The 1,153,433-nt window shown below is 37.6% G+C and overlaps 1 protein-coding gene, 1 long non-coding RNA gene and 1 pseudogene across 22 annotated transcripts; 1 reads left to right on the top strand and 2 right to left on the bottom strand.

Annotated features, from left to right (window-relative positions):
* Positions 1-178,861: 178,861 nt before the first annotated feature.
* Positions 178,862-179,526, bottom strand: LOC145127191 (vacuolar protein sorting-associated protein 60.2 pseudogene; annotated as a pseudogene).
* Positions 179,527-603,708: 424,182 nt separating this feature from the next.
* Positions 603,709-606,945, top strand: LOC145125852 (uncharacterized). Of its 21 annotated transcripts, none has more exons than XR_013716185.1 (10): positions 603,709-603,909; positions 604,114-604,512; positions 604,882-604,981; positions 605,090-605,177; positions 605,284-605,646; positions 605,737-605,795; positions 605,932-606,018; positions 606,108-606,176; positions 606,320-606,630; positions 606,720-606,945. It is a non-coding gene; the product is annotated as an uncharacterized LOC145125852 (long non-coding RNA). The 21 variants fall into 21 exon arrangements; XR_013716180.1 differs by lacking the exon at positions 605,737-605,795 and having other exon boundaries at positions 603,713-603,909; positions 605,284-605,334; positions 606,320-606,425; positions 606,607-606,630; XR_013716189.1 differs by having other exon boundaries at positions 604,114-604,154; positions 604,306-604,512; positions 605,284-606,018.
* A 468,366-nt stretch (positions 606,946-1,075,311) lies between these two features.
* LOC145127189 (glutathione S-transferase T1-like) lies at positions 1,075,312-1,077,096 on the bottom strand. The gene is made up of 7 exons (XM_079062425.1): positions 1,076,987-1,077,096; positions 1,076,799-1,076,872; positions 1,076,597-1,076,657; positions 1,076,302-1,076,355; positions 1,076,104-1,076,183; positions 1,075,625-1,075,830; positions 1,075,312-1,075,524 (listed from the first exon to the last, which is right to left on the bottom strand). The coding sequence occupies exons 1-7, from the start codon at positions 1,077,094-1,077,096 to the stop codon at positions 1,075,312-1,075,314; spliced, it is 798 nt and encodes a 265-aa protein (XP_078918551.1).
* Between the last annotated feature and the right edge of the window lie 76,337 nt (positions 1,077,097-1,153,433).

Here is a 1,153,433-nt window from a genome sequence, read left to right as displayed (position 1 = left end):
AGAGTTCCTAGACCGGGAAGTGAAGAGAACCAAACAAAGCTGTATCACGATAGTGAAGGTTCGCTGGAATGCAAAACGGGGACCTGAATTCACTTGGGAGCGGGAGGATCAAATGATAAAAAAGTATCCACATCTTTTTCCCTATTGTTTTTGTATCGCTTAAATTCAAATTTCGGGACGAAATTCTCACTAACGGGGGGATAATGTAACATCCTGTTATTTTCTATATGTAAAGTCAACCCTAGTAAACCAAAGTCAAACTTGGGTTAACTAAAGTCAACTTAAATCTTATTCTATCTTAAATGGATTAGATTAGTGTTTGATAAATGTGTACATCTTGTATTCAAAGTGTTATATCTTTGAGGTAAAAACTTGAAGTCCGAGACTATTTTTCTTTCCTTCGGACAGAAGCCTCGGAACCATGTACACTTCGGGCCGCAAAAGGTTCACGACCGTGAACTCCTCGGACCGTGAACCCTTGCAGCCGTGATCATTCCAACCGACCTCAGACCATGAACACTTCTCGGCCTCAGGAGACTTCGGACCGTATACGAGGTTCACGGCCGTGAACCTCTCGGACCGTGAACCCTCGCATACATATACTTTTCAGCCGAGTTTTCTTCATTTTTTACAATTTCAAACACCATTCCAAGCCTTTTCCTCTCAAGTATCATCAGCCAAGAACATGAAGAACAACCTCTCTCCTCAAGAACATACTATATCTGTCCTTTCTCATCATATTCAAGTGTTAAAACACTAGTTTTTCATAGGATCATCAGGTGTTCTTCAATCATTCAAGAACATTGGGTTGTGAACCCTTCAAGCTAAGGCCGTGAACACCCTCTCCTGGCCGTGAACACCATTCAACTTCCATTTTAGCTTCTAACACTCCTATTTGTAAGTTATACTTACAAATTAGTCCAGTTTCTAATCATTCCTATAATTATATTAGCTAATTGGTTGCATATATGCTATACAAATCATTATATAGGACTTGTTTTGCTATGGGATTTCACTTGTGGAACTAAACATTCTATATCAAATCATCATTAGAATCACCCTCCAAAAGGTGAGTTCATACCCCCGTATTTTCATAGTTTTTACTATTTTAAGGGGGGGGGGGATACAAGTCTAACACAAGGATTTAGTGTTACAAGCAAATGGTTTCAAAATATCTTACCAAAACGGATTTCAATTGTTATTTAATTCAAATGATTTTAAATTGTGGTAAAGTGACATTAAGTCACCAAAAGTATTTCAAAAGGTTAAATTCTTTAAATGATTTTATAAACTTATATTTGTCCCCGGAAATCATATATATATATATATATATATATATATATATATATATATATATATATATACTTTGGTTCCTTTTCCTTGTTTGGATGTGGGCTTATAGTATCGGTTATTTGTCCAAATGTCGTTTAAATTTTACTTATATATATTTGTATATGTATATAAATATAAAAGTCATTTCATTCAGTTCAAATACCCTTTGTAACATGTGGAGCAAGGGGTTGCATTCATGAACAGTTAGTACAAATACAGAAAGTACATATAAATTATAATAGGTATAATTTATGATTCATAGAACATTAATTCATGATTGAAGTATACTAGAGTACACTATTTTTAAAAGAAAAAGGGTTTGATTCAAAACTAATCAGGGGTATACATCTTTCATATACATGTTAAGAATACTAATTCAGGAGTATGCTATCAATCAATTATTTCAGAATGATTGGATTTTGTGTCAACCGTCAAAATTCGAGTCGGTTCTAGATTTGACTAAACTTAGGTGCACATATAGGCACGACACGTACTAGACTTAGTAACTAGATGCTAATTTATAACCTACTAAAAACTAGGAAACAATTATAAACGATGGACAGTGTACTTAGATTTCACATTGATATGTGAATTCTACAACTACTTAATTGTAGTGAGTATACATATTCGGTTCGCTCTTTGACTCGAACACCTTTTCATGAATCATATAAACACATCATGCACTTGACCTAGTAGTAGAAATTAGGTTCGGGTCTCGTAGGAACTTAAGTTAAAGTTGAAAACTATGACTAGTATATTTGGTTCCTCCATTTCACTTGAATCTCGGAATCACTACATAGAATGCCAATAAACCAATAAAAATAAATTACAAACATTATTTCTAACTTGAATAAGAGTTATGAAACTCTAAAATAGTTTGAAGTCTCAAAATTTAATTAATTTTGATATCTAAAGATTTACAAACTCCTCAAAACCCTAAAAAGCCCTAAAAACTCAAATTTATAAATTTTAACACCCAAAATTCCATAAAATTTGTTATGAACCACATAATATCAATTTAATATAACTAAATTCAGGAAAAATGAAATCAAGGAAAATAAAATTTTAAGTCGTTAACATTCACCCTTAATTTAAAAGTCAAAAATCAAGGTTTCATGAATAAAAAGTAGGTTAGGGTGTATATTTTATAAAAATTTTAATAATTTATAAAAGAATGGAATTTTTTATAAAAGTAAAAGAGAAAGAGGGTATTATACCACAAAAATTTTGGACCTCTCTCCTCTCTCTCTTACTTGAAAACCCTAATACTCTATTTCCCCAAAATTATAAATCATTTCTCCTTTTCTCCACACTTCATTTCTCTCTCACACTCTCACACACATTTCTCTCTTCCTCCCCATAAGAACCACAAAATTTTCCAGAAAACAAACCCAAGAAAACTCCTCAAACTTGAAATCTTCATCATATTGTGGTGTTCTTGAAGGTAAAATCGATTTCTACTTCACTATTCCTTCAAGTTTTACTATTTCTTCTTCTCCATAAACACTTTTCTTTGAGATTCTTCACATGCATGTTCATAACCACGATTTTTATGATTATGGTGATATTATTTCACCCAAAAATCAACATGCATGTGATGATCTTCAAGCTTAGAGGTTTGATCATCAAAGTTTGTTGTTAAAAAGCATTCAAATGGGTTCATAAAGGATTTATTCCCAAATAAATATCTAAAACTTATTTTCTGATCAAATCCGATTTTTCCCAGAGTTCCATCAACAAAATGAGATGTTCTACAAATGTTTAGAAAATAATTCAGTTTGCTCGAATTATTATAATTAGTGCAAGAAAATAGGGCAATAATTCATATAAAATACTTTCGGAGGTCTATAAATCCTAGGTAAATTGGTGGATGACCCTAAAGTGAATAATGACATTTCAGTGAGTTTCATCGATTTTTGTTACTGTTTGCTATGGTTTTGAATTTTCTTTCTGTTTACTTATAATAAATCATAAAACCACTTTAACTAATGTGAAAATGCTATATACGATTTTTCGCAGATCCTACCTACTGTGGAGTACTTAGAAAAATATTTGCAGAATTTTTTATAATGAATTCCTATTTTTGCCCGATTTTTATATTTATAATGGACTAATAACGGGAAAAATAATTGTACTCATCCACAATTCATGAAAATTTACCAGAAGACCTTAAACTATATTAGAACTCTAAGTAAAATTTTTGATGATTTTTCTATTCAGTATACTATTTTTCTCCTATTTTCTAAGATTAAATACACTTAAATCCACAAAATCGGATTCCAGTAGATAAAAACCACCTTTTGTATTTTTCCTAGATTATTTACACTGTAGATGGAGTTTACAAAAATTTTGGTAATTTACTTTAACAATTTGGTAATTATTCACCATTTAATGATTATTCAAGAGCATAAAACAAAGAAAAATAGCAAAACTACTTAAAAAATATAATTTATATTTTTCACAGCTTCTATATGTATAATAACAGTGTTACAAAAAGTTTGAGAAATTTTGTAAACTGTTTTATATTTATTAAAATTTTTATTAAAATAAATACACAAGAATCATAAAAATGGGTTAGACAGTTCAGAAATCCATTTTTAGATTTTTCCCAGCTTAAGTATGTTTAATGACAGTATTATAAAAAGTTTGAGAATTTTTATCATCTGGATACTATTTTTGACGAATTTATATTGTTATGAAGGCTTAAAATTTTGAAAAAATAGTTAATCACATCAAAAATTGAAGGGAAAATTTCTAGAAGACCTATACTGTATTTGGAATGAAAATACAAAGTTTGACAATTTTTGGAAACTGTTTGATAATATTTTGGATATTTACGAGCTTAAAACACCTTTAAATGTGTTGAAATATCCTCAATTAATATTATAAAAATCTGGAAATTAATATCCAAAAATTGTCTTAATCACACGAGTTATAAATTTTTACCATTTCAGAAAAATGTTTGTAACTTATCAATATTAAATTTAGACACAATATTGGCATAATTCTATTGTAGTAATAATTATATTAGCATTAGATTTCGACTAGAGACTCACTAGTGTATACAATTATTGTAGGATTCGGTAGTGGTACAAGTGGAACTTAGATCAATGCATCATTTGCATCATCTCAATGCATTGTGAGTATTCACGACTCCCCTATTTTCGATTTTTTAAATGTTTTGGGGTGGAAAAGCATGTCCTAAACTATTTATGTTCATTGTATTTGTTTGACTCGTATAAACTTGGTTGCTATATTTTGCATATTGTGAGTATTCACAGCCCCTATTTTACGTTTTTAATGTTTTGGGGTGAAAAGCATGCTACAATTTCTATGAACATTATTTTATGAACTTGTGCAAGGAACTATATGATATGAACTTTGTTGTACGAACCTTGTATTATGAACTTGTACTATAAATTTGGTGTTACGAACTTGTATGATTAAGTCTCTGGAGAACCGATACAACCTATTAACTCATATTCGAGCCGATGGTCTTATGGATAGCGCTATTTGGGGTCGACAGCCCTCACTCGCCCGGAACCGCGAGTGCATATTTCCATGAACTGACATCGTGGGAACCATGGACATGATGGAATGGGGCAAGAATGATCATTACGCTTGGGTTGTGAACTCATGAATGGAAAGTTGATGCACATATGAATCTTATATCGTATTTTAGTAACGAAACATGTATACTCATTTTAGCAACGAAACTTATATACTCATTTTAGCAACGAACTTTGTTTCTCATTATAGCAACGAACTTTTATTATTGGAAACTTATATACTTGATTTAGCAATAAAATTGTTTGCTCCTTGTAACAACGAACTTGTTTGCTCATTGTAGCAACGAAACTTGTTTACTCGTTTTAGTAACGGACTTTATTTCCCATGAGAATATGAACGTTGCATCTCATTTAGGCAACATACTTTATCTCTCATGATGACAACGAACTTTGTTTATGCAAACTTATTTACTCATTTTTGGAATATATTTTCATTTGTGGAAACTCTTATCAGAACTTTGTGTTGGGGTGCAAAGTTCTTCATGTATGACTTTGTAATGGTTTGACTCTTGTAGACCCACTTGCATGTGGAGTATTAGCCTTGTGACACACGAGTTAGTGAAAGTGAGAGAGAGACATGTAAACACCTCTATAAATAGTGGGTTCATACCACATGTAGAGGTGTGCTTGAGAGGTGTAAAAGTGAGTATGTAAGTGTGTGTTATTTATTTAGATGTAGATCTATGTCCCTTTTTGTAACACCATACATATTCAATACATCTCTTGAACACCCAAATCACCATGTTTATTGTGCAAACTTTAATTCCGCATGCCAAACCATGTTCTTATGTCACTACAATTGGTATCAGAGCGGGTCTTCAAGATCAAGGTGATTTTTGAAGAACGATTCTCGGTTTGGCAATTTTTGTCGCAATTTGGAACAATTTTGGTGAGTCTCTCTCTATGATCTCTCGTAATATTTGAATCGTGCGTTGCGTTCTTTAAATTTGATCGTTTGATTCATTGGATCAAATTTTCTTTGAAAAACCCACTTGTTGTGATCCAATAAATTTTTTTGTTGATCAATGCCCAATCCAATTCCAAATCTGTATGTTTGATGTGATTCTAAATTTTTTTTTAAATGAATATAATTTCCAAGATTTTTGAGAAATCATCTTTACATCCTAAAAATCTGATCTTTATAAAGTAGGTTGCTATAAATGAACATAACTTCAAAGATTTTCCAGAAATCATCTTTACATCTCAAAAAAATATGAATTTTATAAAGTAGGCTGCTATAAATGAACACAATTTCAAAGATTTTCCAGAAATCATTTTTACCTCTCTAAAAATCTGATTTGTATAAACTAGTTTGTTATAAATGTGCATAAGTTCAATGATTTTCCAGGAATCATTTTTACATCTCTAAAAATCTGATTTGTATAAAGTAGGCTGCTAGAAATGAACACAATTTCAAAGATTTTCCAGAAATCATCTTTACATTTCAAAAAAATCTGATTTGTATAAAGTAGGCTGCTATAAATGAACACAATTGCAAAGATTTTCCAGAAATCATCTTTACATCTGAAAAAAAATCTGAATTTTATAAAATGGGTTGCTATAAATGAACACAATTTCAAGGATTTTCCAGAAATCATCTTTTCATCTTAAAAAAATCTTAATTTTATAAAGTAGGCTGCTATAAATGAACACAATTTCAAAGATTTTCAAAACATTATGCTTATTTATAGCAGACATGTTGTTGTTTATTTCTAAAAATCTTATTTTTATCAGTTGAGAAATTACCTTCTTCTTCAGCACACTGTTGATCAATAATTTGTTCTTCTCCTTGAAATTTTTTTTGAGGAGATTGTTGATTGAGAGTTTGATCTTCTCCGCAAGACTAAGCATGAACATGGTCATCAGTGGTATATATTATATGTAGTCTTTTATGCTTACCCATCCTATCATTGACAAAAATAAAATTATTAAAATTATATGTAGATATGAATTATCAACCACCATTGCAAAATTAATCAATAACATACTTTACAAACAATCACAAAACAAGAGGTTGGCATCAAATATGCATTAGTTACACATTAAACATGAAGAACTGAAAAATTAACATAACATCAAAAACAACTATAATGAAGAATAATTGTGTACGACATAAAGTTTAGCTAGTCATCCTCAAATTCTTTGCTATCTACGTCTTGATCTACCATTTGTGCTACCATTTCTGGTGTAACGTCCATGCCATCATCACCCTCATCTCTAATTCTATTCATATTAGGTACGTCAAATGTGTCATTGTACGGATTTCCAACAACTTGAGCATCATCTCCTCCCATGCCAAATAAATCTCTCACTTTTACATGTCTCACAACCTCCCAATATTTATGCTTAGGATCAATGCCATAAAACACTGTGTCAGCTTGTGATGCCAAAATAAATGGATCATCCATTAAATTAGTACCAGTATAAGCCTTGTATGAGAAATTCATCAATGTTACACTATCGTCTTTCTTGCAACCCCTATTGATGTCAACCCAATCACATTTGAATAAAACTACTCTTATGAAACCAGAGTAGTTTAACTCAATAATGTGATTCAATTTACCATAATAGTTAACCACACCTTCTATAGGACTTCGACTACTTGCATAACTTGCACCATGTACAGTTACAACTACTCCACTATTCTGAGTTTTTAAAAATTTCTCACGTTTCATTGTGTGAAATTGGTATCGTTTAACAAGGTAACCTGAATATCGTTGTACATTATTCAATGGACCACGAGCAAGCCACTTTATTTCTTTGTTGATTGCTTGACCGCGTTGTCCTTCCATACGTGCAACCTATTTTTTTTCTATTTTACGTTAGTATTTTAGAGTAGCAAGGTATAATATACACAACAATTTTTTTCATCTTTCCCATTTTTTAAACCACTCACTAAATTGTTGGCAATGAATCTTATCAATCTCATACTTGGGTATTCGACGAGACCGGTTTTGTCCCTTGTTTAGCCTTTTGTGTTCCCTTGAAACAAAGCGCATTTTTTTGTAAGCTAGAGACCAAACATGAAGTATCTAAAAATCATAAAGGAACATTATATTACTCTCAAAAACGTGTAATTGATTCGACATTAAATAGCACATAACGATGTGCTTGAGCAAGTGACATCTCATGTATGATAGTACTTGAGGTTCTTCATTTTTGAAATGAAGATCCCGATTGGATTTTACGCCCCAATGGACGACCGGGACAAAGATCGTTAGATTCTTCTATTTCATTTTGGTGGCCTTCATCATCAGTCGTAAGTGCTCTAGTGAAAACTGTTTCTACTCCCGTGAGATATCTAGAGCAAAATGTTAGACTTTCTTGAGCTAAGAAACCTTCAACAATTGAGCCTTCGGGATGAGCCTTATTGTGCACATAGGATTTTAGTGTTGAAATGGGCCTATATGGTTATAAATAATTGATTATTTAAAATAGTAACAAAATTAGAGGTACCATCACTGTAAATAAACATTTACCTTTCAACAGGATACATCCAACGAAAGGGAACAAGACCTCCAAGCTTAACCTCTCTTACTAAGTGAATTGCTAAATGTATCATCACTATAAAAAAGGAACGAGGAAATATCTTTTCCAATTTACGTAAAGTGACAACGACTTTGTCATTCAGAAATTTGAGATCAACTTCAGATAGGTCTTTATAGCAAATGATCCTAAAAAAATTACACAACTTAACTAAAATTGAGACTACATGATGAGGCAAACTTCCACGTAATGCAATTAGTAGGTAATCTTGCATCAACATATGGCAGTCATAACTTTTTAAGCCAATTAGTTTCTTGTCTTTAAGTTTCACACAACGAGATATGTTGGATGAAAATTCATCGGGGGGCTTAATTGACATAAAGGTTTTCAAGAATGTAGATTTCTCAGTCCCCGTCATTTGATAACATGCTTTTGGCAAGTAAGTAGTATTGCTTCTTGGTCGCTTGTTTGGATGTAATTCTTTTCTTATACCTAGCAGTTGTAGATCGAGTCGTGCTTTTAAGTTGACTTTCGTTTTCCACTGTTGTCCCAATACAGTGCCCACAGTATTTTCATGAACATTAGTTTGTATGTGTATGGGATCAAGGTTGTGACGCAAGAACAAATGCTTCCAATATGACAACTTAAAGAAAATACTTTTTTTCCAAGGACCGACATAGTCGACAATAAACTCCTAGTCATCTAATTGTTGGAGAACCTCCTCACCAGAAATAGGACTAGGAGCTTTTCTAAAATCCACTCTTCCAACAAAGGATCTAGTGTCTCTACGCCAATGATAGTCAGCTGGAAGCCATCTCCTATGACACATATACCAATGTTTTTTTCCCATTGGTTAGTCATTTCCCTTGGTACTCCACCCAGACAGATTGGCATAACCATGAATGTCAGATATTATACAAAAAATTGATGCCTTCTACTGAAAATTTTATTTCGTTGATGCATCAAATGTATCAACTCCAACGTCCCACAACTCCTTCAATTCTTCGATTAATGGTTGCATGTAGGCGTCTATTTTGTTTTCGGGACTTCGAGGACCAGGTATAATTAAAGAAAGAATGAAATTAGGTTTTTTCATAACTAACCATGGAAAGTTATAAGGAATAAGGATGACAAGCCATATACTGTGTGTTGTGTTCATTGTCCTAAACGGATTGAAACCATCACTTGCAAGTGCTAAACGAACATTGTGAGGATCACTTGCAAATTCGGGAAACTTCCTATCAAAATCTTTCCAAGCTAAAGCGTCTGCATGATGTCGTATTTTTCCATCGTCAACACGTTCCAAATGCTGCGACTTCATAAGGCTAGTTGTCTTTGATGACATGAACAATCTCTGAAGTCTAGGATTTAACGGAAACCAACGTAATATTTTTTATTCCTTTTTCTTTGTTGGACACATTTCATAATTTGAATTTCCTTTAGGAACTTTCCATCTAGAAGATCCACAAATAGAACAGGTTTCATCTTTTTCTTTATCCGCCCAGAACAACATGCAATCATTAGGACATGAATGGATTTTTTGATATCCAAGCCCCAGTCTTGTCAACATTTTTTTCACTTGTTGAGTTGTTTTTGGCAACACATTTCCTTCAGGTAAAAAATCTGTTAAAAACTCTAGCAACATAGAAAAATATTTTTTACTCTACACATTAAGGCACTTCAGATGGTATAAATGCACAACACATGATAATTTGTTGTATTTTGAATTTGGATAAACCTTTTCTTCAACTTCCTTAAATATATCATGAAAACTACTTCTTATGTTCTCTGTCTCTTGACCATTATTCACGCTATCCTCACTTGGTCCTACTTCATTTTTGCCAACAAGGTCATTCAACAATCCATGCATGTCATGTTGAAAAATTACTTCTTCCTCCACCAGCATCGTATTTGAAGTTGTAGTAGTTGAGCCTTCCCCATGATATACCCATTTAGTGTATTTTGGCCGAAAGCCCCAACATATAATATGATCAACAATATCTCTTCTTGTTGAATAACACATATTCAAACAATGTGAACATGGGCATAATATCTTCGCATCAACACTTGATTTCTAAAATGCAAAATTCAAAAAAAATTGCACTCCATTTATGAAAGAAACACTAGATCTAGGTGAAAGATACATCCAAGATATATCCATAATTAATCCTAAAGGATAACAGCAAATGCATAGTTTAGTATCCTTATTTTTCAAATAAAGCATTATATTAGTAAAAAACCAATACTAGCAATTGAGCAAAACATCTTTCAAGAAAAATTACACTTATTACCAAATAAGAAATACAACATAAAATGTCACTAACCATTTATTCATTTGCCTACTCTTTGTTAAGGCCCATTAGGACCACAAACCCCTTTGTATATATATGCTCAACCGAAAACCAACTTCATTTCTCAATTCCTAAGCCGAAAACGCTTCCAATTTGCTCTCAAAACTCATCCGAAAACATTCATATCTTCAAGAGATATTGCCCAGATCACCATCCAATATTCAAATCTTCAACCGAAATCCCTGAAGAACATTCATCCCATATTCAAATCTTCATAAATTCCTTCAAACCTTCAAGTTTTCCTCAAGAACACCAAGAATATCTTCAAATATTCATATTTTCCCCAAGGACACCAAGATCACGTTCAAATAATTCCTAAGGCTTTTTGTAAGTATTTCTTACAAAATTTAGTGTTGTCTAACCCTTTAAATTATTATTTAGATTATTATTTAAATTAATATTTTATTAATTTAAATACGATATTGTGTATAATTATTATTAGGATACGACTACTCACACGGGTTCTAACTCGAGGATCATCGCTACCACTTCGTATCCAAACAAGAACGCACATTCGAGGTGAGTTCATACTCCTAAGTTTTCACTATTTTTCAACGTTTTAGGAGGGGAATACAAGTACAACACAAGGAATTTTGTGTTAACATCCAAACGATTTCAAACGATTTTAAATGTTTCAAACTATTTTAAACTGTTTCATGGTATTCTAAATTATTTCAACTGTTTCAACTATTGTTTTTACCAAAACATATATGTAACATCCCGTTATTTTCAGTATAATAAAAGTCAACTCAAATCAATTCCTGTCAAATAAAAGTCAAACTTAATGATCTATTATTTTAATAAAGTTAAAATTATTATATTTGAATTTGAAACATCAAAAACACTTGATAAGAGTGTTGTATAATTTATGAAGTGAAAAAATGAAGTCCGAAGACCATTATTTCTTACCTTTGGACCGTGAACAACATTCTGGCTGGACACCACCTCGGGCCGCAAACGGTTCATGACTGTGAACCCGTCGTAGGCCGTGAACCCTCGCAAACCGCCTTTGGGCCTTGAAACTTCGGGCCGTGAACCTAGGACTATATATATGCGAGACACTCATCTTTTCTCTCATTTTTCACACTTCAACCGCAAACACTCTCATTTTCTCTCAAGTAGCAAGGGTGAAAAACCTCCTCTCTCCTCAAGAACATCAAGTATTCTTCATGGTTTGGGCTAGGCTATCTGATGTATAGGTCTTAATGGGTCTTTTGTCATGTAATAGAGTTGTTTGGATGTGTTTACGGCCAAAAGTCTGTTTGCGGCCATAAACTGGTTTACGGCCGTAAACCTGTTTACGGCCAGCCTTTCCCCTTTATATAGGGCTTGTCAGAGTCTGTCAGTTGTTGCTGTCGAGTCACAGAGTTTACGGTCCAATGTGTGTGTGTCCAAGTTGTACCTGAACGTGTGTAAATCTTGGTTTAATCTTCTTCTACTCCATTCTAATCTTGTTTGATTGTTGTTTGTTTGATCACTGGTTCGGATCCTAGATTTCAGGGCCTTACAATTGGAACCAGAGATTGGATTGTATCAATCATTTTTGTCAGATCTGGAGCGTATTTGACCTTATTTTTGAAGAATTTTTTCGTTTTTGGATAGATCTTGGCAAAATAGGGGTGTTTGTTCTTTGTGTTTTTGATAAAAAGAGTTTTTGATCGAGTTTTGAAGCTACAAAGTCGAAAAAACGTTGTTTTTGGTTGTAACCAGCGAGGGGGTGGCGGCGTGTACGGCCAGCGGCTAGGGTTTCCACAGCGTTTATGGCCGGAAACGATTTGCGGTCAGAGGGTTTACGGTCCGAAGGCACGTGTTCGGTCAGGCGTGTTCGGTCACGTGTACAGCCCGCGGTTCACGGTCAGCCTCGCTTCAGACGTTTACGACTCAGATTTTGTGACAACCCAGAAACTCCTACCTCGCGCACTTAGTCAATTCAATCAAAGTTAAACGTGTTTTGTTGACTCCTTACACTGTTTGAGGGTTCGTTTAAGTGATTCTAAGCTTGAGTATGACCAAGGTTGAGTTTAGGAATGAGTCAGCAAGTCGTATACTGTCAAGACAGGGCCATACACACCCTTAGAGGGAGTGTACGGCCGTACACATGGGTGTGCGGCCGCACACACACCTCCTGGCAGCACACTCCCTTCTAGGCAGCACACCCACCCTATATAAAGGGTAGACCCCTTTCCTTTCATTCCTTTAACACCTTGGCAGCACACAACACCATTTCTCTTAAGCTTCTTCAACCACAAACCCTCCAAGGCTTCAAAAACGTGAGTAATTCATCCCTTAACTTATTGTGCTTGAAGAACCACTTGATCTAAGCCTTTAATCATCATGTCCCGACTTGGTCTTCATCTCTTTGAAGGAGTGCGGCCGCACACCCCCTTGTGGTGGCCTCACCCTCCTAAAAGACCCTCCAAAGTGAGAGTTTAGCATCCATATTTGAGATAGATGGGACCCTAGCCTTGTTGCACCTTGGAAATGGCAATTTTGGACATTTTTGTGTGGGGTGTACGACCGCACACACCTGTGTACGGCCGCACACACCCTTGTGCGGCAGCACACTTTAGTGTGCGACCACACACTCATTCTAGGGCCACAAACCCACTTCTAGGACCCCTAACTTGCACTACAATTGAGTATAGGCCTAGAACACCTCATGGATTGCAAGTATGGACCTTGAAACACCCCAAGAAGACCTCATGGATTGCAAGTATGGACCTTGAAACACCCCAAGAACACCTTCCATCATAAGTGTACGGCCGCACACTCCTTGGGCCGCACACCCATGGCCGCACACACCATTAAGGTGGCCATACACTCCCCTCATGCAATCCTTTAAGGTTCTAACACTTAGTGCAAGTAGTCCCAAGTTCCTAGAGCGGTTCTCCATCATATTTACTGATGAAATACCTTCATTTGAGTCCTTTATGTGCCCTTACATGTTATCTAGGATCAAGTCGTTTTCAAGGCTTCACTTGAACACCCAACACTTCGTGTCGACCCTTCATTCAAATCACCCGAGGTGAGTTCATACGCCTACATTTTCCGTGTTTTTAATGTTTTCAAGGGGGGAATACAAGCCAAACTCAAAGTATTTTCTTAAGTTTTAAACTTATTAATGCAGTCCAACGATTTCCACGTTTAATAACTTCATAGCTTTCAGAAAGGTTTTTACAAAGAATTTTCCATACAAATTCTAATAAACTATAATGGGTAGAGTTTGGGATAACCCTCTAGGCAGTCTCTACCTAATCAGATTTCATAAATGAATATATATAAACTATGGCAGATTTAGTTTATGTTACATATTTTCTCAGGAGTATAAAGTACTATTATTCAAGGATAATTATTGTTTTATACTGTTTCTCGCTAGTAAACTAGATTATACAGAATTGTGAAGCTCTACTTCAAAACTGTACCCTTAGGTGTATAGTGATAAACCCTATCTCAGTATAACCAGAGTCTCCTGGAGGGAGAGCGTGAGATTTATGAATAGATCTATTCGGGACTGACAATCCCACACCAGAACTGCTAGCTACAGTTAGGCAGGCATGCCTGTGGTGGACAAATGTCATTTAGCTTAACGCATGAAGAACGTTATAAAGGTCTCTCGGTCATATCAAGTATGGTTATACGACTCGCAAATAAGTATAAACTAACTTTGTTTACGGACTCTACCCTTCATTAGTTTTATTTTGAGTAATAAAACTACTTTTATATATGCTGATAGTAATCAAGGATTTCTAAACTGGCATCTCTACCTCTAGGACGGATAACATGTTTTTAGGGAAAATATAGGATTTTCCTAGGATAATACCGGCTTTCTAAAACTGATATTTTACTACTCTACTAACGGATATTCATATTCATTCCATGACTCCTTGGATCATGCATATCCTGCATGAACCGGGAAGTCATGGAAGGAATGGGTTTTCAAACATACATTTCATAAGAAAATATAGGATTTTCTTGGGGAACACTTTTCAAAAGAATCAAAGAACATTTTTCTCTAAATCTAAATGCTTATGAACTCACCAGCTTTATGCTGATATTCTTTCAAAATTGCTTGTATTCTCAGGAAATTAGTAGACAGGTACTTCCAGGAGTTCGGAGAAGTCGGAGCGTTAGAGTCACGACTTTCAAGTTTACTTTTGATATGAACAAAACTATGTATTAAACATGTAAACTTTTTCATATATGTATTCAATGTCTGGTTGTGTTTACTATGCTTTCTATGATATAATTGTTGTGATACTACGCATGACGTCCTCCACCCCGGAACGATTCCGCCATCACGGTTTCGGGGTGTGACAGATTGGTATCAGAGCCCTTGTTTATAGTGAACTAAGTATACCGAACCTTACATGGTATACAACTATAAATACTAAGGGGCCTAAGTGCTTTAAACGAAAAATATACTTTCAAAAATACAAGTATTTTTATAAAAGTATATAAGTATACCCGAGTATCAGAATCCGTGTCGTAAGTAGAACAAAACAAAACTATTTGGATGTTGGACACTGCGGTTAAACCTGGGCAGTTATGTAATCATGTATGGGATCAATATAGCCTGATCAACTATATTCATTTGAGACATGACCAACATGTGCTTGGGAGTGACTATGGTGTTACAGCAAGTCTAAAACTTACCTAGATACTAGAGGAGTTCTAGAGCCAAACATAAGGATTAAAATAATATAGGAGTATTTTAGGATGCTATAACGACTAAGCCGAAAACTTACCCAAGGATCCATTCTTCAAGAATCAAGCAAGTAGCCATGATACATTGAAAGTATTATTAGATGCGTGCCTATTAACTATTCCTTTACCATCACCGCGCATAGATAGCATGGCTGGATTCCATCTTCCTGGTGACCCGTATTTTCCCAACCAAGGAGATGGTGGATGGATCGAGCCAGAGCCAGAAGGAAACCATGAAATCCCTTTGGACGATGACTTTTCCGAACCATTCCCTGAAGAGACTGACTCGGAACCCGAAGTCGAGAATTTACCTCAAGCGGCCCCAATGCCAAACCCTAACCCTCGAGTTGAATTCCAACGCCCAACGCCCATGTAGGTTGGGAGATTGAATAGTTGGAGCCATGAGCAAGGCCAACCCCTCCCATACAACGGTAACCGCAACTTCTACAATTTGGATGAAGGAGGTCCTGCAGACAGGGCCCTTCCAATCCTGATACGCCGAGTGGCTTGCAATATGGAGCTAGGTGTGGCAACCCTTCAACGAACTATGGAGCTTGAGACAGACTTGGATGCCAACACAAACTGCATTCATCATCTCGAAGTTGCTTATGGGAGAATTAGGAGGGACAATGAAGCTCTACAACAAGAACTAGCTACCACTCGGGCTAAGGTCATAGAGCTCCGAGCAAGCCAGACAGTATACGAGAGCCGCCTGCTTGACATGGAGCGCCAGCTGGCTAACTTAAGGATCCGTCCGAGGAGTGCCCGTCGCCGATAGGAGAATACTTTACTCATCCTTCCTTTTTGGCCTAAGGAATAACTTTCATATCTATGTTCCGAGTAGTTCTTTTCCGTAAACATCTCTATATTTCATATTGCCAAAATTTTCTCTTTGCTATTAGGACTTAGACCTATTTTTAGGTCATGAGTTCCAAAATATGAAATCTCAGTTTCAGTTATGTCAACAAAAATCGTATTTCAGTTAAAGCATGTATCATAGGATGTTCTCATACCTTAGACGCTCATTCCTTTTCCCCATCGATTTTATATCAGTCTCCATAAAAAGCTTCAATGTCCTAATCGGCATAGGACGAATGAATCTCCCATCGTGCCGATGTACTTTGTTTCGAGAAAGCGATTCGTCTTAATCTTACCTTGGTGAAGACTGTTCGAACCTTCGTACCATTTCATGCGTCAAACCCTAGGAGCATCTGTGGAAGGAATGCTATGCATTCCTGGCTCATGTCGTCAATGAGATGCAAGAAGTTAAAGACCTCGAGAGCATCTTCGAAGTCTGCAACTTTCCCGATGTTTTCCCCAAAGACATTCCATGGATTTCTCCCGAGCGTCAAGTTGAATCCCGTATCGACTTGATTCCCGTAGCTACTCTTATAGCTAACCCTTCATCTCATCTGGAGCCGAAGCAATGGGAGGGTTACTCAGCCATCCCGATGAGCTGAGCAACCAGGAGTTCGTAAACTTATTGTATGTGAACTTTGTGTGCTCAAATCCTTTCTATCCTTGCGAAGACCACATCATGGGGATGTGGGTCGAATCAAAGAGAGTCAGTTAGCAAAACGGGAAATCTCGATGCATAGATAAAAATTTAGGATACATCCTGAGGCAACCATTGTTGCTCACAAACTCTCTTCTTGGCATATAACAGATCATGCCTCCGAAGAAACGTAACCAACCCACCGGTAAGACACCAATCCTCCAGATGGACTCAGCTACATTCCAAGCTACTGTCACAGCAGCCGTAGCAGCCGCCCTAGCTGTTCTTAACGCCAACAACACAAATGCGGGTGGAAGTGTTAATGGCAATCCGAATCTGGGTGTTAACCGATCTAAAAAACAAGTGCCTACTAGAAAGGACACACCTGATCACCAACCTAACATCCTGAAACGAAAGTTCGAAGGAGGTTGTTCAACCCAAGGACCTACTGAGAGACAACGAATTGGGACAGCCAGTACCCCAGTCATCCCTGCTGTTCCAACACCAACCATACCCTACTGTGGAAATCTTCCGCACTGCAACAAATGCAACTACCATCATCATGAAGTCTGTCGAGTGTTGCATTGCACCTGATGCAACAAGAAGGGGCACACCTCCCGCAGCTGTAGGACCCTAGTCATGTTCGTCACTCTAAATACCAATGTTGGGGCTAGTCCAACCTGTTACCTTTGTGGTAATGTAGGACATTTCAAAAGAAGTTGTCCAAGGGCTAAGGACGGCAAGGAAGCTCGCTTCACGAAGACCCCGACTCAACAAATCACTTCCACTCCCGATGCTAGCATAGTTCAAGTGTGCTGCACGTGTGGAGAAATGGGACATTTCAAAAGAGACTGCCCAATAGAGAAGAAAAATGAGGATACGTGAGAAGTCTAACCTCAGGGAATGAGGAAGCATCAAAGAAACCTGCTGTGTATTGGTACGTTTTCGAAAACCTCAATAATTATTCATAATCGTGATTTCTTTCCTGTCCAAATTAAATCACAACTTACTTTTAAAAGTTGATGCCCTAATGGGTAAATTATGGTAGCCTAGTGTATACATTGGAGTCAGTTGTGTTTATACATGACTTGTATGCGCCAAGCAATCATAGGAAAATCTAGTGAGAACCATTCCATCGAGAGTTCATAATTTCAAAACATTCGGACCCTCGTATTTGTAGTACCCACCTAGTTCAAATCAAACACAGGAAACACCCGAGACATTCATCTAGGACACCAATGTGTTAGCAAAACGATCCTCCCGGATTAACTTAACGCACGATTCTACGACGTCATTCTGTATAGTCCCACTGGGTCTATGTCATATCAAACCCTTTTGTCTTAAACCGTTCGATTGCGAAACTCCCGTCGCTCGTGACGACAAACCAGATGCAAACTTCGAAAAATTCATCTCTCTTCGAAACCCGAAAGTATTCATACGAAGAGTATCATCCAAAAAGAGAAGGACAAAATAAGGGAACCATCCGGACAATTGAAGATGCGCTGTGGGACACACATCTACCCTTAATTGAACTTTCTTGCAACAACGGTGACCTTCCCAGTATCGAGGTTGCACCGTTCGAAGCCCTCTACAACCATAAGTACAGACCCCATCTGTGCTGGGCTGAGGTGGGCGACACGCAACTAGACAGGAGTCGAGTCCCCGACAGCACTCTCCCGAGTCCTGAAATCATCTGAGAGATGGCAGAAAAGATCGTGCGAAAGGGCTACGCCGATGAGAGACAAAAACCCTTGAAGTTCCAGATTGGTGGACGTGTCCTTTCGCAGGTCACGCCCTGGAAAAGCCCGATACGCTTCGCAAGGCATTGAAAGCTAAAATCAGGATACGTTGGACCGTCCAAGATCCTTGCTAGGATCAGTCCCGTAAGCATACAAACTCTAGTTACCCCGAGAACTCAACAAAGTCCATCCCACCTTCCTCGTGTCAAACCAAAACGAGTGTCCGTCCATTGAGACACCTACGATTTCCCCTCAACAACCTCAAGATAGACGAGAGTCTACACTTGGTGAGAGAATCATCCGAGCTCACGGATCGAGAAGTCAAGCGAACAAAATAACGTCGCATCCCGATAGTGAAGGTCCGCTGGAATGCCAACCGGGAACTTGAATTCATTTAAGAACACAAGAATACAAGGAAACAGAGGTACCCCCATCATTCCCAAGTCCGCTAGTTACATCTTTATTCTTGAATTCCGGGACGAAATTCCCTCTAACGGGGGGATGATGTGACAACCCAGAAACTCCTACCTCGCGCACTTAGTCAATTCAGTCAAAGTTAAATGTGTTTTGTTGACTCCTTACACTGTTTGAGGGTTCGTTTAAGTGATTCTAAGCTTGAGTATGACCAAGGTTGGGTTTAGCAATGAGTCAGCAAGTCGTATACTGTCAAGACAAGGCCATACACACCCTTAGAGGGAGTGTACGGCCGTACACATGGGTGTGCGGCCGCACACACACCTCCTGGCAGCACACTCCCCTCTAGGCAGCACACCCACCATATATAAAGGGTAGACCCGTTTCCTTTCATTCCTTTAACACCTTGGCAGCACACAACACCATTTCTCTTAAGCTTCTTCAACCACAAACCCTCCAAGGCTTCAAAAACGTGAGTAATTCATCCCTTAACTTATTGTGCTTGAAGAACCACTTGATCTAAGCCTTTAATCATCAAGTCCCGACTTGGTCTTCATCTCTTTGAAGGAGTGCGGCCGCACACCCCCTTGTGGTGGCCTCACCCTCCTAAAAGACCCTCCAAAGTCAGATTTTGGCTTCCATATTTGAGATAGATGGGACCCTAGCCTTGTTGCACCTTGGAAATGGCATTTTGGACATTTTTGTGTGGGGTGTACGATCGCACACACCTGTGTACGGCCGCACACACCCTTGTGTGGCAGCACACTCCAAGTGTGCGGCAGCACACCCTAGTGTGCGACCACACACTCATTCTAGGGCCACAAACCCATTTCTAGGACCCCTAACTTGCACTACAATTGAGTATAGGCCTAGAACACTTCATGGATTGCAAGTATGGACCTTGAAACACGCCAATAACACCTTCCATCATGAGTGTACCGCCGCACACTCCTTAGGCCGCACACCCATGGCCGCACACGCCATTAAGGTGGCCATACACTCCCCTCATGCAATCCTTTAAGGTTCTAACACTTATTGCAAGTAGTCCCAAGTTCCTAGAGTGGTTCTCCATCACATTTACTGATGAAATACCTTCATTTGACTCCTTTATGTGCCCTTACATGTTATCTATTATCAAGTCGTATTCAAGGCTTCACTTCAACACCCAACATTTCGTGTCGACCCTTCATTCAAATCACCCGAGGTGAGTTCATACCCCTACATTTTCCGTGTTTTGAATGTTTTCAGGGGGGAATACAAGCCAAACTCAAAGTATTTTATTAAGTTTTAAACTTATTAATGCAGTCCAACGATTTCCACGTTTAATAACATATTCGGATATTTTACTTCTTTTTGTAATATGTTGAGCACAAGGGAAACTATTATTTTGGAAATCTAACATCATAGCTTTCAAAAAGGTTTTTACAAAGCATTTTGCATACAAATTCTAATAAAATATAATGGGTATAGTTTGGGATAACCCTCTAGGCAGTCTCTACCTAATCAGATTTCATAAATGAATATATATAAACTATGGCAGATTTAGTCTATGTTATATATTTTCTCAGGAGTATAAAGTACTATTATTCAAGGATAATTATTGTTTTATACTGTTTCTCGCTAGTAAACTAGATTATACAGAATTGTGAGGCTCTACTTCAATACTGTACCCTTAGGTGTATAGTGATAAATCCTATCTCAGTATAACCAGAGTCTCCTGGAGGGAGAGCGTGATATTTGTGAATAGATCTATTCGGGACTGACAATCCCACACCAGAACTGCTAGCTACAGTCAGGCAGGCATGCCTGTGGTGGACAAATGTCATTTACCTTAACGACTGAAGAACGTTATAAAGGTCTCTCGGTCATATCAAGTATGGTTATACGACTCGCAAATAAGTATAAACTAACTTTATTTACGGACGCTACCCTTCATTAGTTTTATTTTGAGTAATAAAACTACTTTTATATATGCTGATACTAATCAAGGATTTCTAAACTGGCATCTCTACCTCTAGGACGGATAACATGTTTTTAGGGAAAATATAGGATTTTCCCAGGATAATACCGGCTTTCTAAAACTGATAGTTTACTACTCTACTAACGGATATTCATATTCATTCCATGACTCCTTGGATCGTGCATATCCTATGTGAACCGGGAAGTCATGGAAGGAATGGGTTTTCAAACATACATTTCATAAGAAAATATAGGATTTTCTTGGGGAACACCTTTCAAAAGAATCAAAGGACATTTTTCTCTAAATCTAAATGCTTATGAACTCACTAGCTTTATGCTGATATTCATTCAAAACTGCTTGTATTCTCAGGAAATTAGTAGACAGGTACTTCCAGGAGTTCGGAGAAGTCGGAGCGTTAGAGTCACAACTTTCTAGTTTACTTTTGATATGAACAAAACTATGTATTAAACAATGTAAACTTTTTCATATATGTATTCAATGTCTGGTTGTGTTTACTATGCTTGCTATGATAAAATAGTTGTGATACTACGCATGACGTCCTCTACCCCGGAACGATTCTGCCATCACGGTTTCGGGGTGTGACAGATTCGCGGTCAGCCTCGCATGGAGTCCGAAGTTCGCGGCCGTATACACTTAAAAAAAGGGGGGAAGCAATTTTGGGGGTGCCAGGGATTGAACCCGGGTCTCCTCCCAACTCAACCATCGCCCCTTCCAACTCATCTAGGCTGCGAGATGATATCCTCCTTCCGAATTTAATTCATAAGGCGTTCCTTTCTCGGTTCCTAATTTCGCATTTTGACACTTTTAACCCAAAAATCAATTTCTTTTATTTTTAAATTCCATTTTCAACCCAAAACTTTAGTTTATAATTTTTGACTTTTATTTTTGACTTTTGACTTAAAATTTTGACTTTGACTTTCAAGTTTGACCTTTGACTTTAAACTTTGACTTTCTCGTTTAACTTTAAAATTTTCAATTTTAGCTTTTCGGTTTGACTTTTTAAGTTTGACTTTTGAGTTTGACTTTTTAAGCTTGACTTTTAAGGTTGACTTTTGAGTTTTTAGTCAAAGGGAATATTTTTATAAAAATGAGTTCCTCAAACATCCCGGTCTCTGAAGTTTCATGTTCTCAATCTTGTGAAACTACTATTAAATTTCTTCGTGAACAAATTCAGTAACTAAAAAGGAAAAATGAGGACCTAAAATACGAAGGATATCAACTCAGGAAAGGACAGAAACCCTAAAAGAACAATTAGAGACCAAAACCAAGGACTTCCGAAAACTACAAGAAGAATATATCAATAAATGTGCAAACTATAGATATGTGACAGAACAACTTGCTGAGTTAACTGTTGAACTTGACACAATGAAAAATAAGTTTGAAAATGCAGATTTTAATTTTAGAAAATTTGATGCGTCAAGTGAAGTAGTTGCGTCAATGATGGAAAATAGTTTGAGATTTGAAAATAACCAGCAAAAGGGTTTAGGGTATGATAAAGTGCCTCCTCCTTTTAATCACACCTATCAGTATAACCCTTTGACAAAAGAGGAAATGGACAGAGAGGCACATCTCAAATATGGAAAACCTGCTGTATTTGTGTCGGGATGTGGTCCTCGGGTTGCAATTACTAATGTTTCTACTTCTTATGCAGATCAACCCCTAAGTCATTGCAAGTAAGCAGCTGAAGAGAGTGTGTCTGATAATAAAATTGTATCAAAGTCTGATGACTAAAATTTTTTCGATATATTTGATGATATCTTTGATAATTCTGCTGTGGTTGTGCCAGAAAGTGTTGAACTGAACGATTCTAATGCTTCTACTTCTTGTGCAGGTAAAGTAGTAGAGGATGAGGACAAGGAGAACAAAACTAATTCTAGTTCTGCAAATTCTGATGATTATCAAACAAATGAATCCTTGAACTCAGAATATGTTGCTTCTAACTCAGTTACTTCTGATCAACCTGCTGTTGAGAAATACAGGCCACCAAATCAAGTGAAACAGCCAGCCTGCTGCAAGTGTGCATGTGGGAACAACCAGGAACAAGGCAAGGATACGCCACCAGCGGCAAGAAGAAACAACTCCTACATGACGAAGCAGAATTGCTTTCACTGTGGAACACCTGGACACATTGCCAGAAATTGTCCTAATCGCGCATACATTCCCTACTACACACAAGGCTGGCAGAACGCGCCAAGAGAGAGATCTTTCAAAAGAAACCCTTTGTGGCCACGTTCAGACAATGGCGACTGGAACGCGCAAAAGGCCAAGAAATCAACTCCCAAGGGCAAGAAAGGAATGTCGGCCAAGAAGTCCAATCCAAGAGATTCTCCAGTGAAATAAGTACCGGTTAGGTCAAAGTCAACTCGAAGATCGACTTCAAGTTCAAAATCAAGTGCCGAGGCACCCATCCGCTCGAAAAAGAAATGGGTTAAACCTGACTACAGATGGGTTCTGAAGGTTCACTCTCCTAAATCACCCAATGACTCTAATATTTATTTATCTTATGTTTGTGATAAACAGGATATGTCATGGGAGAGAGTATCGTGCAAGGATGAAAAAGGTCAACCCAGTTTCAAAATGGACTGTGTTCCAAAGATCAACTGATCCCGCTTTATCCTGGAGCAGCTATGGAGACATATCATCAGACTTCGGTTTGTTGATAGTGGCTGTTCCAGCCACATGATAGGAGGCATCTCTCAATTGCAAAACATTCAAAACTTTGCTTGAGGGTATGTGTCCTTTACGGGAAAGGAAGAAAGGAAGGGATCACACATGGGGTTAGTGCTTAATGACATGAAGAATTTCCGGATCTGTACTGAGATTATGCGTGTTGTTCTCAGACCTTCTGGATGCAAATTCAATCGGTGACTTATAGTTTGATTTTTCTTCTCGATACTCCTGAGTTTATCTTAAACTGATTCGTTTTGAAGACAATCTTTTATGTTCTTATAGTTTTTCGTTAGTAGGTTGTTTTGGGAAGTGATATGAAGTATAATGCTAAAGGGCAATTTATGATGCGTGTAATGCACTAAAGCTAAATTTTCTAGACTCTGTATTCAATGTGCTGGTAGGTACAAAGGATTCAAAAGGACTAGACTCAGTTTGAAAATTGAAAGGACTTGACTAATACGAACTTATATAGTTTCATTTGGACTGACCATACGACGCTCGGGTAGATTGAGCAGTGAGATAAACATGGGAACCTGTAAGATACACTAAAAGTGAATTATCTAGAACTGTGGCTCAACATTTCCTTGATGTATGGATTGATGTCCTTAATTCCGGTATTGATAGGGCAACTGGGGGGTTCTGATAAAGTAGGTTTGTAGGAAATTATTTTCTTGCTTTCTATCTGTCAATTATATGTTGTTTCCTTCGCATGATTGGAACATATCTGACCTGGATTGCAACATATGCAACTCTAAATCTACGCACCTCATTATCTATGAAATTCTTTCTATATGTTAGCCATATGGTGTCCCCTCTGCGTGATCAGAAGATCCGACCTGGAACACAACATATGCAACATTCTATCTCTCTAAACCCCTATCTATGTTAGTCATATGTTGTTCCCTCTGTGTGATTAGAAGACATCCGACCTGGGATACAACATATGCACTTCTATATCTGACTTCTTTCTTAATGATTGAATACTCACCTAAAGTAAGGAGTTCCTTGGAAGTTCTTGATTACCGGGGTATATCGGGAAGTGGGAAACATGTTTTAGTACATCTAAAATTGAACCATTTAATAGGTTGTCTGTAGATCTTGCTGCTTAATTTAAGTGGACAACAATATCCTTGGTCGTCGTCAGCTAAATGTCCATTTAGGAATATATATCACAATGACTTGTCACTTATAATCTGTCCAAATTGTCAACATCCTTTATGTTTAACTGGACCACAATACCGGTGATTGACCAGATCTAGACATGCAGGCGTGTGCTGATAAACGATATTGGATTGCTTGACAACTTTGATCCCACATATTTTTGTTTTTGTGAAATTTGTTCATAGTTTTCCTCTATGAACAAATTTAGGGGGAGAATTATATATATATATATATATATATATATATATATATATATATATATATATATATATATATATATATATATATATATATCAAAAATCAAACAAAAAAAATCAGAAAATCCAAAAATCAAACAAAAATCAGAAAATTAAAAATCCAAAATAGTGTTATTTCTGTTTTATTTATGTTTTATTTATGTTTTATTTCTTTTTTTTGTCTTAAAGTGAGTCCAGATATAGATGAGACTCATGGAGACTGAATCGAAAATTTCTGAGCCAAGGCTTCATCCGTGAGCATCGAAGAATTCTCATTCGAAGGAGCAAGAAATGAAATTTATTCTTTCAACATTCAATCCTTCAACCCTAGAAGCAAGGTGAAGCTGACTTGAAGATTATGTGTCAAGTTGCATTGAAGCCTCCTCAATCAATTTGCTGCTATCTTGTACCTGCTGAAGTGATCCAGAAGTTTCGTTCTCTATTCTCTCTGAAGATTCTCAAGCTAAATGCACTATCTTTCAAGAATCGGTACAAGAAGACTCCTCACTCAATGTGCGTTCAATGTCAAATTCTGAATAAATCCCAACTGCTCGAGATGAAGTCATATATTGAAGATTCACATGTTCATCTTGAAGGCATGAAGAAATCGAAGATTAAAGCTGAAGCCAAAGCTCCCAATGAAGATTAACAAGAAAAGCCAGCTACTTTTTAGGGGGAGTTTGTTGTGTCAGTTAGAAAAGAAAGTTATAAACGAAGGGGGAGATTGTTGTGTCTAAAATTATGGTTTATACTTTGCTTTTCTAGACAACTGTATTTTTCGGTAGTGTAGTATGTGTTTGCGGTTGTGTTCACGGCCAGGTTGGTGTGTACGGCCGTAAACGGGTTTACAGCCGTAAACCCGTTCACGGCCGTGAACCCGTGTACGGCCCATTTTTCCTATATATAGGTGTATAGGGTGAGGAGTAAATGAGTGTGCAAGAAGTAGTGTACGGTAGAGAGAGAAGAGAGGAGCTTAAGTGTGTGAAACTCAAGGTGTTTTAGAGAGAGAAGAACTAGTGTGTGTGTGTGTACTACGTGTATGGAGCATCATTCTATTCATTGAATACATCATAGATTCACTTGTTCTTCTTCTCCTTCTCTTCTATTTTGATTTGGCATCATCCATTTGATTGGGATTCCGCACCATCAAACGGATCTGACTGATACACAAGCAGATTGGGGACTTACACTTTATCAAACAATCACCTTCCAATCTTCATATTCTTGGGCTAAAAACACTTGAATCTTCAAGTGTTATTCAATTTATTAAGAGCACCAAACGAAAACCCAAGAACATCATCACTGTTTGGGCCGTGAACTCAAGAACACCAAGTGTTCTTGGGTCGTGAACACCTCATCTGGCGATGAACTCTTTGCAGCCTCCATCTTAGCTTCTAAGACTCCTATTTGTAAGTTATAGTTACAAATTAGTCTAATTTCCAATCATTCCAATGATTATATTCACTAATTGGTTGCATATATACTATACAAATTGCTATATAGGATTTCTTTTACTACGAGATTTCACTCGTGGAAGTAACATCCTAAATCAAATCTTCAATCAAATCACTCACGAAAGGTGAGTTCATACCCCTACATTTTTATGATTTTTAACTATTTTAGGGGGGGAGAATACAAGTGAAACACAATAAAATTGTGTTAATATCTCAAAAGATTTTCAAATGTTTTAGTATATTTTAAATTGTTATAATCGTTAAAATAACATATTTATATATGTGTAAGTTATATAATTTGGATTCTGAAGATTTAGAATATGTAAATTGACCCCTTTTCCTGTTCCTTGTTTGGTTGTGGGCTTGTGGTAAAGTTATTTAATCAAAGATCTAATTAATCACATTTGTATAAATATTACATTTATATAAATATAAAATGGTTTTCAAACTGTTTGATACTACATGAGTACAAACAAAGAATTTCATAGAATAACAGTATTACAGATTCTTACAGTAAAACTGACAGCTAAACTATAATAGGTATAGTTTAGAGAACTCATTCATTAGTTTCAAGTTTCAAAGTACATAACAGGAAAACAAACGTAGTACATAACAGAAAACAAACAAAGGATAACTATTAGAGAACAAACAGATTACCTTAGTTAAAACAAACTTATGAATCATATTCTATAGAGTTTATGAAAGTTACTTACAACGTATCTATTACAAAGTAACCTTTCAATGTTCTACGCATAATCATCAATATAGCATTTGTGAGACTACGTTCTCGTAGTTTTCCAAGTACCAACAAAAGTCCTGAAATTATAACCAGAATCTCCTTGAGTGGGAGTGTGACACTTGTGTATAGATCTATACGGGACTGACAATCTCGCACCAGACCTGTTTGCAACAGCTAGGTCGGCAGACCAATGGTGACAAATGTTGTAGCTTTTTTGACGCCTGAAGAACGTCGTGTTCAGGCCATCCTAAGTCATATAGTATGGCTATAATAACTCACACTTTGATATTGAACAAAATGATTAGTGTGTGAATAAGTACCACTTCACATAGTTTTATTTAATTATAGGACTATAATGCAGTATGACTACAAGTATAAACACATATTACTATTTCAATACAGAGAAAACATAATTTTCATGGTTTTATGAGAACTAAACTACATTTTACAAATTCATAGTATAGAAAGTATCACACATTTGGCTTACAAGATAACATAGCAGAAAATATAGGATTTTTGGGAAAAATATGTTTACTTTATCAATGAACAGGGAAACAGATTTCAGTTGCAAACATACTTATGAACTCACCAACTTAATTGTTGACACCTTTTCAAAATCTACTTGTATTCTCAGGGAAACAGTAATACAGGTAGCGACAGCTTTTGTGAAGACGGAGATCTATAAACTCATGTCTTTTAAACTTGTACTTTTGAGTTCATATACATTATGCTTTGAACACAGTTGTAAAACTTTTAACTTTGTAAATACAATGGTTTTTGTTGTACTTTGATTACTATTATGCATTGTTGTGATACTATACATGAAGTCCTCTACCCCCGAATGTTTCCGCTGTTCTGGTTTGAGGGTGTGACAGATTGGTATGAGAGAATTGTTTATAGTGAACTAAGTATATCAACCTATAAAAGATATACAAACTATAATAACTTTGTAAATACAATGGTTTTTGTTGTACTTTGATTATTAACATGCATATATTCAGGAAACTATGTCACAGTAAGAACAATACAAAAGTATTTGGATGTTGGACACTACAGTTAAACCTGGACAGTTATGTAATCATATATGGGGTCAATATAGCCTGATCAACTATATTTATTTGAGATATGACCAACATGTCTTTGGGAGTGATAGTGGTGTTGCAACAAGTCTAAAACTTACCTAAGTACCAGAAGAATTCTAGAATCCAACATAAAAGATAAAATACTATAGGAGTATTTTACTGTCACAAAAACAACAAGATACAAGATAGTTATCCTTACAAGAAACAAAACATGTGAAAACCAAAGAAACATTATTGGTAGAGCTATAAATACTAAGTGTATATTATTGTTATATATAATTAAGGTTTTATAGACTTAGAATATGTGATCTAGCTTTATTTTCTGTTCCTTGTTTGGTTGTGGATTTAGAGCAGGATCATTTAATCGAAGGTTTATTATACCCAAGTTATATATAATTAGTATACACTTTGTAGTTATAGAAGTACCCAGTACAAGTCATGTTATACAAAATACATTAACTGTTAAATATCAGTTTCTTATACGCAAACTTGAATTTGTTTATTGGAACTTATCAAATCTATAAGATGTCTCTTATCTCCCTATTATCGCAGAGATAACATGGTTGGTTTTTATGTACCGAGAGATCCGTATTTTCCCAATCAAGGGAATGGGGGATGGCTCAATGCTGAACCAGATGATGATCCTGCAGACCCAATAGAAGAGGATTTTCCTGAAGATTTTGACTAAGAATCAGGAGCCTATAACCCATATCAAGTTGCCCAAAATCCCAATCCTCGACAAAACTTTCATGGTCCGATACCTCAGTGGGTAGTGAACATAGATAGGTGGAGTCATGAGCAGCGTTATAACCATCCTTATAATGGAGATCAAAGCTTTTACAATCTTGACGAAGGAGGCTCATCAGACGGAGCCCTTCCCGTGTTAGTTCGTCGGGTTGTACGTAACGATGAACAAACAAGATCTGCTATTGACGGAGTCGTACAAGTTAGTGCTACCACAAGAGTTAACACAGTCTGTCTTCACCACCTGATTATAAACCATGAGACAACCAGGAATATTACCAAAACCTTACGAAGGGAACTAGCGGCAAGTAGAACTGAAGCTAGAGAACTTCGAGAACGTCAAGCGACACTTGAAAGGCGTATGTATGCCACAGAACGCCAGTTGGCTAGATTCTTGGCTGAATCTAGTAGGAATCCGAACCGTACTCCATGCGAGTAGAGCATACTCTACTCACTCTTTTGGATATAGTCTAAAATCCGTGTATATACACTTGTGATATTTTCATGTACATAGTACGACCTCGAAATTGCATTTTCGATAGGTCAGTATGCTGTCAAGTTTTCAGTTAAATTGGTATACTGTAGACCTACTACAAGGTCAAATTTTCCCGAATTCTATGTAACTATTATACCAATATATGACAAGCATCTTATTTCCATTGAAAAATCACTACCCAATTTCACATTGTCATTTTACAAGTTATTTCTTGTATTGGACTACTATGTGAATTCTTTCTGAATACCTGTAGAACTAATGTAACTAGTTCAAAGACATTTGATTTTATTATCACCTATTGATATCTTACTATCTTTCCATTTTTATATCTTGAAGCCAAAGATTCCTCCCAAAAAGTCGAACAGAAAGAATTCGAGACATGTCAATGTCAATGAAGCACTGACACCACCTCTTCCGCCACCACCTCCTCCACAATATGATGCTACTGTCTTTCAGGCCGCAGTGGCTGCTGCTGTGGCTGCTCCCATGGCACCAATCAACTCCAGTGGTAACAGTAGGGCAGGCAGTGGTGCTCAAGTTTCCAGTCGCGGTGAAGGTCTTGGACACCCTCGTGAGTGTTCATATAAAGACTTTACTAATGCTAAGCCCATAACTTTTGATGGCACCGGAGGTGTCATTACTCTGACACACTGGTTCGAGAAAATAGAATCAGTGTTTGAAATCTGTGCATGCCCTAAAGCAAGCAAAGTTAAGTTTGCAACATGTACCTTCCTGGACAGAGCCCTTTCCCGGTGGAATGGCTATGTCAAATCCTTAACCCTTCCGGTTGCCAATGTTATGAGCTGGGACGATCTAAAAATCCTGATGCTAGCAGAATATTCTCCCTGCGGCGAAATTCAAAAGTGAGAGGAAGAACTTTGGAGTCTGACGATGAAAGACTCTGATATAATTACATATACTGCCAGGTTCAGTGATCTGGTTATTCTGTGTCCAGGGATGGTTCCCACCGAGAGCAAGAAAGTTGAGAGGTATATCTGGGGACTCTCTCCTCAGATAAAAGGAAATGTTATAGCTGCTAACCCTATCACCTTTGACAGTGCCAAGCGTTTGTCTGTAGACCATGGAGTTCGTCATGGCTCTATAGTACCTATCCCGGAGAAACCCAAGGAAGGGAGCAGTAAGAAGAAGATATTTTGCAACAAGGGAAAAGGGAAATCATCTCAAGAGCCCTCGAAAAAGCAACAAACATTGGCAGCACACACTGCTATTGTTCCTGCTTTTGTTCCAACTCCTGTTCCTACCACTTTGTCCACCACTCCAGCAATCCCAAGTAGATATGTTGGATCTTTGCCAAAGTTCAATAAATGCAACTTCCATCATACTAGAGGTTGCAGAGAAATGCACTGCAAGAATTGTAACAGAAAGGGGCATACTGCCTGTTTCTGTAGGACACCAGCGCATCTTATTTCTCAAGTCCCTGCTACGGGAGTGAGCCAAGCATACTATAAATGTGGGAAAGTAGGGCATTTCAAGAAAAATTGTCCTAAGTTAAAGAACGTTGGTGGTACTGGAAGAGTCTTGACGATTGGCTATGAAGAAGCAGTAGCTGATCCTAATATGGTGACCGGTACGTTCCTTCTCAACGACTCCTACGCATGCATTCTTTTCGATACCGGTGCAGAGAAAAGTTTCGTAAGCCATAAGTTGAAACACTTTCTAAAACAAACTCCCAAAGCACTAAAAGATGTATTAACCGTTGAGATGGCCAACGGAAAAACCAAAAGTACCAAGACATATACATAGGATGCATACTTACTCTAAATGGCCATTCATTCCAAATTGACCTTATGCCGGTCTCGATTAAAAGTTTTGACATCATAATCGGCATGGATTGGTTAATTCTTCACCGTGCTGATATCCTGTGTTACGAGAAAGCCATCCGTCTTAATCTGCCAAGTAACGAATCTCTCATTATTTATGCCGATATATCTAGTGCGAATCTTCAAATAATTTCTTGCGTCAAAGCTCAGAAATATATTCGTAAAGATTACTGCGCCTTGTTAGCTCACATTTTTTATAAGACATAAGAAGTGAAAAGTATTAAGGATATCCCTGAAGTCTGTGATTCCCCTGATGTGTTCCCTGAAGATATCTCAGGAGTCCCTCCTGAATGCCAAGTTGAATTCCGAATCGACTTGATTCCCGGAGCTAGCCATGTAGCTAAAGCCCCGTATCGTCTTGCACCTTCAGAAATGCAAGAACTGTCCAGCCAACTGAACGAACTACTCAGCAAAGGCTTCATTAGACCAAGCTTCTCACCCTAGGGAGCGCCAGTCTTGTTCGTGAGAAAGAAGGATGGATCAGTTCGTATGTGCATAAACTACCGGCAATTAAACAAACTTACCGTTAAAAATCGATACCCTTTACCACGAATAGATGACCTCTTCGATCAACTTCAAAGAGCTAGTTTATTCTCCAAGATTGACCTGAGATCAGGATACCACCAACTTCGAGTCCAGGAGTCGGACATTCTGAAGACTGCTTTCAGAACTCTCTACGATCACTATGAATTCGTAGTGATTCCCTTTGGTCTAACTAATGCACCTACAATATTCATGGACCTTATGAATCGAGTGTGTTGACCTTACTTGGACAAGTTCGTCATAGTCTTCATTGACGATATACTAGTTTATTCTCAGAATAAGGAAGAACACAGCCAACACTTGAGACAAGTTTTGGAAACTTTGAGGGTAGAGAAATTGTATGCGAAGTTCTCCAAATGCGAATTTTGGATTCGAAATGTGTAGTTCGTAGGTCATGTAGTCAGCAAGGATGGAATACGTGTTGATCCCTCCAAGATCAACGCTATCGAAAGTTGGGCGAACCCACGAACCCTAATAGAAATTCGACAGTTTTTAGGTATCGCTGGCTACTACAGGAGATTCATTCAGAACTTCTCGAAGATTTCGAAGCCACTCACCACCTTGACTCAAAAAGGTGTGTCATTCGAATGGGAGGAGAAACAAGAAACTGCTTTCCAGACCTTAAAACAAGCCCACTGCAGTGCACCGATCTTGTCCCTCCGAGGAAGGGACATAAGATTTTGTTGTCTACTGTGACGCGTCAAATCAAGGGCTAGGTTGTGTTCTTATGCAACGAGGAAAGGTTATATCCTATGCCTCAAGAAAGCTTAAGAAAAACGAAGTTAACTATACCACCCACGATCTCGAACTGGGAGTAGTGGTTTTTGCCTTGAAGATCTTGAGGCATTACATGTATGGTACAAAATGTACAGTCTTTACTCATCATAAAGGCCTTTAGCACATATTTGATCAGAAAGAACTCAACATGACGCAACGACGATGGGTAGATCTACTAAATGATTATGAATGTGAGATTTGTTATCACCCCGACTAGGCCAATGTAGTAGCAGATGCCCTTAGTCGGAAAGAGTACTCTGGCCGCCGAGTAAAGTCTCTGACTATGACTATCCATTCCCACTTATGTGTACAGATCAAGGAGGCTCAGTTGGAAGCCTTGAAACTTGAGAACAGTACAGGTGAAGCCTTGAGGGGAATGCAAAAGAATTTGGAAATCAAGGGTGATGGAGTTCGTTATTTCATGAATCAAATCTGGACACCAAAGTTCGGTGGTTACAGAGATGTTGTCATGATTGAAGCCCATAAAACTCAATACTCTATTCACCCAGGTTCAGACAAGATGTATCTGGACCTAAAGAAACTCTATTGGTGGCCAAACATGAAAGCAGAGATATCTACTTTTGTGGGCAATTGTCTAACTTGCGCCAGAGTCAAAGTAGAAAATCAAAAGCCCTCAGGTTTACTTCAACAGCCAAAAATACCTGAGTGGAAGTGGGAGCGAATTACAATGGATTTCATAACCAAGTTACCCAGAACAACGGGTTATCATGATACCATTTGGGTTATTGTCGATAGATTAACCAAATCCGCCCACTTCCTGCCAATAAAAGAAACAGATAAAATGGAGAAGTTAACAAGGGCGTACATAATAGAAATTGTACGGTTGCATGGTGTGCCAATATCTATTATCTCTGACCGAGATAGTAGATTTACCTCGTGGTTTTGGCAATCATTGCAAAAATCATTGGCAACAAATCTTGACATGAGTACAGCGTACCATCCTAAGACTGATGGGCAAAGTGAGAGAACAATTCAAACACTGGAAGACATGTTAAGGGCTTGTGTGATAGATTTCGGTAAGGCTTGGGATACCCGTTTACCACTTGTTGAATTCTCCTACAACAACAGCTATCACACTAGCATTAAAGTTGCACCCTTTGAAGCTCTCTATGGTCGTAAGTGCAGATCCCCTCTGTGTTGGGCTAAAGTGGGCGATACGCAACTAGCAAAGAACCAAATACCTGATAGCACTCTAACCAGTCCCGAGATTATTCGTGAAACCACATAAAAGATTGTCCAAATCCGGGAACGGTTGAAAGCTTCTCGAGATAGACAGAAGAGTTATGCGGATAATTGACGAAAATCCTTGGAATTTCAGGTTGGTGATCGCGTTCTATTGAAGGTGTCACCCTGGAAAGGATTGATACGTTTTGGTAAACGTGGCAAGCTAAATCCAAGGTACATTGGACCATTCCAGATCATTAATAGAATTGGTCCTGTTGATTACAAACTCAATCTACCACGTGAACTCAGCCGTATTTCATGTCTCAAATCTCAAGAAGTGTTTGTCCGATGAGACTCTTGTTATCCCACTAGACGAAATCGAATTAAATGAGAGTCTCAACTTCGTAGAACAACCTGTAGAAATTATAGATAGGGAAGTCAATAGAACTAAACAAATTCGTATACCGATAGTGAAGTTTCGTTGGAATGCAAAACGAGGACCTGAATTCACTTGGGAGCGGGAGGATCAAATGAAACAGAAATATCCACATCTCGTTCCCTAGTCTTAGTGTATTTGTATAATCTTAAATTTCGGGACAAAATTCCTTCTAACGGGGGATAATGTAACATCCCATTATTTTCAGTATAATAAAAGTCAACTCAAATCAATTCCTGTCAAATAAAAGTCAAACTTAATGATTTATTATTTTAATAAAGTTAAAATAATTACATTTGAATTTGAAACATCAAAAACAGTTGATAAGAGTGGTGTATAATTTAATAAGTGAAAATATGAAGTTTGAAGACCATTCTTTCTTACCTTCGGACCGTGAACAACATTCTGGCCGCAAACCACCTCGGGACGCAAACGGTTCATGACTGTGAACCCTGATGAAGTGTTGAATCAAGTATGAACCAAATCAGAGTAAAACAAATGTAGTTTGAACACGAGATGTAAATATGATCTGGTTTCAACTCTATTATGCTTTCAATTGTTATAGAGAGAATGTAGACAAGTTCATACAAAGACTCTTATCTAACTCTAAGTAATGTCCCTATTTATAGGAAACATGAAAGCACACAAAAAAATTACAAGGACTAAACATCTAAGCTTCGTTACAAAAATGCCTTGTAAAATAATATTAAGTCTTCGACATATTACAACAGGTCTTCGACCCTTACATTCTCCCCCATTGTAATAATGTCGACCTTCTTCAGTTTAAAAGAATTTGTATAGCATACAGCATCACCCTTCGGATTTCTGAGTACCAGGAAATAATTTTCTTCAACTCTTTCTTGTCCCCTTCATTATTCTTCTTGCAGCTATTCATACGAACAATAAAGTTCGTATACTGGGACGTTGTATATCTCTCTACTTCGCATGCCTGAAATAAAAATCTCTTGATTTTGAAGGATACCACAATCCTAACGAAATTGCTCCCTCTAGATAACGAAAGTTATTTTTCATAGCAGTTAAGTGTGGTTCTCGTAGATTTGCTTGATACCTAGCACAATTACATACAGAAAACATGATATCAGGTCTACTTGCAGTAAGATAAAGCAATGAACCTATCATACTCCTGTATAAGGTATGATCAACCGCAGGCGTTTCTAACGAAGGTAATAGCCTTGTTCCAACCGCCATTGGTACTCTTAACTTCGTGCTATTTGTCATTCCAAATTTTTCAAGCAAATTCCTTGTATATTTTTCCTGATTGATGAAAACGCCTTCTCTGTTTTGATGAATGTTTAAACCCAGAAAATTTATTGATTTTACCCATCATGCTCATTTCGAATTGGCTTTTCATCAAATTTTCGAATTCACTAGACAAAGCAGGGTCAGTCGAGCCAAAAATAATATCATCGAAATAAATTTGAACAAGCATTAGATGATTCCCAACTTTCTTTCGAAATAATGTGGGGTCAACTGATCCTTGTTTAAATTTCGATTGTTTTAAAAAACTGGTAAGTGTTGCATACCATGCTCGTGGTGCTTGTTTTAACCCATAGACTGCTTTATCTAGTATATACACATGATTAGGATATTCTTTATTCATGAAACCTGTAGGTTGTTCCACATACATAGTTTCTTCCAACTCTCCATTCAAAAATGCACACTTCACATCAATTTGATAGACATCAAAGTCTTTGTGAGCTGCATAAGCTAAGAATATTTGAACACCCTCGAGTCTTGCGATAGGGGCAAAAGTTTCTTCATAATCTATACCTTCTTGCTGTGAATATCCTTTAACCACTAGTTGTGCTTTATTTCGTACAATATTTCCATCCATGTCGGTTTTGTTTTTGAAAATCCATTTTAACCCGACAATGGAAACATCTTTTGGCTTTGGAATTAATCTCCAAACCTTGTTTCTCTCAAATTCAGCCAGTTCAGATTGCATTGCAACAACCCAATCAAAGTGTTCCATTGCAATCTTGACAGTCTTTGGTTCAATTTTCGAGATAAAAACATTAGACATGCAAAAATTTTGATGAATATTCAGTACCTCATTCTTTGCACGAATTTGAGCCCTCGTCAAAACTCCATCTTGTGGATTTTCAATGACTTGCTCTTTCGGATGATTACTTGTCCACTTTTCCAGTGGTGGATATGCTAGATCAAAATCTAAATGTGCATCTTCGTATAATTCTTCATTTTCTGATCCTGCAACAGAAAGATTATCATTAATTTTGTGAAATTCATCATTCTGATGCTCCCCCTCAACATGACGCACCCCCTCAACAGGATGCCCCCCCTCGAAATATGTATTCATTCTCCCTTTCTCCCCCTCGAAAGAATGCTCGACCTCAAGCAGAGTATTCGAATCCAATTGCTCCCCTCCACTGGATTATTTGGCATTCCTTCGCCAGATTTTAGAGAATTCAATGTAGAATTACAATCTACAATTGTGTGAGGGATTTCCAAGTAATCAGTATGCTTCGTAGATTCAGAGTGATGATTATCATTCGCATGAACTTCAGCATCCACAGCCCTATCAGGAATACCAAAAATTAAATCATAATCAAAGTTAGATGAATTTAATTCTTCAGTTTCATCAGATGATTCATTAATAATTGATTTTTGTTCAAATTGGTTTTCAACTTGTTTGACATAATATTCATCAAAAGTAAGATTAAATGTCTCTTCGACTTTTTGTGTACGCTTATTTAACACTTTGTATGCAACTGAATTGTGCTAATATCCCAAAAATATGCCTTCGTCAGCCTTAGCTTGAAATTTCGAAAGGCTATCTTTAAGATTCATTATAAAACACCTGCAACCAAAAACATGAAAGAATTTGACATTAGGTTTTCAGTTATTGATAATTTCATACGGAGTGATATTGAATCGACGATGAATGAAATATCGATTTTGAGTGAAACATGCTGTCGAAACTGCTTCTGCCCATAGATATTGAGGAAGATTCGCATATGTCAACATAGTTCTCGCTGCTTCACAAAGTGACCTATTACTTCTTTCGACCACACCATTTTGCTGAGGTGTATAGGGCGAAAAAAATTATGCGAAATTCCTTTTTCAGTTAAGTACGAATCCAACACTTTGTTCTTAAACTCAGACCCATTATCGCTTTTGATCTTTCGAACGTTTTTCTTCAGACTTATCTCAATTTTCTTTATAAACTCGATCATTGTTTGAGCGACCTCAGATTTTAAGCTGAGAAAATACACCCATGTAAATCGTGAAAAATCATCAACAATAACCAAAAATGTACCGTTTCTTGTTGAGTGTTTCAACAGTGGATGGTCCACAAAGGTCAATATGAAGAAGTTCCAACGGTTTAAGAATTTTCGAATCTATGACAATTGGATATCCTTTGTGATGTTGTTTTCCTTGTTCACAAGCTGCACACAAAGTATTCATTATCAAATTTTAGTACAGGTAAACCTCGAACAAGATCATCAACAACCAATTTATTTAAATTTCGAAAGTTTAAATGAGATAAACGTCGATGCCATAACCAGCTGACATCTGAGGAGGCTTTTGAAAGTAAACACACTAAGGGTTTGCCGATGATTGGTTTGATATCAAGAGTAAACATGTCACCATGTCGTTTGGACTTAACCAAAACTCCGTTCGTTTCAACATTCGAAATGATGTTGCCTGCTTCTTTAAACACCACTTGATTGCCAGTGCCGACAACAAGTTGTGAAACACTAATCAAATTATGTTGAAGACCTTCTACATAAGCAACACGATTAACAGTGAACTTTCCATTTGTAACTTTGCCATATCCTTTCACTTGACACTTGTGATTATTTCCGAACTTCACAACTCCAACATTTTCCAAACTTCGATAATCTCTTAAATTCTCCTTCCTACCAGTCATGTGAGAAGAGCAACCACTATAAATTTACCATTTCTCATCATATTCCTCGTCACATAAAACATGCAATTAATGAAAGAATTTAGTTACCCAAGGCTGTTTGGGTCATTGGAAATTAGCTTTAAAAATAGAATGAAATGTAGAACTTTTAACCCAATCACAAACTTTAGTTTTGAAACTATCAATTAAGTCCACATCACTAGGTAAAGGAGCAGAAATATAAGTTTTCGAAGGTTTAGATTTGTCACTGACATTCGCCTTTTTGTTTGCGGTTTGTTTTCCAACTGATTTATCTTTCAAAATTGGTTTCCATGTTTTCATAGGAACATTGGATTCTTTGGAAGAATAACTGCTATTTGAAGAATCATTCAAATATTTCTCATATGCTTCGTGAATCTGTTGTTGAGAATATTTTCGAGATTGAAACATTTTCCCTTGTCCTTCAAGCCAATGATCTATATTCTTCACACTTGTCGAACCCTTTGTGTATGACACGTTCGAATACTACTTTCCAGATTGATTTGGAAAATTTGGTTTTTGTGGAACATAATCAACATTTGACTTAGGACGAATCGCCATAGCATATCGACTTCCAACATTATTTCCAACGCTTGTATTTTGAGAAAATCGATTGTAAACCTTTTGATTTTGTGAAAATATGTGGTGTTGATTAGAAGAAAATCTTTGGGTTAAGGATTTATGTTGAACACTCTTTGAGGTATTTTTGTTATTTTTGGAAAATCTTGTATTTGGAACTTTCGAAGAACTTGTTTTTGGATAAAATTCAGACCTGGTTTTGTTTGGTTGAGCGTGATTTTTCTTTTGGTCTGAATAAGATGCTGAATTTGAAGACATGTTCTCAACAGATTTAGTCTGTATGTTTTCAGAAGTTTTCAATGTCGAACCATTTTGTTTCTTTCGAGACTCAACAGTTTGCCAGAAAATTTTCTTTCGAGCTTGTCTTTTTTAAATGTCATTTTCTTTTGAAAACTTTTCTATTTGATCTTTAAATTCTTTTGAATTTAATTTGACAATACTTTCATTTTCCACAACAACTGGTTTTGAAATTTCTTTTTCAGCCTTTTGTTTTTCAACCCATTTTCGTTGAGGTTTTTGTCTTTGAAAAACATACGAATTTTTTGTTTGATTATTTTCGACAGTGGTTTGATTTGAAAAGAATCCTTCGTCTGTTGTTTTCTTGTTGTCATTTTCGACCATTTTGTTGAATTCTGGTTTAATATTTTCAACATTTCCAGTAGTGACAAACACCTGATTTGGAAAAACAACATCATCTGTACACTTGAAATTTGGATACACCACTTGATTTGTTTCCAAATAATGGGCTCCTTTTTCAGACAGAACTTTGTCGAAGTTTTCAGTGTCCCCAAACACTTGATCAAAAACAACACGTGGAATGATTGGTTCATATGAAACATGTTTGTTAGGTTTGGATTCATTCGAAACTTGGGCTTCATCCTCATCATCACTACTATATGTTTGACTATCTCTGACACTCACATTTTCTAAATCACAAACTTTCGAACTTGAGGGTTTGTCAGTGTCATTGTTAACCAACGAATCATTACATTTTTCTTTTCCTTTAGATTTTGATGCAACATTAATGACAAAAAACTGAGAACAATCAACATCCTCAATATCACTAATTTCACTAATATTGTCAGAGTTATCTTCAATATCAGCAAAATTAGATTGATAATCAGATGCTGAATTCTCAGTCTTTTTCAAAATTTTGATTTGTTCTGATTTTGTCAAGGTATCATTCACAATATTAACTAATTCACTTGAATCCAGAAATTTCTTCAATTTTGACAATTCCATAAGCATATCTATCATCAGGAATTTTGTCAAACTCAGCAATATTTTTCTCACAATCATACGAAATATTATCAACCTTCGCTCTCTCATATGCTAGAAAAGGTAATAATTTCCTATGTTGCTCCTTGCTAATCTCACACGAATGATGCAATGCAGTTAATTTGCCATAGAGTCGTTTAGCAGAATTACAATAAATGTTTCGTTGAGCTAATAAGAGTTTTACATCACTAGACAACAAATCTCTATCACACATAATGTTCGTAATTTGTAATTCTAAACTCTCTATTCTTATTTTCTTGGCATCTAACATCTTCTGAACTTCTATCAACTGAGAAGTTGATTTCTTAGCCTCATTGCTAGCAGATATAACCAAAGCATCGAAATAAGCAACAGTATCATCAAAAGCAATTAGTTCAGAATCATATGCACTTAAATGATTATTGAAAGACTGAAGAATAGTACATACCTTCGTAGTCATTGGAGATTTATCAGCACTTTTGGTCATGAAGCAATGACCAGTCACATCTTCGTCAGAATCTTCCTCCAGCCTCGCATACATGGCACCATGCGTAGGATTACGCATTTCTTCATCATCGGATCCGGAAGACCAGATCTGATATGTGCCCTCTTCCTCCTGTTCACCTCTAGCCACTAATGACAACTTTTTCGCCTTCGTACGCACCTCTTCCAATTTCTCCACATAATACGCTTCATCCTTAACTTTTTTCTTTCTTTCGTCCTTCTTACGACGCATGCAATCATTTGCTAGATGATTTGCTCCGTTGCAATCTACACCTGAATTTCCTTTCAACTTCTTTTCCTCATTCTTAACCTCGGTCACCTTTTCAACATTCTTTTCAAACTTCTTCTTCTCTTCTCCTACAATCTTGTTCACAAAACATCCTTTTCCCTCACCTTGTTTCATCTTCGGATTAAACGGTTTCTTGAAAAACTTTTTAGCTCTGTTGTTTGAATAAAATGCTACTGCCTCATCATCTGAATTCATGATAAACCCTTCTTCATCATCATAATCACCTTTTTCAACTGTTTCCTTTTCAGACACTTTAGAGACAAGAGCTAATGGACCTCCCAGACTAAGCTTCGACTCTTCTTCTATTTTATTCACTTCGTTTTCATGAGTTTTGAGTTGATTGTACAAATCATTTAGAGAAGATGTTTTGAAACTTTGTTGATTTTTAACCATCATGCTAACACTCCTCCATTCTTTGCGGAGCTCCATAACGAAGATGAGATTGAATTCCATAGCAGTCCTCGTGATTCCATAACGATTGCATTTGTAGATCAACTCATTCAGCCTATCATAATAGCATTCAATCGTTTCATGCTCTTTTTGCTTGAATTCCTTCAATTCAATCAAACATTGCTTCACAGAATTTATTTTTGTCTTCTTACTTCCCTGAAACTTGTCTTTGAGATTATTCCAGATATCTTTTGCAGTTGTACAACTCCTGACATAGTTGTACACAACTGGAGGTAATGTACCACGTAACTCTCTGATGCATCTTTTCTCAACCTTCTTCAATCGATCCGTTTGATCATCAACACTAGAAGTTCCAGAAGATGATCCAATTGGTTGAACATTTGTCGGAGGCCTGATATTCCCAGAGATACATGACCAAAGCTCTTCATCGATTCCATTCAAGTAATATTGTATCCGATCAGCCCATTGATCATAATATTCAGGAATAAGCATAGGAATCTTAGTTGAAGATCCTAGTAAATGAGAGAATGAAGTCATCGAGTTGAGATTGAAGTTCGCCATTGATGTACGGATGAAAATTTTTTAGAATTTTTGTGAAATCAAAGAGAATTTGAAAGCAAATTGCTGAATTGAACTGAGATAACAAATAGAACACTCGATTCAACAAATCAGTTGCAAAATCGAATCACAACCGAAGATCTAGAACGCTTTTTCACTTCAAAAGGTACGGAAACTTTTTGAATCAAAAATTTTGATTCAAAAACCTTTTCAATCAGAGTGAAAATCAGATCGCAGATTATGATTCCTCCTCTGATACCAATTGATGAAGTGTTGAATCAAGTATGAATCAAATCAGAGTAAAACAAATGTAGTTTGAACACGAGATGTAAATATGATCTGGTTTCAGCTCTATTATGCTTTCAATTGTTACAGAGAGAATGTAGACAAGTTCATACAAAGACTCTTATCTAACTCTAAGTAATGTCCCTATTTATAGGAAACATGAAAGCACACAAAAACATTACAAGGACTAAACATCTACGCTCTGTTACAAAAATTCCTTGTAAAATAATATTAAGTCTTCGACATATTACAACAGGTCTTCGACCCTTACAATCCCTTCGCAGGCCGTGAACCTCGGACTATATATATGCGAGACACTCATTTTTTCTCTCATTTTTCACACTTAAACCGCAAACACTCTCATTCTTTCTCAAGTAGCAACGGACGAAAACCTCCTCTCTCCTCAAGAACATAAAGTATTCTTCATCATTATCAAACAATCACCTTCCAATCATCATATTCTTGGGGCAAAAACACTTGAATCTTCAAGTGTTCTTCAATTTATCAAGAGCACCAAACGAAAACCCAAGAACATCATCACTGTTTGGGTCGTGAACTCAAGAACATCAAGTGTTCTTGGGTCATGAACACCTCATGTCGCCGTGAACTCTTTGCAGCGTCCATGTTAGCTTCTAACACTCCTATTTGTAAGTTATACTTACAAATTAGTCCAATTTCCAATCATTCCTATGATTATATTCACTAATTGGTTGCATATATACTATACAAATTGCTATAGAGGACTTGTTTTACTACGGGATTTCACTCGTGGAAGTAACATCCTAAATCAAATCTTAAATCAAATCAATCACGAAAGGTGAGTTCATACCCCTACATTTTTATGATTTTTAACTATTTTAGGATGGGGAATACAAGTGAAATACAGTAATATTGTGTTAATATCTCAAAAGATTTTTAAATGTTTTAGTATATTTTAAATTGTTTTAATTGTTAAAATAACATATTTATATCTGTGTAAATTATATAAATTGGATTCTAAAGATTTAGAATATGTAATTTGACCCCATTTCCTGTTCCTTGTTTGGTTGTGGGCTTCGGGTAAAGTTATTTAATCGAAGATTTAATTAATCACAATTGTATAAATATTACCTTTATATAACTATAAAATGGTTTTCAAACTTTTTGATACTACATGAGTACAAACAGAGAATTTCATAGAATAACAGTATTACAGATTCTTACAATAAAACAAACAGCTAAACTATAATAGGTATAGTTTAGAGAACTCATTCATTAGTTTCAAGTTTCAAAGTACATAACAGGAAAACAAACATAGTACATAACGGAAAACAAACAAAGGATAACTATTAGAGAACAAATAGATTACCTTACTGAAGAGAAACTTATGAATAATATTCTATTCAGTTTATGAAACATACTTACAGTGTATCTATTACAACGTAACCTTTCAATGTTCTATGCAAAATCATCAATATAGCATTTGTAGCACCCGATTCCTGGTACGTATTTAAATTCAAGAATTTCATGTATTTACTCTTGGACTCGACGAGTTGGTGGCCCAACTCGTCGAGTAGAGTCGTGATCCGCGGGAAGTTTAAGTGGCCTACTCGACGAGTCGGGACGCTGATTCGGCGAGTAGGTGCTGTTTGAGTGAAACCCAAAATTTGAGGGTTTGCACCCTATTTAAACAACTTGTCTCAGCCCCCATCGTCCCTATTACTCCCAGAAAGCATTATCTTGAAGCATGAAAAGAAGAAGGAGGCTTGTGAGATCAAGGGGGAATCAGGAAGATCCAGAGCTTTGGGCACATTTCCATCTTATTGGAGGTATAAAGTTGAACCTTATCTATTCTTTGTGTAGATCTTGATTTTGGTCCACTTTCCTCCATTTTCTAAGCCCTAGTGAGGATGTGTTTGGGATTTAGTGTAAGGAATGAGTTTGTGCTTCAAATCTAGGGATATTGAGGGTTTTTATGCCATAAAAGTGAGGATGTGTTTGGGATTTAGTGTAAGGAATGAGTTTGTGCTTCAAATCTAGGGCTATTGAGGGTTTTTATGGCATAAAGGTGCCCACCTTGTTGCCATAAACACCCCATGCACCATGTAGACCACCTTTTATGGTTTTTTGAGCCAAGGACTCCATGCATGCGCACCAAGTTTGGAACTTTACGTGTAAAATGGACATTAGGAGGCCAGATCTATGATTTTGGTGTGTTAAAAGCCATTTAAATCGATTGTATAGTAATGGTCAAAGATGGACTCGGCGAGTCGTTCTTGGGACTCGGCGAGCCAGGGTGTAATAACCACCAAATCCTTTATGTCGATGGACCGGATGATAGTGTCGAAGGTCCCTCAGTTGTTTAGGCCCTTAAGGGACCTGGGAATCATGGGACTCGACGAGTGGTTGAGGAAACTCGGCGAGTCCAAGGCAATCTCCCAATCTTTGAAGATGGACTTGACGAGTTGTTCATATAACTCGGCGAGTCATAGACTGGACACATTCGTATGAGGGAGATGAACTCGACGAGTTCAAAGGGAACTCGGCGAGTCGATTGAAGTTGGTCCCGATATTATCGTTGAAGAAGGACCCGTCGATTTCTTGCGAGACTCGACGCGTAGAGTCGGGGGTTGTATCACTTTGAAAGGATAGGGACTCGACGAGTTGGTGGACCAACTCGGTGAGTCAAGTCAACTGGATGTTGACTTTGACCAGGGTTTGACCTTCACTTTGACGTGGATTTGGATTGACCCTTTGTAAGGGTTATGAGTATGCAATAGTAATCAGAAAAGGTTGTTGTGTAGGGATTGGGGAGTAGAGACGAGTCGATTTCCATGCCGAGGACCGTGCAGATACTACACGGCATCGAGGTGAGTTACCTTCCAGTAGTGGTGGGTCTACGACCACAATGTCGGCCCACCGGTAGGAGTTGTATGTTAGATGATTGTCTTTGTGATATTCATCTAGGTTTGCTACTACATGATATGTTTATGTTCTAGCATGATATGCTTTATGTGTGATTGGGTAGTTGGGAGGGAATAGTAACCACGTTCGGTTGTTAGGACCGAAGGGTAGGTCGGGCACCCCATATATGCCTGTCAGTATGTTATGTTATGATATATGTGGTAATGGTAGCAGGGGGTGAGATAGTCCCCAGGGTTCGGTTGTTAGGACCGACGGGTAGGTCAGCACCCCAGAACGGCTTGACACGGGTAGGTCAGCACCCCGGAATGGCTTGACATGGGTAAGTCTGCACCCCAGAATTGCTTGACAGGGTAGGTCGGCACCCCAGAATGGCCGGACCGGGTAGGTCGGGCACCCCAGAATTGCCCGACAGTATGTTTTGTTATGAGATTGTATGGTATGTGGTATGATGGGGGAACTCACTAAGCTTCGTGCTTACAGTTTTCAGTTTTGTTTCAGGTACCTCTTCGACGAAGGGGAAAGAGTAGGCGCGGTAGCGGCACATCACACTTATACATGATTCCACATCGAGTTTTCTGGGATTGTACTCTGATTATTATTACTGTTGATGATATGGTTTTGAGACACGTAGTTACAGTTTTATAAATTGATATGACATTCGCAATGTTTTTGATAAACTATTTCATGAATCACTTAATTAAAAATGAAATTTTTGGCCTTCAAAATTGGGATGTTACAGCATTTGTGAGACTACCTTCATGTACTTTTCTAAGTACCAACAAAAGTCCGGAAATTATAACCAGAATCTCCTTGAGTGGGAACGTGATACTTGTGTATAGATCTATACGGGACTAACAATCCCGCACCAGAGCTGTTTGCAACAGCTAGGTCGGCAGACTTGTGGTGACAAATATTGTAGCTTTTGCGACGCCTGAAGAACGTCGTGTTCAGGCCATCCTAAGTCATCTAGTATGGTTATAATAACTCACACTTTGATATTGAACAAAATGATTAGTGTATGAATAAGTAACACTTCACATAGTTTTATTTAATTATAGGACTATAATACAGTATGACTACAAGTATAACCACATATTACTATTTCAATACAGAGAAAACATACTTTTCATGGTTTTATGAGAACTAAACTACATTTTACAAATTCATAGTATAGAAAGTATCACACATTTTGCTTACAAGATAACATAGCAGAAAATATAGGATTTCTGGGAAAAACATGTTTACTTTATCAATGAACAATGAAACAGATTTCAGTTGCAAACATACTTATGAACTCACCAACTTAATTGTTGATACTACTTGTATTCTTAGGGAAACAGTAATACAGGTACAACCACAGCTTTTGTGAAGATGGAGATCTATAAACTCATGTCTTTTAAACATGTACTTTTGTGTTCATATACATTATGCTTTGAACACAGTTGTAAAACTTTTAACTTTCTAAATACAATGGATGTTGTTGTACTTTGATTACTATTATGCATTCTTGTGATACTATACATGAAGTCCTCCACCCCCGAATGTTTCCGCCGTTCTGGTTTGGGGGTGCGACAATAAATATATTTATATATATATATATATATATATATATATATATATATATATATATATATATATATATATATATATATATATATATATATATATATATAAATGAGATTCAACAGACTTAGGACTGGTGTTTTCCCCTTAACTCTTATTCTTTGTTTGGTTGTGGGCTTAGGGTAAAATTCATTTGTCCGATTGTCTTTTTTGAATTTCATTTATATATGTAACAACCCGATATTTCAAATCAATATAATGATCTAAAGTCAAGTACTATAACCTACTTTTGAGATAATAAAAATAGCATCAAAAATGATATGTTAAAAAATCACAATTTGGATGTACTAAGTGGTAGATATCATAACAAGATTTTCAAAAATATAAAGAACACAAAAATTCGAGTTATAACGAAGGTGTTATGACCAATCGAAGATCCGCAACAAAACCGGTAAAACACTGTTAAGCGTAAAACGCGAAATTTCAACAAAATACTTTTTAGCCTTAAGTATCTAAATGAAAGTCGTAGATATCACTAAACCGTAAGCGTACATAAAAAGAACGTCCAAATCCGACTTTGTATGAGGAAGTTATGATTTTTCTAAGTTTCGGAAATAGCGGTAGAGAGCTAAAAACTCGAAATAGAGATCGAGCGACTTTTAGCCAACGCAACCTTAACGAGAATCGAAGATCTCAACAATAGTAGTACAACGGTAAAAATACAGACGAAAACGGACGTCGGATGAAGAAGTTATGGAATTTTAAAGGACTTTTCCAGTCCCGGCCTGTAAAAAAATATAATATTAAAAATAAAGTCAAAATTAGCCGACAGAGTCTAAACGAAAGTTGTAGAGCATAATCTCACCTACGTGTGGATAACATCAAAATCGGAACTCATATGCGAGAGATATGAATTTCTGATGTTCGGGACACGAAACCCCACGCTGTTAGAAAACTCACGACGTGAGCCAGAAGCTCACGACGTGAGCTACTGATTGATGGGTTCCATAGTCGGGCTATAACACGTCGAGTCTACGGAAGGGATAAGATCGAAACTCACTATGTGAACCACCCCAAATTCATGACGTGAATTCCAAAAATGCCCCCTATAAATAGAAAGCGAAGGTCTCGGGTTTAGGCTGCTCAATTCTACTCTCCTTTCTACTTTTACTCTATGTTAAGCATCCCGAGACTACCCCGACGCCCCGGTTATATGTCCAAGCCCTGACGAAGTCCCGAAGTTCCCGAGAAACTTGCTTCTTTCCAGTCGAAGTGCTGCCCGAGTTAAACATCGTCTTCATCAAACCGTCACTTTTACCAAGTGAGTTCATACCCCTATCACTACACTTTCAAATGCTTTTTAAACACTTTTATGGGGGACTACAAGTAAACACACAGTTAAAGTCGTGTGAAAAAATCAATTTTTTACTATAAACTCCTTGCTGTTGTTATAACTATCATACGAAAATGTTAGCATGCAAACATCTTACGAAACCATTTTTACCGTCTCGAGATGAAGTATGTTTGTAAAAAAAAATATGTTTTATATTATGTTTGCATAATACATCTTGACAAGGGTAACCATTTCAACTATAACATTACGTATATATAAGAAAAATACATATCACTATTATGCCTTTATCAATACTGTAAAAAGGGTAATCATTTCGGACACAAATACATTCATTTAAAAAATACGTGACTTAATTCAGAATATGTGAGTCATTCGTCTTCATCGTACCTATCAAGGTATACAAGAAAGCCCTGTTTTATAACCAGAGTCTCCGCCCGGAGAACGTGATAAGTGTGTATAGATCTATACGGGGCTGATGATCCCGCACCCTGGTTGTTAGCTACAGCCGGACCGGCACGTTAAGGGTGACAAGTGTCATAACATTTCGATGCCTGAAGAACGTCGCTACAGGAAAATCCATCATAGTACGGTTATGAAAACTCACAGGATAGACAATTATTATGGTATTATGTTTTAGGGGAAAAGTAATATTACAGTTATTTTACGTAAAAATACAAGCTTCCTATAGTTTTGTTCACTAATAAAACTATGCATTTTCAGTATAAGTATGTCATATTTACTTACAAATTACAGTCTTGGAGATTTAAGACTACTTCTCGCTTTTAGGAAAATATAGGATTTTCCTGGTCCAAATACATCCATTTTATACAACATCAAAACATAACTCATTTTATAAGAAAATATATGATTTTCTTGAAAACAAACGCGAACTTTCGAATGTCATGCATTTACTCAAATAACTACTTATGAGCTCACCAACTTAATTGTTGACAAATTTTCTTTGAAATAACTTTTATTCTCAGGGAATCGCTAAACACGAGGTTAGCATCTACTTTTGGGGACTAATGCTCTGGCGTTAGCCACATCTTTTGGAACATCATATTGCATTCGACTTTTGAAACATGTAATACAACAATCATGTAAACTTTTCAAATATATATTATGGTGGTGCGTACTTTCTTTACTATTCAATTGTTATGATACTGTACATGACGTCCTTCGCCCCCAAATGTTTCCGCCGTTTAGGTTTTTGGGTGTGACAGATTGGTATCAGAGCATTGTTTATAGTGAACTAAGTATATCAAAAACATTTATGATATACAACTATAAACACTATTGGGCAAAAAACACTCTGATTAAGAGATATACTTTTAAAAATATAGTTTTATTAAAAGTATACATGCATACATTACATAACAATAACAGTATCATAAGGAAAACCATATAGAAGTATTATAGATGTGTTGTGCACTACAGGTATGCCTTGGAATATGTAATCGGGACTGGGATGAATATAGCCTGATCAACTATATTTATCCAAGAGTCGACTAACATATGTCAGGGAATAGTTGTAGTGCACGACAAGTCTAAAACTTACCAAACATATAATCTTTAGAATCAAACATAACATTTAGAATACTATAGGAGTATTTTGTAAATTCAATAGTTTAACCTTGATGTTAAAATTTATATGCTTTAGTTTTTAAAGAATTCTCATATCCCTATTCACGTACAGACACAATGGCCGGATTTCACCTACCAGGGGACCCTTACTACCCGAACCAAGGTAATGGAGGCTGGGTGGAAGATGATCCAGAAGAGGATCCCGAGGAAATCATGGATGAAGAGGAAGAAGAAGAAGAAGAGTCTGAGGGGACTGATATAGAACCAGATGTGTATAATCGCCCACCAGCCGTCCGACCTCCTGCAATCAGGAGAGGTTTTCAAGGATCGACTCCCATTTGGGGAAACCTCATTCACCACTGGAGCCGTCAACAAGGAGTGCGCCCTCCATACAGGATGTGATGAGACTTCTACAATGTTAGCAATGGAGGTTCAGCTGACAGTGGACTCCCTATCATTCTGGACAAGATACCTAACCAAATCGATTAGGCGAGGATTTCGACAACCCGAATTCGGGAAGTTAATGAAACGTCACAAAGCAACACTTTCGATATATGTCGCCTAGACGAACTACATGATGAGACCCAAATCCACACCGGGGCACTCCAGGGCCAAATGGATGCAGCACTCGCTGAAATAGGGGAAATGAAGGAACAACAAGCCATCCTTGAAAGGCGGCTAATGGGATCCAAACACTCGGAAGCAGAGTATAGTACTCGGCGCAGTACGCGTCGCAAGTAGTGCTTGCTCAACTCCAAATTTTGTTATAGACTAGGACCACGGCGAAATGTTTTACTTTTATTAATTTTCGGTACTGTAGACCTGTAGATAAGGTAAATTTTCCCAACATTACGATGTATTCACGATATATATATATATATATATATATATATATATATATATATATATATATATATATATATATATATATATATATATATTCAAGTATTTGCCTTACGTGTTAATTCCTTGGCTATCACTCAAATTCATAAGGTTTATCTATTATTACATAAACTACTATTATGAATCGAACACAAATCACTGTTTAAGTCGAATCTTAATACACGAAGAATTTAAAATAGTTAACTTTTTTTAACACTCGACTTTCAATCATCAAAGACTTATTGTCTTTCATTGTTAATTCTTTGGCAGCAAGATGCCTCCTCACAGATCTGGCAGATGCGTCAGCAATGCAACACCAACACCACCGCCCCCACCTCCACAAAATGATCCCGTCATGGTACAGGCTGCTACCACTGCAGCAGTAGCAGCTACTCTTACGCAAATAAACACTAACGGCGCTGGCGGAGCTGGAAGCAGTACCAACCACTTGAATCGTGGCACTGTCCATGGTCATACTAGGGAATGCACATACAAAGAATTTTCAAATGCAAAGCCAAAGACTTTCAACGGGGTAGGAGGAGTCATTTCACTTATGCAATGGTTCGAGAAGACCAAAACGGTCTTCGAGATCTGTGCATGCCCGAAAACAAGCAAAGTCAAGTTCGCTGCTTGCACTTTCTCTGATCGAGCCCTCACCTGGTGGAAGGGCCATGTGAAAGCCCGATCTCTCTCAGTTGCTAATGCCATGAGATGGGAAGATCTCAAAATCTTGATGCTGGAAGAATACTGCCCGAGGGGCGAAATCCAAAAGTTAGAGCAGGAGTTATGAAACCTAAGGATGACTGGATCGGACCTAGCCACCAACACCACCGCCCCCACCTCCACAATATCATCAGCCTTATTTCCAGGTATGGTAAACCCGGAACCGAAGAATGTGGAGAGGTACATTTTGTCACCCCAGATCCAAGGGCATGTCCTGGTTTCTAACCCAATCACATTTGACAGCGCGAAGCGCTTGGCTCAACGATTGATTGATCATGGTGTTAAACAGGGAACTATTACCGCTACTTTTGAACCACCAAAGGAGATAGAGGACCGAAGGAAACCCTGGAACAAGAGAAAGGGGAAAACCACACAGGAAAACCCTAAGAAACAACAAATAGTGATAGCCCATGCTGTTACTGTCCCAAACACCCTAGTCATTAAGCATAACGTTCATAGTAGAAATAGCTAATTGTCACACCCCAAAACCGGAACGGCGGAAACGTTCGGGGGTGGAGGAAGTCATGTTTAGTATCACAAGACATGCATCATAGTAAGCAAAGTAATGAACAACCATTTAATTAGAAAGAAAGTGTTTACAATGTGTGTGTTCACAAAACATAGAATACAAAATCAAATAACAAAACAAGACTTAAAGCTACTATGCTCCATCTTCTGAATTCCCAGCACGAGTACCTGTTTACTAGGCTCCTGAGAATACAAGTTATTTGAAAGAGTTGATCAGCAATTAAGATGGTGAGTTCATAAGATTTTAGTGATGTAAGTAAGTTGTAGAAAGTTGTTGTAAAATGTTGTTGAAAATGTAGTTGAAAAATGTAGTAAGTTGTAAGTTCTGTTTAGAAAAGTTCACCTGTTCCTCTTAAAAAATCCTACATTTCCTACTTTGATGAAAGATACGTAAAAATGACTCTACAATCCTTTATATGAGTACTAAATGGATACAAGTTATATAAAACTCAGAGTAAACAAACAATCGACTGTGCGCACCTGCCCTAAGCCCACAACCAAAGAAGGAAAAGGAAGTAAGGCGGATAGCACACATCGCATTGTTTGTTAGATCATTGTTTTATATAACCCTGGCGTATTCACTTGTTACGCATGGAGTTAATTGTAATGGTTCCTTTATATTTAATGAAAAGATTCTTTAAGAAAACCCTTATTCCTTATAATAAAATGGTGACCATAGTGATTACTTCTATAATCACTTAGTTTATACTGGCTATATATGATCTAATATCGAATAGATAGTTAATTGGGTGAATCTTCCCTAAGCCCACAACCAAACAAGGAACACGAAGTAAGGCGGAAAGCACACATCCAACTACCTATTGGGTATTAATGATATATAACCATGATGTATAAACTAAGTTATTATAGAGTTAATCACCTAAGGTCCTTTAAGTTTATACTGGTTTAATAAAATGGATTAAACCCTTAACTGGTAAGTTTCTAGTTTTGTATACCAAAAGTTCTGATTTGGAAAGTATGTTTTGTACTAGAAAATTGTGCATTGACTTTGTGTCCTATGACTTGACCCATACCTGGTACCCTTATGATGACTTAATGTATACTGAACATATATATATATATCTAGAATCGAATAGATAATAGACTGGGTAAATCCGTTCCAAGCCCATAACCAAACAAGGAACAAGAAATGAAGCGGAGAGCACACATCCTATTACCTGTCGGATCCTATTGATATATATATATATATATATATATATATATATATATATATATATATATCCTTTGATGTATACATTAAGGAATCATAAGGTTAGCATTATGGTCCTTTCTACTAAACGTAGCCTTCTACCAAGGCATCAAATGTTATATATGTTTGTTTTATTGTATGAGTGTGTATTTTCCCAAGTGAGACTATCATTAACCAAAAATATAGTTTTACATTACCGTTTATGTGAGAAGATCACAATGTGAATGCAATAAGGAAATAATAATAGTACTGTAGTGTTGTGTTATAGTAACTACTGCTGTACTACCTACCTTAAACCAATTGTTATTTAAGGTATAATGTGATATGATTGCACCATACTATCGACTAATAACACGACGATGAAAGACGTCGGAAGAAATGACATTTGGCACCCGTAGACTTGCAAGTCCCACTATAGCGAACAGCAAGGTGTAGGATAGTAAATCCAGTATAGATCTATACACAAATTCACGCTCTCCCTCTAGGAGACACTGGCTACAAATCGAGCCATGACAGGTGATGCCATGCCTCGAAACAGTGGTTCACATTTATGTTATAGTATACTTGTATATGTATTGTATGTACTAGATATATTGTATGTTCTCTCTGTCTAGTATGTAGTGTGTTTTGTTTCTCATATAGTATGTTCTGTTTCTCATATATTATGTTCTGTTTCTCATATAGTACGTTCTGTTTCTCATATAGTATGTTCTGTTTCTCATATAGTATGTTCTGACTCATGTATGAACTGACTCTTTGTATGCGTCATTGTACTAGAAGTAATGAGTAGTGTCTTCCTAAACTATACCTATTATAGTTTACTAATGTTTACTTGAACTATTATTGAAAAGACTCATTTATCTACTAAGTTATGCTTGTACTTTAAAAACGGAGTTTTGTAAAACTATAAAGTAACATAACTTTAATAGAGTTTTTGAAATGTTTTGATCACTTATAAAAGACATAAGCAATCTTTTGAAAGATGTTTATAGCAAACATTTACACAATTATAATTGTGTTCAACTTGTATTCCCCCCCCCCCCCTTAAAAGCAATTAAAACAGTTAAAAGATTTATTACGGGGTATGAACTCACCTGATGTGGGTGATTCAAGCGAATATGTGTGTAAGGATTTAGAAGCTCCACAAATGAAGTCCCGAGACTTAACGACTCCTAAATGACATATAATGGCATATACTAACATAAATATAGTGTTTGGAAGCAACCCAATGCAAGGAAACACCTCACGGGACTAGGAAACACTTTGACCAAGTGTTGGAATCACATGTGATTGGACTACGGGGTGTTTACGGCCAGGGTGTAAACTCATGGCCGTAAACTCATTGTAATTTCGGGTTGTCATACTAACGGAAAGACAAAAGGCGCTAAAGAAATATACTTAAACTGTACCCACACACTAAACAACAATTCTTTTCCAATCAACCTCATGCCGGTTTCAATAAAAAGTTTCGACGTTATCATAGGCATGGACTGGCTGAGTTCTCATCTTGCGGACATTTTACGTTACAAAAAGGTCGTTCGCCTTAATCTGCCAAATGGCGAAACCCTCGTTATTTATGGCGATAAACCCAATACAAATCTTTGTATCATCTCTTGAGTTAAAGCTTAAAAATATTTACGCAAGGAATGCCATGCGTTCTTGGCACAGGTCGTAGATGTAAAGCGAGGAGTAGAAGACATCAAGAGCGTGCCTGACATCTGTGATTTTCCCGATGACTTTACCGAATATCTTCCAGGAGTACCTCCTGCAAGACAAGTCGAATTCAGAATCGACTTGATTCCTGGAGCCACCCCTGTAGCCAAAGCACTGTATCGTTTAGCCCCAACAGAGATGCAAGAATTATCCAGTCAACTGAACGAACTGCTCAGCAAAGGATTCGTCAGACCAAGCTTCTCACCTTGGGGAGCACCAGTGCTGTTCGTGAAGAAGAAAGACGGATCGTTCAGAATGTGCATCGACTACCGAGAGCTAAACAAACTCACCATTAAGAACCGGTATCCCCTGCCACGAATAGACAATCTGTTCGATCAACTCCAAGGGGAAAATTACTTTTCAAAGATCGATCTGAGATCGGGATATCACCAGCTACGAGTCCTGGAAAGTGAGATTCCTAAGACGGATTTCTGAACAAGATACAGTCACTACGAATTTGTGGTGATGCCTTTCGGACTAACCAATGTACCCACCATGTTCATGGAGTTAATGAATCGGGTATATCGTTCGTTCCTGGACAAATTTGTGATTGTGTTCATAGATGACATACTTATTTATTCAAGAAGTAAAGAAGAACATGGTCAGCACCTGAGACAAGTCTTGGAGACACTACGAGCAGAGAAGCTTTACGCAAAGTTCTCAAAGTGCGAGTTTTGGATTAGAAAAGTGGACTTCCTAGGTCACGTGGTCAGCGAAGAGGGAATCCACGTGGACCTTTCCAAAATCAAGGCAATCAAGAATTGGTCAGCACCGAAGACGCCTGTGACATCCCCTAATTTCTCGGCCAGAAAAGACCGATTTAATTTATGCTTTTAAAATAAAGTCATAGAAATCCTTTTAAAAGATGTTGCGGAATTGGTCCCCAAAACAAAACATGATAAAAATTTATCAAAACCTTTCTTTAAGAAAGTATATATTTTCCTTTTATATCAAAACCTCGGGATGTCATGTTTCGATACAGATCAAAAGCATAAACAAGTCATTATAAGCCTTACAACAGTTATTTACAACTACTGGCCTATAATCCAAAAATCTCTCATCATCCTCCGACTATGCTCGGGGTCTAGTACCTGTAACATAAAAAGCTGAGTGGGTCAGGCTTGGGAGCCTGGTGAGAATATAGGGTTTTCAACCCACAATAATAATAAACTTATTAAGTTCACCAATCAACAATAACCCTGATTACCCATTCCCGTTATCCTCAATTTACGTCCCTAAACACCTATCACAAGGGACCTAGCCTAAGGAATATCATCGTGATGGACACTACTGCTAAGGGGACTCCTCAGCCATATATGTCCTAAAGGAAACCATGAGGGGGATGGAGTACGCCAATGAACGTTTAGTTCACCAACACCTACAAGTTGCGAACATGCTAGTGTTCCATTGGACTGTCTAGAAAGGTTTGTGGTCGTCATCTATACTCCGTTAGACGACTACAACAACAACAACAAAAACAACAACAACATAGAGACCTCTCATCATTTTAACACCCATCGACTATTTCGTCTACCCATGTTCTACCCAACATATTTGTAGATAAAATACATATACAGTTTAAAACTTGTATAAAACATCTATTCAACAGTCACCTCAATTAAACAATTAATATAATTACACATAGCACGTATTTTATAGAAAATACTTCATATCTACGTGTAAGATGAAAGTGACTACACACTCACTTGATTTAATGATAATCGGACAGCACTTCGTTGCCTAAAACGATCGTTTCTAATAAAACCGGGAGTTTTATTGAGAAACCGGGCTCTGCGAGGGTTGGGCTTTAAAACAGAAAAGATAAATTTCTTGGGCTTCTCGGGCACTTGGGGACGTGTTTCGGGTGTTTGGTATAATACCGGGGCTTTGGGAGAAGTTGGAATGAAAGAAATATTGAAAGAGGGGTGAAAAGTGGCAATGTTTCAAAGTACCACCGGGAGGTCTCGCACCCTTCTATTTATAGGGGCGAGGCTTCTAATCCAAGGGCTGAGAAGCTACCAGGTGTCAGCAGATCCGAAGAGAAGGCAGGTGGCTCGCACGTGCGAGGGTCCAGCTGCTGACCTCTGATTGGACCGAGGTCTAGGTCCGAGGGGGGAGTCGTGGCGCCTGCGAAGCTCGGACAGGTGGTGCGACACACGTCGGTGCGAGATGAGGCGGCTTCGGATGCGAGGAGTCACCCGGGCACGTGTCGGACCGCGGTTGGACCTGCACTTCGGATGTGAGGGTTGCGACATGCCTCGCCAGCTGGCCTAGGTGACGTGGCCGAAGTCCCACCATGCGAAATTTCTCCCATTCGACATTTTTCTCGATTTTTGTGCAAAAACTTCTAAAATCCATAACATTCGCATACACGCTCCGTTTTTGACGTTCTTTATATGCACGCGTAGGTAAAATTACGTTCTACAGCTTTCATTTACACTTCATCGGCTAATTTTGACTTTAATTTTTATATTATTATTTTAAACAGACCGGGACAAGAAATCCGTTAAAAATTCATAACTTCTTCATCCGAAGTCTGTTTTCGTCTGTCTTTTTACCGTTCTACTACTATTTACGAGACCTTCGATTCTTGTTTAGGTTGTGTCGGCTAAAAATCACTCGATCTAAAATTCGAGTTTTAAGCTGTCTGCTGCTAAGCTGAAACTTAGAAAAATCATAACTTCCTCATACGAAGTCAGATTTGGGCGTTCTTTTTTTACATACTCTCGGTTTGACGAACACTACGACTTTCGTTTAGATCACTAAGGCTAAAAAGTAGTTTATCAAAAACTTACTTTTTACGACATTCGGCACCATACCGGTTTTGTCGCGATACTTCGACAGGTCATAACTTCTTCGTTATAACTCGGATTTCGGTATTCTTTATATATCCGCAATCCTTGTCACGACCACTACAATTTTCTTAATAGATATAGGCTTTATCTAATATTTATTTTCGACGCTCATTTTTATTCTTAGTTAATTAAATCCTAGTAATTTAAGCATAAAACACATAATTCACATAATATTCACATAATTCCTTTTCATTTCTTCAAAATGAGTTACAAAGGTTAACCTAGACTATCACATCAATATTAATGCCTAGCCTAGAAACACGGGCGTTACAATTCTCTCCCCCGTAGGATGATTCCGTCCCCGGAATCACACATCAACAAACAAATGCGGTCAACGATTTGGCCCATTCGTATGTTTCCAACACACAAGCACTAAATCGACCATCTTGCATCGCAACTTCTTAGTCTTACGGTCAACGATTGCCTCAGGTTCTTCAATTAACCTATTGTTTTCATCCAACCTTAATTCAGAAATGGGAATTATGTCGGGCACATCTCCCGTGAACTTTCTGAAATAACACACATGAAAGGTATTATGAATGCCCTCCAGTTCTTCCGGTAATTCTAGGTTGTAAACTTGATTCCCGATCCTCTGAAGAACTTTAAATGGTCCAATAAACCTTGGACTCAATTTTCCCCTTTTACGAAATCTTATAAGTCCCTTCCACGGCGAGACTTTAAGTAAAACCGAATCTCCAACTTCGAATGATATCGGTTGTCTTTTCTTGTCAGCATAACTCTTTTGTCAATCTTGAGCTGCTAACATCCTTTCCTTAATCACTTTCAACTTTTCAGCAATCTGATGGACTATTTCAGGTCCCATAAACTGCTTTTCCCCAGCTTCCAGCCAACATGACGGCGTTCGACACTTTTCTCCATACAAAGCGTGATAAGGTACCATCTTAATGCTCGAGTGGAACACCTTACCACCCTGACTCAGAAGGGTGTAGCTTTCAACTAGGGAGAAAAGCTAGATGTTGCATTTCAAACTCTGAAGCAAGCCCTATGCAGCGCACCGATTTTGTTTCTTCCAAAGGGGACATAAGACTTTGTAGTATATTGCGATGCGTACAATCAAGGGCTGGGTTGTGTGTTGATGCAACGAGGAAAGGTTATTGCTTCCGCCTCATGAAAACTAAAAACACACGAGGTCAACTACACCACTCATGACCTAGACCTTGGAGCAGTAGTGTTCGCCCTGAAGATTTGGAGGCACTACCTATATGGAACAAAGTGCACCATCTTCACGGACCACAAGAGCCTTCAACACATATTCGACCAGAAGGCACTAAATATGAGACAACGACGTTGGGTCGAATTACTCAACGACTGCGAATGTGAAATTCGTTATCATCCGGGTAAAGCCAATGTAGTGGCGGATGCCCTAAGTTAAAAGGAGTACTCTGGTCGAAGGGTGAAAGCCCTAACCATGACAATCCGTTTACACCTATCAGCGCAAATCAAGGAAGCCCAACTAGAAGCCTTGAAACCAGAAAACGTGACAGGTGAAGCACTTAGAGGAATGGACAAGAATCTTTAAATCAAAAGTGACGGAGTTCGTTATCTCATGAATCGAATCTGGACACCGAAGTTTTGGTGGATTCAGAGAGGTGGTCATGAATGAGGCACACAAGACTCGATACTACATACACCCAGGTTCATGTAAGATGTATCTGGATCTCAAACAACTCTATTGGTTGCCAAACATGAAAGCAGAGATTTCTACCTACGTTGGCAAGTGCTTAACTTGTGCCAAGATCAAGGTAGAACATAAAAAACCCTCAAGTCTACTCCAACAGGCTGAAATACCTGAGTGGAAGTGGGAGCAGATTGCCATGGATTTCATAACCAAACTACCCAAGACGCAAGATGGTCACGATACCATTTGGGTGATCGTCGACTGGTTAACCAAGTCTGCCCACTTCTTGCCAATCAAGGAGACCGATAAGATGGAAAAACTGACAAGGACTTACATCCTGGAAATTGTGCTACTTCATGGAGTGTCAATATCTATCATCTTGGATAGAGACAGCTGATTCACTTCACGATTCTGGAAATCACCACAAAAGTCTTTGGGAACTAGGCTAGATATGAGTATAGCCTATCACCCACTAACTGACAGACAGAGAGAGAGAACTATACAAACCCTAGAATACATGTTACGGGTTTATGTAATAGACTTTGGTAAAGCGTGGGACATCCACTTACCATTAATTGAATTCTCGTATATCAACAGTTATCACACTAGCATCAAGACTGCTCCATTTGAAGCCCTCTACGGCCGCAAGTGCAGATCACCTCTGTGCTGGGCGAAAGTGGGTGACACGCAGTTGGCGAGAGGCCTAGTCCCTGATAGCACTCTCATTGGTCCGGAAATCATTAGAGAGACGACTGAGAAGATCGTTCAAATCCGTGAACGACTGAAAGCCTCACGAGACAGGCAAAAGAGCTACGCCGACAAGAGATGAAAACCCTTGGAATTTTAGGTTGGTGACCGTGTCCTACTAAAGGTCTCTCCCTGGAAGGGAATGATACGCTTTGGGAAGCATGGAAAACTAAACCCAAGGTACATTGGATCCTTTGAAGTTATTGCAAGGATTGGTCCAATAGCTTATAGACTCCAACTATCACTCGAACTTAACAAAGTACATCCTGTGTTTCACGTGTCTAATCTAAAGAAGTGTATATCTGATGAAACTCTTGTAATTCCACTCGAGGAGATCAAATTGAATGAGAATCTTAACTTTTTGGAAGCACCCTTCGAAATCGTGGATAGGGAAATCAAACGAATATAGAAAACTCGCATACCAATAGTGAAGGTTCGCTGGAATGCTAAGCGGGGACCTGAATTCACTTGGGAGCGAGAAGATCAGATGCAACAAAAGTACCCGCATCTCTTCCCTAGTCCATAAACACTTACTTTGTAAATAATTTCGGGACGAAATTCCCTCTAATGGGGGGATGATGTAACAACCCGATATTTCAAATCAATATAATGATCTAAAGTCAAGTTTTATAACCTACTTTTGAGATAATAAAAATAGCGTCAAAAATGAAGTGTTAAAAAATCTCAATTTGGATGTACTAAGTGGTAGATATCGTAACAAGGTTTTCAAAAATATAAAGAACACAAAAATCCGAGTTATAACGAAGGAGTTATGACCAATCGAAGATCTGCAACAAAAACTGGTAAAACAATGTTAAGCGTAAAACGCGAAATTTCAACAAAATACTTTTTAGCCTTAAGTATCTAAATTAAAGTCGTAGATATCACTAAACCGTAAGCGTACATAAAAAGAACGTCCAAATCTGACTTCGTATGAGGAAGTTATGATTTTCTAAGTTTCGGATATAACGGTAGACAGCTAAAAACTCGAAATAGAGATCGAGCGACTTTTAGCTGATGCAACCTTAACGAGAATTGAAGATCTCAACAATAGTAGTACAACGGTAAAAAGACAGAGGAAAACGGATGTCAGATGAAGAAGTTATGGAATTTTAACGGATTTTTCCAGTCCCGGCCCGTTAAAAATATAATAATAATAATTAATTTAAAATTAGCCGACGGAGTCTAAACGAAAGTCTAATCTCTCCTACGCGTGGATATAAAGAACGTCAAAATCGGAACTCGTATGCGAGAGATATGAATTTCTGAAGTTCGGGACACGAAACCCCGCACTGTCAGAAAACTCACGACGTGAGCCAGAAGCTCAAGACGTGAGCTAGTGATTGATGGGTTCTAGAGTCGGTATATCAGACGTCAAGTCTACGGAAGGGATAAGATCGAAACTCACGATGTGATCCACCCCAAATTCACGACGTGAATTCCAAGAATGCCCCCTATAAATAGAAACTGAAGGTCTCGGGTTTAGGCTGCTCAATTCTACTATCCTTTCTACTTTTACTCTGTGTTAAGCATCCCGAGACTACCCCGACGCCCCAGTTACGTGTCCAAGCCCTGACGAAGTCCCAAAGTTCCCGAGAAACTTGCTTCTTTCCAGTCGAAGTGCTGCCCGAGTTAAACATCGTCTTCATCAAACCGTCACTTTTACCAAGTGAGTTCATACCCCTATCACTACACTTTCAAATGCTTTTTAATGCTTTTTAAACACTTTTAGGGGGGGGGGATACAAGTAAACACACAGTTAAAGTCGTGTGAAAACATCAATCTTTTACTATAAACTCCTTGTTGTTATTATAACTATCATACAAAAATGCTAGCATGCAAAACATCTTACGAAACCATTTTTACCCTCTCGGGATGAAGTATGTTTGTAAACAAAAATATGTTTTACTATTATGTTTGCATAATACATCTTGACAAAGGTAACCATTTCAACTATAACATTACGTATATATAAGAAAATACATATCACTATTATGTGAGTCATTCGTCTTCATTGAGAATATGTGAGTTATTCGTCTTCATCATACCTATCAAGGTATACAAGAAAACCCTGTTTTATAACCAGAGTCTCCGCCTGGAGAACATGATAAGTGTGTATAGATCTATATGGGACTGATGATCCCGTACCCTGGTTGTTAGCTACAGCCGGCCCGACGGGTTAAGGGCGACAAGTGTGATAACATTTCGACACCTGAAGAACGTCGCTACATGCAAATCCATCATAGTACGATTATGAAAACTCACTGTATAGACAATTATTATGGTATTATGTTTTACGGGAAAAGTAATATTATAGTTATTTTACATAAAAATAGAAGCTTCCTATAGTTTTTTTCACAAATAAAACTATGCATTATCAGTATAAGTATGTCATATTTACTTACAAATTTCAGTCTTGGAGATTTAAGACTACTTCTCGCTTTTAGGAAAATATAGGATTTTCCTGGTCCAAATACATCCATTCTATACAACATCAATTCATAACTCATTTTATAAGAAAATATTGGATTTTCTAAAAAAAAAAACACTAAATTTCGAATGGCATGCATTTACTCAAATAACTACTTATGAGCTCACCAACATAATTGTGGACACTTTTTCTTTGAAATAACTTGTATTCTCAGGGAATCACTAAACACCAGGTTAGCATCTACTTTTGGGGACTAATGCTCTGGCGTTAGCAACATCTTTTGGAACATCATATTGAATTTGACTTTTGAAACATGTAATACAACAATCATGTAAACTTTTCAAATATATATTATGGTGGTGTGTACTTTCTTTACTATTCAATTGTTATGATACTGTACATGACGTCCTCCGCCCACAAATATATATATATATATATATATATATATATATATATATATATATGTATATATATATATATATATATATATATATATATATATATATATATATGTATATTAGTATAAAACTTTAAACCTTTGTAACATGCTGAGCAAGGAGTATTTTCAGAAATATTTTCATTACAAATAGAACATACTTATAAACTATAATATGTATAGTTTGTGGAACACACACACTACTTTATTAGTTCAAGAAACAATACAAGAACTTACATAATAAAGTATAATAGGTATAGTTAATGGAACATACGTACTACTTTTACTAAGTTGAGGTTACACTACAAAAATAAACATATAAACTATAATAGGTATAGTTTATGAAACATACATACACTTATTTATTACAAAGTGATTTTCATTTATTCTACACGTAACCGTCAGTATAACTTTCTGAGACACACTTCAAGTACTTACCTAAGTACCAACGAAAGCCTTGAATTTATAACCAGAGTCTCCTGGAGGTAGACCATGACACTTGTGTATAGATCTATACGGGACTGACAATCTCGCACCTAAACAATTAGCTACAGTTAGGCCGACAGGGCTGGGGTGACAAATGTTGTACCATTTCTGAAGCCTGAAGAACGTCGTTTCAGGCTATCTTAGGTCATCAAGCATGGTTATAATAACTCACCATTTGGTATTGAGTAAAATGATTAGTGTAAGATTACATAAACAACTTCAAGTAGTTTTATTAAATAATAGAACTACAATACAATATTTTACATTACAACTGGTGAATCCAGGCACATACATTTACAGAGTTTTCCTACAGGTACACATACAGTATAGAGAAACTTACATTTCAGAGAAACATTCATTTTCACTTGGTTTTATTTAATAATAAAACTATTATATAATATTACTGATCACAACAACATTTACACATTTTGGTCTTATAGTATTAAGACTAAGTTCATTTACAACAGAAAATATAGGATTTTCAGGAAGAACATACTTACCTTTTCAAAGAACAGCAGACTGATTTCAAATACAAACATGCTTATGAACTCACCAACTTAAATCTTGATAAACTTTCAAAATCACTTGTATTCTTAGGGAACCAGTAGACAGGTACACTTACAGGTTTTTGAGAAGACGAAGCACCATCGTGTCACGTCTTATAGCTTTTGCTATATAATTTTGTTGTCATACCAAACATTTTATGAACAGATGTAAAAACTATTCTTTATGAATGTAATGGTTGTTGCTTTGATTACTATTATTTAATTGTTGTGATACTGTACATCACGTCCTCCGCCCCCGAACGTTTCCGCCGTTCCGGTTTAGGGGTGTGACAGATTGGTATCAGAGCATTGTTTATATAGAACTAATTGTATCAAACCATACAAGATATAAAACTATAAATACAATGGGGCTGAAGCGCTCTGACTAAAAGTATACTTTTAAAATCTAAGTATTTTATAAGAAGTATACAAACATACATACATACCAGAAACAGTATCACAGTAAGAACTACACAAAAGTATTTAGATGTTGAACACTGCAGTTAAACTTAGATAGTTATGTAATCATATCAGGGATAAATATAGTCTGGTCAACTATATTTATTCAAGATACGATCAACATGTGTTTAGGAGTGATCGTGGTGTTGTAAGAAGTCTAAAACTTACCAACTCTATATACAAGAGAAACTCTAGAACAAAACATGAGGTTAAAATGCTATAGGAGTATTTTATGTCACTATAACACTAGAACAAAAAACATTTAGGCCTCGATAGTTATATAAACTAATAGTCGATAAGGCCCTTCTTACCAGGAATCAACCAAGTGAAAACAAAGGACCCTTGTTGGTAGATCTATAATTGCTACGTGGGTACTTTAGGGATTATATATAATTAAGATTTTATAGACTTAGAATTTGTGATTTAGTTTTATTTTATGTTCCGTGTTTGGTTGTGGACTTAGAGTAGGATCACTTATTCGAAGGTCTATTTGATTTTGGTTATATATGATTTGTATATACTACGTGATTATAGGGGGACCTGGTACGAGTTACACTACACAAATTCATTAGCCAGTGTTTCTATAAAATTTCATAAATTTGAAATGGTGATTGTTTACTTATATTTAGTAGACTTCTATTGTAAATCGCTGATAGAACACTATAAAAGTCAAAATATAATGTGTTTAGAACTAAGATATATTTTGTTCAATATCACCTGACTCTAGACTACTATAGAAGACTTATCGTCACTTCCTTCTTAATTTTTTCGAAAAAGATGTCGCTACGTAGATCAACTCGGCGTGTCAACAACACACAATCAAATCCACCACCGCCACCACCTCCTCAGTATGATCCTGCTATTTTCCAAGCAGCAGTAACAGCCGTCGTGGAAGCCGCCATGTCGCAAATAAATTCAAGTGGCACTAGTAGGGCGGGTAGTGGTGGCAACCCTTCTAATCACGGAAAAGCCACGGACACCCAAGGGAGTGTTCATAAAAAAGACTTCACGAATGCCAAACCTAAGTATTTTGATGGAACCTAACGTGTCTTTGCCCTTACACGATGGTTTGAGAAATTAGAATCGGTGCTTAAAATTTGTGTGTGCCCCGAAGCTAGCAAAGTGAAATTTGCAGCATGCATTTTCATGGTTAGAGCCCTCTCTTGGTGGAACGGCTATGTCAAGTCATTGACTGTCCTGGTAGCCAATTCCATGAGCTGGTAAGAATTAAAAGTTCTGATGCTGGCAGAATATTGCCCAAGAGGCGAGGTACAAAACCTAGAGCAAGATGTAAGGTCGAAGATATGTTGTAATATGTCGAATTCTGTGTGATAGATGTTTTCGTTAGTTTCGTTATGTATTTACTAAGGCACCTTTTAGTCGAAGTCGAATGCTTGCCTTAGTATTTTTTGTATGCTTTACTGTTTTCCTATAAATAGGAAATGTTACTTAGAGTTAGATAAGAGTTTTGGGAGTCTGTCTTGTCTATTCTCTCTTTGTAATCGTGAAGCATAATTGAGCTGAAACCAGATCTTTTTTACTATGATGTTCTTAATTCTCGTTATTCTGATTCTACGTTCATTACTTGATTCAATTCATTATCAATTGGTATCAGAGCAGGAATCATATCTCTGCGATCTGATTTTCATTCTAAATCAAAAGGTTTTTTAATCAATTTCTGGATACAAAAATTTCCGCACATTTTGTTTTGAAAATCGTTATTGTTCTACTTTTGTGATTCGATTCTGCAACTAATTTGTTGAATTGAGTGTCCTGTTTGAAATCTCTGATCGTTTCAGCTATTTCTTTCCAAAAACTCTTAATTTTTTCTAAAAAAATTCATTCGTACATTCATGGTTAATTTCAAACTGAACTCAATGACTTCATATTCTCATCTGCTAGGATCTTCAACTAAGATTCCTATGATCATCCCTGAATACTATGATCAGTGGGCTGATCGCATGCAAGACTACTTAAATAGGCTGGATGAGGAGCTCTAATCATGTATTACTGGAAATGGTACTCCTCCACCAAATGTTCAAGCGATTGGATCTTCATCTGAAACTTCAAGTGTTACTGATCAATCTGATAGACTGAAGAAGCTTGAGAAAAGATGTATGAGAGAATTGTGTGGTGCGTTGCCTCCTGTTGTGTACAACTATGTCAGAAGCTGTACAACTGCAAAAGACGTCTCGAACAATCTCAAAGAAAAGTTTCAAGGTAGTGAAAAGACTAAGATCAATCCAGTAAAACATTGTTTGATTGAATTGAAAGATTTCAAACAGAAGGATGGTGAATCGATAGAAGATTACTATGATCGGTTGAATGAATTAATCTACAAATGTAATCGCCATGGAATTACTCGAACAACCATGGAGTTCAATTTGACGTTCATCATGGGCTTACGAAAAGAATGGAGGAATGTGACATTGATGGTGAAAACTCAGCAGAGTTTCGATACTTCGACGCTAAGTGACTTGTACAAACTGCTAAAAACTCATGAAGGAGAAGTAAATGAAATTGCTGAGGAATCGAAAGTGAGTCTTGGAGGACCATTAGCCTTGATGTCGAAAGTTAATGAGAAGGAGTCAGTTGAATAGGAAGATTCTGATAGTGAATGATTCTTGGTTAATTCAGACAATGAAGTTGTTGCATTTTATTCGAAAAATCGAGTAAAGAAGTTTTTTAAGAAACCGTTCAATCCAAAGATGAAACAAGGTGATGCCAAAGGAAGTTTCGTTAAAAAGTCAGCTGGTGTGGAAAAGAAAAAGTTTGAGAAAAATGAAGCAAAGACTGATGAATCCAAAACTGAGAAGAAACTTAAAGGAGATTCGGGATTTGATTGCCACTATTGCCACAGAGCTAATCATATGGTGAGTGATTGTATGCTTCGTAAGAAAGATGAAAAGAAGAATAAAGTCAAGGACGAAGCATACTATGTGGAGCGTTTAGAAGAGGTACGTGCAAAAAAGAAAGGAATGTTGTTGGTAGCGAGAGGCGAAGGTGAGGAAGATGGCACTTATCAGATATGGTCCTCAGGTTCTGATGACGAGGAAATGTGTAATCCTACGCATGGGTTGATGTATGCCAAGTTTGAGGAAGAAAGTGATGAAGCGGTGACTGGTCGTTGTTTTATGACCAAAGGAGGAGATAAATCACCCATGACAACAATGGTACGTTTTATTCTTCAATCTTTCAATATTCCTTTAAGTGCATATGATTCTGAACTAATTTCTTTTGATGATAATGTTCCTTATTTCGATACTTTGGTTATCTTTGCTAGTAACGAGGCTAAGAAATCACCTTCTCAGTTGCTAGAGGTTCAGAAGCAGTTAGATTTCAAGAGAATAAAAGTAGAAAGTCTAGAGTTACAGATTACAAATATAATGTTGTATAGGGATTCATTGAGTCGTGAAGTAAAATTGTTGTTAGCACAAAGGAACATATATTGTAATTCTGCGAAAAGACTTACGCGAAATTAACTGTTTTGCATCATTGTTCTGATATAAGCAAGGAACAACATAGGAATTTATAACCTTTTTTAGCTTACGAGAGAGAGAAGGTTGATAACATTTCTTATGATTGTGAGAAAACAATTGCAGAATTTGATAAAATTCCTGATGATAGATATGCTTATGGAATTGTGAAAAATGACGAATATCTTGATGCAAATGAATTAGTTGATATTGTAATTGATACCTTGACCAAAACTGAACAAATTAAAATTTTGAAAAGAACTGAGAATTCGACATCTGATTCTCAATCTAATTTTGCTGATATTGAAGATAATTCTGATAATATTAGCGAAATTAGTGATTTTGAGGATGTTGATTGTTCTCAGTTGTTTATCGTTACTGTTGCCTCTAAGTCTAAAGGAAAAGAAAAGTGTAATGATTCGTTGGTTAAGATTGTCACTGACAAACCCTCAACTTCGAAAGTTTTTTATTTCGATCATGTGAGTGTCAGAGATAGTCAAACTGATAGCAGTGATGATGGAAATGATGATGAAGTTTCGAAAAAATCACCATCAACAAGTAAAGATTCGAAAGAAACAACAATTCCACGAATTGTTGTTAATCAGGTGTATGGTGACACAGAAAAATTCGACAAGGTAATGACTGAAAAGGGTGCTCATTATCTCGAAACTAATCAAGTGGTGTATCCGAACTTCAAATGCTCAGATGATGTTGTTTTTCCAAATCAAGTGTTTGTGACAAAAGGAAATGTCGAAAACATTAAACCGGAGTTCAACAAAATGGTTGAAGAAGATAACAAGAACACATCAGACGAAGGATTCTTTTCAAACCAAAGCACTATCAAAAATTATCTAACAAAGAATTCGTGTGTTTTTCAAAGACAAAAACCTCAAAGAAAATGGATTGAAAAACAAAAAATTTCAAACGAAAATCCAAAACAAATTGAGGAGTAAACTGAACAAGTTGTCAAAATCAATTCAAAAGAATTTAAAGATCAAATTGACAAATTTTCGAAAGATAATGAAATTTCAAAAAGACAAGCACGAAAGAAAATTTTCTGGCAAACCGTTGAGTCTCAAAAGAAACAAAATGGATTGACAAAGAAAACATCTGAAAAGACAGTGTTCAAATCTGTTAAGAGTCAGTCTTTGCCACATTCAGGCGATCATAAAAATCCCGCTCGAAATAATAAATCATTGTCTGAATCCATTTCACATACAACATTTTCGAAAGATAAAACTTAAGCAACTACGTCATTTTTGAAAAATTTCACTCATTCATCACAGAAATTTCCAAATCAACATTTCACAAATCGATTTTCTCCTCATAACTTGATAAGTGTTTCACAACTTGTTGTGGGCACTAGTAAGCAAGTGGTGTTTAACGAAGCAGGAAGCATCATTTCAAATGTAGACAATGTTCGGCCTAAGTGTTGCGTCTTGGGCTCGGTTCATTAGTCCATTTATTTTACCCGGTTTGGGCCTGTCCAACGGTGGATAATCATTAGGGTCAGCATATATATATTGCATGCATATATTGCTTTAAGGTGATCGATCTCATTAATTACTTTGCATTGTAACCCTAGCACACCTCTATAGTCGAAGTTCTTCATCGAGCTCTTCTGAGGTGTGAGTTATTAATCATTCGACATCATTTGATCCATTCCTGTGTTCTTTACTTGATTATTATTGTTTTTCTGCTTGGAATCTATCGATCTTTAGCGTAATATTCTCATCAATTGGTATCAGAGCAGGAGACTGTGTAATACATACACATCTCTTCTGTTTGAAGAATCCTTTAGGGTTTCCGCTTTTATCAATATATAGAAGATGTGCTCTTCTTGTCGATGACATCTCTTGTGTTTGATAAAACCCTAAGTTCATCTTTACAAGTCTGATTCTAACAGAAAAAGTTCATCATGTCTCACAATGACTCGCAAATCAATCCAATCAACATCTCCAACAGCATAGGATCAACTACAAGGATTCCCATTCTCTATACTCAAGATTATGAAGTGTGGGCGCATCACTTCGAAGACTATGTACTTGGATCTGAAGACAATGGCTACTTGATCTGGGAAGCAATAACATTGGGTCCGTTTGTTCACTCTGGAACAAACTGAACAGTGAAGACTCAAAAAGAGTATAACCAACTCCTGGCAGACGTAGATAAGATGCCTCAAGACGAAAAATACAAGGTGTTATGCAAAGTTAAAGCCATGAGGATGATCTTATTCGCATTGCAATCCAATACTTTTCGTCTGGTGAGTTCATGCACAACAGCTAAAGAAATATGGGATAGGTTGAAAGAATTATATTCAACCAATGAAGATCTAGAGCACTCGATCCAAACCCTTTTGCTCTCTGAGTTTGGTGCTTTCTAACAAAAACAGTGGATGATGAACGCCTTTCGGGTGATGGGCATGTCAAACTGTGAGTCCTTAGAGTTCTCAAGCCCGAACGAGGAAACCGGTTCGAGCCAGTGAGTGCTCGGTGCATCAATAACCTCTCTTAGAAGCGATTCCATAGTCCATTCAGGAAACATGGACTTCTTCTGTTCTAACAATTCGTTCGCTTTCAACTCCTTGTCAAGAAGTTCCTTCTCTTTCTGAAGCCTCTCCCGAATCTCTTGATCAGTGGGCTTGACTTTCAGACTTCCATTTTTCGAAGCATTCCCTCCTGTATCATCGTCATCGTCATTTTCATCCACATCGTCGTCTCCAATTTTCTTCTTTTTCTTGTCCTTTATACTGCCCGAAGCTTCATTATCCTTCGGCTCAGTAGTGACTTTCGGTTTGGGAGGTGGATGAGGTTGGCCTTTGCCCTGAGTTACCTTATCCACAGTGATTGCTAGAATGAGACTTGGCCTGTGCTTCCTTTTTAGAGTAGAATCCTTTTCAGAGCGAACATAAGAGGGGTTTTGAGAGTGCCAAATCTGCTTTCTCTCATTGAGATTTTTCATGTATCTTTTGTTCATCTATCGTTTCTGTTCAGCAAGTTGCTCTTGAGTCAAGTGAATGTTGGCCTTAGGTTTCACTTTCTTCTCATGAGCACCGGTTGTTGTTGATAAATCGCTGGTAGCTTTCAGTGGTTCATCTAGTATTTCTTTTGTACCACTTGTGTTGGGTTTATCAAAGCTTGAGGGCTTGTTGACGAGTTCGGGTATGTATCGTCCGTTAACTCTCCATGAGGTTTTGTATGAGAGACTAACTGTTTCATCTGCATTATCGATGGGAGTAGACTAGAAGTAGTTGACGAATTGAAAACCGAGCGAGAAATAATAAAGAGTTCGGTCGGTGATGTGCATTCCATCCTCCTGCATCTCCTGGAAGCCCATGACTCCATTCTTACCATCTCCATCCAACGCCACTTGGCTGAAAAGTTGCGACCTGCTTTGGACGTGTTGAGCAGGATTAAAGGTGTTCTGGATTCTGGTGTCCCTCCAAAACAAGGGGGAGATAAGGTAACTCAGGGCAAAGGCCAACCTCATCCACCTCCCAAACCGAAAGTCACTACTGAGCCGAAGGATAATGAAGCTTCAGGCAATATGAAGGACAAGAAAAAGAAGAAAATTGGAGACGATGATGTGGATGAAAATGACGATGACGATGATACAGGAGGGAATGCTTCGAAAAATGAAAGTCTGAAAGTCAAGCCTACTGATCAAGAGATTCGGGAGAGGCTTCAGAAAGAGAAGGAACTTCTTGACAAGGAGTTGAAAGCGAACGAATTGCTGGAACAGAAGAAGTCCATGTTTCCTGAATGGACTATGAAAGCACTTCTAAGAGAGGTTATTGATGCACCGAGCACTCATTGGATCGAACCGGTTTCCTCATTTGGGCTTGAGAACTCTAAGGACTCACAGTTTGACATGCACATCACCCGAAAGGCGTTCATCTTCCACTATTTTGAGTCGACGGCTGACATTCCTTTTCCAGACCCGAAGGTCGATCGGGATTTGCTCGAGTATTATCTGGAGTTTGCTCAGCCACAATACCTGACCTGGAGCAATCAGAAAATTACAACGGTCAAGGTGTTGAAGCCCATTTCGGCAGGCAAATTTATCAACATCAAATTCAAGGTGACCCGAGGCTCTGATAGCTCGGTTCATATGACTTCCCTGGCTGACCTACCGATCTTGAACCCTCACGACTAGATACTTCTTAATAATATTTGGCTAACCAATCCACATGAGTATCATCCTATTATCGATCACATCAAGCGAATGCTCGTATGCTATATTCATGAAGTCGCAAAGATGGATCAGGAGATCGCTGCTACTATTCATAAGCGAACCACTGTGAAGGCGATTGGAAGGGCAGGCGATGTTAATGCGATGGTTAAGGGGAATATTGATCCCAAGTTTCACATTGTTATGTTCACGAGGGCCAAGGTCAAAAATGCATGTTCGCTCTGATTGACAAACACCTATTCTCCACCACCTGTTTGGAGCACATTTTGGAGATTATTCATAGGTGTAATCAGAACAGTGAAGCCGATAAAAAGTTGTTTACTGATATGCTTTGATGGTATATTTTGTTTTGGCAAACTCTTGTTGCCATCATTCCTAAGCTGTTCAAGGTTGTAAAGAAGATCAAAGTAACTCATCCGAAGTAGTGTCTCGCCTCAATTGACGCAAAGGGGGAGATTGTTGGGTCTAAGTGTTGCGTCTTGGGCTCGGTTCATTAGTCCATTTAGTTTACCCGGTTTGGGCCTGTCCAACCGTGGATAATCATTAGTTTTAGCATATATATATTGCATGCATGTATAACTTTAAGGCGATCGATCTCATTACTTACTTTGCATCGTAACCCTAGCACACCTCTACAATCAAAGTTCTTCATTGAGCTCTTCTGAGGTGTGACTTATTAATCATTCGACATCATTTCATCCATTCATGTGTTCTTTACTTGATTATTATTGTTTTTCTGCTTGGAATCTATCGATCTTTAGCATAATATTCTCATCAGACACTAAAGAAGTTTTGTTAAAATCCAAACAACATGGAGACATGTTTACTCTTGATATCAAACCAATCATCAGAAAACCCTCAGTTTGTTTACTCTCAAAAACCTCAGCTGATGTTAGCTGGATTTGGCATCGACGACTTTCTCACTTGAATTTTCGAAATATCAACAAATTGGTAGCTGATGATCTTGTCCGAGGTTTGCTTGTGTTAAAATTTGATAATGATACTTTATGTGTAGCTTTCGAACAAGGAAAACAACATCGCAAAGATCATCCTGTGGTTATTGATTCAAAGATTGTTGAACCGTTGGAATTACTTCACATTGACTTATGTGGACCATCGACTGTTGAGACACTCAACAAGAAATGGTACATTTTAGTTATTGTTGATGATTTTTCATGGTTTACTTGGGTTTATTTTCTCAGGTTAAAATCTGAGGTTGCTCAAGTAATGATCGACTTTATCAAGAAGATAAAGATCAGCTTAAAGAAGAAAGTTCGAAAAATTAAAAGCGATAATGGTTCTGAATTTAAGAATAACTTTCTTGATTCGTTTTTAGTTGATCAAGGGATTTCGCATAATTTCTCTTCACCATATACACCTCAGCAGAATGGTGTAGTTGAGAGAAGAAATCGTTCTCTCTGTGAAGCGGCATGAACAATGCTTACATATGCGAATCTTCCTCAAAATCTTTGGGCTGAAGCTGTTTCCACTGCATGTTTTACTCAAAACAGATCGTTGGTTCATAGTCGTTTCAACATTACCCCTTATGAAATTCTCAATAACCAAAAACCTAATGTCAAATTCTTTCATGTTTTTGGTTGCAGGTGTTTTATCATGAATCTCAAGGATAGTCTTTCGAAATTTCAGTCTAAAGCTGACGAAGGAATTTTCTTGGGATATTCTCAAAATTCGGTTGCATACAGAGTGTTGAACAAACGAACACGAAAAGTGGAAGAAACATTTAATCTTACCTTTGATGATTATTATGTTAAACAAGTCGAAAAATGTTTTAATCACACACCAATTATAAATGAATCAAATGTTGAGTCTGAAATTTCAAATTCGACTGATTTTGATTATGATTTAATTTTTGGTACTCCATATATGGTTGCTGATGCTGAAGTTAATGCAACTGATAATCACATACACGAAGATTCGAAGCATTCTCATAATTCAACATTAATCCAAGATGCATTAGACTTGAAGTCAACATCGAATTCTACAAGACTTGGCGAAAGCATGCTAAATAATGAAGTGGAGGGGGAGCACTTGAATTCGACAACTCAGGTTGAGGGGAGCATACTTTCAAGGGTGAGTATAGGATATTGGATAATGATGTTGAGGGGGAGCATCCTACTGAGGGGGGAGCAAAATGATTCAATTATGTCGAATAGTGATCATAATGAAAATTTTCTTGATTCAAATGACAATGTTTTTATTGCAAGATCTAAAAATGACGAAATGTTTGAAGATGCATCATTGGATTTTGTTGCAGCATATCCACCTTTAGATAAATGGACAAGAAATCATCCAAAGGAACAAGTTCTTGGAAATTCACAAGACGGTGTGTTAAAGAGAGCTCAACTTCGTGCAAAGAATGAGGTACTTAACGTTCATCAAGAATTTTTCATGTTTAATGTTTTCATTTAGAAAATTGAACCAAAAATAGTTAAGGTTGCAATGGAACACTCAGATTGGGTTGTTGCAATGCAATATGAATTGGCTAAATTCGAAAGAAACAAGGTTTGGAGATTAATTCCTAAGCCAAAAGACGTTTCTATACTTTGGTTAAAATGGATTTTCAAAAATAAAATAGAAAAAGATGGTAATATTGTTCGAAATAAAGCTAGGCTTGTAGTAAAAGGTTATTCGCAACAGGAAGGAATAGACTATGAAGAAACCTTCTTCCCTGTCGCAAGACTCGAGGTGTTCGAATATTTTTGGCCTATGCAACTCATAAAGATTTTGATGTTTATCAAATGGATGTGAAATGTGCATTTTTGAATGGAGAACTCGAATAGACAGTGTATGTAGAACAACCTCCAGGTTTTACAAATGATGAATATCCTAATCATTTCTATAATTTAGATAAGGTTGTTTATGGGTTAAAACAAGCACCGAGAACATGGTATGGAACTTTAACTTCTTTCTTAAAACAATCAAAATTTAAACAATGATGAGTTGATCCCACTCTCTTTCGAAAGAAAGTTGGGGATCATCTAATGCTTGTTCAAATTTATGTTGATGATATTATTTTTGGCTCTACTGACCCTGCTTTGTCTAATGAATTCGAAAATATGATGAAAAGCAAATTTGAGATGAGTATGATGGGAAAAATCAAAAAATTTATTGGTTTAATATTCGTCAAAACAGAGAAGGAATTTTTATCAATCAAGAAAAATATACCAGGAATCTGCTTGAAAATTTAGGATTGACGAATAGCACGAAATTACGAGTACCGATGGCAAATGGAACAAAGCTTACACCTTCGTTAGATAAACCTGCTGTTGATTTAACTCTATACAGAAGCATGATAGGTTCATTACTGTAACACCAGTCAAAATAGGTCAATAGACAATCACATGTGATTATGCCAATCATGTAATGTGATTTTGTTAAACTAGTAATGTCATAAGAGTGCTATGTAGTTCATGATAAACTCTAATATAAATATGAACTTTCTTTATGATACAAATCAAAGTATTTGTCCATACGATTCCAAAAATATAGAGAACGTCTGAATCTGACTTCGCATGAAAAAGTTATGATAAACTGAACACTATAAATCTCTATAATAAGAGGGATTTCAAATAGACTTAGAATTAGCTATTGGAGTCTAAAGGAGAGTTGTAGTACTTGTAAATACCTACGCATGGATATAAAGAACGTCAAGTTCGTATGCAAAAGTTACGACCTTCCGAAGATACAGCTATCAGAAACCCTAATCTGACTGAACTCGCGAGGTGAGCATATATGTTCACGAGGTGAGGAGTCATTTTGCCGCATCTCGGAATCTAGAAGGTGTGACGAGGCTACGAGGGGATAAGATCCAAACTCACGACGTGAGCAAGGATTGATTCACGTCGTGAGGAGTCAAAGGGACACCTTCCGAAGCTAGGGACGCAAATGGCAAGTCTACGAGATGATCATGCTTGACTCACGACGTGAGTCTGATAAAACTCACGACGTGAGGGTCCAAAATCCTTCCTATAAATAGCAGGTCCGACTTCAGCTATTCCTACACCTGAACTTCTTTCCTTTCTCTCATTTGCTGAAGCCCTCTTGCATCCCGAGCCCCGACCACCTAGTGCGCTGACCGTTTCTGCTTAGATTACATAAAATCATGCTACTAGGGTGAGTTTCATGGCCCCACTTTCTAATATTTCGTGGGAAAACGCATGCTAATTATTGTATATACGTTACTATTATGTTTATATGGTAGTATATTAGTATCAACGTAGATAGTTATAATAATCGCGATATAGTTGTTCTAAATATAATATTTTGAATATATACAACTATTATCAACTTGTTAGCATGTTATTATACTAATGTATATCTTGAGTTATACTTAGGATTCTATATATATGTTGTGTGCGATATAGTTCCGAAGTTATATTCGGAAGTTCTATATGTTAATTTATAAAGTATGTTGTTATTGTTAGTTTTATGACAAGATAAAACTTGGTATGTTATATGTTGTTGTTGTTATTGGTTTTATGTTAAGATAAAACATGGTTTTACTTCAAGTTATAGCTGTCATACTGCCTAAATGTTATGAAGTTAGGAGTACTGTTTAAAAGCATAGTCTAGTAACTTAGGGTTTTAGACATGAAAATGCTTTTGTTGTTAGAGCTATAGGAAGTCGTCGAAGTCTACATGAGTAATTGTATTCATCAACTAAGATTGGGGATCATAGTGGAAATCCTCTGAACTGTAACCGTTAATCCTGTGTGAGCGAGGAAGTCGTGTATAATTAGTATACAGGTTGTTCACCCAACTTGTGATTGTTAGCTACAGTCAACCATAAGCAAGTGACGAACTATCCTTTTACTTGTTATTGCTCCGGCGTCGAGGAAGCGTACGGTGTTGTTCTCATGGAAATCATGAGTGTTGTTTCTCATGGAAATCATGAGAGTGTTATTTCTCATAGAAATCATGAGTGTGTTTTATCAGAGGTATTATGTCATAGCAGCGGTTATAGGCTTATGGTAGCAAATTGTTAGAAACAGTATACTTTGTCATATACAAGTATTAATGTTAAGTATAAGTTTCCCCTACTTATACCTTACGCTCAAGGAATGTTTAGGTATAACACTTAATTGATAAGTAAACTATTATACCTAAGATATATACTAAATGTTGGAGAGTAAAAATGATACTTTCAAAACTATACTTTTGAACTTGGAAAATGTATTATTTTTATATGGAGTCAAAACCTGTGGACTCACCAACTTTATGTTGACGTATTTTAAAATGCATGTGTTTTCAGGAACTTGAAAAGCCGGTATGTATTCGAACAAGAGAAGTTTTACTATTACCTTTCTGTTCATTAAGAAGTATGCAATAGTCGGATATTATGTAATAGGTTTTAGAAAAACAGTTATGTAACTTTCAATTATCAATAAATGTATGTATTTTCTTTAGTACTGTTCAATGTATGTTATATAACTCTGATACGAAGAATGACGTTACACCACCCGGTGTTTCCGCCGATGGCTGGGGGTGTGACAGAATTGGTATCAGAGCTATTAAATATAGTGAACTAGTACTTTCTTAGGAAAGCACGTCTATAGTTTAGGGATTATTCTATTAGGTTTAGGTATATCCCTTAGCCTACAATAAAAAGTATTATTAATTATTCTACTAAAGGACTACTTACGGGAGCGGTGACAAGGATAGACATGTCGATTTGGGTTGCTGGATTTCAGAACGACTATATGCGAAAATGATCCTGCCCTTTTGACTGTCCTGACTGACCGAAGCCTTATCAGATAGACCTGAAGTAACATACAATAGTTAAAGCGTGAATACAATAAATAAGAATATAGAGTCATATATAAAGACTCAGACCCGCGATGAGAATACACCTTAATACCCAGAATGTTTTTGAGCTCAAGGATTTAGATCAAATATTCCAACTAAAGTTTATATGTGCATATATCCTATCACAACTAGTTGTAGGTGCGCAACTACATTTTATTATGATCAGATCATATGAACTATTTAATTTGGGAGTAATATTTGATAGACTAAACTCTTGGTGATCTAAAATGTATAGGAATTCGACATGGTACATTCACAAGAATGGATAATCATCGAGGATACAGATGAAGAAGAGCAAGTTTCATTCCCCATGATGGTAGGCGATCCTTACTACCCTATAAATCCAACCACCTTTCATCCAATACCTTCTGATGATGGAGCACCTTTACCTTCCAACGAATGGGAAGAAAGTGAACCAATGGAAGAAAGTGAATCAATGGAGAAGACAGAATCGGTGGTATCATCTTTACTACCAATGAACACTCTTTACCGTCAAGTTCCAGGAGGAGAAAAGATGAAACGCACGGCACGTAAATCCATACCAATATGGAAAAGGATTAAGAAGAATCAGAAGGCGACGTCTTTAGGAAGTCATAGAATTCAAGATGAACCTGCACGGATCACACAAACTGTTGATAGGTGGGTGGCAGAAGAAAGAGTTGCTCAGATGTATGAGACTGGTCAATCATCTCGACCACATCTGCCACATTCTTCTGAAGTTAACACTTTATCTCAATTGTTTGATAAAAGTGTGAAAATTGAAGATACGATGGAAATTGTTGAAGGAAGGGCTACTCATCCCTCTAGAAGAGTACGAAGGCTAGAAGGACAAAGGACGCGAGATCAGGAATCGGTGATGGATGTCCATCATCGTATAAATTTCGCTTATAACTTACATGATTACTCACGATGCAAGTATTGCAGAGTTAGAGCTCTACAATCAAACCTCAAGAAATGAAGATCGCACAGGAAGTCTTGAGCAGAGAACTCAAACACTTGAGGAGCAAGTGGTTAATATCACAGACGTGCTAGGTCATCACTTAGGTGTCTGGTAGATAAGCTAAAAGTAGTGGTTGTGTAAATAGAGAAATCAGACTAGTTAAGGCGAGAAGAGTAGAGTTTATAGCAAGGATGTAGAAAACCTTGCAAATTTTGCAATGTTTATAGAAACTTTTCTCTTATAAGCATAAATAAACTGATGTAACCGCTGGTAATAATATGAAGCATATATTACAGTAATCATTGTGTTATCCATTATGTTTTACAGTTTGAAGAATAATTGAAGTATTTAGTACTCGTGTATTAAATGACTAACAAAACTCATAAAATTCTTATTATTTATAATAGGAACTAAAACAAAATGCCTAGAAGGAGTAGTGCTCGGCTAAACCCTAACCGACGATCAGCACCACAACAACAACCACCAGAACCAAACCCCCAATAAGTACAACACAACTGGAAGAAATCATAGCTCAAAGAATTGTTGCGGCTCTATCTAACGTCATAAGGGATGGAGTTAGAAATGAAAGCCATGTAGGGACCGCTAGAACATGTACCTACAAAGACTTTATGAATTGCAGGACAAAAAGCTTTCATGGAAATGAAGGGGTAGTTAATTTGACTAGGTGGATAGAAAAGACAGAGTCCGTATTTCAAATAAACTTCTGTCCAGATGATTGTAAAGTACGATTTGCAGCATGTACTTTTGCTGATGCAGAAGTTACATGGTGGAACAGCCATGTGAATACAAAGGGAATTGATACTGCAAATTCCATGAACTGGGAAGAGCTAAAAATGATGCTAGTAGAAGAGTATTGTCCTAGGGAGGAGATACATAAACTGGAACAAGAATTGTGGACCCTAACCATGAAGGGTTCAGAGATAAAAGCTTAGACCGCTAGATTTAATGATCTTGCAGTAATGTGTCCAGCACTTGTAACCCCTGAATATAAGAAGATTGAGCGATATATCTGGGGTTTAGCATCGCAAATCAAAGGCATGGTGATCGCATCAAAGCCTACGACCTATGACAGCACCAAGAGAATAGCTCATCGGCTAACCCTCACAGAGATCCAAGTAACATAAGTGGTCTCAAAGGCTGAGTCTCCCAAATCTGGAAGAAACAAGCGCAAGTTTAATAGGAAGAATCCCAAACAATCATCTGAGAAAATACAAGAAGTGGCAACCAATTATGCAGCCACGACAACAGTAGACACTCAACCAAAATCTTCATGGTGCAATCAGTGCAACCGTCATCATCCAGGTGACTGTTTTGTCTGCACGAAGTGTAAGAAAAAGGGGCATACTACTAATTATTGTAGGAGCACAACACCTACAACAGTGAATCAGGGAACAAATACTGGAGCAGGCCATGGTGAAGGAAGAAAGTGTTATGAGTGTGGAGAGATTGGACATATCAAGCGAGAATGTCCAAATTTAAGGAGTCAAGGAGGCATAGGGCGTGACAGGGCGTTCGTGATCGGAAGCAGAGAAGCTATCCAGGACCCTTCGGCCGTATCTGGTACGTTTCTTATAAATAATTTTTATGCTACTATAGTCTTCGGCTCTGGAGCAGATAGAAGTTTCATAAATCCAACGTTTAGAAAATTGTTAAGTAATGGGTCTAGCAAATTAAAAGAAATCTATGAAGTAGAAATCGCTAATGGTCAAACCGAGAGAACAAATGAAATCCTAGAAAACTGTCTGTTAACTCTTAATAACTACCTTTTTCACTTCAACCCCATGCCAATGCCTATCAGTAGTTTTCATGTCATAATTGGCATGGATTGGTTATCTTCACATCACGCCGAAGTTCTATGTCATGAGAAAGCCATACGACTACCCTTACCAAACGGCGAAGCCCTGATTATCTATGGTGATAAATCTGGGAAGAACCTCAAAGTCATCTCTTGTACTAAGACCTAGAAATATCTACATAAGAAATGTAGCCATTCTTAGCCCACATTGTAGATAAGAAGAGAAAGACAAAAGAAATCAATGACATACCTCAAGTATGTGATTTCCATGACGTGTTTCCTGAAGATCTACCTGGAATACCATCCGTCCGACAAGTCGAGTTTCGAATCGACTTAATTCCAGGAGCAGCACCAGTGGCGAAATCTCGTTATCGGTTGGCTCCATCCGAAATGCAAGAATTGTCTAGCCAACTACAAGAACTTCTTGACAAAGGCTTTATCCGACCAAGTTTTTCACCTTGGGGAGCACCAATCTTGTTTGTCAAGAAGAAGGACGGATCCTTTCGAATGTGTATTGATTATCGGGAGCTGAACAAGCTAACAATCAAGAATCGTTATCCGCTTCCAAGAATTGATGATCTATTCGATCAATTGCAAGGATCCAACTACTACTCAAAGATAGATCTTAGATTAGGATACCATCAACTCAGAGTACAAGAAGACGACATTCCAAAAACAGCATTTAGAACTCGTTATGGTCATTATGAGTTCTTAGTTATGTCTTTTGGATTGACTAATGCCCCAACAGTGTTTATGGATCTCATGAATCGTGTTTGCAAACCATACTTTGATTAATTCGTGATCGTATTTATTGATGATATATTGATATATTCACGAACCAAGGAAGAACATGGTCAACACCTGCAAATAATCTTGGAACTACTAAGAAAAGAAAAGTTGTATGCCAAATTCTCCAAATGTGAGTTTTGGATTAGAGAAGTACAATTTTTAGGTCATGTAGCTAGCAACGAAGGAATTCATGTTGACCCATCCAAAGTTGAAGCAATCAGGAATTGGGAAGCACCAAAGACGCCAACAGAAGTGCGTCAATTCCTAGGACTTGCTGGCTATTACCGCAGATTCATAGAGAATTTCTCCAAAATAGCCAAGCTGCTTACAACACTAACCCAGAAGGATACGAAGTTCAACTGGGAAGACAAAGAAGAAGCTACTTTTTAGAAACTGAAGCAAATGTTGTGTAGTGCACCAATCCTATTCCTTCCAGATGGGACAGAAGATTTCATCGTATACTGCGACGCATCAAATCAACGATTGGGATGTGTGTTGATGCAAAGAGGAAAAGTTATCACCTATGCATCACGACAACTTAAGGTGCATGAGAATAATTACACTACCTATGATCTTGAATTGGGAGCTGTAGTTTTTGCACTAAAAATTTGGAGACATTACTTATACGGTACTAAGTGAAATGATTACGAATGTGAGATTCGTGATCATCCCGGAAAGGAAAACATGGTAGCAGATGCCTTGAGCCGGAAAGAATATATTAAACCCCGTCGGGTATGAGCATTAACTATAACTATCCATTCTAACTTTACCGCACAAATTAGAGAAGCTCAACTTGAGGCTCTAAAAGAAGAAAACATCAAGAACGAACCTTTGCGAGGAATGGAAAAGCAACTTATACAAAAAGATGACGAAACGCGACACTTTATGAACCGAATTTGGACGCCTAAGTTCGGTGGAGTCAGGGACTTGGTCTTAGAAGAAGCCCACAACTCCAAATATTCCGTGCATCCAGGCTCTGACAAAATGTACTTAAATTTAAAATTACATTATTGGTGGCGAAACATGAAGGCAGAAATTGCTACTTATGTGAGCAAATGTTTCACTTGTTCTAGAGTAAAGGCAGAACATCAAAAGCCTTCAGGTTTACGTCAACAATCGGAAATACCTGAATGGAAATGGGAGCAGATATCAATGGACTTCATCACTAAGTTACCTAAAACTCCTAGTGGGTTCGACACTATTTGGGTAATAGTCGATAGATTGACTAAGTCCGCCCATTTCTTACCAATTAAGGAGAACGACAAGATGGAGAAGCTGACTAGAGTTTATCTTAAGGAAATTGTCAGATTGCATGGAGTTCCAAATTCTATTATTTCTGACCGAGATAGTAGATTCACTTCACGGTTTTGGCAATCTCTGCAGAAATCCTTAGGAACACGTCTACATATGAGTACAGCTTATCATCCACAGACTGATGGTTAGAGTGAGAGAACCCTTCACACTTTAGAAGATATGCTCCGAGCCTGTGTAATAGACTTTGGAAATGCGTGGGATACTCATTTACCGTTAATTGAGTTTTCCTACAACAATAGTCATCACACCAGCATCAAGGTTGCACCGTTTAAGGCTCTTTATGGACGAAAATGTCGTTCCCCAATATGTTGGGTAGAAGTTGGGGATACATAGATGGCCAAAGAACGTACGGGCGATACCCTACGTACTGGACCAGAAATAATCCATGAGACAATTGAAAAGATCGTGCAAATTACGCATCGATTAAAGGTAGCACGTGATCGTCAAAAGAGTTATGCTGACGTAAGACGTAAGCCTTTAGAATTCCAAGTTCGAGATAAAGTAATGTTGAAGGTCTCTCCTTGGAAAGGCGTAATTCGATTCGGGAAACGAGGAAAACTAAACCCAAGGTATATAGGACCTTTTGAAATTCTAGCAAGAATTGGTTATGTCGCATACCAACTTAAGTTGCCTCGAGAACTAAGTAATGTGCACGATGTTTTTCACGTATAAAACCTCAAAAGATGTCTATCCTATGACACTCTTGTTATACCTCTCGAAGAGATACAAGTCAATACGAAACTCAACTTTGTAGAAGAACCTGTTGAGATCATGGATCGAGAAGTCAAACGATTAAAGCAAAGTCGTATTCCCATAGTGAATGTTCGATGGAACTATTTACGAGGACCTGAATTTACTTGAGAATGTGAAGATCATATGAAAGAAAAGTACCCCCAACTATTTGAAAAAACCCCATCCATAAGATAAATTTTGGACGAAATTATTCTAACGGTGGGAGAATGTAACACCAGTCAAAATAGGTCAATAGACAATCACATGTGATTATGCCAATCACGTAATGTGATTTTGTTAAACTAGTAATGTGATAAGAGTGATATGTATTTCATGATAAATTCTAATACAAATATGAACTTTCTTTAAGATACAACTCAAAGTATATGTCCATACGATTCCAAAAATATAGAGAACGTCTGAATCTGACTTCGCATGAAGAAGTTATGATAAACCAAACACTATAAATATCTATAATAAGAGAAATATAAAATAAACTTAGAATTAGTTATTCGAGTCTAAAACAGAGTTGTGGTACTTGTAAATACCTACGCGTGGATATAAAGAACCTCAAAAACAGAGTTCGTATGCAAAAGTTATGACCTTCCGAAGATACAGCTGTCAGAAAACCTAATCTGACTGAACTCACGAGGTGAGCATAGATGTTCACGAGGTGAGGAGTCATTTTCCCACATCTTGGAATCTAGAAGGTGTGACGAGGCTACGAGGGGATAAGATCCAAACTCACGACGTGAGCAAGGATTCATTCACGTCGTGAGGAGTCAAAGGGACACCTTCCGAAGCTAGGGACGCAAATGGAAAGTCTACGAGATGATCATGCTTGACTCACGACGTGAGTCTTTTAAAACTCACGATGTGAGGGTCCAAAATCCTTCCAATAAATAGCAGGTCCAACTTCAGCTATTCCTACACCTGAACTTCATTCCTTTCTCTCATTTGCTAAAACCCTCTTGCATCCCGAGCCCCGACGACCTCGTACGCTGACCATTTCTGCTTAGATTACATAAAATCATGCTACTAGGGTGAGTTTCACGGGCCCACTTTCTAATATTTCGGGGGAAAACGCATGCTAAATATTGTATATACATTACTGTTATGTCTATATGATAGTATATTAGTATTAACGTAGATAGTTATAATAACCGGGATATAGTTGTTCTAAATATAATATTTTGAATATATACAACTATTATCAACTTGTTAGCATGTTATTATACTAATGTAGATCTTGAGTTATACTTAGGATTCTATATATATGTTGTGTGCGATATAGTTCCGAAGTTATATTCGGAAGTTCTATATGTTAATTTATAAAGTATGTTGTTATTGTTAGTTTTATGACAAGTTAAAACTTGGTATGTTATATGTTGTTGTTGTTATTGGTTTTATGTTAAGATAAAACTTTGTTTTACTTCAAGTTATAGTTGTTATACTGCCTAGATGTTATGAAGTTAGGAGTACTGTTTAAAAGCATAGTCTAGTAACTTAGGGTTTTAGACATGAAAATGCTTTTGTTGTTAGACCTATAGGAAGTCGTCGAAGTCTACATGAGTAATTGTATTCATCAACTAAGATTGGGGATCTTAGTGGAAATCCTCTGAACTGTAACCGTTAATCCCGTGTGAGCGAGGAAGTCGTGTATAATTAGTATACAGGTTGACCACCCCACTTGTGATTGTTAGCTACAGTCAAACATAAGCAAGTGACGAACTATCCTTTTACTTGTTATTGTTCCGGCGTCGATGAATCGTACGGTGTTGTTCTCATGGAAATCATGAGTTTTGTTTCTCATGGAAATCATGAGTGTGTTATTTCTCATGGAAATCATGAGTGTGTTTTATCAGAGGTATTACGTCATAGCAGCGGTTACAGGCTTATGGTAGCAAATTGTTAGAAACATTATACTTTGTCGTATACAAGTATTAATGTTAAGTATAATTTTCCCCCTACTTATACCTTAGGCTCAAGGAATGTTTAGGTATAACACTTAATTGATAGTAATCTATTATACCTAGTATATATACTAAATGTTGGAGAGTAAAAATGATACTTTCAAAACTATACTTTTGAACTTGGAAAATGTATTATTTTTAGATGGAGTCAAAACCTGTAGACTAACCAACTTTATGTTGACGTATTCTAAAATGCATGTGTTTTCAGGAACTTGAAAAGCTGGTATGTATTTGAACAGGAGAAGTTTTACTATTACCTTTTTGTTCATTAAGAAGTATGCCATAGTCGGATATTATGTAATAGGTTCTAGAAAGAAAATTATGTAACTTTCAATTATCAATAAAGGTATGTATTTTCTTTAGTACTGTTCAATGTATGTTATATAACTGTGATACGAAGAATGGCGTTACACCACCCGGTGTTTCCGCCGATGGTTGGGGGTGTGACAATTACTTTACCTCACTGCAAGTCGACATGATATTATGTTTTTTGTTTGTAATTGTGATAGGTATGAGTCCAATCCTCGAGAACCACATCTCACTGCAGTCAAGAATATTTTTCGTTATCTCAAAGGCTCAATTTCGTTAGGATTGTGGTATCCTTCGAAAACTGGATTATTCATACAAGCTTTCTCAGATGCTGATTTAGGAGGTTGTAATCTCGATAGAAAAAGCACAAGTGGCGGATGTCAACTTCTGGATGGGAATTTAGTAAGCTGGCATTCGAAAAAGCAAACATGTGTATCAATTTCAACTGCTGAAGCTGAGTATGTTGCAGCTGCTACTTGTACTTCACAAATCATATGGATCCAAAGTCAATTGTGTGATTATGAAATTAACATGAAAAAGATTCCATTGTACTGTGATTCACATATTCCTATACACATTTGTCATAATCCAGTACAACATTCGAAAACCAAACACATTGCACTTCGTTATTATTTCATTAAAGATCATGTGGAAGATGGAAACATTGAAGTTCATTTTGTAAAAACAACTGATCAACTTGCTGATATTTTTACAAAACCATTGGACGAAAAATCATTTGTTAGAATTTTGCAAGGTTTGGGGATGATTGAAGCAAGTTCTGTTCCAGGATTAAGTTCGAAAGAATGAAAAAGTGGTGATAAGCAAATGTGTCGAATGCGAGGCAATGATGAACGATTCAGAGACATCTCGTATTAACCGTTCAGAGGTTACTGTTCATATTCAGCGCTTCGATACGCTTCGTTTTCGACTTTTGGGAAAGAAATTTTTGTTAGTTTGTTACATACTTAAATTTTCGTTTATTGTTTCTAATTTCGAAAAATATGAAAAGCCAAAAATATTTTCGTTAATTTGTGTTCGTTTTCAAAAAATCAAAAATACCAAAAATATTTTTTTCTTTTCAAAAATATAAAATCCAAAAAGATTTTTGATATTTTGTACTTTGTCTTTTCTTCAAATTGTGCAGATTCCGAGGAAGTTTACCAAGGTTCATGCTTGCAATTCTAGGGTCAGGTATTCTTTCGAAACTTTGTACTAATTAGGATGTCCCTAGAAGCATGCTGCAACATGTTGACCTAAACCTCCATTGACTCAATGTGTGATTTCGAAAGCCTTAATGAAATTTTTCATCACAAAAATTTCTTCCCAAACAGGCTTGTATTCACATTAGTCTACTGAGCTACTTAACTCTTCTCAAATGAGTTAAGAGTTTTCTGCTTGGTCCAAAGATAGCAGAAGTACAACTGAATCCGTGAACCAATCTTTTTCATCTCAACATTCTAACACAGTTTACACACAATGATATATGTCCAAGAGGACTTTGATCAAACCAATCAAGACTTAGGCATATCAAAAATCTATGTTTATGATCCGGATTCGTGAGGCCGTGATGAAGGTGAAACCCAATTCTTCGTAAACCAAAAAGGAATCGACGGGGAACTAAGTTCCATATTTTAACGAAACATTTGTTTATGTACCAATTTTTCGATATTTCAAATCATATTCTTTCGTTCTGAGTGGTCTTGATCAAATGTTCGAAGCCCACGACATTTGTTTCCCAACAGGATCCAACTATAATTTTTGTTTTGGAATATGATTTCAGATGTAGTATCATTTGTTATCATTGTCACGAACAAAAATTTCCAAAGCATACTTGTCACTGACTACACTGGTCAAACAAGTAATTTCTGTTACAATTACTCACCTTATGTTTAGGTTGATTTGTAACGAAATTTTTAAGCCACCCACGAAGCCATATAAAAGAAGCCCTTCGATACTTCTCTACAAGTATTCGATTGTAATTCACGGGAAAATACACAAGCTATTGATTATCTCTCTTGATAATAAACGAAGCAACCTTTGCCCGAGGTTTAAGTGCTTTTGTGTCGAAAATTTATTTTTCGACATCACAGGTCCCAAATTTTCGTTATTTTTTTTCTTATCTCATTCTATTGGTACACTACACTCACGGAATCCTTGAGGTTCTGAGTACTACCAACTCAGACTGACGATTTCACAAGTCTGGCATATGACTTCGTTTCTAAACCCAAAAACGAAAGAGCCTAACCTCCATGCCGAAGGTTTTCGATCTTATCCATTTGGTACCACAAACAGTTTGATGTGGCTGTTTGGCAACTTGGTCCGATTTTCAAGGTACTTTATCGGACGTGGTACTCATAACGGCTAGTGTTGCGAGTTTCAAGGACAGGCGTGGCTTACTCTTAAAGAATCCGTTTGGAATTCCATTGGGGTTACATATAAAAGTAAGTTATTATCTCCTTTTAATAATTACGCGTTCAAATTCTTAGACGATCACAAAGCCCTAAAATTTCTATGTTCTTCAAGAATTTCTCAAAACCCTAATCAATGGCTGCTGCTCAAACCAACACTACTGACGAAGTTGCATCTCAACCAATCGTGAAGATTCAAAGCACCAACTATCAAGTTGAGACGGATGTTTCGTTGTATCCGGAAGAACTCAAGATATTGATTGTTTCTCTTGAACATTCAGGTCTTGCCACTGCTATGTTCAACGTCTTTGATGTTCCGATGTCCTGATTGTCAATGGCTGGTTCAACTGCTACCTACAGCAAAGCTCTTGATGTGGTTACATTCAATTTGGTGAATAACAAGAGGTTCCGTCTCACAAAGCAGTTGTTTGCTCAAATTCTGGAAACTCATAACTCTTCTTCATTCTACAAGGTATCCAATGATCAAATAATTTTTATGTTCAACGAGATGGGTCATCAGCCACCTCTCACCAAGATCAGTGACTTCAAGAAGTCAGGTCTTCCATGTATCTGGAATTTCTTGTTTGGAATTTATCTTCGTTGCTTAACTGGACGAAGTGTAGGGTTAGACAAGGGACGATTGGAGGTGTATGCAATGATTGCTTGTCTGTATTATGATCTTAACGTAGATTATACTACACAACTATGGAAGGAATTTATCAAGAGCGTGGAAAACACGAATGTGGTACAGGGGATTACGTGTTCTAGATACTGGAGTTTGATACTTCAGTATGCTTATGAGAAGGAGGGGATTCCAGTTCATGTTGATGAAGCTAAAGCAGAATTTATGAAGTATCACTTTCCGAGGGCAGAGGAAGATGATTCGGAGGTTTTTCCAAATGTTGCAGAATTCCTGATGGTATGCTTAAGAAGATTGATCCATCAAACTCTGTATTGGTGGCTTATTTGAAGCATGTAAACCCTTCCATTGAAACCGGTAGATTGTTACAAAGTAATGATGAAGGTTCATCAAAGAAGCCTAAGAAGTCCAAGAAGGTTAATGATGAAGTTGTTGTTCAAGAAAGTCCCAAGAAAGTCAAGTCTAAGTCTCCTAAGAAGGTTATTGTTGAAAAGGAGAAAGTTTCAAAGAAAATTGAGAAGCCTAAGAAGAAGGTGGTTACTGAGTCTTCGAAGGAATTAATTCCTTCAAAATCAGGGGTTTTTAAGCGTTTAAGGAAGATGTCTCATAAATTTCGAACCTCGTCTGATGATCTCACACCAACTGTTTGAAAGACATAGATAAACAGTAGAGGGGTAATTATTCGTGCTATACCAGCCCCGGTATCTCCATCTTCGAAGACAAGACGAGCTGAGGATGTAGCAAAGCATATTGCCGAAAAGAGAAAGAAAGGGAAGTTGGTTATCCATGAAGCCTCATATGATAGTGAAATTGTCCCAGAAACACCATTGGGATCGAATTTTCCAACATTATCCTTACCACAAACCACTACCTTCATTTCAACAACAACAACAACAAGTCCACTCAAAATTGTAATTACCAAATCAGTTACTGAGGAGGTTCCAATTTCTAACATTGTTGCAAACGTATCTGATATGGGTGCACTTATTAATATGAGTGTTGCAGCATCATAATCACTGATTACTCAAGGTATTCCTAATCCATCTCTTTTCGCACCGATTTCAACTGTTGATGTTTCACTTCCACCTTTTGTTACTCAAGTTCCAACAGCCACCACCTCACCTACATTCGAACATATTCTACAACAGCCAATTACCACTCTTTTTCAATCTCAATCCACCAATACACCAAAACCCAATTCCGATGATGAAACAGATGGAGGAGGTTTCGGAGGAACGTTTGATGATCTCCACTTTGATTCGGAAGAATAAGATATACCAGATCACATGTTGATGTCTGTTAAGCAATTTAAAATTCTGAACAAGAAACTTAACTCTATTCTACAATCACAAGCTGATTCTGGAGCAAATAATTTGGTTTCGGGAATAGAAGTTGATGTTATGTTGAAGGCAATGGAATTTCGAATTCAGAGACAATTGGACAGTATGGATAAAAATAACGAGTTGAGGGTCAAGGATCAGGCTGATTCGTTTAACTCTGAAGTTAAAGATCTTAGTATGGAAGCAAAAGAACGTCATGTTCTTTTTGTTAAAGATATCAAGACCATACGAGAAGATGTCAATCGAAAACTTGAGGAGCTGAAGGTTGAAATCTCAAAAAAGATAAATGAGTTGAATTCCAACTATTCGATAATCAAGTTGAATGTTGACACCATAGCGGCTGCAGTAACAAAGATTGTCGAATGGTATCAATCATTAACTCCTAAGTTTATTGCAAAGGCTAAAGAAGATGGTCAAAATTTCGACAAGATGGGAGGTTTACTTGGTGAACTGAAAGAATTAGTATCAAAACCTGCTCCAACTTCATTTTTAACTACTGAGTTTTTAACTCAGAAGTTACACAGTTTGGATTAAGCTATTCAGAAGGCTGTTGCTCCAATTTTGAAGTTTGCCAATATGTTACCTACTGGTGCCCCACCTGCTGTCACAAGAGTGCAAGGGGGAGAAAAAGACAAGAAAGCTCAAGTAGGAAAAACTTCGAAGTTTTTGAAAGAAGGCAACGATAAGTCTACAACTGTCAAAAAAGTGATACCTACTCAAGTTTCAACAAAAGGTAGTGTCATCTCAAATTATCACTCCAATACTTTCGAAAGTGAATACAACACAAGCCATCGAAACCACAACAAGACCTATAATGAAAGGAATTGTGTTTGGTTCAACAACTGAAGGAGGGAGTTCAGATTCTTCAAAGCCAAAGATTTCTGAAGCTGAAAAAGATAAAGGGAAAGTAATTGTGGTTGAAAAATCAAAAGAATACAAGAAGGCTGAGGTAGAAGCTGAAATGGAGAAACAGAGACAAATTCAAAGAATAACAAGGCTTCGTGAGAATGATCCACCACACATGGATAAGGGAGATCCTAAGAAGTTTCATAGTTACGAAAACATCGAAGCCAGAGTGTCATACAATCAAATGTATGCATTCGAGAAGAAACCACGAAAGAGTTATTCTATCGAAACTTTTGATATGAATCAACTTGATTTTCCTGTTAACGAAATGATATTCATAACAGCTCATTATAAGGTGATAGAGAAGTTCAAGAATGAAGATGACTTTCTTCATATGAAACTTAGGTTTCATGTTGTTGTTGGAAAGGAACAAGATGAAGTTTGGTCACTCGTCAAGATCACAAGGGTGTTGAGTATTACAAAAGACGTATTGTTTGAGAACATGATACAGAACTTTCATTATCATGTTGTTAGAGCAAACAAGGTTGCGTGTGATTTCTCAATTGCAGATTTCCATCTCATGAACTTTAATGATCTTATTCAAGTTGCTCTAGTTTTGAAAGACATGGATGCTTCACAACTTCAAGGAACTGATCAGGAAATTTTGAGACTAGGTCTTGGTCATATCAAAATTTTCATAGACAATTACTATGATTTCCTAGCTTTGACTGATGTTGAATTGTCAACTACACTTGGGAAGGAAGTAAAAGTCGCTATGGAAGTGAAGAAGTCTCAAGCTGAACTGAAGAAATATGGTGATGGGGAGATAGGTTTAAAGCCTTTGGGATTGGTTTTTGCAGGAAAAGATAAGAGTGGGAAAGCTAAAAGATTTCTCTTTCAAGTAAATGAAGTGGAAAGATATAATACAGCTCAATATACGAACTTTGTGGTTCGTATGAATAACAGCAAAAAGAACAATGATGGTGATAAAGCAGAGCTAAAGAAGGTTATGAGTTGGTATTCGGAGACTCGTAGAAGGATGCATTTTGCTGCATAGATTCTCACCAATTGAGAAGTTCGACATTATTACAAAGGGGGAATTGTAAGGTCGAAGATATGTTGTAATATGTCAAAGTTTGTGTAATAGATGTTTTCGTTAGTTTCGTTATGTATTTACTAAGGCACCTTTTAGTCGAAGCCGAATGCTTTCCTTAGTTTTTTTTGTATGCTTTACTATTTTCCAATAAATAGGAAATGTTACTTAGAATTAGATAATAGTTTTGGGAGTCTGTCTTGTCTAATCTCTCTTTGTAATCGTGAAGCATAATTGAGCTGAAACCAGATCTTATTTACTATCAATGTTCTTAATTCTCGTTACTCTGATTCTACGTTCATTACTTGATTCAATTCATCATCACAAGAGCTCTGGGGTCTGACGATGAAGGACTCTGATATTGCTGCTTACACTGCCATATTTAGTGACCTGCCTATTTTGTGTCCTGGGATGGTCACCCCGGAGAGCAAGAAAGCGGAAAGGTACATCTGGGGACTACCTCCTCAGATCCAAGGGAACGTGATAACTGCAAATCGACTCAATTTCGATAGTGCCAAGCGTCTGGCACATACACTAATGGATCATGGAGTTCGCCAAGGCTTCATGACAGTTGTTCCTGAATAACCCGAAGAAAATGGAAACAAAAAGAAGTTCTGGAACAAAAGAAACGGCCAATCTTCGCAAGAGTCCTCAAAGAAACAGCAAACTGTAGTAGTCCACATTGCTACTATTCCTATTGTTGTTCCTGCTGCACCAACACCTCCCAGTCGATATGCTGGAAACCTTCCAAGGTGTGACAAATGCAACTTCCATCACACAGGAGTTTGCAAAAGAAATGCATTGCAAAAACTTCAACAGAAAGGGGCACATTGCCCGTTTCTATAGGGCACCAGCACAACCAATTACCCAAGTCCCTGGCGTGGGAGTAAGCCATGCTTGGTAATGGTGTGGTGAAACAGGACACTTCAAGAGAGATTTTCCTAAGACAAAGAATGATGGCGGAGTGGGAAGAGTATTGGCAATAGGTCATGAGGAGGCAGTAACAGATCCGATGGTGGTCACGGGTACGTTCCTTCTCGATAACTCTTATGCATGCATACTCTTTGATAGTGGTGCGGAAAGGAGTTTCGTTAGCCATAAATTTAAACATCTACTCAAACAAAAACCACAATCACTAAACGAAACATTCACCGTTGAGATGGAAAATGGAAAGACAGAGACCACTAACGACATATTCATAGGTTGTACCCTCACTCTAAACGACCATTATTTTCAAATTGACCTTATGTCGGTCTCCATAAAAAGCTTTGACATCAACATCGACATGGATTGGTTACGTCCTCACCGTGCTAATATCCTATGTTTCGAAAAAGCCATTCGCCTTAATCTGCCAAATGGCGAAGCCCTCGTTATCTACGGCGACAAACCCAGTACGAACCTTTGCATCATCTCTTGCGTCAAAGCCCAAAATTACCTGCGCAAGGAGTACCATGAATTCTTAGCACACGTAGTGAATGAGAAACAAGAAGTAAAAGACATCGAGAACATTCCCAAAGTCTGTAATTTTCCTGGCATTTTTCTCGAAGATCTTCCAAGAGTTCCTCCTGAACGCCAAGTCGAGTTCCAAATCGACTTGATTCCTGGGGCTACCCCCGTAGCCAAATCCCTGTATCGACTAGCACCAGCAGAGATGCAGGAACTATCCAACCAACTAAATGAGCTGCTCAGCAATGGATTCATCAGACCAAGCTTCTCACCCTGGGGAGCATCGGTCCTGTTCGTGAAGAAGAAGGATGAATCGTTCCGCATGTGCATAGATTATCGCGAACTAAACAAGCTTACCATTAAGAACTGATACCCGTTACCGAGAATAGATGACCTCTTCAATCAACTTCAAGGAGCAAGTTTCTTTTCAAAGATCGACCTGAGATCAGGGTATGACCAACTACGAGTACAGGAAAATGATGTTCCCAAAATAGTATTCCGAACTCGTTATGGTCACTATGAGTTTGTAGTGATGCCCTTCGGTCTGAGTGGAATGATTACGAATGTGAGATTCGTGATCATCCCGGAAAGGAAAACATGGTAGCAGATGCCTTGAGCCGGAAAGAATATATTAAACCCCGTCGGGTATGAGCATTAACTATAACTATCCATTCTAACTTTACCGCACAAATTAGAGAAGCTCAACTTGAGGCTCTAAAAGAAGAAAACATCAAGAACGAACCTTTGCGAGGAATGGAAAAGCAACTTATACAAAAAGATGACGAAACGCGACACTTTATGAACCGAATTTGGACGCCTAAGTTCGGTGGAGTCAGGGACTTGGTCTTAGAAGAAACCCACAACTCCAAATATTCCGTGCATCCAGGCTCTGACAAAATGTACTTAAATTTAAAATTACATTATTGGTGGCGAAACATGAAGGCAGAAATTGCTACTTATGTGAGCAAATGTTTCACTTGTTCTAGAGTAAAGGCAGAACATCAAAAGCCTTCAGGTTTACGTCAACAAACGGAAATACCTGAATGGAAATGGGAGCAGATATCAATGGACTTCATCACTAAGTTACCTAAAACTCCTAGTGGGTTCGACACTATTTGGGTAATAGTCGATAGATTGACTAAGTCCGCCCATTTCTTACCAATTAAGGAGAACGACAAGATGGAGAAGCTGACTAGAGTTTATCTTAAGGAAATTGTCAGATTGCATGGAGTTCCAAATTCTATTATTTCTGACCGAGATAGTAGATTCACTTCACGGTATTGGCAATCTCTGCAGAAATCCTTAGGAACACGTCTACATATGAGTACAGCTTATCATCCACAGACTGATGGTTAGAGTGAGAGAACCCTTCACACTTTAGAAGATATGCTCCGAGCCTGTGTAATATACTTTGGAAATGCGTGGGATACTCATTTACCGTTAATTGAGTTTTCCTACAACAATAGTCATCACACCAACATCAAGGTTGCACCGTTTAAGGCTCTTTATGGACGAAAATGTCGTTCCCCAATATGTTGGGCATAAGTTGGGGATACATAGATGGCCAGAGAACGTACGGGCGATACCCTACGTACTGGACCAGAAATAATCCATGAGACAATTGAAAAGATCGTGCAAATTAAGGATCGATTAAAGGTAGCACGTGATCATCAAAAGAGTTATGCTGACGTAAGACGTAAGCCTTTAGAATTCCAAGTTCGAGATAAAGTAATGTTGAAGGTCTCTCCTTGGAAAGGCGTAATTCGATTCGGGAAACGAGGAAAACTAAACCCAAGGTATATAGGACCTTTTGAAATTCTAGCAAGAATTGGTTATGCCGCATACAAACTCAAGTTGCCTCGAGAACTAAGTAATGTGCACGATGTTTTTCACGTATAAAACCTCAAAAGATGTCTATCCTATGACACTCTTGTTATACCTCTCAAAGAGATACAAGTCAATACGAAACTCAACTTTGTAGAAGAACCTGTTGAGATCATGGATCGAGAAGTCAAACGCTTAAAGCAAAGTCGTATTCCCATAGTGAATGTTCGATGGAACTATTTACGAGGACCTGAATTTACTTGAGAATGTGAAGATCATATGAAAGAAAAGTACCCCCAACTATTTGACAAAACCCCATCCATAAGATAAATTTCGGGACGAAATTATTCTAACGATGGGAGAATGCAACACCAGTCAAAATAGGTCAATAGACAATCACATGTGATTATGCCAATCACGTAATGTGATTTTGTTAAACTAGTAATGTGATAAGAGTGATATGTATTTCATGATAAATTCTAATACAAATATGAACTTTCTTTGTGATACAACTCAAAGTATATGTCCATACGATTCCAAAAATATAGAGAACGTCTGAATCTGACTTCGCATGAAGAAGTTATGATAAACCAAACACTATAAATCTCTATAATAAGAGGAATTTAAAATAAACTTAGAATTAGGTATTCAAGTCTAAAACAAAGTTGTAGAACTTGTAAATACCTACGCGTGGATATAAAGAACCTCAAAAACGGAGTTCGTATGCAAAAGTTATGACCTTCCGAAGATACAGCTGTCAGAAAACTTAATCTGACTGAACTCACGAGGTGAGCATAGATGTTCACGAGGTGAGGAGTCATTTTCCCACATCTTGGAATCTAGAAGGTGTGACGAGGCTACGAGGGGATAAGATCCAAACTCACGACGTGAGCAAGGATTCATTCACGTCGTGAGGAGTCAAAGGGACACCTTCCGAAGCTAGGGACGCAAATGGAAAGTCTACGAGATGATCATGCTTGACTCACGACGTGAGTCTTTTGAAACTCACGATGTGAGGGTCCAAAATCCTTCCAATAAATAGCAGGTCCAACTTCAGCTATTCCTACACCTGAACTTCATTCCTTTCTCTCATTTGCTAAAACCCTCTTGCATCCCGAGCCCCGACGACCTCGTACGCTGACCATTTCTGCTTAGATTACATAAAATCACGCTACTAGGGTGAGTTTCACGGCCCCACTTTCTAATATTTCGGGGGAAAACGCATGCTAAATATTGTATATACATTACTGATATGTCTATATGATAGTATATTAGTATCAACGTAGATAGTTATAATAACCGGGATATAGTTGTTCTAAATATAATATTTTGAATATATACAACTATTATCAACTTGTTCGCATGTTATTATACTAATGTAGATCTTGAGTTATACTTAGGATTCTATATATATGTTGTGTGCGATATAGTTCCGAAGTTATATTCGGAAGTTCTATATGTTAATTTATAAAGTATGTTGTTATTGTTAGTTTTATGACAAGTTAAAACTTGGTATGTTATATGTTGTTGTTGTTATTGGTTTTATGTTAAGATAAAACTTGGTTTTACTTCAAGTTATAGTTGTTATACTGCCTAGATGTTATGAAGTTAGGAGTACTGTTTAAAAGCATAGTCTAGTAACTTAGGGTTTTAGACATGAAAATGCTTTTGTTGTTAGACCTATAGGAAGTCGTCGACGTCTACATGAGTAATTGTATTCATCAACTAAGATTCGGGATCTTAGTGGAAATCCTCTGAACTGTAACCGTTAATCCCGTGTGAGCGAGGAAGTCGTGTATAATTAGTATACGGGTTGACCACCCCACTTGTGATTGTTAGCTACAGTCAAACATAAGCAAGTGACGAACTATCCTTTTACTTGTTATTGTTCCGGCGTCGATGAATCGTATGTGTTGTTCTCATGGAAATCATGAGTTTTGTTTCTCATGGAAATCATGAGTGTGTTATTTCTCATGGAAATCATGAGTGTGTTTTATCAGAGGTATTATGTCATAGCAGCGGTTACAGGCTTATGGTAGCAAATTGTTAGAAACATTATACTTTGTCGTATACAAGTATTAATGTTAAGTATAATTTTCCCCCTACTTATACCTTAGGCTCAAGGAATGTTTAGGTATAACACTTAATTGATAGTAATCTATTATACTTAATATATATACTAAATGTTGGAGAGTAAAAATGATACTTTCAAAACTATACTTTTGAACTTGGAAAATGTATTATTTTTAGATGGAGTCAAAACCTGTAGACTAACCAACTTTATGTTGACGTATTCTAAAATGCATGTGTTTTCAGGAACTTGAAAAGCTGGTATGTATTTGAACAGGAGAAGTTTTACTATTACCTTTTTGTTCATTAAGAAGTATGCCATAGTCGGATATTATGTAATAGGTTCTAGAAAGAAAATTATGTAACTTTCAATTATCAATAAAGGTATGTATTTTCTTTAGTACTCTTCAATGTATGTTATATAACTGTGATACGAAGAATGGCGTTACACCACCCGGTGTTTCCGCCGATGGTTGGGGGTGTGACAATTACTTTACCTCACTGAAGTCGACATGATATTATGTTTTTTGTTTGTAATTGTGATAGGAATGAGTCCAATCCTCGAGAACCACATCTCACTGCAGTCAAGAATATTTTTCGTTATCTCAAAGGCTCAATTTCGTTAGGATTGTGGTATCCTTCGAAAACTGGATTCTTCATACAAGCTTTCTCATATGCTGATTTAGGAGGTTGTAATCTCGATAGAAAAAGCACAAGTGGCGGATGTCAACTTCTGGATGGGAATTTAGTAAGCTGGCATTCGAAAAAGCAAACATGTGTATCAATTTCAACTGCTGAAGCTGAGTATGTTGCAGCTGCTACTTGTACTTCACAAATCATATCGATCCAAAGTCAATTGTGTGATTATGAAATTCACATGAAAAAGATTCCATTGTACTGTGATTCACATATTCCTATACACATTTGTCATAATCCAGTACAACATTCGAAAACCAAACACATTGCACTTCATTATTATTTTATTAAAGATCATGTGGAAGATGGAAACATTGAAGTTCATTTTGTAAAAACAACTGATCAACTTGCTGATATTTTTACAAAACCATTGGACGAAAAATAATTTGTTAGAATTTTGCAAGGTTTGGGGATGATTGAAGCAAGTGCTGTTCCAGGATTAAGTTCGAAAGAATGAAAAAGTGGTGATAAGCAAATGTGTCGAATGCGAGGCAATGATGAACGATTCAGAGACATCTCGTATTAACCGTTCACAGGTTACTATTCATATTCAGCGCTCCGATACGCTTCGTTTTCGACTTTTGGGAAAGAAATTTTTGTTAGTTTGTTACATACTTAAATTTTCGTTTATTGTTTCTAATTTCGAAAAATATGAAATGCCAAAAATATTTTCGTTAATTTGTGTTCGTTTTCAAAAAATCAAAAATACCAAAAATATTTTTTTCTTTTCAAAAATATAAAATCCAAAAAGATTTTTGATATTTTGTACTTTGTCTTTTCTTCAAATTGTGCAGATTCCGAGGAAGTTTACCAAGGTTCATGCTTGCAATTCTAGGGTCAGGTATTCTTTCGAAACTTTGTACTAATTAGGATGTCCCTAGAAGCATGCTGCAACATGTTGACCTAAACCTCCATTGACTCAATGTGTGATTTCGAAAGCCTTAATGAAATTTTTCATCACGAAAATTTCTTCCCAAACAGGCTTGTATTCACATTAGTCTACTGAGCTACTTAACTCTTCTCAAATGAGTTAAGAGTTTTCTGCTTGGTCCAAAGATAGCAGAAGTACAACTGAATTCGTGAACCAATCTTTTTCATCTCAACATTCTAACACAGTTTACACACGATGATATATGTCCAAGAGGACTTTGATCAAACCAATCAAGACTTAGGCATATCAAAAATCTATGTTTATGATCTGGATTCGTGAGGCCGTGATGAAGGTGAAACCCAATTCTTCGTAAACCAAAAAGGAATCGACGGGGAACTAAGTTCTATATTTTAACGAAACATTTGTTTATGTACCAATTTTTCGATATTTCAAATCATATTCTTTCGTTCTGAGTGGTCTTGATCAAATGTTCGAAGCCCACGACATTTTGTTTCCCAACAGGATCCAACTATAATTTTTGTTTTGGAATATGATTTCAGATGTAGTATCATTTGTTATCTTTGTCACGAACAAAAATTTCCAAAGCATACTTGTCACTGACTACACTGGTCAAACAAGTAATTTCTGTTACAATTACTCACCTTATGTTTAGGTTGATTTGTAACGAAATTTTTAAGCCACCCACGAAGCCATATAAAAGAAGCCCTTCGATACTTCTTTACAAGTATTCGATTGTAATTCACGGGAAAATACACAAGCTATTGATTATCTCTCTTGATAATAAACGAAGCAACCTTTGCCCGAGGTTTAAGTGCTTTTGTGTCGAAAAGTTATTTTTCGACATCACAGATCCCAAATTTTCGTCATTTTGCTTCTTATCTCATTCTATTGGTACACTACACTCACGGAATCCTTGAGGTTCTGAGTACTACCAACTCAGACTGACGATTTCACAAGTCTGGCATATGACTTCGTTTCTAAACCCAAAAACGAAAGAGCCTAACCTCCATGCCGAAGGTTTTTGATCTTATCCATTTGGTACCACAAACAGTTTGATGTGGCTGTTTGGCAACTAGGTCCGATTTTCAAGGTACTTTATCGGACGTGGTACTCATAACGGCTAGTGTTGCGAGTTTCAAGGACAGGCGTGGCTTACTCTTAAAGAATCCGTTTGGAATTCCATTGGGGTTACATATAAAAGTAAGTTATTATCTCCTTTTAATAATTATGCGTTCAAATTCTTAGACGATCACAAAGCCCTAAAATTTCTATGTTCTTCAAGAATTTCTCAAAACCCTAATCAATGGCTGCTGTTCAAACCAACACTACTGACGAAGTTGCATCTCAACCAATCGTGAAGATTCAAAGCACCAACTATCAAGTTGAGGCGGATGTTTCGTTGTATCCGGAAGAACTTAAGATATTGATTGTTTCTCTTGAACATTCAGGTCTTGCCACTGCTATGTTCAACGTCTTTGATGTTCCGATGTCCTGATTGTCAATGGCTGGTTCAACTGCTACCTACAGCAAAGCTCTTGATGTGGTTACATTCAATTTGGTGAATAACAAGAGGTTCCGTCTCACAAAGCAGTTGTTTGCTCAAATTCTGGAAACTCCTAACTCTTCTTCATTCTACAAGGTATCCAATGATCAAATAATTTTTATGTTCAACGAGATGGGTCATCAGCCACCTCTCACCAAGATCAGTGACTTCAAGAAGTCAGGTCTTCCATGTATCTGGAATTTCTTGTTTGGAATTTCTCTTCGTTGCTTAACTGGACGAAGTGTAGGGTTAGACAAGGGACGATTGGAGGTGTATGCAATGATTGCTTGTCTGTATTATGATCTTAACGTAGATTATACTACAAAACTATGGAATAAATTTATCAAGAGCGTGGAAAACACGAATGTGGTACAGGGGATTACGTGTTCTCGATACTGGGGTTTGATACTTCAGTATGCTTATGAGAAGGAGGGGATTCCAGTTCATGTTGATGAAGCTAAAGCAGAATTTATGAAGTATCACTTTCCGAGGGCAGTGGAAGATGATTCGGAGGTTTTCCCAAATGTTGCAGAATTCCTGATGGTATGCTTAAGAAGATTGATCCATCAAACTATGTATTGGTGGCTTATTTGAAGCATGTAAACCCTTCCATTGAAACCGGTAGATTGTTACAAAGTAATGATGAAGGTTCATCAAAGAAGCCTAAGAAGTCCAAGAAGGTTAATGATGAAGTTGTTGTTCAAGAAAGTCCCAAGAAAGTCAAGTCTAAGTCTCCTAAGAAGGTTATTGTTGAAAAGGAGAAAGTTTCGAAGAAAATTGAGAAGCCTAAGAAGAAGGTGGTTACTGAGTCTTCGAAGGAATTAATTCCTTCAAAAAACAGGGGTTTTTAAGCGCCTAAGGAAGATGTCTCATAAATTTCGAACCTCGTCTGATGATCTCACACCAACTGTTTGAAAGACATAGATAAATAGTAGAGGGGTAATTATTCGTGCTATACCAGCCCCGGTATCTCCATCTTCGAAGACAAGACGAGCTGAGGATGTAGCAAAGCATATTGCCGAAAAGAGAAAGAAAGGGAAGTTGGTTATCCATGAAGCCTCATATGATAGTGAAATTGTCCCAGAAACACCATTGGGATCGAATTCTCCAACATTATCCTTACCACAAACCACTACCTTCATTTCAACAACAACAACAACAAGTCCACTCGAAATTGTAATTACCAAATCAGTTACTGAGGAGGTTCCAATTTCTAACATTGTTGCAAACGTATCTGATATGGGTGCACTTATTAATATGAGTGTTGCAGCATCATAATCACTGATTACTCAAGGTATTCCTAATCCATCTCTTTTCGCACCGATTTCAACTGTTGATGTTTCACTTCCACCTTTTGTTACACAAGTTCCAACAGCCACCACCTCACCTACATTCGAACATATTCTACAACAGCCAATTACCACTCTTTTTCAATCTCAATCCACCAATACACCAAAACCCAATTCCGATGATGAAACAGATGGAGGAGGTTTCGGAGGAACGTTTGATGATCTCCACTTTGATTCGGAAGAATAGGATATACTAGATCACATGTTGATGTCTGTTAAGTAATTTAAAATTCTGAACAAGAAACTTAACTCTATTCTACAATCACAAGCTGATTCTGGAGCAAATAATTTGGTTTCGGGAATAGAAGTTGATGTTATGTTGAAGGCAATGGAATTTCGAATTCAGAGACAATTGGACAGTATGGATAAAAATAACGAGTTGAGGGTCAAGGATCAGGCTGATTCGTTTAACTCTGAAATTAAAGATCCTAGTATGGAAGCAAAGAACGTCATGTTCTTTTTGTTAAAGATGTCAAGACCGTACGAGAAGATGTCAATCGAAAACTTGAGGAGCTGAAGGTTGAAATCTCAAAAAAGATAAATGAGTTGAATTCCAACTATTCGATAATCAAGTTGAATGTTGACACCATAGCGGCTGCAGTAACAAAGATTGTCGAATGGTATCAATCATTAACTCCTAAGTTTATTGCAAAGGCTAAAGAAGATGGTCAAAATTTCGACAAGATGGGAGGTTTACTTGGTGAACTGAAAGAATTAGTATCAAAACCTGCTCCAACTTCATTTTTAACTACTGAGTTTTTAACTCAGAAGTTACACAGTTTGGATTAAGCTATTCAGAAGGCTGTTGCTCCAATTTTGAAGTTTGCCAATATGTTACCTACTGGTGCCCCACCTGCTGTCACAAGAGTGCAAGGGGGAGAAAAAGACAAGAAAGCTCAAGTAGGAAAAACTTCGAAGTTTTTGAAAGAAGGCAACGATAAGTCTACAACTGTCAAAAAAGTGATACCTACTCAAGTTTCAACAAAAGGTAGTGTCATCTCAAATTATCACTCCAATAGTTTCGAAAGTGAATACAACACAAGCCATCGAAACCACAACAAGACCTATAATGAAAGGAATTGTGTTTGGTTCAACAACTGAAGGAGAGAGTTCAGATTCTTCAAAGCCAAAGATTTCTGAAGCTGAAAAAGATAAAGGGAAAGTAATTGTGGTTGAAAAATCAAAAGAATACAAGAAGGCTGAGGTAGAAGCTGAAATGGAGAAACAGAGACAAATTCAAAGAATAATAAGGCTTCGTGAGAATGATCCACCACACATGGATAAGGGAGATCCTAAGAAGTTGCATAGTTACGAAAACATCAAAGCCAGAGTGTCATACAATCAAATGTATGCATTCGAGAAGAAACCACGAAAGAGTTATTCTATCGAAACTTTTGATATGAATCAACTTGATTTTCCTGTTAACGAAATGATATTCATAACAGCTCATTATAAGGTGATAGAGAAGTTCAAGAATGAAGATGACTTTCTTCATATGAAACTTAGGTTTCATGCGGTTGTTGGAAAGGAACAAGATGACGTTTGGTCACTCGTCAAGATCACAAGGGTGTTGAGTATTACAAAAGACGTATTGTTTGAGAACATGATACGGAACTTTCATTATCATGTTGTTAGAGCAAACAAGGTTGCGTGTGATTTCTCAATTGCAGATTTCCATCTCATGAACTTTAATGATCTTATTCAAGTTGCTCTAGTTTTGAAAGACATGGATGCTTCACAACTTCAAGGAACTGATAAGGAAATTTTGAGACTAGGTCTTGGTCATATCAAAATTTTCATAGACAATTACTATGATTTCCTAGCTTTGACTGATGTTGAATTGTCAACTACACTTGGGAAGGAAGTAAAAGTCGCTATGGAAGTGAAGAAGTCTCAAGCTGAACTGAAGAAATATGCTGATGGGGAGATAGGTTTAAAGCCTTTGGGATTGGTTTTTGCAGGAAAAGATAAGAGTGGGAAAGCTAAAAGATTTCTCTTTCAAGTAAATGAAGTGGAAAGATATAATACAGCTCAATATACGAACTTTGTGGTTCGTATGAATAACAGCAAAAAGAACAATGATGGTGATAAAGCAGAGCTAAAGAAGGTTTATGAGTTGGTATTCGGAGACTCGTAGAATGATGCATTTTGCTGCATAGATTCTCACCAATTGAGAAGTTCGACATTATTACAAAGGGGGGATTGTAAGGTCGAAGATATGTTGTAATATGTCAAAGTCTGTGTAATAGATGTTTTCGTTAGTTTCGTTATGTATTTACTAAGGCACCTTTTAGTCGAAGCCGAATGCTTTCCTTAGTTTTTTTTGTATGCTTTACTATTTTCCAATAAATAGGAAATGTTACTTAGAATTAGATAATAGTTTTGGGAGTCTGTCTTGTCTAATCTCTCTTTGTAATCGTGAAGCATAATTGAGCTGAAACCAGATCTTATTTACTATCAATGTTCTTAATTCTCGTTACTCTGATTCTACGTTCATTACTTGATTCAATTCATCATCACAAGAGCTCTGGGGTCTGACGATGAAGGACTCTGATATTGCTGCTTACACTGCCATATTTAGTGACCTGGCTATTTTGTGTCCCAGGATGGTCACCCCGGAGAGCAAGAAAGTGGAAAGGTACATCTGGGGACTACCTCCTCAGATCCAAGGGAACGTGATAACTGCAAATCGACTCAATTTCAATAGTGCCCAGCGTCTGGCACAGACACTAATGGATCATGGAGTTCGCCAAGGCTTCATGACAGTTGTTCCTGAATAACCCGAAGAGAATGGAAACAAAAAGAAGTTCTGGAACAAAAGAAAGGGCCAATCTTCGCAAGAGACCTCAAAGAAACAGCAAACTGTAGCAGTCCACATTGCTACTATTCCTATTGTTGTTCCTGCTGCACCAACACCTCCCAGTCGATATGCTGGAAACCTTCCAAGGTGTGACAAATGCAACTTCCATCACACAGGAGTTTGCAAAAGAAATGCATTGCAAAAACTACAACAGAAAGGGGCACACTGCCCGTTTCTGTAGGGCACCAGCACAACCAATTACCCAAGTCCCTGGCGTGGGAGTAAGCCATGCTTGGTAATGGTGTGGTGAAACAGGACACTTCAAGAGAGATTTTCCTAAGACAAAGAATGATGGCGGAGTGGGAAGAGTATTGACAATAGGTCATGAGGAGGCAGTAGCAGATCCGATGGTGGTCACGGGTACGTTCCTTCTCGATAACTCTTATGCATGCATACTATTTGATAGTGGTGCGGAAAGGAGTTTCGTTAGCCATAAATTTAAACATCTACTCAAACAAAAACCACAATCACTAAACGAAACATTCACCGTTGAGATGGAAAATGGAAAGACAGAGACCACTAACGATATATTCATAGGCTGTACCCTCACTCTAAACGACCATTATTTTCAAATTGACCTTATGTCGGTCTCCATAAAAAGCTTTGACATCAACATCGACATGGATTGGTTACGTCCTCACCGTGCTAATATCCTATGTTTCGAAAAAGCCATTCGCCTTAATCTGCCAAATGGCGAAGCCCTCGTTATCTACGGCGACAAACCCAGTACGAACCTTCGCATCATCTCTTGCGTCAAAGCCCAAAATAACATGCGCAAGGAGTACCATGCATTCTTAGCACACGTAGTGAATGAGAAACAAGAAGTAAAATACATCGAGAACATTCCCAAAGTCTGTAATTTTCCTGGCATTTTTCTCGAAGATCTTCCAAGAGTTCCTCCTGAACGCCAAGTCGAGTTCCAAATCGACTTGATTCCTGGGGCTACCCCCGTAGCCAAATCCCTGTATCGTCTAGCACCAGCAGAGATGCAGGAACTATCCAACCAACTAAATGAGCTGCTCAGCAATGGATTCATCAGACCAAGCTTCTCACCCTGGGGAGCATCGGTCATGTTCGTGAAGAAGAAGGATGGATCGTTCCGCATGTGCATAGATTACCGCGAACTAAACAAGCTTACCATTAAGAACCGATACCCGTTACCGAGAATAGATGACCTCTTCAATCAACTTCAAGGAGCAAGTTTCTTTTCAAAGATCGACCTGAGATCAGGGTATGACCAACTACGAGTCCAGGAAAATGATGTTCCCAAAACAGTATTCCGAACTCGTTATGGTCACTATGAGTTTGTAGTGATGCCCTTCGGTCTGAAAAATGCACCCGCAGTGTTCATGGATTTAATGACTCAAGTATGCCGTCCTTTCCTAGAAAAATTCATGATAGTATTCATAGATGATATACTTATCTACTCACGAAGTAAGGAAGAACATAGCCAACATCTAAGACAAGTACTAGAAACATTAAGGGTAGGGAAGCTATATGCGAAGTTCTCAAAGTGCGAGTTTTGGATTAGGAAGTTGAATTTCCTTGGTCATGTGGTCAGCGAGGAAGGGATTCATGTGGATCCATCCAAAATCAAAGCTATCGAAAATTGGGCGACCCCTAGAACTCCAACAAAGATCCGTCAATTTCTAGGCCTCGCTGGCTACTACAGAAGGTTTATACAAAACTTCTCCAGAATCTCTAAGACTCTTACCACCCTGACTCAGAAGGGTGTAACTTTTAGCTGGGGAGAGAAATAAGACACTGTGTTCCAAGCGTTGAAGCAAGCCCTATGCAGCGCACCTATCTTGTCTCTTTCAGAAGGGACAGAAGACTTCGTAGTATACTGCGATGCATCCAATCAGGGATTAGGCTATGTACTTATGCAACGAGGAAAGGTTATTACCTTTGCCTCGAGACAGCTAAAGACACATGAAGTTAACTACACCACTCATGACCTTCAGTTGGGAGCAGTAGTGTTTTCTTTGAAAATCTGGAGGCACTACCTTTACGGTACAAAGTGCAGCATGTTCACCGACCACAAAAGCCTCCAACACATCTTCGATCAGAAAGAACTTAACCTGAGACAGCGACGATGGGTAGAACTACTCAATTATTACGAATTCGAAATTCGCTATCATCCCGACAAAGCCAATGTAGTAGCAGATGCCCTCAGTCGAAAGGAGTACTCAGGTCGCAGAGTAAAAGCACTAACCATGACCATCCATTCACATCTGTCCACACAGATCAAAGAGGCTCAGCTGGAAGCCTTGAAGCCTGATAATGTGGCAGGTTAAGCCTTAAGAGGAATGGAGAAGAACTTAGAAATCAAGGGTAACCGAGTTCCTTATTTCATGAATCGGATCTGGACACCGAAGTTTGGTGGCTACAGAGATGTTGTCAAGAACGAAGCCCACAAAACTCAATACTCCGTTCATTCAGGTTTAGACAAGATGTAACTGGATCTCAAGAAACTCTATTGGTGGACGAACATGATAGCCGAGATTGCTACCTATGTGGGCAAGTGCCTAACTTGCGCCAATGTCAAGGTAGAATACCAGAATCCCTCAGGTTTACTTCAACAACCAGAGATACCTAAGTGGAAGTGGGAGCGGATTACAATGGATTTCAAAACCAAGTTACCCAAGACATCGAGTGGTCATGACACCATTTGGGTAATCGTCGATAGATTAACCAAATCCGCACACTTCCTACCAATAAAGGAAATAGACAAGATGGAGAAATTGACCAGAACTTACATTAGAGAGTTAGTACGACTGCATGGTGTGCTAATATCTATTATCTCTAATAGAGGTAGTAGATTCATCTTGCGGTTTTGGCAGTCACTATAGAAATCTCTGTGAACTAGGTTGGACATGAGTACATCCTACCACCCACAAACCGACGGGAAGAGTGAGAGAACTATTCAAACCCTAGAAGACATGCTGAGAGCTTTTGTGATCGAATTTGATAAAGCATGGGATACCCATTTTCCACTTGTCAAGTTTTCATACAACAATAGTTATCACACTAGCATCAAGGTTGCTCCGTTCGAATCCATTTATGGCCGCAAGTGCGGATCCCCTTTGTGCTGGGCTGCAGTGGGTGACACACAACTAGCTAGAGGCCAACCTCCTGACAGCACTCTCACCAGCCTGGAGATTACTCGAGAAACCACAGAAAAGATCGTCCAAATCTGAGAACGATTGAAAGCTTCTTGTTGAGTCCATTTGTGTTGCGTCTTGGACCTTATGTTTTGTATCCGGATTAGGCCTGTCAATCCGTGATTATCTAGATTAGTTAATAGGGTTTTACTATAAATATGCATGCATGTATGCGTATTAAAAAGTCGATCATTACGTTTATTATTGCAACCCTAAACACCTCTACAGTCGAAGTTCTTCATCGAGCTCTTTTGAGGTGTTGAAGTGTTAATCATACGACATATTCAGTGCCATTCTTGTGTTCTTTATTACATTCTTAATCATTAGCTTGCATAGAATCATACGATCCTAAGAGAACTTAGTTCTAACAATTGGTATCAGAGCAGGAGATTGTGTGATCAATACACATTCCTTCTATATTCAGAATACTTTAGGTTTTCCGCTTTTATCGTACAAATAGAAGTCGTCTTCTTCATATCGACGGCTACTTTGTTTTAGATAAAACCCTAATCTCTAGTTTACAGGTTTGATTCTAGCAGCCCACCATGTCTCACGAAGATTCACAAACGAACCCAATCAACATCTCAAACATCATTGGATCCACGACCAGAATACCCATTCTTTACACTCAAGACTACGAAGTATGGGCTCATCACTTCGAAGACTACGTGGTTAGATCTGAAGATAATGGCTATCTTATCTGGGAAGCAATCACACTTGGGCCATTTGTTCATTTAGCAACAAACACAACTGTCAAGTCCCAAAAGGACTATAACAAGCTGGTGACGGATGTAGAGAAGATGCCAAAGGATGAGAAAGATAAGCTGCAATGTAATGTGAAGGCTATGAGGATGATCAGATTCGCCTTGCAATCTGACACCTTTCGGTTGGTTGGTTCATGCACAACGGCCAAAGAAATCTGGGATAGGTTGAAAGAACTCTATTCGACTGATGAAGATTTGTAACACTCCATTCAAACTCTGCTGCTGTCAGAATTTGGAGTCTTTGAACAGAAACCTGAAGAGAAGCTCATACAGACTTTTGATCGGTTCAATCATCTTCTGAGTAAGATGATCAAGCATGGTATAGAGAGGAAGTTAATTGAGCAGAAAGTAACTTTTATAAATGGGCTGAGACCAGAATGGATGGCTGTTGTATCAACTGTGAAAGCACATGAACAGTTCAAATCCTACTCTCTGGCGAAACTGGTGGGAATACTCAAGTCCCATGAAAGTGTGGTAACCAAAGAAGCAAAAATTGTTTCTGGCATGGGATCTCTGGCTCTTGTCTCAAAAGGCAAAAGTATCCCAGAAGATGAAGAAGAGACTGATATGTATGAGTGTGATCTGACTAGCGAGGAATATGCTTTGATGATATCCAATCCGAAGAAGTTTGCAAGAAGAAAATTCCCCGTCAACAAGAACCGAAACTGGCAGGGAAGTTACAGCTCTGAGAAGGTGAAAGATGAAGCAAAGAACTCCTCTCAAAAGGATGATGAAAAGAAGGAGAGTAAGCTTGCAGGAAACTCTGGATACGACTGCAATTACTGTCACGGCAAGAACCATTTTGCCAAAGATTGCATGTTAAGAAAAATGGCTGAGAAGAGAGAGGGTGAAGATGATGAGGCGTACTATATGTGCAAGTTAGAAGAATTCAAGAAGAAGAAGGTGACTAACAGCTCAATGAATGCCTTGATTGTACAGGAGAATGCTGGGGAAGATGAGTTCGGTGGCGTAGAAGTGTGGTCAACCGACTCTGAAGATGAAGAGGTTAGAAGGCCCACTCATGGAAAGGCTTTTGTGGCAAAAGAAGAAGGTTCGGCTGGAAGGTGTTTAATTGTCACTGCTGGGCCATCAACCGAAAGTGCAGATAAGGAACCGAACCTGACCGAGAACAAGTGTTTTGCAGTCAAACCAGTGAGTGAGAAGATCAACGACTGCGATCGGCTGATCAAAAAGGTACAATCTATTCTTGAATCTCTTAAAATTCCAAAAACAGATTATGTAGAAGAATTAAATGAATTAAACTTTAAATTTTCTAACCTAAGTAGCAGCCTCATGCAAACTCGCTTAGCGAATTCTAACCTAACTGACCAACTCAGCAGGGTGTCTTCAAAAAGTGAGGAAAGAAGAATGTGGATTGAGCTGAAGGAAGCAGAGTTAGTTAGAGCTAGGGACGAAAGTATTTATTTGCAAAGAGACAATTTAAAGTTTTTAAAACAAAGAAATATTTTTTGTTTAATAGCTAAGCGTTTATATACTAATATTGCTCAATTACATTTAAGTTGTGAAATTGGAAAGAAAATTCATAAAATGATATTTCCCTTTCTTGAATTTAAGGAAGATGAGATCATAGCAGAATGTGAATCAGAAGTGTCCTCCGAAGAGACATCCATGTCTTATAGGCTTGGTCTGGACAAGATAGAATCCTTCATTGATTCTAAGGAACACAAAAGTATGCTAATAGATATCTTAGATGAAAATGATTGGCTAAAAACTAAATCTGAAACTATTCAAACATTTGATCGTTCAAACGCCAAACTTGTCGATGAAAATAAAATAGACTTAGGTAATACGTCTGAATTTGATGAGGAAAGCGAGATGGGTGTAATCTCAGTAGAGGACGAAGTTGATTGCTCTGAGTTTATGAGGAATGAAACCGAGAATGAAAAACCATTAATATCAGAAAACTCGGTTGAATTCGCTCGTCTGTCAAAAGATCAGAAACAGAAACTCAAGGAAAAGGACATGGTCTATCAAAAGGTTCAGACTGTGCCAAATCAGGTATACGCAGTTACAAGTGTCACTCCAAAGCAAACTGCAGAGTTAAGGATCTTGGTCGATAAAGATAATGTTGAAGGGTGCGAAGACTACTTCTGGTCTGCCCCCATTGACAACGCAGACGAAACCGTGGGTCTATCTGAGAAGACTACATGGAGGGTTAGAGGAAGATACATTGCTGAACCCATCAACACACCCTCCAATTTCGACAAACCAAGCACAAGTGGAACCAAAGAAATCCCTGAGGAACCAATGGAAGAACCGAAAGCTCCAATCAAAACAATGGAAGAACCAAAAGTTCTACTCAAGAGGGTTGAAGAACCGAAAGTTCTAACCAAGAAAGGTGAAGAATCAAAAATGTCCGACAAGACAACCGAAACTCAAAAGGAGAAGCCAAAGGCCAGCTTCAATATCCACAAATCTCAGAGGGAGCATGCTAAGCAGAAACGCTTGAGAAATCAAAGATATGCTAAGAATCTAAATGAACGAAAAAGGCACTGGAATTCTCAAAACTCCAACTATGAGCCTCCCAAGAAAGAATCAATGGAAAAAGGAAAGGAGAAATTAAAGGAAAATTTAAGTCCAAACTCCTACTATTCCAAGTCCTGTTTCGGTCATAAACCCAGTTTCGGTCCTAAACCAAGTTTCGGTCATAAACCTAGTTTCGGTCCCTCCAAGTCCCAAAGCAAAACAAATTCATTGAAGGACATGAAAGGAAAGGGAAAGCTAGTACCAAACTCTGAGTTGGGTAATAAGAAATCATCAGCTAACCCTAGAAGTCAAAAGAAAAATCATAAACCATCTAACAACACACCAACCAATTCACCGAACATTAAAGAAGATAAAACTAAAATCAAGGTATATACAATTAAAAGAAAAGATCAAACCACTTTAGTAAAAAGAACATATTTGGTTGATATTTCTGTTGTAATTCCTTTTTCTGTGAAAGATTCACCAGGACCCAAGAAACTTTGGGTTCCTAAATCCGCTTGAATCTACAGGTAATCAGTGACGAGCAGTTCGATGATGAATGGTACATAGATAGTGGCTGCTCGCGTCACATGACAGGGAGGAAGGAAGAGCTGAGGGAGTTTCGGTCCCTGAAAGATGGTGGGTGTGTAAAGTATGGAAACAATTCCTATGGAACAATCAAAAGGTATGGTATGATAACCAATGGCGAATTCTCAATTAGGAAAGTAGCGTATGTAGAAGGATTGCAGCACAACCTCATCAGCGTGTCACAATTAGTTATGGGCACAGGTTTGAAGATATCATTTGATGATGAGGGGTGTGAGATAATTAAAAAACAATCCAAGAAGGTTCTGCTGAAATCTGAACGCAAGGGAGAAATGTACCCTCTGAATCTAAACCCAATTCGAGGTACACCAGCTATTTGTCTGCTGTCAAAGGCAAATACCGATGAAAGCTGGTTATGGCATCGACGCCTCTCGCATCTAAACTTCAAAGACATCAATAAATTGGTGCTTGGTGATCACGTTCGAGGCCTTCCCCTTCTCAAATTCGATAAAGAGCATTTATGTGATGCATGTGAAATGGGCAAACAGAGTAGAAAGAGCCACCCCACACGCATAAATACGAAGATAGTTGAAGCTCTTGAACTATTGCACATTGACTTGTGTGGACGTTCGGCTATTGAGAGCATTGGTGGTAGTAAGTACATTCTAGTTATTGTAGATGATTTTTCACGCTTCACTTGGGTTTTCTTTCTTAAGCAGAAATCAGATGCAACTCCCAAGTTGATGACATTCATCAAGCAAGTGGAAGTACAGCTGAGGAAGACGGTGAGGAACATCAGAAGTGACAATGGTCTGGAATTCAAGAACAAGGATTTTGAGGACTTTCTGGCTGATAAGGGGATAACTCACAATTTTTCGGCCCCTTATACACCACAGCAGAACGGGATTATTGAAAGACAAAACCGTTCGTTATGCGAGGCAGCCAGAACCTTGCTCAGTTTCGCTTCCCTACCATTATACTTTTGGGCCGATGCAATTGCCACTGCCTGTTACACTCAGAATCGGTCCTTGCTCAATAAGAGATTCTCATTAACTCCATATGAGATCTTAAACAATAGGAAACCGAATGTTCAATTTTTCCACATTTTCGGTTCAAGATGCTTTATTTTCAATTCAAAGGAGAACCGAAACAAGTTCGATGTCAAAGCCGATGAAGGCATATTTCTGGGTTATTCTCTATCATCAAAAGCATACAGAGTGCTGAATAAACGCTCCAAAAGGATTGAAGAGACTTATTATGTCACCTTTGATGATAATTATATGAAGAAGGTTCAGAGGACTGAAAGTGACCTAGGTGAAATATTCCCAGAATCTGGCCAAGTCTCGGTTCCAATATCCAACTTGTTCGAGGAATACATTCGGCTATTTGATGAACCAGAGAAAGCAATTCACTCCGAGGCGAAAGCAGCAAATAACAAAATTGATAATCTCAAAAAGGTCATAGACGAAGCTGCTAAAGAGATGGAAAGTGACCCTAAGGATGCTACGTCATCAACTGACTCTCTAAACAATAATTCAATGTTCAAGGGGGAGAGCTCGACAGCACCAAAGACAACCCAAGTCTCGGTTGAGGGGGAGAATCCAATTCCCTCCCCAACACATAAAGGTCCGGGTGAAGGGGAAAGTACAGATCCAAAATCAACAAGTAGTAGTTCAATTGAGGGGGAGAAACCAACTTCCACAGGAAATACTAACTCTGATGCTGCCTCAGGTTACATGGCACACCCCGCTAAAGCGGAAACACGAGGCGTGGCAGTATAAAGGGTTTCATAGCAAAAGTTGAAAGACAACACCAACCATAGTATTAAAAATCATTACAATTTTACAATGGGTTTGAACAACTTTTAAAAGAAATTACAATGTAAATTGAAATACAACACATGCGAATGCTCCTAAAAGTGAAGTGTCCCTAAGTGCCACTTACTCGATGATTCCTGAAAAAGCATGTAAAACAAGCGTCAACTATAAAAATAGTTGGTGAGTACTCACAGATAAACAAAATAATATTGGTTCCATGAATTGAAATCAAAGTTTTGATAAAAGTTTCCAATAATAAAAGTATATTGTTAAAATGAGTAAATAAGTTTGTAAAAATAAAGTTCTTTGTCATCATGAGAGATAAAGTATGTTGCCCAAATAAGATGCAACATTCATATTCTCATGGAAGATAAAGTTCATTACTCAAACGAGTAAACAAGTTTCATTGCTTAAAATGAGCAATCAATTTCGTTGCTACAATGAGCAAACAATTTCATTGCTAAAACATGTATATAAGTTTTCAGTAATAAAAGTTCGTTGTTGTAATGAGAAACAAAGTTCATTGCTATAATTAATAACAAGTTTATTGCTATAACGAGAAACGAGTTTGTATGTGTATGAGCAAACAATGAGTCTCAACCAAACCTATGACTGAAGCCCTATCAAGATCTATGCTTATCGTTCCATAGATGAATATGGTATCATGCACTCCAGCAATAGGGCGAGTGAGGAGTTGTCAATTCCTAATAGCGCTATCCATAATGACCATTGGCTCAAAGAGTTAATGGTTAGAGATAAGGGAAGGGCCTTAGTACGATAAGTTCTCATGTTCCGTGTTGCATAGACATACATAGAGAGACATAGAAATAAAATAGCAATCATGTTTGATACAAATCAATTTAAATACAACATTCAAATAATAGTTTTTCGGGACATGCTTTTCCACCCCAAAACATAAAAACCGAAAATAGGGGAGTGCGTGAATACTCACAATATGCAAAATATAGTAATCAAGTTTATACGAGTCAACTAAATATAACGAACATAAATAGTTTAGGACATGCTTTTCCACCCCAAAACATAAAAACCGAAAATAGGGGAGTGCGTGAATACTCACAATATGCAAAATATAGTAATCAAGTTTATACGATTCAACTAAATATAACGAACATAAATAGTTTAGGACATGCTTTTCCACCCCAAAACGTAAAAACCGAAAAAAAGGGGAGTGGTGAATACTCACAATATGCAAAATATATTAATCAAGTTTATACGAGTCAACTAAATATAACGAACATAAATAGTTTAGGACATGCTTTTCCACCCCAAAACATAAAAAACGAAAATAGGGGAGTGCGTGAATACTCGCAATACATTTAGATGATGCAAATGGTGCCTTGAACTACGTTCCACGTGTACCACTACCGATTCCTACAATAATGGTATTCGCTAGTGAGTCTCTAATCGAAATCTAACACTAGTATACTTACTACTACAATAGAATTATGCCAATAATGTGTCAAAATTTAATATTGATAAGTTACAAACATTTTTCTGTGGAAATTAAGTTTCAAAGAATCAATTGTTATATAACAATTTAAGTGGAAAATTTCCATTATTGAAATGTTAATATTTAACATTTTAGAGGTGTTCAAATGATTAAATATTCAAAACTAAATCAATTTTGTTCTAAACTTTCCCAAACTTTGTATTTCATTTTTAATTGAATTCAAACACCTTAAGATAAATTTTCTTGAATTTTTTATATGTCTAACTATTTTTCACCATTTAATTCCATGAATAATCATAAAATCATGGAAAAATAGTAAATTATCATGAAAAATTCTTGTAATTTTTGTGTAACTATTTTACAGTGTACATAATCTAGGAAAAATATTAATATGTGTTTTCAAAAAGTTTAACACAATTTTTCTGATTTTTGTACATTTAAGTGTATTAAATCTTGGGAAAATAGAAGAAAAATAGCATACAGAAGATAAAAATCATCAAAAATTTTATGTATCATCCTAACATATTATAAGAGTTTCTGGTCAATTTTCATGAATTTTGGATGAGTAAAACTATTTTTCCTGTTTTTAGTCCATTATAAACACAAAAATTCAAGAAAAATAGATATACATTTTCAAAAATTCCCAAAATATTTTCGGAGTCTTAAATATAAGGTACAAGCTGCGAAAAATAAGAAATAATATTTTCACATTCCCTAAAGTGGTTTTATGATTTATTAGATCTAAATAAAAAGAAAATGAAAAACCATACTAAACAGTAACAAAAATCGATGAAACTTCATGAGAGATGTTTATTAACTTAAAGGGTCATCCACAAATATTTCCAGAATTTATTTACAAGTTTAAGTATTTTATATGCTTTAACACTCTATTTTATTATTATTTTCATGTAAAAATAAAGAAAATATATATTGAGCTGAAAATTTCCAGAATGCAACTTCAAACAATTTAATAACAATGAAAAATTGTTTTCTTATTTTTGATGTCGAAAAACATGCCTAAAGGCTCAAACAATTATAGAGAAAACTTGATTCTTGTGATTTTGGTAAAAATTATTGATGTTACTTTGAGAATTTTTGCAACATGTTCCAAAGGCTTTTGAATCAAGATATTTTTATACCTCTTAATACATGATGTTAAGTGCTCAAGTTAATTTTTCCTTGATTTTTAGTGATGAATAAGATTTAAGTTTTAGGGTTTTTAGGGTTTTTGAGAGTTTGTAAAAATTTGGATATCAAAATAAATAGAATATTTGAGACTTTAAATTATCTTATGGTATTATAACTCTTTTATAGTTATAAATAATGTTTGTAATTTATTTTTATCGGTTTATTGGCATTCTATGTAGTGATTCCGAGATTCAAGCGAAATTGAGGAATCAAGTATACTAGTCCTAGTCTTCAACTTTGACTTAAGTTTCTATGAGACTTTGACCTAATTTCTACTTCTAGGTCAAGTGCATGATGTGTGTATATGATTCATGAAAAGGTGTTCGAGTCAAAGAGTGACCCGAATATGGATAGCCTCTACAGTTAAGTAGTTGTAGAATTCACATATCAATGTGAAATCTAAGTACATTATCCATTGTTTCTAGTTGCTTCCAAGTTTCTAGTAGGTTATAACTGAGCTTCTAGTCACTAAGTCCAGTGTGTGTCGTGCGTATATGTGCAACTAAGTTTATTCAAATCTAGAACCGACTCGAATTTTGACGGTTGTCACATTACACTTCGCCAGTCAAGGGGGAGAAAGAAGATACACTTGTCGAAGGTGATGACGATCAATCAGAATTTGAGGTAGAAGTGGAGGCTGAACTGAATCCAGCATATGATCCAAACTATCCACCGTTAGCAAAATGGACCAAAGACCATCCCAAAGCACAGATCATTGGTGAAACTTCTGAGAAAGTTCTTACTGGTTCTCAACTGAAAGCGAAACAAACTGCATTATTCTCAAAAGTTGAATTTTGCATGTTTAATTCGTTTATTTCTTCAACAAATACCATGGAGAGAATCCGGAAAGTTAAGAAGAATCACGAACAATCTTCAAAACCCGTCAGATATGATGAAAAAATCGCTTTAGCAAAAACCCAATCTTCAAAAATTAAAACCGAAAAATAACAAAAAATAATTTTGAATTTTTCGATTTTTTAAATTTAGACAAAAGAATAGAAAAAGAAGCAATTTATTTTAGAAGGGTTTGAAAAGAATAAGACCAAAGAAAAGATTAGAAACAAAAATATTTTGGAAAGAAGGGGTAAAAGTGGTAAAATCCCAAAAGATTGAAAAGAATTTTGGATATGGCGTAAAATATGGGAGGTTCTGAAAGTCAGGGGGCCAAAATTAAAAATACTACCCTTTTCCTTCATTGTAACGTTGAAATAAAAAAATATCTTCCAATGGGGGCGGAAACTGTAAATATTGCAAATACTCAGGGACCGGAATTGAAACTTTTAGTCATCTTCTTCGTTCAATTAGAGAACGATGCTTCCTTTGACTTTCAAAAGTCAAATTCGAAGAAAATAAACTTCCAGTGCAACGATTTCAGAAGACAACGAACCATAAGATCTGATTTTGGATTTCCGAAACACAATCTCTCTATTTCCGTTCCGACTGTCTATCCCGATTTTGATTTACCTTTGAATTCCCGTTGCTTATGACAAATCTCCAATGTCAGTTGCGATGGAAGAAAAATCGTGATACCAGATAGGTCGATCAAGATTATTAATTACGAGACCTGTTAACAATGAAAGAATCGATTTTTCGATTTCGATTTTGAAGCTGCAAGATCCAATTTTAACAGCCAAGAACTAAATGACTTTGCTATCTTGATGAATTCTGATTGCTACGAGTTCGTTTGCGAATCTTCTTTTACAGAGCTGATACACAAAAGTTCCGACACCCAAAGCGAACCAATTTCAAACACGAGCGTGATGTACTGGCAAGCGAACGTCGATACAGAAAAGTGCCGACACCTTGACTCTCGCTCCAATTTCAAATGTATATGGACCGAAAGTGAATTGCAGGTTCGCTCCCAATTAGTTGTTCATGAACCGAAAGCTAATCAAGGACCGAGAGCTAATCAAGGACCGAGAGCAAATTGCAGGTTCGCTTCAATTCCAATTGCAGGTTCGTTCCCTTGATTACACAACCGAAAGCGAAATCAACCGAACGGTCGGCTGTGAACAGTAGTTTCGGTTTCGGCTCTTGTGGGTTCGGTTGTTAATCGAGAGTTCGGTTCTTTAATTGTGAGGTTCAGTTCTGTGACCTTCAATTTCATACCCAAAGCGAAATAGACCGAACGTTCGGTCTATTTCGGTTCCAATTTTTTTCAAGGCGCTTCTTCACTTTCGCTTTTGTTTGATGTTGATGTTCGCTTCTAAATCTTGAGATCGGTTCTTAATCTGACTTTCGCTTCAAATACATACCCAAACCGAAATCAACTGAACGTTCGGCTGTTTCGCTTTGGGTATGAAATTGAAGGTCACAGAACCAAACCTCACAATTAAAGAACCGAACTCTCGATTAACAACCGAAAACCGTAAATGTTGCACTTGATCATTCCGATTGGATCCAGGCAATGCAGGATGAGCTTCATGAGTTCGAACGCAACCGAGTTTGGAGGCTGATTCCCACCCTAAAGGATGCTTCTGTGGTTGGCTTGAAATGGGTCTTCAGAAACAAGTTAGATAAAGAGGGGAATGTCATTCGCAACAAGGCTCGGTTGGTGGTGAAAGGCTATTGTCAAGAGGAAGGGATAGATTATGAGGAAACCTTCGCTCCAGTAGCTAGGTTGGATTCAGTCAGAATCTTTTTGGCATATGCTGCTCATAAAAACTTCGAAGTTTTCCAAATGGACGTCAAAAGCGCTTTCTTGAATGGAGAATTAGAAGAAACAGTCTATGTTGAGCAACCGCCGGGTTTTGTGAACGAAACATACCCTGATCATTGCTATGTGCTGGATAAAGCTGTCTATGGATTAAAGCAAGCACCGAGGGCCTGGTATGAAACACTAACTCGCTTCTTGAAAATGTCAAAATTTAAACAAGGTTCGGTTGACCCAACCTTCTTTCGTAAGAAGGAAGGCGAACATCTAATGATTGTTCAGATTTATGTTGATGATATCATCTTCGGCTCCACGAATCCTAGCTTAACAGCTGAATTCAGGAAGTTGATGGAGACTAAATTTGAAATGAGCGCAATGGGTCCAATTAACTTTTTCCTTGGTTTGAATATTAGATAGGGACCAGAAGGCATATTTATCAACCAGGAGGCCTATACAAAGAACTTACTGACGAAATTCGGAATGCAGGGTGATTCAAAAGTGAAGGTTCCTATGGCATTTGGCACTAAGTTAACTCCATCTCTGGAAAAACCTGCTGTGGACATAACACTATATCGTCAAATGATAGGGTCCCTTATGTATCTAACAGCTAGTAGACCGGATATTATGTTTTCTGTTTGTTATTGTGCCAGGTTTCAAGCCAATCCAAGAGAACCTCACATGGTGGCAGTTAAGAACATTTTTCGTTATCTGAGGCGAACCTCATCTCTCGGTCTCTGGTATCCTGCTAGATCTGGATTCTTCATTCAAGCCTTTTCTGATGCTGATCTAGGAGGATGTGGACTGGACAGAAAGAGCACTACTGGTGGATGCCAATTTCTTGACGGGAAACTTGTTAGTTGGCAGTCCAAAAAGCAAACTTGTGTTGCACTATCCATAGCCGAAGCTGAGTATATTGCTGCAGCATCTTGCACTTCTCAAGTGGTATGGATTCAAAGTCAACTGAGAGACTATGGGCTAAGTATGAAAAAGATACCTCTCTATTGTGACTCAGAAAGTGCAATAAGGATTTGTCACAATCCAGTGCAACACTCAAAAACTAAGCACATTCCTCTTAGATATCATTTCATCAAGGATCATGTAGAAGATGGGAACGTGGAAGTACACTTTGTTCGATCTACTGATCAACTGGATGACATCTTCACTAAAGTCGTACCTGAAGCTACCTTTAACAAAATTTTACAAGGCTTGGGCATGATGGAAGGAGAGTCAGTACCGAATCCTCAAATCTCTCACTAAAAATTAGACAAGCGAAATGGAGCGAACGCTCGGTCTATTTCGGCTCCATAATTTTCAGGAACCAAAATGAACCGACCGCTCGGTCTATTTCGGCTCCATAATTTTCAGGAACCGAAATGAACCGACCGCTCGGTCTATTTCGGCTCTGGAATTTTAGGGAACTGAAATGAACCGACCGCTCGGTCTATCTCGGCTCCGTAATTTTCGGGAACCGAAATGAACCGATCGCTCGGTCTATTTCAGCTCTAGAATTTTAAGGAACCGAAATGAACCGATCGTTCGGTCTATTTCGCTTCACTCATTTAAGATAAGGTTTCGGTTGTATATCTTGTATACTCTTTTCTCTCGTATTTTATCTTTCTGTTTTTATTCTTTTTCAGAAAATTTCAAAAATCCAAAAATATTTTATCTTTCTGTTTTTATTCTTTTTCAGAAAATTTCAAAAATCCAAAAATATTTTATCTTTCTGTTTTTATGCCTTTTCAGAAAATTCTAAAAATTCAAAAATATTTTCCTTGTTTGTTTCGTTTGTCTGTTTGGTTGGTATGTGTGGTGTGTTTCTTATTTTTATTAGGTGACAAGAGTACCAGTACAACAGAATGTGAATCTAAGGCAGGTATATTTAATTTCAGTACGAACTAGTTAAGGGTCCTTAGAAGCATGCTGCTGCATGTTGACCAAAGCCTCTACGATTTTGAGCAGGCCTTAATGATTCGATCTATACCTATCGTTTCTTCCCAATTAGGCCATTAACTACAACTCAGTCTAGAGCTACCTTACTCTTCTTATATGAGTTAAGAGTTTCTCTGCTTTGTCACGTCTATATAGCAGAAGGTACTTTCGGTTCTATAGCCACCTCCCTTATATTCTCCATCTCCTTTCAATTCACCATTGTAACCCTTGACACTCTCGGTCCTTACCACTGAAGTTTATGGTTACACAACATCTGTGTTTGTGATCTTAGATACGTATACCACGTACTGAGTGAAAACCAATATCCAACACCAATAATGAATTGACGGTGAATTAATTATTCAAGAACTTACTGGTTACCTAATGAAATCTCTTTTTATTTTTGCGTGGTCTTTTATGAAATTGTCTACTACTAAGGCGTTTCTTCCCAAAGAGATCCAGTTTATTTTTTGAGATTTCTGCTACTTCTTTAGTCACTATATAATATATCCAACCTACCTGTTCAACAGACCACATCGGTCTCACAGGTACTTCTTCCAACGTTCGGTTTTATGTTAAGACTCGAAGTTCGGTTGAAGATAAGCTAGCCTAAGCCTAATCTATAAATGAAGCCTTTCAATGTTTATTAACAAACAGTTGATCGTATCATTCGGGAAACCACACAAGCACTTCAAGTCTCTCTTGACTTTGAAGGAAGCGATTCTTGCCCGGAATCCTCTGCTTTCTGTCTAGTAATGAGACATCACTCACATCCCATACACATTTGCTTTATTTCTTTATCTTTGTCACACTAATGCACGAAAATTTTCAGTTTTCCCACATTCTGGTTACTGATTGGTTTGAATTTTGTTCTATCTATTGGAGCCAAACAGGGGTTATCATGGAATTTCAAACGACGATTGAAGACAAGATTTAGGCGCGTGAATTTGAACGGTCTCTTTACCCATGCGTGCTGACGTATACCTGGGAGTAACCACACTGTCACTTCGCGCTTTTTCAGGCGATGTTTTAGTGATCACGTCATTATCATCATGATTTTTCTCTCTCCTGGCAATGGTATATAAAGGGTTTCCAATTTTATTTGTCTTTTACTGGCAACATTTTTTCTCTGAAAAACCAACGAAGCGCAAACTGTTCATCTTCTTCCTTCTTCGATTAACAATGGCGACTTCTTCATCAATTCATGATCAGACGGCATCATCATCTTTACTCACCATTAAGCCAAACCAAAATATGATCATCGAACTTAACCCGTTCTTGTATGACGCATATATGCTGCATGTGGTGGAATGTTTGAAGTATTCACCCCTGGTTTTAGCCCTAACCCAGGTTGAAGCTGTTCCAATGTCGTTATTATCGCAGGTCTATTCTACAGCGTCTTATGACAAAAACAAAGAATGTATTTACTTTGACATCCACGATTAGAAGGCATCTATTTCGAAGGTGAAGTTTTGTTCGATTTTGAATCTTGTTGTCGATTCTTCTGTCATCTCGCCGGACTTTATAACGACGACACAGTTATTTTCAATGCTCTATGATATGGGTATACTGATGTGCTCACCACGATTACCAAAGTGAAGAAGTCATGTTTACCGTCTCAATGGAATGGTCTGCTCACTCTACTGATTAAGAGATTAGCAGAACGATGTGGTGGTTCAGACGGTACCAGCAAGGGTTTCCTTACCCTTCTTTATGGCCTTTACAACGGGATCAATCTTGATTATGGGTCAATAATCTGGTTTCAGGTGGTGCAGAGCCTCAACACATCAACGAGGCATTCTGAAATCTCTTGTGGAAGATTTTGGACACTGATTACGAGGAAAGCGATTAATTCTTTGGAGATTCCGGTGAGGAAGGATGCTCTACTTGCATCTATCGCTACCTTCCACACAAAGAAGATCATCATCTCGGATCCAATCAAGTTTCCTCATAATGGATCTATTCCTGAATCTATGTATCGAAGTGTTGCAGAAAAGAGCAATGTTATGGCTGACTATCGGAAACTCCCTCCCTCTGGACCGAGGGTACTTTCTCCAGAACAGCAGGCTGCCCTGGATGCCTTGGACAAACCTACCAACCGAGGGAAGAGGATCTCAAAGAAAGAACCCACTGAGGAAAGAAAGTCTAAGTCCTCCAAGTCTTCAAAACGAAAGTCTACTGAAGGGGATTCTTCTCAACAAAAGAAGAAGAAGATAAAGAAGATGGCTCGAAGGTCTAAGAGTCCCACTCCTCCAAGCATAGATCATGCCGATGAGGAAAATGAGGAAGAAGAGATTCACCATGACTCACCGAGAGGGACCACTCCTCCCTGTTCCCCTACTCCAACAGAATCTCCCAATCACAACAGAATTCCCGCACTACCTCAATCACCAAAACAAACCATTCCTCTCTCTGTTCCTATTGTTACTCCACCAGTCACATTTCACGAAACGACTCCACCTCCCATTACATCTGTTCCTATTTCCACCATTCCTTTATTATCTCCAATCATTACAGAATCCACAACCACTACCATTCCTAACCCCACATTAGGCGTCAACGTATCTGATACGGGGGCTACTACTGCAACAGAAACTCCTATCATCACTAAACCTCTTTCACCAACACACTCAACTGATTCTGGTGCTACTCTTGGAGGAGAGAATGAGGAATTTGACTCTACCTACTTCAGTCCTTACAGGCTTCCGACTGATGATGATAATGATGCTCCAGTCACAAGTCAAGATTTACAGAGCATTCATGACAAGCTGGACCGATTGCTTGAAGATAGCAAAGCTTATGGTGGTGTGGTTCTTAAAGCTTTTTTAGAAACTGCCATCGACCAATACACAAATGCCATTGAGAAATCTACTAAGGCAGTTGATGCGTCCACCTCTTCCTGTAAAAAGGCAACAACAGAGGTTACTGAGGTTGTTCACACAACTCAGATCTTTCTTGACTCTTTGAAATCTCATGCTGACAACAATGCAGTAAAGGTACAATCCTCTGTGGACTCCTATGATAAGTCCCTTCAAGAAGAAAGCACTAAGTTTGAAGTTGTACGCTCATCGCTCCAAACCGAGACCACTTCTTTTTTACAATCAGTGGATTTTCGTTTTGATGCTCTTCATGCTAATCTGGCAACTGAAAGTGCCTTGAAGGAGGATCTGGCTAAACACAAAGCCACCATTGAAGTCCAGAAGGTGCAGCTAGCCCATGCTGAGAAAGAAATCTCTTTATTGAAGACACAATGGGCTGTGTATAAGAGTTGTGCAGGTGAGGTGAAGGACATGTTGACAAATTTGCTTGGTGCTCATGATCCTATTCTTACTCTTACAATTCGCAATCATCTCACATTCAAACTCCTTCCTGCCCTTGGAATACTGCATGAAATGAAGGGTGTTTCGGAGGGATTCGTACCTCCAAAACAAGGGGGAGAAAGTAGTGCTCGTGTTGTTCAACCGAGAGTCATTGTGAAAACAGAAGGTGCTCAACCGAAAGTAACAACCGAACTGAAGGATAATGTAGCTTCAGGTTCTGGTTCACGAGCAAAGCCAAAGGAGACCATTGATAAAAGTGATAGTGATGTAGAAGAAACCATTGCTGAAGCTCTCCAACGAAAGAAAAGAGACAGAGAGCTGGATGAAACTCTGAAAATTGCTAAAAAAGCAGAGGAGAGGGAAAGGAGAAACAAAGAAGAAGAAGATGCCTTGAACTGCAAGAAGGCTTTGTTTCCCTTGTGGACAAAAGAGACACTTATCAATCATGCGATTGAGTTTCCTTCTGTCTATTGGTTGGAACCGGTTGCTTCGTTTGATTGTGATAACTCCAAGGACTCGCAGTTCGACATGCCGATTACCAGAAAAGCTTTCACGTTTCGTTGCTTTGATGCGACTGCTGAGGTTCCTTTTCCCCATCCTAAGGTTGACCGAGAGTTGATAGACTTCTACTTGAAGTATGGGCAACCGCAGTACCTGACTTGGAGCGCACAGAAGATCATTACAGTCAAGGTACTCAAACCCTCACCTGCTGGGAGATTTGTTAACGTTAATTTCAAGATCACTCGTGGTTCAGCGAACACGGTGTCAACTATCTCTCTAGCAGATCTTCCTAATCTCAATCCCCATGACTGGATTTTGCTGTTCAACATTCTGCTCACTAATCCTAAGGAATATGAGCCTATTTTAGAACATCTGAAGAGAATGTTGGCCTCCTACATCCATGAAGTTGCTACTATGGATCAGGAGATAGCAAGAGTTATGAACAAGAAGCCGACTGTCAAGCCTACACCGAAACCAGGGGATGTGAACAAGATGAAAATGGGACAGATAGATTCAACAAATCTTACTCTCATGTTCACGAAAGGTGAAGCTCACAGGTTTTTGTTTCCTCTGGTTGATAAGCATCTATTTTCAACAGACTGCTTGGAGCATATCATCAACATCATTCATAGATGCAAGCAGAATTTAGAGGTTGATAAGAAGAATTTTACAGACATGCTTCGGTGGTATATTACGTTTCGTTACCATCTTTTAGCCGTTATACCGAAGGTGTTTAGAACTGTGAAGAAGGCTTCTGTTATTAAACAGGATTGAGGTCTCGGTTCCAAAGACGCAAAGGGGGAGATTGTTGAGTCCATTTGTGTTGCGTCTTGGACCTTATGTTTTGTATCCGAATTGGGCTTGTCCATCCGTGATTATCTAGATTAGTTAATAGGGTTTTACTATAAATATGCATGCATGTATGCGTATTAAAAAGTCGATCATTACGTTTATTATTGCAACCCTAAACACCTCTACAGTCGAAGTTCTTCATCGAGCTCTTCTGAGGTGTTGAAGTGTTAATCATACGACATATTCAATGCCATTCTTGTGTTCTTTATTACATTCTTAATCATTAGCTTGCATAGAATCATACGATCCTAAGAGAACTTAGTTCTAACACTTCTAGAGACAAATAAAAGAGCTACGCTGATAAGAGACGAAAACCCTTGGAATTCCAGGTTGGTGACCGCGTTCTGTTGAAGGTATCACCCTAGAAGGGCATGATACGTTTTCAGAAAACGTGGAAAGCTAAATCCAAGGTACATTGGACCGTTCGAGATTCTCGCTAGAATCGGCCTAGTAGCTTACAAACTCCGCCTACCAAAAGAACTTAACAATGTACATCCTATCTTCCATGTGTCTAACCTAACGAAGTGCCTATCTGACGAGACGCTTGTGATTCCACTCGATGAAATCGAAATAAACGAAAGCCTAAAATTTTTGGAAGAAAAAAAAGAAATCATGGATAGGGAAGTCAAACGAACAAAACAAATTCGCATAACAATAGTGAAAGTTCGCTGGAATGCCAAACGGGGACCTGGATTCACTTAGGAGCGCGAAGATCAGATGAAACAAAAGTACCCACATCTTTTCCCTAGTCCATGAGTACTCGTTATAGAAATAATTTCAGGACGAAATTCCCTCTAACGGGAGGATAATGTAACAACCCGTTATTTCAAGTCAATTAAGTCAAACTTCTTCAAATGAAAGTCTAAATCTTAACCAAGTATAAGTGAATTCACTTCATAACATTGATACAATAAGAACTTTGAATGCCTAGAGTGCATGTTTATTTAACTTATATATAAGTATATATGGAAAACCATGTTGAAGTAAGATAAGATAAGCTTAATACTTAACTTAAATCATAATATATCTTAATATGTATATATTTTTCGGTTTTAGGAATCTAATCCCAAAGACAAAACCGAAAACCATTCCATATATCAAGCCAAAACCGTAAACCTTATCTTAGATAAAGCAAGACCGAAAACCCTTTTCTTGTTTGACTTTATAACCAAAATCAAGAGGTTTTCGACCTTATAGGACCGAAAACTCTTTGTTAAAGCCCAATAGGACCGCAAACCCCTTCTATATATATGCTCAACCGAAAACCAACTTCATTTCTCAATTCCTAGGCCGAAAAATCCTCCAATTTTCTCTCAAAACTCATCCGAAAACATTCATATCTTCAAGAGATATTGCCCAGATCACCATCCAATCTTCAAATCTTCAACCGACATCCCTCAAGAACATTCATCACATATTCAAATCTTCATAAATTCCTTCAAACCTTCACGTTTTCCTCAAGAACACCAAGAATATCTTCAAATATTCATATTTTCCCCAAGAACACCAAGAACACCTTCAAATAATTCCTAAGGCTTTTTGTAAGTATTTCTTACAAAATTTAGTGTTGTCTAACACTTTAAATTATTATTTAGATTATTATTTAAATTAATATTTTAATAATTTAAATACGATATCATGTATAATTATTATTAGCATAGGACTACTCACACGGGTTCTAACCCGAGGATCATCGCTACCACTTCGTATCCAAACAAGAACGCACATTCGATGTGACTTCATACCCCTACGTTTTCACTATTTTTCCATGTTTTAGGGGGGAATACAAGTACAACACAAGGAATTTTGTGTTAACATCCAAACGATTTCAAACGATTTTAAATGTTTCAAACTATTTTAAATTGTTTCATGCTATTCTAAATTATTTCAATTGTTTCAACTATTGCTTTTACCAAAGCATATATATATATATATATATATATATATATATATATATATATATATATATATATATATATATATATATATATATATATAAATGAGATTCAACAGACTTAGGACTGGTGTTTTCGCCTTAACTCATGTTCCTTGTTTGGTTGTGGGCTTAGGGTAAAATTCACTTGTCCGACTGTCTTTTTAATTTCAATTATATATGCCTTATATATATATATATATATATATATATATATATATATATATATATATATGAATATAAAACTGTAAATCTTTGTAACATGCTGAGGAAAGGAGTATTTTGAGAAATATTTTCATTACAAATAGAACATAGTTATAAACTATAATGGGTATAGTTTATGGAACACAGATACTACTTTATTAGTTCAAGAAACAATACAAGAACTTACATAATAATCTATAATAGGTATAGTTTATGTAATATACGTACTATTTTTACTAAGTTCAGGTTACACTACAAAAATAAACATATAAACTATAATGGGTATAGTTTATCAAACATACATACACTTATTCATTACAAAGTGATTTTCATTTATTCTACACGTAACCGTCAGTATAGCTTTCTGAGACACACTTCAAGTACTTATCTAAGTACCAATGAAAGCCCTGAATTTATAACTAGAGTCCCCTGGAGGGAGAGCGTGACACTTGTGTATAGATCTATATGGGACTGACAATCCCGCACCTAAACTGTTAGCTACAGTTAGGCCGGCAGGCCTGGGGTGACAAATGTCGTACCATGTTTTGACGCCTGAAGAACATCGTTTCAGGCCATCTTAGGTCATGAATCATGGTTATAATAACTCACAATTTGGTATTGAATAAAATGATTTCTGTAAGAATACATAAACAACTTCAAGTAGTTTTATTAAATAATAGAACTACAATACAATATTTTACATTGCAGCTGGTGGAATCCATGCACATACATTTATAGAGTTTTCATACAACTACACATACAGTATACTATTTTCCAGTACAGAGAAACTTACATTTCAGAGAAACATTCATTTTCACTTGGTTTTATTTAATAATAAAACTATGATATACTATTACTGAGCACAACAACATTTACACATCTTGGTCTTATAGTATTAAGACTACAAGTCATTTACAACATAAAATATAGGATTTTTTGGAAGAACATACTTACATTTTCATAGAACAACAGACTGATTTCAAATACGAACATGCTTATGAACTCACCAACTTAAATGTTGATACACTTTCAAAATCACTTGTATTCTCAGGGAACCAGTAGACAGGTACCCTTACAGGTTTTTGAGATGACGGAGCATCATCGCATCACGTCTTATAGTTTTTACTATATACTTTTGTTGTCATACAAACAATGTTATGAATAGATGTGAAAACTATACTTTATCAATGTAATGGTTGTTGCTTTGATTACTATTATTCAATTGTTGTGATACTGTACATGATGTCCTCCGTCCCCCGAACGTTTCCGACGTTCCGGTTTGGGGGTGAGACACCTACTATCATAAAAATACCACATAAGATATCATGATTTGTCTTATGGTATGATATTTAAAGCTCAAATGCACCAAAACAATTTACAAGAAGAATGACACTTATTATTTTATCAGAAAATTTTGATACAATTTTCTTCAGATGATGACCTACGGCGGAAGGGGACGGCGTAGGGAAGATGAAAGAAAGTGAAAGAGATGAAAGAAACTTACACTGATTAAACCGAGTACGGAAGATTACCTAGGGCGGAAGGGGACGGAGCAGTGAGGAGGATCTGTGGACGGAGGAGGACGCCAAGGGAAAAGGGTATCACAGCTAATCAGGGTGGACGAATCTAGGTCGATGGGCGAAAGCGCATGACGAAGCAGAGCATTACAGTTCCCACGAAGAAGAAAGACATGAGTCGGCGAAGCACAGGCTAATGGCTAAGGCACGAACGAACAGATACAGATGAGCGGAATTTTTAGTGAAAATAATTATGTTTTCCCGCAATGTAAAAAGGAGGCGGTAATGAAAAGTTTTAAAGTTTTTTTCAATTTAAATTTTATTTTGGGGTTCTAAGTATTTTATCAATTATTTTAGTAAAATATAAATTATTAGTGGCATTTTAATATATAATGCCACTAATAGATAGGGAAATTAGTTTTATAAAAAAAGTGTCACAATATCTATTATAAGTTATAGTGGCATAAACAAAAGTTCCACTAAAAGTATGCTATAATGGCACAAACACAAAATGCCACTAAAACTTTTTGCCACTAAATGTAATTTATTTGTAGTGGTGCCAGATAAATCTCCATATGGTGGTTGTAAGAAAAATAACACAAATCAGACATTTTCCACGACGTGGCAGAAGAGCACCATGCCATGTCGTTGCGATAGAATGACAATTCTTTGATTTCTCCAATTTTTCAAGTTCAACTCATGCACATTCAATTGTTAGGAAACCTAATGCTCTAATACCATTGACGTGTTTTACATGTAATAATGTAGAAAAATCCTTATACTCTTAAGGCTACATGCAACCTAATAGATCTATGTCATAACACTATTGAAGCAACATACTATTGAACAAACAAAACTTATAAACCCTAGATGAAATTTTAATTCACATTGAATGGAGGGTTACATACCTTTTGTAGATCGCAATCAATTTAATCAAAGTCGTTTTGTCTCCATGAAAAACCTAGCTCCAATAATGTGCGAGCCTCTAATTGTTCACACACAAAATGGAAGAAACTCTAGGATTGAAGGAGAAAGGGGATAGAAGAGGAGAATTTTGTTCTCCCCCTTAAGGTATGTGAGAGTCGCAAAAATTAAGTGCCCAAGGATCCTAACTTACGGACAAAGCAATATTTGAAGCATTAAATGATAGATTTTAATCCCAATCCAAATCCTTTCTTTATGTACCATCAGGAAGCTTCTGGAAACCCTAACAAAGGCTCTAAAACCGTCCATACTATGGACCATTCTAGAATTTCATATTTTGTTTAACTACTGAACAATCACAATTCACCTCTTGTAACTTTAATTAATTCTAATTAATCCCAAATTAATTCCAGATTAATTCTGATTAATATTTAATCAACTATAACTTATTTCTATTTTATTTATTATTCATATAAATCTTTAATTAGTAATTTATAATTAATATATTAATCACATAATATATTAACAAAACATTTATCTCTCTCATTTGATCAATCCAAGCTATTTCCTGGTTATGAGAGCAACCCAAAAATGACTTACTTTTATTCATCAACATTATACATGTCGAGTTTAAAACTTTAAAGATCGAATAGATTCAAACAAGTAAAAACAATCAAACACAGAATATGAATCAAGAATGTGTCGAATGATTATAAGTAATAGCCTCAGAAGAACTCGATAAAGAACTGCTACTGTAGAGGCTATGTAGGGTTTACAATGACAAGATTAACAAATACACGATGCATGCATGCATCTTAAATAGTAAAACCCTAATTAATAACTCATGAGTGGATAGGCCTAACTCGGATATAAAAAGACTAAGTAAAAAGCCCAAAAGACGCAACACTAAATACCCAACAATCTCCCCCTTTGCGTCGATTGAGGCGAGAGTCCTTCACTGCTGAGTTCGCTTCTGCACTTCAAAAACTTTCGGAATAATGCTTAGTAGAACTTTGCGAACTTGGATGTACCATTGAATCATATCTGAAAAGCACTTCTTGTCGCTTTTGTTGTTCCCTTTGTGTTTGCATACGAAGTCCAACATATAGTGTAGGCACGAAGTGGTGAAAAGGTATTTGTCATTGAGAAAGAAACAAGCTTTGTGAAATTCTTCATCGGTTCTCTCCTTCAGTTGAAAAGCCACACACCATCCATCCTTTCGTATCTTCCCAAGTTTCATTTTGTCAAAACCTTCAGGGACTTCTTTAGGGAGTACACTTGGCTTCCTTCGCAACATAGCAGCAATCACAACATCCATCTTACCAACCTCTTGAATGTAGGAGATTAACATATGTTTGAGGTGAACAACAACGGGCTCATACTTCTATTCATCCCTTAGCAACAAGTTGTACAACACGATCCAGTCGTACGGGTTTAGGCATGGCAGATCAGCAAGTGTGAATTCATAGACCTGACTCGACGAACCTCTAGCAACCTTAAACTTTGCATTTGGGAAGCTATCGGATTTAATAGGACTCGTGACCTTCACAGCTGTAATTTTGCTCGCACTCCATTTTTCATACTGCGGCTTGATGTGCTCTAGGTAGAACGAAAAAAGGAAGTGATCTGCACCGTTGTCTGTTGTTGGGACATTCTCAACTTTCACAAAACTGCGAAACTTGAAGGCTTTCGGTGTGATCGAAAGATCCACTTACGAATCTTGTGTATTTTGAAAATCAAAAGACACAACTGGTTCCAACCAATAAAGGCTCGGCATATCCACACCCTTACTAAGAATTCTCTTGAAAGTCCATGTTGGAAGTAAGAGCTTTCGACTTTCTAGCGTGACCTGAACTTCGCGTTTGGCTTTTTCCTTCTCTTCAGCCTCTCGAACAATTCTTTGATGCTCATCTATCTAATCTTCATGATCTCTTCTTCTTTTTAGTTCGTGTTCACCTGGCTCTTCATCTTCACTATTATTAATTATTGGTTCTTCGTTGATCAACTTCTCTTTTCCTTTCAAATGTAAAGCTACATTACCCTTCGGTTCGTTTTCTTTCTTAGGCTTGACTGAAGGTTTAGGGTTTTCCTTCTTGTAGTTTTTCACTCCTTCTCCCCCTTGTTTCAGAATTGTGATGGATTCCGGAACACCTTCGAGGATATTGAGCATTGCAAATACTGGCCTGAGCTTTTTTCAGAGAGATGCTTCCTGACTGTTTCATGCTATTTTAAATTATTTCAATTGTTTCAACTATTGTTTTTACCAAAACATATATATATATATATATATATATATATATATATATATATATATATATATACACATACATATATATATATATATATATATATATATATATATATATATATATATATATATATATATGAGATTCAACAGACTTAGGACTGGTGTTTTCGCCTTAACTCCTGTTCCTTGTTTGGTTGTGGGCTTAGGGTAAAATTCACTTGTCCGACTGTCTTTTTAATTTCAATTATATACGCCTTATATATATATATATATATATATATATATATATATATATATATATATATATATATATATATATATATGTATATATATATATATATATATATATATGAGTATAACACTTTAAATCTTTGTAACATGCTGAGCAAAGGAGTATTTTGAGAAATATTTTGATTACAAATAGAACATAGTTATAAACTATAATGGGTATAGTTTATGGAACACAGATACTACTTTATTAGTTCAAGAAACAATACAAGAACTTACATAATAATCTATAATAGGTATAGTTTATGTAATATACGTACTATTTTTACTAAGTTCAGGTTACACTACAAAAATAAACATATAAACTATAATGGGTATAGTTTATCAAACATACATACACTTATTCATTACAAAGTGATTTTCATTTATTCTACACGTAACCGTCAGTATAGCTTTCTGAGACACACTTCAAGTACTTATCTAAGTACCAATGAAAGCCCTGAATTTATAACTAGAGTCCTCTCGAGGGAGAGCGTGACACTTGTGTATAGATCTATATGGGACTGACAATCCCGCACCTAAACTGTTAGCTACAGTTAGGCCGGCAGGCCTGGGGTGACAAATGTCGTACCATGTTTTGACACCTAAAGAACATCGTTTCAGGCCATCTTAGGTCATGAATCATGGTTATAATAACTCACAATTTGGTATTGAATAAAATGATTTGTGTAAGAATACATAAATAACTTCAAGTAGTTTTATTAAATAATAGAACTACAATACAATATTTTACATTGCAGCTGGTGGAATCCATGCACATACATTTACAGAGTTTTCATACAACTACACATACAGTATACTATTTTCCAGTACAGAGAAACTTACATTTCAGAGAAACATTCATTTTCACTTGGTTTTATTTAATAATAAAACTATGACTACTATTACTGAGCACAACAACATTTACACATCTTGGTTTTATAGTTTTAAGACTACAAGTCATTTACAACATAAAATATAGGATTTTCTGGAAGAACATACTTACATTTTCATAGAACAACAGACTGATTTCAAATACGAACATGCTTATGAACTCACCAACTTAAATGTTGATACACTTTCAAAATCACTTGTATTCTCAGGGAACCAGTAGACAGGTACCCTTACAGGTTTTTTAGAAGACGGAGCATCATCGCATCACGTCTTATAGTTTTTACTATATACTTTTGTTGGCATACAAACAATGTTATGAATAGATGTGAAAACTATACTTTATCAATGTAATGGTTGTTGCTTTGATTACTATTATTCAATTGTTGTGATACTGTACATGACATCCTCCGCCCCCCGAACGTTTCCAACGTTCCGGTTTGGGGGTGTGACACCTACTATCATAAAAATACCACATAAGATATCATGATTTGTCTTATGGTATGATATTTAAAGCTCAAATGCACCAAAACAATTTACAAGAAGAATTGCACTTATTATTTTATCAGAAAATTTTGATACAATTTTCATCAGATGATGACCTAGGGCGGAAGGGGACGGAGTAGGGAAGATGAAAGAAAGTGAAAGAGATGAAAGAAAATTACACTGATTAAACCGAGTACGGAAGATGACCTAGGGCGGAAGGGGACGGAGCAGTGAGGAGGATATGTGGACGGAGGAGGACGCCAAGGGAAAAGGGTATCACAGCTAATCAGGGTGGACGAATCTAGGTCGATGGGCGAAAGCGCATGACGAAGCAGAGCATTACAGTTCCCACGAAGAAGAAAGACATGAGTCGGCGAAGCACAGGCTAACGGCTAAGGCACGAACGAACAGATACAGATGAGCGGAATTTTTAGTGAAAATAATTATGTTTTCCCGCAATGTAAAAAGGAGGCGGTAATGAAAAGTTTTAAAGTTTTTTTCAATTTAAATTTTATTTTGGGGTTCTAAGTATTTTATCAATTATTTTAGTAAAATATAAATTATTAGTGGCATTTTAATATATAATGCCACTAATAGATAGGGAAATTAGTTTTATAAAAAAAAGTGTCACAATATCTATTACAAGTTATAGTGGCATAAACATAAGTTCCGCTAAAAGTATGCTATAATGGCACAAACACAAAATGCCACTAAAACTTTGTGCCACTAAATGTAATTTATTTGTAGTGGTGCCAGATAAATCTCCATATGGTGGTCGTAAGAAAAAGAACACAAATCAGACATTTTCCACGACGTGGCAGAAGAGCCCCATGCCATGCTGTTGCGATAGAATGACAATTCTTTGATTTCTCCAATTTTTCAAGTTCAACTCATGCACATTCAATTGTTAGGAAACCTAATGCTCTAATACCATTGATGTGTTTATGCAAACTTATTTACTTATTTTGGCAATATATTTTTATTCGTGGAAACTTTTATCAAAATTTTTATTTCGATTTATGAAACCAACTATTTTTGTAGTTGACGCTCGTTTTACATGCTTTTTCAGGAATCATCTAGTAAGACGCACGTAGAGACACAACACTTGTAGGAGCATTTGCATGTGTTGACTTTTAAATACATTGTAATCTCTTTTAAAAAGTTGTTCAAACTCATTGTAAATTTGTAATGATTTTTAATACTATGGTTGGTGTTGTCTTTTAACTTTTGCTATGAGACCCTTTGTACTGCCACGCCCCGTATTTCCGCTTTAGCGGGGTGTGACAGAAATGGTATCAGAGCCGAAGGTTATAGAGAATACCGGTTTTCCTTTGGAGAACCACAACTATAGCCAAAAATTTTCTAAACGTTTTTAAAATATAGAACATACTACTGGTATAACTAATTCGAGTACGCATTATTGGACTTTAATTAAGTATAGCCTGGCCAACTATGCTTAATTAAGGAAGGTTAATGTGAGGCTGGAAACGGTTATACTAGAATTATGTTCCAAACAATTTTCAACTTAAACTTTTGAAAAACAAAATTTTTTTCGGTGTGCGTACGGGCATTGCATATTATAGGCATTCATCTAGATACACTTAGAAACTAAGTGCACTTTTATAACAATGCCTTTATTTAGAAATATTCTTACCCCTTATCAAGTGCTAGGTTAACCACTTAGGTTATATCACTAGTCACTCTAGGAGCAATGCACTTAGTACTGAGAATGAGTATTCCTCGGTAGCTGTTGACTTTAGATGTAAAGTTAGTAGTTAGATATACACAAGTAATAATCTTAAGTCGAAACCTATTCCAATTATTCCTCAATACCTCTTCATCGTCTTCGTACTAGAGTTACAACTAGGAAAGCGTTCCGATACCGACACGGATGAAAATTGGAGCATCGCGTAAGGAGGTTTAACCCATACGTGAGACCTTATTACTACGTTACGACTTAGCTCTAGGTTGTTTCCACCTTGAGCTTAAAACTTAACATAGGATGTCCCTTTGACCTCTATAAAAGGTCATAAACTACATTGACACCGTAAAACATTTTTCAAACAATTTTCATAAATAATTTTTTTTCTTGTCCTTTATCTTGAGGAAAAGACATCAGTACTCGCCTTATACTTGCCTTATACTCGCCTTAGTATTTAGGTACGATCATCTACACTAATCTACCTATCCCTTACTTTTAATCTTCCATCGAAAAGTTATTTTGCTTCATCGGTTTTGTTTATCATCGATAAAATATTTTATAACCACTTCATACAACTTAGTAGACCATTCCAAACAATGTAAGCCATATTCTCGCTAAAATCTTTTGACAACTTGCTTTAACTTAACAATTTTCTTCTAAACTCAATTTAACCAATATTGGTTTTAATATTGCTATTTCAATTTCAATTCAAATCCATTTCAATGGATAGATATGCTTTTAAGGGCATATAAACCATTTTAAACCTTGCTTACCAATTTGACACGTTTTCGAAAAACTTAGAAACATTTTCTTTTATAAAAGTGTTTAAATTCTATTCTATAAAACTTAGACATATGACATTGAAGTTCATATTACGTGTAAAAGCTTCATCGGATCTGTCAAACCACTTTTGTTTTGACTCTTTTGACCACTTTCTTATTTAGGCATTGTACTTTACTTAAATGTGTTTTCTTAAAACCGACATGATATTTTTTTTACAACTTTCTACTCCAAGCGTGATTACAAGGCATCACTAATGCGTACATTTCAAAACACACCTTATTTGTATATTTTATTACAAATTAGTTAAATAATCTGTAAAACTTCTAAAATATAAAGCATTGCAAAACTTAGTGTTCACTTTTAAATTTCCAGTGACGCACCTTCAACAATGTATAATTACTCTTCTAAATCTATTGAGTCTTTACCTTATATGTTTTAACTATTATTGAACTCCATTCTAAAAAGTCAAATTGTCAGATTTTCAAATACCATTGTAGTGCTTCTTCTTTTTCACAAATGGAGTTTAACTTAATAGATCACTCATGATTTTTAACAAACACTTTAAAAGTTCCACATGTCTATTTAATCATCAACATACATCAAATATTGAAGTTTGAAAAATATCTCGACTTGGCTTTAAATCTACCTATACATATTATTCTTAAAATTTTAACGATATCAATCATTGTCGCCGGTACCTTCCTTTTCTATCCCCCGCACTTGATTTCTTGCTCTCCTTCTAATTTTAGATATTGCACACCCACGATAATAACATAATACATTGACTAACTTTGTTTCTGTCTATTTTGCTTCTCATGGTATCATGTTCGTACACATACAGACTAGAAGTCTACCCTTTCGTTTTGAGCGATTAATACATGTATAGTCGTGAGACATAATTTTGATTTAGTCAACTTTGATATATTCAATTACTCCTTTTATCATATACATCTTATTTTTATTTTGAAATCTAGTATAAACAAGTGATCCTTATTTATATTTGCTCTTTCGTTCTAAATTCGGAAACTTGATTTAAAATGCAAGTTTCATTATATTTTTCCTTATAATTAATACACAAGATGAAGACCCTTATGCTTATAATTTTTCTATATCCGGAAAATATATGTGAAGGATATGTTTCCTTATGTTTCTTCTTTCCTTTAAATACATCAAAAGTCTTGGATTTTACTATTATATATTCTCTAAATGATTGTTTTGTAGAAACACTAAATCAAGAATCCACTATTTTCAATGATCGATATTTTTACACATTTCTTAAAAATAGCATTCTACTTTGCAATTTTCAGTGAGTTCCTAAACTCTCAAACTTGTTTTCATAAATATTTTGACTCCTTTTAAACTTGTATTTGTCTTGACTTAGACAAGTATTCAATTTTACAAAAAGCGTAATATCAATATTTCTATAAAAAAAATTTCCCTTAATGACGACTTAAACATTTAACATTAATTAATCTTTATATTATTTTACTACTTCGTTTGATCGCCAAACATGTATTTTCATTATCTTGGAATTATTATATATTTTGATAATAGTGAGATTAATTATCATTTCTAAACACACATTTTGATAACAATGAGATTTTTATCACTTCTAAACACTTAAAATGCTATCTACACAATGTGATTTCATCGCCTCCATTTGCAACATTGACTCTCTAAATATATATATTCTTCGAATATAGTTCTATTATTATAAGAGTAACCGTAGTAGTAGTTATAGCCTCGGAGATCCTCAATCATTTCGTAACTTATTTTGTAGACGACACTTAAATAGCCTTTACATTCGAGAGGTACCAAAACTTCGTTGCCTACCCTTAGTACGTATCTTTAGGAACTTACCCTTGATCATTTATTTTCATTCGTGCTACCCCTTCTTATTTCGGAATATGTATTTTCCAAATTTAGTAGCCAGCCCGGAAGTGAACAAATTGTTCTTAATCCCTTCTTTATTAGATGGCGAATTTACACTTAGTGCTGATTTAGAATGCGACTTAGGAATCAATGCGGATCAAACACTCAATGTAGTTGGTGCTTCAACCAAACTTATAGCGCTCTCTTAATTCAGATAATATCTAACTAGACGATCTTTTTCGACTTGGTCGCCATGGTTGGATCATGATTCCATGACCCAAATTTTCCATAATCTAGACGAAAGAACTCGAATTAAGGAGACATTAATTTAATTGTAGCTAAAGAGCTGCGCTCTTCCCTTGAGGAATTAACCTAAAATAATCAAAGAGCTCTTCAAGTCACCACCTCTCCAGCTATACAATTGTATTCGGCTGAGTTCTAATAGAATACGTCACGAATTGAATTTCGGGACGAAATTCTTTCAACCGGGGGAGACTGTGACAACCGTCAAAATTCGAGTCGGTTCTAGATTTGACTAAACTTAGTTGCACGTACAGGCACGACATATACTAGACTTAGTAACTAGAAGCTAAGTTATAACCTACTAGGAACTTGGAAACAATTAGAAACAATGGATAATGTACTTAGATTTCATATTGATATGTGAATTCTACAACTACTTAACTGTAGAGGCTATCCATATTCGGGTCACTCTTTGACTCGAACACCTTTTCATGAATCATATACACACATTATGCACTTGACCTAGTGGTAAAAATTAGGTCGGAGTCTCGTGGAACTTAAGTCAAAGTTGAAACTATGACTAGTATACTTGGTTCTTCAAGTTCACTTGAATCTCGGAACCACTACATATAAATGTCAATAAACCGACAAAAAGGAATTAAAAACATTATTTATAACTGTAAAAGAGTTATAAGACTCAAAAATAATTTGATGCCTCCAAAATTCAATCTACCTTGATATCTAAAGTTTAGCAAAATCCGAAAAACCCTAAAAACCCTAAAAGCCCTAAAAACTCATATTTATAAACTTTAACCTTAAAAATCCTATAAAAACAATTATGAACCTTATAATATTATCTTATCATAATAATTATTATGAAATACAATCATTGAAAAATAAAGATTTAGTTATTAACATTTACCCTTGATTTATAAGTCAAAAATCAAGAGTTTTATGCATAAAACTAGGTTAAGGTGCACATTTTATAAAAAGTTGGATATTTTTATAAAAGATTTGAATTTTTATAAAAGAAACAAGAGAGAGGGAGCCTCTCCTCCCCTAAATTTCGTTCTCTCCCTCCCCATATCTCTCTCTCACACTCTCATTCTCCAACATACACACATCTCTCTTCTTTCTCTCTCTAGAAAACTCTCTCTACCTTCTCTCTAATTTTTTTTCTCCAAACACCACAACCACAGCCTCTTAACCACGAAATTATGGAGATTCATAAGGGGTTTTCAAGCCACAAATAAATTTAAGGTAAAGAACATACATCTCTTGAAGATCCACAACAAAGATTTAAGCCATGCATGTGCATTTTACTTCAAAAACCGACTTCTACTTCTTCATCTTCTTCAAACTTGTTTTCTTTTTGTTAAAATGGTTTTTAGAACATCATGGATGTGTTCTAACACCATGCATGTATGATAAACAAGGTTGCATGTTCATGATCTTAGTGCAAAAATTGATTTTTAAGGACTAACACATTAAACTCAAGTTAAGAGTTTTTCAGAAACAAAATTTTGTTCATAAATGCATGTATACATTTTGATAAGTTTTAATCTTTTGATCTCTGGAAACATGACTAAAATATGAGTTTATCATGATATAGTTAAAATATTTCGAAAGATTTACTCAAGGAAATGATGAAAACTCACTTTTCTAACCAATCATCATGCATGCAATCTGCCAAATTTCTTTACCTGATTTTAAACTGCCATATCTCACTCATTTCTTAACCAAAATTCGTGATTCTTTTTCTGAAATATAATATTTTGAGTTAGCTTTCAAACCCATCTGACCTCACTGGAAAATTCCAATATTTCGATTTTTACCAATTTTTACAAAACTGTTGCTCAAACAACACTTTCCTTATGAACATTTGTTTTGTGTTGCATGTTCAAAGGACTTATTCATCACTAAAAATCATTCAAAAATTATTTTGAACTCTTAATATCATGTATTAATAGGTACAAAAAGATCTTGATTGAAAAGTCTTTGTAACATGTTGCAAAAATTCTCAAAGTAACATCAATAATCATTACATAAATCACAAGAACCAAGTTTTCTCTATAATTTATTGAGCCTTTAGGCATGGTTTTCAACATCAAAAATAAGAAAACAATTTTTCATTGTTATTAAATTGTATGAAGATGCATTCTGGAAATTTTCAGCGCAATATATATTTTCTTTATTTTTATATGAAAATAATAAAAAAATAGAGTGTTAAATCATATAAAATACTTACACTAGTAAATAAATTATGTAACAATTCTTGGATGATCCATAAAGTTAATAAACATCTCCCATGAAGTTTCAATGACTTTTGTTACTGTTTAATATGGTTTTGAATTTTCTTTTTGTTTAGCTCTAATAAATCCTAAAACCACATTAGGGAATATAAAAAGAGTATATAATAATTTTCGCAGCTTCTAACCTACGTGGAACACTCAGGAAAATATTTTGGGAATTTTTCAAAATGTATATCTATTTTTCATGATTTTTTGTGTTTATAATGAACTAAAAACAGGAAAAATAGTTTTACTCATCCAAAATTCATGAAAATTTACCAGAACACCTTACAATATATTAGAATGCTACATAAAAATTTTGATAATTTTTCTCTTCTGTATGCTATTTTTCATCTATTTTCCCAAGATTAAATACACTTAAATCCATTTTTATTAGAATAAATGCACAAAAATCATAAAATTGGGTTAAACAGTTTAGAAATTCATTTTTATATTTTTCCCAGCTTAAGTATGTCTAATGGCAGTATTATAAAAAGTTTGGGAATTTTTATCATCTGGATCCTATTTTTCACGAATTTATATTGTTATGAAGGCTTAAAAATTGGGAAAAATAGTTAATCACATCAAAAATTCAAGGGAAAATTTCTGGAAGACCTCTACTGTGTTTAGAATGAAAATGCAAAGTTTGAAAATTTTTGGAAATTGTTTGATAATATTTTGGCTTTTTAAGAGCTTAAAACACATTTAAATGTGTTGAAATACCCTCAATTAATATTACAAAAATCTAGAAATTAATATCCAAAATTATCTTAATCACATGAGCTATAAAATTTCACCATTTCAGAAAAATGTTTGTAACTTATCAATATTAAATTTTGACACAATATTGGCATAATTATATTGTAGTAGTAAGTATACTAGTGTTAGATTTCGATTAGAGACTCACTAGCGAATACCATTATTGTAGGAATCGGTAGTGGTACACGTGGAACGTAGTTCAAGGCATCATTTTCATCATCTCAATGCATTGTGAGTATTCACGACTCCCCTATTTTCGGTTTCTTTTAAATGTTTTGGGGGTGGGAAAGCATGTCTTAAAGTATCTATGTACATTGTATTTATTTGACTCGTATAAACTTGGTTGCTTTATTTTGCATATTGTGAGTATTCATAGCCCATATTTTACGTTTTCAATGTTTTGGGGTGGAAAGCATGCTACAATTTCTATGAACATTATTTTATGAACTTGTGCTATGAACTATATGATATGAACTTTGTTGTATGAACCTTGTATTATGAACTTGTACTATGAATTTGGTGTTATGAACTTGTACGATTAAGTCCCCAGAGAACCGATACAACCTATTAACTCATATTCGAGCCGATGGTCTTATGGATAGCGCTATTTGGGGTCGACAGCCCTCACTCGCCCGGAACCGCGAGTGCATATTTCCATGAACTGACATCATGGGAACCATGGACATGATGGAATAGGGGCAGGAACGGTCATTAGGCTTGGGTTGTGAACTCATGAATGGAAACTTGATGCATATACGAATCTTATATCGTATTTTAGTAACGAAACTTGTATACTCATTTTATCAACGAAACTTATATACTCATTTTAGCAATGAAACTTGTTTACTCGTTTTAGTAACGAACTTTATTTCCCATGAGAATATAAACATTGCATCTTATTTGAGCAACATACTTTATCTCTCATGATGACAACGAACTTTGTTTATGCAAACTTATTTACTTATTTTGGCAATATATTTTTATTCGTGGAAACTTTTATCAAAATTTTTATTTCGATTTATGAAACCAACTATTTTTGTAGTTGACGCTCGTTTTACATGCTTTTTCAGGAATCATCTAGTAAGAGGCACGTAGAGACACAACACTTGTAGGAGCATTTGCATGTGTTGACTTTTAAATAAATTGTAATCTCTTTTAAAAAGTTGTTCAAACTCATTGTAAATTTGTAATGATTTTCAATACTATGGTTGGTGTTGTCTTTTAACTTTTGCTATGAGACCCTTTGTACTGCCACGCCCCGTATTTCCGCTTTAGCGGGGTGTGACATAAGGTATGTGAGAGTCGCAAAAATTAAGTGCCCAAGGGTCCTAACTTACGGACAAAGCAATATTTGAAGCATTAAATGATAGATTTTAATCCCAATCCAAATCCTTTCTTTATGTACCATCAGGAAGCTTCTGGAAACCCTAACAAAGGCTCTAAAACCGTCCATACTATGGACCATTCTAGAATTTCATATTTTGTTTAACTACTGAACAATCACAATTCACCTCTTGTAACTTTAATTAATTCTAATTAATATTTAATCAACTATAACTTATTTCTATTTTATTTATTATTCATATAAATCATTAATTAATAATTTATAATTAATATATTAATCACATAATATATTAACAAAACATTTATCTCTCTCATTTGATCAATCCAAACTATTTCCTGGTTATGAGAGCAACCCAAAAATGACTTACTTTTATTCATCAACATTATACATGTTGAGTTGAAAACTCTAAAGATCGAATAGATTCAAACAAGTAAAAACAATCAAACACAGAATATGAATCAAGAATGTGTCGAATGATTATAAGTCATAGCCTCAGAAGAGCTCGATAAAGAACTGCTACTGTAGAGGCTATGTAGGGTTTACAATGACAAGATTAACAAATACACGATGCATTCATGCATCTTAAATAGTAAAACCCTAATTATTAACTCATGAGTGGATAGGCCTAACTCGGATATAAAAAGACTAAGTAAAAAGCCCAAAAGACGCAACACTAAATACCGAACAATCTCCCCATTTGCGTCGATTGAGGCGAGGGTCCTTCACTGCTGAGTTCGCTTCTGCACTTCAAAAACTTTCGGAATAATGCTTAGTAGAACCTTGCGAACTTGGATGTATCATTGAATCATATCTGAAAAGCACTTCTTGTCGCTTTTGTTGTTCCCTTTGTGTTTGCATACGAAGTCCAAGATATAGTCTAGGCACGAAGTGGTGAAAAGGTATTTGTCATTGAGAAAGAAACAAGCTTTGTGAAATTCTGCATCGGTTCTCTCCTTCAGTTAAAAAGCCACACACCATCCGTCCTTTCGTATCTTCCCAAGTTTCATTTTGTCAAAACCTTCAGGGACTTCTTTAGGGAGTACACTTGGATTCCTTCGCAACATAGCAGCAATCTCAACATCCATCTTACCAACCTCTTGAATGTAAGAGATTAACATATGTTTTAGGTGAACAACAACGGGCTCATACTTCTATTCATCCCTTAGCAACAAGTTGTACAACACGATCCAGTCGTACGGGTTTAGGCATGGCAGATCAGCAAGTGTGAATTCATAGACCTGACTCGACGAACCTCTAGAAACCTTAAACTTTGCATTTGGGAAGCTATCGGATTCAATAGGACTCGTGACCTTCACAGCTGTAATTTTGCTCGCACTCCATTTTTCATACTGCGGCTTGATGTGCTTTAGGTAGAACGAAAAAAGGAAGTGATATGCACCGTTGTCTGTTGTTGGGACATTCTCAACTTTCACAAAACTGCGAAACTTGAAGGCTTTCGGTGTGATCGAAAGATCCACTTACGAATCTTGTGTATTTTGAAGATCAAAAGACACAACTGGTTCCAACCAATAAAGGCTCGGCATATCCACACCCTTACTAAGAATTCGCATGAAAGTCCATGTTGGAAGTAAGAGCTTTCGACTTTCTAGCGTGACCTGAACTTCGCGTTTGGCTTTTTCCTTCTCTTCAGCCTCTCGAACAATTCTTTGATGCTCATCTACCTAATCTTCATGATCTCTTCTTCTTTTTAGTTCGTGTTCACCTGGCTCTTCATCTTCACTATTATTAATTATTGGTTCTTCGTTGATCAACTTCTCTTTTCCTTTCAAATTTAAAGCTACATTACCCTTCGGTTCGTTTTCTTTCTTAGGCTTGACTGAAGGTTTAGGGTTTTCCTTCTTGTAGTTTTTCACTCCTTCTTCCCCTTGTTTCAGAGTTGTGTTGGATTCCGAAACACCTTCTAGGCTATTAAGCATTGCAAATACTGGCCTGAGCTTTTCAGAGAGATGCTTCCTGACTGTGATCGTGATCATCGAGTCACCAGTCTCAATGATATCCGAAAGCAGCGCATTCACATCGGAGATACAGCATTTCATTACAGCTTTCTCGGATAGCAAATCATTGATCCGTTTCTCAGCATTCTCCAGCTGTACAGTTAAGACTTTCACCTTTCTAGTCTTCACTGCGAGAGCATCCATGATTTTACTCTCAGTGGCTATGTTATCCTGAAGCTTTGTTATCTTGGATGAGATGGATGATTTAAGCTCAGATTTTCAGATTGAAGGCCAGTGCAAACCTCTTCGAGTTTCGCTTTCTCTGTTCTAAGTGTGGAGCCAAGGCTAGAAATAACTTCGTTAGCCTTCTCTGTGTTGGACTCAAACGAGCTCTGAAATATTTCCATGAACAAGCGAGCATCTGTAATTAGTTTATCGACTTTGTCGGTCGTTTCGTTGCATACAGAAGTAGAAATATCTACCACTTTGTTTGTCTTTTCAAGGTTAGTGGAGTGTTCTTTCGTAAGGGTCTCAAGGAAGGACTTGATGGTTGCTTGAGAATAGTCCTCACTGGATGATGCTTTAGAAGATTGAAACAACGAATCCATTTTCTCATCGATTGTCTTCAGTTTCCCTCTTGTGACGGGAGCTTCGTCATCACTTTCAGTCCGAATGTTGAATAGACTGTAGGTGAATCCTGCAAAGTCGTCTTCATCGCCATAGATCATGTCTGGATCATCCTGGCGGAAAGGAGAAAGGGTTGGAGTGGAATGACTGACTGTGAATCCTAAAGCACCTGTCCCTACATTAGATGTGTTGACAGTTACTGGAGTTTCAACAGTTGAGGTAGTGGTGGTGGCAGTGGAATCGGTGAAAAGTGGGGTTTGGGCTTGCGAAACACCCAATGACACCGGTGGGCATGGGGCAATTTGTGATGGGAACTGAGGTAGGAATCTTGAAAGTTACCTCAGGATTCGTAGTTGTCGGCTCTGAAACCTTCGGTTGAGATGTAACATCTTCTTCGTTGTGAACTACCTTCTGAATTGGAACCTCCGAAACCGTTTGCGGTTGTGAGTCCTCCTGATCTCTAGGTGTCGGAGTTCGTGGTCTATGAGCCATTTTCTTGACTCTCTTCCTTTTTGGAGCCTTTGGAGGTTCGGAAGGTTCTGCATCGAGTTTTCGTTTTCCTTCCTTCCTTGGTGATTCAGACGGGCCAACTTTCGTACCCTTCTTCTTGCCTCCCTTCTTGGGTTTGTTTGCCTTATCGAGGACCTTTCACATTTCATCTGTCAAGGGGTAAAAGCATAAGACGGGCAAACTGCGATAGGCTCGCATCACATCACTCGCTGGCGGAACATCACGAAGCATTGCTTCATGAATGGAGCTGATGAAACTGAACTTTGAGGTGTCTGCAAGGATGATGTTGGTGGTGTGAAAGATTTGAATGAGTGCCATATAAGAGTCCTGCATGAAAGGGATGTGAAGCTTTTCAATAGCCCTCTGAACTATGATAGTCCAGAAACGAGCACAGGAAATCTCACTGTGTCGTGTATGCCAATGAGTACTCTCGACCAATTGAGCCCAAAGCATTGTGGCATAATCGAGATTTAGACCGTTGTAGACTCGATACATAATATTCATAAAAAGCTTGCTTGCACAATCTGAGCCTGTGACACGCTCAGAAAAGCTCTTGAAAAGTAGCGTGAAGAGACCGTTTCACATCGGTGGCAAGTTAGACTTCTTGAACTTAGAAACTACTACCAATATTTCCTTGTAGCCCATCTGGTAGAACATATCCAGAATTGTTGAGTTGGAGACGCTCTCAGGGCCAATTAGGTCACGACCCTGTGGAAGCCCTAGCAGTTGATAGAACCTTGATTTTGTGATTTGGGTCTTTTGATTGGAGATCTCGAACGAGATCAATTCTTCCCCTTTTTGATAATTGGATGTGGAGTAAGCCTTGGAGAGATGCACCAGAGGAACAATGTCTGACTTGGTAAGAGCAATAACGAGCGGAGAGTACCTCAAACATTTGACGATGGGTTGAAGAAATCTGTAGTATTTCGCTGGGTCAAGATCGAGGATCAAGTTTTGATTGTCTTTCCGGTTGAGGATTGAGGACTGGGCCACGGTTTCTATGACTGATGGAGTCACTGAAGAAGCTGTCATTGAAGCTTGATGAAGGAGACTATGAACAGTAGAGAGAATAACTGGCAGAGGATTTGTTTGGTTTTTTAGAGTAGTAGTTATTTAATGAAGCGTCGAAATCCTTTTATACGGCGTAATATGTGAGAGAAAACTGTCGAATGGTTGCATCAGTTACTGAAAAGGTGCATAAAAAGGCATGACTAACAGCTGTGACGGGTGTTAGGCGGCGTCAAATCAGTGTCATTTCAAATTCTCGCACCCAATCTTATCCTTTAAGATGCAGCTTCAGTTACGCGCTTTCACAGTTGATTCTTTTATGAACTTTCGCAATGAATAGCCATCAACATGTATGTGAAATTGAAAGTCAATATGAAGATCACGAACCAGACTTTGGAAAATCACGAGGATCTTCGAGTGAGAGTGTGCCAAAGATAAAGAAATAAATCGATATCATTCTAAGGGATTTAAGTGAAGTCTTATTAGGATACGAAACAGATGGATCCCAGGCAATTATCTCTTCCTAGTCAAGAGAGACTCTAAATTGTATGTGTGGTTTCCCGTTGAATTACGATCAAATGCTTGATGAGAAACAGTGAAAGGCGTATTTTCATTAGGTTTTAAGGGTGGTTTTATCTTCAACCAAACTACAAAAGTTGATATAAGTCCGAACATTCGGATAAAGTACTTGTCTGACCGGTATAGCCATAAGAACAAGTATGCTTTGGAATTATTTTATGTGACTAGGATAAGTATGGAAATCTCAAAAAAATAAAATAAATATTGGATCTATTGGGAAGAAACGTCTTAGGTCTAGAACGTCTCATTAAGATCACATAAAAAGAAAAAGAGATTTCCTGTTACTGACCACGAAAGTGGACATTCGTTAATTCCAAGGTGAAATGTCTAGAACATGTATATTGTTCACCGTCAATTCATATATATGTGTTGGATTTTGGGTTTCACTCAATTCTTGGTGATAATGAATTTAAGATCATAAACACATCATTGGTTGTAACCATAAACCTCAGTGGTAATGTCTGAGAATCTCAAGGGTTACATTTATGAAAGCAAAAGTAATGGAGAATTGGTAAGAGGTGGTTCCAAAGAAATAGTATACCTCTGCTATACGAAAGTGACTAAGCAGTTAACTCTTAACTCAAAGTGAGAAGAGTAAGGTAGCTCATGAATTATGTGAATAACCAGCCTAATTGGAAAGAAACGATTGGTGTTAACGAATCATTAAAGCTTCTACATAGAGTGTTGAGGCTTTGGACTACATGTAGCAACATGCTTCTAGGGACACTTAGCTAGTGCATAGATTAGAAATTTTATACCTGTCCCATCATTCGTAATTGAGATCACCAAGATTTTCGCTTTCAAACCTGCTCAATTAGCTAATATTTTTGGTATTTTTTATTACTTTACAAAAAGAAATAAATTGAGAAAATATTTTTGTATTTTTGTTTTTCTTAAAAAAAACAGAAAGAAATAAAATATTTTTGGATTTTCGTTTTTCTGAAAAAGAAATAAAAACATAAATAAGTAACAAGAAATAAAAAAAAATTTCAAAGGATAGATGAAGTTCCTAACCACGAATGAATAGTAGACAACGAACATTTTCACCGGTTCGCGTTGTGAACAGTTGAATACGATTCATTGCGAGCGTTCGCATCAATTCATAGTGTGAACAGTTGAATGCGAGTTACTACGAGCGTTCGCACCAATTCATAGGTCTATCAAAACTTTATGATTGCGAAGGTGGTTTTGGAACAGATTCAGCCTCTATCATTCCTAAGGCTTGAAGAATGCGATTGAAGATTTGCTCAGGCAATGCTTTCATGAAGATGTCAGCTAACTGTTCAGCGTAACTTACAAAGTGTATCTCTACATTTCCATCTTCCACATGATCTTTGATGAAGTGATACCTCAGTGCTATGTGTTTCGTCATTGAGTGTTGCGCTGGATTGTGACATATGTAAATGGCACTCTCTAAATCGCAATACAAAGGGATTCTCTTCATGTTGATGCCATAGTCACGAAGCTGACTTTGAATCCAGATAACTTATGAAGTGCAAGATGCAGCGGCTATGTACTCTGCTTGAACGGTTGATAGGGAGACGCAAGTTTGCTTTTTAGATTGCCAAATCACAAGTTTTCCATCAAGAAATTGGCATCCTTACGTTGTACTCTTTCTATCTAGACCGCAACCTCCAAGATCAGTATCCGAAAATGCTTGCACAAAGAAACCTGAACTTGAAGGGTACCATATTCCTAATGAGGATGTTCGTTTAAGATATTTGAAGATATTCTTGACAGCTGTCATGTGGGGTTCGCGAGAATTCTCTTGGAACCTAGCACAATAGCAAACAGAAAACATGATATATGGACGACTAGCAGTTAGATACATCAATGAACCTATCATTTGACGATAGAGATTCATATCAGCAGCGGGCTTGTCCAGAGATGGTGTTAGTTTCGTTCCGAAAGCCATTGGAACCTTCACTTTTGAATCTCCCACCATTCCAAACTTGGAGATTAAGGTCTTTGTATAAGCCTCTTGATTGATAAAGATACCTTCCTGACTCTATCTTATATTTAAGCCAAGGAAAAAGTTAATTGGGCCCATGGAGCTCATCTCAAACTTAGTTTCGATCAACTTTCGGAACTCAACTATTAAGCTGGCATTAGTTGATCCGAAAATGATGTCATCAACATAAATTTGGACGATCATAAAGTGGTCACCATCTTTCTTGAGAAAAAAGGTTGGGTCGACTGATCCCTATTTGAATTTAGCCTGTTTTAAAAAATGAGTTAGAGTTTTGTACCAGGCTCTTGGAGCTTGCTTTAGACCATAAACTGCCTTGTCCAGAATGTAATAGTGGTTTGGATACTTTTCGTTTATGAACCCTGGTGGTTCTTCCACATACACTGTTTCTTCTAGTTCCCCATTTAAGAATGCACACTTGACATCCATCTAATATACTTCAAAATTCTTGTGTGCTGCGTATGCCAAAAAGATACGAACAGATTCCAAATTTGCAACGGGTGCGAAGATTTCTTCGTAGTCGATACCTTCTTCCTGACAATATCCTTTAACAATGAGTCGCGCCTTGTTCCTTATCACATTTCCCTCTTTATCCAGCTTGTTGCGAAATACCCATTTTAGACCAACAACAGATGCATACTTTGGAGTGGGAATAAGTCTCCAGACCTTTTTTCATTCGAATTCATTGAGCTCCTCCTGCGTTGCTTGCACCCGAATAAGAATGATCAAGAGCAATTTGAACATTTTTAGGTTCAATCTTGGAGATAAACGAATTGAATATGCAATATTCCACTTTAGAGAACAATGATGTTCACTTCGCATTTTGCTGTGCTCTCGTAAGAACTCCTGAAGACGAATATCCTATGACTTGAGTTTTTGGACGATCTTTGGTCCATTCGGTCAGTGGAGGGTAATTTGGATCATATGTTGGATTAAATTCGGCATTCACTTCTTCAAAATCTGACTGCACATCCGAATCATCATTCGCATTTTCATTCTCCCCCTCGAATGATGTATATTCTACTTCTTCATTTGGAGAGGAGTTTTGTTGGTCTCTGGAGGAGTTGAATGCTCCCCCTACAAAGGCGAATAAGGTGTGGAGGTTGATGTAGAACCCTCCTCCGGCGGTGTAGCATTCGCATCTTGTGATTGAGACGGAATATCAGAGTCTTTTGGAGTGGGGTGTTCGTGTTCCATATCTTTCACAGCATCATCAATGATTTTCTTCAGTTCGTCTTCATTGTTGACTGCTGCTTTGGATTCTTAGGAGATGGCCTTTTCTGGCTCATCGAATAGGTTCATGAACTCCTCGTAGAGATTGGAGACTGGTATGGTAACAAGATTCGCTTTAGGAAAGATTTCCTTTGTGTGATTGTCATTCTTCTGAAACTTCTTCAAATAATTGTCATCGAATGTGACATAGTAGGTTTCTTCTATTTTCTTTGACTTTTCGTTGAGAACCCTATATGCCTTAGAAGTCAGACAATACCCCAAGAAAATACATTCATCAGCCTTCACATCGAATTTGTTCCTTTGCTCCTTTGAGTTGAAGATAAAGCATCTGGAACCAAAAACATGGAAAAACTTGACATTAGGTTTTCGATTATTTATGATTTCATATGGGTTGAAAGAGAATCGCTTATTGAGGATAGACCAGTTTTGGGTAAAGAAAGTAGTTCCTATCGTATCGGTGTTGAAACATAGAAGTGACCCTCTTAAACTTGATCCAAACCGCAGCCATTATCTTATCCGTAACGACTCTCTCATCAGTAGTCAAGCACCGCAACCGCAGTCATCTTAGTCATCAGCACTTAGTCTTAGTCTTTTATCTGTTTTTCTTTAAGTACTTTCTTTTATCCAATGTGCCCTGCGTGGCAAATCTTAACAGATAGGACTTTTGTAATCTTCGAGACTTTATAAATAGAGTTCGCTCTTTCTGATTAAATACACATCTTTCTACACATCTTGTATCTCAAATCTCCATCTTACTATCTCATCTTAAAGTTACTCTGATTCTATTATCGTTATCTCTTCGGAGCAAGTCAATCTTGACTTAATCACTAAGTTTGATCTCACTTACTAACTTGGTCTGATTGCATTCCTCGTTAAGAATCAACTTAAGTGTATACTTGATATAATACTTGCTGTCTTTTATATTTCCTTATATTTCCGCAACTAATCACCTAACTATCTAACTCTAACTTATATTATTGTTGAGCTTTATGATCCTTTGAGATTAACTTTAATTTCTGCCATATAAACTTGTTCTAATGTTTGTTCAAGTGTGTTTCTCAAGTTTTTCTCTCAACAATTGGTATCAGAGCCAAAGTGGTTGGTTTTTGAAGCAAAACTTTGATTTTCAAGAGGCCTTCTATACCACTAAAGCTCATTTCTTAAAAAAACAACAAAAAATTATTTTCAAAACAAGAAAATATGGCACAAGCGTTATCTCTCAATGTTTCCAACAGTGTTGGTGGTTCTAATAGAGCTCCAATATTGGTGGCAAACAAACATCATCACTGGTCTCAAAGAATGGAAAGATACTTAAGGAGACTTGGTAGAGATGTATAGAGATCTTTAGAAGAAGGGCCACATGTCCCTGTTCTTACACTAGTTCAAATCGACGACGCCACAGCCATACTAGGAGGAGGTCAACCAGCCCTGAATCGTCCCACCAAAGACGATCTCGATAAAATACAAAATGATGTTGTTGCTTTTTATGAGATTTCTTGTGGAGTTGCTCCTGACAACTTCGACATTATCATAAATTGCAAATCTGCGAAAGAGATCTGGGATGTTCTCAAAAACCTATATGAGGGTTCAGAACAAGCTCAAGATAAGAAGCTCACAAATGCACTCAATGAGTTCAACAATTTCAAAGCCCATACTGGCAAAAGTTTGGAAGACTCCTTCAAAAGGTTCAACCTGATTGTCACTAAGTTATCTAATGCTGGCATGGTCCGAAGCAAACATGAGACAAATCTTCAGTTTCTCAATGGTTTGGGAAGATACTGGACTACTGCTAAGATGATAGTCCAAGGAGATAGAAAGATTGATTCTTTATCTCTCTACAAGCTCTACGGGGAACTGCACGTACAAGAATCCATTGTACTCAAAGATTGTGCTGACCTCGGAGGACCACTTGCTCTTATAGCACAAAATCCACATACTCAATCTTACTCTCCCTCGTATGACAATCCTCCGCAGTCATACGAAGCTGATTCAGAGTATGATGATGAAGAAGAATTTCAGAATGCTATTGCTCTTGTTAGCCAATAGTTCAACCGGCTACCACCTCCTTCTTTTCGTAAAAATCAGCAGTTCAACAAACCTCCATTCAACCCCCAAAATAATCACTCTCGATATCCCAAAAACCCTCACCCACCACCGCAACCTCAGACCACTCAACCTAAAGAGGAACCGAAACCCATCAATCCAACTGACTCTGGTACCTCTTCAGAAGATAAAAGTGATGTTGTAATTTGTCACAAGTGCAACAAGGAGAATCATTTTGCAAAAGACTGCAAGGTTATCATAGTGAAAGATAGAGCATTCTACCTTAGAATGGCTCAAGAATTGGAGGAAAAGGAAAAAGCAAGGGCATACGTAACCCATGTAAAAAGAGACCATCAAGTTTGGTCATCTGGAGGTGAAGATGAAGACATCAGCAACATCAAAGGTAAAGGCAAGATTTGCATGCTGGCAACTGTGGATGACGATGGGTCTACAAAGCTGGAAAAGAACTACTACTACATGGCAAAGGATGGAACTCTAAGCATCGTTGAACAGGTAAAACTCATGATTCAAACTCTAAATTATAACATGCATGATTGTCAACCCTTCATAGACAATCTTAATGACACATGTGTTGTCGTCCTTATAGACTATAACAAAGCTCTAGATGAGAAGAACATAGCGTCCCAAGAGATGTTTCATGTAAGAGGACGACTGGATAACAAAAGACTCAAAGTATCTATGTTAGAAAAGGACTTAGAGTTAGAAAAAGATGCAAGAATGTTGAGTGAAACACAACTAGAAATAGCTTTGAACCAAAGAGATTTAGCTCAGAATGAGATTGTACGTTTAAATCTTTTAATAGAAAAACTGTTCAATGAAAGTGAACCTATTGAAAATTTGGTGAACAATGGAACCATAGATAGCACCTATAATTGGGGTTGGTCCAATGGATATCCTACCGCAAAGGATTCCTCACCCCGGTTTAACCAAGATCGACTTTATGTCCCTCCTGGTCGAGAGTTCCATTTCCCAGTCAATGACAAAACCTTTCCCGAAGACATCAGAACTCACTTCGGTAGACTTCATAATCTAAGTAACAACTGTGTCATTGAGGAAATTATGCCTGCATTTTCGGGTCACTCAAGTGATCAAATTCCTATCTGTGGCACAATCTATCCCAATTCTCAGACTTCATCAGTTGTTGATGAGGAAATTGTCAGAGAAAGTCCCGAAGTCTCAATGGACTTTCCATCTCTGCCCTCAGACCGCAGTGTCTCTCACTGCAGTCATGGATCACAGTCTGCTCATCAGCCTATTATCAAATGTCCCACAAAAGTCTCAACTCAGACTTACTCTGTGGTAGTCAAATCTTCCTTACCGCAGACTATCGTCAAAGGCACTGTGACTCTTAAGCCAATTCATCATGAAATGCCCATAGAAAACTTTGAACTGGGTCAATGCTCACAAAGTCCTGAATCTTCTAGTTCGGATGAATCTAGCCCTCGTTTTCAAAAATTATCAAAGGTTTCCAGGAAACCGCAGCTGAACATCAATGACTGCGGTTCTCCAAAAACTGAGGCTAAAAAGGCTTTCAAAAAGGAAATTCGATCCCGTGGCAAAAATCGGGAAATCTTTTCAAAAAAACAAAAAACGTGTCAGAATTCCAAAATCTAAGAGTCCAGAAAAGTTTGTTTTCTCAAATTATCTTTCAAAAAACTCTTCAATCAAGAAAACAAACAAAAGGGAATGTACAGTCTCTACAACCATTTCAAAAACATCTGACACAACCCAAAAGAAAGTAAAGTCTTTTCGAAGCAATGGTTTTCAAATCTATTCCTCAGATGACCCAAAATGGAAAGGGATGTTACCAACTCCAATACCGTCAAAATCACATCAAAGTTTTAAGAAATCACTTTCAAAAAGATCTACACATGCTCCCATTCCTACAAAACGTACTTTTTCAAATTCCAACAGCTCTACTGTCAAATCTCAGCTCTCTCGGATTGGTCATAAGCCTACTTCTTCATCCAGACCGTTGACCAAACAAAGTGTCAGGGTAGATGACAAATCCTCTGTATGTCAGTGTACTTGTCAAAGAAATTCATCTCATGTCAAATCTCGTTCTTTTCAAAAACCTCGTAACTTTTCTAAATCTCGCAACACTCCAAAAACTCACAAACACCCAGGACTAGGCCTAAAAGTTGACACGAAACCTGTCCCTAGAACCTCGGTTCATGCATCAATTAGAATTCATCTTTTATCCCAGGCTCCAAACTAGTTTGGATGCCTAAACTAACCGTGTAATTCTCAGGCTATATGCAAGGAGGAACAACAAGAAGAATGGTTAATCGCCAGTGCCTGCTCCTTGCACATGACCGGAAGGTTGGAGTACCTTCGGGATTTCAGGCCAATTTGCAAGGGTGGAAACGTCACATTCGGCAACAATGCGAATGGGATAATCCGAGGTTATGGTGTACTTACTACAGGAAACTTTTCTATTCAAAAGTTTGCGTACGTAGAAAGCCTCAAACACAATCTCATTAGTGTAGGCCAAATATGTAAAGCAGGCCACAGGATTGAATTTGACAATGAATACTCCTATGTAATGACCAGTGATAGAAGAACTTGTTTGATCAAATCCAAGTCCGAAGGAACCATTTATCCACTGGACGTTTCTCTGATTATTGGGAAACCACAACTATGCTTCCTATCCAAGGCAGTATCTGAAGTCAGCTGGCTTTGGCACCGAAAGCTTGCTCATCTTAACTTCAGATATATCAACAATCTGGTCACCGGAGAACTCGTCCGAGGTCTCCTAATTCTCAAATTCAGCAATGATACACTCTGTCCTACCTGTGAATGTGGCAAACAATCCAAAGCAAGTCACCCAATGGTGATTGATTCTTCAATTTTTGAACCACTGGAACTCCTGCACATTGATCTCTGCGGTCCATCTAGCGTAGCCAGTCTTCATCACAAGAAAAACATACTGGTTATAGTTGATGACTTCACTCGTTTCACCTGGGTCTTCTTCCTAAGACTCAAATCCGAAACTCCGCAGATACTGATCAATTTTATCAAAGAAATTGAACTTCAAATCAAATTGTCAGTGTGCTGCATCCGAAGTGATAATGGAACCGAGTTTACCAATAATCTCTTAAACAGTTTCTTGGTTTCAGAAGGTATCAGTCACAACTTTTCAGCTCCCTACACACCGCAGCAGAATGGAGTAGTAAAGCGAAGAAACCGGACTCTGGTAGAAGCAGCCAGATCAATGCTTAACTTCGCAAACCTTCCTCTCTACTTCTGGGCCGAAGCAGTGGCCAAAACATTCTTTGTTCAAAACCGAAGCATTGTTTGCAAGCGTATCAGTAAAACTCTATATGAGGGCCTTAACAACCGCAAACCAAATGTCTGATTCTTTCACATCTTTGGGTGTCGATGTTTTGTGATCAACAACGGAGATCATCTTAACAAGTTCACACCAAAGTCTGATTAAGGCATTTTTCTTGGCTAATCAACAAACAAGGTAGCTTATAGGGTTCTCATTAGACGCACAAGACTAATAGTCGAAAGCTTCGACGTCAAATTCGATGACTATTACCTCCGCAACACCACTCCATCAACCGAAACCAAACCAATCCTGGAAAGTGATATTCCTGCCTCTTCGGGTCCATTAAACATAGTTGAAGTAAACTATGTTGATCTCTTTGACACTGTAGAAACCGCTAAGTTATCCGAAGTTCTTGTGTCCCCGGAAGCTCAGCAACAGCATGTCGATGTCTCTGGTCCATCTCTATCCGATGAAGTATCACTCAATACTTCCACCTTGCCGGTTGAGGGGGAAAGCTCCACTCCGGATCAAGTGACAACCATCGAGGTTCCAGTACTTGATGATGTAGCTCCAGTTCCTATCTGCAGAAGATCTCTACCCTCAAATGTTTCTTCTGACTCATATGATGAAGATATAGAGAACATTGACACAAGAACTGACTCAAGGATTATCACACTTCCAACAATCCAGGGGGAACCTTCTCAGGTTCAAGGGGAACTCCCGTCCGCAATCCAGGGGGAACCTCCATCATTTGCCCGAGAAAACTCCAACCCCACTCTCTCAAATCAAGACAACTCAGCGGGCTGCTCACAAGTCCAGGGGGAACTGCCGTCCCCAAGCACAAAATCTTTAGATATTGTAGATATTCCTTCCACAGCAGCTGCTGACCATCTTCAACCCCGTCTACACGTATGGACGAAGGAACACCCACCAGGTTAAATAATCGGAAACTCATCAGCAAACATCCAAACTCGATCTTCACAATACTTATCTGATCACTGTCACTATGCAGCATTCATGTCTTCGGTCGAACCCCGAACCATCAAAGAAGCACTAATGGAGCCTGATTGGATTGCAGCAATGCAATAAGAACTGGAAGAGTTTAAAAGAAACAAAGTGTGACAACTCGTTCCGAAGCCAAAAGGTCACACTATTGCTGGTACCAGATGGGTGTACAAGAACAAATTGGATGAATCCGGTGCGATAGTTTGAAACAAAGCAAGACTAGTCGCTAAGGGGTATAGTCAACTTGAAGGTGTTGATTATGATGAAACATACGCCCCAGTAGCCAGGATGGAAGCCATACGCATCTTCTTAGCGTATGCTGCTCACAAGAATATCAAGGTACATTAAATGGATGTAAAAAGTGTCTTCCTGAATGGTGAATTGAAAGAGGAACTTTATCTTTAACAACCTTCGGGCTTCGAATGTCTTCAATTCCCAGATTACTGCTACAAGCTTGAAAAAGCAGTCTACAGTCTAAAGCAAGCACCAAGAGCATGGTACAAGACTCTCTCTGAATTTCTTGTCTCGTCCGGGTACAAAAGAGGAGTGATTGATCCCACCTTATTTAGAAAGGCAAATGGTAATCACCTTATGCTTGTACAAATATATGTGGATGATATCATCTTCGGATCAACTGATCAGGGGATGGTGGATGAATTTGCAAAGCTCATGACCAACAAGTTCCAAATGAGCATGAATAGAGAGATTAATTTCTTTCTAGGACTTCAAGAGAAACAAGTCCCTCAAGGGATATTCATCCATCAGGAGAAAGACACCTATGAACTGCTGAAGAAATACTCAATGGACAACTGTTCCTCGGCCAAGGTCCCCGTGGCCTTCGGATTTATGATTTCTGTTGATCCTTCTGGAGAATCAGTAGATCACAAGACTTATAGAGGAATAATTGGCTCATTGATGTACCTCAACGCAAGCCGACCAGACAATGTTTTTGCAACAGGAGTATGCGCGAGATACCAAGTCGATCCGAAAGTTTCTCATATGAACGCAGCCAAGCAGATTCTCAGATACTTAAATGGCATCAAATCTCTAGGTCTCTGGTATCCCGCAGGGAACGACTTCAGCCTACAAGCATTCACTGATGCGGATCATGCTGGATGTAGATTGGACAGAAAAAGCACTTCCTGTGGATGTCAATTTCTCGGTGGAAGACTCGTTAGCTCGTCATCAAGGAAACAAAGATGTGTCTCACTGTCTACCGCAGAAGCTGAATATGTGGCAGCAGCCAGCTGTTGCTCACAAGTCTTGTGGATGAAAACACAACTTATGGACTACAGATACAGGATGCTGCGGATACCGATTTACTGTGACTCAGAGAGTGCCATAGCGATTTCTCATAATCCTATTCATCACTCCAAAACATATCATATTGAACTACGGTACCACTTCATTAAAGACCACATCCTGAAAGGTAACATTGAACTAATGTTTGTCCATACTCATGAAGAGATTGCTGATGTATTCACAAAGGCACTTGACTCTACAAAACTCAATAGTTTCTTACAAATGTTAGGAATGATGAATCCGGACCCGCAATTCTTCTTGAATTGATAGGTACCGCAGACCACTCTTGTTCACCATTGCGGTCCTAACTAAATATATCTATCTTACATAGTTTCAGTATATCTTCTGTACTACAGTACATCTTATGTGCCGCAATATACCATATATACTGTAACCATATATCATACTTATATTTCAAGGGTCCTTATTGATTGTTATTTTTGATTGTGTTCAAGTGTTCTTCTCAGTTTCTCCTACTACATTTGTCTAACCACTCATCCGCAATGAAGTCTCAATCCGCAATGAAGTCTTCATCCGCAATCTCAGTAATTGAACTTTCAACTACTTCATCAATTCTTGAAACATTGTGTGCTATTTAATGATCCTTCATTAAATAAGAAAAACATTCTGAAAAAATATTCGTGTTGTCGCATATGATCGCTTCAGCTTCTATTTTCAAATAAACCTTCTGTCAGACCTATTTTAGGTGTGATGCCAAAATAAATCAGTTTCCAATAAAAGAAATCTTTTTAGAAAATCTTTTCTTTAAACTGTCTTTTCTTCTTACCCCTAACACGTCAAATCCGTTACAAATTCCACCTTTATCTAACGAATTATCGCCCCTCACCACACGTTCCTCGGACATGGGGTATTGGGCCTGACATTTCATTAAATGCCATCTTTTGCGAATTAACAAAAATACTTTTCATTAAATGTTTTTGTGGCTGATAATGATTTCGTTAATTAAAAATAAACTCAAAGGTTTTTACCCTTAACCGCTTTTCTTTAGGGTAAAAACAATAAACATTTGAAATCCGCTACTATAAAAACCTTTTTTCTTCCCCAAGAAAGCTTTACGCTTTCTGATCTCTCAAGGCGAACAACTTCACCTTCTTCCCTCTTGCACTCCAAGGTTTTCTGCAAGTTCTTCAAGCTTTTCAAAAATGGTGAAATCAGGAATCTCAAAGAAGCAATCAAAAGCATCAGCCTCTGTTCAACCTACTGGTTCCGATTCTGCTACACGGAACCAATCACCTTCAATTGCATCTAGCAATTTTAGGGCAATTTTCGATGATCATCCTTCCTACAATGACTCGATTCGCCTCATGATCAAGTTCATTCCTAATCATCCACTCTTTGGACCATTCGACGCATTCACTGATGTGGTTCCTATCTCCACATTGTTCAAATGTGCATTTTCAGCACATCGCCCTCTCAATAACCTGCAAGAAGTTCATCTGAACTTGGTGGATGACTCTTTGGTCATCTTGACCAAAGAAAAGTTTCTTACTGCAATCAATCTCCTAGTGCATCCCTCTACCAAGTTCTTTTCACCAAGTATTACAAACATCGTCTCCACTCTGTATCAAATGGGTTACCAGAAACAGATCAAGGGAATTGGTGAGTTCAAGAAGAACCAGCTGCCTGCGGTATGGCAGTTTGTGTGCCATTTCGTGATCCGCAGTCTATCCGGACGAACCGGAGGAACAGACAACATGGGCCTCAAATTACTTGAGCTGGTATGGAGCATCTTCACGGGTCATGATGTAAACTACGGTCAAATCCTATGGGATGATTTTCTCCAGTACATCCCTAAGGAGACTCCAAAGGAAAATCCAACTAAGCTTACTTTTGCAAGATTTTGGGCACTCTGCATCTTAGATCTTCATCAAGACGCCAACCTCAGTATGGGCAACGACATCAACTTCTTTATCACACGTGATCTCAAAAGGTACGCTCCTTCTAAAGATCAATCTATTTTTGGCCCAATCAGACGCTTACCCATTCACATCTTGACTACGGTTGGACTTGAGACCCAAATAGACACGGATCACATCGAGGCTACGAAAGGTATTGACCCATACCTTTCTACCCCGCCTCTCCCAAGTCAGAACATATTAGCCTCAACCGCACCTAATCAACCAGAGCGATCCGCAGCCCCATCTTCCATTACTCTATCCCATTTCCCCTTATCCTCAAGGCTCAAACAGTTGGTTTCTCCCAAGAAAGGCCCCCGCAGAAAAGGAAGAACACATTCAATAAGTGTAACTCACATGAAAAGTAAAGCCTCCAAGAAAGCCAAAGCTCCCAAGGAAGCAGAACCCTCGAAGAAGCGAAAACTCCAACATGTTGTATCATCAGAAAATGACTCCCAATCCAATCAATCTTTCGATCATTCTGATCTCGGCTTTGCTCGTATTGCTATTCTCAAGAAAAGGAAAACCAAACCCTCTAGCCAAATGCGTGACCGGACCGATACCGAAGTCTCTCAAAAGGATCTGGTAGTCCTTGGGGTTGCCGCAGACCCATTTGCTACTACCCTCTCCAGCTACTCGAACACAACAAGTGTGCTCGTTTCATCTCAACATGGAGACTCACCCCCCAACTAGATCCCAATAGGATTTAATTGGTTCTTCTCGCCCTAAGGTCTCCAGAGCTTCTAGACTTCATTTCTTTCAAGAACCGTAGTTGCGCTCCATTCTAGACATTGTAATCCAAACACTCGATACACCTACCCAACCGCAGGGCGATTCTTCAGCCCATGCCAGAACGGAGTCGAGGCCACACTTGACCATGGGTCAAGGAGACCAAGGACACTCCGGAAATCCTACTCTACTTCCATCTTTTTCAGGTTATTTAGGCACAGTGAGCACAAATGTGCAAGGATCTGTGAACCTGAGGGACACCTCGGTGCGTTTTCAAGGATTTGACGGTGATGAATCTAATGATTCCTGGAGGCATTACACACCAATCACAGATTCCGAAGCCAAGAAGTATACTGCTTTCCGTAGGGCATTTCAAGAAAGAAAAGATCAACAAATCAAGCAACTTCAATAAAAGCAGCAAGACAATCAAACCTAGACAAATACTAGGCCGATGCCATAAACAATGCCAACACGGTAGCTATAATTTTAAAGGTCCAGAACTGGATGGATGAAATGGCTGAGACCATCCGTAAAGCTCAGTCCAATCCAGTTGGTTCAGGTTCATCCAAGCCCCCTCCAACAACTACTGCTAATAATTCTTAGGATGACGGAACCGCAATTGAAGTCAGTTCCGCACCTACATTTGTCTTCGATGACTTCGACATGAATGAGGTCAATCAACCTGAACAGTCTGATGATGTCATGATGATATTCGATGAAGACGAAGAGTCGAGTAGATCCCAGCATTCCACTTCTAAGCCCAAAGGGAAAAAGAAGAAAAAGAAGGTGGCTGTCTCCAGAAAAGAATTCCTATCTCTGCAAGACAAAGTGGATCAAATTCTTGTTGCGGTAAAATCTTCTCAACCGCAATCTGAGGAATTTCCTGGCCCACAGTCTCTCATCGACCGCATAGAAAGACTTGAAGCCAGAGAGCGTCTTGCTGCAGAACGCATCTCTCTCGAGGTGGAAATGGGCATCCGAGCCCTGGATAACAATCGAAAGGAAGATCATCAACATTTCATCACCACCACCGAAAAACTTATCTCTGAAGTATCCTCCATCAAATCTGATCTTCAGTCCATCATTTCGGATCAATCTGCTCAATCCCGGAAAGTTTTTGATGAAACGCACAATGTGTATGAATCTACCATCTCGGTCCTACAGTCAACCATCAACAGCCTCCGCAGATCACTATCCTCCAATTTTCATGGTCCAGAACTCTTGCGCCTCACCAAGGAAATTCACATTTGTCTCTTCAACACCGCAATCCCAAACAACCAACAGCTTGCTGATGCACTAAAGGCCCAATTTGACCAAGTTTGTGGAAAATTTGATGGTCTTAAGCAATGGCTTGAGGAAGTACCAACTGCTCCTCCCTCAAGAGGGGGAAGTGAAGACCAAAGCTCGGATCAAATCTCTCATCAACATTCCCATCCGCACCAACATCTAAACTCTCCTGTCATTAATGAAAAAGTTCCTACTCCTCAACCTTCAGCGCAACCATCTCCATAAAGGAAAACACCTATTCCCTCTCCTCAAAAGAGTCCAAGTCATCAGTCACCACCGCAACAACCACCAATTCAAGAATCTCATCTTTCTCCCGAGCAACCCGAGACTCCCCCTCATTTCAAGCACTTAGCTTCTTATATGTCATCCGAACACTCCGTCGACTCTCCCGCAACCAAATAGAAAAAAGCTGACTCGAGATCAGCTAAATTTGCTGAGTTGATCTGGAGGGAAAATGGCCTTGATATCACAATCGATGAATCCCTCATCAACTCATGGGTCAATCCACACAGAAGATTACTTGATGACGATTACAAACCGTATCTCACATACGCAGAACCTCCTCAGGATGGTTATTGGGACATTCCCATCTCTCCCAATGCAAAATACTTCACAATATTTGAACCATTTGACTACAGTCTCCCCGACGATAAAAGGTTGCCCTTACAGTTTGAAAGACTCAACAGCTTTCATGCCAAGCATGGGTCTTCTATTGAGAATATCTGGTCTAATGATAGACCCACCGCAGTCAAAAACTACAAGCCCCGAAAATTCATGAAGGCAGAATTAATCCAATATACCCTTACCAGGAGGAATTCCGACTACATCAGAACTCAAGCTGATTTCCCTTGCATGAACCCGAAAGAAATCTTCTTGATTGCAAAGGTATTTCAGAATAAGTCTGAAAAACATCCGAAGATGGAGACTGCATATGAAAGGGCATGTACCTTTTTAAAGGAGACAATGTGTGATTTTGCAAGGATTGATGCTGAAATCCACCCAGTGCTTGCTCAGAAGTTTAACCTTCCTCCTCTTGAACCAGCTACGGTCCTTACTGATGGCTTTCAAGAAAGATCTCTTGGAGCAACTAACTTCCTAGATCTTGGAGTCATTTTCAAACGCCTAAATGATGAAACAAAATATTTCATCCCAATGACTGCCATGAACCGCATGACCAGGAAGCAATTGGAGATCACTCAAAACGCAGTTAACAAATCAAAACACACAACTGCGGAAGTGAAATTTGAAATCTCAAGGAGGATTGTGTGGCTTAAGTAAGTCAGGAAGTTCTGGAGGATTCTCATCAAATTTCTCAAGCTCGACTCCTGAAGGAAAAGTTGAAGAGGTCACTTAGGGGGAAATTGTTGAAATATAGAAGTGACCCTCTTAAACTTGATCCAAACCGTAACCATTATCTTATATGCAACCACTCTCTCATCAGCAGTCAAGCACCGTAACCGCAATCATATTAGTCATCAGCACTTAGTCTTAGTCTTTTATCTATTTTTCTTTAAGTACTTTCTTTTATCCAATGTGCCCTGCATGGCAACTCTTAACAGATAGGACTTTTATAATCTTCGAGACTCTATAAATAGAGTTCTCTCTTTTTTATTAAAGACACATCTTTCTACGCATCTTATATCTCAAATCTCCATCTTACTATCTCATCTTAAAGTTACTTTGATTCTATTATCGTTATCTCTTTGGAGCAAGTCAATCTTGACTTAATCACTAAGTTTGATCTCACTTACTAACTTGGTCTGATTTCATTCCTCGTTAAGAATCAACTTAAGTGTATACTTGATATAATACTTGCTGTCTTTTATATTTCCTTATATTTCCGCAACTAATCACCTAACTATCTAACTCTAACTTATATTATTATTGACATTTATGATCCTTTGAGATTAACTTTAATTTCCGCAATATAAACTTGTTCTAACGTTTGTTGAAGTGTGATTCTCAAGTTTTTCTCTCAACAATCGGCCCAGAAGTAAAGCGGTAGATTCGCGAATGACAGCATGGTTCTCGCAGCTTCACACAACGAACGGTTTTGTCTTTCAAGTACCTCGTTTTGTTGAGGAGTATAAGGAGATAAAAAATTATAAGTTACTCCTTTCGTAGTCAGGAAATCGTCAAATGCTTGGTTTTTGAATTCCAGACCATTGTCACTGTGAACATTATGAATCAGCTTTCACAGTTGTAGCTCGATCTGCTTTATGAAGTCATTGAGCTTGGGAGTGGCTTCTGATTTCTATTTAAGAAAATGCACCCAAGTAAATGTGTAAAAATCATCTACAATTAAGAGAATATATCTATTACCACCAATGCTTTCAATTGCATAAGGACCACAAAGGTCGATGTGCAAAAGTTCAAGTGGTTCAATGACTTTCATGCTTACAATTGTTGGATGACTTTTTCCTGCTCTGCTTCCCCATTTCGCAAGCTGCACATAGATGTTCTTTTATAAAATTTCAGGAGTGGTAACCCTCGCACGTGATCACCAAGAACAAGCTTGTTGATATCTTTGAAATTGAGATGCGAGAGTCTCCGATGCCATATCCAGCTATCATCAGTAGAAGCTTTCGCAAGTAAGCAGATTGCATGCTTCCCTTTGATGGGATTTAGATTCAGCGGATACATTTCGCCTTTTCGTTTTGACTTCAGGAGCACTGTCTTGGACTCCCTTTCGATTATCTCTGATCATTCATCGTCAAATGAAACTTTTAGTCATGTACCAACTACTAGGTGGGAAACACTAATGAGGTTGTGTTGCAGTCCTTCCACATACACCACCTTGTGAATTGAAAACTCTCCATTAGTTATCATCCCATAACCCTTGATTTCACCAAGTGAATTCGTGTCGTACTTCACTCTTCCCCCATCCTTTAGTGCTCTAAACTCTCGTAGTTCTTCCTTTCTCCTTGTAATGTGACGCGAGTAGCTACTGTCTATGTACCATTCAAGCAGATTTAGGAACCCAAAGTTGTTTGGGACCTCGTGAGGTTTTACAGGAAAAGTAATAGCAACATCAACTAAGTAAGATCTTTTGACTAACGTGGTGTTATCTTTTCTTTTAATTTGAAAACGGTGATCCTATTATCTTTTAGGTCTTATCCTTTGTGGATATTTTCCTTTGCTTATTTTGGGTCTCTTGTTTGACAGCTTTCTTATCAATTTTCTTTAGATTAGTTTCAGATCTTTTGAGAGGAACTTTAGGCTCCGAAACCTTCTTTCCTTTGCCTTTAACATCTTGCGATGTTTTGGCTGAATATGAAACATTCGTTTTAGGACAGAAGTGAGATTTGGTTTTCAGAACAGGTTTCGCATGATTTAAATAGGATGGTTTTTGAAGAACTTTTTTATTTGAAACCTGTGGAGGCTGATTTTGTTGAAAGTTCTTAGGTTTCGCAGGTGAAGATACTTTCACATTTGGATTGACTTTTTCTTTATGAACAAAGTTGGGATTCTTAGATTACAAAAATGTTTTCTTTCCTTGAAATGTTTGTTATATCTAGCATTCCTTTGGCCTTTTTTAGCTGCGAACTGCTCAGAGGATTTGTGAATACTAGCCCTAGGTTTTCGCTTTCTGATAGGGGTCTCGGTCCGAACAAACGATGAGTCACTTGGAACGTTCTTAGTTCCACTTGGACTCCCTTTTTCGTAGCTCGAGTTGACTTTGTTCAGCGGTTCTGCTACGTATTTACCCTTCGTTTTCCAAGAGGTCATTTCAGATAGACCTTTGGTTTCATCTGTATTGTCGATTGGTGCAGACCAGAAGAACTCATCACATCCATCTTTGTTATCATCCTCAACCATGGACGTTAATTCAACTGTTTGATTTTTGTTTAGTCCTTTAGTTGTAAAAACTTGGTTAGGAACGGTACGAACCTTTTGGAAAACAACTGCTTTTTCTGTCAAAACTTTGGATTTGTTCCAAAAAATACGTGTGAACTCAATTGAATTTTCATAAATTAAAATTTTCGCAAGTTCAGGTTCGCTTTTAACAAATTTAGAGCAGTCAACCTCATCCTCTACAGAGATTTCACTCATATCACTTTCATTGTTGAATTCAGAAACGTTTTCAACATCAAGTTTGTTTTCTGAACTCAACTTGGTGCTTAATGAGTCAAACTTTTGTACAGTTTCGGATTTGATTTGCTCTTTGTCTTTTTCATCCAAAAGTTGTTTAAGAATGTTTTTGTGGTCTTTGGACTGTATATAAGATTTGATTTTGTCCGATCCTACTTTGTATGCATCTGAAACTTCGTCTGATGAGACGATGGATTCGCACCTAGAGCAGTCAGCATCTATTTCGTCCTCTTTTAATTCAAGGAATGGAAAAATCATCTTGTGAATTTTCTTTCCAATCTCACAATTAAGATGCAACTGAGTAATTTTAAAATAAAGTCTTTTCGCAATCAAACAAAAAATGTTACGCTGTTTTAAAAGACCTAAATCATCTCTCTGCAAATAAATTGACTCATGCCTAGACTTAGACAAATCAAATGCCAACTTTTCAATCCACATACGTCTCTCTTCACTTTTTGACAAAACCCTGCCGAGTTCATCGGTTATGTTAGAATTTGTTAAACGAGTTTGTTTCAGACTATCACTGAAACTTGAAAATGTGTATTTTAGGACATTCAATTCAGTTTCATATCTAGACATAGGTATATTCAAATATTCAAGAATAGAGTTTACCTTGTTGATCTCCTGCTCGCACTTGCTTATCTGCTCAAGAACTGGTTTCGCAGTGAAACAACTATTAGCGTTACGTCCGACATCAGTTGAATAACCTCTAATCTCTGACACTTCATTGGTAACCATCAAACACCTTCCATTGAACTGCAGAACTTCATCCTTCGCTACGAAGCTCCTTCCATGAGTAGGTTTACGAACCTCTTCATCTTTAGAGTCAGTCGACTAGACCTCGACTCTGCCAAATTCATCTTTAGCTTCGTTTTCCTGCATAATCAAAGCAGGCATGGTGTTATCAGTGTTCTTCTTTTTGATTTACTCTAGCTTTCGGAGATAATATTCTTCGTCATCCTCTCCCTCCTTATTCTCATTCATTCTTCTCAGCATGCATTCCTTGGCCAGATGGTTTTTTCCATGACAGTAATTACAATCATAGCCGGAGTCTCCCATAAGGTTTTTATCCTTCTTCGCTTCTTCTTTGTGAGAGTTATTCACACTCTCCACCTTTACCTTTTCAAAGCCGTAACTGTCCTACCAGTTTCGGTTTTTGTTACGATTGAAGTTCTTCTTTGTGAATTTCTTTGGATTAGACACCATCATAGCAAATTCCTCCTTAGAAAGTTCACAATCGGAGAGGTCAGACTCCAAGCCATCATCATCTACAACCTTTTTACCCTTCGCAACAAGGGCCAGTGATCCCATCCCAGAAACTAACTTCCCCTCTTTTGTCACTTCATCTTCATGTGACCTCGGTATTCCAACAAACTTTGCCAACGTGTAGTTCTTTAACTGCTCATGTGCTTTTATTGTAGAAACTACATCCTTCCATTCAGATCTTAGCCCGTTCATAAACGAGACTTTTTACTCAATTAGTTCACGTCCAATCTTGTGCTTCATCATCCTACTGAGAAGATGATTATAGCGATTGAAATTTTGATCTAGACTCTCTTCAGGCTTTTGTACAAAGGCTCCAAACTCTGAAAGCAGTAGAGTTTGAGTAGAATGCTCAAGATCAGCATCACTTAAGTATAGTTCCTTGAGCCTATCCCAGATGCCTTTTGCTGTGTCGCATGAACTCACCAAACGAAAAGTGTCTGCTGGCAAAGCAAATCTGATGATCCTCATCGCTTTAATGTTGCTTATCAGCTTATCCTTCTCATCTTGTGGTATTTCTTTAACATCAAGAAGAAGCTTGTTGTAGTCGGCTTGAGTTTTAATTTCTCTTCTTATTCCTGTATGAGCAAATGTCTGGACAGTAATGGCTTCCCATATCAGATAGCCATGGTCTTCAAGCCCTAGGACGTAATCTTCAAAGTGCAATGCCCACACTTCATAATCATTGGGAAAAAGAACAAGGATTCTGGTTGTTGATCCAATGCTGCTTGAAAGATTTATGGAGCTAACGTGAGAATCGTCTGACATTTTTAAAGATCGATTAAAACCTGTATGAATCAGATGTGTAAACGAAAATTGTTTTTGGGTAATATAAAGATCCAAGATCAGCGTCAATAATAATAATGATGGCTGAACCAGATTCAATAATAGCGGAAACCCTAAAAACTCTTTTAACAGAAGAGATGTGTATAGATTACACAGTCTCCTGCTTTGATACCAATTGTTTAGTTGAAAACTCTAAAGATCAAATAGATTCAAACAAGTAAAACCAATCAAACACAGAATATGAATCAAGAATGTGTCAAATGATTATAAGTCACAGCCTCAGAAGAGCTCGATAAAGAACTGTTACTGTAGAGGCTATGTAGGGTTTACAATGACAAGATTAACAAATACACGATGCATGCATGCATCTTAAATAGTAAAACCCTAATTAATAACTGATGAGTGGATAGGCCCAACTCGGATATAAAAAGACTAAGTAAAAAGCCCAAAAGACGCAACACTAAATACCCAACAATACCAATTGAGTTAGGACCTTAGAGACTTAATCCAACAAAACCATGTAAACAACTCAAAAATGCCTTTTAAATCTCACATGCTCTCTTATAACGAGATTTTATTCAATAAATGTTTTCTACCGAGCTTGATATGTTCTAGTTAAGGTCATTTATAGATCCCTTTGACACCTGAAATAAGATCGTGCTTCTGAAAAAAGAATATCCATCCCGAAATGTTTTCGGAGTTCCATTTTCACATGTTTATCGCTTTTTTACGTATTGAACAAATCTCATTAGTTTTTGAGCTCTTGGATATCTTTTTGACCTTGAACAAGGGTTTTAGGGATAATACTTCGCTTCCTTAACTCACTTGGTCATGTGTGGGTGCCTAGAACCAAGAAGCAACTTATCAATTTCGTCCCGAAAACTCACAAACTAAAAAGTTTCACTTTATGAATGTTTTTGACCTATGAAACCTGATTTTAGCTAAGTGTTAAGGTTAAAAACATAGCCTACATCATTTAATGCAAGTTGATTGCATTTGGGTCTTAGAGATGGGCAAAATGGTCTTTTGCTCTATAAACAAGTATAAAATATATGTTTTACCTTAGTTATTAAATTAGGGTTACTTATTGTGTAGTTTTGGGGAAGACTTGATGCCTCCAGTTTAAGCGTGTGGATTCTATTTTGTTTTCTAGTGAGGTGAGTTCTTACGAACATTCTTATTATGTGGACTGTGTGATTATGTTATGTAAACCACGGAAAACCTCCTAAGTGAAGGAAGTGGTTATAGATTGAACAACTAAAAAAAGCCTCTCAGCAAGGGAATCTAGTTGTTTCAGTCTGGTTGGCCATGTACAGATTGTCACAAGATGGACCACTAGAGAATATCCTCTTAAGTTAGTGAAGTTCTAGTTGTACCATCTGGAGTAGAAATAATATAGTGAAGTTCTAGTTGTACCATCTGGAGTAGAAATAATGCTAGCATATGTTATGTGGTAGAATATAAGTAATATGTGATTTATTACTTGATGTTATCTGTTGGTGTGTTATTGCATATGATCTGTATAGTAGGCATATGTTGTGATTACTCATTAAGGCTTAGACTTATAGTTGCTAGTTTATGTCTTTAGTTGTTTGTCCTTCAATTTCGAAGGACAAGGAGCTAATGTCATTTGGGGATCTGGACATTCATCAAGGCATGCCATCTATTTTATTTTTATCTTTTATTGATTTTATTTTCAAAACAAGTATTAGCTTCTGTTTTTGACGATGACTCTTTATACATTAAAATATGACTCTTTATACATTAAAATATGACTGTGTTATCAATGAAACCCCTTTTTAGTATCCCTTCTCAGATTTTATTAAAAAGTTATGCTTGATTTTGTGATATATCAACATGGATTTTGCAATTTACTCATATATATTCAAAGAAACGTAGCAAGGGTCCGAGGAACAATCACAATCATTTGTTCAGCCTCTAGCTTTTCATTTTTACATTTTAGACCAACTTTTTTTTACAAACCTTTTTTTTTTCTTACAAATCTTTTGCAAAAGGTTAATTTTTTTGTACGAAATTTGTGTCCGCATATTCAACTCGTTGTTGTTAAAAATGTATATATTTTACTAAAACATTGTACTCTTCACCAATATTGTTTACTTCCAAAACACAAGAATCCATTTGAATTTTGTCCATAACAAATATGTAAAAGGGGTTTGACCTCTCACATCATAAGCTCGCTACCGTCATCAACTTATGGTTAACAAAACTTCATTTTTTATGTTCCTACTTCCTAGAATGGAAGATACCTAATACATAACTCTTTGTAATTAACATTTTGATGCAGAAATATAGTTCCATAAAAAATAACTTGCAGAACCGCCGAATAGAATCTTGTAAGTGAATATTTCAAATTTCGAATTAGCATTTAAATCCGTTTATATATAACGAATATTATCGTATAGAACAAATATATCTATCTTTAATTACTTAAATTAACGTTTAAATGGACACCTATGTGGTCATCATTTGATTCATATCTCTCTATAAAATATTTGTTGGCTTGCAAATTTTAAATGCATTATGAAATTGGGATTGCCAAAAATTCGTTCAACGTCGTTTCTATATGGGTACGAATGTGACATTTTAGCTCTTGAAAAGATGAAATTTACAATTTAATATTCGTCGGATATGTATACATGTGGTTAGATGATTGATACATACGAAAATTATGCATGATGTTAATTAATTAAGTGCATTTATCTACAATCCTCACACTATCAGCTGATCCAAATTTGTCAAACAAAATCAATTTGATTTGTTCATATATTCAACAATTTGTTAGAAGTGGTCCACTTAATATGCTAGTCCCTTTTTGAAAACAAGACAATTATCAATAATAAGAAGCTATATTGGATTATTCAAAACGTAGATGACTCGTTCTACTCACGAAATCCATTTAAATATTCAAGAAAAAGACTTGTCACAAAAATTAGCCAATCCTCGACTTAATCGACCTAGTTATCTTTTCCTCACGTCCCATTGACGTTTAGTTGGAACTCAATAAACTACTATATAACATCTAATTGTGGTATTATTTAATAATAATAATAATAAAGCAATGTAGCTAATAATATTAGATAGTTCCAAACAAGTTTTCTTGATATTAGAAAGTTTAAAATACTTTACAGGATTTCCCTTGATGTAAAATTGTAAATGTCCATATCAGGCCCAACCGAAGGCACATTCAACATGTGTTTCGTTTAGGGCCTTATAAAGTCAAGGGTCCAAAAATGTTACGTTCAGCAGTGTATTCATTTTTTTGAGGTAGAAATGAAACCGTAAAAAATGCGACGGACAAGCAATCATTGTTCGTTCGTTTCTGAAGAAGGCACATTTGATTTCTAGTCCGTTCATTTTCAACCTCGATTCATACTCTCAATCAACAGTAGAAGTCCATATCTTGATTGTAATCTCTATTCTCACCATCGATTCTCACACACTATACAATCTTATTCCCATAAGATTTTAATATGTCCAATCACTTAATCACCATGTTCTAGGTATTCTATCATATTAATGCGTTTTGTATGTGTGTGTGATTTTGTCAAATCAATGTTTCCTTTGACATGTTATGTTTGTTTGCAACTAGTTACCATGATATATTGTTAACCAAAGCAACTTTGATATTGTCAAAAAGAGTAATTAAGTATCCATTTGTTTTAACTTGTTGTATATGGTGAGTTTGGGTGTCTCTTGAATTAATAGGATTTTTCATCAGAAGTTCATTTATTTTATTAATTCAGATGACTTGCTTTCACATTATCGACCATAAAATTGTTAGACTTGAAGCTAAACAGAGAGAAATTGAGAGAACAACATTTTTCTGATTTATTTTTCATTACTCCATTGAGAAAATAACAGAGCACAAGCTGGAATATATATAAACGAGGAAACAAACAAAGTAACTGAATTATTAGTTGAAATTATAAAAATACCCTTCTAATTAACTTTTAATAGAAACGACTAACCAACTCTAATTAACAATTAAGAATGTGTTTATAAGACTAGTTAAAACCCCTAGTCAAGCTTGTGGGCATTAAAGGGGTGTTTGGATAGCTTTTTAAACTAAAAAGTCCTTTTTAAAAAATGACTTTTTGATTTATGTCTTTTTCAAAAACAAAGTTTTAAAATGTGTTTGAGTAAACTTTTGAGTGTGCAAAAGGAAAAAAGCCAGAAGTCGGTAAAAGTCACAGATTCGTGACTTCTTAACCACCTCATTTTTCTTCTTCTCAATAAGTTAATTTAAAAGATTTTTTTGAAGTTACCAAACAACTTTCTAAACTTTTGACTTTTTGAAAACGCCAAAAATTCAAAAAGTCATTTCAAAAGGAATGTCAAACACCCTCTAAGTAGACCAGCTTGATTCTTTGATGGATCCTTACAATGCTTCAGTGTTTTAATAATGATACTCGAGAGTGAGAAAACGGTCCACAGAGAAAGAGACACAAGAGACATCGAACGAGAAACTGAGATAGATTGAGAGTGAAGGTGTAAGAATGACGAAGCTTGAAGTTCTATTTATAGACCTCAAAAACTGCTCGACGCAACCAGGCCACATGTCAAATCCTTTGCCACGTGTCTCACTCTGCGACACATGTCCTGCCACCCATAAATGTCGACGCGTTGTGTCGACGAGTTACGCACCGCGTAATTCGGTTATGGTTTTATCTTCAAATGGCCAAAACTTCCTCATAGGTATTCGGATTTTGACGTTCTGTATATCCACATAATGGTCTCTAAGTGAGCTACAACTTTTATTTAGATTATTTTTGCTTGAAATTAATAAATTATCACTTCAAGTTTTATAAAACAAACATTTATACTCTGTTATCCTTAGGAGTGAAAATGGGATGTTAAGTGTTGGAAATATAGCCAATAAGATAAACAAACCCAAACCACCTCCAAAACCCACATTTCAAGATTTCCTAAGTAAATTAAATAGTTTTGGGTGACTAGAATATGAACAAGTATACCAAGTTACACTTGTACTTTTTAGGTACAAAAACGATTATTATAGAGATTGTTGGATGTAGTTGAAGTCGGAGTTATGTCCCAATTGGGTTAGGATCATCAGGTGTAGTAAAGATTTCATGTAGTAGTGTGATGTTTTATATTTTAATTTTGGTTGTGAATTTAGTAATATGATTTTAGTGGTTTGTTATTTTTTCAATTGAAAAAGAATAAATACGTCTTATGTTATGGTTCCTTATGTGATAACTTATTAATGTGATACTCACTGATTATATATTTTTTTATTAGCAAGATTATGGATTTTTTGGATCAAATTTTGTTATTAATTATTCTATATCTTTATCTAAGAAATAGAAATGTTGTGAGATGAAAATGAAGAATAAAAGATATCGAATCAGTATTAAGTGGACATACATTCACACAAGAGTTGATAAATGGATCGAATACACAATGTCTTGAGTTAAACCGTCTCTCGTAGAAGACATATGTCCTATTATGCAATGAATGTTTTAGGATAGTTAAACAGAGGTTTAAACATTCAACAAAAACTATTCGTAATTGTTATAATGAAGTTTTAGATGCAATGATAGAATTCATAAGAGAAGTTATACGACTGTCCTTTGATGCAATCCGTAATATATGTCAGAATTCGTATTTAATCCATCGCCCGCGTTTCCATTTCCTTTGGCTGATATGTTTTGTTCTCATGTTTTACTATTATTTTTATTTATATACTTAAAAATCTTATTATATAATAACAAGTAAATATTATTTTTTGTGACATATTTAATCCATCGTCCGGGTTTCCGTTTCCTTCAACTGATATGTTTTGTTCTCATGTTTTACTATTATTTTTATTTTTATACTTAATAATCTTATTATATGATAACAAGTAAATATTATTTTTTGTGATGTCACATATGCAAATAGACTTGGATCTTTGTCTCCGTAACGTAACACTAGATATTGTTTAGCCAATTTTCAATTTCGACATGCTCAAACTAAAGAAGAGAAATTCAATCATGCGCATACACAACTAAGAAATGTCATTGACTGTGCTTATGGTCTTCTGAAATGAAGATTTTTGATTCTAAAACAAATGACTCCTTATTTGTTTACGATATAAAGAAATGTGGTGATTGCTTCTTTTGCAGTACATAATTTTATAAGAAAATGTATATCCACGACAGACATGGAGTGCAATGAAGACAATATATCGAATAAGGCAAAAGATGTTGAAAAAAGTGGAGAAGAAGAACCACATGGAATACAATGGTCGGGATACTCAAAAGAACATAATATATGTATAATATGTGCAATTGGATTGCTAATCTATTATAACGATTATTTGGATTTATTTTCATTATTTGAACTTAATTTAAAATTATCTTGTTATTTGAAATTTATTTAATTATATAATTAGATATTGTACACATATTTTATATCATTTTTTTAAATAAATGATAATTTTTAGTTTTAACACAATATATTAAAATAGTCATTTATTCATATTTAGTCGGTACCGTCCAAAAAAGAAACAAAATTTATAATAGCAACACTTTATCAGTTCATCTATATCATTATGAACTTAGTCCGCTTTATAAATTCAGGACTAAAATAAGAAAAAAAAAAAACCACTAAACCAAAGAATTTATCCATTGAAAATAATATGACAAGGTCCTGTTGAGGATTTTTTGTGCCGTTATGTTCTCGCTAAAAGATTCGGCAACTATTATTAAGATCCTGATCTTAATCGTAAAATATTACGATTTTGAGATCTACAAGCAAAAAACGATCTTGATCTCTCTATGATCAATTTAAATCAATATCTATAGTAGGATCTTAGGATCCTGACTAGGAGCTTAAGATCATAACATGATCCGATCTCATCTCTTAAGTTTTGATATATACAGTCGAGCCTCAAATATCCGTATATATAATTTCAAATTGAACATAGCAAGTTGCAAGAAAGTCTCATAAAGTATCGCCACTTCATCAATTCATATCGAATTAGGCAGCTTATATCCATGATATATATATATATATATATATATATATATATATATATATATATATATATATATATATATATATATATATATTTGAAATCTGAAGCCTTTATTTGTATATGATCGATCTTGTTTCTTTTTTGTTATTAAGATGTTTTTTCCTAGTTTTTATACTTTGCATCAATAAATGTTATGGTTCATGCATAACAAGTTAAAGTTGTTTTCATATCGATGCATGTAAACAGAAGGGTTATCCAAAAAAGTCAAAAAGAAAATAGATATCTAGATTACATCAATTTTATTTATATATAAGATGTTGTATAACCTATAGATCCAATATTTAAGGATCTCTCTGTGACAACCCGAACCTTTTTCTGTTAACGTTAGCCAAGCCCGTTAAATAAGTTCTGTTTTTTATTCAATTCCGTCAAATTCTTATGGTTTGGGAAAAATCGTTAGAGTTATATAATTTGATTTTATATAAGAGTCGGAACCAAAATCGCGCGAAAACCCGAGTTTCCTTCGAAAATCAGTGAAAATCCAGCCTGACTGGTGTTCACGGCCGTAAACCCGTTCACGGCTGGACCCCACCACCGACCATACCCCCAGCGTATATATACGAGACTCCTACCCTCATTTGAACTTTTCTGACCGCGAACACACTTTCTCTCTCTAAAAATCATCAACCGAAAACACAAGGAAACACAAGATTTCTCTTCATTTATCATTCTATCCGCATTGGAACTAGTTTTGGAGCATCAAATCATCAGTTTTTCATCGAGATCAAGTGTTGTTGTTCTTGAGTTTACGGTCGTACACCCTTCAAATCTTCAAACCTTCAACGGCCGCAAACCGTTTACGGCCGTAAACCCTTCAAAAGTTCATATTTCATTCAACAACACTGTTCACGGTCATAAACCCTTCAAGGGGTTGTTCACGGCGGAGAACAGTTCACGGCCGTAATCCCTTTCACGGCCGCAAACCCTTCCAAAGTGGTGAACTTGGCTGAAAACTCGCTTTGCCGATTCAATCGAGTCTAGGTAACATTCCTAAACCAAAACAAGTGTTTTTGTAACACTATAAATAATGGTTTCGCTAATAAGAATACATATGTGTATTTAATTGTTATTAGGATCCCGTTAAGTGTCGCGTACATCAACACGAGGGTCCTCATTTCCAGTTTCATTGTCCGACATTTCACGCAACCAACTGTGAGTTCATAGCCTTATACTTTTATGGTTTTAATGTTTTCAGGGGGAGAGCACAAACCAAACACAAAATATGTTTATTTATACAAAAGGATTTCAAAACACTTAAAACTAATACAATGGATATAGTCATACGGTTTCCACATTTCATAAAATATTTAGATATTTTATACCTTTTGTATTATGCTGAGCATAAGGGACGTTTTCGACTTACTGCTAAATTGCATAGTTTTCAGATCAATTCATGAACCAAATACATAATATTTATGCAAACTATAATAGGTATAGTTTGGGTTTTCAATATACAGTATTACAAATTCAGAGCTTATACATTGCTAAACATATAAACTATGACAGACTTAGTTTATGATATACTCGGGTAACAAGGATACTTTATTACATAATTATTTAAGTATAATTATTACTCTATAAAGTATACACACAAGTTTAAATACAATAGATCAATACAGAATTGCATGTAAACTAGATTATACTGAATTATGAGACTCTACTTCAAAATTGTACCCCTTTTGAGTACTGAACTAAATCCTATTCAGGAATGTGAATAGATCTATTCAGGATTGACAATCCAACACCTGAACTGCTAGCTACAGTTAGGCAGGCATGCCTGGGGTGACAAATGTCATTTATCCGACACTTGAAGAACATCGTAAAGGTCACTAGGTCATATCAAGCATGGTTATAGGACTCACAATAGTATAAACTGACCTTTTGTTTACAAGATTTCATTCTTCATTAAGTTTTATTTTAATCAATAGAACTACTAGACATTATACTGGAGGATTTCCAGGGGATAAAATACATGGTTTTATTTTAATTAATGTAACTACTATACATATTGGTGGTAACCAGGGTCTTCCAACAGAACATTCAATACATACCGGTGGTAGCCAGAGTTTTCCAACAGGACATTTTATACATATTGGTCTTAGCCAGGGCTTTCGTACTTATAGATCAATGTAACAAAGTCATACATTAGAAATTATTGGATTTTCTTGGTAGCACATAAACATTTCCATTGATTCATTATCAGGTTTTCATCTCAAAAACATGTTTATGAACTCACCAGATTTTATGCTGATACTCTCTTTTCAAAACCGCTTGTATTCTTAGGAAATCAGTAGACAGGTACCTCAGCAGAATTTTGAGAAGACGGAGCATATAGAGTCTCGTCTTTATTTTGCTACTTTTGATGTATATAAATATCACTACTAGAAAAACAGCCTTTTACGACGCGCAATCAATGACACGCGCTGATAGAGGACATGCATTCGTGAGTGCCCTAAAAATTGATGCCAGTTTTCCAAAATATGAAGCGTAGAGGACATACACTTTTGCGTGCCCTAAAACTAGTGTCTAATAAAAAAATCACGGAGGGCACCTTAAATAAAATGTGTGTCGTCTAACCATGTCGCTTTATAAATTTTAATGAAATGCGCGTTTCATCCGAAGGGGAAATGAAATCCAAAAATAAAAAAGGCCGCTTTGTTTCCACCGACTGAAAACCCTAGCTCATCCCCGCCGAAAACCCCCTTTCTTTCTTTCTTTCTTCTCTCTCGATTCTCAAACCTCCATTCACCTTCCGCCATCTGCTGATTCTTCGACCCTTCCGAGTGTCTCCCACCGTCGTCGACTTCCAATGAAAGACGACCGTTCGACCCTTCTGAGTGTCTCCCACCGCCATCCTCTATTTTTGGTTATCTATTTAACACCCGCAGTTGTCAGTTTGGAGTTCATACGATCTCTGTCTCCAACTTTGTATTTAGCCCTCTTTAATTTTGATGAGAGCAACGACACCATCGAGAATGTCAAAGAAAAGATCCAGTTTCTTATTTCTCCTTTATTCATAACTCTGATTTCGATTTTGATTCTTCTCGTATTCTCCTCTCTAAAACCCTATCTGGAAAAGCGATACATATATTAATCGTGATTTCCTCCTCCTTCCTTGATCCCCATTTCTACTCTCTTAGCATCTCAGGTACGCTCCGTTCCATCTCCCTTGTTCTCGTTTTTTTTATTGCTCAGGTGAGACATCCCTCTCCCCTACTTTTATGCTTCTTAATCCCGTTATGATAGTTGTTCACAGTCGCACACAGCACCACACACACATCCACATGTTTACTATTTTGAGCATAAATTTAAGAGTCTGATTTTCCTGACCTAAATTCTGGATTTAATGGGCTGCAATGGAGCTACATTAGTTAATGACTACTACAATATTATACTTCAAATTTTGAGCATAAAAAGTTAACTGATTGTTAACTCTGCCAGCTGGCACTGCATATCCACTTGGAGCTGAAGGCAGATTAAGCTCTTCATTCTGATTGAGCTCATTATCTGGTTGAAGATATGAAGGTACCCCTTCACCTTCAGTTTCTTGACCTATGTCTGCCTCCAAAGCATCAAGTTCTGAAACATTTCCATAAAGTGAAGTTAACATTTAAAAAAAGAAAAAAATAATAATAAATCTGTGCTTACCACCCATGAGATCATCTTCATCAATATCATCTGGCACACAGTAACTTCTACCAAGAGATTATTGTATCTCACTGCTTATATCCATTATGTCCATCATTTCATCTTGCAAATTCTAAACATAAAAACAAGATTAAATGGTCTGTAATTATAAAGTATCAAAAGAAAGAGATTTATAATATTTATACTAACATCAATGTCTTGTATCTTCACATTTTTCATCATTCCTTTCAGCTCTGTGTTTGCTGATTTCAAAGTTGTCATCTGCAAGATACAAAATTTAAAGATAAGTCCTTGATCCCATTTGAAGAAAATGCTTGATAATTGTGACACATACTGTTTGCTGAGATCAGCAATATGGTTAACGAATTGATGTAATTGCGACATTATCTAGCTTTCTGTTTCTGGATAAGCTTAGTACCAATTGTAATTAGGATCAGTGTAGACCTTACGCTTGTATTAACCCTAAATTTGTCGCAAGTGAGAGATCTTGCAAGCAATCCAGAACTTGCAAATGAGAATTGTGTCCATATGCTTTTTTGTCTATTACAAAAAAAATAAAATAGGATTTTTTCTTGTATTCAAATTTCTTTAAAAATGACTGTAATTTCTTTCCTTCTTTCATTCTCAGGTCTCTGATGGAGAGAGGTTGCCTTTAGGAGTTAAAGAATTGGTGGCACTTAAAGAACAAGGAAAGCGGCTTACAAAAGGGTCAATGAAAATTGTATTGAAAAGCTTGGGAGGGAAAGGGAGCAAGCTTCATGTAGATGCTGAGGAGACTGTTTTATCTCTCAAAGGAAAAGCTACCAAGAAGCTTGGTTGGTCTTCTTTTTTGGGCTAATAATAATATTACCACAGTTTCTGTAGAAGTTAATTCTTTTTTTTACAAAATTCTCCTTTCTTTTTGGTAGATTTTAAACCAAGTGAACATGTGAAAATTATATACTCTGGATAGGAGCTTGAAGATGAAAAATCTCTTGCTGAACAAGATGTTAGACCAAATTCTTTGCTGCATCTTGTTCGTACAAGAATACATTTATTACCAAGGGCTCAAAAACTTCCTAGTGACAATAAGTCCTTACGCCCTCCTGGATCTTTTAAAAAGAAATCAGATCTTTCAGCTAGAGATGGTCATTCTTTTCTAATGGAGTAAGTATTCTTCCAAGATCATGCATTATTTTTAGTTTCAAACATTTCTAATGTTTGTTTTCTTTTTTTATATCAGGTATTGTGAGGAAAGGCCTTTACTCCTTGGAAACCCTGGAATGGGTGCTCGTTTGTGCACTTATTACAAAAAATCAAGTCCTGGTGATCAAACAACCACCCAATTGCGTAGTGGGCCCAACAATTTTGGGAACATTCTTACACTTGATCAAGTTGATAAATCCCCTTTTTTAGGAGTTATAAAGCCTGGTTCAACTCAATCATGTCTTGAAACAAATATGTACAGAACTCCAATTAATCCCCATAAACTCTCATCCACTGACGATCTCCAAAGGGAAAGCTCTCGTTAAGACGCATTGACCGGATTTACGTTGTTGGTCAACAGGTTTGACCTATATCTTTCCTTTGTTTGTTTGTTTTTTACATCTTTATCTTTATTTATTTATTTAAAATGTGTAATGTAAATAGGAGCCTCACATGGAGGTGACGTCCCCTGTATCAAAAGGTGTTCAGATGTATAATATGAATAGGCTTCTGGTGTTTATGTATCGTGAGTTTCGCGCTCTTAAAAAACGTGGCTTGACACCTGCCATTCGTGCCAATGAGTTATCTGCACAGTTTGCAAATGTAGCTGAAGTTTCTTTAAGGAAGTGGTTGAAGTTATTCAGATGAAATTTTACTCTTTACTTTACTTTTTTATTACCCATAATAACAGAAGAAGAAAAAAAGTGAAAGATACGGGAGCAACTCCTATGTCAAATCATAATTTGAAAAATAAGGAGAGGTTGAAGGGACTCAACACACCTGTGAAAACTATGTCTGCTGTTACACGACCTGATGGATCCTTTTCTATAAATGATAATGTTGTGAAGTCATTAAAAGATGTACGTCTATAACTCTGTATTCATCATGTGGGACCCGTGTTATGTAATATTTATATTTATATTATATAGTTTTAGTGGTTGATGTTCATGTGGTGGGGTGGCAGGATGAAATGTTTCCTTACAGGAAGAACTTTTCTGGAAAGATGAAGCCCAAAAGATCTTGAACAAGTTGGTGGTTTGCTAAATAAGAAGCTTAGAATTTTGAATGATGGAATAAATATTATGAAGGTTAGTAAGTTAGTTGTTTTTTCTCTTTATTGACACAAAAAACAATATGAAGTTTTAACATAATTTTGTTCAATAAGTTGTTGCTTGATCTATCCTAATGTAGGTTGGAAATACAAAGAAAAATGCAAGAGAGAGTTTTGCATATGGAGCTTGTGGTCAGGTATGCTCTACAAATGATATACCTTTTTCCTTTTTAACATAAAATACAAAGGTCAAGTATGGTATACATATGTTGTGATGTGATGATTTTATGGTTTGATTCATCAGTTTGGTCACATGAAAACCAACAAACACTGCCCCAAGTACAGAGAAAATTCCAACATCAAAACACTTTTTAAAAAAAAATAAAAAAGTATATAAATTTGACAGTGTGTGTTGCTTGATACAGTACCCAATTCCTTCAGCAAGCCAAAGAACAAAGATCGGTTACTCCAGAGACTCAGATCAGATGTGTCGCCAAGAACCTCGTGTTCTTTTGTCTGACTACCCATGTGTCCCATTGGAGGAAGCTTAAGGTTCTTTACTTCTCTTACACTATAATAATCCATCTTCACACTTATTTTATGGTTATGTTTTTTTTTGCAGGCAATATAAATACTGTGAGCAAGTTCATAGGTTTAGAGTCCTTAAGTGGTGTTATTAAGGAAGAGTGGATACAAGTGAGGCACACATTTAAAAAAATCAGCATAAATCTTGTTTACAGTGAGGCACACATTAGGTTATTAGAACTATTAGTTTGTAAATTTCTGTTACAACTTCTATTGATTTGTTTTATTTTTCCATGGAACGATTATTTGTATGACATTAAATTTTATGTAATGGATTGTATTTTTTGTATATGATATTTTATTTTCTATTACGAGACATTAAATACAAATTTAATTTAAAAATTAGTAGATCTATAAATAATATTTTTTTAAACATTTAAAATTACGATACGCAAAAAGGTGTGTCATCTTCATTTATGACATGACCTTTCTTGACAGGGCCTTTAATGATACGCAATGCGAGTCGTAAGGTTACGACACGCAAATGCGTGTCGTCTTCCTTTATGACAGGGCCTTCCTTGATACGCATTGTGTGTCGTAAATGAGCATCGTAAATGCATGTCGTAACTACGTGTCGTAAATGTGCGTCGTCTATAGACAACGCGCAAAAGCGTGTCGTCTCTCGTTATGACATGGCCTTCCTTGACACACATTTGCGCGTCGTCTGAGCGTTTTACGACACGCATTGCACATCGTAAAAGGCTGTTTTTCTAGTAGTGTACGAATCAAACATATGTAAATACCTTTGTATATATTCAATGTAATGGTTGTGTTTACTTTGATTACTATGATGCAATTGTTGTGATACTACATATGACGTCATCCACCCCTGAACGTTTCCGCCGTTACGGTTTGGGGGTCACCCCTGAACATTTCCGCCATTCCGGTTTGGGGGTGTGACAGATTGGTATCAGCGCTCTTGTTTATAGTGAACTAAGTATACCGAACCTTACATGGTATACAACTATAAACACTAAAGGGGCCGAAGTGCTCTGAAACTAAAAGTATACTTTAAAAATACAAGTATTTTTAGAAGAAGTATACAAGTATATATACGTACAAGAAGCTTTAACATAGTAAGAACTACATAAAAGTATTTAGGGCGAGTTGGACACCGCGGTTAAACCTGAATAGTTATGTAGTCATATGTGGGCCAATATAACCTGATCAACTATATTTGTCCGATATATGACCAACATGTGTTTGGGAGTGACTGTGGTGTTGCAACAAGTCTAAAACTCACCAAATCATATACAAATGAAGCACATAGTTAAAATACTAGAGGAGTATTTTATGGTTCTATAACACTGCACAGAGTCATCACTAGTAGTACAAATCCTCATAAATGAAAGACCTGCAATTCCTTGTTATTGTTAGTAAACCTTTATTGTAGATCTCTGTTATCGCAGTAGGGTTTAGATATATCTTGCTCGAAAATATCCAATTCATGATCAGCATAGAAGGCTTATCGTCATTTTTCCCTTGTGTCTTTTAGAGAAAGATGCCTCCAAGGAAGAGACCCAACAAGCAGAACAACAATCCTCCGCCACCGCCACCTCCTCAGTTCGATCATGTCATGTTCCAGGCAGCGGTTACAGCCGCTGTGGTTGCTGCAATGTCACAAATTAATTCGGGTGGCGCTGGAGGATCAGGAAGTGGACCCGATCCCCGTAACCTTGACGGCGGTCAGGGACACCAAAAGGAGTGTTCCTATAAATACTTCATGAATATGAAACCCAAATCTTTCGACGACAATGGAGGACTCGTTGCCCTAACCTGATGGTTCGAGAAGATCGAATCAATTTTCGAGATTTGCGCATATTCTGAGGCAAGTAAGGTGAAGTTTGCCGCCTGCACCTTCACCGATAGAGCATTGACTTAGTGGAATAGCCGGGTCAAATCCCTAACTCTGCCAGTAGAAAATGCCATGGGTTGGGAGTGTTTAAAGGAACTCATGCTTGCTGAGTACTGCCCAAGGGGCGAGATGCAGAACTTGGAACACGAGCTTTGGAACCTGAAGATGAAGCGTCCGACATTCCTACCTATACAGCTAGATTTTGCGATCTGGCTCTTCTCTGTCCGGGGATGGTCACCCCGGAAAGCAAGAAGATAGAGAGGTACATTTGGGGATTGACGCCCCCAACTCAAGGAAATGTTTTGGCTGCTAAACCTCTCACTTTCGACATCGCCAAGTGCCTGGTGCAGACCCTGATAGATAACGGGGTTGATCTTGATGATGTGGCAGCCGCTCCCGAACCAGCAAAGGCGAGTAGTGGGAAGAAGAAGTTTTGGAACAAGTGAAGTGGCCAGTCTTCGCAGGAGCCCTCCAAGAAACAACAAATAGTGGAAAATCATGATGCTACCACTCCTGCCGCTGTTCCTGCAGCTCAAGCACCTTCCAGTAGATATGCTGGTACTCTTCCAAGGTGCGACAAGTGCAACTTTCATCATCATGGAGCCTGTCGCGGTTTGCAATGCAACACCTATGGTAAGAAGGGGCACACAACTTGATTTTGCAAGACAACAGCCCAACCAACCAATCAAGCTCCTGGAGCGGGCGTTGGTCAAGTCTGTTATGGCTGTGGGGAGATCAGGCACTTCAAGAGGAATTGCCCCAAGGCAACAACAGCTGGCAACACAGGGAGGGTGCTAGAAATGGGCCAGGAGGAGGCAGTTGTTGATCCCACCGTTGTTACGGGTATGTTCTGTAGGGTTTTGAGCATTGTAACACTCCTAAGGTGTACATGCAACCCTAGAAACCTTGGATCTATGTTTGACTAAGATACACGCAAAATGATTTTTCCAAGGTTCATAATCCTATCTAGCATACATGGGGAACTTCTAATCATAAAAGTTAGCTAGAAAACATACCTTGTAGTAGTTTGGATTCCTTGAAAACCTTGTGAGCCTACCACCTCAAGTGCGGTGCCTCAAATGTCTCACACAAGACCAAATGCACTTGGAATAAACTTGAGAGAAATGTCACACTACTTGAAATCGGCTAGCCCTCTTCTTTCTTTCTTAAGTGCCGATTTTGGTGAACATAAGGGTCCTTATATAGTGTGTTACAATTAGGGTTACACCATGTAAACCCTAATTGTCATGACCTTTCATTTCCATGACCCATGGGTTCTATAACCACCATGGACCATCCATGGAGCATCCTATGGGTTTTTAGCCCAACTTGATAATCCATGGAGCATTAGCCCACTATACAAGTATGAGTGATTTATACAATCAACCCATATATTTAATTAGTCTTCTTTTGATCACTTTAATTAATTCCAAATTAATTCTTGATCGATACTAATTAAATAATATTATTAATATATTAGAACTTATAATATATTAATAAACCATAAGTGTTATTTCTCTCATTTTAGTCTATCCAAATGCATGATGCCATGCAACCCAAATGGACCATGCTAAACCAGGTCAAGTACATACCAGAAATAGTTATGGACTTAGACACCTTATCCAACAGTCTCCCATTTGGATAAGTCTAATAACTATAACAGCAAGTATGATTTCAGGAACCGATCAGCAATCGTAGCTCTTTCAAGGTCTCTCGGAACTGAGATGATGATGATACGCCATTTAAGATAAGTGACCATATAATCCTATGTTCTAGATATCAGCCGGACAAATACATGGAACAATGTCTTACTTATTGTCCAACAGTTTGTTTCTCGATTTCCGATTTGTTTGACATAGAACTTAATTGAACACATCAACTTAGTTCTGACTGGGCCCGGTACATGGGTCAACACAAAATCATCGAGAGGCCCAGATATCGCTTCCAATCCAAGAAGCAACAAATAAACTTCGACTCATATGCTTGTTCTACTACTTGTTGAATTATACACAAAGGCACGTTTTATAACATCGAGTTACCAATGCATTTTCGTACAATCAATGCATAACCAACTCATAGGCAACAAGTCATATCTCTAGGTTTGAAGACTTATATGATATTACCGTTTCGCGATCACTCGAGATAAATTCCATGAAGTGATACCAGCGAGCGTGGGTTGAATCCAATTCTCAGAACTTATGAGTACTCATGAGTGTTGTAGCCATGTCCAACATCTTAGACCTCTACAACCAACTCATGACAGTCTTGATTCATACCTACTTCCAACATATGACCGACTGTGGAGAATTCAAATTATATGATATACCAAACACAATTATTCTAGAAGTCAAAACATGCAAAATGAAATAATAGTAAACGATTAACAAAAGATAGCAGCACTTTACTCATAAATAAACACAACTTTTATTCATCATCAAATGTCAATTACACTTTACACATTTCAAAGCTATCTGACTACTAAAACTAATATCATCCTTCAGCCCTATGCGCCTCGCATGCTGGAGATGCTTAACCCTACCCAATCCCTTCGTGAGGGGATCAGCTGGGTTCTCATCTGATGATACCCTCTTTGCCACGAGGAGTCCTTCTTCTATTCGATGTCTGATGAAATGGTATTTTCTGTCGATGTGTCGGGATCTCCCATAATCCCTTGGTTCCTTTGCTAAGGCAACTGCGCTTTAACTATCACATAAAATCTCTATAGGCTCCTTTATAGCAGGTACAACCCAAAGGTCTCCAATGAAATTCTTTAGCCATATAGCCTCCTTTGCTGCCTCGCTTGCCGCTATATACTCTGATTCGCAAGTTGAATCGGCTACTATCTCCTGCTTGGAACTTTTCCAAGAAATTGCTCCTCCGTTTAAGGTAAAGACCCAGCCTGACTAAGAGCGGAAATTATCCCTATCAGTCTGGAAGCTAGCATCACTATACCCTAATACTCTCAAGTCATCACTCCCACCGAGGGTAAGGACCCAGTCCTTAGTCCTCCGCAGGTACTTGAGGATATTCTTTACCGCGGTCCAGTGAGCCTTGCCAGGACTCCCCTGATATCTGCTAACCATGCTCAATGCAAAGGCTACATCAGGATGAGTACAGGTCATATCATACATAATCGCGCCTACAGCGGAAGCATAAGGTACTTGACTCATCTCAGCTATCTCAGCCTCTGTACTCGGGCTCTGAGTCTTACTCAGTCTGGCGTTACTCTGGATCGGTAACTCTCCTTTCTTGGAATTCTGTTTGCTGAACCTATTCAGCACCTTATCCAAGTAGGTACTCTGGCTAAGTCCAATTAGTCTTTTACTCCGATCTCTCAAAATCCTTATCCCTAGAATATAGGAAGCTTCTCCAAGGTCCTTCATAGCGAAACACTTCCCAAGCCAGTACTTCACTTCCTGCAGAGTTGGGATGTCATTTCCTATGAGTAGTATGTCATCCACATACAATACCAAAAAGCTAACTATACTCCCACTAGCCTTGACATATACACAGGACACATCTTCACTCCTCGAAAAGCCAAACTCTTTGACTTTCTCATCAAAACAAAGATTCTATCTGCGAGGTGCTTGTTTCAATCCATAGGGTACTCGACATTGACAAAACCCTCTGGTTCAATCATGTAAACATCCTCAGCCAACTTTCCATTAAGGAAAGCAGTTTTGACATCCATTTGCCATATTTCATAGTCATGAAATGCAGCAATGGCTAGCATAACCCTAATAGACTTAATCTTCGCTACTGGTGAAAAGGTATCATCATAATCTACTCCTGGAGTTTGAAAAAAGCCCTTTGCGACCAGTCACGCCTTATAAGTGTGTACATTACCATCCATGTCGGTCTTCTTCTTGAAGATCCACTTGCACCCGACTGTCTTGCGACCTGGTACATTGTCAACCAAGTTCCAAACTTGATTGTCATACATGGACTGTATCTCGCTGTCCATAGCCTCTTTCCATTTAGCAGCCTTAGGGCCTGCCATGGTTTCCGTGTAGCTGTTAGGTTCATCCAGACTTGCCAGTGTGCTATCACTAATAAGAGTATCACCTTCCGCAGTAATATGGAAACCATAGTAATGCTCAGGTGCATTCCTAACTCTCGTGGAACGCCTCAGAGGTACATAATCTTCTGTCGGATCAACATGAGTTTCCTCCTCAGGTTGATTGCTAGGGTTTGAGGTTCCTTCACCTCTTGACTCTTAAATTTATTCAAGGTCAATTTGCCTCCCACTGTTTCCTTGGCTTATAAATTCTCTCTCACGAAAGACTCCTCCCCTTGCTACAAAGACCACATTATCACTGGGCCTGTAGAAGAGGTAACCAAAGGATCTCTGTGGGTAGCTGATGAAAATACACCTCTCACTTCGAGGTTCGAGCTTATCGTGAGACTCACGCCTCACAAAAGCCTCGCAACCCCAAATCCTGATGTGATCCAGATTGGGAAGTTTTCCAGTCCACATCTCATGAGGTGTTTTGGCAACCTTCTTTGTAGGGACTAGATTAAGGATATGGGCGGTAGTCTCTAAGGCATACCCCCATAATGAGATTGGTAGCGAAGCTCGACTCATCATGGAACGAACAATATCCAAAAAGGTTCGATTGCGCCTCTCAGCCACACCATTAAGCTGTGGTGTCCTGGGAGGTGTCAATTGTGAGACAACCCCACATTCCTTAAGATAGTCGAGTTACTCTGTACTAAGATACTCACCACCACGATCGGATCGAAGCATCTTAATGTTCCTGCCCAATTGATTCTCTACTTCCTGTTTAAACTCTTTAAACCTTTCAAAAGTCTCAGACTTATGCTTGATTAAGTAGACATAACCATATCTACTATAATCATCAGTAAAAGTCACATAATAACGATTAGCATCCCTTGTGGCAGTTTTGAAGGGTCCACACACATCACCCCTAGAACATGTACCAGTGCAGGGTGACTTTGTCATTTTCCCAAGTAAGCATGATTCACAACTATTATCTGACTTTAGATCAAATGACTCCAAGAATCCATCCTTTGGAGTTGGCCTATGCGTTTCTTGCTTACATGTCCAAGACGACAATGCCATAATGATGCTTTATCCAAGTTATTATTATTAGAAGAATCAATACCCAACACATTATTTCCTAGGTTATCTACAATAGACACAACTTCATACACACCATCACAAGGTAATGCTTTAAAATAAAGAACATTATTAAAGAAAGCATAGATACCACCACTATCATTATCAAATGAAAAGGTAAAACCTTGTTTGTACAAAGCATAAAAGGAAATAATATTTCTTGCCATTTCAGGCGAGTAACAACATTTATTCAAATCTAATGTAAACTCACTACTTAGCAACAAAGAATAAACTCCAATCTTGGTGACATGTGAAGCTTTCCTATTCCCCATGATCAAGTTTATCTTTCCATGCTCCACATTCTCACTTCTTCTTAGTCCCTGCAAATCAGAACAAATATGAATACCACAACCGGTATCAAGGACCCAAGAGTTAGAATAGGGTGAGTTATTAGAAAATATTGTGTAAAGACCTACATGGGTGGGTTTCACTTTCCCATCCTTGAGATCTTGCTGATACTTTGGGCAGTTTCGCTTCCAGTGCGACGTTTCATGGCAATAGAAGCATTCAGCCTCTTTTGGGTCAGAAGAAGGAGTGACGAAACCTTTCTTGGTTCCACTTGAAGAGGAGCCATCAAGGGTCTTACCCTTGGTACCCTTCGAAGGGTTCTTCCTCTTCTTTCCTCTACCTTTCCCGATTGCCAAGACATGGGTGGAGTTTGGAGTAGGAATGGTAACATCCGACTTACCTTTGAGACCACTTTCCGTGGTCTTCAGAAGTCCTTGAAGTTTGCTGAGTGTAACGTCCTCCTTGTTCATGTGGTATGTCATGCAGAATTGATCATAACACGAAGGTAAGGAGTGCAAAATGATATCTATTGCCAACTCCTCTGGAAAGTTCACATTCAGTTTCAGCAAACGGTCCACATAGCTTTGCATTTTCTGCATGTGGCCCGTGATGGGTTCATGATCTTTCATCCTGGTCGTTATCATGGAGGAGATGATTTCATATCGCTCTTGACGAGCACTCTGATGGTAGCGGTCCATCAAATCCTGGTGTATCTCAAACGGATAGTAGTCCTCATAGGACTTTTGGAGCTCGACTGTCATAGTGGCCAACATGATGCATGCCGCTTTGGTAGCATCTCCTTCATGGGCATGATATTCAGCGACCTCCTCAGGAGTAGCAGTCGGCTCGAGTTCTTTAAGCTCCTTGTCGAGGACATATTCCTTCTCCTCATAGCGTGTGACCATCCTGATGTTCCTGATCCAATCCATAAAATTGGATCCATCAAATATGACTCTCCCACAAAGGTTCATGAGAGAGAAGGAGCCGGTAGGGTTTGAGCCAGAAGCAACATTATTGGAAGACATCTGAATAGAAGAAAGACAAGATTAGATTAGATATAAAGATAGTCCTTAATAAAACACCCAAATGTAATATTAAGGCTAGGACCCAACACAATATTTTATAACTTAGAAGAGGGATGCCGTAACCCAAGCTATAGAATATTTGAACGTAGGTGAATGACGATTCACCAATTTCCACCATGAAAAACGAAATAAATTGTAGGTTTTAATTGGTTTTTGAAACTCCTACATTCTTTGAGATTCATTGAACTTTTCAATGGCATGTTTCAATCTCGAGTGTGCCCTTCAGGTTTTGTGACTGGGATGCCGAGGATCACAAAACAAGGTGTGAAGTAACCATGCAAATTACTTGGTACCCTCAATATTTACCCCTCAATCGATGTGTCGGTTAACCACACGCGCTCCATCGATACTACGATAAATATTAAGTTACCCTTTACCTACCTTGTTAAGTCCAGGTTAGTGTGCCGGTTAACCACACACGCTCCACTAACGACTTAATCAAAGTGCAAAGTGTAATTTCATGGGTTAGCACCTTATTCACATTTTCCTAAAGTAACTAAGATTGGGAATTTATAAAAACATTTAGTTACTTTATTTTTCATCATACTTTTAATGAGAATTTAAAGTCCTTGTCTTACCCGTTCGGCTAACGACCCTCCACCAGTCAAGGAAGCGGTGGGTGAGAGTGGACACCCATTAAGCTGCCATTTTATAGGCAACAACCTTATACCCCCCTTATAGACCGGCTTCGTGAATGAGGCCTACTAACGGTAAAACGACTTTGTTCTTATACATATATAATTATTATTAAACTTATAATATTATAAAGTATAAGGGTTGAATTTTAACTTTTAAAATTCTAGGGGTTGGAACTAAAGTTTACTAGATGACTTTACATGTTCCAAAACTTGAGGGCAAGTTTTGTAACTTTACAAAACTTTTAAATTCATAACTTATGAGTTATTGTTTAATAAAAATGAAGACTCTTCATTTTTTGTAACTTATGTGTTCTTTTAATTAATTTATTATAAAGTGACTTTTGGTTATCCATAACTTGAGGACATGTTATGGACTCCATTAAAACACATCATGATCATGAATTAACTATCAATCAATAGCACATAATTCCTATGATCTTGCAAGAACTCATAAGAACATGAATATTCATATCAAAATTTCAAGAGCATATGAACACATATAAACATGGAATTTTGATATTAGCCATTGTAAATGGATTAGAACAACCATTGCTCCATCTAAAACAAGTTTTATAACACCAAAACAGTTTAGGGTAATGTTTCTAGTCCATTTCCAGCAGCAAAAATCGAAAATCTACACTCTGCCTGGCCAACTCGTCGAGTGCAAGAACTGACTCGCCGAGTTGGTTGAAGATACGCTTGGACTCGTCGAGTTCCCCATTGAAGTTGGCGAGTCCCCTGTGCAGACAGCAAGAATATCAACTTTTTCCAGCTATTCTGCATCAAGAATCAAACAAACAAGCCTAGGCTCTGATACCACTGTAGGGTTTTGAGCATTCTAACATTCCTAAGGTGTACATGCAACCCTAGAAACCTTGGATCTATGTTTTACTAAGATACATGCAAAATGATTTTTCCAAGGTTCATAATCCGATCTAGCATACATGGGGAACTTCTAATCATAAAAGTTAGCTAGAAAACATACCTTATAGTAGTTTGGATTCCTTGAAAACCTTGTGAGCCTAGCACCTCAAGTGTGATGCCTCAAATGTCTGACACAACAACAAATGCACTTGGAATAAACTTGAGAGAAATTTCACACTACTTGAAATCGGCTAGCCCTCTTCTTTCTTTCTTAAGTGCCGATTTTGGTGAACATAAGGGTCCTTATATAGTGTGTTACAAATAGGGTTACACGATGTAAACCCTAATTGTCATGACCTTTCATTTCCATGACCCATGGGTTCTATAACCACCATGGAGCATCCATGGAGCATCCTATGGGTTTTTAGCCCAACTTGATAATCCATGGAGCATTAGCCCACTATACAAGTATGAGTGATTTATACAATCAACCCATATATTTAATTAGTCTTCTTTTGATCACTTTAATTAATTCCAAATTAATTCTTGATCAATACTAATTAAATAATATTATTAATATATTAGAACTTATAATATATTAATAAACCATAAGTGTTATTTCTCTCATTTTAGTCTATCCAAATGCATGATGCGATGCAACCCAAATGGACCATGCCAAACCGGGTCAAGTATATACCAGAAATAGTTATGGACTTAGACACCTTATCCAACACGTTCCTCGTCAACAACTCTTATGCATGCATTATTTTTTATTCTAGTGCGGAGAGAAGTTTTGTTAGTCATACATTTAAGCATCTACTCCAGCATAAACCCCAACCTTTAACTGAAACATTTACCGTCGAGATGGCTAACAGAAAGAAAGAGAGCACTAACGACGTATTCATCGGCTGTACCCTTACCCTAAACGATCATTCTCCAATCGAAGGATGGATCCTTTCGGATGTGCATAGATTATCGTGAACTGAACAAGCTTACCATCAAAAACCGTTATCCCCTACCTAGAATCGACGGCCTCTTCGATCAACTCCAAGGAGCCGACTATTTCTCAAAAATAGACCTGAGATCAGGGTACCATCAGTTACGAGCCCATGAGATTGATATTCCCAAGACAGAATTCCGAACTCGCTATGGTTACTACGAGTTTGTAGTAATGCCCTTTGGTCTAACCAACGCACCCGTGGTATTCATGGATCTGATGAATCGGGTGTGCCGCCCTTTCCTAGACAAGTTCGTGATAGTATTCATTGATGATATACTTGTCTACTCTTGGAGTGAGGAAGACCACAAACAGCACTTGAGGCTAGTGCTGGAAACATTAAGGGCGGATAAACTATAGGTGAAATTCTCTAAGTGCGAGTTTTGGATCAGAAAGGTAACTTTCCTCGGTTATCTGGTTAGCGAGGAAGGCATACACGTGGACCCTTCCAAAACAAGGTGATTGAGAATTTGTGAGCACCAAAGACGGCCATAGAAATCCGTCAAATCTTGGGTCTTGCTGGCTATTATCGGAGGTTTATCCAGAATTTCTCCAGGATTGCTAAGCCTTTAACCACCCTAACTCAGAAAGGTGTACCCTTTAGTTGGGGAGAAAAGCAAGACACTGCGTTTCAAACATTGAAGAAGGCCTTATGTAGCACACCTATCATGTCTCCACCTAAACGGGCGGAGGACTTCGTAGTCTACTGCGATGCATCCAATCAGGGCCTAGGCTGTGTGCTCATGCAGCGAGGAAAGGTTATTGCCTATTTCTCGAGACAACTGAAAACACACGAAGTCAATTATACAACTCACGATTTGGAGTTGGGAGCAGTGGTCTTTGCATTAAAGATTTGGAGACATTATCTCTGTGGAACCAAGTGTACTGTCTTCACCGATCATAAGAGCCTACAACATATCTTTGATCAGAAGGAGTTGAACATGAGGCAACATTGATGGGTAGAACTACTCAGCGATTATGAGTGTGATATACGCTACCATCCCGGCAAGGCCAATGTGGTAGCAGATGCTCTCAGCCGGAAAGAGTATTCAGGTCGTAGAGTGAAGGCTCTGACCATGACTATCCATTCCCATATGTCCGCTCAAATCAGAGAGGCTCAGCTGGAAGCCTTAAAACCAGAGAACATATCGGATGAAGCCTTGAGGGGAATGGAAAAGAACATGGACATCAAAGGAGATGGAGTCTACTATTTCATGAACCAGATCTGGACCCCGAAGTTTGGCGGGTACAAAGAGGTTGTTATGATTGAAGCTCACAAGACTAGATACTCCATTCACCCAGGTTCGGATAAGATGTACCTAAATCTCAAAAAGCTTTATTGGTGGCCAAACATGAAAGCAGAGATCGCTACCTTCATGGGTAAGTGCCTGACTTGCGCCAAGGTGATGGTAGAATATCAAAAGTCCTCAGGTCTACTTCAGCGGCCAACAATACCTGAGTAGAAGTGGGAAAGGATTACGATGGATTTTATCACTAAGTTGCCCAAATCTCCGAGTGGGCACGATACCATCTGGGTAGTTGTCGATCGATTGACTAAATCAGCCCACTTCCTGCCAATCAAAGAAAACTTAAAGATGGAGAGAGTGACATGAATCTACATTCGAGAGATAGTCCACCTGCATGGTGTACCTGTGTCCATTATCTCTGATCGGGATAGCAGATTTACTTCGAGATTTTGGCAGTCACTGTAGAAGGTTCTTGGAACTAAGCTGGATATAAGCACAACTTACCATCCACAGACAGATGGGCAGAGTGAGAGGACCATTCATACATTGGAGGACATGTTTAGAGCATGTGTTATAGACGTTGGCATGTCGTGGGACACCCATTTTCCTTTGGTCGAGTTCTCCTACAACAACAGCTACCATACCAACATCAAGGTTGCGCCGTTCGAAGCCCTCTATGGCCGTAAGTGCAGATCCCCTCTGTGTTGGGCTGAGGTGGGTGACACGCAGCTAGCTAAAGGTCAAGTCCCCGATAGCACTCTCACAGGCCCAAAAATCATCCGTGAAACCACCGAAAAGATCGTACAAATCCGGAAACGACATGTTGCGTTGTATTTTTGTGGTTTATGCTGGGCTCATAGTTCCTTAGTGGGTTTAGTTTTTTTTGTTTATGGGGCTTAGATTATTAATATGTTAAATGGGTTTGTATGTGTTCACGGTTAGTTTGACCATGAACACTTAGTATTTACATTATGTTTACGGTCTTGATGGGCTGGACTTTTAAGGCCTTGAACTGATATATATATATTAGATGTTCTCAGCCGTGTTTTGGTTAGCAGTTTTTCCCATTGTTGGTTCACGGCTGAAGGACGAAGGTTTAATGTACCAGACGATTTACTAATCAATAGAATCGTGTGCATTGAATATTATTCTTTTGTGTGCTTGAATCTTTATTTAGTTTACAATCCGCATTTGCTAAATAGATTGATTGATATTGCGCAAGATTCATTGTTTTGGGACTTACAATTGGTATCAGAGCCTTAACGGGTATCAATCGCATTCAAGGACTTTGGAATCGATTTCAGCTGTTCTTAGGGTTACTGATTTAAAAAAATTATTATAATCTTAAAGCCTTAATTTTTTTTGTTTTGTTCTTTCTGTGTTCTTCGTGAAATTGAGTTAGGCATTCATCGTGTTTATCGAAAATTCAGATATATCCAATTCACAAATCTTAAGGGAGCTGGATAAAATTTAGTTTTCTTCTGTTAAAGATTAACATCAAGGGTATACGGGATTTACAGAGTTCACGGTCAAACTTTCAAGGTTCACGGACTCTTCTTTGTCAAAGCCTTAGTTTACGGTTAAATTTGAAGTTCACGGTCAAAGATTTAAGGTTTATGGACTTCTTTTGGTCAAAGCCTTAGTTTACGATCAAACTTGGAGTTTACGGTCCAACGCTAAGCCTAAGGAATTTTCAGATTCGCTTACATCAAACCTTAATTATAATTTGGACGTTTTTCGAAGTCATTAATTTAAAATGGAATCCTAATTCACAAGCTCAATGCATCAAGAGTTGGACTCTATCATGGGAACTACCACTCGTATTCCTCGATTTTGTCAGCTGATGGATTTCCAGAATGGAAATTCAGAATTGAGAAATACATTAAGATGAAGGATCCTAAGATATGGAGGAGCATTCTCAGAGGCCTTGTCAAGATTACAATTATGGATGAAAAGGCTAAAACGGTGATTGAAAAGAAGATAGAAGACTACACAGATGAGGACTTTGAAAAACTTGAAGAGCATGATAGAGCTCTTGCTACTATTACTGTGGCTTTGTCTCCTGATATTGCTCAAGGCTTCAGGGAATACACATCTGCAAAGGATTTATGGGAAGCTTTGATTGAGGTGTATGAGGGAAATGAGGACATGAGACAAAGTAGACAGGATTTACTTCGACAGAAGTTTAATCTATTTGATCATGTTCTAGGAGAGTCTCTGGAGGTTCAACTACAACGATTTATTACCCTAACTATTGAGATGAGCACCGCTGGAATTAATCTATGTCGCTCAGAAATTAATAAGAAGCTACTGAACTCTCTTCCACGAAGTTGGGACATGAATGTGGCAGTGATCAAGAAGACTAGAGATCTGAGCAGTCTCACTCTTGCTGAAGTTATGGCCATTATCAAGGCATGTGACATGAATTCCTACTCTACTGCAAATCTGGGAATCTCATCAAATAATGCCTTCTCAGCTCAACAAACGTATACTGCTCATCCTGTTGGGCATGCTCAATCCTTGATATCCTCAAGCCCTTCTGGTTCAAATTCTAAAGTCACAGCTACAACTCAGACCTCATCAATTCATAAAGAAGCTGAAGAGAACTTAGCCTTAATGGCTGGGTTTATGAACTATTATAATGCTCTTCTGGCAGGGGATTTGGCCCCTCCAATCATGGTTGGAGAACTGGATCAGATTAACCCTGAGGAAGTGGATGAAATGGACATCACGTGGCAAATAGCTATGGCCGTGTTCAGGGCAAAGAAATTTACTCAGTGTATAGGAAAGAACAATTGGGGAATGAATGTGGAAAAGAAGGTAGGATTCAACAAGGGCAAGCTTCGGTGTTTCAAGTGTCATGAGCCAGGTCACTTTGCTCGTGAATGCAGCAAGGCAAATACCAGAAACAATTCCGATAGGACACTGGTTCCTGCAGGGAACAACATAGCAACTGCAGTTAATGCCGAAACCGCTAACTTGGCAATGGTTGCACAAAGTTTCAACTAGTAGGATCAAATGCAGGCGTTGAATTTGACAGGACATGAAGCAGCAAACCTGGCTCAGATCAGTGAGAATTTGAAGGTGGATGAAGCTGAAGAAGAAATGATGGAACTGCAATTTGCTTTCATGGTCTCCTCCTCACCCACCACAAAAGAGGTTAGTGAAACACCTTGTACTCAAGCTTGTAGTGATACAATTAAACTTTATCGTGATCAAATTGATATATTAATTAGGGAAATTGAGGACCTTAAATATGAAGGATACACTCTCAGGAAGGTGTCACACCCCCAAACCGAAACGGCGGAAACGTTCGGGGGCGGATGACTTCATGTATAGTATCACAACAATGGCATCATAGTAATCAAAGTAAACACAGCCATTACATTGAATATATATAATAAGTGTTTACATCTGGTTGCTTCATATTTTCATACATCAAAAAGTAACAAAAAGAAATATGAGATTCCATATGCTCCGTTTGCTCAAAAGTCTGTCGAGGTACCTGTCTACTGATTTCTTGAGAATACAAGCGGTTTTGAAAGAGAGTATCAGCATAAAAGCTGGTGAGTTCATAAGCATCTTTTTGTAATAAAAACATGTTAATGAATCAGTGAAAATGTTTGTATGTTTCCAAGAAAATCAAATATTTTCTTTAGTAAGAGTGAGATATTACTATGTGGATCTGCCCTAAGTCCACAACCAAACAAGGAACAGGAAATGAGGCGGAAACCACACATTCCACCGTCTATCGATTATGATTCATACGTAACCCCTATGCCTAAACTGAGGAATTATAGAATTAACTATGAATGTTGGTTATTGTATCGGGTTGTAGTATATAAAACATACTAGTTTGTATGTCTGGTCACTAATTGATGTATTGTATGATGAATCCTGTAAGAAAAACCTTTGTGTAGAATGTTCTGTTTGAAAACACCTGGATATTACCAGTGTGTGTAGTAGTTTTATTCCTCATAAAGAAACCATGTATTTTCCATAATTATGCTAAATAATCATTGTTCATGTGAAGTATATTACTACATAAGTATATCGTTGTTATCTATTTGCGAGTTTTATGACCATACTAAACATGATATGGCGCGAATCGGGCACCATTATCCTTTATGACTTTGTCACCCGTAGACATGCCGGTCCTACTGTAGCTAGCAGCAAGGTGTGGGATTATCAGTCCTGTATAGATCTATACACAAACTCACGCTCTCCTTTGAGGAGACTCTGGATCATAAGGGGTAGTCTTCCACTAGTACATGTAATTGTACCCAAAGACGTGTCTCTCAAGCTAGATTAACGACATTACAAGTAATAATACGAGAAAAACCTTTTTATAAATAACGGAGAGGTTTATAAAAGATAAGTTTGTAAACCGTTTAATGAATTCTCAACTATACCTATTATAGTTTGTGTGTTTTTATATGTATATCCTTGTACGAATTCCCAAACTATAACTAATATAGTGTATGTATTTGTATATGTTTAAAGTTGTACGAATTCCCAAACTATACCTAATATAGTTTGTATGTTTGTATATGTTTAACCTTGTATGAAATCCCAAACTATACCTAATATAGTTTGTGTGTTTGTATATGTTTAACCTTGCCTGAATTCCGAAACTATACCTATTATAGTTTGTGTGTTTGTATATGTATAATCATGTATTGATCTGAAAAGTATGTGGTTAAGCTTGTAAGTTGAAAACATCCCTTATGCTCAACATAATACAAAAGGGATAAAATATCTAAATATTTTATAAAAGTATAGAAACTGTATGTTTGTATCGATTGCATCCGCTTTAAGTTTATTGAAATCCTTTTGTATATAGTTCATAAAATCATGTATGTTTGGCTTGTATTCCCCCCTCCCCCTAAAAACATTAAAAACTCGGAAAAATGTAGGTGTATGAACTCACCTGCTGCGAGTGATGCATATGTAAGATTGATTGTAGGAAGCTAAGTGTCGAGTGAAGACTCGAGTATACACAGATCCTATTTAGCATATAATGAGATATATTTGTATCAAATTAGTGTATAACGCAACTAGTTATGATAGGGAATCACCCTAGGGACTAGGAAACACTTGAAACTAAGTGTTAAAATCACATATGATTGAATAAGGGAGGTTCACGACCACACTAGAGTGTGTACGACCATGGGTTCACGACCCATGAGTGTACGACCGTACACTCATAAAGAGGTATGCAATTGAGGTGTTTTTAAGGCCTTATCTAGTATCAAGTAAGTGTTCTTGGTCCCATGCTTAGCTTTAAGGAGAGTTTAAGGCCAACTATGATCATCAACAAGGGTGTACGGTCCAATGAGGTGTGTACGACCCTACACCTTCATGTTCTTGCTAAGCTGGTCGATTTTAAGATGAATAACAAGTGTTTCCAGCAGATAATAAGCATAGGAAGCAGTTACTCACAATTTGGAAGCTTGATGTTAGGGTTGAATTATGTTCTAATATGTCGAAGTCTGTTTTACCCTTCGTATGTTTGTTAAGTTTATTTATTGAGGTGTATTTCGTACGAAGCTTAATTGTCAATGCCTTAGTATTTTTTGTATGCTTTCACTGTTCCTATAAATATGGAACTTTACTAGAGTTAGATAAGACTCCTTAACAGAATCTGTCTATTTTTTCTATGTAAAAGTTGAAAGCATAAATGAGCAGAAACCAGATCTTATTTACATCGTTTGTTCAATCTGCATTCGTTTAAATCTGATTTCGATTAATACTTGATTCCACAATTCATCAATTGGTATCAGAGCAGGAATCATGATCTGAGATCTAATTTTCATTCTGTTTGAAAAGGTTTTTGAATCAAAATTCTGGTTCAAAAAGTTTCGCATCTTTTGACGTGATAAAGCTTTCTAGATCTTGAGTTGTGGTTTGATTCTGCAACAGATTTGTTGAATCGAGTATTCTACTTTGTTTTTCTATTCAATTCAGCAATTTGCTCTCAAATTCTCTTTGATTTCTCATAAATTCTCAAAAATTTTCTTCCGTACATCAATGGCGAAATTGAATCTCAACTCGATGACTTCATACTCTCATCTGCTAGGATCTTCAACTAAGATTCCTATGCTCATTCCTGAATATTATGATCAGTGGTCTGATCGTATGCAGGATTACTTGAATGGAATCGATGAAGAGCTTTAGTCTTGCATCTCAGGGAATGTTACCCTTCCAACGAACATTCAACCAATTGGATCTTCATTCATTACTACGAGTGTGGAAAATCAAAATGATCGTATGAAGAAACTTGAAAAACGATGCATAAGGGAGTTGCGTGGTGCATTGCCTCCAGTGGTGTATAACTATGTCAGAAGTTGTACAACTGCAAAGGAAATCTGGAATAATCTCAAAGAAAAGTTTCAAGGCAGCGAGAAGACGAAAATCAATTCAGTTAAGCAATGTTTGATTGCATTGAAGGATTTCAAGCAAAAAGACGGTGAAACGATTGAAAGTTACAATGATAGGCTGAGTGAGCTGATATACAAATGCAATCGTTACGGAATCACGAGGTCTGCCATGGAATTCAATCTCACCTTTGTTATGGGACTCCGTAAAGAATGGAGAAGTGTTAGCATGATGGTGAAAAATCAACAGAGTTTCGACACAGCTTCTTTGAATGATTTGTACAATCAACTAAAAACTCACGAAAGTGAAGTGAATGAAATGGCAGAAGAGTCGAAGCTTAGTCTGGGAGGTCCATTAGCACTTGTCTCAAAAGTGACTGAAAAGGAAACTGTCGAAAAAGATGATTCTGATAATGAAGAGAGGTTTATAATGAATTCGGATGATGAGGCAATTGTTTTTTACTCTAACAACCGAGTCAAAAAGTTTTTCAAGAAACCGTTTAATTCGAAGGTGAAGCAAAGTGAAGGAAAAGGAAGTTTCGTGAACAAAGCTGCAGGAGAAGAGAAGAAGAAGGATGAGAAGAATGATGCGAAGGGTGTTGAGGAAAAGAAAGAGAAGAAATTGAAAGGAGATTCTGGTATGGATTGTCATTATTGCAATGGAGCCAATCATTTAGCAAATGATTGCATGCTTCGAAAGAAAGATGAGAAGAAGAATAAAGTGAAGGATGAGGCATATTATCTGTGACAACCCGAAAGATATTCCGTTAACATAACCCATGCCGTTAATAAAATTTATTTTATTTTGGGTTTTGCCGTTCACTTTCAAATTAAATAATTCATTTAGAATTGTTATTATAATTTCGTATGTGTCAGAACGAAATATTTATTTGAGTGAAAACACTCTAAACAATCTTTTGAGGATTTCTAGACTACGACTAATACGGGTAATGGTTATTTACCCGGGTAAAATATTAAGCTCCGTTTAATGTCCGTATTGGGCGCATTCCCACCGGGTCACTAACTCTAGTCACATAAAAGGGTGGAGTGACCACCATTTGAGCTTTTCCCACACTTGAACTTTCTCTCTCTACTCTCTCTCTCTCTAGAAATCAAACTCTCTCAAGAATCTTCACTTTCAAGCTCCAATTTGGTAAGTGATCCTTCCTAACTAGTTGTTCATTCTATCATGCATACGAATCTATGTTGAACTTCCCAAAAATCACCAAAAACTCGTGTTTACGGTTTGGGGGAGCCTCCCAAAACCGTAAACTCCTTCAATGGGGGTTTTGAAGCCCCAAAACCCTTCCAAACCTCTTCTAGTGCTTAGATCCTTACATGCATGGAGTTAGAACCACAAGATCATGAATTTTTGGCCATGAACATGAGTTTACGGTTCTTGAATATTCAAAAACCGTAAACACCCTTTCATGGGGTTTTGATGCTCCTTAACCCTTCCAATGCATGTCTAATGGCCTTGAAACTTGCTAGAATGATCTTAGAACCCTAAAACATGTCCAAAGAAGTGTAAACATGTGTTTACGGTTTGGGAACGTCTCCCAAAACCGTAAACACCCTTTCATGGGGTTTTAATGCTCCAAACACTTTGCATGGCTTGTATTCGAGTCTAGAACTTGCATGAATGGCCTACAAACTACCAAAACACATGGAAAATGAACAAACATGGACAAGGGTGGGTTTACGGCCGTAAACCCATGAGTTTACGACCGTAAACTCCCCAAGGGTGGTCCAAGGACCGTAAACCCATGAGTTTACGACCGTAAACTCCCCAAGGGTGGTCCAAGGATCGTAAACCCAAATTCCTAGGCCATTTCATGTCCCGATCACTTCCTAAGCCCTTGAATCAACCTTAGGGCCTTTCTATGTGCAAGACAAGACCTTGGATCACTCAAACCACCACACCCATGAGTTTACGGCCGTAAACTCATGGGGGATGTGGTCTAGAAACCGTAAACTCCCCCAAGGGTTTACAATTGAAGAGTAAACCCTCCTAACTAAGTCATACACTCCTTAAATGCAACCCGTATCAATCCTAACACTTGGAATCAAGTGTTTTCTTGCATTGAGTGTGTCTACTTGTTTAATTAGTTGTATAATAACTAATTGGATACAATTGGGTATCACCTCATATTACTTAGGACCTTTGCGCGTGTTCAAGTCCTAAGTTACCTTCTAGCATCCTACTCGGCACATTCTCGTCAGGTGAGTTCATACCCCTACACCTTTTCCAAGTTTTTCATGTTTTCAGGGGGGGGATACAAGCAAAATCATAAAGGTTTTCATAACTTGAAAGAAACTGATGTAATTATACGATTCTCCGATGAACTTATGTTACTTTATCCCTTTTGTAATAGGCAGAGCATAAGGGATATTTTCTAAATATAATTACATAGTTTTCCTAAAACTGTATGGAACTTATCAAACCTTTTCAATCTAAATGGGAAGAACTTATCAAACTGTGCAAATTATTATGGGAATAATTTGGGGATCTTTGCCACTTGTTATACGAATTTCGATTTCATGCAAAGTCAAAAATATAAACTATGTCTGATTTAGTTTACCTATGTCTAATCTAGAGTATCATGGTAAATAATTATGTTGTATTTAATTATTTATACTCTACTATGTTCCAAACTAATTCGAAACTCGAAAACGATTGAATTATCCGAAAATCTGTAAATACTAGCTTGTGAGACTTATCTTCGTTATATCCTTCGGGATACCAATAAATCCTCACCGGAAGTATAACTAGAGTCTCCTGGAGGGAGAACGTGAAATTTGTGGATAGATCTATTTGGGACTGACAATCCCACACCTAAACTGCTAGCTACAGTTAGGCGGGCACGCCTGGGGTGACAAATTTTGTAATCGAACGACGCCTGAAGAACGTCAAGGAGGTCACGGGTCATATCAGTATGGTTATACGGCTCACAATACGTATTTAACAAAACAACTTGGTTACGGATTTTTCTTACTTTATTTCAACTATAGTTTTATGTATTAAAACTATCTACTTTCACACTGGATGGTATTCCAGGGATCTAATCTAATAGTTTTATGTATTAAAACTACCTACTTTCATACTGGATGGTATTCCAGGGATCTAATCTAATGGTTTTATGTATTAAAACTACCTACTTTCACACCGGATGGTAATCCAGGGGATCTAATCTAATGGTTTTATGTATTAAAACTACCTACTTTCGTACTGGATGGTATTCCAGGGATCTAATCTAATAGTTTTATGTATTAAAACTACCTACCTTCGTACTGGATGGTAATTCCAGGGTCATAACTTATGGTTTTCATATCTTATTCAAATAAACTTACATGTTAGAAAATATGGGATTTTCTGGGAAAAACATGCCTATGTATTTCATAACTCAGTAACGATGGCTTTTCAATATTACAGTAAACCTTTACAAAAGGAAATGAATTATTTAACACTGGATTAAATAAACGATTTTTCCTTAACAAAATACGCTTATGAACTCACCAGCTTTATGCTGATATTTCAAAACTGCTTGTATTCTCAGGTTCTCATTAGACAGGTACTCTTGTCAATCTTTTGGAGAAGACGGAGCATATAGAAGACTCGTCTTTACTTTTGTTCTAACCAATGTATCTAAGAAAACTTGTAGTATTTTGTTTCCAAACAAATGTAAAACTTTCTCATGTAATGTAATGGTTGTGTTTACTATGCTTGCTATGTACATTGGTTGTGATACTCTACATGACGTCACTCCGCCCCGGAACGTTTCCGCCATCGGTTTCGGGGTGTGACAGATTGGTATCAGAGCCCTTGTTTATAGTGAACTAAGTATACCGAACCTTACATGGTATACAACTATAAACACTAAGGGGCCTAAGTGCTCTAAACTAAAAGTATGCTTTTAAAATATAAGTATTTTTATAAAAGTATACAAGTATTCCCGAGTATCGAAATCCGTATCGCGAAGAGAACAAAGCATAAGTAAATTGGGTGTTGTGCACTGTGGTTAAACCTGGGCAGTTATGTAGTCATGTCTAGGGTCAATATAGCCTGATCAACTATATTCATTCGAGACACGGCCAACATGTGCTTGGGAGTGACTGTGGTGAACAGCAGGCCTATAACTTACCTAATATCCATTCAACATAAAATACTATGGGAGTATTTTAGTCTGAACCAAATACCTCATGGAAATCCGTTCCGAGTGTTACTACTCATTCCTCCCTTAGCGATAGTTTACTTACTTTAAGTAATTTTCCTGTCCTATCGCTTAGTAGAACACTCTAAACATTATTATGAGATATATCCTTGTTTCATATCTCTAAATTCCATCCTCCTCTTTCTTGGTCATTTCAGATCAAGATGCCTCCCCGAAGGAGATCTACCAGGAGAAACAACGACACTCCTCCACCACCGCCTTCTCCCCAATTTGATCCTGTCATGTTTCAGGCAGCTGTTACTGCTGCAGTGGCTGCTGCCATGTCGCAAATAAATTCCGGTGGATCTGGTGGTCAGGGAGGTGGTATGCATTCTCAATTTCAGGAAGGTGGTCAGGGACACCAGAAAGAATGCTCTTATAAAGATTTCATGAATGCAAAACCCACATCTTTCGACGGCAAAGGAGGTGTTGTTGCTCTGACTCAATGGTTCGAAAAGATTGAGTCCATATTCGAAATTTGCGCAGTCTCTGAGGCCAACAAAGTGAAGTACGCCGCTTGCACTTTCCTCAACAAAGCATTAACCTGGTGGAATGGCCGGGTCAAGTCCTTAACCCTGCCAGTGGCAAATGCCATGGGTTGGGACAAACTGAAGGAACTCATGATAGCCCAGTATTGCCCACGGGGCGAGATGCAGAAACTCGAACATGAACTCTGGACCCTAAAGATGAAGGGTTCTGACATTGCCTCCTACACTTCTAGGTTCGAGGACCTAGCACTCCTTTGTCCGGGAATGATATCCCTGGAAAGCAAAAAGATCGAACGATTCATTTGGGGGCTGACCCAGCCAACCAAGGGAAATGTTTTGGCTGCAAAGCCAGAAACCTTCGACAGCACTAAGTGTTTGGCGCAAACCCTAATTGATCATAGCGATGAGCCCGACGAAGTGATAACCACTCCTGAGCCGGCTAAAGGGAGTAGTGAAAATAAGAAGAAATACTGGAACAAGCGAAAGGGTCAGGGTTCGCAAGGACCCTCGAAAAGACAGCAAACTGTGGCAGTCCACGCTGCTACAACTCATGTCGCCTCTCCTGCAACTCAAACCCCTAACAGTGCATACACTGGTACTCTTCCCTGGTGCGATAAGTGCAGTTACCACCATCGTGCTTCCGGGCTCTGTCGTGAAAAGCACTGCAACAATTGTGGTAAAAAGGGCCATCTGGCTCGAGACTGCAAAAAGCCAGTTCAGCAAACTACTCAAACCTCTGGAGCAGGTGTTGGCCGAGCCTGCTACAACTGTGGGGAGGTTGGGCATTTCAAAAGGGACTGCCCCAAAGCAGCAACAACCAACAACACCGGGAGAGTTCTAACCATGGGACAAGAAGAGGCAGTCGCTGACCCCAACGTTGTCACGGGTACGTTCCTCCTCGACAACTCTTATGCATGCATTCTTTTCGATTCTGGTGCTGAAAGGAGCTTTGTTAGTCATGTATTCAAACAATTTCTTAAACAAAAATCCCAACCATTAACCGAAAAGTTTACCGTCGAAATGGCTAACGGTGAGAAAGAGAGCACTAACGAGATATACGTAGGTTGTACCATATCCTTAAACGACCGCTCATTTCTCATTGACCTTATGCCAGTCTCCATAAAAAGCTTTGATGTCATCATTGGCATGGATTGGTTGAGCCCCAATCATGCGGATATCCTTTGTTTCGAAAAAGCTATCCGTCTCAATATTCATTCGGATGAAACTCTCGTAATCTACGGGGATAAACTCAGTTCAAACCTTCGCATCATTTCGTGCATCAAAGCCCAGAAACTCCTGCGGAAGGAGTGTTATGCATTCTTAGCCCATGTCGTTAACGAAAAGCAGGAAGTTAAAGACCACGAGAGCATCCCTGAAGTCTGCAACTTTCCCGATGTCTTTCCTGAGGATCTCCCAGGAATCCCTCCTGAACGCCAAGTGGAGTTTCATATCGATTTAATCCCCGGAGCTACCCCCGTAGCCAAATCTCCTTATCGATTAGCTCCGGCAGAAATGCAGGAGTTATCTAGTCAGCTCAATGAGCTGCTCAGTAAAGGATTCATCAGACCGAGTTCCTCGCCGTGGGGAGCCCCAATCTTATTCGTGAAAAAGAAAGATGGATCTTTTCGAATGTGTATCGATTACCGAGAGCTGAACAAGCTCACAATCAAAAACCGTTATCCTCTTCCTCGAATAGACGACCTCTTCGATCAACTTCAAGGAGCTAGCTACTTTTCCAAAATCGATTTAAGATCAGGGTACCATCAGCTGCGAGTCCATGAGGGTGACGTTCCCAAAACAGCCTTTCGGACTCGATATGGTCACTACGAATTCGTAGTTATGCCCTTCGGTCTAACCAACGCACCGGCAGTGTTCATGGATTTGATGAACCGGGTGTGTCGTCCCTTTCTGGACAAGTTTGTTATCGTATTCATCGATGACATACTTGTCTATTCCAAAAGCGAAGAGGATCACAAACAACACTTGAGGCTAGTGTTGGAAACTCTTAGATCTGAGCAACTGTACGCGAAATTCTCCAAATGTGAATTTTGGATCCGGAAGGTTACTTTCCTTGGTCACGTGGTAAGCAAGGAGGGCATACACGTGGATCCTTCCAAGATCAAAGCGATAGAAAACTGGTCAGCACCGAAGACACCCACCGAAATCCGTCAATTCTTGGGTCTCGCTGGCTACTATCGCAGATTTATCCAAAATTTCTCCAAAATTGCCAAACCCTTAACCACTCTAACTCAGAAAGGTGTACCCTTTTGTTGGAGCGAAAAGCAAGACACTGCGTTCCAAACACTGAAGCGGGCCTTGTGCAGCGCACCTATCCTGTCCCTTCCCGATGGGACGGAAGACTTCGTTGTCTACTGCGATGTGTCCAATCAAGGTCTCGGCTGTGTCCTAATGCAACGAGGCAAGGTCATCGCCTATGCCTCCAGACAACTAAAAGTACACGAAGTCAACTACACGACTCACGACCTAGAATTGGGAGCAGTGGTCTTTGCATTAAAAATCTGGAGACATTATCTCTACGGAACTAAGTGCACCATCTTTACTGACCATAAAAGTCTACAGCACATCCTCGACCAAAAGGAGCTGAACATGAGACAACGGCGATGGGTTGAACTACTCAACGACTACGAGTGTGAAATCCGCTACCATCCCGGCAAGGCCAATGTGGTGGCAGATGCCCTCAGCCGGAAAGAATACTCAGGTTGTAAAGTGAAGGCACTGACTATGACTATCCATTCCCACTTCTCTGCGCAAATCAAAGAGGCTCAGCTGGAAGCCTTAAGACCAGAAAACGTGTCAGGCGAAGCCCTGAGAGGAATGGATAAGAATCTTGAGATCAGAAGCGACAGAGTCTATTGTTTCATGGACCGGATCTGGACCCCAAATTTCGGAGGCTTCAGAGAGGTTGTCATGAACGAAGCTCATAATACTAAATACTCCGTACACCCAGGTTCGGATAAGATGTACTTGGATCTCAAGAAACTGTACTGGTGGCCAAATATGAAGGCCGAAATCGCTACCTTCGTGGGCAAGTGCCTGACTTGCGCCAAAGTGAAGGTCGAATATCGAAAACCCTCCAGCCTACTCCAACAACCTGAAATACCTGAATGGAAATGGGAAATGATTACTATGGATTTCATTACCAAGTTACCCAAATCTCCGAGTGTGTACGACACCATTTGGGTCATTGTCGACCGACTGACCAAATCTGCTCACTTCCTTCCTATCAAGGAAAACTTCAAAATGGAAAGACTCACGCGAATCTACATCCAAGAGGTGGTCCGACTGCACGGTGTACCTGTGTCCATCATTTCCGATCGGGATAGCAGGTTCACTTCTAGGTTCTGGCAGTCACTACAGAAGGCTCTTGGAACTAAGCTGGATATGAGCACAGCTTACCATCCTCAAACAGATGGACAGAGTGAGAGAACCATCCAAACCTTGGAAGACATGTTGAGAGCCTGCGTCACCGACTTCGGCGCGTCATGGGATACTCATCTTCCTTTGGTTGAATTTTCTTATAACAACAGCTACCATACCAGCATCAAGGCTGCGCCGTTCGAAGCCCTCTATGGCCGCAAGTGCAGATCCCCTCTGTGCTGGGCTGAGGTGGGTGACACGCAGCTGGTGAAGGGACAAGTCCCTGACAGCACTCTCACTGGTCCAGAAATCATCCGCGAAACCACCGAAAAGATCGTACAAATCCGAGAACGACTTAAGGCCTCCCGAGATAGACAAAAGAGCTACGCCGATAATCGACGAAAACCCTTGGAATTCCAGGTTGGAGACCGTGTCTTGTTGAAAGTCTCACCCTGGAAGGGCATGATACGCTTCGGAAAGCGTGGAAAACTTAACCCAAGGTACATAGGACCTTTCGAAATTCTAGCCAGGATTGGTCCCGTGGCTTACAGACTCCGATTATCTCATGAACTTAGCAATATTCACCCCGTCTTCCACGTCTCAAACCTTAAAAAGTGTCTTTCTGATGAGACCCTTGTGATTCCTCTGGATGAGATCGAAATCAACGAAAACCTGAACTTTGTGGAAGAGCCCATCGAAATCATGGATAGAGAGATCAAACGAACGAAACAAAGCCGCATCCCGATAGTGAAGGTTCGCTGGAATGCCAAGCGGGGACCCGAATTCACTTGGGAACGCGAAGACTCGATGAAAACGAAATACCCGCATCTCTTTCCAAATTCCATGATTTGTATCTAAATTCTAAATTTCGGGACGAAATTTCTTCTAACGGGGGGATAATGTGACAACCCGAAAGATATTCCGTTAACATAACCCATGCCGTTAATAAAATTTATTTTATTTTGGGTTTTGCCGTTCACTTTCAAATTAAATAATTCATTTAGAATTATTATTATAATTTCGTATGTGTCAGAACGAAATATTTATTTGAGTGAAAACACTCTAAACAATCTTTTGAGGATTTCTAGACTACGACTAATACGAGTAATGGTTATTTACCCGGGTAAAATATTATGCTCCGTTTAATGTCCGTATTGGGCGCATTCCCACCGGGTCACTAACTCTAGTCACATAAAAGGGTGGAGTGACCACCATTTGAGCTTTTCCCACACTTGAACTTTCTCTCTCTACTCTCTCTCTCTAGAAATCGAACTCTCTCAAGAATCTTCACTTTCAAGCTCCGATTTGGTAAGTGATCCTTCCTAACTAGTTGTTCATTCTATCATGCATACGAATCTATGTTGAACTTCCCAAAAATCACCAAAAACTCGTGTTTACGGTTTGGGGGAGCCTCCCAAATCCGTAAACTCCTTCAATGGGGGTTTTGAAGCCCCAAAACCCTTCCAAACCTCTTCTAGTGCTTAGATCCTTACACGCATGGAGTTAGAACCACAAGATCATGAATTTTTGGCCATGAACATGAGTTTACGGTTCTTGAATATTCAAAAACCGTAAACACCCTTTCATGGGGTTTTGATGCTCCTTAACCCTTCCAATGCATGTCTAATGGCCTTGAAACTTGCTAGAATGATCTTAGAACCCTAAAACATGTCCAAAGAAGTGTAAACATGAGTTTACGGTTTGGGAACATCTCCCAAAACCGTAAACACCCTTTCATGGGGTTTTAATGCTCCAAACACTTTGCATGGCTTGTATTCGAGTCTAGAACTTGCATGAATAGCCTACAAACCACCAAAACACATGGAAAATGAACAAACATGGACAAGGGTGGGTTTACGGCCGTAAACCCATGAGTTTACGGCCGTAAACTCCCTAAGGGTGGTCCAAGGACCGTAAACCCATGAGTTTACGACCGTAAACTCCCCAAGGGTGGTCCAAGGACCGTAAACCCAAATTCCTAGGCCATTTCATGTCCTGATCACTTCCTAAGCCCTCGAATCAACCTTAGGGCCTTTCTATGTGCAAGACGAGACCTTGGATCACTCAAACCACCACACCCATGAGTTTACGGCCGTAAACTCATGGGGGATGTGGTCTAGAAACCGTAAACTCCCCCAAGGGTTTACAATTGAAGAGTAAACCCTCCTAACTAAGTCATACACTCCTTAAATGCAACCCGTATCATTCCTAACACTTGGAATCAAGTGTTTTCTTGCATTGAGTGTGTCTACTTGTTTAATTAGTTGTATAATAACTAATTGGATACAATTAGGTATCACCTCATATTACTTAGGACCTTTGCGCGTGTTCAAGTCCTAAGTTACCTTCTAGCATCCTACTCGGCACATTCTCGTCAGGTGAGTTCATACCCCTACACCTTTTCCAAGTTTTTCATGTTTTCAGGGGGGGGATACAAGCAAAATCATAAAGGTTTTCATAACTTGAAAGAAACTGATGTAATTATACGATTCTCCGATGAACTTATGTTACTTTATCCCTTTTGTAATAGGCAGAGCATAAGGGATATTTTCTAAATATAATTACATAGTTTTCCTAAAACTGTATGGAACTTATCAAACCTTTTCAATCTAAATGGGAAGAACTTATCAAACTGTGCAAATTATTATGGGAATAATTTGGGGATCTTTACCACTTGTTATACGAATTTCGATTTCATGCAAAGTCAAAAATATAAACTATGTCTGATTTAGTTTACCTATGTCTAATCTAGAGTATCATGGTAAATAATTATGTTGTATTTAATTATTTATACTCTACTATGTTCCAAACTAATTCGAAACTCGAAAACGATTGAATTATCCGAAAATCTGTAAATACTAGCTTGTGAGACTTATCTTCGTTATATCCTTCGGGATACCAATAAATCCTCACCGGAAGTATAACTAGAGTCTCCTGGAGGGAGAACGTGAAATTTGTGGATAGATCTATTTGGGACTGACAATCCCACACCTAAACTGCTAGCTACAGTTAGGCGGGCACGCCTGGGGTGACAAATTTTGTAATCGAACGACGCCTGAAGAACGTCAAGGAGGTCACGGGTCATATCAGTATGGTTATACGGCTCACAATACGTATTTAACAAAACAACTTGGTTACGGATTTTTCTTACTTTATTTCAACTATAGTTTTATGTATTAAAACTATCTACTTTCACACTGGATGGTATTCCAGGGATCTAATCTAATAGTTTTATGTATTAAAACTACCTACTTTCATACTGGATGGTATTCCAGGGATCTAATCTAATGGTTTTATGTATTAAAACTACCTACTTTCACACCGGATGGTAATCCAGGGGATCTAATCTAATGGTTTTATGTATTAAAACTACCTACTTTCGTACTGGATGGTATTCCAGGGATCTAATCTAATAGTTTTATGTATTAAAACTACCTACCTTTGTACTGGATGGTAATTCCAGGGTCATAACTTATGGTTTTCATATCTTATTCAAATAAACTTTCATGTTAGAAAATATGGGATTTTCTGGGAAAAACATGCCTATGTATTTCATAACTCAGTAACGATGGCTTTTCAATATTACAGTAAACCTTTACAAAAGGAAATGAATTATTTAACACTGGATTAAATAAACGATTTTTCCTTAACAAAATACGCTTATGAACTCACCAGCTTTATGCTGATATTTCAAAACTGCTTGTATTCTCAGGTTCTCATTAGACAGGTACTCTTGTCAATCTTTTGGAGAAGACGGAGCATATAGAAGACTCGTCTTTACTTTTGTTCTAACCAATGTATCTAAGAAAACTTGTAGTATTTTGTTTCCAAACAAATGTAAAACTTTCTCATGTAATGTAATGGTTGTGTTTACTATGCTTGCTATGTACATTGGTTGTGATACTCTACATGACGTCACTCCGCCCCGGAACGTTTCCGCCATCGGTTTCGGGGTGTGACAGATTGGTATCAGAGCCCTTGTTTATAGTGAACTAAGTATACCGAACCTTACATGGTATACAACTATAAACACTAAGGGGCCTAAGTGCTCTAAACTAAAAGTATGCTTTTAAAATATAAGTATTTTTATAAAAGTATACAAGTATTCCCGAGTACCGAAATCCGTATCGCGAAGAGAACAAAGCATAAGTAAATTGGGTGTTGTGCACTGTGGTTAAATCTGGGCAGTTATGTAGTCATGTCTAGGGTCAATATAGCCTGATCAACTATATTCATTCGAGACACGGCCAACATGTGCTTGGGAGTGACTGTGGTGAACAGCAGGCCTATAACTTACCTAATATCCATTCAACATAAAATACTATGGGAGTATTTTAGTCTGAACCAAATACCTCATGGAAATCCGTTCCGAGTGTTACTACTCATTCCTCGCTTAGCGATAGTTTACTTACTTTAAGTAATTTTCCTGTCCTATCGCTTAGTAGAACACTCTAAACATTATTATGAGATATATCCTTGTTTCATATCTCTAAATTCCATCCTCCTCTTTCTTGGTCATTTCAGATCAAGATGCCTCCCCGAAGGAGATCTACCAGGAGAAACAACGACACTCCTCCACCACCGCCTTCTCCCCAATTTGATCCTGTCATGTTTCAGGCAGCTGTTACTGCTGCAGTGGCTGCTGCCATGTCGCAAATAAATTCCGGTGGATCTGGTGGTCAGGGAGGTGGTATGCATTCTCAATTTCAGGAAGGTGGTCAGGGACACCAGAAAGAATGCTCTTATAAAGATTTCATGAATGCAAAACCCACATCTTTCGACGGCAAAGGAGGTGTTGTTGCTCTGACTCAATGGTTCGAAAAGATTGAGTCCATATTCGAAATTTGCGCAGTCTCTGAGGCCAACAAAGTGAAGTACGCCGCTTGCACTTTCCTCAACAAAGCATTAACCTGGTGGAATGGCCGGGTCAAGTCCTTAACCCTGCCAGTGGCAAATGCCATGGGTTGGGACAAACTGAAGGAACTCATGATAGCCCAGTATTGCCCATGGGGCGAGATGCAGAAACTCGAACATGAACTCTGGACCCTAAAGATGAAGGGTTCTGACATTGCCTCCTACACTTCTAGGTTCGAGGACCTAGCACTCCTTTGTCCGGGAATGATATCCCTGGAAAGCAAAAAGATCGAACGATTCATTTGGGGGCTGACCCAGCCAACCAAGGGAAATGTTTTGGCTGCAAAGCCAGAAACCTTCGACAGCACTAAGTGTTTGGCGCAAACCCTAATTGATCATAGCGATGAGCCCGACGAAGTGATAACCACTCCTGAGCCGGCTAAAGGGAGTAGTGAAAATAAGAAGAAATACTGGAACAAGCGAAAGGGTCAGGGTTCGCAAGGACCCTCGAAAAGACAGCAAACTGTGGCAGTCCACGCTGCTACAACTCATGTCGCCTCTCCTGCAACTCAAACCCCTAACAGTGCATACACTGGTACTCTTCCCTGGTGCGATAAGTGCAGTTACCACCATCGTGCTTCCGGGCTCTGTCGTGAAAAGCACTGCAACAATTGTGGTAAAAAGGGCCATCTGGCTCGAGACTGCAAAAAGCCAGTTCAGCAAACTACTCAAACCTCTGGAGCAGGTGTTGGCCGAGCCTGCTACAACTGTGGGGAGGTTGGGCATTTCAAAAGGGACTGCCCCAAAGCAGCAACAACCAACAACACCGGGAGAGTTCTAACCATGGGACAAGAAGAGGCAGTCGCTGACCCCAACGTTGTCACGGGTACGTTCCTCCTCGACAACTCTTATGCATGCATTCTTTTCGATTCTGGTGCTGAAAGGAGCTTTGTTAGTCATGCATTCAAACAATTTCTTAAACAAAAATCCCAACCATTAACCGAAAAGTTTACCGTCGAAATGGCTAACGGTGAGAAAGAGAGCACTAACGAGATATACGTAGGTTGTACCCTATCCTTAAACGACCGCTCATTTCTCATTGACCTTATGCCAGTCTCCATAAAAAGCTTTGATGTCATCATTGGCATGGATTGGTTGAGCCCCAATCATGCGGATATCCTTTGTTTCGAAAAAGCTATCCGTCTCAATCTTCATTCGGATGAAACTCTCGTAATCTACGGGGATAAACTCAGTTCAAACCTTCGCATCATTTCGTGCATCAAAGCCCAGAAACTCCTGCGGAAGGAGTGTTATGCATTCTTAGCCCATGTCGTTAACGAAAAGCAGGAAGTTAAAGACCACGAGAGCATCCCTGAAGTCTGCAACTTTCCCGATGTCTTTCCTGAGGATCTCCCAGGAATCCCTCCTGAACGCCAAGTGGAGTTTCATATCGATTTAATCCCCGGAGCTACCCCCGTAGCCAAATCTCCTTATCGATTAGCTCCGGCAGAAATGCAGGAGTTATCTAGTCAGCTCAATGAGCTGCTCAGTAAAGGATTCATCAGACCGAGTTCCTCGCCGTGGGGAGCCCCAATCTTATTCGTGAAAAAGAAAGATGGATCTTTTCGAATGTGTATCGATTACCGAGAGCTGAACAAGCTCACAATCAAAAACCGTTATCCTCTTCCTCGAATAGACGACCTCTTCGATCAACTTCAAGGAGCTAGCTACTTTTCCAAAATCGATTTAAGATCAGGGTACCATCAGCTGCGAGTCCATGAGGGTGACGTTCCCAAAACAGCCTTTCGGACTCGATATGGTCACTACGAATTCGTAGTTATGCCCTTCGGTCTAACCAACGCACCGGCAGTGTTCATGGATTTGATGAACCGAGTGTGTCGTCCCTTTCTGGACAAGTTTGTTATCGTATTCATCGATGACATACTTGTCTATTCCAAAAGCGAAGAGGATCACAAACAACACTTGAGGCTAGTGTTGGAAACTCTTAGATCTGAGCAACTGTACGCGAAATTCTCCAAATGTGAATTTTGGATCCGGAAGGTTACTTTCCTTGGTCACGTGGTAAGCAAGGAGGGCATACACGTGGATCCTTCCAAGATCAAAGCGATAGAAAACTGGTCAGCACCAAAGACACCCACCGAAATCCGTCAATTCTTGGGTCTCGCTGGCTACTATCGCAGATTTATCCAAAATTTCTCCAAAATTGCCAAACCCTTAACCACTCTAACTCAGAAAGGTGTACCCTTTTGTTGGAGCGAAAAGCAAGACACTGCGTTCCAAACACTGAAGCGGGCCTTGTGCAGCGCACCTATCCTGTCCCTTCCCGATGGGACGGAAGACTTCGTTGTCTACTGCGATGTGTCCAATCAAGGTCTCGGCTGTGTCCTAATGCAACGAGGCAAGGTCATCGCCTATGCCTCCAGACAACTAAAAGTACACGAAGTCAACTACACGACTCACGACCTAGAATTGGGAGCAGTGGTCTTTGCATTAAAAATCTGGAGACATTATCTCTACGGAACTAAGTGCACCATCTTTACTGACCATAAAAGTCTACAGCACATCCTCGACCAAAAGGAGCTGAACATGAGACAACGGCGATGGGTTGAACTACTCAACGACTACGAGTGTGAAATCCACTACCATCCCGGCAAGGCCAATGTGGTGGCAGATGCCCTCAGCCGGAAAGAATACTCAGGTCGTAAAGTGAAGGCACTGACTATGACTATCCATTCCCACTTCTCTGCGCAAATCAAAGAGGCTCAGCTGGAAGCCTTAAGACCAGAAAACGTGTCAGGCGAAGCCCTGAGAGGAATGGATAAGAATCTTGAGATCAGAAGCGACAGAGTCTATTGTTTCATGGACCGGATCTGGACCCCAAATTTCGGAGGCTTCAGAGAGGTTGTCATGAACGAAGCTCATAATACTAAATACTCCGTACACCCAGGTTCGGATAAGATGTACTTGGATCTCAAGAAACTGTACTGGTGGCCAAATATGAAGGCCGAAATCGCTACCTTCGTGGGCAAGTGCCTGACTTGCGCCAAAAACTCATGTTTACGGTTTGGGGGAGCCTCCCAAAACCATAAACTCCTTCAATGGGGGTTTTGAAGCCCCAAAACCCTTCCAAACCTCTTCTAGTGCTTAGATCCTTACATGCATGGAGTTAGAACCACAAGATCATGAATTTTTGGCCATGAACATGAGTTTACGGTTCTTGAATATTCAAAAACCGTAAACACCCTTTCATGGGGTTTTGATGCTCCTTAACCCTTCCAATGCATGTCTAATGGCCTTGAAACTTGCTAGAATGATCTTAGAACCCTAAAACATGTCCAAAGAAGTGTAAACATGAGTTTACGGTTTGGGAACGTCTCCCAAAACCATAAACACCCTTTCATGGGGTTTTAATGCTCCAAACACTTTGCATGGCTTGTATTCGAGTCTAGAACTTGCATGAATGGCCTACAAACCACCAAAACACATGGAAAATGAACAAACATGGACAAGGGTGGGTTTACGGCCGTAAACCCATGAGTTTACGACCGTAAACTCCCCAAGGGTAAGCCAAGGACCGTAAACCCATGAGTTTACGACCGTAAACTCCCCAAGGGTGGTCCAAGGACCGTAAACCCAAATTCCTAGGCCATTTCATGTCCCGATCACTTCCTAAGCCCTCGAATCAACCTTAGGGCCTTTCTATGTGCAAGACGAGACCTTGGATCACTCAAACCACCACACCCATGAGTTTACGGCCGTAAACTCATGGGGGATGTGGTCTAGAAACCGTAAACTCCCCCAAGGGTTTACAATTGAAGAGTAAACCCTCCTAACTAAGTCATACACTCCTTAAATGCAACCCGTATCATTCCTAACACTTGGAATCAAGTGTTTTCTTGCATTGAGTGTGTCTACTTGTTTAATTAGTTGTATAATAACTAATTGGATACAATTGGGTATCACCTCATATTACTTAGGACCTTTGCGCATGTTCAAGTCCTAAGTTACCTTCTAGCATCCTACTCGGCACATTCTCGTCAGGTGAGTTCATACCCCTACACCTTTTCCAAGTTTTTCATGTTTTCAGGGGGGGATACAAGCAAAATCATAAAGGTTTTCATAACTTGAAAGAAACTGATGTAATTATACGATTCTCCGATGAACTTATGTTACTTTATCCCTTTTGTAATAGGCAGAGCATAAGGGATATTTTCTAAATATAATTACATAGTTTTCCTAAAACTGTATGGAACTTATCAAACCTTTTCAATCTAAATGGGAAGAACTTATCAAACTGTGCAAATTATTATGGGAATAATTTGGGGATCTTTACCACTTGTTATACGAATTTCGATTTCATGCAAAGTCAAAAATATAAACTATGTCTGATTTAGTTTACCTATGTCTAATCTAGAGTAGCATGCTAAATAATTATGTTGTATTTAATTATTTATACTCTACTATGTTCCAAACTAATTCGAAACTCGAAAACGATTGAATTATCCGAAAATCTGTAAATACTAGCTTGTGAGACTTATCTTCGTTATATCCTTCGGGATACCAATAAATCCTCACCGGAAGTATAACCAGAGTCTCCTGGAGGGAGAACGTGAAATTTGTGGATAGATCTATTCGGGACTGACAATCCCACACCTAAACTGCTAGCTACAGTTAGGCGGGCACGCCTGGGGTGACAAATTTTGTAATCGAACGACGCCTGAAGAACGTCAAGGAGGTCACGGGTCATATCAGTATGGTTATACGGCTCACAATACGTATTTAACAAAACAACTTGGTTACGGATTTTTCTTACTTTATTTCAACTATAGTTTTATGTATTAAAACTATCTACTTTCACACTGGATGGTATTCCAGGGATCTAATCTAATAGTTTTATGTATTAAAACTACCTACTTTCATACTGGATGGTATTCCAGGGATCTAATCTAATGGTTTTATGTATTAAAACTACCTACTTTCACACCGGATGGTAATCCAGGGATCTAATCTAATGGTTTTATGTATTAAAACTACCTACTTTCGTACTGGATGGTATTCCAGGGATCTAATCTAATAGTTTTATGTATTAAAACTACCTACCTTCGTACTGGATGGTAATTCCAGGGTCATAACTTATGGTTTTCATATCTTATTCAAATAAACTTACATGTTAGAAAATATGGGATTTTCTGGGAAAAACATGCCTATGTATTTCATAACTCAGTAACGATGGCTTTTCAATATTACAGTAAACCTTTACAAAAGGAAATGAATTATTTAACACTGGATTAAATAAACGATTTTTCCTTAACAAAATACGCTTATGAACTCACCAGCTTTATGCTGATATTTCAAAACTGCTTGTATTCTCAGGTTCTCATTAGACAGGTACTCTTGTCAATCTTTTGGAGAAGACGGAGCATATAGAAGACTCGTCTTTACTTTTGTTCTAACCAATGTATCTAAGAAAACTTGTAGTATTTTGTTTCCAAACAAATGTAAAACTTTCTCATGTAATGTAATGGTTGTGTTTACTATGCTTGCTATGTACATTGGTTGTGATACTCTACATGACGTCACTCCGCCCCGGAACGTTTCCGCCATCGGTTTCGGGGTGTGACAGATTGGTATCAGAGCCCTTGTTTATAGTGAACTAAGTATACCGAACCTTACATGGTATACAACTATAAACACTAAGGGGCCTAAGTGCTCTAAACTAAAAGTATGCTTTTAAAATATAAGTATTTTTATAAAAGTATACAAGTATTCCCGAGTACCGAAATCCGTATCGCGAAGAGAACAAAGCATAAGTAAATTGGGTGTTGTGCACTGTGGTTAAATCTGGGCAGTTATGTAGTCATGTCTAGGGTCAATATAGCCTGATCAACTATATTCATTCGAGACACGGCCAACATGTGCTTGGGAGTGACTGTGGTGAACAGCAGGCCTATAACTTACCTAATATCCATTCAACATAAAATACTATGGGAGTATTTTAGTCTGAACCAAATACCTCATGGAAATCCGTTCCGAGTGTTACTACTCATTCCTCGCTTAGCGATAGTTTACTTACTTTAAGTAATTTTCCTGTCCTATCGCTTAGTAGAACACTCTAAACATTATTATGAGATATATCCTTGTTTCATATCTCTAAATTCCATCCTCCTCTTTCTTGGTCATTTCAGATCAAGATGCCTCCCCGAAGGAGATCTACCAGGAGAAACAACGACACTCCTCCACCACCGCCTTCTCCCCAATTTGATCCTGTCATGTTTCAGGCAGCTGTTACTGCTGCAGTGGCTGCTGCCATGTCGCAAATAAATTCCGGTGGATCTGGTGGTCAGGGAGGTGGTATGCATTCTCAATTTCAGGAAGGTGGTCAGGGACACCAGAAAGAATGCTCTTATAAAGATTTCATGAATGCAAAACCCACATCTTTCGACGGCAAAGGAGGTGTTGTTGCTCTGACTCAATGGTTCGAAAAGATTGAGTCCATATTCGAAATTTGCGCAGTCTCTGAGGCCAACAAAGTGAAGTACGCCGCTTGCACTTTCCTCAACAAAGCATTAACCTGGTGGAATGGCCGGGTCAAGTCCTTAACCCTGCCAGTGGCAAATGCCATGGGTTGGGACAAACTGAAGGAACTCATGATAGCCCAGTATTGCCCATGGGGCGAGATGCAGAAACTCGAACATGAACTCTGGACCCTAAAGATGAAGGGTTCTGACATTGCCTCCTACACTTCTAGGTTCGAGGACCTAGCACTCCTTTGTCCGGGAATGATATCCCTGGAAAGCAAAAAGATCGAACGATTCATTTGGGGGCTGACCCAGCCAACCAAGGGAAATGTTTTGGCTGCAAAGCCAGAAACCTTCGACAGCACTAAGTGTTTGGCGCAAACCCTAATTGATCATAGCGATGAGCCCGACGAAGTGATAACCACTCCTGAGCCGGCTAAAGGGAGTAGTGAAAATAAGAAGAAATACTGGAACAAGCGAAAGGGTCAGGGTTCGCAAGGACCCTCGAAAAGACAGCAAACTGTGGCAGTCCACGCTGCTACAACTCATGTCGCCTCTCCTGCAACTTAAACCCCTAACAGTGCATACACTGGTACTCTTCCCTGGTGCGATAAGTGCAGTTACCACCATCGTGCTTCCGGGCTCTGTCGTGAAAAGCACTGCAACAATTGTGGTAAAAAGGGCCATCTGGCTCGAGACTGCAAAAAGCCAGTTCAGCAAACTACTCAAACCTCTGGAGCAGGTGTTGGCCGAGCCTGCTACAACTGTGGGGAGGTTGGGCATTTCAAAAGGGACTGCCCCAAAGCAGCAACAACCAACAACACCGGGAGAGTTCTAACCATGGGACAAGAAGAGGCAGTCGCTGACCCCAACGTTGTCACGGGTACGTTCCTCCTCGACAACTCTTATGCATGCATTCTTTTCGATTCTGGTGCTGAAAGGAGCTTTGTTAGTCATGCATTCAAACAATTTCTTAAACAAAAATCCCAACCATTAACCGAAAAGTTTACCGTCGAAATGGCTAACGGTGAGAAAGAGAGCACTAACGAGATATACGTAGGTTGTACCCTATCCTTAAACGACCGCTCATTTCTCATTGACCTTATGCCAGTCTCCATAAAAAGCTTTGATGTCATCATTGGCATGGATTGGTTGAGCCCCAATCATGCGGATATCCTTTGTTTCGAAAAAGCTATCCGTCTCAATCTTCATTCGGATGAAACTCTCGTAATCTACGGGGATAAACTCAGTTCAAACCTTCGCATCATTTCGTGCATCAAAGCCCAGAAACTCCTGCGGAAGGAGTGTTATGCATTCTTAGCCCATGTCGTTAACGAAAAGCAGGAAGTTAAAGACCACGAGAGCATCCCTGAAGTCTGCAACTTTCCCGATGTCTTTCCTGAGGATCTCCCAGGAATCCCTCCTGAACGCCAAGTGGAGTTTCATATCGATTTAATCCCCGGAGCTACCCCCGTAGCCAAATCTCCTTATCGATTAGCTCCGGCAGAAATGCAGGAGTTATCTAGTCAGCTCAATGAGCTGCTCAGTAAAGGATTCATCAGACCGAGTTCCTCGCCGTGGGGAGCCCCAATCTTATTCGTGAAAAAGAAAGATGGATCTTTTCGAATGTGTATCGATTACCGAGAGCTGAACAAGCTCACAATCAAAAACCGTTATCCTCTTCCTCGAATAGACGACCTCTTCGATCAACTTCAAGGAGCTAGCTACTTTTCCAAAATCGATTTAAGATCAGGGTACCATCAGCTGCGAGTCCATGAGGGTGACGTTCCCAAAACAGCCTTTCGGACTCGATATGGTCACTACGAATTCGTAGTTATGCCCTTCGGTCTAACCAACGCACCGGCAGTGTTCATGGATTTGATGAACCGAGTGTGTCGTCCCTTTCTGGACAAGTTTGTTATCGTATTCATCGATGACATACTTGTCTATTCCAAAAGCGAAGAGGATCACAAACAACACTTGAGGCTAGTGTTGGAAACTCTTAGATCTGAGCAACTGTACGCGAAATTCTCCAAATGTGAATTTTGGATCCGGAAGGTTACTTTCCTTGGTCACGTGGTAAGCAAGGAGGGCATACACGTGGATCCTTCCAAGATCAAAGCGATAGAAAACTGGTCAGCACCGAAGACACCCACCGAAATCCGTCAATTCTTGGGTCTCGCTGGCTACTATCGCAGATTTATCCAAAATTTCTCCAAAATTGCCAAACCCTTAACCACTCTAACTCAGAAAGGTGTACCCTTTTGTTGGAGCGAAAAGCAAGACACTGCGTTCCAAACACTGAAGCGGGCCTTGTGCAGCGCACCTATCCTGTCCCTTCCCGATGGGACGGAAGACTTCGTTGTCTACTGCGATGTGTCCAATCAAGGTCTCGGCTGTGTCCTAATGCAACGAGGCAAGGTCATCGCCTATGCCTCCAGACAACTAAAAGTACACGAAGTCAACTACACGACTCACGACCTAGAATTGGGAGCAGTGGTCTTTGCATTAAAAATCTGGAGACATTATCTCTACGGAACTAAGTGCACCATCTTTACTGACCATAAAAGTCTACAGCACATCCTCGACCAAAAGGAGCTGAACATGAGACAACGGCGATGGGTTGAACTACTCAACGACTACGAGTGTGAAATCCACTACCATCCCGGCAAGGCCAATGTGGTGGCAGATGCCCTCAGCCGGAAAGAATACTCAGGTCGTAAAGTGAAGGCACTGACTATGACTATCCATTCCCACTTCTCTGCGCAAATCAAAGAGGCTCAGCTGGAAGCCTTAAGACCAGAAAACGTGTCAGGCGAAGCCCTGAGAGGAATGGATAAGAATCTTGAGATCAGAAGCGACAGAGTCTATTGTTTCATGGACCGGATCTGGACCCCAAATTTCGGAGGCTTCAGAGAGGTTGTCATGAACGAAGCTCATAATACTAAATACTCCGTACACCCAGGTTCGGATAAGATGTACTTGGATCTCAAGAAACTGTACTGGTGGCCAAATATGAAGGCCGAAATCGCTACCTTCGTGGGCAAGTGCCTGACTTGCGCCAAAAACTCATGTTTACGGTTTGGGGGAGCCTCCCAAAACCATAAACTCCTTCAATGGGGGTTTTGAAGCCCCAAAACCCTTCCAAACCTCTTCTAGTGCTTAGATCCTTACATGCATGGAGTTAGAACCACAAGATCATGAATTTTTGGCCATGAACATGAGTTTACGGTTCTTGAATATTCAAAAACCGTAAACACCCTTTCATGGGGTTTTGATGCTCCTTAACCCTTCCAATGCATGTCTAATGGCCTTGAAACTTGCTAGAATGATCTTAGAACCCTAAAACATGTCCAAAGAAGTGTAAACATGAGTTTACGGTTTGGGAACGTCTCCCAAAACCATAAACACCCTTTCATGGGGTTTTAATGCTCCAAACACTTTGCATGGCTTGTATTCGAGTCTAGAACTTGCATGAATGGCCTACAAACCACCAAAACACATGGAAAATGAACAAACATGGACAAGGGTGGGTTTACGGCCGTAAACCCATGAGTTTACGACCGTAAACTCCCCAAGGGTAAGCCAAGGACCGTAAACCCATGAGTTTACGACCGTAAACTCCCCAAGGGTGGTCCAAGGACCGTAAACCCAAATTCCTAGGCCATTTCATGTCCCGATCACTTCCTAAGCCCTCGAATCAACCTTAGGGCCTTTCTATGTGCAAGACGAGACCTTGGATCACTCAAACCACCACACCCATGAGTTTACGGCCGTAAACTCATGGGGGATGTGGTCTAGAAACCGTAAACTCCCCCAAGGGTTTACAATTGAAGAGTAAACCCTCCTAACTAAGTCATACACTCCTTAAATGCAACCCGTATCATTCCTAACACTTGGAATCAAGTGTTTTCTTGCATTGAGTGTGTCTACTTGTTTAATTAGTTGTATAATAACTAATTGGATACAATTGGGTATCACCTCATATTACTTAGGACCTTTGCGCATGTTCAAGTCCTAAGTTACCTTCTAGCATCCTACTCGGCACATTCTCGTCAGGTGAGTTCATACCCCTACACCTTTTCCAAGTTTTTCATGTTTTCAGGGGGGGATACAAGCAAAATCATAAAGGTTTTCATAACTTGAAAGAAACTGATGTAATTATACGATTCTCCGATGAACTTATGTTACTTTATCCCTTTTGTAATAGGCAGAGCATAAGGGATATTTTCTAAATATAATTACATAGTTTTCCTAAAACTGTATGGAACTTATCAAACCTTTTCAATCTAAATGGGAAGAACTTATCAAACTGTGCAAATTATTATGGGAATAATTTGGGGATCTTTACCACTTGTTATACGAATTTCGATTTCATGCAAAGTCAAAAATATAAACTATGTCTGATTTAGTTTACCTATGTCTAATCTAGAGTAGCATGCTAAATAATTATGTTGTATTTAATTATTTATACTCTACTATGTTCCAAACTAATTCGAAACTCGAAAACGATTGAATTATCCGAAAATCTGTAAATACTAGCTTGTGAGACTTATCTTCGTTATATCCTTCGGGATACCAATAAATCCTCACCGGAAGTATAACCAGAGTCTCCTGGAGGGAGAACGTGAAATTTGTGGATAGATCTATTCGGGACTGACAATCCCACACCTAAACTGCTAGCTACAGTTAGGCGGGCACGCCTGGGGTGACAAATTTTGTAATCGAACGACGCCTGAAGAACGTCAAGGAGGTCACGGGTCATATCAGTATGGTTATACGGCTCACAATACGTATTTAACAAAACAACTTGGTTACGGATTTTTCTTACTTTATTTCAACTATAGTTTTATGTATTAAAACTATCTACTTTCACACTGGATGGTATTCCAGGGATCTAATCTAATAGTTTTATGTATTAAAACTACCTACTTTCATACTGGATGGTATTCCAGGGATCTAATCTAATGGTTTTATGTATTAAAACTACCTACTTTCACACCGGATGGTAATCCAGGGATCTAATCTAATGGTTTTATGTATTAAAACTACCTACTTTCGTACTGGATGGTATTCCAGGGATCTAATCTAATAGTTTTATGTATTAAAACTACCTACCTTCGTACTGGATGGTAATTCCAGGGTCATAACTTATGGTTTTCATATCTTATTCAAATAAACTTACATGTTAGAAAATATGGGATTTTCTGGGAAAAACATGCCTATGTATTTCATAACTCAGTAACGATGGCTTTTCAATATTACAGTAAACCTTTACAAAAGGAAATGAATTATTTAACACTGGATTAAATAAACGATTTTTCCTTAACAAAATACGCTTATGAACTCACCAGCTTTATGCTGATATTTCAAAACTGCTTGTATTCTCAGGTTCTCATTAGACAGGTACTCTTGTCAATCTTTTGGAGAAGACGGAGCATATAGAAGACTCGTCTTTACTTTTGTTCTAACCAATGTATCTAAGAAAACTTATAGTATTTTGTTTCCAAACGAATGTAAAACTTTCTCATGTAATGTAATGGTTGTGTTTACTATGCTTGCTATGTACATTGGTTGTGATACTCTACATGACGTCACTCCGCCCCGGAACGTTTCCGCCATCGGTTTCGGGGTGTGACATTATTTGGAGAGGTTGGAAGAGGTACGTACGAAGGCGAAAAATCTGTCTTTGGTGGCTCAAGGTGAACAGGAGAATGATGGCGCATATCAAATCTGGTCTTCGGGCTCCAATGATGAGGAAATGCGTAATCCTACGCATGGGGCAATGTATGCGAAGCTGGAGGAAGATTAAGACGAAGAGGTCAAGGGCCGTTGCTTTGTGTCAAAATCTGCTGATAAGTCTCTAATGACAACAAAGGTACGTAACATTCTTTAATCTTTCAATATTCCTTTAAGTGCATATGATTCTGAAATTGTTGCTTTTGATGATAGTGTTGCTTATTTCGATAATTTGGTTGTTTCTGATAGCAATGAAGCTAAGAAATTAAGCAATCAGTTGTTAGAGACACAGAAGAAGTTAGATTCGAAAGTTGTCAAGATAAAATGTTTAGAATTGCAAATAACAAACATAATGTGTGTTCGTGATTCGTTATCTAGTGATGTAAAACTTTTGTTAGCTCAGCGAAATATCTACTGCAATTCTGCTAAACGTCTATATGCAAAATTAACTGCATTGCATCATTCGTGTGATATTAGTAAGGAACAACATAGGAAATTATTACCTTTTCTAGCATACAAAAGAGCGAAGGTAGATAATATTTCGTATGATTGTGAGAAAAACATTGCTGAGTTTGACAAAATTCATGATGATAGATATGCTTATGGAATTGTCAAAATTGATGAATGTCTTGATACAAATGAATTGGTTAACATTTTGAATGATACTTTGACAAAGTCAGAACAAATCAAAATTTTGAAAAAGACTGAGAATTCGACATCTGATTCTCAATCTAATTTTGCCAATATTGAAGATAACTCTGACAATATTAGCGAAATTAGTGATATTAAGGATGTTGATTATTCTCAGTTGTCTGTCATTAATGACACGTCAAAATCTAAAGGAAAAGAAAAACTTAAGGATTTGGAAGTTAAGATTGACACTGACAAACCTTCAACTTCACAAGTTTGTGATTCTGATTTTGTGGATATCCAAGATAGTCAAACGGATATCAGTGATTATGAAAATGATGATGACGAATCGAACAAAAAGGTCTCTTCAAACAAAGATTCAATAGAAAAAGAAATTCCTCGTGTTGTTGTTGATCAAGTATTTGGGGACACTGAAAATTTCGACAAAGTGTTGTCTGAAAAAGGAGCCCATTATTTGGAAACAAATCAAGTGGTGTATCCTAATTTCAAGTGTACTGATGATGTTGTCTTTCCAAATCAAGTGTTTGTTACAACTGGAAATGTTGAGAACATTAAACCAAAATTCAACAAAATGGTCGAAGATGACAACAAGAAGACAACGAATGAAGGATTCTTTTCAAATCAAAGCACATTCGAAAATACCTTAACAAAGAATTCGTATGTTTTTCAAAGACAAAAACCACAACGCAAATGGGTTGAAAAATCGAATTTTGTGAAAGAAATTACAAAAGAAGTTGTTGTGGAAACAGAAACTGTTGTCAAATTAAATTCCAAAGAATTTAAAGAACAAATTGACAAGTTTTCAAAAGAAATGGAATTTCAAAAAGACAAGCTCGAAAGAAGATTTTTTGGCACATCATGGAACTTCAAAAACAACAAAATGGGTTGAATTTGAAAACAACTGAAAATAAAAAGACTAAATCTGTTGAAAATAAGTCTTCTCATTTAGAAATTCACTCAGATCCAAAGCAAAATCCCGCTCAAACAAATAAATCTATAACTGAATTTCAACTAAAAACAAATTTTTCGAAAGTTTCAAACTCATCATTTTCAAAAGATAACAAAAATACCTCAAAGACTGTTCAAAATCAACCATCACAAAACAACGATTTTCTTCTAATCAACAAACAAGGTTTTCTCAAAAACAAAAATCTCCAAATTGATTTTCTCAAAATCAAAGTGTTGGCAACAATGATGGAAGTCGATACGCTATGGCATTTCGACCTAAATCAAATGTTGATTTCTTTCCACAAAAACCGAATTTTCCAAATCCTACAGGAAAACAAAACTTAAAAGTTTCGTACACAAATGGGTTGTCTCATAACAAAAAGATAGATCATTGGCTTGAAGGAAAAGGTCGAAAATATCAATCAAGGAAATATTCTCAACAAAAAATTTACGAAGCTTATGAGAGTTATGTGAATTCTTCGTCAACTGAAAGCTCGTCTTCAAAAGAGTCAAATGTTTCGGTAAAAACTTGGCAATCGGTTTCGAAAGAAAAGCTTGATCATACTTAATCTAAAAAGACGAAGACATGTGTCAGTGACAATCCCAAACTAACAAAAACTTATGTTTCTGTTTCTTTAAATAATGATGTGGACTTAATTGATAGTCTCAAAACTAAAGTTTGTGATTGGGTTAAAAGTTCTTCATTTCATTCTGTTTTCAAAACTAATTTCCAAGGACCCAAACAGCCTTGGGTACCTAAATTCTTTCATTAATCGCAGGTACTATCTGACGAGCAATATAATGATAAATGGTATATTGATAGTGGTTTCTCACGTCACATGACTGGACGAAAGGAAAACCTGAGAGATTTTCGCAACTTGGAAAATGCAGGAGTTGTGAAGTTTGGCAATAATCACAAATGCCAAGTGAAAGGCTATGTTAAAGTCACGAATGGAAAGTTTACTGTTAATCGAGTTGCTTATGTTGAAGGTCTTCAACAACACTTGATAAGTGTTTCTCAACTTGTTGTGGGCACTGGCAATCAAGTGGCGTTTAACGAAGAAGGTAGCATCATTTCAAATGTTGAAACTAACGAAGTCTTGCTCAAATCCAAATGACATGGTGACATGTTTACTCTTGATATCAAACCAATCATCGGCAAACCCTCAGTGTGCTTACTTTCGAAAGCTTCCTCTGACATCAGCTGGTTATGGCATCGACGTTTATCGCATTTAAATTTTTGAAACTTGAATAAATTGGTTGTTGATGATCTTGTTCGTGGTTTACCTATACCAAAATTTGACAATGATACATTGTGTGCAGCTTGTGAACAAGGGAAACGGCACAGGAAAGGACATCCAATTGTGATAGATTCGAAAATTGTAGAACCGTTGGAACTTCTACACATTGACCTTTGTGGACCATCGACTGTTGAAACTCTCAACAAGAAACGGTACATTTTGGTTATTGTTGATGATTTTTCACGATTTACTTGGGTATATTTTCTCAGGTTAAAATCTGAGGTTGCTCAAACAATGATCGAGTTTATTAAGAAGATTGAGATGAGTCTGAAGAAAAATGATCGAAAGATCAAAAGCGATAATGGATATGAGTTTAACAACAATATGTTGGATTCGTACTTAACAGAAAAAGGAATTTCACATAATTTCTCTTCGCCCTATACACCGCAGCAAAATGGTGTGGTTGAAAGACGAAACATGTCACTTTGTGAAGCAGCGAGAACTATGTTGACATATGCGAATCTTCCTCAATATCTATGGGCTGAAGCAGTTTCGACAGCTTGTTTCACTCAAAATCGATCTTTCATTCATCGTCGATTCAATATCACTCTGTATGAAATTATCAATAATCGAAAACCTAATGTCAAATTCTTTCATGTTTTTGGCTGCAGGTGTTTTATAATGAATCTTAAAGATAACCTTTCAAAATTTCAAGCCAAAGCTGACGAAGGCATATTTTTGGGATATTCGCACAATTCGGTTGCATACAGAGTGTTAAATAAGCGAACAAGAAAAGTCGAAGAAACTTTCAATCTTACTTTCGATGATTATTATGTCAAACAAGTTGAACAGCAATTTGAACAAAAACCAATTATTAATGAATCATCTGATGAAACTGAAGAATCAAATTCATCTGATTTTGATTATGATTTAATTTTTGGTGTTCCTGACAGGGCTGTGGATGCTGAAGTTCATGCGAATGATAATCATCACTCTGAATCTTCGAAGCATAATGATGACTTGGAAATTCCTCAAAACATAGTAGATGTTAATTCAACAACGAATTCTCTTGGACTTGGCGAAAGTATGCTTGATAATCCAGTGAAAGGAGAGCACTTGGATTCGAATATTCTGGTTGAGGGGGAGCATTCTTTCGAGGGGGAGAATGGGAGAATGAATGATGTTGTTGAGGGGGAGCATCAAAATGATAATCGTGTTCAGGAGGAAAATGATACAATAAATTTTAATCAAAATGATGATTTTCATGATCAAAATGATAATGTTTCTGTTGTAGGATCTGAAAATGAAGAGATGTACGAAGATGCACCTTTGGAATTTGATCCGGCTTATCCACCGTTAGAGAAATGGACAAAGACTCATCCAATGGATCAAGTCATTGGAAATCCTCAAGATGGAGTATTAACAAGAGCTCAGATTCATGCGAAGAATGAGGTATTAAATACTCATCAAGAATTTTGCATGTTCAATGTTTTCATATCTAAAATTGAACCAAAGACAGTTAAGATGGCAATGGAACACTCGGATTGGGTTGTTGCAATGCAATCAGAACTGGCTGAATTTGAAAGAAACAAGGTTTGGAGATTAATTCCTAAACCTGAAAATGTTTCGATTGACGGGTTAAAATGGATTTTCAAAAACAAAACAGACAAAGATGGAAATATTGTACGAAATAAAGCACGTTTAGTTGTAAAAGGATATTCACAACAAGAAGGGATTGATTATGAAGAAACCTTTTCCCCTGTTGCAAGACTCGAGGCTGTTCGAATATTCTTAGCATATGCAGCTCATAAGGGTTTTGATGTTTATCAAATGGATGTGAAATGTGCCTTTCTTAATGGAGAACTCGAAGAAACTGTTTACGTAGAACAACCTCCAGGTTTCGTAAATGAAATACATCTTGATCATGTATATATTCTAGATAAAGCTATATATGGGTTAAAACAAGCACCAAGAGCATAGTATGCAACTCTTACCAGTTTCTTAAAACAGTCAAAATTTAAGCAAGGATCAGTTGACCCCACATTATTTCGAAAGAAAGGTAGGAATCATCTGATGCTTGTTCAAATTTATGTTGACGATATTATTTTTGGCTCTACTGACCCTGCTTTGTCTAGTGAATTCGAAAATTTGATGAAAAGCCAATTCGAAATGAGCATGATGGGTAAAATCAATAATGTTATTGGCTTAAACATATGTCAAAACATAGAAGGCATATTCATCAATCAAGAGAAATATACAAGAAATTTGCTCGAAAAGTTTGGATTGACAAATAGCACGGAATTAAGAGTACCAATGGCTGTTGGCACAAGGCTAACACCTTCGTTAGAATTGCCTGCGGTTGATCTTACTTTATACAGGAGCATGATAGGTTCATTGCTTTATCTTACTGCAAGTAATATCATGTTTTCTGTATGTAATTGTGCTAGGTATCAAGCAAATCCTCGAGAACCACATTTAACAGCTATGACGAATATCTTTCGTTATCTCAAGGGAACAACTTCGTTAGGATTGTGGTATCCTTCGAAAACAGGATTTTTCATTCTGGCATTTTCAGATGCAGATCTAGGAGGGTGTACATTGGATCGAAAAAGTACAAGTGGTGGTTGTCAACTTTTGGATGGAAAGTTGGTTAGTTGGCAGTCGAAGAAGCAAACGTGTGTTTCGATTTCTACTGCTGAAGCCGAATATGTAGCAGCTGCTGCTTGTACATCACAAATTATTTGGATTTAAAGTCGGTTGAGAGATTATGCTGTGAATATGAAAAAGATTCCATTGTACTGTGATTCTCAAAGTGCTATACGCATTTGTCATAATCCAGTACAACATTCGAAAACAAAACATATAGCTCTTCGTTATCACTTTATCAAAGATCATGTGGAAGATGGAAACATTGAAGTTCATTTTGTAAAAACAACTGATCAGCTTGCTGAGATTTTTACAAAAGCTTTGGATGAAAAATCATTTGTTCGAATTTTGACAGGCTTGGGAATGATTGAAGCGAGTTCAGTTCCAAGACGGATTTCGAATGTATAAACAAAGGTGTGTTATACAAATGTGTCGATTCAGAGGCAATAAGATGCCATTCAGCGGTTACTGTTCATAGTCAACGCTTCGACACTCTTCGAATTCGACAATTTGCATGTTGGTTGTGTGGTACAAAATTTTCGTTAGTTTGTCAAATTTTTGTAAGGTTGTCTAATTTTCGTTAGTTTGTCAAATTTTCGTAAGTGTGGCGAATTGTAGTTTGTTTACAAATGTTTGTTTGTTTGTAAAAATGTTTTTCGTAAGTTTGTATCCTACTTTTCTTTTCGAAAAATCAAAAACTTCAAAACAATTTTATTTTCGTTTGGTTGTTATCTTTTCGAAAAATTCACAAAAACTCAAAAATATTTTTTATGTTAGAAAATTCAAAAATATCAAAAAGATTTTTGTTATTCTCTTTGTTTCTTTTTCTTTGTGCAGATAACACGAACATTTTTCAAGGGTCATGCTTGTGTTTCTATGGGAAGGTAAACTTTCGACAACTATGTACTAGTTAGATTGTCCCTAGAAGCATGCTGCAGCATGTTGACCCCGGCCTCTTTAGACTCAATGTGTGTTTATGAAAGCCTTAATGAAATCTTTCATACGAGTTAAGAGTTATATTCACATTAGTCGATTGAGCTACCTTACTCTTCTCACATGAGTTAAGAGTTATCTGTTTTGTCCGAAAATAACAGAGGTACAATTTGTTACTCAAAACCAATCTTTTTCATCACAAAATTTCTTACACTTGCACACACGAAGACATATGTCCAAGAGATCTTTGATTAAACCCATCAAGATTTAGATATATCACAATTCTGTGTTAATGATCTGACATCATGAGGCCATGATGAAAGTGAAACCCAACTTCATATCTTAATAAGGAATTGACGGGGAACTATGTTCCAGATTTGACGAAACATTTGTTTCAGTACCATTTTTCGAAACTCAAAATCATATTCTATTCTTATGCGTGATCTTGATCAAACTATCCAAAACCCACAATGTTTGTTACCCAACAGGATCCAAAACAAATATTTTTTTCTTGAATATGATTTTTGTATGAGTTTCATTTGCTTTCAAAGTTACTATCAACATACTTCAAAGCATACTTGTCACTGACTACACTGGTCAAACAACTAATTTTTGTTACAATTATTCACCTTATGTTTAGGATGATATGCAACGAAATTCTAAACCACCCAATAAGCCTAACAAAAGAATCCATTCGATACTTCTCTACAAGTATTCGATTGTAATTCACGGGAACATACACAAGCAATTGATTATCTCTCTTGATAATTAATGAAGTAACCTTTGCCCGGGGTTTCTCTGCTTTTGTGTCGAAATTTTTTTTGACATCACAGATCCAAATTTTCGTTAATTTGTTTCTTATCTTTTCTTTGGCACACTGCACACACGAAATTCTTGAGGTTCTGAGTACTACCAACTCAGGCTGATGATTTCGACAGTCTAGCAAATGACTTCGTCTCTAAACCCAAACACGAAAGAGCTTAACTTCCATCCGAAGGTTGATGATGGTTACTATTCCTTGAGGTGATACGAACAGTCTGTGTGAGGAGACGTTTCCTGGTTTCAAGGCGGTGTGACAGTTACTTTTTGACGCATGGTAACTTTATTGGTAGACTGGTGCGACTTTTAAGGTGCCACGTCAGATCTCAATCAATGCCTATCTCGCGTTCAATTCAAATTAAGGGTTACATATAAAAAGGGAATTTATGGATTCTTTATCTTTTTACGCTCACAAAAGAACTCAAATACCCAAATTCTCTCTGTTCTTCAAAGCTTCTAAACCCTAATCATGGCTGGCGTTGATTCTACTTCTCGAACAACTGAAGACATCACTTCTCAACCAATCATGAAGATTCAAAGCAGCAATTATCAAGTGGAAGGGGATGTGTCTCTGTATCCTGAAGAATTGAAGATGCTCATTGTCGCATTAAAGAGTTATGTTCTTTCCAAGGCGATGTTCAACTCATTCGCAGTTCCTCTTTCATGGCTTTCTCAGGCAGGATCCACTGCTACTTATAGCAAAGCAATGGATATCATCACCTTTCAACTGGTGAATGACAAGAAAATCCGTTTGTCCAAGAAAATCTTTTGTCAGATTCTGGATATTCCCAATTCTCAACTTGTTACTGATCTCAGTTATGCACAAGTTGTTCATATGTTTAATGAGATGGGTCATCAACCGCCACTCATGAAGATTAGTGATTTCAAGAAGTCAGCTCTGCCAACTGTTTGGAATTTCTTGGTTGGAATTTTTCGTCGATGCTTGACAGGTTGAAGTGTTGGCTTAGACAAAGGTCGCATGGAGGTTTATGCGATGGTGGCAGGATTGTACTATGATCTCTCTGTTGACTACTCTACACAACTGTGGAAGGAATTCCAAAAGAGTGTTGAAAACACGAATGTGGTTCAAGGCATTTCGTGTGCTAGGTATTGGAGCTTAATACTTGGTTATTTCTTTGAAAAAGCAGGAATTGTTGTTCCTGCTGATGATGAAAAGGCTGAGTTTCTGAAGTATCACTTTCCTAAGGAAGTTTCTGATGATTTGGAAGTATTCACCCACATTGCTCAGATTCCTGATGCAATGTTAAAGAGGGTTGAGCCAACAAATTCAGTGTTGGTTGAGTACTTGAAAACCATTAATCCAGATGCTGAGACTGGAAAATTATTTTCGAAAACAGAAGATGGTCCTTCCAAGAAGTCTAAACGTTCTAAAAAGGATGCAAAGGCTACACCAGAGAAACCAGTGCTCGAATCAAAGAAGTCTCCTGAGAAGATTGTGCACGAATTCACGAAGTCTCCAAAGAAGCCTGAGACGGTTGAAGTGAATGTTTCGACTGTTGTCATCAAACCAGTGGAACCTGTTGATGATACTGTAGTGGCAGAGAAAATTCCTTCAAAATCTGGTGTTTTTCGACGATTGAAGAAAAGGACTAGGGGATCATGAAAATCTTCTGATGGTGTGTTAAAATCTTCTCCTTCTAATGTTCGTAAACCACAACTCTCTCATCAAGGAGTTATTTTTCGAGAGGTTCCAGCTCCATTTTCGCATCTGTCCAATAAACGTAGAGCTGAAGATGTGGCCAAACACATTTCAAAGAAGAAGAAACGGCAACACAAGTTGGTTATCCAAGAGGAGTCTTCCGAAGAAGAAATAGTTCCTGAAACACCTGAAACAATAGTTTTTTAATCCATATCTACTCCTGAGAAGACTACTGTCATACCACCCGAAGTTTCGTTAACTGAATCAAATACTGAGGAGGTTCGAACTTCAGGCATTTTTACACACGTATATGATACAGATGTAAATGTCAACATGGGTGAGGGAGAGTCGAACAAAGAAGTTGAGGCTACTACTAAAGGTATTCTTGTATCTTTAATACCAGATACTTTCGTGTCATTACCTCCTTTTATTATTCCGAATACTACAAGTTCCCCAACCTTTGAAAACATTCTTCATCAACCCTTTACAACTCTTTTTCCCTCTCAATCCACTGATTCACCCAAAATTGATTTGCCTGTTAAAACTTCACCTGTTGTTGAAACTGATACTGATAATGAAGGTTTTAGAGGCACGTTTGATGATTTACAGTTTGATGATGAAGAAGATCACTTTCCTGATCATATATTGATGACGATGAAACAATTCAAGATTCTCAACAAGAAATTGAATTATGTTCTTCAATCTCAAGCAGATTTGGGGAGTAATTCGTCTGTCTCTAATATGGAAGTTGATAGTCTGCTGAAAACCTTAGAAGCAAAGGTAGTGAGTAAAGTCTCTGGAATGGTCCGAGATTCAGAGATTCGACTCTTGGAGAAGATTGATCACAATGATCAGAATGAAGAATTAAGGGTGAATTCTCTAACTTCAATGTTTAAAGGGGAGGTGAAAGAATTGAAGAATTTGGTGAAGGAACGACATGTGTTATTCGTTCAGGATGTGAAGAAAGTGAGGGAAGATGTGAATTTGCAAATTCAAGAGCTTCGACAGGATATGCAAAAGGAAATCTCAATTGTGCAAAGGGATTATGCTTCGATTAATCAGAAAATTGACATTATTTGTGATGCTGTTACTAAATATGTCAAGTTGTATGAAGATTTGAGTCCTGAACTTACTCAATTGTCGACAACGGAAAGTCAAAGCTTTATGGAAGTGCTTAAGCTGCTGAAGGAGCTCAAAGATTTAACTGATAAATCGGTGTCATCTCCGTTGATCACTCCGGACTTTTTTGTCTCAAAAGTTCGTTCATTTTGAAGCTTTTTTACACAAACAACTAGCTCCTCTTTCTCACATTTCTAGCCTTCTTCCAACGAATGCCCCGCCTGTTTTCACAAGGGTGCAAGGGGGAGAAAAGGAGGTTGGTGGTACGAAGGCTAGTGGTGAAGATTTGCATGCAGATGCTAAGGTTGTTGGAAAGGTGTTTTCTTCGAAGATTCCAATAACAAAACCAATCATGTCAACTGCTGAGCCAGTTATTTCGACTGTTGTGACAAGAATGCCAATTTCAATGAAGACAATTTCAAGACCAATGTCCAAAGGAATTGTGATTGGGGAAGGTGGCAGTAGTTCAAAGCCTAAGGAAAGTGTTGATAATTCCTCCGTAAAAAACAAAGGCAAAACAGTTATGGTCAAAAAGTCAAAGGAAGAAAAGAAAGCTGAAGCAGAGGCTGATGTTGAAAAGCTCTGAATCGTACAAAGCATTATGCGACTTCGTGCGAATGATCCACCTGGGATGAACAAGGGTGATCCTTCAAAGCATTACAATTATGAAACAATAGAGTCGAAAGTTACGTATAATCATATGTATGCTTTCGAAAAGAAGCCAAAAAAGAGCTATATTGTTCTCAACACAGATATGAGTCAATTGGATTTTCCCATCAATGAGATGATGTTCATTATGGCTCAGTACAAAATAGCTGAGAAATTTGACAATGATGATGAGTACACTTACATGAAGATCAGATTTCATGTTGTACTTGGAAAGCTTCCAGAGGAGATTTGGTCACTGGTGAAGATAAAAAAGGTGATAAGCATAAAGCGAGATGTGTTGTTCGAAAATATGATGCTCAATCTTCGCTTTATTGTTTCGAGGACAAATGGGCAAGTGTATGATTTCTTAGTGGCTGATTTTTCTTTAATGAACTTGTATGATCTGATACAAGTTGCATTGTTGCTAAAGGATAAAGATGCTTCATATCTTCGAGAAACTGATCCTGGAGTTTTTCGACTTGGGTTGGCTCACATCAAGATTTTCATTGACAACTATTATGAGTTTTTAGCACTTACTGATGTTGAGTTAGCTACAGCAAAGGGATTGTCTGTAAAAGTGCCAATGGAACTTCCTTTAACTCAACCTGAGTTGAAGAAGTATGCAGACGGAGAAATATGTTTGAAGCCATTTGGTATGGTATTTGCTGGGAAAGATAAAAATGGGAAGGCTAAAAGATTCTTGTTTCAAGCTTCCGAAGTGGAAAGATATACAACATCCCAATATATGAATTTCATTGTTCGTATGAATAGCTGCAAGAAGAATAACGAAGGAGATAAGAAGGAGCTGAAGAAGATAATCTCATGGTACATTGAGATTCGAAGGGTTATGTTGTATGCTATACAGATACTCTTGAACTGACGAAGGTCGACATTATTACAAAGGGGGAGATTGTTAGGGTCGAATTATGTTGTAATATGTCAAAGTCTGTTTTACCCTTCGTATGTTTGTTAAGTTTATTTACTGAGGTGTATTTCGTACGAAGCTTAATTGTCAATGCCTTAGTATTTTTTGTACGCTTTCACTGTTCCTATAAATATGGAACTTTACTAGAGTTAGATAAGAGTCCTTAACATAACTTGTCTATTTTTTCTCTGTAAAAGTTGAAAGCATAAATGACCATAAACCAGATCTTATTTACATCGTTTGTTTAATCTACATTCGTTTACCTCTGATTTCGATTTATACTTGATTCCACAATTCATCACTTGATTGAGGGTTTATGGCATGGCCACCAAGAACTAGTGTGAGTTCTTGGCGTTCTTGGTGAAAGATGAAGATCTAACCAAAGATGAAATTTAGAGAATGAAAACATGGATTCATCACTGGTTAAAGCAATGTAGCAACAATTCAAGGTAGGAAACACTTACATCATTGAAGATCTAGGTAGGAATTTGATGATAGTTGTAAAACTAGTCAAAATAGGTCAATAGACAATCACATGTGATTATGCCAATAATGTAATGTGATTATGTTAACCTAGTAATGTGGTAAGAGTGTTATGTAGTTCATGATAAATTCTAATACAAATATGAATCTTCTTTATAATACAACTCAAAGTATACATCCATACGATCCCAAAAAATATAGAGAATGTTTGAATCTGACTTCGCATGAAGAAGTTATTATAAACCGAACACTATAAATCTCTATAATAAGAGGAATTTAAAATAGACTTAGAATTAGCTATTTAAGTCTAAAAGAGAGTTTTAGTACTCGTAAATACCTACGCGTGGATATAAAGAACGTCAAAAACGGAGTTCGTATGCAAAAGTTATGGCCTTCCGAAGATATCGCTGTCAGAAACCCTAATTTGACTGAACTCACGAGGTGAACATAAATGTTCACGAGGTGAGGAGTCAAACCGCCACATTTCGGATCTAGAAGGTGTGACGAGGCTACGAGGGGATAAGATCCAAACTCACGATGTGAACAAAGAGTTTTTCATGTCGTGAGGAGTCAAAGGGACACCATCCGAAGCTAGGGACCAAATGGCGGGTCTACGAAGTGAGTAGGATCGAGCTCACGACGTGAACATGCTTGGTTCACGTCGTGAATGGCCAAAAATCAGCCTATAAATAGCAAATTCGACCTCAACACTTCTTACACCTAAACTCTTCTCTCTATCTCGTTTTTGGAGGCCATTTTGCATCCCGAGTCCCGACGATCTCGTATGCTGACCGTTTTTGCTTAGATAACATAAAATCACGCTACTAGGGTGAGTTTCACGGCCCCACTTTCTAAGATTTCGGGGGAAAACCCATGCTAGATATTATATATATGTTATTATTTATTCTATACGACAGTATATAGTTATAATAGCCGGGGTATAGTTGTTCTAAATATAATATTTTGAATATATACAACTATTATCAACTTATCAGTATGTTAATTTACTAATGTAGATCTTGAGTTATATTTAAGATTCTATATATATGTTGTGTGCGATATGGTTCCGAAGTTATATTCGGAAGATCTATATGTTAAGTTATAAAGTATGTTGCTATTAATAGTTTTATGGCAAGATAAAACTAGATATGTTATACGTTGTTATTGTTAGTTTTATGATAAGATAAAACTTGGTATTGCTATTGATAGTTTTATGTCAAGATAAAACTAGGAACGTTATATGTTGTTATTATTGGTTTTAGGTCAAAATAAAACCTGGTTTTACTTCAAGATATAACTGTTATACTGCCTAAATATTATGAAGTTAGGAGTAATGTTTAAAAGCATAGTCTAGTAACTTAGGGTTTTAGACATAAAGATGCTTTTGTTGTTAGAGCTATAGGAAGCCGTCAAAGTCTACATGAGTAATTGTATTCATCAACTAAGATTGGGGATCTTAGTGGAAATCCTCTGAACTGTAACCGTTAATCCCGTGTGAGCGAGGAAGTCGTGTATAATTAGTATATGGGTTGACCACCCCACTTGTGACTGTTAGCTACAGTCAACCAAAAGCAAGTGATGAACTATCCTTTTATTTGTTATTGTTCCGGCGTCGATGAAGCGTACGATGTTGTTTCTCATGGTAAATCATGAGTGTGTTTGTTTCTCATGGTAAATCATGAGTGTGTTCTATCAGAGGTATTATGTCATAGCAGCGGTTACAGGCTCATGGTAGCAAATTGTTAGAAACATTATACTTTGTCATATACAAGTAGTAATGTTAAGTATAAGTTTCCCCTACTTATACCTTAGGATTAAGGAATGTTTAGGTATAACACTTAATTGATAAGTAAACTATTATACCTAATATACATACTAAATGATGGAGAGTCAAAATGATACTTTCAAAAACTATACTTTTGAATGTGGAAAATGTATTATTTTATGGAGTCAAAACCTGTGGACTCACCAACTTTATGTTGACGTATTTTAAAAATGCATGTGTTTTCAGGAACTTGAAAAGCTGGTATGTATTCGAACAAAAGAAGTTTTACTATTACCTTTCTGTTCATTAAGAAGTATGCCATAGTCGGATAATATGAATAGGTTCTAGAAAATTAGTTATGTAACTTTCAGTTATCAATAAAGGTATGTATTTTATTTAGTACTATTCAATGTATGTTATATAACTGTGATACGAAGAATAACGTTACACTACCCGGTGTTTCTGCCGATGGCTGGGGGTGTGACAGAAATTGGTATCAGAGCTATTAACTATAGTGAACTAGTACTTTCTTAGGAAAGCACGTCTATAGTTTAGGGCTTACTCTATTAGGTTTAGGTATATCCCTTAACCTATAAATAAAAAGTATTATTAATTATTCTACTGAAGGACTAATTACGGGAGCGGTGACAAGGGTAGACATGTCGATTTACGTTGCTGGATTTCAGAACGGCTATATGCTAAAATTATCCTGCCCTTTCGACTGTCCTGACTGGCCGGAGCCTTATCAGATAGACCTGAAGTAACAAACAATAATTAAAGCATGAATACAATAAATAAGAATATAGATTCATATGTAAAGACTCAGACCTGCGATGAGAATACACCTTAATACCGGGAATGTTTTTGATCTCAAGGATTTAGATCAAATATTCCACCTAAAGTTTATATGTGCATATATCCTATCACAACTAGGTGTAGGTGCGCTACTACATTTTATTATGATCAGATCATATGAACTATTTAATTTGGGAGTAATATTTGATAGACTAAAACTCTTGGTGATCCAAAACGTATAGGAATTCGACATGGCACATTCACGAGAATGGATAATCATCGAGGATACGGATGAAGAAGAGGAAATTTCATTCCCCATGATGGTAGGCGATCCTTACTACCCTATAAATCCAACCACCTTTCATCCAATACCTTCTGACGATGGAGCACCTTTACCCTCCAACGAATGGGAAGAGAGTGAACCAATGGAAGAAAGCGAATCCATGGAGGAGACAGAATCGGTGGCATCACCTTTACCACCACTGAACACTCTTTACCGTAAAGTTCCAGGAGGAGTAAAAATGAAACGCACGACACGTAAATCCATACCGATATGGCCAAATATTAATAAGAGTCAGAAGGCGACATATTCAGGAAGTCATAGAGTTCAAGATGAACCTGCACGGATCGCACAAACCGTTGATAGGTGGGTGGCGGAAGAAAGAGCTGCCAAGATGTATGAGACTGGTCAATCATCTCGACCACATCTCCCACATTCTTCTGAAGATAACACTTTATCCCAATTGTTTAAGAAAAGTGTCAAAATTGAAGACAAAATGGAAATTGTCGAAGGGAGGGCTACTCATCTCTCTGGAAGAGTACGAAGGCTAGAAGGACAAAGGACACGAGATCAGGAATCGGTGATGGATGTCCATCATCGTATAAATTTTGCTTATAATGACATGATTACTCACGATGCCAGGATTGCAGAGTTAGAGCTCTACAATCAAACCTCAAGAAATGAAGAACGGACGGGAAGTCTTGAGCAGAGAACTCAAGCACTTGAAGAGCAAGTGGTTAATGTCACTGACGTGTTGGGTCATCACTTAGGTTTCTGGTAGATAAGCTCCAACTAGTGGTTATGTAAATAGAGAAAATCAGACTAGTTAAGGCGAAAAGAGGAAAGTTTATAGCAAGGATGTAGAAAACCTTGCAAATTTTGCAATGTTTATAGAAACTTTTCTCTTATAACCTAAATAAACCGATGTAACCATCGGTAATAATATGAAGCATATGTTACAGTAATCATTATGTTGTCTATTACGTTTTACACTGTGAATAATAACTAGAGTATTTAGTACTCGTGTATTAAATGATTAACAAAACTCATAAAATTCTTATTATTTATAATAGGAACTAAAACAAAATGCCTAGAAGGAGTAATCGGCAAAACCCTAACCGGCCATTAGCACCATAACAACAACAACCGCAACCACCACCAGAAATAAACCCCTCAATAAGTACAGTACAACTTGAAGAAATCATAGCTCAAAGAATTGTTGCGGCTCTATCTAATGTCACAAGAGATGGAGTTAGAAATGAAGGCCATGTAGGGACCACTAGAACATGTACCTACAAAGATTTTATGAATTGCAGGCCAAAAAGCTTTCATGGAAATGAAGGGGTAGTTAATTTGACGAGGTGGATAGAAAAGACAGAGTCCGTCTTTCAAATAAGCTTCTGTCAGTATGTACTTTCGCTGATGCAACACTCACCTGGTGGAACAACCATGTGAATACCATGGGAATTGATACTGCAAATTCCATGAAATGGGATGAGCTAAAAATGATGCTAATAGAGGAGTATTGTCCCAGGGAGGAGATACATAAATTGGAACAAGGACTGTGGACCCTAACCATGAAGGGTTCAGAGATAAAAGCTTATACCGCTAGATTTAATGATCTTGCTGTAATGTGTCCAACACTTGTAACCCCTGAATATAAAAAGATTGAGCGATATATCTGGGGTTTAGCATCGCAAATTAAAGGCATGGTGATCGCATCAAATCCTACGACTTATGATAGCACCACGAGGATAGCTCATCAGCTAACCCTCACAGAGATCCAAGGAACAAAAGTGGTCTCAAAGGCTGAGTCTCCCAAATCTAGAAGAAACAAGCGCAAGTTTAATAGGAAGAATCCCAAACAATCATCTGAGAAAAGACAAGAAGTGGTAACTAATTATGCAGCCACAACAGCAGTACCTACACAACCAAAATCTTCATGGTGCAATTATTGCAACCGTCATCATCCAGGTGACTGTTTTGTCTGCATGAAGTGCAAGAAAAAGGGGCATACTGCTAGTTACTGCAAGAGCACAACACCTGCAACAGTTGAACAACAAACCAATAATGGGACAGGCCGTGGTGAAGAAAGAAGATGCTACGAGTGTGGGGAGGTTGGACATATCAAGAAAGAATGTCCAAAGTTAAGGAGTCAAGGAGGCATAGGACGTGGCAGGGCGTTTGTGATCGGAAGCAGAGAGGCTATCCAGGACCCTTCGGTCGTATCTGGTACGTTTCTTATAGATAATTTATATGCTACTATACTCTTCGACTCTGGAGCAGATCGAAGTTTTATAACTCCGACATTTAGAAAATTGTTAAGTCATGAGTCTAGCAGATTAAATGAAATCTATGAAGTAGAAATCGCTAACGGTCAAACTGAGAAAACACATGAAATTCTAGAAAACTATCTGTTAACTCTTAATAACTACTACTCAAAGATAGATCTTAGATCAGGATACCATCAACTCAGAGTACAAGAAGACGTCATTCCAAAAACAGCATTTAGAACACGTTATGGTCATTATGAGTTCTTAGTTATGTCTTTTGGATTAACCAATGCCCCAACAGTGTTTATGGATCTCATGAATCGTGTTTGCAAACCATACTTGGATAAATTCGTGATCGTATTTATCGATGATATATTAATATATTCACGAACCAAGGAAGAACATGGTCAACACCTGCAATATAATCTTGGAACTACTATGAAAAGAAAAGTTGTACGCTAAATTCTCCAAATGTGAGTTTTGGGTTAGAGAACTACAATTTTTAGGTCATGTAGTTAGCAACGAAGGAATTCATGTTGACCCATCCAAAGTTAAAGCAATCAGGAATTGGGAAGCACCAAAAATGCCAACAGAGGTGCGTCAATTCCTAGGACTTGCTGGCTATTACCATAGATTCATAGAGAATTTCTCCAAAATAGCCAAGCCACTTACAGCACTAATCCAGAAGAATACGAAGTTCAACTGGGAAGACAAAGAAGAAGCTGCTTTTCAGAAACTGAAGCAAATGTTGTGTAGTGCACCAATCCTATCCCTTCCAGATGGAACAGAAGATTTCGTTGTATACTGCGACGCGTCAAATCAAGGATTGGGATGTGTGTTGGTGCAAAGAGGAAAAGTTATCGCCTATGCATCATGACAACTTAAGATGCATGAGAATAATTACACTACCCATGATCTTGAATTGGGAGCTGTAATTTTTGCACTAAAAATTTGGAGACATTACTTATACGGTACTAAGTGTACTATTTTTACCGACCACAAGAGTCTCCAACACATCTTCGACCAAAAAGATCTTAATATGAGACAAAGAAGATGGGTTGAATTGTTGAATTATTACGAATGTGAGATTCGTTATCTTCCCGGAAAGGCAAACATGGTAGCAGATGCCTTGAGCCGGAAAGAATATATTAAACCCCGACGAGTACGAGCATTAACTATAACTATCCATTCTAACTTTACCGCACAAATTAGAGAAGCTCAGCTTGAGGCTCTAAAAGAAGAAAAAATTAAGAACGAAGCTTTGCGAGGAATGGAAAAGCAACTTATACGAAAAGATGACGGAATACAATACTTTATGAACCGAGTTTGGACGCCTAGGGTCGGTGGAGTCAGGGACTTGGTCTTAGAAGAAGCCCACAAGTCCAGATATTCCGTGCATCCAGGTTCTGACAAAATGTACTTAGATTTAAAAGTACATTATTGGTGGCCAAACATGAAGGCTGAAATTGCTACTTATGTGAGCAAATGTTTGACTTGTTCTAGAGTAAAGGCAGAACATCAAAAGCCTTCAGGTTTACTTCAACAACCGGAAATACCTGAATGGAAATGGGAGCAGATATCAATGGACTTCATCACTAAGTTACCTAAAACTCCTAGTGGGTCCGACACTATTTGGGTGATAGTCGATAGGTTGACTAAGTCCGCCCATTTCTTACCAATTAAGGAGAACGACAAGATGGAGAAGCTGACTAGAGTTTATCTTAAGGAAATTGTCAGATTGCATGGAGTTCCAAATTCTATTATTTCTGACCGAGATAGTAGATTCACTTCACGATTTTGGCAATCTCTACAAAAATCCTTAGGAACACGTCTAGACATGAGTACAACTTACCATCCACAGACTGATGGTCAGAGTGAGAGAACCATTCAGACTTTAGAAGATATGCTCCGAGCCTGTGTAATAGACTTTGGAAATGCGTGGGATACTCATTTACCGTTAATTGAGTTTTCCTACAACAATATTCATCACACTAGCATCAAGGCTGCACCATTTGAGGCTCTTTATGGACGAAAATGTCGTTCCCCAGTGTGTTGGGCAGAAGTTGGAGATACGCAGATGGCCAGAGAACGTACAGGCGATACCTTACGTACTGGACCAGAAATAATCCACGAGACAACTGAAAAGATCGTGCAAATTAAGGATCGATTAAAGGCTGCACGTGATTGTCAAAAGAGCTATGTTGAGGTAAGACGTAAGACTTTAGAATTCCAAGTTGGAGATAAAGTAATGTTGAAAGTCTCTCCTTGGAAAGGTGTAATTCGATTCGGGAAATGAGGCAAACTAAACCCACGATATATAGGACCTTTTGGAATTCTGACAAGAATTGGTTCCGTCGCATACCAACTTAAGTTGCCTCAAGAGCTAAGTAATGTGCACGATGTTTTTCACGTATCAAATCTCAAAAGATGTCTTTCCGATGACACTCTTTTTATACCTCTCGAAGAGATACAAGTCAATACGAAACTCAACTTTGTAGAAGAACCTGTTGAGATTATGGATCGAGAAGTCAAACGATTAAAGCAAAGTCGTATTCCCATAGTGAAAGTTCGATGGAACTCTTTGCGAGGACCTGAATTTACTTGGGAACGTGAAGATCAGATGAAAGAAAAATACCCCCAACTGTTTAACGAAACCCCATCCATAAGATAAATTTCGGGACGAAATTATTCTAACGGGGGGAGAATGTAACACTAGTCAAAATAGGTCAATAGACAATCACATGTGATTATGCCAATCATGTAATGTGATTATGTTAACCTAGTAATGTGGTAAGAGTGTTATGTAGTTCATGATAAATTCTAATACAAATATGAACCTTCTTTATAATACAACTCAAAGTATACATCCATACGATCCCAAAAATATAGAGAATGTTTGAATCTGACTTCGCATGAAGAAGTTACTATAAACTAAACACTATAAATCTCTATAATAAGAGGAATTTAAAATAGACTTAGAATTAGCTATTTAAGTCTAAAAGAGAGTTGTAGTACTCGTAAATACCTACGCGTGGATATAAAGAACATCAAAAACGGAATTCGAATGCAAAAGTTATGGCCTTCCGAAGATATCGCTGTCAGAAACCCTAATTTGACTGAACTCACAAGGTGAACATAAATGTTCACGAGGTGAGGAGTCAAACCGCCACATTTCGGATCTAGAAGGTGTGACGAGGCTGCGAGGGGATAAGATCCAAATTCACGACGTGAACAAAGAGTTTTTCACGTCGTGAGGAGTCAAAGGGACACCATCCGAAGCTAGGGACCAAATGGCGGGTCTACGAAGTGAGCAGGATCGAGCTCACGACGTGAACATGCTTGGTTCACGTCGTGAATGGCCAAAAATCAGCCTATAAATAGCAAATTCGATCTTAACACTTCTTACACCTAAACTCTTCTCTTTATCTCGTTTTTGGAGGCCATTTTGCATCCCGAGTCCCGACGACCTCGTACGCTGACCGTTTTTGCTTAGATAACATAAAATCACGCTACTAGGGTGAGTTTCACGGCCCCACTTTCTAATATTTCGGGGGAAAATGCATGCTAGATATTATATATATATGTTATTATTATGTCTATATGACAGTATATAGTTATAATAGCCGGGATATAGTTGTTCTAAATATAATATTTTGAATATATACAACTATTATCAACTTATCAGTATGTTAATTTACTAATGTAGATCTTGAGTTATATTTAAGATTCTATATATATGTTGTGTGCGATATAGTTCCGAAGTTATATTCGGAAGATCTATATGTTAAGTTATAAAGTATGTTGCTATTAATAGTTTTATGGCAAGATAAAACTGGATATGTTATACGTTGTTATTGTTAGTTTTATGATAAGATAAAACTTGGTATTGCTATTGATAGTTTTATGTCAAAATAAAACTAGGAACGTTATATGTTGTTATTATTGGTTTTAGGTCAAGATAAAACCTGGTTTTACTTCAAGATATAGCTGTTATACTGCCTAAATATTATGAAGTTAGGAGTAATGTTTAAAAGCATAGTCTAGTAACTTAGGGTTTTAGACATAAAGATGCTTTTGTTGTTAGAGCTATAGGAAGCAGTCAAAGTCTACATGAGTAATTGTATTCATCAACTAAGATTGGGGATCTTAGTGGAAATCCTCTGAACTGTAACCGTTAATCCCGTGTGAGCGAGGAAGTCGTGTATAATTAGTATACGGGTTGACCACCCCACTTGTGACTGTTAGCTACAGTCAACCAAAAGCAAGTGATGAACTATCCTTTTATTTGTTATTGTTCCTGCGTCGATGAAGCGTACGATGTTGTTTCTCATGGTAAATCATGAGTGTGTTTGTTTCTCATGGTAAATCATGAGTGTGTTCTATCAGAGGTATTATGTCATAGCAGCGGTTACAGGCTCATGGTAGCAAATTGTTAGAAACATTATACTTTGTCGTATACAAGTAGTAATGTTACGTATAAGTTTCTCCTACTTATACCTTAGGATTAAGGAATGTTTAGGTATAACACTTAATTGATAAGTAAACTATTATACCTAATATACATACTAAATGATGGAGAGTCAAAATGATACTTTCAAAAACTATACTTTTGAATGTGGAAAATGTATTATTTTATGGAGTCAAAACCTGTGGACTCACCAACTTTATGTTGACGTATTTTAAAAATGCATGTGTTTTCAGGAACTTGAAAAGCTGGTATGTATTCGAACAGAAGAAGTTTTACTATTACCTTTCTGTTCATTAAGAAGTATGCCATAGTCGGATAATATGTAATAGGTTCAAGAAAAACAGTTATGTAACTTTCAGTTATCAATAAAGGTATGTATTTTCTTTAGTACTGTTCAATGTATGTTATATAACTGTGATACGAAGAATAACGTTACACTACCCGGTGTTTCCGCCAATGGATGGGGGTGTGACAATAGTAGAGAGAGAATCCGAATTATTGGCTTGGGAGTGTGAAAAGTGTTGAAAATGACTAAGTATCACTTATATAGACCAAAGTTCACGGCCCTAGATGGGTGTACGGCCGTACACCCATGTGTATGGCCGTACACTCCTCTTGATAGAGTGTTTGGCCCGGGTGCTACACTATGAATTAGGATAACTCATCCATAAACCCAAACCTTGATTGTACTAGGCTTAAAACACTCAAACAGACTCTAAACAATGCTACAAGATATATGAAATGAATCTGACTTTGATTGAATTGACTAGTTGTACAAGATATAAATTTCGGGTTATCACATCATCCCCCCCCCCCCCCCCCCCCCCCCCGTTAGAGGGAATTTCGTCCCAAAATTCAGACACTAAATACAAATCGTGAACTCGGAAATAGATGAGGGTACTCCTGTTTCATCGAATGTTTGTGCTCCTAGGTAAATTCTGGTTTCCGCTTGGCATTCCAGTAAACCTTCACTATCGGGATACGGCTTTGTTTTGTTCGCTTTACTTCAATTTCCATGAATTCTACGGTTTTTTCTACGAAGTGTAAGTTCTCGTCTAGTTCGATTTCATCAAGGGGAATCACAAGTGTCTCATCGGACAGACACTTCTTTTAGGTTCGACATATGGAAGACGGGATGTACGCAACTAAGTTCTCGGGGTAACGAAGTTTGTACGCTACGGGACTGATCCTAGCGGGAATCTCGAATGGTCCTATGTATATCGGATTTAGCTTTCCATGCTTTCCAAAGCGTATCGTGCCTTTCCTGGTTGAGACCTTCAAAAGAACACAGTCACCAACCTATAATTCCAAATGTTTTCGTCTCTTATTTGCACGACTCTTTCGTCTATCTCTTGAATATGAATTTGTGTTAGTCCCTAAACTTAAACTCGAACCATTGGACGAGTGGTAGTTCTGGAAGGTCTACTGGGTATATTTCGGAAGGGTTTCAGAGGGTAAGGTACTCCTCGCATAAGTACTCCGGGGTCTAGAATATGAAAAAGATGATTCATAGATTTATGTCGGGTTGTCGTTACGAGTGAAAAGGGTCTCAGAAATCAGTCGGTTAAGGTGGTGGTTATTCGTGACACACGAACTTGGTATGGTGAGGACCACACTAATCTCTGTCGAATGACTAAGCCAGATTCTTTGTAGAAACAAGTGTTAGGTCGATTTGAAAGAAACATATGTTATAATGATGGTGTATTCGGAGTGTGTTCGACAGTGTACTATGTGTAGGCTTTCTAGTGCTTTCTCAATATTACCACTGCCACAAATTGTACTTGCAAGAAGCGAGTACAAGCAGTGAAAGTGCACTTGATAACTAGTGACGCTACTTTATGTTATGATTCTTCTTGGTACCTCTATAATCGCTTGGTATATACAAATTATGTATAATTAAGATAAACAAGACGGTGGACTGAGTGACTCTACCCTAAATCCACAACCAGACAAGGAACAGGAATTGAGGCGGAATCACTCACTCTAAGTCTGCAACATCTCAGTTATACACACCCCTGATGTACATACTAAGCCATCATAGCTTACCTGTATGGATCTTTACTTCTCTGATGAATGTTGTGACTTGATCGGACGAGTGAGCAATTTACAATTACTTTTTAATTTCCCCAAATTGAAAATTTTAATATAGATTAAAAACTTTATTTAAAAGATGTACCAAAATCTCAAAAGGGGAGGGGGTTCCTCGTTACTCTTATATGTCATGCTGCTACACTCCTCCTTCTCCTCTGTCATTTCTCTCCGTCGGATAGTCTCTCTTGAAATGCCCCATTTGACCACATTAATGGCATACTTGAATTATACTAGCATCGGTAGTTGAAGTGATGTGTTGAGTCGGGGTCCTACGGAAGTAAACTTCGTGGCCATTTTTAGTCCTTGTACAATTTCTTTTGGAATGTCCAGATTCGCCACAACTATAACAAACCTGACTCACTTCTATGCCAAGAACTTGGGTGATTGATCGTGTCGGTGCCCTACAGAAACGAGTGGTGTGTCCTTGTCTATTTCAGTTCTTACATCGCAACTTGAGGCATCTTCCTTTGTGGTGGAAGTTGCACTTCTTGCATTCTGGTAGATTTCCAGCATATTGCCATACTGGCGTTGGTACTGGAGTGGCAGAATGTCGTGGTTGTAGAAGTTGTCACATGTTGTTGTCTCTTGGAAAGTTTTTGAGATAACTTGCGCTCCTTTTTGTTCTAGAATTTTCGTTTATTATTCTTAGGTTTGTGAGTTGGAGTATCATCATGGCTAGGCCCTTGTCGGTTTCCTGGTGCGTTGCTACGGTTGGAAATGTTGAACCTGTTTCCATTCTCATTTGGGTTGTCGGCATTGAATTGCACCATGACAGCTGTTACGACGGCTATGAATGTGGCTTGAAATCTAGCGAAGTCCATCTGCAGAAATGGTGTCTCGCCAGTTGGTTGTTTACCACCTTGTGAATACATGGTTCCATGGCATGACGAGAAACGATTTTGTGAGTAATGATGGTCATCGGTAGTTGTATTTCACGAATTTATATACTTATGAATTTCACGCCTTGGAATGCTACCCTGAAATGGTTCTGATAATCTTCCTGAGGTGTATTCTATGGAAGTGAGTATTGCACGGGCGTTAATTATGGTAGGTTATACTGGCTTCCGAGAGTATTATAATCCGACTCCTATAGTGTCCTGATAACCATCCGTAAAGGAAGTCTATATGAAATAAACTTTTGGATTTGAAGTGGCTATTCTTGAATGAATTTCTATCGAGACGTTTGTGATGTGGCATTTCTTAGATATAAGTTTCAAAGATGAAATAGTGATATGACTTTGATAGAGTTACTTAGTTTGCATGTTACTGATCTAGAATACATTCTTGATAATGATGGTCTTTATCTGAAATAAGATTGCTGTCACTATAGTTGGTATTAAGATTACACAGAGTTCGGAAAATTTGACCTAGGAGTAGGTCTACAGCATACCAACAGAGGGAAAATTTGACAGCATAAAGAACTAGTGAAACAGTACTTGCAAGACAGGAATGTTCACGGGGAAAAGTGCTACTTAGAGCATATATAGATAGAAAAGGTATTCCATAAACCAAAAGAAAGGATGAGTAGAGTATTTCCTATCGGCGACGGGCACCCCTCGGATGAATCCTTAATTCGGCCAGTTGACGCTCCACATTAAGCAGGTGTCTCTCGTATACTGACTGGCGTGCTCGGAGCTCTATGACCTCAGCTCTGGTTGTAGCTAGCTCTTGCCGTAGAGCTTCATTGTCTCTCATAGCTCTCCCATTAGCAATTTCAGGGCGATGAATGCGATCCATACTGGCGCTTGAATCCGCTTCAAGTTCCACAGTTCGCTGAATGGTTGCCATACCTAGCTCAACATTGCGAGCCACTCGGCGAACCAGGATTGGAAGGGCCCTGTCTGCGGGACCTCCCTCACTCAGATTGTAGAAGTTGCGGTCTCCATTGTATGGTAGGGGTTGGCCTTGTTCGTGGCTCCACCTATTCAAACTCCCAACCCACATAGGCGTTGGGCCTTGGAATTCAAGTCTGTGGTTAGGATTTGGTATTGGGGCCACTTGAGGTAGGTTCTCGACTTCAGGTTCTGAGTCGGCCTCTTCAGGGAATTGTTCTGTGAAGTCATCGTCCAAAGGAAATCCATGGTTTTCTTCTAGCTCTGCCTCAATTCATCCATTATTTCCTTGGTTGGGAAAGTACGGCTCGCCAGGGAGATTGAATCCAGCCATGCTATCTATACGAGAATAGGGGTGAAAGGGATAGTTAATAAACGTCGAATCTAATAATACTTCTATAGTATTATAATTGTATGCTGATACTTTGTTGTTATCTTATAGTAACTAAAATACTCCTATAGTATTTTAATGTTGTATGTTCTGCTCTATCGATCTCTTGATGTATATAGTTTGGTAAGTTCTAGGCTTGCTGCAACATCACGGTCACTCCCAGACACATATTGGTCATGTCTCAAATAAATATAGTTGATCAGACTATATTGATCCCAGACATGATTACATAACTATCCAGGTTTAACTGCAGTGTTCAACATCCAAATACTTTTGTTCTGTCGTACTTATGATACTGTTTCTGGTACTTACGGATACTTGTACACTCTTTATAAAATACTTATATTTTAGAAGTATACTTTTAGTTCAGAGCACTTCGGCCCCTTAGTGTTTATAGTTGTATACCATGTAAGGTTTGGTATACTTAGTTCACTATAAACAATAGCCCTGATACCAATCTGTCACACCCTCAAACCGAAACGGCGGAAACGTTCAGGGGCGGATGACTTCATGTATAGTATCACAACAATTGCATCATAGTAATCAAAGTAAACACAACCATTACATTGAATATATATAATAAGTGTTTACATTTGTTTGCTTCATATTTTCGTACAACCAAAAGTAACAAAAAGAAATACGAGACTCCATATGCTCTGTCTGCTCAAAAGTGTTTCGAGGTACCTGTCTACTGATTTCCTGAGAATACAATAGGTTTTGAAAGAGAGTATCAGCATAAAAGCTGGTGAGTTCATAAGCATCTTTTTGTAATAAAAACATGTTAATGAATCAGTGAAAATGTTTGTATGTTTCCAAGAAAATCAAATATTTTCTTTAGTAAGAGTGAGATATTACTAGTTCCATCTATAACCACTTAGTTCATGCTAGCCACGTATAAACCAATATTGAACAGACAGTTGACTATGTGGATCTGCCCTAAGTCCACAACCAAACAAGGAACAAGAAATGACGCGGAAACCACACATTCCACAGTCTATCGATTATGATTCATACGTCACCCTGATGCCTAAACTGAGGAATTATAGAATTAACTACGAATGTTTGTTATTGTATCGGTTGTAGTATATAAAATATACTAGTTTGTATGTCTGGTCACTACTAGATGTATTGTTTGATGAATCCTGTAAGAAAAACCTCTGTGTAGAATGTTCTGTTTGAAAACCCTGGTTATTACCAGTATGTGTAGTACTTTTATTCCTCATAAAGAAACCATATATTTTCCATAATTATGCTAAATAATCATTGTTCTTGTAAAGTATATTACTACATAAGTATATTGTTATTATCTATTTGCGTGTTTTATGACCATACTAAACATGATATGGCGCGAATCGGGCACCAGTATCCTTTATGACTTTGTCACCCGTAGACCTGCCGGTCCTACTGTAGCTAGCAGCAAGGTGTGGGATTGTCAATCCTGTATAGATCTATACACAAACTCACGCTCTCCTTCGAGGAGACTCTGGATCATAAGGGGTAGTCTTCCACTAGTACATGCAATCGTACTCAAAGACGCGTCTCTCAAGCTAGATTAACGACATTACAAGTAATAATACGATAAAAATATTTTTATAAATAACAGAGAGGTTTATAAAAGATAAGTTTGTAAACCGTTTAATAAATTCTCAACTATACCTATTATAGTTTGTGTGTTTTTATATGTATATCCTTCTATGAATTCCCAAACTATAGATAATATAGTTTGTGTATTTGTATACGTTTAACATTGTATGAATTCCCAAACTATACCTAATATAATTTGTGTGTTTGTATATGTTTAACCTTGTATGAATTCCCAAACTATACCTAATATAGTTTGTGCGTTTGTATATGTTTAACCTTGTATGAATTCCCAAACTATACGTATTATAGTTCGTGTGTTTATATATGTATAATCATGTATTGATATGAAAACTATGTGATTAAGCTCGTAAGTTGAAAATGTCCCTTATGCTCAGCATAATACAGAAGGGATAAAATATCTAAATATTTTATAAAAGTATAGAAACTGTATGTTTGTATCGATTGCATCTCTTTTAAGTTTATTGAATCCTTTTGTATAAATTTCATAAAATCATTTATGTTTGGCTTGTATTCCACCCCCCCCCCTAAAAACATTAAAAACTCGGAAAAATGTAGGGGTATGAACTCACCTGCTGCAAGTGATGCGTACGCAAGATTGGTTGTAGGAAGCTAAGTGTCGAGTGAAGACTCGAGTATAAACGGATCATATTTCGCATATAATGACATATATTTGTACCAAATTAGTGTATAACACAACTAGTTATGATAGGAATCACCCTAGGGACTAGTAAACACTTGAAACTAAGTGTTAAAATCACATATGATTGAATAAGGGAGGTTCACGACCATACTAGAGTGTGTACGACCATGGGTTCACGGCCCATGAGTGTACGGCCGTACACTCATGAAGAGGTATGCAATTGAGGTGTTTTTAAGGACCTATCTAGTATCAAGGAAGTGTTCTTGGTCCTGTGCTTAGCTTTACGGAGAGTTTAAGGCCAACTATGTAGTCACATAAGAACATGGTTTGGCATGCGGAATTAAAGTTTGCACAATGAACATGGTGATTTGGGTGTTGAAGAGATGTATTGATTGTATATGGTGTTACACAAAAGGATCTAGATCTAGACTACATAAATAACACATACTTACACACTCACTTTTACATCTCTCAAGCACACCTCTACAAGTGGAGTAAACCCACCTTATATAGAGGTGTTTACATGTCTCTCTCTCACTCTCTATCTCTCATGTGTCACAAGGTTAATACTCCACATGCAAGTGGGTTTTACAAAAGTCAAACATTACAAAGTCAATCATGAATAACTTTGCACCCCAACATTCTCCCCCTCAAAGTAACGAATGAATGACCCACTTCAAATCTTCCAAAATCGAGCAACTACGCGATCTGAGCCTCAAGAGTGACACATGTCGAAACGAACTTCAATCTTCAATTCTTCCATGATTCTTCAATTTGGGCTCTAGGATGTGAGACCGTACAAACCAACCATCAACGAATGATCACGAGCTTTTCAAACTCCAAATTGATCACCAAAAGTTGAGCATAAAAACACACCCCGAAAATCTTCAATAATACCAAACCCATTTCGAATAAATCACTTCGAAACATCCAATTGCATCACTTCGTAAGCTTCAAAAATTCAAGATCACTTCGGTCTTCAAATTCGCGTAATATGAAAAATTCAAGTTCGAATTTCCATATAAATTTCTCCCCCTTTTTTTATAATCGAAATTTGATTATAAAACCTTCAAGGAAAGAGAACGTGCTCTATTCGGAATTTTTCGTGTCAAAACTCCCCCTTAACATGTGGCATAAAATTTGTACTTCAATCCGGAAAACCCAAAAAATATTGTATTTTTAGCTTCGTTCACGGACCGCCTTTGACAAAATTTCTCAAAAATGGGTAGAAATTGTCAATTTCAAAATTCTGCAGTGACCCGGTGCGCCCAAAACAGCAAAATATGCAAAACTCTCCCCCTTTTCAAAGCTGGGTAGAAAGCGTCAATTTGCACAAACTGTAGGGGCATGAAATGCATTTTCTTTAATTTTCGGCAAAAACAGTCCTTTTTCGAGTTTGGGTGCAAACTGCCAAACATTCGAAGCCTCATGGACTATTTTCGAAAATTCTGCCCTTTTTGTTCCAAACATACGAGGAATCACCCCAAACATACGAAGCTTCAAAAATTTTCGAATTTGGGTGAAAAGTGTCAAACATTCGAAACTTCAATTAATTTTTGAAGTGCCAAATATTCGAAGGTTAAGGGACTGAATTTGAAAATTTTCAATTTTTCTTCAAACATACGAATGCTTTGATCAAACATACGAAATGTTGATCATTCATACGAAGCCTTTTTCCATTTGTCAGCCATTCGAAACTTAAGGGACTCCATTCGAAAATTTTGCTTTTCCATTCCAAACATACGAAACTTTGTGTCCAAACATACGAAAATTTTGCCATTCGTACGAAATTGTCATGTGACAAACATGCGAATCTTCAAGGACCATTTTCGAAACATTTCTTTCTTCTTTCCAATTCATACGAAAAATCCTCTTGGTACGAAATCTCTCTACCCCTTCGTACAAAATCTCATCCGCACCCATTTTCTCTCTCCTCTTCGTATGAAACTTCACTGCACCATATTAACGAATTTTTCTCTTTCAATCTAACGAACACGAAGCATACGAAGCCTATCCAATGAACAGTAACTTCTTAGCCATTCATCCAACCTCTGAATCGACCCATCGTATCTTCAAAATCCAAACACAGGGAACCTTCATACATTAACCCCAAATTCTTACAATTTCAATTTCGTGCCCATTAACATCATCGATTCCCTTGACCCATCGACTCTTCAAAATCGTTCTTACAGTTCTTCGTTCCTTACAGTTCTTCCCAAACCCAAAGCAAGTACCCTTCGAATCTAAATCACCAAAAACCTTCGTTCTTTCTAAATCACAGTAAAATCAAACACCCTTTGAAACATCATCCATCGTACGAATCCCAAAACTGATTCCACTACTTTCATTCCATCGATTTCAAAATTGAATTTACCATCTAAACCATTGATCATACAGGAACAAAAATCTTCGTACCCAGTTTATTTCGTTCGTCAATCAAACAACCAAAACCGATTCTATCATTAAACAACATTTAAACTCGAATTTTTCAGTGTCGCTGCCTTCTCCTCTTGTTCGTCATCAAGAACTTACGAACAATCGACCACAAAGATATCGATCGACTCTAGCCCAAAATCAATCTTCCCTGTAGATTTGAACGAACACTCATACAGGTACAAAATCAAAATAATCATTAATAGACCTTCTTCCCAGTTCATTCTTCGTATATCATCAACAGTCGTCGACATCAAGAGCACTAATCACAACCAATTTTCGAGATAAAATCACAAATTCGACTGGATTTCGACATCTACAGTTCATATACAGCTTGTATCATTCAATTTCTTTCACCAATTCATTGATTTATCCCAAGAAAATCGACCTTGACTTTTTCTGGACTTGACTTTTCGAAGTCAACAATCAACAAACTTCAAATTAATGATTCAAATAACAAATTTTGGATCAAAAACTTGATAAACCATCTGTTCTTCACATGTTCTTCATGAAAATTTCAAAGTTCTTTGATCGATTTTATCAAAAATCAAAGATCCAATGTTTGATTTCTTAGCCATAACTGATCATTATCGATTTTCAGATTGAAGACATAAAATAAAATCGATTCACAAGGCTATTTTAACCATCGAAACAAGCACTAATCGATTGTTCAATCCCATCACCTTTTGTAGGGAGCAAATAGTGGAATACTCTTTTTGAGGGAGCAAATAGTGGAATACTCTAGTAGAAGCAGCCAGATCCATGCTCAACTTCGCACACCTTCCTCTCTACTTCTGGGCTGAAGCTGTAGCAACCGCATGCTTTGTTCAAAACCGAAGCATTGTGTTCAAACGCCTCAACAAAACACCATATGAGGGCCTTAACAACCGCAAGCCAAATGTACGCTTCTTTCATATCATTGGGTGTAGATATTTCGTGATCAACAACCGAGATCAGCTTAACAAGTTTGCACCGAAGTCTGATGAAGGCATCTTCCTTGGTTATTCCACTAACAAGGTTGCTTATTGAGTGCTCATCAGACGAACAAGGCTGATCATTGAAAGCTTCGATGTGAAATTTGATGATTCTCACATCCGCAACGCCCCTCCATCCACTGAAACCACTGCAATCATGGAAAGCGATATTCCTGCCTCTTCAGGTCCTTTAAATCTAGTTGAATTCAATTATGACGATCTTTTGGATCCTGTTGAAACGGCGAAACTATCCGAAGTTCTTGTGTCACCCACAGCTCAACAACAACACGCTGATGTTTCTGGACCATCACTAGCCGAAGTCGCTTCTCTCAATACTTCCACCTCTCCGGTTGAGGGGGAAAGCTCTTCTCCGGATCTAGCAACAACCGTCGAGGTTCCAGTACTTGATGTTGCTCAAGTTCCTATCCGGAGAGAATCATTACCATCAAACGTATCTTCGGATTCGGACGATGAACTCATAGAGAACATTGACACGAGAACCGATCCAAGGAATATCACTCTCCCATCCGCAGTCCAGGGGGAACCTTCTCAGGTTCCAGAGGAACTCCCATCAGCAGTCCAGGGGGAACCTCTCCCAACTGTTCAAGAAAACTCCATTCTCGTTCCAAACCAAGATGACTCGGCAGGATGTTCTCAAGTCCAGGGGGAACTGCCATCTCCAACCGCAGACTCTCCTGATATTCAAGATATTCCCTCTACCGCAGCTGCTGATCATCTGCAGCCCCGTCTGCACGTATGGACGAAGGACCACCCACCAGGTCAAATCATTGGCAACCCATCCGCAGGTATCCAGACTCGATCTTCCAAGGACCTATCTGATCACTGCCACTACGCAGCATTTATGTCCTCGGTAGAGCCCAGAACGATCAAAGAAGCATTGCTTGAACCTGACTAGATAGCTGCAATGCAAGAAGAGCTAGAAGAATTTCAATGAAACAAAGTTTGGCAGCTCGTTCCGAAGCCACGTGGTCACTCTATTGTTGGCACTAGATGGGTGTTCAAAAACAAGCTGGATGAATCTGGTGCGGTAGTCAGAAACAAGGCAAGACTAGTTGGAAAAGGGTATAGTCAACTTGAAGGCATAGACTACGATGAAACGTATGCTCCGGTAGCACGCATGGAAGCTATCCGGATCTTCCTAGCATACGCAGCCCACAAGAACGTCAAGGTACACCAAATGGACGTTAAGAGTGCATTTCTCAATGGGGAATTAAAAGAAGAGGTTTATCTTCAGCAACCTCCAGGTTTTGAAAATGTTGAATTCCCAGATCACTGCTACAAGCTTGAAAAAGCAGTCTACGGTCTGAAGCAAGCCCCAAGAGCATGGTATGAGACTCTCTCTGAATTCCTTGTCTCATCCGGGTACAAGAGAGGAGTGATTGACCCCACGTTATTTAGAAAAGCATATGGTAACCGCCTTATGCTTGTACAAATATATGTGGATGATATCATCTTCGGATCGACTGATCAAGGAATGGTGGATGAATTTGCTAAGCTCATGACCAACAAGTTCAAAATGAGCATGAATAGAGAGATTAACTTCTTTCTAGGACTTCAAGTGAAACAAGTTCCGCAAGGGATATTCATTCATCAAGAGAAATACACCACTGAACTGTTAAAGAAATATTCTATGGACAAATGTTCTTCGGCTAAGGTCCCCATGGCCTTCGGTTATAAGATCTCTGCTGATCCCTCAGGTGAATCTGTGGATCACAAGACTTATAGAGGTATCATAGGCTCTTTGATGTACCTTACCGCAAGCAGGCCGGACATTGTCTTTGCAACTGGTGTATGTGCAAGGTATCAGGCTGACCCAAAAGTGTCACATATGACCACAACCAAACAGATACTACGGTACCTAAAAGGAAGCAAATCTCTTGGTCTATGGTACCCCGCAGGCAACGATTTCAGCCTTCAAGCATTCACAAATGTGGATCATGCCGGATGCAAACTAGATAGAAAAAGCACTTCAGGTGGATGTCAATTTATGGGTGAAAGACTCATCAGCTGGTCATCAAGGAAACAAAGCTGTGTATCTCTGTCTACCGCAGAAGCTGAGTATGTGGCCGCAGCCAGCTGTTGTTCTCAAGTCCTGTGGATGAAAACTCAATTATTGGACTACGGATATAGAATGCTGCGGATACCGATCTATTGTGACTCTGAAAGTGCTATTGCTATTTCTCACAATCTAATTCAGCACTCCAAGACTAAGCATATTGAACTACGGTATCACTTCATCAAAGACCACATCTTGAAAGGTAACATTGAACTCATATTTGTTCATTCTCATGAAGAGATTGCTGATGTGTTCACAAAAGCGTTCGACTCCACAAAACTTAACACCTTCCTGCAAATGTTAGGAATGATGAATCCAGACCCGCAATTCTTTTTGAATTGTTAGATACCGCAGACCATCCTTGGTCTCCGTTGCGGCTCTAACTGAAAGTTACTTATGATAGATGGTTCTGGTACCGCAGTCTAGGTACCGCAACCATATATCATACTTATTTTTAATGGGTCCTTATTGTTTGTTATTACTAACTTTTGTACAAGTGCTCTTCTCAGTTTCTTCTACTGCAGTCATAAATCTATCCATCCGCAATGACATTTGTTCATCCGCAATGACACCTGGTCATCCGCAATGAAGTTTCCATCCACAATCACATTGATAATTTCTCAACTTTTTCATCAACCCTTGAATCTTTTGTGTGCTATTTAATGATCCTTCATTAAATGAAACATTAAATAAAAAAAAACATTCCCTTGAGAAACTGTCTCATTCTCTTTCTGAATAAGCCTTGTGTTAGACCTATTTTTAGGTATGATGACAAAAAGAACATATTTCCATAATCACATCCTTAATTTGTCTTTTCCGCTTACCCATAACGTCCCATCCGTTACAACTTCTTTCCCCTCATCCCACGATCACCTGACGTATTGATGCACGTCTGACCTTTCATTAAATGCAAACCCTCTTTTGGCAAATCTAAAAAATCTTTTTTAAACCGTTTGATTTTATGTGGCTGAGATTTAATCTCCGATTCAAAAGATTCCCTCCAATTGACGTTTTACCTTATCCTTTTTTTTTACCTATGGTAAAAATCTCATCCCTTTATAAACCCGTCTTCTTCCCCAAAATCACTTTACGCTTTCTGAACATTGAACCTTCCCTCTCAAATCCTTCAGGAACTCTGTTTCTTTACTCTTTCTCTCAACCCTCAACAATGGTGAAATCCGGTATTTCAAAGAAACAATCCAAGGCATCTGGATCAGTAAACCCAACTGGTTCAGACTCTCCCACTATTGCTTCAAGCAACTTCAGAGCAGTGTTCGGAAGATCATCCATCCTATAATGCTCCAACCAAGTTGATGATTAAGTTTCTGAAGAATCATCCCCTGTTTGGCCCCTTTGATGCTTTCACAGATGTTGTCCCAATCTCAACCCTCTTTAAATGTGCATTCTCAGCTTATCGCCCAATTGAAAACCCTCAAGAAGTTCACCTTAACCTGGTTAATGATTATTTGGTCATTCTGTCCAAAGAAAAATTTCTTTCTGCCATTAACCTTCTTGTTCATCCCCCTATCAAGATCTTCTCCCCATCCATGGCGGACATTACTTCAGCCCTTTACCAAATGGGTTATCAGAAAAACATAAGGGGAATTGGCGAATTCAAGAAAAATCAATTGCCCGCGGTCTGGCAATTTGTCTGCGACTTCATCATCCGCAGTCTATCTGGCAGAACCGGAGGCACATAGAATATGGGACTGAAGCTTCTAGAGCTGTTATGGAGTATATTCACAGGACACGATGTAAACTACAGGCAGATCTTATGTGCCGACTTTATTCAATATATTCCCAAGGAGAACCCAAGGGAGAACCCAACCGAGCTCACCTTTGCAAGGTTCTGGTCACTCTGCATTCCAGATCTTCATGCGGATGCTGGAATCGACATGGGCAGTGACATCGATTTCTTTGTCACCAAGGATCTCAAAAGGTACAATCCTTCTTCTGATCAAACTATTTTTGGACCAATTCGAAGACTCCCTACCCACATTCTTTCCACACTTGGTCTTGAGACTGCTGATGTCTCAGATCACATTGAGGCTACGGAAGGTATTGCCCCATACCGTCCTACCCCGCCTCTCCAAGACCCATCTGTAATCATTAACCCTGAAGGTACCGCAGTCGCTTCTTCCACTACTCTCTCCAATCTTTCTCAAAGAAGAAAGCAGTTGGCAACGAAGAAGAAACAAATAACTCCTAAGAGGGATGCTCCCAAACGAACCGCACCCACAAAGAAACGAAAAACCACCACACCCACCCAAGTTAGTGACTCTGATGAGGATAGGCAACCAATTGCTATCCTTAAGAAAAGAAAAACCGATACCTCTGGCCAAATGCGTGACCGGACCGATACTGAAGCCTCTCAAAAGACTCTGGTAGTCCTTGGGGTGGCCGCAGACCCATTCAACACCACTATCATTTTCCAATCAGACTCAGAAAGTGAGTCTGATTCACGACATCGTGGAGACTCCCCCCCAGTTCACTCCCAAGAGGATGACACTGGTGCTCGCGCTAAGGTCTCCAGGGCTTCCCGACTGCATTTCTTTTCACGTGAGGAGTTGCACTCCATCCTTTTGGACGTCACCCAAACACTTCAAACACCTTCCCAACCGAAGGGCACTTCTTCCGCCCATGCCAGAACTGAGCCGAGGCCAAACTTGACCACGGGTCAAGGAGACCAAGGAAGCTCAGGAAATCCTACTCTGCTTACATCCGCAGCAGGTGGTTTAGGCATGGTGAGCACAAATGTGCAAGGATCCGTGGACCCGAAGGACACCTCGGTGCGTTTCCAAGGTTTTGAAGGCGATGAATCCAATGACTCATGGTTACAGTACACTTCGGTAACTGAGTCAGAAATCAAGAAATATGCCGCTTTCAAGAGGGCATTTCAAGCCCGCAAGGAACAACAGCTCAAGCAACAACAACAAAAGGAGCAAGATATCCAGTCAGTGGCATGGCATTGGGCAGACGCAATCAATAATGCCAATACCGTAGCCACCATTCAAAAGGTTCACGACTGGACGACCGAGATGGCTGAAACAGTCCTTAAAGCTCACGCAGCAGGTGAAGGTGCAGGTACCTCCAGAGTGACTCCAACTCCTACTCCAACTCCACATCCAACTCCAACAGTTCACAAATCACAAGACGAAGGAACCGCAATAGAAGTCAGTTCTGCTCCCACCTTCGGTCTTGATGATGAAGACATCCAGGAGGTTAACAAGCCTAGTCCTTATGATGATGACCTCATGATGTTCGATGAGGAAGAGGAATCTAGTGGCTCTCACCATTCGACTTCTAAACCCAAAGAAAAGAAGAAAAAGAAGAAGAATGTTGTCACCAGGAAAGAATTTCTGAGCTTACAAGCCAAAGTCGATCAGATCTTAGCTGCGGTCAAGCCCACTCAACCGCAACCAGAAGACTCTCCCGGGCCGCAGTCACTGATCGAACGTATAGAACGCTTGGAAACAAGGGAACGCTTGGCTGCTGAGAGAATTTCTCTCAAAGTGGAAATGGGGATCCGGTCCCTTGACAACAACCGCAAAGCAGATCACAAGGATTTTATGGCTGCTGCGGAACGCCTCATCACTGAGGTGACCGTAATCAAAACGGATCTCCAAGCAGCCATTGCGGATCAAGCCACTCAGTCTCAGAAACTGATAGCTGAGACTCACACTGCGTATGAGTCCACTATCTCAGTTATTCAAGCAACAATCAATAGACTGCAACGCTCCCTTTCCTCCAACTTCCAAGGTCCCGAGATCCTCCAGCTCACCAAGGAAATACACAGGCTACTCTTCAGCTCCTCCATTCCCAATAATCAACAGTTGGCCGAAGCCCTCAAAGCTCAATTTCAAGAGGTTTTTGCCAAGGTTGATGGCCTTAAAAAGTGGCTTGAGGAAGCTCCTCCGTTGCATTCCTCAAGAGGGGGAAGTGAAGAAGAAGTCCATCACTCTGATCACTCCATCTCACAACATCAGAGCCCCCCCATCATCACAGAAAAACTTCCTACACCGCAGCCTTCACCGCAACCATCTTATCATACTCCACCTCATAACACTCTATAAGCAGCCTTCGCCATCCGCACTCAGACTAGACCCGCACCCAACCCTTGCTCCCAAGACTCCCACTCCACCCGCAGCCACTCACCCCGCCTCCCTCTTCTCATCCGCAACTCCTTAGACCATCAGCAGCCTCCCCCCTCCCCTCTTCCTTCCTTCTTTCTTCAGCTCCCCCTTCCTCCTCCTCCTCCCCCCTCCTTCCCTCCTTCTTTTTCCTTCCCTCCCTCCTTTTTCCCTTCCTTTTCTTTTAAAAACCTTTTTTTTAAGACTTTATTTTTTTTAATTCCGTTTTTTTTCTGCATTATTTTTTTTAATTAAAATTTTTTTTTCAGCCAATTTTTTATTTAGCCATTTATTTTTTTTAACATCAATTATTTTAATTTAGCCAATTTTTTTTAAAAACCAATTTTTTTTTATTACGCCAATTTTTTTTTTTTTTAATACCAATTTTTGCCACAACCGCACCCTTGGATTGTCACATTGGTTCATTTCATGCCAGTTATTATTGGAAGCATACTCCTACCGTAGTCGGAGTTCATATTATTTTTGTGATGCTTGCACCGCACCGGCGATTGATCAACAAAGTTGTTTCGCATTCTTCACTTTATGGGATTTTATGACTTGTCGCTCTTGATTTTTGGTTGACGAATCATGTATCTTGAGCATGTGGACTTTATTTTCTATTGAAGACCACTTCAAGTGTTCCGGCAACGCAGTTTGGATATTTGGATATATTTTTGGCACAACAGATTATTCTCAGCACAACTTTAGCAACTATGTCACCCGCTTCCTCATGACCGCAAGAGTATCTCTTTTACTCTTTCTCGTTTCTTATCGAGACCCTTCATACATCTAGGGAGAGCTTCTCTATTAGCTCTTGGTATCCGACACTCTCCATCTGATGATTTGTTGATTTTTGATATCCGGTCATGGTTATCAAAAATAGGGAGAGAATATCATCCGGATTTGGTTATTATGATTGTTTGAGTTTGGATTTTTGAAGACTTCTGAAGACGATTATTTATTTAGTGATGCGATGTGACACTTTTTTTTGGTCTTTATGGATCAAATTTTTGGCATTACTCAATGTTTTCCGATTCATATTATTTATTATTCGGACTCTACCACATGATGATTTTGTGTTCGCATCCGGTTCAGATCTTAAGGTTTCACGAGTTTGGATTTGTGATATGTTGAAGACGAAGATTATTTTGGCAATGTGACGTGGCACTTATTTTTGGTCCTTGGATCAAATTTTCGGCATTGCTAGACCATGTTTTTGGACTCACATTATTTTTATCCGGACTTCATTTTATGGATGCTTCACATTTTTAGCAGGTTATTCTTTGAAGAATTTCGGTGTATTATGATTCGAGAACTCGAGATGTTTTTCAGACTTTTGAAGCCAAAGTGTTTCTTTTATTGGATCTTCTACTTGCTCATGGTGACCTCCTTCTTCGGGTGATTATGATTGGTTTGAAGATTTGGATCTTATATTTTTTCTGCTTCATTGGTTGTGCTTTGAAGCCGAAGACCTTCATTGTTAGAGATTCATGGCTAGTTTCAGACTTCACAGACACTTCAGAGTTTCAGAGACCTTTCAGCACTTGATTTCATTTTATTACCACACTTGCTAGTCGGATTACTGTATTATAGCCTTATATCACTTATTGGATCTCTCATCATTTGTAAGCATTTAGGGAGAGAATGTTGGTGCATGGAAATGTTCCACAAATAATGAGTGTTTATTAGGTTGTATTTTCCCTTTATTGTATTTTAGGTGTAAATACTCTCCCTCCTTTATAAAGGGAGAGTTGGTCATTTATTTAAAAAAGCTAGCTTATCTTTTCCTTAGTTAGTGATTACTTTTCTCACAATGTAATCTAGAGAGAGAGAAAGTTGGTGGGTTCTCCCACCCAGGGAGGGTTTCTCTCCCACCATGTTCTTCATGCAATATTATGATTATTCTCTCTTGTTCTTGGTCTTCTTTTATGAACTCATAATATGTTCTTCGTGTTCATACTTCCAAAAACACGATTAATCTCGAGATATCTTTCTTCCGCACTCACCGTTCGTTATAAAAATGGCTCTCTACAAATTCAATGAAATTAGAGAGATCATAGAGAGAGACTCACCAAAAATTGCTTCAATTGTGACAAAAGTTGCCAAACCGAGAATCGTTCTTCAAAAATCACGTTGATCTTGAAGACCTGCTCTGATACCAATTGTTGCTAAGCTGGTCCAATGAGGTGTTTACGGCCGTACACCTTCATGTTCTTGCTAAGCTGGTCGATTTTAAGATGAATAACAAGTGTTTCTAGTAGATAATAAGCATAGGAAGCAGTTATTCACAATTTGGAAGCTTGATTGAGGGTTTACGGCCACCAAGAACTAGTGTGTGTTCTTGGTGAAAGATGAAGATCTAACCAAAGATAAAAATTAGAGAATGAAAACATGGATTCATCACTAGTTAAAGCAATGTAGCAACAATTCAAGGTAGGAAACACTTACATCTTTGAAAATCTAGGTAGGAATTTGATGATAGTAGAAAGAGAATCTGAATTCTTGGCTTGGGAGTGTGAAAAGTGTTGAAAAGTGACTGAGTATCACTTATATAGACCAGAGTTCACGACCCTAGATGGGTCTACGGCCGTACACCCATGTGTACGGCCATACACTCCTCTTGAAAGAGTGTTTGGCCCGGGTGCTACACTATGAATTAGGATAACTCATCCCTAAACCCAAACCTTGATTGTACTAGGCTTAAAACACTCAAACGGACTCTAAACAATGCTACAAGATAGCGGAAATGAATCTGACTTTGATTGAATTGACTGGTTGTACAAGATAGAAATTTCGGGTTGTCATAGAAAGCTCAAAAACCCTTAAAACAACAACTAGAGGCCCAAACAAAAGATTTAAAAAGAATAAAGGAAGAATATAGTATTAAATGTGAAAAATATATATGCTCAAGTAGAGATTGCCAGTCTCACTGCAAAGCTTGACACATTAAAAAATAAGTTTGAAAATGCAGATTTTAATTTTAAAAAATTTGATGTGTCAAGTAAGAAGGTTGAGACGATGATTGAGAAACAACTTATATTGCAAGGTAAAAAGAATGTAGGTCTTGGTTATGATAGTGTTCCTCCTCCTTTTTAATGATAATTACACCATCCTCCCCATGAATGAGGAAGAAATAGCAAGGGAAGCTCATATGCAATATGGGAAACCAATTGTTGTTGAGACAGTGGATATTGATAGGATGAACGATACTAATGTTTCTACCTCACATGCATATGAATCCCTAGTGCAAGACAGGAAGGAAGATGGAAAGAGTACTTGTATTTTAAAAAATTACATTTCTTTCAAAACTAATCTTTTAACAATTGATACTGTTTTTCCTATTGACTATGTTAATTGCTTAGATAATGTTTGTTTGAAACCTGTTGTTTCTCTTATTTCAAATATGTGTGATGATGTGGTTATTAATCCAAATTTGAATGGGCCTGCCGTTAGAAATGTAGTCCACCAAGACAAGTCAAAAAGACTGCCAATTATGGGTGTACTTGTAGACATAATCACGAATCACAACCAAGAAATAATCATTTATATGAGAAGAGGCAAACATGTTTCCACTGTGGAACCCCTGGACACATTGCCAGAAATTGTCCTAATCATGCTTATACTCCTCATTATACACAAGGTATGCAGGACGTATCGCGAGGAAGATCTTTTAAAAGAAATTCTTCGAGATCGCGTTCTAGTGACGATGATTGGAATGCAAACAAGGACAGAAAACAGGTTTTAAAGGAAAATAAAAACAAAACGATTTTGAAAAAGAAGTCAAGAGATAACTTGATGAAACCGAAATTGACTAAATCAAGATCGGTGTCACCAAAATCAACTCATGGGTCTCCATCTAGATATAGATGGATACCCAAGAGGTCCAACATAGAAGACAAAAAGATTTCAAAATCAAATGTTAAAGCTTCCATCTATGTCAGCAATAAATTTTTTAAACCTAATTATAGACGGGTGCCCAAAGGTAATGCAGACCAATCATCTCACCATGTTTTAAATTCTTCAAGTACAATATTTGATTTAAAGGATATGGTATGGAAGGAAGTTAAATACTTAAACGGACATGGTAAACCTAGTGTCTCTATGGACTGGGTTCCCAAATCTAATTAATCTTGCACATCGTGCAGGAACAGCTATGGAGGAATATCATCAGACCTTGGTATGTTGATAATGGCTGTTCCAGGCACATGACAAGAGACATCTCTCAGTTGCATAACATTCAAAATTTTAATGGAGGGTATATTTCCTTTGCGGGAGGAGAAGGAGGAAAAATCACTCAAAAGGATACGTTGACAAATAGAGTTTTATGTTTTGAAAATGTTAATTATGCTCCAGAGTTTAAAAACAGTTTGCTGAGCGTGTCTCAGATATGTAACAAAGGTTTTTCAACTCATTTCACAAAAAAGGAGTGCTTAATATTAAAACCTGGTATCATCATACCAGAGGATTGGATTCTAGTGAGGTCTAAGTGTGAAGGAAATGCATACATTATCGACATGAACCATAATGTTCCTGAGCAGGTAACATGTTTATTCTCAAAAGTCTCAGAACACAGTCATGCAAATGCTAAGAAACTAAATCATCTTACTAAGAATGATATTGTTCGTGGACTACCAATAAAGGATTTCATCACCTTTGAGAAATGTGTGGCCTGTGCTCAAGAAAAACATCATCGTAAGCCACACAAGCCCAAACTGATTAACACAATAAGAAAAACTCTCCAACTACTACACTTGGATTTATTCGGACCTGTGAACGTTCTGAGCATTAGTAGAAACTCTTACTGTTTGGTGATAACAAATGACTACTCACGTTTCACCTGGGTTTTCTTTTTGTCAAATAAAAGTGAAACTGCTAAACTTATCAAGAGATTTGTAGTGCTCATTGAAAATCAGACTAACGAGAGGGTGAAGGGGATTCGAAGTGACAATGGCACGGAAGTCAAGAATGTTGTTCTGGATAATTTCTATGCCGAAAAGGGTATACAACGTCAGTACAGTGCTGCTAGGACTCCTCAACAAAATGGTGTAGCAGAGCGGCGAAATCGCACTCTGATTGATGCAGCAAGGAATATGCTTTGTGACTCAAAATTACCGGTCTTCTTCTAGGCTGAAGCCATTAACACAACGTGTTACGTTCAGAATCGTGTACTGATTAACAAACATCAGATGAAGACTCCATATGAAATTCTATATGTTCACAAGCCAACTGTTGCTTATTTTAGGATATTCGGATGTCCATGCACACTACTTCATCTGGAATCAACTCCCAAGTTTAACTCAAAAGTTGATGATTGTTATTTTGTAGGATATGCTGGACGCACTGCTTATAGAGTATACAACAAGTCCACTAAACAGATTGTGGAGTCATTCGATGTGCGCTGCCTGGATGAGAACAGGACGGACGTTCGAGTTGGACCAGATTGGTTATTTGATTACACGTCATTATTTAATGTGTTTTCAAATGATATTTTAGGAACGTGCTCAGGTTCACGTGCAGGTGTTGGAGATTATGAAGAAGAAGTTGTGAGTGGCTCATTCAAACCATTTGTAGTGGTTCCTGAATCCTCCAATATGGATGCAACATCACCTAAAACATCGTCCTCATCACCAGTCCAAGAGTCTATATATGTGTCACACCCCAAAACCGAGAACGGCGGAATACGTTCTAGGGTGGAGGACGTCATGTACAGTATCATAACAAAGCATAATAGTAAAGACAAGCAACAACATCCATTGCATTAAGATAATAATTGTAATACAAACGTGTTCAGTACAAATGTTAGACACCAAAAATACAATCAAAATAAAGTGGAGTCTTATGTGTGCTCCGTCTTCTCAAAAGCGGCATCCGTACCTGTCTACTGATGACCTGAGAATACAAGTTATTTTGAAAACGTTTATCAGCATAAAGCTGGTGAGTTCATAAGTATTTAGTGTCATTTCCTGTATAAAAATATTCACAATTATACTTTTGTAAAAGAAAATTTCGGTGTTTGAAAATAGTATGAGCCCTAGAAAACCCTATGTTTTCCAGAAAAAGTAGTCTTCACTAAGACCCGATGGTTTGTTTGTTCCTTTGATAATGTACAAGTTTTCCCAGTAGTTATTTGTTTGAAAATATAGTTTGACTTTACCCATGTATAGTTATGAGAAAAATGTTTTACCCCAACAGTATCACTGTCGGCCATATGTAATGAAATGCAGGCTCCAGGTAGTATTAAATGTACAATACTCCTCAGGGAGTCTGTTGCCTTTAATTTTTAAAGTATTAATTAAAGGTTTGAATGTGAACTCGTACGTAACCATGCTGATTGACGATCGAATCCCTTTGACCCTCCGAGTCATATGTAGATGTGACATTTTGTCACCCCTGGGCCTAGACGGCTCGGACTGTAGCTAGCAGTCGGGATGTGGGAGTGTCTGTCCCGTATAGATCTATACACATAATGCCCGCTCTCCCTCCAGGAGACTCTGGTTACGCGGTGATAGCACAAAGATGTGTCGTATCGAGAAATAGTATGTCACATTCTATTTTAGTAAGTTCTCTTGTATAGTATGTAGTGTTCTCTTTGTATAGTACATAATGTTCTCCTTGTATAGTATATAGTGTTCTCTTGTATAGTATATAGTGTATATTGACTCATAACTGAACTGACTCTAGTAGTTGTCATGGCAATAGTAGCATTGAGTAGTGTCCCTTAACTATACCTATTATAGTTAAGATATGAAGACTTTTATATCTGACACAAATATATAAGATATATAACTAAGAATTCAACGAGAGTCGGACTAATAACAAAATACCCTAAGCCCACAATCAAACAAGAACAGGAAGTAAGGTGAGCTATTAGTCCTAAGTCCATCAAGTCTTACTTATATAAATATATTGGTGTAGATACCTATTATAGTTAAATAGTGTTATTGGTTGTGTGTCTTTGATATCCAAAGGCATTGAACTGATATGAAAACTTTTATATCTGACACAAATATATAAGATATATAACTAAGAATTCAACGAGAGTTGGACTAATAACAAAATACCCTAAGCCCACAATCAAACAAGAACAGGAAGTAAGGTGAGTTATTAGTCCTAAGTCCTTCAAGTCTTACTTATATAAATATATTGGTGTAGATATGGTTTGAGACAAAAATTGGTTTAAACGAATTTTGGAAAATAGTTTTATAGTGATTTAACATGAAAATGAATTTGGTAAGCATTTGAAAACAGTTTAATTGGCAATATAGTTGAAAACATAGAAAATCCCTTTTTGGTGGTAAAAACAGTTAATAGTGTAGAAAATCCTTTTGGTTGCAAGTTATAATCCACATGCGATTGTTACTATAACTTATTTGGTTCAACTTGTATTCCCCCCATAAAACAGTTAAAAACATTTAAAAGGTTCATTTTGGGGTATGAACTCACCTGTAGTGAGTGAAGTGGATGGAAACGTCGGGTAGGATGCTAGGTGTCAAGTGAGGACTTGAACACACACACGGATCCTATGTAACATGTAGTGATGTATAAAGTATCTAATTAGTTGTGTAATCACTAATTAAGTGAGTAAAGGTACTTTAATGTATGCAAACACTTTGTTTCAAGTGTTAGGAGTGCTAAAGGTGGCATCTATGGAGTGTATGGCCTCACTGTGGAGTTTACACTTCACTTGGCCACACTTAAGTGTGTTTACGGTTGGGAGACCATTTCCCCCATGAGTTTACGGCCGTAAACTCATGGAAATGGTGAGTTTGTGTGTCTAAAGGTCTCATGCATCACAAGGAAGGCTCCTAGGATCAATTCGAAGGCTTGGGAAGTGATTAGGGTTCAAATGGGTACTCCCTTGGAGTTTACGGTCCTTGGACCACTCCTTGGGAGTTTACGGTCGTAAAATCTAGGAGTTTACGGTCGTAAACTCCAGGGTTTACGGCCGTAAACCCTTGACCACTTCAACCATTTCTTGTTTCAAGGTCCTAAGCTCATTTACTCTAGTTTCTAGTTCATCAAACAAGCTAAGGAAGGGTTTAGGGGCATCAAAACACCATTTAAGGTGTTTACGGTTTTTGGGTTTACGGTTTTCGAATGTTCAAGAACCGTAAACTCAAGTTTATGGCCAAAAAGTCACGATCTTGGGTTCCTTCGTCCATGCATGCAGGTATCTAGGCTTTAGAGAAGGTTTGGAAGTGTTTTGGGGCTTCGAAACCCTCATATAGGAGTTTACGGTTTTTGGGAGGCTCCCCAAACCGTAAACACATGCATGTTGGGGTATTTGGATGATCCAACTCGAAATAGCACGAATACTAAGCTAGAAAATCAAGTTAGGAAGATTACCTTTGATTTTTGAGGCTTGAAAGTGGTGTTCTTGAGCCAAACCCGATTTTAGAGAGAGAAAGTAGAGAGAGAAAGCTCCAAGGTGGGAAAAGGATCTAAAGGTGGACACTCCTCCTTTATATATGGCTGCCTAGTGGGGACCCACCATACACTGTCGTTTAAGTGGAGCTAAATGTTTTTACCGGGTAAACTAACCGTAACCCGACTTAGTTGTTTTTATTCCGTCATTATATATTATTTATTTTAATAACTCAAAATGAATTATTTTAATAAATAAAAATTAACGGAAAATTATAATGGAACCAACTTATTATTAACGAAAACGGGTTACAGTGACGGAGTAAATTTCGGGTTGTCACATCATCCCCCCGTCAGAGGGAATTTCGTCCCGAAATTTAGAATTCAAGTAGTTAAGTTATTACAACACAACTAAGCAAAGAGATGAGGATAGTTAAGTTTCATTTGATCCTCGCGCTCCCAAGTGAACTCTGGTCCTCGTTTGGCGTTCCAACGAACCTTCACAATCGGGATGCGGCTTTGCTTCGTTCGTTTGACCTCTCGGTCCATGATCTCCACAGGTTCTTCCACGAAGTTGAGGCTCTCATTGATCTCGATTTCATCGAGTGGAATTATGAGAGTCTCATCGGATAGGCACTTTTTCAAGTTCGAGACGTGGAAGGTAGGATGCACATTACTAAGTTCGCGGGGTAGATTAAGTTTGTAAGCTACGGGGCCGATTCTAGCGAGAATCTCAAAAGGACCTATGTTTCTTGGATTCAGCTTTCCGCGCTTTCCGAAGCGTATCAAGCCTTTCCAGGGTGAGACTTTCAAAAGGACTCGGTCTCCCACCTGGAATTCCAAGGGTTTCCTCTGTTTGTCTGCGTAGCTTTTCTGTCGGTCTCTTGAGGCTTTAAGTCGTGCTTGGATTTGTACGATCTTTTCAGTGGTTTCGCGGATGATTTCTGGACCGGTGAGAGTGTTGTCAGGAACTCGTCCCTTAGCTAATTGAGTGTCGCCTACCTCGGCCCAGCACAGAGGGGATCTGCACTTCCGGCCGTATAGGGCTTCGAATGGGGCAGCTTTGATGCTTGTGTGATAACTGTTGTTGTAGGAAAACTCGACTAGGGGTAAGTGGGTATCCCATGCCTCACCAAAGTCGATTACACAGGCTCGCAGCATATCCTCCAAGGTTTGAATAGTTCTCTCACTTTGTCCATCGGTTTGAGGATGGTAAGCTGTGCTCATATCCAGCTTAGTTCCAAGAGCCTTCTGTAGTGACTGCCAGAACCTCGAGGTGAACCTGCTATCCCGATCGGAAATAATGGACACAGGTACACCGTGCAGTCGGACTACCTCTTGGATGTAAATTCGCGTAAGTCTCTCCATTTTGAAATTTTCCTTGATAGGAAGGAAGTGGGCGGATTTGGTTAGCCGGTCGACAATTACCCAAATGGTGTCGTACCCACTCGGAGATTTGGGCAATTTGGTAATGAAATCCATAGTAATTCTCTCCCACTTCCATTCAGGTATCTCTGGCTGTTGGAGAAGACCCGAGGGTTTCTGGTATTCGACCTTGACCTTAGCGTAAGTAAGGCACTTGTTCACGAAGGTAGCGATTTCCGCTTTCATGTTAGGCCACCAGTACGATTTCTTGAGATCCAGGTACATCTTATCTGAACCTGGGTGAATGGAATATCGAGTGTTGTGCGCTTCTTTCATGACCAAGTCTCTAAAGCCACCGTGACGTGGTGTCCAGATCCGGTCCATGAGGTAGTAAGCTCCGTCATCCTTGGCTACCAGATTTTTATCCATTCCTCGCAGGGACTCTCCCGCCACATTTTCCGGTTTCAAAGCTTCAAGCTGTGCTCCCTTAATTTGTGTGGGTAGATGCGAATGGATAGTCAGGGTTAGGGACTTGACTCTTCGCCCAAAATATTCCTTCCGACTTAGGGCGTCTGCTACTACATTGGCTTTACCCGGGTGGTAACGAATTTCACATTCGTAGTCATTGAGTAGCTCGACCCACCGTCGTTGTCTCATGTTGAGCTCCTTCTGGCTGAAGATGTGCTGGAGGCTTTTGTGGTCGGTATAGATGGTGCTCTTTGTACCATACAGATAGTGTCTCCATATTTTTAGGGCGAACACGACCGCTCCTAGCTCGAGGTCGTGCGTGGTGTAGTTGACTTCGTGTGTCTTCAGCTGTCTTGAGGCGTAGGCGATGACCTTACCTCGTTGCATCAGGACACAGCCGAGCCCCTGATTGGATGCATCGCAATATACGACGAAGTCATCTGTCCCTTCGGGGAGGGACAGTATCGGCGCGGTGCACAAGGCTCGCTTCAGGGTTCGGAATGCCTTCTCTTGTTTTTCTTCCCAGTCAAAGGCCACGCCTTTCTGGGTAAATGTCGTAAGAGGCTTCGCAATCCGAGAGAAATTCTGAATGAATCTTCGGTAGTAGCCAGCGAGGCCTAGAAATTGGTGAATTTCTGTAGGCGTCTTCGGTGCTGACCAGTTCTCAATAGCTTTAATCTTGGATGGGTCCACATGGATTCCTTCTTCGCTAACCACGTGTCCTAAGAATTCGACTCTTCGGATCCAAAATTCGCACTTTGAGAACTTTGCGTAAAGCTTCTCCGATCGTAGAGTTTCTAGGACCTGTCGCAGATGATCGCTATGCTCTTCCTCACTTCTAGAGTAGATAAGTACGTCATCAATGAAGACGATGACGAACTGATCCAAGTAAGGACGACATACTCTATTCATCAAGTCCATGAAGACTGCGGGCGCATTGGTCAGTCCGAACGGCATCACTACGAACTCGTAGTGCCCGTAACGAGTCCGGAAGGCTGTCTTCGGAACATCCTCCTCGAGCACTCGCAACTGGTGATACCCAGACCTTAGATCAATGTTGGAAAAGTAACTCGCCCCTTGCAGTTGATCAAATAAATCGTCTATACGAGGAAGGGGATAACGGTTCTTGATTGTCAGCTTGTTGAGTTCTCTGTAGTCGATGCACATGCGGAACGATCCGTCTTTCTTCTTTACAAACAAGACTGGTGCTCCCCAGGGTGAGAAGCTTGGTCTTATAAAGCCCTTGCTGAGCAGTTCGTTAAGTTGACCGGATAGTTCTTGCATCTCAGCAGGCGCTAGACGATAGGGCGATTTAGCTACGGGGTTAGCTCCTGGAATTAAATCGATTCGGAACTCGACTTGTCGTTTAGGAGGTAAACCTGGAAGTTCCTCTGGAAAGATGTCAAGGAAGTCGCACACGACGGGGAAATCTTTGAGTTCTTTCGTTTTCCGGCTCGTGTCGACAACGTGTGCAAGGAATGTGCGATATTCCTTGCGCAAGTATTTCTGAGCTTGAATGCTCGAGATGATGCGAAGGCTCGTACTGGGTTTGTCTCCGTAGATCATCAATGTTTCATTGTTGGGCAAGTTCAAACGGATGGCTTTGTCGAAACACAGGATGTCGGTATGATGGAGACTCAACCAGTCCATGCCTATGATGACATCAAAGCTCTTGATCGCTACTGGTATGAGATCGATAGGAAACGAATGATTATCTAGCGTGAGGGTACAACCTATGTAGATTTCGTTAGAACTTTCCGTCTTGCCGTTAGCCATTTCTACGACGAAGGTTTCTTTCAGTGATTGCGGTGATTGTTTGAGTAAGTGTTTAAAGTTTTGATTTACGAAACTTCTTTCTGCCCCACTATCGAATAGAATACAAGCATAATAGTTATCGAGAAGGAACGTACCCGTGACTACGGTGGGGTCTGCTACAGCCTCATTAAGGCCAATAGCAAGTAGTCTACCTGCTCCTCCCGCGTTGCCAGCCTTTGGACAATTTCTTTTGAAATGTCCGACTTTGCCACAGCCATAGCAGGCCTGGCTCGCTCCCGAACTGGGAATTTGGGAAATAGGTTTGGGAGGTGCTCTGCAGAACCGGATGGTGTGGCCCTTCCGGTCGCAATTGGCGCAGTGCATTTCACGGCATGGGCCGTTATGATGGAAAGCGCACTTATCGCACTTGGGTAGATTCCCCGCATATGTTTTGGCGGGTACAGGGGCAGTAGGAGTAGTGGCAGCATGGACAGCCACTATTTGCTGGTTACTGGAAGAGGATTTGACTGATTTACCCTTCTTTCGATCTCCCCGCTTTCTCTTGTTGTCGGAGGCGTGAGTTGGAGCAGTAGTGATGGTTGTAGTTGTTGATGGAGCACGGGGAACTTCATGATCGATAAGCATTTGGGCCAACTCTTTGGCACTTTCAAAGGTCGTTGGTCTTGATGATAGAACGTTCCCACAATACGGAGGCACTAGGCCCCCGATGTATCGTTCAATCTTCTTGGCTTCCGAGGGGATCATGTTAGGGCATAGGGCTACCAGCTCGCAGTACCGGGTTGTGTAAGCTACTATATCGGAACCCTGCATTTTGAGACTCCAGAGTTCCTCTTCCAATTTCTGAATTTCTCCCTTTGGGCAGTACTCTGTTATCATTAGGTCTTTCAGTGTGTCCCAACCCATGGCGTTAGCTGCTACCAGGGAGAGGGCTTTGACATCGCCATTCCACCATGTTAGGGCCCTTTGGGTAAGGGTACAAGTAGCAAACTTTATCTTGCTCCCTTCGGGGCAGGAGCACATTTCGAATACTGCTTCGGTTCTTTCGAACCATTGGGTTAGGGCAAGGATTCCCCCGGTCCCGTTGAAGTAGGTAGGCTTGCAACTGATGAAATCTTTGTATGTGCATTCCCGAGCACGGGGGTGGGTTTCACCTTGGCTAGAGTTAGTGCCCAGTCCACCTCCACTGGCACCACCAGAATTGACTTGCGCCAGAGCGGCGGTCACGGCTGCAGTCACGGCTGTTTGGAACAACACCGGGTCGAACTGCGGAGGAACCGGCGGTGTAGGTGGTGGTGGTGGAGCTTGAGTTGCAGGAGTTCTCCTGGTTGGACGCTTGCGAGGCGGCATCCTGTATTGAAAGGTTACGAAAACGATGACAATAGTAAGAATCGATTTGTAAACATGATAAGAGTGTTTCTTTGACTAACTCTCTATAGTCTATCAAACAAAGGGAAATGTACTGCTAGGTTAGGGACACCCAAAAGTACAACTTCCCCATCGATTAGATACTGCCAATATTACTGGTATTACTGACGTATAATGAGTTCGAGAAAGGGAATGACCTAGCAGGAGGTCTTACATCAACCCATTAAGGAAAATGTTGGCAGTTTAGTAGTCTAGTTAGAGTACTTCCAAAGTTAGGAATGTTTACAGGCATGTACTCTATTGACTATAGAGGAGAAAGCTATTCCTTAATCAAAAGGGAAGGATGAGTTGGCATCTTTTACTGGCGACGGGGATCCTTTGGGGCAAACCCTAAGATCAGCCAGTTGGCGTACAATTCCCTAAAGATGTCGCTCGTGCGTCCTCTGACGTGCTCGGAGTTTCATGACTTCCGCTCGGGATGCGGTTATGCCATTTACGCGAGAATGGGGAAAGAAAATTGATAGGCGCGCTAATCTATGATACTTATAAGATGATCGTTATTAGTCGACCCAATATTTGCATAGTGCATAGCAATTACATGTATTCGAAGCAGAATAGACCTTCGAATAAGTGACCCTAACTCCAAGCCCACAATCAAACAAGAACAGGAAATGAAGCAAAGGTCACAGATTCTAAGTCTATAACGCCTTAGTCACATGTAACCGTGGTGTATCCACTTAGCAACTATTGCCCTACTAGTAACGACCCTTTTAGTTCTCACATATGTTGTAACTAGAATGCAGAATACTCCTATAGTATTCTTGTTCTGATGTTCTTGTAGTAGTATTGGTAAGTTTTAGACTTGTTGCAACACCACAACCATTCTTAGGCACATGCTAGCCACTCCTAGGAAGATGTAGTTGATCAGGCTACATCCGCCTAGTTTTGGCCATATGTCTCTAAGCCTAACTGTGTTGTTCAACAATCTTAATACTTTTGTTCTGTTCTAGTATGATACTAACCCTTTGTATGAATGAATGTATATATATACTTAGTTAAATATTTTATTATTTAAAAGTATATATTCTTGTTCAGAGTGTTTTAGTCCCGATGTGTTTATAGTTTGTATATCTTTTATGGGTTGATATACTTGATTCACTATAAACAGTGCTCTGATACCAATCTGTCACACCCCAGAACCGAGAACGGCGGAATACGTTCTGGGGTGGAGGACGTCATGTACATTATCATAACAAAGCATAATAGTAAAGACAAGCAACAACATCCATTGCATTAAGATAATAATTGTAATACAAACGTGTTCAGTACAAATGTTAGACACCAAAAATACAATCAAAATAAAGTGGAGTCTTATGTGTGCTCCGTCTTCTCAAAAGCGGCATCCGTACCTGTCTACTGATGACCTGAGAATACAAGTTATTTTGAAAACGTTTATCAGCATAAAGCTGGTGAGTTCATAAGTATTTAGTGTCATTTCCTGTATAAAAATATTCACAATTATACTTTTGTAAAAGAAAATTTCGGTGTTTGAAAATAGTATGAGCCCTAGAAAACCCTATGTTTTCCAGAAAAAGTAGTCTTCACTAAGACCCGATGGTTTGTTTGTTCCTTTGATAATATACAAGTTTTCCCAGTAGTTATTTGTTTGAAAATATAGTTTGACTTTACCCATGTATAGTTATGAGAAAAATGTTTTACCCCAACAGTATCACTGTCGGCCATATGTAATGAAATGCAGGCTCCAGGTAGTATTAAATGTACAATACTCCTCAGGGAGTCTGTTGCCTTTAATTTTTAAAGTATTAATTAAAGGTTTGAATGTGAACTCGTACGTAACCATGCTGATTGACGATCGAATCCCTTTGACCCTCCGAGTCATATGTAGATGTGACATTTTGTCACCCCTGGGCCTAGACGGCTCGGACTGTAGCTAGCAGTCGGGATGTGGGAGTGTCTGTCCCGTATAGATCTATACACATAATGCCCGCTCTCCCTCCAGGAGACTCTGGTTACGCGGTGATAGCACAAAGATGTGTCGTATCGAGAAATAGTATGTCACATTCTATTTTAGTAAGTTCTCTTGTATAGTATGTAGTGTTCTCTTTGTATAGTACATAATGTTCTCCTTGTATAGTATATAGTGTTCTCTTGTATAGTATATAGTGTATATTGACTCACAACTGAACTGACTCTAGTAGTTGTCATGGCAATAGTAGCATTGAGTAGTGTCCCTTAACTATACCTATTATAGTTAAGATATGAAGACTTTTATATCTGACACAAATATATAAGATATATAACTAAGAATTCAACGAGAGTCAGACTAATAACAAAATACCCTAAGCCCACAATCAAACAAGAACAGGAAGTAAGGTGAACTATTAGTCCTAAGTCCTTCAAGTCTTACTTATATAAATATATTGGTGTAGATACCTATTATAGTTAAATAGTGTTATTGGTTGCGTGTCTTTGATATCCAAAGGCATTGAACTGATATGAAAACTTTTATATCTGACACAAATATATAAGATATATAACTAAGAATTCAACGAGAGTTGGACTAATAACAAAATACCCTAAGCCCACAATCAAACAAGAACAGGAAGTAAGGTGAGTTATTAGTCCTAAGTCCTTCAAGTCTTACTTATATAAATATATTGGTGTAGATATGGTTTGAGACAAAAATTGGTTTAAACGAATTTTGGAAAATAGTTTTATAGTGATTTAACATGAAAATGAATTTGGTAAGCATTTGAAAACAGTTTAATTGGCAATATAGTTGAAAACATAGAAAATCCCTTTTTGGTGGTAAAAACAGTTAATAGTGTAGAAAATCCTTTTGGTTGCAAGTTATAATCCACATGTGATTGTTACTATAACTTATTTGGTTCAACTTGTATTCCCCCCCATAAAACAGTTAAAAACATTTAAAAGGTTCATTTTGGGGTATGAACTCACCTGTAGTGAGTGAAGTGGATGGAAACGTCGGGTAGGATGCTAGGTGTCAAGTGAGGACTTGAACACACACACGGATCCTATGTAACATGTAGTGATGTATAAAGTATCTAATTAGTTGTGTAATCACTAATTAAGTGAGTAAAGGTACTTTAATGTATGCAAACACTTTGTTTCAAGTGTTAGGAGTGCTAAAGGTGGCATCTAAGGAGTGTATGGCCTCACTGTGGAGTTTACACTGCACTTGGCCACACTTAAGTGTGTTTACGGTTGGGAGACCATTTCCCCCATGAGTTTACGGCCGTAAACTCATGGAAATGGTGAGTTTGTGTGTCTAAAGGTCTCATGCATCACAAGGAAGGCTCCTAGGATCAATTCGAAGGCTTGGGAAGTGATTAGGGTTCAAATGGGTACTCCCTTGGAGTTTACGGTCCTTGGACCACTCCTTGGGAGTTTACGGTCGTAAACTCTAGGAGTTTACGGTCGTAAACTCCAGGGTTTACGGCCGTAAACCCTTGACCACTTCAACCATTTCTTGTTTCAAGGTCCTAAGCTCATTTACGCTAGTTTCTAGTTCATCAAACAAGCTAAGGAAGGGTTTAGGGGCATCAAAACACCATTTAAGGTGTTTACGGTTTTTGGGTTTACGGTTTTCGAATGTTCAAGAACCGTAAACTCAAGTTTATGGCCAAAAAGTCACGATCTTGGGTTCCTTCGTCCATGCATGCAGGTATCTAGGCTTTAGAGAAGGTTTGGAAGTGTTTTGGGGCTTCGAAACCCTCATATAGGAGTTTACGGTTTTTGGGAGGCTCCCCAAACCGTAAACACATGCATGTTGGGGTATTTGGATGATCCAACTCGAAATAGCACGAATACTAAGCTAGAAAATCAAGTTAGGAAGATTACCTTTGATTTTTGAGGCTTGAAAGTGGTGTTCTTGAGCCAAACCCGATTTTAGAGAGAGAAAGTAGAGAGAGAAAGCTCCAAGGTGGGAAAAGGCTCTAAAGGTGGACACTCCTCCTTTATATATGGCTGCCTAGTGGGGACCCACCATACACTGTCGTTTAAGCGGAGCTAAATGTTTTTACCGGGTAAACTAACCGTAACCCGACTTAGTTGTTTTTATTCCGTCATTATATATTATTTATTTTAATAACTAAAAATGAATTATTTTAATAAATAAAAATTAACGGAAAATTTTAATGGAACCAACTTATTATTAATGGAAACGGGTTACAGTGACGGAGTAAATTTCGGGTTGTCACAATATGTCTCTGAAAACACCATCATTCCTCCTGAAGAAGTTGAAGTTCACACAAAGGACTTAGTTCCATCAAGTGAATCTGCATCCTCTAGCGATTTCGTGCCTGCCACTCAAACTTACATGGAAATTCTCTTTCTAGAGCCATTTGCAAGTGAATTTGTGGCAAGTACCTCTCACGATCACAGACAGTCTGAGGGAGGCAATACGGCAGCAGTCAGATTTGACAACATCACAAATCTTCCAATTACTATAAATGATATCAGTAATTCAATTCCAACCAGTGTTCAATGCGATCATCCTATCCAGAACATTATCGGTTCTCTAGAAAGCGGGGTTCAGACTAGAAGTCAAAGTGGAGATGTGAATGAGTGTCTTTATTCTTGCTTCATATCCCAAATTGAGCCTAAAAATGTAGACATGACTCTGAATGAACCAAGTTAGGTAGATGCAATGCATGAGGAGTTAAAGCAGTTCGACAAACTGAAAGTATGGTAGTTGGTGGAGCTACCGAAGGGCAAGAAATCCTTCGACACACGTTGGGTGTTTAGAAATAAGCAAGATGATAGCAGGGTGATTGTGCGCAACAAAGCTCGTTTAGTCGTTTGTGGCTTCAGGCAAATAGAGGGTCTTGACTACACTGAAGTATTTGCTCCGGTGGCTCGGTTTGAAGCTATTCATATATTTCATGCTTATGCTTCCTACATGGGATTTACAGTTTGTCAGATGGATGTCAAGACAACATTTTTGTATGGTGTAGTAAAGGAGAAGATTTATGTTGATCATCCCCCAGGGTTTATTAATCCAAAGTTTCCTCATCATGTTTAAAAGTTGGACAAGGCTTTATATGGTTTGCATCAGGCTCCTAGAGCCTGGTATACTAACTTAACTGAACATCTGCTTGAACATGGATACACAAGGGGAACGATCAATCAGACATTATTCATTAAAAAAATGAATGCATACTTGATTATCGTCCATATATATGTTCCAAACCTTTAAGTAAAGCTCATTTTGATGTGCTTGTGGGTTTTCTAAAAATGATTTGTTTCAAAGATTAAGTTAATTATTTTTTGTTTTTTTTTTCAATTAAAAAAAATCTTTTTGGGAAGTGATATGAATATGTGATAACAGACCATTTAAAATTTGTGTAAGGTACCAAAGTTGAATTGTCTAGGCTCTGTGTTCAATGCGCTGGTAGGGAAGAAAGATTTCAATGGACTTGACTAGGTACAGATGAACTTAAAGAATCTAGAGACTTGACAAATCTTGACCAAGATAAATCCGTTTAGCCTAACAATAGGACGCTCGGGTAGGCTAAGCAGGGAGATATATATGGGAATCTGTGGATTACACTAAATAATCTGTATCTAGAACCGTGGTTTAACTTTTCCTCGATGTGCGGACTTTGTCCTTAATTACGGTATTGACGGGACGACTGGGGAATTTCGATAAATTAGGTCTGTAGAACGTTATTTTCTTGCTTTCTTTCTGTTAGTCATATGTTGCATCCCCTGTCTGATTGAAATACATCCGACCTGGATTGCAACATATGCAATTCTATCTCTCTGCATCTTCTATCTATGCAAATTCTTTCTCTCTGTTAGCCATATGTTGTCTCTTCTGCGTGATTGAAATATATCCGACGTGGTACACAACATATGCACCATTCTACTTCTAAATCCCTCTAAATCTAGGTAGTCATATGTTTCACCCTCTGCGAGATTTGAAGAGATCCGACCTGGGTGTACAGCATATGCATTCTAAATCTGTCTACTCCCATAATAATTGTCTGCTCATCTAAAGTAAGGAGTATTTTGGAAGTCCCTGATTAGTGGGGTATATCAGGATGCGGGAAACATGTTCTAGTACATCTAAAATTGAACAATTAATAGGTTGTCTGTAGATCTCGCTGCTCAATTTAGTTGGACAACAATATCCCTGGTTGTAACGCCCGTAGATCCGGGCTAGTCAATTTAGAGACGATAAGCATCAAAAATGACTTTTTGATGGAAGATTATTTAGAAGGATTAATCTTAACCAAGGTGTAGTATATGTCTCAAGGTTTCCGGATATATAAAGAATGTCGAAATCCGAGTTATAACGAAGAAGTTATGACCCGTCGAAGTTTCGCGACAAAACCGACACGGTGCCGAATGTCGTAAAAAGTGAGTTTTTGATAAACTAATTTTTAGCCTTGGTGATCTAAACGAAAGTCGTAGTACTTGTTTAGCCGAGAAGTTCGATAAAAAGAACGCCAAAATCTGACTTCGTATGAGGAAGTTATGATTTTTCGAAGTCTCAGCTTAGTAGTAGACAGCTAAAAACTCGAATTTTAGATCGAGTGATTTTTAGCCGACACGACCTAAACGAGAATCGAAGGTATCATAAATAGTAGCACAACGGTAAAAAGTCTGACGAAAACGGACGTCGGATGAAGAAGTTATGAATTTTTAACGGATTTCCTGTCCCGGTCTGTAAAAAATAATAATATAAAAATTAAAGTCAAAATTAGCCGACGAAGTCTAAACGAAAGTTGTAGAGCGTAATTTTACCTACGCGTGTATATAAAGAACGTCAAAAATGGAGCTCGTATACGAAAGTTATGGATTTTAGAAGAATTGGGCACAATTTCCGAGGAATCTCGCAAGGATAAGGCCAATCTCGGTGAGTCACCCGCTGAGTCCGACGCGTGTTGATTGCTGATTTGACCGAGGGTGCGGTTCAATGGCCTTCCGACGTGCCTTGCTTCTGACTTCGCCCCGTGTCCGATGTGTTGGACCAATCTGAGGTCGGCACGCACCCATCTCGCATCCGAGCCTTGCCCCTTCTGCCACATGTTCCGAACCTCGCAACCAGCAGCCTTCCCTCCGGATCCGAGGCTCGCATCTGCTGCCGCATGGACCTTCCTCAGCTATTGATCTTCGTTCTCGCACCCTATAAAAGCGGGGGCGGGGGGGGGGGGGGTTGCGAGATCTCCCGGCTAGAATTAGAAACTTGGCATTTTTCACCCCTAAACTCATATTTTCACTATTTCGACCTCCCCCGAAGCCCCGAGATCATTTCCAACACCCGGAACACGCCCCGAAGTGCACGAAGACCCGGAAAATTTATCTTTTCGGTTTCGAAGCCCGACCCTTCGCAGAGCCCGGTTTCTCAATAAAACTCCCGGTTTTATTAGAAACGATCGTTTTAGGAAACGAATTGCTGCCCGGTTTTCCTTAAATCAGGTGAGTGTGTAGTCACTTTCATCTTACACATAGATATGAAGTATTTTATATAAAATACGTGCTATGTGTATATATGTTGTTTGTTTATTCGAGATGGGTGTTGAATGAATGTTTTATACATGTATAAAATGATTTAAATGCATAAATATTTTATCTTCGAATATGTTGGGTAAAACATGGGTAGATAAAGTATGAGGGATAAAAGTACAGTATATATCTACGTTGGTAGCTATGAATTTAGTACAGTATAGATGTACGTTAGTAGCAATGAATTTAGTACAATATAGATGTACGTTGGTAGCTATGGATTTAGTACGTTGGCAGCTATGGACTTAGTGCCTGTTGTGTAAACCTTGGCGATGATGTGACTTCGTGGCTATTTGACATAAATTGCTAAGGAAAGCAGTGTTGTCACCACGTTGCTTGTTTTATTTGACATAAATTGCTGAGAAAAGCAATGGTGTCACCATTTTGATTGTTTTATGTTAGGTGGTCTTATTTGACATAAATTGCTGAAGAAAGCAATGTTGTCACCTTATTGGTTGTTTAATTGACATAAATTGCTAAGGGAAAAACAATGTTGTCACCCCGGTGTTTGTTTTATTTGACATAAATTGTTGAGGGAATGCAATGTTGTCACCCAGGTGTTTGTTTTATTTGACATAAATTGCTGAAGGAAAGCAATGTTGTCACCCCGATGTTTGTTTTATTTGACATAAATTGCTGAGGGAAAGCAATGTTGTCACCTCGATGTTTGTCTTATTTGACATAAATTGTTGAAGAAAGCAATGTTGTCACCCTTTTGGTTGTCTTATTTGACATAAATTGCTGAGGAAAGCAATGTTGTCACCTTATTGGTTGTTTTATATTAGGATGTCTGGTTTGACCTAAATTGCTGAGGAAAGCAATGCTGTCACCCCATTGGTTGCCTTATTTGACATAAATTGCTGAGGAACCCCCGAAGCAATGTTGTCACCCTAATCAAAAAGCCTTAGGCTAGGTCCTTTGTGATAGTTGTTTTAGGGACGTAAGGTGAGGATAACGGGAATGGGTAATTAGGGTTTATTTTGGTTGATGAAATTAATAAATTATTTGTTCATTGATAAACTTAAAGAGTTTATTATTTATTGTGGGTTGAAAACCCTATATGCTCACCAGGCTTCCAAGCCTGACCCACTCAGCTTTTTATATTACAGGTAGTGGACCCCGAGCATAGTCGGATGATGACAATGAGTGATTTTTGGATTATAGGCCAGTAGTTGTAAATAACCGTGCAAAGCTTATAATGTCTTGTTTATGCTTTTGATATGTATCGGAACATGACATCCCGAAGTTTTGTTATGAAATAAAAATATATATTTCTTAAAGAAAAGTTTTGATAAACTTTTATCATGTTTTGTTTTGGGGACCAATTCCGCAACATCTTTTAAAAAGATTTCTCTGATTTTATTTTAAAAAGCATAAACGAAATCGGTCTTCTCTGGCCGTGAAATTGGGGATGTCACAGTTGGTATCAGAGCATTAGTTTAAGCGAACAAGGAATTTGTAGGATTTCTAGACTTAAACTTAGAATGCTAAGCGATGATTGTGAGATGAGTGTCTGCTATATTTTAGACACGAGCACAAGTTTATTTTAGGAAAGATGCCTAAAATGTTTTATGTGTTAAATATTTTATGTTATAGCTATAAGGATGCCTTATATGCTATTATTTGTTCGGATCTATGGTCTGTTGCCGACCGGAATTTGGAAACTTTATGTGTGTAGGATTCTAAGCGTATGATTACGAGATTATAACTAACATGTAAACGTTTCGGGGTGATAAGGAGATTTATTCGTCTATCGTAAATAAAGCTTTCTTATCTTAAGTTCTTGCCCAGTACACCGAACGTCTGCTTGGGTGTACAAAACATTATGGTGAAGACTCATAGAGAATTGAGTAGATGGAGGAAATGAAAAGCTTATGATAGTGAATGATACCTATCAGAAGATATCATAAGAGTGGTATCTTGCCTTTACAATATGTCTAATAAAATAACAGAACCGTTGAGAGGGGTACGGTACGTCTGAAGTACACCTCCGATTGGCAGGATGATGGAATGGTTGGTGTAATTCTTGAAGTTATTCCATCGTTTGGAATTTCCATCACCAACCAAGTTGAAGTAGAATTGATGATTGAAGATACACGTGGAAGAAGTCCTAGTAGAGTCTAGGAAAATTCTATGATTAATTGGACACATTCGTATGTGTTAAATTGTTTTGTGATTTTAGGACTTGGGGACTGCGAGACAGTACATGGGACGAGTATGAGTAGGTGTGAATAGTAGTAGAGATCTATACTACTGGAAGCAAAGGACTCACGCTTGGATCAGGGAAAGTCACAAGGTTACCAAGAAACTAGTGATTGATTCTGTTTTATTCGGATATGTCATTACCCTTGTTTCGGTAATGACTAGTAAGTTGGTTGTTATTCCGACCCTAGTGGTCATATCAAATTGAGTCCGACGACGATGAGTTTGTTACATGGTTCGGAGGACCAAGTTCGATGTAGCATTTGACTAAAGTCAAAATGTTGAAATTAATGCGATCGGTAGCATCGCGCTCGTTGTTAATGAAGCTTGTAGCTGGAAATGCTATATGCTAAAATGTGATTATATCACATTAAGATACGAACGAAGGTATATTCCATTCTGGAATTTGACTCAAAGAGACTTGAGTCTAGACGTTGCATCATCCGATGAAGGTCATTAGAACATGACCCGTTGATCTGTTATAATAGATAAGGGGAAGTACTTATCCTAAGAAGAAGAAGGAGTCCTCAGTAAGGATTTATTTTGTAACTTGTAGGTTACGATCGAAAGTCCAACCTAGTACGAAGAGCAGGTGTAAGATTGAGCATCATGGTTATTACTTAGGATGGAAAGATAATGTATGGAATCATTATACAAGTCCTATTTTTGTTGATGATTCCGAGACTTAATCATCCTAAGGGGGAGATAATTGTAAGGCCCGTAGATCCGGGCTAGTCAATTTAGAGACGATAAGCATCAAAAATGACTTTTTGATGGAATATTATTTAGAAGGATTAATCTTAACCAAGTTGTAGTATATGTCTCAAGGTTTCCGGATATATAAAGAATGTCGAAATCCGAGTTACAACGAAGAAGTTATGACTTGTCGAAGTTTCGCGACAAAACTGGCACGGTGCCGAATATCGTAAAAAGTGAGTTTTTGATAAACTACTTTTTAGCCTTGGTGATCTAAACGAAAGTCGTAGTACTTGTTAAACCGAGAAGTTTGATAAAAAGAACGCCAAAATCTGACTTCGTATGAGGACGTTATGATTTTTCGAAGTCTCAGCTTAGTAGTAGACAGCTAAAAACTCGAATTTTAGATCGAGTGATTTTTACCCAACACGACCAAAATGAGATTCGAAGGTCTCATAAATAGTAGCACAACGGTAAAAAGTCTGACGAAAACGGACGTCGGATGAAGAAGTTATGAATTTTTAACGAATTTCCTGTCCCGGTCTGTAAAAAATAATAATATAAAAATTAAAGTCAAAATTAGCCGACGAAGTCTAAACGAAAGTTGTAGAGCGTAATTTTACCTACGCGTGCATACAAAGAACGTCAAAAATAGAGCCCGTATGCGAAAGTTATGGATTTTAGAAGAATTGGGCACAATTTCCGAGGAATCTCGCAAGGATAAGGCCAATCTCGGTGAGTCACCCGCTGAGTCCGACGCGTGTTGATTGCTGATTTAACCGAGGGTACGGTACAATGGCCTTCCGACATGCCTCGATTCTGACTTCGGCCCGTGTCCGATGTGTTGGACCAATCCGAGGCCGGCACGCACCCATCTCGCATCCGAGCCTCGCCCCTTCTGCCACATGTTCCGAACCTCGCAGCCAGCAGCCTTCCCTCCGGATCCGAGGCTCGCATCTGCTGCCGCGTGGAGCTTCGTCAGCCATTGATCTTCGGTCTCGCACCCTATAAAAGGGGGGGTTGCGAGATCTCCCGGCTAGAATTAGAAACTTGGCATTTTTCACCCCTAAACTCATATTTTCATTATTTCGACCTCCCCCGAAGCCCCGAGATCATTTCCAACACCCGGAACACGCCCCGAAGTGCACGAAGATCTGGAAAATTTATCTTTTCGGTTTCGAATCCCGACCCTTCGCAGAGCCTTGTTTCTCAATAAAACTCCTGGTTTTATTAGAAACGATCGTTTTAGGAAACGAATTGCTGCCCGAACTTCATTAAATCAGGTGAGTGTGTAGTCACTTTCATCTTACACATAGATATGAAGTATTTTATATAAAATACGTGCTATGTGTATATATGTTGTTTGTTTATTCGAGATGGGTGTTGAATGAATGTTTTGTACATGTTTAAAATGATTTAAAATGCATAAATATTTTATCTTCGAATATGTTGGGTAAAAATGGGTAGATAAAGTATGAGGGATAAAAGTACTGTATAGATGTACGTTGGTAGCTATTAATTTAGTAAAGTATAGATGTACGTTAGTAGCTATGAATTTAGTACAATATAGATGTACATTGGTAGCTATGGATTTAGTACGTTGGCAGCTATGGACTTAGTGCCTGTTGTGTAAACCTTGGCGACGATGTGACTTTGTGCCTATTTGACATAAATTGCTAAGGAAAGCAGTGTTGTCACCACGTTGGTTGTTTTATTTGACATAAATTGCTGAGAAAAGCAATGTTCTCACCATTTTGATTGTTTTATGTCAGGTGGTCTTATTTGACATAAATTTCTGAAGAAAGCAATGTTGTCACCTTATTGGTTGTTTATTTGACATAAATTGCTAAGGGAAAAGCAATGTTGTCACCCCTGTGTTTGTTTTATTTGACATAAATTGTTGAGGGAAAGCAATGTTGTCACCCAGGTGTTTGTTTTATTTGACATAAATTGCTGAAGGAAAGCAATGTTGTCACCCCGATGTTTGTTTTATTTGACATAAATTGCTGAGGGAAAGCAATGTTATCACCCCGATGTTTGTCTTATTTGACATAAATTGCTGAGGAAAGCAATGTTGTCACCTTATTGGTTGTTTTATATTTGGATGTTTAGTTTGACCTAAATTGCTGAGGAAAGCAATGTTGTCACCCTATCGGTTGCCTTATTTGACATAAATTGCTGAGGAACCCCCGAAGCAATGTTGTCACCCCTAATGAAAATCCTTAGGCTAGGTCCCTTGTGATAGTTGTTTTAGGGACGTAAGGTGAGGATAACGGGAATGGGTAATTAGGGTTGTTTTTGGTTGACAAAATTAATAAATTATTTGTTGATTGATAAACTTAAAGAGTTTATTATTTATTGTGGGTTTAAAACCCTATATGCTCATCAGGCTTCCAAGCCTGACCCACTCAGCTTTTTATATTACATGTAGTGGACCCCGAGCATAGTCGGATGATGACAATGAGTGATTTTTGGATTATAGGCCAGTAGTTGTAAATAACTGTGTAAGGCTTATAATGTCTTGTTTATGCTTTTGATCTGTTTCGAAACATGACATCCCGTGGTTTTGTTATGAAATAAAAATATATATTTCTTAAAGAAAGGTTTTGATAAACTTTTATCATGTTTTGTTTTGGGGACCAATTCCACAACATCTTTTAAAAAGATTTCTCTAATTTTATTTTAAAAAGCATAAACGAAATCGGTCTTTTCTGGCCGTGAAATTGGGGATGTTACACTAGTTGTCATCAGATGAATGGTTTTTAGGAACCTTATCTAGGAACGTAAGGTCACAATTGTCTTGCCACTTGTAGTATGTCCTAATTGTGTCAAAATCCTTCGTGTTTAAGTGGACCACAATACTGAGAATTGACTAGATCTATTCAAGAAGAGGGAAGTACCAATAAACAAATTGAGGCTGTCTAACAACTTTCATCCCAAAAGTTTAAATTTTTAATTTTTTATTTATTTTTAATTTTTTTTTTCATATTTTAATTTTTGTCTATGCACAAATTTAGGGGGAGAATTAATAAAATTGAAAATTAAAAAAGTTAAAAAAAAATAAATTTAATTTTAATATATATATATATATATATATATATATATATATATATATATATATATATATATATATACACACTTTTACCAATAATAATGAATAAATAAATAAATAAATAAAATAGGAATAAAAAATAAATAAATAAATAAATAAAATAAATAAATAAACAAATAAATAAATTTAATTTTATCTTTGATTCAATCATTTTAAGAGTTAGTTGAGCCCAGTGGACCGAGAAGCTGTTCAGGTATAAAAGTCTTGAAATCTCTCATTTTCACTTCATTTTCAATTCGCTCACCGTAAACACAAAGGCACCATATCCTTGGCCAAAACGGTTCGCTCTTTTGCATCCTTTCGTTTTTAAGAATCTTCAGTCGATTCATCTTTTCGCCTCGATGTATGTCTTCATTGAGCTTCATGTTCCAAGTTTTGCTGTGTTTTTGAGGTATTTTCAGGTTGTTAATGGAGGATTTTGGTTCGTTGACGGTTGTTTCCGACTAAAGCTCCGATACAATGGAGACGATGAATCGTCGGGTTGAATTTAGGGTTTACGCTTTGATCCGAATTTCGTCGGGTTGAATTTAGGGTTTACACTTTGATCCGCATTCAACTGAAAACCCCTTTTATCTGACCGTAAACGATGAAATCCCTTCATCTGACCGTAAACCGAAAAAAATATCTTTATCTGACCGTGAACGAGGACTTTGACTGTAAACGTTTAGTTCAAGTTTGACTTTCACTGTAAATGGTTAAAATTGGACTTTGACCGTAAACGTTTAATTCAAGGAAATTATTATATTTAATAAGAAGTTATTAGTATTATTATTATTAATAATCAAATTTTGTTTGGTAATTAATATTATTTGGACAATTTTTTTCTCTTGAATCATTCTTACTTGACTCGTTTGGTGCAGATAAATGGCAGATCAATTAAAGTTCTATAAAAATCACAATGTTGCTGGATTTCTTATGGATCCTCCTGCTGCTCATCGAGAATTCAAACCCATGATTGTGGGCTTGAATAATTGCAGAATTTCACACGCGTTACGTTGTAATCCAGTCGTTTTCAAGGACCTAATTGTTGATTTCAGGAAAAATGCCTCTGTCAATAACAAGGGTGCAGGTGGAGCTGGCACCATTGAATCAGTGATAAAGGGAATTAACATAGTTATCTTTGAACAAATTATTCAAGATGTGCATGAATTTGGTGATGCTCCTGCATTTCCAACTGAATATCCTGCTAGTAAAGTGAAGGAGGTGCTTGATAAAATGTGCTATGAAGGAACTTATCCTCCAACTATCAAGAAGCAGTTGCCACCTTATTGGAGGTTTCTAGCACATTACTTTGTAATTTGTATTTCTGGAAGGAAATCAGGTTTTGATGAGATCTCTCAGACTGCATCCTCTACTATTGTCGCTCTATCTATGAACTGGGATTACAACTTCTCAAAGTTTGTCTTTGAAGAAATGAAAAGAAATCTTCAGGGGAAGAAAAAGGATCAATTCTTAATGTATCCCAAGTTTCTTCAAATGATCCTAAATGAAAAATATTCTCAAATTGAGAGGTCATCTGACACGTTGGAGATGAAAGCTTTGGGTCCCAACACTTTTGGACTCATGAAGCAGTCTAGAAAATCAGCTAAGATAACTTTTCAAGGAGCAAGAGAGTTGGTTAAATTTGGAAAGTTTGCTGAAACGGAAGAGGCTCAGACAGCTAGTACTCCAATTGCAATTGTAGCTGAAAAACATGCAGCTCCAATAAGACCAAATTTCATTTCCTCGTTTGAGATTTCTGATGATGACAATGACAATGATATTGATGATGATGTTGGTAATTCTGTCGATGATGATGACAGTGATAGTGATGATGGAATAGATTTTCGTATGCATCTACCACCGCAGAAGTTTGCTAGTAAAGTTTTGGATACTCCAATTGAAACTGAAAAGGATGTAAATATTTTCAAACAATCAACTGATCCCACACCCGATCAGATGGATTCTCTCATTGCTCAACTTCAGTCAACTGCAAAGAAACCTCCCCAAGCGGTTCCTATTATTTCTGATTCTCCATCTGAGAGTGATAAAATTGATTCAGACACCTCCTTATTGCCAAGCCCTACTGAAGAACTAATACTATTTTCTCAAGGTGATCTAAGCCCTATTGTAGAACCAGCCCAGGTCTTTCAAGATGATCCAGGTCTTTCTATGGAGCAAGCCCAAGTCGTTCAAAAGGATGCTGAGAGCCTGATTGTCGAACCAGCCCAGGTTCAGGATAATGTTCAAAGTCTAGTTTTTGGGGAAGGTTTTGATTTTCTGACCAATGAAGAAACGTTCGCCTCAGGAAGTTCCTCCGCTCCATCACTTCCAGAGCATGATGCCGCTTCTGTTAAGTTAGCCAAGATACTTTCTTTTCAAGATTCTATTTCTCAATCCAAAGGAAAAGGAATATCTATCGGCTCTGGACAAGGGAGTGATGAAGATTCTCATCAAATTATCTCTGAACTCAAACAGGAGATTGTGTCCATGAGGCATGAATCTTTAGAGAAGGACTTTTTAATTGGTAATTTGGATGTAAGAGTATCTAGTCTTTAGAAAGAGAACTCCTGTTAAAGACGCAAAGATTTCTGAACTTCAAGCAAATCTTAGTGGTATATCTGCTTTGGTATTTGACTTGAAACAACGTTTACATCAAAAGTTTGGTGATAATTTTCAACCTTTGAGCTCTGAAGGCGAAAAGACTACAACTTCTACATCTAATCCAGTTAATCCTTCTTCTTAAGGTGTAAGTGAGAGGGTTGTTAGACCTGCTCCATACGCAAATCTTGATACTTTTTTATCTTCTGGTCCTTCTTCTGCTCAAGAAAGGAGAGATAAGCAAGCACGAATTGAGGAGCTGAAGGGGAAGATGTTAGTTATAAAGCATTCAGATCAGAATGTTTCAGGTGATCACCCTAAAATGTTTTTAAGGGAGACTGGAAAGGATTTTACTGACAAGTTGTGACAACCCGAAAGATATTCCGTTAACATAACCCATGCCGTTAATAAAATTTATTTTATTTTGGGTTTTGCCGTTCACTTTCAAATTAAATAATTCATTTAGAATTATTATTATAATTTCGTATGTGTCAGAACGAAATATTTATTTGAGTGAAAACACTCTAAACAATCTTTTGAGGATTTCTAGACTACGACTAATACGGGTAATGGTTATTTACCCGGGTAAAATATTAAGCTCCGTTTAATGTCCGTATTGGGCGCATTCCCACCGGGTCACTAACTCTAGTCACATAAAAGGGTGGAGTGACCACCATTTGAGCTTTTCCCACACTTGAACTTTCTCTCTCTACTCTCTCTCTCTCTAGAAATCGAACTCTCTCAAGAATCTTCACTTTCAAGCTCCAATTTGGTAAGTGATCCTTCCTAACTAGTTGTTCATTCTATCATGCATACGAATCTATGTTGAACTTCCCAAAAATCACCAGAAACCCGTGTTTACGGTTTGGGGGAGCCTCCCAAAACCGTAAACTCCTTCAATGGGGGGTTTTGAAGCCCCAAAACCCTTCCAAACCTCTTCTAGTGCTTAGATCCTTACATGCATGGAGTTAGAACCACAAGATCATGAATTTTTGGCCATGAACATGAGTTTACGGTTCTTGAATATTCAAAAACCGTAAACACCCTTTCATGGGGTTTTGATGCTCCTTAACCCTTCCAATGCATGTCTAATGGCCTTGAAACTTGCTAGAATGATCTTAGAACCCTAAAACATGTCCAAATAAGTGTAAACATGAGTTTACGGTTTGGGAACGTCTCCCAAAACCGTAAACACCCTTTCATGGGGTTTTAATGCTCCAAACACTTTGCATGGCTTGTATTCGAGTCTAGAACTTGCATGAATGGCGTACAAACCACCAAAACACATGGAAAATGAACAAACATGGACAAGGGTGGGTTTACGGCCGTAAACCCATGAGTTTACGACCGTAAACTCCCCAAGGATGGTCCAAGGACCGTAAACCCATGAGTTTACGACCGTAAACTCCCCAAGGGTGGTCCAAGGACCGTAAACCCAAATTCCTAGGCCATTTCATGTCCCGATCACTTCCTAAGCCCTCGAATCAACCTTAGGGCCTTTCTATGTGCAAGACGAGACCTTGGATCACTCAAACCACCACACCCATGAGTTTACGGCCGTAAACTCATGGGGGATGTGGTCTAGAAACCGTAAACTCCCCCAAGGGTTTACAATTGAAGAGTAAACCCTCCTAACTAAGTCATACACTCCTTAAATGCAACCCGTATCATTCCTAACACTTGGAATCAAGTGTTTTCTTGCATTGAGTGTGTCTACTTGTTTAATTAGTTGTATAATAACTAATTGGATACAATTGGGTATCACCTCATATTACTTAGGACCTTTGCGCGTGTTCAAGTCCTAAGTAACCTTCTAGCATCCTACTCGGCACATTCTCGTCAGGTGAGTTCATACCCCTACACCTTTTCCAAGTTTTTCATGTTTTCAGGGGGGAATACAAGCAAAATCATAAAGGTTTTCATAACTTGAAAGAAACTGATGTAATTATACGATTCTCCGATGAACTTAGGCTACTTTATCCCTCTTGTAATAGGCAGAGCATAAGGGATATTTTCTAAATATAATTACATAGTTTTCCTAAAACTGTATGGAACTTATCAAACCTTTCCAATCTAAATGGGAAAAACTTATCAAACTGTGCAAATTATTATGGGAATAATTTGGGGATCTTTACCACTGGTTATACGAATTTCGATTTCATGCAAAGTCAAAAATATAAACTATGTCTGATTTAGTTTACCTATGTCTAATCTAGAGTATCATGCTAAATAATTATGTTTTATTTAATTATTTATACTCTACTATGTTCCAAACTAATTCGAAACTCGAAAACGATTGAATTATCCGAAAATCTGTAAATACTAGTTTGTGAGACTTATCTTCGTTATATCCTTCGGGATACCAATAAATCCTCACCGGAAGTATAACCAGAGTCTCCTGGAGGGAGAACGTGAAATTTGTGGATAGATCTATTCGGGACTGACAATCCCACACCTAAACTGCTAGCTACAGTTAGGCGGGCACGCCTGGGGTGACAAATTTTATAATCGAACGACGCCTGAAGAACGTCAAGGAGGTCACGGGTCATATCAGTATGGTTATACGGCTCACAATACGTATTTAACAAAACAACTTGGTTACGGATTTTTCTTACTTTATTTCAACTATAGTTTTATGTATTAAAACTATCTACTTTCACACTGGATGGTATTCCAGGGATCTAATCTAATAGTTTTATGTATTAAAACTACCTACTTTCATACTGGATGGTATTCCAGGGATCTAATCTAATGGTTTTATGTATTAAGACTACCTACTTTCACACCGGATGGTAATCCAGGGATCTAATCTAATGGTTTTATGTATTAAAACTACCTACTTTCGTACTGGATGGTATTCCAGGGATCTAATCTAATAGTTTTATGTATTAAAACTATCTACTTTCACAGTGGATGGTATTCCAGGGATCTAATCTAATAGTTTTATGTATTAAAACTACCTACTTTCATACTGGATGGTATTCCAGGGATCTAATCTAATGGTTTTATGTATTAAAACTACCTACTTTCACACCGGATGGTAATCCAGGGATCTAATCTAATGGTTTTATGTATTAAAACTACCTACTTTCGTACTGGATGGTATTCCAGGGATCTAATCTAATAGTTTTATGTATTAAAACTACCTACCTTCGTACTGGATGGTAATTCCAGGGTCATAACTTATGGTTTTCATATCTTATTCAAATAAACTTACATGTTAGAAAATGTGGGATTTTCTGGGAAAAACATGCCTATGTATTTCATAACTCAGTAACGATGGCTTTTCAATATTACAGTAAACCTTTACAAAAGGAAATGAATTATTTAACACTGGATTAAATAAACGATTTTTCCTTAACAAAATAAGCTTATGAACTCACCAGCTTTATGCTGATATTTCAAAACTGCTTGTATTCTCAGGTTCTCATTAGACAGGTACTCTTGTCAATCTTTTGGAGAAGACGGAGCATATAGAAGACTCGTCTTTACTTTTGTTCTAACCAATGTATCTAAGAAAACTTGTAGTATTTTGTTTCTAAACAAATGTAAAACTTTCTCATGTAATGTAATGGTTGTGTTTACTATGCTTGCTATGTACATTGGTTGTGATACTCTACATGACATCACTCCGCCCCGGAACGTTTCCGCCATCGGTTTCGGGGTGTGACAAATTGGTATCAGTGCCCTTGTTTATAGTGAACTAAGTATACCGAACCTTACATGGTATACAACTATAAACACTAAGGGGCCTAAGTGCTCTAAACTAAAAGTATGCTTTTAAAATATAAGTATTTTTATAAAAGTATACAAGTATTCCCGAGTACCGAAATCCGTATCGCGAAGAGAACAAAGCATAAGTAAATTGGGTGTTGTGCACTGTGGTTAAACCTAGGCAGTTATGTAGTCATGTCTAGGGTCAATATAGCCTGATCAACTACATTCATTCGAGACACGGCCAACATGTGCTTGGGAGTGACTGTGGTGAACAGCAGGCCTATAACTTACCTAATATCCATTCAACATAAAATACTATGGGAGTATTTTAGTCTGAACCAAATACCTCATGGAAATCCGTTCCGAGTGTTACTACTCATTCCTCCCTTAGCGATAGTTTACTTACTTTAAGTAATTTTCCTGTCCTATCGCTTAGTAGAACACTCTAAACATTATTATGAGATATATCCTTGTTTCATATCTCTAAATTCCATCCTCCTCTTTCTTGGTCATTTCAGATCAAGATGCCTCCCCGAAGGAAATCTACCAGGAGAAACAACGACACTCCTCCACCACCGCCTTCTCCCCAATTTGATCCTGTCATGTTTCAGGCAGCTGTTACTGCTGCAGTGGCTGCTGCCATGTCGCAAATAAATTCCGGTGGATCTGGTGGTCAGGGAGGTGGTATGCATTCTCAATTTCAGGAAGGTGGTCAGGGACACCAAAAAGAATGCTCTTATAAAGATTTCATGAACGCAAAACCCACATCTTTCGACGGCAAAGGAGGTGTTATTGCTCTGACTCAATGGTTCGAAAAGATTGAGTCCATATTCGAAATTTGCGCAGTCTCTGAGGCCAACAAAGTGAAGTACGCCGCTTGCACTTTCCTCAACAAAGCATTAACCTGGTGGAATGGCCGGGTCAAGTCCTTAACCCTGCCAGTGGCAAATGCCATGGGTTGGGACAAACTGAAGGAACTCATGATAGCCCAGTATTGCCCACGGGGCGAGATGCAGAAACTCGAACATGAACTCTGGACCCTAAAGATGAAGGGTTCTGACATTGCCTCCTACACTTCTAGGTTCGAGGACCTAGCACTCCTTTGTCCGGGAATGATATCCCCGGAAAGCAAAAAGATCGAACGATTCATTTGGGGGCTGACCCAGCCAACCAAGGGAAATGTTTTGGCTGCAAAGCCAGAAACCTTCGACAGCGCTAAGTGTTTGGCGCAAACCCTAATTGATCATAGCGATGAGCCCGACGAAGTGATAACCACTCCTGAGCCGGCTAAAGGGAGTAGTGAAAATAAGAAGAAATACTGGAACAAGCGAAAGGGTCAGGGTTCGCAAGGACCCTCGAAAAGACAGCAAACTGTGGCAGTCCACGCTGCTACAACTCCTGTCGCCTCTCCTGCAACTCAAACCCCTAACAGTGCATACACTGGTACTCTTCCCTGGTGCGATAAGTGCAGTTACCACCATCGTCCTTCCGGGCTCTGTCGTGAAAAGCACTGCAACAATTGTGGTAAAAAGGGCCATCTGGCTCGAGACTGCAGAAAACCAGTTCAGCAAACTACTCAAACCTCTGGAGCAGGTGTTGGCCGAGCCTGCTACAACTGTGGGGAGGTTGGGCATTTCAAAAGGGACTGCCCCAAAGCAGCAACAACCAACAACACCGGGAGAGTTCTAACCATGGGACAAGAAGAGGCAGTCGCTGACCCCAACGTTGTCACGGGTACGTTCCTCCTCGACAACTGTTATGCATGCATTCTTTTCGATTCTGGTGCTGAAAGGAGCTTTGTTAGTCATGCATTCAAACAATTTCTTAAACAAAAATCCCAACCATTAACCGAAAAGTTTACCGTCGAAATGGCTAACGGTGAGAAAGAGAGCACTAACGAGATATACGTAGGTTGTACCCTATCCTTAAACGACCGCTCATTTCTCATTGACCTTATGCCAGTCTCCATAAAAAGCTTTGATGTCATCATTGGCATGGATTGGTTGAGCCCCAATCATGCGGATATCCTTTGTTTCGAAAAAGCTATCCGTCTCAATCTTCATTCGGATGAAACTCTCGTAATCTACGGGGATAAACTCAGTTCAAACCTTCGCATCATTTCGTGCATCAAAGCCCAGAAACTCCTGCGGAAGGAGTGTTATGCATTCTTAGCCCATGTCGTTAACGAAAAGCAGGAAGTTAAAGACCTCGAGAGCATCCCTGAAGTCTGCAACTTTCCCGATGTCTTTCCTGAGGATCTCCCAGGAATCCCTCCTGAACGCCAAGTGGAGTTTCGTATCGATTTAATCCCTGGAGCTACCCTCGTAGCCAAATCTCCTTATCGATTAGCTCCGGCAGAAATGCAGGAGTTATCTAGTCAGCTCAATGAGCTGCTCAGTAAAGGATTCATCAGACCGAGTTCCTCGCCATGGGGAGCCCCAATCTTATTCGTGAAAAAGAAAGATGGATCTTTTCGAATGTGTATCGATTACCGAGAACTGAACAAGCTCACAATCAAAAACCGTTATCCTCTTCCTCGAATAGACGACCTCTTCGATCAACTTCAAGGAGCTAGCTACTTTTCCAAAATCGATTTAAGATCAGGGTACCATCAACTGCGAGTCCATGAGGGTGACGTTCCCAAAACAGCCTTTCGGACTCGATATGGTCACTACGAATTCGTAGTTATGCCCTTCGGTCTAACCAACGCACCGGCAGTGTTCATGGATTTGATGAACCGGGTGTGTCGTCCCTTTCTGGACAAGTTTGTTATCGTATTCATCGATGACATACTTGTCTATTCCAAAAGCGAAGAGGATCACAAACAACACTTGAGGCTAGTGTTGGAAACTCTTAGATCTGAGCAACTGTACGCGAAATTCTCCAAATGTGAATTTTGGATCCGGAAGGTTACTTTCCTTGGTCACGTGGTAAGCAAGGAGGGAATACACGTGGATCCTTCCAAGATCAAAGCGATAGAAAATTGGTCAGCACCGAAGACACCCACCGAAATCCGTCAATTCTTGGGTCTCGCTGGCTACTATCGCAGATTTATCCAAAATTTCTCCAAAATTGCCAAACCCTTAACCACTCTAACTCAGAAAGGTGTACCCTTTTGTTGGAGCGAAAAGCAAGACACTGCGTTCCAAACACTGAAGCGGGCCTTGTGCAGCGCACCTATCCTGTCCCTTCCCGATGGGACGAAAGACTTCGTTGTCTACTGCGATGCGTCCAATCAAGGTCTCGGGTGTGTCCTAATGCAACGAGGCAAGGTCATCGCCTATGCCTCCAGACAACTAAAAGTACACGAAGTCAACTACACGACTCACGACCTAGAATTGGGAGCAGTGGTCTTTGCATTAAAAATCTGGAGACATTATCTCTACGGAACTAAGTGCACCATCTTTACTGACCATAAAAGTCTACAGCACATCCTCGACCAAAAGGAGCTGAACATGAGACAACGGCGATGGGTTGAACTACTCAACGACTACGAGTGTGAAATCCGCTACCATCCCGGCAAGGCCAATGTGGTGGCAGATGCCCTCAACCGGAAAGAATACTCAGGTCGTAAAGTGAAGGCACTGACTATGACTATCCATTCCCACTTCTCTGCGCAAATCAAAGAGGCTCAGCTGGAAGCCTTAAGACCAGAAAATGTGTCAGGCGAAGCCCTGAGAGGAATGGATAAGAATCTTGAGACCAGAAGCGACGGAGTCTATTGTTTCATGGACCAGATTTGGACCCCAAATTTCGGAGGCTTCAGAGAGGTTGTCATGAACGAAGCTCATAATACTAAATACTCCGTACACCCAGGTTCGGATAAGATGTACTTGGATCTCAAGAAACTATACTGGTGGCCAAATATGAAGGCCGAAATCGCTACCTTCGTGGGCAAGTGCCTGACTTGCGCCAAAGTGAAGGTCGAATATCGAAAACCCTCCGTCCTACTCCAACAACCCGAAATACCTGAATGGAAATGGGAAATGATTACTATGGATTTCATTACCAAGTTACCCAAATCTCTGAGTGGGTACGACACCATTTGGGTCATTGTCGACCGACTGACCAAATCTGCTCACTTCCTTCCTATCAAGGAAAACTTCAAAATGGAAAGACTCACGCGAATCTACATCCAAGAGGTGGTCCGACTGCACGGTGTACCTGTGTCCATCATTTCCGATCGGGATAGCAGGTTCACTTCTAGGTTCTGGCAGTCACTACAGAAGGCTCTTGGAACTAAGCTGCATATGAGCACAGCTTACCATCCTCAAACAGATGGACATAGTGAGAGAACCATCCAAACCTTGGAAGACATGTTGAGAGCCTGCGTCACCGACTTCGGCGCGTCATGGGATACTCATCTTCCTTTGGTTGAATTTTCTTATAACAACAGCTACCATACCAGCATCAAGGCTGCACCGTTCGAAGCCCTCTATGGCCGCAAGTGCAGATCCCCTCTGTGCTGGGCTGAGGTGGGTGACACGCAGCTGGTCAAGGGACAAGTCCCTGACAGCACTCTCACTGGTCCATAAATCATCCGCGAAACCACCGAAAAGATCGTACAAATCCGAGAACGACTTAAGGCCTCCCGAGATAGACAAAAGAGCTACGCCGATAATCGACGAAAACCCTTGGAATTCCAGGTTGGAGACCGTGTCTTGTTGAAAGTCTCACCCTGGAAGGGCATGATACGCTTCGGAAAGCGTGGAAAACTTAACCCAAGGTACATAGGACCTTTCGAAATTCTAGCCAGGATTGGTCCCGTGGCTTACAGACTCCGATTACCTCATGAACTTAGCAATATTCACCCCGTCTTCCACATCTCAAACCTTAAAAAGTGTCTTTCTGATGAGACCCTTGTGATTCCTCTGGATGAGATCGAAATCAACGAAAACCTGAACTTTGTGGAAGAGCCCATCGAAATCATGGATAGAGAGATTAAACGAACGAAACAAAGCCGCATCCCGATAGTGAAGGTTCGCTGGAATGCCAAGCGGGGACCCGAATTCACTTGGGAACGCGAAGACTCGATGAAAACGAAATACCCGCATCTCTTTCCAAATTCCATGATTTGTATCTATATTCTAAATTTCGGGACGAAATTTCTTCTAACGGGGGGATAATGTGACAACCCGAAAGATATTCCGTTAACATAACCCATGCCGTTAATAAAATTTATTTTATTTTGGGTTTTGCCGTTCACTTTCAAATTAAATAATTCATTTAGAATTATTATTATAATTTCGTATGTGTCACAACGAAATATTTATTTGAGTGAAAACACTCTAAACAATCTTTTGAGGATTTCTAGACTACGACTAATACGGGTAATGGTTATTTACCCGGGTAAAATATTAAGCTCCGTTTAATGTCCGTATTGGGCGCATTCCCACCGGGTCACTAACTCTAGTCACATAAAAGGGTGGAGTGACCACCATTTGAGCTTTTCCCACACTTGAACTTTCTCTCTCTACTCTCTCTCTCTAGAAATCGAACTCTCTCAAGAATCTTCACTTTCAAGCTCCAATTTGGTAAGTGATCCTTCCTAACTAGTTGTTCATTCTATCATGCATACGAATCTATGTTGAACTTCCCAAAAATCACCAAAAACTCGTGTTTACGGTTTGGGGGAGCCTCCCAAAACCGTAAACTCCTTCAATGGGGGTTTTGAAGCCCCAAAACCCTTCCAAACCTCTTCTAGTGCTTAGATCCTTACATGCATGGAGTTAGAACCACAAGATCATGAATTTTTGGCCATGAACATGAGTTTACGGTTCTTGAATATTCAAAAACCGTAAACACCCTTTCATGGGGTTTTGATGCTCCTTAACCCTTCCAATGCATGTCTAATGGCCTTGAAACTTGCTAGAATGATCTTAGAACCCTAAAACATGTCCAAAGAAGTGTAAACATGAGTTTACGGTTTGGGAACGTCTCCCAAAACCATAAACACCCTTTCATGGGGTTTTAATGCTCCAAACACTTTGCATGGCTTGTATTCGAGTCTAGAACTTGCATGAATGGCCTACAAACCACCAAAACACATGGAAAATGAACAAACATGGACAAGGGTGGGTTTACGGCCGTAAACCCATGAGTTTACGACCGTAAACTCCCCAAGGGTAAGCCAAGGACCGTAAACCCATGAGTTTACGACCGTAAACTCCCCAAGGGTGGTCCAAGGACCGTAAACCCAAATTCCTAGGCCATTTCATGTCCCGATCACTTCCTAAGCCCTCGAATCAACCTTAGGGCCTTTCTATGTGCAAGACGAGACCTTGGATCACTCAAACCACCACACCCATGAGTTTACGGCCGTAAACTCATGGGGGATGTGGTCTAGAAACCGTAAACTCCCCCAAGGGTTTACAATTGAAGAGTAAACCCTCCTAACTAAGTCATACACTCCTTAAATGCAACCCGTATCATTCCTAACACTTGGAATCAAGTGTTTTCTTGCATTGAGTGTGTCTACTTGTTTAATTAGTTGTATAATAACTAATTGGATACAATTGGGTATCACCTCATATTACTTAGGACCTTTGCGCGTGTTCAAGTCCTAAGTTACCTTCTAGCATCCTACTCGGCACATTCTCGTCAGGTGAGTTCATACCCCTACACCTTTTCCAAGTTTTTCATGTTTTCAGGGGGGGAATACAAGCAAAATCATAAAGGTTTTCATAACTTGAAAGAAACTGATGTAATTATACGATTCTCCGATGAACTTAGGCTACTTTATCCCTCTTGTAATAGGCAGAGCATAAGGGATATTTTCTAAATATAATTACATAGTTTTCCTAAAACTGTATGGAACTTATCAAACCTTTCCAATCTAAATGGGAAAAACTTATCAAACTGTGCAAATTATTATGGGAATAATTTGGGGATCTTTACCACTGGTTATACGAATTTCGATTTCATGCAAAGTCAAAAATATAAACTATGTCTGATTTAGTTTACCTATGTCTAATCTAGAGTATCATGCTAAATAATTATGTTTTATTTAATTATTTATACTCTACTATGTTCCAAACTAATTCGAAACTCGAAAACGATTGAATTATCCAAAAATCTGTAAATACTAGTTTGTGAGACTTATCTTCGTTATATCCTTCGGGATACCAATAAATCCTCACCGGAAGTATAACCAGAGTCTCCTGGAGGGAGAACGTGAAATTTATGGATAGATCTATTCGGGACTGACAATCCCACACCTAAACTGCTAGCTACAGTTAGGCGGGCACGCCTGGGGTGACAAATTTTGTAATCGAACGACGCCTGAAGAACGTCAAGGAGGTCACGGGTCATATCAGTATGGTTATACGGCTCACAATACGTATTTAACAAAACAACTTGGTTACGGATTTTTCTTACTTTATTTCAACTATAGTTTTATGTATTAAAACTATCTACTTTCACACTGGATGGTATTCTAGGGATCTATCTAATAGTTTTATGTATTAAAACTACCTACTTTCATACTGGATGGTATTCCAGGGATCTAATCTAATAGTTTTATGTATTAAAACTATCTACTTTCACACTGGATGGTATTCCAGGGATCTAATCTAATAGTTTTATGTATTAAAACTACCTACTTTCATACTGGATGGTATTCCAGGCATCTAATCTAATGGTTTTATGTATTAAAACTACCTACTTTCACACCGGATGGTAATCCAGGGATCTAATCTAATGGTTTTATGTATTAAAACTACCTACTTCCGTACTGGATGGTAACCGATGGCGGAAACGTTACGGGGCGGAGTGACGTCATGTAGAGTATCACAACCAATGTACATAGCAAGCATAGTAAACACAACCATTACATTACATGAGAAAGTTTTACATTTGTTTGGAAACAAAATAATACAAGTTTTCTTAGATACATTGGTTAGAACAAAAGTAAAGACGAGTCTTCTATATGCTCCGTCTTCTCCAAAAGATTGACAAGAGTACCTGTCTAATGAGAACCTGAGAATACAAGCAGTTTTGAAATATCAGCATAAAGCTGGTGAGTTCATAAGCGTATTTTGTTAAGGAAAAATCGTTTTTTAATCCAGTGTTAAATAATTCATTTCCTTTTGTAAAGGTTTACTGTAATATTGAAAAGCCATCGTTACTGAGTTATGAAATACATAGGCATGTTTTTCCCAGAAAATCCCATATTTTCTAACATGTAAGTTTATTTGAATAAGATATGAAAACCATAAGTTATGACCCTGGAATTACCATCCAGTACGAAGGTAGGTAATTTTAATACATAAAACTATTAGATTAGATCCCTGGAATACCATCCAGTACGAAAGTAGGTAGTTTTAATACATAAACCATTAGATTAGATCCCTGGATTACCATCCGGTGTGAAAGTAGGTAGTTTTAATACATAAAACCATTAGATTAGATCCCTGGAATACCATCCAGTATGAAAGTAGGTAGTTTTAATACATAAAACTATTAGATTAGATCCCTGGAATACCATCCAGTGTGAAAGTAGATAGTTTTAATACATAAAACTATTAGATTAGATCCCTGGAATACCATCCAGTATGAAAGTAGGTAGTTTTAATACATAAAACTATTAGATTAGATCCCTGGAATACCATCCAGTGTGAAAGTAGATAGTTTTAATACATAAAACTATAGTTGAAATAAAGTAAGAAAAATCCGTAACCAAGTTGTTTTGTTAAATACGTATTGTGAGCCATATAACCATACTGATATGACCCGTGACCTCCTTGACCTTCTTCAGGCGTCGTTCGATTACAAAATTTGTCACCCCAGGCGTGCCCGCCTAACTGTAGCTAGCAGTTTAGGTGTGGGATTGTTAGTCCCGAATAGATCTATCCACAAATTTCATGTTCTCCCTCCAGGAGACTCTGGTTATACTTCCGGTGAGGATTTATTGGTATCCCGAAGGATATAACGAAGATAAGTCTCACAAGCTAGTATTTACAGATTTTCGGATAATTCAATCGTTTTCGAGTTTCGAATTAGTTTGGAACATAGTAGAGTATAAATAATTAAATACAACATCATTATTTAGCATGATACTCTAGATTAGACATAGGTAAACTAAATCAGACATAGTTTATATTTTTGATTTTGCATGAAATCGAAATTCGTATAACAAGTGGTAAAGATCCCCAAATTATTCCCATAATAATTTGCACAGTTTGATAAGTTCTTCCCATTTAGATTGAAAAGGTTTGATAAGTTCCATACAGTTTTAGGAAAACTATGTAATTATATTTAGAAAATATCCCTTATGCTCTGCCTATTACAAAAGGGATAAAGTAACATAAGTTCATCGGAGAATCGTATAATTACATCAGTTTCTTTCAAGTTATGAAAACCTTTATGATTTTGCTTGTATCCCCCCCTGAAAACATGAAAAACTTGGAAAAGGTGTAGGGGTATGAACTCACCTGACGAGAATGTGCCGAGTAGGATGCTAGAAGGTAACTTAGGACTTGAACACGCGCAAAGGTCCTAAGTAATATGAGGTGATACCCAATTGTATCCAATTAGTTATTATACAAATAATTAAACAAGTAGAAACACTCAATGCAAGAAAACACTTGATTCCAAGTGTTAGGAATGATACGGGTTGCATTTAAGGAGTGTATGACTTAGTTAGGAGGGTTTACTCTTCAATTGTAAACCCTTGGGGGAGTTTACAGTTTCTAGACCACATCCCCCATGAGTTTACGGCCGTAAACTCATGGGTGTGGTGGTTTGAGTGATCCAAGGTCTCGTCTTGCACATAGAAAGGCCCTAAGGTTGATTCGAGGGCTTAGGAAGTGATCGGGACATGAAATGGCCTAGGAATTTGGGTTTACGGTCCTTGGACCACCCTTGGGGAGTTTACGGTCGTAAACTCATGGGTTTACGGTCCTTGGACCACCCTTGGGGAGTTTACGGTCGTAAACTCATGGGTTTAAGGAAGTGATCGGGACATGAAATGGCCTAGGAATTTGGGTTTACGGTCCTTGGACCACCCTTGGGGAGTTTACAGTCGTAAACTCATGGGTTTACGGTCCTTGGACCACCCTTGGGGAGTTTACGGTCGTAAACTCATGGGTTTACGGTCGTAAACCCACCCTTGTCCATGTTTGTTCATTTTCCATGTGTTTTGGTGGTTTGTAGGCCATTCATGCAAGTTCTAGACTCGAATACAAGCCATGCAAAGTGTTTGGAGCATTAAAACCCCATGAAAGGGTGTTTACGGTTTTGGGAGACGTTCCCAAACCGTAAACTCATGTTTACACTTCTTTGGACATGTTTTAGGGTTCTAAGATCATTCTAGCAAGTTTCAAGGCCATTAGACATGCATTGGAAGGGTTAAGGAGCATCAAAACCCCATGAAAGGGTGTTTACGGTTTTTGAATATTCAAGAACCGTAAACTCATGTTCATGGCCAAAAATTCATGATCTTGTGGTTCTAACTCCATGCATGTAAGGATCTAAGCACTAGAAGAGGTTTGGAAGGGTTTTGGAGCTTCAAAACCCCCATTTAAGGAGTTTACGGTTTTGGGAGGCTCCCCCAAACCGTAAACACGAGTTTTTGGTGATTTTTGGGAAGTTCAACATAGATTCGTAAGCGTATTTTGTTACAAAATAAGGTGTTTAACTTGTCTTTTGAACCCTAAACCCTATAGCATTGTTCTACAACACTTAGATGCATTCCTTGAGACTTATAACACTTATATAAGGTGTTTAACTTGTCTTAGGATGTCTTAACTTTGCTAATTAGTTGTTTAAAGTCTAATTAGATACACATATGTTGTATTTATATGTTCAATAGGATCATTGTGTGTGTACAAGTCTTCACTTGACACCTAGCAATCCTATTTTCTTCAGTTCATCCAAACCACCAACTACAGGTGAGTTCATACCCCTTAATTAACCTTTTAAATGTTTTTAAATGCTTTTATGGGGGGGGGGATACAAGTTGAACAATTGTAGTTATTATATCAATCACATGTGATTAATAACTACCAAACAAATGGTTTTCTTACTTTTCAAACTGGTTATCAAACTGTTTTACCTCAAACTGTTTTACAAACTCTTTTATTGTCAATACATTTATCAAACTCTTTTAACTTATATTATGTGTATCTATATAAATATAGTTATATAAGTAGGATTGGAAGGACTTAGGACTGCTAGTCTACCCTGCTTCCTGTTCTTGTTTGATTGTGGTCTTGGGGTATCAAGGTTAGTTGTCCGAGGGTCGTTTGAATCCTAGTTATATATTATGTATACGTATATAGATATAAAAGGTTTGTTATCAACCTCTTTTAACTTATATTATGTGTATCTATGTAAATATAGTTATATAAGTAGGATTAAGAAGGACTTAGGACTGCTAGTCTACCCTGCTTCCTGTTCTTGTTTGATTGTGGTCTTGGGGTATCAAGGTTAGTTGTCCGAGGGTCGTTTGAATCCTAGTTATATATTATATATATGTATATAGATACAAAAGGTTTTCCTTCATTCAAGTCCATACCCTTGGGTAGCAAGGGTATACAAACATGTTCATACATTGCTAGTAAGCTACCATAGGGGTAGTTTAGGAAGATAATATTACTAGAACGATGAAACATACAATGAGTCAGTTCATACATGAGTCAATACATACTATAATGAGAAACAAACATGAAACAGAGTGATGAGAAACAAACATACAGGCTAGACAGAGAAAGAACACACAATACAGCTAGCACACAATTCACATAACATTTACATATATACATTTATGTGAGCCATTAAACAGGGCATGGCACTACCTGCCATGACTGTTTTTGTATCAGAATCTCCTTAATTGGGGAGCGTATGAGTTTGTGTATAGATCTATACTGGATTGACTATCCTACACCTTGCTGCTCGCTACAGTGGGACTTGCAACTCTACGGGTGCCAAACGTCATTTTTGTGGCATCTTACATTGTCACTTTACTATTGAGTCGGTAGCAAGATACAGGCTGATCACATGTTACCTTAAAATATACAATTAACTTAAGGTAGTTAGTACAGCAGTAGTTTCATAATACTACATTAAAGTACTATAACATTTTCCCTTTACATTTTACTTTGTGATTTCACACAATAAACAATAATGTAAAAACTATATTTTTGGTTAATGATAGTCGGATTTGGGAAAATACTCACTTTTACAAAGGATACACACACAGACACTAGATGCCTTGGTAGAAGGCTACTTTTAGTAGGAAACATAGGGTTTCCTAGGATAGTTTAAACAAATACAAAACTTTTACAAACACACAGTACATCTTACAAAACATCTTACAAATGCTTTCATACAAACACAGACACTAATATACTTATGAACTCACCAGCTCTAAAGCTGATAAACTCTTTCAAAATAACTTGTATTCTCAGGTCACCAGTAGACAGGTACCGGAGCCAGGTTTTGAGAAGATGGAGCTCATTCAAGACTCATCTTATATTTTGATGTATATTGTTTTGGTGTCTTTAAAACTTAACGGAACACACTTGTATGAAATTATATTATTAATGCAATGGATGATGTTGTTGCTTGTTTACTACTTGCATTGTTGTGATACTGTACATGACGTCCTCCACCCCAGAACGGTTCCGCCACCGCCTTCTCAATATTACAGTAAACCTTTACAAGCGTATTTTTGAAAACGAAATACCCGCATCCATTTCCTTTTTTCTTCGGGCACACCTGAGAATACAAGCAGTTTTGAAATATCAGCATAAAGCTGGTGAGTTCATAAGCGTATTTTGTTAAGGAAAAATCGTTTATTTAATCCAGTGTTAAATAATTCATTTCCTTTTGTAAAGGTTTACTGTAATATTGAAAAGCCATCGTTACTGAGTTATGAAATACATAGGCATGTTTTTCCCAGAAAATCCCACATTTTCTAACATGTAAGTTTATTTGAATAAGATATGAAAACCATAAGTTATGACCCTGGAATTACCATCCAGTACGAAGGTAGGTAGTTTTAATACATAAAACTATTAGATTAGATCCCTGGAATACCATCCAGTACGAAAGTAGGTAGTTTTAATACATAAAACCATTAGATTAGATACCTGGATTACCATCCGGTGTGAAAGTAGGTAGTTTTAATACATAAAACCATTAGATTAGATCCCTGGAATACCATCCAGTATGAAAGTAGGTAGTTTTAATACATAAAACTATTAGATTAGATCCCTGGAATACCATCCAGTGTGAAAGTAGATAGTTTTAATACATAAAACTATAGTTGAAATAAAGTAAGAAAAATCCGTAACCAAGTTGTTTTGTTAAATACGTATTGTGAGCCGTATAACCATACTGATATGACCCGTGACCTCCTTGACGTTCTTCAGGCGTCGTTCGATTACAAAATTTGTCACCCCAGGCGTGCCCGCCTAACTGTAGCTAGCAGTTTAGGTGTGGGATTGTCAGTCCCGAATAGATCTATCCACAAATTTCACGTTCTCCCTCCAGGAGACTCTGGTTATACTTCCGGTGAGGATTTATTGGTATCCCGAAGGATATAACGAAGATAAGTCTCACAAGATAATTGTGGTAAAAAGGTCCATCTGGCTCGAGACTGCAGATAGCCAGTTCAGCAAACTACTCAAACCTCTGGAGCAGGTGTTGGCCAAGCCTGCTACAACTGTAGGGAGGTTGGGCATTTCAAAAGGGACTGCCCCAAAGCAGCAACAACAACCAACACCGGGAGAGTTCTAACCATGGGACAAGAAGAGGCAGTCGCTGACCCCAACATTGTCACGGGTACGTTCCTCCTCGACAACTCTTATGCATGCATTCTTTTCGATTCTGGTGCTGAAAGGAGCTTTGTTAGTCATGCATTCAAACAATTTCTTAAACAAAAATCCCAACCATTAACCGAAAAGTTTACCGTCGAAATGGCTAACGGTGAGAAAGAGAGCACTAACGAGATATACGTAGGTTGTACCCTATCCTTAAACGACCGCTCATTTCTCATTGACCTTATGCCAGTCTCCATAAAAAGCTTTGATGTCATCATTGGCATGGATTGGTTGAGCCCCAATCATGCGGATATCCTTTGTTTCGAAAAAGCTATCCGTCTCAATCTTCATTCGGATGAAACTCTCGTAATCTACGGGGATAAACTCAGTTCAAACCTTCGCATTTCGTGCATCAAAGCCCAGAAACTCCTGCGGAAGGAGTGTTATGCATTCTTAGCCCATGTCGTTAACGAAAAGCAGGAAGTTAAAGACCTCGAGAGCATCCCTGAAGTCTGCAACTTTCCCGATGTCTTTCCTGAGGATCTCCCAGGAATCCCTCCTGAACGCCAAGTGGAGTTTCGTATCGATTTAATCCCCGGAGCTACCCTCGTAGCCAAATCTCCTTATCGATTAGCTCCGGCAGAAATGCAGGAGTTATCTAGTCAGCTCAATGAGCTGCTCAGTAAAGGATTCATCAGACCGAGTTCCTCGCCATGGGGAGCCCCAATCTTATTCGTGAAAAAGAAAGATGGATCTTTTCGAATGTGTATCGATTACCGAGAACTGAACAAGCTCACAATCAAAAACCGTTATCCTCTTCCTCGAATAGACGACCTCTTCGATCAACTTCAAGGAGCTAGCTACTTTTCCAAAATCGATTTAAGATCAGGGTACCATCAACTGCGAGTCCATGAGGGTGACGTTCCCAAAACAGCCTTTCGGACTCGATATGGTCACTACGAATTCGTAGTTATGCCCTTCGGTCTAACCAACGCACCGGCAGTGTTCATGGATTTGATGAACCGGGTGTGTCGTCCCTTTCTGGACAAGTTTGTTATCGTATTCATCGATGACATACTTGTCTATTCCAAAAGCGAAGAGGATCACAAACAACACTTGAGGCTAGTGTTGGAAACTCTTAGATCTGAGCAACTGTACGCGAAATTCTCCAAATGTGAATTTTGGATCCGGAAGGTTACTTTCCTTGGTCACGTGGTAAGCAAGGAGGGCATACACGTGGATCCTTCCAAGATCAAAGCGATAGAAAATTGGTCAGCACCGAAGACACCCACCGAAATCCGTCAATTCTTGGGTCTCGCTGGCTACTATCGCAGATTTATCCAAAATTTCTCCAAAATTGCCAAACCCTTAACCACTCTAACTCAGAAAGGTGTACCCTTTTGTTGGAGCGAAAAGCAAGACACTGCGTTCCAAACACTGAAGCGGGCCTTGTGCAGCGCACCTATCCTGTCCCTTCCCGATGGGACGGAAGACTTCGTTGTCTACTGCGATGCGTCCAATCAAGGTCTCGGCTATGTCCTAATGCAACGAGGCAAGGTCATCGCCTATGCCTCCAGACAACTAAAAGTACACGAAGTCAACTACACGACTCACGACCTAGAATTGGGAGCAGTGGTCTTTGCATTAAAAATCTGGAGACATTATCTCTACGGAACTAAGTGCACCATCTTTACTGACCATAAAAGTCTACAGCACATCCTCGACCAAAAGGAGCTGAACATGAGACAACGGCGATGGGTTGAACTACTCAACGACTACGAGTGTGAAATCCGCTACCATCCCGGCAAGGCCAATGTGGTGGCAGATGCCCTCAGCCGGAAAGAATACTCAGGTCGTAAAGTGAAGGCACTGACTATGACTATCCATTCCCACTTCTCTGCGCAAATCAAAGAGGCTCAGCTGGAAGCCTTAAGACCAGAAAACGTGTCAGGCGAAGCCCTGAGAGGAATGGATAAGAATCTTGAGATCAGAAGCGACGGAGTCTATTGTTTCATGGACCGGATCTGGACCCCAAATTTCGGAGGCTTCAGAGAGGCTGTCATGAACGAAGCTCATAATACTAAATACTCCGTACACCCAGGTTCGGATAAGATGTACTTGGATCTCAAGAAACTGTACTGGTGGCCAAATATGAAGGCCGAAATCGCTACCTTCGTGGGCAAGTGCCTGACTTGCGCCAAAGTGAAGGTCGAATATCGAAAACCCTCCGGCCTACTCCAACAACCGGAAATACCTGAATGGAAATGGGAAATGATTACTATGGATTTCATTACCAAGTTACCCAAATCTCCGAGTGGGTACGACACCATTTGGGTCATTGTCGACCGACTAACCAAATCTGCTCACTTCCTTCCTATCAAGGAAAACTTCAAAATGGAAAGACTCACGCGAATCTACATCCAAGAGGTGGTCCGACTGCACGGTGTACCTGTGTCCATCATTTCCGATCGGGATAGCAGGCTCACTTCTAGGTTCTGGCAGTCACTACAGAAGGCTCTTGGAACTAAGCTGGATATGAGCACAGCTTACCATCCTCAAACAGATGGACAGAGTGAGAGAACCATCCAAACCTTGGAAGACATGTTGAGAGCCTGCGTCACCGACTTCGGCGCGTCATGGGATACTCATCTTCCTTTGGTTGAATTTTCTTATAACAACAGCTACCATACCAGCATCAAGGCTGCGCCGTTCGAAGCCCTCTATGGCCGCAAGTGCAGATCCCCTCTGTGCTGGGCTGAGGTGGGTGACACGCAGCTGGTCAAGGGACAAGTCCCTGACAGCACTCTCACTGGTCCAGAAATCATCCGCGAAACCACCGAAAAGATCGTACAAATCCGAGAACGACTTAAGGCCTCCCGAGATAGACAAAAGAGCTACGCCGATAATCGACGAAAACCCTTGGAATTCCAGGTTGGAGACCGTGTCTTGTTGAAAGTCTCACACTGGAAGGGCATGATACGCTTCGGAAAGCGTGGAAAACTTAACCCAAGGTACATAGGACCTTTCGAAATTCTAGCCAGGATTGGTCCCGTGGCTTACAGACTCCGATTACCTCATGAACTTAGCAATATTCACCCCGTCTTCCACGCCTCAAACCTTAAAAAGTGTCTTTCTGATGAGACCCTTGTGATTCCTCTGGATGAGATCGAAATCAACGAAAACATGAACTTTGTGGAAGAGCCCATCGAAATCATGGATAGAGAGATCAAACGAACGAAACAAAGCCGCATCCGGATAGTGAAGGTTCGCTGGAATGCCAAGCGGGGACCCGAATTCACTTGGGAACGCGAAGACTCGATGAAAACGAAATACCCGCATCTCTTTCCAAATTCCATGATTTGTATCTAAATTCTAAATTTCGGGACGAAATTTCTTCTAACGGGGGGATAATGTGACAACCCGAAAGATATTCCGTTAATATAACCCATGCCGTTAATAAAATTTATTTTATTTTGGGTTTTTCCGTTCACTTTCAAATTAAATAATTCATTTAGAATTATTATTATAATTTCGTATGTGTCAGAACGAAATATTTATTTGAGTGAAAACACTCTAAACAATCTTTTGAGGATTTCTAGACTACGACTAATACGGGTAATGGTTATTTACCCGGGTAAAATAGTAAGCTCCGTTTAATGTCCGTATTGGGCGCATTCCCACCGGGTCACTAACTCTAGTCACATAAAAGGGTGGAGTGACCACCATTTGAGCTTTTCCCACACTTGAACTTTCTCTCTCTACTCTCTCTCTCTAGAAATCAAACTCTCTCAAGAATCTTCACTTTCAAGCTCCAATTTCGTAAGTGATGCTTCCTAACTAGTTGTTCATTCTATCATGCATACGAATCTATGTTGAACTTCCCAAAAATCACCAAAAACTCGTGTTTACGGTTTGGGGGAGCCTCCCAAAACCGTAAACTCCTTCAATGGGGGTTTTGAAGCCCCAAAACCCTTCCAAACCTCTTCTAGTGCTTAGATCCTTACATGCATGGAGTTAGAACCACAAGATCATGAATTTTTGGCCATGAACATGAGTTTACGGTTCTTGAATATTCAAAAACCGTAAACACCCTTTCATGGGGTTTTGATGCTCCTTAACCCTTCCAATGCATGTCTAATGGCCTTGAAACTTGCTAGAATGATCTTAGAACCCTAAAACATGTCCAAAGAAGTGTAAACATGAGTTTACGGTTTGGGAACGTCTCCCAAAACCGTAAACACCCTTTCATGGGGTTTTAATGCTCCAAACACTTTGCATGGCTTGTATTCGAGTCTAGAACTTGCATGAATGGCCTACAAACCACCAAAACACATGGAAAATGAAAAAACATAGACAAGGGTGGGTTTACGGCCGTAAACCCATGAGTTTACGACCGTAAACTCCCCAAGGGTGGTCCAAGGACCGTAAACCCATGAGTTTACGACCGTAAACTCCCCAAGGGTGGTCCAACGACCGTAAACCCAAATTCCTAGGCCATTTCATGTCCCGATCACTTCCTAAGCCCTCGAATCAACCTTAGGGCCTTTCTATGTGCAGGACGAGACCTTGGATCACTCAAACCACCACACCCATGAGTTTACGGCCGTAAACTCATGGGGGATGTGGTCTAGAAACCGTAAACTCCCCCAAGGGTTTACAATTGAAGAGTAAACCCTCCTAACTAAGTCATACACTCCTTAAATGCAACCCGTATCATTCCTAACACTTGGAATCAAGTGTTTTCTTGCATTGAGTGTGTCTACTTGTTTAATTAGTTGTATAATAACTAATTGGATACAATTGGGTATCACCTCATATTACTTAGGACCTTTGCGCGTGTTCAAGTCCTAAGTTACCTTCTAGCATCCTACTCGGCACATTCTCGTCAGGTGAGTTCATACCCCTACACCTTTTCCAAGTTTTTCATGTTTTCAGGGGGGGGGATACAAGGAAAATCATAAAGGTTTTCATAACTTGAAAGAAACTGATGTAATTATACGATTCTCCGATGAACTTATGTTACTTTATCCCTTTTGTAATAGGCAGAGCATAAGGGATATTTTCTAAATATAATTACATAGTTTTCCTAAAACTGTATGGAACTTATCAAACCTTTTCAATCTAAATGGGAAGAACTTATCAAACTGTGCAAATTATTATGGGAATAATTTGGGGATCTTTACCACTTGTTATACGAATTTCGATTTCATGCAAAGTCAAAAATATAAACTATGTCTGATTTAGTTTACCTATGTCTAATCTAGAGTATCATGCTAAATAATTATGTTGTATTTAATTATTTATACTCTACTATGTTCCAAACTAATTCGAAACTCGAAAACGATTGAATTATCCGAAAATCTGTAAATACTAGCTTGTGAGACTTATCTTCGTTATATCCTTCGGGATACCAATAAATCCTCACCGGAAGTATAACCACAGTCTCCTGGAGGGAGAACGTGAAATTTGTGGATAAATCTATTCGGAATGACAATCCCACACCTAAACTGCTAGCTACAGTTAGGCGGGCACGCCTGGGGTGACAAATTTTGTAATCGAACGACGCCTGAAGAACGTCAAGGAGGTCACGGGTCATATCAGTATGGTTATACGGCTCACAATACGTATTTAACAAAACAACTTGGTTACGGATTTTTCTTACTTTATTTCAACTATAGTTTTATGCATTAAAACTATCTACTTTCACACTGGATGGTATTCCAGTGATCTAATCTAATAGTTTTATGTATTAAAACTACCTACTTTCATACTGGATGGTATTCCAGGGATCTAATCTAATGGTTTTATGTATTAAAACTACCTACTTTCACACCGGATGGTAATCCAGGGATCTAATCTAATGGTTTTATGTATTAAAACTACCTACTTTCGTACTGGATGGTATTCCAGGGATCTAATCTAATAGTTTTATGTATTAAAACTACCTACCTTCGTAGTGGATGGTAATTCTAGGGTCATAACTTATGGTTTTCATATCTTATTCAAATAAACTTACATGTTAGAAAATATGGGATTTTCTGGGAAAAACATGCCTATGTATTTCATAACTCAGTAACGATGGCTTTTCAATATTACAGTAAACCTTTACAAAAGGAAATGAATTATTTAACACTGGATTAAATAAACGATTTTACCTTAACAAAATATGCTTATGAACTCACCACCTTTATGCTGATATTTCAAAACTGCTTGTATTCTCAGGTTCTCATTAGACAGGTACTCTTGTCAATCTTTTGGAGAAGACGGAGCATATAGAAGACTCGTCTTTACTTTTGTTCTAACCAATGTATCTAAGAAAACTTGTAGTATTTTGTTTCCAAACAAATGTAAAACTTTCTCAGGTAATGTAATGGTTGTGTTTACTATGCTTGCAATGTACATTGGTTGTGATACTCTACATGACGTCACTCCGCCCCGGAACGCATTTAGAATTATTATTATAATTTCGTATGTGTCAGAACAAAATATTTATTTGAGTGAAAACACTCTAAACAATCTTTTGAGGATTTCTAGACTACGACTAATACGGGTAATGGTTATTTACCCGGGTAAAATATTAAGCTCCGTTGAATGTCCGTATTGGGCGCATTCCCACCGGGTCACTAACTCTAGTCACATAAAAGGGTGGAGTGACCACCATTTGAGCTTTTCCCACACTTGAACTTTCTCTCTCTACTCTCTCTCTCTAGAAATCGAACTCTCTCAAGAATCTTCACTTGCATCCTCCAATTTGGTAAGTGATCCTTCCTAACTAGTTGTTCATTCTATCATGCATACGAATCTATGTTGAACTTCCCAAAAATCACCAAAAACTCGTGTTTACGGTTTAGGGGAGCCTCCCAAAACCGTAAACTCCTTCAATGGGGTTTTTGAAGCCCCAAAACCCTTCCAAACCTCTTCTAGTGCTTAGATCCTTACATGCATGGAGTTAGAACCACAAGATCATGAATTTTTGGCCATGAACATGAGTTTACGGTTCTTGAATATTCAAAAACCGTAAACACCCTTTCATGGGGTTTTGATGCTCCTTAACCCTTCCAATGCATGTCTAATGGCCTTGAAAGTTGCTAGAATGATCTTAGAACCCTAAAACATGTCCAAAGAAGTGTAAACATGAGTTTACGGTTTGGGAACGTCTCCCAAAACCGTAAACACCCTTTCATGGGGTTTTAATGCTCCAAACACTTTGCATGGCTTGTATTCGAGTCTAGAACTTGCATGAATGGCCTACAAACCACCAAAACACATGGAAAATGAACAAACATGGACAAGGGTGGGTTTACAGCCGTAAACCCATGAGTTTACGACCGTAAACTCCCCAAGGGTGGTCCAAGGACCGTAAACCCATGAGTTTACGACCGTAAACTCCCCAAGGGTGGTCCAAGGACCGTAAACCCAAATTCCTAGGCCATTTCATGTCCCGATCACTTCCTAAGCCCTCGAAGCAACCTTAGGGCCTTTCTATGTGCAAGACGAGACCTTGGATCACTCAAACCACCACACCCATGAGTTTACGGCCGTAAACTCATGGGGGATGTGGTCTAGAAACCGTAAACTCCCCCAAGGGTTTACAATTGAAGAGTAAACCCTCCTAACTAAGTCATACACTCCTTAAATGCAACCCGTATCATTCATAACACTTGGAATCAAGTGTTTTCTTGCATTGAGTGTGTCTACTTGTTTAATTAGTTGTATAATAACTAATTGGATACAATTGGGTATCACCTCATATTACTTAGGACCTTTGCGCGTGTTCAAGTCCTAAGTTACCTTCTAGCATCCTACTCGGCACATTCTCGTCAGGTGAGTTCATACCCCTACACCTTTTCCAAGTTTTTCATGTTTTCAGGGGGGGGATACAAGCAAAATCATAAAGGTTTTCATAACTTGAAAGAAACTGATGTAATTATACGATTCTCCGATGAACTTATGTTACTTTATCCCTTTTGTAATAGGCAGAGCATAAGGGATATTTTCTAAATATAATTACATAGTTTTCCTAAAACTGTATGGAACTTATCAAACCTTTTCAATCTAAATGGGAAGAACTTATCAAACTGTGCAAATTATTATGGGAATAATTTGGGGATCTTTACCACTTGTTATACGAATTTCGATTTCATGCAAAGTCAAAAATATAAACTATGTCTGATTTAGTTTACCTATGTCTAATCTAGAGTATCATGCTAAATAATTATGTTGTATTTAATTATTTATACTCTACTATGTTCCAAACTAATTCGAAACTCGAAAACGATTGAATTATCCGAAAATCTGTAAATACTAGCTTGTGAGACTTATCTTCGTTATATCCTTCGGGATACCAATAAATCCTCACCGGAAGTATAACTAGAGTCTCCTGGAGGGAGAACGTGAAATTTGTGGATAGATCTATTCGGGACTGACAATCCCACACCTAAACTGCTAGCTACAGTTAGGCGGGCACGCCTGGGGTGACAAATTTTGTAATCGAACGACGCCTGAAGAACGTCAAGGAGGTCACGGGTCATATCAGTATGGTTATACGGCTCACAATACGTATTTAACAAAACAACTTGGTTACGGATTTTTCTTACTTTATTTCAACTATAGTTTTATGTATTAAAACTATCTACTTTCACACTGGATGGTATTCCAGGGATCTAATCTAATAGTTTTATGTATTAAAACTACCTACTTTCATACTGGATGGTATTCCAGGGATCTAATCTAATAGTTTTATGTATTAAAACAATCTTTTGAGGATTTCTAGACTACGACTAATACGGGTAATGGTTATTTACCCGGGTAAAATATTAAGCTCCGTTTAATGTCCGTATTGGGCGCATTCCCACCGGGTCACTAACTCTAGTCACATAAAAGGGTGGAGTGACCACCATTTGAGCTTTTCCCACACTTGAACTTTATCTCTCTACTCTCTCTCTCTAGAAATCGAACTCTCTCAAGAATCTTCACTTTCAAGCTCCAATTTGGTAAGTGATCCTTCCTAACTAGTTGTTCATTCTATCATGCATACAAATCTATGTTGAACTTCCCAAAAATCACCAAAAACTCGTGTTTACGGTTTGGGGGAGCCTCCCAAAACCGTAAACTCCTTCAATGGGGGGTTTTGAAGCCCCAAAACCCTTCCAAACCTCTTCTAGTGCTTAGATCCTTACATGCATGGAGTTAGAACCACAAGATCATGAATTTTTGGCCATGAACATGAGTTTACGGTTCTTGAATATTCAAAAACCGTAAACACCCTTTCATGGGGTTTTGATGCTCCTTAACCCTTCCAATGCATGTCTAATGGCCTTGAAACTTGCTAGAATGATCTTAGAACCCTAAAACATGTCCAAAGAAGTGTAAACATGAGTTTACGGTTTGGGAACGTCTCCCAAAACCGTAAACACCTTTTCATGGGGTTTTAATGCTCCAAACACTTTGCATGGCTTGTATTCGAGTCTAGAACTTGCATGAATGGCCTACAAACCACCAAAACACATGGAAAATGAACAAACATGCACAAGGGTGGGTTTACGGCCGTAAACCCATGAGTTTACGACCGTAAACTCCCCAAGGGTGGTCCAAGGACCGTAAACCCATGAGTTTACGACCGTAAACTCCCCAAGGGTGGTCCAAGGACCGTAAACCCAAATTCCTAGGCCATTTCATGTCCCGATCACTTCCTAAGCCCTCGAATCAACCTTAGGGCCTTTCTATGTGCAAGACGAGACCTTGGATCACTCAAACCACCACACCCATGAGTTTACGGCCGTAAACTCATGGGGGATGTGGTCTAGAAACCGTAAACTCCCCCAAGGGTTTACAATTGAAGAGTAAACCCTCCTAACTAAGTCATACACTCCTTAAATGCATCCCGTATCATTCCTAACACTTGGAATCAAGTGTTTTCTTGCATTGAGTGTTTCTACTTGTTTAATTATTTGTATAATAACTAATTGGATACAATTGGGTATCACCTCATATTACTTAGGACCTTTGCGCGTGTTCAAGTCCTAAGTTACCTTCTAGCATCCTACTCGGCACATTCTCGTCAGGTGAGTTCATACCTCTACACCTTTTCCAAGTTTTTCATGTTTTCAGGGGGGGGATACAAGCAAAATCATAAAGGTTTTCATAACTTGAAAGAAACTGATGTAATTATACGATTCTCCGATGAACTTATGTTACTTTATCCCTTTTGTAATAGGCAGAGCATAAGGGATATTTTCTAAATATAATTACATAGTTTTCCTAAAACTGTATGGAACTTATCAAACCTTTCCAATCTAAATGGGAAAAACTTATCAAACTGTGCAAATTATTATAGGAATAATTTGGGGATCTTTACCACTTGTTATACGAATTTCGATTTCATGCAAAGTCAAAAATATAAACTATGTCTGATTTAGTTTACCTATGTCTAATCTAGAGTATCATGCTAAATAATTATGTTGTATTTAATTATTTATACTCTACTATGTTCCAAACTAATTCGAAACTCGAAAACGATTGAATTATCCGAAAATCTGTAAATACTAGTTTGTGAGACTTATCTTCGTTATATCCTTCGGGATACCAATAAATCCTCACCGGAAGTATAACCAGAGTCTCCTGGAGGGAGAACGTGAAATTTGTTGATAGATCTATTCGGGACTGACAATCCCACACCTAAACTGCTAGCTACAGTTAGGCGGGCATGCCTGGGGTGACAAATTTTGTAATCGAACGACGCCTGAAGAACGTCAAGGAGGTCACGGGTCATATCAGTATGGTTATACGGCTCACAATACGTATTTAACAAAACAACTTGGTTACGGATTTTTCTTACTTTATTTCAACTATAGTTTTATGTATTAAAACTATCTACTTTCACACTGGATGGTATTCCAGGGATCTAATCTAATAGTTTTATGTATTAAAACTACCTACTTTCATACTGGATGGTATTCCAGGGATCTAATCTAATGGTTTTATGTATTAAAACTACCTACTTTCACACCGGATGGTAATCCAGGGATCTAATCTAATGGTTTTATGTATTAAAACTACCTACTTTCGTACTGGATGGTATTCCAGGGATCTAATCTAATAGTTTTATGTATTAAAACTACCTACCTTCGTACTGGATGGTAATTCCAGGGTCATAACTTATGGTTTTCATATCTTATTCAAATAAACTTACATGTTAGAAAATATGGGATTTTCTGGGAAAAACATGCCTATGTATTTCATAACTCAGTAACGATGGCTTTTCAATATTACAGTAAACCTTTACAAAAGGAAATGAATTATTTAACACTGGATTAAATAAACGATTTTACCTTAACAAAATATGCTTATGAACTCACCAGCTTTATGCTGATATTTCAAAACTGCTTGTATTCTCAGGTTCTCATTAGACAGGTACTCTTGTCAATCTTTTGGAGAAGACAGAGCATATAGAAGACTCGTCTTTACTTTTGTTCTAACCAATGTATCTAAGAAAACTTGTAGTATTTTGTTTCCAAACAAATGTAAAACTTTCTCATGTAATGTAATGGTTGTGTTTACTATGCTTGCTATGTACATTGGTTGTGATACTCTACATGACGTCACTCCGCCCCGGAACGTTTCCGCCATCGGTTTCGGGGTGTGACAGATTGGTATCAGAGCCAGGTTTATAGTGAACTAAGTATACCGAACCTTACATGGTATACAACTATAAACACTAAGGGGCCTAAGTGCTCTAAACTAAAAGTATGCTTTTAAAATATAAGTATTTTTATAAAAGTATACAAGTATTCCCGAGTACCGAAATCCGTATCGCGAAGAGAACAAAGCATAAGTAAATTGGGTGTTGTGCACTGTGGTTAAACATGGGCAGTTATGTAGTCATGTCTAGGGTCAATATAGCCTGATCAACTATATTCATTCGAGACACGGCCAACATGTGCTTGGGAGTGACTGTGGTGAACAGCAGGCCTATAACTTACCTAATATCCATTCAACATAAAATACTATGGGAGTATTTTAGTCCGAACCAAATACCTCATGGAAATCCGTTCCGAGTGTTACTACTCATTCCTCCCTTAGCGATAGTTTACTTACTTTAAGTAATTTTCCTGTCCTATCGCTTAGTAGAACACTCTAAACATTATTATGAGATATATCCTTGTTTCATATCTCTAAATTCCATCCTCCTCTTTCTTGGTCATTTCAGATCAAGATGCCTCCCCGAAGGAGATCTACCAGGAGAAACAACGACACTCCTCCACCACCGCCTTCTCCCCAATTTGATCCTGTCATGTTTGAGGTAGCTGTTACTGCTGCAGTGGCTGCTGCCATGTCGCAAATAAATTCCGGTGGATCTGGTGGTCAGGGAGGTGGTATGCATTCTCAATTTCAGGAAGGTGGTCAGGGACACCAGAAAGAATGCTCTTATAAAGATTTCATGAACGCAAAACCCACATCTTTCGACGGCAAAGGAGGTGTTATTGCTCTGACTCAATGGTTCGAAAAGATTGAGTCCATATTCGAAATTTGCGCAGTCTCTGAGGCCAACAAAGTGAAGTACGCCGCTTGCACTTTCCTCAACAAAGCATTAACCTGGTGGAATGGCCGGGTCAAGTCCTTAACCCTGCCAGTGGCAAATGCCATGGGTTGGGACAAACTGAAGGAACTCATGATAGCCCAGTATTGCCCACGGGACGAGATGCAGAAACTCGAAGATGAACTCTGGACCCTAAAGATGAAGGGTTCTGACATTGCCTCCTACACTTCTAGGTTCGAGGACCTAGCACTCCTTTGTCCGGGAATGATATCCCCGGAAAGCAAAAAGATCGAACGATTCATTTGGGGGCTGACCCAGCCAACCAAGGGAAATGTTTTGGCTGCAAAGCCAGAAACCTTCGACAGCGCTAAGTGTTTGGCGCAAACCCTAATTGATCATAGCGATGAGCCCGACGAAGTGATAACCACTCCTGAGCCGGCTAAAGGGAGTAGTGAAAATAAGAAGAAATACTGGAACAAGCGAAAGGGTCAGGGTTCGCAAGGACCCTCGAAAAGACAGCAAACTGTGGCAGTCCACGCTGCTACAACTCCTGTCGCCTCTCCTGCAACTCAAACCCCTAACAGTGCATACACTGGTACTCTTCCCTGGTGCGATAAGTGCAGTTACCACCATCGTGCTTCCGGGCTCTGTCGTGAAAAGCACTGCAACAATTGTGGTAAAAAGGGCCATCTGGCTCGAGACTGCAGAAAGCCAGTTCAGCAAACTACTCAAACCTCTGGAGCAGGTGTTGGCCGAGCATGCTACAACTGTGGGGAGGTTGGGCATTTCAAAAGGGACTGCCCCAAAGCAGCAACAACCAACAACACCGGGAGAGTTCTAACCATGGGACAAGAAGAGGCAGTCGCTGACCCAACGTTGTCTCGGGTACGTTCCTCCTCGACAACTCTTATGCATGCATTCTTTTCGAGACACGGCAAGCACATGTTTGCCGTGTCTCGAATGAATATAGTTGATCAGGCTATATTGACCCTAGACATGACTACATAACTGCCCAGGTTTAACCACAGTGCACAACACCCAATTTACTTATGCTTTGTTCTCTTCGCGATACGGATTTCGGTACTCGGGAATACTTGTATACTTTTATAAAAATACTTATATTTTAAAAGCATACTTTTAGTTTAGAGCACTTAGCCCCTTAGTGTTTATAGTTGTATACCATGTAAGGTTCGGTATACTTAGTTCACTATAAACAAGGGCTCTGATACCAATCTGTCACACCCCGAAACCGATGGCGGAAACGTTCCGGGGCGGAGTGACGTCATGTAGAGTATCACAACCAATGTACATAGCAAGCATAGTAAACACAACCATTACATTACATGAGAAAGTTTTACATTTGTTTGGAAACAAAATACTACAAGTTTTCTTAGATACATTGGTTAGAACAAAAGTAAAGACGAGTCTTCTATATGCTCCGTCTTCTCCAAAAGATTGACAAGAGTACCTGTCTAATGAGAACCTGAGAATACAAGCAGTTTTGAAATATCAGCATAAAGCTGGTGAGTTCATAAGCGTATTTTGTTAAGGAAAAATCGTTTATTTAATCCAGTGTTAAATAATTCATTTCCTTTTGTAAAGGTTTACTGTAATATTGAAAAGCCATCGTTACTGAGTTATGAAATACATAGGCATGTTTTTCCCAGAAAATCCCATATTTTCTAACATGTAAGTTTATTTGAATAAGATATGAAAACCATAAGTTATGACCCTGGAATTACCATCCAGTACGAAGGTAGGTAGTTTTAATACATAAAACTATTAGATTAGATCCCTGGAATACCATCCAGTACGAAAGTAGGTAGTTTTAATACATAAAACCATTAGATTAGATCCCTGGATTACCATCCGGTGTGAAAGTAGGTAGTTTTAATACATAAAACCATTAGATTAGATCCCTGGAATACCATCCAGTATGAAAGTAGGTAGTTTTAATACATAAAACTATTAGATTAGATCCCTGGAATACCATCCAGTGTGAAAGTAGATAGTTTTAATACATAAAACTATAGTTGAAATAAAGTAAGAAAAATCCGTAACCAAGTTGTTTTGTTAAATACGTATTGTGAGCCGTATAACCATACTGATATGACCCGTGACCTCCTTGACGTTCTTCAGGCGTCGTTCGATTACAAAATTTGTCACCCCAGGCGTGCCCGCCTAACTGTAGCTAGCAGTTTAGGTGTGGGATTGTCAGTCCCGAATAGATCTATCCACAAATTTCACGTTCTCCCTCCAGGAGACTCTGGTTATACTTCCGGTGAGGATTTATTGGTATCCCAAAGGATATAACGAAGATAAGTCTCACAAGCTAGTATTTACAGATTTTCGGATAATTCAATCGTTTTCGAGTTTCGAATTAGTTTGGAACATAGTAGAGTATAAATAATTAAATACAACATAATTATTTAGCATGATACTCTAGATTAGACATAGGTAAACTAAATCAGACATAGTTTATATTTTTGACTTTGCATGAAATCGAAATTCGTATAACAAGTGGTAAAGATCCCCAAATTATTCCCATAATAATTTGCACAGTTTGATAAGTTCTTCCCATTTAGATTGAAAAGGTTTGATAAGTTCCATACAGTTTTAGGAAAACTATGTAATTATATTTAGAAAATATCCCTTATGCTCTGCCTATTACAAAAGGGATAAAGTAACATAAGTTCATCGGAGAATCGTATAATTACATCAGTTTCTTTCAAGTTATGAAAACATTTATGATTTTGCTTGTATCCCCCCCCTGAAAACATGAAAAACTTGGAAAAGGTGTAGGGGTATGAACTCACCTGACGAGAATGTGCCGAGTAGGATGCTAGAAGGTAACTTAGGACTTGAACACGCGCAAAGGTCCTAAGTAATATGAGGTGATACCTAATTGTATCCAATTAGTTGTTATACAACTAATTAATCAAGTAGACACACTCAATGCAAGAAAACACTTGATTCCAAGTGTTAGGAATGATACGGATTGCATTTAAGGAGTGTATGACTTAGTTAGGAGGGTTTACTCTTCAATTATAAACCCTTGGGGGAGTTTACGGTTTCTAGACCACATCCCCCATGAGTTTACGGCCGTAAACTCATGGGTGTGGTGGTTTGAGTGATCCAAGGTCCCGTCTTGCACATAGAAAGGCCCTAAGGTTGATTCGAGGGCTTAGGAAGTGATCGGGACATGAAATGGCCTAGGAATTTGGGTTTACGGTCCTTGGACCACCCTTGGGGAGTTTACGGTCGTAAACTCATGGGTTTACGGTCCTTGGACCACCCTTGGGGAGTTTACGGTCGTAAACTCATGGGTTTACGGCCGTAAACCCACCCTTGTCTATGTTTGTTCATTTTCCATGTGTTTTGGTGGTTTGTAGGCCATTCATGCAAGTTCTAGACTCGAATACAAGCCATGCAAAGTGTTTGGAGGATTAAAACCCCATGAACGGGTGTTTACGGTTTTGGGAGACGTTCCCAAACCGTAAACTCATGTTTACACTTCTTTGGACATGTTTTAGGGTTCTAAGATCATTCTAGCAAGTTTCAAGGCCATTAGACATGCATTGGAAGGGTTAAGGAGCATCAAAACCCAATGAAAGGGTGTTTACGGTTTTTGAATATTCAAGAACCGTAAACTCATGTTCATGGCCAAAAATTCATGATCTTGTGGTTCTAACTCCATGCATGTAAGGATCTAAGCACTAGAAGAGGTTTGGAAGGGTTTTGGGGCTTCAAAACCCCCATTGAAGGAGTTTACGGTTTTGGGAGGCTCCCCCAAACCGTAAACACGAGTTTTTGGTGATTTTTAGGAAGTTCAACATAGATTCGTATGCATGATAGAATGAACAACTAGTTAGGAAGGATCACTTACCAAATTGGAGCTTGAAAGTGAAGATTCTTGAGAGAGTTCGATTTCTAGAGAGAGAGAGTAGAGAGAGAAAGTTCAAGTGTGGGAAAAGCTCAAATGGTGGTCACTCCACCCTTTTATGTGACTAGAGTTAGTGACCCGGTGGGAATGCGCCCAATACGGACATTAAACGGAGCTTAATATTTTACCCGGGTAAATAACCATTACCCGTATTAGTCGTAGTCTAGAAATCCTCAAAAGATTGTTTAGAGTGTTTTCACTCAAATAAATATTTCGTTCTGACACATACGAAATTATAATAATAATTCTAAATGAATTATTTAATTTGAAAGTGAACGGCAAAACCCAAAATAAAATAAATTTTATTAAGGGCATGGGTTATGTTAACGAAATATCTTTCGGGTTGCACATTTGTTATTGCTCTGATACCAATCTGTCACACCCCGAAACCGATGGCGGAAACGTTCCGGGGCGGAGTGACGTCATGTAGAGTATCACAACCAATGTACATAGCAAGCATAGTAAACACAACCATTACATTACATGAGAAAGTTTTACATTTGTTTGGAAACAAAATACTACAAGTTTTCTTAGATACATTGGTTAGAACAAAAGTAAAGACGAGTCTTCTATATGCTCCGTCTTCTCCAAAAGACTGACAAGAGTACCTGTCTAATGAGAACCTAAGAATACAAGCAGTTTTGAAATATCAGCATAAAGCTGGTGAGTTCATAAGCGTATTTTGTTAAGGAAAAATCGTTTATTTAATCCAGTGTTAAATAATTCATTTCCTTTTGTAAAGGTTTACTGTAATATTGAAAAGCCATCGTTACTGAGTTATGAAATACATAGGCATGTTTTTCCCAGAAAATCCCATATTTTCTAACATGTAAGTTTATTTGAATAAGATATGAAAACCATAAGTTATGACCCTGGAATTACCATCCAGTACGAAGGTAGGTAGTTTTAATACATAAAACTATTAGATTAGATCCCTGGAATACCATCCAGTACGAAAGTAGGTAGTTTTAATACATAAAACCATTAGATTAGATCCCTGGATTACCATCCGGTGTGAAAGTAGGTAGTTTGAATACATACAACCATTAGATTAGATCCCTGGAATACCATCCAGTATGAAAGTAGGTAGTTTTAATACATAAAACTATTAGATTAGATCCCTGGAATACCATCCAGTGTGAAAGTAGATAGTTTTAATACATAAAACCATTAGATTAGATCCCTGGAATACCATCCAGTATGAAAGTAGGTAGTTTTAATACATAAAACTATTAGATTAGATCCCTGGAATACCATCCAGTGTGAAAGTAGATAGTTTTAATACATAAAACTATAGTTGAAATAAAGTAAGAAAAATTCGTAACCAAGTTGTTTTGTTAAATACGTATTGTGAGCCGTATAACCATACTGATATGACTCGTGACCTCCTTGACGTTCTTCAGGCGTCGTTCGATTACAAAATTTGTCACCCCAGGCGTGCCCGCCTAACTATAGCTAGCAGTTTAGGTGTGGGATTGTCAGTCCCGAATAGATCTATCCACAAATTTCACGTTCTCCCTCCAGGAGACTCTGGTTATACTTCCGGTGAGGATTTATTGGTATCCCGAAGGATATAACGAAGATAAGTCTCACAAGCTAGTATTTACAGATTTTCGGATAATTCAATCGTTTTCGAGTTTCGAATTAGTTTGGAACATAGTAGAGTATAAATAATTAAATACAACATAATTATTTAGCATGATACTCTAGATTAGACATAGGTAAACTAAATCAGACATAGTTTATATTTTTGACTTTGCATGAAATCGAAATTCGTATAACAAGTGGTAAAGATCCCCAAATTATTCCCATAATAATTTGCACAGTTTGATAAGTTCTTCCCATTTAGATTGAAAAGGTTTGATAAGTTCCATACAGTTTTAGGAAAACTATGTAATTATATTTAGAAAATATCCCTTATGCTCTGCCTATTACAAAAGGGATAAAGTAACATAAGTTCATCGGAGAATCGTATAATTACATCAGTTTCTTTCAAGTTATGAAAACCTTTATGATTTTGCTTGTATCCCCCCCCCCCTGAAAACATGAAAAACTTGGAAAAGGTGTAGGGGTATGAACTCACCTGACGAGAATGTGCCGAGTAGGATGCTAGAAGGTAACTTAGGACTTGAACACGCGCAAAGGTCCTAAGTAATATGAGGTGATACCCAATTATATCCAATTAGTTATTATACAACTAATTTAACAAGTAGACACACTCAATGCAAGAAAACACTTGATTCCAAGTGTTAGGAATGATACGGGTTGCATTTAAGGAGTGTATGACTTAGTTAGGAGGGTTTACTCTTCAATTGTAAACCCTTGGGGGAGTTTACGGTTTCTAGACCACATCCCCCATGAGTTTACGGCCATAAACTCATGGGTGTGGTGGTTTGAGTGATCCAAGGTCTCGTCCTGCACATAGAAAGGCCCTAAGGTTGATTCGAGGGCTTAGGAAGTGATCGGGACATGAAATGGCCTAGGAATTTGGGTTTACGGTCCTTGGACCACCCTTGGGGAGTTTACGGTCGTAAACTCATGGGTTTACGGTCCTTGGACCACCCTTGGGGAGTTTACGGTCGTAAACTCATGGGTTTACGGCCGTAAACCCACCCTTGTCTATGTTTGTTCATTTTCCATGTGTTTTGGTGGTTTGTAGGCCATTCATGCAAGTTCTAGACTCGAATACAAGCCATGAAAAGTGTTTGGAGGATTAAAACCCCATGAACGGGTGTTTACGGTTTTGGGAGACGTTCCCAAACCGTAAACTCATGTTTACACTTCTTTGGACATGTTTTAGGGTTCTAAGATCATTCTAGCAAGTTTCAAGGCCATTAGACATGCATTGGAAGGGTTAAGGAGCATCAAAACCCAATGAAAGGGTGTTTACGGTTTTTGAATATTCAAGAACCGTAAACTCATGTTCATGGCCAAAAATTCATGATCTTGTGGTTCTAACTCCATGCATGTAAGGATCTAAGCACTAGAAGAGGTTTGGAAGGGTTTTGGGGCTTCAAAACCCCCCATTGAAGGAGTTTACGGTTTTGGGAGGCTCCCCCAAACCGTAAACACGAGTTTTTGGTGATTTTTAGGAAGTTCAACATAGATTCGTATGCATGATAGAATGAACAACTAGTTAGGAAGGATCACTTACCAAATTGGAGCTTGAAAGTGAAGATTCTTGAGAGAGTTCGATTTCTAGAGAGAGAGAGTAGAGAGAGAAAGTTCAAGTGTGGGAAAAGCTCAAATGGTGGTCACTCCACCCTTTTATGTGACTAGAGTTAGTGACCCGGTGGGAATGCGCCCAATACGGACATTAAACGGAGCTTAATATTTTACCCGGGTAAATAACCATTACCCGTATTAGTCGTAGTCTAGAAATCCTCAAAAGATTGTTTAGAGTGTTTTCACTCAAATAAATATTTCGTTCTGACACATACGAAATTATAATAATAATTCTAAATGAATTATTTAATTTGAAAGTGAACGGCAAAACCCAAAATAAAATAAATTTTATTAAGGGAATGGGTTATGTTAACGGAATATCTTTCGGGTTGTCACATTTGTTATTGCTCTGATACCAATCTGTCACACCCCGAAACCGATGGCGGAAACGTTCCGGGGCGGAGTGACGTCATGTAGAGTATCACAACCAATGTACATAGCAAGCATAGTAAACACAACCATTACATTACATGAGAAAGTTTTACATTTGTTTGGAAACAAAATACTACAAGTTTTCTTAGATACATTGGTTAGAACAAAAGTAAAGACGAGTCTTCTATATGCTCCGTCTTCTCCAAAAGACTGACAAGAGTACCTGTCTAATGAGAACCTAAGAATACAAGCAGTTTTGAAATATCAGCATAAAGCTGGTGAGTTCATAAGCGTATTTTGTTAAGGAAAAATCGTTTATTTAATCCAGTGTTAAATAATTCATTTCCTTTTGTAAAGGTTTACTGTAATATTGAAAAGCCATCGTTACTGAGTTATGAAATACATAGGCATGTTTTTCCGAGAAAATCCCATATTTTCTAACATGTAAGTTTATTTGAATAAGATATGAAAACCATAAGTTATGACCCTGGAATTACCATCCAGTACGAAGGTAGGTAGTTTTAATACATAAAACTATTAGATTAGATCCCTGGAATACCATCCAGTACGAAAGTAGGTAGTTTTAATACATAAAACCATTAGATTAGATCCCTGGATTACCATCCGGTGTGAAAGTAGGTAGTTTTAATACATACAACCATTAGATTAGATCCCTGGAATACCATCCAGTATGAAAGTAGGTAGTTTTAATACATAAAACTATTAGATTAGATCCCTGGAATACCATCCAGTGTGAAAGTAAATAGTTTTAATACATAAAACCATTAGATTAGATCCCTGGAATACCATCCAGTATGAAAGTAGGTAGTTTTAATACATAAAACTATTAGATTAGATCCCTGGAATACCATCCAGTGTGAAAGTAGATAGTTTTAATACATAAAACTATAGTTGAAATAAAGTAAGAAAAATTCGTAACCAAGTTGTTTTGTTAAATACGTATTGTGAGCCGTATAACCATACTGATATGACTCGTGACCTCCTTGACGTTCTTCAGGCGTCGTTCGATTACAAAATTTGTCACCCCAGGCGTGCCCGCCTAACTATAGCTAGCAGTTTAGGTGTGGGATTGTCAGTCCCGAATAGATCTATCCACAAATTTCACGTTCTCCCTCCAGGAGACTCTGGTTATACTTCCGGTGAGGATTTATTGGTATCCCGAAGGATATAACGAAGATAAGTCTCACAAGCTAGTATTTACAGATTTTCGGATAATTCAATCGTTTTCGAGTTTCGAATTAGTTTGGAACATAGTAGAGTATAAATAATTAAATACAACATAATTATTTAGCATGATACTCTAGATTAGACATAGGTAAACAAAATCAGACATAGTTTATATTTTTGACTTTGCATGAAATCGAAATTCGTATAACAAGTGGTAAAGATCCCCAAATTATTCCCATAATAATTTGCACAGTTTGATAAGTTCTTCCCATTTAGATTGAAAAGGTTTGATAAGTTCCATACAGTTTTAGGAAAACTATGTAATTATATTTAGAAAATATCCCTTATGCTCTGCCTATTACAAAAGGGATAAAGTAACATAAGTTCATCGGAGAATCGTATAATTACATCAGTTTCTTTCAAGTTATGAAAACCTTTATGATTTTGCTTGTATCCCCCCCCCCTGAAAACATGAAAAACTTGGAAAAGGTGTAGGGGTATGAACTCACCTGACGAGAATGTGCCGAGTAGGATGCTAGAAGGTAACTTAGGACTTGAACACGCGCAAAGGTCCTAAGTAATATGAGGTGATACCTAATTATATCCAATTAGTTATTATACAACTAATTTAACAAGTAGACACACTCAATGCAAGAAAACACTTGATTCCAAGTGTTAGGAATGATACGGGTTGCATTTAAGGAGTGTATGACTTAGTTAGGAGGGTTTACTCTTCAATTGTAAACCCTTGGGGGAGTTTACGGTTTCTAGACCACATCCCCCATGAGTTTACGGCCGTAAACTCATGGGTGTGGTGGTTTGAGTGATCCAAGGTCTCGTCCTGCACATAGAAAGGCCCTAAGGTTGATTCGAGGGCTTAGGAAGTGATCGGGACATGAAATGGCCTAGGAATTTGGGTTTACGGTCCTTGGACCACCCTTGGGGAGTTTACGGTCGTAAACTCATGGGTTTACGGTCCTTGGACCACCCTTGGGGAGTTTACGGTCGTAAACTCATGGGTTTACGGCCGTAAACCCACCCTTGTCTATGTTTGTTCATTTTCCATGTGTTTTGGTGGTTTGTAGGCCATTCATGCAAGTTCTAGACTCGAATACAAGCCATGCAAAGTGTTTGGAGCATTAAAACCCCATGAAAGGGTGTTTACGGTTTTGGGAGATGTTCCCAAACCGTAAACTCATGTTTACACTTCTTTGGACATGTTTTAGGGTTCTAAGATCATTCTAGCAAGTTTCAAGGCCATTAGACATGCATTGGAAGGGTTAAGGAGCATCAAAACCCCATGAAAGGGTGTTTACGGTTTTTTGAATATTCAAGAACTGTAAACTCATGTTCATGGCCAAAAATTCATGATCTTGTGGTTCTAACTCCATGCATGTAAGGATCTAAGCACTAGAAGAGGTTTGGAAGGGTTTTGGGGCTTCAAAACCCCCATTGAAGGAGTTTACGGTTTTGGGAGGCTCCCCCAAACCGTAAACATGAGTTTTTGGTGATTTTTGGGAAGTTCAACATAGATTCATATGCATGATAGAATGAACAACTAGTTAGGAAGGATCACTTACCAAATTGGAGCTTGAAAGTGAAGATTCTTGAGAGAGTTCGATTTCTAGAGAGAGAGAGAGTAGAGAGAGAAAGTTCAAGTGTGGGAAAAGCTCAAATGGTGGTCACTCCACCCTTTTATGTGACTAGAGTTAGTGACCCGGTGGGAATGCGCCCAATACGGACATTAAACGGAGCTTAATATTTTACCCGGGTAAATAACCATTACCCGTATTAGTCGTAGTCTAGAAATCCTCAAAAGATTGTTTAAAGTGTTTTCACTCAAATAAATATTTCATTCTGACACATACGAAATTATAATAATAATTGTAAATGAATTATTTAATTTGAAAGTGAACGGCAAAACCCAAAATAAAATAAATTTTATTAACGGCATGGGTTATGTTAACGGAATATCTTTCGAGTTGTCACATTATCCCCCCGTTAAAAGAAATTCCGTCCCGAAATTTAGAATTTAGATACAAACCATGGAATTTGGAAAGAGATGCGGGTATTTCATTTTCATCGAGTCTTCGCGTTCCCAAGTGAATTCGGGTCCCCGCTTGGCATTCCAGCGAACCTTCACTATCGGGATGCGGCTTTGTTTCGTTCGTTTGATCTCTCTATCGATGATTTCGATGGGCTCTTCCACAAAGTTCAGGTTTTCGTTGATTTCGATCTCATCCAGAGGAATCACAAGGGTCTCATCAGAAAGACACTTTTTAAGGTTTGAGACGTGGAAGACGGGGTGAATGTTGCTAAGTTCATGAGGTAATCGGAGTCTGTAAGCCACGGGACCAATCCTAGCTAGAATTTCGAAAGGTCCTATGTACCTTGGGTTAAGTTTTCCACGCTTTCCGAAGCGTATCATGCCCTTCCAGGGTGAAACTTTCAACAAGACACGGTCTCCAACCTGGAATTCCAAGGGTTTTCGTCGATTATCGGCGTAGCTCTTTTGTCTATCTCGGGAGGCCTTAAGTCGTTCTCGGATTTGTACGATCTTTTCGGTGGTTTCGCGGATGATTTCTGGACCAGTGAGAGTGCTATCAGGGACTTGTCCCTTGACCAGCTGCGTGTCACCCACCTCAGCCCAGCACAGAGGGGATCTGCACTTGCGGCCATAGAGGGCTTCGAACGGCGCAGCCTTGATGATGGTATGGTAGCTGTTGTTATAAGAAAATTCAACCAAAGGAAGATGAGTATCCCATGACGCGCCGATGTCGGTGACGCAGGCTCTCAACATGTCTTCCAAGGTTTGGATGGTTCTCTCACTCTGTCCATCTGTTTGAGGATGGTAAGCTGTGCTCATATCCAGCTTAGTTCCAAGAGCCTTCTGTAGTGACTGCCGGAACCTAGAAGTGAACCTGCTATCCCGATCGGAAATGATGGACACAGGTACACCGTGCAGTCGGACCACCTCTTGGATGTAGATTCGCGTGAGTCTTTCCATTTTGAAGTTTTCCTTGATAGGAAGGAAGTGAGCAGATTTGGTCAGTCGGTCAACAATGACCCAAATGGTGTCGTACCCACTCGGAGATTTGGGTAACTTGGTAATGAAATCCATAGTAATCATTTCCCATTTCCATTCAGGTATTTCAGGTTGTTGGAGTAGGCCGGAGGGTTTTCGATATTCGACCTTCACTTTGGCGCAAGTCAGGCACTTGCCCACGAAGGTAGCGATTTCGGCCTTCATATTTGGCCACCAGTACAGTTTCTTGAGATCCAAGTACATCTTATCCGGACCTGGGTGTACGGAGTATTTAGTATTATGAGCTTCGTTCATGACAACCTCTCTGAAGCCTCCGAAATTTGGGGCCCAGATCCGGTCCATGAAACAATAGACTCCGTCGCTTCTGATCTCAAGATTCTTATCCATTCCTCTCAGGGCTTCGCCTGACACGTTTTCTGGTCTTAAGGCTTCCAGCTGAGCCTCTTTGATTTGCGCAGAGAAGTGGGAATGGATAGTCATAGTCAGTGCCTTCACTTTACGACCTGAGTATTCTTTCCGGCTGAGGGAATCTGCCACCACATTGGCCTTGCCGGGATGGTAGCGGATTTCACACTCGTAGTCGTTGAGTAGTTCAACCCATCGCCGTTGTCTCATGTTCAGCTCCTTTTGGTCGAGGATGTGCTGTAGACTTTTATGGTCAGTAAAGATGGTGCACTTAGTTCCGTAGAGATAATGTCTCCAGATTTTTAATGCAAAGACCACTGCTCCCAATTCTAGGTCGTGAGTCGTGTAGTTGACTTCGTGTACTTTTAGTTGTCTGGAGGCATAGGCGATGACCTTGCCTCGTTGCATTAGGACACAGCCGAGACCTTGATTGGACGCATCGCAGTAGACAACGAAGTCTTCCGTCCCATCGGGAAGGGACAGGATAGGTGCGCTGCACAAGGCCCGCTTCAGTGTTTGGAACGCAGTGTCTTGCTTTTCGCTCCAACAAAAGGGTACACCTTTCTGAGTTAGAGTGGTTAAGGGTTTGGCAATTTTGGAGAAATTTTGGATAAATCTGCGATAGTAGCCAGCGAGACCCAAGAATTGACGGATTTCGGTGGGTGTCTTCGGTGCTGACCAGTTTTCTATCGCTTTGATCTTGGAAGGATCCACGTGTATGCCCTCCTTGCTTACCACGTGACCAAGGAAAGTAACCTTCCGGATCCAAAATTCACATTTGGAGAATTTCGCGTACAGTTGCTCAGATCTAAGAGTTTCCAACACTAGCCTCAAGTGTTGTTTGTGATCCTCTTCGCTTTTGGAATAGACAAGTATGTCATCGCTGAATACGATAACAAACTTGTCTAGAAAGGGACGACACACCCGGTTCATCAAATCCATGAACACTGCCGGTGCGTTGGTTAGACCGAAGGGCATAACTACGAAATACTCCGTACACCCAGGTTCGGATAAGATGTACTTGGATCTCAAGAAACTGTATTGGTGGCCAAATATGAAGGCCGAAATCGCTACCTTCGTGGGCAAGTGCCTGACTTGCGCCAAAGTGAAGGTCGAATATCGAAAACCCTCCGGCCTACTCCAACAACCTGAAATACCTGAATGGAAATGCGAAATGATAACTATGGATATCATTACCAAGTTACCCAAATCTCCGAGTGGGTACGACACCATTTGGGTCTCCTTTTGTAAAGGTTTACTGTAATATTGAAAAGCCATCGTTACTGAGTTATGAAATACATAGGCATGTTTTTCCCAGAAAATCCCATATTTTCTAACATGTAAGTTTATTTGAATAAGATATGAAAACCATAAGTTATGACCCTGGAATTACCATCCAGTACGAAGGTAGGTAGTTTTAATACATAAAACTATTAGATTAGATCCCTGGAATACCATCCAGTACGAAAGTAGGTTGTTTTAATACATAAAACCATTAGATTAGATCCCTGGATTACCATCCGGTGTGAAAGTAGGTAGTTTTAATACATAAAACCATTAGATTAGATCCCTGGAATACCATCCAGTATGAAAGTAGGTAGTTTTAATACATAAAACTATTAGATTAGATCCCTGGAATACCATCCAGTGTGAAAGTAGATAGTTTTAATACATAAAACTATTAGATTAGATCCCTGGAATACCATCCAGTATGAAAGTAGGTAGTTTTAATACATAAAACTATTAGATTAGATCCCTGGAATACCATCCAGTGTGAAAGTAGATAGTTTTAATACATAAAACTATAGTTGAAATAAAGTAAGAAAAATTCGTAACCAAGTTGTTTTGTTAAATACGTATTGTGAGCCGTATAACCATACTGATATGACCCGTGACCTCCTTGACGTTCTTCAGGCGTCGTTCGATTACAAAATTTGTCACCCCAGGCGTGCCCGCCTAACTGTAGCTAGCAGTTTAGGTGTGGGATTGTCAGTCCCGAATAGATCTATCCACAAATTTCACGTTCTCCCTCCAGGAGACTCTGGTTATACTTCCGGTGAGGATTTATTGGTATCCCGAAGGATATAACGAAGATAAGTCTCACAAGCTAGTATTTACAGATTTTCGGATAATTCAATCGTTTTCGAGTTTCGAATTAGTTTGGAACATAGTAGAGTATAAATAATTAAATACAACATAATTATTTAGCATGATACTCTAGATTAGACATAGGTAAACTAAATCAGACATAGTTTATATTTTTGACTTTGCATGAAATCGAAATTCGTATAACAAGTGGTAAAGATCCCCAAATTATTCCCATAATAATTTGCACAGTTTGATAAGTTCTTCCCATTTAGATTGAAAAGGTTTGATAAGTTCCATACAGTTTTAGGAAAACTATGTAATTATATTTAGAAAATATCCCTTATGCTCTGCCTATTACAAAAGGGATAAAGTAACATAAGTTCATCGGAGAATCGTATAATTACATCAGTTTCTTTCAAGTTATGAAAACCTTTATGATTTTGCTTGTATCCCCCCCCCCCCCTGAAAACATGAAAAACTTGGAAAAGGTGTAGGGGTATGAAGTCACCTGACGAGAATGTGCCGAGTAGGATGCTAGAAGGTAACTTAGGACTTGAACACGCGCAAAGGTCCTAAGTAATATGAGGTGATACCCAATTGTATCCAATTAGTTATTATACAACTAATTAAACAAGTAGACACACTCAATGCAAGAAAACACTTGATTCCAAGTGTTAGGAATGATACGGGTTGCATTTAAGGAGTGTATGACTTAGTTAGGAGGGTTTACTCTTCAATTGTAAACCCTTGGGGGGAGTTTACGGTTTCTAGACCACATCCCCCATGAGTTTACGGCCGTAAACTCATGGGTGTGGTGGTTTGAGTGATCCAAGGTCTCGTCTTGCACATAGAAAGGCCCTAAGGTTGATTCGAGGGCTTAGGAAGTGACCGGGACATGAAATGGCCTAGGAATTTGGGTTTACGGTCCTTAGACCACCCTTAGGGACTGACAATCCCACACCTAAACTGCTAGCTACAGTTAGGCGGGCACGCCTGGGGTGACAAATTTTGTAACAATGAGTTCATAAGCGTATTTTTGAAATATCAGAGATGCCTCCCCGAAGGAACTAAACTGCAATGTAGATCTCTGAGGCCAACAAAGTGAAGTACGCCGCTTGCACTTTCCTCAACAAAGCATTAACCTGGTGGAATGGCCGGGTCAAGTCCTTAACCCTGCCAGTGGCAAATGCCATGGGTTGGGACAAACTGAAGGAACTCATGATAGCCCAGTATTGCCCACGGGGCGAGATGCAGAAACTCGAACATGAACTCTGGACCCTAAAGATGAAGGGTTCTGACATTGCCTCCTACACTTCTAGGTTCGAGGACCTAGCACTCCTTTGTCCGGGAATGATATCCCCGGAAAGCAAAAAGATCGAACGATTCATTTGGGGGCTGACCCAGCCAACCAAGGGAAATGTTTTGGCTGCAAAGCCAGAAACCTTCGACAGCGCTAAGTGTTTGGCGCAAACCCTAATTGATCATAGCGATGAGCCCGACGAAGTGATAACCACTCCTGAGCCGGCTAAAGGGAGTAGTGAAAATAAGAAGAAATACTGGAACAAGCGAAAGGGTCAGGGTTCGCAAGGACCCTCGAAAAGACAGCAAACTGTGGCAGTCCACGCTGCTACAACTCCTGTCGCCTCTCCTGCAACTCAAACCCCTAACAGTGCATACACTGGTACTCTTCCCTGGTGCGATAAGTGCAGTTACCACCATCGTGCTTCCGGGCTCTGTCGTGAAAAGCACTGCAACAATTGTGGTAAAAAGGGCCATCTGGCTCGAGACTGCAGAAAGCCAGTTCAGCAAACTACTCAAACCTCTGGAGCAGGTGTTGGCCGAGCCTGCTACAACTGTGGGGAGGTTGGGCATTTCAAAAGGGACTGCCCCAAAGCAGCAACAACCAACAACACCGGGAGAGTTCTAACCATGGGACAAGAAGAGGCAGTCGCTGACCCCAACGTTGTCACGGGTACGTTCCTCCTCGACAACTCTTATGCATGCATTCTTTTCGATTCTGGTGCTGAAAGGAGCTTTGTTAGTCATGCATTCAAACAAGATATACGTAGGTTGTACCCTATCCTTAAACGACCGCTCATTTCTCATTGACCTTATGCCAGTCTCCATAAAAAGCTTTGATGTCATCATTGGCATGGATTGGTTGAGCCCCAATCATGCGGATATCCTTTGTTTCGAAAAAGCTATCCGTCTCAATCTTCATTCGGATGAAACTCTCGTAATCTACGGGGATAAACTCAGTTCAAACCTTCGCATCATTTCGTGCATCAAAGCCCAGAAACTCCTGCGGAAGGAGTGTTATGCATTCTTAGCCCATGTCGTTAACGAAAAGCAGGAAGTTAAAGACCTCGAGAGCATCCCTAAAGTCTGCAACTTTCCCGATGTCTTTCCTGAGGATCTCCCAGGAATCCCTCCTGAACGCCAAGTGGAGTTTCGTATCGATTTAATCCCCGGAGCTACCCCCGTAGCCAAATCTCCTTATCGATTAGCTCCGGCAGAAATGCAGGAGTTATCTAGTCAGCTCAATGAGCTGCTCAGTAAAGGATTCATCAGACCGAGTTCCTCGCCGTGGGGAGCCCCAATCTTATTCGTGAAAAAGAAAGATGGATCTTTTCGAATGTGTATCGATTACCGAGAGCTGAACAAGCTCACAATCAAATGCTATAGGGTTTAGTCCTTAACAAAGTCAAGTACGCTGTTTTGGGACTGACAATCCCACACCTAAACTGAAATGTAGATCTCTGATATTTCAGGGTTTATGCCGATATTTCAAACTGAAATGTAGATCTCTGATAATGCTGATATTTCAAAACGACACTCCATTTCCTTTTGTGTATAGAACAATGCTATAGGGTTTAGTCACATTATCCCCCCGTTAGAAGAAATTTCGTCCCGAAATTTAGAATTTAGATACAAATCATGGAATTTGGAAAGAGATGCGGGTATTTCGTTTTCATCGAGTCTTCGCGTTCCCAAGTGAATTCGGGTCCCCGCTTCGCATTCCAGCGAACCTTCACTATCGGGATGCGGCTTTGTTTCGTTCGTTTGATCTCTCTATCCATGATTTCGATGGGCTCTTCCACAAAGTTCAGGTTTTCGTTGATTTCGATCTCATCCAGAGGAATCACAAGGGTCTCATCAGAAAGACACTTTTTAAGGTTTGAGACGTGGAAGACGGGGTGAATATTGCTAAGTTCATGAGGTAATCGGAGTCTGTAAGCCACGGGACCAATCCTGGCTAGAATTTCGAAAGGTCTTATGTACCTTGGGTTAAGTTTTCCACGCTTTCCGAAGCGTATCATGCCCTTCCAGGGTGAGACTTTCAACAAGACACGGTCTCCAACCTGGAATTCCAAGGGTTTTCGTCGATTATCGGCGTAGCTCTTTTGTCTATCTCGGGAGGCCTTAAGTCGTTCTCGGATTTGTACGATCTTTTCGGTGGTTTCGCGGATGATTTCAGGACCAGTGAGAGTGCTGTCAGGGACTTGTCCCTTGACCAGCTGCGTGTCACCCACCTCAGCCCAGCACAGAGGGGATCTGCACTTGCGGCCATAGAGGGCTTCGAACGGCGCAGCCTTGATGCTGGTATGGTAGCTGTTGTTATAAGAAAATTCAACCAAAGGAAGATGAGTATCCCATGACGCGCCGCATGGCAGCAGCCACTGCAACAGTAACAGCTGCCTGAAACATGACAGGATCAAATTAGGGAGAAGGCGGTGGTGGAGGTGTGTCGTTGTTTCTCCTGGTAGATCTCCTTCGGGGAGGCATCTTGATCTGAAATGTAGCTAGCAGTTTAGGTGTGGGATTGTCAGTCCCACACCTAAACTGCTAGCTACATTATCAAAATTTTTGAAATATCAGAGATCTACATTTCAGTTTAGGTGTGGGATTGTCAGTCCCAAAACAGCCTTTCGGACTCGATATGGTCACTACGAATTCGTAGTTATGCCCTTCGGTCTAACCAACGCACCGGCAGTGTTCATGGATTTGATGAACCGGGTGTGTCGTCCCTTTCTGGACAAGTTTGTTATCGTATTCATCGATGACATACTTGTCTATTCCAAAAGCGAAGAGGATCACAAACAACACTTGAGGCTAGTGTTGGAAACTCTTAGATCTGAGCAACTGTACGCGAAATTCTCCAAATGTGAATTTTGGATCCGGAAGGTTACTTTCCTTGGTCACGTGGTAAGAAAGGAGGGCATACACGTGGATCCTTCCAAGATCAAAGCGATAGAAAACTGGTCAGCACCGAAGACACCCACCGAAATCCGTCAATTCTTGGGTCTCGCTGGCTACTATCGCAGATTTATCCAAAATTTCTCCAAAATTGCCAAACCCTTAACCACTCTAACTCAGAAAGGTGTACCCTTTTATTGGAGCGAAAAGCAAGACACTGCGTTCCAAACACTGAAGCGGGCCTTGTCCAGCGCACCTATCCTGTCCCTTCCCGATGGGACGGAAGACTTCGTTGTCTACTGCGATGCGTCCAACCAAGGTCTCGGCTGTGTCCTAATGCAACGAGGCAAGGTCATCGCCTATGCCTCCAGACAACTAAAAGTACACGAAGTCAACTACACGACTCACGACCTAGAATTGGGAGCAGTGGTCTTTGCATTAAAAATCTGGAGACATTATCTCTACGGAACTAAGTGCACCATCTTTACTGACCATAAACGTCTACAGCACATCCTCGACCAAAAGGAGCTGAACATGAGACAACGACGATGGGTTGAACTACTCAACGACTACGAGTGTGAAATCCGCTACCATCCCGGCAAGGCCAATGTGGTGGCAGATGCCCTCAGCCGGAAAGAATACTCAGGTCGTAAAGTGAAGGCACTGACTATGACTATCCATTCCCACTTCTCTACGCAAATCAAAGAGGCTCAGCTGGAAGCCTTAAGACCTGAAAACGTGTCAGGCGAAGCCCTGAGAGGAATGGATAAGAATCTTGAGATCAGAAGCGACGGAGTCTATTGTTTCATGGACCGGATCTGGACCCCAAATTTCGAAGGCTTCAGAGAGGTTGTCATGAACGAAGCTCATAATACTAAATACTCCGTACACCTAGGTTCGGATAAGATGTACTTGGATCTCAAGAAACTGTACTGGTGGCCAAATATGAAGGCCGAAATCGCTACCTTCGTGCGCAAGTGCCTGACTTGCGCCAAAGTGAAGGTCGAATATCGAAAACCCTCCGGCCTACTCCAACAACCTGAAATACCTGAATGGAAATGGGAAATGATTACTATGGATTTCATTACCAAGTTACCCAAATCTCCGAGTGGGTACGACACCATTTGGGTCATTGTCGACCGACTGACCAAATCTGCTCACTTCCTTCCTATCAAGGAAAACTTCAAAATGGAAAGACTCATGCGAATCTACATCCAAGAGGTGGTCCGACTGCACGGTGTACCTGTGTCCATCATTTCCGATCGGGATAGCAGGTTCACTTCTAGGTTCTGGCAGTCACTACAGAAGGCTCTTGGAACTAAGCTGGATATGAGCACAGCTTACCATCCTCAAACAGATGGACAGAGTGAGAGAACCATCCAAACCTTGGAAGACATGTTGAGAGCCTGCGTCACCGACTTCGGCGCGTCATGGGATACTCATCTTCCTTTGGTTGAATTTTCTTATAACAACAGCTACCATACCAGCATCAAGGTTGCGCCGTTCGAAGCCCTCTATGGCCGCAAGTGCAGATCCCCTCTGTGCTGGGCTGAGGTGGGTGACACGCAGCTGGTCAAGGGACAAGTCCCTGACAGCACTCTCACTGGTCCAGAAATCATCCGCGAAACCACCGAAAAGATCGTACAAATCCGAGAACGACTTAAGGCCTCCCGAGATAGACAAAAGAGCTACGCCGATAATCGACGAAAACCCTTGGAATTCCATGTTGGAGACCGTGTCTTGTTGAAAGTCTCACCCTGGAAGGGCATGATACGCTTCGGAAAGCGTGGAAAACTTAACCCAAGGTACATAGGACCTTTCGAAATTCTAGCCAGGATTGGTCCCGTGGCTTACAGACTCCGATTACCTCATGAACTTAGCAATATTCACCCCGTCTTCCACGTCTCAAACCTTAAAAAGTGTCTTTCTGATGAGACCCTTGTGATTCCTCTGGATGAGATCGAAATCAACGAAAACCTGAACTTTGTGGAAGAGCCCATCGAAATCATGGATAGAGAGATCAAAAGAACGAAACAAAGCCGCATCCCGATAGTGAAGGTTCGCTGGAATGCCAAGCGGGGACCCGAATTCACTTGGGAACGCGAAGACTCAATGAAAACGAAATACCCGCATCTCTTTCCAAATTCCATGATTTGTATCTAAATTCTAAATTTCGGGACGAAATTTCTTCTAACGGGGGGATAATGTGACAACCCGAAAGATATTCCGTTAACATAACCCATGCCGTTAATAAAATTTATTTTATTTTGGGTTTTGCCGTTCACTTTCAAATTAAATAATTCATTTAGAATTATTATTATAATTTCGTATGTGTCAGAACGAAATATTTATTTGAGTGAAAACACTCTAAACAATCTTTAGAGGATTTCTAGACTACGACTAATACGGGTAATGGTTATTTACCCGGGTAAAATATTAAGCTCCGTTTAATGTCCGTATTGGGCGCATTCCCACCGGGTCACTAACTCTAGTCACATAAAAGGGTGGAGTGACCACCATTTGAGCTTTTCCCACACTTGAACTTTCTCTCTCTACTCTCTCTCTCTAGAAATCGAACTCTCTCAAGAATCTTCACTTTCAAGCTCCAATTTGGTAAGTGATCCTTCCTAACTAGTTGTTCATTCTATCATGCATACGAATCTATGTTCAACTTCCCAAAAATCACCAAAAACTCATGTTTACGGTTTGGGGGAGCCTCCCAAAACAGTAAACTCCTTCAATGGGGGTTTTGAAGCCCCAAAACCCTTCCAAACCTCTTCTAGTGCTTAGATCATTACATGCATGGAGTTAGAACCACAAGATCATGAATTTTTGGCCATGAACATGAGTTTACGGTTCTTGAATATTCAAAAACCGTAAACACCCTTTCATGGGGTTTTGATGCTCCTTAACCCTTCCAATGCATGTTTAATGGCCTTGAAACTTGCTAGAATGATCTTAGAACCCTAAAACATGTCCAAAGAAGTGTAAACATGAGTTTACGGTTTGGGAACGTCTCCCAAAACCGTAAACACCCTTTCATGGGGTTTTAATGCTCCAAACACTTTGCATGGCTTGTATTCGAGTCTAGAACTTGCATGAATGGCCTACAAACCACCAAAACACATGGAAAATGAACAAACATGGACAAGGGTGGGTTTACGGCCGTAAACCCATGAGTTTACGACCGTAAACTCCCCAAGGGTGGTCCAAGGACCGTAAACCCATGAGTTTACGACCGTAAACTCCCCAAGGGTGGTCCAAGGACCGTAAACCCAAATTCCTAGGCCATTTCATGTCCCGATCACTTCCTAAGCCCTCGAATCAACCTTAGGGCCTTTCTATGTGCAAGACGAGACCTTGGATCACTCAAACCACCACACCCATGAGTTTACGGCCGTAAACTCATGGGGGATGTGGTCTAGAAACCGTAAACTCCCCCAAGGGTTTACAATTGAAGAGTAAACCCTCCTAACTAAGTCATACACTCCTTAAATGCAACCCGTATCATTCCTAACACTTGGAATCAAGTGTTTTCTTGCATTGAGTGTGTCTACTTGTTTAATTAGTTGTATAATAACTAATTGGATACAATTGGGTATCACCTCATATTACTTAGGACCTTTGCGCGTGTTCAAGTCCTAAGTTACCTTCTAGCATCCTAATCGGCACATTCTCGTCAGGTGAGTTCATACCCCTACACCTTTTCCAAGTTTTTCATGTTTTCAGGGGGGGGGGGATACAAGCAAAATCATAAAGGTTTTCATAACTTGAAAGAAACTGATGTAATTATACGATTCTCCGATGAACTTATGTTACTTTATCCCTTTTGTAATAGGCAGAGCATAAGGGATATTTTCTAAATATAATTACATAGTTTTCCTAAAACTGTATGGAACTTATCAAACCTTTTCAATCTAAATGGGAAGAACTTATCAAATTGTGCAAATTATTATGGGAATAATTTGGGGATCTTTACCACTTGTTATACGAATTTCGATTTCATGCAAAGTCAAAAATATAAACTATGTCTGATTTAGTTTACCTATGTCTAATCTAGAGTATCATGCTAAATAATTATGTTGTATTTAATTATTTATACTCTACTATGTTCCAAACTAATTCGAAACTCGAAAACGATTGAATTATCCGAAAATCTGTAAATACTAGCTTGTGAGACTTATCTTCGTTATATCCTTCGGGATACCAATAAATCCTTACCGGAAGTATAACCAGAGACTCCTGGAGGGAGAACGTGAAATTTGTGGATAGATCTATTCGGGACTGACAATCCCACACCTAAACTGCTAGCTACAGTTAGGCGGGCACGCCTGGGGTGACAAATTTTGTAATCGAACGACGCCTGAAGAACGTCAAGGAGGTCACGGGTCATATCAGTATGGTTATACGGCTCACAATACGTATTTAACAAAACAACTTGGTTACGGATTTTTCTTACTTTATTTCAACTATAGTTTTATGTATTAAAACTATCTACTTTCACACTGGATGGTATTCCAGGGATCTAATCTAATAGTTTTATGTATTAAAACTACCTACTTTCATACTGGATGGTATTCCAGGGATCTAATCTAATAGTTTTATGTATTAAAACTATCTACTTTCACACTGGATGGTATTCCAGGGATCTAATCTAATAGTTTTATGTATTAAAACTACCTACTTTCATACTGGATGGTATTCCAGGGATCTAATCTAATGGTTTTATGTATTAAAACTACCTACTTTCACACCGGATGGTAATCCAGGGATCTAATCTAATGGTTTTATGTATTAAAACTACCTACTTTCGTACTGGATGGTATTCCAGGGATCTAATCTAATAGTTTTATGTATTAAAACTACCTACCTTCGTACTGGATGGTAATTCCAGGGTCATAACTTATGGTTTTCATATCTTATTCAAATAAACTTACATGTTAGAAAATATGGGATTTTCTGGGAAAAACATGCCTATGTATTTCATAAATCAGTAACGATGGCTTTTCAATATTACAATAAACCTTTACAAAAGGAAATGAATTATTTAACACTGGATTAAATAAACGATTTTTCCTTAACAAAATACGCTTATGAACTCACCAGCTTTATGCTGATATTTCAAAACTGCTTGTATTCTCAGGTTCTCATTAGACAGGTACTCTTGTCAATCTTTTGGAGAAGACGGAGCATATAGAAGACTCGTCTTTACTTTTGTTCTAACCAATGTATCTAAGAAAACTTGTAGTATTTTGTTTCCAAACAAATGTAAAACTTTCTCATGTAATGTAATGGTTGTGTTTACTATGCTTGCTATGTACATTGGTTGTGATACTCTACATGACGTCACTCCGCCCCGGAACGTTTCCGCCATCGGTTTCGTACTGGATGGTAATTCCAGGGTCATAACTTATGGTTTTCATATCTTATTCAAATAAACTTACATGTTAGAAAATATGGGATTTTCTGGGAAAAACATGCCTATGTATTTCATAACTCAGTAACGATGGCTTTTCAATATTACAGTAAACCTTTACAAAAGGAAACGAATTATTTAACACTGGATTAAATAAACGATTTTTCCTTAACAAAATACGCTTATGAACTCACCAGCTTTATGCTGATATTTCAAAACTGCTTGTATTCTCAGGTTCTCATTAGACATGTACTCTTGTCAATCTTTTGGAGAAGACGGAGCATATAGAAGACTCGTCTTTACTTTTGTTCTAACCAATGTATCTAAGAAAACTTGTAGTATTTTGTTTCCAAACAAATGTAAAACTTTCTCATGTAATGTAATGGTTGTGTTTACTATGCTTGCTATGTACATTGGTTGTGATACTCTACATGACGTCACTCCGCCCCGGAACGTTTCCGCCATCGGTTTCGGGGTGTGACACAAGTATGGAGATCGATCTGGCATTTTGATGTGTGGATATGATGCTGATAGGAAAATGTGGGTGGTAAAGAGAAAGAGCAAGCGAGTTGAGTACTATGAGAAGCCAGTTGACTCAATGTCTTGGACTAAAGTCGATCTTACTGAACATAATCACGCTCCCTTCCACAATCCAACCAATAATTTTGTGGCGTGGGATTTCAAAAGGTTTCTTGAGACTCAAGTTAAAAATAAGTTTGAGGGCATGACGACTGCTTCATCGGTCACTAGAAAGGCTAAATATGTCATTGATCCTCGAACTAATCAAACCTTAGTGAACGTCATGTGGCCACCCACAAAGAAAGTTAAAAGGGTTCCAATTCCTAAACGTGTTTCAGAAGGCACTTTAGACTCGATGCAGTTTTGGGTTTATGATGAAGTTACCGCGTCTGCGGTAATCAAGCTAAAGAAGGGCCAATGTCGCATTATCGATCCAAGATATTTGTTAATGTTTGGAGAACATGATATTCATACTCTGTCACATTTTCAGCTTATTGTTGAGAATGAATTATTTGAAGCAACTGGCAAAAGTTTCACTGGAATGGTTGCCACTATAATTGAGAAGAAGTTGTGGGCTGGGGCACTTGATCATTCTGATGTTCATCTTATAGACAAGCTTTAAAAGCAGTCAGCAATAAACCAAGGGGGAGATTTTTGGGTTGTATTTTTGTGGTTTTTGTTGGGCTCATAGTTCCTTAGTGGGTTTAGTTTGTTTTTTGTTTATTGGGCTTAGATTATTAATATGTTAAATGGGTCTTATGTGTTCACGGTTAGTTTGACCGTGAACACTTAGTATTTACATTATGTTTATGGTCTTGATGGGTTGGACTTTTAAGACCTTCAACTGATATATATATATATATATATATATATATATATATATATATATATATATATATATATATATATATTAGATGTTCTCAGCCGTGTTTTGGTTAGCAGTTTTTCCCATTGTTGGTTCACGGCTGAAGGATGAAGGTTTAATGTACCAGACGATTTATTAATCAATAGAATCGTGTGCATTGAATATTATTCTTTTCTGTGCTTGAATCTCTATTTAGTTTACATTCCGCATTTGCTAAATAGATTGATTGATATTGCGTAAGATTCATTGTTTTGGGACTTATACGACTAAAAGCTTCAAGAGATAGACAAAAGAGCTACGCCGATAAGAGACGAAAACCCTTGGAGTTCTAGGTTGGTGATTGTGTTCTATTGAAGGTCTCACCCTGGAAAGGCATGATACGCTTCGGAAAGCGTGGAAAGCTGAATCTGAGATATATTGGACCATTCGAGATCCTCGCTAGGATCGGTCCTGTAGCATACAAACTTCGTTTACCCCAAGAGGTTGCTAATATTCATCCCGTCTTCCTGGTCTCGAATCTTAAAAAGTGTTTATACGATGAAACCCTTGTGATCCCTCTTGATGAGATCGAGATCAATGAGAACCTTAATTTCGTGGAAGAACCAGTCGAAATCATGGATCGAGAAGTCAAAATAACAAAACAAAGTCGCATACCGATAGTGAAGGTCCGCTGGAATGCCAAGCGGGGACCTGAATTCACTTCAGAGCGCGAAGACTAGATGAAACAGAAGTATCCTCATCTTTTTTCTGTGTCCATGATTTGTATTCTATGTTTGAATTTCAGGACGATATTCCCTCTATCGGGGGGATGATGTGACAACCCGAACCTTTTTCTGTTAACGTTAGCCAAGCCCGTTAAATAAATACTGTCTTTTATTCAATTCCGTCAAATTCTTATGGTTTGGGAAAAACCGTTAGAGTTATATAATTTGATTTTATATAAGAGTCGGAACTAAAATCGCGTGAAAACTCGAGTTTCCTTCGAAAATCAGCAAAAATTCGGCCTGACTGGTGTTCACGGCCGTGAACCCGATCACGGCCGTAAACCGATCATGGCCGTAAACCCGTTTACAGCTGGACCTCACCACCGACCATACCCCCTAGCCTATATATATGAGACTCCCACCCTCATTTGAAATTTTCTGGCCGTGAACACACTTTCTCTCTCAAAAAATCATCACCTGAAAACACAAGGGAACACAAGATTTCTCTTCATTTATCGTTCTATCCGCCTTGGTACTAGGTTTGGAGCATCAAATCATCAGTTTTTCATCAAGATCAAGTGTTGATGTTCTTGAGTTTACGGCCGTACACCCTTCAAATCTTCAAACCTTCAAGGGCCGCAAACCGTATACGACCGTACACCCTTCAAAAGTTCATATTTCCTTCAAGAACACCGTTCACGGCCGTAAACCCTTCAAGGGGCTGTTTACGGCCGAAAACAGTTCACGGCCGTAATCCCTTTCACGGCCGCAAACCCTTCCTAAGTGGTGAACTTGGCTGAAAACCCGGTTTTCCGATTTAGTCGAGTCCCGGTAACATTCCTAAACCAAAAACAAGTGTTTTTCTAACACTATAAATAATGGTTTCGCTAATAAGAATACATATATGTATTTAATTGTTATTAGGATCCCATTAAATGCCGCATATATCCACCCGAGGATCCTCATTTCCAGTTTCATTGTCCGACATTTCACGCAACCAACTGTGAGTTCATACCCCTATACTTTTATGGTTTTAATGTTTTCAGGGGGAGAGTACAAGCCAAACAAAAATGATTTGTGAATTTATACAAAAGGATTTCAAAACACTTAAAACTAATACAATGGCTATAGTCATACGATTTTCATATTTCATAAAATATTTAGATATGTTATCCCTTTTGTATTATGCAGAGCATAAGGGACGTTTTCGAGTTACTGCCAAATTGCATAGTTTTCAGATCAATTAATGAACCAAATACATAATATTCATGCAAACTATAATGGGTATAGTTTGGGGTTTCAATATACAGTATTACAAATTCAGAGCTTATACATTGCTAAACATATAAACTATGGCAGACTTAGTTTATGATATACTCGGGTAACAAGGATACTTATTACATAATTATTTAAGTATAATTATTACTCTATAAAGTATACACACAGGTTTAAATACAATAGATCAATACATAACTGTACGTAAACTAGATAATACTGAATTGTGAGACTTGTGACAACCGTCAATTTCTGGTCAAGTCAAAGTCAAATAAAGTCAACAAGTCAAACCGGTCAACTCAATTAACCTTGTATATTAGCGTATAACATTCATAACGAGGCTTAACGAGGTATACAAACCTTGCATGGCAAAGCTAAACATCCAAAAAGGTCTCAAACGAAGTCATTCTCAAACCTCTCTCGCTCTATCTCTCTCTATCTCCAATCTCTCCCAAATCTCTCTAAGTATGAGAAATCTCTCCAAGAATGTGAAATCTCTCCCAAATCTCTCCAAGTATGTGAAATCTCTCCCAAATCTCTCTAAGTATGAGAAATCTCTCCAAGTATGTGAGATCTCTCCCAAATCTCTCCAAGTATGTGAAATCTCTCCCAAATTTCTCTAAGTATGAGAAATCTCTCCAAGTATGTGAAATCTCTCCCAAATCTCCCTAAGTATGAGAAATCTCTCCAAGTATGTGAAATCTCTCCCAAATCTCTCCAAGTATGTGAAATCTCTCCCAAATCTCTCTAAGTATGAGAAATCTCTCCAAGTATGTGAAATCTCTCCCAAATCTCTCCAAGTATGTGAAATCTCTCCCAAATCTCTCCAAGTATGTGAAATCTCTCCCAAATCTCTCTAAGTATGAGAAATCTCTCCAAGTATGTGAAATTTCTCCCAAATCTCTCCAAGTATGTGAAATTTCTCCCAAATCTCTTTAAGTGTGTGAAATCTCTCCCAAATCTCTCCCAAAACCTCTCTCAACTTTTTGTAATCACTCGGGGCATCCCGACCCTTGATTTAGTCGAAAACGGAAGTTAATGCGAATACACAGCTTTAAGGAGCCGAACCCTCTTAAGGAGCTGAACCCTCTTAAGAGGGTTTGCAGATTCGCAACTTTCACCCGGTTTTCGACCACGACTTCGTTTTAAGTCCGTTTATCGTGATTTTAACGCGGGATTTTCACACAAACTCGTATTTTAACATAAGAGACCCTAAATATTCATTTAATAATCATATTTTGGGGGAAATTCTTATCCAAGAATAAAATCTATTAAGTTAGATTTTGTGACAGAGTGTTGACTTTCTATAAGCATATGACACAAGCAAACCCCCCATACCTTCATAGTACAACCCTCCGTCACTATTCCGCCTACCTAGTCAACTATTTGTCCTTTGACACCCCTCCTCCAGCTGTAAAGGTTCATCAAAAGCTGAAAAATCTCCTCTCTCCTTCCACTTTAATCACTCTCTCACCAAAGAGCAAACACCTTTCTCTCTCTCACTTCCTCTCTCCAAAACTCGAGATTCAAGGGCTGTTCTAGAGTTCTTTCTTCACTTTTGGTAAGAATCTTCATCTTACACTTGATTATCTTACACCTCTTCACTCAATTCAAGAGTTACTTACACAAATACAATCATATTTGTTGTTAGATCTTCGAATCTTCAAGCATCTTCTAAGTGTTCTTGAGTTGAACACTTCTTTTCTTCATCATCCATCTACTGAAATCACTCAAGGTGAGTTCATACCCCAATCTTTTCATGTTTTTCTTATGTTTTATGGGGGGGGGGGGGGGGGGGAGGGGGGAATACAAGTTAAAACACCAAGAACACAACTAAACTCATCCATCCGCTTTCATCAAGAAAGTTTAGTTCCATTCACGGAATGGTTTGAACATCTTAAGCTTTTTAGTTTTCAAAACTGTACAAGGTGCAAATAGTTCAGATTTCTACCTTTAAAATGACTACTTGCACATCTCCATACGATTTTTCTACAATTTATGGTGATTTTTACAAAACAGCCTATCATTTCAGAAACCACTTCGGACCAGTCTGTGAAGTTGGACATTTTTGCACACGTTAAAGGTCACTAAAAATCATGATAAAAATTATCAATAAAATAGACACATTTTCTAAACCCTCAGAGTTTACGGATCTGAATTTCGACCTCTGGTGATTTTTCTATAAATTTTCCAATAACAGGAACAGGAAAGTTAAAAACTATAAAATAGTTAACAATCGTATTTACACCTTGTAACTTGCTGAGCAAGGTGTGTAGTATTATTTGAATACATGTTGCTGATAGTACATATTATTTACCTTAGTTTAAAGGTATGAATCATATACAAAGGGTTACTACCACTACAAATAATTATCATAAACTATAATAAACATAGTTAAGTCTATTATACACCACAAACAAATATGCTAAACTATAATAGGTATAGTTAGGTTGCATATACATTACAAACATTATGATAAACGATAATAGGTATAGTTTATGTTTCATTTACCTTACGAACTCATTACAAAAGGTTTGGTTTTCATAAAAATGGGTACATTACAAAGTACCGGGTTTTCATATAAAAGGGGTACGAATACAAAGTATCGGGTTTATACAAAAAGGGGTACATTACAAAGTACCGGGTTTTCATATAAATGGGGTACGAATACAAAGTACCGGGTTTATACAAAAAGGGGTACATTACAAAGTACCGGGTTTTCATATAAATGGGGTACGAATACAAAGTACCGGGTTTATACAAAAAGGGGTACATTACAAAGTACCGGGTTTTCATATAAATGGGGTACGAATACAAAGTACCGGGTTTATACAAAAAGGGGTACATTACAAAGTACCGGGTTTTCATATAAATGGGGTACGAATACAAAGTATCGGGTTTATACAAAAAGGGGTACATTACAAAGTACCGGGTTTTCATATAAATGGGGTACGAATACAAAGTAGTGGGTTTATACAAAAAGGGGTACATTACAAAGTACCGGGTTTTCATATAAATGTGGTACGAATACAAAGTACCGGGTTTATACAAAAAGGGGTACATTACAAAGTACCGGGTTTTCATATAAACGGGGTACGAATACAAAGTACCGGGTTTACACGAAATGGTTTTATGGTATTAAAACTACATATCATTTAGAATTGTTAGTTTTCAGCTATAATTGCTAAGTGTACAGGTTAGAGTTATATAAAATTGAGTTGTAATCGACTTAGAATTGGTGGGCCCGCCTTACTTCCTGTTCCTTGTTTGGTTGTGGACTTGGGGCAGACCCATTATAATCGACGGTTTATTTAACTTAAATTTTATATAACTTATATACACTAGGTGATTATAGAGGAAATATATGGGTCTTTCTAGGCTACATTATTGCATAACATAGGAGCTTTCATTACACATTTTATCAAGAAAATATTGGATTTTCTGGAATCATACTCATTCGCTTTTACAAGGTGTCACACCCCAAAACCAAGAACGGCGGAAACGTTCAGGGGTGGAGGACGTCATGTAAAGTATCATAACAATGCAAAGTAGTAAACAAGCAACAACATCATCCATTGCATTAAAAGTAAAGTTTTAATACATGAGTGTTCTTTCATTGTAATAAGACACCAAAATATGTAATCAAAATAAAAGACGAGTCTTGTCCGTGCTCCGTCTTCTCAAAACCTGGTCATCGTACATGTCTACTGGTGACCTGAGAATACAAGTTATTTTGAAAGTGTAGATCAGCATAAAGCTGTTGAATTCATAAGTATTTTAGTGTCATTGATTTGGAAAGCTGTGATGAAAAACATGCAATTGTTGATGAAACATTTTATATAAGTGTGAAAACGCTAGAAAATCCCATATTTCCTACTAGTATAAAAGGTAGTCTTCTACCAAGACCCGAATGCTTTGAAGTTTGCAATTCTGTGTAAATGAAAGTTTTTCCCATGTGACTATTATTATAAATATATAGTCTACCTCATCGTTTATGTGAATGTGTCACAAAATAAAAGTAAAAGGGAAATTATATAATCATTTAAGTATTATCCTTTGGTACTAGGATAAACACGACATGGAAGATGCCGAATAGTATTAACCGTAGACATCCGTCGATGTGCATTTTCCCTCTGTAGCTAACAGCTGGGTGTAGAATGGTTAGTCCCACACATATATAATAGTATCTACACATATAATATGTAAATGTATCTCATCATATAGTATCTATGTAACAATATCCATGTAGAAGTATCTATGTAAAAGTATATATGTAATAGTATCTCTTCATATTGATGTATTAGTATAGACTCATGAATGAACTGACTTTGGTGTAATTCCTAGTAGTAGGAATAATGTTTTGTATCCCCTAAACTATACCTATAATAGTTTACTGGAATGTAAGTTGAGTGTCCAAGTAGGTTTATACACCCTTGCTACCCAAGAGTGTTGGAACTGAATGAAGAATGAAAGCTCTCATATCAATACATATATACATGAAACATAAGAGTATAGATATGGTTTTAACAATAAGTTGAAAGAGGTTTTGTAAAACATTTAAGAGTTTTAAACAATAAATAATGGTGACTTGATGTCATTTTATAAAACCTTTCAAAAGTAATTCATTTGATAACATAGTATAAAAAGACTGAAAACCATTGTGTTTATCACATTTTGAAGTATGTGAAATCAGTTGGTTGAAAACATAGTTATAAATCACATGTGATTGATTCTATAACATGTTGTTTCCTACTTGTATTCCCCCCCCCATTAAAGCATTTAAAATCATTTAAAAGATTGATTAAGGGGTATGAACTCACATGTAGTGGGTGGTTTGGATGAACGGAAGATGTAGGATGCTAGGTGTCAAGTGAAGACTTGTACACTCACAATGATCCTATTTAACATATAATAAAACATATATGTATCTAATTAGTCATTTAACAACTAATTAACCAAGTTAAAACACCCTAGGACATGGAAACACTTTGATTCAAGTGTTATAGGTACGAAAGGGTTGCATCTAAAGGTTGTATGGCATGGCATTGGAGTTTATGGCCCAAGGACTACTCCTTATGGATTTTACGGCCTAAGGTCATTTCCCCCATGAGTTTACGGCCGTAAACTCATGGTACTAAGTGCCATTTGGTGATTTAAGGTCTTATAAGTCAAGATTGAACATCCCATGATCAAGTCCAAGCATTAGGAACACAATAACACTACCTAGTAGAGTTTACAGCCTAAGGACAACTTCCTTAGGTGTTTACGGCCATAAAATCTTATGGGGAGTTGTTTTGATTGTTGTTTAAGGTCTTAAACACTTCTAGGAAGGATCAAGACTAGTATCCTAGGCTTCGGAAGGGACTAAGGTCAATTTAACCACCTTGAAAGGGGTTTACGACCCAAGAACATCCTTGGCCGTAAACTCCTTTGTTCTTATTATTCTTGATGATTTTCAAGTGTTATCAAGTTCATATTAAGCACACAAGAAGCTAGGGCAAGTGTACTTACAAGATAGAAGCTCGATTGGGTGTTTAAGGTCCAAGAACGCAAGTGTGTGTTCTTGGTGTTTTGAAGATCTAATTGAAAATCAATAATGGATGGATGAAATGATGTATAAACACTAGGTGGTAGGTTATAACAACAAATCAAGTCAAGTAAAACTTACGTTTTCGGAAGATCGGGTGAAGAACGGGATGCTACTTGAGAGAGAATGGTAAGTGTTCTTGAAGGTGGAAGTGAGAAATGAACCATTTGGGGAGTAAACTCATGCATAAGGCATGAGTTCACGGCCATGATAGAGTTCACGACACAAACTCCTTTTGTTTGGCCGTGAACACCTAACTACGGTGTTGGTTGGTCAATTGCTATCCCGATATTCTAGAAATCACTCTCTTTTATCTGCTCGCTTCATGAACAATTAATATAAATACTCAAACGGACTTTAAACCGGCTAAAATTTAGCAGAAAAGTATTTAACTTTTAATTGAAGTGTTGGACTGTAGGGTTTGTACGAATGAAAATTACGGGTTGTCACATCATCCCCCCGTTAAAGGGAATTTCGTCCCGAAATTAGAGTTTAAGAAAATAAGTAGTTACAAATAACTAAGTAAATAGATGAGGATATTTCAATTTCAATTGATCCTCGCGCTCCCATGTGAATTCAGGTCCTCGCTTGGCGTTCCAACGAACCTTCACTATCGGGATGCGGCTTTGCTTCGTTCGCTTGACCTCACGGTCCATGATCTCTACAGGTTCCTCCACGAAGTTGAGGCTCTCGTTGATCTCGATCTCGTCGAGTGGGATTACAAGAGTCTCATTGGACAGACACTTTTTCAAGTTCGCGACGTGGAAAGTAGAGTGTACGTTACTGAGTTCGCGCGGTAGATTGAGTTTGTAAGCTACGGGGCCGATTCGGGCAAGAATCTCGAAAGGCCCTATGTATCTTGGATTGAGCTTCCCACGCTTTCCGAAGCGTATCAAGCCCTTCCAGGGTGAGACCTTCAGTAGAACACGGTCGCCCACCTGGAATTCCAACGGTTTCCTTCGCTTGTCAGCGTAGCTTTTCTGTCGGTCTCTAGAGGCTTTCAATCATTCACGAATTTGAACGATCTTCTCTGTCGTTTCCCGAATGATCTCCGGACCTGTGAGAGTGCTGTCAGGAACTCGTCTTTTAGCTAACTGGGTATCACCCACCTCAGCCCAACACAGAGGGTATCTGTACTTTCGGCCATAGAGGGCTTCAAATGGAGCAGCCTTTATGCTCGTGTGATAACTGTTGTTGTATGAGAATTCGACAAGGGGTAAATGAGTATCACATGCCTTCCCAAGGTCGATCACACAGGCTATCAGCATATCTTCCAAGGTTTGGATAGTTTTCTCACTTTGTCCGTCGGTCTGTGGATGGTAGGCTGTACTCATGTCCAGCCTAGTTCCTAGGGAACTTTGTAGCGACTGCTAGAACCTCGAAGTGAATCGACTATCTCTGTCCGAGATAATGGATATGGGAACACTGTGCAATCGTACAATCTCCCTAATGTAAGATCTTGTGAGTTTCTCCATGTTGTCAGTTTCTTTGATGGGTAGGAGGTGTGCGGACTTGGTCAATCTGTCGACGATGACCCATATGGTATCAAGTCCACCCGTTGTCTTGGGCAAATTGGTTATGAAGTCCATAGTGATCCGCTCCCACTTCCATTCCGGTATCTCTGGTTGTTGTAGCAGACCGGAGGGTTTCTGGTATTCGACCTTGACCTTGGTGCAAGTAAGGCATTTACTTACGAAGGTAGCAATATCTGCTTTCATGTTAGGCCACCAGTATAGCTTTTTAAGATCCAGATACATCTTATCTGAACCTGGGTGGACGGAATAACGGGTGTTGTGCACCTCGTTCATGACCAAGTCTCTAAAACCACCAAGTTTCGGTGTCTAGATCTGATCCATGAGGTATAAGGCTCCGCCACCCTTGACTTCTAAGTTCTTATCCATCCCTCTTAGGGTTTCACTCGCCACATTTTCAGGTTTCAAAGCGTCGAGCTGAGCCTCCTTAATTTGCGTGGACAAGTGTGAATGGATAGTTAGAGTCAAAGATTTGACTCTACGACCAGAATATTCTTTCCGACTTAGGGCATCAACTACTACGTTGGCTTTACCCGGATGATAACGAATTTCGCATTCGTAATCACTGAGTAGCTCGACCCACCGTCGTTGTCTCATGTTGAGGTATTTCTGGTCGAATATATGTTGTAGACTTTTGTGGTCTGTAAAGATCGTGCTTTTTGTACCATACAGGTAGTGTCTCCAGATCTTCAGAGCAAACACCACTGCTCCTAGCTCAAGATCGTGTGTGGTGTAGTTAACCTCGTGTGTGTTCAGCTGTCTCGAGGCATAGGCGATGACCTTACCTCGTTGCATCAGAACACAGCCGAACCCCTGATTTGAGCATCGCAATAGACAACGAAGTATTCTATCCCTTCAGGGAGGGATAGTATTGGTGCGGTGCACAAGGCTCGTTTGAGCGTTTGGAACGCTCTCTCATATTTCTCTTCCCAGTCAAAGGCCACGCCTTTCTGGTTCAGTGTTGTAAGAGGTTTCACAATGCGGGAGAAGTTCTAAATGAACCTGCGATAGTAGCCAGCGAGACCTAGAAATTGTCGAATTTTCGTAGGTGTCTTCGGTGCTGACCAGTTCTCAATAGCCTTGATTTTGGAAGGGTCCACGTGTATTCCCTCTTCACTAACTACGTGGCCCAAGAATTCGACTCTTCGAATCCAAAATTCGCACTCAGAGAACTTCACATAGAGCTTCTCCGATCGTAATGTTTCTAAGACTCTTCGGAGGTGTTGACTATGTTCCTCCTTACTTCGAGAGTAGATGAGTATGTCATCGATGAAGACGATGACGAACTGATCCAAGTAAGGACGACACACCCTATTCATTAAATCCATGAATACTGCGGGCACGTTAGTTAATCCGAACGGCATCACTACAAACTCGTAGTGTCCATAACGAGTTCGGAAGGCTGTCTTGGGAACATCGTCCTCTAACACTCGCAGTTGGTGATACCCGGATCGTAGATCTATCTTCGAGAAGTAGTTGGCTCCTTGAAGTTGATCAAATAAATCGTCAATGCGGGGTAAGGGATAACGATTTTTAATGGTAAGCTTGTTGAGTTCTCTGTAGTTGATGCACATACGAAACGATCCGTCTTTCTTCTTGACGAACAAGACTGGTGCTCCCCATGGTGAGAAGCTTGGTCTAATGAATCCCTTCTTGAGAAGTTCGTTAAGCTGACTGGAAAGTTCCTACATCTCTGCTGGTGCCAGACGATATGGGGATTTGGCTACTGGCGTAGCCCCTGGCACTAAGTCGATTCTAAACTCGACTTGGCGTTGTGGTGCTCATCCCAGTAGTTCTTCTGGAAAGATGTCGGGAAAGACGCGTACCTCCGGGATGTTCTGAATGTCTTTCACTTCTTGACTCATATCGACGATGTGAGCGAGGAATGCATGATATTCCTTTCGTAAGCACTTCTGAGCTTTGATAGACGAAATGATTTGAAGGTTCGTACTAGATTTGTCGCCGTAGATAACTAGAGTTTCGTTGTTAGGGAAGTTAAGACGAACTGCTTTTTCAAAGCACAAGATGTCGGCGCGATGAAGACTCAACCAATCCATGCTGATAATGACGTCGAAACTTTTAATTGGGACCGGCATGAGGTCTATCTTGAAAGTATGTCCATCTAAACTTAGAGTACAACCTACGTATATGCAGTTAGTACTTTCCGTTTTCCCGTTTGCCATTTCTACAGTGAATGATTTATCTAATGCACGTGGTTTTTGTTTAACCAAGTGTGCAAATTTCATGTTTACGAAGCTTTTCTCCGCTCCAATGTCGAAAAGTATGCAAGCATATGAGTTATCGAGGAGAAACGTACCAGTAACTATTGTAGGATCAGCTACGGCTTCCTCGTGGCCCATGGCCAGAACTCTTCCTATTCCGCCTGCTATCCCTGCCTTAGGGCAGTTCCTCTTGTAGTGGCCCACTTCGACACAACTGTAACAAGCTTGGCCCATACCGGCGTTAGGAACTTGGGCGGTCGGCCTTGCTGGAGTCTTGCAGAAACGGGCAGTATGCGCCTTTCTATTGCAGTTAGAGCACTGCATTTCCCGGCGAGGTCCGTTGTGATGGAAGGTGCATTTGTTGCACCTCGGAAGATTACCGGCATAAGGCTTCGCTCGGTAGGGGTTAGTAGGAACAGCAACAGGTACCACAGCAGCATTTACTGTAACTAACTGTTGTTTCTTCGAGGATTCTTGCGAAGCCCCGCTTTTCCTCTTGTTCCACCCCTTTTTCTTGTTGTTGTTGTTTCCCTTTTGTTGCTCGGGTGTAGGAATTGTTGGGTTCTGGTGGTTTCCGTGATCTATAAGAGATTGTGCCAGCTCTTTGGCGCTGTCAAAAGTAACAGGCCTGGATGCTAACACACTTGACTGGATATGGGGCGACAGTCCCCAAATATATCTCTCTATTTTCTTGCTCTCAAGAGCAACCATGTCAGGGCATAGAATTGCCAGATCACAGAATCTATTAGTATAGGTTGATATGTCGGAACCAACGATTTTAAGACCCCAGAGTTCCTGCTCGAGTTTTTGAATTTCCCCTCGAGGACAGTACTCTCTCATCAGCATGGCCTTCAAGTTTTCCTAGCTGATCGAATTTGCTACTATTAGAGTCAGAGACTTAACGTGGCCATTCCTCCAAGTTAAAGCCCTGTCAGAAAAGGTACAAGTAGCAAACTTGACCTTATTGCCCTCTGGACAGGCGCAGATTTCAAATACCGCTTTTGTCTTTTCTATCCACTGCCTTAAGATCATTACCCCTCCAGTTCCATTGAAATTCTGAGGTTTGGCATTCGTAAAATCCTTGTAGGTGCATTCCCGGGGATGCCCATGACTCTCTCCATCGTTGGAAGGAGGTGCACCTGTTCCCGATCCACTAGGGACATGAGTATGGATGCGTGACATGGCAGCTGCTACGGGCGCCGTGACAGCTGCTTGGAACATAGTAGCGTCGAACTGAGGAGGTGGTAGAGGTGGTGGAGGTGGTGGTGGTATCGGTGTTTCGTTATTATTGTTACGCCTTGTACTTCTACGAGGCGGCATTTTTCAACTATAAGTTGAAAAGATAAAGGCAATGATAAGAATTCAATAGTATAGAAAATGAACGTGTCTTATGAACTAATTCGCCATAGTTCAACAACAGATGATAGCAATTGGATAATAAATCCCATTAGGTTAGGTACCTGTCAATATTACTGGAATTACAGATGTAACAAGTTCGGGAAAAATGGCCTAGTAGGAGGCCTTACATCAACCAAGATGGGAAAATTTTGACAGGACTACGACCAAATCATGACCTAACAGGTCTAAGATTTACAAAGATAGGAAATTAGACCAGAGTTTTACATAACTAGGTTATATCCAAAAGAGAAGTCGATGAGATTCTATCGGCGACGAGAACTAATAGGGTGAGTTCTTGATTCCGACAGAAGGCGTTCTATGTCCCTCACACGCCTGTCAGATCTTACTTGCTGAGCTCGAAGTTCCCTGACTTCAGCTTGGGTTCCAACAAGTTCTCTTTGCAGAGCTGCATTGTGGACCAGAGTCCTTTCATGAGCAGACTCTAGTTGGCGAATGCGGACCGTGTTAACGCCAGAGTTGGCGTCAATTTCCATGACTCGGTCGATAGCAGCTCGACCCTGTTCGGTGTTCCGGGAAATCCTACGAACCATGATGGGTAGGACCCTGTCAGCTGAACCTCCCTCAGTGAGGTTGTAGAAGCTTCGGTCTCCATTGTCGGGGATAGGTTGACTCTGTTCCTGACTCCATCTATTCAAGTTTGTGGCCCACAGAGGTGTGGGTCCTTGAAATGCTGGACGAGGGTTCAGGTTTGGGTTTTGAGCAGCTGGGGGTAGATTGTTGACTTCTGGTTCTGAGTCAGAACCATCAGAAGAGCCTTCAGCTTTGTGATCATCCAAAGGAATTGGGTGATCATTCTCTGGCTCCTCTCCGAGCCATCCAGCAATGTCGTGGTTAGGGTAGTACGGGTCACCGTGGGGATGGAATCCAGCATAATATCTATGCGAGAAAAGGGATATAAGAAGTAATTAATAGACGTACTAACTAAGATAATTATAAGATGATCTTTATCAGTTACTTTAATACTTGTTTAGTGCATACTAGTTATATATATTTAGGACATGATAGACCTTCGAATAAGTGACCCTAACTCTAAGCCCACAACCAAACAAGGACAGGAAATAAAGCAAAGATTCACAGATTCTAAGTCTATGACGTCTTAGGTGCATATAACCTTAGTGTATCCACTCAGCAACTATTAACCTACTGATAAAGACCTTTTGGTTCTCAAATAAGTAATTATAGTAACACCAAATACCCCATGGTATTTCATTGTAGTAATGTTGGTAAGTTTTTAGACTTGTTGCCACATCACAACCATTCTTGGGCATATGCTAATCACTCCTCGGACCAGCATAGTTGATCAGGCTATCCCACTCCCAGGACTGACCATATATCCCCGAGCTTACTTGTGATATTCAACAATCGTAATACTTTTGTTTTTGTCGTTGTGACACTGGTTTTAGTATGAATGCAGGCACGTATACTTCATTAAATATTTTATTATTTAAAAGTATAAACTCTTGGTCAGAGTATTTAAATACCATTGTATTTATAGTCTGTGTATCTTTTATGGGTTGATACACTCAATTCCCTATAAACAAAGCTCTGATACAAATCTGTCACACCCCAAAACCAAGAACGGCGGAAACGTTCAGGGGTGGAGGACGTCATGTAAAGTATCATTACAGTTCAAAGTAGTAAACAAGCAACAACATCATCCATTGCATTAAAAGTAAAGTTTTAATACATGAATGTTCTTTCATTGTAATAAGACACCAAAATATGTAATCAAAATAAAAGACGAGTCTTGTCTGTGCTCCGTCTTCTCAAAACCAGGTCATCGTACCTGTCTACTGGTGACCTGAGAATACAAGTTATTTTGAAAGTGTAGATCAGCATAAAGCTGGTGAACTCATAAGTATTTTAGTGTCATTGATTTGGAAAGCTGTGATGAAAGACATGCAATTGTTGATGAAACATTTGATATAAGTGTGAAAACCCTAGAAAATCCCATATTTCCTACTAGTATAAAAGGTAGTCTTCTACCAAGACCCGAATGCTTTGAAGTTTGCAATTCTGTGTAAATGAAAGTTTTTCCCATGTGACTATTATTATAAATATATAGTCTACCTCATCGTTTATGTGAATGTGTCACAAAATAAAAGTAAAAGGGAAATTATATAATCATTTAAGTATTATCCTTTGGTACTAGGATAAACACGACATGGAAGATGTCGAATAGTATTAACCGTAGACATCCGTGGATGTGCATTTTCCCTCTGTAGCTAATAGCTGGGTGTAGAATGGTTAGTCCCGTACATATATAATAGTATCTACACATATAATATGTAAATGTATCTCATCATATAGTATCTATGTAACAATATCCATGTAGAAGTATCTATGTAAAAGTATTTATGTAATAGTATCTCTTCATATTGATGTATTAGTATAGACTCATAAATGAACTGACTTTGGTGTAATTCCTAGTAGTAGGAATACTGTTTTGTATCCCCTAAACTATACCTATAATAGTTTACTGGAATGTAAGTTGAGTGTCCAAGTAGGTTTATACACCCTTGCTACCCAAGAGTGTTGGAACTGAATGAAGAATGAAAGCTCTCATATCAATACATATATACATGAAACATAAGAGTATAGATATGGTTTTTGTTGGGTTTTGAGCATTCTAACACTCCTATGGTGTACATGCAACCCTATAAACCTTGGATCTATGTTTTCTCTATTATACATGCAAATATTAACTATTCCAAGGTTTCATCCTAACTAGCATATTATGAAGCACCTATACTACAAAGTTCTAGTTAGATGACATACCTTTTGATGTAGCTTGATGTCTTCAAGCTTTAAGAGCTTAGCCCCAATAGTGTGGAAGCCTCAAATGGAATCAGAAATCACCAAAACACCTTGGAAGAACTTGACAGAATATGTATGCACACTAAGATCGGCCCACTCTTATTTTCACACACTTGTCCAATTTTGTGAGCCAAGGACCCCTTTATATAATATGGAGGATTAGGGTTACATCCATGTAAATCCTAACACCCATGACCTTTCATTTACATAGGATCCATGGGTTAAAAGCTCCATGGACCATCCATGAAAGCTTACCCCAACCTAAATGAACTTGGCCCATTCCATATATATAAGAGTCCATATTTAATTAGTTCTTTTTGATCACTTAATTAATTCTAAATTAATTCTTGATCAATACTAATTAAATAATATGATTCCATATTAATATATTAGAACTTATAATATATTAATATAAATCATAAATATAATATTCTCAAAAGACTATCCATATAAATTGTGCCGGTGAAGTGCAACCCAAATGGACCATGCCGGGTCGGCTCAAGTACATACCAAATATAGTTATGGACTTAGACATTAATCCAACAGTCTCCCACTTGGATAAGTCTAAAACTATTATTGAGTATGACTTCAAAACCTAACTGGCAATCGTAGCTCTTAAAGCCGCTGTCGAACTCTGACCTTGTCAATGACTTGTCCATTAGATAAGGGATCATATATTCCTCCATTCTAGATATCATATGGACTGAGACATGGATTATCAATCATTCTCTCTGTCCATTTGTTGTTTCCCGATTTCCGATTTATGATGACTGACTGATTGAACAAATCAAATCAGTCCTGGCTTGGCCAAGCACTCACATGTGTCATCACTAAATCATCGAGGGGCCCACAGATATCGCTTTTATCCCGAAGGTAAAAGGAATGGATAAACTTCGACTAATATGGCTTGTTCTACTACTTGTTGAATCATACAAAAATGCATGTTTTATAACATCGAGGTACCAAATGCGTTTTCGTGCAATCAATGTATAACCAACTCATAGTAACAACTCATATCTCTAGGTTTGAAGAATATAAGATATTATCGTCTCATGATCACTCGTGATAAAATCCATGAAGTGATTCAAATGAGCGCGGGTTGAATCCAATACTCAGAACTTATGAGCACTCATGAGTGTTGTAGCACCACTTTGTCCACCAACTTGGACCTCTACAAACCAACCCATGATAGTCTTGATTCATATCTACCTCCAACATATGACCGACTGTGGATGGTTTGAATAACTTAATCATTCAAGAAGAGCGACTTAGTTATTCTGGAAGTCAAAACATGCAAAGTGAAACACAAGAATAAATGAATCAGATATGGTATCAAACCCTATGAATATAAATAAACACTTTTATTTATCACCATACTGATTACTCATTATTCATTGTTTCGGTTTTATCAACTTTATACTTGAATTAAAAACACTAGTTGTCCCATGCTCCAAGCATGTACACTATGTTTTTCTTAAACAATAGCTTTGCCATACACCAAGTATGCACTCTATGTTTCTCTATGATCCTTACTTTGTGAAATAAACCAATTGAACATAATTTCAATGATTCTAATTTCACACTCCCAAATCCTTATCAAAAAATGTGAGAATTTCAAATTCCTATCATTTATCGAAATCTGTTTTGATTTTAAACTTATATGCACTGACCCTCCTATAATGAATATGTACAAAGTCACAAAGACTTGTCAACAGTCATTATAAGGTATTCCAATGGAGATCAACTCCATGGAAACTAAGTCTCATATTCAAAGTACATTGCTTTGGACATGCTTCTTGCATTAAGTTTTCTAATCTTACACAGATAACTTCCACCTATGGAGACAACTCCTTATTCTCATTTTGACTATCACTTCTGAATAAGAGATGCCTCTTTTCAGAATATGTCAATATGGTCCTTCTAAAATTAGCATTATACTTCCAACTGTCCCTGAGCAACCAATCTTTGGTAAACCTCAGATTGTCCTCGACAATTGCTTAATCATTTTAGTCATATCCAATTCTAGACCTTTTCCCTTGTTAATGCCTCTGGGCATTTGGGAAAATTTAGAAATGACAAATATTATAGCACATGCAATCGATCCTGTACCCAAAGCAAATGGTACACGATTCATAATGTCTCACATAAAGACATGATTCTAGACCAGTCTTTTGCTACAATATTTTTATTTGCCATGTTTTCAAAATCTGACTATGAAGAGGGATGCCGTAATCATAATCGAATTTTGAGAACGCAATATATAGAATTTCCTTAAGTTGAACCAATCCAACATGAAATTCATATATATATTATTGACTAAAGATGATTAAGGTCTCAATCTAAGCCTTTAGAACTGAAATGAAGTATATCCTCTCCCTTAATTATAGCAAAACAACTTTTTCAATCCCTGCAGCCTCACGAATTGAAACTTTTGTTTTGTATAATTAAAATTGCTAACTTACAACACTAACAATAATTATCATGCTCCCACTAACATGATGATTATTATCATAACACTTATGCTCCCACTAGCTTTGACATGTACTCAGAAATCAGCTGGACTTCTAGAAATCAATACTTTATTGACTTTCTTACCAAAGTTCAGATTTCTGATAGGAGATGCTTTGCTAAAACTTTATCAAAATCATAAACCTTTCCTTAGATAGCATGCATGTGTGTCTAAACAATTTCAGAACTATGAAAAGGGATGCCGTAATCATAGTCTCAATTGTTTAGACCTTTTGCCATCTGCTTCAAATCTACTTGGTGGAAGTGTTTCCTCACCATCATTTTCATGAATCGGAGAGAAACCTTATGACCCTTAGATTTTATGGTGTATGTGTTCTTATCCATGTGAATCGTCAAAACCATAGTCACAAGACAAGGATAATGACAAATCCAAACTCATATGGACTGAACTTATGCAATCTTAACTTCTTGCCACCTGGCAGTACAGGGCCTACCATTGCTTCCAAGTTGTTATGCAACCAATTGAGAACTTTCAGAACTCCTATACAAAGCCAACTTTAACTGGAATGGGCACAGAATATGTCAACATGATAGGTTATAAACCTCAAGTCGTGTGCTAGTGAAGAACCTCATGTTTTATTCTTGATTAGTTCTTGAAATTCTTTTTAGGATCTTTAAGACTCCGACTATCGTCTTGACATATAAGACTATCGTGCCAAATATTCAAGAGATAGTGCAGATTCTTTATCAAGACAAACACTTCCCACAATTGGCCTTAGTTGGTCTTTGTTTTATCCAAAACATCACAACTTACCAATTTCAAATGTACAAGAGTAGGACACTTTTACTCTTAGACTTGACAAGTGTTTTAAACCTTTCTTTTTGATATGTCACTCAAGTTACAATCTTGGAGTATGACTCTAAGAATTGTTTTGGAACGAAGTATGACTCATCTTCCTGATCTAACCATTTCAACAATTCATGACTCCTCTTCTTAGTCATAAGAATGCACTAAGATGACCTTTAGAGGACTAATTGTGATATGATTTCTAAATCATTAAGATGATCACAAACATGATACTAAAGTACTCTCCCATATTTTCAGATTTGAGAAACTTTTATCTTTCTGCCTAATTTGATTCTTCCCATTCGTTCTGCCATACATTGAGACTTTTCCAATGTTTCAGAATTATACTTAAACTTGTAAGTATAATCATATTTACTAAACTTTAGTAAATCAAATAGTCTTAACGAGCTTTGTGGTGGACATGATCGGTGCACAAGAATGCGTACTCGATCCCTTTAGTCCTTCACTTGACTCACACATCCATGTGAACAAGTAATTAGTCTTGATTTTCCAATGCTTGAAAGTTCTCATTCATCATACTATTCAACTTGCATAATTCCAAGTTTCGGTCCAATTGAAACTTGGGTGATGAGAAACTTTCCCTATTTGGTAAATTTAGACACTACCACAAATGAAAGAATCAAATCCATTTTCCAATATTGCTGTCAGTGGAATCATATAAGCAACAATTTTCCACAAATGTCATTGTAAGGATACTTCAAATAAATAAAATTAAACAATTTTCTTTTATTTTAAAACTTTGCGGAAAAACTTATCCTTACAATCCACATGGAAAATTGTTGTTATCTATTCCTTAGCAATATATCATAACTTCTTAAGCAACTGCTCAAAATTCTGATGCGATCGAAATCCACCTTCGCGATCAGAATCAGCATATACTTCCTTTAAGATTTCTCTCTATTCTTTGATTCTTAAAACATCAACATGTGACCCAGTCACATCATGTAATGAGGATCTCAAAATAGAACTTAACAGAGTTAGATAATGGGCTCTACCTGATGTAGAGTCAAACTTATTGACTTTAACATCCTTAGGTAAATTTGGCAGCTTTGCAATCAACGCCCCTTCCTTTGGCAAAATAAACATATGGACCCTTTGGTAATGGGACTATCTCAGACTTAGCCTTTCTCTTTACCATTTGGTCAACCGGGTTGACTATGGCCAATCCCTTTCCATTGGGAAGAGAATGCTTTTTCTGGATTTCCAGTGTCACCATTGTCACTGTCCATAAAGTTTTTGGGAAGTTGATCTTCTAATCAAATTTGCTTTACTATCGTTCCAAATCATTGTTGATTCAGCAGCACCAAGCAAATAGATATGATCATTAAGGTTCATGTCATAGTCTGTTTCATAGTAGTCCCAAAGGAACTCACTATGTGACTTAGAAAGTGATTGAACATCCAACTTTCTCAACACTTTGACACCCAACTCTCCCGGCTTGTCAATATGTGACTTCATCTCTAAGATGTGATCACACATAGACCTTGCTTGCCATTAGGGCTTGAGTGACCTTGAACTTGTGGGTTAGGGAGAATAATTGGAGGAGGTGGAGGAAGAGAAGTATGACTTCCATGAGCCAAACTCGGGAAGTCATATTCATTAGGAAAGCTTGGTTTCGGAAGATCATTGCTGTCTAAACCAGACATCAACAATGGGAGAAATTCACGTAAAGTTGATTTAAGTCCTTAATATAACACCCAATATGATATATTAAGGCTAGGACCCAACAAACTATTTTATAACTTGGAAGAGGGATGCCGTAATCCAAGCTATAAAATATTTGAAGGTAGGTGAATGAGGATTCACCAATTTCCACCAAGATAAACGAAATGTATTATTAGGTTTTAATTGGTTTTGAAACTCCTAGATTCTTTTGAGATTCATTGAACTTTTCAATGGCATGTTTCAATCTCGAGTGTGCCCTTCAGGTTTTGTGACTGGGATGCCGAGGATCACAAAACAAGGTGTGAAGTAACCATGCAAATGTACTTGGTACCCTTAATATTTACCCCTCAATCGATGTGCCGGTTAACCACACACGCTCCAACGATACTATGATAAACATTAAGTTACCCTTTGACTACCTTGTTAAGTCCAGGTTAGTGTGCCGGTTAACCACACACGCTCCACTAACAGCTTAAACAAAGTGTAAAGTGTAATTTCATGGATTAGCACCTTATTCACATTTTCCTAAGTAACTAAGATTGGGAATTTATAAGTGTTTAGTTACTTAGTATTTATCATTATACTTATAATGAAGGGAGAATTATAGTCCTTGTCCTACCTGTTCGGCTAACGACCCTCCACCGCTCAAGGAAGCGGTGAGTGAGAGTGGACACCCATTAAACTGCCATTTTATAGGCAGTAACCTTATACCCCCTTATAGACTGGCTTCGTGAAAGAGGCCTACTAATGGTAAGACGACTTGCTCTTATACATATAATATATTAAACTTTTAATATTAGAATAGTATAAGGGTGTATTTTAGACATTTAAAATACTTGGTGGTTTAATCTATTAATTAAACAAGACTTTTAATTTAATTAAACTCAAACCATATATTTATGGATTAATAAAGTCCATAAGAGTTAATTTGAACTATTCAACAAAACATCATAATTCCAATTATTAAACTCAAAATTAAAACCATTTAATTAATTGTTTAAGCTATGAACCCAAGAGTTTTAGAATTCAATTCTTTTTTTCATAAAAAACTTTTCTCAAATTCCAAAACTTGTGGGCAAGTTTTGTAATTCTTGAAAACCTTTGGATTCCATAACTTATGGAATTAATGGTGTTTTATGATGAAACTTTCCATGTTCCATAACTTAAGAACAAGTTATGGAATTCTTTAAAACATTAACACCAAGTTTTGTAACTCCATAAAAAACTTTGAATCAATTTTTTTAAAAACCTTTTCATATCCATAACTTATGGAGGTTTCAAAAAACTCTTTAGATCAAACTTTTAAAACTAATAAAATAATCATATCATTTTATCTTTTACTAAATTTGACCTAATTCAACTCATATAGCAAATGATTCAAATTTTACAAATAATTAGTTTTTCACAAAAATAAGTAATCATCTTAAAATTTGACAAACGTCATGTTTTTTTTCCTTTTTTTTTCCAACTTGAAAATAAAACATTTGCATCAATATAACAGAAAACAACCCATGACTCTGATACCACTGTTGGGTTTTGAGCATTCTAACACTCCTATGGTGTACATGCAACCCTATAAACCTTGGATCTATGTTTTCTCTATTATACATGCAAATATTAACTATTCCAAGATTTCATCCTAACTAGCATATTATGAAGCACCTATACTACAAAGTTCTAGTTAGATGACATACCTTTTGATGTAGCTTGATGTCTTCAAGCTTTAAGAGCTTAGCCTCAATAGTGTGGAAGCCTCAAATGGAATCACAAATCACCAAAACACCTTGGAAGAACTTGAGAGAATATGTATGCACACTAAAATCGACCGACTCTTATTTTCACACATTTGTCCAATTTTGTGAGCCAAGGACCCCTTTATATATTATGGAGGATTAGGGTTACATCCATGTAAACCCTAATACCCATGACCTTTCATTTACATAGCATCCATGGATTAAAAGCTCCATGGACCATCCATGAAAGCTTAGCCCAACCTAAATGAACTTGGCCCATTCCATATATATAAGAGTCCATATTTAATTAGTTCTTTTTGATCACTTAATTAATTCTAAATTAATTCTTGATCAATACTAATTAAATAATATGATTCCATATTAATATATTAGAACTTATAATATATTAATATAAATCATAAATATACTATTCTCAAAAGACTATCCATATAAATTGTGTCTGTGAAGTGCAACCCAAATGGACCATGCCGGGTCGGGTCAAGTACATACGAAATATAGTTATGGACTTAGACATTAATCCAACAGTTTTAACAATAAGTTGAAAGAGGTTTTGTAAAACATTGAAGAGTTTTAAACAATAAATAATGATGACTTGATGTCATTTTATAAAACCTTTCAAAAGTAATTCATTTGATAACATAGTATAACAGGACTGAAAACCATTGTGTTTATCACATTTTGAAGTATGTGAAATCAGTTGGTTGAAAACACAGTTATAAATCACATGTGATTGATTCTATAACATGTTGTTTCCTACTTGGTTGAAAACACAGTTATAAATCACATGTGATTGGTTCTAATGGCTAGGACCGAACCTCCGGCCCAGACTTCGCAGATTCGCAACTTTCACCCGGTTTTCGACCACCTGTAGTCGGTGGTTTGGATGAACGGATGATGTAGGATGCTAGGTGTCAAGTGAAGACTTGTACACTCACAATGATCCTAGTTAACATATAGTAAAACATATATGTATCTAATTAGTCATTTAACAACTAATTAACCAAGTTAAAACACCCTAGGACATGGAAACACTTTGATTCAAGTGTTATAGGTACCAAAGGGTTGCATCTAAAGGTTGTATGGCATGGCATTGGAGTTTATGGCCCAAGGACCACTCCTTATGGATTTTACGGCCTAAGGTCATTTCCCCCATGAGTTTACGGCCGTAAACTCATGGTACTAAGTGCCATTTGGTGATTTAAGGTCTTATAAGTCAAGATTGAACATCCCATGATCAAGTCCAAGCATTAGGAACACAATAACACTACCTATTAGAGTTTACGGCCTAAGGACATCTTCCTTAGGTGTTTATGGCCGTAAAATCTTATGGGGAGTTGTTTTGATTGTTGTTTAAGGTCTTAAACACTTCTAGGAAGGATCAAGACTAGTATCCTAGGCTTAGGAAGGGACTAAGGTCCATTTAACCACCTTGAAAGGGGTTTACGGCCCAAGAACATCCTTGGCCGTAAACTCCTTTGTTCTTATGATTCTTGATGATTTTCAAGTGTTATCAAGTTCATATTAAGCACACAAGAAGCTAGGGCAAGTGTACTTACAAGATAGAAGCTCGATTGGGTGTTTAAGGTCCAAGAACACTAGTGTGTGTTCTTGGTATTCTTGGTGTTTTGAAGATCTAATTGAAAATCAATAATGAATGGATGAAATGATGTGTAAACACTAGGTGATAGGTTATAACAACAAATCAAGTCAAGTAAAACTTACGTTTTTGGAAGATCGGGTGAAGACCGGGATGCTACTTAAGAGAGAATGGTAAGTGTTCTTGAAAGTGGAAGTGAGAAATGAACCATTTGGGAAGTAAACTCATGCCTAAGGCGTGAGTTCACGGCTATGATAGAGTTCACGGCCCAAACTCCTTTTGTTTGGCCGTGAACACCTAACTACAGTGTTGGTTGGTCAATTGCTATCCCGATATTCTAGAAATCACTCCCTTTTATCCGCTCGCTTCATGAACAATTAATATAAATACTCAAACGGACTTTAAACCGGCTAAAATTTAGCAGAAAAGTATTTAACTTTTAATTGAAGTGTTGGACTGTAGGGTTTGTACAAATGAAAATTTAGGGTTGTCACACAAGGTAAATGACATCTTTATCAAATAAAACTCTTATGAACTCACCAACTTAATTGTTGACACTTTTTCAAAACTACTTGTATTCTTAGGGAATCAGTAAAACAGGAAATCAGCGGCATTTGAGGATGGAACGCTAAGACGTTAAACATTTCATTTTTTTTGTCAACATAATGTAATTGATTTAGAAACATGTAAACTCATACTATGGTGTAACTTTTTCAATTATATTTATGTTGGCTGTTTTTACTTTGAGCACTATTATACTCGTTGTTGTGATACTATACATGAAGTCCTCCACCCCCGGACGTTTCCGCCATCCTTGGTTTAGGGGTGTGACAAATTGGTATCAGAGCATTGTTTATAGTCAACTAAGTATATCGAACGACATAAGATATACAAACTATAAATTCATTGGGACTAAAAGTCTCTGATTAAACGGTTTTCAAATAACTATGCTTTTAGAAATGAAATAGTTTCTTGATTAAACGAATGAGTACATGCATGCATACATACTAAGGTCAGTATCCTACTAGCACATAACAAAAGTGGTGATGGTCGAATGGCACAAGTAGTCTTGGGGATGTATGGTCAGGTCTGGGAATGACATAGCCTGGTCAACTATGTCTATCCCAGAAGTGATTAGCATATGCCCGGGAATGGTTGTGGTGTTGCAACAAGTCTAAAAACTTACCAACTCTAACTACAAAGAAACATTGAAAACATAAGCCAAATGTTAAAATACTATAGGAGTATTTTGTGATACTATAACCAACTTATGTGAAAACTAAAGACCCCTATTAGTAGGTCTATAATGACTGAGTGCATACACTAAGGTTATACATAATTAAAGATATTATAGACTCGGAATCTATGACTATTGGTCTACTTCCTGTTCCTTGTTTAGATGTGGACTTAGAGTAGAGTCATTTATTCGAAGGTCTATTCTATCTCAGATTATGTATAACTGGTATGCACTACGTGATTATGGACATGACTAATGAGGATCACAACGTGACGGGAGCTCAACTACCAAGAGACCCTATTCTTCCTAACCAGGAAAATGGTAGTTAGATCAGATAGAAATTCGAAGAGGATTTTCAAGAAATAATAGAGGAATACCCTGAAGATAATTCGGAAGAGGAGCGAGAGGAAGAGAAACCGAAGGAAAACAAAGGAAAAGAAGAAATGGGAGAAGACCCCGACGAGGCTTCCAGGGTCCAACGCCTCGATAAGCCGTAGATTTACAGAGACGGAGTTAGGAACAAGGTTAACACCCTCCCTATGACATGGATGAGACTTCTACAACCTCAACAGAGGAGGATTAGTGGACAGGGCTCTCCTTGTCGTAGTACGCCGCATCACTCACTAGAGCGTACAAACACGGGCATCGGTCAGCCGAAATCATGGAGGTTGGCGCTACCACCAAGATCGCTGCAATTCGCCTTCGTCACCTGGATGGAGGCCATGAACAGATCAAAGAACATATCAAAGCCTTCAGAGGGAAGTGACCGCAACTCGAGCCGAGATTGGAGAGTATCGGGAACGTCAAACAACGTTAGAGAAAACGCGTGGTAAAAACAGAACATCAAATGGCAGAAGCCAGGGCAAAGTTTAGGGCAATGCAAACTTTCATGTGTTCATTTTATGGCCCACAGAACATCACCCGCCACGAGTGGTGTGTACACTACTAACATACCATTACAGACTCAAACTCCTGGCGTGCGTTTGAACACTGCCCCGTCATATACATAAATTCGATCCTTCAAATTTAGAGACTACGCTATTCAAGGGGTCGTGTCACCGTTAAAGTTTTTCCTTACATTAACGAAATATAGACCTAATATAAGGTCAAACTTTCCTGAACTCTATGAACTAGAGTATATCAATAAAATTGGCATGCATTTTAATTCATTGGGAGTTTACCACATATTTCATAACCTGTTATTACAAACGATTTGCGTATGGTAACTCTAAGATTACTTAATGTATACCTCAAGATTATGTGTAATTAAGAGACGATCGGCTTAGAAATGGTAAGTCTGCCTTAGGTCCTGTTCCTTGTTTGGTTGTGGACTTAGGGCAGACTCATTAAGTTCAACGGCCTATTGGACCTTAATTACACACAACTGGTATACATCGGGTGATTTTAGGAGTGGATCAGGCAAGGAACAAATCGCAAGATTACATTCGAGTCATTTCTACTAAATTCATAAGTTTATTTATATAAACCTCTGCTATGAATTGATTGCCACATTCAAAAAATCGGGAAATACTATACTTGAAAACTAATAAGCTAGTTTTGCGACACTCCTACTATCAGTACTAGTAACATCAATGCGAATCAATTGCAGTAACAATAACATCGATCAAAACGGAACACACTGAAAAGAAACACAAGGTGCTCTATCACTCTAACGAACATTTCGTGCGAATACAGCTTAACACATGCTTTACCTAAAAAGATATTGTTGTCGTCATTCGATTTCGATTGGTATAGTCCTCACCTTCCCAATTAAACGGCTATGAAAGGACCCTTCACCTAACCCACTGAATATCGAAACCTTCGTCTCTCATAAACACAAATCTGACACGGACCTCCGGGACATCTCTCGCTGTGAAACCCCAAAACACTCACCAGCGGAGTATTATACCTTCCGAAACCTTTCCACAAGTATTTCCAGAAGACCCTTCGGGAATGTCACACATGCAACAGATAAGGTTCAAGCACAAAAGCTTGGGACGAATACGGTTAGTCTATCACTACTAAGTATATACGCGAGGATAATATATAATTACGATTCTACGGACATTGGATGTCTGTTTCCGCCCAATTTCCTGTTCCTTGTCTGGTTGTGGACTTGGGGCAGAGTCACCCATCCAACTGTCTTACCAACCTTAATTACATACGACCTATATGCGCAACTTAAGGACAGATGGACCAGGTACGAGTCCTATCATGAACTTCGTGACAAGGCTACCCAGGAGTGCGAGTGAACGTTGTACCATCCGAATAAGTCTAGTCGCGTAAACCGAACCCATATTTTCCCTACCGATCTAATCAAACGAGAAACACTAAAGCAGACCCTATGCAGCGCTCCGAGGAGAAGTTATCACTTATGACTTAGTACAAATTCGAGAAAGGCTGAAAGCATTTCGAAAGCACGACAAGCCCTAGTCGTAAACTGCCCCTCTCCCTCGAATAAGTCTTATCTCCTATATAAAAACACAGGGTTTTTACTAGTAAATCTATGATGGCTAGTGTAAACTTTGTGGTCATATATCATTAAGATTCTATAGAGTTAGGATGTGTAATTTCGCCTTATTTCCTGTTCCTTGTTTGGTTGTGGGCTTAAGGCGGGGTCACTCATCCGAATGCCCTTGAAATCTTAATGATATACGACTAGTTTACACCAAGCGATTATAAAAGATCTGGTAGGACTTATATTGCAAATTTCATCACAAATTGTTGAAGCACTTGTAATACTAGTACTCGCTAATTACATTATAAAATATTCGGAGTAGTAATACCAAGTATAAAGCGGATAGCATAAAGGCATATACATGGAATACACCACCACTCCAAAACAATCACTGGTGGTTTTAAATCGACTTAACACCGATTACAATAAGATGTCCAAACGTCGTCAATTAACATAAGATGGCTTGGTCCTTACCATATCAATTCCATGTGCTACGAAAAGTACCCACATCTTTTCCCCAAACTCTCGTTGTCCCAGTCAAAACACTAATTTTGGGACGAAATTCCTTCTAACAGAGAGATGATGTGACAACCGTCAATTTCTGGTCAAGTCAAAGTCAAATAAAGTCAACAAGTCAAATCGGTCAACTCAATTAACCTTGCATATTAGCGTATAACATTGATAATGAGGCTTAACGAGGTTTACAAACCTTACGTGGCAAAGCTAAACATCCAAAAAGGTCTCCAACGAACTCTTTCTCAAACCTCTCTCGCTCTATCTCTCTCTATCTCAAATCTCTCCCAAATCTCACTAAGTATGAGAAATCTCTCCAATTATATGAAATCTCTCCCAAATCTCTCCAATTATGTGAAATCTCTCCCAAATCTCTCTAAGTATGAGAAATCTCTCCAAGTATGTGAGATCTCTCCCAAATCTCTCCAAGTATGTGAAATCTCTCCCAAATCTCTCTAAGTATGAGAAATATCTCCAAGTATGTGAAATCTCTCCCAAATCTCTCTAAGTATGAGAAATCTCTCCCAAATCTCTCTAAGTATGAGAAATCTCTCCAAGTATGTGAAATCTCTCCCAAATCTCTCCAAGTATGTGAAATCTCTCCCAAATCTCTCTAAGTATGAGAAATCTCTCCAAGTATGTGAAATCTCTCCCAAATCTCTCCAAGTATGTGAAATCTCTCCCAAATCTCTCTAAGTATGAGAAATCTCTCCCAAATCTCTCCAAGTATGTGAAATCTCTCCCAAATCTCTTTAAGTATGTGAAATCTCTCCCAAAACCTCTCTCAACTTTTTGTAATCACTGGGGGCATCCCGACCCTTGATTTAGTCAAAAACAGCTCGAAAACGGAAGTTTATGCGAAAAACTGCTTTAAGGAGCCGAACCCTCTTAAAGAGTCGAGCCCTCTTAAGGAGCCGAACCCTCTTATAGGAGCGAAACCCTCTTAGAGCCGAAGCTCCTATTTAGAACCGAAGCCTCCCTATAGGAACCGAAACTGCCGAACCATAGGGACCGAACCTGCCAAGACCGAAACTACCTTCAGGACCGAGCTTCGGTCTATTTCGCTCCATCCGAGCTTCGGCCCCTTTCGCTTCTTTCCCACGTTCGCATGCGAAGCTACTCGGACCGAACCCTCCTCTCGGTTCTCACCAGACAAGCGAACCTACCTTCGGTTCTAATGGCTAGGACCGAACCTCCGGCCCAGACTTCGCAGATTCGCAACTTTCACCTGGTTTTCGACCACGACTTCGTTTTAAGCCCGTTTTTCGTGATTTTAACGCGGGATTTTCACCCAAACTCGTATTTTAACATAAGAGACCATAAATATTCATTTAATAATCATATTTTGGGGGAAATTCTTATCCAAGAATAAAATCTATTAAGTTAGATTTTATGATAGAGTGTTGACTTTCTATAAGCATATGACACAAGCAAACCCCCCATACCTTCATAGTACAACCCTCCGTCACTATTCCGCCTACCTAGTCAACTATTTGTCCTTTGACACCCCTCCTCCAGCTGTAAAGGTTCATCAAAAGCTGAAAAATCTCCTCTCTCCTTCCACTTTAATCAAAGAGCAAACACCTTTCTCTCTCTCACTTCCTCTCTCCAAAACTCGAGATTCAAGGGCTGTTCTTGAGTTCTTTCTTCACTTTTGGTAAGAATCTTCATCCTACACTTGATTATCTTACACCTCTTCACTCAATTCAAGAGTTACTTACACAAATACAATCATATTTGTTGTTAGATCTTCGAATCTTCAAGCATCTTCTAAGTGTTCTTGAGTTGAACACTTTTTTTTCTTCATCATCCATCTACTGAAATCACTCAAGGTGAGTTCATACCCCTATATTTTCATGTTTTTCTTAAGTTTTATGGGGGGGAATACAAGTTAAAACACCAAGAACACAACTAAACTCATCCATCAGCTTTCATCAAGAAAGTTTAGTTCCATTCACGGAATGTTTTGAACATCTTAAGCTTCTTAGTTTTCAAAACTGTACAAGGTGCAAATAGTTCAGACTTGTACCTTTAAAATGACTACTTGCACATCTCCAAACGATTTTTCTACAATTTATGGTGATTTTGACAAAACAGCCTATCATTTCAGAAACCACTTCGGACGAGTCTGTGAAGTTGGACATTTTTGCACACGTTAAAGGTCACTAAAAATCATGATAAAAATTATCAATAAAATAGACACATTTTCTAAACCCTCAGAGTTTACGGATCTGAATTTCGACCTCTAGTGATTTTTCTATAAATTTTCCAATAACAGGAACAGGAAAGTTAAAAACTATAAAATAGTTAACAATCGTATTTACACCTTGTAACTTGCTGAGCAAGGTGTGTAGTATTATTTTAATACATGTTGCTGATAGTACGTATTATTTACCTTAGGTTAAAGGTATGAATCATATACAAAGGGTTACTACCACTACAAATAATTATAATAAACTATAATAAGCATAGTTAAGTCTATTATACACCACAAACAAATATGCTAAACTATAATAGGTATAGTTAGGTTGCATATACATTACAAACATTATGATAAACGATAATAGATATAGTTTATGTTTCACTTACATTACGAACTCATTACAAAAGGTTTGGTTTTCATAAAAATGGGTACATTACAAAGTATCGGGTTTCATATAAAAGGGGTACGAATACAAAGTATCGGGTTTATATAAAAAAGGGTACATTACAAAGTACCGGGTTTATACAAAAAGGGGTACATTACAAAGTACCGGGTTTTCATATAAATGGGGTACGAATACAAAGTACCGGGTTTATACAAAAAGGGGTACATTACAAAGTACCGGGTTTTCATATAAATGGGGTACGAATACAAAGTACCGGGTTTATACAAAAAGGGGTACATTACAAAGTACCGGGTTTTCATATAAATGGGGTACGAATACAAAGTATCGGGTTTATACAAAAAGGGGTACATTACAAAGTACCGGGTTTTCATATAAATGGGGTACGAATACGAAGTACTGGGTTTATACAAAAAGGGGTACATTACAAAGTACCGGGTTTTCATATAAATGTGGTACGAATACAAAGTACCGGGTTTATACAAAAAGGGGTACATTACAAAGTACCGGGTTTTCATATAAACGGGGTACGAATACAAAGTACCGGGTTTACACAAAATGGTTTTATGGTATTAAAACTACATATCATTTAGAATTGTTAGTTTTCAGCTATAATTGCTAAGTGTACAGGTTAGAGTTATATAAAATTGAGTTGTAATCGACTTAGAATTGGTGGGCCCGCCTTACTTCCTGTTCCTTGATTGGTTGTGGACTTGGGGCAGACCCATTATAATCGACGGTTTATTTAACTTAAATTTTATATAACTTATATACACTAGGTGATTATAGAGGAAATATATGGGTCTTTCTAGGTTACATTATTGCATAACATAGGAGCTTTCATTACACATTTTATCAAGAAAATATTGGATTTTCTGGAATCATACTCATTCGCTTTTACAAGGTGTCACACCCCAAAACCAAGAACGGCTGAAACGTTCAGGGGTGGAGGATGTCATGTAAAGTATCATAACAGTGGAAAGTAGTAAACAAGCAACAACATCATCCATTTCATTAAAAGTAAAGTTTTAATACATGAGTGTTCTTTCATTGTAATAAGACACCAAAATATGTAATCAAAATAAAAGACGAGTCTTATCCATGCTCCGTCTTCTCAAAACCTGGTCATCGTACCTGTCTACTGGTGACCTGAGAATACAAGTTATTTTGAAAGTGTCGATCAGCATAAAGCTGGTGAATTCATAAGTATTTTAGTGTCATTGATTTGGAAAGCTGTGATGAAAAACATGCAATTGTTGATGAAACATTTGATATAAGTGTGAAAACGCTAGAAAATCCCATATTTCCTACTAGTATAAAAGGTAGTCTTCTACCAAGACCCGAATGCTTTGAAGTTTGCAATTATGTGTAAATGAAAGTTTTTCCCATGTGGCTATTATTATAAATATATAGTCTACCTCATCGTTTATGTGAATGTGTCACAAAATAAAAGTAAAAGGGAAATTATATATATTTATTTAAGTATTATCCTTTGGTACTACGATAAACACGACATGGAAGATGCCGAATAGTATTAACCGTAGACATCCGTCGATGTGCATTTTCCCTCTGTAGCTAACAGCTGGGTGTAGAATGGTTAGTCCCGTACATATATAATAGTATCTACACATATAATATGTAAATGTATCTCATCATATAGTATCTATGTAACAATATCCATGTAGAAGTATCTATGTAAAAGTATCTATGTAATAGTATCTCTTCATATTGATGTATTAGTATAGACTCATGAATGAACTGACTTTGGTGTAATTCCTAGTAGTAGGAATAATGTTTTGTATCCCCTAAACTATACCTATAATAGTTTACTGGAATGTAAGTTGAGTGTCCAAGTAGGTTTATACACCCTTGCTACCCAAGAGTGTTGGAACTGAATGAAGAATGAAAGCTCTCATATCAATACATATATACATGAAACATAAGAGTATAGATATGGTATTAACAATAAGTTGAAAGGGGTTTTGTAAAACAGTTAAGAGTTTTAAACAATAAATAATGATGACTTGATGTCATTTTATAAAACCTTTCAAAAGTAATTCATTTGATAACATAGTATAACAAGACTAAAAACCATTGTGTTTATCACATTTTGAAGTATGTGAAATCAGTTGGTTGAAAACACAGTTATAAATCACATGTGATTGATTCTATAACATGTTGTTTCCTACTTGTATTCCCCCCATTAAAGCATTTAAAATCATTTAAAAGATTGATTAAGGGGTATGAACTCACCTGTAGTGGGTGGTTTGGATGAACGGATGATGTAGGATGCTAGGTGTCAAGTGAAGACTTGTACACTCACAAGTTAAAACACCCTAGGACATGGAAACACTTTGATTCAAGTGTTATAGGTACCAAAGGGTTGCATCTAAAGGTTGTATGGCATGGCATTGGAGTTTATGGCCCAAGGACGACTCCTTATGGATTTTACGGCCTAAGGTCATTTCCCCCATGAGTTTACGGCCGTAAACTCATGGTACTAAGTGCCATTTGGTGATTTAAGGTCTTATAAGTCAAGATTGAACATCCCATGATCAAGTCCAAGCATTAGGAACACAATAACACTACCTAGTAGAGTTTACGGCCTAAGGACAACTTCCTTAGGTGTTTACGGCCGTAAAATCTTATGGGGAGTTGTTTTGATTGTTGTTTAAGGTCTTAAACACTTCTAGGAAGGATCAAGACTAGTATCCTAGGCTTAGGAAGGGACTAAGGTCCATTTAACCACCTTGAAAGGGGTTTACGGCCCAAGAACATCCTTGGCCGTAAACTCCTTTGTTATTATGATTCTTGATGATTTTCAAGTGTTATCAAGTTCATATTAAGCACACAAGAAGCTAGGGCAAGTGTACTTACAAGATAGAAGCTCGATTGGGTGTTTAAGGTCCAAGAACACTAGTGTGTGTTCTTGGTGTTCTTGGTGTTTTGAAGATCTAACTGAAAATCAATAATGAATGGATGAAACGATGTATAAACACTAGGTGATAGGTTATAACAACAAATCAAGTCAAGTAAAACTTACGTTTTCGGAAGATCGGGTGAAGAACGGGTTGCTACTTGAGAGAGAATGGTAAGTGTTCTTGAAGGTGGAAGTGAGAAATGAACCATTTGGGAAGTAAACTCATGCCTAAGGCATGAGTTCACGGCCATGATAGAGTTCACGGCCCAAACTCCTTTTGTTTGGCCGTGAACACCTAACTACGGTGTTGGTTGGTCAATTGCTATCCCGATATTCTAGAAATCACTCCCTTTTATCCGGTCGCTTCATGAACAATTAATATAAATACTCAAACGGACTTTAAACCGGCTAAAATTTAGCAGAAAAGTATTTAACTTTTAATTGAAGTGTTGGACTGTAGGGTTTGTACGAATGAAAATTACGGGTTGTCACATCATCCCCCCGTTAAAGGGAATTTCGTCCCGAAATTAGAGTTTAAGCAACTAAGTAGTTACAAATAACTAAGTAAATAGATGAGGATATTTCAATTTCAATTGATCCTCGCGCTCCCATGTGAATTCAGGTCCTCGCTTGGCGTTCCAGCGAACCTTCACTATCGGGATGCGGCTTTGCTTCGTTCGCTTGACCTCACGGTCCATGATCTCTATAGGTTCCTCCACGAAGTTGAGGCTCTCGTTGATCTCGATCTCGTCGAGTGGGATTACAAGAGTCTCATCGGACAGACACTTTTTCAAGTTCGCAACGTGGAAAGTAGAGTGTACGTTACTGAGTTCGCGCGGTAGATTGAGTTTGTAAGCTACGGGGCCGATTCGGGCAAGAATCTCGAAAGGCCCTATGTATCTTGGATTGAGCTTCCCATGCTTTCCGAAGCGTATCAAGCCCTTCCAGGGTGAGACCTTCAGTAGAACACGGTCGCCCACCTGGAATTCCAACGGTTTCCTTCGCTTGTTAGCGTAGCTTTTCTGTCGGTCTCTAGAGGCTTTCAATCATTCATGAATTTGAACGATCTTCTCTGTCGTTTCGCGAATGATCTCCGGACCTGTGAGAGTGCTGTCAGGAACTCGTCCTTTAGCTAACTGGGTATCACCCACCTCAGCCCAGCACAGAGGGGATCTGCACTTTCGGCCATAGAGGGCTTCAAATGGAGCAGCCTTTATGCTCGTGTGATAACTGTTGTTGTATGAGAATTCGACAAGGGGTAAATGAGTATCACATCCCTTCCCAAGGTCGATCACATAGGCTCTCAGCATATCTTCCAAGGTTTGGATAGTTCTCTCACTTTGTCCGTCGGTCTGTGGATGGTAGGCTGTACTCATGTCCAGCCTAGTTCCTAGGGAACTTTGTAACGACTGCTAGAACCTCGAAGTGAATCGACTATCTCTGTCCGAGATAATGGATATGGGAACACCATGCAATCGTACAATCTCCCTAATGTAAGTTCTCGTGAGTTTCTCCATCTTGTCAGTTTCTTTGATGGGTAGGAAGTGTGCGGACTTGGTCAATCTGTCGACGATGACCCATATGGTATCAAGTCCACCCGTTGTCTTGGGCAACTTGGTTATGAAGTCCATAGTGATCCGCTCCCACTTCCATTCCGGTATCTCTGGTTGTTGTAGCAGACCGGAGGGTTCTAGTATTCGACCTTGACCTTGGCTCAAGTATAGCTTTTTAAGATCCAGATACATCTTATCTGAACCTGGGTGGACGGAATAACGGGTGTTGTGCGCCTCGTTCTTGACCAAGTCTCTGAAACCACCAAGCTTCGGTGTCTAGATCCGATCCATGAGGTATAAGGCTCCGCCACCCTTGACTTCTAAGTTCTTATCCATCCCTCTTAGGGTTTCACTCGCCACATTTTCAGGTTTCAAAGCGTCGAGCTGAGCCTCCTTAATTTGCGTGGACAAGTGTGAATGGATAGTTAGAGTCAAAGATTTGACTCTACGACCAGAATATTCTTTTCGACTTAGGGCATCAACTACTACGTTGGCTTTACCCGGATGATAACGAATTTCGCATTCGTAATCACTGAGTAGCTCGACCCACCGTCGTTGTCTCATGTTGAGCTATTTCTGGTCGAATATATGTTGTAGACTTTTGTGGTCTGTAAATATCGTGCTTTTTGTACCATATAGGTAGTGTCTCCAGATCTTCAGAGGAAACACGACTGCTCCTAGCTCAAGATCGTGTGTGGTGTAGTTAACCTCATGTGTCTTCAGCTGTCTCGAGGCATAGACGATGACCTTACCTCGTTGCATCAGAACACAGCCGAGCCCCTGATTTGAGCATCGCAATAGACAACGAAGTATTCTATCCCTTCAGGGAGGGATAGTATTGGTGCGGTGCACAAGGCTCGTTTGAGCGTTTGGAACGCTCTCTCCTGTTTCTCTTCCCAGTCAAAGGCCACGCCTTTCTGGGTCAGTGTTGTAAGAGGTTTCGCAATGCGGGAGATGTTCTGAATGAACCTGCGATAGTAACCAGCAAGACCTAGAAATTGATGAATTTCCGTAGGTGTCTTCGGTGCTGACCAGTTCTCAATAGCCTTGATTTTGGAAGGGTCCACGTGTATTCCCTCTTCACTAACTACGTGGCCCAAGAATTCGACTCTCTGAATCCAAAATTCGCACTCAGAGAACTTCGCATAGAGCTTCTCCGATCGTAATGTTTCTAAGACTCTTCGAAGGTGTTGACTATGTTCCTCCTTACTTCGAGAGTAGATGAGTATGTCATCGATGAAGACGATGACGAACTGATCCAAGTAAGGACGACACACCCTATTCTATCTATCTATTTTCTTTGGCGTTGTCAAAAGTAACAGGCCTGGATGCTAACACACTTGACTGGATATGGGGCGACAGTCCCCAAATATATCTATCTATTTTCTTGCTCTCAAGAGCAACCATGTCAGGGCATAGAATTGCCAGATCACAGAATCTATTAGTATAGGTTGATATGTCGGAACCAACCATTTCAAGACCCCAGAGTTCCTGCTCGAGTTTTTGAATTTCCCCTCGAGGACAGCTCTCTCTCATCAGCATGGCCTTCAAGTTTTCCAAGCTGATCGAATTTGCTACTATTAGAGTCAGAGACTTAACGTGGCCATTCCACCAAGTTAAAGCCCTGTCAGAAAAGGTACAAGTAGCAAACTTGACCTTATTGCCCTCTGGGCAGGCACAGATTTCAAAGACCGCTTCTGTCTTTTCTATCCACTGCCTTAAGATCGTTACCCCTCCAGTTCCATTGAAATTCTGGGGTTTGGCATTCGTAAAATCCTTGTAGGTTCATTCCCAGGGATGCCCATGGCTCTCTCCATGGTTGGAAGGAGGTGCACCTGTTCCCGATCCACTAGGGACAGGAGTATGGATGCGTGACATGGCAGCTGCTACGGCCGCCGTGACAGCTGCTTGGAACATAGCAGCGTCGAACTCAGGAGCTGGTAGAGGTGGTGGAGGTGGTGGTGGTATCGGTGTTTCGTTATTATTGTTACGCCTTGTACTTCTACGAGGCGGCATTTTTCAACTATAAGTTGTAAAGATAAAGGCAATGATAAGAATTCAATAGTATAGAAAATGAACGTGTCTTATGAACTAATTCGCCATAGTTCAACAACAGATGATAGCAATTGGATAATAATTCCCATTAGGTTAGGTACCTGTCAATATTACTGGAATTACAGATGTAACAAGTTCGGGAAAAATGGCCTACTAGGAGGCCTTACATCAACCAAGATGGGAAAATTTTGACAGGACTATGACCAAATCATGACCTAACAGGTCTAAGATTTACAAAGATAGGAAATTAGACCAGAGTTTTACATAACTATGTTATATCCAAAAGAGAAGTCGATGAGATTCTATCAGCGACGAGAACTAATAGGGTGAGTTCTTGATTCCGACAGAAGGCGTTCTATGTCCGTCACACGCCTGTCAGATCTTACTTGCTGAGCTCGAAGTTCCCTGACTTCAGCTTGGGTTCCAACAAGTTCTCTCTGCAGAGCTGCATTGTGGACCAGAGTCCTTTCATGAGCAGACTCTAGTTGGCGAATGCGGACCGTGTTAACGCCAGAGTTGGTGTCAATCTCCATGACTCGGTCGATAGCAGCTCGACCTTGTTCGGTGTTCCGAGAAATCCTACGAACCATGATGGGTAGGACCCTGTCAGCTGAACCTCCCTCAGTGAGGTTGTAGAAGCTTCGGTCTCCATTGTAGGGATGGGTTGACTCTGTTCCTGACTCCATCTATTCAAGTTTGTGGCCCACAGAGGTGTGGGTCCTTGAAATGTTGGACGAGGGTTCAAGTTTGGGTTTTGAGCAGCTGGGGGTAGATTGTTGACTTCTGGTTCTGAGTCAGAACCATCAGAAAAGCCTTCAGCTTCGTGATCATCCAAAGGAATTGGGTGATCATTCTCTGGCTCCTCTCCGAGCCATCCAGCATTGCCGTGGTTAGGGTAGTACGGGTCACCGTGGGGATGGAATCCAGCCATAATATCTACGCGAGAAAAGGGATATAAGAAGTAATTAATAGACGTACTAACTAAGATAATTATAAGATGATCTTTATCAGTTACTTCAATACTTGTTTAGTGCATACTAGTTATATATATTTAGGACATGATAGACCTTCGAATAAGTGACCCTAACTCTAAGCCCACAACCAAACAAGGACAGGAAATAAAGCAAAGATTCACAGATTCTAAGTCTATGACGTCCTAGGTGCATATAACCTTAGTGTATCCACTCAGCAACTATTGACCTACTGATAAAGACCTTTTAGTTCTCAAATAAGTAATTATAGTAACACCAAATACCCCATGGTATTTCATTGTAGTAATGTTGGTAAGTTTTTAGACTTGTTGCCACATCACAACCATTCTTGGGCATATGCTAATCACTCCTCGGACCAGGATAGTTGATCAGGCTATGCCACTCCTAGGACTGACCATATATCCCCGAGCTTAGTTGTGATATTCAACAATCGTAATACTTTTGTTTTTGTCGTTGTGACACTGATTTTAGTATGAATGCAGGCACGTATACTTAATTAAATATTTTATTATTTAAAAGTATAAACTCATGGTCAGAGTATTTAAATCCCATTGTATTTATAGTCTGTGTATCTTTTATGGGTTGATACACTCAATTCACTATAAACAAAGCTCTGATACCAATCTGTCACACCCCAAAACCAAGAACGGCGGAAACGTTCAGGGGTGGAGGACGTCATGTAAAGTATCATAATAGTGCAAAGTAGTAAACAAGCAACAACATCATCCATTGCATTAAAAGTAAAGTTTTAATACATGAGTGTTCTTTCATTGTAATAAGACACCAAAATATGTAATCAAAATAAAAGACGAGTCTTGTCTGTGCTCCGTCTTCTCAAAACCTGGTCATCGTACCTGTCTACTGGTGACCTGAGAATACAAGTTATTTTGAAAGTGTAGATCAGCATAAAGCTGGTGAAGTCATAAGTATTTTAGTGTCATTGATTTGGAAAGCTGTGATGAAAGACATGCAATTGTTGATGAAACATTTTATATAAGTGTGAAAACCCTAGAAAATCCCATATTTCCTACTAGTATAAAAGGTAGTCTTCTACCAAGACCCGAATGCTTTGAAGTTTGCAATTCTGTGTAAATGAAAGTTTTTCCCATGTGACTATTATTATAAATATATAGTCTACCTCATCGTTTATGTGAATGTGTCACAAAATAAAAAGTAAAAGGGAAATTATATAATCATTTAAGTATTATCCTTTGGTAATAGGATAAACACGACATGGAAGATGCCGAATAGTATTAACCGTAGAGATCCGTCGATGTGCATTTTCCCTCTGTAGCTAACAGCTGGGTGTAGAATGGTTAGTCCCGTACATATATAATAGTATCTACACATATAATATGTAAATGTATCTCATCATATAGTATCTATGTAACAATATCCATGTAGAAGTATCTATGTAATAGTATCTCTTCATATTGATGTATTAGTATAGACTCATGAATGAACTGACTTTGGTGTAATTCTTAGTAGTAGGAATAATGTTTTGTATCCCCTAAACTATACCTATAATAGTTTTCCGGAATGTAAGTTGAGTGTCCAAGTAGGTTTATACACCCTTGCTACCTAAGAGTGTTGGAACTGAATGAAGAATGAAAGCTCTCATATCAATACATATATACATGAAACATAAGAGTATAGATATGGTTTTTGTTGGGTTTTGAGCATTCTAACACTCCTATGGTGTACATGCAACCCTATAAACCTTGGATCTATGTTTTCTCTATTATACATGCAAATATTAACTATTCCAAGGTTTCATCCTAACTAGCATATTATGAAGCACCTATACTACAAAGTTCTAGTTAGATGACATACCTTTTGATGTAGCTTGATGTCTTCAAGCTATAAGAGCTTAGCCCGAATAGTGTGGAAGCCTCAAATGGAATCACAAATCACCAAAACACCTTGGAAGAACTTGAGAGAATATGTATGCACACTAAGATCGGCCCACTCTTATTTTCACACACTTGTCTAATTTTGTGAGCCAATGACCCCTTTATATATTATGGAGGATTAGGGTTACATCCATGTAAACCCTAATACCCATGACCTTTCATTTACATAGGATCCATGGGTTAAAAGCTCCATGGACCATCCATGAAAGCTTAGCCCAACCTAAATGAACTTGGCCCATTCCATATATATAAGAGTCCATATTTAATTAGTTCTTTTTGATCACTTAATTAATTCTAAATTAATTCTTGATCAATACTAATTAAATAATATGATTCCATATTAATATATTAGAACTTATAATATATTAATATAAATCATAAATATACTATTCTCAAAAGACTATCCATATAAATTGTGCCGGTGAAGTGCAACCCAAATGGACCATGCCGGGTCGGGTCAAGTACATTCCAAATATAGTTATGGACTTAGACATTAATCCAACAGTCTCCCACTTGGACAAGTCTAAAACTATTATTAAGTATGACTTCAAAACCTAACTGGCAATCGTAGCTCTTAAAGCCGTTGTCGAACTCTGACCTTGTCAATGACTTGTCCATTAGATATCATATGGATCATATATTCCTCCATTCTAGATATCATATGGACTGAGACATGGATTATCAATCATTCTCTCTGTCCATTTGTTGTTTCCCGATTTCCGATTTATGATGACTGACTGATTGAACAAATCAAATCAGTCCTGGCTTGGCCAAGCACTCACATGTGTCATCACTAAATCATCGAGGGGCCCACATATATCGCTTTTATCCCGAAGGTAAAACGAATGGATAAACTTCGAATCATATGGCTTGTTATACTATTTGTTGAATCATACACAAATGCATGTTTTATAACATTGAGTTACCAAATGCGTTTTCGTGCAATCAATGTATAACCAACTCATAGTAACAACTCATATCTCTAGGTTTGAAGAATATAAGATATTATCGTCTCATGATCACTCGTGATAAAATCCATGAAGTGATTCAAATGAGCGCGGGTTGAATCCAATACTCAGAACTTATGAGCACTCATGAGTGTTGTAGCACCACTTTTTCCACCAACTTGGACCTTTACAAACCAACCCATGACAGTCTTGATTCATATCTACTTCCAACATATGACTGACTGTGGATGGTTTGAATAACTTAATCATTCAGGAAGAGCGACTTAGTTATTCTGGAAGTCAAAACATGCAAAGTGAAACACAAGAATAAATGAATCAAATATGGTATCAAACCCTATGAATATAAATAAACACTTTTATTTATCACCATACTGATTACTCATTATTCATTGTTTCGGTTTTATCAACTTTATACTTGAATTAAAAACACTAGTTGTCCCATGCTCCAAGCATGTACACTATGTTTTTCTTAAACAATAGCTTTGCCATACACCAAGTATGCACTCTATGTTTGTCTATGATCCTTACTTTGTGAAATAAACCAATTGAACATAATTTCAATGATTCTAATTTCACACTCCCAAATCCTTATCGAAAAATATGAGAATTTCAAATTCCTATCATTTATCGAAATCTGTTTAGATTTTAAACTTATATGCACTGACCCTCCTATAATGAATATGTACAAAGTCACAAAGACTTGTCAACAGTCATTATAAGGTATTCCAATGGAGATCAACTCCATGGAAACTAAGTCTCATATTCAAAGTACATTGCTTTGGACATGCTTCTTGCATTAAGTTTTCTAATCTTACACAGATAACTTCCACCTATGGAGACAACTCCATATTCTCATTTTGACTATCACTTCTGAATAAGAGATGCCTCTTTTCAGAATATGTCAATATGGTCCTTCCAAAATTAGCACTATACTTCCAACTGTCCCTGAGCAACCAATTTTGGTAAACCTCAGATTGTCCTCGACAATTGCTTAATCATTTTAGTCATATCCAATTCTAGACCTTTTCCCTTCTTAATGCCTCTGGGCATTTGGAAAAATTTAGAAATGACAAATATTATAGCACATGCAATCGATCCTGTACCCAAAGCAAATGGTACACGATTCATGATGTCTCACATAAAGACATGATCCTAGACCAGTCTTTTGCTACAATATTTTTATTTGCCATGTTTTCAAAATCTGACTATGAAGAGGGATGTCGTAATCATAATCGAATTTTGAGAACGCAATATATAGAATTTCCTTAAGTTGAACCAATCCAACATGAAATTCATATATATATTATTGACTAAAGATGATTAAGGTCTCAATCTAAGACTTTAGAACTGAAATGAAGTATATCCTCTCCCTTAATTATAGCAAAACAACTTTTTCAATCCCTGCAGCCTCACGAATTGAAACTTTTGTTTTCTATAATTAAAATTGCTAACTTGCAACACTAACAATAATTATCATGCTCCCACTAACATGATGATTATTATCATAACACTTATGCTCCCACTAGCTTTGACATGTACTCAGAAATCAGCTGGACTTCTAGAAATCAATACTTTATTGACTTTCTTACCAAAGTTCAGATTTCTGATACGAGATGCTTTGATAAAACTTTATCAAAATCATAAACCTTTCCTTAGATAGCATGCATGTGTGTCTAAACAATTTCAGAACTATGAAAAGGGATGTCGTAATCATAGTCTCAATTGTTTAGACCTTTTGCCATCTGCTTCAAATCTACTTGGTGGAAGTGTTTCCTCACCATCATTTTCATGAATCGGAGAGAAACCTTATGACCCTTAGATTTTATGGTGTATGTGTTCTTATCCATGTGAATCGTCAAAACCATAGTCACAAGACAAGGATAATGACAAATCCAAACTCATATGGACTGAACTTATGCAATCTTAACTTCTTGCCACCTGGCAGTACAGGGTCTGCCATTGCTTCCAAGTTATTATGCAACCAATTGAGAACTTTCAGAACTCCTATACAAAGCCAACTTTAACTGGAATGGGCACAGAATATGTCAACACGATAGGTTATAAACCTCAAGTCGTGTGCTAGTGAAGAACCTCAGGTTTTATTCTTGATTAGTTCTTGAAATTCTTTTTAGGATCTTTAAGACTCCCACTATCCTCTTGACATATAAGACTATCTTGCCAAATATTCAAGAGATAGTGCAGATTCTTTATCAAGAGAAACACTTCACACAATTGGCCTTAGTTGGTCTTTGTTTTATCCAAAACATCACAACTTACCAATTTCAAATGTACAAGAGTAGGACACTTTTACTCTTAGATTTGACAAGTGTTTTAAACCTTTCTTTTAGATATGTCACTCAAGTTACAATCTTGGAGTATGACTCTAAGAATTGTTTTGGAACGAAGTATGACTCATCTTCCTGATCTAACCATTTCAACAATTCATGACTCCTCTTCTTAGTCATAAGAATGCTGTTGAAAATATACGATCTGATTACCACGAATAAAGGCTCGGATACCAGTTACTGGGTGACAGATATATATATTTAAGGAGATAAGATGCGAAAAAAAAAAAGAAGTGCGGAATAAATATAAACTGGAAAGCTATAAATGACTGAAAGCTATAAATGAAATAAATGACAATATTTAAATGACGTAAAGCTGTAATAAAATATATAAATATATAAATATATATAAAGTCGGTTCGTCAATAAATTGACTGAACTGGTTTAGAATTGGACTGGATCTTAATAGACTGTGTCTCTATTCGTTCAAAGTTCAATCCGGTAAGTAACAATAAGTTCTTTTTAGAATTGGATTGAACTTTTCCATTACTTTTCCTTAAACTAAGAAAGGTTGCTAACTTCATTTCTGCATAAATACATGCATGTACCTAGGGGGAAATTGTTGAAAAATGTTTTTATATGTGATCATCACTGAAATAAGCCGAATTGGTTTATATTATCTAACAAATATTATCAGTTATTTCAGGTTGCGTGGATTCGTGCTTAATTATGAAATAGAAAAATATGCAAAAGACGAAATACGCAAAGACGGAAAAATAGACGCAATATTTGGTCGTTTGAAGACAAAACAAATCAAGACTAAAATTGTCAAGAATTTAAAAACCTCAAGGGTCAAAAATGGAAATTCAATTCACAATTGGAACAAGAAATATAAACTCCTATGTATTGTAAATGAAATGTAGAAAAACACAGAGTGAGTGCAGATTAGCAACAAGAAATATAAACTCCTAGTTACCGAGAGTGGACGTAGGTCGGAGATCAGACCGAACCACTATAAATCTTGTTGTTCTTGAGTTTAGCGTGTGTTGAGTGTTTTATGGTTCTGATGTCGAAAAACAGCAAGGTGATGATGGTTGTGGTGATTTGAAAGGGTTTTTGGAGGTGGTTTAAGGAGGGTATTTGGAGGGTGTTTGGAGAGTATTTTGAGGTTGTCTATGTGTTTATTCTTCTGGAGATGAGAGAGTAATAGGAGATATATTACAAGGAAACACAAAACACTTAAACTCTTACAATTCACTCACTCAAACTTACTCACGTACATGCATGTATTTATGCAGAAATGAAGTTAGCAACCTTTCTTAGTTTAAGGAAAAGTAATGGAAAAGTTGGTTGAAAGCTGGAAAGGATGAGAGTTGTGGGTTTTCTTCTTTTGTGCTGTCTTTGCTTTCTTTCCTCACAGCACACACACACATGCACGATGGTAATAGCTTTGGTGGAGTTGTGGCAGAAGAATAGAAAGCTGGAAGAGTGCATGTGGCTGGGGACATTTGCTTTTGAGTTGATTACTTTCCAATAGATATATATATATATATATATATATATATATATATATATATATATATATATATATATATATTGGAAAGTAATCAACTCAAAAGCAAATGTCCCCAGCCACATGCACTCTTCCAGCTTTCTATTCTTCTACCACAACTCCACCAAAGCTATTACCATCGTGCATGTGTGTGTGTGCTGTGAGGAAAGAAAGCAAAGACAGCACAAAAGAAGAAAACCCACAACTCTCATCCTTTCCAGCTTTCAACCAACTTTTCCATTACTTTTCCTTAAACTAAGAAAGCTTGCTAACTTCATTTCTGCATAAATACATGCATGTACGTGAGTAAGTTTGAGTGAGTGAATTGTAAGAGTTTAAGTGTTTTGTGTTTCCTTGTAATATATCTCCTATTACTCTCTCATCTCCAGAAGAATAAACACATAGTCAACCTCAAAATACTCTCCAAACACCCTCCAAATACCCTCCTTAAACCTCCTCCAAAAACCCTTTCAAATCACCACAACCATCATCACCTTGCTGTTTTTCGACATCAGAATTTGCAAGTTAAAAAAAAATCACCGAGCACAACTCAACAAGATAATATGGGAGAGATTTTCACCGCAAATTATTCAGGACCTTACCTACATCCAGGAATTTTCCTCGATTTGTTTGACTACTGGAAACCCCAGAGAGACGCGAGAGAGAATTGGCTATCCAGAGAGATTTACTACGAAAATCTATATTCGTAACCACCCAAAGCTCTTTCAACATCACCCTCTTTGTTACCTTATACCACCAAAACTACAACCTTATTACACCTTCTACCACCCTCCAAATACCCACTTCAACCTCATCAAATCACCTTAAAAAACCCCATACCCACATACAAAAAAAAACATTACCCGTGTATTTTGTATCGTTTTGTAAACAATTCATTGTTACATAAAAAGAACTTATTGTTACTTACCGGATTGAACTTTGAACAAATAGAGACACAGTCTATTAAGATCCAGTCCAATTCTAAACCAGTTCAGTCAATTTATTGACGAACCGACTTTATATATATTTATATATTTATATATTTTATTACAGCTTTACGTCATTTAAATACTGTCATTTATTTCATTTATAGCTTTCAGTCATTTATAGCTATGTTGAAAATATACGATCTGATTACCACGAATAAAGGCTCGGATACCAGTTACTGGGTGACAGATATATATATATATATATATATATATATTTAAGGAGATAAGATGCGAAAAAAAAATAAGAAGTACGGAATAAATATAAACTGGAAAGCTATAAATGACTGAAAGCTATAAATGAAATAAATGACAATATTTAAATGACGTAAAGCTGTAATAAAATATATAAATATATAAATATATATAAAGTCGGTTCGTTAATAAATTGACTGAACTGGTTTAGAATTGGACTGGATCTTAATAGACTGTGTCTCTATTTGTTCAAAGTTCAATCCGGTAAGTAACAATAAGTTCTTTTTATGTAACAATGAATTGTTTACAAAACGATACAAAATACACGGGTAATGTTTTTTAAGTATGTGGGTATGGGGTTTTTTAAGGTGATTTGATGAGGTTGAAGTGGGTATTTAGAGGGTGGTAGAGGGTGGAATAAGGTTGTAGTTTTGGTGGTATAAGGTAACAAAGAGGGTGATGTTGAAAGAGCTTTGGGTGGTTATGAATATAGATTTTCGTAGTAAATCTCTCTGGATAGCCAATTCTCTCTCGCGTCTCTCTGGGTTTCCAGACAACTCAGGTTTTCATCATTTGGACAAAATAATTCTGGATTTCAACCAAGACCTCAACCTGTTCAAAACAACTCAGGTTTTCAACCAAGACCTTATTTTGGACAAAATTTTCAAAGACCTTCCTTCCAAAACAATTCAAACCAGGGATTTCAAAACAATCCCAACTCAAGTCATCATAACAATAACCAAAACAACAGTTTTCAAAACCAAAACAGAGGATTCCAAAATCAAGGTTACACTAATCAAAACAATGGCTTTCAAAACAACCAAAATTTTGGATTCCAACAGAACCCTTCCCAATCTTCCCAACAAATCCAAACTCAAGCTCCTGAAAGACTTCCGATTAAAAGTCAAAAGGATGACAGTGATGAAGAAGTGATCATTTGTCACAACTGCAAAGGAACTAATCACTATGCCAGAGAATGCCGAGCCAAAAACAAAACCAAAGTCAAAGACTCAGCATACTACGCTCAAAAAGCCGATGAATTAAAGAAACAGGAAAATCAAGATAAGCAAAGAGCATTGACGGCAATCCATGAACCAAACGTGGAATATTGGCCAACTTCTGAAGACGAAGCTGACAATGAACCAACACAATCAAACTTCTGTTTCGTAGTTGGTGTTGATAGACCTTCAAGAGCTCCAAACGTCATAGAACAGGTATGGTCTATGATCTCTGAACTTGGTCTTTTGAAATCAATTTTTGAGTCCCATATAACCAAGATTGAGAAAAGTCTAGAAGCTGATCTCAAAAAATATCATGACACAATGATCAATTCCGATATCTGCAAATCTGAGTTACAAACCTTGCAACTCAAATTTGGAGAATCAACAAGGATAAAGAACAAATTGGAAAGAGACGTTGAAAGAAAATCAGAAGATTATAATCACGTCTTGGAACAATTAAATCAAACCCTAATTCAGAAAAAGGATTTGGAACAAAAAAATCAGTCAGTCATTTCCTCTGAAACAAAAGATGTTTTAGAAAAGGAAATCCTTCAGTTGAAACAAAACTTTCAAGAATCAACTGAAAAATACAAAACTTTAAATGAAAAACTGACTGATTCTTTAAACCAAACCAATTTTCTTGAATCTGAAAACAAAAGATTGATATGGAATATGAATTCTATCAAAATTGCTAGAAAACTAAGTGATGATGTTTTCACCAAAGCAAACACCTTAGGAACTGGCAAAATTGATACGAATTACAGACCAGGAATTGGAAGAGAATCCTTTGAAAATGAACTAGCTAAACAAGAAAACATGACAATTTGTGAAAACTCTGAATTCACTCTTCCAGATCTTTTCACATCTGCTAATGAGGAAGATTCAGATGACGAAACAGTTATCAACTGTAGCCCAGATGACACTGCTTTCACTGTTTCCAAAAAGTCTATCAAAAGAGTTGTAAAATCTGAAACAAACTCTGCTAGTTCTTCAACAAACCAAATCAAACATACCAATGAAGCAGCCATAACCCCACTTAACAAACCAAAGGCTTTTGAAAACAAACCAAAGAAACCTGTTAAACCATACGTCATACCTCAAAAACAGGTTTCCAAACAAAAACCAAAACCTTTTCAAAAACCTTTTGAAAACCGCTTTCAAGAGAAGAGAACTTTTCAAAAAGCCTTTCATATCCGCCAATCACATCCCAGATATGAAGAGAACTTTTCAAAAAAAATTTCACATATAGGATATCATTCACCAAATCACAGATTTTATCAACCAACGAATTTTCAGAAACAAATCACTTTTTGGGAAAATTTGATAAATAAAATCAAACCTCAACCATTCCATCCTTATAAACCAAACTCTTTTAGCAATATGAAGTCAAATGCTATAAGAAATTCATTAAGCAAAACACCCAAAATAACAACAACTAACAAACCAGGACCCATTCAGATTTGGGTACCTAAACCTTCTGTCTAATTGCAGGTATTTAATGCTAGAGAACCCAATGATGATACATGGTATATTGATAGTGGCTGCTCCAAGCATATGACAGGAAACCGAAACTACCTGCGTGACTTCAAACCCACCCAAACAAATCAAGATGTTACCTTCGGCAACAACATGACGGCAAAAATCAAGGGTTATGGAAACATAACAAATGGTAACTTCACCATAAAGAAAGTTGCGTATGTCGATGACCTGAAACACAACCTCATCAGTGTTTCTCAACTGTGTGATAACAATCTTGAAGTCCTATTCACCAAACAAAGAAGCTTGATCATGGACGCCAAAACCAAAGAAATCATTGTTGATTCTTACCGTGCCGGAAATATGTATCCACTTGACATGGATCTTATCTATGGTAAACCCGATATATGTCTGCTATCAAAAGCCCCAGCAGATATCAGTTGGTTATGGCACCGCCGCCTTTCCCATCTAAACTTTGGGTACATCAACAAACTGATCGGCGATGATCTTGTTAGAGGACTGCCACTTCTGAAGCTTGATAATGAAACTTTGTGTGCTGCATGTGAAAAGGGAAAACTTTCCAAATCCACTCACAAAAGCATCTCAAAATCTAGTGTATCCGAACCACTAGAATTGTTGCACATAGACCTTTGTGGCCCTGCCAAAACCCAAACCATACAAGGGAAGAAGTACATTCTTGTTGTCGTTGATGGCTTCTCGCGCTTTACTTGGGTCTTCTTCTTAAGACTAAAATCAGAAGCACCTGAAGAGATGATCAACTTCATAAAACAAATCGAACTGAAGCTCAAACGACCTGTTCGAAGAATCCGAAGTGATAATGGTTTAGAGTTCAAAAACAAGACTCTAGATTCATTTCTCAAAGACAAAGGAATTGAACATAACTTCTCAGCCCCATACACTCCACAACAGAACAGAGTTGTCGAAAGAAGGAACAGAACTCTATGTGAAGCTGCAAGATCAATGCTTATCTTCGCTGATCTGCCACAATACTTCTGGTTCAAAAATGATCGATAATATTTTTCAAAATCCAATTCAACAAACACCTTCTCCTGACAGAGATATTGAAATCGATCTTGATTTACTTTTTGAACAACCCAAAACCGCTTACAATTCTGAACTTCTAACTACTTCTATTTATTCTACAGGAACAACCACTGAACGAACTCCACAAACAAAACGAAATGATGCAGATCAATTCGAGGGGGAACCACCTACACATACTTCTTCATTGGAACAAACACCAAATCCTCCTTTAAATACCCCATCCCCAAATATCCAAAACAATCCCGATGCATCATTTATGAGGAAACCTTCAAACCTATTCCAAGATGAAACTCCCGGAGAAGAACAACGGGATATGGAAATTCCAATTATTATAGCGGAAGAGAATCGCTTAATAAAATGGACCAGAAACCACCCAACTGACCAAATCATCGGAGATCCAAACTCAGGCATCCAAACTAGAGCCGCAACTTCTAATGATTGTTTATTTGGATCCTTCTTATCCATGACTGAACCTAAAACCATACATTCTGCTCTCAAAGATCCAGACTGGGTAAAAGCTATGCAAGAAGAGCTAGAAGAATTTGAAAGAAATGACGTATGGAATCTTGTCCCTACCCCACCCGATGTTTCTATTATAGGTTCAAGATGGGTATTCAGAAACAAAACTGACGATCAAGGAATCGTTTGTCGAAACAAGGCACGTCTCGTAGTCAAAGGATATTCACAACAAGAAGGAATCGACTACGATGAAACATATGCTCCAGTTGCCAGAATTGAAGCAATTCGCATCTTTCTTGCATATGCTGCACATAAGAACTTCAAAGTATTCCAAATGGATGTTAAATGTGCATTCCTACATGGAGAGTTAGATCGTGATGTATACATCCAACAACCACCAGGTTTCGAAGATCCCAAATTTCCTGATCACAGCTTCATATTGCAGAAAGCTGTCTATGGCTTGAAACAAGCACCCCGAGCCTGGTATGCCACATTGACAACCTTTCTCGAAGAATCAGATTTTAAAAGAGGTTCAATCGATCAAACCCTCTTTCGTAAAATCTATAATAAACATCTTTTAATCGTATAAATATATGTTCATGACAATATTTTCGGTTCTACTGATGAATCTTTGAGTATTAAGTTTGCAGATCTAATGAAGAGCAAATTTGAAATGAGCATGATTGGGGAGATGACTACTTTTCTCGGACTTCAAATCAAACAGTCAACTGATGGCATTTTCATCAACCAAGAGAATTATGTCCAAAACCTACTCACTCCCTTTTCAATGGACGAATCCAATCCCGCAAAAACCCCAATGGCTTTTGGATACAAAATCGATGTAGACTTAAATGGCAAACCTGTTGATCAGAAAAGATATCGTGGAATGATCGGATCACTCTTATACCTCACTGCCAGCAGACCTGACATCATGTTTTCTACATGTGTCTGTGCCAGATACCAAGCAAATCCTATGGAATCCCATGTAGTTGGTGTGAAACGCATCTTCAAATACCTAAAAGGCCCTCCCAAACTTGGCCTTTGGTATCCAGCTAAATCCGATTTTTAGCTGAACGCTTTCACCGACTCAGACTATGGAGGATGCAAGTTAGATAGAAAGAGTACATCTGGTAGCTGTCAATTCCTAGGAGGTAGACTAGTGAGTTGGACTTCAAAGAAACAGACTTGTGTATCCACATGAACAGCAGAAGCTGAATACGTCGCTGCCGCCAGCTGTTGTTCGCAAGTCATATGGATGCAAACTCAACTGCGAGACTATGGCTTCAAAATTTCACAAATTCCCATATTTTGTGACTCAACCAGTGCAATTGCCATTTCTCACAATCCCGTTCACCATTCCATGACAAAGCACATCGATATTCGATATCATTTCATCAAAGACAACATTCAAAAGGGTCATATCGAATTGCACTTCATCAACACCGAATATCAAATTGCCGATGTCTTCACTAAGGCTCTCGATGAAACAAAGTTTCAATACTTCCTAGGCCGTCTAGGAATGTTAAATCCAGATAACATCTATCCTTAAACTTTTACTTTTTGTTTGTACAAAAGTGTGTTTACTTTCATTCAAAAGGAAAATTCAAAAACAATTGAAAATTGCTTTCCTTTTAAAAATTACCAAAAACATTCAAATAACCAATATTTCCAAAAACATTCAGAAAAACAAATCTTCAAAAAAATTAATAAAAGACTTGCCATAATAAGCTTTTATAGAACCTTGTGATTAATCTTCTCTTGACTTAATTTTCAGATTCTTATGCTCGATGAAGATTTTAAGTCATATTGATTCTCAATTGGAGTGAAGGTTCAAATATCCTACTTTTCATAATGTATATAACTTTATTTCCTTCGATTTTATTTCATTATTGATGATTTTAAACAATCAAGGGACATAAGGTTAGGAGGTTCAGATGAAAACAAAAACCCATGTGAGAATTTGTGCCTCGTCGATCTAAATCATTGTGGAAATCATTTCTTATGAGCTTAGGTGTGTCACTATTGCTTATAAGGTATACCCAATTATACCTTGTCACGATCTCATTTTTGCTTAGATATCAAAATAACCAGGGACGATACATTCATTTCTTACATACTAGACAAACTGTCTTTTATGCCACTTATCCCTACCTAGATAAAAGCCAACCAAAAATGAATACTTGCGATCCCATGATCCATCAAGCAAACAACGACATATCCTTACAAGAAAACCAAAGGAGAAACAAATATCTATCAACATCTAATCCTCAAAGACAAATCAACAAGAAAACAAATGGATTCAATAAAGATATACCAAACAAAACAAAAAATTATTCTATATTTGGTATTTTCAAACAAACTTTCAACCAAATGGTTATTTCAAAACAAAAATCATAAAATCCCGCGATTTGTTTTAACCATTTTTCACAAAAGAAGATATCTCAATCACTCAAGTCAAATACTCTTAAAAAGGTCTCAAATGTAGCAAATTCTCAATGCTAAAACAAAATATCTTTTTACAATAAATCGATATTGATCAACAAACAGGATACTATCAAAGAAGAAGCTGCAACAACAATGGATTTCCCGGGATACTGTAGCCTTCATCACTAAAGAATCTTAGTTGCAAACTGCACTATGAAAATTGCTAAACCTCTCTACATGTATTTCCCGACGGAGAGAGAGTGAACTTTAATGGCATGAATGAAGAAACCCGCTGAGTAATGCCGAAACCAGTCTTATGTGATTGATTATCTAATAATGAGACTAAGTGACTTTACAGGAAAAGCATAGCTGAACACCTCCAATATGAGTGTGAGTCGTCAGAGAGAGATATCACTCATTTTTAGTGATCATTAACTTGTTCTGCTGCCAGAACAACCAAACACCCAAGTGAAGTGTGAGCTATACCTATGAGCGTTCATCTGAATCGACCTGTTAGACCACTTGTCGTCATTAATAATGCTATAAAATCTAAGGAAATTTATTTAGATACATATATGACTAACCTTTGATAACCGAACCCGAGACTTTGATTCGGAAACAAATTTCTGAAAATCTTTTACATAAGATATGTTAAACCAAGTCACAAACTTTCAAAACGATTACAATGGTTTTATATATATCTTCTCATTGACAAAACTTTTATCCCAAATCTTCAAGATTAAAACTGTTAATGTGATTATATCTATTCTTATTTTATCAATGATCACATAGGGGAAAATTGTTGCAAAATGTTTTTATATGTGATCATCACTGAAATAAGACGAATTGGTTTTATATTATCTAACAAATATTATCAGTTATTTCAGGTTGCGTGGATTCGTGCTTAATTATGAAATAGAAAAATATGCAAAAGACGAAATACGCAAAACGGAAAAATAGACGCAATATTTGGTCGTTTGAAGACAAAACAAATCAAGACTAAAATTGTCAAGAATTTAAAACCTCAAGGGTCAAAAATGGAAATTCAATTCACAATTGGATATATATATATATATATATATATATATATATATATATATATATATATATATATATATATATATATATATATATATATATATATATATATATATATATATACATGAATCATAAATCATGCATATATATATATATATATATATATATATATATATATATATATATATATATATATATATATATATATATATTGGAAAGTAATCAACTCCAAAGCAAATGTCCCCAGCCACATGCACTCTTCCAGCTTTCTATTCTTCTGCCACAACTCCACCAAAGCTATTTCCATCGTGCATGTGTGTGTGTGATGTGAGGAAAGAAAGCAAAGACAGCACAAAAGAAGAAAACCCACAACTCTCATCCTTTCCAGCTTTCAACCAACTTTTCCATTACTTTTCCTTAAACTAAGAAAGGTTGCTAACTTCATTTCTGCATAAATACATGTATGTACGTGAGTAAGTTTGAGTGAGTGAATTGTAAGAGTTTAAGTGTTTTGTGTTTCCTTGTAATATATCTCCTATTACTCTCTCATCTCCAGAAGAATAAACACATAGCCAACCTCAAAATACTCTCCAAACACCCACCAAATACCCTCCTTAAACCTCCTCCAAAAACCCTTTCAAATCACCACAACCATCATCACCTTGCTGTTTTTCGACATCAGAATTTGCAAGTTAAAAAAAAATCACCGAGCACAACTCAACAAGATAATACGGGAGAGATTTTCACCGCAAATTATTCAGGACCTTGCCTACATCCAGGAATTTTCCTCGATTTTTTTGACCACTGGAAACCCCAGAGAGACGCGAGAGAGAATTGGCTATCCAGAGAGATTTACTACGAAAATCTATATTCGTAACCACCCAAAGCTCTTTCAACATCACCCTCTTTGTTACCTTATACCACCAAAACTACAACCTTATTACACCTTCTACCACCCTCCAAATACCCACTTCAACCTCATCAAATCACCTTAAAAAACCCCATACGCACATACAAAAAAAAAACATTACCCGTGTATTTTGTATCGTTTTGTAAACAATTCATTGTTACATAAAAAGAACTTATTGTTACTTACCGGATTGAACTTTGAACAAATAGAGACACAGTCTATTAAGATCCAGTCCAATTCTAAACCAGTTCAGTCAATTTATTGACGAACCGACTTTATATATATTTATATATTTATATATTTTATTACAGCTTTACGTCATTTAAATACTGTCATTTATTTCATTTATAGCTTTCAGTCATTTATAACTTTCCAGTTTATATTTATTCCGCACTTCTTATTTTTTTTTCGCATCTTATCTCCTTAAATATATATATCTGTCACCCAGTAACTGGTATCCGAGCCTTTATTCGTGGTAATCAGATGGTATATAAATTTTTTAAAATATACGATCTGATTACCACGAATAAAGGCTCGGATACCAGTTACTGGGTGACAGATATATATATATATATTTAACGAGATAAGATGCGGAAAAAAAAAATAAGAAGTGCGGAATAAATATAAACTGGAAAGCTATAAATGACTGAAAGCTATAAATGAAATAAATGACAGTATTTAAATGACGTAAAGCTGTAATAAAATATATAAATATATAAATATATATAAAGTCGGTTCGTCAATAAATTAACTGAAGTGGTTTAGAATTGGACTGGATCTTAATAGACTGTGTCTCTATTTGTTCAAAGTTCAATCCGGTAAGTAACAATAAGTTCTTTTTATGTAACAATGAATTGTTTACAAAACGATACAAAATACACGGTCAATGTTTTTTAAGTATGTGGGTATGGGGTTTTTTAAGGAGATTTGATGAGGTTGAAGTGGGTATTTAGAGGGTGGTAGAAGGTGGAATAAGGTTGTAGTTTTGGTGGTATAAGGTAACAAAGAGGGTGATGTTGAAAGAGCTTTGGGTGGTTATGAATATAGATTTTCGTAGAAAATCTCTCTGGATAGCCAATTCTCTCTCGCGTCTCTCTGGGGTTTGCAATGGTCAAATAAATCGAGGAAAATTCCTGGATGTAGGTAAGGTCCTGAATAATTTGCGGTGAAAATCTCTCCCGTGTTATCTTGTTGAGTTGTGCTCGGTGATTTTTGTTTTAACTTGCAAATTCTGATGTCGAAAAACAGCAAGGTGATGATGGTTGTGGTGATTTGAAAGGGTTTTTGGAGGGGGTTTAAGGAGGGTATTTGGAGGGTGTTTGGAGAGTATTTTGAGGTTGGTTATGTGTTTATTCTTCTGGAGATGAGAGAGTAATAGGAGATATATTACAAGGAAACACAAAACACTTAAACTCTTACAATTCACTCACTCAAACTTACTCACGTACATGCATGTATTTATGCAGAAATGAAGTTAGCAACCTTTCTTAGTTTAAGGAAAAGTAATGGAAAAGTTGGTTGAAAGCTGGAAAGGATGAGAGTTGTGGGTTTTCTTCTTTTGTGTTGTCTTTGCTTTCTTTCCTCACAGCACACACACACATGCACGATGGTAATAGCTTTGGTGGAGTTGTGGCAGAAGAATAGAAAGCTGGAAGAGTGCATGTGGCTGGGGACATTTGCTTTTGAGTTGATTACTTTCAATATATATATATATATATATATATATATATATATATATATATATATATGCATGATTCATGTATATATATATATATATATATATATATATATATATATATACAATAAATACAATATACATACATATATATACAATATAATATATATACATATATATTGTCGAAAACTTTTGGTTAGCGTTTATAAACCTTCCATAAGCTTTTCTTTAAAAATTTCATTTTAATATCACTTGTTCAAAATCCTTAAAAAAAAAATTAAAATTAAAAAAATTTAAAAAAATTTTAAAAAAAAAATCTTAAACAAAAAAAATTCAGAGCTTGTGTGATTTACTTTGAAATTTTTGCCGAAAACTTTTGGTTAGCGTTTATAAACCTTCCATAAGCTTTTCTTTAAAAATTTCATTTTAATATCACTTGTTCAAAATCCTTTCAAAACAAAAAAAATGTCTTCTGCTAATTACTCCAACATGAACTCTGTTTCTATTGCTAACAGCTTGGGATCTGGTTCACGGGCACCCATACTTATTCCTGAAGAGTATAATTCGTGGGTTGGCCGTATGAATCTTCATCTTAACACCATAAGTGAAGATTTCTGGAATTGTGTAGAAGGAACATATGTTACTCCAGAAAATATGGCTACTCTTGCTACAAATCAAGCCACTCAAGCTGAAATCAGAAGAAAGTTGGAACTCCAAGCCAAAAAGGAACTTGTGTCTGGAATACCTCACAGTATTCTAAGTCAAATGGATGACATTATACTGTTTACCGCAAATCAAATCTAGGAAAATTTAAAAAATCGTTTTTGTGGAAATAAAAGAATTATCGGAAACAAAAGAACATCTGTTTTGAATGAATTCGATAATTTCAAAATGCTTTCATCAGAAACCATCCATGATGCTCATGATAGCTTCAACTTTATTATGGTTAAAATGAACAATTTGGGTATCAAAAAGACACAACACGAGATAAATCTCAAGTTTTTAAACAATCTTTTCGAAAGCTGGAAAATGGTTAAACTCATTATTCAGGGAAATCCAGCCATTCATACTGAAACTTTATACAATTTGTATGGAGAACTTCAATCGTATGAATCCTCGATTGACCCACCAACCACTACAGCTTTTGGAGGACCACTTGCTCTTGTTTCCACATCTTCTCAAAACCAATCACCCTTTAACGATCAAAACTTCAATCATTTTAATCATTCTACATCTTTTCAAAACCAAGCCTTTTTGAATAATTCTTTTGATCAATCTAATTTGAATGATGAAGCAGACTATCAACAATTGTGTGCATTGGTTGCAAACACAAATCTCCAAAGATTTCTCCCAAATCATGGTCAATCAAATTTTAGACCAAATTTTCAAAACAGACCATCTTTTGGACAAAATAATTCAGGGTTTCAACCAAGACCTCCATCTGTTCAAAACAACTCAGGTTTTCAACCAAGACCTTATTTTGGACAAAATTCTCAAAGACCTTCCTTCCATAACAACTCAAATCAAGGTCTTCAAAACCAGGGATTACAAAACAATCCCAACTCAGGTCATCATAACAATAATCCAAACAACAGTTTTCAGAACATAGGTTTCCAAAATCATGGTTACAACAATCAAAACAATGGTTTTCAAAACAACCAAAATTTTGGATTCCAACAGAACCATTCTCAACCTCCCCAACAAATCCAAACTCAAGTACCTGAAAGACTTCCGATTAAAAGTCAAAAGGATGACAGTGATGAAGAAGTGATCATTTGTCACAACTGCAAAGGAACAAATCACTATGCCAGAGAATGCCCAGCCAAAAACAAAAACAAAGTCAAAGACTCAGCATACTATGCTCAAAAAGCCGATGAATTGAAGAAACAGGAAAACCAAGAAAAGCAAAGAGCATTAATGGCAATCCATGAACCAAACGTGGAATACTGGCCAACTTCTGATGACGAAGCTGACAATGAACCAACACAATCAAACATCTGCTTTTTAGTTGGTACACCTTCAAGAGCTCCAAATGTCATAGAACAGGTATGGTCTATGATCACTGAACTTGGTTTTTCAAAAACAATTTTTGAGTCCCACATAACCAAGATTGAGAAAAGTCTAGAAGCTGATCTCAAAACATATCATGACACAATGGTCAATTCCGATATTTGCAAATCTGAGTTACAAACCTTGCAACTCAAATTTGGAGAATCAACCAGAATAAAGAACAAATTGGAAAGAGACGTTGAAAGAAAATCAGAAGATTATAATCACGTCTTGGAACAATTAAATCAGACCCTAATTCAGAAAAAGGATTTGGAACTAATAAGTCAGTCAGTCATTTCTTCTGAAACAAAAGATGTTTTAGAAAAGGAAATCCTTCAGTTGAAACAAAACTTTCAAGAATCAACTGAAAAATACAAAACTTTAAATGAAAAACTGACTGATTCTTTAAAACAAATCAATTTTCTTGAATCTGAAAACAAAAGATTGATGTGGAATGTGGATTCTATCAAAGTTGCTAGAAAACTAAGTGATGATGTTTTCACCAAAGCAAACACCTTAGGAACTGGCAAAATTGATACGAATTACAGACCAGGAATTGGAAGAGAATCCTTTGAAATTGAACTAGCTAAACAGGAAAACATGACAAATTTTGAAAACTCTGAATCCACTCTACCAGATCTTTTCACATCTGTTAATGAGGAAGATTCAGATGACGAAACAGTTATCAACTATAGCCGAGTTGATAGTGCTTTCATTGTTTCCAAAAAGTCTTTAAAAAGAGTTGTAAAATCTGAAACAGACTCTGCTAGTTCTTCAACTCACCAAATCAAACATACCAATGAAACCACCAAAACCCCACTTAACAAACCAAAAGTTTTTGAAAACAAACCAAAGAAACCAGTTCAACCTTACCTCACACCTCAAAAACAGGTTTCCAAACAAAAACCAAAACCTTTTCAAAAACCTTTTGAAAACCGCTTTCAAGAGATCACCTTTAACCATTCAAGGGACTTTAAAAAACGACCAAATCAGAAAGTTCCAAACCATCATCTTCAAAAAGCTCTTCATAACCGCCAATCACATCCCAGATATGAAGAGAACTTTTCAAACAAATCTTCAAATATAGGATATCGTTCACCAAATCATAGATTTTATAAACCCACAGGTTTTCAAAAACAAATCACATTTTGGGAAAACTTGATAAATAAAATCAAACCTCAACCATTCCATCCTAATAAACCAAACTCTTATAGAAACGTGAAGTCAAATGCTATAAGAAATTCATTAAGCAAAACACCCAAAATAACAACAACTAACAAACCAGGACCCATTCAGATTTGGGTACCTAAACCTTCTGTCTAATTGTAGGTATTTAATGTTGGAGAACCCAATGATGATACATGGTATATTGATAGTGGCTGCTCCAAGCATATGATAGGAAACCGAAACTACCTGCGTGACTTCAAACCCACCCAAACAAATCAAGATGTTACCTTCGGCAACAACATGACGGCAAATATCAAAGGTTATGGAAACATAACAAATGCTAATTTCACCATAAAGAAAGTTGCCTATGTCGACGACCTGAAACACAACCTTATCAGTGTTTCTCAACTGTGTGATAACGATCTTGAAGTTCTATTCACCAAACAACGAAGCTTGATCATGGACGCCAAAACCAAAGAGGTTATCGTTGATTCTTACCGTGCCGGAAATATGTATCCACTTGACATGGATCTTATCTATGGTAAACCCGATATATGTCTGCTATCTAAAGCCCCAGCAGATATTAGTTGGTTATGGCACCGTCGCCTTTCCCATCTAAACTTTGGGTACATCAACAAACTGATCGGCGATGATCTTGTTCGAGGGCTACCACTTCTGAAGCTCGATAACGAAACTCTTTGTGCCGCATGTGAAAAAGGAAAACTTTCCAAATCAACTCACAAAAGCATCTCAGAATCTAGTGTATCCGAACCACTAGAATTGTTGCACATAGACCTTTGTGGCCCTGCCAAAACCCAAACCATACAAGGGAAGAAGTATATTCTTGTTGTCGTTGATGGTTTCTCGCGCTTTACTTGGGTCTTTTTCTTAAGACTAAAATCAGAAGCACCTGAACTGAAGCTCAAACGACCTGTTCGAAGAATCCGAAGTGATAATGGTTTAGAGTTCAAAAACAAGACTCTAGATTCATTTCTCAAAGACAAAGGAATTGAACATAACTTCTCAGCCCCATACACTCCACAACAGAACGGCGTTGTCGAAAGAAGGAACAGAACTCTATGTGAAGCTGCAAGATCAATGCTTATCTTCGCTGATCTGCCACAATACTTCTGGGCAGAAGCAATAGCCACAGCTTGCTACACTCAAAATCGTTCCTTAATCCATAAACATCTTCATAAAACAATATATGAAGTCATTAACAACCGAAAACCAAACATCAAATTTTTCCATATTTTTGGTTGTCGATGCTTCATAAAGAACAATAAAGACCACCTCTCAAAATTTGAATCAAGGTCGGACGAAGGAATTTTCCTTGGTTACTCTTTTTCTTCAGCTGCTTATCGAGTACTGAACAAACGTACCAGAGTAATTGAAGAAAGTACCGATGTTCATTTCGATGAATTTTATGTCAGGAAATTGGATCGTGAACATTTTGGTTCAAAAATGATCGATAATATTTTTCAAAATCCAATTCAACAAACACCTTCTCCTGAGAGAGATATTGAAATCGATCTTGGTTTACTTTTTGAACAACCCAAAACCGCTTACAATTCTGAACTTCTAACTACTTCTATTGATTCTACAGGAACAACCACTGAAGGAACTCCACAAACAAACCGAAATGATGCAGATCAATTCGAGGGGGAACCACCTACACATACTTCTTCATTGGAACAAACACCAAATCCTCCTTTAAATACCCCATCCCCAAATATCCAAAACAATCCCGATGCATCATTTATGAGGAAACCTTCAAACCTATTCCAAGATGAAAGTCCCGGAGAAGAACAATGGGATACTGAAATTCCAATTATTATAGCGGAAGAGAATCGCTTAATAAAATGGACCAGAAACCACCCAACTGACCAAATCATCGGAGATCCAAACTCAGGCATCCAAACTAGAGCCGCAAATTCTAATGATTGTTTATTTGGAGCCTTCTTATCCATGACTGAACCCAAAACCATACATTCTGCTCTCAAAGATCCAGACTGGGTAAAAGCTATGCAAGAAGAGCTAGAAGAATTTGAAAGAAATGACGTATGGAATCTTGTCCCTACCCCACCCGATGTTTCTGTTATAGGTTCAAGATGGGTATTCAGAAACAAAACTGACGATCAAGGAATCGTTTGTCGAAACAAGGCACGTCTCGTAGTCAAAGGATATTCACAACAAGAAGGAATCGACTACGATGAAACATATGCTCCAGTTGCCAGAATTGAAGCAATTCGCATCTTTCTTTCATATGCTGCACATAAGAACTTCAAAGTATTCCAAATGGATGTTAAATGTGTATTCCTACATGGAGAGTTAGATCGCGATGTATACATCCAACAACCACCAGGTTTCGAAGATCCCAAATTTCCTGATCACAGATTCAAATTGCAGAAAGCTGTCTATGGCTTGAAACAAGCACCCCGAGCCTGGTATGCCACATTGACAACTTTTCTCGAAGAATCAGGTTTTAAAAGAGGTTCAATCGATCAAACCCTCTTTCGTAAAATCTATAATAAACATCTTTTAATCGTACAAATATATGTTGATGACATTATTTTCGGTTCTACTGATGAATCTTTGAGTATTAAGTTTGCAGATCTAATGAAGAGCAAATTTGAAATGAGCATGATTGGGGAGATGACTACTTTTCTCGGACTTCAAATCAAACAGTCAACTGATGGCATTTTCATCAACCAAGAGAATTATGTCAAAAACCTACTCACTCGCTTTTCAATGGACAAATCCAATCCCGCAAAAACCCCAATGGCTTTTGGATACAAAATCGATGCAGATTTAAATGGCAAACCTGTTGATCAGAAAAGATATCGTGGAATGATCGGATCACTCTTATACCTCACTGCCAGCAGACCTGACATCATGTTTTCTACATGTGTCTGTGCCAGATACCAAGCAAATCCTATGGAATCCCATGTAGTTGCTGTGAAACGCATCTTCAAATACCTAAAAGGCACTCCCAAACTTGGCCTTTGGTATCCAGCTAAATCCGATTTTCAGCTGAACGCTTTCACCGAGTCAGACTATGGAGGATGCAACTTAGATAGAAAGAGTACATCTGGTAGCTGTCAATTCCTAGGAGGTAGACTAGTGAGTTGGACTTCAAAGAAACAGACTTGTGTATCCACATCAACAGCAGAAGCTGAATACGTCGCTGCCGCCAGCTGTTGTTCGCAAGTCATATGGATGCAAACTCAACTGCGAGACTATGGCTTCAAAATTTCACAAATTCCCATATTTTGTGACTCAACCAGTGCAATTACCATTTCTCACAATCCCATTCACCATTCCATGACAAAGCACATCGATATTTGATATCATTTCATCAAAGACAACATTCAAAAGGGTCATATCGAATTGCACTTCATCAACACCGAAGATCAAATTGCCGATGTCTTCACTAAGGCTCTCGATGAAACAAAGTTTCAATACTTCCTAGGCCGTCTAGGAATGTTAAATCCAGATAACATCTATCCTTAAACTTTTACTTTTTGTTTGTACAAAAGTGTGTTTACTTTCATTCAAAAGGAAAACTCAAAAACAATTGAAAATTGCTTTCCTTTTAAAAATTACCAAAAACATTCAAATAACCAATATTTCCAAAAACATTCAGAAAAACAAATCTTCAAAAAAATTAATAAAAGACTTGCCATAATAAGCTTTTATAAAACCTTGTGATTAATCTTCTCTTGACTTAATTTTCAGATGCTTATGCTCGATGAAGATTTTAAGTCATATTGATTCTCAATTGGAGTGAAGGTTCAAATATCCTACTTTTCATAATGTATATAACTTTATTTCCTTCGATTTTATTTCATTATTGACGATTTTAAACAATCAAGGGACATAAGGTTAGGAGGTTCAGATGAAAACAAAAACCCATGTGAGAATTTGTGCCTCGTCGATCTAAATCATTGTGGAAATCATTTCTTGTGAGCTTAGGTGTGTCACTATTGCTTATAAGGTATACCCAATTATATCTTGTCACGGTCTCATTTTTGCTTAGATATCAAAATGACCAGGGACGATACATTCATTTCTTACATACTAGACAAACTGTCTTTTATGCCACCTATCCCTACCTAGATAAAAGCCAACCAAAAATGAAGACTTGCGATCCCATGATCCATCAAGAAAACAACGACATATCCTTACAAGAAAAAACTAAAGGAGAAACAAATATCTATCAACATCTAATCCTCAAAGACAATCCAACAAGAAAACAAATGGATTCAATAAATATATACCAAACAAAACAAAAAATTATTCTATATTTGGTATTTTCAAACAAACTTTCAACCAAATGGTTATTTCAAAACAAAAATCATAAAATCCCGCGATTTGTTTTAACCATTTTTCACAAAAGAAGATATCTCAATCACTCAAGTCAAATACTCTTAAAAAGGTCTCAAATGTAGCAAATTCTCAATGCTAAAACAAAATATCTTTTTACAATAAATCGATATTGATCAACAAACAGGATACTATCAAAGAAGAAGCTGCAACAACAATGGATTTCCCGGAATACTGTAGCCTTCATCACTGAAGAATCTTAGTTGCAAACTGCACTATGAAAATTGCTAAACCTCTCTACATGTATTTCCCGACGGAGAGAGAGTGAACTTTAATGGCATGAATGAAGAAACCCGCTGAGTAATGCCGAAACCAGTCTTATGTGATTGATTATCTAATAATGAGACTAAGTGACTTTACAGGAAAAGCATAGCTGAACACCTCCAATATGAGTGTGAGTCGTCAGAGAGAGATATCACTCATTTTTAGTGATCATTAACTTGTTCTGCTGCCAGAACAACCAAACACCCAAGTGAAGTGTAAGCTATACCTATGAGCGTTCATCTGAATCGACCTGTTAGACCACTTGTCGTCATTAATAATGCTATAAAATCTTAGGAAATTTCTTTAGATACATATATGACTACCCTTTGATAACCGAACCCGAGACTTTGATTCGGAAACAAATTTCTGAAAATCTTTTACATAAGATATGTTAAACCAAGTCACAAACTTTCAAAACGATTACAATGGTTTTATATATATCTTCTCATTGACAAAACTTTTATCCCAAATCTTCAAGATTAAAACTGTTAATGTGATTATATCTATCCTTATTTCGTCAATGATCACATAGGGGGAAATTGTTGAAAAATGTTTTTATATGTGATCATCACTGAAATAAGACGAATTGGTTTTATATTATCTAACAAATATTATCAGTTATTTCAGGTTGCGTGGATTCGTGCTTAATTATGAAATAGAAAAATATGCAAAAGACGAAATACGCAAAGACGGAAAAATAGACGCAATATTTGGTCGTTTGAAGACAAAACAAATCAAGACTAAAATTGTTAAGAATTTAAAAACCTCAAGGGTCAAAAATGGAAATTCAATTCACAATTGGATATATATATATATATATATATATATATATATATATATATATTATATAAATATATATGTATATATATTATATTGTATATATATATATATATTGTATATATATATATATATATATATATATATATATATATATATATATATATATATATATATATATATATATATCCAATTGTGAATTGAATTTCCATTTTTGACCCTTGAGGTTTTTAAATTCTTAACAATTTTAGTCTTGATTTGTTTTGTCTTCAAACGACCAAATGTTGCGTCTATTTTTCCGTCTTTGCGTATTTTGTCTTTTGCATATTTTTCTATTTCATAATTAAGCACGAATCCACGCAACCTGAAATAACTGATAATATTTCTTAGATAATATAAAACCAATTCGTCTTATTTCAGTGATGATCACATATAAAAACATTTTTCAACAATTTCCCCCTATGTGATCATTGATGAAATAAGGATAGATATAATCACATTAACAGTTTTAATCTTGAAGATTTGGGATAAAAGTTTTGTCAATGAGAAGATATATATAAAACCATTGTAATCGTTTTGAAAGTTTGTGACTTGGTTTAACATATCTTATGTAAAAGATTTTCAGAAATTTGTTTCCGAATCAAAGTCTCGGGTTCGGTTATCAAAGGGTAGTCATATATGTATCTAAAGAAATTTCCTTAGATTTTATAGCATTATTAATGACGACAAGTGGTCTAACAGGTCGATTCAGATGAACGCTCATAGGTATAGCTCACACTTCACTTGGGTGTTTGGTTGTTCTAGCAGCAGAACAAGTTAATGATCTCTAAAAATGAGTGATATCTCTCTCTCTGACGACTCACACTCATATTGGAGGTGTTCAGCTATGCTTTGCCTATAAAGTCACTTAGTCTCATTATTAGATAATCAATCACATAAGACTGGTTTCGGCATTACTCAGCGGGTTTCTTCATTCATGCCATTAAAGTTCACTCTCTCTCTGTCGGGAAATACATGTAGAGAGGTTTAGCAATTTTCATAGTGCAGTTTGCAACTAAGATTCTTTAGTGATGAAGGCTACAGTATCCCGGGAAATCCATTGTTGTTGCAGCTTCTTCTTTGATAGTATCCTGTTTGTTGATTAATATCGATTTATTGTAAAAAGATATTTTGTTTTAGCATTGAGAATTTGCTACATTTGAGACCTTTTTAAGAGTATTTGACTTGAGTGATTGAGATATCTTCTTTTGTGAAAAATGGTTAAAACAAATCGCGGGATTTTATGATTTTTGTTTTGAAATAACCATTTGGTTGAAAGTTTGTTTGAAAATACCAAATATAGAATAATTTTTTTTTGTTTGGTATATCTTTATTGAATCCATTTGTTTTCTTGTTGATTTGTCTTTGAGGATTAGATGTTGATAGATATTTGTTTCTCCTTTGGTTTTCTTGTAAGGATATGTCGTTGTTTGGTTGATGGATCATGGGATCGCAAGTCTTCATTTTTGGTTGGCTTTTATCTAGGTAGGGATAGGTGGCCTAAAAGACAGTTTGTCTAGTATGTATGAAATGAATGTATCGTCCCTGGTCATTTTGATATCTAAGCAAAAATGAGACCGTGACAAGGTATAATTGGGTATACCTTATAAGCAATAGTGACACACCTAAGCTCACAAGAAATGATTTCCACAATGATTTAGATCGACGAGGCACAAATTCTCACATGGGTTTTTGTTTTCATCTGAACCTCCTAACGTTATGTCCCTTGATTGTTTAAAATCGTCAATAATGAAATAAAATCGAAGGAAATAAAGTTATATACATTATGAAAAGTAGGATATTTGAACCTTCACTCCAATTGAGAATCAATATGACTTAAAATCTTCATCGAGCATAAGCATCTGAAAATTAAGTCAAGAGAAGATTAATCACAAGGTTCTATAAAAGCTTATTATGGCAAGTCTTTTATTAATTTTTTTGAAGATTTGTTTTTCTGAATGTTTTTGGAAATATTGGTTATTTGAATGTTTTTGGTAATTTTTAAAAGGAAAGCAATTTTCAATTGTTTTTGAGTTTTCCTTTTGAATGAAAGTAAACACACTTTTGTACAAACAAAAAGTAAAAGTTTAAGGATAGATGTTATCTGGATTTAACATTCCTAGACGGCCTAGGAAGTATTGAAACTTTGTTTCATCGAGAGCCTTAGTGAAGACATCGGCAATTTGATCTTCGGTGTTGATGAAGTGCAATTCGATATGACCCTTTTGAATGTTGTCTTTGATGAAATGATATCAAATATCGATGTGCTTTGTCATGGAATGGTGAACGGGATTGTGAGAAATGGTAATTGCACTGGTTGAGTCACAAAATATGGGAATTTGTGAAATTTTGAAGCCATAGTCTCGCAGTTGAGTTTGCATCCATATGACTTGCGAACAACAGCTGGCGGCAGCGACGTATTCAGCTTCTGCTGTTGATGTGGATACACAAGTCTGTTTCTTTGAAGTCCAACTCACTAGTCTACCTCCTAGGAATTGACAGCTACCAGATGTACTCTTTCTATCTAAGTTGCATCCTCCATAGTCTGACTCGGTGAAAGCGTTCAGCTGAAAATCGGATTTAGCTGGATACCAAAGGCCAAGTTTGGGAGTGCCTTTTAGGTATTTGAAGATGCGTTTCACAGCAACTACATGGGATTCCATAGGATTTGCTTGGTATCTGGCACAGACACATGTAGAAAACATGATGTCAGGTCTGCTGGCAGTGAGGTATAAGAGTGATCCGATCATTCCACGATATCTTTTCTGATCAACAGGTTTGCCATTTAAGTCTGCATCGATTTTGAATCCAAAAGCCATTGGGGTTTTTGCGGGATTGGATTTGTCCATTGAAAAGCGAGTGAGTAGGTTTTTGACATAATTCTCTTGGTTGATGAAAATGCCATCAGTTGACTGTTTGATTTGATGTCCGAGAAAAGTAGTCATCTCCCCAATCATGCTCATTTCAAATTTGCTCTTCATTAGATCTGCAAACTTAATACTCAAAGATTCATCAGTAGAACCGAAAATAATGTCATCAACATATATTTGTACGATTAAAAGATGTTTATTAAAGATTTTACGAAAGAGGGTTTGATCGATTGAACCTCTTTTAAAACCTGATTCTTCGAGAAAGGTTGTCAATGTGGCATACCAGGCTCGGGGTGCTTGTTTCAAGCCATAGACAGCTTTCTGCAATTTGAAGCTGTGATCAGGAAATTTGGGATCTTCGAAACCTGGTGGTTGTTGGATGTATACATCGCGATCTAACTCTCCATGTAGGAATGCACATTTAACATCCATTTGGAATACTTTGAAGTTCTTATGTGCAGCATATGCAAGAAAGATGCGAATTTCTTCAATTCAGGCAACTGGAGCATTTGTTTCATCGTAGTCGATTCCTTCTTGTTGTGAATATCCTTTGACTACGAGACGTGCCTTGTTTCGACAAACGATTCCTTGATCGTCAGTTTTGTTTCTGAATACCCATCTTGAACTTATAACAGAGACATTGGGTGGGGTAGGGACAAGATTCCATACGTCATTTCTTTCAAATTCTTCTAGCTCTTCTTGCATAGCTTTTATCCAGTCTGGATCTTTGAGAGCAGAATGTATGGTTTTGGGTTCAGTCATGGATAAGAAGGCTCCAAATAAACAATCATTAGAAGTTGCGGCTCTAGTTTGGATGCCTGAGTTTGGATCTCCGATGATTTGGTTAGTTGGGTGGTTTCTGGTCCATTTTATTAAGCGATTCTCTTCCGCTATAATAATTGGAATTTCAGTATCCCATTGTTCTTCTCCGGGAGTTTCATCTTGGAATAGGTTTGAAGGTTTCCTCATAAATGATGCATCGGGATTGTTTTGGATATTTGGGGATGGGGTATTTAAAGGAGGATTTGGTGTTTGTTCCAATGAAGAAGTATGTGTAGGTGGTTCCCCCTCGAATTGATCTGCATCATTTCGGTTTGTTTGTGGAGTTCCTTCAGTGGTTGTTCCTGTAGAATCAATAGAAGTAGTTAGAAGTTCAGAATTGTAAGCGGTTTTGGGTTGTTCAAAAAGTAAATCAAGATCAATTTCAATATCTCTTTCAGGAGAAGGTGTTTGTTGAATTGGATTTTGAAAAATATTATCGATCATTTTTGAACCAAAATGTTCACGATCCAATTTCCTGACATAAAATTCATCGAAATGAACATCGGTACTTTCTTCAATTACTCTGGTACGTTTGTTCAGTACTCGATAAGCAGCTGAAGAAAATGAGTAACCAAGGAAAATTCCTTCGTCCGACCTTGATTCAAATTTGGAGAGGTGGTCTTTATTATTCTTTATGAAGCCTCGACAACCAAAAATATGGAAAAATTTGATGTTTGGTTTTCGGTTGTTAATGACTTCATATAGTGTTTTATGAAGATGTTTATGGATTAAGGAACGATTTTGAGTGTAGCAAGCTGTGGCTATTGCTTCTGCCCAGAAGTATTGTGGCAGATCAGCGAAGATAAACATTGATCTTGCAGCTTCACATAGAGTTCTGTTCCTTCTTTCGACAACTCCGTTCTGTTGTGGAGTGTATGGGGCTGAGAAGTTATGTTCAATTCCTTTGTCTTTGAGAAATGAATCTAGAGTCTTGTTTTTGAACTCTAAACCATTATCACTTCGGATTCTTCGAACAGGTCGTTTGAGCTTCAGTTCGATTTGTTTTATGAAGTTGATCATCTCTTCAGGTGCTTCTGATTTTAGTCTTAAGAAGAAGACCCAAGTAAAGCGCGAGAAGCCATCAACGACAACAAGAATGTACTTCTTCCCTTGTATGGTTTGGGTTTTGGCAGGGCCACAAAGGTCTATGTGCAGCAATTCTAGTGGTTCGGATACACTAGATTCTGAGATGCTTTTGTGAGTGGATTTGGAAAGTTTTCCCTTTTCACATGCAGCACACAGAGTTTCATTATCAAGCTTCAGAAGTGGCAGTCCTCTAACAAGATCATCGCCGATCAGTTTGTTGATGTACCCAAAGTTTAGATGGGAAAGGCGGCGGTGCCATAACCAACTGATATCTGCTGGGGCTTTTGATAGCAGACATATATCGGGTTTACCATAGATAACATCCATGTCAAGTGGATACATATTTCCGGCACGGTAAGAATCAACAATGATTTCTTTGGTTTTGGCGTCCATGATCAAGCTTCTTTGTTTGGTGAATATGACTTCAAGATTGTTATCACACAGTTGAGAAACACTGATGAGGTTGTGTTTCAGGTCATCGACATAGGCAACTTTCTTTATGGTGAAGTTACCATTTGTTATGTTTCCATAACCCTTGATTTTTGCCGTCATGTTGTTGCCGAAGGTAACATCTTGATTTGTTTAGGTGGGTTTGAAGTCACGCAGGTAGTTTCGGTTTCCTGTCATATGCTTGGAGCAGCCACTATCAATATACCATGTATCATCATTGGGTTCTCCAGCATTAAATACCTGCAATTAGACATAAGGTTTAGGTACCCAAATCTGAATGGGTCCTGGTTTGTTAGTTGTTGTTATTTTGGGTGTTTTGCTTAAGGAATTTCTTATAGCATTTGACTTCATATTGCTATAAGAGTTTGGTTTGTAAGGATGGAATGGTTGAGGTTTGATTTTATTTATCAAATTTTCCCAAAAAGTGATTTGTTTCTGAAAATTCGTTGGTTGATAAAATCTGTGATTTGGTGAATGATATCCTAGATGTGAAATTTTTTTTTGAAAAGTTCTCTTCATATCTGGGATGTGATTGGTGGTTATGAAAGGCTTTTTGAAGATGATGTTTTGAAACTTTCTGATTTGGTCGTTTTTGAAAGTTCCTTGAATTTTTAAAGGTGATCTCTTGAAAGCGGTTTTCAAAAGGTTTTTGAAAAGGTTTTGGTTTTTGTTTGGAAACCTGTTTTTGAGGTATGACGTATGGTTTAACAGGTTTCTTTGGTTTGTTTTCAAAAGCCTTTGGTTTGTTAAGTGGGGTTATGGTTGCTTCATTGGTATGTTTGATTTGGTTTGTTGAAGAACTAGCAGAGTTTGTTTCAGATTTTACAACTCTTTTGATAGACTTTTTGGAAACAGTGAAAGCAGTGTCATCTGGGCTACAGTTGATAACTGTTTCGTCATCTGAATCTTCCTCATTAGCAGATGTGAAAAGATCTGGAAGAGTGGATTCAGAGTTTTCACAAATTGTCATGTTTTCTTGTTTAGCTAGTTCATTTTCAAAGGATTCTCTTCCAATTCCTTGTCTGTAATTCGTATCAATTTTGCCAGTTCCTAAGGTGTTTGCTTTGGTGAAAACATCATCACTTAGTTTTCTAGCAATTTTGATAGAATTCATATTCCATATCAATCTTTTGTTTTCAGATTCAAGAAAATTGGTTTGGTTTAAAGAATCAGTCAGTTTTTCATTTAAAGTTTTGTATTTTTCAGTTGATTCTTGAAAGTTTTGTTTCAACTGAAGGATTTCCTTTTCTAAAACATCTTTTGTTTCAGAGGAAATGACTGACTGATTTTTTTGTTCCAAATCATTTTTCTGAATTAGGGTTTGATTTAATTGTTCCAAGACGTGATTATAATCTTCTGATTTTCTTTCAATGTCTCTTTCCAATTTGTTCTTTATCCTTGTTGATTCTCCAAATTTGAGTTGCAAGGTTTGTAACTCAGATTTGCAGATATCGGAATTGATCATTGTGTCATGATATTTTTTGAGATCAGCTTCTAGACTTTTCTCAATCTTGGTTATATGGGACTCAGAAATTGATTTCGAAAGACCAAGTTCAGAGATCATAGACCATACCTGTTCTATGACGTTTGGAGCTCTTGAAGGTCCATCAACACCAACTACGAAACAAAAGTTTGATTGTGTTGGTTCATTGTCAGCTTCGTCTTCAGAAGTTGGCCAGTATTCCACGTTTGGTTCATGGATTGCCATCAATGCTCTTTGCTTATCTTGATTTTCTTGTTTCTTTAATTCATCGGCTTTTTGAGCGTAGTCTGCTGAGTCTTTGACTTTGGTTTTGTTTTTGGCTCGGCATTCTCTGGCATAGTGACTAGTTCCTTTGCAGTTGTGACAAATGATCACTTCTTCATCACTGTCATCCTTTTGACTTTTAATCGGAAGTCTTTCAGGAGCTTGAGTTTGGATTTGTTGGGAAGATTGGGAAGGGTTCTGTTGGAATCCAAAATTTTGGTTGTTTTGAAAGCCATTGTTTTGATTAGTGTAACCTTGATTTTGGAATCCTCTGTTTTGGTTTTGAAAACTGTTGTTTTGGTTATTGTTATGATGACTTGACTTGGGATTGTTTTGAAATCCCTGGTTTTGAAAACCTTAGTTTGAATTGTTTTGGAAGGAAGGTCTTTGAAAATTTTGTCCAAAATAAGGTCTTGGTTGAAAACCTGAGTTGTTTTGAACAGGTTGAGGTCTTGGTTGAAATCCAGAATTATTTTGTCCAAATGATGGTCGGTTTTGAAATTTTGGTTTAAAATTCGATTAACCGTGATTTGGAATAAATCTCTGGAGGTTTGTGTTTGCTACCAAAGCACACAGTTGTTGGTAGTCTGCTTCATCATTTAAATCAGATTGATCAAAAGAATTGTTCAAAAAGGGTTGGTTTTGAAAAGATGTCTTATTAAAATGATTGAAGTTTTGTTCATTAAAAGGTGTTTAGTTTTGAGAAGATGTGGAAACGAGAGCAAGTGGTCCTCCAAAAGCTGTAGTGGTTGCTGGGTCAATCGAGGATTCATACAATTGAAGTTCTCCATACAAATTGTATAAAGTTTCAGTATGAATGGCTGGATTTCCCTGAATGATGAGTTTAACCATCTTCCAGCTTTCGTAAAGATTGTTTAGAAACTTGAGATTTATTTCGTGTTGTGTCTTTTTGATGCCCAAATTGTTCATTTTTACCATGATAAAATTGAACCTATCATGAGCATCATGGATGGTTTCTGATGAAAGCATCTTGAAATTATCGAATTCATTTAAAACAGATGTTCTTTTGTTTCCAATAATTCTTTGATTTCCACAAAAACGATTTTTTAAATTTTCCCAGATTTGATTTGCAGTCAACAGTATTATGTCATCCATTTGACTTAGAATACTGTGGGGAATTCCAGACACAAGTTCCTTTTTGGCTTGGAGTTGCAGCCTTTTTTCGGTTTCAGCAAGAGTTGCTTGATTTGTAACAAGAGTAGCCATGTCTTCTGGAGTAATATATGTTCCTTCTACACAATTCCAGACATTTTCATTTATGGAGTTGAGACGAAGATTCATACGGCCAACCCATGAATTATACTCTTCGGGAATAAGTATGGGTGCCCGTGAACCAGATCCAAAGTTGTTAGCAATAGAAACAGAGTTCATGTTGGAATAATTAGCAGAAGACATAATAATTTTTTTGTTTTTGAAAGGATTTTGAACAAGTGACATTAAAATGAAATTTTTAAAGAAACGCTAATGGAAGGTTTTAAAAAAAACGCTAACCAAAGGTTTTCGACAAAAATTTCAAAGTAAATCACACAAGCTCTGAACTTTTTTTTTTTGTTTAAGATTTTTTTTTTTTTTTTAATTTTTTTTAAGGATTTTGAACAAGTGATATTAAAATGAAATTTTTAAAGAAAAGCTTATGGAAGGTTTATAAACGCTAACCATAAGTTTTCGACAAAAATTTCAAAGTAAATCACACAAGCTCTTATACCAATTGTTGAGCACAACAGGTTATGTGTTCACAATTGGAGGTACATCAATCAGTTGGATGTCCAGGTTACAAAAGAGTGTTGCTCTCTCAACCACAGAAGCAGAGTATATGGCTATTGCAGAAGCATGCAAAGAGCTTATATGGTTGAAGAACTTTCTATCAGAACTTGGAATGTATCAGGAGGATTGTGTATTGCATTATGACAACCAGAGTGCAATTTACTTGGCAAAGAATCCAGTGTTTTATAGTAGAACGAAACACATTCAGATGAGGTACCATTTCACTCGAGAATTAATTAATGATGGAACTCTAAATCTGAAGAAAATCCTTGGAACGAAGAATCCAGCTGATATGTTCACCAAGGTGGTTACCACAGAAAAGTTGAAGCTTTGTATGGCTTCAACTGGCCTTTCAGAAGTTTGAGAAAAGGCATGGCAGAGAACGAGAGAGAGAGAGTGTGTGTGACGAAGGAATGTCGCAAAGTTTTGGATGGCAGAGAAAAGCTAAGTTGTTCAAGCCTCCAAGTGGGAGATTGTTAAGATTTATGGAGTCATGAACAAATTGACAAGTTCCTAAGAGTTTAAGGGCCATAAATGTAACTTAACAATTAACAATTGAATTAATATTCAATTATTGAACGTCCACTTGTTACAGTGCAAAAGGAAATTATTGGACGTCCACTAAAGCAATATTAAATTGTTTGTGGCAAAAGGAAATTATTGCATCACTATCACAACTCCACTTTCTCCATGTGCAGATGGAATTATTTCAAGCTATGGAGCTACTTTCTTCAATTGGCAGACAAATTGAATGGTGGAATTTACAAATTGTTGGTGGAGCATTATTTAATTGGTGGAGATTGAAGTCATGCACTAATATCCAACTATAAATAGGTCCTTCGGCAATTCAGAAAGATAATCCCACAAGCTCAAAACAAAGAGCAGATAACAAGCCTTTTGAGCAGATAAATTCCAAAGAAAATATTGTGAGATATTTCGTGCAGAGTCTAAATTTGGCAGCCAAAATTAGAGTGATACAATATTGTGAGTGATCAGATTACAAGTGCAGTTTAAGCCTTGTATGATTGTAATTTTCTTTAGTGTTATTAAAATCCCCTCTCTCTCGTTCGCCCGTGGATTTAGGTCAGATTAGACCGAACCACGTTAAATATCGTGTTCAATTTCATTTGCAATTTTTCAGTAGTTTTATTCCGCTAGTGTCACCGAAATCATTTATCGATTTGTTTGAAGTACTTAACTTGTTTTGTTGCATTCCCAACAAACTGGTGTCAGAGCTATGGCTGAATATGGGAAAGTTAAGATCGAAAAATTTGATGGTCAAGATTTCGGTTTCTGGAAAATGCAAATTGAAGATTATCTCTACCAGAAGAAGTTACACCAACCTTTGTCCAAAGACAAACCCGAAGCGATGACGCAGGAGGAGTGGGACTTATTAGATCGGCAGGCACTTGGAGTGATAAGGTTATCATTGGCAAAGAATGTAGCTTACAATATTGTCAATGTGAAGACAACCTACAATCTAATAAATGCGCTGTCTAATATGTATGAAAAGCCTTCAGCGGCAAATAAGGTTTTCTTGATCCGGCAACTTGTAAATCTGAAGATGAAGGAGGGTAGCTCGGTGACAGACCACGTGAATGAATTCAACTCAATAATATCAAGATTGATATCTGTTGATATTGGATTTGAAGATGAAGTCATGGCGTTGCTACTATTATCATCGTTACCCGATAGTTGGTCCGGCACAGTGACCGCCGTTAGCAGTTCAGCCGGAGGTGCCAAGCTATCATTCGAAGGTATTCGCGATTTAATCCTTGGTGAGGATGTGCGCAGAAGGAGTGCCGGAGAAGGTTCCAGTAGTCTTCTAACTACTGAAGGCAGAGGAAGAAAGACCAACAGAGGAGGTGGTGGTAGAGGAATATCGAAGTCAAGAAAGAGAGGTCAGTCGAAGAACAGGAAAGATATTACCTGTTGGAACTGTAATGAGAAAGGTCATTTCAGAAATCAGTGCCCAAAGCCTTCGGCAGACAAAGGCAAGAAGGAAGTAAATATGGCAGCAGATTCTGAAGATGATGCACTCATTTGTTGTGTTGAAAACTCAACTGAATCCTGGATCATGGATTTTGGCGCGTCGTTTCATGCTAGTCATTCCAGAGAAGTAATGCATAATTTTAAGCAGTACAAAGGGAAAGTCAGATTAGCAGATAACAAGAGCCTGGATATTACTGGAGTTGGGGATGTGGTCCTCAAGACAAACTTGGGTACGAAGTGGACTTTGAAGAATGTCAAGTTCATTACAGCCTTGAAAAGGATGTTAATATCTGTGGGGCAGCTTGATGATGAAGGTCACCATGTTACATTTGGTGATCATCAGTGGAAAGTGACAAAGGGAAACTTAGTTGTTGCTAGAGGTCAGAAGCGGGGTACACTTTATATGGTGGAAGTTTCTGATGCTGAAGCACATGCTGTTGAAGAAGTTGGGGCATCTACTCTATGGCACCAAAGACTTGGCCATATGAGTGAGAAAGGAATGAAGATGCTAGCCTCCAAAGGAAGAATACCAGATCTGAAGACTGTGACAGTTGACTTCTGTGAGCCATGTATTATGGGTAAACAGAAGAAGGTTACTTTCACAAAGATTGGTCATCCACCGAAGTCCATGAAGTTGGAGTTAGTTCATTCAGATGTTTATGGTCCCACTTCAGTTTCTTCAGTGGGAGGGTCCCGATATTACGTTACTTTCATTGACGACTGCACAAGGAAAGTTTGGGTTTATTTCTTGAAGCATAAGTCTGAAGTTTTCAGCACATTCAAGAAATGGAAAGCTATTGTAGAAAATGAAACAAACTTGAAAATCAAGTGTTTCAGATCAGACAATGGGGGCGAATACAGTAGCAAATAATTTGTTGATTATTGTGCTGACCAAGGAATCAGAATGCAGAAGACGGTTCCGGAGACACCTCAGCAAAATGAAGTAGCTGAGAGGATGAACAGAACATTGAATGAGAGGGCTAAAAGCATGAGACTACATGCAGATTTACCCAAGATGTTCTGGGCAGATTCGGTAAACACAGCTGCATATTTAATCAACAGAGGACCCTCAGTCCCCATAGGGTTCAAGATTCCAGAAGAGGAATGGCAAGGTCGGGAGATTTCGCTCAAACACTTGAAGGTATTTGGTTATGTCTCGTATGTTAAAGTTAAAGACTCGGAGAGAGACAAGCTAGAGGCAAAGGCAAGGAAGTGCACCTTTATAGGTTACGGGTTGGATGACATGGGGTACCGCTTCTGGGATAATGAGAATAAGAAGGTTATCAGAAGTCGGGATGTGGTGTTCAACGAAAATGCTCTATACAAGGATGAACTTGCAAAAAGCTCCAATGGTGACAAGCAACCAGAAAAGAAGGATCAAGTTGAGTTAGAAGAAATCTCAGATGATGATGTTGTAAAACCTATTAGTACTCCAGAGATAGGTGAAAGTTCAGGAAGCAGTGGGAGCTCCGATGTATCTGGAGATAGTGGGAGCACAGTGGATAGTAGTTCAGAAGATGAGGTTGCAGATGATGCAGAAACCGAAACTCGTATTATTCGTAGATCCACTAGAGCACGAAGACCTCCAGTAAGGTATTCTCCTTCAGCTAATTACTTGTTGTTGACTGAGAATGGTGAACCTGAATCTTATCCAGAGGCCTTAAGGATGAAAGATTCCATACAGTGGAAGACGGCTATGGAAGACGAGTTGAGCTCACTTGATAAGAACCATACTTGGTCCTTGGTCAAGCTCCCGACAGGGAAGAAAGCACTGCAGAACAAATGGGTGTTTCGGGTCAAAGATGAGATTGATGGCACTAAAAGATACAAGGCCAGATTGGTAGTAAAGGGTTTCCAACAAAAGAGGGGTGTTGACTACAACGAGATATTCTCCCCAGTTATGAAGATGACTACAACCAGAATAGTCTTGGGAATTGTAGCCTCTGAAGATCTCCATCTAGAGCAGCTAGATGTGAAGACAGCTTTTCTCCATGGTGACCTGGAAGAAGACATCTACATGGCACAACCAGAGGGTTTCCCAACAGTTGGCAAGGAAAACCTGGTGTGCAAATTAAAGAAAAGTCTGTATGGATTGTAGCAAGCTCCAAGACAGGGGTACTTGAAGTTTGATAGCTTCATGCAAAGGAGTGGGTATCACAGATGTGAAATGGATCACTGTTGTTACTTGAAGAAATTCAACTCCTCATACATCATCCTGTTATTATATGTTGATGACATGTTGAAAGCTGGGTCCGACATGCAGGAAATCAACAAGCTTAAGAAGCAGTTGTCCAGAGAGTTCGAGATGAAGGACTTAGGGGCTGCTAAGCAGATATTGGGCATGAGCATAGCCAGGAACAGAGTTACCGGTACATTAAAACTTTCACAAGCTAAGTACATCAAGAAAGTTATAGAAAAGTTCAGCATGGCAGATGCTAAAGCTAGAAGTACACCTTTGGGAAGTCAGTTGAGACTCTCAAAGAAGCAATCCCCAAAGACGGAAGAAGACAAGAACCAGATGACTAAAGTTCCCTACGCATCTGCAGTTGGTAGCTTGATGTATGTTATGGTATGCACCAGACCAGACATTGCTCATGCAGTGGGAGTTGCGAGCAGGTTCATGTCAAATCCAGGAAAAGAGAATTGTGAGGGAGTAAAGTGGTTGTTACGCTACTTGAAAGGAACATCTGAGGTTGCCCTATGTTTCAGAAGAAAGGGTGTGATCTTGGAAGGGTTCGCCGATGCTGATTTGGGTGGATGTGTGGATTCAGGAAAGAGCACAACAGGTTATGTGTTCACAATTGGAGGTACATCAATCAATTGGATGTCCAAGTTACAAAAGAGTGTTGCTCTCTCAACCACAGAAGCAGAGTATATGGCTATTGTAGAAGCAGCCAAAGATTGTATACAGTGGAAGACGGCTATGGAAGACGAGTTGAGCTCACTTGATAAAAACCATACTTGTTCCTTGGTCAAGCTCCCGGCAGGGAAGAAAGCCCTACAGAACAAATGGGTGTTTCGGGTCAAAGATGAGATTGATGGCACTAAAAGATACAAGGCCAGATTGGTAGTAAAGGGTTTCCAACAAAAGAGGGGTGTTGACTACAACGAGATATTCTCCCCAGTTGTGAAGATGACTACAATCAGAATGGTCTTGGGAATTGTAGCCTCTGAAGATCTCCATCTAGAGCAGCTAGATGTGAAGACAGCTTTTCTCCATGGTGACCTGGAAGAAGACATCTACATGGCACAACCAGAGGGTTTCCCAACAGTTGGCAAGGAAAACCTGGTGTGCAAATTAAAGAAAAGTCTGTATGGATTGAAGCAAGCTCCAAGACAGTGGTACTTGAAGTTTGATAGCTTCATGCAGAGGAGTGGGTATCACAGATGTGAAATGGATCACCGTTGTTACTTGAAGAAATTCAACTCCTCATACATCATCCTGTTATTATATGTTGATGACATGTTGAAAGTTGGGTCCGACATGCAGGAAATCAACAAGCTTAAGAAGCAGTTGTCCAGAGAGTTCGAGATGAAGGACTTAGGGGCTGCTAAGCAGATATTGGGCATGAGCATAGCCAGGAACAGAGTTACCGGTACATTAAAACTTTCACAAGCTAAGTACATCAAGAAAGTTTTAGAAAAGTTCAACATGGTAGATGCTAAAGCCAGAAGTATACCTTTGGGAAGTCAGTTGAGACTCTCAAAGAAGCAATCCCCAAAGATGGAAGAAGACAAGAACCAGATGACTAAAGTTCCCTACGCATCTGCAGTTGGTAGCTTGATGTATGCTATGGTATGCACCAGACCAGACATTGCTCATGCAGTGGGAGTTGCGAGCAGGTTCATGTCAAATCCAGGAAAAGAGCATTGGGAGGGAGTAAAGTGGTTGTTACGCTACTTGAAAGGAACATCTGAGGTTGCCCTATGTTTCAGAAGAAAGGGTGTGATCTTGGACGGGTTCGCCGATGCTGATTTGGGTGGATGTGTGGATTCAGGAAAGAGCACAACAGGTTATGTGTTCACAATTGGAGGTACATCAATCAGTTGGATGTCTAGGTTACAAAAGAGTGTTGCTCTCTCAACCACAGAAGCAGAGTATATGGCTATTATAGAAGCAGCCAAAGAGCTTATATGGTTGAAGAACTTTCTATCAGAACTTGGAATGTATCAGGAGGATTGTGTATTGCATTGTGACAACCAGAGTGCAGTTTACTTGGCAAAGAATCCAGTGTTTCATAGTAGAACGAAACACATTCAGATGAGGTACCATTTCATTCGAGAATTAATTAACGATGGAACTCTAAATCTGAAGAAAATCCTTGGAACGAAGAATCCAGCAGATATGTTCACGAAGGTGGTTACCACTGAAAAGTTAAAGCTTTGTATGGGTTCAACTGGCCTTTCAGAAGTTTGAGAAAAGGAATGGCAGAGAACGAGAGAGAGAGAGAGAGAGTGTGACTAAGGAATGTCGCAAAGTTTTGGATGGCAGAGAAAAGCTAAGTTGTTCAAGCCTCCAAGTGGGAGATTGTTAGGATTTATGGAGTCATGAACAAATTGACAAGTTCCTAAGAGTTTAAGGGCCATAAATGTAACTTAGCAATTAACAATTGAATTAATATTCAATTATTGAACGTCCACTTGTTACGGTGCAAAAGGAAATTATTGGACGTCCACTAAAGCAATATTAAATTGTTTGTGGCAAAAATTACAACTCCACTTTTTCCATGTGCAGATGGAATTATTTCAAGCTATGGAGCTACTTTCTTCAATTGGCAGACAAATTGAATGGTGGAATTTACAAATTGTTGGTGGAGCATTATTTAATTGGTGGAGATTGAATTCATGCACTAATATCCAACTATAAATAGGTCCTTCGGCAATTCAGAAAGAAAATCCCACAAGCTCAAAACAAAGAGCAGATAACAAGCCTTTTGAGCAGACAAAACAAATCAAGACTAAAATTGTCAAGAATTTAAAAACCTCAAGGGTCAAAAATGGAAATTCAATTCACAATTGGATATATATATATATATATATATATATATATATATATATATATATATATATATATATATATATATATATATTATACAAATATATATGTATATATATTATATTGTATATATATATGTATGTATATTGTATATATTGTATATATATATATATATATATATACATGAATCATGCATATATATATATATATATATATATATATATATATATATATCTATTGGAAAGTAATCAACTCAAAAGCAAATGTCCCCAGCCACATGCACTCTTCCAGCTTTCTATTCTTCTGCCACAACTCCACCAAAGCTATTACCATCGTGCATGTGTGTGTGTGCTGTGAGGAAAGAAAGCAAAGACAGCACAAAAGAAGAAAACCCACAACTCTCATCCTTTCCAGCTTTCAACCAACTTTTCCATTACTTTTCCTTAAACTAAGAAAGGTTGCTAACTTCATTTCTGCATAAATACATGCATGTACGTGAGTAAGTTTGAGTGAGTGAATTGTAAGAGTTTAAGTGTTTTGTGTTTCCTTGTAATATATCTCCTATTACTCTCTCATCTCCAGAAGAATAAACACATAGACAACCTCAAAATACTCTCCAAACACCCTCCAAATACCCTCCTTAAACCACCTCCAAAAACCCTTTCAAATCACCACAACCATCATCACCTTGCTGTTTTTCGACATCAGAACCATAAAACACTCAACACACGCTAAACTCAAGAACAACAAGATTTATAGTGGTTCGGTCTGATCTCCGACCTACGTCCACTCTCGGTAACTAGGAGTTTATATTTCTTGTTGCTAATCTGCACTCACTCTGTGTTTTTCTACATTTCATTTACAATACATATGAGACTCATATATATAGTGTGAAATGATAATAGAATAAGAAAAGCAACCCATGAAACATGCATACAGGAAAACTGGATCATCTCTCATTTTCCACTTTTGACTTGCTTTTCAACCATGATTTCTGCCACTAATATTTGAGTGGCTTCACCTACTCAACAATCTCCCACTTGAAGCCACAGAACAATCTTCAGATGTGCTTCAACTGTGCATTTGTATTTCTGTAAAACACTTTTGATCTTGATTCCATCCTAGTTACCCGACCTTCTCTTCAATTATCTTGAAGGCCAGTTGAAGCTATGCAAAGCTTCAACTTCTCTAAGGTGACAACCTTAGTCAACATATCAGCTGGGTTTTCAGTTCCTTTGATCTTATTCAACTTCAGAGTGCCATCATTAATTCTTTCTCTGATGAAGTGATATCTCAGTTATATGTGCTTTGTCTTCGAATGAAAGATGGGATTCTTTGCAAGATGAATTGCACTTTGATTGTCACAGAATAGTGCACAATCATCTTGTTCTTTGCCAAGTTCGATAAGAAAATTCTTCAACCATATAAGTTCTTTGCTTGCTTCAGCAACTGCCATATACTCTGCTTCTATGGTTGAAAGGGCAACAATTTTTTGTAGTTTGGACATCCAACTTACAGCAGTGCCTCCCACTGTAAAGACATATCCGGTGATGCTTTTGTAAGAATCTTTACAACCACCGAGATCTGCATCTGTATAACCATTCAGAACTACGTCTTTTCCCTTAAAATTTAATGCCATCTTTGAAGGCCCTTTCAAGTATCTAAACAACCATTTAACTGCTTCCCAATGTTCTCTTCCCGGATTGGACATGAATCTACTAACAACTCCCACTGCATGAGCTATATCTGGTCTCGTGCATACCATTGCATACATGAGGCTACCAACTGCGGATGCATAAGATCGTGTTGAAAAATGTTTTTATATGTGATCATCACTGAAATAAGACGAATTGGTTTTATATTATCTAACAAATATTATCAGTTATTTCAGGTTGCGTGGAATCGTGCTTAATTATGAAATAGAAAAATATGCAAAAGACGAAATACGCAAAGACGGAAAAATAGACGCAATATTTGGTCGTTTGAAGGCAAAACAAATCAAGACTAAAATTGTCAAAAATTTATAAACCTCAAGGGTCAAAAATGGAAATTCAATTCACAATTGGATATATATATATATATATATATATATATATATATATATATATATATATATATATATATATACAAGTGTTCGTGTGTATATATATATATATATATATATATATATATATATATATATATATATAAGTGTTCGTGTATATATATGTATATATATGTATGTATATTGTATATATTGTATGTATATATATATATATATATATATATATACAAGTGTTCGTGTATATATATGTATATATATGTATGTATATTGTATATATATATTATATATATATATATATACATGAATCATGCATATATATATATATATATATATATATATATATATATATATATATATATATATATATATATATATATATATTGGAAAGTAATCAACTCAAAAGTAAATGTCCCTGGCCACATGCACTCTTCCAGCTTTCTATTCTTCTGCCACAACTCCACCAAAGCTATTACCATCGTGTATGTGTGTGTGTGCTGTGAGGAAAGAAAACAAAGACAGCACAAAAGAAGAAAACTCACAACTCTCATCCTTTCCAGCTTTCAACCAACTTTTCCATTACTTTTCCTTAAACTAAGAAAGGTTGCTAACTTCATTTCTGCATAAATACATGCATGTACGTGAGTAAGTTGGAGTGAGTGAATTGTAAGAATTTAAGTGTTTTGTGTTTCCTTGTAATATATCTCCTATTACTCTCTCATCTCCAGAAGAATAAACACATAGCCAACCTCAAAATACTCTCCAAACACCCTCCAAATACCCTCCTTAAACCTCCTCCAAAAAACCCTTTCAAATCACCACAACCATCATCACTTTGCTGTTTTTCGACATCAGAATTTGCAAGTTAAAACAAAAATCACCGAGCACAACTCAACAAGATAATACGGGAGAGATTTTCACCGCAAATTATTCAGGACGTTACCTACATCCAGGAATTTTCCTCGATTTTTTTGACCACTGGAAACGCTAGAGAGATGCGAGAGAGAATTGGCTATCCAGAGAGATTTACTACGAAAATCTATATTCATAACCACCCAAAGCTCTTTCAACATCACCCTCTTTGTTACCTTATACCACCAAAACTACAACCTTATTACACCTTCTACCACCCTCCAAATACCCACTTCAACCTCATCAAATCACCTTAAAAAACCCATACCCACATACAAAAAAAACATTACCCGTGTATTTTGTATCGTTTTGTAAACAATTCATTGTTACATAAAAAGAACTTATTGTTACTTACCGGATTGAACTTTGAACAAATAGAGACACAGTCTATTAAGATCCAGTCCAATTCTAAACCAGTTCAGTCAATTTATTGACGAACCGACTTTATATATACTTATATATTTATATATTTTATTACAGCTTTACGTCATTTAAATACTGTCATTTATTTCATTTATAGCTTTCAGTCATTTATAGCTTTCCAGTTTATATTTATTCCGCACTTCTTATTTTTTTTTTCGCATCTTATCTCCTTAAATATATATATCTGTCACCCAGTAACTGGTATCCGAGCCTTTATTCGTGGTAATCAGATCGTATATTTTCAACAATTGGTATCAGAGCTTGTGTGATTTACTTTGAAATTTTTGTCGAAAACTTTTGGTTAGCGTTTATAAACTTTCCATAAGCTTTTCTTTAAAAATTTCATTTTAATATCACTTGTTCAAAATCCTTAAAAAAAAAAAAAAAAAAAAAAAAAAAAAAAAAAAAAAATTTTAAAAAAAAAAAAAACAAAAATTCTTAAACAAAAAAAAAAGTTAAGAGCTTGTGTGATTTACTTTGAAATTTTTGTCGAAAACCTTTGGTTAGCTTTTTTTTTTAAAACCTTCCATTAGCGTTTCTTTAAAAAATTCATTTTAATATCACTTGTTCAAAATCCTTTCAAAAACAAAAAAATTATTATGTCTTCTGCTAATTATTCCAACATGAACTCTGTTTCTATTGCTAACAGCTTGGGATCTGGTTCACGGGCACCCATACTTATTCCCGAAGAGTATAATTCATGGGTTGGCCGTATGAATCTTCATCTCAACTCCATAAATGAAAATGTCTGGAATTGTGTAGAAGGAACATATATTACTCCAGAAGACATGGCTACTCTTGTTACAAATGAAGCAACTCTTGCTGAAACCGAAAAAAGGCTGCAACTCCAAGCCAAAAAGGAACTTGTGTCTGGAATTCCCCACAGTATTCTAAGTCAAATGGATGACATAATACTGTTGACTGCAAATCAAATCTGAGAAAATTTAAAAAATCGTTTTTGTGGAAATCAAAGAATTATTGGAAACAAAAGAACATATGTTTTAAATGAATTCGATAATTTCAAGATGCTTTCATCAGAAACCATCCATGATGCTCATGATAGGTTCAATTTTATCATGGTAAAAATGAACAATTTGGGCATCAAAAAGACACAACACGAGATAAATCTCAAGTTTCTAAACAATCTTTACGAAAGCTGGAAGATGGTTAAACTCATCATTCAGGGAAATCCAGCCATTCATACTGATACTTTATACAATTTGTATGGAGAACTTCAATCGTATGAATCCTCGATTGACCCACCAACCACTACAGCTTTTGGAGGACCACTTGCTCTCGTTTCCACATCTTCTCAAAACCAAACACCTTTTAATGAACAAAACTTCAATCATTTTAATCAGACATCTTTTCAAAACCAACCCTTTTTGAACAATTCGTTTGATCAATCTGATTTAAATGATGAAGCAGACTACCAACAACTATGTGCTTTGGTAGCAAACACAAACCTCCAGAGATTTATTCCAAATCTCGGTCAATCGAATTTTAAACCAAAATTTCAAAACCGGCCATCATTTGGACAAAATAATTATGGATTTCAACCAAGACCTCAACCTGTTCAAAACAACTCAGGTTTTCAACCAAGACCTTATTTTGGACAAAATTTTCAAAGACCTTCCTTCCAAAACAATTCAAACCAGGGATTTCAAAACAATCCCAACTCAAGTCATCATAACAATAACTAAAACAACAGTTTTCAAAACCAAAACAGAGGATTCCAAAATCAAGGTTACAACAATCAAAACAATGGTTTTCAAAACAACCAAAATTTTGGATTCCAACAGAACCATTCTTAACCTCCCCAACAAATCCAAACTCAAGTACCTGAAAGACTTCCAATTAAAAGTCAAAAGGATGACAGTGATGAAGAAGTGATCATTTGTCACAACTGCAAAGGAACAAATCACTATGCCAGAGAATGTCGAGCCAAAAACAAAAACAAAGTCAAAGACTCAGCATACTATGCTCAAAAAGCCGATGAAATGAAGAAACAGAAAAACCAAGAAAAGCAAAGAGCATTAATGGCAATCCATGAACCAAACGTGGAATACTGGCCAACTTCTGATGACGAAGCTGACAATGAACCAACACAATCAAACTTCTGCTTTGTAGTTGGTACACCTTCAAGAGCTCCAAATGTCATAGAACAGGTATGGTCTATGATCACTGAACTTGGTTTTTCAAAAACAATTTTTGAGTTCCACATAACCAAGATTGAGAAAAGTCTAGAAGCTGATCTCAAAATATATCATGACACAATGGTCAATTCCGATATTTGCAAATCTGGGTTAAAAACCTTGCAACTCAAATTTGGAGAATCACCCAGAATAAAGAACAAATTGGAAAGAGACGTTGAAAGAAAATCAGAAGATTATAATCACGTCTTGGAACAATTAAATCAGACCCTAATTCAGAAAAAGGATTTGGAACTAATAAGTCAGTCAGTCATTTCTTCTGAAACAAAAGATGTTTTAGAAAAGGAAATCCTTCAGTTGAAACAAAACTTTCAAGAATCAACTGAAAAATACAAAACTTTAAATGAAAAACTGAATTATTCTTTAAAACAAATCAATTTTCTTGAATCTGAAAACAAAAGATTGATGTGGAATATGGATTCTATCAAAGTTGCTAGAAAACTAAGTGATGATGTTTTCACCAAAGCAAACACCTTAGGAACTGGCAAAATTGATACGAATTACAGACCAGGAATTGGAAGAGAATCCTTTGAAATTGAACTAGCTAAACAGGAAAACATGACAAATTGTGAAAACTATGAATCCACTCTACCAGATCTTTTCACATCTGTTAATGAGGAAGATTCAGATGACGAAACAGTTATCAACTGTAGCCCAGATGATACTGCTTTCACTGTTTCCAAAAAGTCTATAAAAAGAGTTGTAAAATCTGAAACAGACTCTGCTAGTTCTTCAACTCACCAAATCAAACATACCAATGAAACCACCAAAACCCCACTTAACAAACCAAAAGTTTTTGAAAACAAACCAAAGAAACCAGTTCAACCTTACCTCATACATCAAAAACAGGTTTCCAAACAAAAACCAAAACCTTTTCAAAAACCTTTTGAAAACCGCTTTCAAGAGATCACCTTTAACCATTCAAAGAACTTTAAAAAACGACCAAATCAGAAAGTTCCAAACCATCATCTTCAAAAACCTCTTTCAACATCACCCTCTTTGTTACCTTATACCACCAAAACAACAACCTTATTACACCTTCTACCACCCTCCAAATACCCACTTCAACCTCATCAAATCACCTTAAAAAACCTCATACCCACATACAAAAAAAAAACATTACCCGTGTATTTTGTATCGTTTTGTAAACAATTCATTGTTACATAAAAAGAACTTATTGTTACTTACCGGATTGAACTTTGAACAAATAGAGACACAGTCTATTAAGATCCAGTCCAATTCTAAACCAGTTCAGTCAATTTATTGACGAACCGACTTTATATATATTTATATATTTATATATTTTATTACAGCTTTACGTCATTTAAATACTGTCATTTATTTCATTTATAGCTTTCAGTCATTTATAGCTTTCCAGTTTATATTTATTCCGCACTTCTTATTTTTTTTTCGCATCTTATCTCCTTAAATATATATATCTGTCACCCAGTAACTGGTATCCGAGCCTTTATTCGTGGTAATCAGATCGTATATTTTCAACAATTGACAAGTTGGTAATAGCTTTGGTGGAGTTGTGGCAGAAGAATAGAAAGGCTTTTTGAAGATGATGTTTTGAAACTTTCTGATTTGGTAGTTTTTGAAAGTTCCTCACAAGTTCCTGAATAATTGACAAGTTCCTAAGAGTTTCAAAACAGTTATCAACTGTAGCCCAGATGACATTGCTTTCACTGTTTCCAAAAAGTTTATCAAAAGAGTTGTAAAATCTGAAACAAACTCTGCTAGTTCTTCAACAAACCAAATCAAACATACCAATGAAGCAACCATAACCCCACTTAACAAACCAAAGGCTTTTGAAAACAAACCAAAGAAACCTGTTAAACCATACGTCATACCTCAAAAACAGGTTTCCAAACAAAAACCAAAACCTTTTCAAAAACCTTTTGAAAACCGCTTTCAAGAGATCACCTTTAAAAATTCAAGGAACTTTCAAAAACGACCAAATCAGAAAGTTTCAAAACATCATCTTCAAAAAGCCTTTCATAACCGCCAATCACATCCCAGATATGAAGAGAACTTTGTGAGGTATTATTTTTTTGTGCATGAACAAATTGACAAGTTCCTAAGAGTTTAAGGGCCATATGACACTGCTTTCAATGTTGTTAAGAATTGTCAAGACTAACTCTTAGGAACTTGACAAAACAAATCAAGACTAAAATTGTCAAGAATTTAAAAACCTCAAGGGTCAAAAATGGAAATTCAATTCACAATTGGATATATATATATATATATATATATATATATATATATATATATATTATATAAATATATATGTATATATATTATATTGTATATATATATATGTATGTATATTGTATATATTGTATATATATATATATATATATATATATATATATATATATATATATATCTATATATATATATATATGTATATATATATATATACATGAATCATGCATATATATATATATATATATATATATATATATATATATATATATTGGAAAGTAATCAACTCAAAAGCAAATGTCCCCATCCACATGCACTCTTCCAGCTTTCTATTCTTCTGCCACAACTCCACCAAAGCTATTACCATCGTGCATGTGTGTGTGTACTGTGAGGAAAGAAAGCAAAGACAACACAAAAGAAGAAAACCCACAACTCTCATCCTTTCCAGCTTTCAACCAACTTTTCCATTACTTTTCCTTAAACTAAGAAAGGTTGCTAACTTCATTTCTGCATAAATACATGCATGTACGTGAGTCCTTCACTCCAATTGAGAATCAATATGACTTAAAATCTTCATCGAGCATAAGCATCTGAAAATTAAGTCAAGAGACGATTAATCACAAGGTTCTATAAAAGCTTATTATGGCAAGTCTTTTTTTGAAGATTTGTTTTTCTGAATGTTTTTGGAAATATTGGTTATTTGAATGTTTTTGGAAATATTGGTTATTTGAATGTTTTTTGTATTTTTGAAAGGAAGGCAATTTTCAATTGTTTTTGAATTTTTTGAATGAAAGTAAACACACTTTTGTAGAAACAAAAAGTAAAAGTTTAAGGATGGATGTTATCTGGATTTAACATTCCTAGACGGCCTAGGAAGTATTGAAACTTTGTTTCATCGAGAGTCTTAGTGAAGACATCGGAAATTTGATCTTCGGTGTTGATGAAGTGCAATTCGATATGACCCTTTTGAATGTTGTCTTTGATGAAATGATATCGAATGTCGATGTGCTTTGTCGTGGAATGGTGAACGGGATTGTGAGAAATGGCAATTGCACTGGTTGAGTCACAAAATATGGGAATTTGTGAAATTTTGAAGCCATAGTCTCGCAGTTGAGTTTGCATCCATATGACTTGCGAACAACAGCTGGCGGCAGCGACGTATTCAGCTTCTGCTGTTGATGTGGATACACAAGTCTGTTTCTTTGAAGTTCAACTCACTAGTCTACCTCCTAGGAATTGACAACTACCAGATGTACTCTTTGTATCTAACTTGCATCCTCCGTAGTCTGAGTCGGTGAAAGCGTTCAGCTGAAAATCGGATTTAGCTGGATACCAAAGGCCAAGTTTGGGAGTGCCTATTAGGTATTTGAAGATGCGTTTCACAGCAACTACATGGGATTCCATAGGATTTGCTTGGTATCTGGCACAGACACATGTAGAAAACATGATGTCAGGTCTGCTGGCAGTGAGGTATAAGAGTGATCCGATCATTCCACGATATCTTTTCTGATCAACAGGTTTGCCATTTAAGTCTGCATCGATTTTGTATCCAAAAGCCATTGGGGTTTTTGCGGTATTGGATTTGTCCATTGAAAAGCGAGTGAGTAGGTTTTTTGACATAATTCTCTTGGTTGATGAAAATGCCATCAGTTGACTGTTTCATTTGAAGTCCGAGAAAAGTAGTCATCTCCCCAATCATGCTCATTTCAAATTTGCTCTTCATTAGATCTGCAAACTTAATACTCAAAGATTCATCAGTAGAACCGAAAATAATGTCATCAACATATATTTGTACGATTAAAAGATGTTTATTAAAGATTTTACGAAAGAGGGTTTGATCGATTGAACCTCTTTTAAAACCTGATTCTTCGAGAAAGGTTGACAATGTGGCATACCAGGCTCGGGGTGCTTGTTTCAATCCATAGATAGCTTTCTGCAATTTAAAGCTGTGATCAGGAAATTTGGGATCTTCAAAACCTGGTGGTTGTTCGATGTATACATCGCGATCTATCTCTCCATGTAGGAATGCACATTTCATGTCCATTTGGAATACTTTGAAGTTCTTATGCGCAGCATATGCAAGAAAGATGCAAATTGCTTCAATTCGGGCAACTGGAGCATACGTTTCATCGTAGTCGATTCCCTCTTGTTGTGAATATCCTTTGACTACAAGACGTGCCTTGTTTCGACAAATGATTCCTTGATCGTCAGTCTTGTTTCTGTATACGCATCTTGAACCTATAACAGTAACATCGGATGGAGTAGGAACAAGATTCCATACGTCGTTTCTTTCAAATTCTGCTAGCTCTTCTTGCATAGCTTTTACCCAGTCTGGATCTTTGAGAGCAGAATGTATGGTTTTGGGTTCAGTCATGGATAAGAAGGCTCCAAATAAACAATCATTAGAAGTTGCGGCTCTAGTCTGAATGCCTGAGTTGGGATCTCCGATGATTTGGTTTGTAGGATGGTTTCTGGTCCACTTTATTAAGCGATTCTCTTCCGCTATAATAATTGGAATTTCAGTATCCCATTGTTCTTCTCCGGGTGTTTCATCTTGGAATAGGTTTGAAGGTTCCCCCATAAATGATGCATCGGGATTGTTTTGGCTGTTTGTGGATTGGGTGTTCAAAGGAGGATTTGGTGTTTGTTCCAAAGAGGAAGTATGTGTAGGTTGTTCCCCCTCGAATTGATCTGCATCATTTTGGTTTGTTTGTGGAGTTCCTTCAGTGGGTGTTCCTGTAGGATCAATTGAAGTAGTTAGAAGTTCAAAATTGTAAGCAGTTTTGGGTTGTTCAAAAAGTAAATCAAGATCGATTTCAATGTCTATGTCAGGAGAAGGTGTTTGTTGAATTGGATTTTGAAAAATATTATCAATCATTTTAGAACCAAAATGTTCACGATCCAATTTTCTAACATAAAATTCATCGAAATGAACATCGGTACTTTCTTCAATTACTCTGGTACGTTTGTTCAGTACACGATAAGCAGCTGAGGAAAAGGTGTAACCAAGGAAAATTCCTTCGTCCGACCTTGATTCAAATTTTGAAAGGTGATCTTTATTGTTCTTTATGAAGCATCGACAACCAAAAATATGGAAAAATTTGATGTTTGGTTTTCTGTTGTTAATGACTTCATATGGTGTTTTATGAAGATGTTTATGGATTAAGGAACGATTTTGAGTGTAGCAAGCTGTGGCTATTGCTTCTGCCCAGAAGTATTGTGGCAGATCAGCGAAGATAAGCATTGATCTTGCAGCTTCACATAGAGTTTTGTTCCTTCTTTCGACAACGTCGTTCTGTTGTGGAGTGTATGGGGCTGAGAAGTTATGTTCAATTCCTTTGTCTTTGAGAAATGAATCTAGAGTCTTGTTTTTGAACTCTAAACCATTATCGCTTCGGATTCTTCGAACAGCTCGTTTGAGCTTCAGTTCGATTTGTTTGATGAAGTTGATCATCTCTTCAGGTGCTTCTGATTTTAGTCTTAAGAAAAAGACCCAAGTAAAGCGCGAGAAACCATCAACGACAACAAGAATATACTTCTTCACTTGTATGGTTTGGGTTTTGGCAGGGCCACAAAGGTCTATGTGCAACAATTCTAGTGGTTCGGATACACTAGATTCTGAGATGCTTTTGTGAGTTGATTTGGAAAGTTTTCCTTTTTCACATGCGGCACAAAGAGTTTCGTTATCGAGCTTCAGAAGTGGTAGCCCTCGAACAAGATCATCGCCGATCAGTTTGTTGATGTACCCAAAGTTTAGATGGGAAAGGCGACGGTGCCATAACCAACTAATATCTGCTGGGGTTTTAGATAGCAGACATATATCGGGTTTACCATAGATAAGATCCATGTCAAGTGGATACATATTTCTGGCACGGTAAGAATCAACGATAACCTCTTTGGTTTTGGCGTCCATGATCAAGCTTCGTTGTTTGGTGAATAGAACTTCAAGATCGTTATCACACAGTTGAGAAACACTGATGAGGTTGTGTTTCAGGTCATCGACATAGGCAACTTTCTTTATGGTGAAGTTACCATTTGTTATGTTTCCATAACCCTTGATTTTTGCCGTCATGTTGTTGCCGAAGGTAACATCTTGATTTGTTTGGGTGGGTTTGAAGTCACGCAGGTAGTTTCGGTTTCCTGTCATATGCTTGGAGCAGCCACTATCAATATACCATGTATCATCATTGGGTTCTCCAGCATTAAATACCTGCAATTAGACAGAAGGTTTAGGTACCCAAATCTGAATGGGTCCTGGTTTGTTAGTTGTTGTTATTTTGGGTGTTTTGCTTAAGGAATTTCTTATAGCATTTGACTTCATATTGCTATAAGAGTTTGGTTTGTAAGGATGGAATGGTTGAGGTTTGATTTTATTTATCAAATTTTCCCAAAAAGTGATTTGTTTCTGAAAATTCGTTGGTTGATAAAATCTGTGATTTGGTGAATGATATCCTAGATGTGAAATTTTTTTTGAAAAGTTCTCTTCATATCTGGGATGTGATTGGCGGTTATGAAAGGCTTTTTGAAGATGATGTTTTGAAACTTTCTGATTTGGTCGTTTTTGAAAGTTCCTTGAATTTTTAAAGGTGATCTCTTGAAAGCGGTTTTCAAAAGGTTTTTGAAAAGGTTTTGGTTTTTGTTTGGAAACCTGTTTTTGAGGTATGACGTATGGTTTAACAGGTTTCTTTGGTTTGTTTTCAAAAGCCTTTGGTTTGTTAAGTGGGGTTATGGTTGCTTCATTGGTATGTTAGATTTGGTTTGTTGAAGAACTAGCAGAGTTTGTTTCAGATTTTACAACTCTTTTGATAGACTTTTTGGAAACAGTGAAAGCAGTGTCATCTGGGCTACAGTTGATAACTGTTTCGTCATCTGAATCTTCCTCATTAGCAGATGTGAAAAGATCTGGAAGAGTGGATTCAGAGTTTTCACAAATTGTCATGTTTTCTTGTTTAGCTAGTTCATTTTCAAAGGATTCTCTTCCAATTCCTGGTCTGTAATTCGTATCAATTTTGCCAGTTCCTAAGGTGTTTGCTTTGGTGAAAACATCATCACTTAGTTTTCTAGCAATTTTGATAGAATTCATATTCCATATCAATCTTTTGTTTTCAGATTCAAGAAAATTGGTTTGGTTTAAAGAATCAGTCAGTTTTTCATTTAAAGTTTTGTATTTTTCAGTTGATTCTTGAAAGTTTTGTTTCAACTGAAGGATTTCCTTTTTCTAAAACATCTTTTGTTTCAGAAGAAATGACTGACTGACTTATTAGTTCCAAATCCTTTTTCTGAATTAGGGTTTGATTTAATTGTTCCAAGACGTGATTATAATCTTCTGATTTTCTTTCAACGTCTCTTTCCAATTTGTTCTTTATCCTTGTTGATTCTCCAAATTTGAGTTGCAAGGTTTGTAACTCAGATTTGCAAATATCGGAATTGACCATTGTGTCATGATATGTTTTGAGATCAGCTTCTAGACTTTTCTCAATCTTGGTTATGTGGAACTCAAAAATTGTTTTTGAAAAACCAAGTTCAGTGATCATAGACCATACCTGTTCTATGACATTTGGAGCTCTTGAAGGTGTACCAACTACAAAGCAGAAGTTTGATTGTGTTGGTTCATTGTCAGCTTCGTCATCAGAAGTTGGCCAGTATTCCACGTTTGGTTCATGGATTGCCATTAATGCTCTTTGCTTTTCTTGGTTTTTCTGTTTCTTCATTTCATCGGCTTTTTGAGCATAGTATGCTGAGTCTTTGACTTTGGTTTTGTTTTTGGCTCGGCATTCTCTGGCATAGTGATTTGTTCCTTTGCAGTTGTGACAAATGATCACTTCTTCATCACTGTCATCCTTTTGACTTTTAATCGGAAGTCTTTCAGGAGCTTGAGTTTGGATTTGTTGGGAAGATTGGGAAGGGTTCTGTTGGAATCCAAAATTTTGGTTGTTTTGAAAGCCATTGTTTTGATTAGTGTAACCTTGATTTTGGAATCCTCTGTTTTGGTTTTGAAAACTGTTGTTTTGGTTATTGTTATGATGACTTAAGTTGGGATTGTTTTGAAATCCCTGGTTTTGAAAACCTTGGTTTGAATTGTTTTGGAAGGAAGGTCTTTGAAAATTTTGTCCAAAATAAGGTCTTGGTTGAAAACCTGAGTTGTTTTGAACAGGTTGAGGTCTTGGTTGAAATCTAGAATTATTTTGTCCAAATGATGGTCAGTTTTGAAAATTTGGTTTAAAATTCGATTGACCGTGATTTGGAATAAATTTCTGGAGGTTTGTGTTTGCTACCAAAGCACACAGTTGTTGGTAGTCTGCTTCATCATTTAAATCGGATTGATCAAAAGAATTGTTCAAAAAGGGTTGGTTTTGAAAAGATGTCTGATAAAAATGATTGAAGTTTTATTCATTAAAAGGTGTTTGGTTTTGAGAAGATGTGGAAACGAGAGCAAGTGGTCCTCCAAAAGCTGTAGTGGTTGGTGGGTCAATCGAGGATTCATACGATTGAAGTTCTCCATACAAATTGTATAAAGATTCAGTATGAATGGCTGGATTTCCCTGAATGATGAGTTTAACCATCTTCCAGCTTTCGTAAAGATTGTTTAGAAACTTGAGATTTATCTCGTGTTGTGTCTTTTTGATGCCCAAATTGTTCATTTTTACCATGATAAAATTGAACCTATCATCAGCATCATGGATGGTTTCTGATGAAAGCATCTTGAAATTATCGAATTCATTTAAAACAGATGTTCTTTTGTTTCCAATAATTCTTTGATTTCCACAAGGTTTATAAACGCTAACCAAAAGTTTTCGACAAAAATTTCAAAGTAAATCACACAAGCTCTGATACCAATTGTTGAAAATATACGATCTGATTACCACGAATAAAGGCTCGGATACCAGTTACTGGGTGACAGATATATATATTTAAGGAGATAAGATGCGGAAAAAAAAATAAGAAGTGCGGAATAAATATAAACTGGAAAGCTATAAATGACTGAAAGCTATAAATGAAATAAATGACAGTATTTAAATGACGTAAAGCTGTAATAAAATATATAAATATATAAATATATATAAAGTCAGTTCGTCAATAAATTGACTGAACTGGTTTAGAATTGGACTGGATCTTAATAGACTGTGTCTCTATTTTTTCAAAGTTCAATCCGGTAAGTAACAGTAAGTTCTTTTTATGTAACAATGAATTGTTTACAAAACGATACAAAATACACGGGTAATGTTTTTTAAGTATGTTGGTATGGGGTTTTTTAAGGTGATTTGATGAGGTTGAAGTGGGTATTTAGAGGGTGGTAGAAGGTGGAATAAGGTTGTAGTTTTGGTAGTATAAGGTAACAAAGAGGGTGATGTTGAAAGAGCTTTGGGTGGTTATGAATATAGATTTTCGTAGTAAATCTCTCTGGATAGCCAATTCTCTCTCGCGTCTCTCTCGGGTTTGCAGTGGTCAAAAAAATCGAGGAAAATTCCTGGATGTAGGTAAGGTCCTAAATAATTTGCGGTGAAAATCTCTCCTGTATTATCTTGTTGAGTTGTGCTCGGTGATTTTTGTTTTAACTTGCAAATTCTGATGTCGAAAAACAGCAAGGTGATGATGGTTGTGGTGATTTGAAAGGGTTTTCGGAGGAGGTTTAAGGAGGGTATTTGGAGGGTGTTGGAGAGTATTTTGAGGTTGGCTATGTGTTTATTCTTCTGGAGATGAGAGAGTAATAGGAGATATATTACAAGGAAACACAAAACACACACAAAAACTCATGTAAACATGCATCTATATATATGCAAAAGGAATCAAGCAACTCTTGTTTGTTTAAGGAAAAGTAATGAAGTGATTGATTGTAAAGGTTGGAAGCACACATGATGTTTGGTACTTTTGCTTTTGTGAAGATTTCTTTCCAATATATATATATATATATATATATATATATATATATATATATACAATATATACAATATACATATATATATATATATATATATATATATATATATATATATATATATATATATATATATCTAATTGTGAATTGAATTTCCATTTTTGACCCTTGAGGTTTTTAAATTCTTGACAATTTTAGTCTTGATTTGTTTTGTCTTCAAACGACCAAATATTGCGTCTATTTTTCCGTCTTTGCGTATTTCGTCTTTTGCATATTTTTCTATTTCATAATTAAGCACGAATCCACGCAACCTGAAATAACTGATAATATTTGTTAGATAATATAAAACCAATTCGTCTTATTTCAGTGATGATCACATATAAAAACATTTTTCAACAATTTCCCCCTATGTGATCATTGATGAAATAAGGATAGATATAATCACATTAACAGTTTTAATCTTGAAGATATGGGATAAAAGTTTTGTCAATGAGAAGATATATATAAAACCATTGTAATCGTTTTGAAAGTTTGTGACTTGGTTTAACATATCTTATGTAAAAGATTTTCAGAAATTTGTTTCCGAATCAAAGTCTCGGGTTCGTTTATCAAAGGGTAGTCATATATGTATCTAAAGAAATTTCCTTAGATTTTATAGCATTATTAATGACGACAAGTGGTCTAACAGGTCGATTCAGATGAACGCTCATAGGTATAGCTCACACTTCACTTGGGTGTTTGGTTGTTCTGGCAGCAGAACAAGTTAATGATCACTAAAAATGAGTGATATCTCTCTCTGACGACTCACACTCATATTGGAGGTGTTCAGCTATGCTTTTCCTGTAAAGTCACTTAGTCTCATTATTAGATAATCAATCACATAAGACTGGTTTCGGCATTACTCAGCGGGTTTCTTCATTCATGCCATTAAAGTTCACTCTCTCTCCGTCGGTAAATACATGTAGAGAGGTTTAGCAATTTTCATAGTGCAGTTTGCAACTAAGATTCTTCAGTGATGAAGGCAACAGTATCCCGGGAAATCCATTGTTGTTGCAGCTTCTTCTTTGATAGTATCATGTTTGTTGATCAATATCGATTTATTGTAAAAAGATATTTTGTTTTAGCATTGAGAATTTGCTACATTTGAGACCTTTTTAAGAGTATTTGACTTGAGTGATTGAGATATCTTCTTTTGTGAAAAATGGTTAAAACAAATCGCGGGATTTTATGATTTTTGTTTTAAAATAACCATTTGGTTGAAAGTTTGTTTGAAAATACCAAATATAGAATAATTTTTTGTTTTGTTTGGTATATCTTTATTGAATCCATTTGTTTTCTTGTTGATTTGTCTTTGAGGATTAGATGTTGATAGATATTTGTTTCTCCTTTGGTTTTCTTGTAAGGATATGTCGTTGTTTGCTTGATGGATCATGGGATCGCAAGTCTTCATTTTTGGTTGGCTTTTATCTAGGTAGGGATAGGTGGCATAAAAGACAGTTTGTCTAGTATGTAAGAAATGAATGTATCGTCCCTGGTCATTTTGATATCTAAGCAAAAATGAGACCGTGACAAGGTATAATTGGGTATACCTTATAAGCAATAGTGACACACCTAAGCTCACAAGAAATGATTTCCACAATGATTTAGATCGACGAGGCACAAATTCTCACATGGGTTTTTGTTTTCATCTGAACCTCCTAACCTTATGTCCCTTGATTGTTTAAAATCGTTAATAATGCTAAAAAATCTAAGGAAATTTCTTTAGATACATATATGACTACCCTTTGATAACCGAACCCGAGACTTTGATTTGGAAATAAATTTCTGAAAATCTTTTACATAAGATATGTTAAACCAAGTCACAAACTTTCAAAACGATTACAATGGTTTTATATATATCTTCTCATTGACAAAACAAATCAAGACTAAAATTGTCAAGAATTTAAAAACCTCAAGGGTCAAAAATGGAAATTCAATTCACAATTGGATATATATATATATATATATATATATATATATATATATATATATACAATATATACAATATACATACATATATATATATATATATATATATTATATAAATATATATGTATACATATTATATTGTATATATATATATATGTATGTATATTGTATATATTATATATATATATATATATATATATATATATATATATATATATATATATATATTGGAAAGTAATCAACTCAAAAGCAAATGTCCCCAGCCACATGCACTCTTCCAGCTTTCTATTCTTCTTCCATAACTCCACCAAAGCTATTACCATCGTGCATGTGTGTGTGTGCTGTGAGGAAAGAAAGCAAAGACAGCACAAAAGAAGAAAACCCACAACTCTCATCCTTTCCAGCTTTCAACCAACTTTTCCATTACTTTTCCTTAAACTAAGAAAGGTTGCTAACTTCATTTCTGCATAAATACATGCATGTACGTGAGTAAGTTTGAGTGAGTGAATTGTAAGAGTTTAAGTGTTTTTTGTCTTTTGTGCTGTCTTTGCTTTCTTTCCTCACAGCACACACACACATGCACGATGGTAATAGCTTTGGTGGAGTTGTGGCAGAAGAATAGAAAGCTGGAAGAGTGCATGTGGCTGGGGACATTTGCTTTTGAGTTGATTACTTTCCAATATATATATATATATATATACAATATACATACATATATATATATATATACAATATAATATATATACATATATATTTATAATATATATACATATATATCTATATATATATATATATATATATATATATACAATATACATACATATATATATATACAATATAATATATATACATATATATTTATAATATATATATATATATATATATATATATATATATATATATTATATAAATATATATGTATATATATTATATTGTATATATATATGTATGTATATTGTATATATTGTATATATATATATATATATATATATACATGCATATATATATATATATATATATATTGGAAAGTAATCAACTCAAAAGCAAATGTCCCCAGCCACATGCACTCTTCCAGCTTTCTATTCTTCTGCCACAACTCCACCAAAGCTATTACCATCGTGCATATGTGTGTGTGCTGTGAGGAAAGAAAGCAAAGATAGCACAAAAGGATTGTGTATTGCATTGTGACAACCAGAGAACGAGAGAGAGAGAGTGTGTCTGACTAAGGAATGTCGCAAAGTTTTGGATGGCAGAGAAAAGCTAAGTTGTTCAAGCCTCCAAGTGGGAGATTGTTAAGATTTATGGAGTCATGAACAAATTGACAAGTTCCTAAGAGTTTAAGGGCCATAAATGTAACTTAGCAATTAACAATTGAATTAATATTCAATTATTGAACGTCCACTTGTTACGGTGCAAAAGGAAATTATTGGACGTCCACTAAAGCAATATTAAATTGTTTGTGGCAAAAGGAAATTATTGCATCACTATCACAACTCCACTTTCTCCATGTGCAGATGGAATTATTTCAAGCTATGGAGCTACTTTCTTCAATTGGCAGACAAATTGAATGGTGGAATTTACAAATTGTTGGTGGAGCATTATTTAATTGGTGGAGATTGAATTCATGCACTAATATCCAACTATAAATAGGTCCTTCGGCAATTCAGAAAGATAATCCCACAAGCTCAAAACAAAGAGCAGATAACAAGCCTTTTGAGCAGATAAATTCCAAAGAAAATATTGTGAGATATTTTGTGCAGAGTCTAAATTTGGCAGCCAAAATTAGAGTGATACAATATTGTGAGTGATCAGATTACAAGTGTAGTTTAAGCCTTGTATGATTGTAATTTTCTTTAGTGTTATTAAAATCCCCTCTCTCTCGTTCGCCCGTGGATGTAGGTCAGATTAGACCGAACCACGTTAAATATCGTGTTCAATTTCATTTGCAATTTTTCAGTAGTTTTATTCCGCTAGTGTCACCGAAATCATTTATCGATTTGTTTGAAGTACTTAACTCGTTTTGTTGTATCCCAACAAACTGGTATCAGAGCTATGGCTGAAGATAGGAAAGTTAAGATCGAAAAATTTGATGGTCAAGATTTCGGTTTCTGGAAAATGCAAATCGAAGATTATCTCTACCAGAAGAAGTTACACCAACCTTTGTCCAAAGACAAACCCGAAGCGATGACGCAGGAGGAGTGGGACTTATTAGATCGGCAGGCACTTGGAGTGATAAGGTTATCATTGGCAAAGAATGTAGCTTACAATATTCTCAATGTGAAGACAACCTACAATCTAATAAATGCGTTGTCTAATATGTATGGAAAACCTTCAGCGGCAAATTAGGTTTTCTTGATCCGGCAACTTGTAAATCTAAAGATGAAGGAGGGTAGCTCGGTGACAGACCACGTGAACAAATTCAACTCAATAATATCAAGATTGATATCTGTTGATATTGGATTTGAAGATGAAGTCATGGTGTTGCTACTATTATCATCGTTACCCGATAGTTGGTCCGGCACAGTGACCGCCGTTAGCAGTTCAGCCGGAGGTGCCAAGCTATCATTTAAAGGTATTCGCGATTTAATCCTTGGTGAGGATGTGCGCAGAAGGAGTGCCGGAGAAGGTTCCAGTAGTCTTCTAACTACTGAAGGCAGAGGAAGAAAGACCAACAGAGGAGGTGGTGGTAGAGGAAGATCGAAGTCAAGAAAGAGAGGTCAGTCAAAGAACAGGAAAGATATTACCTGTTGGAACTGTAATGAGAAAGGTCATTTCAGAAATCAGTTCCCAAAGCCTTCGGCAGACAAAGGCAAGAAGGAAGTAAATATGGCAGCAGATTCTGAAGATGATGCACTCATTTGTTGTGTTGAAAACTCAACTGAATCTTGGATCATGGATTCTGGCGCGTCGTTTCATGCCAGTCATTCCAGAGAAGTAATGCATAATTTTAAGCAGCACAAAGGGAAAGTCAGATTAGCAGATAACAAGAGCCTGAATATTACTGGAGTTGGGGATGTGGTCCTCAAGACAACCTTGGGTACGAAGTGGACTTTGAAGAATGTCAAGTTCATTCCAGACTTGAAAAGGATGTTAATATCTGTGGGGCAGCTTGATGATGAAGGTCACCATGTTACATTTGGTGATCATCAGTGGAAAGTGACAAAGGGAAACTTAGTTGTTGCTAGAGGTGAGAAGCGTGGTACACTTTATATGGTGGAAGTGTCTGATGCTGAAGCACATGCTGTTGAAGAAGTTGGGGCATCTACTCTATGGCACCAAAGACTTGGCCATATGAGTGAGAAAGGAATGAAGATGCTAGCCTCCAAATGAAGAATACCAGATCTGAAGACTGTGACAGTTGACTTCTGTGAGCCATGTATTACGGGTAAACAAAAGAAGGTTACTTTCACAAAGATTAGTCATCCGCCGAAGTCCATGAAGTTGGAGTTAGTTCATTCAGATGTTTATGGTCCCACTTCAGTTTCTTCAGTGGGAGGGTCCCGATATTACGTTACTTTCATTGACGACTGCACAAGGAAAGTTTGAGTTTATTTCTTGAAGCATAAGTCTGAAGTTTTCAGCACATTCAAGAAATGGAAAGCTATTGTAGAAAATGAAACAAACTTGAAAATCAAGTGTTTCAGATCAGACAATGGGGGCGAATACAGTAGCAAAGAATTTGTTGATTATTGTGCTGACCAAGGAATCAGAATGCAGAAGACGGTTCCGGAGACACCTCAGCAAAATGGAGTAGCTGAGAGGATGAACAAAACATTGAATGAGAGGGCTAAAAGCATGAGACTACATGCAGGTTTACCCAAGATGTTCTGGGCAGATTCGGTAAACACAGCTGCATATTTAATCAACAGAGGACCCTCAGTCCCCATAGGGTTCAAGATTCCAGAAGAGGAATGGCAAGGTCGGGAGATTTCGCTCAAACACTTGAAGGTATTTGGTTGTGTCTCGTATGTTAAAGTTAAAGACTCGGAGAGAGACAAGCTAGAGGCAAAGGCAAGGAAGTACACCTTTATAGGTTACGGGTTGGATGACATGGGGTACCGCTTCTGGGATAATGAGAATAAGAAGGTTATCAGAAGTCGGGATGTGGTGTTCAACGAAAATGCTCTATACAAAGATGAACTTGCAAAAAGCTCCAATGGTGACAAGCAACCAGAAAAGAAGGATCAAGTTGAGTTAGAAGAAATCTCAGATGATGATGTTGTAAAACCTATTAGTACTCCAGAGATAGGTGAAAGTTCAGGAAGCAGTGGGAGCTCTGATGTATCTGGAGATAGTGGGAGCACAGTGGATAGTAGTTCAGAAGATGAGGTTGCAGATGATGCAGAGACCGAAACTCCTATTATTCGTAGATCCACTAGAGCACGAAGACCTCCAGTAAGGTATTCTCCTTCAGCTAATTACTTGCTGTTGACTGAGAATCATGAACCTAAATCTTATCCAGAGGCCTTAAGGATGAAAGATTCCATACAGTGGAAGACGGCTATGGAAGACGAGTTGAGCTCACTTGATAAGAACCATACTTGGTCCTTGGTCAAGCTCCCGACAGGGAAGAAAGCACTGCAGAACAAATGGGTGTTTCGGGTCAAAGATGAGATTGATGGCACTAAAAGATACAAGGCCAGATTGGTAGTAAAGGGTTTCCAACAAAAGAGGGGTGTTGACTACAACGAGATATTCTCCCCAGTTGTGAAGATGACTACAATCAGAATGGTCTTGGGAATTGTAGCCTCTGAAGATCTCCATCTAGAGCAGCTAGATGTGAAGACAGCTTTTCTCCATGGTGACCTGGAAGAAGACATCTACATGGCACAACCAGAGGGTTTCCCAACAGTTGGCAAGGAAAACCTGGTGTGCAAATTAAAGAAAAGTCTGTATGGATTGAAGCAAGCTCCAAGACAGTGGTACTTGAAGTTTGATAGCTTCATGCAGAGGAGTGGGCATCACAGATGTGAAATGGATCACTGTTGTTACTTGAAGAAATTCAACTCCTCATACATCATCCTGTTGTTATATGTTGATGACATGTTGAAAGCTGGGTCCGACATGCAGGAAATCAACAAGCTTAAGAAGCAGTTGTCCAGAGAGTTCGAGATGAAGGACTTAGGGGCTGCTAAGCAGATATTGGGCATGAGCATAGCCAGGAACAGAGTTACCGGTACATTAAAACTTTCACAAGCTAAGTACATCAAGAAAGTTTTAGAAAAGTTCAGCATGGCAGATGCTAAAGCCAGAAGTACACCTTTGGGAAGTCAGTTGAGACTCTCAAAGAAGCAATCCCCAAAGAAGGAAGAAGACAAGAACCAGATGACTAAAGTTCCCTACGCATCTGCAGTTGGTAGCTTGATGTATGCTATGGTATGCACCATACCAGACATTGCTCATGCAGTGGGAGTTGCGAGCAGGTTCATGAAAAATCCAGGAAAAGAGCATTGGGAGGGAGTAAAGTGGTTGTTACGCTACTTGAAAGGAACATCTGAGGTTGCCCTATGTTTCAGAAGAAAGGGTGTGATCTTGGAAGGGTTCGCCGATGCTGATTTGGGTGGATGTGTGGATTCAGGAAAGAGCACAACAGGTTATGTGTTCACAATTGGAGGTACATCAATCAGTTGGATGTCCAGGTTACAAAAGAGTGTTGCTCTCTCAACCACAGTAGCAGAGTATATGGCTATTGCAGAAGCAGCCAAAGAGCTTATATGGTTGAAGAACTTTCTATCAGAACTTGGAATGTATCAGGAGGATTGTGTATTGCATTGTGACAACCAGAGTGCAGTTTACTTGGCAAAGAATCCAGTGTTTCATAGTAGAACGAAACACATTCAGATGAGGTACCATTTCATTCGAGAATTAATTAATGATGGAACTCTAAATCTGAAGAAAATCCTTGGAACGAAGAATCCAGCAGATATGTTCACCAAGGTGGTTACCACTGAAAAGTTGAAGCTTTGTATGGCTTCAACTGGCCTTTCAGAAGTTTTAGAAAAGGCATGGCAGAGAACAAGAGAGAGAGAGAGTGTGTGACTAAGGAATGTCGCAAAGTTTTGGATGGCAGAGAAAAGCTAAGTTGTTCAAGCCTCCAAGTGGGAGATTGTTAAGATTTATGGAGTCATGAACAAATTGACAAGTTCCTAAGAGTTTAAGGGCCATAAATGTAACTTAGCAATTAACAATTGAATTAATATTCAATTATTGAACGTCCACTTGTTACGGTGCAAAAGGAAATTATTGGACGTCCACTAAAGCAATATTAAATTGTTTGTGGCAAAAGGAAATTATTGCATCACTATCACAACTCTACTTTCTCCATGTGCAGATGGAATTATTTCAAGCTATGGAGCTACTTTCTTCAATTGGCAGACAAATTAAATGGTGGAATTTACAAATTGTTGGTGGAGCATTATTTAATTGGTGGAGATTGAATTCATGCACTAATATCCAACTATAAATAGGTCCTTCGGCAATTCAGAAAGATAATCCCACAAGCTCAAAACAAAGAGCAGATAACAAGCCTTTTGAGCAGATAAATTCCAAAGAAAATATTGTGAGATATTTTGTGCAGAGTCTAAATTTGGCGGCCAAATTTACAGTGATACAATATTGTGAGTGATCAGATTACAAGTGCAGTTTAAGCCTTGTATGATTGTAATTTTCTTTAGTGTTATTAAAATCCCCTCTCTCTCGTTCGCCCATGGATGTAGGTCAGATTAGACCGAACCACGTTAAATATCGTGTTCAATTTCGTTTGCAATTTTTCAGCAGTTTTATTCCGCTAGTGTCACCGAAATAAATGCATGTTTACATGAGTTTTTGTGTGTGTTTTGTGTTTCCTTGTAATATATCGCCTATTAATCTCTCATCTCCAGAAGAATAAACACATAGACAACGTCAAAATACTCTCCAAACACCCTCCAAATACCCTCCTTAAACCTCCTCCAAAAACCCTTTCAAATCACCACAACCATCATCACCTTGCTGTTTTTTGACATCAGAATTTGCAAGTTAAAACAAAAATCACCGAGCACAACTCAACAAGATAATACGGGAGAGATTTTCACTGCAAACCCCAGAGAGACGCAAGAGAGAATTGGCTATCCAGAGAGATTTACTACGAAAATCTATATTCATAACCACCCAAAGCTCTTTCAACATCACCCTCTTTGTTACCTTATACCAAAAAAACTACAACCTTATTCCACCTTCTACCACCCTCTAAATACCCACTTCAACCTCATCAAATCACCTTAAAAAACCCCATACTCACATCCTTAAAAAACATTACCCGTGTATTTTGTATCGTTTTGTAAACAATTCATTGTTACATAAAAAGAACTTATTGTTACTTACCGGATTGAACTTTGAACAAATAGAGACACAGTCTTTTAAGATCCAGTCCAATTCTAAACCAGTTCAGTCAATTTATTGACGAACCGACTTTATATATATTTATATATTTATATATTTTATTACAGCTTTACGTCATTTAAATACTGTCATTTATTTCATTTATAGCTTTCAGTCATTTATAGCTTTCCAGTTTATATTTATTCCGCACTTCTTATTTTTTTTTTCGCATCTTATCTCCTTAAATATATATATCTGTCACCCAGTAACTGGTATCCGAGCATTTATTCGTGGTAATCAGATCGTATATTTTCAACATAGCTATAAATGACTGAAAGCTATAAATGAAATAAATGACAGTATTTAAATGACGTAAAACTGTAATAAAATATATAAATATATATAAAGTCGGTCCGTCAATAAATTGACTGAACTGGTTTAGAATTGGACTGGGTCTTAATAGACTTTGTCTCTATTTGTTCAAAGTTCAATCTGGTAAGTAACAATAAGTTCTTTTTATGTAACAATGAATTGTTTACAAAACGATACAAAATACACGGGTAATGTTTTTTTTTTGTATGTGGGTATGGGGTTTTTTAAGGTGATTTGATGAGGTTGAAGTGGGTATTTGGAGGGTGGTAGAAGGTGTAATAAGGTTGTAGTTTTGGTTGTATAAGGTAACAAAGAGGGTGATGTTGAAAGAGCTTTGGGTGGTTACGAATATAGATTTTCGTAGTAAATCTCTCTGGATAGCCAATTCTCTCTCGCGTCTCTCTGGGTTTCCAATGGTCAAAAAAATCGAGGAAAATTCCTGGATGTAAGTAAGGTCCTGAATAATTTGCGGTGAAAATCTCTCCCGTATTATCTTGTTGAGTTGTGCTCGGTGATTTTTTTTTTAACTTGCAAATTCTGATGTCGAAAAACAGCAAGGTGATGATGGTTGTGGTGATTTGAAAGAGTTTTTGGAGGAGGTTTAAGGAGGGTATTTGGAGGGTGTTTGGAGAGTATTTTGAGGTTGGCTATGTGTTTATTCTTCTGGAGATGAGAGAGTAATAGGAGATATATTACAAGGAAACACAAAACACTTAAACTCTTACAATTCACTCACTCAAACTTACTCACGTACATGCATGTATTTATGCAGAAATGAAGTTAGCAACCTTTCTTAGTTTAAGGAAAAGTAATGGAAAAGTTGGTTGAAAGCTGGAAAGGATGAGAGTTGTGGGTTTTCTTCTTTTGTGCTGTCTTTGCTTTCTTTCCTCACAGCACACACACACATGCACGATGGTAATAGCATTGGTGGAGTTGTGGCAGAAGAATAGAAAGCTGGAAGAGTGCATGTGGCTGGGGACATTTGCTTTTGAGTTGATTACTTTCCAATATATATATATATATATATATATATATATATATATATATATATATATATATATATATATATATATATATATATATACATTCATGTATATATATATATATATATATATATAATATACAATATACATACATATATATATATATACAATATAATATATATACATATATATTTATATAATATATATATATATATATATATATATATATATATATGTATATTATATATATATATATATATATATATATATATATATATATATACAATATAATATATATACATATATATTTATATAATATATATATATATATATATATATATATATATATATATATATATATATATATATATATATATATATTCAATTGTGAATTGATATTTCATTTTTGACCCTTGAGGTTTTTAAATTCTTGACAATTTTAGTCTTGATTTGTTTTGTCTTCAAACGACCAAATATTGCGTCTATTTTTCCGTCTTTGCGTATTTCATCTTTTGCATATTTTTCTATTTCATAATTAAGCACGAATCCACGCAACCTGAAATAACTGATAATATTTGTTAGATAATATAAAACCAATTCGTCTTATTTCAGTGATGATCACATATAAAAACATTTTTCAACAATTTCCCCCTATGTGATCATTGATGAAATAAGGATAGATATAATCACATTAACAGTTTTAATCTTGAAGATTTGGGATAAAAGTTTTGTCAATGAGAAGATATATATAAAACCATTGTAATCGTTTTGAAAGTTTGTGACTTGGTTTAACATATCTTATGTAAAAGATTTTCAGAAATTTGTTTCTGAATCAAAGTCTCGGGTTCGGTTATCAAAGGGTAGTCATATATGTATCTAAAGAAATTTCCTTAGATTTTGTAGCATTATTAATGACGACAAGTGGTCTAACAGGTCGATTCAGATGAACGCTCATAGGTATAGCTCACACTTCACTTGGGTGTTTGGTTGTTCTGGCTGCAGAACAAGTTAATGATCACTAAAAATGAGTGATATCTCTCTCTGACGACTCACACTCATATTGGAGGTGTTCAGCTATGCTTTTCCTGTAAAGTCACTTAGTCTCATTATTAGATAATCAATCACATAAGACTGGTTTCGGCATTACTCAACGGGTTTCTTAATTCATGCCATTAAAGTTCACTCTCTCTCCGTCGGGAAATACATGTAGAGAGGTTTAGCAATTTTCATAGTGTAGTTTGCAACTAAGATTCTTCAGTGATGAAGGCTACAGTATCCCGGGAAATCCATTGTTGTTGCAGCTTCTTCTTTGATAGTATCATGTTTGTTGATCAATATCGATTTATTGTAAAAAGATATTTTGTTTTAGCATTGAGAATTTGCTACATTTGAGACCTTTTTAAGAGTATTTGACTTGAGTGATTGAGATATCTTCTTTTGTGAAAAATGGTTAAAACAAATCGCGGGATTTTATGATTTTTGTTTTGAAATAACCATTTGGTTGAAAGTTTGTTTGAAAATACCAAATATAGAATAATTTTTTGTTTTGTTTGGTATATCTTTATTGAATCCATTTGTTTTCTTGTTGATTTGTCTTTGAGGATTAGATGTTGATAGATATTTGTTTCTCCTTTGGTTTTCTTGTAAGGATATGTCGTTGTTTGCTTGATGGATCATGGGATCGCAAGTCTTCATTTTTGGTTGGCTTTTATCTAGGTAGGGATAGGTGGCATAAAAGACAGTTTGTCTAGTATGTAAGAAATGAATGTATCGTCCCTGGTCATTTTGATATCTAAGAAAAAATGAGACCGTGACAAGGTATAATTGGGTATACCTTATAAGCAATAGTAACACACCTAAGCTCACAAGAAATGATTTCCACAATGATTTAGATCGACGAGGCAAAAATTCTCACATGGGTTTTTGTTTTCATCTGAACCTCCTAACCTTATGTCCCTTGATTGTTTAAAATCGTCAATAATGAAATAAAATCGAAGGAAATAAAGTTATATACATTATGAAAAGTAGGATATTTGAACCTTCACTCCAATTGAGAATCAATATGACTTAAATCCTTCATCGAGCATAAGCATCTGAAAATTAAGTCAAGAGAAGATTAATCACAAGGTTCTATAAAAGCTTATTATGGCAAGTCTTTTATTAATTTTTTTGAAGATTTGTTTTTCTGAATGTTTTTGGAAATATTGGTTATTTGAATGTTTTTGGTAATTTTTAAAAGGAAAGCAATTTTCAATTGTTTTTGAATTTTCCTTTTGAATGAAAGTAAACACACTTTTGTACAAACAAAAAGTAAAAGTTTAAGGATACATGTTATCTGGATTTAACATTCCTAGACGGCCTAGGAAGTATTGAAACTTTGTTTCATCGAGAGCCTTAGTGAAGACATCGGCAATTTGATCTTCGGTGTTGATGAAGTGCAATTCGATATGACCCTTTTGAATGTTGTCTTTGATGAAATGATATCGAATATCGATGTGCTTTGTCATGGAATGGTGAACGGGATTGTGAGAAATGGCAATTGCACTGGTTGAGTCACAAAATATGGGAATTTGTGAAATTTTGAAGTCCGAGAAAAGTAGTCATCTCCCCAATCATGCTCATTTCAAATTTGCTCTTCATTAGATCTGCAAACTTAATACTCAATGATTCATCAGTAGAACCGAAAATAATGTCATCAACATATATTTGTACGATTAAAAGATGTTTATTATAGATTTTATGAAAGAGGGTTTGATCGATTGAACCTCTTTTAAAAGCTGATTCTTCGAGAAAGGTTGTCAATGTGGCATACCAGGCTCGGGGTGCTTGTTTCAAGCCATAGACAGCTTTCTGCAATTTGAAGCTGTGATCAGGAAATTTGGGATCTTCGAAACCTGGTTGTTGTTGGATGTATACATCGCGATCTAACTCTCCATGTAGGAATGCACATTTAACATCCATTTGTAATACTTTGAAGTTCTTATGTGCAGCATATGCAAGAAAGATGCGAATTGCTTCAATTCTGGCAACTGGAGCATATGTTTCATCGTAGTCGATTCCTTCTTGTTGTGAATATCCTTTGACTATGAGACGTGCCTTGTTTCGACAAACGATTCCTTGATCGTCAGTTTTGTTTCTGAATACCCATCTTGAACCTATAACAGAAACATCGGGTGGGGTAGGGACAAGATTCCATACGTCATTTCTTTCAAATTCTTCTAGCTCTTCTTGCATAGCTTTTACCCAGTCTGGATCTTTGAGAGCAGAATGTATGGTTTTGGGTTCAGTCATGGATAAGAAGGCTCCAAATAAACAATGATTAGAAGTTGCGGCTCTAGTTTGGATGCCTGGGTTTGGATCTCCGATGATTTGGTCAGTTGGGTGGTTTCTGGTCCATTTTATTAAGCGATTCTCTTCCGCTATAATAATTGGAATTTCAGTATCCCATTGTTCTTCTCCGGGAGTTTCATCCTGGAATAGGTTTGAAGGTTTCCTCATAAATGATGCATCGGGATTGTTTTGGATATTTGGGGATAGGGTATTTAAAGGAGGATTTGGTGTTTGTTCCAATGAAGAAGTATGTATAGGTGGTTCCCCCTCGAATTGATCTGCATCATTTCGGTTTGTTTGTGGAGTTCCTTCAGTGGTTGTTCCTGTAGAATCAATAGAAGTAGTTAGAAGTTCAGAATTGTAAGCGGTTTTGGGTTGTTCAAAAAGTAAATCAAGATCGATTTCAATATCTCTGTCAGGAGAAGGTGTTTGTTGAATTGGATTTTGAAAAATATTATCGATCATTTTTGAACCAAAATGTTCACGATCCAATTTCCTGACATAAAATTCATCGAAATGAACATCGGTACTTTCTTCAATTACTCTGGTACGTTTGTTCAGTACTCGATAAGCAGCTGAATAAAATGAGTAACCAAGGAAAATTCCTTCGTCCGACCTTGATTCAAATTTTGAGAGGTGGTCTTTATTATTCTTTATGAAGCATCGACAACCAAAAATATGGAAAAATTTGATGTTTGGTTTTCGGTTGTTAATGACTTCATATAGTGTTTTATGAAGATGTTTATGGATTAAGGAACGATATTGAGTGTAGCAAGTTGTGGCTATTGCTACTGCCCAGAAGTATTGTGGCAGATCAGCGAAGATAAGCATTGATCTTGTAGCTTCACATAGAGTTATGTTCCTTCTTTCGACAACTCCGTTCTGTTGTGGAGTGTATGGGGCTGAGAAGTTATGTTCAATTCCTTTGTCTTTGAGAAATGAATCTAGAGTCTTGTTTTTGAACTCTAAACCATTATCACTTCGGATTCTTCGAACAGGTCGTTTGAGCTTCAGTTCGATTTGTTTTATGAAGTTGATCATCTCTTCAGGTGCTTCTGATTTTAGTCTTAAGAAGAAGACCCAAGTAAAGCGCGAGAAGCCATCAATGACAACAAGAATGTACTTCTTCCCTTGTATGGTTTGGGTTTTGGCAGGGCCACAAAGGTCTATGTGCAGCAATTCTAGTGGTTCGGATACACTAGATTCAGAGATGCTTTTGTGAGTGGATTTGGAAAGTTTTCCCTTTTCACATGCAGCACAAAGAGTTTCATTATCAAGCTTCAGAAGTGGCAGTCCTCTAACAAGATCATCGCCGATCAGTTTGTTGATGTACCTAAAGTTTAGATGGGAAAGGCGGCGGTGCCATAACCAACTGATATCTGCTGGGGCTTTTGATAGCAGACATATTTCCGGCACGGTAAGAATCAACAATTTCCGGCACGGTAAGAATCAACAATGATTTCTTTGGTTTTGGCGTCCATGATCAAGCTTCTTTGTTTGGTGAATAGGACTTCAAGATTGTTATCACACAGTTGAGAAACACTGATGAGGTTGTGTTTTAGGTCATCGACATAGGCAACTTTCTTTATGGTGAAGTTACCATTTGTTATGTTTCCATAACCCTTGATTTTTGCCGTCATGTTGTTGCCGAAGGTAACATCTTGATTTGTTTGGGTGGGTTTGAAGTCACGCAGGTAGTTTCGGTTTCCTGTCATATGCTTGGAGCAGCCACTATCAATATATCATGTATCATCATTGGGTTCTCAAGCATTAAATACCTGCAATTAGACAGAAGGTTTAGGTACCCAAATCTGAATGGGTCCTGGTTTATTAGTTGTTGTTATTTTGGGTGTTTTGCTTAATGAATTTCTTATAGCATTTGACTTCATATTGCTATAAGAGTTTGGTTTATAAGGATGGAATGGTTGAGGTTTGATTTTATTTATCAAATTTTCGCAAAATGTGATTTGTTTTTGAAAACCTGTGGGTTTATAAAATCTGTGATTTGGTGAACGATATCCTAGATGTGAAGATTTGTTTGAAAAGTTCTCTTCATATCTGGGATGTGATTGGCGGTTATGAAAAGCTTTTTGAAGATGATGGTTTGGAACTTTCTGATTTGGTCGTTTTTTAAAGTTCCTTGAATGGTTAAAGGTGATCTCTTGAAAGCGGTTTTCAAAAGGTTTTTGAAAAGGTTTTGGTTTTTGTTTGGAAACCTGTTTTTGACGTATGAGGTAAGGTTGAACTGGTTTCTTTGGTTTGTTTTCAAAAACTTTTGGTTTGTTAAGTGGGGTTTTGGTGGTTTCATTGGTATGTTTGATTTGGTGAGTTGAAGAACTAGCAGAGTCTGTTTCAGATTTTACAACTCTTTTTATAGACTTTTTGGAAACAGTGAAAGCAGTATCATCTGGGCTACAGTTGATACCTGTTTCGTCATCTGAATCTTCCTCATTAACAGATGTGAAAAGATCTGGTAGAGTGGATTCAGAGTTTTCACAATTTGTCATGTTTTCCTGTTTAGCTAGTTCAATTTCAAAGGATTCTCTTCCAATTCCTGGTCTGTAATTCGTATCAATTTTGCCAGTTCCTAAGGTGTTTGCTTTGGTGAAAACATCATCACTTAGTTTTCTAGCAACTTTGATAGAATCCATATTCCACATCAATCTTTTGTTTTCAGATTCAAGAAAATTGATTTGTTTTAAAGAATCAGTCAGTTTTTCATTTAAAGTTTTGTATTTTTCAGTTGATTCTTGAAAGTTTTGTTTCAACTGTAGGATTTCCTTTTCTAAAACATCTTTTGTTTTAGAAGAAATGACTGACTGACTTATTAGTTCCAAATCCTTTTTCTGAATTAGGGTCTGATTTAATTGTTCCAAGACGTGATTATAATCTTCTGATTTTCTTTCAACGTCTCTTTCCAATTTGGTCTTTATTCTGGTTGATTCTCCAAATTTGAGTTGCAAGGTTTGTAACTCAGATTTGCAAATATCGGAATTGACCATTGTGTCATGATATGTTTTGAGATCAGCTTCTAGACTTTTCTCAATCTTGGTTATGTGGGACTCAAAAATTGTTTTTGAAAAACCAAGTTCAGTGATCATAGACCATACCTGTTCTATGACATTTGGAGCTCTTGAAGGTGTACCAACTACAAAGCAGAAGTTTGATTGTGTTGGTTCATTGTCAGCTTCGTCATCAGAAGTTGGCCAGTATTCCACGTTTGGTTCATGGATTGCCATTAATGCTCTTTGCTTTTCTTGGTTTTCCAGTTTCTTCAATTCATCGGCTTTTTGAGCATAGTATGCTGAGTCTTTGACGTTGTTTTTGTTTTTGGCTCGGCATTCTCTGGCATAGTGATTTGTTCCTTTGCAGTTGTGACAAATGATCACTTCTTCATCACTGTCATCCTTTTGACTTTTAATCGGAAGTCTTTCTGGTACTTGAGTTTGGATTTGTTGGGGAGGTTGAGAATGGTTCTGTTGGAATCCAAAATTTTGGTTGTTTTGAAAACCATTGTTTTGATTCTTGTAACCTTGATTTTGGAAACCTATGTTCTGAAAACTGTTGTTTGGATTATTGTTATGATGACCTGAGTTGGGATTGTTTTGTAATCCCTGGTTTTGAAGACCTTGATTTGAGTTGTTATGGAATGAAGGTCTTTGAGAATTTTGTCCAAAATAAGGTCTTGGTTGAAAACCTGAGTTGTTTTGAACAGATGGAGGTCTTGGTTGAAACCCTGAATTATTTTGTCCAAAAGATGGTTTGTTTTGAAAATTTGGTCTAAAATTTGATTGACCATGATTTGGGAGAAATCTTTGGAGATTTGTGTTTGCAACCAATGCACACAATTGTTGATAGTCTGCTTCATCATCCAAATTAGACTGATCAAAAGAATTATTCAAAAAGGCTTGGTTTTGAAAAGATGTAGACTGATTAAAATGATTGAAGTTTTGATCATTAAAGGGTGATTGGTTTTGAGAAGATATGGAAACAAGAGCAAGTGGTCCTCCAAAAGCTGTAGTGGTTGGTGGGTCAATCGAGGATTCATACGATTGAAGTTCTCCATACAAATTGTATAAAGTTTCAGTATGAATAGCTGGATTTCCCTGAATAATGAGTTTAACCATTTTCCAGCTTTCGAAAAGATTGTTTAAAAACTTGAGATTTATCTCGTGTTGTGTCTTTTTGATACCCAAATTGTTTATTTTAACCATAATAAAATTGAACGTATCATGAGCATCATGGATGGTTTCTGATGAAAGCATTTTGAAATTATCGAATTCATTCAAAACAGATGTTCTTTTGTTTCCGATAATTCTTTTATTTCCACAAAAACGATTTTTTAAATTTTCCCAGATTTGATTTGCGGTCAACAGTATAATGTCATCCATTTGACTTAGAATACTGTGAGGTATTCCAGACACAAGTTCCTTTTTGGCTTGGAGTTCCAACTTTCTTCTGATTTCAGCTTGAGTGGCTTGATTTGTAGCAAGAGTAGCCATATTTTCTGGAGTAACATATGTTTTTCATACACAATTCCAAACATCTTCACTTATGGTGTTAAGATGAAGATTCATACGGCCAACCCACGAATTATACTCTTCAGGAATAAGTATGGGTGCCCGTGAACCAGATCCCAAGCTGTTAGCAATAGAAACAGAGTTCATGTTGGAGTAATTAGCAGAAGACATTTTTTTTGTTTTGAAAGGATTTTGAACAAGTGATATTAAAATGAAATTTTTAAAGAAAAGCTTATGGAAGGTTTATAAACGCTAACCAAAAGTTTTCGACAAAAATTTCAAACTAAATCACACAAGCTCTGAATTTTTTTTGTTTAAGATTTTTTTTTTTAATTTTTTTTAATTTTTTTAAATTTTTTTTTTTTAAGGATTTTGAACAAGTGATATTAAAATGAAATTTTTAAAGAAAAGCTTATGGAAGGTTTATAAACGCTAACCAAAAGTCTTCGACAAAAATTTCAAGGTAAATCACACAAGCTCTGATACCAATTGTTGAAAATATACGATCTGATTACCACGAATAAAGGCTCGGATACTAGTTACTGGGTGACAGATATATATATTTAAGGAGATAAGATGCGAAAAAAAAATAAGAAGTGCGGAATAAATATAAACTGGAAAGCTATAAATGACTGAAAGCTATAAATGAAATAAATGACAGTATTTAAATGACGTAAAGCTGTAATAAAATATATAAATATATAAATATATATAAAGTCGGTTCGTCAATAAATTGACTGAACTGGTTTAGAATTGTACTGGATCTTAATAGACTTTGTCTCTATTTGTTCAAAGTTCAATCCGGTAAGTAACAATAAGTTCTTTTTATGTAACAATGAATTGTTTACAAAACGATACAAAATACACGGGTAATGTTTTTTTTTTATGTGGGTATGGGGTTTTTTATGGTGATTTGATGAGGTTGAAGTGGGTATTTGGAGGGTGGTAGAAGGTGTAATAAGGTTGTAGTTTTGGTGGTATAAGGTAACAAAGAGGGTGATGTTGAAAGAGCTTTGGGTGGTTACGAATATAGATTTTCGTAGTAAATCTCTCTGGATAGCCAATTCTCTCTCACGTCTCTCTGGGGTTTCCAGTGGTCAAAAAAATCGAGGAAAATTCCTGGATGTAGGTAAGGTCCTGAATAATTTGCGGTGAAAATCTCTCCCGTATTATCTTGTTGAGTTCTGCTCGGTGATGTTTTTTTTAACTTGCAAATTCTGATGTCCAAAAAAAGCAAGGTGATGATGGTTGTGGTGATTTGAAAGGGTTTTTGGAGGAGGTTTAAGGAGGGTATTTGGAGGGTGTTTGGAGAGTATTTTGAGGTTGTCTATGTGTTTATTCTTCTGGAGATGAGAGAGTAATAGGAGATATATTACAAGGAAACACAAAACACTTAAACTCTTACAATTCACTCACTCAAACTTACTCACGTACATGCATGTATTTATGCAGAAATGAAGTTAGCAACCTTTCTTAGTTTAAGGAAAAGTAATGGAAAAGTTGGTTGAAAGCTGGAAAGGATGAGAGTTGTGGGTTTTCTTCTTTTGTGCTGTATTTGCTTTCTTTCCTCACAGCACACACACACATGCACGATGGTAATAGCTTTGGTGGAGTTGTGGCAGAAGAATAGAAAGCTGGAAGAGTGCATGTGGCTGGGGACATTTGCTTTTGAGTTGATTACTTTCCAATATATATATATATATATATATATATATATATATATATATATATATATATATATATATATATGCATGATTCATGTATATATATATATATATAATATATACAATATACATACATATATATATACAATATAATTTATATACATATATATTTATATAATATATATATATATATATATATATATATATATATATATAAGAATATATATATATATATATATATATATATATATATATATATATATCCAATTGTGAATTGAATTTCCATTTTTGACCCTTGAGGTTTTTAAATTCTTGACAATTTTAGTCTTGATTTGTTTTGTCTTCAAACGACCAAATATTGCGTCTATTTTTCCGTCTTTGCGAATTTCGTCTTTTGCATATTTTTCTATTTCATAATTAAGCACGAATCCACGCAACCTGAAATAACTGATAATATTTGTTAGATAATATAAAACCAATTCGTCTTATTTCAGTGATGATCACATATAAAAACATTTTTCAACAAATGCACTAAGATGACCTTTAGAGGACTAATTGTGATATGATTTCTAAATCATTAAGATGATCACAAACATGATACTAAAGTACTCTCCCATCTTTTCAGATTTGAGAAACTTTTATCTTTCTGCCAAATTTGATTCTTCTCATTCGTTCTGCCATACATTGAGACTTTTCCAATGTTTCAGAATTATACTTAAACTTGTAAGTATAACCATATTTACTAAACTTTAGTAAATCAAATAGTCTTAACGAGCTTTGTGGTGGACATGACCGGTGCACAAGAATGCGTACTCGATCCCTTTAGTCCTTCACTTGACTCACACATCCATGTGAACAAGTAATTAGTCTTGATTTTCCAATGCTTGAAAGTTCTCATTCATCATACTATTCAACTTGCATAATTCCAAGTTTCGGTCCAATTGAAACTTGGGTGATGAGAAACTTTCCCTATTTGGTAAATTTAGACACTACCACAAATGAAAGAATCAAATCCATTTTCCAATATTGCTGTCAGTGGAATCATATAAGCAACAATTTTCCACAAATGCCATTGTAAGGATACTTCAAATAAATAAAATTAAACAATTTTCTTTTATTTTAAAACTTTGCGGAAAAACTTATCCTTACAATCCACATGGAAAATTGTTGTTATCTATTCCTTAGCAATATATCATAACTTCTTAAGCAACTGCTCAAAATTCTGATGCGATCGAAATCCACCTTCGCGATCAGAATCAGCATATACTTCCTTTAAGATTTCTCTCTATTCTTTGATTCTTAAAACATCAACATGTGACCCAGTCACATCATGTAATGAGGATCTCAAAATAGAACTTAACAGAGTTAGATAATGCGCTCTACCTGATGTAGAGTCAAACTTATTGACTCTAACATCCTTAGGTAAATTTGGCAGCTTTGCAATCAACGCCCCTTCCTTTGGCAAAATAAACATATGGACCCTTTGGTAATAGGACTATCTCAGACTTAGCCTTTCTCTTTACCATTTGGTCAACCGGGTTGACTATGGCCAATCCCTTTCCATTAGGAAGAGAATGCTTTTTCTAGATTTCCAGTGTCACCATTGTCACTGTCCATAAAGTTTTTAGGAAGTTGATCTTCTAATCAAATTTGCTTTACTATCGTTCCAAATCATTGTTGATTCAGCAGCACCAAGCAAATAGATATGATCATTAAGGTTCATGTCATAGTTTGTTTCATAGTAGTCCCAAAGGAACTCACTATGTGACTTAGAAAGTGATTGAACATCCAACTTTCTCAACACTTTGACACCCAACTCTCCCGGCTTATCAATATGTGACTTCATCTCTAAGATGTGATCACACATAGACCTTGCTTGCCATTAGGGCTTAAGTGACCTTGAACTTGTGGGTTAGGGGGAATAATTGGAGGAGGTGGAGGAAGAGAAGTATGACTTCCATGAGCCAAACTCGGGAAGTCATATTCATTAGGAAAGCTTGGTTTGGGAAGATCATTGTTGTCTAAACCAGACATCAACAATGGGAGAAATTCACGTAAAGTTGATTTAAGTCCTTAATATAACACCCAATATGATATATTAAGGCTAGGACCCAACAAACTATTTTATAACTTCGAAGAGGGATGCCGTAATCCAAGCTATAAAATATTTGAAGGTAGGTGAATGAGGATTCACCAATTTCCACCAAGATAAACGAAATGTATTATTAGGTTTTAATTGGTTTTGAAACTCCTAGATTCTTTTGAGATTCATTGAACTTTTCAATGGCATGTTTCAATCTCGAGTGTGCCCTTCAGGTTTTGTGACTGGGATGCCGAGGATCGCAAAACAAGGTGTGAAGTAACCATGCAAATATACTTGGTACCCTTAATATTTACTCCTCAATCGATGTGTCGGTTAACCACACACGCTCCAACGATACTATGATAAACATTAAGTTACCCTTTGCCTACCTTGTTAAGTCCAGGTTAGTGTGCTGGTTAACCACACACGCTCCACTAACAGCTTAAACAAAGTGTAAAGTGTAATTTCATGGATTAGCACCTTATTCACATTTTCCTAAGTAACTAAGATTGGGAATTTATAAGTGTTTAGTTACTTAGTATTTATCATTATACTTATAATGAAGGGAGAATTATAGTCCTTGTCCTACCTCTTCGGCTAACGGCCCTCCACCGGTCAAGGAAGCGGTGAGTGAGAGTGGACACCCATTAAACTGTCATTTTATAGGCAGTAACCTTATACCCCCCTTATAGACTGGCTTCGTGAATGAGGCCTACTAATGGTAAGACGACTTGCTCTTATATATATAATATATTAAACTTTTAATATTATAATAGTATAAGGGTGTATTTTAGACATTTAAAATACTTGGTGGTTTAATCTATTAATTAAACTAGACTTTTAATTTAATTAAACTCAAACCATATATTTATGGATTAATAATACTCTTTTAATTAAACGTTTTAATTAACTATTAATAAAGTCCATAAGAGTTAATTTGAACTATTCAACAAAACATCATAATTCCAATTATTAAACTCAAAATTAAAACCATTTAATTAATTGTTTAAGTTATGAACCCAAGAGTTTTAGAATTCAATTCTTTTTTTCATAAAAAACTTTTCTCAAATTCCAAAACTTGAGGGCAAGTTTTGTAATTCTTGAAAACCTTTGGATTCCATGACTTATGGAATTAATGGTGTTTTATGATGAAACTTTCCATGTTCCATAACTTATGAACAAGTTATGGAATTCTTTAAAGCATTAACACCAAGTTTTGTAACTCCATAAAAAACTTTGAATCAATTTTTTTAAAAACCTTTTCATATCCATAACTTATGGAGGTTTCAAAAAACTCTTTAGATCAAACTTTTAAAACTAATAAAATAATCATATCATTTTATCTTTTACTAAATTTGACCTAATTCAACTCATATAGCAAATGATTCAAATTTTACAAATAATTAGTTTTTCACAAAAATAAGTAATCATCTTAAAATTTGACAAACGTCATGTTTTTTTTCCTTTTTTTTTCCAACTTGAAAATAAAACATTTGCATCAATATAACAGAAAACAACCCATGGCTCTGATACCACTGTTGGGTTTTGAGCATTCTAACACTCGTATGGTGTACATGCAACCCTATAAACCTTGGATCTATGTTTTCTCTATTATACATGCAAATATTAACTATTCCAAGATTTCATCCTAACTAGCATATTATGAAGCACCTATACTACAAAGTTCTAGTTAGATGACATACCTTTTGATGTAGCTTGATGTCTTCAAGCTTTAAGAGCTTAGCCCCAATAGTGTGGAAGCCTCAAATGGAATCACAAATCACCAAAACACCTTGGAAGAACTTGAGAGAATATGTACGCACACTAAAATCGGCCCACTCTTATTTTCACATATTTGTCTAATTTTGTGAGCCAAGGACCCCTTTATATATTATGGAGGATTAGGGTTACATCCATGTAAACCCTAATACCCATGACCTTTCATTTACATAGCATCCATGGATTAAAAGCTCCATGGACCATCCATGAAAGCTTAGCCCAACCTAAATGAACTTGGCCCATTCCATATATATAAGAGTCCATATTTAATTAGTTCTTTTTGATCACTTAATTAATTCTAAATTAATTCTTGATCAATACTAATTAAATAATATGATTCCATATTAATATATTAGAACTTATAATATATTAATATATATCATAAATATACTATTCTCAAAAGACTATCCATATAAATTATGTCTGTGAAGTGCAACCCAAATGGACCATGCCGGGTCGGGTCAGGTACATACGAAATATAGTTATGGACTTAGACATTAATCCAACAGTTTTAACAATAAGTTGAAAGAGGTTTTGTAAAACATTGAAGAGTTTTAAACAATAAATAATGATGACTTGATGTCATTTTATAAAACCTTTCAAAAGTAATTCATTTGATAACATAGTATAACAGGACTGAAAACCATTGTGTTTATCACATTTTGAAGTATGTGAAATCAGTTGGTTGAAAACACAGTTATAAATCACATGTGATTGATTCTATAACATGTTGTTTCCTACTTGGTTGAAAACATAGTTATAAATCACATGTGATTGGTTCTAATGGCTAGGACCGAACCTCCGGCCCAGACTTCGCAGATTCGCAACTTTCACCCGGTTTTCGACCACGACTTCGTTTTAAGCCCGTTTTTCGTGATTTTAACCCGGGATTTTCACCCAAACTCGTATTTTAACATAAGAGACCCTAAATATTCATTTAATAATCATATTTTGGGGGAAATTCTTGTCCAAGAAAAAAATCTATTACGTTAGATTTTGTGATAGAGTGTTGACTTTCTATAAGCTTATGACACAAGCAACCCCCATACCTTCATAGTACAACCCTCAATCACTATTCCCCCTACCTAGTCAACTATTTGTCCTTTGACACCCCTCCTCCAGCTGTAACAGTACATCAAAAGCTGAAAAATCTCCTCTCTCCTTCCACTTTAATCACTCTCTCACCAAAGAGCAAACACCTTTTTCTCTCACTTCCTCTCTCCAAAACTCGAGATTCAAGGGCTGTTCTTGAGTTCTTTCTTCACTTGTGGTAAGAATCTTCATCCTACACTTCATTATCTTACACCTCTTCACACAATTCAAGAGTTCCTTACACAAATACCATCATATTTGTTGTTAGATCTTCGAATCTTCAAGCATCTTCTAAGTGTTCTTGAGTTGAGCACTTCTTTTCTTCATCATCCATCTACTGAAATCACTCAAGGTGAGTTCATACCCCTATCTTTTCATGTTTTTCTTATGTTTTATGGGGGGGGATACAAGTTAAAACACCAAGAACACAACTAAACTCATCCATCAGCTTTCATCAAGAAAGTTTAGTTCCATTCATGGACTGTTTTAACATCTTAAAATTTTTAGTTTTCAAAACTGTACAAGCTGAAAATAGTTCAGATTTCTACCTTTAAAATGACTACTTGAACATCTCCATACGATTTTTCTACAATTTATGGTGATTTTTACAAAACAGCCTATCATTTCAGAAACCACTTCGGACCAGTCTGTGAAGTTGGACATTTTTGCACAAGTTAAAGGTCACTAAAAATCATGATAAAATTTATGAATAAGATAAACACATTTTCTAAACCCTCAGAGTTTACGGATCTGCATTTCGACCTCTGATGATTTTTCTATAAATTTTCCAATAACAGGAACAGGAAAGTTAAAAACTATAAAATAGTTAACAATCGTATTTACACCTCGTAACTTGCTGAGCAAGGTGTGTAGTATTATTTGAATACATGTTGCTGATAGTACATATTATTTACCTTAGTTTAAAGGTATGAATCATATATAAAGGGTTACTACCACTACAAATAATTATAATAAACTATAATAAGCATAGTTAAGTCTATTATACACCACAAACAAATATGCTAAACTATAATAGGTATAGTTAGGTTGCATATACATTACAAACATTATGATAAACGATAATAGGTATAGTTTATGTTTCATTTACATTACGAACTCATTACAAAAGGTTTGGTTTTCATAAAAATGGGTACATTACAAAGTATCGGGTTTTCATATAAATGGGGTACGAATACAAAGTACCGGGTTTATACAAAAAGGGGTACATTACAAAGTACCGGGTTTTCATATAAATGGGGTACGAATACAAAGTATCGGGTTTATACAAAAAGGGGTACATTACAAAGTACCGGGTTTTCATATAATTGGGGTACGAATACAAAGTACCGGGTTTATACAAAAAGGGTTACATTACAAAGTACCGGGTTTTCATATAAATGGGGTACGAATACAAAGTATCGGGTTTATACAAAAAGGGGTACATTACAAAGTACCGGGTTTTCATATAAATGGGGTACAAATACAAAGTACCGGGTTTATACAAAAATGGGTACATTACAAAGTACCGGGATTTCATATAAATGGGGTACGAATACAAAGTACCGGGTTTATACAAAAAGGGGTACATTACAAAGTACCGGGTTTTCATATAAATGGGGTACGAATACAAAGTACCGGGTTTATACATAAAGGGGTACATTACAAAGTACCGGGTTTTCATATAAATGGGGTACGAATACAAAGTACCGGGTTTATACAAAAAGGGGTACATTACAAAGTACCGGGTTTTCATATAAATAGGGTACGAATACAAAGTACCGGGTTTATACAAAAAGGGGTACATTACGAAGTACCGAGTTTTTATATAAACGGGGTACGAATACAAAGTACCGGGTTTACATGAAATGGTTTTATGGTATTAAAACTACATATCATTTAGAATTGTTAGTTTTCAGCTATAATTGCTAAATGTACATGTTAGAGTTATATAAAATTGAGTTGTAATCGACTTAGAATTGGTGGGCCTGCCTTACTTCCTGTTCCTTGTTTGGTTGTGGAATTGGGGCAGACCCATTATAATTGACGGTTTATTTAACTTAAATTTTATATAACTTATATACACTAGGTGATTATAGAGGAAATCTATGGGTCTTTCTAGGGTACATTATTGCATAACATAGGAGCTTTCATTACACATTTTATCAAGAAAATATTAGATTTTCTGGAATCATACTCATTCGCTTTTACAAGGAAAATGACATCTTTATCAAATAAAACTCTTATGAACTCACCAACTTAATTGTTGACACTTTTTCAAAAGTACTTGTATTCTCAGGGAATCAGTAAAACAGGAAATTAGTGGCATTTGAGGATGGAACGCTAAGGCGTTAAACATTTCTTTTTTTTTTGTCAACATAATGTAATTGATTTAGAAACATGTAAACTCATACTATGGTGTAACTTTTTCAATTATATTTATGTTGGTTGTTTTTACTTTGAGCATTATTATACTCGTTGTTGTGATACTATACATGAAGTCCTCCACCCTCGGACGTATCCGCCATCCTTGGTTTGGGGGTGCGACAAGACTCTACTTCAAAATTGTACCTCTTTTGTGTACTGAACTAAATCCTATCTTAGTATAACCAGAGTCTCCTAGGGGGAGAGCGTGAGATTTGTGAATAGATCTATTCGGGATTGACAATCCCACACCTGAACTGCTAGCTACAGTTAGGCGGGCATGTCTGGGGTGACAAATGTCATTTATCCGACACTTAAAGAACGTCGTAAAGGTCACTAGCTCATATCAAGCATGGTTATACGACTCACAATAGTATAAACTAACCTTTTGTTTACAAGATTTCATTCTTCATTAAGTTTTATTTTAATTAATAGAACTACTAGACATTATACTGAAAAGATTTCCAGGGGATAAAATACATGGTTTTATTTAAATTAATGAAACTGCTATACATATTGGTGGTAACCAGGGTTTTCCAACAGAACATTCTATACATACTGGTGGTAACCAGGGCTTTCCAACAGAACATTTTATACATAGTGGTGTTAGCTAGGGCTTTCGTACTTATAGATCAATGTAACAAACTAATACATTAGAAAATATTGGATTTTATTGGAAGCACATAAACATTTCCATTGATTCATTATCAGGTTTTCATCTCAAAAACATGCTTATGAACTCACCAGCTTTTATGTTGATACTCTCTTTTCAAAACCGCTTGTATTCTCAGGAAATCAGTAGACAGGTACCTCGGCAGACTTTTGAGAAGACGGAGCATATAGAGCCTCGTCTTTATTTTGCTACTTTTGATTTATATAAATATGAATCAAACAGATGTAAATACCTTTTTATATATTCAATGTAATGGTTGTGTTTACTTTGATTACTTTGATTACTATGATGTAAATACCTTTTTATATATTCAATGTGATACTACATATGACGTCATCCACCCCTGAACGTTTCCACCGTTCTGATTTGGGGGTGTGACACTCTCAATTGTAAGTGGTGTGTGTGTGTATATATATATATATATATATATATATACATATATATATATATATATACATACATACATACACACACACATCAACATTATCCTACGAGAGATTCAAGCTAATTCATTATTTTTTTCTCACTTGGTATCAGAGCCAAGATCCCTGGCGTTTTTCAAAATCGTTCTTGTTATTCGCCCCTTATCTGATCATCAAAGATCAATTATCATGATTGCTCCCACACTCATGGATTCTTCAAAAATAGCTACAACAATAACTTGCAAGATAGTTAGCACATATTTTCTACTATGGAAGGCACATGTAGTACCAATTCTACGGGGTATAAAACATTTTGGCTACCTCGATGGAACCGTAGTCATCCAAGCAGCAAAGGTCATTGTTGGTACAGGAGATGCAACAAGAGAACATGACAACCTTGTGAATGACTTTTGGGTTACTCAAGATCAAGCTATACTTGGTGGCTTGTTATCTTCCATGGCTGAAGAAGTCCTACTCAACTCACTCACTGCACAAATACGTCCAATCAAGTATGGACCTCTCTCCAAACTATATTTTCATAAAGGTAACTCTATCTAGATCCATACACAACTCTAAAATACAAGACAACCGACATGATAGCCTTTGAATACTATCAAAATAGGACAACTTTAGCTGACACCTTGGCCAATATCGGTCACCCGATGACTGAAGAAAAAGTTATTGGCTATATTCTAGCCAGATTAGGTCCAGGCCATGGAGATCTATTTACATCCATAATGATTTAAGCAACAGCAAGGAGGTTAAGCTATCAGAATTCTACTCCTATCTCATCGCTCAAGAAGCTCAGACAACGGCGATGAATGGACCAACAGAGTCTACATCCTCTGCCAACACTGCTACAAAACAGGAAACAAGTAACCCTCAAAAATCCCAAAGCAACAACATGTATCATAACTCCAACAATAACAGTAACCAACAAAAGAGTTATCGCAATAATGACAATCGTGGTCGATGGAATAGAAGAGGAAGACAATATGGTGCAGGCATGATGTGTCAAGTTTATGGCATACCGGGGTGCATAACTTTGAACTGTAGAAATCGGTTCAACCATGCATATCAAACCGATGAGTATTGTAGCAGGAACAATGACAAATATGGAAGCTACACCAACAATCCAAATTAATATCTTGCCGTCGATGCAACAAATCATCTCATGAGCAACGTTGATAGCTTGTCCATTCCCGAACGCTACCATGGAAAAGATCAAGTTCAAGTAGCTAATGATACAGGTTTTCATATCTCTCATGTTGGTCATTCTATAATTCAAAGCCTAGGACGACCAAGAAGGTTTTTACATGTAATAACACGGATAAATCCGTAACACTTAAGGGTACATGCAACCTAATTATTTAAGTCATAACACTATTAAAGTAACATTCTATTGAACAACAAGAACCCTATGAACCCTATGCTAATTTCGAAAATCACAACCAAGTTAGGGTTTACATACCTTTTAGTTATTGTAGTAAATAACTAATCAAAACCTTCTTGAAATACTCTTGGAAGCAAGCACCACAAGTGTCATGCCTCTGATGGTTCACACCCAAACCCTAGTAACTAAGAAGTCTTGAAGAGAGAAGACAGAGGAGGTAATTTTAGAATTTGAGGCTCTTGAAGGCATGAATCCAAAAATATAAACCCTTAGGGGTTTATATAGGTGACTATGAACGTATTGGATAAGGCAGTTTTCAAGGATAAACATTTATCCCTTTTCTTCCTCCCTAAGGTATCCAAGGCTGCTTAATGCCTAAGCAAAATCCTAGAAGACTTTCTAGAATTCATCCCCCACCTATGGAGGTTCTAGAATTTCTCAATGTTCAACTTTTGAACATTGTTACCTTTAGTCCTTCTTCTTTTAATTAATCAAATTAATCAAAAACTTAATTCTAATTAATTTCTGATTAATTCTTAATTAAATAATACTATTTCTAATTAATATATTATTTTCATAATATATTAATAAATTATTTATTTCTATTTATTAATCATATAATAAATAAATAAATCAGTCTCTTTCTCTAAAAGTCATCTTATTCAATTACTAGATTTGAGGGCACCCTAAAAAGACTTTGTTATTAATTCAAGTATATACCTATTTAGTTATTGGCTTAGACACCTAATCCAACGGTCTCCCACTTGGACGAGTCTACAACTAAAATTTCTAGTATAACTTCTAAATTATCAGCAAAGGGTGCTTCCTAGACCAACTCTAGTTTCTGATCTGATCAGACATTAGTCCTAAGATAAGTTATCAAAGATTCCTTCGTTCTACAAGATATCATATGAACACGCGACATGGATTAGAATCAATCTCATTGTCCAAAATTACGTTTCCCGATTTCCTGATTTATGACGACTGAATTCGGAATACTGATTGAACACATGAATTTTGTCCAGGCTCAACCAAACACTTCAGATTTCAACATCAAATCATCGAGGGCCCCAAAGATATCGCTTTTCTCATTAGGGAAAAAGGAACGAATAAATTTTGACTTATATTCTTGTATTTTTCACTAATCAAATCATGCATTACACAACGTTTTATAACATCATGTTACTGATGCGTTTACATAACACCAATGCATAATCGAATTGTAAATTAAACTAACATATCTCCATTTCATGAATATAAGATATTATCATCTCATAATTATTCGTGATAGAATCCATGAAGTAATTCTCCGAGCGTGGGTTTATCCAATACTTCAAATCTCCATTTCCAAGTACTCATGAACATTGTAGCAATCTTATTGAAATGTATAATCCTTATAGAAAATCTTACAATTTAATTCTTGACAGTCTTAATTCATTACTTACTTACAAAAGTATGAGCAAATGTAGAGCTTCTAATAATCAAATTAATTAGGAAGTAAAACACGCAAAGTGAAACACAATAATAAACTAATTAACTGTGGTTTCAAAGTTATTGAAAAAAAAAATCTCTATTATTTAATCACCAATAACTAGGAGTTTATTCATTGTATAATGTTTCGAGTAATCAACTAACCACTTGAATTAAATAACATCAGTCATGCCATGTTATAAACATTCATACTATGTCTCTCTATGGTCCTTCCTTTGTGAACAGATCGACTGGACACTATTCCAATGATGCTTATATCATAATTCCAAATTCTTGTAACTGTCAAAAATGTATTGGAATTCCAACCTTACATCCATTTACCTTCTGTGATGTCAAGGCTTCAAAGTCATAGAGATTAAGCCAACGATGTTACAGAATATCCTATTGGAACTTTGTTCTTAGAAACAATTCCATGGTAATGAAGGTTCTAATTCAAGGTATACTCCTTGAACACTTCTCTCGCATTAAAGTTTCCAACTCACATGTAGACTTTGTCAAGTATCTCCTATTATGGAAACATTTCCAGATTCCCATAAGACCATCAATTTTGACCAAGAATCATCTCAATCTAAAACATATCACTATGGTCCGTCCAAATAAAAATCATACTTTTAACTGTCCACAAGCTACCAGTCTTTTGGTATAACCTTAGAATGTTCTTAACAGTCGTTAAATAACTTTAGTCATACAAAATTCTAGTCTTTTTCCTCTCAATGCTCAATACATTCGAAAAAATTAGAGTACATGTATATTATAACACATGTAATCGATCCTATATCCGAAGCATATGAGACTCGATTCATTATATCCAATATTTGTTCAATCTCTTGCTATAATATTTTTGATATATGTAATTTCCTATGTTGAACCATTTCAAAATGACCTTCATATATTTCTATGACTAAGTTATATTAAAATATGAAATCTAAACCTTTAGATTTGAAAAGAAGTATGAGTGCCCTCTCTGTAACATCCAAATATTTGTCATTTATGGTCCCTGGGGATAGTAGGATGAAGCCATGAAAGTCTAAGGGATAAATTGCAATTATTAGGATCAGGAGGAGTACGCTTCGCGTACATAAGGGTACGCTGAGCGTCCTAGGCGCGCCCTAGTACGTTGGGCGTACACTTGTGTACGCTGGGCGTACTTATAGCAGAAGGAAACCCTAATATTTAGGGTTTGGGGACTATATAAGCAACATTATGAGCACAAGACCTACCCTTACCCCAGTCTCCACTGCTTAGAGTCGTTTTCCCCAAACCCTAGCCATTTCCTTGAGTGTATGAGCTTATTGAGTGTTTCTTGAGTGTTTTAAGAAGAAGGTGTTGCATAAAGGAGTTGTAGAAGAAGATCAAGCTTGTAGATCTAAAGTTGGTTTGTTCCCTAGAAGCTCCAGAAGGTAAAAAGCTTCAAACTTTGGGCCTATGTTGGACTTTATGAAGCTCCAGAAGTTGGTTTGTGCCCTAGAAGCTCCAGCGTAAATCCCGTACGCCCAGCGTACTAGGTCAACCACCCCGATGGTGGTCAACATCTGGAAGGGTACGCCCCGTGTACCAGAGGAGTGCGCCCTACGTACGTCCTCTGTTGGGCCTTTGACAATTGGGCTTCGGGTTTTGGGTTGTTTATGGACTAGTTGGATTTGGGCCTATGTTGGACTTTATGAATATAATGTTTGCGCCATGTTTTGATGATGGATCTTGGAGTGTGGCGCAATTAGGGAGTTGGGCCCATTTGTTGGATTAGGTGTCTAAGTTCATAACTATTTCTGGGATGTACTTGACCCGGTTGGCATGGTCCGTTTGTGTTGCATGGCATCATGCATTTGGATAGACTAAAATGAGAGAAATAACACTTAAGGTTTATTAATATATTATAAGTTCTAATATATTAATAATATTATTTAATTAGTATTGATCAAGAACTAATTTGGAATTAATTAATTGATCAAAAGAAGACAAAATAAATATATGGGTTGATTGTGTAAATCACCCATACTTGTATAGTGGGCTAATGCTCCATGGATTATCAAGTTGGGCTAAAACCCATAGGATGCTCCATGGTGTCGTTGAACCCATGGATCATGGAAATGAAGAGCCATGTCAAGTTAGGGTTTACATGGTGTAACCCTACTTATGACACACTATAAAAGAAATATGTGAGCAACCAAAATTGGTGACTAGTGAGAACAAGAGGGCATAGCCGATTTTAGAAGTGTTATATTTCTCTCAAGGTTATTCCAAGTGTATTTGGTGTTGTGTGAGACATTTGAGGCATCACACTTGAGGTGCTAGGCTCACAAGGTTCTCAAGGAATCCAAGAAACTAAAGGTATGTATTTCTTACTATCTTTTATGTTTAATAGTTCCCCATGTATGCTAGATAGGTTAAGAACCTTGGAAAATCAATTTTGCATGTATCATAGTAAAACATAGATCCAAGGTTTCTAGGGTCGCATGTACACCTTAGGAGTGTTAGAATGCTCAAAACCTAACAGTGGTATCAAAGCCTAGGCTTGTGTGTTTGATACTTGATGCAAAATTGTGAAAAAACTCGAAAAATTGGCTGTCTGGACAGTGGACTCGCCGAGTCCATGGGGGGACTCGACGAGTCCATGCTTATATTCAACCAACTCGACGAGTCAGTTCATGCACTCGGCGAGTTGGCTTGTCAGAGTGCAATTTTTCGACTTTTGCTGCTGGAAATGGACTATAAACATTACCCTAAACTGTTTTGGTCTAATAAAACTTCTTTTAGATGGTGTAATGCTTATGCTAATCCATTTTCAATAGCTATTATCAAAATTTCAAGTTTTATATGGTTACTTTTTATGATTCTTGAAATTGTTGATATGCATGTTCATGAACTTATGAGTTTAGAAGATCATAGGAATTATTTGTAACTTGCTTGTTAGTTTAATTCTTGATCATTATGTGTTTTAATGGAATCCATAATTTGTCCTCAAGTTATGGATTACCAAAAGTCATTCTTTTAAAGTCCATTAAAGAAACACATAGGTTACATAAAATGAAAAGTCTCTCATTTTATTAAACCATTAACTCATAAGTTATGAAAGATGAAAAGTTTTGAAAGTTACAAAACTTGCCCTCAAGTTTTGGAACATGTAAAGTCACTTTAAAAAAATTTAGTTCCAACCCCTAGAATTTTAAAAGTTAAAATTCAACCCTTATACTTTATAATATTATAAGTTTAATAATAATTATATATGTATAAGAAAAAGTCTTTTTACCGTTAGTAGGCCTAATTCACGAAGTCGGTCTATAAGGGGGGTATAAGGTTGCTGCCTATAAAATGGCAACTTAATGGGTGTCCACTCTCACCCACCGCTTCCTTGATCGGTGGAGGGTCGTTAGCCGAACGTGTAAGACAAGGACTTTAAATCTTCATTAAAAGTATTAATGATGAATATAAAGTAACTACATGTTTTTATAAATTCCGAATCTTAGTTAGTTTAGGAAAAATGTGAATAAGGTGCTAACCTATGAAATTACACTTTGCAGCTTGCTTAAGTCGGTTAGTGGAGTGCGTGTGGTTAACCGACACACTAGCTGGACTTAACAAGGTAGGCAAAGGGTAACTTAATGTTTATTATAGTATCGATGGAGCGCGTGTGGTTAACCGGCACATCGATTGAGGGGTAAACATTAAGGGTACCAAGTAATTTTCATCGTTACTTCACACCTTGTTTTGTGATCCTCGGCATCCCAGTCACAAAACCTGAAGGGCACACTCGAGATTGAAACATGCCATTGAAAAGTTCAATGAATCTCAAAAGATCTAGGAGTTTCAAATCCAATTAAAACCTAATAATTTATTTCGTTTTTCATGGTAGAAATTGGTTAATCGTCATTCGCATACCTTCAAATATTCTATAGCTTGGATTACGGCATCCCTCTTCCAAGTTATAAAATATTGTGTTGGATCCTAGCCTTAATATTTCATATTGGGTGTTATATTAAGGACTTTAAATCAACTATCTTGAATATCTCCCAAAAGATGTCTGGTTCAGACAATTATGATCTTCCCAAAACTCTTGGAACAAGCTTTCCTAATGAAGATGATGTCTCGAAAATCATTCTTCACTCCCTCCACCTCCTCCAATAATTCTCCCTAACCCACAAGTTCAAGATCACTCAAGCCCTATTGGCAAGCAAGGTCTATGTGTGATCACATCTTGGAGGTGAAGTAACATATTGACAAGCCGGGAGAGTTGGGTGTCAAAGTCTTGAGAAAGTTGGTTGTTCAATCACTTTCTAAGTCTCATAGTGAGTGTCCTTTTGGGACTACTATGTAGAAGACTATGACATGAACCTTAATGATCTTATCTATTTGCTTGGTCCTGCTGAATCAGCAATGATTTGGAGCACTGGTAGAGCAAATTTGATTAAGAAGATCAACTTCCCAGACTTTAATGGACATTGACAATTGGTAATATTGGATATCCAGAAAAGCTTTCTCTTCCCAATGGAAAGGGATCGGCAATAGTTAACTCGGTTGACCAAGTGGTAAAGAGAAAGGCAAGTCTGAGATAGTCCAGTGCACCATTCCCAAAGGGTCCATATGTTTCTGTTGCCAAAGGAAGGGCATTGATTACGAAGCTGCCTTAACTACCTGATAGATCTGAGAGAAGGTCTAGTCAAAAAGCTTGACTCTGCTTCAGGTAAGTCCACTATTTAACTCTCTTAAGTTCCTATTTGAAGATTCTTAATACATTTTTTAATGTATGGCAGGATCAAGAAAAGGGAAGGGAACTTAGAGAAAGAGTATGTTGAATCTGATCGTAAAGATGGATTTCAATCGCATGGTTCGAAGATCGGATTCTTGAGCTACTACTTAGAGAGTTATGATAGATTGCTAGGAAATATGTAATAGCATAGTTTCCATTTAAAGTTGCATTGTAAGGAATTTTTTCCGCATTTGACAAATAAATAAAATTTTGTTTTATTTTATATGTCCTTGCAATGGCACTTATGGAAAATTGATGTTTGTATATTTCTACCAATAATGGAAATATGAATTTGATTCTTTCATTTGTGGTAGTGTCTAAATTTACCAAATAAGGAAAGGTTCTCCTCACCCAAGTTTTCAGTTGGATAGAAACTTGGAATCATACAAGTTGTATAGTATGATGAATGAGAATTTTCATCTTTTGAAAATTAAGACTAATTCATTGTTCACATTTATATGTGAGTCAAGTGAAGGACTAAGGGATCGAGTACACATTCTTGTGCACTGGTCAAGTCCAGCAAAAAATATCGATAAGACTAGTCGTCATGATTTACTAAAGTTTAGTAAATATGGTTATACTTACCAGTTTAAGTATAATTCTGAAACATTGGAAAAGTTTCGATGTTTTGCAGGACGAATGAGAGGAATCAAATTAGGCAGAAGGATGAAAGTTTCTTAAATCTGAAAAGATGGGAGAGTACTTTAGTATCATGTTTAGTGATCATCTTAATGATTAGGAAACCATATCACAATTGGTCCTCTAAGGACATCTTAGTGCATTCTTATGGCTAAGAAGAGGAATCATGAATTGTTGAAGTGGTTAGATCAAGAAGATGAGTCATAGTTCGTTCCAAAACAAATCTTAGAGTCATACTCCAAGATTGTAACTTGAGTGATATATCTTAAAGAAAGGTTTATAACACTTGTCAAATGTAAGAGTAAAATGTGTCCTACTCTTGTACATTTGAAATTGGTAAGTTGTGATGTTTTGGATAAAACAAAGACCAACTAAGGCCAATTGTGTGAAGTGTTTGTCTTGATAAAGAATCTGCACTATCTCTTGAATATTTGGCAAGTGAGTTTTATATGTTAATAGGAAAGTGGGAGTCTTAAAGATCTTGAAAAGGCTTCTAGATCTAATCAAGAAGAAAAACCTATAGTTTATCACTAGCACACGACTTGAGGTTTATAACCTATCGTGTTGACATATTCCTATTTTTGTGCCCATTCCAGTTAAAGTTCGCTTTACATATGAGTTCTGAGAGTTCTCAATTGGTTGCATAATAACTTGGAAGCAAAGGCAGGCCCTTGTGCTGCCAGGTGGCAAGAAATTAAGACTGCACAAGTTTAATCCATATGAGTTTGGATTTGTCACTAACCTTGTCTTGTGATTATGGTTTTGACAAATTCACATGGATAGGAACACATACACCATAAAATCTAAGTGTCATAAGGTTTCTCTCCGATTAATGAAAATGATGGTGAGGAAATGCTTTCACTAAGTAGATTTTAAGTAGATAGCAATTGTGACATTTGCATTCTCAAAGTCGTTAGTGGAGCGTATGTGGTTAACCGGCACACTAACATGGACTTGTGAGAAATGGAAAAGGTCTAAATAATTGAGACTATGATTACGGCATCCCTTTTCATAGTTCTGAAATTGTTTAGACACACATGTGTGGTATCTAAGGAAAGGTGTATGATTTTGATAAAGTTTTATCAAAGCATCTTGTGTCAGAAATATGAACTTTGGTAAGAAGGTCAATAAAGTATTGACTTCTAGAAGTCCAGCTGATTCCTGAGTACATGTCAAAGCTAGTGGGAGCATAAGTGTTATGCTAATAATAATCATGCAAGTGGGATCATGATAATTATAGTAAGTGTTGCAAGTTAGCAATGTTAATTATAGAAAACAAAAGGTTTCAATTAGGAAAAAGTTGTTTTGCTATAATTAAGGGAGAGGAAACTATACTTCATTTCAATTCTAAAAGCTTAGATTGAGCTTTTAATCATCTTTAATCAAGGATATATATATGAATTTTACGTTGGAATGGCTCAACATAAAGAAATTCTATATATGGGTCCATTATTTTCGTTCTAAAATTCGATTATGATTACGACATCAATTTTCATAATCTGAATTATGAGAACTTGGCAAATAGAAATAGAAATATTATAGCAAAAGACTGGGCTAGTATCATGTCTTTATGAATCATGTCCCATATGATTCGGATATAGGATCGATTGCATGTGCTATAATATTCACCTATTCTAAATTTTTCCAAATGCCTAGCGCATTAAGAGGGAAAAAGCACTAGAACTATATATGACTAATTAGATTAAGCAATGGTCGAAGACAATCTAAGGTTTACCAAAGATTGGTTGCTCAGGGACAGTTGGAAGTATGGTGTTAATTTGGAAGGACCGTATTGACATATTCTGAAAAGAGGCAACTCTTGTTCAGGAGTAATAGTCAAAAGGGGAATATGGAAATATTCCCATAGGTGGAAGTTATTCATTAAATCTGTGTAAGATTAGGAAACTTAATGCAAGAAGAATGTTCAAAGGCAATAAACTTTGAATATGAGACTTCGTTTCCATGGAGTTGATCTCCATTGGAATACTTTGTAATTTCTGTTGACAAGTCTTTGTGAGTCTATGCATAATCATTACAAGAGGACCAATGCATATAAGTTTAGAATCTAACAGATTTAGGTAAATGGCAGGAATTTGGAATTCTTGCATTTGCGGTAAGGATTTGGGATTGTGAAATGAGTATCATTGGAATTATATTCAATCGATCTATTTCACAGAGTAAAGATCATAGACAAACTTAGTGTGCATACTTGGTGTATGGCATAACTAATGTTTGGAAAAACATAGTGTGCATACTTGGTGTATGGCATGACTAGTGTTTAGGAAAAAACCATAGTGTACATGATTGGAGCATGGGACAACTATTGTTTTAATTCAAGTATAAAGTTGATAGTTTGAAACAGTATGCAATGAATAATGTGTAATCAATATGGTGATAAATAAAAGATGTTTTATTTATATTCATAAGTTTTGAGACCATATTGGATTCGATTATTCTTGTGTTTCACTTTGCATGTTTTGACTTCCAGAATAACTAAGTCGCTCTTCCTGAATGACTAAGTTATTCAAACCATCCACAGTCAGTCATATGGTGGAAGTAGATATGAATCAAGACTGTCAAGAAGCTAGATTGTAGATGTCCAAGGTATGGGACATAGCAAGGATTGCTGCAACATTCATGAGTGCTCATAAGTTCTGAGTATTGGATTCAACCCACGCTCACTAGTATCACTTCATAGAATTTATCTCGAGTAATCGTGAGATGGTAATATCATATAAGTCTTCAAACCTAGAGATATGACATGTTGCCTATGAGTTGGTTATACATTGAATGTATGAAAATACATTGGTAACTCGATGTTATAAAACGTGCCTTTGTGTATGATTCAGCAAGTAGTTGAACAAGCATATGAGTCGAAGTTTATCTGTTCCTTCTTGGATTAGAAGCGATATCTGGGCCCCTCGATGATTTTGTGTTGACCCATGTATCGGGCCCGGTCAGAACTAAGTTGATGTGTTCCAATAAGTTCTATGTCAAACAAATCGAAAATCAGGAAACAAACTGCTGGACAATAAGTAAGACATTGTTCCATGTATTTTTCTGGCTGATATCTAGAGCAGAAGATTATATGATCACTTATCTTAAATGGCGTATTATCATCATCATCTCAGTTCCACGAGACCTTGAAAGAGCTATGATTGCTGATCGGTTCCTGAAGTTATTCTTGCAGATATAGTTATTAGACTTATCCAAGTGGGAGACTGTTGGATTAGGTGTCTAAGTTCATAACTATTTCTGGGATGTACTTGACCCGGTTGGCATGGTCCGTTTGTGTTGCATGGCATCATGCATTTGGATAGACTAAAATGAGAGAAATAACATTTAAGGTTTATTAATATATTACAACTTCTAATATATTAATAATATTATTTAATTAGTATTGATCAAGAACTAATTTGGAATTAATTAATTGATCAAAAGAAGACTAAATAAATATATGGGTTGATTGTGTAAATCACCCATACTTGTATAGTGGGCTAATGCTCCATGGATTATCAAGTTGGGCTAAAACCCATAGGATGCTCCATGGATGCTCCATGGTGTCTTTGAACCCATGGATCATGGAATTGAAGAGCCATGTCAAGTTAGGGTTTACATGGTGTAACCCTACTTATGACACACTATAAAAGGAATATGTGAGCAACCAAAATTGGTGACTAGTGAGAACAAGAGGGCATAGCCGATTTTAGAAGTGTTATATTTCTCTCAAGGTTATTCCAAGTGTATTTGGTGTTGTGTGAGACATTTGAGGCATCACACTTGAGGTGCTAGGCTCACAAGGTTCTCAAGGAATCCAAGAAACTAAAGGTATGTATTTCTTACTATCTTTTATGTTTAAAAGTTCCCCATGTATGCGAGATAGGTTAAGAACCTTGGAAAATCAATTTTTCATGTATCATAGTAAAACATAGATCCAAGGTTTCTAGGGTTGCATGTACACCTTAGGAGTGTTAGAATGCTCAAAACCCAACACCAATTTGGTAAATTGGGCCAATAATGGGTTTTGCTTAAGGGCTTTCCAGGTTATGGTGTTGGCATTGGGCCTTGGCCCAATAAAGAAAATAGACATGATGGATTATGTGGACCCCTAGTCAAGATTGCTATGTTGTGTAATGACTTGGTATTTATTATTTGGATAGTTCAAGATTTTGGTAAGACAACGATTCGGGAGTCGATTCTTCAGTTCAGATCGGCATTGCGAGGTGAGTTATCCTCACTATACTAAGGGATCTAAGGCACCAAGGCCGGCCCATTGGATTGATATCCTAGTAGTTGTTATGATAAGTATGTGTTAGATATGCATGCTAGTTGAATATGCTAGTTTGGTAGGCCTGTAGGACTACCTGTGATATTATTGATTATTGGTATGCGCAATTATAGGTTACATGTCCATATGTTATGTGGGATGGGTTAAGGTTGTACTGCTCCGTGCGGTAGCCAACAAACCCTAGGAGCATTCCAGATACGAGCTGTGGGCAAAGTAGGCAATCCAGACTCGTACTGTGGGCTCGGTGGCAATCCAGATGTGAGTTGTGGGCCCGGTAGGCAATCCAGACTCACACAGTCTGTAAAGTTGTGGACCCGCTACATGTTGTTATTTGTTCATGTGTTATTGGACTGTATATGTATCGGTATTTGGGGGGAAGTCACTAAGCTTTCGGGCTTACAGTTTCAGTTTATTGTTTCAGGTACATCAGGGGATTGAGGCAAGGCGAAGGCGTGATCCTACAGCTCCTCATGTTTTGTTTATGTTTCTGGGAAAACTCTGATATTAGACATTTTGAAGACAAACTGTAATAACTGAATGATTTGATATGATTTAAAAAGTTTTAAATTGGCTCAAATTTTATGGATGTTACAAGTTGCTATCAGAGCCTTGGTTAGAGTGAATTGGAGGAACACTCATGTGAATCCAATCTCAAACTAAGGAAAATGTTTTCAAAATAATTTTCAAATGGTTTTTCAAAATAATAAAGGAGGATGCAAGTGTACGATCAGTCGGAGCTAGTAAGTAGACCCCAAAATATCATACAAGTTATTTGATATTATGAGATATGTTAGAACAACATGCTAGTAATAAGATAGGGATCCTCAGGAACCGTATGATAGAATTTTCTGATCTTTGATGCCTTATCTTATGTAGAGTACCTCATTTATTGTTGTATGAATCTTTAGTGTCTGAATTAACTATTGGATGAATACTCTAAGTCACATGCTACATGGGTTAAATGGGCTTAGGGTAAGGGATTTGGTCCTGCTGCACAGCTCTTGTTTGAGTCCAACAGTTGTGGGATTAAATCTTTTAGTCTACGACTGTTTAAGTTGTGCGGTATGTGATTGTATTCATGCAATAGTTAACTGGCACCAATGGAGGGTCGTGTGGCAGTTGGTGGATGGGTGGGTAGTGAGAGGTCGGGAGGCCAGTTATGAGATATTTATTATTCCTCTAGGAGTGAGGATTTAGCGCTCGCTATGTATATGTATATTGTAGGGTGTTGTGGTGATACTTGAGACAAATATGTGTAGGTCTGCAAGGTAGTATGGGCCCGTACTACTGAAAGCACAGGACCCATACGCGTATCAAGGAAGTCACAACCCCTAGGGTTTGGTTGGGAGTAGGTTCCCCGTGGTGTATACGGATTATCTGATATCTTCCTGGTATATGTTCAGTATGGTGATGGCGAATCGATTTGAGGCGGGATCCAGATCGGGATCGGGAGCGAGTGGTCAGGATAGGCCGGTATTGTCCATCGATCAGATACGAGAGATGATTTACGTGGATGTTTCTCAGATTTTGCGAGAAGAATTGTTCGGTGTCGTGGATTGGGTCACCGCCAGGGTGATCGCCAAATTCGAGGAGCAAGTTGCAGCGTTGCAGTCTGTGAGAGATGTTGCTACCGGGATGGCTACTGGGGGAGTGTCGGTGGCGGGGTCACGACTAATAAAGAGGATGAGGGACTTTTCAGTAGAGGATGACAAGTTGGAGACAGCTAACCTAAGTACTGGAAGTCAGGAGGGTCCGGAGGTGTGTGGCAAGTGTGGGGGAACCCACGGATTTGGTTGTCACAAATTCAGGTGCTACAAGTGCGGGAATAGAGGGCATGTGCAACGGGTTTGAAAGAAGGATCGGATATGCTTTCACTGTCACCATCCAGGTCATTTCAGGTCCAACTGTTCTGCGTTAAGGACGGATGGAATTCAGACTCCAACGGTTATCGTTCTTTTGGAGGTCAAGGTCGAGCCGCAAGAAGTCTCTGGTATGTAATTGGAAAACCCCATTTTGTATTAATATTGTGGCCAAATTGTCTGTGATCGATATTTATTTTGTCCTGGAATATTGTTGAGTATGGATAAGCAGTAATTTCGGGTTAGTTTCCTGTTCTATCTAATCTATGTGTTGCGGAATTTCATGAGTTGTTAGGCTATTGGAGGTGTCAGGAGAAATTTATTATCAAAGGATTGTAGGTGATTAGAGTTTAGGGATTCATTAGAGGATGGGAAGTAGAGTGGTTGATCATAATTTTATCATCTATTGCAAGGGTTGTGCCCTTTGAGTTTTTTTTTAGCTCGAAGGAGTGAGCAGGCTTGTGACCCCAAGATCAGGTTGTATTCCAGCTCGGGGTCAGTTGGTGGCAGGGATTGGCAAAATTATTTCAGTACCGGTGAGCGCAGGTGGGTCGATGTGGCATAAGTATTTTGTGAGGTCCGGTTTGCCTTGGATCTCTTGTATCAGGAGGTAAGGATTGATTGTGCAGCCGATTGCACTTTTAGGATTGTAGACTATGTTTGGGGAGTAGTTGTAGCCCGATTTAGGGCAGAGGTTGCTTCAGTTACTATAGTTCAGTTGTGGACGCTTGAGCGGGTGAGTGAGTCCGTGTGCGAACCCTGAATGGAATGATTTCTAGAGCCCGAGAGCGGGAGAATTGTATAGAGCACCTTTGGAAAAGGGGTATTATGTGGGAGGTATGCGGATAGGATTCCACAGGATGATTATTCAACATTGTCAAGAATCAGTGGTTTTAGTAGCTGTTATCGATTGGCGGATGAAGGCGCCAAAGGAAGTAGCTCGTTCCTGAGGTATTAGTTGGAGTATTTGTCTTGTGGTCCTCAGGATTTGAGTGTGGGATCATTCAAGTATTAGTGATTGTCGGTTTCACTAGGATTCAGGAAGTGTTTGTCTCGTTCTTAGAAGTGTGTGATCAATTGGGATGGGGTAGTAATGGAGCGCTAGTTAGAAAGAGTTGGTTGTCATCAGACCGATCGTTTGGAAGTAAGAAGGATTGGGAATCCTCCAATTTTCATGTATTGTGAAGGATTAGTTGAATATAAGTGGGGGAGAGTTACCCCGAGATGCAGAAGCGGGAGATGTTTTGAAATGGGATAAGTTACACAACCCGACACGGAGAATAGAGGCCCCATTGGCTGCTGGGTTTGAGGGGTGTGTTGGTTGGGGATTCGGTAAGACTCCCCTACATAAGAAGCAAGTCTTCTTGGTGCTTGATAGGGGAAGTTGGGGAACCAGGTTGGAGTTGTACTCATGTATTGAGTTCAGTTCGAGTTTTTGGTCGAGAGTGTGCTCGACTCTGAGGGTTTTTGGATTGATAGATGGAGGGTTTTGTTAGCTGTCAGGGCTCGGCAGTGCATTCAGCACAGGTGTGCTAGTTATTTAGCATATATGGTTGACACGTGGGTCAGGGTACAGACCACAAATTTCCGAGAGGGTGGACGATCGACATGAGGCCTAGGGTTTGGCCGGGGTTAGAGTCCACGGAATGGATCAGGAGTTCGGAACCCCAAGTGGGTGAAAACAGTCTGCAAGGGAAAGATCACCAGGATGAGTGGTCCAAGGAGATGCTCAACAGTTTAGAGCGGTCCAGACAGACTGAAGGCCTGGTGAGGTGGTTCAGTCATGCTGAAGACTTTGTATGGGTTTTGATAGTTATATGTTTAGGTTCTGAGTATGTATGTTTTATGGGGTAGCAACTTGTTCTGCAAGTGGATAGTGTAGGGTGAGGTTTCAACACTGTGACACTTGTGAGTGTTGTGAAGGACATTAATTAGGCCTTCTTGGGAAATGGAGGAGGTGAGTACTTCCATGATGGAGTGCTGGATATCTGAAGTAACGTCAGCAGTGTCAATAAGTTATCGAGAGCATTTCAATCATGAGCTGAGGGCCGGAAGGGGGCATACCAGACTCATGTTGTGGGCTCCGAGGTAATCCAGACCTATGCTGAGGACCATGTAAGGGTATTCCAGTCATAGGCTGTGGGTGTAGAGATTGTGTTGGTTATGTCTCTGGTAGGAGCGCGTTCGGATTGGATGTGTTGTTGAGATTCAGGGGAGTTGCACTCGGTTGTGACGAATCTGAGGATTGTGGATGAGACGCAAGGGTAGATCCTTGGATCTCAAGATATGAGTAGACCTGAGTTATGTTCTTAGAGGTATTCCTATCTAGGGTATTTGATCCTAGGGATGAGTGGACCCATCGTAGGCATGCCTGGTATTCCAGCCCAAGGCTGTTTGGGCCAAGTATAAGTGTTCGTACATGTTATCTGGTTGGTTATGTATGATATTTTGGGAGCTGAAGGACGCATTATCCTATCAGCACAAAGGAGTTCGCTTCAGGAAGAGGGAAAGTTGGGTCTCCGATATTTTGGATCATCAGGATTTTGTCAGGTTGGCAAAGTGGCATGTAGGATAGACCTTTTGAAAAGGTTCGGTTGGATTCACATCGCTTTTCACGTTTGGCAGCTGCAAAGGTGCATATTAGATGAGTAGGCAGTTGTATCGCTGGGTGATGTTTAGGTCGGAGAGCACTTGAACTATGTAGGGAAACAAGTGGCAGCATCAGAAAGGATCCAAGTAGACTTAAGAGCCAGAGTCCGAGACGCGGGAGTATTATCGTGAATGGTTTTCCGCAGCAGGCTTCGAGGACAAAGCCTAGTTTAAGTGGGGGAGAATTGTAACGTCCCAATATTTGTCATTTATGGTCCCTGGGGATAGTAGGATGAAGCCATGAAAGTCTAAGGGCTAAATTGCAATTATTGGGATCAGTAGGAGGACGCTTCGCGTAGATAAGGGTACGCTGAGCGTACTAGGAACGCCCTAGTACGCTGGGCGTACACTTGTCTATGCTGGGCGTACTCATGGCAGAAGGAAACCCTAATATTTAGGGTTTGGGGACTATATAAGCAACATTATGAGCACAAGACCTACCCTTACCCTAGTCTCTGCTACTTAGAGTCGTTTTCCCCAAACCCTAGCCATTTCCTTCAGTGTATGAGCTTATTGAGTGTTTCTTGAGTGTTTTAAGAAGAAGGTGTTGCATAAAGGAGTTGGAGAAGAAGATCAAGCTTGTAGATCTGAAGTTGGTTTGTGCCCTAGAAGCTCCAGAAGGTAAAAAGCTTCAAACTTTATGCTTGTATGATATAGATCTAGCCATTCTAGCTTTATGAAACCATTCTTGTCCCAAAAGTCCCCAAGTTGGTGCATGTTATGATTTAGACGAAATGAGCTGTCCTTCTAGACTCTTGAAGGGGTTTTGAGTGATAAAAAATGATGTCCCAATGGCTTAAGATGTACCATGCTTGGAGTAGGAAGGTCTTAATGGATTACGACCAAGTATTAAGAGCTTTCTGGACGTCCAAAGTGATAAAGTTCAAGACATTATAGTCCTATGGCACATTTGGTCGATGGATCTGGAGTTTGGGCTTAAGTGCATAAGCCATTAAGCACTTATTAGGGTTTTTGTCACACCCCCGAAACCAGACGGCGGAAACGTCTGACGGCTCGCGTGACTTAAATTGAATATCATCACAATGAATATACATGAATCATAATATAAACATCACCATGCATCAATACATTACAACTGATATTGTTCACATTCAGTACATTGTTTTAAACATTACACATTCATAACATAAATTGTTCGAGAGTTTTTAAAACATAACTTCCTAACGTACTTGATATTACCCTGCAGCTTACCTGTTACCTGAGAATACAAGTTATTTTGAAAAACATCAACATATGAAATGTTAGTGAGTTCATAAGCAGGGTTGTGATAAAAATGATTTGTGTAGTTTGTAAAACCCAGAAAATCCGATATTTTCTGAAAAGACAGTTGTTTATCAAAGTGTGGAGATCCATAAGTTGATGCATGAATGATTTCAAACGTGTATAAAAAGGGAGTTTTGTATTATAGTTATAGAAGGATACAAGCGAGTGATGTTGATTTCCTCGAAAAACCCGATGTTTTCCGAATACATAAAATACAGTTACTTCTCAAATTGTTATACTGCCATAATGAACGATTTTGATTACTCTTCCTTGATTATTCGGATGGTATTGGATTAATTAATTTTTGTGAGTCGTTATAACCATGCATAATAATGACTAGTTCGTCTGTCTTGGCTACCTATCGTGCGTCGGGATTGATCTTAAGATTTTGTCACCCTAGACTGGCCGAGTCTAACTGTAGCGAACTGCTGAGGTGTGGGGGAGTCACCCTCGTATAGATCTATACACAAACTCTCGCTCTCCTTCCAGGAGACTTTGATTATAACTACAGACTACGAACGACCCTTGGAGGTATCGCCCGTTATTACTCACTTAACCCAAATAACATTGATTACTATTGATTAACGACCTGAATTTGTTTACTTTGATTACGCATAAGCCTAACAAACGAGGAGAAGAGGAAAACAAAGTCCTGCTACTTTCGTGAGTTATTTCAGGCTGTTGGGTATACGAAGGACACGTTGGTCCATTTCGCATTTGATTACTTGGACCTTACTAGCAATGCTAGTGGGCCACTAAGGCCCAAGAGCACTTAAAAGCCATTGAGGGTCCCTTTAATATGAAATTGGGTCATCGAAGGCCCAATAACATTTATTATTATTATCTCTTGGGCCCGAAAATCATGTGGATGGATCACAAAGGCCCAACAAGCATGATTGGAACTTCCAAGCCCAGAGTTTTGAATGTTTACTTGTTTTAGGTATTGCATAATTGTTGGAAGGTTTGATTGAACGATTGTTATTTTTGTATCGACTCGAAACCGGTCGATTTGTTTATAACGATATTTGGATTTATACGTGTATTCATCTTTCAATTTTTGTAAGTCATAGTTTAGTATTTTTGACTCAATATTCTAGAAATAAAATAATTGACTTAAGAATATTGGTTTGACCTTTTCATCCCTTCTTTAATAAAAATGACAGTTTTAGTCCCTTATATAAAAAAAGACATTTTTGCCCTTAAACTCTTTTCTTGACACTTTTGAATCATAGACTTGTTCAAATGATATTTTTAGCTCAAACTTATTCTTTGGCAGTTTCAGCCCTTCCAGAAAAGTGTTTTTCGGTTAAAGCCCAAACTTTTGCAATTTTTACAATTTTGGCCCAAAATCCAAAAACTTTACATTTTTTATCCTTTTTGGAAAAGACAAGCATTTTTAACCCTTGAAATAGTTTTGTTTAACTCTTTATCCCCTGTTTTGAAGAATTTACCATTTCAGCCCTTTAAAAGTCATATTTTTCGTAACTTTGGGCTTAATGGGCCGAAAAGCCCAAAAATTGGCCCATTAAGCTAATATTTACATTTCAAGTCCCTTGAAGAGCATAATATTCATAAAAACATTTGTTGTAACTGTTTTGACTCTTTTGACCCTTAAGAAAATCGTAAATGACAATTTTTAACCCAACTTTTGTTTATTTGACAATTTAAGCCCAAAAATGGGTTTGATGTTGCAATATGTTTATCATAACCTTAGAAGTTAATATTCTTGACTTGTTTAGTGTAATATAACTTAGATCATGTTTGTTTTCCTTCTTATGGCATAGATCTCGAGATTTCTTCCCTTTTGATTACATATTCATCACAAAAACACATAAAATCACACATACATGCATAAAATCATACATAGCATACACATACACATAGATCTACACATTTTCTTGTATTCTCCCCCATAGAACATATAAAAACCGAAAAGAGAGGGGTATGAACTCACCTTTGTTTGTTGTTTTCGATTTAGGAGGAAGAAATGAAGAAAATTTAATCCTAGCAAGCCTTCTTGGAAGATCTCGAACTTAGAGGTTTCTAAGATGGTGATCATGAGTTTAAATGAGTTAAGGAGAGATTTTTGATAATACCAAGAATCTAGATCATGGATCCAAGCATGAACTTACCTAAGATGATGATTTTTGTGGAATAACCTCCTTGGAATGCTTCTAACTCTCGAAAATTTGATGAAGAAGAAGGAGTGTTTCTTTGAGAGTGTTTGAGTGAAATGTGTGTGTGTGTGTGTCTTTCCTTTTGTGGTTCTCGGCCGAATGAAGAAAAAGAGAGAAGGAGAAGAGAGAGTGATGATAAGATGGTTGCTTGGAAATATGAGTTATTGCATAGAGAACCAAAATATAATAAGGTGGTGGCAAGTGGAAAGTCAACTCTTCCCCCCCCCCCCCTCATTTGTGTAGTTGGGCCGAGAAGAGGAGAAGAAGAAAAAGAAATTGGGCCTTTTTGTGCTTAAGTCCATTTTATGGCCCAATTAGGTGATTTTTCGGCCCATTGGGCTCCCATGATGGTTTACGGCCCAATTTGTCAAAATAATGGGCTTCATAGTCCATTAGAGTTAATTAGGTTAGTTATGGCCCAATGAGGCCCATTAGGGTATTTTATTTCATTCTAGGCCCAATATGACCCAAAATGTTAAAATAAGTGGAAGTGGGTCCAATTAGAGTCCACATAGGAGTTCTAAGCCCAAAATAGTTAAATTGAAAGCCTATTGGTCCATTAGGCCCAATAAGGAAATCCTAGTCCATAATGGACTTAAACCGGGATTTCTAGGTTTTCCAATTCTTAGTTGACTATTTGCAGTGCTTGTATAAGGTGTTTGATGGAAGTTTTGTTGTTATTGAATAAGCATTATACATGTTTTCTCATTTTGGTTCACAAATGTTATCATTGTTGTTGTTACAAAGCATCAAAATTTCTAGTTGTGACAGTTTTGGTGAAACCCCTCGTACGACCAGCGTAAATCCCGTACGCCTAGCGTACTGGGTCAACCACCCTGACGGTGGTCAACATCTGGACGGGTACGCCCCGCGTACCAGAGGAGTACGACCCACGTACGTTCTCTGTTGGGCCTTTGACAATTCGGCTTCGGGTTTTGGATTGTTTATGGACTAGTTGGATTTTGGCCTTTTCTGGACTTTATGAATATAATGTTTTGGGCCAAGTTTTGATAATGGATCTTGGAGTGAAGCCCAATTAGGGAGTTGGGCCCAATTTGGTAACTTGGGCCAATAATGGGTTTTGCTTAATGGCTTTCCAGGTTATCGTATTGGCATTGGGCCTTGGCCCAATAAAGAAAATGGACATGATGGATTATGTGGACCCCTAGTCAAGATTATTATGTTGTGTAATGACTTGGTATTTATTATTTTGATAGTTCGAGATTTTGGTATGACAACGCTTTAGGAGTCGATTCTTTAGTTTAGATCGGCATTGCGAGGTGAGTTATTCGCACTATACTAAGGGGTCTAAGGCACCAAGGCCATCCCATTGGATTGATATCCTAGTAGTTGTTATGATAATAAGTATGTGTTAGATATGCATGATAGTTGGATATGCCAGTTTGGTAGGCCTGTAGCACTACCTGTGATATTATTGATTATTGGTATGTGCATTTATCTATTACATGTCGACATGTTATGTGGGATGGGTTGAGGTTGTACTGCTCTGTACGGTAGCCAACAAACCCTAGGAGCATTCCAGATACGAGATGTGGGCTCAGTAGGCAATCCAGACTCATATTGTGGGCTCGGTGGCAATCTAGATGTGAGCGGTGGGCCCGGTAGGCAATCCAGACTCACACTATGGGCCCAGGGGTATTCTAGTCTGTAAAGCTGTGGACCCGTTACATGATGTTATTTGTTCATGTGTTATTGGACTGTATGTGTATTGGTATTTTGGGGGAACTCACTAAGCTTTCGGGCTTAAAGTTTATGTTTATTGCTTCAGGTACAATAGGGGATCGCGGCAAGGCGAAGGCGTGATCGTACAACTCCTCATGTTGTGTTAATGTTTCTAGGAAAACTCTGATGTCAGACATTTTGAAAACAAATTATAATAACTGAATGGTTTTATATGATTTAAAAAGTTTTAAATTGGCTCAAATTTTATGGATGTTACACTCTCCCTTAAGCCTACTATGGCGAAATAATCCCCAAACTTTGCAATTTCAAATTTGAAACATTGTTCCCTACGAACAGTATTGTCAACATGCAATACTAGCATAACAATTTTGCTCCCACTAGCTTTGACATGTACTCAGAAATCAACTGGACTTCTAGAAATCAATACCTTGACTTTCTTACTATAATACAAATTTCTATTACGTGATGCTTTGATAAGTCTCCAACCAGACTTCTTAAGCACATACACCTTAATTGTATAGCATATGTGTACGCTTAAACCCTTTCAGAACTTATAGATATATGTCATGAAAGTTTAAACAATTCCTTGCATTTTTCACTGTTCGAAATAGGAAGAGGGATGTCTTAATCATATTGTGAAATTGAGAATGCAATTAACACAACCAATATTCATACTGATCTTTACCGGACCCTTTAAAATCTACTAGTGAAAGTGTTTCCTCATAATCATTCTCATGAATTAGAGCGAAGACTTTGTCATTTATATTTTATGGTGCATACGTTCTCATCCATGTGAATCCAATCTACAATCATAAGACAAGGTTAAGGACAAAAAAAACAAATTCAAATTTATTTTCCTTCATGGACTGAACTTCGCTTTTCTAAATTTCCTTCCCTTTGGCAGCTCTAGGGCCTACCAATGCTTTCATGTTGTTAGTAGCTCACCCATATTGATTAATGCACTTTCACTGACCATCGCGATTTGCTTTTTTAGTTTAATGAAAAACATAGAAATCATAAGCATTGCCAGCTCAACTAGAAGTGTATAGAAATAGGAATGTGTCAACCAAATACGATATGTTATCAACCTCAGACCGTGTGCTAGTGATAACTAAAAGGTTTATTGTGGATTGACTCTTGAAACTCTCAAGATCAATACGACTCCTACTAACTTTTTCACATATTAGTTTTCTCTCAAGGAACATTCCATGACAAGCTAAAATGAATATTCAAAAGTTCGTGTGAATTCCCGACAAGAAAACACTTCATAGAATTGGTCTCGGTTTATCTTTTGTTTCTCAATTAACGAAAACATCACAACTCCAATTCTATATGTGCTAGAGTAAGAAAACATTTTTTACTCCACATATTTCAAGGTGTTTTCAACCTTCTTAGTTATGAAAAGAGTTTCAAGATACGATTTGTAGTAGCTAGAGCATGACTCAACTTCGTGGAAGAACCAGTAGAGATCATGGACCGGGAGGTCAAGCAAACGAAACAAATTCGTATCCCTATAGTGAAGGTTCGCTGGAACGCCAAGCGAGGACCTGAATTCACTTGGAAGCGAGAGGATCTGATGAAACTGAAATATCCTCATCTTTTTACTTAGTTATTTGTAACTACTTATTTGCTTAAACTCTAATTTCGGGACGAAATTCCTTCTAACGGGGGGATGATGTGACAACCCGAACTTTCTATTCTGTACAACCATTCAATTCAATAGAAGTCAGAATAGTTTCTACTAACTTTCAAACTTTTTGGAATAAGTTTGAGTGTTTTAAAGTTAGTACTTCCGGAGATAACAGGAGAGAGGATGCCCTAGGGTTTATTGTGCAACAATAATGTCCCAAAACTCCAAGAGTTTCGAGTTTACGGCCTAAACAAAGGTGTTTACGGCCGTAAACCCTAAAAGGGGGTATAAATATGACACTTAGTCATTATTTACCACTTTTACACATTTTCAAGATCCAAACTCAATTCTCTCTCAAGTATCATCCAACTTTTCTTCTTGATCTTCAACTTTGTAAGTGTTTCTATCCCTAAAAAGTTGATATCTTGCTTAACCTAGTGATCTTACATGATTCCATCCATGAAATCATTCCAAAAGTGTATAGATCTTCAAGTTTCACCAAGAACACACACTAGTGTTCTTGGACTTTTAGCACCTTTTCAAGCTTCTACCTAGTAAGTACTTCTATCCTAGTGTATTATAAGACTAGTTACACTTTAAATCATCAAGAAAACACCAAAGAATCAAAGGATCAAAGGTGTTTACGGTCCAAGAACACCTTGGACCGTAAACCCTAACAAAGGGGCCAAAGTGGCCCTAGTCCCTTACCAAGCCTTGGAAACTAGTCTAGACCCCTTCCTTGATGTGCTAGGAACTCAAAAAAGCAAAAAGACCATAAATCATTGGGTTTACGGCCGTAAACCCAAAGAGAAATGGTCCAAGGACCGTAAACTCCATAAAGGAGTGAAATGGTGCCCTAATCACTTCCTAAGGCTTAAACATGAAGTAGGAATGCTTCTTATGACCTTTAAGGATTCAAAACACAAAATGTTCAAAGTACCATGAGCTTACAGCCGTAAACTCATGGGTTTACGACCGTAAACTCAAGGGGTTATGGTCACAAAACCGTAAACTCCAAGGGAGTTCACCCTTGAACCCTAAACTCAAATGCAAGGTCCTACCACCCTTAGATGCAATCCTTAGGACTTATAGCACTTAAATCAAGTGTTTTACATGTCTTAGGATGTCTTAAACTTGGTTAATTAGTTGTTTTATGACTAATTGGATACATATATGTGTTATTATATGTTAACTAGGATCCTTGTGTGTGTTCAAGTCTTCACTTGACACTTAGCATCCTACACATTCCGTTCATCCAAACCACTCACTACAGGTGAGTTCATACCCCTTAATTAACCTTTTAAATGTTTTTAAATGCTTTTATGGGGGGGAATACAAGTTGAACTATTATAGTTATTATATCAATCACATGTGATTAATAACTACCAAACAAGTGGATTTCTTACTTTTCAAACTGTGTTATCAAACTGTTTTATTTCAAAACTGTTTTACAAACTCTTTGTCATACCAAATACTTTTATTAAACTCTTTTAACTTATATTCTGTGTATCTATATAGATATAGTTATATAAGTAGGATTGAAAGGACTTAGGACTGATAGCTCACCTTACTTCCTGTTCCTTGTTTGGTTGTGGACTTATGGTATTCAGGTTATTTGTCCGAAGGTCGTTTAAATCCTAGTTATATATTATGTATATGTATATAGATATAAAAGTTCCTTCTTTCATACAGTTCAATACCTTTGGGTAGCAAACGTATACACAAACATGTTCATACATTCAAACAACATTACTAGTAAACTATAATAGGTATAGTTTAGGGAGATACTAATACTATTACTAGAACAGTGAAACATACAATGAGTCAGTTCATACATGAGTCAATAACAAATAATAGATACTATGATGAGAAACAAACAATAGATACTATGATGAGAAACAAACAATAGATACTATGATGAGAAACAAACAATAGAATACTATGATGAGAAACAAACAATACATGCTAGACAGTGAGAGAGCACACAATACAGCTAGCACATACATATACTAGAACATTATTACATTTATGTGAGCCACGTAACGGGGCATGGCACTACCTGTCATGACCGTTTTGTATCCAGAATCTCCTTAATTGGGGAGCGTATGAGTTTGTGTATAGATCTATACTGGATTGACTGTCCTACACCTTGCTGCTCGCTACAGTGGGACTTGCAAGTCTACGGGTGCCAAACGTCATTTCTTACGACGTCTTACATCGTCGTTTTTCTATAGAGTCGGTAGCAGGATACTGGCCGATCACATGGTACTTTAAATAACAATTGGTTTAAGGTAGTTAGTACAGCAGTAGTTACTTAATACAACACTACAGTACTATTTCATTTTCCCATTACATTTACTTTGTGATCTTCACACAATAAACAATAATGTAAAAGCTATATTTTTGGTTAATGATAGTAAGATTTGGGAAAATACACACTCTTACAAGAGACACACACACAGATACTAGATGCCTTGGTAGAAGGCTACCTTTAGTAGGAAACATAGGGTTTTCTAGGAGAGTTCAAACAATTAAAAACTTTTACAAACTTCTACAATTTCAGGCTTACAAACACTTTCATACAAGCACAGACATTAATATACTTATGATCTCACCAGCTTTAAAGCTGATAAACTCTTTCAAAATAACTTGTATTCTAAGGTCACCAGTAGACAGGTACCGGTGCCAGGTTTTAAGAAGATGGGGCTCGTTCAAGACACATCTTTTATTTTGATGTATATTTTTGGTATCTATATAACTTGACAGAACACACTTGTATGAAATTATATTATTAATGCAATGGATGATGTTGTTGCTTGTTTACTACTTTGCATTGTTGTGATACTGAACATGACGTCCTCCACCCCCGAACGTTTCCGCCGTTCCGGTTTTGGGGTGTGACACATTGGTATCAGAGCATTGTTTATAGTGAATTGAGTGTATCAACCCATAAAAGATATACGAACTATAAACACAACGGGATTAAAATACTCTGATAAAGAGTTTATACTTTTAAATAATAAAATATTTAACCAAGTATACATACCTGCATTCATACTAAAATCAGTGTCACTAGGACAGAACAAAAGTATTACGATTGTTGGGCAGCACAAGTAGACTTAGAGACATATGGTCAACCCTGGGAAGATGTAGCCTGATCAACTACATTATCCGAGGAGTCATTAGCATGTGCCTAAGTGTGGTTGTGAGGTTGCAACAAGTCTAAAAACTTACCAACACTACTACAATGAGAACAGTAAAACATAACATAAACTTAAAATACTATAGGAGTATTTTGTGTTACTATAATTACTTATCTGAGAACTAAAGGTCTTTATTAGTATGTCAATAGTTGTTGAGTGGATACACTAAGGTTATATGTATCTGGGATATCATAGACTTAGAATCTGTGATCTTTGCTTTACTTCCTGTTCCTTGTTTGGTTGTGGGCTTAGAGTTAGGGTCACTTATTCGAAGGTCTATCCTGTCTTGGTTACATATGACTGGTATGCATTACATAAATATGGAAGTAACTGATAAAGATCATCTTATAATTATCTAATTAGTTCGTCTATTTAGTTATTTCTTATATCCCTTTTCTCGCGTAGATATAATGGCTGGATTCCATCTTCCCGGAGACCCGTACTATCCCAACCACGGCAATGCAGGATGGCTGGGAGAAGAGCCAGAAGATGATCACCCAATCCCATTGGATGATCACGAAGCTGAAGGCTTTTCTGAGGATTCTGACTCAGAGCCAGAAGTCAACAACCTACCCCCAGCTGCTCAGGAGCCAAACCTGAATCCTCGTCCAGCATTTCAAGGACCCACACCCCTGTGGGCCACAAACTTGAATAGATGGAGTCAGGAACAGGGTCAACCCATTCCCTACAATGGAGACAGAAGCTTCTACAACCTCACCGAGGGAGGTTCAGCTGACAGGGTCCTACCCATCATGGTTCGTAGGATTGCTCGGAACACCGAGCAAGGTCGAGCATCTATTGACCGAGTAGTGGAGATTGACGCCAACTCTGGCGTTAACACGGTCCGCATTCGCCAGCTAGAATCTGCTCATGAAAGGACTCAGGTCCGCAATGCAGTTCTACAGAGGGAACTTGCTGAAACGCAAGCTGAATTCAAGGAACTTCGATCTCAGCAGGCAAGGTCTGAAAGGCGTTTGAGGGACATAGAACGTCTACTGTCGGATTCAAGAACTCACTCTAGTAGTTCTCGTCGATGTTTGAGTCTCAGCGACTTCTCTTTTAGATGTAACCTACTTAGTGTAAAAACTCTAGTCTAATTTCCTATCTTAGTAAATCTTAGGCCCGTTAGGTCTTGATTAGGTAGTAGTCTGTCAAAATTTTCCCATCTTGGTTGATGTAAGGCCTACTTCTAGGTCATTTTTCCCGAATTCATTACATCTGTAATTCCAGTATTATTGACAGATACCTAATCTTATGGAAATTATTATCCAAATACTATCATTTGTTAGTACTATATCTAGATTCAATCGTGTTGTTCAATTGTGCTGTTGGACTATGGAGAGTTAGTCCATGAGGCATTCTCATCAAATTCTCCCTATTAAATTCTTATCAATATCTTCATCTTTGTAAACTTATAGTTGAAAGATGCCTCCACGTCGATCAACGAGACGCGATCCTCAGATAACTGCAACACCACCTACTCCTCAAATCGATACGGCGGCTCTGAATGCTGTTGTAGCTGCGGCTGTGGCTACAGCCATGGCTCAATATCATTCATCTGGTTCCACTGGAGGGGGAACCCCTGTTCAATCTACTCATGGTGAAATCCCTATGCGCTTGAGAGAGTTCTCCTACAAGGATTTCACCAGCTGCAAGCCACTATCCTTTAAAGGGACTGGCGGAGTCATTGCGCTCTCACAATGGTTCGAAAAGACAGAGTCGATCTTCGAGATCTGCTCTTGCCCGGAGGGAAGCAAAGTCAAATTTGCTGCATGCACCTTCGAGGCAAAAGCCCTGACATGGTGGAATAGCCATGTCAAGTCACTATCTCTCATAGTGGCTAATGCTATGGGCTGGGAAGCTCTGAGAGAGCTGATGATTGAGGAATACTGCCCGAGGGGCGAAATCCAAAAACTGGAGCAGGAACTGTGGAGCCTAACCATGAAAGGCTCCGACATAGTCTCCTACACCGCCAGGTTCTGTGAGCTGGTGGCCCTCTGTCCCAACATGGTTCATACAGAGGGAAAGAAGATAGAGAGATACATATGGGGGCTGGTGCCTCCATTCCAGGGAAATGTTTTGGCTTCAAACCCCACAACATTCGATAGTGCCAAGCGATTGGCACAGCGGCTTATTGACCATGGGGTTCGTACCCCGGCCGCAACAACAACCCTGACCATCTCAGAACCCGCCAAAACCGCTGATTCCAAGCGGAAGTTCTGGGATGACAAAAAGAAGAAGAAGGCTACCAAAAAGCAGCAAGTTGTGGCAGTGCATGCTGCGATAGCACCTGCCACTGCTGCTCCGGTAAGGCAGTATGCTGGAAGTTTGCCTAAGTGCAACCAGTGCAACTTCCACCACATTGGAGCCTGGCGTGAAATGCAGTGCTCTAACTGTAGCAGGAAGGGGCACACTGCCCGCTTCTGCAAGGCTCCAGCAAAACCAATCACCCAAGTCCCCGGCGCTGGTGTGGGCCAAGCTTGCTACGGTTGTGGCGAGGTGGGCCACTACAAAAGGAACTGCCCGAAGGCAGGGAATGCCGGTGGAGTGGGAAGAGTTTTGGCCATAGGCCACGAGGAAGCGATTGCCGACCCCACAGTAGTCATGGGTACGTTTCTCCTCGATAACTCTTATGCATGCATTATGTTTGATAGTGGAGCGGAGAGGAGTTTCGTGAACCAAAAATTTGCTCATTTACTTAAGCAAAAATCACGAGCACTTAAAGAACCGTTCACTATAGAAATGGCTAACGGAAATACAGAGAGCACTAGCAGTATATTCATAGGGTGTACCCTAACACTAGATAGTCGTTCTTTTTCAATCGATCTCATGCCAGTCTCAATTAAAAGTTTCGACGTCATTATCGGCATGGATTGGTTGAGTCTTCATCGTGCTGACATCATGTGTTACGAGAAGGCTGTACGCCTTAATCTGCCGTCTGGCGAAACCCTAGTAGTTTATGGCGACAAACCCGGCACGAACCTTCGTATCATCTCGAGCATTCAAGCTTAGAAATTCTTGTGAAAGGAATGTCGCGCATTCGTTGCTCATGTGGTCGATGTGAGCCAAGAAACGAAAAACATTCGGAACATTCCAGTAGTACGCGATTTTCCCGACATCTTTCCAGAAGAACTCCCAGGATTACCTCCGCAACGTCAAGTCGAGTTCAGAATCGACTTAGTTCCAGGGGCTACCCCCGTAGCCAAATCGCCCTATCGTCTAGCACCTGCAGAGATGCAAGAACTATCCTGTCAACTTAACGAACTGCTCTGCAAGGGCTTTATAAGACCAAGCTTCTCACCTTCGGGAGCTCCAGTCTTGTTCGTCAAGAAGAAATACGGATCGTTTCGTATGTGCATCGACTACAGGGAGCTCAACAAGCTAACCGTCAAAAATCATTATCCTTTTCCTCGTATTGACGATTTATTTGACCAACTTCAAGGGGCGAATTTCTTTTCAAAAATCGACTTAAGACCCGGATATCACCAACTACGAGTGCTAGGGGAGGATGTTCCGAAGACAGCCTTCCGAACTCGTTATGGGCACTACAAATTCGTAGTGATGCCGTTCGGATTAACAAACGCGCCTGCAGTGTTCATGGACTTAATGAATAGGGTGTGTCGTCCTTACTTAGATCAGTTCATCATCGTCTTCATCGATGACATGCTTATCTACTCTCGTAGTAAGGAGGAGCATAGTCAACATCTGCGACAGGTCTTAGAAACATTACGTTCGGAGAAGCTCTATGCGAAGTTCTCGAAATGCGAATTTTGGATCCGAAGAGTCGAATTTTTAGGGCACGTGGTTAGCGAAGAGGGAATACACGTGGACCCTTCCAAAATTAAAGCCATTGAGAACTGGTCAGCACCGAAGACCCCTACAGAAATTCGTCAATTTCTAGGTCTCGCTGGCTACTATCGCAGGTTCATTCAGAACTTCCCCCACATTGCGAAACCTCTTACAACACTGACCCCAGAAAGGCGTGGCCTTTGACTGGGAAGAGAAGCAGGAGAGAGCGTTCCAAACGCTCAAGCGAGGCTTGTGCACCGCACCAATACTATCCCTCCCCCAAGGGATAGAAGACTTCGTTGTCTATTGCGATGCGTCAAATCAAGGACTCGGATGTGTTCTGATGCAACGAGGTAAGGTCATCGCCTATGCCTCGAGACAGCTAAAGATACACGAGGTCAACTACACCACACACGATCTTGAACTAGGGGCAGTTGTATTTGCTTTGAAGATCTGGAGACACTACCTGTATGGTACAAAAAGCACTATCTTTACAGACCACAAAAGCCTACAACATATATTCGACCAGAAGGAGCTCAACATGAGACAACGACGGTGGGCGAGCTACTCAGTGATTACGAATGCGAAATTCGTTATCATCCGGGTAAAGCCAACGTAGTAGCTGACGCCCTAAGTCGGAAAGAATACTTTGGTCGTAGAGTCAAATCTTTGACTATGACAATCCATTCACACTTGTCCACACAAATTAAGGAAGTTCGGCTCGACGCTTTGAAACCTGAAAATGTGGCGGGTGAATCCCTGAGAGGCATGGATAAGAACTTGGAGGTCAAGGGTGGCGGAGCTCATTATTTCATGGATCGGATCTGGACCCCGAAACACGGTGGTTTTAGAGACTTGGTCATGAACAAGGCGCACAACACTCGTTATTCCGTCCACCCAGGTTCAGATAAGATGTATATGGATCTTAAAAAGCTATACTGGTGGCCTAACATCAAAGCAGAGATTGCTACCTTCGTGAGTAAATGCCTTACTTGCGCCAAGGTCAAGGTCGAATACCAGAAACCCTCCGGCCTTCAACAACAGCCGGAGATACCGGAATGGAAGTGGGAGCGGATCAATATGGACTTCATAACCAAGTTGCCCAAGACAACGGGTGGACTTGATACCATATGGGTCATCGTCGATAGATTGACCAAATCCGCACACTTCCTGCCTATCAAGGAAACAGACAAGATGGAGAAGCTTACAAGAACTTACATTAGGGAGATTGTACGACTGCACGGTGTTCCTATATCCATTATCTCGGACAGAGATAGTAGATTCACTTCGAGGTTCTGGCAGTCACTACAAAGTTCCCTAGGAACTAGGCTGGACATGAGTACAGCCTACCATCCACAGACAGACGGGAAAAGTGAGAGGACTATCCAAACCTTGGAAGATATGTTGCGAGCCTGTGTGATCGACTTTGGGAAAGCATGTGATACTCATTTAGCCTTTGTCGAATTTTCCTACAACAACAGTTATCACACGAGCATAAAGGCTGCTCCATTCGAGGCCCTCTATGGCCGAAAGTGCAGATCCCCTCTGTGTTGGGCTGAGGTGGGTGACACCCAGTTAGCTAAAGGACGAATTCCTGAAAGCGCTCTCACGAGTCCGGAGATCATTCGGGAAACGACAGAGAAGATCGTTCAAATTCGTGAACGACTGAAAGCCTCTAGAGACCGACAGAAAAGCTACGCTGATAAACGAAGGAAACCGTTGGAATTCCAGGTGGGCGACCGTGTTCTATTGAAGGTCTCACCCTGGAAGGGCTTGATACGCTTTGGAAAGCGTGGAAAGCTAAATCCAAGGTACATAGGGCCTTTCGAGATTCTCGCAAGAATCGGCCCTGTAGCTTACAAACTTAACTTACCATGCGAACTCAGTAACGTACATTCTACTTTCCACGTCTCGAACTTGAAAAAGTGTCTGTCCGACGAGACTCTTGTAATCCCACTCGACGAGATCGAGATCAACGAGAGCCTCAACTTCGTGGAAGAACCAGTAGAGATCATGGGCCGGGAGGTCAAGCAAACGAAACAAACCCGTATCCCTATAGTGAAGGTTCGCTGGAACGCCAAGCGAGGACCTGAATTCACTTGGAAGCGAGAGGATCAGATGAAACTGAAATATCCTCATCTTTTTACTTAGTTATTTGTAACTACTTATTTGCTTAAACTCTAATTTCGGGACGAAATTCCTTCTAACGGGGGGATGATGTGACAACCCGAAATTTCTATTATGTACAACCATTCAATTCAATAGAAGTCAGAACAGTTTCTACTAACTTTCAAACTTTTTGGAATAAGTTTGAGTGTTTTAAAGTTAGTACTTCCGGAGATAACAGGAGAGAGGATGCCCTAGGGTTTATTGTGCAACAATAATGTCCCAAAACTCCAATAGTTTCGAGTTTACGGCCTAAACAAAGGTGTTTACGGCCGTAAACCCTAAAAGGGGGTATAAATATGACACTTAGTCATTATTTACCACTTTTACACATTTTTAAGATCCAAACTCAATTCTCTCTCAAGTATCATCCAACTTTTCTTCTTGATCTTCAACTTTGTAAGTGTTTCTATCCCTAAAAAGTTGATATCTTGCTTAACCTAGTGATCTTACATGATTCCATCCATGAAATCATTCCAAAAGTATAGATCTTCAAGTTTCACCAAGAACACACACTAGTGTTCTTGGACTTTTAGCACCTTTTCAAGCTTCTACCTAGTAAGTACTTCTATCCTAGTGTATTATAAGACTAGTTACACTTCAAATCATCAATAAAACACCAAAGAATCAAAGGATCAAAGGTGTTTACGGTCCAAGAACACCTTGGACCGTAAACCCTAACAAAGGGGCCAAAGATGCCCTAGTCCCTTACCAAGCCTTGGAAACTAGTCTAGACCCCTTCCTTGATGTGCTAGGAACTCAAAAAAACAAAAAGACCATAAATCATTGGGTTTACGGCCGTAAACCCAAAGAGAAATGGTCCAAGGACCGTAAACTCCATAAAGGAGTGAAATGGTGCCCTAATCACTTCCTAAGGCTTAAACATGAAGTAGGAATGCTTCTTATGACCTTTAAGGATTCAAAACACAAAATGTTCAAAGTACCATGAGTTTACAGCCGTTAAATCATGGGTTTACGACCGTAAACTCAAGGGGTTATGGTCACAAAACCGTAAACTCCAAGGGAGTTCACCCATGAACCCTAAACTCAAATGCAAGGTCCTACCACCCTTAGATGCAATCCTTAGGACTTATAGCACTTAAATCAAGTGTTTTACATGTCTTAGGATGTCTTAAACTTGGTTAATTAGTTGTTTTATGACTAATTGGATACATATATGTGTTATTATATGTTAACTAGGATCCTTGTGTGTGTTCAAGTCTTCACTTGACACTTAGCATCCTACACATTCCGTTCATCCAAGCCACTCGCTACAGGTGAGTTCATACCCCTTAATTAACCTTTTAAATGTTTTTAAATGCTTTTATGGGGGGGAATACAAGTTGAACTATTATAGTTATTATATCAATCACATGTGATTAATAACTACCAAACAAGTGGATTTCTTACTTTTCAAACTGTGTTATCAAACTGTTTTATTTCAAAACTGTTTTACAAACTCTTTGTCATACCAAATACTTTTATTAAACTCTTTTAACTTATATTATGTGTATCTATATAGATATAGTTATATAAGTATGATTGAAAGGACTTAGGACTGATAGCTCACCTTACTTCCTGTTCCTTGTTTGGTTGTGGACTTAGGGTATTCAGGTTATTTGTCCGAAGGTCGTTTGAATCCTAGTTATATATTATGTATATGTATATAGATATAAAAGTTCCTTCTTTCATACAGTTCAATACCTTTGGGTAGCAAACGTATACACAAACATGTTCATACATTCAAACAACATTACTAGTAAACTATAATAGGTATAGTTTAGGGAGATACTAATACTATTACTAGAACAGTGAAACATACAATGAGTCAGTTCATACATGAGTCAATAACAAATAATAGATACTATGATGAGAAACAAACAATAGATACTATGATGAGAAACAAACAATAGATACTATGATGAGAAACAAACAATAGAATACTATGATGAGAAACAAACAATACATGCTAGACAGTGAGAGAGCACACAATACAGCTAGCACATACATATACTAGAACATTATTACATTTATGTGAGCCACGTAACGGGGCATGGCACTACCTGTCATGACCGTTTTGTATCCAGAATCTCCTTAATTGGGGAGCGTATGAGTTTGTGTATAGATCTATACTGGATTGACTATCCTACACCTTGCTGCTCGCTACAGTGGGACTTGCAAGTCTACGGGTGCCAAACGTCATTTCTTACGACGTCTTACATCGTCGTTTTTCTATAGAGTCTGTAGCAGGATACAGGCCGATCACATGGTACTTTAAATAACAATTGGTTTAAGGTAGTTAGTACAGCAGTAGTTACTTAATACAACACTACAGTACTATTTCATTTTCCCATTACATTTACTTTGTGATCTTCACACAATAAACAATAATGTAAAAACTATATTTTTGGTTAATGATAGTAAGATTTGGGAAAATACACACTCTTACAAGAGACACACACACAGATACTAGATGCCTTGGTAGAAGGCTACCTTTAGTAGGAAACATAGGGTTTTCTAGGAGAGTTCAAACAATTAAAAACTTTTACAAACTTCTACAATTTCAGGCTTACAAACACTTTCATACAAGCACAGACATTAATATACTTATGATCTCACCAGCTTTAAAGCTGATAAACTCTTTCAAAATAACTTGTATTCTAAGGTCACCAGTAGACAGGTACCGGTGCCAGGTTTTAAGAAGATGGGGCTCGTTCAAGACACATCTTTTATTTTGATGTATATTTTTGGTATCTATATAACTTGACAGAACACACTTGTATGAAATTATATTATTAATGCAATGGATGATGTTGTTGCTTGTTTACTACTTTGCATTGTTGTGATACTAAACATGACGTCCTCCACCCCCGAACGTTTCCGCCGTTCCGGTTTTGGGGTGTGACACATTGGTATCAGAGCATTGTTTATAGTGAATTGAGTGTATCAACCCATAAAAGATATACGAACTATAAACACAACGGGATTTACGTCCCATTAGGACTAATGGAAACATTTATGGCCCAACGAGGCCCATTTGGGATAAGAGAGCCCTTTTTGGTCCACATGGCCCAAATGCTAAACTCTTATGAATGTGCTCCATTTAGAGCCCAATTAGGGTTCCTAGGCCCAAGATAGTGAAGTTGAAGGTTTATTGGCCCATTAGACCCAGTATGAGAATCTTAGTTCATATAGAATTGGAACCGGGATTTCTAGGGTTTCCAACCCTTAACTGAACATATGAGATGTATTTGAAGGAGCATAAAGTATGATATTCATTTAGAGTACAAGTCATTACACTAGATGAATGTTTACATGAGAATAGAATTTCCTAGCTAAAATGCTAGTTGTGACATCATCCCCCCGTTAGAGGGAATTTCATCCCGAAATTCTTTTAAACGATGGACTCACGAGCGAGAGAATAAATGAGGGTACTTCTACCTCATCTGATCTTCGCGTTCCCATGTGAATTCTGGTTCACGCTTAGCGTTCCATCGAACCTTCACAATCGGAATGCGGTTCTGAAGGAATGACAAGAGTTTCATCTGATAAGCACTTTTTCAAATTCGAGATGTGGAACACGGGGTGTACATTGCTGAGCTCTGAAGGTAGCTACAGCTTATAGGGAACCGGATGAATTCGGGCAAGAATTTTGAACGGTCCGATGTATCGTGGGTTCAGTTTTCCCCGTTTCCCAAAGCGAATCATTCCTTTCCAGGGAGAGACTTTCAATAGTACCCGGTCTCCGACTCGGAATTCCAGAGGCTTTCGCCGTTTGTCGGCATAGCTCTTTTGTCGGTCTCGTGATGCTTGAAGTCGAGCTCTGATTTGGATTATCTTTTCTGTCGTTTCCCGAATGATCTCTGGCCTTGTGAGAGTGTTTTCTGGTGATTGTCCTTTCGCTAGTTGGGTGTCACCCACCTCAGCCCAGCATAGAGGCGATCAGCATTTACGACCATAAAGAGCCTCAAAAGGAGCAACCTTGATGCTCGTGTGATAACTGTTGTTGTATGAGAATTCAACAAATAGCAAGTGGGTATCCCATGACTTGTCGAAATCAATCACACAAGCTCGGAGCATGTCTTCGAGCGTTTGGATGGTCTGTTCGCTTTGGCATCGGTTTGAGGGTGGTAAGTGGTACTCATGTCCAATTGCGTTCCCATTGCCTTCTGAAGTGACTGCCAAAACTTTGAGGTAAACCTGCAATCTCGATCCAAGATAATAGACACCGGTACTACATGAAGTCTTACGACCTCCTTGATGTAGATTCGTGCCAGCTTTTCCATCTTGTAGGATTCTTTTATTGGTAGGAAATGAGCGGATTTTGTTAACCTATCGACGATTACCCAGATAGCATCCAATCCGTCTGTTGTCGTTGGTAATTTGGTCACGAAGTCCATAGTAATCCTTTCCCATTTCCACTTGGGTATCGCTGGTTGTTACAATAGTCCCGAGGGCTTTTGGTATTCCACTTTCACCTTGGCGCAAGTGAGACACTTTCCCACATAAGTGGCTATCTCTGCCTTCATATTTGGCCACCAATAATGCTGCCTTATGTCCAGGTACATCTTATCAGAACCCGGATGGATGGAATATTGCATCTTGTGGGATTCATTCATCATCATTCCTCTGAATCCCCCAAGTTTAGGGACCCAGATTCTGTTCATGAAATAGTAAGCTCTGTCCTCCCTGACTTCAAAGTTCTTGTCCATCCCACGCAGCATTTCATTTGTGACGTTCTCCGGATTTAATGCATCTGTTTGGGCTTCCTTGATATGCGTGGTTAGGTGGGATTGGATGGTTAGGGTTAAGGTTTTCACCCGGCGAACTGAATATTCTTTTCTGCTCAAGTCATCGGCTACCATAATAGCCTTACCTATGTGGTACTTGATCTCGCACTCGTAATCATTTAGCAGCTCAACCCATCTTCGCTGCCTCATATTTAACTCTTTCTGATTCAGAATGTGTTGGACAATTTTGTGGTCGGTGAAAATGGTGCACTTTGTACCGTAGAGGTAGTGCCTCCAAATCTTTAGGGCGAAGACCACCGTTCCCAGTTCGAGATCATGAGTGGTGTAATTTACTTTGTGCGTCTTTAGTTACCTAGATGCATAAACTATCACCTTTCCGCGCTGAATGAGGACACACCCTAACCCTTGATTCGATGCATCGCAGTAGACCATGAAATCTTCGGTTCCCTCTGGTAAGGATAGCACTGGTGCACTACAAAGAGCTCGCTTCAGGGTTTGGAAGGTGGTTTCTTGCTTTTCAGTCCAGTCGAAAAACACACCCTTTTGTGTCAATGTGGTAAGGGGTTTGGCTATCTTAGAGAAATTCTGGATAAACCTCCGGTATTAGCCTGCGAGACCCAAGAATTGACGGATTTCTGTTGGGGTTCTCGGGATAGCCCAACCTTCAATGGCCTTTATCTTGGAAGGATCTATGTGAATCCCTTCCTTGCTGACTACATGACCCAAAAAGTTTCCACTGAGGATCCAGAATTCGCATTTGGAAAGCTTCGTGTAAAGTCTTTCAGCTCTTAGGGTCTCTAAGATTTGACGGAGATGTTGACCATGCTCTTCTTTGCTCCAAGAATAAATAAGAATATCGTCGATGAAGACAATCACGAATTTATCAAGGAATGGGTGACATATTCGATTCATGAGGTCCATAAATGCAGCGGGGGCATTTGTTAGACCGAAGGGCATCACGACAAATTCGTAATGACCGTATCGTGTTCGAAAAGCGGTTTTGGGAATATCCTCTTCCGGCCCAAGAGGTCAAGCAAACGAAACAAACGAAACAAAGCCATATCCCGATAGTGAAGGTTCGCTGGAACGCCAAGCGAGGACCTGAATTCACTTGGGAGCGAGAGGATCAGATGAAACTCAAATATCCTCGTCTTTTTACTTAGTTATTTGTAACTACTTATTTGCTTAAATTCTAATTTCGGGACGAAATTCCTTCTAACGGGGGGATGATGTGACAACCCGAAATTTCTGTCCTGTACAACCATTTGATTCAATAGAAGTCAGAACAGTTTCTACTAACTTTCAAGCTTTTTGGAATAAGTTTGAGTGTTTTAAAGTTAGTACTTCAGGAGATAACACGAGAGAGGATGCCCTAGGGTTTATTGTGCAGCAATAATGTCCCAAAACTCCAAGAGTTTGGAGTTTACGGCCTAAACAAAGGTGTTTACGGCCGTAAACCCAATAAGGGGGTATAAATATGACACTTAGTCATTATTTACCACTTTTCACATTTTCAAGATCCAAAACCCAATTCTCTCTCAAGTATCATCCAAAGTTCTTCAAAAATCTTCAAGAAAGTAAGTGTTTTCTTCCTTGTTAAGTTGATATCTACCCTAATCTAGTGATCTTACATGATTTCATCCATGAAATCATTCCATTTGTGTAGATCTTCAAGTGTTCTTAATTTCACCAAGAACACACACTAGTGTTCTTGGACTTTTAGCACCTTTTCAAGCTTCTACCTAGTAAGTACTCTTACCCTAGTGTATTTTAAGACTTGTTACACTTCTAATCATCAAGAAAACACCCAAGAAACACAAGATCAAAGGTGTTTACGGTCCAAGATGTTCTTGGACCGTAAACCCTAAAAAGGGTGCCAAAGTGTGCCCTAGTCCTTACCAAGCCTTGGAAACTAGCCTAGACCCCTTCCTTGATGTGCTTAGTACTTGAAAACATCAAAAGACCATAAACCATTTGGGTTTACGGCCGTAAACCCAAAGACAAATGGTCCAAGGACCGTAAACTCCATAAAGGAGTGAAATGGTGCCCTAATCTCTTCCAAAGGCTTAGACTAGAAGTAGGAATGCTTCTTTTGACTTTTAGAGCTTCAAAACACAAAATGGTATAAGTACCATTAGTTTACGGCCGTAAACTCATGGGTTTACGACCGTAAACTCAAGGGGTTATGGTCACAAAACCGTAAACTCCAAGGGAGTTTACCCTTGAACCCCAAACTCAATGGCCAAGTCCTACCACCCTTAGATGCAATCCTTAGGACTTATAGCACTTAAATCAAGTGTTTTACATGTCTTAGGATGTCTTAACTTGGTTAATTAGTTGTTTTATGACTAATTGAATACATATATGTGTTATTATATGTTAATTAGGATCCTTGTGTGTGTTCAAGTCTTCACTTGACACTTAGCATCCTATACATTCCGTTCATCCAAACCACCCACTACAGGTGAGTTCATACCCCTTAATTAACCTTTTAAATGATTTTAAATGCTTTTATGGGGGGATACAAGTTGATCTATTATAGTTATTATATCAATCACATGTGATTAATAACTACCAAACAAGTGGATTTCTTACTTTTCAAACTGTTTTACCAAACTGTTTTACTTCAAACTGTTTTACCAAACTGTTTTACTTCAAACTGTTTTACCAAGCTGTTTTTCAGGTCAAATACTTTTACATAAACTCTTTTACACTTATATATCCTGTTAAATGTATATCTTTATAGATATGGTTATATAAGTAGGATTGAAAGGACTTAGAACTGATAACTCACCTTACCTCCTGTTCCGCGTTGGGTTGTGGACTTAGGGTATCGGTTATTTGTCCGAAGGTCGTTTGAATCCTAGTTATATATTATGTATATGTATATAGATATAAAGGTTCCTTATTTCTTTCAGTTCAATACCTTTGGGTAGCAAGGGTATACACACATGCTCATACAGTTAGACATTATTACTAGTAAACTACAATAGGCGTAGTTTAGGAGGTTACTAATACTATTACTAGAACAATGAATCATACAATGAGTTAGTTCATACATGAGTCAATACTTCCTAGACAGGGAGAGAGCATACAATACAGCTAGTACACACAGTACATTACAATACATGCTAGACAGGGAGAGAACACACAATACAGCTAGTACACACAGTACATTACAATACATGCTAGACAGGGAGAGAACACAGAATACAGCTAGTACACACAGTACATTACAATACATGCTAGAAGGGAGAGAACACACAATACAGCTAGTACATTCATTACATATACAGGAATACGATTACAGTTATGTGAGCCACGTAACGGGGCATGGCACTACCTGTCATGACCGTTCATGTATCTAGAATCTCCTTAATTGGGGAGCGTATGAGTTTGCGTATAGATCTATACTGGATTGACTATCCTACACCTTGCTGCTAGCTACAGTGGGACTTTGCAAGTCTACGGGTGCCAAACGTCATTTTTCTCTGGCATCTTACATTGTGGCGTTCTATAGTCGGTAGCAGGATACAGGCCGATCACATAAGTACTTTAAATTACAATTGGTTTAAGGTAGTTAGTACAGCAGTAGTTACAACACTACAGTATTATTTCATTTTCCCATTACATTCATTTTGTGATCTTCACACAATATACAGAAATGTAAAAACTATATTTTTGGTAAATGATAGTCAGATTTGGGAAAATACACGCTCTTACAAGAGACACACACACAGTTACTAGATGCCTTGGTAGAAGGCTACTTTTAGTAGGAAACATAGGGTTTTCTAGGAGAGTCAAAACTTTTACAAACATTCACGAACTTTTACACACTTACACATCACATGCTTACAAGCACTTTTATACAATACAGACATTAAAATACTTATGATTTCACCAGCTTTAAAGCTGATACTCTCTTTCAAAATAACTTGTATCCTCAGGTCACCAGTAGACAGGTACCGATGCAAGGTTTAGAGAAGATGGAGCTCGTTCAAGACTCATCTTTCATTTTGATTTATATTTTGGTGTCTATATAACTTGACTAAACACACTTGTATTAAAATTATATTATTAATGCAATGGATGATGTTGTTGCTTGCTTACTACTATTCATTGTTGTGATACTGTACATGACGTCCTCCGCCCCAGAATGTTTCCGCCGTTCCTGGTTTTGGGGTGTGACATGAATGCACCCTGAAGTCTAGCCAAGTGGCACTCGGCGTCCCGAAGTCGGGCTTCCAAAGCTGCCTGATGCATCTGGTAGTCCCTGACTACCTCGTGCGTCATCCTCTATGTGCGCTCCATTGCGGCTCCCATGGCCACCATTTGGCTAGCGGTCGCCTGTGCCTGCTCGCCGATGTCGCGAGTCCTCCTCACTATCACAGGCAAAGCTCGATCGGCGGGTCCACCGTGACTCGGGTCGTAGTAGTCCCGGTTCATACCAAATGGGGGTTGTACCCCCTGCTGGCGGCTCCATCACCAGATGTCGTGTGCCCATGGGGGCGTTGGTCCATTGGTGCCCATCCGGTATGGGGGAACCCTGGCCATGTACGGAGGATTGATGACTTTGGACCCTGTGTCCGAGTCATCTGCGTCGCTGAGTCATCTGCGCCGCTGCCCTCTGCCTCCTCCTCATCCGAGTCGGCTACCGGTTCTACCAGTCCTCCCACGGGCTCCTCTTCATGCTCTTCTTCTGGTTCTTCCTCAGGTTCTAGCCATCCACCATTTCCCTGATTGGGAAAATAGGGATCTCCAGGATGATGAAATCCGGCCATAAAGTCTGGACGAGGGGTGTAAGACGTTATAAAAAAATAACGTATGCATATAGTATTTCCAAAATACTCCTATAGCATTTTAATTACTTGTTTTTGAATTCCAGAGAAGTTTTGGATACGAGGTATGTTTCTAGCTTAATTTCCCGCCATGATTACCCCCAAACACATGTTGGTCATATTTTGAATAAATATAGTTGATCAGGCTATATTTATCCCCAATATGACTACATAACTGCTCGGGTTTAATCACAGTGTTCCATTTCCTCTAGAGACTTTTAGTGTTATCGTTTAAATGTATACCTAGGTATGCATTTTATTCAGAGTGTTTTAGTCCCATTGTATTTATAGTTGGATATCAAGTAGGATTAGATATGCTAGTTCACTATAAGCAATGCTCTGATACCAATCTGTCACACCCCGAACTAGACGGCGGAAACGTCTGGCGGCTTGCGCGTGACTTCATCTTGAAATATCATTACAATGAATATAAATGAAACATAACATCATCATCACCATGCATAATATAATACAATTGTCATTGTTGACATCAAGTACATTATTTTAAATTACATGACCATAACATTCAACGTACGATGTTTAACAGTACACAAAACAAAATCCCATATTCTTGTTGATTCTTCCGCTTAACGAGTTCCTGAGTATACAAGTTATTTTGAAAACGGTCAACATAACAATGTTGTTGAGTTCATAAGTGTATTTTAATGAAAAGTTTTGTATCGTTAGTAAAACACTAGAAAATCCGATATTTTCTGCAAAAGAGTTTGAGAATGATGTATCAAATCAAGTATTAATGCATGTGTGGTTTCCATTGTAAAAATATGTAAGAACAAGTTCCCGAAAATCTGGTTTGTTTCTGTTGTAAATTGAAGGTAGTGTACAAATGAATATTTTTCCCCAGAAAATCTGATATTTTCTGACTATAAAAGTAATGTAGTTTTAAAACCCTAAGACCAGATATTAGTGTGTGTACGTTTTGTGTCGCCACGATTTGTATTTGTATTCCTTAATATTCTGATGGTATTGATCTCTATGTGAGTCGTTACAACCATCCTTAATAATGACTAATTTGCCTCCCATGGAGTATCAGACGCTGGTTTGTCGAAGGTAAGGTTTGTCACCCTAGACTGGCCTAGTCTAACTGTAGCAAACAGCTCAGGTATGGGGTGTCACCCCGTATAGATCTATACACAAACTCCCGCTCTCCCTCCAGGAGACTCTGGTTATAACTACAGGCTACGATCATACACTCAAGGGTGTCAACCGATGTGACATCCCTAATTTCTCGGCCAGAAAAGACCGATTTAATTTATGCTTTTAAAATAAAATAAGAGAAATCCTTTTAAAAGATGTTGCGGAATTGGTCCCCAAAACAAAACATGATAAAAGTTTATCAAAACCTTTCTTTAAGAAATATATAATTTCCTTTTATATCAAAACCTCGGGATGTCATGTTCCGATACAGATCAAAAGCATAAACAAGACATTATAAGCCTTACAACAGTTATTTACAACTACTGGCCTATAATCCAAAAATCACTCATCATCATCCGACTATGCTCGGGGTCCACTACCTGTAATATAAAAAGCTGAGTGGCTCAGGCGTGGGAGCCTGGTGAGCATATAGGGTTTTCAACCCACAATAAATAAATTTATTATGCTTAAACATCAACAATCAACCAAATTAGCCCAACCCCATTATCTTATTTATTTCTTAAGGATTTACCCTAAGAATCAACTATCACTCATTCCTAAGGATTCATCCTAAGGAATAGGCATGAAGTCACATCGTCGCCGGGGTTTATACAACAGGTACTAAGTCCATAGCTGTCAGGGTTTATACAACATGTGCTAAGTCCATAGCTCTTATTTATCGACAGTATTATTCACAGGAATCCCCCCTGTAATACATGTCAATGGGTTTTTAGAGTAAAACTGATAAACATCTAGTTCACACACTTACAGGTTGCGAGCCTGCTAGTGTTTCACAGATCATCTAGAATAGTCTGTGGTTGTCATCCATACTCTGCTGAATGACGGGGGCCAACGTTTGGGTAAGTGATTCTCTCCTAATTCACCACTCAACCTCAACTCATGATCTATATCACTGATCATCTCATTTATCCAACTCATCTTTCATCACACACCCACTATTTCATCTACCCATGTTTTACCCAACATTTTTGCAGATAAAAACACATATACAGTTTAAATTATTTAAAAACCTGTATAAATCATTCCTTCAACATCCATCTCAAATAAACAAACAATATATATTCACACAGCACGTATTTTATATAAAATACTTCATATCCGAAGATGAGAAGCTACCATGTGTCAGCAGATCCGAAGATGAGGCACATGGCTCGCACGTGCGAGGGTCCTGGTGTAGGTTTCTGATTGGACCGAGGTCTAGGTCCGAGGGGGGAGTCGTGGTGCCTGCGCAGCTCGGACATGTGGTGCGACACGTGTCAGTGCGAGGTAAGGCGGCTTCGGATGCGAGGAGTCACCTGGGCACGCGTCGGACCGCGGTTGGACCTGCACTTCGGATGCGAGGGTTGCGACACGCCTCGCCAGCTGGCCTCGGTGACTCAGCAGTTTCGGACATGTGGCGCGCATGCAGCGAGGGTATACACACATGCTCATACAGTTAGACATTATTACTAGTAAACTACAATAGGCGTAGTTTAGGAGGTTACTAATACTATTACTAGAACAATGAATCATACAATGAGTTAGTTCATACATGAGTCAATACTTCCTAGACAGGGAGAGAGCATACAATACAGCTAGTACACACAGTACATTACAATACATGCTAGACAGGGAGAGAACACACAATACAGCTAGTACACACAGTACATTACAATACATGCTAGACAGGGAGAGAACACAGAATACAGCTAGTACACACAGTACATTACAATACATGCTAGACAGGGAGAGAACACACAATACAGCTAGTACATTCATTACATATACAGGAATACGATTACAGTTATGTGAGCCACGTAACGGGGCATGGCACTACCTGTCATGACCGTTCATGTATCTAGAATCTCCTTAATTGGGGAGCGTATGAGTTTGCGTATAGATCTATACTGGATTGACTATCCTACACCTTGCTGCTAGCTACAGTGGGACTTTGCAAGTCTACGGGTGTCAAACGTCATTTTTCTCTGGCATCTTACATTGTCGCGTTCTATAGTCGGTAGCAGGATACAGGCCGATCACATAAGTACTTTAAATTACAATTTGTTTAAGGTAGTTAGTACAGCAGTAGTTACAACACTACAGTACTATTTCATTTTCCCATTACATTCATTTTGTGATCTTCACACAATATACAGAAATGTAAAAACTATATTTTTGGTAAATGATAGTCAGATTTGGGAAAATACACGCTCTTACAAGAGACACACACACAGTTACTAGATGCCTTGGTAGAAGGCTACTTTTAGTAGGAAACATAGGGTTTTCTAGGAGAGTCAAAACTTTTACAAACATTCACGAACTTTTACACACTTACACATCACATGCTTACAAGCACTTTTATACAATACAGACATTAAAATACTTATGATTTCACCAGCTTTAAAGCTGATACTCTCTTTCAAAATAACTTGTATCCTCAGGTCACCAGTAGACAGGTACCGATGCAAGGTTTAGAGAAGATGGAGCTCGTTCAAGACTCATCTTTCATTTTGATTTATATTTTGGTGTCTATATAACTTGACAGAACACACTTGTATTAAAATTATATTATTAATGCAATGGATGATGTTGTTGCTTGCTTACTACTATTCATTATTGTGATATTGTACATGACGTCCTCCGCCCCAGAATGTTTCCGCCGTTCCTGGTTTTGGGGTGTGACATGAATGCACCCTGAAGTCTAGCCAAGTGGCACTCGGCGTCCCGAAGTCGGGCTTCCAAAGCTGCCTGATGCATCTGGTAGTCCCTGACTACCTCGTGCGTCATCCTCTACGTGCGCTCCATTGCGGCTCCCATGGCCACCATTTGGCTAGCGGTCGCCTGTGCCTGCTCGCCGATGTCGCGAGTCCTCCTCACTATCACAGGCAAAGCTCGATCGGCGGGTCCACCGTGACTCGGGTCGTAGTAGTCCCGGTTCATACCAAATGGGGGTTGTACCCCCTGCTGGCGGCTCCATCACCAGATGTCGTGTGCCCATGGGGGCGTTGGTCCATTGGGGCCCATCCGGTATGGGGGAACCCTGGCCATGTACGGAGGATTGATGACTTTGGACCCTGTGTCCGAGTCATCTGCGTCGCTGAGTCATCTGCGCCGCTGCCCTCTGCCTCCTCCTCATCCGAGTCGGCTACCGGTTCTACCAGTCCTCCCACGGGCTCCTCTTCATGCTCTTCTTCTGGTTCTTCCTCGGGTTCTAGCCATCCACCATTTCCCTGATTGGGGAAATAGGGATCTCCAGGATGATGAAATCCGGCCATAAAGTCTGGACGAGGGGTGTAAGACGTTATAAAAAAATAACGTATGCATATAGTATTTCCAAAATACTCCTATAGCATTTTAATTACTTGTTTTTGAATTCCAGAGAAGTTTTGGATACGAGGTATGTTTCTAGCTTAATTTCCCGCCATGATTACCCCCGAACACATGTTGGTCATATTTTGAATAAATATAGTTGATCAGGCTATATTTATCCCCAATATGACTACATAACTGCTCGGGTTTAATCACAGTGTTCCATTTCCTCTAGAGACTTTTAGTGTTATCGTTTAAATGTAAACCTAGGTATGCATTTTATTCAGAGTGTTTTAGTCCCATTGTATTTATAGTTGGATATCAAGTAGGATTAGATATGCTAGTTCACTATAAGCAATGCTCTGATACCAATCTGTCACACCCCGAACTAGACGGCGGAAACGTCTGGCGGCTTGCGCGTGACTTCATCTTGAAATATCATTACAATGAATATAAATGAAACATAACATCATCATCACCATGCATAATATAATACAATTGTCATTGTTGACATCAAGTACATTATTTTAAATTACATGACCATAACATTCAACGTACGATGTTTAACAGTACACAAAACAAAATCCCATATTCTTGTTGATTCTTCCGCTTAACGAGTTCCTGAGTATACAAGTTATTTTGAAAACGGTCAACATAACAATGTTGTTGAGTTCATAAGTGTATTTTAATGAAAAGTTTTGTATCGTTAGTAAAACACTAGAAAATCCGATATTTTCTGCAAAAGAGTTTGAGAATGATGTATCAAATCAAGTATTAATGCATGTGTGGTTTCCATTGTAAAAATATGTAAGAACAAGTTCCCGAAAATCTGGTTTGTTTCTGTTGTAAATTGAAGGTAGTGTACAAATGAATATTTTTCCCCAGAAAATCTGATATTTTCTGACTATAAAAGTAATGTAGTTTTAAAACCCTAAGACCAGATATTAGTGTGTGTACGTTTTGTGTCGCCACGATTTGTATTTGTATTCCTTAATATTCTGATGGTATTGATCTCTATGTGAGTCGTTACAACCATCCTTAATAATGACTAATTTGCCTCCCATGGAGTATCAGACGCTGGTTTGTCGAAGGTAAGGTTTGTCACCCTAGACTGGCCTAGTCTAGCTGTAGCAAACAGCTCAGGTATGGGGTGTCACCCCGTATAGATCTATACACAAACTCCCGCTCTCCCTCCAGGAGACTCTGGTTATAACTACAGGCTACGATCATACACTCAAGGGTGTCAACCGATGTGACATCCCTAATTTCTCGGCCAGAAAAGACCGATTTAATTTATGCTTTTAAAATAAAATAAGAGAAATCCTTTTAAAAGATGTTGCGGAATTGGTCCCCAAAACAAAACATGATAAAAGTTTATCAAAACCTTTCTTTAAGAAATATATAATTTCCTTTTATATCAAAACCTCGGGATGTCATGTTCCGATACAGATCAAAAGCATAAACAAGACATTATAAGCCTTACAACAGTTATTTACAACTACTGGCCTATAATCCAAAAATCACTCATCATCATCCGACTATGCTCGGGGTCCACTACCTGTAATATAAAAAGCTGAGTGGCTCAGGCGTGGGAGCCTGGTGAGCATATAGGGTTTTCAACCCACAATAAATAAATTTATTATGCTTAAACATCAACAATCAACCAAATTAGCCCAACCCCATTATCTTATTTATTTCTTAAGGATTTACCCTAAGAATCAACTATCACTCATTCCTAAGGATTCATCCTAAGGAATAGGCATGAAGTCACATCGTCGCCGGGGTTTATACAACAGGTACTAAGTCCATAGCTGTCAGGGTTTATACAACATGTGCTAAGTCCATAGCTCTTATTTATCGACAGTATTATTCACAGGAATCCCCCCTGTAATACATGTCAATGGGTTTTTAGAGTAAAACTGATAAACATCTAGTTCACACACTTACAGGTTACGAGCCTGCTAGTGTTTCACAGATCATCTAGAATAGTCTGTGGTTGTCATCCATACTCTGCTGAATGACGGGGGCCAACGTTTGGGTAAGTGATTCTCTCCTAATTCACCACTCAACCTCAACTCATGATCTATATCACTGATCATCTCATTTATCCAACTCATCTTTCATCACACACCCACTATTTCATCTACCCATGTTTTACCCAACATTTTTGCAGATAAAAACACATATACAGTTTAAATTATTTAAAAACCTGTATAAATCATTCCTTCAACATCCATCTCAAATAAACAAACAATATATATTCACACAGCACGTATTTTATATAAAATACTTCATATCCGAAGATGAGAAGCTACCATGTGTCAGCAGATCCGAAGATGAGGCACATGGCTCGCACGTGCGAGGGTCCTGGTGTAGGTTTCTGATTGGACCGAGGTCTAGGTCCGAGGGGGGAGTCGTGGTGCCTGCACAGCTCGGACATGTGGTGCGACACGTGTCAGTGCGAGGTAAGGCGGCTTCGGATGCGAGGAGTCACCTGGGCACGCGTCGGACCGCGGTTGGACCTGCACTTCGGATGCGAGGGTTGCGACACGCCTCGCCAGCTGGCCTCGGTGACTCAGCAGTTTCGGACACGTGGCGCGCATGCAGCGAAGGTGACGTGGCCGAAGTCCCCCCATGCGAAATTTCTCGGATTTGGCAATTTTTCTCGATTTTTGAGCAAAAACTTCTAAAATCCATAACTTTCGCATACGGGCTCCGTTTTTGACGTTCTTTATATGCATGCGTAGGTACAATTATGCTCTACAACTTTTGTTCAGACTTCATCGGCTAATTTTGAATTTAATTTTTATATTATTATATTTAACAGACTGGGACAGGATATCCGTTAAAAATTCATAACTTCTTTATCCGACGTCCGTTTTCGTCTGTCTTTTTACCGTTGTACTACTATTGACGAGACCTTCGATTCTTGTTTAGGTTGTGTCGGCTAAAAATCACTCGATCTAAAATTCGAGTTTTTAGCTGTCTACTGCTAAGCTGAAACTTAGAAAAATCATAACTTCCTCATACGAAGTCAGATTTGGGCGTTCTTTTTATACATACTCTCGGTTTAACGAACACTACGACTTTCGTTTAGATCACTAAGGCTAAAAAGTAGTTTATCAAAAACTCACTTTTTACGACATTCGGCACCGTGCCGGTTTTGTCGCGAAACTTCGACAGGTCATAACTTCTTCGTTATAACTCGGATTTCGATATTCTTTATATATCTGTAATCCTTGTCACGACCACTACACTTTCTTAATAGATATCGGCTTTATCTAATATTTATTTTTGACGCTCATTTTTATTCTTAATTAATTAAATCCTAATAATTAAGCATAAAACACATAATTCACATAATATTCACATAATTCCTTTTCATTTCTTCAAAAATGAGTTACAAAGGTTAACCTAGACTATTATGTCAATATTAATGCCTAGCCTAGAAACACGGGCGTTACAATTCTCTCCCCCTTAGGATGATTCCGTCCACAGAATCACACATCAGCAAACAAATGCGGGTTGCGACTCATCATGACACTCTCCTTTTCCCAGGTGAGATTTGGCCCATTCGTATGTTTCCAACGCACAAGCACTAAATCGAACATCTTGCGTCGCAACTTCTTAGTCTTACGGTCAACGATTGCCTCAGGTTCTTCAATTAACCTCTTGTTTTCATCCAACCTTAATTCAGAAATGGGAATTATGTCGGGCACATCTCCCGTGAACTTTCTCAAATAACACACATGAAAGGTATTATGAATACCCTCCAGTTCTTCCGGTAATTCTAGCTTGTAAGCTTGATTCCCGATCCTCTGAAGAACTTTAAATGGTCCAATAAGCCTTGGACTCAATTTTCCCCTTTTACCAAATCTTATAAGTCTCTTCCACGGCGAGACATTAAGTAAAACCGAATCTCCAACTTCGAATGATATCCGTTGTCTTTTCCTGTCAGCATAGCTCTTTTGTCGATCTTCGGCTGCTAACATCCTTTCTCTAATCACTTTCAACTTTTCAGCAGTCTGATGGACTATTTCGGGTCCCATAAACTGCTTTTCCCCAGCTTCCAGCCAACATGACGGCGTTCGACACTTTTCTCCATACAAAGCGTGATAAGGTGCCATCTTGATGCTCGAGTGGAAACTTATTATTATAGGAAATTCTACTAGAGGTAAGTGTTCATCCCAGTTACCTTGGAATTCCAGGGTACATGCTCTCAGCATATCCTCCAATGTTTGAATTGTTCGTTCGCTCTGACCATCGGTTTGCGGATGGTAAGTTGTACTCAAAAACAACTTAGTACCCAATTCCTCTTGTAGACTCCTCTAAAACCTTAAGGTAAAACGGCTGTCACGATCTGAACAATCGTTAACGGAACACCGTGAAGCCTCACAATTTCCTTCACGTAAGAATTCACAAGTTTATCCATAGACCATTTCTCGTTGGCGGCTATGAAATGCGCACTCTTAGTGAAGCGATCAACGACCACCCAAATCATGTCGTGACCGTTCCTTGTTCTGGGCAGTTTAGTCATAAAATCCATGGTGATGTCTTACCATTTGCCCATGGGTACAGGCAAAGGTTCTAAACTCCCATACGGTTTTGATGTTGTGCCTTAACCCTAGCACATGTTACACACTCGGCCACATACTTAGCAACATCGAGCTTCTTCGTCGGCCACCAGTAATAGGGTTTTAGATCCCTATACATTTTTGTACTGCCAGGATGAATCGCGTACATGGTCTTGTGAGCTTCTTCCATCAGAAGATCTCTTACTCCTCCCGTCTTAGGTACCCAAATCCTATCTTTGAATACCTTCAGTGTTTGACCGTTTGTATCAAACACCAACGTTTTACCCAAACGTTCTTCCTTTCGGTCATTTTTCTCTAAAGCTTCCTCCTAAGCTTTCTTTATACTTTCCACAATTGTCGAGACAACTTCAATTCTCAACGCTCTTGGCCTTTTCTTTTCAAGATTTACCTTCCGACTGAGAGCATTAGCAACAACATTTGCTTTACCAGGGTGATAAAGTATCTCACAGTCATAGTCCTTGAGCAACTCTAGCCAGCGCCGCTGCCTCATGTTCAATTCCTTCTGATTATAGAGATATTGAAGACTCTTATGATCATTGAAAAGTTTGCATTTAGTACCATAAAGATAGTGCCTCCATATCTTTAAGGCGAATACTACCACTGCCAACTCCAGATCATGAGTGGGGTAGTTCTTTTCATGCTCTTTCAATTGCCTCGATGCATATGCTATCACTTTATCCCTTTGGGTCAGAACACAACCTAACCCAACTCCAGGGGCTTCACCATAAACTGCGAAGTCCTGAACTCCTTCAGGTAAAGAAAGAATCGGTGCTTCACACAACTTCTTCTTTAACTTCTCAAAAGCTTCCTTATGCTTCTCATTCCAAGTATAAATAGCTCCTTTGTGGGTCAAAGCTGTTAATGGAGTCGCGATCGATGAAAAGCCTTGGATAAGTCTTCGATAATATCCGACGAATCCTAAAAAGCTTCAGATCTCCGTAGGACTTTCAATTGTAACCTTCAAGGTACAAAATAAATCCTTATTGAGGACTCCTTCTTCTTAGAATAAGTACTTTCCTTCATTTATTGTAACAGACCGATGGGTCATGTTCTAATGATCTCTCATCGTATAATGCACTACTTAGACTCAGGTCTCTTAGAGACAAATTCCGGAACAGACTATACCTTCCTTCATGTTCTAATGTGATACAATCACAGTTCAACACGTATCATTTCTAACCACCAACTTCTTTAACAACGAGCACAATACTTCTATTGATCGTTTTGATCATCTTTCACTTCCATCTTCTGGCTTAAGTCAAATGCTACATCGAACTTGGTTCTCTGAACCACGTGACATACTCATCTTAGTCGGACTCGATTCGATATGACCTCTAAGTTCGGAATAACAATCATCTTCTTAGTCATTACGGAAACGATGGTAACGACAGACTAGAACAAGACGGAATCAATTACTAGCTCCTTGGTAACCTTGTGACTTTCCCTGATCCAAGTACGAGTCATGTGCTTCCAGTAGTATAGGCATCTACTACCATTCACACCTACTCATACTCGTCCCAAGTATTTCTCGCAGTTCTCCAAATCACCATACAAGAATTTCACATAGTCATTCAATTCATCATATGACAAAACCAGGTTTTATATTATTTCCTTGAAACGATTACACAGAGGTTCAAGTTTCCCCTATACTATGCCTCTAATAGGCTAAACCACTTGTTACTATTCACATTACTACTTCATAACTTGATCTTCGGGTATCAAGTCTTTACTTCTAATTCCTAGAGTTGTTATTTTCTTCGTCAAGGATATTCTGAAATTCCCTTGGCGTTGGCGGTGCGCTTGGCCTTGTTACTTCATTTTTTCTTCGGACAGTCCTTAGAAATATGGCCTTCTTCCTTACATCCGTAACACACCTCCTTGGGAATCGTACACTCATCGGCGTAATGCCCAATTTCTCCATACTTAAAGTAATTCACCTTCCTGCCATGATTCCCAGAGTGTTTATTTTTGCACTTCCCGCACCATTTTCCTTTACCTCCTCTTTTTCCAGACTTTGAGAATATGTTGTTTTGTTGGGCCTTGAAGACCCCTCAAATTTCCTCTTCTTGCCAACTTCAACCTTGTTGGCGGTCCTGTCATTGATCATTTCTTCAATAGACTTAGCAACCCAGATATTTGCCTCAAGAGTAGATGTCTGACGTACTGGCACAGTAAGTTCATCCTTACTTTGTTGAAGTAAACGTTTTGTCTCTTCCATATGTTGATCCAACATCGTACGCACCATTGCCTGCACCCCAGCCATCATGATTGGCTCAGGCTGCGGATTTTCGTTTTCGAATCCACTTTGAGTACTCGCCATTTCGATCTATACACCAATCGTAGGTGATTTTAGATCTTTGTTTTCGATAGACGTTAAATCTTCGTTATTACTCCGAAAAGTTTATATGTTAGTTCTAATATCGTAGTCATACTTTTAGAATCCTACACACATAAGGCTTCCAGATCCGGTCGGCAACAGACCATAGATCCGAATAAATAATGGCATATATGACAAACATATAGCATTTAGCACATAAAAGCATTTTAGGCATCTTTCCTAAAATAGACTAGTGCTCGTGTCTAAAATATGGTAGACACTCATCTCACAATCATCACTTAGCATTCTAAGTATAAGTCTAGAAATCCTACAAATTCCTAGTTCGCTTAAACTAATGCTCTGATACCAACTGTGACATCCCCTAATTTCTCGGCCAGAAAAAACCGATTTAATTTAAGATTTTAAAATAAAATCAGAGAAATCCTTTTAAAAGATGTTGCGGAATTAGTCCCCAAAACAAAACATATATAATAGTTTATCAAAACCTTTCTTTAAGAAATATATAATTTCCTTTTATATCAAAAGCTCGGGATGTCATGTTCTGATACATATCAAAAGCATAAACAAGACATTATAAGCCTTACAACAGTTATTTACAACTACTGGCCTATAATCCAAAAATCACTCATCATCATCCGACTATGCTCAGGGTCCACTACCTGTAATATAAAAAGCTGAGTGCGTCAGGCTTGGGAGCCTGGTGAGCATATAGGGTTTTCAACCCACAATAAATAAATTTATTATGCTTAAACATCAACAATCAACCAAATTACCCCAACCCCATTATCTTATTTATTTCTTAAGGATTTACCCTAAGAATCAACTATCACTCATTCCTAAGGATTCATCCTAAGGAATAGGCACGAAGTCACATCGTCGCCGGGGTTTATACAACAGGCACTAAGTCCATAGCTTCCAAAGTTTATACAACATGTGCTAAGTCCATAGCTCTTATTTATCGACAGTATTATTCACGGGAATCCCCCCTGCAATACATGTCAATGGGTTTTTAGAGTACAACTGATGAACATATAGTTCACACACTTACAAGATGTGAGCCTGCTAGTGTTCCACAGATCATCTAGAATAGTCCGTGGTTGTCATCCATACTCTGCTGAATGACGGGGGCCAACGTTTGGGTAAGTGATTCTCTCATAATTCACCACTCACCCTCAACACCTGATCTATATCACTGATCATCTCATTTATCCAACTCATCTTTCATCTACCCATGTTTTACCCAACATTTTTGTAGATAAAAATATATATACAGTTTAAATTATTTAAAAACCTGTATAAATCATTCCTTCAACATCCATCTCAAATAACAACAATATATATTCACACAACACTTATTTTATATAAAATACTTCCTATCTATGTGTAAGGTGAAAGTAACTACACACTCACTTGATTTAATGATAATCGGGCAGCACTTCGTTTCCTAAAACGATCGTTTCTAATAAAACCGGGAGTTTTATTGAGAAACCGGGCTCTGCGAGGGTAAGGTGAAAGTAACGTCCATTTTCGTCTATCTTTTTACCGTTGTACTACTATTGACGAGACATTCGATTCTTGTTTAGGTTGTGTCGGCTAAAAATCACTCGATCTAAAATTCGAATTTTTAGCTGTCTACTACTAAGCTGAAACTTAGAAAAATCATAACTTCCTCATACGAAGTCAAATTTGGGCGTTCTTTTTATACATACTCTAGGTTTAACGAACACTACGACTTTCGTTTAGATCACTAAGGCTAAAAAGTAGTTTATCAAAAAACTCACTTTTTACGACATTCGGCACCGTGCCGGTTTTATCGCGAAACTTCGACATGTCATAACTTCTTCGTTATAAATCGGATTTCGGTATTCTTTATATATCCGTAATCCTTTTCACGACCACTACACTTTCTTAATAGATATCGGCTTTATCTAATATTTATTTTTGACGCTCATTTTTATTCTTAATTAATTAAATCCTAATAATTAAGCATAGAACACATAATTCACATAATATTCACATAATTCCTTTTCATTTCTTCAAAATGAGTTACAAAGGTTAACCTAGACTATTATGTCAATATTAATGCCTAGCCTAGAAACACGGGAGTTGCAATTCTCTCCCCCTTAGGATGATTCCGTCCCCGGAATCATACATCAGCAAACAAATGCGGGTTGCGACTCATCATGTCACTCTCCGTTTCCCAGGTGAGATTTGGCCCATTCGTATGTTTCCAACGCACAAGCACTAAATCGACCATCTTGCGTCGCAACTTCTTCGTCTTACGGTCAACAATTGCCTCAGGTTCTTCAATTAACCTCTTGTTTTCATCCAACCTTAATTCAAAAATGGGAATTATGTCGGGCATATCTCCCGTGAACTTTCTCAAATAACACACATGAAAGGTATTATGAATACCCTCCAGTTCTTCCGGTAATTCTAGCTTGTAAGCTTGATTCCCGATCCTCTGAAGAACTTTAAATGGTCCAATAAGCCTTGGACTCAATTTTCCCCTTTTACAAAATCTTATAAGTCACTTCCACGGCGAGACTTTAAGTAAAACCGAATCTCCAACTTCGAATGATATCAGTTGTCTTTTCCTGTCAGCATAGCTCTTTTGTCGATCTTTAGCTGCTAACATCCTTTCTCTAATCACTTTCAACTTTTGAGCAGTCTGATGGACTATTTCGGGTCCCATAAACTGCTTTTCCCCAGCTTCCAGCCAACATGACGGCATTCGACACTTTTCTCCATACAAAGCGTGATAAGGTGCCATCTTGATGCTCGAGTGGAAACTTATTATTATAGGAAATTCTACTAGAGGTAAGTGCTCATCCCAGTTACCTTGGAATTCCATGGTACATGCTCTCAACATATCCTCCAATGTTTCAATTGTTCGTTCGCTCTGACCATTGGTTTGAGGATGGTAAGCTGTACTCAAACACAACTTAGTACCCAATTCCTCTTGTAGACTCCTCCAAAACCTTGAGGTAAAACGGTTGTCACGATCTGATACAATCGTTAACGGAACACCGTGAAGCCTCACAATTTCCTTCACGTAAGAATTCGCAAGTTTATCTATAGACCATTTCTCGTTGGCGGCTATGAAATGCGCACTCTTAGTGAAGCGATCAACGACCACCCAAATCATGTCATGACCGTTCCTTGTTCTGGGCAGTTTAGTCACAAAATCCACGGTGATATCTTCCCATTTGCCCATGGGTACAGGCAAAGGTTCTAAACTCTCATACGGTTTCTGATGTTGTGCCTTAACCCTAGCACATGTTACACACTCGGCCACATACTTAGCAACATCGAGCTTCGTCGTCGGCCACCAGTAATAGGGTTTTAGATCCCTATACATTTTTGTACTGCCGGGATGAATCAAGTACATGGTCTTGTGAGCTTCTTCCATCAGAAGATCTCTTACTCCTCCCGTCTTAGGTACCCAAATCCTATCTTTGAATACCTTCAGTCCTTGACCGTTTGTATCAAACACCAACGTTTTACCCAAACGTTCTTCCTTTCGGTCATTTTTCTCTAAACACATAATTCCTTTTCATTTCTTCAAAATGAGTTACAAAGGTTAACCTAGACTATTATGTCAATATTAATGTCTAGCCTAGAAACACGGGCATTACAACCGACAAGTCTCACTAGATCCTTAACTTGTTCACGAGTAATGTACTACACCAAGTATAATGTTTACGGGTATGTTTTAAGTTTTCAAATCCAAAAGTATGTATATGAGTATATGAAGTTCAACAAATATGAAGAGGGACAGTTAAGGTCCACTAAGCATGTGATTTTCAGTCCAGACCCAATTAACATGCAAATGGACCCATAAGGCCCAATAAACATGTGAAAGCGTAATTCAGGCCAAAATTAACATGGAAATGGACCACAAAGGTCCAAGAAACATGTCATGGAAAATATTAGGCCCAATATACATTTAAATGGGCCCCTAAGGCCCATTAGCCATGTAACGAGGGTATTAGGCCCAATAAAATGTTATCAAGGTATTTAGTCCATTTGTTATTATTTCCTTGTTTGTTCTTTATTAAGAGTTTAGCAGAATAACATAAAAAGGTTTAATTTTCGTAATAGTGACATTTTTTGCCCACTAGACAGAAAATATACAATTCACTCACATTTTTGGAAAATTTGACAATTTAGGTCCCTTAAGGCTAAGAGTCTTCATTTTATGGGCTTAATTCTAATAAAATAGCTTTTATGGCCCATTTTGGTTAAAAACTTCATTTTTGGTCCAAAATCCTAAATATTAACATCTTTGGCCCAAATATATTTAAATTGCTGTTTTCGGCCCTTTTACTATGAGAATTTACATTTTCGACCCATTTTTGAGAAAAATGACAATTTCGGCCCAATCTTTATAAAAATAACATTTTTGGCCAAATTCGAGGAAAGTGACATTTTCAGCCCCTATATCCGTAAATTCACATTTTTGACTCAATTTTGTGTAGAATGACATTTTAGTCCACAAAAACCAAAAGTTTTACACTTTAAGCCCAAGAAAAACCGTAAGGCCTATTTTATGGCCCATTATGCGAAAAATTTCACTTTTAGCCCCTTGGAAACTATGAATATTATAAAAACCCATTTTTATGTAATAGACACCATTTTAGCCCTTGTAAAAACCGTATATGGCATAGAAGTCTCAATCTTTTGTTTATTAGTCATAAATAGCCCTCTTTCAAGAGTTGTTTAGTTTCTTATGGATCTTCACATATTTAGCATATTTATCCATATAGTAAGTTGTAAAAAGTGTTTTAGTTTCCAAATATTGTCTAGATCTATGAATCTCTTTACACAATCACAACACATACTTAGAAAACAAACATAAACATGCACAAATACATAGATCTAACACATATCAACTTGTATTCTCCCCCAAAAACAATGTAAAACCGAAATCAAGGGGGTATGAACTCACTTTGGGGTTTGAATTCGGTTTGATGAAGAGATTGAAGGAGATCTCGACTTTAGCAAGCCTCTTGAAGAGGTTTTCGATCTTGGATGGGTCTAAGAAACATGATCCACGAAAATATGGTGTGAGAGGAGTGATTCAAGTGTAAAGATGTGGTAATTCAACTTAGGTTTGTAAGATCTTACCTAGGATGATGATCTTGATGAAAAACCCTCTTGATGATACCCACAATCTTGCGAAAATATGGAGGAGAGGGAGGAGTTGTTAGAGAGAGTTTGAAGTAGTTTGAAATGAGAAATGGAGGTGGGGTGGTGGGAGTCTTGGCCGAGAGCAATAAGAGAAGAGAGAAGGAAGATAGTTTGAGGTGATGTTTGCATGGATACCCACCATGCAAACATGAGGTGTCTTATGCACATAAATCCTCATTTCTTTTTTTTTTGTCTATCAAGCACATTGGGCCGATAATTTGGGCTAGTAAGATAAAAATGATTTGGTTTGGGCCCATTCTTGGTCTTGTTCGAATTTATGAAGTCTAAAAATTATTTTTCGGCCCATTGGGCCCTTATGAGAGTCTACGGCCCAATAGAAGTCCAATAGGTAAATTTACAGCCCATTAGGACTAATGGAAACATTTATGGCCCAACGAGGCCCATTTGGGATAAGAGATACCTTTTTGGTCCACATGGCCCAAAATGCTAAAGTTTTATGAATGTGGTCCATTTAGAGCCCAATTAAGGTTCCTAGGCCCAAGATAGTGAAGTTGAAGGTTTATTGGCCCATTAGACCCAATAAGAGAATCTTAGTTCATATAGAACTGGAACCGGGATTTCTAGGGTTTCCAACCCTTAATTGAACATATGAGATGGATTTGAATGAGCATAGAGTATGATATTCATTTAGAGTACAAGTCGTTACACTAGATGAATGTTTACATGAGAATAGAATTTCCTAGCTAAAATGCTAGTTGTGACAACAATGGTGAAATCGATTTGAGATTAGGAAAATAAAATAGCTTTCCAATGATATCTGTATGCGGATATTTATCTGTACAGAGCAAAAAGATGAAGACTTGGGGTCTCTGTGACAGCTTCTTAACTTGAAATCTGTTAACAGCTTCTTCTGTGACAGCTTGGGGTTTATGAAGTCTTCTCTGTGACAGCTTCTGTCCAGTAGTTTTTTTTTTTGAAATCTGTTAACAGCTTCTTCTGTTAAGAAATTTGGTATAGGTTAATTGAACATTTGTTGAAACTGTTTAACATGAAATCTGTTAAGATACTAAATTTCTGTCAAGTAGTTTTTTTTTTTTTGAAATCTGTTAAATATGAATATGTTGGATTTGTTGAAATCTGTTAAACATGAATATTTTAAGTACTTCTTTTAGCAGTTTAGCATTAAGGCATTAACATGAATCTATAAGTTGTTTGGTTGATTGATAATCATTTTGTCAAGCATTTATATTATATTTTTTAAGGTGTTAATTTTTTTAATGTGTTAATGTGATGATTTAACAGTTGACAATCAATTACTTCGAATGCTTCGACTACACCTTCTGTGGGATCAACCGCCATCGATACACATAAACGGAACTCGGATGATGTTGGTTGGGAATATGGTTTTATCCCGGATAAAAGCAACTTAGATCAATTGAAATGTAAATTGTGCGGAAAAGTGTTTGGCGGAGGGATTACTAGAATGAAACAACATATTGCTCATGTGAACGGGAATGTATCTTCTTGTCCAAGTTCTAAAAAAGATGATCAATTGAAATGTCGAAATTCTATTAATGAAGGGATGTTAAAAAAGAAAACTAAACTTTCACATGATGAAGCCTTAAGATTTGAGGTGAGACAAGAATTTCATGATAGCGTGGATGGAGTAGAATCTTCTTTGGGGTTGAAAGCACCAAATGTTATAGGCCCCATGGATGGCTATGCAAACAAAATAAACCCCGAAGAAGATTTGAATGCGAGAAAGGGAAAAATGTTGATCTTAATGGAAGTGTGTGGAGAAGATTAGAAGATAATTTGTTTTATTTTTGTGCTATTTAAACTTATTATGAACTTGTTGGATGATGATTTGGTGTGTTTGTTGAACTTATTATTAACATTTTATGTTTGTTTTGGTCTTTTGGATGATAATTTGTTGTGCTTATTAAACTTGTTATTAAAATTTTATGCTTATTTACTTATATTATTATGATTAAATTTATACTTATTAATTTTTGAATAATTTTCTTAATAATTAATGGTCCCCGGTTAATCCCCCGATTAATCCCCGCCTAGCCGATTTTTGCAACCTTGTCTTAGACACATAATCCAACAGACCATTTGTTATTAATAATATATTACATGTTCCTCACATTAAGAAACATCTTCTTTTAGCCAATAGACTTGTTACTGATAATAATGTGTTCATTGAAATTTACCCCAATGTTTTCTTTATTAGGGACATACACACGAAGAAAATGCTTCTAGTAAGTAAAAGCAAACAAGATCTCTTTCTGGTGCCCATCCGTCATACTCCTCGCTATGTTAGGTCATGCACCAAAGCGTCTTCATCTCAGTGGCATCAACGTCTTGGTCATCCTACTTCAACAATTTTCAAGTCTATTTTGAAGTCAAATAATTTAGGTTTTTCTTTTAATAATGAGTCATCAATTTGTGACGCACGTCAACCTGTAAAGAGTCATCAACTTCCATATAATAACTCTGTTCATGTCACTTCATCACTACTTGTTTGGGGACCGGATGAAGTGTCTAGTGGTGGTTTTCGATATTAGGCTAGTTTTTTTTTTGATGATTTTATTTGTTACACTTGGATTTAATGCATTAAACGAAGATATGTTGTCGAACAAGTTGTCTGCAGTTTTCAAAATCATGTTGAGTGTTTACAAAATACAAAATTCAGTATTATACAATCGGGTTGGGGGGGGGGATAATATCATAAACTTCACAAATAATTTCAACAATGTGGTATATCCCATTGGGTGTGATGCCCGCACACGTCACAACAAAACGGTAGGACAGAACGAAAACATCGTTATATTGCTAAAACAGGCTTGGCCATGTTAGATCACTTGTCCCTTCCTCTTCGATATTGGGGCGAAGCTTTTCTCACAACTTGTTACCTAATCATATGCTGAGACGCACTATTCAAAACACCACCCCATTACACGTCTTTTGAACATCATAACCGACTACACTTTCTTATGTACCTTTCGGTGTGACCCCGGACAATCTCGACCACCTCCTCTCGGATAATCTCCCTGACGCGATCCTCTGTCAACACTGGCCTATCCTGGTTGCCAGCTCCTAATCCTGACCCGGATTCCAACCTCAAATCGCGTCGTAACCACCATACTTGAAATACATACCAGGAAGATATCAGACATTCCGTGCGACAATGGAAAACCAACTACCAACAAAACCCTAGGGGTTGTGACTTCCTTGCTACATGTATAGGTCCCGTGCTTTCAGTAGTACAGGCCCATACTACCTTCCACACCTACCCATATTTGTCTCAAGTATCATCAAAATGCCCTAACAATATACATAAACATGGCGAGCGCTCAATCCTCACTCCTAGAGGAATGCTAAATATCTCATACTAGCCTACCGACCTCGTACAACCCACCCATGAAACTTCCACCAACCCTGCAGCACTCGCGTATGCTAGCCATACATAACGCTGGACCCTATAGACTTTCGAATACCTGATCCTACCCTAAGCCCTTAATCAGACAAGAACAGGAAATAAGGCCAAACCACACATTCTCAGGCTATAATATCTTAATTATGTACGGTCGTGATGCATACACTAAGCAACTACAATAATGATGTCAGTTTCATATAAGGAAAAACCCTAGGCTATCAGAAATCATATAATTAGGAAATTTTATCATGCAAATCCTGAATATCCCTAGCCTAGTACTTGCATGTTGTTCTATCATATCACAAAATCAAATAATCCGTAAGGTATTTTGGGGTCTACTGACTGGCTTCGGCTGATCGTGCACTTGCATCCTCCTTTATTATTTTCAAAACCCTTTGAAAAATCATTTTAAAATTCTTGTCCTTTGTTTGAGACTGGAGACACACGAGTGTTTCATCTAATTCGCTCAAACCAAGGCTCTGATACCAACTTGTAACACCCAGGCCCACAACCATCGGGTTGGAATGCCTACATACTACGAGTCTAATCATCCTCGGGATGGAATACTCATGACCCACAACCATCGACTTGGAATGCCCAGGTTTGTTGGCTCTCGCACAAAGCAAATAAGCCTCAACCACCAATCAAACATGTGCACATATATCAGATAGTCACATAACAGTCTATAGACAGACAAACCGATGTAACAGATCATAGCAGCATAGTAACATCCTATCTACCAAGATACTGATCTAATATATCATAATAGCATAATACCATCCTATCTAATAGGATACTATCTAACAGATGATACTAGCATAACATATCAGGATAACAATCCAAATGGGCCGGCCTTGGTGCCTTAGACCCTTGAGTATAGTGAGGAAAACTCACCTCACAACTGTCGAACTGTAGTGATGAGGTCAAACTCTCGAATCATAGCCATGAATTCCACCACCTATATCCACCATAAAACCACTTCCATAAATTCCCAATTTACTAAAATACCCCCAGAAGTCAAACTGGTCAACCCTTGGTCAATGTCAAAGTCAACGGTCAAGGTCAACAGTCCATGTTGACCCAACTCATCGAGTGCAGCTTACTGGCTCGTCGAGTCCTTCTAGAACTCGAGAAATCGCAAAAACCCTAGTTGACTCGCCGAGTTTCAAGACAACTCGTCGAGTCCATGCGTGTCCAACAGTCGGGAAAACCCTAACTGACTCGTCGAGTCGTCTTGCTGACTCGCCGAGTCCATGCAGAAACTAACCACGATCAATATTCATCGGACTCGTCGAGTCGTCTACGCGACTCGTCGAGTTCATGCAGTCCATTTCTTATCCAGACGTTTTTAAGCCACCCCAAAGCTCCATATTGCAGATCTAACCTCCTAGAGCATGGTTTCCACGTAAAGTTGCAAACTTTACGTGCATGTATGGTCCTAAATGCCAAAACCAAGCTAAGGGAAAGGCTTAACCCAAGGAGAAAGTCCCAATCTTGCTAAATCAGATAACTTTATGGCTATTGGGACCAAGAGGAGTCCTAATCTGAAGTTACAACTTCAGATCATGTCACACCCCGCTAAAGCGGAAACACAGGGCGTGGCAGTACAAAGGGTTTCATCGCAAAAGTTAAAAGACAACACCAACCATAGTATTAAAAATCATTACAAATTTACAATGGGTTTGAACAACTTTTGAAAGAAATTACAATGTAAATTGAAATACAACACATGCGAATGCTCCTAAAAGTGGAGTGTCCCTAAGTGCCACTTACTCGATGATTCCTGAAAAAGCATGTAAAACGAGCGTCAACTATAAAAATAGTTGGTGAGTAGTCACAGATAAACAAATAATACTGGTTCCATGAATTGAAATCAAAGTTTTGATAAACGTTTCCAATAATAAAAGTATATTGTTAAGATGAGTAAATAAGTTTGTAAAAACAAAGTTCTTTGTCATCGCGAGAGATAAGGTATGTTGCCCAAATAAGATGCAACATTCATATTCTCATGGAAGATAAAGTTCGTTACTCAAACGAGTAAACAAGTTTCATTGCTAAAATGAGCAATCAATTTCGTTGCTACAAGGAGCAAACAATTTCATTGCTAAAACATGTATATAAGTTTTCAGTAATAACAGTTCGTTGTTGTAATGAGAAACAAAGTTCATTGCTATAATTAATAAACAAGTTTATTGCTATAACAAGTAACGAGTTTGTATGTGTATGAGCAAACAATGAGTCTCAACCAAACCTATGACTGAAGCCCTATCAAGATCTATGCTTATCGTTCCATAGATGAATATGGTATCATGCACTCCAGCAATAGGGCGAGTGAGGAGTTGTCAATTCCTAATAGCGCTATCCATAATGACCATTGGCTCAAAGAGTTAATGGTTAGAGATAAGGGAAGGGCCTTAGTACGATAAGTTCTCATGTTCCGTATTGCATAGACATACATAGAGAGACATAGCAATAAAATAGCAATCATGTTTGATACAAATCAATTTAAATACAACATTCAAATAATAGTTTTTGGGGACATGCTTTTCCACCCCAAAACATAAAAACTGAAAATAGGGGAGTGCGTGAATACTCACAATACATTTAGATGATGCAAATGGTGCCTTGAACTACGTTCCACGTGTACCACTACCGATTCCTACAATAATGGTATTCGCTAGTGAGTCTCTAATCGAAATCTAACACTAGTATACTTACTACTACAATAGAATTATGCCAATAATGTGTCAAAATTTAATATTGATAAGTTACAAACATTTTTCTGTGGAAATTAAGTTTCAAAGAATCAATTGTTATATAACAATTTAAGTGGAAAATTTCCATTATTGAAATGTTAATATTTAACATTTTAGAGGTGTTCCAATGATTAAATATTCAAAACTAAATCAATTTAGTTCTAAACTTTCCCAAACTTTGCATTTAAGTTTTAATTGAAGTCAAAGACCTTAAGATAAATTTTCTTGAATTTTTGATTTGTCTGACTATTTTTCACGATTTTAGTTTCTTGAATAACCATAAAATCATGAAAAATACTAAACGGTTAATAAAAATTACCAAACGTCAGATTTTGGTTCTAAATGTACTAAAAGACTTCTAGATAAATTTTCATGGATTATGAATATGCATAACCATTTTTCATATATTTAATTCTCTAAATATATAAAAATTCATGAAAAATAGAAATCGGTTAAGAAAATGCCCCAAACTTTTTATAGTATTGTTATTACACATACTTAACCTGGGAAAATAGAAAAATAGATTTCTAAACTATTTATCCCAATTTTATGATTTTTGTGTATTTATTCTAATAAAAATTGAAATAAATAGAAAATAGTTTCCAAAATTGCCCAAAAATTTTTTAACGCTGTTATTAGTCATTATTAAGCTAGGAAAAATATAAAAATGAATTTCTAAACTGTTTATCTCAATTTTATGATTTTTGTGTATGTATTCTAATAAAAATTGGGTTTAAGTGTATTTAATCTTGGGAAAATAGAAGAAAAATATTATACAGAAGAGAAAAATCATCAAAATTTTTATGTAGCATCCTAATATACTACAAGGTGTTCTGGTAAATTTGCATGAATTTTGGATGAGCAGAACTATTTTTTCTATTTTTAGTCCGTTATAAATACAAAAATTGGAGAAAAATAGGAATACATTATGAAAAATTCTGAAAATATTTTTCTAAGTCTTATACCTCTGGTAGAAGCTGCGAAATATGTTATACAGCCTTTTCAAATTGTCTAAAGTGGTCTTATGATTTATTGGGGCTAAACAAAAAGAAAAAACTAAAACCATATTAAACAGTAACAAAAGTCATTGAAACTTCATGGGAGATGTTTATTAACTTAAAGAATCATCCAAGAACTTTTCCAGAATTTATTTACTAGTGTAAGTATTTTATATGATTTAACACTCTATTTTCTTATTATTTTCATATAAAAATAAAGAAAATATATATTGAGCTGAAAATTTCCAGAATGCATCTTCATACAATTTAACAACAATGAAAAATTGTTTTCGTATTTTTGATGTTGAAAACCATGCCTAAAGGCTCAATAAAATGTATAGAGAAAACTTGGTTCTTGTGATTTATGTAAAGATTATTGATGTTACTTTGACAATTTTTGCAACATGTTACAAAGACTTTTGAATCAAGATCTTTTTGTTCCTATTAATACATGATATTAAGAGTTTAAAATAATTTTTGAATGATTTATAGTGATGAATAAGTCCTTTGAACATGCAACACAAAACAAATGTTCATAAGGAAAGTGCTGTTTGAGCAACAGTTTTGTAAAAATTAGTAAAAATCGAAATATTGGAATTTTCAAGTGAGGTCAGATGGGTTTGAGAGCTAACTCAAAATATTATATTTCAGAAAAAGAATCACGAATTGTGGCTAAGAAATGAGTGAGATATGACAGTTTAAAGTCAGGTAAAGAAATCTGGCAGATTGCATGCATGATGATTGGTTAGAAAAGTGGGTTTTCATCATTTCCTTGAGTAAATCTTTTCAAGTATTTTAAATATATCATGATAACTCATATTTTAGTCATGTTTCCAGAGATCAAAAGATTAAAACTTATCAAAATGTATACATGCATTTATGAACAAAATTTTGTTTCTCAAAAACTCTTAACTTGAGTTTGATGATTTAATCCTTAAAATCGATTTTTGCACTAAGATCATGAACATGCAACCTTGTTTATCATACATGCATGGTGTTAAAACACATCCATCATGTTGTAAAAACCATTTTAACAAAAAGAAAACAAGTTTGAAGAAGATGAAGAAGGAGAAAGTGTAAGAAAAAGAGCAAAACTTGAAGGAAAAGTGAAGTAGAAATCGATTTTACCTTCAAGAATACCACAAGATGATGAAGATTTCGAGTTTGAGGAGTGTTCTTGGGTTTGTTTTCTGGAAAATTTCTTGGTTCTTAGAGGGAGGAAGAGAGAATGGAGTGGTGTTTGGAGAGAAAAAGTAGAGAGAAGGTAGAGAGAGTTTTCTAGAGAGAGAAAGAAGAGAGATGTGTGTGTGTTGGAGAATGAGAGTGTGAGAGAGAGATATGGGAAGAGAGGGGTCCGAAATTTTGAGTATAATAACCCTTTCTCATTCATTTTGTTTTATAAAATTTAAGTTATTTTATAAAATATCTAAATTTTATATAAAATGTGCACTAAAATCAAGTTTTTATTCATGAAACCTTGATTTTTGACTTATAAATTAAGGATGAATGTTAATGACTTAAATTTTTATTTTCCTTGATTATATTTCCCTGAATTTAATTGTTTTAAGATAATATTATAAGTTTCATAACTATTTTTATAGAATTCTTGATGTTAAACTTTATAAAATTTAAGTTTTAGGGTTTTTAGGGTTTTTGAGAGTTTGTAAAAATTTGGATATCAAAATAAATAGAATATTTGAGACTTTAAATTATCTTATGGTATTATAACTCTTTTATAGTTATAAATAATGTTTGTAATTTATTTTTATCGGTTTATTGGCATTCTATGTAGTGATTCCGAGATTCAAGCGAAATTGAGGAATCAAGTATACTAGTCCTAGTCTTCAACTTTGACTTAAGTTTCTATGAGACTTTGACCTAATTTCTACTTCTAGGTCAAGTGCATGATGTGTGTATATGATTCATGAAAAGGTGTTCGAGTCAAAGAATGACCCGAATATGGATAGTCTCTACAGTTAAGTAGTTATAGAATTCACATATCAATGTGAAATCTATGCACACTATCCATTGATTCTAATTATTTCCAAGTTTCTACTAGGTTATAACTTAGCTTCTAATTACTAAGTCTAATATGTGTTGTGCCTATATGTGCAACTAATTCTAGTCAAATCTAGAACCGACTCGAATTTTGACGGTTGTCACAGATCATGCCTAATACCCGAAATGACTCCCAAATATACTAAAGATGGACCTAAACCTAAGCATAAAGAGATCTAACTAAAGATAAGCCAAGGTAACGACTTGATACCTTCAAAATGATGCCAAGATGAAGTAGAGTCAGATCCACAAGCTCCTCTTTGCTCTAAGCTCCTTATACTTCAAGCCTTTTTCACAAAAAGCACCAAAACCACCCTTTAATCCTCACGAACACTCAAGAACAAGGTCTAAGCTGGTTAGGGTTTCTTCTGGCCGTCAAGAGGCGGTAAGGGGCTGAAGGAAAGGACTTAAGATCCTTTAAATAGGGTGCAAACCCTAAAAATTAGGGTTTCTATGCACATACTCTACTCGTCGATTCGGGCTCCATCGACTCGTCGAGTAGGAATCATAAATCACGCTGGCTGACTAAAACTCTACACAACGAGTTGGGGCCTTTAACTCGTCGAGTAGACTTCTTTAAATGCATGAAATCCCTAAATCTCATTCTCAGAAATCGGGATGTTACAGGACAATACTTTATAATCTGAATTGACGTGCTTTTTCTGTTGAGCCTAGATCTCATCAACTTGACCTTGCTGAGCCTAAGTGGCGTAGTGCTATGGAAGACAAATTTGCAGCCTTACATAAAAATAACACCAGGTCGTTGCTAGTACCCAAACCACATAGGGAAAACATAGTCGGGTGTAAATGGATTTTTAAAGCAAGCTTAATCCTGATGGCTCTCTTGATAAACATAAGGCACACTTGGTTGCTTGTGGTTTGGTTTACTCACAAATAAGGCATTTATTATCAAGATACCATTAGTCCGGTGGTCAAACTAGCCACGATTCGATTAGACCTTGCTCTTGACGTCTCTAAAAACTGTCATCTACAACAGATTGATGTTAATAATGTCTTCTTCCATGAGTTTTTAAATGAGGATGTTTATATGAAACAACCTCCCGAATTTGAAGACTATCAACATCCTGATTATGTGTGTAAACTTCGAAAGGCTACCTATAGTCTTAAACAATCACCAAGGGCATGGTTATCTCACCTTAGTGAAAAATTGTATCATCTTGGCTTCCGCTAATCTAAGGCTGACACTTCTTTATATGTGTTCCATCATGGACAACACACCATCTACATGTTATTTTATGTAGATGACATCGTGATTACTGGCTCCTCTAAAATTCATGTGCATCAACTTATGAGCAATATTTCCTTGTTTTTTCCAACCAAAGACCTTAGCCGCATCAAGTATTTCCTTGGGATTGAAGTCACTCACAATTCAAGGGGATTACATTATTTCAACAAAAGTATGCATTTGATCTCATTCATCGAGCTAACATGGAGAATTGTAAGAGGTGTATCAACCCCTATGTATGTCACATATAACTTTACGAAGGATTATGGTAAACTACTAACTGATGATGATGTTTTCAAGTATAGGAGCATGGTTGGAGGTCTATACTACCTTACCTTAACTCGACCTAATATTTCGTTTGTAGTCAACTAGGTCTGTTAGTATCTTTCCAAACCTACAAACATACATTAGGAGGCAGTGAAACGTATACTTAGGTATATAAAGGGCACAGTTAACACTTGACTTAGTATTCAGAAATATGATTCTACACTACGTAGTGTCTTTACGGATGCAGTTTGGGCTGGTTGCTTAGATTATCGCAGGTTTACTGAAGGATTTGATGTGTTCTTAGGTCCAAATTTGGTCTCATGGAGTTTTCGCAAACAACCTACAATATCTCATTCAAGTACAAAAGCAGAATATAAAGCATTTGCTAATGGTATAATTGAAGTAATATGGGTGCAATCATTACTCAAGGAACTTGGAGTTTGTCAACCAAGACCACGAGTTTTATGATGTGATAATTTAGGTGCCACCTACCTAACAACGAATCATGTGTTCCATGTAAGAACAAAACTCATTTGAATCGATTTTCACTTTGTTAGAGAGAAAGTGGCGATGGATGCTCTTGATGTTCGATTTATCGCTACTAATGATGAGATAGCTGATGGATTTACCAAACCAATTACTTGTGATACGTTGGATCGGATGAAGTATAATCTTAATCTTGTAACAGTTAAAATTGAGGGGGAATGTAAACAAAAGGGTTATAAATAAAAGTCAAAAGGAAAATAGATAACTAGATTAGATCAATTGTATTTATCAATAAGTTGTTGTATAACTTATATATATATATATATATATATATATATATATATATATATATATATTATCTTACCGGAGATTCAAGCGAATTCATTCTTGTTTTTTCACTATCTCTTCATGAACATCAAGTTATTACTTATATTACACACTCAATACCTTACAAACAAACTTAAATATGAGTTCATTTTAGTATGATCTTTCGATTACGATCCAATCTTACAATCATGAGCGGCCTAGAACAGGTGCCGGAGGTGCAACCGTACAGGGCCCCGAAAATTATAGGATCTCGATTTTTAACAAAATTATATTCTTAATATACAATATATAACATTTTATCTAAACCTAAAGAAAACTGTTTGATAGTAGATATGGAAATGTGGCGCATGTTACATCTTTCTCCGCCGAAGTACTATGTGTTCGAGTCTTATACACCTCACAAAGCTTTTTATTTTTTTTTAGTTTTTATTTATTTCCCAACACAGGAATACTAATTTGCTATTGAAGTTACATTAATGGTCCCTGGAATGTTGTATCTTTTTTCTACCAAACCCTGTATCTTATTTTCAGTTTTTTTTGTGGTTTCCTTATTTTACATACTCACACCCTAAAATATCCAAATATGCATTTGTATTATTTTAATCAATTTCATTAGCAAATTTGTTTTTTATATGACATTTAACACCCATCTATTTAATTTTAAAACTTTCTATATATATTAATTAAATCCTTATATTTAATTTAAATATAAATAAGTCTTTTATAACATATTTGAAGTTCAAAACGTCTAATCCGAATTCACGGGTATTACAATCGTGTATTCTATATGTTTGTCATAGTTTCTAGTTAAAGTCATACTTATTGTCCACATTGTCACAAATTTTTTTAATGAATTGGTAATGATATATATTGAGAACGATATAACAAATAGTATTGACTATAAAGAGTTTGTGAACATTTTTACTTTCAATAATATTATGACAATCTCGTGATTCATATAACTATGTAAGATAATATAATATATATTTTTTTGTTTTGATTGTTTTTATAACATTTATCGGCATATCGTAGTATATATATATATATATATATATATATATATATATATATATATATATATATATATATATATATATATATATATATATATATATATATATATATATATATATATATATATATATATATATGAGCCTATTTTTATTGTTGGCAGAGGCCCTCAAAATCTACGGGACACCCCTGCTTACAATCATGATATTGGGAACTTTAAAAATTATTAAAAAGCTTGTTTTTTTTATTAAAATAAAATGTGTTTTGTACAATTAATGAAATCCAAGTTAAATCCTATCCACTAAACGTACGAAGTCGAAGTATCTGAATCCTAGAGCATTAAAAAAAGTACAACAAAAGTAGAAACAAAGCTGCTTTCCCACATTTGTTCTTAATTTACATGAAAAAAGGAAAGCTTTTTTATGCCATTTCGATGCTTTGAAATGCTTTTTGATTCTTCTTCTTTCAGTGCAAAGGAAAACTTAGCTTCAAAAGGTTAAAGAGGAAATATTGACAAGGAAGCAACTGTAGATGCCGCACTAAAAAAATTGAAGGAAAGTGGAAGGTGGAGAGAGTTGGTAGGCTAAAAACCATTCATTGTTCAAGACAGCTCACAATGGAACAACTAATTTACTTTTAGGCAGTAAACCTCTGTTCAAAGTTCAGACAATTTCGACCAATCTAAGACAAAAGGAAAATCAACCAGCAAAGGGAGAATTTGCAATAATTAACAACTAAATGCCATAATTCCATGGCTGAAAAGACATTGAGGAACTTCTTGTTTTGGAGTTATTCACTTTGGTTATTAGTCGATCGTAGGGAATCATCAGTTGAATTCTTTTTATTTTTCAATAGAACTTAATATTAGTAAAGCACTACAAAGGCCAAAAGCATTTTCAAGAATTAGGTCAAATTAACTAGAAGTTGTCAAAGATTCTTGGTTTAAGTTGGTAGGGAATGAGTGTAGTAGAAACTTTAAATAATTTTTAGATAGTTACCCTCGTGTTCCTAAGAGAAATGACCTCGTTAATTTATTAATTATTTGACATTAACCATATGATTGAACTAAGTTTTTATAACTTACAAAGCAATCATACACTGATTGACGAGTGCCATTAGTTTTTTACTGCAGGTTTACACGAAGGCCGTTAATTTGTGATGTACTTTCACTCAATTACACCTCATTTTTTTCCTTCAAATACGAAAAGGAATAGAAGAACGAAGAAGAAAAATGTCATTATTTTTCTAGGACATTGTCATTCATGGGACATGACATGTTAGCACTTTTGCCTTGGTAAGAATTAGCCAACAGAAAAGAAAGAATGCTAATAATAGGATATCATGTTGTCGGCCATGTCCCATAGATCAACTTGAGAAAAGAATCAACACATCACGTTGTGAGCTACCATCCATCCGCGATTAGATGGCCCAACATTAAACGCATGAAAAGCAGCTCCTTTTTACGAAACAGCATGTACAAGAACACAAATAATTTAGGAGTACCGCATAATATTATGTCACCTCTTCAATAAGCTAGCATGAGTAACAAATGAAAAAAACACATAGACAAGACCCAATAACTAATGCTTGTTAAAATATAAACAAAGATGAAATAGTTAATTAGTTATCTTTAACACATGTTTGTTTAATATTTTAACATAGTTTTATTCCTGTGTAAAGAATTGGCCTAGTACTTTTATAATTTTAATAGTGTGTCCTTATCTAGCTTCCTTATATTGTCCTTTTGGTTCTTTTTGTTGTTCATTGGTTATTTGTTATCTTGTAATTCTAGATACCTACTAGCCTTTTAATTTTTAAAAATTTTAAAATAGTGTAAATTAGGCTTAATATTATATTTCGTTCTTGATAATCAATCCTAATAAAAGAGTTCAAACATAATGAAACATTTTTCATGTTAAAAGATCAACTAATAAAATCCAAAAAGTTAAAATATTAATAAAAGGGAAAATGCAATGGTCATGCTAGTCAACAATGATATGAGGGGTTGTCATAAAATATCCTTTACCTAAGTTGTGAGCTACTTTGTAGTCATTAAACTTAAGATGGTATTGGTGCATAATAATATAGAATATATGGTCTATATCAAGTCTCAAGATTCTTTCACTTCCACTCCAATATGACTCAACAATAAAGGAGCCATCCTCTATAAAAGCTGTATAGGGCCTGACTCTTAGAAGCAAGAAACTCACTTGTGTAAGTAGAAACAACTACAAACAAAGATTTATCACTTGTACCATCTCAACCAGTTGTACGTTTTCTGATAGTTCAAAAAAATGGGAGGACACAAATCTCAGAGAAAGTCGTCCTTCTCTTTCTTAAGCATCTTTAAACTTAAAAAGAGCGAACGAGGAGTAGGGGATGATACTTGGGATGACTCTATGAAGGCATACAAAGTGTATCCAAGTGATGAAGACAGAGCTGGATATTGGGCTGATCCTCGTATTGACAGCAAAGCTACTCTTTTCATTAACACAGTTACAACCCACTGGAATCACGTTGAGGGATCAGCTTGATCATGATGCGGAAGAGTCCGACAATGGAAACTACTTGTACATTATTTAACTTTTATGTTGCTACGTAATCTGCCCTTCAGTTTCAACCATGTGTTATTTGTTTTATATTGTTAATATCGTTACACTTTTCGTTACATCCATCTATTTCAAGAATTTCTAAGTTGTTGGATACAAAGATATATAGATATTGACACTACTCTATCCAATGGTATATCTTGCTATCATTCTATATATTCTTGTTTCTCTTTCATAAAAATTTTACATGCTTAATGTATAGTTGAGTGTTGGTTAATTTAACGAATTCAATTTTTTATTAAGGAAATCTTCAAGAAATATTAATGTAAATTTTAGTATTTATTGATGACGCATTCCAAAAATTGTCTCCTGTAACATGCACGCAAGACTACACTTTAACATGACAACTCTACATATAGAAACATGTTTCTTAGGATGATTTTGATGTTTCTACATGATATATGTGAAAAGCAGCGGAAGGAATTTGAAAATGGGTACAAATACAATCAAAGTTCAAAAGTAATATTTACATAAAATTGTTTATATTTAGGGAAAATGACTTATATGGGTAACTATGTTTCAAAATCGTTCAAAAAATACCATTCAAGTTTGATGTGTTTAAAAAACATCATCCAAGTAAAGCATTTGTACAAAAATCACCAACGAAATACGTTCTTTGTTCAAATTTGACCTTATGTTAACCGGCAATTACCGGTAAAAAATAAATAAAGGAAAAATACAATAGGAAATGATTCAAAATGGTAACTATGTTTCAAAATCGTTCAATAAACACCATCCAAGTTTGGTATGTTCAAAAAACACCATCCAAGTAAATTTTTTGTACAAAAAACACCAACAAACTATATGTTTTGTTCAAATATTACCCACTGGTAACTGGCTCTTACAGGTTAAATGATAACTTGGCTTAACTATTATGACATGACATAATAATTATTGACAAAACAATAAATGATTTATTCCTCCTTTAAAAATCGATTTAGGGTTTCTTCATAAACGAATGACTTCTTCTTCTCCTATGATTGCTCTTCTTCTTCTTCTAAAGTGATGATCTCGAACTCAAGTCCAAAACCCTAATTATTTACTTAAGGCAAAAAGGGCTCCTTTACCTCTGCCTCAATGGTACCTCCCCTTAAGGCCCAAATCCATAAAAAGTCCAAAAATGCATCTAAGCCCAACTACAAGGCCTCTAATGCCCAATATGGCCCAAGAACACCCAACATGGCCTTAAGCCCAAAAAATGACCTGCTACAATCAGGTGGGCCTGAGCCCTAACTTAAACAAGTCTATGCATACGCCCAACATATGCTGAAGCCTCTGCGATCCGGATGTCGAGCCATTACGCCCGATGTACTCCTAGCGTACGCCCAACGTACTCGGCTAGGGTCAAGAACCGCCAATCTTCTGAAGGCCATAACTTGTTACGAACGGGCATCACAGACACCACGGCTTGTTACGAACGAATATAAATTTGAATACATCGTACACAAGTATCAAAACCATATGCCAAGAAACATGCAAAAGAAATGGTACGGAACAATAAAATAACAAGGAAATGACAAGAGACGTGCGTGTCTGTAGACCGGATAATAAATGGGGCCCATTGAGGCAGGGGTAAAGGAGCCTTTTTTGCCTTAAGTCAAGAATTAGGGTTTTGGACTTGAGTTTGAGATCATCACTTTAGAAGAAGAAAAGTAATCATAGGAGAAGAAGAAGTCATTCGTTCATGAAGAAACCCTAAATCGATTTTTAAAGGAGGAATATATATCATTTATTGTTTTGTCAATAATTATTATACCATGTCATAATAGTTAAGTCAAGTCATCATTTAACATGTAATAGCCAGTTACCGGTGGGTAATATTCGAACAAAACATATAGTTTGTTGGTAGTTTTTGTACACAAAGTTTACTTGGATGATGTTTTTTGAACATACCAAACTTGGATGGTTTTTTTGAACGATTTTGAAACATAGTTACCCTTTTGAGTCATTTCCTCTTGTTTTTTTTTCCTTTACTTATTTTTTACCTGTAATTGCCGGTTACCACCAGGTTAAATTTGTACAAAGAATGTACTTCGTTGGTGTTTTTTGTACAAATGCTTTACTTGGATGGTGTTTTTTGGACACACCAAACTTAAATGGCATCCTACATCCCAAATATTTGTTCTTAAAGATAGATGGTTTAGTTATATTTCAAAAAATTATGTTTATCTAACCATTTCGAAACCAAAAGGCCTTTGGTATAGCAGTATTCCATGAGATTGAGTGCTTAATTCCCACTTGGTACATAAATGATGTTTAGAATAGAATAAAAATTAATTAGAATTGCCCTTAAAAAATTAATTAGAATTGCCCTTAAAAAAAATAATTAGAATTAATTCAAAAAAAAATTAATTAGAATTGCCCTTAAAAAATTAATTAGAATTGCCTTTGGTATAGCAATATTCTATTTTTCATGCTTTGAAACTATGTTATGCTATAAATCTGTGAACTCACAAACTACTTCTGTAGTTAACCGTTCATTTTACATGCCTTTTCAGAGATCATCTAGTAAGTGGCACATTGAGACACAACACTTGTAGAAGCATTACACATCTGTTAGTTTTCAAATGTATTGTAACTTCTTTAAAAGATGTTCTAAAGTTATTTGTAAATTGTAATGCTTTTTAATACGGTGGTTGGTGTTGTCTTTAAACTTTTATTATAAGACCCTTTTTACTATTGCACCTCATGTTTTTGCTTTAGTGGGTGATTGAGAATGGTATTAGAGCCGAAGGTTATAGATAATATTGATTTTCCTATGGAAAACCCAAACTATAGCCAAAAAATTTCAAAACGGCTTTCAAAGTAGTGAACATACTACTAGTATAACTAGGTCGAGTATGCATTATTGGATTTAATTAGGTATAGCCTGGCCAACTATGCTTAATTAAGGAAAATTAATGTGAGACTGGAAATAGTTATAGTAGAATTATGTTCAAAACAATTTTCAACTTCGACTTTTGACAAACAAAATTTTTCGGTGTGCGTATGGGAATTGCATATTATAGGCATTTATATAGGTATGCTTAGAAACTAAGTGCACTTTTATCACAATGTATTTATTTAGAAATATTCTTATCCCTTATCAAGTGCTAGACTAAGAAGTTAGGTTATATCACTAGCCGCTTTAGGAACAATCCACTTAGTAGCGAGATCGAATATTCCTCGGTAACTACACACTCTAGACGCCAGGTTAGCAGCGAGAGAACCACTGGTGACAATCTTAAGTTGACACCAATATCAATTTTACCTCAATACCTCTTCATCGTCTTTGTACTAGAGTTACAACTAGGAAAAACGTTCTGAAACCGGCAAGGGTGACAATAGGAGCATCGTGGTAGAAGGTAGATGAGTCGCCACAAGTGATCACTTGGTTACCATTGATGAGCATCCCTGATATGACTCACGATATGACACGTCAGTTTAATCCATTATTACGGATATGTGAGACCTTCCTTCAATACTACGATTTAGCTTTAGGTTGTTTCCACCTTGAGCTTAAAACTTAACCTAGGATATCTCTTTGACCCAAAACCTTTTCTTTAGGTAGTTCTTACCCTACCATCTTTACTTTGCATATATGAATTCAAGCACAAACCTCCCCGTTGTGACAAAAATTTACAAGTCTTAGTTCGAGGCACCCAGATGCACTAGTGATCTTCTCAAGTATACCATCATCTTACACTTTCCAAATTACTAACATGTTTCATGCCCAACCTTCAACCTTAAATTTCCATGCCCGATCATATACACATGACTTATCTTCGCTCCTCGAAAAGTTAACTATACTCCCACTAGCCTTGACATATACACAGGACTCATCTTCGCTCCTCGAAAAGCCAAACTCTTTGACTTTCTCATCGAAACAAATATTCCATCTGCGAGGTGTGTGTTTCAATCCATAGATGGATTTCTCAAGCTTACACACCCTATTAGGGTACTCTGCACTGACAAAACCCTCTGGCTCACTCATGTAAACATCCTCAGCCAACTTTCCATTAAGGAAAGCGGTTTTGACATCCATTTGCCATATTTCATAGTCATGAAATGCAGCAATGGCTAGCATAACCCTAATAGACTTAATCTTTGCTACTGGTGAAAAGGTCTCATCATAATCAACTCCCGGAGTTTGAGAAAAGCCCTTTGCAACCAGTCGCGCCTTATAAGTGTGTACATTACCATCCATATCGGTCTTCTTCTTGAAGATCCATTTGCATCCGACTGTCTTAGGACCTGGTACATTGTCAACCAAGTTTTAAACTTGATTGTCATACATGGACTGTATCTCGCTGTCTATAGCCTCTTTCCATTTAGCAGCCTCAGGGTCTGCTATGGCTTCCGTGTAGCTGTTAGGTTCATCCAAACTTACCAGTGTGCTATCACTGATAAGTGTATCACCTTCCGCAGTAATATGGAAACCATAGTAATGCTCAGGTGTATTCCTAACTCTCGTGGAACGCCTCAGAGGTACAGACTCATATGTCGGATCAACATGAGTTTTCTCCTCAGGTTTATTGCTAGGGTTTGAGGTTCGTTCACCACTTGACTCTTGAATTTCTTCAAGGTCAATTTGCCTCCCACTGTTTCCTTGGCTCATGAACTCTTTCTCGCGAAAGACTCCTCTCCTTGCTACAAAGACCACATTATCACTGGGTCTGTAGAAGAGGTAACCAAAGGATCTTTGTGGGTAGCCGATGAAAATACACCTCTCACTTCGAGGTTCGAGCTTATCGAGAGTCTCGCGCCTCACAAAAGCCTCGCAGCCCCAAATCTTGATGTGATCTAGATTGGGAACTTTTCCAGTCCACATCTCGTGAGGTGTTTTGGAAACCTTTTTGGTAGGGACTAGATTAAGGATATGGGCGGCAGTCTATAAGGCATACCCCCAAAATGAGATTGGTAGCAAAGCTCGACTCATCATGGAACAAACCATATCCAACCAGGTTCGATTGCGCCTCTCAGCCACACCATTAAGCTGTGGTGTCCTGGGAGGTGTCAATTGTGAGACAATCCCACATTCCTTAAGATAGTCAAGGAACTCTGTACTAAGATACTCACCACCTCGATCGGATCGAAGCATCTTAATGTTCTTGCCCAACTGATTCTCCACTTCTTGTTTAAACTCCTTGAACTTTTCAAAGGTTTCTGACTTATGCTTGATTAAGTATACATATCCATATCTACTATAATCATCAGTAAAAGTCACATAGAAGCGGTTAGCAACTCTTGTGGCGGTTCTGAAGGGTCCACACACATCTGTGTGTACAAGATCCAACAAACCTTCACCCTTAGCACAAGTACCAGTGAAGGGTGACTTTCTCATTTTTCCAAGTAAACAAGATTCACAACTATCATCCGACTTTAGGTCGACTCCAATACTCCATCCTTTTGGAGTTGGCCTATGCGTTTCTTGCTTACATGTCCAAGAGGACAATGCCATATGTTAAGATTTATGGAGTCTTGAACAAATTGACAAGTTCCTAAGAGTTCAAGGGCCATAAATGTAACTTGACAATTATTAAACAATTCAATTATTTAATATTGAATGGAGGTACGGCAAATCAATTGTTTATTATTGGACGCATTTTTTGCATGGTCGGTAATGGACGGCCGCAATATTATATTCACAATATGTGAATTGAAGGAAAATTTTGGACGGCAATTTGTGTAAACAAAAGAAAGTACGGCTCTCTCTCCTATATATATATATATATATATATGTGTGATGTAACCCTTTGTATGTGTGCATCAAATATAACTTGTAGAGTTATAAATTGTAATCTTATTAAGTTAATAAGAAAATCTAGTTGCAGCCCGTGGACGTAGGATTTACACCGAATCCGAACCACGTAAAATCCTTGTGTTCCTTCTTGCTTTATTTCCTTCGTGTGTTTGTGTGTGTGATAGTGTTTCCGCTGCATGTACCCGGTCCGATTCCTAACAACTGGTATCAGAGCCTGGTTAGCGAGGTTTTGGAGGCTACGATCGTTTTTTTTTATCACGCACGAGTATACCTGATTTGTATCTTGTTTGTCGTAATGGCTGAAGACAAGATTATAATCGAAAGGTTCAATGGTTCTGATTTTAGCTGGTGGAAAATGCAATTAGAAGCATTGCTATGTCAGAAAGACTTGGACATGGTACTCGGAGACAAACCGGAGAAAATTGAAAAAGCTGCTGAAGATGCGTGGAACTCAAAGGACAAGAAAGCCAAGGCGGTTATTACATTGTCGTTGACGAAGAGCGTTGCTTTCAACATCATGAATGAAACCACGGCACGTGGTATGATGGAGGCTCTGTCAAATATGTATGAGAAACCATCGGCGGCTAACAAGGTGTTCTTGATGAAGGAGTTGTTCACTACAAGGATGAATGAGGAAGGCTCAGTTACGGTTCACATTAACAATCTAAATTCAATTATGTCCAGATTATCATCTGTGGGAATTAAATTTGATAACGAGACTCAAGCATCACTGCTACTAGCTTCTCTACCTGATAGCTGGTCCGGAACAGTTACCGCTGTTACGAGTTCCGTGGGGACCAGTGGTATGACTTTTGAAGGGGTTAGAGATTTGGTTCTAGGCGAGGATATCAGACGCAAGAATCAAGGTGGATCTTCCTCTTCTGATTTATTAAATGTCGGAAGAGGTAGAGGGAATAGCAGGAATAGTGGAAGCAGTGGGAGTCGGGGAAGAAGTTCATCTAGAACTAAGAAGAATGTGAAGTGCTGGAACTGCCGGGAGGTGGGACATGTTAAGAGTCAATGTCCAAAGAAAGAATTGAACATTACCGGTGCTGAGAGTGTGTCTGAGGATGATGCATTGATACTCAGTATGGAAAGTTCTGTAGACTCTTGGGTCATGGATTCAGGGGCTTCGTTTCACGCCATGGACAACGGGGAAACGATGGTGAATCTAAAAGAAGGAGATTTTGGGAAGGTACGGTTGGCAAATGACGAGATGCTTCAGGTAACGGGCATGGGAGATATTGATCTGGTTACTTCATTGGGAACTACATGGAACCTGAAAAATGTCAAGGTGATTCCGGAGCTGAAGAAAAATTGATTTATGTTGGTCAGCTGGATAAACAAGGACTGGAAGTAAGGTTTGGTGGTGGTAAATGGATGGTGGTCAATGGTGATCTGGTGATTGCTCGTGGTATGAATTGTGGGTCATTTTATATGGTTGAGGTACCTGCTGAGGGAAGTATGACCGTCCCTGTTAAGCAAGACAAAATCTGGTTCGCTAAATCTAGTGCTAAGAGACTTCATTTTGCAAACATGAATTCTGGAGCCAAAGAGATGTTAGCTGAACGAGTTCGAAAGTCTAAACCATTCAGGGGATTCTGTGACAGTGGGAGCACGGGACGTGTTTCGGGTACAGTTACAAAGAGTCGTTGGGTTTTGAAGACTAAGACTGAAAATTTCTCTCCTGTTGGATGTTTGCTATGTTTGGAGAGTGTTAGTGGTCCTCGGTGCATCTCTGGATCCGGTGGAGTGTCCAAACCAGTTGAGACAGAGGATGAGTCGGTGGTGGGATTAGCCACGGCTGAGTTGGAGCTAGTGGGAGCTTCAACTGGCCCTTCTAGTAATTGAGGATGAGGGGCGGCTGCAACTAGAGAAATCAGACTAAGTTTTAGCTTGTTCTTTGGAACTGGAAGCTTGAAGGACTTGGTTGTTTTTTAAGATTACTGGAGTAATTAAGAGTTGGATGGCGGAGAAAGACTAATTTGTTCAAGCCTCCAAGTGGGAGATTGTTAAGATTTATGGAGTCTTGAACAAATTGACAAGTTCCTAAGAGTTCAAGGGCCATAAATGTAACTTGACAATTATTAAACAATTCAATTGTTTAATATTGAATGGAGGTACGGCAAATCAATTGTTTATTATTGGACGCATTTTTTGCATGGTCGGTAATGGACGGCCACAATATTATATTCACAATATGTGAATTGAAGGAAAATTTTGGACGGAAATTTGTGTAAACAAAAGAAAGTACGGCTCTCTCTCCTATATATATGTGCGATGTAACCCTTTGTATGTGTGCATCAAATATAACTTGTAGAGTTATAAATTGTAATCTTATTAAGTTAATAAGAAAATCTAGTTGCAGCCCGTGGACGTAGGATTTACACCGAATCCGAACCACGTAAAATCCTTGTGTTCCTTCTTGCTTTATTTCCTTCGTGTGTTTGTGTGTGTGATAGTGTTTCCGCTGCATGTACCCGGTCCGATTCCTAACACCATAATGATGCTTTATCCAAGCTAGTGGAAGAATCGATACACAACACATTATTTCCTAGGCTATCTACAACCGATACAGTTTCATACACACCATCACAAGGTAATGCTTTAAAATAAAGAACATTATTAAAGAAAGCATTAATACCACAACATTCATTATCAAACAAAAAGGTAAAACCTTGTTTGTACAAACAATGGAAGGAAATAATATTTCTCGCCATTTCAGACGAGTAACAACATTTATTCAAATCTAATGTTAACCCACTATTTAGCAACAAAGAGTAAACTCCAATCTTGGTGACAGGTGTAACTTTCCTATTCCCCATGATCAAGTTTATCTTCCCATGCTCCACATTCTCACTTCTTCTTAGTCCCTGCAAATCAGAACATATGTGAATACCACAACCTGTATCAAGGACCCAAGAATTAGAATAGGGTGAGTTATTAGACAATATAGTGTATATACCTGCATGGTTGGGTTTTACTTTCCCATCCTTAACATCTTGTAGGTACTTCGGGCAGTTTCGCTTCCAATGCGACTTTTCATGGCAATAGAAGCATTCAGCCTCTTTAGGGTTAGCAGAAGGAGTGACAAAACCTTTCTTGGTTCCACTTGAAGAGGAGCCATCAAAGAACTTTCCCTTGGTACCCTTCGAAGGGCTCTTCCTCTTCTTTCCTTTGCCGGAAGAGCATCTCTGGAGGATGTCAATTCCTCGGTGGAAGATTGGTTAGCTGGTCGTCCAAGAAGTAGCACTGTATCGCTCTTTCAATAGCTGAAGTAGAATACATTGTTGCTGCAAGATGCACATCTCAAGTTCTCTGGATGAAAACTCAAATTTTAGACTATGGTTTCCGATTCTACGAATTCCGATCTACTCTAACTCTCAAAGTGTTATCATCATCTATTACAATCCGATCCAACACTCTATGACTAATCCTACATTCGGTACCATTTTATAAAAGATCATGTTTTGAAAAAGAGCACTGAGCTAGCTTTTGTTCCAACAGATGATGAAATAGTTGATGTCTTCACCAAGGCATTGGGTGAAACCAAATTCAATGGTTTCCTGAACAAGATGGGAATGATGGTGCTTGATCCACAGTTCTTAAAGGAAGCTTGCACACTCTGATGAAAACATCAGAAAATCAAATAAATTCGAGCTTAATTTATTGCTCACAGTAGAAATACTTCATCTCAGAAAATAAAGGATTTTACATGTCTTTTTTTGTCTAACCTTTCATCTAGTTTAAGCTCTTTTAGGTTGTCGTGGCCAAATCAAGTCAAGCCAATCTGAATTTACATCTGTTACGGAATCTAAGAATTTTATCAAAGAATAATATGAGATTTGACATTCTGGTTCACTTGTTAAAACTATCTCGGAATTCAAATCTAAAATGTTAATGTCATCTCGTTTTCTCCACTCTTTTTGAGCTCTGTTCCTTCAGCTCTAGGAATCCTTCTTGCATCTTTGTTTTAAATCCAAAGACCTCTAAGATCTTCCTCATCACTTTTACCTATGATATCCATTCAAATTTGTGCAATTTCTCAGATTAATATCAAGTATTTGTGAGTGCTTTCTATTTCTCGAAAGTATCTTATGTTCGTTTGACCTATTGGGAATTTCATGGATCCAACTTTCTCTCACAATAAAAAAATAAATATTGATTTTTAAGATTTCCAGTTAATAATATTTAATGAAACGTCCAAGACTTTTGTCCAATAGTTATTTGATTATCCTTTAAATCCTACTAAACATGCTTTAGCACGCAAGATATGCAATGGTTAAGTGTTTTCTAAAACTGAAACGACAGTTTCCCCTTTTATTCAAACAAACATCCTTTCACTTGGAATTAACTGTTATGTAGTGTCACACCCCAAAACCGAAACGGCGGAAACGTTCTGGGGCGGAGGACGTCATGCGTAGTATCACAACAATTGTATCATAGCAAGTGTAGTAAACACACCCAGACATTGAATACATATGTGAAAAAGATTTACATTGTTTAATACATAGTTTTGTTCATATCAAAAGTAAAATAGAAAAAAAAACGCAACTCTAACGCTCCAACTTCTTCGAACTCCTGGAAGTACCTGTCTACTAATCCCCTGAGAATACAAGCAGTTTTGAACGAATATCAGCATAAAGCTGGTGAGTTCATAAGCATTTAGTTTTTAGTGGAAAATGTTCTTTGATCCTTTTGAAAAGTGTTCCTCAAGAAAATCCTATATTTTCTTATGAAAAGCGTGTTTGAAAACTCATTCCTTCCATGACTTCCAGATTCGTACCAAGATATGTACAATCCAAGGTGTCGTGGAATGAATATGAATATCCGTTGGTTATATGATAAACACATCCGTTTTGAATTAGCCGGTTTATCCCGGGAAAATCCTATATTTTCCCTAAAGGTTGATGGTTGATTATCCGTTTTAAAATGAGGTATGCAAGTATCTACCATACTCGTATTAATAAAAGCAGATTTCTTTAAAAAAACCCTGGTTACACCCAGAGAGGTATATTAGCCTTAAAAACTAAATAAAAGAAAATCGTGATGGACTAAGTCCTGAAGATATTATTATTAATACCCTCCAGTAATTAAATCGGTTATTACTTTGAGGTTAGTTCACTTGATTCATTATTACAAAAGTAAATCTCTGCTATCTACGTTGCGAGGGTCATGACCATACATTAACTTGATATGGCATGTACTGGAGCCAATATCCTTTATGACTTTGTCACCCATAGACCTGCCGGTCCCACTGTAGCTAGCAGCGAGGTGCGGGATAGTCAGTCCCGTATAGATCTATACATAACAATCACGCTCTCCCTACAAGAGATTCTGGTCACAAGTACTAGTCCTATACTATGTTTCTTGTGGTGAGTGTTACCAAGGACGTGTCTCCAACTTAGACTAACAAATTTACAAGTAATAATACTGAAAATTCTGTTTATGATTTGCATGAATCCTTTATAAAATAATACATTATACTACATGATTCACAAGTTCATTGCTCTAGTTTTGATAACTGTTTCTACGAGTTGATTTCTTAATTGTTTGGCAAAACTGTTTTCCGTGTTAAAAGCATACTGAGAATATAATTATCTTAACAAAATAATATATTTTGGGCACAAGTTTCCTTGTACTTTTGCTTGTATCCCCCCTTGAAAACATGAAAAACTCGGAAAAAGCGTAGGGGTATGAACTCACTTGACGTGGGTGATTCAACGAATATGCGCGTAAGGATGAGAAGTTCCAATAATGAAGTCCCGAGACTTAACGAGTCCTAAATGACATATAACGGCATGTATTGACATAAATATAGTGTCTAGAAGCAACTAAATGCAAGGAAACACCTCACGGGACTAGGGAAACACTTTGACCAAGTGTTGGAATCACATGTGATTGAACTAAGGGGAGTGTACGGCCACCAATGGAATTTACGGCCATAAACTCATGGTCAATCATGCCAAGGTGTGTGTTTTAAGATCCTACAACATCCATTAAAGGTTCAAGGTCTAAGGCTTGGACTTTAAGAAGGGTTTGTGGCTAAAATGGCACACTTATAGGTGTTTACGGGCATGGGTTTACGGCCATGGAGTTTACGGCCGTAAACTCATGGTAAAGGGTACATGAAAAAGTGTTTCAAGGTCTTACAAAGCACAAGGGAGTGTTCTAGCCTCAATTCCAATCCTTAGGAAGAGTTTAAGGCTCAAATGCACCACTAACTAGGGTTTACGGCCAAGGGAGATTGCTTGGCCGTAAACTCCTTTTGTTCATGCATTCTTGATGATTTTAAGGTTCTAATCAGGTGTTTCAACTAGATAACAAGATAAAGAGAGAGTAGTTACGACATAGAGGCTTGAAATGGTGATTTCGACTCAAAACACTAGGGTGTTCTTGGTGTTCTTGGGGATCTTGAAGATCTAGACTCAAAAGATGGAATTCATGGGTGAATTCAAAGGAGATTCAAGAATAAGTGATGTATTAACACATAGATGGATGGAATCACTTACATATGTGAAGATCTAGATGAACAAATCGATGATACTTGAGAGAGTTTGAAGAGATTTCGGCCAAGGAAGGAAAAAATGAGGAAAATGAAGTGCTCTCATATATATAGGAGGGGTTTACGGCCATGGTTGAGTTTACGGCCGTAAACTCCATGTTTATGGTCGTAAACTCCACATGATGGATTTTATGGCTTTTTTTGATGGTTTGAACTTCAGTTGACCCAATCTAACACTTGATCCTTTGATATACTAGGCTTAGAATGCTCAAACAGACTCTAAACAGTGCTAAAAGTTAGCTGAAACAAGCCTGACTTTGACTGAATTGAATGGTTGTACAAGATAGGAAATTCAGGTTGTCACATGTAGAAGGGTAATTAAGTACCCCTGATTTAATGCGACCCGTTTCCGAGTTGGGTGTCATCATTTTTCTTTCGACCTGACCCGAAACAAACCCACTTATAATAGGATTTTGAATCCAACCGTTCCTACTTTACGCTCTTTTACCCTTCTCTGCCCTAGAATTATTCATCTTTACTTTGCATTCATCTTCAAAAGCTTCCAAATTATTTTAATGGCGTCCAAATCGACAAATTCTCCGTCCAAGAGAAAATCATCGAAAGGCTCTGCTGATTCTTCCTCATCTGAACCCATTTTGAGGGAAACAACTCAACCATTTTTCACTTAATCCTATGGACTATGATAAGTCTGTTTGTGTAATGATCGAATACATCTCACACCATCCTATTGCTATTCCTCTCACCAAAGTTCCAGACCCTAACTTTCCTTTGTGATTACTGCACTAATCTTTTGAACGAGTGAAGATCGATGATGATGTTCTTGAATATTATATCAGCGATGACATGATCGTTCCTTTCACCACATAAACATTTCTCAAAGTAGTTGGAATTCCCCCAAATCCTAAGGGTGTCAATGTCGTCGAACCCAAGTTGAGGAATTCCATAATTTCTTGGCTCAAATAGCTTTCAAAGGGGAATACAAATCAAAGGAGTTCAAGAAATCCTCTTTTCCTGGCATAAAGACGTTACTGATGCACATGGTGCTGAAAGGTCTCACTGATAAGCATGGAGGTTCAGACGCCATGAGTAAATCTCGTCGACAACATATTCATGGGGAGAACCAACGTTGTTGATCTGCCTGAAGTATTGCGGCAATATTTTCGGAAATTCACTGCCCGTCGGAAAACTAACGAAATTCCTTGTATGAGGTTCTAGAATCTGAAGCTTCAACAAATCTACTCAGAATCTTATAGATTCCCAAATCACGCCTCATTTGGACCCATCTGATGTTTTCCTTCACACATGTTGGACTCTATTCCTTACGACTCCATTTTCAAATAAAAAAATATGGACGTTTCGAATTTAGTTGACCCCTAAATCCTACTCCAACCTCAAATGGTAACCCTTCGGAAGGGAATAGACCTGCTACTTCTAGTTCCAAGATTAAGATGACAACTAAGAAACGGAATCGATCCTCTTCAAAAGTTAAGGCCAAAAAGAAACCCAAAATCGGCGGTTCCTCTCGAAAAGATCCACAGGTCGGTTTCCGACCTGACCCTGGGTCTCTTCCTACCCCTCCCTCCCATTGGTCCGAAGTAGCCTTAGACGTCTCAAAAACACATGCACACACACACACACAAGGAGTCTGCACAAGATCTACCCACACCCTCCCAAAAGGGTGGTGCAGGTGTTGAACAAAGTTCCTTGGAACCCTCGGGAACACACTTACGAGTCGTTTTGAAACCATTTCCTTCGACACATGCACAAATTCTGACCTCCGTCGGAAATTCAAAGATTTATAAAGAAGGAGTTGTCCCTCCAACTTCGAAAAGCACAACCAAACCGATACCCACCACATGTAAAGTAAGTTTAGGTGCTACTAACTCTGAATGGAATGATTTTATAAGCAAGGTTCAGCTTAGACATCCAGATTTGACTCTTGAACAAATCAAATACACAATCATTGGGATGAGACTCAGAGCCGCTAGCTATTTTCCTTGTGATTACAAGTTTATGAAAGATGTCGATTTTGATGATTTTCTTTCCGATACTGGCGATGAGTTCAACACGTTTACTTTTCGAACTCCTGATGATTTTCCCCACGCACTGGATGATCCATCGTCCAATGTTGTTGTCAAGACTCCCAAATAGATGTTCCCGGTCAAACTCTTATTTCGGATGAGTCTCTTCGGACCAACATAGAAAATAAATGAGATGTTCCCGATCCCTCTCTAGTTTTGGATGATCCTCCCCATGTTGATTCAGATACGAAGATAGTGTTCAAATTATGTTTAAAGAAGGCAGCATAGAGATTTAAAGTCTTCTTCCTCCTAAATCTTAATTTAAGTTCCTACAACCTTCATTTTCCAAGCCTCAAGTTGAATTTGGCTTCCAATCGTCTTCCGACGAAATGAACCTTGGTGGTAATGAGGAAGGTGATCATGAGAATGCACATCTAGCTGGTGGTATTGCTAGTGGTGATGATGATGGTGGTGATCATAGTAACGGTGATGGAATCGAATCTAATGAATGTTCTTGTTCGGATATAGGATCCTCGGAAGAACTTGTAGCAGATCCTTTGATCTCTTAGAAATGGGAGACAAGGTTGAAAAATTTGACGCCAAAGTTGATCCCATCAATGCTTAGGTTGGAGCTCTTGACTCAAACCAGGATTTAGTTATTAAATCCATTTCGGAGATCAACACTGCCACCCCTTCTATTCAAGATTGAGAACAATAGTTTGACCAGTTGATCTTGCTCCGACTCAAGCACTCCATGGAAGATTCCAAGCAACGCTATTCCAAACTTATCAAGCATCATGAGGAGACTATTCATAAGATGCTCATTGTTCATGATGAGCTTGTCAAGGCAAACAAATAACTCATCAAGCAAACCCACGTCCTACACGAGAAACATATTTAGATATTGTAGTGTGGAATCCACTCGAAGCATAACTTAAACCTTATTATGCAACAAGTACGCATCAAAGTAATTCGGTATGCGTAGCATTTCGTGAACATTCCAAACTATAAGTTTGATGAGGTATTCTCCATATTTCAATACATCCTTTATAACCTAAAATCTCAAGCTCATACTGACAATGCATACGATAATCTTGCCAAGATGGTGAATCTCAACTTTTAAAAAGTTTTCGACAAACTTGGAGAACTCTGAGACACAACGACGCTTCACTGAAAGCAAGCCTTCTGATGCAAGAGAGGGAGAAGTAGCGGTTGTTAATGGATGGAAACGGAGCTCAAAATTCTAACTCCGAAATTAAACCTCCGATGAAGAAGAATAGGAAGAAGATATAAGTGAAAATAACAAGGTCATCTTGGCTATCAAGTCTGAGAATGAGCCAAATTCATTCAAAAAAGTCACTTTCGATGAAGAAAAGGTGAAATGGTCTACCTGGCCATCAGATCTGGCTGATACTCTCAAACACATCATAGAGTGGGCAAAGGTCAAGACAAAGCAAATCATTGATGCTTTCCGAGCGACTCAAGCTATGCCGCCTCGAATCCCTACTCCAAACATCGTCAAAATTAATGAAGAATCATCGATGCAAGTTGATGATGGTCTTGCTGATTCGAAGTGATTGTGACTCCAATTTATGATGGTCTTGCTGCTCCGAAATTTGTCCTACCAATTTCGGAAGTGATTGTGACTCCAGCCGCTCAACAATTAATACAACAAGTCACTCGTGGAACTCCAATCGAAGACAAAGGAAAATGAATTACAGTCTGTTATATCAATCCTATGAAGCCGTTGAAAAAGTCCGAGGGTTGGTCGCAAGATTAAATCAAACAAGCAATCGATGAAAATTTTAGCATTCAAGCTTTGGAGGATTCCCCGAATCCCCTATCTGGAATTTCCCCATATTTCCTTGAAGGAAGATTGTATGAACATCATCTAGTTCCATTTGTGATTTATGCACTTCCGACTTCAGATTTCGAACAACTCGATCTGTCCATCTCTCCTCATGGTAGATATTATGTAAAATTCACTTCACTCCATCCATCTGATGAACAAGATACTATAGGTGTCTTTCAGTAGGATAGAACTATCTTACAGGTGTCTTTTGGCAGGATATAAGTATCTTACATGCTTCTCTAGCATCCCCATTCTCAAAATGACTACCTGTCATTTGTTCGACTTCATCATCATGTTGAAGCATGAGTCTTCAAGCTTCTATTTCGACCCCTTCACCTATATTTGCACCAATAATTAACGTCTCCACAATTGCCTAATTCTTTACCGTTTTTTCTTAACTTAATAATTTTCAAAAAAGCAATTTAATTTTCTTATTTCGTTTTCCACTTCGACATCTATAGTGAATAAAGAGAATTCACCCTTATTGATTGAGCCTTGGTTTAGTTTTAGGGAAATTAACCTCCTACTCTTTAATTACCTATCCTCCTACCATTTTTAGATGATAACAAGTGCAATAAAAAGTTATTAATTTTATTAATTATGATAAGCGTCATAATGTCAAATGTGTAGGAAGATTATAAGAAGAAAAAGTATGTGGATATTTTATTTCTCTTAGTTTTACGCTTTTAGCATAAATGGATTTAGTGTGGAGATAACATTCATGATTTTTTTATATTCTTAAAGAAATCAAAATGTTTAATAACATTGAAGTTATTTTCAATTTATTTGATGATTCTAATCATCCGTTTATCTTTATGTAGAATTCTCTCTATGATTGGGTAGCCAAAAGTGTTTTTGCAATCTATATGTAGTGTATAACTGCGTTTTTGGGGTTAATTAGTCGAGTAAAAGACAATTATATGGTTTTTTTGTGCCTTATTGTAGGTGGTCATATGTCTCATGTTGCTCAAGATGATTCCGTTTACAAATTATGTTCAAGTGTAATCTTTTTTATTTTGGTTGTTTCTTTCGTATTTTTATTCTATTCAACATTTAAAAAGATCGAAGCAAATTTTAATTTTACAATAATACGTATATATATGACATTATACTTTTCTCACACAAGCACTGAGGTTTTAAACAGTTTAGAGTACCAGTCCACCCATCGTATTCCAACCTTGTGGAAGGTAATTTTAATTTTTCTAAAGCCGATTTTAGTCATGTTTATACAATTCGTTTTAATTTACCCTGAACTTTTTTACAGTCTTCTAAGGCCTTTGGTGAATTGAATTGAATGAATAAAAGTGAGGAACAATATACTTTAATTGCCTTTTGGATTTTAAAGTAATTTTTTTTTAGTATGATCATTTTAAAGGGAAACGTTTTGGATTTATTTGTTTTGATTTTAAAATAAAAGAGCATTATATTATTATTCATAAAAGTTATCTTATTTTTTAATTTGTTAATTAAAACGGTATGGATGAAAATCACTGACCTTTTCTTAAATATGTTCACCTTTTTTTTTTTTTTTTTAAATAATTAGCTCAAACGTGATAAGGTTATAATTTATGTTATAAATCAGTAAACTTGCTACAACAAACCAAATACACTTTTTTTTAATAAAATGGTAACTGTTGCAGATTATCTGATACAATGCAGTAATTAATCAAGTGGAATTGGGTATTGTGGTATTCTGATCTCATTACAAGATTAAATCAGTTACTAAGAAGTCAAGAACTTCCTTATTAGTGCTCCAGTACTAATGTAGCATCTAAACACCCATAAATGTTGACTTTATTAGGAATTTGATTCTTACAAAATCTTAAACCGCGTCTCCTCCTTGGGGCACAAAATTAAGGCAGAGGTGCAAAGTGAAGGAGCAGACATGCTGTTGAAGCCAAAGCATTAAGCTGCTAAATAAGCTTCTTAAATTGTCCATGAGCCAAATAGGAAGGATCGGTTTTTCAGTTCTTTGGTTTTTGCACATTTTCCATTAGTTTCCTTCATTTAAAAATTAAGAGTGTAATCTTATATGCTGTGCATTAATTCATATGCTGACTAATGGCAGTGACAAAAAATAATCAAGGAATCAATTAATAATGAAGTGAAAGTGCATTTCAACTCAACCACTTGTCTGAAGATGACAGAGCCTTAATTTATTTTTTGTATATATTTTGATTTTGACGTACTCTTAATTTCCATTCGTTGTGTATAAAGTTTTCATCATTCTTCTATTTGTCAAAACCTTCTAAACCCACCATTTTCGGATGTTACACGTGCTCACCAAATCATTACAAGTTGGGATTGTTGGAAATCAGACAGCAAAATATCAAGCTACACACTCAAAATATGCAAACTGAATTAGGAATTAGAGGTACACTCACTAGGAAGAACTTTTGGACGTTTTTATTCTAATGCACTGTTAACAGTAAAACAGGGATTGAAAAATTTATAGACTACTACATTGAATGCTGAAATAAAAGGCTTTAAACTAAGAATTGAAACTGAAATACTTTACTACCTGGTTAACCACATTTAGCTAATAATATGGTAACCACTTATTCATTTTTAATGCATTAAAAACAAATGAGTTAAACATGAACCAAATCAGGATTAATTTCAACATTCTCCCCCTTAATCCTGATTTATGTCTTCAGGTCTTCAACACCCAACAAATTCCGCATTTCTACAAATTTGACTCGTGGGAGTGCTTTGGTCAAGATATCTGCCTTTTGTTCTTCCCCGCTTACATGCTCAACGCAAATGAAACCTTTTTCTACACATTCTCGAATGAAATGATATCGGGTGTTGATGTGTTTACTTCTCCCGTGGAATACCGAGTTCTTCATCAGTCCAATTGCAGATTTGTTGTCTACAAGAAGCTTTACACAGCTTAATTTAGAACCTGTCAGATACTTCAATAAACTCTGTAACCACAAAGCTTGACACGCTGCTGAAGTCGCCGCCATAAACTCGGCTTCGCAAGAAGACAAAGCTATTGTTCGTTGTTTTTGTGAACACCAAGTGATTAGATTTCCTGAAAAATAAAATGTCATCCCAGATGTACTTTTCCCATCTTCACGATCCCCATTGTGGCTGCTGTCACTGTAGCCGAGTATCTTCCCGTCTCCTCCCTTCCGATACACTAACCCATAGTTGATAGTCCCTTTGATGTATCGCAGAATTTGCTTAACTGCTTTGAGGTGACTTTCTCGTGGTGACTCCATGTATCTACTAACGACACCCACTGAATAACTTAGGTCTGGTCTGGTGTGAGGTAAATAACGCAAACTCCCAATGAGACAGCGATAATGTGTAGCATTCACCAGCACTCCTTCTTCATCTTTGCCCAGGTCAAGCTTCGGTTCCATGGGACTTTTTGCTAAGTTGCAATCAGACGTGCCAGCTATCTGTAATATCTTTTGAGCATACCTCCTTTGGCAAATAGAGATTATGTTCTTGTGTTGTTGAACTTCCATTCCAAGATAGTATGACAGTTTCCCAAGATCACTCATGTCGAATACTTCCCGCATTTGCCTTTTAAACACACAAATTCCTTCTTCACTCGAACCTGTTACTATCAAATCATGAACATACACTCCAACAATTAGTACAAATTTTTGATTCTTGGCGTTTGTAGACAGCTTGTTCCTGGGGACACTTTTGAAAACCCAACTCCTTGAGTGTTTTATCAAGCTTGACATTCCAAGCTCTCGGTGCTTGACGTAAGCCGTAGAGAGCTTTATTCAACTTTTACACCATGTGTTCCTTTCCTGCAATCACAAAACCATCAGGTTGAGTTACATACACCTCCTCTTGTAAGTCACCATTCAAGAAGGCCGACTTTACATCGAGGTGGTACACCTGCCACGCCTCAAAAACAGCCATCTCTTTTTAATTTGAAAACCCACTTCAACCCTATGGGTTTTTGACCACGAGGCAGATCAGTCAACCTCCAAGTCTGGTTTTTTCCAATCGACTGAAGCTCTGTTTTCATCGCATCTACCCATTCTCGGTTACACGCTGCTTCAGAATAAGTTGTAGGCTCATCTCCAATGAACATCAATTCCTCTTTTTCATCTTCCACTTCTATCGGTTGTGTTTCATCATAAATGTCGTATAATGATCGAAACCCTCGAACAGGTGTATGATCGTAGGCAGAGCTGTTGATGCTCTGATTACTTCCTGGTATTTCAATTGATGTGCTTCCTGTGCTCGAAGATAAAATTGATGAGTCACCTAACCTGGTTGTTGGAGTTGATACTGGTAATATCGGGTCACTTGTGTCGTCTGCAATAGGGCTAAGATCTTCTTCACCAGGTTGATTTTGGCTTTGTGCCCTTCTTTCTACTTCAACATTGATAGGCACCTGGAACCAATTGGGCTTCAATGTGGGCTCACTTCCTTGGGCTACACCCCAATTCCATTTAACCTTTTCTTCAAATATAACATCACGGGCCACATGTAACTTGTTTTTACTACGGTTAAATAAGCGATAGGCTTTGGTTCCTGGCTCCACTCCCAAGTACACCATTGCCACACTTCTATCGCTAAGTTTAGTGAGCTGGTTTGCTGGTCTTTTTACATGTGCGACACACCCAAAAACCCTAATGTGTTGGAGTGTCGGTTTTCTTCCCTTCCAGGCCTCGTATGGTGTCATATTCTTCACTCCTTTAGTTGGCACTCGGTTGAGAATGTATACAGCATGACGAACGGCTTCGCCCCATAAAGTCTCTGGCACATTTATACTTTTCAACAACGATCTCATAGCTCCAAGTACAGTTCTGTTACGACGTTCTACTACCCCGTTTTGTTGAGGGGAGTAGGGCGTCGTCAATTGCCTCTTTATTCCTTCTTTATCACAAAAATCTGCAAACTACTTAGAGACGAATTCACCTCCTCGATCTTTTTGTAATGCCTTCAATTTGAACGAGCTTTCATTCTCAACTCGATCCTTGAAGTTCTTGAAGGCTAAAAAAGCTTCATCCTTGGTCTCAATGACATAAATCCACATATACTTGCTGTAATCATCAACAATTAAGAAAGAACATCGATTGCCTCCCACTGTAGTTGGTGTTACTGGTCCGCACAAGTCTGCATGAACTAATTCGAACGGGTTGTTTGCACGCCACTGAGTTTCTTTCGGGAACGATTGTCGGGTCTTCTTAGCAATTAAACATCCTTCACATACCTGTGTAGGATGCTTTATATTTGGTACTCCATACACCAGTTCCCTTTCAACCATGGATTCTATGATCCTGAAGTTCACGTGACCAAGCCTCGCATGCCATAACCACGCCTCATCATCCAAACTAGTAGCTAAACATACAGGTTGATTTGTATGGAGAGAAATTTTGTACAATCTATTACTACATCTTGAATTGGTAGGCTTAAGGCTTACGAGGATAATATGATCGTAGGCATTTGTACCCTATCTGCTCCCAGGTACCTTAACTTCAAGGATTCCCAAACTTCTTTTGCCGTCTTCTTCTTCGCTACTTGAAACAGAATATCTTCAGGTACTGCTTGAAAAAGAAAAGCTCGAGCCGACTTGTTCTTCTTCTCATCCACAGCTTCTCCGGCTACTGGTTCAATGGATTCCCATATTCCCTGGGCATTCATTATGGCTTCCATCTTAATTGCCCACGTGGTGTAGTTCGTGGGAGTCAACATCGGACATTGAAATGGCACTCCACCATTCTCTTTTGTAACAAGTTGGCTGGATGACGACATGGATTCGTTGCGGATATATTTGAGCATGAACCGTATGCTCTGATACCAAATGTTGGAAATCAGACAGCAAAATATCAAGCTACACACTCAAAATATGCAAACTGAATTAGGAATTAGAGGTACACTCACTTGGAAGAACATTTGGAAGTTTTTATTCTAATGCACTGTTAACAGTAAACAGGGATTGAAAATTTTATAGACTACTACATTGAATGCTGAAATAAAAAGCTTTAAACTAAGAATTGAAACTGAAATACTTTACTACCTGGTTAACCACATTTAGCTAATAATATGGTAACCACTTATTCATTTTTAATGCATTAAAAACAAATGACTTAAACATGAACCAAATCAGGATTAATTTCAACATAATCAATTAATAATGAAGTGAAAGTGCATTTCAACTCAACCACTTGTGTGAAGATGACAGAGCCTTAATTTATTTTTTGTATATATTTTGATTTTGACGTACTCTTAATTTCCATTCCTTGTGTATAAAGTTTTCAACATTCTTCTATTTGTCAAAACCTTCTAAACCCACCAATTTCGGATGTTACACGTGCTCACCAAATCATTACAAGTTGGGATGTGATCATGTGATGTTTAACAATTCAAAATAAACCTATCTATAACTTTGTATGATTCAATACTTTTAATTAGTATTTATCCAGAGACACCTTTTTGTTTCTACTGATATTGCCGATCTGGCATGGGACTGAAGCTACCATTTTCATAGGTGTAAGGTGTGAGTATTATTTATAATTTACAATAATAGTTTTTAGTAACCTATAAAGCCTCTGCATGAAGTGATTTCCTTCTATTGATTAAATTATTCGTATATATATATAGTAAATGAATTTAAATATTACCCCTTAGATTAAGATACACTTGCTTTACATACCAGGGGTTATGAAACTCTTTGTTCATACCTCTGTCATAAAACATTGGACCTTCTCTTATAGAAAAAAATAGCATATATAATTTGGGATATATACACTAAAGTCCCAATATTTTCATCGATTTGACAAGAAAGTCCTAAACTTTATTTTTTTGACAGTAAAGTCCAAATTACCGGCAATTTTTGACACTTTTACCATTTTTTCCCGATTAGCCGGTAATTAGGATTTTTTTGTCAAAAAAACAAAGTTTAGTGTTTTCTTGTCAAATCGTCAATTAGGACTTTACTGTCAAAAAAATAAAGTTTAGGACTTTCTTGTCAAATCGTTGAAAATATTGGAACTTTATTGTATATATCATTTTTTTGTTAGAAATTTAATGGTATGATACTTTTTAAGCATAAGAGTTGTTGAAACATTCTCTAGTCAGCTATATCCTATTGAAATCTTTAACATTTGCTTCTTGTTAAATCGTTTTTTTAATCTCAACAAACCGACATTGAAAAATATGAAGATAATCAAGAAAGAGAGAAAGAACCAGGGTTGTGTTGGCTTTTTGCAGTCCCAAAAATGAAGAAAAAAAAACCAAAAAAAAAAAAAACGAAATTGCCCTTCTTTCCCTTCTCAACATTCACACCTTTTTGGCTAGGCATGTTGTTTGTGTTTGTATAATCTGTTCCCACTTTTTAGTTCAAGATTTGGCGACGAAGCAAGAAGAAACTTTTACAAGGGTGAAAAGACATGTAAAACTTTCTTGTTACTTCGCCGACAAATCTTGAACTAAAAAGTGGGGACAAATTATACAAACACAAACAACACATACCTAGTTAAAAGGGTGTGAATGTGGAGAACGGAAATAAGGGCAATTTAGTTTTTTTCGGTTTCTTATTTCTCCATTTTTTGGACTGCAAAAAGTCAACACAACCCTGGTTCTTTCTTTCTTTCTTGATTATCTCCATTTTTTCAATGTCGGTTTGTTGAGATTAAAAAAACGATTTAACAAGAAGCAAACGTTAAGGATTTCAATAGGATCTAGCTGACTAGAGAATGTTTCAATAACTCTTATGCTTAAAGAGTATCATACTATCAAATTTCTAACAAAAAAAATGATATATACACTAAAGTCCCAATATTTTCATCGAATTGACAAAAAAGTCCTAAAGTTTATTTTTTTGACAGTAAAGTCCTAATTGACGATTTGACAAGAAAGTCCTAAACTTTATTTTTTTTGACAAAAAAGTCCTAATTACCGGCTAACCGGGAAAAAAGGGTAAAAGTGTCAAAAATTGCTGGTAATTTGGACTTTACTGTCAAAAAAATAAAGTTTAGGATTTTCTTGTCAAATCGATGAAATATTGAGACTTTAGTGTATATGTCCCTATATAATCTTCCACCTGGACCAAAGTTAAGTTATTGTCAAGCCAACGACGTAAAAGTTTATAAAGTGAATATTTTTTCATAACAATCAACAGCTAGCCAGTAAAGGAAAAGTGTAACAAAAGTGATCCCTGACACCCTTTTTTTTACTTCATTTGTGGTTTCAACAATCGTGCATTTTTTAAAAATTTCTAAAAGTTTATGTGTTAAAAGTAAAGAAGAATCTGAAACACAAAAAGCTGTGAGTGCTTCAGAAAAGAATAACGACTGTTGGAAGGGGGGAAGGAGAGGGTGTTTGATGGGTTAAAGCTCATCAAACATTTAAGACAACTCATATACCAGAATATTTGAAAGAGGAAGTCATTAATTGATTTGATTGAAACGGGTGTTGAGCCATTTATAGAAATAACATATAAGATGGCCAGTTTTCAAAGTACTTATGTAAACATGCAAACATTAGTAGATGCTTGAACGATACAAATTAGACGAAGCATTACAAAAGGTCGACAAGCAATATTCCAGGAAAAAAATAATTCTCCCTTTTCTGGTTACTATAGCAAAAAACTCTATCATGTTATCCCATCCGTAAATTTCAATACATGAACATTAAACAAGGACGATTTACAGTGTTTTTTTAACCGACTCTTTTCCTTTACAACTGTTTCGTTTGTTGGTTGAAGAAAATTGTAGAAAGCGTAAATTAGATCTCCTGTTTCAACAGTAAAGTTTTTGATCTTTGTTTTTTTGTTTTTCGTCTTACCATGTTTTCTTTGTTTATTAACCAGTCATTGTTGTTGGTTATTATGTTTCAAAGATGCTAATATTTATGTTACCAAACAACCCAAATTAATAAGTTTCATTGATGGAAATTGGGTAATTTAACTATATAAATATACATTTCGACAAAATAACCACCTTTTTTTTCAATTTTTTGTGGAAAATGACCAACTTGTTCGAAACATGTCATTACTTGAGGATCCGAAGTAAACATCCCAGCTCGTCATTCTAGAGTTCCCATTTAATGATTTTATGGTCGCCTCATTTTTTATTTATAGGGGTTTCTCTATATTTTTATGTTTTTGTGTTTTTTAGTTTTATGCTTTTATGATAATTTCCATTAACAGCTAGTCATTTGTATTCTCATTATTTTCGAATTATGATTATTTCCAACTTTATATGGTATAAGTTAAAGGAACTCATTTTCCATACAAAACTAAAAAATACATTGCAAAAACAAATAATTTGTACCGTCATTAATCAAAAAATCTAATGCAACTACAAAAATTCACATGTGTTCAAACAATTATAAAATGTGCTAATCAAAAGGACCCTGCTTTTGACGTTACCACATGCAATTTGTGCAAATCGCCTCTAGAATGAGTTGACGTAGGTCTTGGTGCAACCATCGGTGCTCACTAAATTGGCCACCATCCAACCTCTCTGGAAACCAAATAACAAAACTCCACAATCCCCTTTATCGTCGGATTGTTATGGTACATTTGTGGCCGAAATTCAACTATGAGTGTCTGATGCGGAGGCGCTATGGGAGAATATTAGGATCTTTGTTTATGAATATGATTAGAATCATGGTTCCTTATACTCTAAGTTTATTGAGGGTTTCTTCTATCATTCTACTTTAGTGTACTTGAGATATTTTGACATCAAGTAAGTTGCTTATCTTTATGTTGGATTTGTTTTTGATATATCTTTTTCTATAGATGTATTATATATCTAATAGCTTCCTTTATAATAGTTTTATCATTTATTCTCCTATAGAGTTTTGTTCCTTTATAACTTATCTTTTTCTAGGATATATCACTCCTTCCGTACTTATCGTATAACATTTCTTTTATAGATTTTTATCCCTTTTTCTTATCATTTCATACTTTAATTACCTCTTAGGCATTCTCCTCTAGGTAGATTAATTAATTAAGGTTGGCGAGCAATGTTAGAACGAGTCCATATAATTGAGCTATGTGACTTGAAGTTTTCCCTACACAATGCTTCCTCAGATGTTGTAAAATAGTTTAGAAAGTTATGTTTGTTGTAACATTACTGTCTGGGTCGTAGTTACAACTGCAGGTGGGGGTATACTTACTCAGCTAAAGGATGAATACTCATTTAACAATTTGCTTTGATAAACCTTTAAAGTATGATTATTTATCTTTGTTATTCTTTCTTTAGTTTAGTTATATAGAGAGTTACTTGACTCCCTAGGATTCTTCTTCGAATTGAAATTCAGAACCGATTTGGATTACCTAATGATATAGATTCCCTCAGATAAGTACTTTTGGATACCTACTGGTAGTGCTAATGATCCCTCAGACAAATACTTTCGCATACCTAGTGGTGGTGCTAATGGTCCATGCGACAAATATTTTCTGATACATGTTGGTAATGCTAATGATCCCTCAGACAAATACTTACTTATACCTAGTGATAGTACTAATGATCCCTTAGACAAGTATTTTTTGATATATTGAAATCGGTCAAGCACTGACTGAAAATTGACAACGGTCAAGTACTTACCGGAATATTCTCCCTATATAAATTGAATGGCTTCTGAAATCATTTATTCCAAGATGAAGATAGATCTAATGAAGAATCTTCTACCTTTCATTATTTATTCACATGTGGGGGGGGGGGGGGTTCTACTAATGTTATCTAACTGTCATGTGAATACTGTTACTTGTTGCTAAAATTAACTAGTTTTTCTACTGAATGATTTTATCCTATAACGGTTAGACTCAGATGAGAGCTGGGAAATTGAGCTAAATTTATCTTTCTAAAACCATTTAATTCTCAAAACATGTAACCTATGTATCCTCCTACATGTGTTTCTTGTAGTTTTACTAATTTTATGTTTTCATTATATCTAATGTTCACCAAACTATATCATTATTTAGTTTGTACATAAATTATTTAATAAGGACCTACCAATGTCTAAGGGAAGATCCAGGGGAGCGTCATTCACGCTAATGAAAAATGCTCTTCCTTGTGCGAGTTCTCTTCGATTTGCGAATCTAGGGAATTCCCTATAACGGTTATACTCTGACGAGAGCTGGGAAATTGAGCTAAATTTATCTTTGTAAAACCATTTAATTCTCAAAACATGTAACCTATGTATCCCCCAACATGTGTTTCTTGTAGTTTTACTAATTTTATGTTTTGATTAAATCTAGTGTTCACCAAACTATATCATTATTTAGTTTGTACATAAGTTATTTAATAAGGACGTACCAATGTCTAGGGGAAGATCCTGGGGAGCGTCATTCACGCCAATGAAAAATGCTCTTCCTTGAGTGTGTTCTCTTCGACTTGACAATCTAGGGAATTCCCTTTAAAAGTGTCCAATCTCTCTACATTTATAGAAGTTGTGATTTCTACTAACACCGATTCCACGGGCCGGGCACCTACAAAACCTAATGGTGTGGCATTTACTACCATATTTATTAAAGATTAGCTCTCTATATGCACCTACATGGTGGTAGTTTCACTCACTACATGTGACAACTGTCAATTCAGGTCATTCTCGGACTCATGCATCTTTATAAAAACCATTCATGCACAACATGCCATGGCCTAGTAGTATAAATTAGGTCAAAATCTTGCATAAACTAGGACCCAACTAAGATCTAGGACTAATATATTTGACACTTACGATTCTAGTAAGTTGCTTAACTACAATAGGAAATGCCAATGTTATAATTAGAATGAAACTTCAAACTTTATTACAATTGAAAAAGGGTATAAAACCCTAAAAATAAATTAAAGTATTCTAATTATGCTTCAGTGTGATGGTGAATATCAAACAATATTCCAAAAACCCTAAAGAGCCAAAAATCCAAATTTATAAACCTTAAAGCTTAAAAACTTTATAAAAATTTGGCTATAAACTTCCTAATATCAAGTTTTTATTAATCAAATTATGAATTATACCAATGAAATAGAAATTTAAATTATCATGCATTAATCATAATTTATTAGTTAAAAACAAGATTTTTAAATAAATCAAAAAAAAATTGCTTAAAGAATCACTTTTATAAAAATTAGATTTTTATAAAAATTAAGGAGGGATTTTTATAAAATTTGAATTGAGGAGAGAGAAGGCCTTAATGCCTCAAAAATCCAGCCACTCTCCCCTCCCTATGTCCTCTCCCTTCCCAAAACTCAATCATTAAACTTAAACCTTCACTCTTCCACTTCTCTCTTCATTTCCTCTCACACTCCACCTTTCCAACTCTCTTCCTCTCTCTCTAACTCACGAAAATCCTCCATTCTCTGCCATAATTTCGAGATTAAGGAGGCCTTGAAGTGTTCTTGTTTCTCTCAAGATCAAAACCAAGGTAAACAACACAATCCTCCCTCATGGTTTCATGATTTTACTTCCTATTCTTCATGGTTTTCTCTACTCTTCGGATTCTATGCCCTTCCATGGCTAGAAATCCTTACTTTTCCCTTGTGGTTTGTAGATTCTCACCATAACACAATGTATGTGTTTGAGATGGTGAAAATCCGGGATCAAACCCATGCAAGGAGTGAAAAAGATGCACATGTGTTCATGTGACTTCAAAACCGAGTATTATATCTTCTTCTCCATTTCTTTTGTGTTCTTGCATGACCAAAAGCATTTAAACCATTTCTAGTACATCTTGGATGCTCATTCACTCCATGCATGTGCTAGAAATCGGACCTTAACCGAAGCATGCATGTTGTTCTTGTCAAAATGCCCTAAGAATGCACTCAAAGCAAACATGCAATCTGCCAGATTACATTGTTCAGCTTTGAACGGCCATAACTCGGTCATTTCTTAACCACATCCTGATATTCTTTTTGTATTGGATAGTTCCACGAGTTAACTTTCAAACCCAACTGGTCTCACTGTAAAATATTAAATATCGGATTTTTGGCAATTTTTACAAAATGGTTGCGCAAACAGCTCTTTTTCTGTGATCACCATTTTTGCTTTGCGTGATCAATGACCTTAAACCCAACCATAAATCTGGGGAAAAATAATTTAGAAACTTAACATATCCAGTGAATGATGGCTGAAATTTCGTGGCTTAAAACCCCACTGAATGGGCTACTCAAATTCATGAACTTCAGCCACATTTACATCTCATGCACCATTATATGCAACATTTCTTAACTTGTTTGGGTTCAATACCCCTATTTCCCTTCTGAATAAAATTTGAACATTTTTCCTTTTGAAAGCCCTCACATGCATGTGATAATATGGAAAATTTCAAGAGCTTTTATCATTTCTTTGATTTATTAAAATTATTGCAAGAAAACAAGGGCATAAATCACATAAAATACTTCCAGAGGTCTATAAATCCGGAATAAATTCGTGGATGACCCCTATGGTGAATAATGACCCCTCACTAAATTTCATCGATTGTTGTTGCTGTTTGGTATGATTTCCGATTTTCTTTTTGTTTGGGTATAATAAATCACAAAACCACTTTAGAGAGTGTGAAAATTGTATCTAACAATTTTCGCAGCCCTTACCTGTGGTGGGTGACTCAGAAAGATAATTTCAGAATTTTTCATCATGCCTTACTATTTTTCCCAATTTTTGGTAATTATAATGGCCTAAAAATAGGAAAAATAGTTCTGATTATCCAAAATTCATGACAATTTACCAGAACATCATGTTGTACAGTAGGAGATTACATAAGAATTTTGATGATTTTTCTCTACTGTAAACTATTTTTCTTCTATTTTCTAAAGTTAAATACACTTAAATACACATAAATACCCAAAACCGGACTATACAATATGAAAACCACTTTTGGTATTTTTCCCAGATTACTTACACTGTAAATGATGTTACAAAATTTTTTTGGTAATTTATTTTAACTTTTTGTTATTTATTCTTCAATTAATGGTTATTTAAGGGGATAAAACAAGGAAAAATAGAAATACCCACTAAAAAATATCTTTTATATTTTTCCCAGCCTAGTTATGTATAATAACAGTTAAATAAAAAGTTTGGGTAATTTTGGAAACTGTTTTCTATTTATTTCAATTTTTATTGGAATAAATGCTCAAAAATCGTAAAATATAATTAAACAGCTTGGAAATCCATTTTTATATTTTTCCCAGCTTAGTAATGTGTAATAACAGTAAAATAAAAAGTTTGAGAATTTTTATCCTTTGAATGCTATTTTTCGTGAATTTATGTTGTTATGAAGGCTTAAAAATTTGGAAAATAGATAACCATATCAAAAATTCAAGGAAAATTTTCTGGAAAACCTCTATTGTATTTAGAATGAAAAATACAAGGTTTGACAATTTTTGGAAACTATTTGATAATATCTTACATTTTTAGGAATTTAAAACACCTTTAAATGTGTTGAAACACCCTTAAATTTATATTACTAAATCTGGAAAATTAATATCCCAAAGTTGTATTTATCACATGACTTGTAGAATTTCATCATTTCAGAAAAAGTGTAACCAATTAATATAAAATCCAATATTAGAACATAAATTGGCATTTCACTATATGTAGAGTTTGGTATATTAGCATTAGATTTCGACATGGAAACTCACTAGTGTGTGTTTGATGTCGTAGGATCCCGGCATTAAGACGTTGGTGTATTCCAAGGCACCACTTGTATCTACTCGAAACATTGTGAGTATTCACGCACTCCCCTATTTTCAGTTTTTATGTTTTGGGGTGGAAAAGCATGTCCAGAAAAACTATTATTTGCATGTTGTATTTAAATTGAATTGTATCAAACACGATTGCTATTGTATTGCTATGTTTCTTTATGTATGTCTATGCAACACGGAACATGAGAACTTATCGTACTAAGGCTCTTCCCTTATCTCTAACCATTAACTCTTTGAGCCAATGGTCATTATGGATAGCGCTATTAGGAATTGACAACTCCTCACTCGCCCTATTGCTGGAGTGCATGATACCATATTCATCTATGGAACGATAAGCATAGATCTCGATAGGGCTTCAGTCATAGGTTTGGTTGAGACTCATTGTTTGCTCATACACATACAAACTCGTTTCTCGTTATAGCAATAAACTTGTATTCATTAATAGCAATCAACTTGGTTTATCATTAAAGCAATGTACTTGTAATTACGAAAAGCCTTATTTCAAGCACGATTTTATATACTTGTGAACTCACCAACTATTTTCATAGTTGACGCTCGTTTTACATGCTTTTTCAGGAAATAATTAGTAAGTGGATATAGAGATTCATCATCATAGAGCATGCTGCATCGTGTGGAAGTTATTTTATGAAGTTATATATTTTGAACAATGTCATTTTGGAAAACTTGTACTTTGTTTTGTTTAAGCTATGGGTTGTAAACTTTTTAATATTGCTATGGTGATGTATCTTTATCTTTTGCAATGAAACCTTTGTCGCTGTCATACCTTGCGTTTCCGCTTTAGCGGGGTGTGACAGAAGTGGTATCAGAGCTAAAGTTATAGAGAACATCAGTTTTCCTTTAAGAAAACACAACCTATAACCAAAACTTATAAAAATTCTTTTTTTACATCAAACATATTACTAATATAATTAGGTCGGGAATTGTATCGTTGGACCTCAATTAAACATAGCCTGATCACCTATGTTTAATTAAGGAAAGATTTATACAAAGCTTGAGCTAATTATAATGGGAATATGTTCAACAAAATTTTTGAGAAAACTTTATTTCAAAAATTCAAAAAGGTTAATTTTTGGTGTGTGTAAGCATTGCATATTATAGGCATGCATTGTCATTTATTTCATATCTCATTGAATCTATGTCTCAGTCCCCTATGTCGACATCGTCATCCTCTCACGCTACCGCCTCAGCTGATGAGTCCGGCTACGTCACTGTTATCCCTCGGCGTAACCCCCCCGCCTCGTAGAAGAAGACCCATCGGAGGATACGGAAGATACAGGAAACTCGGTGGAGATCAGCAATGACAACGCCCCGAGTCAACGACGCGAGGCATCGCCTTCATCGGTGTTGCCACAGCCACCACTTTATGGGCTTCGTATTCGGAGGACGGCGAGGAAGAGTGTTCCTATTCCAGGAAGGATAGCCACCAGCACAGCAGGACTTGGCACGGCAGGACCTAGCGGGGTAGGACCCAGCGTTGCAGGACCGAGAGCACCCTCACCACAGCAAGTCATAGGGATACCTGTCAGGTAGCCAGGTATGACCCCGGAGGAGTCCCGGAGATTGCAGTCGATGGCAGCGGGCCTACGTCACAGTCTCGCTGTGATAGCTGGGCATCGGGAAGTTTTGGATGAAGTCTTGACAAGGATGGAAATCCTGTTTCAGCATTCGATGGAGGCTGCTGACACTGCTAGTGCTGCTAGACGAGTGGCATGTCGTGCGATGACCGCATATTATGTGCTTGTTGGGCTATTACTGATTGTGGTGCTGATGATTCTTGTTGGGATAGCGATTAGTGTTTGGTTCTGATTTCAGTATTTTATTTTATTTTGTCATGAAATGAAAACCCATGTTGGGTGTCTTTTGGGAAAGACATTTAAAACTTTATTTTGGGATTGATGTATTGGTTTGGTTTTAAGACAATTTCAAATGGTAATGAAGAATTTTATTTTATGTTTGAAAACTTTTAGTATGAGGTCAAACCCTAGAATTTAATTGGTAAATGGTCGAATAAAGAGATTTTTCTTTTCTGTTCTTTCTAAAATATATATGCCTAGTATTAATGCAAACCAATGATTTGACAACACTTACGGTTTTCAAAATAGTAGTGAACTAAATATTATACATTATTTTATGTATTTATACGTATTTCTTCTCCTGTGTAATAGAACCATGTCAGGAAGGCCTAATCGTGGGCGCCCACAGAACGAAACACCCGATGTTGCTCAAATTGTAGCACAACAACTCATGGAAGCAATCCCAAACATTGTTACTCAAGTAACTGCAGGACTTAATGCTAACCAAGGAAGTAGTGGAGGAAACCGGGGAAACAATGAAAGAGAATGCAACTACAAGTCCTTTATGGCCTGTAAGCCTAAGGAATTCCACGGAAAGGAAGGTGCGGTCGGGTTGCTGAAATGGATTGACAGTATGGAGTCGGTCCTTCACATTAGCAAATGTCTCGAACGCAACAAAGTGGAGTATGCAACTTGTCTACTTCAGGATAGGGCATTGACCTGGTGGAATATTTTAGTGCAAACCCGAGGTCGTGCAGCGGCATATCAGCTAACTTGGGAAGACCTAAAGAAGCTGCTGATAGAGGAGTATTGTCCCAAGGATGAAATTCAGAAGCTTGAATCTGAGTTCTGGAACCATTCTATGGTTGGAACACAAATAGAGAAGTACACAGTCCGATTTCATGAACTAGCAAAACTGGTACCTCACATGGTTACTCCTGAGGAGAAACGGATAGATCGTTACATCTGGGGTCTGGCACCAGAGATTCGGGGAATGGTTACTTCAGCAAACCCAACTACCATTCAAAGTGCAGTAAGTCTAGCAAATTGACTAACCAATGATGTGATAAGGATGGGAGCATCGACAAAGGAAAACTCTAGTAGCAAGAGGAAGCCAGCAGATCAGGGAGAGAAGAAGTATGGAGGAAAGTCAGGGAGGAAGCAGAAAGTCTCAAGAAACTTTATGGTAAGAGCCCAGGAGCAAGAACCAGTGAAAACTCAGGAACCGGAAGTCATGGAAGTGCAGGAGCGAAAGCAGTACTCAGGACCGCTTCCGAAGTGCAATAAGTGTAACTTCCATCACAAGGGAGCTTGCCCAGTGTGCCAAAACTGTAAACAAACAGGCCATTACCCGAAGTATTGTAAGCTGAATAAGGATGGAAAAAGGGCATGTTACGAGTGCGGGAGTACTGATCATCTGCGTAGTGCTTGTCCCAAACTGAACAAGGGGCCTGGTAACAATGGACAAGGCCAAGCTAGGCAAAATTTCCAAGGAAATCAAGGTGGGCGGCCAAGAGGTGTAGCCTTTGTGATTGGTGCAGAAGAAGCTCGTCAGAACTCTGAAGTGATAACATGTACGTTTCTCCTGAACAATCATTTTGCATCAGTAATATTCGATGCGGGAGCAGATAGGAGTTTCGTTTCTTTAGCATTTAGACTGGTACTCGACTTGAAATCAAGAAAGATGAGGAATACTCATACTATTGAACTTGCTGATGGGTATGAAATTAGGGCTAATGAAATAATTCCTGGCTGTACTCTGAATTTAGCTGATAAACTCTTTAGCATTGACCTAATTCCTATCGAGCTAGGTAGTTTTGATGTAATAGTAGGAATGGATTGGTTATCCAAGAATAGAGCGGACATTGGTTGTTACGAGAAAGTCATTAGGATACCTCTCCCCAATGGAGAAACCCTTATCATACACGGTGAGAAGCCAGGAAGAAGTTTAAACATTGTATCAAGCATGAAGATTCACAAGTACCTGAAGAAGAATTGTATTGCATTCATGGCCCACGTGCTAGAAAGAGAACCCGAAGCTAAGCAACTCAAGGAGATTCCAGTGGTTCAAAACTATCCCGAAGTGTTTCCGGAGGAATTACCCGGTCTACCCCCTCACAGACAGGTCGAATTTCGGATAGACTTAATTCCCGGAGCGGCACCGGTAGCAAAAGCACCATATCGCCTCGCGCCATCCGAGATGCAAGAACTGTCCGGACAACTTCAAGAACTTCTAGACAAAGGGTTTATTCGACCAAGCTCTTCACCTTGGGGAGCCCCAGTGTTATTCGTCAAAAAGAAAGACGGGTCATTCCGAATGTGTATTGATTATAGAGAACTGAACAAGTTGACAATCAAGAATCGATATCCTCTCCCTCGAATAGATGACTTGTTCGATCAGTTGCAGGGCGCTTCATACTTCTCAAAGATCGACCTCCGATCAGGATACCATCAACTAAGAGTTCACGAAGGAGACATTCACAAAACAGCATTTAGAACCCGTTATGGACATTATGAGTTCTTAGTCATGCCTTTTGGACTAACGAACGCACCCGCTGTTTTCATGGATTTGATGAATAGGGTCTGTAAACCATACCTAGACAAGTTTGTAATTGTATTTATCGATGACATACTTGTTTACTCACAAACCAAAGAAGATCATGAGCGACATCTGAAGCTAGTGTTGGAGCTGTTGAAGGAGCAGAAATTGTATGCCAAGTTCACTAAGTGTGAATTTTGGATTCGGGAAGTACATTTCCTTGGTCATGTGATCGGTGAAAGAGGAATTCATGTAGATCCAGCTAAGATCGAGGCAATCAGGAAATGGGAAGCCCCCAAAACCCCGACAGAAATACGACAGTTCCTAGGATTAGCTGGGTACTACAGACGCTTCATTGAGAATTTCTCTAGTATTGCTCAACCATTAACATCTTTGACCCAAAAAGACAGAAAATTTCTCTAGGAAGAGAAACACGAAGAGGCGTTTCAAATCCTGAAAAACAAGTTGTGTAATGCACCAATTCTGGCTTTACCAGAGGGATCAGAGAACTTTGTAGTGTATTGTGATGCGTCTCATCAAGGATTAGGATGTGTGTTAATGCAAAAAGATAAGGTCATTGCGTATGCTTCTAGACAACTCAAACCGCATGAGAAGAATTATACCACCCATGATCTAGAACTAGGAGCAATAGTTTTCGCTCTTAAAATATGGAGGCATTATTTGTACGGAACCAAGTGCACCATTTATACCGATCACAAAAGCCTTCAGCACATCCTAGATCAGAAAATGTTAAACATACGGCAGAGGAGATGGGTAGAGTTGTTTAGTGATTATGACTGTGAGATACGATATCACCCAGGGAAGGCTAACGTAGTAGCTGACGCTCTTAGTAGAAAAGAAAGGGTGAAACCTTCCCGTGTGAGAGCTTTGGGAATGGTAATTCAGACAAACTTGAAATCTCAAATCATTGATGCCCAGGAGAAAGCTTTATTCAAGGAAAATCTTCCAGGTGAAACTTTACATGGTTTGGAAGTGAGATTTGAAACCAAACCTGATGGAGTTCGTTATTTTAAGGACAGGGTCTGGATTCCAAGGGTTAACGATCTGAGAGACATGGTACTAGAGGAGTCTCATCGATCTAAATACTCAATCCACCCTGGAGCGGATAAGATGTACAAGGATCTTAAAGAATACTATTGGTGGCCTGGAATGAAAAGGGATATTGCCTTATATGTTGGGAAGTGTTTAACTTGCTCAATAGTCAAAGCTGAACATCAAAAACCATCCGGCTTATTGCAACAACCCGAAATTCCCCAATGGAAATGGGAGCAGATATCCATGGATTTCGTTACCAAACTTCCTAGAACTTCTAAAGGTCACGACTCAATTTGGGTCATAGTGGATCGACTGACGAAATCTGTTCACTTTCTCCCCATTCGGGAAGACTTCAAGATGGAAAAATTGGCCCAAATCTACATCGACAAAATTGTTTCTCTGCATGGTGTACCCCTATCCATCATTTCTGATAGAGATAGTCGTTTTACATCACGATTTTGGTGGATGTTACAGAAGGCACTAGGAACCAAGATAAATTTGAGCACAGCTTACCACCCTCAGACAGATGGGCAGACAGAGAGAACAATACAAACATTGGAAGACATGCTACGGGCGTGTGTCATTGAGTTCAAAGGAAATTGGGATACTCATTTGCCTCTAATTGAGTTTTCCTACAATAACAGTTACCACACGAGTATCGAATGTGCCCCATACGAAGCATTGTATGGACGCAAGTGTCGTTCTCCATTGTGTTGGACAGAAATCGGAGACATACAATTGACTAGACTCGACCTTATCCAGGAAACAACTGACAAGATTGCTATCATCAAAGATAGGCTTAAAGCCGCCAGAGATCGTCAGAAAAGTTATGCGGATAATCGTCGAAAACCATTAGAATTCCAAGTTGGAGACAAGGTACTTCTAAAGGTGTCGCCTTGGAAAGGGCTTGTACGTTTTGGTAAGAAAGGAAAACTAAGCCCAAGATATGTTGGACCCTTCGAGATCATTGAAAGGATTGGTCCTGTGGCATATAAACTCCGATTACCCCAAGAGTTAAGCGCCATTCACGACACATTCCACGTCTCCAATCTTAAGAAATGTTTAGCCGACGAAGCATTGATAGTACCCCTCGAGGAAATCAAGATCAATGATAAGCTAAATTTTGTTGAGGAACCGATAGAAATCCTTGACAGGGAGGTAAAACGACTCAAGCGGAGTAAGATTCCGATTGTGAAAGTTCGATGGAACTCAAACCGCGGGCCGGAGTACACCTGGGAGCGTGAGGGCTTCATGAAGGAAAAGTATCCACAACTTTTCCCATGCGATGACAAACGATGACATAGAATGAATTTCGGGACGAAATTCTTTTTAAGTGGGGGATACTGTGACAACTGTCAATTCAGGTCATTCTCGGACTCATGCATCTTTATAAAAACCATTCATGCACAACATGCCATGGCCTAGTAGTATAAATTAGGTCAAAATCTTGCATAAACTAGGACCCAACTAAGATCTAGGACTAATATATTTGACACTTACGATTCTAGTAAGTTGCTTAACTACAATAGGAAATGTCAATGCTATAATTAGAATGAAACTTCAAACTTTATTACAATTGAAAAAGGGTATAAAACCCTAAAAATAAATTAAAGTATTCTAATTATGCTTCAATGTGATGGTGAATATCAAACAATATTCCAAAAACCCTAAAGAGCCAAAAATCCAAATTTATAAACCTTAAAGCTTAAAAACTTTATAAAAATTTGGCTATAAACTTCCTAATATCAAGTTTTTATTAATCAAATTATGAATTATACCAATGAAATAGAAATTTAAATTATCATGCATTAATCATAATTTATTAGTTAAAAACAAGATTTTTAAATAAATCAAAAAAAAAATTGCTTAAAGAATCACTTTTATAAAAATTAGATTTTTATAAAAATTAAGGAGGGATTTTTATAAAATTTGAATTGAGGAGAGAGAAGGCCTTAATGCCTCAAAAATCCAGCCACTCTCCCCTCCCTATGTCCTCTCCCTTCCCAAAACTCAATCATTAAACTTAAACCTTCACTCTTCCACTTTTCTCTTCATTTCCTCTCACACTCCACCTTTCCAACTCTCTTCCTCTCTCTCTAACTCACGAAAATCCTCCATTCTCTGCCATAATTTCGAGATTAAGGAGGCCTTGAAGTGTTCTTGCTTCTCTCAAGATCAAAACCAAGGTAAACAACACAATCCTCCCTCATGGTTTCATGATTTTACTTCCTCTTCTTCATGGTTTTCTCTACTCTTCGGATTCTATGCTCTTCCATGGCTAGAAATCCTTACTTTTCCCTTGTGGTTTGTAGATTCTCACCATAACACAATGTATGTGTTTGAGATGGTGAAAATCCGGGATCAAACCCATGCAAGGAGTGAAAAAGATGCACATGTGTTCATGTGACTTCAAAACCGAGTATTATATCTTCTTCTCCATTTCTTTTGTGTTCTTGCATGACCAAAAGCATTTAAACCATTTCTAGTACATCTTGGATGCTCATTCACTCCATGAATGTGCTAGAAATCGGACCTTAACCGAAGCATGCATGTTGTTCTTGTCAAAATGCCCTAAGAATGCACTCAAAGCAAACATGCAATCTGCCAGATTACATTGTTCAGCTTTGAACGGCCATAACTCGGTCATTTCTTAACCAAATCCTGATATTCTTTTTGTATTGGATAGTTCCACGAGTTAACTTTCAAACCCAACTGGTCTCACTGTAAAATATTAAATATCGGATTTTTGGCAATTTTTACAAAATGGTTGCGCAAACAGCTCTTTTTCTGTGATCACCATTTTTGCTTTGCGTGATCAATGACCTTAAACCCAACCATAAATCTGGGGAAAAATAATTTAGAAACTTAACATATCCAGTGAATGATGGCTGAAATTTCGTGGCTTAAAACCCCACTGAATGGGCTACTCAAATTCATGAACTTCAGCCACATTTACATTTCATGCACCATTATATGCAACATTTCTTAACTTGTTTGGGTTCAATACCCCTATTTCCCTTCTGAATAAAATTTGAACATTTTTCCTTTTGAAAGCCCTCACATGCATGTGATAATCTGGAAAATTTCAAGAGCTTTTATCATTTCTTTGATTTATTAAAATTATTGCAAGAAAACAAGGGCATAAATCACATAAAATACTTCCAGAGGTCTATAAATCCGGAATAAATTCGTGGATGACCCCTATGGTGAATAATGACCCCTCACTAAATTTCATCAATTGTTGTTGCTGTTTGGTATGATTTCCGATTTTCTTTTTGTTTGGGTATAATAAATCACAAAACCACTTTAGAGAGTGTGAAAATTGTATCTAACAATTTTCACAGCCCTTACCTGTGGTGGGTGACTCAGAAAGATAATTTCAGAATTTTTCATCATGCCTTACTATTTTTCCCAATTTTTGGTAATTATAATGGCCTAAAAATAGGAAAAATAGTTCTGATTATCCAAAATTCATGACAATTTACCAGAACATCATGTTGTACAGTAGGAGATTACATAAAAATTTTGATGATTTTTCTCTACTGTAAACTATTTTTCTTCTATTTTCTAAAGTTAAATACACTTAAATACACATAAATACCCAAAACCGGACTATACAATATGAAAACCACTTTTGGTATTTTTCCCAGATTACTTACACTGTAAATGATGTTACAAAAATTTTTGGTAATTTATTTTAACTTTTTGTTATTTATTCTTCAATTAATGGTTATTTAAGGGGATAAAACAAGGAAAAATAGAAATACCCACTAAAAAATATCTTTTATATTTTTCCCAGCCTAGTTATGTATAATAACAGTTAAATAAAAAGTTTGGGTAATTTTGGAAACTGTTTTCTATTTATTTCAATTTTTATTGGAATAAATGCTCAAAAATCGTAAAATATAATTAAACAGCTTGGAAATCCATTTTTATATTTTTCTCAGCTTAGTAATGTGTAATAACAGTAAAATAAAAAGTTTGAGAATTTTTATCCTTTGAATGCTATTTTTCGTGAATTTATGTTGTTATGAAGGCTTAAAAATTTGGAAAATAGATAACCATATCAAAAATTCAAGGAAAATTTTCTGGAAAACCTCTATTGTATTTAGAATGAAAAATACAAGGTTTGACAATTTTTGGAAACTATTTGATAATATCTTACATTTTTAGGAATTTAAAACACCTTTAAATGTGTTGAAACACCCTTAAATTTATATTACTAAATCTGGAAAATTAATATCCCAAAGTTGTATTTATCACATGACTTGTAGAATTTCATCATTTCAGAAAAAGTGTAACCAATTAATATAAAATCCAATATTAGAACATAAATTGGCATTTCACTATATGTAGAGTTTGGTATATTAGCATTAGATTTCGACATGGAAACTCACTAGTGTGTGTTTGATGTCGTAGGATCCCGGCATTAAGACGTTGGTGTATTCCAAGGCACCACTTGTATCTACTCGAAACATTGTGAGTATTCACGCACTCCCCTATTTTCAGTTTTTATGTTTTGGGGTGGAAAAGCATGTCCAGAAAAACTATTATTTGCATGTTGTATTTAAATTGAATTGTATCAAACACGATTGCTATTGTATTGCTATGTTTCTTTATGTATGTCTATGCAACACGGAACATGAGAACTTATCGTACTAAGGCTCTTCCCTTATCTCTAACCATTAACTCTTTGAGCCAATGGTCATTATGGATAGCGCTATTAGGAATTGACAACTCCTCACTCGCCCTATTGCTGGAGTGCATGATACCATATTCATCTATGGAACGATAAGCATAGATCTCGATAGGGCTTCAGTCATAGGTTTGGTTGAGACTCATTGTTTGCTCATACACATACAAACTCGTTTCTCGTTATAGCAATAAACTTGTATTCATTAATAGCAATCAACTTGGTTTATCATTAAAGCAATGTACTTGTAATTACGAAAAGCCTTATTTCAAGCACGATTTTATATACTTGTGAACTCACCAACTATTTTCATAGTTGACGCTCGTTTTACATGCTTTTTCAGGAAATAATTAGTAAGTGGATATAGAGATTCATCATCATAGAGCATGCTGCATCGTGTGGAAGTTATTTTATGAAGTTATATATTTTGAACAATGTCATTTTGGAAAACTTGTACTTTGTTTTGTTTAAGCTATGGGTTGTAAACTTTTTAATATTGCTATGGTGATGTATCTTTATCTTTTGCAATGAAACCTTTGTCGCTGTCATACCTTGCGTTTCCGCTTTAGCGGGGTGTGACAGAAGTGGTATCAGAGCTAAAGTTATAGAGAACATCAGTTTTCCTTTAAGAAAACACAACCTATAACCAAAACTTATAAAAATTCTTTTTTTACATCAAACATATTACTAATATAATTAGGTCGGGAATTGTATCGTTGGACCTCAATTAAACATAGCCTGATCACCTATGTTTAATTAAGGAAAGATTTATACAAAGCTTGAGCTAATTATAATGGGAATATGTTCAACAAAATTTTTGAGAAAACTTTATTTCAAAAATTCAAAAAGGTTAATTTTTGGTGTGTGTAAGCATTGCATATTATAGGCATGCATTGTCATTTATTTCATATCTCATTGAATCTATGTCTCAGTCCCCTATGTCGACATCGTCATCTTCTCACGCTACCGCCTCAGCTGATGAGTCCGGCTACGTCACTGTTATCCCTCGGCGTAACCCCCCCGCCTCGTAGAAGAAGACCCATCGGAGGATACGGAAGATACAGGAAACTCGGCTACCAACCTGCCACACCCTCGACTGGCGGCGGAAACGACGAGCTGTGCGATGTTAGAATGTTGGATCCCCGATATTAAACATACATTGCATAGTACAAAGCAATATAAAACATAAATATTACTTCCATTATCAATAAAAACATTACATCAGGATATTCTAGATTTTTTTTAATACAAGAGGCGCCTTAACAAGTAGGCATAACTATAACGATAATAAGTCTTCTATAGCTTTGTCGATCAACTGCTGCTTTCGGAGGTGGAATCTTCCATATCACGGGTTCCTAGGAATACATGTGGTTTTGAAAACGTCAACATAATGTTGGTGAGGTCACAGGTTTTGTATTTATGCCTTGAAAATATTTTTTGGAGGATCATCAGCTTGATCAATTTTTTTTGGTTTGAGCACAAAAAGGTCCAAGGAATCTATGGTTCAGTAATGCTATATTTTGGTTCGGTTTTATTGATGCATAGTAGAAGGAAAGTGTGCTAGCATCAAAATGCTCGTGGTTAGGAAGTTTCTCGTTTCATTTCTTAAGGGTCCATCAGAATCCTCCATGGTCACGGAGAATTTAACAATTTGTAGGATTGTGAGTGAAAAGTAGGTTGCCGTCAGGCTCATGTCTTCAAGCACGAACATGTTGTTCTCTTCAGTAGAACGTTGTGGGGTAAGGAATTCTTTGTGGTCAGTAGCTTCTTCTGGAAACACCAAGGATCTTAAGAAAGGAGCGTTTGAGTCCGTAGGTTGTGCATTAGATATAGAGAACAGGGTTAGCTAGTAGTATAGTTAGTTATCCTTGCTTGAGATGGGAAATTGTTGGTCTGACGATTGGATTTATATTTCGATAAGAGCATTTTCGCATAGCCATTGTTCAGTATGTGTGGAATCACCGAGTTTAGTTTTCGATACATTTATGATCTTTGGTTATTTTGTTCCTCATCAACAGTCGAGTTTATTTTAAGGCTTCAGGCTGTATCAGTTGATCGTGCAATTGAGGCGTCAACCGTTCATCAAGTTTTGTAAAGTGTATATCTTGGTCTCTGTTTATGTCTAGTATCGACTGTTTGGTTGTGGAGTTGTTGTTCCTAGCATGCGTGAATTGGAAATTGTCCTTGGTTATTGGAAATTTGGATGTTAGAGCGACGTTGTTCATTTTTCAAGCGTGTATGTGGCCTACACAGAGACCTATTTTGGCAGGTCCCATCGGTTGGGTTCATGGATTGATTCGTTCAGGGCTCTAGAAACAATCTGGATAATTTTGGAATTCTTCTCCGAATTAGGAAATTCTATTGGTTTTATTGCTCATTGGTGGATATGTACAACTTCATTTAAGGGTGGAATCTTGTTTTGGTTAATATGATAATGTTTTTTCGTTAGCGGTTTAGGTAATATTATCTTAATGAAGGAACTCATCCGACCTGAGGAGCGTTGTGTTTCCCTCTGGGAAGTGTGAATTGTTGACAGTCTGAAAAATAATTGTCATGTGGAGTGTAGGGATCAAGTGTGATATTCAGAGCACACTCGGTTTTGGCCTTATGGAATAGTTCTTATTTGATTTATGCTTTTGAGTTGGGGTAAGCGTTCAACTTTTTATCTCATTTCCTAGTTACATGTGAGCATGTTTTGTCCGATGATGCGTCGGTAGCAGTTTAGACTGTGGAAGAGTTGTGTGTTATAGAACTTATGGCTCCTATTTTTTTCGGTAAGTGTTGAGTAGGATGATGACCAGATTCATGTAGGGCGTTGGGATGATGTTCATGTGCCTATAGGCCCACTAGGTGGTTGTTTTGATTCTTCATGCTCGTGGATGGACGATGGAAAGAACGCTGAGGAATCATGAGCTTCTCACTCCAATGGTTGGATAGTTTTACAGCGTGTCGTGAACTATCACGGATTTCACTTATGTGAGTTGTACCCGATATTTGTATAATGGAGAGTTGTGCGCTGGCTTGTTGGTTGTTTGGCATGGTCGAGTGTTTGAGCAATATGGTGTTGTTGATGGTGGCTTAGTGACCAACTGGTTTGGACCATGTGTATAGTAAAAGTTTCTTTTGTTAGGAATATTAGTTATACATCAGAAGTCTCTTATTGAATGTTTGTATTGTGAACACTGTTTGCTTGTGGGCTATTTATTAGGAGTTTGGTTACTAATGTTGGGTATTGGTTCTGAAAATTCAGGGCATGAAGTCCGTTTTAATTATATTGAGGGATTTTGGTCAGGTGGATGTACACCTCAGCCAACATGGGAGTTTGGATACCATACATGATTCTTGGATTAACCATTCTTACGCCCCTAGGAGCGGTGGGTTAGTGATGACTTGTCAGGAAGTAAAATGTGTATTGGAGGTCTTTTGGGCATAAATTCCAAATTTGAGATTGGTTGAATTCACAATCGGAATGTTTGAGTGTTGTTCTACATGTTTTTTGTGGTGTTTCTAGTCAGGGACTAGATGTGGCTACGCCAAGTGGATGATCACCAGTCTTTAGGAATGATTTCTAAAGACAACATGAGAGGTTCGGAAGTCTTGGTCGGGTTAGATTTGTGAGCTTTTAGTATCTTGGGAAATGTATTGAATGCCTCTATCTATTTGAAAGTTAAGTGATTTGAGGAATCCTCTTCTTCTTCAACGGGTCATCTCTGCTTATGGTATGTTATGGATGTTGTGACGAAGTTCGTTTTTAAGGGCGCACATTTCTTTTGCAGTGGTTGGTGTCAGCATAGGTGTCGAAATGTAGTAATCCATTTAATATTTGGCATTCTAGTGACCTCGACACGTGTAATTGGGGATCGGTTGGAAGGACCCACCAAATGTTCGAATGGTATTATAAAGGAATTCATAAGGACTGATTCAAGGATGAATTCTAATTCAAGTGGGGGGAGAATTGTAACACCCGTTTTCCAGACTGCATCGATCAAGGAGTTGGAAAAAGCTAAGGTAAGGTATGTGGGAAAACTGGGTGCCACGATGTGGAGAAGGGAGTGACACGACCTGGCAAGGGAAATTCAGATCGCGTTATTTGGATATCTGCCACGACGTGGCAAGAAGAAGGCCATGACGTGGCGACCGCTGCAGCCCAAGCCCATGATATTTTAGGGTTGTTTCCATATTTAAGCTCCTAAACTCTTGTTTTAGGACATCCTCTTCAGCCTCCAACCCTTTCAAAAGAAACCCTAGCCTCAATTCATGTTTGAGAGCCCATTTCCTCGATTTGGAGCCTTGTTCTTGGATTTTGTTAAATCTTGAGGAATAAGGAAGTTCACAAGGAAGCAAGGAAGCAAGAAACAAGTTTATATCTAACATCCACTTCAGTTTTCTGAGCTATTTCAGGTATAAAGTTCCCACGTTGACATCATATCTTCTAGATTCAAGTTTTAGGTCAATTTGGGTGGTTTTGTTCCCTTCCATGGATGCTCTTGAAGTTGAGGAACTCCAAAGGTAGGCATGCTCTCCAATGGTCTATATGTTCTGTTAAGTGAGGAAAAGAGCCATATTTAAGTGACTTTGTGTCTATGCACAAGTTGTGGGTCTCACGAAGGACTTATTGTGCTTAGGGTTTTAAATTTATCCATTAAGTCGTTGGAAAGAAGTAGATATGAAATTTCAGGTTTCGATATGAAGGATTAAGCTCTGAAGGAATTTTTTGGCCTTTTGATGGTTCCAATAATGTGGCAAAGGGTTCGCCACGACATGGCGGATCTCGGTGTCGTGACTATTTTGTCTTGTTGTGCCTACGACGTGGCAAAAGGACCTACACGTCGTGATGAGTGTTGACTTGTGACTGTTGACTTTTTTGACCGTTGACCATTGAATTTTGATCAGTTTAACTTTTGGTCAATCTTTGAGGAAGTAAGCTGTTGACTGAGGTTTGTATTTGCCTAGTGTTAGGTTGTTCACGGGTCGGATCAGCGGGAGGGTTAAAGCGTTGTTGTGAGACTTCAGGTCTTCGATTTAGGTGAGTGTCCTCAGTATGCTTATGGGTCTAGGGCTCCAAGATCGGCCCACTTCATTATTTTTATGTATCCTTGTGTATAACATGCATCTATATTATAGCGGTATGATAGGAAGGTATATTTTTGATGATTACATGTGTTTTCTTAATATTGTTTATATGTATATGTCGAGATGTTGCAGATGGGTTTTGATGGGCCAAATGTGTGTTGAAGGCAAAGAGGCTCAGGCGGTCTAGTTGATACTTTAGGCCTAAGGTGATCGGTCCGGCTACTATAGGCCTTGTGAGGCGAACCAGTAGACTTTTGGCTCTGTAGAGCGGCCAAGGAAGACTGAAGACTCGCACGTGTGCATGCATTGTATGTGTAATGTTTTGTGGAGTATTTTAGGGAACTTACTAAGCTTTGACTTACAGTTGTGGATTAAAATTTTTTAGGTACTTATCGGATGGCGAAGGCGGGACTGTACACACACACATCAGTAGTTTTATGATTCAAGATTCTACATTGTTTTAGTTTATAACCCTGATTTTGAAATATGGTTTTTAACAAATAGTTTTAACTTGGATGTACTTACTAATATGGTTGTTTATTATATTTTAAAAGATGAAAAATTTATTTTGTAAATTGGGACGTTACATATATACACACATTACATACATTTATTTTGCAAATTGGGATGTTACGTATATACACACATTACATACAATCTATTTTATATACTTACATCATATACATAACATACATACATAATGCATACAATATGAAGAACTAGATTAAAATCCATCATCTGTATCACCTAGTTTTTGGATGTTTCTATTATCGAGATAACGAGTCATAAATGGACTAAGTAAAGGTCTTGGGCTTCAAGGGAATAGAGTTTAGACCCTATAAGATGTTGATAATGTTATGTTAAGGGATTAAAACCATTGAATTGAGGTTCGAAGAAAAAAGCTAAAATGAGAAAAGTTGTATATTAGGCTTCTTGCATGGATTATGGGTTTAGTTCGACATGTATTAAGCCAATAGTAATTATATAGGATTGTGGGGCTCGTCAAAAATGGAGTTGAAACAAAAAAGTTATGACTGTTTAAAATTGGAGTGGAATTTGGGGAAAACCCGTTCTCGCGAGGTGACAAGAATGTGTCACAATGTGAGAGCCCGCATGAGGTGACATGCAGGTTGTCATGAGGTGAAAACTGTGAAGCCCAAGCCAACAAAATTTTTAGGGTTTTCAAGGTATTTAAAGGTAAGGATTCATGTTTAGGGGTATTTTCTTTGCCTCCATCATATGTAGAACCCCTTGGGAGAAACCCTACCCTACTTTTCACCACTTTGAGCCTCCCATGTCCTCTTTCGTCCCTTTTTGGAGTTCTTAGCGGATTTTTGAAAGAATCTCTTTCAATATCGAGTTTTGGAGCTTTGCTTAAGAAGATATTAACTTCTAATTATCTTATGGACCTTGGTTAGGATTCATGTTTCCACCTTTATACTTATAAGTTGCTAGATCTAGGTTCTAAGCTTGTTTTTGTGGGATGTGATAATGTTTGCAACTTTATCATTTTACTTTGACACAAGAGTATTTTGGTCTATGGATCTGATCTTTCATGATCTTTTGGGTACCACGATTGAAGTTAGGATCTTATTTTGGTAATTTTGATCTAGCTTGTGTGGTAGTATGTGTATGTTGACCAGTTGGGTCTTATCTGTTGATTACTGCTATACGTGAACCGAGTTGTTGATAACTCCTAGACTACTGAAAGTCCATGGGGCTGCTGATAGTCCCCAAGGTTGCTGATAACCCGAGTAGCGTGCTGTTAATCCACAACGCGTGGTGTTATCCCACTGGGACTGCTGATAGTATCCATGGTTGCTGGTAACCATAGCTGATAATTATGTTGGGTTGTATGATATATTTTGGGGAACTCACTAAGCTTCGCACTTATAGTTGTGGATTAAATATTTTACAGGTGCTTATTGGATTTTGAAGGCATAACTATACACAAACATCATCAACTTTATGATTCGAGATTCCGTAAAGCCTTCATTATAACTCTGATATTTGAATAATAGTTTTTGGACAAATGATTTATCCTGAATGTAACTTTATTAAAAAACGGATGTTATATCATCTTAAAAACGAAAAATTTGGCCTACGTGTTTAGGATATTACAAGTTGGTATCAAAGCCCTGGTTTGAGGGATTTTGACGAATATTTGTGGGACTCCAAGCTCAAACTTTGGAACTGAGAGTTTTACTAAGAGTTTTTGGGAAAGATTCATTTCAAGAGAAGAAAAGAGAAGATGCGATGTGTGCAGTCAGTCGGAGCTTCGAAAGTGATTTCCCAAAATATCCATACTTGCTTTATAAGTTGTGATTGACTTGTTGTTATATGTGTTATACTATGATGTGTGTGCAATAAGATAGGCTAAGGATCTACTTAGGGTTGCATGCTAGAGTGCCTGCTAAGAGAGATACTTTTTTATGTGTGCTATGTGAGCTATTACTGATGTGTGTCTAGGCCAAGGATCCTCAGGAATTGTGTGTTAGAACTGCCTAATATTTATGATACCCTTTGCCTATTGGTTTTTCTGTTCGAATGTTCCTTACTTTGTGCTATGTGAAAGTTATATTGATGTTAGTTAGTTATTAAGGGAATACATTATATTACATGCCACAAGAATTAAATGGTCTTAGAGTATTTAATTTGGCCTATTGCGCATCTCTTGTTTGATTCCAGCCGTTGTAGTATAATATCTTTCAAACAAAGGACTGTTTAATTCTTGTTTCATGTAATTGTATCTGTAAGATAGTTAGTTGACATTGGTAGAAGTTTATTTCATAGTTGATAGCAGGGTGGGGGTAAGTATTCCTAGTGATCTTGGGGGAGTGCTAGAGTCTGCGGATGCGATCACTTGTGAATGAGGAAGTCTAAGTTGGGAATCTTGGTAGTTCGCAATGGCTTTCTATGTTTTTGTGTTTTCTGATACACCTGGCAGTGATAGAGTTTCTAGAAAATAGTTCCAGTGCGTGATCGTACGTGAGAAGAATCCTATAGGGATAGAGTCTTGGATTAGCAGTAGAGTGTGCCTGTGGTGGAACGAGTATCTGAGATTGATAGTGGTCTGGTGTAGCGACTTAGGGACTTTCAGACACTTCTTAGGACACATACAGATAGGTGTGGAACGTAGTAGGGGCCCATACTACTAAAAGCATAGGATCCATACAAGGATCAAAAAGGGTCGAAAAGGTTTCTAAGAAGTTAGTGGAGGGTAGATAGTGTAGTATAGCATTAGTGTTAATTGCAGTCATCCGCTTCGTCGTCGACTTGTCGGCTATGATTATGCAGAATGATATTGGTAATCGTTTGGCCTTGAGTGTCCATGGCATTTTGGGTCTGGTTGGTTTAGACCTATGAGGTTTAGCTGATTTAGAGATATCGAGGACCTTACTCAAAATAGTGTCAGTCTGAGTCGCGGGACTAAAGAAGGAAGCTCTTATGATGATCAACTCGAGGTTTGTAGACTGAAGCTGAGTGGTAGGCCGATGGCAAGGGATGTTACTTGTTGCATCGGGGTTGTGTTTTTCCTGCCTCTTGTGCTCAAGGGAGGAAAGATCGATTGTCGGTTAGTCGATGGTTAAGAGAGGAGATTGTGTTCTCCTCATCGGTTCTACTGAAGGAATGTGAATTCTTGTTTGTAGTAAATGGTCTCTGTGTCGCAACAAAGGGATATTTAAGACTAGGTGGTTCTTATGGTTTGAAGAACCAGGTGAAGTCCATGTCGCATGTGGAATACGTAACGTAGATTCTGGAATATAGGATGTATCAGGGGAGATATTTAGTTGATCTTGTTCTGTGCAAAAGAGTTTTACGGAGGTGTTGAATTTGTCAGAGTTGTGTTTTAAGCATCTATAGGGGTATTCTTGAAGTTTTAAGGGGAGGATGAGGATGTGGATAAAATCTCCAAGTGTAAGGTTTCCTGTGCGTAAGTTCAGTTCGGAAGGTGTTAAGTCTATCTAACGGAGTTCTGGTCAATATCTATAAATTTAATGGGTGATGTGGGGAGAAAGGTCTCCGAAGTCTCTATCTGAAATTCGGAGATTTCGTTTTCTTAGGATCATTTAGTATTGAGAAGGCATGACTATACACAAACATCATCAACTTTATGACTCGAGATTCCGTAAAGTCTTCATTATAACTCTGATATTTGAATAATGGTTTTTGGACAAATGATTTATCCTGAATGTAACTTTATTAAAAAACAGATGTTATATCATCTTAAAAACGAAAAATTTGGCCTACGTTTTTAGAATGTTACAAGTTGGTATCAAAGCCCTGGTTTGAGGGATTTTGACGAATATTTATGGGATTCCAAACTCAGACTTTGGAAATGAGAGTTTTACTAAGAGTTTTTGGGAAAGATTCATTTCAAGAGAAGAAAAGAGAAGATGCGATGTGTGCAGTCATTCGGAGCTTCGAAAGTGATTTCCCAAAATATCCATACTAGCTTTATAAGTTGTGATTGACTTGTTGTTATATGTGTTTTACTATGATGTGTGTGCTATAAGATAGTCTAAGGATCTACTTAGGGTTGCATGCTAGAGTGCCTGGTAAGAGAGATGCTTTTTTATGTGTGCTATGTGAGCTGTTAGTGATGCGTGTGTAGGCCAAGGATCCTCAGGAACTGTGTGTTAGAACTGCCTAATATTTATGATACCCTTTGCCTATTGGTTTTTCTGTTCGAATGTTGCTTACTTTGTGCTAGGTGAACGTTATATTGATGTTAGTTAATTATTAAGGGAATACATTATATTACATGCCACAAGAATTAAATGGTCTTAGAGTATTTGATTTGGCCTATTGCGCATCTCTTGTTTGATTCCAGTCGTTGTAGTATAATATCTTTCAAACGAAGGACTGTTTAATTCTTGTTGCATGTAATTGTATCCGTAAGATAGTTAGTTGACATTCGTAGAAGTTTATTTCATAGTTGATAGCAGGGTGGGGGTAAGTGTTCCTAGTGATCTTGGAGGATTGCTAGAGTCTGCGGATGTGATCACTTGTGAATGAGGAAGTCTAAGTTGAGAATCTTTGTAGTTTGCAATGGCTTTCTATGTTTTTGGGTGTGCTGATACACCTGGCAGTGATAGAGTTTCTAGAAAAGAGTTCCAGTGCGTGATCGTACATGAGAAGAATCCTATAGAGAGAGAGTCTTGGATTAGCAGTAGTGTGTGCCTGTGGTGGAACGGATATCTGAGATTGATAGTGGTCTGGTGTAGCGACTTAGGGACTTTCAGACACTTCTTAGGACACATACAGATAGGTGTGGAACGTAGTAGGGGCCCATACTACTAAAAGCATAGGATCCATACAAGGATCAAAAAGGGTCGAAAAGGTTTCTAAGAAGTTAGTGGAGGGTAGATAGTGTAGTATAACATTAGTGTTAATTGCAGTCATCCGCTTCGTCGTCGACTTGTCGGCTATGATTATGCAGAATGATATTGGTAATCGTTTGGCCTTGAGTGTCCATGGCATTTTGGGTCTGGTTGGTTTAGACCTATGAGGTTTAGCTGATTTAGAGATATCGAGGACCTTACTCAAAATAGTGTCAGTCTGAGTCGCGGGACTCAAGAAGGAAGCTCTTATGATGATCAACTCGAGGGTTGTAGACTGAAGCTGAGTGGTCGGCCGATGGCAAGGGATGTTACTTGTTGCATCGGGGTTGTGTTTTTCCTGCCTCTTGTGCTCAAGGGAGGAAAGATCGATTGTCGGTTAGTCGATGGTTAAGAGAGGAGATTGTGATCTTCTCATCGGTTCTACTGAAGGAATCTGTATTATTGTTTGTAGTAAATCATATCTGTGTCGCAGAAAATGGATATTTAAGACTAGGTGGTTCTTATGGTTTGTAGGACCAGATGAAGTCCATGTCGCAGGTGGAATATGTAACGTAGATTCTGGAAGATAGGATGTATACGGGGAGATATTGAGTTGATCTTGTTCTGTGCAAAAGAGTTTTACGGAGGTGTTGAATTTGTCAGAGTTATGTTTTGAGCATCTATAGGGGTATTCTTGAAGTTTTAAGAGGAGGATGAGGATGTGGATCAAATCTCCAAGTGTAAGGTTTCCCGTGTGTAAGTTTAGTTCGGAAGGTGTTAAGTCTATCTAATGGAGTTCTGGCCAATATCTCTAAATTTAATGGGTGATGTGGGGAGAAAGGTCTCCGAAGTCTCTATCTGAAATTCGGAGATTTCGTTTTCTTAGGATCATTTTGTATTGTGATATGCATCCTAAGACTCAAGTCGGGTATGTTCATGGTTAATCCGGTCTAAGGCTATAAGGTTGTAGACGTCATTCGATGATAGTTCGACCCCTAAGTAGGTTAGAAATAGGTATTTTTTTAGAGAATTGTCACACGGTCCGATTTTATGGTTTCATCGCGATGGTTCAGAGTAATCTACAGTTCAGGAATGCTAGATTTTCGTACAGGGTTTATGGATGCATTGGGGAAAGAAACGGGCTATCATCAAAGTGTTCTTGATTTGGATGTTTCTCGTTGCGTTCCTCAGTGGTTCGTCAGAGCCCTCCATGGACGCAGAGAATTTAAGGTTTTGTCAGATTGTGAGTGCAAAGTAAGTTGCCATTAGGTGTCTGTGTTGTCCTCGTAGAAGGAATATGGTGGCTAGGGAAATTGTAATGGTCAATTGTTCCTTTATGGTAGCTTCATGGACATGAATGAAGGAGCTTAAACCACTCTAATATGGAAGTTTCTCGTTGCGTTCCTCAGGATTCCATCGGAACCCTCCATGGGCACGGAGAATTTAAGGTTTGGTCAAATCATGGTTGCAGAGTAAGTTGACATTAGGTGTATGTGTTGTCCTCGCAGAAGGATGTAAGTGGGTAGGGAAATTGTTGTGGTCAATCGTTGCTTTATGGTAGCTCCATGGACCTAAATGATGGAGCTTAAACCACTATAATTGTGTATCGGGTATAGGAAGCATGGTTAGCCCACGATATGGGTTTGTTATTTTTGGTTGATTTGGGCAATGGTTGAGGTTATTCGAAGGTTTCAACCAATATCAGTTGAGGGTGTATTTGATACGTCAACCCTTAGTCAAATTCAGTAAAGTTTGTATCTTGGCCTATATGTATGTGTTATGTCGACTTCTTGGTTATGGGATTGTGGTACCTAGTGGGATCGAGATTGCAGATGGCCTTAGTTATTAGAAGATCGGATATCAGAGCAATGATGTTCAAAATTTTTTTCAGGTCTCGTCGGTTTGGTTGGTTTTTGGATTGATTCGACTAGGATATTGGCAGCATTTCTAGATAATTTTGGAGTTCTTTAAGACTGGAAGTCTTATTGGTCTTTTTTCTCATAGATGGGATCTGTTCAGCTTCCTCATGGTGTGGGATCTTGTTGTGGTTGTTAGAAGAATGTGTCTAATAGCAGTTGAGGTTCGTCGTATCGTCCGATTTACCAGTACGTCACCTTTTGGGTAAGGTTACAATTAAGAAGGAACACACTCGGGTGGGGAGCATTATGTTTCCTCCTGGAAGGTGTGAAAATTTATGCTTTCAAGTTGGAACGACAATTCAATTGTCTATCTAGTGCTGGTTGTGCATGGTCGCGTTTCATTTGGCGATCTATTGGTGGCACTGGATTGTGGAAGAGTGTGTCTTTTAGGATGGCATAACTCATGTATTTTTGGCAAGTGCCGAGTGAGATGTTGACTGGTTGCTACCGGTCAGTAGAATGATGGCTGTATGTCTTTAGACCCGTTGGATGTTGGTCGGGTGTCTTTATACTTGTGGTCGAATGATGGAAAGAACGGTGATGAGCTATGAGCTTCTCATCCCAATTGATGGATGGCGTCACGACGTGCCGTGAGCCACCGTTGATTTCACTTTTGTTAGTGGGTACGACATTTGTGTAGTGGAGACCCGTGTGTTAGTTTATTATTCGTATGTCATAGTTGGACGTTTGTGCAGTATAGTGTTGTCACTCGTGGCTCAGTGACCGGCAGGTTGAGTCAAGCAGTTGTAGGGTGTTAACTTGTTGTAAAAGTCATCGTAGTTTGTTAGCAACTCATTATTGTGATTCTTATTAGTGAACTTGTGGCCGTTTTATGATAAGGTTTTGTGTGAGCTCTTTCCTTATATTACATATGTTATAGTGGTATGCATGCTAGACTAGCTGACTCCTAGTAGCTGATGGATGTTGTGAGTATTTTCAGAGTTGCTGATAACTCCAGGACTGCTGATAGTCCTTGGGTCGCTAACGACACATAGTTGTTTGGATTGACATAGGGGTAGTGGTATGCTGGTTAGAGTACCTAGAGTCCAGTGATGTGGAAGGTTATGATTCTCTTAGGAAATTTTGGTAGATGGTTATTAGATATAGCTATGGAAGTTCCTATTTAAATGGTTATGAGTTGGGTCTTAGCGTTGGAGAGAGAGGTAGTATTGCAGTGAGTGTTCCAAATGGATTTGTTATATGAAGTGTTTGAAGGTAGCATTTGGATTGTGTTAGTGCAGTTAAAATTCTAACCAAGTCAGATTTCGACTATGAAATCCAGTTTAAGTGGGGGAAACTTGTAAGAGCTAGTTTTTAGATGTTTCTATTATCGGGATAGTCGGCTGTAAATGGATCTATTAAAAGCCTTGGGCTTCAAGGGAATAGAGTTTAGACCCTATCGGGTGTTGATAATGTTGGGTTAAGTGTTTAAAGCTATCCAATTGCGCTTCGAAGAAAAAGGGTAAAATGGGAAAAGTTATATATGGGGCTTCTCACATGGATTATGGATGTAGTTCGACATGTGTTAAGCCAAAAGTAATTATACAGGGTTGTGGGGCTCGTGAATACCCTTCTGTACATATAAAGATCGTCAAAAACCGAGTTGCAACAAAGATGCTATGATTGTTTAAAGTTGGAGTGGAATTTGGGGAAAAACCGTTGTCACGAGGTGACAGGAATGTGTCACGACATGAGAGCTCTCAAGAGGTGATACACAGGTTCTCACGAGGTGAAAACTGTGCAGCCTAAGCCTACAAAATTTTTACGGTTTTCAAGGTATTCAAATGTAAGGATTCATGTTTAAGGGTATTTTCTTAACCTCCATCATATCTAGAACCCCTTGGAAGAAACCCTAGCCTTCCTTCACCACTTTGAGCCTCCCCTCTCATCTTTCATCCATTATCGGAGTTTTCGGTGGATTTTGGAAAGAAGCCCTTTCAAGATGGAGTTCTGGACCCTTGCTTAAGAAGATCTCGGCTTCCAACTATATTATGGACCTTGGGTATGATTGAAGTTTCCACCTTTATGCTTATAAGTTGCTATATCAAGATTATAAGCTTGTTTTTAGTCCATTAAATGAAGATTGTACATGTTGTGAGATGTGATAAAGTTTGCGAATTTATCATTCTAGTTTGTCACAAGAGTATTTTTGTCTATGGATCTGATATTTCATGATCTTTTGGTCACCATGCTTGAAGTTATGATCTTATTTTGGTCATTTTGACCTAGCTTGTGTTTAAGACATGCATTTGACACGCGTATTTAAAAAGCAATGATTTTTATGGTGCTTTGGAATTGATAAAGCCTTCCGGAAAAGTTGGAGTTCTTGACTTAATGGATTAAGGAGTCAAAACCTTTGTTTCCCATCATTGTTAAGAAGATAGATTGGAGAGTATGGAATATTTGCCCATTTCATTGTTTGTAATTTTTGTTTTTTGAACTGTTTGCTTTGTAATCTTTGCCACATCAGCTTGTTGTGGTTTTTTTATATTTATATATTTGCTGTTTTCAAAAAAAAAAAAAAACTTTACTTTCCATTCCTTGTGTATAAAGTTTTCAACGTTCTTCTATATGTCAAATTAAACCTTCTAAAACCACCATTTTGAGGATGTTAAACGTGCTCACCAAATCATTACCACTTGGAATGTGATGTGATGTTTTACAATTGAAAATAAACCTATCTATAACTTTGTATGATGCAATACTTTTAATTATTATATATATATATATATATATATATATATATATATATATATATTTATTAAAGTTGTTTGGCAACATGAATAGTAAACTGGGCAATAGTTTGGCAGAAATGGTCCATAAGTTTTCATATTTTTAGTGGTTCAGGTTTTTGGCACTAAAGTTTATGATATTCACAATTTGGTCCCCTGAATTAAAAGGGTATTTTATTTAATTAATTCTTTTCTATGTACACGTGTTGATGATCGCTGCTGTTGTTGTATGACTGTTTCATGTTTATCTTCATATTGTCTCGATTGTTCCTTTTGGGATATCTGTTCTTATTCCATCGCTTCCTTGAATCGCTGCAGGAACTCGACGAGATGAAGAAACGATTCAAAGAGATGGAAGAAGAAGCAACAGGTCTTCGCCAAATGCAAGCCAAAGTTGAAAAAGAAATGGGTGCTGTTCCAGGTCCATATCTGACTTCTCGACATCGTAATTGTGTTTAATCGCATTTGTATGTGATTGTGTTCGCACAATCTTCTGTGTACCCAAATGAAATATATTTACTAATCTAGGATCCAGTACAAAGGCCTGGTTATCGCAATAGTATTTTTATTAGTTTTGCGATCAATCAATCGAAATTTTCACCTATTTGATTCTGGTTATCTACAGATCCTGCTGGTGCAGCTGCTAGCTAAGCAAGCAAGGAAGAGGTAGATACAAGGTCGATATTTGTTGGATTAGTATCAAAATCATATTTTATCCAATTTCTCATTTTTGACACTTATCCATGAAGTTTAATGTCCCTTTGTACTCCCATGTGTACTTTTTACTTCTTCTTTTTCACCTGTGCTTCTAAAAAAGGGTTATTCTTCCTGCAATTCATGAGCGGGCTCCACCAAGGAGTATCATTAGAGATATGAATCTGTGTAGATGTTTTTGACAAGGAGCCCAGTTCATGTTAGGCTTGGCTTTCTTCCTCACAATTCACACTTTTGTTCTTCAAATCGATTCTTCTGTTAAGCAGCCGAAAAAGATGACGATGTTTAAACGACTCCATGTACTTCTATGGTATTAACTTCACTCCCGCTTCACTCTGTCGTATTTCAGTAAGGCTTGTATATAAAAAACAAATATGTAATCGTGTTTCTTATTTGATTTCGTTTGTTTTTTGATTCTCGATTCTGAAGCTCAGTATAACCTCAACTGAATTACGCCCACCAAGTGTTTGTTAAAATGACAAATAGAGATTTTTGGTCTGTTACATTATTGCTTGCACATAAGGTCAATCTAACTTCACCAGATATATGAATTAGTAACTTGTGATTGAAGAGAAAGGCTTTTGTTGATTCAAATGACTGTTGTGGTAAAGCATGTAGTGATCCTAATGTTTTCCTATTTTTTTTCTCTCTTACACTAAATTATTGAATATTTCTGCAGACACTTGAAATGCTAGAGAAGAAAGAAAAAGTGCTTCTGAAGAAAGCTGGTGCAGAGGTTAAACAATCAAAGGAGTTCACTAGAGCGAAAAACAAAAGGGGTATTAATATTTAAATTTAAACTTATTATTATGAGCACTCTTAATCTCTTATTCTTTGCGACATCAATTTATACTAAATATGTTGTTTCTCATTATGGAATTATTCAGCTGCAATACAGAGTGTTTGAAGTGAAAAATACTTTATGAACTACAAATTAAATAGCTTGGCAATTTTCAGTTCCGTATTCATGATCAGGTTCCTTTAAATTTTTCTGTCGTAAAAACATTAGCAATTTTACTTTATGTTTTATATCTTCACTAAAAGTTATTTTAAATAATTAAAATTTGTCAATGGACACCAGATGATAGTGCTTGAAGGTGCAAAGACTACAACAGAGAGAACAAAAGGTTGTGTAAGTTTCTAAATCTATTACTATGTAAATCATAATACAAGGATAAATTGATCATTTAGTCTCTTAAAAAGATATTATCACCCGTTCGGCCACTTTACATATACAAGGCTTACTGAGAAGGAAAAAAACATCCCCCTCAGTAAAAAAGAAACACGATTACATAATTGTTTTTGAGTTTTTTTTTTTGTACAAGAATATTGATGATGTAGACAACACAACGGATGAGATAAATGAGGAAGCAGAGAACATGAAACAAATTCAGGAGGCATTGTCAACAGCAATTGCTGCAACAACTGATTTTGATGAGATAAAGTAAAATGACTCTATTTAGCTTTATAAACAATTATTTAATTTTGAGAAAAAAAATATTGAATGTATAAATATGCATATGATAAATTGGAGGCTAAACTTGAAGAATTAGAAGGCGTTGAACTGGAAGAACAACTACTACACCCTACAAAGTACTCCAGCCATCTTAGATGTTTTTATCACTTAATTTGAAAAACTAAATAAACAGTTTTTTTTACTCGATAGATAAAGATAATTTTCTACAAATTTACCCTCATAAAGTCCTAATTTTTTTTTTACTAAACACAGGGATTTACTGAAACTCAAGTTAGTACACTTGCAGTAAAAGATAATGTTTTAATTGCTGTTGGATTCCAGGGAGAACTTATTTGCAAGGCAAGTATTATATAAGCCAAGATTATACATTTTTTTATTACTTTGTTCTGTGATGATATTTATATATATTTTTTGATTTATGGGTGCAGTATTTGGATAGACATGGAGTTTGCTACTGCTGGAGGACAAGTTATGATGATAATGCCATCACTAATGCTGTAGACATTTATACCACTCCTACGTTGATATCATTTTTTTTTGTCTATTTAACAAATTAAATAATAATAATAATAATAATAATAATAATAATAATAATAATAAAAGTTCATGTGAATTTATCTATCATTTGATTGTTTTGCAGTGGTGTAGTTCATTTTGTAGCCTCGAATACTGATTGTGGAGTCCGGGATTTTGATATGGAAAAGTTTGAGATGTCTAAGCACTTCTGGTTTCCTTGGCCTGTGAATGTATACACTCTTTTCCTCCCTTTGTTTTATTTATACCTTATTCTATCTACAACTATTAGGAATGGAATTGGAATCGTTCATTCTGCTGGAATTTAATTCCTTCGGCTTTGTTGATATAAAAATTGTTTCTATTCCTACACACCTGGACTTGATGTGGAAAATCTTATTGTTTGCCAACCAGACAATGGAGAAATGACACTAGAAAGTACTAAATAAACCCACCCTAATTTCTCTATTTTATTTTATTTCATTAATTAATTAATAAACACTTTTTAATTTTTTTTCTTCCTCCAGTTGCAGACCGCATGTGTAGATCTGCTGCAGTTGATCTCATTTGCATCGACTCTGTCTCAGCTCTTACTCCACTTTAACTTTACATTTTCACATTTAATAGTACTACTATAAGCTTTATGTTTATTATTAGGTTTACATTTGTTAGTATTATTTTATTTATATTATGATTTATGAATTATGATTTATGAAGCGCGAAATTGGAATGCAACAAATGGGTTTACAAGCACGTCTTATGAGTCAAGCATTGTGTAAAATGTCAGGCAATGCATCAAAACTTGGATGTGTGTGTATCTATATTCATATTTATTATTTACTATTAAAATAATTTTTTAATCATAATATGTGTTAACCAAAAGTTGGTTCTGGTGTTGGGTTTGCACTTTCATACTATGATTTTGCACACGAATACACGATACAACAAAAACATAAGATAGTCAACTAATAATTGCCAAAATAACTCAAGCAAAAATTTTAACTAAATTGTAAATTTTATATGGATTATTTAAATTTCAGAAATTTAAGGTGTGAGTATTACTTATGATTTACAATAGTTTTTAGTAACCTATAGAGCCTCTTCATGAAGTGATTTCATTCTATTGATTAATGATTCGTATATAGTAAATAAATTTACATATTATCCCTTAAATTAAGATACACTTGCTTTATGTATACCAGGGGTTATGAAACTCTTTGTTCATGCCTCTGTCATGAAACATTGGACCTTCTCTTATAGAAAAAATAGCATATATACTCTTCCACTTACATGGACTAATGTTAAGTTATTTTCAAGCCAAGGACGAAAAAGTTTATAAAGTGAATATTTTTTCATAACAATCAACAGCTAGCTAGCCAGTAAAAGAAAAGTGTAACATAAGTGTTCCCTGACACCTTTTTTTTTTTTACTTCATTTGTGGTTTCAACAATCCTGCATTGTAAAAAATTTCTAAAAGTTTGTGGTATAAGTGAAGAAGAATCTGAAACACAGAAAGCTGTAAGTGCTTCATAAAAGAATAGCGAGTGTTGGAAGGGGGGAAGGAGAGGGTGTTTGATGGGTTAAAGCTCATCAAACATTGAAGACAACTCATATACCAGAATATTTGAAAGAGGAAGTCATTATTGATTTGATTGAAATGGGTGTCGAGCCATTTATAGAAATAACGTATAAGATGGCCAGTTTTCAAAGTAACTATGTAAACATGCAAACAGTAGTAGATGCTTGAACGATACAAATTAGACGAAGCATTACAAAAGGCCGACAATCAATATTCCAGGAAATTTTTTTTTTCCCTCTTATGGTTACTATAGCAAAGAACTCTATTATGTTATCCGATCCATAAATTTCAATACGTGAACATTAAACAAGGACGATCTATAGTGCTTTTTTGACAGACTCTTTTCCTTTACAACTGTTTCCTTTGTTGGTTGAGGAAAATTTTAGAAAATGTAAATTAGTTCCCATCTCCTGTTTCAACAGTAAAGTTTCAGATTTTTTTTTAACCACTCATTGTGACTGCTGGTTATTAAGTTATTATGTTTAAAAGATGCTAATATTTATGTTACCAAACTACCCAAATAATTTTTATTGATAGAAATTGTGTAATTAACCAATATAAATATACCATTTGACATGATAACAATCTTTTTTGTGGAAAATGACCAAGTTATTCCTAACATGTCATTTCAAAGTAGACTCCACAATCCAAAGTAAACTTCTGGGCTCGTCATTCCGGAGATCCCATGTAATGATTTTATGATCATTTCGGTTTTGTTCTATGTCTTTTTCTTTGTGTTTTTGTTTATGTTTTTTTTTTTTTTTTTAGTTTATATGTTAATTTCAATTAACTGTTGGTCATTTTTATTCTCATCATTTTCATTTTCGTATTATGATTATATCTAACTTCATATGATTATAAGTTAAAGGGACTAACATTTTCTATAAGAAAAAAATATATATATTGCAAAAAGAAATAATTTGTAATGACGTGAAAGAAAAATATATTGCAAAAACAAAAAATTAGAAAAATCACATATGTTCAAATAATTATAAAATGTGCAAATCAAATGAAACCCTACTTTTGACGCATACTCCATTCAATTTGTGCAAATCGCCTTTGAAATGAGTTGGCGTAGGTCTTGGTGCAACCATCCACACTCACAGATTCACCACCAATCAACCTCTCTAGAAACAACCCTAACAAAACTCCACAATCCTTTTACCGTCAAACTGGTATGGTACGTTTCACAAGGGTGAGTTTGAAACTCTCGACGGGGATTATATCAATGAGTTTGGTACCCACTTGATAGCCACTAGGAGTTTGTGGATACGAGCTCACATAACTGTAAACCAAATGAAACTTCTGAAAAATTGTTGTCAGACCAATAACTATCGTATATAGTGAGAGTGAATATCCGAAAATCGAAAAACCCTAAAAACCAGTGGTTATTTGGTATATTAATGAGAATGTATAGCTACACAAAAGGTTGGAAATGAAAAATCAACATATAACATTTTGTTATAAGTGATTATTACTTAGGTAATGTAATTGAAACACAAATATACTATATCACATTCAAACCAAGATGGGTAAAGGGATCTATCAACCATGTCAGCCAATCCTTTACATCGATATTGAAAGTTGTTGGTACAAATGTTCATCGAGCATGATCCAATCTTCAATCTAGAAGCAAGGAAATTCGGAGCATGATGTGATATCGATCAACACATGTATAGAACAAATTAAGTAACCTAAATAAATGTTTATTGTGTGATGATATCATACATATAAAACATACATTACATTCCAACCAACTGTTGTCAAAGTCCTTATATATGCATATCCAAAACTCCATCACCAATTAATACATGAGAAAATACGCCTAAGGTTTTATTTAGTTGATATACGAGTTCAAGGGATACAATATATTTTTCATTGTTTCATAAAATCCAACCTTGAAATTTTATTAGACATTGATTATTTGACTAAGTCGTTAGCCAATAAAGGTTGAAGTTGAATTTTTAAGCTATTGTTTAGTTAACTATTATTATTTTAGTTATCTATAATTTTAGAAATGGAGCCAATTTGTGTCCTTTCAAATTCGCTTTAGACCCCCGAGGGATGTTACATCTATTCTACCCAAGATATATTGACTTGGATTGGGATCGGGCGAACTCTGTTACATGGGTTTTGAAAGGAAATTGTTATTAAGTCTATTTATTTTTAGTCGTGTGTCATAAAAATAAGAGTGCAAAAAATGAGTTTTGAAAGGAAAAAATAAAGGAGATGAAATAGTATAAAAAGTGTCGTAAAAACTCAAGTCTTTTGAAGATTGGAAAGTTTATTAGCATTAGACACAGATATACACATGACGCTAAGTAAAATTGCTGGTCTTGAATTTAATTATTTTGTGTGAACATTGATAAATAATGGTTTGATATAGTAATGTTGGGGTTGAGTTTTATTTTCATTGGAATTGACTCTAGTTTCCTTGTGGTCAATCAAAGTATAAGTTTGGGGTAATTTGATATTGTCTATTTGCTACATTTATTTGACGCGATTTTCGGTGTATTTGTGCTCTAGTTTCGTATAAATCAAGGTAAAAGGTACTTAATTAGCTTAAAATATTGAATTGTAGCTAGAAGGCATCAAGGAGAAGAAAAACTTGGAAAATGGAGCAGGAAGCATAAAAAGAAGATTCTTGAAGAGATATGATAGTTCACGATAAGTTTGTAATACCTATTGTGACTTGGATGCGGAGGAGTCTCTATTAATTGAGGAATCATGAACACTCACGACTCAACTAGTATTGGGTTCGCAACACATTTCCTCGCATTTTTTTTTATCTATAACTATGTCTTTTCTTAACCCTAAAAAAGGGTGCAACCTTGTGCAAAAAGTCAGACTTATCATCAAACATTGAGAGCTATCGTAAAACGATTCTTGAAGAAAGAGATTGCAATTGAATCAAAATATTGGAGAATCAAATATTAAAACACATTGATATCATTCGGTTAGCGTTTAAAATCCATTGATATCATTCGGTTAGCGTTTAAAATCATGTTCAACTAGGTAGTAGTTTAATAATTTCTTGATGTTCTGCATCTAAGATTGTGGGCTAACCACATATTACTTTCGCTTTAGAGAAGATGAACCCTTTAGTTATGTGTTGATTTCAAAATTTTAGATTTTTAAGTTGATTAGAATTGATCATGCTTGTTTAAGCATTAATCCTTATGTGTTAAGTTTTTCGAGATTACTATTTAATGTTGAGTTTTAGATAATGGTTGACCAATCTAATATGTTAACATGAATCACATGAATTTTATGAACATTGAAATTTATATAACCGATGATTGAGCATATGCTAAGGGTAAATAGAGAACTTGATAGAATTAATATGGAAGTATGTATGTGATGATCATTTATTCTATGATGATTAATTGGCAAACAATTATAAAAGATTAAGTTTTACATAATATGAACATAAAATTGAAAAAATAAATAGTGAACACATGAACATTGGTTTAACTACAATTAGAGTCATTAAGATTAGAATCTAACCATGACAATAATCATAATAGAAATTGATAGACCACAAAATATATCAATTGCACTTTTGTGAAATTGATATTGCTTTATCTAAACATTTATTTTATGATTTTATCTTAATATATTAAGCATAAATGTAATATTTAATGATAAAATCTATTGATACTGATTTGGTTCGGATAAATACATAAAAAAATCATTGCTAAGAGCAAAAGGGAAGGATTGGGACTACAATGGAGTCGATAATGATGAATTTCAAAAAGTTGCTAAAAATATTCAGTTGTCGTTGCCTAAAGTGTCACGCACCACGACCTAGTTTGAGAATTTGATACAATCATGGATAAATTAGTTTATGCAATGCATAAAGAGATCCTACATGTTGCATAATCTGAGTTACTATAAACATGAAACTATTTAAACCCTAAAGGAGAGACCACATGTAACGTAACAAATTTCAAAGACAAATTTTCATTTTTAGATCAAGGAAACCACATCAATTCAATCTCAAAAGATAGCCAACTTGGGTTTATATCATCAAAATCAGAGTCATTATAATAAAGCGTAGAAATCCCAAATAACATAAACAACGAATGCAATGCAATCACGTTGTGCCCTTCCCCTTGTTATCGAAAGTACCTAAAACATTTGAACTTAAACCGTAAAAAACCGCTTAGTGAGTCCCCAAAATACCTAATACCATATATTAACGGGCCTAGCCCAATATTTATGTTTCAACCATGCGGCCCCAACTCATCATACATATACTTGGACCAAACCCATTAAGCATATAAATAGGCCTAGACCACTAAGCATACACACGCAAGTGTCACAAAGACAACAAGCATAACATGAAACCTAGTGTCGTACAGCATAGTGAGAAGGCTCACCTAAAACAAAAGTTGGAAATCAATACTCTATGATATGTAGAAACTGCTACATGAATCACCTATAACAAACAAAGGTCACACCTCAGTCTACTTCCTATAATCTTCACTTTGATAAAAATCCAACAGTCAATGGTTAACATCCAACTGCGTTGAAGCAAACCCTTAACCTTGATGTGGCCTAGCCACCATAAAAAAATCACAAGATCACTCAACCACAGTGTCGTCGCCAGCCCTTGACCGTGTCACGGTTCGTTTGGCAGAACATATTCTACATTAAGCTCTTAATTCGTTAACTCCAAGCCTCAAACTTTCTAAAAGGCTTTAATACACTTATTTAGTCCATAAAAAACTAAACTTTATTCCATGCGCACCCATGCAAGACTCATACCATTTTAGATAAAAAAATGGTAAAAAAAAATTCCAAACTCTAAACATGGCATCAAATGGAGAGTAGAGACCAGATCCAACCCTCACAAAACTCTAGGCACCTCAGACTTCTATTGAGTTGCAAAATTTATTCCAACCCTACATCCTAACTCCTTAAAATAGACCAAAACCAACGAAGAATTGAAGATCTAAGAAGAATAACCACAAAGTTGAGCTTATAAGCCTTCCAAAAGTCTAGAGAATGCTCAAGATGTTGGATTAGGGTTGATTGATCATTGCTTCACAAACACCTCTTCTTCATCTTCAAAATCTCACTAAGTTCTTAAAACACCAAGAACCACACGCTAAAGCCCCAAGAACAAACACACACACACATACATACACACACACACACACACACATATATATATATATATATATATATATATATATATATATATATATATACATACACTTTAGGGTTTCACTCAGGAGGGTAGAAGTTGAGAATGAGCCAAAACACTAATCATATGGTTGCTTAAATAAGGCCCAAGGCCCGAGATCTAGAGTTTTGAACCCCGCCGTCACCCAACCGCATCCCAAAGCCCGAGATATAGGGTATTGAACCTAGATGTCACTGTGTCATGACCAGTACCTGAGCGTGTCACCACTTAGTTGATGTGGCTAGACTGTGGTTGATCTCCACCACCACGTTGCGTTTGGACTAGATTTTGCCCTCGAAATTTGCATCTACACACAAATCAGGGTAACGCCACTACATCTCATATTAGGGCTCCCACGTCCATTTTGAACCCTTGTGGTGCTGCCACTTCATATTCATTAGCCCAATTACCTTGTTTCGAAAGATATTTGTCTTCCTTTCCAAAATAGTAAATGGTCTCTCAACATAGTTCAGGCACTCATCGAACTAAATATCATCTAAAGAAATCACATAAATCACATATGCTAAGAAATACTTCAATTGAGAGACATAGAGAGTACTGTGGATCTGACTGAGCTTATAAGGAAAATCCAAGTGATACGTCACCTTTCCCGCCCAAGAAAGGATCCAAAAAGTCCCAATAAATCAAAGGCTGATCTTGTGCCTCTTTTGAAAACGAATAATGCCCTTCCAGCACGATATCCTCAACAAAAACATGTATCCATCCTAAAACTCTAACTCATAACTTCATATGTCAGTGTAACTCTTTTTTCGACTTTGTGATGTTTGAAGCCTCTGTCTAACCTTCTGAATAAGCTCGGTAGTCTTGAGTACCACCTTAGTGCTCCTTATAACTCTCTTCCCAACCTCACCCTAGCAAACTGGGGTCTGAGATTTCTTCTTTTAAAGAAGCTTGGTCATTCGATCCATGATTACTCAAATAGTATACAAACCATGAGCAGTATTGGGTAAATTGGCAGTGAAATCCATGATAATATGTTCCTACTTCCAAAGCGGGATATCCAAAGTTTGCATCTTTCCATGAGGCTTCTGATGCTAAAACTTGACCTTCCTACAGGTCAAAAGTATCTCCACATACCAAGCCATGTCCCTACTTATGTATAACCACCCATAATTGTACCTCAAATCCCTATACATCTTCGTCGCCCCTAGTTAATAGAGAACTTATACTTACAAGTCTCCTCCATAAATGTCTGTCGAGTACCTCACGAATAAGGAAGCCACACCCTGCCATGAAGAGTCAATAATCCTTGATTTTCGATATCAAATGCTGAAACTTGGTCGTCTACTCTCTTGATCTTCTGATTCTCTTCCTTGATTGCCTCTACCTGAGAATATATGATCAATTCTAACAGTGGAGTGACAACTGTCATCTTCAAGCATAAATCTCTGATAAGAGAACTAGTCACCCTACGACTCAACTCATAGTCCACCAGATTGACCTACCTGGATGGAATAATATCTTACAATCATAATCATTCACCACGTCGAGCCACTATCTTGCCTTAATTTTAGATTGGGCTGATCAATCAAGTACCTTAAACTCTTGTGGACCATGTATATAATACATCGAACGCCATACAAATAGTGATACCAAATCCTGAGGGCAAAAACCACTGCACCTAGCTCCAAACCGTTAGTTGGATAAATCGCTTTGTGAACCTTCAAATACTTCTAAGCATATGCAATAACACGAACCCTCTAACAATCATAGCTCCCAGCCCTGTGATCGAAGCATCACAGTAACCACAAAATCCTCAACACCCTCGGGAAGGGTCAAAACCGACGCCTCACATAAGTTCTGTCTCAAAATCTTGAAAGTTGTCTGTTACTCATCCGCCCTCCCCCCCCCAAACAAAAAGGAACAGTTTTGTTTGTTAATCGAGTGAAATGCACTACCATCTTCGAGATATTGTGAATAAACCTCTAATAACATCTAGCAAAACTAACGGAAGTCTAACTCTCAGATGGAGACCTAAGAACCTCCCAATGCCTCACTACCTTGATTTTAGTCGGATCAACTAAGATATCGTTCTGGGTGACGAGGTGCCCCTAGAACAGAACCTTACGCAACGCCTATCCCTCCTAAAAGTCTCAAGGACATCCCACAAATAACCCTCATGATGCTTCTTAATCTTGCAATAGACTAAAACATCATCGGTAAAACCAGTCAATGATTGATACAAATATCCACTTGTACACTCAGTTCATGAGATCCATGAATATCGTTGGTGCGTTGGTGAGTCCGAACAGAATCGCCACAAACTTGTAATGCCCATAACGAGCCCTCTGAGTCGTGTCCTTTCTCTCATTTTTGGTCTATCCAAGCATTGCAATGCCATGCAACCCAAATGGACCATGCCAGGTCGGGTCAAGTACATACCAAATATAGTTATGGACTTAGACACTATATCCAACAGTCTCCCACTTGGATAAGTCTAATAACTATAGTTGCAGATATGACTTCAGAACCCGACTAGCAATCGTAGCTCTTTCAAGGTCTCGCAGAACTGAGATGATGATGATACGCCATTTAAGATAAGTGATCATATAATCCTCTGCTCTCACGATATCAGCCGGACAAATACATGGAACATGGTCTTACTTATTGTCCAGCATTTGTTTCTCGATCTCTGATCTGTTTGACATAGAACTAAATTGAAGACATCAATTAGGTTCTGACCGGGCCCGGTACATAGCTCAAAACAAAATCATCGAGGGGCCTAGATATCGTTTCTAATCCTAGATGGAACAGATAAACTTCGACTCATATGCTTGTACTGACTACTTGTTGAATTATACACAAAGGCACATTATATAACATCGAGTTACCAATGTGTTTTCGTACAATCAATGTATAACCAACTCATAGTCAACAACCCATATCTCTAGGTTTGAAGATTTATATGATATTACCGTCTCACGATCACTTGAGATAAATTCCATGAAGTGATACAAGTGAGCGTGGGTTGAGTCCAATACTCAGGCCTTATGAGCACTCATGAATGTTGCAACAACCATTGCTATGTCTAATACACCTTTAGACAATCTACAAACCCAATTCATGACAGTCTTAATTCAATACCTACTTCCAAAGTATGACTGACTGTGGAGAGTTTGAATAATATAATTATTCTGGAAGTCAAAACATGCAAAGTTGAAACAATAGTAAACGATTAACATAGGATAGTAACACTTTACACATAAATAAATGACAACTTTTATTTAATCATCAGATGTCAATTACATTTTACAAGTTTCAGAACTATCTAATTATTAAAAATAATATCATCCTTCAGCCCGATGCACCTCGCATGCTGTAAATGCTTAACCCTACTCAGTCCCTTCGTGAGGGGATCTGCTAGGTTCTCATCTGATGATACCCTCTTTGCCACGAGGAGTCCTTCTTCTATTCGATGTCTAATGAAATGGTATTTTTTGTCAATATGTCTGGATCTACCGTGATCCCTTGGTTCCTTAGCTAAAGCAGCCGCACTTTCACTATCACAGAAAATTTCCATTGGATCTTTTATAGCTGGTACAACTCCAAGGTCTCCAATGAAGTTGTTTAGCCATATCGCCTTTTTTTCTGCCTCGCTTGCTGCTATATACTCTGATTCACAAGTTGAATCAACTACCGTCTTCTGCTTGGAACTTTTCTAAGAAATTGCTCCTCCATTTAGGATAAAGACCCAGCCTGACTGAGAGCGGAAATTATCCCTATCAGTCTGAAAGCTAGCATCGCTATATCCTGCCACTCTCAAGTCATCACTGCCACCAAGGGTAAGGACCCAGTCCTTAGTCCTTCGCAGATACTTAAGAATGTTCTTTACCGCAGTCCAGTGAGCCTTGCCAGGGTTCCCTTGATATCTACCGACCATGCTCAAAGCAAAGGCAACATCAGGGCGAGTATAAGTCATAGCATACATGATTGAGCCCATAGCGGAAGCATATGGTACATGACTCATCTCAGCTATCTCAGCCTCTGTACTCGGACTCTGAGTCTTACTCAGTTTCATGTTACTCTGGATCGGTAATTCTCCTTTCTTGGAATTCTGCATGCTGAACCTATTCAACACCTTATCCAAGTAGGTACTCTGACTAAGTCCAATTAGTCTCTTACTCCTGTCTCTCAATATCCTTATCCCTAGGATATAGGCAGCTTCTCCAAGGTCCTTCATAGCGAAACACTTCCCAAGCCAGGACTTTACCTCCTATGAGTAGTATGTCATCCACATGCAACACCAAAAAGCTAACTATACTCCCACTTGCCCTAACATATACACAGGACTCATCCTCACTCCTCGAAAAACCAGACTCTTTCACTTTCTCATCGAAGCAACGATTCCATCTGCGAGGTGCTTGCTTTAATCCATAGATGGATTTTTCAATCTTACACACTCTATTGTGGTATTCTGCACTGACAAAACCCTCTGGCTGACTCATGTAAACATCCTCAGCCAACTTTCCATTAAGGAAAGCGGTTTTGACATCCATTTGCCATACTTCATAATCATGAAATGCAGCAATGGCTAGCATAACCCTAATAAACTTAATCTTCGCTACTGGTAAAAAGGTCTCATCATAATAAAATCCCGGAGTTTGAGAAAAGCCCTTTGCAACCAGTTGAGCCATATACGTGTGTACATTACCATCCATGTCAGTCTTCTTCTTGAAGATCCATTTGCACCCAACTGTCTTACGACATGGTACATTGTCAACCAAGTTCCAAACTTGATTGTCATACATGGACTATATCTCGCTGTCCATAGCCTCTTTCCATTTAGCAGCCTCAGGGCCTGCCATGGCTTCCGTGTAGCTATTAGGTTCATCCATACTTACCAGTGTACTATCACTGATAAGCGTATCACCTTCCGCAGTAATATGGAAACCATAGTAATGCTCAGGTGCATTCCTAACTCTCGTGGAACGCCTCAGAGGTATGGGCTCGTTAGTAGGATCAATAGGAGTTTCCTCCTCATGTTGTTTACTAAGGTTTGAGGTTCCTTCACCACTTGACTCTTGAATTTTTTTCAAGATCAATTTGCCTCCCACTGTATCCTTGGCTTATGAACTCTCTCTCACGAAAGACTCCTCTACTTGCTACAAATACCACATTATCACTGGTTCTGTAGAAGAGGTAACCAAAGGATCTTTGTGGGTAGCCGATGAAAATACACCTCTCATTTCGAGGTTCGATCTTATCGTGAGTCTCGCGCCTCACGAAAGCCTCGCAACCCCAAATGTTGATGTGATCTAGATTGGGAACTTTTCCAGTCCACATCTCATGAGGTGTTTTGGCAACCTTTTTAGTAGGGACTAGATTAAGGATATGGGCGGCAGTCTCTAAGGCATACCCCCAGAAAGAGATTGGTAATGAAGCTCGACTCATCATGGAACGAACCATGTCCAACAAGGTTCGATTGCGCCTCTCAGCCACACCATTCAACTATGGTGTCCTAGGAGGTGTCAATTGTGAGACAATCCCACATTCCTTAAGATAGTCAAGGAACTTGAAACTAAGATACTCTCCTCCCCGATCGGATCGGAGCATCTTGATGTTCCTGCCCAATTGATTCTCCAATTCCTACTTAAACTCTTTGAACTTTTCAATGGTTTTTGACTTATGCTTGATTAAGTTGATAAATCCATATCTACTATAATCATTAGTAAAAGTCACATAATAGCGATTAGCATCTCTTGTGGCGGTTTTGAAGGGTCCACACACATCAGTGTGTATGAGGTCCAACAAACCTTCACCCCTCTCACAAGTACCAGTGAAGGGCGACTTTGTCATTTTTCCAAGTAAACAAGACTCGCAACTATCATCCGACTTTAGGTCAAATGATTCCAAAACTCCAGCCTTTTGGAGTTGGCCTATGCGCTTCTTGTTAACATGTCCAAGACAACAATGCCACAAGGATGCTTTATCTAAATTATTTGAAGAATCAATACACAACACATTATTTCCTAGATTATCTACAACATTCACAGCTTTATATACACCATCAGAAGGTAATGCTTTCAAGTAAAATACATCATTGTAGTAAACATTAATAGCACCATTATCATTATCAAATGAAAAGGAAAATCCATGTTTGTACAAGCCATGAAAGGAAATAATATTTCTCGCCATTTCAGACGAGTAACAACATTTATTCAAATCTAACATTAACCCATTATTGAGCAATAAAGAATAAACTCCTATCTTGGTAACATGTGATGCTTTCCTATTCCCTATGATTAAGTTTATCTCCCGTGCTCCACTTTCTCACTTCTTCTTAGGCCCTACAAATCAGTACAAATGTGAATACCACAACCTATATCAAGCACCCAAGAGTTAGTTTTCAATGAGTTATTAGACAATATAGTGTAAATACCTGTATGGGTGGGTTTAACTTTATCATCCTTTACATCCAGCGTGTATTTGGGCAGCTTCGCTTCCAGTGCCCCTTTCCTGGCAGTAAAAGCACTGTGCTTCTTTAGGGTTTGAAATAAGGAGGAATGGAACCTTTCTTGGTTCCACTTGAAGAAGAGCCATCAAGAGACTTTCCCTTGGTACCCTTAGAAGGGGTCTTCCTCTTCTTCCCCTTTCCTTGCCCAATTTCCAGAACATGGGTAGTAGTAGGAGTAGGAGTAATAGCTGATGTACTTTTAAGGCCACTTTCAGCGGTCCTTAAAAGTCCTTGAAGCTTACTCAGTGTGACTTCCTCGTTGTTCATATGATAATTCATACGAAACTGATCATAACTTGGAGGTAAGGAATGGAGAATGATGTCAATCACCATGTCCTCAAGGAAGTCCACATTAAGCTTCAGTAATCGGTCCACGAACCTTTGCATTTTCTGCAAGTGACCGGTAAGGGATTCTCCCTCCTTCATCCTAGTTGTTATCATGGAGGAAATGATTTCATATCTCTCCTGACGAGCACTCTGATGGTACCTATCCATCAGATCCTGGTGCATCTCAAAAGGGTAGAAATCTTCATAGGATTTCTGGAGTTCTGTTGTCATTGTGGCCAACATGATGCAAGACACATTAGTGGCATCTTTCTCATGGGTAGTGTACTCAGCAATCTCCTCAGGAGTAGCAGTTGACTCATCGATAACCTTTAGCTCCTTATCGAGGACATACTCTTTTCCCTTATAGCGAGTAATCATTCTGATGTTCCTAATCCATTCATTGAAATTGGATCCATCAAAAGTGACTTTCCCACACAAGTTCATTAGGGAAAAGGAGCCTGTAGGGTTGAGCCTGTAGCAGTGTTGGAAGACATCTGAAAGAAAGAAAGACAAGTTTTATTAGATAAAGAGTCCTTAATAAGTCACCCAAAATGAAATATTAAGGCTAGGATCCAACAAACTATTTATAGTTGGAAGAGGGATGCCGTAATCCAAGCTATAAAATATTTGAAGGTATGTAAATGACGATTTACCAATTTCCACCACAAAAGGAAATAGATAATTAAGTTTAATTGGATTTGAAATTCCTAGATCTTTTGAGATACATTGAATTTTCAATGGCATGTTTGAATCTCGATTGTTTCCTCTCAAGTTTGTGACGGGGATGCCGAGGATCACAAACAATTTGTGAATAACCATGCAAATTGAATTGGTACCCTCAACTTTATCACCTAATCGATGTGCCTGTTAACCACACGTGCTCCGCCGATCTATGATAAAATCAAGTTACCCTTTGCCACTCTTACTAGTCCTTGTTAGTTTGCCGGTTAACCACACACGCTCCACTAACGACTTGGTAAGGTACAAAGTGTATTTTCATGGGTTAGCACCTATGTCACATTTTCCTAAAGTAACTAAGATTGGGAATTAATAAAGGTTTAGTTACTTTATAATTTCATTATACTTTTAATGAGGATTAAAGTCCTATCCTACCCGTTCGGCTAACGACCTCCACCAGTCAAGGAAGCGGTGGGTGAGAATGGACACCCATTAAGCTGCCATTTTATAGGCAACAACCTTATACCCCCCTTATAGACCGGCTTCGTGAATGAGGCCTACTAACGGTAAGACTGACTTATTCTTATACATATCTATATATTTAAACTTTTAATATAATAATAGTATAAGGGTCGAATTTTAAACTTTTAAAATTCTAAGGTTCAATTTGGAAATTAAAGTATTGGAGTGTAAGACTTTACAAATCCCAAAACCTGAGGGCAAGTACTGAAACTATTCAAGACCTTTCATTTCATAAATTATGAGTTTAATGGTCCATTAAACTGAAGACTCTTCATTTTATGTAACCTCTCATTCTTTAATGACACTTTTAAAGAAGTGACTTTTGGTTATCCATAACTTGAGGACAAGTTATGGACTCCATCGTTAGGCATTAAGATGAAGAATCATATTAACAAGCAAGTTACACATATCAAAATTTCAAGAATCATATTAAAACATATAAAACATGGAATTTTGATATTAGCCATTGTAAATGGATTAGCATAAGCATTCCACCATCTAAAACAGGTTTTAAAACACCAAAACAGTTTAGGGTAATGTTTCTAGTCCATTTCCAGCAGCAAAACTCGAAAATCTGCATTCAGGGGCTCCTACTCGTCGAGTGCAAGAACCTACTCGACGATTCGAATGAATTACCACATGGAATCATCGAGTCCCCCATGGACTCGGCGAGTTCATGCTGCAGAATGCATAAAATTGAGATTCTTCAGCATGTTTGCATCAAGTATCAAACAAACAAGCCTAGGCTCTGATACCACTGATGGGTTTTGAGCAATCTAACACTCCTATGGTGTACATGCAACCCTAGAAACCTTGGATCTATGTTTTTCTATGATACATGCAAATTTCATTTCCAAGGTTCATAACCTATCTAGCATAGCATGGGGAACTTTTAAGCGCAAATGCTAGTTATAGAACATACCTTATGTTGATTTGATTCCTTGAAAACCTTGTAAGCCTATTACCTCAAGTGTGATGCCTCAAATGTCTCACACAACACCACAATACTTGGAATAACCTTGAGAGAAGTTCACTAACACTCACAAAACGGATTGCCCTCTATCTTGTACAAGTAGTACCGATTTTTCTAGATTAGGGGCCTTTATATAGTTGTGGCACAAGTAGGGTTACACCATGTAAACCCTAATTTTCATGGCTTTCCATATTCCATGATCCACGGGTTTGTAACCTCCATGGACCATCCATGGAGCACCTTATGGGTTTTAACCCAATCCATACAAACCATGGATCATTAGCCCACTATACAAGAATAGATGATTTACACAATCAACCCCATATATTTAATTAGTCTCTTTTTGATCACTTAATTAATTTCAAATTAATTATTTGATCAATACTAATTAAATAATATTATTAATATATTAGAACTTATAATATATTAATAACCTTAAGTGTCCATTCTCTCATTTTGGTCTATCCAAGCATTGCAATGCCATGCAACCCAAATGGACCATGCCGGGTCGGGTCAAGTACATACCAAATATAGTTATGGACTTAGACACTATATCCAACACATTTATATTGACAAATAGTATCGGTGCTCCCAAAGGTGAACTACTCAATCAAATAAACTCCTTGTCCAATAGCTCCTGAAGATAGGTGGACAACTCAAGCATCTCAGGAGGTGCATGACGATAGGGTGCCTTGGCTATCGGGACTATACCTAGGACCAAATCTATCTCGAACTCAACCTGCCTCTTAGGATGAACTCCCATCAAATCCTTGGGAAACACATCGAGATAGTCTCGAACAATAAGCATATTCACAATGGACTTCTTCTTCTCAACTCGAGTATCCACAATATCACCCAAAAACCTAGTACACCTATGTTTCAAGTATAACTTAGATTTTGCAACTAAACAAAAGTTCTTGATGCCCCACACTCCCTCATCATGAATAATCATATCTCACTGGGGTTCAAAACTGTACCAGCTGATGCTCGCAGGCGATCATAGCCCAAAACCTACTCAGCCAATTTGTAACACCCCAAATTTTTCAAAACTTTTTCATGTTATGGTTTTAAAAACATTCGGGTATTAACCCACATTAACAAAAACCGGTCCCACAAAAAACCTTTATAAATTAAGACATTGGGTGTTACCATTAAGCATCAATAAATCCGTAGTAGGCAAAAAAGAATTACATCAATACAAAATAATAAGTAACTTATCAAATTCCACTCCATTCTCTATAACATGACTTCTAACTTCCATTTATCATCCTCTCTCCTTAAAGGTAACATGAGATACATGGAATTAAAAGGAGATACGTAAGACAAAACTGTCTCGTGAGCTACGTGGGTTTTTAGACCACAATACATTTTAAAGCATTTTCAAGGAAAACTCATTTCATACATGTCATAAATATCATTTCATATCTTATCATTTCATTTCATTTCAAAAGCCATATTTCCATATTTCATTTTCTTTTATCATTGAGGGCTAATTCCTGTATAAAATTGTTGCCATTTTTATACTTAGGGTCTACATCTAATAAAGGAACCACTCCCAAGTCTAGACCAAGCGGGAAAGAAAAAATCAATCCACCAATGCATCATTTCCATTAGGACATCTATTTCGCGAAGGGGAGACATCACCCCGATAGATTCCTCTAGTGCCACTTATTAGGTATCATGGCCCAGGCAGTTTTCATTTCATTACTTTCCATTCCTTGTCATTAATTTACATTTCTTGTTATTACTATCCATGCTTTACACATTTCATACATAAGTATCATAATACTCATTTCAAAACATTTCAAACACATTATCAAAATATTTTTTCTTTTAAAACGCTCATTGCTTTCAAAAACCATTCATGCCTCCAAGGCATTCTTTTTAATCATTCTTTCCAAAAGCATTTAACACTTTCACTTAAAAATGTTTCATATACCAAAACATTAGTATTTTATTATTATAAAAATCATTTTGCCTTGTACCCCAAAGTGGGGAAAATGCCAACACGTACTCACCTTAATCACACTACCTACACCATATATGGACATAAGTCATTAAAATGACAAAAATACCCGTCATTGCTTCCATTACTAAATTTTATTGTTTCAAATCATTCCTTATGCAAAAATATGAATGTAGGCAAAAATCGTGCATAAATTCGAGTCCGTATGCAAAAGTTATGAAGAAAACAAGAAAATCTCCAAATAAGAGGATTACACGGGCCATGTTAATTAAGCTTGCATTAACACAGGTCGTGTTACCCTGTCTGTACACACACAAAACTCGATTTTTCTCAACATAACACTATACTTTGCATAGTTCTTGAAGACCCTTTTCCAAATCACTTTGTACCATTTGTATAGGTTCTCACACAAGTTTAGAAGTTGTTTTATCATCTTAGAACATTCCACTTAATCCATTAAGTGTTCATTCAAACCTTAAGATCATGATGATTCTCAAGTGTTTAGAAGAAGAGTAAACCAGTCTATTTTTCACTTGAACATTCCAAAGTTCACAATGCTTGTTCCCAACTTATTGAACACTCAAATAAATGTTTTCAAGCACATAAAACCCCAATTATTCTCATTAAAAATACCCAATCTAATTATGGAATTCTCAATTCCATTCCATGTTCCAGAATTGCCCTTGGGTCATAACAATCACTAGAGATGCATTTTTTTCTAACATTCCTTCATGTTTATGTTTCACTATCAGCTCTTGAGTGTCAACAAATATCCACAAATTTCATTCACCTATTAGATGTCAATCAACATTTAGTTATCCTTAGATTTCTCAAAATGCCCTTATAACCATAAAATCCATGGTTTCAACCAATAATAGATCAACACTTACTATTTTGCATCCAAATCATTTTAATAGCATCCATTCGTGTTTATGAACGTCATTTGCTTAATAATTTCTTAACTACAAAGGATTCCATTGGTTTCATCATATTGTCCCCAAATCCATAAATCCATGTTTATGAAACATTCTACCATCATGGATGAATTTGAGAATTACAATTCAATTAGTTTCTATCAAATATCATCTAGGTCATTGAATCCATTCCAATCCAACATATAAACATCAAATCCTCAATTTGAATTTCTAGGGTTCACGAGGGTTTTCACCCAAATCCTCAAATCCATCAATTGGATGATAGGAATGAGATTGGGATCATCAAAAGAAATCAAGTGCGGTTAGAACCCAAAATCCTAATCATGGAATCATACTAATTTTGACATTGGGCTTTTCCCAAGCATTGAATTTGAAATGGAGGAGGAGGAAGAGATTTTATACCTTTTAAACCTTTGTTTCGATCACTCCTTGTTCCAATGCATCAATACTTGCTTGGTTTGAATCCTAGTTGTGAAGGAGGTATGAAATCGCAAGTTTTAGGAGTTCTGAAGATCAAATTTTTGTTCATATGTCTGCATAAGTGAAGACTCCTCTTATTTCCCTTAATTTTACACATTTGTTCCTTCAAATTTCACATTTTTGTCAAAAATGGTCCATTCTTCTAATCTGTGTGACTTTTCTTTAAGAATAGACATCCTAAGTCCCTCTCCATCCATTACATTACTTTTGTAGTCACTTCCATTAGTTGAGTCAACCCTTGGTCAAACCTACTTTTCCAAATTGACACTTTTGGTCCCTTAACTTTGAAATGTTAACATTTCAACCTTTAACTTTCTAAGCTTTGTATCAATTAATGATATAATTATCATTTAAATGACTTAATTACATAAATCCTGCTTTATTTAAATATTTATTTGATTTAATAAGCTTATCTTAAATTTTAGGATATTACAATTATCTACTCCTTAAAAGGATTGCGTCCTCAGAATCATATTGCGAACCATTTTATTAGATTTTTGTCTTCTGACTTTCTAATTTCTTCGATGCCCACGTCACCTTGGTTGTCTTATCACAATTGTAACCCATTATAATAATTATCATTACAACATTAGGGGTTATTAACACTATTGGACACTTTTACCCTTTTGTTCCTTTTTGAACTTTTACACATCATATAATAAGGTTATCCAACCTTAAGTCAACATTTGTCTATTTCTTTACTTAGGTCCGAATTTTCCTAAGTCTCCCTTCTTGCTAAAGTATGTCAACAATATTCCAATCTTTACTAATTCCATTAGTAAATCATTTCTCAAACTTAGCTTCCAAAAATATCTTTTGAACTTGCCCTTTTTGACTTTCTTTAGTATCAACGTATTAAACTGAACATAGTGCCTTCAACTTGCACTAAAAGCCTGCCAAAACAATATTTTCTTGGTCTATAAAGTAACTTCTCCTATCGAATATATGCCAAAACACACTATAGTGCACATATTGTTTCATTTCAATTTCTATAATCACAGTTAACCACTTGATGGATTTTATACTAATGATGCTTTCCTTCAACGTTATCTAGAAGATAACCCAATCATGTATATCACTATGAAGCTTATACTTTTGTACAAACATGTACTCTACTATCAAAGGTCATGTGTGTTACCCGCGTTGTCCATATCCTCTTTCATTCACTTTAACTATCATGTCAAACCCAAAGTCTCACTTCATGAGTTAACGCATTTCTTATTCTTACAAGCCTAAACATACTATGACGAGAAGATCCATATCACATTGAACTGTTTTAGCTTAACTTTCAAAATATTGTTGGTTCTGAATGATCTCGTTACTTGTAACTTGGTTCATCCCAGCTATCTACCCATTAAAAGAAATGAGAGCCTTTCTTTTAAGGTTAAAACACAAGATGATCCTCACCGTGTAGCAAGATATTTGTCTTATTTCTTCATTGAAACTTGTTGCCTCACATATAGTCCTTATGGGCCTCGGATTACACTTCTGCCTTTCCGCTTGATTGCATAGTTTCATCATTCAAGTGCCCTTCAACATTGTTGCTCGAGCACTCGACTCTTCCATTTTGTACTTTGTCAGTTTAACTTCTCAAGTATCATCATGCTTTAATTTTTGTATTCCTTGTCCCTTTTTATGAAAACCCAACCAACTTTTATATCAATTAATTTTCGAGTCCTTTGGTCACAGTTCGAGTGACCCATAGTGTTCTAGGGCAAAGTCATGTCTTCTATATTTACTCATAATAAAATCTCCCATTATTATAAATATATCCGCTCTTTGCCTGGTCGTCGATTCCAATTAGCAGTAATACTCAAACCTAGTAGTAAATTGTACTTGAGTGTGCTTGGTTCGCGTCATTAGGTTGCATAACTTGGTAGCTCTAAATATTGTATCCTTGGTTTGTTTGTTTCACTTATAATTTCAAGCACCAAGTGTTGTTCTTATAACAATTTATAGGACTTGTAAGTAGGGCTTACAAAGTTCCTCCTGTTAATTTGTTTATCACAGTAGTCTAGAACCTTAGGGTAAGGTACTCTTATAGACTCGTCATCATCACTTTTAATTTCCCTTATTTGCATGCTTCGAGGCAGTCTTCATCTTGGTTGTCTTCCTCTTTGGATCGAGAAACACCCCAATGTAGCTTTCACTATTCTTCTTTCCTTGTAGTGATTTTACTCACCAGTCTAGTGCGTTAGGTTAATGCACCACTGCTTGCCTTTTACTAGTGTCCTGGTGTCACCAGGACACTCTTCTTCCACAGCTACTATCACACTTAAAACTTGATAATGTTTTCATCTAGTCGCCAACTCCTTAGGATCCTAAAAGATCATATTGAGTCAACATTATCATGCTTCTTCCTAAGTTGTCTCGGTCGAGCTTTCTTATCCCATCTCGCTTTCATCATCATATCACCCTTTCGCCAACTTTGCCATTGGCTTGTCTTCCCGTGTGAACAAGGACATAAAATCATTATGTCTCATCAAGGATGCAATTTATGATTCCCTTCCATTTGTTTCTCAATCGGCTCGCTAGTAATTTGAAGTTCTCACTCCTGTGTAATATTACAAGCTTGTCCCAAATAACCAACTTCTACTAGTTACTTAATCATAAATTTGGAATTCCAATTCTTGTCCCACTTTTCACTTTTACCAAAAGTCAACTATTGCTATTTTTAGCTAATTGTTTGTTAACAATTTAATAGCCCAATTCTTTTTATTCCTTGGTGTCACTACCAATAGAAATAAAAGAGTAAAAACTCACTTTTGAGCATCTATCAAATGTACACCATGAAATTTTCATTTCCATACTAGTTGTTTGACATTGACATAAAAGTCAAAGTTGTCAAAAGTTTCCCATTATCCATTAATCATGTTTTAAACTCCTTTATGACTCTTATCTAACACAAGATATGCATCCAGTAAGTCCTCAACTCACTCGAAATCCTTACCACATTTCACAAAACCCCTTTCATGTTTCCACCAAGTTCGTGTATGTATCATGTGTGTATAATATTACGGGCCCTCTACTATTATACCCACATCATACATAATCGACATTTACTTAACCACATAAAGGTTCTGATCCAATGGTTTAGATTATCCATACACTAGTCTTACTTCCATTACTCACTATAGAATCACTCAACGTAGCATTCTATGATTTCATCTAGACTTATCCAAAGTGTCATAACCATCGAAGGCAATTCTTATCATCATTCATTGCATAGGATACTACCTACATTAAGGCATATAACAATCCTATGTTCTTGATGACCCTTTTCCAAATCGCTTTGTACCATTTGTATAGGTTCTCAGACAAGTTTTGAAGGTGTTTTATCATCTTAAGACATTCCACTTAATCCATTAAGTCATTAAAACCTTAAGATCATGATGATTCTCAAGTGTTTAGAAGAACAGTAAACCAATCAAATTTTCACTTGAACATTCCAAAGTTCACAGTGCTTGTTCCCAACTTATTGAATGTAACGCCCGTAGATCCGGGCTAGTCAATTTAGAGATAATAGGGGTCGAAAACGACTTTTCGACAAAAGATTATTTAGAATAAATAATATTATCCATGTTGTATAATATGTCTCAAGGGTTCCGTACATATAAAGAACGCCGAAATCCGAGTTATAACGAAGAAGTTATGGCCCGCCGAAGTTTTTCGGCAAAACCGGCACGGCATCGGGAGACGTAAATAGTGAATTTACAATAGAGGACTTTTTAGCCTTAGTGATCTAAACAAAAGTTGTAGTATATGTTAAACCGAGAACATCCATAAAAAGAACGCCCAAATCTGACTTCGTGTGAGGAAGTTATGAATTTTCTAAGATTTGGCACAGCAGTGCACGACCCGAAACTCGAATTTTAGTTTGAGCGGTTTTTGGCTTACGCAACCTAAATGAGAGTTGAAGATCTCAGTAATAGGAACTCAACGGTAAAAAGACAGACGAAAACGGAGTCCGTATGAAGGAGTTACGAATTCTTCGTGGTCATTTAACAGTCTAATCTCATCCTACTATTAAATTTAAGATCGGTCGAGAAATAGCCCATGGAGTCTAAATGAAAGTTGTAGATCTTGTTTTTACCTACGCGTGGAAAAAAATAACGTCGAAAACGGAGCTCGTATGCGAAAGTTACGGGGTTTAGAAGTCGGCAGGGTGCTGCTGCAAAAAGGGTGACGTGGCTGATTATGGGCCAAGGCTTTCTCCCCAAGGCAAGCCACCAGATGGTGACATGTGGCATGGACTCGACGACTAGGAGGACCTACTCGACGAGTAGAGCTATTTTCCAGCCTATAAATAGAGGTGTCAGGTTCCCTCATTCTTCACACCATTCCAACCTCTTCTCTCTCTCTCTTTCTAGAACCTCTCTCTAGCCCCTAAACCCCCCAAAAAGCCTAGGGAACCTCCCTAACACCCGAAGGAAGCCCCGAGGCTCCCGAAGTCCCGAGAAAGGAGCCTTTCGGCTTGGGAACGCTGCTCCGGCGAAGCCCAGATTTTGAGAAAAACCCGTTGTAAGTGCGCTACACCTAACCTATCTTTAGTATAACTTATGTTTTAATATAGTAATGTTATTAGGACCTTATAATAATTATTTGGGCTATTATTATGAGTTATATAGTGTTGTTTAATGCTTATATAATAATAATAATAGCTAGACTATTAATTAGTCTCGGTTAACGTTAGACTAAACCCTAGTGGTATTGATACTAGGTTTTGTCAAGGGAAAATTGTTTTGAGATAACGAAGCGCTGTCCGAGTTCCGAGTCACCACCTTTCAGGTGAGTGCATAGTCCCTTTCATATTACACATAGATATGAAGTATTTAATATAAATTACGTGCTATGTGTGCATATTGTCTGTATACTTGCCATCTGTGCTGGGTGAAAGATTTTTATACATGTTTTAAATGATTTAAACTGTATATGTATTTTATATCTACAAAATGTGTTGGGTAAAACATGGGTAGATGAAATAGTTGTTGTGTGACAAAAATAAAATGATGAGAAGTGATATAGACCATGAGATAAGGGTGAGAGGTAAACCATGAGAGAAGCCTTTTTCCCATGTGTTGGCCCCGTCATTCAGCAGAGTATGGATGACAACCACGTACTATTCTAGACAGTCCAGTGGACACTAGCAGGCTCGCAACCTGTAGGTGTTTTGAACTGTGTATTCACCAGATGTACTCTAAAAACCCATTCACATGTATTGCGAGTGGATTCTCGGAAACGATACTGTCGATAAACGAGATAAAATCCCATTGACATGTATTGCGAGTGGATTCTCGGAAACAATACTGTTGATAAACGAAATAGCCCTGGTAGCTATGGATTTAGTGCCTGTTGAGCAAACCCTGGCAACTATGGATTTAGTGCCCATTGAGTAAACCCTGGCAATGATGGATTTCGTGCCTATTCCTTAGAATGATCCTTAGGAACGAATGAACAAGAAATAGTTGATTCTTAGGGTAGATCCTTAAGAGTAAATAAGATAATGGGGATGGGTAATTGGGTTAATTGTTTGATGATTAAACATAATAATTATATTATTGTGGGTTGAAAACCCTATGTACTCACCAGGTTTCCCAACCTGACCCACTTAGTTTATTTGTATCACAGGTGTCGATATGAAGTTACATTACACTGAGAGATTTAAAAGAGATGTAGATCACTAGTGTAAATGAATGTAAGTTCTGTTTATGCTTATGTTTCTGTATTGACGATGACATCCTAATGTTTTAAAATGAATAAAAATACATTTCTTCGGAAATGCTTTGATAACGTATTTATCATGTTTTTCTGGGAACAAATTCTGCAACATTTTCATTAAAAGAGGTACTCTGATTTTTATAAAGCATAAACAAAATCGGCCTTTTCTGGCCGTGAAAATGGGGATGTCACAGTTGATATCAGAGCATTAGTTTAAGCGAACTTGGAATTTGTAGGAAATTTCTAGACTTAAACTTAGAATGCTAAACGATGATTGTGAGATGAGTGTCTGCTATATTTTAGACACGAGCACTAGTTTATTTTAGGAAAGATGCCTAAAATGTTTTATGTGCTAAATGTTTTATGTTATAGCTATAAAGATGCCTTATATGCTATTATTTGTTCGGATCTATGGTGTATTGCCGACCGGATCTGGAAATTTTATGTGTTCACATTTCTAAACGTTTAATTACGATATTAGAACTGGCATGTAACTTTTCGGAGTAATAGGGAGATTTATACATCTATCGTAAATAAAACTTTCCTATCTTAAATTCTCGCCTCAGTACACCAAATGTCTGCTTTGGTGTACAAAACATCATGGTGAAGACAGAATAGGAAATATCCAAGGAAGATGACAACCTGAGCCGAAGAATGTGACGGGTCAGGCATCGGTCGTTGCGCCTGCACCCGAACCTATCACAATGGCAGAAGTTCAGGAAGTGATGCGAACCATGATAGACTGATAAAATAGAGGAAATAATAAGGCTTACGATAGTGAATGATACCTATCAAAAGATATCGTAAGAGAGGTATCTTGCCTTTAGAATGCGTCTAATAAATAATACGTCTAGTACGGGAGAAGTACACTTTCGATTGGCAGAAAGAAAGAATTTTTGGTATAATCCATAAAGTTATCCCATGGTCTTGAATTTCCAATACCAACCGAGTTGAAGCAGAATTGATGATTGAAGATGTGCATGGAAGAAGTCCTAGTAGAATCTAGGGAAATTTTTTTATGATTATTTGGACACACTCGTATGTGTTAAATTGTTTTGTGATTTTAGGACTTGGGGACTGCGAGACAATACTTGGGACGAGTATGAGTAGGTGTGAAAGGTAGTAGATGCATATACTACCGGAAGCACAAGACTCACGCTTGGATCAGGGAAAGTCACAAGGTTACCAAGGAGCTAGTAATTCATTTCGTTTTATTCAAGTATGTCGTTACCATCGTTTCGGTAATGACTAAGAAGATAATCATTATTCCGACCCTAGTGGTCATATCAAATTGAGTCCGACTACGCTGAGTATGTTATGTGGTTCAGAGAATCAAGTTCGATGTAGCATCTGACTTAAGACGAAAGATTGAAATAAAAAGCGATCAGTAGAGGTATCGCGATAGTTTCTTGAGAAATGCTACCTTTAAAGATGTGATTATAGCCCATTAGAACAATAAGGAAGGTATAGCCTGTTCTGGAATTTGACTCTAAGAGACCTGAGTCTAAGCGTTGCAACATACGATGATAGGTCATTAGAATATGACACATCGGTCCATTGTAGTAATAAAATAACTTATCTTAAGTTCGTGTCCAGTGAGGATCGATATTGTGACTTGAAGGTCATAATTTGGAGTATAACGTGAGATAGGGAGCAAGTGCAAGATCGAGCACCACCTGCAGACAAGGAGTCCAAGAGTTAGATACTCATTCGAAGGAACATAGAAGTTACGATTATTACCTAGGATGAAGAGATAACGTATGGAGTCATTATACAACCCTGTTTTGTTGATGATTCTGTGACGTAATCATCCTAAGGGGGAGATAATTGTAACGCCCGTAGATCCGGACTAGTCAATTTAGAGATAATAGGGGTCGAAAACGACTTTTCGACAAAAGATTATTTACAATAAATAATCTTAACCAAGTTGTAGAATATGTCTCAAGGGTTCCGTCCATATAAAGAACGCCGAAATCCGAGTTATAACGAACAAGTTATGACCCGTCGAAGTTTTCCGGCAAAACCGGCACGGCACCAGGAGACGTAAATAGTGAATTTACAATATAGGACTTTTTAGCCTTAGTGATCTAAAAAAAGTTGTAGTATATGTTAGACCGAGAACATCCACAAAAAGAACGCCCAAATCTGACTTTGTATGAGGAAGTTATGAATTTTCTAAGATTTGGCATAGCAGTGCATGGCCCGAAACTCGAATTTTAGTTCGAGCGGTTTTTGGCTTACGCAACCTAAATGAGAGTTAAAGATCTCAGTAATAGGAACTCAACGGTAAAAAGACAGATGAAAACGGAGTCCGTATGTAGGAGTTGCGAATTCTTCGTGGTCATTTAACAGGCTAATTTCATCCTACTTTTAAATTTAAGATCGGTCGAGAATTAGCCGATGGAGTCTAAATGAAAGTTGTAGATGTTGTTTTTGCCTACGCGTGGAAAAAAAGAACGTCGAAAACGGAGCTCGTATGCGAACGTTACGGGGTTTAGAAGTCGGCATGGTGCTGCTCCAAAAGAGGTGACATGGCTGATTATGGGCCAAGGCTTTCTCCCCAAGGCAAGCCACCAGAAGGTGACATGTGGCATGGACTCGATGAGTAGGAGGACCTACTCAACAAGTAGAACTATTTTCCAGCCTATAAATAGAGGTGCCGGGTTCCCTCATTCTTCACACCATTCCAACCTCTTCTCTCTCTCTCTTTCTAGAACCTCTCTCTAGCCCCTAAACCCCCCAAAAAGCCTAGGGAACCTCCCTAGCACCCGAAGGAAGCCCCGAGGCTCCCAGAGTCCCGAGAAAGGAGCCTTTCGGATCGGGAACGCTGCTCCGGCGAAGGCCGGTTTTTGAGAAAAACCCGCTGTAAGTGCGCTACGCCTAACCTATCTTTAGTATAACTTATGTTTTAATATAGTAATGTTATTAGGACCTTATAATAATTATTTGGGCTATTATTATGAGTTATATAGTGTTGTTTAATGCATATATAATAATAATAATAGCTAGACTATTAATTAGTCTCGGTTAACGTTAGACTAAACCCTAGTGGTATTGATACTAGGTTTTGTCAAGGGAAAATTGTTTTGAGATAACGAAGCGTTGTCCGAGTTCCGAGTCACCACCTTTTAGGTGAGTGCATAGTCCCTTTCATCTTACACATAGATATGAAGTATTTAATATAAATTACGTCCTATGTGTGCATCTTGTCTGTATACTTTCCGTCTGTGCTGGGTGAAAGATTTTTATACATGTTTTAAATGATTTAAACTGTATATGTATTTTATATCTACAAAATGTGTTGGGTAAAACATGGGTAGATTAAATAGTTGCTGTGTGACAAAAATAAAATTATGAGAAGTGATATAGACCATGAGATCAGGGTGAGAGGTAAACCATGAGAGAAGCCTTTTACCCATGTGTTGGCCCCATCATTCAACAGAGTATGGATGACAACCACAGACTATTCTAGACAGTCCAGTGGACACTAGCAGGCTCGCAACCTGTAGGTGTTTTGAACTGTGTATTCACCAGATGTACTCTAAAAACCCATTGACATGTATTGCGAGTGGATTCTCGGAAACGATACTGTCGATAAACGTGATAAAAACCCATTGACATGTATTGCGAGTGGATTCTCGGAAACGATATTGTTGATAAACGAAATAGCCCTGACAGCTATGGATTTAGTGCCTGTTGAGCAAACCCTGGCAACTATGGATTTTGTGCCCGTTGAGTAAACCCTGGCAACGATGGATTTCGTGCCTATTCCTTAGGATGATCCTTAAGAATGAATGAACAAGAAATAGTTGATTCTTAGGGTAGATCCTTAAGAGTAAATAAGATAATGGGGATGAGTAATTGGGTTAATTGTTTGATGATTAAACATAATAATTATATTATTGTGGGTTGAAAACCCTATGTACTCACCAGGTTTCCCAACCTGACCCACTCAATTTATTTGTATCACAGGTGTCGATATGAAGTTACATTACACTGAGAGATTTAAAAGAGATGTAGATCACTAGTGTAAATGAATGTAAGTTCTGTTTATGCTTATGTTTCTGTATTGACGATGACATCGCAATGTTTTAAAATGAATAAAAATACATTTCTTCAGAAATGCTTTGATAACGTATTTATCATGTTTTTCTGGGAACAAATTCCGCAACATTTTCATTAAAAGAGGTACTCTGATTTTTATAAAGCATAAACAAAATCGGCCTTTTCTGGCTGTGAAAATGGGGATGTCACATTGAACACTCAAATAAATGTTTTCAAGCACATGAAATCCCAATTATTCTCATTGAAAATACCCAATCTAATTATGGAATTCTCAATTCCATTCCATGTTCCAGAATTGCCCTTGGGTCATAACAATCACTATAGATGCATTTTTGCTAACATTCCTTCATGTTTATGTTTCACTATCAGCTCTTGAGTGTCAATAAATATCCACAAATTTCATTCACCTATTAGATGTCAATCAACATTTAGTTATCCCTAGATTTCCCAAAATGCTCTTATGACCATAAACTCCATGGTTTCATCCAATAATAGATCAACACTTAGGTGTTGTTTGTTTTTTCTCTGCAGATCTGCGTGATCACTTTTGTCTGCGCCGTGCAAACCACGCGCAGACATATGCCCCCGCAGACTGTTTGTTTTTTGAAAGTGCGCAGACCTAAAAACGTATGTGCGAGGTCTTCTTGGCGCAGACATAGACCAATGTCTTCTAACGTCTTCACAAGTCCAATAAACCTAAACCAAAACAAAAAAAAAAAAAACATACACATTTTTTTTTCCACGCCTCCCACATCCATTATTTTGAAAGAAAACACCTTTTAGATTTCTTCCTTATAAGTGATTATAATTTCTTTATTTTATGCTTATTTAATTATTAATGTATATATCTGTTTATTGATTTTTTCCATAATATTAAAAGAAAAAAGTAGAACATAAAAACCATGTTTCTACTTTTATGATGTGCGACCAAAATTAAAAAAAGAGTGATATCTCTATTGTTTAAGACCAAAAAACTGAGTGATATTAAAGTATTTATAAAAGCATTGCATTTTGATTCAAATATGAATTATATAAGCCATTAATAATTTTTGTATATTATCATTTTTGTATATTATATCATTTTTGTATATTAATAATTTCTATTCTAATATATTACTAATTTTCGCAGTTCATAATTTTATAAGGAAAGGAAGGACTGAGTGATGAGTATTTCGCACGATACGATGAACCCAATGTCTCGTTTCGAAATAACAATGTGGTCGTTGATGCACAATATATAGTGAATTGTTTTAAATGATATTGTTATTGTAAAACCAAACATTTTTACTGTAAGACTAATTTAGTTGCATGAATTTTATTTTCAGTGTTGTATAACTATTATTATTAAAATTTTGGTGTTGAAAAAAATCATTTTAAGTTTGTAAAATCATTTTATTTAAAATTCAGTTTATTTCAGCAGTCTGCAGACGTTAAAAACAAACAGTCTTCTTATTGCAGACTGCAGACGTTTGGTCCATCTCTTCTGCTGCAGAGGCTTGCAGATGTGGTCCGCAGACTGCAGACAATTTGGCTCCAGAAAAACAAACAACACCTTACTATTTTGCATCCAAATCATTTTAATAGCATCCATTCGTGTTTACGAACATCATTTGCTCAATAATTTCTCAACTACAAAGGATTCCATTGGTTTCATCATATTGTCCCCAAATCCATAAATCCATGTTTATGAAACATTCTACCATCATGGATGAATTTGAGAATTACAATTCGATTAGTTGCTATCAAATATCATCTAGGTCATTGAATCCATTCCAATCCAACATATATACATGAAATCCTCAATTTGAATTTCTAGGGTTCATGAGGGTTTTCACCCAAATCCTCAAATCCATAAATTGGATGATAGGAATGAGATTGGGATCATCAAAACAAATCAAGTGAGGTTAGAACCCAAAATCCTAATCATGGAATCATACTAATTTTGACATTGGGGTTTTCCCCAAGCATTGAATTTGAAAGGGAGCAGGAGGAAGAGATTTTATACCATTTAAACCCTTGTTTCGATCACTCCTTGTTCCAATGCATTAATACTTGTTTGGTTTGAATCCTAGTTGTGTAGGAGGTATGAAATCGCTAGTTTTGGGAGCTTTCAAGATCAAATTTTTGTTCATATGTCTGCATAAGTGAAGACTCCTCTTATTTCCCTTAATTTTACACATTTGATCCTTCAAATTTCGCATTTTTGTCAAAAATGCTCCATTCTTCTAATATGTGTGACTTTTCTTTAAGAATAGACATCCTAAGTCTCTCTCCATCCATTACATAACTTTTGTAGTCACTTCCATTAGTTGAGTCAACCCTTGGGCAAACATACTTTTCCAAATTGACACTTTTGGTCCCTTAACTCTGAAATATTAACATTTCAGCCTTTAACTTTCTAAGCTTTGTATCAATTAATGATATAGTTATCATTTAAATGACTTAATTACATAAATCCTGCTTTATTTAAATATTTAATTGATTTAATAATCTTATCTTAAATTTTAGGATGTTACAATTATCTACCCCTTAAAAGGATCGCGTCCTCAGAATCATATTGCGAACCATTTTATTAGATTTTTGTCCTATCACTTTCTAATTTCTTCGATGTCCACGTCACCTTGGTCGTCTTATCACAATTGTAACCCATTATAATAATTATCATTACATCATTAGGGGTTATTAACCCTATTGGACACTTTTACCCTTTTGTCCCTTTTTGAACTTTTAAACATCATATAATAAGGTTATCCAACCTTAAGTCAACATTTGTCTATTTCTTTACTTAGGTCCCAATTTTCCTAAGTCTCCCTTCATGCTAAAGTATGTCACCAATATTCCAATCTTTACTAATTCCATTAGCAAATCATTTCTCCAACTTTTCTTCGAAAAATATCTTTTGAACTTGCCCTTATTGACTTTCTTTCGTATCAACGTATTAAACTGAACATAGTGCCTTCAATTTGCACTGAAAGCCTGCGAAAACAATATTTTCATGGTCTATAAAGTAACATCTCCTATCGAATACATGCCAAAACACACTATAGTGCACATATTATTTCATTTCAATTTCTATAATCAACGTTAATCACTTGATGGATTTTATACTAACGATGCTTTCCTTCAACGTTATCTAGAAGATAACCCAATCATGTATATCACTATGAAGCTTATACTTTTGTACAAACATGTACTATACTATCAAAGTTCATGTGCGTTACCCGTGTTGTCCATATCCTCTTTCATTCACTTTAACTATCATGTCAAACCCAAAGTCTCATTTCATGAGTTAACACATTTCTTATTCTTACAAGCCTAAACATACTATGACGAGAAGATCCACATCACATTGAACTGTGTCAGCTTAACTTTCAAAATATTGTTGGTTCTGAATGATATCGTTACTTGTAACTTGGTTCATCCCAGCTACCTACCCCTTAAAAGAAATGAGAGCATTTCTTTTAAGGTTAAAACACAAGATGATCCTCACCGTGTAGCAAAGTATTTGTCTTAGTTCTTCATGGAAACTTGTTTCCTCAATTCCATTCCATGTTCCAAAATTGCCCTTGGGTCATAACAATCACTAGAGATGCATTTTTGCTAACATTCCTTCATTTTTATGTTTCACTATCAGCTCTTGAGTGTCAATAAATATCCACGAATTTCATTCACCTAATAGATGTCAATCAACATTTAGTTATCCCTAGATTTCCCAAAATGCCGTTATGATCATAAACTCCATGCTTTCATCCAATAATAGATCAACACTTACTATTTTGGATCCAAATCATTTTAATAGCATCCATTCCTGTTTATGAACGTCATTTGCTCAATAATTTCTCAACTACAAAGGATTCCATTGGTTTCATCATATTGCCCCAAATCCATAAATCCATGTTTATGAAACATTCTACCATCATGGATGAATTTGAGAATTACAATTCGATAAGTTGCTATCAAATATCATCTAGGTCATTGAATCCATTCCAATCCAACATATAAACATCAAATCCTCAATTTGAATTTCTAGGGTTGATGAGGGTTTTCACCCAAATCGTAAAATCCATCAATTGGATGATAGGAATGAGATTGGGATCATCAAAACAAATCATGTGAGGTTAGAACCCAAAATCCTAATCATGGAATCATACTAATTTTGACATTGGGATTTTCCTCAAGCATTGAATTTGAAATGGAGCAGGAGGAAGAGATTTTATACCTTTTAAACCCTTGTTCGATCACTCCTTGTTCCAATGCATCAATACTTGTTTGGTTTGAATCCTAGTTATGAAGGAGGTATGAAATCGCTAGTTTTGGGAGCTCTCAAGATCAAATTTTTGTTCATATGTCTGCATAAGTGAAGACTCCTCTTATTTCCCTTAATTTTACACATTTGATCCTTCAAATATCGCATTTTTGGCAAAAATGGTCCATTCTTCTAATATGTGTGACTTTTCTTTAAGAATTGACATCCTAAGTCCCTCTCCATCCATTACATTACTTTTGTAGTCACTTCCATTAGTTGAGTCAACCCTTGGTCAAACATACTTTTCCAAATTGACACTTTTGGTCCCTTAACTCTGAAATGTTAACATTTCAACCTTTAACTTTCTAAGCTTTATATCAATTAATGATATAATTATCATTTAAATGACTTAATTACATAAATCCTGCTCTATTTAAATATTTAATTGATTTAATAACCTTATCTTAAATTTTAGGATGTTACAATTATCTACCCCTTAAAAGGATTGCGTCCACAGAATCATATTGCGAACCATTTTATTAGATTTTTGTCCTATGGCTTTCTAATTTCTTCGATGTCCACGTGACCTTGGTCGTCTTATCACAATTGTAACCCATTATAATAATTATCATTACATGATTAGGGGTTATTAACCCTATTGGACACTTTTACCCTTTTGTCCCTTTTTGAACTTTTACACATCATATAATAAGGTTATCCAACCTTAAGTCAACATTTGTCTATTTCTTTACTTATGTCCCAATTTTCCTAAGTCTCCCTTCATGCTAAAGTATGTCACCAATATTCCAATCTTTACTAATTTCTTTATTAAATCATTTCTCAAACTTAGCTTCGAAAAATATATTTTGAACTTGCCCTTTTTGACTTTCTTTAGTGTCAACGTATTAAACTAAACATAGTGCCTTCAACTTGCATTGAAAGCTTGCGAAAACAATATTTTCATGGTCTATAAAGTAACATCTCTTATCGAATACATGCCAAAACACACTATAGTGCATATATTGTTTCATTTCAATTTCTATAATCACAGTTAACCACTTGATGGATTTTATACTAACGATGCTTTCCTTCAACGTTATCTAGAAGATAACCCGATCATGTATATCACTATGAAGCTTATACTTTTTTACAAACATGTAGTATAACATCAAAGTTCATGTGTGTTACCCGCGTTGTCCATATCCTCTTTCATTCACTTTAACTATCATGTCAAACCCAAAGTCTCATTTCATGAGTTAATGCATTTCTTATTCTTACAAGCCTAAACATACTATGACGAGAAGATCCACATCACATTGAACTGTTTCAGCTTAACTTTCAAAATATTGTTGGTTCTGAATGATATCGTTAATTGTAACTTGGTTCATCCCAACTACCTACCCCTTAAAAGAAATGAGAGCATTTCTTTTAAGGTTAAAACACAAGATGATCCTCACCGTGTAGCAAAATATTTGTCTTATTTCTTCATGGAAACTTGTTGCCTCACATATAGTCCTTATGGACCTCGGATTACACTTCTGCCTTTCCCATTGATTGCATATAGCTTTCATCATAGTTTCATCATTCAAGTGCCCTTCAACATTGTTGCTCGAGCATTCGACTCTTCCATTCTGTATGTTGTCGGTTTAACTTCTCAAGTATCATCATGCTTTAATTTTTCTATTCCTTGTCCCTTTTTATGAATACCCAACCAACTTTTATATCAATTTATTTTCGAGTCGTTTGGTCACAGTTTGAGTGACCCATTGTGCTCTAGGGCAAAGTCATGTCTTCTATATTTACTCATAATAAAATCTCCCATTGTCATAAATGTATCCGCTGTTCGCCTGGTCGTTGATTCCAATTAGCAGTAATACTCAAAGCTTGTAGTAAAATGTACTTGAGTGTGCTTGGTTCGCATCATTAGGTTGCATAACTTGGTAGCTCTAAATATTGTATCCTTGGTTTGTTTGTTTCACTTATAATTTCAAGCACCAGGTGTTGTTCTTATAACAATTTATAGGACTTGTAAGTAGGGCTTACAAAGTTCCTCCTATTAAATTGTTTATCACAGTACTCTAGAACCGTAGCGTAAGGTACTCTTATAAACTCGTCATCATCACTTTTAATTTCCCTTATTTGCATCTTCGAGGCAGTCTTCATCTTGGTTGTCTTCCTCTTAGGATCGAGAAACACCCCAATGTAGCTTTCACTATTCTTCTTTCCTTGTAGTGATTTTACTCACCAGTCTAGTGCATTAGGTTAATGCACCACTGCTTGCCTTTTACTAGTGTCCTGGTGTCACCAGGACACCCTTCTTCCACAGCTACTATCACACTCGAAACTTGATAATGTTGTCATCTAGTCGCCAACTCCATAGGATCCTAAAAGATCATATTGAGTCAACATTATCATGCTCCTTCCAAAGTTGTCTCGGTCGAGCTTTCTTGTACCATCTCGCTTTCATCATCATATCACCCTTTCGCCAACTTTGCCATTGGCTTGCCTTCCCTTGTGAACAAAGACATAAAATTATTATCTCTCATCAAGGATGCAATTTATGATTCCCTTCCATTTCTTTCTCAATCAGCTCGCTAGTAATTTGAAATTCTCACTCCTACGTAATATTACAAGCTTGTCCCAAATAACCAACTTCTACTGGTTACTTAACCATAAATTTGGAATTCCAATTCTTGTCCCACTTTTGACTTTTACCAAAAGTCGACTATTGCTATTTTTAGCTAATTTTTTGTTAACAATTTAATAGCGCAATCTGTTTTATTCCTTGGTGTCACTACCAATAGAAATAAAAGAGTAAAAACTCACTTTTGAGCATCTATCAAATGTACACCATGAAATTTTCATTTCCATACTAGTTGTTTGACATTGACACAAAAGTCAAAGTTGTCAAAAATTTCCCATTATCCATTAATCATTTTTTAAACTCCTTTATGACTCTTATCTAACACAAGATATGCATCCAGTAAGTCCTCAACTCACTCGAAATCCTTACCACACTTCACAAAACCCGTTCATGTTTCCACCAAGTTCGTGTATGTATCATGTGCGTATAATATTACGGGCCCTATACTATTATACCCACATCATATATAATCGACCTTGACTTCACCACATAAAGGTTCTGATCCAGTGGTTTAGATTATCCATACACTAGTCTTACTTCCATTACTCACTATAGAATCACTCAACATAACATTCTATGATTTCATCTAGACTTATCCAAAGTATCATAACCATCGAAGGCAATTCTTATCATCATTCATTGCATAGGATACTACACACATTAAGGCATATAACAATCCTATGTTCTTGAAGACCCTTTTCCAAATCACTTTGTACCATTTGTATAGGTTCTCACACAAGTTTAGACGGTGTTTTATCATCTTAAAACATTCCACTTAATCCATTAAGTGTTCATTCAAACCTTAAGATGATGATGATTCTCAAGTGTTTAGAAAAAGAGTAAACCAGTCTATTTTTCACTTGAACATTCCAAAGTTCACAGTGCTTGTTCCCAACTTATTGAACACTCAAATAAATGCTTTCAAGCACATAAAACCCAATTATTCTCATTGAAAATACCCAATCTAATTATGGAATTCTCAATTCCATTCCATGTTCCAGAATTGCCCTTGGGTCATAACAATCACTAGAGATGCATTTTTGCTAACATTCCTTCATTTTTATGTTTCACTATCAGCTCTTCAGTGTCAATAAATATCCACGAATTTCATTCACCTAATAGATGTCAATAACCATGTAGTTATCCCAAGATTTTTCAAAATTCCCTTATGGCCACAAACTCCATGGTTTCATCCAATAATAGATCAACACTTACTATTTTGCATCCAAATCATTTTAATAGCATCCATTCCTGTTTATGAACTTCATTTGCTCAACAATTTCTCAACTACAAAGGATTACATTGGTTTCATCATATTGTCCCCAAATCCATAAATCCATGTTTATGCAACATTCTACCATCATGGATGAATTTGAGCATTCCAATTGGATTAGTTGCTATAAAATGTCATCTAGGTCATTGAATCCATTCCAATCCAACATATAAACATGAAATCGTCAGTTGGAGTTTCTAGGGTTCTTGAGGGTTTTCACACAAATCCTCAAATCCATTGATTGCATGATAGGAATGAGATTGGGATCATCAAAACAAATCAAGTGAGGTTAGAACCCAAAATCCTTATCAAGGAATCATACTAGTTTTGACATTGGGGTTTTCCCCAAGCATTGAATTCGAAAATGGATCAAGAGGAAGAGATGTTATACCTTTTAAACCCTTGTTTCGATCACTCCTTGTTCCAATGCATCAATACTTGTTTGGTTTGGATCCTAGTTGTGAAGGAGATATGAAATCGCCACTTTTGGGAGCTCTCAAGATCAAATTTTCGTTCATATGTCCGCAGAAGTGAATACTCCTCTAATTCCCCTTAATTTTACACATTTGATCCTTCAAATTTCACATTTTTGTCAAAAATGGTCCAATATGTGTGACTTTTCTTTAAGAGTAGAATCCTAAGTCCCTCTCCATCCATTACATAACTTTTGTAGCCACATCCATTAGTTGAGTCAACCCTTGGTCAAACATACTTTTCCATGTTGACACTTTTGGTCCCTTAACTCTAAAATGTTAACATTTCAACCTTTAACTTTCTAATCTTTGTATCAATTAATTATCATTTAAATGACTTAATTACGTAAATCATGATTTATTTAATTATTTAGTTAACTTAATAACCTTATCTTGAATTTTAGGATGTTACACAATCCATACCCACTATAACACGCATCTATCCCTAAGGAATAGGAACAAGATCGATATTAAATTTCCCACTAGACATCTCCAAGACACAACCATGATAAACCCTCAAAGATCTAACGGTATGATCATCATCAATCTTAATTACCAAGCGATGGTCTATTGCTCCCGTACCAATTTCAAAACTAGTGTTGAACTCAAGCGATACAAACGATCCACTAGCATCTGAATCAAACAGCACAAGAGGTGGCATAACATTGAGTAAGAACATACCTAATCATAAACATCACAGTAAACACAACAATAGAAAGCAACATGAAATAAAGAAAAATATGCATACCGAAAACCATATATGATGTTACTCTCTCCTCCTCTATCTTGAACTGAAAAGCTTGGGTCTTTACCGTAGGGGCCTCCGTCTTCACCGGACGACCATTAGTGGTCCTTAAGGTAGCTGGAGCGGGTGCCCTCCCCGCTCCACTAGCTAAATTCGAACAATCAACCTTCTTGTAGCCAATCTGATTATAGTTGAGACAAACAAATGCCCTTATAGTCTCTGCTGAGATATCATGTCTGACTGCACTTGAAACAACCCGATCAATCATACAAAAAAGCTCCCTTGTGCATCCTACCACACATGGCACACCGGACCTGGCCCTGCTGCCCCCAGAACATGACTCAGATGTCTTGGACTTCTTATCTGGAACAACTTCAGTCTGAATGTGTGGTGCCTCCCACTTCCCCTGAAGCTCCAACTCTATATCTTGTTATTAGGATGACTCAATCATTTGATCAAGTATCTTGCATGTCACTCTCAAATGTCGGTCCTCAACATATCATGATATCTCGTCATCAACAGCGCCTAATCAACAACGTATTATGAGACCAATAGCACTCAATCCCTAAACTTGGTAGTAATTTCTGCCACAGTCTCTATAGTGTGCATGAGATCCTGAACCCATGCATAAGTAGATGGTACATACTCTGCCTTAAACCTAGTGATGAAGTTCGCCAGTTCATGGTCTCAATTTCCTCCTATCTAAGATCATGGAACAATCCTCCCCCCACCCCAATCTTATGCTCAATCATGTAGGAGACACGATGCAAACCTGGCCTTTACCCTTCATGGCAGAAGCTTCTGAGAAATATGATCTCCATGTTGGTGATCCAATGCATACTTACTATCAGATCCTTCTTCCTGAATAACTTAGTGTCCCTACAAACATGAAACTCCTAAAAAGAGATATCACGGGTCTTGGGCTACATAGCCGCCAATCGAACCCAAATGGCTACCAATTGCTCATATATCGTAGACACAAGCTTATTCTTAATCATACCAAACATCCCCGATCCTCCAAGAAAACCTTCGAAACCTCCCCGACAATCAAGTTGAGAATACCAATATCCCCCGATCTAGAACCAGATCCTTATCTAGACCGAAAACCATTACCACGACCAGTCATCAGCATACTGCAAATATAACATGGTCAAAACATAAACATAGTTTCATCCAACATGATTATCCCTCTAACAAAACCTCATAATTCATTTGACTTTCCCTGATTCAAGTATCGATCCTTTGCTTTTGGTAGTATGGGCCCATAAAACGCCGCACACTGATTAGTACTTACCCCAAGAATCATTCCATAACTCCTAAGTCGTGTCCTACCTTCACTGGCCATCATACTGTTAAAATTGTGTACTATTACAATATCATACTTCCTAGGCATTCCTAGGACTCCCATTTCACACACATGCCAGTTAATCTTTGTTGATGCCATAAAATCATCTAAGGAATACAGATTGTACATAATCAACACAAAACATATGTTCAAAAAATGTCTCTAACATTCTTAATCATGTACTATCCTGGTGCATTCATCAAAAATTTTTACATTATTCACATAAATCCAAAGGAAACTAAAACACATACCAAGCATAAGAAGGCATTTCTCCTATGTAGACATTATAGCATGCAACATGAGCAGATCCCTAGCCTAACGTCTAGCATGAAAATAATACTAATCACACATAACATATTAACTTGTATGGATATTTTGGGAATTACATACTTGAGAATGGTTGGTTGCATACATCACATCCTTTTTCTTTTATAAAATCTTAAAGAAACATTATCCTTGAAAGAAATTTCTCAGTCCTTGTTATGAGTTCAGACGCACCCAGTTCTAGCCCGAATCCCTCAAACCAAGTCTCTGAAAACCAACTTATAACGTCCCAAATTTCAAAGCCAAATTTTCATTTTTAAAACAAGGAAACAACATCAAGTCTTTCTGAAAAGATAGCCAACTAGAGTTTACATCATAAAAATAAGAGTCATAATAATAAAGTGTGAAAATCCCAAATAACATAAACAACCGATACTATGCAATCACATCATGCCCTTCCCCCTACTACCGGAAGTACATGAAACATTTCAACCTAAACCGTAATCACAAAGCTTAGTGAATTCCCCAAAATACCTCCTACCATCTAATAATGAGCCTAGCCTAACATTTATGTTTCAATCAAGCGGGCCTAGCTGAACATACATATTTGAGCCCAACACGTTACGCAGATAAATGGGCCTAACTCAGCTAGCATACACCTACAAGAGTCACAAAGACAACAAGAATAACATGACATATAGTGTCCTACAATATAGTGGGAAGATTCACCTTAATCAAAAGCTAGAAATCAACACTCGAAACTCCTCAAAATGGACTAAAACCAATCTAGAACTCAAGTTAGTGGAAGAATAATGACAAATTTGAGTTTATAAGACGTACATAAGTCCAGAGAAAGCTCAAGAAGCTAGATTAGGCTTTCTTGATGTTCCTTTCTTCACAAAAAGCTCATCTTCCTCTTCAAAATCTCATCAACTTCTTAAACCATTAATAAATACACACTAACGCACCAAGAACACTCATACACTTTTGGGTTTCACTTAGGAAGGTTGAGGTCCAGAATGAGTCGAGCCCCTAATCATAAGGTTGCTTAAATAGGGACCAAGGTTGAAGATCTAGGGTTTTGAACCCAGCCTTCATTGCATCGCGGCCAACACTAGACTGCATCGCCACATAAATGACGTCGTCGTTCCGTGATGGATCTCCACCACCGTGTCACAGTCAATCATAAACCCACACACTCAAGGCATATAAAAACTAATCTGAAAACAATAAAATTGTAAAACAAATGTTACAACACATACTAGGGAAAGATCCTACAAAATATATTTGTTTGAAACACTTTTCCGTCGATTTGATGGCGAGAGAAGCACTTTGGAGCAAATATTAGAAGAATCGAAAGCAATTCATATATAATATTTTAATTTTTTTATCAACTAGTTATGGGGTAAAAGCATTTTTCTTTCACTAAAGTATATGTAACCTTAAATTTTACATGTGATTTCCTTTAATCGGATTATTAGTTTTATTTGATTTATATTTTTTTGTTTGGTTAAATATCCATATGTGTTTTTGTTGATATCTTCAATGCCTATAGTTGAGTTAATAGTGTCTACATGACTAAGCTGACTACATTTTATGGTTTGAAATATAGTTACTAATAAGCATTAGTAATTGTGACTAGAGATGAACCAAATCCTAGGGTTAAGTTAAGAAGGTAATTAACTTTAATGTGTAAACTCTAAAACCAATCTATGCACTAAATTTATTTCCATGACCATTGGGATCAATTACTTAATCCAATATCTGATCATACAAAGTTAATAATAATCATTTACATAGTTAATTGGATGGCCATTGTATTAATTTTCCTAATAATTAAAATGGTAGTTAATCCGATCAACACAACTGACTAATATATAGGTGAATATTACTAATATCAATTGCATTATATTAGAATCCAAGTTAACTAAAGGCATAATTGAATATATGTGAGAATATCTTTATATATTTTGTCTCTAAATCTAATTTCCATTTTTGTTTCATTAGATGGCATGAGGTATTTTGGAGAACTCTCTATGATTTTTGGTTACGATTTAAGTTAGGTACACTACCTATTGTTTGTAATACGGTCTAAGTTAGGTACACTCACTAACCGTAACACAACCCTTTGCTTTACTAGTTATAGTTTAATTACCAATTGAGTTATCTGATATGAATCAATCATGGTCCCTTGTGTTCAACATTTGATGTGACCATAACTATACTATTATATGATTAGGTACACTACCTATTGTGTGTAATAGTCCAATTGTGAAATAGTCAGTTTTATAAATTTAAAACTTTGGTTATTAATTATATATATAGTTAAACACACATCAAGTTTTCAGTGTTGTTTCCAGGGAACAATTTCGTTTATTTTGGTTTATTTAGTTTTCTGTTTAACATTGTATTTAGTTTAGTTTTTATTTTCTTGTGTTTATTTTTCAATGGAGTATATACAGTTTGCGATATGCTTGATATTATTCTTGAGCATGAGTTATAGGTACTAGAGCTGGAAGATGAGCCATTTGATGCGATGCCGAACGATCAAGAAAAATATTTGGAGGAACTAGAAATACTACTAGCAAAAGACTCGGATGAAGTATAACAACAAGCTGAAACTAGGAAACATGTTGTATTCCTTTTTAAGGACGAGACACGTCCTACATTGCTTTCAAGCTGTGTGTTATGTCTGATGGGGTAACGATTCTATCTGTAGAGACTGTTCTGAAGTAAGAATCGTTTTGGAGCAATGGCCAACTAGTTTCACTTCTTGTTGATATTTTGGAAAACAATAAACATAAGCTTATGTTTCCAAAATTAAAAACATAAAGTCAAAACTTAAAAATTGCTACAAGAATAATATCGAATACAACGGATGAATTGGTAGCAAGTATATTAGCAGTTGATTAAGTTGGAAGTCCAACTAAAGATTCACAAATTGCATGAGGTAAAGCGACATTAAAAATGAGTTTGGTTTGCATTTCTTTTCATTTTCAATTTTTAATTTTATTCTGAATAGAAGTTCTTTTGATGATTCTTATTTTTATTGCAAGTTACTCTGCACGTAAGATACATGTAATGATCGGTAAGATGCAAGTGAAACGGGAATATTTTTCCGCAAAAGGGCAAAAGGAGTTACCACAAATAAGTATGGGCTATACATTCGAGAAAGAGCAATGTTTACTAAGCAATTACTATTACATATGGAAATATACTTATACGATGGAATGGAAGAGAGCCTGATCATCTTCAATTTAGTTGATTTTATTATACTATAATGAATTATGCTTTTCTTGAGAAAGCACTATGAGAATATAATATTCATGACACGTCCATAAAATTCAATAGTGATTACTTCACGACATTTAAATAACACAACATCTGAATCCTATCTATGCGTCGTGATGGTATTATTTATCACAACATTTAGATGCATCGAAAGATAGACAGCTTGCCATCTCATTGAACGTCACGTCCAAGTTTTTATTGCGATTAAGAAATCCATACATTCATTCAGTAAAAGTGACATGTATGTACCTCAGATATACACTAGATATTTAAACAAACAATTTTTTGCCATATTTTTCATTCGTAGTGCCCAATTGTTATTATCAAGGATGTTCTATGTTCTAAAAACAATAAGTTTCAGCTACCATATTTAATAAACAAGCAACCCATGTCAATCACATTGGATCTCGTCACTACTATTCCAAGGAGAGACTGTTTGCTTTCCCTCCTTAAACTTTTATGTGTGCATTAATTGATTTTATGCACACCATGAGAGAATTGTATCTAATAAGTGTGAGGTAGGGTTGAAATAGGAAAACACATGGTGGATGAATTTTGGGTCTAAATCAAAAAAATTATTTGATAAATTTTCATTGAAATGGAATTTATTAGTGTTATATATTAATTTGAATTGAATCCTATGATGTACTTTAGCTGATATGTTATAATATATATGTGGCTATCTAGCTTTAGTGAAATCAATTGTCAAAGTGGAGAGTTGTGTAGTTTGAGGGATACAATTTATTTTGCATTGTTTGTTGAAATAAGCCCTTGGAAATTTATATTCGTCATTAAACATTTGACTCAATTGTTAGCCAATATGGGTTTAGTTAAGTTTCCAAGAATATGTTTTAGTTTTTGAGTGAAGTGAAAAATGTTAGATATAATTGGTGGGTCAATAATAAATTATAAAGTATGAATATTGTGAAATCATGAAGAAAGTTGAAAGTTCCAAAAAGTCAAAAGTTGGGAAAATTCAAAAATTGTAGGAAAAAATGGCCAAAGTTTGCTAATATATTGCAAAGTTGTGAAAAAAATTTATGATCTTTTCTTGTTATTTTGAGTCTAGGAGATTGTGAACTTAGGAAACATACCTTAAGGTTAGGGAATTTTTATTCAATGGATGCAAAACTAAGTATTGTTCAAATTAACTGGTAAAATTTTATGAGGATTGTGTTAATTTAGAACTTAGAAAGTAATTAGGATTAAACATGGATATATGCATTAACGTTATATATAATTGGTGGGTTTAAATTTATTTATTTTGTGCAACGTAGGTAAATGAAGTTTTGATGTTATAATATTGGAATTGAGTTGCATTGATGAATTAAATGAATCTAGTTTGTTTGGGGAAATAAAAAGAAGAGTATGAGGTATTTTGATATAACGTTATTTATATATTTATTTTAGGCTATTGTCTTAATATATTGAGCATAAATGTTATATTTAAAAATAAATGATAATGGTAATGCTTTGAATTTGATAAATAAAGAAATCATTAGTCGCTAAGAACAAAATGAAGGGATTGGGACAAGAATCAAGCTAACACGGATCAAATTCAAAAAATTGCCCAAAAAAATCTTCAACACGCTGCATGATGAGGTGTTACGTGTTGCGGCCTAGCTTGACAATTTGATACAAATGTTGATACATGAGGCTATCTGTAATTAGGCCGCATTATATGAGCTTCTATAAATGCACAACGTTTTCAACCCTAACGAGATACCACATACAAGAAAAGATAATAAAAAATATATTCATCCTAAGATCCTTTTGGGTCAATCTCAAGGCTGGAGAAACACTTTGAAATAAAGATTTGAATAATAGAAAGCTAAGAGAATTAGGACTTCAATTTGGCTTGTTTTATGATCATGTTTAGCTATTCCATTTTGAGTTTTTTTTTTCTGTTTTTAATAACTACTTATGGGTTAAAACCCTTTTGCTTTCACAAGAGTAGATGTAACCTTAAAGTTTTTGTGTGATTTCCTTTAATCATATTATTAGTATTATTTAATTTATCATGTTTGTTTGGTTAAATGTTCATATGTGTTTTAGTTGATATCTTTATTGCTTATAACCGAGTTAGTAGAGTTTAGAAGACCAATCTGACTTTGTTGGCTTAGATCATAGTTATTAATAATCATTAGCAATTATGACTAGAAATGAACGAAAGCCTAGGGTTAGATTAATAAAGTAATTAACTTTAATGTGATTGCATTAGCTAAGCAATCTATACACGGAATTGATTTCCATGACAATTGGGATCACTTACCCAATCAAATCTCTAATGATAAGAACTTATTAATAATTGTTTAGATAGTTAATTGCATCACCATTTTATTAATTGTGATAATAATTATAATGTTATCTAATCTGAGCAAGATTACCGACTAATAGAGAAATAGGTGAATATTACTAATATTCATTGCTCTCTATTAGAATCCACAATAACTTAAAGGCATAGTTGAATCCACGTGAAAACATTTTTATCTCTCTTGTTTCTAAATCTAATTTCAAGTTTATGAATTTAAAAAACCTCTCATTTACTTTATTGTTTGTAGTTTAATTACTAACTGAATTATGTGATTTGGATCATTCATGTTCCCCTGTGTTCATATATGGTCTTACCATAACTATAATATTGCACGCTTAGGTACACTGTCTAGTGTGTATAAGAGTTCAGTTGCGATAGAATCAAATTTATAAATTTAAGACATTGATTATTAACTTTATATATAGTCAAACACACATCAGAAATCAACATAAGCAAAAGGGGTAAATCAAGTCTAAGTGAAAGTATTTTAATCAACCTGGATTGAAATTAGCTTCTCACTTTGCTCGTTATAGATTTGATTTGAATTTTTGTGTTTTATATAGAATTACTTGAAATAATTCTCCCAATTTATTTTTATGTTTTATTAAAGTTTTTGTTTGAATTTTTGTGTTTTATAGAATTACTTGAAATAATTCTCCCAATTTACTTTCATGCTTTATTAAAGTTTAGATGTTAAGATTTTTAGTTTACTATAAATCGTTTTTGTTGCTTTTGTGTTTGACAAATGGTCTTACCATCGCTATATTATTACACGATCATATTCAGCGTCTGAGTTCTGTAGCAGTCTAGATTTGGTAGAACATGTTTTTATAAATTTAAAAGCTGACTAAATAAGCCACATCGCGTACGGTATAATTCTTCTTGTTAACTCACTCCTAAAATCCAGCTCGTAAAAGGAAGGGACACCTAAAATTATAAGCCACCTACTTAATTTACTACCGATTGATATAAGATCGTAACAATACCCCACACTTTGGAGAGCCAATGTTCTCGTTGGCCACGGCTATATGGGTCATGTTTGGCACCCCCTTTTTGATACAAGCCATCACTCCGAGTTAGTGTTAGTCAAAGCTACGTTGGTCACGGTTGACGCTCCTCTTTTCATGTACAAGCCACACGCCCATACGCTACTACTCCAACTGTTGGAACCACGAAAGATGGGGATGACTCTGATACCAATCGATACGAACGGATCTCATACTAGGCCTATATCAAGCCATAAACCCAAGTGTTGAACTCACTCCCAAAAGGCAGTTTGTAAAAGGAGGGGACACCTACACTTATAAGCCACCAATTGAATTTACTTTCGGCCCATGATCGTAACACAAAGATACTCGGAGTAGATATATGTAACAATTTGTTCAGTGCAGTTAAAAATCAAGGATGGAAGAGAATAGAGCTTAAGCGATGAATTTGTTAGATTTTATGTCAAGTTACAAGCCATATAGCTCAAATAAGCTACATGAGCAGAGCAAAAAAGAGATAATAACAGCTCAAAGCAGAGCAAATATAGAGCTGTTGAAAAACAAGTGTTTCTATAACGAGTCCTTTTTGTGTGCTACATAAGCAAAACATGGGTGTAAGTTTGGCTAACTTTTTTATTTTTTGAACGAAAAGACTATATTAGAAAGACCCTAGCAAGGGAATGACAATAAAATAGAAGTACGTTCCTCCAATGGTTCTGCTTTTTTGGTTTCCCTCTTCATCTCCAAAGAAGCCATTGAAATGTTATACACGCAACTTGGAACAGCAATTTTTCAACAGTTTTTATTGAAATTAATAGAGATTAGAGAAAGTATAACAATGATATAAATAACATAAAATAATTTTTCTGATAATGGGTGGTAACACTAACTAGCTAAGTAGTAACATATATGTTAGAAAATGAATTTACAAGTAGGTTGCTTCTTCTTGTTCATCATAACCACGAATTCGTCATCACCCTGATGCCTCAACATGGTTCCAGTGGTTTGTAGCAGTGTTAATGAAAACTGTAGCTTTGCTATCAATTCGAGGATCAGCCCAACGTCCAGCTCTATCTTGATCACTTGGATACACTTTGTATGCCTTCATGGAATCATCCCAAGTATCATCCGTGCCTCCTCTTTGGCTCTTCTTACGTTTGAAGATGCTAAAGAAAGAAAAAGAAGACTTCCTGTGAGACTTGTGTCCTCCCATTTCTTTCAATGATCGGAAAAGAGCTGTTATGGATAGAAGAAGTGAAACTCAATTGATTTTTAGCTGTTTGTGTTAGCACAAGTGTATTTCTTGGTTTCTAGAAGTGATCACGCTTCCTACCGCTCAATTTATAGAGCCATGCTAGCTTTGTTAGGGTGAGACGTGAGTGTGAATCCAAGGCAAAAGAGAGAATCTTCAGACTAAGACGCAGAACATGTTACGACCACCTCTCCTTCAAATGTTGACTAGTAAAACCACTATGGACTTGTTATCGAGACCATTGTATTTGCCCTTTGTACTTTCTTCGCTTTTATGATTTGTCTTTTAAGTTAAAGGCATCCTGATTATTCTTCCACTCTTCTATTAATTAATGAGGATCATTATTTAGCTAGAAGTAATAAAATTATTAGGTCCGATTCACTTTGTGGTTGGGTACCTCTCTAGGGATTCGACTGCATATAATAGAAGCTTTTAATTCTCTAATGAAAATTGGCTTACTTTCATCCGCAAAGAAGTTTATGGTTTTGGTCTTTTGTAAATTGTAAGCTACATTTATTTGTATACTTATAATTATTTTATCATGGATAAGGTTACTTAATGTGATATATACAGTATGAGCATGTACTCGGATTTATCAATGATTATTTTCCAATTTTGAAAATGCTTATATGGAGGTTTAAATTATAATATATATGTTTTTTCATTGGTGGAGCTACTCATATTTATCCTCGTGATGAATGATTGAAAGCATTGAATAAAAAATAATTTTCTTGATCCACCAAATTCTATTAACAAAATTTAAAAGACTTTTACAAAGACGATCTAATTTTGGGAGTTTCACTTATAGATTTTATTGTGAATAATATATACATTATACAAATATAACATTTGGTTTCTACAATATCGGCACTAATTAGTTTGTCCCTAGCATTATTATGCATCTATATATTGCTTTCAAAGTATAGATAAATTTGGTTTATTTAATAATCGTAGGACAATTTTTATCTCAACTCTGTAAAGAATGTGGCATATACAATTATATACTATTAATTTGTACGTATTTTCTACTTCTTGTTTATTTATTTACTTATTTATTTTTTTTTGTTCACGGTCAAAGATAAAGAAAGGCACAAGCTAATGACTTAAACTTCCTAACTTGAATCCTTACAGTGTACATTACAATCAACAGCCACTAAAAAGAATATGGTAAAAAAACATACGTTTGTGACACCCTCTTTTATTTTATTAATGCCTTCACAATATCCTTCACTCTTAAGGAAATCGTAAAAGCTTGAGGTGTTGAAATTAAGTAAGAGAGTGAAATATGAAAGCTGTAGGCTGCATATAAAAATAGGACTGGTTGAAGCTAGGGTGGAAGCTTTTGGTGGCCGAGCTAAAAGTTTTAAGATTTATGGTCGACACAGCGCAGGTGAGAATATAATTGAAAGAGGAAAAAAATGTGACTTGATTTATGTTTAAAGGAGTAGAACCATTTACAGTAAAATCAATTTAGACGATCAAAATTTGGTACAACCACGATAAAGAGGCAAAAAGTAGCGTATGTTCTTCGTGAAGGGCGCATCAATAGATGAACCACAATTTTTCATCCCTTTTTGATAACTATCGTAAAACAATTATATTTTATGGTCCACGTTGGATCTTGGAAAAAAGCTAACTTTTTAAAACAAGCATATATGATGATTTTTAAGAAGTGCTTCCCATTATATGTTTTGGGTTTCTCATTTAATCCATCCTTCAAAGAATTAAATCAAGCATTACTAACTAGTCCGCGACTTTGATTTTGACGGTAAATCGAAGGGATACTTTTCGTTTTAAAGTTCTCTTGTTCCCTTTGGTTATTAATCGGTCATTGTGTTTTGATATTTAGCTTTCAAAGATGCAAATATAAGTGGACATGGAAAATAAATTATTTTAAAAGAGAATCTTCCCTTTTCGGCCAACATAGGGGCAGTACAAAGCTAGCCTAGGAAACCAACCAGAAACAAACAGTTTCTATGAAAAAAGTAACGAAGCACCTCACACAATCTTCCTTGAACTTCTTAGATCCCACCAGGCCACCATTAGGCAATTAGATTTTGATTTGTTACTATTCAACCCAAATCTTATTCAATTGATTTTGAAAAATGGTAATTTCCTTAGACCGATCGGTATGGGCCACAACGAACGAAGTGGCTGACCTGGATGGCCACAACGTTGTCATAACAGGGGGAACACCACCCCCTACTTGTTGCTTCTCGTCGTTTTACAATTCGTGCTCGTTACCACCGGGTGAAACGGGGCGTTTGTTCTCCAATTTCTTCTGTTGTTCTTCTTTAATCTTGCCTCACAACGGCGTTGTGAGTTGGAATACCACCCTTGAAATCTGCCTCACAACGGTTTATGCCTATGTGGCATTTCAACGGTGGTTTTTTTTGTTGCCCGTACCATACAGTCTTATAAAAGATATCTCCTCATTAGAGATGTACGTTAGCAGTTCCAGACCGGTCTCCGATCGGTCCCATATTTTAGGAAACGGTCTAGGGATAGTCCGGTCTTTCTTCAGTCCAGACGGTTTCAAGCCGATCTTTTTTTTTTTCGCTCCGGTCTTCTTTTGGTCCAAACTTTTTTTTGGACTGCTCTCGGTTTTTCGGTCCGGTCTCCCAGTCTTTGCGTATACTTTTTTCGATCCGGTTTCGAGCTTTTTATGGTTTGGTTTTGGTATTTTTGGATTTTTCGTTTCGTTTTCTAGCTTTTCCGCTAACAAATGTGTGAATACCACCAAAATTATATATTACCATTTACTAAAAATGATACACTAAAATTTAATTATAGAAAGAAGTTAAAAAGATTGGGTAATATATGATTAAAAAAATATATAAAATTAACACAAAAATAACGTGTATACAAACTTTGGCTTCAACTATTTTTTTAGATCGGTCTCGGGTTTGGCTTAGACCGATCTAAGGCGGTGTCGTAACACTCCAGTCTTCTTTTTAGCCCGTTTTGGAACGATCCTTTATTTTTCCGATTGGGATCGGGTCTGTCTTCATGTAATGAGATACGAATATGTTCATATATATATATATATATATATATATATATATATATATATATATATATATATAAAAGTTTAAATGTGGACATACCTCAATTGTGCGGACATACATCACGTATTTTCACTAAGGTGTTACCGAATTTTTTTTTATGATTGTCATTATATTAGAATGTGTTCTTGATATTCATATTCTATAAGAGTCATATTCTATAAGAGTAAGAACTAGTAAAATAGGATGTGTGAGAACAAAAATGAATAAGAATTACTTTGAATGCATGATAACGACAATATTTATGTGAGGTTAAACATATTTACATTATCAAACAACCTATTATATTATAATAGTCATTATGATAGAATAACATTGTTTACACACGTGCGCCAAATACATCTCATCCACAATTTAACCTATCCCTTTATATATATATATATATATATATATATATATATATATATATATATATATATATATATATATATATATATATATATATATATATGTTATTAAAATCATTCGACGGGCGACTAACGTTAAACGAATAATCGGAGTAGATGGGGATTAATTGGAGATTAATCGTGAACCCTAAATTATTAATAAAAATAATTATAAAATTAATATTTCCTAAAAAAATAAGTATTTGAAAATTTTAAATTTTAAAATTTTGTAAATGTTAGTATAATATTTTGAAATTTGAAAGCCTAAAATTTTGGTGTAATAATTGAAAATTAAAATATTTGACTTTTTTTAAATATTTCCCACCGAGGACCTCCGATGACCGCCAAGCCCGTGTTTGACCGATTTTGACCAATTTCCGTCAAGCACCCTAATCGTAATCGGTTCAAAGTTGGCAAGTGATTAATCGGTCGCCAAGGGGTTTTCTGCAACATTGATATATATATATATATATATATATATATATATATATATATATATATATATATATATATATATATATATATATATATATATATATACACACACACTAGATGTGTGCCCGCGCAAAGCAGTGACGATAAATAGTTTTTTTGACGAATAGTTTTCTTACTGGAAAATAATTATTAGATTTTTTATTATTTATTATGTAGTAAGAAAAATTGCCACTTTTAATTAAAATGTTTATGTTTAGAACTTATATTTATATTGTAATTTTATACATTTGATTTAATTAATTATTATCTGTATCTAATTTAAGAAAGGTAAATTAACATATATTGATGAATTTAATATTTTAAAATTGTTATTTTGGCCAAATTAATTTATTAATAACCTTCCTTAATTCAAGTCTTCAAAATTTTGGTAAGTATTAACGGTTTTGTTATGCATAATTGATTTGTCCAAAAAGCTTTGTATATTGTACCTCTTAAAATTCAAGATATGACTAATATTCTTTATATATAGTATAAGATAATATTTCTTAAAAAAATAAGTATTTGAAAATTTTAAATTTTAAAAATTTTAAATTTTGTAAATGTTACTATAATATTTTTAAATTTGAAAGCCTAAAATTTTGAAAATTTAAAATTTTGGTGTAATATTTGAAAATTAAAATATTTGATTTTTTTTAAATATTTCCCACCGAGGACCTCCGAGGACCGCCAAGCCCGTCTTTGACTGATTTTGACCAATTTCCGTCAAGCACCCTAATCGTAATCGGTTCAAAGCCGCTAAGTGATTAATCGGTCGCCAATGTGTTTTTTGCGACATTTATATATATATATATATATATATATATATATATATATATATATATATATATATATATATATATATATATATATATATACATACTAGATTTGTGCCCGCGCAAAGCAGTGACGATAAATAGCTTTTTTGACGAATAGTTTTCTTACTAGAAAATAATTATTAGATTTTTTTTATTAGTTATTATGTAATAAAAAAAATTACCACTTTTAATTAAAATATTTATGTTTAGAACTTATATTTATATTGTAATTTTATACATTTGATTTAATTAATTATTATCTGTATCTAATTTAAGAAATGTAAATTAACTTATATTGATGAATTTAATATTTTAAAATTGTTATTTTGCTATAAATTAATTTTTTAATAACCTTCCTTAATTCAAGTCTTTATAATTTTGGTAAGTATTAATGATTTTGTTATGCATAATTGATTTGTATAAAAAGCTTTGTATATTGTACCTCTTAAAATTCAAGATATGACTAATATGCTTTATATATAGTATAAGATATATATATATATATATATATATATATATATATATATATATATATATATATATATATATATATATATATATATATATATATATATATATATATATATATATATATATTGGTCTTTTTTTTAAATGAGAACCAAAAAAGATTAAGAACCGTAGGAACCACTTATTTTGGTCTATTTTTTCAAACTTATTTTGTAAGAAAACTCTCTAAACTCTTCCAACGAGACTTTCATAATTTTATTATATTAGATTTACACACTACACAAACTCTATTGTAACACCCCGACTCCCAGGTATAATTTTTGAAAGCTTTATATTCATTTTACTAAGGGGACTCTATGAGTTGGAGGAACCGACTCGTCGTGTCGAATCTAGTTGGCCCGCGTGATTTATGATTCCTACTCGATGAGTCGGAGGACCCCGACTCGACGAGTAGAGTCTGTGCATGGAAACCCTAATTTTTATGGTTTGCAGCCTATTTAAAGGACCTTAAGTCCTTTCCTCCAGCCCCTTACCACCTCTTGATGGCCAAAAGAAACCCTAACCAGCTTAGACCTTGTTCTTGAAAGTTTGTGAGGATTAAAGAGTGTTTTTGGAACATTTTGTAAAGAAGGTTTGAACTATAAGGAGCTTGGAGCAAAGAGAAGCTTGTGGATCTGACTCTACTTCATCTTGGCATCATTCTGAAGGTATAAAGTCGTTACCTTGACTTATCTTTAGCTAAATCTCTACATGCTTAGGTTTTAGGCATTAGTCATGATCTGAAGTTGTAACTTCAGATATGGACTTCTTTAAGTCCTTATAGCCGTAAAGTTATCAGATTTAGCAAGCTTGGGCCTTTCTCTTTGGGTTAAACTTTTCCTTTAGCTTGGTATTGGCATTTAGGACCATGCATGTACGTAAAGTTTGCAACTTTGCATGGAAACCATGCTCTAGGAGGTTAGACCTACATGAACTCGACGAGTCGCATAGCCAAATCGGTTAAGAAATGGACTGTATGAACTCGACGAGTCGCATAGCCAAATCGGCGAGTCGGATGAATATTGTCCGTATTTGATTCTGCATGAACTCGGCGGGTTAGTAAGAGGACTCGACGAGTCAGTTTGGGTTTTCTCCGACATCTGGACACGCATGGACTCGACGAGTTGGTTGGAAACTCGGCAAGTCAATTAGGGTTCTGGTGATTTCTGAGTTCTTAAGGAACTCGACGAGTCGGGTCAACATGAACTGTTGACCTTGACTGCTGACTTTGACTGTGACCAAGGGGTGACCAGCTTGACTTCTGGGGGTATTTTAGTAAATTGGGAATTTATGGAAGTGGTCCTATGGTGAATATAGGTGGTGGAGTTCGTGGCTGTGATTCGAGAGTTTGATCTTATCACTACAGTTCAACAGTTGTGAGGTGAGTTTTCCTCACCATACTAAAGGGTCTAAGGCACCAAGGCCGACCATTTTGGATTGTTATCCGAATATATTATGTTGTTAGGATCTGTTAAATCAGTATCATGGTAGATAGGATGGTATTATGTTGTTATGACCTATTAAATTGGTTTGTTTGTCTATAGACCGTTTTGTGATTATCTGATATATGTGCATATGTTTGATTGGTGGTTGAGGCTTAACTGCTTTGTGCGAGAGCCAACAGACCTGGGCATTCCAACCCGATGGTTTTTGGTCGTGAGTATTCCATCCCGAGGATGATTGGATTCGTAGTATGTGGGCTTCCAGCCCGATGATTGTGGGCCTGGGGTATTCCATCCCAAGGATGACCGGATCCATAGTATGTTGGCATTCCAACCTGATGGTTGAGGGCCAGGGGTATTCCAACCCGATATATATATATATATATATATATATATATATATATATATATATATATATATATATATATATATATATATATATATATATATATATATATATATCGATTTGATTTCGAATTTTTGGTTCCAAAGCGGAAAACCACCAAACTTCATTAGTGCATTGCTTTTTTTCTCATTTTGAGATGGTATTTTCGAATGATCTAATCATTTAATTTACCATTACAATGATATAAAATAAAAATATATTGATTAGGAAAAAACAATATCGGTAACAACCCATGATTAAGGTTGTGTAACTAAACTTTTTCTTAACTAGTTTAAGTGTTATTCGAGCCTAAATTGTGGCTAAGATAAAGGGATATAACCCGGGAAAATCATCTTTTCCAGCCTACATTAAGGCCAATAAAAAGAAAAGTATTTTTTAGGTTGCCCTCATAACCAAAAATAACTAGAAAACTATCAGAATCAGGCTAAAGCACATACAAAAACACTTACAAACTCCTGGAAGTTCCTCGGTACCCAAAGATTCCTTCTTGAGTGGGGTACGGATCTGGTGCTTTTAGTAGCACGGGCCCAATACTATCTTCCACACCAATCCGTATGTGTCTCAATTCGTCCACTCAATAACCTAAGTCACAAGAACTCTATTCCTCAAAGGTATCTATATACTCACCCAGCAGTTTCCTCATAACCACTACTAATCATCTAGGTCAAACCGGGGAATCTTTGAATCTTCTATAAGTCTCGAACAAATTTTCGATAATATCCTTCCTAACCGAGGAAACTCCGAATCTCAGATGGAGACTTCAGAACCTCCTATCACATAACTGTCTCTATCTTGGCTGGGTCAACCAAAATATTGGTATGATTGAAGCGGTGTCCCTGAAACTTAACCTCGCGCAACCAGAACTCACACTTAGAGAACTTGGCGTAAAGCCTCTCTATCCTCGGAACCCTAAGAATCTCACGTAAATGCTCCTCATGCTACTCTCTGGTCTTTAAATAGACCAAGATATCATTGATGAAGACAATCACACACCGGTCCAACATGGTCCTACACACCCGGTTAATGAGATCCATGAACGCTTCCAGTGCATTGGTGAGCCTAAAAGGCGTGACCACGAACTCGTAATGCCCATAACGAGTTCAGAAGGCTGTCTTCTGAATATTCTCCTCTCGCACCCTCATCTGATGGTAACCGGACCTCAGATCGATCTTAGAAAATTAAGATGCCCCCTGCAACTGATGGAAAAGATCATCAATCCTCGAGAACATATAATGGTTCTTCAATGTCATCTTGTTCAACTCCTGATAGTCAATACACATCCGATGCGAATCCTCCTTTTTCTTGAAAAAAAGGATCGGTGCCTCCCACGACAAACTACTCGGCTGAATAAACTCATTTCCTAATAGCTGATGAAGCTAAGAGGATAATTCTTGTATCTCGGGTGGTGCAAGGCCATACGATGCCTTGAAAATCGACACCGCACCAGGGATCTGGATGATCAGAAACTCCACCTGCCTCTTAGGAGGCACACCCAACAACTCCTTCGGAAAACATCAAGGAAATCACGCACAAAAGGAACATCAGAGGTGGAAATCGATATCTTCTCGTCAACCCAAGTATCCACCATATATGCCAGATAACCCATGCACCCATGATGTAAACACTACCACGCCCTGGCAACAGAATAGTAAGTCGGTCTTGACCTAATACCCTTTTTGTAAATGGTAATCACTCTGCTACTAGGATCTCGAATTATCACAATTTTCCGCTCACAGTCAATCAGAGCCCCAAACCGGCTCAACTAATCCATACCCACAATAACACATACATCTCCCATCGCAATAGGGATAAGGTCTATATGATACCCAACACCAAAAATCTATAATATACAACCCTGATAGATATCTGTAGCGGAGACCGTACGTTCATGAACTATAGAAATCCTCAATGGCTTACTCAGGACCTCACGTACAATGCTAAAATCATGACAAAAGGATGATGACACAAAAGTTTGGCTCGCACCCGAGTCAAACAACACTAGATCATGTACAAAATTTACATGGAAAGTACCTAACAGGAGAAATATCATAAGAGAACATAAACCGAATCAACAGAAAATAATTAAGCAACACATACCAACCACGACGTCTGGTGTTGATCAGGCCTCCTATGAGGTCAGCTGAGATGCTCTCCCTAAATCCCTCGGAGCCTCGGCCTTCCCCTGCCAGCCATCACTAATACGCAAAGTAGCAGGAGCAGGAGCCTGAACTATCCTCGATGCAAGATGAGGACACTAGGACCTCATGTTACCCGTCTGCTTGCAATTTTAAAAAAATGAAATCCTTTGGGGTAATCCTTCGCCATATGCCCATCATTGCCACACATGTAGCAAATAGTCCCTAACTGACAAGGTCCCTCACGACACTTGCCGCACTTGCAGCAAGTGCGGCCCTTCTGGCCTCCAACTCTCGATTCAACGAGTTTCCAACTCAATCTCCCTCCTACTGGAATCAGTTTGTAGCGCAGCCAATGTCTGATATGAAGTTTTCACCATGAACTCGCGAATATCCTTCCTCAGGATACTCAGACCGATGCACATGTTCCTGCTCCGAAGATACATGATTAGGGAAAAACAGCACCCTCTCATGGAACATCGTGGTCATCTCAGTCACCGTCTCTGTCTTCTTCTTGAGCGACATGAACTCTTAGGACAACCGCTCTCTCTCATCCAGTGGCACAAACTTATCTCTGAACATCTTAGTAAATCTCTCCCAAGTCACTATAGAGTGCTCCGCAGTAGAATAGTCAACTGTCACAAACTTCTACCAATCCTTCGCTCCTAAGGGAATCAGGTTCAGCGCGAATCGAACGTTCAAATTCTACGGACAGAAGAAAGTGTAGAAACAACCCTCAACATCAGAAATCCATCTCATCGTGGCAATCGGGTCCTAGGTCCTGTCAAACTCTAGTGGCTTCGTGTTGTTAAATTCCTAGTACCACAACGAATCACCTCCTACGGTCTCGTAGCAACAACGGTTGCGGTGGCTACACCAACAGCAACCTCACTGACGACAACATATTGCTCGTCGAAATTTTCGATCAACATGATCTTAATAGACCAAAACATATCTCGTATGTCCTCTCTAATTTCCGCGGCCACCTCGGCGGCAATGATTCTGTGGATCTCATCATCACTGATACTCGACCTCTCGGGGTTGCTGTAGCCTGAACCTCAGGTAACCACCATATTGAAACACACAAGAAAACTATCATCAACAGGCTAAAGTGCATACATAAACAGTTACACACTAATGCAAGCTCCTTAATACCCAAAGATTCTTTCATGAATCGCATAAGGACCAGGTGCATTTAGTATTACAGGCCCAATACTACCTTCTACACCAATCCGTATTTGTCTCAAGTCGTCCTTTCAAGACCCTAAGTCACAAGAACTCTATTCCTCTAGGTTATATATACACTCACCCTGCAGGTTCCTGAAAACCACTACTAAGCATCTAGGCACTCATCCTAGACTAGTCCGTAACACCACTACGCCTCACAAAGATCTCAATTATCCTCGCTATTTTCTTTGCACATGCTAATCTTACACAATACATGACTCGATTGACAGTCGAATAAATGATTCTACCTCAAGTCCACAATCGAACACGTAACAGGAAGAATGGCTAAATCAGACATTCTAAGGCTATAAAATCATAACTATGTACAATTATGCAGCATATACTAAGCAATAACAATGATATATTTAATCTTATAAAATCAATCCCTTAGGCTAAAGGCATCACAAATCAGGCAACCCTTACATACTCTTCCTGAAGGATCCTTAGCCTATCACCTAGCATGCAGTTCTATCAGTTCATAAGATAACAACATAACACTATGCATACAATAAATAAAGATGTATTGGGAACCCACCACTCGAGCTCTGACTAATTGTACACACTGCTTCATCCAATTTTTATCCTTTGAAATTCTTTGTTTCTTTTGGAAAAGTTTTTATGAAAATCCTTAGATCCTTAGTTTGAGTTTGCTATCCCATGAGTGTTCATACAAATCTCTCAAACCAGGGCTCTACTGCAAATTTGTAACATTTAAATTTCCAAACCAAATTTTTCATTTTAAAATTCATATAAGAACATTGTTTATAAATAAAATCTCAAGAAAATCACAAATGTCAACTACAGATCATCATCAAAATATCAGAGTGTCAAAAAATATCCAGAATCATAAACTGCAGGAGAATGTGTACAATCAAGACTTCGCCTTACCGTGATCCTCAGAAGTACCTGAAGAACATTTAATCAACAATGATAAGCACAAAGCTCAGTGAGTTCCCCAAAATACCACATACATCAAAACACAAAATAAAGAGCTATGGGTTATCAGCAACCCTGGAGACTACCCGAAGTCTCAACACACACTGTGAAACATATCATAGTAATGACACATAGACCCAACTGGTCATCACACACACACACACACACACACACACACACACATATATATATATATATATATATATATATATATATATATATATATATTCTACCACACATGTAATAATAGTGAGGAGACTCACCTTGTACATATGACTGATAGCCGAACTGCTGGAATTAGACTTTGCCTAAAAGTTACACCAATTAAGCCTAATTAATAATTAAGGTAATTTACCATACTCCACTAGTCCAAAGAGAAGTCTAATCCACATTTAGGGAAAAAGACCGTGTTGCCCCTTCGAAAGCCCTCACAAATCCTCATAAGGCACACTTGGTCAAAGAGTCAATGAAAGTCAAAGGTCATTACTCTGACCATTATGCACGGTATACTCATCTATACGATGGGCGTAGAGTGCAAGGCATGAAGGTATCAGCTTCGCAACTGGCTACACTGGGCGTAGCCAGGATTATGCTTGGCGTACACGACTTATCTCAAAACTCAACTTTTAAGGTCTTAATCATTAAGATACTTTACCCAATCCTCATATCTGACTATAAAAGGTATTCTAATCCATAAAGCTTCTAGCTTTATGCCTTTGCATGGCTAAAGAGAGCTCAATCCTAAAACCCTAACATTTCATTTTAGCAAAAACTCCATAACACATGCATCGATGAAAGGAAAGGTCCAAGCTAACATTTTTATGACCCTAAACACCCTAAAACATATGAAAGGATAACTCTTATGCTCTGGAGTATTCCATACTCACAAAGGTCAAGGTTTTGAGACAAAATGAACATAAATCCAAGACCAAACAAGATCTAGCAAAACAGGTTCCAAGGTATGAACTTTATACCTTCAAAAGATGAACAAAGAGATGTAGATTTTGGATCCAAAGGCTTGAATGCATCACCACTTCTTGAATTATCTTACTTTACTACCAAGAACACTCAAAGATCACTCTCAAGCTTCAAATCTCACTCACAAGGGCTAGGGTTTTAGTATTAGGGTTTAGAGGAATGGAGGCTGGTCACAGGAACGTCCAAGGGGAATAAGATGTTTAAATAGGAGACACAACCCTAAAAATTTACGCTTTAAGTAATGCACAACTACGCCCGACGTACCCACGTGTACGCCCATCGTACTCCTCCTCCGCCCCAACTCTAATGTTGACTTACGCCCGATGTACATACCTGGTACGCCCAACATAAGAGGCTTAATTGCAATAATTTAAAATACTAAGGGTTGAAATGGAAATACCTGGCAATGGGTATTCCAATAAAATGATTTGTTATTATATTATTATATAATAAATATATTAATTAGAAATAGAAATGATTATATTTTAATTAAATAGAAATAGTTGGAATTAATTAATTATTAATCAGAATTATTATAGAATTAATTAACGATTAATTGTAATTAATTAAATGTGTAAGGACTGAATTGTAATTGTCCATAATTGAGTAAGGAATGCAATTATAGATGGTTTCTAGGATGGACGGTTTCATAAGGGTTCTAGAATGGTTCTGGAAATCTCATTATAGTTGAAAAGGATAACTACCTTGAATATATTAAATCTCATATTTAACTATTTAAATCAAGGTTTACCCTTGTGATCCCCTAGCTATAAATGTAACATCCCAAAAATCACTATAAAAATTTTCAATTTTGATTTATAAGAAACCATTGTTTTCAAGTCAACACAATATCCATCAAGTGTCAAATACAAATATTCCCAAGATCCGTGTAACATAAAATCTCCAAAAACATGTCACTGAAGGATTTGTACGATCACGCCTTCTCCTTGCCACGGTCATTTAAAGTACATGAAACAATAAACTGAAAATGTAAGCCAAGGCTTAGTGAGTTCTCCCAAAGTACCACCACAAAACATAACCTAAAAAAACATTACATACTGGGTCCAATCAGTCATCAGACTGGAATACCCCTGGACCACTCAGTCATTGGACAGGAATGCCAATATGCAGTTGGTCCACTCAGTCATCAGACTAGAATACACTCGGGTCCACTCAGTCATTGGATTGGAATACCTTGGCTTGTTGGCTCACGCACACAACAGTAAAGCCTCAACCCAAAACCATACCATGTTGACATATACATAACAGATAACATATAACCAGTTAACAAGTAAACAGACAGATCTACAGATCGATACCGCATAGCAACATCCTATATACAGGACTCATTCTAACATATCAATGCAACATAGCAACATGCTCTAACCAGGATATAAGGTTTAGTGGGCCGGAAATGGTGTCTTCGACCCGCGAGTACAGTGAGGAAAACTCACCTCTCATTCTAAAAAGATTGTTGAATAGGAAACAGCTTCGAATATCAGCTCTACCGGTCACTTATTAATCAATAGTGACCAATCTCAAATACAACTCAAATTACCCAACTACCCTTAGGTAAAAGTTGGTAAAACCCTGGTCAAAGTCAAAATCAGTCCATACTTAAAAGTCCCACAATCCACTAGTCACATCGTGATCTAATAAGTCCAAAATAGGCGAGGAATGACATCCTCACATCGTGACACCCATGTGTTCACATCGTGAGAACGCTCTGATTAGAAGTTCTTAATGAAACTCTTCATCTCTTCTTAGCCAAACAATCAAATCCTCTATAGTGTCTTATTTACTCCAGAACATCATAGAAATCGTTGCTTTTTGGAAATGCATATCCAATGAATGTCCCAAACACTAACTAGGGTATAAAAGAAGGAAATGACACCAAATTTCATGCAAGAGTCTTAAAACTCAATCATATTCCACATCTAGGAACTATACTACTTAAGGGACACTAGTTACCCATAAAGTTAAAAACTTTATGGGTTTCTACCACTACATAATCTTGTATATGAAAGATTAAGAATAAAAACATAGATCTAATCTTACGGACTCATAAAGCAATGAACTTGATACTCGTAAAAGGTGAAAAAGGTGTGCAAATGCTTGATGGTGAGTCTTGAATTCATAAATGATGGATTAGATGCTCTTCCTCTCCTTTTTATTGGCTAAAATCACCACAAATAAGCTCAAGATAAAATATTATTGCTAGGGTTTCAAAGGGGAGTGCAAGGAGGTGATGGAGGTTGAGGGTGGGCTAACCCTAGCCCTCACTTCCTTTAAATACGGAAAAAACCCCTATATTTACGGTTTTCTCACAATCAGGTCTCACATCGTAAGCCATTATATTCTCATGTCGTGATCCCCAAAGGTAACGTGTGATTTCATTAATCTCCTCACGACATGACATAAATATCCCACATCATGAGTATGGAAAAACCTTTGAATTTTAAACTGACAATTGCTCACCTGAGTTGAATATTACAATTCTCCCCCACTTGAAATAGACTCCGTCCTCAATGTCCTATGTTGTGAACAACTCAGGGTAATGCTCTTGCATCACCAACTTGGGTTTCCATGTCTATTCTGAACCTTTCGGATACTACTACGACACCTTGTCCAAAGGCACCACCTTCTTGCACAAGGCCTTCATCTTCCGGTCCAAGATTGCCACTGGTCTCTCAATATAATTCATGTGATCATCAACCTAGACATCATCTAGAGGAACAACCGTTGAATCATCACCCACACACTTCTGAAGCTACGAAACATGGAAGCTGTTGTGGATCTGACTGAGTTCCTCAGGAAAATCCAGCCTATAAGCTACTTTTCCAACCCTGGCAATCACTCGAAATGGCCCAATATACCGGGGCCCCAATTTTCCCCTGTTCCTGAAGCGTATTACACCCTTCCAGGTTGATAACTTCAGCAAAACCATGTCTCCAACCTGGAACTCCAGCTCAGATCAATGTTTGTCGACAAAACTCTTTTGCCGACTCCGAACTGTCTACAGCCTTTACCTAATCTTCTGAATAAGCTCTGTCATCTAAAGGACCACTTCAGTCCTTCCCATAACACTATGACCAATCTTTCCCCAATAGACTGGGGTATGACCTTTCCTCCCATAGAAAAGCTCAAACGACAGCGCATCAATACTGCAGTGATAGCTGTTGTTGTAAGAAAACTCTGCCAGAGGAAGGTAGGAGTCCTAGCTCCCACCGAAATCTATGACACAAGTTATCAGCATATCCTCAAGTTTCTGATCGATCCTCTTACTCTGGCCGTCAGTCTACGGATGATAAGGAGTGCTAAAGTGCAATCTCGTACCCAGTTCCTTATGGAACTCCTGCCAAAACTGTGACAAAAACCAAACATCCCCGTCTGAAATGATAGACATCAGAGTACCATGTCGAGCGACAATCTCTCGTACCTAAACGTCAGCCAATTTCTTGGCCGACGAGCTCTCACAGATGGCTAAGAAGTGGGCACTCTTGGTCAACCGATTCCCTATCACCCAAATCACATCAAACCCCTTAGCCATCCGAGAAAACTTAGTGATGAAATCCATGGTGATCTATTCCAATTTCCACATGGGAAACTCCAAAGGCTGAAGCTTGCCATGCGACCTCTGGTGTTAGGCTTTGATCATCCGACAATTCAAATACCGCTTGACATAACAGGCTATCTCCCGCTTCATGCACAACCACCAATAACTGAGTTGCAAATCCTGATACATCTTGGTGGCTGCAGGTTGTATCGAAAACCATGACTTATGTTGTTCCTCCGGGACAGCCTGCCTGACCCCACCAAAACCTGGTTGCCATACTCGATCATACCCGGTCAATAATCCTTGGTTGTCGGTAGAAAATATGTCGATCTCCCCTTTAAGCCGCTCTTGTTTCCAGTTCTCTTCCTTGACTCCCTCTGCCTGAGCCTCTATAATCATACCAAATAGCGGTGAATCAATAGAACTCCTCATACAAATACTCCCAACAGTAGAACTAACTGTCTTGCGACTGAAAGCATCATTGACCACATTCGCTTTACCCAGGTGGTACAAAATCTCAAAGTCATAATCCTTCACTACGTCAAGCCTCCTGTGCTGCCTCATATTGAAATTTGGCTGATCCATGAGATATCTCAAACTCTTGTGATCTGTGTAAATGGTACAACATTTCCCATACAGATAATGCCGCCAAATCTTGAGAGCACACACCACTGCTCCTAACTCCAAATCATGATTTGGATAACAGATCTCGTGCGGCTTCAGCTATCGATAATCATAACCAATAACTTTCCCTTGCTGCATAAGAACTGCCCCAAGGCCGGTGATAGACGCATCACAGAACACCATGAAATCCTCAACACCCTCAGGGAGAATCAACACTGGGGCCTGACATAACTTTCGCCTCAAAGGGTCGAATGCAACCTATTGCTCAGGACCCCAGCAAAAATCCATGCCCTTCCTTGTCAGACGAGTGAGGGGTACCGAAATCTTGGACAAGTCCTAAATAATTCCCTGATAGTACCCGGATAATCTTAAAAAGCTCCTGATCTCAAATGAGGACTTTGTAACATCCCACAGCATAACAACCTCAATCTTGGCCGGTTCGACCAAAATCCCAATATGGTTAACGAGGTGACCTAAGAACTGGACCTCTCGTAACCAAAAATCACACTTTGAGAACTTGGCATAAAGCTATTCCCGCTTCAATACTCCTAAAATCTCTCGAATGTGGTCCTCGTGTTGCTCCGTGGTCTTGGAATAAACCAGGATATCATCAATGAAAATAATTACTGATCGATCTAGCATCAACCTACATACTCGATTCATCACATCTATAAATTTCGTCGGTGCATTGTTTAGCCTAAACGTCATCACCACAAACTCTTAATGACCATAACAAGTCCAAAACACGGTCTTCTCCATGTCCTCCTCTCAAAACCTCATCTGCTGTTACCTCGACCTAAAATCGATCTTAAAGAACTAGGATGTACCCTGCAACTGGTTGAAGAGGACATCAATCCGCGAAAGTGGGTAACGGTTCTTCACTCTCAATTTTTTCAACTCCCGACAATCAATGCACATCCGGTGTGAACAATCCTTTTTCTTGATGATCAAGATTAGTGCTCCCCATGACGAACTAGCTGGTCTAATAAACTCCTTGCCCAACAGCTCCTGAAGCTAGGGGGACAACTCCTGCATCTCAAGTGGTGCCAATCGATACGACGCCTTAGCAATCGGAGCCGCACCTGGAGCCAGATCGATCCTTAACTCAACCTGCCTCTCAGGAGGCATACTGGTTAACTTCTCGGGGAACTCATCATCAAACTCTCTAACAATAGGTACATACGAAACTGAAACATCCTTCCCTATCCGAGTATCAACCACATATACAAGATAGCACAAACAACCATGCTGAATATACTGGCGAGCCCTGGCAGCGGAAGAAAAAGGTGATGCAATCTTGGTAACCTCTCCATATATAACCAGTTCTCCCCCACTTGGGTTCGAACTACCACACACTGACCCTCGTAGTCATTCATAGCACCTAACCTGCTCAAATAATCCATTCTCCAAGAAACAACCCTAATAAAAAATCACTGCAGAAAATCCATGTTCATTGGCGATAGAAACCTGCAATGGACACTCCAACTCCCCAAGAGTCATATCAAATCCCCTATTGAAATACTGAGATACAAAAGATTGACTCGCAACCGAGTCAAAAATCATAAGAGTAGGAAAGGAGTTCACTAAGAAGGTATCTAACAGAATCATAAATATAAGCATACCATACAAAAATTGACATAATAATAAATGGAAACATACTAGTAACGAAGTCTGGCACCGCCAGAGCCTCCTCTTTCGCAAGCTAGAAAGCATGACTTTGAGCCTTCGGGGGCTCTGCCCTTCCCTGTCGTCCATCATTGATCCCCAGTGTAGTTGGTTTCAGAGCCTATGCCAGTCTAGCCACGAGCAATGGACAGTTGGACCTCTTATGTCCAACCTGCTCACAATAGCAACAAATATTGGTTCTCAGTGGCGGGGCCTGCTGACGACAATCCCTCACAATGTGGCCCTCCCTGCCACTTTTGTAGCACCCAGATGATGATCAAAAAACAACCTAATGAACCTTGCCTCACTTTCCACAAGTGTGGCTCCTCTGTCCCCCAAGTCTCGAATCACCATGCTTGAACCGCTTCGCCACAGGTTGTGATTTAACTGGAGCCTGCTTTAACTCCTTTGTTTGAATCTCTATCTTAATATCCAGTCTCCTCGCTACATTCGAAAACTCTGCGAAGGAACCATAATGTTGGGTGGACACGAAATTTCGAATATCGTCTTAAGCATGCTCAAGTACCGAGTCATCTGAGCCTCCTCCGAAGTAGCAAACTCAGGGCAAAAAAGAGCCCTCTTAGTAAACATCTTGGTGATCTTCGTCAATGACTCAATAGTCATTGTCATATCCAAATACTCTTGAGCCAACCTCTCCCTCTCCACCAAGAGAACGTATATTGCATGGAACATCTCCGAGAACTGCTCCTAAGTAACAACATCTCTTTGCTCAGGAGTATAAGCACCAGTCACCAATCTCCACAAATCCTTTGCCCCCAACCTGAAAAGGTTCAGGGTGGACTTGACCTTCTGGTCATCAGGGCAAGAACATATGAAGAAAGAAGCCTCCACATCAGATAGCCACCTCATCATCACAATCGGTTCCCAAACCCCATCATACTCCGGGGGCTTCGTATTGTGGAAGTCCCGATATTGGAAAGCTCTATACCCTCGAAACCCCACATCATCAATAGCTACGGTAGCTACAGCAACAACAGCCTCAGTAAGAGCAGCATAACCATCGTCAAACAGCTCAATCATGGTAGTCTTGATAGACCCAAACTGTAACGCCTGAAAATTCTAAGTTATTTATTTAAATTTGGTTATTTATTTATTTTGATTTTTGGGCATTGAAGATATTGGACTTAACCATTTTGGGCTTGGGGTGTGCCGTACACAGGGCGTACCATCCTATGTATGTAGGGCATACTATAGTAAATGGAATGCAGACGCTATGCACACACACGCAATGTACGAAGTGGGTACACGCGACGTACATGTCCAGACCCCAAAACCCTAATATTTAGGGTTTACACACTATTTAAAGAACATTATTTCCCAATGATCTTTTCTATTAGCCTCCCTCTTGTCCCTAATCAGCCTCCACAAAACCCTAACTCCATTGTGAAGTGTTCTTGAGCTTGGAAGGTCATTTTGAGTGTATTTTGGTGTTTTGAAGGAAGGAGATCATCTTAAAGATTCATTGGAGGAGTGAGAGCTTATAGATCCGAAACATCGTCATCATTTAGCATCATTAGAGGTATAAATTTGTGAACTTGTTGTGTCATAGCTTAGATCTAGTTCGAGCTTGGTTTTGGTTAAGTTTTGGTCCCATGAGAGAGATTTTGTGGCTTGATGCAATTTCAGAAGTTATGAGTTGCCTCTCTTGATGTTTTGAGGTTTCTAAGCCTTAAAGTTAGCATCTTTTGGGGTTGAGAATCACCCGCATGGGTTTAGACCCTTATTGTGGAAGTGGATTGCCATATTTTGAAGTTGGGACCTTTCAAGGCACGCGAAGTCACCAAGTCAGTGAATTTATGGTTTTAGAGGTCTATTAGGAGCTATATCCATGATTTGGACATTTGGTATTAAGCGTTAAGTGTTTAATGGACTTTTTGACCTTTTGACATTTACGTCCAGCGTAAATAGGAGTGTGATGTGCGTAATCGTGAGACTTCCCGATCCAGCAAAGCATTCTGGTACGTGGGGCATATCAGGGTTACGCCCAACATAGCGTGATCAGTGGGTTTCGATGTTGGGCTTTAGGTTTGGGCCATGTTTTGGGGTTAGAAGGTTGGGGATTAGTTAGGCCATCTAAAATCTAGCTTTTGGGCTATGAAATTTATTCGGCTTTAGGATAAGGCCTATATTGGGGGGTTGGGGCCAATTTGGAAAATTGGGCCATAAGTGGGCCATAAAGGATTATTTAGTATTTGGCCTTTTAGATTGTGGATTAGGACTTAGTCTTGGACCAAGCTAGGCCAGGGGTAAAATGGTCATTTTACCCAAAGTATGGATTATTGGATATAGAATGGAACCCAAATGTTAATTGGGTATTATTTTGTACTAATAGCCTGGAGAGTCGTCAGGGCAGCAGCTAGGGATCTTCAGTGAAATTCAACATTCGAGGTGAGTTTCCTCACTGGGTTAGCGGGTCTAACGCACTAATGCCGACCCTTATTGATTATGTTAGGATGCTAGGAGTCTGCGTGACCCTTGAATGTATTATGTGCTGCTATGTATGTCCGATGGGGCCCGATGATTGATTCATATGCTATTGTTTTATGATCAATGTATGTGTTAACATGATTATGTGATATGTATAATGTATGTGAATAGTAGATGGGGCATGATCTTAGGCGGGGCCTAAGAATAACATATATGTATACTGGGCGCGACTCGAAGCCCGGTAGGGCCCAAAGACGAGTGAGACTAGCTACCAGGCGGGGCCCGGTGGTGGGTGGGGGCCTAGTGTATAATTTATTATGTATGGTATAGGGTAGTTTGGAGAGCTCACTAAGCTTTGTGCTTACGATTTTCAGTTTATGCTTCATGTACTTCTAGTTCCAAGGGGAAGAGTTCGGGATGACTGCATAACACACAGCACATGGATTCCGCACTTGAGATTTCACTCTAATTTTTATAATATTTGATACAGTTGTTTTTTTTGGATGTATGGATGATGTTGGAATATTGTTTTACTTAAATTAAAAATGAAATTTTTGGATCATATTTTTGGGACGTTACGGAAACAATCATGGAATCGATCACCGGTCAGCAGTAGCCACCTCAGCGGTAATCATCTCACGTATCTGATCACCAGTCAACCCTGGCCTACACTGACCACTCGCTGTAGATCCGGAACTAGATCCTTTCGTAAACACCATACTGAAAAATGCACCAAAATATTTAAAAAATGCTATAATTTATACCATGAAACCATCCCAGACAAACGGAACCCTTGGGGTTTATGACTTCCTTGCTACACATATGGTTCCTGTGCTTTCAGTAGTACGACTCCATACTACCTTGCACACCTACCCGTGTTTGTCACAAGGATCATCACATCACCCGAACAAGTAATTAACTAGAATACGCATACATCCTATCCTCACTCTACCGAGAGTGTCTAATTATTCCTTATCTAACCGGCCGTTCACACATACCCATCCATGAAACTTACACCAACCCTGCAGCCACTCGCGTATGCTAATCATACATAACAATGGATCCTATAGAAAATCAAATACTTGATTCTACCCTAAGGCCACAACCATACAAGAAACATGAAGTAAGGCTAAATCAAACATTCTCAGGCTATATAATCTTATTTATGTACAAAAATGATGCAGACACTAAGCAACCACAATAATGATGTTAACTTCGTACACGAAGTCTTCCTAGGCTATCAGACATCATACATCAGGCAATTCTATCATGCAATTCCTGAAAATCCCTAGCCATCACTAGCATGCAGTGCTATCATAATCATCAAAGGCAATTAACAGTGTGGGTAAGTTGGGGTATACTATATGCTCCGGATGATCATACACATAGCCTTCTTCTCTGGTTACGTTTGAAAACAACTTTTTAAAATTATTTTGGAATCTATTTGGGAAATTATTTTGAGAACTTTACAAATTCTTAGTTTGAGTCTGGATTCACACAAATGCTCATCCAATTCACTCAAACCAAGGCTGTAATACCAACTTATAACATCCCAAAAATCACAATAAAAATTTTCATTTTTAATTTATAAGAAACCATGGTTTTCAAATTGAAAGCATATCCATCAATTGTCAAATATAAATATTCCCTAGATCCGTGTATCATAAAATCTCCAAAAACATGTCGCCGAAGGATGTGTACGATCACGCCTTCGCCTTGCCACGATCATTTGAAGTACCTAAAAAATAAACTGAAACTGTAAGCCAAAGCTTAATGAGTTCCACCAAAGTACCACCACACAACATAACCTAAATAAACATTGCATGTTGGGTCCAATGAGTCATCGGTCAGGAATACTCCCGGCCCACTCAGTCATCGGACTGGAACACACTCTGGTCCACTCAGTCATCAGAATAGAATACCCCAACCTGTTGGCTTATGCACATAGTACTAAAGCCTCAACCCAAAACTATAGCATGTTGACATATACATATTAGATATCATATAACTAGTTAATTACAGGTAAACAGACAGATCTACAGATTGATACTGCATGGTAGCATCCTATATATCGGGACTCAATGTAACAAATCAATGCAACTATGCAACATCCTCTAACCTAGATACATGGTTTAGTCATTTGGCATTGGTTCCTTTGACGCATAGGTACAGTGAGGAAAGCTCCCCTCTCGGTCTGAAAAGATTGTTGAACAGGACACTGTTCCGAATAATAGCTCTACCGGTCACCTATTGATCAAGAGTGACCAATGTCAAATGCAACTCAAATCACCCAAAGACGCATAGTCAAACTTGGTCAAACCTTGGTTGAAGTGAAAATTAATCCATACTCAAAAGTCCCACAAACCACTAGTCACGTTGTGACCCCTAATGGTCACATAGTGACCTAGTAAGTCCAAAATAGTCGAGGAATTCCATCCTCACATCACGACAACCTTGTGTTTATATAGTGAAAATGCTCTGATTAGAAGTTCTTAATGAAACTGTTGATCTCGTTTTGGCCAAGAAATGTTCATATAGTAAGAATGCTCTGATCAAAAGTTCTTAATGAAACTATTGATCTCGTTTTGGCCAAGCAATGAAATCCTCTATAGTCTCTTGTTTACTCGATGACATTATAAAAATCATGGCTTTTTTCGATATGCATGTCCAATGGATGTCCCAAACACTAATTAGGGCACAAAAGAAGGAAATGACACCAAATCTCATGCAAGAGTCTTAAACCTCAATCATATTCCCGATCTAGAAACTATACTACTCAAGGGAAACTAGAGACCCATAAAGTTAGCAACTTTATGATTTTAACCAACATAAGGTCGATTTGAAAAGAATAGTCGTTTAGAGTGAGGGTACAACCTATATATATGTCGTTACTGCTTTCCTTCTTCCCGTTTGCCATCTCGACGGTGAATGTTTAGTTTAGTGAGTGTGGTTTTTGTTTGAGTAGATGTTTAAATTTGTGGCTCACAAAACTCCTCTCCGCACGACTATCAAAGAGTATGTATGCATAAGAGTTATCGAGAAGAAACGTACCCATGACCACCGTGGGATTCGTTATTCCTTCTTCCTGCCCAATTTCTAGTACTCTTCCCACACCACCAACATTCTTTCCTTTCAGGCAATCCCTCTTGAAGTGGCCAGTTTCGCCACACCAGTAACAAGCCTAGCTTACTCCTCCGCCGGGGACCTGGGTGACGGGTTGTGCTGGTGCCTTACAGAAATGGGCAGTGTGCCTCTTCCTGTTGCAGTTATTGCAATGCATCTCTTGGCAGGGTTCGTGGTGATGGAAGTTGCACTTGTTGCACTTCAGAAGGTTTCCAGCATATCGACTGGGAGGTGCTGGAGCAGCAGGAATAACAGCAGGAACAGTAGCAACGTGGACTGCTACTGTTTGCTGCTTCTTTGAGGACTCTTGTGAAGAATGCCCTTTATTTTGTTCCAAAATTTCTTTTTGTTGCCACTTTCTTTGGGTTGCTCAGGGATGGTTGTCATGAAGCCATGGCGAACTCCATGATCCATGAGTGTTTGTGCCAGACGCTTGGCACTATCGAAAGTAAGTGGATTTGCAGCTATCACGTTTCCTTGGATCTGAGGAGATAGTCCCCAGATGTACCTTTCCACTTGTTGGATTAGGTGTCTAAGCCCATAACTATTATTGGTATGTATTCGACCCGAGAGTAGCATGGTCCATTTGGGTTGCATATCACCAGGACAACTTGTTAGGATGGACTTTTGAGAGAAGGTTATTTATGGTTTATTAATATATTATAAGTAATAATATATTAATATGAAATCATATGTTTTAATTAGTACTGATCAAGAATTAATTTGGAATTAATTTAGTGGTCGAAAGAGACTATTTAAATCTATGGAGACTAATTATGATAATTAGTTATATTTATATGTGTTGGGCTTATGATCCATGTTGGACCAAGTTTATGTATGGATACATAAAGAGTTGGGCCACATGAACCATGGATCATAAAACCCATGGGTATGGATTTGGGTTATATCCATGACCCTAGAAATCCCACATATAAATAGATACTTCATTGCCCAAAATCGCCACTTGTATCTTTTTAGAGTTCATGGTGTCTTTTGTGTGCATGGAATTCTCTCTCAAGTTCATCCTTTGTCCATGGTGTGTTGTGATTCCATTTGAGGCTTCCACACTATTGGGGCTAAGCTCTTTAAGGCCAAATACACCAAGAATTCAAGCTCCATCAAAAGGTATGTCATGCTAACTAGTATATTATAATTTTATGTTAAATGCATGCTAGTTGTAAGATTAATCCCTTGGAAACCATTTGCATGTATAATTAGTGAAAACATAGATCCAAGGTATTTAGGGTTGTATGTGCACCATAGGATGTTGTAGTATACCAAAACCCAACAGTGGTATCAGAGCCATGGGTTGTTTTCAATTATACTTGATGCAAGTTGCTGAAAAAAAAACTGAAAAAAATCGAATTTTTTGCTGTCGGGACAGCAGACTCGACGAGTCCAGTGATAGACTCGACGAGTCCATGAACAAATTCATCCAACTCGTCGAGTTGGTTCATGCACTCGACGAGTTGGGCCCCCTGACAGCTTATCTTCGAGTTTTTTGGCCTGTTTTGGATTAGAATCATTACCGCAAAGTGTTTTTGTTCATAAAATTTGTTTTTTGATACTATGGTAATGTTTATTCTCATCCAAATAAAGGATAATAATCAAAGTTTCAAGTTTTATACATGTTTATATGATGCTTGAAAAATGTTGATTATGAATGTTCATGTTTATGAGTTTGTTTAGATTAATAGGAAAAATTATGAGATAGTTGTTTTCAATCCAAATTAATCTTGAAGTTGTTCATAATATGTGTTTTTGTAACTTGTCCTCAAGTTACATGAAAAGTCACATTTATGAATTTTAAAACCCATAAAAATTCCATAAGTTATGAAAAAATGAAGAGTCACATTTTTAATGCTTTTAAAGTCTTCCATAACTTGTCTACAAGTTATGGAACTTGAAGGGTTTTTTCCATTAAACCACTTTAAAATTCATAAGTTATGGAAACCATAAGTTTTTTGGATTGTTCAAAACTTGTCCTCAAGTTTTGGAATTTGTAAAGTCAAACCCCATATACACTTTAATTCCAAACCCAAGAATTTTAAAAGTTAAAGTTCAAACTTTATGGACTTCATTAAATTAATTAAAGTGTCTAATTAAAAGAGTTAATAATTCCATAAAGACATGGTTTAAGTTTAATTAAATTAAGAGTATAGTTTAATTAATAGATTAAACCACCAAGTATTTTAAATGTTTAAAATACACCCTTATACTATTATAATATTAATAGTTAATACTTATATATATATATATATATATATATATATATATATATATATATATATATATATATATATATATATATATATATATATATATATATGTATAAGAACAAAGTCAGTCTTACCGTTACTAGGTCTCATTCACGAAGCCGGTCTATAAGGGGGGTATAAGGTTACTGCCTATAAAATGGCAGTTTAATGGGTGTCCACTCTCACCCACCGCTTCCTTGACCGGTGGAGGGTCGTTAGCCGAACCGGTAGGACAAGGACTATAATTCTCCCTTCATTAAAAGTATTAATGATAAATACTAAGTAACTAAACCTTTTATAAATACCCAATCTTAGTTACTTAGGAAAAAGTGAATAAGGTGTTAATCCATGAAATTACACTTTGCACTTTGTTTAAGTCGGTTAGTGGAGCGTGTGTGCTTAACCGGCACACTAACTCGTATTTAACAAGGTAGGCAAAGGGTAACCTAATGTTTATCATAGTATCGATGGAGCGTGTGTGGTTAACCGGCACATCGATTGAGGGGTAAACACTTAAGGGTACCAAGTAATTTGCATGGTTACTTCACACCTTGTTATGTGATCCTCGACATCCCAGTCACAAAACATGAAGGGCACACTCGAGATTGAAACATGCCATTGAACAGTTCAATGAATCTCAAAGATCTAGGAGTTTCAAAAACCAATTAAAACCTAATAATATATATTTCGTTTTCATGGTGGAAATTGGTGAATCGTCATTCGCCTACCTTCAAATATTTTATAGCTTGGATTACGGCATCCCTCTTCCAAGTTATAAAAGTATTGTGTTGGGTCCTAGCCTTAATATTTCATATTGGGTGTTATATTAAGGACTTTAAATCAACTATCTTGAGTATCTCCCAAAAGATGTCTGGTTTAGACATTTATGATCTTCCCAAATCTCTTGAAACAAGCTTTCCTAAATGAAGATGATGTCCCATGGAAATCATACTTCTTTCACCTCCTCCAATTATTCTCCCTAACCCACAAGTTCCTGAAAAGTTTAAGGTCACTCAAGCCCTATTGGGAAGCAAAGGTCTATGTGTGATCACATCTTGGAGATGTAGTCACATATTGACAAGCCGGGAGAGTTGGGTGTCAAAGACTTGAGAAAGTTGGTGGCTCAACTACTTTATAAGTCACATAGTGAGTTCTTTTGGAACACCTATGAAACAGACTATGACAAGACCCTTAATGATCTTATCTATTTGCTAAGATGAACTTCCTAAAAACTTTATGGACATTGACAATGATGACACTGGGAATCCAAAAAAGCATTCTCTTCCCAATGGAAATGGATCGGCCATAGTCAACTCGGTTGACCAAATGGTAAAGAGAAAAGCTAAGTCTGAGATAGTCGCATTACCAAAAGGTCCATATGTTTATATTGCCAAAGAAAAGGGCATTGGTTGTGAAGCTGCCAAATTTACCTAAGGATGTTAAAGTCAATAAGTTTGACTCTACTTCAGGTAAAGTCCACTATCTAACTCTTCTAAGTTTCTATTCTGAGATTCTTGATACATGATGTGACTGGGTCACATGTTGATGTTTTAAGAATCAAAGAAAAGTGAAGAAACTTAAAGAAAGAATATGCTGAATTTGATCGCGTAGATGGATTTCTATCGCATAGTTTGAAGATCGGATTCTTGAGCTACTTCTTAGGAGTTATGATATTTTGCTTAGGAATAGATAACAACAAGTTTTCATATGGATTGTAAGGATAAGTTTTTCCGCAAAGTTTTAAAATAAAAGGTAAATCTTTTGATTTTATTTATTTTAAAATATCCTTACAATGGCATTTGTGAAAATCTGTGTTGCTTATAAGATTCCATTAAGAGCAAGAGTGGAAATATGAATTTGATTCTTTCATTTGTGGTAGTGTCTAAATTTACCAAATAAGGAAAGATTCTCATCACCCAAGTTTCAGTTGGATAGAAACTTGGAATCATGCAAGTTGTATAGCATGATGAATGAGAACTTTCGAGCATTGGAAAAATTAAGACTAACTACTTGTTCACATGGGTGTGTGAGTCAAGTGAAGGACTAAGGGATCGGGTACACATTCTTGTGCACTGGTCAGAGTCCACCACAAAAGATCGATAAGACTATTCGTCATAATTTACTATAGCTCAGTAAATATGGTTATACTTACAAGCTTAAGTGTAATTCTGAGACATTGGAAAAGGTTCCAATGTATGGCAGAGCGAATAAGAAGAATCAATTTAGGCAGAAAGATAAAAGTTTCTCAAATCTGAAAAGATGGGAGAGTACTTTAGTATCATGTTTTAAGACCATCTTAATGATTTTGAGACCTTATCACAATTCATCCTCTAAGTGCATTCTGATAGTTAAGAAGAGGAGTTATGAATTATTGAAGTGGTTAAATCAAGAAGATGATTCATACTTCGTTCCAAAAACAATTCTTAGAGTTATACTCTAAGATTGTAACTTGAGTGACATGTCTTAAAGAAGGTTTAAAACACTTATCAAATGTAAGAGTAAAAGTTTTCTACTCTTGTACATTTGAAATTGGTAAGTTGTGATGTTTTGGATAAAACAAAGACCAACTAAGGCCAATTGTGTGAAGTGTTTGTCATGATTAGAATCCACACTATCTCTTGAATATCTGACAAGAAAGTCTTATATGTCAAGAGGACAGTTGGAGTCTTAAAGGTCTTGAAAGTCTCAAGAACTAATCAAGAATAAAACCTGAAGTTCTTCACTAGCACACGACTTGAGGTTTATAACCTATCGTGTTGACATATTTTGTGCCCATTCCAGTTAAAGTTGGCTTTGCATATGAGTTCTTAGAGTTCTCAATTGGTTGCACAACAACTTGGAAGCAATGGCAGGCCCTTGAGTTGCCAGGTGGCAAGAAATTAAGATTGAGTTCAGTCCATATGAGTTTGGGACTATGGTTTTGACTATGGTTTTGACTTGGAAGCAATGGCAGGCCCTCGCCATCCTTGTCTTGTGACTATGGTTTTGACAATTCACATGGATAAGAACACATACACCATTAAATCTAAGGGTCATAAGGTTTCTCTCCGATTCATGAAAATGATGGCGAGGAAACACTTCCACCAAGTAGATTTGAAGTAGATAGCAATTGTGATATTTGCATTCTCAAAGTCGTTAGTGGAGCTGTGTGGTTAACCGGAACACTAACATGGACTTGTGAGAAGTGGCAAAGGTCTAAACAATTGAGACTATGATTACGGCATCCCTTTTCATAGTTCTGAAATTGTTTAGACACACCTGTGATCTATCTAAGATAAGGTGTATGATATTGATAAAGTTTTATCACAGCAATCTAGTATCAGAAATCTGAACTTTGGTAAGAAAGTCAATAAAGTATTGTTTTTTCTAGAAGTTCAACTGATTTCTGAGTACATGTCAAAGCTAGTGGGAGCATAAGTGTTATGCTAATAATCATCATGTTAGTGGGAGCATGATAATTATGATAAAGGTTGCAAGTTAGCAATGTTAATTATAGAAAACAAAAGGTTTCAATTGGGAAAAAGTTGTTTTGCTATAATTAAGGGAGAGGAAATTATACTTCATCTCAAATCTAAAAGCTTAGATTGAGGTTTTAATCGTATTTAGTCAAGTATATATATGAATGTTATGTTGGAATGGCTCAACATAAGAAAATTCTAATATAGGGTCCATTATTTGCGTTCTAAAAGTCGATTATGATTACGACATCCCTTTTCATAATCTGAATTATGAGAACTTGGCAAATTGAAATGGAAATATTATAGCAAAAGACTGGTTTAGTCTTTATGTGATACATCATGAATCGTGTCCCATATGCTTCGGATATAGGATCGATTGCATGTGCTATATTCATCCTTTCTAAAATTTTCCAAATGCCTGGGGCATTAAGAACGGAAAAGGTCTAGAATTGGATATGACTAAAAGGATTAAACAATTGTCGAGGACAATCTAAGGTTTACCAAAGATTGGTTGCTCAAGGACAGTTGGAAGTATAATGATAATTCTGGAAGGACCATATTGACATAATCTGTAAGGAGGAAACTCTTGTTCAGAAGTGATAGTCAAAATGGAATATGGAAATGTTTCAAAGTTAGATATTATTCAATCTGTGTAATATTAGGAAACTTAATGCAAGAAGGATGTTTCCAAGGAGTTGATCTCCTTTGGAATGCTCTGTAATGTTTGTTGTCAAGTCTATCTGACTTTGTGCATAATCATTACAAGAGGATCAATGCATATAAGTTTAGAATCTAACAAATTTCAGTAAATGGCATGAATTTGGAATTCTTGCATTTGCAGTAAGGATTTGGGACTATGAAAAGAGGATCATTGGAGTTATGTTCAATTGATCTATTTCACAAAGTAAAAGATCATAGACAAACATAGTATGCATACTTGGTGTATGGCATGACTAGTGTTTAGAAAACATAGTGTACATGCTTGGAGCATGGGACAACTATTGTTTTAAATTCAAGAATAAAGTTGATAGCTGAAACAGTATACAATAAATAATGTGTAATCATATGGTGATAAATAAAAGGTGTTTTATTTATGTTCATAGGTTTTGATACCATATTCGATTCAATTATTCTTGTGTTTCATTTTGCATGTTTTGACTTCCAGAATAAACTAGGTCATTGTTCTGGATGACTAAGTTATTCAAACCATCCACAGTCGGTCATATGTTGGAAGTAGATATGAATTAAGACTGTCATGGGTTGGCTTGTAGAGGTCTAAGATGTTGGACAAAGGGCTACAACACTCATGAGTGCTCATAAGTTCTGAGTATTGGATTCAACCCGCGCTCATTGGAATCACTTCATGGATTTTATCACGAGTGATCATGAGACGATAATATCTTATATTCTTCAAGCCTAGAGATATGAGTTGTTACTATGAGTTGGTTATACATTGATTGCACGACAACGCATTGGTAACTCGATGTTATAAAACGTGCCTTTGTGTATGATTCAACAAGTAGTAGAACAAGCCATATGAGTCGAAGTTTATCCATTCCTTTTTACCTTCGGGATAAAAGCGATATCTGTGGGCCCCTCTTTGATTTGGTGATGACAAACGTAAGTGCTCGGCCGGGCCTGGACTGATTTGATTTGTTCAATTAGTCAGTCGTTATAAATCGGAAATCGGGAAACAACAAATGGACAGAGAGAATGATTATTATCCATGTCTCAGTCCATATGATATCTAGAATGGAGGAATATATGATCCCTTATCTAATGGACATGTCATTTGATTTGTGCAGAGTTTGACAGCGGCTTTAAGAGCTACGATTGCTAGTCATGATCTTGGATTCATACTTGAATAATAGTTTTAGACTTATCCAAGTGGGAGACTGTTGGATTAGGTGTCTAAGCCCATAACTATTATTGGTATGTATTCGACCCGAGAGTAGCATGGTCCATTTGGGTTGCATATCACCAGGACAACTTGTTAGGATGGACTTTTGAGAGAAGGTTATTTATGGTTTATTAATATATTATAAGTAATAATATATTAATATGAAATCATATGTTTTAATTAGTACTGATCAAGAATTAATTTGGAATTAATTTAGTGGTCGAAAGAGACTAATTAAATCTATGGAGACTAATTATGATAATTAGTTATATTTATATGTGTTGGGCTTATGATCCATGTTGGACCAAGTTTATGTATGGATACATAAAGAGTTGGGCCACATGAACCATGGATCATAAAACCCATGGGTATGGATTTGGGTTATATCCATGACCCTAGAAATCCCACATATAAATAGATACTTCATTGCCCAAAATCGCCACTTGTATCTTTTTAGAGTTCATGGTGTCTTTTGTGTGCATGGAATTCTCTCTCAAGTTCATCCTTTGTCCATGGTGTGTTGTGATTCCATTTGAGGCTTCCACACTATTGGGGCTAAGCTCTTTAAGGCCAAATACACCAAGAATTCAAGCTCCATCAAAAGGTATGTCATGCTAACTAGTATATTATAATTTTATGTTAAATGCATGCTAGTTGTAAGATTAATACCTTGGAAACCATTTGCATGTATAATTAGTGAAAACATAGATCCAAGGTATTTAGGGTTGTATGTGCACCATAGGATGTTGTAGTATACCAAAGCCCAACACCACTTTCTTACTTTCTGGGGTTACCATCCCGGGACATAGAATAACCAGGTCACTAAATTTGGCAGTATAAGCAGCAGTGTCGGAGTCCTTCATCGTTAGCTCCCAAAGTTCTTGTTATAGCTTTTGTACCTCGCCCCTCGGGCAATATTCTCCTAGCATTAGGACCTTTGAATCTTCCTTCCTCATGGCATTGGCTAGTGGTAGAGTCAACGACTTGACATAGCTGTTCCACCAAGAGAGGGCTCTGTCCATGAAAGTGCATGCTGCAAATTTCACTTTGCTCGCTTCAGGGCACACACAGATTTCAAACACCGATTCTATTTTCTCGAACCAACATGTTAGAGAATTGACACTTCCGGTTCCATCAAAGGATTTGGGTTTGGCATTCGTAAAGACTTTATAGGAACACTTTCTTTGGTGTCTGAGACTTTCTCTGTGATTAGAGTTGTTGGCACCATTACCCGCCCCACTAGCATTGATTTGTGTCATGGAGGCTGCCACAGCGGCTGTGACTGCTTCTTGGAAAACAGCAGGGTCATACTGTAGAGGTGGTGGCGGTGGTGGAGTTGGTGGAGTGTTGTTGAAGCGCCTGTATGACTTCCGTGGCGGCATCTTTCTCTATAAGGTTCAACGAGGAAGTGATGATAAGACCTCTATAGTAGTTATGAGTCAGGTGATATTGAACAAGATATATCTTAGTTCTAAACGCATCATATCTTGAATTTTATAGTGCTCTATCAAGCGATTTACTATAGAAGTCTACTTAATATAAGTAAACAATTGGAATTTCAATTTATGAAATTTATAGCAACATTTGTAACGAAGTTGTAGAGTGTGACCCATATTGGGTCCTCCTATAATCACATAATGTATACAAATTATATACACCCTAGACTAAATAGAACTTCGAATAAGTGACCCTACTCTAAGTCCACAACCAAACAAGGAAAAGGAAGTAAAGAAAAACCAGAAATTCAAAGTCTATAAAATCTTAGTTATATATAACCCTATCGTATATACTTAGCAATTATAGATCTACCAGCAAGGGTCCTTTGTTTTCACATGATTGATTCTGGTAAGAAGGTCCTTCTCGACTATTAGTTTATTTAACTATCGAGACCTAGATATTGTTGTGCTAGTGTTATAGTGCCATAAAATACTCCTATAGTATTTTAACTTTATGTTTGGTTCTAGAGTTCTTCTGGTATATAGAGTTGGTAAGTTCTAGACTTGTTGCAACAGTATGGTCACTCCCAAACACATGTTGGTCTTATCTCAACTAAATATAGTTGATCAGGCTATACTTACCCCAGATATGATTACATAGCTATCCAGGTTTAACCGTAGTCTCCAACTTATCTAAATACTTTTATGTAGTTCTGACAGTGATACTGTTTCTGGTATGTATGCATGTTCGTATACTTCTTATAAAATACTTATATTTTAAAAGTATACTTTTAGTCAGAGCGTTTCCGTCCTATTGTACTTATATTTGTATATCTTGTGTGGTTTGATATACTTAGTTCACTATAAACAATGCTTTGATACCAATATGTCACACCCGTAAACCGAACGGCGGAAACGTTCGGGGGCGGATGACGTCATGTACATTAGCACAACAATTGATTAATAGTAATCAAAGCAACAACCACGGTGTTAGTAATATAGAGTTTTACATTGTGTTCGTAACATTGTTTATATGACACCAAAAGTGAATAGCAAAAACTATAAGACATAATGCTATGGTGTTCTGTCTTCTTAAAACCTATAAGTGTACCTGTCTACTGGTTCCTTGAGAATACAAGTGATTTTGAAAGTGTATCAACATTTAAGTTGGTGAGTTCATTAGCATTTTATTATTAGAAGTCTATATTTGTTCTTTGAACATGTTAGTATGTTCCTCCAGAAAATCCAATATTTTCTTTAGTAAATGAACTGTAGTCTTAGGCCTTAAGACCAAAATGTATGTGAGTTACGGTACTCTGAAATAGTATACTATAGTATTATTATCATGTAAAACTCTATAAGTGAATGCTTCCCAAAAATGTATGTTGTACTATAATTGGAAAATAGTGTAGTCTATTGCATTTGTATGAAAACCCCTTGTATGTATGTGCCTGGAATCCACCAGATGTACTGTATAGTAGTGTAATGTAGTTCTATTATTAAAATAAAAACTTTGAAGATATGTTTGTCCCGTAAACAAAATGTTTAGGTAATACTTATTGCGAGTGATTTTATAACCATGCTAAAATGACTAGTGGCCTGCACGACGTTCTTCTGGCGTCAGAATGTTATGACACTTGTCACTCCAGGCCTACCGGCCTAACTGTAGCTAACACTTTAGGTGTGGGATTGTCAGTCTTGTATAGATCTTTACACAAATTCATGCTCTCCCTCCAGGATACTTTGGTTATAATTCAGGACTTTAGTATGTACTCTTGTAGATACGATGAAGTAGTGGCTCACAATCCTGTATTAACTTGTTTACGTATAGTATGTAAATGTTCTCTTGTTCTTGTAACTGTATATATTCCCCTTTTGTAGTGTACTCGTAACGTAAAATAATTTTACTTAAATAATTATTTTAGTATTATATATTTGAAGTTAGTAAAAATAGTGTAAGTGTTCCATAAACTATACCTATTATAGTTTAATATGTATGATCTTGTATTGTTTCTTGAACTAGTAGGGTGGTATGTATGTTTCATAATCTATACCTATTATAGTTTATAAGTGTGTTTTGTATGGAAATAAAAATATTTATGAAAATACCCCTTTGCTCGGCATGTTACAAAAGGATTAAAGTTTTATACTCAATATATATATATATATATATATATATATATATATATATATATATATATATTGGTAAAAACAATAGTTGAAACAGTTGAAATAATTTAGAATAGCTTGAAATAGTTAAAAATAGTTTGAAATGTTTGAATTCATTTGAAATCGTTTAAATGTTAAGACAAGATTTTTGGTGTTTTACTTGTATCCCCTCCCTCCACCCCCCCCCCCCCCAAAAAAAAACATTGAAAAATAGTGAAAACGTAGGGGTATGATGTAACATCCCAAAATTCGAGGCCAAAAATTTCATTTTTTTAATTAAGGGATTTATAAAATAGTTTATCAAAACATTACCAAAATCATGTCAATACATAAAACCATAATATCAAGTCTCAGAACCAAAACATCTGAAGTATCAAAATATCAGAGTACAATCCCAGAAACCCTAAGCGGAAATCAATGGTGTGTGTGTGTGTGACGCGCTGCTACACCGCCGGCTCCTTCCCCTTAGACGAAGAGGTACCTGAAACCAAAACTAAAACTATAAGCACAAAGCTTAGTGAGTTCCCCCATCATACCACATACCATACAGTCACATAGCATACATACTGCCGGACAATTCTAGGGCGCCCGTCCAACCCATGTCAAGCCATTCTGGGGTGCTGACCTACCCAGGTCGAGCCATTCTGGGGTGCTGACCTACCCATGTCAAGCCATTTTGGGGTGCTGACCTACCCATGTCAAGCCATTCTGGGGTGCTGACCTACCCTCCGGTCTATCTCAACCGAACACGGGGACTATTTCAGCCCCCACTGCTAACACATAATATCATATCACAATCATGATGTCAGACATATATGGGGTGTTCGACCTACCCATTGGTCCTAACGACCGAATCGGGGACTAGTCCCCTCCTACTGATACTATCTCACATAACAAAGCAACTATCATACTTCCATACCAAGCAATCTAGCATACTCACATATCCAACAATAACAGACCAGACAATTATCACAAAGATAATCATCCCAACTAAACAATCACTAGTAGGCTGGCCTTGGTGCCTTAGACCCACTCCTATTGGAAGGTAACTCACCTCGATGTCGTGTAGTGTCTGAACTATCGTCGGCGTGAAGGTCGGCTCTCCACGTCTCCTCAATCCCTACACGACATCCATCAAGTCATCAAACAGAACAAACAAGCCTAACAAGGGTCAACACCAAAACCAAGCAAAGTCAACATTGGTCAAAGTCAACACCCAGTTGACCTGACTCGCCGAGTTGGTCTACCAACTCGCCGAGTCCATACTCCACTAACCCGATCCAACTCCGACTCTACTCATCGAGTCTATCAAGAACTCGACGGGTTCTTCTTCATTCAAAACATCGGGACGATCTTCATCCGACTCGTCGAGTTCCTCCTTGAACTCGGCAAGTTCATCTCCGTCATAAGAATGTGTCCGGTCAATGACTCGCCGAGTTGTATGAACAACTCATTGAGTTCATCTTGAAAGATTGGGAGATTTCCTTGGACTCGCCGAGTCTATTCATCCACTCGTCGAGTCCCATGATTCCCATGTCCCTTAACGTGTCCAAACATCTAAGGGACTTTCCTACCTAACAACTGGTCCATCCATAGAAAGGATTTGGTGGTCAAAACATTGCGACTCGCCGAGTCCCAAGAGTAACTCGTTGAGTGCATCCTTAACCAATACTATACAACGATTTCAAAGGGTCTTAACACCTTAAAACCATAGATCTGGCCCCCTAATGTCCATTTCATACGTAAAGCTCCAAACTTGGTGCACATGCATGGGGGCTTTGGCTCAAAAGGCCATAAAAGGTGCTCTACATGATGCATGGGCTCTCATGGCCATAAAGTTGGCACCTTTATGCCATGAGACCCTTCCAATGACTCATATCTGAAGTGAAGGCTCCATATAACACCCCACAAATCCGAAAATGGCTTGGAAAGCCCTAAATGTTCCCAAAATCCAAGTCTAAAGATGAATCAACACATGGAAGACCAAGACAGGGGCATTTTACCGTGATTGTGCTGAAAATGGAACTACAACTCTGAATCTCTAAGCCCCAACTCGAGTTCTCAAGCTTCTTTCTTCTTCTCAAGCTTCACAAACCACCAAATGTACCAAAATGGCCTTAGAACACACAAAATCGGCTAGGGTTTCGATATGCAGCTTTCTGGGAGTGATAAGGGCAATGGAGGCTGAGATAAGGTGTTTAAATAGGGTGCAAACCCTCAAATTTAGGGTTTTACTCATCCAACACCTACTTGCCAAGTCAGTCTCCCGACTCGTCGAGTAAGTCACTTAAACTGTCCGTGGGTCCCGACTCTACTCGACGAGTTGGGCCTCCAACTCGTCAAGTCCCAGAGAAAAACACAAAAATACTTGAATAAAAAGCATACCATAAATCAGGTGTTACAAATCTCCCCCACTTGTCTTAGACTTTGTCCTCCAAGTCTGCTGCTCGATCCTGGATAAGCTCGGGGTAATGCTCTCTCATCTCGTCCTCCGGCTCCCAAGTCCATTTTGAGCCCTTGTGGTGCTGTCACTGTACCTTTACCACCTCCACCCTCTTGTTCCTCAGATCCCTTGACTTCCTGTCAAGGATTGCCACTGGCCGCTCAATGTAGTTTAGGCTGTCATCAACCTGAATATCCTCCAAAGGCACCACCGCTGAATCGTCCACCAAACATTTCCGTATTTGGGAGACGTGAAATGTGCTATGAATCTGACTGAGTTAGGCTGGCAGATCCAGCCTATATGTCACCTTGCCCACCCGAGCTGTAACCCTGAAGGGTCCAATATACCTGGGGCCCAGTTTACCCCGCTTACTGAATCGAATGACGCCCTTCCATCGCGACACCTTCAGGAGCACCATATCCCCGACCTGGAACTCCAGGTCCGACCGACGCTTGTCGGCATAGCTTTTCTACCGACTCTGAGCGATCTGAAGCCTGCTCCAAACCTGCTGGATCCTCTCCGTAGTCTTGAGTACCACTTCGGTACTCCCCATGACCCTCTGTCGAACCTCTCCCTAGCATATCGGGGTCCTGCACTTCCTCCCGTATAACATCTCCAAAAGAGGACGGTCGATACTCGCATGATAGCTATTGTTATAGGAGAACTCAGCCAACGGAAGGTAAGTATCCCAACTACTTCCGAAGTCTAAAACACATGCCCGTAGCATATCCTCCAGTTTCTGGATGGTCCGCTCGCTCTGACCATCCGTCTGCGGGTGAAAAGCGGTGCTAAAATGCAGACGAGTGTCCAGCTCGTCATGAAACTTCTTCCAAAACCTGGAAGTCAACCGCACATCCCTGTCTGAGATCACTGAAACTGGCACTCCGTGCCGCGCCACTACCTCCCTAATGTAGATGTCGGCCAACTTTTCGGCCGAAATACTCTCCTGAAACGGAATAAAATGGGCGCACTTGGTTAATCAATCAACGATGACCCAAATCGAATCCACCCCTCGTGCGGTCCTGGGAAGCTTCGTAATGAAGTCCATCGTAATATACTCCCACTTCCACAGCGGGATATCCAACGGCTGGACCTTGCCGTGAGGTCTCTGGTGCACAGCCTTGACCTTCCTGCAGGTCAGGCACCTCTCCACAAACCAAGCTATGTCCCTCTTCATACAGGGCCACCAATAATTGGGACGAATATCCCTGTACATCTTCGTCGCCCTGGGATGGATAGAGAACCTGGATTTGTGCACCTCTGCCATCAATACCTGGCGCATATCCCCATGATAAGGGACCCACACCCTACGGTGAAGAGTCAACAATCCTCGGATATCATAGTCGAAGGAGGAAACCTGACCCACAATTCGCTCACTCTTCCGATGTTCTTCCTTCATGGCCTCCTGCTGGGCCTCCCGAATCTACTCCAACAGCGGAGTCACAACTGTCATCCTCAGACAGATGTTCCAGATCGGCGCTGCCTTGTGGCTAAGCGCATCGGCCACGACATTGGCCTTCCCCGGGTGGTAGAGGATCTCGTAATCATACTCCTTCACCACATCAAGCCACTGACGCTGCCTGATATTCAGATTTGGCTGGTCCATGAGATACGTCAGGCTCTTGTAGTCTGTGTAAATGGAACAACGAACCCCATAGAGGTAATGACGCTAAATCTTGAGGGCGAAAACAACAGTCCCCAGCTCCAAATCGTGCGTCGGATAATTCGCCTCGTGAGGCTTCAGCTGCCTCGAAGCGTAAGCAATAACATGCCCCCTTTGCATCAATACCGCACCCAAACCTGAGATGGACGCATCGCAGTATACAACAAAATCCTCCATGCTCTCCGGCAGGGCTAAGATTGGCACCTCGCAGAATCTCTGTCTCAATGTCTCAAATGCAACCTGCTGCTCAGGCCCCCAGCGAAAGACCATGGCTTTCCTTGTCAGCCTGGTCAGGGGCACGGCTATCTTGGAGAAGTCCTGAATGAATCTCCGATAGTAGCCTGCCAATCCCAGGAAGCTTCGAATCTCTGATGGAGACCTCGGAATCTCCCACCTCATCACGGCCTGAACCTTGACCGGATCAACCGATATCCCGTCCTGGTTGACAAGGTGCCCAAGAAACTGCACCTCTCACAACCAGAACTCACACTTAGAGAAATTAGCATACAAGCTCTCCCTCCTCAAAGTATCCAAAACCTCTCGCAAGTGCTCCTCATGCTGCTCTCGCGTCTTGGAATAAACCAAGATGTCATCGATGAAAACTATCACAGGCCGTACCAACATCGGTCTGCACACACGGTTCATGAGATCCATGAACGCGGCAGGAGCATTGGTAAGCCCGAAAGGCATCACCACGAACTCATAATGGCCATAACGCGTCCGAAAAGCAGTCTTCTGCACATCCTCCTCTCTGACCCTCATCTGATGATACCCTGAACGCAAATTAATCTTGGAGAACCAAGATGCTCCCTGTAGCTGGTCAAAGAGGTCATGAATCCTCGAGAGTGGGTAATGATTCTTCACCGTTACCTTATTCATCTCACGATAATCTATACACATCCGATGCGACCCATCCTTCTTCTTCAAAAACAGAATCGGGGCTCCCCAGGGTGAACTGCTCGGTCTAATGAATCCCTTGTCTAACAGCTCCTGCAGCTGTGTAGACAACTCCTGCATCTCAGGAGGAGCCAACCGATACGGTGCCTTGGCTATCAGAGCCGCACCAGGGACTAGGTCGATCCTGAACTCTACCTGCCTCTCCAGAGGTATCCCAGGAAACTCCTCGGGGAATACATCCGCAAACTCTCGTACTACGGGCACATCGCCCACCGTCACCTAACCCGCCTCCCGGGTATCCATAACATAGGCGAAAAATCCTGCGTAACCCTGCTGAAGGTAGCGCCTAGCTCTCGCTGCTGAACATAGGGCTGGTCCTTGTTGTGGCCTCTCGCCCTAAATCACCAGCTCTCCCCCACTTGGAGTCCTGATCCGCACTAACTGTTGCGCGCAGTCGATCACTGCCCCATTGGGGCTTAGCCAATCCATACCAATAATAATCGTGTTCCCCCGAAAAGGTATGGGAACCAGATCTACTAGGTAGCGCTCCTCGAACAACCTCAAAACACAATCTCGGTAGATTTCTGATGCTCGCACTGACCGGTCATCTGCAATCTCGACCTCTAGAGGGCAATCCAACATGCCCGAAGACTCATGAAACTTCTTGCTAAGCGCAAGAGAGGCAAATGATCGGGTAGCACCCGAATCAAACAATACCTGAACTGGGATACCGTTCACATGGAATGAGCCTAAACAGAGCACATACATAACATATCAAAATCACAGCGACATAAAATAAAAACATAAGAAAGAAATCGTAGCCGTCACCACATCGGGTGCAGCGCGTGCCTCCTCGGCTGTCAACTGAAATGCTCGGCTCCGCACCACTGGAGCCACTACCTTGGCCTTCCGGCCATCTGTAACCCGCGTTGTCACTGGGTTCAGCGCAACCGCTGGCGCTGCTGCTGTCGCTGCTGTCAATCTAGGGCAGTTGGCCCTCTTATGGCCCCTCTGATTGCAATGGAAGCAAATCAGGTCTGACATCTGCACTGTGGGGGCGGGGGCAGTATAATCCCTGCCAAAGTGCCCCGTCTTGCCGCACTTGTAGCAGCCGGACGATCCCGCTCTACAAGCTCCCTCATGCGGCCTGCCGCATTTCCTGCAGCGGCTCTGGCCCGGCTGGCCCTTCGACCTCACGTTGGATCCCTTGGGTTTCTTCCCCGAAACCCCTGTAACCTGCTCAGACTCTGCTTTCCTCTTCCTGACGTGCTCCAAATCGAGCTCCCTCTCCTGCGCCCTGGCAATCATACACTCGAGGGTCGGACAGGCTGAATAACTGACATGCTCCCAAATATCAGCCCTCAACATATCATGGTAGCGGGTCTTCCTCATCTCCTCATCCCCCGTATATTGGGGTAACAACAGGGCCCTCTCCCTGAACTTGGCAGTGATCTCCGCCACTGTCTCAGACGTCTGCCTCATATCCAAAAACTCTGTGGCTAGCTGCTGAAGCTCCACAGCCGGCGCAAATTCAGCCCTGAATCTGGTCACGAAATATGACCAAGTCATAGCGTCGACGGCTGGGGCTCCCAACGAGTCACCAACCGACTCCCACCAATCTCTGAATCTATCCCTCAAACATCCCGCAGCAAAGCGGACCTTTGAGCCTTCCGGGCAGAAGCTCGTCAACTGCGCAGACTCAATGTCTTCTATCCATCTCCTGGCATCAATAGGGTCCTTCACCCCGAGAAAATCCGGCGCACCACTCCCTCGGAAATCCTTGAAGGACAGTGTGTGCGTACCCGTCTCGCTAGACGCCAGATCACTCCTCAATTCTCGGAGGCGATCCTCCATCAGCTTAATAATCCCCTCCTTGATTGACCTGAAAATGACCGGGGTCGCATCAAGGATACCTCTCGTGATCTCAGACGCGATGATCTCGCGTAGCCCGTCATCAACCTGCTCGGATCCTGCACCCGAGCCTGATCCTGATGATGATCCTGAACCTCCCGCTCCATGTCGTGTAGTCACCATACTGAAAATAAACACATAAACGTCAGGATCACACATGCCCTCGAGAGGTCTCACACACCCTCCAAGTTTCCTAGTTCTATCTCGGCCCTCCTTGACTCGAGTACGGATCCTCTGCTTCCAGTAGTACGGGCCCATACTACCTTCCACATCTATCCGTACTGTCCTCAAGGATTTCCTCAACTTCACCAAGTCCCTTAACCAATATCCCTTTCCAACTAATCTCATCCTAGGCTTTCCTAGGGCACTCTCCGACCTAGTCTCCGCCATCAGCTGCATTAGGAGTCCCTACCATCCTTCCCTAACTAGCTTGCGGATACTGTTACATATTCTCTCACTAGTTAGTTAAAGTTAGTCGAGACCCCTATAGCACAAAGAAAGCAGCATTTGTGCATTGAGTAACCACAACAAGCATAACCTAATCAGGCTATCCTACTGCTGACTAGACAGTCCTAGCATACAGCTCATAGAACAAGGCATATAAGGCATCCTCCTAGATCCTTAGCCCTAATCTGGCATGCAGTTCTCAGAATCATATATCAGGCATAAAAGGCATCCTCCTAGATCCTTAGCCCTAATCTAGCATGCAGTTCTCAGAATCATATATCATATAACATAACATAACATGTATGGGTATCTTGGGGAAAACATACTTGAGCTCGGTTGGTCGCACGCATCACACACCTTGTTCCTCCTTAAAACTCTTTAACTTCTATTTTAGATAACCATTTTCTTTGTAAAAATCTTTTAGTCCCTCAGTTTGAGTCCATACACCCCCGAGGGTGTGTCCGAATCCCTCAAACCAGGGCTCTGATACCAACTTGTAACATCCCAAAATTCGAGGCCAAAAATTTCATTTTTTTAATTAAGGGATTTATAAAATAGTTTATCAAAACATTGCCAAAATCATGTCAATACATAAAACCATAATATCAAGTCTCAGAACCAAAACATCTGAAGTATCAAAATATCAGAGTATAATCCCAAAAACCCTAAGCGAAAATCATTGGCGTGTGTGTGACGCGCTACTACACTGCCGACTCCTTCCCCTTAGATGAAGAGGTACCTGAAACCAAAACTAAAACTTTAAGCACAAAGCTTAGTGAGTTCCCCCATCATACCACATACCATACAATCACATAGCATACATACTGCCGGGAAATTCTGGGGCGCCCGTCCTATCCACATCAAGCCATTCTGGGGTGCTGACCTACCCATGTCAAGCCATTCTTGGGTGCTGACCTACCCATGTCAAGCCATTCTGGGGTGCTGACCTACCCTCCGGTCTATCTCAACCGAACACGGGGACTATTTCACCCCCCCACTGCTAACACATAATATCATATCACAATCATGCTGTCAGACATATCTGGGGTGTCCGACCTACCGATTGGTCCTAACGGCCGAATCGGGGACTAGTCCCCTCGTACTGATACTATCTCACATAACAAAGCAACTAGCATACTTCCATACTAAGCAATCTAGCATACTCACAAATCCAACAATAACAGACTAGACAATTATCACAAAGATAATCATCCCAACTAAACAACCACTATTGGGCCGGCCTTGGTGCCTTAGACCCACTCCTACTGGAAGGTAACTAACCTCGATGTTGTGTAGTGTCTGAAATGTCCTCGGCGTGAAGGTCGGCTCTCCTCGATTCCTCAATCCCTACACAACAACCCTCAAGTCATCAAACAGAACAAACAACCGTAACCATGGTCAATACCAAAACCAAGGAAAGTCAACATTGGTAAAAGTCAACACCTAGTTGACCTGACTCGCCGAGTTGGTCTACCAACTCGTCGAGTCCATACTTCACTAACTCGATCCAACCCCGACTCCACTCGTCGAGTCAAGCAAGAACTCGACGGGTTCTCCTTCATTCAAAACATCGAGACCATCTTCATCCGACTCGTCGAGTTCCTCCTTGAACTCGGCGAGTTCATCTACCTCATAAGAATGTGTCCGGTCTACGACTCGCCGAGTTGTATGAACAAATCGTCGAGTTTATCTTCAATGATTGGGAGATTGCCTTGGACTCATCGAGTCTGTTCATCCACTCGTCGAGTCCCATGATTCCCAGGTCCCTTAACGTGTCCAAAGATTTAAAGGACTTTCCTCCCTAACAACTGGTCCATCCATAGAAAGGATTTGGTGGTCAAAACACCGCGACTCATCGAGTCCCAAGAGCAACTCGTCGAGTCCATCCTTGACCAATACTATACAGTCGATTTCAAAGGGTCTTAATACCTCAAAACCATATATCTGGCCCCCTAATGTCCATTTCATACGTAAAGCTCCAAACTTGGTGCACATGCATGGGGGCTCTGGCTTAAAAGGCCATAAAAGGTGCTCTACATATGGGGCTCTCATGGCCATAAAGTTGGCACCTTTATGCCATGAGACCCTTCCAATGACTCAGATCTGAAGTCAAGGCTCCATATAACACCCCACAAATCCAAAAATTGCTTGGAAAGCCCTAAATGTTCCTAAAATCCAAGTCTAAAGATGAATCAACACATGGAAGTCCAAGACAGGGGCATTTTACATTGATTGTGCTGAAAATGGAACTAGAACTCTGAATCTCTAAGCCCCAACTCGAATTCACAAGCTTCACAAACCACCAAATGTACCAAAATGGCCTTAGAACACACAAAAACGGCTAGGGTTTCGATATGTAGCTTTCTGGGAGTGATAAGGGCAATGGAGGCTAAGATAAGGTGTTTAAATAGGGTGCAAACCCTCAAATTTAGGGTTTTACTCATCCAGCACCTACTCGCCGAGTCAGTCTCCCGACTCGTCGAGTAGGTCACTTAAACTGTCTGCGGGTCCTGACTCTACTCGACGAGTTGGGCCTCCAACTCGTCGAGTCCCAGAGAAAAACACAAAAATACTTGAATAAAAGGCATACCAGAAATCAGGTGTTACATATGAACTCACCTCGAATGCATGTTCTTGTTTGGATCCGAAGCGATAACGATGATTCTCGGGTTAGGACTCGTGTGAATAGTCGAATCCTAATAATAGTTATACCCGATATCATATTTAAATTAGCGACATAATAATTTAAAGTGTTAGACAAGACTAAAGTGTGTAAGAAATACTTACAAAAATTCTTAGGAATTATTTGAAGGTGTTCTTGAGTGTTCTTGGTGTTCTGGGTTTTCTTGGTTTTCTTGGGTGAGAACTTGAAGATTTGAAGATGGGTATGAATGTTCTTGAGGAAAATAAGGAGATTTGAAGGAATCTGGGCAAGAATCTTATGAAGATATGATGTTTACGAATGAGTTTTGAGAGCAAAATGGGAAGGATTTCGGTCTAGGAAATGAGAAATGAGGTTGGTTTTCGTTTAAATATATATATATATATATATATATATATATATATATATATATATATATATATATATATATATATATATATATAAGGGAGTGTTTTCGGCCTTAATGGGCCTTATACTTTAGTTTTCGGTCCTTTAAGTGATGTTTTCTGTCATACATGACCGAAAACTCAATGTATCTTGATTCCTACTTCAGATTTCGGTCAACACTTTATTAAAGGAGGTGATTTCGGCCATCACTTCCATAAAAGAAGTGATTTCGGCTTGGCATGGGATTAGATTCTCAAAGCCGAAAACTATGTATATATTATAAAATACCATGATTTAATTTTTGTGTTGGAGTTTTATTTGAACAAGTGTGACTTTTATTGACTTATATATAGGCCCAAAATAACCGGTTGTTACAGAATGGACAAGAACGAGTTTTTGGTGTTCATTCAAAGATTCTCTAATGAGGTATGCCTCAATGTTTGCTTTTGCATGCCCGATGTGGAGTTCCCTGATGGATTGTGGGTAATAGCTATTGATATAGTGCACATGGACTCATCGAGGTAGGGTATGCTTCTGCTAGTGTAATTTATGTATACATGGACCATCTTGGTGTTAATGTGCATCTGTGGATTCTTGACGAGCAAGACGAATTATGCAGTTCATTAGACGAATTGACTTCTAGAAATGAAGTTGGTGAAGATGTGCAAGGTGGTATGGATATGGATGATGGAATTGACATTGAGGATTTGGTAGGTCATAGTTAGCAAGGTGTTACGAAGGATTTGGAAGGCATTAGGGAGGATTTGCAAGATGGGGAAGATGATGGCATTGACATTGAAGTTGACAATGTGCAAGGTGATAGGGAGGATCTGCAAGGTAGTAGGGAGGATTGGCAAGGTAAGGAAGTTGATGACATTGACTTCGAAATTCACAATGAACCTGATGAGTGTATTCCAATAAGCAAGATAAAAGATGATGAGTTTTTGATCAAATTTTGCCCAAAGGACCAAGTTACCCCTGACAGTCCTCCTCATGAAGAGCCATATGATCATGTAGATGAGGATGAGGTAACATCTAATGATCAAGTTATTTACAATGAGAAAGATCATTTGAAAAAGCAGAAGCGTATATTAGGTATGGGATTTGTGATTCCTAAACAACTGAAACACATGCTGTGTAACTATGTTGTTGCAAATGGTTATCAATTATGCTACAAGAAAAATGATAGCAAGAGACTTTTAGTGAAATGTTGTTCTGGTGCTTGAAATTATTTTCAATTGTGAACTATGCCTGGATAGCTACCCATTACACCACCCAATCTTACAAAAACAAAAAGTTACTGTTAGGCTCCTTAGGGATGAGGTTAAAGAGAAATTTAGGATAGATGTAAGTATGGGACAGTGTAGAAGAGCAAAAGAAGTATGCAATTAAGTTGATTGAGGGAACACTAGTGGATCACTATGCAAATATATGGTCATATGGTGAGGAGATAAGAAGATCAAATCCTAGATCAACAGTCAAAATCGATGTCAATGCTATGTCAGATGGTAAGACTTATTTTAGCAAGTTTTACATTTGTTTTGATGGCCTAAAGAAAGGGTGGAGAGCGAGATGCAGAAGAGTAATAAATTTGGATGGGTGTTTCTTAAAGGGTTTATGTTCAGGAGAGCTAATATGTGTTGTAGGAAGGGATGCTAATAATCACATCTTCCCAATTGCATGTACAGTTGTATGTGGAGAAAACAAAGCAAATTGGAAATGGTTCTTGGAAAATCTAAATGACGACCTTCATCTAGAAGATTGTTTTGGTATATCATTGATGTCGGATCAACATAAGCTATGTCCTGTATTTTCAAATTTTATATATTTTACATTTAGGTTACATTATGTCTAAAATATCACTGTTATTTGATAGGGGTTGTTAGAGGCTGTCAAAGAAGTGCTTCCTATTGCTGAACATAGGCAGTGTGCAAGGCATATTGTTGCCAATTTTAGGAAAAGATTCAGTGGTGTACACTATGATACCATGTTTTGGAAGGCAAGCCAAGCATCCACTAAGCCTTTATTCAATGTTGCCATGAAGGAGATTCAAGTTCTTAACCCTGCTGCCTATGATTACCTTATGGAAACAAACCCCAAATCTTGGAGTAGAGCATTTTTTCAAGAAGGAAAGATGTGTGATGCAGTGGGCAATGGATTATCTGAGAGCTTTAACAGTGTCATCAGGGATGCAATGAAAAAGCCAATCATCACCATGTTAGGGGAGATTAGATTATATGTTATGGAGAGGCAATACAATTTGAAGACGAAAGGTTGTTCATGGCCTGATTACAAACCTTGCCCATCAATTACACTCCTACTAAATAAATTGAAAAGAGGTCAAAGGTACTTTCTAATATTTACTCACTTACTCTACCTTACATACTAACTTATGAGGTGGCTTAAATAGGTATTGGAAGGTTTTACCAAGTGGTCTTAACCAATTTGAAACCAGAAACCTAGCAGAATCATATGCTGTTGACCTAGACAAGAAGACTTGTACTTGTAGAGTATGGAAACTTAATGGGTATGTATGTGTGCATTCAGTAGCTACTATATCATATCCGAATAGAGATGTAGCCACTTATGGTGATCCAATGTTGTATGTTGCCTTCAACAAGAACACTTACAAATACCAAATACATGGGATGAATGGTAGCAACATGTGGCCACTTACTGAGTTCATACCACCCCTACCACCATTGAAGAGAAGACTGCCAGGTAGACCAAATGTAAACAGAAGAAGAGATGCATCAGAAAAGCTTCCAAGGCATACTATATCTAAGGCAGGGAAAATAATCTTGTGTAGTGTGTGTAAACAAGCTGGGCATAAACAAGGTTACTTGTCCTAAAGTTGAAAGGCCATTGGTAGAAAGGTCAAGGGTGCAAAGGCCCACAAAACTAAAGGTCACAAAAAGGAATACAATGGGAAGGGGTAAAGATGGTGAAGGAAGTTGTGGATTAACTGTACTTGATGAAAGAAGTAGTGGACCAAAAATTGGTGGCAAAAGAAAAAAATCTTAGAGGATCATAAAAAAGAAACTTGCAAAGAAGGTTAAAACCAAGGATGGGAAAGGTGAAACTTGTGCAAACCCGGTAGACCTTAATGAGTAGGGATAATTTGATGGTTTCATATGGTTATGTTTTACAATGGTTTGACATTAAGTTATACTTGTTTGCTTTGACATTTACTTGTTTGTTTGCTTTGACATTTACTTAATTGGTTGAAGTTAGTATATTTGCTTTATAATAGTTTGTATTATTATCCTGCTTTGGTTGTCCTTTTATATTAAGAGTTTGAGATCCCTAATAGTTTTCACCTTGCATGCATGTAATTCCAATTTTTTGTCATATGGTCCTTGTTTTCATTCCGGACAAAATATACAATTATTGTTTAAAAAAAGGGATGGTACTGACATTGAATTCCAACATTTAAGAACTTGTGGTCCTTTTCATGATAATGGAGAAAAAATTGTTAGCATTTTGATTATGCATTTTAGCAACGTACTATACGTAATGACATAATGGTTGGCATAATTTCACTAGATTATGGTTAATAAGCATCCCTATACGTAATTTAAGGGTAATGGCAACATAACAATACATCAAGGTCACATCACATAACTACAAAGTGCTCTTAATTCAACCACCCAAGAACATTTGACTACAACTTATAAATGATTAAACACAAAAAAAACCAACTACAAAGTAAAATCAGCTTCAACTTCAAAACTTCTGATTCCAGTTTTTTCTTCGACCTCATCAGTACACTTAAAATTATTTCTTCATTATTGCATTTTGTTTGATCAACCCATGAAATGAAACCTGATCGTGCCCCCTAAATAAGAAATTAAGGTTACATTAAAAAAAACAATCGTGAAACTATGGTTCTAAACATATGACTACATTTACCTGGTTTGGACATCTATAAAATGGTCTATCATGGTTATTGACAGTCCATGATTTGGGAATTATTGCCGGACTTCCACACCCATAAACAATCTTTATGTTTTCGATTTTTTTTGGATCTCACTCCACAGTTGCTTTGAAAGAGAGAAGAAAAATTGAAAGAGGTACCCTTTTGAACGAGACACCCTTTTTATAGTCGTTATAAACATTAAATGACAAAACTACCATCAACGTGCAATGCACGTGGGGTACAACAACCCAACATATGTTATGTTCTTCGTTCTTGTATGATATTTCAACCGAACTCAAATGGTCAAACATTAGATACAAAAATCCTGAGACCAACTCAAGTCTTTTTGCATTAAAAACCTTAACAAACGAACAAAATGACTGTCATCGACACAGGTCTTTTCACATAATCCTTAGATAGCAAACACAAAAAACTATAAATAAAACTAAGAATAGAAAATCTATAACTATTATATATGCATCGTAATGTACCCCAGACAACTTATTCAAGCTTCATAACCACTTTGAATCCAACCACCATTATCCCAAGCATTGCCACCATAATGCCGCCCATCACCACAACAATCGCTTTTAACTTCCTGTCATGATCTTCTAACTTGTGCTGGAGACTAACGTGATCAATCCAACACACAATGAACTCTTTACCTAGCTGATCTTTGAGCGTTTGCATCTTGATCTGGTTGGCAACAATCTTGTCTCTAAAGTCGCAAATAATGGAATGCAGGTTGTCGAGGTTGAGAAACTCCCGTGAATTTATCGAGTCAAGTGAAGGAGGTGGTGGAGCCGACATTGCTAGATTTTAGGGTTTTGGTTGGAATCATGTTTGGATTATTAGGGTAAAAAGGTCTCGATTTGCGCTAGGTTAAGCCCCATCGATTTATGATTCTGCTTTATGCCCCCACCATCGACGCTTCCTTGTCCTCTAAGGGAGGCTCGTGGGTTAGTAGCAATTATTGAAAGCATTATACAGGATTAGCTGGAGGCTTAGGTAGAAGACGAGTCCACTCGACCATAAGTTGATGTGGAGTCACCCTCTTAGTTTGCAAGTCAAACAATTGCTTTACCTTAAATTGTGGGTTAAAGTACCATATTGACCGGTCATTTTCAAGTACAAGCCCTTTGAAAGCAAAAAAATAGTTACAAGGGACCATTTAAACTAATATACGAAAGATGGTTGGGCTACAGTGACAATTTCCCAATTTTTTAAAAGTTTAGTGACTAAATGAGTGCAATTTTAAATGTTAGGTGACCAAATGAGCACAAATCCAAAAGTTAAGTGACTAAATGAGCACAAAGCCAAAAGTTCGATGACCTTTTAAACCTTAAAATGAGTTAAGTGACCAAATGAACACAAAGTCAAAAGCTAAGTGAGAAAAAATGATCTAAACCCAAATTTTAAAATATAAAGTTGAGATACAAACTAGTATAACCATTTAGAGCCTTATTGATTATAAAGGATGATCTTAACCATGCTAGATATGGTTTACTTCATAATTGGTAGAAATTATCCTTCTTTTTTCTTTTGGAATTATGCCTTAATTAATATCACTTCTACTTTTAATACAAACACCAACTTAGAAGTAGATAAAGCATTTTATTAGATCTGGTATGGAAAGGATCCATCCTTACATTACTTCATGTTTTGTGGATTTAAATCCTATGTTAGACTAAAGCTTCTAAACTCAAAAAATAATAATTATATATTTGTTGAATACTCTATAGGGTTGCTTAGATTATTTTTTACAAACTCGTTAAGAATAAATTCCCTTAAATCTCTAAAAGTCGATTTATCAGAAAGCAAACTTCTAATGACAAAACAAGTGAGAGAAACATGGAACTTGAAGCAGCTCAAGAACCATAGCCCGATGTACAAACAGTTCATACTAATTTTGACAAGGAATTGTTAAACATGAATAATGACTATTCAGACACACAAACTGTTCACATATATGGTAGAAATCATCTATACATGAGAAATATGGAATCTCTCATTGATGAGTTCATCCTGATGGTTTCTTGCAAATTTATAAACTACTAAAATGCTATATCAAATTTTGAACCTAATTAATGACTTAGATTCATTAACACTGAGATGTAATTCATGTCTGAATATCAAGTAAGAGCTTGATTAATCTTCCTTCATATAGAAATTCTAGAAGGAGTAACTCTTTTAGAAAGAATACAAACTTGGTAATCTATACACATCTAACAAGACTTGTTATAAAAGGATATTCTAATACTCATGTCATTGACTATGATCTTTATCATATTCATGTCATTGACTATGATCAAATCTTTTCGCAAGTAGCTTTGATTAGATCAACAAGGATATTGTTTACCATAATTATATATTTTTAATATAATATATGGCAAGTAGATTTTAAGAAAAGCCAATTTTGTTAATATACACCTACTTGAAGATGTCTATATAGTTCAGTTTATCCAATTGTTGGAATGTTGAAACTTGTCTTAAATGGCACTAAAGTCAATTTCGATATCACAAAAGAGTTAGAGATACAAGAGTCAGATAAGTTGTCACACAAGATTTCTTCATCTACATCACTATCAAATGTCGCCTAAACAAAGTCAGATTTGTCAGAGTCATGTTAAACTGTTTCGAGAATAATTTCCTCAATGTCAAAATTGTTTTGTGGACCAGTGTTCAGAAACTGAACTCTAGTATAGCCGGTGTCAGGTCGAGGCATATCAGAGGTAGAAGAGGCGTGGAATCGGGACATGTAACAGTGATAGGTTTAAACTCAGGAATCAGAGATTAAAACATGTCTGAAATCTCAGGAAGGGACGGAAAAGGTGAGACAGGGGTATCCGAATAAGTATGGTTCAAAATATCTCCCATAAATGTTAGGTTTTGAAGTTCCTTCAAGGGACGAACACCTGGTTTCGTAAACTCGCTTCCGAGACCTACTGCTTTGGACCATGGGTGAAAAAATTATGTGTCATCCGTTCGTTTGCTTCAAGAATATATCCAGATAGGTATTCAAAGAATCAATTTTGGCATTAAGACATTTATTATTAGTAACTAAGATATTCCTTTCACAAAATGTGATTTCACATTTGTCTATCAACATAATACATTCATCCTTAGTCATTACATGTTATCTATCTAGTGATTCAACCATAAGCTTGTAGCCATCAAGACATAATTTAATACGAGTCAATTCACTATCCAACTTCTCACTAACTTTTGTGGCAGACTCATAGGCTCTATGAATAACTGTTATATCTGATTGAATTTAAGTTAGATAAGGTTCAAAAACAAATAAATCAAAATTATTGTCAGTGACCATGGATTTTACCTGCTATATGATGATTCTGCCAGGTGGATCATTTGTTGCCATGTAGCAAAAGTTTGGTTCAACATCATCATCGTCTTCTTCTGAGGCTGAAGACCAGTATCATTCATCACACTCAATTGATTGTCTAGCCATAAGACACATGTTGCTTCCATATTTTTCTTCACCCTTATCACCAGAAGACGAGTACCCATCAACATTTCTTGACAGCATGGTAACAAAAGCCTTTTCACTTTCAACAAGTTCTTGTACTCTACGAGCATAGTAGGCAGAGTCTTTTACCCTTGGTTTCTATGAAGTTTCGGCAAAACAACCCTTTGCAAAGTGGTTTCCGATTCCCCATTTGTGACAGAGAAGCTTCGGTTCGCCTGGTTTCGGAACATCCTAGGGTTCCGAGAAATGATTTAGGACGTTGGGTCAGTATACCAGTGGATTTTTTGAAGGTTTAGCGAAGGGTTGAGGATTGCTTTGATGTGGAGCTTGAAATCGGTTTTGAAATGGTTTCTGACTGGGATTCAGAAGATGTTTGTACTTCATAGACGTAAGTGTGAATTCTTGTTAGAAACGAAGTACGGAATTAGCTTAATCGATATCAATATTTTCTTTAAATGAATGGTTAAGTGGGGTAGGAAGTGTTGGTTGAGCAGATGAAATTGGTGGGGTAGTTCCAAAAGAATCTGAAACAGATAGAATCGGAATTAGTGTGTTAACAGAACTCACTAAGGCGAGAGGACCTCCTGAAAGTTCTCTTAACGTTTTAACAACATTAGATTCATGGCCTTGTAGTTCGTCAAATAACTGATAGAGCTTCAGTTTCTTCAGAGATCCATTACTCTGAAGACATGACTTAACGTTTCGCCATCCTTTTATGAGGTCGTTGATGAAATTCAGATTGTACTCGAGTGGAGTTCGGACTATGCTATGTGCAATCATGTTGTTCACAACGATACTGTACCGATTTGATGTAGAGGCTTCAGATTCACCAGGAGTTATGGTGAAAGTATCAAATTCTTTGACAACAGATGTCAAACATTTATCGTTCATGTTCTCATAACCTTCGAAGAAGTCATGAAGTGTATCCTAAGTCTCTTTGGCATATTTACACATCTTAATGTGCTCAAAGAGAGAATGAGGAACACCAAACACGATTTCTGGGAACTCAACTTGATCTGCATAAAGCTTTTCGATGTATGTTGTAGTTAGAGGTGCTCGACGTTGTTCTTTTTGACCCATGAGAGTGAAAACAACATCTCTGACCATTTGTCTTATGGGAACATGAGGACCTTCTTTAACAGACCTCCATATCTCTTCACCTTTTTTCTTTACTAAGTAAAAATATGTCCATCCTAACTCTACAGCGGTTATACTCTTTAACAACTAGCAATGGGGAAAGCATTGGGCAACCCACTCTATTTGCTATTTGCATTGGATACGTTTGTTGAGTTGGATTAGGAGCAACCATTAAAGTTAAAGTATTAGAGTTGAAGTGGTATATAGAAGAACTTTTATCCTAAACACAGAAATGAGTGAGATACAAAGGTAATCTTAAATTAACTATAATCTATTCTTCTGGATTCAAAGGACAACGAATTAGGCTTTGATACCGATCGAGAGTGCATGAAACTATATGCAGACAAGGTTTGAAAACTCAAACATTGAATTAACTTAAGATCAATATATGCTGCTAATATTAAGAGTCCAGTCAGGTCTGGTAAACCAGTCTTGTTTTGAAATGAGATGTTCAACTAAGTGTTCAATTATGTAAGAACAAGTATGAACAAAGTAAAGCAAATTTAAGAACAATTAGAATGATAGAGAGAATGATTTGACTTGAAAGATACTTAGTATTGATGTGAAAGAAAATATTGTTTCATCACATACATTTCATGAAATTCACATTCCTTAAATAGCCAAGGAGTGATAAAAGAACAAATTACAAAATTGCATGGAGAATGCTGTGACAACCAGGAAATTCTAATGCTTTTGTAAACTTTAACAAGGATAACATTTGTAACTAAAACTTGAAAGCATGCATGATGTTTATTCAATGACAACAAAATTCCATCAAACATTCTATACAAACACTTCAAATAGTCAACAAAAGATTGGAAACCCTAAAAATCCCGGTTTAAGTCCAATATGGACTAGGATTTCCTTATTGGGCCTAATGGACCAATAAGCTTCCAATTTGACTATTTTGGGATTAGAACTCTTAAATGGGCTCTAGTTGGACCCACTCTCATGAGACTTAACCTTTTTGGGCCTTATGAGTCTAAAATGGATTAGGTTACCTTTAACGGGCCTTGTTGGGCCACACCAAATCTAATCAACACTAATGGGCCATAAAGGCCATTCGTTTATGCAAATTGGGTCATGAACAACCTTAAGGGCCCAATGGGCCGAAAACTTCTTTATGGACCTCATAATTTCGAACCAAGATAAGAAGTGGGCCAAATTAATTTATTTCCTTCCTGCTAGCCCAAGATTTCGGCCCAAGATAAAAAAAAACTAATATGGAAGATATTATGGTGCCACCTCATAATCTCATGGTGGTTCTCTATGCAAATACACCCTAAACAAATAAGCAAATCTTATACATCTATGCACCTATCACATCTTCATCTCTCTTCTCTCTTTCTTTTCTTCCTACAGCCGAGAACAAGAAGCAAACACACACACATCTTCAAACATACACTTCAAACACTCTCAAGAACATCCTCTTCTCCATCCAAATTTTCGAAGAATCTAGGTTGCTTCCAAGAAGATCCTTCACTTATATCACCATCATTGGTAAGTTAGTGTTATACATAAGTCTTGGTTTCCATTCTCAAGCTAAGAACAACTCCTTATATGACTTTATTTGGTGATCATACTTCCTAGAAAACCTCATAGTTCGAAAGTTCTCTTGAAGAAAGTGTCTAAGGCCGAAAACCACATCACCTTCTTCCATTTCTTCTTCAAAACCGTGAGCAACTAAGCAAGGCGAGTTCATACCCCCTTGTTTTTGGTTTTTACTTGTTTTTGGGGGAGAATACAAGTGTTATGTGTTGATCTAGGTGTGTATGCATGTTATATGTGATTCCTTTGGTTTGTGTTGCTAAAATGTGATAATAATTGGTAGCTCTCGAGATTTATAGCTAAAAGTGTTAAAGATTCATAAACAAAAACATAATAAACAACATACTTCAAAGATCCAAGAGTCTTTATGTTTAAGAAGTGAAAAACAAAGCCAAAGATTTTTATATGTGTCATTTTTGCAAAATAACAAAGATTTGGTTAAAAGATGATGTTTTTCGGTTTTACAAGGACAAAACGGTATTTTGTTTATATAAAATCTGATTTTTATGGAAATAATACTTCTCAAGGGGCTAAAAACATAAATTTATTCTTGTTGGGCTTAAGATTTGGGCCTCACGGTTTTTGGGCCCAAAGTTGTGAAAAATAAAGATTTTGGGGGCTGAAGTTGTAAATTCATCAAAACATGAGTCTAAAACATAAATAAACTATTTCAGGGGCTGAAAACGACTTTAGTGCAAAAATTGGACTGAAAATGAAAAATTTTTGGATTTAGGGCCAAAATTGTAAAACTTACGAAATTTGGGCCAAAAGTGTAAACTTTTTTTCAAATAAGGGCTGAAAATGTCAAACATTGTATTTTGGGGCTGAAATTGTAAAAAAATTATGTTTGGGCCAAAAATGTCAAGAAAAATGATTTAAGGACCAAAAATGTCAATTTTCATAAAAAAGGACTAAAAATGTCATTTTTACTAAGAAATGGCTGACATTGTAACTTTATGTGAAAAAGGGGCTGAAATGGTCAAATCAATATTTTGGGTCAAATATGATAATGTTTAAACAATTGGGCCAAAGATATTAAATCTATAACGTATGGTATTAAAAGTATATATACATATGTACAACCAAAGAGTCGTTATAAATCAATCGTCCAACATTTCAACGTTGTAAGTAAACGCTAGGTACACAACAACTCTTATAGTACGAACTTACATCGATAAACAGCTAAACGATGCAATGATTGGGCCCAACATTTCCTATCGTGCTTATTGGGCCTTTGTGACCCATTTTCATGATTATTGGGCCCAATATAATCAACACATGTTTATTGGGCTTCCGGTGACCCAATTACATGCCTAATGGACCCTTAATAGCTTTTACATGCTATTGGGCCTTGGTGGCCCATTTGCATTGCTAATATGGTCGAAAATCAATTATCATATGCTTGATGGGCTAACGTATCCGTAGCATACTCGACAGCCTGTAATAACATAGTAAGTTAGTGGGCCTCCGTTGTCCTCTTTCTTGACTGTTAGGCTTACCTTATAATAAAGTAAACATAAATCGGGTTGTAAAACAATGTTATTCAATTTCATTTGTATTTACTGAGAAATAACAGGTGACACAAATAAGTGTCGGTCGTAGTCTGTAGTTATAATCAAAGTCTCCTGGAGGGAGAGCGAGAGTTTGTGTATAGATCTATACGGGGGTGACTCCCCCACACCTGAGTTGTTCGCTACAGTTAGACTCGGCCAGTTTAGGGTGACAAAATCTTAATTCAAAACCAGCATTTGATAAAATGCCAAGACAGGCGAATTAGTCATTATTATGCATGGTTATAACGACTCACATCGAGATCCATTACCACCTAAGTAATCATGGAAAATCATATTCATACGGTGTGCCGATACAATAATACAAGACTATCATACTCTTTATATCGGAAAACATCGGGTTTTCCAGGAGAACAACATTATTCACTTTTACTTACAACAACTATAATACAAGAAACTAGTATGAAAGGCATATCACTTTTGCATGTTTTGAAATCATGCACACAAATACTTATGGATCATCACACCTTTTTCATAAATAGTTTTTGTTTCAGAAAATATCGGATTTTCTGGGTTTTACAAACGATACAAAACATTTTCACATCAAACCTGCTTATGAACTCACCAACATTATATATGTTGACCGTTTTCAAAATAACTTGTGTTCTCAGGTAACCATTAGAATGAAGAATTACCAAGCGTGTTTCTGAACGTCTTTTGTGTGATGTCAATCGATAAACAAATTATGTGCTGGATTATGTAATGAAAACAATATACTTGATGTGAACAATGACGGTTGTAATGTATTAATGCGTGGTGATGTTTATGTTATGTGTCATGTATATTCATTGTGATGATATTTCAATTTAAGTCACACGAGCCCTCGGACGTTTCCGCTGTCTGGTTCGGGGGTGTGACAAATGTTAATCTGAAAAGTCAATAACTGACACTCGGGATTTTGTCGATCTTTTCCCATGAACTTTACAATAAAACAAATACTAAAGGACAAGAAACATTAAATGCTAATACAGATTCAAAATAGCACTGAATACTATGTGTTTCTTGGACTTTTCTTCATCTTGGAAGTAGCTCCATTTCGGAACTCATCACACCTCGGAATGCACTTGACTTCAATTTTGGTTTTGCTTCGGATTTCTAGAGGTTCACTTTCATGTATTAACAAATCGATTTTATCGTTTTGAAATACGAGTTTTTGAATAGATGGAAACTATGACTTAAGAACCACCGAATAAAACACCATCAACTCGTTAACTATTACGACTGGATGTTTGGAATATTGACAATTTTTTTGGGTTTTAGTGTGCTTGGAAGATCTGTAATCTTTTAGTGGGTTTAAGTAGCTTTTCCTATACTGATTAAAGTAATTGCTCCGACTAGAGCTCTAGTTATGCATGTGTGATTTTTCATTACTTCTCTTATTTTTTTTATCCTTATTACTTAACACTGTTGAAATTTTGGAATATTTTTATCTACATCTCACTGATAAACCTTTTGTATGTTGCAGGAAGAAAAAAGAAAGGGACGGGGAGAAAAGAATGTGTAGGGATGAAGTTAGGGCCTTAGGGGTTAGTTGTTGATTATTTTATTTATTTATATTTATTTTTAAATGTATATTATATAAAGACATATCTTATATAAAAGGAAAAGAAAAAATAAATAAAAAGTGTATGTTAGTCATTTCATGTGCTCAAGGACCATCCATGCAAATTTAGGAAACCATATGAATTATGTTTGTCAAAAAAAATTAGTAGGGACTGAAATTGTGACTCATGGAAAATTACATGGACCATTTATGTAATTTTGTAAATAAAAAAAAAGGAATATATTTTGCTTGAGATCTCATTTTACTTGTCACTTTGAGAATGTGGTGAATATGAATCCAAATATAGATTAAAAAAATAAAACATTCTTTAACACTTTCTTGATAATATAATCATATAGTATAAAAAGTGTATTTTAATACTAAAAAGTATCATTCACATGAAGAATAATCTTGAAGTGAATATTAGTATAGTTTACGGATAAAACCAATAAAAAACACACAATTTCATATGATTGAAATATTATTGTTTATTAAAAATATTTTTTTCATAAAGATATGGAAGTACAGTACTATTTGAAAGGTAAATTGATATATTAGAGTAATTACCTTTTTGTTTTGTTTACATTTGAGTAATCTTTTTATACACATCTAAGTAACGAACTTATTGGAAGTGTTCACATATGACCATTACGATCGGTTGTAGCAAGTTACAGCTTACGCAACATATATATGCCAACGATAATTCCCGAGGAGGGTAAGGGTAATGACCTATTGGTTTCGTTCACATTTAGGAAAGGAAAAATTGCTAACATTCCACCATCAAACTTGTTGAAGTTGTCACATAATACCAATGTTTCATAAGTTTAAATGGGTAGTTGAAGTCGTTCGTCCAACTTGTTGAAGCTGTTCAAATAATACCATTATTCCAGAAATCGAGACATGGTTTGATCGGAAATAAGAACACCATTTGTTTCTTAGGGTGGAGTTTGAACCAAACAATTAAACTTCTGTTTTATGATTTTTATCCTAATTAAAGCTTGAGCTTACTTGTCTATTGTTCGGAGCTGGGAAATAAGGAGCATACATAGTGTGAGACTAGGAGAGTGGCAGCCAACTGTGGAGTCTGGTTTTTGTCTTTTGTAACAAGTCTAGCCAACCTAAAATCACCAAGGTAGGGTTGTAGGTTCGGGCCCAATAACACATTCATGGATTTCACGTCTGCATGTAAAATAACGAGCACACAGTCAGCATGTAGATACGTGAGATCATGAGCATGCCTAGTATAACCTTGTACATAGTCTCCTACTTTGCTCCTCATTTCCCAGTCCCTACACCATAGAGGAGTGAGTTCAAGCTTCCATTCGAATAATAATCATAAAAGAAAGGTTTAATTGTCTGGTGCAAATCCCACTATAATAAACAAACGATGATCTTGTATCAGATCGAAAGAAGTGTCTCGATTTCAGAAATAATGATATTATATGAACAATATCAACAAATTAGACAAACGATTTTAACTACCAATTTAAATATATGAAATAGTGGTATTATGGGAACAACTTCAACAAGTTTGATGGTCGAATGTAAGCAAAAAAAGAAAATTCCTACATGTTAATAAAAAAGGAAATTGCTTAGATATAAACAAAATCAATAGTTCATTACCCTCTTGAATAATTATTTTTGTTACGTATATGTCATATATACGCCACATAAGTTGAAACTTACTATAACCGGTAATAATGATCATATATGAACACTTCCAACAAATTTGTTGCCTACATGTGTTCAAAAAAATTTACCCACTATCTAAACAAAAAACAAAGGAAATTACCATGATAAGTCAATTTCCCTATTTTAAACGATAATTATATTTTGCTACTAGAGTTTTTAAATATCTTGAAAATCTAGATGGGAATAAGTTTTATGCCCTTGAATAAAATTATATGGGTTATTAATGTTTGGTTAAGGGCGTTGAATATCCCTATAAGTAATTGTCATTTGATTTACAACTTTTATATGTTATTGGTTAAGGGTGTGTTTGATGTTAGAAACAACTTATTACTTTTTTTATTTCAAATATTGTTCAATGTATTTTTTTGAATTGATTGTAATTTTTTTGATCATGGATCTAATGTTTATCTTTCTTTATGAATTAAATGCGTCATTATGTAATACTCATATTTCAAATAATGTTTGATTTCGAAATGAACTCGTTTTCTTTGGCCATAGTATGCTTGGGGTTTGTGAAAAATAAAGTTTATAAAGATATAAATAGTTATTGACATTGATTGTTACATAACAATTGATGTCTTTTCATAAAAAAAATAGTTATTGAAATTTATTATTTAGTTAGTTTTTCAATAAACTTTGGAGTAAACTGTAACACCTCCAAAAATACAACCCAAAAATTTCATTTTAAAGTTTAACAATCATAAAAATAAACCATGTCATTTTTTCCAAAACCATGTGAACATAAAATAGTTTAGTTGTGCAATCGAACGATACATATAAACTCATCATCAGAGTCATAATCCCAAAATCACTAATGCGGAAAATCATGGTGTGATGCGATGCGATCAAGCCGACCCTTTCCCTTCGACTTGGAAGTACGTGAAACCAAAACTGAAAATCGTAAGCACGAAGCTTAGTGAGTTTCCCCCACCATATCACATACAAATCATAAACATACTGTCATGCATATCTGGGTGCCCGACCTACCCTGCTGAGCAAGCATGGGTGCTTAATCTACCCACGTCAGACATATCGGGGTGTCCGAACTACCCCTGTCAGGCATACCTGGGTGCCCGTCCTACCCATCGGTTTTATTCTAACCGATTACGAGATCTATTTCACCCCTACCACTACCACATAAATCATGTATATCACACATAAACATCAAACAATACATACCAACTTAATAATTATCATAAAGACAATTACCAATTCATATCAATACTAGTGGGCCGGCATTGGTGCTTTCGACCCACAGTTTCTACGAAGGGAGACTAACCTTACTATGTATGCTGAAATCGTACTCCTCGGCTGGCTCGTAACCGCTCTCCCTAAAGCATAATAAATTCCCTAATCAAACATTGGGTCCAAACAGAACTCCCTTAAAGCCCAAAGTTTTAATGCATGCCCCAAGGCAAGGTTTCCTAATCATTGGCCTATTAGGCCTATTTCTCCCACGGCCCAACTCCTAATTAAAATAAAGCCCAAATCCATTACTTTAAGCTTTAAGCTCAATAAGGCCCAAGAAGGCCCAATACCATAAATCTCAGTCCTACCCTCACAAGCCTTACTCCACAGTAGGACATGTGGCCCAACAAATCCACGACCAATCTTTCTTACGGCCCCAAATTTCCATGGTAACCACTCTGTATGCATACGCGCGGCGTACCTGGCACGTACGCCCAACGTATGCTGGCCTTAACCCGAAGCGGGAAATTGACCCAGTACGCGCAGCGTACCAGGAGTACGCCCATCGTGTTGGTCAGTTTCCTTATAGCTCCTTTTGTGACTAAATCTATTAAGTCGTTACGCCCAAAACACAGATCCATGTCCCTTAAGACGTCCTAAGCTATAAAGTTACAAACTTTATGTCTTTACATGCATGGATGCGGGTTAAGACATGATTAAGTTCTTAAATACACTTTGTGATCATCTAAAACTTGCATGGTTGTGGCATAACCGTCAAGACCTGATTTTTATGATTCTAAATGCTTCCAAGAGCTCAAAATGACAGCTCTTATGGGCTAAATCTACCAAAACACAAGAAACCTCAACTATGGAGTCACAACATCACGTAAAACACTCCAAAACTATAACTAAGAATGCAATGGTCAAGTTTGAAGCTTGATACCTCAAATGAGTCAGAAAAGGTGCCAAACTCCTGGATCTATAATGCTTTCTCATTTTCTTGCTCCTTCTTCTAACTTCCTTTTCTTCAAAACCACCAAAAACCACCCAAAAGTGCACCAACCGAACTCACAAAACATGCAAGAGGTACAGGGTTCGATTTCTACTCTTTAGGTACAGTGGAGGCTGAGGGAATGACGTTTGGGACGGAGTTAATGTCTTTATATATGGTGCAAAAGCTAGAATTTAGGGTTTGGAACTGGACAGGTTAAGCCCAGCGTACGCTTGGGTACGCCCAACGTACACTATTTACGCCTAGCGTACCGCCTTTGACAAGTTTCCATAATTAAATATTTAAATAACTCAAGGGAAATACCTGATGATCCGGATGTTACAAATCTCCCCCGCATGAATTAGACTTCGTCCTCAAAGTCTGCTACTGCTGCTGGGAATATCTTGGGGTAAAGCTCCCTCGTCTCGTCGTCTGGCTCCCACGTCCATTCCGAGATGTTACAGTGTTTCCATTGTACCTTCACCAGCTCTACTTCCTTGTTTCTCAGAGCCTTCGTCTTCCTGTCGAGAATGGCTACATGCCTCTCGATGTACTTCAGGCGGTCATCCACCTCCATGTCCTCCAAAGGAATCACTGCGGATTCATCGGCTATGAACTTCCACATCTGCTGTGACAACCCGAAATTTCTATCTTGTAAAGCCAATCAATTCAATCATATGTCAGACTTGTTTCTGCTATCTTTTAGCATTGTTAAGGGTCTGTTTGAGTGTTGTAATCCTAGTACATTCAAGGTTTGTGTGTTAGGATGTGATAACTAAAGTTCGTTGTGTTGCATTCAGTCCGGAAACTCCATCACAAGGAGTTTACGACCGTAAACTCTTGGATGCCGTGAAGCCCTCTCCCTCATTTTGAATTTCCTTCATTTTTCTTCACTTCTCACATCTTCAAGTCAAGAACACTCATTTCTCTCTCAAGTATCATCAAGAACACTTCCATTTCTCTTCACATTTGTAAGTTATTCTTTCATTTATTAGTTGATATCCTTCTTGATCTAATAAAACCCTATGATTTCATCCATGAATTCATCTCTTTTGGGTTAGATTTCAAATCATCAAGAACACCAATAACACACACTAGTTCTTGGGGCCGTAATCACCCCTTTTAGCTTCCAAAATGTAATTATTCTTTCTATATACTAGTTATCCATTAGAAGCTCTTGAATTACAACAAAGAATCAACAATTTTGACATGAACATCAAGAGTTTACAGCCGTAAACTCTTCATATGGCCGTAAACCCTTCTTAGTTCATGAGGTGGTCGTGAACCCTTCAAGTCATGGCCGTAAACCCTAGTTTGTTAATGTATGGCCGTAAACACCTTGGCCGTGTACACATCTTGGCCATAAACAACTTGGCCGTGAACACCCTTTGGCCATGAACACTTCCTTGTGTGGCCGTGAACACCATTTATACAATCATATGTGATTGTAACACTTCATTCCAAGTGTTTCCTAGTCCCTAAGGTTGTTCCGTTACATGATTAGTTGTTATATACACTAATTATATTCATATATTTGTCATTATATGCTTATTAGGATCCGTTTGTACTCAAGAGTTCACTTGACACTTAGCATCCTATATCGATCTTACATTCGAATTACTCACTATAGGTGAGTTCATACCCCTAACTTATCTTTGAAATGATTTTAAATGCTTTTATTGGGGGGGGGGGGGAATACAAGTAGAAAACCATATAGTTGTATAATCAATCACATGTGACTTATAACTATCAAACAAGAGGATTTCTTATACTTCAAACCTGTGTTAACAAACAAACTATTTCAAATCATTTTATAAACTGACATCAAGTCATCGATAACCATTCAAATGGTTAAAACTCTTTTATATGCTAAACTCTTTATCAAACTCTTTTAAACTTATATATTGTCAAAATCATGTCTATATAGATATAGTTATATAAATAAGGTTGAAAGGGCTGAGGACTGATAACTCGCTTTATTTCCTGTTCCTTGTTTGGTTGTCGACTTAGGGTATCAGTTGTTTGTCCGAGTGTCGTTTAAATCTTAGTTATATATTATGTATATGTATGTAGATATAAATGTTCTTCCAATCAGTTCAATACCTTTGGGTAGCAAAGGTGTACAAACATGATCAGTCATTCAAACAACAGTACTAGTAAACTATAATAGGTATAGTTTAGAGGATTACTACTTACTATTTCTAGAACAATGAAACTTACAAGAGTCAGTTCATACATGAATCAGTTCAAACATACAATAACATGAACAAAAAGTAACATACAATAACAAGAACAGAAAGGAACACACAATAACAAGAACAGAAAGGAACATACATCCTTTTACAAGAAAAAAATAGCATTAATGTGAGACTACTTTACGGCTTAGCAATATACTTGTTAGGTCTCGTTTTGTAACCAGAGTCTCCTGGAGGGAGAGCGGACATTGTGTGTATAGATCTATATAGGACTGACAAGCCCGCATCCCGATTGTTCGCTACAGTTTGGCCGGCAGGCCAAGGGGTGACAAATGTTACATCAGTTTAGACGCCAGTAGATCATCGTGTTAAGCACTTGTCAATCAGTATGGGTATAACCACATCACAATTTAACCTTAATTAAAGAAATTTTTTTAAGGTAGTTAGTGTTTTACTAGTTACTTATTACAACATTACTATACACTGTCATTTTCCCATTACATTCGTATAGTGATCTTCTCACATAAAAGGTAATGTAAAGTTAAAAATAGTCATATATTTGGGAAAAAACTCACTTTTACAAAACAACAAACATACAGAATAGTCGGGTATTCGTAGAAGACTACTCTCCATTTTAGTAGAAAATATAGGATTTTCTAGGAAGTATACAAACTTTACATCAAAAATTTACAAACTTTACATCAAACATTTACAAACTTTACATCAAACATTTACAAACTTTACATCAAACACTTACATACATTTTCTTCAAACTTATACAAACATTTTACACTAAAATACTTATGAAATCACCAGCTTTAATGCAGATCTACTCTTTCAAAATAACTTGTATTCTCAGGTCACCGGTAGACAGGTACACTGGACCAGGTTTTGAGAAGATGGAGCGTGTTCAAGACTCATCTTTTATTTTGATATATATATTTTTGGTGTCTTACAAATACATTCAGAACAAACTTGTATTAACTATATTATTAATGCAATGGATGATGTTGTTGCTTGTTTTACTATTGTGCATTGTTATGATACTGAACATGACGTCCTCCGCCCCCAAACGTTTCCGCCGTTCTGGTTTGGGGGTGTGACAGATTGGTATCAGAGCTTTGTTTATAGTGAATTGAGTATATCAAACCATAAAATATATACAACTATAAACACATCGGGATTAAAATACTCTGACCAAGAGTTTACACTTTTTAAATAATAAAATATTTAACTAAAGTATACATACAAGCATTCATACTAGGATCAGTGTCATACTAGAACAGAACAAAAGTATTGCGGTTGTTGGAAAACACAAGTAGGCTTGGGGACATATAATCAGATATGGGAATGATATAGCCTGGTCAACTATATCTTTCCAAGAAGTGATTAGCATGTGCCTAGGAATGGTTGTGGTGTTGCAACAAGTCAAACAACTTACCAACACTACTACAATGAAAACTTTAGAACAGAACATAAACTTAAAATACTATAGGAGTATTTTGTGTTACTATAATTAATTATTTGAGAACTAAAAGGTCTTTATGAGTAGGTCAATAGTTGCAGAGTGGATACACTAAGGTTATATGTGACTAGGGTGTGATAGACTTAGAATCTGTGATCTTTGCTTAATTTCATGTTCCTTGTTTGGTTGTAGATTTAGATTTAGGGTCACTTATTCGAAGGTCTATTCTATTTTGGTTACATATGACTGGTATGCACTACGCAAGTAGTGAAGTAACTGGTAAGGATCATCCAATAGTTATCTTAAGTAGTACGTCTATTAACTATCTCTTTTATCCCTATTCTCGCGTAGATAACATGGTTGGATTCTATTTCCCCGACGAACCGTACTTTCCTAACCAATGAAATGGTGGATGGCTCAATGCAGAACTAGAAGAGAATCATGAAATTCTGTTAGATGATGACTTCGTAGAAAACTTCCCGGAGGATTCTGACTCTGAGCCAGAAGTCAATGATCTTCCTGTAGTGGCTCCAATCCCAAATCCTAACACTCGTCCGGCTTTACAAGGCCCGACGCCTCTGTGGGCGGAGAACTTCGGCAGATGGAGTCAAGAGCAGGGACAACCCTTACCCTACAACAAAGACCGAAGTTTCTACAATCTGAGCGAGGGAGGCTCAGCAGACAGAATCCTGCCTATCCTGGTTCGCAGGGTTGCTCGAAATCACGAGTAGGGTAGGGCAGCCATCAACCGAGTCATGGAAGTTGATGCCGATGCGGGAGTCAATACAGTCCGCATTCGCCGTCTACAAGCTGCTCATGGTAGAACTCTGGACCACAATGAGGTCCTACAGAGAGAACTTACTTCAACACAAGCTGAAGTCAGGGAACTTCGAGCACGCCAGACAACATTCGAAAGGCGTATGCTGGAAATGGAACGTGATCAGGCACAATCAAAGGCTCATCCGAGCGGTTCTTGTCGCAAGTGGAGTCTACTCTACTTTGTCTTTTAGATATATTTAGGTCTATGCATAGAGCCTAGTGTTAATTTCCCGCTTATTTTAAGAACCTTGGACTTTCAGTCTGCTAAGTCTAAGTTTTGTCAAATTTTCTCTTTATGGTTTGATGTAAGACCTACTTCAAGGTCATTTTTCCCGAACTTGTTACATCATTAATGCCAATATTATTGACAGACATCTAATCTTTTGGGAAATCTTTCTCCAAATTCTTTCATCCTTCTATTGTTAGATCTCTATTTCAATCATACTCTCATCTGTTTTGGTGGGCTATGGCGACTTAGTCCATGGACCACTCTCATTATACTTACAATTAAATTCTTACCAATATCTTCATCTTTGTAAACTTTTTGTTGAAAGATGCCTTGACGTCTATCAACGAGACGCAATCCTCCGATAACTCCAACTCAACCACCACTACCTCCTCCACAATTCAATCCGACAGCTATCCAAGCTGCAGTGGCTGCGGCTGTTACGACAGCCTTAACTCCATTCAACGCTAGTGGTACTAGTGGAAGTGGAACAATTGTTCATTCCACTCAAGGTGATGCTCCAGTGAGCTCTAGGGAGTGCTCAGATAAGGACTTCGCCAACTCCAAGTCCAGGACCTTAAACAAGACTGGTGGAATCATTGCCCTCTCGCAATGGTTCGAGAAAACGGAGTCGATCTTCGAGATCTGCTCCTGTCCGAAAGGGAGCAAAGTTAAATTTGCTGCTTGCACCTTCGCAGATACAACCCTGACATGGTGGAATAGCCATGTCAAGTCACTAACCCTGATAGTGGCTAATGCGATGGGCTGGGAAGCTCTGAAGGAGGTCATGATTGAAGAGTACTGCTTGAGGGGCGAGGTTGAGAAACTTGATCTGGTGGCGCTATCTCCGGGAATGGTCCCTACTGAGGGAAAGAAAGTCGAGAGGTACATTTGGGGGCTGGTGCCTCCATTCCAGGGGAATGTCTTAGCTTCAAGCCCCACTACCTTCGACAGTGCCAAACGACTGGCACATCGACTCATTGATCACGCAGTCCGCACCCCGACAACAACAACAACCCTTGCCATCCCAGAACTCTCCAAATCCGCTGACAACAAGCGGAAGTTTTGGGACAACAAGAAAAAGAACAATGCGGCGCAAAACTATGCAAAAAACAGGAAGTCGTTGATGTTCATGCTGCGATAACACCTACTGCTACTTCGCCGATGAAGCAGTATGCTGAAAGCTTGCCCAAGTGCAACAAGTACAACTTCCACCATAATGGACCCTTCCGGGAAATGTAGTGCTCTAACTGCAACAGGAAGGGGCACACTGCCCGTTTCTGCAAGTCCCCGGCTAAGCCAATCACACAAGTCCCCGGCGTTGGTGGGGGTCAGGCTTGCTACGGATGTGGCGAGGTGGGTCACTTCAAGAGGAACTGCCTGAATGCAGGGAACACGGGCGGAGTCGGAAGATTTTTCGCTATAGGCCACGAGGAAGCGGTAGCAGACCCTACAGTGGTCACTGGTACGTTTCTCCTCGATAAGTCTTATGCATGCATACTGTTTGATAGTGGAGCGGAGAGGATTTTCGTGAACCAGGAATTTGCACACATACTTAAACAAAAACCACGTGTAGTGAAAGAACCGTTCACTATAGAAATGGCTAACGGAAAGACTGAGAGCACTAGCAGTATATACATAGGATGTACTCTACCTCTAGATAGCCATTCATTTCCAATCGACCTCATGCCAGTCTCAATTAAAAGTTTTGCCGTCATTATCGGCATGGATTGGTTGAGTCTTCATCGTGCTGACATAATGTGTTATGAGAAGGCTGTTCGTCTTAATCTACCATCTAACAAAACTCTAGTTATCTATGGTGACAAACCCGACACGAGCCATTGTATGATCTTGAGTATACAAGCCCAAAAGTAGTTACGAAAGGAATGTCATTCATTCCTTGCTCATGTTGACGAAAGACATAAAGAACATCCCAGAAGAACTACCAAGATTACCGCCACAGCATCAAGTCAAGTTCAGAATCGACTTAGTTCCAGGGGATACGCCAGTAGCCAAATCGTTCTATCGTCTAGCACCAGCTGAGATGCAGGAGCTATCCGGTCAACATAACGAACTGCTCAGCAAGGGCTTTATTAGACCAAGCTTCTCACCATGGGGAGCACCGGTCTTCTTCGTAAAGAAGAATGACGGATCGTTCCGTATGTGCATCGACTATAGAGAATTAAACAAGCTTACCGTCAAGAATAGTTACCCTCTACCTCGCATAGACAATTTGTTCGACCAACTGCAAGGGGCGAATTACTTTTCAAAGATAGATCTGAGATCCGGGTATCACCAGTTACGGGTGTTAGAGGAGGATGTTTCGAAGGCAGCCTTCCGAACTCGTTATGGACACTACGGGTTTGTAGTGATGCCATTCGGATTGACCAATCCGCCTGCAGTATTCACGGACTTAATGAATAGGGTGTGTCGTTCTTACTTGGATCAGTTCGTCATTATATTCATCGATGACATACTTATCTACTCTCGAAGTAAGGAGGAGCATAGTCAACATCTACGTCACGTCTTAGAAACATTATGATCGGAGAAGCTCTACGCGAAGTTCTCTAAATGCGAATTTTGGATTCGAAGAGTCGAATTTTTGCGTCACGTGGATAGCAAAGAGGGAATTCACGTGGACCCTTCCAAAATAAAGACCATTGAGAACTGGTCAGCACCGAAGACTTCTACAGAAATTCGTCAATTTCTAGGCCTCGCTGGCTACTATCGCAGGTTCATTGAACTTCTAATGGATCGCAAAACCGCTTACTACATTGACCCAAAAAGGCGCGACCTTTGACTAGGAAGAGAAACAAGAAAAGGAGTTCCAAACGCTGAAGCGAGCCTTATGCAGCGCACCCATACTATCCCTCCCCGAAGGGATAGAAGACTTTGTGGTTTATTGCGATGCATCCAACCAAGGGCTCGGCTGTGTTCTTATGCAACGAGGTAAGGTCATCGCCTATGCCTCAAGAAAGCTAAAGACACACGAAGTCAACTACACCACACACGATCTTGAGTTAGGAGCAGTGGTATTTGCTCTGAAGATCTGGAGACAATACATGTATGGTACAAAAAACACTATCTTTACAGACCAGAAGAGCCTTCAACATATATTCGACCAGAAGGAGCTCAATATGAGACAACGACGGTGGGTCGAGCTACTTATGAATGCGAAATTCGTTGTCATCCCGGTAAAGCCAATGTAGTAGCTGATGCCCTAAGTCGGAAAGAATACTCTGGTCGTAGAGTCAAATCATTGACTATGACTATCCATTCACATCTGTCCACACCAATTAAGGAGGCTCATCTAGAAGCCTTGGAACCTGAAAATGTGGCGGGTGAATCCCTGAGAGGGACGGATAAAAAATTGGAAATCAAGGGGGCCGGAGCCTTATATCTCATGGATCGGATATGGACACCGAGGCACGGTGGTTTATGAGACTTGGTTGTGACTGAGGCACACAACACACGATATTCCATCCACCCAGGTTCAGATAAGATGTATCTGGATCTCAAAAAGTTATACTGGTGGCCTAACATGAAATCAGAGATTGCTACTTTCGTGAGTAAGTGTCTTACTTGTGCCAAGGTTAAGGTCGAATACCAGCAACCCTCAGGTTTACTACAGCAACCGGAGATACCGAAATGGAAGTGGGAGCGGATCACAATGGACTTCATAACCAAGTTGCCCAAGACAACGGGTGGTCTCGATACCATTTGGGTGATCGTAGACAGGTTAACAAACTCCGCACACTTCCTGCCTATCAAAGAAACTCAAAAGATGGAGAAACTAATGAGAACCTACATTAGGGAGATCATACGACTGCATGGTGTTCCCATATCCATTATCTCTGATAGAGATAGTAGATTCACTTCAAGGTTCTGGCAGTTGCTACAAGGTTAACTAGGAACTAGGCTGGACATGAGTACAGCCTACCATCCGCAAATCGACGGACAAAGTGAGAGGACTATTCAAACTTTGGAAGATATGTTACGAGCCTGTGTAATAGACTTTGCGAAGGCATGGGATACTCATTTACCCCTTGTCGAGTTCTCCTACAATAACAGTTATCACATTAGCATAAAGGCTGCTCCATTTGAAGCCCTCTATGGCCGAAAGTGCAGATCCCCTCTGTGCTGGGCTGAGGTGGGTGAGACACAGTTAGCAAAAGGAGGAGTTCCTGACAGCACTCTCACAGGTCTGGAGATCATTCGGGAAACGACAGAGAAGATCGTTCAGATTAGTGAACGATTGAAAGCCTCTAGAGACTGACAGAAAAGCTACGCAGACAAGAGAAGGAAACCTTTGGAATTCCAGGTTGGTGACCGTGTTCTATTGAAGGTCTTACCCTGGAAGGGCTTGATACGCTTTGGAAAGCGTGGGAAGCTAAATCCAAGATACGTAGGGCCTTTCGAGATTCTCGCTAGAATCAGCCCAGTAGCTTACAAACTCAAACTACCTCACGAACTTAGTAACGTACACCCTACTTTCATCGTTTCGAACCAGAAAAAGTGTCTATCCGATGAGACTCTTGTAATCCCACTCGATGAGATCGAGATCAACGAGTCCAGTATAGATCATGGACCGAGAGGTCAAGCAAACAAAGGAAACTCGTATCCCGATAGTGAAGGTTCGCTGGAATGCCAAGCGGGGACCTGAATTCACTTGGGAGCGCAATCAAATGAAACTGAAATATCCTCATCTTTTTACTTAGTTATTTGTATTTGCTTAAACTCTAATTTCGGGACGAAATTCACTCTAACGGGGGGATGATGTGACAACCCGAAATTTCTATCTTGTAAAGCCAATCAATTCAATCAAATGTCAGACTTGTTTCTGCTATCTTTTAGCATTGTTAAGGATCTGTTTGAGTGTTCTAAGCCTAGTACATTCAAGGTTTGTGTGTTAGGATGTGATAACTAAAGTTCATTGTATTGCATTCAAGCTGGAAACTCCATCACAAGTATTTTACGAGCGCAAACTAGAGTTTACGGCCGTAAACTCTTGCCAGCCGTGAACCCCTCTCCCTAAGTATGAATTTCCTTCATTTTTCATCACTTCTCACATCTTTAAATCAAGAACACTCATTTCTCTCTCAAGTATCATCAAGAACACTTCCATTTCTCTTCACGTTTGTAGGTGATTCTTTTATTTATTAGTTGATATCCTTCTTGATCTAGTAAAACCCTATGATTTCATCTATGAATTCATCTCTTTTGGTTTAGATCTTCAAATCATCAAGAACACCAAGAACACCAAGAACACACACTAGTTCTTTGGGCCGTAATCACCCCTTTTAGCTTCCAAAACGTAAGTATTCTTTCCATATACTAGTTATCCATTAGAAGCTCTTGAATTACAACCAAGAATCAACCATTTTGGCATGAACATCAAGAGTTTACGGCTGTAAACTCTTCATATGGCCGTAAACCCTTTTTAGTACATGAGGTGGCCGTAAACCCTTCAAGTCATGGTCGTAAACCCTAGCTTTTTCATGTATGGCCGTAAACACCTTGGCCGTGAACACATCTTGGCCGTAAACACCTTGGTCGTGAACACCCTTTGGCCGTGAACACTTCCTTGTGTGGCCGTGAACACCCTTTATATAATCATATGTGATTGTAACACTTCATTCCAAGTGTTTCCTAGTCCCTAAGGTTGTTCCCTTACATGATTAGTTGTTATGTACACTAATTATATTCATATATGTGTCATTATATGCTTATTAGGATCCGTTTATGCTCAAGACTTCACTTGACACTTAGCATCCTATATCGATCTTACATTCGAATCACTCACTACATGTGAGTTCATACCCATAACTTATCTTTTAAATGATTTTAAATGCTTTTATGGGGGGGGATACAAGTAGAAAACCATATCGTTGTATAATCAATCACATGTGATTTATAACTATCAAACAAGAGGATTTCTTATACTTCAAAACTGTGTTATCAAACAAACTATTTCAAATCATTTTATAAACTGACATCAAGTCATCGATAACCATTCAAATGGTTAAAACTCTTTTATATGCTAAACTCTTAATCAAACTCTTTTAAGCTTATATATTGTCAAAATCATGTCTATATAGATATAGTTATATAAATAAGGTTGAAAGGGCTTAGGACTGATAACTCGCTTTATTTCCTGTTCCTTGTTTGGTTGTGGACTTAGGTTATCGGTTGTTTGTCCGAGTGTTGTTTAAATCTTAGTTATATATTACGTATATGTATGAAGATAGAAATTTTCTTCCAATCTGTTAAATACCTTTGGGTAGCAAAGGTATACAAACATGATCAGTTATTCAAACAACAGTACTAGTTCACTATAATGGGTATAGTTTAGAGGATTACTACTTACTATTTCTAGAACAATGAAACTTACAAGAGTCAGTTCATACATGAGCCTGTTCAAACATACAATAACAAGAACAGAAAGGAACATACAATAACAAGAACAGAAAGGAACACACAATAACAAGAACAGAAAGGAACATACATCCTTTTACAAGAACAAGATAACATTAATGTGAGACTACTTCACGGCTTAGCAATATACTTGTTAGGTCGCGTTTTTTAACAAGAGTCTCCTGGAGGGAGAGCGGACATTGTGTGCAAAGATCTATATGGGACTGACAAGCCCGCATCCCGACTGTTCGCTACACTTTGGCTGGCAGGCCAAGGGGTGACAAATGTCACATCAATTTCGACGCCAGCAGGTCGTCGTGTTAAACACTTGTCAATCAGTATGGTTATAACTTGTCACACCCCGGTTGTCGGAGGAAACACCGAGTGGTGTAACGTCATTCTTCGTATCACAGTTATATAACACACATTGAATATTACTAAATAATTTTATTAAATACATAATTTTATTGATGATTGAAAGTTAGGTTATTGTTTTCCTAGTACTTATTACATAATATGCGACTATGGCATACTTCTTAATGAACATAAAGGATAATGGTAAAACTTCTCCTGTTCGAATACATACCAGCTTTTCAAGTTCCTGAAAACACATGCATTTTAAAATATGTCAACATAAAGTTGGTGAGTTCACAGGTTTTGACTCCATATAAAAATAATACTTTTTCTAAGTTCAAAAGTTTTGTTTTGAAAGTATCATTTTGACTCTCAGACATTTAGTATATATATCCTAGGTATAATGGTTTACTTACCAAATAAGTATATACCTATAAGTCTTATATATTATAAATATAAATGTTTGTAATTCCATACAAACTAAGTTGCTACGTATAAATCTTATTTCAATTCTATACGAGTAAAACCGCTACGTATAAATCTATTTCAATTCTATACGAGTAAGTAGAATAGGTATAGTGGTCTACTTAATATACAAGTAATATACCTACCCGATTTTTATACTTAGAGTATAAGTACTTGGGAAACTTATACTTAACATTTATACTTGTATATCGACAAAGTATAAAGCTTCTAAAATTTGCTACCATGAGCCTGTAACCTCTGCTTTGACAGAATACCTCTGATAAAACCCACTCATGATTTCCATGAGGACAACCCACTCATGATTTCCATGAGGACAACCCAATGATGATTTCCGTGAGGAGCACCGCACGCTTCATCGACGCCGGAACAAATAACAAATAAAAGGATAGTTCGTCACTCGCTTAAATTTGATTGTAGCTAGCAACCACGAGTGGGGTTGTCAACCCGTATACTAATTATACACGACTTCCTCGCTCACACAAGATTAACGGTTATAGTTCAGAGGATTTCCGCTAAGATCCCCAATCTTAGTTGATGAATACAATTACTTATGTAGACTCCGAAGGCTTCCTATAGCTCTAACAACAAAAGCATTTTCATGTCTAAAACCCTAAGTTATTAGACTATGCCTTTAAACATTACTCCTAAGTTCAAATTACTTTAGGCAGTACAACAACTATATCTTGAGGAAAATCAGGTTTTATCTTAACATAAAACCAACAGTAACAATATATAACATACCAAGTTTTATCTTGTCATACAACCAACAATAACAACATGTAGCATACCAAGTTTTATCTTGACATAAGACCAATAATAGCAACATACTTTTAACATATAGAACTCCCGAATATAACTTCAGAACTATATCGCACACAACATATATATAGAATCGTAAGTATAACTCAATATCTACATTAGTAGAAGAACATGCTAACAAGTTGATAATAGTTGTATATATTCAAAATATTATATTTAGAACAACTATATCCCGGTGAATATAACTATTTATGTTGATACTAATATACTATCATATAGACATAATAGTAACGTATATACAATATTTAACATGCGTTTTCACCCCAAAATATTAGAAAGTGGGGCCGTGAAACTCACTTTAATATCGCGCTTTGAAAGAATCTAACTGAAAACAGTCAGCGGTTCGCGATCGTCGGGCTCGGGAAGCAAAACGGCTCCAGCAAACGATAGAGAAAGAAGAGATTTTAGGTGCACTAAGCCTTGGGGTCGAAATGGCTACTTATAGGCTGATTTTTGACCTTCACGACGTGAGAATGATAGGTTCATGTCGTGAGTTATGGCAAGAGTCATCCCATAGCCTTAACGCGTGTTTTCTAGCCTCGAATAGTGTCCTGCAGCGTCCTCACGTCGTGAGAAAACCTTGCTCACATCGTGAGCTTTTGGGTTATCGTTCCGTACACTTCTAGCTTCGAAATGTGGCGTTTTGACTCCTCACGCCGTGACTTTTTATGCTCACGTCGTGCGTCCAGTCAGATTAGGGTTTCTAACAGTTGTATCTTCGGAAGGTCGTAACTTTTGCATACGAACTCAGTTTTTGACGTTCTTTATATCGATGCGTAGGTATTTATGAGAACTACAACTCTCTTTTAGACTCCAATATCTAACTCTAAGTCTATTTGAAATTACTCCTATTATAGAGATTTATAGTGTTCGGTTTATCATAACTTATTCATGCGAAGTCAGATTTAGACGTTCTCTTTTTTTTTAGAATCGTATGGACGTATACTTTGAGTTGTATCATAAAATTTCATACTTGTATTAGAATTTATCACGAATTACATAGTAAGTTTGTCACTTTACTAGTTTAATAAAATAACATTACATGATTGGCATAATCACAGGTGATTGTTATTCACCTATTTTGACTGGTGTTATATTCTCCCCCAGTTAGAACAATTTCGTCCCGAGATTTATCTTGTGGATGAGGAACTGTTAATTAGTTGGGGAAAACATTGTGGATATTGCTTAGCTCTTGATGTAACTTAAGTTGATATGCGACAGAACCAATTCTTGCTAGAATTTCAAAATGTTCTATATATCGCGGGTTTAGTTTGCCTCGTTTCCCAAATCGAATCATGCCTTTCCAAGGAGAGACCTTCAACATTACTCTATCTCGAACTTGGAATTCCAAAGGCTTACGTCTTACGTCAGCATAGCTCTTCTGACGATCACGTGCTGCCTTTAATCGATCCTTAATTTGCACGATCTATTGAGTTGTCTCGTGGATTATTTCTGGTACAGTGCGTAAGGTATCGCCTGTACGTTCTCTGGCCGTTGCGTATCTCTAACTTCTGCCCAATATATTGGGGAACGACATTTTTGTCCATAAAGAGCCTCAAACGGTGCAGTATTGATGCTGGTGTGATGACTATTGTTGGAGGAAAACTCAATTAACAGTAAATGAGTATCCCACGCATTTCCAAAGTCAATAACATAGGCTCAGAGCATATCTTCTAAAGTCTGAATAGTTCTCTCCCTCTGACCATCAGTTTGTGGATGGTAAGTTGTACTCATATCTAGACGTGTTCCTAAGGATTTTTGTAGAGATTGCCAAAATCATGAAGTGAATCTACTATCTCGGTCAGAAATAATAGAATTTGGAACTCCATGCAATCTGACAATTTCCTTAAGATAAACTCTAGTAAGCTTCTCCAGCTTGTCGTTCTTCTTAAGTGGTAAGAAATGGGCGGACTTAGTCAATCTATCGACTATTACCCAAATAGTGTCGAACCCACTAGAAGTTTTGGGTAACATAGTGATGAAGTCCATTGATATCTGCTCCCATTTCCATTCAGGTATTTCTGGTTGTTGAAGTAAACCTGAATGCTTTTGATGTTCTGCCTTTACTCTAGAACAAGTCAAGCATTTGCTCACATAAGTAGCAATTTCAGCCTTCACGTTTGGCCACCAATACTGTACTTTTAAATCTAAGTACATTTTGTTAGAGCCTGGATGTACGGAATATCTGGACTTGTGGGCTTCTTCTAACACCAAGTCCCTGACTCCACCGAACTTAGGAGTCCAAATTCGGTTCATAAAGTGTCACGTTCCGTCATCTTTTTGTATAAGTTGCTTTTCCTTTCCTCGCAAAGCTTTGTTATTGATGTTTTCTTCTTTTAGAGCCTCAAGTTGAGCTTGTCTAATTTGTGTGGCAAAGTTAGAATGGATAGTTATGGTTAATGCTCGTACCCGATGGGGTTTAATATATTCTTTCCGGCTCAAGGCATCTGCTACCACATTTTCCTTTCCGGGATGATAACGAATCTCACAATCGTAATCATTCAACAATTCAACCCATCTTCGTTGTCTCATATTTTTGTCGAAGATGTGCTGGAGACTCTTGTGGTCGGTAAAAATAGTACACTTAGTACCGTACAAGTAATGTCTCCAGATTTTTAGTGCAAAACCTACAGCTCCCAATTCAAGATCATGGTAGTGTAATTATTCTCATACACCTTAAGTTGTCGTGATACATAGGCGATAACTTTTCCTCTTTGCATCAACACACATCCCAATCCTTGATTTGATGCATCGCAGTATACGATGAAATGATCTGTCCCATCTGGAAGGGATAGGATTGGTGCACTACACACCATTTGCTTTAATTTCTGAAAAGCAGCTTGTTGTTTGTCTTCCCAGTTGAACTTCATATCCTTATGGGTTAGTGTTGTAGGTGGCTTGGCTATTTTAGAGAAATTCTCTATGAATTTTTGGTAATAGCCATCAAGTCCTAAGAATTGACGCCCTTCTATTGGCGTCTTCGGTGCTTCCAAATTCTTGATTGCTTCAACTTTGGAGGGTTCGACGTGAATCCCTTTTGTTGCGAACCACATGCCCTAAAAATTGTACTTCTCTAATCCAAAATTCAGATTCGAGAATTTGGCGTACAACTTTGCTTTTCTTAGTAGTTCCAAGATTATTTGCAAGTGGTGACCGTGTTCTTCCTTCGTTCGTGAATATATCAGTATATCATCGATAACTACTATCACGAATTTATCCAAGTATGGTTTGCAAACACTATTCATGAGGTCCATGAACAGTGTTGGAGCGTTGGTCAATCTAAAGGCTTAACTAGGAACTTAGAATGACCATACTGAGTCCTAAATGTTGTCTTCGGAACATCGTCTTCTTGTCTCCGAGTTGATGGTATCCTGATCTGAGATCTATCTTGAATCTTCTAAAATCTTCAAGTGTTTTAGTCTATCAACCACCGTATTGAAGTTTAGTTGTGCATCGGCCTAACCATAATTAAACATAGGTGATCAGTCTACGTTTAGTTGTGGTTCGTACCATATACAATAAAACTCGACTAAGTAGTTTGACCTAAAACCTTGTCTTGAATTCTTATTGATGGTTTGGGTTTTCTATATGTTTGGGTTATATACATGTGTTCTCATCGCATGACTGAGTTCATACATAACTCTATATCTTTGTGTTTGTTGTATTCACGAGTATTATTAATTATTGTTTGTTACTTCAGGTCTAGCTGATAAGGCACCGGCCAGTCAGGACAGTCGGTGGGCAGGATCATTTTAGCATATAGTCATTCTGAAATCCAGCAACCCAAGCAACGTGTCTATCCTGTCACCACTCCCGTAAGTAGTCCTTTAGTAGTACAATTTAATAATACTATTATTTGTAGGTTAAGGGGTATACCTAAACCTAAAGAGTAAGCCCTAGACTATAGTCGTGCTTTCCTAAGAAAGTACTTGTTCACTATAGTCAATAGCTCTGATACCAATCTGTCACACCCCGGTCGTCGTCGGAAACACAGGGTGGTGTAACGTCATTCTTTGTATCACAGTTATATAATATACATTCAACGTTACTAAAGAGTTTAATTAAATACATACCTTTATTGATGATTGAAAGTTACATTATTGTTTTCCTAGTACTTATTACATAATATCCGACTATGGTATACTTATTAATGAACATAAAGGATAATAGTAACACTTCTCCTGTTCGAATACATACCAGCTTTTCAAGTTCCTGAAAACACATGCATTTTAAAATACGTCAACATAAAGTTGGTGAGTTCATAGGTTTTGACTCCATATAAAAATAATACTTTTCCTAAGTTCAAAAGTTTAGTTTTGAAAGTATCATTTTGACTCTCAAACATTTAGTATATATATCCTAGGTATAATGGTTTACTTACCAAATAAGTATATACCTATAAGTCTTATATATTATAAATATAAATGTTTGTAATTCCATTCAAACTAAGTTGCTACTTATAAATCTTATTTCAATTCTATATGAGTAAAACCGCAACATATAAATCTATTTCAATTCTATACGAGTAAGTAGAATAGGTATAGTGGTCTACTTAATATACAAGTAATATAGCTACCCGATTTTTATACTTAGAGTATAAGTCCTTGGGAAACTTATACTTAACATTTATACTTGTATTTTGTCAAAGTATAATGCTTCTAAAATTTGCTACCATGAGCCTGTAACCGCTGCTTTGACATAATACCTCTGATAAAACCCACTCATGATTTCCATGAGGACAACCCACTCATGATTTCCATCAGGACAACCCACTCATGATTTCCATGAGGAACACCGCATGCTTCATCGACGCTGGAACAAATAACAAATAAAAGGATAGTTCGTCACTCGCTTAAATTTGATTGTAGCTAGCAACCATGAGTGGGGTTGACAACCCCACTCGTGGTTGCTAGCTAGAATAAAATTTAAGTGAGTGACGAACTATCCTTTTATTTGTTATTTGTTTCAGCGTCGATGAAGCGTACGGTGTTGTTTCTCATGGAAATCATGAGTGTGTTGTTTCTCATGGAAATCATGAGTGTGTTGTTTTCTAAGAGAATCGGGATAAAATAGCCTTGGAAATTCTGAGAATTGTGATTTCACTATCAAATCAAAGTATTGGGTGGTACTCCCTAATCTTTGATTGGATAAGACTCAGAAAAGAAAAGAATAGAGAATGAGTATATGAATTTCGTAAGTACCAGAAAAAACTGACCAAAATTGGTTAAATACCTTCTTTGTCTGAAAACTGTCAAAACTGTCATAAAACAGTTTGGCAACAGTCAAAAATTGTCATAAATCCGGGTTTTCTATAAGGATTAATACCAAGTCAAAAAACGGGTCAAATATTCTAAATTTGGATTTCTGATGCATTTTCGATCCCAGGCAGGGGCTCTGCCCCTTGGACCCCGCTAGGGGCTGTCGCCCCTTGGACCCCGCTCCCAGGGGCGCTGCCCCCGGACCACCGTTCGTTCAGGGGCTTCGCCCCTAAATGACAGTCTACTTTTAATCTTGAATAAACTTAAACAAGTGTGCACTCCACACATTCCTTACTTGTTTAATGTTTATCAAGATCACTTTTGGTCAACAAAGTAATCACATTACACTTAAATCACATTAGTGAAACAAATAACCAACAAACCTCCCCCATTTAAGTGTAATCTTGATTAATTTAAAACAAAAACATAACAACAAACTGATGCATAAATGAAATATCGTGACGATTGAATTTCACTAAGGATTGAACCCTTTCTATTCTAAGTGAATACATGAAGATAAGATACACAACAGTTTACATTCTCAAAGTTCTAACTTGACACTATATTTTACTAGCTTGTGTCCCATCCTTCAATAAGCATATCAAAGCCAAGTCCCAACTTCTTAAAGCAGCTAAACTTCATGCTTATATAGGTAGTTCTTTTATTCTTGCACCTGCAAATGCAATTTTTCAATGAAATATTATGAAATAAATTTTTAACCTCCTTAACTTGCAGTATTGAACACATAACTTGGGATGATAATAAAATGTCTTCCTATCTTCAAATATCAAGCTTTCCACATTGAATTCAACATCTAATATTGCATTAGATGGGAATTGGGTATCTTAATATAAAAGATTTAAGTGGACTTTAAACCCATCCCTACAGCCGCCTTGTGCACAAGATCTCTTGCTAACCCTTTGGTTAGATGATCGGCTAAATTCAACTGAGTTCTTACAAACTCCACAGATATCACACGAGTCATGATGAGCTCACGAATCATGCTATGTATAACACCTAACTGTCTAGAATTTCCATTGTACACTTGACTATAAGCCTTAGCGAAGGTTGCAGCACTATCACATATGATAGAAATGGTATATATCGGTTTGGGCGATAATGGAATTTCATAAATCAAAGTCCTTAGCCACTCAGCTTCTTTACCAGCAGCAGACAATGCAACAAACTCAGACTCCATGGTTGAGTTAATAATACAATTCTGTTTCTTAGATGCCCAAGAAATGGCACCTCCTCCAAGAAGAAACACCCAACCACTTGTAGAGGAGTGATCCTCTAAGTTGTTAATCCAGCTGGCATCTGAATAACCTTCCAAAACAGAAGGATATCCACTATAAGTTAAACCATAATTCATGGTCCTTTTCAAGTACTTGAACACTCTACTCACAGCTTGCCAATGATGTGAACTAGGATTACTAGTATATCTACTAAGCCTTCCCACATCATATGCTATATCAGGCCTAGTACTAATCATGGCATACATTAGACAACCAATAGCCCCTGAGTATTCAAGTTGAGACACTGGAGATCCTTTATTAGGTAGAAGCTTAAGACTAGGATCTATAGGAGTGCTAACAGGAGAACAATTCTCAAAGTTAAACTTTTTCAATATCTTCTCAATATAATGAGATTGAGAAATTGAAATCCCATTGTTTCCTTTTCTAATTCTTATAACAAGAATTACCTCAGCCTCCCCCATGTCTTTCATATCAACACTAGATGATAAGAATTTCTTGGTTTTATCGACTTCTTCTAAATTAGTTCCAAAAATCAACATATCATCTACATATAAGCAAATCATGACTCCTTTACCAGAAGTTTCAAATTTGCTATATACATACTTGTCAGCTTGGTTTAATGCAAAACCATTAGACAAGACAACATCATCAAACTTTTGATGCCATTGTTTTGGTGCTTGTTTCAAACCATATAATGATTTCTTCAACTTGCACACTTTGTGTTCATTTCCAGGCATCACAAACCCTTCAGGTTGTTTCATGTATATTTCCTCATCCAAGTTACCATTCATGAATGTAGTTTTCACATCCATTTGGTGAATCACAAGATTATGTATAGCTGCAAGAGCTAATAATAATCTAATAGTAGAAATTCTGGCAACAGGAGCATAAGTATCAAACAAAATCAATGCCTTCCTTTTCTCTAAAGCCTTGGATAACCAATCTGGCTTTATACATATCAATTGTGCCATCCACCTTCATTTTTCTTTTGAGGATCCATTTACATCCTAATGCCTTGCAACCATGAGGTAAATCAGCCAATACCCAAGTATTGTTATGCATGATATAATCAATCTCATCATGAATTGCCTCTTTCTAGAAATGAACATCCCTAGAAGCCATAGCTTCACTGAAAGTCTATGGATCCTCTTCAATATTAAAACAATATTGATGTTGAGAAATAGGCTCATTCGTTGTTCTTTCAACTAAATATAGTTGAAAATCAGATCCAAAATACTTAGCTTTTGTAGCTCTGGTGCTTTTCCTAGGTTCAGGTACAAAACTTGCACCACCAGAAACATCTTCAACTTGAGTAGTACTCTTGCTGGAAGATTGATGAATCATGTCCCTTGGTCTAGGTATAGATGTAAATCTTTCTTCATCAAAGATATCATCTGTTGACTCTATCACCGTGTTTACAGACACAGAGTCATTAGATTCTAAAACATAGAATCTATATGCTTTGGAATGTTCAGCATATCCAACAAAGATACAATCTATACCTCTCTCACCCAATGTTTTCCTTTTGGGTTCAGTGAGCCTTACAACTGCTCTACAACCCCAAACATTTAGATAACTCAAATTTGGTACCTTTTTATACCAAAGTTCATAAGGAGTATTCTTACTCCTTTTATTTGGAGTTCTATTCAAGATGTAACATGCAGTTAACATTACCTCACCCCAAAACCCTTCACTTAAATCAGAATATGACAACATGGAATTAACCATTTCTTTCAAAGTCGTATTTTTCCTTTCAGCTACACCATTTTGTTGTGGTGTATATGGAGCTGTGGTTTGATGTATTATTCCAGTTGATTCAAAATAAACTGGATCATAATACTCACCACCTCTATCAGTACGCAATACTTTTATTAATTCATTTTTATGAAGCTCAACTTGTTGTTTATAAATTTTAAATTTATCAAGTGCTTCATCCTTAGAATGTAGCAAATAGATATAACAATATCTAGATGCATCATCAATAAAAGTAACAACATACTTCTTGTTTCCAAGGGAAGGTGTTGCATGGAAATCACATCAATCACTATGTATAAGATCCAACACCTTGCTTTCCCTTACAACATCTTTGAAAGGTTGTCTAGTGATTTTAGTTAGCATGCATGTTATACATTTTTCATTATTTTGCATATCAAAAGCAGGAATTAAACTCATTTTAGACATGTCTTTTAATCTCTTGTAATGAATGTGTCCTAGTCTAGCATGCCATAATTCAGATCTATGAAAATTATTGCTAGTACTATTAGAAGCCATGCAAACAGAATTATCACTAGAAGTATAATTAATATTAATCCTAATCATTCCATTACATATATAGCCAAATCCCATAAAAGAACCATGTCTTGACAAGATATACTTGTCACTTTCTAACACTTGTTTGTAACCACAATTATTTAATACAATTTCAGACACGAGATTCTTACGAATCCCTGGAACATATAAAACATTGTTCAAACAAAAACATTTCCCAAAAGTAAAAGTAAGTAAAACAGATCCTATGCCCTTGATTGGTTCAGTTGCAACATTTCCATCTTCACAATAGATCCATCTTCAATTGGTTGAAAGTCCTTGAACCATTATAGATCTTTGAAAACATGAATTGTTGCTCCCGAATCAACCCACCATTCAACTTTATCATCCTGCACATAAAATGCTTCAGAAATCATAGAAATATTAATCTGAATATATATTTAGAATTCTCATGAAAATAGAAATCTGACCTTGTTGCTTTTCTGGATCCTTGGATCAACTTGGTCCAGCACCATCCTTGTTCACTTTGCGAAGACGACAATCTTTCTTGAAGTGACCCGGTTTGTTACAATTCCAACAAACCAACTTAGCCTTCTTGTTGGAAGAGTTGTCATCCTTTCCTTTAAACTTCCTTTTTCCATTAGACTTCTTGGGATTCTTTGAACTTTCTCCTTCCACCATGTTCACAGAAGAGGAACCAACTTGGTTCTTGCCTTTAGGATTGTTATCAAGTTCTTGAGTCCTTATGGACTCTTCAATCCTTAGATGGCTTCCAAGTTGAGTCAAAGTCAATTCCTGTTTGTTATGTTTCAGATTGTGCTTAAAATCCTTCCTGGAAGGGGGCAGTTTGTCAATTATCACAGCCACAAAAATGGCTTCATCCATTTTTAAATTGTGTTGAGCAAACTGTCCCAGAATCCTTAACATTTCACGGAATTGTTCCATAAGAGGCCTGGAGTCAATCATCTTGTAACCCAAAAAGTTACTAACAAGAAACTTCTTACTAGAAGCATCTTCAGCCATGTACTTGGATTCAAGAGAATCCCACAGTTCTTTTGCAGATTCGAAATTTTGATAAATATCAAAAAGAGAGTCAGACATACCATTGAGAATATGACCACGACATATATAATCATCATTTTCCGACTTTGATCTTCTTCTTGTTGCCTCTAAAGGTTCATCTTCAGCAGATTCTGGTAAGAATGGCATGGGTGTACTCAGAACATACACCACTTTCAGAGTGGTAAGGAGAAACTTCATCTTCTTCTGCCATCTACGAAAATCTTGTCCTTCAAACTTGTTCAGTTTTTCAAACTTACTTGTCATTTCCTTCACAGAATCACCACTTGCCATGATCACAAAATACTTTGATTTTTGTAAGAGAATCGGGATAAAATAGCCTTGGAAATTCTGAGAATTGTGATTTCACTATCAAATAAAAGTATTGGGTGGTACTCCCTAATCTTTGATTGGATAAGACTCAGAAGAGAAATGAACAGAGAATGAGTATATGAATTTCGTAAGTACCAGAAAAAACTGACCAAAATTGGTTAAATACCTTCTTTGTCTAAAAACTGTTAAAACTGCCATAAAACAGTTTGGTAACAATCAAAAAACTATCATAAATCCGGGTTTTCTATAAGGATTAATACCAAGTCAAAAAACGGATCAAATATTCTAAATTTAGATTTCTGATGCATTTTCGATCCCAGCCAGGGGCTCTGCCCCTTCGACCCCGCCAGGGGCTGCCGCCCCTTCGACCCCGCTCCTAGGGGCGCTGCCCCCGGACCCCCGTTCGTTCAGGGGCTTCGCCCCTAAATAACAGTCTACTTTTAATCTTGAATAAACTTAAACAAGTATGCACTCCACACCTTCCTTACTTGTTTAATATTTATCAAGATCACTTTTGGTCAACAAAGTAATCCCATTACACTTAAATCATATTAGTTAAACAAATCACCAACATGTTTCTCATGCAAATCATGAGTTTGTTTTATCAGAGGTATTATGTCAAAGCAGCGGTTACAGGCTCATGGTAGCAAATTTTAGAAGCATTATACTTTTTCGATATACAAGTATAAATGTTAAGTATAAGTTTCCCAAGGACTTATACTCTAAGTAAAAAAATCGGCTAGATATATTACTTGTATATTAAGTAGACCACTATACCTATTCTACTTACTCGTATAGATTTGAAATAGATTTATACGTAGCGGTTTTACTCGTATAGAATTGAAATAGATTTATATGTAGCGGTTTTACACGTATAGAATTGAAAAAAGATTTATACGTAGCAACTTAGTTTGTAAGGAATTACAAACATTTATATTTATAATATATAAGAATTATAGGTATATACTTATTTGGTAAGTAAACCATTATGCCTAGGATATATATACTAAATGTTTGAGAGTCAAAATGATACTTTCAAAACTAAACTTTTGAACTTAGGAAAAGTATTATTTTTATATGGAGTCAAAACCTGTGAACTCACCAACTTTATGTTGACGTATTTTAAAATGCATGTGTTTTCAGGAACTTGAAAAGCTGGTATGTATTCGAACAGGAGAAGTTTTACTATTATCCTTTATATTCATTAATAAGTATGCCATAGTCGAATGTTATGTTCTAGGAGGTATGCTAGTTGTATATGTGGTATGTTTGTATGAACGAACATGGGAGAGCCCATGGCACTTGGGTGTAAGACATTATGGAGAGCCCATTGCTTTCCTATTAAAGACAATGGGAGAGCCCATGTCACTTGGATGTAAGACCATGTGGAGATCCCATGGCTTTCCTATTAAAGACCATGTGGGGAGCCCATGGTACTTAGGTGTAAGACCATGTGGGGATCCCATGGCGTCCTGGAGTAAGACCTTGGGGGGAGCCCACGACATACCTATATGTTGTATGCATGGCTTTAATTGTTTATGTAGATTTTATAGCTAATACGGATTATGTGATTATGTGGTTTGTGTGGGGTATGCTCTGTGGAACTCACTAAGCATTAGCTTACTATTTGTTGAATTGTTTCAGGTACTTCGGAGCCTAAGGAAAAGGGCAAGGCTTGATGGTGCAACATGCACTCTCCGACATTTGATTTGATGGGACGCTCTAATGTCTTGAATAAAATGATTAATGATAAATTTTTTGAAAACAATGATCAATGTTACTTCATATTTTATGGGAATGTTTGGTTAATTAAAAATGAAATTTTTATTTGAAAATTTGGGTCGTTACAAGTTGGTATCATAGCCTTGGTTTGAGGGATTTGGGCACACCCTCAGGTGTGTCAGGACTCAAACTAAGGAAAGGGTAAAATTGTTTTCAAAAATAAAAGTTAAAAACTTCTTAAAATGGAAAATAGGAGAGTGCAATGCGCGTGATCGGCCGAGCCAAGTAAGTTGTTCCCCAATTTGTTAGCCATGTGATAGTGATATTTGAGTTATGATAATCGTATGAATCTTGCTACGTGTATGCTTTCAAAATTGTAGACGGTTAGGGTCTTATAGCCTCAGAATGATTGATTTGGCCTTATTTCCTGTCCTTGTCTGGTTGTGGGCTTAGGGTAGAGTATGTTATTTGAAAGTCTATTTGATTATGTTCTGTGTATAATTTACATGCGTAAGGAAACCTGTTATGATTGGTCTGATTTCTGGTTTGATGTGGGTAGAGCAAATCTTAGGATAACCTCAGATTTGAGTTATATTGTAGCTTGAAAGATATGTTTTATTCTGGGGCGAATTAAAGTTATCAGGTAGAACCTTAGGGAAGGTACAGGTACGTGTGGAAGGTAGTACTGGGCCTGTACTACTGAAAGAACAGGACCTGTACCCGAACTAATCTTAGATCTGGAAGCTCTAAGGAGAACCGGTGTAGGAGGATCCCCTTTTTGGACATGCTGATTATTATGGTTTATGATATTGCAATCCAGTATGGTGGTGACACGATTTGGAGCAGGGGGATCAGGATCAGGATCCGGGTCTGGGTCGGGCGACGGTACCGAGCCTATTGATGAGAGGCTGCGCGAGCTCATTGCAGTCGAGGTTACGAGGGGCATTCTTGACACCACCCCAGTGATTTTTGGGACGTTCAAGGAAAGGATGATGAAGATTATGGAGGAGAGACTCAGATTATTCAGATCCGGGATTGCTGCGGGCAAAGGTCGGTTTCTTGCCCTGGGGCGCCGTAGTTCTTTAGGGTCAGGGATCCTATAGTTAGCCGACGCTGGGTGGCGGACATAGAGAACGCCCATCACACAATTTCTTGCCCTGATGCGACAAAGGTCGGTTTTGCTTCATGTATGCTGAGAGATCGAGCCCGATATTGGTGGGGAGAGGTCACTAGCCAGGTGGGAGCAGCCGGTATGGCTGAGATGACGTGGGAAGAGTTTGTCAGGCGATTCGATTTGGAGTTTGCACCACTTATCGAGGTGCAACGGCTACTGAGGGAGTTTCATGAGCTCCAGCAGACCACCGAGACTGTGGCGGAGATCACCGCCAAGTTTCAGGAGCGAGCACCATTGATTCCACAGTACGCTACAGACGAGGATAAGGAGGACGAGATATCATTCCATGCTGAGGGATGATATTCGAGAGTTTCTGAGCTTTACAGGGTGCAAAACCCTGAATGAGATGGTGGAGAAGGCCTGGGAGCGGGATACGGAGTTGGACTTCCGCACAAAGCGGAAGCCTGAGCAGGCACATATAGTAGTAGGTCAGGCTAAAAAGCCTAAGACCTTGGATTCTTCCAGTAGGGGCCATCAGGGTTGTGACCGATGTGCAAAGTCCGGTAAACCGCACAATGGGGCTTGTCGGACGGTAGGCTCGGGATGCTACGCATGTGTCCAGTCGGGGCACGTGATCAAGGATTGCCCCAAGAAGGGCTTGATATGTTTTCACTCCAACCAAACCGGCCACAAACGGGCCAATTGTCCGAGGTTACAGAGAGGGGGACGAGCAGTGGCGGTGCCTGCGCCCGCCACACTGAGGATCACAGATGGCCACCCTGCTAAGGCGGATGCTCAAGTGGTGAAGAGCCGTGCATTTCAGTTGACTACCGAGGAGGCTCGGGCAGTGCCAGATGTTGTGGGTGGTACGTGTTTTATCTTTCCTGCTTGTAATTGATTTGTATTACTTATGTGTATATATGTACTCGTGTATAGGGATCTTTTTGGTCAATGGTATGTCGGCTCACATCCTATTTGATTCGGGTGCTGCCCGATCGTTCGTATCTCTTGCACTTAGCAAGAAGTTTCGGGATGCGCCGGGGACTTTGGAGTTCCCGCTTGAGGTCGAGATTGTGGATGAGCGCACTGTGAGTGCTGCGAGGGTGTATCTGATGGGTGTTATGTACTATAACACTCCTATGGTGCACATACCATCCTAATTCTTTGGATCTAAGTTTTCTCTAGTTATACACGCAACAAAAGTTATTGTAACATCCAGACTTTCAGGTGCATTAATATGGGTTTAACCTTGAGATTCAAGGACTGACTCGGCTAGTTTTGAGTCCACCTCGTTGAGTAGAGTCGAGTTGTCCGCGTGACATTAATGAGTGGACTCGACGAGTCAGAGAGCCGACTCGCCGAGTAGGTGCTGGGCAGAGAAACCCTAATTTTCGGGGTTTGGGATTTATTTAAAGGCACTTATAGCCTCATTTGTGGCTACCCTTCCTTGAGAGAAAACGCTAAACGTGCATAGAGATCCATGAGAGTCTTGGAAGCTAAAACTTGGAGAAGACTAGTGCATCTCTTGAGGAGAAGAGGAGATCATCCAACAAGGAAGCTAGAGAATCAATGGATCAGGTGTAACTTCGTGCAAGGGCTTGAGTAAGAGATAAAAGCTTGCACCTTTCTTGTTATTTTGCTTAGATCTTGTTGCTATGGAAGATTAGGGTTTCTTCCACCATTGTTGGGACTTTGAGTGCATAAGGTCCCTTTTGAGGTCTAGATTTCATATCTGGACTTTGTGAGGTCTAGAGAGTTCAAAGATTTTAGATCTATTTAGCCATATAAGAGTTATGGTGGTTAATAATCCTTGTTAGAGTTATATTGGAATTGCGAGCCTTATATGCCATGTTTAAACATAAAGCTTGTAGCTTTACGTGACAATCGACCCTTAGGATGGTAGATCTAGTGTTTGGGGTGATGGATCTGTCTTAAATCGTTTGAATGAGGAATCTAATCGAAGGGACTCGCCGAGTCCATGGCCTGACTCGACGAGTCGGTGAGGGTTTGTCCCGATGAGTTGACTGAGTGATAACTCGGCGAGTTAGGGGTCAACTCGATGAGTTGAGCTGGACTTTTTGAGACTTCTGAGGATACGAGGGGACTCGACGAGTTGGGTCAGACATGGACTGTTGACTCGAGTTGGACTTCTGTTGACTTTAGGGCTTTGGTCAACATGAGTAATAGAGACCATGGAGGGGTAAAATGGTCTTTTATCCACTTCAAAGAGTTAGAGAGAGAAATAATATCCTTCATTTATTTGAGTTGTGAAAAGAGTAATACTTAGAGATATTCATCCTTTGTGTTAGGCGGAGGCTAGTTCGAGATCCAAGTGCGAGGTTATCTGCTCACCTGCATGCGAGGTGAGTCTTCTCAGTGTACTTGACCTAGCGTGGTAACCAGAGTTGTGTGATAGAGTATCTTATGTGTTTATATTGAGTATTGTGATATCCTGCATTATGTCTTTGTGATTTATGCTATATATTATGTTGAGCCTCACAGAGTTAGGACCGGAGGGTCCCAGAGTTAGGACCGGAGAGTCCATCAGAGTTGTGGGACTGGAGGGTCCCACTGAGACACATTGACCGGAGGGTCTTTCAGAGTTATAGCCTCTAGTGGCTAATATGTTGTATGTGGTATTTTGAGGAGCACACTAAGCTTCGTGCTTACCGTGTTATGTGTTATGTGTTTCAGGTTTTTATCAGGAATCGTGGGAAGGCACCGGCTTGATTGTACACACATATGAGTTGGAGATATGTCTTTGGTGGATCCTGGAGTAGTGATAAACAATTTTGAAATATGTTGATAAATTGATACTTGTGATTTTTGAGAAAATGTGACATGTGGTTTATTGTGTTTTAAAATGAAAAATTTGGGTTGAAAATTTACGTCTTTACAAGTTGGTATCAGAGCCTTGGTTTGAGGGATTCGGATGCACCTTCGGGTATGTCTGGACTCAAACTGAGGATTCGAGAAATGTTTTTTTCATAAGAGATAAATTTTTCTAAATGAGAAATAGTTTAAGAGAAAACGAGTTGGAGCAGTTTGTACAATCAGCGAGAGCCCGAACGGTGATTTCCCAAAATACCCTTATTTTGTGTTATGAGATATTTATGAGATGTTATGAGATATTTATGAGATGTTATGAGATATTATTCATGCTAGAGGATAGGCTAGGTATTTCATATGTTAGGGCTACAGTTTCCTGATTTGTGATGCCTTAGCCTAGGGGTTGTTGATATCTGTTATGTGCCTTGAGTATGTGCTGAGTAAGAGTATCTAGCAGGAATCACCGAGAGAGAGAGAGTTATGAGTCGAGAGGTAATCTAGGAGAGATACCTATATGAGAATTTGAGGAGTCTACTGAGTAGAGTAATTAGATATCTCGAGAGGTAGGATTACCTGAGTCAGTGATGTCTTTTGAGTTGTGAATAGAGTAAGAGGAATTATACGCCAGAGTGGCTTATGTGTTAGTGGAAGTTATTCGATGCCCGAATGTTGCTTGCTTCGTGCTTTGTGGAAACCTTGATGATGGGAGACAGCTACTAAGTGAATATGACGATATTCAGGAGGTAGATGGTTGGCATCACGAGGAGTTCTTCAGCAGCTGATGGTAGAGAAGTGTGAGAACCTAGGAAGAGCCTAGGGAGTGAACTTAGGCAGATGAGTACGCTGATAGAGGGGAGTAACTCGCTGGAGAGCGAACACGTTGACGGGATTGGTGATTAAGAAGGTTGAGCAACTACTTAGAGAATTTGGGACGATCCGTATGGAAAGTATGGGTAGATGTGGCACGTAGTATGGGCCCGTACTACTGAAAGTAGAGGACCCATACTCGAAGCAGGGAGAATTTCAGAGGTTCTAAGTAGTAGATCGAGAGGAGATAAAGTGGGTCGAGTACCACGAATAGTAGCAGATTGAGAAGAGAGAGAACATGGTTCGAGTGCCATGATTCGTAGCAGATCGAGAAGAGATAACATGGTTCGGGTACCATGATTCATAGCAGATTGAGAGGTGACCACATGGTTCGAGTATAATGATTCGTGGCGGTTAGTGTTTCTGGTTTGCCAGTTATTCCGTTGTGATTGATCAGGCTGAGATCAGATGTGATAGAATGTGGGGCTAGAGGGCCATGTTCAGCAAGTTCTAAAGGAGCATACCGGGAAAAAGAGTCGAGTTAGTTTCCGAGAAATTTATTGGTGAGATGCCAGTTGGAGTCGCAAGACACAGGGATGAGTAGAGATGAGACTTTATGGAGAATTGCGGCCTGAGTTAAGCAGTCGGCCGATAGTAGAGATATCACTTTCTGTGACAAGAGTTGCACTTTTTCCATTTCCGGTTAGAAGCGAAGGAGATAACGAGCTTCCGGTTTCGGAGTTGGAAGTAAACCCTCTGGGGTAGCATATGGTCGCCTCCTTTTCGCCAGAGTATTTGAGCAGCATGTCTACTGCGAAGTATTTCCCATTCCATGAGAGAGTTGTTAGTGGGGACCGAGATAAAAGAGAACAAGGAAGTACCTTCCAGGGTGAGACATACTTTTTAGCAGCAGTCCAGGTGATTACGAGGAGTATACCAGGGCAGTGGCCCTCGTTGCGTATGTTGTGTGTTGGCTGTGAGAACGGAGTCTCCTGTTTCTATCCACACGATGGGACGTTGGAGGAAGGATCGGAGACGAGATGTGTGATAGTGCATTATTTTCAGATTGAGAGACGAGACTAATTCGGGAAAGTTGGGATATCCGGTGGTGTGTCGGTCTGAGATGTCGAGATGACTAGAGGCAGTCACGTGAGGACGATTATGAGGTTTGTGCATTTCGGGATAATTAGAGTTATGTGGTTATTATCGGGAAGATCATCAAGCGCGGTGTGGTGTATTCCATGAGGCGGAATTGGTATGTCTGGCGATCCAGTCTGTGGAATAGACTGTGGTATGCCAAATGGTGATGGTTCAAACCCTGAGTGGGGGGAGAACTGGATTATTTACTGAGAGAATCAGATAACTGTTCAAGTGCGGTTAGAGAACTGGATGTGGAGACCTGCGGTGTGGATTCATGAGATCAAGATTACTGATGATCAAGGCGAGGTGCAGGGCGAGATAATGTGTGTTGTACGTGCTCCGGGAAGGAGGAGTGTTTCCACGGCAAGTATCCGTTGGGTAGGCACCTTAGGGTGATGAGAAACTCTTCGAGGTTGTAATGGTCGAATTCGAGGTGGTTGGCTCGTAAGGATAGTCTCGACGCGTTCTGGGTCATCAACGATTTCTCCATGTTTCAAATTGAGTGTTGAAATTTTCGAAGTTATGAGTTGTGCGAGAGGAAGATCAGTCGTGAGATTCTAAGAGAGTGCATTGCGGTATCTGAGTATGATGTCGTGAGTAGGAGATTAGTGGTTGAGGCAAGACATCGTGAGATTCTGTGATGGTATGTCGAGGTATCCGGGTATGATGTCCTAAATTTCGGATTATTTTGAGACTTGAGTTATGAAATGACGAGTGGTGTATCAAGTGTCTATGCTTCCGGTGGGGGCCCTTCGGCTAATTGACATCAAATGGGATTATCTGAGAATGTGAATTGTAGCGAGAAAAAGGGGTTTTGTCATGGCGGTGGTCGTCAGGAGTAATGATACTTATCCTGGATGGGTGTGTGTACCTATCAATGTTGGGCCGCGAAGCATGAGTAGTGGACATAGTGAGGTGATGACACGAGGATGAGATTTTGGGGTGATAAGAGAGTGTTGTGATACTGCAGGGAGCCGTAGTATTCACTAGTCAGTAAGAGAGTGTTGTGATACTGCGGGGAGCTGTAGTATTCACTAGTCAGCGAGAGAGTGTTGTGATACTGCGGAGAGTCGTAGTACTCACCAGTCATCGGGATAATGAGAGGGAATGTTATGATACTACGGGGAGTCGTATTATTCGCTAGTTAGAGCATGACGCAGAATAGCTTTTAGGCTTGAGTAGCCTTATTTTTTGAGTTTTAGGGGAACCTGGAGGTCGGACCAGGGGCGAGACTGGGGTCTCCTTAATGATCGGGAATCGTTATATTCTAAGTTAAGGTGTGGTTATCGCAATCAGAAGGAATTGGAGAAGAGATGTACGTGTGAGTTGCGGGTCATGGGTCGTGAGTTGAGTGCTTCATTGGGACGAGTGGCTCCAATTCTGAGTCGGACCAGACTCTTGAGTTGGAGTTTGGCTCTAGTGATGTATTGAGTTGGCGAAATGAGATTCTGGATCCAGAGAAGGGGGTTCCATTTTGAGACGCATTGTTGTCATCTAACGACTTAGGCCAGAGTGGGTCAGTTGGTTGGTACGGGAGGTATCGAGAGACGCATAGAACCAATGAGTAGTAGATGACAGAGGTCGGGGTGAGATGATCTTCAGTTGGGGTTGTAGTATTCGCTCGGGGAAAAGCGAACTTCGTGACTTGTGTGTCACACTAGGCCGAGATAGTTAGTGTGAGAAGGAAGTCGGTGAGACATGTTGGGGTGTGCAATAGGTAACCTTTGGAGGTTCAACTGCTAGGTCAGGAGATGACCTGGCGCTCAATATTGAAAGGGATATTTGAGAAGGGAGCTGGGGTTTATGATTGTTAAATGTTAGAGAATACTTATGAACAAACAGGATCATTGTCTTGTATCTGAGGACAGGGTGTTGAGAGTTCATTGTTCAGATGGGTTTTGATTGTAGTAAAGTGGATAGGTCCCTGGTGTGATGAGATCCTTTCATTCCTTGATATATGATCTGGATTGTTTATCATGTCTGGGATGAGTGATCGGTATCCCGTTTTGGGCATGGACTTGTTTTTATCGGTCCCAACTGGAGAATCAGAGGGGCAGTGAGTTATCGAGTTTTGTTATTCGAGGAGCAAATAACATGGTGATATCCTGAGAAGGCGGTCTGGCAGTGAGACAGGCCACTAGAGTTTCCGGATTCTGTGGAGTCAGAAGGGTTATCGTAGCGGCAGAAGGGTCTGTCCTTTTCCGAGTGGGAGTTCCTGTTTGGATTCAGGTGTCCATGGAGGGAGATGGTTGTGGGGTATGAGATCCTTTCGGTGGTGCTTTTCGGTTATTGGGTTTAATCTATGTGTTATGAAAAGCGATTTCGAGGGCAAAATCTAATTCAAGTGGGGGAGAATTGTAACATCCAGACTTTTAGGTGCATTAATATGGGTTTAACCTTGAGATTCATGGAGTGATTCGGCGAGTTGTGAGTCCAACTCGTCGAGTGGAGTCGAGTTGTCCGCATGTCATTAATGAGTGGACACGACGAGTCAGAGAGTCGACTCGCCGAGTAGGTGCTGGGCAGAGAAACCCTAATTTCTGGGGTTTGGGATCTATTTAAAGGCACTTATATCCTCATTTGCGGCTACCCTTCCTTGAGAGAAAACCCTAAACGTGCATAGAGAGCCATGAGAGTCTTGGAAGCTAAAACTTGGAGAAGACTAGTGCATCTCTTGAGGAGAAGATGAGATCATCCAACAAGGAAGCTAGAGAATCAGTGGATCTGGTGTAACTTCATCCAAGGGCTTGAGTAAGAGGTAAAAGCTTTCACCGTTCTTGTTATTTTTCTTAGATCTTGTTGTTATGGAAGATTATGGTTTCTTCCACCAATGTTGGGACTTTGAATGCATAAGGTCCCTTTTGAGGTCTAGATTTCATATCTGGACTTTGTGAGGTCCAGAGAGTTCAAAGATTATAGCTTTATTTAGCCATATAAGAGTTATGGTGGTTAATCATCCTTGTAAGAGTTATATTGGCATTGTGAGCCTTATATGCCATGTTTAAACATAAAGCTTGCAGCTTTACGTGCCAATCGACCCTTAGGATGGTAGATCTAGTGTTTGGGGTAATGGATCTGCCTTAAATCGTTTGAATGAGGAATCTAATCGAAGGGACTCGCCGAGTCCATGGCCTGAGTCGACGAGTCAGTGAGGGTTTGTCCCGATCGGTTGATTGAGTGATAACTCGACGAGTTGCGGTCAACTCGACGAGTTGAGCTGCACTTTTTGAGACTTCTGAGGATACGAGGGGACTCGAGGAGTCGCAAGAGTGCACTCGACGAGTCTGGTCAGACATGGACTGTTGACTCGAGTTGGACTTCTGTTAACTTTGGGGCTTTGGTCAACATGAGTAATGGAGACCATGGAGGGGTAAAATGGTCTTTTATCCACTTCAAAGAGTTAGAGAGAAATAATAGCCTTCGTTTATTTGAGTTGTGAAAAGAGTAATACTTAGAGATATTCATCCTTTGTGTTAGGCGGAGGCTAGTTCGAGATCCGAGTGCGAGGTTATCTGCTCACCTGCATGCGAGGTGAGTCTTCTCACTGTACTTGACCTAGCGTGGTAACCAAAGTTCTGTGATAGAGTATCTTATATGTTTATATTGAGTATTGTGATATCCTGCATTATGTCTTTTTGATTTATGTTGTATATTATGTTGAGCCTCACAGAGTTAGGACCGGAGGGTCCCAGAGTTAGAACCGGAGAGTCCATCGGAGTTGTGGGACTGGAGGGTCCCACTGAGACACATTGACCTGAGGGTCTTTCAGAGTTATAGCCTCGAGTGGCTAATATGCTGTATGTGGTATTTTGAGGAGCACACTAAGCTTCGTGCTTACCATGTTATGTGTTATGTGTTTCAGGTTTTTATCAGGAATCGCGGGAAGGTGCCGACTTGATTGTACACACATCTGAGTTGGAGATATGTCTTTGGTGGATCGTGGAGTAGTGATAAACAATTTTGAAATATGTTGATAAATTGATACTTGTGATTTTTGAGGAAATGTGACATGTGGTTTATTGTGTTTTAAAATGAAAAATTTGGGTATGAGAATTTACGTCGTTATAGTTATCCAAAGCATGAAACCTAAAACTACCATACAATTGATATATGAACCATAAAATACTAGCTAGAATATTACCTCTTGTTGTAGCTTGTTGAATTTGGCCTTTCAAGAGCTTAGAACCTCAAGTGTGATGCCTCAAACAGTTCACAACACACAATGAACAAATGGAGGACTTGAGAGAGAGGTATGACACACCAAAAATCGGCTAGGCGCAACTTGGAATCCACAAGTGTCGATTTTAGGGTTAGGGAAATACATATATAGTGTAGAATTCCAAGAGTCATATGAAAACCCTAATTCTTACACTTAGGCTTAGGATCCAATAACTCGTATAGACTAACTCTTCATGGAACTTACATAAACTTAGTCCATCATGGATCAATAGCCCAAACCATATGTATTAGTGATTTACATAATCAGACCCCGTTAATTTAATTAGTCTCTTTTGATCACTAAATTAATTCCAAATTAATTCTTGATCAATAGTAATTAAATAATATGATTTCTTAATGAATATATTATACTTATAATATATTGATAAATCACAAATAACCTCTTTCTCAAATATCCATCCTATCAAATTGTCCTGGTGAATGCAACCCGAAATGGACCATGCTACTCTCGGGTCAAGTATATACCAATTATAGTTATGGGCTTAGGCACCAAATCCAACAGTCTCTTACTTGGATAAGTCTAATAACTATAACTGCAAGTACGACTTAAAACCTACTAGCAATCGTAGCTCTCAAAATCCGATGTCGAACTCTGACGCGTCCATTTACTCATCAAATCAAATCAGTGTTGTTTCCCGATTTCTGATATATGATGACCGACTAATTGAACAAATCAAACCAGTCTAGGCTTGGCGAAGCTCTTAGGATTGTCCTCACTAAATCATCGATGGGCCCACTGATATCGCTTTTATCCCTTTAAGGGTAAAAGGATCGGATAAAATTGGACTCATATGCTCGCTCTATTTACTCATCAAATCACACACAATAATATGTTTTACAACACCAAGTTACTGGTGCGTTTACATATTATCAATATGAAACCGGCTTGTAAACTGCAACTATATGTCTCCGTTTCAAGAATATAATATATTATCGTCTAACTAATCACTTGTGCTAAAATCCATGAAGTGATTAGATGAGTGTGGGTTTAATCTAATACTCAAATCTTATTACAGGAGTACTCATGAACACTGCAGCAAACTTGTGCTATGTCTAAAACACTTATACAATCTACAGTCATATTCATGACAGTCTTGTGTCAATACCTACTTACAAAGTATGATCGATTGTGGATAGTTTGAATAATCTTATTATTCGAGAAGTAAAAACATGCAAAGAGAAACACAAGAATAATCGAATCCAATATGGTCTCAAAACTTAGAATATAAATAAAACACCTTTTATTTAATCACCATATTGATTACACATTATTCATTGTATAATGTTTCGATTAATCAACTTAATACTTGAATTAAAACAATAGTTATCCCATGCTCCAAGCATGCACACTATGTTTACCTATGGTCCTTTCATTGTGAAATAGATCAGTTAAAACACTTCCAATGATGCGCATTTCACAATTCCAAATCTTTATCACAAGTGTAAGAATCCCGAATTCTTGCCACTATAAGAATGTGTTAGATTCTAAACTATCATGCAATGTACCTTTTGTAATGTCATGGTACCAAAGTTACAGAGACTTTCCCAACGATATTACAAAGTATTCCTTTGGATATTGTTACAAGACAATTCAATGGATGCGAAGTCTCACATTCAAAGTACATTCCTTTGAACATCGTTGTTGCATAAAAGTTTCTGTCTTTCACATAGATTCTTAATATCCATCTCCATTTATGGAAACATTTCCATATTTGCCATATGACAATTTATTGTTAATAGAATCATGTCTATTCATAATAATGTCAACATGGTCCAACCATTACTATGCTTCCAACTGTCGTTAAGCGACCAATCCTTGGCGAACCTTAGATTGTCCTTAACAGTTGTTTAACCACTTTAGTTATATCCGGTTCTAGTCCTTTTTCCCTCTTAGTGCCCTAGGCAGTTGGAAAATCAGAACATATGAATATTATAGCACATGTAATCGATCCTATACCCGAAGCATGTGGGACACGATTAATGTTTTACACAAAGACATGATACTTTACCAGTCTTTTGCAATAATATTTCCATATACAGAATTTCCATGTTGAAGGATTTTAACATGGTATTCATATATATCCATGACTAAGTTTGATTAATACTTCAATCTAAACTTTTAGATTCGAAATAAAGTATGTGTATCCTCTCCTTTACTATAGTGAAACAACTTTTCAAATTTTGCAAATTAGAACTTTGTTTCCTATATTCAGTGTTGCTAACTTGCAACACTTCACATAATAATAATCATACTCCCACTATCATGATAATTATATCCTTACCATCATAACACTTCTGTTCCCACTAGCTTTGACATGTATTCAGAAATCAGTCCGACTTCTAGAAATCAATACTTATTGACTTTCTTTCAAAAGTTCAGATTTCCGATACTAGATGCTTTGATAATCCTTTATCTAATCTCATACACCTTTTATAAGAAAGCTCATATATGTGTCTAAACTATTTTAGAACTTACGACAATAAGTTCTGAATGTTCAAACTATTTTCCATTTCTCACAATTCGAACTTTGAAGAGGGGTGATGTAATCGTAATCAAATTTGAGAATGCAATTAACACAACTGCTATCTCCTCAAATCTACTTAGTGAAAGTGTTTCCTCACAATCATTTTCATGAATTGGAGAGAAACCTTATGACATTTAGATTTTATGTTGTATGTGTTCCTATCCATGTGAATCTTTCATTTCCAACCATTATCACAAGACAAGGTCTATGACAAATTCAAACTCATATGGACTGAACTTGTTCAGTCTTAATTTCTTGCCACTTGGTCGCACAAAGGCCTACCATGTCTTCCAGGTTTTTGAGCATCTCACCATTACTGATCAATGAATTTTCACTGATCAATGTGCTTTGCCTTATGCAAACAATTGAGAACTCATAAAACTCACATGCATAGTCAACTTTAACTGGAAAGGGCACAAAAAACATATGTCAACACGATAGGTTACAAACCTCAAGTCGTGTGCTAGTGATAAACGATAGGTTTACTCTTGATTAGTTCTTGAAGCTTTTTCAAGGTCTTTAAGACTCCCACTGACCTCTTTACATTTATGATTCTCTTGTCAATAAACATTCTTTTACAAACAAATATTCAAGAGTTAGTACGGGTTCTTATCAAGAAAAACACTTCACACAATTGGTCTTAGTTGGTCTTTGTTTTAGCCAAAACATCACAACTACCAACTTGAAATATGCAAGAGTTAGAAAACATTTCTACTCCATATTTTATGATGTGTTATAAACCTACTTAAAATATGTCACTTACGGCACAACCTTGGAATATGACTCTAAGACTTGATCTTGGAACAAAGTTTGACTCACCTTCTTGATTTAACCATTTCAACAATCCCATATTCCTCTTCTTATCCATGTGAGTGCACTAAGGTGTCCTTAGAGGATCAATAGTGATATGGTTTCATAATCATTGAGATAATCGTAAAACACGATACTTAAGTACTCTCGTTTCCTTTCAGATTGGAGAAACTTTTATCTTTCTGCCTAATTGATTCTTCTTCTTTGTTCTGCTATACATTGAAACTTTTCCAATGATTCAGAATTACACTTAGTCTTGCAAGCATAACCATATTTACTAAATTTTAGTAAATCATGACGAATAGTCTTATCGTTCTTTGTGGTGGACTTGACCAGTGCACAACAAAGTGTACTAGATTCCCTAGTCCTTCACTTGACTCACATATACATGTGAACAAGGAATTAGTCTTAATTTCCCAAAGATGAAGGTTCTCATTCATCATACAATACAAGTTGCATGATTCCAAGTTTTTTTATCCAATTGAAACATGGTGATGAGAATCTTTCCTTATTTCGTAAATTTAGACACTACCACAAACGAAAGAATCAAATCCATTTTTCAACATTGCTAAATAGAAACATACAAACATCAATTTTCACAACTGCCATTGAAAGGAAATATAATATAAGATAAAATCAAATTCTTATTTATTTATAAAATGCGGAAAAACATTTCCTTACAATTCAAGTACAAATGAAAACTATATTACTACATATTTCTAAGCAATCTATCGTAACTCCTAAGCAGCAGCTCAAAAATCTGATTCACGACTGGACTCAACTTGCTTCTTCCTTTAAGCTTCCTTCGATTCTACAAAACATCAAAATGTAATCTTATCACATCATGTATTAAGAATCTACAAATAGGAACTTAATAGAGTTAGATAGTGGACTTACCTAAAGTAGAATCATACAATTTGATTTTACCCTCTCTTTGATCTTTCAGGTAGTCAGGGCAGTTTCGCTTCCAATGTCCCTTCAAATGGCAATAGAAACAAGTGGACTCTTTGGCATTTGCACATCGAATATCTCAGAACTGGATTTTCTCTTATGGTCAAATCTTTTGACCATAGCCAATTCCCTTCCCATAGGAGAAGGGATTTTTTCTAGACTATCTATGTCATTTCCTATGTCCATGGCAGCTTTGGAAGTAGATATTCCAATCAAATTTGCTTGACCAGTGCGCCAAATCATTGCTGATTAGCAGCAATTAGCAAATTTGTAAGATCGATAAGGGTCACGTCGTGATCTTTTTTATAGTAGTTTTTAACAAACTGACTATACGACTCGGCAAGTGACTGAAGAACGTAGTCAATAGCCAACTTCCTTGGGAAAATGACACCCAACATTCCTAGCCTATCAATATGCATCTACATCTTCAAGACGTGAGCACATACAAACTTTTCCATCTTCGTGTTTTTTTGCCAATAGGGCTTGAGTGACCTTGATTTTTTCAAGTCGACGAACATGTGGGTCAGGATAATAATTGGAGGAGGTGGAGGAATTGAAGTATGATATTGTGGAATATCATCTTCTTGTGGAAACATTTTTCTAAAAGATTCGGGAAGACCATAGTTGTCTGAACTAGACATCTACAAGGGAGAAATTCAAGTTAGTTGATCTAAGTCCTTAATATATCACCCAAAATGAAATATTAAGGCTAGGGCCCAACACAATATTCTACAATTCGGAAGAGAGGTTCCGTAATCCAATTGCAAAATATTTGAAGGTAGGTAAATGACAATGTACCAATTTCCACCATGAAAAACGAAAATGAACGTTAGGTTTTAAATGAATTAAAATTCCTAGATCTTTTTAGATTCACTGAACTTTTCAACGACATGATTAATCTCGATTATGCCCTTCAAGTTTGTGACTACGATACCGAGGATCACAAACAAGGTGTGAATAAGCATGCAAATTAGCTTGGTACTCCCGATGTCAATAATCACCTAACCAATGTGCCGGTTAACCACACACACGCTCTATTGATCTATGAAAGAATCGAGCTACCCTTTGCCACCTTTGTTAGTCCAAGTTAGTGTGCTTGTTAACCACACATGCTCCATTAACGACTTATCAAGGTCCAAAGTGCAATTTCATGGATTAGCAGCAAATTCACATTTTTCCTAAAATAACTAAGATTTTGGAATTAATACAAGTGTTTAGTTACTTTGTATTTTCATTATACTTTTAATGGAAGTTTGTGTCCTATCCTACCCGTTCGGCTAATGACTCTCCACGGGTCTACGGTGCGGTGGGTAAGAGTGGATAGCCAATGGCGATCATTTTATAGGCCGCTTCCTTAAACACCCCTTATAGACCAGCTTCGTGAATGAGGCCTACTAACGGTAAAACTGACTTTTTACTTATACATATATAATATATTAATCTTTTTAATTTTATATAGTATAAGGGTGTATTTTACACTTTTAAAATACTATACGGTTTAATCTATTAATTTAACTATACTCTTAATTTAATTAAACTTGAACCATGTGATTATGGATTTATTAATATCTTTTAATTAAACACTTTAATTAATTAAATGTAATCCATAAAGGTGTAATATGAACTATTCAACAATCAAGGTTCTAAATATAAAAACTGAAAATTAAAAAAAAAAACTATTTAATTAATTTTTTGGTTATGAACCCAAGAGTTGCACATTTTAATTACAAGAGTTTAGAGAATTCAATGTTTCTTAATTTGAGACTTTTCAAATACCAAAACTTGAGGGCAAGTTTTGTAACTCTTGAAAACCTTTTGTGTTCCATACTTGATCACAAGATTTGTAACTCCATAAAAAACTTTTGAGTTCCAAAACTTGATGGCAAGTTTTGTAACTCCTAAAAACAATTTGATGAAATTTTAAAACCAATAAAATAATCATAATTTTATCTTTTACAAATTTGACTTCATGCAACTCGTATATCAATATAACTTCAAATCAAAATATTAGAAACAATTAGCTTAGCATATAAACTAGTAATAATTTCAAATTTTGACAATTTATCTTTTAATTGGATGGGAGAATCATTACCATATCAGAAAAAAAACATATTTTATGATACAAAACAGTTTAAGGTAATGATCCAAATCCAATTTTAGCCAAAAAAACCCAAAAAACTGCAAACAGGTTATAGGACTTGTCGAGTCAGATTATGGACTCGTCGAGTTTACTATGAACTCGTCGAGTTCATGTATGGACTCGTCGAGTCCCTCTTTTAGAGTGCAGTTTTTTCGACTTTTTCTAGCTTTGAACAATTAAGCAAGCATCAATATAACAGAAAACAACCCATGGCTCTGATACCACTGATGGGTTTTATGTACTATAACACTCCTATGGTGCACATACAACCCTAATGCTTTGGATCTAAGTTTTCTCTAGTTAGACATGCAACAAAAATCATCCAAAGCATAAAACCTAAAATTAGCATACAATTGATATACGAACCATAAAAAACTAGTTAGAATATTACCTATTGTTGTAGCTTGTTGAATTTGGCCTTTCAAGAGTTTACCACCTCAAGTATGATGCCTCAAATGGTTCACAACACACCATGAACAAATGGAGGACTTGAGAGAGAGGTATAACACACCAAAAATCGGCTAGGCTCAACTAGGAATCTACAAGCGTCGATTTTAGGGATAGGGATATATATATATATATATATATATATATATATATATATATATATATATATATTATATATATATAGTGTAGAATTCCAAGAGTCACCTGAAAACCCTAATTCTTACACTTAGGCTTATGATCCAATAACTAATATGGACTAACTCTTCATGGAACTTACATAAACATAGTCCATCATGGATCAAATAGCCCAAACCATATGTATTACTGATTTACATAACCAGTCCCGTTTATTTAATTACTCTTTTGATCACTAAATTAATTCCAAATTAATTCTTGATCAATACTAATTAAATAATAGGATTTCTCAATTAATATATTATACTTATAATATGTTAATAAATTATAAATAACCTCTTTCTCAAATATTCATCCTATCAAATTGTCCTGGTGAATGTAACCCAAAATGGACCATGGTACTCTCGGGTCAAGTACATACCAATTATAGTTATGGGCTTAGACACCTAATCCAAAAATATCGAGACTGTGTCCTAATTGTGCTTGGGGAGAGGTTTCAGGTTGATCTAGTTCCAATACCATTGCAAGGGCTGAAGGTGATCGTCGGAATGGACTGGTTGGGGGCCAATGGGGCCATGATGGATTGTGAACGCCAGCTAGTGAGGGTTCGAACCCCAAGTGGGGGACAGCTGGTCATTCATGGAGAGAGGCCCTAGTAGGGGCCAACCCTCTGTTCAAGTGCGAGGGATAGGAGACTTCTTCAACAGGGTTGTACGGGATTTTTGGCTTATATCTCGGATACGAGGGTTAAGGCCTCAACAAATTTGGGTAGTGTACCGGTTCTACAGGAGTTCCGGGATGTCTTTCCCAAGAAGTTACCTGGGGTGCCTCCGGAGAGGCAGGTGGAGTTTCGCATTGATTTGGTGTCGGGTACCGCTCTGATAGCCAAGGCACCGTACCGACTAGCTCCGCACGAGATGCATGAGCTTTGTACGCGGCTTCAGGAGCTGCTAGACCGAGGGTTTATCCGACCGAGCAGTTCCCCATGGGAAGCACTGATCCTGTTCGTGAAAAAGAAGTACGGGTCACACAGGATGTGTACTGATTATCGAGAGCTGAACTAGTTAGCGGTGAAAAACCGTTATCCGCTACGGAGGATCGATGATTTGTTCGATCAGTTGCAGGGTGCATCTTTGTTTTCCAAGAATGATCTTCGATCTGGGTACCATCAGATGAGGATTCGGGATTAAGATATACCGAAGACAACCTTCAGGACTCGGTAATTACAAATGAGGAGTAAACTCCAAGGTGAGGCCATACTCTCCTTAGATGCAACCCTTAGCACTCCTAGCACTTGAAACAAAGTGTTTTCATGCATTAGAGTGTCTTTACTTGCTTAACTAGTGATTAAATAACTAATTAGATACATTTATGCATCACTACATGTTACATAGGATCCATGTGTGTGTTCAAGTCCTCACTTGACACCTAGCATCCTACCCGACACTTCCATCCACTCCACTCACTGCAGGTGAGTTCATACCCCTAAATCAACCTTTTAAACGATTTTAAATACTTTTATGGGGGGGAATACAAGCTGAACTGTTATAGTTATGATATCAATCGCATGTGATTAATAACTAGAACAGACTACAAGATTTGTTGCTACTTTCAGATTTCCATCAAACTTTGGGTTTTCAAGTGTTTCAAACCTTTTATCAAATTCTTTAAATGCTAAAACTGTTTTCAAACTCTTTTAAACTTGTTTTTATCTTCAAAACCATATCCATAATAATATATTTATATAAGTAAGACTTGAAGGACTTAGGACTGATAGCTCACCTTATTTCATGTTCCTTGTTTGGTTGTGGACTTAGGGTATTCTTTTATTTTTCCGACTGTCATTGAATTCTTAGTTATATATCTTATATATTTGTGTTGGATATAAAAGTCTTCACTTCAGTTCAGTACCTTTGTGTAACAAAGGCATGCAACCAAGATTATTATTTAACTATAATAGGTATAGTTAAGGATTACTACTAATTAGTACTATTACCATGACACCTACCAGAGTCAGTACAGTTATGAGTCAATACATGCTAAATACTATACAAAGAGAATACTATATACTATACAAGAAGAACACTCTATACAATATACCAGAAAATACATTATACAATATACAAGAGAATATACTATAATTAGAATGTGACATACTACTTCTCGATACGACACTTCACAGTGGTATCATCGCGTAACCAGAGTCTCCTGGAGGGAGAGCGGGCATTGTGTGTATAGATCTATACGGGACAGACACTCCCACATCCCGGCTGCTAGCTACAGTCCCAGCCGAAAGGTCAAGGGGTGACAAAATGTCACATCACTACATATGACTCGGAGGGTCATCAGTTATTCGATCGTCAATCAGCATGGTTACATACGAGTTCACATTCAGACCTTTAATTAACACTTTAAGAATTAAAGGCAAAACGGATTCCCCGAGGTGTATTGTACATTTAATACTACCTGGAGTCTGCATTTTAATTACATTAAGCCGGCAGTGACACTGCTGGGGTAAAGCATTATTTTCCCAATTACTTTATATGAATGAAGTTTAAAACTATATTTTCATACTGATAGTTTCACTGGGAAAACTTTTACATTTTCAAAGGATCAAACATGCAACCAACCGGGTCTTGGTAGAAGACTACTTTTACTGTAAAATATAGGATTTTCTAAGGAGCATACTATTTTCGAACATTGTTATCAACTATTATACTACATGGTTGTAAACATTTTTATACAAGCAATGACACTAAATACTTATGAACTCACCAGCTTTATGCGGATACTCGCTTTCAAAATAACTTGTATTCTCAGGTCATCAGTAGACAGGTACAGATGAAGCTTTTGAGAAGATGGAGCACATACAAGACTCATCTTTTATTTTGAATATACTTTTGGTGTCTTACAAACTGTACATAACACGCTTATATTACAATTATTATATTAACGCAATGGATGTTGTTGCTTGTCTTTATTATTATGCATTGTTATGATACTGTACATGACGTCCTCCACCCCAGAACGTTTCCGCCGTTCTCGGTTTTGGGGTGTGACAGATTGGTATCAGAGCACTGTTTATAGTGAATCAAGTATATCAACCCATAAAAGATATACGAACTATAAACACATCGGGATTAAAACACTCTGACCAAGAATATATACTTTTAAATAATAAAATATTTAACTAAGTATATATATATATCTATTTATACCAAGGTCAGTATCATACTAGAACAGAACAAAAGTATTAAGATTGTTGGACAGCATGATTAGGCTTAGAGACATATAATCAGATCTGGGGGGATGTAGCCTGATCAACTACATTTCCCGAGGAGTGACTAGCATGTGCCTAAGAATGGTTGTGGTGTTGCAACAAGTCTAAAAACTTACCAATACTTCTGCAACAAGAACGTTAGAACAGAATACTATAGGAGTATTCTACATTACTATAAACTACATATGTGAGAATTAAAAAGGTCGTTACTAGTAGGTCAATAGTTGCTAAGTGGATACTCCAAGGATACATGTGACGAAGGCGCTATAGACTTAGAATCTGTGATCTTTGCTTTACCTCCTATTCCTTGTTTGGTTGTGGATTTAGAGTTAGGGTCACTTATTCGAAGGTCTATCCTGTTTTGGTTGCATGTAATTAGTATGCACTATGCAAGTATTGAATCAACTATTAACGATCATCTTATAAGTATCTTAGATTAGTACGTCTATTAACTATTCTTTCCCCTATTCTCGCGTAGATAGCATGGCTGGCTTCCATCTCCCTGGCGATCCGTACTATCCCAACCAAGGCATTGGTGGATGGCTTGATGAGGAGCCAGAAGATGATCACCCAATCCCTCTAGATGATCACCGTGCAGAAGACTTTTCTGATAGCTCCGACTCTGAAAAAGAGGTCAACAACCTTCAACAACCTTCCCCAAGGAGTTCCATTTCCAAACCTCAACCCCCGTCCGACATTTCAAGGTCCCACTCCCTTGTGGGCAATAACCTTGAATCGATGGAGTGATGAGCAGGGTCAGCCCTTACCTTACAACGGAGACCTAGGCTTCTACAACATAAGCGAGGGAGGTTCAACTGACCGAGTCCTGCCCATCATGGTCCGTAGGATTGCTAGGAACATCGAGCAAGGCCATGCAGCCATCGACCGAGTAGTGGAAATTGACGCCAACTCTGGCCTTAACACAGTCCGCATTCGCCAACTCGAAGAAGCCATGGATAGGACTAGGAGGACCAATGAGGCTCTGCAGCAACAGCTAGCTGCATCCCGGGCTGAAGTCTTGGAACTCTGAATGCGTCAGAGGGCGCATGAGCGACATCTACAGGAGGTGGTACATCAACTGGCAGACCTGAGGGTGAGCCCAAGGGATACCCGTCGCCGGTAGAAGATGTTAACTCATCTTTCTCTTTTGATTAAGGAATAGCCTATCTTTTCTATGCTCTATAGAGCACTTGTCTGTAAACTTTCCTAACTTTGAAAGTACTCTAACTAGACTTCTAAGCTGCCAACATTTTCCCTTATGGTTTGATGTAAGACCTACTGTTAGGTCATTTTTCCCGAACACATTTTACATCATTAATACCAGTAATCTTGGCAGTTATCTAATCTAGTGAAAAGTTCCTACTCTTGTGTTTTTCCTACTCTATTGATATGCTTCTATCTAACAATTGGACTATGGCGATTTAGTCCATGAAACACTCTCATCATACTTACAGTCGATGCTTACTATTGTCATCATTTCATGAAATTTCAGTAAAAGATGCCGCCTCGCAAACGTCCAACCAGAAACACGCCTGCGAATCGAACACCACCACCACCCCCACCGCAGTTCGATCCGGTGATGTTCCAGGCAGCTGTGACCGCAGCTGTGACCGCCGCCATGGCACAAGTAAACTCTGGTGGTGTTAGTGGAACGGCGACTGGCACCAACTCCAGCCATGGTGAAATCCATCCACGTGCACGGGAGTGTACTTATAAGGATTTCATCAGCTGCAAACCTACATACGTCAACGGAACCGGAGGGATTCTTGCACTGTCCCAATGGATCGAAAGAACCGAAGCAATCTTCAAGATGTGCTCATGTCCTGAAGGAAGCAAAATAAAATTTGCTGCTTGCACCTTCACCCAAAGGGCCCTGACATGGTGGAATGGCCATGTCAAATCACTCTCACTGGTAACAGCCAACGCCATGGGCTGGGACACACTGAAGGACCTTCTAACGAGGGAGTACTGCCCGAGCGGCGAAATTCAGAAACTCGAGGAGGAACTCTGGAACCTCAAAATGCAGGGTTCCGACATAGTGGCTTATACAGCCAGGTTCTGCGACCTGGTGGCTCTATGTCCCAACATGGTGCCCACCGAAAGCAAGAAAATTGAACGGTACATCTGGGGTCTGGTACCCCCATATCGAGGGAACGTTCTAGAATCACACCCTGCGACCTTTGATAGTGCCAAGGAATTGGCCCAAACGCTTATTGATCGTGAAGTTCCCTTTACTCCATCAACAACTACAACCACTACCCCAGCACCAACCCACGCAACCAACAACAAAAGGAAGCGTGGGGATCGAAGGAAGGGCAAATCACATCAATCCTCTTCCAAAACCCAACACACGGTGGCTGTCCATGCTGCCACTAATCCTGCTGCCCCTGTACCAGCCAAAACATATACAGGGAGCCTACCCAAGTGCACTAAGTGCTCTTTCTATCATAACCGCCCCTGCCGCGAGATGCACTGCACTAATTGCGACCGGAAGGGCCATACCGCCCGGTTTTGCCGAACACCGCCCAAACCCATTTCCCAGGTCCCCAATTCGGGAGTAAGCCAGGACTGCTACGGCTGTGGCGAGATAGGGCATTTCAAAAGAAACTGTCCGAAGACTGGGAATGCGGGAGGAACAGGGATACTGCTTGCTATTGGCCACAATGAAGCAGTAGCAGACCCCACAGTAGTCATGGGTACGTTCCTTCTCGATAACTCTTATGCTTGTATCCTATTTGATAGTGGGGCAGAGAGGAGTTTCGTAAACCAAAACTTTAAACACTTACTTAAACAATCACCACAACCACTAAAAGAAACCTTCGTCGTAGAAATGGCTAACGGAAAGACAGAGAGTTCTAACGAGATCTACATAGGTTGTACCCTCACGCTAGATAATCACTCATTTCCCATCGACCTCATACAAGTGGCAATCAAGAGCTTCGATGTCATCATAGGCATGGACTGGTTGAGTCTCCATCGTACCGATATTCTGTGTTTCAACAAAGCCATCCGTTTAAACCTACCAAATAACGAAACCTTGATGATCTACGGAGACAAACCCAGTACAAGTCTTCGTATCATCTCAAGTATTCAAGCCCAGAAGTACTTGCGTAAGGAATATCGTGCGTTCCTTGCACACGTCGTCGATATGAGCCAGAAAACGAAAGACCTAAAAGACCTTCCCATAGTACGCGACTTCCCCGACGTCTTTCCGGAAGAACTCCCGGGATTATCCCCGCAACGTCAAGTCGAGTTCCGAATCGAGTTAATTCCAGGAGCGACCCCCATAGCCAAATCGCCCTATCGTCTAGCACCTGCTGAGATGCAAGAACTATCCGGTCAACTTAACGAACTACTCAGAAAGGGCTTTATAAGACCAAGCTTCTCACCCTGGGGAGCACCGGTCTTGTTCGTAAATAAGAAAGACGGATCGTTCCGTATGTGCATCGATTACAGGGAACTCAACAAACTGACAGTCAAAAATCCTTACCCACTTCCTCGTATAGACGATTTATTCGACCAACTGCAAGGGGCGAGTTATTTTTCCAAGATTGATCTGAGGTCCGGGTATCACCAGTTACGAGTGCTCGAGGAGGATGTCCCGAAGACAGCCTTCCGAACTCGTTACGGACACTACGAGTTCGTAGTGATGCCATTCGGACTGACCAATGCGCCCGCAGTCTTCATGGACTTAATGAATAGAGTATGTCGTCCTTACTTGGATCAGTTCGTCATCGTCTTCATTGATGATATACTTATCTAGTCTCGAAGTGAGGAAGAGCATAGCGATCATCTGCGACAAGTCCTGGAAACTTTACGATCGGAGAGGCTTTATGCGAAGTTCTCTAAATGCGAATTTTGGATCCGAAGAGTCGAATTCTTAGGACACATGGTTAGCAAAGAGGGAATCCATGTGGACCCATCCAAAATTAAGGCTATTGAGAACTGGTCAGCACCAAAGACGCCTACGGAAATTCGCCAATTTCTAGGTCTCGCTGGCTACTACCGCAGATTCATTCCAAACTTCTCTAGAATCGCGAAACCCCTGACTACATTGACCCGGAAAGGCGTGGCCTTTTACTGGGAAGAGAAGCAAGAGAAGGCATTCCAAACCCTGAAGCGAACCTTATGCACCGCACCGATACTGTCCCTCCCCGAAGGGATAGAAGACTTCGTGGTATACTGCGATGCATCCAATCAGGGGCTCGGCTGTGTTCTGATGCAACGAGGTAAGGTCATCGCCTACGCCTCAAGACAGCTGAAGACACACGAGGTCAACTACACCACACACGACCTCGAATTAGGAGCGGTTGTGTTCGCCCTAAAAATCTGGAGACACTATCTATATGGTACGAAAAGCACCATCTATACCGACCACAAAAGCCTCCAACACATCTTCAACCAGAAAGAACTCAAAATGAGACAACGACGGTGGGTCGAGCTACTCAATGACTACGAATGTGAAATTCGCTATCATCCGGGTAAAGCCAACGTAGTAGCAGATGCCCTAAGTTGGAAGGAATATTCTGGTCGAAGAGTCAAATCATTAACTATGACTATCCATTCGCATCTATCCGCACAGATAAAAGAGGCTCAGCTCGAAGCCTTGAAACCTGAAAATGTGGCGGGAGAATCCCTGGGACGAATGGACAAGAACCTGGAAGCCAAGGGTGACGGAGCCTTATATCTCATAGACCGGATCTGGACACCGAAACACGGTGGCTTCAGAGACTTGGTCATGAAGGAAGCACACACCACTCGATATTCCGTCCACCCAGGTTCAGACAAGATATATCTGGATCTTAAAAAGTCATACTGGTGGCCTAACATGAAAGCTGAGATTGCTACCTTCGTAAGTAAATGCCTTACTTGCGCTAAGGTCAAGGTCGAATACCAGAAACCGTCAGGTCTACTCCAGCAACCGGAGATACCTGAATGGAAGTGGGAGCGGATCACTATGGACTTCATAACCAAGCTACCCAAGACAACGGGTGGACTTGATACCATTTAGGTCATCGTCAACAGATTGACCAAGTCCGCACACTTCCTGCCTATCAAAGAAACCGACAAGATGGAGAAGCTCACAAGAACATACATTAGGGAGATCGTACGACTGCATGGTGTTCCTATATCTATTATCTCTGATAGAGATAGCAGATTCACTTCGAGATTCTGGCAGTCACTACAAAGCTCCTTAGGAACGAGGCTGGACATGAGCACAGCCTACCATCCTCAGACCGACAGACAAAGTGAGAGAACTATCCAAACCTTGGAAGATATGATGCGAGCCTGTGTGATCGAATTTGGGAAGGCATGGGATACTCACTTGCCTCTCGTCGAATTCTCTTACAATAACAGTTATCACACGAGCATCAAGGCTGCTCCATTTGAAGCCCTCTATGGCCGAAAGTGCAGATCCCCTCTGTGGTAGGCTGAGGTGGGTGACACTCAGTTAGCGAAAGGACGAGTTCCTGACAGCACTCTCACAGGTTCGGGGATCATTCGGGAAACGACAGAGAGGATCGTTCAGATTCGTGAACGATTAAAAGCCTCTAGAGACCGACAGAAAAGCTACGCAGACAAACAAAGGAAACCTTTGGAGTTCCATGTGGGAGACCGAGTTCTTTTGAAAGTCTCACCCTGGAAAGGCTTGATACGCTTCGGAAAGCATGGGAAGCTGAATCCAAGATACATAGGGCCTTTCGAGATTCTCGCTAGAATCGGCCCCGTAGCTTACAAACTCAACCTACCCCGTGAAATCATTAACGTACATCCTACCTTCCACGTCTCGAACCTGAAAAAGTGCCTATCCGACGAGACTCTCGTAATTCCACTCGACGAGATCGAGATCAACGAGAACCTCAACTTCGTGGAAGAACCTGTAGAGATCTTGGACCGCGAGGTCAAACGAACGAAACAAAGCCGCATCCCAATCGTGAAGGTTCGCTGGAACGCCAAGCGAGGACCTGAATTCACTTAGGAGCGCGAGGATCAAATGAAACTTAAATATCCTCATCTTTTTACTTAGTTATTTTGTAATAACTTAGTTGGTTGAACCCAAATTTCGGGACGAAATTCCCTCTAACGGGGGGGATGATGTGACAACCCGAAATTTTCATTTGTATAATCTCTACAGTCAAACACTTCAAATAATAGTCAAAAACATTTCAGTACATTTTTGGCCGGATTTAAGTCCGTTTGGGTGTTTTATTTTATTTTCGTCAAACGGATAAATAAAAGGAAGTGTCGTTATGAGTGGTGTGTAACAAACAAAACAAACAACACCTTAGCAAGGTGTTTGCGGCCAAACAAGAGGAGTTTGGGCCGTAAACACCATTTTTCCAAGAAGTCATGCATATAGAATGAGTTTACCCACTATTCCCTCACTTTACACTTTCCACCTCAAGAACACCCACCACTTTTCTCTCAAGTATCATCACACACTTCTTCAAATCCGCCAAAATGTAAGTGTTTTCCTTCCTAGATTCGTTCATACAACACTTAATCTAGTGTTTATACATCATTTCATCCATGGATTCTTGATTTTTACTTAGATCTTCAAGTGTTCTTCAAAACACCAAGAACACACACTAGTGTTTTTGGGTCCTAAACACTCTTACAAGCTTCCTATAAGTAAGTACACTCCTCCTATCTAGTTATTTGCTTAGGATACTTTTTAATCCCTTGGAAGAACATCAAAATCCCCAAGAACATATGTGTTTACGGTCAACGGAGATCCTTGAACCGTAAACACCATCAAATGGTGTTTTGGTGCCCTAACACCTTCTATGGCTTGGATAAAAGACTAGAACCTTGGATGCATGAACTAGAAACACCAAAACACGAAATGGTTGGAGTAACCATGAGTTTACGGCCGTAAACTCATGGGTTTACGACCGTAAAGCCAAGCGTTTACGACCGTAAACTCCCAAGGGTGATCCAAGGACCGTAAACTCCAATGGTGAGTCCTTTTGTGGCCTAACCACTTCCTAAGCCTTTGATTCAAACTTAGAACCCTTCCTTGTGAGATATGAGACCTTAAAACACACAAATGCACCATTACCATGAGTTTACGGCCGTAAACTCATGGGGGAAATGGTCCAGAAACCGTAAACACATATAAGGGATACCAAATGAGGAGTAAACTCCAAGGTGAGGCCATACTCTCCTTAGATGCAACCCTTAGCACTCCTAGCACTTGAAACAAAGTGTTTTCATGCATTAGAGTGTCTTTACTTGCTTAACTAGTGATTAAATAACTAATTAGATACATTTATGTATCACTACATGTTACATAGGATCCGTGTGTGTTCAAGTCCTCACTTGACACCTAGCATCCTACCCGGCACTTCCATCCACTCCACTCACTGCAGGTGAGTTCATACCCCTAAATCAACCTTTTAAACGATTTTAAATACTTTTATGGGGGGGAATACAAGTTGAACTATTATAGTTATGATATCAATCGCATGTGATTAATAACTAGAATAGACTACAAGATTTGTTGCTACTTTTAGATTTCCATCAAACTTTGGGTTTTCAAGTGTTTCAAACCTTTTATCAAATTCTTTAAATGCTAAAACTGTTTTCAAACTCTTTTAAACTTGTTTTATCTTCAAAACCATATCTATACTAATATATTTATATAAGTAAGACTTGAAGGACTTAGGACTCATAGCTCACCTTATTTCATGTTCCTTGTTTGGTTGTGGACTTAGGGTATTCTGTTATTTGTCAGACTGTCATTGAATTCTTAGTTATATATCATATATATTTGTGTTGGATATAAAAGTCTTCACTTCAGTTCAGTACCTTTGTGTAACAAAGGCATGCAACCAAGATTACTATTTAACTATAATAGGTATAGTTAAGGATTACTACTCATTACTACTATTACCATGACACCTACCAGAGTCAGTACAGTTATGAGTCAATACATGCTAAATACTATACAAAGAGAATACTATATACTATACAAGAAGAACACTCTATACAATATACCAGAAAATACATTATAAAATATACAAGAGAATATACTATAATTAGAATGTGACATACTACTTCTCGATACGACACTTCACAGTGGTATCACCATGTAACCAGAGTCTCCTGGAGGGAGAGCGGGCATTGTGTGTATAGATCTATACGGGACAGACACTCCCACATCCCAACTGCTAGCTACAGTCCCAGCCGAAAGGCCAAGGGGTGACAAAATGTCACATCACTACATATGACTCGGAGGGTCATCAGTTATTCGATCGTCAATCAGCATGGTTACATATGAGTTCACATTCAGACCTTTAATTAACACTTTAAGAATTAAAGGCAAAACGGATTCCCCGAGGTGTATTGTATATTTAATACTACCTGGAGTCTGCATTTTCATTACATTAAGTCGGCAGTGACACTGCTGGGGTAAAGCATTATTTTCCCAATTACTTTATATGAATGAAGTCTAAAACTATATTTTCGTACTGATAGTTTCACTGGGAAAACTTTTACATTTTCAAAGGATCAAACATGCAACCAACCGGGTCTTGGTAGAAGACTACTTTTACTGTAAAATATAGGATTTTCTAAGGAGCATACTATTTTCAAACATTGTTATCAACTATTATACTACATGGTTGTAAACATTTTTATACAAGCAATGACACGAAATACTTATCAACTCACCAGCTTTATGCTGATACTCGCTTTCAAAATAACTTGTATTCTCAGGTCATCAGTAGACAGGTACAGATGAAGCTTTTGAGAAGATGGAGCACATACAAGACTCATATTTTATTTTGAATATACTTTTGGTGTCTTACAAACTGTACAGAACACGCTTGTAATACAATTATTATATTAATGCAATGGATGTTGTTGCTTGTCTTTACTATTATGCATTGTTATGATATTGTACATGACGTCCTCCACCCCAGAACGTTTCCGCCATTCTCGGTTTTGGGGTGTGTCAATTTCTTAGTATGATCAGGATTAGTGGTATCTACTCGTAGTATTAGGTTTCTCTTAGGCGTGCTATGCTATGTACTACCGACTCTATATTTAAGTGATCACACTACTCATAGAGTCGTTATGCTACCAGATTTTATAGTTCTTGAAAGATGCCTCAAAGACCCAACCGTGGAAACAACGCAACATCGACCCCACCTGAGATAAACTCGGCTGCATTCCACGCAGCAGTGTCTGCTACAGTCACTGCAGCACTGGCGCAGATTTGCAATGGAAACAATGGAGAAGGCAACGGGCAGGGAGCCGGAAGCACCAATCAAGGGACAAACCACGGATCCGCATGAGCATGCACCTACAAAGACTTCGCCAACGCCAAACCTCAGACCTCTAATGGGACAGGAGGCGTAATATCCCTTAAGCGATGGATCGAGGGAACCTGTGGGTGCCCGGATGAGCATGCACCTACAAAGAGTCTGTCTCTGAAATCTGCGGGTGCCCGGATGAGTGTAAGGTCAAGTTCACAGCCTGCACGTTCATTGACAACATGCTCCAGCCTCAATCACGCCATATGCTTCCAAGCAGTACTCGGAAAATCTCCCCAAGTGTAACAAATGCAACCTCCACCATCATGGAGAGTGCAGAGAGATGAGTTGCACAAGGTGCAACCGGAAGGGCCATACAACAAAGTATTGTAGGACTCAGCTTCAACAGAACCAGATGCCAAACAACAACAACAACCACAACAACAACAACGACAATAACAACAACACCAATGTTGGAGCCAGCTATACCTGTTACGGATGTGGGAAAACCGGGCATTTCAGGCGAAACTACCCCAACGCGAACAATCAAGGGGCAGAAGCAGCGGGGAGAGTGCTGACAATGGGTCAGGGTGAAGCAGTGCAGGACCCAGCCGTTGTCACCGGTACGTTCCTACTTAACAACTCGTATGCATGCATCCTATTTGATAGTGGGGCGGAACGAATTTTTGTTAGTAATAAATTCAAACACTTGCTAAATCAACAACTCCAAAAGCTTAATGAAGCCATCACGGTGGAAATGGCTAATGGGAAGACTGAATCATCTAAGGATATCTATGTAGGGTGTACACTAACTCTAAACAATCACACCTTCCAAATAAACTTAATGTTTGTAAATATTAGGAGTTTTGATGTGATCATCGGCATGGATTGGTTAAGCCCCCATCATGCCGATATTCTGTGTCGTGAGAAGGCCGTTCGCCTTCATCTTCCTAATCACGAAACCCTACCACTCTACGGAGATAAACTCGACGCAAACCATCACCTTATCTCCTGTATCAAGGCACACAAGTGTCTACAAAAGAAGAACTATGCATTCCTTGCTCACGTGGTGCATAAAACCAAAGAGGAAGCGAGCATTCACGACATCCCAGTGGCGTGTGATTTCTCGGATGTGTTTCCAGAAGATCCTCCGGGAATACCCCCAGAACGACAAATCGAATTCCGAATCGACCTAGTACATGGAGCCACTCCAATTTCCAAATCACCCTATAGGTTGGCTCCTGCAGAAATGCAAGAATTATCAAGCCAACTGGGCAAACTCCTGGAGAAAGGATTCATCAGACCCAGCTTCTCACCGTGGGGAGCTCCGGTTCTTTTCGTTAAAAATAAAGACGGATCCTTCAGGATGTGCATCGACTATAGGGAATTAAACAAACTCACAATCAAAAACCGATATCCACTTCCATGAATCGATGATCTATTTGACCAGCTTCAAGGAGCTAGTTACTTTTCAAAGATAGATCTGAGATCCGGTTATCATCAACTCAAAGTCCGAGATGAGGACATTCCTAAGACTGCTTTCTGAACTCGATACGGTCATTACGAATTCGTCGTGATGCCCTTCGGTCTGACGAATGCCCCCGCTGCATTCATGGACCTCATGAATCGAGTCTGCTGCCCATTCCTTGATAAATTCGTAATCGTCTTCATTGATGATATTCTTATATACTCTCGAAGTGAAGAAGATCATAGCCAACACCTCCGACAGATCTTAGAAACTCTGCGAGCCGAAAAGTTGTATGCAAAACTCTCCAAGTGCGAATTCTGGCTCCGCAGCGTAAACGCCAACAGAAATTTGCCAATTCTTAGGTCTTGCAGGTTACTACCGAAGATTCATTCAGAACTTTTCAAAAGAATTTCGAGACGAAATTCCCTCTAACGGGGGGATGATGTCACAACTAGCATTTTAGCTAGGAAATTCTATTCCTATGTAACCATTCAATCATTGTAAAACATATACTATAAGTAAATCTCACTCAATGCTCATTTAGATTCACCATTCATGTTATCAAAGAGTCTGAAGCCCTAAGATCCATGGTTTAAGTCCATATTTGACTAGGAGTGTCTAATTGGGCCTAATGGACCAATAAGCACCCAATTCAACCTTATTGGACTTAGAAGCCCTAATTGGATCCTAATTGGACCCAATTCATAAATCTAAAATATTTTGGACCATTTGGGTCTAGAATGATCCATTCTGACCCTAATGGGCCTTACTGGGCCATAACTAATCCAATTAACCATTAGTGAGCCATAAGCCCATTCTTTTATTCTAATTGGGCCATGAATGCTTCCAAGAGCCCAATAGGCCAAAAAACCTTATGATTAGGATCCAAATGTCCTAGCTAAAGTTAGTGGGCCCAAACTACTCCACCATTTCTTCTTGGCCCAAAATCTCGGCCCATGTATAAGATAAAAAAAAGAGAGAAAAGAAGGGATTAATGGAGGGTTGACTTTGGGAGGTGCCACCTAAGTTTTGTTTAGAGGATAACTAGGCTTTAAACCACCATGTATCCATACTAGTCACTCCATCACTCACTCCCCTCTCCTCTTCTACTATCGGCCGAAGACAAACAAACACACACGCACACTACACCAAATTCTTTCAAACACCCTCAAGGATCATCCTACCCCTTCCATCAAAATCTCGAAAATTGCTTGTGTTTCAAGAAGGTTTTCACAAGATAGTCATCACTTCTTGGTAAGTCGTTACACATCCAAGTTTATGACTCCATTCTCATGTTAGATCACTCTTTTAAGCAAAGTTTTTGTTGATTTTGCTTCATAGAACTTCTTAAGTTCGAAATCTACTCAAGAAAGCTTGCTAGGACCAAAATCTTCTTCATTTCTTCTTCAAAACCGAAACATCAAAGCAAAGGTGAGTTCATACCCCCTTGCTTTCGGTTTTCATATGATTTTGGGGGAGAATACAAGTAAAATGTGTAGATCGATGTGTTATATGCATGTTTGGTGTGAATACTTAGTTTATTGGGTAAAAATGTGTTGGATCTCAACAAATGTCGAAATTTTAAGTGTTATTTAGCAAAGATCTATGAACTATAACATTATATATAACATATTATCATGCCAAAAATGATTACATGTTTTAGATACAAAGGATTTCAACAAAAACCTTGTTAAGGGTCAAAATTGTTAAGAAAACAAAAGATAAGGGCAAAAAGGGTCATTTATGTTTTTATAATGGCCAAACAGGCCCTACATGTATAGAAAAGGTATTTTATGCTAAACATACTTTTAAAAGTGTAAAAAATGAAATTTTAAGCTTATTGGGCCAAACTTTTGGGCCTCACGGCCTTTGGGCCCAATTTGCGAAAAAAATGGAAATTTAAGGGTTAAAAATGTTATTTGGCCAAAGTTTGAGTCATAAATGTAAATAAACCAAATTTAGAGGTGAAAATATCATTTTTTTTCAAATTGGACCAAAAATGTAAAGTTATCCAAAAATCAGGTCGAAAGTGTAAACTTTTAAAAATAAGGGGCTGAAAATGTATTTTTCTGCAAAACAGGGTTATAAATGTCAAAATACAACATTTTGGGTTAAAACCGTAAATTTATAGACATTTGGGACAAAATTGCAAACTTTTATAAATTAAGGACTAAAGCGTCATTTTTATAAAACTTTAGGCCTTAATTCAAGATTGGAGTATTATTGGCCAAAAATGTAATTTTTACAAAATGAAAGCTTTTTATCATCAATCTATTAAGCCTCGAACTAAAACAAACAACCGAATAAAACGAACGAATAAAATACGTCGAAAACTATTTATTTGGCCCAATATTCAAAATTCTTGGCCATTGGGCCCTAAGGGCCCAATTAAGTGTGTAATGAGCCCAATGTTTTCCATGACATATTTATTAGGTTTTGCGACCTAATTACATGTCAATGGGACTTGGAAATGTAAATTTCATGTGTTAGCAAACCGAAATGTTACATTTACGTAATCATCAAACTTCGTATACTTAATCATGTACCTTTCGATTACGTATCACATATACTAAACACTAAACATAGTACAAAAAGAGGTTGAGAATCTAGTGAGACTTGCCGGTTGGCACCACTGAGTGTACAATCGTAGACTGTAGTTATAATCAGAGTTTCCTGGTATGAAAGCGGGGGTTTGTGTATAGATTTATACGGGGTGACCCCCCACGCCTTAGCTGTTCGCTGCAGCTAGACTAGGCCAGTCTAGGGCGACAACATTCTTAGCAAGACCAGCATTTGGAAAAAATACCAAGACGGGCGACCTAGTCATTATCATGCATGATTATACCGGCTCATATAGGGATTCAATACCAAAAAGTTAACCTTTTGAAGATAAATTCTTTAATTGTGTCAATGCGAAACGACTTATTTAACGATTATAAAACATAAAATATCGGATTTTCTGGGGAGATTATTCATATACAATTATCATTTATTCAAAATACAATGAACCTAAACTACACTCATACAAGTTTTTAACTATGAAATTCACACATGCATTTATACTCGATTTTCACATTATTTTCTAAACATTTTACAGAAAATATCGGATTTTCTGGGTTTTTATGAAAGATACAAAGACTTTTACTCAAATATACTTATGAAATCACAAAAATTATATATGTTGACCGTTTTCAAAATAACTTGTATTCTCAGGTATTCGTTAAGCTGGAAGATATGTAAGTGTGTATGATTTTGTTTATGTAACATCACTTATCGTACTTAGAACATTTTGAACTTATGTATTTTAACAATATACTTGATGTGAACAATGCTGGTTGTAATATATAATGTTGGTGATGAATGTGTTATGTTTCATGTATATACATTGTGATGATTATTCAATTGTTAGTCACACGAGCCCCCGGACGTTTCCGTCGTCTGGTTCGGGGGTGTGACATTTTCATGTTTTCCCATGACATTTAGTTGGCAACTGAGACACCAGAATTTTTCATGTGGTTACTCCACCATCTCAGGGCTCCATCCATCAATGTGCATGCGGAAAAAACTATGGCAACCGTCAAAATTCGAGTCAGTTCTAGATTTGACTAAACTTAGTTGAACGTATAGGCACGACACATACTAGACTTAGTAATTAGAAGCTAAGTCATAACCTACTAGAAACTTGGAAACAATTAGAAACAATGGATAATGTACTTAGATTTCACATTGATATGTGACTTCTATAGTTACTTTAACTATAACAACTATTCCAATTCGGGTCATTCCGTGACTTGACAGCTTTTCATGAATTATATACACACATCATGCACTTCACCTAGAAGTAGACATTAGGTCAAAGTCTCACAAAAGCTTAAGTCAAAGTTGAAACTAGGACTAGTATACTTCATTCATCAAATTCGCTTGAATCTCGAAACCACTACATAGAATGCCAATAAACCGATAAAAATAAATTACAAATATTATTTCTAACTTGAATAAGAGTTAGGAAACACAAAAATAATTTGAAGCCTCAAAGATTCAATTTATTTTGATATCCAATGACTTACAAACTCCTTAAAACCCTAAAAGCCTAAAAATTCTTAATTTTTATAAATCTAATATCAAAATTTATAAAAATGGTTATGAAACTTATAATAACATCATAGGAAAAAAAAATTAAAATTTCAAAATACAATCAAGGAAGATATAAGTTAAAATATTCAACATATATCCCTAATTATTAGTCTAAAAAAATCAAGAGTTTTATGCATAAAAACATGGTTAAGTTGCATCTTTTATAAATATTTGCTATTTTTATAAAAGATTTAAATTTTATAAAGATAAAAGCGAAAGAAAGGGATATTACACCTCATAAATTCGGTCTCTCTCCTCCCATATATCTCTTCCCAAAATCATAATGTCACACCCCCAAACCAGAACGGCGGAAATGTTCGGGGGCGGAGGACGTCATGTAAGTATCACAACACATGCTTCATAGTAATCAAAGTACAAACAACCATTGCATTAATAAGTATAAGTTTTACATAAGTGTATATACATTACATATTCAAACATCAAAGTAGATACAGTAGAAGACAAGAGTCGCAGTACGGTACTAGGTAGTCTTCTCCAAAGCTTCGGGAGTGTACCTGTCTACTAGTGTCCTGAGAATACAAGTAGGTTTTGAAAGTGTATCAGCATAATGCTGGTGAGTACATAAGCATTTTGTTTTCGAAAACTGCTCTTTGTTCGTTGATATCTGTTGATATTGTTCCTCAAGAAAATCCATTATTTTCTTATGAAAAGCATGATTAAACCCATTCCTTCTATGACTTCTTAGTTCATACTAGTTACACACAAACCAATATCGGATAGACAGTTAATTGTGTGGATCTGCCCTAAACCCACAACCAAACAAGGAACAGGAAATTAGGCGGAAACCACACATTTCACAGTCTATCGGGTATTCTTCATACGTAACCCGGATGCATAAATTAAGGAGTCATGGAATTAATATGAATATTCGTTAGTTGAATAGTAAACCAACTATTTATAAAATACCGATGTTTACTCTGGATGATCCTATATTTTCCCTAAGTGTAAGTTATTGAATTATCCGTCATAAATAGAAGAGTACAAGTAGCTACCGTACTTATATTGTTTAACCATTGTTCTTTTTGAAAACCCTGGCTACCTCCACTAATGTATATTAGTCTTATTACATAAATAAAACTGGTTGAAAATGTGTTATTCTGTATACCGAAAGTGTTGTTAATACCCTCCTATGATCACTTAGTACATACGAATTATAGAAATCTAGATCGAACGAACAGTCGACTGAGTGATTCTGCCCTAAGCCCACAACCAAACAAGGAACAGGAAATGAGGCAGAAATCACACATCCCACTACAAGTCGGATGTTAATTTCATATTACCTTAATGTACATACTAAATCACCACATAATTACTAACCCCGTTGACTGATTTTTAAGTACATTATTTCCCGGACGAATCGTTGTTACACTTGTGGATTCTTATAACCATACTACGGACGATCAACATTATGACGTACTCGGACGTACGTCGTGAAAAATAGCGTTTGTCACCCTAGGTTGACTGTAGCTAATAGTCAGGATGCGGGATTGTCACTCCCGTATAGATCTATACACAAACTCACGCTCTCCCTCCAGGAGACTCTGGTTACAAGGCGTCTCACATTGTAGTTCTCTCAACGAATCCACGAATAATACTATGAAAACCCTTTTTGTTATTAACATGAATCCTTATAAAATAATATCTTTTATTTCATAATTCATAAGTTTGTTTCCTTGGTTCTGAAAACTGCTTTTTGCAAGGTTTGTATCCTAACACGTGTTGTAAGACTGATTTCTACATTCGATGTATACTAATGATGGAAAATATATTAAACAAAATAATCTTTTCGAACACAAGATTACTTGTGCTTCTTCTTGTATTCCCCCCTGAAAACATTAAAAACTCGAAAAATATAGGGGTATGAACTCACCTTATGTGTTTGATTCGATTGAAGGTTCTCGTAAGGATGAGAAGTTCCACAAATGAATTCCTAAGACACAAACGAGTCCTAAATGACATATAATAGCGTATATAGGCATGTAATTTGTGTTTTGGACAACTAACATGCAAGGAAACACCCTTAGGGACTAGGAAACACTTGAAACTAAGTGTTAAAATCACATATGATTGAATAAGGGAGGTTCACGGCCACACTAAGGTGTGTACGGCCATGGGGTTCACGGCCCATGAGTGTATAGCCGTACACTCATGAAGAAGTTAGGCAAATGAGGTGTTTTAAGGTCATATCTAGCATCAAGGAAGTGTTCTTGGTCCCATGCTTCGCTTTAAGGAAAGTTTAAGGCCAACTATGAATATCAACAGGGGTTTACGGCCCTACGAGGTGTGTACGGCCGTACAAGGGTTTACGGACGTACATCCTTCATGTTCTTGCTAAGATGGTCGATTTTAAGATGAATAACAAGTGTTTCTAGTAGATAACAAGCATAGGAAGCAGTTACTCACGATTTGGAAGCTTGATGAGGGTTCATGGCCACCGAGAACTAGTGTGTTCTTGGTGAAAGATGAAGATCTAACCAAAGATGAAATTTATGGATGAAAACATGGATTCATCACTAGTTAAAGCAATGGAGCAACAAATCAAGGTAGGAAACACTTACTTCTAAGAAGATCTAGGTGAGAAACTTGATGATAGTTGAGAGAGAATCCGAATTCTTGGCTTGGAAGTGTGAAAAGTGTTGAGAAAATGACTAAGTATCATTATATAGGTGAGAGTTCACGACCATAGATGGGTGTACGGCCGTACACCCATGTGTACGGCCGTACACTCCTCTTGAAAGCAACCCTATGACTTTAAATAACTCAACCCTAAACCCAAACCCATATTGTACTAAGCTCAGAACACTGAAACAGTCCCTAAATAATGCTAAAAGATAGCAGAAACGAGTCTGACTTTGATTGAATTGAATGGCTTAGACAAAAGAGAAATTCCAGGTTGTCACACATAATCACATCCCTCATTTCCCACACTCCACCCATCTCTTTCTCTCTCTAAAAACTTCTCTCCTCTTTCTCTTAGACAATACCAAGTTAAAAGCAAAATTTGTGGGCGATATTTTTCCAGTCGATAATTCATGAGTCTGCATGCGTCTCGGTATGTTGGTGGACGATTTTGGTGGAGTATAACACCAAACACATGACGAGGGAGATGACTTCATTTTCTCGAATTATTATTATTATTACAAGAAAATATAGCAATAATTCACATAAAATACTTTTTTGGGTCAATTAATTTTGAAAATCTTCTGATATTACCCATACACTGATTAAATACATTTCATGAAGTTTCATGCATTTATGTGACTGTCTTCTGTTGATTTGAAATTTATTTTTGTGGAAGAAAAATAAATAGTAAAGATTCGATGCAATAATTTACAGATTTTTCCATGACTATTTTTTATTTTTCCCGATTTAATGAAGGTTTAATTGGATTAATGCTCATTTATAAAACTTTACCAGAATATCGTATAATACATATTAATCGTGAATAAAAAGCTTAATGAATTTCTCTTACTGTTCACTAATTATTCATGAATTAATGCTCATTGATGAGAATAAATCAGCGAAAAATAGTTAAACTATTCTAAAAATAATAATAATTTTCCATAACATCGTGCATTACAGTTTAGCTACAAATAAAAAGTTTGGGCAGTTTTCTAAACATTTTAGTATTTATTTTAAATCATTAATAACATAAATACACAAAAATCATAAAAACAAGTTAAATTGTTCAAAAACCAGTTTTGATATTTTTCCTAGTTTGCATACATCAATTAAAAAATTTGCAAAACTTTTGAAGAATTATTGAATCTATTTTCTATTTATTCTATATTTCTTACATTAAATGTACATAAATCCAAAACTCGGACTCCATTATATGATAATCAATTTTGGTAATTTTCTCAGTTTATGTACACTGTATATGAACTTTACAAAAAGTTTGGTAATTTTTATTTACTGTTTAATAATTATTCATAAATTAATGCTTATTTAAGTGAATAAAACAAAGAAAATATGTACACTGTTTGGAAACCAACGTTTATATTTTTCCCAGCTTCTATATGTCTAAAACGCTAGTACAAAAAGTTTGGGAAATTTTAAAAACTGTTTTTAAATTATCTCTATTTATGTTAGAATAAACACACAAAAATCATAAAATCGGGTTAAACTATTTGAAAATCAATTTGAGTATTTTTCCCAGTTTATATACATTGTATAAAAGTTTTACAAAAAAATTCGGAATTTTTTATTAACTGTTTATTATTTTTCACGATTTTATGACGTTTCAAGGAATTAAATGGTGGAAAAATAGTTAAAGATATTTAAAAATAAAAAATTACAAGAGGGTTATAAATGATAGTTAGAACTAAAATGTAAGGTTTGGAAAATTTTAGACTGTTTTGATTTAGTTTTGGATTTTTCGCTTGAAAAGTCCTTCCAAAAGTGCTAAAATGCATTACAAATAATAACACAAAATGGGATTTGTCCCTTGCAAATGTAAATAATTCATTTGGTATATGGAAATCTGAATTTTCAGAAAAGTGTTTGCAACTTATACAAAACCTAACTTTGACACAATATTGGCATAATTCTAATGTAGTTGTTAAGTATACTAGTGTTAGATTTCGATTAGAGACTCACTAGTGTATTCCATTATAGTAGGAATCGGTAGTGGTACAAGTGGAATTTAGATCAAGGCATCATTTGCATCAACTCAATGCATTGTGAGTATTCACGTCTCCCCTTATTTTCGGTTTTTATGTTTTGGGGTGGAAAAGCATGTCCAAAAACCATTTATTGTTCTTTGTATTTAATTTTTTTTTGTATCAAACTTGATTGCTATATTTTGCTATGTATGTTTATGCAACTTGAAACATGAGGCCTTATCGTCTTAAGTCCCTTCCACTTTACTCCAACCATTAACTCTTTGAGCCAATGGTCATTGTAGATAGCGCTATTAGGAATTCACAACTCCTCACTCGCATGATTGCTTGAATGCATGATACCATATTATTCTATTGAACGATAAGCATAGATCTTGATAGGGCATCAGTCATAGGCTTGGTTGTGAACTCATTGTTTGCTCATATACATATAAACTTGTTACTTATTATAGCAATAAACTTTGTTTCTCATTATAACAATGAACTTTTGTTACTAGAAACTTATTTACTTGTCTTAGCAACGAACTTGTTTGCTCCTTGTAGCAACGAAGTTGTTTTCTCCTTGTTGCAACGAACTTGATTGCTGATTATAGTAATGAAACTTGTTTACTTGTTTTAGTAACGAACTTCATTTCCCATGAGAATATGAACGTTGCATCTCATTTGGGCAACACACTTTATCTCTCATGATGATAATGAACTTTGTTTATGCAAACTTATTTACTTATTTTTGCAATATATTTTTATTTATAGAAACTTTGATTAAAACTTTAATTTCGATTCATGAAACCAATATTATTTTTAATCTGTGAACTCACCAACTATTTCGGTAGTTGACCACTCATTTTACATGTTTTTTCAGGAACTCATCTATAACATGGCACTTAGGGACACTTCACTTTTAGGAGCATCCACATGTGTTGTATTTCAATTACATTGTAATTTTTTTTAAAAGTTTTTCAAACCCATTGTAAATTTGTAATGTTTTTAAATACTATGGTTGGTGTTGTCTTTTTCTTTTGCTATGAAACCGTTTGTACTGCAACGGCCCGTATTTCCGGTTTAGCGGGGTGTGAAAAAAACACACTTTGCTTCCCTGAGAGCAGTAGCAGATATCAACAAGAAATTCAACCTTTTCAAACCAACGAGTTAAACCGACAACATGATGATTCCAATAAACATTACGTGGCTTACAATTCATGTAGTCCTCCTTGGCTCTTTTGGATTTGAGTGACGAGTTATTCCACGTCCATTTCTCAATGCATTAATTTCCACAAGTGGTCTTTATTTGTTCAAACTCCTTGTCATTTCCATTGCGATTGAATGCTCTCCGATACTAGTACTTCCAATTTAGTCATGGTTTGAGGAAGTTCTGACTTACGAGGTGGTGGCAATGGATTGTTAGAAGTTTACATTCCAGTTACTGAAGTCACTATTGGCCTTGTTGTTGGCAGACCATTTCGGATATGTATAGTAGTTGTCCTGGTGGTTTGTACTCCTTCTGGTTGTAATCTGGTGCTTCTTTTTCATGGAGGCATTTTTTATTTTTTATTTCATTTGTTAGTAGAGGTTTAGTTTCTGATGATATGCTTAGCCATTAGAGTAGCTTTTTCATTATGTTTCATCAAGAAAATGATTCATATAATGGTTTAAACAAAGCTTTTAGACTTAATATATCACATGCTTCATTACTTTAAACACAATATTCGATTACATTGGTCTTTAATATTACAAAGAATAAGGACCTATTGCTAAGCTTATAGAACCATACAAACAAAATAACAAAGTTAACGTATGCTTACATATCCTAGCATATCCGTAAAGTTTTTAACCCAAAATTTGCAAGTTTCTCAAAACATCTCGTGTCTCTCTTCTAGTGTTGCATGCCCTATTAATTTAATAAAACATCATAAATTTGGCCACCGTGTGGGACATTTCTTCATACTTACCATGTAGTATTGCAGTTTTCCCATCTAGTATTTCGTGTCTCTCTTCTAGTGTTGCATATCCCTCTTCTACTCTGTGTGCTACTAAAAGGGCAATTTGGTTTTAAGTCTCCATACTAGTTACTCTCGAATTGCAATTCATCAAGTTGATGTGGTGGTAGTCAATTATTTGATGGAGATTTGTCTTCAAAGGTTTGGTACTGATCTTTTCGTTGTTCCATTTGAGCCATTTCTCCTTTGATTTGCAGGTGCTCAAGTCGTCGCTGACGTGCAAGACATGTAAATGTAAGCAATTGTTCTGCTAAAAAAGAAACGACAAATGGTTAATGTCTATATGTGGTCGGGGTGCAACCCCTAATGCTTGTCCCTTTTCAAATGTTCCTACAGCCTGACTTTCAGTCATCCACTGGCTCACTCGGTTTCTTTCCCAAGTAGGTTGATCTATCCCCCTTTGAGTGTATGAGGATCTCCTGTTAAACTTCATAGTAGAGGGTTCCATGTCTGGGACTGAAATCCTTGCGATTTTTCTTACACGACAACTTGAAACCCAAGGAAACAGCAAGTGGGAGTAGGTGGAGGTGAGGCGGATGCTTCTGAATCGGTTATCTTTATCACATCATCTAAATCATCCTGATCCATATCTTCTTCAGAATCTTCCTCAGATTCCTCCTCCATTTCTTCTTCTTGATCCTCCTCCGGATCCTCTTCAGGCTCAATCTCTTCATATTGGATCGGTTCATGACCCGATAGTCTGTGTAGTAAGGGTCTCCCGGTAGCACATGAAACATATGCTCGTTTGTTGGTGGCATGATTTCTCCCTATAAATCATCCATCTAAATAAAGAACTTTTAAGTATTTTAGTATTTCAAATATGTTACGCGTATTTTACGCACGTATTAAAGAACATTTTAATATCTTATGAAAAGTAATTGAGTATTTGATTTATATCTTTGTGTTTAAGTTTAATTAATTTTAATAGATCTTTATCTAATTTTTGGTTCATAAAGTTTTATTTTCAATTGCTGTAGGGTAAAGATATACCTAGACCTACTAAAGTTAGCCCTAGACTAATTTTATTTTTCTATAGAATGAAATACTACGTTCTCTATCGTCGTTAACTCTGATACTAATCTACCGCACCCCGACTGACGACGGAAACACCGGGGTTGCGACGTTACAATTTGTCACAACCCCGAACCAGGACGACGGAAATGTCCGGGGGCGGATAACCTCATTGTATTGTATCATCACAATTGAATATAATTGAAAACGTAGCAACCAACATCATACATTAAAGATACCAACATACATTGTTTACAGATTGTATTTGTTCACAACTTTACACAAAAGTGACAATAAATATGTTTTTTTTTTCAAAATGTAGTAAATATCCAAAATCCATAGCCCGGATACCTGCTCACTGAGTCCCTGAGAATACAAGTTGTTTTGAAAAGCGTCAACTAAAAAGTTGGTGAATTCATAAGCATATTTGTATAAAAGCATTGTAACATCTTTGTTTGTAATAATTTGTAAAACTCTAGAAAATCCGATATTTTCTGTGAAACATGGCTTGTAAGTCTCGTTCGAAAACCGTGAATAATTGCATGTGTGTCTTTTGTTTTCTTTTGTTTGTAAGTAAAAAGAGTGTGTGTTCCCATAATATCCCATATTTCCTATTTATTGAAAAAGTGTAGTCTTAAAACCCTAAGACTCGAGTGGTGATAGTAAAGTACAATAGTGAAGTATAGTTTTATATTTTATAAAACCAGTGAAATGTATAATTTCATAAATCCAAAATAACATTGTTAATCCTTATGTGAGTCGTTACAATCATGCTTGATACGACTAAAAAGTCTGTCATGACGTTCTTCAGGCGTCGGTTTCGGTAAGATATTTTTCACCCTAGACTGGCCTAGTATAGCTGTAGCGAACAGCTCAGGTGTGGGGGTGTCAATCCCATATAGATCTATACACAATTACCTCGCTCTCCCTCCAGGAGACTCTGGTTATAACTACAGGACTTACGGTGTAAGCTAGGTAGGTACGGCGAAGGAAAGTCTCACAAGTGCCTTAATAGGCTTACGTGAAATTTTCTGTCGTAAAAATTCTTGCTTGTATACCATTTTAGTTAAATTATTTATAACGTTTTTTATAATTAATCATTAATGAATTTATCTAATTGTAATATACGATGTGTAAATAATATATTCCTTTAAGTATTCAAACTACTAAAATGTGACAACATATTACGACTATTTTACTAATAAAAATAGTTTTTAGTAGAACAACCAATTTTTGTAGTTTGTTTAACACGTCAAAATTTAGTTTAAGAGTTTTGTAACACAAAATATACTATCTTGGTGTGACTCTAGCATGTCATTTTTTTTACAAAAATACTTATAGAAACTTGTAATTTATTATATTCCATTATTTGTGTAAGTATAAATGTTAAATTTTCATATGACTAAAAGTTAACCATTTTTGAGTGTAACTCATATTTTCACCATATTGAATGAACAAACATAACTACAAAAAATTTCTAGCACAAAAATGTTATTAACATTTATTTTATGATTTTGAACATATAATAAGAACCTTTTTAGTGGTGAACTTGTTTCATCTTCAACACATAACCATGATATATGAAACTTTCCAAATGATAGATTTACCATAGCCTCATGAGGCTTGTAAATCTCGAGTTAAGTATGAAAAACAGGAAAATAGTGGGGTATGAAGCTCACCTTGAGGATTTTCGAGATGTAGAAGAAGAAGAAGAAACTTCGACCCTAGCTTGTGTTCTTGGTGAGATTCTCGAAATGTTGGTGTTTCTAAGAATCTAACACACAACAAAAGTGTGTAAATGGGATGATTCTAGCATAACCATGTGAAAAATCTCTTAAGTGTTACAAGAGGCTTACCAAGTTCTTGAGTTGTTTGGAAGGAATCCCTTGGTTGAGGCACTTCACGAATGAGAGAGAGATGAGAGGGTATTTTGAGTGAAGTTGGAAGTAAAGTGTCTAGTGTGTGTGTTGGTGTGATAATCGGCTGATCATAAAGGAGAGAGGGAAGAGAGTGACTTTTTGTGGCCTTGAGATATGTTCGATAATTGTACAAGTACTTAGATGTATGTTGGCTAATTACCTAGTTATTTGATGTACAAAAGTGAGGTGTCTACATTTATTTGCATGTCTTTTATTCTTTTCTTCTTTTTTATTTGTTCAAACCCCAACCGAACAAAGGGGCTTCGGTTTTTAAGGGTTACCGAGAACACCCTAGCTCCATTAAGGGTTTTGATTTTTGGAGAGAATGAATGGCTTTTGGGCTTGGTTTGGGTCCTAAAAGGGTTTTCGGTCCAATGGGAGGCGCAAAAGAAAAGTGTTCGGCCCAATAGGTGTTTTCGGCCTAAGGAAAGCCCAAAAAAATGAGTTTTTCGGCCTAATATGGCCCAATGAAGGATTTTCGGACCATTAAGGCCCAAATATGGGTTTTCAGCCCAATATAAAGTCCAATAGAAATTTTTGGCCCATTAAGGCCTAAAGAGAGGTTTTCAGCCCAATAAGACTAAGTGAAGAAGTTATCGGCCCAATAGGGCCCAATGAAGAAGTCTTGGTCTAATAAGAGTTTTGGGCCGAGAATTATTGGGCTATAGCCCAAAAGTGATTGGACTTGGCTTATTGGATCGAGTTTTGGACATGCATGAGGTTATTTCGGCTTGAATCACAATGTAGGAATGTACGAACTTAAATAACATTGCAGTTCGATTTTCACTAAATGCAATGTTGCAAGGTTACATAGAGGAAATTGTGTTGTACAAGGATCAACATCTTAACCCTAATTAGCTAGTTGTGACACAATTTGATCATAGTCAACCACAAAATTGAACATTTAACCTACTTAAATCAATATATTACAGACATTTAAGTTAGGAAACGAATTGCATCATCATAATACAAACACACAACGATATTATAAAACATTCCAAATTTTCTCGGAACCCGGATGGACGGAGTACCTTGTCTTGTGTGCTTCACTCATGACCACGTCCCTGAACCCTCCAAATTTTGGGGTCCAGATCTGGTCCATGATATAGTAGGATCCTTCCTCTTTCATTATGAGATTCTTGTCCATCCCATGCAAGGCTTCGTTTACGATGTTTACCGGCTTCAAGGCTTCAATTTTAGCATCCTTGGTTTGCGAAGATAAGTGGGAATGGATGGTCATTGTTAGTGTTCTTACCCGGTGACCCGAGTATTCTTTTCTGCTTAGGGCATCTGCCACCACATTGGCCTTGCCCGGATGGTACCTGATTTCACATTCATAGTCATTCAGCAGCTCAACCCATCATCATTGCCTCATGTTTAGTTCTTTTTGGTTCAGGATATGTTGGAGGCTTTTGTGGTCTGTGAAAATAGTGCACTTCGTCCCGTAGAGGTAGTGCCTCCAAATCATTAAAGCGAACATCACGGCTCCCAACTCAAGATCGTGAGTGGTATAGTTTACTTTATGGGTCTTCAGTTGTCTGGATGCATAGGCTATAACCTTCCCGCATTGCATAAGCACACATCCAAGCCCTTTATTCGACAAGTCATAATATACCACGAAGTCTCCTATTCCCTCTGGAAGAGACAACACTGGAGAACTACAGAGGGCTTGTTTCAGGGTTTGAAATGTAGCTTCTTGTTTTGTATCCCAGGTGAAGGGTACACTCTTCTGGGTTAGAGTGGTGAGTGGCTTGGCGATCTTGTGGAAATTCTGAATGAACCTCTTGTAATAACCAGCGAGGCCCAAGAATTGTCTGATCTCCTTCGGGGTTCTCGGGGTTTCCTAACCTTTAATTGCCTTGATCTTGGATTGGTCCACGTGTATTCCCTCTTCACTGACCACATGTCCCAGAAAATCCTCTCTGCGGATCCAGAATTCGCACTTGGAGAATTTCGCACATAACTTTTCTGCCCTTAGAGTCTCCAAAACCTGTCGTAGATGCTGGTTGTGTTCCTCCTTGCTCCGAGAATAAAGCAGTATGTCGTCGATGAAGACTATCACAAAGTTGCCAAGGAAAGGTCGTCAAACTCGGTTCATCAGGTCCATAAATGTTGCGGGTGTTGGATTAAGTGTTTAAGCCCATAACAATTATTGGTATATACTTGATTTGATTATTAGCATGGTCCTTTTGGGTTGCCTTCACCATAGCAACTGATAGGATGAATTAAGGAGAAAGAGGATTAATTATGATTTATTAATATATTATGTGAATAATATATTAAAAAAGAAATCATATTGTTTAATTAATATTGATCAAGAATTAATTTAGAATTAATTTTGTGGTCAAAAGAGATTTATTAAATTAAGGGGACTGATAATGTAATTATAAGATAATTGCAATTGGGCTTATGGATCACCTTGGAATAAAGGTTGGACGAATTCTATGGGAAGACCAAAAGGATTTCGTCCAATGGATATTCTAGAAGGAGTCCATAGGCTACTTAAGGCTTAAGCAGTCATATTAGGGTTTCCACCTAAAAACCCTAGCAGCCACAAGTATAAATAGACCCCTAACATAAGGATTTCGACCCTATGCTTCTTGGTGTTGCCCTAGCCGATTTCGTTCCCTCTCCTAAGTCATCTTGTTGCCAAAGGTGTTTATGAGTCCATTAGAGGTGCAACATTTGAGGCACTAGGCTTTCAAAAGTCAAGATCAAGAAGGGTTGTGATTGTTATTGCTACATAACAATCAAGGTAATGTTTCTAACCCTAATCATACATCAATTTCGAATTATATGCTAGTTCATAGGGTCTATTGCTTTGGTATTCAATGTTGTATGTTAAATTTAGAAAAACCTAGATCAAAGCAATTAGGGTTGCATGTACACCATAGGAATGATGTTATGCTCATAACCCATCAGTGGTATCAGAATCTAGGTTGTTTTTCTAGTTGAATAGATGTAAAAGTGAACTGCCAAAGGATCAAAAAGTCGAATTTATGTTGTCTGCGAAGCCGAATCGGCGAGTTGCATGAACTCGGCCAGTCCATCAGTTGACTCGACGAGTTGCTGGACTCGGTGAGTCTAGGGAGCTGTTGCCGGGATTTTCGAATTTTTAAGTAGTTTTTGATGATGATAATTATCTAAACTCGTTTTTCTTGCCTAAAATCGATTTTTCATGATTGGTATGTTTATCCTCATCAAAATTGGTGGATTTGGTTAAATATAAATAATATAGGATTATTATGATTCAAATATTTGACCTAGTAAATTTGAAAAGTTTCAACTTACACCCTTTAGGTTTTATAGTTTAAATTTGAACTTAAAAGTTTTAGTTTTTGAAATTTAAATACTTAAACCCTAATATTTTGAAAGGTTTCAAAGTTTGTCCTCAAGTTTTGGAATTTAAAATTTAATTAAAAGGAATTAATTTTGAAATATTGAATTCTAGAACCCCTAGTGTTTTGAAAAGTTCAAATTACACCCTTATGGTTTTATTAAATTAATTAAGTGTTTAATTAAAAGATAAAATTAATGAATCCATAACAATATGGTTTAAGATTAATCAAATTAAAAGTTTAATTTATTAATAGATTAAACCACCTAGTATTTTAAAAGTGTAAAATACACCCTTATACTATATAAAATTAAAAGTATAATATTATATATGTATGAGTAAAAAATCAGTCTTACCGTTAGTAGGCGTCACTCACGAAGCATGTCTATAAGGAGTGTTTAAGGAAGCGGCATGTAAAATGACAGTTATTGGGTATCCACTCTTACCCACGACACTCTTGACTACTGGAGGGTCGTTAGCCGAACGGGTAGGATAGGACACAACCTTCCATTATAAGTATAATGAAATATGAAGTAACTAAACACTTTTACAAATTCACAAATCTTAGTTACTTTAGGAAAAATGTGGAATTGGTGCTAATCCATGAAATTGCACATTACACCTTGTTGGCCGTTAGTGGAGCGTGTGTGGTTTACCGCCACACTAATGTGGGACCAATAAAGGATGGCAATGGGTAGCATGAAGGTTATCATAGATCAATGGAGTGTGTGTGGTTAACCGGCACATTGATTAGGTGATAGACGTCTTCGAGAGTAAAAGACTAATTCGCATGGTTATCCACACCTTGTTTGTGATCGTCGGCATCCCAGTCACAAACATGAAGGGCATAATCGAAATTAAAGATGCCATTGAATATTTCAATGAATCTCAAAAGATCTAGGAGTTTCAATTCGTTTAAAACCTAATTTTTAATTTTCATTTTTCATGGTGGAAATTGGCAAATCGTTATTTAGCTACCTTTAAATGTTATGCAAATTGGATTACGGCATCCCTCTTCCAATTTGTAGAATATTGTGTTGGGTCCTAGCCTTAGTATCTCGTTTGGGTGTTTTATTAAGGACTCAATCAACTAACTTGAATTTTCTCCCGTTTTGTTGATGTCAAAATCAAACAACTATGGTCTTCCCAAATCATTTGGAAAAAGCTTTCTACATGAAGATGATGTTCCACGAATGGATCATGGAAATAGAAATCATGCTTCTTTTCCTCCACCTCCTCCAACAATTTTGCCTGACCAACGTGTTCGAAGACTTGAAAAGTTCAAAGTCGCTCAAGCCCTATTGGCAAAAAGACATGAAAATGGAAAGTCTGTATGTACTCACGTCTTGGACATGAAGTTGCATTTTAACAAATTGGGAATGTTGGGTGTCGAAGTTGACTGTTGACTGGGTTATTCAATCACTTCCTGACTTATATAGTGAGTTGATTAGAGAGTACTATATGATGGACCACGACATGACCCTCGTTGATTTGACTTATTTGCTTATTGCTGCTGAATCAACGATGATTTGGCACACTGGTCAAGCAAATCTGTTTGGTAAATCAATGTCCCAAACTTCCATGGATTGACAATGACAACATTGGAAGTCCAGAAACATTTTCTCCAGGGAAGAGAAAGGCTAAGTCTGAGATTGTCCCGTGTACCATTCCAAAAGAGTCCATTTGTTTCTACTGCCAAGAGAAGGGCAATTGGATGCGAAGCTGCCAGATTTACCTGAGAGATCATGAAGATGGGAGAGTCAAGATGTATGACTCTACTTCAGGTAAAATCCACTATCTAACTCTATTAAGTTTTCTATTTTAGATTCTTAATACATGATGTGATATGATTACATTTTGATGTTTTGTAGGATCGAAGAAAAAGAAAGGAAGCTTAAAGGAAGAAGTGAGCTGGGTCAGATGGCGAAGAAATGGATTTCGATCGCTTGGTTCAAAGATCGGATTTTTGAGCTACTACTTTAGAGTTAGGATAGATTGCTTAGGAATATGTAATAGCATAGTTTTCATTTGAATTTGCATTATAAGGACAAGTTTTTCACCCCTTTTATAAATAAAATAAATTTTGATTTTGTCTTATTTATATCTCCTTCCAATGTTATTTGTGAAAATTGATGTTTGTATGTTTCTATTATAAGCAATAATAGTGGATATGATTCTTAGTTATGTTATTTGTGGTATTGTCATAATTTTCAAAGTAAGGAAAGATTCCCATCGCCCAATTTTCAATTGGACAGAAGCTTGGAATCATATGATTTGAGTCATGTGATGTATGGAAATCTTGATACTTTGAAAAAATTAAGACTAATTCCTTGTTCTCACTAGCATGAGAGTCAAATGAAGGACTAGGGGATCTAGTACGCATTGTTGTGCACTAGGCCAAGTCCACCACAAAGAATGATAAGAATATTCGTCATGATTTGCTAAAAGTTTAGTAAATATAGTTATGCTTACAAGACTAAGTGTAATTCTGAATCGTTGAATAGGTTTCAATGTAAAGCAGAACGAATAGGAAGAATCATTTAGGCAGAAAGATAAAAGTTTCTCCTATCTGAAAAGAAGGGAGAGTACTTAAGTATCGTGTTTTATGACTAACTTAGTATGAAACCGTATCACAATTGATCCTCTAAGCTCACCTTAGGGCACTAGTATGGCTAAGAAGAGGATTCAGAAATTATTGAAATGGTTAAATCAAAAGGTCAATCATACTTCGTTCCAAAATCAAGTCTTAGAGTCATACTCCAACATTGTGTATTGAGTGACTTTAAGTAAGTTTATGACACATCTTCAAATGTGGAGTAGAAAAGATTCTTACTCTTGTACATTTGAAATTAGTAAGTTGTGATGTCTTGGATAAGACAAAGACCAACCAAGACCAATTATGTGTTGTATCTTGATAAGAATCCACACTAACTCTTGAATATTTATTTGTCAAGTAATGTTCTTTGACAAGAGAATATGTCAAGAGGTCATTGGGAGTCTTAATGGTCTTGAAACGCTTCAAGAACTAATCAACAATAAACCTATAGTTAATCACTAGCACACGACTTGAGTTTGTAACCTATCGTGTTGACATATTTTGTTTTTGTGCCATTCAAGTTTTAAGTCAACTATACATGTGAGTTCTATGAATTTTCATTTGAATGCATAAAGGCAAAGCACCTTGATCAATGGAAAGTACATTGATATGTAGGGGTGAGCTCCTCAATAACTTGGAAGCAATGGTGGGACCCTTGATGGCACGAAATTAAGATTGAACAAGTTCAGTTCATATGAGTTTGAATTTTTCACAAACATTGTCTTATGATTATGGTTATGACTAATTCACGTTGATAGGAACACATACACTATAAAATCAAAGTGTCATAAGGTTTCTCTCCATCTCATGAAAATGATTGTTAGGAAACGCTTTCACTAAGAGAGATTTTAAGGAGATAGCGATTGTGTAAATTGCATTCTCAAATTCGATTATGATTACGACATCCCTCTTCATTGTTCGAATTGTGAGATTTGGCATTTAGTCTGAACATTTGGGACTTATTGTCTTAAGTTCTGAATTAGTTTAGACACACATATGAGTTATCTAAGGAAAGGTGTATGAGTTTGAGAAGCTTAGATAAAGGCTTATCGAAGCATCTCGTATCAGAAAGATGAACTTTGGAAAGAAAGTCAATAAGTATTGATTTCTAGAAGTCCAAGTGTTTTCTGAGTACATGTCAAAGCTAGTGGAGCATAAATGTTATGCTGGTAAGGATATAATTATCATGTTAGTGGGAGCATGATTATTATAAGTATTGCAAGTTAGCAATATTAATTATAAAAAACAAGAGTTTCACTTTGCAAAGTTGCAGGGGTTGAAAACTTGTTTTACTGTAATTAAGGGAGAGAATATTATACTTCATTTCAAACTCTAAAGGCTTGGATCGAGAAATTTTAATCAAATATAGTCAAAGGACATGTATGGATGTTATGTTGAAAAGGTTCAACTTAAAAGAATTCTATATATGGCAATATTATTGCAAGAAACTGGTAAAGTATAACGTTTATCATGAGTCGTGTCCCATACGCTTCTGGTATAGGATCGATTGCATATGCTGTAATATTCGACCGTTCTAAATTTTCCAAATGCCTAGGGCATTAAGAGGGAAAAAAGACCCGGACCAGATATGACTAATTTTAAATTAATCAACTGTCAAGGAACATCTGAGGATTGCCAAGGATTAGTCTCTTGTGGGTAGTTGGAAGTATAGTAATGGACCATACTAAAGATCTTTTGGCAGAAATCAAAGACAAGTGTCTGAAATCTGAAAGAGAGGAGAAGGAATTTTAACAAAAAGGCGACTTCCTGATTCATTCCACATTTCACATTCCCCTGGGGTACCCCTTTTGCTATTGAAATTATTATTATAGATAGGATCCTATTAAGAATGAGTTGTCATATGGCAAATATGGAAATGTTTCCATATTGGGAGTCAGACGTTAATAATTTATGTCTAAATTAGAAACTTTTATGCAGGAAGGATGTTCAAAGGAATGCACTTTGAATGTGGGACTTCATATCTATGGAATTGCCTTGCAACAATCACCAATAGAGCACTTTGTGATTTCATTGGCAAAGTCTTGGTGACTTTGAAGCTATGACATTACCAAAGGATAATTGCATATAGTTTTTAGAATCTAACATATTCTAATAGTGGCAAGAATTTTGTATTCTTACACTAATGATAAGGATTTAGGAATTGTGAAATGAGTATCATTGGAAATGTGTTCAATTGATCTATCTCACAAAGTAAGGACCATAGGTAAACATAGTATGCATGCTTGGAGCATGGGACAACTAATGTTATAATTCAAGTAATAAGTTGATTATCCGGAACATTATACAATGAATAATGAGTAATCAATATGGTGATTGAATAAAGGTGTTTTATTTATACTCAAGAGTTTGGGACCATATAGGATTAGTATTATTCTTGTGTTTCACTTTTCATGTTTTGACTTCCCGAATAATAAGATTATTCAAACTTTCCACAATCGATCATACTTTGGAAGTAGGTATGAATGAAGATTGTCATGAATCCGACTGTAGATTATCTAAAGCATTTTAGACATAGCAAAAGTTTGCTGCATCGTTCATGAGTGCTCCTGTAATAAGATTAGAGTATTGGATTAAACCCACACTCACTTGAATCACTTCATGGATTTTATCACGAGTGATTAGTGAGACGATAATTTCCTATATTCTTGAAACGAAGACGTGTGAGTTGTAGTTTGCAAGTCGGTTGCACATTGACATATGTAAACGAACCAGTAATCTGGTGTTATAAAACGTATTGTTATGTGTGATTTGATGACTAAGTACAAGCGAGCATTTAAGTCAAAGTTTATCCGTTCCTTTTACCCTAAGAGGGATAAAAGCGATATCTGTGGGCCCTCGATGATTTAGTGATGACATCCTAAGCGCTTGGCCATGCCTGTACTAAGTTGATGTGTTCAATTGTAGTCTGTGGTCAGTCGTCATAAATCGGAAATCGGGAAACAACACATGAACAGAGAGAATGATTATAATCCATGTCTCATTTCATACGATATCTAGAATGGAGGAATATATGATCCCTTGTCTAAAGGAAGTGTTGCCGATAAGATCAGAGTTCGACAACGGCTTTTGAAAGCTACGATTGCTAATCAGATTCTGAAGTCGTACACAATAATAGTTCTTAGACTTATCCAAGTGGGAGACTGTTGGATTAGGTGTCTAAGCCCATAACTATTATTGGTGTATACTTGATTTGATTATGAGCATGGTCCTTTTGGGTTGCCTTGACCATAGCAAATGATAGGATGAATTAAGGAGAAAGAGGATTAATTTACAATTAAATTTGTGGTCAAAAGAGATTAATTAAATTAAGGGGACTGATACTGTAATTATAAGATAATTGCAATTGGGCTGATGGGTCACCTTGGAATAAAGGTTGGACGAATTCTATGTGAAGCCCATAAGGAATTCGTCCAAGGGATATTCTAGAAGGAGTCCATGGGTTGCTTAAGGCTTAAGCAGTCATATTAGGGTTTCAACCTAAAAACCCTAGCAGCCACAAGTATAAATAGACCCCCTAACATAAGGATTTCGGCCCTATGCTTCTTGCTGTTGCCATAGCTGATTTCCTTCCCTCTCCTAAGTCATCTTGTTGTCAGTGGTGTTTGTGACTCCATTAGAGGTGCAACATTTGAGGCACTAGGCTTTCGGAAGTCAAGATCAATAAGGATTGTGATTGTTATTGCTACATAACAATCAAGGTAACGTTTCTAACCCTAATCATATGTCAATTTCGAATTATATGCTCGTTCATAGGGTCTATTTCTTTAGTATTCAATGTTGTATGTTCAATTTAGAAAAACCTAGATCAAAGCAATTAGGGTTTCATGTAGACCATAGGAATGATGTTATGCTCATAACCCATCAGCGGGTGCATTCGTTAGACCGAAGGGCATTACCACGAATCCGTAGTGCCCGTAATGAGTTCGGAAGGCAGTTTTGGGGACATCATCTTCTCGGACTCGTAGTTGATGGTATCCAGACCTCAGACGTATTTTCAAGAAGTAACTGGCTCCTTGCTGCTGGTCAAATAGATCGTCGATCCTAGGAAGAGGGTATCGATTTTTTATGGTGAGCTTGTTGAGTTCACGGTAATCGATACACATGCGGAAGGAACCATCTTTCTTTTTGACAAACAAAACCAGAGCTCCCCAAGGAGAGAATATCGGTCTTATGAACCCCTTGTCTAATAATTTGCTCAATTGGCTGGAGAGCTCTTGCATTTCTGTAGGGGCTAATCTATACGGTGATTTGGAAATTGGCGTGGCCCCAGGTGTTAGGTCAATTTGAAATTTGACATGTCATTCAAGAGGTATCCCAGCGAGGTCTTCAGGAAATACGTCTGGGAAGTAGCATACCTCTGGGATGTCCTTGATGTTCTTTTCTTCCTTCTTTTTATCCACCACGTGGTCTAGGAAGGCATGGTTCTTTTTGTGCAAGCACTTTTGTGCCTTGACGCACGATATGAGACAAAGATTTGCACCGGGTTTATCGCCGTAGATAGTTAGAGTTTGACCGTTGGGTAGGTGAAGGTGAACGGCCTTCTCGCAGCACATAATATCGGCATGGTGGAGACTTAACCAATCCATACCGATGATCACATCAAAGCTTCTAATAGTAACCGACATTAAGTAGATTTGAAACTAGATTTTATTTAATGTTAACGTGCACCCTAGAAATACATCATTAGTTGTTTCATTTTTACCATTAGCCATTTCCACCGTGAAGGTTTCGTTTAACTTTCGGGGACTTTGATTTAGAAAGTGTTTAAATTTATGACTCACGAAACTTCGTTCCGCTCCACTATGAAATAAGATGCATGCATAGATGTTGTTGAGGAGGAACGTACCGGTGACTACTGTTGCATCCTGCACAGCCTCCCCATGTCCCATTGCTAGGACTTTGCTTGATCCCCCTGCACCCCGATTGTTGGCCTTGGGAAAGTTTCGTTTGTAATGGCCAGTCTCCCCGCAACCGTAACATGCTTGACTGGCCCCGACGTTGTTGGGTTGGTTGTTTTGTTGAGGTTGTCCTCTGCAATACCGAGTGGTGTGCCCTCTTCGGTTACAGCTGGTGCATTGCAGGTCTCGGCAGGTGCCATTATGGTGGAAATTAGACTTATAACATTTTAGGAGAGAACCTGCATATGGCTTTGTAGGTGTTGGTGGAGCTGTTGTTGATGTAGCAAGAGTGGTATAAGCGTGAATTGGTACGATATGTTGTTTCTTCCTAGACTCTTGACCTTGTTGTCTCTTTCTCTTCTTTCCACAGTTCTTCTTTTCGTCATCCCCCTTCTTTGAGTCAGCGACAACAGTCTCCGTTCCCTTTGGTTCCCCATGGTCGTAAAGCTTTTGCGCCAGACGCTTGGCACTGTCGAAGGTTGAGGGGTTAGCAGCAATCACGTTCCCCTGAATTAAGGGAATTAGTCCCCAGATAAACCGTTCAACTTTCTTGCTCTCGGAAGTAGTCATCCCTTGGCACAAGAGTGCCAGGTCGCTAAACCTGGAAATATAAGCTTCGATGTCGGAATTTTTTTACAGTGAGATTCCATAGTTCTTGTTCAAGCTTCTGCACTTCCCCCTGGGGAAATACTCATCGAGCATCATGTTTTTGACTTCTCCCCATGCCATGGAGTTTGCTTCTGGTAGAGTTAGGGCATTGGCATGGCCGTTCCACCATGAGAGTGCTCAGTCAGAAAATGTACAGGCTGCGAACTTCACTTTACTCTCTTCAGGACAGCCGCAAATTTCAAAGACATATTCGATCTTTTCGAACCATCGAGTGAGAGCTATCACACCACCACTTCCATTAAATGGTATTGGCTTTGCGTTGGTGAAGTCCTTGTATGTGCAGTTTTTCTGATGTCCTGGGTTATCCCCGTGATTGGAACTCCCCATTCCATTTCCGTTGCCTCACCCGTTTGTGTCGTTGTGGATGTGTGCAAGTGCTGCAGTAACTGCAGCTCTGACTACTGCCTAGAAAGCAGCAGAATCCATTTCTTTTGGAGGCGGCGGTGGTGGTGTTGTTGTAGTATTTTTGCGAATGTACGTTTTGGGCTTTTCCTGCTGAGAAGTAGGAATGACTATGACTTTATGGAAACCCTTTATTTTTAGTGGTTACGGTGGTTCGATTGTACTTATAATTGAAATTTTATGACATCAAATAAAAATAAGAGGAGAGAACATAGCAGATAACAACATCACAAATAAAACACAAAATCGCTTCATTAATGATAACGTTTAGTACATAATGCATGAAAATTGACCTTTGAAAAAGGTCTACAGTACATAGAGGATAAAATATGACAGCATAACGACCCTGCGAGTAGTGTAATCACTTAAACGTAGGGTCGATCCTACATACATAGAGATAGAAAAAGGGTAGCACCAACACATACCCATAACCAAATGTATATCAAAGCAGTGGGTAGGATAAGCCCTACTCACGGCGAGTGGTCCCCGGTGGTGCATGTGATGAGGTAGAAGTGCCCTGAAGCTCGGCTAATCAGCGCTCAGTGATTCGCACCCTTGCCTCCAGTGCAGCATGCCGCTCCTGATATTCTCTCACGAGGTCCTGAGTACGCCTCTCCTTGCGCTCCACTGCGGCTTTCGTCTCTATCATCTGGTTGGTGGTCACATGTGCGTGATCGCCAATGTTCCGAGTCCGTCGAACCATAACATGAAGAGCCCGATCCGCGGGGCCTCCATGTTGGAGGTTGTAGAAACCTCGCTCCATGCCGAATGGTGGGCGTTGGCCCTGGTGTTGGCTCCACCTCTCAATATCAAGGGCCCAAGGGGGCGTAGAGCCATTTTAGCCCATCCGGTGTGTCGGCACCCTCGCCATGTAGGGTGGATTGATTACTTTGGACTCTGCATCCAAGTTACCCACATCTCCTTCCTCGTCCTCGCCGATAGCCTCGTTGAGCTCCTCCTCCGTAAACTCCTCCTCTATCTCTTTCGGATCCTCTTCGGGATCCTCCTCAATCCAACCCCCATTCCTCTGATTGGGGAAGTATGGGTCTCCAGGGTGGTGGAAGCCATACATATTGTTAAAATATATAAGTACGAGAAAATAGATAGAATGTTAAAATACCCTATAGTATTTTATGTCTTTTAGTTTTGTTCTTAGACCCTTTTGTTTTACATTTGATGAGTTTCATATTTGTTTTCCACCTGGACCACTCCTAGACACATGTTGGTCATATCTCGAATAAATATAGTTGATCAGGCTATATTTACCCTAGATATGATTACATAACTATCTAATTTTAGTCACGGTGTCCAACAATTCTTATTGTTTTCTAATATGCATGTATGTATGTATACTTTGGTAAAATATTTATAATTTTAAAGTATACTTTTAGTCAGAGTGTTTTAGTCCCATTGTATTTATAGTTGTATATCTTGTATGGCTAAATATACTAGTTCACTGTAAACAATAATCTGATAACAATCTGCCACACCCCCGAACCAGGACGGTGGAAACGTCCGGGGGCGGATGACTTCATTGTATTGTATCATCGCAATTGAATATAATTGAAAACATAGCAACCAACATCATACATTAAAGATACCAACATACATATTTTACATATTGTATTTGTTCACAACTTTACACAAAAGTGACAATAAATATGTATTTTTTTTTTCAAAATGTAGTAAATATCCAAAATTTGTAGCCCGGATACCTGCTCACTGAGTCTCTGCGAATACAAGTCGTTTTGAAAAGCGTCAACCAAAAAGTTGGTGAGTTCATAAGCATATTTGTATAAAAGCATTGTAACATCCTTGTTTGTAATAATCTGTAAAACTCCAGAAAATTCGATATTTTCTATGAAACATGGTTTGTAAGTCTCGTTCCAAAACCTTATTTTATAAATGGAAGTTTTATTAAAAGGTGAACAAATGATCAAAACCACCCAGATGATAAACTTAATAATAACTATTAATTTTAAAATTTGATCATGTCAATTATATGAAATCGGGTTTACAAAAAACATTGTTAAAATATGATTTTACATAAAATAAGATTTTTAGAATGTATAACATGACTTATTGGATGCATGCAATAATCATGATATAATATGTTTTTTAAACTAGAATTACAAAACAATAAAGACCCCTTTAAAATCTCAAATCTATGTAGTCCATTTTGAAGAACACTCACACATCTCTTCTATGTACTACTGGGATAAAGGAAACATAATCGCTTAGTGTTATCTTTTTGATGGATAAGGTGTATTCATAATTTCTATAACTAAGTTATAGGCCGATTATACAAGTTTTTCAAATTCGATGATTTAACCAGAAATCGTTTGTGATAAACGATACCTAAGCAAGAGAGTTTCGAGGCATTGATGAGATCTAACATGTAAATAAAATTTTGTTATTATCAACCCATAAAACTAGGAATTGTATATTAGAATATAATGATACCCGATATCTACCTCTTTGGATGCAGATGAATGGGATAAATGATACCTAACCGTTTATTTATTTTGCAACTTGGATCCTGGACTTTGTTAATTAATTATTTTAGAAGCTAAAAGGGTATTAATTATTAAAGGTTCAATTTTGAAAATACTAAATGAACTTTGTTAAAGTTTTGTAGATATATATATAATCCATTCTTATTACCATGAATTATCATTTTCTAAATGATTTGAAAAACAATAACATTCAATATATACAATTTCAATGAATAGGTTCATGTATTCAGAGCCTAAAAGTTGTACACTCACAAAGGACTTATTCCTAAACCACCTGCTTTGAGCAAAAAAACCTGATCATTATTTAAATGTTCATGTATTCAGAGCCTAAAAGTTGTACACTCTCAGTTAATTTATTTAAATGTTTGATTATTTACTTAAATTGTTTTTCATAACGATCACATTAATATTTTGAAATGATCAACTTATATTTAAGAGACTAGATCTCTTAATATAATTAAAAGTAAATATCAATGTTTTAAAAATAACAAGTTCTATATGCAAATGCTTTTGACTAAAACTTGTTTTGAATCAAACTCATGTAAGACATTGTTATCTCTATTATATCAAGGATATTCACATGTTCTAACTTCAGTCAATGGATCTTTAAAGGGAAATAATCTCGTTTATTTGACATATATGAATCTTATTTATATATAAAAGATTCCTAAACATATTTTCACTAAACTATAGAGAAAATAATTATTAAGGAACTATACACTTTGATGTATGACTTCATTTCTAGTAAATGTCAAAGATTTAGGACTACATACAAAATCAACTTTATTAACAAGTATAATAGTTATAATTCTGTGTTACATGTTAAAACATCATTGTGAAATATTTGTTGAAGTGTCCGATTATAAAAAGTTGAGATATGAACCAATAGAACTATCTTAAGTAGTAGTGATAATAAAGGATGAATTAAACTTTACATGATATGGTTTACCTTCTAATCAGTAGAAATACCCTCATTTATCCTTTATCTTGAATACAAACACCAACTAATATATAGATAAAACACTTTATAAAATTTTGTATGGAAATGCTCCATCTTTGTTTGACTTAATGTTTTATGGATTTAAAGCCTATGTTAGACTAAAGCTTTTAAACCTAAAATCTTCTAAATACATATTTGTAAAATACTCTAAAAGGTTGTTTAGATTTTTACATACAAACCCACCAAGAACAAGTTCTCTTATTCCTCTAAAATTTGACATAGCCAAAAAGCAATATTCTAATGACATAGAAATGGGAGGAACATGGAAGTTAAAGTATCTCAAAGAACCATAGTCTGATGTTGTCAGAGTTGGCACTAGTTTTAACAAGAAATTTTTTTAACATAAATAATAGTTATTATAAATACCAATTGTTCGCATTAATGGTAGAAATCATATGTTACTTGAGAACTATGGAATCTCTCATTGATGAGTTTTTCTTGATGGTTTCTGGAAAATCAATCAACTACCAAAATGCCATATCAGATCTTGAATCTGATTAATGACTTAGAGTCATGAACATGACATGTAATACATGTATAATAATCAAGTATAGTCTTGATTAATCTTCCTCCTTACAACAAGGCTAAAAGGAGTAAGTGATACTTTTAGTAAGAATATATACATGGATATCATACACATTTGGCAAGGCTTGTTATAAAAGTAATTTCTCTTACTCATGTCATTGACTATGGATGTTATCATACTCATGACATTGATTAAGATCAAACCTTTTCACAAGTATCTATGATTATATCAACAAGGATATTATTTATTATAAGTACATATTCTTAATATGAGCTGTAACAAATTGATTTCAAGAAAGATCACTTTCCTTAATAGACATCCACCTAAAGATACCTATATAAATTAGCCTGGAGGTTTTCTTAAGCCATATTATCTTAAGAATATGTGTAACTTTAACATCCACTTGTTGATATAAAGCAAACATCTCCAGGTTAGAATCCTTTTTTTAATATATATAAATACAAAGTATAATTTTATATCAAAATGAAGATGACAAATGGGTCCTTTTTATTGCTGATTAAGTGCTTATTTTCTACTTGTCTTCCCTGTGTTAGTTGTTGTACTTAGCTGCTACTTGTGAAGTGAGTCTTCCCATTATATTTACTCGTATCGTAATTTTTTTTGTTACCAACTGGGTCTTAACTGATGATTATTGTTATATATGCAATGAATTGTATTGCTGATAATTTGGGATTGCTAAGAATCCCCAGGGTTTCTGATAACCCCTAGAACTTGTTGTTAATCCACAGGACGTGCAATTACCCATTGGGAATATTGATAATCCCCAGTGTTGATGATAAACCATAGTTCAAGTACTTATGATGATCGTAGGAAGGCAAAATCTTTGTTGTATACTCTAACATGCAGTTTTTATGATTTTCACATTTCTCATACTCTAAGTTGGATAACTGTAGTGGTTTTGCTGAAGTAATAATGATTTACCACAAAATTATGTACCAGGGATTTTTCATGACTTGGATTTTTATGAAACTTGTGGTTTTGCTGAAGTAATAATGAAAAATTTTGTGGTAAAAATCAGTCTGTTACATAATAGTGATCAAAAAAGCAAATCGAATGATTCGCGACATGAATATGCTCTCGAATCCTTCAGATCTTCGCTCTATATTAGTTTAACGGCCCTCCAACCACCTTCTACACCCTCAAAACGACACTTATAGGGTTTAATTCTGTTGGGAACAAATTAGGGTTGAAGATATGTAATTAGGGCCAATTCCAGCTCAATTTAAATGTTTCAAGGCTGCCATGCTGTGAAAAAAGACTTTCCACACTCTGTGAGTTGCATTCCTTCACGTGCACATATTTTTCTAATTTTCCATGACGTGGAAGTGGCTTTTCCACGACGTGGGAACTGGGAATCATAATATTTCACAAACACGAAAGTTGTTCAAAATTTTGTATAGTTTTCAGAATATCTTGAATCTCGCCAATCGATGTTACGGGTACGAGATATGGTCCAAACACTGACGAAGGGTAAAGCTGCCCATCAACAACCTTTTTCGTCTTTTTAGCTCCTTTATCTTCCTTTTGCAATCCAAGCTTCCATTTAACTGTAATGAAAATTTCAAAGCATATTAAATATCATATATATTTAAATATAACAATTTTACTCAAATATAGTAGGATAATATCCTAAAATACACAGTTAAATAAGGCCATATCAAAATTCTTTTAAAAGTTTAACGTCCTTAAAGTTAATTTCCTATACATGCCCCTCAGTCATAGAATGGTTGCATTAAAACAATTTAAACTTCTTAAATGAAAAACACTTATGTTTAACCTTTTAACTTCTCTCCATATAGGTTCTCTTGATAGTTTATCTTCCAAAATTAATTTGCTATGCATGTTCCTCTATGGAGTGGATGCATTTAAACTCTTGAAGTTTTCTTAACTTTTTTTTATAGGGGAAATTATCGGAATGGTTCATGTTGTTTGTGATAATTTACGTGGTTGGTATCTAACTTTTATTTTTTTTCTTGACCAGTCCTTACGATGTGTTTTTGTTGCGTCTACGATCCTTGTGATACATAAAAATACTATTTTACCCTTAATAATTTTTTCTCAAAAATTTTAATTCATTTTATTTTTATTGTGTTATTATTAAATGGAGTAAATCTAAAATGAACCCACCCAATAACTCCACGTCCTGTGTCTTCATCAGATAAATAACATCATCGCCCACACACTAGAAGCATCATTGAGAAACCATAAACCACCATCAATATACTGTTGATGCCTCCTTTTTCACTAGAAGGTCCACTCTTGCGCTTCAAACCACAACATTATTTCTTAATTCCATTATGTTACAGACAAAGAAAACTAGACAAAATTGTTGGTGATTTAATATGATCAATATGATTTAAGTGTAATAGGATTAAACTTATTAACCAAAAGTGATCCTATTGAATATTGAACAAGTTCGGATGGTGTGGGAGTGCACACTTGTTCAAGTTTTTCAAGATTTAAAGTACACTGTTATATAGGGGCGAAGCCCCTAAACGAACGGGGGTCCGGGGGCAGCACCCCTGGGAGCAGGGTCCAAGGGGCACAACCCCTAACTAGGGTCGAGCTGCATCAAAAATCCAATTTTTTAGAAAGTTTACCCTTTGTGAATATCTGGTGACAGTTTTCAGACATGAATCATATAGTCGTTTTTTATCATTTTTCTGGTACATCTTCTTGAAGAACATTTTCACATACATTTTGTGATTTCGTATCATTGAATTTCATCCAATTGAGTGTTCGATCTATACCATCGAAATACTTCAACTTGATAGTGAATCACGACTTTTAGAGAATCGAAGCAATCTGTTCAACCCCTATTTCTAACAAAAAATGGAAGTATTTTGTGATCATGGCAAGTGGTGATTCTGTGAAGCATATGACAAGCAAGTTTGACAAACTGAACAAGTTTGAAGGGCAAGATTTTCGTAGATGGCAGAAGAATATGCACTTTATCCTTACCACTCAGAAAGTGGTGTATGTTCTGAGTACACCCATGCCAATCTTACTAGAATATGTTGAAATGAACCTTTAGAGGCAACACGAAGGAGATCAAAGTAGGAAAATGATGATTACATATGTCGTGGTCATATTCTCAATGGTAAGTCTAACTCTCTGTTTGATATCTACCAAAATGTGGGATTCACTTGAATCCAATTACATGGCTGAATATGATTCTAGCAATAGTTTCATGTTAGTAACTTTATGGGTTACAAGATGATTGAATTTGGACCTGTTATGGAACAATTACATGAAATGTTAAGGATTCTGGAACAGTTTCCTCAACACAATCTAAAAATGGATGAAGCCATTTCTATGGTTGTGATCAATGACAAACTGCCCCCTTCATGGAAGGATTTTAAACACAATATGAAACATAAGAAAGAGGAATTGAATTTGACTCAACTTGGAAGTCATTTACGTATTGAAGAATCCTTAAGGACTCAAGAACTTTATAACAATCCTAAAGGCAAGAACCAAGTTGGTTCCTGTTTTGTGAACATGGTGGAAGCAGAAAGTTTAAATAATCCCAAGAAGTCTAATGGAAAAAGGAAGTTTAAAGGAAATGATGACAAGTCTTCCAACAAGAAGGCTATGTTGGTTTGTTGGAATTGTAACAAACCGGGTCACTTCAAGAAAGATTGTCATCTTTCTAAAGTGAACAACGATGGTGTTGGTCCAACTGGATTCAAGGATCCAGAAAAGCAACAAGGTCAAATTTTTGTTTTCATGCAGAATTGTAAATGTGTTCAGAATTATATTTCTGTGATTTCTGAAGCATTTTATGTGTAGGATGTTGATGTTGCATGGTGGGTTGATTCGGCAGCAACAAGCAATCTATGTAAATATCTTCATTGGTTCAAGGAATGTCAACGAATTGAAGATGGATTTGTGGTGAAAATGGGAAATGTTGCAACTGAACTAATCAAGGGTTTAGGATCTGTTTTACTTTACTTTACTTTTGGAAAGTGTTTGTGTCTAAACAATGTTTTATATGTAGCAGGGATTCGAAAGAATCTTGTGTCTGAAATTGTTTTAAATAGCTGTGGTTACAAACAAGTGTTAGAAAGTGACAAGTATATCTTGTCAAGACATGGTTCTTTTATGGGTTTCAGATATGTATGTAATGGAATGATTAGGCTTAATATTAATTATCATAGTTATGATAATTCTGTTTGCATGGCTTCTTCTAGTACTAGCAATAACTTTAATAAATCTAATTTATGGCATGCTAGACTAGGACACATTCATTACAAGAGATTAAAAGAAATGTTAAAAATGAGTTTAATTCGTGCTTTTGATGTAAACAATGAAAAATGTAAAACATGCATGTTAACTAAAATCACAAGACAACCTTTCAAAGATGTTGTTAGGAAAGCAAGGTGTTGGAACTTATACATAGTGATTTATGTAATTTCTATGCAACACCTTCCATTAGAAACAACAAGTATGCTGTTACTTTTATTGATGATGCATCTAAATATTGTTATCTCTATTTGCTACATTCTAAGGATGAAACACTTGATAAATTTAAAATTTATATACAACAAGTTGAGCTTCATAAAAATGAATTAATAAAAGCCTTGCATACTGATAGAGGTGGTGAGTATTATGATCCAGTTTACTTTGAATCAACTGGAATAATACATCAAACCACAACTCCTTATACACCGCAACAAAATGGTGTAGTTGAAATAGTGCGTATATTAGAGGGTCCCGAGAAGAGACCCATGATTTCTGATCATCGGGTGAAAGGCCAGTAGGGCCAGAGTCAGCACGTACAGGAAAGTGTATAGGGGAGTTTGTCGCTCCAAGGGTTTAGGCTACTGCAGGGTAGCGGGGTTGATCATGTCAGTTGAAGGTGATCTGTATTCCTCCAGATGTTGCGGGTATGTCATCTTCTTCTGCTGATAGATGAATGTTAGGGATACGTACCGCTTCAGAATTTGAGTGAGTTGGGACAAGTCAGATATTAGGTCGGTTTCTGCTACTGTCTGGGTTATCAAGGATTGTCATATGCCAATCTGCATGCTGGAAGTCCTTGATGAACCTACAGAGGGATGTATCTTGCGGAGTGGATTCCGCATGTACCGTTCTCATCCCGGATGTTTGTCAGGATATGTGTCGGAGTATTATTCAGAGAATATTGGGTCAGGATTAGAGCGATAATTCTCCAGTAAAGTCAGAGTTCAGTGATTCTATCATTTGTCGTATATGGTAGAATTTTTCTATGGATGAACTTTGGAGTTCAAGGCACTACTATTGCTAAGATAGGATTAGTAGCACGTAGATGGTGATGTCAGTTGCGGGAGTTAGATGCATAAGTGGATTGAGGTGTCAGATTGGATCCGATTTCAAGAGTACTCATCAATATTTTCGAGGATGGGCGATCTCAAGGTTTAATCGGTGGTTAATCGCTAACACTGGTAAGCACAAGTTGTCATCAGTGGACCATTAGGAAGTAAGAAGGATTGGGAATCCTTCAATTCTCATGTACCGTGAAGAATTAGTCGAATCTAAGTGGGGGAGAGACTTTTTGTAAAGTTCTCCAAATGTGAGTTCTGGTTGCGCGAGGTTCAATCTCTTGGGCACCTTGTCAACCAGAAGGGTATTCTGGTCGATACGGCCAAGATAGAGGCCATGATGCAGTGGGAGATTCTGAGGTCTCCAATTGAGATTCGGAGTTTCCTGGGTCTAACGGGTTATTACCGGAGATTTATATGGGACTTCTACGAGATTGCGGTTCTTTAGGCCCGACTGACCAAGAAGTCGGTGGCCTTTTGCCGGGGGCCTGAGCAGCAGGCAACATTCGGGACTCTCATACAGCGGTTGTGCGAGGCACCAATTTTCACCCTGCCAGAGGGTGTAGATGATTTCTTGGTTTACTGTGACGCTTTGATCACGGGCATGGGTGCGGTACTGATACAGTGGGGTTACGTGATAGCAGGTTTCGAGAACCAGGTTAGGGATTCCAATTAGAACTCAAGTTCGGTTGTGTGTTAGGTCGAGTGCCTGTTCGAACCAGTATGCAAAGTGTTGTAAGACTACGGGGGTAGCCGTAGCATTCACTAACAGTCAGTTAGTGTGGTAGGTGTTGTAAGTCTGCGGGTGTAGCCGTAGCATTCACCAGGTTGGCAGATAGTGTGAGGAGTGTTGTAAGTTTGTGGGTGTAGCCGTAGCATTCACCAGGTTGTCGGATAGTGTTAGAGTGTTGTAAGACTACGGGGGGTAGCCGTAGCATTCAGTAGCGGTCACATAGTGCTAGAGTGTTGTAAGATTGTGGGTGTAGCCGTAGCATCCACTAGATTGGTAGATAGCATGAGCACGTTCATAGATCATGAAAAGGACAGTAGTACCCACCAGTTCGGGTGCAACATTGAGGATATGGAAATCCACAGGTTGGATTTCGGAATTACACAGAAGGATTAGATCAGGTTGAGCCAATGATAAGACTGTAGGAGTGCCACTACCGTTATGGGATCAGGGAAGCAATGGACCGTATAGAATTGCTTGTGATATAAGGCTACCATCAGTTAGGTGGCGATCACTTTTAGCCTTGGATTTGATGATGACAGGATTCGACGCATGGACCCAATCGGTTAGATCAGAAGGATGTTTGAGCCACAATGGCATGATAACTAGTGGTAACTAGTTCCAGAGAAGGATTTCGTTCAGAAGTCATGTGAGGCGACTAAGTGGGAGTCCTTTGGCTCCGCAGCCGGTTGGAACCCGGTATTTCAGATGACTGATGAATGAATTGGGACCAGGAAGGTCTCGATAGATTTTGGGAAGTAGCTACGTAGCAACATACTGCTTCATGCAGTTCAGTGTTCAAGCAGTTTCAGCGTTGGGCAGTGTTAGCATTTGTGTTTCAGGTTGCGAGTATGGACGGAATAGCTAGATGATTTGGGGAGTGACAAGTCACTCACAGCGGGAGTATCTAAGCCTTGGCCAAGTATTAGTGGTTTGAAGGGATTATTGGGTCTACGACCCTGTTTTATAGTGGGAACCACATGTTATCAGAAGTTGAGTAGTCAGTTGAGGGATAAACATACTAGATTCAACGATAATGATTTAGGATGAGTGGTCTGTCAGGGATTCAGACCATCTCGAGACAGCAGATTTCAGACAGAGTAAATATGGTCTTGTTGCAAGGAATTCGTTCACCTGCGGATTGTAGGGCTTTGCGAAGATTGGTCACGACTACCCTGGGAACGCTAGGGTGTGCCCAGGATGATGACTATGTTACTTGAGTGGCTTGGCGTATAAGAAATGATAAGGAATGATTTTGAGGACGAAATCTAATTTAAGTGGGGGAGAGTTGTAACACCATGTTTGTTTATTAAATAAATAAATTAATTAATGAACGAATAGTAACCCTAAAATAAATAATTATGTATAAAGGATGGTCTCTAAGAGCTAAATTGTCACAATTTTAGAGATCGGGGGTTAAAAGTGTAAGTTCCGGACCCAGTTTGTAAATAGCTATGAAGACAAGGACTACGTGGTAATTATTGAGACTTAATTTGAAAGAAAAAGGGAAGAGAGGGCTGAGAATGTCATAACTGAGAATTGGGGGTTAAAAAGATAAATTTTGGATTAATTTTGATAAGGATTTGTTGAGGGAGGGGCTGTTTAGTAAAATTTGGACTAAATTGTAGAGGAATTGAAGGGGCGGGGTTTAAATAGTAATTTATAGACTTCTAACGAAAGGATTTTATGGAGGAGGGGCCGAAACTGTCATTATGGAAAAGATATGTGAGGTACCGGGTATATAACTCAACTAACGAGCAAACCCTAACCCTAAACCATCCCTTATGTCGCAGCCGTCACCCCACCTCCCTTCAGCCGCCACCATTCACCTCCTTCTTTATTTCTGGCGTCGCTCCATCACCACCGTGGAGAGCGGAACCATCGAACGACCGCCACCAGCTGTTATGCTAGTCTTCCGACCAGTTGAGCCACCAAGTGAGCGGAGCGCTACCGCCGCTGTGTTGCTGCCGGCGAGACCTTGCACTGCCGTATTTTCCTTGGTCTCAGAACGCCGCCACCACTTCAGTCGCTGAATGTCACAGCCTGCCGCCATCACGGTCGTTGCTGTTGCCGCTAATTATACCATCACCGTTGTTAGCTGGTGCTGCTGTCGGCTGTTCCGCTCACCGCCATCGCCACCCACCACAGGTGGTGTGGGTTTCTTTTACGAGCAAAAGACGAGGGGTGCGCTTTTCGTTATTGTGCATACCTTGTGTGTGTTTGATGGCCGACAACCGCGAAGAACTTCCATGGCCGCCACCAGTCGCCACCAGCCACCGTGGAAGGTGGTTGTGTGCGTGTGCTGCCATGTGTTTAGGTGTGTGTGTGTGTGTTGTAGGTAGTTTCGTTTGGCCGGAAAAATTGAGAAAAGGACACCACCACCACCGTGTACCACCACCGACCACCACAAGGGTGGTTGCGGGTGTGTGTTCATTTAGTATAGTGTGTGTGTTTTTTGTGAGTTCATTGTAAATTGTAAAAATTGGAATAATGAAAGGAAAATCAAACCACCACCGTAGGGTGGTGGCTACCGCCTCCTGCCGCCACCGGCCGCCGTGTCGGGTGGCAGTGTGCTTAGTTGTGTGGGGATTGCTTTTTGGATGTCTGGACAAAGGACTAAAACCCTAATGGACCCAATGAAGCCCTAATGGACCCAAAAGCCCAAACATGTGTCTAATGGGCTTAGTGAACCCTAATGGATCTAAGGACCTAACTATTGGGCCTATTGGGCTAATATGGGTTGGAAACCCTAATTAGGGTTTTGAAACCCTAATGCCATGAAACCCTAATTTGGGATTTATCGGGATCGCATCGGGATTACTTAATGAACTGAGAATATTAATTAATAATCATTGGCAAAATTAATCTAAGCAATATTGGACTTAATGGATTAAGTCCTTAGTGGATTAAGTCCTTAATGGGTTAAGTAGGAAACTTAACCCTAATCATCATTTTATGAGAAACCCTAATTTCACTTGGGTTTATTATTAGGCCTTGATGATTGGATTATTAATGGGCCATCCAAGAATAATCATACAGACTAAAATAATTAATGGGCCTAGGGTAAGGCCCATGTAAGGGGATTGGGACCAATTTGGAAAATTGGGCCATAGTTTGGGCCTTAATGACAACTATATGATGTTGGGACTTAGAATAAAACCATGTATAGGCCTGGGCCCAATTTGGAAAATTGGGCCATGTGTTGGGATTTGATATCCTAATTGAATTTGGGCCTATGGATTGGGCATTGGGCTTGAATAAGCCAAGCTTGGGGTAATGTAGTAATTATCCAAAGAATGTACTTATGGTTATCTGTTGGAACCCACTTATTAATTGGGTGATGTTTTGATATTGACAGATCGGGATTCTGTCATCCAGCAGCTGGGGTTGTGTCTTCGTGACTTCAGCAGTGTGAGGTGAGTTACCTTCCAGTAGGAGTAGGTCTACGGCCACAATGCCGACCTACTAGTAGGAGTTGTTTGTTAGATTATTGTCTTTGTGATAATTATCTTGGTGTGTTGTTATCTAATATGCTTTTATGTGCTAGGATGTTATGACATATGTGTTAGTAGTGGTAGGGGTGAAATAGTCCCCGGTTACCGGTTGAAAGACACCGAAGGGGAGGTTAGCTCCCAATTACCAGTTGAAAGATACCAAAGGGGAGGTTAGCTCCCGGTTACCGGTTGAAAGATACCGAATGGGAGGTTAGCTCTCGGTTACCGGTTGAAAGATACCGAATGGGAGGTTAGTTCCCGGTTACCGGTTGAAAGATACCGAAGGGGAGGTTAGTTCCCGGATACCGGTTGAAAGATACCGAAGGGGTAGGTCGAGCACCCAGATATGCCTGACAATATATTTATGTATGTTATGCTATGTTATTACGTGGTAGTGATACCGAAGGGGAACAGTCCCCGGATATCGGTTGAAAGATACCGAAGGGGTAGGTCAACACCCGGATATGCTTGGCAATATATGTGGTGTATTGTATGTGCTATGATGGGGGAACTCACTAAGCTTCGTGCTTACGGTTTTCAGTTTTGGTTTCAGGTACTTTGTTTTCAAGGAAAGGAGTCGGCTCGATCGCAGCGCATCACACTATGTTTTCCGCACATGAGATCTTTGGGATTACACTCCGATATGGTTTTATGATAATATGTTTTGATTATTGACACTTTGGTTTTGACATGAGATATTATTATGGATGGTATTATACTAAATGGTTTTATAATAACTTAATTGAAAATGAAATTTTTGGTCTTGAATTTTGGGATGTTACAGGAAGGCATTGATTTCTTTGATACTAATGCTCCTGTTGCCAAAGTTTCTACTATTAGATTATTATTAGCTCTTGCAGCTATACATAATCGTGTGATTCACCAAATGGATGTGAAAACCGCATTCTTGAATGGTGAATTAGATGTGGAAATATACATTAAACAAACTGAAGGGTTTGTGATGCCAGGAAATGAATACAAAGTGTGCAAGTTAAAGAAATCATTATATGGTTTGAAACAAGCAGCAAAACAATGCCATCAAAAGCTTGATGATGTTGTCTTGTCTAATGGTTTTGCATTAAACCAAGCTGACAAGTGTGTATATAGCAAATTTGATAATTCTGGTAAAGGATTCATGATTTGTTTATATGTGGATGATATGTTGATTTTTGCTACTGATTTAGATAAAGTTGATAAAAACCAATAAATTCTTATCATCTAGTTTTGAAATGAAAGACTTGGGGGAGGCTGAGGTAATTCTTGGTATAAGAATTAAACAAGGAGACAATGGGATTTCAATTTCTCAATCTCATTACATTAAGAAGATATTGAAAAAGTTAAATTCTGAGATTTGTTCTCCTGTTACCACTTCTATAGATCCTAGTCTTAAGCTTTTACGTAATAAAGGATCTGCAGTATCTCAAGTTGAATACTCAACAACTATTGGTTGTCTAATGTATGCCATGATTAGTACTAGGCCTGATACAACATATGTTATGGGAAGGCTTAGTAGATATATTAGTAATCCTAGTACACATCATTGGCAAGCTGTCAGGAGAGTATTCAAGTATTTGAAAGGGACCATGAATTATGTTTTAATTTATAGTGGATATTTTTGTGTTTTGTAAGGTTATTCAGATGCCAGCTGGATTTACAACTTAGAGGTTCACTCCTCTACTAGTGGCTGGGTGTTTCTTCTTGGAGGAGGTGCCATTCTTGGGCATCCAAGAAATAGAATTGTATTACTAACTCAACCATGGAATCTGAGTTTGTTGCATAGTCTGCTGCTGGTAAAGAAGTTGAGGGGTTAAGGAATTTGATTTAAGAAATTCCATTATGGCCAAAACCGATATCTACCATTTCTATCCGATGTGATAGTGCTGCAACTTTGGCTAAGGCTTATAGTCCAGTGTACAATGGGAACTGCGGAATCGTTTTGGGGCGGTGGACGTCATGTTCAGTATCATAACAATGCATAATAGTAAAACAAGCAACAACATCATCCATTGCATTAATAAAATAGTTAATACAAGTGTGTTCTATGTAAAGTTGTAAGACACCAAAAATATGTAATCAAAATAAAGACTAGTCTTGAATCTGCTCCGTCTTCTCAAAACCTAGTTATTTTGAAAGAGTAGATCAACATTAAAGCTAGTGAGTTCATAAGTATTTTTGTGTCAAATTTTAGCATTAGTTTGATGAAAATGTTTGTAAGTGTTTTGATGTAAATGTGTGTATACTTCCTAGAAAATCCTATATTTTATACTAAAATGGAAAGCAGTCTTCTACCAAGACCGGACTGTTTTGTAAGTTTGTTCTCTCGTAAAAATATATGTTTTCCCAAGTTTATGACTATCTTTACTAGAAAATAATTTGCATTACCCGATGTGAGAATATCACTATATGAATGTAATCGGAAAAATGAAGATGTACAGTAGTATTGTATAAAATAACTATTGAAGTACTAACTACCTTAAAACCAATAAGTTAAATTAAGGTAAAATGTGATGAGGTTATAACCATGCTTTATTAACTAGTATAAAACACGACGATCTAAAGACGTCGAAATGGTATGACATTTGTCACCCGTAGACCTGCAAGTCCCACTGTAGCTAGCAGCAAGGTGTAGGATCGTCAATCCCGTATAGATCTATACACAAACTAACGCTCTCCCTACAGGAGACTCTGGTTACAAAACGTGACACGACAAGTATATTGCTATGGCATGAAGTAGTGGCTCACATTATGGTTATCTTGTTCTTGTTATATTATGTTTGTTCCTTCATGTTCTAGTTATAGCATGTATGTTCCCTTCTGTTCTAGTTATAGCATGTATGTTCCCTTCTTGTTATATTATGTTTGTTCCTTCATGTTCTAGTTAAGTATGTACCCTACAAATAGGTTTAATATTCATATATGTATTTCATAAGTATAACTATGATTTAACCGACATTCGGACTAGTGATCCTACCCGAAGCCCACAACCAAACAAGGAACAGGAGTCAAGGTATCTAGCAATAGTTATAAGTCTGTTAAAGCATACTAATACGTAAATAGATAGACGAATATGATTTGATATAACAGAAGTCTAAAATAATTTAAAAAAGTTTTAACAAGTTTTTTAGTATAACAAATCCTTTTGGGATGTTTTCACATATATATGGTTAACACAATTTTCATTGTGTTCTACATATTTGTAGGGGTATGAACTCACCAATAGTGAGTGATTCGAATGAAAGATCGATATAGGATGCTAAGTATGCCAAGTGAAGTCTCTAGCACAAACGGATCCTATTAAACACATAATAACACATATATGTATACAATTAGTGTATATAACAACTAACAAGTTAGGGAAATAACCTTAGGAACTAGGAAACACTTTCAGTGAAGTGTTAAAATCAAAAATGAATGGTTGAGAGGTGTTCACGACCATACAAGGGGTGTTCACAGCCTTAGAATGGTTCACGGACTAAGAACAAATGATGTGTTCACGACCCAAGCTTGATCCTATGAAGGGTTTACGGCCAAAGATGGAGGGTTCACGGTCCTATCTTGCATGTATGAAGGTTTCACGACCCTATGAAGGGTTCACGGCCGTGAAATCTTGAAGATCTTTTCAAAGAAGTGTTTGTATCATGGGTGGAATCAAGTATTTCTAAGGGACAACATGAAGATGGATGAGAGACTTACGTTTTTAGGCCTTTAGAAGTGATCACGGTTGAAGATAGTTGAGTGAGAAAGGAGCTGTTCATGTCTAGATTTGAAGAAGTGAAGAAAAATGAGCCAACTTTATATATATAAGGATTGTTCACGGCCCAAAGATGGGTTCACGGACGTAAACCTAGTTGCGGCGTGAACTACTTTTGATGGTGTTTCCGGCTCGATTGCAACTCAATGATCTCAAGCTAACACTTCCTAACACACAATCCGTGAGTGTACTAGGCTTAGAAACTCTCAAACGGACCCTTAAAACATCATAAAGGTAACAGAAACAAGTCGGACTTTTGATTGAATTGATTGACTTTACAAGATAGAAATTTCGGGTTGTCACATCATCCCCCCCGTTAAAGGGAATTTCCTCCCGAAATTAGAGTTTAAGCAAATACAGATAGACTAAGGGAAAAGATGAGGATATGTATGTTTCATTTGATCCTCCCGCTCCCAAGTGAATTCAAGTCCCCGCTTAGCATTTCAGCGAACCTTCACTATCTGGATATGACTTTGTTTCGTTTGCTTGACCTCCCGGTCCATGATTTCTACTGGTTCTTCCATAAATTTGAGGCTCTCATTGATCTCGATTTCATCGAGTGGGATAACAAGAGTCTCACCGGATAGACATTTTTTCAGGTTCGATACGTGGAAGGTAGGGTGTACGTTACTAAGTTCTTGAGGTAGTTTATGCTTGTAAGTTATAGGGTCGATCCTAGCGAGAATCTCAAAAGGCTATATGTACCTTGGATTTAGCTTCCCACGCTTTCCAAAGCGTATCAAGCCCTTCCAGGGTGAGACCTTCAATAAAACACGGTCACCAACCTGGAATTCCAAAGGTTTCCGTCTTTTGTCAGTGTAGCTTTTCTGTCGGTCTCTAGAGGCTTTCAGTCGTTCATGAATCTGAACAATCTTCTATGTCGTTTCCCGAATGATTTCCGGACCCGTGAAAGTGCTATCAGGAACTTGTCCTTTAGCTAACTGCGTGTCACCCACTTCAGCCCAGCACAGAGGGGATCTGCACTTTCGACCACAGAGGGCTTCAAATGGAGCAGCCTTTATGCTTGTGTGATAACTGTTATTGTAGGAGAACTCGACAGGGGGTAAATGAGTATCCCATGTCTTTCCAAAGTCTATCACACAGGCTCGCAACATATATTCCAGAGTTTGAATAGTGCTCTCACTTTGTCCATCGGTTTGCGGATGGTAGTCTGTGCTCATGTCCAGCCTAGTTCCTAGGGAACTTTGTAGCGACTGCCAAAATCTTGAAGTGAATCTACTATCTCTATATGAGATGATAGATATGGGAACACCGTGCAGTCGTACAATTTCCCTAATGTAGGTTCTTGGTAGTTTCTCCATATTGTCAATTTCTTTGCTAGGGAGGAAGTGTGTAGACTTGGTTAACCTGTCTACGATCACCCAAATGGTATCGAGACCACCCGATGTCTTGGGAAATTTGGTTATGAAGTCCATTGTGATCCGCTCCCACTTCCACTCAGGTATTTCCAGCTGTTGTAGTAAACTTAAGGGTTTCTGGAATTCGACCTTAACCTTGGCGCAAGTAAGACACGTACTCACGAAGGTAGCAATTTCTGCTTTCATGTTAGGCCACCAGTATAACTTTTTGAGATCCAGATACATCTTATCTGAACCTGGGTGGATGGAATATCGAGTATTGTGCGCTTCAGTCATGACCACGTCTCTGAAACCACCGAGCTTTGGTGTCCAGATCTGATCCATGAGGTACAAGGCTCCGCCACGCTTGACTTCTAAGTTCTTATCCATCCCTCTAAGGGATTCACCCGCCACATTTTCAGGCTTCAAGGCTTCTAGCTGAGCCTCCTTAATTTGTGTGGACAGATGTGAATGGATAGTCACAGTCAATGATTTCACTCTACGACCACAATATTCTTTCCAACTTAGGGCGTCAGCTATTACGCTGGCTTTACCGGGATGATAACAAATTTCGCATTTGTAGTTATTGAGTAGCTCGACCCACCGTCATTGTCTCATGTTGAGCTCCTTCTGGTCGAATATATGTTGAAGGCTTTTGTAGTCTATAAAGATGGTGCTTTTCGTACCATACAGGTAGTGTCTGCAGATTTTCAGAGCAAATACCACTACCCCTAGCTCAAGATTGTGTGTAGTGTAGTTGACTTCGTGCGTCTTAAGATGTCTTGAGGCATAGGCGATGACCTTTCCTCATTGCATAAGAACACAACCAAGCCCTTGGTTAGATGCATCGCAATAGACCACGAAGTCTTCTATCCATTCTAGGAGGGATAATATCAGTGCGCTGCATCAGGCTCGATTCAGCGTTTGGGACGCCTTCTCTTGTTTCTCTTCCCAGTCAAAGGTCACACCTTTCTGGGTCAATGTAGTAAGCGGTTTCGCGATCCTAGAGAAGTTCTGAATAAACCTGCGATAGTAGCCAGCGAGGCCTAGAAATTGACGAATTTATGTAGGCATCTTTAGAGCTGACCAGTTCTCAATGGCCTTTATTTTGGAAGGGTCCACGTGAATTCCCTCTTCGCTAACCCCGTGACCCAAGAATTCGACTCTTCGAATCCAAAATTCGAACTTAGAGAACTTCGCATAGAGTTTCTCCGCTCGTAGCGTTTCTAAGATCTGATGTAAATGTTGACTATGCTCCTCCTTACTTCTAGAGTAGATAAGTATGTTATCGATTAATACAATAACGAACTGATCCAAGTAAGGACGGCACACCCGGTTCATTAAGTCCATGAACACTGCGGGCGCATTGGTTAATCCGAATGGCATCACTACAAACTCAGAGTGTCCATAACGAGTTCATAAGGCTGTTTTGGGAACATCTTCCTCTAAAACTCGTAACTGGTGATAGCCAGATCTCAAATCAATCTTTGAAAAGTAATTTTCCCCTTGCAGTTGGTCGAACAAGTCGTCTATACGCGATAGAGGGTATCGGTTCTTGACAGTAAGTTTGTTTAGTTCTCGGTAGTCGATTCACATACGGAACGATCCGTCTTTCTTCTTTACGAACAAGACAAGTGCTCCCCATGGTGAGAAACTTGGTATAATAAAGCCCTTGCTGAACAGTTCATTCAGTTGACCGGATAGCTCCTGCATCTCAGCTGGTGCTAGTCGATAGAGAGATTTGGCTACTGGGGTAGCCCCTGGAACGAAGTCGATTTTGAACTCGACTTGACGTTTGTGGTGGTAATCCTGGTAGTTCTTCAGGAAAGATGTCGGGAAAGTCGCGTACTTTTGGGATGTTCTTTATGTCTTTTGTCTCTTGGCTCATATCAACTACATGAGCAAGGAATGCATGACATTCCTTCCGTAAGTACTTCTGAGCTTGTATACTATATATGATTCGAAGGTTCCTGCCTGGTTTGTCACCATAGATAACTAGGGTTTCGTTAGGCGTTAGATTAAGACGAACGACCTTCTCAAAAGACATTATGTCAGCACAATGAAGACTCAACCAATCCATGCCGATAATGACGTCGAAACTTTTAATTGAGACAGGCATGAGGTAGATTGGAAATGAAAGGCTATCTAGAGATAGGGTACATCCTATGTATATACAACTAGTTCTCTCAGTCTTTCCGTTAGCCATTTCTACAGTGAACGGTTCTTTCAGTGCTCGTGGTTGTTGTTTAAGTAAGTGTGCAAATTTTGGTTCACGAGACTCCTTTCCGCTCCAATATCAAATAGTATGCATGCATAAGAGTTATCGAGGAGAAACATACCAGTGACCACTGTAGGGTCTGCTACCGCTTCCTCGTGGCCTATCGCCAAAACCCTTCCCACTCCACCAGCATTTCCTGCCTTCTGGCAGTTCCACTTGAAGTTACCAACCTCGCCACACCCTTAGCAAGCCTGTACCACTCCAACGTCAGGGACCTGGGTGATTGGTCTAGCCGGAGATTTGCATAAACCAGCATTGTGCCCCTTCCTGTTGCAGTTTGCACACTGCATTTCCTGGCAGGTTCCGTTATGGTGGAAGTTGCACTTGTTGCACTGTGGCAAGCTCCCCGCATACTGTTTTGCCAGCGTAGTGGCAGCAGGTGCTATCGCGGCATGAACAGCCACAATCTGCTGCTTTTTGGCAGACTTTTGCGCTGAGTTGCTCTTCTTCTTGTCCCAAAACTTCCGCTTGTTGTCGGTTGTTTTGGCTGGTTCTGGGACAGTAAGAGTTGTTGTTGGTGTGCAGACTCCATGATCGATGAGCCGTTGTGCCAACCGCTTGGCACTGTCGAATGTAGTGGGGTTTGAAGCTAATACATTCCCCTGAAATTGAGGAACCAGCCCCCAAATATACCTCCCGATCTTCTTTCCCTCAGTATGGACCATTCCTGGACATAGCTGTTGGATTAATGTCTAAGTTCATAACTATAATTGGTATATACTTGACCCGACTTGGCACGGTCCATTTGGGTTGCACTTCACCGGAACAACTTATATGGATAGTCTTTTGAGAATAGTATGTTTTATGATTTATATTAATATATTATAAGTTCTAATATATTAATATGGAATCATAATATTTAATTAGTATTGATCAAGAATTAATTTAGAATTAATTTAGTGGTCAAAAGGAACTAATTAAATATGGACTCTTATATATATATATATATATATATATATATATATATATATATATATATATATATATATATATATATATATATATATATATATATATATATATATATATGGTGTGGGCCAATTTCATTTAGGTTGGGCTAAGCTTGTATGGATAGTCCATGGAGTTTTTAACGCATGGATCCTATGGAAATGAAAGGTCATGGGTATTAGGGTTTACATGAATGTAACCCTAATCCTCCATACTATATAAAGAGGTCCTTGGCACTTGAAATTGACACTAGTGTGTGAGGACAAAGGGTGGGCCGATTTCTAGAAGTGCTAGCTGTTCTCTCAAGTTTTCCAAGGTTTTTTTTGGTGATTTGTGATTCCACTTGAGGCTTCCACATTATTGGGGCTAAGCTCTTAAAGTTCAAGACTTCAAGCTACACCAAAAGGTATGTTATCTAACTAGGATTTTGTAGTATAGTTACTTCATAATATGCTAGTTAGGATAAAACCTTGGAATATTAAATATTTGCATGTATAATAGAGAAAACATAGATCCAAAGTTTATAGGGTTGGATGTACACCATAGGCGTGTTAGAATGCTTAAAACCCAACAGTGGTATCAGAGCCAGGTTGTTTTCTATTATATTCATGCAAATGTTTGATTTTCAATGTTGAAAAAAAAGGAAAAAAAACATGAAGTTTGTCAAATTTTAAGATAATTACTTGTTTTGTGAAAAAACTAATTATTTGTAAAATTTGAATCATTTGCTATATGAGTTTAATTAGGTCAAATTTAGTAAAAGATAAAATGATATGATTATTTTATTAGTTTTAAAAGCTTGATCAAAATGTTTTAAGGAGTTACAAATTTTGTCATAAAATTTTGGAGCTCAAAAGTTTTTTTTTAAAGTTGTGATCTTAAGAGTTTTGAAACTTCCATAAGTTATGGATATGAAAGTTTATTTTAAAAAAAAATGATTTAAAGTTTTTATGGAGTTACAAAATTTGGAGTTAATATTTTAAAGAATTCCATAACTTGTTCTTAAGTTATGGAACATGAAAAGTTTCATCATAAAACAAGTATTTAACTCCATAAGTTATGGAATCCAAAGGTTTTCAAGAGTTACAAAACTTGCCCTCAAGTTTTGGAATTTGGAAAAAGTTTTTTATGAAAAAAAAAAATTGAATTCTAAAACTCTTGGGTTCATAACTTAAACAATTAATTAAATGGTTTTAATTTTGAATTTAATAATGGGAATTATGATGTTTTATTGAATAATTCAATTAACTCTTATGAACTTTATTAATAGATAATTAAAGTGTTTAATTAAAAGAGAATTAATAATTCCATAATGACATGGTTTAAGTTTAATTAAATTAAGAGTATAGTTTAATTAATAAATGAAACAACCAAGTATTTTAAATGTCTAAAATACACCCTTATACTATTATAATATTAAAAGTTTAATATATTATATGTATAAGTTAAAAGTCGGTCTTACCGTTAGTAGGCCTCATTCACGAAGCCGGTCTATAAGGGGGTATAAGGTTACTGCCTATAAAATGGCAGTTTAATGGGTGTCCACTCTCACCTACCGCTTCCTTGACTGGTGGAGGGTCGTTAGCCGAACGGGTAGGACAAGGACTAGAATTCTCCCTTTATTAAAAGTATTAATGATAAATATAAAGTAACTAAATGTTTTTATAATTCCCGATCTTAGTTAGTTTAGGAAAAATGTGAATAAGGTGCTAACCCATGAAATTACACTTTGCACTTTGCTTAAGTCGTTAGTGGAGCGCGTGTGGTTAACTGGCACACTAACCTGGAGTTAACAAGGTAGGCAAAGGGTAACTTAATGTTTATCATAGTATCGGTGGAGCGCGTGTGGTTAACCGGCACATCGATTAAGGGGTAAATTATTAAGGGTACCAAGTATATTTGCATGGTTATTCACACCTTGTTTTGTGATCCTCGGCATCCCAGTCACAAAACCTGAAGGGCACACTCGAGATTGAAACATGCCATTGAACAGTTCAATGAATCTCAAAAGAATCTAGGAGTTTCAAATCCAATTAAAACCTAATAATACATTTCGTTTATCTTGGTGGAATTTGGTGAATCGTCATTCACCTACCTTCAAATATTTTATAGCTTGGATTACGGCATCCCTCTTCCAAGTTATAAAATAGTTTGTTGGGTCCTAGCCTTAATATTTCATATTGGGTGTTATATTAAGGACTTAAATCAACTTTACTTGAACTTCTCCCATTGTTGATGTCTGGTTTAGACAACAATGATCTTCCCAAACCAAGCTTTCCTAATGAATATGACTTCCCGAGTTTGGCTCATGGAAGTCATACTTCTCTTCCTCCACCTCCTCCAATTATTCTCCCTGACCCACAAGTTTAAAGACTTGAAAAGTTCAAGGTCACTCAAGCCCTATTGGCAAGCAAGGTCTATCTGTGATCACATCTTGGAGATGAAGTCACATATTGACAAGCCGGTAGAGTTGGGTGTCAAAGTCTTGAGAAAGTTGGACATTCAATCACTTTCTAAGTCACATAGTGAGTCCCTTTGGGACTACTATGAAACAGACTATGACATGACCCTTAATGATCTTATCTAGTTGCTTGGTGGTGCTAAATCAACTATGATTTGGAGGAGTAGTAAAGCAAATTTTATTAGAAGATCAATTTCCCAAAAGGGGCATTGTTTGCAAAGCTGCCAGATTTACCTGAAAGATATGGTAAAGTCAAAAGTTTGAATCTACTTCAGGTAAAGTCCATTAATCTAACTCTATTAAGTTCCTATTTGAGATTCTTATACATGATGTGACTAGTTCACATGTTGATGTTTTAAGAATCAAAGAAAAGAGGAAGCTTAAAGGAAGTATATGTTGATTCTGATCGCGAAGATGGTTTTCGATCGCATGGTTCGGTGATCAGAATTTTGAGCAGTTGCTTAAGAGTTATGATATATTGCTTGGGAATAGATAACAACAAGTTTTCATATGCATTTGCATTGTAAGGATAAGTTTTTCCGCAAGTTTTTAAAATAAAAAAAAAGGGTTTTAATTTTATTTATTTTAAATATCCTTACAGTGGCATTTGTGAAAAATGGTTGTTTATATGATTCCATTGATAGCAATATTGGAAAATTGATTTGATTCTTTCGTTTGTGGTAGAGTCATAATTTCCAAATAAGGAAAGATTCTCATCACCCAAGTTTCAATTGGACCGAAACTTGGAATCATGAAAGTTGTATGAATAGTGAGAACTTCCATCTTTGGAAAATTAAGACTAATTCCTTGTTCAAATGTATATCTGAGTCAAGTGAAGGACAAAGGGATCAAGTACACATTCTTGTGCACTAGTTAAAGTCCACCACAAAAGATCAATAAGACTATTCGTCATGATTTACTAAAGTTTAGTAAATATGGTTATACTTATAAGCTTAAGTATAATTCTGTGACATTGGAAAAGTTTCAATGTATGGCAGAGCGAATGAGAATAATCAAATTTGGCAGAAGGATAAAAGTGTCTCAAATCTGAAAAGATGGGAGAGCACTTTAAGTATCATGTTTTATGATCATCTTAATGATTATGAGACCTTATCACAATTCATCCTCTAAGTGCATTCTGATGGCTAAGAAGAGGAGTCATGAATTGTTGAAGTGGTTAAATCAAGAAGATGAATCATACTTCGTTCCAAAAAAAAAATCTTAGAATCATACTCCAAGATTGTAACTTGAGTGACATATCTTAAACAAGGTTTATTAATACTTGTCAAATGTAAGAGTAAAAGTTTTCTACTTTTACATTTGAAGTTGGTAAGTTGTGATGTTTTTGATAAAAACAAAGAGCAACTAAGGCCAATTATGTAAAGTGTTTGTCTTGATTAGAATCCACACTATCTCTTGAATATTTGACAAGAAATTTTTATAGGTCAAGAAGACAGTGGGAGTATAAAAGATCATGAAATAGTTTCAAGAACTAATCAAGAATAAAACCTATATTTCATCACTAGCACACGACTAGAGGTTTATAACCTATCGTGTTGACATTTTTGTGCCCATTCCAGTAAAGTTGGCTATACATTTGAGTTCTACATGTTCTCAATTGTTTGCATAACTACTTGGAAGCAATGGCAGGCCCTGTAGTTAAGATTGCACAAGTTCAATCCATATGAGTTTGAATTTGTCACTAACCTTGTCTTGTGATTATGGTTTTGACAAATTCACATGGATAAGAACACATACACCATAAAATCTAAGTGTCACAAGGTTTCTCTCCGACTCATGAAAATGATGGTGAGGAAACACTTTCACTAAGTAGATTTTAAGAAGATAGCAACTGTGATATTTGCAGTTCTCAAAGTCGTTAGTGGAGCGTGCGTGGTTAACCAACACACTAACATGGACTTATGAGAAATGGAAAAGGTCTAAACAATTGAGACTATGATTACGACATCCCTTTTCATAGTTCTGAAATTGTTTAGACACACCTGTAAGCTATCTAAGATAAAGTGTATGAGTTTGATAAAGTCTTATCAAAGCAATCTCGTATAAGAAATCTATATTTTGGTAAGAAAGTCAATAAAGTATTGACTTCTAGAAGCCCAGCTGTTTTCTAGATACATGTCAAAGTAGTGGGAGCATAAGTGTTATGCTAATAATCATCATGTTAGTGGGAGCATGATAATTATGATAAGTATTGCAAGTTAGCAATGTTAATTATAGAAAACAAAAGTTTCAATTTGTGAAGTTACAGGGGTTGAAAAAGTTGTTTTGCTATAATTAAGGGAGAGTATATACTTCATTTCAGTTCTAAAGGCTTAGATTGAGACCTTAATCATCTTTAGTCAAGAATATATATATGAATTTCATGTTGGATTGGTTCAACTTAAGGAAATTCTATATATTACGTTCTCAAAATTCGATTATGATTACGGCATCCCTCTTCATAGTCAAATTTTGAAAACATGGCAAATAAAAATATTGTAGCAAAAGACTGGTCTAGAATCATGTCTTTATGTGAGACATCATGAATCGTGTCCCATTTGCTTTGGGTACAGGATCGATCGCATGTGCTATAATATTTGTCCTTTCTAACTTTTCCAAATGCCAAGAGGCATTAAGAAGGGAAAAGGTCTAGAATTGGATATGACTAAAATGATTAAGCAATTGTCGAGGACAATCTAAGGTTTACAAAAGATTGGTTGCTCAGGGACAATTGGAAGTATAGTGCTAATTTTGGAAGAACCATCTTGACACATTCTGAAAAGAGGTATCTCTTGTTCATAATTGATAGTCAAAATGAGAATATGGAGTTGTCTCCATAGGCGGAAGTTATCTGTGTAAGATTAGAAAACTTAATGCAAGAAGCATGTTCAAAGCAATGTACTTTGAATATGAGACTTAGTTTCCATGGAGTTGATCTCCATTGGAATACCTTATAATGACTGTTGACAAGTCTTTATGACTTTGTACATATTCATTACAAGAGGGTTAGTGCATATAAGTTTAGAATCTAAACAGATTTCGATAAATGATAGGAATTTGAAATTCTCACATTTTTCGATAAGGATTTGGGAGTGTGAAATTAGAATCATTGAAATTATGTTCAATTGGTTTATTTCACAAAGTAAGGATCATAGACAAACATAGAGTGTATACTTGGTGTATGGCAAAGCTATTGTTTTGAAAAACATAGTGTACATGCTTGGAGCATGGAACTAATTAAATATGGACTCTTATATACATATATATATATATATATACATATATATATATATATATATATATATATATATATATATATATGGAGTGGGCCAATTTCATTTAGGTTGGGCTAAGCTTGCATGGATAGTCCATGGAGTTTTTAACCCATGGATCCTATGGAAATGAAAGGTCATGGGTATTAGGGTTTACATGAATGTAACCCTAATCCTCCATACTATATAAAGAGGTCCTTGGCACTTGAAATTGGCACTAGTGTGTGAGGACAAAGGGTGGGCCGATTTCTAGAAGTGCTAGCTGTTCTCTCAAGTTTTCCAAGGTGTTTTTGGTGATTTGTGATTCCACTTGAGGCTTCCACATTATTGGGGCTAAGCTCTTAAAGTTCAAGACTTCAAGCTACACCAAAAGGTATGTTATCTAACTAGGCTTTTGTAGTATAGTTACTTCATAACATGCTAGTTAGGATAAAACCTTGGAATATTAAATATTTGCATGTATAATAGAGAAAACATAGATCCAAGGTTTATAGGGTGGCATGTACACCATAGGAGTGTTAGAATGCTTAAAACCCAAAAATAGCGCCACCAGATCACTTAACCTGAACCTGGCAGTGTAGGCTATTATGCCGGGGCCCTTCATGGTTAGGCTCCAAAGTTCCTGTTCAAGTTTCTGAACTTCGCCCCTCGAGCAGTACTCCTCAATCATTATCTCCTTCAGAGCTTCCCAACCCATTGCATTAGCCACTATTAGAGTAAGTGACTTGACATGGCTATTCCACCATGTGAGGGCTCTGTCCGCGAAGGTGCATGTAGCAAATTTTACTTTTCTTCCTTCCGAACAGGAGCATATCTCAAAGATCGACTCCGTTTTCTCGAACCATTGCGAGAGAGTATGATTCCACCGCTGCCGTTAAAGGCTCTGGGTTTACAGTTGGTGAAGTCCTTATACGAACAGCCCCTAAGCGCACGTGAGCATCACCTTGGGTAGAATTTACAGCTATTCCAACCCCGCTGGTAACGCAAGCGCTGAATTGGGCTAAGGCTGTCGTAACAGCCCTAGCCACTGCCGCTTGGAGAGCTGCAGGATCGTATTGTGGAGGAGGTGGTGGTTGAGTTGGAGTTATCAGAGGATTGCATCTCGTTGATCGACGTGGAGGCATCTTTCAACTGAAAGTTTACAAAGACAAAGATGATAGTAAGCATTCAATAGTGAGTATAATAAGAGTGATCCATGAACTAAATCACCATAGTTCAACAAATAGATGAGAGTGTGATTGCAATAGAGATCTAACAATAGAAGGATGAAAGTATTTGGACAAAGATTTCCCGTAGGCATTAGATGTCTGTCAACATCCTTGGTATTACATATGTAATAAGTTCGGGAAAATTGACCTTGGAGTAGGTCTTACATCATACCAGAAATGAGAAAATTTTGACAGCATACAGACCTAACAGACTGCAAGTTCAAGGTCTTAACATAAGTAGGAAATTAATACTAGAGTCTATACATAGACCTAAATTATATCCAAAAGAGTGAGTAGAGTAGGCTCTACTCGTGAGGGGAGTTGTTCTGGTTGGTACTTGATTCAGCCCTGGATTCAGCCAACTGCTGTTCCGTTTCCCATACACGCCTTTGTAGTACCACCTGGTTCTGACAATGATCCCTAACTTCGGATTGGCAGGCATTCAGCTCCACCAGTAGGGCGTCAGTGCGAGTCCTTTCCAAGTTTTGGTCATCGGTCAGATGATGGAGACGAACTGTGTTGACTCCGTAGTTAGCACGGATCTCCATGCCTTGGTCGAAGTTTGCTCTTCCCAGCTCAGCATTGCTAGCAACACGACACACCAAGATAGGAAGGACTCTGTCTGCCGAGCCTCCCCCATTTAGATTTTAGAAACTTCGGTCGCCATTGTAGGGAGGTGGTTGTCCCTGCTCTTCGCTCCACCTGCCCAAGTTCACAGCCCACAGAGGCGTCGGGCCTTGAAAAGCCCGACGAGTATTAGGATTCTGCACAACTTGGGGTAGATCATAGACCTTGGGGTCTGAGTCGGATTCTTCTTGGACATCCTCCTCGTTCTCTTCATTAGAAGATTCCTCGGGCTCTTATACTGTTGGGACCACTGGGTTCTCTTCTTCTGGCTCCGCTTCAAGCCATCCACCATTCCCTTGATCGGGAAAGTACGGGTCGCCAGGGAGATGGAATCTAGCCATGTTATCTAAGCGAGAAAAGGGATGTAAGAAGAATATAATAGATATACTACTTAAGATAATTATAGGATGATCCTTACCAGTTACTTCATATTTGCATAGTGCATACCAGTAATATGTAACCAAGATAGAATAGACCTTCGAATAAGTGACGCTAACTCTAAGTCCATAACCAAACAAGGAACAAGAAGTAAAGAAAAGATCACATATTCTAAGTATATGACACCTTATTCACATGTAACCTTAGCGTATCCACTCTGCAACTATTGACCTACTAGTAAAGACCTTTTAGTTTTCACATAAGTAATTATAGTATCACAAAATACTCCTATAGTATTTTAAGTTTATGTTATGTTCTAAAGTTTTCATTGTAGTAGAGTTGGTAAGTTTTTAGACTTGCCGCAACACCACAACCATTCCTAGGCACATGTTAATCACTTCTCAGAAAGATATAGTTGATCTGGCTATATCACTCCCAGATCTGATTATATGTCCCCAAGCCTACGTGTGCTGTCCAACAACCGCAATACTTTTCTTCTGTTCTAGTACGATACTGATCCTAGTATGAATGCATGTATGAATACTTTAGTAAAATATTTTATTATTTAAAAAGTATTAACTCTTGATCAGAGTGTATTAATCCCGATGTGTTTATAGTTGTATATCTTTTATGGGTTGATATACTCAATTCACTATAAACAAAGCTCTGATACCAATCTGTCACACCCGCAAACCGGAACGGCGTAAACTTTCGAGGGCGGAGGACGTCATGTTCAGTATCATAACAATGCATAATAGTAAAAAAAGCAACAACATCATCCATTGCATTAATAAAATAGTTAATACAAGTGTGTTCTATGTAAAGCTGTAAGACACCAAAAATATGTAATCAAAATAAAGACGAGTCTTGAATATGCTCTGTCTTCTCAAAACCTGGTCATCTGTACCTGTCTACTGGTGACCTGAGAATACAAGTTATTTTGAAAGAGTAGATCAACATTAAAGCTGGTGAGTTCATAAGTATTTTTGTGTCAAATGTTTGCATTAGTTTGATGAAAATGTTTGTAAGTGTTTTGATGTAAATGTTTGTATACTTCCTAGAAAATCCTATATTTTCTACTAAAATGGAAAGTAGTCTTCTACCAAGACCCGACTGTTTTGTAAGTTTGTTCTCTCGTAAAAATGTATGTTTTCCCAAGTTTATGACCATATTTACTAGAAAATAGTTTGCATTACCCGATGTGAGAATATCACTATATGAACGTAATGGGAAAAATGAAGATGTACAGTAGTATTGTATAAAATAACTACTAAAGTACTAACTACCTTAAAACCAATAATTTAAATTAAGGTAAAATGTGATGAGATTATAACCATGCTTGATTAACTAGAATAACAGATGACGATCTAAAGACGTCGAAATGGTATGACAGTTGTCACCTGTAGACCTCCAGGTCCCACTGTAGCTAGCAGCAAGGTGTAGGATGGTCAATCCCGTATAGATCTATACACAAAATCACGCTCTCCCTCCAGAAGACTCTGGTTACAAAATGTGACAGAACAAGTATATTGCTATGCCATGAAGTAGTGGCCTACATTATTGTTATCTTGTTCTTGTTATAGTATGTATGTTCCTTCCTGTTCTAGTTATAGCATGTATGCTCCTTTCTGTTCTAGTTATAGCGTGGATGTTCCTTTCTGTTCTAGTTATAGTATGTATGTTCCTTTTTGTTCTAGTTATAGTATGTATGAACTGACTCATGTACGAACTGACTCATGTATGAACTGACTCCTGTAAGTTTCACTAATTTAGAAGTATTAAGTAGTAATCCTCTAAACTATACCTATTATAGTTTACTAGTATGATTGTTTGACTGTTACTGATTTGAAGAAAAGACTCAATTACTTACCATAAGCAACTAAGTTAAGTATGTACCTTACAAATGGGTTTAATATTCATATATGTATTTAATAAGTATAACTATGATTTAACCGACATTCGGACTAGTGATCCTATCCAAGCCCACAACCAAACAAGGAACAAGAGTCAAGGTATCTAGCAATAGTCGTAAGTCTATTAAAGCATACTTATACGTAAATAGATAGACAAATATGATTTGATATAACAGAAGTCTAAATAAATTTAAAAGAGTTTTAACAAGTTTTTGAGTATAAGAAATCCTTTTGGGATGTTGTTTTCACATGTAAATGGTTAACATAATTTTCATTGTGTTCTACTTGTATCCCCCCTGAAAGCATTTAAAAGCATATCAAAGTATATTTGTAGGGGTATGAAATCACCAGTAGTGAGTGATTCGAATGAAATATCGATATAGGATGCTAAGTATGCCAAGTGAAGTCTCGAGCACAAAAGGATCATTTTAAGCATATAATAACACATATATGTATACAATTAGTGTATATAACAACTAACAAGTTAGGGAAACAACCTTAGGAACTAGGAAACACTTTTAATGAAGTGTTAGAATCACAAATGAATGGTTGAAAGGTGTCCACGGCCAAACAAGGGGTGTTCACGGCCTTAGAAGGGTTCACGACCTAAGAACACATGATGTGTTCACGGCCCAAGCTTGATCCAATGATGGGTTTACAGCCAAAGGTGGAGGGTTCACGGTCTTATCTTGAATCTATGAAGGGTTCACGACCCTATAAAGGGTTCACGACCGTGAACTCTTGAAGATCTTTGCAAAGAAGTGTTTGCATCATGGGTGGAATCAAGTGTTTCTAAGGGACAACATGAAGATGGATGAGATACTTACGTTTTTTAGGCCTTTAGAAGTGATCACGGTTGAATATAGTTGAGAGAGAAATGAGATGTTCACGGCTAGAGTTGAAGAAGTGAAGAAAAATGAGCGAACTTTATATATATAAGGGTTGTTCACGGCCCAAAGATGGGTTCACGGCCGTGAACCTAGTTGCGGCCGTGAACTACTTTTGATGGTGTTTCTGGCTCGATTGCAACTCAATGATCTCAAGCTAACACTTCCTAACACATAATACTTGAGTGTACTAGGCTTACAAACTCTCAAACAGACCCTTAACACAACATAAAGGTAACAGAAACAAGTCAGACTTTTGATTGAATTGATTGATTTTACAAGATAGAAATTTTGGGTTGTGACAATAATCATCATTCCACGGTATATGTTCAGTACTGTAGGTTAAGGAGGTTAAAATTTTATTTGTTAATAGTTCTTTGAAAAATTGCATTTTCAGGTGCAAGAACAAAAGAACTACCTATATAAGCATGACGTTGGGCTGCTTCAAGAGGTTTCGACTTGACTTTGATATGTTTATTGAAGGATGGGACACAAGCTAGTAAAATATAGTGTCAAGTTAGAAATTATGAGAATGTAAACTGGTGTGTGTATTATCTTCATTTATTCACTTTGAATAGAAAGGGTTCAATCCTTAGTGACACTCGGATATTCGAATATTCGGATTGAATAATATACTAATGTTAAATTCAATCGTCACAACATTTCAGTTATGCATCAATTTCTTGTTGTTTTATGTTTTGCTTTAAGTTTAATTAGGATTACACTTAAATGGGGTAGGTTTGTTGGTGATTTTATATCATCAATATTATTTAAGTGTAACAGAATTAAATTTGTTGACCAAAAGTGATCTTGTTGAATATTGAACAAGGTAGGATGGTGTAGGAGTGCATACTTGTTCAAATTTTTCAAGATTCAAAGTACACTGTTATTTAGGGGCGAATCCCCTAAACGAATGGGGGTTCGGGGGCAGCTCCCCTAGCAGCGGGGTCCAAGGGGCAGAGCCCCTGGCTGGGGTCGAGCTGCATCAAAAATCCATTTTTTTAGAAAGTTGACCCTTTTTCCCTAAGATCCGTTTAATGACAGGTTTGGTAGTTTTGATGACAGTTTGTAACTGTCTGGTGATAGTTTTTAGACAGGAATCATATAGCTGTTTTTGGTCATTTTTCTGATACATCTTTGTGAAGAACATTTTCACATACATTCTCTGATTTCGTATCTCTGAATTTTGTCCAATTGAGTGTTCACTTTGTACCAATGAAATACTTCAATTTGATAGTGAATCACAACTTTCAGAGAATTCAAGCAATCTGTTCATCCCATATTTCTAACAAAAATTCAAACCAAAATCAAAACTGGAACAACATCATTGTTTCCCTTTTAGTGTTTCCATACGAGTTTCTATGAAATTAATTTTAGATCTGAAAAGATACATACAAACAAAGAACAACATCATCCAATGTATGAAAAAAAAAACGAAATTAAAAGATTCACGAAGTTTTTGAAGCTCCGTTGGTGGTGAAGAATAGAGAGTTCAAACATGATGACTCCGATTTACGGGATTTCAAACAGCTTGGCTTGACAATGGGTTGATGTATCACCGATTTCAATGGTGTGCTTCACATGAAGGGGTCGCCAGTGATGATATGAAACGGTGGCAAGATCAGGGATTGTTGGACGAAGCAATGAGTTGCATTGACAGGACGACGTTTATGGATTTAGGCAATCGGAAATCTTGAATCCGCTAAGGAATATAAGGAATCAATCGATGAATTGGGTTGGTTTTATTATTCATCTTTTCATGTAAATTACAGAAGTAGTCCCTAGAGTTTTTATATATTATTTGAACTTTAAAACCAATAATCAAAAAACTTAAAAAGACGAGAAAAGGGTATAACAGTAATTTCATAGGTTTCCTAAGGCTTAAGCATTAAGCAAAACTAAATAAGAGGAATGATCCGAATTAAAAAATAAAGTTAAGAACAGTCCAAACTATCAAAAACACAAGGGTCATTCATGTAATTTATCTTTTTTTATAATAGTTTGATTATCCAAAAATTAACCCACGTTCCATTTAATTTTTCCAGTACCATAGTAAAAACAAGAACCGTAATAACAATAAAGAAACTGAAGATAACAATTTAATAGTATTACTCACGAAATTAATAATAATAATAATTCATTATTATTATTAAATTTAATTTTTTTTCTTCGAACGATATTTTTAAATAAAAACATTTGTTGTTAACCATCTTTAATTATCAACGGGTTACTGATTGAACATTTATAAATTATATTCGTTTTACTTGTGGTGAACAATTATTCAAATAGTATATAAGATTACTTGAACTTGTTAAAATACCATTGATTACCTATGGGTTTATTCCGTAATCCTTCACTAGGCCATCATAATGTCTCTATAATAATGGTTTTACAATTTCTGGAGTTCCATATGAAATATGTCGGTATTTAGGGACGGAGTTTTTTCGGTCACGTGCTGCTTTGTGTTGTAGTCGGCGGGAGTAGTGCAATTCCCGCAATCAAAACTAACGATGTTTGGATGCTTGTAGCGAGTATGGAGTGGTATCATTTCTTTTTGATTTTATTATTGTAGCCGACTTGGTTATAACATTCTATAAGGTTTACCATTTTGGAATTTTGAGAACAATAATTTTGATATATAATAAGATGCACTCTTCCTAGTGGCTGATATATAGATCGATTGGCCAAACGTGGAAAAGTATTATCCAACACAACTACGCTTCTAATTTTAATAGGTTTAATTTAGCCAGAATTCATAAATCCTAATCAAATAATAATGCTTCAAAATTACTATCTAAATTATCAAAGGTATTAGCAAAAATCCTCATGCGATTTACGTACATAACATTAATGAATAAAAATTAACTGGAAATGGTATACTCAGCGCCTTAATCGATGGAATTTGGGTCTCATTGACGTTGGGTTAGTTTTGCCGTGCTTGCCATGACCTTATTACAAACTCCTCTACTTGTTCTTCGACCACAGGTTATGTTTATCATTTGGATTTTTCTGAAATGTTGTGGTCCTTTGATTATAATTGATTATTGTGACAAGGATATTTTTGAGTGTGAATGATGCATTTCTGGGTTTGAATGAATTAACATGCACGGAAAGATATCTAAGAAGAGTTATAAACAAGATTCGTCTTGTTATAAAAAAATATAAACACACAAACTAGTTATAAGATATATGCAATCTTAACACAAAAATATTAACGAATGTATAATAAAAGAGCATCTATCGTCGTTTCCTCTAAACCGTGACTAATCAGCTTGATACCTCTACGTTGTTCCATCTGTTGGTCCTTTCATGAATATAAGCTGATGCTTTGCTGTCAATACGAGGATCTGCCCATTGTCCAGCTCTGTCTTGATCACTTGGATACACTTTATAAGCCTTCATGGAGTCATCCCAAGCCTCATCAGCTCCCCTTCTACCCTTCTTGAACCTAAAGTTACTGAAGAAGGAAAAGAAGGACTTCTTCTGAGACTTGTTTCGAGCCATTTCTTTTTTAGCTGTTGTACAAGTCTTGCTGGTATATGTTGGAGTCGGGGTGAACATGGAATTTATATGAGAAACAAGGGGAATATTGAGAGATGATATACCCCGGTGAATCAATCCAAGGGTTGAGGTGGATATATAGAAGACACATATGAAGTCTAGGAGTAGACAATAACGTAGGCACAGAACATGGTATAACCACCTCTCGTTAATTTCCAACTTGACTAATCAATCGATCTAGTGTTTAACATGTGTATCATGAGTTTTAAGTGCGATTTCCTGAGTTGTTCTCAACTTATTTAGGGTCGTGGTTGTTAACCGAAATGTTCATGATTCTAAAGAAGGTTTAGATGGATTTTTATGTACCACTTTAGAAAAATTTATCTGGCAAAAGGAAAAGGATGCGTGTTTGGAGTTGTTTTTCGCAATTTCATCTATTCTAGATTTGAGTGTGTTGCGTTACATTGGTCTCTTTCCGTTTTTTTCTTGTAATAGATAGCTGGCAGCCTGGCACTGGACGTACGGCTTTTGATAAGCGTTGGGTCTTCTTAGTTTCAACATTCAAAGTCAAACTTTTTTCAGGCTTAAGAAAGAAGAAGTCGACCATATTAGTAAAGCTACGAGTACAAAAGTATTTAATGTTAGGCTTTGACGCATTTGCTCATGTAATGCTTTATGTGCGTTAAAAGATGCTATATTTTTATTTTGAAAACGCTTTCTATGTTTTTAATTAAACTTTACGGACTTTACTTATGTTTAATTATTAGTTGATATTAGTTTTATTTATTTATTTTTTTGAAACACCAGATAGAATTATGTTAATAAAACCAGCCCACCCATTACCAAGAAACTCAGGAGGGACGATAAAAAACATAGACAGTACATAAATGAAATTGGAAAAACATGCCGGAAAATAACTGTAATCGATCCATCTTTTGTCCATATTGCCCCTATATTTGCACCATTCAAATGAGGTCCGCCACTCTTCTTTGTGAGACATTGATCCTATTGAAAATTTTATTATTTGTAGCAATCCACAGGTTTCGTATCATAGAGAAAAATGTCAAACATAGAGTCGCCCCAAGAAGTCTTTCACATTTGTAAAATATGAATGTTGTATCCCAGACCATCTAAAAATCCAATACCAAATTATTTTAGAAAACATGCAATCCACCAAATTATGTTTGGTGGTCTCGATATCAGACTCATAAAATTGACAATTGGGAAGTTAGACGATAATGCCCCTGTGAGCAAGGGAAGCTACCACCGAGATTCTGTCCAAAACTGCCCTCTAAACAAAACATTTGACTTTAAGGGGTATATGTTCTAACCAGCAAATCTGAGGACCTGTCGATTGAAATTGTTTGGAGTCTATCAAACGCCTCAAGATGTTTACCAAGTATGTCTCATCCACATGTAAGTTGAATCGAAAACCAAATCTTAAATGGAGATCAAGATTCTGAGAGCAAAATAGAGAGTAAAATTCACGAAATTCAAGTAATAATTCACATGACAAATGTTTTTTTTTCCATTTCCAAGAGAAACCATTACAACTTAACCGGTCAATCAGGGTGCACTTCTTGACGGGTTCAAACCTGTATTGTTTAGGGTAACAAAGTTCTAAAGGAGTATTTCCACACCACACGTCCTTCCAAAACAAAATTTTAATATTAAAACCCGGACCAAACGATAAAAGGCTGTTAAAGTCGACATTGAATCGATTAAGGCTCTGTATAGCTGTTGAGTGTTTTCTAACAAGGTAGTTAGAAGGTTATTTTTTTAAATTATGTATGCTATCAATTATTTTAGTCCACAAGCAGCCAATTTCATTTTTGAGACACCACCAACATTTAGAGTATCCACTGTCATTAGTTCAATGGGAGAGTTGAATGATGTGACAAGTCTAGTTGTCATTCAAGGGATGAAAGTCTACCATAATGAGATGTCATATTGACATTCAATGAATTTGTAGTCCAATGACCATTGAACTCTCCAATGAGAAAAAAGAATGTTTTCTAATCTTAAATACATATTATAAATTAGTTTTGTAACTTTCTATTGAACTTTGTTGAGTTGAATGCATTGTAAGAAAAAAATTGATCGAGTTGTATGAAATGTAGAAAAATGATATGACAATCCATTGAACTCTACTGAGTTCAATGCATTGTGGATGCCCTTAGTAAGAAGAACTATATTTTGTGCTAGCAGAGAACCAACCCCCAGACATCTTACTTTCTTTTCCGCAACCACCTTCTGCAATTTCACTCAATAAATCTTTCGTTTATCCTCATCCCCACACCATAAAAATCTTCATCTTAACTTTTCTATTCCTTACTAGATACGATGAGGGGCCTTGAATATTGACAGGTAGTGTTTTAGTCAAAAAATAATTGAACTAAAATTGACCAAAGTGTATGAAAGGTCGTGATGTTCAATGTAATGCAAATAAGTAAAATGAATCAAAGCAACACAAATCGTTTACAAGGAAAGCCCTTGATCCTTGTTAGGATCTACATCATAAAACCTTGGGAGGTGATAATGATCACCTGCCTTGATGTTTTTATTAATTGAAATGAAAATTACAGAGAAAATGGAATGAGTGTGAGGACAAGTGATAGTATTATGCCAGAGAATATCGTGTGTAGTGAGACGATTACAAGTGTTTTATATAGTCAAACCCTAACAACTAGAACTCCGAGAATTCCGAGATCCTCCTAGATTACTTATAGTGGTTTGCTTGAATTGGTCTGCCGGGTCTTTTGCATAGTTCTGATGACTATCTGTGGTGTGTATGACTTTGACTAGGTATTTCTGCACATGTGAGAAAGACAAGAGAATATGTGTTCATTATTAATAATAATAATATATTAGTCAGGATCCTAGAGTATATTTGGGATCCTAAGGTTTGAGGATCCTAAGTCTTTGAGGATCCTTGGACTTGAAGATCTTATAGCAGTTCCAGGATCCTAGCCCTAACAATTGCCCCCAAGTTATTCCTAAAAATAAGTGAGTTAGTTTCGATAATATTAAAGGAATAAATTAAAGTAAATTAATAAATGAAGAGATAGATAAGGGTAATTTTTTAATTTAACCCCTAATGGATAGGATTTATCCATTCGAAATCATCATAGCCGGTCTAATCATTCTTTCTCTTTCTTCTGTCGTTAGCTTAAATAAAGGAAATCGAGTAGGGCTACTCCTTCGTTCATCTTTAAGCTCTTATTTAGTCATTTTGAAGGTACATTTCTCTCCTCCTCTCATTACTTTTCTCTTTCAATAACAATGCACAAGAAGATGATTGTATCTCGCAAGGACATCCTCGTGTCCTCTGGGGATGATTTCATTGAGCACATGATCTTATCCTACGATGAGATTTGTTCTTTCGACGACGATGATATCGAGTCCTTGAAAACAGTTGGTACTTTCTCTAACGAAGTTGTCTTTAAACCCTTAGATCCAAAACTCCAACCTGACTTAGCTTCTTCTTCTTGGGTGTGCTTTTTTGGGTATCCCTTCGACTTAGGTTTGAAATATCCCTTTCCCGGGATTATTTCCAAGTTCTTCGAAATCACTCAAATTTCTTACATCCAGGTCATGCCCATTGTCTGGAGAGTCTTGTTTTGGATTGAGAAATTGAACCTGTCCAGAGGTATAGATATAGGTCTATTTGAGTTGGCTCACGTATCTGATCTTGCTACCTTTGGGAATTCCCGTTTTCTTATGAGCCTTAAACCTCGCCAACCCCTTTTGTTCTGGAAACGAAACAAAACGACGATGCTTGGAAGGAGAAATATTTCTTTGTGACATGTGACTCGATTCCTGGTAGGGATTCCTTACCAAAGACCTGGGTTAAAAAGGGTAGGACCAATATTTCCTTATATTGAGGATCCTGGGATTCATCTTTCATCATCTTGTTTGTTGTTTTGTAGCTTTTTGGTTCGAAGAACTCATTCTTGTTGCCGAGGATAATGAAGAAAAGATAGAGAAGCTTTTCGTTGTTCCTGCAGCAGATACGTCTTTCAGGCTCGATTATCTCAGTCTTCAAGAAGGCTCATCTACCACTACATTAGTGGCAACCTATAAGATCTTTATATTTTATATTGGAATTTGTAATCAATGAAGATCCTGAATGAAAATCATGTATTAATGATGATCTTGTGCGGCGTGTAGGATCCAAGGCTTCTCGTCCCAATGCTCTATTTGCTTCATCTGACCTCGATGATGATGTGTCTTGTGGTCTGATTGCAGTCAAAAGAGAGAAAGTTGCCCTGCCTCTTCTCCCTAAGAAACCTCTCATTGATCTCACCGTGAAGGCCCCAAGTTCCCGTAAGAGGAAGACCTCAGAGGCCACGGATCTCAACTTGGAGAATGTAGGAGCTGAAGAATCACTTCAAAAGTTGCTTTCCTTCTCCCAAGCAGTAAGTGTTTGTATGAAATTAGTTTCCGATTTCCATTTGTTTCTATTAACACCATACTTATTTTAGGTTTCTGCTCATTTCTACCAATCTGTGACTGATCTAAGGATCAAGGCTGAAGAGGTTGAGCGAGTTGCTGGTCAAGGAAAAGGGAGAGAAGGAGGATGAACACATCCTGGAAATTAAGGAGGTGATTGTTGATGCAAAGGCGAGCGCGACGTTTGCTATCTGGGAGGCCAAGACTAAGCTGCTTGAGGATCTCATTAATTCAGGATCCTGGAACATAGCTGGTTAGCATGAGGCACTAGCCAAAATAAATGGCAAACCGGCCACTGCCATTGAGGATCTTGGGTCCAAGTGTGTAGAGGAGGAAAAGGAGAAGAACACGACTGATGATGATCAAGATAAGGTCTAGGTCTGCAAAAAATTTAGTTAGGATAGCTTTTTGGTTTTAGTTAATGATGTAGAACAATTAACTTCGGGTTGGGTTAGTGTATGACCCCTTTTGAATGCAATGGTTGTGTTATCTTTATATATCTTCCCTTTGATCATCCTGCATAATTGTTTTTGTGATACAGGGATCCTTAGATCACTAGGATCCTGAAGAATTTAGTTCTTGCAAATAATTCTTAACGAATAACTTAGTAGATTATATGTAGTCCTTCTGAACTCAAAGAATTGAGTTCTTCTAATCAAATAATCTTCGTTCAGGATCCTATGAGTTTTTGGATCCTCAAACTTTACTTAGAGTTTTTCGAGAATAAGGATAGATGAAACCTGATGATCTTATCATGAATTTGAAGTTATGAACTCCTTGTCTTCGTATGACCTTAATGCTTGAAGGGATCTTCATTTTAGAAGCTTGTTTCATGAAGGATTCTTAACTTTAGCTTGAGGAAAGTCTTCGCTATGAATCTTGTTTGCTTAATGAATTACTGGGAAAAATTCCAAACCATATGATAACATGAAAATGTTATAAGCTTTATGTATTTTCTGGGGAAATCCCAACATGTGAATGTTATAAACCATAGGAGTTTTCTGGGGATGATCCCAACTTAGGATAACATGTAGTAAACCTTAGGAATATTCTGGGGAAGATACCAACTTGAGATAACATGTAAATGCTACAAACCTTAGGAATATTGTAGGGAAGATCCCAACTCGAGATAACATGTAAATGTTATTAACCTTAGGTTCAAACTTTAGGATTTTAGCTTATGTTTAGAAATAAGAGGGTTGCCAAGTCACTGAAGCGTGAAATGATCCCCTTATTCACATCCTATAGTTAGATATCGTGCGTCCAAGCGAGGTTTATAAACCTTAACTCGTGTGAAAGAGGTAATTAACTCTTTAAACCTTAGAGGGGATTAAGTACCCTTATTCGTAGGAGATATGATCAATCTCTGTTCTTAGGGGATTTGTATTGTGAATTACCAGATGTCTTTTAGTTAAGGGGTTCTCAGTGGTCCTTTGGGCATCAGGATTGTAGAAAGTTTTTGTTGGATTAGTGTCTAAGTCCATAACTATAATTGGTATGTACTTGACCCGACTCGGCATGGTCCATTTGGGTTGCATGGCATCGGAACATTTGGATAGACCGTTTATGAGGAAAAGACATTTTGTGACATATTAATATATTATAAGTTCTAATATATTAATATGAAATCATGTTATTTAATTAGTATTGATCAAGAATTAATTTGGACTTAATTTAGTGATCAAAAAGAGACTAATTAAATATATGGGGATTGATTGTGTAAATCATTCATTCTTATATATGTGGGCTTATGATCCAAGATTCCTTTATGTTGGGTTTAACCCATGTGGTGATCCATGGATACTCCATGGAGGTTAAAACCCATGGAGCATAAGGAATGGGAAAAGTCATGAGTTACATGGTGTAACCCTAATAGCCACACTATATAAGAACCCCTTTAGTTCAAGAAATTGGCACTAGTGATACATATTTTGAGGGCTAGCCGATTTGAACATGTATTTCTTCTTCTCATGGTTATTCCAAGAGTTCATGATGTTGTGTGAACCATTTGAGGTGTCACACTTGGGGCACTAGGCTCTCAAGCTTCATGGAGTCAAGCAACAACAACAAAGTATGTATTCTATCTATTTTATTATCCTAGTATCAATGTTTTGGTATGCTAGTTAGGATAATACCTTGGATAATCATATTTGTATGTATAATAGAGAAAACATAGATCCAAGGTATTTAGGGTTGCATGTACACTTAGGAGTGTTAGAATGCTCAAAACCCATCAGTTTTCCCGTTCAAGATTCTTGGAACTCAGGATCCTTACGTATTAGGGTCCTTGGAAATCAGGATCCTTAAATGTCAGGATCCTCACATATCAGGATCCTTGAGTGGTAAGATCTCGATTCTCTACATACAACAAACGTTACTAGGGGTGGGCGGTAGCTTGGCTAACAGCCCTTCGACGCTTAAGTCAGTAACAATATTTGAAGAAGATGAAAAATAAAAAGCAAATGATAAAGGGTAACTAACATTTGTACCTTGAGTGTATCAAGAAATGACCTATCTTACCTATAAAAAATAAGTTTTAAGGTGTATCGCATTCCAGGATCTTGGTAAGACATCTCCATCTAAGGTGGCCAACCAATATGCTCCTTTACCTGCTCCAGTGTCTATCAGGTATGTTCCTTTCCATTTGGGAGCCAATTTTCCTACACTAGGATCCTTGGTATTTTGGAATGTTTTTCTTAATACCAAGTCTCTCCTACTCGAAATATCATGATCCTTATGTTTTTATTGTACGCTCTGGTGATCCTTTATTGATGAGCAGCAATACGGATCTTGACAAGATCTCTAAGTTCATCAATGCTGTCGAGATCCTGGCCCAGGATCCTACTGTTGTTCTCTTGGTTTTTGAGTAGATATCTTGCTGTGGGGATCATTGCTTCCGTTCCAAGCACTAATGAGTAAGGAGTTTGGACCGAAGCTATCTTGTAAGTGGTTCTATCTGCCCATAATACGAAAGGAAGCTCTTCTACTCATATTCCTTTCTTCTCATTCAACCTTTTCCTTAAGTAGTTTACTATAATTTTTTACTGGACTCTGCTTGGCCATTGTCTTGAGGGTGGACAGGAATAAACATCACCATCTTGATTCCCCAACTTGTGTAAAAATTTCTCGTTCTTTTTCTTATGAATTGGGATCCATTGTGGCATATAATTTCAGCAGGGATCCCGAATCTGGTCAAGATGTTACGTTTGATGAAGGAGACTACTTTTGTCCCTTATTTGCACGTAGGCTTCAATTTCTATCCACTTTGAGAAATAATCAGTCATCACTAGCATGAAGAATTTTCCTCCTGGGGTTACTGGTAGTTTACTACTATATCCATTCCCCATTTCATTAATGGGCAACAGGAAACGATAAGATTTAGAGGTTCCGCAGGTTGGTGCAAGATGTTGTTATTTCTTTGACAAGCATCACATTTTTGTGCATGGAGGAATGAGTCTTTCTGCATTGTTAGCCCGTAGTATGTTGTTCTTAATGCTTTAGAACATAAGAGTCTGCCCCCGATGTGGTTACCGTAATCCTTTTCGTGGATGTACTTCAAGACCTTAGCGGCTTCGTGATCTTCTAAACGCCTGAGGTATGGTCCCGCCACATATTTTTTATACAACTTACCTTGGGTTAGAACGAACCTTGAGATCCTTGTTTTGATTGCTCTTTCGATTTTCTCTTCCTTAGGAATCGTGTTATTCTGGAGATACTTTATGGTGGGTTGGATCTAGGATCCTGAAGTCGGGGAAGGATCCTGGATGTTGCGTCCTGACGTGGGACCGTTGAGTCGGGATCTTTAATCGCGAAAACGTCAGTAGATCCTCTATGGTCATGAGAGTCTTTAACTTTCTTGGTGGTATCCTTGATTTCCAGGACTAATTTGTGGATTATCAGGATCTTCGTTTTCTACGAGATCTTGAAGGAGGATCCTACATTGGCTAGAGCATCTACCTCAACATTGTCTTTTCTAGGAACCTAGTTTAGGCTGACTGTTTCGAATTCTATGGCCAGGTTTTTGAGGATTTGGAGATATAGAGCTAGTTTTTCTCCTTTTACTACATAGGATCCATAAAAATGGTTAGTTAGTAGTGAAGAATCGACGAATACCTGAAGATCCTTGATTCGAAGATCCTTGACTAATTTTAGTCCCATGATTAGCTCTTCATATTCTGCTTCGTTGTTGGTTGCATTGAATTCACAACTAATTGCCTGGGGTAGGATGTCCCCCTGTGCCGATTTTAGTATGACCCCTACGCATGTTCCTTTTTGTTTCGATGCTTCATCTGTGAACAATGTCCATCTTCCCATGTTTTCCTCTTCTAGAAGTTGCTTCGCTTCTATTTCTACTTCAACTCGTAGATCATCACTAAAGTCAGCCACAAAATCTGCCAATGCTTGGGACTTTATGGCGGGTCTTGGTTCGTACTTTATGTCATATGTGCATAGCTTCACAGACCATTTCACCATTCTTCCTAACATTTCCGGTTTTCTCATAACATTCTTAATTGGATAGTTAGTTCTTACAATTATAGGGTATGTTTCATAATAATGTCTTAATTTAGTAGAAGCTGTTACTAATGCAAGTATGAGTTTTTAGATGTGAGAGTACCTGGTCTCAAGATCCATGAGACTCTTACTTACATAGTATATGGGATGTGGGTTCCCATCGAGATCCTTGGCTAGTACAATGTTCACCGGGTTTGAGGATACTTAGAGGTAAAGAAGGAGTGGCTCTCCATCTAGTGGTTTTATGAATAGGGGTGGCGAGCTTAAGTATTTTTCAAGCTCTTGGAAAGCATCTTCATGTTCTTGATTGCACTTGAATCTCTTGTTCTTCTTCAAGATGTCATAGAAAGTCTTGCATCTTTATGAGGAACTTGAGATGAACCTGTTTAATGTTGCCACTCTTCCTGTTAATCTCTGGATATCCTTTGTGCAGGCTGGTGATTTTAGGTCGAGGATGGCCTTGATTTGTTTCGGCCTACCTTCGATTCCTCTTTTAGTCACCATGTATCCTAGGAACTTACCCGATCTCATCCCAAAGTGGCATTTGGAGGGATTCAGCTTCATGTTGTATTGGTCTAGGATGTCGAAGGCTTCTTCAAGATCCTTGAGGTGATCTTCAACTTTTTTGGACATGACCACCATGTCATCAATGTAGACTTCCATTGTGTCCCCTAACTTTTCCTTGAACATCTTGTTCACTAATCACTGGTATGTTGCTCCTGCATTTCTGAGACCAAATGGCATTGTATTGGTACAATAAATACATGTAGGGGTTATGAACGTTGTGTCCTCTTGGTCAGAGGGTTCCATTTGGATCTGCTGAAATCCTGCTGATGTGTCCATGAATGTTAGTAATGTGTGGCCCGTTGTTACGTCTATCATGGAATCAATGTGTGGTAAAGGCAAATGATCCTTGGGACAAGCCTTGTTAAGATCTGTATAGTCCACACACACTCTCCATTTACCGTTCTTCTTTTTTACCACGACTACATTAGCCAGCCATCTTGGGAGCTTCACCTCCTTGATCATGCCTGTTTTGAGAAGTTTTTCTACTTCTTGTATAACATAGTTTCTTTCAGGTGCAAATTTTCTTCTCTTTTGGTGTATTGGCCTGAAAGATGGGTCAATGTTAAGTTTGTTACTTATTATGCTTTTGTCAATACATGTCATGTGCTCATGTTTCCATGCAAATGTTTTTCTTCTGGCTTTGAGGAACTTTAGAAGTTCATGTTCGATTTGTTCAGGCATTGAGGATCCTATGAGAACTTTCGCTTCAAGATCCTCAAGGTTCAGGAGCACTTCTTTTATGTCATGCTCTCGTGCTTCTAACACGTCTCGTGCCCCCGAATTTAATTGTTATGCTTATCTTGCTATTATTGAGGATTTCATTGAGATCTTGTAGCATTCCTTGGATTCTTGTTGTTCTCCTTTGATCTTCATTGTCCCCTGTTTTGGTCAAAAATTACACAAGTACAAATCAACCAAATTCAATGAGAGGCTGTGATGTTCAGATTGTTTAATAGCAAATAGTAAAAGAAAGTGACACAATGGTTTACAAGGAAAGCCTTTGATCCTTGCTAGGATCTCCAGCATAAAACCTTGGGAGGTGATAATTATCACCTGGCTTGATTATTTTATTGATATAAAATGATGATTATAGTGAATTCTTAGTAAGAATAAGTAATGAATTTCGTAGAGTAAGCTTAGACTTAAGAACGGTGTGTCGTGTGCAGAAAACAAGTGTCAATATATAGTCTAAACTAACCAACAAGATGTCCGATATTTCCCGGATCCTCTATGACCAGCTTCATGAATATTATTTGACCAAGTATTCCGGGTCTTTAGCATTGTTCAGATGATTCTTCGTTGAGAATTGGTCTTCCCTTGACTACTTCTGCACACGTGTTAGTTATAAACAAAATATGACCGTTATAAATATTCATAAAAATAATAACGGTAATTAGTCGGGATCCTGAGGTAGCTAAGGATCCTGAATATATGAGGATCCTGAATATTGTAAGGATCCTGGCCCTAAAAATTTGCCCCCAAGTTATTTCTGACAATGTGATGTCAGCTTCGAAAATGTTGAAGGAATAAATTAAATTAAATTAAATTTTAAAAGAGGAACTTAAAATTAGTCCTTAATGGATAGGTCTTATCTTTATCGAGATAATCGAGAAATAGTCAAATCATCTCTATTATCTTTTTCTAGCTATAAATGAGGGCTTTTGGTGACTCCTCTTTTTACTATCCCAAGTCATCATCATCTCGTTGTGAAGGTAATCCTTTTTCCTTTTATTTTTTCTACCGTTGTTTCGACTTTCCTTGTCATGGCTAAGAAAACTAGTCGCTCTCGAGCTGATGATGTTATTCCCTCCGAGAACGATTTTAGTGATCATACAATCTTAACCTATGACGTGGTTTGTTCTTTCGACAATGAAGACATGGAATCGTTGAAAGCCATCGGCGTTTTCCCTTCTGATATGGTTTTTTGTCCTTTTGAGGCTATCGTTCAACTTGATTTTGCAACTCCAACGTGGGTTTGTTTCCTTGAATACCCATTCACTCTTGGTTTAACTTATCCTTTAACTGGTATTATTCGTGATTTCTTTCTTTGTACCCAAATCTCCTATATCCAAACTATGCCCGCGGTTTGGAGGATCCTCTTTTGGATCGATCGCCTAAATCAGTCCAAGAATATGGACATTGGATTACCTGTGAGAACCCGTTATTTTCGATATTGTAAAAGTCAACAAAAGTCAAACTTGGGTCATGTAAACTCAAACTTATTGTTTTGATCTATCTTATTAAGTAGAATTATCTTATTAAGTATAGATATGTTATCTCTATGTGTTTAAACCTTTTATTAGAAGTGTTACAAAAATTTGATGTGAATTGCTTAAATCCGAGAAGTCTCGCTAGGACCGAAAACCCTCGCAAGGCTTAAAGATTTCGGACCGTAAACACCTCGCATCCGGAAATCATTTTCGGCCGAGAACTCACTTCGGACCGCAAACCTCGGTCTTATCCTCTCGGTACGCAAACCAACGAACATGTCCCATAGACTCTTATATCTTTCTATAAATAGCTTGGACCGAAAACATATCCTCACTTCTTCCCCTTCCAACCGAGAACACACTCTTTGCTCTCAAAAACATCTACCGAAAACCCACCATTCTCTCTCAACTATCATCTGAAAAAGCCTTTAATCTCCTTCGGATCTTGCTGAGAACACCAAGTTTTCTACATTTCTTCAAGATATCACCTTCCTTTTACGTGATCTCCAACTGAAAACACTTGAATCTCCTTGGTTTCACCAAGAAAACCAAGAACACCAAGATCTTCATGTGGCCGAAAACCCAAGGCTGACCGAAAACGCCTTACAGCCTCACGAAATCACTTCTAACACTCTTATTTGTAAGTGAAACTTACAAATTAGGCTATTTCCTTAACATACTTGCGTGATAGTCACTAATTGTATACATATATATTACGTGAAACAGGATCTAACTTGTGGACGCACATCCTATATCGAACCATCAATCGAATCACTCACATAAGGTGAGTTCATACCCCTACAGTTTACATTTTTAATCCGTTTTTAGGGGGGAACACAAGCAAAACACAATATAATTGTGTTAACACTTACATGTGAAAACAAACAAGCAAAAGAATTCTTATGATTATAAATAATGTTAAAACCATTTTCAAACTCTTTTTAAAACTATTTTAGATTTCTGTTTATATCAAAATCATATTCATTTGTATATTTATGTATAATTAGGCTTTAACGGACTTAGGACTATTGCCAATACCTTAACTCTTGTTCCTTTTTTGGTTGTGGGCATAGGGTAGGATCACTAGTCCGACTGTCGGCTAAATCATAATTATACATGCTAAATATATACATGAGTATTAAAACTCATTTCAAGAACATACTTAACTCATTTGTGTATGTTGAACAAATAGGTATTTTCTCCAAATCATTTACAGTTCAAACAAATATTCTCGTAAACTATAATAGGTATAGTTTAGAGAACCAGTTCATACTATTTTCTAGATCAGAGAAACACTACTTGAATCACTACATGCATACTATTACTTTTCATTGCAAAGTACACTGCGTTTACAAGAACAAGAAACATATACATACTATACGTAAATAAGTTAACTTCAATGTGAAATACTACTTCATGGTACTTAGAAAAATGCTTTCTAAGACATGTTTTATAACCAGAGTCTCCTCGAGGGAGAGCGTGAGTTTGTGTATAGATCTATAAGGGACTGACAATCCCGCACCTTGGTTGTTAGCTACAGTTGGGACCGGCAGGTCTACTGGTGACAAATGTCATACCTTTTTCGACACCTGAAGAACGTCGTGTATTATACTAGTCAATTAAGTATGGTTATAACCTCATTCACATTAAGCATTAACTAAACAATTCGGTTTATAATACAAACATTTCTTCAGTGGTTTTATTTTAAACAAAACTACTAAAAGATATTACCGTCCATTACATACATACAATGATGTTCAAACAGGAACAAGACATACTATTTTTCTAACAAAGATAGTTTACAAATATGGAAAACATACATTTATACTATAACAAGTACAAACATACATTATACACTATTTCAAGAGAACAAAACATACAAACAGTTGGGTCTTGGGTAAAAGACTAGTTTTCATGAAACAAATACAAACAATTGACACTAAATACTTATGAACTCACCAACTTAAATGTTGACACTCTTTTCAAAATAACTTGTATTCTCAGGGAACCAGTAGACAGGTACACTAGCACAGGTTTTGAGAAGACGAAGCATGTTCAAGACTCGTCTTTTATTTTTGCTATACATTTTTGGTGTCATACAACTATACAAAGAACACACATGTATTAACTATTTTATTAATGCAATAGATGTTGTTGCTTGTTTTACTATTGTGCATTGTATAATATTGTACATAACGTCCTCCGCCCCGAATATTTCCGCCATCTTGGTTTGTGGGTGTGATAGATTGATATCAGAGCATTGTTTATAGTGAACTGAGTATATCAACCCATAAAAGATATACAACTATAAATATAATGGGATTAAAACACTCTGAACAAGAGTTATACTTTTTAAATATAACAAATATTTTACTAAAGTATACATACACGCATTCATACAAGAACAGAGTTATACTAGAACAGAACAAAAGTATTGTAATTGTTGAACAACACGAGTAGGTTTGGGGATATATAATTAGGTCTGGGATTGATATAGCCTGATCAACTAGATCTGTCCGAGAAGTGATTAGCATATGCCTAGGAATGGTTGTGGTGTTGCAACAAGTCTAAAAACTTACCAACTCTTACTACAATGAAACGCTAGAACATAACATAAACTTAAAATACAATAGGAGTATTTTGTGGTACTATAATTTACTTAAGTGAAAACTAAAAAGAACCTTACTAGTAGGTTTATAGTTGCTGAGTTGATACGCTAAGGTTATATGTGACTAATATGCTATAGACTTAGAATCTGTGATCTTCGCTTTACTTCCTGTTCCTTGTTTGGTTGTGGTCTTAGAGTTGGATCACTTATTCGAAAGTCTATTCTATCTTGGTTATATATAGCTGGTATGCACTATGTAATATAGGAGTAACTGGTAAGGATTACCCTATAAATAACTTTTGGAATAAATCTATTATATGTCTCTTACACCCCTATTCTCGCTTAGATAACATGGCTGGATTTCATCAGCCGGGAGACCCATACTTTCTCAATCAAGGGGACGGTGGATGGCTCGAAGTAGAACCAGAAGAAGATAACCCTATGGTCCCAGTTGAAGAAGACCCTGAGGAGAGTTCTGAGGAATAAAACGAAGAGGAAGTTCAAGAAGACTCCTACTCAGAACCAGAGGTCTATAATCAACCTCAACTTTCCCAAAATCCTAAACCTCAACAGGATTTTCAAGGCCCGACGCCTCTGTGGGCAGTAAACTTGGGAAGGTGGAGTCACAGACAGGGACAACCACCTCCTTATAATGGGGACCGAAGCTTTTACAACCTGGGCCAGGGAGGCTCAGCTGACAGAGTCCTCCCTATCTTGGTTTGTCGTGTTGCTCGCAATGTGGAACAAGGAAGAGCGTCCATCGACCAAGTCATGGAGGTTAGAGCCAACTCGGGAGTCAATACAGTTCACCTCCGCCACCTGAACGAAGACTAGGAGTTAAGAATGACTCATACTGATGCCAACCGATCCAAGGTTAGGGAACTTCGGCATAGCCAAGTGGCATTGGAAAGGCGTGTGTGGGAAACATAACACCAGTTGGCTGAATCCAGGGCATAATCTAGTACTAATAAGAACAACACTCATCGTGAGTAGAGCATACTTTACTCACTCTTTTGGATATATATTAAGTCTACTTATAGACTCAAGTGTTACTTTCCTGTTTATGATTAGACCTCAAACTTTCAGTTACGCTAGGTCTTCATGCTATCAAAGTTTTCTCTATGTTCGTATGTTATAGACCTACTACAAGGTCAAATTTTCCCGAAATCTTTACATGTATAATACTAATGGAATTGACAGGAATCTAATTCTCTGAAAAGATTTCTATCTGAATTCATTCACTTTCTAATGATAGACCTCTATTGCAAACACTTAAACTAATACATGTTGAACTAGGGTAAATTAGTTCAAGGAACACTCACATTAGAATCACTTATTTTTATAAACTTATAGTTAAAAGATGCCTCCTCATAAATCAAACAGACGTAATCCACCAATAACTCCAACTGAACCACCACCACCTCCACCACAATTCGATCCTGTAGTTTTTCAAGCTGCAGTGACTGCGGCTGTGAAGACAGCCTTAAGTTAGATCAACACTAGCGGTACTAGTGGGGGTGGAATGGGTATTAACTCTACCTAATGAGATAGTCATAGACAACCTAGGGAGTGTTCATACAAGGACTTCACCAACTGTAAACCCAAAAGCTTTAATGGGAGTGGAGGAATCATTGCTCTATCGCAGTGGTTTGAGAAAACGGAGTCTATCTTCGAGATCTGCTCCTGCCTTGATGGAAGCAAAGTGAAATTTGCTTCTTGCACCTTCTCCGACAGGGCCCTCACATGGTGGAATAGCCATGTCAAGTCACTTACACTCACAGTGGCTAACTTAATGGGTTGGGAGTCACTGAAGGATTTAATGATGGGGGAATACTGCCCGAAGGGCGAAGTATAGAAACTAGAGCAAGAAGTTTAGGGCCTTACTATGAAAGGCTCTGACATAGTTTCTTACACTACTAGGTTTAGTGATCTAGTGGCTCTATGTCCGGGGATGCTCCCCACGGAAAGCAAAAATATTAAGAGGTACATCCGAGGATTGTTTCCTCCATTTCAGGGGAACGTGCTATCTTCAAACCCCTCTACATTCAATAGTGTCAAACGCTTGGCACAAAGATTCATTGACCATGGATTCCGTTAACAAGTAACAACCCCTGTCCCAGAACCAACCAAAGCGACCGAAAACAAGAGAAATTTTTGGGACAGAAAGAAGAACCAATCGGCACAGAACCCCGCCAAGAAATAGTAGATTGTGGATGTTCATGCCGCAACGACCCCTGCTGTCCCTGTGCCACAAAGCCGTATGTTGGAAGTCTGCCGAAATGCAACAAGTGACACTTTCATCATAATGGACCCTGCGGGGAGATGTAGTGCGCTAACTGCAACAGGAAGGGGCACACTGCCCGTTTCTGTAAGGCACCAGCAAGACCAATCACCCAGGTCCCTGGTATTGGAATAGGTCAGGCCTGCTACGGGTGAGGTGAAGTTGGGCACTACAAAAGGAACTGCCCAAAGGCAGGGAATACTGGTGGAGTAGGGAGAGTTTTGGCGATTGGCCATGAAGAAGCCGTGGCAGACCCTACGATGGTCACGGGTACGTTTCTCCTCAATAACTCATATGCATGCATACTATTTGATAGTGGAGCGAAGAGGAGTTTTGTGAATCAAAAATTTAAACACTTACTTAAACAACCACCACAAGCACTAAAAGAAACATTCATCGTAGAAATGGATAGTGGGAAGACTTAGAGCACTAACGATATATACATAGGATGCACCTTCACTTTAGATAGCTATTCATTTCAAATCGACCTCATGCCTGTGTCAAGTAAAAGTTTCGACGTCATTATCGACATCGATTGGTTGAGTCTCCATCGTGTTGACATCCTGTGATTCGAGAAGGTCGTTCGTCTTAATCTACCGAAAAGAAAAACCCTATATATCTATGGCGACAAACCAGGCACGAACCTTAGAATCATCTCGATTATTCAAGACCATAAGTACTTACGAAAGGAATATCATGCGTTCCTTGCTTACGTAGTTGATGTGAGCGAAAAGGTGAAAGACATAAAGAGCATCCTAGAAGTATGCGACTTTCCTGACATCTTTCCAGAAGATCTTCCTGGAGTTCCCCCGCAACGCCAAGTCGAGTTCAGAATCGACTTAATTCCGGGAGCTACCCCTTTAGCCAAATCGCCCTATCGTCTAGCACCAGCAGAGATGCAGGAACTATCCAGTCAACTAAACGAACTACTCAGCAAAGGATTCATTAGACCAAGCTTCTCACCCTGGGGAGCACCGGTCTTGTTCGTGAAGAAGAAGGATGGATCGTTCCGTATGTGCATCGACTATCGTGAGCTAAACAAACTGACCATTAAGAACCGATATTCTCTATCACGTATCGACGACTTGTTCGACCAAATTCAAGGAGAAAACTTCTTTTCAAAGATTGAAGTAAGATCTGGGTATCACCAGTTACGAGTTTTAGAGGAAGATGTTCCCAAAACAGCCTTTCAAACTCGTTATGGTCACTACGAGTTTGTAGTGATGCCTTTCGGATTAAACAATGCACCCGCGGTGTTTATGGATTTAATGAACAGGGTGTGCCATCCTTACTTAGATAAGTTCGTGATAGTATTCATTGGTGACATACTTATCTACTCGCTTAGTCAAGAGGAACATAGTCAACACTTACGACAGATTTTGGAAACACTACGAGCAGAGAATATTTACATGAAGTTTTCTAAGTGCGAATTTTGGATTCGAAGAGTCGAATTCTTAACTCACGTGCTTAGCGAAGAGGGAATTTACGTGGATCCTTCCAAAATCAAAGCCATCGAGAACTGGTCAGCAGCAAGGACGCCTAAAGAAATTTGTTAATTTCTTGGCCTCGCTGGCTACTATCGCAGATTCATTAAGAACTTCTCAAAGATTATGAAACCACTTACCACCTTGACCTAGAAGGGTGTGACCTTTGACTGGGAAGAGAAACAAGAGAAGGCATTTCAAACGCTAAAAAAAGCCCTATATATTGTTCCTTCCTGAAGGGATAGAAGATTTCACGGTGTATTGCGATGCATCAAACCAAGGGCTTGGCTGTGTTCTTATACAAGAGGGAAAGTTCATTGCCTATGCCTCAAGACAGCTTAAGACACACGAAGTCACCTACACTACTCATGATCTTGAGTTGGGAGCAGTAGTATTTGCTCTGAAGATCTGGAGACACTACCTGTATGGCACGAAAAGCACTATCTTTACAGATCACAAAAGCCTTCAACATATATTCGATCAGAAGGAGCTCAACATGAGGCAACGATGGTGGGTTGAGCTACTAAATGACCACAAATGCAAAATTCGTTATCATCCCGGTAAGGAAAATGTAGTAGCTGACGCCCTAAGTCAGAAGGAGTACTCAGGTCATAGAGTCAAAGCATTGACTATGACGATCCATTCACATCTGTCCACATAAATTAAGGAGGCTCAATAGGAAGCCTAGAAACCTAAAAATGTGGCAGGTGAAACCATAAGAGGAATGGATATGAACTTAGAAGTCAAGGGTGACATAGTCTTTTACTTCATGGATCGGTCTTGGACACCGAAGTTCGGTGGTTTCAGAGATGTTATCATGAACGAAGCACACAAGACTCGATACTTCGTTCATCCAGGTTCATACAAGATGTATTTGGACCTCAAAAAGTTATATTGGTGGCCTAACATGAAAGCGGAGATTTCTACCTTTGTGGGCAAGTGTCTTACTTGTGCCAAGGTTAAGGTAGAATACCAAAAGCTCTCAAGTTTACTACAACAACTGGAAATAACTTAGTGAAAGTGGGAGAGGATTACAATGGATTTCATAACCAAGTTGCCCAAGACAACGGGTGGTATTGATACCATTTGGGTGATCGTCGACAGATTAACCAAGTCCACGCACTTCCTACCAATTGAAGAAACTGACAAGATTGAGAAACTGACCAGGTTATACATTAGAGAGATTGTGTGACTACATGGTGTACCCATATATATTATCTCCGATAGAGATAGTCGATTCACCTCGAGGTTCTGGCAGTCACTACAAAAATATATGGGAATCAGGTTGGACATTAGTACAACCTACCACTCATAAACTGATGGACAGAGTGAGAGAACCATTCAAACATTAGAAGACATGCTGAGAGCTTCTGTGATCAACTTTGGTAAATCTTGGGACATCCATTTATCGTTGGTAGAGTTTTCATACAACAACAGCTACCATACCAGTATCAAGGTTGCCCCTTGCGAAGCTCTTTATGGCCGAAAGTGCATGTCACCTTTGTGTTGGGGTGAAGTGGGTGATACACATCTAGCTAAAGGACAAGTTCCTGACAACACTCTCACTGTCCGAAAGTAAAGATTCTACAAATCTGTGACCGACTAAAAGCCTCTAGAGATCGACAGAAAAGCTACGCTGACAAAAGATGGAAACCCTTGGAATTTCAGGTTGGTGACCTTGTACTATTGAAGGTCTCACCCTGGAAGAGCATGATACGCTTCGGAAAGCATGGAAAACTAAATCCAATGTACATTGGGCCTTTCGAGATTCTCGCTAGAATCGACCCAGTAGCTTACAAACTCCGACTACCTCAAGAACTTAACAACGTACAACCTACCTTCCACGTATCCAACCTAAAGGAGTGTCTATTTGATGAGACTCTTGTTATCCCACTTGATGAAATCGAGATCAATGAGAGCCTCAACTTCATGGAAGAACTAGTAGAAATCTTGGATAGGGAAGTCAAGCAAACCAAACAAAGCTGTATACCCAAAGTGGAGATTCGCTGGAATGCCAAGCGGGGACCTGAATTCACTTGGGAGTTGGAAGATCAAATGAAACAAAAGTAACCACATATTTTCCCTTAGTCCATGTGTATCACTTTAGATTTAATTTCGGGACGAAATTCCCTTTAACGGCGGGATGATGTGACAACCCGTTATTTTCGATATTGTAAAAGTCAACCAAAGTCAAACTTGGTTCATCTAAAGTCAAACTTATTGTGTTGATCTATCTTATTAAGTAGAGTTATCTTATTAAGTATAGATTTAAAATCTCTATGTGTTTAAACCTTTTATTAGAAGTGTTACAAAAATTTGATGTGAATTGCTTAAATCCGAGAAGTCTCGCTAGGACCGAAAACCCTCGCAAGGCTCAAAGACTTCGGACCGTAAACGCCTGCATCTGGAAATCATTTTTGGCCGAGAAATCACTTCGGATCGCAAACCCTCGGTTCGCAGCCGCAAACCTCAATATTATCCTCTCGGTACACAAACCAACGAACATGTCCCATCGACTCTTATATCTTGCTATAAATAGCTTGGACCGAAAACATATCCTCACTTCTACCGCTTACAACCGAAAACACACTCTTTGTTCTCAAAAACATCAACCGAAAACCCACCATTCTCTCTCAACAATCATCCGAAAAATCCTTGAATCTCCTTCGGATCTTGCTAAGAACACCAAGTCTTCTTCATTTCTTTAAGTTATCACATTCCTTTTAGGTGATCTCCAACCGAAAACACTTGAATCTCCTTGGTTTCACCAAGAACACCAAGAACACCAAGATCTTCATGTTGCCGAAAACCCAAGGCCGACCAGAAACCACTTGCAGCCTCACGAAATCACTTCTAACACTCTTATTTGTAAGTGAAACTGACAAATTAGGATATTCCCTTAACATACTTGCGTTATACTCACTAATTTATACATATATATTACGTGAGATGCTTTTAGGACTCGTTTTTGTCACGGGATCTAACTTGTGGAAGCACATCCTATAGCGAACCTTCAATCGCATCACTCTCATAAGGTGAGTTCATACCTCTACAATTTACATTTTTAATGCGTTTTCCAATACCTTAACTTCTGTTCCTTGTTTGGTTGTGGGCTTAGGGTAGGATCACTAGTCCGACTGTCGGCTAAATCATAATAATACATGCTAAATATATACATGAGTATTAAATCTCATTTCAAGAACATACTTAACTCATTTGTGTATGCTGAAGAAATAGATCTTTTCTCCAAATCATTTACAGTTCAAAAAAAACATTCTAGTAAACTAGAATAGGTATAGTTTAGAGAACCAATTCATACTATTTCTAGATCAGAGAAACACTACATGGATCAGTACATGCATACTATTACTCTTCATTGCAAAGTACACTACTCGTTTACAAGAACAAGAAACATATACATATTATATGTAAATAAGTTAACTAGAATGTGAAATACTACTTAATGGTACTTAGCAAAATACTTGTTAAGTCATGTTTTATAACCAGAGTCTCCTACAGGGAGAGCGTGACTTTGTGTATAGATCTATACGGGACTGACAATCCCCCAACTTGGATATTAGCTACAGTTAGGACCGACAGGTCTACGGGTGACAAATGTCATATCTTTTTGGAAGCCTGAAGACCGTCGTGTATTATACTAGTCAATTAAGTATTGTTATAACGTTATTCACATTAAGCATTAACTAAAAAACTCAGTTTATAAGACAAACATTTCTTCAATGGTTTATTTTAAACAAAACTACTTAAAGTTATTACCGTCCATTACATACATACAGTGATGTTCACACATCAACAAGGCATACTATTTTTCTAACAAAGATAGTTTACAAATATGGAAAACATACATTTATACTCTAATAAGTACAAACATACATTATACACTATTTCAAGAGAACAAAACATGCAAACAGTTGGGTCTTGGGTAAGAGACTACTTTTCATTTCAAGTAGAAAACATAGGATTTTCTGGAAAGTATACTAACATTTTCATGAAACAAATACAAACATTTGACACTAAATACTTATGAACTCACCAACTTAAATGTTGACACTCTCTTTTCAAAATAACTTGTATTCTCAGGGAACCATTAGACAGGTACACTAGCATAGGTTTTGACAAGACGGAGCATGTTCAAGGCTCGTCTTTTATTCTTGCTATACATTTTTTGGAGTCATACAACTATACAAGGAACACACATGTCTTAACTATTTTATTAATGCAATGGATGTTGTTGCTTGTTTTACTATTGTGCATTGTTATGATACTATACATGACATCCTCCGCCCCCGAATGTTTCTGCCATCTCGGTTTGGGGGTGTGACATTACCTGAGTTGGCCTTCATCTATGAACTTTCTACTTTCGGTTCTTTTCGTTTCCAGTTAAGAGTTAAGACAAACAAATCCCACCTCATTCTGAAATTTAGACAAAATGATGGCGCTTCGAAAGAAAAATATTTCATCGTGATATGCGCCTTGATTCCTGAGGGGGATTCCCTGCCAAAACATGGATTAAAAAGGGTAGGAAATAAATTTAGATATCAAGGATCCTGAAACTTACTTCCATTATTTTGTTTGTTTTGATGCAGCATTCAGGTTTGAGGAACTTATTCCAGTCGCTGGTGATTCTGAGGACAAGATTTCTAAATTCCTCATACTTCCCGCAGTTGAGAGGTCGTTCAAGCTTGAATATTCAAGTCGACAAGAGTGTTCCTCCACTACTGCTTCTATGGCCACTGGTAATGTTATTTTTCTTGGATATGTCGTTTTAGAGGATACTGATTTGACAGGGATTTATGGCAGGTTCTAAGACTACTCGGTCCAAGGCCCGCTTTGGTTTGACGGATCTTGAAGATGATATGACCAGTGGTTTAATCAAAGTCAAGCAGGAAAAAGGTGCTACTCTTCATCTCCCCAAGAGATCTCATATAGATCTTACGGTAAAGGCTTCAGGATCCCAAAAACGAAAGACTTTTGAGGCTGCAAACTTCGGCTTAGAGAACCTTAGCATCGAGGATGTTCTCGGGAAGTGGTCCTCATTTTCCCAAGGTGTAAGAATTCCGCATAGGCATTATTTATATTAATCTATCATACCTGTTCTTTTTCATGCTGATGTTTATGTTTCTTCTAGGTCTTCGCTCACGTTTCCCATGTTACCAACGACCTTAGGGTCCGTGTCGATAAAGCCGAGTTTGTTCTAAAAGATCAGGAGAAGACGTGGAGGATCACCAATGAGGATCTTCTCCAAATGGTGGAGTTGTTGAGGAAACAGAAAGTCAAAAAGGAGGAAGAGCGTCTCGCAGATCTCGAGGAGCTGATCGCTGATGCAAAGACAAGTGTGGCGATAACTATTCTGCAGGCTAAGATTAAGCTAGCCGATGATCTGGAAAACACAAGTTCTTGGGATGTGGAGGGATGGTGCGAGGCGTTGGCCGAACTGATCGGTAAGCCTCCTGTCGCCAATCAGGATCATGTTTTGTTGTTGACCGGAGGAGGGGAGAAGAAGGACACGGCCGATGATGACCAGACTAATGTCTAGGCATGTAAAAAATTGGTTTAAATAGTTTTTGTTTTTGTCAGTGATGTAAGACAATTAACCTTTTGGCTGGGTTGATATGCAACCCTTTCTTCTTTTGAATGACATGATAGCATTTTCCTTTTATATCTCCTCATGGTTATTCTGTATGGCTGTTATGATATTAAAATCCTTAGGATCCTGCAAGTAATCTTGAAACAGAATTTCTTTAGTAGTTCATTTTAGCATATTTGAAAATAGTTTATTTTAGTTTAGGACCCTGGAAAGTTCATGATCTTTAAACCTTATCTAAAGCTCTTTGAGAATAAGGATAGATGGAACCTGATCATCTTCAAGTTTTTCTTTAAGCTTCATGACTTCTTCAATCTAATGAAGGTCGATGAGGATCCTTAAAGGCAAGGATCCTTATTGTCAGAGATCCATTGGAGATAAGGATCACATATGGGAAATTTCTCCTTAGTATAACCTTTCTAGGTTATAGACTTCGACAAAATTCTTGAGTAACACTATAGGTTCAATGGATAACATGTTAATGTTATATTCTGGGGAGGATCCCAACTTGTGGTATGATTCATGGGATAGATAACATGAAAATGTTACAATTCGATTGTATTCTCCATAGAAAACTCCCAACGTATGATAACATGAAGATGTTATAGATCTTATATAATTTATGGGGCAGGATCCCAATCTTTGATAACATGAAAATGTTATAAACCTTAAGTAATTACTAGGGTAGGATCTCGTTTTTTGGATAACATGAAAATTTTATAAACCTTAAGGATCTCAACTTGCGTTCAAATATAAGAGGGTTGCCAAGCCATTGAATCGTGAAACGATCCCTTTACCCGTATCCCACAGTTAGATATCATGCATCCAAGCAAGTTGTGTAAACCTTAGTTGGTGTGAAAGAGGTAATTAGCTCCTTAATCCTTAGAGGGGATTAACTACCCTTAAGCGCGGGAGAGATGATCAGTCTCTAACTCGTGTATATGATAGTTTAGAGATTACATTGTTAAATATAATGGAGTTCACCAAGTATTAAGGCGTTATGATCTTCATGTGACAAGATCCTTGTGTTTCAGGGTGTTCAACCTTGAGAATCCTGATGTTTTAGGATCTTCAATCTTGAGGATCCTGATGTTTCAGGATCTTCAAACTTGAGGATCCTTAACCATACGTTGTTCTGCATAGCAAACGTTAGCTATGGTGGGCGTTAGTATAGCTAACGAACCTCCGATGCTTAAGTTAGTAACGTATTCCAGGAGAAAATAAGTAATAATGAAAATCTTAAGGTAAAGAACATGTGTACCTTGGTTTTGTTGTGGATCATTTGACCCTACTTACATGTAGTATGCTTTGAGGTGTAGATCGTTCCAGGATCTTGGCAGAACATCTCCTTCGAGTGTTGCTATCTAATATGCTCCTTTTCCTGCTTCAGCATCTATAAGATATTGTCCTTCCCATTTAGGAGCCAATTTTCCTGCACTAGGATCCTTGGTGTTGTGGAATGTTTTCCTTAATACCAAGTCTCCTATTTGAAACCTTCTGACTCTTATATTCCTATTGTAAGCCTTGGTGATTTTCTATTGATGAGAAGTAATGTGTATTTTGGCAAGATCCCTAAGCTCATCAGTAGTGTCAAGATCATGCGCTAGGATCCTGTCGTGATTCTCTTTGTCTTGCATAAATTATGTTGCCGTCAGGATCACTACTTCAGTAGGGATTACTGCTTCTGTCCCAAAAACCAAAGAATAGGGGGTCTGACATGTGGCCACTTTGGAAGCGGTCCTATCTGCCCACAAAACGAAAGGAAGCTCTTCTGCCCATCTCCCCTTCTTGTTGTCCAGCCTTTTCTTCAAATTTTTAACTATGATTTTATTGCTGGACTCCGCTTGACCATTAAATTGGGGATGAACAAGAGTGGAAATTATCATTTTGATTCCCCAGCTTGTGCAAAAGATTTTGTCCTTTTGGAAATTATCATATGATTTTAGTCGGGATCCCGAATCTGGTCAAGATATTACGTTTAATAAATGAGACTACTTCTTTTTCTTTTACCTGAATGAAAGCCTCAACTTCAATCCACTTTCAGAAGTAATCAGTCATTACTAGCATGAAGACTATTCCTCCTTGGGCCACCAATAAATTTCCCACTATATCTATTCCCCATTTCATGAATGGCCATGGAGAGATAATTAGATGTAGAGGTTCTGCCGGTTGATGTAGAATGTTGCCATGTCTTTGGCAAGCATCACACTTTTGAGCATGTAGAAAATAATCTCTCTTTATATTTGGCCAGTATTATCCTGTTCTTAGTATCTTGGAGCATAAAGATCTGCCCCCAGTATGATTGCCGCAGTCTCCTTCATGTATGTCTTTCAAGACTTCTGCAGCCTCGGGATCTTCATGGCATCTAAGGTACGAACCTGCCATAGATTTTTTATAGAGTTTGCCTCGGGATCGTGCCATTTTGGATAAATTTCATAATGGGTTGGGTCTATGATTGCGAACTTGTTCGACGATCCTGTCCGTCGGGGTCTCCTTGAGGAAGGATCTAAGGGTCGGGATCTTCGATAGCTGCTATGCTTGTCGAGTGTTCAGGATCTTCTGATTTTTTGGAGAGGGTTTCTATGGCTGGGGTTATTATATTGGTTATAGGAATCTTCGTCTCTGGTGGGATTCTAAGCGAGCATCCTAAATTGGCTAATGCATCTGCTTCTGTGTTTTCTTCTCTAGAAATTTGGGTTAGGCTAAAGTTCTCGAAGTCAGAAGCTAATTTTTTAAGGATATTTAGATATAATGCTAATATTTCATCTTTCACTGCATCAGATACATTGAAGTGATTGGTTAGTAATAAAGAATCAACAAATACCCGAAGATCCCTGATTTGAAGATCCTTAGCCAATTGTAGTCCCATGATAAGTGCTTTGTATTCTGCTTTATTGTTGGTAGTGTTAAATTCACAACTAACTGCTTGGGGTAGGATGTCCCCCTGTGGCGACTTTATTATGATCCCTAGACCTGTTCATTTTTTATTTGAAGCTCCATTTGTGAAAAGTGTCCATTTTCCCAGGTGTTCATTTTCTAGGAGTTGGTTGGCTTCTATTTCTACTTCTTTTTGTAGATCATCACTAAAGTCAGCCACAAAGTCTGCTAATGTTTGTGATTTTATGGCCGATCTTGGTTCGAATCTGATGTCAAATATGCTTAGCTTCACGGACCATTTTGCCATTCTCCCCGACGTTTCTGGTTTTCCCATGACATTCTTAAGATGATAATTAGTTTTTACGTGTATAGTATGTGTTTCAAAATAATGTCTTAGTTTAGTAGAAGTGGTTACTAAGGCAAGAATTAATTTTTCGAGGTGAGAGTATCTGGTCTCAGGATCCATGAGACTTTTACTTACATAGTAGATAGGATGCTGATCCCCGTTAAGATCCTTGGCCAAAATGGCACTTACCACGTTTCAAGATACTGAGAGGTAGAGAAGAAGTGGTTCTCCATTTATAGGTGTTACTAGTACTGGAAGGCTTTCTCGTGTTCCTCCTTCCACTCAAATATCTAGTTCTTTTTCAAGATATCGTAAAAGGGCTTGCACCTTTATGAGGATCTTGAACTGAACCTGTTGAGTGTTGCTACTCTTCCGGTTAGCCTTTGGATGTCCTTTGTCGAGGATGGGGATCTTAGTTCCATGATTGCTTTGATTTGTCCCGGGCTTGCTTCTATCGCTCTTTTGGTTACCATGTATCCACAGAACTTGCCTGACTTTATTCCAAAGTAACATTTGAGTGTGTTCAGCTTCATGTTGTATTCGTCTAGGAGGTCAAATGCTTCCTTAAGGACTTTAAGGTGCTCTTCGGCTGTCATTGACTTCACTACCATTTCGTCAATATAAACTTCCACGGTGTCCCCAAGCTTGTCCTTGAACATCCGATTCACCAACCATTGATATGTTGCACCTACATTTTTGAAACCGAAAGGCATTGCAGTGTAACAATATATACATGTTGGTGTTATGAATGTCGTGTCTTCCAGATGGGATGGCTCCATCTGGATTTGTTGGAATCTTGCTGAAGCATACATGAAAGTCAAGAGCTCGTGGTCATTTGTCGCATCTATCATGGAGTCAATATGTGGTAGGGGAAATGATCCTTAGGACAAGTCGTACTAAGATCCTTGTAGTCTACACACACTCGCCATTGGCCGTTTTTCTTTTGTACGAAAACCACGTTAGCTAGCCATCTTGGGAACTTCACTTATTTGATAATCCATGTCTTGAGGAGCTTTTCTACCTCTTCTTGAATGATGTGGTTCCTTTCGGGTGCAAACTTCCTTCTCTTTTGGTGTACCGGTCTGAAAGAAGGATCAATATTAAGTTTATGAGTAATAATACTCTTGTCTATACCTGTCATATCCTCGTGTCTCCATGTGAATGTCTTGCTTCTGGTTCATAGGAACTTCAGTAGATCTTGTTCTATATGGTCAGACATTGAGGATCCTATGAGAACTTTGGATTCAGGGTCCTCAATACTCAGGGGCACTTCTATCACGTCTTGCTCCTTTGTTTCCAGAACATGTCGTGCCCCCTGTCTTAATTGCTATGCTTGCTGAGCTATGGTTGTTGATTTCATGGAGGTTTTATAACATTATTTGGCTTCTTGTTGATCTCCCATGATCTTTACTGTCCCCCATGGAGTAGGCATTTTCACGCATTGGTGATAAGTTGATGGAACTTCTTACATCTCATGGATACCTAGTATCACATTATAAGAAGATAGGGTGTCAATAACACATAAATTTTGTATAGAGTTTACACCTTCAATGTATATTGGTAGCTTTATTTCCCCAGTTGTATGTTTAGTCTCCCTGCTAAATCCTATAAGGATCGATGATCTTTTAATTGTTAGGACCATGACCCTTACTATATCTATGATCCTCAAATATCCAGGATCCTCAGCAATATCAGGATCCCGACTAATTACCGTTATTAATTTTATCAATATTTATAACGGTCATACTTTGTCTATAACTAACACGTGTGCAGAAGTAGTCAAGGGAAGACCATTTCTTAAAGAATAATCATCTCAACTATGCTAGACACCCGAAATACTTGGTCAAATAACGTTCGTGAAGCTGGTCATAGAGGATCCCGGAAATATCGGACATCTTGTTGGGTAAATTAGACTATAAATTGACACTTGTAATCTACAGACAACACATTGTTCTTTAGCTTAAGCTTACTCTACGAAATTCTCTACTTATTCTTACCAAGAAGTCACTGTAATCTTCATTTTTATATCAATAAAATCATCAAGTCAGGTGATTATTATCACTTCCCAAGGTTTTATGCCGGAGATCCTAATAATGATCAAGGGTTTTCCTTGTAAACCATTATGTCACTTTTTTTACCAGTTTCTTTTACACAATCTGAACATCACAACCTTTCATTCAATTTGGTTGATTAGTACTTGTGTAAATTTTGAACAAAACAATTTGGCGCCCACCGTGGGGCCATGGTGTTCAAAATCCTCGAAAAAATCATGTCTACACAACCCATCCTCTATTTGTCCTCACTCCTTCCATTCCAACCAAAAACCTACCACCTCCTCTGAGTGGACCCCCCACTCAGAGGAAAACGCCCGACACTTCCAAGAAAAGCACCCCCACAATCGCTAATCCCGGAAGTTTGGGATCCTCAGGGCTCCAGGATCCGACTATCTCAGTCACTACTGCTGAACTTTTCGCTATGATGAGGAAAATGACGCAACAGGTGACCCAATAGCATGAGGAAAATAGAGCACTACTCAAAGAAGTGGAGAGGATGAAGGAAAAATTTCAGAAATCCCAGGAAACTACGCCCACAGTTGTGCAACCAAGGATCCTGGACTTCAATAATGCAGAATCCTCAGAAAATCGCCAGAAGGACACAATTCCTACCATTATGGAGTCACCCTAGGGGGGCAACTATGGACAACCGAGCGTCCATGATCAATGATCTCAATGAGCCTTTCAACACTCCTAAAAACCTTGACTTTAGTGACTTCTTAAACAACAATACTATTAATGCTAACTACACTAACTTTTATGCAGGAATAAACCCAAACATGGTTAGGGAACTCCAACAGTTAAGAAAAATGATCTCCAGTGTACCCGGAGTGGTCCAACCAATACTATAAGCATCCCATACAAGCCACAAGATCTCGAGATTTGCTCCTACGATAGTCGATACCAAAGTTCTTAAACGCTTCCAAACTCCCACCATGAAGCTATACGATGGGACTACAGATCCTGAAGATCATATAGCCCAATACAGAGAAAGAATGGAGATCATTTCCATCCCAGGGAACTTGAAGGAAGCTTGCCTATGCAAAGGCTTTTGTTCGAATCTTAGAGGATCAACCCTGAAATATCTACTAAACGTTCCCCCATACTCTATTACTTCATTTTCACACTTAGTCAATATCTTTAATTACCAATTTTCTTACAGCAGAACCTTCTAGAAGATCACTCGTGATCTCTACCGGGTGGTTCAGGATCCTAAGGAAAAACTTAGGGACTTTAGTAATAGGTTTGGCAGGGAAGCTCTAATCATCCCTAACATTGACATGGCCACCGCTGTGGAAGCTTCTAAAATGGGAATAAGAAAGGATTCACCCTTCTACGAAGACCTTGTGATGACCCCATGCAAAAGATTAGATGAAGTCAGGTGTCGGACATTAAGGTTCATAAATCTCGAAGAGGATAGAGAGATCCAGAAGAGAAGAAACCCTTCGGATCAGTATGGGAACCCCAACAGGAAGGCCAAATTCTCGACTCAAAGATCCTACAAATCGAAGCCCTATTCCAAACCGGATCATCACAGGGTTAATGCCCTTGAAGATGGAGGAGAGGAAGAAGAGCTTCCTAAAATCACTTACTATTGTTTTTCTGTGGATGTTTCAGGTTTAATTCATGCTATGCAGGATCTTAGAGATAAAGCAAGATGGAAAAAGAGAGATAACAAGTCCACCTCTTGGAAAGACAAGTCCAAATGGTGTGCTTGCCATCTTAGCAAAGGACTGCATAGCTCTACGAAAGGAAATTAGCTACCTCCTTAGCAAAGGACACCTCAAAGAGATCCTCGGGAGAAGAAGAGAAAAATCCAAGGAAAACAGCCAGGATGATCACAGGATCCCATAGAAACCAGGATCTCCACCATCTGACGCTAAGATAATTAACATTATCTCAGGCGGATCTAACATCTGTGGTACCTCTTATTGTCATGCTAAAAGACACGCCAAGGTCTCCAAAACAGAAAAGGAGGTTAGGCCATGAAAGAATACCATGGTTAGCAGTGAAAAAGAAATAACATTTTACGAGACTGACAGGGAAGGAATTTAGGATCATCATCATGACAGACTCGTGATAACGTTGTACATGGCCAACCATTTCGTCAGGAGAATCCTCGTTGACGAAGGATCCTCGGTCAATATCGTACTCCAAGACGCGCTGAGAAGAATGAACCCAGAATCAGAGATATTCAGAAGATCCTCAGTCCTCATAGGATTTAGTGGGGAAACAAAACACAGTTGGAGAAATAAAGCTACCAATATACATAGAAGGGGTAAACTCCATACAAAATTTATGTGTAATTGACACCCTGTCTTCTTATAATGTGATACTAGGTAGATGAAAGCGGTTCCATCAACATACCATCAATGTGTGAAGATGCCCACTCCATGGGGGACAGTAAAGATCATGGGAGACCAACAAGAATTGAAAGAATGCTACATAACCTCTATGAAATCTACCACCAAACTCCAACAAGCATAGCAATTAAGGCAGGGGGCACAACATGTTCTAGAGACAAAGGAACAAGACGTAAAGGAAGTGCCCCTGGGCATCGAGGATGCTGAAGCTACAGTCCTCATAGGATCCTCAATGCCTGAGCAGATCGACTAGGATCTACTGAATTTCTTAAGAACTAGAAGCATTACATTTGCATGGAAACACGAAGATATGACAGGTATAGAACAGAGTATTATTACTCATAAACTTAATATTGACCCTTCTTTCAGACCAATACACCAAAAAAGAAGGAAATTTGCGCCCGAAAGGAATCAAATCATCCAAGAGAAGTGGAGAAGCTCCTCAAAACAGGAATGTTCAAGGAAGTGAAGTTCCCAAGATGGCTAGCTAACGTGGTTGTCGTACAAAAGAAATATGAAAATTAGAGATTGTGTGTGTAGATTACACGGATTTCAACAAGGCTTGCCCTAATGATCCTTTCCCTCTACCACATATGTATCTATGATAGATGCGATGGCTGGCCATGAACTCATGACCTTCATGGATGCTTCAGCAGGATTCCAGCAAATCCAAAAGGAACCATCAGACCAAGAAAATACTGCATTTATAACACCAACAGTTATATATTGTTACACCGCAATGCCTTTTGGTCTTAAAAATGTTGGTGTGACGTATCAAATATTGGTGAATCGGATGTTTAAAGACAAACTGGGGGACACCATGGAAGTTTATATTGACAAAAGTGTAGTGAACTCAATGAAAGCCGAAGATCACCTCAAAGACCTTAAGGAAGCATTTGACATCTTGGACCAGTACAATATGAAGCTGAACCCACTCAAATGTGACTTTGGAATGAAGCCAGGCAAGTTCATTAGATACATGGCAACCAAAATAGGGATTGAAGCAATCCCAAAACAAATAAAAGCAATCATGGAACTAAGATCCCCGTCTTCAACAAAGGACATGCAGAGGCTAACCGGAAGAGTAGCAGCACTCAACAAGTTCATTTCAAGATCCTCAGAAAGCTACAAGCCCTTTTATGATATCTTGAAAAAGAACAAGAAATTTGAGTGGAAAGAGGAACACGAGAAAGCCTTCCAGGGACTCAAAAAATATCTAAGCTCTTCTCCACTACTAGTGAAACCTATAGATGGAGAACCACTTATTCTCTACCTCATAGTATCCTCAAACGCGGTAAGTACCGTTCTGGTAAAGGATCTTAACGGGGTGCAACATACGATCTACTATGTAAGTAAAAGTCTCCTGGATCTTGAAACAAGGTACTCTCATCTCCAAAAGTCAATTTTTTCCTTAGTAACTGCTTCTACCAAATTAAGACACTAATTTGAAACACACACTATATATGTAAAAACTAATTATCCTATAAAGAATGTCATGAGAAAACCAGAAATTTCAGGAAGGATGGCAAAATGGTCGGTGAAATTAAGAAAATTTGACATTAGATACGAACCAAGATCCGCCATAAAATCACCAGCGTTAGTGGACTTTGTGGCTGAGTTTGGTGATGATTTACAAAACGAAGTAGACATGGAAGCCAAGCGACTCATAGAAGATGAAAACCTTGGAAGATGGATGTTCTTCACAGATGGAGCTTCAAATCAGAAAGGAACGGTCCTTGGGATCATCATACCCCAGACAATTAGTTTTAAATTCAAAACTACCAACAACGAAGCAGAATATGAAGCACTCATCATGGGACTACAATTAGCTAAGGATCTTCAAATCAAGGATCTTCAGGTATTTGTTGATTCTTTATTACTAATCAATCACTACAATGGATATTATGCAATGAAAGGCGAAAAATTAGCTCTATACCTAGAGATCCTAAAAAAATTAGCTTCTGATTTCGAAAGCTTTAGCCTAACGCAACTTCCCAGAGAGGAAAACACAGAAGCAGATGCACTAGCAAATTTAGGATCCTCCCGTAGGATCCCACCTGAGACGAAGATTCCTATAACTTACATAATAACCCCAGCCATAGAAACCCTCTCCGACAAGTCAGAAGATCCTAAGCATCTGACAAGCATAACAACTATTGAAGATCCTGACCCTAGGATCCTTCCTCCTAGAGATCCCGATGAACATGATCCTCAAAGAAGTCAGCGATCATGGACCCAACCCATTATGGAATATCTCCAAAATGGTACAAATTCCTAACAAGAGAAAAAAGTGAAAGAGCATTCAGGACGAGAGTACCAAGATTTGTGTTAATCCAAGGTAAATTTTACAAAAAATCTATGGCAGGTCCATACCTAAGATGCTTGGAAGATCCTGAAGCTGCGGAAGTCTTAAAGGATATACACGAAGGAGATATTGGCAATCACACCGGCGGCACATCCTTATGCTCCAATATACTGAGAACAGGATACTACTGGCCAACCATGAAGAAAGACTCCTTTCTACATGCTCAAAAATGTGATGCTTGCCAAAGACACAACAACATCCTACACCAACCGGCCGAACCTCTACATCCTATTATCTCCCCATGCCCATTCATGAAATGGGGGATGGATATTGTAGAAAAATTTCCAGTAGCCCCATGAGGAAAAGTCTTCATATTGGCGATGACTGATTACTTCTCCAAATGGATCGAAGCTGAAGCTTTCGTCCAGGTAAGAGACAAAAAGGTAGTATCATTTATTAAACGTAATATCTTGACCAGGTTCGAGATCCCAGCTAAAATCATATGCGACAATGGATCACAATTTATTAGCAAAAGAACAAGAGACTTTTGCACAAGCTGGGGGGTCAAAATGATATTGTTCACTCCTTTTCATCCCCAAGCTAATGGTCAAGCGGAGTCCAACAACAAAATCATAGTTAAAAATTTGAAGAAAAGGCTGGACAAAAAGAAGGGAAGATGGGCAGAAGAACTTCCTTTCGTTTTATGGGCAGATAGAACCACTTCCAAAGTGGCCACATGTCAGACCCCCTATTCCTTGGTGTTTGGGACAGAAGCAGTAATCCCTACTGAAGTAGTGATCCCAACCGCAAGATACTTGCTGCAAGACAAAGAGAATAATGACAGGATCCTAGCACAGGATCTTGACACTATTGACGAGCTTAGGGATCTTTCCAAAATACGCATTGTTGCTCACCAACAAAGTGTTGAGTTATGAGCATTACATCATTCCTATGGTGTACATGCAACACTAATTGCTTTGATCTAGGTTTTCTACTATGAACACAACAATATTGAATACCAAAGCAATGATCCTATGAACTAACGTATAACAATCAAATTCACATATAAACTAGGGCTTAGATCTTACCTTTCTTGTTATGTAGTAATAACAAGTTCTCCTTGAATATCCATGACCTTTGAAAGCTTAGTGCCTCAAATGTTGCACCTCTAATGGAGTCACAAACACCACTAGCAACAAGATGACTTAGGAGAGAAAGGAGGAGGCATAAAATTCGTGCAAAGCACTCTTGGAAAGCATAGGGCGGAATTTTAGGAGCCTTAGGGTTCCTTTTATAGGTGAGTTGCTAAGGTTTCAAGAAAAACCCTAATTGGATTACTCAGCCACCAAGCAACCCTTTAGATCCTTCCAGAATCAAGACCTGGACGATTTCTCAGTGGGCTTCCACCTTGAATTCGTCCACCTTATTCCTAAGGGATCTACAGCCCAAAACCAATCATCTTATAATTGCAATTCTAGTACCCTATGTTTAATTAATATCTTTTGACCAAAAAATTAATTCTTGATCAATATTAGTTAAACAATATGATTTCTCTTTTAATATATTATTCATATAATATATTAATAAATCATAATTAATCCTCTTTCTCCTTAATTCATCCTATCAGTTGTTATGGTGAAGGCAACCCAAATGGACCATGCTCATAATCGGGTCAAGTACATACCAAAATAGTTATGGGCTTAGACACCTAATCAAATAGTCTCCCACTTAGATAAGTCTAATAACTATTTTGTAAGTACGACTTCAGAACCTGATCAACAATCGTAGCTTTCAAAAGCCACTATCAACTCTGATATTATCAGTAACCCTTCCTTTAGATAAGGGATCATATATTCCTCCATTCTAGATATCGTATGAACAAATACATGGATTTTAATCATACTCTCTGTTGATGTGTTGTTTCCCGATTTCCGACTGACAACAGACTACAATTGAACACATCAACTTAATCCAGGCTTGGCCAAGCACTTAGGGTGTTATCACTAAATCATCGAGGGGCCCACCGATATCGCTTTTATCCCTCTTAGGGTAAAAGGAACGGATAAACATCAGCTCAAATGCTCACTTGTACCTACTCATCAAATAACACACAACAATATCTTTTATAACACCAAGTTACTGGTGCGTTTACATATGTCAATGTGCAACTGACTTGCAAACTACAACTCAGATGTCTCGGTTTCAAGAATAAGATATCATCGTCTCACTAATCACTCGTGATTAAATCCATGAAGTGATTCAAGTGAGTGTCGGTTTAATCCAATACTCAAATCTTATTTCAGGAGCACTCATGAACACTGCAGCAGACTTTTGCTATGTCTAAAACATTTTAGACAATCTACAGTCGGATTCATGACAGTCTAGCTTCAATACCTACTTCCAAAGTATTTATCGACTGTGGAAGGTTTGAATAATCTTATTATTCGGGCAGTCAAAATATTCAAAGTGAAACACAAGAATAATACTAGTCCTATATGGCCCCAAACTTTTGAGTATAAATAAAACACGTTTATTTAATCACCATATTGATTACTCATTATTCATTGTATAATGTTATGGATAATCAACTTATCACTTGAATTGAAACAATAGTTGTCCCATGCTCCAAGCATGCACGCTATGTTTACCTATGGTCCTTACTTTGTGAAACAAATCAATTGAACACATTTCCAATGATGCTCATTTTACAATTCCCAATCCTTATTACAAGTGTAAGAGTACCAAATTATTGCCACTTTTAGAATATGTTAGATTCTAACATTTCATGCAATGATCCTTTTGTAATGTCACAGCATAAAAGTCACAAAGATTTTGCCAATGATATTACAAAGTGCTCTATTGAATATTGTTACAAGGCAATTCCATAGATATGAAGTCTCACATTCAAAGTACATTCCTTTGAACATCCTTCTTGCATAAAAGTTTCTAATCTAGACATAGATTCTTAATACTCCCATTATGGAAACATTTCCATATTTGCCATATGACAACACATTCTAAATAGAATCCTATCTATTCATAATAATGTCAATATGGTCCATCCATTACTATACTTCCAACTGCCCACAAGTGACCAATCCTTGGCGGACCTTAGATCATCCTTGACAGCTGTTTGATTATTTAGTCATATCCAGTTCTGGTCCTTTTTCCCTCTTAATGTCCTAGGCATTTGGAAAATTTAGAACAGTCGAATATTACAGCATATGTAATCGGTCCTATACCCGAAGCATATGGGACACGATTCATAATGTCTTACATAAAGACTTTACCAGTCTCTTGCTATAATATTGCCATATATAGAATTCCCTTATGTTGAATCCTTTCAACATAACGTCCATATATGTCTTTTGACTATATATAATAAAATTTATCGATCTAAGCTTTTAGATTTGAAACGAAGTATAATATTCTCTCCCTTAATTATAGCAACACAACTTTTCAACCCCTACAACTTTGCGAATTGATACTTTTGTTTTCTATAATTAATATTGCTAACTTGCAATACTTATAATAATCATGCTCCAACTAACATGATAATTATATCCATACCAGCATAACATTTATGCTCCCACAAGCTTTGACACGTATTCAGAAAGCAGTTGGACTTCTCGAAATCAATATTTATTGACTTTCAAAGTTCATATTTCTAATACGATACACTTCGATAAGCGTTTATCTAAGCTTCTCAAACTCAAACACCTTTCCTTAGATAGCTCATATGTATGTCTAAACTAATTCAAAACTTATATCAATAAGTCCTAAATTTTTAAACTAATTGCCAAATCTCACAATTCGAACTATGAAGAGGGATGTCGTAATCATAATCGAATTTGAGAATGCAAATATCATAATTGCTATCTCCTTAAAATCTCTCTTAGTGAAGGCGTTTCCTCACAATCTTTTTCATGAAGGAGAGAAACCTTATGACACTTAGATTTTATGGTGTATGTGTTCCTATCCATGTGAATTTTTCATAACCATAATCATAAGACAATGTTTGTGACAAATCCAACTTATATGGACAGAACTTGTTCAATCTTAATTTCTTGCCACTTGGCAGCACAAGGGCCTACCATGTCTTCCAACACGTTGACCAGTTCACCCTTACTGATCCATGAGCTTTCACTGATCAAGGTGCTCTACCTTATGCAATCAAATAAGAACTCATAGAACTCATATGCATAGTCAACCTTAAATGAATGGCACATAAATAAAAATATGTCAACACGATAGGTTACAAACCTCAAGTCGTGTGCTAGTGTTTAACAATTCTTGATTAGTTCTTGAAACTTTTCAAGACCATTAAGACTCCCACTGACCTCTTGACATATAAGATTCTCTTGTCAAGAAACATTTCTTGACAAGCAAATACACAAGAGTTAGTGCGGATTCTTATCAAGACAAAACTTCATACAATTGGTCTTAGTCGGTCTTTGTCTTATCCAAGACATCACAACTTACCAATTTCAAATGTGCAGGAATAAGAGAACCTTTCCTACTCCACACTTGATGAGTGTTTTAAACTTGCTGAAGACGTGTCACTCAATATCATAATCTTGGAGTACGATTCTAAGACTTGGTTTTGGAACAAAGTATGATTCACCTTTTCATTTTAACCACTTCAACAATTCCTGATTCCTCCTCTTAGTCATACTAGTGCATTGATATTTACTTAAAGGATCAATTGTGATATGGTTTCACAATCAATGAGACGATCATAAAACATGATACTAAAGTACACTCCCATCTTGTCACACCCCCAAACCTAAACGGCGGAAACGTTCGGGGGCGGAGGACGTCATGTTCAGTATCATAACAAATGAATAGTAAAGAAAGTACACACGACCATCATATACATAATTGAAAAGTTTACATGATTGTAGTATTACATGTTTGCAAAAGTCAATTACAATATGATATCCAAAAGATTAAACTAACGCCTGAGCGTAAGTCTTCAAAAGCAGTTGCTAACCTGGTTTAGCGATTTCCTAAGAATACAAGTTATTTCAAAGAAAAAGTATGAACATTTAAGTTGGTGAGTTCATAAGTAGCGTTTTGATAAAATGTATGCCATTCGAAAGTTCGTGTATGTTTTCCAGAAAATCCGATATTTTCTTAATAAAGTGGGTTGTGAATCATTGTTGTATAAAGTGAATGTTTGAAGCAGGAAAATACTATATTTTCCTAAATGAGATGCAGTCTTAAATGACCAAGACTGTAACCTGTAAACAAATATGCCATGCTTAGAAATGAAGATGTATAAAGTGAATGTTTGAACCAGGAAAATCCTATATTTTCCTAAATGAGATGCAGTCTTAAATGACCAAGACTGTAACCTGTAAGCAAATATGCCATGCTTAGAAATGAAGATGTATAAAGTGAATGTTTGAACCAGGAAAATCCTATATTTTCCTAAATGAGATGCGGTCTTAAATGACCAAGACTGTAAACTGTAAGCAAATATGCCATGCTTAGAAATGAAGATGTATAGTTTTATTATTAAGTAAAACTAGTTGTGGAAGTGTTTATCCTGAATTCTGAACATGTTGATAATACCCTATAATATAGTTATTACCCCCCGAGCATGATTGAGTTATGTATAACTACGTGCATGAGTCATTGTTTCCGCGTGTTGTGAGTTCCTCATAACCATACTAGACGCAGTACCTAATGTTGACATTTGTCACTCCGGGGACTGTAGCTAACAGTCAGGGTGCGGAGTCGTCAGCCCCGTATAGATCTATACACACTTGTCATGCTCTCCCTCCAGGAGACTCTGGTTATAGGTGGGGACTTTCGTTTGGTACAAACAAAGCCATATGACATCACATGATTGCTAACAACAAGTTCACGAGTAATATGATGAAAAATCGTTTGTATGAAATGATTTCCTTTTCTACCGTGTTACAAAGGCGTAATGATGAGTTGAGTTTTCTTGTAAAAGCATCATGTTATAGTTGAAATGGTTACCCTTGATATGATGTAGTATGCAAACGTATAAATAAAGCATATTTCTATTTATAAAACATATTGTATCCCAAGAGGGTAAAGTTGTGCTGTGAGGTGTTTTGCATGATAACAACTTCATATGATAGTTAAAATAACAGTACGAAAAGTATAGCAAAAGATTGGTGTTTCACATGATTTTAACCATGTGTTTACTTCTATTCCCCCCTTAAAAGTGTTCCAAAATAATTTAAAAATCATTTATAGTGTGGTTGTAGGGGTATGAACTCACTTAATTGAAGTGGTTGTTTTGAAGTAGTCGAGAGAAGAATCGAGCAGAACTTCGACTAGAGAGAGTTGAAATCTCGGGATTCTCGGGGATCTCAGGAGTGTAGAACTTCCTTCGGGACTCGAGTATGAAAAACCGAGGCTTCGGGAAGGCTTCTCGAGATAATCACGTAGAGTAACGGCACTTAGTTGGAAAGAGATGAGCACCAAACCCGACACCCTTAAGCTTCTATTTATAGGGGCTGATTTGGGGTCTCACGTCGTGAGTTTTGGATTTCTCACGTCGTGAGGCTTAGTCAGCATGATCCTCTTCGACGATTTGACGTGGCTAACACTCTGGAACCCATCAGTCACGAGCTCACGTCGTGAGCATGGTTCCCTCACGTCGTGAGGCTAAGTCAGCCTCGGGTTTTGTGTCCCGAACTTGTAAAATCCGTAACTTTCGCGTACGAGCTCCGATTTCGACGTTCTTTATATGCACGCGTAGGTGTGAAAAGGCCCTACAACTCTCGTTTAGACTCCGTCGGCTAATTTTGAACTTATTTTTATTATATTATTTTTAACAGGCCGGGCCTGGAAAACTCCGTTTAAATTCCATAACTCATTCATCTGATGTCCATTTTCGTTAGACTTTTTACTGTTGTACTCCTATTGTCGGGGTCTTCAACTTTTCTTTAGGTGGTGTCGGCTAACGACCGCTCGATCTCTATTTCGAGTTTTTAGCTGTCTACTGGTAGGTCAGAAACTTCGAAAAATCATAACTTCCTCATACGAAGTCAGATTTGGGCGTTCTTTTTTATGTATGTTTACGGTTTAATGATATCTACGACTTTAATTTAGATACTTAAAGATAAAAAGTATTTTATCGGAATTTCGTATTTTACGCTTAAGAGTGTTTTGCCGGTATTGTCGCGTATCTTCGATCAGTCATAACTTCTTCGTTATAACTCGGATTTTAGTGTTCTTTATATTTTTGGAAACCTAGTTACGATATCTACCACTTAGTATACTCAATTATGGTTACTGAACAAATTTATTTGTGACCTAATTTTGCTGGTGTTACACATCTTTTTAGATTGGAGAAACTTTTATCTTTCTGTCCAATTGATTCTTCTTATTTGTTCTGCCATTCACTGAAACTATTCAACGACTCAGAATTACACTTAATCTTGTAAGCATAACCACATTTACTAGACTTTTAGTAAATCATGACGAATAATCTTATTGCTATTTGTGGTGGACTTGACCAGTGCACAACATTGCGTACCAGATCTCCTAGTCTTTCACTTGACTCACATACTTTTGTGAACAAGGAATTAGCCTTAATTTCCTAAGTACCAAGATTTCCATACATCACATGACTCAAAACATATGATTCCAAGCTTCTGTCCAATTGAAACTTGGGTGACGTGAATCTTTCCTTACTTAGAAAATTACAACACTACCATAGATAACATAACTAAGAATCACATCCACTTAATATTGCTTATAATAGAAACACACAAGCATCAATTTTTTTCACAAATGACATTGCAAGGAGATATAAATAAGATAAAACTCAAAATTTATTTTATTTATATAATAAAAATGCAGAAAACTTGTCTTTACAATGCAAATTCAAATGAAAACTATGATATTACATGTTCCTAAGCAATCTATCATAACTCTAAGAAGCAGCTCAAAAATACGATCATTGAATCATGCGATCGAAATCCATTTCTTCGCGATCAGACTCAGCTTACTTCTTCCTTTAAGCTTCCTTTCTTTTCTTCGATCCTACAACACATCAAAATGCAATCTTATCACATCATGTATTAAGAATCTAAAATAGGAAACTTAATAGAGTTAGATAGTGGATATTACCTGAAGCAGAGTCATACATCTTGACTCTCCCATCTTCGCGATCTCTCAGGTAAATTTGACAGCCTCGCATCCAATTCCCTTTCTCTTGGCAATAGAAACAAATGGACTCTTTTGGAATGGTACACGGGACAATCTCAGACTTAGCCTTTCTTTTGCCTAGACAAAAACTTTCTGGACTTCCAATGTTGCCACTATCATTGTCCATGGAAGTTTGGGACATTGATTTACCAGACAGACTTGCTTGACCAGTGCGCCTAATCATCACTGATTTAGCAGCAATAAGTAAATAAGTCAAATCAATAAGGGTCATGTCGTGGTCCATCATATGGTACTCTCTAATGAACTCACTACATTAGTCAGGAAGTGATTGAAGAACTCAGTCAACAACCAACTTACTTGAGACTTTGACACCCAACATTCCCAATCTATCAATATGCAACTTCATATCCAAGACATGAGCACATACATACTTTCCATCTTCGTGTTTGTTTGCCAACATGGCTTGAGTGACCTTGAACTTTTCAAGTCTTCGAACACGTGGGTCAGGAAGAATTATTGGAGGAGGTGGAGGAAGTGAAGTTGATTTCCATTTCCACAATCCAATCATAGAACATCATCTTCATGTGGAAAACATTTTCCAAAGGATTCGGGAAGACCATAGTTAGAATTTGACATCTACAAAACGGGAGAAATTCAAGTTAATTGATAAGAATCCTTGATATAAAACCCAAATGAAAAATCAAGGCTAGGATCCAACACAATATTCTACAACTCGGAAGAGGGATGCTGTAATCCGGCTGCAAAACATTTAAAGGTAGGTAAATGACGATTTACCAATTTCCACCATGAAAAACAAAAATCGAAAATTAGGAGTTAAATGAGTTGAAACACGTAGATCTTTTGAGAATCATTGAACTTTTCAATGGCATGTTTAATCTCGATTATGCCCTTCAAGTTTGTGACTGGGATGCCGAGGATCACAAACAAGGTGTGAATAACCATGCAAATATACTTGGTACCCTCAATGTCACTATCACCTAATCAATGTGTCGGTTAACCACACACGCTCCGTTGATCTATGACAAACACCGAGTTACCCTCTGCCATCCTTGCCTGTCCCAAATTAGTGTGTCGGTTAACCACACACACTCCACTAACGTCTCAGCAAGGTGCAAAGTGTAATTTCATGGGTTAGCATCAAATTCACATTTTTCCTAAGTAACTAAGATTTGAGAATTTATAAAAATTTTAGTTACTTGTATTACATTATACCTATAATGAAAGGTTGTGTCCTATCCTACCTGTTCGGCTAACGACCCTCCACTAGTGAAGAGTGTGGTGGGTAAGAGTTGATACCCAATGGTGGTCATTTTACAGGCCGCTTCCTTAAACACCCCTTATAGACGAGCTTCGTGAATGAGGCTTACTAACGGTAAGACTGACTCTTTACTCATACATATATAATATTAGACTTTTAACTTTATATAGTATAAGGGTGTATTTTACACTTTTAAAATACTAGGTGGTTTAGTCTAATAAATTATACCTTTAATTTTATTAAATATAAACCATTACATTATGGATTTATTAACTCTCTTTTAATTACACACTTAATTAATTTAATAAAATCATAAGGGTGTAATTTGAACATTTCAAAATACCAAGATTTTAGAATTTAATATTTCAAAATTAAGACCTATTAATTAAAATTTTAAATTCCAAAACTTGAGGACATGTTTTGAAACCTTTCAAAACATTAGGGTTTAATTATTTAAATTTCAAAACTAAAACTTTTAAGTTCAAATTTAAACTATAAAACCTAGAGGGTGTAATTTGAAACTTTTTTAAATTACTAGGTAAAATATTTGGCTTATAATAATCATATCTTATCCATTTTTAACCAAATCCATCAATTTTGATAAGGATAACCATTCCAAACAGAAAAAATCGATTTTAGGCAAGAAAAAATAGTTTTGGAAGTAATCCTCAACAAAATCTGGTAAGAAAATAGAAATTCTCGGCACCAGACCCTTGGACTCGTCGAGTCAACTATGGAACTCGTCGAGTAGGACCTACTCGTCGAGTCCATACATGGACTCGGCAAGTCAGCCAATCAGCAGGCAAAAAATTGATTTTCTTGAACTTTGGCAATTCACTTTTGCATCTATTCACTAGAAAAACGACCTAGTCTCTGATACCACTGTTGGGTTATGAGCATTACATCATTCCTATGGTGTACATGCAACCCTAATTTCTTTGATCTAGGTTTTCTACTATGAACACAACAACATTGAATACCAAAGCATTGATCCTATGAACTAGCATATAACAATAAAATTAACATGTAAACTAGGGTTTAGATCTTACCTTTCTTGTTATGTAGTAATAACAAGTTTTCCTTGAATATCCTTGACCTATGAAAGCTTAGTGCCTCAAATGTTGCACCTCTAATGGAGTCACAAACACCACTAGCAACAAGATGACTTAGGAGAGAGAGGAGGAGGCACAAAATTCGTCCAAGGCACTCTTAGAAAGCATAGGGCCGAATTTTGGGAGCCTTAGGGTTCCTTTTATAGGTGAGCTGCTAGGGTTTCAGTCAAAACCCTAACTTGATTGCTTAGCCACCAAGCACCCCTTTAGATCCTTCCAGAATCAAGGCCTGGACGATTTCTAAGTGGGCTTCCACCTTGAATTCGTCCACCTTATTCCTAAGGGATCTACATCCCAAAACCAATTATCTTATAATTGCAGTTCCAGTCCCCTAAGTTTAATTAATCTCTTTTCACCAAAAAATTAATTCTAAATTAATTCTTCATCAATATTAATTAAACAATATGATTTCTCTTTTAATATATTATTCATATAATATATTAATAAATCATAATTAATCCTCTTTCTCCTTAATTCATCCTATCAGTTGCTATGGTGAAGGCAACCCAAAAGGACCATGCTCATAATCGGGTCAAGTACATACCAAAATAGTTATGGGCTTAGACACCTAATCCAAACAAAGAATCACCATGGCTTACAATAGGAATATAAGGGTCAGAAGGTTTCATACAAGAGACTTGGTATTAAGGAAAACATTCCAAAACACCAAGGATCCTAGTGCAGGAAAATTGGCTCCCAAATGGGAAAGACCATATCTTATAGATGCTAAAGCAGGAAAAGGAGCATACTGGCTAGCAAAAATTATAGGAGACGTTCTGCCAAGATCCTGGAATGACATACACCTTAAAGCATACTACATTTAAGTAGGATCAAATGATCCACAACAACAACAAGGTACACATGTCGTTTCCCTTAAAACCTTTATTATTACTGATTTTCTCCTTGAACACATTACTAACTTAAGCATCGTAGGGGTTTTAGCTAGACTAACGCCCACGCTTAGCTAACGCTTGTTGTGCAAAATGACATACAGTTAAGTATCCTCAAGAGTGGAGATCCTGAAACATCAGGATCCTCACAATCGGAGATCCCGGAACGACTGGATCCTTATTTTTGAACACCCCGAAGCACGAGCATCTTGACACATAAAGATCCCAATACTTGGTAAAGTCCATTATATTTAACAATATAATCCCTAAACTATCATGTACACAAGCTAGAGACCGATCATCTTACCTACACCTCAGGGTACTTAATCCCCTCTAAGGTTTAAAGAGCTAAGTACCTCTTTCATAAGAACTAAGATTAATACACCTACCTTGGACGCATGATATCTTACTGTGGGATATGGATAAGAGGATCATTTCACGATTCAGTGGCTTGGAAACCCTCTTATCTTTGAACACAATTTGAGATCCTTATGGTTTATAACATTTTTCTTGTTATCTAGAAATCGGGATCCTACCCCAGTGATTGCTCCAGGTTTATAACATTTTTCATGTTATCGCGATTTTACCCCAGTAACTACTTTAGGCTTATAACATTTTCATGTGATCAAAGATTGGGATTTTGCCCCAGAAATTACGCAAGACCTATAACATCTTCATGTTATCACATGTTGGGAATGTTCCCTAGAAAATACGGTAAAATTACAACATTTCCGTGTTACCTACCCAATGAATTATATCACAAGTGGGGATCCTCCCTAGAATATAACATTAATATATTAGCTATTTTGTCTAAGTCTATAATCTAAACTGGTTGTCCTAAGGAGAAATCACCCTTACGAGATTCAAGATCCTTATTATTAAGGATCTCTGACAGGTAAGGATCCTTGCCCTTAAGGATCCTCATCGACCTTCGTTGGTAAACAACCTCATTCCCAACATTGAACCAAATTTCTCTCCTAAGTTGGAATTTATCCTCCGTAAATTCTAAAATTCAAATACTCATGAAGCTTAAAGAGAAACTCGAAGACAGTCGGCCATGCAGAAAACCCATAAGAGAAATATAAAAGGAAAATGCTATCATATCATCCAAGAGAAAAAAGAGTTACATATCAACACAGCCAAAAGGTCAATTGTCTTTTATCACTAACAAAAGCAAAAACTACCCAAAGCAAATTTTTGAAGGCCTAGACCTTAGTCTGGTCATCATCGGTTGTGACCTCCTTCTCCCCCCCCCCCCTCCGGTCAACAGCAACACAGGATCCTGATTGGTGACAACAGGCTTATCGATCAGCTTAGCCAACGCCTCACGCTATCCTTCCACGTCCCAGGAACTCGCATTTTCCAGCTCCTCGACCAACTTGATCTTGGCCTGCAGAATAGCTATTGCAACGCTCGTCTTGGCATCAACAATCACCTCCTCGAGATCCGCTAGATGCTCTTCTTCCTTTTTGACTCTCTGGTTGCTCAACAAATCCACCTTTTGGAGAAGATCCTCGTTGGTGACCCTCCATGTCTTCTCCTTCTCTTTTAGAACAATCTCGGCTTTATCAACACGGACCCTGAGGTCGTTGGTAACATGAGAAACATAAGCGAAGACCTGGAAGAAACATAAAAACCAGCATGGAAAATAATAGGTATGATAAATTAATATGAATAGTGCCTATTCTTACAGCTTGAGAAAACGAAGATAGCTTCCCGAGAGCATCCTCGATGTTGAGGTTCTCTAAGCCGAAATCTATAGCCTCAGAAATCTTTAGTTTTCAGGATCCTAAAGCCTTAACCGTAAGATCTATATGAGATATCTTGGGATGAGGGAGAATGGCACCTTTTTCCTGTTCAGCTTTGATTGAACCACTGGTCATATCATCTTCAAGATCTCCCAAACCAAAGCGGGCCTTGGACAGGTTAGTCTTAGAACCTGCCGGAGATCCCTATCAAGTCAGGATCCTATGAAAAGACATATCCAAGAAAAATAATGTTGCCAGTGGCCATAGAAGCAGTAGTGGAGGAACCCTCTTGAAGACTGGAATATTCAACCCTGAACGACCTCTCAACTGCAGGAAGTGTGAGGAATTTGGATATCTTGTCCTCACAATCACCAGCGGCAAGAATTAGCTCTTCAAACCTAAACGCTGCAACAAAACAAACAAAATAAGGGAAGTAAATTTTAGGATCCTTGATATCTAAATTTGTTTCCTATCCTTTTTAACCCATGATCTTGGCACGGAATCCGCTTCAGGAATCGAATCGCACCTCACGAAGAAATATTTTTCTTTCCAAGCGCCATCGTTTTGTTTAGATTTCTGGATGAGGTCGGGTTTTTTTGTCTTAACTCTTAACAGGAAACGACAAGAACCAAAAGTAGAAAGATCATAGATAGAGGCCAACTCAGGTAATCCAATATCAATATTTTTGGACTGATTCAAACGATCAATCAAAAAGAGGATCCTCCAAACCACAGGATTATTTTGGATATAGGAGATTTGGGTACACAAAAAGAAATCACGAACAATACCAGTAAAATGATAAGTCAGACCTAGAGTGAATGGATATTTAGGAAAATAAACCCACATTGGAAACACAAAATCAGGTTGAACGATAGCCTCGAAAGGACGAAAAACCACGTCAAGAGGGAAAGCCCCGATGGGTTTCAACGATTTCATGTCTTCATTGTAAGAATAACAAACCTCGTCATAGGTTCAGATTCCTTGATCGTTAAAATCGTTCTCGGAAGGAATAACAATGCCAGCTCGAGAACGACTAATTTTTTTAGCCATGAGAAGGAAAATCAAAACAACGGAAGAAATAATGAAAGGAAAAAAGGATTACCTTCACAACGAGATGATGGAAACTTGGAAAAGTAAAAAGAGGAGCTACAGAAAGCCTTCATTTATAGCTAGGAAAAGATGACGGAGCTGATTTGACCATTTCTCGATTATCTCAATTAAGATAAGACTTATCCCTTAAAGATTAAATTCAAATTCTTCTTACCTGTTTACTTTAAGTTATTCCTTCACTATTTACGGAACTAACCCCTATATTTTCAGGAATAACTTGGGGCCAATTGTTAGGACCAGGATCCTTACTATATCCAGGTTCCTCAAATATCCAGGATCCTCAGCAATATCAGGATCCCAGCTAATTACCGTTATTATTTTTATCAACATTTATAACGGTCATATTTGTCTATAACTAACACGTGTGCAGAAGTAGTGAAGGAAAGACCAATTCTCAATGAAGAATCATCTCAACTATGCTAAAGATCCAGAATACTTGGTCAAATAACGTTCGTGAAGGTGGTCATATAGGATCCCGAAAATTTCGGACATCTTGTTGGCTAAATTAGACTATAAATTGACACTTGTAATCTGCACACAACACATTGTTCTTTAGCTTAAGCCTACTCTTCGAAATTCTCTACTTATTCTTACCAAGAACTCACTGTAATCTTCACTTTTATATCAATAAAATCATCAAGGTAGGTGATCATTATCACATCCCAAGGTTTTATGCCAGAGATCCTAGTAAGGATCAAGGGCATTCCTTGTAAACCATTGTGTCACTTTCTTATACCACTTGCTTTTACACAATTTGAACATCACCGCCTCTCATTCAACTTGGTTGATTAGTACTTGTGTAATTATTGACCAAAACATTAATTATCTCCGATTCGGGAATATCCATTCTTTTTAAAGCGTCTAGGGGTACTATGTTAACCAAGGATCATCCGTCGATAAGGATCCTTCTGATGAAATGGTTAGCCATATGTAGCGTTATTACAATTCCGTCATGGTGAGGATCCTGAATTTCTTCCTTGTCCGTCTCGTCGAACGTGATCTCTTTCTCATTGCTAACCGTGGTATTTCTCTATGGCCTGTCTTCCTTCTCGGTTTTAGAGACTTTAGCGTCTCTTTTCGCCTGAGAATAAGAGGTACCACATATGTTGGATCCACTTGAGATGACATTTATTATATTAGCGTTTGGGGGTGAAGATCCTGGTTTTTCCCGGAACTCATGATCATCCCGGACGTTCTCTTTGGATTTTTGTCTTTTTTTACCAAGGATTTCTTTGAGGTGTCCCTTGCTGAGGAAGTAGCTGATCTCTTTCATCAGCGCTATACAGTCCTCCGTGATCTGGCCTAAGTCTTCATAGTTAGACACCATTTGGACTAGTCCTTCCAGGTGGTGGGTGTGTTATCTCTCTTCAGCCATCTCGCTTTGTCTTGAAGATCTTGTATAGCGTGAATTATACCTGAAATGTCCACAGAAAAGCAATAGTCAGTGATCTTAGGAAATTCTTCCTCTTCTCCCTCATCCTTGAGGGCGTTGACCCTGTGATGATCCGGTTTGGAATAACTCTTCGTTTTGTAGGATCTTGGAGTCAAGGATTCGGCCTTTCTGTTGGGATTCTCATATTGACTTGAAGGGTTGCTTCTTTTCTGAATTTCTCTATCCTCTTCGAGCCTTAAGAACCTTAATGCCCGGCACCTGGCCACATCCAATCTTTTTCATGGGGTCATCATAAGGTCTTCATAGAAGGGTGAATCCTTCCTAAGTCCTATTTTGAAGGCTATTACAGCGGTGGCCATGTCGATGTTGGGGATGCTTAACGCTACCCTGCCAAACCTGTTAACGAACTCCCTAAGTTTCTCATTCTGATCCTGAACCACTCGGTAGAGATCAGTGGTGATCTTTCCGAAGGTTCTACTACAAGAAAACTGGTGATTAAAGATATTGACTAAGTCTGCGAATGAAGTAATAGAGTATGCGGGAACGTTAGAAGCCATTTGAGGGATGATCCTGTAAGGGTCGAACCGAAGCCTTTGCATAGGCAGGCTTCCTTCAAGTGTCCCAGGATGGGAATGATCTCCATCCTTTCTCTGTATTGGGCTATGTGCTCTTCAGGATCTATAGTTCCATCGTATAGCTTCATGCTGGGGGTTTGGAAGCGCTTAGGAACTTCGGTATCAACTATCGCTGGAGCAAATCTCGAGATCCTGTGACTTTTAGGAGATGCTTCTGGTATGGGTTGGACCACTCCGGGTACACTTGAGATCATATGCCTTAGTTGTTGAAGTTCCCTGGCCATTTTTGGATTTATTCCTGCATCAACGTTAGTATAGTTATAGTGTTTTTCTTTAAGAAGTTACTAGAATGAAGGTTTCTAGTAGTATTGAAAGGCTCATTGAGATCATTGATCATAGATGATCAGGTTTATGTGGTTGTCCCCTAGGGAGACGCTACAGTGGCAGGAACTGTGTTCTTCTGGTGATTCTCTGAGGATCCCGCATTGCCAAAGTTCAGGATCCTTGGTTGTACAACTGTGGGCGTTGTTCCCTGGGACTTCTGGAATTCCGCCTTCATCCTTGGTTGTACACCTATTGCATCATTTTCCTCATCATTGCAAGGAGTTCTACAGTAGTGACTGAGACAGTCGGATCCTGGAGCCCTGGAGATCCCGAACTCCCTTGGTTGGTGACCGGAGGGGTGTTCTTCTTGGAAGTGTCAGGTGTTTTCCTCTGACCAGGGTGCCCACTCGGAGGAGGTGGTAGGTTTTTAGATGGAATGGAAGGAGTAGAGGATTAAGAAAGCATCGTTTGTGTAGACATGATTTTCTTGAGGATTTCGAACACCACGACCCCATGGTGGGCGCCAAATTGTTTTGGTAAAAAATCGACTAAGTGGATATCAACCAAATTTCATGAGAGGTTGTGGTGTTGTAGGTGAAGTGATTAAACAAATTAGAACACGATGGGACAAGAGATTTACAAGGAAAGCCATTGATCCTTGTTAGGATCTCCAGCATAAAACCTTTGGAGGTGATAATCATCACCTGCCTTATTTGATTTTATTGATTGAAGAAAGAATTACAGAGATAAGCATGATAATACGATTACAAATAGTAAAGTGATACTAAATGAGTAAGGTGTCATAGAATTGTCCCCGTTGTTTGTGTTTTACAGGTGTATTTATAGTCTAGATTAAGTAGCTAAGTGTCTGATATTTTGGGGATCCTGTTGAACTGGTATTTAAAATGTGCTATGACTTGGTATTTCTAGGTCTTAAGCCTGGTTGGACGGATTCGTCGTTGTGAATGAGTCCTATGTTGACCATTTCTACACATGTTATAAATAAACAAAAAATATAGTCGTTAAACTTGTTAGGGAATAATAATGGCGTTGTTCAGGATCCTGATATATGTTCGGGATCCTAAGACTCCTTTAATATCTGGGATCCTGGATAGGATTGAGGATCTTGGATATCTTTTAGATGCGTGATCCTGGATAGGATTGAGGATCTTGGCCCTAACATCCCCCATGGGGTGGGTATCTTCACGCATTGATGGTACGTTCATGGGACGACCTTCAATTCATGGATCCATGGCCTACCTAATATGACATTATAACAAGATAATTTATCAATTACACCAAAACATACGAAAAAATGTACTCCGTATATGTAGATTCGCAACTTTATCTCGCCGATGGTGTGTTTAGTTTCTCCGATGAAGCCGATTAGTACTGAGGATCATGTGACTATCTCTGATTTCAGGATGCTCGTTCTTTTTAGTCCGTCCAGGAGTATGATGTTAACTGAGGATCCTCCATCAAAGAGGATCCTTCTGACGAAGTGGTTGACATTATAAAGACTAATCACTAGTCCGTCGTGATGAGGATCTTGGACGTCTACCATGCACGTTTCGTCAAATATGATCTCCTTTTTCTTGGTGATCGTGTGTTTTTTCATTGTCCTTTTTTCTTTTTCCATTTTGAAAACCTTGTCATACCTTTTCGCTGCGGAGTAGGAGGTACCACAAATGTCAGACCCTCCAGAGATCATGTTGATCACCTTAGCGTCAGCCCAGGGGGGGATACTGGTCTTTCGACGATCTTCTGAGGATCCTGGTCTTTTTCTTTGGATTTTTCTCTTCTTTTCCCAAGGATCTCTTTAAGATATCCTTTTCCCTGAAGGTAACTAATTTCCTTTCTGAGAGCTATGTAATCCTATGTGACGTGACCAAAGTCGTCATGATATGCACACCATTTCGACTTATATCCTTCCAAGCAGTGGGTTTTTCTCCTTTCGTTGGCCATCTGGCTTTGTCTCTAAGATCCTGCATAACAAAGATTACACATGAAATATCCACAGAAAAACAATAATCAATAATTTTAGGAAAATCTTGATTATCCCCCTCATCTTCAAGGGCATTAACCCTATGATGGTCGGGTTTGGAGTAAGGCTTTGACTTAAAGGATCATTGGCCCGATGAGTCGGCCTTCCTACTGGGATGATCATCGGAACTTGGTGGGTTGCTCCTTTTCTGGATTTCCTGGTCTTTTTCTAGTCTGATGAATCTCAATGCCCTGTTTATGACTTCGTCCAATTTCCTACATGGGGTCATTACAAGATCCTCATAGAAGGGAGAATCCTTCTTTAAGCCCATTTTGAAGGCTTCGACTGTGGTTTCCAAGTCAATATTGGGGATGCTCAAGGCTTCTCTGCCAAACCTGTTCACAAAAGTCCTAAGGGATTTATGAGGATCCTGAACCACTGGGTAGAGATCACTAGTGATCTTTTCGAATGTCCTACTGTAAGAGAACTGGTTATTAAATAGATTAATCAAATGAGCAAATGACGTGATTGAATAAGGAGGAAAATTAAGCAACCATTTTAGGGTGGATCATGTGAGGGTAGAACCGAAGCCCTTGCATAAGCAGGCTTCTTTCAAATGTGTGGGGATGGGAATAATTTCCATCCTCTCCCTATATTGTGCCACGTGCTCCTCATGATCCGTGGTAAAGTCGTATGGCTTCATGCTGGGGTCTGGAAGAATTTTGGAACTTCAGTGTTAGCTATCGATGGGACGAATCTAGACATCCCGTGACTTATGGGGGATGCTTATGGCACCCGCTGAACTATTATGGGCACTCTTGAGATCATTTGTCTTAGTTGTTGTAGCTCCTTAGCCATGACCGAGCTCAAACTTGTGTCAAGATCCATTGAGTTAGTTGTAAAATTATTATTAGTGTTAGACTTACCAGAATCCCTATTATAGGGAGTAACAAAGGTTTCGTTGGGATCCTGAATCTCATGATAGATCGCTGAGGATACTGGGTTGTCGAAGTTTAGGATCTTCGGCTGTAAGACCGAGGGCGTTGCTTCTTGAGTTGTGAATTTCCGTCCTCATTCTCTCTACTTCCTTGAGAAGTGTCATGTTATCCTCCTGCTATTGGGCGACCTGTCGCTCCAGTCTCTTCATTATAGAAAAATTTTCGTTCTTGGAAATCATAACAAGAGGATCCTGGAGTCGTGGAGGGACCAGAGAGGTGTTTTTCTTTAGAGTTTTCTTATACTTTCTTGGGAGCTCTAGCTGGTGGCGGTGAAAGGTTTTTAGAGGAAATGGGGAAATCGAGGAGGAGGAGAGATTTGATTGAGTAAACATGATTTTCTGAAGAATTTTGAACACCATAACCCTACGCTGAGCGCCAAATTGTTTTGGTCAAAAAATAATTGAACTAAAATCAACCAAAGTGTATACAAGGCTGTGATGTTCAATGTAATTCAAATAAGTAAAATTAATCAAAGCAACACGAATCATTTACAAGGAAAACCCTTGATCCTTGTTAGGATCTCCGACATAAAACCTTGGGAGGTGATAATGATCACCTGCCTTGATGTTTTTCTTAATTGAAATGAAAATTACAGAGAAAGTGGAATGAGTTTGAGCACAAGTGATAGTATTCTGCTAGAGAATATCGTATGTAGTGTGACGATTACAAGTGTTTTATATAGTCAAACCCTAACAACTAGAACTCCGAGAATTTCGGGATCCTCCTAGATTACTTATAGCCGTTTGCTTGACTTGGTCCTCCGGGTCTTTTGCATAGGTCTGATGACTATCCGTTGTGTGTATCACTTTGACTAGGTATTTCTACACATGTGAGAAAGACAAGAGAATATATGTCATTTAATAATAATAATAAAATATTAGTCAGGATCCTAGAGTATATTCGGGATCCTGAGGTTTGAGGTTTTTAAGCCTTTGAGGATCCTTGGACTGGAGGATCCTATAGCAGTTCCAGGATCCTAGCCTTAACAGGTAGGATGTGGGTAAACTACCACAAACTGATTTTATCAAAGTTAGTCGTCTTCTGAAATATAGTGTGTTCGCCTTCTAGTTAGATAGTTTGGTTTGGAATTTTTTGATTATGCGTTTCCAATTCATCTTATGAAGCATGTTGGCCCCCACTTGGACCCCAAGGTATACGGATAGGACTAAACTCTTTAGGCAGGCAAGAATTTGAGCCAACTTTTGAAGCTCATAAACCACAATACAAGTACCAAAAAACCTTAATTTATGAAAATTTACCTTGAGTGCCGATGAGATATGGAAGCACTTGAGAATAGGGGGATTTTTTTTTATTAGGCCATTATCCCAATCACCCATGATGATGGCATCATCTGTATAAAATAGATATGATAGCGCATGCCCATTATTTGGACATTTAATTCCTTGAATCAAGTTTTTTTCCCTTGCCACTCGCATCGCAACATGATAGCCTTCTTTTGCTAGAATGAATAAAAATGAGTATAATAGGTCTCCCTATTGCACTCCACGATTAATATGGAATTCATTAGTAGGGGTGCCATTTACCAACAGGGAAGCCTTTGAGCCAAATAAGCATCCCGGTATCCTATTACACTACTAGATTCCAAATGACATCAAATCCATTACTGAATCCAAGTAGACGTAGTTAACTAACTCGAAGGACTTTTTAAAATCAACTTTATAAAAACATCGAATTTTTTTTCGTTGCCCAATAGTAGATTTCGTTCATCACTAGATGCCCATCAAGAATGTTTCTCCCTTCTATGTAGGTTGATTGCACCTAATCCATAATGCAACAAATTAAACCATTTAAACGATTTATGAGTATTTTAACAACTATCTTGTATAAGCACCCAAGAAGACTTATCAACCTATAGTAAGAAAGATTTAACAGATCCTTCACTTTGGCTACAAGAGTTATGAAAGTTGAATTGCAAATTGATGAAAGGGTAGCACTAGCATCGAATTTTTGACATAACTAATAATGTTACTTTTCATGATTTTCCATTCTGATCTAATGAGTTTAAATGTATAGCTGGCAGGTCTTGGTGTTTTTTCGGTATCACACCCCTAAATTGCACTTTTTATTTCATTTATACATATTGGTAATTCAAGGAGAGATCTTTAAGTGGGAGAAAGTCTTTTGAAGAATGGACTCATCAACTTTGGCCGACTGGGCCAAGGCTCATGAAAATTTGCCCTACAGGAATTGAAAACCTCCTTCTTGATGGAAAGTGGATCTAAGATCCAAGTACTATTAGAATCAATACCATGAATCCTCTTTATCCAATATTTGTTATTTAGCATACCATGAAAAAAACGACTATTTTAATCCCCATCATAAATCTATTTGATTTTTGCCTTCTGCTGAAGGTCCAGTTTCGTAGTTTGTTCTAGTTCAATAATTCTATGTTTTGGTTCCCTGTTAGTCATAATTTTCAGGTGAAGTACGAGAACTAGATTCCAATTCTATTTTAATTTTGTTTACATTATCCCAAATCTATTTTGAGAGAGCCAAATTCTGTATGTGAAACATCCATTCTCCATTTTCTAAGAACATCTTTCAAAACCTTGAGTTTAGCTAATAGATAGCTATCAGGTGCACCATAACCTTGAAACACATTCCAAGATTTTTCAAAAAATGAATCAAAGTGCTTATTTAGTAGCCATGAGTTGATGAAATAAAAAGGGGAAGAACCAAAATATAGCTGGATGGTTTTAGGATAACTGGAGAATGGTTTGAGTGTTCTCCTGGAAGAACAATAACTATCGTTATAGGTTGAATGGAAATAACATTTTGGCATACCAAAATTTGATCTAAGCTACATAGTTTAAGGTCGTTATCAAGAAGATATGTGAATTTTTTTCCATTGAGGTTGAACTCTTGTAAGCCAGCCACCTCGATAAAGTAAGTGAAACCTGAGGTCGTATAATGATAGAAAGTAGAGTTTAATCTTTCACTTGGGGATCTAACTGCATTGAATTCCCCATGAAACACCCAATTACCAACCATGTTTTTCTTGAGCAGTAAGAGTTCTTCCCTTAATTTTCTTTATTTGTTTTGGATTGAGGGGCATACACGTTAACAATGGTGATGATACTTAGAAAACAACAGGAACAACCATAGGTGGAGATGTAATAACGAGAAGAGGAGGAACATGTTTTACGAAAAAACTATTGGGTCCTAAATATCTAACATTCCACCAGAGCCATCCAATAGGTCGATGTAATCATAATTAAACGAAGAAGATCCCCAACCTCCTATAATGTGAATCAAATTGTAGTTTGATGCCCTTGTGTCTTGAATTCCAACAAAGTCCACCCTTTACGATAATTTTAACCTGTGAATCCAAGCGATTTTCTGAGATTGGCCAAACCCCTTGATGCTTGGTGTAACACTCGTTCCAGGTATGAATCAAGTTTTGCATTAATTTCTATTTTTGGATGGCCACGATGTGGTGGAGCATCACCATATGATCTAAATGACCAGCCACGACGTGGCAGGTGTTTTAGTGCAAAACCCTAATTTTGGGCTAAGAGTCGTCTACCTTGTCATTTAGTGGCCACGACGTGGTCAAGGATGGCGACGGCGTGAGGACTAGCTGGAGTTGACTTTGACGTTAACCGTTAACCATTGAGTTTGACCAAGTTTGACTATAGGTCATTTTGGGTATTTTGAGTACTAGATTGAAGTTTGAATCCTTGTCATTATATAGCCTATTAGTAGAGGCAGTATTCGGAGAAATGAATTGTTCAACTATCATATCAGACTATGGGGTGAGCTCTTTACTGTACATGTGGGTTAAAGGCACCAATATCGGTCTAGTAGGTTGTGTATCCTGGTTTAGGATGTTGCTATGATGAAGTGATTTATTAAGATCTCCATGATTATCCGTTTGATGTTATATATTTTATCTGTTACATATGTCGACGTAGTGTGGTCGGGTTTAAGCGATACTGCTCTGTGCAGAAGCCAACAAACCTGAGAGCAAGCCAGACATAAGTTGTGGGCCAGTAAGGGCAAGCCAGACTTATGATGTGGGCTCGAGAGCAATTCATACATGGGTTATGGACCAGAAAGGCAAGATAGACTCATGTTATAGGCTCATGGGTAATCTAGCCTGATGGCTATGGGCCAAGTATGCATGCTGTTATATGGTTGTGTGGTGGTATTTTGCGAAACTCACAAAGCCTTGGCTTAGTGTTTAAGTTTTATGTTTCAGGTACTTCAGAGATCGGGGGAAAGCACAGGAGTGATCGTAGACATCCTTCGGTGACATGTTTTGGAGGTATTATGATACATTGATTTTGGAACATTTGTCTTTGATCTTGGGTTTTTATGATTTGGATTGATTGAAAACAATGATTTATCTTTAATTAAAATTGAAAATAATTAATCGGATTTTTGGGATGTTACAAGTTGGTATCGAAGTCCTGGTTTGAGAGAATTGGATGAGCATTCGTGTAAATCCATACTCATATTATAGATTTCTAAAACTTTTCAAAATAAATTCCATATTATTTTCAAAATTGTTTTTAAAATTGTTTTCAAAATTACTTCAAGGATGAACAAGAATGATAGATGTGTACGATCAGCTAGAGCAAGAAAGTATACCCCAAGATACCCAAATTGTTATTTCATATGATGTTTATGAAAGAACTGCATGCTAGTGGTAGGCTAGGGATCTTCAGGAATTGCATGCTAGAATTACTTGATGTATGATGCCTGATAACCTAGGAAAATTTCTTGAATATTAGATGAAATTAACATCATTACTATAGTTTCTTAGTGTGTGCATCATAGTTGTACATAAATAAGATTATATAGCCTCAAAATGTTTGGTTTAGCGTTATTTCCGGTTCCTTGTTTGGTTGTGGGCTTAGGATAGAATCAATTATATCACTGTCTTTAGGATCTAGAGCTATGTATGAATAACATGAATGAGCAGCTGTAGGTTTGTGGAAGTTTCATGAGTGAGGATGTGAACATCCGGCTACATGAGGAGTGATTAGCCACTCTCGAGATAGTGAGTATAGGATGTGTGTATCCTAGTTATGGGTCTGTTTTGGGTAGTTTGTGATGATCCATCAAAAAAAAATACGGGTATGTGTGGAACGTAGTATAGGCCTGTACTACTGAAAGCACAGGACCTGTACACATAGCAAGCAATTCACAAACCACGAGGGTTTACTCTCTTTGTGATAATTGTAATGGTATGAGTTGTGGCATTTCTCATATATTTTGGTTCATTTTCAGTATGCTGCTCATGAGAGGATCAGGTTTTGGAGCTCGTGGCCAGGATAGGTCGGGGTTGACTGATGATCAGATACAAGATATGATTGTCTTTGAGGTGGCTACTACTGTCCGGAGTGTGATCCTCAAGTTGTTTGGGTTTCTCAAGACCACGATCATTGAGCTATTTAATGAGCGTTATACAGCCCTCACTGAAACTGCTACTGCTATAACCACTATAGTCGTTGCTACTACGAGAGGCCGAGAAGGAGGTTCACTCTAGTATCGAGACTTCAGCAACACAAAGCCCCCGGAGTTCGATGAGGTCAAGGACCCTATTGTGGCTATGAGATAGATTTTAGATATGGAGGGCTGCTTCTTCATCAGTTCCTGCTCTGAGAACTGGAAGGTTAGGTGCGCCCTAAACCCCCTTCGATTAGCTGCGAAGGACTTGTGGAACATGTTGCTACTCTAATGAGCAAAGGAGTGTTGTTACTTGGGAGAAATTCCCCGAGATATTTTGCACGAGGTATGTTCCCTTGATGGAGAGGGATAGATTGGCTCAGCAGTACCTAGATTTGAGAAAGACGACGGAGACGATGAAGGAGATCAGCAAGATGTTCATGGAGACAACTATGTTCTGTCTCAAGTTTGTTGCTTCGGAGCAGGCCTAGATGACGATACTTGAGCATGCTCAAGACTGATATTCACAAGTTTGTATCTACTAAACGTTATACTTGTTGGATTAGTGTCTAAGTCTATAACTATAATTGGTATATACTTGACCAGACCCGACATGGTCCATTTGGGTTGCATGGCATCATGCATTTGGATAGACTAAAATGAGAGAAATAACACTTAAGGTTTATTAATATATTATAAGTTCTAATATATTAATAAGATTATTTAATTAGTATTGATCAAGAATTAATCTAGAATTAATTAAGTGATCAAAAGAAGACTAATTAAATATGTGGGTTGATTATGTAAATCATCCGTACTTATATAGTGGGCTAATGGTCCATGGATTATCAAGTTGGGCTAAAACCCATAGGATGCTTCATGGATGTTCCATGGTGTATTTGAACCCATGGATCTAAGGAAATGGAAAGCCATGACAATTAGGGTTTACCCTAATTGTGACTAACTATATAATGATCTTATGATTGAAGAAATCGGCCACGAGAGAAAAAGTGAGGGCAAACCGATTTTAGAAGTGTTCTACTTTCTCTCAAGTTATTCCAAGTGTTCATGATGTTGTGTGAACCATTTGAGGTGTCACACTTAGGGAACTAGGCTCTTGAGCTCCATGGAATCAAGCACCAAACAGGAGGTATGTAATTCTACTAGAATTTATATTATGTGTACTTTATATTATGATAGTTAGAACAATACCTTGGAAAATTGATATTTGCATGTATAATAGAGAAAACATAGATCCAACGTATTTAGGGTTGCATGTACACCATAGGAGTGTTAGAATGCTCAAAACCCAACAGTGGTATCAGAGACAAGGCTTGTTTTCAATTATACTTGATGCTATTTGCAAGAAAAATCGTTTTTTGGAATCTGCCAGTTCACCACGAGGTGGTAAAATTTACCACGAGGTGGTGACTGTTCAGTAAAAAAAAAATAGTTTTTTGGCCTATTTTGGATTAGAATCATTACCACAAAGTGTTTTTGTTCATAAAATTTGATTTTGATGTTATGGTAATGTTTATTCTCATCCAAATAAATGATAATTGTCATATTTTCAATACTTGTTTTCGTTTATGTGATTATCTAAGTTCTTCAAAATTGTTGATTATGAATGTTCATGCTTGTGAGTTTTGTTAGATCATAGGAATTGTGTGTAAATTGTTTTGTTAGTATAATTCTTGATCTTAATGAAATTGTATGGACTCCATAACATGTCCTCAAGTTATAGATTACCAAGAGTTTTATGTTTCCTTGATTTATGAGTTAGTTTAGATTAATAAAAAAATTGTGTTTTAGTGGTTTTCAATCCATATTAATCTAAAAGAAGTTCATAAAATATGTTTTTTTTGTAATTTGTCCTCAAGTTACATAAAAGGTCACATTTATGAATCTTAAAGCTCATAAAAGTTCCATAGGTTACACAAAATAAAGAGTCTTTTTCATTAAATTGTTTTTATGAATCCATAACTTGTCCTCAAGTTATGGATGTTTAAGAGTCACTTCTTTAAAAGTGTTATTAAAGAATAAGAGGTTACATAAAAGTGAAGATTCTTCATTTTAATGAACCATTAAACTCATAAGTTATGAAATGAAAAGTCTTGAATAGTTTCAAAACTTTCCCTCAAGTCTTGGAATTTGTAAAGTTACCGCTCATGTATACTTTAATTCCAAATTGAACTTTAGAATTTTAAATGTTTAAAATTCAACACTTATACTATTATTATAATTTTAATTATATAGATATGTATAAGATAAAGTCAATCTTACCGTTAGTAGGCCTCATTCACGAAGTCGGTCTATAAGGTTACTGCCTATAAAATGGCAGTTTAATGGGTGTCCACTCTCACCCACCGCTTCCTTGACTGGTGGAGGGTCGTTAGCCGAACGGGTAGGATAGGACTATAATTCTCCCTTCATTAAAAGTATAATCATAAATACTAAGTAACTGAACACTTATAAATTCCCAATCTTAGTTACTTAGGAAAATGTGAAAAAGGTGCTAACCCATGAAATTGCACTTTGAACCTTGTTAAGTCGTTAGTGGAGCGTGTGTGGTTAACCGGCACACTAACCTGGGACTGACCAAGTGTGGGAAAGGGTAACTTAAATTTATCATAGATCGGTGGAGCATGTGTGGTTAACCGGCACATCTATTAGGTGATAAATATTAAGGGTACCAAGTATATTTGCATGGTTATTCACACCTTGTTTGTGATCCTCGGCATCCCAGTCACAAACTTGAGAGGGCACAATCGAGATTCAAACATGCCATTGAAAGTTCAATGTATCTCAAAAGGTCTAGGAGTTTCAAATCCAATTAAAACTTAATAGTTTATTTCGTTTTCATGGTGGAAATTGGTAAATCGTCATTTGCCTACCTTCAACTATTTTATAATTTGGATTACGGCATCCCCCTTCCAGTTATAAATAGGTTGTTGGGTCCTAGCCTAAATATTTCATATTGGGTGTTATATTAAGGACTTTAAATCAACTAACTTGAAATTTCTCCCATTATAGATGTCTAGTTTAGACAGCTATGGTCTTCCCAAATCCTTAGGAACAAGCTTCCTAATGAAGATGATATCCCAAATGGCAATCAAGGTGAAAGATCAATCCCTTTGTTGTGCATTAGTGGGACTGGAAATCATACTTCATTTCCTCCACCTCCTCTAATAATTCTCCCTATCCCACAAGTTTTAAGACTTGTTAAGTTTTAAGTCACTCAATCCCTATTGGCAAGCAAGTCTATATTTGCTTATGTCTTGGAGATTAAGTCACATATTGACAATATGTGCTTATGTCTTGGAGATTAAGTTTTAAGTCACTCAATCACATATGAATAATGTGTAATCAATATGGTGCTTAGATAAAAGGGTTTTTATTTACACTCAAAGTGTTGAGGCCATACAAGATTAGTATTATTTTTTGTGTTTCACTTTGCATGTTTTGACTTGCAGAATAACTAGTTCATTCTTCCCGACTGACTAAGTTATTCAAACTCTCCACAGTCAATCATACTTTGGAAGTAGGTATTGATTTAAGACTGTCATGAATTTGGCTTGTATGATCTGTCTAATGTGCATTAGACATAGCAGTGGTTGCTGCAACATTCATGAGTACTCATAAGGACTGAGTATTGGATTCAACCCACGCTCATTTGGATTCACTTCATGGATTTTATCACGAGTGAATCGTGAGACGATAATATCTTATATTCTTCAAACCTAGAGATATGAGTTGTTGACTATGAGTTGGTTATGCATTGATTGCACGAAAACGCATTGGTAACTCGATGTTATAAAACGTGCCTTTGTGTATGATTCAACAAGTAGTCAGTACAAGCATATGAGTCAAAGTTTATCCGTTCCTTTTACCCTTAAAAGGATAAAAGCGATATCGGTGGGCCCCTCGATGATTTAGTGATGACACCCATAAAGTGCTTGGCCAAGCCTGGACTGATTTGATTTGTTCAATTAGTCGGTCGTCATAAATCAGACATCGGGAAACAACAAATGGACAGAGAGAATGATTATAATTCATGTCTCAGTCCATATGATATCTAGAATGGAGGAATATATGATCACTTATCTAATGGACGCGTCATTGATTTGTTCAGAGTTCGGCAGCAGCTTTTAAGAGCTACGATTGCTGGTCAGGTTGTGAAGTTATACTTGCAACAATAGTTATTAGACTTATCCAAGTGGGAGACTTTTGGATTAGTGTCTTAGTCCATAACTATAATTGGTATATACTTGACCCGACCCGGCATGGTCCATTTGGGTTGCATGGCATCATGCATTTGGATAGACTAAAATGAGAGAAATAACACTTAAGGTTTATTAATATATTATAAGTTCTAATATATTAATAAGATTATTTAATTAGTATTGATCAAGAATTAATCTAGAATTAATTAAGTGATCAAAAGAAGACTGTGACATCCCCATTTTCACGGCCAGAAAAGACCGATTTTGTTTATGCTTGTTTGAAAATCAGAGTAACATTTTACATAAAAGTGTTGCGGAATTTGTTCCCAGAAAAACATGATAAATACGTTATCAAAGCATTTTCGAAGAAATGTATTTTTATTCATTTTAAAACATTGGGATGTCATCGTCAATACAGAAACATAAGCATAAACAGAACTTACATTCATTATCACTAGTGATTATATCTCCTTAATCCCTCAGTGTAATGCAACTTCATATAGACACCTGTGATACAAATAAACTGAGTGGGTCAGGTTGGGAAACCTGGTGAGTACATAGGGTTTTCAACCCACAATAATATAATTATTATTTTTAAACATCAAACAATCAACCCAATTACCCATCCCCATTATCTTATTTACTCCTAAGGGTCTACCCTAAGAATCAACCATTCCTCGTTTGTTCATTCCTAAGGATCATCCTAAGGAATCGGCATGAAGTCCATCGTCACTGGGGTTTTGGCACTAAGCCTGCATACTCGCCAGGATTTATACAACAGGCACTAAGTGCGCATAGTCGCCAGGGTTTAGGCACTAAGTCTGCATAGTCGCCAGGGTATATACGACAGGCACTAAGTCTTCATAGTCGCCAGGGTTTTGGCACCAAGTCTGCATAATCGCCAAGGTTTAGGCACCAAGTCTGCATGATCGCCAGGGTTTAGAGTACATCGGGTGAACACATCGTTCACAACACCTACAGGTTGCGAGCCTGCTAGTGTTCTACTGGACTGTCTAGAATAATCTGTGGTTGTCATCCATACTCTGCTAGATGACGGGGCCAACATTTGGGAACAAGGCTTCTCACATCGTCCACCTCTCACCCTTACCTCATGGTCTATATCATCTCTCAACTCATCATCAAACTCATATTTCATCTACCCATGTTTTACCCAACATATTACGTAGATATAAATACATATACAGTTTAAATCATATAAAACTTGTATAAAATCGTTCATCCAGCATAGATAGCAAGTATATAGATAATATGCACACACAGTGTAACAATTGGCAAAAATCGGTCCAACATTTGTCAGTCAATCATCCTGAATATTATTATAATAAAAGATATAGTGTAGTAACCGGTATTATTATAAATAATTTAAGTCATTATTCACCTATTTACGATTAAATCCTTTATACTCAAGTGAGATCAATATTTTATATTTAAGTTTCATAATATCTTAGTATAAACGAAATCAAACAAATGGAAATGATTGAGTCGGAACCTAATTAAAGTGAAACTTGAACGATATTTCATGAATTGCCGGAAAAAGGAAATCATTTTCGGTTACGCTTTTGAAATCATTATGAGTAACGATTATGTATAAGATAATCCCAGTGGATAAAATCATTTTCTAAAGTTAGACTACAAAAATGCTTATAAGAACGTATTTATGCAAATATGGGTATGAATCACGTATCTTAAAATCAATTATAACATATTTAACGAGTGAATAACTTGGGTACAAAAAAAATAAATAATATACAAAAGAAAACCCTTCGAATAATGATATGTACGTATGAATAAACAATAGTCAGTTATAATTTCTCATTCCCCTCTGGTTAGCTTCACTCTCACATTCCCACATGCAAAAATTGAGGAATTAAGTTTTGTACTTCTAAACTCCTTATTAGATTGCATCATAATAGTATCTTTCTCAAAAACTTCCTGAACATACATGTAGAACACGGTGGGATGGTCCCACTTGTCACACACCTCATCCTTCTCTCTTCCTACTCCATACTTCTCAGTTCTCACCATACACAAACATTTTTCATACGATTTATCTTGGGGATCACTCAAAAAAAAAATTATACTCTCATATCTCAATTGATTTACAATAGTACAAAGAAATCTCAAAGAAATTTGCTCAAATAATCTATCCTACAGCTGATTTCATTCAACCAAAACACCTTCTTTCCTCTTGAGTACTCTCAATCTCTCTCTCCCTTTCCTCTCTATCTCTCTCACCTGCATTCTCCCTTTCCTCTCTATCTCTCTTCACACTCCCCCTTCATCTTCTCAACTCCCTCTCTCTCGTGTTCCACTAGATCACAGAAAAACCCAGCAACAACCGAAGTGGTTTCCTTCTTCAACCCAACCTCTTGTATTCCTTCCATTTTAATGGCAGACTGACCCGATAACCATCAAACCACCGCCATGGCCAGTTGAGGCAAGCCTCCGATCGCAAACAGGACCGTCGACACTACTCACTGGAGAAGAAGAACCGGCGACAACCACTATTTACCCTCCTGTCTTCATCTCTTTTCGACCCTCAAGCAGTTGCTCGTCGTTCTTCCTTACTCCTCCATTGATCTCAGGTAACCGTCTTTCTTTTCTGTTCAGAACACATTCAAAAATCTCGAAGAACAGTCACCACCTGCCATGGTGGCCGGTGGCATGAAAAGTTCCGACGAGATAATCCCGATGATGGGTTCGGTCCTAAACAAACATATATAGTTTACTTATTCCGTTACCTTTCTGTTTCGAGGTGTATAGGTCGACTCCAAGAATCCCGGAGCAAAACCCGCTGAAAACTCGATCTTCCCGACACTTCCCGACTCTCGCTACTAACGTGAGTCTCCATGGCCCCTTTTTACTTTGTTAAACAATTATGGGGGGGAATACACACATGCATATGATATTACAGGTTCAAAATATAAGAAATTGCATGGATTCATAAAATTTTAATGTTACATTTATTACTTATATGGCACTTTTAAACATATTGTGACAGTTTTTGTGTCGCATAAAAGCTTTTATCCACAAAAATACATTATTCACGTAAAATGGAGTTATGAACTTCTTACCCTATAAAACTTGCTGTACTTATTATTATATCAAAATGAAACATTAAAAAGCTCCAAATTTTGTATCTCTACCTTATTGCATGTTATTCTATTATATACATATATGTAAATAATTATACATAATATGTACAAGTGTACTGTTATTATATATATAGGTCACTTTTTGGTATAAAAATGTGCAAAATTATAGACATATAGACCCAATAAGACATACATATGTATATGTCGACTAATTGTTATATTTATAAAAATAATAATAATAGTAGAAATTTTTGGATGTTCGATATTGTCATCTTATAAAATATTAAATTTTTGGTTACTAGAATATTCGTTAAATTTCTAGCTTTTATTATAAACTGTAGGTTTATATCTAATGATCGTTAAATTGTGGATTTTCACTTGGATTGAAAATTTGCTATTGTTCCGAATACAACCATTATGCGGCTTGAGTTTCGCTAATAGGGTTTTATTTGTTAGTGTTCAAAGATAAATAAACTTTATATAACTAAAGAATTGTGAACAAAAATACGGGATCTTTATGTGAGTTTATTTTTCATCAAACTAAGAATATAAACTTAGTGAAGCCCTCTGTAATAACCGTTAATCCCCAAGGAGCGGAGAATGTTATGTATAGATCTATACGGATTGACACCCCGTCCGCGGTTGCTAGCTACAACCTTCGTATGACGAGACAAAACGGACGATAACTTCTTATTTTATCTCATTGTTGTTTTGACGTTGATGAAGCGTCGTTGGAACTATTTTATATTTAACAGAGGCAGATACAAGTCTTATAGCTCGGTTATTAAACTCTACATAACCCCGGAAATCCATTACCAAAAATATTAATATAAATCAAAACGGAAAGTATTGGTGTTATTGTTTTAGTGATATTATTTATTTACATAATGTAAATAATTGGTAATTCACTTATTGAAAATATATAAATTGCTATTTATATATTCTAAATAATACTTATTTTGAGATCTTATATTGATTCAAGAAAATATGTTCATCTAATTTATATTTATTTGAAATTTATATTTATTTGAAATTTATAAAGATGTATATTTCCTTCGTTTAAAGTTCTTACATTCATAAAAATTGCATTTTATTTTATAAAACTCTCGGCGTCAAGACCTATGGAACTCACCAACAATTTTTGTTGACGTATTTTTAAAATGTGTGTATTCTCAGGTAAATAAGAAGCCGAAGGTATAGCGTCGGTGCTAAGGAAATATTATTTCCTTACTATTAAATAATCGTGATATGTTTCTTATTCTATCGTTAAATGTTAAAGTATTGTAATGCTTTCTAATTAAAAATTCGAAAGTTTGTAATATATTAATTATCATATTTTAAATGTTCAATATATGTGGTTGACTGTGATTCAATTTATAACGTCGCGACTCCGGCATTTTCCGCCGTTGGTCGGGGTGTGACAGATTGGTATCAGAGCTAACAACTATAGAGAACTCATTATTTTCTTAGAAAAAGAATACAACTATAGTTTAGGGACTACTCTTATTGGATTAAGTTATAAATTATAGATTAATAATTAAATTATTAAACTATACATATTTATAAATTTTGTGAAAAATAAATTTGAAAATTTGAAAACTTAAAACGCAAGGATTTAGGTCAAATACCCAATTAGGTTTTATAATACATAAGCTTTATCACAACTAAACCTAGCTTGCACACCTAAGTTTTATTATGATTGGGCTTTATGAATTATATAACTTAAATGAGGTGATTGATAGACTAAAAGCTTGGTGATTTAAGAAATTAAATTTTTACAATTATTAGTATGTTATTTTTGTGTATATTAAAATAATTATGTTTTAGTTATTAACGATTATTTCTCTTATTAGATGGACGAACTTTGGTGGATTGTCAATCCCCCGGCTCACCCTCTACCACTGTTTCCCGGAGACCCGTACTTTCCGGAATTTCAAGCCTTCCATGATCAAATTCCAATAGCCGAGGACGTACCAATCTCGGAAAAGGAGAACGAAATGGAAGAAGATCCGAAAGAAGATGACCAAGAAATGGAGCCTGAGAACCCCATGGAGGTTGTTAGTGATGAGGCGACGAATGTGGTTTCCCCCAATCGTTCATCAGTCAGAAATGTTCGTCGCCGCCTCAAACGCACCGCAAGAATGTCTGTCCCTAACCCCCAAGAACTAGACAACATCCTTGGTTACTCAACCAGTGAAGTAAATACTCGGGTGAATCAATGGCGTCAAACGAAAACCAACAATAGAGGACAAACCTCAGGGAGTGCAACTTCGACCTCCTCTGAAATTAATGCACTAACCCAGCAGATGGCCCGCCTAAACGGGCAGATGTGGCACTTAAGCGATGAATCAAGTACCAATCAGGGTGAAATGAACCAAATGAGAACCAAAATGTCCAAGATGGAAGAAAAATGGGAAGATGACCAACTCTCCCAACTGAACCTCCATCAACGTATGGACTACTTTCGCGGTCGAGTGATGCATCTTGAGGTGAGAGTTTCAGCAGCAGAAAGTCAGAATCAAATAGCTCTCTCATTGGCCCATAGAATGGAAGAGAGCCACAGACTTTTAGAGCAAAAGGTGGAGCAACTATTTCAAGCCAGAAACTCGCCTGGAGGGTCGCAGTAAGCAAAATAGTGATGATAAGGGAAGGATGATGAAGCAGACAAGGGTTGTGTGGCTTTGTCAATTTTTGGGAAGAATTTCAAAAACCGGATATGATTTAGGATTATCTAACTTTAATTATGAACTTTAGGACGACGCAATATATGTGTATGGTGTTTTTTATTTATTATTTATTTATTTATTTATTTATTTGAAACTTTAACGTTAACGAATGATGTAACATATCTTATGTATGAAATATTGATGCAAGTATTAACTTATTATGTCTTGATAAAAAGAAAAACACGGTGTACCCAGTTAAAAGTACTTGATGAACCTATGAACTATTATTCTTTTATAGTTGTTTTTGTCAAATCAGTCGTTTTAATAATAGTGCTATAAAATGACTAACACAACGACATAAACTTACCGTCTTCTACTAACCATATCAGGAATCAGAAAATGCCGCCAAGGAAGAGTCCTAGATTAAATACTAAAGGAACCAAAAATCCTAAGCCAAAAACTACCGGTCGACCCAAGAAAATACATCAAGTGGAAATCCCAGTGATTGAAACCTCAAAACAAGATGAACCAATCTCACCCCTACCTGAAGAGAAACTACCAAAAAGCTCGGCAGAATTAGAGCAATTGGTTGCGGAACGTGTCAGAATAGCATTATTAAATGCAAAAACTACACAAAACGAAATCACAAAGAAGGGTAACAGCGGATCCGGAACTGGGCAGAGTAACGGTTCCAATCCAGACCCCGAAGGACCTCGGAAACCTTTCACCTACAAAGAATTCATGGGATGCAAGCCAAGAAATTTATATGGAAACGAAGGAGTCATAGGTCTAACCCGGTGGATTGAGAAGGTAGAAGCTGTGTTTGAAATTTGCTATTGCACTGAAAATAGCAAAGTACGATTCGCGACATGTACCTTTATGGATGGGGCTTTAACATGGTGGAACGATCACGTCAAAACCTTGGGTGTATCGGTTGCAAACTCGATACCATGGGAAGACATGAAGGCACTACTAATAGAAGAATACTGTCCAAGGGACGAAGTGCAAATTTTAGAAAATGAGTTGTGGAACTTAAAAATGAAGGGTTCAGATATCAAAGCATACACCACCAGATTCAACGACCTTGCACTTCTTTGCCCAACCATGGTGAGCCCGGAGAGCAAGAAGGTAGAGCGCTACCTTTGGGGTTTGGCACCTCAGATAAAAGGAATGGTTCTCTCGTCAAGACCTACTACTTACCACAGTGCAAAGCGTCTCGCGCTTCGACTAACAAAGAACGAAGTGGAACAAGGAACAATGGTAGCCAAGGTGGAAACCCCAAAGGTCAATAATCACAACAACAAGCGCAAGATTAATAATGGGAACCATCGACAGCAGAAGAAACAACACATAGAAAAAGTGTATGCAATAACCCCAACTCCCATCATTGCCCAACAAAAGGTGTATTCTGGAGACAAACCAATGTGCAACAAATGCAATCGACATCACTATGGAGAATGATTTCATTGTTCAAAATGAAACAAGAAAGGCCACACTGCCGGTTATTGCAAAAACCCATCAATGGTAAACACAATTCAGAACAAGAATACTGGAACAAGCTCAAGAGGAGGAAGGGCATGTTACGAATGTGGAGAAACGGGGCACTACAGAAATAATTGCCCAAAATTTAAGAAGAAAGATGGTAATGCTCGCGGGAGAGCTTTTGTGATCGGGAATAAGGATGCAATTCAAGACCCTTCAGTTGTTACTGGTACGTTCCTCATCAATAACTTATACGCTACAATACTCTTTGACTCCGTTGCAGATAGAAGTTTTATAACTCCATCCTTTAAACAACTATTAAATCACAAGTCTAGTAAGTTAGATGTAGCTTATGAAGTAGAAGTACCGAACAGCCAGATAGAGAGCACCACTGAAATATTAAAGAATTGTCTTATAACTCTGAACGATAGATCATTCCCAATAGATCTCATGCCAATTCCAATTGGAAGTTTCGACATAATTATAGGTATGGATTGGTTGTCACCTCATCATGTCGAGATATTATGTTATGAGAAAGCAGTACGACTGAACCTACCTAATGGAGAGACCATCATTATTTATGGTGATAAATCAGGGAAAAATATGAAGCTTATTTCTTGTACCAAAGCCCATAAGTATTTATACAAGAAATGTTATGCTTTCTTAGCACACGTCGTTAACAAGAATAAAGAAACAAAGGAGATCAAAGACATACCTCACGTGTGTAATTTTCCTGACGTATTCCCCGAAGATCTACCCGGATTACCACCGACTCGTCAAGTCGAATTTCGAATCGATCTAATTCCAGGAGCAGCACCAGTGGCTAAATCCCCCTACAGGTTGGCACCCTCTGAAATGCAAGAGCTTTCAAATCAACTACAAGAACTCCTTGATAAAGGCTTCATTAGACCCACTTTCTCACCATGGGGAGCACCGGTCTTATTTGTCAAAAAGAAGGATGGATCTTTCAGAATGTGTATCGACTATCGGGAACTTAACAAGTTAACAATCAAGAATCGTTATCCACTCCCGAGAATTGATGATCTGTTTGATCAACTTCAGGGATCCAGCTACTACTCCAAAATAGATCTGAGATCGGGATATCACCAACTCAAAGTGTTGGACGAAGATATTCCAAAGACCACATTTAGGACTCGGTATGGTCATTACGAGTTTCTAGTTATGCCATTTGGGTTAACCAATGCCCCTGCAGTATTCATGGATCTCATGAACCGTGTGTGTAAACCATACCTAGACAAGTTTGTGATCGTATTCATTGACGATATTTTGATATACTCACGAACTAAAGTAGAACACGGTCAACACCTGCAACAAATACTGGAACTGCTAAGAAAAGAAAAATTGTACGCCAAATTTTCCAAGTGTGAATTTTGGATCAGGGAAGTACATTTCTTAGGGCATGTGGTGAGTAATAAGGGAATACATGTGGACCCTACAAAGATCGAAGCAATCAAGAACTGGGAAGCACCTAAAACACCGACAGAAGTGCGCCAATTTCTAGGCCTTGCTGGCTATTACAGAAGATTCATCGAGAACTTCTCCAAGATAGCTAAGCCTCTCACTGCATTAACCCAAAAGGAAGCAAAGTTCAATTGGGAAGATAAACAGGAAGCTGCATTCCAGAGATTAAAGAACATGTTGTGCAGTACCCCTATCCTATCCCTCCCAGAAGGGACAGAAGACTTCGTCGTATACTGCGATGCGTCTCACCAAGGATTAGGTTGTGTTTTAATGCAAAGAGAAAAGGTGATCGCGTACGCATCTAGGCAACTCAAGGTACACGAAGTGAATTATGCAACTCACTACCTTGAACTAGGAGCAGTAGTCTTCGCCCTAAAAATATAGAGACATTATTTGTATGGTACTAAATGCACTATTTGACCGACCACAAAAGTCTTCAACATATTTTCAATCAAAAAGAGTTGAACATGAGACAACGAAGATGGGTGGAATTACTGAATGATTATGAATGTGAAATTCGTTACCATCCCGGTAAGGCAAATGTTGTAGCAGATGCATTAAATCGCAAGGAGCATGTAAAACCAAGAAGGGTGAAAGCACTAACCATGACTATCCATTCTAATCTTAATGCACAAATAAGAGAAGCTCAACTCGAGGCAATGAAGGAAGGAAACATTTTAGATGAAACTTTGAGAGGAATGGATAAACAATTTGAAATTAAGGAAGACGGGACTCGTTATTTCAGTAACAGGATTTGGACACCAAAATTTGGTGACATCTGGAAGTTAGTCCTGGACGAAGCTCGTAAAACAAGATATTCGGTGCACCCAGGTTCAGACAAAATGTACTTAGATTTGAAGAAGTTATATTGGTGGCCTAATATGAAAGCGGAGATTGCCACTTATGTGGGCAAGTGCTTGACTTGTTCTAAATTCAAGGCAGAACATCAAAAGCCATCGGGATTACTCCAACAACCCGAAATTCCCGAGTGGAAGTGGGAACAAATTGCTATGGATTTTATCACGAAACTACCTAAGACTCCTAGTGGTTACGACACCATTTGGGTAGTAGTTGATAGATTAAGCAAATCCACCCACTTCCTACCAATCAAGGAAACAGACAAGATGGAGAAGTTAACAAGAACGTACCTCAAGGAAATTGTCAGACTTCACGGAGTGCCAATTTCTATAATATCTGATAGGGATAGTAGATCTACTTCAAGGTTCTGGCAATCATTACAGAAATCCTTGGGAACACGGTTGGATATGAGCACGGCTTATCATCCACAAACTGATGGTCAAAGTGAAAGAACCATTCAGACTTTAGAAGATATGCTCCGTTCCTGTGTGATTGATTTTCGTAACTCTTGGGATACCCATTTACCACTCATTGAATTCTCTTACAATAATAGCTACCATACCAGCATAAAGGCTCCTCCATTCGAGGCCCTATATGGACGAAAATGTAGATCTCCATTATGTTGGGCAGAGGTAGGAGATACTCAATTAGCCAGAAATCATGCGAGAGGTACACTACGTACAGGCCCTGAAATAATCCATGAGACCACAGAGAAAATTGTGCAAATAAAAGAAAGACTCAAGGCCGCACGTGATCGTCAGAAAAGCTACGCTGATGTAAGACGTAAACCGTTGGAATTCCAAGTGAGGGATTGAGTTATGTTGAAAGTCTCCCCCTGGAAAGGCATGATTCGGTTTGGAAAACGAGGCAAACTAAACACAAGATACATAGGACCTTTTGAAATCCTCGATAGAATCGGTCATGTTGCATACCGAATAAAACTGCCTCAAGAATTAAGCAAAGTACACGATGTGTTTCATATCTCGAACCTCAAGAAGTGTCTGTCTGATGATACTTACGTGATACCACTCGACGAGATTCAATTAAACACAAAACTTCACTTTGTCGAAGAACCAGTAGAAATCATGGACCGAGAAGTTAAACGATTGAAGCAAAGTCGTATCCCTATCGTTAAAGTGCGTTGGAACTCTCAAAGAGGGCCAGAGTTTACATGGGAACGTGAAGATCTAATGAAACAAAAATACCCTCAACTGTTTAATGACATTTCGTCTACAAGTTGAATTTCGGGACGAAATTCATCTAACGGGGGGAGAATGTAACAATTGGAAAAAATCGGTCCAAGATTTGTTAGTCAATCATCCCGAATATTATTATAATAAAAGCTATTGTGTATTAACCGATATTATTATAAATAATTTAAGTCATTATTCACCTATTTGCGATTAAATCCTTTATACTCAAGTGAGATCAATATTTTATATTTAAGTTTCATAATATCTTAGGATAAACGAAATCAAACAAATGGAAATGATTGAGTCGGAACCTAATTAAAGTGAAACTTGAACGATATTTCACGAATTGCCGGAAAAAAGGAAATCATTTCCGGTCAAGCTTTTGAAATCATTACGAGTAACGATTATGTATAAGATAATCCCAGTGGATAAAATCATTTTCTAAAATTAGACTACAAAAATGCTTATAAGAACGTATTTATGCAAATATGGGTATGAATCACGTATCTTAAAATCAATCATAACATATTTAACGAGTGAATAACATGGGTACAAAAAGAATAAATAATATACAAAAAAACCCCTCGAATAATGATATGTACGTATGAATAAACAATAGTCAGTTATAATTGCTCATTCCCCTCTGGTTAGCTTCACTCTCACATTCCCACATGCAAAAATTGAGGAATTAAGTTTTGTACTTCTAAACTCCTTATTAGATTGCATCATAATAGTATCTTTCTCAAAAACTTCCTGAATCATAATAGTCCCACTTGTCACTCACCTCATCCTTCTCTCTTCCTACTCCATACTTCTCAGTTCTCACCATACACAAACATTTTTCATACGATTTATCTTGGGGATCACTCAAAAAAAAATCGTACTCGCATATCTCAATTGATTTACAATAGTACAAAGAAATCTCAAAGAAATTTGCTCAAATAATCTATCCTACAGCTGATTTCATTCAACCAAAACACCTTCTTTCCTCTTGAATACTCTCTCTCTCTCTCCCTTTCCTCTCTATCTCTCTCACCTGCATTCTCATAAATACCTCACATGCTTGATATCTTTGGAACTATTTCAAATGTACTTCCACATCTTCATTCGATCATCAAATTGCACAAGAAATCTGATCAAATATCTCACCACTGAATTCATTTTTTTGATCACACTCTTCACACTCCCCCTTCATCTTCTCAACTCCCTCTCTCTCGTGTTCCACTAGATCATAGAAAAACCTAGCAACAACCGAAGTGGTTGCCTTCTTCAACCCAACCTCTCGTCTTCCTTCCATTTTAATGGCAGACTGACCCGATAACCATCAAACCACCGCCATGGCCAGTTGAAGCAAGCCTCCGATCGCAAACAGGACCGTCGACACTACTCACTGGAGAAGAAGAACCGGCGACAACCACTATTTACCCTCCTGTCTTCATCTCTTTTCGACCCTCAAGCAGTTGTTCGTCGTTCTTCCTTACTCCTCCATTGATCTCAGGTAACCGTCTTTCTTTTCTGTTCAGAACACATTCAAAAATCTCGAAGAACAGTCACCACCTGCCATGGTGGCCGGTGGCACGAACAGTTCCGACGAGATAATCCCGATGATGGGTTCGGTCCTAAACAAACATATATAGTTTCCTTATTCCGTTACCTTTCTGTTTCGAGGTGTATAGGTCAACTCCAAGAATCCCGGAGCAAAACCCGCTGAAAACTCGATCTTCCCGACACTTCCCGACTCTCGCTACTAACGTGAGTCTCCATGGCCCCTTTTTACTTTGTTAAACAATTATGGGCGGGAATACACACATGCATATGATATTACAGGTTCAAACTATAAGAAATTGCATGGATTCATAAAATTTTAATGTTACATTTATTACTTATATGACACTTTTAAACATATTGTGACAGTTTTTGTGTCGCATAAAAGCTTTTATCCACAAAAATACATTATTCACGTAAAATGGAGTTATGAACTTCTTACCCTATAAAACTTGATGTACTTATTATTATATCAAAATGAAACATTAAAAAGCTCCAAATTTTGTATCTCTACCTTATTACATGTTATTCTATTATTTACATATATGTAAATAATTATACATAATATGTACAAGTGTACTGTTATTATATATATAGGTCACTTTTTGGTATAAAAATGTGCAAAATTATAGACATATAGACCCAATAAGACATACATATGTATATGTCGACTAATTGTTATATTTATAAAAATAATAATAATAGTAGAAATTTTTGGATGTTCGATATTGTCATCTTATAAAATATTAAATTTTTGGTTACTAGAATATTCGTTAAATTTCTAGCTTTTATTATAAACTGTAGGTTTATATCTAATGATCGTTAAATTGTGGATTTTCACTTGGATTGAAAATTTGCTATTGTTCCGAATACAACCATTATGCGGCTTGAGTTTCGCTAATAGGTTTTTATTTGTTAGTGTTCAAAGATAAATAAACTTTATATAACTAAAGAATTGTGAACAAAAATACGGGATCTTTATGTGAGTTTATTTTTCATCAAACTAAGAATATAAACTTAGTGAAGCCCTCTGTAATAACCGTTAATCCCCAAGGAGCGGAGAATGTTATGTATAGATCTATACGGATTGACACCCCGTCCGCGGTTGCTAGCTACAACCTTCGTATGACGAGACAAAACGGACGATAACTTCTTATTTTATCTCATTGTTGTTTTGACGTTGATGAAGCGTCGTTGGAACTATTTTATATTTAACAGAGGCGGATAGAAGTCTTATAGCTCGGTTATTAAACTCTACATAACCCCGAAAATCCATTACCAAAAATATTAATATAAATCAAAACGGAAGGTATTGGTGTTATTGTTTTAGTGATATTATTTATTTACATAAAGTAAATAATTGGTAATTCACTTATTGAAAATATATAAATTGCTATTTATATATTCTAAATAATACTTATTTTGAGATCTTATATTGATTCAAGAAAATATGTTCATCTAATTTATATTTATTTGAAATACATAAAGATGTATGTTTCCTTCGTTTAAAGTTCTTACATTCATAAAAATTGCATTTTATTTTATAAAACTCTCGGCGTCAAAACCTATGGAACTCACCAACAATTTTTGTTGACGTATTTTTAAAATGTGTGTATTCTCAGGTAAATAAGAAGCCGAAGGTATGGCGTCGGTGCTAAGGAAATATTATTTCCTTACTATTAAATAATCGTGATATGTTTCTTATTCTATCGTTAAATGTTAAAGTATTGTAATGCTTTCTAATTAAAAATTCGAAAGTTTGTAATATATTAATTATCATATTTTAAATGTTCAATATATGTGGTTGACTGTGATTCAATTTATAACGTCGCGACTCCGGCATTTTCTGCCGTTGGTCCGGGTGTGACACATAGTACGTAGTTTATATAAAATACTTCATATCTATGTGTAAGATGAAAGTAACTATGCACTCACTTGTTAAGGTGGTGATTCCGAACTCGGACATCGCATCGTTATCTCAAAACAATTTTCCCTTGAAAAAACCTAATATCAATACCACTAGGGTTTACTATAACGTTAACCGCGACTAATTAATAGCCTAGCTATTATTACTATTATATAAGCGTTAAACAACACTCTTATATAACTCATAATAATAGCCCAAATAATTATTTTAAGGTCCTAATAATGTTACTATAATTATTTAAAAGCTATATTAAAAATTGCATAGGCGTAGCTCACTTACAGCGGGTTTTATAGAAAACCGGGCTTTGCTTGGAGCAACGTTTCCGAGCCGAAAGCTTTTCTTCTCGGAGCCGTCGGGCGCTCCGGGGCTTCCTTCTCATTCTAGGGAGGTTCCCTAGACTTGGTAGGGGTTTATGGAGGCTAGAGAGAAGTTAGAGAGAGAAAGAAAGGCTTATGGTGTGAAAAAAATATGAAGAGTTCACCCTTTATTTATAGGGATTTTATAGTAAAATAGCCCCTAAGTTCCGTTCGTATCTTTCGCGTACGAGATTCGTTTTCTACGTTGTTTATATCCATGCGTTGGTATTTACGAGTATTACAACTTTCATTTAGACCCCGTTGGCTAATTCTCCTTCTATCTCAGATTTACAAAAATTGTATCGTATTTATCGCGTACGAAGAGTAGCGACTAAGCTTCGTCCATATCTTTCGCATACGAGCTCCGTTTCCGACGTTATTTATATCCACGCGTTGGTATTTATGAGTACTACAACTTTCATTTAGACCCCGTTGGCTAATTCTCATTCTATCTCGGATTTACAAAACTATATCAAATTCGACGCGCTCGAAAAGTAGAGACTAAGCTTTGTCCATAACTTTCACATACGAGCTCCATTTTTCACGTTATTTATATCCACGCGTTGGTAAAAATAAAATCTACAACTTTCCTTTTTACTTCGTCGGCTAATTCTCGACCGATCTTAAATTTAACAGTAGGAGGTGATTACACTGTTAAATGTCCGCGTAAAATGCATAACTTTTACATACGGACTCCATTTTCGTCTGTCTTTTTGTCGTTGAGTTGCTATTAATGAGATCTTCAATTCTCATTTAGGTCGCGTATGCCAAAAACCGCTCCATCTAAAATTCGAATTCCGGGTTGTGCAGTGCTATGCGAAATCTTAGAAAAATTATAACTTCCTCATACGAAGTCAGATTTGGGCGTTCTTTTTATGCACACTCTCGGTTTAACGTATACTACGACTTTTTTTAGATCACTAAGGCCAAAAAGTCTTCTATTGTAAATTCACTATTTACGTCGCGCCGTGTCGTGCCTGTTTTGCCGTAAAACTTCGACGGGCCATAACTTCTTCGTTATAACTCGGATTTCGGCGTTCTTTATATGTACGAAATCCTTGTAACATATGCTACAACTTTTATTAAGACTATTCCTTCTAAATAATCTTCCATAAAAAACTCATTTTTGATGCTCATTGTCTCTAAATTGACTAGCTCGGATATGCGGGCGTTACTATTATCTCCCCCTTAGGATGATTACGTCCCGGAATCATCAACGAAACAGGGTTGTATAATGACTCCATAAGTTATATCTTCATCCTAGGCAATAGTCGTAACTTCTATGTTCCTTCTAACTCTTGGACGTCTTTAGCTGCAGGCGGTGTTTGATCTTGCACCCGTTCTCTATCTCTTGTTAGATTTTAAATCATGGCCTTCATGTCACAATCTCGATCTTTATCAGAGACTCCTTCTTCTTCTTAACAAACTTAAGATAAGTTATTTGATTTCTACAATGGGCCGATGTGTCATATTTTAATGACCTCTCATCGTGTACTTAGACTCAGATCTCTTAGAGTCAAATTCCAGAACAGACTATACCTTCCTTCGTGTTCTAATGTAGCACTTCTAGCTACAAGCTTCTTTAACAACGAGCGCGATACCTCTATTGATCGCTTCGATTATCTTTCACTTTAATCTTCTGGCTTAAGTCAGATGTTACATCGAACTTGGTTCTCTAAACCACGTAACATAATTATCGTAGTCGGACTCACTTTGATATGACCACTAGGGTCGGAATAATAATTATCTTCTTAGTCATTACCGAAACGATGGTAACGACATTCTTGAACAAAACGAAATCAATTACTAGCTTCTTCGTAACCCTGTGACTTTCCCCGATCCAGGTGTGAGTCCTGTGCTTCCGATAGTATAGGCCTCTACTACCATTCACACATACTCATACTCGTCCCAAGTATTGTCTCGCAGTTTTCCAAGTTATTATCACAAAAACAATACAAATGTGTCCAAACAATCACAAAATTTTCCCTAGGCTCTACTAGGACTTCTTCCATTCGTATATTCAATCATCAATTTTGCTTCAACTCGGTTGGTGGTGGAAATGTCATACGATGGGATAACTTCATGGATTATACCAAAAGTTCTTTCCTTCTGCTACTCGAAAGTGTACTTCTCCCGTACTAGACGTATTATTTATTAGACACATTCTAAAGGCAAGATACCTCTCTTACGATATCTTCCAATAAGTGTCATTAACTATCGCAAGCCTCCTCGTTTCCTCCGTTTACTCAATTCGCTACGATCCTTCACCATGACGTTACGTTCATGGACACATGCGTTCAGCATATCGGGACGAGAATATAGATAGAGGAAGATTTAGACGTGTAATCCTCCTTATTACTTCGAAAAGTTACATGTCATTTCTAATATCGTAATTAAACATTTAGAAATATGAACTAATAAAATTTTTAGATCCGGTCGGCAACAGACCATAGATCCGATCAAATAATAACATCATAAAACATCACCATTCATTTAGCACATAAAAGCATGTTAGGAATTTTACCTAAATTAGCTAGCGCTTGTGTCTATTCAGGTGCAATACCTAAATTTATTAGACACACTCCTCACAATCATTGCTTAGCATTCTAAGTTTAAGTCTAGAAATAAATCCTTATTCCTAGTTCGCTTAAACTAATGCTCTGATACCAACAGTGACATCCCCATTTTCACGGCCAGAAAAGACCGATTTTGTTTATGCTTTTTTGAAAATCGGAGTAACATTTTACATAAAAGTGTTGCGGAATTTGTTCCCAGAAAAACATGATAAATATGTTATCAAAGCATTTTCGAAGAAATATATTTTTATTCATTTTAAAACATTGGGATGTCATCGTCAATACAGAAACATAAGCATAAACAGAACTTACATTCATTATCACTAGTGATTATATCTCCTTAATCCCTCAGTGTAATGTAACTTCATATAGACACCTGTGATACAAATAAACTGAGTGGGTCAGGTTGGGAAACCTGGTGAGTACATAGGGTTTTCAACCCACAATAATATAATTACTATGTTTAAACATCAAACAATCAACCAAATTACCCATCCCCATTATCTTATTTACTCTTAAGGGTCTACCCTAAGAATCAACTATTCCTCGTTTGTTCATTCCTAAGGATCATCCTAAGGAATCGGCACGAAGTCCATCGTCACCGGGGTTTTGGCACTAAGTCTGCATAGTCGCCAGGATTTATACAACAGGAACTAAGTCCGCATAGTCGCCAGGGTTTAGGCACTAAGTCTGCATAGTCGCCAGGGTATATACGACAGGCACTAAGTCTGCATAGTCGCCAGGGTTTTGGCACCAAGTCTGCATGATCGCCAAGGTTTAGGCACCAAGTCTGCATGATCGCCAGGGTTTAGAGTACACCGGGTGAACACATCGTTCACAACACCTACAGGTTGCGAGCCTGCTAGTGTTCCACTGGACTGTCTAGAATAGTCTGTGGTTGTCATCCACACTCTGCTAGATGACGGGGCCAGCATTTGGGAACAAGGCTTCTCACATCGTCCACCTCTCACCCTTACCTCATGATCTATATCACCTCTCAACTCATCATCCAACTCATATTTCATCTACCCATGTTTTACCCAACATATTACATAGATATAAATACATATACAGTTTAAATCATATAAAACTTGTATAAAATTGTTCATCCAGCATAGATAGCAAGTATACAGATAATATGCACACATAGCACGTAGTTTATATAAAATACTTCATATCTATGTGTAAGATGAAAGTAACTATGCACTCACTTGTTAAGGTGGTGATTCTGAACTCAGACAGCGCATCGTTATCTCAAAACAATTTCCTTGACAAAACCTAGTATCAATACCACTAGGTTTAGTCTAACGTTAACCGCGACTAATTAATAGACTAGCTATTATTACTATTATATAAGTGTTAAACAACACTCTTATATAACTCATAATAATAGCCCAAATAATTATTTTAAGGTCCTAATAATGTTACTATAATTATTTAAAAGCTATATTAAAAATTGCATAGGCATAGCTCACTTACAGCGGGTTTTATAGAAAATCGGGCTTCGCTTGGAGCAACGTTTCCGAGCCGAAAGCTTTTCTTGTCGGAGCCGTCGGGCACTCCGGGGCTGCCTTCTCGTGCTAGGGAGGTTCCCTAGACTTGGGAGGGGTTTAGGGAGGCTAGAGAGAAGTTAGAGAGAGAAAGAAAGGCTTATGGTGTGAAAAAAATATGAAGAGTTCACCCTTTATTTATAGGGATTTTATAGTAAAGTAGCCCCTAAGTTTCGTCCGTATCTTTCGCGTACGAGATTCGTTTTCTACGTTCTTTATATCCACGCGTTGGTATTTACGATTACTACAACTTTCATTTAGACTCCGTCGGCTAATTCTCCTTCTATCTCAGATTTACAAAAATTGTATCGTATTTATCGCGTACGAAGAGTAGCGACTAAGCTTCGTCCATATCTTTCGCATACGAGCTCCGTTTATGACGTTATTTATATCCACGCATTGGTATTTATGAGTACTACAACTTCCATTTAGACCCTGTTGGCTAATTCTCATTATATCTCGGATTTACAAAAGTGTATCGAATTCGCCGCGCTCGAAAAGTAGAGAGTAAGCTTCGTCCATAACATTCGAATACGAGCTCGTTTTTGACGTTATTTATATCCACGCGTTGGTAAAAATAAAATCTACAACTTTCCTTTTTACTTCGTCGACTAACTCTCGACCGATCTTAAATTTAACAGTAGGAGGTGATTACACTGTTAAATGTCCGCGTAAAATTCATAACTTTTACATATGGACTCCATTTTCGTCTGTCTTTTTGTCATTGAGTTCCTATTAATGAGATCTTCAATTCTCATTTAGGCCGCGTAAGCCAAAAACCACTCGATCTAAAATTCGAATTCCGGGTTGTGCACTACTATGCCAAATCTTAGAAAAATTATAACTTCCTCATACGAAGTCAGATTTGGGCGTTCTTTTTATGCACACTCTCGGTTTAACGTATACTACGACTTTTTTTTAGATCACTAAGGCCAAAAAGTCTTCTATTGTAAATTCACTATTTACGTCGCGCCTTGTCGTGCCTGTTTTGCCGTAAAACTTCAACGGGCCATAACTTCTTCGTTATAACTCGGATTTCGGCGTTCTTTATATGTACGGAATCCTTGTAACATATGCTAAAAGTTTTATTAAGACTATTTATTCTAAATAATCTTCCATAAAAAACTCATTTTTGATGCTCATTGTCTCTAAATTGACTAGCCCGGATCTGCGGGCGTTACAAAGACTAATTTAATATATGGGTTGATTATGTAAATCATCCATACTTATATAGTGGGCTAATGCTCCATGGATTATCAAGTTGCGCTAAAACCCATAGGATGCTCCATGGATGATCCATGGTGTATTTGAACCCATAGATCCAAGGAAATGGAAAGCCATGACAATTAGGGTTTACCCTAATTGTGACTAACTATATAATGATATTATGATTGAAGAACTCGGCCACCAGAGAAAAAGTGAGGGCAAACCGATTTTAGAAGTGTTCTACTTTCTCTCAAGTTATTCCAAGTGTTCATGATGTTGTGTGAACCATTTGAGGTGTCACACTTGGGGAACTAGGCTCTTAAGCTCGATGGAATCAAGCACCAAACAAGAGGTATGTAATTCTATTAAAATTTTTATTATGTGTACTTTATATTATGCTAGTTAGAACAATACCTTGGAAAATTGATATTTGCATGTATAATAGAGAAAACATAGATCCAAGGTATTTAGGGTTGCATGTACACCATAGGAGTGTTAGAATGCTCAAAACCCAACAATACTACCCTCTCCAAGCTTCAAGATGCTGCAAGGAGGCGAGAGATTGAGATAGAGACCCAGATGAGGGAGCATAATCAGCCTCCCATTCAGTCACAGCCTGCAACGATGCGGTTCAAGCCCGCTGATTCATGATCTAGGGGACAGAGGGGATGCAGTTCTGGCAAGTGCAGCAAGGTTTATGAGGGTGCTTGTAAGTTTTCTTCGGAGTGCCACAAATATGGCAGGGAGGGCCATATTTCTAGGGATTATCTTCAACAGGCCCCATTACCGAGCACTAGGATGTACTATCACAGTGATCTGGTTGGCCATATGAAGGCCAACCGTCCCTTGCTCGCAGTAAGACCGGTGCAGGATTTAGCACTGGCTACATTGAGGATAACGGATGGAGGCCAGAGTAGGGTGGATCCCCTGAGCGCTCGAGGTCATGCGTTCCAACTCACAGTAGATGAGACCAAGGCGGTGCCGGACGTCGTTACTTGTATGTTTTCATTTATTATTCTGTCAGGTTATTTTATTGTACGCTTATGTATATGATTCGGATTGGTACATTCGTAGTGTATTCCTTACTTATTCTTGTGCTTTTAAACTAGGGTGTGAGCCGGTTCTTTCTGTCTCAGTCCTATAGTAGAAGTTGGTATATGACTTTAGGAGATTTGGAGTGCTTACTGCGAGTTTATATCGCCAACGATCACGGGTTTCTGCATCAATCATTTTCCATGGTTACGTTCTGGAGATTTTCGGGGTGTCTTACATGATTGATCTGATCCCTATCCCAATGAGGGACTTGTGTGTGATAGTGGGGATGGACTACTTCAGCAAGTTTGGTGTGATGATTGATCGTGAGGGTCAACGAATAGTAGTTCGAACCCAAAGTGGGGGAGAACTGATTAGTTATGGAGAGAGAACCAATGTTAGATCATCCCTTTGTTCTGCATTCAGGGTTTGGAAGTATCTTCAACATGGGTGTATGGGTTATCTTGAGAATGTGGTTGATACTCAGGTCAGATAGGAGGTTTCGGTTTGGGATGTGCCCGTAGTCTGGGATTTCCTAGATGTATTTTGGAGGAACTCCCCGGTGTGACTCATAAGAGGCAGGTTGAGTTCAGGATTGATATGGTTCCCAATGCAGCCCCGATTCCTAATTCGCCGTAAAGATTACCACCACCAGAGATGCGGGAGTTGTCCTCTCATCTTTAGGAGCTGTTGGGCAAATAGTTTATCAAGCCGAGCTGTTCATTTTGGAGAGCGTCGATTCTATTTGTGTAGAATAAAGATAGGTACCACCGCATGCGTATTGATTATCGGGAGTTGAAAATGTTAACGGTGAAGAACCATTAGCCACTTCCACCGATTGATTACCTTTTGATTAGTTGCAGGGTCCATCTAGGTTCTCCAAGATCGATTTGAGGTCAGGGAATCATCATATGAGGGTTAAAGATGAGGATGTGGAGAAGACAATGTTTCAGACTTGTTATGGTCATTATGAGTTCTCGGTGATGTCGTTTAGGCTCACTAATGCGCCTGCAATATTTATGGACTTGATGAATCGAGTATGTCGGCTGATGCTCGATCAATCAGTCAATGTTTTCATTGATGATATCTTGGTATATTCCAAGACTAGGGAGTAGCATGAGGAGCACCTTCGAGGGCTTCTGGGAGTTTTGCGGCAGGAATGGCAATATACCAAGTTCTCGAAGTGTGATTTTTGGTTATGGGAGGTCCAGTTCTTGGGACACCTTGTTAACCAAAATGGGATTTTGGTCGACCCAACCAAGATTGAGGCAATTATGCAGTGGGAGGAATCGAAGACTCCCTCGGAGATCATGAGTTTTCTGGGTTTAGCAAGGTACTATCGAAGCTTTATTGAGGATTTTTCCAAGGCTGATATACCTCTCACTTGTCTGAAGAGGAAGGGTGTGCATTTTCACTAGGGGCTGAGCAGCAGGCTGCATTCAAGACACTGAGACAAAAGTTATGTGAGGCCCCAGTGTTGACCCTCCCTGAGGGTATTGAGGATTTTGTTGTATATTATGACTTTTCTATCACCGATTTGGGGTGGTACTTATGCAATGAGGGAGGGTTATTGCATATGCTTCTAGGCAGCTAAAGCCACGTGAGGTTCGATATATGACGCATTATTTGGAGTTAGGGGCGGTGGTGTTTTCCCTAAAGATTTGGCCACATTATATTTATGTGGTCCAGTGTACCATTTACACTAACCACAAGAGTTTAAGGTACCTCATGGATCATCCGAAGCTGAATATGAGATAGTGTAGGTGGTTTTGTGTGGTCAAGGATTATTACTGATGCTTTGAGCCGCAAGTTGGCTAGTTCTTCTATTGGGAGTTTATGTATAAGGATATCTATCGATTTGCCACTTTTGGATCTGATCAGAGAGGCCTAGGCCGAGGGAGTCAAGATGGTGAATTGGAAATAAGAGAGAATCAGGGGCGAGAATGACATGTTTTCTACCGATAGTTGTGGATTGTTGACCTAGTGCGGTCAGGTTTGGGTGCCATATTAGGACAGGATCAGACAGACTGTACTGGAGGAGGCACATAAGTCTAGATTTTCGATACACCCTGGAGCCACCAAGATGTATCAAGATTTGAAACTTAGTTATTTGTGGTCGTATAAGAAGAGGGAGATAGCTTCATATGTTGAGAGGTTCTTGACCTTTCGGATGGTCAAGGCCAAGCATCAGATGCCGCATGGCAAGCTTCACCATTTGGAGGTGCCCATGTGGAAATGGGAATAGATCACCATATATTGCATCACTAAGTTACCTCAGAGGACTAATGGATTTGATGCGATATGGGTTATAGTGGGCCGTCTGACGAAGAGTGCCCACTTTCTACTTATTCTGAAGAGCTCCTCGGCCAAGAAATTGCCGATGACATCTGTCTGAGTGCCATTTTGTTCCAAAAAACTCCATAATCCATTAAGACACTAATCCATCTTTTCTAGGAGGCTTCCTAACACTCCTAGGACCGTAAAAATCGATGCTTTAAGGTCTTGTATGTCCAATACAAGACTTGAGCTCAAACTAGGTCATTTATGAAGAAAAAAGAGTTAGGTTCTCAAGCATGGAATAAAATATCCTTCAAACTTCAGATGCACAAGATATAAGCACCAAGGGACCCCTTGGACCCATAAAGTTGCCAACTTTATGGAGTCCCAATACTCTAACCTTTAAACCATGGCTCAACATGCATAAAATCTTAGATCTAGCAACAAAGAAACATAAACTCTAGATCTTGGTTACTTATAATGGTCCAGAAGTGTAGCTAGAGGTTTCAAATGGAACTTCCATCCTGAAACCATGCTTCAATGGTGATCTCTTCTTCACTAAGCCACCAAAACTCCACGAAAAGCTCGAGAATCACAATGAGAGGCTAGGGTTAGGATTTTACTGAGCTTAAGGACGAGGGAGGCTGTTTTTGTAAACCTAAATTGAAGTTTATGGGGTTTAAATACAAAGGCAATCCTAAAAGATCATGGGTTTGGGCTGCAGGGCCTATCATGTTGTGAGCCTTGTTACTAAGGTCGTGAGCTCACCATAATTATGTTGGATTAGATGTCTAAGCCCATAACTGTAATTGGTATATACTTGACCCGAGAGTTGCATGGTCCATTTGGGTTGCATTTCATCAGGACAATTTGTTAGGATGGACTTTTGAGAAGAGGTTATTTATGGTTTATTAATATATTATAAGTTCTAATATATTAATATGAAATCATATGATTTAATTAGTATTGATGAAGAATTTGTTTGGAATTAATTTAGTGATCAAAAGAGACTAATTAAATCAATGGGGACTAATTGTGTAAATTAGTTATATTTATATGTTGGGCTTATGATCCATGTTGGACTAAGTTTATGTATGGATACATAAAGAGTTGGGCCACATGAACCATGGATCATAAACCCATGGATATGGATTAGGGTTAACCCATGACCCTTGGAATCCTACATATAAATATGTTACTCCATGACAAAAATCGGATGTATCTATTCTTCGAGAACGATGTGCCGATTTTGTGTGAAAGGAATATTCTCTCAAGTTAACCTTTGTCCTAGATGTGTAGTGATTCCATTTGAGGCATTCATACTATTGGTGCTAAGCTCTTAAAGGTTCAAGGCTTCCGACTACACTAAAAGGTATGTCATCTAACTTGTATTTCATGTTGTTTATGCTTCATTGTATGCTAGTTAAGATGATGCTTTAGAATATTGAATGTATGCATGTATAATAGAGAAAACATAGATCCAAAGGATCTAGGGTTGCATGTACACCATAAGAGTGTTAGAATGCTGAAAGCCCTTCAGTGGTATCAAAGCATAGGGTTGTTTTCAATTATGCTTGATGCTACTTGTTGTTTAAGCTTGAAAAATCGATTTTCTGCTGTTCTGGACAGTGGACTCGCCGAGTCCACTGGGGGACTCGCCGAGTCGAAGCACAATTCTGACCAACTCGCCGAGTTTGTTCTTGCACTCAACGAGTTGGTGCTCCAGAATGCAGATTTTCGATGTTTTGGCTAGAATTGGACTAGGATCATTACACTAAGCTGTTTTTGAACTTATAAACCTGTTTTTGATGTGGTAATGATCATGCTTATCAAATTTATAAGATAATTGTCAAAGTTTCATGTTTTGTATTAGTTTATATGATTATGCTAATTACATGAAATTTTTTTGATTGAATTATCTTGTCTATATGAGTTTAATCTAGATCATGGACATTATTTGACATGCTTGTTAGTTTATTTGATGATCTTTATGGACTTTAATGTACTCCATAACTTGTCCTCAAGTTATGGAAAATGAAAAGTTTTTCTTTCAAAAGACTTCATTAAACTCATAGGTTATGGTCTTGAAGAGTTTTTTTTTCTATAAATGTTTTTATGAACTCCATAACTTGTCTTCAAGTTATGGATTTCCAAGAGTTTTTTCATTAAAGTCTATATTAAACTCATATGTTATGGATACCAAAGGTTTTTGAATAGTTCAAAACTTTCCCTCAAGTTTTGGAATTTGTAAATGTAGAGTCTTCTTTTGACACATTTAGTTCCAAACCCTAGAATTTTAAAAGATTAAAATTCAACCCTTATACTATGATAATATTATAGGTTTAATATTTATATATATATGTATAAGAGTAAAGTCAGTCTTACCGTTAGTAGGCCTCATTCACAAAGCCGGTCTATAAGGGGGGTATAAGGTTACTGCCTATAAAATGGCAGTTTAATGGGTGTCCACTCTCACCCACCGCTTCCTTGACTGGTGGAGGGTCGTTAGCTAAACGGGTAGGACAGAACACTAGTTCTCCCTTCATTAAAAGTATAATGATAAATATAAAGTTACTAAACTTTTATTAAATTCCCAATCTTAGTTACTTTGGGAAAAATGTGAATATGATGCTAACCCATGAAATTGCACTTTGCACCTTGTTAAGTCGTTAGTGGAGCGTGTGTGGTTAAGCGGCATATTAATCTGGGACTGACAATGTGTGGCAAAGGGTAACTTGATGTTAATCATAGATCAATGGAGCGTGTGTTGTTAACCGGCACATTGATTATGTGGTTGTAACATTAGGTGTACCAAGCTAATTTGCATGGTACCTTGTTTGTGATCCTCGGCATCCCAGTCACAAACTTGAAGGGCACAATTGAGATTAAACATGCCATTGAAAAGTTCAACGAATCTCAAAAGATCTAGGAGTTTCAATTCACTTAAAACCAAAAATTCTTTTTCGTTTTTCGTGGTGGAAATTATTAAATCGTCATTTACCTACCTTCAAATATTTTGCAAATTGGATTACGGAATCCCTCTTCCAATTTGTTAAATATTGTGTTAGGTCCTAACCTTAATATTTCAAATTGGGTGTTATATTAAGGATTTAAATAAACTAAACTTGAATTTCTCCCTCATAGATGTCTAGCTATGACAACTATGGTCTTCCTTATCCTTTTGGATAAAAGCTTTCCTAATGAAGATGATATCCCACATAGCGTTCAAGGTGAAAGATTAATCCCTTTGTCGTGCATTAATGGGACTCGAAATCATACTTCACTTCCTCTACCTCCTCCAATCATCCTCCTTAACCCACAAGTTCAAAGGCTTGAAAAAGTTCAAGGTCACTCAAGCCCTTCTTGGCAAGCCAACACAAAGATGGATAGTCTATGTGCACTCACGTCTTGGAGATGAAGTCACATATTGACAGGCTGGGAGAGTTGGGTGTTGAAGCCTAAAGGAAGTTGAATGTTGATTGGGTTCTTCAATCACTTTTCGAGTCATATAGTGTGTTCATTAAGGACTACTATGTGACAGACCACGACATGGCCCTTAATGATCTTACCTATTTGCTTGTTGCTGCTGAATTAACAATGATTTGGAGCAGTGGTAGAGCAAATTTGATTGGAAGATCTACTTCCCAAACTTACATGGACATTGATAATGGAAACATTGGAAGTCCAGAAAAGTCTTCTCTTCCCAATGGAAAGGGATCGGCCATAGTCAACCCGATTGACCAAATGGTAAAGAGAAAGGTTAAGTCTCAGATAGTCCCGTGTACCATTACGAAAGAGTCCATATGTTTCTATTGCCAAAAAAAGGAGCATTGGTTGCGAAGCTGCCCTATTTACCTGAAAGTTCACTAGTATGATAAAAGTAAAAAATTTGACTATGCTTTAGGTAAACTCCACTATCTAACTCTATTAAGTTCTTATTTGGAGATTCTTATTAGATGATGTGACTAGGTCGCATTTTGATGTTTTGTAGAATCGAAGAAAAGAAAGGAAGCTTAAAGGAAGAATAAGCTAATTCTTATTGTGAAGAGATGGATTTCGATCACATGATCTGAAGATTAGAATTTTGAGCTGCTGGTAAGAGTTATGATAGATTTCTCAGGAATGGATAACAACTTAGTTTTCATGTGTATTTGCATTGTAACGATTGGTTTTTCTGCAATTTTAAAATAAAAGAAAATTTTTGATTTTATTTATTTTAAGTATCCTTACAATGAGATATGTGAAAATTGTTGTTTATATGATTCCATTGATAGCAATATTGGAAATGGATTTTATTCTTTCGTTTGTGGAAGTGTCGAGAATTTGCCGAATAAGGAAAGACTCTCATCACCCAAGTTTCAGTTGGATAGAAACTTGGAATCATTCAACTTGTGTGATGAATGAGAATTTTCATCTTTGGGAAATTAAGACTAATTCCTTATTCACATGTATATGTGAGTCAAGTGAAGGACTAGGGGATCGGGTACACTTGGTTGTGCACTGGTCAAGTCCACCACAAAGATAGATAAGACTATTCGTCATGATTTACTAAAGTTTAGTAAATATGGTTATGCTTACAAGTTTAAGTGTAATTCTGAAACATTGGAAAAGTTTCAATGTATGGCAGGACGAATGAGAAGAATCAAATTAGGCAGAAAGATAAAAGTTTCTCCAATCTGAACAGATGGGAGAGTACTTTAGTATCATGTTTTATGATCATCTTAAAGATTATGGAAAGCCATATCACAATTGATCCTCTAAGGACTTCTTGGTGCATTTGTTTGGCAAGAAGAGGAATCACAAATTGTTGAAATGGTTAAATCAAGAAGATGAGTCATACTTCGTTCCAAAACAAGTCTTCGAGTCATACTCCAAGATTGTAACTCGAGTGACATAATCTTCAAAAAGGTTTATAACACTTTTCAAATGTAGAGTAAAATTCTTTCTACTCTTGCACATGTGAAATTGGTAAGTTGTGATGTTTTGGATAAAACAAAGACCAACTAACACCAATAGTGTGAAATGTTTTTCTTGATAAGAATCTGCACTAACTCTTGAATATTTCTTTGTCAATGAATGGTTCTTGACAAGAGAATCTCATATGTCATGGAGTCAGTAGGAGTATTAATGATCTTGAAAAGGGTCTCAAGAACTAATCAAGAATAAAACATGTTGTTTATCACTAACACACGACTTGAGGTTTGTAACCTATCGTGTTGACATATTGTTATTTCTGTGCTCATTCCAGTTAAAAGTTGACTATGATTGTGAGTTCTATGAGTTCTCAATTGTTTGCATAACAACCTAGAAGAAATGGTAGGCCCTGTGCTGCCAGGTGGCAAGAAATTAAGATTGAACAAGTTCAGTCCATATGAGTTTGGATTTGTCACTAACCTTGTCTTCTGATTATGGTTTTGACAAATTCACATGGATAGGAACACATACACCACAAAAATCTAAGTGTCATAAGGTTTCTCTCCGCTTCATGAAAATGATTGTGAGGAAATGCTTTCACTAAGTAGAAATTGAAATAGTTTTCAATTTTGATATTTGCATTTCTAAAATTCGATTACGATTACGAGATCCCTTTTCATAATTCGAATTGTGAGCAATGGCAAAGGTCTAAAAATTTGAGACTATGATTACGACATCCCTTTTCATAGTTCTAAAATTGTTTAGACAGACATGTGTGCTATCTAAGGAAAGGTGTATGGTTTTGATAAAGTTTTATCAAAGAATCTCGTATCAAAAATCTGAACTTGGGTAACAAAGTAAATAAAATATTGATTTCTAGAAGTCCAGTTGATTTATGGTTACATGTCAAACTTAGTGGGAGCATAAGCGTTATGCTAGTAAAGTAATTATTATGCTAGTGGGAGCATAATCAATTATGGTAAGTGTTTCAAGTTAGCAATGTTAATTATAGAAAACAAAGGTTTCAATTCGCCAAGTTGAAGGGTTTGAAAAGTTGTTTTGCTATAATTAAGGGAGAGAAATTCATACTTCATTTCAATTCTAAAAGCTTAGATTGAGATTTTAATCAAATTTAGTCAACTATATATATATATATATATATATATATATATATATATATATATATATATATATATATATATATATATATATATATGAATGTTATGTTGGAATGATTTAACATAAGGAAATTCTAAATATGGAAATATTATTTGCGTTCTAAAATTCGATTATGATTACGAATTCTCTTTTCATAATTCGAATTATGAGAATATGGCAAATCGAAATAGAAATACTATAGCAAAAGACTGGTCTAGTATCATGTCTTTATGTGAGACATCATGAATCGTGTCCCATATGCTTCAGATATAGGATCAATTATATGTGCTGTAATATTCATCCGTTCTAAATTTTCCAAATGCCTAGGGGATTAAGAGGGAAAAGGACTAGAACTGGATATGACTAAAATGATTAAGCAATTGTCGATTAGAATCTGAGGTTTACCAAGAATTGGTTGCTCATGGACACTTGGAAGTATGGTGTAAATTTTAGAAAGGACCATATTGACATATTCTGAAAAGAGGCAACTCTTGTTTAGAAGTGATAGTCAAAATGGGAATATGGAAATGTTTCCATAAGTGGAAGTCATTCTTTAAATCTATTTAAGGTTAGAAAACTTAATGCAAGAAGGATGTTCAAAGGAATGTACTTTAAATGTGAGACTTCATTTCCATGGAATTGCTCTCCATTGGAATACTTTGTAATGTCTGTTACCAAGTCTCTGTGACTTTTGTGCATAGTCATTACAAAAGCATCATTGGATATAAGCTTAGAACCTAACATATTACAGTAAATGGCAAGAATTTGATATTCCTACGTTTACGGTAAGGATTTGGGATTGTGAATTGAGCATCATTACAGTGTTATCAATTGATCTATTTCACAAAGTAAGGACCATAGACAAACATAGTGTACATGCTTGGAGCATGGGATAACTATTGTTTTAATTCAAGTATTAAGTTGATTATTCGAAACATTATACAATGAATAATGAGTAATCAATATGACACTCAAAGTTTTGGGGCCATATAGGATTAGTATTATTCTTGTGTTTCACTTTGAATGTTTTGACTTCCCGAATAACTAGGTTATTCAAACCATCCACAGTCAATCATACTTTAGAAGTAGGTATTAAGGCAAGACTGTCATGAATGGGTCTCTAGTTTGTGTAGTTGTTTCAGACATAGTTGCAGTGTTCATGAGTGCTCTTGGAATAAGATTCGAGTATTGGATTCAATCCACGCTCATTTGAATCACTTCATGGATTTTATAACGAGTGATCATGAGACGATAGTATCTTATATTCTTGAAACGGAGACATGTGAGTTGTATTTGCGAGTCGGTTGCACATTGACATATGTAAACGCACCAATAAATTTGATGTTATAAAGCATATTGTTGTGTGTGATTTGATGAGTAAATAAATCAAGAATATGAGTCGAAGTTTATCCATGCTTGTTACCCTTGGAGGGATAAAAACGATATATGTGGGCCCCTCGATGATTTAGTGATGACAACCCTAAGTGCTCGGCTGGGCCTGGACTGATTTGATTTGTTCAATTAGTCGATCATTATAAATCGGAAATTGGGAAACAACAAATGGACAGAGAGAATGATTATAATCCATGTATCAGTCCATATGATATTGAGAATGGAGGAATATATGATCCCTTATCTGTTGGACATGTCATTAACTAAGTCAAAGTTCGACAGCAACTTTTAAGAGCTACGATTGCTAGTCAGGATTTTGGAGTCGTACTTGCAATAATAGTTATTAGACTTATCCAAGTGGGAGACTGTTGGATTATGTGTCTAAGGCCATAACTATAATTGGTATGTACTTGACCCGAGAGTAGCATGGTCCATTTGGGTTGCATATCATCAGAACAATTTGTTAGGATGGACTTTTGAGAAGAGGTTATTTATGGTTTATTAATATATTATAAGTTCTAATATATTAATATGAAATCATATGATTTAATTAGTATTGATCAAGAATTAGTTTGGAATTAATTTAGTGATCAAAAGAGACTAATTAAATCAATGGGGACTAATTGTGTAAATTAGTTATATTTATATGTTGGGCTTATGATCCATGTTGTACTAAGTTTATGTATCGATACATAAAGAGTTGGGCCACATGAACCATACCTCATAAACCCATGGGTATGGATTAGGGTTAACCCATTACCCATGGAATCCTACATATAAATATGTTACTCCATGACCAAAATCGGATGTATCTATTCTTAGAGAACTATGTGCCGATTTTGTGTGAAAGCAATACTCTCTCAAGTTATCCTTTGTCCTCGATATGTTGTGATTCCATTTGAGGCATTCATACTATTGGTGCTAAGCTCTTAAAGGTTCAAGGCTTCCGACTACACTAAAAGGTATGTCATCTAACTTGTATTTCATGTTGTTTATGCTTCATTGTATGCTAGTTAGGATGATGCTTTGGAATATTGAATGTATGCATGTATAATAGAGAAAACATAGATCCAAAGCATCTAGGGTTGCATGTACACCATAGGAGTGTTAGAATGCTCAAAACCCTTCAAATTATTCATTTAATCACTCCTCATGTCGTGACCCTCCTATGTTCACGTCGTGAGTCCTGGTTTTTCCCAAAAACCATGACTTTGACTGTTTGAAACCTAAATCGATCCAATCTGGAAACCGGGTGTTACAAACAACCCTTGGAGCCTTTGAACCCACTTGGTTTTGGGGTGTTGATATAGATAGAAAAATCAGAGAGTGTAATTTTCTCTACAGGTATCCACCATCAAGATTAAGGCACTTGGAATGCTAGTTGGTTCTTGTATTCTTGAGTGTCTTATGCGTTTAAGTTCTTACCTCAAATAATTACTAAAAGAGACTATTCAACAGGGCTACTAATCACCAAAAACTAGCTTCAAAAGGAGAGATGATGAGAGTAGAATAAATTTCAGCCATCATATGGAAGACATGAAAATAGCTTGAATAACTAGCCAAAAACTCATTTAAAGGCCTTCCTTATATACTCCAATTCATGAAATACCTTTAGATTATAATAATATAAAGTATTAGTAGTCTTTTAGAAGCATGAGGGACATAAGAAGAAAGTTGACAAGAAGCCTCTCTTCTTATAATAATAATTGTGGTCATGCTTAAAACGAAGACAAAAATTGTCTAGCTAGTTTATTAACCATGGTATGTTAAGTATTTACTTGATAATGGTTAACCAAAGTGTCTAAAACTTTGTACATGACTTATTAAATCTTACCATATGAAATAATAACTAGTTATACTATCATTTAAATATTATTTTCACAAAAGAATAATTATTCCCTAATTAAATACAAGAATTAATATTATTTATTAATAATCATATTAATAATAAATATAGAAAATGTGCCAACTTGATAAATGTGTGACCCTATAGGATTATATATTATTAGCAATATCACTCAATAATGATTATTGAAAATATAGATTCAACAAGAATATTTGTAATTGGTGAAATCAAAGGAGGAATCCAACTTACACCATCAATTATAAGCCCATAGGGGAAAGGCCTATAAAGCGCAACAATAGGGAATGAATTAGAGATGAGTTATATCAACTCACAAGCAGGAATTGCATCAGGAAGTAGTGCCATTATTAGGATGATTGTCTCTAGGAGACCCTTTACTTACCTCATGGGTAATATTATGTTATGTTTGTTTTCTATTTATTAAATAACATTTTATACATGTGCGCGGTATGTGATGTATTTTTTCTTCCTGTGTATATTTTACATTGCTGGTATTGTGGTATGGATATTACCAGAAACTTAAATCATCTTCTATGATCTACTCAAGAGGTAAAATCAATACATCCATAATAGATGAACTATTATAAAATATGCTCTAGCATATAAATGGAAACCTCATCCAAGTAATGACTAATGAATTTCAAATAGTTATTGCTTGATATGTGACAATCATCAATGTCTCTAATTCCTTTTATCAGTCCTATTCTTTTATTGGTTAACTAGGGTATAGGTCCGTTTGTCAAGAAGAGAACGAGAATAGGCACACGCAAACACATAAAGACTCAATATTTACGTGGTTTGAAAAATATGAACCACGTAAACAGAATTGAGTAAATACTCTTATTCATAAGTTTCAAAATGATATTTGTTACAATAAAATTGAATCATTAGCAATTAGTCGTTATATATAGGCAAATCATACACATTAAAACTAGCTATGAAACCGAATTTGGCCCATGTCAACTAATCGTTAGCCAAGGTAGCTACTGCTTATCCAACTAGCTAATCAACTATGAAATAGGAATGGATCAGTTATGTGGAACAGATACCATACGTATATTCGTCAATATGTTGAGACGGCATCGTACAACTACTATACGCTAACATATCCTAGTACTACCCACATACATCTAACAAACACAAATGAGCTAAAGTGTAGGATTCGTAATATCATAGAATTTAGTGATAATCTCACTTTGAATAACAATGTAGACTTCCAGTAATAGCCTGAAAATCCAACAAAACCAAAACACTTCACAAAACACCTATAATACCAAATAAGAGTGTTGATTGCTAGCCCTTAGCCCTAGATATAAAAATAAGTTACTTGATTTATTTAAAAATTTATGACCTGAAAGAACAGTCTGCTCATGACCACTTTAGCACCACCAAAAACCGTTAATACTGCAATACTTTTCCATATTCTAGAAGTTATGTCTTTTAGATTTCAAGGTACTACTTGCACAATCCCATGTGATTTTTCTACAATTTATTATGAATTTTACAATGCAGTGTATCATATCCAATAAAACCACACTAATCAATGAAAATCTTAGTTTTCACCTAAGTTGTATCCATCAGTCGGGTTAAAGAAAAATCATCGAGTTAGAAGACTAAATTTTCGAACTTTTGGCACTAACCCTACCTAAATCCGACCTTCCACAATTTTACTATGATTTTTGCAAAACATGAAAGAAACAAGGAATTATCACATGAAATCATTACTTTGACTTTCGGGTTAAATTGGTTTCCTAACCCATTAATTCATTATGAAAATGACCTCATAGCTATAAAATGAGGTCTTAAGACTGATAATAAAGTGTGATGACAAAAAGTTTGTTTGCTGGTGTAAACCACAACGCAAGTTATGGTGTATAAAAGGGAAAACAAAGTATAATACCTTACGGAGATATGTCAACTGGGGTTTTATGATTTCATGTTATACATCACTTAATTTATTAAGTAATCTAGCATCCAAATACTCTAGACCACACATGACTTTCGAACTAATAACAACCAACCATATTTACCCTAACACGGTGTTATGTGGCGGCGATGATGGTGGGAAACGATGGTGGTGATGTGGTTTGTTGATCAAAACGCACCCATGGAGAAGAAAGATATGAAAATTATTGGACAAAAGGATTATTAGTCCCATGATCACATCAAAATCATGGGTTAATCCCATGATTTACACTTTCAGTCCCGTAAAATTGCTACATTGGCATTATTGGCCCCAGTAAAGTTTTAGACTCTTGACAATTAAAGTTTTAAACTTTGACACTTTCTTAAACCAATTGTTTTTATTATTATTACAAGGGGATCCAAATATACAAAAACGACAATACTTGGAGGGTTTCCCATACCAAATCTCCTAAAGAGTTGTATAGCCCTCGACTCCAGTTTTACATCATCACATGTATCTTCTATGATGCATCCATGTTTAGCGCATGCATTTTGATGATCCGTTTTGTTGTGGTATATGTTGTACAATGCGGTCTCTCCCTATACATTATGTTTTGCAAAAGTTGTCAAACGGTTCATCGCAAACTCCAACCCATTATCAGTTATGAGTTTCTTGACTTCTTTAACCGTCCATTTTTAACCATGTTCTTCCATTCCATGAACTGTCCAAACACTTCATCCTTTGTCTTTAGAAAATGAAATCATACCTTCCTTGATTAATGATCAACAAAAGTAAAAAAGAATAGGCATCTACCATGAGACTTCATCGGACAGGGAGCCCCCGAAATTTGAGTGAGTTTATATATAATAGGACAACATTAAGACGAATAAAATAGGATTACATTAAGATGAATCATGAGCTTGTTTACATTTTCAAATAGATAAAAATATCTATATTGAACCAGCTAAGTCTTTTCAATTAAACATAAAGTAATATTTGAATAAAGTAACATTTGAATTTACCTATTATATATCCCCAACAAGAAATAAAAAAATAAATTGTGAAAAGCCTCCACAACAACCATCTCTATGTAAATTTGCGTCATAAACACTCATAACAATGTACTTCCATTTATCTGTGTATTACAACATCCTACTTTTACACGTCTCATTTCCAAAATTTAATAAATAAAATAAAAGCTTACAAATATTTCTATTTTACTGTTGTAGCTCACAAAAGTTTCATATTCATGCATTAATGTACTCACAAAAATCTACCAACCGATAACAATCTACTTTCAATGTTTTCTAAACAAAACATTCTACTTTGCAAAATCTAACAATTATATCATTATACTGTGAACTATTTTCTTATTAAGGCCTTTTCCTTAGAAAAAAAACCCAATTATAGCATGATACTTCCAAGGTCTTATTCAGATAGTTTATTTGAAAAATCTAACCCATAATAGCATTGTACTTTGAAAATCATAACCTAGTATAGCAATGTACCATGAGCTTTTTTCTTATTAAGGCATTTTTATCTGAAAATTCAATCCAATCATAGCATTGTAATTCTAGTGTTAACTTATTAAGGCATTGTATTTTGAAAATTATACACAATTATTGCATTAAACTTTGATTTTTTTGCTTATTAAGTCCATTAACTTTGAATTTTCTACCTAATTATAGTTAGCACCTTAAGTTGTGTTACACACGATGGAACTGGACTGCACGGGAAGAGACTATACAAACTTGTAGGTCTATTTTTAATAATGAGAATGTTGAGGGCATTCATGTCTTTTGTATAGATGATAGATAAGAAACAGATTAATGTCCCACCTTTTTTACTTTGATGCTAATGACTTGAAGTTTCTAACGTGAATTTTTTATGTACATTTAACATCACGTAAAAGAAAAGTGTAAAAAATGTGGTGTCACATCTTTTTTACTTCAATTATAGGTTCATAATATCCTTCACTTACAATAAAAGGAGGTGGAAAACAGAAAATTGTAGATGCTTCACAAAACTTAGGAGTGTTGGAATTAAATGGTTGACGAGGGGGGCGTTTGGTGGAATAAGAGTCATCAAATGTTCATGACAACTCATACGGGAGAATATTTAAAAAAGAAACCGATAGTAATTTCATTTAAGGGTCTAAAGGAGTTGAACCACATATAGACATATCCAAGATCCTATTCTGTCCAAAGACAAACATTAAACAAGGACGGTGTATGAATTTAACTGGCATTTTCCGTTGTAAATCTTTGGTTTAATCAATGAATAGAATTCTCAAAGTTGTTAAACCGAGCACTTATAACTATGCCACGACTTCTGCTACAACAGTAAAAAGATGGATCTTTGTTCGTTTAGATATTCTCTTGCTCTCTTTGGTTATTAATCAGCCATTGTGTGGTTTGTTATTTAAGCTTTCGAAGATGCAAATATTAGTGGACTGGGCTAAATAAAGTATTTTAACAAGAGAATCTCCCTTTTCGGCCAACATTTGGGCAGTATAAAGCTACCTACTGAGTGGATATCAAAAAGGGATATTTCATTTCAATCGAACGTAGAGATAATCTGTTTGGTGTAACAAAAATAATGACCACCGCACAAGCTCTTCCTCGAACTTTCTTGGATGCCACCGTCTTCAAAAATATTTTTATAAACAATTTGCTAGCTAGTAAATTCAACATGCAACTATGATGCATTAAGTTTTCTATAAAGAACTAGGAAACAATTAACTTTAATTTTGCAGCTTTTCGTGTCTCTACTTACATAAAAGGTGATATATATAAGCGCAACAGTAGAACGAATGTCTGAAGGTTAATTATCTTGTAAAAGTTTCAACTAGTTGGTCATATCATGTTGTATTACTTTGTAATTTTTTTTTTAATGAGTTGTTTGCGGTTAGAAATTAACATTACCAAGTTAGTCGAAATCATTAACCTTGATTAGCTACACATGAGACTCCAATCTAAGGCAAATGAAATAACCTAGGGTGTTTTGTAACTATGCCAGCGAGCACATTGAAATTCAAAGATTATGTAACGTAAAGTAGACAGTGAGAATGAAAAAAAAATAATAATAAATAAATAAATAAATAAATAAACTACGAATATATGTTGAAATAGAAATTTACGTGATCATCTTGCATGAGAGAACACACAATAGTTGAAATGTTCACTTATTTAGTTATCATTATTATTTCATTTTATTTATGAACCGAATCACATAAAAGGGTTAGTTCATTTCAAACAAATAAAAATATAGTGAAAGCCCATTGCTAATATACAAGGTTTGACAAGATTTATAGAAAAGATCCATGGCGTACGTACTATAACTAATATAAACAAACAAAACAAATTATTTATTATCTTGCGATCTGAATACTATGTTGTTACATATCAAATGTAGAAAGATCTACGTTTCATCATTTGTTTCACCTCATATCTATCAGCTTGATACATCGATTGTGTTCCATTTGTTGGTCCTGTCATCAATGTAAGCAGAAGCTTTACTGTCAATACGAGGATCAGCCCATCTTCCACCTCGGTCTTGATCACTAGGATACACTTTGTAAGCCTTCACAGCCTCATCCCAAGCATCATCCCCTCCTCTAGCACTCTTCTTGAACCTGAAGATGCTAAAGAACGAGAAGAATGACTTCTTGTCTCCACCCATTTCTTGTTTAGCACTAATGAAATTCTTGGCTTCTTGGATTCGCTCTCTACATGGAACTTATATGAAGAACCAAATGAATACTGAGATAAGATCTTGACCGTTGAACCGATCACAGTTTAAGGGTTTAAAGTTATGTATTTAATTCATAGGAGTAGGTAATAACTTTAGGTACCCAACATGTTATGACTTATGACCACCTCCTCTTATTTTTTTTTCTTTTAATTAAGTAGCAGGAAACACCCTTTTTATTAAATTTCGGGTCTTAATTACAAGTATTAAAGTAACTTTCTCTGGCTTAACAAGCAAGAAATTTAGGCTGGAGCAAAGCGGCATGAAATTTACAAAATCCTAACAATACAAGAAAAATGACTTATGACCATATTTTTTAAGGTCTAAAGATGTGACTATATCCTACGACCACACGTATATTATTTTTTTCGTCAAAAGTATGACCGTATGTCGTGACACCATAGGTGTTTACGGCCACATTAAATTCATCATTTAAGTGTACCTATGATCTACCTTTTAGTCACATATAACGTGAGACGAGTTGGTGCTAACCATAATTACTTTATATTTGATGTGGCTATTGTTTATCTTTTAGTAACATTTATTTTTGTTAAATCATGATGTATGATATCGTTTAGTCAAATAAAAAAACTTTTAAAGAAAATAATATGACTGTTGATTGGCTATTTGTGATACATAATTGTGAAAATAATCATTTAATATTACTTATAACTACACTTATTTTCTAAATGATGTGGCCATTTGGTACCATTTACTTATATTAATTTACGGTAAAGTGTGGCCTGTGAAATCATTTAGTCACACGAACAAGTAACATAATGAAAACAAATGTGACTATTGTTTGTTTTTTTGTCATGTATATTTGTTAAATTATCGCTGAATGGTATGTATAGCCCACTCATGTGGCTATTAGTTACCATTAATGACATTTATCTATGTTATACTGTGACATATGATATCACTTAGACACATAAAGAAAACTCATAAACATATAAATGTGACCATTGGTTGTTTTTCGTCACACTTTATTGTTAATGTCATCGTTGTATATTAGGTACATCAACACCTTTTTCTAACTCATGTGGCTATTAGTTACTCTTTAGTGACATTTATTTACGTTATAGTATGACATATGATATCATTTAGCCATATAAAGAAAATTCATAAATAATTAAACATGACCATCGGTTGCTTTTAGCTAGACTTTATTGTTAAAACCATCCCTGTATATTAGTTATAACAATGCATTTTTTCTAATTGATGTGACTATTTGTTACCTTTAGTCACATAAAGAAAAAAAATATGACAATTGGTTGCTTTTGGCGACACATAATTGTTAAAACCATCGCATTTTATCTAATTGGTGTGGCTATTTGTTACCCTTTAGGCACATTTAATTTTGTGATCATGGTTCTAATTAACATTTGGTAATATTTATGAATAGACGACGATAATATTAAAATGTTGTACATATATATACTACAATAGTAACAAGAATAGAATAAATTAACATTAATCATATATACAACTTAAGTAATATACACAAATGTTGTAATCAAAATATACATAACATCTACACAAACAGAAAATGAAATATATGTCATAAAATAAATGCTACATTAACGGTCCCTCTTAGTCAAAATGTTTCTTGTCTTCAAGGATGCAGGTGATATGTATTGTACTTTGCATTTTTTAGGGCTGATAAATTTTACCCTCCATACATGAAGTTTTAGTCGATATATATAGCAACACAATTTGTATGTATAGTCTTACATTAAAACAAAAATGATTAAAAGAAGAGTAAATTACTGAAATTGTCCCTATGGTTTGGTCAAAATTGCACATTTGGTCCCTAACTTTTTTTTTCACTCAGATCGTCCCTGTGGTTTGATTTTGTTGCGTTTTTTGTCCCTATGGTTTGGTCAAAATTACACATTTGGTTCCTAACTTTATGTATGTAAGGGACGAAAAATGCAACAAAATCAAACCACAAGGACGATCCGAGTGCAAAAAGAAATTTAGGGACCAAACTTGCAATTTTGACCAAACCATAGGGACGATTTTAGTAATTTACTCTTAAAAGAAAGAAATACTTAAAAATATATAACAAATTAAATAAATCTTCCCATATACTATTGCAAGGTCTTTTGTCCAAGCCACAAAACATTTATGTGTTTCTCCAACTAATGTGTGCTTGGTAGTTGGAATTGATAAATATGCATTCTCCTTTAACACTTCTTCAATGAACACCTTATAGCAGTCATCTTGTAGTCAAATCTCATGAACATATTGATTTCCTATTGAAAAGTAAGCTTTACGACGGGCAACAAGGTTTCTTGTTATTCGTTCTGCTACGTATACATCACAGTTTATCTCCTACAGAGAATTATAGCATAGTTAAAATAGTTATATAATTATTAGATGATGCAATACATACTTGTATGTCTTTTGGTGCCTGAGTTTATTGTGTTTTTGGCTGTAAACTTATTTTCTTGAGTTTTCCAAATTCCTGAAAACCATAAATGTAATCAAATATGTGTAATCTTAAGTAATTGGAAGTAATATATTAAAAATTTTCAAATTTTAAAGTTTTTACTTACGGGAGAAACTGATTCGTTTGTGTTGTTTTTATTTTTTTTCTATGTTGGAGTGCATTCGTATGCAATAATTTTGTCCACATAAATTACCTACAAAAATACAGAAGAAAAGTATAAGTAGGTTGTATGTAAATAAAAAAAAATCTTCTACGGTAAAAGAATGTTAACATTATGCTTACTGATGTTATGGACTCAATTGTATGTGATTTAAATTTTTTATTCATTGCAGTGGTCTCCAGTGAAACATTGTTGCCTACAGATGACATTACCTAAATAATTAAAGAAAAAAAAGGTATAAATATTCATTATAACAATGTTAAGTAATTACATATTAATGCTAATGATACTTTTGCTTTTGTTTTATTCTTGGTTGTGACGAGAGTGAGCTCTAATCCAACATTATTGTCGTTGTTGACATTACCTTCAAATATAAAGAAGGAAAGTATAACTACATTTAATCTAAATACCATAAATCTATCTTCTATAGTACATGAATGTTAACTTATTACTTATATGTCTTGATGACTCATTTGTCTTTGTTAGGTAATTATCACAGATTGTAATAGGCTCTAATTCAAAAGTCATGTCCACTGATAAAGGTATCCGCATCAAAAAATAGGAAAAGTATAAATATAGCTCATATAAATTAAAAAACAAACAACCTTCTTTTGTCTAGATATTAAGTATCATATTGAAAATTTTAATGTATTGAAGGGGTTGAAAATGAGACTTTACTCACTTGTGATACAACCAAATCCTCTGGCATTGATAGACCTGGTACCTTAATTCCTTGAGTTTTGAGTGTGGATAATGCTTGTTTTAACATTTCGTTTTGTTTCATAACCTCCCTTAGTTCATCATCTTTATCCTCAATCTCTTTTTTACTGTTCTCTAATTCACTTTTCAGTTCACTCATCTCGTTACATGAAGATCTCCAACTTCTCAGCATATTGAAGTATTTTTTTGTGTAACTCCGAAGCCAACCCCCTTGAAAGACCTACCTTTTTCCTTGACAAATACTAGTGTCATTACATCCGTGTCCTTATTAAGCTGCAAGTCCCCTTTACGTATTTTTTTTCTTTTTCAAGTTTAACAGAAAAATTGTAGAAAAAATGGTTAAATAACATAAACTTATATAAACGCTAAAACTTATAACACTTACAATCTCATCTACTTTCACTTTGGTGTTTGGATCAACAATGTGGCCTTCTTTAGTTTGATAGGCTTTACATTACGTTAAGGAGAGGGGGCTATTCATCTTTGCCTATTACCTTCTCATAAATCTTATAATCATTAAGAAAAACAATTATGCTAAAGAAAAACTAATAATCAAAATTTAATAATACAGTGAACATACCAATTTCTCATGTACATAACAATATCCCCTTCGTCCTATCCTATGTGTGATAAGGCAAATTGGCCCGTGCTGCCACATTTCTCTTTGACCCATCCTTATGTAACAATATATATCAAACAAATCATTACTTTTATTTCTAAAAAAACATATAATAAAATTCAAAATTAAAGGATAATTATGCAATTTATACTTGGAGATACTCTGATTGTGTATGTTCTACATAAGTATATGCAATTTATACTTGGAAATACTCTGATTTTGTATGTTCTACAAAAGCTTTCCAATGATTTTTATTAAGGATGATAAAACATAACTGTTTAGGAATATTTTTAAGTTTATATGAGTTATTTAAGTATGGCTTTATCCCTCTATCATAAAATTTACGTCTAAAGTTCTTTAGAAGGTTTTCAAGCTGACTCACTACATCTGGTCTTCGACTCACATCAATATTACAGTAACGCTGTAATAATAAGAAGTTTTATGTTAGGCATCAAACTAAATTGCAATTGACAATAAGAAAAAAATGATTGAAAACAACTATTTTATATCGTTATCTCATCCCATATTTTGTCCTTAACTTCTTTAGATACTTTCTTCCATATGTCGACACTAATACCAAAGCTCTCACGTACTAGGTCACCCGAAAAACATGGAAATTATGACCTATACTTCCCTTTTAGCCTTCCACATCTGTCAAATCATACACGTTTTCTTTTGCAAGCATAATATATAAAGTTAGCCCTCATCTTAGAGAGTTTTTTCAATCCCCTCTTCCTTGGTGGCTTTGTAAGCATTGATTTTTGTCTAGATTCTTCTTTATTTGAATTACAATCCGAGTCACTACTAAGTTCAGTGTTGATATTATCTTCATCTTCATTTACATCAGAATAATTTTTCATGTCATCATCAAAAAGGTTTTCCAACTGTTCTTGGTTTTCAATTTCATCTTCTGTCATGTCATCATACATATTGTTTTCCTCATCTATGATGCTTCCTCAAACATAAAACATTGAGTTACAATATGATTAGTATTTTAATAAGGTAATTTGTATCACACATTGCACATATAACATTAATATATAACATCATCAACAGTAACGAAATAGCAAAGTAATTATAAGAGTTGTTGAAATACTTACAGAAAACACACGCCTAAGTGTTGTATATGAGCCCTTTAGCAGTCAATAATGCTAGTTAACGAAGAACATTTCGGTTGTAATGGAATACTTAACTTCAGTTTTTAGGTTTTACAATAATCATTTCCAAGATTAAAGTTGCTTACCTAATATGTCGACATTTTCTATGAAGATTCGAATTGGTATATTTTTCGCGCTGACATTGAATATGACTTCCCACTTTGTGTTAGAAGTGAAATTCATCTCGCAATCTTTTTCTGAAACCCACATTCGTTCTTTAGTTGTGTTGATAAATTCATATTACTTCCAAAATATGATATGATACATACTAGAGAACCCTAAAATTGATTTGAAAATTTTGAAATTTTCAGGGAATTATGTGGCGGGATCGTTTAAATATTTTAAATTAATTACATTATTGATACATTAAGATTAATACTTCAACTTAGCCTACAAATTCATATAACTAAAAGTTAAATGAATCAAAATTATTTAAAAAATAATAAAGAATGTAATGTCAAGACCTAACCACATACAATATACCTTTACACTCGATTAATTATGGTGTATGGAGTGGATACATGCACGACGGATCAGGGATTGAACCCAACATGTATGCTCCCTAACAACAAGAGCATAGAACCAACCCATAACCCTAGACCCGACCACATACAATATATCTATCCACTCGATCGATCCTGGGTCATGCTTCGTAACGAACATGCATTCTTCCTAACAAGAAGATCATAGAACCTGTCCATAACCCTACACCCAACCACATGTAGTCTATCCTATCCACTCAATCAGTCCCGGGTCATGGGTATTACCTAACATGCATGCTCCTTATCAACAACATCATAGAACCAACCCATAACCCTAGACCCATGTAATTTATTTTATTATTAATTATTGGATTTGCATAATAAAAATTGTTAAAGTGTAATTCACATGTATTGATTTATTTAATTTATTTTAGTATTACGCAAAAATGATACTTACTTCTTCGATCCTAAATCAGAAAAAGTTAACCCTAATATCTTCAACAACTAGAACCTTTTCTTGTGCGTCCGTCTGGAATTGATCAGTGTAAGTAACATTCTAAATACTCATTAACTGTATATGATTGGTTGAAGATATATTAAACATAATTTATATATTAATATGGACAAGTCATGGATCGAGATTCCTAGAAACACACAGCAGTATAGGGATGGTGTTTTAAACTTTATTGATCATACAATAACCAATTACAAGGTCGTGATGAATATGGACCCTAATAAACGTTTAATGAAACTAAAAATTCCATGTCAATGCACAGATTGTGTAAACCATATATCAACTTGTTGATATTGTAGCATTTCATTTATTTAGATATGTAATCGATCAAAACTATACCAACTGGACTAAGCATGGATAAAAAGAGACCCCAACAAGTAAATTGGTTTCTAAAGAAAAATATTCAAGGGACACATCATTCTTTGTGTATTTCATAGATTTTTGCAGATAAGGGAATTCGAACAGATAACCAAAAAATAATAGAGATGGTTGAAGCCACATAACAAAATTTTGTAGAAAATCCTGAAAAGTTTAAAAACCTATTAGAAGATTCTGAGAAGACCCTCTACAAGGGATGTGAAGACTTCACAAAGTTTTCTATAGCTGTTCTGTCACACCCCCAAACCAAGGATGGCGGAAACGTTTGGGGGTGGCGGACTTCATGTATAGTATCATAACAACGAGTATAGTATAAACTAAAGCAAATACAACCATCATAATTATAAAAAAAATTACACCATATTATGAGTTTACATGTTTCAAAAATCAATTACACTCTGATGGTTCACTGATTTCCTGATAATACAAGTAGTTTTGAAAAAGTGTCAACATATAAGTTGGTGAGTTCATAACCTTTTGGATGTAGATTTTGAAAACCTTTGCTTGTAAATGTAATGTATACTTCAAGAAAATCCAATGTTTTCCTTATAAAAATTTTGTAGCCTTAAATCCCAAGACCGGATGTATGTGTGTGTTTTGTACTTGTAACGTGTTTGTAATTGTAATGTATACCCAAGAAAAATCTAATATTTTCCCTATAAAAAGTTATGTAGTCTGAAATCCCAAGACTGAATGTATGTGTGTGTTTTGTACTTGCAACGTGTTTGTAATTGTTATGTATACCCAAGAAAAATCCAATATTTTCCTTATAAAAAGTTATGTAGTCTTAAATGCCAAGACTGAATGTATGTGTGTTTTGTACTTGTAATGTGTTTGTAAGCAGTTTCAAAATAGGTAAAACCCCTTTTTAAAGTAGAAATTCCCGTAAACTATATGTGTCGTTATTCTCCTATCTGAGTCGCTATAACCATACTATAACAGAGATGCCTGCTGCGACGTTCTTAAGGCGTCGGAATCGAAATGATATTTGTCACCCCCGATCGGCCGATCAGGCTTTTGCAAGCAGCATGGGTGTGGCTTGTCAATCCCAATATAGATCTATACACAATTATCATGCTCTCCCTACAAGAGACTCTGGTTATAACTGTTTAGGAAATTTTAACCCGTACTCTAAGAGTACAATGAAGACTAGTCTCATAAATTACGATAACGAGTTTACGTGTAGTATGCGTGTAAAACATTTTCTGTGGTGGAATTGAAATCCCCTTTCGTGTAGTATGTTTGTAATGTGAAATCCATAAACTATACCTATTATAGTCTATCATGTGGTAAATGAAAACCCGTTTGTATTGAGAGTAAAACCCTTTTCTGTGGTAGAATTGAATCCCCTTTCTACGTAGTATGTTTGTATTGTAAAAATCCATAAACTATACTTATTATAGTGTATTGTACTTATTTGAAGTGTATGAAAATCCTTATCATGAATGAGTAATTTCTGTTTATGATGTTAGACTAACAAGAAATACATTCAAAATTTAGAAACTTATTGTTATACACTTTTCTCAAATGCTACAAAGTGTTGTTAATATTGTAAGCTATCTAACTAGTTTTTAACTTCTCTGCACTGTTTTAGAAAAATCATATAAAAATCATACGAAGTCGAAAACTGAATCTGTAAACTCTGAGAGTTTAGAAAATGTGTTTAGTCTTGTCATAATTTTTATGATGATTTTTAGAAGTCTCTAACTTGTGTGAAAATGTTCATATTCACAGACTGGTCTGAATTCGTTTCTGAAATGATAGGCGGTTTTGTAAATATCGCCATAAATTGTTGAAAAATCGTATGAGCAAGTGCAAGTAGTCATTAGAAAAGTATAAACCTGAACTATTCAAACCTTGTACAGTTTTGAAAACTAAAAAAGTTTAAGATGTTTAAAACAGTCCGTGAATGGAACTAAACTTTCCTTATGACAGCTGTTGTTTGAGTTTAGTTAAGTTTTTGGTGTATTATCTTGTATTCCCCCTCTAAAACTTGAAGAAAACATGAAAATGTAGGGGTATGAACTCACCTTGAGTGATTTCCTGAGATGAATGTGGAAGAAGAGAGGTTTCCAAGTCAAGAACACTTGGGAGGTGCTTGAAGATTTGAAGATCCTAGGCACAAATATGACGATATTTGTGTAAGAGACTCATGATTTGAGTGAAGGAGTGTAGAGTATTCAAGTGTAGGAAGAAGATACTTACCAAGACTGGAGGAGAATGCTCAAGAACAACCTTGAAATCTCGAGTTTAGAGAGAGAAAGTGAGAGAGAGAAATGGGTTTGTTTTTTATGAAAGAGATAATATCTTGGAGGAGTGATAAGGGTTTTTCCCAGCCCTTGATTAATGTATCTTGCTCGAGAAAGGTGGTGAAAGTACAAATAGTTGACTAGCTATAGCTGAATAGTGACAAGAAGATGTCATGGAGTGGGTATGGGAGATAGCTTGTGTCATTACTTTATGGGGAAGTCAACACTCAAAGCCAATATCTTGCACAAAAGATATTATTCATAGATAAAGGTTTCCCTCAAAATTTGCTTAAAATATGAATATACAGGGTCTTATATGTTAAAATATAAGTTTGGGTGAAAATCCCACGCGAAAATCATGAAAAACGAGTTTAAAACACGAAAGTGGTCGAAAACCGGGTTTTAGAGGCTAATCTGCGAAGTTTGGTCCCTGAGAACCGAGAGGAGGCTCGGTCCGAGAAGCTCACAGGCGAACTCGCCATAAAGGAACCGAAGCGAAGTCAGGCGAATGGGTAATAGGAGCGAAGGCGAAAGCATGCGGAGCTTCAGTCCGAGAGGCCTGATTCGAACCGAAGGGCGAGTTCGGTCCTTAAGGGCTGTTTCGGTTCTTGGCAGGTTCGGTTCCTAAGAGGGGTTCGTTTCCTAAGAGGTTTCGGTCCTTTAAGGCTGTTTTTCCATTAATCTTCCCGTTTCGAGTTGTTTTCAACTAAATTAAGGGCCGGGATGCCCCGAGAGTTCATGAAAAGTTAAAAGGGATTTTTGAGAGAAATTTGGGGGAGATTTGGGAGAGAGAGAAAGAGAGATATAGCGAAAGAGATTGAGGGAGACTTTGTTTCTGACCTTTGCAAGTGTTTAACTTCGAAATGCAAGGTTTGTAAACCCCGTTTTTCCTTGTTATGAGTGTTATACGCCCCTGAAGGGTATGTACTAATGTTTTATCGAGTAGTTCCATCACTTACCCTGATTAGGGTTTAGATTTTCTGAACACGTGAAAACTCTAAGTGATACTTTGCATTAGGATGGTGTGTTGTACAATAGTAAACATAATGTAAACCCTAATATACAATGGTTAATTGAGTTGGCCGGTTTGACGTGTTGACTTTCTTTGACTTTGACTTGACCAGAAAGTGATGGTTGTCACATTAATTGAGTTGGCCGGTTTGACTTGTTGACTTTTTTTGACTTTGACTTGACCAGAAAGTGACGGTTGTCACATCATCCCCCGTTAGAAGGAAATTTCGTCCTGAAATTAGCACTTTGACCGGGATTTCAAGAGTTGCGGAAGAGATGTGGGTATTTTTGTTTCATTTGGTTTTCGCGTTTCCGGGTGAACTCGGGTCCTTGTTTAACGTTCCACCGGACCTTCACACTAGGGATGCGACTTTTTTTTGTTCTTTTGATCTCTCGATCCACAATTTCTACCGGTTCTTCCACGAAGTGGAGACTCTCGTTGATTTCAATCTCGTCAATAGGAATAACAAGAGTCTCGTCGGACAAGCACTTCTTTAAGTAAAACACGTGGAAGGTCGGATGTACATTATTAAGCTCTCGTGGTAGTCGAAGTTTGTATGTCACTGGGCCAATCTTGGCCAGGATTTCGAATGGCATGATGTACCTTGGATTTAGTTTCCCATGTTTACCAACGTATCATTCCTTTCAATGGTGAGACCTTTAGTAGAACTCGGTTACCAGCCCGTAATTCTGAGGGTTTGCATCGCTTATCTGTGCAGCTCTTTTGTCGCTCTCGAGATGCTTTCAGACTTTCTCGGATTTGTACGATTTTTTCTGTAGTCTTTCTTATGATTTCAGGGCCAATGAGGGTACTGTTAGGGACTCGCCCTTTTGCTATTTGTGTTCTCCCCTTTCAGCCCAGTGCAGCGGTGATCTGCACTTGCGGCTATAGAGAGCTTCAAATGGTGCAACCTTGATGCTAGTTTGATAACTGTTATTGTACGAGAATTCGACAAGTGGTAAATGGGTATCCCAATCTTTACCAAAGTGAATAACACAAGCTCTTATCATATCTTCCAAGGTTTGAACAGTTCCTTCGGTGTCCAGATCTATTTCATAGGATAACGTGCCTTGCCGCTTTTGCTTTCTAGGTTCTTATGATCGGTGAAGATTGTATATTTCGTGTCGTAGAGATAGTGCCTCCAGATCTCTAGGGCGAATATTACTGCTCCTAGTTCTAGGTCATGTGTGACGTAGCCGACCCCGTACATCTTTAGTTGTCTTGAGGCATAAGTAGTGACTTCTCCTAGAATCGCTGCATAGGGCCTGCTTTAGTGATTCTCGTTTGTCGATTAGATCGGTAGGGAGCATATGGGTTCGGTTTACGCGACTAGACTCATTCAAATGGTAGAACATCCACTCACACTCCTGCGTAGCCTTGTCCCGAAGTTCATGGTAGGACTCGTACCTGGTCCATCTATCATTAACTCGCGCATATAGGTCGTATGTAATTAAGATTGGTAAGACAGTCGGATGGGTGACACTGCCCCAAGTCCACAACCAGTCAAGGAACAGGAAAGAGGGCGGGAACACTCATCCAACGTCCATCGAATCTTAATTATATACAATTCTCGCGTATACACATAGTAGTGATAGGTTAACCGCATTCGTCCCAAGCCTCCGTGCTTGATCTTGACCTGCTATACGAATGATATTCTCGAAGGGTTTACTAGGAATACTTGGAAAAAGTTTCGGAAGGTATAATGCTCCTCCAGTGAGTGCTTCGGGGTTTAGCAACGAGGTATGACCCGGAGGTCCGTGTCGGATTTGTGTTTTTGAGAGACAAGGGTTTCGATATTCAGCAGGTTAGGTGAAGGGTCTTTTCGTAGCATATTCAATTGGGAAGGTAAGGATTAAACCAATCCAAACCGAATGACGACAACGGATCTTTTTAGCAAAACATGTGTTAAGTTGAATTCGCACGAAATATTTGTTAGGGAGATAGAGCATCGTGTGCTTCTTGTTAGTACGTTCTGTGTTGGTTGGTGTTATTATTACTGCAGATGATTCGCATTGCTGCTACTAGTACTGATAGTAAGAGTGTTCTGTTAACTAGCAATGATACTTCTGTTGGATTAATGTCTAAGTCCATAACTATAATTGGTAAGACTTGACCCGACCCGGCATGGTCCATTTGGGTTGCATGGCATCATGCATTTGGATAGACTATAATGAGAGAAATAACACTTAAGGTTGGTTAATATATTATAAGTTCTAATATATTAATAAGGTTATTTAATTAGTATTGATCAAGAATTAATTTGGAATTAATTAAGTGATCAAAAGGAGACTAATTAAATATATGGGTTGATTGTGTAAATCATTCATTCTTATATATGTGGGCTTGTGATCCAAGATTCCTTATGTTGGACTAAGTCCATGGGGTGACCCATGGATACTCCATGGAGGTTAAAATCCATGGAGCATAAGGAATGGGTAAAGTTATGAGTTACATGGTGTGACCCTAATAGCCACCATATAAAAGAATCCCATGGCTCAAGAAATCGTGTACTAAGGTGTGAATGTGAGGGCTAGACGATTTCAAGGAGTGTTCAAGTTTCTCTCAAGTTATTCCAAGTGTATTTGGTGTTGTGTGAACCATTTGAGGTGTCACACTTGGGGCACTAGGCACTCAAGCTTCATGAAGACATTCTACATCAAAGAGGTATGTATTCTATCTTGTTATATTTATTATTTTGTATGCTAGATTAGGATAATACCTTGGATGGTCATAATTGTATGTATAATAGAGAAAACATAGATCCAAGGTATTTAGGGTTGCATGTACACTTAGGAGTGTTAGAATGCTCATAACCCAACAGTGGTATCAGAGCCTAGGCTTGTTTTCTTGTTATACTTGCAAAAGTAGCTGAAAAATCGAGTTAGATGCATATATTCGATTGTTTTGGCTGGAATTGGACTAGGAACATTACCCTAAGATGTTTTTGGACTTATAAACTTGTTTTTGATGTGGTAATGTTCATGTTAATCCAATTTCTAAGATAATTGTCATAATTTCAAGATTTGTATTAGTTTGTATGTTCATGCTAATTTCTTGAAGATTGATGATTTGAATTATCTTGTTCTTATGAGGTTCTTAGATTAATAGAAAAGTTGTGTGAAATAGTTGTTTTCAATCCATTTTAATCTAAGAGTTGATTCCAAAGTGTGTTTTTGTAACTTGTCCTCAAGTTATATGAAAAGTCACATTTAAGAATCATAAAACTCATAAAAGTTGGCAAAGGTTACAAAATGAAGAGTCTAGTTCTAATTAAATGGTTTTATGACTCCATAACTTGTCCTCAAGTTATGGATGTTCAAGAGTCTCTTCATTAAATTAAAAAAAAAAGTGTAACCTTAATTAGTTCCATAAGTTACAATAAAAAAAAGTTATTTTTTTTTATTAATTAGTTTAAAGTCTTCCATAACTTGTCCTCAAGTTATGGAACTTGAAGAGTTTTTTTTTAATTAAAACTACATTAAACTCATAAGTTATGGAATTAATTAGTTTTGAATAGTTTCAAAACTTGCCCTCAAGTTTTGGAATTTGAAAAGTTTTCACTTATGAATACTTTAATTCCAAGTTAGTCCTTAGAATTTTAAAAGTTAAAATTCAACCCTTATACTTTATAATATTATAAGTTAATAATATTTATATATATGTATAAGAGGAAAGTCAGTCTTACCGTTAGTAGGCCTCGTTCACGAAGCCGGTCTATAAGGGGGGTATAAGGTTACTGCCTATAAAATGGCAGTTTAATGGGTGTCCATTCTCACCCACCGCTTCCTTGACTGGTGGAGGGCCGTTAGCCGAACGGGTAGGACAAGGACTATAATTCTCCTTTCATTAAAAGTATTAATGATAAATACTAAGTAACTAAACTCTTATTAATACCCAATCTTAGTTACTTAGGAAAATGTGAATTTGGTGCTAACCCATGAAATTACACTTTGCACTTTGCTTAAGTCGTTAGTGGAGCGTGTGTGGTTAACCGGCACACTAACCTGGACTTAACAAGGTAGGCAAAGGGTAACTTAATATTTATCATAGTATCGGTGGAGCGTGTGTGGTTAACCGGCACACTGATTAAGGGGTAAATATTAAGGGTACCAAGTATATTTGCATGGTTATTCACACCTTGTTTTGTGATCCTCGGCATCCCAGTCACAAAACCTGAAGGGCACACTCGAGATTGAAACATGCCTTTGAACAGTTCAATGAATCTCAAAGATCTAGGACTTTCAAATCCAATTAAAACCTAATAAATTATTTCGTTTTTCAGGGTGGAAATTGGTGAATCGTCATTCACCTACCTTCAAATATTTTATAGCTTGGATTACGGCATCCCTCTTCTAAGTTATAAAATAGTTTGTTGGGTCCTAGCCTTAATATTTCATATTGGGTATCATATTAAGGACTTTAAATCAACTATCTAGAAGATCTCCCAAAAAGATGTCTGGTCTAGACATTTATGATCTTCCCAAATCTCTTGAAACAAGCTTTCCTAAATGAAGATGATGTCCCATGGATATCATACTTCTTTCACCTCCTCCAATTATTCTCCCTAACCCACAAGTTCCTAAAAAGTTTAAGGTCACTCAAGCCCTATTGGCAAGGCAAGGTCTAGGTGTGATCACATCTTGGAGATGTAGTCACATATTGACAAGCCGGGAGAGTTGGGTGTCAAAGTCTTGAGAAAGTTGGTGGCTCAACTACTTTCTAAGTCACATAGTGAGTTCTTTTGGGAATACTATGAAACAGACTAAGACAAGACCCTTAATGATCTTATCTATTTGCTAAGATCAACTTCCTAAAACGCTATGGACCTTGACAATGATGACATTGGATATCCAGTAAAGCTCTCTCTTCCCAATGGAAAGGGATCGGCCATAGTCAACTCGGTTGACCCAATCGTAAAGAGAGAGGCGAAGTCTGAGACAGTCCCATTATCAAGTGTCCATAGGTAACTATTGCCAAAAGAAGGGGCATTGGTTACGAAGCTGCCAAATTTACCTAAGGATGTTAAAGTCGATAAGTTTGGCTCTACTTCAGGTAAAGTCCATTGTCTAACTCTATTAAGTACATGGTGATTCTGATCGCGAAGATGGATTTCAATCGCATGGTTCGGTGATCTGAATTTTGGGCTATTACTTAAGAATTATGATAATTATATTGCTTAGGAATAGATAACAACAAGCTTTTCATATGGATTGTAAGGATAAGTTTTTCTACAAAGTTTTAAAATAAAAGAAAAAGGTTTTGATTTTATTTATTTTAAGTATCCTTACAATGGCATTTGTGAAAAGTTGTTGCTTATAAGATTCCATTGATAGCAATATTGGAAAAATGGATTTGATTCTTTCGGTTGTGGTAGTGTCTAATATTACCAAATAAGGAAAGATTCTCATCACCCAAGGTTCAATTGGACCGAAACTTGGAATCATGCAAGTTGTATAGTATGATGAATGAGAACTTTCAGCTTGGAAAATTAAGACTAATTCCTTATGTGAATAAGGAAAGGACTAAGGATCGAGTACACATTCTTGTGTACTGGTCAAGTCCACCACAAAAGATCAAGAAGACTATTCGTCATGGTTTACTTAAGTTCAGTAAATATGGTTATACTTATAAGTTTAAGTATAAGTCTGTAGCATTGGAGAAGTTTCAATGTGGGACAGAACGAATAAGAAGAATCAAAGTATGGCAGAAAGATAAAAGTTTCTCAAATCTGAAAAGATGGGAGAGTACTTTAGTATCATGTTTATGATCATCTTAATGATTAAGATACCATATCACAATTGGTCCTCTAAAGTCATCTTAGTGCATTCTTATGACTAAGAAGAGGAGTCATGAATTGTTGAAATGGTTAAATCAAAAAGATGAGTCATACTTCGTTCCAAAACAATTCTTAGAGTCATACTCCAAGATTGTAACTTGAGTGACATATCTTAAAGAGGGTTTGTTAAAACTAGTCAAATGTAAGAGTAAAAGGTTATCTACTCTTGTACATTTGAAATTGGTAAGTTGTGATGTTTTGGATAAAACAGAGACCAACTTAGGCCAATTGTGTAAAGTGTTAGTCTTGATAAAGAATCCGCACTATCTCTTGAATATTTGACAAGGGAGTCTTATATGTCAAGAGGACAGTGGGAGTCTTAAAGCTCTTGAAAGTTTCAAGACTTAATCAAGAATAAAACCTAAAGTCCTTCACTAGCACACGACTTGAGGTTTATAACCTATCGTGTTGAAATTTTTGTGCCTATTCAAGTTGGTTTTGCATAGGAGTTCTGAGAGTTCTCAATTGGTTGCACAACTACTTGGAAGCAATGGCAGGCACCTGAGCTGCCAAATGGCAAGAATTTAAGATTGCACAAGTTTAATCAATATGAGTTTGGATTTGTCACTAACCTTGTCTTGTGATTATGGTTTTGACAAATTCACATGGATAAGAACACATACACTATTAAATCTAAGTGTCATAAGGTTTCTCTCCGATTCATGAAAATGATGGTGAGGAAACACTTTCACTAAGTAGATTTTAGCTAGATAGCAATTGTGATATTTGCATTCTCAAAGTCGTTAGTGGAGCGTGTGTGGTTTACCGGCACACTAACATGGACTTGTGAGAAGTGGCAAAGGTCTAAACAATTGAGACTATGATTACGGCATCCATTTTCATAGTTCTAAAAATGTTTAGACACACATGTGAGCTATCTAAGAGAGGTGTATGATTTTGATAAAGTTTTATCAAAACAATCTAGTATCAGAAATCTGAACTTTGGTAAGAAAGTCAGCTGATTTCTGAGTACATGTCAAAGCTAGTGGGAGCATAAGTGTTATGCTAATAATCATCATGTTAGTGGGAGCATGATAATTATGACAAAGGTTGCAAGTTAGCAATGTTAATTATAGAAAACAAAAGTTTCAATTCGTGAGGTTGCAGGGGTTGAAAAAGTTGTTTTGCTATAATTAAGGGAGAGGAAATTATACTTCATTTTAATTCTAAAAGCTTAGATTGAGATTTTAATCGTATTTAATCAAGGATATATATATGAATTTCATGTTGGAATGGCTCAACATAAGGAAATTCTATATATGGGTCCATTATTTGCATTCTAAAATTCGATTATGATTACGGCATCCCTTTTCATAATCTGAATTTTGAGAACTTGGCAAATTGAAATGGAAATATTATAGCAAAAGACTGGTTTAGTCTTTATGTGAGACATCATGAATCGTGTCCCATATGCTTCGGATATAGGATCGATTACATGTGCTATATTCATCCTTTCTAAAAAATTTTCCAAATGCCTGGGGCATTATGAAGGGAAAAGGTCTAGAATTGGATATGACTAAAATGATTAAGCAATTATCGAGGACAATCTAAGGTTTACCAAAGATTGGTTGCTCAAGGACAGTTGGAAGTATAATGTTAATTCTGGAAGGACCATATTGACATAATCTGTAAGGAGGCAACTCTTGTTCAGAAGTGATAGTCAAAATGGAATATGGAAATGTTTCAAAGTTAGAAATTATTCAATCTGTGTAAGATTAGGAAACTTAATGAAAGAAGGATGTTTCCAAGGAGCTGATCTCCTTTGGAATGCTCTGTAATGATTGTTGTCAAGTCTTTCTGACTTTGTGCATAATCATTAAGAGGATCAATGCATATAAGTTTAGAATCTAACAGATTTCAGTAAATGGCATGAATTTGGAATTCTTGCATTTGCAGTAAGGATTTGGGACTGTGAAAAGAGGATCATTGGAGTGATGTTCAATTGATCTATTTTACAAAGTAAAGATCATAGACAAACATAGTATGCATACTTGGTGTATGGCATGACTAGTGTTTAGAAAACATAGTGTACATGTTTGGAGCATGGGACAACTATTGTTTTAAATTCAAGTATAAAGTTGATAAAACCGAAACAGTGAATAATGAGTAATCAGTATGGTGATAAATAAACGTGTTTATTTATATTCATAGGGTTTGATACCATATTTGATTCATTTATTCTTGTGTTTCACTTTGCATGTTTTGACTTCCAGAATAACTAAGTCGCTCTTCCTGAATGATTAAGTTATTCAAACCATCCACAGTCGGTCATATGTTGGAAGTAGATATGAATCAAGACTGTCATGGGTTGGTTTGTAGAGGTCCAAGTTGGTGGAAAAAGTAGTGCTACAACACTCATGAGTGCTCATAAGTTCTGAGTATTGGATTCAACCCGCGCTCATTTGAATCACTTCATGGATTTTATCACGAGTGATCATGAGACGATAATATCTTATATTCTTCAAACCTAGAGATATGAGTTGTTACTATGAGTTGGTTATACATTGATTGCACGAAAACGCATTGGTAACTCGATGTTATAAAACGTGCCTTTGTGTATGATTCAACAAGTAGTAGAACAAGCCATATGAGTCGAAGTTTATCCATTCCTTTTACCTTCAGGATAAAAGCGATATCTGTGGGCCCCTCGATGATTTAAAGATGATACATGTGAGTGCTTGGCCAAGCCAGGACTGATTTGATTTGTTCAATCAGTCAGTCATCATGAATCAGAAATCGGGAAACAACAAATAGACAGAGAGAATGATTGATAATCCATGTCTCAGTCCATATGATATCTAGAATGGAGGAATATATGATCCCTTATCTAATGGACAAGTCATTGACAAAGGTCAGAGTTCATCGACAAGGTCAGAGTTCGACAGAAGCTTTTGAGAGCTACGATTGCTGATCGGTTCCTGAAGTCATACGCAATAATAGTTTTAGACTTATCCAAGTGGGAGACTGTTGGATTAATGTCTAAGTCCATAACTATAATTGGTAAGACTTGACCCGACCCGGCATGGTCCATTTGGGTTGCATGGCATCATGCATTTGGATAGACTATAATGAGAGAAATAACACTTAAGGTTGGTTAATATATTATAAGTTCTAATATATTAATAAGGTTATTTAATTAGTATTGATCAAGAATTAATTTGGAATTAATTAAGTGATCAAAAGGAGACTAATTAAATATATGGGTTGATTGTGTAAATCATTCATTCTTATATATGTGGGCTTGTAATCCAAGATTCCTTATGTTGGACTAAGTCCATGGGGTGACCCATGGATACTCCATGGAGGTTAAAATCCATGGAGCATAAGGAATGGGTAAAGTTATGAGTTACATGGTGTAACCCTAATAGCCACCATATAAAAGAATCCCATGGCTCAAGAAATCGTGTACTAAGGTTTGAGTGTGAGGGCTAGACGATTTCAAGGAGTGTTCAAGTTTCTCTTAAGTTATTCCAAGTGTATTTGGTGTTGTGTGAACCATTTGAGGTGTCACACTTAGGGCACTAGGCACTCAAGCTTCATGAATACATTCTACATCAAAGAGGTATGTATTCTATCTTGTTATATTTATTATTTTGTATGCTAGATTAGGATAATACCTTGGATGTTCATAATTGTATGTATAATAGAAAAAACATAGATCCAAGGTATTTAGGGTTGCATGTACACTTAGGAGTGTTAGAATGCTCATAACCCAACAACTTCATATTATAATCCCTAACAGGTCTCTCCACGATCGTTCGATGAAAATAAGTGTTTTGATTCGATTGAACGAGAGTGTATTTTAACTACTTTTTGAAAGACGGAAATCTTAGCAAACGTACCACATACATTACAAACATATGGTATTTAACGTTTTTGGAAACATTCCAAAAAGTCCTAATAAGGTTCCTTGTTGCTTCTACTGGTTCGGTTGTCACACTCCTCTTGCTCCTCCGTCATTCCTCTCAGTTGGACAGTCTCTCTTGAAGTGTCCCGTTTCACCGCATAGGTAGCATACTAGACTTACATCGGTATTGGTGATTAGAGAGATGTGTTGGGCCTGAGTCCTGTAGAAGCGGGCAGTATGCACGTTCCTGTTGCAGTTTTTATAGTGCAATACCCGGCAAACCCCTTTGTGATGGTAGTTACAGTTGTTACACTTTGGAAGTGTTCCCATATATCGTCTGACCGGTGCTTGAGTGACAAACGTCGTGGCTAATGTCGAGGTATGTGTCGTGACTGTTGTTGTAATTGCAGGGGCAGCCACAGATTGTTGTCTTTTAGCGAGTTTTTGAGATAGATTGTGCTTCTTTTTGTCCCAAAACTTTCGTTTCTTGCTCTTGGGTTTGTGGTCTGAGTCGTCTTCGTTGCTAAACACCCGATGGTGTTCTTGATTGTTACTGCGGTTAGTATTGCCAACATCGCCTTCGCCTGCGATGGCTTTGTTAGCATTGAGTTGCACCATGACGGTTGTCACGGCTGCCGTGATCGCAGCTTGAAAAGTAGCAGAGTCTATCTGCAGGATTTGTGCCTTGCTAGGTTGCTGGTTACCTTCTTGTGAATACATAACTCTGTTGCATGGGGAGAAACGATTTCGTGAGTGGGGATGATCATCCCTAGTTATATCCTTACGATTTATATAGACATATATAAATTTCACACTTTACTGAACTATTATCGATGTTTCTGCTAACATTCCTGAGATGGAGTTATGGTAGTGGGTAGAAGTAGGTTTTGTACCACTGTTAAGTTTTACCCATCCTAGGATTATCTTTGCCCAAACACACTTAGCTGAGGAGTTCTGATGGGATCCGATGCATTAGTGCTGGTATGATCGCACCCTATAGGTCGACGGAAAAAGGCACCTTTCAACCATGATGATTAAAAAGGCAAGATGGTAACGAGTCTTTAATAAGGGCTTATACGTCGTGAGTTATCTAACTAAGTTTATCTTAGTTCTAAGCGTATCATGTTCCGATTTTTATGGTGTTCTAAAAACAATTCATAATGACAGTTTATATATACTAAACTTATGAATTTTTAGTAGTACTGTTCCCAATGAAATAATACGCATGCCCACTTCATGAGTATGATTCTAGTATATTTAGTTTTTAGAGAAAAATTTTGTGCCTGATGCAGGTCTACACCACATCATTGCAAGGAAAAGTTCGGACTGCAAATAAATCCCTCGACTAGTGTAATCACTAAATCACAGGGTCGGGCCTACACATGGAGGAGAGTACCATCAACACATACTCATAACCCAATCTACAAGGTATTGTGAGTAGTATGAACTCTACTCATAACGATCCGTCCCTTTTTGTGCTTGAAACGAAGTTGATGCGTCCTGTAGTTCTGCCGACCTACGCTCGGCTGCGACCACTCTCTCTTCGAGTGTCGAGTGTCTATCCTGATACTCCTTTTCCTTCGCCCGAGCGGCGATAAGGTCCTTAATGAGTTGGTCTCTAAAATAGAAGTCTCTTTCCAAGTCTCGAGTTTGTGAGATGGTAGCGTCTGTAGCAGCGCGCAGCTCCCTAACTCGATGTTTGTGAGATGGTCATCACCGGGAGGGCTCTGTCAACCGGTCCCCCATGGTTGAGGTCATTGCAACCTCGTTGGTCTCCAAATGGCGATCGCTGTCGCTGATGGCGACTCCACCCCTCGATCAATGTTGCCTAACGGGGCACAGATCCGATGGAGTCGAAACGGTTTGCGAGAACCCTGGCTATATACGGAGAGTTGATGACCTCTGGCTCCACTTCCGCCTCTTTTCCTAATCATCCACTATCTCCCCGGGTTCGGAAAGTAGGGGTCTCCTGGTAAGTAGAATCTTGCTATGATGTCCGTGCGAGAATAGGGGTGGGGTAAGAGGCATATAATAATCATATTCCTAGAAATACTTATAGGGGTTTGATCCTCCTTAGTTACTTCTATAATGACATGGTGCATACCAGTTACATATAACAAAAGATTTGATAGACCTTCGAATAAGTGACATAGTCTAAAACCACAACCAAACAAGGAACAGGAAGTAAAGCAATGATCACAGATTCTAAGTCTATGATATCTAAGTTATATATAACTTTAGCGTATCCACTTAGTGATTGTAGACCTACTAGCAAGGATCTGTTTAGTTTTCACATAAGTTATAGTATCACAAAATACTCCTATAGTATTTTAAATGTTATACTTGGTTCTTAGCGATTTTCTTGTATGGGGAGTTTTTAGGCTAGTTGCTCACTATGACCATTCCCCGGAATACATTAGTCACACCTTGGATAAATATAGTTGATCAGGCTATATTCATCCCAACTCTGATTACATATCCCAGGGTCTACTCGTAGTGTCCAACTCCTCATTTTATTTTTGTATCAACCTAGATATGACACTATACTCGCATGTGTGCATGTACTCATACTTTTTAACAAGAAACTATTTCATTTCTAAAAGTATAGCTATTTGAAACTGTTTAATCAGAGACTTTAGTCCCAATGCATTTATAGTTTGTATATCTTATGTGGTTCGATATACTTAGTTCACTATCAACAAAGCTCTGATACCAATTTGTCACACCCCCAAACCAAGGATGGCGGAAACGTCCGGGGGTGGCAGACTTCATATATAGTATCACAACAACGAGTATAGTAGAAACTAAAGCAAATACAACCATCATAATTATAAAAAAAATTACACCATAGTATGAGTTTACATGTTTCAAAAATCAATTACACTATGATGGTAAAAGGTAATGTTTGACGACTTAACGTCCCATCCTCAAAAGCTGTTGATTTCCTGGTTCACTGATCTCCTGAGAATACAAGTAGTTTTGAAAAAGTGTCAACAATTAAGTTGGTGAGTTCATAAGCATTTGGATGTAGAGTTTGAAAAGCTTTGCTTGTAAATGTAATGTATACTTCAAGAAAATCCAATGTTTTCCTTATAAAATGTTTGTAGCCTTAAATCCCAAGACCGAATGTATGTGTGTGTTTTGTACTTGTAACGTGTTTGTAATTGTAATGTATACCCAAGAAAAAACCAATATTTTCCGTCTAAGAGTACAATGAAGACTAGTCTCACAAATTATGATAACGAGTTTACGTGTAGTATGCGTGTAAAACCTTTTCTGTGGTGGAATTGAAGTCCGCTTTCGTGTAGTATGTTTGTAATGTGAAATCCATAAACTATACCTATTATAGTCTATCATGTGGTAAATGAAAACCCGTTTGTATTGAGAGTAAAACCCTTTTCTGTGGTAGAATTGAATCCTCTTTCTATGTAGTATGTTTGTATTGTAAAAATCCATAAACTATACTTATTATAGTTTATTGTAATTATTTGAAGTGTATGAAAACCCTTATCTTGAATGACTAATTTCTGTTTATGATGTTAGACTAACAAGAAATACATTCAAAATTTAGAAACTTATTGTTATACACTTTGCTCAACATGCTACAAAGTGTTGTTAATATTGTAAGTTATGTAACTAGTTTTTAACTTTTCTGCACAGTTTTAGAAAAATCATAGAAAAATCATACGAAGTCAAAAACTGAATCTGTAAACTCTGAGAGTTTATAAAATTTGTCTAGTTTATTCATAATTTTTATTATGATTTTTAGAATTCTCTAACTTGTGTGAAAATGTTCATATTCACAGACTGGTCCGAATTCGTTTCTGAAATGATAGGCGGTTTTGTAAAAATCACCATAAATTGTAGAAAAATCTTATGAGCATGTGCAAGTAGTCATTAGAAAGGTATAAACCTGAGATATTCGCACCGTGTATAGTTCTGAACACTAAAAAGTTTAAGATGTTCAAAACAATCTGTGAATGGAACTAAAGTTTCCTGATGAAAGCTGTTGTTTGAGTTTAGTTAAGTTTTTGGTGTATTAACTTGTATTCCCCCCCCCCCTAAAACTTGAAGAAAACATAAAAATGTAGGGGTATGAACTCACCCTGAGTGATTTCCTGAGATGAATGTGGAAGAAGAGAGGTTTCCAAGTCAAGAACACTTGGGAGGTGCTTGAAGATTTGAAGATCCTAGGCGCAAATATGACGAATATTTGTGTATGAGACTCATGATTTGAGTGAAGGAGTGTAGAGTATTCAAGTGTAGGATGAAGATACTTACCAAGACTGGAGGATAATGCTCAAGAACGGCCTTGAAATCTCGATTTTAGAGAGAGAAAGTGAGAGAGAGAAATGGGTTTGTTTTTGATGAAAGAGAGAATATATTGGAGGAGAGATAAGGGTTTTTCCCAGACCTTGATTAATGTATCTTGATGGAGAAGGGTGGTTAAAGTACAAATAGTTGACTAGCTATAGGTGAATAGTGACAAGAAGATGTCATGGAGTGGGTATGGGAGATAGCTTGTGTCATTACTTTATGGGGACGTCAACACTCAAATCCAATATCTTGCACAAAAGATATTATTCTTAGATAAAGGTTTCCCTCAAAATGTGATTAAAATATGGATATACAGGGTCTTATATGTTAAAATATAAGTTTGGGTGAAAATCCCACGTGAAAATCATGAAAAACGAGTTTAAAACGCGAAAGTGGTCGAAAACCGGGTTTTAGAGGCAAATTTGCGAAGTTTGGTCCCTGAGAACCGAGAGGAGGCTCGGTCCGAGAAGCTCACAGGCGAACTCGTCAGAAGGGAACCGAAGCGAAGGCGAAAGCATGCGGAGCTTCGGTTCGAGAGGCTTGATCCGAACCGCATGGTGAGTTCGGTCCTTAAGGGCTGTTTCGGTTCCTGGCAGGTTCGGTTCCTAAGAGGGGTTCGGTTCCTAAGAGGTTTCGGTCCTTGAAGGCTGTTTTTCCATTAATCTTCCCGTTTCGAGTTGTTTTCGACTAAATTAAAGGTCGGGATGCCCCGAGAGTTCATGAAAAGTTGAAAGGGATTTTTGAGGGAGATTTGGGAGAAAGAGAGAGATACAACGAGAGAGATTAAGGGAGACTTTGTTTGTGACCTTTACGAGTGTTTAACTTCGAATTGCAAGGTTTGTAAACCCCATTTTGCCTTGTTATGAGTGTTACACGCCCCCGAAGGGTATGTACTAATGTTTTATCGAGTAGTTCCATCACTTACCCTGATTAGGGTTTAGATTGTCTGAACACGTGAAAACTCTAAGTGATACTTTGCATTAGAATGCTGTGTTGTACAATAGTAAACATAATGTAAACCCTAGTATACAATGTTTAATTGAGTTGGTCGGTTTGACTTGTTGACTTTCTTTTACTTTGACTTGACTAGAAAGTGACGGTTGTCACATTAATTGAGTTGGCCGGTTTGACTTGTTGACTTTCTTTGACTTTGACTTGACTAGAAAGTGACGGTTGTCACATGTTCAACTTGTCAATGTGAAAAGAAAGTAAGGTGTTTCAGATAAGTACTTTACGAAATTCATGGTTTTAATTTAAAAGATGCTACCTGATGATAATGAAATGTGTAATATTATGTATGAGGCTAAGAAAGAATTGAAAGCAATTGGGTTAGGGTATATAACAATACATGCATGTGTTAACAACTGCATTCTTTATAGAAACAAGCATAAAGATATCAGAGTATGTCGCACGTGTGGGAAATCAAGATGGAAGGTTGATGAAAAAAAACAAAACTTACGAAAATATTCCTGCAAATGTTTTGTGTTACTTTCCCATTATTCCACGAATGCAACGATTATTTCAATCAAATTCAATTGCAAAATATTTAATATGGCATGCGACAAGTAGAAAAGTTGAACCCAAGTCAGGTAATTTGCCATATGGCAGACCATGCGGGTGAATCTGCTATGTGACGTAAAATACCAGGTAAAACCCGGTATTTTATGTCACATAGCAGATTCACCGGCATGGTCTCACATAGATGACAAATTTCCTGACTTTGGTATTGAACCAAGAAATATGCGGCTAGGCATTTCGGCCAATGGTGTCGATGTGCATAGAGAAGTAGGAATCACAGTGTGTGGCATGTTTTAAGTGTCATTTACAACCTGCCGCCTTGGTTTTTCATGAAAAAAAAGTTTATCATTCTTTGGTTACTAATATCAGGAATGCCAGGAAATGATATTAACGTGTTCTTAGCAACTTTTATTGATGATCATAAGTTATTATTTGATGTTGCAGTGAAAAAGTTTGATGCATATACAAGATAGATTTTTGTTTGCGTGCATTTGTTTTATGGACAATTAATGACTATCCCACCTTTGGTACTGTTGGATTAGGTGTCTATGTCCATAACTATATTTGGTATGTACTTGACTCGATTGTGGCATGGGCCTTTTGGGTTGCCTTCACCAAAGCAACTTGACTGGAAGAATAATGGAGAAAGAGGATAAAAGTGACTTATTAATATATTATATGAATAATATATTAAAAGATAAATCATATTATTTAATTAATATTGGTCAAGAATTAATTTAGAATTAATTTTGTGGTCAAAAGAGATTAATTAAATTAAGGGGACTGATACTGTAATTATAAGATAGTTACAAGGTTGGGCTAAGGATCCCTACAGAAGAGATGGACAAATTCTACGGGGAAGCCCACATATAAATCCTACATAGGAGCCTTCTGGAAGGATCATGTGGAATGCTTAAGGCCTAAGCAATCTAATTAGGGTTTTGACTGAAACCCTAGCAGCTCAGCTATATAAGGAACCCTTGGGACTCCTATTTTCGGTTACAAGAAACCCTAGAAGGATCCCAAAGCCGAATTTGAGCCTCCTCCCCTCTCTCTAACATTCTCCAATTGATTGTGGTGTTCCTCATCGATTAGAGGTATTACATTTGTAATACTAAGCTCTCAAAGGGAAGGATCTTCAAGCTACAATTGAAAGGTAACATTCTTACTTGTTTATTTATAGTGATTTTGATTTTTGTATGCTAGAGTTATGGTTTATAAGCTTTGGATGATTATTGCATGTACAATTAGGAAAACCTAGATCCAAAGCTTTAGGGTTTGCATGTGCACCATAGGATTGATGTTTTGCTCATAACCCAGCAGTGGTATCAAAGCTTAGGTCGTTTTTCTATTGTATTTGATGCATAGCTAAATTGTTCAAAGCTTAAAAACTCGAAAAATCTGCTTCTGCCTGATGAACTCGTCGAGTCCCCTGATGAGCTCGACGAGTCAGGGCTACTCGACGAGTCCATTCTATGACTCGGCGAGTCGCCTTGTCTGTTAGCAGATTTTTTAGGATTTTGACTAGAATTGGGTTGGGATAATTACTATAAACATTTTTAATTGATAAAATCCGATTTTTTCAATATGGTATTGATTATCCTCATTCGATTAGAAGATAATTGTTAAATAATAAGATAATTACTTGTTTGTATGATAAAATAAATAATTTGTATTATTTAATATAAATTATCTTGCCATAATTGAATTAGGTCAATTTTAGATAATCACAAATTATTTGATTAATTAAATTTTTTGAAATTTGACCTAGAAGGATTTGAATAGTTTCAAAACTTGCCCTCAAGTTTTGGAATTTGTAAAGTCTCACACACACTTTAATTCCAAACCCTAGAGTTTTAAAAGTTAAAATTCAACTCTTATACTTTATAGTATTATAAGTAAATAATATATATATATATATATATATATATATATATATATATATATATATATATATAAGAGGAAGTCAGTCTTACCGTTAGTAGGCCTCATTCACGAAGCCGGTCTAAAAGGGGGGGTATAAGGTTGTTGCCTATAAAATTGCAGCTTAATGGGTGTCCACTCTCACCCACCGTTTCCTTAACTGGTGGAGGGTCGTTAGCCGAACAGGTAGGACAAGGACTATAATTCTCATTATAAGAATAATGATAAATATAAAGTAACTAAACCTTTTATATAATTCTCAATCTTAGTTACTTTAAGAAAATGTGAAGATGGTGCTAACCTATGAAATTACACTTTGTACCTTACCAAGTCGTTGGTGAAGCGTGTGTGGGTAACCGGCACACTAACATGGACTAGTAAAAGTGGAAAAGGGTGAATTAATGTTTATCATAGATCGGTGGAGCGCATGTTGGTAACCGGCACATCGATTAGGTGATAAAATTAAGGGTACCAAGATAATTGGCATGGTTATTCACACCTTCTTTGTGATCCTCGGCATCCCAGTCACAAACTTGAGAGGGCACAATCGAGATTTAAGCATGTCATTGAAAAGTTCAATGAATCTCAAAATATCTAGGAGTTTCAATCCAATTAAAACCAAATACCTATTTCGTTTTTCATGGTGGAAATTGGTGAATCGTCATTCGCCTACCTTCAAATATTTTGTAGCTTGGATTACGGCATCCCTCTTCCAAGTTATAAAATATTGTGTTGGGTCCTAGCCTTAATATTTCAAATTGGGTGTTCTATTAAGGACTTAAATCAACTAGCTTGAATTTCTCCCATTGTAAATGTCTGGTTCAGACAATTATGGTTTTCCCGAATCCCTTGGAACAAGCTTTCCTAATGAAGATGATGTCCCACGATTGGATCATGGAAATCATACTTCCCTTCCTCCACTTCCTCCAATTATTCTCCCTGACCCACAAACTCAAAGACTTGAAAATTTTAAGGTCACTCAAGCCCTACTTGCAATGAAACATGAAGATGGAAGGCATGTGTGTTCTCACGTCTTGAAGATGAAGTCACATATCGACAGGCTGAGAGTGTTGGGTGTCGAAGTCTCAAGGAAGTTGGTTGTTGATTGGGTTATTCAATGACTTCCTGAGTCATATAGTGAGTCCATCAAGGACTACTATGTGACAGACCACGACATGACCCTTATTGATCTTATGTATTTGCTTGTTGCTGCTGAGTCAGCAATGTTTTGGCGCACTGGAAAAGTAAATTTAGGTGGAAGGTCTACTTCTCAAACTTCCATGGATATTGACAATGGTAACATTGGAAGTCCAGAAAAGCTTTCTCTTCCCAATGGGAAAGGATCGGCCTTGGTCAACCCGGTTGACTAAAAGGTAAAGGGAAAGGCTGAGTATGTCATAGTCCCGTGTACCATTCCCAAAGAGTCTATATGTTTTTATTGTCAAGAGAAGGGGCATTGGTTGCGAAGCTGCTCTGACTACCTAAAAGATCTGAGAGAAGGAAGAATCAAAAAGTTTGACTCTACTTCAGGTAAGTACACTATCTAACTCTGTTGAGTTTCTAATTGTTGATTCTTAATACAAGATGTGACTAGGTTGCATTTTGATGTTTGGCAGGATCAAGCAAAGGGAAGGAAACTTAAAGGAAGAGTATGTTGAATCTGACCGCGAAGATAGATTTCAATCGCATGGTTCGAAGATCGGATTTTTGAGTCGCTGCTAAGGAGTTATGATAAATTGCTAGGAAATATGTAATAGCATAGTTTTCATTTAAAGTTACATTCTAAGGAAAATGTTTTTTCCGCATTTTATAAATAAATAAAATTTTGTTTTATTTTATCATATCTCCTTGCAATGGCATTTATTAAAAAATCAATGTTTATATGTTTCTAGCAATATTGGAAATATGAATTTGATTCTTTCATTTGTGGTAGTGTCTAAATTTACCAAATAAGGAAAGATTATCATCACCCAAGTCTAAATTGGACAGAAACTTGGAATCATGCAAGTTATATTGTATGATGAATGAGAATTTTCATCTTTGGGAAATTAAGACTAATTCATTGTTCACATATATATGTGAGTCAAGTGAAGGACTAAGGGATCGAGTACACATTCTTGTGCACTGGTCAAGTCCACTACAAAGATCGATAAGACAATTCTTCATGATTTACTAAATTTTAGTAAATATGGTTATACTTACAAGTTTAAGTATAATTCAGAAACATTGGAAAAGTTTCAATGTATGGCAGAACGAATGAGAAGAATCAAATTAGGCAGAAAGATAAAAGTTTCTCAAATCTGAAAAGATGGGAGAGTACTTTAGTATCATGTTTTATGATCATCTCAATGACTAAGAAACCATATCACAATTTTTTCCTCTAAGGACATCTTAGTGCATTCCTATGGCTAAGAAGAGGAATCAAGAATTGTTGAAATGGTTAAATCGAGAAGATGAGTCATACTTCGTTCCAAAACAATTCTTAGAGTCATACTCCAAGATTGTAACTTGAGTGACATATCTTAAAGAAGGTTTATAACATTTGTCAAATGTAGAGTAAAATGTTTTTCTACTCTTGTACACTTGAAATTGGTAAGTTATGATGTTTTGGATAAAACAAAGACCAACTAAGGTCAATTGTGTGAAGTGTTTGTCTTGATAAGAATCCGCACTATCTCTTGAATATTTGTTTGTCAAGGAATGGTTCTTGGCAAGAGAGTCTTATATGTCAACAGGACAATGGGAGTCGTAAAGATCCTGAAAGAGTTTCAAGAACTAATCAAGAATAAAACCTGTAGTTTATCACTAGCACACGACTTGAGGTGTATAACCTATCGTCCTGACATAATTCTTGTTTCTATGCCCATTCTGGTTAAAGTTGACTATGCATGTGACTTCTATGAGTTCTCGGTTGCTTGCTTAACAACTTGGAAGACATGGTAGGCCCATGGGCTGCCAGATGGCAAGAAATTAAGATTGAACAACTTCAGTCAATATGAGTTTGAATTTGTCACTAACCTTGTCTTGTGATTATGGTTTTGACAAATTCACATGGATACCCGATTCATGAAAATTATGGTGAGGAAACGCTTTTGCTAAATAGATTTTAAGTAGATAGCAATTGTGATATTTGCATTCTCAAAGTCGTTAGTGGAGCGTGTGTGGTTAACCGACACACTAACATGGAATTGAGAGAAATGGCAAAGGTCTAAACAATTGAGACTATGATTACGGCATCCCTTTTCATAGTTCTAAAATTGTTTAGACACACATGTGAGCTGTCTAAGAAAAGGTGTATGATTTTGATAAAGTCTTATCAAAGCATCTCATATCAGAAATCTGAACTTTGGTAATAAAGTCAACAAAGTATTGATTTCTAGAAGTTCAGCTGATTTCTGGATACATGTCAAAGCTAGTGGGAGCATAAGTGTTATGATAATAATTATCATGTTAGTGGGAGCATGATTATTATGTTTAATGTTGCAAGTTAGCAATGTTAATTATAGAAAACAAAAAGGTTTCAATTCGTGAAGTTTCAGGGTTTGAAAGGTTGTTTTGCTATAATTAAGGGATAGGAAATTATATCATTTCAATTCTAAAAGCTTAGATTGAGATTTTAATCATCTTTAGTCAAGGATATATATATATATATATATATATATATATATATATATATATATATATATATATATATATATATATATATATATATGAATTTTATATGGTTCAACATAAGGAAATTCTATATATATTGCGTTCTCAAAATTCGATTATGATTACGGCATCCCTCTTCATAGTCGAATTATGAAAACATGGAAAATACAAAATATTGTAGCAAAAGACTGGTCTAGGATCATGTCTTTATGTGAGACATCATGAATCGTGTCCCATATTCTTCGGGTATAGCATCGATTACATGTGCTATAATATTTATCCTTTCTAAATTTTCCACGGGCTTGTAGATGTCTAAAGTTTTTAGACATAGCAAAAGTTGCTGTAACATTCATGAGTGCTCCTGGAATGAGATTCGAGTATTTGATTAAACCCATGCTCATTTGAATCACTTCATGGATTTTATCACGAGTGATCATGACACGATGATATATTATATTCTTCAAACGGATACGTGTGAGTTGTAGTTGCGCGTTAGTTGCACATTGACATATGTAAACGTAACCAGTAACTTGGTTGTTATAAAACATATCGTTGTGTGTAATTTGATGAGTAAGTACAAGTGAACATTTGGGTCGAAGTTTATCCATTCCTTTTACCCTTCGAGGGATAAAAGCGATATCTGTGGGCCCCTCGATGATTTAGTGATGACACCCCTAAGTGCTTGGCCAAGCCTGGACTGATTTGATTTGTTCAATTAGTCAGTCGTCATAAATCAAAAATCGGGAAACAACAAATGGAGAGAGAGAATGATTATAATCCATGTCTCAGTCCATATGATATATAGAACGGAGGAATATATGATCCCTTATCTAATGGACACGTCATTTGACTAGGTCAGAGTTCGGCAGCGGCTTTAAGAGCTATGATTGCTAGTCGGGATCTTCGAGTCATACTTGAATAATAGTTTTAGACTTATCGAAGTGGGAGACTGTTGGATTAGATGTCTAAGCCCATAACTATTATTGGTCTGTACTCGACCCGAGAGTAGCATGGTCCATTTTGGTTGCACTTCACCGGAACATGATGGAGCGCCTTGTGCCATAGTGGAACATCATGATGCACAGTTCGCGCATCATGAACACTATTGGCCCAACATCCATCATGGTGATACAACATGGTATATTCCTTGAACATCACCAACTCCTGAGCATTATAGAGGACTTCGTGACTCATCGGGGATATTGTGGCTCATCAAGAAACCAAGATGGTGCATCTTGAACCACGATGGCCCATCTTCATGCAAGGATGGCACAATAGCATCTCATTTTGGTGCAACATGCTCCTAAGGATGGCACAACTTCTTCACTTGCTGCAACATCCTTTCCTCTTGGTGCAAATTCTCCAATGCGACACAAAATCCCTTCCATTTGGTGCGACTCCACTTCGATGTGGCGGAACATCATCTTAAATGGTGCAACACCTCTTTGATGTGGCACAACATCATCTTAAAATGGCGCAACACCCTTCCATTTAGTGCAACTTTTGTCAGTATGGCGTAACTTCATCTTGGATGGTCCAACATGTTGCTCCAAGTTGCTCCATGTTGCTTCAAACGCTCCGAGCTGCTCCTTACCCCCGTTTGGAAGATTCGTTCATTTGTCTAATGATCCATTCCATTCTTAGATGATTCATTCTTTTGTCACATGCTTCATGAACCTAAAGCGATCTATTGAGTTCTAAGTGCTCCATTGAACTCAAATGACCCATGAAAATGCCCAAATACTCAAGTTACATTTAACAAAAGCATATTTTTGGACAATTACATATAAAATACTACATAAAAATAAAGTTGAAATTAATTTAATCTACAAAAGTAACTCTATATCACATATCTAAACATTAATATAGAGAAACATGTATGTTACTTTAAAAAGTTGCATGACAAAATTCTAAATGTAACTTCTTAACAGAATAACAGGTTTTTGAAAATTTCAAGATTTATTCAACATATAATTTAAATTCAGTATTTAACTATTGATCTTATATATATATATATATATATATATATATATATATATATATATATATATATATATATATATATATATATATATATATATATATATATATAGAGAGAGAGAGAGAGCTGGGTTCAAATGTGGATTGCCATCTATTGTGCGTACGTGTGGACAGTGCTATTATGTGAGAATGACAAAGAAAATATGTTGTTTGATAATATGAATACGTTCAATCTTACATAACTATTGTCATTATCACACATTCTTACTAATTAAATCGTCTATAAAGTTATTATAGACTTTTTATTATTATTCTTATTCTGTCAGAATGTTGTCACAATGTTTATTGAGTCGCATTTTGTAAGAATGAAAATGAGTGAAAAACGATGCATGAAAAGAAAAACGAATACGAATTAGTGAGAATGCAGGAAAATAACGATAGTTGTGTGAGGTTGAACGTATTCACATTACTAAACAACCTATACTCTTAGTAATTCTCATAGAATTGCACTGTCCACACGTCCGCACAATAGTTGTCCATCCACATTATAACCTAGCCCTATATATATATATATATATATATATATATATATATATATATATATATATATATATATATATATATAATAAAACACTAACCGCTAGTAAGTGATTCGACAAACGTTATTCTAACACTAGTCGACAATGTTCAACAATAAAGATATATTTGAAGGTATGATTGGCAACATGTTTTTAAAATCTTTTAGATTTTAGCTGGTTTGTTTACAAAATATATTTTGAAAAGTCAAAGTTAAAATGGTATTAGCCATTTTATATATATGGTTATGATTAAATGTGAATCATATATATTGTGTGAGTGTATGACAAGTTTTGGTCTATTAGATTAGATTTGTATATAAGGTTAAAATTATATGGTGTATAATAGTTATAATGGAACGTAATACACATAAACATTTCTTTTTAATAAAAAACGGAAATAATAATTATAAAAAACCCTATATTCTTTTCTCTTGTTCATCGATTTTCATCACCTTTCATCATTTTAATCTTCATACAGCCATCAACCAACACTATCTACATTCTTGTTTCCCATGAAATTCTTAAGGCAACCCTCTTAAAGTATTGTATGTGCATTCTTTAAAAATATGATATAATAAATTTTGCATATTGAAAATTCTATAAGAATACCTTCATGTTTTTTGGTTTATTTTGTATATTAATGTGCGTGCATTCTTTAAGAATACAAATTAATTGTATTGAAAATTAACTTTTTAGGTTAATTTCTTGGGGATTGATTTACCCGTTTTCCAAGTCACAGTTAAATTTTCATTCTTGAAGAATAATTGTTCTCACGTTGTCTTTCTTTTTTGACCTACAACTTTTGCTCTGGAAAATGTTGGTCTGTGTTAAACTTTTGGAATCAAAATCATCAAATTCAAAATGCCATCGCTCCCTCAAAACCTAAAAAAATTGTAATCAACAAAATTCAACAAAATTCTTTGAATCCTCTTTATTTAATCGATACAATCAGAAGCAATCGAAAAAATCAGAAGCAAAAACTAATCACGTTTGAAATCAATTTTGTGAAATCAACAAGCAATTGACACCGCCAAGCAGTGAAGATGACTTAAAAAGGGGATAAAGAAATAAAATTTGTAACCGAAACCATGATTTAAGGAAAATATACGACTTCATTTTTTGGTTAGTAAAATAATTATATGTAAACTTCCAAAATTAATTTTTATTTGATTTATTGATCATTTATTGTTTTTCAAAATACTTATTGTTTCACACATTCACATAATAATTAAGTTTTATACATGAACCTCTCTCTCTCTCTCTCTCTCTCTCTATATATATATATATATATATATATATATATATATATATATATATATATATATATATATATATATATATATTCTAATAAAAGAATAGATTGATTTTCCTTTTGTCATGTGTCACCTTATTAAAACTCATAACTAATGTCATGTCACATGTCATCCTATTGATTTTCTCAATTTCAAATTTAAATTTTAAATTCCTCACTTTAATTACATTAAATTAAATAACATTAGAATAAAAAATTTTAAAAAAATTAATACAAATTATAAAGTCACGTATTTATTCAAATCAACGATTATAATTTTACATAACTAAAAAGAAATATCTCTTAATTAATAAATTACTTAACATAATTGATTAATAATTTTGAGTTTTCACTATGAAAGTTTAATTAATTTTATAACCGTGGTTCCATAGGTTATAAACTAATATATATATATATATATATATATATATATATATATATATATATATATATATATATATATAGGCTTAGATTATTCTATTCTAACTAATTATTGTGCGGATATCGTATGCTATAAGAATAATAAAGAAAATATGTTGTTTGATAATATAAATGCGTTCAATCTTACATAACTATTGTCATTAACACACATTCTTACTAATTAAATCGTCTATAAGGTTATTATACACTTATTATTATTATTCTTATTTCTGTTAGATTGTTTATTGGGTCGTATTCTGTCAGAATGAAAATAAGTGAAAAATGATGTGTGAGAACAAAAATAAATAATAATTAGCGAGAATGCATAAAAATGTCGATATTTTTGTAAGGTTGAACGTATTCACATTACTAAACAACTTATTCTCTTAGTAATTCTAATAGCATACGATATCCGCACAATAATTAGTTAGAATAGTTGAACTTTTATATATATATATATATATATATATATATATATATATATATATATATATATATATATATATTCTAATAAAAGAATAGATTGATATTTTCTTTTGCGTTCTGTCACCTTATTAATATATATATATATATATATATATATATATATATATATATATATATATATATATATATATATATATATATATAGGTAGGTTCAACTGTTTCTCACATCTATTGTGTGATAGAATGCACCAATAGGAATTTAGTATTCATTATATGTATATTAAATGCTATCCATACTTGTAACTCATTTGTATGGAAATTAATTAACTTCGTCATTAATGTCAACAATAATAATTTTTCAGAATGAATTCATATCTAGAAAAATGAAAGTGTATTCCAAAAGAATAAGAGTTTATTTTAGTAGAATAAACTCTCGTTTTTCATATTCAATGCAACTTTATTGTATTTTAAGTGAGTGAGTACTGATACAAAATACGAACTCATATATAAAAACGTTGATGCGAATTCATTCTGAAAGAATGTTATTGTTGACATTAATGACGGATTTAATTAGTTTCCATAAAAAGAGAATTATAATTATGGATATCATTTTATATACTATGGAAAACATTTAATATCTATATTTATTTAATTAAATAATTATTTAATTTACTAAATTTCTATTGGTGCATTATAGCACACAATAAATGTAGAAACAAAATAACCTAGTCCTATATATATATATATATATATATATATATATATATATATATATATATATATATATATATATATATATATATATATATATATATATATATATATATATATATATATATACACTTAAAATGTTGGGCCCTGCTGATTTGTGGACATGCGCCTAACAAGGACGAAGACCAAACTTACATTAATTAGACTTTTAAGTTTTATATCTTTCTTTTAAACTGGGATTTTTAAAGCTTAATTCTTTTGTCATCTTTCGGCAGGATAGGTGGACAGTTCGAAATAATGGAGGATTGAACTGGTCAAAATAGCATATCATAAGATAGAAAAGTAAATACAAACAATTAAACACATTACCGTATATATTATAATATATTGATTGACTATTTGACTTCATAATATCTTTTGGGTTCTCGATGGCATCAAAAAAAGTAGACTCTTAGGTTAAGGTATTTGGCCCGTTTAGGTGGCATTTACTTTGTTGAATGGATCATATGGATATGTATTTAATACAAAAATAGAATAAAGGATGGACATATAATGTCAGCACTCTTTTTCGCTTTTCTTTTGTTTAAATCAGGTTTAGGAATTATTTTAGGGTTTTCTTAACTCTTCTTAGTAAAAACTAGGGGGTGACAATCGGTTAGGTTTGGGTTCGCAGGTCACAAGTTGTCAGGTTGGCAAGTTAAAATACATCAATTCAATCCAACTCATGTTGGTATCCACGTTGGAAGGTTTGTGGGTCATTGGTTTACGGGCCAGAAACATCAACTCAACTCAACGAAACTGACATAAAATGTTTAATTATATAGGATTGTAGGTTTATGGGATCCAAAATTTTGATATGGAATTTTAATCAAGATGTGTGATACAAAATTATGTATTCCGGAATGTGCTCCAGAACATACATACTACATTTCATAATTAATGATTCTTTTGCTTATAGAATGACATAAACATACGAAGCGGTTGTGACTACAACTTGTTGGCATGAACTCGGGCGGGAAATCATAGCCTGGTTACAACACAGACCAATTTTTGCGGTCATTTTTGGTGATTATGTTCACTTGTCTATGGGTTTGGAATGTCACGCTTTACTTTGTCACTATCTTATGTCCAAGGAATACACTACTTTACCTCAAGTAGGCCTACTGGAGCTTATATATCTGGTACACAACTATCGGGTTTGCTTCTAATGGAAATCTTTCTGCCTGGTTACTGACTTACGGTCCAGGCAGTATTTCCACTCCCCCAGTTCTGATTGTGCACAGTTCACATAACGTTTATTTACATTTGTGTTGCCTTCACATTCGGTGAGAATGGCAAACCTTATGCACATGTTCAATGACTTACTTCATCAAAAGGTGATGCAGACTCGGTGAGAGTCTCTTTATTTTATATGCTAGAGTATGTAGCAGAGTGATCTAGTATTTCACATACAAACAACTGCATACTATCTTTGATAAGATTGAGGGGCATTTGAAGCCTAACGAGCCAAGAGTCGACAACATACATACATATACTCTGTATGTCTATACATTGAAGGTATGCCCACTAAGTTTCATAATAGCTTTTAAGCAACAAGTATTATAACTTTATTATGTTTTATAATTGTTTGACATCTTAATTTTATAGATTTGGGTCATGGAGAAATTTCTTAGCAGTAGTATAGTTGGTTCCTCTTACCGAGTGTTATCCATCGGGCAGTCACATACCCTGCGATGAGGCATTAATATGTTATTGCTTGTGAATGTATTCTTGAAGTTAGAAATGTATGTAGCTTAGTTCGCTTTACAATCTATAAGCCGTTATGATAAAATTACATAACATTAACCATTATATATTGTTTTGTGCACCGTTGCCTTAACGAATTGTTACAGCCTACTCAACAGGAGAGCTGACCAAGACAGCACTCACGGAGTAAGGAACGAGCCTGTCACGTCGTGAGAATGCATGTCATCCCGATTGTTTTGTCCGGATTAGGTCATGACGTAATCGGGGGTGGCTACGACGTGACGATGATTGCAATTGAGACTAGGCGAGTTGATTGGCTGAGTTGGGACCAGGCCGAGTTAATAATCACGACGTAACCATGAGTTGGTCACGACGTGTGGGTTAACTATTGGAGCTTGGATCTGACTTTATGCCATTTTCGATCTTTTAGGCCATTATTGGGCCTTATGATTTATGGGCTCAAACTTAGATAATAACTAGGGTTAGTATTGATTATGTTCAGTGTGAGGAGTCGTAACAGACTTGGGTGTAAGATTGCTATCTTCTGATTGAGGTGAGTCTCCTCACTGTGTTCGACGGGTCGAAAGCACCAATATCAGCCCATGATTTATTATGATTAGGATCCTAATTGTCTGTGTGACTCTTGCATGTGTGGTATGTGATATGTATAACGAGCGGGCTCCAATGTCAGGAGAGGCCTGTTGAGTATGAATCGGCGGGGCCATCCCATGTTACTGACAGATCTGTTACGAGCGGGGCCCCATGGTTTTCGGGGAAGTACCAATGTATGCATCGTATGTGGTATTTTGGGTGAACTCACTAAGCTTCGTGCTTAAGGTGTACGTTTAAAATGCTTTTCAGGTACTCCTGATTCACGAGGGAAGTGCCCGATTTGATCGTAGTGTATCCAACCATGTTTCGGCACTTTATAATTTTGGGAGTTGTACTTTGATACTATTTACTCTGATATAATTTAGAATGCATGTGGTCGCTAAGGTTGGCTAGTAATGGAATGTTAGTTCTTTTAAGCCATTGACAGTTTGAATTATAAGGTTGTAAGATGGATTGGGAATCCATCAAATTCTTTGTGGATTGGAAGAGCGGAGTCGAATCCAAGTGGGGGAAAATCATTTGGTCTAAATGTTGCACAAGAATGGATATTCAGGTTTCATTGCACATAAGTAGTGACACATGGTGGATATTTGGATGTATTTAGGTTGAAGGTTATGTTAGACCCTCCCTGCCTGTTCTTGTTTGGGCTTTGGGGTTTGAAGCATGAACCGAACACCCAATTGGATTATATTTGGATACAGGTTTGACTCATGATGATAATGGCTAGTATGGAAATGGACGCTAAGACTATGGGTGGGTCCATGCCAGTATGGAAGTGTTATAAGACTATATGATTATTGTAGCATTCACCAGGTTGATAGGAAGTTGTGAAAGTGTTGTAATATTGCGACGTACTCGTAGCATTCACCAGCATGAGCCAGGCCATTGTATGAGTGGTCGGTTGGACTGAGGGAAGGTCAGCGCATGCCTGGGTCGGGGCGAATGGTATTATAGTGAACCACTCCTTGAATAGTACAAGGATTGTTGGATGTAAGGCAATATGGGTCCGTTCAATTGTGTAGTATAGGTGAGATCCGGTGGGATTGGTTTAAGCAATGTATCGAGTTTCATTTGGAGTGACATAAATTTGGGGTCATTGGTCGGCATAGGTGTGGTGGTTAGGCTTGAGTAGCCCTTATTAGTTGGAATCTTATTCAAAGACATGCAGAAGGACTAGGTGTGATTCTGTCAGCCTCTGTGGTGGGTTGAGAATTTTATATTTCAGTTCAGTGAAAAGTCGCCCTAGAATTGGAAGATTTCAGATACAATGCAAGTGTAAACACTTTGATTTTGGGATGGAAGTTATGTTACCGGTTGACGCAAAGGGTTGAGAGTCATGTTGGAAGTCACCCCTGATCTCAATTGAAGAATTCAACAGTAATGGATGGTTGGTTTTCTTATCCTTGGTTGGATTAGGAGGGTTCTTGAACCCGTTATGACAGGCGAGCTAGGACAACTCTTATTAGATGGACCCTCGTTCAGGAGTCGTGTGGTGCGATTGTGTGAAGCTATCAGCCTCAATAACAAGTTGGAAATATGGTATATCCGTTAACTGGTAGATAAGTATGAGACCAGGGAGGCCTCGACTGTATCAGGAATGTAATTATAGTGCAACAAGAGGAGCCTGAGGTGGTACTAGCGATTGGGACTCATGTTAGGAGTCGCCTTGCTATCAAATGAAGGGTTTTCAGCAACAATGAATGGTCACTGATTTTGTTTCCTAGTGGAAACACCAAGATAATCTAGGGTTGGAAGAGTTTATGCGCAATTTGGCATGCAAAGTGGAGTTGAATTGGTAATGATTAAGTTTGGGCTATCTGTTGGGGGAGTCAGACAAGTTTTTAGATTTCGGTTCGGGTAGAATAGTAATGGTTATTATTCATTGGTTAACGCTATTGGGGTAAGGATCTATTCATCATCGGGTTTTAGAGCTCTGTTAAGGTTTGTTCGATCATATTTTATTGGAAGGCCGTTGTAAGCATGAGTTGATTCTTCGGCCGGTATCAAGGGTTGGGGAAGAAATATCCAGGTTGTCTAGCATATATGGTCGGTATCAAGGGTAGGGGAGAATTGTAACACACGGATCATGGAGGTACTTAATTTCTTAGATTATAACTTTTGGGAAGAGGGTCACGACGTGAGATGTGATGGTCACGTTGTAAGTGACCATTGACTAGTTGACCTATGTTTTTTAGCCTCATGATGTGAGACTTTGGATGCTGACAACGTGAGAACAACCTGATGACCAAAACCATAATATTTTCGGGTATTTAATGGAATATGAGGGCTAGGGTTGCCCATCCTTAGCCTCCCTCACTCTCTTGCCCTCTGAAAACCCTAATCTCGACATGCTTAGCCATTTTTTGTGACTTTGAAGCACTTATATCGTGGTTTTTGGACCATTAAAGTGGAAGAAGACTTTTGTGGAGCATTCTCTTGGCAATCTAGCTTCTACATCAAATTCTTGTAGAACTTTTGGATTATTATAAGTCATAAAGCTCTAGCCTTTTCACCTCTTGCTTGCTAGATCTAGGTTTTAAGCTCCTTTTTGCACATTTGAGTGGGATAACATGCATGGGATCCATAAAGTTGGCAACTTTATGGATCATTGGGACATTTTCTATATTATAAGCTTTGTATATGAGTTTTGGAGTAGTTTTAGACTCCAAGCATGAGTCTTTATCTCATTTTCCCCTCTTTTGACCTAGTGGGTGTTTGAGCCATGCATTGGACATGCATGATTGAAAATCAATGATTTTTATCATCCTTTGGGTGAGGGAATACCCAATGGAAAGTCCCAAGTAATTGCTAAAAGGAATAGGAGCTTAATGCTCAATGTTGTCCAAGACAACACTCATGACTTGAGGAATGAGCCTGTCACATCGTGAGAGTGCATACCATCCTGACTGTTTTGTTTGATTACGTCACGACGTGACCGGGAGTGGCCACGATGTGACAAAGATTGGAATCGAGACTAGGTGAGTTGATTGGCTGAGTTGGGAACGGGTCAAGTTAGTACTCACGACGTGACCATGAGCTGGTCATGGCGTGAGGGTCAACTGTTGGAGCTTGGACCGTTGACTTTATGACATTTTGGAACTTTTGGGCAATTATCGGGCCTAATTATTTATGAGCTCAACTTTAGATAGTTACTAGGGTTTGTATTGATTATGTTCAGTGTGAGGAGCTGTTACGCAACAGAATTGGGTGTGAGATTGCTATCTTCTGATTGAGGTGAGTCTCCTCACTGTGTTTGATGGATCAAAGCCACCAATGCCGGCCCATGCTTTATTATGATTTGGATGCTAGTTTTCTGTGTGACTCTTGCATGTGTGGTATGTGATATGTATACCGTATGGGGTACAATACCAGGTGGGGCCTAATGAGTATGAATGGGTGGGGCCCATCTCATGTTACTGACAGATCTGTTACGGGCGGGGCCGGATGCCAGGCGGGACCCGATACCGAGCCAGGCCCGATGGTTATCGGACAAGGCCCAATGTATGTATGGTATGTGGTCTTTTGGGGGAACTCACGAAGCGTTGTACTTATAGTTTATGTTTAAAATATTTTTCAGGTACCACCTGATCGCGAGGGAAGGGCCCGACTTGATCGCAATGCATCCACCCATGTTTCTGCACTTTATAGTTTTATAAATTGTACTCTGATAACTATTTACTCTGATATACTTTTGAATGATAGAAATGGTTAAATGGTGTTTATGGTTGAACTAAAAATAAAATTTTTTCCTTATAATTTTTGGGATGTTATACGTCAACTCTGACCCACCACTCCCTTGTTTGGTAGAGGGTCATTAACCGAATAGATTTGATAGGACATAACCTCTTAAAATAATAATATTGTTAAAGTACTAGAACCTTTTATACAAATCCCAAATCTAGTTACTCTAGAAAAAATGTGAAATTTTATGTTAATCCATGAAAAGGCACATCGTTTCTTTATGAGTCATTAGTGGAGCGTGTGTGGTTAACCGGCACACTAATTTGGGACTATAAAGATGAAATGATAAATCAACTCGTGTTTATGATTGTTGATAGAGCATGTGTGGTTAACCATCACATTAATGGGAGATCTTACATCAATCGAGGTATTTTAATCGGGTTTGCATGGTTATTCACATCGTAATTGTGATCATTAGCATCCCATTCAGAATTAGTAAGAGCATAATCGAGACTAGCCATTGATAAGATTCAATGAATCTCAAAATATCTAGGAGTTTCATGTGATTGAAATTAGTAAGATGACTCGACTTACCTAAAATTGATTTGAATTCTATTATGACATCCCTATTCAAAGTTTGAATAAAAAATATGGATCCTAGCCTTATTTTAAATTTTGGATTAATAATTAAGGATTAAAATCAACTAACTTGAATTCTCTCTTCACCCAACTTTAGATGTCTTTTGAAGATAGAAATGGTCTTCATCTTTTTTATGGAAATGCTTGTCCTCAATCTTTTGGAGATGGTATTTTACTTTTAAGCCAAGGTGAAAATCTCTTCGCTTCCTTAGGAAATGGTAGAATTGGACATCGTCTCTATTTAAATCTTCCACCTCATCCTCTTATGACTTTCCCAAAGTTATGTTTTCCTCGAGTTGAAAGATATGAAACTACTTAAGGCCTATTGGCATGTAAACATGACGATGGAAATTTAGTGTGTGCGCACATTCTAAACATGAAGTCATACATTGACAAGTTGGAAAGGATGGGTATCATATTCCAAAAGGAGCAAGCCATTGATTTGGTTCTTCTTTCTCTTCCTGAGTCATTTGGTCAGTTCGTTAAGAACTTTCATATGAGGAATCTCGATGTTACCCTAATTGATCTGGTTGAGATGTTGATAATTGTAAAAGCAAATATGCTTAAGAGTACAACTGAAGCAGAAATGCTTAAAGGATCTGATTCCAAAAGTTTATTGGATATTGACAATGGTAATCAAGGAAAGATTTCTCTTCCCAATTGAAAGGGATCGGCCAAGATTAAAACAAATTTGATCGTATGGTAAAGTGAAAGGCTCGTTTTGAGATTTTTCCGAATGTTGACCCCAATGAGTCCATTTGTTTCTACTGCCAATTGAAGGGAACTTGGAAGAAAAACTGCCCAAATTAACTAAAACCTCTTAAAGATGGTAATCAATACATATGACTCTAATTTAGGTACATCCATTATCTAATTCCATAAATTCATATTCCTTAGTCTCTTTATCATGATGTGGTGATCACATTTTTATGGTATTGCTAGATCTAAAAGAAAGAAGGAAGCTTAAATAAAGTGAGCTAAATTTGATCTTGGGAAATGGACTTTGGTCACATGGTTCGATGGCCAAAATTTGGAGCTACTAATAGGGAGTTATGATAATTTAATAGATTGTTAGTACTCTTAGGAGATGTCTAGAAACATAGTTTTTCATTTCATGTATTGTAAGAACAAGTTCCAATTTATTTCAATAAAAGTAAAGTTTTGGTTTACTTAGTTGCCTTATCTTATTTCCTTGCAATCATATTAATGAAAGTGTTGGTTATGTTTCTAATAATAGCAATATTAATTGTCGATTTGATTATTATGATGTCACTTGTGGTACTATCATAATTGACCAAGTGAAAAAAATCTCATCACCAACTAAATAGATACTTGGTGTTCATGATTGGAAAATTATGACTTAAGTCATTGTTCATATACTTATATGAGGCAACTGAAGGATTAATGGATCTAGTACATATTGATATGCACTCTTCAAATCCATTACAAGGGACAATAACTATATTCGTCATGATTTACTGATGTTTCAGTAAATATGGTTTTGTTTATCAGATTAACCAGAATTTTGATACTTTGAAATCAAAAAGTACCAGAACAAATAGAAGTATCAATTAAGCAGAAAGATAAAAGATTCTCCAATCTAAAAAGAAATGAGAGTACTTTATCATGTTTTATGATCATCTTAGTAATTGTAGAATTGTAATTAATCCTCCAAGAACATCTTATTACAATTGTATGGCTAAGAAGAGGAATCTTACATTGTTAGAAATGGTTCGATCAAAGATGAGTTATGCTTCATTCCAAATCTGGTTTTAGAGCCATGCTCTAGTAACTATGAATCTTATCTTGAAACTCCATTTAAACTAAGAAGGATGATCACACATCATAATATGTTGAGTAATAATCTTTTCTTACTCTAGCACATTTGGAGCTGTGATGTTTCGTTGATCGAGAAACAAAAGATAAACTTAGACCTATTCTATGAAGTGTTTTCTTGTCGAAAATCGACATGAACTTTTAAATATTTGTTTTAGCTTGTCAAGGAATGTTTCTTGATAGGAAACTTCTATGTCAAGAAGTCTGTGGGAGTCATATTGATCTTGAGAGTTTCAAGAGTCAAGCAACAATGATCCTTTTAGTTATCACTGGCAAGCGACCTGAGGTTGATAACCTATTGTGTTTATTAACACATTCTAATTTCTGTGCACTTCCAGTTGATTTGGCAAATCCTGTGAGTTTTATGTTCTTCATTTAATTGCAAAAGGCTAAGCACATTGATAAGTGAAAGTACATTGATGAATATGGGTGAACTGCTAACAACATGGAAGCACTGGGTGGCCTTTTGAGCTTCCATAAAGCAAGAAATTTAATACAAAAGTTCAGTCCATGAAGAAAATGTTGGGTTTTAGTATACTACAACATCCTATGGTGCGCATACAACCCTAAATACCTTGGATCTATGTTTTCTCTATTATACATGCAAATATGAAGTTTCCAAGATATTACCCCATACTAGCATACAAATATCATATACTTGGGTAATAAAATAGATAGAATAAATACCTTTTTTTATGTAACTTGTCTTCATGAAGCTTGAGTGCCTAGTGCCCCAAGTGTGACACCTCAAATGGTTCACACAACACCATGAACACTTGGAATAACCTTGACAATAAGGATACTTTGGTTCTCTCTAGTGAAATCGGCCTTGCCCTTTTGTGTACACACACTCGTTCCAATTTCACCAACCAAGGACATCTTTATATAGTGTGGAGATTAGGGTTAAACCCTAATACCCATGACCTTTCATTTCATTTGATCCATGGGTTAAACACTCCATGGACTATCCATGAAAGCTTACCCCAACGTAAATGAACTTGGCCCATCACACACATATATCTTAGAGTCCATATTTAATTAGTTCCTTTTGATCACTTAATTAATTATAAATTAATTCTTGATCAATACTAATTAAATAATATGATTATATATTAATATATTAGAACTTATAATATATTAATATAAATCACTAGTATCCTTTTTCCTCATCTAGTCTATCTAATTGTCCTGATGCCATGCAACCCAAATGGACCATGACGGGTCGGGTCAAGTCGTACCAATTATAGTTATGGACTTAGACATTCATCCAACAGTCTCCCACTTGGATAAGTCTAAAACTATTATTGAGTATGACTTCAAACCCCGACTAGCAATCGTAGCTCTCAAAAGCTTCTGTCGAACTCTGACCTTGCCGATGAACTCTGACCTTTGTCAATGACTTGTCCATTAGATAAGGGATCATATATTCCTCCATTCTAGATATCATATGGACTGAGACATGGATTATCAATCATTCTCTCTGTCCATTTGTTGTTTCCCGATTTCCGATTTATGATGACTGACTGATTGAACAAATCAAATCAGTCCTGGCTTGGCCAAGCACTCACATGTGTCATCATTAAATCATCGAGGGGCCCACAGATATCGCTTTTATCCCGAAGGTAAAAGGAATGGATAAACTTCGACTCATATGGCTTGTTCTACTACTTCTTGAATCATACACAAAGGCACGTTTTATAACATCGAGTTACCAATGCGTTTTCATGCAATCAATGTATAACCAACTCATAGTAACAACTCATATCTCTAGGTTTTAAGAATATAAGATATTATCGTCTCATGATCACTCGTGATAAAATCCATGAAGTGATTCAAATGAGCGTGGGTTGAATCCAATACTCAGAACTTATAAGCACTCATGAGTGTTGTAGCACCGCTTTGTCCAACATCTTAGACCTCTACAACCCAACCCATGACAGTCTTGATTCATATCTACTTCCAACATATGACCGACTGTGGATAGTTTAAATAACATAGTCATTCATGAAGAATGACCTAGTTTATTTTGGAAGTCAAAACATGCAAAATGAAACACAAGAATAAATGAATCAAATATGGTATCAAACCCTACGAATATAAATAGACCACTTTTATTTATCACCATACTGATTACTCATTATTTCATTGTTTCGGTTTTATCAACTTTATACCTGAATTAAAAACACTAGTTGTCCCATGCTCCAAGCATGTACACTATGTTTTTCTAAACAATAGCTTTGCCATACACCAAGTATGCACTCTATGTTTGTCTATGATCCTTACTTTGTGAAATAAACCAATTGAACATAATTTCAATGATTCTAATTTCACACTCCCAAATCCTTATCGAAAAAATGTGAGAATTTCAAATTCCTATCATTTATCGAAATCTGTTTAGATTTTAAACTTATATGCACTAACCCTCCTGTAATGAATATGTACAAAGTCACAAAGACTTGTCAACAGTCATTATAAGGTATTCCAATGGAGATCAACTCCATGGAAACTAAGTCTCATATTCAAAGTACATTGCTTTGGACATGCTTCTTGCATTAAGTTTTCTAATCTTACATAGATAACTTCCACCTATGGAGACAACTCCATATTCTCATTTTGACAATCACTTCTGAACAAGAGATGCCTCTTTTCAGAATATGTCAATATGGTCCTTCCAAAATTAGCACTATACTTCCAACTGTCCCTGAGCAACCAATCTTTGGTAAACCTCAGATTGTCCTCGACAATTGCTTAATCATTTTAGTCATATCCAATTCTAGACATTGTTCCCCTTAATGCCCCAAGGCATTTGGAAAATTCAGAAAGGATAAATATTATAGCACATGTAATCGATCTTGTACCCAAAGTAAATCAGACACGATTCATGATGTTTCACATAAAGACATGGTTCTAGACCAGTCTTTTGCCATAATAATTTTTTGTTTGCCATATTCTCAAAATTTGACTATGAAAAGGGATGCCGTAATCATAATCAAATTTTGAGAACGCAATATATAGAATTTTATTAAGTTGAACCAATCCAACATGAAATTCATATATATATTCTTGACTAAAGGTGATTAAAATCTCAATATAAGCTCTTTAGAATGATTATAAACTCAATATAAGCTTTTTAGAATTGAAATGAAGTATAATTTCCTCTCCCTTAATTATAGCAAAACGACTTTTTCAACCCCTACAACCTCACGAATTGAAACTTTTATTTTCTATAATTAACCTTGCTAACTTGCAATACTTATCATAATTACCATGCTCCCACTAACATGATTATTATTAGCATAACACTTATGCTCCCACTAGCTTTGACATGTATCCAGAAAACAGCTGGACCTCTAGAAGTCAATACTTTATTGACATTCTTACCAAAGTTCAGATTTCTGATACTAGATTGCTTTGATAAGACTTTATCAAAATCATACACCTTATCTTAGATAGATCACATGTGTGTCTAAACAATTTCAAAACTATGAAAAGGGATGCCGTAATCATAGTCTCAATTGTTTAGACCTTTGCCATTTCTCATAAGTCCATGTTAGTGTGCCGGTTAACCACGCACGCTCCACTAACGACTTTGAAACTGCAAATATCACAATTGCTATCTACATAAAATCTACTTAGTGAAAGAATTTCCTCACCATCATTTCCATGAATCGGAGAGAAACCTTATGACACTTAGATTTTATGGTGTATGTGTTCTTATCCATGTGAATTTGTCAAACCATAATCACAAGACTAGGTTAGTGACAAATCCTAACTCATATGGATTGAACTTGTGCAATCTTAACCTCTTGCCTCCTGGGAGCACAAGGGCCTGCCATTGCTTCCAAGTAGTTATACAACCAATTAAGAACTTTCAGAACTCCTATGCAAAGCCAACTATAACTGGAATGGGCACAGAATATGTCAACACGATAGGTTATAAACCTCAAGTCGTGTGCTAGTGAAGAACCTCAGGTTTTATTCTTGATTAGTTCTTGAAATTCTTTTTAGGATCTTTAAGACTCCCACTGTCCTCTTGACATATAAGACTATCTTGCCAAATATTCAAGAGATCGTGCGGATTCTTTATCAAGACAAACACTTCACATAATTGGCCTTAGTTGGTCTTTGTTTTATCCAAAACATCACAACTTACCAATTTCAAATGTACAAGAGTAGGACACTTTTACTCTTAGATTTGACAAGTGTTTTAAACCTTTCTTTAAGATATGTCACTCAAGTTACAATCTTGGAGTATGACTCTAAGAATTGTTTTGGAACGAAGTATGACTCATCTTCCTGATCTAACCATTTCAACAATTCATGACTCCTCTTCTTAGTCATAAGAATGCACTAAGATGACCTTTAGAGGACTAATTGTTATATGACTTCCAAATCATTAATATGATCACAAACATGATACTAAAGTACTCTCCCGTCTTTTCAGATTTGAGAAACTTTTATCTTTCTGCCTAATTTGATTCTTCCCATTCGTTCTGCCATACATTGAGACTTTTCCAATGTTTCAGAATTATACTTAAACTTGTAAGTATAACCATATTTACTAAACTTTAGTAAATCAAATAGTCTTAACGAGCTTTGTGGTGGACATGACCAGTACACAAGAATGTGTACTCGATCCCTTTAGTCCTTCACTTGACTCACACATCCATGTGAACAAGTAATTAGTCTTGATTTTCCAATGCTTGAAAGTTCTCATTCATCATACTATTCAACTTGCACGATTCCAAGTTTCGGTCCAATTGAAACTTGGGTGATGAGGAACTTTCCTGATTTGGTAAATTTAGACACTACCACAAATGAAAGAATCAAATCCATTTTCCAATATTGCTGTCAGTGGAATCATATAAGCAAAAATTTTCCACAAATGCCATTGTAAGGATACTTAAAATAAATAAAATCAAAAATTTCCTTTTATTTTAAATACTTTGCGGAAAAACTTATCCTTACAATCCATATGAAAACCTTGTTGTTATATATTCCTAAGCAATGTGTCATAACTCCTAAGTAACAGCTTCAAAATTCTGATGCGATCGAAGTCCATCTTCGCGATCAGAAGGAGCATATACTTCCTTTAAGCTTTCTCTCTTTTATTTGATTCTTATAACATCACCATGTGACTCAGTTCACATTATGTAATAAGAATCTCCAAATAGGAGCTTAACAGAGTTATACAATGGACTTTACCTGAAGTAGAGTCAAACTTATTGACTTTAACATCCTTAGGTAAATTTGGCAGCTTCGCAAACAGTGCCCCTTCCTTTGGCAATTTTAACAAATGGACCCTTTGGTAATGGTACATGGGACTATCACAGACTTAGCTTTTCTCTTTACCATTTGGTCAACCGAGTTGACTATGGCCGATCCCTTCCATTGGGAAGAGAATGCTTTTTCTGGATTTCCAGTGTCATCATTGTCAATGTCCATAAAGTTTTGGGAAGTCGATCTTCTAATCAAATTTGCTTTACTAGCCTTCCAAATCATAGCTGATTCAGCAGTACCAAGCAAATAGATAAGATCATTAAGGGTCTTGTCATAGTCTGTTTCATAGGAGTCCCAAAGGAACTCACTATGTGACTTAGAAAGTGATTGAACCACCAACTTTCTCAAGACTTTGACAACCAACTCTCCCGGCTTGTCAATATGTGACTTCATCTCTAAGATGTGATCACACATAGACCTTGCTTGCCATTAGGGCTTGAGTGACCTTGAACTTGTGGGTTAGGGAGAATAATTGGAGGAGGTGGAGGAAGTAAAGTTCCAAGAGATTTGGGAAGATCATAGATGTCTGAACTAGACATCTTTTGGGAGATATTCAAGATAGTTGATCTAAAGTAATTAATATAACACCCAATATGAAATATTAAGGCTAGGATCCAACAACCTATTTATAACTGGAAGAGGGATGCCGTAATCCGAGTTATAAAATAGTTGAAGGTAGGTAAATGACGATTTACCAATTTCCACCATGAAAAACGAAATAATTTAATTAGGTTTTTACTTGGATTTCAAACTCCTAGATCTTTTGAGATTCATTGAACTTTTCAATGGCATGTTTCAATCTCGAGTGTGCCCTTCAGGTTTTGTGACTGGGATGCCGAGGATCACAAAAGAAGGTGTGAAGTAACCATGCAAATATACTTGGTACCCTTAATATTTACCCCTCAATCGATGTGCCGGTTAACCACACGAGCTCCACCGATACTATGATAAATATTAAGTTACCCTTTGCCTACTTTGTTAAATCCAGGTTAGTGTGCCGGTTAACCACACACGCTCCACTAACGGTTTAAACAAAGTGCAAAGTGTAATTTCATGGATTAGCACCTTATTCACATTTTCCTAAGTAACTAAGATTGGGAATTAATAAAAGGTTTAGTTACTTAGTATTTATCATTAATACTTTTAATGAAGGGAGAATTATAATCCTTGTCCTACCTGTTCGGCTAATGACACTCCACCAGTCAAGGAAGCGGTGGGTGAGAGTGGACACCCATTAAGCTGCCATTTTATAGGCAACAACCTTATACCCCCCTTATAGACCGGCTTCGTGAATGAGGCCTACTAATGGTAAGACTGACTTGCTCTTATACACATATATATATTATTAACTTATAATATTATAAAGTATAAGGGTTGAATTTCAACTTTTAAAATTCTAAGGGCTTAACTTGGAATTAAAGTATTCATTAGAGAAAACTTTTCAAATTTCAAAACTTGAGGGCAAGTTTTCAAACTATTCAAAACTCTTGGATTTTCATAACTTATGAGTTTTAAGTAAAGCTTTAAAACTTTTAATGGAGAGACTCTTGGACATCCATAACTTGAGGACAAGTTATGGAGCCATAAAAACTATTTATAAGAAAAGACTCTTCATTTTTTTTGTAACCTAAGGCATATTTATGAGTTTTTTAAAATTCATAAATGTGACTTTTCATATAACTTGAGGAGAAGTTACAAAAAAACACATTTTATGAACAACTTTTAGATTAATTAGGATTGAAAACAACTAAAACACTAATTTTTTTTTCCATTAATCTAAACTAACTCATAAATCAAGGAAACATAGAACTTTTGGTAATCCATAACTTATGGAGTTAAATGCTTGTTTTATGATGAAACTTTTCATGTTCCATAACTTAAGAATAAGTTATGGAATTCTTTAAAACATTAGCACCAAATTTTGTAACTCCATAAAAACTTTGAATCAATTTTTTTTAAAACCTTTTCATATCCATAACTTATGGAGGTTTCAAAACACATAAGATCACAACTTTAAAAAAAACTTTTTGAGCTCCAAAATTTTATGACAAAATTTGTAACTCCTTAAAACATTTAGATCAAACTTTTAAAACTAATAAAATAATCATATAATTTTATCTTTTACTAAATTTGACCTAATTCAACTCATATAGCAAATGATTCAAATTTTACAAATAATTAGTTTTTCACAAAACAAGTAATTATCTTAAAATTTGACAAACTTCATGTTTTTTTTTCTTTTTTTTTCAACTTTGAAAATCAAACATTTGCATGAATATAACAGAAAACAACCTGGCTCTGATACCACTGTTAGGTTTTAGTATACTACAACATCCTATGGTGCGCATACAACCCTAAATACCTTGGATCTATGTTTTCTCTATTATACATGCAAATATGAAGTTTCCAAGATATTACCCTATACTAGCATACAAATATCATATACTTGGGTAATAAAATAGATAGAATACATACCTTTTTTTTATGTAACTTGTCTTCATGAAGCTTGAGTGCCTAGTGCCCCAAGTGTGACACCTCAAATGGTTCACACAACACCATGAACACTTGGAATAACCTTGACAATAAGGATACTTTGGTTTTCTCTAGTGAAATCGGCCTTGCCCTTTTGTGTACACACACTCGTTCCAATTTCACCAACCAAGGACATCTTTATATAGTGTGGAGATTAGGGTTAAACCCTAATACCCATGACCTTTCATTTCATATGATCCATGGGTTAAACACTCCATGGACTATCCATGAAAGCTTACCCCAACCTAAATGAACTTGGCCCATCACACACATATATCTTAGAGTCCATATTTAATTAGTTCCTTTTGATCACTTAATTAATTATAAATTAATTCTTGATCAATACTAATTAAATAATATGATTATATATTAATATATTAGAACTTATAATATATTAATATAAATCACTAGTATCCTTTTTCCTCATCTTGTCTATCCAATTGTCCTGATGCCATGCAGCCCAAATGGACCATGACGGGTCGGGTCAAGTCTTACCAATTATAGTTATGGACTTAGACATTAATCCAACAGAAAAACTAAATGTGATTTTGGTTTTTCCTAAACCTTTTCTTATGACTGTTGCTTGAAAATAAAAGTTCTACATGGATGGGAACGTATGCACCTTTAAATCTAGGTAGCAAAAGGTTTCGCTCTAATTCATGAAAATGATTATGAGAAAATATTTGCGCTGACAAATTTTAAAGATTTGATAAATATCAGTATAGATATTGGTTGTATTAATTGCATTCTCAAATTCACAATAGGATTACAGAATCCCTTTTCGTATTTCGAATTGTGAGGAATGTCAATGAATTGCTTAGACTTTCAGGAGATATGTTTATCACAAAGTGCATAAGCTTAAAAAGCCTAATTAGAGGCTTGACGAAGCAATCACGAAATAGGAATCTGCACTTCCATGAGAAAGTAAAAGGGTATTGATTTCTAGAAGTCCATTTGATTTCTGAGTACATGTCAAAGCTAGTGGAAGCATAATTGTTATACATGGTATTGCATGTTGACAATATTATCCATAGGGAACAATGTCTCTAATTTGCAATTTTCAAAAGTTGGGAACTGTTTTGCTATAGTGGATATAAGGGAGAGGGTACTCATACTTCGTTACGAATCTAAAGGTTTAGATTATGTAGTTTAATAGAACTTAGTCAAAGGAATATATGAATAACATGTTGAAATATTTAAACATTGGAGATTCTATATATGGAAATATTATTACAAGGAATTGAACAAATATTGGATCTTTTTAATAATGAGTCGAGTCCCATATGCTTCGTATATAGATCAATTATGTGTGTTATAATATGCGATTATGCTAATTCTTTTAGCATTGTGTGAAAAGGATTAGAATTGCATGTGACTGAATTTGTTAAACATTTGCTAAGAACGTTTGAGGTTTTACTAAAGAATTGGTTGCTTGTGGAAAGTTGAAATTATGTAATTGTTAAGACGGACCATAGTGACACGTTTTGGATTAAGATAATTCTTGATAAGAATGTTGTTAATATGGTAATATGGAATTGTTTCCATAATAGGAGATGTTTGCAAAATCTACATGTGAGTTGGAAACTTTAATGCAAAGAAGTACTCAACGGGAGTACCTTGAATTTGAGACTTTATAACCATGAAATTCTTTCAAGTAACAAGTTCTAGTGGAACATTCTGTAATATCAAAGGCTCAGTCTCTGTGACTTTAAAACCTTGACATCACTGAATGACAATGCATGTAAAGATGAAATTCCACTACATCTTAAATAAGGACAAGAATTTGGAATTGTGAAATGAGCATCATTGGAGTAATGTCCAGTCGATCTGTTCATAATTGAAGGACCATCAAGAGGCATAGTATGCATGTTCACAACATAGCATGACTTATATTACTTAATTAAAGTGGTCAGTTGATTAATTGAAACATTATACAATGAATAAATTCGTAATTGTTATGGTGATTAAATACTATGAATTTATTTATGATCAATATGTATTCTAACACCCGAAATTTTAAGGAACAATTTCAAGAATGAATCACCTTTTGAGGATTTGACACGGTGTGTTGGAGGCACCAATACGACGTGTCTGGATATTAAAAGGCACGAGTTTCATTTTGGGCAACACAACATGTTCCTCTTAGAACACAACGTGTTGGTGGGTGGAATGAAACCCTAATCTTCTGGGTTTTGCTCCCTATTTAAAAGAATGTGGAGGCTAGGGTTTGTTCACCCTCTGCCCCCATCAACCCATCAAGCCCTGAAAGAAACCCTAATCATCTTTCCCTCCTATTTTTGAGCTAGTTTGGCGTTTTTGAAGTAAAAGAAGGAAGAAGGTGGAAGAAGGAAGCAAAGATCCAACAAGCTAGCCCCCATTCTTTAATTTGACATTATTCTAGACCTTTGTATCAGTTAGAGTGTTGCGATTCAGTGTCGGCCCTCATCAGTTCGGTTCAGTCTGCAAGGTGATTTTTCCTTCCTGTACTTTTGGGTCGAAGGCACCAATACCGGCCTCTTGGATTGTTATCCTAGTTTATCGCATGTTGGTATGCTATAATGATATGTTAGATCTGTATCCTGGTATATAGGATGATGCTTTCCTTAGTGCTCTGTATGATCTGCCTATTTGTCTGTTGGCAGGTTATATGTTTAGTTGTGTATATGTCGCTGTAATGTGGGTGGGTTGAGAATATACTGCTTTGTGTTGTCAGTCAACAAACCTGGTAATATTTATATCGATATGTTGTTATGATTTACTGGGCTTATATGTGTTGTCAGCCAAGAGACCCAGGGCGTCCCGGATAGACTGCAGGCCTGAGGGGCGTACTAGTCAGTCTGAAGTCCCAGAGAACGTTCTAGATAGGATGAAGGCCCGATGAGGGGTACCAATCATGCTGAAGGTTATGTGAGCATACCAGATAGACTGTAGGCCGGTGGGGCGTTCCAGTCAAGCTGAAGGCTCTATTTGATTATTGGTAGTTTATTTATATGCTTGTCTGTTAGATATGTGTGTCGACATGGTTTATGTGTGGTTGGGTTGAGGCGGTCCCACTTTATGATAAATGCCAACAGACCCAAGGCGTCCCAGATAGACTGAAGGACATTAGGGCATACCATTCAAGCCGAAGGCCCAGAGAACGTTCTAGATAGGCTGAAGGCCTGGTGTGGTGTACCAGTCATGCTGTATGTTCTACGAGTGTACCAGGTAGATTGAACGCCGGCGGGATGTTCCAGTCAGATGGAAGACTCTGCATGCATGTTGTTGTTTGTTGGTATATGTAATATGTTTGTGTAGTGGTACTTTGGGGTAACTCACTAAATTTTGTGCTTAAAGTTTTGGTGTATGGTTTCAGGTACTTCAGTGGATCGTGGCAAGGCGAAGGCGTGATCGCGCACATGCATGGTTTTACAACTAACTAGATCTTGGGTGACTTTGATTTTAAATAAGGTTTTGAAAAGATGGTTTTGTAACACTTCTATTAGACAAAAGGGTTGTTTTGAAAAGTTTTAAATTTGTTGAATTTTGGGATGTTACAAGTTGGTATCAGATCCTTGGTTTGATTGAATTGGAGGAACACTCGTTTGAATCCAGTCTCAAACTAAGGAAAAATATTTCAAAAATTGTTTTCTAAATAATCATGGAGGATGTGATGTGTACGATCAGTCGGAGCCATTAAGTAGACCCCAAATTACTACACAGTTATTTGAGATTATGTTATGTTATGCTAGAACAACATGCTAGTATTAGGATAGGGATATTCAAGAATTGTATGATAGAATTGCCTGATATATGATGCCTTATCTCTTATAGAATCCCTGGCTGATTATTGTTTGACTCTTTCGGGTGTGAACTCACTATAGAGTAAATATGCTAAGTCACATGCTACATGGGTTAAATGGACTTAGGATAAGGGATTTGGTCATGATGCGCAACTCTTGTCTGTGTTCAACCGTTGTAGGATTGAATCTTTTAGCCTAAGACTGTTTAAGTTGTCTATTATGTGATAGTGTTTATGCGATAGTTATCTGACACCAATGGAGGGACGTGGGGTTGTTGGTGGTGGGATGAGTTATGTAGGGTCATCCGACCAGTCGCGATATGTTTAAACTTCCTCTAGGAAGTCATGATGGAGTTTATGAGTATACTAGTGTGTATACGAGATGCTGGGAGACAGGGATCGAGGATTTCGTGAGGATCCATCTGATTTGTTGTGTTTAGTGCCAGTCGACTCCATTGCTCGAATGCTACTTGCTTTGTGCGTTGTGGGACTCTGAAGTGATGTGAGTTAGCTGTTAAGTGAGTATGTTAAGTCACATGTAATAAAGATTGAATAATCTCAAAGTGATGGGTTTGACCCTATTGTGCAGCTCTTGTCAGAGTCCAACCATTGTAGGGATGAGTTTTTACTTGAAGGATTATCTGAACTTTATTACATGTGATCATGTTCACGAAGTTGCTAACTAACATTATGAGGAGTTCTTCAGCAGCAGATGGCAGGGGAGGTGGGGAACCCTAGGAGAGCCTAGGAAGTATTTTTAGTGCGACTGTCTGCTGTTGGGCAGGTATCAGAAGTATTATTATGAGTAGGTCTTGGAGGACCTGGGATGATCTTTTAGGAGAGTGTGGATAGGTATGGAAGGTAGTATTGGGACCGTACTACTGGAAGCACAAGATCCATACTCGAATCAAGGAAAGTTTTAGGGATTCTAAAGACTGCTCGAGAGAGATTAGCATGGTTTGATACGGTTATTCGTGGAAGTAGCTCCGTATTTGTTGATCTTTGGTTATGGTTGCTCAGTCATGGATGAGCTTTTTGGTTTGGAGGTCTCGAGGGTTTTGCTCAAGGCCATGCATTCGAGTCACTGGACTCAAGGATGGATCGACCGTTATGATTGGTTTGGGGATTGCAACTGGAAGCAGAATGGTTGATTGATGGTTTGGTATGTTGCTATAAATAGTAGCAATTTTTCCCTCTCAGTCTTCTGGGTTCGGAGGAGGAGTAATTAGGCTTGTGAATTGCAGTTTTGGGATGTAAACCAGTATGGGGACTGTTGTTCAAAGTGTTTGGAGGGAGATTGTCGGCGCGGTAGTACGCATGTGGGTTGATGTGATATGGATGTTGGTGATGTTATCAAGGGTCCGTATTCTTGGGTGATAGGCATGCCAGGTACCAGTTTGGCGGTTGGAATTACAGACAAGGAGTGTATGTTTTGGATCATAAGTGGGTTTTGGGTTATGCTCTTATAACGTAACCTCAATGTTAAGAGGTCATTATTGGAAATTTTAGAGGCCTTCAGCTGAAATTCAAAATTCTCTTAGGATTTGTTCGATCCTTATCTGGAAGGTCGCCCTGCGTATGTTGTGCATTCCAGGGTTAGGGATGGTTGTACCTGGTTGAGCCGGTTTGAGTTATGGTTTGGTTTCAACGCCCTTGGGTGGTAGTTCGAACCCCAAGTGGGGGAGAGCTGGGTATTCTGCTTGGGGGACCATCGCTCTGTTCAGATTCGTGGTATTGAGGAATGTCTTTTGGGTTATGCGGTACGAGTGTGTGGGATCTCGGTTTAGGGTTTGGCCAAAAAAGGGGTATATATAGGTGGGTAATCAGGGAGCTCGTTGTAACTACATGTCCCTTTTGGGGGTGCTAACAAACAGATAAGGAGTCACTGGGATTGCTCAGGATAAAAATCAGTGGCAGAAGGAAATTGTCATATGGGGTATAGATTTCTAATTATAAACTAACTTGGGCAGAGATCGATTAAGGAATCGGTTTTAGAATTTGGTACGTTCATGATTATTGGTCGCATCGTTTGCCTTTCAGCAAAGGTTCTCTAAACGATTTGAGTTATGGCAGTTGAAGTTCTATGGATGTGTCCACCTATCATCAAGATTAGTATGTTTTATGTTCCTTTGGTCTCTGGGTATGTTTACCCTCAATGGCAGTGTAGAATTTTGGTTCATAGCAGGTTTGGGTCGGGTGGCATTCAGGATCGGTGTATAGGTCTCTGTAAGGCGATGGAATGAGGTGAGTATCTTTAAGCCCGGGGCGCTGGGTGAGTGATTTAATGTCGACATGATCGGTGTAATATTGGGGGCATTCCAGACTCTTGCTGTGGGCCCAATGATCATGATTGTTGAATTCATCTGAGTATTGTACTTTCGGTATTGGTGCATTGATGGAAGTCGGGAGACACAATTAGTTGGTTTGGGTAGGAAACAATTAAAGGATGTTGGAAGTATCAGCCGTACATTAGAAAAATCTTTTCAAATGCTACATTATAACCTTGTTTCCTCGCAAGTTGTTATGAGGGGTTGATTAGCAAGGTTGGGAACCGATCATGAGGTCTCAAATCAAAAGTTCTTCGTTAATGTATCAGGTGTTTTTCTTGATTGGGGTACACCTCAATTGTTAAGGATTGGAGGTAAATATGGAATTCCTAGAATTTACATCTCTGCTCATAGGAGCAGTGGTTGGAATGGCATGTCATGGAGTCACTGTTTAATTAAAGGCTTTTGGTGTGTCTTATGGAATTGGGATTAGTAAAAAATTCGCAATTGATGTGTTTGGGTTCTTTTCAGATAAAGTATTGGATTCCTAGTTTTGGAAGTGAGTAGTGATGGTTGTCCTTTATTAGTTAACATCAGCAGATAAAGGATTCATCCGTCGTCGGTATGAGAATTTGGCTTTGAATGGGTTAGATTAATGGAAGGCCATATTATGTCACAGTCGAATTTTATCAAGGATCTGGCAGGTGGTCAAGGGTATATGTTCTTGGGTATATGTGAATTCGTTCAGGCTGGATGGATTGTTCAGTTCGGGTTGCGACATTGAGTCTTTGCGGGATCAGTTTCGATTGGTTCTGTCTGTCTTGGAGTCCGTCATTGTTTAGGGTTTTCAATTTCAGGTATGACGGTTGGATACTCGTTGGCTCAAGGAAAAGTTGAGATTCATTCTTCATTAAGGCTCGTGATATCTTCTATTTTGGATTCGACATCAGTAAGGATGGGCGGTCATCAGAGCGGGGTGACTCCCAGTCGTTTTTGGAATTCCCGGAGTCCGGTCATGATCGTTTACTTTGGTAAAGGAGATAGTAAGGAATGATTTTGAGGAAGAAATATACTTTAAGTGGGGGAGATTTGTAACGGCCGGAATTTTGAGGAACAATTTCAAGAATGAATCGCCTTGTGAGGATTTGACACGGCGTATTGGAGGCACCAACACGACGTGTATGTATATGAAAAGGCGCGGGTTTCATTTTGGGCAACACGAATTGTTCCTCTTGGAACATGGCATGTTGGTGGCTGGAATGAAACACTTATCTTTCGGGTTTTGCTCCCTACATAAAGGAATGTGGAGGCTAGGGTTTGTTCAACCTCAGCCCCAATCAACCCATCAAGCCCAGAAAAAACCCTAATCATATTTCCCTCCCATTTTTGAGCTGGTTTGGTGTTTTTGAAGTTAAAGAAGGAAGAAGGTGGAAGAAGGAAGAAAAGATCTAGCAAGCAAGCCCCCATTCTTCAATTTGAAACTCTTCTAGACCTTTGTATCGGTTAGAGAGTTGAGATTCGGAGTCGGCCCTCATCAGTTCGGTTCAGTCTACGAGGTGACTTTTCCTCACTGTACTTTTGTGTCGAAGGCACTAATGCCTGCCCATTGGATTGTTATCCTGGTTTATCGCATGTTGGTATGCTGTAGGGACATGTTAGATCTGTATCCTGGTATATAGGATGATGTTATGCTTAGTGCTCTGTAAGATCAGTGTTAGGACATGTTTTGTTGGTTTGAGGTAAGCATTTATGTTTTGTAGGCTTTGTTACACTTTGTATAGGTGTTTTGTGGTTTTTCGGTTGGATGGACCGAAAACGTCCCGTTTTTGGTCCATGTGGTGTTTTCAGCCGAAAACTCTTTTGCTGTTCTGTTCCCTATAAATAGGGTCCTAGCTTGTCAGTTATCAGTAGTTGTTTTCGGTCAACTGTGTGTGTGTGTATTGTCCATTGTACCTGACGTTTTTGGTTAATATAAAATGTGTGCATTTGGATTGATCTTGCCTCTACTCCTTCTTGTTCTTATCATTTTGGCTTGTTTGTTTGTTGATCACTAGTTGGTTCTTGGTTGTGGGGACTTACAATTGGTATCAGAACCTCATTAGTGTTAACTTGATCTAGCTTGTTTTGGCTGAATTGGAATTTGTTTAGAGCTTCTTATCGCAAATCATTCGTTGTTGCTGCTGTTGTTGCTGGATTATTGCTATTGATCGTGAATTCAAGGCCAAAAACTGTTTGAAATCGTTATTTTCATCAAGATCTGGGCGTTTTCGGTGGAGAAAAACTGTTTGAAATCGTTATTTTCATCAAGATCTGGGCGTTTTCGGTGGAGAAAAAATGTTTGAAATCGTTATTTTCATCAAAGATCTGGGCGTTTTCGGTGGAGCGTGATTGATTTGTTTTTGACTATAAACTGTTTTCGGTGGAGCTTCTTTGATTCGTTTTCTACTGTAAATCATTTTCGGCCGCAAACAGTTTTCGGCTGTAAACAGTTTTCGACTGTAAACCTTTTTTCGGTTGTGATTTTCTTTGATTTTTGAACAAGTTTCGTTTTTTAATTAAAAAAAATTAAAAAAATGGAACTTCAACACAGTGTAATTCATCAAGAACTAGACTCAATCATGGGAACTACTATGCGAATTCCGCATCTCTTATCAGCAGAAGGGTTTCCAGAATGGAAATACAGGATAGAAAAATACATCAAAATGAAAGATTTCAAGATTTGGCACACCATTCTTAGGGGTCCTGTTAGAATCACAACTACCCTGGAAAATGGAACCATAACTTACAAAAGAATTGAAAACTACACTAATGAAGACTTTGAGAAAATTGAAGAACAAGAAAAGGCACTTGCAATACTGATAATGGATTTAGCCCTTGACATTGCTCAAGTATTTAGGGAGTATGATTCAGCAAAAGCACTTTGGGAAGCATTGATCACTACTAGGAAAACAGCCTTTTATGACGCGCAATGCGTGTTGTAAAACGTTCAGACGACGCGCAAATGCATGTCAAGGAAGGCCCTGTCATAACGAGAGACGACACACTTTTGTGCATCGTCTATTTACGATGCGCATTTACGACGCACAATTACGACGCGCGTTTACGACACGCATTGCGTGTCAAGGAAGGCCTTGTCATAAAGGAAGATGACACGAATTTGCGTGTTGTAACCTTACGACGCACGTTTAGGACACACATTGCGTATTATTAAAGCCCCTGTCATAAAAGAAGATGACGCGCTTTTGCGTGTCATAAACTTCAACAACCATTTACGATATACATTTACGACGCGTCTTTACGATACTCATTTACACATAATACAAAAATATGGAAACAAATATATACAAAACAATCAATTTAATCCAATAACATCATGTCAAAAAATTGTAATACATTGGTATTAAGGGGATCTGACTGTACATTGTTATTAAGAGGTTTTCCCTAACTATATAACTTAATACTACATTGCTATTAAGGAACACCTTGTTTCTACTTCTTATTGTTATGCTTCTGCTTCGACATGATACCTGTTTTCATCATCAACACATTAGTATTCAAAAAGGCTTCAAGCATCATGTAGTTATGATCATTGACAGGCACATGTTCTAATTCTGAATGAGTTGGAGTTGGAGTTGAAGTTGAATCTAGTGCCCATTTCGCATCTTACTAAAACAATTAACAGATGTAATGAGTAGAAAACAAATATGGTCGGGATGAAGCAAAATTCATGAGTGAATTAATTCAACTTAAAATACAGAAGAGATTATTGAGTTGAAACCGAAAAGACTGGTGACAACACAAGGCTCATATAAGATTAATGGTGAAGGAGACATAAGGATGAGTGTTAGCATCACCACCCAAGCTGCCCATTCCTCCATCATCCTCTGTTTTCCCGAACGTGCTGCATAACAATAACCAAATCCAATCTCATCAAAAATTGTTATTCAGTTTGGATCAGATAAACAAACAAACCGATTTTTGTTGATGCTATTACTTGTCAGCATATCATAGAGTATTGAGTGTATGTTCACATGATCCAACATTTGTTGTTGATCTCAACATCGATTCAGCAATAGAATTTCTATAAAAAAATTAATATAGAGTTAACAAAATTATAAAAAAAGATACTTTTATAGAACTTAAAAGCTTTTTTTTACCTGATTATGGAAATAAGTAGCTGCAAAATATTGGTGCGTAGAACATATTCCATTCCATGTTGGACCTCAGCCAACTCCATACATAAATGAAACAAGATTAAAATGAAATTTAAAAAGGTGATTAAAACAAGGGCATAATGGTAAATAAACCTCATAAAGGAGCTCCAAAACACTCAAGGTTGCAAGTGTATGATTAACATTGCGAACTTCTGCCTCTAAAAGGCCAAGAAGATTTGAGTTGTAAACTAAAGATGTAATTGCATTTGAAGTAGAAAATAACTTCACTATCAATGCCAAAACCCGAACACACCCCTGAAAGGAAATATTTAAAATATGAGAGAGGGAAATTATATTTCACATGAGAAAGAGCTCTAAAGAGTCCAGAATAATCAATCCCAAATTCATGGTCATAACGATCCAGGTTCTCCATTTGTTAAAATAAGCACATCACCAGATAAGGCTCTTTTCGGCGTTCAGTGTTTCTCCAATTACCAACAGTAACATTATACATCGTTTTCTCTTTTCCTTTGGCCTTATTAATAGAAGAAATTTTAGAAAATGGAGAAAACCAAGACACAACTCATTTAATGCTGGTCCAACAGACCTTTGATAGGAGCGTATAGCCCCAAGCATGTGATATAGAACCTGCCAAGTGCAACCATTAGATTCACATATTGAGAAATTAAAGTATAATATGTTACCCAATTAAGAATAAAGATGCTCTATTTACTAAAAATCAAGTGTAATGTTGTAATAATAAATGAAAGTAGGATACTGTAACATACAATATATGAAAGTGCACTGTTATTTCTTACATTTAACCTTCTTATGTGTAATAAGATGAAATGAAAGTAGTATGCTATAATAAACACTCATATAAAGCGTATTAGATTAAGTCTAGTCCACATTTAGTCTATTAAGTAAAAAAAAAAACTAGACTTGCCTCAAGCCCAATTAGATGGAGGGTGATTCTCTTTAATCACTAATCTTGAAGGGATCATCTAATATTTATTACACGGACTATTTTCAATTATGAGGATGAGTATGTGTTAGAAAGAAGTCAAATACTAAAAGCATAGATAACCATTTGTTCCATAACATACATTGAAAACACTTAAAAGCAACTTAGAAATGGAAAATAAGGGAAATATTGGAGATTATGGCACTAGATGATATCATACCAGAAAAAACTTTATCAATCAACTTTCTGCCACTTTAAACAAACCTCCACCGCCATAAATGCCTGAGTTCTGTAGATTTCCCCTGCATCCGAAACACAAATTGTATAAAAAAAAAACTGTACAGAAAAGGAGCACCAAGAAATAGCAACATCATATTAAATTGGCATCCACATCAACCAAGAGATGAAAAATTATCTATTTATCGTGCAATCGGTTACTAACTTGTTATATACAATAGATAAAATGTTTAAAGAATTAAAGCTTTAATTAATAGTAAGAAAACAAACAACAAAATGAGGTAATAACTGAACCACTAAAATCTTCGGTTTTTCGATTCGGTTATGGTTCACATTTTTTATATTGGATGGTTAACCGAAAAACCTAAATTTGTACTTTATTATTTTCTAGTTGAATGAAGTTAATGTTAAATTATTGATTTTTATAAAATAACAATTTCATTTAACAATTATTATCAATTAGCATTTGTCTTTTAATAAGTAGTTGCCATTTTTTAACAAGCATATATTGAGTTAGTGATTCTTCCTCTATTAATAAATTTATTAATAAGATAAGATATGCACTTATATGTATTGTTATTCACCATAAATTTTTAAGATTGAAAATAAAAAACTAGTTATATTATCTCATGTCATATTAGGTTTTGATCGTTACAAACAATTGTCCAATGTAATATAGATCACAATTATGAATATCATTATCTAATACATATACCAAATCTAAGGAACGACAAATAACAATATCAATATTTATAGATTATCCTTAATTTAGAAATTTATGATGAAGTTTTTTAGTTTTGAAACATATATATTTATTAGATGCATGATAATGTAAAAAGCTGAGGATTTGAACAAACCTCCTGTATAGATCCTAATTTTATATACAACATTCACTAGTGCAGAATCAAAAAGCTTTATAGCAGCATGCAGATCCTTTAAATGCCCCCATTTAGGCTGACTTAGAAGAACTGGAAAAAAATTAAAATATCAGTATCATAATGAGTTATAAAAAGACATATTTTTAAACATGTTTTGATCTTACCATATTCATCAAGTGGAGCATCATAATCATAACTAGTGATTATATTAAGGCCTCCAGAAGTCCTTCCAAAATTTGTCCCTCCAAAAAAAACTGAGCCATAAGTAATTATATTAAGGATTTGAACACTTCGCTTGTCTTGCTCAACCTTTTCCACCACAAACTTAGCCCTCTCAGCCTCCTGTACAACCACTTGCTTTGCTTCAATTGCAGCAGTACACTCCCTCCCAAAAGTAAGACTTATTATTGACATATCATCAAGTGCAATGGTGAATTTGGTTCTGTTAGTATTTTCATTATTTCCCTACTAACAGCCTATAACACAACATTGATTTGTTTTTTCTATTATGTAGAGGATTAAAAATAACAGCAACAATTAGCAATGATAGGGAAAGGCTTACAAGGTGATGATTATTGGGTAAAAGACACATACAAGAACCAAAAAAACTTTGTTAAGAAGATAAAAGCATAAAGAAGTAGACTAAGAGAATTATGTAAGAAAAAAACCTTGTCTTTAACACCAACAATACGGCTGAAGACAATTGCACAATGCCCTCCCTCAACATTGTAAAACTTGTTGCCAGCTGCATACAATCCAATACCAATAACAGCTCCAAACCTTAGCAATGCAGAAGCTTCACTTCCATCTGGCATCCTGGGTACCTTCATATTATTGAGATTCATATTTCCTGCCATTAAAGTCCCAGATACAACAACACATCAGTCCAAATTCAAACAATTTAGTTGCGGTTTAACATGCCCATGATTTTCTTACCAGTAGTGACAAGAGAGATAGAGGTAAAAAAAGTACGTTTCCCATATTGGTTGCGAGAGCAAATAATGTTGCTATTCTCTGCAATGTGCCCAAATTAAATACCATGAATGTTTTTAAAATAGAACTATAATAAATAAAAAGATAACGTGATTGAGTTTTGAATTTTTTTGTAAACATTAGCATTATTGAATTATACAAATAAAAGAAATCCATCACAATTTATCAGAAAATTTGGTTCAGTTCTGTCTTCTGTGAACCTGTTTTTAAGAAGCTATGTAAGCTCCATTTAGCTTTTGTCTCACTTTTATATGTGGTATAATTTATAAACCCTATTATTTTTCATTCTTATAGCAACTTTCCATGATAAAACGAATAAATTTGATTCCAATTAAATATGTGGCATAATTTATAAACCCTGTCGTTGTGATGAGATTGAATGGATGGGAGATGAGAAGTAAATGGAAGCGAAAGAAAAAGTACAGAGTGGTTTACAATTACATAGCTTTTTCAGTGCAATTGCCATAGATTGATGTTCAGAGCCCCAAATTTTGGATAAAATGTAATGTTTTTGGCAAAGTAAACCCTGCATTTATGAACGTTTATTCATCCTGACACCAATCAATCAGCATGTTCATCAAATATAGCTAACGAATTCAGAAACCCTGGAGCATTTTCTCGCCATAACATTATCAAATAGAAAAATTCAAATTCAGCGACTCACCCTTGTAATTTTGCATAAGGAGTAAATGTTAGGGTTAATCGCACATCCAAAAGCTTAAAATAAAGTAGCTTATAGGTTTGTATAACTAATTGCGAGGATATTCACATGAAAATGACTAAATTTGGAGGTTTAGCAAGCATAAACTATACAGCAGCCAAAGAAAAACTCCACAAAAATACATGAATGGAGAAAATATACAGATATACGTTGATACGACAAAGAAAGTTAAAAGTAGCGGGTTTGACAAAAATCTAACCTGATGAAGCTTGAAAAGATGGGACACAAGATTTTTGGGATTTCCAACCCGATGAAGAAAGGTTTCAAGATGCTCAGACGGGATGTACGCCGACACCACCATCGAAATCGACAACGCCATCTCCGAAATTGACCGGAAAGCACCTCCATTCATCATCACCGGCAGATCCATCCCAGTCTCCGTTACTTCTCACAATAGAGAAACAGAGGGGAGAGTCGATTGCGAAGATGAAAGATAGAAAGAAGGTAGAAAAGAACATGGCGGGTTTTCAAAATTTTGGGGATTTCGTTTCCCCCGTTATCTACTAAACGCGCCTTTCATTAAAATTATATAGCGACAGTTATAGAGAGAGGACGCGCGTTTAAGATAAAACGCCCTGCGTGTTTTTAATTTTTTTTTCTTGAGACACTAATTTAAGGACATGCAACAATGCGTGACCTAAATCCTTAAATTGTTTTAAGAGATGACACTATTTTAAGGTCACTCTCTTTTGCGTAACATAAATCGGTGTGTGTCGTGTTTTGCCTGTCATTAAAGGCATATATTGTAGTAGTGGATAGAGGTTTACGAAGGAAATGACGACATGAAACAAAGCATACAAGAAATGCTTCGTCAAAAATTCAACTTGTTTAACCATTTTCTGGAGAGACTCTTGAAACCCTATTGCAGAGATTCATCACTCTTACCACTGTGATGAGCACTGCTGGAATTTATGTACCACGCTCAGAGATTAACAAGAAACTGTTGAATTCTCATCCCAAGTCATGGGATATGAATGTCTCTGTTATCAAGAAAACCAAAGATCTTAACAGACCCACTCTTGCTGAAACAATGGCTATCATCAAAGCTTGTGATTTAGAAGATAAGCAACGCGAGATAAACCACGTGAATTCCTACTCGAAAGCTAATCTTGGAATTTCATCGAACAATGCTTTTTCATCTTTGACTGTTCCACAACCTCAAGCTTTCATTGTCCCACAAACTAATGCTATTCCATCATCCATTCCTTATCCACAAACCCATGCTGCTCCATATTCAGCCTCCTCCTCAAACGCACCTTCCATTGTCTCAAATTCCAAGGAAGCTGAAGAAAATCTGGCTTTAGCTTTTGGTCTCGTGAATTGTTACAATCCTTTTCTAGATGGAGATTTGCCTCCTCAACTCTCATTTGCTGATATTGATCAAATTCACCCTGAAGACGTGGATGCAATGGATATTACCCGGCAGATCGCAATGGCGGTCGTCAGGGCTAAACAGTTTGCCAAGAAGACGGGAAATAACAATTGGGGTATGAATGGAGAAAAAAACGTTGGGTTCAACAGGAGCAAGCTCAGGTGCTTCAAGTGTCATGAGCCAGGTCATTTTGCTCATGAGTGCCCAAAACCAGATAGAAGGGAAAATCATGACAGGACAATGGTGCTAGTGGTGAACAACAGAGGAACAACATCCAACGGTGAAACTGCAAATTTGGCAGTTGTGGCTCAAGCATTTGATTGGGAGGATCAGATTCAAGAATTGAACATCTCAGGACCTGAAACTGCTAATTTGGCACAGATAAATGAACTTCCAGATCAAGAAGCTGAAGAGGATGCTGAAGCAGAAATGATGCAGCTTCAATTTGCTTTCATGGTATCTACCACTCCAGAGAAGAAAGAGGTCTATGAAATTTCTTGCTCTAAAAAATGCATGGATATTGTTAAATTTTTGTGTGATCAAATTTATTTGTTACATAGAGAAAATGAGGACCTTAAGTATGAAGGTTATACTCTTAGGAAAGGATAAAAACCACTTCAAGGATTATTAGAAGCCAAAACCAAAGACTTTAGGAATCTTCAGGAAGAATATAGTAACAAGTGTGAGAATTATAACTTTGTTAAAAATCAACTTGTCAGTTTGACTGCTGAACTTGACACATTAAAAAATAAGTTCGAAAATGCAGATTTTAATTTTAGAAAATTTGATGTGTCAGGTGAGGTAGTTGCTTCGATGATTGAAAAACAATTAAAATTTAAAGATAATCAGCAAAAGGGTATAGGGTATGATAGTGTTCCTCCTCCTTTCAATCATAACTATACTTCCATCCCTATGACACAAGAAGAAATTAACAGGGAAGCACATCTTTAGTATGGTAAACCTACTATGGTTGTGATAGAAAATAGCTCTAAGGTGAATAATGCTACCTTTCTATTTCATCTGCAGATTCACCTTTAGTTCAAGGCAAGCAGGCAGCTGAGGAGAGTGTTTCTGAAAATAATTTTGTTTTGCAAACTGATGTTTCTGATTTAAACAATGATGTTTCTGTTTCTAATTTGAATGATTCTGTTTTGAAATCTGATGATTTGAATGTTTCTGATGAGTGTGGTGATGTGTCTAATAAATCTAATAAACCCCTCACTAGCAAATACCTACCACCACCTAAGCCAGCCACACAATCTGATCCATGCACATGCACTTGTGGGAAAAGTAAAGAATTCAATAAGGAAACTAAACCAGGAAAGAGCGACACCAGTTTCTATATGATGAAACAAACATGTTTCAATTGTGGAAGTCCTAATCATATTGCGCGGAATTGTCCAAATCGTGCATATGTTCCTTTTTATGCACAAGGAAGAATGAATGAGTCACGAGGAAGATCTCTTAAGAGAAAACCCTCGAGATCTCATTTTGTTGATGGTGATTGGAACATCAATAAAGAAAGAAATCGGGTTGATCTTAAAAAGAACAAAAGGTTTTTAAACAAAAATACAACAAGTAATTTAACAAGACCGAAATTGGTTAAGCCAAGATCGGTATCGTCAAAGTCATCATCCGGGTCTTCCTCTAGTAATAGACGGATACCCAAATGATCCAAATCAAAGAAAAACATTTCAAAATCACCTGTAACTGTTTCTAAACCTAACTATAAATGGGTGCCCAAAAATTCAAATGTTCAATCACCTCAACGTCCTTTATGTGCATCTGGTAATCAATCTGTCTTAAAAACTGAAAAGATTAATTTTGCTGCTAACACGGGAAACCCCAGTGTTTCTATGACCTGGGTTCCAAAAACTAATTAATCCCGCACATCGTGCAAGAATAGCTATGGAGGGATATCGTCAGACCTTGTTATGTCGATAGTGGTTGTTCCACGCACATCACAGGAGACATTTCCCAATTACAAGACATTCAGAATTTTAATGGGGGTTATGTTTCCTTTGCGGGAGGAGATGGTGGGAAGATCACTCATAAGGGTATGGTGACAAATGGTGTGCTTAGCTTTGAGAATGTTAACTATGCTCCCGAGGTGAAACATAGTCTGTTGAGCGTATCTCAGATCTGTGATAAAGGTTACTCAACTCATTTTACGAACAAAAAGTGTCTCATTTTGAAGCCCGAAATCATTATACCTGAAGAATGGATTTTGGTTTGATCGAAAAGGGACGGAAATGCTTACATCATTGACATAAATCATAATATTCCTAAGCAAGTCACTTGTCTTTTCTCAAAAGTCTCTGAACACAACGCCATGCTTTGGCATCGTCGTCTCGGCCATGCTAATGCCAAGAACCTTAATCGTCTTGCTAAAAATGAGATTGTGCGTGGTCTACCGATCATGGACTTCATAACCTTTGAAAGGTGTGTGGCGTGTGCTCAAGGAAAGTATCATCGCAAGCCATATTTGCCAAAGACGGTCAATTCAATCAACAAGGTTCTTCAATTGTTGCATATGGATTTGTTTGGTCCGGTCAACGTTCTCAGCATCAACAAAAATTCTTATTGCCTGGTTGTGATCGATGATTACTCGCGGTTTACATGGGTTTTCTTCTTATCCAACAAGAGTGGAATTGCTGACTTGCTCAAGAAGTTCATTGTGATGATTTAGAATCAGACAAATGAAAAGGTGAAGGCGCTCCGAACTGATGTAACGACCCAAAAAAAAATCAAGGGTACAAATTGCATTTTTTTTTACTTTAGCTAAAACATTAATACCATTTATTTCAAACATTTCAAATCATCATTAAGTAAAACATTTATCAAAGTTTATCCCAAAATCATTCATTGCGGAAATCATAGGTGTGTGCACTGCGATCAATCCGAGCCCTCCTTTTCCAAATCGATGATACCTAAAACCAAAACTGTAAACCGTAATCACAAAGCTTACTGAGTTCCCCGGAGCATACCCCACACCGTCCACATAATCACATAATCCATATTAGCTATAAAAGCTACATAAACCTTATCAATCACATATCCATATCAATCACATAGCCATGCATATAAACTCCAGGATGCCATGGGCTCCCCTCATGGTCTTACACCTACATGCCATGGGCTCTCCTATGTTCCTTTGATAGGAAAGCCATGGGCTGTCCACATGGTCTTACATCCAGATGCCATGGGCTCTCCCATGGTCTTCCATACAAGCATACCACATATACCGCTATCATACTTCCTAGCATACATAAGCAGCTAACATGCCACATACTACAACTTCAGCTAGTATACCACATATCATAAATTGGGCCGGCCTTGGTGCCTTAGACCAATTGGTATGGTGAGAAGACTCACCTCGCACTGCAGAAGCTTCCCGCATGAATTCCTTAGCTGCTGCCCTGCCAGCTTCCCGAGCTGTCACTACCAAACAATATACCCAATTAGCAATTGGGTCCCATACCATAATCCTTAATCCATGCATGGGGTAGAATGACCATTCTACGCCTGGCCCAGTAAGATCCAAAACTAAGGCCCAAACCGAAAACAAAAGCCCAACACTATAATGTCCATAAAACCATCAATGGCCCAATTTTCCAAATTGGGCTCGGACCTTTCTAATGGGCCTTATCCTAAAGCCCAATATCCTTCTTAGTGAATAACCTTGTCTCCAATTGGTCCACGAAAGCCCACAACAACCTAATACAAGAATTGGCCCAACCCGAGGCCCACAAATGTGAATTCCATTTCTATATTGGACCACAAGGCCCAATAGGCCCAACTATTCCAATATTGGCCCAAGAAACATTCAGGCCCAACAAACCGCAGCTCCAGGCCCAAAACCATTAGGTCCCAAAGGTCCTAAGTCCACGAAGGCCCAAGTCCTCCTGAGAGCGTATGCCCAACATGCCTCCTATGTACGCTTAGCGTACTGGGAAAATGGACTCTACGCGCAGTGTACTACATAGCACGCCCAACATAATTCTGGTACGCCCAACGTACTCTGAAGAACATTTGCAACCATCCTGGTCAGTATGCCCAACATACTCAAAGGTACGCCCAGTGTACTACCTTCTTCACTAGTACGCCCCGCGTACTCTTTGTGTACGCCCCACTTACTCGGCTAAGCCTGAAAACCACGAAACTTCCGAAGGCCATAACTTCTTCATATAAACCCGTTTCCGACGATCCTTATATCCACGGAAAGGTGACGAGAAGCCCTACACTTCTATCAACTCATACCTTCCTTAAGACCTTCCGAACAAAAGTCCATTTTCTATAAAAGCCCAAACTGCCACTTTACCGAAATACCCTTAGGCCTCAAAACACGAACCGAACACCCGGATCACTTCTAATACATCACCCGTACCTAAATGGGCCTAGATCTTACCTTCTTAAAAGCCCTAATCCTGATGATGATCGACCTTCGGGCTACAGCCTCAGACTAGGAGACAATTCAGAACAGGGTGTTACAACTCTCCCCCACTTAAATTAGATTTCGTCCTCGAAATCATTCCTTACCACTCCTGACAAGCCAAATAACTTAAGCAACACGGCTACAACTACAAGCATACCCAACCTTTCCAAGGCAACTACGACCAACCCTGTAGGGTTCTAAAACCCGAAGATGAAACGAATTCCTTGCAACATAACTCTGTTTACTCAATCTGAGACCTGAAGTCTCAAGATGTCATGTCTCCCTAACAGACGCCCATACTGAACCCAAGTTGAATCGATCCCATAAATGTCCCAACTGACTACTTGGCTTCTGATATTAGGGATTTCCTGTTAGGAACAGAATCATTGACCAACTATCCCTGTAGATCACTACACTTGTCAGTAGGCTCAGATAATCCTTCCAGTAGGAGACCCACCCCTGAAACGGTCAGACTCAGACAAGAGATGCGCAACAGGGTCAGATCAACCACTCTGAGGTTATTTAATCCAACTACAAACAATTTAGTGTATGCCCCGAATAACATGCAATTCCACACCTGAACCCCAAATCACTAAAATCACTCCAGCTCATTTTGCTGCCACTTAGTTGCCTTCCTGAGGAACAACCGGGACCTCCCTGGTCCCAACATGTCTGCCAATCGTCGGAAACATCGGACACCTACCTGATTTCTGAGCCAACATCACACGCACAACAATCCCGCATGACCTCCGAAGATACCTCGTCTGACAATAACTTCCCTATCTATACCGCCATTCATGGCTCCTTCAATTCTTTGATTCATCCGATCATGATAGGCTTACAACCTATCGCCACTGCATCTGAAGCACAAAAAGGTGAATGCTACCAGAATAATTGTAGTCTTACATCATACTCGGTCTCCTTCGACTTACCGTTCCCTGATTCTAATTATGTTGTGACCTACTCACAATCCTTGCGAACTGGCTCACACTGGCCTATGTCATCCGAACGATTCCGATAATGTCGCAGCTACCGTACAGTCATCCTACCCTTCCTGCACTATCTGACCGCTTGTGAATGCTACGGCTCCCCCGCAGTCTTACAACACTTTTCACACTATCTTACTACTAGTGAATGCTACGGCTCCCTCGTAGTCTTACAACACTTTCACCCTACTGACCATTAGTGAATGCTACGACTTCCCCGTAGTCTTACAACACTTTCATCCCAACTGACAATTAGTGAATGTTACGGCTCCCCCGTAGTCTTACAACACTTTCCTCCTAACACAACCACAACCCAATGCCTTACCCTTAGTTTATCAATTCAAAACGTACACAGAGTCGAGCACGCACTCGGCCGAACACCCGAACTGAACTCAAATATTAACTGGAACTCTACCTGGTTCCCTCCCCCAAAGCCTGTTATATGACGTCAGAAAGACGCGATCCAAATGTTGGGGAGTTTCCCGAACTCCCATCCCACGATATCCTATATTCAGTCAGCCCCTAAGGCCGCCTGTCCTCCCTCAAAGGGGAATGTGAGACGCATCCTTGTCTCACACACGTATCTATCCTGGATATCTGAATGACTCTCCCCCACTTAGATTCAACTAAGTCCACTCAACATATGAGAATTGAAGGATTCTGAAACCCTCTCTCGTTCCAATGGTCAATCTGCTGACATCCGGTTCTTAACAAAGCTTGAACACCATGAATGACCCTTCCAAAACAACACGATTCCCGAAAACCAACTAACACTTCTTGAATCCCAACAATGCCAATGAATCTATCTGCTTAAACTGTTATCACTTCCAGATCTCGGAGTCCAAAGGTCGGATGCTCCCACAACACTTCAGCGACAACTTCTCTCCCTCTTCCCTCGGCAACCTCGAAAGCCTTTCCAAACATAATCGCTAAGGTTACTGAAACCTAGTCGTAATTCCCTCGTACAAACCCTTGAACAAACCCCAACCATACTCAAAATGACACTCGAATACTGGATAATCCGCAATATACCAGGAGACGACCCCGTAGTATTCCACCCAAATTCATGGCATGCAGATGGCATATAACTCTTCTTGAAGGTACCACCAAATGCACTTGGAATAACTTGAGAGAAACTTGAACACTCCTTGAAATCGTCTAGCCCTCACACTCACACACTAGTGCACGATTTCTTGAGCCATGGGATTCTTTTATATGGTGGCTATTAGGGTTACACCATGTAACTCATAACTTTACCCATTCCTTATGCTCCATGGATTTTAACCTCCATGGAGTATCCATGGGTCACCCCGTGGACTTAGTCTAACATAAGGAATCTTGGATCACAAGCCCACATATATAAGAATGAATGATTTACACAATCAACCCATATATTTAATTAGTCTCCTTTCGATCACTTAATTAATTCCAAATTAATTCTTCATCAATACTAATTAAATAACCTTATTAATATATTAGAACTTATAATATATTAACCAACCTTAAGTGTTATTTCTCTCATTATAGTCTATCCAAATGCATGATGCCATGCAACCCAAATGGACCATGCCGGGTCGGGTCAAGTCTTACCAATTATAGTTATGGACTTAGACATTAATCCAACAGTCTCCCACTTGGATAAGTCTAAAACTATTATTGCGTATGACTTCAGGAACCGATCAGCAATCGTAGCTCTCAAAAGCTTATGTCGAACGCTGACCTTGTCGATGAACTCTGACCTTTGTCAATGACTTGTCCATTAGATAAGGGATCATATATTCCTCCATTCTAGATATCATATGGACTGAGACATGGATTATAATCATTCTCTCTGTCCATTTGTTGTTTCCCGATTTTCGATTTATGATGACTGACTGATTAAACAAATCAAATCAGTCCTGGCTTGGCCAAGCACTCACATGTGTCATCGCTAAATCATCGAAGGGCCCACAGATATCGCTTTTATCCCGAAGGTAAAAGGAATGGATAAACTTCGACTCATATGGCTTGTTCTACTACTTGTTGAATCATACACAAAGGCACGTTTTATAACATCGAGTTACCAATGCGTTTTCATGCAATCATTGTATAACCAACTCATAGTAACAACTCATATCTCTAGGTTTGAAGAATATAAGATATTATCGTCTCATGATCACTCGTGATAAAATCCATGAAGTGATTCAAATGAGCGCGGGTTGAATCCAATACTCAGAACTTATGAGCACTCATGAGTGTTGTAGCACCACTTTGTCCACCAACTTGGACCTCTACAAACCAACCCATGACAGTCTTGATTCATATCTACTTCCAACATATGACCGACTGTGGATGGTTTGAATAACTTAATCATTCAGGAAGAGCGACTTAGTTATTCTGGAAGTCAAAACATGCAAAGTGAAACACAAGAATAAATGAATAAAATATGGTATCAAACCCTATGAATGTAAATAAACACTTTTATTTATCACCATACTGATTACTCATTATTCATTGTTTCGGTTTTATCAACTTTATACTTGAATTTAAAACAATAGTTGTCCCATGCTCCAAGCATGTACACTATGTTTTCTAAACACTAGTCATGCCATACACCAAGTATGCATACTATGTTTGTCTATGATCTTTACTTTGTAAAATAGATCAATTGAACATCACTCCAATGATCCTCTTTTCACAGTCCCAAATCCTTACTGCAAATGCAAGAATTCCAAATTCATGGCATTTACTGAAATCTGTTAGATTCTAAACTTATATGCATTGATCCTCTTAATGATTATGCACGAAGTCAGAAAGACTTGACAACAATCATTACAGAGCATTCCAAAGGAGATCAGCTCCTTGGAAACATCCTTCTTTCATTAAGTTTCCTAATCTTACACAGATTGAATAATTTCTAACTTTGAAACATTTCCATATTCCATTTTGACTATCACTTCTGAACAAGAGTTGCCTCCTTACAGATTATGTCAATATGGTCCTTCCAGAATTAACATTATACTTCCAACTGTCCTTGAGCAACCAATCTTTGGTAAACCTTAGATTGTCCTCGACAATTGCTTAATCATTTTAGTCATATCCAATTCTAGACTTTTTCCCTTCATAATGCCCCAGGCATTTGGAAATTTTTAGAAAGGATGAATATAGCACATGTAATCGATCCTATATCCGAAGCATATGGGACACGATTCATGATGTCTCACATAAAGACTAAACCAGTCTTTTGCTATAATATTTCCATTTCAATTTGCCAAGTTCTAAAAATTCAGATTATGAAAAGGGATGTCGTAATCATAATCGAATTTTAGAACGCAAATAATGGACCCATATATAGAATTTCCTTATGTTGAGCCATTCCAACATGAAATTCATATATATATCCTTGATTAAATACGATTAAAATCTTAATCTAAGCTTTTAGAATTGAAATGAAGTATAATTTCCTCTCCCTTAATTATAGCAAAACAACTTTTTCAACCCCTGCAACCTCACGAATTGAAACTTTTGTTTTCTATAATTAACATTGCTAACTTGCAACCTTTGTCATAATTATCATGCTCCCACTAACATGATGATTATTAGCATAACACTTATGCTCCCACTAGCTTTGACATGTACTAAGAAATCAGCTGACTTTCTTACCAAAGTTCAGATTTCTGATACTAGATTGTTTTGATAAAACTTTATCAAAATCATACACCTCTCTTAGATAGCTCACATGTGTGTCTAAACAATTTTAGAACTATGAAGAGGGATGCCGTAATCATAGTCTCAATTGTTTAGACCTTTGCCACTTCTCACAAGTCCATGTTAGTGTGCCGGTAAACCACACACGCTCCACTAACGACTTTGAGAATGCAAACATCACAATTGCTATCTAGCTAAAATCTACTTAGTGAAAGTGTTTCCTCACCATCATTTTCATGAATCGGAGAGAAACCTTATGACACTTAGATTTAATAGTGTATGTGTTCTTATCCATGTGAATTTGTCAAAACCATAATCACAAGACAAGGTTAGTGACAAATCCAAACTCATATTGATTAAACTTGTGCAATCTTAAATTCTTGCCATTTGGCAGCTCAGGTGCCTGCCATTGCTTCCAAGTAGTTGTGCAACCAATTGAGAGCTCTCAGAACTCCTATGCAAAGCCAACTTGAATAGGCACAAAAATTTCAACACGATAGGTTATAAACCTCAAGTCGTGTGCTAGTGAAGGACTTTAGGTTTTATTCTTGATTAAGTCTTGAAACTTTCAAGAGCTTTAAGACTCCCATTGTCCTCTTGACATATAAGACTCCCTTGTCAAATATTCAAGAGATAGTGCGGATTCTTTATCAAGACTAACACTTTACACAATTGGCCTAAGTTGGTCTCTGTTTTATCCAAAACATCACAACTTACCAATTTCAAATGTACAAGAGTAGATAACCTTTTACTCTTACATTTGACTAGTGTTAACAAACCCTCTTTAAGATATGTCACTCAAGTTACAATCTTGGAGTATGACTCTAAGAATTGTTTTGGAACGAAGTATGACTCATCTTTTTGATTTAACCATTTCAACAATTCATGACTCCTCTTCTTAGTCATAAGAATGCACTAAGATGACTTTAGAGGACCAATTGTGATATGGTATCTTAATCATTAAGATGATCATAAACATGATACTAAAGTACTCTCCCATCTTTTCAGATTTGAGAAACTTTTATCTTTCTGCCATACTTTGATTCTTCTTATTCGTTCTGTCTCACATTGAAACTTCTCCAATGCTACAGACTTATACTTAAACTTATAAGTATAACCATATTTACTGAACTTAAGTAAATCATGACGAATAGTCTTCTTGATCTTTTGTGGTGGACTTGACCAGTGCACAAGAATGTGTACTCGATCCCTTAGTCCTTTCCTTATTCACATAAGGAATTAGTCTTAATTTTCCAAGCTGAAAGTTCTCATTCATCATACTATACAACTTGCATGATTCCAAGTTTCGGTCCAATTGAACCTTGGGTGATGAGAATCTTTCCTTATTTGGTAATATTAGACACTACCACAACCGAAAGAATCAAATCCATTTTTCCAATATTGCTATCAATGGAATCTTATAAGCAACAACTTTTCACAAATGCCATTGTAAGGATACTTAAAATAAATAAAATCAAAACCTTTTTCTTTTATTTTAAAACTTTGCGGAAAAACTTATCCTTACAATCCATATGAAAACCTTGTAGTTATCTATTCCTAAGTAATATAAATATCATAACTCTTAAGTAATAGCCCAAAATTCTGATCACCAAACCATGCGATTGAAATCCATCTTCGCGATCAGAATCAGCATGTACTTAATAGAGTTAGACAATGGACTTTACCTGAAGTAGAGCCAAACTTATTGACTTTAACATCCTTAGGTAAATTTGGCAGCTTCGTAACCAATGCCCCTTCCTTTGGCAATAGTTACTTATGGACCCTTGATAATGGGACTATCTCAGACTTCGCCTCTCTCTTTACCATTGGGTCAACCGAGTTGACTATGGCCGATCCCTTTCCATTGGGAAGAGAGAGCTTTACTGGATATCCAATGTCATCATTGTCAATGTCCATAGCGTTTTAGGAAGTTGATCTTAGCAAATAGATAAGATCATTAAGGGTCTTGTCTTAGTCTGTTTCATAGGATTCCCAAAAGAACTCACTATGTGACTTAGAAAGTAGTTGAGCCACCAACTTTCTCAAGACTTTGACACCCAACTCTCCCGGCTTGTCAATATGTGACTACATCTCCAAGATGTGATCACACCTAGACCTTGCCTTGCCAATAGGGCTTGAGTGACCTTAAACTTTTTAGGAACTTGTGGGTTAGGGAGAATAATTGGAGGAGGTGAAAGAAGTATGATATCCATGGGACATCATCTTCATTTAGGAAAGCTTGTTTCAAGAGATTTGGGAAGATCATAAATGTCTAGACCAGACATCTTTTTGGGAGATATTCAAGATAGTTGATTTAAAGTCCTTAATATGACACCCAATATGAAATATTAAGGCTAGGACCCAACAAACTATTTTATAACTTAGAAGAGGGATGCCGTAATCCAAGCTATAAAATATTTGAAGGTAGGTGAATGACGATTCACCAATTTCCACCATGAAAAACGAAATAATTTATTAGGTTTTAATTGGATTTGAAAGTCCTAGATCTTTGAGATTCATTAAACTGTTCAAAGGCATGTTTCAATCTCGAGTGTGCCCTTCAGGTTTTGTGACTGGGATGCCGAGGATCACAAAACAAGGTGTGAATAACCATGCAAATATACTTGGTACCCTTAATATTTACCCCTTAATTAGTGTGCCGGTTAACCACACACGCTCCACCGATACTATGATAAATATTAAGTTACCCTTTGCCTACCTTGTTAAGTCCAGGTTAGTGTGCCGGTTAACTACACACGCTCCACTAACGACTTAAGCAAAGTGCAAAGTGTAATTTCATGGGTTAGCACCAAATTCACATTTTCCTAAGTAACTAAGATTGGGTATTAATAAGAGTTTAGTTACTTAGTATTTATCATTAATACTTTTAATGAAAGGAGAATTATAGTCCTTGTCCTACCCGTTCGGCTAACGACCCTCCACCAGTCAAGGAAGCGGTGGGTGAGAGTGGACACCCATTAAACTGCCATTTTATAGGCAGTAACCTTATACCCCCCTTATAGACCGGCTTCGTGAATGAGGCCTACTAACGGTAAGACTGACTTTACTCTTATACATATATATAAATATTATTAACTTATAATATTATAAAGTATAAGGGTTGAATTTTAACTTTTAAAATTCTAAGGGCTAACTTGGAATTAAAGTATTCATAAGTGAAAAATTTTCAAATTCCAAAACTTGAGGGCAAGTTTTGAAACTATTCAAAACTAATTAATTCCATAACTTATGAGTTTAAAGTAGTTTAAAAAAAAAAAAAAAAAAAAAAAAAAAAAAAAAAAAAAACTCTTCAAGTTCCATAACTTGAGGACAAGTTATGGAAGACTTTAAACTAATTAATAAAAGAAATAACTTTTTTTTATTGTAACTTATGGAACTAATTAAGGTTACACTTTTTTTTTAATTTAATGAAGAGACTCTTCATTTTGTAACCTTTGCCAACTTTTATGAGTTTTATGATTCTTAAATGTGACTTTTCATATAACTTGAGGACAAGTTACAAAAACACACTTTGGAATCAACTCTTAGATTAAAATGGATTGAAAACAACTATTTCACACAACTTTTCTATTAATCTAAGAACCTCATAAGAACAAGATAATTCAAATCATCAATCTTCAAGAAATTAGCATGAACATACAAACTAATACAAATCTTGAAATTATGACAATTATCTTAGAAATTGGATTAACATGAACATTACCACATCAAAAACAAGTTTATAAGTCCAAAAACATCTTAGGGTAATGTTCCTAGTCCAATTCCAGCCAAAACAATCGAATATATGCATCTAACTCGATTTTTCAGCTACTTTTGCAAGTATAACAAGAAAACAAGCCTAGGCTCTGATACCACTGTTGGGTTATGAGCATTCTAACACTCCTAAGTGTACATGCAACCCTAAATAACTTGGATCTATGTTTTCTCTATTATACATACAATTATGAACATCCAAGGTATTATCCTAATCTAGCATACAAAATAATAAATATAACAAGATAGAATACATACCTCTTTGATGTAGAATGTCTTCATGAAGCTTGAGTGCCTAGTGCCCCAAGTGTGACACCTCAAATGGTTCACACAACACCAAATACACTTGGAATAACTTGAGAGAAACTTGAACACTCCTTGAAATCGTCTAGCCCTCACAGTCACACCTTAGTACACGATTTCTTGAGCCATGGGATTCTTTTATATGGTGGCTATTAGGGTTACACCATGTAACTCATAACTTTACCCATTCCTTATGCTCCATGGATTTTAACCTCCATGGAGTATCCATGGGTCACCCCATGGACTTAGTCCAACATAAGGAATCTTGGATCACAAGCCCACATATATAAGAATGAATGATTTACACAATCAACCCATATATTTAATTAGTCTCCTTTTGATCACTTAATTAATTCCAAATTAATTCTTGATCAATACTAATTAAATAACCTTATTAATATATTAGAACTTATAATATATTAACCAACCTTAAGTGTTATTTCTCTCATTATAGTCTATCCAAATGCATGATGCCATGCAACCCAAATGGACCATGCCGGGTCGGGTCAAGTCTTACCAATTATAGTTATGGACTTAGACATTAATCCAACAACTAAAACCTTGAAACGAAAAAAATCCCCCGTGCGGTTTTGTCACACCCCCGAACCAGACGACGGAAACGTTCGAGAGCTCGTGTGACTTAAATTGAAATATCATCACAATGCATATACATGAAACATAACACCATCATCACCAACATTACATAGTACAACCATCATTGTTTACATCAAGTACATTGTTTTACATTACAACATCACAAAAGAAATTTCAGAAACACGCTTGATGATTCTTCATTCTAACGGTTACCTGAGAATACAAGTTATTTTGAAAACGGTCAACATATATAATGTTGGTGTGTTCATAAGCATGTTTGATATAAAAATAGTTTGTATTGTTTGTAAAACCCAGAAAATCCGATATTTTCTGTAACAAAAACTGTTTATAAAAAAAAAAAGATGTGATGATCCCATAAGTGTATATGTATGTGATTTCAAAACATGTAAAAGTGAACGCCTTTCATAATTGTTCCTTGTATTGTAGTTGTTGTATGTAGAAGTGAATTATGTCGTTCCCCGGAAAACCCGATGTTTTCCAATTTAAATAGTATGATAGTTTTGTATTATTGTATAAATCACTTTGCATCGTCACAGTGTATGAATATGATTTCCCATGAATACTTAGATGGTAATGGATCTCTATGTGTGTCATTATAACCATGCATAATAGTGACTAATTCGCCTGTCTTGGCATTTTACCCAACGCCGGTTTTGATCAAGATTTTGTCACCCTAGACTGGCCGAGTCTAACTGTAGCGAACAGCTCAGGTGTGGGGAAGTCACCCCCGTATAGATCTATACACAAACTCTCGCCCTCCCTCCAGGAGACTCTGGTTATAACTACAGGCTACGGCCGACACTTATTGGTGCCAACCGATAGTTCTCACTAAATCCCTATTATTACCCCATGAATTTGAATAACATTGATTACAACCCATTTGATGTTTACATGAATATGAATAAAGCCTAACAAACACGAAAAAGGACAACTGTGGCCCACTAATCATGTATGTTATTACAGACTGTCGAGTATGCGACAGACACGTTATCCCATCAAGCATATGATAATTGATTTGGACCATATTAGCAATGCAAATCGGCCACGAAGGCTCAATAGCATGTAAAAGCTAATGAGGGTCCATTAGGCATGTAATTGGGTCACCGAAAGCCCAATAAACATGTGTTGATTATATTGGGCCAAATAATCGTGTAACCGGGTCACCGGAAGCCCAATAAGCACGAATAGGAAACATTCGGCCCAACCGTCGTATCATTTATAGGTTTATCGATATAAGTTGTAGTATGGGATTTGGTTTACACTTAGTGTTTACTTTCGATGTTAAAATACTCAATGTTGGTTTATAACGATATTCTTAGTTTTTATAAAAATACCATTTTTAAACCTTCATGTTGTAAAAATTTATATCTTTGGTCAAATTGTTTAGAAATTTACATATTTGGCCCAAAATGTTTATTTGACCCTTTCAGTCCCTTTTTCATACAAAATTTACATTTTCAGCCCTTAATGGTACAAAATGACACTTTTAGTCCTTTTTGATGAAAAATAACATTTTAGTCCATTAGATTATTTAAGTTGGCATTTTCGGCCCAAATAAAATCTTAAATTAAAATTTCAGCCCAAAATACAACTTTTGACATTTTTAGCCCTTATTTGTTAAAAATGTACATTTTTGGCCCATTTGCCGTAAGTTTTACACTTTTGGCCCAAAATCTAAAAACTTTGCATTTTTAGTCCAATTTAGCAAAAAGGGTCATTTTCAGCCCCTGAAATAGTTTAAATATGTTTTAGACTCATAATTTTATGAATTTACATTTTCAGTCCCTAAAATTCTTCATTTCCGCAAATTTTGGGCCCAAAAATCCGTGAGGCCTAAATATAAGCCCATTAAGCAAAAATTTTATATTTTTGGCCCTTTGAAAAGTATTATTTTCATAAAAATCAACTTTTATATAAATAACTACTTCATCACCCTCATAAAACCGAAAATTATCATCTTTCAACCAAATCTTTGTTGTTAGGGTGCAAAGTCACTCTTGGATGTAATATTTTAGACTTACCTTCTTGTATATGTAAATGGATTGAGTCTTTCCTATAAATAGGAAGTGAGTGACTCCCATTATGTAAGGAACCATTTGGAGTGTTAGACTAGAGAGAGAAATTGTGTACAAACCCATTTGTATATCCTTTCTAGATCTAATATGAGCTTAAAAAGATTAATTTACTCTTTGTGTTCTTGATTTTACATGATGTTTTACTAGATCTTTCTAATTCCGCACATGCCATCATAATCAACACCACTACAATTAGTATCAGAGCAGGTGTTCTTGATTGGATCAAGAATTGATCCTTGGTGGCTTTCTAGATTTGGTGATTCTTCATTTTTGATATTTGATCTTCATGTTTTAGAGAGTTTTTGGATTCTAGAAATCGAATTCATCTTTGATTCTACTCATAATTCGATTTTCTTCACTAGAATTCAAGTGATTTTTACTTTCTCTCTCTAGAAAACTCATTCAAAATCACTTTCTCTCTCTAGAAATCTTCAAGTTTTTGTGATCATGGTGCATTTGGAGTATGATTCTTGGATTGTAATCATTGAAGATATCAAATACAAAGTCAATGAAGATCAATTTTATGGATTGGTGTTAAGCAAATTGATTTCATGGGGTAATATGGTTTCTTATGGAGGTTTGAAGGATGATCATGGAAGCTTGGTATTTCAACCACTTTGTAAGATTTCATGGTTGAATAAAATTGCATTGTCCATATTAGTTGTAGTAGAAATCAAAAGGAAGGAGAAGAAAGAGATTTGTTCAATAAGAAATATGTTTCTCTTATTGAAGACCCAAATGATCTTCGTGCTCTTAAGTTTGTTGAAGTTCAAGACTATGGAGTTCAATATGATGTTCTTGAAGTTCATGATAAGAAGATTCAAGTTGATTCTCATGATGAAAAGGTTTTTTGCTCGATTGGAGTTCAAACTGATGATATTTTGTGTTCTTGTGATTCGTTTGAAGGAATGATTCCTTATCGAAAGTCGGTGATCCACGAAATTCACAAGTATCAAACTCCAAAAGATTTGATTCAAACTCTAAAATTTGAAGCTGTGGAAAGTGGGTTTGTTCATGAAATCAAGTCTTCAAGGTGCAAAAAGATGAGAAAGAAAAAGAAGAAGAAGATTAAACGGAAGAACAAGAGGGTTTACTCACAAAAATCGTCAAATGTTGTGAAGCCGAAATTCGTGAAACAAATTTGGGTTCCAAAGCAACAATCTCCAAAGGTTGTATTGAATTTGAAGTCAAAACCCAAATGTGTTGGTGGTTCTTTTGAAGATGTTCTTGGATCGTTGAAGAACACGAAGAACGAGTTGTACATCTCGCATAATGGGTGGTACAATGTTCAAATTGGAGATTTTCTTGTTCCGACAAAAGAACCAAGATCTTCTAAATTTGATTCGTTCGTTGAAAACGGATCTCGATTCGTCAAAAAGGTATCTCAAATTCTCAAATGGATTCCAAAACGTCCATGTTCGTATTTTGCGTTTTTCATTTTTTATCGCCTTGATTCATTGGATCTATTTCGTTTCAAACCCCATTGTTATCCAACAATTTTTTTTAGATCAAGAACCAAAATCAAAATCAAATTATCAATTTTTCTTTACTGATCTTTGATCGATACTTCGAAGTCCAAACCAGATTTGTTCACTGTTCATACTTCGTAGCCCAATCCAAGAGCTTTTGATCCATTTTATTTTCTATCAATAATCTGATTAATAAGCCCAAATGTCTTATTCATCTACTGTTCATTGATAATTCAAATCACCGACTTCCGATTCATCATCGATGTATCTTTTGTGAATTTCAAAATCGACTGGTATGATTTGGAAGGTGAATTCGAAATCGAAAGTCAATTAGAGTCGGTTAGAGTGGATTGGAGTTCAACTGGTATTCAGATGTTCGAGTCGAGAAGATTGAATTTGACGGTGTTGTTAGATATTCGGACGGGTTTTGGATTCATGTTTGCAAAGTCATTGCTTAGAATCGAAATCAGATGGGTTAAAATTTCGATTTGGATGGGTCAGGATTTGAAAGCGTCAAATTGATTTGTGTTTATTAGTCAAGAGCATTTGAAGTCAGTTTCGATTTCTGATACCCAGTTATGGTCGCAATCGAAATCAATTTTGTTGAATTGGTGAGTTTGATCTGATATTGTTCAAAGATTCATTGTTTTAGTGTTATGAACAATTGAGATAGTCAAAGATGAAAGTCAAAATCGGAACGATTACTCATTGTTTTGATCGAACAAATATTGTAGTCTGGTGAATGGGTCTCGCAAGATTGTTGTAATCAGAAGTTGTAGCATCTCGTTCTTGCAAATTGAGTTATTGAGAAGGGATATTGAATCAAGGTTTAATTTTCGATTATAATTTTGAATCGAAAATTAATTGGGAAGATGAAGGTTTCGAGAGGTTTTCAAAAATGAATGTGCGACTCGAGAGTAGTTTCTTTTGCGTCTGAAATCCATTGGGGAAGAAGAAGGCTAAACTTACGAAATCTGTCCTTGAACTTTCAGCGAATTTGCAGTTTCTAACCACTTTGGTTATTACGACGGTTTTCTACATTTTGGTAAAGTGGGAACAATATTTCTCAATTGAAATTGGAATAAAAATTCAGAGAAATTGAAGAAGTTTCAAGTTTGGTCCCTGCAATTTGTGTAAATTTACGCTTTATGCCCAGTTTCGCAAATGGGATGAAGTTTTGCATATTAGGCTGGTTTTGGCGCAATGGGTCCCTGCAAGTTTCAGAAAGTGACAATTTCTACCCGGTTTTTGAAAAATCTTGCAACTTTCACCCAAAAAGTCAAAAATTTTCATAAATTGGAAATTTTTTGTGGCTTTTTCGTGATTGTTTTTCCGTGCAAGATTTTTGGTGTTTCATTTTTGGCACACATCAAGGGGGAGTTTTGTAAAGTTCATTCCTCGAGCGCTTCTCACCCTTAATGGGTTTTATAATCATTTTTTGATTATAAAAAGGGGGAGAATGATGGGTATTCGAAGCGGATCTTTCATTTGCGGATCTGAAGACCAGTGTTTACTTCGAGCGGGAGTTTGGTCTTGATCGCGCGTGCTCGTTGGAGATTGAAGCCGGACATCCAATCCTAACTTTGAGGGGGAGAATGTTAGGGTGTAAAGTCACTCTTGGATGTAATATTTTAGGCTTACCTTCTTGTATGTGTAAATGGGTTGAGTCTTTCCTATAAATAGGAAGTGAGTGACTTCCATTATGTAAGGAACCATTTGGAGTGTTAGACTAGAGAGAGAAATTGTGTACAAACCCATTTGTATATACTTTCTAGATCTAATATGAGCTTAAAAAGATTTATTTACTCTTTGTGTTCTTGATTTTACATGATGATTTACTAGATCTTTCTAATTCCGCACATGCCATCATAATCAACACCACTACAATATGCATTTCAGGCCCCTGCAGTTTATGCAAATTGACGCTTTCTACCCAGCTTTGGAAAAGGGGAGAGTTTTGCATATTTGGCTGTTTTGGGCGCACCGGGTCATTGCAGAATTTTGAAATTGACAATTTCTACCAATTTTTGAGATATTTTGTCAAAGGTGATCCGTGAACGAAGCTAAAAATTCAATATTTTTTGGATTTTCCGGATTGAAGCACAAAGTTTATGCCACATGTTAAGGGGGAGTTTTGACTCGAAAAATTCCGAATAGAGCACGTTCTTTTTCCTTCGGAGTTTTATAATCAAATTTCGATTATAAAAAGGCGGAGAAGTTTTATATGGAAATTCGAACTTGAATTTTTCATATTACGCGGATTTAAAGACCGAAGTGACCTTGATTTTTGAAGTCTACGAAATGATGCAATTGGATGTTCGGAAATGATGTATTCGAAATGGGTTTGGTTTTATTGAAGATTTTTGGGGTGTGCTTTATGCTCAACTTTTGGTGATCAATTTGGAGTTTGAGAAGCTCGTGATCATTCGTTGATGCTCGGTTTGTATGGTTTCACAACCTAGAGCCCAAATTGAAGAATCATGGAAGAATTGAAGATTGAAGTTTGTTTCGACATGTGTCACCTTTGAGGCTCGGATCGCGTACTTGCTCGATTTTGGAAGATTTGAAGTGGGTCATCCATTCCTAACTTTGAGGGGGAGAATGTTGGGGTGCAAAGTTATTCTTGTTTGACTTTGTAATGTGTTGACTTTTGTAAAACCCACTTGCATGTGGTGCATTAGCTTTTTAACTCATGAGTTAGAGAGTGTGAGAGAGAGACATGTAAACACCTCTATATAAGGTGGGTTTAGTCCACTTGTAGAGGTGTGCTTGAGAGGTGTAAAAGTGAGTGTGTAAGTGTGTGTTATTTATTTAGATGTAGATCTATGTCCCTTATTGTAACACCATACATATTTAATACATCTCTTGAACACCCAAATCACCATGTTCATTGTGCAAACTTTAATTCCGCATGCCAAACCATGTTCTTATGTCATTACATTTGTTATTTTTGCAAAAATGACACTTGTAAAGATCTTTGGCTTTGTTTTTTACTTCTTAAACTTAAGGAGTCTTAGATCTATGATGTATGTTGTTTATTATGTTTTTGTTTATGAATCTTTCACATTTTAGCTATAGATCTCGAAATATAATAAGTATTAACACATTATCACAACATAAACCAAATAAATCACATATAACATGCAAACACACATAGATCAACACATAACACTTGTATTCTCCCCCAAAAACAATTAAAAACCGAAAACAAGGGGGTATGAACTCACCTTGGTTTTCTTGGTTCGGTTTTGAAGAAAAATGGAAGAAGATGATGTGATTTTTGGCTTTTACAAACTCTCCTTGTGTAGATCTTGAATTCTATGGAGTACTAGAGTATGGATCATGAAATAAAATGTTTAAGAAGAATAATCTAGCTTAAAATGAAGTTTATGTATCTAGAAGTTATGGTAACTTACCAAAGATTTGATGATCTAGTGAAAGATCCTCTTGAATGCACCTTTGTTCTTTGAGAATTTGAAGGAGGAAAGGAAAGACTTTTGAGTGTGTGTGTGGGTATGCCTCTTGTCTCTCGGCCGAAGGAAAGAAAAAGAGAGAGGGAAAGAGAGAAATGCATGGATACATGAGATTGTGCATGGTTATTTGTTGGGTAATTCCCTAATTAACCCATAAACAAAAATGATGTGTCATAATACTATTTATTCATTCATTTCTCTTTTTTTTTGCTTGGGCCGAGAATGCCCAAATGGGATGAAGGAAAATGATTGTGGGCTCAAATCTTGGCTTTGATCGAATTTCCATAGGCCCAATATTATTTTTCGGCCCATTGGGCTCTTAAGGATGGCTCACGGCCCAATTGGCATAAAAAAATGGGTTTATGGCCCATTAGGGTTGATTAAATTTGTTATGGCCCAATAAGGCTCATTAAGGTAATTAATTTCATTTTAGGCCCATGATGGCCCAAAAGGTTAGGTTTTATGAACATGGATCCATTTGGAGCCCATTTAAGAGTTCTAAGCCCAAATAGTCAAATTGGAAGCTTATTGGTCCATTAGGCCCAATAAGGAAATCCTAGTCCATAATGGACTTAAATTGGGATTTGTAGGGTTTCCAATCTTTTGTTGACCATTTGAAGTGTTTGTATAGTGTTTTTGATGGAATTTTGTTGTCATTGAATAAACATCATGCATGCTTTCAAGTTTTGATTACAATTGTTGATTTTGTCAATGCTTACAAAAATATAGAATTTACTAGTTGTGACAGGTTTCCCGCAAGCACTACACCGAATCCGGCCCTGCTGGCCTCTCAACAGCTTATCTAAACTCTTGGATCTCTTCCCGAGATCCCCCGCTAAATTCACATGACCTGAATCTATCTGCTCGAGGTACTCTAAATGGATATTCCGCTCTCGGGCTCCGGGACCCATATCATTCAGGGTCTTGCACATTGACCCACTCACTAGCTCAATCGTCACAGATACACTGCAATAACTGGAGCAATCTCTGCTCTAACCGGGCTACAAACTATCCATGAGGCTTGGTCTCCAATCCTGGATGTGCAATAGATCCCACAATCCTTGTGGCCTGATCCAAGGCAAACTCAAAATCATGGCAGTCCTTCCGCTAACTGACTCACCACCGGAGCCGGGAACAAATCCTGGTCCTCCCTCATGGGTGCTCATCCTCACCTGGAAACGCAATCATCTCCACTATCAGAGCGTAACCAATAATCCTCCTTCCTATAAGCTTCTTAGATTCTCCAAGACTCTCACTTATTCGAGTATGGATCATGTGCTTTCAGTAGTACGGGCCCATACTACCTTCCACACCTCCGGAATCCTCTAAGTCACCTACTCCACTGATGCACCAAATATCCGCTAAACAGCAACACAATACCCACCAAAGCAATTCCTAGACTCCCCCTAGGTTCCCAACCTCACCAGACCGCCCCACTAACTCACCGGAGCATATCCAAGGCTTTCCTAGGTCCCTAATCTCACCCTGCTATCAGCTGCTGAAGAACTCCCCATGATGCCAGCCATCCACCTCCTGGATATCGTCACATCTACTTAGTGGCTGACTCCCATCACTTAGGACTTCTACAAACCACAAAGCAAGCAGCATTCGTGCAGTAGCACTCCTATCCAAAGGACTATCATAGAACATTCAACCCACATATAGCAACTCGCGCTATCCACATCCATCCATCCTCATTGTTGGCTGCCTTATGCATGCAAATTATACACATGTAAGTCCCAAAAAACTAACAACCAGCTAGTAATCAACACAAACAACAAGCCAAAATGATAAAACAACAAGGAGTAGAAGCAAGAATGATCCAAATTGCACACGTTTATATTGGATGCAAACATCAGGTATAATGGACTCGAAACACACACATACGACTGTAAACGGCTACCGCACTCTGACAACTACTGACACTATATATAGGGAACAGTGGTTGCAAACACGTTTACAGTCATAAAGTTGTTTACAACGGTAAACACGTTTACGGCCGTAAACAACATACAAACCGCAAACACCACCCAACCTAAAACCCATACAAATACATGAACAAATACTAACACAGCCTATACAAAACAATGCCTAGCTCAAACCAACTAAATATGACCTAACAGTCTCCCCCTTGGTTTGAGCCTAGCATGAACTCAATCTTTCTCAATGATCAGCACGTCAGATCTTCCCATGGCCCCCAACCACATCTTCTTGTTAATAATCTCAACGATCATACTCGTAAATTCTTTAGCGGAAGTCTCGAGAATCTCATTCTTGACCACGATTTGATGTTGTGCCAAGGTGTGAATGTCACGTTCACAAAAATGTAGGAGATCCTTCGTGGTAACAACACGAAAGACACCAGTTGGGAATTTGATTACAGCAGTGGCTGTGGCCTCGTCGAAAACCCAATATTCCATATCTTGAAGAGACCCATCACGAAAATGATGAATACTGGGGATTACTTTCATCTGCTTTGTAGGAGGCCACATCACAGTTTTCATGGTTTTGTTGGTTTTTGGGTCAAGAACATCTTTGGATTTGTTCACAAAAGATTCTGCTGTCTTCATTCCATCAAACTTCCTCTTCACTTGATTCTTTAAAAAAAGTTTGAAGTCACTCCCTCAAGGATCATTTGATTGGTTGTAGAATGTAGCATTAGCAAGTTCAGTAAGATCTACTTTTGTCCAAGAGCCAAAGTCTTTCTTGTGCTTATAGTATTCCGCATTTCCGCTCTTTCTTTTTACCAACCAAATATTTAATTTGTCATGAAATCCCCACATCAGTATTCCTGATCGGTCGCCGTATTTAGTTCCGAACCGCTTCTTTTCGAGCTCAGTCACGGTCAATTGAGTTTGGTCTCCAAGAACCTTGTCAGAATTCTCATGAAGAGACATTTCCCTTTCCTTTTATAAGAGACACGTTTATGGGCTAGCTTCAGAGTAACTCTGGGATTAGCTTGAGCAGGTTTGACTTCAAAGCGATCAACAATACGAGTGGTTTTGATAGATGGAGGATCATCGAGTGGATCTTGTTGAAATGCTTGGGCAGGGGCCCTGAGAGGAGTCTCGACTGCACTAGTTTCTCCGCTGGATGTTTTGAATTTGTCGCCAAATTCACTAATCAGCTTGTTCTTTAGATCAAAGTATCCAGCGGAGAGGGCGCCAAGATTGAGCTGCAGAGATGAGATTTGATGTGATTTTTCAAGGTTTTCCTTTTCCAGATCAGAAACTTTAACGTCTAGAGTTCCTATCAAAATATATTTCTCAATAATCTTCTGGTTTAAGATTCCAATCTCTGAACGAAGCTCGAAAATTAATGGATCAACTCCCCCGGAACTCCCTGCACCAATAGATACTCCTTTGCCTCGGAGTGCAGGGTCAACATCTTGTTGAGCTAAAAACATGGCAAGCCTCTCCGAGGCAACATCATGCGTATGTTGGGGAGTTGATGAGCCACCAGAAGCAAAAGAACTCCCGGTTTCAAAAAGTGAGCGAGCAGTGATGGGCTCCTCATGCACTGTTTGGCTGTCAGAGTGGGTTGGTTTGGTTGAAGTGTCGGCTGCAGCGGACTATTGAATATCCTAAGCTTGTTCCGTGATAAGCACTCCCAGCCTCGGATCAGATCTTCTCCTTTTAAGTGGAGTCTGGGAGGTTGGTGTCTCATAAAGATCACTCTCAGATGGCGTAATGGCTGGAGTAGCATCTGCTCGGGGAGAAATCCTTGCAGAAGAATCCAGATTAGCAATAACCTTGGCCATCTGATCAGTTGTTGGAGGTGGCACTTTAGGAGCGTTAACATCTCCCCTGTCTCCGTTGAAGGATTTACAACATCATTGATGTCATAAAAAACGAATTAAGGTCCTCATTGCTAGGCTCGAAATCAATACTCTGCTCGAAATCAAAGTTCAAATCATCATTGTCAAGACCTGATAAAACATCACCTTCAACCATTTCAGTTCCATCATCATCATCAAAAACTAAGACATCATCCTCTTGACCCATATCATCATCACCTTCATCATCCTCATCATCATCATCATTGTCATCTTTATTGGTCACTGGCACATGTTGTTCTGCTATGATTGCAACAGGAAGAACAACATTTTCTTCATGATCAGAAAAGTGACATCATCATCTTCATCATCGGAGGAACTTTCTGATTCAGAAGCTTCACTAATCTCAGCAAACTGACAAAACTTCTCCAACGGATGCTTTCCTTAAAACACAAGTTTCGCACCCTTGCGGTTTTGCTTCATTAAACCAAAAGTGCTTGCACCCAGAGATTTCAAATCCAAGGAATCACCTTTCCTTTCTAAATCCAGATATTTATTGTCAAAGATCATCTGAAGAAATCTTGGATACATCAAAAATTTTTCCTTCCTTTTCCCTTGTAGATTTTTCTTCATTTCGTTCAAAACATATCTTGAAAAATTAAATTCAAGATCCATGATTAAAGCAACTATGACACCAGTGTTCAGACGGGAAATTTCATCAGCACTTGTTTTCCTGCTGGAGGTGCAAATTACAAAGGAGTGAGCAAGAAAACGCCAATACGGAGGAAAAAGCTTCTTCATTGTGGGAGGGAACACTCCTTCATAGCTCATTCTTCAAGAACCTCTTCGGTCTTTTCAACAGGAATTTCAGTCGGAAATCATGGCTGGTCCTTGAATTGAAGCACATCGCGTATAATCTGTTCAGACACTACAATCTTTCTTCCTTGGATGATAGATTCCACTATGCTTTCTCCATTTTCTCCTTCAATTATTGAAGCCTTTTCCCAAAAGTGCCTTACTAACTCCTGATAGATGATTGGATTCGATTGATAAGCATGCGCAAGTCTGCAATTTCTAAGTCCGTGAATCATGGACCTAAACTCTTGATCTCGTGCTGGAGGATCGGACAAGTAAGCAGCAATGTTGTGACTTTTCAAAAAATTCAATTTAGCCATTTGTTCTGCATCAAAACGAGCCAAGTGAGAAAATCAAGCATTTAAGCAATTAAAAATAAATTTTGTTAATTACAAGTTGACTTGGCCTTAAATTAATTTTGATTCATATGAAAAATAAGTGTATAGCTGGAAACGAGTTTACAGCTGTAAACATGTTTACGTCTGTAAACGAGTTTAAGGCTGTAAACGGTTTAACGGCGGTAAACACGTTTACGGCTGTAAACGGTTTAACGGTGGTAAACGCGTTTATGGCTGTAAACAGGTCTATGGCGGTAAACATTTCCAGATCGACGACGAACACTTTTAGGCATCAATAATCCTGCAAAATACGATCGAATCAAGTTAGATTTAGCATTGTGGTCTTCACAATCGTTATACCTTGATGAATCGGAGTTTAATTTCAGAGAAAAGTACGAACAGATGATCAATCGAAATCCAAAGTTTAGAGAATACGGGAAAAGGAGTTTGCAGCTGTAAACGAATTTATGAGGAAAGTGGGGTTTTCAACGGTAAACTCTCCCTTTTATACCTTATACCAGATGCAACCCAAAACCCATGGGTTGCCAACCAAAAGCCTTAAATTCAAACCCAATACATCCAATTCTTAATTAAAATGAAAAACATTTTGAAGATATATAAAAAATAAAAAAATAAAAAAATAAAAAAATCTAAAAAAAATAAATTCAAACTAATATTTTTTTAATTTTTTTAATTTTTAGAAAATAAAAACAAAATAAAATAAACTAAAAATAAAATAACTCTCGTAGCTTTTCACCACTTCAAATTTTATATTTTTGGGATCAAAGTTTTGAGACAACCTTAACCTGTTTTTCAGTACCTTCACCTTCAAGAATAGATCTGGTCAATCGTCGGTATTGTGGTTCAGTTAAACATGAAAGATTGTGACAATATTTGACAGATTATAAGTGACAAGACTTTTGACCCTATATACCTAAATAATATTCCTAAAGGGACCATTTGGCTGACGACGACCAAGAATATTGTTGTCCACCTAAATTTTGCAACGAGATATACAGACAACCTATTAAATGTTCAATTTTAGATGTACTAGAATGTGTTTCCCACTTCCTGATATACCCCGATAATCAAGAACTTCCAAAGTACTCCTTACTTTAGATGAGCAGACAATTATTAAGGAGGAAGAGTGATTTAGAAATGCATATGTCTAATTCCCAGGTCGGATCTCTTCCAATCACGCAGAGGGATTAACATATGACTAACTGAATTAGAGGGATTGAGAAATAGAATTTTTGCATATGTTGTGTTCTAGGTCGGATAAACTCTTATCACGCAAAGGAGACAACATATGACTAACAGACAGAAAGAATTGCATATAGAGGGAGATGCATAGAGATAGAGTTGCATATGTTGCAGTTCAGGCCGGATCTCTTCCAGTCACGGAGAGGAGGCAACATATGACTGAAAGAAAGAAAGAAAGAAAATAATCTTCTATAGACCTACTTTATCGGAATTCCCCAGTCGCCCTATCAGTACCGGAATTAAGGACATGAGACCATACATCGAGGAAAAGCTAATCCACAATTCTAGATACATATTACTTTAGTGTATCCTGTAAGTTCCCATGTATATCTCACTGCTCAATCTACCCGAGCGTCGTATTATCAGACCAAATGGAACTAACTAGGTCGACACAGTCATGTCCTTTCAATTTTCAATCTATGTCTAGTCCTTTTTAATCTTTCATGCCTACCAACGCATTGAACACAGAGCCTAGACAATTCAGATTCAGTACTTTACACAAGTTAAAATTGTCCGTTATCACTTGCTTGATATCACTTCCCAAATAAGCACCCGCAAAAGAACCATCATGAGAGAATATTTTTGGGTTTTTGTTTTTATAAATTTTTTTGTGTGTTTTTATTTCTCCCCCTAAATTTGTGCATGGGAAAGAAAAGAAATAAAATGCGCAAGCACATCGAATCGAGCTTTGTTGAAAGGTTTTGTAAAAAAATCCGCCACATTCTTATCAGTGTGGATTTGTTCCAAACGAATGAGCGAGCGCTCAAAACAATCTCGAATAAAATGAACCTTGTTGTCGATGTGCTTGGTTTTGGAGTGTTGGACTGGATTTTTAGCAATTTTGATAGCAGCATCATTTTCAAAAAATATTGGAGTTTCAAGAAAATTCAAACCATAATCGAGAAGTTGATGTTGAATCTAGATGACTTGGGAGCAACAGACAGAAGCAACAACATATTCAGCCTCAGATGTTGATGTTGACACGGTTTGTTGTTTTTTACACTTCCAAGACACCAACCGGTCTCTCAAAAATTGACACCCTCCCGATGTTATTTTCCTGTCAAGCTCACATCCTCCATAGTTACTGTCAGCAAATGCATAAAAATCGAAATCGGGATTTTTAGTATACCAAAGACCCAATTTAGGGCTACTTTTAAGATACCTAAAAATCCTATTGACAGCAATTAAATGAGAATGTTTAGGATTAGCCTGATAACACGCACATTGACAGACAACAAACATGATGTCGGCTCTGCTGGCCGTTAGATACATCAGGGAACCAATCATCGAGCGGTAGTCAGTCTGATCAACAGGCTCCCACTCTGGGTCGGGAGACAACAACGGTCTTTCATCCATTGGAGTCAGTGCGATCTTTAAATCTTTAAATCCAAACTTCTCCAACATATCTTCAATGTATTTGCCTTGAAGTAATAGGATTCCGGCTGAATCTTGTCGAACTTGAAGCCCTAAAAACATGGTCATTTCACCCAACGAACTCATCTAATAATCTTTTCTTCATGACAGTCTCGAACTCTTTGCACAGCTTGGAAATTGTTGACCCGAAAATGATGTCATCCACATAGATTTGTCCAAGAATCAGGTCTGCACCCACATGCTTGAAGAATAAGGTCTGATCGATCGTTCCTCGTGTATACCCATGCGCAAGCAAGTACTCTATAAGAGTTGCATACCAAGCTCTGGGAGCCTGATGTAACCCATATAGAGCCTTGTCCAACTTGTAGACATGATTCAGAAACTTGGAATTGACAAACCCAGGAGGTTGATCAACATAAATTTCCTCCTTCACAGCTCCGTACAAGAAGTCGGTCTTGACATTCGTCTCCTAAACTGTAAAGTTCATATATGAAGCATATGCAAGGAATATACGGATGGCTTCCAAACGTGCAACCGGAGCATATACTTTTGTGTAGTCTAGACCCTCGATCTACCTGAATCCACAAACGACCAATCGAGCCTTATTGCGCACAATCACCCCAAAATTGTCTTGCTTATTTCTAAAAACTCAGCGCGTGACTAAAGACTTCTTGCCCTTCGGTAACTCAACCAACTTCCAAACACCCAGTTTTTTCAAATTGGTTTAACTCTTCGTGCATCGCATCAATCCAGCTTGGTTCATTTAACGCCATTGCCACACTCTTGGGCTCAATCTGAGAGATAAAGCAGGAATAGAGACATGTATTGACATCTCCACTCTGACTTCTCGTTTTTACGCCTTCTCCCAGTGGGCCGATGACATTTTCAATTGGATGATCGCGTTGAATTCTTGTTGGGATTTCATGGATGACATCATCGATTGAGACTCGAAGTGTGTTGATATTAAAGAATTTATCTTCAGTTGAATCACTCACCTCAGACGATCTAGGATCGTGAGATGTACTCGCCAAGTATTAATTTGAAATTGGTTTAGGAAAGAGAAGCTCCATGAACGATTGAGTAGCAGCGGAAGTATCCCTTGACATGACTTCTCTTTCATCATGAGTAAGGGGAGTGGCTTCAGCATCAGAACAGATTCTTTTACTTGGAGAACTTGAGGAAGTACTTGGAGCAGCTTCATCCACTCTAGGAGACGCGGGAGTCACCAGAGGTGGTCTGTACACTACATCTTCCTCTTCATCTGCAACAACTGTACTTGAGCGTGAGCAAGAACCTGAAACATTATCAGAAAACACATTAAAGGATTTAAACAATGATGAATAATCAATTAATCAGTCAGGTACAACTCTCGCATCTGTCTCATTTTCCTCCAGCCAACACACATCATAAGATTCCACAATTTTCTTGGTGGCTTTGTTGTATACTCGGTAGGCAGTGCATGCGGCGTATCCCACAAAATAACAGTCATCGGCCTTTGAGTTGAACTTGGGGTTGGATTCGAGGTGAAGAAGGGTGCATGGACGTCAAAATATTCTGAAATGAGCGACTGATGGCTTGTGATTGTATAATATCTCGTACGGGGTCTTCATCTGAGCTTTGTTGATTAGGACTCGATTCTGAACGTAACAAGCAGTGTTTATCCCCTCAGCCCAGAAGAAGACTGGTAATTTGGAATCACAAAGCATCATCCTTGCAGCGTCCACCAGGGTACGATTTCTCCGTTCTGCAACACCATTTTGTTGTGGTGTCCGAACAACACTGTATTGATGCAAGATTCCCTTTTCTGCACAGAAGTAATCCAGAACTGTATTCGTTAATTCTGTGCCATTATCAGTTCGAAGCGCCTTCACCTTTTCATTCGTCTGATTCTCAATCATCACAATGAACTTCTTGATCAAGTCAGTAATCCCACTCTTGTTGGATAGAAAGAAAACTCATGTGAAACGAGAGTAATCATCAATCACAACAAGACAATAAGAATTCTTGTTGATGTTGAGAACGTTGACTGGACCAAAAACTCCATATGTAATAATTGAAGAACCTTGCTGATTAAATTGATCGTCTTTGGAAAATGTGGATTGCGATCATGCTTGCCTTGAGCATACACCACACACTTTTCAAAGGTTATGAAGTCCTTGACTGGAAAACCACGCACCATCTCATTTTTAGCAAGGCGATTGAGGTTCTTGGCATTAGCATGGCCGAGACGACGGTGCCAAAGCATGGCATTATGTTCTGAGACTTTAGAGAAAAGACAAGTGACTTGTTTAGGAATGTTATGATTCATGTCAATAACATAGCCATTCCCTTCTCTTTCAGATCTAACAAAAATCCATTCTTCAGGTACGATGATTCCGGGCTTTAGAATAAGACACTCTTTATTCATAAAATGAGTCGAATAGCCTTTATCACAGACCTGAGATTAACAAGAAACTGCTGAATTCTCTTCCCAAGTCATGGGACATGAACGTCTCTGTAATAAAGAAAACCAAAGCTCTCAACCGACTCACTCTGGCGGAAACAATGGATGTCATTAAAACCTGCGATTTGGATGATAAGCAAAGAGAGATAAACCATGTGAACTCCTACTCAACAACCAATCTGGGAATTTCATCGAACAATGCATTTTCATCCTTCATTGATCCACAAACTCACGTTTTTTCTGTACCACAAACCCATACTATACCATCATCCATGCCATATGCACAAACCCATGTTGTTTCTCATTCATCCTTTTCTTCAAAAGCTCCTCTTTCTGTATCCACTCCTAAGGAAACTAAAGAGAATATGGCTCTAGCCTCTGGTCTAGTAAATTGCTACAATGCCTTCGTAGCTGGATACTTGCCTCCCCAAATTTCATTTGTTGATCTTGACCAAATTCACCCTGAGGGTGTGGAGGAAATGGACATTACCTCGTAGATTGTAATGACGGTTTTCAGGGCTAAACAGTTTGCCAAAAAGACAGGGAAAAACAACTGGGGCATGAATGTTGATAAGAAGGTTGGGTTTAACAAAGGAAAGTTGAGATGTTTCAAATGTAACGAGCCAGGACACTTTGCTCGTGATTTTCCGAAGCCAGATAGAAGAGAAAACCATGACATGAAAATGGTACCAGTGATGAACAATAGAGGAACAACATCCAACAGTGAAACTGCATATTTAGCAGTAGTGGCTCAGACATTTGGATGGGAAGATCAAATTCAAGCATTGAACATTTCAGGACCTGAGAATGCTCACCTGGTACAGATTAGTGAATCTCCTGAAGAAAATGCTGAAAAAGACCCTGAAGCTGAAATGATGCAGCTACAGTTTGCCTTCATGGTATCTGCAACTTCTGAGCCTGAGAAGAACGAGCTCAGTAACAATTCTTGTTCTCAAAAATGAATTGATACTATTAAGTTTTTGCGTGATCAAATTGATTTATTGCGTAGAGAAAATGAGGACCTTAAATATGAAGGCTATACCCTTAGGAAAGGTCAGAAACCCCTGAAAGAAAAATTAGAGGCTAAAATTGATTTATTGCGTGATCAAATTGATTTCTTGCTTTCTGTCTGTCAGCCATATCTTGCCTCCTTTGCGCGATTGGAACATATCCGACCTGGAATGCAACATATGCAACTCTATTTCTAATCATCTTCTTATCTATGCAATTCTTTATATATGTTAGCCATATGTTGTCCCCTCTGCGTGATCAGAAGATCCGACCTAGGACACAGCATATGCACCCTACTATCTCTCTAACCCTCTATCTATGTTAGCCATATGTTGTTCCCTCTGTGTGATTGGAAAACATCCGACCTAGGATACAACATATGCACTTCTATATCTGACTTCTTTCTTAATGATTGAATACCCACCTAAAGTAAGGAGTTCTTTGGAAGTTCTTGATTACCGGGGTATGTAAGGAAGTGGGGAACGCGTTCTAGTACATCTACTATTGAACCATTTAATAGGTTGTCTGTAGATCTCACTACTGAATTTATGTGGACAACAATATCCTTGTTCATCGTCAGCTAAATGGTCCATTTAGGTATAAGATCACAATGTCTAGTCACTTTTAATCTGTCAAATTTGTCCATATCCTTTGTGTTTAAGAGGACCTCAATACCGGTGATTGAGCAGATCTAGACATGTAGGCGTGTGCTGATAAACGATATTGAATTGCTTGACAATTTTGATCCCAAATATTTTTGTTTTTGTTAAATTTGTTCATAGTTTTCCTCTACGCACAAATTTATGGGGGGGGGGGGGGGAATTAAAAAATTAAAAAAAAACAAAAAACAAAAATCAGAAAACCAAAAATCCAAAAATAGTGCTATTTCTGTTTTTTATTTCTTTGTCAGAAAAATATAAAAAAAATCCGAAAAAATTTTTGTTTCTGTTTTATTTTTATTTTTTTCAGAAAATATGAAAAATCCAAAAATATTGTGTGCTAAGTTTTCTTTTATTTTTGTTTTTATCTCAAATTTTCCTTGTCTTGAAAAGTGAATTCGGATGTAGATTAGACTCATGGAGACTGTATCGAAAATTTATGAGCCAAGGCTTCATCCGTGATCATTGAAGAATTCTCATTCAAAGGAACAAGAAATGAAGATTATTATTTCTATATTCAATCTTTCAACCCCAAAAGCAAGGTGAAGCTGCACTTGAAGATTATGTGACAGATTGTATTGAAGTCTCCTCAATCAAGTTGCTGCTATCTATGAACCTGCTGAAGTGATCCAGAAGATTCGTTCTCTGTTATTCTCTCTGAAGATTTTCAAGCTGAAAGTGCTGATTTTCAAGAATTTTTTCAAGAAGCCTCCACACCCAACGTGCGTTCAAAGTCAAATTTTGAAGAAATTCCCAACTATTCAAGATGAAGTCACTCACTTAGAAGATTCAGTTGTTTATCTTGAAGTTGTGAAGAAATAGAAGACAAATAGTTGAAGCCAAGCTCCAAATGAAGATTGATAAGAAAAGCGAGCTACATTTTTAGGGAGAGTTTGTTGGGTCAAAGAAAAGAAAGCTATAAACCAAGCGGGAGACTGTTGGGTCAAAAATGTGGTTTATACTTTGCTTTTCTAAAGAATTTATTGTTTTTAGTCATGGGCCGAAAATAATATTTGGTTTATTTGTAGCTTGGACCGAAAACCCATGTGCTTTCGGTCTAACATTGGGTTTGGGCCTTAAGTTTGCGGTCCACATATATATATATATATATATATATATATATATATATATATATATATATATATATATATATATATATATATATATATATATATATATATATATATATATATATATATGTAAGGGTGATGAGTCTAGAGGAGCATTCATTCATATCATGTGCTAGAGAGAGAAAGTAGAGAGAAGAAGTGTGTGTGTGTGTGTGTGTGTGTGTGTGAATCTCATGTGTAAGGAGCATCATTGAATATTCATCAATACATCATAGATTCATCAAGTTCTTCTTCTTCTTCTTCTCCATTCTATCTTGCATCATCCACTTGATTGGGATTCCGCACCATCAAGTGGATCTGATTTATACATCAAGCTAACTTTTGGGACTTACAACACAGAACAGGATCTAATAGACTGTCGGATAATAGACTCTACCCTAGGACCAAAACCAGACAAGGAACAGAAAATAATGCCAAATCAATTATTCTAAGGCTATAAGATCCTAACTGTCACACCCCCAAAACCAGAACGGCGGAAACGTTCGGGGGCGGAGGACATCATGTTTAGTATCAAAACACATGCATCATAGTAATTAAAGTAACAAACAACCATTATATAATATGAAAGTGTTTACAAAGTATGTGATTCCCAAAAGATTAACTCCAAAAGTAAATAACAAAACAAGACATGAAGCTACTATACTCCATCTTCTGAATCCCAGTGCGGGTACCTGTCTACTAGTTTCCTGAGAATACAAGTTATTTTGAAAGAGTAGATTAGCATTTAAGCTGGTGAGTTCATACGTATTTAAGTAATTAAAAGTAAGTTGTAAGTTCTTATAGAAAAGTTCACTTGTTCCTCCAGAAAATCCTATATTTTTTGATATGATGATTGAAAGTAAAAATAACTCTACAATTTCTTCCATGAGTACTAAATGGATACAAGTTATATACAATTTAGAGTAAACAGACAATCGATTGTGTGAATCTTCCCTAAGCCCACAACCAAACAAACAACAGGGAATAAGGCGGAAGTCACACATCCCATTGTTTGTTAGATCTTCACTGTATATATAACCCCTGGTGTATTCATTTGGTACTTACGGAGTTAACTGTAATAGCTCTTTATATTTGGTGAAAACATTCTTTAAGAAAATCATATATTTCCTCTAGTAAAATAGTAACCACAATAGTTCCTTCTATAATCACTAAGTTTATACAAGCTATATATAATCTAATGTCGAACGGACAGTTAAATGGGTGAATCTGCCCTAAACCCACAACCAAACAAGGAACAGGAAGTAAGGCGGAAAGCACACATCCAACTGTCTACTGGATATTAATTATATATAACCCTGATGTATAAACTAAGGTATTATAGAATTAACCACTAAAGGTATTTTAAGTTATACTGGTTTAATAAAATGAACTAAACCCTTTTTCTGATAAGTTTTTAGTTTAGCCTACTAAATGTTCTATCTGAAAAAAGTATGTTTTTGGACTAGAAAACGATGTATTGAATTTGTATATTATGACATGACCCATACCTGGTACTCCTGTTCCTTGTATACGGAAAGCACACATCCTACTGTCTGTCGGACCCGATTAATATATATCCCTGATGTATCTACCGAGGAATCATAAAGTTAGCATCATAGGCCCCCTTCTAACTGAATGTACTAAGACTCGACTGTTCTGTTTGTCTTTTGTAATGATGGTAGTTTTCCCAAGTTTAAGACTATCTTTACTAGAAAATAGTTTGCATTACTTTTTATGTGAGAAGATCACTATATGAATGTAATGCAAAAATGAAAGTGTATAGTAGTGTTGTATAAAGTAACTACAGACCACTAACTACCTTAAAACCATTTTGTTTGATTAAGGTTAAACTTTTATGTGGTTATAACCATACTGATAGACAAGTGTTTAACACGACGACCTGCTGGCGTCGAAACTGATGTGACATTTGTCACCCCTTGGCCTGTCGGCCAAACTGTAGCGAACAGTCGGGATGCGGGCTTGTCAGTCCCATATAGATGTATACACAAACTCATGCTCTCCCTCCAGGAGACTCTGGTTACAAAACGCGACCTAACAAGTATATTGCTAAGCCGTGAAGTAGTGGTTTCACATTATTGTTATCCTGTTCTTGTTATTGTATGTTCCTTCTGTTCTTGTTATTGTATGTTCCTCCCTGTTCTTGTTATTGTATGTTTTGAACCCCTAAACTATACCTATTATAGTTTACTAGTATGCTTGTTTTGTACTGTCTCTGATATGTAGAAAAGACTCGATTATCTATTGAGTTATGATTGTACATTAAAAACAGAGTTTTATAAACAACAAAGTAACATAACTTTAAAAGAGTTTTTGAATTGGTTTGATCACTCATAAAAGCATAAGAAATCATTTAATGTGATGGTTATTACAAATAACATTTACACAATTATCATTGTGTTCAAATTGTATTACCCCCCTTAAAAGCATTTAAAACATTTAAAAGATTGATTATAGGGGTATGAACTCACCTTATGTGGGTGATTCAATTGAAAATTCGTGTAAGGATGAGAAGTTCCACGAATGAATTCCCGAGACACAAGCGAGTCCTAAATGACATATAATGGCATATATAGGCATGTAATTAGTGTTTAAAACAACTAACATGCAAGGAAACAACCTTAGGGACTAGGAAACACTTGTAAGGAAGTGTTAAAATCACATGTGACTGTATGAAAGGGAGTTTACGACCACCTAATGTTGTGTTCACGGCCAAGGGAAGTTTAAGGCCACAAGAAGTGTTTACGGCCGTAAACACTTGAAAATGATGCATTTTGGATCTTGATTCATTCTTATAGGGTGTTTGTCTTATGAGGATACAAGAGCTTCTAATGGATAACAAGATGATAGAAGAGATACTCACACTTTGGAGGTCTTTAGGGTGTTTACGGCCCAAGAACAAGTGGGTGTTCTTGGTGTTCTTGGTGAAAAGATGAAGATTTGAAGATCTTGAAGGAAAAGTGATGAATTCAAGGATGTGATTCATAGGATTCATATGATCAAGAAGATTAACTAGTAAAACAGATGAATAACTTACGTTTTTGAAGAGAAATGATGGATTCCCTTGATGATACTTGAGAGAGTTTGAGTGTTCTTGATTGAAAGAGGTGAGAAATGAAGAATAAATGAAGGAAATCTATACTTATCATGGGAGTTCACGGCCACCAAGAGTTTACGGCCGTAAACTCTAGTTTGCAGCCGTAAACTCTTTCTAATGGAGTTTCCGGCTCGATTGCAACCCAATGAACTTAATCTGACACACCCCAACACACAATCCTTAAGTGTACTAGGCTTAGAACACTCAAACAGACCCCTAACAATGTTAAAAGATAGCAGAAACAAGTCTGACATTTGATTGGATTGATTGGCTTTACCGGATAGAAATTTTCGGGTTGTCACATTATCCCACCGTTAGATGGAATTTTGTCCCGAAATTAACTTTCTTAGCAGTACTCATGGGGTTGTGTTTCTCTGATAGGCAGAATACTCACTTGTAGACTTGGGCAACTTTGCCCTGACGCTCATGATAAGATTCATACTTGGTCCATCTGTCATCACCTCGTGTATACAAGTCGTATATAATTAAGATTAGTAAGACGTTCGAATGTGAGACTCTGCCACACGTCCACAACCAAACAAGGAACATGAGATAGGGCAGAAACACACATACTAAATCTGCATAATCATAATTATATACCACTCTCGTATATACGCTTAATACTGATAGGTGAGCTGTATTCGTCCTTAGCCTTTGTGCTTGAACTCGATCTGTTGGACGAGTGGTAGTTCGGGAAGGTCTGCTGAATATACGGTGTGAAGGTTTCGAAGGGCCAGGTACTCCACGCATGAGTACTTCAGGGTTTAGAAAACAAGAGACAATACTGAGGTCTAGGTCGGGTTGTCGTTATGAATGACGAGGGTTTTGTGAATTTTGACGGTCAAGGCGATGGAATTTCGAAACATATGAACTTAGTATGGTGAGGACCACGCCAATCCATGACGAATGATGACAACAGACTCCTTACATAAACAAAAGTTAGGCTGATTTGAAAGAACCGTTTGTTATACGATGGTGTATTCTGAGTGTGCTCGACAATGTACTTTGTGTAGACTTTCTCGTGCTTTAAGTTTTCTCCTTGTTATTACCACTCCCACAAATCATACTGCGATGAGTGATTACTAACATCGCAAGTGTTTTGATAACTAGTGTCAATACTCTATATTATGATCCTCCTCGGTACCTCTATGATTGCCTGGCATATACATGTTAAGTATAATTAAGATGAATAAGACGGTCGACTGAGTGAATCTGCCCTAAATCCACAACCAAACAAGGAACAGGATATGAGGCGGAATCACTCACTCTATGCCTGCAAAATCTTAGCTATGCACAACCCTGATGTACATACTAAGCATCATAGCTTACCTGTACGGATCTTTTAGTTCTCTTATGAATTTTGTGACTTGCTCAGATGAGTGAGTTATTATAATTACTTTTAAATGTTTCCCCAAGTTTTAATCTTATATATATTAAATTAAATTTTAAAGTAATTCTTATTTCGAAGACGTACCGCTGGTCGCTGGGGACTCTGGGGTAGTTTCTCCTGCGGTGATCATCAGAATTCGTCCATCTGCTCCTGAGTTCTTCGTTATCGGGCAGTCACTCTTGTAATGCCCTGTCTCACCACAGCCATAGTAGGCCTGGTTTACTTCTACTCCGGGGACTTGGGAGATCGGTTGTGCCGGTGCCCTACAGAACCGGGCAGTGTGCCCCTTCCTATGGCAATTCAGGCATTGCATTTACCGACATACTCCGGTGTGGTGGTAGTTATACCCATCACACTTCGGGAGAGTTGCAGCATATCGACTGGCAGGTGCTGGAGTAGCAGGTGTTGTGGCGGCGTATATAGTAACCATTTGTTGCTCCTGCGGGGGTTCCTGTGTTTTTTGCTCCTTCCTCTTTGTCCCCGACTTTCGTTTATAGTCCCCCCCCCCTCTGATGGATCGGGAACGAGGACCACCACGCCATGGCGGACTCCATGGTCAATGAGTCACTGGGCCAGGCGTTTGGCGCTATCGAATGTAGTTGGGTTAGAAGACAGTACATCCCCTTGAATCGGGGTAGATAAACCCCAGATGTACCTTTCTATCTTCTTACTTTCTGGGGTAACCATCTCAGGGCATAGTGTTGCCAGGTCGCTAAACCTGTCAGTGTAGGTCACTATGTCTAAGCCGATCATGGTATGCTCCCATAGCTCTTGTTCCAGTTTTTGAACTTCGCCCCTAGGGCAGTATTCTTCCAACATCATCTCTTTTAGGTTCTCCTAACCTATGGAGTTAGCCACTGATAGGGTCAGTGACTTAACATGGCTATTCCACCATGTTAGGGCTCTATCAGAGAAGGTGCAGGCAGCAAACTTAACTTTGCTCCCTTCTGGGCACAGACAGATTGCGAAGACTGAATCTGTTTTCTCGAACCATCGCATCAGAGAAATGACTCCTCCATTTCCATTAAAGGATTTGGGTTTGCAATTCATGAAGTCCTTGTAGGAACACTCCTGTGGGTGTCCGTGGGTAACTCCGGGGTTAGTTAAGTGGGTACCGCTACCGTTCCATTGGTACCATTTTCGTTGATGTGAGTTAGAGTAGTTGTTACTGCGGCTCCTATCGCTGCTTGGAGAGCAGCATGACCGAACTGTGGTGGTGGATTCTCTGTTGCGTTATTGACTCCGCGCCGTACAAGTCTATCGCGAGACATCTTTTGCTAAGAAGAATACAAAGATGAGATGGGAATAAGTCTATAGCAGTGGTTATAAGCCGAAAGCTGAATGACAAAGTTATCCTAGTTCTGAGTGTATCTTGTTCTGACTTTCATAGGGTTCTGGAAATAATTCATAAAGGGAGTCTATATAAAATAAACTTTATGAATCAGAAGTGGCTATCCTCGAATGAATTTATGTGAATTGAATAACTGATATTGGTTGCATGAAAAGAAATAATCCTAACACATAGTGTGAGTAGTGAAATCACTAGCTCACTAAGTCAATTCAGGTTATTATTTATTAGTGTGACGCATAAGACGTTTTAGTTTCTCCGACTGATCACTTCTTGGAAAACTCTTTTTGAATCTCTTTTTGTTTCTCCTTGACTCCTCTGCTGACTGCTATGATGGAGTGGTTACATCTATCAGGGTTTGTCGTACGAGAATGGAAGTGTCTAAAGAATCTATGAGATTAAGTGTAATATTATGGGGTGATCATTACCGGGTCCTCCTATAATTGCGCAATGTATACAAGTTGTATATAATTTAAAATTAATTAGACCTTCGAATAAGTGATCCTACTCCAAAACCACAGCTAAACAAGGAACAGGAAGTGAAGAAGAGATCACAAATTCTAAGTCTATAAAAACTTAATTATATAAAACCTTGGAAGTATACACTCCGGAATCATAAACCTACGAAAAGGATCTTTTAAGTTCACACATAAGTTATTTATAGTGCCTAAAATACTCCTATAGTATTTTAATGTAATGAACTTGGTATGTTGTAAACTTGTTGTTGTCTTATAGCATCATAAAATTCTCCTATAGTATTTTAACTTTTTGTCCTGATGTAGAAATCCCTTGAATAGAATTTGGTAAGTTTTAAGACTGTTGCAACACCACATCACTCCCAAACAAATGTCGGTCACATCTCAAATGAATATAGTTGATCAGGCTATATTGATCCCAGATATGATTACATAACTGTCCAGGTTTGACCGTAGTGTTCAACCTTTAAATACTTATGTTCTGTTCTTCTTGTGATACTTGTACTAGTATGTATATATGTATAAACATGCATGTATACTTTTATAAAGTACTATTATATTTTTAAAATATACTATTCTTTAGAGCACTTCGGCCCCATTGCATTTATAGTTGTATATCTTTTATAGGTTGATATACTTAGTTACACTATAAACAATGCTTTGATACCAATCTGTCACACCCCCAAACCGGAACAGCGGAAATGTTCGGGGGCGGAGGACGTCATGTTTAGTATCACAACACATGCATCATAGTAATCAAAGTAACAAACAACCATTTCATTAATATGGAAGTGTTTACAAAGTATGTGATTCACAAAAGATTGACTCCAAAAGTAAATAACAAAATAAGACATGATGTTACTATACTCCATCTTTTGAATCCCAGTGCGCGTACCTGTCTACTAGTTTCCTGAGAATAAAAGATATTTTGAAAGAGTAGATCAACATTTAAGCTGGTGAGTTCATAAGTATTTAAATGATGAAAAGTAAGTTGTAAGTCCTTTTAGAAAAGTTCGCATGTTCCTCCAGAAAATCCTATATTTTCTGATATGATGATTGAAAGTAAAACTGACTAAACAATTCCTTCTATGAGTACTAAATGGATACAAGTTATATACAATTTACAATAAACAGACAATCAATTGTGTGAATCTACCCTAAGCCCACAACCAAACAAGGAACATGGAATGAGGTGGAAGTCACACATCCCATGGAATGAGGTGAATTCATTTGGTACTTACGGAGTTAACTATAGTAGTTCTTTATATTTGATGAAATCATTCTTTAAGAAAATCATACATTTCCACTAGTAAAAATAGTAACCACAATAGTTCCTTCTATAATCAATTAGTTTATACAAGCTATATATAATCTGATGTCGAACGGACAGTTAAATGGGTGAATCTGCCCTAAGCCCACAACCAAACAAGGAACATGAAGTAAGGCGGAAAGCACACATCCAATTGTCTATCAGATATTAATTATATATAACCCTGATGTATAAACTAAGGTATTATAGAATTAAACACTCAAGGTCTTTTAAGTTATATTGATTTAATAAAATGAATTAAATCCTTTTTCTGATAAGTTTCTAGTTTAGCCTACTAAATGTTCTATCTGAAAAGTATGTTTTTGTACTAGAAAACGGTGTATTGAATTTGTATACTATGATATGACCCATATCTGGTACACCTTATGACTACTTGGTGTATACGGAATATATATATATATATATATATATATATATATATATATATATATATATATACATATATATAGCTAAGATCGAATATATAGTAGAATGGCTGAATCTGCTTTAAGCCCACAACCAAACAAGGAACAGGAAATGAAGCGGAAAACACACATCCTACTTTCTGTCGGACCCGATTAATATATATCCCTGATGTATCTACCGAGGAATCATAAAGTTAGCATTATAGGCCCCCTTCTAAGTGAATGTACTAAGACTCGACTGTTATGTTTGTCTTTTGTAATGATGTAAGTTTTCCCAAGTTTAAGACTATCATTACTAGAAAATAGTTTGCATTACTTTTTATGTGAGAAGATCACTATATGAATGTAATGCGAAAATGAAAGTGTACAGTAGTGTTGTATAAAGTAACTACAGACCACTAACTAGCTTAAAACCATTTTGTTTGATTAAGGTTAAAATTTTATGTGGTTATAACCATACTGATAGACAAGTGTTTAACACGACGACCTGCTGGCGTCGAAACTGATGTGACATTTGTCACCCCTTGGCCTGCCGGCCAAACTGTAGCGAACAGTCGGGATGCGGGCTTGTCAGTCCGGTATAGATCTATACACAAACTCATGGTCTCCCTCCAGGAGACTCTGGTTACAAAACGCGACCTAACAAGTATATTGCTAAGCCGTGAAGTTGTGGTTTCATATTATTGTTATCCTGTTCTTGTTATCATATGTTCCTTCTGTTCTTGTTATTGTATGTTCCTCCCTGTTCTTGTTATTGTATGTTCTGAACCCCTAAACTATACCTATTATAGTTTACTAGTATGCTTGTTTTGTACTGTCTATGATTTGTAGAAAAGACTCGATTATCTATTGAGTTATGATTGTACATTAAAAACAGAGTTTTATAAACAACAAAGTAACAAAACTTTAAAAGAGTTTTTGAATTGGTTTGATCACTCATAAAAGCATAAGAAATCATTATAGGGGTATGAAATCACCTTATGTGGGTGATTCAATTGAATATTCGTGTAAGGATGAGAAGTTCCACGAATGAATTCCCGAGACACAAACGAGTCCTAAATGACATATAATGGCATATATAGGCATGTAATCAGTGTTTAAAACAACTAACATGCAAGGAAACAACCTTAAGGACTAGGAAACACTTGTAAGGAAGTGTTACAATCACATGTGATTGTATGAAAGGGAGTTTACGGCCACCTAATGATGTGTTCACGGCCAAGGGAAGTTTACGGCCACAAGAAGTGTTTACGGCCGTAAACACTTGAAAATGATGCATTTTGGATCTTGATTCATGCTTATAGGGTGTTTTTCTTATTAGTATACAAGAGCTTCTAATGGATAACAATATGATAGAAGAGATACTCACACTTTGGAGGTCTTTAGGGTGTTTACGGCCCAAGAACAAGTGGGTGTTCTTGGTGTTCTTGGTGTTCTTGGTGAAAAGATGAAGATTTGAAGATCTTGAAGGAAAAGTGATGAATTCAATGATGTGATTCATAGGATTCATATGATCAAGAAGATTAACTAGTAAAACGGCTGAATAACTTACGTTTTTGAAGAGAAATGATGGATTCCATTGGTGATACTTGAGAGATGTTGAGTGTTCTTGATTGAAAGAGGTGAGAAATGAAGAACAAATGAAGGAAATCTATATTTATCATGGCAGTTCACGGCCACCAAGAGTTTACGGCCGTAAACTCTAGTTTGCGGCCGTAAACTCCTTGTGATGGAGTTTCCGGCTCGATTGCAACCCAATGAACGTAAGCTGACACACCCCAACACACAATCCTTAAGTGTACTAGGCTTAGAACACTCAAACAGACCCCTAACAATGCTAAAAGATAGCAGAAACAAGTCTGACATTTGATTGGATTGATTGGCTTTACCGGATAGAAATTTTCGGGTTGTCACACTAACCGTATATAATTTTAAAAGCATACACTTAGCAGTTACGGTTACCAATAATCATTCTCATTCTAGCATGGCATCCAATATTGCCAAGGCTACAAGCATCACATATCAGGCCAATCTATCGCTGACTACTCAGCACTAGCATGCAAGTCTACCAGCTCATACAACATATAAAGCCATCTCCCCCAGCCCTATCTGGCATGCGATTCTCATATTCATAAACAAAGCAGATAACATATATGGGTATTCTGGGGAAACTTACTTAAGCTCGGCTGATTGCATGCACCACACCCTTTCTTGTCTTAGAAATCGTTTTCCTTGAAAACATTTTTTTTCTTCTTGAAAACTTTACAGATCCTCAGTTTGAGTTTAGACACACCCGAAAGTATGATTGAATCCCTCAAACCAAGGCTCTGACACCAACTTGTAACGACCCAAAAAAAATCATGGGTAAAAATTTCATTTTTTTAATATATATAAACATTGATACCATTTATTTCAAACATTTCAAATCATCACTAAGTAAAACATTTATCAGAGTTTATCCAAAAATCATTCATTTCGGAAATCATAGGTGTGTGCACTGCGATCAATCCGAGCCCTCCTTTTCCAAATCGATGACACCTGAAACCAAAACTGTAAACCGTAAGCACAACGCTTAGTGAGTTCCTCAGAGCATACCCCACACAGTCCACATAATCACATAATCCATATTAGCTATAAAGGCTACATAAACCATATCAATCACATATCCATATCAATCACATAGCCATGCATATAAACATATACGGATGTCGTGGGCTCGTCCCCAGGGTCTAACTCCAGGATGACATGGGCTCCCCTCATGGTCTTACACTTAAGTGTCATAGGCTCTCCCAAGGTCTTTGATAGGAAAGCCATGGGCTCTCCACATGGTCTTACATCCGAGTGTCATGGGCTCTCCCATGGTCTTCCATGCAAATATCACAAAGACAACTAGCATACCACATAATCACTAGCAGACCACATATACATGCATACCAGACATATCAGTAGTGAATCTACAATAAACACTACAACATAGTAGGAAAGCCATGGGCTGTCCGCATGGTCTTACATCAAGGTGCCATGGGCTCTCCCATGGTTTTCCATACAAGCATACCACATATACTGCTATCATACTTCCTAGCACATAACCAGCTAACATGCCACATACTACAACTTCAGCTAGTATACCACATATCATAAAATGGGCCGGCCTTGGTGCCTTAGACCAATTGGTATGGTGAGAAGACTCACCTCGCACTGTAGAAGCTTACCGCATGAATTCCTTAGCTGCTGCCCTGCCAGCTTCCCGAGCTGTCACTACCAAACAATATACCCAATTACCAATTGGGTCCCATACCATAATCCTTAATCGATACATGGGGTAGAATGACCATTCTTCCCCTAGCCTAGTAAGATCCAAAACTAAGGCCCAAACCCAAAACAAAAGCCCAACACTATAATGTCCATAAAACCATCAATGGCCCAATTTTCCAAATTGGGCTCGGACCTTTCTAATGGGCCTTATCCTAAAGCCCAATATCCTCCTTAGTGAATAACCTTGTATCCAATGGCCCACAAAATCCCACAACAACCTAATCCAAGAATTGGCCCAAACCGAGGCCCACAAATGTGAAGTCCATTTCTATATTGGGCCACAAGGCCCAATAGTCCCAACTATTCCAATATTGGCCCAAGATACATTCAGACCCAACAAAAAGCAACTCCAGGCCCAAAACCATTAGGGCCCAAAGGTTCGAAGTCCACTAAGGCCCAAGTCCTCCTGAGAGCGTACGCCTAGCGTGCCTCCTTTGTACGCTTAGCGTACTGGGAAAATGTACCGTACGCCTAGCATACAAACAGCTCATGCACAAAATCCATTAAGTTCTTAATACTTAATCCCACCAGTCCAAATCAAAGATTTGAGCTTTACTTAACGTCTAAACCCATAAAGTCGCTGACTTTGTGACTGTGCATGCCCCAAACAAACCCAAACTCCCAAAAATGTATTCTACTTCCATAAAAGTAACCCTAACTCATGCATGAACCCATTAAGACCTTCAATATGGCAACTTTCTATCTTAAGGACTCAAATAGCATCAAGGGTGGCAACCCCAAGTCTAAGAATCGAATTTGAACCATAAAGCTTCATCCTTGGGACCAAAAAGGAATTAAAATCCAAAAATGGTAGATCTAAGAGATGAATGATCAAGTTCAAAGATTTATACCTTCATCAAGCTGAGAATGAGTCCTAGAAGCCAGATCCATAAGCTCCTCCTTGATTCACATCTTTGCATCAAACTCCATCTTCTTGAAAATGGATCAACCCCCCAAAAATTGACTCCATAAGCTCAAAATGCCACCATGGATGCTATATGACGATTTCTAGGGTTTAGAGGGGTGGAGCCTGAAGATATTAGGGTTAGGTTATGAGATAAGGGGCTTAAATAGGGTCCAAGACCCTAAAATAGGGTTCTGATATGACTGGAGTACGCCCAACGTAATTCTGGTACGCCCAGCGTACTCCGAAGAACATTCGCGACCACCGTGGTCAGTACGCCCAACGTACTCCAAGGTACGCCCAGCGTACTACCTTCTTCACTAGTACGCCCCGCGTACTCTTTGTGTACGCCCCGTGTACTCGACTAAGCCTGAAAACCACGAAACTTCCGAAAGCCATAACTTCTTCATTATAAACCTGATTCCGATGATCCTTACATTCACGGAAAGGTGACGAGAATTCCTACACTTCTATCAACTCATACTTTCCTTAAGACCTTCCGAACAAATGCCCATTTTCCATAAAAGCCCAAACTGCCACCTTACCGAAATACCCCTAGGCCTCAAAGCACGAACCGAACACCCGAATCACTTCTAATATATCACCCGTAACCAAATGGGCCTAGATCTTACCTTATCAAAAGCCCTAATCCTGATGATTATCGACCCTCGGGATACAAACTCAAACTAGGAGTCAATTCAGAACAGGGCGTTACAACTGACAATGGCACGGAGTTCAAAAACACAGTTCTGGATCACTTCTATGCCAAAAAGGGTATATTGCATCCATACAGTGCTGTTCGGACACCTCACGAAATGGTGTTGCAGAACGGCGGAACCGTACTTTGATGGACGCTGCAAGGACAATGCTCTGTGATTCCAAATTACCGGTCTTCTTTTGGGCTGAGGCGATCAACACTACTTGTTACGTTCAGAACCGAGTTCTGATCAACAAATCTCAGATGAAGACCTCGTACGAGATCTTATATAATCATAAGTCATCGGTTGCTCACTTCATAATCTTTGGATGTCCTTGCACCCTCCTTCACCTGGAATCCAACCCCAAGTTCAACTCAAAGGCCGATGACTGCTATTTATGGGATATGACGCACGCACAGCTTACCAAGTATACAACAAGACCACCAAGCAGATTGTGGAGTCTGTTGATGTGCGATGGCTGGAAGAGAATGAGATAGATGCACAAGTTGGACTTGACTAGTTATTTGATTATGCATCATTATTTAAATCATTTAATGTTTTTTCAGATAATGTTTCAGGGTCTTGCTCGGGTACAAAAGCTATTGTTGACGATGAAGAGGAAGAAGTTGTTTACAGACCACCTCTGGTGACTCCTGAGTCTCCTCTAGTGGATGATGCTATTCCAAGTACCTCCTCTTCTTCACCAAATCAAAGAACCTGTTCTGATGCTGATGTTCCTCCCCTTTCACCTGAAGAAAGAGAAATCATGACAAGGGATACTTCCGCTGCTACTCAATTGTTCATGGAGCTTCTCTTTCGTGAACCTATTTCAAATGAATAAGTGGTGAGTACCTCTCACGGTCCTAGATCGTCTGAGGCGAGTGATTCAGCAGATGACGGTTTTATCAACATCAACAATCTTCCTGTCATAATCAATGACATCAGCCATGAGATCCCAACTAGAATTCAACGCGATCATCCTATCAAAAATGTCATCTACCCACTGGGAGAAGGCGTTAAAACAAGGAGTCAGAGTGGTGATGTCAATTCATGTCTCTACTCTTGCTTTATCTCTCAGATCGAGCCCAAGAGTGTGGCAATGGCGTTAAATGAACCAATCTGGGTTGATGCGATGCACGAAGAGTTAAATAAATTTGAAAAATTGGGAGTTTGGAAGCTGGTTGAGTTACCGAAAGGCAATAAGTCTTTAGACACGCGCTGGGTGTTCAGAAATAAGCAAGACGATTCTGGGGTGCTTGTGCGTAACAAAGCTTGATTGGTCATTCGTGGATTCAGGCAGATAGAAGGTCTTGACTACACAGAAGTATATGTTTCGGTAGCGCGTTTGGAAGCCATTCGTATATTCCTAGCATACGCTTATTACATGGGCTTTACAATGTATCAAATGGATGTCAAGACAGCCTTCTTGTACGGAGTTGTGAAAGAGGAAATTTACGTTGATCAACCTCCAGGGTTTGCCAATTCAAAGTTTCCAAATCATATTTACAAGTTGGACAAGGCTCTATATGGGTTGCATCAGACTCCTAGAGCTTGGTACGCTACCCTAACTGAACATCTGCTCGAGCATAGATATACACGGGTAACGATTGATCAGACCTTATTCATCAAGCATGTGGATGCCGACTTAATTCTTGTACAGATTTATGTTGATGATATCATCTTCGGGTCGACAAGCACGAAGCTATGCAAAGAGTTTGAGGAGGTTATGAAGAAAAGATTTAAGATGAGTTCGTTGGGTGAAAGGACTATATTTCTAGAGCTACAAGTTCAACAAGATTCGACCGGAATCTTACTACATCAAGGCAAGTATGTTGAAGACATGCTCGAAAATTTTGGATTTAAAGATTCAAAGATTGTTTTGACTCCAATGGCTGAAAGACCGCTGTTGACTCCTAACCCTGAAGGGGAATCCGTTGATCAAACAGAGTACCGCTCGATGATTGGTTCCCTGATGTATCTGACGGCCAGCAGACCCGACATCATGTTTGCAACCTGTCAATGCGCTCGTTATCAGGCTAATCCTAAACTTTCTCATTTAATTGCTGTCAAAAGGATTTTTAGGTATCTTAAAAGTAGCCCAAAATTGGGTCTTTGGTATCCTAAAAATCCCGATTTTGATTTATACGCATTTACTGAAAATAACTATGGAGGATGTGACAGGAAATCAACATTGGGTGGGTGCCAATTTCTAGGAGACCGGTTGGTGTCATGGCAGTGTAAGAAACGACAAACTGTGTCAACCTCAACGGCTGAGGCTGAATATGTAACGCCCGCAGATTCGGGCTAGTCAATTTAGAGACAATGAGCATCAAAAATGAGTTTTTGATGGAAGATTATTTATATGGAATAATCTTAACCAAGTGGTAGTATATGTTACAAGGGTTCCGTACATATAAAGAACGCCGAAATCCGAGTTATAACGGAGAAGTTATGGCTCGTCGAACCTTTACGGCAAAACCGGCACGGCACCGGGAGATGTAAATAGTGAATTTATGATAGAGGAGTTTTTAGCCTTATTAATCTAAACAAAAGTTGTATTATACGTTATGTCGAGAACATACAAAAAAAGAACGCCCAAATCTGACTTCGTATGACGAAGTTACGAATTTTCTAAGATTTGGCATAGCAGTGCACGGCCCGAAACTCGAATTTTAGATCGAACGGTTTTTGGCCTACGTGACCTAAATAATAATTGAAGATCTCATTAATAGGAACTCAACGGTAAAAAGACAGACGAAAACGGAGTCTGTATGTAGAAGTTATGAATTTTACACGGTCATTTAACAGTATAATATTCTCTTACTGTTAAATTTAAAATCGGTTGAGAATTAGCCGACGGAGTGAAAAGGAAAGTTGTAGATCTTGTCTTTACCTACGCGTGGATATAAATAATGTCAAAAACAGAGCTCGTATGCGAGCGTTATCATTTTTATAAGTCGGGAATGAGGTGTGCGAAATTGGGTGACATGGCGAAATCCTGGCCGTTGCTTCCTCCCCAAGACTAGCCACCAGAGGGTGACATGTGGCATGGACTCGACGAGTAGGTCCTCCTACTTGATGAGTTGTGCAGTTTCCCAGCCTATAAATAAGGGTGTCGGGTGAAACCTTCTCCTCACACCTCCCACTTCTACTTTCTCTCTCTAGAACCTCTCTCTAAGCCTCCCTAACCCCCCCCCCCCCAAAGCCTGGGGTAACTACCTAGCATGAGGCGGAAGCCCCAGAGCGCCTGACGGCTCCGAAAAGAAGAGCCTTCGGCTCAGAAACTCTTTTTCAGCGGAGCCCGGTTTTGAGAAAAACCCGCTGTAAGTGAGCTACGCCTACCCTATCTTTAGTATAACTTATGTTTCAATATAGTAATGTTATTAGGACCTTATAATGAGTATTTGGGCTATTATTATGAGTTATATAAGTGTCGTTATCATATCTTTTTAACCACTCGCGGTACGGGGAATCTGGTTTAAAGGGCCGCATAGGGTTGTTGGATTTCAGAAGTGCTATATGCCAAAATGGTCCTGCCCTCCGGTGTTTTATGTCTGGCCCCTGTATGTACATAGTGGTTGGAAAATATTGTTTAAACGTTTATATAATAATAATAATGCTAAGACTAATAATTAGTCACAGTAATTATTAGACTAAAATCTAGTGGTAATAATACTAGGTTTCGTCGGAGGAAAATAAAATCATTAGAAGCGAAGCGTTGCCCGAGTTTGGAATCATCACTTTATCAAGTGAGTGCATAGTTACTTTCACCTTACACATAGATATGAAGTATTTAATATAAATTACATGTTATGTGTGCATATTGTCTGTATACTTGTCGTCTGTGCTGGGTGAAAGATTTTTATACATGTTTTAAATGATTTAAACTGTATATATGTATTTTATATCTACAAAATGTATTGGGTAAAACATGGGTAGATGAATTAGTTGATGTGTGAAAAAAACAAAATGATGAAAGGTGATATAGACCATGAGATAAGGGTAAGAGGTGAACCATGGGAGAAGCCTTTTACCCAAGTGTTGGCCACATCATCTAGCAGAGTATGGATGACAACCACGGACTATTCTAGATAGTCCAGTGGAACACTAGCAGGCTCGCAACCTGTAGGTGTTATTTGAACTGTGTATTCACCAGTTGTGCTCTAAAAACCCATTGACATGTACTGCGAGTGGATTCTCGGAAACAATACTGTTGATAAACGAGATAAAAACCCATTGACATGTATTGCGAGTGGATTCTCGGAAACGATACTGACGATAAACGAGATAACCCTGGCATCTATGGATTTAGTGCCTGATGAGCAAACCCTGGCAACTATGGATTTAGTGTCTGCTGAGTAAACACTGGCAACGATGGATTTCGTTCCTATTCCTTAGGATAATCCTTAGGAATAAATGAACGAGAAATAGCTGATTCTTAGGGTAGATCCTTCAGAGTAAAGAAGATAATAGGGACGGGTAATTGGGTTGATTGTTTAATGTTTAAACATAATAATTATATTATTGTGGGTTGAAAACCCTATGTACTCACCAGGTTTCCCAACCTGACCCACTCAAGCTTATTTGTATCACAGGTGTCGATATAAAGCTACTTTACACTAAGAGATTTAAAAGAGATATAGATAACTAGTGTAAATGAATGTAAATTATGTTTATGTTTATGTTTCTGTATTGACGATGACATCCCAAATGTTTTGAAATGAATAAAAATACATTTCTGGGAACAAATTCCGCAACATTTTTATTAAAAGAGATACTCTGATTTTTATAAAGCATAAACAAAATCGGTCATTTATGGCCGTGAAAATGGGGATGTCATAGTTGGTATCAGAGCCTTAGTTTAAGCGAACTAGGAATAAGGACTTATTTCTAGATTTAAACTTAGAATGCTAAGCGATGATCGTGAGGGGTGTGTCTGATATATTTTAGGTAGTACACCTGAACAGACACGAGCACTAGCTCATTTGGGGAAGATGCCTAAATTGCTTTATGTGCTAAATGATTTGTGATGCTTTATGATGCCATTATTTGATCGGATCTATGATCTGTTGCCGATCGGATCTGGAAATTTTATGTGTTCATATTTCTAAACGTTTAATTACGATATTAGAACTGGCATGTAACTTTTCGGAGTAATAAGGAGGAATACACGTCTAAATATTCTCTTTCTATATTCTCGTCTCGATACACTGAACGCATGCTTCCATGAACATAACATCTTGGTGAATATTCGTAGAGAATTGAATAAATGAAGGAAAAGAGAAGGCTTACGATAGTGAATGATACCTATCGGAAGATATCGTATGAGTGGTATCTTGCTTTTAGAATACGTCTGGTAAAATAACGTTACGTATAGAGGAGTATGGTACGTACGAATGTACACATTTGATTGGAGGGATGATAGAACGATTGGTGTAATTCCTAAAGTGGTCCTATTGTCTGGTGTTTTCATCACCAACCGAGTTGAAGCAGAATTGTTATTGAAGATATGCATGGAAGAAGTCCTAGTAGAGTCTAGGGAAATATTTATGATTATTTGGACACATTCGTATGTGTTAAATTGTTTTATGCTTTTAAGAAATAAGAGCTTGGGGACGGTGAGACGATACTTAGGACGAGTATGAGTAGGTGTGAAAGGTAGTAGAGGCCTATACTACCGGAAGCATAGGACTCACACTTGGATCAGGGAAAGTCACGAGGTTACCAAAAAGCTAGTAATTGATTTCGTTTTATTCAAGTATGTCGTTACCATTGTTTCGGTAATGACTATGAAGATGATTGTTGTTTCGACCCTGGTGGTCATATCAAATCGAGTTCGACTAAGATGAGTATGTTACGTGGTTCAGAGAACCAAGTTCGATGTAGCATCTGACTTAAGCCAGAAGATTGAAATCAAAGCGATCAGTAGAGGTATCGTGATAATTTCTTGTAGCTAGAAAAGCTACATTTTGAGATGTGATCATAACATGAAGGAAAGTATATTCCATTCCGGAATTTGACTCTAACAAACCCGAGTGTGAGCATTTCAACATACGATGATAGGTCATTAGAATATGACACATCGGTCCATTGAAGTGATCCAATAAACTGATCTTAAGTTTGTTAAGAAGAAGAGGGAGTCTCTGATAAAGAGAGAGGTTGTGACATGAAGGTCATGATTGAAAGTCTAACGAGGCATAGCGAACGGGTGCAAGATCAAGCACCGCTTGCAGTCAAGAAGACCAGGACTTAGCTACGCATTTGAAGAAATATAGAAGTTATGATTATTACCTAGGATGAAGATATAACGCATGGAGCCATTATACAACCCTGTTCGTTGATGATTCTGGGACGTAATCATCCTAAGGGGGAGATAATTGTAACGCCCGCAGATTCGGGCTAGTCAATTTAGAAACAATGGGCATCAAAAATGAGTTTTTGATGGAAGATTATTTATAAGGAATAATCTTAACCAAGTGGTAGTATATGTTACAAGGGTTTCGTACATATAAAGAACGCCGAAATCCGAGTTATAAAGAAGAAGTTATGGCTCGTCGAAGTTTTACGGCAAAACCGGCACGGCACCGGGAGACGTAAATAGTGAATTGATGATAGAGGAGATTTTAGCATTAGTAATCTAAACAAAAGTTGTAGTATACATTAAACTGAGAACATACAACAAAAGAACGCCCAAATCTAACTTCGTAAGAGGAAGTTAGGAATTTTCTAACATTTGGCATAGCAGTGCACGGCCCGAAACTAGAATTTTAGATCGAACGGTATTTGGCCTACGTGACCTAAATGAGAATTTAAGATCTCATTAATAGGAACTCAACGGTAAAAAGACAGACGAAAACAGAGTCCGTATGTTGAAGTTATGAATTTTATGCGGTCATTTAACAGTATAATCTTCTCTTACTATTAAATTTATTATCGGTCGAGAATTAACTGACAGAGTCAAAAGGAAAATTGCAGATCTTGTCTTTACCTACGCGTGGATATAAAGAACGTCAAAAACGGAGCTCGTATGCGAGAGTTATGATTTTTCTAATTCGGAAATGAGCTGTGCGAAATCGGGTGACGTGGCGAAATCCTGGCCGTTGCTTCCTCCCCAAGACTAGCCACTAGAGGGTGACATGTGCCATGGACTCAACGAGTAGGTCCTCCTACTCGACGAGTTGTGCTGTTTCCCACCCTATAAATAAGGGTGTCGGGTGAAACCTTCTCCTCACACCTCCCACTTCTACTTTCTCTCTCTAGAAACTCTCTCTAAGCCTCCCTAACCCCCCCCCCCCAAAGCCTGGGGTAACTCCCTAGCATGAGGCGGAAGCCCCGGAGCGCCTGACGGCTCCGAAAAGAAGAGCCTTCAGCTCAGAAACACTGCTTCGGAGGAGCCCGGTTTTGAGAAAAACCCGCTGTAAGTGAGCTACGCCTACCCTATCTTTAGTATAACTTATGTTTCAATATAGTAATGTTATTAGGACCTTATAATGAGTATTTGGGCTATTATTATGAGTTATATAAGTGTCGTTATAATATCTTTTTAACCACTTGCGGTACGTGGAATCTGGTTTAAAGGGCCGCATAGGGTTGTTGGATTTCAGAAGTGCTATATGCAAAAATGGTCCTTCCCTCCGGTGTTTTATGTCTGGCCCTGTCTGTACATAGTGGTTGGAAAATATTGTTTAAATGCATATATAATAATAATAATTATTCTAAGACTAATAATTACTCACAGTAAATATTAGACTAAAATCTAGTGGTAATAATACTAGGTTTCGTCGGAGGAAAATAGAATCGTTAGAAGCAAAGCGATGCCCGAGTTTGGAATCATCACTTTATCAAGTGCGTGCATAGTTACTTTCATCTTACACAGAGATATGAAGTATTTAATATATATTACATGCTATGTGTGCATGTTGTCTATATACTTTCCGTCTGTGCTGGGTGAAAGAGTTTTTTATACATGTTTTAAATGTTTTAAACTGTATATGTATTTTATATCTACAAAATGTGTTGGGTAAAACATGGGTAGATGAAATAGTTGCTGTGTGACAAAAACAAAATGATGAGAGGTGATATAGACCATGAGATAAGGGTGAGAGGTGAACCATGAGAGAAGCCTTTTACCCAAGTGTTGGCCACGTCATCTAGCAGAGTATGGATGACAACCACGGATTATTCTAGATAGTCCAGTGTAACACTAGCAGGCTCGCAACCTGTAGGTGTTATTTGAACTGTGTATTCACCAGCTGTACTCTAAAAACCCATTGACATGTATTGCGAGTCGATTCTCGGAAACGATATTGTTGATAAACGAGATAAAAACCCATTGACATGTATTGCGAGTGGATTCTCGGAAACGATATTGTCGATAAACGAGATAACCCTGGCATCTATGGATTTAGTGCCTGATGAGCAAACCCTGGCAACTATGGATTTAGTGCCTGTTGAGTAAACCCTGGCAACGATGGATTTCGTGCCTATTCCTTAGGATAATCCTTACAAATAAATGAACGAGAAATAGTTGATTCTTAGGGTAGATCCTTGAGAGTAAAGAAGATAATGAGGATGGGTAATTGGGCTGATTGTTTGATATTTAAACATAATAATTATATTATTGTGGGTTGAAAACCCTATGTACTCACCAGATTTCCCAACCTGACCCACTCAAGCTTATTTGTATCACAGGTGTCGATATGAAGCTACTTTACACTAAGAGATTTAAAAGAGATATAGATCACTAGTATAAATGAATGTAAGTTCTGTTTATGCTTATGTTTCTGTATTGACGACGATATCCCAAATGTTTTGAAATGAATAAAAATACATTTATTCGGAAATGCTTTGATAATGTATTTATCATGTTTTTTTATGGGAACGAATTCCGCAACATTTTTATTAAAAGAGATACTCTGATTTTTATAAAGCATAAACAAAATCGGTCTTTTCTGTCCGTGAATATGGGGATGTCACAGTTGGTATCAGAGCATTAGTTTAAGCGAACTAGGAATAAGGATTTGTTTCTAGACTTAAACTTAGAATCTTAGCGATGATCATGAGGGGTGTGTCTGAAATATTTTAGGTAGTACACGTGAAGAGACACGAGGACAAGCTCATTTAGGGAAGATGCCTAAATTGCTTTACGTGCTAAATGATTTGTGATGCTTTATGATGCCATTATTTGATCGTTGCTATGATCTGTTGCCGATCGGATCTGGAAATTTTATGTGTTCATATTTCTAAACGTTTAATTACGATATTAGAACTAGCATGTAACTTTTCGGAATAATAAGGAGGAATACACGTCTATATCTTCTCTATCTATATTCTTGTCTCGATACACTGAACGCATGCTTCCGTGAACATAACATCTTGGTGAAGATTCGTAGCTAATTGAATAAATGGAGGAAAAGAGAAGGCTTACGATAATGAATGATACCTATCGGAAGATATCGTAAGAGTGGTATCTTGCTTTTAGAATACGGCTGGTAAAATAACTTTACGTATAGAGGAGTATGGTACGTACGAATGTACACATTTGATTGGAGGGATGATAGAACGATTGGTGTAATTCCTAAAGTGGTCCTATTTTCTGGTGTTTTCATCACCAACCGAGTTGAAGCAGAATTGTTATTGAAGATATGCATGGAAGAAGTCCTAGTAGAGTCTAGGGAAATATTTATGATTATTTGGACACATTCGTATGTGTTAAATTGTTTTATGCTTTTAAGAAATAAGAGCTTGGGGACGGTGAGACGATACTTAGGACGAGTATGAGTAGGTGTGAAAGGTAGTAGAGGCCTATACTACCGGAAGCACAGGACTCACACTTGGATCAGTGAAAGTCACGAGGTTACCAAGAAGCTAGTATTTGATTTCGTTTTATTCAAGTATGTCGTTACCATTGTTTCGGTAATGACTAAGAAGATGATTGTTGTTTCGACCCTGGTGGTCATATCAAATCGAGTTCGACTAAGATGAGTATGTTACGTGGTTCAGAGAACCAAGTTCGATGTAGCATCTGACTTAAGCCAGAAGATTGAAATCAAAGCGATCAGTAGAGGTATCGTGATAATTTCTTGTAGCTAGAAATGCTACATTTTGAGATGTGATCATAACATGAAGGAAAGTATATTGACAACAATCATTACAGAGCATTCCAAAGGAGATCAGATCCTTGGAAACATCCTTCTTTCATTAAGTTTCCTAATCTTACACAGATTGACTAATTTCTAACTTTGAAACATTTCCATATTCCATTTTGACTATCACTTCTGAACAAGAGTTGCCTCCTTACAGATTATGTCAATATGGTCCTTCCAGAATTAACATTATACTTCCAACTGTCCTTGAGCAACCAATCTTTGGTAAACCTTAGATTGTCCTCGACAATTGCTTAATCATTTTAGTCATATCCAATTCTAGACCTTTTCCCTTCATAATGCCCCAGGCATTTGGAAAATTTTAGAAAGGATGAATATAGCACATGTAATCGATCCTATATCCGAAGCATATGGGACACGATTCATGATGTCTCACATAAAGACTAAACCAGTCTTTTGCTACAATATTTCCATTTCAATTTGCCAAGTTCTCAAAATTCAGATTATGAAAAGGGATGTCGTAATCATAATCGAATTTTAGAACGCAAATAATGGACCCATATATAGAATTTCCTTATGTTGAGCCATTCCAACATGAAATTCATATATATATCCTTGATTAAATACGATTAAAATCTCAATCAAAGCTTTTAGAATTGAAATGAAGTATAATTTGCTCTCCCTTAATTATCGCAAAACAACTTTTTCAACCCCTGCAACCTCACGAATTGAAACTTTTGTTTTCTATAATTAACATTGCTAACTTGCAACCTTTGTCATATCTATCATGCTCCCACTAACATGATGATTATTAGCATAACACTTATGCTCCCACTAGCTTTGACATGTACTCAGAAATCAGCTGACTTTCTTACCGAAGTTCAGATTTCGGATACTAGATTGTTTTGATAAAACTTTATCAAAATCATACACCTCTCTTAGATAGCTCACATGTGTGTCTAAACAATTTTATAACTATGAAAAGGGATGCCGTAATCATAGTCTCAATTGTTTAGACCTTTGCCACTTCTCACAAGTCCATGTTAGTGTGCCGGTAAACCACACACGCTCCACTAACGACTTTGAGAATGCAAATATCAAAGTTGCTATCTAGCTAAAATCTACTTAGTGAAAGTGTTTCCTCACCATCATTTTCATGAATCGGAGAGAAACCTTATGACACTTAGATTTAATAGTGTATGTGTTCTTATCCATGTGAATTTGTCAAAACCATAATCACAAGACAAGGTTAGTGACAAATCCAAACTCATATTGATTAAACTTGTGCAATCTTAAATTCTTGCCATTTGGCAGCTCAGGTGCCTGCCATTGCTTCCAAGTAGTTGTGCAACCAATTGAGAACTCTCAGAACTCCTATGCAAATCCAACTTGAATAGGAACAAAAATTTCAACACGATAGGTTAGAAACCTCAAGTCGTGTGCTAGTGAAGGACTTTAGGTTTTATTCTTGATTAAGTCTTGAAACTTTCAAGAGCTTTAAGACTCCCATTGTCTAGTGTTAACAAACTCTCTTTAAGATATGTCACTCAAGTTACAATCTTGGAGTATGACTCTAAGAATTGTTTTGGAACGAAGTATGACTCATCTTTTTGATTTACCATTTCAACAATTCATGACTCCTCTTCTTAGTCATAAGAATGCACTAAGATGACTCTAGAGGACCAATTGTGATATGGTATCTTAATCATTAAGATGATCATAAACATGATACTAAAGTACTCTCCCATCTTTTCAGATTTGAGAAACTTTTATCTTTCTGCCATACTTTGATTCTTCTTATTCGTTCTGTCTCACATTGAAACTTCTCCAATGCTACAGACTTATACTTAAACTTATAAGTATAACCATATTTACTGAACTTAAGTAAATCATGACAAATAGTCTTCTTGATCTTTTGTGGTGGACTTCACCAGTGCACAGGAATATGTACTCGATCCCTTAGTCCTTTCCTTATTCACATAAGGAATTAGTCTTAATTTTCCAAGCTGAAAGTTCTCATTCATCATACTATACAACTTGCATGATTCCAAGTTTCGGTCCAATTGAACCTTGGGTGATGAGAATCTTTCCTTATTTGGTAATATTAGACACTACCACAACCGAAAGAATCAAATCCATTTTTCCAATATTGCTATCAATGGAATCTTATAAGCAACAACTTTTCACAAATGCCATTGTAAGGATACTTAAAATAAATAAAATCAAAACCTTTTTCTTTTATTTTAAAACTTTGCGGAAAAACTTATCCTTACAATCCATATGAAAACCTTGTTGTTATCTATTCCTAAGCAATATAAATATCATAACTCTTAAGTAATAGCCCAAAATTCTGATCACCGAACCATGCGATTGAAATCCATCTTCGCGATCAGAATCAGCATGTACTTAATAGAGTTAGACAATGGACTTTACCTGAAGTAGAACCAAACTTATTGACTTTAACATCCTTAGGTAAATTTGGCAGCTTCGTAACCAATTCCCCTTCCTTTGGCAATAGTTACCTATGGACCCTTGATAATGGGACTATCTCAGACTTCGCCTCTCTCTTTACCATTGGGTCAACCGAGTTGACTATGGCCGATCCCTTTCCATTGGGAAGAGAGAGCTTTACTGGATATCCAATGTCATCATTGTCAATGTCCATAGCGTTTTAGGAAGTTGATCTTAGCAAATAGATAAGATCATTAAGGGTCTTGTCTTAGTCTGTTTCATAGGATTCCCAAAAGAACTCACTATGTGACTTAGAAAGTAGTTGAGCCACCAACTTTCTCAAGACTTTGACACCCAACTCTCCCGGCTTGTCAATATGTGACTACATCTCCAAGATGTGATCACACCTAGACCTTGCCTTGCCAATAGGGCTTAAGTGACCTTAAACTTTTTAGGAACTTGTTGGTTAGGGAGAATAATTGGAGGAGGTGAAAGAACTATGATATCCATGGGACATCATCTTCATTTAGGAAAGCTTGTTTCAAGAGATTTGGGAAGATCATAAATGTCTAGACCAGACATCTTTTTGGGAGATATTCAAGATAGTTGATTTAAAGTCCTTAATATGACACCCAATATGAAATATTAAGGATAGGACCCAAAAAACTATTTTATAACTTAGAAGAGGGATGTCGTAATCCAAGCTATAAAATATTTGAAGGTAGGTGAATGACGATTCACCAATTTCCACCATGAAAAACGATATAATTTATTAGGTTTTAATTGGATTTAAAAGTCCTAGATCTTTGAGATTCATTGAACTGTTCAAAGGCATGTTTCAATCTCGAGTGTGCCCTTCAGGTTTTGTGACTGGGATGCCGAGGATCACAAAACAAGGTGTGAATAACCATGCAAATATACTTGGTACCCTTAATATTTACCCCTTAATCAGTGTGCCGGTTAACCACACACGCTCCACCGATACTATGATAAATATTAAGTTACCCTTTGCCTACCTTGTTAAGTCCAGGTTAGTGTGACGGTTAACCACACACGCTCCACTAACGACTTAAGCAAAGTGCAAAGTGTAATTTCATGGGTTAGCACCAAATTCACATTTTCCTAAGTAACTAAGATTGGGTATTAATAAGAGTTTAGTTACTTAGTATTTATCATTAATACTTTTAATGAAAGGAGAATTATAGTCCTTGTCCTACCCGTTCGGCTAACGACCCTCCACCAGTCAAGGAAGCGGTGGGTGAGAGTGGACACCCATTAAACTGCCATTTTATAGGCAGTAACCTTATACCCCCCTTATAGACCGGCTTCGTGAATGAGGCCTACTAACGGTAAGACTGACTTTACTCTTATACATATATATAAATATTATTAACTTATAATATTATAAAGTATAAGGGTTGAATTTTAACTTTTAAAATTCTAAGGGCTAACTTGGAATTAAAGTATTCATAAGTGAAAACTTTTCAAATTCCAAAACTTTAGGGCAAGTTTTGAAACTATTCAAAACTAATTAATTCCATAACTTATGAGTTTAAAGTAGTTTTAATTAAAAAAAAAAAAACTCTTCAAGTTCCATATCTTGAGGACAAGTTATGGAAGACTTTAAACTAATTAATAAAAAAAAATAACTTTTTTTTTATTGTAACTTATGGAACTAATTAAGGTTACACTTTTTTTTTTTAATTTAATGAAGAGACTCTTGAACCTCCATAACTTGAGGACAAGTTATGGAGTCATAAAACCATTTAATTAGAACTAGACTCTTCATTTTGTAACCTTTGCCAACTTTTATGAGTTTTATGATTCTTAAATGCGACTTTTCATATAACTTGAGGACAAGTTACAAAAACAAACTTTGGAATCAACTCTTAGATTAAAATGGATTGAAAACAACTATTTCACACAACTTTTCTATTAATCTAAGAACCTCATAAGAACAAGATAATTCAAATCATCAATCTTCAAGAAATTAGCATGAACATACAAACTAATACAAATCTTGAAATTATGACAATTATCTTAGAAATTGGATTAGCATGAACATTACCACATCAAAAACAAGTTTATAAGTCCAAAAACATCTTAGGGTAATGTTCCTAGTCCAATTCCAGCCAAAACAATCGAATATATGCATCCAACTCGATTTTTCAGCTACTTTTGCAAGTATAACAAGAAAACAAGCCTAGGCTCTGATACCACTGAAGGGTTTTGAGCATTCTAACACTCCTAAGTGTACATGCAACCCTAAATACCTTGGATCTATGTTTTCTCTATTATACATACAATTATGAACATCCAAGGTATTATCCTAATCTAGCATACAAAATAATAAATATAACAAGATAGAATACATACCTCTTTGATGTAGAATGTCTTAATTAAGCTTGAGTGCCTAGTGCCCCAAGTGTGACACCTCAAATGGTTCACACAACACCAAATACACTTGGAATAACTTGAGAGAAACTTGAACACTCCTTAAAATCGTCTAGCCCTCACACTCACACATTAGTGCACGATTTCTTGAGCCATGGGATTCTTTTATATGGTGGCTATTAGGGTTACACCATGTAACTCATAACTTTACCCATTCCTTATGCTCCATGGATTTTAACCTCCATGGAGTATCCATGGGTCACCCCATGGACTTAGTCCAACATAAGGAATCTTGGATCACAAGCCCACATATATAAGAATGAATGATTTACACAATCAACCCATATATTTAATTAGTCTCCTTTTGATCACTTAATTAATTCCAAATTAATTCTTGATCAATACTAATTAAATAACCTTATTAATATATTAGAACTTATAATATATTAACCAACCTTAAGTGTTATTTCTCTCATTATAGTCTATCCAAATGCATGATGCCATGCAACCCAAATGGACCATGTCGGGTCGGGTCAACTCTTACCAATTATAGTTATGGACTTAGACATTAATCCAACAATTGCAACATACGATGATAGGTCATTAGAATATGACACGTCGGTCCATTGTAGTGATCCAATAAACTTATCTTAAGTTTGTTAAGAAGAAGATAGAGTCTCTGATAAAGAGCGAGGTTGTGACATGAAGGTCATGATTGAAAGTCTAACGAGGCATAGCGAACGGGTGCAAGATCAAGCACCACTTGTAGTCAAGAAGACGAGGAGTTAGATACGCATTTGAAGAAATATAGAAGTTATGATTCTTACCTAGGATGAAGAGATAACGCATGGAGTCATTATACATCCCTATTTCGTTGATGATTCCGGGACGTAATCATCCTAAGGGGGAGATAATTGTAACGCCCGCAGATTCGGGCTAGTCAATTTAGAGACAATGAGCATCAAAAATGAGTTTTTGATGGAAGATTATTCAGAAGGAATAATCTTAACCAAGTGGTAGTATATGTTACAAGGGTTCCGTACATATAAAGAACGCCGAAATCCGAGTTATAACGAAGAAGTTATGGCTCGTCGAAGTTTTACGGCAAAACCGGTACGGCACCGGGAGACGTAAATAGTGAATTTATGATAGAGGCGTTTTTAGCCTTAGTAATCTAAACAAAAGTTGTAGTATACATTAAACCGAGAACATACAAAAAAGAACGCCAAAATCTGACTTCGTATGAGGAAGTTATGAATTTTCTAAGATTTGGCATAGTAGTGCACGGCCCGAAACTCGAATTTTAGATCGAACAGTTTTTAGGCTACGTGACCTAAATGATAATTGAAGATCTCATTAATAGGAACTCAACGGTAAAAAGGCAGACGAAAACGGAGTTCGTATGTAGAAGTTATTAATTTTACGCGGTCATTTAACAGTATAATCTTCTCTTACTGTTAAATGTAAAATCGGTCGAGAATTAGCCGACGGAGTCAAAAGGAAAGTTATAGATATTGTCATTACCTACGCGTGGATATAAAGAACATCAAAAATGGAGCTCGTATACGAGAGTTATGATTTTTCTAAGTCGGGAATGAGGTGTGCGAAATCGGGTGACGTGGCGAAATCCTGGCCGTTGCTTCCTCCCCAAGACTAGCCACCATAGGGTGACATGTGGCATGGACTCGATGAGTAGGTCCTCCTACTCGACGAGTGGTGCTGTTCCTAGCCTATAAATAAGGGTTTCGGGTGAAACCTTCTCCTCACACCTCCTACTTCTACTTTCTCTCTCTAGAAACTCTCTCAAAGCTTCCCTAACCCCCCACCCCCAAAGCCTGGGGTAACTCCCTAGCACGAGGCGGAAGTCCCGGAGTGCCTGACAACTCCGAAAAGAAGACTCTTCGGCTCAAAAACTCTGCTTCGGCGGAGCCCGGTTTTGAGAAAAACCCGCTGTAAGTGAGCTACGCCTACCCTATCTTTAGTATAACTTATGTTTCAATATAGTAATGTTATTAGGACCTTATAATGAGTATTTGGGCTATTATTATGAGTTATATAAGTGTCGTTATAATATATTTTTAACCACTCGCGGTACGGGGAATCTGGTTTAAAGGGCCGCATGGGGTTGTTGGATTTCAGAAGTGCTATATGCCAAAATGGTCCTGCCCTCCGGTGTTTTATGTCTGGACCCTGTCTGTACATAGTGGTTGGAAAATATTGTTTAAACGCATATATAATAATAATAATTCTAAGACTAATAATTACTCACAGTAAATATTAGACTAAAATCTAGTGGTAATATTACTAGGTTTCGTCGAAGGATTTCGAGTGGATTCTCGGAAACGATACTGTCGATAAACGAGATAACCCTGGCATCTATGGATTTAGTGTCTGATGAGCAAACCCTGGCAACTATGGATTTAGTGCCTGTTGGGTAAACCCTGGCAGCGATGGATTTCGTGCCTATTCCTTAGGATAATCCTTAGGAATAAATGAACGAGAAATAGCTGATTCTTAGGGTAGATCCTTGAGAGTAAAGAAGATAATGGGGATGGGTAATTGGGTTGATTGTTTGATGTTTAAACATAATAATTATATTATTGTGGGTTGAAAACCCTATGTACTCACCAGGTTTCCCAACCTGACCCACTCAAGCTTATTTGTATCACAGGTGTCGATATGAAGCTACTTTACACTAATAGTTTTAAAAGAGATATAGATCACTAGTGTAAATGAATGTAAGTTCTGTTTATGCTTATGTTTCTGTATTGACGATGACATCCCAAATGTTTTGAAATGAATAAAAATACATTTCTTCGGAAATGCTTTGATAATGTATTTATCATGTTTTTTTTCTGGGAACAAATTCCGCAACATTTTTATTAAAAGAGATACTCTAATTTTTATAAAGCATAAACAAAGTCGGTCTTTTCTGGCCATGAAAATGGGGATGTCACAGAATATGTTACTGCCTCTGCCTGTTGCTCCCAAGTCATCTGTATTCAACATCAACTTCTGGATTATGGTTTGAATTTTCTTGACACTCCCATTTTCTGTGATAATGATGCCGCCATTCAAATTGCTAAAAATCAAGTCCAACATTCCAAAACCAAGCACATCGATATCAAAGTTCATTTTATTCGAGACTATTGTGAGCCCTCGCTCATTCGTTTGGAATAGATTCACACTGATAATAATGTGGCGGATCTGTTTACCAAACCCTTCAGTAAAGCTCGATTCGATGTGCTTGTGGGTTTTCTCAAAATGTTCCATTTTGAAGACTAAATTTTTTGTTAGGGTAGTCTTAGTAAATTTAAATTTGCGCATTTTATTTCTTTTCTCTCATATGCACAAACTCAGGGGGGAAAAATATAAAAACACAAAAAAATTATAAAACAAAAACAAAAAAAATATAAAACAAAAATTCAAAAATATTGTCTCATGATGGTTCGGTTGCAGGTGATCAATTGGGAAGTGATATCAAGAGAAAGTGATAACAGGCAGTGTTAACTTGTGTAATGTACTGAATCTGAATTTTCTAGACTCTGTGCTTAATGCGCTGGTAGGCACGAAGGATTTGACTGGACTTGACAACGTGAACTTAGATAGTTTCGTTTGGACTGATAATACGATGCTCAGGTAGATTGAACAGTGAGATAAACATGGGAACCTGCGGGATACACTAAAAGACACATGTATCTAGAATTGTCGCTTAACAGTTCCTCGATGTATGGACTCATGTCCTTAATTCCGATACTGATAGGGTGACTGGGGGATTCTGATAAAGTAGGTCTGTAGGAAATTGTTTTCTTGCTTTCTATCTGTCAGTCATATGTTGCTTCCTTTGCGTGATTGGAAGAGATATGACCTGGATTGCAACATATGCAACACTATCTATATGCATCTTCTTCTCTATGCTATTCTTTCTATCTGTTAGTCATATGATGTCTCCTTTGCGTGATTGGAAATTATCCGACCTGGAACACAACATATGCAACATTCTACCTCTGAATCCCTCTATTTTAGTTAGTTATATGTTATCCCTCTGCGTGATTGGAAGAGATCCGATCTGGGTATACAACATATGCACTTCTAAATCTGACTTCTCTCTTAATGATTGTCTACTCACCTAAAGTAAAGAGTTCTTAGGAAGTTCTTAATTATCGGGGTATATCACGTAGTGGGAAACACATTCTAGTACATTTAAAATTGAACCATTTAATAGGTTGTTTGTAGATCTCGCTGCTGATTTTAAGTGGATAACAATATCCTTGGTCGTCGTCAGCTAAATGTTCATTTAGGAATATAGGTACAAGGTTTTGTTACTTATAATTTGTCCATTTTGTCAATATCTTTCGTGTTTCAGTGGACCACAATACCGGCAATTGACCAGATCTATTCATGAAGGTGAAGGTACTGAAAAACAGGTTAAGGCTGTCTTAAAACGTTGATCCTAAAAATATCAAAATTCGTAATTGTGAAGAGAAATTAGTGCTAGTTTATTTTATTTTTATTTTATTTTTTTCTAAAAATTAAAAGAAAAAATTGGTTTGAATTTAAGTTTTTAGAATTTATTTTATTTTATTTTATTTTTAATTTTAGGTCTTCAAAATGTTTTCTTTTTGTTTTTTTTTTAATTCAGATTGGATTTATTGGATTTGAATTTGAATTTTCGGGTTAAGCTCATTAGATTGTGGGTTATGGGCTGAATATGGGTGTTGGGTATAAAAAGGAAGGATTTTCGGCCAATAACCCTACATTATCCACATTTCACCATTTGCGGCCAAAAATTGATTCCGTTCTCTCTCTCTCTCTCTCTCTCTCTCTCTATCTCTCTCTCTCTCTCTCCTGTTTGCATTTTCTATCAAAACCGAAATTCATTGATTCATCATTTTTTGTGGTTTTAATCGAAAATTGATCTTTCATTCTTCAAGGTATGCAAATGGCGATCCCCATACATCTGTTTTTCTCACTCGATTTGATCTATTTTCGCAGGTTTTGGAGAAAAAACTAGTTTTTGATGGAGTTTTTACGTCAAAATGAAAAGGAAAGTCATTTTCAGCCGAAAATACATTTGCGGCCGACAATCCATTTGCGGCTGAAAATGCATTTGCGACCGAAAATACATTTCAAATGATATATTGCTTTTTGGCGTAGCATTTTCGACCGAAAACCTTTTTCTCAACAAAATTTGGACAAAATAAATTGAACTTTATTAATTTTAAATGAAATCAACTTTAGTTAATGGAATCAATGTTGAGAAATTTGATCTTAATTGGTTAATATTTTGATTTTCTCACTTGGCTCGTTTGATGCAGACTAATGGCTAATTTGAAGTTTTCTGAAAGTCACAACATTCCCACTTGCTTGTCTGATCCTCCACAGGCTCATCAGGAGTTTAAGTCCATGGTTCATGGACTTAACAAGTGCAGACTTTCTCACGCCTTTCAATCAAATCCCATTATTCATCAGAAATTAGTGAGGAAATTTTGGGACAAAGCTTGCATTAACAAAGAAGGAGAAAAAGGAGAAGGCACAGTGGAATCAATTGTCCAAGGAAGAAAAATTGTGGTGTCTGAACAGGTTATCCGAGAAGTGCTTCGATTTAGGGATCAACCAGACTCTCCAATTGAAATTCCCATGGATCAGATCAAGGAGGTCCTTGATAGAATGGGTTATGAAGGAACTTTCCCTACTACAATAAAGTAGTTGCTCCCTCCATATTGGCGGTTTCTTGCCCACTCCTTTGTTATTTGCATCTCTGGCAGGTAAGGAGGTACATCTGAGATTTCTTTGTTGAATACCGGCGCCATAGTTGCTCTTGTCATGAACTTTGACTTCAACTTCTGAAAGTATGTGTTAAATAAAATGAAGAGCAATTTGCAGTGTAAGAAAAAGGACGTATTTCTCATGTATCCAAGGTTTCTTCAGATGATTTTTGACGATCAATATTTACAATTGAAAAGAAAAGGTAACACTTTGGATCTGAAGTCCTTAGGTCCAAGTACCTTTGGAGTGATGAAGTAGAACCGCAAGGGTTCAAAGTTTGTGTTTAAAGGATCGAGGCCCTTAGAGAATTTTGGGTGTTTTGCTGAAATTACTGAGGATTCAGAATCAGATGAAGCCTCAGATGATGAAGATGATGAAGAAGTTATTGTTTTTGATCAGGAAGAAGACACCTCCAGTAGCAATTATTGCAGAGGAACATGTTCCAATAATCAATGTTGATGATAACGATGATGTTACTGATGATGTTGATGACGATAATGATGAAGGTGATGTTGTGATGGATTTAGGGGATAATGTCCTAGGTTTTGATGATGATAGGGATGATGATGGAGTTGGAATGGATCAAGGAGGTGATTTATCAAGTTTTGATGATGATGATTTATTCTTTGATTTTGAGCCTAAAAATGACGACCTCAGTTCGTTTTTTTGACAATGTTGATGATGTTGTAATCTCTTCAACGGAGACTCGGGGAGATTCAAACACTCTCAAGCTGCCAATTCAAACACCCGATCAGATGAACAACGTTATTGCTAATCTGGATTCAACTGCGAGGATTCCTCCCCGACCAGTTGCTACTCTAACCATCACACCATCTGAGAGTGATCTTCAAGAGACACAAGCCTCCCAGCTTCCACTCAAAAGAAAAAGAGAAGATCCAAGGCGGGGAGTGCTGATTAGGGAACAAGGTCAACCTACTAATTAATACTCTATAGCCGTTACACCTGCCTAACTGACTCATGTGGATAGTCAAGTCCTGAATGAAGGACCAAGTGTTGTTCGTTCCTCCTTTGAAGTCGGGAGCTCTTCAACTCCTGGTGGCTCTTCAACTCCTCAACATGCGCACGATGCAGCCTCTAAATGGCTTGCCATATTTTTGGCTCGTGAAGGTGTTGATCCTGCACCACGGGGCAAAGGAATATCTATTGGTGCAGGGAGCTCTAACAAAAGAAGACACAACCATTTTTGAAATCAAGGAGGAGATTGGAGTCCTGAATCAAAATCTTATCGAAAAGGATGTTTTGTTTGGAACTCTGGATATTTGAGTTTCCGAGCTCGAGAATGAAAATGCACAAAAATCAAAACAAATCTCCGACTTGCAGCTCAATCTTGGCGCTTTAACTACAGGCTATTTCGAGCTAAAGAACAAGTTGATAAGTAAATTTGCGACAAATTCAAAACATCGGTCGGTGAACCAAATGAAGCTGAGGCTTCCCATTGTGCGCCTGCCCAAGCAGCTCAAGATCCACAAGATGCCTCTCAACCTGTTAGAACGAACCGTATTCTTGATCGTTTTGAAAATGAACCTGCTGAAACTTTTCCAAGAGTAACTTTGAAGCGAGCTCAAACGCAAGTCTCTACACAAAGAAAAGGAATCTGCTCTTCATAAAGAATTCTGATAAAAATGTTCGTGGAGATCTGCCCCAACTGAGTGTGGCTGAGCTTGGGAAAAAGCGGTTCAAAATCAAGTACGGAGACCGGTCTGGAATTTTGATGTGGGGATTTCATGATAAATTAAATATCTGGGTGGTTAAGAGGAAAAGTGGAAATGTTGAGTACTATGAACGCAAAAATGACTTTAATTCTTGGACTAAAGTCGACCTTACAGAACTTGCTGAAGCTCCATTCCACAATCCATCGAATGATCCTCGCGGATCTGATTTCAAGCTTTTTTTAGAAAATCAAGTATGGAGGCAGTTCGATGGAATGAAGACCGCATATTCATTTGTAAAGAAATTCAAAGGTGTCTTCGATACCAAAACCAACCGGATAGTAAAAATTGTGATGTGGCCTCCCACAAAGCAAATGCATACTTTTGGTGTTAGCTTGGGCCCTTAATTTCGTTCATACATATCCCATAAGTCATAGAAATGGAATTTTTCTCTCATCATCTCTTCTCAATTGTCTTCTAGTTCTTGGGTTTGGGTGTGAGTCATTAGAGGAATCATACTTTTGGTGTTAGCTTTCCAAGCTCTTCAAAGGAAGGATTGAAGTGATTTGTTTTACTGCAACAAATCAAATATATGTAACCCTAATTCTTGTGTTTTGATTATACTAGTTTTTTCAATTAGGGTTCATGTTAGTTTTTGTTGTTTACAGTATGTTGCATTGAAAATATATGACATAGATACTTTAGGTTGCATGTACCCTTAAGTGTTAAGTAAAATTATGAAAGCACATAGTTCTTGTAACCTATAAAACCCATCAATTTTATCTTGGATAAAGTACCAAATCTATGAACACACGTAAACACTTGCTTATGCTAAATTCCCTACATAGTTTGTATGGAAAATTGAAAACAATAGTTAGGTTCCAAGAAAAAGGGATTTTCGATTGGTATAACTCATTCTGTTTCTCCCTACTCTTGGTGAAACTTATCTTTTTAAGAATTCTTCTAAATAATGTCATATGGCTTAGATCATTTGAAGAAATTTGTACCATGAAAGGATAAAATTGTCCTACATTTAGAGATCCATGTTTTTCTCTAAGACTTTTAAATAATGACAAGGAATATATCCAAAATATTAAGGAAGCAAGTGTCTCATGCTCTACATACTTACTATCTACAGTCATTATTTGCACAAACGTTAATGTCATTATTTGCACAAACATTAATGTCAAAGTTTAAAGTTTATATCACATATTCTACATGTCTATCACTTAATGAACATTAGCTTAAGAACCTATCAATGTTGGAGATTGAATGAATTTTACTTCATAATAGTTCTAACCAAAATAACTTTTTACAAATATTCCTTTCGAATGTATCTTCTTCGAACAAACGGTTGATTACTAAGGAGCTAACTTATAGCAAGACATGTCTACAAAACAAATTTGTTGAGCTTTTGTCGATAGTAATCATTATACAAAGATATGTGTTGATGACATAATGACAATAGTTAAAGATAAAAAAATGTGGTTTTTTTTTTATGGTTATTGTGGAACTAATATATAACCTTTGTTTGGAAGACATTATCGGGAACCATTCGATCTGAGTCATTTTTTTAAATGTTGCTTCATATGATATTTCTTCTTTGTTGGTGGTCGAAGGTAGGAAGACACACTCTCGCTTTCATATTCCTTTGATTCTTATTGAAGATTCTATTTTTTGTATAAATCCAGATAATGATTTGTCATGAATATTAAAAAAAATCTAATTATCTAGAATGAATCATAGATGGTTCATAGGCATGTATTTGAAGCTTTAGATAGCACAATAAAAAAAATTTATAGTTGTAATGATCATATCAACTTAGATTTACTAAATGAAAAGTGATGGTTTTTGGATGAGATTTTAGACAAATTCTACTGGTTGTTCCTTACAGCAGTAGAGAAAACATTGTGAATTCGTCTTGAAGTTCTTTATATATCTAGGATAAATGTAAATTCCCCAACTTAATCAAAAACATAAGCTTGTCCGGAGGGAGTGATCCTTATGATATTGAAAATACATGGTTATTTGAAATTTGATTTTTTGATATAGAAGAAAGCAAATTTGGTGTTCCAATGATGATGATGCAATTATAGATATTCCAGAGGATTTTCTCAATACTCAATCATATGCTCTTATATGTTCATTAACTAAGTTCGTGTATCCTTCTATTCTTCAGAACTACAATACTCTAACTTTTTTCGAGGAAAGGCTTATACTTGTACCAAAAAATGAAACTGATCGTGAAATAAACAGTTGTTTACTATCGTGTTGTATCTAGGAGAAGAAAAGGGATATCTATGTTCAGGTAATTGCATATGGTAATTGTGTTATTGATGCAGTAATTGTATCTAGAAGTATTATTTTGCTACTAGGCTTTTATTGCTAGAATGTATTTATCTCCTGCACATAAAATAAATCTATTCAAGTTCAGAAGATTATAACTTTCATTTTTCTTTTGTTTTGCTATGACCGTAAACAAGAGTTCATTACAATCATTGTGAAACGTTGGTTTATTTTTCAAACAACCATTTTTCACACATATCACTTGTATGTAGTTTTATGTAGAATTCAAATAGATAAAAACACTTAAATTATTAATTTTAAATTAGAATGATACTTTTTCAAATCATTGCTTTATTAATTACGGTTCACACTTATTCATCATTTTGAGTATATAGTAATTTATTTTATTTGTGTACACATATCTCAATAACATTACTTTATTTGTTTGAAACTTAATGTTTTACACCATGATAATACTGTGTAGCTTTTTATGACTATCAAATCTTAATGTTCCATCATACTAATCATGTGTTTCCTAATTTTCTTTCTCATATATTAATTATATGTAACCATAATATATACTTAACAGCATAACATTTTTTTGGGTTTATAGTTAAATCCTTTACCGGAAAATTCATAAGTTCATTATGTATGTCATTGAAGTCATGAAATCAAGTTCATCTAGGAATGAAATTTCAAAGCTTTATTATGGAACCACTACAAACGATTATTTGTAGAGTACAAAAAGTGGACATTTCTTCCAACCCTTACAATATAACCTTCCATCACCATTATTTATTTAGGTATACATGAAACGACTTTATGAGAAAAGATCATCTTCTTTAAGGACAAGAAAGGAGGTGATATCCAACCATAGAGTTTTGGAAATTTATTCTTCGTCCCTCACATCTCTGAATACAGTTCACTTTTGCTGCCACCCTCGGGGATACTAACTGATTGTGTGACCATCTGCTCTCGGATTCCTTTTTGAGCATTAAACAGAGTCATATGGATTTCATCAAAATAAGGCGCAGTAGCATTCTTTGTATCTTTAATCCACTGCAAAACTTTCTTGTAAGGACTTAATATTCTACGGTAGTCCTTCTCACTTAGAAACTGAAAACAAGAAAAGTTTGGTTTTGATTTGGAGTGAGCCAAAAACAAGAACATATGGTAGATTTTTGGTGATAATAGGTTATCAACTTAATGTGTTTACCTCTAGTTGCATGATTTCACATACTAAGCTGATATCCGCTATTGATGGTTCAGAGTTTCCAAGCAGAAATTGGCCGGGTCCTTGTAGCCAAAAGTCCTCTAATATAGACAAAGATTTGGGAAGTATCTTCTTAGCCTCATCAGCTGCTCTAGGATTCGAAGGTAATCCATATAAAGGGGCTAGTATCGTATTGTATACAAGTCCAGCTGCAAGAATAAAGTCGTTCTAAAATGACACTAATACAACTAAGAATAATCAATTTTGGTTTTAAGACTATACTTGGTTGTTTGGATGTGTGTTTCAAAAATATCATGTGATATTGATTGATTAAATCATAAAGTAAATTATAGTAGAACATAGGGCATGCATGGGATACTTATTGAATAATTTCAAGTGCTTGAAGTTATAATTAATGTTTTAAGATGTTTAGTATTTGACAAAATCCACATCCAAACACCGGTTAATATTGTTTGAATTACTTGCACCACGACGGAGATTGGAATGATGCCAGTCTAAGATAGAGTGGATCTTTGTTCTTTTGAATATATCAACAGGATACCTATGTAAACAGTGGTGCAATGATAAAAGATATTAGCCAACGTATTAGTGATAATAGATATTATCATATTCGAACATGAAGTGCAGTTTCCTCAAGAGGAAATAAACAACAAACTCACCAGTGATCTGCGACTCCAGGATTTGTACAAGCTAGGTAGATAAGAATAGCATGACTGAAAAGCAAATTTCAAATATTTCATTATGAATATTTACGTATTTTTTTATAGACTCAGAAAAACACTTGTAGCAATATACAAGCTTCGTAAATTTGTAGGGATGTGTTTTAATTTATCTGAATTTTTACATTTGGGCCAACCTCAACCATAATTGTTCATACTACATAAACAATAGAAATGAATGCACATAAGATTGTTCATGATAAAGGAGTTGAAATAAAAAGCGAAATTAAACTACCTCTCAAACAACTTGAATCCTCCATCAATGATTGCTGGAACTTCTGACATTGGGTTTATTTCTGCATAAGACATAACAGGAGAAAATTAAAAAAAAATCCATGTTATATTTTTGAAAGTTATTAATTTTTTAATTGAAAGGAGCCACTTTGAATTAGAATTTAGATGGATGTGTGACTGTGTGTGATGATTTCCAAACAAACCTTTATATTCCGGAGTGAATTGCTGAAGTTTCAGGACCTCTATTGTGATTTCTTCAAAATCTATCCCATTTATCCTTTATAAATACATCAAGAGAGAAAGACCACAATAAATTAGATACGCATAAAGTACAACTAATTTACTTACAAATGACTAAGAAAAATTAAAAAAAAACAAAAAATAAATCCACCCGAGAGCCACATGTTTCCTAAATTGTACTCTAGATTTAAGCTTCTCAATCGATGCCAAGAATAAATGCTCATTATAAGTAAACCATATAAATAATACTAAGCTTCTCATCTATGGTCACCACTAACATAAGAAAGTAATAGCAACTAACCAAAATCAAAGAAAGATCTTATGGAAAATTAGACTAAAAAACACAACGACATTATTTGCTAATTGCTAATGCTGAACTACCTTAATCACGAACAACAGGAAAACTCAGGATTTGATTAAATTTTTAGTTTACCCTTATAAATTACAGATCCTTAGTCAGATTATACTTTTAGATTCAGGGGCAAAATACAAACAGTAGAACTAACGCCTTGTTCCCGAGTTTTTTCGCAGGTTCATTAAAGGAAAGGGAATGAAAATTTTGACAGAAAGAAAGGGAGGTAAATGAAAATATTCATTATTCCGTGTTCCCGAGTTCGAAGGAAATGAAAGGAAAATTTTAAGTTTTGTGTTCCCGAGTTAGGAGGAAAAAAGAAAATAAAACTTGAAATTTTCCTTCCCCTCACTTTCTTCCCAAATCCGCCCAATTTGGGAGGAAAATTTGGAAGGAAAATATGACTCCAAAATCCTTCCCCTCCCCTCATTTTCCTTCCATTAATGAAACTCGGGAACACGGTTTTTCTTCGCCACCCCTCACTTTCCCTCCGTATCCTCCTATTTCTCTCCTTAAACAGAACTCGGGAACAAGGCGTAAGGCCCTACCAAAAATATATAACGAAACAATTAATTTAAAACATCATTAAGAATATTATTTTTCTTGTTAACAATCCGTTAATAACTATTATCTATAATAGCAATATTTAAAAATTTAATTATCAGTTAACTAGCTTATAGGCCGTGGGAACCACAGTTACAAAAATAATTAAATATTTATACAAAAAACTCATAATTATTAATCAATTATTTTTAATAAATTATTAATAAACATGATTTTGTAGGATTTTCAATATAGAAATACAATTAATTATGGTCAATTATAACCGAAATTTGTTCAAGAAGAATTTAAATTCTTCTAAAAATTAGGAATAAAATAAATAATTGTTTAACTTATTATCAACGTCAATACTTTTTAAAAAAATAAAAAATAATGAGAAAATGACAAGTATCATTTTTATAGAGAATTAAAAAAAAAACTTGAATTATAAGAAAAATAACAAATGGCACTAATAACTATTTTTTTATTAGTATAGGATATCCAAATTAGTAAATCATAAAAACGTTGGTGATGATTATTAGAGCCTCACTTTAGGTTTCGAGATATATATAAATTACTAGTTTATAACCCGTGAGAACCACGGTTATAAAATTAACTAAACTTTCATATTAAAAAATCAAAATTATTAATCAATTATTTTAAAAAAATTATTATTACTTAAAAGATATTTTTTTTTATTATATAAAATTATAATCGTTGATTTAAATAAATACGTGAAGTTATATCACTTTATAATCTGTATAAATTTTATTTTGTTTTTTAATCTAATGTTATTAATTTAATATAATTAAAGTGAAAAAGTTTAAAATTTAATGTAATTACGATGGTAAATTTAAATTTTGAAATTTGAAATGAATAATTAATATGTTGACAAGTGACATAATATGAGACATTTAATATTAATGATGCGGTCTAATATAATGACATTTGTCAATAGGAGAATAAATCTATTTATTTATTAGAATAAGGATATTCAGATAAATAGGAAATTAAAGTTCATAAACAAAAACAGTACATATTCTTATTATTAGTCACTCTGTCTGATTTTCAATACCAAATATACGCTTTTAATTTTTAAAATTAGTATGAATATATTTTATTATATTAGAAGAAATATCAACGAGCACAACCCAACAAAAAAAATTTCTTTTAACAATTACGATAGCTAACTTAAGTATTTATTTACTTTTAAAAATTTTATAAAACTGTATATTGGATTAAACAGCTCTGTATTTGACGGTTAATACAAAGATATAATTTTTTTTTTTAAATTACTGAGCGCCAATTTCTAAAGCTTTTGTTTTCAGAATGATGATACCGTACTTGCCCTTCACATTTTTACTCTTTTGATTTTTAAAAAACAACATATCTCTTCCGTTCTTCCCTTGTAACTTGTAAGACTTTTGAAAATTAAAAGAGAGATAAAAACAGAAACAATACAAACCTTGTTTGTCAATCCCTAACTCAAAATCGGAGATTGATAAGAAGAAATGAGCAGTGTGATTTACAATTTGGGGCTTTCAATGAGTAGTGTGGTACACCCTTTAATATTTAGGGCTTTCAACCTTCTATTGGGTTTGATATATACTTGACTTAATATATAAGTTTATGGGATTGGTGTTTACTATTCAGCTAATTAGTTCCTGATTTGTGGGTTTGGTTTACTATATTACTTTGTAGAATGCAACACGATAGACCAGTAATTAGATTACACTTGTTAATTTCAATCACTATGGAAATCAAGGAAAGCATGCAAAAGTTGCTTTAATAAAAACAAAAAGGAAGTGAAGTTACTCACTTGCAGAAGATGAGAATCGCACGACATGGTTGGGAGAACCGATCGGCATATACCTTTAGTGTCATGTATCTATTTCTCTTTTTCTCCTAAACCCACGAGCGATGGATGAAGCTGATATGAAATCGCTTACTTCTTAGTTCTTACTATCAAAGATGGACGATATGACAAGGATTTTATAAACACAGATTTGTTAAACAGTTATTGCAGCCTCTTTTACGTTTTTTAATTAAGCTCAACGTGTCCTACCACCAGTAACATGTGCCACCTAGCCTGATGGGACATGGTAAAAAAAAAATTTAATTGTTAGGGTGTGGTGTATGTGTTTAACGAAGGAAATAGAAAAAAAAAAAAAAAAAAAAAAGGGCAATTTGAATGGTAAAAGAAGAGAGAGTGGGCGGTGGAAAGCTACCATCAGCATTATACCGGCGGTCAAAATGTGAGTCTGGCGTGGTGTTTACCGCCGTAAATGGTCCAGATCAGCATATGGCCGATGTCAAAAAACATGATACCGTGTGTCTTTTATAATTATGTAGAGTGTCAATAAGTGTGTAACATTATTATAATGTGACATAAAGTCTTATGTAAAGTAGTTTGTCTTCTTGCAATCATACGATTGCAATAATGTAAAGATACCGTGTGTAAACGGCTCTTTGGAGCCTATATAAAGGGCTTTGCCCTTAGTGAATAAAGCAGAGTGATGTGTAAACAGTTCTCCTAACACCACAAAAACCTATGACCAGCTTCACACCACAAAAGTATACAGTGATATTAATATATCACCCGGGCTCAGACACTAGAATGACGTAAGCAATGACATAAAAAGCCATTATTAAAGAAGACATTATTGAAGATAAAATATCAAAAGAAGCTTTTCAATTTGGTATCAGAGCTAAGTAACGTTCTTATTATTCTTATTATTAGTTTGCATATTCAATCTATCGTTAATAAGAATATATGCAACATCATAAAAATGATAAGCATCATAAACATGAAAATAAATAATCATTATTTTTAAGTACCCATATTCAAAAAATCATCATTATTAAAACAATTAAAAATTATCGAAAGAAGATTTAATATCATAAATATGTCTCAAGATATTCTATTCAATTGTTATATTATTTCTCCATGATAATCTCATTCCGAGTTATTTTAACTATTAATTCTACAAAATTTGAAATTTTTATTAAAATAATACTCGTTCTTAATAATCAAATTAATCAAATTCATGCTTGAAATATATATTTATGTCTAACAAAATTCTGATGAATTGTATTCCTAATAGAAATATTATTTTAAGAATACAGCAAATCCAAGAATCTATAAATAATTCTAAGAAAAATCTCAAGGATTCTTACAAACCTAATAATCAAGGTACGATTTTAAATAATAACCATATTCATGATGTTAGATATTTCATAAGAACTAGTATTAAAATCCGTTACAAGCAAACACGTCGTCTAAAAACAAAACTATTTGTATTTTAAAACGTATGTCTTTTAAACATTATTATAATTACCACTACTACGAAACTAAACCATTATTATTATAAAATTATAATTATGAGTTTTTCAAGTCTAGATACAAATAAACAAGAATTAAAATTTTTTCGTAAAACATTGAAACAATCTAAAAAATTTCTTTTAGACTTAAAAATAGATTCTGACATATCAATGATAAATTGTATATCTAATATTGAAGCAATACATATAATAAATAATAGTATAAATTGGAAACAAGAACAAATAAAAAACCTTGAAGATAAAATAACAAAATTAATTTGTTAAATATGATAGAAAAAACAACTACTTCACTAGAAAAAAGAAACTAAAAATTTTATTTTTAATACACACAATATATATGGAAACTTTACAAGAAAAAGTAGAAACACTAACTAAATTATTTGCAGCATTAGAAATTCCATCTGAAACTCAAGAAAATAATATAGAAATAGAAAATAATTCAGATGATAATGACGCAGAAGTAATATATGATTTTTCTTCAGATGATGAAAATCCTTATTCAAATCCATATAGAGATTCACAAAACAATTTTGGATTAAAACGAAAACAATCATATGTTGAAGATGATTATCAAAGTCAATATATTTATGGACTACCTTCATTAGAAGAAAATTTTTTATATAGACAAGGAATGGTTAAAAATAAACAAAACAAATGGGAAAAAATACCTCCTCAATACATACCTAAATTATTTACATTTCCAACAAATTCAGATATTCTTTTTATTGATTGTGACCAAAATCCTGAAGCAAAAATTCAAGAATGGAGTAATAAAATGGGAGTACAAATTCAGTTAACCGAAGAATTAAGAAATCTACACCCAAAACATTTTCTTAATTATATCATTCATAAAACACAAGGTAACGCATATCGTTTCCTTTCATCTCTTGATGAAACCGAAACAATGATGATAGCCACCACTGATGCTATGGAAACATTTAAAAATGTATTAAGCCGTCTTATTCAGGAATTCATAGGAAAACAAATTGAAGATAAAATATCAAAAGAAGCTTTTCAATTAGAATCACTATGACATTTAACTAATTTACGAATTTGTAATATGTGTTATTTAGAACCATTTATATGTGAATATTCTGAACATTATTATAATTTAGATTCCATTAGAAAAAAGGCAGCATTAGATATGTTCTATCAAAAATTACCATCATTAGTAAGCCAAAGTGTAATAAAAGATTTCCAAGAAGCATTACAACAAAATAAAGTTGCAGACACCTTAGGAGCACGAATAAGCATATTAAAAGCATGGATGCAGAAAAAATGTTTAGAACAAAAAACAGCACAAGATGCAAAAATTGATTTATGTTGTGACATCCTTTCTAACAAAGTAAATCAATATGGTTGTAAAGAAAAACAACAAAATAAAAAGAAAATTTGGAAAAAACAAACTTATAAACCCAAATATAAAGAATATTATAAACAAGGGGAAAGAAAATATTTCCGAAATAGAAAACAATATAAACAAAAATATCAATCCAAAACAAATTATTGCCCATCGAATAAAAAAGACTGTAATTGTTGGATCTGTCAAGAAGAAGGACACAAAACTTATGAATGCCCGAAAAAGACTAAAAAAGAAAAAGAAACAAATATATTAAAAATTGCATACGACCTTGGATACGAACCCATAGAAGATTCAGATATAAATTCAGATATAGATATTTATGCATATACAACTGATTCTGATTCAGATGCAGGTACATAATCCTATGGAAAAAGTATTATTAGAACTTGAGGGAAACCTCATATCTAACCTATCTGGAATATACATTGCTAAAGCATACAATGGTATGAAAGTACCATCTGAAGTAAACAATGATAAAGTATACAGTGATATGAATATATCACCAAAAGCATACAGTGATATGAATATATCACCAAAAGCATACAGTGATATGAATATATCACCAAAAGCATACATTGATATGAAAATTTTCATATCATCATTTGAAACAAACAAATTTCAGCAATTATTCAGGTACCCAAGAGACGCAAATATTCAATCCACAGATATATTGAAATGGAAGCAATCATGAAGCAAATCAAACACCAGTTCAAACAAAAAGAAGAGCAAGAAGCATCATTAGTCAGACAACTCGAAGCAGTCAGACGAGAAAAAGAACAACTACGACAAACAATACAAATTCTATCATCCCAATCAGTACCTAAAGAAGAAGCAGCTAGCAGTTCAACAACGAAGCAACCAAAAGAAGATATTCAAGAAATTTCATCCGATGATAGTCAGCCACAAACAATGCTCAAGTCAGAAAAACAACCTATAATACAAAATCCAGAAGAATATCCACCACTTCAAGCAGATCAAAATATAAAGAAATGGTACGTGATTTTCAACGGAGAAAACAAAGGAATATATGACAATTGGGGAATTGCCAGTTCATATATTCTTGGAAGAAATATTATTCACAAAAGTTACAAAACAAAAAATGAAGCACAAGCCGCATACAACGAAGCATACAAAGCAGTAATAAAAGATAACGTAGAATGTTCAAAAACAGTCTCCTAACACCACAAAAACCTATGACCAGCTTCACACCACAAAAACCTGTATCCATCCCAAGATCCCTTAACCAATTAAATGAAAAAATTGCCCTTGAATCCATTCTATCAACCAAAGAAAAGGAAGCCATGAAAAAACCATCTGCCAAAAAATTCGCTGAATTATGGGATAGCCTCGTTTCCTACACCGAGGTCCATTCTTTAATGGGCTTTTACCCAGTAGCCAGGCGCCCAGGCCCTAAAGCAGTTTTCCTAGCCGATTTATCAGATCCTATGACTTTATGGGATTATTTTATTCATGGATTCATCGACACTATCTATCTAGAAGGCACCAATTTACACTGCATCAGCGAATTCCCCTCTGCTGTGCAAACTATCATCAGAAATTATAAAATACGCTTTGCAAAATAAGAAAGAGGATTATTCATCAAAATGCATTCTAGCTACCCAATTTTTGATGAAGATTCTCAACTAATTGTCCCAAGTATTACTTTTGCAAACATGGGAATAAGCAACGGCTCAAAACCAACAAAAGATGATCTACCCCGTGAATCACCAACACAAGAGCATCTAATCTTTGCACTTGCCGGTGTTTATTTAGCATCATCACGCATTGGCAACGGTAAAGATCAAAGGTCAAGAATCATAGTAAATTATGCTAGTAAAACTTTCATTATCTACTCTTTAACAGACAATGAAATCACTCCGGAAGCAATGAAAGCAATTGAAACATTCGAACAACCTTTCGAAAAATTTTCTCATCAACTGGCTGAATTACCCGATGATATCAAGAAACAACTTTGCAAACATATTATGCATGCTCCAAGACACAATTGCAGTCACTGTTCAGAAAACACAGAAGAAACACCATTCATGGAAGATTAACGTCAGCCATGACACAAGCAAGCATTATTCAAAAACATGTCTTTTCGGAGGCGGGAGGAATGACGTAAGCAATGACATAAGAAGCCATTATTAAAGAAGACACATTATTGAAGACATGTGGCCTTTCAATATGGAAAGGAATTTGTAATTATTTATGGTTTTGTCTTTTATAATTATTGTATGCAAAGTGTCGGTAGCATAGTAAAATAAAGTATGTAAGACCTTCAATACTCTAGGGGGCATTAATGTAAATAGGTTTGTCATATTGCAATCAACCGATTGCAGTTCTATTATTGTACTCGGCTCCTTTGAGCCTATAAATAGGGCCTTTGCCCATATGGAATGAACAAGCTAAAATTGAGTGTTTAAGATTTGAGTTGTTCTCAATCTTCTTCTGTTGAAATAGCTCGTCTATTTCTGAATAGCAGAACCCTATCCAAACATATCCATATATTCATATAAACATATCAAACCCAGACAATCAATCCATTCCGACGCATCATTCAGGTATATTCTGTCTTAATTTTATTAGTTCCGCCATGTTTTTCAATTTGGTATCAGAGCGACGCACTTACTTTTTCAACTTCATACCATTTCTTTATATTTTGATCTGCTTGAAGTGGTGGATATTCTTATGGATTTTGTATTATAGGTTGTTTTTCTGACTTGAGCATTGTTTGTGGCTGGCTATCATCGGATGAAATTTCTTGAATGTCTTCTTTTGGTTGCTTCGTTGTTGAACTGCTAGCTGCTTCTTCTTTAGGTACTGATTGGGATGATAGAATTTGTATTGTTTATCGTAGTTGTTCTTTTTCTCGTCTGACTGCTTCGAGTTGTCTGACTAATGATGCTTCTTGCTCTTCTTTTTGTTTGAACTAGTGTTTGATTTGCTTCATGATTGCTTCCATTTCAATATATCTGTGGTTTGAATATTTGCGTCTCTTGGGTACCTGAATAATTGCTGAATGATGTTTGTTTCGAATGATGATATGAGAATTTTCATATCAATGTATGCTTTTGGTGATATATTCATATCACTGTATGCTTTTGGTGATATATTCATATCACTGTATGCTTTTGGTGATATATTCATATCACTGTATACTTTATTATTGTTTACTTCAGATGGTACTTTCATACCATTGTATGCTTTAGCAATGTATATTCCAGATAGGTTAGATATGAGGTTTCCCTCAAGTTCTAATAATACTTTTTCCATAGGATTATGTACTTGCATCTGAATCAGAATCAGTTGTATATGCATAAATATCTATATCTGAATTTATATCTGAATCTTCTATGGGTTCGTATCCAAGGTCGTATGCAATTTTTAATATATTTGTTTCTTTTTCTTTTTTAGTCTTTTTCGGGCATTCATAAGCTTTGTGTCCTTCTTCTTGACATATCCAACATTTACAGTCTTTTTTATTCGATGGGCAATAATTTGTTTTGGATTGATATTTTTGTTTATATTGTTTTCTATTTCGGAAATATTTTCTTTCCCCTTGTTTATAATATTCTTTATATTTGGGTTTATAAGTTTGTTTTTTCCAAATTTTCTTTTTACTTTGTTGTTTTTCTTTACAACCATATTGATTTACTTTGTTAGAAAGGATATCACAACATAAATCTATTTTTGCATCTTGTGCTGTTTTTTGTTCTAAACATTTTTTCTGCATCCATGCTTTTAATATGCTTATTCGTGCTCCTAAGGTGTCTGCAACTTTATTTTGTTGTAATGCTTCTTGGAAATCTTTTATTACACTTTGGCTTACTAATGATGGTAATTTTTGATAGAACATATCTAATGCTGCCTTTTTTCTAATGGAATCTAAATTATAATAATGTTCGGAATATTCGTATATAAATGGTTCTAGATAACACATATTACAAATTCGTAAATTAGTTAAATGCCACAGTGATTCTAATTGAAAAGCTTCTTTTGATATTTTATCTTCAATTTGTTTTCCTATGAATTCCTGAATAAGACGGCTTAATACATTTTTAAATGTTTCCATAGCATCAGTGGTGGCTATCATCATTGTTTCGGTTTCATTAAGAGATGAAAAGAAACGATATGCGTTACCTTGTGTTTTATGAATGATATAATTAAGAAAATGTTTTGAGTGTAGATTTCTTAATTCTTCGGTTAACTGAATTTGTACTCCCATTTTATTACTCCATTCTTGAATTTTTGCTTCAGGATTTTGGTCACAATCAATAAAAAGAATATCTGAATTTGTTGGAAATGTAAATAATTTAGGTATGTATTGAGGAGGTATTTTTTCCCATTTGTTTTGTTTATTTTTAACCATTCCTTGTCTATATAAAAAATTTTCTTCTAATGAAGGTGGTCCATAAATATATTGACTTTGATAATCATCTTCAACATATGATTGTTTTCGTTTTAATCCAAAATTGTTTTGTGAATCTCTATATGGATTTGAATAAGGATTTTCATCATCTGAAGAAAAATCATATATTACTTCTGCGTCATTATCATCTGAATTATTTTCTATTTCTATATTATTTTCTTGAGTTTCAGATGAAATTTCTAATGCTGCAAATAATTTAGTTAGTGTTTCTACTTTTTCTTGTAAAGTTTCCATATATATTGTATGTATTAAAAATAAAATTTTTAGTTTCTTTTTTATAGTGAAGTAGTTGTTTTTTCTATCATATTTAACAAATTAATTTTGTTATTTTATCTTCAAGGTTTTTTATTTGTTCTTGTTTCCAATTTATACTATTGCTTCAATATTAGATATACAATTTATCATTGATATGTTAGAATCTATTTTTAAGTCTAAAAGAAATTTTTTAGATTGTTTCAATGTTTTACGAAAAAATTTTAATTCTTGTTTATTTGTATCTAGACTTGAAAAACTCATAATTATAATTTTATAATAATAATGGTTTAGTTTCGTAGTAGTGGTAATTATAATAATGTTTAAAAGACATACGTTTTAAAATACAAATAGTTTTGTTTTTAGACGACGTATTTGCTTGTAACGGATTTTAATACTAGTTCTTATGAAATATCTAACATCATGAATATGGTTATTATTTAAAATCGTACCTTGATTATTAGGTTTGTAAGAATCCTTGAGATTTTTCTTAGAATTATTTATAGATTCTTGGATTTGCTGTATTCTTAAAATAATATTTCTATTAGGAATACAATTCATCAGAATTTTGTTAGACATAAATATATATTTCAAGCATGAATTTGATTAATTTGATTATTAAGAACGAGTATTATTTTAATAAAAATTTCAAATTTTATAGAATTAATAGTTAAAATAACTCGGAATGAGATTATCATGGAGAAATAATATAACAATTGAATAGAATATCTTGAGACATATTTATGATATTAAATCTTCTTTCGATAATTTTTAATTGTTTTAATAATGATGATTTTTTGAATATGGGTACTTAAAAATAATGATTATTTATTTTCATGTTTATGATGCTTATCATTTTTATGATGTTGCATATATTCTTATTAACGATAGATTGAATATGCAAACTAATAATAAGAATAATAAGAACGTTACTTAGCTCTGATACCCAATTGAAAAGCTTCTTTTGATATTTTATCTTCAATTTGTTTTCCTATGAATTCCTGAATAAGACGGCTTAATACATTTTTAAATGTTTCCATAGCATCAGTGGTGGCTATCATCATTGTTTCGGTTTCATTAAGAGATGAAAGGAAACGATATGCGTTACCTTGTGTTTTATGAATGATATAATTAAGAAAATGTTTTGGGTGTAGATTTCTTAATATGCATGCTCCAAACATATCTATATTGGATGCCTATCCAAACATATCCATATATTGGATGCCTAAAAGCAATTATACGGGGAAAAGTATTATTGAGATTAGATAGTGAGGGAAACCTCATATCTAACTCATCAAAAGTATACAATGATAAAGCACACATTGGTATGAAAATACCATCTGAAGTAAACAATGATAAAGTATACAGTGATATGAAAATATCACCAAAAGCATACATTGATACAGATGTATCATCTAAAGTATTAAAAACAGATAAATACGAGCAAAAACTATGCAAGTATATATCGGGAACATTTTCCCAAACGGAGCAAAATTACAGCACCCATGAACGAGAAACACTAGCATGTCTCATAACACTGAAAAAATGGAAAGTTGAGCTACTCCAAACCAGATTCGAATTACGCATAGATTCCAAGTATTTACTTGGTTTTTGCCGATATAAGTTACAAGAAGATTATTGTCGAGGACGATTAATCCGATGGCAATTACAACTACATCAATTTCATCCATACCTCAAGTATATTAAAAGCACCAACAATCATATAGCGGATACATTAACAAGAGAATGGAAGCCACATCAGCCATGACGGAAGCAAACATTATTTACAAGCATGTCTTTTCGAAGGCGGGAGCCCCCCCCCCCCCCCCGGTCACTCGTTGTTGTGGTTGTTGTCGTCGATCCTTCTGTCGTCGGCCGCGGCCGCTGGTGTCCGGCATCCGCTCTCCGTCCGACGAGCTTTGAGTTTTCCCCTACTTTGCACAATGAAGCAAGTAAGTAACCCAATTAACTCAATCCTATTATTTATTGTTAGGTAATTTTAAATTTTTATTATTTGACAGTGTGTTGAAAAATTAGAAATTAACAATTAGGTTTGTTTAATTAGGGGCTTACAGTTAATAGTTAGTGATTATTTGTTGTTGAAACTTAAAATAAGGTTTATAGTTGAAGTATTTTTATTTAGGATTCTATCAACAAAATTTTTGAAAAGACAATTAGATGTCAATTGTGGAGGAATATCCAAAACAAATAAGCCTAATGAATGTACACAAGTTCCACAAGAACCACAACCTAATAAACCTACTCAAAAACCACAAAGTCCACAAGGACCACAAACCTAATGAGCTTACACAAAGACCAAAAGTGCCACAAACTTTTGATTTGAATGATCTTCCTTCGTGATGGGTTTCTAGATTACTTCTACGTACTTGTGGAATTTCACATTACTAATTATAAGCACATAGAATCTAGAAATTATATGGCTTTTCTCATAATAGTAACATACTTTGAAACTTCTAAATAACCTAGCTAAAATCGAAAATAAAAGGGTTAAGTAAAACATAACTAATTGCTAATTTCAAAAATAACAATGTACTTGTAGAACCCATATTGGAATGATAGCCCCAATAGTGTGGAAGCCGCTAATGGATCACACTCAAACCTTAGGAAAACCCTAGGATCAAAAAATAGAGAGGCATTGGAGTTTTCAAAAGTTCTTTGTAACTTGGTGGGTTCTTTTAGTCTTATGGAGATCCCTATTTATAGTTGTAGGAAACCTAGATTTGAATTCAAGATATTAAAAAATATTCCGATTACTCATCAGTTTCCTTATCAACCAAGGGAGCATCCAGAACCCTCCCAAGAGGGTTATCAGAGTATCTTAAATTTTGATGTAATCCTTTGGCATAAACGATTAGGACAACCTAGTTTTTAGTATATGAAACTTTTGTATCCAAACCTCTTCACCAATAAAGATGTTTCTTCATTTTATTGTGAATCGTGTATTGTTGCAAAACAAACACGAAAAACTACCCTATTCATGTATACCAACCCTCAAAATTGTTCCATATTATACATAGTGATATTTGGGGTCTTTCTCATGTCAAATACCTAAGTGGTAAGAGTTGGTTCATCACCTTCATAGAGGACCATCCTCGTGTATGTTGGCTTTTTCTTCTAAAAAACAAATCAGATGATGCGGATGTGTTCATAAAATTTCACAAAGTGATAAAAAAACATATTCCAAAGACATATTCACATACTCTAAATATACAATATGGGGAATATTTCTCTAGTAACTTAGGAAGATACCTCTCAGAAAATGGTATCTTACATCACAGTTTGTGTGCTTCAACTCCTCAGCAAAATGGGATTGTCGAGCGTAAAAATCGGCATCTATTAGCGGTATCATGTCACAACCCGAAATTTCTATCTTGTAAACCCGATCAATTCAATCAAAAGTCAGACTTGTTTATGTTATCTTTTAGCAGTGTTAAGGGTCTGTTTGAGAGTTCTAAGCGTAGTACACTCAAGGTTTGTGTGTTAGGAAGTGTTGGCTCGAGTTTTTTGAGCTGCAATTTAGCCGGAAACTTCATCAAAAGGAGTTCACGGCCACATCTAGGCTCATAGCCATGAAGAACTCCCCTATATATATGAAATTGGCTCATTTTATTCACTTTTTCAACTCCTTCAACTCTAGCAGTGAACACACCCCATTCTCTCTCAACTTCTTCAACCGTGAACACTACTCAAAGCTATCAAAACGTAAGTATCTCTTCCATAAACTTGTTGTAACACTGTAAATTTTCAAGACAATTTTTCTTTGGAAAAACATATGATTCTCAATACACATTTCATAAAACATCATTTGTTTAGTTTACAAAACACAATCCCTTCTTAATTACTTAATAATCCAGGATCCTCGAAACATAATTCTTTCACTGGTGTGTACAATCAAGCCGGTGTCGTCCCGAGATACTGAGAAATCCTGAAACACATAACACGTAACACGGTAAGCACGAAGCTTAATGAGTTCCCCAAAATACCACATATAACACATATTAGCCACTCGAGGCTATAACTTTGTGGACCCTCTGGCCCTAACTCTGTGGACCCTCTGGTCCTAACTCTGTGGACCTTCCGGCCCTAACTCTGTAAACTCTGAATAATACATAGCATAAATCACATAGAAATAACGCAGTGTATCACATCATATATATAGCATACAAGGTACTCTGTCACACAACTTTAGTTACCACTCTAGGTAAAGTATAGTGAGAAGACTCACCTCGGGTAACTCGGTAAATCTCGAACTCGGTAATACTGGTCTACCCTCCGCCTAATCACATGGAACAATTACTCTAATCAACACAACTTTCAAAGGCTAGACTAATCTCACTCTAAGTTCTCTCAGAAGGGTAAAAGACCATTTTACCCCTCTTATGGCTCAAAGATCCAATCATTGAATAAACCCTAAAAGTCAACAAAAGTCAACCCTCCGGGTTACGCTGCGCGTACCAAATCTGTACGTTGGGCGTACCCGGCGACTTCATAGAATCGGGGAACGCAACCCCCTACGTTGCGCGTACTGGGATTACGCCCCGCGTAACTCCCAGTTTCATACTCCTTTTGATTTCGGGTCTTAAATGGTTAAGACATATACTCAAACTTCAGATCTGACTTCTCTAAGGCCACTTAATTCATAAAGATGAAACCTTTAAGCCTTTGCATGGCTATAAAGGTCACTAATCACTCTAACACCTTTCCTCTTCCCTCATAAAGCCTAGATCTCATGCATGGCTTAATATTCTCGTCCAAGATTGGATTTTTATGAACCCTCAACTCATAATACTCTGAAATATAGTAGATCTAAGCTTATGGAGACCTTTTGCTCATAAAGTCTCCACCTTGGGACCAAAAACCCTAAAATTTGATCCATGAAGCACAAATCATCAATAATAAGGAAAGCTCTGAGCTTTTTACCTCCAAGTGAAGCTCCTCCCACTGTAGAACTCAGATCCAAGCTTTCACTCCAACTTCTAGCCTTCACAAGAACCTCCTATTCTTCTTTACTAACACACAAAGGCACTTTTAGCTCAAGAACACTCACACACAAGCTTAGAACGAAGGTTGGCTCTCTCTTAGGGTTTCACTCTCTCAAATGGTGGCTGAGGATAAGGCCATAGCTTTCTTTATATAGGGCTCAAGTCTCATTTAGGGTTTTGAGTCTGGACCCGCTACGCCCAACATAACCTAAGGTACGCCCAGCGTACCGGGTGGAGTCCGCATCCAAAACACGCCCATGAGTACGCGCAGCGTACTCTTCAGTACGCCCAGCGTACTTATTTGCCACAATCTACTTTTGTAACATCCGGATTCCCATGTATCTTATTTTTAAGTATTTTTATTGAATTTTAAAGAGGGACTCAGCGAGTTGGCGCTCAGACTCACCGAGTGGGGTCGCGCATGTCTTGGCTTGATTTAATGAAGGACTCAGCGAGTCCATACGTGGACCCGGCGAGTCCATACGTGGACTCGGCGAGTCCACGCTGTTTAATGAAACCCTAATTCTCGGGGCCTGAGCCCTATTTAAGGACCATTATAGCCACCATTTGCGGCTACCAGTCCTTTGAGAGAACCCTAAGAGTGCTTGACCGTTTGTGAGAGGGAAGAAGCCATCATTTGATCCTTGTGGGTTGTTTTTGCAAGAAAGAAGGAAGGAGGGAAATCAAGGAAGGTTTAGGAGCTCAGATCTATCACCCATTTCATCAGAGGAGGCTGCTTGAGGTACTAATTTGTGCTCAATCTCGTGTTTTTGGTGTTCTAGTTGAATTTAGGGTTTTCTTATGCCTTCTTTGGCTTTGATTCGAAGTATGTGAGGTCCCAAGGTGGAGTTCTTCTTAGATCTGGACCTTAAGAGGTGCAGAGAGTCCTAAGCATCTTGCTTTTTGCTATTCCATTAGAGATATGGCCCTAGGATGCCATTTTAGGGGTTATTTCACCCAAAGAAACTTTATGGTCATTGCATGAGTGTAAAGGTCGGACCTTTACGTGATTATAGTGGTTGGGAAGGCCAGATCTAGGGATTAGAGGAACAAATCTGACCTCAAAAGGTCATTTAAGTGTGAGCATGGAATGAACTCGCCGAGTCCATGAGCAGACTCGACGAGTAGAGTCGGGGTTGTCCTGCAACTCGTGACAGGTGTAGCTCGACGAGTAGAAGGATGACTCGACGAGCCAGGAAAGGCTGAAAGGATTCAGAGGACCAGCATGGACTCGCCGAGTCGCCCTTGTGCACTCGACGAGTCGGGTCAAAGTTGACCGTTGACTTTCGTTGACTTTAGGGTTCTGGTCAAGACTGATTCAGGAGAGTTCAGGGAAGGGTAGAATGGCCTTCTACCCAGTCTGTAGAGATGAGATCATGAGAAGTATTGATCAGGAATGTTATTTGAATAATAGGAGGAGGCTAAGTCGGGACGTTGAGCACGAGAGTTTATCCGACTTCATTGAGGTGGGTCTCCTCACTATACTGTACCTGGAAGGGTACATATGTGTGACCGGAAGGTCTTGTATGCTATGAGATGTATGTGCTATATGCGATTATGTGATATGTATGTGCTATGTATGTTATGTATGCTATGGACCGGAAGGTCAAGATGATATGGACCGAAACGTCAAGAGGGTACGGACCGGAAGGTCGATACGGGCAGGACCGGAAGGTCTACCAGATTTGGGACGGAAATCCCCTGAGACACATGGATCGGATGATCCTATAGAGTTATGGCCTGGAAAGGCGTATGTGTGGTATGTGGTATTTTGGGGAATTCACTAAGCATTATTGCTTACAGTTGTTGTGTTATGTGTTTCAGGTACTAGCGAGGATCGCGGGAAGGCGCCGACATGATCCGTACACACTGAGAGGATTTATGTATATGAGATCTTGGGACATGTTTTTGTTATGATACAGTGATACATTATGATTTTGTGATTTTCATGTGGTTGAAAGTATGATTTTAAATGAAAAAATGTTTTCAAAATTTACGTCGTTACAAGTTGGTATCAGAGCCTTGGTTTGAGGGATTCGGGTGCATCTTCGGATGAATCTGAACTCAAACTGAGGAATTGAGAAAGTTTTTCATAAAATAAACAATTTTTTTAAAAGAGTAAAAGATTTTGAGAAAGGTAGAAGGAAGCAGTGTGTACGATCAGCCAACGCCTGAACGGTGATTTCCCAAAATACCCTTACATTATGTATTATGAGATATGTTATGATATGATATGCATGCTAAAGTAGGCTAGGTATTCATATTAGGACTAGAGTGGCCTGATTTGTGATGCCTTAGCCTAGGAAGGATTTTGCTGCTATATGATGCTTGAGAGCGAGTAGGTAGCAGTGAGGAGCTGATGAGAGGTTTACCGAAGGGTAGCCTATGCCAGTGAGATATAGAGTACTTGTGATCTGGGATCCAAGGAGGAGGACTTAGGGTGAATACTGATGCGGTGTTGACGGTAGTATTGGGCCCGTACTACTGAAGACACCGGAGCAGTGCGCACTCTAAGTAAGAATCCTTTGGGTACTAAGGAACAAGTAGGGTTGAGTTATCGAGTGCGAGTATGCTCGAGCGAGTTTCTGATATTATTATGTTGTATTTCAGAGACATCATGGTTGGGACGCGCCACAGACCCGAGGCGAGCAGTGTGAGCGACGATGAGCTTCGTCAGATGATCCACGATGAGGTGGCAGCGGCGATCAGGGCCGAGATTTCGGAGATGTTTGGGTCTATCAAGACCACACTGATTGAGACTTTGGATGAGCGGTACGCCGCGGTAACTGAGGCTACTGCTGCTGCAGCTACTGCAGTTGTGTCTGCCGCCAGACCTCAGGGAGGTGACTCGTTGTTGCTTCAGAAGTTCAGCAACACGAAGCCACCAGAGTTTGATGGGACGCAGGATCCGATCGCTGCGATGAGATGGATTGTTGATATCGAGGGATGCTTCTATACGTGTTCATGTCCTGAGCATCTGAGGGTACGGTTCGCGTTGAACCAGCTTCGCTTGGGAGCGAAGGATTGGTGGAAGTTCGTGACGGCGAGCTTCACTCTTGCAGAGATTTCAGCGGTGACCTGAGAGAGGTTCACCACCATGTTCAGAGATGAGTATGTTCCCCAGGTGGAGAGGGAACGGTTGGTTCAGGAGTTCTTGACCCTCAAGCAGGGTACTGATTCTGTTACTGTGGTTACCAGGAAGTTTCATGAGAGGGAGATGTTCTGCCCGGAACAGGTGTCTACTGAGCAGGCACGTATGAGCATGTATTTGGGCATTCTGAGGAGAGACATTCGAGAGTTCGTGTCGAACTCGACTTACCGGACATTTACTGAGCTCCAGGCAAATGCCCGGAAGAGGGAGATTGAGTTGGAGACTCAGGCCAGGGAGGAGGCCGAGTCTCAGAGGATGGATCGGCGGCCGGCACAGTCTCAGCCGGCAGCCAAGCGGGCCAAGTCCGCTGATACGAGATCTGGAGGCCAGAAGGGCCGCACTTGCGGAAAGTGCGGCAAGGGACATGATGGGGTCTGTCGATCGGGTGGTTGCTACAAATGTGGCAAGGAGGGGCATATCTCCAAGGATTGCCCCAAGGGATTTATGGTTTGCTTTCATTGCAACCAGACTGGCCATCGGAAGGCCGAGTGCCCGCAGTTACATCAGGGATCAGCGCAGGGATCTGCACCTGCTACTAGGGTTACCGAGGGTCGGCCAGCGAAGGCCGAGGCACCGAAGGCTCGCGGGAGAGCTTTTCAGTTGACAGCGGAGGGGGTTCGCGCAGCGCCCGATGTAGTGGCTGGTATGTATTCTTTATTTATTTATGTTATGTTGAGATATTGTGCTCATATGATGATATGCGTAGGTACTTTTCTTGTGAGTTCTGTACTGCCTTAGTGTTATTTGACTCGGGTGCGAGTCGGTCGTTTGTGTCGACAGCGTTTAGTCAGCACATCAGTAGCAGACGAGAGGCATTGAGTCGACCTCTGCGAGTTTCCATAGCGGACAAGCGAGCGGTGTACGCTACAGAGGTGATACGAGGGTGTGTACTCGAGATCTTCGGTGTTGAGTTCCCGATAGATCTGGTCCCGATAGCGATGGGGGACGTATGTGTCATAGTGGGTATGGATTGGTTGAGCCGACTTGGGGCTATTATAGACTGCGAGCGACAGTTGGTGGCGATACGAGACCCTTGTGGGGGAGTCCTTACGGTGTACGGTGAGGGTATCCGATGTGAATCAGCGTTCTGTTCGGCTGCCAGAGCGAGACAGAGTTTACAGCAGGGCTGCAGCGGGTTTGTAGCCTATGTGGTGGACACACCAGAGGCCGTTGGGAGGCCAAGTTCAATGGATGATGTTCCGATAGTGCGTGAGTTCCCGGATGTTTTTCCCGAGGAATTACCGGGTGTGCCTCCTGAGAGGCAGGTAGAGTTCCGCATTGATTTGGTTCTGGGGGCAGCGCCTATCGCCAAGGCGCCTTATCACCTTGCGCCGCCAGAGATGCAGGAGTTATCCTCGCAGCTCCAGGATCTGTTGGGGAAGGGGTTTATCCGACCGAGTAGCTCGCCATGGGGAGCGCCGATCCTTTTTGTCAAGAAAAAGGATGGTTCACACCGGATGTGTATTGATTACCGGGAGTTGAACAAGTTAACGGTCAAGAACCGTTATCCATTACCGAGGATCGACGATCTGTTCGATCAGTTGCAGGGAGCGTCTTGGTTTTCCAAGATTGATCTGAGGTCTGGATATCATCAGATGAGAGTGCGTGATGAGGATATCCAGAAGACGGCGTTCAGGACTCGTTATGGGCATTACGAGTTCGTGGTGATGCCTTTCGGGCTCACCAATGCACCAGCAGCGTTCATGGATCTCATGAACAGGGTGTGTAGACCGATGTTGGATCGTTCGGTGATCGTGTTCATCGACGACATACTGTTGTATTCGAGATCTGGAGAGCAGCACGAGGAGCATCTGAGAGAGATTCTCGGGGTATTGAGGAAGGAGAGGCTTTATGCCAAATTCTCCAAGTGCGAGTTCTGGTTATGGGAGGTCCAGTTCTTGGGGCATCTCGTCAACCAGGATGGGATTTTGGTCGATCCGGCCAAGATTGAGGCAGTGATGAGTTGGGAGGTGCCGAGATCTCCCACCGAGATCAGGAGTTTTCTGGGATTGGCTGGTTACTATCGGAGATTTATCAGAGATTTCTCCAAGATCGTCGTGCCTCTGACCAGGTTGACCCGGAAGGGTGTTGCTTTTTCATGGGGTCAGGAGCAGCAGACCTCGTTTGAGACACTTCGCCAGAGATTATGCGAAGCCCCAGTGTTAGCCCTCCCGGAAGGGATGGAGGATTTCGTGGTGTATTGCGACGCATCGATATCGGGGTTGGGTGCAGTACTTATGCAGATGGGGCATGTGATAGCGTATGCATCGAGGCAGCTGAAGCCTCATGAGACGAGATATCCCACCCACGATTTGGAGTTGGGGGCAGTGGTGTTTGCCCTCAAGATCTGGCGTCACTATTTGTATGGGGTTCGGTGTACCATATATACGGACCACAAGAGCTTGAAGTATTTGATGGATCAGCCCAATCTAAACATGCATCAGAGGACGTGGTTGGATGTGGTAAAGGATTATGATTGCAAGATCATGTACCACCCGGGAAAAGCTAATGTTGTAGTTGATGCGCTGAGTCGTAGGACGGAGAGTGCCCCGATTCGAGGCACTTGTATGAGATTGACAGTGATTACTCCGGTGTTGGACACCATTCGAGAGGCCCAGGCGGAAGCCGTGAGGCCGAAGAAACGCAAGAGAGAGCGGGTGATTGGGCAGGTGCCCAAGTTTGTTACCGATAGTTGAGGGCTGATGACCTTTCAAGGTCGGATTTGGGTGCCGTATGCAGGCGGGGCACGTACCATCCTGATGGAGGAGGCGCATAGATCGAGGTTCTCGATCCATCCCGGGGCCACTAAGATGTATTTGGACCTGAAGAAAGATTATTGGTGGCCCTGTATGAAGAGGGATGTCGCGTGGGTTGTCGAGAGGTGCTTGACCTGTCGCAAGGTTAAGGCCGAGCACCAGCGGCCGCATGGCAAGTTGCAGCCGCTTGAGGTTCCCCAGTGGAAGTGGGAACAGATTTCCATGGACTTCATCACCAAATTGCCAAGGACCGCGAAGGGTGTCGATGCAATTTGGGTGATCGTTGACCGACTGACGAAGAGCGTGCATTTTCTTGCTATCAGTGAGAGCTCTTCTGCCGAGAGGTTGGCAGAGTTGTATGTGAGGGAGGTGGTATCGCGTCATGGGGTACCGATCTCGACCGTGTCAGATCGAGATGTACGTTTCACTTCCAGGTTCTGGAAGAAGTTCCACGAGGAGTTGGGTACGAGGTTGCATTTCAGTACCGCCTACCACCCCCAGACGGACGGACAGAGTGAGCGGACGATTCAGACACTCGAGGACATGCTTCGAGCATGTGTGTTGGACTTCGGGGGAAGTTGGGACACGTACTTGCCATTGGCTGAGTTTTCCTACAACAACAGCCACCATTCTAGTATTGGTATGCCGCCCTTCGAGCTGTTGTATGGTAGGAGGTGTCGGACTCCCATTTGCTGGGGAGAGGTAGGGCAGCGTGTGATGGGTAGCACTGAGATAGTGCTGCAGACGACAGAGCAGATTTAGTGGGTTAGACAGAGGTTACTGACGGCTCAGAGTCGTCAGAAGAGTTATGCGGATCGGCGACGATCAGAGCTGGAGTTCCAGGTGGGAGACTTTGTACTCCTGAAGGTATCTCCTTGGAAAGGAGTGATCCGATTCAGGAAGAGGGGCAAGCTGGGGCCCCGGTACATCGGTCCGTTCAGGGTGACCGCGAGAGTGGGCCAGGTAGTCTATCGGTTGGAGCTACCTGCGGAGTTGAGTCAGATTCATGATACCTTCCACGTGTCGCAGTTGAGGAAATGTATAGCCGACGAGTCGGCGGTGCTACCATTGGAGGATATTCAGGTGGAAGCAAGCCTGAATTATGCGGAGAGGCCAATCGCGATCCGGGATCGGAAGATCAAGGTTCTGAGGAACAATGAGGTGTCACTGGTGCAGGTCCAGTGACAACATCGGAAAGGGTCCGAGCTAACCTGGGAGCTGGAGTTGGAGATGCGGGAGCAGCATCCAGAGTTGTTTGTCGAGCAGGACTTCGAGGACGTAGTCTGATTCTAGTGGGGGAGAATTGTAACATCCGGATTCCCAGGTATCTTATTTTTAAGTATTTTTATTGAATTTTAAAGAGGGACTCGGCGAGTTGAAGCTCAGACTCGCCGAGTGGGGTCGTGCATGTCTTGGCTTGATTTAATGAAGGACTCGGCGAGTCCATATGTCGACTCGGCGAGTCCATACGTGGACTCGGCGAGTCCACGCTGTTTAATGAAACCCTAATTCGCGGGGCCTGAACCCTATTTAAGGACCATTATAGCCACCATTTGCGGCTACCAGACCTTTGAGAGAACTCTAAGAGTGCTTGAACGTTTGTGAGAGGGAAGAAGCCATCATTTGATCCTTGTGGGTTGTTTTTGCAAGAAAGAAGGAAGGAGGGCAATCAAGGAAGGTTGAGGAGCTCAGATCTATCACCCATTTCATCAGAGGAGGCTGCTTGAGGTACTAATCTGTGCTCAATCTCGTGTTTTTGGTGTTCTAGTTGAATCTAGGGTTTTCTTATGCCTTCTTTGGCTTGGATTCGAAGTATGTGAGGTCCCAAGGTGGAGTTCTTCTTAGATCTGGACCTTAAGAGGTCCAGAGAGTCCTAAGCATCTTGCTTTTTGCTATTCCATTAGAGATATGGCCCTAGGATGCCATTTTAGGGGTTATTTCACCCAAAGAAACTTTGTGGTCATTGCATGAGTGTAAAGGTCGGACCTTTACGTGATTATAGTGGTTGGGAAGGCCAGATCTAGGGATTAGAGGAACAGATCTGACCTCAGAAGGTCATTTAAGTGTGAGCATGGAATGAACTCGCCGAGTCCATGAGCAGACTCGACGAGTAGAGTCGGGGTTGTCCTGCGACTCGTGACAGGTGTAGCTCGACGAGTAGAAGGATGACTCGACGAGCCAGGAGAGGCTGAAAGGATTCAGAGGACCCGCATGGACTCGCCGAGTCGCCCTTGTGCACTCGACGAGTCGGGTCAAAGTTGACTGTTGACTTTTGTTGACTTTAGGGTTCTGGTCAAGACTGATTCAGGAGAGTTTAGGGAAGGGTAGAATGGCCTTCTACCCAGTCTGTAGAGATGAGATCATGAGAAGTATTGATCAGGAATGTTATTTGAATAATAGGAGGAGGCTAAGTCAGGACGTTGAGCACGAGAGTTTATCCGACTTCATTGAGGTGAGTCTCCTCACTGTACTGTACCTGGAAGGGTACATATGTGTGACTGGAAGGTCTTGTATGCTATGAGATGTATGTGTTATATGCGATTATGTGATATGTATGTGCTATGTATTTTATGTATGCTATGGACCGGAAGGTCAAGATGATATGGACCGAAAGGTCAAGAGGGTACGGACCGGAAGGTCGATACGGGCAGGACCGGAAGGTCTACCAGATTTGGGACGGAAGTCCCCTGAGACACATGGATCGGATGATCCTATAGAGTTATGGCCTGGAAAGGCGTATGTGTGGTATGTGGTATTTTGGGGAACTCACTAAGCATTATTGCTTACAGTTGTTGTGTTATGTGTTTCAGGTACTAGCGAGGATCGCGGGAAGGCGCCGACATGATCCGTACACACTGAGAGGATTTATGTATATGAGATCTTGGGACATGTTTTTGTTATGATAGAGTGATACATTATGATTTTGTGATTTTCATGTGGTTGAAAGTATAGTTTTAAATGAAAAATTGTTTTGAAAATTTACGTCGTTACAACTTTTAAGGGCTAAACAAGACAACTTAGAAAGAAGGAAGGGTTAAATAGATATACCCAAATTCCGGATGTTACAATTTTCCCCCACTTGAATTAGATTTCCCCCTCAAAATCGCTCCTTAACCACACATAGCTCGAACCTATAATTCGAGAAACGCCACTGCAAGGACCTCATATTCCACCGATATCTTTTTCCACAGATGCCTGGATACAAACAGGAACTCCCAATCCCGGAACCAAAGCCGACCCCTCAGTCTCTGAGATATCCCTTTCTGACCTTCCTAAAATCGGAAACTCTAGTGGCCTGGCCCGCCGCCAAACAGCCCACACATGCTATCACCATGCTATTTGCCCCTCGAACATCAAACCCTGATAACTCACTCCTCCTCTGATTTTCCCAAGACAAAATCCAATAATCGGCCACCGATCACTCATACCAATGTACCAACAATCTAAAACATGCCCCAAGGAACAAAAGGATTCACATCCCACCCGAGCTTACTCACTGAGCCACTATCAGAACCCATCCGAACAATAACCTTTCAACACTCTACTCTCAATCACAAGAAAAAAAATCATGCTCACTCAGGAGTCCTCCAACATCCAAAAGAATCACAATCCTACACTTTTCTTCCAGACATCTCTTTTTAACATTTAACACGTGGTCTACTCTCGACCCCACAGTTGGACCTCCAAAGGTTACCCCCAACGAATACTACAATCCCAACTGATTATCAACTCAACCCCGACCTCTGTCGACTACTGCTCATAGTTCCATGCATCTCGCGGTACCTCCCGTACCCATGTACTGACCCACACGGGTCGAAGAAATCAGATGATAAACAATCCCCCCATCAAGGAACCCACCTCATAATACAGAATCTCATTCCGCCTACCCAACGCAACACCAGAGCCAAACTCAGACTCGAGAGTTTGGTCTGACCCAGAGTTGGAACCGCTCGATCCAATGAAGCACCCAACTCACGACTCATGACCCGCAACCCGTGCGTATACCTCTTCTCTAATTCCCTTGGGTTGCAACGACCACAACTCAAATCAGAGTATAACGATCCCCGACAAATATAGAGACCTCCGTCTCTTTCCTGATCTGGCCCCCAGGCTCCTGAATACTCAATCCAATAAGGCTACTCCAGCCTAAGAACTCTCCTGCGTCATGCTCTGATCAACAAATAAAATTGGCTCCCTGCCGCACCAAGACACCCCTTTACTAACTAGTGAGTACTACAACTCCCCGCAATATCATAACACCCTCTCGCTGACTAGGGAGTACTACGGCTCCCCGCAATATCATAACACCCTCTCGCTGACTAGCGAGTACTCCGACTCCCCGCAGTTTTACAACACCCTCTCGCTGACTAGTGAGTACTACGGCTCCCCGCAGTATCACAACACCCTCTCGCTGACTAGTGAGTACTACGGCTCCCCGCAGTATCACAACACCCTCTCGCTGACTAGTGAGTACTACGGCTACCTGCAGTATCACAACACCCTCTCGCTGACTAGTACATGATGCAGCTCCCTGCAGCCTCACTGCACTTTCTCTTACCACCCACGGTCTCAACCTCAAGTCGGCTCCACACGCTGCAATCCTCATTCTTTAATACCTCACTTGATGTCGTCAGCCAAAGGGTTCCCATTGGAACCATAGATACTTGATATTCCACTTGCCGTCTCAAACTCAAGACCCAAAATGACTCAGAATTCAGGGCGTTATAGTAGGATACCCTGGAACACCATCAGAGAACATCACGATGTCCTGCCTCAACCACTGATCTCTTACTTATGGCATCATACACAGATACCTCAATGCATTCCCTCAGAATCTCATAACTATCCTTCATTTCACACAACGTGCAACTTCGGAGTAATCCAACTCCTAATTGAAACATGGAGGAATCGTCAATGACTCGGAACATATTGACGACAATCCGAAACTCCCTCCTATAATGCTCAAGACTCAAACAAGCATACTCATAACGGGCCGAAATTTGGTTGCCTAATCAATTTCTGCCCTTCCCAACTGTATATACCAGCCCATACATTGCACCATACCTTCTCAACCACCGAACTAACCTTACGAGCTAGCTCCCTCGAATTTACCATGATCACCACAAAGTCTCCGACTAACAGCCACTTGCCGTGGAGACGCTCATCCGTTCTCAAACATGTACCACATGTATTACCTTGCTCCGCATCCCACCTCGACCACCAATAACCATGGTCTCATGTGTCACACCCCCAAAACCTATGAACGGAAGAAACGTTCTGGGGTGGAGGACGTCATATACAGTATCACAACAATGCAAAGTAGTAAACAAGCAACAACATCATCCATTGCATTAATAATATAATTTCATACAAGTGTGTTCTGTCAAGTTATATAGACACCAAAAACAATATACATCAAAAATATAAGATGAGTCTTGAACGAGCTCCATCTTCTCAAAACCTGGCTCCGGTACCTGTCTACTGGTGACCTGAGAATACAAGTTATTTTGAAAGAGTTTATCAGCTTTAAAGCTGGTGAGATCATAAGTCCACAACCAAACAAGGAACAGGTGAGAATACAAGTTATTTTGACTCATGTATGAACTGACTCATTGTATGTTTCATTGTTCTAGTACTAGTATTAGTATCTTCCTAAACTACTCCTATAGTTGTTTACCAGCAATATATGAACATGTTTGTATACCCTTGCTACCCAAGGGCATGGAATTGTATGAAAGAAATAACCTTTTATATCTATATACATACACATAATATATAACTAGGATTCAAACGACCTTCGGACAACTAACCTTGATACCCTAAGTCCACAACCAAACAAGGAACATGAAGTAAGGTAGGCTAGCAGTCCTAAGTCCTTTCAATCCTACTTATATAACTATATCTATATAGATACATAGAATATAAGTTAAAAGAGTTTAATAAAAGTATTTGACAAGTAAAAGTGTTTGTAAACCAGTTTGAAGTAAAACAGTTTGGTAAACAGTTTGAAAGGTAAGAAAACCAGTTGGTTGGTAGTTATTAATCACATGTGATTGATATAATAACTATGTTTGTTCAACTTGTATCCCCCCCCCATAAAAGCATTTAAAAACATTTAAAAGGTTAATTAAGGGGTATGAACTCACCTGTAGTGAATGGTTTGGATGAACTGAAGATATAGGATTGCTAGGCGTCAAGTGAAAACTTGTACATACATAATGATCCTAGTTAACATATAAATACACATATATGTATCCAATTAGTCTTTAAACAACTAATTAACAAAGTTAAGACATCCTAAGACATGTAAAACACCTTATATAGGTGCTATAAGTCCCAAGGATTCCATCTAAGTGTTGTAGGACAAAGCTATTGGGTTTAGGGTTCATTGGAACCTCTTATTGGAGTTTACGCTTTCTTGACCTCAACTCATTGAGTTTACGGTCGTAAACCCATGAGTTTACGGACGTAAACTCATACCCTTTTGACCATTTGTTGATTTGAAGGTTTATAAGTCCTTAGAAGTGTTACCACTTGAAGTATAAGCCTATGGAAGAAGTTAGGGCACCATTTCACTCCTAAATGGAGTTTACGGTCCAAAGACCATTTCCCTTTGGGTTTACGGTCGTAAACCCCTATGGATGATGGTATTTTGATGTTTTCTAGTCCTTAACATATCAATGAAGGGATCCATGATAGTTACCAAGGCTTAGGAAGGGATAAGGGGCCACTTTGGCCTCTTATTTAGGGTTTATGGTCCAAGGTGTTCTTGGACCGTAAACACCTTTGATCTTGGTGTTTCCTTGTGTTTTCTTGATGTAAAGAAGTGTATCAAGCCTTAACATACTCTAGGATAGAAGTACTTACAATATAGAAGCTTGAAAAGGTCCAAAAAGTCCAAGAACACTAGTGTGTGTTATTGGTGAAACTTGAAGATTCAACCTTTTGGAAAGATTTCATGGACAGAAGTGTGTTAAATCACTAGATTAAGTGATATACCAACTTAAAAGGGCTAGAAACACTTACTAGATGAAGATCTTGAAGAATTCTTTGGATGATACTTGAGAGAGTTTGAGATTTGTTCTTGAGGAAGTGGGAAAATGGTAAAAATGGCTAAGTGCCACCTTTATACCCCTCTCCTTTAGGGTTTACGGCCGTAAAATCCTTGTTTAGGCCGTAAACTCTAAACTTTTGAAGTGTCGGGACTTTATTGTTGCACAATAAACCCTAGGGCATCCTCTCTCCTGATATCTCCTAAAGTGTAAATCCTAAAATACTCAAACTTATTCCAAAAAGCTTGAAAGTTTTCAGAAACTGTTTTGACTTCTATTGAATTGACATGTTGTACAGAATAGAAATTTCGGGTTGTCACATCATCCCCTCCTTAGAAGGAATTTCGTCCCGAAATTAGAATTTAAGCAAATAAGTAGTTACAAATAACTAAGTAAAAAGACGAGGATATTTCAGTTTCATCTGATCCTCTCGCTCCCAAGTGAATTCAGGTCCTCGCTTGGCGTTCCAGCGAACCTTCACTATCGGGATGCGGCTTTGTTTCGTTTGCTTGACCTCCCGGTCCATGATCTCTACTGGTTCTTCCACGAAGTTGAGGCTCTCGTTGATCTCGATCTCATCGAGTGGGATTACAAGAGTCTCGTCGGACAGACACTTTTTCAAGTTCGAGACGTGGAAAGTAGAATGTACGTTACTGAGCTCGCACGGTAAGTTAAGTTTGTAAGCTACAGGGTCGATTCTTGCGAGAATCTCGAAAGGCCCAATGTACCTTGGATTTAGCTTTCCACGCTTTCCAAAGCGTATCAAGCCCTTCCACGGTGAGACCTTTAATAGAACACGGTCGCGCACCTGAAATTCCAACGGTTTTCTTCGTTTATCAGCGTAGCTTTTCTGTCGGTCTCTGGAGGCTTTCAATCGTTCACGGATTTGAACGATCTTCTCTGTTGTTTCCCATATGATCTCCGGACCTGTGAGAGTGCTTTCAGGAACTCGTCCTTTAGCTAACTGGGTATCACCCACCTCAGCCCAGTACAGAGGGGATCTGCACTTGCGGCCACAGAGGGCCTCGAATGTAGCAGCCTTTATGCTTGTGTGATAACTGTTGTTGTAGGAAAATTCTACAAGGGGTAAATGAGTATCCCATGCTTTCCCAAAGTCAATCACACAGGCTCGCAACATATCTTCCAAGGTTTGGATAGTCCTCTCACTTTGCCCGTGTGTTTGCGGATGGTAGGCTGTACTCATGTCCAGCCTAGTTCCTAGGGAACTTTGTAACGACTTCCAGAACCTCGAACTGAATCTACTATCTTTGTCCGAGATAACGGATATGGGAACACCGTGCAGTCGTACAATCTCCGTAATGTAAGTTCTTGTAAGCTTCTCCATCTTGTCTGTTTCTTTGATAGGTAGGAAGTGTGCGGACTTGGTCAACCTGTCGACGATGACCCATATGGTATCAAGTCCACCCGTTGTCTTGGGCAACTTGGTTATGAAGTCCATAGTTATCCGCTCCCACTTCCATTTCGGAATCTCAGGCTATTGCAGAAGACCTGAGGGTTTCTGGTATTCGACCTTGACCTTGGCGCAAGTAAGGCGTTTACTTACGAAGGTAGCAATCTCTGCTTTCATGTTAGGCCACCAGTATAACTTTTTAAGATCCAGATACATCTTATCTGAACCTGGGTGGACGGAATAACGAGTGTTGTGCGCCTCGTTCATGACCAAGTCTCTGAAACCATCAAGTTTCGGGGTCCAGATCCGATCCATGAGATAATAGGCTCCGCCACCTTTGACTTCCAAGTTCTTATCCATCCTTCGAAGGGATTCACTGGTCACATTTTCAGGCTTCAAAGCGTCGAGCTGAGCCGCCTGTATTTGTTTGGATAAGTGTGAATGGATAGTCATAGTCAATGATTTGACTCTACGACCAGAATATTCTTTCCGACTCAGGGCGTCCGCTACTACATTGGCCTTGCCGGGATGATAACGAATTTCGCATTCGTAGTCACTGAGTAGCTCGACCCACCGTCGTTGTCTCATGTTGAGCTCTTTCTGGTCGAATATATGTTGTAGGCTCTTGTGGTCTGTAAAGATTGTGCTTTTTGTACCGTACAGGTAGTGTCTCCAGATCTTCAGAGCAAACACAACTGCTCCTAGTTCGAGATCGTGGGTCGTGTAGTTGACCTCATGTGTCTTCAGCTGTCTCGAGACATACGCGATGACCTTACCTCGCTGCATCAGAACACATCCGAGACCTTGGTTTGACGCATCGCAGTAGACAACGAAGTCTTCTATCCCTTCGGGGAGGGATAGTATTGGTGCGGTGCACAAGGCTCGTTTGAGCGTTTGGAACGCTCTCTCCTGCTTTTCTTCTCAGTCAAAGGATACGCCCTTCTGGGTAAGTGTTGTAAGAGGCTTCACAATGCGGGAGAATTTCTGAATGAACCTGCGATAGTAGCCAGCGAGGCCCAGAAATTGACGAATTTCTGTAGGCGTCTTCGGTGCTGACCAGTTCTCAATGGCTTTAATTTTGGAAGGGTCCACGTGTATTCCCTCTTTGCTAACCACGTGCCCTAAGAATTCGACTTGGCAGATCCAAAATTCGTATTTCGAGAACTTCTCATAGAGCTTCTCCGTACGTAATGTTTCTAAGACTAAGCGCAGATGTTGACTATGCTCCTCCTTACTACGAGAGTAGATAAGTATGTCATCGATGAAGACGATGACGAACTAATCCAAGTAAGGACGACACACCCTATTCATTAAATCCATGAATACATCGGGCGCGTTTGTTAATCCGAACGGCATCACTACGAATTCGTAGTGCCCATAACGAGTTCGGAAGGCTGTCTTCGGAACATTCTCCCCTAGCACTCGTAGCTGGTGATATCCGGACCTTAAGTCGATTTTTGAGAAAAAGTTCGCCCCTTGGAGTTGATCAAATAAATCGTCAATCCGAGGCAAAGGATAACGATTCTTGACGGTCAGTTTGTTGAGCTCCCTGTAGTCGATCCACATACGAAACGATCCGTCTTTCTTCTTTACGAACAAGACTGGAGCTCCCCAAGGTGAGAAGCTTGGTCTTATAAAGCCCTTGCTGAGCAGTTCGTTAAGTTGACTGGATAGTTCTTGCATCTCTGCAGGTGCTAGACGATAGGGCGACTTGGCTACGGGGGTAGCCCCTGGAACTAAGTCGATTCTGAACTCGACTTGTCGTTGCGGAGGTAATCCAGGAAGTTCTTCTGGAAAGATGTCGGAAAAGTCGCGTACTACTGGAATGTTCTTGATATCTTTCGCTTCTTGGCTCACATCGACCACATGAGCAAGGAATGCGCGACATTCCTTTCGCAAGAATTTCTGAGCTTGAATGCTCGAGATGATACGAAGGTTCGTGCCGGGTTTGTCGCCATAAACTACAAGAGTTTCGCCAGATGCCAGATTAAGGCGGATAGCCTTTTCGTAACACATGATATCGGCACGATGAAGACTCAACCAATCCATGTCGATGATGACGTCGAAACTTTTAATTAAAACCGGCATGAGATCGATCAAAAATGAATGGCTATCTAAGGTTAGGGTACACCCCATGAATATACTGCTAGTGCTCTCTGTCTTCCCATTAGCCATTTCTACAGTGAACGGTTCTTTGAGTGCTCGTGATTTTTGATTAAGTAATTGAGCAAACTTTTGGTTCACGAAGCTCCTCTCCGCTCCACTATCAAATAGTATACAAGCATAAGAGTTGTCGAGGAGAAACGTACCAGTGACCACTGTAGGGTCGGCAACCGCCTCCTCATGGCCTATGGCCAGAACTCTTCCTACTCCACCGGCATTTCCTGCCTTCGGGCAGTTCCTCTTGAAACGACCCACCTCGCCACAGTTGTAGCAAGTTTAGCCCACTCCAGCGCCAGAGACTTGGGTGATTGGCCTCGCCGGAGATTTGCAAAAACGGGCAGTGTGCCCTTTCCTGTTGTAGTTTACACACTGCATTTCCCGGCAGGCTCCCACGTGGTGGAAGTTGCACTTGGTGCAATTGGGCAAGTTCCTAGAGTACTGCTTTACCGGAGCAGCAGCGGCAGGTGCTACCGCAGCATGAACTGCCACGACCTGCTGCTTTTTGGCAGCTTTTGCCTTCTTTTTGTCTTCCCAAAACTTCCGCTTGGACTCAGCGGTTCTTGCGGGTTCTGAGATGGCCAGGGTGGTTGTTGTTGCGGCCGGGGTACGGACCCCATGGTCTATGAGCCGCTGTGCCAATCGCTTGGCACTATCAAACGTAGTGGGGTGTGATGCCAATACATTTCTCTGGTATGGTGGCATCAGCCCCCATATATATCTCTCTATCTTTTTCCCCTCTGTATGCACCATGTTTGGACAGAGGGCCACCAGTTCACAGAACCTAGCGGTGTAGGCTACTAAGTTGGAGCCCTTCATGGTTAGGCTCCACAGTTCTTCCTCCAGCTTTTGGATCTCGCCCCTCGGGGAGTACTCCTCAATCATGAGGTCTTTCAAAGTTTCCCAGCCCATAGCATTAGCTACTACTAGAGATAGTGACTTAACATGGCTATTCCACCATGTTAGGGCTTTTGTTTCAAAGGTGCAAGCAGCGAACTTGACCTTGCTCCCTTCTGGGCAGGAGCAGATTTCAAAGACCGACTCGGTCTTCTCGAACCATTGCGAGAGGGTAATGACTCCGCCAGTCCCTTTGAAGGACAATGGCTTGCAGCTTGTGAAATCTTTGTATGAGCACTCTCTCGAGTGCACATGGGTTTCAGCCTGTATAGACGGAATAGGAGTTCCTCCTCCAGTGGAACTTGAGGAATGATATTGAGCCATGGCTGTTGCCACAGCCGTAGCTATAGCAGCATTGAGGGCTGCTGTATCAAATTGAGGAGTAGGTGGTGTTGGTGTAGGAGGATTGCGTCTTGTTGATTTACGTGGAGGCATCTTTTAACTGAAAGTTTAGAAAGATGTAAACGTTGATAAGAATTTGATAGGAAAATTGATGAGAATGAATCATGGACTAACTCTCCATAGCCCAACAGCCTAATTGAATGATATGATTGAATGAAGATGAAAGCAATTTGGATATAATTTCCATTAGATTAGATATCTGTCAATAATACTGGTATTACAGATGTAATAAGTTCGGGAAAAACGACCTAGAAGTAGGTCTTACATCAACCAAGATGGGAAAATTTTGACAGACTATGACCTAATCAAGACCTAACAGGTCTAATATTTACAAGGATAGGAAATTAGATTAGAGTTTTGACATAAACTACGTTATATCCAAAAGAGAAGTCGATAAGACTCTATCGTCGACGAGAACTGCTAGAGTGAGTTCTCGAATCCGACAGAAGGAGTTCTATGTCCCTTACGCGCCTATCAGATCTTGCTTGCTGAGCTCGGAGTTCCCTAACTTCAGCTCAAGTTTCAGCAAGTTCCCTCTGAAGCATTGCATTACTGACCTAAGCCCTTTCATGAGCGGACTCCAGCTGGCGAATGCGGACAGTGTTAACACCAGAATTGGCATCAACCTCCACTACTCGGTCGATAGCTGCTCGGCCTTGCTCGGTATTCCGAGCAATCCTTCGAACCATGATGGGTAGGACCCTGTCAGCTGAACCTCCCTCAGTGAGGTTGTAGAAGCTTCTGTCTCCATTGTAGGGCATGGGCTGCCCCTGTTCTTGACTCCACCTGTTCAAGTTTGTGGCCCACAGAGGTGTGGGTCCTTGAAATGCTGGACGAGGGTTTGGGTTATGAACAGTTGGGGGTTGGTTGTTGACTTCTGGCTCCGAGTCAGAGCCATCAGAAAAGCCTTCAGCTTCATGATCATCTAAGGGGATTGGGTGATCATCTTCTGGTTCTTCTCCCAGCCATCCTGCATTGCCGTGGTTGGGATAGTACAGGTCTCCGGGAAGATGGAAACCAGCCATTAAATCTACGCGAGAAAAGGGATCAAGAAATAATTAATAGACTATCTAACTAGATAATTATAATATGATCTTTATCAGTTACTCCAATACTTGTTTAGTGCATACCAGTTATATGTACTTAAAACAGGATAGCCCTTCGAATAAGTGAATCCTAACTTTAAGCCCACAATCAAACAAGAACAGGAAGTAAAGCAAAGATTACAGATTCTAAGGCTATGACATCCTAGGCACATATACACGTAACGTATCCACTCAACAACTATTGACATACTAATAACGACCTTTAGTTCTCAGATAAGTAATTATAGTAACACAAAATACTCCTATAGTATTTTAAGTTTAAATGTTCTGTTCTACTGGTCTTGTTGTAGAAGTGTTGGTAAGTTTTTAGACTTGTTGCAACCTCACAACCATACTTAGGCACATGCTAATCACTCCTCGGATAATGTAGTTGATCAGGCTACATCTTCCCAGGGTTGACCATATGTCTCTAAGTCTACTTGTGTTGTCCAACAATCGTAATACTTTTGTTCTGTCCTAGTGACACTGATTTTAGTATGAATGCAGGTATGTATACTTGGTTAAATATTTTATTATTTAAAAGTATAAACTCTTCATCAGAGTATTTTAATCCTGCTTGTGTTTATAGTTCGTATATCTTTTATGGGTTGATACACTCGATTCACTATAAACAATGCTCTGATACCAATCTGTCACACCCCAAAACCTATGAACGGCGGAAACGTTCTGGGGTGGAGGACGTCATATACAGTATCACAACAATGCAAAGTAGTAAACAAGCAACAACATCATCCATTGCATTAATAATATAATTTCATACAAGTGTGTTCTGTCAAGTTATATAGACACCAAAAACAATATACATCAAAAATATAAGATGAGTCTTGAACGAGCTCCATCTTCTCAAAACCTGGCTCCGGTACCTGTCTACTGGTGACCTGAGAATACAAGTTATTTTGAAAGAGTTTATCAGCTTTAAAGTTGGTGAGATCATAAGTATATTGGTGTCTGTGTTTGTATGAAAGCATTTGTAAGATGTTTTTGTAAGATGTATTGTGTATGTTTGTAAAAGTTTTGTATTTGTTTGAACTCTCCTGGAAAACCCTATGTTTCCTACTAAAAGTAGCCTTCTACCAAGGCATCTAGTATCTGTGTGTGTGTCTCTTGTAAAAGTGTGTATTTTCCCAAATCCGACTATCATTAACCAAAAATATAGTTTTTACATTACCGTGCATCGTGTGCATGTTCACGAAGTGAATGTAATGGGAATAATATTATAGTGCTGTAGTGTTGTATTAAGTAACTACTGCTGTACTAACTACCTTAAGCCAATTGTAAATTTTAAGGTAACATGTGATCGGCCTGTATCTTGCTACCGACTCAATAGTAAAACGACAATGTAAGATGCCGTAAAAATGACGTTTGGCACCCGTAGACTTGCAAGTCCCACTGTAGCGAGCAGCAAGGTGTAGGATAGTCAATCCAGTATAGATCTATACACAAACTCATACGCTCCCCAATTAAGTGGATTCTGATACAAAAACAGTCATGGCAGGTAGTGCCATGCCCTGCTTAATGGCTCACGTAAATGTATTAATGTATATGTTATGTATTTGTGTGCTAGCTGTATTGTGTGTTCTTTCTTTGTCTTGCCTGTATGTTTGTTTCTCGTCATAGTGTCTATTGTTTGTTTCTCATCATAGTATCATATGTGGTTTCTCGTTATAGTATTATGTTTGTTTCTCCTCACTCTGTATCTGTTGACTCACGTATGAACTGACTCATTGTATGTTTAATTGTTCTAGTACTAGTATTAGTATCTTCCTAAACTACTCCTATAGTAGTTTACCAACAATGTATGAACATGTTTGTATACCCTTGCTACCCAAGGGCATGGAATTATATGAAAGAAATAACCTTTTATATCTATATACATACACATAATATATAACTAGGATTCAAACGACCTTCGGACAACTAACCTTGATACCCTAAGTCCACAACCAAACAAGGAACAGGAAGTAAGGTAGGCTAGCAGTCCTAAGTCCTTTCAACCCTACTTATATAACTATATCTATATAGATACACAGAATATAAGTTAAAAGATTTTAATAAAAGTATTTGACAAGTAAAAGTGTTTGTAAAACAGTTTCAAGTAAAACAGTTTGGTAAACAGTTTGAAAGGTAAGAAAACCACTTGTTTGGTAGTTATTAATCACATGTGATTGATATAATAACTATGTTTGTTCAACTTGTATCCGCCCCCATAAAAGCATTTAAAAACATTTAAAAGGTTAATTAAGGGGTATGAACTAACCTGTAGTGAGTGGTTTGGATGAACTGAAGATATAGGATTGCTAGGTGTCAAGTGAAGACTTGTACACACACAATGATCCTAGTTAACATATAAATACACATATATGTATCCAATTAGTCTTTAAACAACTAATTAACAAAGTTAAGACATCCTAAGACATGTAAAACACCTTATATAGGTGCTATAAGTCCCAAGGATTGCATCTAAGTGTTGTAGGACAAAGCTATTGGGTTTAGGGTTCATTGGAACCCCTTATTGGAGTTTACGCTTTCTTGACCTCAACTCCTTGATTTTACGGTCGTAAACCCATGATTTTACGGCCGTAAACTCATACCCTTTTGACCATTTGTTGATTTGAAGGTTTATAAGTCCTTAGAAGTGTTACCACTTGAAGTATAAGCCTATGGAAGAAGTTAGGGCACCATTTCACTCCTAAATGGAGTTTACGGTCCAAAGACCATTTCCCTTTGGGTTTACGGTCGTAAACCCCTATGGATGATGGTATTTTGATGTTTTCTAGTCCTTAAGATATCAATGAAGGGATCCATGATAGTTACCAAGGCTTAGGAAGGGACTAGGGCCACTTTGGCCCCTTATTTAGGGTTTACGGTCCAAGGTGTTCTTGGACCGTAAACACCTTTGATCTTGGTGTTTCCTTGTGTTTTCTTGATGTAAAGAAGTGTATCAAGCCTTAACATACTCTAGGATAGAAGTATTTACAATATAGAAGCTTGAAAAGGTCCAAAAAGTCCAAGAACACTAGTGTGTGTTCTTGGTGTTCTTGGTGAAACATGAAGATTCAACCTTTTGGAAAGATTTCATGGATAAAAGTGTGTTAAATCACTAGATTAAGTGATATACCAACTTAAAAGGGCTAGAAACACTTACTAGATGAAGATCTTGAAGAATTCTTTGGATGATACTTGAGAGAGTTTGAGATTTGTTCTTGAGGAAGTGTGAAAATGGTAAAAATGGCTAAGTGCCACCTTTATACCCCTCTCCTTTAGGGTTTACGGCCGTAAACTCCTTGTTTAGGCCGTAAACTCTAAACTTTTGAAGTGTCGGGACTTTATTGTTGCACAATAAACCCTAGGGCATCCTCTCTCCTGATATCTCCTAAAGTGTAAATCCTAAAATACTCAAACTTATTCCAAACAGCTTGAAAGTTTTCAGAAACTGTTTTGACTTCTATTGAATTGACATGTTGTACAGAATAGAAATTCCGGGTTGTCACATCATCCCCTCCTTAGAAGGAATTTCGTCCCGAAATTAGAATTTAAGCAAATAAGTAGTTACAAATAACTAAGTAAAAAGACGAGGATATTTCAGTTTCATCTGATCCTCTCGCTCCCAAGTGAATTCAGGTCCTCGCTTGGCGTTCCAGCGAACCTTCACTATCGGGATGCGGCTTTGTTTCGTTTGCTTGACCTCTCGATCCATGATCTCTACTGGTTCTTCCACGAAGTTGAGGCTCTCGTTGATCTCGATCTCGTTGAGTGGGATTACAAGAGTCTCGTCGGACAGACACTTTTTCAAGTTCGAGACGTGGAAAGTAGAATGTACGTTACTGAGCTCGCACAGTAAGTTAAGTTTGTAAGCTACAGGGCCAATTCTTGCGAGAATCTCGAAAGGGCCAATGTACCTTGGATTTAGCTTTCCACGCTTTCCAAAGCGTATCAAGCCCTTCCACGGTGAGACCTTTAATAGAACACGGTCGCCCACCTGGAATTCCAACGGTTTTCGTCGTTTATCAGCGTAGCTTTTCTGTCGGTCTCTGGAGGCTTTCAATCGTTCACGGATCTGAACGATCTTCTCCGTCGTTTCCCATATGATCTCCGGACCTGTGAGAGTGCTTTCAGGAACTCATCCTTTAGCTAACTGGGTATCACCCACCTCAGCCCAGCACAGAGGGGATCTGCACTTGCGGCCATAGAGGGCCTCGAATGTAGCAGCCTTTATGCTTGTGTGATAACTGTTGTTGTAGGAAAATTCTACAAGGGGTAAATGAGTATGCCATGCTTTCCCAAAGTCAATCACACAGGCTCGCAACATATCTTCCAAGGTTTGGATAGTCCTCTCACTTTGCCCGTCTGTTTGCGGATGGTAGGCTGTACTCATGTCCAGCCTAGTTCCTAGGGAACTTTGTAACGACTTCCAGAACCTCGAACTGAATCTACTATCTCTGTCCGAGATAATGGATATGGGAACACCGTGCAGTCGTACAATCTCCCTAATGTAAGTTCTTGTAAGCTTCTCCATCTTGTCTGTTTCTTTGATAGCTAGGAAGTGTGCGGACTTGGTCAACCTGTCGACGATGACCCATATGGTATCAAGTCCACCCGTTGGCTTCCTAGGCTCTCACATTTCTCCGCCATCAGCTGCTGAGAAACTCCTTATGATGCCAGTCATCTACCTCCCGAATATCGTCACATTCACTTGGTAGCTGACTCCCATCATCGGGAATTCCACAAAGCACGAAGCAAGCAGCATTCGTGCATCGAAATAACACATAAAACCCGCTCTAGGTGATAAATCCACTTGCTCTACTCTTACTCAAAAGATATCACCGAAATCTGAAACTCTACCCCCCTCGGGTACCTAGCTACTCTCTCGGTAGGCTCCACAAATGCCCATCTCGGTATCTCTCCTAGATTACTCATCTACTCAATCCCTCTCTACAAGGATTCCCACTGGATACTCTTACTCAACACATACTCGGAAACGCATCACAAATAACAGCAACTCCTAGGCTAAGGCATCACAAATCAGGCCACTCTAGTCCTAAAATATGAAATACCTAGCCTATCTCTAGCATGCATAATATCTCATAACATCTCATAACACATAAGGTAAGGGTATTTTGGGAAATCACCGCTCGGGCTCTGGCTGATTGTACACACTGCTCTTTCTCGTTTTCTCTTAGAAACTCTTGCTTGTTTTAGAAAAATCATTTATTTTGAAAATTTTCCTCAATTTCTTTGTTTGAGTCCAGATATACCCGAAGGTGCATCTGAATCCCTCAAACCAAGGCTCTGATACCAACTTGTAACACTGTAAATTTTCAAGACAATTTTTCTTTGGAAAAGCATATGATTCTCAATACACATTTCATAAAACATCATTTGTTTAGTTTACAAAACACAATCCCTTCTTAATTACTTAATAATCTAGGACCCTCGAAACATAATTCTTTCACTGGTGTGTACAATCAAGTCGGTGCCGTCCCGAGATACTGAGAAAACCTGAAACACATAACACGTAACACTGTAAGCACGAAGCTTAGTGAGTTCCCCAAAATACCACATATAACACATATTAGCCACTCGAGGCTATAACTCTGTGGACCCTCTGGCCCTAACTCTGTGGACCCTCTGGTCCTAACTCTGTGGACCTTCCGGCCCTAACTCTGTAGACTCTGAACAATACATAGCATAAATCACATAGAAATAATGCAGTGTATCACATCATATATATATAGCATACAAGGTACTCTGTCACACAACTCTAATTACCACTCTAGGTAAAGTATAGTGAGAAGACTCACCTCGGGTAACTCGGTAAATCTCGAACTCGATAATACTGGTCTAGCCTCCGCCTAATCACATGGAACAATTACTCTAATCAACACAACTCTCAAAGGCTAGACTAATCTCACTCTAAGACCATTTTACCCCTCTTATGGCTCAAAGATCCAATCATTGACTAAACCCTAAAAGTCAACAAAAGTCAACCCTCCGGGTTAGGCTGCACGTACCAAATTTGTACGCTGGGCGTACCCGGCGACTTCACAGAATCGAGGAACGCGACCCCCTACGTTGCGCGTACTGGGATTACGCCCCTCGTAACTCCCAGTTTCATACTCCTTTTGATTTCGGGTCTTAAATGGTTAAGACATATACTCAAACTTTAGATCTGACTTCTCTAAGGCCACTTAATCCATAAAGTTGAAACCTTTAAGCCTTTGCATGGTTGTAAAGGTCACTAATCACTCTAACACCTTTCCTCTTCCCTCATAAAGCCTACATCTCATGCATGGCTTAATATTCTCGTCCAAGATTGGATTTTTATGAACCCTGAACTTATAATACTCTGAAATATAGTAGATCTAAGCTTATGGAGACCTTTTGCTCATAAAGTCTCCACCTTGGGACCAAAAACCCTAAAAATTGGTCCATGAAGCACAAATCCCTCTGTAGAACTCAGATCCAAGCTTGCACTCCAACTTCTAGCCTTCACAAGAACCTCCTCTTCTTCTTCACTAACACACAAAGGCACTTTTAGCTCAAGAACACTCACACACAAGCTTAGAACGAAGGTTGGCTCTCTCTTAGGGTTTCACTCTCTCAAATGGTGGCTGAGGATAAGGCCATAGCTTTCTTTATATAGGGCTCAAGTTTCATTTAGGGTTTTGAGTCTGGACCCGCTACGCCCAGCGTAGCCTAAGGTACCCCCAGCGTACCGTGTGGAGTCCGCGTCCAAAACACGCCCATGAGTACGCGCATCGTACTCTTCAGTACGCCCAGCGTACTCATTTTCCCCAATCTACTTTTAAGGGATAAACAAGACAACTTAGAAAGAAGGAAGGGTTAAATAGATATACCCAAATTCCGGATGTTACATTTGTTGTCCATTAAAGCACTTGATTCCACCCATGAAACAAGCACCAAATTGCAAGATCTTCAAGAGTTCACGGTCGTGAACCCTTCATTGGGCCGTAAACCCTTCATAAGATCATGGTGTGGCGGTGAACCCTTCTTAGATGCAAGGTTTAGCCGTGATCACTTCATCCATGGCCGTGAACACTTCATAGAATCAAGGTTGGGCCGTGAACACATCATGTGTTCATTAGCCGTGAACCCTCCTAAGGCCGTGAACATCCCTTTGTTTGGTCGTGAACTCCTTTCATACAATCATATGTGATTCTAACACTCCATTAAGAGTGTTTCCTAGCACCTAAGGTTGTTTCCCTTACAATTTAGTTGTTATATACACTAATTGTATACATATATGTGTTATTATTGATGGTTTTTTACCATTCTAACACTCCTATGGTGTACATGCAACCCTATAAACCTTGGATCTATGTTTTCTCTATTATACATGCAAATATTCAATATTCCAAGGTTTTATCCTACATTGTCATGTGGCTTGAAGTCTTGAACTTTAAGAGCTTAGCCCCAATAGTGTGGAAGCCTCAATTGGAATCACAAATCACCAAACCCACTTTGGAAAACTTGAGAGAATAGCTTCCACTCCTAGAAATCGGCCCACCCTTTGTACTCACACACTAGTGCCATTTCATGTGCCAAAGACCTCTTTATATAGTATGGAGGATTACGGTTACATTCATTTAAACCCTAATACCCATGACCTTTCATTTCCATAGGATCCATGGGTTAAAAACTCCATGGACTATCCATGCAAGCTTAGCCCAACCTAAATGAAATTGGCCCATTCCATATATATATATATATATATATATATATATATATATATATATATATATATATATATATATATATATATATATATATAAGAGTCCATACTTAATTAGTTCTTTTTGATCACTAAATTAATTCTAAATTAATTCTTGATCAATACTAATTAAATAATATGATTCCATATTAATATATTAGAACTTATAATATATTAATAAAAATCATAAACATACTATTCTCAAAAGACTATCCATATAAATTGTTCCGGTGAAGTGCAATCCAAAATGGACCATGCCAAATCGGGTCAAGTACATACCAATTATAGTTATGGGCTTAGACACTAATCCAACAGCCTCCCACTTGGATAAGTCTAAAACTATTATTGCGTATGACTTCAAAACCTGACTAGCAATCGTAGCTCTAAAAGTCATTGTCGAACTCTGACCTTAGTCAATGACTTGTCCATTAGATAAGGGATCATATATTCCTCCATTCTAGATATCATATGGATTAAGACATGGATTATAATCATTCTCTCTGTCCATTTGTTGTTTCCCGATTTCTGATTTATGACGACCGACTAATTGAACAAATCAAATCAGTCCAGGCTTGGCCAAGCACTTCGGGGTGTCATCACTAAATCATCGAGGGGCCCACAGATATCTCTTTTATCCCTTCAAGGGTAAAAGGAATGGATAAACTTCGACTCATATGCTTGTTCTACTACTTGTCGAATCATACACAAAGGCACGGTTTATAACATTGAGTTACCAATGCATTTTCGTACAATCAATGTATAACCAACTCATAGGCAACAACTCATATCTCTAGGTTTGAAGAATATAAGATATTATCGTCTCATGATCACTCGTGATAAAATCCATGAAGTGAGTCAAATGAGCGTGGGTTTAATCCAATACTCAGAACTTATGAGCACTCATGAATGTTGTAGCAACTCTTGCTATGTCCAATACCTTGGACATCTACAAACCAGCTTCATGACAGTCTTTCCTTAATACCTACTTCCAACGTATTATCGACTGTGGATGTTTTGAACAACTTAGTCATTTAGGAAGAATCACCTAGTTATTCTGGAAGTCAAAACATGCAAAGTGAAACACAAGAATAATCGAATCCAATATGGTCTCAGAACTTATGAATATAAATAGAACACCTTTTATTTATCACCATATTGATTACACATTATTCATTGTATAATGTTTCAAATTTATCTACTTAATACTTGATTTAAAACAATAGTTGTCCCATGCTCCTAGCATGTACACTATGTTTTCTAAACACTAGTCATGCCATACACCAAGTATGCACACTATGTTTTTCCAAACATTAGTTATGCCATACACAAAGTATGCACACTAAGTTTGTCTATGATCTTTACTTTGTGGAATAGATCGATTGAACATAATTCCAATGATTCTCGTTTCACAATCCCAAATCCTTACCGCAAATGCAAGAATTCCAAATTCCTGCCATTTACCGAAATCTGTTAGATTTTAAACTTATATGCATTGATCCTCTCGTAATGACTATGCACAAAGTCACAAAGACTTGTCAACAGACATTACAGAGTATTCCAATGGAGATCATTCCATGGAAACAAAGTCTCAAATTCAAAGTACAATGCTTTGAACATCCTTCTTGCATTAAGTTTTCTAATCTTACACATATTGAATAACTTCCACCTATGGAGACATCTCCATATTCCCATTTTGACTATCACCTCTGAACAAGAGTTGCCTCTTTTCAGAATATGTCAATATGGTCCTTCCAAAATTAACACTATACTTCCAACTGTCCCTGAGCAACCAATCTTTGGTAAACCTTAGATTGTTCTCGACAATTGCTTAATCAAATTAGTCATATCCAGTTCTAGTACTTTTTCCGTCTTAATGCCATAGGCATTTAGAAAAATTTAGAACATATGAATATTATAGCACATGCAATCAACCCTATATCCGAAGCATATGGGACGCGATTCATGATGTCTCACATAAAGACATGATACTAGAGCAGTCTTTTGCTATAATATTTCTATTTCTATTTGCCATGTTCTCATAATTCAGATTATGAAAAGGGATGCCGTAATCATAATCGAATTTTAGAACGCAAATAATGTTCCCATATATAGAATTTCTTTATGTTGAACCATTCCAACATAACATTTATATATATGCTTGACTAAATTTGATTAAAATCTCAATATCTAAGCTTTTAGATTTCACTATCTAAAAGCTTAATTATAGCAAAACAACTTTTCCTAATTGAACTTTTGTTTTCCTATAATTAACATTGCTAACTTGCAACACTTATTATAATTATCATACTCCCATTTACATGATGATTATTAGCATAACACTTATGCTCCCACTAGCTTTGACATGTACTCAGAAATCAGTTGGACTTCTAGAAATTAATACTTTATTGACTTTCTTACCAAAGTTCAGATTTCTGATACGAGATGCATTGATAAAACTTTATCAAAGTCATACACCTTCCCTTAGATAGCTCATATGTGTGTCTAAACAATTTTAAAACTATGAAAAGGGATGTCTTAATCATAGTCTCAATTGTTTAGACCTTTTCCATTTCTCACAAGTCCATGTTAGTGTGCCGGTTAACCACACACGCTCCACTAACGACTTTGAGACTGCAAATATCATAATTGCTATCTACTTAAAATCTACTTAGTGAAAGCGTTTCCTCACCATCGTTTTCATGAGTCGGAGAGAAACCTTATGACACTTAGATTTTAGGGTGTATGTGTTCCTATCCATGTGAATTTGTCAAAACCATAATCACAAGACAAGGTTAGTGACAAATCCAAACTCATATGGATTGAACTTGTGCAATCTTAAATTCTTGCCACCTGGCAACACAAGGGCCTGCCATTGTTTCCAAGTTGTTATGCAACCAATTGATAACTCTCATAACTCATATGCAAATCCAACTTTAACTAGAATGGGCACAAAAATAGGAATATGTCAACACGAAAGGTTATAAACCTCAAGTCGTGTGCTAGTGATAAACTACAGGTTTGATTCTTGATTAGACTCTTTCAAAATCTTTTAGACTCCCACTGTCCTCTTGACATATAAGACTCTCTTCCAAATATTCAAGAGATAGTGCAGATTCTTTATCAAGACAAACACTTCACATAATTGGCCTAAGTTGGTCTCTGTTTTATCCAAAACATCACAACTTACCCAATTTCAAATGTACAGGAGTAGAACACATTTTACTCTTACATTTAACAAGTGTTATTAACCTTCTTTAAGATGTGTCACTCAAATTACAATCTTGGAGTATGACTCTAAGACTTGTTTTGGAACGAAGTATGTATCACCTTTTTGATTTAACCATTTCAATAATTCATGACTCCTCTCCCATCTTTTCATATTTGAGAAACTTTTATCTTTCTTCCTAATTTGATTCTTCTCATTCGTTCTGCCATACATTGAAACTTTTCCAATGTTTCAGAATTATACTTAAACCTGTAAGTATAACCATATTTACTAAACTTTAGTAAATCATGACGAATAGTCTTATCGAACTTTGTGGTGGACTTGACCAATGCACAAGAATGTGTACTCGATCCCTTAGTCCTTCACTTGACTCACATATCCATGTGAACAAGGAACTAGTCTTAATTTTCCAAATATGAAAGTTCTCATACACCATACAATACAACTTGCATAATTCCAAGTTTCTATCCAACTGAAACTTGGTTGATGAGAATCTTTCCTTATTTGGTAAATTATGACAGTACCACAAACAAAAGAATCAAATCTATTTTCCAATGTTGCTATCAATGGAATCATATAAATGACATTGTAAGGATACTTAAAATAAATAAAAACGAAACTTTTTCTTTTATTTAAAACTTGCGGAAAAACTTATCCTTACAATGAAAATGCATACGAAAACAATGTTGTTATCTATTCCTAAGCAATATATCACAACTCTTAAGCAGCAGCTCAAAAATTCTGATCATTGAACCATGCGATCGAAATCCATCTTCTTGATCAGAATCAGCTTACTCTTCTTTAAGCATCCTCTTTTTTCTTTGATTCTTAAAACTTCAACATGTGACTCAGTCACATCACGTAATAAGAATCTCCAAATAGGAACTTAATAGAGTTAGATAGTGGACTTACATGAAGCAGAGTCAAACTTTTTGACTTGACCTTCTCTCAGATCTTTCAGGTAGTTAGGGCAGCTTCGCAACCAGTGCCCCTTCCTTTGGCAATAGAAACATATGGACCTATTGGGAATGGTACACACGACTATCTCAGACTTAGTCTTTCTCTTTACCATTTGGTCAACCGAGTTGACTATGGTCGATCCATTTCCATTGGGAAGAGAAAGCTTTCCTGGATTTCCAATGTTACCATTGTCAATGTCCATGGTAGTTTGGGAAGTTGATATTCTAATCAAATTTGTTTTACCAGTGCTCCAAATCATTGCTGATTCAGCAGCACCAAGCAAATAGATAAGGTCATTAAGGATCATGTCATAGTCTGTTACATAGTAGTCCTTAAAGAACTCACTATGTGACTTAGGAAGTGATTGAACATCCGATTTCCTCAAGACTTTGACACCCAACTCTCCCGGGTTGTCAATATGTGACTTTATCTCCAAGATGTGAGCACACATAGACCTTGCTTGCCAATAGGGCTTGAGTGACCTTGAACTATTCAAGAACTTGTGGGTTAGGGAGAATAATTGGAGGAGGTGGAGGAAGAGAAGTATGATTTCCATGAACCTACCATGGGACATCATCTTCATTAGGAAAGCTTGTTCCTAGGGATTTAGGAAGATCATAGTTATCTGAACCAGACATCTACAATGGGAGAAATTCAAGTTAGTTGATTTAAAGTCCTTAATATAAAACCCAATATGAAATATTAAGGCTAGGACCCAACACAATACTTTCATAACTGGGAAGAGGGATGTCGTAATCCAAGTTATAAAATATTTGAAGGTAGGCGAATGACGATTCACCAGTTTCCACCATGAAAAATGAAATAGAAATATTAGGTTTTAATTGGATTTGAAACTCCTATATCTTTTGAGATTCATTGAACTTTTCAATGGCATGTTTCAATCTCGATTGTGCCCTCTCAAGTTTTATGACTGGGATGCCGAGGATCACAAAACATGGTGTGAATAACCATGCAAATATACTTGGTACCCTTAATATTTACCACTCAATCGATGTGCCGGTTAACCACACGCGCTCCACTAACGACTTAAGCAAAGTGCAAAGTGTAATTTGATGGGTTAGCACCAAATTCACATTTTCCTAAGTAACTAAGATTGGGAATTTATAAGAGTTTAGTTACTTAGTATATATCATTAATACTTTTAATGATGGGATAATTATACTCCTTGTCCTACCCGTTCGGCTAACGACCCTTCACCAGTCAAGGAAGCGGTGGGTGAGAGTGGACACCCATTAAGTTGCCATTTTATAGGCAACAACCTTATACCCCCCTTATAGACCGGCTTCGTGAATGAGGTCTACTAACGGTAAGACTTTTGGATTTTCATAACTTATGAGTTTAATTAAGGTTTTAAAAACTTTATTGAAGAGACTCTTGAACATCCGTAACTTGAGGACAAGTTATGGGGTTCATAAAACAAAAAGACTCTTCAACTTTTGTAACCTATGCATTTTAATGGATCTTTAAAAGAAATGTCTTTTGGTAATCCATAACTTGAGGACAAATTATGGACTCCATTAAAACACATTTAGATCAAGAATTAACTAACAAACAATTTTGCAAATAATTCCTATGATCTACCAAAACTCATAAGTGTATGAACAATCATATCAACAATTTCAAGAATTACATAAACACACATAAAACTTGAAATTTTGATAACAACTTTGAAATTGGTTTACCATAATCATTACCACATCAAAAACAAGTTTTAAAAGTCCAAAACAGTTTAAGGTAATGATTCTAAACCAATTCCAGCCTTAAAACTCGAAGATATGCTGTCAGGGGGTCCAACTCATCGAGTGCATGAACCACCTCGACGAGTTGGATGAATTTAGGCATGGACTCGTCGAGTCCCTTAATGGACTCGCCGAGTCAGCTGACCAGACAGCATACAAATATTCTAACACTATTATGGTGTACATGAAACCCTATAAACCTTGGATCTATGTTTTCTCTATTATACATCCAAATATTCAATATTCCAAGGTTTTATCCTAACTAGCATAATACGAAGCAACTATACTACAAAAGTTTTATCCAAATATTCAATAATCTTGATTTGGTGATTCATTTTTTGATCATTGATCTTCGTGATTGGGAGAGTTTGGATTCTAGAAATCGAATTCATCTTTGATTCTACTCATAATTCGATTTTCTTCACCAGAATTCAAGTGATTTTTGCTTTCTCTCTCTAGAAAACCCATTTGAAATCACATTCACTCTCTAGAAATCTTCAAAGTTTTTGTGATCATGGTGAATTTGCCTTACAATTCTTGGATTGTGATCGTTGAAGATATCAAATACAAAGTCAATAAAGATCAATATTATGGGTTGGTATTAAACAAGTTGATATATTGGGAAACTATGGTTTCTTATGGAGGATTGAAGGATGATCATGGAAGCTTGATATTTCAACCACTTTGTGAGATCAAATGGTTGGCTGATATTACATGGTCCATATCAACACGTAATAGTGATAAGATTGGAGAAGAAAAATATTTGTTCAAAAAGAAATATGTTTCTCTTATTGAAGACCCAAATGATCTTCGTGCTCTTAAGTTTGTTGAAGTTCTTGACAATGGAGTTCAATGTGATGTTCTTGATGTTCAAGAAAAAGGAGTTCAAGTTGATTCTCATGATGAAAAAGTTTTTTGCTCGATTGGATTTAAACCGATGATATTTTGTGTTCTTGTGATTCGTTTGAAGGAATGATTCCTTATCGGAAGCCGGTGATCCAAGAAAATCACAAGTATCAAACTCCAAAAGATTTGATTCAAACTCAAAATGTTCATGTTGTGGAAAGTGGGTTTGTTCATGAAATCAAGTCTTCAAGATGCAAAAAGATGAGAAAGAAAAAGAAGAAGAAGATTAAAAGGAAGAACAAGCGGGTTTATTCACAAAAATCGTCAAATGTTGTTGTGAATTCGAAATCCGTGAAACAAATTTGGGTTCTGAAGAAACAATCTCCAAATGTTGCATTGAATTTGAAGTCAAAACCCAAAAGTGTTGGTGGTTCTTTTGAAGATGTTCTTGGATCGTTGAAGAACACGAAGAACGAGTTGTACATCACGCATAGTGGGTGGTATAATGTTCAAATTGGAGATTTTCTCGTTCCAACAAAAGAACCAAGATCTTCCAAATTTGATTCGTTCGTTGCAAATGGATCTCGATTCGTCAAAAAGGTATCACAAATTCTCAAATGGATTCCAAAACGTCCATGATTTCAATTTGTATTTTTCATTTTTCGTTTTTGATCGATTTTGCCTCATTGGATCTAATCCGTTTGAAACCCATAGTTGATCCAATTATTTTTGTTTAGATCAAAATTCCAAAAATCAAAATCATATTTCGAATTATACTGTTCATAGAGCCCAATTGTGTGACAAAACATGATCAGTTAGTGTTCATGTAATTTCGAAGCCCATATGTTTCAGTTGAATCCGATAATATGGAGTCCACATATTTTTTTCGTGATCTGATTTCTTTAAGATTGGAGCCCAAGATGGATTAAATCACTTTGATACTTTCACTGTGTTCATTCTTCATCTTACGCATAACCGAGTTGTACACTCTCATCTTGGACATCGATCTTGAGTTTGATTCGTTTATTTTTGTTCATCAATATGTTCTCGTTTTCAGTTTGAGTTCAGATGGTATTGGAATCGAATCAACTGGTTGATGATTCAAACGTTTTGACGAAATCTCTTTGTCGTTGACTTCTTAGAGTCAAAATTAGTTTGAGTGATTTCGTTCTTTCACTTCTGATATCAAGATTGAGTCGATTTCAAATGGGTTGAGGGTCGAAATCAATTAATAGAGACGAATATCGTTTGAATGGTCTCAAATTGCTCTGGAATTAGATGTATTTGGATTTTAATTTCGAAGAGTAAGGTTGTGGTTGAAGTAGGTGTCGATGTCTAAAAATGAAAGTTGATCGAATATTAAGTTGTTTTTGGAGTCTAAATCAACATTGATTTGGGGCTAATGGTCGAATCGTTTGGAGGTGGGATAGACTCAAATGGAATGGCAAACGAATTTGGAATGAAATCACCATGAATATCGACTGGGGTTATTAGATTTTCGAAAGAATTGATGATTTGGAAAAGCAAATTCGACTGATATCAATTGATGTTTGGATTTCGAAAGTTTGGAGTTTGGATTCGTTATTTGGAAATTGATTGGTAACGAATGGAATTGTGATTTGGATGATTGTTAATGTCGATGAATTTGGGCCCGATATTTCGAAGGGTTAAATGATCGATTTGGGTTTACTGGGTGTAATTTCGAAGGGATGAATGATTTTAGGTGTCGATTTTGGTTGCCTATCAGTTAAATGGTCTATGGTAATTGTTTTGGTATGAACTCTAAAAACGAAGCCCTGCTGGTCGCTGTGTAAAGGAATGTTAATTGTCGATGTGCAAAGGATTGATTGTTGATTTTGGTTGTTAATCAGTCAAGAATAGATGTCGATGATTGTAATCTAATTTCGAATATTTGGAGTCGTTGAATTCGATGTTTTGGTATGAATGATACAAGCGAATTCTGTGAAATTGGTGAGCAAATAATCAAATGGTTGTTTGGCAAAGACGAAATTGATAAACTGTAATGTTTGTTTCTAACGAAGGGTGTTATAGATTTCTAATGAAGGGTGATGTTTGTTTCTAACGAAGGGTGATGTTGGTTTCTAACGAAGGGTGATTGAATCTAACGAAGGGGTGATTGAATCTAACGAAGGGGTGAATAAAACTAACGAAGGAAGAGATGCAGTTTCATACGAAGGGTTTATGATTGGGACAACCATTCGTTTGTTTTGTAAAGAAAAAGGACAAAAGCTTCGAAAACGGCCCCTAAACTTTCGATAGTTTAACACTTTTTCAAAATTTTCGTACGAATTGGCCTAGTCTTCGTTAGTTTTGAAGAAAAATTAAGAATTTTCGAAAACAGCCCCTGAAATTTCGACAGTTTGACAACAAGTACCCAACTTCGAAATTGCGCTAATTTTCTGAGAAATTAAAGAATGTTCATTTCTGGTCCCTACAGTTTGTGCGAATTAACATTTTCTACCCAGTTTCGCAAATGGGGGAGAATTTCGCATATTAGGCTGGTTTTAGCGCAATGGGTCCCTGCAAGTTTCAGGAAGTGACAATTTCTATCCGGTTTTTGAAAAATCTTGCAACTTTCACCCAAAAAGCCAAACATTTTCATAAATTGGAAATTTTTTGTGGCTTTTTCGTGATTGTTTTTCCGTGCAAGATTTTTGGTGATTCATTTTTGGTACACATCAAGGGGGAGTATTGTGAAGACTATTCCTCGGGCGCTTCTCACCCTTAATGGGTTTTATAATCATTTTTTGATTATAAAAAGGGGGAGAATGATGGGTATTCGAAGCTTCTCGGGTTTGTCGGATATTCATTAGCGGATTTGAAGACCGGTGTTACTTCGAGGGGGAGTTTGGTCTTGATCGCGCGAGCTCGTTGGATACTGAAGCCAGGACATCCAATCCTAACTTTGAGGGGGAGAATGTTAGGGTGCAAAGTCACTCTTGGATGTAGTGTTTTAGGCTTACCTTCTTGTATGTGTAAATGGGTTGGTCTTTCCTATAAATAGGAAGTGGGTGACTCCCATTATATAAGGAACCATTTGGAGTGTTAGACTAGAGAGAAAAACTTTGTACAAACCCATTTGTATATTCTTTCTAGATCTACTATGAGCTTACAAAGATTTATTTACTCCTTGTGTTCTTGATTTTACATGATGATTCACTAGATCTTTCATATTCCACACATGCCATCATAATCAACACCACTACCAAAAGCCTAGTTAGATAACATACCTTGTCATGTGGCTTGAAGTCTTGAACTTTAACAGCTTATCCCCAATAGTGTGGAAGCCTCAAGTGGAATCACAAATCACCAAAACCACTTTGGAAAACTTGAGAGAATAGCTTGCACTCCTAGAAATCGGCCCACCCTTTGTACTCACACACTAGTGCCATTTTATGTGCCAAAGACCTCTTTATATAGTATGGAGGATTAGGGTTACATTCATGTAAACCCTAATACCCATGACCTTTCATTTCCATAGGATCCATAGGTTAAAAACTCCATGGACTATCCATGCAAGCTTAGCCCAACCTAAATGAACTTGGCCCATTCCATATATATATATATATATATATATATATATATATATATATATATATATATATATATATATATATATATATATATATATATATATATATATATATATATAAGAGTCCATACTTAATTAGTTCCTTTTGATCACTAAATTAATTTTAAATTAATTCTTGATCAATACTAATTAAATAATATGATTCCATATTAATATATTAGAACTTATAATATATTAATATAAATCATAAACATACTATTCTCAAAAGACTATCCATATAAAATGTTTCGGTGGCGTTCAACCCAAATGGACCATGCCAAATCGGGTCAATTACATACCAATTATAGTTATGGGCTTAGACACTAATCCAACAATTATATGCTTAATAGGATCCGTTTGTGGTCGAGACTTCACTTGACATACTTAGCTTCCTATATCGATCTTTCATTCGAATCACTCACTACAGGTGAGTTCATACCCCTACAACTACACTTTTAAATGCTTTTAGCGGGGGGGGGGGGGGGGGGGGATACTAGTAGAACATAATGAAATTGTGTTAACCATTTACATGTGAAAACAACATCCAAAAGGATTTCTTATACTCAAAACTTGTGAAAACTCTTTTAAAGCTTTTATAAACTTCTTTTATATGAAATCATATCCGTCTATCTATTTACGTATAAGTATGCTTTAACAGACTTAGGACTATTGCTAGATACCTTGAATCCTGTTCGTTGTTTGGTTGTGGTCTCGGGGTAGAATCACTAGTGCGAATGTCGGTTAAATCATAGTTATACTTATTAAATACATATGTGGATATTAAACCCATTTTTAAGGTTCGTTCTTAACTTAGTTGCTTCTTGAGTAATTGAGTCTTTTCTATACAATAGTAACAGTCAAACAATCATACTACTAAACTATAATAGGTATAGTTTAGAGGATTACTACTTACTACTTCTAGAACAGTGAAACTTACAAGAGTCAGTTCATACATGAGTCAGTTCAAACATACTATAACTAGAACAAGAAGGAACATACTATAACTAGAACAGAAGGAACATACTATAACTAGAACAGGAAGGAACATACTATAACAAGAACAAGATAACATTAATGTGAGCCACTACTTCATGGCATAACAATATACTTGTTGTGTCACGTTTTGTAACCAGAGTCTCTTGGAGGGAGAGCGTGAGTTTCTGTATAGATCTATACGGGATTGACCATCCTACACCTTGCTGCTAGCTACAGTGGGACCTGCAGGTCTAGGGGTGACGAATGTGATACCATTTCGACGTCTTTGATCGTCGTGTTTTATACTAGTCAATCAAGAATGATTATAACCTCATCACATTTTACCTTAATTAAACAAATTGGTTTTTAAGGTAGTTAGTACATATGTAGTTACTTTATACAATACTACTGTACATCTTCATTTTTCCCATTGCATTCATACAGTGATATTCTCATATAAAAGGTAATGTAAACTATTTTCTAGTAATGATAGTCATAAACTTGGGAAAACATTCATTTTTACAAAAGAACAAACATACAAAACAGTTGGGTCTTGGTAGAAGACTACTTTCCATTTTAGTAAAAAAATATAGGATTTTCTAGGAGTTATACAAACATTTACATCAAAAACACTTGCAAACATTTACATCAAACTAATGCAAACAATTGACACAAAAACACTTATGAACTCACCAGCTTAAATGTTGATCTACTCTTTCAAAATAACTTGTATTCTCAGGTCACCAGTAGGAAGGTACACTGGACCAGATTTTGAGAAGACGGAGCATGTTCAAGACTCGTCTTTTATTTTCATGATATATTTTGGTGTCTTTCAAACTTTACACATAACACACTTGTATTAAACTATATTATTAATACAATGGATGATGTTGTTTCTTGTTTTACTATTATGCATTGTTATGATACTGTACATGACATCCTCCGCCCCCGAACGTTTCCGCTGTTCTGGTTTGGGGATGTGACAGATTCGTATCAGAGCTTTGTTTATAGTAAATTGAGTATATCAACCCATAAAAGATATACAACTATAAACACATTGGGATTAAAATACTCTGACCAAGAGTTTATACTTTTAAAATAATAAAATATTTTACTAAAGTATACATACATGCATTCATACTAGGATCAGTGACATACTAGAACAGAACAAAAGTATTGCGGTTGTTGAACAACACAAGTAGGCTTGGGGACATATAATCAGATATGCGAGCGATATAGCCTGATCAACTATATCTTTCCGAGAAGTGATTAGCATGTGCTTAGGAATGGTTGTGGTGTTGCAGCAAGTCTAAAAACTTACCAACACTATTACAATGAAAACTTTAGAACATAACATAAACTTAAAATACTATAGGAGTATTTTGTGGTACTATAATTACTTGTGTGAAAACTAAAGGGTCTTTACTAGTAGGTCAATAGTTGCTGAGTGGATACACTAAGGCTATATGTGACTGAGGTGTCATAGACTTAGAATCTGTGATCTTTGCTTTACTTCCTATTCCTTGTTTGGGTGTGGACTTAGAGGCAGGGGCACTTAATCGAAGGTATGTCCTATCTTGGTTACATATGACTGGTATGCACTACGCAAATATTGGAGTAACTAGTAAGGATCATCCTAAAATTATCATAAGTAATACGTCTATCATATGTTTCTTACACCCCTTTTCTCGCTTAGATAACATGGATGGATTTCATCTCCATGGAGACCCGTACTTTCCCGATCAAGAGCACGGTGGATGGCTTGATGGAGAGCCCGAAGAAGAAAACCCGGTGGTCCCAGCAGAAGAAGACCCCAAGGAGAATTCTAATGAAGAGAACGAGCAGGATTTCCAAGAAGACTCGGACTCGGAACCGGAGGTCTATAACCCACCCCAAGTTGCTGAAAATCCAAACCCACGTCCGGCTTTTCAAGGCCCGACGCCTCTGTGGGCGGTGAACTTGGGCAGGTTGAGCCACGAATAGAGACAACCACCTCCCTACAATGGCGACTGAAGTTTCTACAATCTCAACGAGGGAGGCTCAGCAGATAGAGTCCTTCTTATCTTGGTGCGTCGAGTTGCTCGTAATGATGAGCAGGGAAGAGTAAACTTAGACCAAGTCATGGAGATCCATGCAACCTCCAGAGTCAACACAGTTCATCTACGTCATCTGACCGATGACGAAAACTTAGAAAGGACTCGCACTTACGCCCTACAGGTAGAGCTTAATGCATGCCAATCAGAAGTTAGGGACCTTCGTCAAAACCAGGTGGCACTGCAACGGCGTGTATGGGAAACGGAAAAGCAGCTGGCTGAATCCAGGGCTGAGTCAAGTACCAACCAGAACAACCCTCCTCGCGAGTAGATCCTACTCTACTCTGTCTTTAGGATATAGCTTAGGTCTATGTATATACTCTAGTATTAATTTCCTACTTATGTTAAGACCTTGAACTTTCAGTCTGTTAGGTCTTAGTGCTGTCAAAATTTTCTCAATTCTGGTATTATGTAAGACCAACTCCAAGGTCATTTTTCCCGAACTTATTACATCTCTAAATACCAGTGCTATTGACAGACATCTAATCTCATGTGGAAATCTTTGTCCAAATGCTTTCATCCTTCTATTGTTAGATCTCCATTACAATCATACTCTCATCTATTTGTTGGGCTATGGTGATTTAGTCCATGGGTCACTCTCACTATTCTCACTATTGAATGCTTATAATTTCCTTCATCTTTGTGAACTTGAAGCTACAAGATGCCTCCTCGTAGGTCGAACAGACGCACTACTCCAATAACTCCAAATCAACCACCACTACCTCCTTCACAATACGATCCAACAACTATTCAAGCTGCAGTGGCTGCGGCTGTTACGGCAGCCCTAACTCAATTCAACACCACCGGTTCTAACGGAGGTGGGACGACTGTTAACTCCAATCAAGGTGGTAGTCACGGGAACCTTAGGGAGTGTTCGTACAAGGACTTCACCAACTGTAAACCCCGAAACTTTAACGGGACTGGAGGAATCATTGCTCTGTCGTAATGGTTGGAAAAGACTGAGTCGATCTTTGAGATCTGCTCCTGTCAGGAAGGAAGCAAAGTAAAATTTCCTGCCTGCACCTTCTCGGACAGAGCCCTAACATGGTGGAATAGCCATGTCAAGTCACTTACTCTGATAGTGGCTAATGCAATGGGCTGGGAAGTTCTGAAGGAGCTCATGATTGAGGAATATTGCCCGACGGGCAAGGTTCAGAAACTTGAACAGGAACTATGGAGCCTAACTATGAAGGGCTCTGACATAGTAGCCTACACCGCTAGGTTCAGTGATCTGGTGGCTCTATGTCCGGGAATGGTCCCCATTAAGGGGAAGAAGATCGAGAGCTATATTTGGAGGCTGGTGCCTCCATTTCAGGGGAATGTTCTGTTGGGTTTTAGTATACTACAACATCCTATGGTGCACATACAACCCTAAATACCTTGGATCTATGTTTTCTCTATTATACATGCAAATATGGAGTTTCCAAGATATTACCCTATACTAGCATACAAATATCATATACTTGGGTAATAAAATAGATAGAATACATACCTTTTTTGATGTAACTTGTCTTCATGAAGCTTGAGTGCCAAGTGCCCCAAGTGTGACACCTCAAATGGTTCACACAGCACCATGAACACTTGGAATAACCTTGAGAATAAGGATACTTTGGTTCTCTCTAGTGAAATCGGCCTTGCCCTTTTGTGTACACACACTAGTGCCCATTTCACCAACCAAGGACATATTTATATAGTGTGGAGATTAGGGTTAAACCCTAATACCCATGACCTTTCATTTCATATGATCCATGGGTTAAACACTCCATGGACTATCCATGAAAGCTTAGCCCAACCTAAATGAACTTGGCCCATCACACACATATATCTTAGAGTCCATATTTAATTAGTTACTTTTGATCACTTAATTAATTATAAATTAATTCTTGATCAATTCTAATTAAATAATATGATTATATATTAATATATTAGAACTTATAATATATTAATATAAATCACTAGTATCCTTTTTCCTCATCTTGTCTATCCAATTGTCCCGATGCCATGCAACCCAAATGGACCGTGTCGGGTCGGGTCAAGTCTTACTAATTATAGTTATGGACTTAGACATTAATCCAACTGTCTCCCACTTGGATAAGTCTAAAACTATTATTGAGTATGACTTAAAACCCCGACTAGCAATTGTAGCTCTCAAAAGCTTCTGTCGAACTCTGACCTTGCCGATGAACTATGACCTTTGTCAATGACTTGTCCATTAGATAAGGGATCATATATTCCACCATTCTAGATATCATATGGACTGAGACATGGATTATCAATCATTCTCTCTGTACATTTGTTGTTTCCCGATTTCCGATTTATGATGACTGACTGATTGAACAAATCAAATCAGTCCTGGCTTGGCCAAGCACTCACATGTGTCATCGCTAAATCATCGAGGGGCCCACAGATCTCGCTTTTATCCCGAAGGTAAAAGGAATGGATAAACTTCGACTCATATGGCTTGTTCTACTACTTGTTGAATCATACACAAATGCACGTTTTATCACATCGAGTTACCAATGCGTTTTCGTGCAATCAATGTATAACCAACTCATAGTAACAACTCATATCTCTAGGTTTTAAGAATATAAGATATTATCATCTCATGATCACTCGTGATAAAATCCATGAAGTGATTCAAATGAGCGTGGGTTGAATCCAATACTCAGAACTTATGAGCACTCATGAGTGTTATAGCACCGCTTTGTCCAACATCTTAGACCTCTACAAGCCAACCCATGACAGTCTTGATTCATATCTACTTCCAACATATGACCGACTGTGGATAGTTTGAATAACTTAGTCATTCAGGAAGAATGACCTAGTTTATTCTGGAAGTCAAAACATGCAAAATGAAACACAAGAATAAATGAATCAAATATGGTATCAAACCCTATGAATATAAATAGAACACTTTTATTTATCACCATACTGATTACTCATTATTTCATTGTTTCGGTTTTATCAACTTTATACCTGAATTAAAAACACTAGTTGTCCCATGCTCCAAGCATGTACACTATGTTTTTCTAAACAATAGCTTTGCCATACACCAAGTATGCACTCTATGTTTCTCTATGATCCTTACTTTTTTGAAATAAACCTATTGAACATAATTTCAATGATTCTAATTTCACACTCCCAAATCCTTATCGAAAAATGTGAGAATTTCAAATTCCTATCATTTATCGAAATCTGTTTAGATTTTAAACTTATATGCACTGGCCCTCTTGTAATGAATATGTACAAAGTCACAAAGACTTGTCAACAGTCATTATAAGGTATTCCAATGGAGATCAACTCCATAGAAACTAAGTCTCATATTCAAAGTACATTGCTTTGGACATGCTTCTTGCATTAAGTTTTCTAATCTTACACAGATAACTTCCACCTATGGAGACAACTCCATATTCTCATTTTGACTATCAGTTCTGAACAAGAGATGCCTCTTTTCAGAATATGTCAATATGGTCCATCCAAAATTAGCACTATACTTCCAACTGTCCCTGAGCAACCAATCTTTGGTAAACCTCAGATTGTCCTTGACAATTGCTTAATCATTTTAGTCATATCCAATTCTAGACCTTTTCCCTTCTTAATGCCTCTTGGCATTTGGAAAAATTTAGAAATGACAAATATTATAGCACATGCAATCGATCCTGTACCCAAAGCAAATGGTGCACGATTCATGATGTCTCACATAAAGACATGATTTTAGACCAGTCTTTTGCTACAATATTTTTATTTGCCATGTTTTCAAAATTTGACTATGAAGAGTGATGTCGTAATCATAATCGAATTTTGAGAACGCAATATATAGAATTTGCTTAAGCTGAACCAATCCAACATGAAATTCATATATATATTCTTGACTAAAGATGGATAAGGTCTCAATCTAAGCCTTTAGAACTGAAATGAAGTATATCCTCTCCCTTAATTATAACAAAACAACTTTTTCAATCCCTGCAGCCTCACGAATTGAAACTTTTGTTTTCTATAATTAACATTGCTAACTTGCAACACTAACAATAGTTATCATGCTCCCACTAACATGATGATTATTAGCATAACACTTATGCTCCCACTAGCTTTGACATGTACTCAGAAATCAGCTGGACTTCTAGAAATCAATACTTTATTGACTTTCTTACCAAAGTTCAGATTTCTGATACGAGATGCTTTGATAAAACTTTATCAAAATCATACATCTTTCCTTAGATAGCATGCATGTGTGTCTAAACAATTTCAGAACTATGAAAAGGGATGTCGTAATCATAGTCTCAATTGTTTAGACCTTTTTCCATCTACTTCAATTCTACTTGGTGGAAGTGTTTCCTCACCATCATTTTCATGAATCGGAGAGAAACCTTATAACCCTTAGATTTTATGGTGTATGTGTTCTTATCCATGTGAATCGTCAAAACCATAGTCACAAGACAAGGATATTGACAAATCCAAACTCATATGGACTGAACTTATGCAATCTTAACTTCTTGCCACCTGGCAGTACAGGGCCTGCCATTGCTTCCAAGTTGTTATGCAACCAATTGAGAACTTTCAGAACTCTTATGCAAAGCCGACTTTAACTGGAATGGGCACAGAATATGTCAACACGATAGGTTATAAACCTCAAGTCGTGTGCTAGTGAAGAACCTCAGGTTTTATTCTTGATTAGTTCTTGAAATTCTTTTTAGGATCTTTAAGACTCCCACTGTCCTCTTGACATATAAGAATATCTTGCCAAATATTCAAGAGATAGTGCGGATTCTTTATCAAGACAAACACCTCACACAATTGGCCTCAGTTGGTCTTTGTTTTATCCAAAACATCACAACTTACCAATTTCAAATGTACAAGAGTAGGACACTTTTACTCTTACATTTGACAAGTGTTTTAAACCTTTCTTTAAGATATGTCACTCAAGTTACAATCTTGGAGTATGACTCTAAGAATTGTTTTGGAACGAAGTATGACTCATCTTCCTGATCTAACCATTTCAACAATTCATGAGTCCTCGTCTTAGTCATAAGAATGCACTAAGATGACCTTTAGAGGACTAATTGTGATATGATTTCTAAATCGTTAAGATGATCACAAACATGATACTAAAGTACTCTCCCATCTTTTCAGATTTGAGAAACTTTTATCTTTCTGCCTAATTTGATTCTTCACATTCGTTCTGCCATACATTGAGACTTTTCCAATGTTTCAGAATTATACTTAAACCTGTAAGTATAACCATATTTACTAAACTTTAGTAAATCAAATAGTATTAACGAGCTTTGTGGTGGACATGACCAGTGCACAAGAATGTGTACTCGATCCCTTTAGTCCTTTACTTGACTCACATATCCATGTGAACAAGTAATTAGTCTTGATTTTCCAATGCTTGAAAGTTCTCATTCATCATACTATTCAACTTGCATGATTCCAAGTTTCGGTCCAATTGAAACTTGGGCGATGAGGAACTTTCCTGATTTGGTAAATTTAGACACTACCACAAATGAAAGAATCAAATCCATTTTCCAGTATTGCTGTCATTGGAATCATATAAGCAACAATTTTCCACAAATGTCATTGTAAGGATACTTCAAATAAATAAAATTAAACAATTTTCTTTTATTTTAAAACTTTGCGGAAAAACTTATCCTTACAATCCACATGGAAAATTGTTGTTATCTATTCCTTAGGAATACATCATAACTTCTTAAGCAACTGGTCAAAATTCTGATGCGATCGAAATCCACCTTCGCGATCAGAATCAACATATACTTCCTTTAAGATTTCTCTCTATTCTTTTATTCTTAAAACATCAACATGTGACCCAGTCACATCATGTAATGAGGATCTCAGAATAGAACTTAACAGAGTTAGATAATGGGCTCTACCTGATGTAGAGTCAAACTTATTGACTTTAACATCCTTAGGTAAATTTGGCAGCTTTGCAATCAACGCCCCTTCCTTTAGCAAAATAAACATATGGACCCTTTGGTAATGGGACTATCTCAGACTTAGCCTTTCTCTTTACCATTTGGTCAACCGGGTTGACTATGGCCAATCCCTTTCCATTGGGAAGAGAATGCTTTTTCTGGATTTCCAGTGTCACCATTGTCACTGTCCATAAAGTTTTTGGGAAGTTGATCTTCTAATCAAATTTGCTTTACTATCGTTCCAAATCATTGCTGATTCAGCAGCACCAAGCAAATAGATATGATCATTAAGGTTCATGTCATAGTCTGTTTCATAGTAGTCCCAAAGGAACTCACTGTGTGACTTAGAAAGTGATTGAACATCCAACTTTCTCAAGACTTTGACACCCAACTCTCCCGGCTTGTCAATATGTGACTTCATCTCTAATTTGTGATCACACATAGACCTTGCTTGCCATTAGGGCTTGAGTGACCTTGAACTTGTGGGTTAGGGAGAATAATTGGAGGAGGTGGAGGAAGTAAAGTTCCAAGAGATTTGGGAAGATCATAGATGTCTGAATTAGACATATTTTGGGAGATATTAAGGCTAGGATCCAAGAGATTTGGGAAGATCTAAAGTCCTTAATATAACACCCAATATGAAATATTAAGGCTAGGATCCAACAACCTATTTATAACTGGAAGAGGGATGCCGTAATCCGAGTTATAAAATAGTTGAAGGTAGGTAAATGACGATTTACCAATTTCCACCATGAAAAACAAAATAATTTAATTAGGTTTTTACTTGGATTTGAAACTCCTAGATCTTTTGAGATTCATTGAACTTTTCAATGGCATGTTTCAATCTCGAGTGTGCCCTTCAGGTTTTGTGACTGGGATGCCGAGGATCACAAAACAAGGTGTGAAGTAACCATGCAAATATATTTGGTACCCTTAATATTTACCCCTCAATCGATGTGCCGGTTAACCACACGAGCTCCACCGATACTATGATAAATATTAAGTTACCATTTGCCTACTTTGTTAAATCCAGGTTAGTGTGCCGGTTAACCACACACGCTCCACTAACGGTTTAAACAAAGTGAAAAGTATAATTTCATGGATTAGCACCTTATTCACATTTTCCTAAGTAACTAAGATTGGGAATTAATAAAAGGTTTAGTTACTTAGTATTTATCATTAATACTTTTAATGAAGGGAGAATTATAGTCTTTGTCCTACCTGTTCGGCTAATGACCCTCCACCAGTCAAGGGAGCGGTGGGTGAGAGTGGACACCCATTAAGCTGCCATTTTATAGGCAACAACTTTATACCCCCCTTATAGACTGGCTTCGTGAATGAGGCCTACTAATGGTAAGACTGACTTGCTCTTATACACATATATATATATTATTAACTTATAATATTATAAAGTATAAGGGTTGAATTTTAACTTTTAAAATTCTAAGGGCTTAACTTGGAATTAAAGTATTCATTAGAGAAAACTTTTCAAATTCCAAAACTTGAGGGCAAGTTTTGAAACTATTCAAAACTCTTGGATTTTCATAACTTATGAGTTTTAAGTAAATCTTTAAAACTTTTAATGAAGAGACTCTTGGACATCCATAACTTGAGGACAAGTTATGGAGCCATAAAAACTATTTATAAGAAAAGACTCTTCATTTTTTTGTAACCTAAGGCATATTTATGAGTTTTTAAGATTCATAAATGTGACTTTTCATATAACTTGAGGACAAGTTACAAAAAAACACATTTTATGAACAACTTTTAGATTAATTAGGATTGAAAACAACTAAAACACAATTTTTTTTCCATTAATCTAAACTAACTCATAAATCAAGGAAACATAGAACTTTTGGTAATCCATAACTTATGGAGTTAAATGCTTGTTTTATGATGAAACTTTTCATGTTCCATAACTTAAGAATAATTTATGGAATTCTTTAAAACATCAACACCAAATTTTGTAACTCCATAAAAACTTTGAATCAATTTTTTTTTAAAACCTTTTCATATCCATAACTTATGGAGGTTTCAAAACACATAAGATCACAACTTTTAAAAAAACTTTTTGAGCTCCAAAATTTTATGACAAAATTTGTAACTCCTTACAACATTTAGATCAAACTTTTTAAAACTAATAAAATAATCATATCATTTTATCATTTACTCAATTTAACCTAATTCAACTCATATAGCAAATGATTCAATTTTACAAATAATTAGTTTTTCACAAAACAAGTAATTATCTTAAAATGTGACAAACTTCATGTTTTTTTCTTTTTTTTCCAACTTTGAAAATCAAACATTTGCATGAATATAACAGAAAACAACCTGGCTCTGATATCACTGTTGGGTTTTAGTATACTACAACATCCTATGGTGCACATACAACCCTAAATACCTTGGATCTATGTTTTCTCTATTATACATGCAAATATGAAGTTTCCAAGATATTACCCTATACTAGCATACAAATATCATATACTTGGGTAATAAAATAGATAGAATACATACCTTTTTTTGATGTAACTTGTCTTCATGAAGCTTGAGTGCCTAGTGCCCCAAGTGTGACACCTCAAATGGTTCACACAGCACCATGAACACTTGGAATAACCTTGAGAATAAGGATACTTTGGTTCTCTCTAGTGAAATCGGCCTTGCCCTTTTGTGTACACACACTAGTGCCCATTTCACCAACCAAGGACATCTTTATATAGTGTGGAGATTAGGGTTAAACCCTAATACCCATGACCTTTCATTTCATATGATCCATGGGTTAAACACTCCATGGACTATCCATGAAAGCTTAGCTCAACCTAAACGAACTTGGCCCATCACACACATATATCTTAGAGTCCATATTTAATTAGTTCCTTTTGATCACTTAATTAATTATAAATTAATTCTTGATCAATTCTAATTAAATAATATGATTATATATTAATATATTAGAAATTATAATATATTAATATAAATCACTAGTATCCTTTTTCCTCATCTTGTCTATCCAATTGTCCCGATGCCATGCAACCCAAATGGACCATGTCGGGTCGGGTCAAGTCTTACCAATTATAGTTATGGACTTAGACATTAATCCAACATGTTCTAGCTTCAAACCCCACTACCTTCAACAGTGCCAAGCGATGGGCACAACGACTCATCGATCATGGAGTCCGCACACCGACAACAACAACCCTTGCTATCCCAGAACCATCCAAAACCGCCGACAAGAAACGAAAGCTTTGGGACAACAAGAAGAAGAACAACACAGTGCAAAACTCTGCCAAGAAGCAGCAGGTCGTGACTGTTCATGCCGCGATAGCACCTACTGCCACTGCGTCGGTGAAACAGTATGCGGGAAGCTTGCCAAAGTGCAACAAGTGCGGCTTCCACCACAACGGACCCTGTCGGGAAATGCAGTGTGCAAACTGCAACAGGAAAGGGCACACGGCCAGTTTCTGCCAATCCTCGGCTAGGCCAATCACCCAGGTCCCCCGCGTTGGTGTGGGCCAGGCTTGCTACGGATGTGGTGAGGTGGGTCACTACAAGAGGAATTGCCCGAAGGCAGGGAACGTTGGCGGAGTGGGAAGGGTTTTGGCTATAGGCCATGAGGAAGCAGTAGCAGACCCTATAGTGGTCACTGGTACGTTTCTCCTCGATAACTCTTATGCATGCATACTATTTGATAGTGGAGCGGAGAGGAGTTTCGTGAACCAAAAATTTGCACACTTACTTAAACCAAAACCACGAGCACTGAAAGAACCGTTCACTGTAGAAATGGCTAACGGAAAGACTGAGAGCACTAGCTGTATATACATCGGGTGTACCCTAACTTTAGATAGCCATTCATTTCCAATTGATCTCATGCCTGTTTCAATTAAAGGTTTCGACGTCATTATCGGCATGGATTGGTTGAGTCTTCATCGTGCTGACATAATGTGTTATGAGAAGGCCGTTCGTATTAATCTATCGTCTAACGAAACCCTAGTTATCTATGGCGACAAACCCGGCACGAACCATAGAATCATCTCAAGTATACAAGCCCAGAAGTACTTACGAAAGAAACGTCATGCATTCCTTGCTCATGTAGTCGATATGACCCAAGAGACGAAAGACATAAAGAACATCCCAGAAGTACGTGACTTTCCCGACATCTTTCCAGAAGAACTACCAGGATTACCACCTCAACGTCAAGTCAAGTTCAGAATCGACTTAGTTCCAGGGGCTACCCCAGTAGCCAAATCGCCATATCGACTAGCACCAGCCGAGATGCAGGAACTATCCTGTCAACTGAACGAACTGCTCAACAAGGTCTTTATTAGACCAAGCTTCTCACCCTGGGGAGCACCGGTCTTGTTCGTGAAGAAGAAAGATGGATCGTTCCGTATGTGCATCCACTACAGAGAACTAAACAAGCTTACTGTCAAAAACCGATACCTCCTACCTCGCATAGACGACTTGTTCGACCAACTACAAGGGTAGAATTAATTTTCAAAGATTGATCTAAGATCCGGGTATCATCAGTTACGAGTGTTAGAAGAAGATGTTCCCAAGACAGCCTTCCGAACTCGTTATGGACACTACGAGTTTGTAGTGATGCCATTCGGATTAACCAATGTGCCCGCAGTGTTCATGGACTTAATGAACCGAGTGTGCCATCCTTACTTGGATCAGTTCGTTATTATGTTCATCGATGACATACTTATCTACTCTCGAAGTAAGGAGGAGCATAGTCAACATCTACGTCAAGTCTTAGAAACGCTGCGATCAGAGAAACTCTACGCGAAGTTCTCCAAGTGTGAATTTGGATTCGAAGAGTAGAATTCTTGGGCCACGTGGTTAGCGAAGAGGGAATTCACGTGGACCCTTCCAAAATAAAGGCCATTGAGAACTGGTCAGCTCCAAAGACGCCTACAGAAATTTGTCAATTTCTAGGTCTCGCTGGCTACTATCGTATGTTTATTCAGAACTTCTCTAGGATTGTGAAACCGCTTACTGCATTGACCCAGAAAGGTGTGACCTTTGACTGGGAAGAGAAACAAGAGAAGGCATTCCAAACACTTAAGCAAGCCTTATGCAGCGCACCGATACTATCCCTCCCAGAAGGGATAGAAGACTTCGTGGTTTATTCCGATGCATCCAACCAAGGGCTTGGCTGTGTTCTTATGCAATGAGGAAAGGTCATCACCTATGCCTCAAGGCAGCTTAAGACGCATGAAGTTAACTACACTACACATGATCTTGAGTTAGGAACAGTGGTATTTGCTCTGAAGATCTGGAGAGACTACCTGTATGGTACGAACAGCACTATCTTTACAGACCACAAAAAGCCTTCAACATATATTCGACTAGAAGGAGCTCAACATGAGACAACGACAGTGGGTCGAGCTACTCAATGACTATGAATGAGAAATTCGTTATCATCCCGGCAAAGCCAACGTAGTAGCTGACGCCCTAAGTCGGAAAGAATAGTCGGGTCGTCGAGTCAAATCATTGACTATGACAATCCATTCACATCTGTTCACACAAATTAAGGAGGCTCAGCTAGAAGCCTTGAAGTCTGAAAATGTGGCGGGTGAATTCCTTAGAGGAGTTGATAGAAACTTGGAAGTCAAGGGTTGTGGAGCCTTGTATCTCATGGATCGGATCTGGAAACCGAGGCTAGGTGGTTTCAGAGACTTGGTCATGACTGAAGCGCACAATACTCGAAATTCCGTCCACCCAGGTTCAGATAAGATGTATCTGGATCTCAAAAAGTTATACTGGTGGCCTAACATGAAAGCAAAGACTGCTACCTTTGTGAGTAAGTGTCTTACTTGTGCCAAGATTAAGGTCGAATACCAGAAACCTTCAGATTTACTACAACAACTAGAAATACCTGAGTGGAAGTGTGGAAGTGGGAGCGGATCACAATGGACTTCATAACCAAGTTTCCCAAGACAACGGGTGGTCTCAATACCATTTGGGTGATCGTAGACAGGTTAACAAAGTCCGCACACTTCCTGCCTATCAAAGAAACTGACAAGATGGAGAAACTAACAAGAACCTACATTAGGGAGATTGTACGACTGCATGGTGTTCCCATATCCATTATCTATGATAGAGATAGTAGATTCACTTCAAGATTCTGGCAGTCGCTACAAAGTTCCTTAGGAACTAGGCTGGACATGAGTACAGCCTACCATCTGCAAACCGATGGACAAAGTGAGAGGACTATTTAAACTCTGTAGGATATGTTTCGAGCTTGTGTGATAGACTTTGGAAAGGCATGGTATACTCATTTACCCCTTGCCGAGTTCTCCTAAAATAACAGTTATGACACAAGCATAAAGGCAGCTCCATTTGAAGCACTCTATGGCCGGAAGTGCAGATCCCCTATGTGTTAGGATGAAGTGGGTGATACACAGTTAGCTAAAGGACGAATTCCTGACAGCACTCTCACAGGTCCAAAAATGCCAACAAGAGAAGGAAACCTTTGGAATTCCAAGTTGGTGACCGTGTTCTATTGAATGTCTCACCCTGGAAGGGCTTGATAAGCTTCGGAAAGCGTGGGAAGCTAAATCCAAGGTACATAGGGCCTATACGACGGTGTATTCTGAGTGTGCTCGACAATGTATTATGTGTAGACTTTCTAGTGCTTTCACTTTTATCCTTGCTATTACCATTAGCACACATCGTACCGCGATGAGCGAGTACTAACAGTGAAAGTGCTTTGATAACTAGTGTCGATACTTTATATTATGATCCTCCTCGGTACCTCTATGATCGCCTGGCATATACAAGTTATGTATAATTAAGATGAATAACACGGTCGACTGAGTGAATCTGCCCTAAATCCACAACCAAACAAGGAACATGAATTAAGGCAGAATCACTTACTCTAAGTCTGAAAAATCTTAGCTATGCACAACCCTGATGTACATACTAAGCCATCATAGTTCACCTGTACGGATCTTTAGTTTTCTTATGAATGATGTGACTTTTTCAGACGAGTGAGTTTTTTTATAATTACTTTTAAATTTTCCCCAAGTTTTATTCTTATATTAAATATAGATAAATTTTCTAAAGTAATTGTTTTATTTCGAAGAAGTACCGTTGCTCGCTGGTGATTCCGGGGTAGTTTCTCCTGCGGTGATCATCAGAATTCGTCCATTCGCGCCTGAGTTCTTCGTTATCAGGAAGTCCCTCTTGTAGTGCCCAGTGTCACCACAGCCATAGCAAGCCTGGTTTACTTCAAATCTGGGGACTAGGGAGATCGGTTGTACCGGTGCCCGGCAGAAACGGGCAGTGTGCCCCTTCCTACGGCAGTTCATGCACTGCATTTCTCGGCATGCTCCAGTGTGGTGGTAGTTACACTTTCCACACTTCAGGAGAGTTCCAGCATATCGACTTACAGGTGCTGAAGTGGTCCGTGTTGTGGCGGCGTATACAGTAACCACTTCTTGCTCATGCGGGGGTTCTTGTGTCCTTCGCTCCTTCCTCTTGTTCCCCGACTTTCGTTTATAGTCCCCTCCCATTGTTGGCTCGGGAACGGGGACTGCCACGTCATGGCGGACTCCATGGTCAATGAGTCGTTGGGCCAGGAGTTTGGCGCTATCGAATGTAGTTGGGTTAGAAGACAGTACATCTCCTTGGATCGGTGTAGATAAACCCCAGATCTACATTTCTATCTTCTTACTCTCCAAGGTAACCATCCCGGGGCATAGTGCTTCCAGGTCGCTAAACCTGTCAGTATAGGTGACTATGTCTGATCCGACCATGGTATGCTCCCATAGCTCTTGTTCCAGATTTTGAACTTCGCCCCTAGGGAAGTACTCTTCCAACATCATCTCTTTTAGGTTCTCCCAACCTATCTAGTTATCCACTGATAGGGTCAGTGACTTAGCATGGCCATTCCACCATGTTAGGGCTCTATCGGAGAAGGTGCAGGCAGCAAACTTCATTTTGCTCCCTTCTGGGCACGGATAGATTTCGAAGACCGAATCCATTTTCTCGAACCATCGCATCAGAGAAATGACTCCCCCATTTCCATTAAAGGATTTGGGTTTGCAGTTCATGAAGTCCTTGTACGAACACTCCCGGGGGTGTCCGTGGGTAACTCCGGGGTTAGTTAGGTGGGTACCGCTACCAGCCCCACTGGTACCACTTGTGCGGAATTGATTCATAGCAGCTATTACTGCGGCTAATATCGCTGCTTGGAGAGTAGCAGGATCGAATTGTGGTGGTGGATTCTCTGTTGTGATATTGACTACACGCCTTACAGGTCTACCGCGAGGCATCTTTTGCTAAAAAGAATACAAAGATGATATGGAAATAAGTCTATAGCAGAGGTTATAAGCTGAAAGATGAATGACTAAGTTATCCTAGTTCTGAGTGTATCTTGTTCTAACTTTCATAGGGTTCTGGAAACAATTCATAAGGGAGTCTATATAAAATAAACTTTATGAATCAAAAGTGGCTATCCTCAAATGAATCTCGGTGAATTGACTACTTGTTACCAGTTGCACGAAAAAGAAATAATCCTAACACATAAGGTGAGTAGTGTATTCACTAGACCACTTAGTCAATTAAGTTTATTATTTATTAGTGTGACGCATAGGACGCTTTAGTTTCTTCGGCTGATCCCTCCTTGGAAAACTCCTCTTGAATCTCTTTTTGTTCCTCCTTGAATCCTCTGCTGACTGCTATGATGTAGTGGTTACACCTATCTGGGTTTGTCGTGCGAGAATGGAAGTGTCTAAAGAATCTATGAGAATAATTGAAACATTATGGGATGATCATTACCGGGCCCTCCTATAATTGTGCAATGTATACAAGTTGTATATAATTCAAGATTAAATAGACCTTCGAATAAGTGATCCCACTCTAAAACCACAACCAAACAAGGAACATGAGGTAGAGGATAGATCACAAATTCTAAGTCTATAAAATCTCAATTATATAAAACCTTGGGAGTATACACTCCAAAATTATAGACCTACCAATAAAGGTCTTTTAAATTATCACATAAGTTACTTATATAGTGCCTAAAATACTCCTATAGTATTTTAATGTAATGAACTTGGTATTTTTTAAACTTGTTGTTGTCTTATAATATCATAAAATACTCCTATAGTATTTTAACTTTATGTTCTGATCTAGAAATCCCTTGTATATAGAGTTAGGTAAGTTTTAAGACTATTGCAACACCACATCACTCCCAAACACATGTTGGTCATATCTCAAATGAATATAGTTGATCAGGCTATATTGATCCCAGATATGATTACATAACTGTCCAGGTTTGACCGCAGTGTCCAACCTTTAAATACGTATGTTCTATTCTTCTTGTGATACTTGTTCTAGTATGTATATATGTATAATCATGTATGTATACTTTTATAAAATATTGTTATATTTTTAAAATATACTTTTAGTCAGAGCACTTCGGCCCCATTGCATTTATAGTTGTATATCTTTTATAGGTTGATATATACTTACTTCACTATAAACAATGCTCTGATACCAATCTGTCACACCCCCAATCCGGAACGGCGGAAACGTTTGGGGGCGGAGGACGTCATGTGATTCACAAAAGATTGACTTCAAAAGTAAATAACAAAACAAGACATGAAGCTACTATACTCCATCTTCTGAATCCCAGTGCGCATACCTGTCTACTAGTTTCCTGAGAATACAAGTTATTTTGAAAGAGTAGATCAGCATTTAAGCTGGTGACTTCATAAGTATTTTAGTGATGTAAAGTTTACTGTAAGTTCTTTTAGAAAAGTTCGTCTGTTCCTCCAGAAAATCCTATATTTTCTGATATGATGAATGAAAGTAAAAATGACTCTACAATTCTTTCTATGAGTATTAAATGGATATAATTTACATACAATTTAGAGTAAACAAACAATCAATTATGTTAATCTGCCCTAAGCCCACAACCAAACAAGGAACAGGGAAAGAGGCGGTAGTCACACATCCCATTGTTTGTTAGATCTTCATTGTATATAACGTTGGCGTATTCATTTGGTACTTACGGAGTTAACTATGATAGTTCTTTATATTTTATGAAAACATTCTTTAAGAAAATCATATATTTCCTTTAGTAAAAATGGTAACCACAATAGTTCCTTCTATAATCACTTAGTTTATAGTAGCTATATATAATCTAATATCGAACGGACAGTTAAATGGGTGATTCTGCCCTAAGCCCACAACCAAACAAGGAACAGGAAGTAAGGCAGAAAGCACACATCCAACTGCCAATCGGATATTAATTATATAGAACCCTGATGTATAAACTAAGGTATTATAGAATTAACCACTAAAGGTCCTTTAAGTTATACTGGTTTAATAAAATGAATTAAACCTTTTACTGATAAGTTTCTAGTTTAGTTTACTCAGTGTTCTATCTGAAAAGTATGTTTTTGTACTAGAAAGTGGTATATTGAATTTGTATGCTATGACCTGACCCATACCTGATACTCCTTATGATTACTTGGTGCATACGGGATATATATATATATATATATATATATATATATATATATATATATATATATATATATATATATATAACTAAGATCGAATAGATAGTAGACTGGGTAAATCTGCTCTAAGCCCACAACCAAACAAGGAACAGAAAATGAAGCGGAAAGCACACATCCTACTGTCTGTAGGATCCTATTAATATATATGCCTAATGTATCCACTAAGTAATCATAAAGTTAGCATTATAGGCCCCCTTCTAACTGAATGTTCATGTTACGAGTAAGTTATGTGGCGTTGTTCTATTGTTAGGACGACTACTAGAAGTAATGAAATCTTGCACTCTTAACGCCTCAGTCGATACTGTTGTGAGTTTTGCATATATTAACATGTTTTATTTATTATGGTCTGGTACTTTGATGATGTACCCTTTTTAAATAAAATTCGGTACTTTGTAGATGTACCCCATATATAACTCTGATACTTTGTAGATGTACCCCATATATATAAATCCTGGCACTTTGTAGAAGCACCATATATATATAACCTTATACCATGTTTATTATCATCTTTTGTTTAGAACAATGAGTTAATGATACGTTTCCTTCCTAGGTTACTAGAAATGTAAAGTATAAGTTCGTGAATCATGATTTGTTCCTCTATTCTTGTTATCATATGTTCCTTCCTGTTCTTGTTATTGTATCTTCTGAACCCTAAACTATGTGACAACCCGAAATTTCTATTCTGTGTAACATGTCAGTTCAATAGAAGTCAAAACAGTCACTGTTAAATTTTCAAACTTTTTGGAATAAGTTTGAGTATTTTAGGATTTACACTTTAGGAGATATCAGGAGAGAGGATGCCCTAGGGTTTTAGTGCATCACTGTTATTCCTAAACTCCAAGAAATTGGAGTTTACTGCCTGAATAAAATATTTTCAGCCAAAAACCCAGAAATTTGGAGTATATATATGACAATTAGTCATTTATATCATTTTTCCAATTTCTCAAGAACAAAAGCAAATCCTCTCAAGTATCATCCCAAGATTTCTTCCAAATCTTCATCTAGTAAGTGTTTCTAACCATTTCAAGTTAGTATATCTCTTAATCTAGTGTTTTAACACACATCTATCCGATAGATCTTTCCAAAAGATCCAATCTTCAAGTTTCACCAAGAACACCAAGAACACACATTAGTGTTCTTGGACTTTTGGCTCATTTCAAGCTTCTATATTGTGAGTACTTCTATCCTAGAGTATGTTTAAGCTTGCTACACTTCCATAGAACATGAAAACACCCAAGAAACACCAAGAACATGGTGTTTACGGTCCAAGAACATTCTTGGACCATAAACCCTTCTTTAAGGGCCAAAGTGTCCCTAGTCCCTTCCTAAGCCTAGGTAACTATCTTTGATCCATGCCTTGATGTGTTAAGGACTTGAAAACATCAAAATAACATCATCCATAGGGGTTTACGGCCGTAAACCCAAAGGGAAATGGTCCTAGGGCCGTAAACTCCAAATAGGAGTGAAATGGTGCCCTAACTTCTTCCATAGACTTATACTTCAAGTGGAAACACTTCTAAGGACTTAGAAACCTTCAAAATAACAAATGGTCAAAGGGGTGTGAGTTTACGGCCGTAAACTCATGGGTTTACAACCGTAAACTCATGTGGTTATGGTCAAGAAACCGTAAACTCATGAAAGGGGTTCCCTTGAACCCTAAACCCAATAGCTTTGTCCTACAACACTTAGATGCATTCCTAGGGACTTATAACACTTATATAAAGTGTTTAACTTGTCTTAGGATGTCTTAACTTTGCTAATTAGTTGTTTAAAGTCTAATTAGATACATATATGTTGTATTTATATGTTAAATAGGATCATTGTGTGTGTACAAGTCTTCACTTGACACCTAGCAATCGTATCTCTTCAGTTCATCCAAACCACTCACTACAGGTGAGTTCATACCCCTTAATTAACCTTTTAAATGTTTTTAAATGCTTTTATGGGGGGATACAAGTTGAACAATTATAGTTATTATATCAATCACATGTGATTAATAACTACCAAACAAATGGTTTTCTTACCTTTCAAACTGTTTATCAAACTGTTTTACCTCAAACTATTTTACAAACTCTTTTACTTGTCAAACACTTTTATTAAACTCTTTTAAACTTATATTCTGTGTATCTATATAGATATAGTTATATAAGTAGGATTGAAAGGACTTAGGATTGCTAGCCTACCTTGCTTCCTGTTCCTTGTTTGGTTGTGGACTTAGGGTATCAAGGTTAGTTGTCCGAAGGTCGTTTGAATCCTAGTTATATATTATATATATGTATATAGATATAAAAGGTTATTTCTTTCATTCAGTTCCATGCCCTTGGGTAGCAAGGGTATACAAACATGTTCATACATTGCTAGTAAGCTACCATAGGGGTAGTTTAGGAAGATACTATTACTAGAACAATGAAACATACAATGAGTCAGTTCATACATGAGTCAATACATACTATGATGAGAAACAAACATAAAACAGAGTGATGAGAAACAAACATAATACAGAGTGATGAGAAACAAACAATAGACACTATGACGAGAAACAAACATACAGGCTAGACAGAGAAAGAACACACAATACAGCTAGCACACAAATCACATAACATTTACATTAATACATTTATGTGAGCCATTAAACAGGGCATGGCACTACCTGCCATGACTGTTTTTGTATCAGAATCTCCTTAATTGGGGAGCGTATGAGTTTGTGTATATATCTATACTGGATTGACTATCCTACACCTTGCTGCTCGCTACAGTGGGACTTGCAAGTCTATGGGTGCCAAACGTCATTATTACGGCATCTTACATTGTCGTTTTACTATTGAGTCGGTAGCAAGATACAGGCCGATCACATGGTACCTTAAAATATGCAATTGGTTTAAGGTAGATAGTACAGCAGTAGTTACTTAATACTACATTACAGTACTATAACATTTTCCCTTTACATTTTATTTTGTGATATTCACACAATAAACAATAATGTAAAAACTATATTTTTGGTTAATGATAGTCGGATTTGGGAAAATACACACTTTTTCAAGAGACACACACACAGACACTAGATGCCTTGGTAGAAGGCTACTTTTAGTAGGAAACATAGGGTTTTCTAGGAGAGTTCAAACAAATACAAAACTTTTACAAACATACACAGTACATAGTAGAAAACATCTTACAAATGCTTTCATACAAACGCAGACACTAATATACTTATGATCTCACCAGCTTTAAAGCTGATAAACTCTTTCAAAATAACTTGTATTCTCAGGTCACCAGTAGACAGGTACCGGAGCCAGGTTTTGAGAAGATGGAGCTTGTTCAAGACTCATCTTATATTTTTGATGTATATTGTTTTGGTGTCTATAAAACTCAACAGAACACACTTGTATGAAATTATTTTATTAATGCAATGGATGATGTTGTTGCTTGTTTACTACTTGCATTGTTATGATACTGTACATGACGTCCTCCACCCCAGAATGTTTCCGCCGTTCATAGGTTTTGGGGGTGTGACAGATTGGTATCAAAGCATTGTTTATAGTGAATCGAGTGTATCAACCCATAAAAGATATACGAACTATAAACACAAGCGAGATTAAAATACTCTGATAAAGAGTTTATACTTTAAATAATAAAATATTTAATTAAGTATACATACCTGCATTCATACTAAATCAGTGTCACTAGGACAGAACAAAAGTATTACGATTGTTGGACAGCACAAGTAGACTTAGAGACATATGGTCAACCCTGGGAAGATGTAGCCTGATCAACCAAGTTATCCGAGGAGTGATTAGCATGTGCCTAAGTGTGGTTGTAAGGTTGCAACAAGTCTAAAACTTACCAACACTACTACAACAAGAACAGTAGAACAGAACATTAAACTTAAAATACTATAGGAGTATTTTGTGTTACAATAATTACTTATTTGAAAACTAAAGGTCTTTATTAGTATATCAATGGTTGTTTAGTGGATACACTAAGGTTATATGTGCTAAGATGTCATAGACTTAGAATCTGTGATCTTTGCCTTACTTCCTGTTCCTTGTTTGGTTGTGGGCTTAGGGTTAGGGTCACTTATTCGAAGGTCTATCCCGTCTGCGTTACATGTAACTAGTATTCTTTAAACAAGTATTGAAGCAACTTATAAAGATCATCTTATAATTATCTAATTAGTTAGTCTAATTTAGTTATTTCTTATATCCCTTTCTCGCGTAGATATCATGGTTGGATTCCATCCCCACGAAGACCCGTACTATCCCAACCACGACAACGCAGGATGGCTGGAGGAAGAACCAGAAGATAATCACCCAATCCCTTTAGATGATTATGAAGCTGAGGGTTTTTCTGATGGTTCCGACTCGGATCCAGAAGTCAACAACCAACCCCCAGCTGTTCAAAACCCAAACCCTCGTCCCGCATTTCAAGGACCCACACCTCTGTGGGCCACAAACTTGAATAAGTGGAGTCAGGAACAAGGTCAACCTTTTCCTTACAATGGAGACAGAAGCTTCTACAACCTCACTGAGGGAGGTTCAGCTGATAGGGTCCTACCTATCATGGTTCATAGGATTGCTCGGAACACCAAGCAGGGTCGAGCAGCTATCGACCAGGTAGTAGAAGTTGATGCCAATTCTGCTATTAACACTGTCCGCATTCGCCAGCTGGAGTCCGCTCATGATAGGGCTCAGGTTAGCAATGCAATGCTTCAGAGGGAACTCACTGAGACC

This window comes from Lactuca virosa, chromosome 7, assembly GCF_052849685.1.
Source record: "Lactuca virosa cultivar CGN04683 chromosome 7, Lactuca_virosa_CGN04683_v6, whole genome shotgun sequence".
Lineage (NCBI taxonomy): Eukaryota > Viridiplantae > Streptophyta > Magnoliopsida > Asterales > Asteraceae > Lactuca > Lactuca virosa.
The sequence above is the reverse complement of the archived record's forward strand: the minus strand, read 5'-3'. Positions and strand labels throughout refer to the sequence as shown.

Bases quoted from the DNA above. Each gene is read 5' to 3' on its own strand.
- LOC145127189 (XM_079062425.1), bottom strand. From the start codon at position 1,077,096: ATGAGAAGCTTAGTATTATTTATATGGTTTACTTATAATGAGCATTTA. The intron at 1,076,184-1,076,301 runs GTGAGTTTGTTG...CTGTTTACATAG, and splicing joins CCTGGAGTCGCAGATCACTG to GTATCCTGTTGATATATTCA. The intron at 1,075,525-1,075,624 runs GTAAACACATTA...TCTTGTTTTCAG, and splicing joins GTGAAATCATGCAACTAGAG to TTTCTAAGTGAGAAGGACTA.